Raw genomic sequence first — 1,153,433 nt, forward strand, 5'->3', positions numbered from 1 at the left:
TGACTTCAACTAGCACATACATGCCCACCTGGGGCCCTGCTTTTTAAGTGACCTTCCTGCAGTGTCAACCTCCTGTCAACCAGTCATCCTGCAGAGTGTTCTCGAAAGTTAACCAAAGTCTCCACTTTTTATGAATTCCTTGAAAAACGGAAATGGGATTCAATAAGCTACTTGTCATTAGGATAAGTTTCAATCGATTTAGAAACCGATTATAATACCAACGTAATTAAAAAAAAAGTTTTAACAACAAGAAGATTACTTTTAAGAAAAGCCAAGTAATCTTGAAGCAGTTTAAACAAAAAGAACTAAAATGACCATCACTTTAGAATCAACGATACTACTAATCTGCAAAGTCTGTTTATTTTCTTATATTTCCCTAACTTCTATGATTGCCATATTATCAGAAAAAAATGTATCTGTAAAATGAAACTCAATGTACATTTTCTACTCATATCCTTACTTTGGATTCCGTAAACGAAGGGTGAAACTGGGCAATATTACTGACTTCACTGTCTATATTTCTTTCAATTTGTTACGTGTCGACGTACCCAAACCAGCTGAGCCCGTTCTTCTTCATTCTCACCGTGACATTCGCTAGTATCTACCATTCAGTGTATCTCTTCATTGTGGATTCGTTCAGCTAAGCTGACTCCGCATATCCTGCGAAGAGATTGCATCTCCACAGCATTCATGTTTCTTTCATTCTTCTTCTGTAATATAATCTTCTTCTGTTCTAATATTTTACCATTTACATTGATCTTGCATTCCGTCCTTTCTTAATTTCTTTCAAATACCAGAACCTTTATATTTTCTTTATACCCTAACACATATATAGCGGGGTAGGTTTAAAGTGAAAGCACTTCGTTCTCTACTTTTCGGCCCGTCTTTTTTGATCATTTCTCCGCCTATCCTACCATTCGAAAAAAACTTAATTATCATTATTAGAGATAATTTTTTTTTTAGTGAAAACTGAAATGAATTTCTGAGTAATGATTTCTAATAATCATAATATAATAATAACATCATTTTATTAATAATAAACTTGTTTTATTAACCTTTAAGTATGGACGTCGGGTCTGACAGACCCATCTAGTTCTACGAATTCTACAAATCGGCCACTTCTCGGTGACCTCCGCCACTGAGTCGCTCAGTACCTTTCGTATTAATGACAAAATTAATGTAGATAGCAGTGGTTGTGTCTCTGGGTTCAAAACACGTGAGTATTTAACTTTCTAAACGGGGCCTGGGTCTGTCAGACCCGACGTCCATGTTTCCCATACATTAACGATTTCAAAACACCATATATTTTTATAATATTACAAAATATACTTTAATATTTTAATTGTATTATTTGTATTCAAATGTTTTTATTGTTATATATCATATATTATTTTTGCATTGTTTGTTATATATTTTAGTAATATAAATATTATTTACCTAATAAAGTTAGATTTTTTTTAGTGTTTATGATAAAATGGAAAAAAATGATCGACCAAGCACGTCAGGGACAAAAATATCGGTACTTTATAAACAACAACCACATTTTATAAAGAAAATAGCACTTTATCAAATAAAAAGACGCGTTTCGTATACTAAACTACTCTAAGAATTGAGAATGACTTTGACTCGCGTTTCGCGATCTGATCTATCATTTATTGAACATGAAGCTAAAAAAATAGTTTTGGGTTCTTGAAAAACATGTACACTTTGCCCCCAAAATATATATAGAAACACAACACATACTTATGTTGACTGCAATCGTCCTGTTAGCCTACAATGTTGAAAGTCATTGTGTATGGATGTTCAATAATACCTTATCTTGAGGTGTTGTCAAAATTTTTATTTTATAACATAAGACGTAATTTCTTTATTTTTTTTATTTGTTAGACTTTATATTTTGTTAAAAAAATATTTATTTTATTATCTGTCTTTTTTTTATAGTATTATTTTCTTAAGAGTCATCCCATGTGGCCAAAGACTGAAATTGTGACTTTAAGTTACTTAAATCGTTGTGATGCGTAAACTTTAATAAAAAGCGATTTTATTTATATTGATTTTGTTTGATTTGAGGCTATTCATGTAAACTAAAACATAAAATTGTCTTCTTCCTTTAAAAAATAGACGGAATATGACCAATAAATACACTGGTCTGACAGACCCGACGTCCATATGTGTGTTATAAAAATATCACGTCCATAGTTAACATTAACAGTTTCATAAATGCAAGTTATTTTAACATAACTTAGCTATACAGTAACACAAAGAAACCTGTATTACGGCATACAGTACCAACCCCTCAGAATTCACAACATTTACTAACATATTATGAAATATATGTGAATGTTGTCTCTATTGGTGCTTAGATTACTTTTCTTCGATTTTACACTGCAACCCGCATAAAGCCAGGTTAGATATAAAGAACTTAGTGTTACGACACTCCGCTTTCCACCCGAATTCGAGACACTCCAGGCTAAGTAGCGAAGTAAACACCACTTTTAAATAGTATTAAAACTTTCATTAAAACACACCAAAAATAAACCTAGTTATTATGCCCAATTTGACATAGATATAAATTATATGATTATTTCCTGGTATACAATTGAAAATCAATATATACTGTCATATAATATTCATATTCGTTTCCAACAGATTTTAGCCAAAGGGAATTGTAAAATGATGGATTCATTTTGTGTATGCGATATTTTAAATAATATTATAATATGGATCAGCTTTACATACGCAGAGGAAAGATAGTGTTAAGACACTCCGTTTCCTATACACCGCTGAATTATTGAGAAATTACGTGTGCGGAATTGAATAACGTTATACAAAAAAATAACATTTGAATGAATTTGGGCACCTAGCCATCAAATTATATATCTTAGGTATACGTAGGTAGCGTCTAAGACGACAAATTTATTATTTTTCAAGCCTATTGTGCTCACTTAGCCTACTTTGTTGAATGTTTTGTCACGTAATCACTTACCATCAGGTGACCCCGACGCTCGGTTCCCTTGAAGACAAGGATTTGGAAAAAGGAAAGAGATTTGGAAAAAGGAAAAAGTATACCTTTTTGCTCTGATCAAAGAAGAATACTATATCTTTAATGACTTCTACCAGTTTTAGCCTATGGCTTTGCTCCCACAGTCAGTTGACATGACACATTCAACAAATACATACGGTTACATCATGTTCCTGAGATTCACACGTCTAACCAAACAAACAAACTCTACTTTACAATATTAATATAGAAGTAAAACAAAAATAAAAAAAGTCGTTTCGTCGACGCCAATCTATAAAGGAACCTATTCGATCGAAAGAACGGCAAAAGGTATACATTATGCAAGACCCATCGAGCCTGTCATTAGCGTTTTAATTACAAACTAAACGTGAATGTCTGAAGGCAATGTATTTCACGGAGGATATTTTCAAATTTTCCTATAGGTAAAGAAAAATAGGAAAACCTTTATTGGAAAGGAAAGAGTGACATGGCTCTCTGTTTTCAATATTGCTTGTTTGACCGATTGATTGAAGCTTAACATAAGATTTAATAAATAATGGGGCAGAGAGTGACTTATTTCTCTATTCAATATCATTGTTGTACAATTGAAAAGTGTCTATACATACACACAACAGATGTGTGTTCGATTCTCATTTACATCGTGTCTAATCAACTAAAGGCTTTAGTCCTTTATGACAGGTTTTAAAGAACCCAGTGTCAAGACACTCCGTTCCCAACTTTCCACCTCAATTTGCAACACTGAGTGTTGAGTAATGAAATTCAACGTGTCAAATAATGCTTTGATCTGAAAGACTTGGGGATTGAACCCACTACTATCACACTATAAGAACATAAATAGCTAGGTATATCCTACATCAATTTTACCTCTACATATTCGAACCGACTTTTTTAAAACAAAACGCTACCTTTTAATCGGATTGCAGTCCAAATTAAATTTAGTGTGATATTCGAGGCCTGGACAATGAAATTAACAGAGTTCTTTGTGAACATGGAAAATCAATTTGGCACTGTAAAAATGTAAACGGAAAAAATGGAACGGAAACATCGTTCTTTGCCCAAATGGTGAATGATATATGGATAGATACCGTCATTGTGTTATAGACTTGTATATGTTTGTTTGTCGGTCTGTATGTAGAAAACTCATCTTTTGTTGTTTGCTTCTATGAAAATTTTATCTATAACTGCACCCGCATGGTAAAATCAAAACAACTAAGAGTTATACGCGAGGCAAGCTCAACCGTAATTTCCTGAAATCGGGCAGTCCGCGGAGACCGGGGTGTCCTTTACACTGGGTCTTCTTACATTACCCTCCATTCTATATTCGGAAACCACGTAGCTATAAAAAATACCCGACATATAGGAGAAGCCACCAACAAATACAAAGTCAAAATATATTAATAATTCATCAACGGTCTTGTAATTTGATCCTTATATATTATTTCTATTTAAATTGACATAATAACGACAAAATGGCGGGCAAATTGCAAGGCGGCCATCTTGTGCCCGTTTCGCATTACGCCATGACGTTTAGTTTTTAATATTTAATCTGTTCTAGGAACTCTTTGATTCTTTTTATTGGGTTTAATTTAAATTTGTGTATTTTTCTTTGAAAATCGATATCAATTAACATTTTTAGCAAGGAAAATAAATATGCTAGTCTATTATTACTCCTTTGTACCAAGGCAGTTTCTATCTAATAAATTAATAATTTTATCTTAAGCTCTTAACTCAGCGCCGCACTTCGATTTGTTATAAGAAAAAAACAATCATTTAGTTATGAGAGTTACAAGTTTTTCGATTGATTTAATATTTTTTATTAAAAAACACTTTTATATTTATATTTTAGATACGATATCTATAAATAAATATTAATACATACACAAAAGAACTGTCTCTTTTACTAACAAAATACTTATTCGAGGTAAAGTTCGACAAACATTTAACATTACTGGTGGAACTTAATTTCCTGAATGAAGCCGGTATGAAAGTTTCGAGTCTTGTTTGTTAGCTGTTTTGCTTCAAAATATCGACCACCACACTTAAACTATACGCTGTACAGGTTCTTCTATTCATTCTATGGAATCATAGAAAGTTGGGTGAAGAATTATTTTAGAAACAAGGAAAAATGTTATTGGGGGCATTTAATAACGTAAAAGCGTCACCAGAATGTGAGGTTCTCCTATGAGAAGAAAATGTTAAATAGAAAAAAAAATCCAATGAATAAATATTAAGTTTATCATATAGCTATTTTTTCATAAGCTTGCCACTACAGAAATTGATAGAAATAACAGAAAATCCAATACTAGCAAGTAAACTCGGTCGGTCAGCCACATTGTTCATGTATATTTAATAAATAAAAATGTATGGAATTAATATCGATTGAATCTCATGCTTCCAGTCTATGTAATAAGATAATCATTTATAAGAAATTATATCATTTATATTGAAAAGAGCAACTGTTAAGTTTTTTGTCGGCTTTTCTCAGCAGAACTTCTCTCAGAGCCGGTGGCAGCCGTGTGTTCATCCGTCAAATCCCCCATTAAAGTGGAGAACGAAAGTGTAAGAGACCTCTTCAGATCCGGTGATAGCTTTATGTTCATCCAATGATCCAAAAGTACTTGCAAATATTTATTTGAATAAAGAAGATTTTGAATTTATTCTGGCACGGAAATAACAAAATTGACTATTTCTCAAATAAAAACAATTTCTTTGTGCCTAGATTAATATACATAAGATATAATACAGATAAACCCAACAATTATATATGTTGAAAAAAAAGTATTTAAGACATATAAATTTACCTCCTAAGGTGTTCAAAGGTATTTTTCTATATAAATTACTTTATGTCAAATAACAATTTTCAAAGCCACATTTTATGTGGAATCTGTTGTCTAGCAACATATTAAGTTTCCTAGACAAAAACTAGAACTATATAAGGCATCACGCTATCCAAACAGCACAACCATATTTGGCTTCATCACAGCGGGATAAAAAACCACCCTTGCTAAGAGTGGGGGTTGAAATTTAAAAAAAAATTAGCAACCCCCGGTGCAGTCGTTGACCGGCAGGGGGTGGGCGTGGCCCAGATATTTATAAACACCATCGATCGACGACAGACGGACGTCTGATCGTCTAATTGCAATAATTTCTTACTTTAGCTTTACGTTGAATCCACCATCGAATGGCAGGGTAGGCAGAGGGAACCTAGTGTTAAGACTTCCCATTCCCCACGCACCGCCAAAGTTTCGAGACATTGCGTATTGAGTGGCGGATCTTAACGTCGCTCTTTGTTTTGATATTTATAATCACACGCACAAATAATTATTGTAAATAATACACAAATAATTAATTATGACAAAAAGATGAAAATGAGAATTTACTGACACTTGGAACAGCGTCTGACAGTAAACGCGACGGTTTTGGATTCAATCCTTAAGGGAGAGGGATTTCATTTAAAAGCAAAGACAACCTGGCGATAACTCACTCCACTATAAGACAGGGAAACCCTTTAGCAGGTGAAAACATGAAATCAAAAATATTTAGATCAATTATCCATCCAAATGTTATTTTCTGGAATCTGTATATAATAAGCTGTTACTCTAAATTCGGTAGCAAACACGGCGCAGCACGCATGATCGCGCACTATCGGATATCCAGACAGCCGAGATGACAGCCGGGCACCTGACGTGGTTGGCTTTGGGGTGTGGTGCGAGTGCGGGCGAGGGCGATTGTTTTATTTATTTCTTTTTTAATATGGGTAATTTTACAATGTTGTTTTAGTAGTCTGTTTTAAGTAGTAATATATATTATAAAATTTAAAAGTTATACCAGTGAAGGAATTTTACAAATCTGTAATACCTCATGTCCACAAATTAAGGGGTTAAATTCATTATTTCAATTATATTTCTTTGCTAAAAATAATATTTTAGAAAAGTCAAGTAGTACCTGTAATAACTAAGTCTCGGTAAAATCTGCTTTATTCAAGCACTATAACTATATGAGCACACGCGACAATATACAGATATCTACTGGAGTTTTTCGTTCTAATAAGACAAAGTCAACTCTGCAATATTTTCATGCATTTTTCTGCATTCGGGTGGAAAGCAGAAACCGTAGTATCTTGATTGTATCTACTTACCAACCTATGTCTTAAGCTCCTCCTACATCCTTTTTTTAAAAACCACATTACATATTTTATAAAATTAATTGTTATATATACAAGTTAACATATCTGGTAATTTCCGTAAATAAATTAGAGTCCAAATTTATGAATTTAAATTTTTTTACAAAGTGTCGCTTAAAAATAATAGACCAATTAATTCCCTATAAAATTAAGTTCACATATAAAATCCAATACACAACTACAAAAATCCAATACTTAATCTTACAAAACTCTCATAACTTGTACCATACTAAAATAAGCCGATTTTATAGGCATATTTGCGTGACGGGTTAACTGAGATTTTCAGTCAGATCAGTGTGTGCCCAACAAATTTGTATCGCTAATTGCTTCGCCCTACTTTGCCTGGACAAGCATTGAATATATCTCATCTAATTTACTTAATCTGAATATATTTATATTCTTTTAGATTTACGTTATATCTGGAACATAGCAGGGTAGGCAAAGGGAACATGGTAACCTAGTGTCAAAATTTCAAGGCATTGCGTGTCGCGAATTGTGTAACTCAACGCTGCGCTTTGTTTCGTAACCAGAGCGAGAAAATTAAAATATTAAATAATTCATCTACACAAGTGGGAGTCGAACCCACAAGCTGTCGCGTTTAGACTGGACTCTTTTAATCTATATAATTATGTCAAACTCCGCCTTACGTAGGTTATGACAGACAACGCACAGTTGAGATTACGCGGCGTAGAACGCTGAAATTTACCAGGTTCCTGGATTCGATTTCCGCTTTGGGAAATGATTTATTAAATATTTAAATTTTTAAATTAGCGTGTCGGAATAAATATAGCTTACGAGTATAGGTCAACGCTATCAAAAGATACGAGCATTTATACATCGTTTTTTATGCATTTCGTATGAAATTCGCCCCGTAATCAAAACGTACTCCCATGGAACTAAGTTATGAAATCTGGCACAAGTAAAAACTTACACTACAAATAAAGGAACAAAGTAAAAGGAAGAAGTAGTACTTTCTGTTGCGCTGTGACCGACTCGCACTAGGCTAGTTGTTCTTAGCCTCATGCTGTTTACCACATATAGCAGGCTAGTCAGAGGAAACCTAGTGTTGACACACTTTCCGTTACTCCTACACCCACAAATTTTCGAGAAATTACGTGATGAGTGGCGGCACCCAACGCTGCGCTCCTTTTTGTTACCAGCGTCAAAAATAAAAAAACAATTTAATTCCCCCAAATGATAATCGAACCCAATATATTGCAACATTACCCGAAATCACAATCATTCTTCAACAAAACTGCAACACCAAAGAACAGAACAACACAACAAAAAAAAACGAAAAACTTAAACTAAAATACCGCATTTTCATTCGATATTCCCGATACAGGTACCCACTGGCCGGTAGCCGCCCGTCCGGCGCGGCGTTAAGTTACAAGAAACAAGAGATCGACACGCACGTCGCACAGTACTCGGCGTACGAGCGATTAAGCCATCACCAAGTCGACCGACTAATTGAATGAGATGGTAAATTTTATATTATTTTTTTCTCTGTTTATTTATTATAATTATGTATGTATGTATGTATGGGATTAATATATTATTTTCGATAAGTTCATTTGTGTTTTTTTTATAAAAAGTAGTATTTAGTAGATAGAATTGTGTCATGTGTCATACATGACCTATTCTAAAGTAGCCCAGGTAACCCGGTAATACAGTGGGTTACTCCGCAACGATTAAGTATAAACAACTCTCTCCTAGTTGAAATTGAACCCACTACTACGTCGCGTTGCAATCACTTACTACGGCGCTGCGCTACGACGGACTTATACTAAATTTAGAATGACATATAGTGATTTTGCACTCCGAAATGGAGAACTTTAGTAGGTAAGAACCTGAATTTAACAAATTGTGAATTCAATCACCATTCGCCGCGTGCTCAAGTAACCAAGTGTATGACATCACTATTGTATGACATGAATGTGTCATTTGTATGACACATGACACATTCGGTAAATACATCATTACATTATATTAATGTTACCCATTAATATGATTTAATATTGCCTTCTTCGATAAATTAAATATCAAAAACAAAATTATCTTTTTAATTCGAACCAGCAGTTCCTGAGATAAGCGCGTTTAACCAAAACATTCCTTCAGATTTTTTTATGATATTAGTATAGACAGAATAAAGCAATGGTAGCCATCCTGCATTATATCCACGCATTTTTATCAATATAAAATATCACTCGAGTATATTTCATTTGCAGTAGTAATTTACAGAGTCCCTTATTCCCGTCGCCGGGTATTCCCCCGAGGGTTGCCCTTAAAAGGCAATTAGATAAATGCTTCTTAATCTTTTTTGTATTATCTATTTTGATACAATGTTGAAAATGTAAGGAGCATTACTAAAACGACAGTTGCGGGTTCAATTCCGCTACAATATTTTAGTTTTGTTTTATTTTTGATTTTAAATTTATGTTTTATTATAATTATACTTGTTCTGCTTCACGCTGCATTCAGTACAACAGTGTTGAGACTCTCCATTGTCCATTTTGTGCCCAAACTTTGAGACATTGCGTGTTGAATGGCGAAACTCAAAGTCGCTCTTTATCTTCGTACCAGAGACCAAAAAATGAAAATAATGAAAATGAAATCAAACCCTCAACCGTCGCGTTTACTGTTAGACACTGGCACCACTGCGCCACAAGGGTCAAAGCGTAAATGTAACAAAATCCTACATCTCTTACATCATTTCATTGTAATACCTTGAAGTAATGATTAATACAAAGCGACAGACGCGTTCAGCGGGAAATAGGTGGACACTACACGCGAGTAGAGCAAGTCAACTGTATGAAGGTAGATACCATTGGTTGAAAGGTATGTGAGTTCGAGTTCCCGCGTGAAGCAATAATGAAAAATAAAAAAAAATGGATATTGAGTTCTTTGTTTAGAAAGAAAAAGGAAAGACAAATAAAATAGGTAGACTAAAGCAAGCAAAAGGGGAGAAAAAAGTTATTAAGATTATTAGTATAAAGATATAGTACATTTTGACACAATAATTATATTAGGATTAAAATGTGTTAGAATAATAACGTTGATCTTATACTAAAACTTACTCTGTAAGAGTTAGATCTTGAAATATTTCTGTCAATCTCAAAGTATTTTTAGTTTCACGCTAGCGTGCTAGCTAGGCAGGGGGACCTAGTATTAGGGGACCTTTTCTCAATTTCTGTATAATTTTCAAGGCATAACTTTTTGAGACGCGTAACGTTGGTGTAACGTAACTGAACGCCGCGTTCTGTCTTGCTATATGTGTAAAAATCGACCGTAACATTAATTCAAAACAAAAATATCCTACATGTACCTTTGAACTTTAAATTTTAATTTAGATTAATTATAAACATAATATCCTTAGTAGCGGTAGCATCAACTCGATGCAACCGACCATAGCCGAAAAAAAAAACTGGTACAGCATCCACGGGGGCAAGATCTCGAAACGAATAAAAATTAAGATGAATACCACTACTGACGAATACTGCTTAACATTCTTCGAACTGATGAGCTCTGACAATGCGTAACAAAATTATTACTTTATAAACAATAAACCTATAGCTATATTTTTTATTTTTGTACTATTTTTATATTAAAATGTATACAAGGCCAGGAAATATTGGGACCAGCGGGAGAAGCGTGAAACGCGAGAGGTTGCGGGTTCGATTCCGCTCGAGGAAATGGAAATATTTAATATTTTCATTTTTCTTGCTCTGTTAACGAGGCAAAGCACGGCGTTGAGTACCGCCATCCAACACGCAATGCCACAAGAATTCATCGGTAAGTGGGGAACGGAAGTGTCTTAATGGGAACGGAGTGTCTTAACATTAGGTTCCCAGGCTCCTCGTGGCATCGCCGCTATTCTTCAGATACAGCGTAAAAAATTACAAATCTGATACAGTGGGATTCAAAATAATTTACATAGCAACAATAAATGTTATATATGACAAAATTGGATCCACTATAGTGCACCTTTGCATCGCGTAATGGCGGCGCGTTGGTGAAAAATTAATTAAATGTGGTAGCCCTTTTGAAAGTATGGAGCTTTTTAAGTGCATGGCGTATTTTATAGCTGTGTAGTGAGATATGATAAGATATATTACTATATAAGAGAGTATAGAGCTTATGGGCACTACCATCCTAAATCGACCAAGAGCGAGTCCGGGTATGCACTCACTTAAGTTTTCTTTTTATCATATAAATAGCGGTAACCAAGTTCTACTTTGAAGTTACCGGGAGTTTGAAGTAACAGGATAAAACGGGATATTCAATACACTTCTTAAACTTTATGAAAACAAAGTTGCGGGTGCAACTTGTATAACATATGAAAATAGCAAACTGGAAATATATTTCTAAGCTAATTATTGAAATTCTTCAGTTAAATCAAAAGTAATCAGCATATTTTTTTAATTTCATCTTCTTTAGCAATTTGAAAGATATGCAGTGTAATGCATAGGTACCTACTACGTATAAAATGACGCTCGATTTTCCAGATATAAATTAAAAATATATATTTACATTAAAAAAAAAAATTAAGTATTGCCCCTACAACCAATGCATTAATAAGACAGCTGCACCAATTTTTATTTTAGTCAAAGGAAACAAAATATAGTATAGCACCACAACGTTAGGTACGACAGCTACCTCAAACAATTACTGTAGATAAAAATTAAATAGATTAAGCTTGGCGTACACTTTATATTACTGAATGAAGAAGAATTATACAATTAATAAAAAATATAAAAAAAAAACTTTGCACCCTTTGTGCTCAAAATCGAACCTGTTTACCATGCCTTATAAACACGACCCTTATGTATACTGTACCTACCTACTACAGTATTCTATACAATAGTTGATTAACAACAAAGGTGGCCTAATTGTAGAATTGTAGTCACTTCTAGAATAAAACGAGTTTTAGAATTTCAGTTAAAACAATGTCGCGATCGTTCCTTTTGTTTCCTAGATACATTATTTTAGAAAACAGATCTAACTGTAAACTCGATGATCGCGAGTTCGATTCCCACTCGGGTGAATGAATTATTTACATTTGTAAACGTTTAAGCTTTTTTAATAATTTACATAAACTTATTAAAAACAATTCTTAAGATTATATTCAATTAAAGCATTAACAAAAAAATGCAAGCTTTTCACGATAACATTGAAACTGGCAACTAAAGAAAAAATAACGTAAATCTGTAGCAAGAGAGAATACGGCGTTAAATTCCACGCAAACGTCTCAAGCAAATCGAACGGAGAGCAGAAACTCTCCCCGCCTTTCCACTCTACTTTTATTTTATCAATTTGTACTTTTTAAACCTAACTAAAGTATTTAAGTGCGAATTTACCAAAGTGTCCATATAAATAAAACTTTATTGTATTCTCTCAACCTCGTTAGTTGGGAATGAAACGAATCGTGTTTCGCAATTTCTAGTGAAACAACGTCGTGAGTAAATTAAGGGACAGACAGACGGTCATGGGGACTTTTCAATATAGTTAAGACACTGTAAATATAAGATAAGTTTAACAAAAAAAAAACGGTCAAGCGCGAGCTGGAATTGTGGGCCTTTGAGAGCGCCGGACCAATTTCTTGTTTGCAGGTTTAATTTTAAATTAAAATTTTTGTTTGATATGAAAAGAACTATAAATATGAATACTTACAATGAGATTGTCGTGTGGGTTCGATTCTCACTCTAGAATACCACTCAGCACTCAATGCCTTTAGCACTCAGCGGAAAATGGGTAACGGAAATTTTATAATGGGAATGGAGTGTCTCAACACTAGGTTCCCAGGTTCCTTCTGCCTAACCTATTATGTGCCGCATACAGCATGAAGAAAAAGAAACCTTCCCAAAGAGTAAAATTTGACAATCACACGCTTGTACCCCTGCACAACAACTAGTTTCTAATGTCAATAAGAAAATTGCTATACATAAAATAATATAATGCAATGAATGAAATTTATAAAAAACGTATAAAATTTACTTAACAAGATTTGAACCCGCGCTCCTTAGAAACAAAATTTAGACAAAAAAGACAACAAAAGCGGCCGTCGCCCCCTTAATATTGTAATAATCAAGTCGACAATACGATCGTTGTCTAAACAGATAACTGTTAGGTTACAACTTGCATACTATACGTACAGTAGTTACAAACTAAATAATAGTTTCTATACTATTTTTATTTTATTATTATCTTTTATTTGGGCTATAGCGTGTTGGGTGATAGTCCTCTAAGATTTTTTTAAAATTTACGCTTTATGCCGTACATTAGAGGGTAGGCAAAGGGAACCTAATATTTAGACACTCCGTTCCCCACGCGCCAGTCCATCTTTGAGACATTGGGCGTTGAGTGGCGAAATTCAACGCCACGATTTATCAGAGCAAAGGAAACACCGCTGCGCCATGCCTCAGCCTCGTTTATTAGTTAGTTTTATCTACAAATTATATATATAGGACCAAATAATCAAAAAAACATAATAAATTTAAACTATAATAAATCCAAACTTTCTCTCAAATAGAAATCGAACCTACACTCATTAAAGAGATATAATAAAGATATCGTTAGAACATTTCGGCTTGAAATCAACTAAAAGAGCCTAACAATAGTGTGTCCTGTAGCCCCTACTATGAATACATAACAATAGAAGTTACAACACGGTACAGGGTATGAGGTCAGGACTTTTACTATTAGGGTTGCCAATTTTTAATTAAATATATTTATTTCTTTTGTCTTGCTTTGTTTCGCTCTGCTAACGTGGGAGCTTAATGTTAAGATACTCCGTTCCCACTAAGACACTGCCGTTCCCTATTACCCGCCAAATTCTAGGGCTAAGGCATTGCGTGATGAATGGTGAAACTGAACGCTACGCAATAATATTACATTGACCTAATCCGTAATCCTATTAAATAAAATCTATCTATATTCCACCTTAAGAGGCCACGTTTCATCAAAATCAAACCAGCAGTAATAATATCCACCACATATTTCAGGACACAATTTATCTATACCTATTATATTTTAATAATTTCCAATGTAAATAATTTAAATATAGCAACGCGACAACCCTACAAGCAACACTATTTGGTCGCACCTAATAAAATAATTCAGATTTAATCATTAAGTACACCAACACTGTTGACCGACAGATCGGACAGGCCGCCTTACATTGCTAGAGTTAGAACTCTTTTCATTATGTTATTTGCTTCATTTATATAGTTATAGACAGATTACATACTATTTAGAGGTTCGATTCCCACTCGGGATATTATTTATTTTGGTGGTTTCATTGTTCACACTTTTTTCGTGTATAGAAGAGTAAGCATAGAGTTAATCAAGATTCGTTTTCAGCCTGAATCTCAGACATTGTGCTGAGTAGTGGAACTCAAAAAGAACAGGATCTTAAAAATAAAAAGAGAAAAACACTATATATACCTATAGAATATCTCTCCGTCTATTATTAGTTAGTATTGAACCATAGTAACGTGCGTTTAAATAGCCAACAAGCTATGACCTTATACGTCTAAATATATAAAACAGTTGCATCGGATCGCGAGGCGCGTCGTACGTCTGCGTAGTATAAGACAATAGCTGCTTCACTTGGAGCTGCGACAACCAAATGTCAATCAAATTGCTGAAAAGTAGAGAAGGTTCTAGCATTTATTAAGAGGAGAACGGAGAAATGTATCACTTATTTTTCTCAGCGTACAAAATAAATATTGCATTACAAAATAACATTCAAAATCTGATCCTTTTTTTCACATGTTTTTCTCCGCCCTTTCACATTTTTGTTGTATGAATTTATTTGTTGAATATGTAATTTTTCTGGTGTGATAAAGAGTTTTTATATTTTTCGATATAAATAGCGAAGTGAAGGTAACGCTCTCTTATCATTTATCTAGCCTATATCATTTGGGACACGTTTCAATCAATTTTCGTCCAATTTATAAATTTAATCTAAAAAATTCTAAAAATGTCACATTTTTAAACTTCAACTATACTCTTCACCATACTGATGTACAACGTTTGACTGTAACGTGACGGTTGCAGGTTCAATTCCCACACGAGTACACGAATCTTTTCCATTTCTTCGCTATAGCAAAAAGACAAAGTGAAAGCGAGGCATTATGTTCTATCACCCAACACGCACCATCCCGAAAATTGGGCGATGCGTATCATCCCAGAATCTCCACAGCTTTCTATATTCACATACAATTCTACTACTTTTGGTACTAACCACACGCGTACAATCCAAACAAATATTAATAAGAGAACAACGTGTTGGACATCTCACAAGACCCAATTACAACGGTCCGTATGCAAGGTATGGAGACAACGCTAATTATTTCGCAAAGTTTATTATCAGACGCCGTCTAGACAGAATTGAAACGATTGATCCGTTTGTGTTCCACTGATTTTTTGAAGATATATATTTATGTATAGCTTTGTATATTATAATAATAATGGGATCCGGAAAACATAAATTGTCTAATAAGTATAAGTCCCACTGTACTACTGTACGAGTATGTTATATCTCTCGTAGCTCGTTTGTTATATTATTGACTTAAACGTATTGACTTCATTATAAGAATAAATGCGTTAAACTTGTTTATTGTAATTTGTATTATCAAACAATAAAGTTTTTAATGAAATATCTCAAAAAAAACAAAAGGAGATAATAATTAGCTCAAGAAACTGTTACCCAAATTATAACAAGTTTTTTTTTAGCTTTACGCTGTATTTTAGCTGGGCTATGTACGATAGCAGAGGGAATCTAGTGTTAAAATACTTCTTGCCCCACACACAGCCCAAGTCTCGTTGCTGTTGATACCATCGTGTTTACAGACAGACTATAATATTCAACTGCGCGCTATAAACGCCACAACCAGTGTGTCAATCCCTTTAAACTTTGAACATAATAATAAACTATTCTAAATGTGAAACAAAAAGCTAATGGCCCTACTAATTTACTACGAATACCTTTTGTTATTTGTATTGGAATTCAAATGTAATACAGACATTGTGCTGTGTTCAATATAATAACGACATCGTGCCTCAGTGGCATAGTGATTGAATTACGGTAACGGATTCATATTCTATATTATATTTACATTTACTAAAACAATGTTCTATCCACAATTGTTGATAGAATGAATTATTATCATTTCATCGCCCTGACAAGACCAATTGTTGAGTGTCTTGACACTAAGTTCTACCTGTCTTTTAACTTAGTAAAGTGTGAATTATATAAACAAGTGCGTACTATTCCTTATTTAATTTGCGTTATCTTAAAAATCTCACATATTTAATATGAAAAAAGAAATCAAAGTCATTCCTGTAATCTATATATTTATTAAAGTTTATATAAAATTATAAAGATATGCAAATAAACAATAATTTTACTTTATATATAACTGTATCATAAAAGGATTTTTATTTCATAAATTATAATAATAATATCATTATATCAGAAAAGTAATATTATAAAAATCATTTTCTTAAACAGCATAGATCGCTTAAAGATTGGCACCTGTTAAGGGCTTTGACATTTTTGGGCTTACAAGTTTGAAGGAGAGCCGAATCAGATTTGCAAAGGCAACTAATACTTTTAGGTTCTGGAAGAAAGCTAAGTTGTTTTAGGGTTCTAACATCGTATCTGTCTGATCGTCTAGTCATCGTGGAAGCGTCCTTTCGTCCACAGGAACATTGGGATGATTTAATTTGGCTTGCACGACTTCTAAGCGATATATAAGAAGTTTTTGGAGTTATGGAAGTTGGTGATTTTGCGAAATTTGGAGTAAAAGAGGCTTTATCGCAAAATTTGATACATTTCTCAGGCTTATTATCTGGTAAACAACATGTTTGGCTACCTACTGCCGTGGATTGATTGCTTAGGGTAGGAGAAACGGAAGGTAGCTTAGATGTTCGGCAAGGGCATGCAGAGGGTGCCACACATTCATTACCACAAGCCTTAGCCGATTCTTTTTCATTTTTGCAACTACAAGTGTTTGATTTTTTAAATGCCTGTCCAGTTTCAGAAGATTTACAAGGGCATAATGATTTATGAGGTTCATTGTCAAATTTAACATTAGATTTCAAGTTTTTTGCTGATTGACTACAGCTACATTGCTGTATCTCCGGTATATCTCGTTTCCCGCATGTGTTTTGCTCCTTTGAATTGGTTTTACGACAAGAACAAGGACTTTTATCATGTACCAACTTACAACTACACTCACGAGCTTGGTAACTTTTATTAACTGACCGGCAACTGCATGTGCTAGTTTTAGGTTCCGGTTTCAATTGTGAGCATTGACAACCATCATTCTCTTTCTTTTTCTTGGATTTGCAACTACACTCCTGAGAATTATTTAACGAAGAGCAGCGAGTATTTTTATTGACCGACTGACAGCTACAAGTGCTGGTTTGCTGCTGGGGTTGCTTTGAGCATGAGCAAACATCTCTCTTAGTTTGACAATCACTTTTCTTGTCCTTTTCCGATGATTGACAACAACAGTTCGCAGACTTGTTGGCTGACTGACAACTACAAGATCCAGATTTAGCTTGAGGTTGACTTTTCTTTGAGCATTGACAGTGGTCTTTCGATTTCTTTTCATTACAGACGCATGCACCGCTGTCAGCTTTGCTCACTGGAAGCCTATCCATTAAGCACGTTTGATTTGCCATTGATGAGGTTTCGTTACTCTCACTACAACAGTGTGAATACTTAGATTCTACTGAAGAACACTTAGAAGCTTGTTTTGAACTCACATTGTTGCAACTGCATGTTTTTTGTATGGCAACTCTCTGTTTTTTAGAACATGAACACGTGCGTTCATCTTTTTTAGTCGGTTTTTTACAATTACAATTAGTAGCTTTATTACAATCAGATTTTTCTATAGAAGGTTTTTTATTTTTCTTTTTGTCACACTCTTGACAACTACCTGTCGGTGTACTTAGTTTAGACATGTCAGGTGTATCTCTTTGACATTTGTTGCGGGTATTTTTATTTTGCTTAGAATTATTGCTTTGCTCATCACATTTGCCACAAACTTTTTTATCCTTCGAATATTTCGTATCTACAGAGTCTGTTTTCTTCATACATGGTTCTGATTTAACTGCTTTAATTTTCAATGAAGTATTTGCCTTAGAATTACAGTCACAATTAGCTTTTTTACAAATGCATTTTCGAGAGCTTTGTTGAGCCCCACAAGTACATTTAGATTCAATAATTTTATTCTTGACCTTTTCAAATGATTTACAGCTGGCTGCAGATTTACTCGTACGTGATAATATTTTCTTTAAAATAATAATAGTGCTTGGGGTAAGTTCAATTTCTTCGTCGTCACTGTTGTCTTTACATTTGTCATCTTTAATTATGATTTTAATTTTATTGTTGCTATTATTATTATTAGTACAAGACGTAACATTGCTAATATCGTGACTTTTGTTTTTTCTACTAGACATCCTAGAACTAGTTTTATTGCAAGCTACGCAACCATTTGTTTCTTTCTTTTCATATTCTTTGTCCAGATCTGGAATACACTGTGATACAATTTCACTAGAATTATTTTGGCTGGACTTTTCTGAAAAATTTTTTTTACTGGAACATAACGATAAACTTATATCTGAAGTAGGTTTATTAAGGCAAATATTATCTGATTTTGTTTCTTTTATGAAAATATTATTATTGTTACCACAAGAGGGTTCTGAAAGAACTCTTTTTTGTGTTTTCTTAGAAGTGACAGTTATATGTTCGTGAGTAATGCCATCTGTACCCGAAAACCTTTTAATTTTAACAATTTCTTTGAAAGTACCTCTAGCGTCACTCGTATTATTATTAGTACATGTGTTAAGAATATCTTGTTTCCTTTTGTTCTCATTTTTACAACTACAGGGAGTGTCAGTAGTAAAGCTTTCTTTGGACGATTTTTTCCCACCAGACGAATGCTGAACAGAATTACTGTAACCACTTTTTTGAATATCGTCTGCAGAAGATTGACAAGTAGGACAGCTTTGCCTTTTTTGTTTTTTAATGCCTTGACTCTCAATATTTTTGCTTTTACATTCTGAACACAGTTTTTCCATTTTAAAATCAGATTTAGCTCTGTCTTTTTCACATAATTGACAAATTCCTGAACTAGTTGCTGTTTGAATTTTATTTCTTTCATCTTTTCTACAATTTGTACACATTTTATTTTGTTCTTTAGATTTATTTTGTACCGAGAATGTGCTTTCTGTTGGAGATATAATATCCCGTTGGTCAATAAATACAATACCTTTACTACAAAATGGACACCCTTCTTTATCAGCTGTGATATCTTTTACTTCAGATTTTGCATTTTTTATTTGACACTCCCTACATGCTTCAATTTTAGGTTTATCTATTACTTGTTCCTTCTTTTTGCAATAAATACATTCTTCTTTATTTAGTGTAATTTTAGACAATTTATTCATAAATCGATCCTTGCATGCAGGACACTTATTATTACTATCTTTTTTATTTTCAGATATTGCAGTCATAGCCTGACATTCCTTACACATTTCAGCTTTAAATTGGACGTTTGTTACTTCTTTCCCCCTGCAGATTAGGCATTTATCTTTGTTTAGTGTAATTTTAGGCAATTTATTTATCAGTTCTTCATCCGTGACTTGTTTCGTGCAAGCAGGACATATTTTATTAATATGTGATGTATCAGTATTAATTATTTCAGATTTAGCATTTGCACATTTCTGACATGTTACAATTTTAGGTGTATCTGTAGTTGGTTCTTCTTTTTGGCAATAGGGACATTTCCCTTTATTTACATTAATTAGATTTTTATCAAACTTAGCCTTCTTACAATTTGGACATAACTTATTTTGTTCTTTGGTTTTATTTTCTGTTGACAAAATGCTTTCTGTTGGACATATTACATTCCATTTAGCATTATTACAAAATGGACAAATTTCTTCTTTTTTGGCGTTATTTATTTGACATCCCTGACATACTTCGGATTTAGATTTATCCTTTGTTTCTCCTTCTCCCTTCTTTTTGCAATAAAAGCATTCTTCTTTTCCTAGTGTTTTTTGTGACATTATATCTTTATTTTCATTTACCGCCCTACCAGTGCAAGCTGGACATAGATTATCATTATCTATTGTTCTTTTGTCGTTTATAATATTTGTTACTTGAGATTTTGCGCTTGCTACTTGACATTCCTTACATACTTCAATTTTAGATTTTCCCGTTTCATCCATTTTTTTGCAATATGGGCATTCTCCTTGATCAAATATTTCTTTAGAAAATTTGCTATCTTTTTTAACTAAGTCATTACTCTTTTCCTTATTTATCATTTCATCGGTACAGGCAGGACATATATTTTCACTATTTATTGCCCTGTTCAATTCTGCTGTTTTATTATTTTGAAGCATCATACATTTGCTGCATATTCCTTTTGCCATTTTATTATCCATTACCGATTTTTCGTTGTCTTTTACATTTTTACAAATATCACAAAGATCTTTATCACGTTCGTTTATTTCTAAAGTTGGTTTAATTTCTTCATCTGTTTTACTAATGCTGCAGACTTCTTTTAATTTTATATCACGGCTTTTTTCTGATGTCTGATCTATCTTGGTTTGCTCCATATCTTCTTTGCAAATTACATTACATATATTAGATTTAGGAATAGGCTTAAGAGCCTCTTTAACAGATTCCTTTGCTTTCAAATTGGGTGAACATTCACATGGTTTCCCACCAGCCTTAGCGGGCTCTTCCTTACCTTTGGCTTTCTTTATTTTAAGTTCTTTAAACCTTTTTAATCTAAAATTGTCTTCTCTTTCAATTTCTTCTAGTTCGGAAAGTATATAGCGGCTGCTTAAATTGAGTCGAGGAATGACTAGTTTTGATAAAACATTCCATTTCCTGTGAACACAAATTCTTGACTTAAAATTGTGTTCATTTAATCAGAAGCTGCTGAGAACTACCCTTCCTTTTATTTATTTTAAATTTATTCAAATATGCAGCTATTTATTTATAAGGTCCCTCCAGTATTTTATCAAAAAGTAGGAGATAGCGAAATCAAATAAAATTTCTGCAAGTTTAAACACACTTCTACATGTTTACATCATTTTAGAAACAATATTTTTCCAATTACATATAGAATAATTCATGTAAAAATTTAAATTCATACAAATTTACTATTTTTGAGATATATAACTACGAATTGAATGTAATGTCTAGTTATAGTCTTTATACATATATAATCGGTGTACGTGGTTCTTTTTTATTGTTGTAATCGATATCGTTTCTTATGTTAATTAATGTCCTTTTAAAGTTTGAGTCTCTTCACTCTTCTTGATTTTAACATCATCGTTTTTGAGAATTGTCTTAATCTTAATTACGTTTTTACACATTTCACACCTATTTTGTTTAAAACTATCGTTATCTAACGAACGGGAACACATAAAACATACTTTTTTACAGACTTTGCCACAAGATATATTATTTAAATTATTATTTCCTACAGTTTCAGTGGATGTACTTTTGAATTGGGTATTATTTTCTAACTCATGTAAAGATTTACTTTCAGAATTTTCTTTACAATCACATTCTTCTTCTGTACCTTGTTTTGTAGGTTCTGAATTAGTTGTTCTCATAAGACCATCAATATTACCTTCTAAATTTAAGTTGTCAATTAAGTTCATAATTTCATCTATATTAAGTTTATTACGAGAGTGATTTTTATTTTCTATGACATGATTTGTACTTAACTTTTGTATATCATTATTAGTGGTATTGATAGATGTATTTTTGACTAACTCATGTGAATCGTTACAAGTACTTTTAACATTACTACGCTTATCTAATTTTAACTTAGCTTCGTTGCAACTTTGCACAAATTTTTCCATGCTCGGTGACAAAAGTCCTTGTTTTATATAGGCAGATGTTATTTTTTCTACTCCCGTTACTATATCCTTAAATTCTTCCAGTTCCACGTTACATTCTTTGCATGTTTTTTCTTCCTTTGGAAAACCTACTTCATTGCTTGCATTGATATATGTTTTTTGTAATTCGTTTTCGCCTTTTGACACATTGGCATTGTTATCATAATTTTCCTTAATACTCGCTGCGTCTCGTAAATAAGATTTTAAATATTGTAATTTTTCGTTTATGAGCTCATCAAATTTTTTATAATTTTCTCTATCAAGCAACTGGATAATAATTTGCTTAGCTTTTTCATATTTTTCCAAAAAGTTACTAGTATCGATAGTACTATCACCATTATTGATTAATTCTTTAGCTTGTAAAGTTATTTCGTCAAAATATTCTTTTACTTCAATGAATTTTTCATCTACATTTGCACTTGCAGAAGAAAACTTACTGGACGATGCATTTTGGGTGTCTAAATTTAATTTTTCATTGCGTTCCACTGTGGTAGTTTTACTTTCCAAATCGATATCTTTAATATCCGGTACTTTGTCCATGTTTTCAAACTCAGCTCTATCTCTTTTCTTTTTCTCTTTTACTTTCTTTAATCTAGAAAATTCTTCTCGAGCGATCTCTTCAAGCTCCATTAATATATACGCATTGGTAACATTCAATCTTGGAATGACAATTTTTTTAAGGACGTTCATTTTCCTGTAGACAATTATCTTTATTTTAGCATACTCCAATTTCTTAAACCTGTTTTACTGCTGATAAATTTACCCTTTTATTTAGGACTCTACGCATAAGATAAACAGTTTAGTCTTATTTTTCTCACATTTTATGTTTTCCTACATAAATAACATTTATAAGTTAGTTGACATTTAATGAATATTTGGATATTCATTTAACGATAAACTTGTTGTATTTGCAGTATTAAGGATAATATGTTGACGGTCAGTATTATCAATTTCATATTCAAAATCAGTATCTGTTGAACGCAGAGTAATCGAAGACATACAAAATCTTTCTAAAGGACCTGATCTAGATGAAATAGTTTTTAAAATATCTGACTTTGCTTTTAGCAGAGAGCCATATCGTGGTATATTGTGCTTAGCACGAGAGGATTTAAGAGTGACCATCCCAACCGTTTTTGAACCTGAATAAGGAGAATGTGATGAACTTTTAGATGATTGACCAGTTACATTAGATTTATTTGCTGAAATCCGACTCGAAGCTTTACTTCTAAGTGGTGTTTTTATTTCATTTTCAATCTTTATCACTGTCTTTTTTATTGAAACAGATCCATCTTCATTGATCGTTTTAATAATTTTAGTTATTTCCTTGACTTCAGTTTTCAATGTATCCATTTCTGAATCAGATAGATCATCAATGTTAATGTCGGATGGAATGTTAGAATCAATATTTTCTTCAGTTTCTAGATCTTTTAATGCAGATTCGTTCTCTTGCGAATCAGAAACCGGTTCTGGTTCAGGAACTGGATCTGTTTGGGTTTCTTTTTCATTGATTTTGGAATATTTTTCTTTACAAGTATCGCATAATTTATCTAAATCTATATCCGTTAAGCTCGCTTTGCTTTGTAATGGTTCACTTTCCTCTTCTTCTTGGCATTCTTTTATACATTCTCCCTCTTTCTCCTCTAATTTTGACATGAGTTCTTTAGCTGTTTTTAAGAAATCCTCTGTGCTGGTTTTTAATTTACCTTTTCCTTCCAAGTCCTTAGTGACATCAACTACTTCGTTTAATTGTTGTATAAGTTTCTCAACTTCGTCATCTCGCATCTTACCATCATCCTTAGATAATTCTGACGGTGATTTATAAATTTCGACAATTGGTTCACTATAAGGTTCTTCTTTTACCAAATTATCTAGGCAAGCTGGACATACCAGACCTGCAACATTTTCTTCTTCTGTTTTCGTCTCTCCTTTTTTCTCCTCTTTACCACCCAACCCACCATACATCTTTCTTTTGATTTCTAACACTTTTTTCAGTCTAAAAAACTCTTCTCGAGCATATTCTTCTAACTCATTATTTATATATGCCATTGTAACATTTGTTTTCGGAATGACTATTTTCGCTAAAACGTTCATTTTCCTGTTGAAAATCAGGAATGTGCTTAAATATATCACTCATATACAGTACAACTGCTAATTTGCCAATTAAGGACTGTACGGTATCCATTTCTATTATCTCCTTGAAATAAATATTAAATATAGAATAGATTTTTCTGATCATTCTCGCATCATAAAAAATGTTATTAGCAAAGAATAGATCGTTTAATGTATGAATGTCTCATAAGTAACGAATTGTTACCAAATGATCAATTTAGGGCAATTTATGTTTTTAAGTTACTTTGTTTCTTAAGACAGTCCAGACAGACATCTTTCTTTACTAAATGCGCTATGCTTAAAAGTTGTCGCAAAATCGAGTGCAGAGTAATGGGCTTTCTATTTAATCGAGATCCCGAAATCCGAAAAGCGGGATCCCGGGCCGGATGTAGATTTTAAATATATGTATGTAGTTTTTATTAAAAAAATGTGTATTTTCGAGACACAAATAGGGTTGTTTCAATGCATTTAAAAATATCAAGCCAATATGTATATATATATAAAACAAGCAAATATAATTTATTAATAAAGATTGGGTCTGATGTCAGGCACCAGGGTCTCTGTGTTTAGTCTGTTTTACAGAAAGAAGTGGTAGGCTGCCAACTACGAAAATGTGTCAACAATCTTAATTATTTCTCATTTATTAATTTAAATAAACACAAAAATTATGAAACGAAAAAACCGGTCAAGTGCGAGTCGGACTCACCCACCAAGAGTACAATTTATAAAAAGTAAAAATTTACAAGCTTAAATTAGCAGGCATATGCTCTCATTTTGTATGAAATAAAAATATTAGTTTGTAAGTAATAATTTTATTTGTAATGTACCTATACATTTCTATAATTCGGATTTTTTCTTTTACTTCTACTGTCTCTCACTTCTTGCCAAATTTCAAAAGTATAAATCATATATAGACAGATAGAATAGAAGAACTATCTATATATATAAAATCGAAAGGTCACTCACTCACTCATCACGAAATCTCAGAAACTACAAGTGCTAGGAATCTCAAATTTTGGATAGAAGTTATTTATAGGACGAAGGTGCTCGCTAAGATGGGAATTGCAATATTCGACTCCTAAGGGGTTGTTTTTGGGGATGAGAGTTTGTAAGAAACTTCGTTACTATAAATACTAGGAATCTCAAATTTTGGATAGAAGTTATTTATAGGTCGTAGGTGCTCGCTAAGATGGGAATTGCAATATTCGACTCCTAAGGGGTTGTTTTTGGGGATGAGAGTTTGTATGAAACTTCGTTACTATAAATACTAGGAGTCTCAAATTTTGCATGGACATCACTTATAGGACGTAGGTACTCATGGAGACAGAAATTAATAATAACGTTGTTCACGCAGGCGAAGACGCGGGCGGGCCGCTCGCCATATATATATTCAAAATTCAAAATTCAAAATATTCTTTATTCAAATAGGCAATTATTATAAGCACTTTTGAATCGTCGAATTAACATATAAACAAAAAGCTACCACCGGTTCGGAAGGCAGTTCTGCTGAGAAGAGCCGGCAAGAAACTCAACAGTTGCTCTTTTCAAAATCAATGGTACAATCTATTACATTAGCTGGCAGCTATCCTGTATTACATTCAATAGACATTAATTCCATACATGCTTATCCTCTAAATATTCTTGAACAGTGTAATATGCTTTACTTGATCAATTTGATTATATGTATATAGATTTTGGATTACGCGGCGAATTTCATACAAAATGCATCAGAAACGATGCATAAGAGCTCGTATCTTTTGTTGACTCAGGCAATTAAACCTGGATATTTTATATTAATTTCAGCTCGCTCTACCTCTACGCTATCTTGAAATAATGGACAGACGGACAAACAGATGTACGACAAAGTGGTCCTATTGTGTTTAATTTGTTTTTAAATTAACAGGGCAAGTATTATTTTGTCATATTTCAAATATATGAATTAAGAGTCTAGTAAGATTTTTCATACTACAAAATGAGATTTACCCATAATCATGTATTCAAACTTTCCAAAAATTCTATAAATTTTTATAGATAAGTTATTTAATTTTAAAAAACGTTTATTTCAGTTCTATCCATATAAGTGTTTGAATACAGTAGATAGGGCATACAAATTAATGGCCTTATATTTCGCTGTAAAGCCAATTAAATAAGTAAAAATCACTCTCATCAGAAATAATATTAATAGAAATAAGATAAAATAAGTATAGAAGAAGAAAATATCAAAATGTAGAATTAGTTAAAAAAAGATTAAATATATTCTGAAATAGAATATAGTAATAGTTTAGAGAAAAGGATTCCGTCCAGTCCTTAAGAGACGGAAGGGCAAGTTCGTCAGCAGCATTCTACAAAAAAAAAACGAACTAAATACTAACTTTCTCTCTCTAATAATAACACTACTGACTAATTTCTTCTAATGTAGGAGGCAAAGTTAGTGAAGTAAAAGATCAAATCCTACTAGTATATATTCCACTTGATATGTTACTATGGGGCGGTCGCATGAGGAGTAGTAGTAGGTAAACGCGATGGTTGCAGGTTCAATCCCCAGTAAAGGGAATTCATTATTTTATTTTCGCGCTCTGGTAATAACCCAAAATGTGGCGTTGAATTCCGTTGCTCATCATACCGAAAGTAGTATCAAGTGTTCATTAGATTCCCTCTGCCTTCCTTACCTTATGCAGAATACCATCGGAAAGATGAAGAAACTTTACAACACTTAACTATGGACAATTTGTCATATCATTACTGATAGTTTATAAGGTACTCTTACTCACTATCTGTGCCTCCAAAATATAGCTAGTTTTTACTATAAATTGTTTAATTTTGTACTTGTTAAATGAATTAAAAATACATAAATACATTAAAGTAAGGTAGAAAGAAACTAATGTCAAATTATATTCGTAATGGAAAAAGCTTTTCAACATTCCAATGAATGTTTAAAAGCTTTTTCCAGACCAGGATTTTTATATCTCGCATATATCTTACCAGAGCGTAAAAACGAAAATAACTAAATTCTTCCCGAGTGGGAATCGAACCCACATTCCGTTCTTACAATATTTCAAAATCTCAAGATTAGAAGTTGTATGTCAATTTATATAATAAAAATATATCAATATATATACTTAACTACTTATAATATAACAATATTACAATAAACTTAGGAAATTCAATGGAAATGCTTAGAATAATATTTTCATATTTATTCCCCTTGTAAAGAAATTCTTATGTAAGGTTCCGTATCTCAAAAGGAAAAAACCGAAGCCCTTATAATAGGAACACTTGGTAGACAGAACGTTTCCCACTTGTAGGCGAACTTTTCAAGACTTATCGTATTAGGTGGCATAACTCAACGCCGCGATTCATCTACCAAACCGGGAAATGAAAATAACTCATTCCGCCTTGAAAGAATCGACCCAAAACCGTCGCACTTACAATCAAAAACTGACCCTTTGCGCCACGACGATCTCACAATCCCAAGAAATAATTAGGATAATTTGTAAGAAACTTAGAGAAACATCTATTTATGTATCTTTATATAATAATTATTCAAAACTTTTGACAAAAAGACGAGAAGATCATCCGGTATATGGAAACATCTTCGAGAGCCGTAATTAAAAGTTAGCAACTCACATACAAATATACTTGCTTGACCCTAATTTACTTTTGCAAACAAAACTTTGTTATTAGGAAATTCGAAATATAACGATACTTGTTTTCTAATCAAACCAAGGCAACTCAAGAATATATTTTGTTTTATAGGATTTACGCTGTATCCCGCATACAGCAGGATAGGCAGTGGCAATCCAGTGTTACAATTCTTCGCTTCTAACTTCCCTCCCAAATTTCCGGGACATTGCCTGTTGAGTGGCTCAACTAAACGCAGGGCTTTGTCCTATATTCAGAGAGAGAAAATGAAAATAATTCTTTCCCACCAAAAATCGAACCTACAACCAGTGCGCCTACAGTCAAACGGTGTGCAGAGAAAATAAATAATATTAGAAATCAAACACACACCACTCTCATACCAGGGGTGTAAAGTTTCAACGAGAGCTTACTCACTTTAAAAAAAAAATTAAAGCTTCAACTATAAAAATTATTTATGAGGGGGCTCTTTTAATGGCTGCCTGAACTAATATTCCCGTTTGGTTCACTTACCACACTAGTAGGTACTAGGTTCAATTTTAAAAGGAAATTAGACGTTCATTTCATAATAGTTATACCGGTAGGCTTCATGGAAAATCTTTTAGTTTTTTTACTCTCATATTAATGAGTCCACCACTCAACATGCAATATCTCGAAAATTGGGCAGAAAGTGTATAACAACCTCTCATCTTAGCGTAGTTTACAGACACTCCCTCCATTTGCCTACCATGCTATATGCGGGACTCATCGTGAAGCAAACACTTAAAAAAAACTATATTACATATTAGGTGCTTTTGTATTATTAGCACGTGCTACAATTATGCACTAGAACCTAATAAGCTGATTTTGACCCTCAAATACAATAATATGATATCGTTGAGCTGGTCTGCTGATGAAATAGGGACTGGAATAATGGAACTCTTCAGAGGTTATTAGTAAACCACTCGAGTTTAGGCTCATATAAAACACATTTTTCAGTTATTTCAAAAACTTAATTTACAAGAACCTTGCATATCAAATTTTTCACACAAGAAATTGGCTTAAAAACATCAATTTCCCTCAAACCCATAAGCATTTCCATCAAAATCCTATACAAATCAACTAAAACACTTACTTGGTTGCGTTCTTGTTCGCCAGCTCCACCATCATGAAGCTGGCGCGGAGTTGCATCATCATGATGAGCCGTTTCAGAATTTCCAACCATGCTTTCTTCGCTTCCAGAATAGCTTGGCCTCCCTTTTCTATGCCCAGATGAGCGTAAGGTGGTACTTCTGTCTGTTTGGACAATAAATCAAACAATATATATATAAAACTAAATTTTACCTGCGGCTTCGTCTACATGACCAATTGAAATAATTAAGAAATATGTATGACACGTGACACGTTCTAAGTGTGGCAATCTGATCTCAGATAAAAAGGGTTACGTCGGCACGAATCTTGAATTTAGCAGACAAGTTTTTTGTAGAACGTAAGTGAGTGCTAAGAGAGGAATTTTGGAAAATCCATTTCAAAGAGAGTAAAATAAAGTGGTTTTCCAAAATAGAAACTAAATAGAAAATAAATAACCCAAAATAGAAAATATTGGTGAAAAAGGAAGTATTTTTGCAGATTGTAAGTTACTTTTAACCATGATAAAATAATCTCAATGTCTAGAATGACTGAGACAATGCATCGTTGAAATTACACAGCTAAAACTGAATCCTACTACTATTATAAATGTGAAAATTTGTGAAGATGGACGCTTTTCCACTTTCATGCAAAAACTATTGAACGGATAATTTAGCTTGAATATAAAAATAAATATAAGCCGGCGAACCCGCGCTTAGGCCGCTAGTTTGTCATATAGGAAAGCACTGACAGAAGATTTTCCAGAATACCGCGAACAAAAAGTCTTCATATTCCTGGACAGACGACGTTGTTGAAACCAACAAGGATTTAAAAAAAAAAAACATTTTTCAACTTCACACTTTTTCCTGAATATAATGAAACTATTAATTCATTATACACAGAGCGTGGATCGAACCCACGACTATCGTCGCGTTATCGCATCGACCATATTTTACTGTAAGATTTCGATAGACATAAATAGTACGGTTAAAGTATTACCTCAAAAATTTCAAATTGTACTATCTTTACTCCAGATATCGCTTTAAACGATGGCTGTACTATAACGCCTGCCTGTAAAAAAAATGTTTACTTTTAGTGTTTCATACCCCGAGGGTAAAACGGGACCCTATAACTAAGACTCCGCTGTCCATCCATCCGTTTGTAATAGTAAGACGTAATACTAAAAAAAACAGAATAAAATAAATATTTAAGGGTTCTCATACAACAAACTTGTTTTCAGGGTTCCGTACCACAAACAAAAAAAAACGATACACTGATAGCGTATATAGGTGGCGTAACTCAACCTTGCATTTAGTCTTAATAGACTAGTAAAATGTAAATAAGAAATATATACAATAGACTAGTAAAATGTCAGAAATCGCCCCCGGGTGGGCTCGAACCACCAACCTTTCGGTTAACAGCCGAACGCGCTAGCCGATTGCGCCACGGAGGCCGTAACATATCTTATGAAATAACCAATAACTTTTTAAATTTACTATTTTTAACTAATCCTAACTGACGTCATTATTGACAAGTTTTACTAGCCACATTTAAATATGTTAGCTTACATAAAAATGTATATTGTTTTTTTAACTTTTTTAGCATATGGCAGGGGAGGCAGAGGGAACCTGGGAACCAAGTGTTTAGACCATTCCATTAAGGCACTTCCGTTACACCGTATCCCGCACACAATAGGATAGGCAGAGTGTTCGAAGACATTCCGGAACATATGTTCGAGTTTGATTCCCATACGAGGAAATGAAAATATTGAATATTTCACGACTGACCTCTGAAAGCTGAAATCGATATGAAATATCTACAGTCCTTTGGAGCACAGAAAAATTAAACTTGTAAACCAACGCAATTAAAAGATACGAGCGTTTTTCTTTTGTGTTGCCGCATTTTGTGTCATACTTGCCACGTAATCGAAACTTCTCCACTTCGTTCTCCAAGCTATTTTTTATTAAATTAAACATTTTTTAACTATATAATAAAGAAAAGAAATCAAAATACCTTTTTACCAATATCCTCAGTGACAATGTCGTTCAGCATTGGACAAAAGTATCGACTCCTCGCAAGCAGGATGAAGGCGTCGCGCATATCTTCGCCGAACCCTTGGTATACTCTATAAAGAACAAAATAAATAAATAAATCAACTTCACGCTGTATCCCGCACACAGCAGGGTAGGCAGAGGGAACCCTAATGTTAAGACACTCGTTCTCATCAAGACAGTTCCGTTCTCCAATTTTCATCGATTTCTCAAGACATCGCGTGTTGAGTTTCGGAACTCAACGCCGTGCTTTGCCTCGTTACCATAATCTTGTGCCACCGGGCAACGACGGCCTTAGTTACGACTGAAGAATTGTATATAATATTAAAATTATATTTCTACACTATTCTTACTCATATAATTCTTGAGCCAGCCTCCTCATCTCCCTACCGGTGGCCAACGCGGTCCATTTCATAAGCTTCCGACCAAGGAAAGCCAGATGCAACCTGTTCCGCATTTGTTGGAGTGCCACCAGCGATGGCATGCATGGGTACCTTGTGACCCCAAAAGTGTTTTCCTCCTCCTCTGTAATTGGACTTATTTTTTAATTTTATTTTGTTTTTAAAAAAACGAGGCCGTATCCGACTGAAAAGGTGACGGTAATAAGTTATTTTAAATTCCTTATTTTGATAACAAGACAAAACGCGGCGTTGATTTCTGACCGCAAACACACAATGTCTCGAAAATTGGGCGGAAAGTAGAGGACAGAGTGTCTTGGCACTAGGTTCCCTATGTGAAGCTGCAAAAAAGAAATAAAAAATGAACATACCATCATCGTCCTTGAACATTTTTGATAATTATTTTAATATGCAAGTCTAATGTGTGTTTGAAAATGAAGCATTACTATAATTTTTTTTTTAATATATTTTTGTTTATTTTCACGGATTTTTGGCCATTTTCTGTAAATAAAAACTAAAATTTGTTGGTAGACATGTTGCTAGCATTCTTTGTTTTGTTTGACAGAAGATTTCTTAATTTCTAAATTATTTGATTAATAAGAACATGTCTATTTAAAACTCTTTTGAGTAAAATTTATATTCTTCGGTCATAATTTTTTTATACCTTAAATTATTATTGCTTTATGAAAGAAATTTTCAAGAAATTAAAATACCAAATGTGATGAAAATGTAATATTTAAAGTATTTTTTTTTGTTTAAATTCGAATCGTTCTTGTTCGATGTTTCATATTGATGGTTTTGTTAAGTAATTATCACATATTGTATTATTATTAGGTACCGACTTTAAAACAAGAGTTAAAAAAGTTAAAAAATACGTATATAAATATATAAAATATTTTATAATACACGGCTAACTAAACAAAAAAAGAAATTACTTTCTTATCAAATTGTGTTAGAAGTTAGAACACATGAAGGTGAAGAAAGAAAATCTCTGCCTACAACAAAAAAATAGAATAAAAATTCACTACTTTTTAAATCACTACGAAGTGATTAAAAATAAAAATTATAAATTGCCACCCATCACTCGCTATCACAAATGCCTCGTATTTGAGAGTACCTACCATACTCAAATACTAGACTCCCTCTAACAAATAACGACAGGATTGAAGACAAAAGGTCTAACCTGAATTTTAAATTATATTTTATTTGCAAAATTAAATTTATTCTCTACCTCACCTATTAAGTAATTTTACCACATAATTTCTGTAAGTCTACGTAAACTCGTTTTTTTCCTTCTCTTAGGAATTTCTAGAAATCCTCTCCATTTGCAAAGATGAATGATGAGCATGTCATTTTAATGAGTCAATATATATTAAAATTTAAAACAAAACAATACTTATCGTGCCATTCAAAAGTATTTGGGCTCAAATCCTACTCCATATAAAAAAAAACATATATAAATATTCCTTAAAATATCTTTTTTGACTTATACCAATTTACTTCGTCGTGAATATTGTTTTTAATCACTCAGTACTAACCCTTTTATAAAATACATTGTTGCGTCAATACAACGTAAAGTAAAATAGTAATATCGACATTATTATTTATGGGGTAAGTTAGACTTAGATTTTTTTTTAGTTTAACTGGAGCCAACTGCACTAGCTACGTCAAAGCTAGTCAAATCGGTCCAACCGTTCATGAGCTGTAGAATGACAAACACTTATACATAAGGAATAAATAAGTTCTATATAAGCTAAAAAACTATTCTATTAAATAATTTTCGATACCCTTGGTTGAGAATCAAACTCACAACCATCATCTTTACAATCACATCGCGCTACAACTGCCGTAAAATTCTATACATTCACACATAAGCATTATAATTTTCCATAACTCATAATACCCATTCATCTCTTTTCTGTTTTCGTTTAAATTATTAATTTCTTAATAAAACACGTATAATGAAGACAAAAGTATCAAATATCTCACTTTTAGGGTTACGTACTGAGAATCAGGTGATGTGGACGAAAGAATGTTAATATCTTTTTGACATTACTTCCTCCAAACAACCTGAGCACGTTCTTCTTCATTCCACACTCTCTATCATCAAAGACATTACTTTTCAACTAATTATTCATTCACTTTCTGTTACATCTGTCTTATTTAGATATATTTAATTTATAATTTATTTTTTTCAAGAACTTGTGAAAAAAAATGGAAATTGTATTAATTTTTTATGTGGCGTTACTTTTTTAGCAGTAGATAGCTAGCAGCTCCCTTTGATACTATGTTTTATTTTGTTTTTTTTTGCCTTCATGCTGTATCCTGCACATTGGAGGATAAGCAGAGGGAACCCGGAGACGTAATATTAAGACACTCCATCCTCATTACGACACTTCCGTTTCCGACTTTTAGCCGAATTCTGGAGGCATTGCAAACATGTACTCAACAGAGTGGTTTATTTTATACTTGCATAAATAAGTAAGCCGTTTAGTTCGGTGTAGACAAGGTAATAATTGCTATATTTCCTGTTTTCCTTAAAAATTAACTAAATAAATTCCATACAGCCAATGTTACTTCCGTCTTCACTTCCTCTCAAACTTGCCTAACTAAGAATTATACGAAACCCTTTTTAAATCAAACCAAATCGAACTTGACCTTTTATTCTCATTAAACAAGAACATATCAAAGAAATTCTTCACTCAGCTTTGTATTAAATAAAGGAATGTGTATGTATGTATGTATGTATAATGAAAAACTTTTCTTTTATAAATTAATTTCTATCTTTAGATGAGTTTCAAGGATAATAGACCTCGTAAGATATGTAAGGTGTGAAGTGAAGAGGTATAATGAATTGAATGAGGTAGTTATTTTTTTTTATTTTTTTTAGACCTTCGTGGCGTAGTTGAACAACGTCTGACTGTACAGAAGAGAATTTCTTTTTGAACCTCCTAGAATGTTAATATTCAAAGTATTTTATTTATTAATTCTTTTATAAAAACACAACGTTAAGTTCCACTACTCAACACACAATGTCTCGAAAATGTGAATGTGTGGTGGATAATGAAGAACGGAGTTCTTTAACACTAAGCTCCTTCTGTCTACCGTACTATCCAGGAAATACGTGAGACTGCTCGTTTTGCTGTATTTTTGTGACATTTGTGGTGTTGCACTGGCCAAGCGAAACGAACGAAATTAGGACGAAATAAAAGCCACTGCGGGTCCAATATGGTCTAAAACCGCCAAGGACAGAAAAGAATGGAAAAAAAATGGAAGAGGCCTTTGTCAAATTAGGGCAAACAGATTAATCTACCCGAGCAATAAATAAATGTAAAAGTAAATGTATCTTTGATGTGAACTTGTAATGTAAGTTTTATCTGAATAAAGGCTTTTATTATTATTATTATTATTACTGGCCAAGCGAAAGGATATGGGTTCGATTCCCACTCGAGAAAATGAAGAATTCAATATTTTAATTTCCTCGCTCTGGTAGCGAGGCGAAGACTTCGTTGACTTGCTACACTCACACACACAAGCAATGGCTCCAGAACTCCGCGGAAAGTCAAACAACCCTCAATATCTCAACAATGGAGAACGGAGTGTCTTAACATTAGGTCTTCTAGACTATATTCGGGATAAAACGTGAAGCTAAAAGCAAAAAACATAATAAAATCACTAAAAATTCTCACATCCAAGTATTAAGAATTAAAGGAAGGTGTGAAAGAGGGCCCCTTTCTTTATTCCAATATAATAGGCATTGTACAATTTTAACACGTACTCGGTACAACCAACCATCATTGTTGACCTCCCAATTCAAAAATCCAAGTACATTTTACCTGAGAGGGTAGTTCTAAATAATTTGGTACTTTCCTTTTAATATATAAGGCACGTTATTATTGTGAGAGCCTTTGTTTCAAGTGCAAGGGTCGTCGGTTCGTTTCTAATAGATCTATAGTTGATTGGTCTATTTCTACGAGTAGATACGGTGGGGTGAATTGAATTGAATGCGTTTGAATTATTGAAGTCATGTTTCAAGTGTGAAGTGTATTGATTTTTTTTTTGCATTTTTTTTCTTATTATTAATTTGAGAATGTCTGTAGCAACCTCCATATGTTTATGAAATATTTAATTTCTCTTTCTATTTAGAATGAGAACTGAGACTGTCATGGACAGAAAAGTCCGTCCATTCCGTCATTTAACATGCAATGACTTCAGAAATCAGTAGGGAACGCACGTATCTTAATAGGAACGGAGTGTCTTACCACTAGTTTCTCAGATGCTCTCTGCATACCCTGCTACGTATAGGATACAGGATGAATCTGAAAAGTATTAAAAAAAATAATTAAATCTCAAAACTAAATAGAACATCCTACGTTATAATACTTGACATATTTCATTATATCAAACGTACGCGGAAAATGGAGAAATTAGTTACTTTTCACCAATGACTCATTCATTTTTATTTATACCGTCCCTCTAGTTGGTAGAGCCTAGTCGTAAAACCTAGTGCAAGACATAGTATGTTATGGATTCCTTCGCTTATTTGGAAGCAATTCATTCTCCCCAACTGGAAATCGAACCCACAACCATTACAATTTCAGTCAAACACCGTGCCGTATTAAATTACACATTTATGTAAATATTAAGTTAATATATTAAAAAAAACTCGTACACAGTTTACACGCACAATAATTATTATGAACGTTAAATCTATCACGCGTGTAAAAAGACCGGTTTACATTTTTTTTTTATTCCTTTCATCAGATGAAGAGGCGAGGTGTATTAAAATAAAACACGCAGCCAGACCTACCTCAATATACTTGCCGGCACGCACTTCGCGTGTTTATAGGGATCCCGCGTTAATTGGAAAACCCTTTTTTTTAATTGCTACGTATTTTTACGTGATGGGTATAGGTTTGATTAACACTCGAAATTTTTTTTTTATTTCCTCGCTCTTATAACAAGGTAAAACGCAGCGTTAAGTTCTGTCAGTCGATACAAAATGTCTTGAAAATTGGATAGTGCGTGAATCGAGGGTGTCTTAAAACTTGGTTCCCTCTGCCTACTCTCCTATATGTAGGATATGGCGACGAGTTGAATAACATTTCGTTTTTTAATCTTTATTTATATAGGACTCTTTTTCATTTAATTTTTTATTACTGTGTGACTGACAGCCAACGCACGGACGGAGCTACGCAGAGTAGAACGCTGAAATATGGCATGTAGATTCTTTTGTAGAGGATTCCTCGGAATTTCTATACAAATTATAAAAATTGAATTTTATTATTGAAGTTTTTTTACTTTACGCAGACTTGGTTACAGAGACAGAGTTGGTTATTTAATAAGTAAAAAATATTATGTAGACCTGTTAAATAATCCAAAAAAAACATACGATTTCAGAACCACTACATTTCCACTTCTATTATTCTATATTTTTGAACTGTGAAATATGTTTTAAAACCTACAGAACCCGTACATTAGATTCAATTCTCACCCCATGCATATTTTTTCCGCAAGGGTAAAATGGGCGTGGCCTTACCAAGTGGGGACATTTATAAGGCTACATATAATCATCATAGCAAAAATCAATATTTAGAAGCCAATTTTACCGACTTTAAAGACGAATTATGTTAATATTTTATTGAAAGAACCTTATCTTTTATTTGGTACAACAATAACGTAATTGCGTTTTTTTTAAACCGGGTAAGGCTGCTTAAGCCGTTTCTTGTTTTTTCTTTATATAGGTTTATTTTTATTTCATATAGTTCAAAACAGCAAACAGCACAACTTCTGGCTGTAGACGATCAAATTGTCGTTGAGTTCCACTACTCAACACGTAATACCTAAAAATAGAGCGGAGAGTTCTGAACACAGTGTTCTAACACTAGGTTCCCTCTGGCTTCTCTACATAATAATAGAATGAAAGGAAAAGAATAAAAGCATTTGATAATAATCTAACATTTCATAAAATTTACATTAGAACACATATTTTTCTAACAAATTAAACATTTTCTGTTTATCTAATCCAAATTGACTATCCGCGACATCTGGACATCGAAACCATCGATCCAAAGCATTTTAGATTTCACATATTTACTATGGCGGTGTGAATATTTTATTAAACACCCTTTTTGATTGGTAGCCGGTTCGATTTCTAAAGCAAATATTTATTTTGTCTAGCTTTCCTAACTAGATTTTATAGTACTAATACTATAGTAGAGGCAAAGGCAATCGTGGTATAGCGTGTGACAGCATACGTAACGGTTGTGTTCACTCAAAACGTAATGTCTCGGATTGGGGCACAAAACGAAGAGTGTCCTGACACTACGTTAAAACTTGATGCTGGAAAAGTAACCGATAACCGATAAGCTACACCTTAATATTTTACTAACTAAGATTAAAATTATATTTCTACATTTAACATGATATTTCATACAAATTTAACCAGATTAACCAAGCAATTTCTTTTAAAAAAAACTAATAAGAGAAATAAAGAACACCTATTTTCTGCCTACTAAAATTATAAAAGAAAATTATAAAACTTAGAAATCCACAATATAAAAAGAAAACCCAGTCGTTCTTCAACAACGAACGCCACTCACAGCTTCTATACAACATTAAAGAACATAAGCCCTTACGTTTGTCCCTAGAAAGACCCACTCATGGACTTGGTACGTACTGACTACAATTAGAACCTCCTCTAATACACAAGGGTTCTTTTAAAACTAGAAAGAAATGCAAAAAAATATCTATTTCCTTTGGATATTATGAAAAAATGACACTTGAGACCCCCGGCGAAGACAAATTCTTGACATACATTGACTTCAAAGGTAGTACATAGTAGTAGTAGGGGAGGGTACCAAGGAAAGGTATTTTTTATTTTCTAGTATTAAAGTGCTTCTTTTTTAATCTCTTATCCTTTTATGAGCAAAAAGAATATAATGTTTAGATTTGATCTAAGTAATAAAAAAATTAAGACAGTGCGTTAACACTATGTTTCTTTCCTGCTAAAAGGTGAAGCAATAATAAAAAAAACAACTTAAAGTAGTAATAATAAAACAAAAAGTATAATTATAATTTTTTCGTGTTGAGTTATAATAACGACACTCAACACACAATGCCTACAGAATTTGACGTAAAATGGGGAACGGAAATGTCTTAATGGGAACGGTATACACTAGGTTCCTAAGTTACCTCTACCTACCCCATTATGAGTAGGACACGCGCGGAAGCTAAAAAATATTGTGATACAGCTTCAGCCTGTCTACCGTATAGCTGACAATTTATACAGAAAATTTATTGTTAAGACACTCCGTTCTCAACTCTCCGCGAAACTTTGCATATTAACTGGGGGAAATTACCTCACAGAGGTAAAATAATAGTGTTGCGTGAAGCTATTTACAACTATATGCCTTATTTCGTAATATTACAACGATTTTTTTTAGCTTCACCCTATATCACGCACATAGACAAATGGAACCTGAGAACCTTGTGTTAAAACACTTCCGTTCTCCACTTTTAACCGAATCCTGAAGACAATTCAAAGCGAGGAAACGAAAATATTAAATACATAATTTCCTCGAGTGGGAATCGAACCCATAACCTATTGCATTTATAGTCGCACACTTATACCTCTACGCCATGACTGACCTCATCTTATATTACTACTCTAACGGAATATTGAGGACAATTCAAATAGAATTTCGCTTCTGAATGGGAATCAAACCTACAGCCTAAATCACAAATACATACAGACAATCTACCACTGTACTTCTAGGATCCCATATCAATTATATATATTTAAACACAAGTGAAGTCACAGACAGAAACTAGTGAATGCAATAATTATTATGTCTTTCGCAGTTAGAACACACAATGGTCTCCCCCTCTAGTAGACACACCGGACAGATGCACAAAGCAGACGCAGTATTACCCGACTTTAAGGGGAAGTAAAGGGAAATTATGTATTTAATATTTTATGACATTTTCGAAAAATAGAGAGACTTCCATTTTCCAACAAAATTGCAAACGACTGTTTATCAGGTTAGAGTTAAGTACACAATTAACGCATCCAGCTGTGTAACACAGAAAGTAGTGTCTCTACACTAGGTTCTAGGTTTCTGACACTCCACTTTCACTCAGACGCTGTCAATTTGCATCACGATTGCCTCATAGACAAACAAAGAAGAAATAAAAAAACATGACAAGCGCGAGTCAGACTCGACCACCGAGAGTTCCTTACAAAAGTTTTTTCTGAAATTCATGCTTACCTTAGCCAGAGCTCTTTCTTCTGATATCTCACTTGCAGCTTACTTCAATAACATAAGTTATAATTTCTTAAGATGAAATGTAACAGAGTGACATGTCACTTCATTCAACATTTATCTCCCAATGCAACAATTCAAATTTAAAATATCCTTTTTTGCTGCACGAGGGGGGAAAAACACCACGGTTTCTGCAATTCGTGTGTACCCTGTGTAAAAGTTGTTTAAATAATCTAAAACATAGTGTTTTCTGTATCTGGACACGTAAAATGAAAAGGCTACGGAAAATACAGAGAAATGCGCGCGAAATTTATTTATTTCCTGACAAGCCAACGCCTTTCGGTCTTGTTTTTTTTATTTTTTTTTTATGTAAAAGCATATTTCAGTCCTCTACAAAGAAATAGAAGTAAATATGTGGCTAATGTGGCAACTTAAATAAAAAAATACAATTTTTACTAATTAAAGGCTATCGCTTCTACCCTGGGTAGAATTTGTTAAAATATTGAAATCTACATCCTATAATTAATCTAAACCTACATTGCAAAATGAGAAAGCACCGTAAGATACAAAAAAAACAAATCCATGAAGCTAGAAATAAAAAAAGAATTACAGAAGCTGGAAATAAAAGTAGATAATTTTCCGACGAACCAAGCCTTTGGGTCTTGTTTTTACATTTTTTTCCCAGCACAGCCTACTTTAGTACCCAATTATTTGCTAACTTTTTTTAAATAAAAAAAACAAAGAGATATTCTGCAAGGCCGTCGTAGTACAGTGGCATTATCACGTGACTGAAAACGCGATGTTTGTGGGTTCCATTCCTACTTGCGAATGAGCGAATTATTTAATGCTAGTGGGCCCGGACGCGGCTACGCCCGCGAAAATATAAGCCTAAATAACTAAAATAAGTTAAAAAATAATAATAAGTGGAGATTTATTATTAGAAAAAATATCTGAGTAACCGAAATGAACAAACAAAAGAAGTAAAAGTACCTAAAGTTTGCCGTGCGCGCGTCCTAAACATTTTTCTATATTAAATAATTATTAATTTTTGCGAACAATATTAAATAAAATCCCAAATGATTTAAATTACGATATTTTAAGTGTATAACATCGGTATGGATAACCAAACTGAGATAAATTAATTATAAGCAGCAAATAATTACATAAAAAATAATAGTAATTCGAAAATATATAAAAATTTATTTATTTTATTTCAAAGTCATCTGCCCGTTCGCGTCGGTCATACTATACCACTCGTAGGCTAGGTCATTTGGAATCAGTGACATCTTAAAATAATTAATAATAAATAATTAAGTAATCGTTATCGTCGTGTTATACAGTAAACTATAATTTCAATCTAGTTGAAATGCTAAAAGTGACTATTATATTTATTTTCATAAGGATGAATATCAAATTATAGAAATCATCTAATTTTTGTTAATGTATACAAATCTATATCGGCGCGCGCCATGTAGGTATGCATTAAGCAAACTCACTTTGGGTGACGTTTTCTTAAAACAACAAACTTTGCGTTGCTTAGCAACGCGTAACGACGATTGTCATTAACATGGCGGAATAAATTGCTTGTCAAATTAATTATTTTAATACATTGGTATATATCGAAAATATTACAAATATGAGAAAAAAAAAGTATCCTATGTTCATCCCGGGACCCTCAAGTACCCTACATGAGTATTTTATCACAATTTAATTAGCGGTTTGGGCCTGATTGCGTAAAGGACAGACAGACAGACAGACAGACAGAGTTACTTTCGAATTTATAATATAGGTATGGAGGTATGGATTTTCATTTCTTCGTCTAGTAACAAAAAAGCGTGGCATTGGATCACTCAACACCCAATGTCTTGAAAACCCTCAACGGAAAGTGAGGAACAGAATGTCTTAATACTTTAGATACCCTACCAGAGGGGGGTTACAGCATACACCTAGAAAAAAGTAGAGTTCCTATTAAAAAAAGCTACGTGCAATACAAGGAAAACACATACAGCCGTAAACTAAAGAAACAAACAGAATTACGAGTAAATAGATAACTTTTCCAAGCAACCAGACCTTTTGGTGTTGTTTTTACAATTTTTTTCCAGCAGAGCTCACCTCAGTCCCCTACATGTGCGACGTCGCATCTAGGACAGATCGCGGCATTATGCGAGAGCGCGTTAAACACCGATTATACGCATGCCACTCTGTCGGGCGTAGACCCCGCTCTTACTCCGACTATTTAAGGTTTAGACAGGACCTGTTGAAAAAAAATAGACATTTAAAGATTTTTTTTAAATAAATGTATTAAAAAAAAGCATTTTACCGCAAGTAAAGAGTGGGAGTGGAGGGTGGAGTATCTTAATAGTAGTTAATACTCAGCGGGTACTAATTTCATGATATTATGCGTTGAGTGGACATAACATCACGCTTTCTCTGTAGATTTTTTAAATCAGTTATAAGTTAACTATAAATAAAAATACCATTTATTCAAATCAAAAACAGGACATATAGATTCAAATTAAGCATAGAGAGAGAGGTGGAGAATTGTGGAGCATTTCGAAAGTATCTTGGAAAAGCTTTAGGTTTTTTAGATATGTTTACGTATATTTTGAAAATTATAAAGGACTAAAAAATAAAGGAAATTACTAACACCACTCAACACGCCAATATTTTAAATATTAATGGCCCAGGGACGAACGGAGTATCCTAACACTATCTTCCCTCTGCCTCTCCCGTTTCGTTCTGGAAAAATTATGAAGCCGCTTGTGTTTTTTCTTAACCTGCCGTATCTATTCATATCGAACCCCCTACCCTCTTTGATCACACTAGGGGCGGCCTAGGCACACACTTTTATACTTAATTTAGACCACACGGTAGCATTAATGCGGCCGTGGAAACGATTATATACGGAAATGCAAACAATATTACCTAGAGACTGCCAGTACATACAATTTTAACCATTTTAAAAAGAACTCTATCTTATATACAATAGATAGAAACCAGAGATCAAATAAGAACGGACTGGTGGTGATAATTTAAAAAAAATATTTAGAAAAAAATACATGTGCATTTTTCTTGATTTGCGCGTAATTCTATAATTGATTGTTACATGCGTTATTATGACAATGTTATTGTAAGAATAGGACTTAAGTTTTAAAAGTTTTTTTTTATTTAGATATTTTTTTCTTTTTCATCTTTGAGAGCAATTTATTATGAAAACTACTAAAGAATAATATTATGCTGAATTATTTTTTATATTACGCTTTTTCTTTTGGTTAGAAGATAAGTACTAAAGAACTTTAGATAAACAATTATACTTATCTCTATAAAATTTATTCGTTTATTTGGTGCAACAATGACATAATTGCACTTTAAAAGAAAAGAAAATTCAGCGGAAAATGAGGACGGAGTGTTTTTTTACACTATGTTCTCTTTTCTTAGCCTATTATGTGCAGGATACAGCGTGACACAAAAAAATACCTGCGACCAAAAATATTTTGGGTAGGTACTTTAATTGTGACATGTTTTATACAGAACTCTTACTTCCATTTAATCATGATGCTCGTTCAGCTTCACGCTACATAGCAGTGTAGGCAGAGGGAACCTATTGTTAAGACACTCCGTTCCCCATTTTACACCGAATAAAGCACTGCGTGCTTAGTGGCGGAACTCAACGACGCTCTTTGCCTCGTTACGAGAGTACGAAAATCAATTTTTTAATGAATAATAATCCATACCTATATTATAAATTGGAAAGTAACTCTGTCTGTCTGTCTGTCTGTCTGTCTTTTACGCAATCAGGGCCAAACCGCTAATTTAATTGTGATAAAATACTCATATAGAGATACATGAGAGTACCGGGATGAACATAGGATACTTTTTTTTCTTATATTTGTAATATTGTCGATATATACTAATATATTAAAATACATTTTAATTTGACATGCAATTTATTCCGCCATGTTAATAACAATCGTCGCTACGCGTTGCTAAGCAACGGGTTGCAAAGTTTGTTGTTTTAAGAAAACGTCGTACGCGTACATGGCGCGCGCCGATATAGATTTGTATATATTAACAAAAATTAGATGATTTCTATAATTTGATATTCATCCTTATGAAAATAAATATAATAGTCACTTTTAGCATTTTATCTAGATTGAAATTGTAGTTTACTGTATAACATTCTAATAAATAATTTAGGAGATGTCACTGATTGGAAATGACCTAGCCTTCGGGTGGCATAGTATGACCGACGCTAACGGGCAGATAGATGACTTTGATGATTTTGTAAATTTTTATACATTTTCGAATTACTATTATTTTTTATGTAATTATTTGCTGCTTATAATAAATTTATCTCAGTTCGGTTATCTATACCGATGTTATACACTTAAAATATATTAATTTTAATCATTTGGGATTTTATTTATTTTTTTTTATTTATTTCGCAAAAATTTATAATTAATTAATATAGAAAAATGTTTAGTACGCGCGCACGGCAAACTTTAGGTACTTTTTCTAATATTAAAAATTTCCTTTAGTTATTTTTACTTCTTTTGTTTGTTCATTTCGGTTACTCAGATATTATTTCTAATAATAAATCTCCACTTATTATAATTTTTTAACTTATTTTAATTATTTAGGCTTACATTTTCGCGGGCGTAGCCGCGTACGGGCCCACTAGTTGATATATAAATGTAAATAAATATTTCACTTCCTCGAGTGGGGATCGAACCTACAACTGTCGCGTTTACACTGCGCCCCGGCGGCCTATGACTAAGTAAATAAAAACAGGAATAAAAGAAATTGAACCTAGAATCATAGCTTTAATGTCTCAACTACTCTACTATAGCATTTATCTTTTGTAAATAAATGAAAAAATTGAAAATAAAATAATATCTATATAAAAGGATGTTTTTGAAAACGAGAAAAACCATTTTCTTTTTATTACAAAGCAAAAGAAGTAAGATTTAGAATCAGGTCAGAGATTATAAGGAAGATTGTACAAGAGCAATTTTTTTCAGTTTCACGTTTTTTTCGCAGCATAACAGGATAAACAGAGACATAGAGGAAACTAGTGCTAAGGCACTCCGGCCTCCATTTTTTGTCCAGTTTTCGTAACACTGGGGTTTGAGTGCCGATAAATTCTATATTGACAGACGGACAAAGTGATCCTATAAGAATTCCTTTTTTCTTTTGAGTTACGGAACCCTAAATAAAACGAAATTTTAAAAATATATAGTATTTATATCAAGAATATAAATACAAATTGGTGTACAAAAATCCTTATTTAAAATATCAAAATAAGAAATAGAAAAGTCCATTGACACTGTGTAAAATAGCGAAAACTCGAAACGTAGCCATTTTATAGTAAACGGTTAGGAGTGATTTGATTTTCACTTAAAGAGTTCCGTATATATAAAATGCGAAAAAAAAACAAGTCGTTGTGGAGTATGCAGGACATTTGTAAAAAAAATTATAAATTAAAAAAATATATTACTGTTTATAGTTTTTCAATAAAACTCTGGCTGTAAGCTTGGTTGTGCACCGTAAATTCGGCTTGCACTCGAGGCAATGTATTATGACCATTTTTTTGCCCTGGCAAGAAGACAAAGCGAGGCATTGAAGCTATAAAATAAAAATGTGTGATTTCATTTTAGACTAATATTCTCTGAACACGAAGTTAAGTTGCGGAATTAATGAAAATTTTCAAAAAGTAAATAAATTTTGACTGTTTTTAAAAAAAAAATCAACTTATAATTGCAGCTTCGCCCTCGTAGTGAAATGAATATAACTAACGGTTGTGTATGACACATACTAAACGTCTCAGATAACTCCAAGCGCAGGTACCTAGAATGAATAATATTAAGCTATTATAACAACAGAATTTTTTTAAATAACAACCACTAGTAGTTCTTGAGATTAGGGCATTCCTATACGGTACCCTAAAAACTATTTTCCTGATTTCAGTCATTTAAAGACTTCTTTAAAGTTTGTAAAATTGTATAACAAATGAAAATAGTTTTTTGGTGTTTTCATTAAAACGCAAAATACTATTTAAAAAGAGAAATATTTTTGAAATACTATTTGTTTTAATGAAAATGACGATATGAGTATAACTACAAGCGCGGCGTTCAGTTCCATCACTCAACACTGTGCCACATGACAAAATTCGAAGAAAACGCAATGGGGACCTAATGTTGAGACCCTTCGTTCCCTACATTCTATGTTATTTATTACTCTTATATACATATATATCATCGTTCGTTTTCTAAGAAAGTAAAATAGGCTAAAGCTGTATGAGACTAGTTTTTTTACCTTCACGCTGTATCCCGCTGCGCTTTGTTTTGATTCTAGAGTGATAAAATGAAAATATTTAATTCTACCGAGTAGGACTCCAAACCACAACTGCCGCGCTTACAGCCAGACACTGCTGCGACGACTAGGTTTATATATTATACTCTATATATATATATATATATATATATATATATATATATATATATATAGAATACAAAGAAAGTACTTTAAAAACACCTGAAAACATTTATTTCATTCATTTATTAGAATGAAAATGTAAAAAATCGTTTAAATGAACCAAAAGTGAATGTACCTTCATTTCTTCCACGTTTAAATGTACCGTTTTACTTGAATGCCGACAAACCTAGTTCCTTTAACAAAGAGCCTGTATTATATATATATATATATATATAGTAATAAAATGTGTAAATATTTCTGTCTGTGTATATAAAAAATATATATAGCTTCACGCTGTATCCCGATTATAGGAGGGTAGAGGAATTTTTCTTATCATTTTTTTTAATTTTGGAATTCCGTTGCATTACAATAACTATCGTTGTTCCGTTTATTGTTTCTTATCTCCATTAATGCCTCCACGTGGCGCACCCTGGAAGCAGCTAGGTCCGGTAACGCAGGGCCTAGGCTGACTGATCCTGTCCCCACAATGAATTGGAATGCTCAAAACGCCAGTAACTGCCCTTCTCAGGGCCAAATAAGTGACCACGCCGATTGTGACGATTCTAACCTTAACCCTTATCTGATGGAGGCAACAGACGCCGTCGACGTGGCTAAATACTGGCAAAATATGATATGAATTCTCCAATCATTGACACGAAGAAGAAGAAGATCTCCATTAATTCTCCACTGATGTACGTGGACCTCCTTTATAGGAGCATCCATACCCATCACTTTTTTAAAGATTGATTCACACTATACTTGTTCGCTCCAGGTTCGATTTCAGTATGTTATCTATTCTATATGAGTTCCAATCCAACCACATATAACAATACACAACTGTCACTTTTACAGTCAGTTTTTCCCTACTTATACAATATTTACATTTATTCCCTGTGGTAACTAGGTTTACCTACGCACGGCGTCGAATTTCGTCACTCAACACGCAATGCCTCCAGATTTCGTCTGAAAGACAAGAAAGGAAGTGTCTTAATGGGAATGAAGTGTCCTAACATACACAGGTTCCCATGATCCCTCTAACCCTGCTATGTGTGACATTAGTATGAAGCTACAAAAGAAGAAAGGTAATGAAGAAAGAAAACCTAGTGCCCGTTCCCTACTTATCGCCCAAGTTTTTCGGAGCTTAACGCCAAGCTTGTCTAATTGTGGATCGAACCCGCAACCTTCGCGTTTACAAACACTTCCCTACATATATATAATATAATATACACATACATATCCACGAGATCAAGCCTGTGTAAATGCTCAAAGCGTTTCAAGCACTCTTTAGAACATTTGAGTTGAAACAAGTAAAAATCTCTGCAAAATGCGTGAGTTATAAATTCCCTTGGAATATTATGAAAGCGGAAAAGTTGACTTTTTATTCCACTCTTTATAGGGTAACTATGAATAACTGAATACGTTAGATGTGTGGTACATACATACATACAGACTTACATATAATATACATGTACATTTGTATGATATATGAGTAAAACTTTATCTAGTAATGAGGTTAAAGCGGTAAAATATTATAATTTTGTATTAATTGGAATCAGAACACGAAATGCTACAGTCTATCATCAGCATCATCGTTGTCTGTCATCAACCTCTTTATACATGTCCTTCGGGGGTCCTCCGTGGACGCGTAGGAATGGGGGGAGGCCGGATAGTCCGTGCCCACCCCAGAAATATTACTAACAAAAGCAAGGCATTAAAAAACGCACAAAAAAGCAAAAATATTTTATTTCCTTTATACTATATTAGGAAAATTCACGCATGCTGTATGCGTAGGGTAGACAAAGGGAACCTGGTGTTAGAATATTCCGTACCCCGCTTTCTGCCTAATTTCGAACAAATGGCGAAAACTCATTTATCCGCTATGGCATAAATAAATAATTGCCCCGAGTAAGAATCGAATCCACAACCATCCCAATTACAGAAGCACTATATTATGTATGTGTGGATAATTCAATTCCAAAGTTCAAATTTATGCGATCACCTAGCCCACCCCTAGCCCTTTACTTTAAACTCATTTAAAAGTCCGTCGCCGCGTTTGAGCAAATATAAAACAATTTCAATAGAAAACCTTCGAACTTTGGACCTTGGCACTCTTGTAGTGGTCAAGCTTCAAAAAGCTACTTGAATTGTGTATACAAACTTTTATTATATTTAAATTATACGATAGGAGATGTATTGTTTTATAGTTGAGAGTGAAAAATATTGTAATAATAGTTAAACTGACCCCACCCTTATTATAAACTAATATTCTGTAAGTTTATAAGAAAATAAATTAAATAGCATTGTTTAGAATTCTCTAACTTCAATTCATTTCTAGTTTATGAGTGAATGAAACTTTATAATGTGATAGAAAGCTTCACGTCGTATCCCACACATAGCAGAATTAGCAGAGAAAAATAAGTGTTAAAACACTCCATTTATACTTTGGAGACATTTGTGCTAACAGAGCAATGGAATGTAAATATAAAGACGAATTTAAATAAAAATGTATTTTTTTTTAAATGATTTACTATTTTTTAGCAATAGTCAATTAAAATTATATTGGAAACAAACATAGCATAAGCATATTGCTGAAAAGCCGACCTTAAACAAAGAAAAATAAAAAAAAAGAATAAAAATTCTAGCCTATATTTCAATGACCGTAGAGTCTTTATTTTTTTCAAAGTAACAATTGTACGTAGTGGCATACGGAATGACCTAACCCCATGTAATTGAGCATAGACAATGCACATTTTTTTTTTTAATAAAGAAAAAATACACACTGGCCGCCGTCCAGGCTAATAAAATGCTTTTTTTTAATAACGAATATTTTTTTGTGGTAGAACTGTCAATTTTGACGTTTTATCATTGTTTTTTATTTCGATATTCAAAAATATGGTATATTTTGACAGTTTACCAACTTACCAAAGTTTGACCATCTGTAATTAATTAATTTTTAAATGACAGAGAATTTGAATTTAAGTCGCTGCTTTTTTCTTTACTTGTTTGTTATAGACACCTAGCAGTTTCGCCGTCGTGTTATATCCAATGAAATCGAAAAAAAAAGAATTACATTTTCCTATTCACATCCAACTGAAAATCGAATCCGTAACCATCACCAAGCTTAAACACCACCCAAAAAAAAAGACAAAAAATCAAAAATAGGCATTAAAGTCCATCATATAAAAAATAATCTATGCCCAAACTGGACTTCAAACAAAAGGGTAAAGAAATTAATAATTCAATCCTCATATAAAGTACTAAGAGTGCTTCAGTACTGGACGCAGCTGTACATTGTACATACACATTACACATACCATAAAGAACGTACGCAAACGATAAACAGCCTAGGGCAATGCTTTATTTTATAGGTTTTTTTAACTATTTACACATATGTATGTGTGTATTTTATAATGTCAATAAGTTCCCAGGTTCCCTCTGCCTACTAAGCTAAATACTCAATACTCCTTTCGCTCACTAAATGGTATTATTTATAAATATTATGGCCGGTCTGCTGTCATGGTGCAGTTTTAGTTGTAAATGAAACGGTTGCGAGTTCGATTCCCAGCTATAAGATAGAGTTATTATTTCCTCGATTTGATAACAAGACAAAATGCTGCATCTAGTTAAGGCAAAAACAAAAATTAAAAATTAGATGGTGCATAGTAAACAGAGTGTAGCACTACGTTTCTTCTATCTACACTGCTATGGTTATGGTGTTATATTGCATATGTAACAAGCTCCGCTCCTCACTTTCATCGGAGACACTACATGTTGAGTAGCGGAACTCAACGCAGCGGTTTGTTTTATTACTAGGGAAAAAGGAGGGAGCGAGGAAATAAAAATGATTCAGTCCTCCAAAAGGGAATCGAATTCGCAACCATCGCACTTACAAACCCTTTAAAATTATTAACATGCTATTCTAAAGCGATAAATGAAACACAGAAAAGCTTTAAATGTACCAAAACACTTTTCTTCTACTTTTTTTCTAATTCTCCTCAAGTATTTCTTCGTAATTATAACATTAAAAAGAATATAATACTTGCTAAGTATGGTCGTCGCTCTCCCTTTGCCACTTGACATCGCGAAGAAAAAAAAATATGATTCAACCAAGAATGGGGTAACTTGATACACTCTGCGTAGATTACTTTCATTTTGCAAAAAAGAAAAAAAATAACGTTTTGTTTTTTAAACTTCGCTGCCTTGAAGTATGGGGATGGGTGTGAAGAAGAATTTTATTATGACAATATTTCTCAGTCGGGAAAAAGAATTGTTTTCATTTCTACGCTCTGTAATCTATATTCTATATCTATCTATTTATATAAAATCGAAAGGTGACTCACTCATCACGAAATCTCAGAAACTACATGTGCTAGAAATCTCAAATTTTGCATAGGAGTTATTTATAGGACGTAGGTGCTCGCTAAGACGGGAATTTGCAATATTCGACTTCTAAGGGGTTGTTTTCGGGGTCGAAAGTTTGTATGAAACTTCGTTACTACAAATGCTAGGAGTCTCAAATTTTGCATAGACGTCACTAGGACGTAGCCATGGAGACAGAAATTAATAATAACATAGTTCACGCGGGTGAAGCCGCGAGCGGGCCGCTAGTAAGATATAACGCGGCGTTGAATCCGCCACTCAATGTCCGACAATATCTTGTAAATTGGGTGGTGTCTTGGGAACAGAGTGTCTTTAAGGTTTAAAGAGGATTCACATTATAGTGCTGCTCACGGTTCGTTCTTCCTCCAATGTCATGTTCTTATATGAGAAATATTATCTAATCCAATGATAATATGAATGCTTTTGTTGTTTCTCTCTATAAATATATTTAACAGACTGAGATCACACCGAAAAGCTATCACGATTTAGGAATGGTGATAGTGTGAATCTTCCCTTAAACTGCATACCTGCTATATATGGGATACAGAGTAAAGCTATAAAAAATATATATTTCTTTAGTTTTATCTCGAATGGTTATTTATTGTATGGAAAAAACAAAGAAATTGTACAAAAATACTTTTAGCATACGGCACTTCAAAATATTTAATTTCTAATTCTTTGTTTTTTACGCTTCACGCTATATCCAGGGTAGACAGTGCGAGAAGACTATGAAGACACTCCGTCCCCATATTCTTTATTCGTTATTTTTGTCATTACTTTCTCTATTAATTTTTTTTACAAAATTATTAGCTATGAACATATTTCTATCTGGCACTTGGTTTAGAACTAGACATAATTATCTCTGCGTATTTAATTTCTAAGAGAGCCCAGATTTCTGGACTTCTCTCCTACTCTCCTGCGTCACGACTGGCCTCAATAAGATATTACGTTTAAAAGAAATAGCGATTAGTATAGCAAAATACTATACTTTTATAGGTGAATTGTTTTAAATAGACTGAAGGGAACGTCTATCTCAATAGCAATTAATTATAAGAAACCACCTCCTAAGTGATTTGAGGTAAGCAGTAACTTGTAGGCGAAAAGCGTTTTTCTTTTTTTTAATTTTTTTTTTTTTTTTATAGCTTGGAATTTTTTTTTTAGTAGACTGTAGAGGCGAAGGTTGCTGGTTCAATCTTTATTCAGACGGATGAAATTATTAGCATTTTCTCGCTCTGAGAGCTCAAGACAAAGCACAGCGTTGAGTTCCTCCAGTCCAGGTAAATAGACATTGGAGTGTCTTTTCTCTGGACTCGTATTTCAATATGCAAGAAATATAATGCGAAAAAATTGAAAGAGGATTTTATGAGAACTTTCTATTATTCAATCACGACATTCAGTTGTGCCATTCAACGCGCATGTCTCAAAACTTGGGCAAAACTGAGGAACGAAGTCACACAAGTAGGCAGAAGGAACCTAATGTAAGTTAATACATTCCCTCTGCCAAATGTCTTTCTATTAATCAATATAATATTTATAGTATTGTCAGTTTGATAGATAACTGATATAATAATACGATCTTATATTTAGTTTAGTTTAGCTTTAGCTTTTTCAGGAGTCGACGTAGACGTCGAAAAAGATCCTAATGTTAAAACAGTTCGTTATACGTTTTCTTATTTTTTAATTGTAATCATTCGTAGAGTTGAACCTTATTTTTGTAAAGTTGGAAAATCTGTTGTTTTTCCTTACTTAGCCCCAACCAAAGTATTTTATATTATTTTAGTGCGCTATTAGGTCTAACACAGGAAATAATAAATGGCATCCTGAGAATAAAAGTATTACAACTGAAAAATAAAAACAATTTAACGGAATTCATTAATTTGTATCTTAACGCTGTATCCCACATGTAGCAAGGTAGACAGAGCCAGAGAAAATCAATTATTGAGATATTGTGTGTTGAGTGGGAGGGCTTAACGCCGCTTTGTCTTGTTACCAAAGCCCAAAATATGAAATATTTCTTTCCCCCGAGTGGGAATCGAACCCGAATTCGTTGTAATTGCAGTTGATTGCACACAACAGTCTCACAGTTTTAGAAAAATCAGCTCAAATTTTCGTTAATTTTTGGTAGGTAATGTCACTTTTGGATAGTAAAGAACATAATTATTTTCGTTCAAATATTATATGACGACATTTAAAACTAAGGATCCGTCGTGATACAAGCGGACAGTCACATACTCTCCCAAACATTACAGTTGTGGGTTCAATTCCCACTCGGGGAAATAAATTCTTTTCTTTTTTCCTTCAATCAATTCTTCGAGGTTTCTGGCAGAAAGCAGAGAATGACGTGCCTTGATACCTGTAACATTTTTTTATGTTCGTTTTCTATACAATTTCAATTTCTCTTATAAGCAAAAAGCTCTCATTTTAAAAATAAAAATGGGATTTTGGAAAATCTTCAAGTTAAATCCATTATGAATTTCTAAATACAAACAGTATTTTAATATTAGCTTCCCTCTGCCTACTCTGCTATATACGATATACAGCATTAAGCTAAGAAAATAATAATAATTCCTCACATTAGCAAAGACAGTTCGCCATTTTAGAAAAAAAAAAAGATGGCTGGTAAGTGAAAAATAACTAACACGCGACATACGGGAGATGCGTGCGTGAAGATAAAAAAAAATCAGCTTACACTTATTCACGCCTAGGCAAAAGGATACCCGCCCTTTTTTTATCTACCGCCATATTACATAGACATTTAATAGGGCACCGACTTGTGTAGTACGCGGCTAGGGTATGTACACAACTGTAATCATTAATATTATTTTTTGTTTTTTTTACTCCTTTATGTCTTTGTGGAAAAACTTTTAGTGATACATCACTCTGCTCTCCTTTTTAATAATATTCGTTTAATTTGTATACCTATATGATGTGGAACTTACAGTTGTGTTTACCTGTTCTAGTAAAATCCTATAAATCCTAATCCTCATCCTAAATAAATAGTATTAATATATTTCAATAATTAAAAAAGCAATATTCTCTCTCGCCTGCTAGTGTATCCCAAGCCTAACAAGTAACCATATAAAATTCCTACCATTTCAAAGTGGGGTAAAAAGTTCAATACACTTTAATACATAGGAAACGTACATAAGGGTAGGATCTAGGGGTGACATTGTCCATAGGAGCTAGAACCAAGAATCTAGCCATACAAACTGTGAATGCCTAGAAAACTAGAAAAACTAAAGGACTACTATGAATTATGAATAGATTTAATTTGTGTGAGAATGGAATTTATGGGGGAACGCTTTGGTTTTCGTCGTGTGTGAATTTTTATTTTTTTTACATATATGTATTTAATTTTTTTATTCTAAAAAATAAAGAAAAGATGGATATCTAAGAAAAGGTGGAGATTTCATTATTCTAGTTATATGTTAATCTGTTCTCCATATCCAATGTATCTACGAGTATGTGGCGGAAGCACAGCGGATTGCTGTAAAAGGCTACGTTTCAGTTCTGGATTTAATTCCTGCTCAGGGGGAAAATTATATTCATTCTATTGCTCTGTTAACAAGATAAAACGCGACGTTAAGCTCCGCTTTTCAACGCAATGTTTCAAATGACGGAAATAAATTCAAATTCAATTCAAATTCAAATTCAAGCTTTATTTATTAAAACTTTATTCAAAATTAAAATATAAATTTAAATTGTCTGTTTATCCGGCGTTTATTTTTGACACGTCAATTAACACAATTTACTTTGCTAAAATATCAGCGAGCTATGTATGGCGTTAAAACTATTTTCATGTTATAAATATTTAAAAAAATATAATATGTATATTTAAAAATAGTTATAATTTTTTAACTTAAAAAAGGAGAGTACGTGAGTGAGAGAAAATTCAGGCGGGAATATAATGTTGGGACGGAGAAAGCTCTGTCCAATTTCCTAGAAAAAATATAAAGAAGTTATCTTACGCTATTTTTTTGCTGCTATTGTCGGAAAACATATGAAACTTATCATTTTAAAAAATTTCTTCCTCTGAGTGAGAATCGAACCCACAACTGACGCGCTTATAGTCACACCTCTAAACCACGGTGACCTTACAAAAATATGCTTTCCTATTTATTATAAACGATTAAAAAAACAAACATTCGACGTCATCAACATTCCCTTACACTTATTTAACATATTTTTCCTTTTAAATATTCGCTGTGTTCCCTTAAAGAGGTTTTAATGTCCTTCCGAAACCTCTCGGCTGAATCCGACCGCTATCTTGACCTTTTTAGTCTGTATATTTAAAAAAAAAAAGAAATATGAGGAGTTCTTGAAAAAATGGCGCCGCCCCTGAGGACTGCGAGGAGTGCGTGAATTGAAATAAATGTGAAATGAAAACAAAATGGACGGAATTCTGTTTCATAATAAGGTATAACTATGAGATTTTTTTATCTAGAAGATATATATTTTTTTCTAATGTACCTACTGGTCGTAAAGTATAATATATAAAACGACATCAATGTCTTTTACCTAAATATTCTGTTTATAATTACGAGTGATGCGAGCGGGGGATAAAGGGATATTTTGTTTATCTAATATTAATTAAGAACGATTAAATACACGAAGAATATTTATTGATAAGGGAATAATAAATTTTATACCTTCTATAAGATTATGATGATTTTCATTAATATGAAATTAAAATTCTATAAGATTATGATGATTTTCTAGTATTTGATTTAGTAGTAGTGTCCTATATTTCCTTTTTTAGGGTTCCGTGGTTCATAAGGGAAAACAGAACCTATAAGAATTCTGTGTGTTTTTATTTGAATTATTTTGTGGTCCGTCTATCAAACCCATTTATCACGAGATCAGGATTTCAGGAATTTCAGGATTACCGTCCCTTGGACTACAGAAAACATCAAGTTTCTAAGTAAACGCAATCAAAAGATACGTATTTATGCATTTTTTTGCTGCATTTTGTATGAAAGTCGCCACAAAATCAATACTTATATATTACTTCCCGTGAACTTACAAAATTTAGGACTACAAACAAAGAACAAAGGAAAACTTCCGAAAAGTGAAAATTTACCAACTTATACTTGTAGTTCCTTTCATATAAAATGAGTGCAAACGATAGCAAACTTAAGTATGTCAATTTTCTGCCATGTTTTGATATAGGTACTCTTTTCTTTACATTTTCATTGTAACAGTTTGTAAGAGATTGCTTGAAACTGTAAGAGTTTTGTAGTCAAGCATATATGTCTGTTTATATTTGTTGTGTTCCTTTAATGTTTTTATACAGCCTGTATATATTTTAAGAAAATAAAATATTGTATTAAATAAACCTAGTTTTAAAATTAATGAAAACTTTCAAATTCTAGAGGCATTGTGTGTTAACAAGCAGAATTCAACGCTGCACCTTTCCTCGTTACCAGAACGAAGAAATGAAAATATCAAATATATAATTTCCTCGAGGAATCGAACCCACAACCAAATCGAACAAAAAATACGTGGAATTAAATTATTTAAATTTCGTAAGGATTTGCTAACATTGTAATTTTTATATAGAAAACAGCAACTGAGTTTGTTGCCGGTTCTCCTCAGCAGAACTGTCTTCTCAGTCGGTGGCAGCTTTATGTTTGTGCGAAGGTTCAAAAGTGCTTACAAAAGTCTATTTGATTAGAAAATATTGACACCCAACCCTGGGCTCCCTCTTTTACCTTGCTATGCAGAAAAAGCGTGAAGCTGTTTTTCCTTTTTAATTTCACCCATTTTTAATCATGGACGTTTCTAGAGATATATTCTAAGGGGGCCTGAACTTTACATTTAAACAGATTTGTTAGTAAAATTTCTGGGATGGGCACAAGACTAATCTGGGGTGGGCACGGATCACCCGGCCCCCTCTGTCCCTAAGCCCAATTTCAGCAGATCTAATGGAGACCAAAGGTGAGAGGTGAAACCCTGGAATGTCTATTAGTAAAATCATAATTTTGGACTCGTTCGTTTATAGATTCGTTCCAATATATTCTAGATCTGATGATATTACTGAAAGTACCATATGGAAATGATCGTGGCATGTTTTTAGTTTTATAAACTTAGGTATAATTTGATTTTTAATTGAACCCACTACAACCTAGACAGTCTAGATAGCAAATTAAATCTACCTAGATAAAAGAACCTAGTGTATTTAATGACTTACTTTTCCCATTGCCTATAAAGTAGAATGGAGGTGCCTACTCGCATATGACGAGGTGTTTGACGACACCCCAGATACAGTGCAGGGTTGACACAAATACGCACTTTTTTACGCATATTTTAATATATTTTTTTATTAGATGTGTAGTGACAAGACACTGTTATTTAATTCTTGTATTGACATAGCTTCACATTTTTTCGTGCAAAATAGAGTTAAGACACTCGGCTCACACCTACTTTGCAAAAAGGTAGCTGCATGTTATCACATTTTTAAAATAAAAAAAAATCAACTTTACGCTGTATCCCGCACAAAGCACCGTAGGCAGAAGGAACCTCGTGTTAAGATACTCTATTCCCCACTTTCCTCCGAATTGAGGCAATGCGTGTTGAGTGGTGGAACACAACGCCGCACTTTGCCTCGACACCAGAGCGAAGAATTGAAAATATAAATTTAAATAAATATTTCGTTTTCTGGAATGGAGATCGAACCCACAACCAGTCATATAGAGAAAAAATATCCTTAATATCTAATCCTTGATAGCAACCCTATACCTAGATTCCCCTAGTGATGTACAACAATAGCGCCCTGGGGTAGTAATTAAAAAAAAAACGTGAAACCGTGCTAGGGCGTGAATTTTCACGCGCACTCGACACATGTACGCATTTCATCACGAATAAGGGTTATATTGAAATAGAAATGGGGAAATATAAATGGAAACTCAATGTGATGTCATTAATTAAAAAATATATATTTAATTTCTTTTGTGTTAAGGATGTTTGGTGTACGGTCTTTGTCTTGTAAATGACTTTCTTCTATTGATTCTCAGATTTGTGTCGACGATTATCGGTTGCTTTCCAAGCTTTTATGTACAGGTACACTTGTATTAGAAATAATAATTTAAAAGAATATGAATAACGCGATAATTGTCAAATCGACAGTTGTGGGTTCGATTTCCACTCGGAAGAATGAATTATTTTCATTTTCTCGCAATCAAAGAGAGAGGTAGTGTTAAGACATTCCATTTTATAATAATAAGATAAAGTGTAATGTATAGAGTTATTTCAGATTTCATTAAAAATAAGACTTATTAAATGATAAATAACAATTAAAAAAATAATACAATTATTTAAAGAGGATACAATTCAATTCTACAAAGAGCTCATTATGGTATAATAGATGCATCGTCTGAATGTAAACGAGATAGTTGTCCAGCTACTGCAAGAAAAATCGCGGCGTTGAGATACGCCAATCAACTTCCAATCTATCGCATGGACGAAAAGCTGAGAACGGAATGTCTTTACACTGGGTTCCGCCTACAATGCTATAACCCCGCAACCCGCATTCCCGCATGAAAACGAAAAGCTGAAACAAAATAAATATGTAACATACATATAGAATGTAACATAATAATTTCATTAGAAATATTGTAATAAGGTTAAGTAAAAACTTGTATAACTCGACTCATTCCATGCAGTGTGCGTCGTCCCTCAGGAGCAACGCCCTTTTAATATTCTAATATACCCGCGAGATAATATTTGCAATGGTGTGATAGTATGAAATATTATGCTATCAGGAAATGGGATTGATCTAGATTTTTTATATATATATTTCACGCTTTATCCCGCGTATAGCAATGCGGGCAAAAGGAAGACTCTCAGGAAACATTCAGTTCCCCATACACCGCCTAATTCTCGGGAAACTGAATTTTGAGTGGCGTAAATCAACGCCGCGCGCGCCACTATAGCCTCGATCTATTAATACTTTAGCTTTATTCTGCATTTAACATAATAGGCAGAGAAAACCTTCTGTTAAGACACTGCATTTTATTCCAATTGAAGATATGTTTTGACTTTAAAATCATTAAAATATAATTCTGTTTGAATCAATTTATGTACTAGTGAAAACCGCATTAAAAACGGTCCAGTCATTTGAAAGATCTACGCATAAGATCGGTGATAAGCAACTATACTATCTAAAGATACCGAGAATATTACGAATATACAACTGTAATACTCATCTCCCGTATGGTCTAGTGGCTAGGATACCTGGCTTTCACCCAGGAGGCTCGGGTTCGATTCCCGGTACGGGAAATGCTTTTTTTATATATATTTTTTTATTAATGTTCTAATTATTAAATAGGTTAAATCATTTCTTATTTTTAGAAAATATTAAAATTTTCTTTCTAGCTTTTATAATTAAAAATATTTTGTCTTTAATTTTTCATAATCTTGAGGTCGTCATGGCGCGATATGACAGTGTCTGGTTGAAAACACAGCGGTTGTAGGTTCAATTCAATCTTGGAGTATTTAATTTTTCAATTCCTTACTTTGGTAACAAGGAAGACGCGGCGTTCAACTCTGCCGCTCAATAGGCATTAATTGTTAATTAGGTAATTCGTGGAGAAGAGAGTATCTTAACATTAGGTGTCCTCTGCCTGCTTGCCTGCAACGTGCGAGTGTATCTCACGAAGGTGAACAAAAATATATTTTAAAGATTGCTTGTTATATGAAAATACTGATCGACATCGAATACTCCTTTAACATCATAAACGTGAAAGGTCGTGGGTTCGATTCACAGTTGAAGAAATGAAATATTTAAGTTTCATTTAATCGCTCTGGTAACGAGACTAAGCGCGGCGTTGAGTTTCGTCATTTAACTCGAGATGCTTTGGTCTAATCACCGAGGAAGCAAAAGACCATGCAAAGTGGAGTAGGTTGAGTAGGAAGGCAGACCCTGGCAATAGCCGGGATAAATGCCAGGAGGAAGACGAAGGCTTAACACGAGATGTTTCCAGAGTTCGGCGGAAAGTTGAAAACGGAATTGTCTTAACATTAGGTTCCCAGGTTCCCTCTGCCTATCCAGTTACGTACCGGGATATAAAAAATATATTAATAGAAAAAGTACTACACCTTTATTGTCTCAACACAGAATTCAAATCAACGTCAATCTGAAGCCATATAAAGTAACCAACAAAACAATTTAAAAAAAAATAGCTCCTCTAACAAGTAAAGAGCCGCATTGAGAAATAAAAAAATGAGCTATTATTATAAGAAAAAGTAAAAATATTTTTAGCTTTTTTTTATTGAATACTTTCTAAAGATATTATTTTTATAAACAGCGTCGACTGTAAATCGTAGGTTCGATTACCACTCCGGGCACGGCGTTGATACGCCTAATGTCTTAAATATTTAGGTGGAAAATGGTAACAGTAAAGCAATAAAAAATACTATTTAGAAAACTATTATTTTTTTAACCGTTTGGAAATTATGGCTCATATTAAAAACTAGCGGCCCGCCCGCGGCTTCACCTGCGTATACTACGTTATTATTAATTTCTGTCTCCAAGAGGTTCCTACGTCCTATAAGTGACGTCCATGCAAAATTTGAGACTCCTAGCATTTGTAGTAACGAAGTTTCATACAAACTATCACCCCCAAAAACAACCCCTTAGAAGTCGAATATTGCAAATTCCCGTCTTAGGGAGCACCTACGTCCTATAAGTAACTCCTATGCAAAATTTGAGATTACTAGCACATGAAGTTTCTGAGATTTCGTGATGAGTGAGTGACTTTTCGATTTTATATATATAGATACCTCAATAGAAAACGAACCTGTTACCACAGATAAACCGAACAAATTTCAGCCTTTGCCATATTTATTCATACCACATATGATATAATTTATTAAAAGAAAAACTTAAAAGCACTCCATAATAAGCTAGCGACAACAGCCGCGGGCCCTTACATGTCTACGTCGATATGCGGTTTGAAACGCTTTTTTTTATAAACCTCTAAAAAACATACAAATTTCAACCTTAAGCCTTTGAAATACGTACTATTGTGGTGGAAAAATTGGATGTGCATGTCAAAATTGTATGAAGACATTCAATTTTGAGCTTTATTCACTTGTATTAAGGCTTTGAAGGTAGCAAAAAGGGGTGTTTTGTAGGGAATTTTCTCTACAAAATGTGAAACTCAAGTTATTTCAACTCTACGTGTTAGAAAATAAGGATATTGTAGCGTTTCCATGCATTTGCATGTGTTGGTTGGAAGGGTGCGTGTGGGCTCGTTTCCATTGTACAATGATTGTTTTTTAGCTTCCCTTTATACACCACATACAGAATAGGAACCTAGGCGGGAACCTAGTGCTAAGACACTTCGTTCCCTACGTCCATTATAACGTCTTTATCCATCGGTGTTTATTTATGATCATTTGTATTTTGGAGACCATCGCCTCAACTGAACCTTAATATTTAGCTTCTCACGATGTGCATTCGATTTTGGCGAGCTACGGCTGGCCATGTCTACCAATTTGGTAGACAAGGGATTTGGATTTAAGAAGCGTACTAGCCATGTGCGAGCCACATACGTCTGGCATACTTCTTAATTTCCTCTTTAATGATTGACATCTATAATGATGATAATCATGAATTTTATGGTTGCGGGCAAACCAAGGTGCATTGGCAATAGTATATAAGAAGTAATTTAGTGACTAATAAGTGCTGAGACACTAGCGTATCTGCAAAACCGCTAAACGAGAAAATAAAAATAAATAATTCATTACCCTAAATAGGATCGAATACACGACCACCGAGATTACAGTTAATCACTGTAACCACGCCAGAACGACCTCCATATTTATAAAAATAAAATAAACAATATAATATTAATCTAACAAACCCTACAACAAAAATGAAACAATGGAACCACACAACCGTCTTGAAAGTGCGTACGCTGAGTAAAACCCTTATAAATACTTTGTACCTGCATGCACACATGCATACATGCACACATGCACACATGCATACATGCATATATGCATACATATATAACACAAGTACATACAAACGTATATAATTACAACGTTAGTTTTTATAACTTCAGTGACCGCCTTCAAACACCTTTCTAATGAGAGGGTTCTCTCCTTATATAAAAGGTACCTTATATGCTTATATGTTATAGCAATAGTAACTACCTGCGACTTCGCTCGCGTGAACTATGAAGCCCGGTGTCCATGAGAGGAGCGGACCCATTAATGACTATGTTGAACTCGCAAGAGTAAACTGCTTACTTGAATTTCGACTAACAAATGAGTTGCTCTATTTCTAAGTTAAAATTGTTAATTGTAATTTGTAACAAATGTTGGCAGTTAAAAAGAGTGGCCATGAGTTTCTTTGCCTGTATCTTCTCATGAGCTCAACTATTTGAACGGGCTTTTTTTAAGTCAAAATTGCACATTTTTTTGGTTATTTTAATTTTCATTTTTTTTACTTTTTTGACATGTCCAAGTAAATGTTAAGCATTTTTATGGAATAAAGATATTTTGACTTTGACTTCAAAATATATATAATAATACAGTTTTAGGGAGCGGAGAGAAATAACGTAATTGTGGAAATGTTATGAGTCCATTCCACCTAAGCATTACCACCTCATTTCTCTTTCGCGGTGGAGACCGGGCTTCATATTAGAGATATTGATAGCATTTCAAGATATTCTCTTTTAGGGTACTCCTCAAGGAATCTACATGACAAATTCCAGCGTTCTACGCCGCGTAGTTATGGCGGTGTATTGTATGTCAGTTCCTCTGAATTTTATAGTTAATTTTGTTAAATATTAGAACTTTTAAATACGACCACTGTCAGATACATTATGTATATCAATTTTTCATCAAAATAATTAATTTACTCGAGCCAGTGGCGCATCGTCTCACTTTAAAGTAACCATTCCCACTCGATGCAATGATTTATTTTTATTTCCTCGTTCTGGCAACCAAGCAAAACGCGGCGTTAAGATCCGCTACTCAACACGCTATATTAAAAAATTAAGGCGGAATACGGAGTATCTTCCAACTCTTAATCTCTCTTAGATCTCTAATGTTGATGGATTCTTTTGTAGTGTAAGAAAAGACTTTATTATTACTACAACACTTCTGGTATATAATATTTTTGATGTTTTCATTGCTTTGCAATTGTATGTGTAATATCTATACAGACAAACACATTTGAAATGTCTGTCTGTGATTTAAAAAACAATATTTTCCACATATAGTTATTATATTAACACGATACTAAAACAATAAACGTTTTTAATAAAATGTTTGTCTATTTTGTTTTTGCAGGCAGACACAGCTGAGCCAAATTTTATGGGACTTTCAATGTAAGTGGAGAAACATAAAGACTACATTTTATTTTGGAACTCCAACGAGATCGGGTTTATAATAATTATATATTAAATTACTTATGATTATGTTAATCACTCACATACAACTTTAATCTTTGATAGAGATATAGAAAGGTGAGAAAAAATATCCAAAATTAAATCTATTAAGTAAAACTCCATTATTGAAACAATTTTCTAGAGTTTCTAGTTCATACATTCTAATGTCCTAGAGTTACGATGACTAGTAAATACATATAGCAAAGTTGAAATTACTAATTCAAAATAGTAATTATAATGATATATTTTAAGATATTTGAAAATTATGCCTCACAAGAATTTCTTAAGACAAAAATATAAGCAAACTCGCATATTAAGCTAGTGTAGCTCGATACTCTATCAAACGAAACAACGTGTAGCGTACGTTTTTCCCAGTCATATGAAGGCTGTTTATTACACCGACTTATCGACTTATATTTTTAATTTTTTTTAAGTACGTTATAAATTACCTTCTTGTGTAGGCAGAGAGAATCAATTGAAATATTACTTGTTTCTCCGCTCCCCTTTCGGTAAGTGATAATAAAATAAATAAATATCTCTCTACTTTACCACGAATACACAGCCCGTGCTCATGACGAGCTTCGTCTAAATCGATTGTTATACAGTATGACATTATTTAATAAAATAAATAATAGTGGATTAGAATTTCACTGATTTAAATTTAACAAAATATCAATATTTAATTAGCCTACAATTCGTACTTACCTACCAAAAGGTATTCCCAGCTACTGCTTGCTGATGCAAGCGTTCTTTTCTCTCACGGGAAGAGAGAACAGCTTGTACCAGGGTTAAGACTACTGTTCCTCGGTTGCATCCTTAGCACTATGGATTTTATATCTACCCTACCGGATGCGTGGAAAGCGGGAAGCTTTCCATACAAAAGTACCCTCATTTTGTTTTCTAATGTTGCCAAACTTTATTCAAAATATTAATTATCATCGTTATATTTGACTCTGTTTAAACAATCATAAATTATTAAAAACAAAAAAGTAAACTATAAATTTATTAAATATACTATTTAAATCTAAAATTTAAATAATTAATGAGCACGCCACGGTGTAACAGGGACACGCTAAGTGCATGCAGGAAACCCGCCTTCAAACACAATTTGCTTGCAGCTTTCACAGCGACCCCGTTTCACCGATTACACGTTCTGCTGTAGCTGAAACATGGAATCATACAGTACGAGTACCTACGACGTGTAGTCAAGGATATAAAGATAAGTGATCGTTTCAAATGATAATTATGATTTGTTTTACATTTTGTTTTCTTTTTAGCTTCACGCTATATCCCATACATACCAGGGTAAGCAGAGGAAACCTAGTGTTGAGAGTTGAAACACTCCATTCCCCATATGTCGCCATAACTTCGAGATATTTCGTGTTGAATGGTGGAAATCTCGACGTCGTCACGCCATTTATCAGGGCGAGAGGGAATCGATCCCAAGACCGTCGCGTTTTTACCTAAGGGTTTGATCGTGTAGTCCAATAGACTAACTAAGAGTATATGAGATTTGACTTGGACTTAATAAAATTCCACAAGTGATTTTAAGCTTAATTTTAACTTTAAATTCTTCAAATATTGCCACTTAAAAAGAACATATTATTAAGTAAAGCTTACTTTTCAATCCAAACCTACTATTAGGATAATAATGCGTGGAATTAAATATGTTTTTTTTGTAGACTTTTATCTGCAGACCTGCTGCTGGTGGTAGCTTCTTGTATGATTGACACTTGTGAAATTTATGAAACTTGACTATTTAAAAACGCTTGTAATAACCTAATTGAATAGTGAATATTTTGGATTTTATATCGTTTTCATATTACTTCTTAAATATGGAAATTAAAATATCATCAAATGTATATTGTATTATGTTATTAACTTATTTAAAAATTTATTAAAATTATGAAGTTGACATATAAAATTATCATTTTATATTCAACATTTCTTTTGATGTTGAAAAATACAATTTTTACAATGACAATATACAAATAAATCAAAGTAATCATAGACAATTTTGTCTAACGTCAAATATAAATTATAAAAGAAAATAAAACGCCAATCCCACAGAACCACAGAACACATTTACTCAATCCTCAATCGTCATATCAAAAGTGTGCTATTTTCTTGAAATTGAAGAAAAATCTATTTAAAGTGAGTATAATTTTATATGTTATAATTATTCTTTAATTTTATAGTAATAAACATTTTATTGAAATTGGTTCAAATGTTGTAAAACTCAAAACTAACATTAATTATATAGGTTATGTTCAATTAATCGTAATTATTTTATGATGCATTCGTTCAGACCGTCGTATTAAAAGCAATTTACGTCGTTTAAAGCCGAATGCAATATTATAATAGATATATTTTCTCAATAATTATATTTAATGGACAAAATATGTCTAACATTTAAAATCATTCAAAATTCAAATCTTAATTTTGAAATTTTATTTTAAAATGTATATAAACTTATATACATTACATTTTGTTCAAACTCAAATACATTTAAACATGATATGTATAATATACACTAATACCCATTAATGTTTTTTTTTATACAATTAAGAATTTTTAGACTTAATGCTATTTAGTAAAACAGTCACATAGGAACTAAATAAATGTACGAATACTTTCATTGTCGAGGAATACTAAACCAGAAGAGTACAAAATAAACTTTTTTCACCTCATTCATTTTCCATATATAGCAGGGTACAGAAGCTTCTTTTTTTCCGCTTTATACTTTTGCTCTCGGTATGCAGAGGTAGGCTAGTATAATATCCCATAGTTTTTAAGGCATTGCATGTTGAGTGAAATAATTTGCTTTGCAATAGCAGACCTGACATTCCTTTAAGATTTAAATACTGTTTTGTTTATTAATATTTATCAAATTATCTGTGTGTTTTAATTATCTTAATAATAGCCTAGTTACATTAAAGTCAAATAACTAGGTGTAAAAATATGCAAGGATATTTTTATTTGCATACTTAAAAGATCAATTTTTTTTTGTTTGTGACATTTATTTACAATTATTTAAAATATATAATTTATTTACAATATAAGATTAAAGTCAAATAAAAATAACTAAGAGTTATTTAAGGCATATGAACTATGAGAAATTCTATCATGTAGGTTCAGTGGATTACATAAATATGATTGACATCATGTAATATATAGCCTTTTTCAATGAACAGGTACAATAACCATTCATTTTCAAACTAGTAGTTCCTGAGATTAGGGTGTTCAACCAAACAAACTAAAGACAGCTAGCTAATCTTTCTAATCCTTCTAATATTATAAATGACAAAGATTGTAAGGATTGTGACTGTTTGTTAAACTAAGATTAATAACTAGCTTAAGCGGACAAAGCTGAGGTTGTGTCTCAATAGTTAGATCCATACTTTGTAATTAATATGATTAAAATCTATATCAACAGATGTCTGGCCGTGATGGAGGCAAGAAAAAGCCACTGAAGGCACCCAAGAAGGCATCGAAAGAACTTGACGATGATGACCTAGCCCTAAAAAACAAGTTAAAAGAACAACAAAAAGCATTAGAGGTAAGTATGGAAGATTTAAATTAAATATATGTTTATATTTAATATTGTTAACCAGTTACTGACATGACTGGTATGTATGATAATACAGTTCTTTATTTAATTATGTTATACAAAGTTAAGTGCGAAAAATAGTATTTTTTTTTTCTTCAATAAGAAGGGTTAATCTGGGGACTTAGTGTTAAGACACTTCCATGGCCCTCTTTCTGCAGAATTCTTGAGTCGTTGCTTGTTGAGTAGTGAAACTCCATGCCATGCTTTGCCTTATTACCAGAGTGGGGGAAATAAAAATGTGGAATATATTTACATTCCTGAGTGGGAATCGAACCCATAACCAACACGTTTATAGTATCAGAAGCTGATTTCATTTTAATTTGATTTTTTATATATTTTTTTTCAGGAAGCAAAAGCAAAGGCCTCCCAAAAAGGACCACTAGTTAGCGGCGGCATAAAGAAATCGGGCAAAAAGTGACAGAATTTCCAAAATCTATATATATAAAAGGACTTGTCCTCACTGACTGAGGTAAGACGCACGCACAGCCGTAACCGCTGTGCGTAGAAACGTGGAATTTGGAGAAAAGTTTACTTTCATAATCTGGACATCCACTAAGAAGGAATTTTGAAAAATTTTAACCCAAAAGGGGTGAAATAGGGGTTCAAAGTTTGTATGGGAAAAAAATTAAATCGGCACCGTTTTTTATAAGATTTGAAATTTAGATTTTTAAAAGTATTTAATTGAATACGTGTTTCATCGTTTTCTAGAATTCTCCCCTTAAGGGTGCAAATAAGGGGATGAAAGTTTGTATGGAAAACACTTTAAATGGCCACCGAATTTTATAAAATTTGAAACTTAGACTCTTAAAAATATTTCATTGAACACACGTTTCATAGTTTTCTAGAATTCACCCCCTAAGGGTGCAAATAAGGGGTTGAAAGTTTGTATGGACAAATCTTTAAATCGCCACCGATTTTTATAAAATTTGAAATTTAGACTTAAAAATATTTCATTGAACACATGTTTTATGGGTTATTAGAATTCACCCTGAAATAGGCAAGCGAAGCTGCGCGCGTCCGCTAGTATAAATATAATTTTAGGATAAAATTCATAGTTAAGTCAACATTTCGGATCTTTTTATTATTATTTTTCGTTCATTCTGTGCTATGCTTTTTTTAAAATAATTTTTAATTTAATGAATGAAGGTGATTATGAATAAGTTTTTAATGCATAAAGTTGATGTCAGAGTAGGAGTTTTTTTTTTTACTGTAAAGTGGAAGTAAAAACTGCCTTTAAGGCAGTGATGTGAATACTTTAAAAGGGTACTAAGATTGTATTATTCCATCAATCAATGCAACACTACATAAAAGAATAATTCAATAAAATTTTCCAATAATTGCAGTAACAAAGGTCCCGCACTGAATCTAACATACAATCATGACTCTTGAGTTATAACTCTCATCAAAAGTGGACCTCTTTTTGACATGCATTCTCCCATTGTGTAATATAATCTCTTCTTTACCGTACAATCTCCTTTGTGTGTTCTCCATACAATGTGACATTGGCGAAATGATTAGTGCCCAACTGGCACGCTCGAAGCACCATAAATAAAGAACTGAACTGAATTACCATCAACATGATGCTTGTGGTTTGGATTGGCACGTAATTTCTATTTAACCCACAATATATTGTGAAAAGTGGAGTGTCATGATACTAATTCACTCTGCCTAAAAAAAGAAACAATTATAGATCTTGAATTTTACATATAACTTATGTTCCCAATTTTATGTGATTGGCAAATTCATTTGTGTTTAATTGTCACATCTAAAATGCCATAACTTTAGAACTCAATTGAATTTTACTGTTTCAATAAGAAACTTTCAATAAAGAAATATTTTTAGTCTTTTTTTTTTATAATAAAGTAAAAAAAATGCATGCATCCTTTGCATTTCTTTACGATATATTACCTTCATTCATTCAAATCTTTAATTTTTAAATTATAAAATGGTGCATACAATTTATAATTGAAATTTAAATAAACCGCACTGCCATTGTAGTGCCTCTGTAAATGCATTTAACAGTGTATCTATTATTAAATGTATGTATTAAAGTTATTTATTTGATCGTTTTATTTATTAAATCCAAGGTTTAGTGGGATTTAAAAAAAAACTCCAACACCAATGAAAGAATACGACAATAAATAAAAGTTCTGATAATCTTCAAAACTGTTATCGCATGTTGCAAAAGGGTGTAACTGTAACGCGACGATTGTGGGTTCGATCCCTAGTCGGTGAAAGAAGATTATTTATGAATATTTTCATTTCTTCGCTCTGGCAGTAAGGCAAAAATCTCTGTTGAGTTCCACTATTCAACAGGCAATGCCTCGAAAAATTATTGGGAAAGTGGAGAATAGCGTGTTCTAACACTAGGTTTTCTCTGCCAACCCTGCTATATGTGGGATACTACGTGACGCTGAAGAAAAAATAATATAGAGGCCAGTCGTGGCGTGGTGACGAGTGGACGAATGAAAATAATACCCTTATGGTGCTCAAACCATCAACTATCGCGTTGGCAAATTCGGTGGAAAGTGGAGAATCAATGAACATCCTAACAGTTTCCCCTGCGTCAACTGCTAAGCAGAGAAAAGTTTAATTCAGTTTTTTTTCTTAATTCTACTAAATTAATACTATAAATATGAAAATTTGTGAGTATGGTTTGTTCCATTTTGGCGCAAAAACAACTGCTACTACAAATTTAAATAAAACTCTTTATAGTATAGCTATATACATTATAAAGCAATTAAACAACTTTAATATAGAAAAAAGTTTATTACCAACTTTACATAATATTTACAACGCCTAATAAAATACCGTACACTTTAATAATGTACTTATTTATTAACTTAAATTAAAATAATAAAAAAAAGACTTACTTTTAGTATTTATTTAATAAAAAGTCAAGTATACTAAATAATATTAATTATAAACTAAATATATATATTTTTTGATACTTAATTAGTAAAGAAAAAAATATGGTTTTGGGTTCAATGCTTATACAGTGGAACTTTTATAATATTTCGTTGCGATTAATATCTGTAAAGCAGTGGAAAGTGGAGAACGGAGGGTTGTAACACTAAGTTTTTTCTAAAGAATGAAGAAAAAGCATGTGCTTTTTAACCGACTTCTATATGAAAAGGTAGTTGTCAATTTGTCTGTATTTTTTTATGTTTGTCAAATCAGAACTTTTGACTGGGTGCACCGATTTTGATTATTTTTTTTATTTGAAAGCTAGTGAGATCCATGAGAAAATCTCAAGTCTTAAAATTGCATTTAGTATGTCCGCGACAAATAGGAAAATAACTCAATATTCCGCCAACCGGTTGATGATTCTTTTTTTATTCCAAAAGATACACTTTAAGAGTAGTTTGATGAAAATTTGGTTAGGTTAGGTTCTAAGAGATATGGGATCCGGTTGAAATTGAAGAAGCCGGTTTTTTTTGTTAAAAATTATATTATTAATATATAACTAAAAAATTCAATTATTGTTATAATAACTTTAAATGAATAAAAATTAATATTGAGAATGACATCAATGATCGAGTTACTAGAAGTAATTAAAATTCTCATTATTAAAAAAAAATACTACAAAAACGTATTTATTATAGTATTTAAGAAATATAGAAAAAAATACTTTCAAAAGAATGATTTGAATCTATTACAAAACAAGATACGGGATGCAGCGTGAAGCTGATTTATTATTCAAAGTTAGTGAAACGATTCTCCGCTCTCACGTTTTCCATATTATATAACAAAATTAAATGCTTTAAAATAATGATTGATTCTATAACTTTTGATTTTTTTTAAATAATCTATCTTACATAAGATAAAAATTTGTGAGCAGCAATTGAAAAACAACGACTCATTTCTGTTTTTTTATGTCAAAAAAGTAAAAAAACCATCATGACTTCCAGCCAAGATAACAAGATTAACTTTTTTATATATAAACTTATACATAATTTTTTAAAGTCTAACTAAGATTATATACAAATTTAATATTTATTTAGGTCTAATAATAAAAAACTTTTGATTTCGAATATATTTGGAAAAAAAATTAGAAATCAAATGGACTTTTTTCCTTTAATATTATAATAATTAGATTTTTTTATCTTCATAGATCCTTTTAGAATTGGAGACTAAATAAGAGCAAATTAACCGTGGTGGCGCAATTGTACAATGCGACTGTAAACGGGACGATTGTGGGTTAGATGCGGATTCTGGGCAAAGAAATATTTAGTATTTTTATTTCCTGGTAACGAGGGAAAAAGCGGCGTTGAGTTTCGCTACTCAACACACAATGCCTCTAGAATCCGTCGGTACGTGGGAAACGGAGTGTCTTAACATTAGGTTCGCTCTACCTACACTGCTATGTGCGGGATACAGCCTCAAACTAAAAAAATATATGTCTATTTAATAATTAACATAATTATATTAAATATACTTATAAAGAAATGTATGCGTCTCATGCAATTTATTTGTGTTTATTTAATATATAGTCGCAATATGGCTAAATTTGTAATATATTTTAGCCGTTTTTATTTCATTGTAAAATGATATAAATATAATATTAAATATGTATGAAGCAGTCAGAATTAAAATGGTCTAAGCCAATTGGTTTTATAAGAATTCTATATAAGATATTTAAAAAAATACGCTCTCACCGAGCCACGTCAAATCAATAATACGCTTACTGTATAGTTCTTTAGTTGTATCTAAAGGTTTTAACTTTAGTTACCTTTTAAGAACAAGGTAATAGTATTTTTATATATAATATTATTATTTCAGATTCAGATTGACTTTATTATAAGCAATTTCTATACGTTCACATAACAAAATAAAGCAGTACTAACATATAAATATATATTTCCTTCAATTTATACATTTTACTTAAACATATAAGAAATCATGAATAAAAAAAATTGAACCAGCTTATTTGGAGTCATATTTAAAAAAAATGATTTTACAATTTCAACAAAAATCAATAATGAATAATAAAGAATATAATGACATTCGAATAATAATTTCGAATCATCCGTTTTACTAATTCACACAATTAAAAGAAAAGCCATGATTTTTTTATAAAAGAATTAGAGTTATACCATTTTACTGACAGCTCCACGTACATATATATCCTAACCTTACATCAATTATCCACCATATTCACTAAAAAAGAAAGTAATAATTAACTATTTTATAACAAAATATGTATTTTCTTATGTCTGTTTGGATTTTCTTTTTGTCGGTGACCGGGGTGGCGGTTCAGTCTTCTTGCTCTGAAAAAACAAAACAAAAAGTTTTCTAATATATTTTGTAGGTTCACACTATCGAGGCACATCGCCTGAATGTAGTTACGATAGTTTTGGGTTCGATCACCACATGATGATGTATTATTTTCATATCCTCATTCGGACAAGACAAAGCGCGGCGTTGAGTTCCGCCACCCAACACGCGTGAATTACACATACTGCCCTGTCCCCAGCTTGAAATATGCAGATTACAGAAATCTAAAAAAGAATATTAAAAAAATCATCACCTCTCTCGATCGCTTCGCTCTAGGCTCATCTTCGCTCTTCTCTTTTTCTTTCTCCTCATCTTTCTTTTTATCTTTACTATCACTTTTATCCGCACTTTTATCCTTATCAGATTTCTTATCTTTATCTGAAGCTTTTTCTTTTTCCGAATTTTCTTTTTCCGCACTTTTTTCCTTTTCTGAAGTCTTTTCTTTTTCTGCATTTATATCTTTTTCCGATTTCTTTTCTTTTTCCGCACTCTTTTCTTTTTCCGTGTTCTTTCCTTTTTCAACACTTTTTTCCTTTTCTTTTTCTACACTCTTGTCTTTATCAGAATTTTTCTCTTTACCTGTACTTTTATCTTTCTCCACATTCTTCTCATTTTCTATACTTTTATCTTCCGTGTCATTATCTTGCGTTTCTTCATTATCATTATTTTTTTGTTTTTCATCATTATTTTCTTTTGTTACATCTGCAACATCGTTTTCATCTTTATTATCCTCTTCTTTATCATTATCGTCGTCTGTTTCTTTCTTTTTTTTTTCTTTTTCTTTCTTATCTTTAGCTTTATCTTTTTCTTCTATGGTGGCGTTATCTTTATCTTTTGGTTTATTTTCATCATTGACTTCTGCCTTATCATTTTCTTCTGCTTGTTCTTTTTCTTTATCTTCTTGTTGTCTTCTAGACGATTGTCGTTTCAAAGGTTGTTTTGCAGGAGTGTTGTTTGCTTTTTTGGCTTTTGCTGTAACAAAAAAGAATTTGAAAAGTGTTATTGTACGCAACAGTTACGGGTTCAAAGCGCACATTGTGAAATTAGATACATTTTAATTATATTTGATATTTTCTTTGACTTATGAAAAAACAAGTAAGTAGGTGATTATTATATTTTTATTATTTTTTGTCTCGGAATGAAAGTGACTTTTTGAGAGAAATACAAAAAAAATGCAAAGTTTGGAAAATCTATTTCTATTTTGTACCAATTAAGCCAGATAATTTCGGCCACGTGGTGGAATGGAATGACCCATTTTCCAAACAAAATCTTCAGCTTAATAAAAAATTGTTTTTAATTTATTTTCTATATTAATTTATTAGATTTAAAAAACATATTCATACCTGGTGTACTGTTCTTTTTTTTAGATTGTTCTACTTCTTGATTGCTTTCTTCATTTGCTGCATCAATTGCAGCTTTCATAGTGTGTGACGTTGGTACTGTCATTTCTGTGCAAAAAATGGCCTTATTTACGATTTTTTTTTATTTACTTAAGTCACAGTTAAAACAAGTAAAATGTATATTAGAATATAAATAATAAAACAGTACTCTTTTAATAATATGTTAAAATAGTTAATGGCTTTTACATTTTACATTAAAATTCAGAAATCAAGACTGCATTTTGTCTTAACAAACCTAGCGAACAAAAATCATATTAGTCTTGGGAAATGATTTAATATAAGCATCGGAAAATGATTATATTTAACAATTTCTCAAATAGGCATAAAGCCCACAATCGGGTCCACAGTCAAACAAGTTAAACAATTCTGCAGCGCCACAATAATTTCAATTAAGCAGATAACTTATAACTAATCAGAAATTATATAAACAATAAAAATATTTATTTTATTATACCTAAAGGTTCATGAACCAACTCCAGCAGTTCATCAGAAGTCAACTTGGCTGTCACTTTCTTGAAATGGTTCACGCGTTCAGTGAAAAATTCCCAAAACGACAACCCCTCCGGTGTTTTGAATAGATCCTGTTAATAAAATATATTTATTGATAAAAAAATCGTATAAATAAAATTATTTAAATAAATATAGGATGATCTTGATTTTAAATCTCGGATAAAACATAAGCATTTCATACATAGCCAAGATATCTAATACCATATTGGCGTACAGTAAAAAAAAGGATAGTTACCCTTCAGGTCATATGTCATAATTGAGAATCAAAAACCCTCGACACAAAACGCTTTAAAAATAAACTAGAAAATAACTGTTAGCCTCCAAGCAGAAGAACACAATCTCAAGAATCATTATTAAGAGCACTCTTGATTAACAACTTCCAAACCAAAAAAAGGAAATAGATTCATCAGTTTAGCAGCTCCGACGCCACAGACAAAATGATCTACCTTCATCCCCTTGTAGAGCACGTCAGCACGCTCTCGTATGGCATGCGCGTGCTGAGAGAACACTAGCGCGGCTTGCTCGCTCAGCTCCCACGACGGCGCGTTGCCGACGTACGCGCGCATGCGCTTCACCGTCTCCGCGCAAGTTGGATGCTTGAGCAGCATAAGCGGCTTCATATCCAGCTCTGAAATATTAATCATTTATAATTAGAAATCACCGACACAGAAAGAAATGGCTAAGATTACTAGTACGCAGTCCAAGCTCATCATTTCATCAGCTATCGTCCAATACCATCATCAGACCAGCTCAATGGTACTGTAATATTGTATTGTCATCTAATCTACTTGTAATTGCCAAATATCATGATGACTAACCTCTTACTAATATTATAAACATGAAAGTTTTGTAGAGATGGATGCTTGTTCCTTTATCAGTCAAAAACTATTAGAGGCATTTAAATGAAACTTTACAGTAACATAACTATGTTACGTAAAGTAAGTGTTATTCTATGTATATGAACTCATGTACATAGAATAACACATAGGCTAAAAAAATAACTATATAAAATAAATACATAATTTGGTTAATAAAAATAGATTATAGGGCGAAGTCACGACCACATGCTAGTATAAAAGTAAGAAGTAAAATAGTATTAATATATATTTACCTGACAATTCATCTAATAATTTCAAACACAGCTCGGTGTCAGCTTTCTCCAAACACAGACACGTCTTAATTTTTGTGTCCAGTTCTATTAATTTCATTTCAGTCTTTAAAAACTGGACGCGAGATTTTTTTTCCTCTATAACAAATAAAAAAATGCTGTACGTGAAGCATTATTAGCATGGAGTTACAAAAGGAAAATATATTATTTTAAAATTTTTAAATTTCTCGCATATAGCAGTGTCACACTATAATCACGTTGACTGACGGAACTTAATTTCCTCGCTCTAGTAACGTGGCGAAGCACAGCGTTGAACTCCGCCACTCACCATCTAGAAAACTCGGAAGAAAGTGACGAACAGAAGTGAGAATCAAGAAGTGAGGAACAGAGATTCTTAACACTATATTTCCAGGTCCCCTCTGCCTAACCTTAAATTTGTACAGGTACAAATACACAAACCGAAAGGAATAAATACACTATACAATATACAAATACTTGTCATTCATTGCATAAATATCAGTACTTAGTGGAAATCAAACCAAAAAATAACTACTTTTAATTTAAAAACATCACTAAAACATATAGTAAAAAAAGTTGTTCTTACCTGTTTCTCTTTCTTTATCCAAAGTGGCCTTTTCTTCTTCAGTCAAATTTAAATCCAATACGAGCTGTTCTATCACTGACTGTGATGTGATTTGTCCTTTTTCTGCAAAAGATAGAATAATATTTATATAATACGCTCGCGGCTTCGCCCGCCTGTAATACACTTTTACTTTCCCATATACACAATTACTTTCGCTATTTAATAACTTTATGGTTTTAGAGACAATATCCTGTATGAATAAAAACTGAAAACTACAGTTTCAGCCTATTCAGTAAAATATTTATTTTAAAGCAATATTGTTGCATGTAATACTTTATATTGGTATATTTTTTTTATTTATTTACCCAGATTTAAATTAAATTTACATTAAACTTTAAGGGAAGATTGCCAAAACATGCTGCTGCAAGCCAGTCTTAAGATACTCTGTTCTCCACCTTCAACCGAATTCTCGATGTATTCTCGTGGAAACGGAAGTGTCTTAATGGGAACGGAGTGACAATAGGTGGGAACATACCTCTTATGTCACCTCTACCTAACCTGCTATATGAGGTATACAGCGTGAAGAAAAAAAAACTAAAGAATTGAAATTAATACTTTTGAATTACCTAAAAACACACAACACAAAACTAAAACCACCAAGCAAACAATTAGGACTCAATTCCGCTATCTTTACAATAAGTAAATAAAAAAATGTATAATAATTACCTAATTGTATTTTCAATGTAATAGCGTTAGAAGCGGCCTGCCTGTCCCATTGCAGACGAGCGTTGTCATTTTTGAAGGCGTTTGGTCTTGATTGAAACAGTTTAACACCAACATATTGTCCAGATGGCAGATAAGCTATGATTATGTTATCTTTTTCTGCATCATCTGTAACAAAACGTAAGAAAATATATTAATTGTATATATTTTTGTACTTCACGTTGTATTCCACAAATAAAAAGATACATGGGAACTTAGTCTTAAGACAATTTGTTATTTTAAATATTTCTTTTCCTTGAGTGGGAATCGAACACACTATCGGTCGCGTTTGTTGCAGGCTTGTGCTACGACATACTCAAACTATAAATCAGCTTCACGCTGTATCCCGAAGACAGCAGAGTAGGCAGAGAGAACCTAAGACACTCCGTTTCCCACTTTCCGCCGAATTCTGGAGGCATTGCGTGTTGAGTGGCGGAACTCAACGCCGCTTTTTGCCTCGACACTAGAGCGAAGAAATGAAAATGTAAATAAATATTTCATTTCCTCGAGTGGGGATCGAACCCACAACCAATCGGTTTACAGGTACCCTGCTGTGTGCAGGATACAGCGTGAAGGTGATTTGATTTAAAGTAATATAGTAGTAGTATACTGTAGTAAAAGAGTAGTATAAAAAATCCCAAAGAATGAAGAATTTTCGTAAATTTGCTAATGTCATGTGTAAAGTCTTGTTATCTTCCAAATTTAGATTCATTTGCCTTGACTTCTCTTAGAGACAGCTAAACTTAGGCACATCTTCGATATTAAAAAAAATTCCTTTGTAGTTTTTTAGTTCATTGCTTGAAAATAGATCGACGTTTGATCGAATACTACTAATCAGTCGGTTGAAAACGGTATTAATTTGGGATTTGCCCAAAGGCTTTGACAAACCTAGGATAAACTAGTCATACTAGACCTTTGACTATAAAACATACCAAGCATTATGTATGTTTAGTATGCAATACTAAACTATACAATATTTAATTTATTTAACTTTGATTCAATATTTTTTTTGACAAAAAAAATATTTCAAAATAAAACAATATTATAAAAAACATTAAGTTTATTAAATTGACAAAAATAAGTTACTTTTTAACAATCACAACCAATGTTTTCATCTGGATATATTTTTTTAATATCCAACACATTATTAACACTAATATTTTGGTATAAATAAGCATTTTGTTTTAGATAATCTATGTAATTATCGTACAAGCCTATATCACCATATTGCATAGACATTGCCACCATTTTGTCAAAATAGATAATTTTATTATTATTATTAAAGAATTGCTCAACTTCACTTATTCCGTTATTTAATAAGTTATATTCATTTATATAACTTTCAACTGATGATAAAGCATCATTAATTTGTAAATTTTCATTACTTGTCATATCCATATTTTTATATGTTTTATTTAAAGTAACTACAGGCACTTTAGATTCATTTTGAGATATATTTTGGTACATATATTGAGAAATATCTAAAGATGGAGTCAAGTGTGCATCATCATCATTCAATATATTAGAAGATTTTAATATCAAACCATCTAAGGACATGTTATTTATTACTTCAACAGTGGGAGTTTTTGTAAAATTGTAGCTTCGAAATATGTCTTTATCAAGTTTTGGTTTTAACGGTTGAACAAATTTCTCATGTTTTTGTATTGTATAATTTTTGTATTCATTGTTTCTGGATTCCATTGGTGTTATTACTGTTTGAATTGTATTATATTGTTTATGATCTGAAATATTGTTTTATTAATAACAAAAAATAAATAAATTTTATGAAATCAATATATTTTTTACAATTAAGATTATATCATGATTTAGTTTCTTTATTTTTGAAAATAAATTATAGATCGATAATTTTGATTTATTTATAAAATGTAAAATAAATTAAATTAGTAAAATAACACTAAATTTATAATGATTTATTTATTTTAACTATATTTTATTTCATTATTTAAATAAAACCATACCTATAACCGTAGTTGTATGTTCCACAGAACTTTGACTATATACAATTTCATGTGCATTTGTCGCAAAATTATCGTCATACATACTATAAATCTCTTCACTCGACACACCATATTTATGATTTAAATTTGGCATTTTTTTATTAATTTCAAATGAACTTCTTAACAATTAACTAAAAATAAAATTTTATTTAACAAATCAATATATAGCTGTCATTCGTCTAATTTCCCGCCGAAATTATTTGGGCGTTTTATACGGTTTTTTTTTGTTAAAGGCAAATGTATCTCATTATGCAGCCTACAGATAAAGTTTAATTAATCAATTTAAAAATATTTATACTAGCATTATAATTGTGAAAGTTTATGAAGTATATTTGTTCCACTTTCACGCAAAAATTACTGAACTGATTTAGATGTCATTTTACAGTAAGATTATTAATACATCAGAACAACACATAGGCTAAAATTTATGTAAAGATTTTATATAAGTTTAAAATATATAAATAGACATACCTGGTGTGAATGGTTCTTTCAGGTCTTCTAATTCAGCCTGAAAAGAAAAATCATATTTTATAAAAAAAATATATAATAAGTAATCAGTTATTTTCATTACAAATTATCGTTATACTGAACGTTTTCTTTTTTATTTTATAAATGTAGTGGTGTAGATTTAGATAAGTCACCATTATAAAATTGTACTTCTTTTTATGAGTTTATTTTTAATGCGTATTTTTTTCATATCACACCACTTTTAAGCTTTAAAGTTTTAATAAAATTAAATGAAAGTCACCTGTGGTACTGCATTAAAATGTTTAATTATTTTTTCTTGTTTATCTTTAACTTCAACTTTCTCTTTTTCTTTCTCTTTATCTACGGGGGAAGCTCCTCGTCGTTTCTTCGGCGCTGGGGACGGTAGTGCTGTGTTATCTTCTGTCTGTTCATCCATGTATCTGTTTAAATAAAAATAATAAATTTGAGAAAGTAGTGATGTGGTCGACATAATTCTTTCTCAAGTTTATGAGACTGTTGTGATGCTTGGACACGGTTGTGGGTTTCATGCCCAGTCAGGGGAATGTAATATTTTAAATGTAATAATGTCAAAATGTGGTTGTCACAGTGCTTGGACAGTTATCAAGGTGTCTATTGAAAGTTTTCAGATAATTAAAAAAATATATTATAGGGGTAAATCAGTAATCATCATTCTCTCTGCCTATGCCACAAATACAAAATAATTGTAAGTCATAATCGCAAATGATACATTTATCTCAATTATGTCATTTCGGCAGTGACTTTTTTTATAATGTACGGATCATTAATATCAATAGTACTTTTATTTTATATCTATTGATGTACTTATGATCCACAGAACAAATATCTACATTTAAAATAAGTTTTTTTTATATAATCTGTTTAAACAAAAAGAAAAAAAACCAAGGTGTGCAGTATCAATATACAACTTTATAGAACATGTACTATTATTGTAAAACTGAAGAGATTGTTTGTTTGAAAATATTAACATACTCAAGAAGTTTAATAATCTATTATCCATTTATTGGTCACTAAGAATGTGTCATATACAGCTTTTAGTTAATCAGATTGTGCCATACCAAAGAACCACCGGTAAAAAAACCTAAACATCTCTCTCACTTACCTCTTAGGTCGTATCTTCCTACCGCTTCTGCTAACAATCTCCTCTTCCTTCTTAACATCGTCTTTTACTTCCTTGACTTCCTCGTTCTCCTCTTTCTTCTGCCTGCGTGGTGTTTTAGCTTCTTTTGGTTTTGGAGGTTCTTTAGCTGGCGTTTTGGCAGTTGATTTGCGGCCTTTTTGCTGGAATCATATATTATATATATATGAAAAACAATATTATTAATGTGTATAAGTCTAAATTATAAAACTAATCTAGAGAGGTCATTGTGCCATTGCGGATTTGAGTCCTATTCGAGATAAATTATTATTTTAACTTTATTTATTCAAAGAATTATATTTCATTGCACTGGTAACAAGATAATTTTTTGACGTGGGAGGCAGTGTCTTATCTATAGGTTCTCTCTGCCCACCCTGCTATACACGCATACAGTATGATAAATATGAGAAAAAACTTACTACATTTGGTGCTTTCCCCTCATCAATGACTAAGGCTCCAGTGTCATCTGAATCTTCTATGCCTGTATCATTTTGTGTTGTGTTCTGTGAATAATAAAAAAGAGAATGTAGAAGATTTCAATATAACTTAATAAGAATATATGGCGCAGTGGTTAGAGCTGATGTACAGTAATAAAATATGCGGGTTCGATTCTTGCTTTGTTTAAATTTTGATGTTTCTATACAATATTGCCAATTTGTCAAGGCCAACTTAATTTAGTAAACCTATTACTAGTCCAATAAGAAAGATATTGAATAGTAGATCTGAAATCAATAGGTTCATAAAGTTTATATTAATGAAATCATTAGTATCTAATATTAAGAAAGAAACAATTTCGTAACTGTATTATTTCGTCTTCCTGCACTGCTATTCTTATTTTAAGCAGTTGGTTTTTTTTTACAACAATATTTTTCTTTTTAATAACAAATAATTTAATTTATTTATAATTATTAATGATTACTTTATAAATTATGCTTTCTATAGCTGCTGCAGAAAACTTGTTTGAGAAGCTTCATAATATTTTTCTAAAATAAAAGTTGAACCTTACAGCTTTACAATCAATATTATTATTAAGATAATTTTTTTATACAAAAGAAACAAATAGTCCTGAATATAAATTTATCCTCACCTCATCTGCAATAGTTTCGTCAGCCGCAGTCGTATCCATTGTGGTTGAATCATCAATAGTCTCATTGGCTGTTTCATTTGCATTATTCTCAGCTTCTGGAGCCTGAAATATAATGTAATAAAAAATATATTTAATTTATCTATATATATAAAAGGACTTGTCCTCACTGACTGAGGTAAGACGCACGCACAGCCGTAATCGCTGATGGTAGAAACGTGAAATTTGGACAAAAGTTTACTTTCGTAATCTGGACATCCTCTAAGAAGGGATTTTGAAAAATTTTAACCCTAAAGGGGTGAAATAGGGGTTCACAGTTTGTATGGAAAAAAATTTTAATCGGCACCGATTTTTATAAAATTTGAAATTTAGATTTTTAAAAGTATTTAATTGAACACGTGTTTCATCGTTTTCTAGAATTCTCCCCCTAAGGGTGCAAATAAGGGGTTGAAAGTTTGTATAGGTTTTTTTTAAATCGTCACCAATTTTTATAAAATATGACATTCAGACTCTTAAATGTATATAATTAAACACATGTTTCATGGTTTTCTAGAATTCACCCCCTAAGGGTGCAAATAAGGGGTTGATAGTTTGTATGGGAAAATTCTTAAATCACCACCGATATTTATAAAATTGGTATTTAGACTCTTAAACATATTTAATTGAACATATGTTTCATCGTTTTCTAGAATTCTCCCCCTAAGGGTGCAAATAAGGGGTTGAAAGTTTGTATAGGTTTTTTTAAATCGTTACCAATTTTTATAAAATTTGAAATTCAGACACTTAAACGTATATAATTAAACACATGTTTCATGGTTTTCTAGAATTCACCCCCTAAGGGTGTAAATAAGGGGTTGAACGTTTGTATGGGAAAATTCTTAAATCGCCACCGATTTTTATAAAATTTGATATTTAGACTCTTAAAAATATTTAATTGAACATATATTTCATGGTTTTCTAGAATTCACCCCCTAAGCGTGTAAATAAGAGGTTGAAAGTTTGTATGGAAAAAATCTTTAAATCGCCACCGATTTTTATAAAATTTGAAATTTAGACTCTTAAAAATATTTAATTGAACACATGTTTCATGGGTTATTAGAATTCACCCTTAAATACGCATGCGAAGCTGCGCGCGTCCGCTAGTTTATATATATACTTTTGTGAACTGGTGGTAAATTATTTGACATTCAAAAAGAAAAGCTTGTACCCTTTTATTTTGAATAACAATATTTGAATTTGGATTTAATGTGTCCTCAACTAATTTTAAGACTATGCAAAACTACTAATGTTAAGACTATCCTAGCAAAAAGCTGTTATATTTTTTATATACTACTGTTTATTAAAATATTTACAGTTTTAACTATAAAATTGTCCCATTTAAATAATTACGTAAAAAAAGTGAAAACAGACTTAATCTCACAAAATATAAGAACTAACTTACATATTTTTTTATTAATTGAGGCCATAGTGAAAAAGTGGTATATATATGTTTGACTTTAGAAGTGAACAGGTCAGCATTCAGAAGAATTTTATTTAAATTCTTACTTTCCTGTTCTGCCAAGCTTGCAACATTAAGTTCCACTACTTGATACATAATGCTCAGAAAATTGGCCATTGACAATGTCATAATACTAGGTTACTTTGGCCTCACTATATGCAGGACATATTGTAAAACTAAAAAAACAAATACTCACATCAGTTGCCAATCCAATGACTTGCTCCAATGGTACATTGTTAGCAAAATCATATTCAATCTGTTTCACACCATCATTGAAGTCTCTACGTTTTACTGTTTTAGTTAGAAACTTATCTTTGTTTTCTGCATAATCAAATATCATGTTGGGTGGTAGATTTGCACTGAAAGACAAAAGAGTTTATAATTATACATAAACTATTTACTATACTTTTTCTAACTATTCTTTTTTTTAAATAAATATTAAATACATTGAAGTAAGACTTTTCAGTATTTATTTTACAGACTCAGAATCAAACTAAAACAAGATGGTTATAGGTTTGAACCCAACTCTGGGGAATAAATTATTGTCCCTGAATGACTACAAAGATTTGGGCACTGAAAACATGTCTCAAATTCAGACAGAAGGTGGAAAACAAGGTATTTTACCACTAAGTGCTGTCTGTCTCCCCTGCTACATGGGGAATGAGAAAAAATAATTTCTACTCACGTTTCTCCAGTACCATAGAAATATACAAAATATTTCTTTCCATTCGGTCTTTGCACCTAAAATCAAAATAAAAATAAATAATTATATAATCTTTCTTTATTAACAAGTGTTTATTTACATTTGATACTGTCAGCATTATCTATAGCAAAATTTTATCAGTTTAATTTATTTTTTATAAAAAACACTCAGCATCCTTCTAATATAAAAAAATTATATAATTAAAATGGCTTATCTTATCATCTAGTACAAAACATTATGTTTACATGACCAGAATTTATATTTTGAACATCTTTTTATCATCAACTAACACTAACCTATTCATTTTTATTACATGAAAATTATGTTTCAATAAAATGACATTTCTACTATACTATAGGATTATCCTATAAGAATTGAAATAGCAATAATATTAAAAAATAAACAGAAGTTACAAATTTTATGAAATATCATAAATGTAGTAAGATAAAGTAAAATTGAAAAGAAACGCATTCACATAATAGGGGCAAGCTCAAAGCGTCACTAAATATGTCTTCCCGCGCGAAGAACCCAAGATAAATGTTACATATCAAAACAAGCATCTCTAAGTAATTTTTAGTTGTTTTTAACACTCACCCTTGCAGGCCATGCTGGATATCCTTTTACTTTCGCAAATATAAAATCCCCCGACTTATATTCGCGGACTTTTTTACTCATCTTCATGGGGACCGTAATCAAAATATGTATTCGCTTGTAGAAAACAATCACCGCTTTTTCGCGGGCACTATAATAGTAGAACAGAAATTATAAGTACACTGTTTAACAATTTGTTATTAATTATCTACCTTAATTGGTAAATGTTTGGTAATTTCAAAAAGACGCTATGATAAGGTATAACCTAAAAATTCTTACCGCGGTAACGAAATGACGGTAAAGAAAAGAAATAAACATGGCGTGCTGTAATGTTGCTACTAGAAATATTGTAAAAAAACCTATTTTAATTGTTTCTGTTTTTTAAATAGAAAAAAAAGTGTAATTTATAATAATATTACGTTCATAAATAAGTATTGAGTCATATTAAAGTAATTATGGTTTTCAAATATAGGATACTTAAAACAAAACATAACATTAAATCATAGATTATTTATTAAAGCTTATATAATCAAATTGCCACACTCAAAATATTCTTTCACGTTATGTTTTATAAAACATGTTTTTTAAATAAACATATTTATTTATTTTATAATTTTTTAATTGGCTTAACAAAATAATATATAATATTAATTAATCAAATCAATTTTACTTTATTTAATATTAGGCTATAATGACAGTAAATTTCAATAAAGTAGAAAAGATTAATTTGCAAAATGGCAACTTAGTTACTATTAGCGGTCGTGTCAGATGGATGCTTTGGGCGAGCATTTTCGCGTAAACTTAATTGATTTCTTCTAATTAAATTATTGTGAATCATTGTGTTGGCTATGAGAAAGTGATATGAGCCATGCGAAAAAATATTGTGTTAATATATATGAAAGTGACTTTAAAATAGGGGTGTAACTTCCAAAATAAAAATGGCCTCAGGAGATAGTGATCATATTGAGGTGATGGATATTTCTGTGATGAAGAAAGAAGCGGCAGGCCAGTCGGGCTCCGAAGACGATGGTAAATATATATTACTTAATACATAACATTTTAAAAAACTGACCTTCACGCCATGGTTTTAAAAGTCGACCTAATTTCATTGATATAAATTTTATGTATTTCTATCATTACAGATCGCGATCGAGCGTCTTTGGCTGAAAAAAATATTCCCTACGATGTGAGTCACTTATTATTATTAGTTTAATAAATTTTCATTCATAGTGTGCATGTTATGTATTGGGAGAAAGTTTCGGGATTTACTATGAATTCATTATACTATGTTTAAATACATTTTGAATATATCATATGGACTAAGATGTACTTATTATTTATTTTATGCTTGTGTATAAAAATATAAAGTGCATCACTAGCTAATTGTGTTATTGCTCATTACTCACTGATTAATTATTGAATGAAAACATAATGGCATCCACAGATTATGCAAACATTAACTTTTTATAGGCAGTCTTGTTTATATTATAATATAAACATTCTAGATTATTTCTAAAGAAGCAGTAAATTTATATTATTAGTGTTAAAATCATATTACATAATGATAAAGAAATATAAAAGAATTTTAAAAAGACAATTTATAAATATTTTTACTTTACATTTATTTACCTTTTTATATAAATTAAAATAATTTAAAAGTATGTATATAATTAAAGAATACCATTGTGTTGTAGTCATACTGTTGTGTTTTCAATTCCCACTTGCGGGAATTGATTATCTTCTTTTCCTTACTTTGGTGACAAGACAAAGTGTGGCATTGAGTTCCATTGCTCAACAAGCATTATCTTGAAAGTTGAGTGGAAAATGTGGATCAGCACATTTTAACACTAGGATTCCTTATCTACTCTGCTATATACAAGATACAGCATAAAGCTAAAGAAAATATTTTAATGAATTATAATTCAATTAACCACCTTAATGCTCTATCTCCTCACCTTCAATATATAACCAGGTTAAGAAATCAAGCATATCTGTTATAGACATATAGAACTATTCAGCCATTGCAATTTTTTTTATCAAACCCATCATACATTATAAAATATTCATTTAGAAAAATATAATTTAGTATTACAAAGAAAATTTAGTATTACAAATATTAAGAAAAAATTGTTCCAATGACAATTATGGATTTTTTTTAATGAAACATTCCTTATGTACTTTAATTAATTTAATTAATTATTTTTTTTCACCTTCACATTCTACTCTGCATGTACTAGAGCACACAGAGAGGAGAGTTGAGACACTCCTTTCTACACTATGAATGAATTTAAGACACAGTGTATTGTGTAGCAGTACTTAATAAATAAGGAAATGAGAATAATTTATAATCCCCAACAGTGATTGAACTCACAACCATTGTGCTTGCAATCAGATAATATCTCACTATGACACAATATCCTCAATATGTAACATTGTTTCTTTATCATTTAATTAGTTGTATAATATAAAGTATTGTTAATCACTTTTCAACAACTAATTATTAAATATATTTATCCTCATAAATTTTATTTTGATTTATAGATGTAAATGGCTAGATAGCTAGTACATATTTTTGAGAATCTATTCTAGAGCTTAAGTATTTCATTTATTTTTTTTAATTTAATGACATTGTATTTAATGGCAGAATTCGAATTCAAGAAAAATATTAATATTTACTTAAATGAAATTTGAATCCACAGACAATAAATAGTTCATAATATACACATTACTGCTAATTATAGCATAGAGCAATATAGTATTGTTAATATATTATATACTTTATTGTGCATCACTTCGCACATACACCTAAAAAAAAAATGTATACTAGGTTATCCAGAAAGAACCTAGTGTTTAGACACTGCATTCTCAACACAATATTTATTTTTACTGAAAATAAAAGTTGAATATATTTTTTTGTTAACATAGTAATTATCATATTTTTATAGTTTAACTATAAAACAACTACATATATTTCAAGCTTGCTTAATTTCAAGGATAAGTCAAAGTCTAACTTACAATTTTACAATGTCCTTAACAAAAAATTTACAACTGAACAAAGACCAACAATTGTTCTGACAATTTTCTGTGGTAAATTAGAAATGTTTAAACAATTATTTCATAGTTTTAAAACAGATTTTCTCATAATTATTAAAATTTGGTGTAAATTATATATTATTAAAATTTAAGACAAATTGCTTCAATAGACATATACATTGAAATATCAAAATCCTTTTTTGTTTTGCACGAATAATGAAATGAAAATAGTAAAGTTGTAGGTCATTTATAATATTATTCCCAAGAAATTATAAACAAATTGAGTTTTATAATCAAACAAAAGTTAGATACAATTTTATGTAAATAAGTAACTAAAAACTGCCAAAGTAACCACCAACCAAACACCATGTTCCCTGATAGTAACTACCAGTGTTGGTATGGTGTTACTTCCATGTTTTATATAGTAAAGAAGGGTGGCTGCTTTCAAATACCCTTCTATAAAATTGACAAGACCTTAAAAATCATACTATATGTATGATGTTTAAGGAAATGTGTGCTAAGAGAGAAATGCAAAAAAAAATCCATAAGAAAATAAAACAAGGGTTGAAACAACATTGTATGAAATATGATTCTTGTCCAAGACAAAAAACTTAATTATTAATAAATTTTAACATTTATTAAAAAAAATACTTTTTAATTATTTAAGATTGTTAATATACTTTTTATAGTTATAGATAGTAGATACATAATTTTTCAGGGGAAATTCAAAACTTTGAGACCAAGAAGTCTAGTATTAAAAAAATAATGATATTTGCTAATATTATATTCTGAGTGTAACAATGCATAGTGTTATTATATTATCATTATGAAGGCTATTATTATATAAAAATAAAATAAAAAACTCATAAAACAAGAAATACTCATGAATACAAAAAATATATAACTTTTTTTATTTCTTTAATTACATGTACAATTCTTCTTTGAATTAATGAAAAATTTTCTAGTGTATTCTGTAGTGGCAAAATATTATATCTAAACTATACTGTTAAAACTCATGTGAGTTCGATTCCCAGTTAGGGGCCTAAAATATATAATATTTTAATTTCCTCCTTCCGCTCCAGATTGCGTTGGAACTGTTGTGTTAGGAACGGGGTTTCTTATTACTAAGTTCCTAGGTTCCCTCTGTTTACCCTGCTATGTGAGGGATGCAGCTTGAAGCAATTTTTTTTATTTTTATAACAAATTCAGTTGGCATTAAGCCATTTGAGTGTAATCGCGATGGCTATGGGTTCGATTCACAATCGGGTAATGAATTATTTTTATTTCTGTAATCGGACAAGAAAAAGCGCGACATTGTTTCGCGACAACCAACACGCAAATATGAAAAAGCAGAGTAGAGTGTCTTTATTCCAGGTTCTCCTGCCTATGTCCTAAATATTTTACAGAGAATATGTAAAATATGAATTAAAAATTAAATCGGCTTCACGCTGTATCGCGCACAGCAGGGTAGGGAGAGGGAACCTATTGTTAAGACATTTCTTTCCCCACTTTCCGCCGAATTCTGAAAGCATTGGGTGTTGATTGATGCGATTTAAACATCGCTTTTGGCCTTGTTACCTGAGCGAAGAAATGCAAACATATCATTCTCGCCAGTGGAAAACGAACCGGCAACCCTCGCGTTTACATTCAGAACGATGTGTCGCTGCGCCACGACTCTAGAGCTCTAAAGCCTCCTATTTCCTTTTATGACTTACTTATTCTAATATCTGTATATCTATAATAGTATATTACATTGAACGTCGTTATTCTGGCGGTAAGCCAGTTCGACTCCCGAAATGGTCATAACACGACTGTGAGTCACCCTTTATGAATATGTACGTAGTACAATGGCCCGCCTCGTACGATTTATGTATGTTGCCGTATGAAATTGTGAATGATATTATGAATGATTATAATTTATAATGTGTTGGGAAGGAAGTGGGTTCGATTTCCGTGTATGGCGTTTTTTTGTCCGTTTGTCGGTATGTTTTGTTTGTTTGGTTAGGAAGAATTTTAATATTTGATCAGGTTGTCAGTCATTATTCAGTTAAACTGTATGCTGATTGAAATTTTTCTAGTTAAAATTTATAGCCTCTACTTCTCCACTTTCTTTCCAAGTAATATAGTAATAAATAGAGTCAGAAAATAGGGACATTCTCACTATATAAACAGCGTATTCTTTTTTATTCATCTATTATCATATTTCTTTGTTTTTCGTACTCTCCAAACACATTTTCCACTAACTACTTCTTCTGCCTATCCTGCTATGTAGCTATACAGAAAGAAGCTACATAATTTGATTTTTACTTCTAACATTAAGTTTCAATATAGCGATTGTATGAATAAACTTTAAATCAGTGTAATTCTAAGCAAATGACCCAAATTATCCACCCCCTTTTAGAAGTTATAAGTATAGAAATTAAGCTTAGTTATAAGTGCCGTTGACCTGAATGAATTTGGCCATGCCATTGAGATGCGGCCGTAGGCGGGTTATATTATATTTCTTTATTCCTTTTGTTTTATTTTATTGGTACTGTGGCCATTAATGTTATATTTAAAGTATATTCTCTTTGTGGTATTGCTGTTACACATTCTTAATCCCCTGAGTGCATACTGTGCAAAATTTAGAAAACCTACGATTTAAGACGACCACGACTCGTCGACTGCACTATCCATACCTATATTATAAATTCGAAAGTAACTCTGTCTGTCTGTCTGTCTGTCTGTCTGTCTGTCTGTCTGTCTTTTCCGCAATCAGGGCCAAACCGCTAATTTATTTGTGATAAAATACTCATATAGAGATACTTGAGGGTCCCGGGATGAACATAGGATACTTTTTTTTTCTCATATTTGTAATATTTTCGATATATACCAATAAATTAAAATAATTAATTTGACAAGGAATTTATTCCGCCATGTTAATAACAATCATCGCTACGCGTTGCTAAGCAACGGCTTGCAAAGTTTGTTGTTTTAAGAAAACGTCACCCAAAGTGAGTTTGCTTAATGCATACATGGCGCGCGCCGATATAGATTTGTTTAATGTATATTAACAAAAATTAGATGATTTCTATAATTTGATATTCATCCTTATGAAAATAAATATAATAGTCACTTTTAGCATTTCATGTAGATGGAAATTATAGTTTACTGTATAACATTCTAATAAATAATTAAGATGTCACTGATTCCAAATGACCTAGCCTACGAGTGGTATTGTATGACCGACGCGAACGGGCAGATGACTTTGATGATTTTGTAAATTTTTATATATTTTCGAATTACTATTATTTTTTATGTAATTATTTGCTGCTTATAATTAATTTATCTCAGTTCGGTTATCTATACCGATGTTATACACTTAAAATATCGTAATTATAATCATTTGAGATTTTATTTAATAATGTTCGCAAAAATTAATAATTATTTAATATAGAAAAATGTTTAGTACGCGCGCACGGCAAACTTTAGGTACTTTTTCTAATATTAAGAATTTCCTTTAGTTACTTTTTTTGTTTGTTCATTTCTTTTGTTTGTTCATTTCGGTTACTCATATATTTTTTCTAATAATAAATCTCTACTTATTTTATTATTTTTTAACTTATTTTAATTATTTAGGCTTAAATTTTCGCGAGCGTAGCCGCGTCCGGGCCCACTAGTTCTATATAAAACATGTTTTAAGTGATTTTAAGCGAATATAATTTATATTACAGCCAGCGATCGGTCCCATGGGTGCTATCAGCAAGGTCCACAAATCCGACAGGAAGATCGGTCACCGCAGAGTCGGCGAGGGTGGCGAGATCACGTACAAGAAGATCCAGTCGTCGCAAATCATGGGGTCTATACAGCTTGGTGAGTTGTTTGTGTTTGTATTTTTTGAGTAGGAGGTATGGAAGTACGGGATATATTGCTGCCCGTCTACCTGTGATCAGGAAGTACTGTAACTCGTTTGAAACGTCGGGTTTCCTAACATGTATCGTTGAAGAGTTTCGTTCAATTTAAATACTATTAGTAAGAAAAAATAAGAACAATAAGAAGATAAACATTCGTTTATTTTATTTTTGACGTGTATAACCTTTTTTTATATTTTATATTTTTTTTATTATACCTACTTATATTTTAAATGGTAATTCTACGCAGAGACTTTTAGTATATTTTTATTGTTTGCAATAATATTTTTTTTATTATACTGTCAAGTGTAAAAAAATGCTGAATAAAAAATCCAGTATTATATACAGTAGGGTAAACTGAACCTGGCGTTACGAGGTATGACACTCCGTTCTTGAATTACCTCCTGAATCTAAGGCCCGTAAGAACCGCTCTCAACTGTGAGATTGATCTTTAAAGCAATTTTCAGATGTCGTTTTAATAATCTATGATTGAAAACGGCATCTCAAGATCGGTCCCAAAGTTGAGAGTGTTTCTAACTAAACACGGGCCTAAACATTGCGTCTTATCTAATAGCAGAACTCAACGCCACGCTTTGTCAATAAATTATCAGCTTCACGCTGTATCCCGCATGCAGCAGGATAGCCAGACGGAACCTTGTGTTAATACACTCCGTTCCCCACTTTCTGCCGAATAATTGAAATATATATTTTAACTAAATATTTCATCCACGACTGGCCTCAGTCTGTATGTGCATCTGTCTGTATATATGTACATTCCTTCTATATATAAATGACAGACAATAGCAAACAAACAGCAAGTGGACCGTGGGAACGGTTCGTGCAATGATTAGATAACATTGCAAAACTTCGTGGAAAACGCTATTTCTATACGAGTATTAGTTAGTACTGTGGTTGCGCTGTACAATGCGTATGCGCAGATATTTGCGTAGATATTTTAGCAAGGAGATTTTTTTCTATTTATTTAGTTTGTTATAATAATACTGCACTAAATATAGGTAGGTAGAGTGAGTATAGTTTAGGCGGACAGTGAAGAAAGGAGAATCTATAGTTATTGAGGATATAAATATTATAGCTTTTTATATGAATGAATTTATTAATATATACAAAATTAAATGAATTCATTTGAATTCTAAATATAGCGCCCTGTTTGTCGAGAATTATATTGTATGACAAGAAAGCGAGATATCGAATTTCGTTCATAATGACATGACATTATATTGAAATTATACACTAATATGATATTAATCTATTCAGTTGCTAAGCCATTAATTGACTTTTTTAACTCTCAACATAACACTTAGCCTTACTTTGGAAAGAGAGATTTATGTATTGACACATTCTCCGCTCTCCACCTAAATTCCGAATCCACAACTATAGCAATTACAGTCAGTAATTGGGGTCGTGGCCGAGTGACTGACTGTTATCTTGTTTTCGAAGTGATCGTAGCATATCTGTATAGGTGATGATTGACTGAACGATCTGACGTGGTTATTAGTTCAAATGTAATGTTTTGAATTTCTTTATATAAAACGAAATTTCCATAATAATAAAAAAAATCTTTACATGGAATAGGCCGCCGTGATGCAGCGGGAATGCGTCTATAAACGCGGTTGTTGGTTCGATCCAAATTTGGGGGATATATTATATTTATTTTTTCCTCTTCTAGTCTAAAGTTGGGTGGAAGATACGGAACGAAGAAAGCTCCCTCTGTATATCCTGCTTTGCTGCTTACTTATTATGCGAGCAGTGCTTGCAATGCAGGATTACTTTTATAACGTTCCCTCACGTTATAAAAGTAACCTTACTGTATTATGAATGTTGGATGGATGGATGGATATTTGTTCCACTTTCACGCAAAAACTGCTGAACCGGTTTAGATGAAGCTTTACACAGTAATATAGCTTATATATCAGAACTAGCGGCCCGACCGCGGCTTCGCCTGCGTAAACTACGTTATTATTAATTTCTGTCTCCGTGACGACCTACGTCCTATAAGTGACGTCCATGCAAAATTTGAGACTCCTAGCATTTGTAGTAACGAAGTTTCATACAAACTTTCAACCCCAAAAACAACCCCTTAAAAGTCGAATATTACAAATTCCCGCCTTAGCGAGCACCTACGTCCAATAAATAACACCTATGCAAAATTTGAGATTCCTACCACTTGTAGTTTTTGAGATTTCGTGATGAGTGAGTGACCTTTCGATTTTATATATATAGATAACATATACGCAAAAATTTATATTAAAAAGTTGATTATTATTTTATTGTAAAGAATTCAGTTACAACTTTTTGTATTTTAGAGAGAATTATATAAAAACACACGTTGTATGCCATAAAAAGTGTTTGTTCAATTACGTAGCGATGTGTTAATTAAAACTACAGTCGAGTAATTCAAGGACTCGTATAATTTAATATGACTATATAATCTATATAGGTAGGTACATATATTACATATATTTTTGTATTTTGTACAAGGGGGTTGACAACCCTCTATTTTAATTAATAGAGGGGTGTAAGGAAACCGTGGCAATATGTTGTGTTGTAATTTTGTTGCTTGGCTATACCGATTTTTATGCAATTTGTTTGTTATTTGTCATCTACGTTGCGTGTTTGGTTGATCTCGCTTACCTCAATAACTACTAGTTGGAATTTTTATATTAATAATATTATATATATATTCGAAAACCCGGCCGATACAACTGGACAAATGTAGTATGTACTTTAAAATTGAACTCTTGATATGTTATCTGCATATTTATTGAGCGAAGCGAGCGGAGCGCTCTACTAGAGACTTTTTACACTCTTTGTCACCATTAGGCTCCCAAACGGTTTGACCGATTGAGATGAAAATGCAATGCAAACATATAGATATGGCCACGTAGTCGGTTTTAGACGAAAAATCATCTAAAAATTTAAAAATTCATGTTTCTCTTCGCTCAACATGTGAACACTCGGGTTCGCGCCCCTAGTATTTAATTTTAATAGAAACAAGAAACAATACGTAATCTAAATTAAGCAATTATTTTGAATTACAAATTAATTTAAAATAATTGCTTAATTAATTTAATTTATATTTTTATTTAAAATTTGACCACAACGTATTACTATTTAATATTAAATTAACATTTCTTTTATCTCAATAATCGTTTATTAAGTACTTTCACATGAGGCTGACCGTGAATTTCAATAAGTATTATCAACTTTTAACATTCTGCGGTAAAAGAAGAGAGAACATTCATTAATCTCTCCGTTCATCATATTCAATTCCATTAGCTGCTCGCCCTGACACAGAATCTTTTTCTCCGCAAACTAAAAATTGATAAATCTATACTAATAGTAGATAGATATAAAATTAAAGTGTTTGTTCGATTGAATTCGGTAATCACACTTAGGTACTCTTGGTTATTTAAAAATGCTTTTTGTGTTAGATAGTCTTCTTATCGAGATTGAATAGTTTAGATAGCGATTTTACATAACGTTTCTATGTAGGTAATTCGGTCTTCGATCATAGTTATATTAGGCTTTTGGAATTTAACGCACGCACAGCCGTAGACTCCTGGAACCATTTGGTGTCGAGTGGTGGAACTCAACGCCGCTCTTTTGCCTCGAGACCAGAGCGAACAAATTGAAATATTGTATGTTTTATTTTCTCGAGTGAGAATCGAACCCACAACTTGTCACTTTTACACATTCACACGCTACAGGTAAAATCTACAATTAAAATACGTCTTTTATACCAAATTTATACAGTACCTTAATATTATTAACAAAAGCTATAATTAATTTGCTCATCCACAGAGTAAGTTCAATGTTAGTAATACACGATAATAGCGCCCGTGTGTTTACAACACGAACGTTGAATACATAAACTGTGACTAAATATAACCGCTGGTTAGCTAGATTCCGTACGAATATGTTTACGTGTGTCTATTTTGATTGTTTGTGGATTTTTACGCCGTATGGTCTAGTTGTTTTGTTGATGGCGGTGGTTGTGTGTTCATAAACCTGATATGTGGTGCTGTGGTACATCGTCTGATTAAAAATACGGTAGCTGTAGGTTCGATTTCCACTCAAGGTATTTTATATCCTCGATCTGCTCTGATAGCTAGACTAAGCGTTATGTTAGGTTCCTTTACTTGACATGCAATTTATTGAAAATATTGAACGTAGTGCCTTAACACTAGATTTCCTCTTACTGCCATGAATATGTGATAACAGAATGAAACTATAAAAAAGTATTGAACAATTTCTTTGGCATTCACGATTGATTAAATAAAAAACACATTCGAGGGTTAAAAATCACCAAGGCAGTTGCAATTATACGATCTGGAGTTGTTAATCCACTGACCTACATACGACATACGAACATATATATATATTATATATATATACATGTACATAGTTATATAGTGCTAAGCCGAACCAAGGCCGGGATGTTAATTGATGCGATGAAATAGTATATGTTGATATATATTGACACCTTGTTTTTTTTTATTTTAGTCAGTTTTGATTTTTGTAGTCAATATTTATGTATGTAATATTATGCTGATAATAAAAACCAGAAGAGTTTGGTTGAAATTCAATTGGAGGGAGAAGTACAGCACGGAGTATCTTTACACTAGATTCTCTCTGCCTATCATGTTATGCGGGAAAAGGTGTGTTAAAACCTTAATAAAAATATATATCTTTTATTTAATGGCTAAATTATTTTAACTTAACTTCACACTGTAGCCCTAGCAAGATAGTCAGAGAACGGAGCGCCAAAAGTTACGATCTCTACATACCTCTTTCGCCTCGTCCACTGTCATCAACTTTTTGCTCTTGAATTGGAAAAAACGTCGTGATGACCAAATGATAGCAGCAGCCGTTGGGAGTTTTCATGGAAAAACCAATAGCAAAATTGTGATAATTTTTATCTACAAACGTATGACTGGCGACTATTCGAAAATATAAAACAAAAACTTGTTTTCAATTTTAAAAGAGCCCCAACTGCTTTTTTCTCCCATTCCCCGGTTTTACCACTGAATTACTTTACTATTTACTACTCGGTTATCGATGTTGTCTTGCATGATGATGATGAATTTCCGGGTGTGAACAAATACCTCGAGTAATATCCTCGATTTATTTTAGCCTGATTTACTGAAAGTCAATATCTGTACTTATTTTCTTGATTAATTACTAGTATTAAAAAGCTATTCTATTCTATCTTGTCGTTATATTCTATCTTGTCGTTATATTCTATCTTGTCTTACGACTCCCTAAAAACATATAAATACTTAAATAATATAAAGGATTTTAGTCACATAATATTATACCCGCTAAATCCCAAATGAAATTTTGGAGACAATCCAAAATGGAAGACGTTTCCTGAATTGCTGACGAGAATTTTTTCTAAGATGTTGCCAAATATGGCAATTCTGGACAATATATATTGTAATTTATTATATTAAGCTATCGCCTTACTTCTTCTTCTTCATATACTTATATTATAGTAAAGTCGTGGTGGATCTTTGGTCTACGTTTGGACTTTCCAGTTTCCGTCGAATTCTTGAGGTATTGCGTGTTGAGTGGCGGAACTCACCGCCGCGCCTTTCCTCGTTGCCACAGCAAGGAAATGAAAATATCATATTTCCTTCCCCGGCGCAGGTATCGAACCCACAACCGTCGCGTTTACATATGCTCGTGGCAGCCTCAGAATTGAAGAAAATTATAATTGACAAAACCCGCAGCAATCACGTTAAAAGTCATTTATTTTTATAATATATGCACTTTAATATATCAAATATCTGAATTCCAAGAAGAATGTTTACCAACCTCGCCTCTAGCCCTTCGTTTAGCTGAAGCCATTTTGAAGGCAGGGTCGCAAGTCAATCGACTTAATCGCGTTATTCACTTGCACGCAGTTAGATAGTCATGTTTAGAATAATTATGTTATCGGTACGCTTGTAGCTTAACGCCGTGCCGCGGTGTTGTGATACGATCTCAACCCTTTAACACACAATGTCTCCGAGATAGGGCGGAAATGATAAACGAAGTGTCTTAACACTAAGTGGCCATAGACTGGTGTAAGGGAACAAACGACGGGGACGGGGGGGAAAGATACCGAAAGATTTTTGAGATTTTTGTAGATTTTATTGTGAAAAATGGAAAGTGTAACACTCAGGTCGAGTGTAATCCCGTATGATAATCGATAAACAAATAATTTAAATGAGTGCGCATATCGATAGTAATCGATTATCGATATTATTACAGATATTCCGAGTATTTACGTAATAGATTTCCTGTGGTTTTGTCAACCACTCTATATATTATGTATCTTAGCCTTAATACTATGGTTGTGTCCTATTTTCAACTAATAACTTACTAATGCTTTATTTATATAAAATTTTAAAATTAGAAATTATTTTTTTAATATTAGAATCGAAAGGCCTGTCATTCCCAATATAGCTAGCGGATTATTTTAAGTATGGTATAATTAATTTAAAAATGAAATGAAAATAAAGAGATTAACTGTTTTATTGAAACGCTTTTCAAAGTGCTGCGTTAAGTTCCGCCATTCAATAAGCGCGAAGCCCGAACGGAGTGTATTTCTTGACACTCTAGTGTCAAGTTACGTACCCGTAGGTGGATAAGTTCATATTTTTTGTCGCTATTCGTTAATTTGGCATCAGCTATATATAGAAGAAGTATTATTCAGGAACACCAGTCACTTTGCTATAGTAGTAAATTTTTTTTCAAGAGAGCCTCAACACTCTTTCTCCCTGTCGTATACAAGATAAAGCGTAAATCTAAAAAGAGAAAAACTAGAAAAAAACAAGCCTATGTTTAGTAGTCTAATGACGTCACAGTGACAATCTCGTAGCGTCTCTTTTCTTAATAATATAAAAAGATTTTTTTCTCTATTGTTATAATAATATTCTTTTGCCTTACTATGCCTATATTATTTTTCAGGTCATTGAGTGTTATAAAAATAGTGGCATGTATCTATTATACGGTTTTGTTTTTTTTTAGTATAAGATAACTTCACTAAACGTAGTGTAGTTTGCATATACTAGGTGAAATATTTATTTATATTAAAAAATACTTTTGTAGTCTTGGTTGCCTCTAATTTGGGCTGTAATTAGATTCTGTGAGTTATACCAAAACAATTAACTTGTACGATAATTGAAAATTCAAAACAATAAAAATTTACAATTCGACCCATTAGTTCCTGAGATTAGCACTTTCAACCAAACAAAATCTTTAGCTTTGATGTGAGTAAAGTAATTGAGTATAAAGGGGCATATGTATATAAGGTGTTTATATATTAATATATATAAAACGTTATACTTTTTCCAATATAAAATGTATCAATACACAAAATGTCGATAAGCGAAACTCGTTAAGGGGCGTCTTCCTCTATGGCGTAATTGTGACACTCGAACTGTCTGTAGGGGGATTAGATATCAGGTTGATGTTTAACTGAATAGTTAAAGTTCACTGGTCACAGGGGTGCAAGTGTGCGAGTGTAAACGCGACGGTTGTGGGTTCAATTCCCACTCGGGAGAAGAAAATGTTTAATATTTTTATATCCTTGCTCTGGTGACGAGGCAAAGCGTGGTGTGGAATTCCGCTTCCAATTTTATGTATTTGTATTACACATGATGATATTCTTGTGTACGATATCTATGTGTATTCTTATGCGATGTATAAAAATCACCAGGCATCAGAAAAGTAGGAACAACTTAGTGACGCGTGAATATTCCCTATTTAATTAATAATATTACTTATACATATTAAATCACATATTACTGAATGACGCCAATGTCCATGCGTCATTATATCCTGATTCATTATTATTATGGAAAAGTGTAAAGATGGTGCTACACTGAAGATATAACGCGTTCGAACCAACGCCCAACGCCGGTCTTGGTTTAAATTAGTAATGTTTATATATTTTAAGTTCAGTACTTACGTCTTTATCTGTTACTAGCGGACCCGGACGCGGCTACCCCTGCTTGAAATATAAGAATATAATTTCTATAGAAATATAATTTCAATCTAGATGAAATGCTAAAAGTGACTATTATATTTATTTTCATAAGGATGAATATCAAAATGACGCGGTAACGAACGCGGTCGCGTAGCGACGACGGTTGTTATTAACATGGCAGAATAAATTGCATGACAAATTAGAAAGTATTTTAATTTATTAGTATATATGTGTAATGTAATATTATATAGCCTATAGAACTTCTGAAGAATGCAGCTTTCATACAAAACAAAAACAAAGTAAATCGATCCAGTAGATCCAGAGATCTTAGCGTTCAAACAAACAAACAAACAAACAAACTCTTCCGCTTTATTATATTAGTATCTGTTATATACTTTTAACTTTACTGTTGCGTATGAGTCATACAATAAGAAATACAACGCTGGTAGAGTAGCTTAATTTAAAACGTTTAACGTGTACGTTGTGGATTCTAACATCATAATAAAACTAAACTAAAAAAGTTAGGAATTAAAATGTGTTTTTCGAACGTAAATATAAATGATTTACGAAGATATTGTGTTATTTTATTTTTAGTCTTTAACATAAACTTAATTTAATTATTATTATGACATATTGTAGCTTCCACTGGGCTAGCGTCATACTTATATGTATGTACGGTACTCTCAACACGCCAGTCCCATGAGATGTTGCTATATAACGATTGTTATACAATAATGTTATAAACAAAGGAGATCTATTATGCCATTGATGTAAGTTAGTGTTATAAATGTGAAAGTTACTTGGTTTGTGTGTTACTTAAAATCTCATAAAAAAAAATGCATTAGTATTATGTTATAGGTCTTAACGCCGTCACAGCCTCAATACAAATAACAGTCTAAATATAGTTTGAGATAATTTTTATGTTACAAATCGTTATCTGGCAACTAGTATTACCTACTATCAGTTGTACCATGCTCATTTAAAAAATTACGTAGTTTTGGCGTCACGCTATATAGTGTTAAGACACTCCGTCCCCCATTTTCCGCCGAATTCTGGACGGTACCGCGCTTTGAACAAAAGAGCGAGGAACATGGACAACAACAACAAACATTCACATTTCTAACAGACATTACCGAAATTTTGATGAAATTTTTAATTGATTTGGATATAAAAATTAAAAACGGAAAATAATTAATAACATTAATTAACTAGGTATATTATTTTCTTCTTATTAGTTCATTTATCGGTTCAATTATTTTATAAAAAGATTTTTGATAATATAAAATGACTGTCATTATAGCTTTAGTCCAAGATCGATCATGATCATGATGGGTCATCGATCTGATTTTCCGAAAAATAAAATATTTCTTTTTTATTTTAATAATATTTTTTTGGCTGCACGCTGTGTCCCGCATGCATCAAGGTGGACAGAGTGAACCTATTGTTAATCCAATGGGAATCGAACCTACAATCGTCACGTTTACAATAAGATGCTGTAAAAATAAACTGTAAAAAAAGACATGACAATTCTATTTTGTTATTCAACTCGCTTAAAATACGTCAACTATACTAATCTCTGGTAAACAAAATGTCATTGTACGACCCACTATGAATATGATTCATATTTCTATTGTAGCTGCTATTTTGTTTAGTTTCACGCTGTATCCCGCTGTATCCCGCATATAGCAGGATAGGAAGGCCTTATGCCAAGACATTCCCTTCCCCGCTTTCTACCTGAATTCAATATATTACTTTTGTATATGCATTTTTCCTTTTTTCCTTATTTAATGTCAGTAGAGAACTGTCACTTGTCAGTAAAGTAAGATGTTTGCAATTTTTATCTCTCTTTGTGATGGCATATGACGGAAGTTACTGAACCTAAAGTTTTCATAGTTTTTTTTTTATTAGACTTAAAGAAATGAAAATATTTATTAATATAATATTGAGGTGATCATGGTGCAGTAGTACAGCGTAGACCTGTAAATACGATACGATGGTAGTAGGTACGATACCTATTCAGGGGACTATTGTTGACTTCCGCCACTCAATGTCTGAAAAATTAAGTGTCTTAAACATGTGGTCTCCTCAGCCTACTCTGCTGTATAAAAAAAGCCCTATAATAGATTTTGACCCCCAACTAACTCGTATACTGTAATATATTCTTACAACTGTGTGTTCTTTAATTAGCAAAGCTAAATATAGCTATAGAAAGTCTACAGGCCGTCGTGGCACGGCGGCACAGCGTCTGACTGTACACGCAACGCTTGTAGGCTCGATTACAAATACAAACGCAGCGTTGAGTTACGTCACTCAATACGCCACAAAATTCGGCTGTTTGCCAAGTGTTTTAACATTGGTTCCCAGGTTCCCTCGGCCTACTCCGCTATGCGGGTAAGCGTGTGAAGCTAAAGCTAAAAAAAATCTAGGTATAGCAATCCCTAAAACGATGTCATTCAATACACGAACATTAGGGATGAGTTCGATATATCAAAACGTAACTTAAAACCGATATGTTAAGGAAAACATATCGTATCGTTATATGTTTTTAGAAAACAGTTTTTACAGAAACTTAAAACTCAACATAGCTGTGATCTAAACAAAAACTTAATAACGCAAAACTTCTGAAACGTCAAACGATCGACGTTTTATATCTAAACTAACTTCCTCTCTTTCTAAGTAATGTATTTCGAGCGGGCGTGAATGAGATAAGACGAATATCTAATAAACTGATATTCGTTACCTCTCTTTCTATCGGTATATTCTTCACGGGTGTAAAAGAAATGAAGCGAATATCCGATAGCTAACTAACTAGCAGATTCATGTTTTGGCGGTTTTCTTAGTTAGTTACTATTTCTTCGTTATGAAATCGAACTTCTAAATAAATGAATAAGGTAGAAATTTGGATTTAAAATATGATTTTGTATTTAAACATTATTTCAATTTAATTACTAAATATTGTTTTTTTAACTTATGTTTATAGTTTATAAGGCATTTTTATGTAATACTAATTTAATATATTTATTATTATATTATAATTTTATACTTATGATTGCGCTTATTGACAAGTCGAGAAAAAAAACGATATCTGAAAACCGTTTTTGATATCGATACGAAAACCATATATCGGTTTCATAACCGTTAGCGGAAAAAGACGATAACGCCCATCTCTAACGAACATGACTCCAAGTAATAAAATAAAATTGCAGTATAGATGAGACACGTTTTGCAATCCACTTTTCAATTTCATTTGTTTTTATTTGATGATTTTTATTGTCAGTTGGTTATTGCTTGGAATAGTGTACAAGTGGTGTATACTTCAGTTTGAAATGGTCTTGTAACCTTGTGGCTTGGTGGCAACCATTAAGATGTACACGAATGGTTGTTAGTTCCATTATTTTTAAGGTTGAACTTTAATTTTATGTATATTTGAGCAGTTTCACGTTTTTTTTTCTACATATTTAGGCAGAGGGAATCTAATGTTAAGATACTGTGGTCATAATAGAATAAAAAAGCAAAAAAATAATACCAAAGGATATGTTACAATTTCCTCAAATTAATACGACGTTTATATTTTTTAATCATGTTTATGTCGCCTGATAAACAAAGTGTAATGAAATCAATTAGCCCTTTTCAAAGTGGCATAACCTTTAATTTTTTTCTTTTTAATAGGGAGTACTACATTTTTAATCGCATTCATACATAGAAAACATTTTTTTCTTTAACTAGCGTTTCTTGGCTAGGGAGAAAGAGGAGCTTTGATATTGGAGGCCAGCGTTGAGGCTCATTTCAAAGGGATGCCTTCAACCTACACTTGAGTTGCAAGTCTCAGGTACTGCTCTGAGTTCCTCCCTCTGTAACGCGGTAGGATATCCGCACATTAAATCTGTGGGATGCTATGTGATTCTACTCAAACTGAGAAAATTGTTTATAACATACAATAATGAATCGTTTATACTAATAAATTACAAGTGGAAAAAATCTTCTTTATATATTTCTTCAGTTATACCACTTTGACTCTAACTTAATACACTCATATGTACACTTAGCCCATATCACCGCGCGACGCTACGGAACGTGGCGCCTTTACCTATCTCATATTTGCATACTCAAAAGTTAACCTCTAAGCAAATGTTGGTAGAACATTTCGAAATCTGTTTCTTTTAAACACTCGTAGTTTTGTGACAACAACACTTGTTTTTTTTTATCACTTCTGTGTAATCAAATGACTATTTTTGTATTAAAAAAAACATTATGGTATAGTGTTTTTGTGTAAACTGACTGTGTAAAATATAAATTTGTATAGTGTCAGTAAATTATGATTTTTAGTATTATTAAATAACTAGTTTTTAATAATTTGTAATAGTTTAGTATAAATTGATTTAAAATTATTCATTTTTAATTTAAAATCGTTAAGTGATGTGATTGTGTTGCTATTTTTTTTAATAATACTGAATCAGGCTTAAGGTATTTGAAATCGGTGTATTCATAGTGATGTCCAAGTATGTCTGTCCGTACGTACAACGGTAGATATTTCGTGCATTATATAAATGAAAAGGCGTTAAGTAAAATAGTGAACTCTGAAGATAAGAAGTCGCTGAAGTGTTGTCGTCAGGATCGTATGATTGTTTGTGGTATATATTTTTTTTATTTTGTCTATACTTAGCGTAGCAAATGAAGTTGTGTTAATACTCTGTTTTCTACTTTTTGCCTAATTTCGAGATATGGGGTTTTGCATGCTGGAGCCCAACGTCGCGCTTTGTCTTATTATAACAAAAAAAATTACTTTATTTCTCTCACATGGCGGGGTAGGCAGAGAACCTGGAACCTGAGTGTTAAGAAGCTCCAATTTCCTAATAGAGAACAAAGTATCTTAACATTAGGTTCCCAATTTTTGTCTGCCTACCTAGCATGTGCAAATCGCACCTGTTACATTCCTCTGTTATTATTGCAAATAATAATAATAAAAATTTATGTCAAATAAAATTTTAAGTTATTTAAACTTTAGGTTTTTAAAAGATATAATGACTGATTTTTCCTTCCTCTTAACGACTGATTTGTTGTAAGGTCGTATATAGGTACATAGCTATAATATAGATGAGATTGGATATTAACACTTTCTTCATTTTTAAGTTTGACGTATCTGTGTGTGTGTGTGTGTGTGTGTGTGTGTGTGTGTGTGTGTGTGTGTGTCGATGTAAGAAAATAAAAAACGTAAAAATTTTTTTTTTAAATTTAAATATAAAAATAATGCCGTCCTTAAATGGGGCCAATGGGCACATGTAGTATCTAAATTTTCGAAACTATTTTTGCGACACGAAATGTTTTATAACACTTTTTACACTATCAACGCGTTTTTTTATGGCACATTGCACGTCTCAGTTGCTAGCAAAATTTTTAGCAAGTGCAGGTGCCGCGAATTTGCAACAGCAAGATCCTATGTATGTGTGGATAAAACCCACCACGATTTTTTGCCACGTACAGCATTGTTATATAGGTAAAAAGATTGATCAGCCTGATCAACCCATCCCATACCACACTGTAAAACCTTCGCACTAATAATATTTCGTTAACTTGGTAAAAGCAGTAATCAAAATCGGTTCGGTTTTTCTTTTCATATCCTTTACTGCTGAGTTTCATGTTTTAACAATTCTTAAATTTCTCAAGACGACCTTGTATACGAGGTGTGTTCAAAAAGTAAGGTGACTTTGTATTTTTAAGAAAAAATATTTATTTATTTATCAATATTTATGTTGTCCCCTTCAAAGTAATCCCCCTCAGATACAATACACTTATGCCAACGGTTTTTCCAATCGTCAAAGCACTTCTCATAAGCACTTTTCGGTATAGCCTTGAGCTCTTCCAGCGATGCAGTCTTTATCTCTTCAATCGTTGCAAATCTCCGTCCTTTCATAGGTTTCGATATCATAACCATATACCCATGATTCGTCACCAGTTATGACCCTTTTGAGTAAATCTGGGTCGTCGTTGACGTCATTCAACAGTTCTTGAGCGATGCTCATGCGACGGTACTATTGGTCAAAATTTAGCAATTTCGGAACAAACTTCGCTGACACACGTCTCATGCCCAAAACGTTAGAAAAAATTTCATGGCACGAGCCAAGCGATATACCAACATCCTCACCAACTTCTCTGATAGTGATTCGACGATTTTCCAGAACAATTTTCTTCACTGCTTGAACGTTTTCATCAGTTGTTGACGTGCTTGGGCGTCCAGAGCGAGGCTCGTCATTGGCATCTTCCCGGCCATCTTGGAAGAGTTTGTACCACTTGTAAACATTTTTTTTACTCAGACCAGTTTCACCGTATGCCACTGTCAACATTTTAAGTGTTTCGGAGCACTTTATTTTATTTTTTACACAAAATTTGATGCAAATCCTTTGATCCATATTTTTCGATAGCAAGAAATCGCCGAGCACGCAAAACACTTATAACCTTTACGCCTCTCCCAACCAAACAAAAAATGCTATACACTTGAAACTTGGTACAGATGTTCGGGAAGAGTGTACCAACATAACAAAATAAAAAAATCGATAATCGAAAGTACGTTGCCCGCCAAATTTGAAAAGTCACCTTACTTTTTGAACACACCTCGTATTAGTCGTAGTTGGATCACTTTTACACCAACGGGGTTGCTCAAGATTCCTCTATGTCTCTTAGAAAAGGTTGATAAATGCTTCTATTAGTAAGCAGGCAGATTAGCAGTGCTTTGTATATCTACATCTTCGTCTTCGTCGATTACCACACCTGGTTCTAGAGGCAGCGCTACTAAATATACCTCTCCGAAGTCTTTTTCTTCAATAATTACAACTGCGATTGCTTCTTGAAGACCCTTATATTCATTGCGACCGCTGAATATCCTAAGAGTCATTATGAACTTTGGATGGACATGCATATAAAAACATAAAAATTTACCTCTGATGTGCCCATTGGCCCCAATTGGGGACAGCATCGTAAAAGTTGAATTTGTCCTATTACGACTCTTTTTTTCTAATCAAATGTAATTATATTACATAGAATACTAAGTACTTAAGTATGTTTTGTACCAAAACAAATGTATTTAGAAGAAAAAATTAAAAATAAATATACTTACATTTTGCCTTCACAGATTTCGTGAAACAGCTTTACAAAAGGCACGAAATGAACGATTGTAAAAAATTCTTAATTGGATTTTACGGCTACAACATAAGGATATACGACTTATCTTTACAATTCTAGACATAAACTGCATAAAAATAAAAATATAAAAAAAACAAGGGTAACTATTGTAGTGAAGCCGCTAGTTCAAATGAGATATCTCAGATAAAAAGGCTTTGGCTATGCTTGAATTCTAGAAAAAGTTCGAGACCTTCAATTTTTTTACGGAGCCCTCGGTGGGCGGACCCGACTCGCGCTTGTCCGGTTTTTTTTTTGTTTGAAAAGTGACTTAATCGAGTGTTCTTAGCCATTATTCAATAAAATATGTAGAGCCGTTTAATTGTCGTATTCGGGGGTTTTTAATAATTTTAAATTCTGGACGGATCTTTTTCACTCGTTAAAAGTTATCCCACAACAGAATGTATGAGATCTTAGCTAAACATTTGAACGAATATGAAACAGGAATCGTTAAATTTTATTACTCATAAATCATGTTTAAGGTGACGGTATTTAATGATTATAGTGGTTTGTTACTCGTAAATGAAGCCAAAGCTTATTTTGTTTGAAGAAAATCTTAGAAAATTAAATAGGGTTAACATTTTTTTGCTTAGGTGGGTAACCGCTTGTTGCATATTACCTGCTTATTTGTTTTTTAAGGTCAAAATGTAATTTGAGGCCAATCAAGGAGCAGTAAATGCGACGGGTCGTGGGCTCCATTCCCACTTGAGAAATATTTAATATTTTCTTATATTTGAGACCGTCATGGGGCAGGGGCACAAGGTGTGACGGTAACGAGACCATTATGAGTTCGATCGCCACTCGAGGAAATGAAATATTTAGTTACGTTTATATTTCCATTTCTTCGCTCTGGTGTCGAGGCAAAGCGCGGCGTTGAGTTCTGCCACTCAACAAGCATTGCCTCCGAAATTCGGCAGAAAGTGAGGAACGAATTGTCTTGCTTGACACTGGGTTCCCTCTGTCTACCCTGCTGTGTGCGGGATTCAGCGTGAAGCACCAAGATCGTTTGTAAATTACTAAATTACCTAACTACTCGTGTAAAGTCGGAGCTAGTCGCTAGTATTATATATTTTCTTACGTCATCCTGCATTTATAAGGTGCATACAAATGAATACCACCAACAACTTTTCAATGTCTCGTTCTATTCTAGCTAACAAATCTTAAAGGTTAAGTAATATTTTATTGATTTTTAAACGGTTTGTGCGGTTGCAATTTAGTATGACTTTCCTTCCTCTTACGGAGTAGATTGGGTATTTGGTGATAAAACATTCCATTTTTTACTTCCGCCCACGTAGAGGTGTAGCTCTACGCTTTACCACGATCATCGGTAATATACATTTCTTAAAAAAAAAAACATTTATGAAGCTTGTTTTTAAAACGATTTTTTTTTCTTTTATTTTTTTACTTAAACTGTAAATTACTCAAACTCAGAAAATTACTTTTTTTCCCTCTTTCAAGTATGTATAAATCGAACCTACAACCATCGTATATATAGCACTACTCTGCGCCAACATAGCTTATATTAATTTAGGATTAAGTCATCAATTTAGTAAAATTATCATTTTTTTTGTAAAATAATCTCCCGCATTAGATGCTTACGCAAAAACACAATGTGAATGTTTAGAGCATCTTTTCCGGACTTGGAGAGGAAGTCATCCAAGGCCGCGCGTTATCTTGGACAATGTCAAGTGCCAACGCACTCGTTTATGGATTATTTTTAAATTTGAATCATTTGAAAAATATGCCATTATAGTGTTTTTACACATAGCAGGGTACGTTGAGGGAACCTGAGAAGAGCGAGTGAGAAAATTAAAATGTCAAATATTTTATTTTCTCGGCTTTTCTTTGACTGTCTGAACAGTAAGCTATGTGTTATATGTGAGAGATGTCTGAATGTTAAAAAACGAATAAATTCTGTGACTAAAACTTTTTTTTTTCTTTTTTGTTACAGACAAACACAAAAGTTCAATTTATTTTCTATATGACATTTGTACTAGTATTCATATAATTGAGTTTTTACGTAAGGCTTTCTGATACTCCTTTTTAGGAATTCACTTCTCCCCAAGGGTAGAACGCGTCAGATATAGTGAATATCATATTTAATATACCTGACATGTTTGTCATTCCCCTAAGACTTCATCTTTTTTTGAAGATTTAGTGTTTTCGGGGATTTAGTTCTGTAATATTACGTCGCTAATGTTTTATTTTATTTTGTCTTTGTGTTAGATGTCTTGTGTGTTTAATACTTTAATAACTAGAATAAACTTTTCGTTTCCAGGTATCCAACACGCGATCGGTGGTCTAGCATCCAAGCCGGAGAGAGATCTTCTCATGCAGGACTTCATGACGGTGGAGACTACCAACTTTCCCTCCGAAGGCTCGAACCACACGCCCGCCCATCACTACTCCGAGTTCAAGTTCAAAACGTACGCGCCAATAGCCTTCAGGTACTTTAGAGACCTGTTTGGAATACAGCCGGATGATTTCCTTGTAAGTTCATTTTGTATTTTCCATGTTAGTTGGGGCTATTTAAAGCGATAGATGTGGGTTCGAATACCGTTTGAGGGCAATGTTGATTCCTCGATCTGCTCAGGCAGCATGTCTATACTAAATTAACATTAAACTCTAAATCGGTGAAGTAACTTATTAATAAGTTCTCCGTGGACCATGTTTTCCCCACATTCCCCGAATTCCCGAAGAATTACGTATTTAGTGGCGGATCTCCACGCCGCCTCGTGCCAGAGCCAGAGTAAATAAAAATAATAAATATTTCACAATCAACTCAATAAAAATATTAAATGTACAGGAAAAACTGTAAAATAATGAAGCTGTGAAATAAAAATTTTACATTGTGGCTTTCAAAAACAATTTTTATATTTTTATAATGTCTTATATCACATAATAATAATATGCTTTTAACTTTATATTTTTGCAAAGCAATTAAAAACTCCATTTGCATATACGGGTACGGTGATTTCTAATGATTAAATTATAGTGCGATGGTAATATTATTTTATAAAGTGAAAGTGTTCATTTATTTTGAGTAGGTACCTACTGCTTTTATATATGTGGTAGAAGGTTCGAATCTAATAAATGGGATTTTAAAAAATATTGTAATTATCTATAGCCTAACCTAACAGATAATGTCAGAAATTATTGATAAATTATGATGTTTTTCTTGAGTTTAGCTTGGATTAAAAAAAATATATTATGTAGTGTTTCATATTTTAATTTTAAAAAATAACATTTATAAGAGGTGCTTATTACAACAAAATAAAAATACTTTCTATAATCAATAGATTTAAATAGACTTAAAGGCAAATCTTACTAAGTTTACCTTTAAAAATTTAAATTGAATAAAATTAAAGTAATTTTATTTTGTTATAAAAATATTACTAATAGATAAGCAAAATCTCTTTAGCTTTGACTCATCTAACATACAAGTTATCTCGGTTAGAAGTTTCATCATATTTTTTTCAATAACTTACTTTAGAATGAGTCAGCTTCATAATTGTATCAATATAAATATTTACATTTTATTTTAACAGCATTGAGTTTCGTAACTCAAGTCTCAATTCCATCTGAAACGGAGAACGGAGTGTCTTGACACTGACTTGACTTGTCTACTTTGCGGGAAAAGGCTAGGCTGCCTAAACGCTGTTTTGAAATTAATTTGCATTTTTTTCTTTATCCAATTCAATTTCGTTATCTTCCTTACGTCATCACCCCGTTGATGGTACCTTACGTATCGTAATTAAAGTAAAGCCTGTTTTTAACTACTTTTCTATTTAAACTGTTTGAAGCCATAAAATATATTTAATGATAATGTGATTTGCGTGGTATAATAGTTATCGTGTTCTGTTTTACGTAATATGGTAGTACCATATTAGAAAATATGTTTTAGGTATATTAATATGAGGATTTTATATTTGTGTCATATAAAATCTTCATATTAATATGTAGTGATGGGTAGTACATAGAAAGGGGAGTGGGCTAATACCCCTAAAATATCATTTACGAATAAAAATTAAAGCTCCAAAAACATTATTTAAAAAAAACCTTTACACGAAAAGGTAAAATTTTAAATAAAAAATATTTGGACACCAGTTCAAAACATTACGACGAATGGAGGACGGTAGCTAGGCTTGCGTTACAAGATAAAATTATACATGTGAAGTTTTATATTGCTTTCAAGCGACCAATGGAGGTCACAGTTCCTCTGGAACATTTTAGTTTATACGCTGATGTGCATTAACCTAGCTAGATTGAAAGTCTAACTTAACAAGTCATTTGGTTCTTCAACTGTTTACCCGTTTTTAATAATCCATCCATACCTATATTATAAATTCGAAAGTAACTCTGTCTGTCTGTCTGTCTGTCTGTCTGTCTGTCTTTTACGCAATCAGGGCCAAACCGCTAATTTAATTGTGATAAAATACTCATACAGAGATACTTGAGGGTCTCAGGATGAACATAGGATACTTTTTTTTTCTCATATTTGTATTATTTTCGATATATACCAATATATTAAAATACTTATTAATTTGACATGCAATTTATTCCGCCATGTTAATAACAACCATCGCGTTGCTAAGCAACGATTTGCAAAGTTTGTTGTTATAAAACGTCACCCAAAATGAGCTTGCTTAACGCATCTCTCTATTGAAAATTGAAAATAATTTCATAAATATATTTAATAAATATTCGTATAGTTCAAGCGGGCGTAGCCGCGTACGGGTCCATGCGTGAGACAGCGAGAAGATGAAAAAAAAAATATCTTGGCCTTTAAATTAACTGTACGCTTTAAAATGTATGCCGTTATTTCGCACGAATGTCAGTCCATTGTTTTATTTGGGAGTTTTCATGGGTCGTAGGTACCTCTTAAGTGTTGTCATGCAGATTGGTTAACTGTTTTGGTCTAATCTTTTAGTTTGTTTGTTTTTTTGTTTGTTTGACGTTGAGATCACCGTTAGGATTAGAATCATAACATTGTGGGGTATTACCTCCTTAAATATTTATTTTATTCTGTTTTTTTTATTATTCTGTATTATTTATTTTTATAGCGGCAACAGAAATACATTTTGTGAAAGTTTCAACTGTCTAACCATCACGTTTATGAGATACAGCCTGGTGACAGGCGGACAGACAGATGGCCAGTGATCCTTTGAGTACCAAATCTATATCAAAAAAGATTTATCGATGAAATAATCCACGAAAAGCAAGACTATGGTCTCGTTCGGGCAGCTCTAGCAACGCTGGTGTGGTGTGAAGTTGTGGATTTGATTTCCATTCAGAGGAATACCTATATTATTTTTCTATCACCGCTCTTGTAGACAATTTTTTTTATATTTTCCAGATGTCAATGTGCAGCGCCCCATTACGCGAGTTAAGCAACCCCGGCGCGTCCGGAAGCATCTTTTATCTGACAAACGACGATGAGTTTATAATAAAAACGGTACAACATAAAGAAGGAGAGTTCTTACAGAAACTACTGCCTGGGTACTACTTGAACCTCGATCAAGTGAGTGTATTAATATATTAGTGACTAAATTCTATGTTTTTTGTTCAAATGGTAAATAAATAGAGCAAAATGTACATATTTTCTACTACCAAGGATGGTAAAGTGGGAAAAAGGTTTTGGTATATATGAATTAGTCTATATTTATATGTTTATCGTTTCTCCGCAGAACCCCCGCACATTGCTACCAAAATTCTTCGGTCTATACTGCTACCAGTGCAACAGTAAGAATGTGCGGCTCGTCGCAATGAACAACTTGTTGCCGTCCTCCGTCAAGTTGCACCAGAAGTACGATCTTAAAGGGTCCACTTATAAGAGAAAGGTAGGAGAGAACAGGCCTTACAAGCACTTTCAAATCATCTGGTTATTTAGAAATTTTGGTAGTGTCAGTTCTACCGGCAAGTAATTCTATAGTTGATCTATTTAAAATCATTTTTTTTGTATTAAATCTGTAACAAATATTAACAAAGTATCTATTTAATTATATAAATTAATTAAATTATAGTAAGGCACCTTTGATATATTTATATCGGCTTAGAGTGTAAACCTGCTGAATCAATTTTTATCGTTATGTTCTACTATTCGTAAGTTTTCTCTCTTTGGTCTTCGAACTCTTCACGTTTCATGTTCCTTGTGGGGTAGCCAGAGAACATGGTGGGGCAAACGCACGAGATTGTGTTGTCCGTTTACAATTATCAAAGTCTGTAAACTGTAAATGAGTAACTATATGGAATGAAGTAAGAGTTTATAAACTGACACACTACAATTATAGAATTAGATTCTTCTCTGCCTTCCAAGTAAATTGTATAATAATTGATTATTTTGTTTTCTACCCGCAGGCGAGTAAATCAGAGAGACAAAAGAATTCGCCGACATACAAAGATCTGGACTTCATGGAGCAACACACTGAGGGCATCTTCCTAGAAGCGGACACGTATACAGCTTTGATAAAGACAATGCAACGCGATTGTAGAGTTTTGGAGAGTTTTAAGGTAGATTTCTATCCTTTTTTTTTTTTGGTAGCTTCACGCTGTATCCCGTGTATAAGCAGGGTAAGCCGAGGGAACCAAGTGAAAGTCACTCCGTTCCCAACAACCGCCGAATTGAGATATCGTGTGTTGAGCGACGGAAATCAACTACGCGTTTTGTCTTTTTATCAGAGCGAGGAAATAAAAATATTAAATAATTCAATTCGCCGAGTGAGAATCGAACTCACAACCGTCTCGCTTACACGCTGTGCCACAACGGTTGCTCTATAAACATTATAGAATTAGTTTAAATAAAAAAATGGGTATTATAGCAGGCAATAAGAATACTGTATAAAAACATTTTAGTGCCCACAGATACACTCATTTGCTCATTTATTAATTTACCCTTACAGATCATGGACTATTCCCTGTTAGTCGGCGTTCACAACTTAGACGAAGCTCAAAGAGAAAAAACTGAAGCCCGAAAACGAACCGACTCGGGCCAAAGCGACGACGAAGATGGGGAACCTAAGAAGAGTGGACTTAATAGGACTAGGTGAGATTGTTTATAACATTTTTATAGTGTTATTCACTTTTTTTTAGATTCACGCTCTATTCCGATAAGTGTAGGTAGCGGGAATCTAGTTTTTAAAACGAGCCGAATTTTTGAGACTGTGAGTTGAGTTGCGGTTAACGCCGCGCTTTGTCTTGGTTACCAGCGGGGAAAAGAAAACATTAAATAATTCACTCTCCCGAGTGGGAATCAGAACCAGAACGGTCTCGACGGTCTCATTTCAGATGGACTTCTATATTTTGGAAAGGAAAATACTTTTTATAAAAACGTATAAATATTTATAAGTAGCGGGATTTAAACTCGCGGCTGACTTGACTACTAAGCCAAACGTTCTCACCAAGCCTAGACGAAATTCTTATACGGGCTCTTACAACTTATCGATGGTGTTATATGAGATTTTTTGTTCTACGATATTAAGAAATATATTATTATAATTACAACCTATATCATGTTTCTATAGAAAATATAGATTTAGTATTAAAAACATACATTTCAATTCATTACCTTAAAATTAACACTCGCGTTATAATAATTGCTCTATCAAAGTATAAAATGTTTATTATTTTTATATGTATTTGTGTATATGTGACGTCACGTTGTAGGTTATTTCTTTTGTTTTTAGTCAACGAAGGCGTAGGTAAGTTGTTATTTCATCGAAAATCACAAATTATCAATAGATATTAGATTTATGCACAATAATAGACACGTATTAATATTTAATAAGAAAAAGATATTTATTATGAGTTTAATCAAATGGATATTAAGTATCTAGTACAGGCGGACAAAAGTGCTACCTTTTATATTATATATATTTTAATTTCTTACTGAAAAACTATTTAAAATTTAGCTCGGATCACGTCGTCCTTTTTGTATATTCAAAATTATGATATAGAAGAAAAAATTGCTTTTTTCTTGTTTAAAAGGATTGATTACAATTACAATAAAAGTGTTTTCGAAATTGCTAATCAAATATGTAATAAAACATTGTGGGTAAAATATGTTTTTTATTATTATTATATTAGAATTAGTTTCTTTTTTCCAAAACAAAACAAATGGTGATGGTATTTTTTTTTCATAAAATTTTCCAGATTAGAGCAAAGCAAAGAGGATTTTAAGAATCAAGTCAAAAGGACGCAGTAATTACTTTTTTTATATATATATACATATAAATTATATATCTGTCTGTCTATCTCGCTCTCTAACGCACTAACATCGTGTATCGTGTCTGTCTAATCTATATTATGCATGTAACTAACGAACTTTCTAGAATCATTAATATTGAGAATTATCTTTAACTTAAATTATTGAAACATAACTCAACACCGCGCGCTGTCTTGTTATTAGTGTGACTAAATGAAAATAATTCATTCCCCCTAATGGTAATCGAACTCACAACAGTGTACAGCCACATGATATGCCGCTGCGCTATGACGACATCAGTAAGGAAAAATATTTAAAATTAGAAATATACTATTTGTATTGAAATTTTGGGTCGAGAATATATTTTAATAATTTCATTTCTGTCTATTAATAATATAACTGATAATATTTATTATTTTCATTAATGATATTGTTAATTACTTCTAATTTCCTTTTTTGCCTTGAGATATGAAAGCATGGTAGCTTACTAAACTTCATATATAGTATTTTCACCTTTAGGATTTGCCCCTAATCCTAGTTTTTAGAGATGGTAGTAATCTACTATAACTATAGTTTATTTTTCATTAATGTCATTGTTATTCAATTTGTTCTTGTATTACACACTAAATATTAAAAAAAATACTGTAAAATCTGTTTCCAAAATGTATTTTTTTAATAGTATTAACTTTTTATATATAAAACAGTTGAATTTAAAAATCTAAATAAATAGATATAATTTATTTATCACTATTTAGTCTTTTTTAGTGTTTTTCTATTTATTTTATTTTATTTTATTAACAGATCAATCAATCGTCAGCGTTTAGTTGCCCATTCCACTGCTATGGAGAGTATTCAAGCTGAGAGCGAACCTATAGACGAGGAGGAGGATGTTCCGTACGTATATATGTTTTTTTTTTTTTATATTTTCTATATAGAAAAAATATTTTTTAAAAAAAATAATTATTGTGAGTTTCGTGAGTTGAGTGAGAATCGAACCCACAACTGTCATGCTTACAGTCACATGCCGCTGCGCCACGATGGCCTCAATTATTATTATATTTTTATAATAAATTTATATAAATTAATGTCGTTGATTTCTTTAGTTCCAAGCTATGTTTATGAAGAAAGACAGAGGGAACCTAGTTTTAAGATAATCATCTTCCTGCTTTCCGCCCAATTTTTACCAGGGAAAATGAAAATAAGTTGTCTATTTTTACCTAAGAAAGACAGAGCTGAATCTTTTGTTCCTATATTTTTTTCTCTGTTTGTCAATACTCTCTTTTTTCTCTATTTGTCTCAGTGTCTTAACCCTCGATTTTATATTCAATTTCACGCCATATCCCGCATATGGCAAGTTAGGCAATCCTGCAGGATACTGGATGAAGCTTAGAAAAATGATTTATGTTTTCGTTTTTATTATAGGCCAGGCGGTATTCCAGCTAGGAACGCCCGTGGGGAACGTCTCCTTCTGTTCCTTGGTATAATAGATATATTGCAATCTTATCGTCTAAGGAAAAAACTCGAGCATACATGGAAAAGTATGATACATGATGGTGTAAGTTTGTTATTTTTATTTTATTGTGTAGAAAATGCCCATACATTTTGGGACTTTTAATTATCTTATTAGATATTGGTTGTTATTTTTTTAATGTTTATTTTAATTGTTATTTTTTCGAGAAATTAAAGACTTATTATTTATTTTCTTTATCCAAATGGGAGTCGAACCCATAACCCTCACTGGAAAATCTATATTTTAGTATTTATTTTATCTAATAATAACATTTCAGGACACTGTATCAGTGCACAGACCGAATTTTTACGCGCAAAGGTTCCTAGATTTCATGGCCAAAACTGTATTTAAGAAAATACCTTCGTGTAAGTATTACTTTATTAAATATTTTATCACATCTGTGTTTATTAATCATTTATGTTAAATTAAAAATATATCTATCTCTTTTCTATATATTAAATATGAGAAAAACAGCAGTTAAATCACTAAAAGTACATAAATATTAACAAAGTTATTAAAAAATTCGTGTATATGTATATCTCTTTTTAATCTATCAAACATGAAAGAGATAGCAAAAATATATGAAATATCATTCTTATATCATTCTCTGCTCTCCTTTCGAACTATTTCATTAATTATAATCATTTTGCTACAATGTCATTTATATGGCTAAACTTCGAGGGTAGTTGTTAATATATCTTCAAAGTTATTATTAATATTGTATGTAGATATATTTAATATACATAAATGACACTTACAAGGGATTTTTAGTACAAAAAAAATTAAAACTTAGATTAAAAAATACCTGTTTTGAATCATTCAACTTAATTTTTTTAAGGCATCATGTTTAATACATGACACATACATACATTTTGATTTTTTACGTTTTTTTTACATAAAATATAATTAAACATTATAAAAGGTAAAATTTGGTGAAACGTAAAAAGATATGTGCATCTCGTTTTATTTATAAACGTATTGTATTTCTATCTCTTTCTATCATTTTAGTTAATAATCATTTATTATGTTTATATATTTTTATTAACTTTTCAAAGGGCTCCTCTAGTCAACACATAAATAGAAAAAAACACAAAAATAATTACAGAATTGAAATCTATAGCTATATTTTTTATGTTTTTTTTTGTATTAAAATTTACTAAAAAACATATCTTTATACGTTCCACACACGCCTACACAAACAAAAAAATCTCTAAAAAAAATAAAAACATAAATTGTCTATCAGTGGACCTTCCGGAGATCAAAGGCAACCATCGCAAGTTCAGAACGCTCGTCACCAGTTATATAGGTATTGATTGTGTTTTGTACACGATTTTGTACGTGTTTATGCGTGTTTACGCGTTTTTATGCGTGTTTACACGTTTTTAGGGTGTTGGTGTGTTTTATTTATCAGTATTTTTTAGGTTATCTGTAGAAAATAGATAATGTTGTTTTATTTTCTGGATAGGTTAAGTAAAAACGTTGTTTTATTTTTTTTTGATATTTTTTGTTTTTCTTTAGGGAACGATTCTTTATTGGAGTTTACAGTGTAATGCTTTGAATATGTTTATAGCCAGTGTTAGTAACATATTTTTTATTTTTATTTAATCAGGCCTTTTTGATTATTAGATCTAAATGTTTATAGTTATAGCTAGATTGCCAGGTTCCGTCTATGTTTATTTATCTATTTGAATATAACTTAAAAAGTAGGCTTAAATGTTTTTTTTTAATGAAGAATATGTAATGCACCAACACCCAAACGTTTTAGTGTAGGCGTTCACTTTTATTAGTGAATTTTATATTTAATTAAGGAGTTTTTTTTTCTTTTAATTTTTTTGTCACGTTCGAATTGGGCATGTTCAATCTTTTTTGTTTCAACATAATTTTTTGTTCTCTTTTTGTTTTATTTCGCATGATTTTTTTTAACGTGAAAGTCATGCACGTCCCCGTTGATTATGAATCCATAAAATAGTTCTTTTTTTGCGAGAATAATATCTGTTTTCCCTTTTTTTTCCCAACAATTGTCCGAAATTGGATACTGGCGCGCGTCCGTGGAGGTTTAAGTAAGTTCGTGTTAGATGATGGCATGTTATTTGTCAATTTGAATCGTTTTTTTTTCTATTGTGACGTTTTTAATCTGTGATTCTTGAAGAAATTGTTATAATTTTTAATTTCTTTTAATTGGTTATCGAAGTTCACGGTCGTTAAAAAGTATGAACTCAATTTTACTATACATACACTTTCGAGTTGGAAATTGGTTAATATGGCATTATTGACACATACTCAAGTAACATTTTATTATTTAACAAAAATAATTTATATAATAAAATGTCATTGTAGTTATCATTAATTTCGTTTTATTTGACATAATTCTTATTATAGTGAATCATTATAGTTATATTATAACAATTTCATGTTCCTATAGATATTTATTTTTTAAAATAACGTCTCTTCTCTTCTAGTCGTAGAACCCTTTAGACTCTTTTGTGTTTTTTTTAAACCTATGTAGTTAGATCGTTTCATAATCCTATAGAAAAATGCCACAGCATGAATATTCTCGAAACCTTTCATTTTTTTTTAGATAATAATCGTAATTGTGAACTATTTTTTATAAAATTGGCATTAGCACATAAAATTTGAAAAAAATATTATTTTATACTATATATTAGTGTATATATACATAACAGATGTTTAATTAATATACCATTTTTAATTCACGTAGAATAAAAAACATTTTTACACACTTTACTCAACCTTTTCCAAATTTTTATTTAATTCGTTAATACTAAATACTGTTTTATTCCAAATATTTATATAAAAAAACGTGTACGATCTCTTTAAAAAAAATGTAAAATCTTCTGGCATGATTTTCATCAATTCTTCTTATTTTTTGTATTCTTCTTTATTTATTATTTTTTTCTTCTTTTAAAAGAGCTTGAAGACTAATTATATTTTGCGAAATTAAAATTGATGTACATTTTTTATGCTTATTTTTATACGAATGCTTAATATTGTCTTTTTAATTTAATTTCTCAGTTATGAAGTATTTTTGTGGTATTACATAATATTTAATGATAGTATCAAAAATGTGAAATATATTATACATTTCCATGAATTTAATATATTTTAATTTAAAAAAGTCTGATTTATTATCTGTAATATACTAATTAGATAAAAGACACCAATATCACAAAATTACTTTAAACAATATATCTGTCAATTTAAGTTTTTAATATGTTATTTAAACTTATATTACAGCACTAAAACACTCGCCGTCGAAGAGAAAATCTATTGCGAAGCCACTGAGACCTCAAGAAGAAATCGATACAATAGGTACGTTGTATCCATTTTTTTATTATTTTAATATATTTACAAAAGTGTATTTTTATTTTATATAAATATAAGAAAAATATATTTATTTTTTAGTCACTTTTGAGCCGTTGCATGTACTGTTTTATATTATTATTATTATATTATATATTTGCATGAAATATATATTTATTATAATATTAATATAATATATATGTATTACAATGAAAATACACTTTTTTTTGTTAACAAGTAGCTAGTAGTCCTATTTCCTAACAATGAATGCGGATTTTTTAATACCTTTAATACATTACAGTATTTTTAATATATATACATTTCAGTTTATTTTGTCCCCCACCCTTTTATCCTGTCCGGTGTTTGTTTGTCCTTATAGTTGTTGTGCATTTTTTTTATTATTTTACACATTTACGTACATTTATACGGTACATTGACTGTACACAATTTTTGCGTGATTTATTATAAAAAATGTATATTTTAAAAAGTTGGTGTTATCTGTGCTAACTGTGTGAAACGACGATCCAGGGTGGGAAATAAACTGAAATGTACCAAAAAAATAAGCGATAGAAAATTAACAAAGCGTTTTTATACGCAGGGAGTAAAATCATCGGTCGGCCTATAAAGGACTATAATCCGGAATACATGAGACAGGCTAGATTATCACCTAGGTCTTCTATAAGATCTAGTATGAGTGATTTCACTGATACCACAATATCTACATGGAATCAAAGGCATCAAATGCCCACGGAATATCCCTCAGTTTTGTCTGACAGACTCAAAGTTATGGATAGGGATAGACTGACGTTGCCTTTTCAAAGACGAATCGATTTTGATACTTCTAATCTAAATCCGAGAGATCCGGGGCCTTCCTACGCTGATAATGTATACAGATCGTCGATACAAGATCGTATGGAATCTTTGTCTGATCAACTAACTAAAGTACTATCGACTGGTGCAGGAAGTTCTCATATAAATGGGAGTTTAGCAGATAGCGGTATACAGACAGACAATACGAGTACAAGTGTACCTCAAATATATATAGCAGATCAAGCCGTCCCAGTTATTAAGATATTAAAAGACGCGGCAGTCGACACGAGAAACGATAAAAATCTCCAAGACATACCATTTATAGACGATGACGACGAAGAAAAATGGAAACGACGATCGAACTTAGAAAAACACAAAAGTATGTCGAACATACCGGAAAGAATCGACGAAGTCAGTTCCAAAGAACATTCCAATGAAAGGTTATCAAGTAGCCTCAATCGAGCAAAATCACCGACTTTTGTTGAGAAATTTAAGAAGTTTTTCATGGATATAGGTTTCGTTAAAGCAGATAGTGCTCCACAAACAGGAGATTCGAACACGTTACCCAAAAGTCACACGTCTAGCTACAGAACTAGAAGTGTCACGCCTACAATAATAGAGCGCGAGGCATCGACTTTACCTAAAGATATGAGATTTAGAAAAGTCAGATCTACTCAAACGGTCTACATTAAACCAGAATCTCCTAAAATGTCAAACGACGAAAGCAAACACGTGTCAGTAGTTCGTCTAAATGGCGACGAACATATACAGGATTCGTCGGAAACGTTCGTCAAGGAAGTTGTTTATATTAAAACCTTAGAAAATTCAGCAATTTATAAAGGAAAAGACAGTGGAAGTACAATCATAATTGTTCCACCGGCTGATTGAAGTTTTATAGCTTAGGCTGGTTTATATTTGAAGCTATATAGCTTTGTCCATGCTTCTGTAGCAAGAGTAATCGATGCGTTATTACGGCTATTTATTATATATAAATAACTTTCTATTAAAGACTGTTTACAAATTTTTAGGAAAAAAAAATCTTGGGCTTTTTTTGAGGTTATATTTCAAGCAGGCTCTTGTAGTTGTTTCTGTATAAAAAATCTATCGAGGAATATAAAAAAATATATATTATATTCAACGAAGAAAAGCTTTTAAATTAAAGACATTTAAGCACAAAATTGTAATAATAATTAATATTATATCTGATATTATTTTATAGTACAGTATAGCACACGTTAGCATCACAAGTGTAGAAAAACACGTTCCTAATATCCAGTGTACGTAATTTTACATTTAAATAATAATATATTGTATGTATATTAAATATAAATAAAGAAATTCTTTTAGTTATTTATTTGATAATTTTAAAGAACATGTATGTAACTAATGTGTAACTGTTTGATAAAAAAAACAAGTAAACATTGCCGCCAGTGATTTGATGAAATAAAATTGGCGTTAGGTTCCGCGAATCAAAATAAAATGCCTTCTTAATATATAAAAAGTAAATTATGAAATTCTTTTTTCACGCTTTATCCCTAGCGGGCTAGCGGGGTAGCGCCAAATATTAAACTAAAATTGACCATTATACTAAAATTTTGTAAACCAAAAAATGTAATTTTTATCACTTCTTTTTAATGATATATGTATGTTTTTATGTAATGATGTCTATTAGCTGCTAATAGTTTGTTATTTTGCATAAAGAATACTTTATTTCAAGAATACTTTACACAAATTGTTTTTTAAAATGAGATATTTAAAAAAAATACCTATTTTAAATAATATATGAAATGTGCCTATTTAAATATTAATTATTCATTAAAATAATGCATTAATATTTTTTGGTTTAGTACATTTTAGTATAAAACTCAATCGATATACAGTAAATAGTCACAAATATATGAAATTATAACTGTATGGTTGTGCGTGTAATTGTTGTGGGTACAATCCCTACTCTGGGGGATGTTAAAATGCAAAGGCAGAAAGTGGAGACACTAATTTCTCTCTGCTTATAATGTAATAAAATATTTATAAATTATTCTATGAGATTTCTAAATTCCAAATATGAAATTCAATATATATTTTTGTTTTATATTTTTAAAAATTCAGTTTATGTTTATTGACATGAATATCGCCTGTTTATTAATACAGGCGATATTTACTTAATTTTATTTTATTATATATGCATAATTTTATTATATATTTTTTTTTAATCTGTAATATAGTTTTATTGTATAATATACTGTATAATGGTTACCTCATATTGTATATTTGGATTAAAGACATTGGAATTGTTTGTTAATGTATTATTTTAATATCCTCAAATAGTCGCAATTATTATTTTTTTATGAAATATAATGATTTTTTTTTATTTTAAGGCTTTTTATATAAAATGCGACTTTAATTCAATTTGAATGTGATTTAAAATAAACAGAAAATTGTGTTGTGTCTAGAGTCACTTATATTACTAGGTTCTCTATGCCTATTCCATCCATCCATCTTAGAGTTTAATTCATTTTCTTTTATGGGATCGAACCCACAACTACTGCGCCATTATGTCCTCCTAGGGATATGTAAAGAAAAACGCTATCTTCTTGTAGATATTATTAAAATAAATAATGTTTTATTTAAATTATGTATAACAAATTGAATGGGAAACTTATAAATAAGATGTGACGTAATATGTAAATAAGTTGGTTGAAAATGTTGAAATAAATGCAATCTTTTTATTTATTTGTCGTATTTTTTTATTAGCCCGAGAAAATATTTATTAAAGGCAATATTAAGAAATGTCTGATAAATTTCTGTAAAAATAAATTTGTAAAAAAAATTACGTAAAGGCGACGTAGGTACATAGCAAATTACTTCTTTTTCATATCTTATTATTTTTAAGGTTTACATTTTCTTCACGAACGAGCAAGTTATTAAAATAATTATTTCTGCCTATACTATATATGTCAATAAAACAAAGACCAATTCAATTATAACATTTAAACAAGATACTCCATTCCTCCCCTCCTTATTTTCTAAATTAAACGGAATTTATTTTTTATTTACATATTTATTATTAAAAATAAAATCACGATTTAGATGCTTTGGCGATTGTTTGTTTTAACCAAGCACATTTATGATAAACTTCATTCCCTTTAGGCATAATATTTGTTTACTTTTGTGTATTTTTTTAAAAATAACTTTATGCTAACTAAAATGGCAGCTTTTTAATATATATCATTGTACAGCTTATATGTGTATCCAAGCAATAAATTGGTAGTTTAATAATACAATTAAGTAATTATAAAAAATAATAAGTTCATTCATTGCCACAGCTTCGTGCAATACCCTCTTGGAGAAATTAATTGTTTTGTTTTCATTTCTTTGCTCCAGAGAGACCAAAGTTCGGTGTTGAGTTACGCCACCCTCTAAGTCGAAGGGATTATTATATATTTTTTCATTTTATACAATAAAATTATTGCTTGGAAATATAAATACTATTTATTGTTTATATATTCGTATATGTACTTATACCCTATACATATAATAAAAATGTAAATATATTTTGCACGCTATCAAATGGATAGGCGCTACAACGTCTAGTTGTGTCGCCACAAAAGCAGGTGAGACTGATAGTTAAATAATATATTTATATGCTAAATTTTAGTTTCAAAGGGGTAATGGTTGTGGGTTCAATTTTGGCCTCGGTATATTTTGCTTAAGCTATAGCCGAACGGAATACTAAGATTTTGCAGAGTATAACAATCTATCCAGACAATTATATAATTTGTCACTAGTAAGAATCAAACCCACACTTCCAAAGCAACTACGTCTGTATATACAATAGATTAAGACATTGGATTCTTTAGTGATGTCTTGATTTATTTACAATATATAAAGTTATAGTTCAATTGTAAATATAATGCTTTTTTATATGAAAAAAAATCACAAGTATTTTACTAGTTCCCCAAATGCCCTTGTAAATCTATTTGTTTATAACGTTTTTAAATTATGTATAACTGAGAAAGTTATATTCAAAATTATTTTCAATTAGGGAAACATGTGAAAAATGAAATGTTTCCAAAAATAAACTTATTGTCATAATTCTGTTCTTTCCACGCTGCTATGACCTTTTGGATCTGATACTATTGGGTATACTCTTAACCTACTTCTACAACTTGCATGCTTTTCACTTCTTATGCACCAATAAACGATACATTCACGGTCAAGCTCAATATAAAAAATATAAATATAAACACGCCATTTTGGATATCTAAACCATATCTTTATTATAAAAAATAACGCTTTTAACACAAACAATTTGTTACTCCGCGCTTTTATTCATTCTCCTTCCGTGCCAATATAACTATTGTGTTATTTCTATATTATATTTTACTGTATTTATTTAAATAAATCTATACAAATATTGCGAGTTTTTTAATGCCCTGTAGTGTCCCTTACTGATGTCACAGCTCAAATTACGCCCACATCAGTGACGTCGCCGATCTCGACGGCGGCAAAGGTTTCTCAAGCGCCGCCAATGGCGACCGTTTCTGAACCGGAAATAGCTTTTCCGGCAGTTCTCAAAGGATCTCAAAAACAGAGGATTCCGCCCCCAGTCCCTCCCCGAGGGTCCCCAAAGACCAAGCGAGGGGGTGGTAACTCTCAAACGTCGAGCCTCGAAACTAAAGGTGACTATCACACTTTGCACATATCGGTTAACGATATACCGCAGCAAACTCCTATCACAAGTAGTGATGATGATTTTGGTTTTTATGGGCATGGTATGAAATTTAGAGAACCTATTGCATGCCGCGTCCCACCTTCTATATCTGAACACTCTATTAAAGTTACTAAATTAGTGGCGTCTAACTCTTTCCTGAATTACGCTGAAGAGGCTGACTGTATCACTGAGAGGACTAACCCTGGGAAGGATTTGATTGCTCAATCGACTATGATGGCCAAATTCAATATTGATAAAACGGTACGAGAACATTTGGACACTGGAAACTATGACGACGACTCGTTTACAGATACTAGCAGTGACGAAGTTATTGTTGTTCATGAATTCGATGAAAATAACAAAGTTACAGTTGACACGCTAACTAAAGCTAAAGTTAAACAATTGTTAGACGATATTAGTCCTGCAAAGCATAGATCATCTTTGTATAGAAGTGACTCGTCAGAAGATAGTGCAACACCTCCTCCACGACCAAAACTAACAGTTCCGAAATCTAAACCCTCCGGTATTATTGCCAGAATTAATACATTAAAGAAGATACCTACAATACAAAAGGATTTACAACTTTCTGATTCTGAAAAAGTGCCTGGAAAAAGTAATTCTAAAGGCATAATGTCTGGCATAACCAAGAAATTCAACTTCAATCAGTCAAGAAAAGATAAAAATCGAGGACTCTCGCGAGTAAAATCGAAACCAAGAATTGAAATCAAACCATACTCAGAAGAACATTCCAGAGAGAACAAAGATGAAATGGTGTGCCATAGAAAAGCTAAAACAAAAATCGATTTATTTCAAAAACAAATACTTAAATCAGAATCTGAAACATGTTCGGTAAGTTCATCACGAGACAGCATCTTATCGACTGTTAAAAACCGAGACATGGTTAGAGAAACGAAGAAAAAGTTTGAACCTCCTCAGCCTAATAGGGGTCCTGTGAAGAGACCTAATTATGGCAAAAAATATAGAGCACCTGATCCTGTTGGACTTAAGCCAAAGACTGGCAACGTGCATGACAAAATAAGAAAATTCTCCGTCACAATTGTGCCAGAGCCAAATCCACCACGCCCACAACTGACACCCAGGAAGAACTACGAAGCGAAACAAACCGAAATATTTAAAACCTTCGATAACAAAATAATGTTTAAAATGAGGAAAGAATTTGAAGAAGTACTGTGATTACGTTCCAATTCGAGATATATTTTGATGTGATTTAAATTATAAGCATGATTCAATCTTACGTCTTTTGTATTTCTATTTCTTATATAACATAGTAGATGCTTTATAACTTTGTGTTGCGTACAATAGTTTTATGACAGTCATTTAATTTTACACCAAAATATTAGCTTAGACCAATTAGGTTAAAACCCATTAGTCTACAATCATTTCATTAACCATCTACCATTAGTTCCACCAGTTTGTCTTCATTCTTTAGCTTATATCCCTTTTATTTATATTTAGAGTCCTGCGCGTGCGCACACCAAAAGCTAGAGTATAACGCTAGTTGTTTTTAGCCGGTGCGCCGTTGTCCTGTTGCTCTACGCCCCCGCCGCCCTTTGAAGAGGCGCTCCCGCCCCGCACGAGTCGCACTAACTCCTCGTCCACGACGTCGTCGAGCGCGTCGGGCCGGCGACGAGGGGCGTCCAGCGCGGCCAGCGTCATGACGACGTCGTCAGCTTCGTCGTTGGCTTTGACTCCGGCTGCGTTGAGCAGCGCTAGGAGTAATGAAGCTAGGTTAGTTTTATTTTTGTGAAAAAGTTATTTAATATGTCTGAATTGGGCTATAGAATTATTGCAGACTTTTTTTTTAATTTGTGTATGATATTGCTACTTTATATATTTTCAGTGTATGTTGGACGCCTCCGGCTTCTGTAGAAGGATCGACCCCCACGTGGACAGAAGGCACGCCTAGTTTTACTGAATCCAGTAGTAGTGAACAAGGTAAGCTTAATTAACTTTTATCAACTTTACTGAATTAATTGATTTACTTTTAACGTAGAATTTATGCATTATTTATACACTTCGCGCATAAAAAACTATACTGAAGGTCTATTAAAAAAACAATTTAAGATACAATGTAATAATGATGATATAATCTATTATTAATGTAAACTATTTCTTACAGCTCTACGCTGTGTTTCGCACTTATAGTAAGATAGACACAAGGAATTTAGTGTTAAGATACTTCCTTTCTCTGAGAGAGAGAATGACAGCATAAAATACTTCAATCTCCTAGCATGGCATCGAACCAACACAACTGACGCGATTACAGTCATACACTTGTACTACTGCGCCACAATGACCTAAGGGAAAGAGTGTTTTGATTAATACATTTCACCACAGGCTACCCCATAACACCTATGCGTGGTGCTACCCCGAGTTCAGGGCGGCGCTCTCCGCGGCCCGCGCCGCCCCCGCGCGCCACTCCTATCAACTGCCTCACTACTGAAGTGGTGAGTTTACCGCCATTTTATGTTAGGTGACGGGTGCGTGACAGCTGTCAATATGATTGAGTACAGATAATGAATACACTAACCATGTCCTAGCCAAAGAACTGATCTGAAAAAAATATCAGTACAAATCGGTCGGTTGACAGCTGTCGGATTATGAAACAAATAAATTTACGCAGATTATAAAACTACTAGGTAAACATCGTATTAATTGTCTTTTATTTTATTATATCATGGTTTTATTTGGTTCTCACATTAGTTTTAAGACACAAAGGCATTATGTTGGAGATATGTAAATTGTTGTGATTTTATCTATATATTTCTTGAGTTGAGATTTATGAAAAATCAATGTTATTATTTCTAATTAATTTATCTTTTAAAGGTAATTTATCTCTATTACACATGATGTTTGTTTAAATTGTTTTATAATCCGTGTAAACTTTACTAACAACACTAACTACATATAATAGTAGGTTACACTGCTTGCTGTAACTGACATGGATTGCCAACTGTTGATTTGTTACTTGATTTAATTTCATACAATTATGTAAAAATAAACGATTTTTTTTATCTAAATCAGCGTAATTTTGCAATACAGTAACTATTATAATAAGTTGTCAATCTATCAACACAACGCATACAAACGCATTAAAATACTATAATATAGCCGTTAAAGCCGATCTTTACCATGTTTTTATCTGTACCTGTATTGTATGCGTAATTTCTCACAAATAAATATCTTAAATGAAGTATTCTTTCCTTCCTTCCTATTTATTATAAACAAAAAATAAATAAAAATGATATACTATAATTATAAAAAAATCGTATGTTTTCACTGGTTAAGACTGGCTATAACCGGTTTATATGTCGATATGCTTTCACATTGGTGAAGGATTAACACTAACCTCTCACTGTATTATCACTAGACGCAGTCACTTTTAGCACATTATGCAAAACTTTTTCAATTTTTTTTTCGGAAAAATATGACGTTAAAAAAGACATACATAAAGACATGATATACTATTATTTCTAAGTATTTAAATAAAAAATTATCTCAAACTAGAGTAATTTTGTCTAATGTGCAATAGCAAAGCTTAGCATAATACACATTCATATTTTTTTACATATAGAATGGAAAATACAGATTATATATTATTATTATAAATATGAATTTCATTTTACTATAACCTTAAATCATTGAACACATTTAAAAAACGCTTTACTTTACGCTTTGAAAAAACCAATATTACAATACATACACTTAAAATGTATTATTTAGATTTTTTAATAACTATCCATTCTAAATGTGTATTATTTATAGTGTATTTATAGATAATTTCTACAGCATATGCATTCTAAATTAATGCTACGATTTTTTTGGACGCTGCTTCTATGGTGGGTAGTTGCAATTAAAACAAAGAGTAGAATTCGATTACAAATGATTATTTTCATTTTATATAATCGCTCATACGTTTTTACGAACGACGCTAGCTTTCTAGAAAATTTAGACAAAATTTATTTAAAACACAAAAATAGCTTCCATTTTGTGGGAAGCGAATTAATTTTTAAAACTTTGATGTAGACTTTTGTAACTGGTAACAAATTTAATGTTGCCATGTTTAAGTAACGTGAAATAATATGCCAAAACGTTGGACCTTTTGAATAATAGAAACGGACCGTTTTTTTGTATAAGTGGGCTTTGTAGGTTATTTATTATCTGTAAGAAACTTTTTTTTTGTAAATTTTTGCAGATTTTTGTATTTTTTTTTATCTTTTACAACTTGAATAATTTATTTTTCTATAACGTTTTCTCGTCGTAAGCAAATCTATGACTCTGGCTACATATATTGTTCGTAACATTTATTTTTGGGTAAATATCTGCAAAAATATAGAAAAAAATAATCACGACACGACTGAAAGTTTAAAAGAAAGTAGAGAACTTTTTTTAAAGCACCAATAAAAAAACGATTTTGTCAAGTTTTTATATTTTAAATTGTTGGTGATATTTATTTTTAAATTGCGTAGTAATTTATCGACGCCATTTTGTAAATTGGCATAACTTCATATCATTTAATTTACATAGTACAAATTTGGATACGTTAGTGTAATTTTTATAATTAGTAAAAAGTATTTTTTCTTGAAACTTTTCGATATTTAAATGATTGTTTGTTTTATTTAAGGAAAGTAAGGCATTGCGTAGAAAATTTAAAAAAAATTGAGTAGCGAAAATAATAATCTGTGACTTTCACGTTACAGCTTCCATTTTATGTGTTTCCGTTACATTTAATCGAATCCAGAGAGAATTTTTAAGTACTAAACATTTTGAAGTCATAGTTCTTATCAACAATAATTTTTAATCTATATTACAACCATTTATAATCATAAAGTGTTATTACTTAGCTTTATTTGTATATAAAAAGGATAAATTAAAGAAAACCGTCGCGATATATTTTAGAATTAAATTTTCCATCACTATTTTAGGATCCAGCAAATTTTAAATGTTCAAGTTTCATAAATAGCGTGCAAAATGTTTAAAGGTTTTTTCAATATCGCATTATTCAATATTTACTTTCTGTGTTGCCATTATCGCTTTTATAGACGTATATAAAAATAAAAAACTTTTTGTAATTCCGGCTATAAAATGGTATACTTTTTATATAAATATAATTAATGCAATTAAAAGTAAAATTACTTGTTTATATGCATAAAATACATGTTTTTTTATTTGTATTAATTGTGGTATGGTATGGTCCTCCAATTATGGTTATATTAATTATATATGTCTGTAAAAGTGTAATTTGACATACCAAGTTCAGTGTTGCCAACATATAGACGACCAATGTTACTGTTGATAGCTTAGAATATGTAATCGCAGTTAAAAGGTTGTTCGAAAAGCAATTTATATTGGCTTATATATATATAATCGGCTTCTTGTGGGTGTTTAATATTAAAATGTATCCGTTTGATCTGTTAGTAATTTTGAAAAATAAAAGATTTTATCCCTCTGTGCTCTGAAACACAAATAATAACAAATATTTGACATTACAAGCATAATCTCATAAAATTTAAATTAAAAACGTAACTTATACAATTTGAAAATTATTACTCAATTGTTATAATGCAATAGTGAAAAATACTTAAAGTATCCATAAGAAAAGGATATTTTTATTTCGTCTTGAGAATATATAAAACTTGAGAATATATAAAACTTATTATAATGATAAAGTTTTTCTCGTTACATATAATTATTCAATTATTACCTCATTTTTTTATTTCTCCCTCGAAAGTAATAAAAAACACTTTCAAAATAACTAGTAGATCAAAATAAAGCTTTCCTTGTAAGGGTTGACATTTTTATTTTAATATAGGATTACTTATAAATAAATATTTTTGTTAAAAAATCATGTTTTTGAATTAAGTTACATGAATATATTACGTTCCAAATTATTACAAGTAAAAAATGTCGTATCTCAAGACAGGATTTTTATATAATTAATCGGTTTAACAAGTCCACAATATTTGATCTGTTAAGAAAAAAGATCAGATCAGAATATTCAAAAATATATATATTAAATCGTTAATAAAAATTTCAATAACTATTTATAATATCTAATATTTTGTTTTATCTGTGTAATACAAAAATCTAAGTAATATTATTTTACTATGGTCACCCTTACAAGGACAGAGGTGTGTGAAATACGTCGTTGTTACTATTACACTTTATATTCTGTTGTTGTTAACTATTTAAGGTGTAGAATAAATATTTGAAAGTAATATAAATACGTTATTTCCTTTATTATCATTACCTATCAAGTATTAGGTTTTAGATTGCATGTTGAGCTACAAAACATAAACAGTGTTTGGCGCGCTTTGTGCATGATTTTGACATTTTAATCAAATGTTTTATAAAAAATGTCGATTTAGTAGTTATTTTTAAATAGCAATTCAAAAAGGTAAGAGATTGGTTTTTTATTAATAATAAAATTATAAATAAATAAACAATATGGTAAAAAAAAATACATTTTTCTAAAATGTCTGTTAAAGTTCATTTCTTAATATATGAAAAAATATTATACATTATATATATATATATATATATTATTTTATATTATTTTATCACGCCAGGTCGAAATAACACATCTGACATCAGAAACGTCAAGCATTTCAATATCAACGTACGAAGTGCATCAAAAAATGCAAAGCGAAGAGAAAATTAGTTAAGTTCGTCAAGTAAAACTGTGTTGTTGCTACGTAACTAAAAATATATACCAATTTCTAATATAATAATTTTTTATAGTGCGGGCAATAAAATATTTCTGTGCATTAAGTGAAAAAAAGATATAGATTAGATTACGGAGCCCCGTAACCGTAATCGAAATTATCAGATATCCGAAACATATAACTATCCGTAACCGTAACCAAAACCGATTTAATAGTTCCGGATAATCTTTGATATGGGCGGAGTATAAATAAAACTTGTTATGACAGTTTATTTTATTTTGCCTGCCGAGCTGACACACTAGCGCTTAGTACACATTAGTATGGAATAGCGATAAGTACGAAGAACTTTTGTTACTAAAAATGATAAACAGCAAATATCACAAACTGTCAATAACAGATTCTTTAAAAAAAAGTCTCGAAAGTCTAAGCTCTGTAACCTAAATTATAGAAAACTATCGCATAATCTGAAATAATTCTATATCTGTAACCGAAATCGATATAAATATTCTTTTTATATCCGTATCAAGAACCGAAATGTTACATCCGTAACGTCCATATATAGGTACGGCAATTTTTCTTATGCCAATCGTATTTTACTTCTAGAAATGTGTATTGATTGAAGTAAAAGAGATTCGACTATAAAATTCTCAACTTTATGCTCATTTTAAAGTTGAATTGCACAAAATTTCACTTTTATTTAAGAAAATATTATATTTATAATATTCGGCTATTCATAAATTACGTACCACGTTAAGAGGGTTATAATTAATAACTATTTTAAGTGTCAAATTGTAAAATAGAGACCAGTCGTGTCGCAGGGGCACATGCGTGCGGCTGCAATCTGGGTTCGATTCCCACTCGAGGAAATTAAATACTTAATATTTTCATTTCTCCGCTCTGATAACGAGGTATAGTCTCCAGAATTCGACGAAAAGTGTTGAATGAAACTTCCGTTCTTAATTTGAACGGAGTTTTTCAACACTAGGTTCCCAGTCCCCTGTCTACCAAGCCATGTGTGGTATACAATGTGACTGGGTAAGCAGGTCTCAAATGTGACCAGCTGTAACAATAATGGGGTCGAAAAATTATAAATTTAACGTGAAGTAATTTATGGATGGCTCCTATACCATCTTTAAAATGTGCTAAAAGTGGTGATTGGAATTGTATATTACTATTTAACTTGTGCCTTTTATACACTAGGAACAAAAAATATACTTAAAGTAAAAATATGTGTTTTCGTTTGAATGCTTTTCAACAAAGCCCTTTTCACTTCATGCACAGATCTTGTGTATCTCAAGCTAAAAAACTAAGTTAAAATGTTATTTTTAAATATATCTGCCATATTATTTTGTAAATTGAGCACATTATTTTTAATGAAATTTAACCTAACTATAATTTAAATCTGTTCTAACAGCGGTTCTTTAAATAGTAATGGGATGAGACAATGTATAATTTTTACTTAAGAATTTAAGTATTATTTCGGTGCTTTTTATTTTTATAACTTTATATAACTTTATGTCATTAAAATAAACACAATCCAAAAGGATTGTTCCCACACAATAATTTTAGGTTCCAACCCAAGTATTGATTTCCCAAACATAAGAATTATATTCAATATCAATGAACAGAATACTGCGTTAAGTTACGTTATTTCTAAAAGAGAAATAAATAAAGTTCTTTGTCGTCGCTTTAATTGAAGAAGTTAGTCATAATAAAAGTCCTTACGTTTTAGATAAAGCTAGAACATTGTGTTAACCTGTTGAATATTTATATAATTGATTGTCTAGTATAAATAAGTTTATATGAACATATAATCGTAATAAGGTAATCAACGCTAAAGAATCTAGCTTTTTATAAGAATCTCAGTTCAATACGCTTACAAATGTACCTATAGACAAAATAATGTTTTATGTAGCTCTAAAAACAATAGGATGTTTGTTGACTTTAAAAAAAAACAAAAAAATCATCTTTTATATAGATTTTGTATTTTAGTTTCTTCAATTGTTTAAAATTAAGTAATTATATTAGGAAAAGTTAAATGTATATTACCGACAGAGTCCATACTAAATACCATAAAAATTAAACTTAGGTGAAAGGTTTCATCGTTAGATCGCGCTATTTCAGGTTTTAAGTTTTATGTCATCCTTTTATCAAAATAGTCTTTAAACAAATGTTTTTAGCTCTATCCTGCACACAGCAGGGTAGGCAGAGGGAGCCTGGGAACCTAATGTTAAGACAATCCGTTCTCATTACGACGCTTCCGTTACCAAAGCGAGGAAATGAAAATATAAAATTTTTATTTCTTCGCTACGGTTACGAGACAAACGCTGCGTTAAGCTCCGCCGCTCTAAACGCAATGAATCAAGAATTTGGCGGAAATTGGAGAACAGAAGTGTTTAATGAAAAAGGAGTGGGGTTATGGGGTTCCCAGGTTTCCTCTGCCTACTATGTGCGGGTACACCATGAACCAAAAAAAACTTTTATATTCTTTCTCTTTATTCCTCTTATCTCATACACTATACTCTAATTTTATCTCTGTCTGTAGTGAGCATTCACTATTAAAGTAGTATTAAACAAATATAACTGCCATAACTTATTTATTGGAAACTTTAGATTTAAATATTAGTGTTAAGTGTGTAATTTAGCAAACCTTGGTAATAAATTGGCCATAATTATAGATTATTTTTTTAATGTTTATCTTTTAAAATTATTCTATTGGCTATGACTCATTGATTTCTTGAATTTCATGAACTTGTCAAATTAAATTAAATCTTATATCTTTTTATAATTCTTTAAAATAAAACATTATTTTTTGACTTTTTATAGTAAAAGCTTTTTTTAGCTAGCATACAGCCCAGTCACAAATTATGGTCAGTTTATAAATACATTTATTATTTCTTTTGAACCTTTTGAGGCTGATCTTTGATGAAATTTATATATTATTTACATTTTTTTTGGACATAATAATTAATAACAATAAAATATTTATTAAAAAAGCAACACTGATTTTAAAAAATACCTGTGAACTACTTAGATGCCTGTATTTTGTATGCACCCTCTTGAAATGCGCCATATATCATACGATATCTCAATACTACTGAACATATTTTGATGAATTTTAATCTGTTTCCTAAGTTTCCATTTCAATTAAAAAGGATAATCTCGATATCACTATAAGTTTTCAAAAATAATTTAGAAAAACATATATAATTATGAAATAGGGCACACGTGCTTAGAAGTATAAATAAAAATATGATCCAATACACATAACTGTCAAACTGATGGCTACCTTTTTAAAGTTGATTCAAAATTATATAAAATTATTAGTATAATACTCCCTTAGTTAAGTTACTTTTTGAAACGTGTACCTTTAAACTACTAGTTTACATTTTCTTTTTATTATTGAGATCTGATTTTAATACCTGAATCAATGTTTTTATAATTTTATATTTAGGTTTTTGCTCAAACTTTTTTTACTTTATGTCTATATAAACAATTTTATAGAATTTTAAGTTGTATTATTCTTCTTTTATTATAATCAAAATTTGAATTTTTAGGAATAATGTATTTATAACTGCATTTATATGCTTCAAATGTATTTTAAAGTATTTTGGGTCCATATTATACACATAGGCCCTAGATTAGTCTAAAAGTAGAATGTTCTAGTAGAAAAAAAAATGTTTCTTCGTTTTAAATAAGTAATATTGTATCTTATGTTTGAATATACATTAATGAAATTCATTGTTAAATTACTAGAGAAATAATAAAAAAACATTTGAAATGATCCTAAATATATATATATTTTTTTTATACAAATAAAGCTTTTTTTTTGTAATTCTATTTCTACTAGAATATACTATGAAAGTTGTTCAAATGTAGCGTAAATAATTGTTGTTTAATCTGTAATTTGTACAGTGATTTGTATCTGTTGAACGCTAGCTGTGTTGTATCTGTGCAAAAACGTACTTATTTGTATATCGTGTTTTGATTAAACATATATTAAAGAGTTTTTGGTGTTGTTTTTTATTTAATTATTATTACCTTCATTTGTTAATAATATGAAAACATATTTTAAATACATCATCTTATTATAATTGAACCTATATAATAATGTAGGAACATTTTGTAAAACAAATATTCTTAACAATAAGTCTTTTAAATCCTTTTTATTTTTTTTTCAATTTTATACATATTTTCAAAATTATGATAAGTTGCTATTTTACTATATAACTAGTTATTATGAGAATATAATTTAAATTAAATATACTATGCTATACTATATTTATTAAAATTCTTATTATATGAATATTCACATTATTAGATCTATCGCACTACATTATGTACATGTCAGCACTTTTTGTATCACATGTTTAGATGTTATTGTTTTTGTGCTAACAATTGGTTTATGGTGGAAGGTAAGATTTTGTTATTTGTTTTCATATATTCACTCTTTTTTTTTTATATTCACTCTTTTTTGCCGACTAGCAGGGCAGGTATTGCGTGTAGAATGGCGGAACTTAACGCCGCGCTTTGACTCATTACTAGAACATTACTAGAAACCCACAACCTGTCGCACAAATAGTTACACGTTTGTGCCCCTGCTTCACGACTGGCCTCTAATAATTTCATCAGAATCTTGAATTGGGAACCCAACGCCGTACTTTGTCTTGGCACACAAAGAATATAAAAATATTTCAATAATAAAAATAATATATATATTTTTTTTTTGTTTTCATTTTCCTGCTCTGGTAAGAACATCTCAGTATTCAAGTCTGATAACACTGCCTGCCCTCCTATATCCAGGAGATGTGTTAAATAAGTAAAATACATAATATTTTTATAAAGAAATAACAGTTAGCATTTTGTTCTTTTCAGACTCGATTGTGAAGGTTCCTTTATTTAATAACAGCTATATGATATCACTAAGTACCAAAGATAAAGGTAATTTTTTTCTAAGAATATTTTTTTTCATATTTTTTTATTTTATTTTGTGATATTGAAACCACAGATTATAAGTAATTAATTATGGGTTGATTTTTTTGTGACATTTTTCACTTTTATACAGTAAAATAAAATATACTTCCTTGAAATATCTTTCTTTTATTTATTCAACAATTCAAAACAAAAATAAATTTGCAATAACAGGAAACGGTAACACAAAATTTATAAATAATACATTAATATATATTATACAGTAAATAACAAAAAAATCTATATAAAACTGTAAAGGCAATTTTATATTCGTCAAATAAAATAAAAAGAACTTAAAATCTTAAATATGAATGTAGATTTTTAAGCAATAATGATAGCAAGATTTTCTTAGAAAATTGAAATGGATTTTTTATTTTATTTTTTTCAACTTTTATATCCAGCCATTACTTCTTGATAATTTCGTATATCACTTTCCCTTTCATACATAAACTTAGGCAGCTTAGAAACTATCTTTGCGCCTTCTTTAGTTTGTCTTTTTTCCGCATAAATTCCTAAAACAGCTTTTTTAGTCTCGTGCAGCTGTAATATATCTATGGGCTCTATTTTCTTTGTAGTCCGACATTTTTGGGAACTAAGTAGAACTATTTGATCATCATCAGATAAGCTTAGTATCGTGCGTTTGCTTATTTTTTTTATTTGACAAGCCTTCACACTGACATTGGTTGAATATTGCCTCGATTTGGTTTCTTTTATCTTCTCTGTATTCTCGTAATAAGAAGAAATTATTTTTTTAGAGTTACTATCATAATTTTGAGTTTGAACATCAACTTCATTAATTGTTACAGTGTCTTCATTGAAATCACAATTTACTTCTATATCTGTTTTGTTAATTTTTCCACAACAACAGGCTCTAATATTGTCGTTAATTTTAAGTTTTTGAGCCATTTTATTACATAAGCAACCACAGTTTTCTAATTTAGCCGAACTACTGTCACTGTTGTAATCACTGTTATCATCTTCTGAAGTATATATCTTTTTGAATTCTTTGCTAACCGATTGTGCCGAAAGGGTATTATTTAAGTAATTTGTGATGCTGGTGGAATTTTTAAAATAAATATCTTTTAAAGATTCATATGTTTCATTGTTGATATCAATATCGAACTCGCTACTATCTGATGTCAGCACAGCATGTAACATTTGACGCAAACGTTCCTTGTTCTTAAGTTTGTCCTTACTGGGTGACTCGAATATTTCCTTAAGCATTCTCTTTTTCTCCTCTTTATCGCGTATTTTGTGTACAATACTTTTGTCGACATTTTTAACTTCTGATTGAGTATCGTTCCCAGTCACAGAGAAGCTAGTAACAGATTTTTCATCATTTGTTGTGTATATGTCATCTTTGCTTAGTTTAATATGACTTTCGGTTTTAGCAATTAATATATCGTCAAAATTTGAACTGGTTTTATTTGAAACCGTTAAATTCTCAGTTTTTTCAGACTCAGTAAATTTTGAAGATTGTGTTTCTTTTAATTTAAGTAATTCTAAACTAGATTTATTGGACGCTTTGTTGATTTCACAATCAGACAAATCAATCGTTGCTGGATGTATGGAAAATGTTGGGTGATCTATGACGTCACTATAACCAGTAGAAACTGATTGATATTTTTCAGATATTTTCTTAGAAAATTCCTCAGTTATTTTATTCTGACTACTTTTGCTTGTTTGCTTACTAGGTACTTTATAATTTTTTATAATAATATTTATACTAACACCTTTTCTATCTGAGTTCTTATTGTTCTCATTTGATTGCTTGTGTTGGTCGTTTAGAATAACGACTTCTTTTGAAGCTTCGTGATGCATACATATTTGCTGTTCCTTTTCTTCTGTTACTATTTTATCATAGTTTTGTATGTTCGTTTCTGTAGTCTTATCTTCTTGGTTAAATTTTAAATTAAAATTTATTTCAATTATATTAGATAGGTTCATATCGCTACTTTCACGATTTGTTTTTAAATCTATTTCTTTTTGTAATATATCTGGTTTTGTAGTGACAAGTCTTTGAATTTGCGATTCTCTGTACATATCTTTCACAAATTGCATTCTACATTTATCTGTTTTTCTATAATCTTTTCGTTCATAAAGGGTTTGACCATCTTCGTCTTGAACTTTTATGTTTAAACCTTCTCTTATTTCATCTGTACTCGGTGAGCCTTGCCTTAATTTAACAGTTATTTCCTCACGTGAGTTAAGCCGTATTACTCCATCATCAACTGCAGGTAAACAATCTTTCGAAATGGTTTTTGGCATTGCTGCTTTTTTTAAATGTAATCCGGTCATTTTTGGCCGACATATGTTAGCTTTAGCTGAGATATTTGCTGTTGGTGGTGGAGCTGGTGGACAGTCTTCAATTTTGCGTCTATTAGCACAATCAGGACGACAATCTTTTAAAGATGAACCCGAACATTTATTGGAAGTTTTCTTTACCATATTTTGTTTTGAAGCTATTTTTAAGCTTAATTCTGATTCCTTAGATGGTGTATTAGATACTTGAGATTTAAGCGGCCAAGGAAATTCTTGGCTACAAACTTGTTTCAGTTGGGATGGTGATGAATTGCACGGTGAATTGCAAGATTGACAATTAAAAGGTTTACGAGGAGGAGGAGTTGAGGGCGCTGTCAATTGTAAGGGACTTTTGCAAATTGCACAATTAGGTATACTTGATATTGACATTTTCTTTGGACAGTCCCTTTGGCGTGAAGGATTAGGTGACATTGGTGGTGATCTTATCCTTGGTGGAATAACTTTTACATTAGAACTAGACGATCGAGGTGATAAACACTTGGATATAGGTTTTTTAGGTGGCTTTGTTAAACTGACAGAAGAAGATTTTTTACAAGGGGGCGTAAGACACGGAGGAGGTGTCGGAGGACAAACTTTTTGACATGGTGTTTTGGGGTCAGAAGGACAAGGAGGTGGTTTTGGAACGTTACAAGTTGGTGAGTTCTTTTTCGAACATGCCGGCTTTTTTTCTGTGAGACATGCTTCTTCACAAGGTGGTTTTGGTATTTCACATGGAGGATCGGGATTAACTCTGGTACGTCGCGGACTTGATATATTTTTACAGTCATCACAGCCACCTGCACCTTTAAAAGATAATATGCCTTCTACTGTTTTATTTGATAGTTGTTCCCTTAGTTGTTCATGTAAAATATCACAATCTTGTAAAGAAACGCGTTTCTTACACTTCCTACTCGTTGGACTTGAGTCTATATTGCGTTCGTCTACTTTAGGACAGTCACCTAAAGGTTGTTGTGCATCTTTATCTTGAAAACTAGGCACATTACATAGTTTCTTGGCATCACTGTTAAGCCATTTAGATTTATTGTTTATTTGAGCATAATATTTGCGCCGTTTAAAGACTTCTAGAGAGTCTTTAGGCAAAACTCTTTTTCTGTCTGTGTTAGATTCACCAGCCTTTTTAAACCTATCGAAAAACTTAAAAGACTTTTTATCTTCTTTTCTATCTTGTTCTACCACAACGCAGTGACTGCAAGAAGAAGTTTCACAAGACGACACTATAGTTGAATGTGCCAAGTAATCTTCATATATATTCGGACATGACTTAGATCCATCGCCTTGATTATTAAAACTTTTTATAGAGTTACTGGCCGAAGAACCATGTAATTTTGAATCACTGACACACCAAGAAAATATATCAAGACCAAGAGGAGTGCAATTTTTGTAGTATTCTTGTAAAAAACTTTCAGCTAATTCACATGTTCTTGGGGCAGGCAAGAAAAGCTTGGATTCGGTGTCTGCAGGTTCACTATTGATTTTTAATCTGAAAAAGTATAGGAAACATATACATATTTCATTACCTTCCTCAATATAAAAAAAGAATATAATGAAAGAGTACACTAAAGAAGCATTATTTACCGTATTATTCTTAGTATGTAGATACGAAACTATAAAATATACAATAATGACAAATTACTAATTAATTTATGAAAAAATAATAATAATATAAAATAACTGTCTTACATAGGTTTTCGTAAATCTCGCTGTGTGATGATTCCAACACCAATAACATCACACCGTCGTGGAAAACAAACGTCACTGCCTTGAATAACCACATCTCTTTGAAAACACGGGCCCTTCATAGCTTTTTCAAAAACATTTGCAGTTATATTTTTATCGTATTTTACCGGTATATCTTGTATAACACTATTTTCTATTTTCCGCCCTTGACCCTTATTTTGTGAAAAAGATTTTAAATTTGGCATGTCATATTCAATGACATTATAGACTAGTTCATCACTTGTTTGATCTCTCTTATCATCACTGCTCTCCGAAAAATAACCATCGGGTATGTCTATTACAATATATTCCGAACTTATTGCTTTATTCTGTACATCGGTATGCAAAATCAACTCAATGTGTTGAGAGAATGCTTTAGATTTGTCTACAAGCCATCTTTGATTAGATATAGTTACTTCAATACTTTTTTTTTTAGTTGTGGATTGTGGTTGATCACCCGTAATAGTAGGTATCATCCAAGCTTGTACGCTTTGTTGTAGAAAATTAACTTGAGGGTTTCTATACGAATATTGAGATGAATCTCTGGTGGTCACGTGACTTCTAGACTTAAAGACGAAGCCTGTATTTTTATAAATGCAATCTATCAGCTCAAACACTGTACTGCTGCTAGTACCGTACATGTTGTTATTCCATCTAATTTGGACACTGTTTTGTGAATCAATTCTATCATGTAAGTATCTCCGAAACCACGCTTTCCTTAACACATCACATTCTGGCACACCTTCAAACCTTTTTGTGGATTCATTCATATTGTATTCAGTTGGTGCTCCTATTTTTATCATTAAACCATCACCCACTTCGCATCTTCCAGCTGTAATTCCTTTTTTCGATTTGAAAGGCTTTGATTTGTCTTTGCTTTTTCTTCGGAAAAATGAAAACCGTTTTCCTTCTTTCTTCTCTTTTTGTAATTCTTCCTTTTTTGGTAATACAAGCTCTACTTTCTTCTTTTGTTTCTTTGTTATAGTAGTCGAATTTTCTGGTGACGATTCTTTATTACTTTCTTCTAAATTGAATTTATTACCCCATAATTTAAACATGTCCTTCACATCTCGACAATCACTATCGACAATCTCAGTTGACAATTTATCGGTTATTTTATTTGTAGTTATATCTTTCTTATATGCATGTAGATCAGACTGGCTTGAGCTATATATTTTAGTATTGGAATAAGATCGAGCTTCTAGCGATGGCGGATCAGATGCAATTGAAACATCTCTTTTACTTGTTACACTGCTTTTGCTTGAAATTTTCATTATATTTGAATTGTTTTTATTCTCTTTTTTACCTAAACGAGTCAAAGCCATAAACCGTCTCTTTAAAATTGAACTTTTACGATCAGTAACAGGTTTTTCACGTGTTTTACTACTGGTAGAAAATATTTTTCGATATTCTCGTTCTAATTTATTTTCTATAATAGCAAGAGATGTTTTGCTTTGCTTATCATAGCTAGGATTCTCTAAATTGTGTACATGTTGTTCAAAAGAATCTGAAGAAAAGTTTTTGCTGTCATCAATCGTCATTATTGTTGTTGATGTTATTTTATTGTCTTTCGACAATGGTATATTTGTATTATCATTTGTTTTTAATATCAATGTTGGAGCTTCTGGAATCGATATTTTTTTCTTTTCTTGATACTGAATATCTTGTATTTTGTCAAAACTACTAGTATTGTCATTCTTCTCGATAATTATATTAGTGGGACTCGTAGAGATACTTATTGTTTGAATTATTGGAGATAATTTCTTGCTGATTATGGAAGCTTTCATTTCTTCCATTATTCCCCCTACGCACTTAGATGATGTCGTTTTTAACTCATAATAATTATCAATCCAACGTTTTCTTCCTACAAAATTTATAAAACATAAAAATTTAAAGTTATTTATTTTTTGTATATTATTATTATTTTTTTTTATTTACTTACTGCGCAAATAGGATAAATCTGATGAACCCACACCCTTGTCCTCAGTTTCAGGTAAATATATTTTTTTAACTCTTCTCCTGTATACTGTTTTAACACCTCCCACTCGTAATTCAGGAAAGTCATTTGTGTCAAAAAACCTCTGAGACCTAAATACTTGTCGAGATGCAAAGTATCCAACTTCTTTTCTTTTTATTTTTTTACATGTACATACCAAATGATCTTTTTTACTATTAAATTGACAACCAAAATCGTTAGCGCTTAAATCGCTTGCTCCAAACGAATCCTTGTTATATGTATCCTGTATACAAACGTATCTTACATCTCGATTTACATTAACACCTTTAGTATCTTTCATTTCTTCTTATTTATCATACTTTTTAACTGCTTATTCATTTTTAATGGATTCTCTTTTAAATTATTTTGTTGGTATTACTTTAAATTTCTTTACATTTTTTATGTGAAGTCGAAAATTTTAGTTTTGTGACATCAACTTTATTATTCTTTTTTTAATTTTGACACTACTTTTGGCAGGTTGTGAGATATAGAGGTTTTATTTGTAATGAATTTATTTAAATATATTTTTTAATATATATATAATACCTATGTATTTTTTAAAGATATAACAAACACATTTATTATATATTTTTCAAAATAACAACAATCGTCATCATCTTGTGAAAGAGAAGAATAAACAAGGATTATTCGTCTTCGATGTCAATGTGACAAGTATATTTTGTTATGCCAATTATTACTATTATTTTATATGCTTATTAATTACTTTATTTTTTATTTTTTTACCCCACATTATAATGAATTGGACTCTAGTAAGTATTTTGTATAAAACAATTATTTACTTATAAAAATATCAGCAACAATTCATATTTAACTCAGAAGTGCGTTAAATATGAATGCGTGCTTCTAAATTATTTTAAATATTTAATTGACAATATATCTTATATATATTTAAGCTTGCAACCATGGCGTGCAATTTAGACAATCGAAAATTAACCTGATATTTACCAGAATATTAAGTCTACAGCCAATTTAGAACTTCAAAATGTCTAATAAGAATTTTTTTGCAGAATCATCATCACTCACATGATATCTGACTCGAAATATAAAACTATTCATATAGACATAGTTACCTATAAACGAAAAACTAATAAAAGACGAAAACTAACTATGGACAAAGATAAATATAAACACAACACTAATCGTTTCGTCTGTTCAGTTTGTTTAAACAGAAATGCATCAAAAGAAGACACAAAATATATTGAATGCTGTAGACGAAAGTCTAAAACTTGTCCTATTTGTCGGAAAAATTACAATCAAAGTACAGATAATCTTGAACTTACAAAAGAAACAATCTTGGCTAAGAATGTTCAAACTTCGCAATCAGATGTAACTAAAGGTCTAAGTTTATTAAATGAAGTCCTAAATGAATTCCAAAATAAAAAACAATCTGTTACAAAAAAAGATAAAAGCAAAACGATAATACTAAAAGATGCTTGCGTAAATACTGAGAGGAATGTTCCCAAGTTAAGTGTTAGCAAAATTTTTAACTATTCTATTATTGAGGATGCCATAAATAGTAATAACTGTAAATGCTCCATTATCAATTGTCAACCAGAAATGAAAACTTCCGTACCTTTGTTTAAACATAAATCATCTTCGATTCCACAAATGAAGTTAGATGAACTAAAGAATAGTCTAAAACAGAAGACAACTTCAAAAGACGCTATCGAAGAAGTAAATAGAATGTTTGCAAATGTTAAAAAAATAGATAAAGCAGAAAATAATAGGCCTTTAATAAGAAATGGCCCTCGAGTCCTACCAGTCGTAAAAACTGGAAAAGTATGTGATTATAATGAAGGTATAGCAACATTAAGTTGTAATTGTCAGAATTTTAAAATGTCAAGTGGAGATTCCGAATGTTGCCATCGTTTAAATGACGAATGTTTGCATACGTGCTGCCATTACCAGCCACGATTAAATGTTGAATACTGTAGCAACTGTCGTAAGAAATTCGATCAGTGAAGTACTAGAAGATTTAAAACTGGTTCGTTCACAAGATTGGATAAAAATTGGGGATACCATGGGAAAATGTTAATGAAACTCAATATATAAATCCCAATATCTTTATTTAAATACCTAAAACAATTCTTTAAAGTGTGTTCAAAAATAAAAACTTTCTGAAGAACACTTTGTTTTTTCACTCCTAAAAAGAATAAAATATATTGTTTACATAAAATTATCACAAATCGTATTAATCATGTTAGGATAAGTTTTTTCAATCAAAATGGTCTAAGATCGAGTTGCATAATTCTGCAGGTATCTTTTTTTATAAAACTTTAACAAATAATTACATATTTTACCTATTCTCTGGATGTTTTGGCTTACATCTTTCCAATTTCTCACTATGCGCACGCTCCCAATCTCTTGGTGAATCTTGACTATAAAACAATTTTATTTTTAATATTATACGAGTATATATGATAATATTATTTTTAAATTAACTATATTTAAATCGCACAATTACAAACTAAAAAACAATATTAAATAATCTATTAGATCATTTCCAAGGCGGCGCAATCATTATTTGCTAGTCAACATTACATAATAAAGCCACACTGTTGATATTATCAAAAAAAAATATAAAATTAGATTCTGTTCTGTTCGGCGTTGAATTTAGCCTCCCAAGAATGTGGAAAGTATTCTGCGGAAAGTGAGGAACAGAAGTCGTAATGGGAACGGAGTGTTTTAACACTCCTTTTCCAGATTCTCTCTACCTACCCTGCTACTGCTGCCTGCTATGTGCAGGATACAGCATGAAACTAAAAAATAAGTTACCATAAATAAAAAAGCACTCACTCCCCTAATGCCAGCCCAAAATCAGATCGATTCAACGTCTTTTGATCGAACTCCTTAGTCAAAACCTTTTTCAATGTATTCGAAGAATCAACAAATTTGCACATACATTCATTTAGTATTTCTATTTTAGACAATAATACATTTTTATCTTTCTCTATTGGATCTTTTATTGTATCTACTATATCCGTCCATTTTAAATCAGTGTTGCTAGCTGTGTGCTTAAGAATTTTAATTTTTGGTGCTACAGTTTCTATAATAAATTCGCCATTTTCCATAGATTCTTCTATGTGTTTATAATAGGGTTCTCGTATACCATACATTTGCGCGGAATTTTCGTCTGATAAACCATCTTTGGTTTTGGACATCACTAGTTTCAATAGGTTTTCTAAACCGATTTTGTGATCGCTTAAGAGATGTCGATCTAAAACTGTTATACTGAAAAGCAAAATTTAAAATAAACTTATATTAACCAACATTATAATAAAAAGAAAAGTGATTGCAGTCACATGCGAAAAACATTTGCCTCCCGCTGCCTAATTCAAATTCAAATTCAAAATATTCTTTATTCAAATAAACTATAAAAGCACTTTTGAATCTTCGAATGAACATGTGAACAAAAAGCTACCACCGGTTCGGAAGGCAGTTCTGCTGAGAAGAGCCGGCAAGAAACTCAACAGTTGAACAAAGTCAATGATATATTTTACTATTACATTAGCTGGCAGCTGTCCTGCCTGACATTCAATAGACATTAATTCCATACATGTTTATCCTCTAAATATTCTTGAACAGTGTAATAAGCTTTATTTGTTACAATTTTTTTTACAGATATTTTAAACTTTGGTAGTGGCAAACTAAGAATACACTGCGGAATTTTATTATATACACGTATACTCAGCCCCATAAAATATTTATTAACTTTTTGGAGGCGAAACCTAAACCGCTGTATGCGGAATCTACAACGTGGGAGACTAAAATAAATGATATTAAAAGAAAAACTAACCGATCAGCTTCAAAAGAACACAAATGGCATCCGTAACTCTCCTTAGGCGGAAGTTTTATTGCCGCGCTGACATTAGAATCTAAACCCTTAAGAGCTTTAGACGTACACTCGCTTTGACCTGATAAATCCTAAAATAAACTTCAGAGATTATCTAGCCGTTTGTTTTATTTTGTAGAATAAATAAAAAAATAGAAAAAATAATATTTCTGACTGAGCTCGAATGCTTTGTTCTAATTTATATTGACAAAACAACAGCCTTTCAGATCTGCCTAATATATATCTTCCTGTAAAATGGGCGTTAAGGAAAGAACGGAGTGTCTTCACACTGGGTTTTTGTAAAAAAACTTGGGAAAATTCGTAAAAAAACATTACATTTAAAACTAACATTAAAATGATCCTCCTCAGGATGCACGAACATCTTACTGCGATAGATGCGCGCTCGAAGCTTTTCAAATAAGCGTGTAGCAGACGACGTTCTTCCCACTATATAACACAAATCGTTATAATAAATTATACGAAAATAATATTGTTATAGTAGTTTTTTCTCGGTAGCTTGGTTTTCTAGTTAAGACATCAAATTTGGATCGGAACCGAAAACGGTTTTTTTCTTTAATTATATTAATTTCGTATATTATGATTTTTTTATGACGAAAATAAAGAAAGCACTGACATTACTAGTATACCGACATTATATTCTAATTACTTACATTTACTCTTACTTTCGTGTGTTTTCTGAAAAAGATTTTCGAAAGCTGGTGTGCGGATGGTCTTCGATTTTTCCTGACACAGAAATGAAAAAATGTGGAGAAGAATATCATTAAAATATTTTTAGCTCGCTGTACTAGCTTAGAGGACCGGCAGCTAAAACATGCTGATCTCCACACTAAGTAAATTATTTAAAAAAACGGGAAGTAGTGTAAAGACACTCCATTCCCCACGCACCGCCAATTTTCAAGACATTGTGGGTTGAGTGATGACGTTCAACGCTACGCTATGTCTTCAAAAGCGGAGAAATGAAAACAATTAAAACATAATCGTTTCTTCAGATGTAAAATATCGAAATAAAATAATATAGTTGTACAATACTTGAGCGATGTTCGATTTGAAGTCCACATCAGCCGGTCGCTCGTGGTGAAGCTGTCGATGCATTATAAGGGCGCTTTCGAATTGCGCTGTGAAACTGCATTGCGAACAACTGGACCAAAAAAATAGTTAATGTATAAAAAACAAATTAATTAATTTTGTGCCCATTACGGCACGTGGGTTCGTAATTAACTGGAATTCACTATTAAAAATACTAATACTTTACATACCAATGAGACATATTATTATGTATAAATCCTATAAAAAAGGCTTTAAAAAGTTCCAATAAATAATTGACTCAGTGACAGTGTGCTGACAGAAAAGTCAAGTTTTATTCTGCAGCTATCAAATATAGTCAAATATAGTCTATAAAATAATTAAGGAAAAGGTATTTACTATAGAAAAGTTAATAAATGAATAACTTAAAATTATGAGTTCAATTACCTACAATTTCAAGTTCAGCTTGAAAATCTGACGATAATAATAATCGTTCTATGTATCTACCTATTATTACATATTTTTTAAAACTAATTCACTAAAACACTCTCTATCTCTCGTCTCTAATATTTAGTTGCCTGAAAAAAAATTAAACAAATTGTACTTTACCTGATTTCTATATTTATCCTTGTTTTTTATGTTTATATCAGTTTTAAAAAAGCTATTATAAGGGTTTGAGCCGGTACCGCCGCTCAGTTGTGGGTTCGGTTCCCAAACCGGGGAACGATTATTCTAATTTACTCGCTATGCACAATACAAAGCATTTAGTTCCTTCTCTCTGTCTCGAAAAGTCTCGAAAATTGAACGGTACGTGGGCAATAGAGTACCATAACACCTGTTCTCTCCCTCTCCCTATCATGTCATACCGTTAGATACTCAGTGTAAAGCTAATTTTATATGTCAAATTTTCGTTCATGTTCGTTCCCGCCCTCCTCCGAAAAGGCTTGACCGATTCTCGTGAAATTTTGTGAGCATACCTATTGAGTATGTCTGAGAATCGGCCAACATCTATTTTTCATACCCTGTAGTGATAACAGTTGTCCACCATTAACATTTTTTTTTTCATATTTTTTTTATTTTTTAGTCCAAGCGGGCAAAGCCGCGGGCGGGCCGCTAGTAAAATATAGATGTATCAGATACACTCTTGACATCACTCAAAATTAAAATCTCTAAACTATCAAACGTTAGAACAAAACGTGTGAAATTCCATCTGAGTAACAATTGCACTCAATTAAGTATTTTCCTTTATCACTTTAAATAAACCTTTGTTTTATCTTTATCTTAAATACCAAGTTATTGAGATTTAAAAAAAAAGGATAAAATAACCGTTATTCCAAAGCAATACGGGTCTAGAATTATAAAAGTATTGCAAACTTAATATTGTTATAACACAAAGCCTTATGCGGTTTAAGCCTGGCAACTACGTTCTCACCTTTTTAACTAAAGTAGTGAAGTAAGCAACAGTCGAGAGCGTTCTGCCGGCGCGTACGCACGTCCTTGAAATAAAAAGTTATTCGATCAATAAAACCTATATTAAAATTTAACAAATAAATACAAAAAACTTATTAGTGTTAATTTTTATATAGATAATAAATTTAAAAGTGAGTTTTTGGACTTACAAATTGAGATCTCGTACAAGTTTTACAGTTAGCATTAAAAACGTAATGGTGTTTTTTCTTTCGCAGGTACGCGGTTTGTGTAACTAAGTTTTTGTTATTAAAAGTGTTATTTTAGAAGTGAAATCGGCTTTATTTTGTCAGGTGAGAACTATTACTTTCTATTTTAGTATAGTTTTAAAGACTTAATTTCTATAAAACATTTGAGTGAGTTGTATCATTTATAATGTAACTTTTTATCGAAAACTCGTTGTGAAATCACTGGTAAATGTAGGTCTTATAAAAATAAACAAATGTGGACATTCTGGTTTAATTTCCTTTTAATTGGTCTTGAGTCATAATCTATTTTAACTTTATGCCATATCCCGCATGTATCCCGTGTGTAGAGAGAACTTGGTCTCAATACGTTCCTTGTCATTCGCACCTCCCAATTTTCGAGACATTGCGTGTTGAGTGCTGGAACTGAACGCCGTCCTTTGTCTTCTGATGAAAGGACAGAATCAAAATAATTCTTTGTTATGGATTTAATCGATAGCATTTACAGTCTGGCTTTTTTTCTTTTACTGATGCATATTATATTATTTTCTATAATACTGTATAAAATTTAAACTTTCGAAATAAAATGTTTATATTCATCTATTTTGAAAACAATGAAAATTGTTATATTATGACAGTGTTATAACTAAACCGGTTATGTGGGAGTAAAACTGGTCTGCTATTCTATATTATTTTGCCAACGCAATACAGAACTAGTAGAGAGATGTAAAAACTGCCTTTATGCAACTTTTAATATGAATATTATAGTAAACGCGACAGGTTGTGGGTTCGATTCCATTAGAGGAAATAATATATTGAAAATTTTACATTTCCTCGTTCTGGTAACGAGGCAAAGTGCGGTGTTGCGTTCCGCCTATCAACACGCAATGCCTCCAAAATTCGGCAGAAAGTGGTGGAAGTGTTCTAATAGGAACGGAATATCTTAACACTAGATTTTCTTCCTACCTCGTACGGTTTGTGCGGGATACATGCTGAAGCGAAATAGAAGAAAATATATAAACTTTTGATACAGAATAAAAAAATAAAACAAAAAAATATATTTGTGTGAAAATATGTATTTTACGATTGTTTTTGTCTTAAATGTAGGGTAGACAGAAAAAAAAGATTTATAAGTACACTTGCCATTACATCTAAATCTTAACACAGTATGATGCTAACAACAGTTATCCTGCCAGACTGGCGGAACCCAACGCTGTATTTAGCCTAAGGAGACTTAAAATACCTTTATTCCTCTAGCGGTCTTATTTTAACACAATGTTATGGCACCATTTGCTTATTTCTTATGGTGAAATCTTATACTAACGTTATAAATCCTTAAGGTTAATTAATTTGCATATTATTATGAAAAAAGTTTCTTTTAATAACTTATATAACAATACAATCAAGGTTTTGAGATATATATAGATATAGTTAATTTATTTACATTTAAATAAATAATTAGTAAACGATTATGAAATTGCCCCGATAAACGATTATAAACAGATAAAAGATTTTAGATAGTTTTAATAAATAGAAACAGATTTTTAGATAGAGAGAACCTGATAGAGTGTTACGACACTTTGTTCTTCATGTACCAATTTCGAGATGTTCCATGTCTTTCTAGTGTAGTCTTTTAGACAAGAAGAGATAAGGGAGATGGACTGTCTTTACACTAGGATTCCTCTGCCGCCCTTGCTATAAACGGGATATAGCTTGAAGGTAAAATAATAATTATTTAAAGTTTAACAATTATTATTAAATCCGTGTGAGTCATCTCATTTTATTTGGATTGAAGTAAAACGCTTGCTTAGTGTTTACAATACCCTTTTCCTTATGATATATTATTATATTAATAATTCATACATTACAGGACTGGACTAAATATAATAAGGCCAGTGCAGGAGCACAAGTGTGTGACTGTTAACGCTACAGGTTGTGGGTTCGATTCTGGAGGAAATTATATATTTAATTTACTTCCTTTCATTTCTTCGTTACGGTGTTGAGGCAAAGCGCTGCGTTAACTTCCGCCACTCAATACGCAATGCCTTCAGTATTCGAAGGAATGTGTGGAGCGGAGTGTCTAAACATTAAGTTCCCAGATTATTTGTGTAAAAAATTAGGCATCGTAACATTAATAAAAAGTTATTTATTTAGTAAAAACAGCAACTCTACTGAAAAGTAGGCTAAGGAAATCTATATTTAAGACATTACCTTACCCACGATCCGGCTGCATTTAAAATTTTATGTTAAGGGGCGGAACCCAACGCCGAATTTATCGTATAAGGACAGTAAACAAGTACTAATTGAACCCGTAACTAACGTCTAAACTTATAAGCTGACCCACTAAGCCACGACAGCCTCAACTTTGTTTCTACTGAAATCCGCGTTCTAAGACATAACGAGTGAAAGCTAAACACAACGGTTACTTTGAACTACCTATATACTAACAGTTAATGTTTTTAGATACAATTTTTACATTTATTTATAATATACGTTATGTAACTGACATTACTTACCTGTAGGTCAATAATGTCAGTTAATAAAAAGGAAACTAGGTAACGAAATAGAAAACTATATAAGATTTTTTGCTTAAACAATGGTACATAAAGATTCTTTTTATAAAATTACTAGTGGCCCGCTCGCGGTGACACCCGCGTGAACTATGTTATTATTAATTTCTGTCTCCATGACTACGTCCTAGTGACGTCTATGCAAAATTTGAGACTCCTAGCATTTGTAGTAACAAAGTTTCATACAAACTTTCGACCCCAAAAACAACCCCTTAGAAGTCGAATATTGCAAATTCCCGTCTTAGCGAGCACCTACGTCCTATAAATAACTCCTATGCAAAATTTGAGATTCCTAGCACATGTAGTTTCTGAGATTTCGTGATGAGTGAGTGACCTTTCAATTTTATATATATAGATAAGTAAAATGAAAAATATATCTATATTGAAAAGCGTCCACCACGTAACTTGACGCCGCGCCCTACCTTATTTTACTAGACGAAAATGAGTTTTATTTTAATTAATATTATTCTTTCTTTTTTAGCTTCGCGCTTTGTTCCTAGTAAAGTTTCCTTCAGTATTATCGACACTGCGTTCTCGAAGGTCAATCTTTGTCTCTCTTGCCACTCCCTCTAGCTTCATATATCTTTTTTGTCGTCTTTTCCTCACTCATTCTTTCATGCCCAAACTTACTTAACAATGCTTCATAGATTTTACTTCTCCAAAAGGGTAATTCAAGTTTCTCGCTGTATCCAGCACACGGCAGAGAGAACCTAGTGTTAAGACACTCCGTTCCCCACTTTCTGCCGAATATTTAGTTGTATTGAAATAAATCGTAATATTGTCGAAATGGCTAACAAATTATATTCATTCATTTATTCCTTTCCCCCTATAAAATAGCCTAAGGGCTTATTCAATGGGCCACGTGTTACCAATTGCAATTTCCTTTCAAACCATTTATGGTTGTATTGAGATATATATCATTTATATTAATTATATTAATTGTGGAGGCCGTCGCGGCACAGTGCCTGTCTGTAAATAAAACGGTTGCGGATTCGATTCCAGCTCGAGTTCGTTCATAGTAACTCCGCGCTTTTCTTTTAGAAATCACATATTTTTAGTGAAGCAAATAAACATTAAAATTAAAAACATGAAAAACTTTGAACCTACACTAACCTTATATAATACTGAATTCACGGCAACTGTACCGTAACGGCGTGGCCGACGATGCATGCGCTGACGTCACAAGTCTACCCAACGAGCGAGTGAAAGAGCGTGAAACTAAACTATTATAATATGAGAATATCGTATGACTTGTATACCTAGTCTGATAGGTAGTGACTAGTGGCCATGACTTGCAGTATTTATGGGTTCGGTTCTCGGTTAAGGCATATCTATATTGTGTAGTAATATTATAAAAAAATGTTTGTTTGGTCGAACGCGCCAATCTCAGCAACTACAAAAAAACTACAAAATTGATTCAAATTGAAACTCTTCGTGGTGGATACTCCATTTATAGGGGAAATCTAGGGTTATAGGGTTATAGGACGTTAATTGTTACTTAATAAAAATAACGCACTGAACTCTCAGTAATAGTGTTCTCGGGAATTTAAAAATGAGTCACGTATCTCACAAGATTCCTGGATTTTTCCATTTGGTTACGTTAGCAGGCAAAACTAGTCAAATATTTAAATAGACTGTGGCTGTCCAGATGTATTTTTTTCATACCCATATAGACCTTTTAGCTAAATTTAATCTTAATTCAATATTATTCTTCTCAATTCAATTCCAGTTTCCGGTAAGAGCGTCATATTGTTCTAACAATATTGCAAGAATTCGGCGGAAAATGGGGAACGGCACTTAACACTAGGTTCCCACTATACTAATACAGTGCAACTAGTATTAATTGTTTTTAAATAAAATACAGAAATTTCACTATAAAATTATTTCTTTTGTTTCATCATGTATGGAAACGTCCAACAGAATAACAGTTTATAGTTTTTTAAGCATATAAGAATTGTCTATTCATCCATTTAAGTTATTTGCCACGATGATTGCGTACTTTGTGCGTATTACTCACATACTTTGTTTATATAAACATTATATAAATAATATTAATTATCTGTCTGTTCTTTATGCACTGTATTTGCTTAAGCCTTGGTGGCACAGCGGTTAATACGGATGTTAACTTTCGTGGTTTCGTAACTTAACGCTGCCGCCTGTCTTCCTAGACTAAGAGTGAGGAAATGTAAATAATTTTCCCGACAGTAGACAATATTCACATATAAGTAAGTATCTTAATATCGACAAAACTTAATTTTTAGATCTTGAGTTTCACTTAAGTTTAGTTTTTAGCTGTAACAGGATAAGCAAAGGAAACCTAGTGTTAAGACAATCCATTTCCATGCACCGCTCAATTTTCGCATTCACCATTGCATGTTGGGTGACGGAACTAAACGCCGCACATTGACTTACTAGAAGGACGAAATGAAAAAGAAGGGATTGTACCTCCTACCTACTTATCCTAATTTTAAGTGACTCCGTTCCCATTTAGACGTTTCCCACTATCTGCGGAATGAATTTAATAATTTAGAATAATTATAACCTACATTTTGAACCCAGAACTCTTGCATATAAGACTATACCTCTCTATATATACCATGCATGGACTAAAAACAGTATTGCAGTAAAATATTTACGCATAACTTAAATTAACATACGTAATCTTCATATCTTGGGTGTGACTTACCGTAGACTCCTTAGAGTGATGTCATAGGTCCCTTCTCCGCTTGTCCTTCAATAAACAAAAACTTTGTCGAAGCTAATGCTATAAGCTTTGTGCGATCAAATGCTTGGTGGATTGGTTAAGAAACAATGGCATGTGACAGAATAATGATAGGTGGTCGTTTTTCATGAATTTGGTAGCTATTTTTTTTATTTGCCTATATATTATTTTTGTGATTAGTTTATAAATTTATTTTTAAAGATAATATACTCGTATTTTTCTAATGTGAGTTGGGACAATTTCTGTTTTGGATAACACAAAGCGTGCCGTTGGGTTCCGCCACTCAACACGAAATGCCTCTGCCACTTGGGCAGAAAGCGAAAAACGGAGTGTGTTGACACTGTTATCTCTGTCTACCCTGATATGTAGGAAATAGTATATATCCAGTTTACCAAGGGAGCTAAAGTAGTCCTATTAATATAGTCCGCACGTAAAAGTTAGTCCTATTTGTATTATAAATGTGAAGGTTTCTGAAAATGGTTGTTTGTTCTACTTTCACGCAAAAGTTGCTGAACGGATTTCGATCAAACTTTACAGTAATATAGCTTATAAATCGGAATAGCACAAAGGCTACAATTAATTTAAAGATTTTGTATAATTTGGCTATAATATAACAATAAGTATAAGCGGGCGAAGCCGCGTTTAGGTCACTAGTTTTAACACAAATTGCATGTATAATGCAAATCTGAGATCTTTGCCATACATCCGCGAGCGATCGAGGCCTTGTCTCTTATCTCTTTCGCTCCTAAGAGAATGGTATAGCGCTCTCTCCGTTCCACACTTAACACGATTGTACCGTTAGTTTGGAACGACATGTTCCTTTTACAGGATTTGGTTTATGAAGAAATAAAGTTAAGAGCTTTTTGAGATTATTATTGGTTTATTTTTCAAGTTCGCGCTGTATCCTGCATGTTGCAGGTTAGGCAGAGGGAACCTAGTGTTAAGGCACTCTGTTGCTCACGTATCGCCCAATTTTTGAGACATTCCGTGTTGGGGTGCTTTGTTTCTTATTACAATTGCGAGGAAAAGGTCAATAATTATTTCTACCGAAGGGGAATTGTATCCACAACCGTCGCGTACTCTGTGCTGTTTTGACGCTGTGCCAGAACAGCCTCGGCCTTTTTTATCTTTCTTTTACATACAGTAAAATTTAATGGAGTGTGGATGGATTTTTGTAGGATACGTGATGGTAAAAAAATATTTTTATTTTTAATTTCAAAACTCCCCCAAATCGAAACCGAACCCACAACCCAAGTTCACACTCAGAATCCCTCCAAACCTGCAACAAGTGCATCAAATGTTTCCATCTCATACTAAACCAACATTACCATACATTAGATCCAACGCGATCAGAAACACTGCCGCGTACCAGCGCTATTAAATATAAGACGTGATATGCATATCTCGGAGCTAAGGCCATCTTTAGCATTATGAGGATATGTTAAACAAACTACTTTAATTAGATGGTATACACTTTGTTTGTTATGTTCAAGTATATTGGGATTTAAACTTATCCTATCCTAGTTCCTATTAATATTATAGATGTGAAAGTTTGTGAGGGTGGATGATATCCCGCATATAACAGGACAAGCATAAAAGAACCTAGTGTTAAAACACTTCGTTTCCTGCTTTTAGTCCAATTTTCGAAACACTAATTGTTAAATGGTGGAACTCAACGTAGCGTTTTGTCTTGTTATCGAAGTGGGAAAATTTAAATAATTAATTTCAACATGAAACAGATTAAAAAAGAACAACCGTCGTGTTTACAGACTAACGCTGTGCCGCTGCGCTACGATGGCCTTTAGTATATTGAAATCAAACCAAGAAATAAATCGATAGGTGCGAGTTCAAATTTCAATGTCAGTACAAATAATACTAGTGTTCTGCTTCGCCCGCTTTGACTACGCCTATTTATTTTTACTTTTTATCATTGCGTGAGAAGTTGCGGCACCCAACGCCGTGATTTAACGCGACAGGACTTAGGCCGACATATCCCAACAAAAAAGGGCTTCTCAATAAAAAGAGCTTAACTTCTCAAAATGCCCAAACAAAGTTACGGACTAATACTAGTCTATAATAATAAAAGTAGTTCACTTCAGCTACTTTCAAATATCATTGAACTTGGTAAAGGCAACCGGAGTAATGCCATTTACGCTTAGTTCCTTATTTGCTTTTTATAGAGGGACTTCATTCTTTTTTAATTTAAAATTAAAAACGAAACAGGGTAGTTTAATTTAAAATTAATTTGACACAGCAAATTAACCATAAATTCCATTAAACAAATTATAGTCAGACAAAGAAGCACTATTATACTTTTTCCCGCAAAGGAGAGTAGAGGGAACGTCGTGTTAAGACACTCAGTTTCATACTTTCTGTATGAAATCGGGAAATGAAAATTAGTAATAATATTGATAGGTTCTGACCAATGCAGTTAATTTAAATAAAAAAAAAACATAATAAAAGAAAGACAAAACATTACAAATCACTCACGCCCACACCGTTAATGGTTAAAAAAACAAGTGTCATTTGACAGCTGTCATACAAACGTCATCAGCGCATAGACAAAGGCGCAATCCCATTCGGGCTAATGAAACATAAGGCCTGTGCCACACTATACTATATCATTAGAAAACAAAACGAAAGTCAAAGGGGAAAGTAACATTATGGTTGACCAATTATAGAATGGTTGTAACCCTACTCACGTAGTGAAGAAAGTGTGACTTGTTTGGTTTGGAGGATATGGTACGTTTAATGAATTTGACCCATATACGGAATAAAAAAAGTAAAGAGACTTTAAATACGTACCTTTTTTTTCTTATTTATCATTTTGTTCCCGAATGCACAATGCGCGTAAGTTCGAAACCTAACTGTAATGACGCCACAACACATCGGCCGTATCACCCATACCTATAAAAAAGGGTGCATTTATCTCCAGAAATATGTGGATACCCATTTTTTAAAACTAGTAAACCACTTTTAATGATTGGGTATAACTTGAGTTAATTCTAACTTAAAGAAATTGGAATATACCAGAAAGATTGACACACTTCGATATGCCACTTAATTTTCGAGAAATTAGTGGATTCGAAATGTCTCGAATGGAGTCCCTTAAAAAATAGATTAATATTTATCGGAATTATCAATTATTGTTAATTATATAATTGCTGTTCAGGAATTCACAAAATTTGTTATTAAATCACCAATATAGGTCATGTTGGTAAATATTCGCATGTTTTTTCATTTGCGGTAAAGTTCATAACCTATGTTTTATATGTAGTGATAACGTTATCGGTGGTGCTAAATATGCTAAACAAAAAAAATGTATAGACATGTACTTTTACAATTTTATTTTCATATATTTCGTAAATATTTTTTTTTATTGCTTTATCGCTCATATCTCTGTTAATTATTTTAAAAAAAGACGACGAAAACGAAACGAAGACAAAAAAACGAGGCTCCTATTTTCTGTTAAAATTCGTAAATTAATAATAAACAAGTACTAAAAAAAACTATAACCGGAAGTGAGTCTTTCTGTATTAGATAAACTGATGTCCGCAAACTTACCCACTGTTTCCGGGAAACAATTATTTATTAGTATTTTACCCAAGAATTTGTTATCTGCAAAGTATTTATGATCCTATATAACAATAGAGTTCTTTTATAATGTTTGATTCATCCAAGGCCGTCGTAGCGCAGCGGCACAAGGGTGTGTCTGTAACGAGACGGTTAAGGGTTCGATTCCCACTCGAGGAAATATATATATCATATTTATTAATGTTTTAATTTTTCGTTTTGGCACCGAGACAAAAGCCCGGCGTTGAGTTCCACTACTTAACACGCAATGCCTTGAAAAAACCATCGGAAAGCGGGGAACGGAATGTGTTATTCCCTCTGACTACCCTGCTGTGCACGGGATAGAGCGTGAAACTGATATTCATTTTGATTTTGATTCATCCGATATTGTTGACATCTTTTTTCGCACGTGAGCCCTATTGGGTTTTACAGCGACACCTGTTAGGTCGAGAATAAAGTACTCTATCTCTGAGAAATCGCAAGCACGACGTGGCTTCTTGACAGGTTGTAGTCAGTAGCAAGGGCGTTCCCTGCGGGAAGTTAGGCTAACGGCTATTGAATGCCATGAAAAAAGCAATCGTCATTCGATCCCCTGATTATCATCCATTCAAGTATTGACTGAAAAAGTATGTCCTTTTAATTTATCTCCAGCCTAAATCGTTGCACAGGCGGCCTTATCACTAATTTCATTTCCCCAAATCGAAATTTGAACCCCAACTAATCACGTGATAACACCATGATGACGTTATCAACAATTTAGAGGGCGTATTATTGTTTTGAAGTGACAAATTGTGTTTTTTTTACGGAATACCCCAATTATACCGATTTTCGAGAATTGTTGGTATATTACGATGTTGTCTGGCGGCTGTGACGCTGTACGGGAAATGGGACGGCGCTATGCGAGAGATATTAATTATTGTTATTTTAAACCGATTTGGAAAAAGGAGGTTATTAGTTCGATTTTTTGTTGTTAGAATTAAATAATATTCATTGTCTATTACGGCTTTCAAACAATTCAAAAAAAAAAAATTCAAAATATTCTTTATTCAAATAGGCAATTATTATAAGCACTTTTGAATCGTCGAATGAACATATGAACAAAAAGCTACCACCGGTTCGGAAGGCAGTTCTGCTGAGAAGAGCCGGCAAGAAACTCAACAGTTGCTCTTTTCAAAATCAATGGTACAATCTATTACATTAGTTGGCAGCCATCCTGCATTACATTCAATAGACATTAATTCCATACATGCTTATCCTCTAATCTATCTAATTGTAAATTTTTTTGCTGCACTAATTTCTCGGAAGCTAAAAATAATATTGCATTGATTTTTATGTTGTTTACTCAATCATGTTATGGTAAATGCGGTGTTGAATTTCGTCACCTAATACGAAATCTCTTTTAAATTGTCGGAAAGTGATTTGCAGAAAGCTATGTCACTAAGTCTATCTTTAGATAAAAATAAAAAAATAATTGTTTGCAACGACTAGTTCTAAATAATATAGGAATCGCTTAAAGATGTTGTTCCAATAACGCAACTCACATATTTTTATTATAATTATAAACTAAAACAATTTTCGAAAGTATTTTAATGAAACTTATGTATTTACTTTATAATTTACGATATAATAAACATAATACATATACAAAAAAATATTAAAAATAATCATTCCTCCAAGTGAGAATCGAACTCACAACCGTTGCGTTTACAGTGTGATGATGTTTCCCAACGGCATCTCACTCCACAACATCTAGAAAGTATAATGCCATTAATTTAAACTACTAATATGCGAAAAGTTTCACTAATTTCAAAAACATGACACTTTACAAATACCAAATATGGCAAAAGAATGCCAGCAATAGTAAATAGTAAATACACACTGCGTTACGTAAATGAAGAAATCCGGAAAAATGGTAAATTTAAAGCGGATACATTGCGTATTTTGTGGTAGGGGCGGGGTGCGCGTGCGCAGCGTCGAACAAACGTAGACACGCATGTGATTTATTGTACATTTATATTTTATATTTGACTAGATTTTACCCGCGGCTTCGCTCGTGTTTGAATAATTGATAGTTGTATTAACACCTAACAAATTTTTAGTGGGTTGGTGGGTTATGTCGTTCTTTGTATCGAATAGCTTCATGCAATATAGCCTATAGAAGTCCTCGATAAATGGACTATTCAATTCGTTCTAGGGGTTTCAGAGATGAGCGCCTTCACCCAAAACAAACTCTTCAGCTTTATAGTATTAGTGTAGATTTATATATGAAGGAATGGTGATTGTGGGTATAAATAAAGTTAAAATATATAATGAATATTCGGATGTTGGTATTAATAATAGGTTTTCTAGTAATTGGTCAGATTTGTTAAGCATCAAGATTCACTGTTTTAAGCAGGATATCTGTGAAACTAGAATTTTTCGTATAAGTTTATCGCTTTCTCTTCTGTTCTTTGTTTATGCCTAGGCCAGCAATGGAATAGAACTATATGTGTTGCCAGTTCGCAATATAGATAATTATTAATTAGCATTTTAAATTTATACATTTTAACTCTTACTCTTAAAAATAGATTTTTTACACATTATCAACGTTTTAAAGATATGATTTTTTTGCCTTAAATTCAAATTCTTTTCTAATTTTAGTTTTTCTATTCCGTTACAGGCAAACTCGTTTTTGGTTCACACCATTAACAAGTCTTTGACTTGTGTCCAAATTAAAAAAAAAATAACAGGAACACAAATATTAATAAAATTAACATCATTACTTAAATCTTCGACTAATATTTTTTTAAAAAAACACTTTACATGATAGCAAAGAACCAATCATTACTTTAACCCAGGTAAAAACTATTTAATGACACATTAACGAAAATTGCATCTCATTGACAGAACAATTCAACACAAAAAAAAATGGCGGAAACACTGTTGCGTAAACCTTTTCATTATCAATGACAGTAGACCGTCATATGTTATCTGAGCTCGAGCGCACATCATTAGCATCAATAAAATAATCGGTCAGTTCAGTCAGTATAACACAGACCGTCGACCGCGCGGGTTGTACACAAATACTAAAAAAAAAACAAACACCAATATTTGACGGCCTTACAAATTTAGGTCTTAGCCATAGTGATTAAAAAAATGATAAAAACAAATATGGCGGAAGGTGATGTGCCTTTGGTGACTAGTTTTGGCGGCAGCGAAGTTGATTTTGGCGCGAATGGGAAAGTGTCAAAAACGAATTCAAGGTTGGTTTTAACGTTTAAGTTTAAAGTTCATTAAAAGTGGAGCCATTTATTTGATACCTTAATAACGTTTTTTTTTTCTTGGTTTCATATAATAGATACAGGAACCTTCCCCAATTTTCGAGACGTAAGGTGTTGAGTGGCGGAGCTCAACGCCGCTCTTTATCTTGTTACATGGCGAGAAAAGAAATCATTCTTCTGTGTTTATAATCTTCTTCCTCCTGGCATTAATCCCGGCTATTGCCATCTTTTGCGACTTTGCGCGTCTGTGTTTATAATATATATAGTTATTTTTCCCGACTCCTTATTCAAATTTGAAATGGGAATAATAATTACTATTATTTTATATTATTTGTTTGCTGCACCTTGTAAAAATAAAGATAAATAAAACATATTTATTTTTATCAAAGGTCGTTCGTTCGACCCGACGCAAATGTCTAATGAGGTCATTATGCAAATACGGTATATCGTTACGTTGCATAGTTAAAATTCTATTATGTACATTGTTGTAACTTATATCGGTAACGGTTAATATGTTAACTTGTTTAACTAGATTTTTTTAAACTATAAATAACGAACGGTAGCATCTTTGCTTTAAAACATATTGTGTTAATAAAAAAACAAATTAAATATCCCAGCCAAAGGTGGATGAGACTCGCGCACTAAGGGTTCTCTCTCTCTCTCAAAAAATCTCGTTTGCTGTATAATACCACCCTTAAATATATTTTTTATTTTTTTTTAAAAGATTTTTTGTTATAGTGGCAACAGAAATACATTATCTGTGAAAATTGTCTGTCACAGTTCATGAGATACAGCCTAGTGACAGTCTTAGTAATAGGGTAGGGTCCCGTTTCACATTTTAAAAAAAAATACAAATGTCATTTATTTATATCTTTTGCTTTTGAAATTTAAAGGATGAAAGGTGATTAATCTTTGCTTGAAAATGTAGTGGATAATAAAAATATAAATATAATAAAAAATATTATGAATGTAGAATAAATTAATACATGAAAAATAATTTAACGCATTTTTATAATTTTATTACGAAATTTAAAATACTTTACCTGTATAAAATAAAATTATATTTTTTTATAAATTAAAAATATATTTTTTACATGTTACATAAATATATTTTACGCATTAAGTCATTTTAATATTTATTTATGAGACAAGATGCATTTTAAAAATTAAGATTTGTTATTACTTATTTGCAGAAGTATTATATTTAACTAATGACAGTGCATAAACCCATTACTTCCATAGTAAACTGTTTAGCTAACCACTGCGCCATATCCACATATTAATAGATACAAAACAATTAACACTAAAAATCATATATAATAGAACATATTAATTCGCTTGTTTCATATGTTTAAAGACACACGAAGGTTGTATACATTAATAAATTAGTTATTACTTTTAATTGCTAAGATACACCTTTATAATTGTAGTTTATAATGAAGTAAATTATGGTTAAAATTTAACTACTTAATTTAAATTCGTAAGTTTAATACTAATAATAAATAATGGGAATAATTTAAGAGGACTTTCGTTTGTTTTTTATTCTTTGTTTTTTTTCTTGATGTAAAATACATAAATAAATTTACAGACTTCTTTATCTACAAATGTAGGCTAAACTCGGGCCAGGTCACGGTCGGTCTAGCGTGGCTGTTTCGTAATTTGTGCGCGTTTTTTTTTAAATTTATATTATTGTTTTAAAATGAATTTATTTTATAGTTCTACTTTACGTTATTCTTTTTTATATTTTTTAGCTGCATTAATTAAAAATATAAAAACAGATATATTATATTTATTTTTTTGGTTTGTATATCTTTTATAAACTCCTCCTTTACTTAGCCAAAGATGGTTAACTTTCAGGTTCTTTACTTTTTAGAGGGACGTATTAAGAGGGACGTATTGTTGAAATATATATTAAAACGAAAGGAGACGAAATTACAATATTTTTCATTTTACAATCCACGAAACGACGAAGTCGCGATCCGCAACTTCTATAAAACAAAATTGTGTCCTTATAACTTCATACATACTACATAACACCTTAAGGACTTTTTATATACATACTAGCGATCTTGCCCGCTTGCACTATACAATTATTTATCTGAATCATTTTTGTGATCTAAGAACATTAGTCACTTCAAAGACAATTACTATACAATAAAAACTAAAGTAATATAAATAAATGTTTTATTGAAATGGATGAACCATTTCAATAAAACATTTATTTTATAACAATATTGTCATACTGTATAACATTTTATTTAAGAACCGATTTAAATAAAATTAAAACGAAATGTTAGAAAAAGTCTGTCAAAATATTTTAATAGTTAGTAGTTAGTAGTAATCACCAACGCAATGCAGAGACAAATAGTCAAAAAAAAAAAATGGGTTCATATCTTCCACTTACAGAATGTGAAAATTTACAGTCTAATAATATGCATTTGTTTCTTTTTATTTGTATTTTTATATATGTACAAATAGATAATTAAAAATTATATTGCGAAAGTACGTAAAAATGATGGCCGAAAGCCAATAAAATTTGTACATATATGCGTATAAAGAACGTGATTGTGATGAACAAACCAAAATTATAAAAACCTTGATCAATCCTAGGCCAAAATCAAAGGCATGACCTCCGACGAAGATGCGACCGTTTAAGCTAACAAGATGCTAATTCAAATATTTTTATAATTATATGGAATTTTTTATTTTGCTTAAACTTGAATAAATGGATATTACGCTCATAGCAGGGTGTTTTAATGGGAACATAGTGTAAAACCATTTGTTCTCATTAAGACACTTCTGGTCCACACTTTTACCCAAATATTTATAATAGAGGCATTGCGTGTTGAGTGGTGGATATTAAACATTCCATTGCTTCGGGTGGGAATCGAACCGACAACCGTTGTGCCCCGTTGTCTTTATGAAATAAAAATATTACTTAAATACCTCATAAAATAAATATACCTAAATAGAAGATAATTTAATGACGCATCTCATCTTTATAGTTTTAACTAAAACAAAATACATTTGTTTGTACAAAAGCTATATAAATAATTTTATAGCTTCCACACGTGATTGTTTATTTTGTACTTGACTTTGACTAGACTAGATGTTTTACATTGCTAAATGCATTGGAAGTTGTATATTTTTACGTAATGACTCATTTCTCCGTTTTAAAAGTTGGCAAAGAGAATAGATTTTTATTAATAGTGTAACGTGATAAAAACCTTAGTCGATGCGCGATAGGTTGTAGGTTCGATTCTTACTCTATTATTTATATTATTAAACTGCTGCAAAAATCTTAAAACTAGTAATTTTTTGAAAATTGTATAAGCAATGCCATTTTTCATTATCGTCATTCGATTCTTTTATAATATAGCACCTTAAATCATATTAATTGACTATTTATTATAGTATTGCGGAGATAATAATAAATTATGGTGACAAAGAAACATACATACATTGTTCATTGACGCGTTGTAATCAATAGGTAATAAAAAGTTATGAAAAGGAAACATTAAATTAATAAATATATTATGTACTAGCGGCCCACACGCGGCTTCGCTCGCATTACTTTATTGATATATTAAAGCCATTTTTTACATAAAAGCGTAAGTGGAAAGTTTCATCTAAATCTGTTCAGTAATTTTGCGTGATAGAATAAACGATCACCTTCACAAATTTTTACAATTATAATATTAGTAAGATATTATATAAAATTCAGTAGCAGAGGCTAGTCGTGATGCAGGGACACAAGGAGACAACAGGGGAATTCCACTTGAGGAAATATATAATAAGTATTTTCATTTCAAAAGGCAAAGTGCGGGGTTTTGAGTAGCGGCACTCAACGCCGCGGTTTGCCTCATTAAACTCTTTATTCTTAAATAAAATTATGTGCAGATTGAAGTAGGTACTAATAGATCGTAAGTTTAAACGAGAGCAAAAGAAACTAACCAAACTTCCTGTTATATAACCGTAAAACGCTATGCATGTATTTTATTTAATGGACAACTATTCATGTTAGATTACTATGGAAATAGACCAAATATGGTCTCTCCTGTAATAGATATGGGCACACCGTTCGAGTGTAAATGGGACTGTGGGTTCCATTCCCACTCGGGGGCTTCAATTTTTTTTCATTTCATTACTAAGCGCAGCATTCAATCGACGGAGTGTCCTAACACTAGATTGCCCCAGTTTACCGAGGATGAGATTAAAAACAAGCTAGCTCTTCTTATTTGGGATTACGGCCCAATCTCAAACTATTTGTTTATATTTATAAACCAAAACTGGCTTCGGGCCTAGACCTTACATCACGATAATAGTTTCGATGTAACCCACAGTGGGTTGTGGACCCGTGGACCACAGCCTGGGGTGAGTTACATGAGGTACTGCAACTTTGTCATAGTTCTTTACATTTAACCACGCAAGCCGAAGCCTGAAATAATAAAAGCTGGTACGATTTTACAAGAAAAAACATAATATTCTATACTAAATCGACACGTAACGTCAATGCGCTAACAATTGTATTTATACTCGTAGATTACTCAATACAGCTGGTGAGATACCTACATATGATAAACGAGGCCATCGTGTCGCAGTGGATCAGCATATGACTGTAAAAAGAATGGTTGTAGGTTCGATTCTCATTTGGGGTAAAAATATTTAGGAGAATCTAGGCGGTAAGTGGAGGACGGAGTCTTGACAATAGCGTCTTGCTGTCTATAGGTAGATTATGAAAAATATCATAGGAATAGGAATGAATGCTTTATAATAGATTGTAAAAAGAATGAGAGCCTGCCTGGACGAGGGCATATATGAAGAGGTTGATGACAATAGACGAGGCGAAAGAGGTAAAGACAGAGATAGCGTTAGGCGCTGCTATCCCTTTCGGTATCCCTCTAGGGATAAAACCTAGAGCAAAAAAAGAGTAGTGATTGAACTCACAACCACTATCACGACCACTACGACCTTAACACAAAGCTAATTTAAATAGCTTTTTGGCAATATAAAGTCGTATTAATACGTATATTATATTTATTTCCGCATTAAACACACGCGTTGGATCAACAATAAGTTTAGAACAAAGGCCCGGTTTTAAACTACGCTTGTAGAATATTAGCATTGTTTATTTGCGTAACTCTTATTGAGACTTCTTATACAATGTATAGCTGTAATAATATTATTAAGTTTGTTTGGTTGAACGCACTAATCTCGGGAACTGTTGGTTGTAATTGATTTTTTTTTAGGGGATAGTACATTTATTAAGAAAGACTTATCGTTTCAATGTAACTAATTGTAACTAATAATTAAGTTTAAAAATGATAATTAAAAATATGAATACAAAAACTATACATTAAGATATAGACAGCTGTATCGATAAACTTCTAGTTTAAATTGTAAAATGTGTGCCGTTTTTTTATTATATTTAATTTATATTGCATTTTACATTTCCGTATTATATAAAAAAGTGCAATTAATTGTTAGAATTCCCAGTCGGAATTTAAAAAAATCATAAAAAAATATTTCTCCGCTCAAGTTAGCAACTAGCATCTCGAGAACTGGGAAGTGAGAAAGAGAGTGCCCTAACACTCTTCCTTTAGTGAAGCTGAAAAATAAAATAAACATAACCTAAATATACGACTACATATACACTACCGTTCATAAGTATTTGCCCAGTGTTGTTTTAGAGAATTAAAATATTATGAGCGAATATATGATCGACATAACTATATATTTTAGCTTTGACACTACACGATAAACGACTGAATCTGTTAAATTAACACTTATACTGATATTTAATTGAACAAAGTTGATTTTATTCAAATTTGAAAATAGTCGCATTGCGTAGCCTGATGGTATATTTGTTATATTAGGAGACTTAATGTAATTTTCACTTATTGATTATTATTTATAGCATAAAGAGAACTATATTTTTTGCACATAAAAGACTAAATATTAATAAATTCGTTTTTAACAGCCTTTATAAGCGTATCTACTCAAGACTATTAAATTTGTTGTTGAGAAATCCTTCTCGCAGTCATATTTTGAATAAAATGGTGAAAACTAAAGAATTATCTAATGAAATACGTTCTATGATTATTAGTTTACATAAATTAAATAAAAGTAATCGCGAAATTTCCGCAATATTAAAAATATCTCGAAGAACAGTAGACTACAACGTGAACAAATATCTAGACACTAACAGTTATATTAACAAAAAACGAACTGGACGTCCCCGTAAGACTACTAACAGTGAAGATCAATTCATAGCATTGACCAGCCGACGCAACCGAAAACTAACTGCACCAGAAATTGCAGCACAATTTAACAAATCCAGACAAGATTCCACTGTCAAAAGGCGGCTCATAGAAGCAGGTCTTTCAGGAAGAGTAGCGGTAAAGAAACCACTTCTTAGGCGTCAAATAAAGTAAAAAGACTTCAATGGGCTCGTGAACACCAAAATTGGACACATGACGAGTGGAAACGTGTATAGTGGAGTGATGAATCAAAATTTGAAGTTTTTTGTTCGAAGAGACGAGTATTTGTTCGCCGAAATTTAAAAGAACGAATGATAGATGCTTGTATAGTGCCTACAGTAAAACATGGAGGAGGCTCTAAGATGGTTTGGGGCTGTTTTGCTGGAAATACAACTGGTGATCTAATAAAAATTACGGGAATTTTCAAAAAAGACGGATACAAAAAAATACTCCAAGACAATATGACGTCTTCTGGTGTTCGATTAATCGGTAAGAACTTCATGTTTTAGCATGACAATGACCCTAAACATTCTTCTAATCTATGCAAGAACTATTTGAAAGACTTAGAGCGGAAAAGAGTACTAAAGGTTATGGTACGGCCATCGCAATCCCCTGATCTCAATCCTATAGAATTATTATGGGATAAATTAGACAGAGAGGTGCGAAAAGAATGCCCCTATTCCACCACACATCTCTGGGATATACTGCAGAAGGAGTGGAATGCAATTGATCCTGGCTACCTGATAAAATTAATTGATAGAATGCCTAAACTCTGCGTAGCGGTAATAAGGGCAAAAGGCGGATATATTAACGAAGGCAACATTTAATAAATAATCTAGCTAAAACTTAATATTTTTTTGTATAACAAAAGTAAATTTATTATAAGGAATAAAATTTTAATAATACAAAATTGTTTCGGTTGTTTTTTTTTCTAAAACACATTTATTCCTTAGTGGGCAAATACTTTTGAACGGTAGTATATATATTCAGATGTAAGCCTTAAAGTTCAACGAACGTTTCACAATATTTTAATTCATAGGCAAATGTGTTTTGTTTGCGAACTGGAAGTGGGTCTCGATAACTGTTTTGCAACACTCATATATACATATATACCTATTATATGCCATATATTTGTACAATTGTATTATATATACATATATATTGTAAGACGTATTTACTTGAGGCCAGTCGTGGCGCAGGGACACTAAGTGTGACTGTAAACGCGACTGGTTGTGGGTTCGATTCCCACTCGAGAAAATTGTATATATATTTAAAATTTTCATTTCCTCGCTTTGGTAACGAGGCAAAGCGTAGCGTTGAATTCCTCCCCTGAACACTCAACGCCTCCAGAATTCGGCGGAAACTAGGAAAGGGAAGTGTCGTAATGGAAACGTAGTATCGTAACACTAGGTTTCCAGATTCCCTCTGCGTACCCTGCTAAATGGAAAATACAGCGTAAAGCTAAAAAAATATTAACTTTGTATATATTTCTATTAGGTTTTGTATTTATCATGCATTCTGTGGAGTTTCTGGTAGTGTCAGTAAAGCCAAGCTAAGGTACCTAAGAAATTTTAACATTTTTTCATTCTGTATACATTAAAAAAAAGTCCAATTACGACATTGATGCACCAAATGATCGCTCCTCGTCCACATACTCGAGTTTGAGAACACTTGAATCATCTCAGTTCACAGAACGAATGGGATGAATGCCAACAACCGGTTCTAAAACTTCACGCCATCATGACATTAGTGTATTTTATTACGTAGTTAATGCTAAGACGTAGTGTATTATACTCTTCACGCATCGCCTGCGTGTTAGTGGTAGTGGAGAAATCGGGAATAATTTTGCTTCTCGCTGTATCCTGCTTTTATTCCCAATAAAGAACTCCGTTCACTACACACCGTCCGAAATCGAGAAATTGCATGTTGATAAATAGAACTCAACGCCACACTGTGCCTCAGAGCAGGGACATAAAAATATTTCTTTTGTCCGAGTGGAAGTTGGACCAATAAGTATCGGGTTTTTGGTCATGGAGAAGGACAAAGAAAATGTAGACTGTATTTATTTCGATCTTCACTTTTCGTTGATATGAATGAAATGCATGTTGAGTTTAGTCATATATTGCCCTATAAATTATATAAACTAATCCGTATAAACATACATATACCTATTTTAAGTTATTTAAGAAATTACTGGACGTAAAAAGCTGAAGTTTGGCTTCTTGAGGAGTGTAAGGAAAGATTTTCCATAAATTCCGGAAAGGAAAACTATAATTTGACGTTCTATACGCAAACGAAATTGCAAGCTACTTGTTCGTTTATATTCGAATTCTTAATTCGTCGAGTTAAAGTGAAAGCTTTCATAGAAATTGTGTGAAGTTTCTGGCCAAAGCTGTTCTGAACTGTAACTCTAAAAAGCTATATAAGTTATTTATATAGCTTTTAAGTGGAATTCTTCAAATATTTTCATATAAATATTAATATATTTATTCTATATATGGGAAAGAAAAATACTTTTCTAAAAAAAAATTTACATTTATTTACCTTCTTATGGATTTATATTAATATTTTGTGTATTTTTGATTCAGGTAAATTGGTAACTTTGATTTAGATAATAAAATTTACATATTACTAAATGGCCTAAGGGTGAGTATAATTCTATTTATTTATATAAAACCTTTCCGATAATGGGCGATAAAAAAACGAGATTTACCCTGAAGTTAGGTTACGGAATCCAGGGGAACACTATAACAGAATTCCTCGGAATACCTACGGGAACGTGAAAATCGATGTTATCCTATTCACATCTTAAGGTTGTAAAAAGTCCACAAAATCATTTTTTTTCTCTTTGTTGACGTTGAATACAATGTCCACTCAAACAAAGGCACGAGGAGACGCTAATCATTGTATAATTTAGAACCATTCAGCTGAGTTGGTCATCCTCATCCTACATGGCCTTCACCGATAACAACGTTATGTAAATAGAATATTTCGAAATATATACAAATATTGTTTATGACATATGATTTTTATTTGTTTATATTTTAACCGAAGTATAATATTAAAAAAACTATATTTTTCCCCAAAATATTAGAGTATCTAGAGATATTTTCTTGGGGGGGCTGGACTTTAGCTTTGAACACATATAATTGCAAGTAAGAAGTTTTACTATTACTAGCAGTAATAGTAGAATTTACAACTATAATAGAAGTAAGTTTATAAGTGAAATGCATAAAGAAACCCTATGCCTATGAAATGCATAATTACCTACAGCGGAGTCGAACGGACGCCCTAGAAAGTGCGCCTCATTTCTCTGAGCAGCTTGATTGATACCTTACGCAGTAACTGGTAGGCTGTATCCGTTATAGTCGATAAATTATATTTATTGTAGGCAAGTATCTCTACTTGCCTATGTTGAAATAAAATAGCGATTATTTGGCGGAGGGGCTTAAAATCAGGTTCCCAGGTTCCCTGCCTACGGTACTATGTGCGAAATACAGCGTGAAGCAAAAATGGTATTTAAAAAAAATGGTATTTATAAATTTAATATATTTTTATAGCATCGTCTTCGTGGCATAGTGGGAAAGCTTATGACTGTAAACTCGATGGTTATGGGTTTGATCCCTACTTTAAGTAATTATTATTATATTTATTTTTACTCCCGAATTCCCTAAATACCTTGTTCTGGTAGACGGAGCGCGGTGTAGAGTCGAGCTATCCAACATTCAAAGTCTAGCTAAAATTCGGTGGTGTTAACACTAGGTTCCCTCTGCCTAACCCGCTAAGCGAAAAAAAGCGAGAAAATGATTTTTTATTTTTTTGTACTAAAAAAAAATGAGGTAGCAACCTAAGTATGACGTTCTAACCTTACATTACATACCTATCTACATATTTTACACAAAAACTTATATTTTCTAAGAAAAACTTGAACTAATGATGGGTTATTATAATTATCATTAGAGGAAGATCTTCGTTTTACAATGTTAATGAATTTGTTTTGTTGTTTGTGGTATTCCCAAAATTGCAGGTTTTTGAGAGATTTTTTAAACTATTTTAGTCTTATTTTTTTTGTTTAATATACCTACGTTTTGTAGTAGAACAGCATCTGACTGTTAAAACAATGGTTGTAGATTCGATTTTCACTTCGGGGGTAATGAATTATCTTTTCTCCGCTACAGTAGATAAAAAAAATCTGATCTTGTCAAAGAATATGTAATTTGACATATGAATTAACACCAATATACTCGTGTACCTCTATAAAACAAAAATAAATAAAAAGTATTTTTTTATTTGTCTTTTAATAACGAAGTCTTTACACTCTTACAACGAAATGCAAGAAAGCTCTTTTAGTTTTTTTTTAAATATTGCAACATTCTAGTGCATAACTTTATTTATTTTTTTTTTAAAGTACAAATTATCTACGTTGTTCTACCACTCAACACACAATAGTTGGAGAATTCGGCGGAAAGTGGAGAATGAAAATGTCTTAATGAGAAAAGTCTTAACACTAGGTTCCCAGGTTCCTTCTGCCTAACTTGCCACGTGCGTAATACAGTGTGAAACTAAAATAAATGTTTTAAAATAAATTTAAAGTTATTTGCCAACTAACCATTCAAACTCATCTCTAGCCTACCGTTAGGCGTTAACCCCCAAGTGTGTCTAGGCCATACATTTATGTTAACAGCTAAAATAAACATCGGCTTCATAATTGCATATATTATTATATAAAAGAATATAAGAACATGTTTCGCGAAAATATACTTTAAGTTTATTTAATATAAGGTTGATTGTTCAATTTTAAAGTTATGTCACAAACTGACACTGAAATTCTAAGGTTTTTCACATTGAAATTGAATGGATTATGATATTTGATAATATCGAGGTTATTTTTTGTTGTTATGTTGGCAGCTTCACGCTGTATCCCGCACACAGCAGGGTAGGCAGAGGGAGTCTAGTGTTAAAACACTCCGTTCCCCACTTTCCCCCGAATTCTGGAGGCATTGCGGGTTGAGTGGCAGAACTGATGTTATGCAGGCTAATATATATTTTGTTACAAAGCCCATGTGCTGCCACCTATATATTGCTAAGAAAAAAAAATAATGAAATTTAAATATTTCATAGCACACTTGCTCCCATAAACTCGAGGAAATGTTACATTTAATATTTTCATTTTTCTCGCTCTGGTCACGAGGCAAAGTACGGCGCTTAGTTCTGCCAGTCAACACGTAATGCCTATAGAATTCAGCGCAAAATGGAAAACTATAATATCTTAATAGGAAAATGGGAGTATTTTAACACTAGGTCCCCCGAATCCCTCTGCCTTGTACTAAAATTCCAAGGCATAATAATAATACAATATAGTCTACCATTTTAAAATAGAAAGTAATAATAAGCTTTTGTAAGAGAACTACTTGGGCACGTTTTTGACATATCGGCTGTTGCCCGGCCTTCAAATGTATCCTGCTCGATCATTGTAATTGTATAATAATGTAATTTGGTCTAGTTTAACCCGCTACTTCGCCTGTGTTTTAGTTCACCTTAGATTTTTTTTAAAGCAGTGCAATTCCTCTTTCAAACTTTTCTCGTGTAACAAGGTGGGCAAAGGGAACCTAATATTAAGACACCCTGTTCCTCACTTTTGAGACATTATATGCTATAGCATATAATGTTTCTGTCTATGGCGAGCTGAAGCGCTTTGTTTTGGTACCACTTACCATAACGAAAAAAACAATTTGATTCCATTCATTTCCTTTGTTATTCCACAAGTATTAATTTAAAGACAACACTTCTCTTTACGCAATCGTGTAAACTACAGTTTTACGAGTATAAACGGCAATTTACTGACGACCGACCGTCTAACAATGGCGGGCGTGATTTCTTTCACTTTTAACCTCAAACGGTAACCGCCATCTTGTTATAAACGACCTTTTTGTTTTTAATTTTTTCAGTTATATTGTAAAAATATGAAATATTTAAATCTTTCGTTTCATTTGAGTATATCTTTTATATATGTATATTTATCTGTGTGACTGTAAAAGATGTGGATTTCTTTCACAGTTGAGGACTGAGAAAAGAATATACACATTCATCGCGTGTAAATGAAATATTTTCATTTCCTCGCTCTGCTAACAAGATAAAGCACACCGTTGAATTCTGTTCTTCAACAAGCAATGTCTCGAAAATAGGGGAGGATGTGAAGGAGAAACCGAATGTCTTAACATCAGGTGCCCTATTCCAACACTTCTATATGTAAAAAAAATATGTATCACCAGGACATATTTCACAAACTGAAATATGCGTGAAAATAAAAAAAACATCTTATTTTTTTAATTTCACTTTGCACAATAGTTATTGCGTAACGCCTAAACCGTCTTACTTGAGTTGTTATTAAGAACACAAATATTTTCTTCAGATATCTAGTTATAGCTTCATTTTAATACCTGGTTTCTAAATTCTTAATTTTAATTAATAATAGCTAATAGCTATCTTCCTTATTGTATATAATTCTTATACTTTACAAATGGGATCACCAGAGACCCTGAAAGTCGAAACTATTAACCGTATAGCCAGCCATAGCCTATAGCCTGTTCTCGTTAAACGGACTATGAGTGTATGGACTAACGTAGTTCCTGAGATTAGCATTTTCAACAAAATAACCCTAACTTTAGCTTCTCGTATTAAGTTTAGACTTAATATACAGGTATAACAAAATTCACAATTTCTATATATTTCAATTATAACATATATATAAGTTTTATTAGAAAGATGAAACCCAAAGAGTTACAAAACGCAATTAGTGCCGAGGTCGGTTATTATTGCGCTAAATTAATTATATCAAGATAAGAATTACTTATGAGTGTACGGAATGAAGGTTTCCATATACGATTATAGCTGGCACATCCTGAAAAGTAAATCTAATTGCCTTAAGAAATGGTTTCCGTAATTGAAGAATCGGGGCTGTTGTCGTTTTGTAATTTATATTTCTTTATAATTTTATAGAAGGAACCTAGTTTTAAGATATTTCGTTCTTCATATTCTGCCTTATTTCTGAGACATAACGGGTTAGTTTCCAGAAGACAATTTAAACTTTGTCTCTAAAAATTAAAAATAATTCTTTCCCTCGAATGGGAATCAAACACACTCACACAATTTTTGTAATCTTTAAAAGAGTAGAAATGGCTGCTTAATGAATAAATAATTAAATAACTTTTTTGTTGATTTGCCCTGTCTATAATGGAAATGACTTTTCTTTTTTGTTTGTTATATATCATTAACAGTATAGACCACAGATAAATAATAAAACACCATGAGAACACGACGCCATTGTACAGATAATCTAGACGTGGGAACATGACGTTAATTGTTATTCGCGACGCCATCATAGATAAAATATTATTATACTTGCTAAGCGTAATTACTGAGTAAATAATATATGTTCATATGTTATGTGCAGTGCTGTTATGGTGCAGTGGATCAACATTTAACTGTAAATGCTATGGCTTCAATCCTCGCTTGAGAGTTTAATTTTTAAGAGTTTAATTTGAAATGTTTAATAAAGATCTCTTAGTCTTACATTTTTACGATTATTACACATTTCAAATTGATTGACGTTATGGTTTTTTTACATAATCTATGGTATAACCAATATGGTATATCGGAATAATATGGTATATCGGACAAATTCCTTTTGAATTAAGCTTAAAACAATACTATTATATTTAGGGGTTCCATCCCTGCATGGGGCAATTGTTTCCATTTCCCTGCATTCATTGAATATTTAGGTCATTTCTCAACCTCTTATTTAAAATTGTTACTACTCTACATTCTCTCTATCTAAGCTAAGTAATCCATTATAAAAAAAAATCTACCAAGTGCCACCAAACACTTGTCCCAATTCCAACTTAAATTGACCATATCACCAAACGACTGGCCCAAAGCAGTTACTACATCTAAATAACAAGCGATGAGTATTTATTTATAGCTGCGGACAGTCCCGCCGTCCCGCCAGTGCCAGGGCACGGACTCTAAAGAGATTGATGGCCCACGCGGGAGCGGCCTCGTCTTGACAATGCCTGTCGTTTGTTGGACCCTATCCCGTTGTCGTGAACGCTTTGATGATTATTGTGTCATTTTTTCCTTGAGATTGAGCTATATGTAATTTTTATATCTTGATATTTTTCAGTTTTAGCTTCAGATTTGAGTTTCGCCACTTATCACATAGTTCCCAATTAGGTTCCCTCTGCCTACCGTGCTAGATGCGCGATACAGCATAGAACTATAAAAAAGCATTCGTGTAGCGGAACTGAGCGTTGCACTTTATTTTCCACTTATTATTTGATATTCCCCAAGTGATAATCTATTTGAAGAAAAACCCGCAACTACCAAAGACCGAAAAGCTTGAAAGTTTTAAAACTAAATATTTTTATAATTAAAAAAAAATTAAAAAGATTGAACTGTCTGTGGTTAGTAGAACTGTGGTGTGTTGGTCAGCTTCACGCCTCTTCCCCTATAACACGGTAGATATTGAGAACCTAGCGTTAAGACGTTCTTAATATCCAAGTTTGGAGACCCTGAACAGCGGAACTTAACGCTGTCCTTGGCAACGACGAAACTTAACTTTTGAAGCTTAACGCCACAACTTTTGGAAATAATGATTTATGCTTGAATTTTAAATCCCAGTATTTTTATATTAAAAAAAAAAACTAAAATAAACAAGAAGCCTTAAAACGAAGTAATTTACTTATCAGTATCCTCATTAATATTTATGAAACAATCCCCGTTATTCACGTCATGTTAGTGAATTCTTTGTGACTGATTCACCTTCTATACAAATTGTAGGCACTGATAGATAATTCTAAACAGAAATGAAAAAAAAAAAAATGTATTATTACGTCAAAATATCTGAATTCGTATCCGCGTTACTTGGGAACCGTCTAAGCACTTGTATTGTTAAGCCATACGTTCTTATCGAGCTATATTGAAACTCTTATTCGCTTCTTCTAACTCATTTCATTAGGATTCTCTATTTTTTTTACACTGTATCCCACATATAACAAAATAGGCAAAGGGAACCCAGTGTTAAAACACTTCGTACCCACACACTGTGTTGACTGGCAACGTCGTTGAACTTTTCACCAGAGCGAGAGCATGAAAATAATTCGTTCTCGTGTGTGGAAATCGAACCCCGAACTATCGTCGTTACGATGGAATGTCTATTTATTTTAATATGATATTAAAGTTTACCTACATACAAAATTTCGACATCACAGCCCCAATATTTGAAATGCTTCAAGCTCAACCGCAAAGCGATGCGTCATATTACAAAATATCCATAATTTGTACTAAAATTTGGAATAATCTTTAAATTCTACGTCTTAAGGTTGTTTTTAAGTAAGATTATTTCACCAGTACTTACATGCACATATTTTTCTAAATATATCTTTATTTACACATCTTAGGTATAATAAGCAGCTCAAGCTTAAACCTTCTAATCGAACCTATAACCTTCAAAAAAGGAAAGGAAAGGAAAAGGTAAAAAGAACGCCACTATGCCTACATATTCATTATATTCTATTTAGGAATAGAACTAAATATATTTTTAGCTATGATTCATTGTTCGAAGTAACTCCTATACATACCTTTCACTGTTCACTTCTGAGACACATATTTATAATTAAAAAGTCTCTAGTCTATCTAGTTAAGCTCCCGTCTCCCTTCTTCATTCAGACACTTCTCAGTTTCACGAATTTTTGAGGCATTGCGTGTTGAGTGGTGGAACTAAACACCGAGCTTTACCTCATATTTCATTCCCCGAGTAGGATTCGAACCCACAGCTATCGCACGCTTGTCCCCTGCGTCACAACGGCTTTATTATGATGTAATATTTAGGTACAAGATATAATAATACACAAAAACAATATTCTCGGTATTTTCCTTCCTCCTAACTCTTAACCTGTTATTTTTATTGTACTTATTTATAAATAATTAAACATATGTTTCTTATTTACTAATACGAGTTTGTTCGAAGAAATTGGACTTGGGATTTACATCGAACACTCTTTTTATTATAGTTCTTTATTTTCCTCATAAATTATTTTATTTATATAGAATATAACATATAGAATATATAGAAAGTATCAGTTCCTGGAGTGAGACCTCCCAGACGCCCAATTAAGCGCTGGTTGGATATCGTGATGCAGGACATGAGAGCCAATGGTCTAACCACCGAGGACGCAAAAGACCGTGCAAAGTGGAGTAGGTTGAGTAGGAAGGCAGACCCTGGCAATAGCCGGGATTAATGCCAGGAGGAAGAAGAAAACATGAAAGTATAAGCAATATGTATTTGATGTGTTACTATGTACAAGGAATGGTTGTGGGTTCGATGCCCTTTCGAGGCAACATTTATATTTAAAAAAAAATAATTTAGTAATATACTTTTTTAGAAAACGTATAAATTTAGGATTTGATCCCGCGCCTCCTGGAAACTGATCAATGTTTTTCCTTTATCTCGTTGTATAAAGTGCAGTGTTGCGTTCCGCCACGCTATACACAATGTCTCTAATATAATAGAGAATCGAATAATTGACTATTTATTAAGTTTATTTTGTACTTAGTATAAATTTTGCGTAAATGCATCTAAAATGACTAAACTTTGAAGAATTATTTTTGGAAAAATTATTAATTACGAATTATAAACGTACAATTAGTTAACCACAACCTCTATCAAAGTCAAAATTCTTTTGATTTTAATTTAGATAATAGCATATTTTACATATTTTTCTTGTACGACTTCTTATTCTGTTGTACTCAGTCGTAAGAATTCTGAGGCCGTAGTGGTGCTGGGGCACAATGTGTTCGATTCCCACTAGGGGGAAAAGAAATCCATACCTATATTATAAATTCGAAAGTAACTCTGTCTGTATGTCTGTCTGTCTGTCTGTCTTTTACGCAATCAGGGCCAAACCGCTAATTTAATTGTGATAAAATACTCATATAGAGATACTTGAGGGTCTCGGGATGAACATAGGATACTTTTTTTTTCTCATATTTGTGATATTTTCGATATATACAAATATATTAAAATACTTATTAATTTGACATGCAATTTATTCCGCCATGTTAATAACAACCGTCGTTGCTAAGCAACGAATGCAAAGTTTGTTGTTAGAAAACGTCACCCAAAATGAGCTTGCTTAACGCATCTCTCTATTGAAAACTGAAAATAATTTCATATTTAATATTGTTGCTATTAATATTGCTAGCTGGTGGACGGAATTCAACGCCGCGCATCGCTTTGCCAATTCGTTCACATAAGTGATTGCACCCACGACCATAGCGTTAACAATCGGACCCAGTTCTTTTGCGTCATAAAGGGTTTATTTTGTTTTAATAAATCTAAGTAAAATAGCTAGGAAAAATTAAGCTTTCACATATTCCTATTAAATTTAATTAATTATTATTATTGGTAAGATTTTATCATCTTGTATGGACAGGTGTAGAGGAACAAAATAGAAAGTGATGTTAATTGTTATTTCATTTTTATCGATAATATTAAATTGTTTAGATAGTAATTAATATTGATTTATAAATAAACTTCTATATCTTTTTCTTTTGATAGTGTATTGTAGAGATTACAAATTACGGTAAATATTACTTTTATATATTAATGAACACAACATTTTTATTACAGTCATACAGTATTGCAGGATTCCACTTTCTGCTTAATTTTCGAGTAGTTTGTTTGCAACGAGACATTAGCGGAACTAAACGCTTATAAATGTGAAGAGCAATTAAGGCTCTACCTTGCTAGTCTACAAAATATATAAAAAGTTATTAAATGTATTTTATAATTTATAACTAAACTATTTAATTTATTTTATACTAATACTAATAAAAATATGTTTTAAGAGTTAATAAAATCTTCTACTTTACGACTATTGTTGTGCAAATAATAGAGCACTTTTAGTAAGATACTTAAAGCTACAATTTAATAAATTATTTGACATGTCTGGGATCATCATGAAGCAGCGGTACAGCATTTGACTGTAATCGCAACGGTTGTATATTCGATTCCCAATAGAAGGAATTAATTATTGTTATCGCTCTGTTGACAAGACAAAGCAGGATATTTAATTCCATCAAAAGTGAATGAGTGTCTTAACACTACGTTCCCTCTGCTTGCTTGCTGTTGCACAGCGAAGCAAACAAAAAACAAAATAAATGTAGAATTTATGCACAAAATATATTCAAGTCTATAAAGGAAATTAGTCATGTATACAAATATAAACATAAAATTTTATCTGTACATTCGCATTTCGCACAGACATCGTTACCATTATATTGCTTACATATTATAATTACATCGTGATATCTAAAAAAAGAAAGTGGGAATAACACTGAGCTTCAGTTGCATGAATGTAATTTACTAACAATTTCTCACGATTTGATTCTTATTTATAAGCTTTTAGATTTTAAGCTTTATGTGTTGGCTATCATGTTGCAGTACAAATGTGATAGTTCTTGGTTTGGTTCGCACTCTGAGGAAAAAAATCCTTTTTTTTCACCCTCTCGTAAAACAAAGCATAGTATTGAGCTCTCACAATGTTAAGGATAATTTAGGGAGATTTTTTTTAGCGTCACGCTGTATCCCGCACACGGCAGGGTAGGCAAAGGGAACCTAATGTTTAGACACTTCATTCCCTTTTTTCTGCCTTACATTGTATCCTACATATGGCAAGAGGGAGTCTAGTATTCTATAGTTGCCGCTAAGTGGCGTAACTCGACAAGCGCTTTATCTTGTTAATAAAGCGACGATAAGAAAAATGAAATTTTAATTTTAAATGACAGCCTCGCAACAAAAAAATAATTAATATATTAACATTCGCTTAACCAAAAACCATTTACATGTATTTACCTCCCAACTACGCAACAATGACGTTAACTATCTAACACATATAATCTAAAAACAAAAAGTAAATATACGAGTACCAAACAAAATCTCTATACAAACAGAAGTAACTAGCATAAGCTTTAAAATTAAACCCACATATACGAATATATCTGTATAGATAATAGATATACTCGTATATTATGTGGGCTTAATTTATTTAGTATAGAAGTGAAGAGTTTGCATGGTTGATTGCACTAATCTCAGGAACTACTGTGTCGATTTTTTGTTGTGTTGGATATTCCAATAATCCAGGAAGGGCTATATTACAACACATTAGTGGACTTCGTACTTAGTTATTTCCATTTGATGACGAGGGCAAACCCGCAAGTAAATGCTAGTAAACATTACAAAGCCTCTTAATAATATTTTTCCTGTATACATAATAATTTAAAATGACTTTTATCTCGTTTGCTTTAAGATCAAACTTTGGTCCAGCGTCTGTGTTCTAGTGAGATTACGCAATCTATCGATATCGATGTTCCCACGACACTGTAATACAAGTTTTATCGGAAGTCGTTTTAAGGTAAATCAGCACGTTACGAATGGTATGATTTATGATTGATTGGTGAGTGTTACTTTAAATATTTAAAGTTATTTGACCTATATAGGTCGTAGTAGTAATTAATGTAGTGATTAGTCACTTAGTTCTCCAATTATTGGCTTTTTTGTTCTAAAAAAAGTGCGTAGCTGGAATATAAAGATTAGGTAAATAAAAAGTATAAGATTTTTAAATTAATTAAAAATAATAAGCAATAAAAAATAAGTATTTATAAATTTATCAAGTATTTATTTTTTTGAATACTGTAACTATTCATTAACTGACTAAGTTTTTTTTAAGATAAAAATTATATAAAAAACAATATATCCCAACGACATACATATAATTTTATAAATTTAAATACACTTACAAATATTTCAGTTTATATATAATGCACTACTTATAGAACATAAAACAAAAAAAAACGAAGAAACACAAAAAAATACACAAAAACTTAAAAAATAAAAAAACCATCGACACAATCCCAACACTATCGTTACGAGTGTGAATGAACATTGCATCAGTGTGCTCACCGTATCAGTCCGTACTAAGTACGGAGATCGGTATTACACAAAACCGAAACGGCATTATACACAAAATGCACCACACTAAATTGAATCTTATATCTTTGGCTATAACAACTATTTTTCCATAATAACATTATTATATAAACGTCACATAATATTATATTTTTGAGGGAATTTAGGCTTTATCTTTTTGAGAATTAGGTTTATTTTCGTTTGTGGATAAATGAATTGATCTAGAGTTGTATAGTCCCGCTGAATTCCTGGGATCGTTTATCTAGACCCGATTGCGAAAGCTAAATAGGTATTAGGCTAAGTTGGTTAAGCACCTGTGGTATATTTATGGCTTATGAGATCAGCTTCACGCTAGGCAGAGGGAACCGAGTGTTTCCCACTTTTTCAAGACATAGCGTGTTAAGTGGCGAAACTCAACGCCTGGTTTTAGGGCTTGGTGCCAGGGCACGGAAATGAAAATATTAATAAATATAAAATCATTCACTCCAGTGGGAATCGAACCCACAACCGTTGCGTCACACCCTTCTGCCCCTTCCCCACGATGTTACGAGATGGGTTGGCAAATTGATATTATATCATATTTTCTTTTGTTTGGTTCTGTGATAGATTTTAAATACTGCTTATGTTGATATTATAATATTTAATTATTTACTATACTTAAAAGGAAAACAATTATTTATTTGTCATAAAGCTGACCACAAAATACACAATGGTCGTGGTTTTAAATCACATACAAATAAATATACAGAGATTTTTTAACTTACACGTTTTATCCCGCATATAACAGGGTGGTCAGAGGGAACCTAGTGTCATTTTTCGAAATTCATTTGATCACCCAAGTGGGAACCTACAACCATCTGCGAGACCATATCACGAATGGTTTATCTAATAAATTTGCTATTTTATATAAATATAAAATTATGTGCACGTGAATACATATTGTAAATTATAATATTTAGTATCATATAGGTAATAATAAGTTATTAATTATTAATTCCATCGTCCATATTGGTTTTCCCCGTTTTATAATTTTAACTTCAGTTTTTGCGTCGCAGTATGTAAAATCACGAGCCTTATAAAAAGCACATATACAAAGGTATGTAGGTACTTGTAGTGGAATCCTTTTAGTACTGGCCACTGATTATTTCACTATATATACGTACATACATACAGACATTATGTTTTTTACGCATTTATATGAAAGAAATTTAATTTATATATATATATACTAGCGGCCCCACCCTCGGCTTCGCCTGCGTGAACTACGTTATTAATAATTTCTGTCTCCATGAGTACCTAGGTCCTATAAGTGACGTCCATGCAATATTTGAGACTCCTAGCATTTATAGTAACGAAATTTCATACAAACTCTCAACCCCAAAAACAACCTTTAGAAGACGAATATTGCAAATTCCCGTCCCGAGCACCTACGTCCTATAAATAACTCCTATGCAAAATTTGCGACTCCTAGCACATGTAGTTTCTGAGATTTCGTGATATGTGAGTGACCTTTCGATTTTATATATATAGATATACTAGCAGAGCAGGCAAAGGAAACTTAGAAACCTAGTGTTAAAACACTCTGTTCCCATTAAGACACTTCTTTTCTCTACTTCTCAATCCTAAACGTTGCGGTACTCAACGCCGTTCAATAATAATAAAATAAAAAGAAAAATGTATAAGTATGTTTACAAACATTGCCACAAAATTATTATTCTTGGTGGCGTCAAGGATGCGACAATGACCTTGTATGGCAACCTGTTTTCACGTTGTACAAAAGGTTTTGTACTTTATAGGAGAAACTAGCTTTTAATAGAGCTGATAGCTGAGATTCTACTCTCTTCTCTCTCTATTATCTCTATGTGAGATCGATTTGAGAGCGATCTTCATCAATCTTCACAGGGTTGAGAGCGACAAAATAGCACTCGTGTCTCATACATTCTAAAGCCCGTATTTATAAATTGTTGTATCCTGCACATGGCAGGACAGGTAGTGGGAGCCTGGGAGCATAGTGTTAAGACACTCTGTTCCCATTAAGACTCTACCATTCCTCATTTTCCGCCAAATTCTGGAGCCATTGCTTGTTGACATATCACGAAATTAACTAAGACGATAACTATTTGTTTTTTTAATAATATGTGATTTTTACTTAAAGAGTGAGAAATTTACGTTCTACTGGAGACTTGTTACACTCTTTGTCACCAATAGGCTTCCAAACGGTTTGACCGAATGAGATGAAAATGCAGACATATAGATATGACAATGTAAATGGTCTTAGGCGAACAAAAATTCAAAAAATTAAAAAAAAAATGTGGTCCGGTTCGCGCCCTTAGTAATAATATCCTTAAATATACCATTTTTTAAAAGTATATAGGTACTTATAATATCTCTATTTTTATAATAAAATAAAATATAATATATTTTATAATAATAATCAACACAGTACAGTCGTGACCACATTATATACTAACACGTTAATTGATGATTATCGGCGAATCAATCACGAACCATCAAGGCCTCGGCTTTATGATCGTTTTGTTGGTAGATAAGTTTATTTTATTTTAATGCGTTTAACACTTAAAGCTATTAATAAAACTATAGTAATAATTATTTAGAAATGTGAAAGAAAGAAATGTTAGAAAGTTAGAAGGAATTGTTTTTTCTATTTTAAATCAACCTAGTTACGATGGATGAGGAAGGTTCTTCAATTTTTTTCGCGTCATGCTGACCTCGCAGCAGAGGGAACCCACTAGATCCCCTCTGGCTATTCTGCGAATTGCAGGATACAGCGTGTGAGTAAAAAAAAAGAATTGTGTACGAGTAAGACATATTCTAAGTATGAGGACTAAATCTGACAGCAAATACAGTAGGTTACATCTAAACTATTAACCAAATTGAGTATAGCCTTTTCATAGTTATATTCAATTAATTATATATTCATTTCTTTTTCAATTCGAACCAGTAGTTCCTGAGATAAGTGCATTCAGCCAAATAGATTCGTCAGTTTTATAATATTAGCATACATAAATAGTTGATTACGTTGTTGGGTCGTGTCCAATTAATATTGGACGCTCATTCTTAGTTTCATAGCTGTACTGTACTTAACATATAATATGCTATACCTATGACAGAAATACTGAAAAAAAAAAAAATAAAAGAAGATCGTAGGTGAAAAGAAAGAAATTAAAAAAAAAACACAAAATACTCCTTTGTTTTTTTAGCTTTACGTTTTATCCAACATGTAGAAGGATATGAACAGGGAACCTAGTGCTAAAACACTCCATTCTCCTGTCGCGTGAAAATTGGGTGTTAAGTGCCGTTTGGATATTACATCTCATTTGCCTACTCCATGAGCCTTTCTGCATTTCGCACCTCGAAAGATATAAGTGGTTGAGGCCATCGACAGCCCAGAGTCTCACCATAAACCCGGCAGTTGCCAGTTCGATTCGACTCGAGGCAACCTATTAATTAGGCGTCGAGTGACTCAATGACTTATCTCGAAAATAGGGCTATGGGGAACGGAGTGTCTTATTTAACCAGGATCTCTCTGCCTTCTCTACTATATACAGCGTGAAGCTAAAAAGCAGTACATCCAAGCAAAGCCTCAGGCAAAACCTAGTTATAATATAGCATATGTTTTTAATTACTTTAATAGAATAGTAATCGTTTATTCACACTCGTTCTAGGAGAACTAATACACATGTATAATTGGCTCGATCGAAATGCATTTTCTCGGTAATAAAGTAATTAAATATCTTAATATTAACTGGAATTAATAAAATTTTCCTTTAGTAAGATTTTTTAACGTTTTCCTCGGTCTAGTGGCAAAGCCAAAGGCAAAGCGCGGCGTAGAATACCGCCACTCAACACGCAATGCCTCTAAAAATCGATGGAGAATGGGGAACGTATCTTAATGGAGACGGAGTATCTTAACACTATGTTCCCGGTTTTAAATCCTTTCTCTTACTATGACTCCTTCCATATTCCATTAACATATTTTCGTTCCCCTTTCGGATGAATCTTTGAGGGATTGCGTGTTAATTGAAGGAACGCAACGTTGCACTTTCCCTCGTTACCAAAGCGAAGAAATCATTCCCCCAAGCAGGAATCGAACCCACAATCGTCGTGTTACAGAAGCTCCTATACCACGAGGGAGGGAGGGGAGAGATTTTATATATTTTCTTTGATATTCTCGAATAAATCGTAATAGCACAGTTTCATATGAAATACTCGTCTATAGACTCATATGAAACGCACACGTGCAAGTAATTAATGCAAGGTATTATATATACTTGGAAATCCCATATTATAATAAGACATACTTTATTGTACAGTTAATTACTTTTTTGTTTTAAAATTCTTTATATTTATTTCTTTAAATAAATGTCAAAACAATGTTTTCATAGAAAATTATCTAAAGTTTATTCAAATTTTGCAGAAATTATATATACAATTGACGCTCTTTTCATAAATAATTTCAACATACAAATATTTACCCCAAATGCTCCATGCCCCAAAGCCCCAATGCCCCAAAAGGCTCTCAAATCATTACAAAAAAATATTATTTTAAGTAATCATTTATGTAATACATACGTACCATTCCTTCCTGAGATTAGCGCGATCAATCAAACAAACTGTTTAGCTTTCTAACATTAGTATTAAATAGAGAATTATTATGAAATAACAAAGGAACGCGTAATAAGTATTATATTATTATAAATTATAATATGCTATGGAATTTTTAGAACAATTACAAACACACGAGTATTGTGTGATCTTGTTGTTTACTTGATTCTGTCTGCGACTGTCGTTGTTTTTTTATTAGTTCACGCTGTATCTTAATTATGTATATATGTATATTATTGTTAAGATACCGTTCCCCACTTTTACAGCAGACACTGTCACTGACTGACACTGTCTAAATGTCGTGATTATAAGCACGACGGTTTTGGGTTCAGGATCGAACCCACCCACTGAGAAGGAGAGAAAAAAACAATTAATAATTTAATTTCTTCGCTCTGGTTCCAATGTCCGAGGATTCGGCGGAAAGTGCGGAACAGAAATGTCTTAATGGCAACGAAGTGTCTAAACACTGGGCTCCCAGGTTACCTCTGCCTATCGTGAATTACTCGGGATATAGCGTTAATTAAAACGAATATATCAATATTTCATAAATAATATATAAATATTAATAATTCTTTCTTACAGAATGTCCACCTTGCTGTTCTGGCAGGGCAAAGGCAAGGCGAACGGCACGCCCAACGGCAGGAACTGGATACACGCGCCCGATGCGCTGGTGAAGGGACACGTTGCGTACTTGGTGAAGGTTAGTTTCATAATTATTAAAGAAGTTCCACCATTTAATATACAGTGTCTTAAAAGTGGGGAACAGAGTGTTTTAACACTAGGTTCCCTCTGCTTTGCAGGTGTTGCTACAAAAAAGGAACAGACGACGGAAATTTAATTATTTTCATTTGTTCACTTCTGACAACACAAAGAGTGTTATGAGATCTGCCAATCATGGCGCAATGTTTCGGATTTATTCGGCATTCTGGCTGCCTACCCCTGCTATGTGTGGGATACAACGTGAACTAAAAAAAAATAAGAAAGAATAACAATATCAATTCCAATGATGAGTTTACTTTTAGGCATATCTAATTCAACATAAATAAAATAGCTTCAATATCACATATACGAGTACATAATGGTAGGCAGAAGGTACTTCGTGTTAAGATACTCCGTTGTTCATGCACCGCCCAATTTTCGAGACATTTCATGATGAATGCCGCAACCCAACGCCGTGTTTTGTCCTATCGGAGTGAAAAAATGACATTATTAATTTCGAATAGATATTTGTATTAAACAAATAATATTACGATGCAAATTTTTATAGTAGCAGAACGAACGATCTGGTGTAAACATATTTTACAGAGCAACGACCTCTTTTCAATATGCTACTAGAATTGTTTTTAATTTAAATTTTCATATCATTTTTTTCCTTATACGATACGCATGGCTGGTAAATAGATACAATTTTGTGTTTTTTTTTAACTATTAAATGTTATTTGACGGAACTTAACGCCGTGCTTTAAATTACGTTCTCTAAAGGAGATAGCTTTTTAGCTATAAGATTTTTTATCTGTATGTCTCTATAGTTTTAAACCTCGATATAGTACCACTTAAGGCAAGATTCGAACCCACAGCGATTGAGTTTAACCAGACTATTCGCGTAACTGGCTCCCTATAGCGTCAATTGTTATATGATAACAATTTATTTATAACAATACTGTTATCTAACACGTGCATTATTATCAATGGGGGCGTTGTTGCAGATGTCCATTATTCAATTGTACTTACTTACGTATAAAACAAAATAAACAATTACGAAACCTATAAACCTATTGGATTACGAAATTAATTCATATCATCCCTTCTTATCAGCTTCACGCCTTTTCACGTATAGCAGGAAAGGTTGAGGGAACCTAGTGTAATAATAATACACTCCATTCCCCGCTTTCCCCCCAGTTTAGGAGACATTGCTTGTTTGAGTGGCGGAACTTAACGCCGCGTTAGTTTACTAGAGCGCGGATTTTTTTATTATTCAAAAAATATTACACATTTCGAGTGAAGATCGAACCCGTACCCGTAACGACACACGTCGTCTACGGAAAAAAAAATTAAGCTGCTTTTTTCCGCATAGTATGGTATACAATGGGAACCTAGTGTTAAAAAACTCCGTTCCCCAGAACTTACCAGAACGAGGAGAGTATCATTCATTACCCTAAATAGAAATCGAATCCATAACATTCGCGTTTAAAGTCAGATGCCGTACCTCATTCTTAGCAAAACTGGGCCTGTATTAAAAAACATTATTAATAACTATTATATACAAAAGATAGATATACCTTATTGTTTCAAATGATAAGTTACATAAAGGGTATTATGTATTTGTATAAACAATTCCCAACACGCAACTTCACGTGACTTTCCTTGACATTATTAATAAATAGTGTGTAAATATTAATAATAATTATAATTGTTGTGAGCTTATTATTTTTGTTTATGTTCACGCATATAATTCACAATGATAAGTATGTTAAGGGAATTTAGTGTTATGACACTAGTCTTTCCGCTTTTCTTGCAAAGGAATTTTGTATTTTAAAAGAATATCAAGATATTCTAGATATCAAAATTATTATATAATAGATTTAGAGTTATTTTTAATATGGGGAAACGGTGTGTCTAAACACTTTGTTCCATCTGCCCATCCTGTTAAATGCGGGATACCGCGTGAAGCTACTATTACTATACACATTACATATATTATTATTATAAAAATTATTATTATAAAATTATTAAATATGCTAACAATATTTCGTTTTTATTTCCAGTTCCTAGGCTGCACACAGGTGGACCAGCCAAAAGGTATCGAAGTAGTAAAGGACGCTATCAAAAAACTACAATTTACACAACAACTAAGAAAATCTGAGACCAAAGATGGAGCGAAATGCAAGAAAGTTGAAATTACTGTCTCAGTCGATGGAGTTGCTATACAGGTAAGTCTTTTTTCATAATTTAACACTGTTTCCAGTATTTCGGTTATAACCTAGTGTCGAGGCTCTCCGTTCTTTGCTTAGGTGGGTAAAAGCAACGGTTGAGGGTTTGATTTTTGAACAGAGTGTCTTACCACTACGTTCCTTCTGTGTATCCTGCTATATGCGGGATACAGGTGAACAATACATGTTTGCGGTTTCCAAAGAAAGTTACTAAACCATAGAATATGTAATAAAAATAATTAATATTTGCTTCACGTAGAAGGCATAACGCAAAAATAGTTTCTCATTTATATGCAATTTCACTTTTACCTCGACTACGTAACGTTTTGTCCTAAGAGACTGTTGAGGCCTAGGGTCGTTAGCTTCTGTTTTGTAATAGAAGTCAATACTACTATTGGTTTACGTGATCTGCCTGTAAATGCGATGGTTACAGGTTCAATTCCCACTCGGAGCTCTGCAAACTAGGCAAAGCGTGGCGTTAAGTTTCGCAACTTCATACGTAAAGTCTTGAAAATTGTGCGAAAAGCGAGAAAATAAGTGTTTTAACACTAGATGTTTTAACACTAGTGCACTACTGTTCAATACGCACAGCTTAAGCGATCACGACACTATCGAGAATTCTTTAAAATTATTTTAAATATAAACATTTCTAGAATATTTCTTTAATTGAATAATTATAATATATATACAGACATCTGTCAGGTGTATCAAGGTAGAGTCATATCTTATTGTTTAATGATGAATCACTTTGTCACGTAAAAACGTAATTCAACGCTGAACAAACAATGGCTAGACTAAATATAAAGAAATTGACATCTAACTAACAAATATTATCTTCAAATAAGAAGAGAAAAAGATAAAACACATCACTAGTTACCTCTATTTTGTACCATTTCTGTTGTTTTTTATCGACTGTCTGTTGAGACAAAATATAATACGGCCGCAGAGTCGTAGTTATTCTGAAGTTAGCTGTAGATGGCTGTGGAGATTTAATTTTAGTATTATTTCTTACTTTTGATTATTCTGTCGAAGTGTCCACTGCCGAAAATTTCAAATACCCTTTCAGGGTACCGTGACAAATTAGCAGTATTGTACAGCGTTAAGTTCCGCCACTCAATGCCTATTAAACTTTCAGGTAAAGTGTTTAGAAGGAATATCTTAACACTAGAAGAACCTAGAAAATATAAAAAAAACAAGCTAAAACAAATAATATAATATTTCGCAAGCCAACTTCAAATTGGTTCCACGTTTTCTTCTTGTGTAATATTTACTTTGTATGTGGATTGTTGATTTTTAAAGCTTTCGCTTCGCCTCGCCTTCCTCGAGTTAGTCAATTAGTAAAAGACTTTTGTAATTGTAACGTGTGTTAAGTAACTACTACGATTGTAGAATAGTTATGTTATAATACAACTATAGTTGTAACGTAATAGTGTGTAGTTGAAAGTAATTTTAAACATAAATGGACATTAGGATCCTATAGGCGTTGGCGTAGGAGACTTAGTGTTAAAATACTCCGTAATTTTCAAGACATTGAGTGTTGAGTGGCGGAAGTTAACGTCACGTTTTGCCCTCTTACTAAAATGGAAAGGAAATAACTCTTTCTCCTGAGTGGAGATTTGAAGGCACTGCTGTCATGTTTTAGGTAGGCCTCGTTAGAATAAGAAAACATGTGAATCATATCAAATAAGAAATTGCTATTAAATAATGAAATTAGTTTCATATCTAAATATATTTACCGTTTCCAATTTACCGTTACGATGCATATATTAATATTATAGAAATTACAATATGTAAGTTTGTTCGAGTGACATCATCTACAGAATTATTTAATTTTAATAATAAAATCACCTTCAAAATCAACCCTCGTGAAAATGTAAATCCTTATCTCAAAAAATTTACTGATTTTAATGTAATTCGGATATACCACATTTTAATCTAAAAGGCTCAACTTGATTTGGCTTTTAGTTTTGGAGATATAACATAAAGACAGACATAAACTTACAAAAATTTACATACACGCTGGGGAGACTAAATACATTATCATATTAAAATATTATTCAAATTCAAATATTATAGTAATAGTAGTCTTTCCTTTATAATTTAAGTCTTACACAATAAATGCTCCATCACAAAAAAAAACAATTCGAACCAATAGTTCCTGAGATTAGCGCATTCAACCAAACAAACTCTTCAGCGATATATAATGTCAGTATAGAAATAGAAGTATATATTTAAAATATCAAGCATATTCGCGTGCCAGACACTAGTTAGCAAGCAATTTGTGTCGTCAGCAACCGCCGGCCAGTAATTACTTCCCGTCATTACCACTGCACTGCGGTTTACACCGTTGATGGTTTTTCTGATACTGTTATCTTTTTGTTTTATCTTTATCTTTTGTCTTAATGTATTGTATCTTGTTGGGTGGTGAGAGGGCTAGTGACATGTTACTTTGGTTTTTTTTTAATATATAGAGAGAAAGAGAGAGAGAGAGAGACATTGCATATCGTATATTATATTATTTACAGGAATCTATTTGCCTATATCGAAATGACAAAAAAAATAATTTCAGTACATATAAATAAGCATTTGGAGCTCGGCATAACATAAATCCATCCTTCAAATAATTTTATTTCTGAGAGTGAGTGAATCGTTTGGTCAAACCATATGCGGCGTTAAATCCCGCCATCTATATTTTGTATTTTTTCCCAAGAAATATACTAGAGGCACAAAGTATCTGCCTGTGGAGGTGATAGTCGTGGGTTCGATTCCCACTCGGATGAATGGATTACGTTCAATTTCCCCCTCTGGTAACAGAATACAGTGAGAAGTTGAAATAATATAAATATTATATAATTTAAACGCTAATTGACATCTCTGAGTGTCTATATCATATCATATTTTATTATTTCACTTCCAGGAACCAAGATCCAACAACGTGATGTACCAGTTCCCGTTACATAGGATATCCTACTGCGCTGACGATAAGGGAGCGAAGAAATACTTCTCTTTTATTGCCAAAGGTAATTTTACTTTCTTTTTAAAATTGAACTATTTTATAAGCTAAAAAAAAAATCTTTTGAAAAGTATTTGATATTTTAGTTTAGTTTATATTGGACTTTAATAGTTATAAAAACAATTTCAACAAAAAAACAATGAAGTTAATAAATATTTAATTCTTATACCAAAATATTACTTTTTGATATTTAAATTATCTATATCTATACATACAATAAAAAAGTAAAAATGACGCGTCTGTACATTGAATATGTTTACAAAATAATAATTGAGGGGGGTTTAGGAACAGTAATAGAACCCAAATCCATAAAAAAAATTGTCTGTTTATTTGTCTATTTGTACGCGCTAATCTCCGGTACTCCTGAAACTTTTTTGCCAAAAGTGTTGGTTTTTACCCCGATTTTCTCACGTACATAAAGACGTATGCACATTTTTTTAAGAATTGCCGAAGTACACTCGGATATATACAATCGTTCATGTGTACGGGGGGTGATTCGGCGCGTTGACTTGTTATAAACAAAGGTATCTGGCACTTATTCGTTACTAGTTTTCTCGATGATCAATGATGATGCAGTTATCTCACTTTACTAGCATTGTTTAATTACTTTTTAGTGTTATATGTAAGTATTTTATTAATGTACAAAGCGTTGTCATTAATTATTATAAAAAAAAGGGGGTTTTACCGTCACGTCACACTGGATCTTATTGTTTAAGGATTAATAATTACCGTGTCCCAAGTAGAAGCGAATATATGGCAGTTGACTCAGTTTGTTAGTTATTTCGAGCGGGCCAGAAAAAGACATCTACCGTATTTTGAAAAATAATAAACATATTCAAATTTTGCCCATACTAAATCTATCTATATATATAAAAGGACTTGTCCTCACTGACTGAGGTAAGACGCACGCACAGCCGTAACCGCTGATGGTAGAAACGTGAAATTTGGATAGATGTTTACTTTTATAATCTGGACATCTACTAAGAACGGATTTTGAAAAATTTTTACCCTAAAGGGGTGAAATAGGGGTTCAAAGTTTGTATGGAAAAATCTTTAAATGGCCACCGATTTTTATAAAATATGAAATTTAGAGTTTTAAAAATATTTCATTGAAAACGTGTTTTATGGTTTATTAGAATTCACCCCTAAATAAGCAAGCAAAGCTGCGCGCGTCCGCTAGTAGTATATAATTTTATAATAATTAACTATTACAAATTTGAAAAAGCTAACTTCTTTATTGTAAAAGTTATTACATTTTTGGCTTAAAAGCACTTTCCTGAAAACTAGTGATTTTGAAGATAGCCGTTTGCTCACATGTATGTCACATACAAACTCCATGTTTTAAACCCGCTCAAGAGATGGCGCTGTACATATTCAGTCGATTTCTGAATGGCGCTGGCAAGATGTTCTAACTTTTAATGACGATCAAAATTTTCCGAAATTTTATTTATCGCTTCTCGGCCTTTTGGCTAAGATCAAAGTGTAGTATCTGTTCTTTTCAGCTTAATATCTGAAAGTTCCCGCACCGCTGGACCAGTATATTAAACTGATTTTTGTAAGCTGACGGGATGCTCGGGGCTCGCTCCACTCCTGTCACGGGTCGGCCCGGCATTGCAGTGCCGCCGGGATCGGCCCACATAAAAACTCATAAACTAACTTTAAATATAGAATAGACTAATGGTAGTTAATTCCTTTAGTCACTGCTACATGATGGCAACACTTAATTAATAACTTTCTAAAATATTTTTTCAGGTGGCAGCACCGTCAATGGGGTAAACGGCCACGATAATGGAAATGTAGAGAAGCACGAATGTTTCGTGTTTATATCCACTAAATTGGCTTCGGAAATCACTTTAACTATTGGTCAAGCATTCGATTTGGCTTACAGGTAAATATTTTTAAAAGCAGAGAAAAACTAGTGGTAAGACACTCCGCACTACATTGTATAGTGAGTGGCGGAACACAACACCGCACTTTGTTTTAATTTTGCAGGGACATGAGAATAATTTTAATATAATTCCACCTAATGGGAATCGAATCCAGTACGTCACGACTGCATTAATGGAAATTAGAGTATTTAAAAAAAATAAAGAGAAATCTACACTTTTTGTTCTCTAAATCACTTTTGACGCAAATTGAATGTAATAGTAAATGAATTAACCAATATAAAAAAATTAAAAAAAAAAGAATTTATATAATTTTCCTGACATCCCTGGCAAAATGTGATGATTAATAAGAAAATCACAGTTTTTTTAAATGAAATCGCCAATTAAGCTCTTAAGCTATAGTAAATTAAAGGCAGCCATAAACGACAAGCTATATTTAAGTGAAAGTATAATCAGAATAACATTTTCCATTGTATTCTTTGTATCTTGAATAGTTTCTTTATCGTCAATAGACCGAGAAAAATTGCCTACAGTAACTTTTTTTTTTGTAAAAATACAATATAATAATAAAATTGATATTTATTCTAAATTTCTTTAACCTACTTCGATAATAATAGATCTAAAATTGTACAAAAAATTGGAAATTTTGTAGGTTGTTTAAAATAGAAAATGAAACGCGTAAAACATTTTTTATAGACATTTCTTTTGTGAAGTTAATTGAAAAAATCTTTTTGTACTGCATAGTCCATTTATCGGGAAATACTGTAGGCTATATATATTTCATAACGTGAATTGTGTCAATGGAGCCCACTATATAACGAGTAATTATATCTATTTAACGACGCGGGCGAAGCCACATTTCAGCTAGTTATAAATATAGCCATTTTATTCAAATAACTTAATTAATAAATAAATAAATACATATAAATAAAATAGGGTTATATAATGTTTTCTTTTTTCTTCATTTTCAGGCGATTCTTAAACGACAACGGCAAATACATTGAAATGCAAAAATTAACTCTACAGAACAAGAGGCTCGAATTACAAATGAACACGTACAAAAATCGCTTACAGGTATGTTATAGGAAATGATTTTAATTAGTGATAAAACTCTTATGTTTTTCACTTTCGTGATTATTTGTGCCTAAAGCATTTTTTTGTGTCATAACTTGTAAGTCTTGTATAAAAAAATGGAACATGACAACTGTATTTTAAATGATTTTGATTTTTTATGTCTAATATATTACAAACATTAGTCCATTTCTTTTCCCAAATAAGTCTACGTCGTTTAGCTTGCTAACCTGAACGAGGAAATGACATTAATTCACATGTACTAATAGAAATCAAACCTACAACCTTCGCGTTTACAGTTATAACTTTTTTTTAAAACTAGTACACTATATACATAAATTAACAGAAAAACACGTTTCATATTACAGGAATTATCAAAAATAACGTACAAGGACGATCTCTCCGCGTATCTCTCCCGCAACAACTTGACCGACATAGCGGAGTTCAAGCCGCCGCCGGAGTTAGAGAAACAATTGTCCACTCTCAGTGTTAACGGATTCAATTCTAAATCTGATACCGGTGAGACCATTTTCATTTTGTTCTTTGCTATCTTAATCTAGACAGAATTATAATGATAACTCTAAAACTATAAATTGCAGGAAATCATCAAATAATTTAGGATTCTTTAAAAAATAATTTTAAATTAATTATAAAAAAATATATAAAATGAAACCTAAATATCTTGATGCTTTTAGTAATATGCATATTTGATACATATCAGAAATATTTAAAATGTAGTTACGACATTATTGCACTTAATTAAATTAACATCGTAGTAAATAACTATTGAAAAAATAATAATTTCAGATGCAGTATCAAATAACTCAACAGACACATTCAATTCAAATGATAACAATTTGTTGTTATCAACACCCCCCGCACCGCACGCCCCCCTCCCGCTACACAATGGGAAGACTGGGTAAGTCTATAAATGACTAAGTTAATGCCTGAGACATGAGAACAACCGTCACAAGAAAATATTTTTTTTAAGTCTTAGGGAATTCATTGGTTCATTATTATATTTTGCTTCCAGAAAATTCCTTGGCGATATGACAAGCAAAAATCCAGTGGTTGGCACCAAATTAGAGGGACTGTTGCTGAACTCTGACTCCGATAGTGGTAATTTTTTTTTCTTTTGTTACACGCTTTATCCCGCATATAATATGGTAGACACAGGAACCTAGCATTAAGATACTTCCATTCTGCCAAACTATGCAATTTTTAATACATTAGTTGTTGAGTGGTGAAAATCAATGTTGTATTTTAGCTTGTTGCCAGAGCAAGGAACTGAAAATAGTTTATACCCCCAGTGAAATTCTTACACATAACTGTCGCATTTACAGTTAGATGTTGTGCCGCTGAGCCGCGACGATCTCGACAATAATAAAAACCAAAATATAGACCAATATCTAATTTAAATGAATATTAAAATATTTTTCTATCCATCTGTTTGCATAGCAAAATAACTTGACCTAGTAGACTGTCATTCTCTGACGATTTCCTCATACCTCACCTTTTTCTGGTGAAATAGTGGTAAATAGTCAGATATTTACTTCTCTTAATAACTCTTAAGGTTTTTTTAATGTATAAAGTATGTCTTTTCTAGATTTTGATCCACGAGCGTTTGAATCGGATCCAGTGACTCGCTTCACCCCCGTTATGGAGAATACGGTCACTCCCACTCCGCCGCTATGTAAGTATATTACTTTTATTTTAAATAAATCAATCAATCAAATAAAATCTTTACATCAATCTTATCCTAAATGTGTTCTTATGTATAAGCTATATTACTATAAGGTTTAAAAGTGGATTATTTAAAAGCGTAACCGGAACAAACTTACAAGAAGGGTCTTCTTTCGAACTGAGTGTCTTAACAATAGGTTTGCCTGCTGCCTTACTGTGTGGGGAATAAATCGTAAAGCTAAGAATGTCCGAATTAATTCAAAAAGGTTTAACTACACTTTTTCAACTGGTATTTTTACATTTTATTGGTAAATCATGCCCTGCTTAAAACATTTATTTAAATTAGATAAATAATAATCAGCTTTACGCTGTATCCCGCACAAGGTAGGCAGAGCGAACCTAGTGTTAAGTCACTCCATTCCTCACTTTCCACAGAATTTTTCGTGGCATTGCGTGTAGAGTGGCGAAATTTAACGACGGGCTTTTTGCTGTGGTGCTTGAGCGAAGAAATGAAAATATTAATAAATATCCTCACTCAGAGGAATGAATTATTAATTCCTCTGAGTGGGGATCGAACCCACAACCGCATTACAGTCACACTCTTGTGCCCCGACAGCCTCAATTTGTATATAATTTGAATAAAATATATCCCTTTTAAATGTTTAAATAAAAATATTAAACCTTTTATATACCTTTCCAGTGGCACCACCACCAAAAGCCTCCAAACGTCAATCTTCACCACAAAACCAACAAACACAACAAAATCAACAACCAACACAACAACAACAATTCATTCCACCCGTCAACAATGATATTTTCGGATCGACGCCATTTTCCCTACCTGTCAACAGTTTTCCCGCGCAAGCTCCTGTCAACGTCAATGTCAATGTCAAACCGAATTATGACATAAGCGACTTCAATTTGCAAACGTCGGTTTTCAATACGAATTCCTTTACCAACGGTTTGACGGGCTACGATCCGTTCGACACGCAGAAAGCGGGAAATATTTTTGGTAACGGTTACGGAAATACTTTCAACGGATTCGGAAATTTGAGCGAGAAACAAACGGTCGAATTGGATAGCAGCTTCAATGGTTTTCTGGATAAGACTATATCGGAGATGAAGGTATGGAATTTTTATTTTTGTTTTGTCAATTTTCCTTCTTGCGATGTTAATGTTTTAGTCCTTTCTTCTTAATTTATATTTTCTTGAAAGATGTATGACTTATGGATATATATTTTTATCAGAAAATATTATCTTCTATTCTAAGATTATAAATATAAAATTGTTAAATAAGATTTCCTTTTCCTGAACAGATTGATGATTTGTTGGTAAGTAAACAAAATAATATTTAAATAAGTAAAAGTATAGAGATGTAAAGAATTAAATAAATAAACAACAAATAAGTCTACATTTGCGTGATTTAACAAATATTAATCATCACTTCACTTAGACTGACTGACAGACACTCTGACTGGCAGTCATGGCGCAGGGACACAAACATGTAGCTGTAAACGCGACAGACAAATGAAATATATATATATTTCGCTCTGGTATCGAGACAAAGCGCGGCGTTAAGTTCCGCCAGTCAACTCGCAACACCTCCAGAATTCGTAGGTAGCAGAGTGTTTTAATACTCCCTACTCTGCTGCATATGGGATACAGTGTGTAGTGTGTGTGTATTTTTATGTTTATATAACTGACAATTTAAATTATTTGTACTTTATTTACTTATGACTTTAATAGTACTCTTTGTTGTCCACAGGATGGATTCAGCAGAGGGATCAGCTTTGGAAACGACGATTTTTCAATAGACAATCTCGATCCTCTCAAGAAGAATTAAAAATAACACAACAAAACAATAGACTCAATTTAACATCGTATTAATTCACACAATGTAAAATAATACATTAAATACCAATAAAAAAAAATTGAATAAATTTAAGCCTAAGTCTTGTGTGAATTGAATCGATGTGAAAAAAATATAAAAATAAAAAAATGTTGCCATGTTATTGGTTACAGATACGTGATAATAGGTAATATTCGCGTTTTTTTTTCGATCTGTTCTTAGAATATTTTCTAATGATTTTATATGAATTATATGAATCTCTTCAACCAGTAATGTGACGAACATTATAACACTATCTTTATACTTATTGAAACAAAAACTTTTTTGAAAAATATTTGCTCGATGTCATTCCCTAACAGTGCCTTAAAAAAAATTATTCGAAATTATATTTTTTATATAAATATACAAATAATGATAAATCTCTTTTAAAATTTTTAAAAATTTGGAGATCACCTCATTGTACTGTGATAACTCTTTTAAAATTGAGGTTCTTCAAATTGTTTACGTAATTAATGGAAATGTATCGATAATATTATATTTTAATATATTTTTAATTAAATATACTACGTTTTATTGAAATATGAATTTATATTTTTAAAAAATAACGATTCAAACTGTTTAGTATTTTTTAAACAGTAAATGAATAATAAATAGAGAAATTACGTTATTGAGCCTATAATACTAAATATATTTTTATAAAACAAAAACTATACTTTACAATATTTTTGAAAATTACGTCATTTTTAAAAAAAATCATGAATGACATTGCTGCTTTAATATTAAAACATTCCAAGATATTTTATTCGATAACTATAACTGATAATTTTAAGTAAATGTTTTTTGTGTATATTAGCTGTAACTGTTGTATCGTGTCTCATTAGTGGAATTTAGTCTCTTATATTATTTTAAGGCCAAAAGATATACATAATTGTGTATTTTACGATAATAAATTTATGTTTATACACTGTTGTTTTATTTGAATTTTTTATAGAAAGTTTTGAAACACTAAATAATATTAAAAAAATAAATTGCTATTGATTGCTATAAATGTATGTATGTATAATACATAACTATAACAAAGGTAAGTAATAATTTCAATTTAAATATTAAATTATTACAAATATATATTTTTTAATCCTGCTATTAATCAATAAATACATATATATATTTTTATTGGTAAGAAAGCTGAGAGAATGTTTTTCTCTTCTGTGGAACCAGAGGAGAAAAGATTCTCATTGTTCCATTGAATGTTGAGTAGCAGAACTAAACGCCGCTCTCTACACAGGAAATGCAGATATGTTCTAAAAAATATGAGTACATAACCTATACTGCTAATTGTTAAACCTAAATGTTGAAAAAAGAAAACTGTCATTGAAATTGACATTTACCTTAGGACTTTGACATTTGTTTTGTTATCGTCAAACAAAAACGCCGAAAAATCGCGTTTTTACGATGAAAATGTCTTAAATTAATAAACTTGATCTCTTTAACGATCTGAATCGTATCATAGAAATAATTTATACAGTATTTTATTGAATTAATATATAGTTTTTATCAAAATGGTGGATTTGAGCGGTGGTCACGACGGGCCCCTCGAGCATGCATTTTCCAATTCAGTATTCATAGTTCCTGGTATTGTTGTCGTCAGTTTAACAGGTATATATTGAAGCTTATATTTGATTATTTTTTTAGTCCCCTACTTTTTATTTTTAGTTCAAAAGTTATGAGAAAAATGACAATATGGTTAAAGCTTAAACTATTAAATGGATTCTTCTTCCTGGCATTAATCCCGGCTAATGCCAGGGTCTGCTCTTCCTACTCACCCTACTCCACTTTGTACAGTCTTTACCGTCCTCGGTGGTCAGACCATTGGCTCTCATGTCCTACATCACGACATCCAACCAGCGCTTCCTTGGGCGTCCGGGAAGTCTTACTCCAGGGACTGATATTGCAAGGCACTTGCATTCGACATAGTTCTTAGGTCGGAGAGTAACATGGCCTACATAATAAAGTAATATAATAAAAATTAATGAGGCCAATTGTGGCACAGTGTGATAAGTGTGCAACTGAAAACGCAACAGGTTGTGGGTTCGATTCCCACTGGCAGAAATGTAGTATTTTCATTTTCTCTCTCTGGCAATGAAATCTCAGCAAAGACTGGCATTGAATACTGCCACTTAACACACAGTGAATATGGCAGAAAGCTCTTATTTATTATTGATCACTCTGCCTACCTTGCTATGTGCCGGTAGGCAGAGATACCGAGAGAGAGAGAGAGAGAGAGATAAAAAATCTTTTATTGCACATATTAAGCCTAATGTTGAGTCTTGTTGGCATTAACAAGCATGACACACAACATCTCAATTTCAAGCAGAATGTAGAGATTTGAGTGTCTTGACACTAAGACTTCTCTACCTACCATGCTAGGCAGGCTAAGAAAGTAACAAAAATATCACTTATAGTCATGCAGTTAAGTTATTACCATAATAAATATCTTTATTTAACTATTGTACTAATTTAAATTATGCAAAAATATGTTGCATATTCTAATTAGCTTTGTCATACTTGTTTCAAGTGTTATTATAATAAGTTGTTATTGTGTGGCCCAAGTTATGTGCATGTTGGTATTTTTATAAATGTATTTTTTATTAAAAAAAATTACAAATAAGAATATGATCCTCCATTTTTTCATTCCTTTAATTTTTTCTTTATTTCCATATTGTGATTTTTCGTTTTCACGGTGGTCTGGGCCAATTCAGTTTCATAAAGAGTATTCAGCTCAACAACTATATTAGCCATATCTATTTCTAAATTTACGCTCGATAAAGAACATTTCGATAACATGAAAATACCTATGCCAGAATTTGTTTGTTTCTTATTTCAATATTACAGTATAATTTACACGAAATCTTAAAAAAAGAAAGCGGTATCTTTCTTTTCATACGAGTTTTATTTGCATTTTTTTTCCGTCTGTCTCAGGAATACATGGAGATATCAAGCTAAAATTGAAATTAAACACTCAGGTTTAAGAAGAAAAATATAAAAATTGCATGTTTATAAGTCAATGCAATCAGAAGATACAATACATTATCTATACTATCTATACTTCTATACTAATATAATAAAGCGGAAGAGTTTGTTTGTTTGTTTGAACGCTAAGATCTCTGGATCTACTGGATCGATTTACTTTGTATTTGTTTAGTATGAAAGCTGCATTCTTCAGAAGTGCTATAAGCTATATAACATTACATTACACATATGTACTAATAAATTAAAATACTTTCTAATTTGACATGCAATTTATTCTGCCATGTTAATAACAACCGTCGTCGCTACGCGACCGCGTTCGTTACCGCGTCATTTTGATATTCATCCTTATGAAAATAAATATAATAGTCACTTTTAGCATATCATCTAGATTGAAATTATATTTCTATAGAAATTATATTCTTATATTTCAAGCAGGCGTAGCCGCGTCCGGGTCCGCTAGTAAAAATATAAAATCTATGCTCTGTTTGTTAAGCTACAGTTATGAAATTGGTATGGAATCTTTTGTGCCCGAGTCGTAAATTTTTCCAGTTTTTTTGTTTAAAAAATAAAAGTCTCAAGAAAGAGTTAAAAAGATAAGTCTCTATCTCCTATAAATTGACCCAATCAGTCTTTCCAACGTGGATCCAACGTGTCGATGATATATCACTTTAGATAACCCGCGCAACAAGCAGTTGTTGTTTATCGTCAATCTGTCCGAAACTAACTGTTAAAATGGCGGAATTTGACACCGAAAATCTCCAAAACATGGATGTATTAAAAAATGATGAACATTTGAAGAAACTTGAGGAATTTATGAACGCCGATCCAAATTATGTGCCTTCGAATAAAGAATTGTTAGATATGCTCAATTCGGCCGAAATGGATGAAGATATGAGGCAAAGTCTTAAGAGTATGCTTGCTGGGGATGTCCCACAATTTTTCGGTGGAACAGGCAGCGGTACAACTTTGGCAATCTTGTTCGTTGTTATCATCTTTTCTATTATCTGTGAGTAATTTTGGGTTTTTTTTTTCAATAGAAGCATTTTTCTTATCTACTTTGGAAAAAATGGAGCTCAATGAGATATTGTGTGGCGAAAATCCTAGAGCGCGACGGCTACTTCATGTTATATTGAAAATTTATATGGTCCTAATTCTTCAGCAGAAAATGGAGTGTATTGACACTACGTTCTCATTACTACACTGTATGGGACGGGATATTTGAAACTGAAAATCAAATATTTTCCATTACTTATGTTCTTTTAACAATATGGTAACTTTAGTATAACGTAAACAGTTATCGCTTTATTCAATGTTTCTGTCGCTACATTAGATATTTTCTGTTTTTTTTTTGTATTTATTGAAATTATAACATGGCAACAGAACTCTTGTTTTAAGGGTACCGTACCTCATAGAATCGTACTGTGGGTTTGTGTGTGAATACCATTTTCTTTAAAACGCTCTTCAGTATTATTTAATAATAATTTTGTTTTACTTTAAAATTTCTCCGCAATGTCAATATGGGTCAGATATCAGCTTATCCAATAATTTAATTTATATAACTCAATGATATCTACATACATACGAGTATATAATCGGTGCGACGTGTCCTCTCCTTAGTCGCGTTACTATTGATAACGTATGTCTTTAATTATGTATTGTGATAGGAATTTATAATTTTTATTGTATATAACATTTGCTGGGAAGATTTGATTGTTTGAAATAATTTTGTTTGCTAAGATAAATGTACATAAGGTACGTATTCAGTGCCCTGATTACGCAAGTGGCCACAAATGACCTGTAAGCAGCTAAAATCTGTAAAAATTCTCCCCACCAGCCATTTTTGCTCGCATTTCTTCTGGAGCGAGCCGCTCTAGCCCCTTCACATCCGGAGACGGCGCAAAAGCAATTCCAGATCAATAGCTCTGAGTAGTAGAATGTAGTCCATAGAAAAAGACGTATTACAATGAAATAATTGTTAATTACCATCTAGATCCCAACTTTTGTGTGTGGCCATGGCTCAAGGGCCCTCGGGTAGAAAATTTCCAAATTTCAAACTTTAACTCAAAAGTTAACTCCCAAACGCAACTACTGACTCGTCAACCGTATTTATTATTTATGGATATAAAACAAAAAAAACATACAAATAGTCAATTAACATATATATACGTACAGGTGTTGTTGCTATCATATCACGTTCTGTGATAGGCCGCCGAAATATACTTGTGATAGTAGTCTCGACAGTTAGTTTATCTAAAGGTGTTGATTTATAACGTGCGGTGAGCTTAATATTGTTGTTTTTTTTTTATTTGATTCTATTTTATTTTTTATTATAATAGAGGAAAAATAGTAATATCTAAGTCTTTTTTTTAGTATCTACTTGATGTATAAAATAAAGCTTAGTGTTTAATTTTCTTAACTAAAATTAATAATAAATAGTATAAATTTAATATAAATAGTAAAAAAGATCGGGTTTCTTTTTCGGAAATTTATGTTTCATTAAATCTGTGGTTAGTGTGGTTTGAGCTTGTAAAAAATTTTAGATTTTTTAATACCAATACGTATGATTTTTCAGTATCAAATATTAAATTATTTTATTTTTTAATAAAGAAAATGGTAGACGTCGACGTTGGCGCGAACATAGGCAGTGCTATCAAAGAGCAACTGTCTCAATCAGTTAAAAATGTAGACGTATTGGCTTTGCTTCAAAAAATGGTGGCAACTACAACCCAGGACGAACATTCAGAGGACATTAGGCAGAAACTACAAGGGGTTCTAGCTAAATACAATGATCTAACAGAAAATGAAAAAGAAGAGTTTGTTAGACAAGTTAAAGACGTACTTGCAGCTAAGTTGGCGATGAAATTGAAAGATGTGCCGTTAGACTTAAGCGGGGTTGAGGACGCCATTAAGGATGCTGTCAAATCGCAATTGTATTTTACTGGAGGCGCCATTATTTTGTTTATTATTGTTTTGGGTAGGTTTTACTTTTTTAGGTGTTTTTTTTTGTTTTAAATTTGTGGCATTTTGTTTTTTTTGTGATTGACGATCGAGGAGTCTAAAATTATTGTAGGTCCCCGGGGGAAATTCCCGATAAATCTTCATTGCGCGATAAATTTTCATAACAAATGTAGCACAAACGATGCATAAACGCTTCCTTCTTTTGATTGCGTTGACTTAAAAGCTTATTTTTTTCTGGGACCGCAGTCGTGGATATTTTTTATTAACTTCAGCTTGATACCTCCACAAATCTAGAGAACAGTGGTCTCTCCAGACGTACGAACAAATGTTCTGTTCTCTTTTTTTCAGTAGTACAAAACCCTAAAAAAGCAAGTTACCTCCAATTTGAATTAATACATGGGAAACGTATTACTATCACATTTTATTCTTTGTTATAAACTTCTTATTGTAATAAATGAGCTGTAATTTAATACCTAAGTTGCTAATTGCAACATAACTAAAACAATTATTGATAAAATAACTTCTTATCAACGTCAAAAATATTATCAAATTAGTTGATTATTTATATTATCAATTTTGTTACACTATAGTTCATAATCAAGATTAATTTAGCAACTATAACTCCAGCATTTATATTAAGACGATAGTACGTTTTAGATAAAGTTTTATTTATAAAAAACAATATAAAGTTTTGAGGCAAACTCGCAATGCCTCCAGAATTCGGCGGAAAATGGAGCAAGGATGTGTCTTAATGAAAACGAAGAAATAAGAAGCCATATATGTAGGAAATATTATAAGCGGAGAGTGAAGAACTAATTGGTATATTAAATGCTTAGCCCATATAACGCAGGCAATGGGAAAAGATAAAATGTATTTTTTTTTAGTTTCATAGTACCTCGCACATAGTAGGGCAGTTTAGGGAGAACCACCCATGTCATGATATTAGACATTCCGTTTTCTTCCTTCCGTCCAAATTGAAGACGTTGTACCGTAATCCGGAGAATCTTAAGCTATGCTAAAGCCAGAGCCTCTTGCCAGAGGAAGTGGGAAAGGAAAAAGGAAATAAATTAAATACAAATTTTATGAGAAGTAAACTCACAACCATTCGTTTATTCTTAGATTTTCCATTGAAAAGAAAATTAAAGGAATTATGAATATATACAAAAATCATGTCAATTTTTTTAATGTATTAAAAAACCGCGCGTTTAACACTACTTCATGATAAATTATAGTCTAGTATTTATAACAAAAATAAAGAAATACAATTATTTTTTTTATTACAGTATTCTTCGGCTACAAACTATACAAATCGATAAAGGACAAAGAGAAGAAACGAGAAGAGAAAAAGAAGTTAAAGCAAATGAAGAAGAAGAAGTAAATGTTTATACGATACCTACGATGTATTTGAGAAGTTATTCTATAACGGGAATTACCTGTATAGTTATATAAATTTATACCTATTTACCTGTTTTTATCCAGATACCAAGAAGTTTTGACTATTTTTGACTGTATTTTAATATATATGTTTAATTCTGAAAAAAAATATTTTTAACATTTTTATTTTAGGAATTTTCCTGTTTCTACAAATATTTACTTTTTATAAATTGTTACAATATCTATATTTTTAAATATTCTGTATAAATATTATGAATTAGAATAATTTTTCAGATATTATCAAAACATGACTGAAAATCTAAATTAAGTGAAACCTATTTATTGTGTTGTTAATTGACGTTTTTATTATCTGTTAACTTTTATTTCACATATTTTTTTATCTCAAAGATACATTCCAAATATATTTTTAAATATTAAAGATTTTTCTTTGTTAATTATATTAGATTTATGGCAAGATCTTTTTGTATTTTAGAAGGATATATTTTAATAAACAAATTTGCGTCTTTAAGAAATTATAATTTGCTATATTTATTCAACTTGCATTTACAATTTTATTCAAAATTAAATATTTCTATCGATTATAAATATCGATTTCGTAGATTATTAAGTATCATAATTAATGTGTCATTTTAAAAATTATATTTAATCTGTTTTTATTTGGTTTAAAAGTTACTTAAAACTTAATATTTCCATTTAAAAATAGCCTGAAATGACTAGAATTGATTTAGAACTTATAATATTTAATATGAATGACTGTGACTCATATTTTATTTTCAAATTAATGTATAAGATTTATTATATGAAATTCCATTACATATTAATCTCCAGAAATTTTAACATTTACTTATATAAGTATAATTCAAATATCTTGTCTTCAAAGTTAATTTAAATTTAATACTATATCTTTTATAAGTTCTAATCATTTTAATATAAATAAAATTTTCGAAGACCAGGCGAAGTTACATATTAAAATCTAAATTAACTTTAGTTTGTGCATTGGGTGTTGTCTAATTGATCCCAACTCGACATAATAAATCATTTTGTGTTTGAGACCCTCCTAGGTCTCCTTCGGAGGCTATGAACTGAGATAACCGGTAAATTCCCTACTGACTGTGGCCAATAGAGTAGAAGAGGCATCGGGACTGTGGACGTAGGAATGAAGGAAAGGTGGTCCATGCCAATCTCAGAATTTGTATCGATAAAGTAAGACTGAAAAATAAAAACCCTAATACAAAAAAATCAGTTCAAAGCGAACGAAACTTTACCAATTCTTTTTACTAAATTCAATTTTCTAATTTGGATTTTGAAAAATAATAAACACCAATAGTCTAATCTCAGTACGGTGTAACCGTTATCGAACATTGATAATAAATATATGCCAAATGTAATTTTTTTTCTCATTCGTTATATTAATAGCTGTATGTATATTGTAAATACCTACATTCCGTGTGATTGTTATGTTTAAATATATGTTTATTTACAATTTTGTCTTTATTTGTGAAAAGCTTCTTATGATTCCTTCATATAAAATTAAATAAACTTAAACAATTAAATATATAGCTAGGAATGTCTCGGTGTACGAGCGGTGTCGGTACCCATCGCTGCCATTCCCACGTACACGACGTACAACCTCATACGCAGGAATCTCTTCAATTTTAGGAGCAATTAATTTTATAACTATTATTATTAACACACAAATTAATTATATAATTTTATCAACCTATGTTCTAAAAACATAGAAGATAGGTTGTGCCTTTAAAATGTACATTACGAAATGAAATAAAAATTAATAATTGAAAAAAAGGGACATAATATTAGCCCATCTGTATAATTTTTCTTGTATTTAAAATATCCTAGTGTAAAATCATACATCTTTGTGAAGTGTTTTTTAAATTATATAAAAACTCTCCTATATCTTGTTCTATTGCTTAAACTATAAAACAAGGACACACAGACGTGCATATATACAATAAAACAACCATTTTTAAAAAGTACACATTTATTATCTTACATTTTCGAAACTTTGAAAGCGGTTAAATCTTAAAAGTTTAAATCATCATAAAAAAAACAAAAGAAAACTTAAAAAATAATTAACAACCTCATTTTACACTTTAAGTGTTTAAAAGAGTCTTAATTCTATTTGACAATAATTTTTATATAAAGAATCATCATTATTAGGACACTAAGTTCCTGCGTTGAGGACCCCCGACGACACAGGGCACTTCAAAGTAATCTATTAACATTTTTTTTTTCTTTCCCGTACAATCTACCACATTGGCCCTGATATATTCGAAGAAGGCACTGGTTTTTTAACTAAACCATACTAAAACAACCGGTGGTAGTTTTTTGCTTATATGTATGTTCATTCGACGATTCAAAAGTGCTTATAACAGTCTATTTGAATAAAGTATATTATGATTTTTTTTAACTATATCAAATATTTTAACATCTATCTTTAATGTTCTCAGTCTTCTCAATACATTTCTTTTTTGCACCAGAAATATTGAAGTAATTAATATCCCACAACTATCGCGTGTACATTTAGACACTACTGTGTCACGATATATATGAAATTTAATACATTTTAATTGAAACTCTAAAACCATAATATTCATCGCTTATATTTTTAACCGACTTCTGTAAGAAAAGGAGGTTATCAATTCGACTGTATTTTGTATTATACATTTTTCGAAACTCAGAAGTATCGAACACTTTGCAATAATCTGTGGTCGCAGGTACATTTCAGGTCTAGATAAATGTACGCGGTTAAGCCGGTTAAAAAATTTCATTTAAAATGTATAAATATAGCTAAAAGAAAAAATCTTATTATTTCATATATACAGGGTGTCCCAGGAGTCAACGATAAAACGAAACCAGGTGATAGACCAAGTCGTGACAGTTATGAGAAAAATATAAAAAAAAATCTATGTCATGTATTTTTCATATTATATTGATTTTAAAAAATATCGGAAAAACCGCCACCCTGTGATGAAGGCAGTTCTGCTGAGAAGAGCCGGCAAGAAACTCAACAGTTGCTCTTTTTAAAGTCAATGGTATATTTTACTATTACATTAGCTGGCAGCTATCCTGCCTGACATTCAATAGACATTAATTCCATACATGTTTATCCTCTAAATATTCTTGAACAGTGTAATAAGCTTTACTTGTTAGAATTTTTTTTACAGATATTTTAAATTTTAAATATATAGCATAGCTGTCACGACTTGGTCTATCACCTGGTTTCGTTTTATCGTTGACTCCTGGGACACACTGTATATATGTGGGATAGTTTAGAGTTTTTATTTTTTATTTAACAAAGTTGTTTGTAAAATTTTTGTTATTTTCTACCACCGTTCCCACATATGTTTACAATATTAAAGATTAATTCAATAAAATAAACATTTTAATCTGTTATTCGATAACAGCAATCTTATAAACTAAAACAAATTCCTCATATAATGCATAATATCCACTTATTCTACCATAATTTGAGACATTATTGCAAAAAAAAATCAAAATAAAAAAAATCTCCAAGGAACAAGGAAAACAAAAATATAGAAAATGGCAAAAAAATAGGTATTTTCAGTGTTTGTGACTGGTGTACCACCAAATGTTTAGTTGGTCTTAGTAGTCTTAGATACACACATTTAAAATGTCACAACAAGTCTCCTACTGGGAATACACGAACACGAAATCGCGAGCAGAGCCCATATACTGGATATAAAGTAAATATTACTAATGATTTAGAAAAGATAACAAAAGGTAAGAACCAGAAGTTCGTAGCTATTAGACAAAATAATAAAACGTAAAGTTTAATAAAAATAAAAAATCATATTTTCGCCGAATTCTGGAGGTATTGCATGTTGAGTGGCAGAATATAACGCCGCCCTTTGAATCGATATCAGAGCGAAGAAATGGAAATATTCATTTTAAATGAATATTTCATTTCCTCAAGTGGGCATCAAATCCACAATCAGTTGGTCAGTCACACTGTGCCCCTGTGCCACGACTGGCCTCACGACTGATTCAAGGATACTCACGACGACCTCGATTAAAAAGTTTAACACATTTTAACCAAACAATGAAATTATTAAAAAGTAAAAAAACTTCTCAGATTATCCTATAGCTTTCTAATACCAAACTAATGCTACAACAACCTTACTACAATATCTAATTACTAAGCCTGTTTGTTTTACTTGGCACCGACTTCAAAATTATAAAATCTTTGTAAAATTATTTTTCACTTTTTAGTTCGTTGTTAGATGTCGGTTATTCTTTCGAGTTATAAATTAATTTTCAAATATCTATAACAAAACATTCTTCAGTACTATAACACTTATTAAGAATACTTTTTCAGATCGAGGCAGATGCTTGTATTTGGGCAAAATCACATATCGCTTGTCAATATTTCTTATATGTATCATCTAAATCATCTAATGTATATTTAAAAACATTCCAGTTACATTCTAAGCACACCTCGTAACTAGGTGAACGATTTGATTTTTAATACAATAATAAATGCAAAATCCCTATAAGTACTTAAAGGAAAAACGACTTTAAAATACCCTTAGAAGACCATTTAATATTAAATCCTACAATAACATAGCCTTACATATTTACAAAGATCCGTCTAGCGTAGTCAATTAAGTAATAATGTTAATAAAGTGCCTAATTAGGTTTTTTGTTCACTGATAGAGAGCATTGAAGACGACTCTCGCTCGGGTTAAAATGAGAGCAGAGATGACTAACTTTTTATCGTTGGCATACCCACTATTTTTTATAATTTCCTTAACCCTTCAAAAATCAGTGCAAGGAGACCAAAACAAGAGAGAATCTAGTGTTTTAGGGAGTTTTTGAAACTCTATGGTGACAGTCCTTCAAGTGCTTTCGAAAGAATTGTTACTGCATTTTTCAAGCAAAATAATTTGTGTTAATTTGTGTGTGTTTTCATGCCGATACCGAGAATACATGACAGACATTATTAATATTGAGATATTTTACTCTTCAGATCAACGATTTAGGTCATCCTGAAACTCATCGTCTTCAGAATCAGAATTTTCATCACGAGTTGTCTTAATATAATTTTCCAAGTCTTTAGTATTAATTTCATCTTCTTCCTCAGATGAAATGTCATCAGCGCTTACATCGTAAGTTATCCAATTTTTGATATGATCTCTAGTGAGTTCCAGCCATTTTATTTTATTAATTTTCTCTAATTTTACAGAAATAATTAGGCCTTTTTTATCTTGAGATGACTTCTCTTTGTAAATGACGCCATATAGTTCAATATCAAATTCGTATATCGAATTATTTAACTCGGCACTAAATTTAAGACCTTTGTCTTTAATTTGCAAGTCATATTTTTCAACGTCTATCAATATACTGACAAAAACTGTAGTTAAATTTTGTCGCCATATTAGTTTTGGTCGCTTTGTTATCTTATGTTGATCTATCGTTTCTGTTACATTTTGTTTCTCATTTTCCATTATTGGTCTGAAAGCTTCTTCCACATTTGATCTTTCGATCGTGAGTGGCAGTTGCCCTATAGGTATGTTTCTCACCAAAGGGGCAAAATTTTCAACTGTATCTGAGTCCAAGACCACATCCCATTTATCATCATCAGAATCATCCGAATTAACTAAAGGCATTGTTCTTATGGGTTTTTGTAACAATAACGTAGAAGAAGGTGGCATATCAATTGTGGTATCGTTTTTTACTGTCTTAATATCTGAAACTTCCATTTCCTTTATTTCATCATCAAATGTTTCAAAATATTGCGTTTCTTCTGTGTTTTTTAGAGCTAGGTCGAGGTCTATTAACAATTGATTGATTAACACTTCTTCGCCACTATCTGTATTTTTATCATATAAAACGACGCCATATTTAAAATCTCCAGTAAATTCAGGTGGCGTTTTTGTGAAATATTTTGTACGTAAAATTTTCACCTCACTGTTTTTACCCTCAAAACAGTAATCATAAAACCATTTATTAGTAGATTCTGTCCATTCACCACCCGGTGGTTGAACTCCTAATAATCTGCACTCGATAGCTTGGAAAGGTAATTTACTAATAATTTCTTTTGTTATCGGTAATAAATGGGAAATGGATATTTCCATCGAGTCACCTTGGTCTAAAAAGAAACATTTTACGCTTTCCTTGTTGATCTCTTCGATTCTAGCTCTCTCATAAGTAGCATCATCAGGATATTTAGCCAAAACTATTTCACCTTCTCGTAAATTAACGTAAGAATTATCAATATTCTCAACATATGCACTTATTGTGTCTAATAAAACTGCCATACAAGGTTCAAAGTCGACAAGTCTTGTAAAGAAATTGTCTGGATTTTTTGAAGCAGCAATATATACTCTGATAAAGTCATCACCATCCAAATTAGACCATTTACCTTGAGTATATTTTTCAAGCAAGGTTTGATTTGGTGTTTCTTCTATTATTTGCTCAACTTTGTCTTTATCACTTAACTTTTGAATATTTTTACCTTTATTATAAGCTACAAAAAGTTCTTCGTTATTACAACTCGTCATTTCTTCAGCCACGGACAAATTATCTGATAAGTCGTTGGATTCTAGGTTTTCTTCTATTTTTATATTTTCTTCAGTATCTTTACAGTTTGATTCAGATGGTACAGTAATTAATACGTTTGGAGCCATCCCACTTTTAATACATAACTCTTTTAAATGAGGTAACAGATTTTCATTTGGTATTGCATGATTTTTCAGTAATTCATGCTTAATATCATGCTTGACTACAACCTCATTTAAAGATGTTAAATCCTGACACACTTCTAAAGTATCAACGAAGATACAATTCCCAATTGTTAAAGCTATGTGCGCTCTCAGGTAGAGTTCATCTTCGCTATCAATAAGTTTCTTAATATGATCCTTGCCAAGGTCAGAAAACGTGATGTCATTTTCTTTCGGTGTTATATTGACAAGTTTTATTCGGGCAACGCGCGTCTCTATCGATTTCAGCTCATCAGGCAAATGGTAAAGATGAATATCCCTTGTAACTTCATACCATTCTTCGTCAATTAATTTAATGAGCACATTGTTTGGATTTCCTCTCGCATATGTGCTCAGAATTTTGACAACTTGGCACCTCACGTAAAGACTAGCATTGATTGCTACAGCGCATATATCACCTACATTAGGAAATCCGTGAAGCTGTCTATTCATTTCTTTGGAGTAATGCATACCCATTTTCAAAGAAAGCATGTTATAAGTTTGCGGGTATTTTGTCGAGTTTTCGTCACCAATATTAGATAAGATTCTTCCCGAGTATGATATTGCTGAGTGATAATGCAATAGTTTGAAAGTTACAAATCCCTTTTGAGGCAACCATTCTAAAGGTAAATCATATTCCTTCAGAATTGTATGCCGTTCATGACAATGGAAAACATCTGGACAATATCCTAGCATAAGTAAACTATCGCAAATCGGTACAAAATTTTTAGCTTTAAATTCATCTTTCTCCTTTACAATGTTTTCACAAATTTCCTCGAGGACGTCGGGGACGTCAGTACAACGTTTTATAAAATTAATAAGTTTAGGTAAATGTTCACAATTAGTTTCCTCCACAAAAATTTTGATTTTAACATCGCCACTGCAGTTTTTAAAAATCGTAGGATAATTATTGTTTAAAACCGAGAACCGTTTGCTAAACATCGAGAAGAGTTGTGGTAATGAGAAATGAACTAAGTTATGAGCGTCTATGACATTCATGTGTGTCAAATTGCCGTCGCAACAGATTAAAATAGGACCCACCAAAGGAACCTCACACTCGGACCACGAAACACTTAAATTATACAAATCATGCACTGTCATTTTATTATTTGTAGCATATATTATCTGTGATGGACTTTTTAAACTCGTTTCTAGCCATTCCACTTCGTGATCTGTAGCACATACTATTACAGTCTTTTTAGATTGATCAATACTTTGCAGAAACTCTTGCAAATAAGTCAATTTCAGTGATGGATCCTTTTTTATGAAACTAACTGAGACATCAGTCTTGGAATACATAACGCATTCTTGGAAGGCGCCGATACAAATCACCGTATCTGGTGCCTTTAAAGCCAAAGACTCCATAGAATTGCACCAAACGCGTGATGCGAGAATGTATTGGACGTTTAACTCCTTCTGCACCCGCCTTTTGAGCATTTCTTTAATTTTAAATTGAAAATATTTCACTTCGTTCGCGTAAATTTTAAACAATCTCTCACAATCATCCAAAACGAAAGTCGATAATCGTCTCAAATCTACACCAAAATCGGTTTTTTGGAGTAAATTGTATAAGAATACCGGTGTAGATATCAATAAATCACAGCCATTTAACAAAGTAGTGGTCACATGTAGTTCATCTACACCTGCATAGCAAGCAAGCACGCGATCTTCTAGCCCTAAGAATTGCTTTGCTATGTTTTCTACATATGATACTAATTTCGCCGTTGCACAAACTATTATCGAAATTGGTCCAGCACTATCAATAATAGGTGACGAATCACTAACTAAACGACAGACTGCTGGTAAATAACCAATCGTCTTTCCACTATTTAGTGGACTTATCATAAAAAGACTGTACCCTCTTAAAATAATCGGCCACGACACAGTCTGTAGCATCATCGGGTTATGAATTTTCATACGCTTCAAAACTTCATGTATATGTTTATTAAAGCAAACTTCTTGCAAATTTTGAATCGTTTGAATCCGACGTTTTATTTTAGTATGTACCATTAACACTGGCGATACTAATTTATCTACAAACACTGATATACTGGAATCGATATTTCTAAACGGATTCACATTATAATGTGTCTCCAATACCATCACTGTTTCACTTTCAACACTTTCACTTACATTGTCATTTTTCTTCTCATCTAATTGTACTGTTTTGTATTTAGCATTGATAGTTTTAATAACTTCATCGATATCTTCATCAGAATCCTTGTCAATCGATTTTTCAATTGATATATTAGAATTAGATGATGAGGTTGTTTTGGAATAATTTTCGAAGTTCTTCATTTTCATTTGTAAAACGGAATTTATCTTTTTTCTAGTCTTTATTGAGTCTGTTTTATGTTGAACATCTCTGGAAGTATCATTGATCGCTTTTTCTTTCCCAAAATTGACCTTTGCCAAAGAATTGTTGGGCATATGTTTATCTATTTTAGCATCTTCAATGTTATGTTCATTATTTAATACTAGATTTTCGTTAACTACCAAGTTTTTATATTCTTTAATACTATTGTTGTCAGGTACAAGAAAATCTGTTGATTTCAGTTCAATTTTAAACTTTTGACGATCAAGTTCAGGGGGTCCATAAGCTATTTGTTTTAAATTTACATGTTTTTTTGGTTTCTTTGTAATTACATTTCTAGATGGGTTTGGAGATTTTAATCTGAGTAAGTCAACTGCAAAAAAAATGTGAATATGAAGAAAACAAACTAATATTCATCAAAATAATGACTATCTTCTATATTTTGCTTCATTTGAGTTTAAGTTTAGTTAAATTTTTCAATTAATGGCAAGATAAAAGACATAAAAATAATACATTCTCAGTATTTAATGTTTTTACTCAAATCTTATAATGTCGCGACAGTAACGACAATCATTGTGTTGCTACGCCACGGCAATCTCGTATTAAAGAAAAATTGCACTTACAATAGATATTTATTGTGACTTACCATCTTCAAATGAATCACTGCTGCTCATATAAATCTGTTTATGATCCTCCGTTATTTGCTTTTTGTCTTCAAGTGATTTTCTGTAGGTTTCTCTTGATGATGCTGCACCAAAACCAAAATAATAATAAATAAATAATAAATCTTACTTACAATTTTACAAGTACTTATACACTATTAAAGTGAAGTAACTAAAGAAACAAAGTACTTTTGCATTTACACACTTACACAATTTAAGTATGAGGACTCTGGTTGCAGGTACAGTGTGTTCAAATCAACATGTTGTAACAAAGTTCTTTAATAAATGGACAATATAATTCTACAATTTCAATACATTCTACAAGTTCAATTTCAAAAAGTAGTTTCTAAGCTTAGTGGGCTCAACCAAACAAACACTTCAGCTAAATAACATTAATATATGTAGATATAGATATAGATTGTAATAAAAGTAGTCTGTCTGATCAGTCTGATTGTACACACATGGTTGTGAAATCAATCTTTACTTTGTGTACTGTTTATGTTCATAGCTAGGTAGGCAGAGGGAACCCTAGTGTTAACACATTCCTATTAAGATATTTCCATTCCTGAAGTCCTGGTGGCAGTGCATTTTGAGTGACACAACTTGTTGTTTATTTGTTTACAGTTTTGCCCCTGTACAACAATTGGTTTCATATTGTAGGCTAATGATAACATTAATTTTATGGTTTCTTTATTACATGAAATTTGTTTCCATCAATTATTTTGTAATATTTTAAAGAAAACAATTAAATTACCAAAAGAAAAAAAATTAAACTACTTTTAAACTTTAAACTACTAGCTAGGGATTTGTAATCTTACTTGAGAGAATGAATTATTTTGATTTCCTTGCTATAGTAGGAAGACTGCCATTCAATACACAATATCTGGAATATGGAGGAGGTTGTGGAGAACAGAGTATCTTAACACTAGGTTCCCTCTGCCTATCCTGGTATATTCAGAATATAATGTAAAGCTTACTCACATACAGAAAATGTTTCATCAGAATCATATTGTTGTAAACTTTTTACTGTTTCTTTTTCAAACTCATCTTGTTTTGTTTGTTGCAACAAATTATAAAGGTGCCTCCTTTTATTTAACATAGTATTATAGGAAGACATACTTTCTTGTTCAGAAACTTCACTTCTATCATCCTCTTTCCTTTTACTATGAGCATCTAAATATTTTCTAATGTTGTTCAAATTAATATGTTGATCATTTTGTAATTTATGTTCAGCCATTCTATATCTTATAGCACATACATTATCTAAATTTGATCTTTGTTTTATACCGCAACCGACCGAGTCTTCGTCAACTTCTTTACACAATTCAAAGTCTCTGGATTTATTTTCGAGTATTTTTTTTAACATTTGGTTGTTATGTTTCTCTACATTTGACACTGTTAGTAAGGAATCTAATTTTTGTGACAATTGAAACACTGAAGTTTGATCTTCAAGTGCCTTAGCCCGGTTATTATTTGAGTTTTGCTTCTTTAAATAACAATTTTCAATTTCTTTGATAATTTCTTGAGTTTTTATATTTGTTAGTTTAGTACTTAGGTTTCCACTACTGATTTTTTGATGGAATTCACTTGTATCTAAATATGCCAAATTTCTTTTTATGAGTAGTTTAGATAATGTTGTTACCTTGCCATTTTTACTTTTAATCATTACTTCTCCATATTTATGAATGTTGTCATTAAATATTGTTTGTCTAAAACAGTTATAAATAAAATGTTTTAACTAGTTATAATTATTTATTTAATCCGGTTAGCTAGTGATTACTAGCAACTGTGCTTACTTAAAAATTATTCCCAAATTATGCAAAACCTCTATAAACCTTATGTGGGTTTTGCATAAAATAATAATAACAAATATCCATCTGTATTTATAAAAGATTTATTTTATTCACTCATAAATAATATGTATTTTATGAAGGAAAATTTAATATTGATCTCAGACTCGAGTGATATATAAATATGGGCATTAGTAACACTTTAATTTGTATTTAGTATACTCACCTACGATCTATATAAGTTGGAGAAAACGACAATTGTGAATTTTCCTCACATATATCCCTCAATATCTTAGTTGATGCTGGAGTCCAAGTATCAGATTTTTTTATCATTAATTCATTGTATTCCACATCCATAGTATTTTCCAAAGGTAATATACCATACAGTCCAATTTGTTCATAGGTGAATTGATCACTAGGATTTGATACTTCGACATATATTAGATGAGGGTTGGTTATATGTACCACGTTTACAGGATACATGTCGAGCGACATGATGCCGATTTAATAGAATTACTTTCTTGTATATATTCCAAACCTTTATTAGTATAATAAAAGAGTAGTTGTAGGTTTTAAATTTAATGAAATAAGCAAAGGTATTTGATATGCTATTCTTGCTATATAAAAGATGAAATTTAAATTAATTTAAGATACTTTATATCTTTGAGAAATTGCTATACAAAGCAGAAATACTTACAAAATTATGTTTATACTACAAATTTCATTAATTTCAAATTTTGAATAGAAAATGGTACCTATGCTATTTGTAGTAAAGCATTATATTTTAAATTGTCAATGTTTACATTACAAACTCTAATTGTCTATAGTCTATACAAATATTTTAATTGTAAGTCAGTGTTGCCAGCGTCAAGAAAGCAAAATAAACAGTATTTATGAAACTTAAAAAACAGTAGAAAATAGCAAAGTACTACAATTCATTAAAAATAAAATAAGCGCTTTTACATTTATAAAGAAAATAAGATTAAAATGCAAATATCTGAGAAAAATATAAAAAAAATATTAAAATAATTAATTTTATCAACATTTTCAATTACGTGGCTTTCGAGGTTCACGTACTAAATTTTTTAGAGATACGTACCTAAAAAAAAAACTTAATCCTTATGAGGTCGTTGTGGCGCAGAGGCATAAGAGTGTGACTGTAACGTGATGGTTGTGGGTTCAATCCCCAATCGAGGAAACTAAATATTTACTTAAATTTATATTTCCGTTTCTTCGCTCTGGTATGGAGGCAAAAGTGCGGCGTTTGGTTCCGCCACTCAACACGCAATGCCTCCAGAATTAGGCGGAAAGTTGGGAACGGAGTATGTTAACACTATATTGCCTCTGCTTACCCTGCTGTATGAGATTTTAGTGATTCTTAAGGTTGTTTACTAATTTGCCACACGTTTTACAGCGGTGAGCAGCTTTTCCAAGGAGATGCGCCTCGCCTCTTGTTTTGACCTGTATGTAGGTAATACGTATGTATGATACATAATAAGACTGTACTGACTGTACTTCCAATAGTGAGCCAAATATAAATAAATTATTTACCTGATATGTTGAGCCAATTTATAAGTTGGTTCAACATGTCAGGGATTCATACCATTTTGCTTATGGGCTGAAAAATCTTAAGCTAGCTAACAAAAATACCTTGATCTACTTTACGTCCAGTCGCTCTTCACCACTATATACACATTAACGACTGCATTAGCATTGTCAAGCGGAAGCTAGAGAATTTGAATAGGTCTATAGAATATCTTGAATTACTAAAACACTACCTTACATATAGATTTTAATAGCAGCAGTAGCAGCAGATATATATGAACATGGAGGATTTCGAGGGGATGGCTCTTAGTTCTGTCCCTTTAATTATCATTAAGCACCTAGAGGACGAGCTTTGATAGATGAAATCTCTTTCTGATTTCTGTTCTGATTGTTCTGATTCAGAAGATGCCTGCTCCCCTCCAGCGTTGTAGGAAGACCAACAAGCCACTCCAAGTAGAAAGACTGCCGGCGAATAGATTTGTACCATATGTGAAGGAGTTAACAGGCAGAATTGGAAGACCAGTGAAAATTAATATTCCTTCACAGTATGTAGACCTATATAAACTAAAGAGTAACTGTGGCTTAAGATACATTGTTCAAAAAAGGAGAAGCATCTGTGTTGGAGAAACGAACCCATCTCCTATGTCAAGAATGGACGTGTATCAAAGTCAGCTGGGTATAGGTAAAGAGCCGATAAACATTACGTCAGGTCTTATAAATCACAAACCCTCGCTAGGCAGAACTGATATATCCCCAGTATGGTCTGCGAGGTCAAGGAAGCTATCTTAAGGAGAATTCGGTTGCATGGCATATATAAAGAAATTGACGAGTGGTGACAGTGGATAAAGGGAGGTGTTATAAAATAAGAATAATGAAAAAGAAATAAAGAAAAACTTAGGAATATTAATAAAAAGCGTTAAATTTTACTTACCTTATTATACTTACATAAGCTTAAGTAGCTTATTTTTGTACTGTTTTACATGGAAAAAACAGGATTAATATTTATAGCGTTTCCATTACTTTTAAAAGAAATTACCTAAGAATAGGTATTTTCTTAAAATATTTTTATAAAAACTTAATAATTAAACTTGTTTATAATTTAATTAAGTATTTAATATCATATTTATCTTCTTTAAATAATTTACTATTAATGAGTAAACATAAGCAACTTGAAATTTGTGTGTTTTGGAGAATTGACCGAAATATAAATAGTCATAGACAAAAAAAAAGATTATGTTATTAATAAAATACTAGCCTAGAACGTCAATCTTCTATCAACAAATGACATATGCGAATTGACATTTTGCAATGATTTCGTGGCGCAGAATAACAATTACAATAAAACTATAATAAAACTGTGATATATGCTATTTTTTTAATATTATTAAATAATTCAAGGTAATTTATATATAGATTAATAAGAAATAGTTACAAAACTCAAAGTATTATACGTTTTCGAAGCTATAACAAGTGTATCTAATTGTTATAATCAATTTACCGGCCAAGGAGTTCTAATCGTATTATATTATACTGTATTTATTTGAATAAAATATATTTATATCAATTATAAGTATTTCGCTGGTAGTTTTTCTGTTTACTTGTTTTTATTTATCAATAAGGATCTTATTAGTAAGCATCTTACCATTTTTAATAACAATTTTTTTTTTAATATATTTTCATGAGTTAAGTGTATTTGGAATATACTATTGAATACACGAATTACACTACATTTATTCATCTTTATGATGTATTCTGTATAGCGAGATAGGAAAAAAAATGTATGTAAAAAGAGTTATTTCTCCGTTTTTCACTTGCATAATTTTGTTACATTTTTTACAGTTACAAAAATGGGTATAACAGTAAGCAAGTACTCTGATATATCCACAAATGATCTGGTGGCTAGATTTTGTTCAAATGAAATAATTTGTCCCAATGATCCATTTTGGAATCAGTTTTTGGCATTTAATATACAGATACCAACAAATCCGTAAGTAATATATATATTTCCTTCACACTGTTGAGATAAATCTAAATTTGCTTATATCTTTCTTTGTAAATTTATTGGAACAATGCAATATGTGGCATTGTGTTATGCCCCTCAACTGGCTGTGCCTCTAAAATCCAGTGGGTAATTTGAAAGGAGTGTCTAAACAGTATATTCCTTCTGCCTACCCTGCTTTATGTGAGATACAGTATGAAACTGATAAAGGATGTAAGTTAAACAAATTTAATTCTCTTATATTTTTATTATTTTTCTTTCAGTGACGAACAATTAATGTTAGATTCAAGCTCAGAAACATTATTGCAAGAATTTCTTCAAAATAACCCTCAGACTGGTAACCTTGGATCATTAGTACAAGTATTTATTACAAGAGCCACAGAATTACTAGCTGCACCTAATAGTGATAAGTAAATAATTCTTTTAGCTCCACACTGTATTTTATTAATATTATAAATTAATGTTTGTTTTACTTTTACACAAAAACTACTGAACAAATTTAGATCTAAATATACAGTTATTTAGCATCTACAATATAAAAACAATTTATGTAAAAGTTTTTGAATAATTTGGCTATAACTAGCTTATTTTTAACTGACAAAGAGGCGAGTTGCAAAGAAATAAAAATAAATGAAATACTTAGGAAAAGTCATTAATATATTAATAAGTAGGTATAAAGTATTTTTATTTTATATGTAATTTAATTAGATATGTAAACATTATTTTCGTATTTCAGTGTTATGCTAGCATGGCAATGCTATAATACATTGTTTTTAATTCGAGCAGTTGCTAAATATTTAGTGGAGTTGGTGCCAGAGTATGAAGTGTGTAAACATTTGGATGTACAGGCAAGAGTTAATGTAAGTTTGACTTACTTGTTTCCTTTTTAAAATGTTTTATATAATAATTATTTTGAATAATTTGAGCGTTTTTGTAAAGTAATTCTTATTAAGCATCTGACATACTGTACTGTAATACTGTATTTTTTTTACATTTTTATTTACATAGTCTGTTCTTTGAAGGAGATACTAAATGATTAATGTGTGAAAATAAAAAAAAAGAAACATGAAATATGATAAATTTATTTAAAGTAAATAGACTTAAAATAAAACTTTGAGTGTTATACTTTTAATTTATTTTAAATAACATTTGTGTGAATATAAATTGTTTTTCACCAGTCGCCAATACCCCAAGAACAATCGCCTTCATCGTCCCCCCAAGAGAGTGAAGTACCGAAACAAAATGGGGAGAGTCGGGTTGAAATGCTAATGGATGCTTTGATCGGACTTATTATAGATGTACCTATTACGTATGTATATGATTCCTTATTTTTTAGCTTTACACTATATACCGCACAAAGCAGAGAAGACAGAGGGAATCTGGGACCCTAGTGTTATTTTACCATTAAGAAGAAGTAGAAGAAGTATTTCCGAGCTTTTGCGTGTTGAGTGGCGGAACTTAAAGCCGTACTTCGCCTTGTTACCAGATCTAGGAAATGAAAATAATAAATATTTTTCTCGAATGGGAATGAGACCCATAACCATTGCGTTTATGCTACAAATCACATGCTTGAGCTCCTGGGCCACAACGGCCTCCATTTTTTCTTTAACTTCAGTCATTTTTTTCTTTGCAAACAATTATATCTTTTAGTAAAACTTTTTATTTTCCAGTGACAATACATACTACCTACATTTGGAGTGTCTGAACACTCTTCTCGTGCTGATGTCAGTGTATCTATTTGCCGGTGTCCATGGACAAACGAGATTAGTCGAAACATGTTTGATATATAGGTAAGTTATCTAAATTTCTAGAGTATCTTAAGTTGTTACTTATTATTTTCTATCTTTTTTTTGAGAGTAGTTTCTTTTTAGGTAATATTTTTTTTTTGGTTTATTATTAACAGTAGAAAGTATGCTGGTATATTTAATTTTTCTTAGCTTCACGCTGTGTCCGGCACACAGCACGATAGGCAAAGAGAACCCAGTGTTAAAACACTCCAGTCCCCATTTTCTGCATTTTGAATGGCGGAACTCCATGGCGCGCTATGCGACAAGTAGCTTCAAATGGTATGATTATATTTTTAATTTCCAGAACCCTCTTCCAAGGCAGATACAGTATGCATTCTCCGTTATTAATAAAAACTTTATTAAACAACATCTCCTCAATGGCCGCAGCTCCCCCACAATTCGGGGGTCAAGGAGCTGGGAGTTTTCTTATTAATATTGCTTGTAAGTAGCAGGTTCATTTCATTGAAAAGATTACTTGGCTACACATGTATGGCTGTATCCTATAACAGGGTGTCATATTATGACACTTCGTTCCCACGCATCCCCCAATTTTTCAAGATATTGTGTGTTTTTGCCAGAGCGAAAATAATAAATTTTCCCAAGTGGAAGTCGAACTCACAAACGTCGAACTTACAATTAGATACTGTGCCACTGCGCCTGACCGATGTTAATAGTAATATATCAATTGTTCTGGTACAATTATTTTTGTTTAAAGGAACTCGTTAGTAACAGTATGGTAACACTGCAGAAAAACCATACTATATTAAATACCGTTAATATGGTCTGCAGTTAGATATGCTCGAATTGAAAGCTATAATCATATAAATCTTATCAAAAAGTAGCTTCATTAAATATATTTAAAAAAATATATACCCTTTTTACATGATTTAAAATTTTCATACATTTTTACATACCGTTTTTGCTTATTTGTGTGATATTTATTTTCTATATTTTTTTCAGCAAGCCTCTGGAATATTTTATCGCTAGCACCGACAGCAAGACAAACTATATACAGCAATCCACCCACAACAAAACAAGAGTTAATAGAAAGATTGAAAACTGAACATCCTGTAGCTAACCAATCCTGCCTCCTGTTGCTGGCTTTAGCCAATCATTGTATACATGAGGATAATTTGTTTAGGATTTCTTTATTGCACTGTGAGGATAGTGCTGGTAAGAATTTTTTATTATTTTTTACTTTTTGAAACACTTGGGCTATCTTACCAACTAAATTAATTAATACACACATTAAAACTGAACATTCTGTAGCTAACCAAACATGCCTCTTGTTACTGGCTTTAGCCAATCACTGTATATATGAAGATAATTGATTATTAGACTTTAGATTGTGAGGATAGTGCTGGTCATTTTGTGTTTTTTTTTGTTAACTTTTTTGGAAATTTTCTAGCCCCTGACTGGCCTACATAAAAAAAGAATTTTGTTAGGGTTCCATACCTCAAAAAAACAGAACCTTAAAATGATCGTCTTTCTTTTCAGACACGTCAGGCACAACTCCCCATAAAGACACAAACGGCAGTGTCACACAAATAACACCACCCAGAATAGACATGGCGGCGGTAAGTTATTTAAATTAGTTTTTTCTATTATGTTATCTTACATTATGTTCTAAGACTAGGTTCTACCTGTTTTGTTATGCGAGAAAGAGGGTGAAGTTGGTTTTCAATATATTATAAGTGGCTACGCCATAAACGCGATATGATACTGTCATATCCTATCCTATATCTTATAAAACAAAGTCGCTTTTTGTGTCTGTCTGAACTTTCTAACTCTTCTTCTTCTAAACCACCCAACGGATTTGGATGCGGTTTTCACCATTAGATCGAGTATTTCTCAGGGAAGGTTTATATATAGTTTATTATTTGTACATTCTTATGTAAATTAACATAAATACGATAAATGTGTATAAAGTCCTACCCGCTGAGATACTTTGGCGCATGCACTGCTTTAATGGTAAATACTACATGAAAAAAATGTACTGGAGTATTGTTCCTCTTAATAAGATCTACAAAAAACTCCGCGATGGCATATTCGTATCTTTTGAGAATAACGTGTAGTGATCATATTTCTGTCTAAAAATAGTAATTTCAATATATTTTTTATTTTGAGAGATATTTTTCCATAATGGTATTAATCCTTATCCTTTAAAATACTTTATTAAATTTCTACGTTAAACGAAAATAAAATTTGCTTTTTAAACTATTTCGAAATTGCGAATAGTTTTAGAGAAAAACGCATTTAATTATTGACACATTACGCCGTTCACACATCAACTGCATCGAGTCAAGTTTCACTTATCCCTTACTCTCAGCATATAAATAAGTATATTAGTTACGTTGGCCATTTAATGTAGACCAAAACTGTCTTTTCTGTTTTTCATTTTAATAAGTACTTTAGAAGTTGTTACAATATCAAAAAATCCTTGCTGCGAAACGCGCCTCGCGACGTTATGCTTATACAAGCGAGTCCGCCGCGCCCGCCTGCCTTACACGCATCGGTGGTTCAGTGGTAGAATGCTCGCCTGCCACGCGGGCAGCCCGGGTTCAATTCCCGGCCGATGCATTCTATTTAATTTTCGTTACAGGCAGCCACGTAGTGCTTGCTTTTCATCAGGGACAGAATACCCTCTTCAGCATTAACCACAAGCTCGAAAAAAAAAAACCCGCCTGCCTTTATAGCAACGAAGATTTAGATGCGTTTGCACTAATTATATTGGATATAATAATTAATATATTGGATAATTCGAGTTGAATGTATTATTTAATGTCATTTAACTATCTAAAAATAGTAATTTAAATATATTTTAATAAGTACTTGAAAAGATTAGTAGCACAGATTTAAAATTACGGTACCTACTAAAAAATCCTTGCTGTGTGAAACTACGAAAATGCGGGTTGCATTAGGGTTTAATTAATTTTCACATTATCTTAAGTGCTTTGCAAACGTACATTATATGAATAATCCAGTAGTAAAAGCGGGCGAAGCCGCAATAGGGTCGCTAGTAATAAATAAAACGTGTAGTGATAGTCAATTCTTTTAGACTGTTGCCTTCCTTCCTTCTCATCTGCTCATAGCTGCTATGGCCGATCGCACGATATGATTAGAAAAAAAATGTAGTCTTTGATATTTTATTAGGGTCGTTTCTCCCTCCTCTTTCCTCGCTCGACAAGGCAAAGCAAACACACAATGCCTCGAGAATTCGCTGGAAGGCTGAGAACGGAAGTGTCTTAATGAGTTTTAACTCTAGGTTTCCAAGGTTCCTCTGCCTTCTCTGCTGTGTGCGGGATACAACGTTGAGCAAAAAACTTCACTTATATACTTACTTACTAACAATTTATATTAAATTAATAATAATAAGCATATAATTATTATTAATTTAACATAAATTGTTGGTGTTTTTTTATAATGATTATTATTTTTTATTGTAGTTACATAAGGCACTGTGTGCCACAGCAGGGTGTGAACATTCAACACTATTATTATATTTAATGCTACATTCCTGTAAAGCTTATAAACGATATGTCAGTAATAGTCCAAACATTGAACATTTGGTAAGTATTTATAATATACTTTTCGTATTTCTTTTTTTATTTGTAGCTTCAAGTCCTGGGTCAAATATGTATAACAAAACATGTAACTCATTTCTTTACACAGATTCAAAATAAGTTTCCTTTTGTTTGTTAATAATCTTGTAATAAACTACCTATGAAATTTTAGAAGCATAAAATGTGTTGAATGTTTAAAATTTAAACAGCACTTTTTTATTAAACTAATACAAAGATCGATAACTAACTACTTTAAGTATTGATTTTACATCAAAATTATCAAGTGTTTGAACCCGTAATAGTGAAGGTAGTCAAAGTATCTAGTGTCAAGGTAAATGTTATATTATTCATACATAATTTATTCCAGATGGTTCCAATATTACAAGTTTTATACAATGCTCCAGAAAACACATCCCACCACATTTATATGTCTCTTATAGTGCTATTAATATTGACGGAAGATGACGCCTTGATAAAAAACGTACATTTAATTGTAAGTATGGATTTTTTATGTATTGAAAAATAGGTATTGACAACAGAATAATTATATAATAAAAAAAATGTATTTTAAGAAAAGATAGATGACAACAGAATGATTAAAATCAAATAATAATAAGATTTTAAAAAAAGGTTGTTGACAACGCAATGATTAAATTAGATGGATAAAATGAAATGAGATATTACTAAGATTAAAATAGACAAAAAATTAAGCATTTTCTATAAAAAAATGTAGTCGAAACAACTTAGTTTCATTGGGAAAATATTTTTAACGTGATACTGTAACTATAGATGAGAAAGAACAATTAAAAAATAAAGTATTATCTTGAAAATAAACATAAAATTAGTTAAATATGAATGAACATTATTCAAACTTTTTCTTATTTATACCTACTATATCTTTTATACTAATCATACCTTTAAAAGCTTCTCTAGTTCAACTTTATAGAAATTAGTATGTCTGACTTTTTTTTCCTCACAAGAAAAGATCTATATACATTTTTTGACATTTTTTTAACTTTTCTTATTTAAGAAAAATATAATTTTGTTTCTTAATTACAGATGCTAAAAAACCTAACATGGTACACAGAAAGATCAATATCGGAAATATCTTTAGGCGGTCTCACTGTTCTTGTAGTAGTTCGTGCATTGCAATATAACATGGCGCGAGTCAGAGACAAATATTTACACACTAATTGTTTGGCCGCCATCGCTAATATGAGCTGTGAGTTATTTATTTTATTTGTGCTATGAATCATTATTATAAATCAATGTAGATTATTTTTGTTATGAACGAATATTGAAAGGTTGGTTTTGAATCGCTGTTTAAAATTTATTGAATCATTGTTTAATTTTGATAGTATTGGTTTTTTTAAGAATATTATTTAGCGATATGGTTGCTGATTAGATTAATAATAAAAGTAAGTATAAGAAATATAGCTGAATGGTATATTATATGACATAGTGGACGGTCCTAGTAGTATAATGTATGGCTCAAGCCTTTGATAAATATTTACGCACTAAATGTCTGACCGCCATCGCTAATACTGTGATTTTTACTTGTACAATTTTTTGAACATTTTGTATAGAATTTATCTATACTAATATAATAAAGCGGAAGAGTTTGTTTGTTTGTTTGTTTGTTTGTTTGTTTGTTTGTTTGTTTGTTTGTTTGAACGCTAAGATCTCTGGATCTACTGGATCGATTTACTTTGTTTTTGTTTTGTATGAAAGCTGCATTCTTAAGAAGTGCTATAGGCTATATAATATTACATTACACATATATACTAATAAATTAAAATACTTTCTTATTTGACATGCAATTTATTCTGCCGTGTTAATAACAACCGTCGTCGCTACGCGACCGCGTTCGTTACCGCGTCATTTTGATATTCATCCTTATGAAAATAAATATAATAGTCACTTTTAGCATTTTATATAGATTGAAATTATATTTCTATAGAAATTATATTCTTATATTTCAAGCAGGCGTAGCCGCGTGCGGGTCCGCTAGTTATGAATATTGTTGATTCTTTTTATATGAATTGTGGCTGTTTTGTAGGACTAAAATATAAAATATTTATTATTATTAAATATGAATTTATATTGTATTTATAACTGATTTTTGATTGATTTATTTTGATTTGATTGATTGTTTGTTTGTTTAAATTGATATAACTTTCTTAATGTGATTTATCATCAGAAGATATATATGTATATTGTCCTTTTGTTGTAATATAGGTGTTGGTTGTTTATAGGTGAATTTAGAAATCTTCACCCGTATGTAGCGCAGAGATTAGTGTCCCTGTTTGAAACATTAACTAAGAGAAGAGCGAGGCTATGCAGCGAAATAGAAGGTAGCATATATTAGCAATTCTACATATACATATTCTTTTTATTCATATTATAAATACACGGCGCACGATGCCACTGACTGTAACTGTGATGGTTGTGAGTTCAATCCCGTTCAGGGATCATATATTTTAATAAAATATAAAAGGGAAGGCAGATTCCGATGTTGTGTCCCGCCATTCAAACTAATGTGTGTGCCCGCCGAAAAATATTTTAATATATTTAATGTAATAGAAAGACTTATTTTATTACATAATATATATATATGTATAATGTTAACTAAGTTAATAATTTGTTTTGTAAAGTCGTAAATGTCGCCCGGGAGGCGGTAATTATTAATTTATTGCTATATGCATTTTAAAAAAGATATTTATCTTATAATTATTACAAATTTTATTTTTCAGGGGATGATATAAGCAGTATAGAATTGCCGCATCATGCTGAAGAGAAAACAGAAGAGATTGTAAGTTAAATAAATTTATATTTTATTTAAATATATTTGATCCAAAAAAACATTTTTTATATGGACCATCATATTTTTATTATCATAAAAAGAATTTATTTAGCAAACTACAATTTTGTTTCACCAGGGCCTCTCAAAATGAAAATTTTACTATTTGTACTTTTCTTATTTTCCCTATACATACATCTCTTTTCAACTTACAGTATTAACATACATCTATCTCTTTCTTTCTCAGATGGAACATATAGCGGTGCTAGACGAAGTTCTAAGGATGCTTCTAGAAATAATAAATTCATGTCTAACACACCAACTGTCGAACAATTTGAACCTGATATACGCATTGTTATACAAAAAACAACTTTTCCAACAGCACGCCCACCATCATATAGCTCAGAATATAGAAATGGTGAGTTATGGAAGAAAAAAATTCTTTTCATATTTAGAAGTAGTTTTGTATAAAAATATTTTGTATTTTTATATTGAGATTTTTATAAATGGGTGGAGATAACAATATATCCTATATTGACTTACTTACTTGACTTATATTCCTATGTCCCCGAGTTGGGGCAGAGGGCATCCACAGAGTTTCGCCATTTTGCACGATCTTGAGCTTCTCGTTTAATTTCGTTCCAAGTCTTGCCAATCTTTTTCCCCTCGTCTAAAACTGAACGTCTCCAGGTTTGCTTGGGACGGCCACGTTTGCGCTTTCCTTGAGGGTTCCAATCCATTGCCTGCTTCGGAATATGGCCGGGACCTCGGCGCAGCGTGTGCCCAATCCAGTTCCACTTGCGACGTTTGATTTGCTGGTCGATTGGTGATTCTCGGCAAAGTTCACGAAGGATGACATTCGAAATTAGTTCGGGCCAGTGGATACCAAGAATTTGGCGAAGACATCGATTTACGCAAACTTGAAGCTGGTGCGACACAGCTTTGGTTACCTTCCACGTTTCGCAACCATAAAGCAGCACTGACTTTATATTAAAGCCAAAAATTTTGAGTTTAACTCTACGGGTTAATTTACGTGACTGCCAAATGGGTCGTAGCTGCGTGAAAGTTGCTCGAGCCTTGGCAATTCGTGAAGAGATGTCCTGTTCTGTACCTCCTGCTACTGATACGACGCTACCGAGATATGTGAAGTTGTGAACTTGTTCCACAATATCTGTGCCTATTTGCAGCGGTGTTGAGTTCTTGACTCCAGATCTCATCCCTTGAGTCTTTCGAATGTTAATTTTAAGCCCTATTTTAGATGCCTCTAGCTTCAGATCTTCAAGCTTTGACTGCATATCGTTGCGAGTATGGCTAAGTAGGCATATGTCATCAGCATAGTCCAGGTCTTCCAAGACGTCGCTTATTCCCCATTCTATTCCACGGCGCCCCTTTTCACACACATTGCGCATAACATCGTCCAATGCAATCAAGAAGAGGAGAGGTGAGAGGAGGCAACTTTGCCGGACACCGGCATGCACGGTTACATCTTCGGAAAGAAGGCCATCGTGCAGAACTTTGCAAGAGCAACTCTTGTATAAGGCTTGCAGTAAATGTACGATTTTTGGCGGAACACCGATGGTGATCAGGCGGGACCATAAGCTAGACCATCTCAACGTGTCAAAGGCTTTTTCGAAATCGACAAAGGTTAGGTATAGTTCTCTCTGCCATTCTGATGCCTGTTCGAGTATGATGCGGAGGGTGTTGATTTGATCTATGCACGAACGGTTGGGGCGGAAGCCCGCCTGTTCGTTGCGAAGGAGTGGTTCAACGGCTCTTGATAGTCTATCCAAGATGATCTTACAGAAAACCTTAGACGGAACTGAAAGTAAAGTAATTCCTCTCCAGTTGCTGCATTGGCTTAGGTCACCTTTTTTAGGTACAGTTATGAGTAGACCCTTATTCCAGTCCTCAGGAACCTCTTCAGAATCCCAGATCTTATCGATCAAAGGCTTCAGAATCTCAACAGCAGTGGGTAAGTCAGCTTTGAGCATTTCTGCAGTTATAAGGTCGAGTCCTGGTGCTTTTTGGACCTTCAAGGAAAGAATAGCTCTCCTATATTGTACTCGAGTAAATGATTTTATGTAAATGTTTTATGAAATCTGGAGGCATTGCGTGTTGAATAGAGGTACTGAATACCGTGATTAGCCTCTACACCGGAGCGAATAAATGAAAATATCATCATCATCATCATCATCATCATCAACAGCCATCTTTTGTCCACTGTTGGACATAGGCCTTCCCCAATTCTCGCCAAAAAATAAAATAAATAATAATATAAATTTAAATAAATATTTGATTTCCTAGAATGGGTATCGAACCCACAACTATTCACGTTTACAGTTATACACTTGCGCCCCTGAGCCACAACTGGCCTCCTTGTATTTTATATGAACACAATAAATTGGTGTATACTTAATGTGAACTGAGTAACTGATCGTGTTGAGAAAATGCTCTGCCTATTCTCGTAAAAGAGGAATATGTATGTAAATAAAATATATTTTAACTTTTGCACCACTTTCTAGGTAATAGGATATTTTTCGACGCGACTCAAGCGGGTACAAGAGGGTGTTGGCGGTGATTTAGGAGTGGCAGAAGTGTTAGCGTGTATAAAGAAGGGCGCGGAGCAGTGGTCCAGTGATAGGCTTAAGGTAAGATTGCGGGTTCGATTATTAGCAGTGTAATAGACTTTAAAATATGAATGTCCAAACTTTCAATTAGTTTGTAATTTTAATTTCTTAGATTCTTTATGAAAATAAAATAGTGAATTTTTATTGCAAAAAAATATTAAATTTGTCTATGTCTATTGTTCATGCTACATGTAGTGAATTTCATTAATAATGATTATTATTTTTAACTTGAATTATACATCAGAATTAGTAATTTTACAATTTAAATGTAGTAGTACAGCATCGCTACATTGTATTCCGCAACCTATAAGTCAATCACCTACGAAATGTTATGTCAATTAAAGAATGAAATCAAAAACAAATAAAAGATTATATATATATTTACACAGAAATTCCCCGACCTAAAGTTCCGCTACGTAGAGGAGGACAAGCCGGAGGAGTTCTTTACTCCGTACGTGTGGGCGCTCGTGCACGCCTGCGGGAACATATACTGGGCGAGCGAGTGCGGGGCGCGCGCGGGCGGGGAGCTGCTCGCGTGAGGGGAAGGACAGTAAGGAGGAGTGGAGGGGGAATTGGATTGTGTTAATTTTTTTTAAAAGATTTTTATTTTGTGGGTGTGGGATGTAGGAGAAGAATTAATCGCGTGACTAGGGAGGAGGAAGAGAATAGGGGAAAAATTGATTGTCTTCAAAGAGGGTTCAATGATAGAGGAGGCAGCTTCGTCTTATATGCCCGAATGTGAGATTAAGCGTGGCGTTATATTTCGCCTCGCAATTCGAAATGTCTCCAAAATACAGCTAAAAATTGTTAATATCATGTGTTAAATTAATACTGGGTTCCCACTTCCTGAGCTAAGAAGCTAAAGGAAAAGAACATTTAAAATAGACGCTAAATCCAAAAAGTGCAGGTTCAAATCCAACAATTTCAATATATTCTATATCACACATTAAAATTTTATTCTTTTAATCATTTATTAGTATAAAATAACGATTTTAGTTTATTTATTCACTATTTACGTCAGTCATGTTTAAAACTTATTTAATCAGGGTTCCCCATTAATATACTAAGATATTTAAGTCAATTTTATAGAATTATAACCACACTCAGAAATATCTGTTATCACTTAAGTGACATTAATCTTATATACATAATAACAATTAAAAGCTAACTGATATTTTTGAGTATGACAATAACTCTAGTTGCTCTCGATGCTATGTAAATCTTTATTTTAACAAGACTTTTTATTAGTGTAATAGTGTTTCTATATAGACTTATATAGTTGTGTTGAATTGTATTTACTTACGTATATTATATATGAAGAATATCCAAAAATGAAACAATATTTATTAATTTTTTTCATTTAATGTTTATATTAATTTACTAAGATTATGTTAAATATTGCAAAGTCAGATAAAAATAATAAAATACAATATTCCTTCATAACAATAGAATAAAATATTATTTGTTTTTGGATATTTTTTTCTATATATGTAGTAATAAACTCTGGTACCAATTTAGCTCTGTAGTATTTTTGTATTTTATAAATAATTAAATTCCATCATATACATATATCATTATGCACATATATTATAATGTTTTAATTTGACAATTTTCTTTATTATAATAAAAAAATTACCTATCTCTAATATAATAGTCGTAATATTGTATGTTTAATAATAAAAGGAAATTAGCACCCATGTATCACAGTAGTACACTGTAATCGCAATGGTTGTAGGTTCTATACGCATATGAGGCAATGATATTTTAACGTAAAATTATTTTTATTTTAACGCTCGGAAATGATAAAACGGGGCGTTGAGTCCCGCTTCTCAAGACGCAATTTCTCGAAGTTGAGATCGCAGTGTCTTAATACTGGACTCCTGGCTATCCTACTAAGCGTGAAAATGAAAAAAAATCTTTAAAAATAGTATAATTTACTGTCAGCTAAAGATGGGGACATCTTATCTTATCTCCTTTTTATTATTAAATATGCTGTAGATATGTTTTAAATATTAATATTTATAATAATTAACATAAGTTATTTGTAAAAGTTAAGTAGTGTACCAAATCGCAATATAAATTAATAAATAATTATTTAATTATTAATTTCTTTTATTTTTTTAAAAATTTAAATTGACCCTGACCATCATTACCTAGATGTTGTTTTAAATATTGTTAACAAAAAATCCTGCGATTAGGATCAGTATAAAGTCTACCCCTTGTCATACCAATTGATTTCAAATCAAGCAACTAAATTTTAGAGCCAACAGAAAATGTAGTAATCTTACTATGCTTAATTTAAGAAAATATTGGCACTTTTGTGTATTAACTGTACAGAACACAAGATTGGTGATGGATGACTTGGAATGTATTTTATTATAAGAAAACAGTCAAGTGCGAGTAGGACTCGCCCGCCGAAATTCCGTACCGTCCATTTCATTATCGTCAACTTGAAGTATAACTCTCGTGAAAATTTACAAAATTAAGTAATAGTATAATTTATATACCTATAAATCTTCGTTTAGTGGAGTTTTAATTTAAGTGATAATTAACACTTATTTTTTTTTTGCCAAATTTCATAATTCTTGGTCAACAAGAAGTATCTACATTTCAAATATTTACAATTTTAATTAGTTACCTTCAAAATTCTTGAGAAGAATAGTAAGGACAGTCAGACTGATAGAAAACAACTTCAGAAGAAGACAAAATTATTAGTTATTCTCAAGACTATACTTTTCACGATATTATTTATTGTTATAGTTATTTGCTTTTTCATAATTTTCTTATGTTTGATTATTATAATTCTGAGCAATTTCTGTACTACAGACTAATTTTTTATTTACAAATATTAAGACTAAATTTTCAGTTTATTTGTTTCCAAAATGCATTTACATTCTTATTTTATATATTTAAGTCATATAATTTGTAAAATAAAAGTTATGCATTACTTTCACGTTACATACAAATATGAAAGAAATGTAAGTCGTTTAATAAATATACATAAATAAAACATATACAATTACGTGTATTTAAACGTATGTACATATAACATTGATATTTGTTTTAATAGTTACATGGAATGTTTTTTTCTGTTTTTCTGATCTAGTATTATTATTCGATCGCAACTAACACTGGCAACCCCACACAGATCAATCAATCGAAACTAGGAAAGATGTTTTGTGCGCATATAATTGTTTGTTTTTATTAATATTCTAGCATTAAATAAATAGTGAATTCTAGTTTTAATAAAGTTATAGTTAAAAATATACAGTGTTTATGAAAAAAAATAATTTAAGCATTCAATTTGGCAGAATGTGAGGTACGTGCGTTGTTTTTATATTTTGTTCGATATTTAAAAAACGTTAATAGCTAGTGGAATTTAAAAATTCTTTGTCTTTTAAAAGAAAACAAAGAAATAGATTTAATTTTATTTAATGTACAATTTATTATTTTTTTAAGTGTAATAGATTTGCTTTGAATTTATTGTTACAAAGAGCTTTTACGAGCTTAACTTTTAAATTTTGAATATGAATTGTTGATAAAAAATATTTACTTACGTTTTTTATTCCAATTTATAAATTCTTATTATTTATCGGAAGACCCTCATCAATTAATAATCAGCTTAATATTTATGTCAAAGTAAGGAAATTCTTTTTAATTGTGAATATTTTTATTATTTTTAACATTTAAAAGTAATATTTTGTATGCAATTTTACAATTTTCAAATTATTTTCTCATACTTCTAATTCACCATAGAAATTCTAAAATAGTTTTAATACAAACCATATTTATTAACAGAATATTAAACAAACAACTAAGAAAGTATATTATTAATAAATTATTAGTGCACAGATGTGAGGTAAAAAATTTAATAATTTCCTGTACCCTGTACATGTATGTCTGATAGACAAACAAAAGCTAGTGTCACAAAACTCAGATCTACATTTCTGAAATTTGAGATTTTAATCTTACCAAAGCAAGTAAAAAAAAAATTAACTCACAACTCCGCAATAGCCTTAGTGATGTTCATATAAAAAATAATTAAAAAAATATATATCACTTTTGTACATTATAATATTATAATTAAACATATTATAGTAATTAACATTTCAAATCAGTTATATGAAAAGTTTTTAAAATAATATGATAGCTGATCATGTACAGAGTAAAAGGAAAATCCTGCACACAGCAGGGTAAGCAGAAGCAGGAACCTAGTGTTAAGACTCTTCATTCCCCAATTTCAGCCGAATTCTGGAGGTATTACATGTTGAGTGGCGGAACTCGCGCGCTTTGCAAAGTATACTTTATAAATAATGAATTATGGAATAAAAAATATTGAGTGTAGTCATGCTCTGGAGCATGTGCTAGAAGCAGATTGTGTTTGGGTTTGATTCCCATTTAAGGGAATAAAATATTTAACATTTTCATTTCTCCACTCTGGTAATGAAGCAATGTGGCTTTGACTTCTGCCACTCAACATGCAATGCCTGAAGAATTTTGGTGAAATGTAGGGAACACAGTGTCTTAACAACGGAGTGCCTTAATACTAGGTTTCCTGGTTCCCTCCGCCTACTACGTGTCGGATACAGAATGAAGCGAACAAAAATAATAAATACATAACCACATAATCAAAAAGAATAACCGAACACTTAAAAATATAATCTTTTTTCCACAAAAAGCAATAAACCGTTTTTTAAATAAGATAAGCAGTTAACATTTATCTGTTACATAATAGTCATTCCTACATTATCTGTGGGATGCATCGGAATGCATTTATGGTTGTCATATGCCATTAAAATTCCTTTACATAGTGATTTTGCATCACCGGTTTGTTATGCTGGTAATAAAGTTAGAAGCTTAGTTACTTGGTATTTTATATTTGAATCTTAGCTTATAAATGTAATTTATATATTAATAAAAAAATATTATTTGTTGTTTTTTTTAATGATTATGTATAGGAAAGCGAGTGTTTAATCACTTTGATGACATCGTAACCCTGCCAATTACGCAAGTTTTATTGGCATTTCATTTTCACATCGTTATTGAGATCAAGTAATGTAATGTAAATTTTGATTCCACCAGAATCAACTTAAAAAAAATTGTATACATTTTAGTCTATAAATAAAAAAAATATGTTCTCTTAGTATTAAAAATAGTTTTTTCTTCTTCATACAACTCCTTCATTAAAAGATACAAAAACCATATCAATTCATTCTTTTTGTTTGGTGGAACTCAACTTTCTAACTTTTCCTAACAACTACACCAAATCCTGTATTAAATATATCGAAGTGAACCATCCTTGTATAGAGGCCGTCATGCATAAGTAAGTGCAGGCATAAGTATGTGACTGTAACCTCGACTGTCATGGGTTCGATTCCCACTAGGTTAAATAAAGCGCGGCGTTAAGTTCCGCCACTCAGCACACAATGTCTCGAAAATTTGGCGGCTTCGGTTCGATTTACTCAGTTCTATGGCTTATTTTTATTGAAATACCACTGGAAAGATGTTTTCTCATATATTTTATCCTCATAGTAAGCAAATATCGCATGGCAACTGATCGTTAAAATTGTTTCCCGACGGTTTTAAACAGGTTTCATCGTATAACTATAAAGGCTTTACAGGCTATGTCATAGTCAATATTCTTGTTGTAGTTATTGTGATTTTTAGAAAATATAATATTAGTTCATTCATATTTTTTCATACGCGTGGACAAGTCTGGGTCTGACTGCAAACACGAGGGTTTTGTAATTGATCCCCATAAGATGAAAAGAAAATATTAAAAATCATTTATCGAATGTGGGATAGAGAAGGAGTGTCTTAAATCTAGGTTCTCTGACTATTACAGTACGGTCAAAGAGTCGCAGCCGATCTATAGTTAGCTGTACATGTCTGTGCAGATTTAATTTTAGGGTTTTTTTTTTATTTTTGTTTATTTTCTTCCCGAGTGTACAATTCGCAAAAGTTAAAAAAACCTAACTTGATTGCGGCAACGACTTGTACGCGATCGAATTGTACGCGAAACCGGAGCGATAACGCGATAAGCGAGCGAAACCGGAGGTAAGAGTCAGTGTCGTAAGTGTAAACTATTATTTATCCCGCGTACGTTTGAACGCCATATTTAACTGAAAATTATTAGTTACACCGAATTGGTAATGAGCACGAGGTGAATCTCAATGTGTTAGTGCGACTAGCTTTTTAGTTTGGCTTTGTACGAGCTGTTTAAACTTTATTTTGTAGTTGATATATTTAAAAAATGTAGGATTATTAAAATACTAGTGGCAGTATACTGCGGCTCCGCCGTCGTAGTCAAAGAGAAATAAATGACGTGTCGCAACGACATATTCTACAGTTATTTCAGCAGTGGATTACATAGAAATGATTAACGAAAATTAAGAATAGATTTTAACTTACAGCGGCACTGCGAGACGTAGTTTAACATTTAACTAAAATTAAAGTTGAACAAATGTACCTATCCAGTACATCCACCCCCCCCCCCCCCCCCCAGTTCGTGTAATACTTAAAAAAAGAGAGCCTAATGCCCATGATATACATATATATTATATATTTCGTAAAAATATTACTAGAGAATTAATTATACACTATATTAAATATTGTGTATCTTCTATATGTGTATAAACAAACAAACCTTAACATTATATAGGTGTGCTAATTAAATAAATATATACATACCTTTCCTTTTTCGACCACCTGTCATCGTTTCCCGCCACTTTTGACAGTGCATGGCGCGAAATGCGAAGCGCGCGTCGCATTGAGTTCTCAGTTTGAAATATTTTTGTTTATAATCTGCCTTTGATATAGACTCTATGGTGTTGTGTAAAGTTTAATTAATGATACATTTTAATTTAATGTTTATTGTTGTTCGTTTTGTTTTATTAATTAATATTTTGGGGACGTAAAATTGACTTACTAGTTTTGAGTATTAGATTGTGATGTTGTTAAGATATTTCTGACTAAATGCGATTTGTTGTAAGTAAAATACGACCTAAAATGAGTGTCAATATTTACATTACACAAGATGTGGAGTTCCGCCTTCTTTCTTGCAATTTGTTTATTTCGGTATAGTACTGATTAATTAAAATAAATAATTCGGATCGCCAACCATAAAATAAAAACAACAACAATCAAATAAATAATAATAATAATCTGTTGAGTGGAAACCTAATAAAGTTATCGATCACATATTTATAGTTACCAATCTTTTTCGATGATAACGCAATTCCTTTATATACATCTTGACTCTGCGAACTCGCTGTATCTACCGAATTAATTACTTTTAATTCGTAACTCGCCCATTTATACTGTTACGATATTAACGGTCTACCGAGGGCTTTTATAGAATGTTGCCATTAACGTTGCAATACAAAATATCTCAAAAATTCGGCAAAATGTGGGGAATGGAGTTTCTTAACAGTAGGTTCCCTCTGACTACCTTGATATATGTGAATATAGAAATATATAATATATAAAAAAGACATTTTAACTGCATACATAATACCATACGACAACATAAGCATGTAATTTAGTGCTTGTCTAAACATTTATACACAATATAGGTCCTCTTTTATTTATTGTCAAAGAAAAACAAATCCAAAACACTAAGTCTAGATGTCTTCTGTCCTAGACTGCATTTGTTGGATACACGCCAGATTCCAGTTCAATGACCGATCTCTTTTTTTTTTCTTATACGTTTTATATGCATTGCGGATTTGAGATTTCATGCAATTGAAACAACAAAAGACGAGTCTATTTTCTGTCTTCATGTAGATGTCATTAAAACGGTACAATTTATTATTTCTTGCAGCTTCACGCTATTTCCCGCATATCAAAGTATGCATAGAGACTATTGTCAATTTTCGAAACATTCCAGAGGTTCTGGAACATTTCCAGAGGCATGGAAATCTCATGGAAAACTCGAAATGCGTAAAGATAATAAGTTATTTATTTCCCAATATAACAATAATAATAATTTAGCAAAGATTTAGAGATGCATTTGCGTAATACTATTGTTTTCGAATTCGGATAATTACCGTAACTAATGTAAGGTACATTACCTTGAAAATAATGCCGAATGGTTTTCCATTGTAAATATGTCAAGGACTCGTATTATTCGCTTTTGGTTACATAATTAGTTGACACATAATTAAAAGTAAAATTGATGACATTGTTAGGATGTATATATATACCTGATATCAGGGTAGTAAATTCAAATCCTATTTGGGTCATCTATGCTCTAAATTTTCTGTATATTTTAATATCATTCCCCATTCGAGATATTGCGTGTTGATGGCGGAGTTTAACGCTTCGTTCTGCCTTTTTGTTAGACGCTGTACTCCTACGCAACTCTTTATTTTTAGGGTTCCGTACCTCGTTATAATGTAAAAACAGAACCCTAATAGGTACGTCAAGAACTTACCGTTTCTCACTATTTATAAGTTATACTTCCCGTTGACCAATAATCCTGAAATTGTTACGGAAGCATCGATAGACGAATCTGACTCGCACTTAACCGATTTTCTTAAATGAGACCGAAAAGTGTTTTCGCTTAATTCTGGAATTACAGCTGTATAAATTAAAAATGATGATTCACCGCCACCTGCTGGCCCTAACTTATCAATGTTAAAGGAATTATTTTGTTTCACAGCGAAATGTGTTTTAAGAGAGACTCGAATGCAAGCGCAAGTGCCGTCTAATAATAACCGACGAGAAGACGTGTTAATTTTATTATAGTATAAATTGTGAGGGAAATCTCTTCATCCGTTAAACTGGTTTGAGATACAGAAAATATCTACTTTAAAATATATGTAATATGTATGTAATTTATTGGGTGGATTTTCCTTTATGTTAATGTAATATAATTATTTTCTGTCTTCACATATTTTTTTTTGCCATACACTTTTTTAGGCACCTGTGAAATATCAAAGTTATTTTTTCGTGTACCTGTATCTATAGAGGGAAATAATTTTTGTTATTAAATATAATTGCATTTACCTATGGATATCTTAAATTCACACACAGGTCCTGTGGCGAGTTCCATTCCAACGTAATTTCTTCCATATTAAATGGACGCTCAAATACAAATATATTTTCTTAATCCAGTAGTTCCTGGGATTATCGCGTTCAATCAAACGTTCGTTTGACGCTGTACCTATCCCGCAGAAAGGCAGAATAGGGTGAGGGAACCTAATGCTAAGACACTCCGTTCCCCATATTCCGCCGTTTTCTGGATGCATTGCGTGTTGAGTGACGGAACTTAACCCCGCGCGTTGCCTAGACACTAGAGTGAAGAAATGAAAATATAAATTTAAATAAATATTTCAATACTACTATGGCTAGATGACTCTTTTGTGGCACCCCACGACCATCGCGCTCATGGTCAGTCGCTGTCCACTACGCTACAGCCACAATAACGAAACATTTATTCGTGAACACCATCTTTCTTTATTTTCTTTACACTTAAAAATATTTCACGTTGTGAGTTATATTTAGCACCATACAGAAAGCTTTAGTTTTTGTAGACTGCCAGTAGCGAAATACGCTCGTTACGGGACTCGTGATATGTGCTTTTTGTATACATGGTATTTGTATTTTTTTAGTCTTAATTAATTAAAAATAAAAAGTGGATGGGTATAATCTGTGGAGAATGTGTAATGTGCTGTTTATAATCTGTGCAGTGTAAATATCGTTATGACAAATGCGTGTGTTAAATATGTACTTTGAAATATAAAAGAAATATAATTTAATTTTATGTGCTAAGAAATATTTTTCAATTAAAATAATAGATAAATATAAAAGATTCTTTTAGTTTTACAAAAATCTTTTTATAAACTTTCAATTTATTAATATTAGGTAAATTATGTATAAATAATATATTATTATACAATTGGTATAAAACTTAACTTAATAAACTTTTAAGTTCAAATAAAAATATTTCTTCTATATTTTTCTTTTTCCGTATCTTTTTGTACATTGATGAGCGTCTGTATACAAAACGTGCATTTTCTATGTATAGAAGATTTTTTTTAAAAATAAAATCTCAACAACGGTCAGTTTTAAAGAGCGTTCGATGAAACGGAACGCAATGTTTTTGTTCTTCCATTTCAAATACGCAAAGATCAAAGGATATACGGCCAGTATTGTTTTTATTTTCACTTACATCTTAGTTGCTTGTCTGTTTGTAATGTATATACAAATAAAGGGGAATAGATGTACGTCAATCTTCAAGAATCAAAATGAAATGTAAAATGTTTATAAATTTTATCTTTTTTTAGTAATACAGGGAAGAGGCATATAAATAATGACAATGTGCTTTTAATCTTTTTATTAATAAAAAATAATATTTTATATTATTTCCTATGGTCAATAGTGATTTGTTTAACATCATAGTTATTTGAAGTGATTAGCCTCTTGACCTCCCTCAGTGGCATTGTGACGCCCTAACCATGGAACATGAAAAATATAAACAAGAATAGAAAAGAAACTAAGTAGATAAATAAAACATTAATATTGAGATTGTTTTCCTTCCTATTTTAAGTAGAAGATAAAATTTAAAATATGTATACATATTTTAAATTTTATTATTATTAATATAAAGCCATTACAAGCAAGTGTAGTACATACCTTTTTTTTACAAGCATCTGACTGTAAACGCGACGGTGGGCTCGATTCCAACTCAGCGAAACTCATGAAATATTCAATATATTAATTTCCTTGCTCTGGTAACACGCAAAGTGCAGTGTTGAGTGGAAAATGGGAACGGAAGTCTTAATGTGAACGGAGTTTCTTAACACTAGGTTCCCAGGCTCCCTCTTCCTACACTGCTATGCGCAAGATACAGTGTGAAGTTAGAAAAAGTACCTACTATAACAAAATTATAGTTTTTTAAGTGTAATAAATAAAATAATTAGATAAAATTAATACAGTCGCCATTTTGCGAGCAAGTATCGACAAAATGGCGTCTATTCATCACTTAGATGTGTCAGAGGCTTAATTTAGGCCAATTATGAAGTATTCCTGTATTTCCTCATTCCCATTAAATGTCGTATCGCTGGAGTCGCGCCAAGTGATTTTGGTTGTTACGTCATAAATCTCGTGTGTATTTGCTTAATATATATTTCGCGGAAGATGTGCTCTTTTTTATGTTTGTTTTAAACAACTTATATTTGGTACATCGGTGTTACAATATAATTAATTGTTTTATATAAATATTTTTTTTAAATACTTTTGTAATTGGGACATATACCTACCTGCTAAGTTTTTTAAAAAATAAAATAATTAATCTGAAGGTAAAGTAAGTACCTAAGTATGTAGTCTACATTTTTATGCTATAATTATTCGTATTCATATATTTTTAAAAATTTGTATATTCTTTAGGAATTATTATCTACGAAAACTAAAATAAATACTAGACTCCCCGCCGACGCGACGCGTAACATTCGTTGCCATAGCAACGTTTATGTTACATGAATAAACGTTAAACGCGTGGCAAAAAAGTAATAATTATTTTGTTTATCTCATGTAAGAGAGTATTATTACAATTTTCTATATAATTTAATGTCAAAAAAAATGTCCTGTCTTCCTGTTTTAAGGAAAACTGTGCTTTCCTTAAAACAAGGTCCATGATTTTGACCATCGCGTCTTAATTTACTTTTTTTATAGCTCATTGATTAAAATTTTATAGAAAAAATATGTAAAAGAAAACATAAATAATATACATTTTATGTACAGTAATAATTAAAAAAATATAACTTATGTAATTTTAATTACCATTTTTTAAGAAAAATGTAGGTTATATCATTTTGGCACTGGCCTTGTACTCTACTGGTAACTTGCCAAAGTCTCCGTTGCATCCAGTTTTCTGACGTAATGTTGTTTATTTTCGTTTTAGAGACACTACGGCGACGTATCACCAAGAGTCGACACCGAAATTATTTTTCACTTTTTAGTTCGTTGTTAGAAGTCGGTTTTTTTTGTTAAAAATTAATTTATTTTTAATTTTATTCAGTGTCCATTTATTTCAATTACATTACCGCATGGTTAAAATTAATATTATTGGTTCATGATATTTATTTTGAAAGAATTGAAAAACATATTTAAATTTTAAATAACACAACAAGTGGCTAAAGCAAAATTAAAATTCAGGGAACGCCAATTCGATAGAAAATACTACCTATTTAAAAATAAATAAATCAACTAGGCTATACATATGTATAAATTGCACATTGTTTTCATCGAACGTTTCGTCTGAACAGATATAGAAGACAATGAGTCACGCGCGTAATCTTAGGTTTTTTATTTTTGTCTACGATCCCTTTACTTTCCACGGAAAAAATATTTGTAATAAAATTGCACAGGTTTTTAACAAAAAAAATATATGTATCATAGTTTAATATATATTATGCAAGTACAGCAGTCCATTTTAAAAGAATAATAAAATAGCGGCATATATGATATTACCTTATAAATAATAATGAAGAAGAAGTTACGTCTAGGTTCTTTGAGACTATTTCCTGCATATTTTTCCGTTTCTAATATTTTTATAACTTATTTCAAATCTATATTTTTTCCTTTTGTTGAAAACTTCCGACTGATTATTAATTGTTTTACGGTAGTATAGCATTGTGTTAAAATAATAATGTTATTGTTAAGATATTATACTGGATTTATACCAATTTATAACAACGGAAATTTTGATTATTGTGTGATATTTGTACAATTTGATGAGAGAGACTTCCATGATCTAGCATATGAATTATATTGCAAATATAACGCTTGCATTCATACATTTCTTTATCTTCCTTTTCTTCATCGTTTATGTAAAAATCTCTTCGTTCCAAATTTATCACAGATTCCACACAGAAGATAGAGCGACGACACTAAAATATTTTGCACTATTGATCGCTGAAACTGACAACTATTGCGTGTAAAAGCAGACATCTTCCAAGCGGGCTGCGATAGCGTCCCTATTTTAATATAAATTATAATATAAGATAAAATTAAAAAAACAAATGTCACATGAATAATCATTCACAGACGTTAAACCAAAATAAAATGAACACCCGCTGCATTCCCGTTGCAAGTGTTTTTTTTTTAAATTCTAATTTCGTCCGTGGCCACGCGCCAGTATCGGCGCGCGCGTCCAACACGCGTTACTGTTTTAACGCCTTTTTTATTTATTTACCTTTCTATTGGTTTATTTTATCAATAATTAAAATATTTTTTTGCTATTTTTGAAAGTACCAACCGTGTGTTGATTAAAACAAAGTATCCGTAAGAAGAACTACTTATAATAATCTGTATTTTTTATCTGTCAACTTATACAAAAATATCGGTATTTTGACATAAATTAAGTTAGTTTTACATGTGATTTTAATTAAATAAAAATGTTTTATAGAGCCAAACCATAGAGTCCTGTATCGAAGTGTTTCTATATTTATAACAGTGATATTCCATATATAAACTAAGTGGTTTGCTAAGAACATAGACAATGATATATTTTTTTTAAGTGTCAAAAGTATTAAGTTTCAAAATGGGGAAGAAGAAGAAACCGAATGGCCGTAAAGGCGCGAATCGATTTTTTCGCTGGATAAGAAGGTAATAAATATTAAAAGGTTTTAAATATATATTAATTTAACTATTTAATAAAATAATAATAAATTTGTGTTGCATGATTTTAGTGATTGTGGTGATTTTATAAATAATTTGTGTGTTAATAAAATGTATTATTGTACTCATATTAATATTAAACTAATAAAATGTAACTAGTATTTTAATGTACTTTTTTTTACATTTATGACTGGTTTTTGGTGTGTTTTTATTGTTGTGGCAGGCAGGGAGAACGGAATCACTATATTATTCCGGTCTTCTTTTGTATTAGTGTACTGCACGACAATTTATGCACTAATCTAAGAATTAATTAATTTATAAAAGTTTGAAAATTTTATTGTTAGCAATATGAAATGAGAGGCAAGTTCAATATTGAATAATGAATCGTTCTCAAGTTATCCGACAAAAGAATAGAAGAATATTTTTTGTAAAAAGTAACACACACGAGACCTTCGTCATGACGCAGCGGCACAAAGGTGTGACTAACGCGACGGTTGTGGGTTCGAACCCCACTCGAGGAAGTGAAATATTTATTTACATTTATATTTCCATTTATTCGCTCTGGTATCGAGGCAAAGCGCGGCGTTGAGTTCTGCCACTCAACACGCAATGCCTCCAGAACTCGGCAGAAAAAAACACACGTTATTAACAACGCGATCTTACACGTCGCATTAGCGATCGTCGATATTTATTTTAGTTTTCGTAGATAATATCAACTACTAAAGAACAAACAAATTAAAATATATATGAACACTAAATTATAGCTTTAAGACTTAGACTACATACTTAGGTACCGGTGCAATCCAAGCTCTAGATATGACTATGCGGTGAGTCCCACCATTCGACACCCAATGCCTTGAAAGTTGAGTGTAGAATGAGGAAAGGGGTGTCTTATCACTGGTTTCCCCTCTGCCTACCTTGCTTCACTGTGAGAAACTTAACTAATATAGTAATTAACAAAAATGTGACCAGCTCACTATCCAAAGACGAAAATACCCAAATGCCCTAATTCTCTAATAGGTTTAACTGCTCAGCTCATTACGTTTTCTGCGCCTGATGTTAAGTCACTTAAACGAAATATTTCAAGGTACATTTGGTATTTTTTTAAATGAGTAATGCTATACCATAAGATTTCATCGTTCTTCCCGTTTTACCCGACTGGTTGTTTATTAATGTATGTATTTATTTATTAACTAGCGGACCCGGACGCGGCTACGCCTGCTTGAAATATAATAATATAATTTCAATCTAGATGAAATGCTAAAAGTGACTATTATATTAATTTTCATAAGGATGAATATAAAAATGTCGCGGTAACGAACGCGGTCGCGTAGCGACGATGGTTGTTATTTACATGGCAGAATAAATTGCATGTCAAATTAGAAATAAGTATTTTAATTTATTAGTATATATGTGTAATGTAATGTTATATAGCCTATAGCACTTCTGAAGAATGCAGCTTTCATACAAAACAAAAACAATGTAAATCGAACCAGTAGATCCAGAGATCTTAGCGTTCAAACAAACAAACAAACAAACTCTTCCGCTTTATTATATTAGTATAGATGTATGTATGTATGGCTGTTCCTTTGTTACCCTTAAACCAGTGAACCTAAGTTGGGTTTGACCTGATGGTGCGAGTATTGCTGAATAGTATTATTTGTTGTTGTTTATAATTCATATTTTGTTTATTTTTTGTTATATTTTTTATTTTGAGATTCTATATCATAGGGATATATGCGGGGCTTAATGAGGGATAGATTATCCCTCATTAATATTTAAAGGTGTTAGAGTATTTGAAGGACTGGAAGAGCTTTTCCAAAGACCATAGGTACAGTTGACAAGTATTCTGGTTATATAACAGCGCAATGACTTCTTATTTAAAATATCTTAAGATTTTAAGGGATGATTCCCACTGTACTGTCTGTTACGGTTCGTTCTCGATCCAATCTTATATTCTTGTATTAAAAATATTCTTATATGCGTAATTAAACCGTAAATCGACCGAAAAGATAGACCATTAAATGTAAAAATAATTCATATCTATTATAACTAATCTGGCTTGGCTCTGGTAAAATATTAATGCAATTCTAATTGTAAAATAATATTGTATTTTGCACCTTTCTTCTGCAAGATTTTTTTTGGTTTAACGGTTTTACAAGTTTTCCTCAGCAGGGTAGGCACGGAGGTTCTAGTGCCAAGTCACTCAGTCCTACGTTTTCTGTCGTTTTATATTAATTTTAACAAAATTGAATATAATCTTATAATGTTCTTGAAAGATTTTTAATTAAAAAGTTTTTATAGTCTATTTAGACATCAAATAAAATACTCATTGTTGTATTATTTTAACGGTTTAGTAATTTTTGCAGGATATATTCATAATTTTTTTTATATTTTGGTATCGAATTTCATCCCTATTGGGGTGGGCAGATAAGCTCCTTCGCCTTGTATTATTCAGGGAGACCTCATGCTTTTCCTTTCACCAGCATAATCCATACATGATCTTGAACATGCCTCTGCCTCTCTTAACACTCACTTTTGTAAAACACATTTTAATTATAAATCTCTTTCACTTTTTAATAAAGTCGGTTAAAAAAACGGCCAGTACGAGCAAAATATAGACGACACGCTCTCTTATTTCCCGCATTCGGAAGTATATATTAGATTGAAACAATGACTATGACATAAGCGAATAATTGACTATTGTAACGTCCTGCCATTCACGACGCAATTATTGCCGCTTTGTAAAGAGGTCAGTCGAAATGTAGATAAAAAATATATTTTAAGAATACCTAAAAATATATATAATAATAATATTACTATTTTAAAAAAATTTAATAATGCTAACGTAATTAAAAATATGTAAATATTTTAAAGAAAAATAATTCTCATATTTCAAGCCACATGAAATAAATTTAATTTTATATGATACCTTTAAATATTTCAAAAAAAAGTATTAATTATAATTTTTGTAATGATTTTTTCACTATATTTTTATTATTATTTTTAATTCTCCTTTATCGATTTGTTTAAGACATTACGTATTTAATGAGATCAGAATAAAAATTAAAAAAATATTGTGTGGTAAAAACGTTACTCAAAGATTAATTTGTAGATTTTTCTATTTTTATGTATTATTACGTCATAGTACAATATAAATAAGGAATTTGTTATCTTTTGATAAAAAATATATCTTGCTACTGACATTGAATTGAATACGTAATTCAAGTACATTTTTTTGGTAAAAAAAAAACATTTAGATCATTGTATGGGGATATCTATTTGTTTACCCAGAATAGGAATTTATAAACAAATTAGTTTTTATAACATAAATTATAAAAACGAATAAAGCAAAAAAGACTATTATTTTTTATTAAACCCATTTTCATTAAACTTGGGCTGTTCTCTAAGTTGAAAATATATATTTTTATATAATATTTAGCATCCGAGAAATTTGTTGGACACACGTACAAAAATAACATATACCTAATACGAAATTTAGCGCACGTGCTTATAAGCCTTAAAAGAACATCGTACTTAAATACTTCAAATTCCAACATCATCACATACATGTCAAACTGATAAACTCCTTTTTTTAAAGTCGGTTAGAAAGGCAAACATGTTAGGCTGAAATAGGCTGAGGAAGGTATCTCTAAACTTTACAACGATAATTAATTAAAATATAAAATTTAGAAATAGCTTACTTTTTATTACCCATTTTGAAGTCCAGAAGATTTAAATACAAACATTAATCTAAAAATATACTTACTAGCTGTTAATTGTATAGGTAGAGTAATTTGACGCATCTGTTTTACATCGTTTCTTCAGGCTTTTTACACTTCTTTTTATTTAAACTTGACGTTGTATCCCGCACATAGCAGGGTAAGCAGAGGTAACCTGGAAAGCCAGTGTTAAGACACTTCGTTCTTATTGAGACACTTCAGTTTCCCACTCCGTGTGGGGACGTGCAAGTGACGTCGCCATGCTTTGCCTCGTTACTAGAGCAAGGAAATGAAAATATTAAATATGTCATTCCTCAGAGTGGGAATTGAACCCACGACCGTCGCGTTTACAGTCGCACGCTCGTGACCCTGCGCCACTGACTCAACACTACACTTCTTTTACTTAAAAAGTTTATTACTGTCTTTCCGTTTTTTTTTGTTATTTAAATGCCTTAAATATTATTATTATAGGTATTTAGAATAAACGAAAATTATATGTTTGCTTAAATTAATGCATTTTGTAGCAGGTAATTTCAAAGTTTGGTCGTTTTTACTTTTACTCTATGATTAAGTTCAGAAAAGAAAAGTATTGAAATACTTTAATCAGAGTGTCCAATCAATTTGTCGTTGAAAATATTTCGTTTCTTTTTAAATCTTAGTTAAATTAATATAATCTTTTTAAAACTTTTGAATATCATTAAAAGAAAAAATAAATAGAAAGAAGTGATAATAGTAGATTCAATCGCCACTTGGTGAAACGAATCGCTTTCATTTCTCCATTCTATTAAGGAAAAACGCGGCGTTGGGTTTCAAAATCTCGAAGCTGAATTATATTATAGACTACTTATCACAGTTAACTTTCTTTGCCTTGGAAACACTAAATAGAAAATCCCATTTAAGCCTGTTCCTGTGGGAATATCGGGAATTTCCCTCATTCTGCTCTCCTTCTGAAAGAAATTACGAAAGAAAAATCTACTTTTTCTATACATATATATATAATTTATTTATAGATATCATAACACCTTTATTTCAGAAGTCGGTTGAAGTTAATCGAATAATCACTGTCTGTATGGCCCCTATTCTTTCACATTCATCACTCACTAACTTTTTCCTTCTACCATACATTCATATCACTAAAATACATATACATTGCTGGTTTGAAACCGTTCAAATACAAACTTCTTTTTAAGGAATTCTTCAATGGATGCCATGAAAGTTTTATATTTCGATAGTTTGGCGTATTTGGATATTAAGTAGTCGATTCCAAGGGACCACGTCATATAGTCGCAACGCCCACAGTGCATAGACGTGTGTCAATTCGAATCCTGCAATTTAAACGTTTTATTCTATAAAGAGGGTTTGAAAAATTAAATTTGTATAGAAAAATATATTTTTTAGTTATTTTTTACTATCGTTTAAGTGCTCGTGGCTGAAATTTGAAGTGAAATTTAAGTTTTTGTGTTTTTTTTAGTTAATTGAAGATGATTTAAATGTTTTGTAGTTCAAAATGAATGACATGTGTGAGTATTTTCTTTTTTTTTTCGTTTTGTTTTGATGACTAAGGTTGTATTGTCTTCAGTTTGATATTATTGTTTCATATTCTATACATTTGTCTTGACGTTTGTTTTAGTGTTTTCTTTATTGTGATTATCGACATATTATAATTGAATATTTATCGTGCGTTTGTTTACTTTTATTTAAATATAAAAATTAAATAATATTTTTACATCACATTTTAAGTTTCTTTTTTTTTACTGTTAAAGTTATCTTATAATCTGTGAATTTATCTTTACACATAATATGAATGTCAAAAAAATTATTTCTTAATTTTAGCGTTATATTATACGCTTATATTTTTTACATTGATTTCGAGATAATAATAAGCCAGTAGTGGCGCAGGGCGTGACTGTAAACGCGACAGGTTTTGGGTTCGATTCGCAATCGAGGAAATTAAATATTTAATATTTTTTCGAAGCAAAGCACGGCGTTGAATTCCGCTATTCAACACGCAATGCCTCCACAATTTGGAGTAGCGAAGTGTCTTAACACTAGGCTCCCTCTGCCTACCCTGCAGGAGACAGCGTGAAGCTGCAAAAAAAATAGTTGTTTCACAATTTTACCAAAAAAAAAAACTTTGCTCAAGACTTTGATTACGGTAATAGGCACTGTGTAATTGTAAAAAGTCATTGACTCTTCATCTGTTTTGACGTAACAATGATTTTTAGAACGGTGAACTTGCTTAATTATATTATAGTTAATATAGATTGTATCAATATTATGCAGTAGGCTCTTAGTTAGTTATTTTTATTTTTAAGGACAGACTGAATTTAATCATTATTGACGCGTCACTACGTTCTCTATTTTCACATAGGGCGTAAGAAAACCTTATTTTAAGACACTATATTCCACACCGTCCAGTTTTCGAGACATTACGTATTGAGTGGTGAAACTCAACGCTGCTCTTTTCTTTGTTTCCAGAATGAGGAAATGAAAATACCTCATTTCTCAAAATTGGAATCGAACCCACAACTCTTGCATTTACAGTCAGACTCGGTAAACATTTATCTGTATAATATTATTTATATAAAAATACTAGCGGCCCGCTCGCGGTTACACTCGCGTGAACTATGTTATTATTAATTTCTGTCTCCATGACTACGTCCTAGTGACGTTATGCAAAATTTGAGACTCCTAGCATTTGTAGTAACGAAGTTTCATACAAACTTTCGACCCCAAAAACAACCCCTTAGAAGTCGAATATTGCAAATTCCCGTCTTAGCGAGCACCTACGTCCTATAAGTAACTCCTATGAAATTTGAGATTCCTAGCACATGTAGTTTCTGAGATTTCGTGATGAGTGAGTGACCTTTCGATTTTATATATATAGATTAAACTACTGTAAAAAGCTAAAAAATACGAAAAAAAAGTTAAAATATTTTTTTAGTTCGTGTATTTTTTTAATTTCGGCTTCCGTATAAGTATCTATTAATAAACGTTTTCATTAAGCCATTGATGATATGTTGTATCTCGCTGTTATCAAAACTTATAATATGTAATGTTGATAAAAATTATCATCTATATTTATCAGTTTTAATATTAAACAATATATAGTAATAACGTGGCTGAGTTACCACGTGTTTGAATGTAATCACGCGGTATCCCGCATAGTATAGCAGAGGGAAGGAAGTTCTAAACTCTTCGATAAACTACTTTTTGCTGAATTCGTTGCGCTGTCTTGTTACTAGCGTCGTGTTTGCAGAATAATATTGAAATCTTAATTGAAATCATTATAGTGTGAGATATTAAGAAAAAAAATTTTATGGAAAAAAAGTGTTTGAAAAAAGGCCACCCACCACACCAAAAACAAACATAACAAACCAAAACTTGCGGGTTATTCAATTATTAAATAGGAGACGTTTAACTGACTGTAGTTTCATATAAAAATTACATTAAAGCTTCCGCAATTTCCTCAATTCCGTTAGATTGTTAACGCTAGTTTAATAATCATTTCTTTTGTCGGTACTTAAGTTCTTGTTAAAAGTAGTACCTACCTTGCTTCAATTAGCGATAAGCTCGCTTCATGCTGTATCCCGCACTTACACATTATACTTCATGCTGTAGCAGGGTGGAGAGAGGGAACCTGGAAACCTAGTGTCAAGACATTCCGTTCTGGAAATGGAATCGTTTCCAGTTTTCACAAATCCTCGTCATCCAAGTTTATGAAATTATTAAATATTTCACTACCTCAAGTGGGAATCGAATCCACAATTTATTGTGTTTACAGTCGCACGCTTGTGTTCCTACGCCTTGATTGGTCTCAATTAATGTAGGATTATAAGGAAAAAGTACACGAGGCTTTCCCACAATAGGTTTACACGACACCGGTACTAAGAAACGAAAATAATCGTCATATTTTGAAATTTAAATACTAAGTAATATAAGAATAGGAATCATCGAATTTTCGGAATATTTATGATTAAACAGGATAATTTAGGAACATTGAAGCCGCTGTGGCACATCAGCACAGCTGACTGTATACTGTAAGGGGAAATTAGCTATTTCCATTTCCTCGTTCTGGTAGTAAGGCAAAGCGCGGCGTTGATTTCCGCCACTCAACACACTCAACGTAAATGAAAAACATAGTTACGTGTCCATAAATTTCCCTCGCCTTAAAAATACATAAATAACTTTTGATGTCCAACCATAACCGTTTACAACCGTTCGTTATTCCGTTACTCGTTGCGCATAATACTGTGGACAATTTTAACGGGAGATTAGAATTCAGTGAACGGTTAAAATATATCGTTTTACTAGCTCTCCAGCCTGACTTTGCTCAGGATTTCAAAGGAGAAAACAGTACATTAAGAGAAAAAGTGCGAAAGAGAAATGCTTAGGCAGAACCGACTTCTTTTAAATAAAATAAGTTTATGAGCTAAGCGAGTTCATTTCAACTCTTTTTACTCGCTCGGTCCGTTCCGCTCGACTATTTATTGATGGAAATACAAGTATGCAGATAACTCTTGCGAGTTTAACGAAGTCCTTAATGGGGCCGCTCCGCTCTTGGCGGAAACCGTAATAGTGGCTGATGAATTCAAATTTAAAATTTTCATACTCGATGGAATCTTTATTATTAAATAATAGGTAGTTGTTTAATTTTGATCAATTATTTGAATCAATAATTTTCATATCCTTAGAAAATTGTATCGTCTTAACACTAGGTTCCTTCCTTCCACTTACCCTACCCTGCTATATGCGTGATACAGCGTGAAGCTAAAAAACATATTTGCATCATTTTGTGTAAAAATCATGTAATTGCACTTTTTTAAAAAACAAATTAAATATATCAATGCATGTGGAAGATACGTCATTGTTGCACCGAATGAGTGATACGGGAAGTGTTAGTTCTAAAGTCAGTTCACACGATCTGAAAGTTATCTTTTGTCTTTCAACAACTTTCCTCGTTTAATTGTTGGGTAAAGTTTTGTAAAGATATCACTTTCAAGTTTCTTGAGACTTTGTGCTTATAAAATACTAGCGACTCAAACGCGGCTTCGCCCCCTTAAACTTATTGTTATATTGTAGCTAAAATATATAATTGCTTACATAAACTGTAATGTGTTATTTTCTATATCCGTTCAGTAGTGTTTGTCTGAAAATAAAACAAACATCCATCCTCACAAGCTGTTACATTTATGACATTAATAGGAAGTAGGATAGGAACAGCTTTTATCCGCTTCCGTAGAATAGGTCTTCAACCAATGAAGTTCCCCCAAAAAGCCCTGAAACTTTCATATAACTCGACCAGACGCTGCGCCACAACGGCCTATTAGAGAAAGAAGAGTTAAATTGCCGAAAATATACTTCCCTTTCCCCATCATCGACGATCGAACCCATTACCATCGCGTGTACAGCCCTCCACGTGGACTATAAAGCTACTAATTATAATAGCATCACACAGTGAAACTAAATAAAACTAAATGAACGCGAACAAAACGTATAGAAACGCATACTTTCTATTCAATATCGAAAGTAACTCGGTAATGGTACACTCAGTTGATTGTACTGAAAGAAACACTTTCTAACATATTCGTATTATGTTACGTTTATTGACGTTTTGTGTTTTCTCACGATACTCTTTTTTCCACATTTTACACTGATTTTGAAGGTAGAGGTTGTGTATTTCTATAAATATTGCATTACAGGTGTTTTTATGAGGTTATAGTGGCATAGTAGAAGCACAAACGTGCAACTGTAAACACTATGGGTTATATTCCCATTCAAGGTAATGAATTATTTTATATTTTCATTTTCTGGCTCTGGTAACGAGGCGAATGTCTGCCGAGTTCGACGAGTGAGTGAGGCAAAAGTGTGGACTGGAATCTTAAAAAGAGTGTCTTAACACTAAGTGCTCCGATTCCTTCTGCCTACACTGCTATGTACGGGAAAGACAGCGTGAAGCTTAAAAATGTGTTTTGTTAGCATAACAATTGTTCCTGAGATTAACGAATTCTACCAAACTAACTCTTCAGAGTTGTGATGTTAGTATAGAAGTAAAGAATAAAAAAACAAAAATAAAGATTAATATTTCTAATTTATTATAAAGTAGATTTTTAAAGATGCTATTAAAAATATAATAGATCAACATTGCTATTAAACTAAAAGCTGTATCTAAGTCGGCTACATTTGTATTTGAACTTTGAACTACTGCCTTCTATTGACTGCCACTAAGCCACACTAGCCAAAGGATACTACGTCCAAATCATTAAATGATTTACTATACCCTTGACTGTCAAGATGTAATTCAATTTTAAGCACAATAACAGCAATTTGCTCAATTGATGACAATAAGATTGAGTTTGTGTCTCAATAGACTACTATTGAATTTTGTCTTTTTATTACTTCTATATATAACTTTAGTGGGCTTTCCTAAATTACATATTTATGGATGGAAACGCCATCTCAAGATCGATCTCGGACTTGAAAGCGATTTATTAATACGTGCCTTAATGCTCTAGGGTGGTGGTCGCATTAAAAACTTGTTAATTGATTATTTATTATTATGATTACGATCCGTTGTGGCGCAGACGCACTGCGTCTAACTGTCGACGAGACGGCAGAGGGTTCGGTTTCTCCGCGGAGTGAGAGTTGGATTCGTCCATAGTGGGTTCCGTATACATATTCCTATTAGCTACACTATTATTTTTCGCCACCAAAAAAAAATGCTAATTCCATTTTGTCTAACTCCAATAGCCGACTCTAATAACATGTACGAAATAATTTTCGCTGAAAGTTTATATTTAGATTTATAGAATATATTGTTTCAGCAAAACAGAAAAAAATTGTCAATATATATATATATATAAATAAATAAATAAAAACACACAATGCCTCCAGAATTCGGCGGAATGTGGGGAACATAGTGTTAAGACACTCTGCTCTCCCTGCCCTGCTGTGTGCGGGATACAGCGTGAAGCTGATTTGATTTTTTAATTTAAATAAAAATAAAAAAGATCCCGCCAAGTGCAAGTGTTAATATAAAAATGGCAAAAAGTCATGTCTGTTGTATGGAACTCTAAAAAATTGTTATTTAGTTGATTAATACTAAAACGAAGTATAAATGTTAGACATTTATACATAATTTCCTCAAACCGGCATTTAACCTAGGATCATTGATCTAAAATGATCATTCCTATTACACAAAAGAAGTTATCGCACTCTTAATTGACTCGTGACTTGCAAGTGTTTAGCTTTTTATAGCTGTACCGGGCAATAACTTTGATTTACTTTTATTGTTGCTAAATTGTTGCATTTTAGATAATGTTTCTTTTGTTATTGAAATGGTGATTATTCTTTATTTCATGATTTAAAGTGTTGAATTCTTACAATTTTAAACAGCAATATTTGTTCTAAAATTGCATTGGAGTCGATTTACGACGGAGAAGTGTTCTAGGTGCAGGACTTCTACACACGTCTACGTTTGGCAGCAACGTAGACTAACCGTAGGTTCCGCCACCTACCGCTAAATACGTCAAAAGAAGAAAGAAAAGAACTGACTGTTTTTTCTTTACTAGGGACCCGCGGCTTCGATTCCGTTATCACTTTTTTTTATCTTCACGCTGTTTCTAAAATAATAAACGCTTTGCCTCGACGCCGTTGTAATATAAGTATAGGTTTTATTACATTGTATAATTACAGAGATAATGTTACAGTTATTTGGTATTATTTAATCAAAAATAATATAGCCATAACGTTTCAAAGGCCCCATTTTTTCAAAATTTCTTCTTTCAAGAAGATTCTTTTAAAGAAAACGAAGCCACAGAAGAAACATGTATATTATAGGAACAACAACTAACTTCACGTCTAATCCAATTGCTACGGTTAAGAAAGGTTTTATGCAATAAACTGTAGATCGTTCTAGAGATTAATAAAGATTTTTTACGCCTCATGTAATATATTGTTAACATGATATAGCTATATTTAGAGTTCCGTGTCTTTAATCATTATAATTTTTAATAAAGAAAAACCGACTTCTAACGGATCCCATTATCAGAAATTAACCAAACTCTCATCAAAATATCCTTGAAGTATCCTTTAAAATTAAAAAAGAATCGTCGAAATCGGTTGGACGTAATATTAAGTTATTTGTTCATATTTAATGCAAATTTAAGACATGTGATTATTGCATGAATAACATTGTTAGAAATGACCAAATTGAAAAGGGAAGCGCCGGCGTTCGAATAAAAAATGATAATCAAAATCGGTTTACCCAGTCAAAAGTTCTGAAAAATACATTCGGATTGATAATCTTCTTACGAAAGTCGGTTAAGAAAAACAATAGGTTTCCTCAGAGCAAATTATTGTATAGTATGTTTACTAGTATTTTCTCCGTTCGTGGTATCTTTTGAGTGGACTGCATGAATATATTTTGTGAGGCAGCGACAGGCAGAGAGAGAGGGAGGGAGAGAGAGGCAGAGGGGTGGCAGCATCTGACTGTAAACACGATAGTTGTAGATACAATTCCCAGTTAGAGAAAATAATTATTTTTATTACTTCGCTTTGTTAAGGATAAAAACGTCACGTTGAGTTTCGTCAATTAACCCGTAATGTTTAGAATATTGTGCAGAGCGTGTGAAAAGAATTGTTTGAAGTTCTAACAATAGGTACCCTCTGCCCACAATGCTACATGAGGGCTAAAAGAAGCGAAAACATATTTAGGGACACGTGATGATTAATTTCTAGTGATAGTGTCATAAAAGTATCCTTATACTTGTTTTTGGCTTCACCCTATATCACGATTTAGGTATAGGGATAGGCAACGACACCTACGCATTACCAAATTTTTTAGACATTGCGTGTTCTGTGGCGGACTTCCCAGGACCAGAACGAGAGAATGAAATAAATTCATTCCCCCGAGTGGGAATCGAAACCACAACCTGTTGCATTTACAGTAATACGCTGTGCTGCTACGCCATGACGGCCTCAAGAAGAATCATCATTTAAATGAAAAATAAACTACATTTATGGTAGTTTTGATTTTAAATAACCATTTATAACAAGATTTTAATTATAGCTGTTTAAATACAATTTAAATACAACCTGATAGCATCCAAGCATTTCCGCTTTACAAATATGTATAAACCGGAAGACGTTCGTGTATTGATTATTCAAAGAGACGTATGCCATATAAAGAATATTGCAATTATGAAATGAATCTTTTTTTCTTTATTTGAGTATATTGTGCATTCTTAGATAGACTTAAAATTTCTTTTTGTGTTCATTTTTCTGTATTTTTTGCTTATTGAGTATTTTTAGAGAGTTATACCACGCTGAAACGAACGAGAACGTATGGCTTAGCGGTAAGAGCGCATGGACGGTCTCCAAGAGGCGCGGGTTCAAATCCCGCTACGTTCAAATTTTTATACGTTTTCTAAATAAATATTACACATTGAGTGTTGAGGGCGGTTCTGTTTCTAGTTGGGTTGGGATTTGGAATTATTTACCTGGATATTTATATCTTTTCTCGTCAAAAGGATAGAGAAGTCAATTCTTTACATAAATTATATAAATAAAGTATTAAATAAAATATTAACTAATATTAACTAAAAAACACGCAATGTCTGCAGAATTCTGCAGAAAGTGGGGAACGAAATGTTAGTGTGTTACACTAGGTTCCCTCTACATACCCTGCTATTTGCGGTATACAGAGTAAAGCTGATTATTACTTCCATTTGACCAGCTAGTAGAAAATGTAAAGTTAGAACTCTAAGCAAAAACGTTTACCGAGTGCAGGTTGACACGCCCCGTAGAAAATGTTTTTCATTTATTAATGGAGGCACGCGACTGTTTACTTTTTAAATACCACGTCGGGCTTGATTATCTATATATATAAAATCGAAAGGTCACTCATCACGAAATCTCAGAAACTACATGTGCTAGGAGTCTCAAATTTTGCATAGACGTCACTAGGACGTAGCCATGGAGACAGAAATTAATAATAACATAGTTCACGCGGGTGAAACCGCGAGCGGGCCGCTAGTACAATATATAAATTATGATATTTTGATGTTTGTATATGTATAGACTTAAAGTTAGATTACCTTCAGTTTTACAGTCGCAATTACGCGGCGTAGAACGCTGAAACTTGGATCTGTGGATTAGTTGGAGTGTGTAAGGGAGCACTTAAAGAGGATTCCCCTAAATTCTTACGAAACTACTTGCAAAAACACGGGATTTTACGGTTTTTTAGTCTACTTATAAAAATTGCGGGTCGTCACTAGTAATTTATATATATTAGGGAATGAACCCATAACCAATTGCTTATAAGTACAGTGATATACTGTCCTACTAATGGATTCAGAACTCACAACTCTACTCTTAGTCGCAATATTTAGTGCACATAAAATGTAACGACACTCGTGTACCATAAAGATGACTAGATATCTTTGTAATGGCTGCTGTATATGAAGTTTTCTCACGGTACGAATTAGTTCATTTAAAAAAAACACATTCACGCTGTATCCCGCACACATCAGGGTAGGCAGAGGGAACTTAGTGTTAAGACACTCCGTCCCCCACTTTCTGCCGAATTCTGGAGGTATTGCGTGTTGAGTGGCAGAACTCAACGCCGCGCTTTGCCTCGACACCAGAGTGAAGAAATGAAATTATATACGTAAATAAATATTTCACTTCCTCGAGTGGGGATCGAACCCACAACCGTCGCGTTACAATCACACCCTTGTGCCGCTGCGCCAAGACGGCTTCTATCATTTTGTTTTTTTATATACATACATTATACAGACGAATAAGGTTCTATATATCGACTATTTTCTATATAAATATAATAAATAAAGAATGCCCTTTTGGTATTACCGGTATTGAACTGATATGATGAAAATATCGATTTTTAATAGTTTATTTTTACAGGCGTTGTTATGAGTTTCTTTGTAACTTTATACCGTTTTGTTTTTTAAAACCAACTTAAAAAAAAAACTGTAATGCTGAAATGTGAATAACACTTCTTAATATGTATAAATAACTGCTAGGACCGTGAAACAGACCCCTTCCTTTTATGTTTTGTGTAAGTATGATTTTTTTTATTGTTTTTGGGTTTTTTTTTGTTTTTGTTTTATTTAACATGTTGTTGGGCTAACAATGTTTAATACTAACTGCACATACGACATTTAATTTATTTAAATTAAAAATGTATAAAATGCCTTTGTAAGTTAGATATAGATTTTATAAAAGTCCTATTTTTGTATTACAGCGATTTGCCGGATGAAGAGGACAAAAAGTCACCTGTACTCCTTCTGGGAGTGAACAAAATCTCCGATTCTCCATTCTTTGCTAGACGACGAATCACCGACCCTCATTCGTCGGGTTCCATTAGATTTTTCCGCCCCCCAAAACCAAAGTACACTCGAGGCTTAAGTGGAGATGAGAGGCTCGAGAAGATCAGACAAGACTTACTCGTTCACAAACATAAACCCGACACGTACATTCCAAATACCAGCCATGAGGTATCCTTAGAACCAGATAACCAACCTTGTATAAAACTAAGCTGCGTAGGCAGTTGCATATGCGACAGAAAGAAATCGTCGTCCAACAGAGGGTCGTTTTCCTTTCATCGGCCAGAAAATAGACAATCGTCGTTATGCCCATCAGAACCTTATGGGTCTAACAAAAAAGAAGAAAATGATATAGAGTTCAAATATACAGAACACATTCCAGACGTCCAACCATCGAGCAGCAAGCAATATTCTTACAACGTAACCCCAAAATCAACTGATCGGAGACATTTTTTACTCGATCTCAATGAGAGATTTCGGAAAACACTCAGTTTGGACTCACGGAAAATAGAAACCAATCGCGTGTTGAGCATCCCAAAAGAATCCAGACCAAAATCGCTAGTGAATACAAGTAACATTTGCGTGCAATATAAATCTGGAGACCCATTCCTGCCGTCAAATTTTGATAAAGCGAGCCAACCGAAGAAAAAACGAAAATCATTCTTCTCATTAGACACGTTTTTCGATTCGAAAAAATCAGATACATCATCTGTAGACGATTACGTATCATCAAAATACAAACGGTTTGAATTGGAAAGCGACGACTCACCGCTGTTCAAGCGATCGAACGGCGAAAAAACACCAGATCTGCTGAACCTGCCCGTCATCATAGATTCGGTGCGGAAGAAACAATCCGACACGAAAAGGCAGTTGGAGAAGTTGGAGAATCATTTTTATAAAAGTCTAAATAAGCGAACAGTTGTTGACGCCATACCAGCGGATGCGACGGACGCACAAGGCGCAAGCGGACATTCCAATCAGCTGTTCGTATATGACGACGACGTAGAGTACATAGAACCAATACGAAGTAACTTTACCAGCCAGAGCACGTTGATTTTGGACAAACCTGATGATGGCACTTTAAAACCTGATTCCATACTAACAATAAATACCGACGAAACAGACATAAAGCTACCTAATTCCTTAAATAACGTGTCCAATGATTTGGATAGTATAGGAGCATACGAAATTGAAGTTAAAGAATCAGATCTGAAGAGTTCTTCGAAGAAATTAGTGGTAAAAGTGATGGATAAGTCCGTAGACTCGATCGGCAGCTGTTCCCTGGACGTGGACGCCAGTACAGATTTCTCAGGTAATTTTGTGTGTGTTGTGTGAGCATGACTTAGACTTGTGTATTGCAGATTGGGAAGATGAAATCTTTTACTTTTTAATAATTCTATTCATATATGTGATTATGGTTTAACAATAAAATTGCGTAGGCAATCAAATTTTATACATAAAATATATTTTTATCGTTAAACATAATTTTTTCATGGTCTTCCAGTTATTTTAAAATAAAAATAAAATTTATATTAATACTTAAAATCTGCAATAAACAATTAACTGTCTAGTGGTGTATAATGTCTTTGCATCGCATTGTAATGAAATTTCATTTTTCATGTTATTTTCATAATAAAATATATTACGTCTCTTAATTTTTATTTTATTTTACTTTCACCTTTCATTTTTAATGCTTGTTGATTGTTCAGTGTCAGCTATTTTTTTTTATTATTATAATATTATTACAGCTTGAATATACAGTGGTTACTTTCTAATAATACAGATTAAAACTTTCTTGGTAGATGTTATATTAATAACTTATTATTACTTAGATTAGTTTCACTCTTTTTCCCGCATCTAACAGGATAAACAGAGATACCCTAGTGACAATATTAAGACATTTCGTTCCTCACGCACTATTCAATTTTCAAATATTGCATATTGAGTGGCGGAACTCAACGCCGCACTCTGACTTTTTGCCAGAGTGAGGTGATCAGGATAATTTATTCCCCTTACCTTTAAATATAGTTTGTTTTTTTTTTTTTCAAATATACTTTTAATGAATGCCTAGAATATCGACTCTACATCTAAGGAATTTAGATAAATAAATTTTAATTATGTCGTACTAATACTAACAAACATAAATTTATTTTTTATATTAGTAATCAGGATATAGGTAGATTATTAGTAATTCTGTAATAGAAGAGTTAATAAGGCACACCACTATTTTATATTGTTCAGTGACCTAAAGACTAGATTCATATATAGATAATAATTGAAAAAAAAACGAATTTGCCCTATATTCGTTTTTTATAACGCAGCTTAGAAAGTCATGGGTCAGCGGCACAGCGTGTGACTATAAGTGCGACGGTCGTGGGTTCGTTTCCCTAAGAGGAATAAAATATCGCCATTTCTATCTTGTTTGACATTGGGTTCCCTCTGCGTACTCTGCTATATGCGGGAGTTGCGTCAACCAAAACAAAATAGTAAAACAACAGAAATTTTCTTTGTCTCACTTGTACGGGGGTATTCACCCTTTGCATGTCGTTTAACGGAAATTCTGTACGAATACCGTATTTTCTGTCTGTGCTTTTCCTAATTTTAGTAATATAAACATGAAAGTTTGTATATCCATTAATCAATCACGCAAAAATGCCTGAATCAATTTGAATGAATTTTGATATATGTAAGTACATACATGCATATAATCTAGATTATTACATAATAAATAATAATATAGAGACCAGAGACGCAGTAGCACAGCGTCGAATGAAATCGCGACGATTGTGCGTTCGATTCTCACACGTTGAAATAAATTATTTTAATTTATTTGTTCTGGAAACAAGACAAATGGCTGACGATGAATTCCGCTACTCAACGCTCAATATCTTGAAAATTAGGGAGGAAATGGGGAACGTAGTCTCTTTGCACTAGATTCCGTAGATTCCGATTCCGATTCTTTGCATAGACTCACCGTACTATATGCGAAGCCTTTATAAAAATACAATACAGTAGTAAATGAAATATAACTGGAGAGGAATATTTAAATAAGTAATTAAAATAATACTTGCTCATACGCAAGGAAGTTGCTTATAGGCGGCGTTGGGTTCCGCCGCATAGTGTCTAAATGTTAAAAAAGTGGAGATCATAGTCACTAATTAAGCTATCACATAATGAATGTGAACGATGTTTATAAATACAAAAAGAAGACTTAAGACGTAGTATAAATGTTTATTTAAAAGTTACGGTAATATTGTATGGTCTACTAACGTAGCGGCAATAACATTATAATTTATGCAAATATTCAATTGTTCAGGAACATATTGTTCCATTAAATTAAAAAAGGAAAAGTAATGAAAAAAAAACTTTTGGATTTATAAAATATTCATAAGTATATAAATAAAAAAAAATGAGATCACGTCTTAGTTAAGAGATAAAAAAACACGAATAAAGGGAGAAGTTTTCCGTAATTAAATGAGGTACTAGAATAATTTCCTTAATTTCAACTCGGTACTATTCTCAATGCTGCCGTTGTGACGGACCGGTACAACATTTGTTAACGCGACGTTTGTGCAATTTTCACTCGGAGGAATTGGTTATTTCAATTTTTATTTTCTAGTAGTGAGACAGTACGCGGCATTGTGTTCCGCCAGTAAACACGATACGTCTCGAAAATTGGGCAGTGCGTGCGTATAATGTCTTAACACTAGTTTCCTGCTTTACATTCGGTTTAAGATATTTGTATATAAACCATACAAAATATCTGAAATCTATTCTATTCTATATAATATATGCAAAATGCATAAATATGCAGTCTAATAATTCCAACGGTTATATACTCGTAGTTGCTATTTTGCATAACGTATTGACGTGTTTGTAATTACTAAAGTGTTACGTTTTATTTTAATACCTAATATATGTGTGTTTTGAGTTTGAAAACCACATATTTTAAGTTTTAAATGTGAAGACGGTATTTTAAGTTAAAAATTTTGTTTACTTATTTTTTCACATCTAAACGCATCGTGTGGCTATCTGTGTGAAAATGTAGGTAGTGAGTTCGAATATAACTCGGAGAAATAAATTATTATCTCTTACGAAACGACGAAACGGCGTTTAATTCCGCCACTCACTGTATCGACACGCTATATCCCACATTCATATAGTAGAGTAACGTAGTGTTGAGATACTCCGTTCTACAATTTCGCCCTTTCGTCTTGAGTGGAGGAACTCAACGGCCCGGTTTGTCTTGTTACCAGAGCGAGGAAACGAAAATAATTAATTTCCCCGAATGAGAATAGAACCTAGAACACTGTGCCCCAACGGTCGTTTTTTTAATATATTTTTCATTTTTATTAACAATATTATTTTGTCAAATCATCTTTTTATTACTCTTTTATATGAATAGAAATCTATGTTATGACAATGGCGTGAAAATTTTATTCCCAAATGCAATTCTTAACAATATTTTAATTTGATGAGCGTAATTTCTGTAATTAATTTTAATATAAATGTACTTTATAATGATCATAAATTGTGAATGATGCTAAACACTCCCACGCGTAAAAATTAATTAATGTGCTTCTTTACACGCTATCTGTTTTACATCGTTTTGCGCTAATTCTACTTTTATAGTTGTTTTGCAAAATTAATATACTGACGGGATTTTTATTTATACTATTATTAAGTATTTTTAAAAATATTTTCTTGATTTATTTACCTGTGTTTTTTTTTTCATTTAATTATTATGTTATAATGAGTAATTTATTTTGTTTTTTTTTAGTAATTGTTAAGCAACAGAAGTCAAAGACTTCTAATTAATTATAAACGAATATATTTTTAAACCTAAACGAACGCCAACAGTATATGTCACACTGAACAGGCGCAGGATGACGCAAGTGGTATCTAGAACACGATCGCCTAAATTATTCTGTGAAACAAACGTGTTTCAACATTCGTAGGCAGGTTGTTTGTCTTAAAATCAAAAAGTTTATTAAATAAATAGTAGGTATCAGTTTTAGACGATTTTAAGGATAAAGGTGTACCCGAGTGGGAATCCACAATCGTAGAGACTTCGTCGCGAATCGCACATTTGTGCCTCTCTGTCACGAAGGCGCGGCCTTATACTGACGGTCAGGGGGTTACTGAATAAATATTTTTATATTATGTCTAAAATAGTTAATTAGTAAAAAAGACAATAGGTCATTTCTACTTGTTCTGTACAAAACGGGAGATGCGTGAAGATAAAAAAATATTTGCGATGAATCATGTAAAATTTAAAGCGGTCAAGCCCACATATTTTACCCAATGTGCCTATTATGTTATACAATATTGCAAATATTTACTTGAAAAAAGGCAAACATGTTGCAAAGCTTTCGCTGATTTAGGATTTTCAAGGTCCTTTGCATAATATCTAACTTAAAATATATTTTTAAATAACTGTCACGCGAACAGGATTACTTGTTTATATTAATAAATCAATGTATCAAATATAATTTAAATATTTGGGTCGTATATAGAAATAGCATACAATGCAAATTGAAAATTGCATATTGCAAACAAAAGATCACACACACGCTGTCGCATTAACACATCGGCCTCGATTCCTCCTACGCACTTCTCACTCGTTCGGTCATTGGCGTCTAAACAGTTTGCCGATACGCGCGTATATAATCGCATATTTATTTTCAATATATGTATTATGTTATAATTTAATATAAATTTAAATTTAATAAAATCTACGTGATATATTCTTTGAATGTTTTAATAAACAAGATTCACGCTCGCCGACCGTGAAACGGAACGGAACCGGCCGTAACTTGTACTGCCTGAGGGTGACGTCTCGAGAAAAAAAAATAAAAAGTGACATTAGTGACGAACTTTGTTGAAATATCGTTCCTTAAAATTTATGTTGTGTTTTTTTTGGTATAAAATATTGTGATTTTTTAAAATTAATTGTTTTTAACTGTTGTGTAATTTGTTTCTGTAGTTCTTGAAATACCGGTAAGTAACTTTAACTTTTGTTTAGTATGTTAATTTTGTATTTAAATAAATATCTACCTACGTTTTCCTTTTCAAAAAATCTAAACAGTTGTAGCATATTCGTCATCAAAGTATATTTATTGTTTCGATTAAGATGAATAACGCGATTACTCTTGAAAACGTGCACGTAGTATGTCATTGTTCGTCGTGTGGAACGCTACTTGCACTTATTTTACTTTGTATTTATATAAGTAATTCGCGACATTAAAAGTGACAAAACTTGTTATAAATATAGAAAAGTGAGCTTGTGAAGTAGTGTGTGATGTAATATAAAATCTTGTTAAATCGATACAGCTTATAAAACAATATTATATATAGAAATCATACTAATATTGCCATATATAGCTGAAATCTGCATGTGCTGTTTAAGGTATGCTATATTTAGTGATATAGCTTTGATTGGTTATAATGTATATGAGTAATGAAATAAGATGTTAATTAGAAGAAACTAACAGTAGGAATAAACTTCTAGAGTAAGAATATTCTGTTATTTATATAGTACAACGTAATTTTAATTTATATATAATCTAAACTTTTGATTATAAAGCTAAAGACTTTGCTTGGTTAAATGCGCTAAACTCAAAAACTACTAGTTCAAATTGAAAATTAACAATAATTTGTTGAACAACAATTTTTTGGATACTCATTCATTGAGGAAGGCTATGGGCTATATTGCATAATGTTAATAGTTTAAATTTTACTGAGTCTGCAGTCCAAGTTACTTCCCATACTTATAGTATGTCATGTGTCATATGCAACTTTTAGTTATTTCCATTTATCATGCAGGTACAAATTTGTATCTTATATTGTTTTTTTTTTCATTTTACATTGTATCCCGAAATTGGGGACCTACTATTAAGACATTCTATTCCCATTAAGACACTTCCGTTCACTTATATTATAGTTTCACTGTACAACTTAATAATGTACTGCATTGCATATGATACATTTTAATGTTGGCAATGCACCAACAAGGTCAAGGGGAGATTGCTAATATCCTTACTATATGAGACAAGACAAGTTTTACATGGTCAGTTAAACTAATTTGTTGTATGACTATTTATCATTAAAATATAAATATCCATTTGTCATTTCTAATTACTTTGTTTATGTAAAGTTAATAAAGTAAATGTTAAAGGTGGCCATTGTGCCAGTGTATATGTCACACATTGTTAAAGAACTGAACAGAACGTAAATGCAATGGTTGTGAGTTTGATTCATGCTTGGGGAAAAGAATTTATTAAATTTTATCTTATTTCTTAAATTTAGGTAAATCAGAGTGTGTTGTTTTGTTTCTATATATTTAAATTCTATATATTTAATACTCGATTAAAATAACATAAGAAATAAGGATTAAAGTTACTTGATATTTTATTATAAACTATAATTACGTAAAAAAAAATTTTATCCTTGTAAATATTCTAGAACATCTATTTCTTAAAAATAGTTTTTATTCATATATAAAAATAAGTAAGTAATACTATATAACATTTTTACATATGAGTATGTATAAAAACTGTCTGTGTCTCTATAAAAACAAAAATAAATGAAAATGATAAAATAATAAAATGAGTTATAACATTGAGTCACTTATACTGTATAAAAACATTAATATTTATATTTATTTATTTTATGCATGACTGAAAGACATTAAAAATAAAACAATATCTTTTAATTGCTAATTTGAGTGTAAAATAAAATTATATAATTTTAGTTTCTTTTGTTACCTAACATTTGTGTGTGTCCTTCAATATCTGGAAATATACTGATATGAAAATGTTTATTAGTTTTGAAAATTGTCTTATGTTAATTTATACACTCAAAAAACTTTTTTAACTAAAACAAGAAGCAACATTAAAATTATTACAAGAAATCATATAAAATATATATGCAAGTTTCTATTTAAAAATTGAAAGCTTCCTACTATCCCTTGATTACCTGCTATAAAAACCCAACTTGGTGGCAATGGGACTACCTGGGAAGTATACTGGACAGTATTTTGAAAAGATTGAGAAATCGGTGGATATAAAATATAGGTGCCAAATGCAGGACCTCTTTAAGACACTGGACCTTTTTAAGACAAACTAACAGTAAATAAATTAACATATTAAACATTGAAAATGATAACTAAACCAAACAAGTCTTAAATTTATATCTGAAAATTATCCTATATGAATTTGACGTATTTTTATAATTAAATATAAATGATCTGTATTGTTTCATTTTCAAATAATGTTAATGATAATATATTTCATCTTTCAACATGACTGTTTTCAAAAGATTTTTCTTGCACAGATGTAAATGAGGAGCCTTGAAATTAACATAAAGTTATTTTTAATATAATATTATCACCAACATAACTTAATAATTCTTTAAATAATAATAAATAATTTTGTGCTGATTAAATGATGAGTGAGGCTAGTCGTGGCGCAGGGGCACAAGTGTGTGACTGTAAACGTGACTGGTTCAGTGCTCGATCCCTCGAGGAAATTAAATATTTTAATTTGATATTTTCATTTCTCTGCTCTGGTGTCGAGGCAAGGCGCATCGTAAGTTCGGCCACTTAACACGCAACGTCTCTAACTACGGCGGCGGTTAGTGTACAACGGAATGTTTTGACACTAGTTTTCCTGTCCGTCCTGTAAAACCTTATAAGAAAAGCAATAAAAATTTGAACATTTACCTATTAACTACCATTTATACCTTGTTGCTTATCGCAATATTAAATTACCATTACAAAATAATCACAAAAAAAACGGCCTCGTGATAATATGTAATCTATCAATTATTGACATTTCTTATTATTTTTAAATGTCATCTAACTCTCAGTATTTTCTATATTGTGTAACATGTGCGACTATTTCTTGGCTTTTTTATGTAAGAATTTGAATTTCCCTTGAATTTGTTAGATAGTGTTTTTTCTTGTTTTTAATTTATGCATGCGGAAGTAAAATATATTATTTATATAAATAACGTAGTCAACCATTTGTGAGTTTGTTTAGATAAATGTTTCCAGAACGAAAGTATTTTAATCATTGAGTAACGATTTCTGTTTATTGTTACAGATACTACGTCCGGAAGCTTGAATCTCCTTACGCCTTCGTCCACGACTAGTCGAATACGAGATTTCACGTCTCGAATACAGGAGCGGGCGGCTTCAAACCTACAACCCAACAATTTGACACCGCAAGCGCCTATATCACCAGCGAGGACACCTGATGATGCAACTCCAACTCCTCGGAAGTCTGATAACCTTCTAAGACCACCCCCAAAGATCCACATCGACACTTCCAGTCATAGATCCAGAAGTCATCATAAGAAACGTGACGAAGTACCCCAAAAGAAACCGAGCTACTTAAATTTAGCTTGTTCAGTCAACGGCTACTCAAATCTAACAACATACGACTCAAAATTACGCCAAGATATCAACAAAAGTCGGGAAGCGTCGCCTATCAGACCAATCACACATACTTATCAATATCGAAGCGAAAATAACTCCCTTCTTGTTCCTGTTCCGGTCAGCGCTAACAAACTGTTGGTACCAACCTTCGGACCTCATGATACTCGCAATAATTTGACAGCAAAAGCGCCTTCCAAGGCGCACACAGATCCTCAAATAGCGTCCCCGATAAATGCCTATATGGCTGCAGAAAATAAGCAGTTGAAAAACGATTTCTTAGGTCCCAGCATGACGACTACCAGTCGTCCCTACATCTCTAACGAGAGCAAGAACTTCGCAGCGTCAATGCTGCATCAGAAAGATGAATTGGATAACGCAAAGGAATTGACATTTAAGTCGAGTTATTCGGAAACAAATTTTCGCCAATCAGTTACGACGAATGGCAAGGAAACAAGATTTTCTTCGGAATCCTATACAATATCTTCAAATGGAGTGTCAAAACGGGTAGAAATTACAAAGGAAAATGGTGAAAAACTGACCAGTCCTATGAAGAGTTTCATACAACAGCGAGTCGAGCGCCTATACGGGCCCGGCGCGCTCGCGCAAGGATTCTTCAACCAGAAGCGTCATAAAACGAAGAGTGCCGGCGATGATGACGACCTTAAAGTACTGACGGAGAAATCTCTCAATTGTCCCACAGAGAGAATTCTTTCTCCGCGGAAATCAAACGAGAGTTTCGATAGTGAAAATATTTATGACGCCACCAGCCCCCAGGATCCAACAGTTTTACCCGTTTTGAGGCATTTGAGGCCCGAATTTCGTGCACAATTACCCATACTGTCTCCAAGAAAAAGTATGAAATCCGACCTTTCCCCACAAAAAAGTGATGACATTCCCGAACCCAAAAAGACTGAAGAGGACACTACTAGTGATGTGACAAATGGTGTTTCTGTGATAGATTTAGATGACTCAGTGAATGAATTGAATGGTGTGAACGGTGTCACAAAAGTGAATGGTGAAGTGCTTAAAGATGGACATTACTTCTTGGAGCTGGAGAAGAAAGAGACTGAACGGTTGATCGCGCTCGCTGTTGGGGCGGAGAAGGAATTGGAGATTTTACAGGTAAGTGAAGAATATCCTGTACAATATGCAAAAATTTTCATTACTTGGTTATAGCTATTACATTAAGTAGCGGATTTTTTACATATTTCACAATTTTTATTTTTTTGTTTTGCAAACAGTTAGAAATTTGTTTTGAAAAAAAAAAATATCTTGTAATTAAACTGAGTATAATATCATTCGAGTTTTTATTTCACATAATACTTTAAATATTCAAGTAATATATTGTATATTCTTAATAGAGGACACATAAAATTCGTAATTGGATGTTTTATATCTTAATGTATTCTTATAGTACTTATTTTTACTAAATTATGACTTAGGTTGTGGATGTAGCTTGTTGGCAAGTGTCAGTTTGTAGCACGCAATTTAACTAAGTAGTTTTAAAAAAAAATAAAACAGTGACTGTTCACTATATTCATTCTACTACATTGAATTAAATAAAAAAATCCTCAAGAGTTCCTTACGAAAAATACGATTTTTTTATACAATACGTATGACGTCTCAACGCCATGGTTAAAGGTTCGATTCCCTTTCTTCCGCCTCAAGGAAATGGAAATTAATTATTTCGTTTCTATCGTTCTAGTAAGTAAATAACGGAGAGAATGAATGAACGGAGTGTCTTAATACTAAGTTTACTTTTACTCTGCTTCCCTATTATATGTGGGATACCGCGTAAAGCTAAAAAAAACAATAAAAAGGCCATCTACTAAATGAAAACACTAATGACTTCCTAACTGATTTATGAAGGCACACAACCGAGATGGCAGTCGCCTTTAGGGTTTTTCAAACATGAAAATTATTATACTTTTTTATTTACGTTACGATTTTATTATTTAAAATATTGTTTTACTAGCTTTGTACCCAATTTTCAAGTAGCAATAGCTCTCGATCTATCGAAAGACGACTATACTCATATATACTATAATATTTATTAATAATATAAATATTATAATATTTTTTTATGTCTGAAACATTCCAGAACGAAGAGAACATAAGCGAGGAAGTGCTTGGGTTGTTACGCGCTGCGTCGGGTAAAGCGCGACTGTTGGCTACGCAAAAGATGCAGCAATTTCAAGGTATTTGTTTAGCTTACCAGTGTTTATGTCTTCTTTTGGAAACCATCGTAGAGTGAATCACTCAAGAACGCTATAACCATAGCGTTCGTGGGTTTGATACTCATACATATGTAAATAGACTCATTTCCATGCTTTAGTATATAAATTACAGCGTTGTGTTCCGCCACTTAACTAACATATAATACCTCGATTTCTGATGGGAAAACGGAAAGTTAAAAACGTTTAGATTTTTTTTTTTTAGTTTCACGCAGTATCCTGCATGTATCATGGTATGCAGGGGGAGTTAATTCCTCAAATGGGAATCGGGTCCACAGTAATAGTCGCGTTTACAGACACGCTTGTGCCTTGCGCCAAGACAGCCTCTCTGTTTATCTAATCATTGTATATGAAGTCTATTTTCTAAGTCTTTTCCAGGCCTCTGTTACAACAATATAAACGAGCGTGGCGATGAGCCCTTCCCTACTACGTTAGAGGATCTCCAAGGTTTCTGGGACATGGTGTGCCTTCAAGTGCGCAATGTGGACGCCCTGTACGAACACTTGGACGTGCTGAAGAAGAATAATTGGCAAGAGGTAGTGATTGTTATATTATATTTAAGAAAAATTAGACCTCACCTCTAATTTATTTACAATTGAAACCTAAGTATAAATATATAACTTTTTTCTTGACTTCCAATTATCAGATCGCGTCCCCAGTCTCGAATTCGAAGCCGCACGCTTCTCCCGCTCGTAGAACCCCCCGCACTCCAGCGATAAAGAACGAGAAAATGAGACTAGCGGCGGAAAAACGAGAAATAGAACGAAAAGCTATGTTGGAGCAACGCAGGTATTTTATATTATTCGTATGCCGATACTTTATAGCCGTCTAAATTGTTGTGGCACAGAGTAACAAGCGTTCGAGAGTAATCGCGACGGCTGCATGTTTGATTCCCGCTCGGGGGAGTTATTCATTTCCTCGTTCTGGATATGGGACAAAGCTCAATACGCAATGCCTTGAGATTTCCACGGAAAGTAGGGAATGGAAGTGTCTTAATGGGAACAGAGTGTCTTTACGCTATTCTCCTTACAGCGTGAAACTAAAAGAATCATAGATTTGTAACGTCATATGGAAAAATTGTGATAATTATGTTGTCCACTGAAACCAGAACAGTCTTTATAAAACTAAGTTCAAACTTTATTACATAAAACAAAGCGCAGCGTTGAGTTCCGCTACTAAACACACGTAACATCTGTAAAATAAACAGAGTGAGACTGGAATGTCTTGATAGGTTCTTTTCGTTTATCCTGTTATATTTAGGATATAGCTTGAGGAAAAAAGGTTTGTTTTATATTTAAGATTTTAACTTGTGTCCTCTATGATGATGTATATATTTAGACAGTTCTGGAAGTCTCTTGGTAAATTTGTTTTTCAAATGATAAATGAACTTGTACACCCATCTTACTTATTATCTGGGTTAACATTGATTTACTATGTGAAATTTGAATTAAGATATATATCTAAAATGTAAGAAGAAAATATTAACACAATAATAATATATTATAATTTTATTTAATTGTAAATAAAATACCAACTTTTTTTATTTCGTATGATATTTTAATATGAGTGTAAATTATTTTAAAACAGCTGTCTTTATTTGGACTTGGGTAATCTTGAGATTTATCTTGTGACCTCTCTTGTAATCATAGCATGAAATTAAAAAATATTATGTAAAATCTATTTAGAGTGACCCAACTCTTGCCCTCTCAATTTTTTATTAAACCATTATTTTTCCTTGTATTAATATTCCAAAATACAAATAAGTATAAAAAAATTAAATTAAATATATGGCATGTTTTCAAGACAATTACTTAAACTAATCATTTTACCAATAATCTGTCTCATTTCTTAACCAACTTTTTTTAAGACTTCCCTTAAATTCGAAATATTTAATATATATTTAAATGATTGTTTTTTTTACAGGCGTTTAGCACGTGAAAGACAATTAGCGGCGAAATCGACACTGCCCCAAAAAGATGATATGCCTGTTGAAGGCAGCCAGGTAATGATAGTTCATTGAAAACACAGCGTTGAGTTCCGCCGTTGAACACAATGTTACGGGAATTGGAGTATCTTAACACTAGGTTCCCTCTGCCTATCCTGCTATATGCGGGATTAAGGTTAAAATTTTTTATTTCTTTGAGATTTTCATATTAATAATGTACTAAGTTATAATATAGCATTTTCTTTTATTTTCAGGAGGTAGAAATCTTTGTGGGCAAAAGTGTCAAAGCAACGCCCCAAGGTGACACAGATAATAGCTGATTTCTCACAATATATTATTGTATATACTACTACAGTCCGTTATATATCAGGGTTTTTTAATGTATTTTTAACTTGCATTCTATGTTTAAAATAGGAACAAAGAAAAAAAAAGATTATTTTTAAATCTGTTATGAAATGGGTTGTATTTTTCGTCTGTGAAATTTCAGTAAATATATATTTTTACCTGTATTTTTATCTGTGATTCAAATGTAATTTATAAATTTTGATTGTAATGTAAAATTGATAGTGACGTTCGAGTATTAAATTATGTTGTCTTTGTTTTTCGCTTTATTTTGACATTGTATGTATTTAATTTGGAATTAGTTTTTTTGTTTCATTTCATTCAAAGCAGATAAACAAGAATTAAGAATGTGAGTTAAAAATACATATATGATATAGGTTTCCTCAATCCGTTTTGTCTATTTTGATCATATAGTAATGTGTTATGTATATAAATAATAATAACAATTGAAAAGTGGCATAACCTACAATTTTAAAATACTTAATACAATTATTTATCTTAAAAAGATTTTAATGACAATTATATAAATTAATGCAAAAAAATATAAATTTTACATAAAATTTATTACAAATTTATTACATTAATAGCTTTATTTTAAAACAAATTATCAAAAAAATAAACCAATGAATTTTATGGGTTACGCCACTTGTAACTTTCAGCCTTAATTATATATCAAAACTACTTTCGTCTAATAAATTTCTTTTGACTTCTATACAAATCTATATAGCTATCACTTTCTAATAATAATAGTTAGAATTATTATTATAAGAAAGAGATATATATATTAATTTAAAAAGAACTTTTTTTATTATAGTTTTATTCAAAATAGCAAAATTAAAATGAAATGACAATTTTTATATGTAACATTGCTTAATTGAATATTAGTATTGATTGTCTGTATGTTATTAGTATTAATGTTATTAATTATAGAGTAAAAAATATTTTTTATAATATAAATTAACGCCGCTCATAACCGCCTTAAACTTATTTTTATATTGTAACCAAATTATACTAAATTTGTTTGTGATTATAGTGCAAATTCAAATGATTGCTTATGCAAATAGTTACGTTTTATATATGACTTATATTTACTCTATAGTTAATATTATTAATAATCAATGCACTTATATTTTAAATTAATATATAAAATAGCAAAATAATGCCTCTAAGCTTTACAAATGATTAAAAAACAAGTAAAAAAATCCAAAAATAACTTTTTCAATTCTTTACTAGTGTCAAAGATACAAAAAGGAAAAAAAAAATAGTTATGACTCCATTATATTAGACTAATAGTATTAAAATTTAGAGAAAAAAGCTATATATGACAGGTTTTTCTAATATTTAAATTTATATATTAATTTAAAATATATTATTGAAGCACTATTTAAAAATGAATATATGTGTATGAAGTTAACCGTCTTATTATAAGGGCTTTTTTAAAAATGATATACAAATTATTTCTCTTTATTTTTTTTTATTTAATCTGTGGACTTATTAATAATATATTTTATCCTAATTTATTTTAAATATTTGATCAATAATTTAATAAAGTAATTGTAATAAAATGAAACAGTGTCAGCTGCAAATGTGAACTCGGGCTATGAACATGAATTTTAATTTAAAAAAACTATTTTCAAAATGCGGTGTTGAGTTCCGCGACGCAATGTCTCGACTTCGGGCAGAAAGCAGAGAACATGACTATTAAAAAAAACCGTAAATGTACAGATTAATATGTAAAGGCAAATAATTTGTATGAAATTTATGTTATAAATAAACACTATGGAATATGATCTCTTATAGAGCAAGAGCTTTCAATTATTTTTTGAAACAAATGGCCATTTTCTATTAATTTTGAATATTTATATCTATAGTAACAATTAAAACTTTAATAGTATGTGCTTGAATTTTTTAAAATAAATAATAAACTATAATAATAAATAAACGTTTTTTTTTTTGTTTAATTGTGTAGCTTTGAACATATAGAAATGGCTTATAAAATTTCTCAAAAAAAATTTTGTTTCTCATTTTTCAATAAAGAAATGATATGTTGACTTTGTCTATTATTAATAATTTGGTGTATATAAGATTTATTTTAACACCTTTTTCGTATATTTTATGATTTTATTCACGTTTTTTTAAATTTTATATGTATCCTTAAATAATTATAAATAATTAAATGTATAGTCCGACAAGAAGTTTATGTCCCCCCGCAAACCTTACCGCTGCCCCGCGAGCCCATTCACTATACTAAAACACAGTAGACCGCGACGCCAAGTGTCATTTACTGCGCTAATTCGTATATATGACACCGAACTCTGCATACTAAACATTATGCACACGACTGTAAATGCGCGAGATTGATTCGTGCCAGTGTTCACATATTTCATAAATTATTGTCGAGCTATTTCAATAAATTTATTATTATATAGGAGGTAGAAGTCCATTATGTAAGTTATGTTCTATATATTGCAACCTTTAATGAAAATGTAATTTGTGGAAAGTGACTATATTGGTTTAGGGTATGGAATGACATTTTCAGTTAGGTACGTTTTTTTATCTATTTTAAGGGTGGAGTATTAAAGAGTGTATATAAAGTTTTATTAATTATACATTTTCATACAAGATACACTAAATTATTAATAACAATGACAGAAAATTTGTTTGTTTAATGATGACAAATATTATTTAATAAGGCTGGACCGTTGATTTCGAAATGACTGAAATTTTGAACTTTTTTCTCTGTTTAATCTTTTTTTATGATATATAAATAATATTAAATAGTTAAATTTTAAAATTGCTCAGCGTTGTGGTCATCAAATAATCAAAATATGTTTGTATTACTCAATTATTAATTAAGTCTTATTTTATACTAATATCTTGTTTATTGATAATGAATAAATTATTGTTTAATTGTAATTTTGTTTTATTATACCTTTTGAGAGAAACACATTTTAATTTCAAAGCCATTGTGGCCAAATTGGGACTGCATTAGACTGGATGGTTCAATTTCAGCTTGGGACAATGAAAAATTTTCAATTTGTCCAACTGATATGAAAATAAGACGAAAACTGAAGAATGGAATAGGTTCTGTGCCTACCCTCATATATGTGAAATACAGTAAGAAGTTAAAAAAATAGAATTGGCGAAGCTTAATTTCAAACTTCAAATATAGATCATTTTTGTTGTTGCCAATTATTTTCTAGTTGAATTAGACAAAATACGACGTACCTCTTGTAAAGTTAAAATCGGTATTTTTAAGACCTGATTTGAGATTATAAATACAAATTAGCACTCTGAAGATTATTAAAATTACAAAAAATTATAATCCTTTAACGTTATAATAATTGTTACTAATTAGTTAATGTTTCAATTACGCTTATCATTCATAATTATCAAACACTATAATTATATAACAAAATCTGAGCCAGAAATGTACGAATATGATTAAATAAATAAAACTCTAAATATATTTACCTAACTAATAAAAATCATAAAATATATTTTTATAAGAGATTATAATTATAGACAAATTGCATTCATCTATATCAATAAGCTGAAAAAAATATTTTTGTCTATGAAAATTTGTTTATAAATATTTTATTATCTTTATATTTAAAAAGCCACGTTTTATAATTTTTATATAAATAACTAAGCAAAATTTTAGTTTTACACTTCTTTTTTTTAAATGACAACATAAATTATATAATTGACAACAAATATCATGTTACGTTTAAAGGAACGCGGATAAAAACGAACAATAAATTGTCTGTGGCTTGACAGTTACCAGAGTTCGACGTCATTTTAATATTTTTATTTTTGTCTATTTTAAAATAATTATTAAATTACAGTAAAAATTATCTCAATAATTCTTTTACATTTTTTAACAGCAATTAAAAACAATTTAAAGTACATTTCAACTAGATTTCTATAATGAAGAAATGAAAATGTAATGTTAGTTCCCGCGTGTTTCCTTCCCGCGCACGTCGCACTCGGTGGAAGTTGGTCATGGTCGTCCGCCAAACGGAAAGCCGCCATGATGGCTTTCTGTAAAGTACGCTCAATATGTAAAGTTTCGTTATTGTTTTTCATTAATTGTGACTGAGTGCGTGCAAAAATTAACCATGGGAACGAACTAGAGTGTGCAAAGTGCAGTTTACGGTCCTTTAGGACCTCCCAGAGGAGCTATAGTGTGTTTTATAAGTGCATTTTAGTGTCGACGCTAACGTGTTTTGTTCTGTCAACAAAATGTCGAAGCTCTCGTTTAGGGCGAGGGCCCTAGATGCGACCAAACCAATGCCTATATACCTCGCCGAGGAGCTCCCGGACCTGCCGGACTACTCGGCGATCAACCGCGCCGTGCCTCAGATGCCCTCTGGTATGGAAAAAGAGGAGGAGAGTGTAAGTATTTTGCGCATTTAACTATTAAGTCATCACAACTACTGTGTGTCGGCCATCATGTTTCAGTTTCATATTCCGGCCGCTAGGGGCGGTATATTTATTAAGAGCGGAGGTTTTTTGGCGAATTTATTGCTACCAGCTTATTGCAAACATAGGATATTTGTTTTATCCGCGTATGTTCGTGTTTCTGGCGAAATGAAATAGTAGCGCCGGTCTAATAACAATCTTAACTTGTTGTCAAAATTTGGCGCGATTATCGCACATGGTGTTATTGTCGGGCTTTCAGGATCATTTGGGTTATTTAAATGCCGTTTTTACAATGAATATCGATGCTATATTATATTTATTTCGTAATTTGCTAGTAAAATATTTTGAGAAATTATAAAAAATATAAAATTGAGTGCCGGTCATTCGATCATATGTTATTTGTTTACAAACAAACTCGTACGCCGGTACGCGTTGATTGACAAATTATAATGCAAACTTACATTAAATAAATGATAATATTTATTTTTAATTTCCCTCTTTATTGAAAAAAACTTGGCACCTTCATATATTTTATCATTATTATACATTTTTGTTATATTTAACAAATGGTCTTTAACTGTTGGCATTTTTTCTTACTATACTTTTTTTGGAGAATTGTTTTTGAATTTTTATTTTACAGTAATTATTTTTTATATTTATATATTCTTATTTATTACCTTATGCATATTTGAGTAATTAAATACACACAAATAAATACCTTAATTGATACGGAAAAATGTTTAGCAACAATTTTTCCTTGTTCATTGGTTATTAATATTTTTATAGTCATATTCATCATTTATTTTATTAATAACGATTAGAAGAGGATAATAACATATTTTTCATCATATTTAGAACTTATTAATTTCGATGATTTCCTTGAGTATATTAAGAGTTTAGTCATACTTTAATTGTTATATATATTGTATTATGTATACTTCTATTAATAATATTTTGATTAATTTTTCTTAATTGTCTTGTGAATCATAAAAGATTTTTGTACAGCTAAAATATATTTGAATTCTTTATAACTTTTTCTTAAAACTTGGTATATGCTAGTCTCAGGGAGTTTTCTTTTTATTCTATAGATATGTTATTATTTTTTTTTATTTTGCTAGACAATGAAGATTTGGGCAGTACTAAGTTTTTTTTATCCATACGGTGGGAACTTTGTACTGTACGGTCACACACTTCCGGTCAATCATTTACATTTCATATCTATCAATGTGCTGAAAATAGATAAAGATATTTAATGAATGATGGTGATGATGATATTATGGGTTTCTTTTTGCCTACTCTTCTATGAATGAAAGGTGCATCAAAATAAATTATATTTTATAATACTTAAAAACAGTATCTATTAAAAGACTGATGTCAACTGATACAAAGTTCAAGTTGGTTTTGTGTTGTTAATTTTAATATAATAATTTTTTGTTAATGAATTGTTTTCATTTCCATACTTTTGATACGCAAATTTTGCTGCTCAACACACAATGTCTCAGATTCCAACGGAAAGCAAAGAATGCAGTTTCTTTCCACCAAGTCCCCGCTGCTCACATTATAACAGAATATAAAACAAAATTATAATATACTATTTCTTTATATTATATAGTGTAAAAGTTCTCTTGCTTAAACATGCTAATCACCAGCAACTGCTGGTTGTATTTAAAGATTTTTTTTTATGTTGCACAGTCTGTTTATCAAGGAAAGCTATATGCTACGTTATATCTCGTTAATTGTTTCTAAGTTTCCCATTTACCACGCGGGCGAAGCCGCAAGTAAAAGCTGGTTTATAAAATACATCCTATCATGTAAATCAATACTCGTGTATTCTTTATTTACGACTGCGACGTCAACGCGTAGTAATAGTGACGCGATCACCACGTGATTGGATAGTCGTATTTTTACGGTTTAACTTATTTTACATTATAATGCTTATATGTTGCATCATCTTTATATTTTCTAGAAAATTGTAGGCCATAACTGCAAATAGTGATGTTTATCGTTTTTAGATATTATGAAGGAGTTTTGTTGGTGATTTAAATATAAGTATTCTATATTGAGTATAATTGAGGCTACTATGGCCTAGTGCGACGAGTTGGTTGCGGGTTCGATCTCGGCCGAGGGAACGAACGAACTTTTTTATTGCCTCGCTCTGGTATAGACGAAGCGCTACATTGTGTTCCGCCACATAACGCGCAGCGTCTCGAATTCGAGGTTCTGTCTGCCAACCCTGCTATATGCGGTGGACAATAAATGATGCTGATGAATTGAATATTCCAGTCTGAGATTTAGATATAAAAATATTTATTCCTGATTAGTATATTGAAATATGCTTCAACCAAACTTGAACTCCATACTCACCTTTATACTAGTTTAATCTTCTACTCTGCCTATTATTTTTCTACTTACCATAATATAATAGCACCCAAGGATTTTGTAAGGCTACCTGTACCCTTCAATTTCTATCATAATGGCTCTACTATAGTCTACCTGCTTCAAACAAAAGCGTATACAGTTACCAATTTACTTAGAGCAGTGATGTATGTGATATATCGATTTAGGTTACATTAGTGTATACCGAAGTTAATTAATGGGATTTCCTTATATTTTTTGTAGGTATGGTGGATGAACGATTTTTTTTCTTTTCCTCGCTCTGGTAACACTACTGGTCATCTTTGCGTTATATTTAAACGTGTTGCTTATTATTTTTTTGTTAATTAATAGATTGCAGAATTATAAATTATGAAAAAAAACTATTTGGTTTTATTTTTTATTAATACCTTCCAGTAATGGTTACATTATGTCATTCATTTAATTTGAGATCGTTGTGGAGCAGTGGGACGCAGGAATGCGATAGTTGTGGGTACGATACACACCCAAGGCACTGTTTATATTTTAATTATTTTCTTTTTACCGCTCAGATAGACAAAACGCAGCGTTGAGCTCCGTCACTCGTTACACAATGTCTCGAAATATAAGCTGAAATTGGGAAATAGAGTATCTTACCCCTTACACTAGGTACTCTCTGCCTACTTTGCTATGTGGAAAAAAAAACATGCTTTTTTATTTAATTTCATAAACTTATAAAACTTCTCATACAAAAACATCGTATGTACATATTAAACACATTTTCACAGAACAAGTACAAACGATCTTGTGGTGCATCTCGTGTTACGATCCCACCACAGCTGCTTCTCAGCTATCACGTTGTGTTCAGTCGCACGAACTGAGATATTCTATACTATGGGCGTCGAGTAGAAGCAACATAGTAGTGCTTCAGTTTAATTTTACTAGCATTTACCTGCGGCTTTTTCCGCATTGTCAAATGAAAATAAATAAGATTTTTTTATGATATGACAAACGTATAAAAATTTGAAAGCAGCGGAACTCGTATCTTAATATGTGAAACCATTCAACCACTCATCAATTTCATCATTTTTTTTAAGAACTTTTTCTTTAAATTTTATTTTTCCTTGAAATTAGATTCATTCCACGACCTAATTGGCAGGTACAATCACACACGTTCCGATTACAATCATCAAATAAAATGAAAGAAATGTTCGTTTTCCTTCCCTGTCGTGTCCTTGGCATATAAAATTCCATTCCTTTTGTATAATGTCATTAAACAATAATAAATTATATTTTGTAAGGTTTCTGTCAGAACATATTACCAGTATCAAATGACATACTCTTATATTCTAGTATCATAATTGGTAATAACTAATAAACTAATGTTTTGTAAGAGGACCCCCTTGAGGCCAGGTATGTACGGGTTGATGACAGTGGACGATGCGAAAAAGATATGTAGAGAACGTAGACCGTTTGCCGATCTCTCTGGCTGGCCCGCTAGGGATAGAGCGTGAAGCTATAAAAACTATTATGTTAATACACTTCATTCCCCTGCTTGTTTCGACCGCTAACGCCCGCTCGCTCCGCTTGCCGTAATAATAAAAAAATAAATGAAATTTTGCACTTTAAAAAGCTTTCAAATATACGATATTCTTGATTTCATACTGCTATAGGCATATATAAATGAATAAGGTCATCGTGGTGCACGGGTACCGCGGCTGAGTGTACTCGTGGCGGTTGTGGTTGCAGTCCAAATTAGAGGAACTAATTACATTTAATTATGTATTCACATTTCTCCACTCTCGTTGACATCTCAAGAACCAACACTTTTTCTATATAATATAAAGGTATAAATACAAAGTAGGTATGTTTTTTTCTAATTTCTTAACAATACAAATTTAAATACATTCAACATCGATTTACTACGTCTCTTAAAAAAATGTTCAAGTCACTTTGGTCGTTAGAATCTCGTTGCCTTTTAAACTGGAACGCATAAACCCGGACGTGGTTTCTAATTAATACTAGCTTTATAATATTACTAGCGACCCCCTTGCGGCTTCGCCCGCTTTTACTACTGGATTATTCATATAATGTATGTTTGCAAAGCACTTAATATAATGTGAAAATTAATTAAACCCTAATGCAACCCGCATTTTCGTAGTTTCAATAAGATTTTTCCAATTGTTTTACACAGCAAGGATTTTTTAGTAGGTACCGTAATTTTAAATCTGTGCTACTAATCTTTTCAAGTACTTATTAAAATATATTTAAATGACTATTTTTAGATAGTTAAATGACTATTTTTAAACGGAAGAAATTATAAACAAAAGCCTACCTACTAATAACTACTACAAAAAATATATCGCGCTGAAATAATACATTCAACTCTAATTATCCAATACGTGCAAACGCATCTAAATCTTCGTTGCTATAAAGGCAGGCGGGTTTTTTTTTTGCTTGTGGTTAATGCTGAAGAGGGTATTCTGTCCCTGATGAAAAGCAAGCACTACGTGGCTGCCTGTGAGGAAAATTAAATAGAATGCATCGGCCGGGAATCAAACACGGGCCGCCCGCGTGGCAGGCGAGCATTCTACCACTGAACCACCGATGCGTGTAAGGCAGGCGGGCGCGGCGGACGCATGGCGAGTGGCGAGCCGTTTCGCAGCAAGGATTTTTTGATATTGTAACAACTTCTAAAGTACTTATTAAAATGAAAAACAGTAAAGACAGTTTTGATCTACATTAAATGGCCAACGTAACTAATATACTTATTTATATGCTGAGAGTAAGGGATAAGTAAAACTTGAGTCGATACTGCTGAAGTGTCAACGACGTGATGTGTCAACAATTAAATGCGTTTTTCTCTTAAACTATTCGCAATTTCGAAATTGTGTAAAAAGCAAATTTTATCTTCGTTTAACGTAGAAAATTAATAAAGTATTTTAAAGGATAAGGATTAATACCATTATGGAAAAATATCCCTCACAATAAAAAATATATTGAAATTATTATTTTTAGACAGAAATATGATCACTACACGTTATCCTTAAAAGATAAAAATATGCCATCGCGGACTTTTTTGTAGATCTCATTGAGAGGAACAATACTCCAGTACATTTTTTTCATGTAGTACTTACCATTAAAGCAGCGCATGCGCGAAAGTGTCTCAGCGGGTAGGACTTTATTCATATTTATCGTATTTATGTTAATTTACATAAGAATGTACAAATAATAAACTATATATAAACCTTCTACGAAAAATACTCGACCTAATGGTGAAAACCGCAATAAAATCCGTTGGGTGGTTTAGAAGAAGAAGAGTTAGAAACAACAGACAGACACGAAAAGCGACTTTGTTTTATAAGATATAGGATGTTGACATGTGTGTATTATGGAATTATCATTCATTTATTTTTAGTTTTATATTTGACTATACTTTTTTTATAAAATTTATTTTTGAGTGTGGCATAACACTTAAAAAATCAAAATTTAAGTTTTCTAAAACGTTAAATATTATAGTATTTAATTGGTTTTAGCTTAATTTAATGTGTCTGTTACTAATTTGTTTTAATTTTACTTTTTTAATAACATTATAGAGCTGAAGAAGAATTCCATTTGAACATGAAGGTGAAACCGCTTATAAACACTAGAGAACACTAGTAACACTAGAAGTATGTAATACAATGATAATGAATGTGAATGTAAAAGTGATTGTTTCAAAAAGGTCGTTTAGACCTTCGAAGAAAAATGTAATAGGTGTAACAAGTATATAGTTATTAGGTATAACTATCCCTACTTTACTAAAAGTGACGTAATTATTTTGTTTTAATATAATTAAAATAATACATTTTACTAATATATTATTAACTAGTTGTCGCTCGCAATTTTATTTGTGTAAATAAGACGTAAAATAAAATATTAATTTTCTCTGTCTGAGGAATATGTAATAGAGATTTATAGTGAATGAGGTTTATATTTTTACTATCAGTAAAAAACAAAATTCTCTGTATTCGTGTACGTGCTTCATCATAATCATCATCACCCACAGCTATCGATCGTCCCCTGTTGGACATGGGCTTTTCCCAAATCTCGCCACCACACTCGATCTTCAGCTCTTCGCAGGAAGCGAATTGCAGAAGCACATAGTGAATCCAGAATATTCCCGTTTATAATTGAATCTTTTTACATAATATTATTTAAAATACTATATTTACAATAAGATATTGCTTTATCATTCGGTCTTAAGTACCTGTTGTTCTTATCTTCGTTTAAGGTTTAATTGTTATCAAACCACTTATATTATCTTAAAATTATCAGTTCATTTCGATTTCATATGAATATTCGTTTTAAAATGGCCTCTCGGTTTAGTGTTGGATTATTAGGCCGGAGTTTACTGATTCAATTCCTGCTATTTATTATTTCGTGTTAGATATATTTCTTATTATAAATTAGTTTAATTTATGACGGTGGATGTTTAATTTCCACACAAAACCTACTGAACAGCTTTAGTTCAAACTTTACATTAGTATAGCTGATGCCTCAGAATGACTACAATTATGTAAAAAAAATGGCTATAATATAACAACAAGTTTAAGCAGGCAAAGCCGCGGGTGGGCCACTAGTTATATAATATAATTTTGGTGTAACCAAACCAAGCCTAACGAGCCTAAACTTTATTTCTATTAAAAGACATCCCAGGTCCTCCTCTTACAACTTTAGAATCCATCATCAGACCAGCTCAATGGTATGATATTATTGTATTGTAATTTAAGCTACGTAATGATGATACAAATATTTCAAATTGATCGTATTCAGTTTCTGATATTTTATTTTATAGTTACAAATCGACTTAATAAAAGCGCGTTTAGAATAATTCATTGTTGTCATACAGATTGCTTATGCTGAAAAGCTACTTTGATAATAGATTCCAATAGAATAATAATGAACGATTTTGTAAAATAAAATATTAGACTTTAAAAGGCCGATACGTTAAAAAATCATATTACCGTCGGACATGGGGAAAGCTATTTTATTATTCAATCCCCCCATTCGTTATACAACCCCTTTCCCTTTGACGCCAATGCGTATACTAATTACTGGTCTCGACGCTACCAGACAGGTGGTATCAAAATAAATGTATATGTCTGTATACTTATAGATATATGTGAAAATAATAATTAAGGTATCGTTAAATTATTGATGCGATATGCTTTTATTTTCCCAATCGCTATTAACTAAAAGATATACCTATCCAGGACCTATTTATCTTTAGGTGAGCTTTAGTAAATGATATTGTTGCAGATTAACTAACCTGTGTGTACTTCATATGTATGAAGTACATTGAAATCAAATTTACTATTAATATTATTAATACTACGAATTCCAATTGTTATAATTTATTTTGTTATACAAATTATTTTTATTTTTTCCTCTATAAAACATTTCAATATCGTAGATACTAGACTATACTACATATTGCATAGAACCAGTTGAAAAGTTAATAAATACCATATAGATATATCTATATGGCATATATATACATATTTTGGTACTACAGTCGGATTCGCAAACTGATGAAGGGCTGTTTAATTTGATATGATGAGACGTACAAAAAAATTTTTATTAATATCAACAAAATTGAATTTATACGCACAAAAGTAATACGAGAAATTCTTCGTACATTTGTAAGGGCAGGCGGTTATTCCCAGACGGGATCTCATTAGGTACCAATATGCGGTTCAAAATGTTGAACGTAGCGTCTGCCTTTGATTTTCATATTCGAAGTTAAATTAGTTTTAGTAAAAACATGCGAGACGCGGTCGGTGAAGTTTGTTTTAGTATCATTTTTTTTGTATGTCAGACATTGGTTTTAATTATTTTTCTCTGTATTCACGAGAAAAAAAGAGAGTTTAGTTAATTATTTCTTTATTCTTTTCACCGTTTCTTCATTTGACTTTCATTTTTATGGTAATTATTTCAGTATTTGTGAAAGAAATATCATTATATAACTCATATTTCCATACCTACATATTTACATGTATGTGTTGAAAGTACACAAATATCAAATTATTAATGAACCAAGGTTTGTCCCCGCATGCTGAAGCCGAATAATATACCTACTGCATTGTCTAATGGGAGGGAGGCACGCACTGTTGCAGACGATCGCCCCCATTAGGTTTCGTATGAGATATACGATAAGTGAATTGTCGATATTAAAGTATTTTTGTATTGAAAATGGAAATCTACGCCTTCGTGACGCAGGGGCACAACGTCTGACTGAAGCGTGACGGCTGTGTCCTGAAAAATGGACGGAAAGCGAGGAACGGAGTAACTCGTAACACTAGGTTCCCTCTGCCTACCGTGCGTATAAGCGCGATAGAGAGTGAAGCTACTTTTTAATTATTATACAAATGAGTGTCGTTTATAACGACATGGTAATACAAAATAATTATTTCACAATGTTTAAATAGGCCTATAACCCACTTAGAAAGCCTTATTGATAGTATAAATTGACTAATAAATGTTTGATTATGATTATTTTTCTGAAGTAATTTCATTGTAATATTCTTTCTCGAAATTAGTCTCGTCAAAGTTTTTCACACCATTGTGAACGAATATTACTGTGAAGACGATGTCGTGTTTTAGTTCAATACCCCTTTAAGCCGTTCGTCAGGTAGCAGGTCCGCAGGTCGTCTAGTATATTTTATGCCATTATGCTAGACTACCTGCGGTGTGGCGGCGGTATTTAACGCCGCGCTTTATCTTACCTAGAGCAGGGAAGTGAAAATAATTCATTCTCTATTTATAATGTCACGCCGTTTCACGATTGAGGCGCACTCAATGGCTCCTAATAAAATATTTTATCATACCAAATTCTATTTTTACATCGATCCCATATCATTGTTATTCAGAGTATCCTTTTTATACGTGTTAAAATGAACAACGTGCGACGAACAAAATACGACAAGAGTGCGTTTGAAATTCAAATACAACCAGCTTACTGTTCGATGATACTCGAATAAAGTTGTGCATTATGTCAGACACCTTTTTTTGGTTAGAGATTTTAATTTTAGTGGCCATTTCTCTCTGCTCTCCTTTCGTTTAAAGCTGTGTGTTTAGAGTTAGAAATATTTAACATATATTTTCAATAAGTAATATTATATTTATTTTTATCTATAATGTATTTATTTGACATTCTTTTAAAAGAATAAAGAATACCAAAATGGAATATTTAGATATACGTATGTTACTCAAATGCAAACGTCATGGGTTGTAATCTTATTCGAAGCAGTGTTATTTTATAACCGTTAAAAATTATACACGTTTATCAATTACATTTACATTGCTTTATGTTTTTTACATAGTATGCAATGCTCCTATATAATTTAACCTTAAGATTAAGCTTTGCCATATCTATTCTTAAAGGAAAGGGAAAATGAAAAAACTAATAATATACTATTCCTGTGCTTAGATTTTTTTTTGGCTTCACTCTGTATCGGAACTCAACGCTGCAGTTATTTTATATAAAAAAAACCGATAATAACGGATCAATGAACTTCAATAAATGCTCAAGTTTATTTCTCAGCTCTGTTTGTTTAACATCTACGTCCGTATCAGAGCGCTCGCTATACCGAATTCCATAGAACGCTTTGTAAATTTATGATAACGTCAAGGTCATAATGTCGGACGCACGTTCTAATATAAACTTTATTGTGCTATATTTAGAGTGTAATTTTTCTTATCGGCTTGTCTGTAGGTAAGTAATTTCGTATGAATTATGAAGTGAGTCGAAATGTCGCGTATCAGGGCTCGGGCGCAGGGTAAAGGCTGTGTTAGTTTAATTTTATGTTATACTACCTGTATTTTGCGGTTTTGGATGCTTTTTTTAAGTTATTTTAGCTAATATTGGTCACATAGAATGTAACTTTGGTTCCAGTATCACGTTCGGAAGACTATAACTAAAGAAGAGAATCGAAAAGAATGTTAATATATTTTTTTTAATTTAATTTAATTAATTTAATTACTTTTCGATAAGAGAACATGCAGTTTCCGTAGAATATTAAAATAAAGTAGAAAGTTATTGCCTCTCTTTTAGTCATATTTTTGACAATTGAATTGAATTGAAATAAAGAATAATAATGTAAGGTATTTATTTTAAATTACGTCCGCAGCTGTCACTGCAAATTTCCGCCACCGCCTCGTTCATCATTTGGCGTAACATCTGCCTGTCTGTTGGCCTCAACGAAATTTTTCTGCTATTTATTGAAATGTTTTTATTTTGTTGTTGAGAAAATCAAAGAGATCGGTTTTTTTGTTACTTTATTGTACTGTTTTGGCATGTTGTTTAATAAAGAAACCATGGTAGTTCAGTTAAGCTATCTGACTTTGAATTTAGAATATGGTGTTCCTATTATTCCCAATTTAGGCATGAGTCTGTAGACGTAACGTAGTGGGAACGCGTTTGACTGTAAACATGATGATTTGAATGGAACTTAGGAGTGTGATTATATTTTTCATTTCCCTCTTCTGGTAGGCAAAACGCGGCGTTAAGTTCCGCAACTCAACTTGTTTAAAAAATTCGATAGAAATTGGGAAAGGAGTGTCTTAGCACTAGGTTCCCAATATGTACTCAATTCTCTGTGTGACTATTGTCGTTTTTCACTATAATCAACACAAAGAAATATCTCCATTAGAAATTGAACCCAGGACTTAAAAATAGTTTCATGACAGCTTTAAAAAACAATAGCGTATATATTACACACTGACCTATTTTACTATGGCTTTTCTAGTATATTAAAACATAAACTATAAACTGTACTGTATATCAAAAGGCTTTGGAAGAGAGATTGGCTATTGGGAAAGCTTGCTAGTGAAATGGTTTCATCGATTTACGTCATTCATTTTAGGTTTTTACTATTAGAGTTTTGCTATTTCTTTATAGTTTTTAAGGGATATAATTATCATTAGTCTATAATAAAATATACATTAGGGATACTTATTCGAGGAATTGAATTATTTCTATTTTTCCGTCACAGCGCATTCTGTCAAACTCGGGTGCATGGGCAATAATGGTATGTCTTGACATTAGGGTTTTATGTGTTTATCAGTTTCGCGAAAGAGGGGTAAAGGGTAAAGGCTGTGTTAAATCCCTTACCTCTTTGTTATTATTATATACATTTGAGGAAGATGAAGTATTATACAAAAAAAAAACTTAAATTACAATTTCAAAAAGTCAGAATCGACTCTGCCAAGAGTCGTTCAAAAATATTTACGCTCCAAAAGCGATGATATCACAAAAGTTTGAACTCAAGATCTGTCCCATATTGTCTAGTGTTATAAAGGAAAGTAGGTTATACTACCTACTACGGTTACCAGTTGCGAGTTACGGCCTCGTGCTGTTTGTTGCCGGTCTCTCGGGGTAAATATATATTATACATATTGTAAGGGATTGCTGTTTAACTTGTATTTTTAGTTGGTTGGGTTGTAATGGGGTAGCCAGAAAGAATAAAGTCTCAAACGCCACGGTCTCTGCATATCTCTTTCGTTTCGTCCATGCATGCCCTAAGTTGGTTATTCTGTCGTTGATTTTATTAGGACTGCAGAGAGGGGTTCGTTTATGTTATTATGATATGTCGCTTTCATTATTAAAATTGTGTGGGAATGAATTAATTAAATTTAAAACTTGTTAAATACTGTTATTTGTTATTGTCATATTGTAACAGATCGGGATTCAAGGCCCATCGCGGTGCAGAGGCACAAGCGTGCGACTGTAAACGCTACACTTTGTGGGTTCTATTCCCACTCGAGGTTAATAGTTTCATTTTCTTTGCTCTGGTAACGAGGCCAAGCGCGGCGTTAGTTATTTTTCCATAGCAAGATGAACTTTTATTACATTCTCCTGTAAACCTTCTTTTTGGACAAGTCCTTTTATACATAGAACCATAAAATTGTATAAATTACCAAAAAACAATCTGTAAATGTTTAATTTGAACACCATTCAGCTATTACTTACTACACAAACATTATATAGTGTGCATTGATAACAGCTGAACTGCGCACTATCGCGAAACTCTTACTGAGTCACCGTCCGCGTCACGTGGTGGGTGGCGTGGTCGATTCGAGTGTATGCTGTGTGTACAATAACACGCTGCGACGCTAAAATATATATGTAGATAGCTGGCTCGTGTGAAAGTTTATTATTATTTTCATTTATTAATAATAATTGAGATTTATTAATTTAAATACTTTCGCGCTGTACTGCGCATATAACATGGTAGTCAAAGGAAACCTACTGTTGAGACACTCCTTTCCCTGACTTCCGAATTTCCGAGATATTGCGTTTTGAAGGGCGGTCTTCAACGCCGCTCTTCGATTTGTTACCAGAACTAAGAAATTAAAATAATTCATTTCTCCGAGTGGGGATCGAATCCAATTTTCAAAAAAAAATGAAACAAATTGTTTATATATTTTTTTTCCTTGAAAGATCTTCTGTACATGATGGTATACAAAATGGAAAACCAACCCACAAACATCGCGATGTCCCCACAACGCCACTACGGCCACACAAATTTGTTTTATTTAAATCTAATTTTCGTACTGTATACATGACATAATTTAGTTTTGTTAGTTGAAAGTTCTGCATGCGCATGTATTTTAATTCAAATTCAGTTCAGAAATTACATTCAAATTTCTAATTAATTTTCGCCCCTCTAGGGTTTATGTTACAGTAAATTGTTTGTTAGTTAGTGCCTATATTATTGGATGTTATATGTTTCATATTATATACAAACATACCACCGGGCCACTACAGCCTTTCGATGAACTCCGAAAGCTGTAGGTTAATTCCCACTGAGAGAATTAAATATTTAATATTTTTATTTAGATACTTACTCCGATAACCAGCCTCTATGGCGCGAGCCATAGAGTTTCGCCACGTCAATTTTGCAGAAATTTGGTAAAGGTAGTGTCTTAACACTAGGTTTCCATGTTCCCTCTGCCTATCCTGCTATTTGTGGAATACAGCGTGAAGATTTTTTTATGCGAGATAAAGCGTGAAGCAAAAAAAAAATTAATTCCTTACGATATTTACATCTCTAGTATAATACATATTGTGTACTCCACAATGCAAAGTATAATACCAGCTGACATTTAATTGTCATTGATAAACGTCATAGGGAGGTTACGTCATCCATACACGGCGCTCCAAGTTCTCATACTTTATAAGATTTTGAAATTATAAAACTTTAATATAGAAGTTTATTATTCAATGTAGGTTTTCATGTCAAGGTATATCTATCTTTTTACATATTTATATGTTTGCCGCAATATAATTATACATATATAATGAAATTGTAAGTGATTGCTGTCTGTACTGTGAATATATGAGAAAATCTATTATTGAATGCCCATTTATCAATGTAACACAGACAGAAGACATTGATTTTAAAAATATTGTGTGTTAGTGCGCCTTAATGGCGAAAACGGTTGAAAACTATTTAAATACAGTTTTCACTAGTATTTTTGCAAACTTTTCTTACCATTTAGTCTATGTTTTATTAAAATCGGTTCACAAATAACAAAGTTATATCAATTTAAAGTATTTTATTCGACAAAATTGCTACCAAATAATTGTTTTATTGAATTGGCTGAAACTTTAGTTTTCAATCCAATTCAGATTAGTTAATAAATAATAATATAGTTCTACCTGGCAAAGCCGTAACCACATCGCTAGTATTAAAAATATGTGCGAGTTTAGTTGCGCAGTGGGAAAGCTCTGACTGAAAACACAATGGTGGTACGTTCGACTCTACTACTACTCGATGGAATTATTTAATTTTTATTTTTTTATTTTCCTGGAATACGGAAGTCAAAGCGCGGTGTTTAGTTCCGTCACTCAACAAGCAGTGTCGAATTTGGGTAGTGTGTGGATTAAATTTTAATTCTCTTCGCCTATCTTGCTATACGAGGATAAAACTTGCTTCCAGACCACTTACTCATCGACTCTTAGTATAGAAGCCATTTTTTGTTAGTCATAAACGCTTTCACTCTAGACAGTCTACTATTGAATCTTGTACAAACAATACTCGTTTCATATATTGTACTTCCCAAGCGAACAAAAAAAACCAATAGCTGACAAATAGACTTTTGTTACTGGATTTGGCAGATGGGTCTGTTTGAACTCTTCAAATTTAAACCTTAGCACTCAATATATAAAGTAGATATTACTGCAACAGCACCATTGCTCGCTAATTGCACGATAAATCACAACCGACCGGCCCGTTCCGCTACAGTATTATATATTTTGTTATATTAATATTAATATGTGCTTTTATTAAAGAAACAAGATAGTATATGTTTTTTTTTAATTACGTTAGTTTAAGATTCGTACCCGTGATGCTTTTTCTATTAGCGTAAAAACGTTACTTAAATTAATAGTTTTTTTTAATTAATATGATAAAATTTAAAACATTTTCTTAACTGAAATTCTTAGGTAGCCTTGACATTTAGCAAGTTGTTTTTTACTTATTGAACAATCTATACTAGAATATTAAAAAGCTTCAAAGGCACATAAAATGTTTTTATAAGAAGTGAGAGCTTCTTCTATTAAATGTGATGTACATTCACTTCCGAGATAAAGACGAAAGTGACAATCCATTTATCAAAATCGGCTGAATAGGGCCTTGATAACAATGATATATGTCTATCTATCTACAAGCTATATAAATGGTTTGGGCTATAATAGTAAATATTGGTTTGCTTCTAAAATATTTTTTTTTATATACTTATATTATGTATATTTTGCGATTAAAAGATAAAATTCACTCTTTTTTGTCATTAAAATGAGATTTTGCGTGTTTTATAATAGTTTCACGCTTTTAATATATACTTATATAGGTATACAGGTATATATTAAAATGAGATTTCAATTACTATCGTATGGCTTTAATAACAAGTTTTACTTAAATTATATTTTTACAACTGAACTCAAAAATAGCAGTCAAGTTTAATTCTGATTTAACTCTATCGAATACTTACGTGTCGTATATTTTTGGGTACTCTATCGCTACATAGGCAACGTCAGATGCATACGCTAGCGTCAAAAATCAATACTGAGCCGTCTCGTCTCAACCAAACTTCAACTATAATATGAATTAAACTTTCGCGAAAAGCAATAGAATTCAATATAACTTGCAGGCGGCAGTGTATGGTACCTAATAGATATTTTGATTGGCATATTTGTTTTGGGAATGATTCTGCGAATATCATGTCTGCAAGCGTTATGTGCGTCTGTGCATGTTTATTTGTTTTGTCGGTTAGTATGGTCTATGGTGTGTTGGTGTGGCGTGGGTCACTGGTTCTGGTCCCGTTTGATGTAGACTAGGCTGCTATTTACTTAATCATAGCATAATTATTTACATAGAAGTAAGTATGTGAATAGAATTTTAGTTATTACAATTCATTATGAATTGAAAGGTTATCGATTTGATATTTAGTGGAAAGTGGGGAACGGAGTGTCTTAACACTATGTTCCCTCTGCCTACTCTGCTGTGTGCAAGAGATAGTGTGAAGCTGATTTAATTTTATTTTTAATTTACATTGTCTCATTTATTTCAAATGCTTTACGTCTCTGTTAAGATTTCTTTGAATAAAATTTTATTGCTATTTGCCAAATTTTGTTTTGTTTTATTAAATAAGTATTTGATGCTTAGAAAATATTTTAAGTACCTAATATTTGTTTGAAGTGCCTGTAAGTATATTTTGAGGTACTTAAGTACCACTCGGGAATTTTAGAGTTCCCAGTGTGACCTTTACGTTTTTTGTTCACTTGAAATATATAAAAATATTACTTTAAGATTCTAAAATTCGCTATTTCCTAATGCTTCAAACAAAAACTTTACTTTAAACTGTTATGGGTTAACTGTAATTGCTATGGGAGACAAATACTAATTATTAGGTATTAAAATAAAAAATGGATCACTCAAAGTGCGTCACAAGACGTATGAGCTAGGCCCCCTTATCTATAAATCGAGAACACTCAAGTCTGAGAACGATCTTGAGATACCCTTTTCAAGCATAGAATAATTAAATAATTTGTTAGGTTAAACGCGCTAGTCTCAGCTTTTCATTGAAAAATGATGTTGGTGTTAGATATAAGATCAAGTCAATCGTCTCAATGTAACCTATTGTAGACGCGACTTTAGTTACCTTGGGCGTATAGAATGTACCATGTCTCATACATAACGATTAGTTTTTTTTTCCATTTGCCCATGCGGGCAAAGCTTCGTTTTAAAACTAGTTTTATAATTGAATTCATTTATAATAATTACCGTCTGGGATTAATATTTTTTATTATGACTCATTAAAATTTTTAATAGCATTATCATCAAAGTAAACAACTTCAGTAATAACGATCGACTCTTTTCACAATCTCTTATGAGGTCACCGTTTCTATGCAAATCTGAGAAAAACATTACTTGTCACGAAATGCTATCCCAAGGACACGTGAAACATTATTTTTTTTTTATTTTCGGCTTCACATTCTATCCCGCATTTAGCAAGATATTAAAAGGCTAAACTACTGTTAAGGCATTTTTTTTCTAATACTGAATACATGTAGTACTTAGCTGTATAATAGTTATTGTGCGTTGATTTACCAACAAACTTTCTCTATTTCTCGGGAACTTTTAGGAGATTTCAACTTAAAGTTATTTCGATGAAATCTCGTTCTCTGCTACTATTCTTTCAGAATAATAATAAAAAAAATGTATAGCCATTTTAAATTAGAATACCTACTTTATGCTATAGTTATACGTACAGTCATATATAATGTTATAGAACGCCCTAAATAGCTTTCCACTTTCTGACACCACGCGAACACACTTATGTATGCGTCAGCTACGGGAATACCTATTTTTATAATATCAGCATTTCCGTTTCTTATATTTTTTAAATACTTAATGTATTAATGTCTTTTTGTGAAATCGATTTCGACTTTACTTACTTACTTTTATTTACAGTGTTTATCTTTAACATGATTAGCATTTTTAACTGATTTCTTGTAAAAGGAAGAGGTTCTCAATTCGACTGTATTTTTTTGAAAATCTATATGAGATTTTTTTTGAATATTGTGGCACTAGCATATTATGTCAATTACGTAAAATAAGGTAGTAAGTAGTCTGCATCACGTGAGTAATTTAAAAAAACCCGGTTTTCCCGTTTCCGTTAAAATTTTTAGCAAGTCCTCACTTAGTGCTGCCCTTAGTAACGGAAGAGTTTTATTATATTGAGATAAATATATGAAAAATCAAACTATACATATGTATAGTTATTATGCATTTATGTATGTCATACTATATATGCATATGCACCAGAATACCTGTTTATAACTGGCAAAATTAGGGCTCTAAACTTAATATTTTATAATCCCCCGTTTGTCGAGTGCTGCTGATTCAATTAGCGGATTAATTAGATTAATAAGCACCAATGGCGTACGTTTCGGTCCTGTTTGTAGGTACTAGCGATATGTACGTAATATATTTATATTATAAAACTGAAGAGATTGTATGACGCGCTAACTTCAGTAGCTACTGCTTTGAATTGAAATAATTTTGTGTTCGATAGATCATTTCAGGGAATATATTTACTTATCCACATATGTTTTGAAAATTAGGCGGAAAGCTTGGCATGAAGTGTCTTAACACTACGTTTTATAAAAATATAGACAAGTACTCCATTCGGTTTACATTTCGCTGGTCGTGGTCAGCCTAACATATTTGGGTCGTTTCGTAGAATCCCAACCACGGCCGCGGACGCTAGTTGATTGCCTGATAGCATTGTAGCTGTTGCCAAATATTTGTATTTTGTATAATACAAGCCGTAATAGATTTTGCTTGAAAATGTTATTTATGGTATCTGTTATTTCATAACAAATATAGCAGTATAGGCAGATGAAACCTAGTGATAAGATATTTCATATTTTAATATTTTTTAAGTGGTTAAAGATATTTCATTTCTTAATCTCGGTCCTATTCTATTTCGTGGAACATTGCAGAGTAGGCCAAGGAACCTGGGAATCTATTGTTAGGACACTAGATTCCCTATCTATATTTTATCTAAAGGTTTACCCATTTAAACGTTAGGTCCAAAGGGCGTCAAGGTTTACACACGAAAATATATTCACAGTACATTCAGTAGGGTTGGCAGATGAGTTATCGAAATACCTTCCTAAAATACTACTAGCCGTTGCGTAGATAACGTCTGGACCATGAAACGTTCATTGATTGAGCGCGTACTCGAGCTTTCGGATCACATTTACTGGGGAATTCGACTAGTTCTCGTTTGGTACTTTGCTTGTGTTTTAATTTTATTTTTGTGTGGATAATTATATTTAATCTTTTGATATATATTATGTAATATGTAATACATTTGAATAAAAAAGGGTTTGATTTATTCTTCTCAAAAAAAATCAGCTTCACGCTGTCTATGTTGTAATAAAATTGTAATTTGAATATATATGAAAAACATTGTGAAATTTTTTATCGTAACGAAAATAGTAAATCATATTTAAATAGTCATAGTGATTAAATAGTCACGATGACTATTTAAATATGATTTTACCTAATTAGGTAGTTATTATTAATCAGCCAACTTTATAAGTATTAATAAAAAACTAAACCTTAAATAAAAAAAATACATGTATATTTGCAATATTTGTTTGTTCATTCATTTAGCAATATCAACTATTACTAAATATTAACAAGACGGTCCGAAAATAGGTGCTAGTGTTGTAACCGCACTGCACTGTGTGGGTAACGTCTGGCGAATTCAGGTTCGATGGTGTAATAACTTGGCTTTATATATTACTAGCAGCCCACATGCGGCTTCGCCCGCTTAAACTTATTGTTATATTATAGACAAACTATACAAAATCTTTACACAAATTGTAGCCTATGTGTTATTAAGACGTATAAAATATAGTAATATATTACCTAATTTAATGTATTCATGTCTTAATTTTTTATCTAAATCCGTTTAGTAGTTTTAGCGTGGAAGTGAAACACAGGCTGGATGTTCCATCCTCATAAACTTTAATTTTATTCCATAATTTTCAAAGATTTTTTCGTGTCCTTTCACTGATACTTAATGACCTTAGTGACTAAACACTGTCGTTATCTTTTCTTTTCCGTTTTCATGAATGCCTTATATTAATTAGTGCAAATGATTAGTAATGTTTTATTTTTTATATTTATTTTCCCCCTCGCTGATGATTTACCTATGTTAGGTGTGCCCTTTTTTATACACCATGTAACCTGGAAATCGATAGAAATGTAGGACGCGGTCGAACCGGATATCTTAACCTGGTTTGAAATGTTGACGTATTATATTAGAATCGACCAATCTTTACCACTCGGGGTGAATGAATTATTTTATTTTTCTTACTCCGGTGGAGACAAAGTGCGGCGTTAAGTTCTGTCACGCTATGTCTCGAAATTTCGACGCAAAATGTGTGGAACAGAGTCTTATTTAACACTGGGTTACCTTTGTGATAAAGCGTGAAGCTAAAGATTTGAAAGCTTTCGTAATTTTGTTAATTACCTACTTTAATAAAAAAAATAAAAAATTCTTAAATTTCCTAATAATTACGTTACATCAGGATTCGGCGCAAAGTGAGAAAAGGAAGTTTCTTTACGGGAACGGAGTGTCACTAAGTTCTTAGGTTCCCTTTGCCTACCTGCTATGTTCGGGATACAAGTGAAGCTAAAAAAGACCTTTTCGTACGTAACTTTTTTATCTCGCCGTAATACTGACATCGGGTAGTAATAGGACAGACTTAATCTTCTAGCGGAGCCCCGGGGATTACATTCGAGTTTCAAATAGGGGAATATTTGGACGAAATATGTAAGCATTTTCATGTGTGAGCATTTTTTTTTAACAAAACTATGACATTTTGTATGACATGTTGTAAAATGTACCTACTGTGTTATTTGTGATACATGTTGTACTATTACTTTTTTTATGTCATTTCTATTTGTTTGTGACTTCATAATAAATTTATATATTTATTTATAAATTTATAAATTTATTCATTTTCATTTTAATTACCTTTTTAAGGTAATTAAAATGAAATACAAATTTATATTACTTACTTTAAAAATAAATATTAACAAAATAAACATATCCTCGGCCCCGGTTACCTCTGTATTTGTATATCTTGCTATAAAAAATAGCGTTACAAAAAATTTAAATGCTTACACGGGTTATACATTTATGTGCATCGAGCCATCGAGTGGGGTGCGTGTTTTAGTATGGTTTTTTGGTCATTGCCTTCGTTTAAAATAACTGCACTCATAACAGGTATATTACTTTCTTCGAAATCAATTTATAATTTTACGAACTGAATTTGTGCTCTTGCTAAATCTAAAGTTGTTCTGCTACTACGTCATCCGGTCCTCGAATTGTACACTTATATATATTTTTAACTTCACGCTATATCTTGTACATAGCAGGGTAGGCAGAGGAAACCTGGGAGCCTAGTGTTGAGACACTCTGCTTCTAATTAAGACAATCCATTTACCATCCCATTTTCCAATCTTTCGAATTCTTGACCAAGAAAACAATTATTATTGTCGCCCGCTACTTCGTTTACGTAGATGGAAATACCTTTACCACCTGTTCCTCCTCAGCTCAGCTCTTCGGACCCATCCGCTTCCCGTCAACCTCTTTATGTCTTTAGGACAAGAGTAGAGTGACTTATCACTAGCCTACTTATCTTGAGATTGAAGATGGATGAAAAAAATAATAATAGCAGTCTTTTGTCTAACAACATCCGTTAACACCTAAACAGAATTAGTAATATCCGTTGCACAAATTGCAGATGCAATTTGCTGACAATGAGATCGAAGAACTAAATTGCCACTTATAAAATCATGATTAGATTATGAAACAAAGGGGGTGGCTATTTCTAGAGGAGTTTGTGTTTTTCTGTATTTTTTTATTTATTATTTTAACTCTTTATCGTTATGTGTAGAAATCGGAGAGTTTGTGAGAATGTAGAGAGGTGTCTGTGGCGCAGTGGAACGGTTATAAAACCTAGACTACCTACAATACTCCATTAATAATTACAGATATTTTATAGTTACTAGTTATGTTTTTTTAATAAGAACATTGCTAACGTTAGATAATTATACTTAATTTATGTTCCAAATAGCCTTCAGGTGCAGGTACGTTTGGTATGTGTATGACTTACATGCCACTATAAACATTACAACAAAGAAGACCTATAAGTTTATACACTTAATCACGTAGTACCGTCATTTATTTGCTGTGTTGATTTTTAACTGAAACAGCAATAAAATAAATGATATTGTATTCTCACATTCTACAACTCTTTTACTCTGTAAAAAAAGTTATAGTTTTACTAGTGGGTTTGATCCTTACTTAATAATTTTTATTTCCCCGCTCTATAAAGTCAAAACGCAATGCTTGGTTCCGTCATTCAGTCAACAGGCAATGACTCTAATTAATATGGAATTTCGAGCTGCCTCCCACGTGCGATATGGTGTGAAACATATAAATGAATAAAAAAACATAGTTTCTATACCACACCTACCTCTTCTTATAATATTGCACTATAATTTAGTGATCGAACATATGTGTTGGGTACATAATACATGTTTTGACGGTATGTGTTTATATAAAAAATATGTATAATACGCCTCCAGTCATTCAAACCTACTACAAAAAATTTTTAATCAATTACGTGTGTATAAATGAGTAACATAGTTAAAGTCAGATTGGCAACTTAAAATAATGATTAGACACTCTTAAGGGCTTATTATATAGATAGAAAAAGAGAAATGTGATTATATAATTAAATAAGTCTAGTTTTAATTAATGTCTAAAGAAATATATAGTGAAGTAGAGAAAATAACAAAAGGTACGGTCCATGAATCTGTAGTGTACTCTACTACTGCATGGATTATGTTGCTACAAAATCTGAACAATAATAAAATTTAAGAAAAAGCACGTCTGTATACATTTTAAACTTTAGTTACTTTAGTTAGAGGGAGTAACGGTTCGCTGGCGGTGTTAAAATGCCGCCTGCGTACCCTACCTACAACCTGACATTGCTGTCTGCGATACTATTGCATAATGTGGATGTTCCTAATTAAATTCTATGTGTACTGTAGTATATATAATTAATATTTTGAAAGTATTATTTCACACTTAACAAAGAATATGTTTTATTAGAAAACGTAAATATTTTAATGTAGAGGGAAATTAACCCACGAGTGACGAATTTTCGAAAAACTCTGACTACTAAACCATGCGTTCTCTCAAGCTTCGTTTTTATACGCTAGTCACATCTTGATTCGTTCAAAGTTTTAGGCAGTTTCTATAAAGTAAATATTATGTTTCCCCTCTTGCTGCCAAACTCATAAATTATTTGTTTTTAAAAAATATTTTGTTTTGTCGAAACTTTTCTTGTCTTGATTGAGATTTTTATCGCAACTTTAATGATAGGGGTACTTATCGTTTTTATCGACGCATTTCTTTTGAATTATTGTGAAGAGGTGTATTATAGAGAACAGTTAGTGATAACTCGTAAGAAAATGTTATCAACATTTCGTCAATTGAAAGATTATATTTATTTCTATGGGAATATTAACTTATTATATTATTATATCTTTATTTGTTTTTAGTAAAGCACTGGCGTTTGCGTCTGGCGTTGTATTTTTTATATTATTTAGGTGCGGTTCGCAAAAGCTATAAATACGATATGTTGATTAACATCGTCCATATAGATATCGATACAGAGATATCGATTTGTATGACGCATTTGAATTTTAGCCTAGGTTTATTTTTCTTTAGGGTATTGATTTGACTTTTCCTTTTGGCTTAAATATAATAAAATTTCTAAATTATATCGTTGATTGCGCTTTTCTTAGAAACTACTATTAAATTATATATTAGTAGTTTCCATATCACCGTATTGTACGTTCTGTACAAAAATGAGGAATGGAGTATTTTTTTTTGTAAGTTAATTCCGCATATGCTGTAATACGAATTTATGAAACTTAGATGTCGCGCCTATAGTTTTATATTTATTGTATTTGTTGACATTTTATAGCATATAACAATTTCTATAGAAAACCTATCTGATGTACGATAATATATATGAGAAAAAATATTTTTAAAAAATTACAATATTTTTTTATGATTACGAGATATGAGACTTATATTTTATTATTACAGGAATTTATTAGTGTATAGTGTGTGTTTAGTACCTAAGTTAGAATGAGATACGCCATGTTTTAAAATACGTTTTTTTAATTTATGATTCATTAAAATTACTAATACTTAGGAGATCATTTAATTTACATTAAATAAATAAACATACCGAATTAGTTTGAATTGCATGTTAACTGCCAATCTTTTAAGCTTTATAAATATTAGTGGCTATTATTAGAAGAATTGAAATAATAATATTTACATTTTCATTTCTTCGCTCTGGTGTGGAGCCAAAGCGTGGTATTCTGCTACTCAACACGCGCATGGCGTGTCTCCAGAATTCAACCAAAAAGAATAGAGCGTTGTTCTTAATACTAGGTTCCCTCTGTCTACCCTGCTACCTATGTGCGGGATACAGAGTGAAACTAAAAATAAGATAGGTATAGATTACACAACATAAGTTGATAGGTGTGATGTGCAAATCAAATTTTATGCATAATTTTGTAATTTCATTGTTTAAAACTACATGTTTTCACAAACCATTGTTATTTATTTAATTACGTTCACTTAGATATTTGAAGTAGGTCATGTCGAATTATACTTTTGAGATTTTGTACGTAGTTAGGTATGTTTCTCACGTGATGTATTGTTTATTATTTTTTTTATTCTTCAGGCATTTTTCTTATTATATAAATATTTATTTGAGTAAGTTTGATTTGGGAAGCACATTGTGTACCTGCAAAGGCTTGAAGTTGTGAGTACGATTTCAACTCGGGGTAGTAAATTATTTTTATTTCCTAGCTTTGTAACAAAACAAGACTAAAAGGCCGGCGTGCAGTGTCGCCTCTCAACATGCAATGTCTTAAAAATTGGGCGGAAAGTAGGAAATTAAGTGTATTGGTAGGTACTAGGTTCCCTACACGTGTTTCCTACAGCGCGAAGCTAAAAAATATATTTTTCTTTCGTGTGTGGAACAACATTTTTAAAAATTCAAACGTTAATAAGAAACGTATAAATGTTGTTGAGACTGTACATTATAATTCAATTTGATACTATGCAATTAGCACTTATTAGTATATTTATAACTTATTTGCTACATTTTTCTACTAAAAAATGTTTTTTTAATGTACATTGAGCTCACGTTTGACCGTAACATTATTGGAAAATTATTTCCCTCAACTAATATCGACATTTTGTCAATAATGTTTAAATTGAAAATATTATTTTTTCGTTTTATAGTGTGTTTATCGAGGAAAGCTGTAAGCTGTAGCCATAGCGTTAATTGTGTCAATGTAACTCAGTGCACCTGCGGTCTGAGTAGCCTCCCGCAGTTAGAATGTGTCACTCATATGTCATACACAATGAGTTATATATACCTAGTTATTCCCATATGTCGATGCGAGCGAAGGCGCAGCTAAACTAGTATATACGCTTGATATCTTTTCTATGTGATAAACTTTGTAATTAGTAAATTAGTAATAATGTTTTTTATTATGGAACATTAAACTGTGCTTTATCTAACTGAAGTGAGAATACAAATATGTATATTCTATTTACAATTTAATATTTTTCACCAGTGCAATTTTTCTTACCTTTACACTATATCCCGCACATAGTAGAGTAGACAGAGGGAACCTGGGAACCCAGTGTTAAAACACTGTTCCCAGTTAAGACACTTCTGTTCCTTCAATTTGTGGCGAATCCTTAAGGTATTGCGTGTTGAGTGGCGGGACTCTACGCCGCGCTTTGCTTTGTTATCAGAGCGAAGAAATGAGAATAGCAAATATTTTATATCCTCAAGTGTTCATCGAATCTACAACCGCCGCCTTTACAGTCGCAAACCTGTACTTCTACACCACGACGTACTTAAATACTTTCCCATATAACCGTTTAGAATATTATTTCCCATCAAATTGCCTAACGACTATGACGAATATACATAATATATATAATATGTACGAGTCTGTACCTAACGCGCAAAAAATATTTCAAAGTTTCACGAGTCCACGCTAATCTTACGTCGCGGGCCCCGGTCGTTCACCTTGGTCGGTTGTCGCGTTACGTAACGGCCGAAATTAAAGGAATTTTTGTATTGCTTATTGCCATGGCAATAGGGTTGCCATGGTTTTTTTATTTTTTTGGGAATTTGGATATAATTTTTTTGTGTTAAGTCTATGTTGCTTCGTGGAACGTCTGACAGTATACCTGACGGTTATGGATTTGATTCTCACTCGAGGCAATTTATTTTTATTTCCCTGCTCTAGTGAATGAAATGCGGCGTTGAGTGCTGTTGTTATTACAACTCAACTAAGCAACGATGGTATTTAGTTAGTCAATTAATATTTTAATATCCTCAATATTTGAATATATTTTTAAAATAAAAAATATAGTATGAATTAATTTTATTATTTATTGTTTTTTTAAATTCTATTGATATATACACGAAATGGCAATACAGTTATTATGCTTACTTGTTATTTAATATAATTTTGCTTATTTATTATACAAAATAAGCACTCAAATAGCTGTAATAAGTGCCGAATCGTAAATATTTTATTAAAATGTTTACTTAATGAATTCTATCAGTCGTCGTCCGTACCTTTATTTGCGTGGACTTTAAGACGTAAAATTGGAAATCCCCGGGAATTATCCCCATAGGAATTTCGAGGAATCCTTTCACAGTGCTCCCCTACACAAACATAAATAACACTTATAACTTAATGTTACAACGTGATAGTTGTAGATTTTTGTAAACTCGCTTAGATTCTTTATTGGAACCTAATTTTAAGTAACAATCTATAAAAACAATAAAAAACATAGATATTATTTTGTTACGATAAGCTTTGTATATCAATAGTAATATAATTAATATATATGATAAGAAAATTAAGTAATAATAACATAAAAAGGGTAAGAACCTAGTGTCTATATTTTGTGTGATAATTGATATTTGTTGGAATATACGATAAATGATATTTTAGTGTTTAAAAAGTTGATACTGATAACAAACTAAACGAAAAAACAGATCAAATTGTGGTGCCACAATTAAAACATATAACATATTATACCAAAAGCTTTTAAGTTTGTCATTTTATGCGATGGCATTGACCTTGTGCTTGAGAGTTTTTCTTCCTTAAAAGTGCTCAGTGATTTATCATACGTTGATAGGTTTTTTGCTTATAAAATTGCTTTCTCAAATATATAATTATATACGAGTATATGCTTAAATAATTTAAATGTTAACGTGTGGGTGTCGGTTCGATTGCCATTTAGGCAAACATTAAGCACTAACCATACCTTACTATGGTGGTAAGGTGAAGGCCGTTTCGTAGATAAATACAAAAACCCGATAGACGCGTCCCATAAAATATTACATAACTTAGATTTGGCAAGACATAGTGCGGCGTTGAGTTCCGCCAGGCGGGGTATAGAGAACGTAGTACCTTACCCCCTAAACTACGAGACTAAGTTATCATTATTTCTAACGTAAAGTTCCTACTTGATTAATATAACATTTCTTCATTTTATTAAGTTTAAAATGAGTCGTAAAGTTTTAATGGAGTGCCATAATAGCGGAGCTTGGATTAGTCTCGCAAGTCCGCATCCGTTTTATCAACAGCGTAAGTGTTTGTAAGGCTACTTTGTATCGTGGTAATACAGTAAGAGCTTTTCAAATTAAGTTAGCATGATAGTTAAGTTTTATTTTTAACTATATTTGGAATATTATTTACCTGCAGCTTTGCCAGCGTAGTAGTAAGACATTCTAAGTGCTATATTTCCATTTCTTCGCTCTGGTCGAAGTAAAGCGCGGCGTTGAGTTCTGCCACTCAACACGCAATGTCGCCAGAATTCGGTGGAAAGTGGGGAACGGAGTGTTAAGACACTAGGTTCCCTCTGCCTATCCTGCTGTGATACTGGGATTCAGCGTGAAGCTGATTTTTTTATAAATTAAAATTATAAAAAATACTATCCAACACAAAAATAAATTTCCTCGGTAAAAGGAGTATCTAACACAAAAACAATTTTTTACTTTAAACCAGTGGTTCCTGGAATTAACGAGATCAACAAAGTAGGTATATACATTCGCAACAGTGTTCATTTGTATTATTTACACAAGTAAGCCCTAATTTACCCAACCGGCTAATTCCACTAGGATTTAAATTTTAAAATCATGTCGTATACAAATAAAACGATCTTAATTCTCCACCGAGCGAGCCGTATAAAATGTAAAAGGGCAAAAATCGCCTGCTCAGAGTATTCTGTGCCCTAACGCGGGGGTTTACGTTAATTGCCCGCATTTTTCGTACCACGGTATGCGAGGGGTGAACATTTTTGTTTAATATTTGTGTTGCTTGTGCATTACTTTTTGTTTTAGACTTTTTTGGGTTATTTTACCTTTTGGTAAAATTTTAACAGATTAATGAAATTATAAGAGTTTGTAAAAACTGAATTTAAGTCTTTTTAAGGTTTTTATGGTTGTTTGTCGTTTTATGTAGCAGTTCAGTTAAGTGTAACTGAAAGCAGTGGTGGTTATGGGATTATGTTTTTTGTATAGGCATTATTTTTTTATCTATTATAACTATATTTGTATAAATAAAGATCTGGTCTGTTGAGACAAAGCGTGGCACGTGGTTTGGTCACCCTGTACCCTGTACCCTGTACCTGCCCGGGTCTCGAGCGGGCTATGCAAGACTCATGGAATAACAGATTTAGGTCGGCTATAATAAGTATTAAAACCTCACGGTGCTCCTCCTCGACTTCCACTGGCCCTGGCCGTGAAATTTGAAATTTTGGCCTCAGGTTGCCAAATGATATTTTCGCTAACGCTGGCGTAGTCACATAGCCACAATAACCAAATTAAAGAGAATGGAAAGTACAGAAAAGAATAACTTCTCTGTGTTTTCCGTAAGCATAATACTTAACAAAACCAGCTATTTAATGCCGTTTCATTTATAAACCTTATTGCTCCATTATATATATTTTTAATTAGTGCTATAATCCAGTAAAAGGCTTACTTTTAAATGCCTCATTCTGCTGTATGTCTTTAATAGATACAACATTTAAATTTATTACTATACTTCAGTACTACGTATGCTTCATTTTGTATAAGCCTGGCGTAGCAATTTATAGAGCAAATTAAAGGGACATAATTGAGTTTCGGCGCAAATTTGTTTGTTGATGGAAATCTTCTCAATTTAAATATTCCGATACTTATATAAACATTGAATATTGTTCAAAGTAATATTTTATTAATCCACCTTTGTTTATATATCTGCTATAAATTATTTTGGGTCGTTATAGATTAGTAGAAGCGAAAGTTGTAGGATACAAATTCATTGTGGTGTATATGTATATGTCATCAATATCTTATGATCGGACTTCGGTGCGGTTCGGTTCGGATTCGGATTTTTTACGGACTTGCTTACTGTTTTTTAAGACCACGAGCTATTGTACTTGTTAAAAATGTAGAATTTTTTTAAATACATTCATGTATTTCAATGCATAAAAATATAGGTGACTAATCCAGCTAAAATTGTTTGATTTAAGGTTATATCAATACCAGCGTTGCCAAGTTTATTATCTCGTGGAAAAGCGGGATTTTAAAATAATCAATATTTAATTTATAACTTCTTCATTTATTTCATTTTTAAATAAACTCTCGAATGGTGATAATATTTTATTGTTTATTAGCTATACTTCACTGTACTTAGGTAGGTGCATGATAAATGTTTTGCCTGTTAGGCAATTAAGTCTTTAGAGTATACAATTTAAATAACGTACCAGCACACTTTTTGTATTTTATTCGTAAAAAGCGGAAATATGTCTGTCTCAATCAGTACAGCTTATATTGGGCTAAAAATGGAGACTTCTGCAGATGTTCTTCTAAAGAAGAGATTTTAGCGTTGATCAATACTCACTTTATAGTGTGAAATGGAGAAAGTAATAATTAGTCACTTAATTTAATTATGTAATTTTACTGATTTTAATAATTTTATTTCGATATCTTAATAGATATCAGTTAACATGTAAGATATAACATTTGACCATTACTTCCACTCTCGGGACGTTGTTTAACTGGAATAGTTTCAGTTTTAATAGGATTTAGTCGATAGCTTCCGGCATAACCGTCCTATTATGTGTGCCTCTATAAAACCACATCAATATGGGAGATAGTATGTAATAGTAACGACTACGCCCCGCTTCATGTATGGGTTAACTTACTGATGTGTGGCGGGCTGGCAGTGTGTTTGTGTATGTATTTAATATCATAGATCCTAAATGACAGAACTATGTTTAATTTTTATTTTAACAAAGAAATTTTTTGCTACGTTTAAATTTTTATACATTCTGTAAAATTTTTTTCTATACTTAATTAAATAATACTTTTAAACGATTAAACTATACATACACAAATAACAGGTATCCATAAAGAAAGAAATAAATATAAAATTACCTCTCCTTGTGACAATAAACAATACTAAACGAAAATATTCTTGTATTTATTAAGAACATCCATATCTTCTTGGTAGTGACATTTATATGATCGTTATATTATGCCAAAACTTATAGGGTCATAAAATTTGTATAAAGTGGCATAACTGCGAAATTGTAACCAATTTTCAGTGCTATTTTATACACTGTCTTTTTTAACTTCACTCCCGATCTCGCAAATAGGGTAGGCGGAGGGAATTTAGTGCTAAGGCACTCCGTTTCCACGCTATTATACATTATACTTTCTCTTTTACTTGTATTTCCTACGACTTCACATACTGTATATAGGAAATGCTATTAGAGCGAAATCTCTTTCATTTTTATAAAGAATCTGCGACAACTGTTCGATACATAGATGCTCGCTCGATACATAGATACATAGATGCAGTTTCGTTACGAGGCAAAGTACTACTACATACACCATTATATTATTTTTCAACTCCATATGGTATTCCACATTTAAGTTAATATAGGATAGCGCACGCTTTCTTACCAGTGCGAAAAAATGAAAATGTTAAATAGGTAATTCATTTTCCCAAATGGGAATCAAACCCACAATCCTCTGTGCTACGACGGCCTGAATATTCCTATTCATTAAATTGTGCATATATAGCCCTTTTATGCACCATTTAATGAATAATCCTATATAGACTTCAGGCAGTCTCTTCTTACACAGAATATTTCATGCACTAAAAGCTTTTGAACGTCACAGAGTGTCATAAACGTTGAGTAACGGCCAATATTAGTTTAGTAGCTCCAACTATATTGTATTATATAGTTAAATTATAAATACTGTACTTGTGTTCCAAAGGATTCTTAAATATTGTGCATCTCAAGATCTTTCTCAGACTTGAGACCGGTTTATAAATGCAGGCCCTGATGCTTACTGTATCTATATATATAAAATCGACAGGTCACTCACTCATCACGAAATCTCAGAAACTACATGTGCTAGAAATCTCAAATTTTGCATAGGAATTATTTATAGGACGTAGGTGCTCGCTAAAACGGGAAATTGCAATATTCGACTTCTAAGGGGTTGTTTTTGGGGTCGAAAGTTTGTATGAAACTTCGTTACTACAAATGCTAGGAGTCTCAAATTTTGCATAGACGTCACTAGGACGTAGCCATGGAGACAGAAATTAACATAGTCCACGCGGGTGAAACCGCGAGCGGGCCGCTAGTAATTGTATATAATTTGTGTGGTCGGATGGTTATTTGTAAAAGTTCATTGTTTATGGCGTTCCGAACAGACCATTTGAGCACTAATCACTTCACCAATACATATTAGAAAAAATAGCTTGCAGCCCCACACTTTATTAATTAATTGATCGAAACCTTAAACCTTAGAATATTTTTTTTATGATAGACCTACCATAGGAAGGAATAGAATCCACAACCGTTACTTGCAAATATTGCCAATCTGCGCTTTAGTACGTTCTGACATTGAATGTATTTAATTTTTTTCTATACTATTTTTCTATTACTATAACTTATCATGTAGAATGCTAATGTAGATAACATATATCAGGCTTTAGTAACAAAATGTTATTATTCTTAGTCATAAGCTGATGACATTACCTTACCTATTTTGTATATAATTTATACCAAACACCACTGCATTACACCACTGCAGTGACAGCATCTAACTGTAAAAGCAATACTTGTAGGTTCAATGCCCCCTCGAAATAATTAATTATTTTCATTTCCTCGTTTTGGTAACAACACAGAAAGGGATATTGAGTCCCGCCATTGAACACGCAATGTTTCGATAATTAGGCAGTGGGTGGAGAATCGATGTCTTAACACTTGGTAACCCCTCTGCCTCGTCAGTTATATGCTAAGCTAAAAAAAATATTTTATATAATGGAAAGAAAAGTAATACCTACCTATAGATAATGTTATTCATAAAATAAGTCTTTTACTGAACCGTAGATTACCGCGAGTTGGTTATAAAAGAAAATATTTGTATGCAACGAAGCTACGTGAAGCCAATCAAGACGTTATTGATTGAAATCCACCCCGGCAGTATTATTTTTCCTTTATGTGCGAGGAATTTTTGTTTAATAGAAATTTGTAAGGAATATTATTATATTTTAGTTCTTTTGCTGTAGTTTCTCAGTTTCTTAATTCTTTGCAGCTTCGCCGTGGAAGTTATATGGAAATAATTAACATTTGCATCTAAAGTGGGCTACTTCGTCCACACAAACAAAGTTGCGGGTGACGACTAGTATTCAGTATAAAAATTACCCTACAAGTAACTATGGCTATAACAAGGATCTATCGTAACGGAAATAACCTTTAATAATTTCCTTTGTACAAGGCTCGAACAAAGAAAAACTATACAACCACTCGGTCTACTATAAATCTTTACTCGAAACGGCTACACAATGCCCCAGTAATTTTGTGCGAGATTTATATAGAAAAGTTTGAATATATATTTTTATAATGGCTATTGATAAGCAAAGTGCTGATAATTTTTTTGTATAGTAAAGTGATAATAGTTATAGTACATGATTACAACTTTTGAGATTGCTTTTATTTGTCTGTTACGAATGTATGCATAAGTTATCTAAATAGGGGCTGGTAAGGGCAGTATTGTAGGTTCGATTCCTATTCGAGGAAACGAAATGTTTATGATTCGTCGCTTTGGTAGCAAACCAAAGCGTGGTGTTGAGCTCCACCAGTCAACACGCAATGTCTCGAAAATGAGGCGGGAAGTCGTTATCAGTATTTGTTAACACTAGGTTCTCTCTGCCTACACCTACAAGCTATGTACCGAACGAAGTAGATGATAAAAATTCGAACCTAGAATCCTCAATATTATATAGAAACTCGGTAATAAGAAAAATCTGTAATTCTGTGTTATTCAAGTATTATTTAATTGATTTTTTCATTTTAATCGCTTGTAGGAAGTATTACACAACATATTTGCATTCATTTATTACAGTAGAAGACGAAAATAGGGCAAAATACTGTATAACATTTGTAAAGTAAATGCACCATACGCTAATTAGTGTCTCGACTAACACTGTATTTATGAGCATAATATATACGTTGCTTGTATGTAAATTTGTATTTGGAATATTTTAATTTAGATAATTTATCGCGAAATATATAAAAAATAAACTGAGTGACTTGTCACTATCTCGAATATGTATCAGGCAGGCAGCAGTAACTCGTTTTTAGCGTAAGTTTATAAAACTTGCGGGTTGAGTGACGGAACTCAACGCTGCGCTTTGTCTTGTTGCCAGAACAAGAAAATGAAAATAATTCATTCCCTCGAGTGTAAGAGCTATAGCTAGAAAAATATCTATAAAAGATATATAAAAATACTTTAAGACGTTCCGTATTAAATGGTGAATATATAATTCACACACCCACATAAATACTATAATTGAAACCCAACCACAATTCAGACACCTTTTATATATGATGACGTCACGATAGCTGACAAAATAAACTGGTAGCTTACTAAAACTAATATTTCCAAGTGGGAAAATGGACCACGTCCATAATAAATCTCGATCGAAGGGCCGCCGCTCAATTATTCATAATGTACCTATGGAATTGTCAAGTGTGATTTTACCCTTATCCTCAACTGAGCTGGGACCTTAATAATATTATGATTTACGTTCATATATTTATAAATTTATTATAGACATTTTATACTGACATGACGCAGTGGGAGTTTAAAGCGATAGTTATAGGTTCAAATCCTTTTTCATTTCAAGATAAGGCGCAGTGTTAAGTTCCACCTCTTAAGGCATTATGTCTCAAACTGATCGATATATGAGATGTGTATTTATAACAGATTGTTTCTGCTTACTTTGCTATATCTATATATGGAATAAACATGGAGCTAAAAGTAGTTTCAAAACTACCCTGTTAATGTTTAATAATGATTAAAATTTAAATATTCACATGAAAATCGTTTAATATTATTTTATCGTAATGAAATCTGATGTCGTGTTTAAATGTAGCTTAACTTTATACTTTTTTGTTGACATTGACTTTGAATTTTAATTTGTAATATACAAGTTTCTATCTAAAATGTTATTTATTTTATTTATTTTTGACGTTTTATTAAAAGAACACGTAAAAAGAACGTGAGTTTTTTTTACCTACAACTATCTACATAGCAGTCTATTCGTCTGTTCTTTATAAAAACAAACAATTAGAATTGATTTTAATTAAAATACTTTGCTCTACTGGTGCTACAATTGTTAACTATTGTATTTCTAATCCAAAGTTAATACGTTGAATAGTTCGTTTAGAGGAGCGTGCCGATTGTGCAACCCCGGTCTGAGAATGGCCAGCGCTGGTAGTGTAATTATGTTGGAATGTAAGTAGTCGTTAAATGTAGAGTTGAAAGAAAATTTTGTGATGGGTCACTACTTTAATTATCACTTTAGGTCACTGCGTGCTTGGAGAAAAAAATACTTAAATTTTTTCACAGAGTTTCTATTTACTATTTGTTCAAAAGTATGTAACGTTGGATACAATCATTAAGGAATATACGTTATAAGTTTTTCAATTAATTGGGCAAAATAGTGTAAAAGTAGTATAAAAACGTTTGTGTTGCGTGCTTATAATGCAATTTAAATATTTAAGATAAACAAAAGTGTTAGAGAAAGACAAAACTTGACAAATTGTGTTCCGATACTTAACACGCAATGTCACTTGTTCGGGCAAAAAGTGGAAAACGAAGTGTCTTAATATTAGATATTCCTTGATTACACTCCTGTGTGAGATAAAACATGATGCTTAAAAAGTTTAAAAAATTATATTAACAGTTAATGGTTTACATACAATAATCTAGTTGAAAAACAGAAAGAGGGCTCTAACAAACCCGCAACCATATTTTTGTGGATATTGTGGGGTCCTGTCTTATTTCTCCCCTACAATCCCCAAGGACTTTACATGCCCAATTTCAGTGTTTTATATTTTATATAGAGTTCTATGAAAATATTATCATTTATCAGATAAATGGAGTTTTTAAAATACATATCCACAATACCAAGTCTGCTACACCAGCTTTCCTAAGTCCCAGATGTTTAAATACATTCGTATCTAATCCCGAGCTAATGCCTGCATTAGGTGAGCCGGCTGAGCGTAGGAACAACGTAAAGGTTTATCCGTGGAATTAAAAAATACTCCAATGAATACTGCGGATAGTGTACGGTTATTTAATTTTTTATGAAAGTTATTTATTATTTATTTTTATGAAAGTTGTTTTAAAATAGATGTTCACTTTGTGATGTCATCGTAGCATCGATATTGTTTATATGAGTATATTGTACATTTTCTTAAATTAGCACGGTATGTGAAGAACGGAGTGTCGTGACACTAGGTTCTCTCTGCCTCCCCCAATTTATGTGGCCTATAAATCACACATGTAACGTGAAGTTAATTTAGATTCTTTAGTTTTTAATGTTCGATAAATTTCATTGCATATAGAGGCAATAATGAGTAAAAAATTATAGTAATAAGTGAAAAACATGCCGCACGTGGTTTCATCATTTCAATCACCTACATTTATTGATGACGTAAGTATCGCTCGAAGCTTGCTTAACACCTTATATATCTGTACTGATATTATAAAGCTAACGAGGTTGTTTGATTGAATGCGCTAATCTCAGGAACTATAGGTTCAAATTAAAAATATGTTTGTGTCTAACTATCCATAGTTCGTCTATCACAGAGAGACTCTAGGCTCTATCATTTATATACCGTTAATAATTTCGATGTAACATACCGTTCGGAGATATCTTAGGTAGTTAGAATGTGGTAGGTAGTTATTTCCATTTGACGCGCGGGCCTCAGTTGAAACTGAGTTTGTTATAATTTTCATTGTCATATTTTCCAAAGAACTTACAATTCACTAGTCGTTTCAGTTATTTTTAGAAATAAAAAAGAAATATTTTAAGCTGCTAACTCAATAAATGCCGCCCCACGCCTAGCTTACCGCCCACTTGATACAAGACTGTTTAATTACATTTTCCTTTTGCAATAGGTACAAGTGACTACTCGGCTCTCTCAGAGACATTTTGTTGCTGTTTTTAAATGAAATAACATACGTAACTATTACTTCAGGCAATATTTGTGGATTCAATTCCAACTAGGGGAAATTAGAATAGAATAGAATTGAATATACTTTATTGCACACATAAAAGAAATATATAGAAAGAACAACACAAATAAAATTTAAAGAAAAACACGTATGCAAAGGCGGTCTTATTGCTTTAAGCAATTTCCACCAGACAACCTTTGAAACATTACGGATAAATTGTAATGAGCAGAAAGGGGACAACGTCTCAGTGCAAATTTTATGAAATATAATTAAATATTATATAATATATAATAAACTAAGTCAATAATCTATCTATATATATAAAAGGACTTGTCCTCACTGACTGAGGTAAGACGCACGCACAGCCGTAACCGCTGTGCGTAGAAACGTGAAATTTGGACAGATGTTTACTTTTGTAATCTGGACATCCACTAAGAAGGGATTTTGAAAAATTTTAATTCTAAAGGGGTGAAATAGGGGTTGAAAGTTTGTATGGAAAAAAATTTAAATTCTTATAAAATTTAAAATTCAGACTCTTAAAAGTATTTAATTGAACACGTGTTTCATAGTTTTCTAGAATTCTTCCCCTAAGGGTGCAAATAAGGGGTTGAAAGTTTGTATGGAAAAATCTTTAAACCGCCACCGATTTTAATAAACTTTTAAATTTAGTCTCTTAAAAATATTTCATTGAACACATGTTTCGTGGTTTATTAGAATTCACCCCTAAATAAGCAAGCGAAGCTGCGCGCGTCCGCTAGTATAAAATAAACTTACATAAAATGTGTTTAATGTTAACATACTTCACAAATACATACATACATATATTGAAAAACAATATATACTTACACATATATACATACATACATAAAACGTGTTCAAAAATATATATATATATATATAATATTAAAAAGATAAAGATAAACTGTTATACTAAATTAAATAAGTACTCTTTTAGACAATTTTTTTTTCTATTTTTTTTTTCTATTTATTAGCTATTTTTATTTCCTAGGTAATAATAGGACAAAGCGCGGCATTGTGTTCCGTCAGTCAACCCGTAATATCTCGAATTTTGGTCGTTAAATAGGGTACGTAGTGTCTTGACACTGTGTACTCTCTGTCTATATTGCTATATTTTTTTAGCTTCAATCTGTATACCACACATAGCAGAGTAGGCAGAGGGAACTGAGATCCTAGTATTAAGACATTTACGTTCCCTATTTTCTGCAGAATTTTTGAGGGTTTGGCTTTTCATGTTGAATGGCGGAACTCAACGCTGCGTATTGTATTTTATATACGACGCTCATTATGCATATTGCTTTTTCTATCATATTTCTATGAGTGGGAAGCAAAAAGTTATATTGATAATGTTTGCATGTTTATCCACCCCTCAGGCTAATAGAATGGACTAAAGCTGGACTATGCTTAATTTTTATACTTTTAAAAGCAACTAATTGTCTAATTTACGTAAAATTAGCTATAATAATGTTAAACACAATTTTGTTAATGAAGTCATTTACTTAAGTTATTTTTATAGCAAATGACTAATTTATGGGTAATTAAATGTGGCAATCGAGGCATGAATCACGCACACTACAAATTACGTTACCTCAAGTTTATTTTACCTTTATTAGGGACAGTTATCGTTTAAGTGATGTCTATTTTTTTGTCTTATAATAGCAGATTAGACAGAGAAAACTTAATTTAAAGACACTCCGCTCTTCACTTTTCGTTTTTTTCGGAGTAATTACCGAACGTAATTGGTTTTCTATCAAATTGATAAATCTCTACCAATACATTTGTATTAATTCTCTCAAGTGAAATATCAATTGTTTAATTAGCTTCAACTGGTATTCTGCATATAGCAGGATAGGCAGCGGGAATCTAGTTTTATGACATTGATACCTACTTTTCAGTGAATTATTAAGACATTGCGTGGCGGAACTCAACGCCCCACTGTGTTTTGTTACCAGAGCGAGGAAATGAAAATTTTCCAGTCCTCCAAGTGTGAATCGTAAATCGCATCTCGGGTTATTATAACCGGTAGATAGAATGCTATTTAACTATACCTACTACATTTTTTTATTTGAACTTTAACATTTGTAACAATTTATATAATATTAGAATTTAGTTTCATAACGAATTAATAGCTTATATACGACCTTTCCGGGTCTCTAAAATTTTCCGCCCAGGAACAACATCCCATGTATAAAATTGTTATTTTAAATTATACTTTATGTTGCTTCACTAAGATCCATTTTAAATCGTCGCAAAATACTATTCCGTTATAAGAAATTATTTTGAATGAAAATAAACCGTATTTATATAATGTGATAGAGTGCTTTTTCCTTCAAATTGATATTTGGAATGGATTTTAAATAAAATTGTAGCTCCAGTGCGATTCTATGAAACGAGTTGCGAGCTCGAAACCATTTATACAATTTTTAATATGAATTTTTAAAATACTCTTAAAAGTAAAATAATTTAATATTTGTACATACATATATGAAGTGGGTATTTTTTTGATGAGACATAATTATTTAGGAAATGGGGATTTTTTGAGTTTTTAATGAATAAATATTTTCCGTTTAAGTTTTTTAGGTGTATTTTTCTTTCTTTAAAATGAGATTATTGGTTTTTAATATATATAAAGCTATAATAGTTGCAGGTATATTAATGTGTGATAAAGGGGAATGATGGAGTGTTTTACCACTAGGTTCCCAGGTTCCGTCCACGTATCCTGCTATGTGCGGGATACAGCGTGAATGTAAAAAAATGTGTATTAGCTATATGTTACACGGTTCTCACGCTTACATTATTTATTTAATAATGTCGAGTGGGAATCGAACATGTAATGATCGCGCTTACATTCAGACGCTGCCGCATTGCGACATGATGTCCACTCGTTTATTTAATTTGTGTGATTCACAAGTAATAAATCCATTCTATGAGGCGCGCAAGTTATAATATACTACATTTTTAATCAGAAACTTTTAAAAGCTTTTTCAATAACGCAATTATGTCGCTCTTTCATCGGTCGAGCGATGTGAATTATATAAATATAAAATTATATAAATTTCAAGTATAAAATATATGTATTGTTGTATTTGTTGTCGTGGCGCAGTTGAGTATATGTACATGCGATGCTCGTGGGTTCGATTCTTGTCTGGGATGTATATATATGGTTATAATGTGTACAATGGACGAGGCGATGGAGATAGATAAAGAGATGTGCAGATAACATAGCGTTTGGTGTTCCTTTATTTTCTGGCTACCCCGCAATATATAGACTATTATTAGTTATTGTTATCAGTTTGACACGGCTTTGGGTTCCTCTATCCAAGCGGAATACAGTGTTAAGCTAAAACTTTAACTAACACTAATTTGATTTTAGGATTTTTTTCCATTTCTCACGCATAAGTTTAGAAAATCTAATTTTAGGGCGACCACGACTTATTGTCCATAGTGTAGGTACTGTATCATTCAGATACTAAGTTTTTATATGAATATTACATGAATAAAAAGCAACTCTAAATAAATTAACATGTAACATAAGGCCGACACGATAACTGGTTCTAGCTTCGTAAGATATAAAATGTCATTGAAGCACTTTCACCCCTCACTTGATAAGGGTTGAAGTATTCACCGAGAGATTAGTATAAACATTTTTGTTTTCAAAGGGCTGCCCCCACTAATTATACTGTTTCAAATTTTGCGAATGGGAAGCGTTAAGGTTGGTCGGTTTTTTTATATGGAATTGCTTTTTTTTCCTGTAATTTAATGTTAATAATGTTTTTGTTATTAATAATGTCTCTACAAGTTGAGGGAAAATCAATATTTTTAACCTTGAAGTATCTATTCATTGGGATTTTTGTTTTCTTTTCAATTTTGGACAGTATTTTCTTCATGTGTTAAGATTTTTTTTTCGCTTATTTCATTTTTGTCTATTGTACAACTAAAGCAGTGTGGATGGACGTCATTTAGAGATCCTCCATCATAAGATTAGGTCGATTTAATGAAAAAGCCATTTGTTTTTGTAACAATTTTAATATCAATCAAAACCTAAATTATATTTTAGACTGAGTTGCAAGTTAACATTGACGTAATTTTGAGCCGTAATCAATTTCGTATCTAAAAAAATATTAATAATTTCTTTTATTTAGTTCAGTTTAACAAATACAAAATACATTTTACGCACCAAGCAAAGCTGATAGCACGGCCCATCATGCGTGGAGGCTTTTCAATTATATACTTGCATTTTTTTATATTGACTAAAATGCTAATGCTTTAGCTCCATAAAATGAAATCCATTAAGAATTTAATTTAATCTTTTTTAATATTCATACGTAGGCAGGTAGTTTTAAATTTGGGCGGTACTGTTGGTTGTGGGGTTCGTCGCCATTCAAAGAAATAGTTTCATATTGTATATCCCAAGAACACCGTAAACACCGTTCCCATTAAGGGACTACCGTTCCCCACTTTCTCTTAACTCAACGCCGCGCTTTAATACACTAACTACTCACGTTACGTTTCTCTGGACGACGAGACAAGTCTCCCTATAGAAATCCCGGCTCGATACCGTGGTCATGGTAAAGTAAAGGTGTAGTGTGTAAGGGTGCGTGTGTGATAATGAATAAGTCTCTATAGTATATAAGCGTATATTTCACTTCACAATGAATTCGCAGAATTACAATTATATAGAAGGAGAAAGTCAAGAGCACTGTGCACATAAGTTAAGATAGCGGAAGAATAAGCGTAGACAGAAATATAGCATATAGGTTAACACGTGGCAATAGCGTGGTGGAAAGGGTTAAGCGACACAGGCTTCGCGTCAGACGGTGAGGTTGTGACTGGTGGTCTGCTCCGGAGCGAATGTGTCGCTAGGCGCCGGCTGAGGTGAGGGGCGCGAGGGCGGCGGGCACGGCGACTTGCCGGGCGACGCTGCGCTCGCGCATCCGCGTATTATTATTTATATAATTTAATATTTTATGTGTTTTGTGTAGTGTATTTATATATGTATATATAAGTATATATTTAATTTAATTTATAATGTGGGTTGCCCACAAGTGTAAACCACGATGCACTGCACTGCACTATGATGGCCACTTTGTAAAATTAAACTTTGTTTATCTTTGAACGAATGTAGCGTAATTTAATATTCGTTCGGTTATTTCATTATACGTTATATTTATATTTTCGTACGTTTATTAAACAATATAATTTCAATGTTTAATTGCTTTTCATTTTATTTTTTATGTAGGTAATTCCACAAGAGTTATTTTCTTGTTTACCCATATATTTTTATAATGTATCCCACAAATAGCATAGTAGCTGAAACCTAGTATGTGTGTTACGCACCACCCTATTCAAGGGACATATTTACCTGTTTAGTTATTTAAATATATTTCAACGATGTCCTTCGTCAACTTACCAATACGAAAAAATGGAGATTATTTATTCCCACAAGTGGGACTAGAACCCACAACCGTCGCGTTCACATTTAGATACTGTGCCGCTGCACCATGACGGACTGAATTTACCATTATCACAAACATTTTTGGTTTTTACCTGTTACTTATGTTGATGATATGTACCTACAAAATTGTTGTAAACGATAATTTATAAAAATCTTCTTCGGTGGTTGACAATAAAGGGCTGCATGATCAATACTATAATTTAAATTTCAAGGTGACGAGTGTACTGTACACACGCGTGCCTCGTGCATCGAGAATTGATTTAACTTACCTTTTACCTACATTAATTTTGCCACCACTAGCTATAGTGTCACTATAAGTGACGAATCCATGGAAAGAGAGTAGAGTGATAGGAGAGTTTACTGTTCACCTTGCACCGTATCGCTCATATCTATGCTTTATGATATATATTTAGAAATATTACGTGTTGGTAATTCCAATGTTTCGTACCTTATTAATTTTTTTTGCTTCAGTTTATAAGCGAATCGTCTAATTGTGTTTATGTTAAAGTTATTCAATTATTTTCTACGTTTCGGATCGCAATTTGATTTTCATTTTAAATTTTTTGTAATGTTTTTCTAAGCAGTCAGGTGTTTTGTTTTTGAAATAACTAAGAGTACCAAATCCAATACAAAAATAATTTTCAATTAGAGAACATACTGAGATTAACGCTTTCAACCACAAAATACCTATAATATAAGCAATGATTACAGTATAAGAAAATATAGGCTGTATCTATCCAAAAGGGTAAAACAACCCTATGTAACTCAGGCTTATGGAAGATTTATTGAACGTAAGCGATCCTTTTGCCTTAACCTCCTCCCTTCGTTTATTTACAGACAGACGTTTCCCATTTAAAATATTTACATTTAAATTAGTTTTGAATATCGGCTTTTTATTTTTGTTTTTAAATGGAAATGTAATACAATATTTGTACATTTTTATTTGGTCTTTTCTTGTAGAGCTTCGTAGCCTGTTACCGCGGTCGTCGTGGGTTTGATTTACATTCGGGATGATGTTTATGTATAGATATTCAGATCTCTCCACTCTGGTGACACAAAACCCCGCTTTAAATTTGGTTTTAAATTGTTATTCTGTATAAAGCGTGAAGGAAAAATAATAAATCTTTTAATAATAAATCGACGTCGAAATAAATATTTAATCAAATGTACCAAAGCTAAATATCTGTTATAACTAAGCCAGACAAATGTAAGCAATTTGTCGTAAAACGAAACGCACGCACACACCCGGACATTCTTTGTTTTGCTATTTATCTTATCGACATGCGTTCAATCTGTTATCGATAGAATACTCTAGTAGTGACGTCACCGCGTACACTCAACACTAGTGACGTAACTATGCGGAATGTTTATCGTGGGAATGTGTTGCTTTAAGGCTTTAAGCGGTTTATTTTGTATAAAGTATACAAATTATCATTAACTTTTTTTTTATTCACGTTTTATGTCTGCTATAGCAGAGTAGGCAGAAGAAAGAGAAGGAACATAGTGTTGCTACACTTCGTTCTCCACTTTCCGCCCAATTTTTGAGACTTGGCGGTACCTACTAAACGCCGCGCAATTATTGTTTTAAAATAAAGTAGAGAGAAGTAGAGAAAAGATTTAATGTCACTAAAGGTAGTAACTAGTAAATTGACGTTTTAGAGTGTAGCTAATAGCGATAGATCATAGCAAAAGCAACAAAAATCTGGTTTTATAGTTTAGATTTAAGATTTATAGTAAAACTTGATTTTTACGACTTATTCATATACCGTTTTTATATAAAAGTTATTTTACGATCGTCTATGTGAAATTATAGGCGCTGATATCAATAATACGCTATGCGCTATATCTCCGCCAATTAAGATGTAGATTACCGGTTCGACATTTTCTCTGTGTTGTTTACGAATTTATTGCTTTTATTATGTTGGTAATAAAAAATTGAAGAGGTTATTTTATTACAATAGTTGGACGTACGTATACGCGATGATTGTTCGTTCGATTCTTACCCAGGGGAATGATTGTTTCATAATTATCATTTGGGGAAATGTGTGGAATGGAGTGTTTTAACACTACGTCTTTTTTGCCTACTTTGCTAGATTCGGGGGCATAAGGCTGGAAAATATTATATCATTTATTATGATATTAAGAAAACTTCTCACCAGGAGTATTCTCAGTAAAATAATTTTGCAAGTACCAATTAACGTACAAACTTGAACGTTTCAGAACAACGTTGATAGCTTAAAAATTATAATTTCACAGCATTTCACTGGAAGAGCGACGGTTGTGTGGGTCGATATCAATTCGGAGAAGAAAATACTTCATATATTTTCTCAGCATTTGCAACGAGTCAATTCGAAGTAGATATAGTAATGACGTGTAATTTTGTCGTCCGCACACCTAACGTCCAATCTCTCTGTTTGTCCACAGGAACATCACCTCCAGAGGGCGATATCGGGCACGGGCCTCATAATACCGACGCCGGAGGTCGCGCGCGTCACCGACGTCGATTTCTACGAGCGATGTTACCCGCCCGACTACAAGATGCCCAAGCAGCATATACATATGCAACGTGAGTGTTTTGTGTGTGTGCTTTTTTTGTCTTTTTGACTACAAATTTACATTGACTACAAATCTAAAGTCTGTTGATTGCTGCCTGCATTTAAGGTAGAGGACACACTTTATAGTAGGAAAAGAAGAAAAAAACTTCCCTTAAAAGTAACTAACTACCAGGCTTATTTACTAAATAAGATCAAGAATTAGAAAATGTTTCGTAGAAAGTAACTTTATTAAATTAATAGAAAATGTTTCCAGAAAAGTTTATAAAGTTCAAATTTTCTCTTCAACGAGATTACCGGTCACTCTTATAAATATTAAACGCAACGTCTTGTTTACGTCAGTGTTGGTAAAACCAATGTCGTTTAGATATTACGTCAGTGGGGTATCTTTATTGGGGATTGATATATTATGCTCCACCTTTTTACGATAGGCACAATGAACATACTGTAATCTCACTCCGTTTTTATTTTTTACACTTTTTATCATGCTTTGTGCCCCCTTCGTGTGTCCTCCATACAACATGACATTCGTAGTGATTGGTGCTTAACTTGCACATTCAGGAATTACCATTATCAAACAATAAAACAGTTTTAGATCATTTTTTGTTTCAATTCTATAGTAATAGTATATAATCTTTTTTTAATTTCACTCATCTCCCTTATCTAATATTAAAACATGCTTTTCTTCATTTATCACCTAAATGTCTACCTACAAGACCTTTCATTTGACAACCATGACAACCTTTGTCAAAAGAATATAAAATCTGCCATTTTGCCGCGATAGTCATTTTGGGTTTGTAATACTAAAGACTATATATTTTTGTATTGTACCCAGAACTAAACGTTTGTTCGACAGGAAGGGGGTAAAATTTCAATTACTGGATTTGAACGGAGTGTCTTTACACTAGGTTCCCTCTGCCTACCCTGCTATATGCGAATACAGCGTGAAGCTGATTTATTTACATATTTTTAAGTTTAATTAAGTAGCAACTATATTATCTTAGTGCTTAATTCTAAGTAACATGTGCCTCGTGACCTAACGTGAAATCGTGGCATTGACGTGACGTAACATTAGAAAGGATATAAGGACGCAATGTTTTATTTCGACCTTTTATTTTGTTTCAAATATTAAGGTTATAACATTAGTTAGCTTGTACCTACTTGAGCATACTTTTTATGAGCATTTTGTTTTATTTTAAGATACATTTTGATATAACTCCTGAAATCTTAATGGTGTAGTTAATTGTTTTATAAATATGTCTTATACTCGAGTGGGTTCGATTCTCACTCGAGAATATGAAAGATTTAATATTTTAATTTCTTCTGTTTGGTACCGCTGGCCAAAGCGCGGCTACCAACGGAGTTTCTTAACAGGGTTCCCTCTTCCTACCCTGCTACGTGCATGATACAGCGAGAGAATTAAACTTAAACGTTTTAAAAATTTATTTGACTAGTCTAATGATTACTCGAATCAAAAATTACAAAAGAACAAAAACTAAAAATATCCAAATGCACTCCGCAAAAATCTAAACTCACCGTTTCCGACCGTTAATGATAAAACATTATTTCACCGTTATCCCTGCGAAACGAACCTAACTCTTTATTATCTAACGTGTAGAGTTGGCAATGGCGTAGCAACTATTAATGATCTCTTGCAGTTGAAATTCAACTTTATTTTAAAGAGACTAGAGCATATATTGCTCTGGAATTATTTCAAGTTTACAATGAGTCAATATAATTGAATCGTCACAGCTGATTGTACCAGCTGAAACTGGGTGTAAAGTAATTTATGTTTTATTTTATGTGTTTTAGGGTCGTTTTTTGTTTGTTCGGTTGGAATTGTATGAAGGGAAGTTGTAAGGAATCTCGCGAAAGGGAGCTGGTTTCCTCTGGACTCTGGGCTTTGTTGTTGGTTTTATGTAATGGAAGTCGTTGATGTATTTTTTATTTTATTTTTTTTGTAGTAACATTTGTAGTAACTTAATATATTTAATTTTTATAATAGGTCCTTTTTATTTTTTTTATTTTATCACAATAAATTTGTCATGTACTAAAATGACAAAGCTTTTGGATTACATTGCAATTGTCATTATTTCTAAGTTACGAATTTGAACTCACGACCTTTACCTTTCAATGAACTGATGTTTCAGTAGTCACTAGACACTTACTACGTAACGATATTCAATAATGTATTTACATATTGTATATCCCGTGGGGTTGGAATGGGATTTTCCAAGTTAGCTAGCTTTATCGATTTATGTTGTATTTATTTATTGCATTATTTATTCCAAAGGCGTATTCGTGGCGTAACGACATAGCGTATGACTGTAAACGCGCGCGTTGTTGGTTCGATTCCCACTCGGGGGAATGAGTTATTTTCATTTCTTCGCTCTGAAGTTTTGCCTCTAATTTGTCGAAAATTGGGTGGTGCAAGAGCTACGTAGTGTACATATGACATCAATTCTACTAAGGAAAATATTGAATAGATTAATTCAACTTTTAATTTACTTCAAAAACACTGAACACTATGAGTTGCTATTTTATTATTAGTATTTTATGTTTTACTTACCGCACAGGATGTTCCCTATAAGTAAGAACCACATGCTAGAGGCTATCTGTCTTTATACTAGTCTATACTTTTAACTGTTTTCTATTATAACGTTATAAAATTGTGATCGTGTCTTATTTAAATGTACGAAGGAAACAATATTCATTTTATATTAGTTTAAATATATCAATTTATAAATTTAGGGCAAGTATAAATACGTATACCCTTGAGTTCGGAGCAGTGCCTGCAAGTGTATGCTTTAGGATCCCCTTTATAATGTATTAAAGTTTGCCTTCACTGCTCGAGCTCAATATGGTTGCTCAAAACTAAGCTAAATAAATACTGTCTTTTGTACCATTTAATTGAAAATAGGGTTGCCATAACGTTTTTTTTTAACTATTATTATAGTTGAGAGAAAAACATTACTATTCTAGTATCTTATTTTTCGTTCTCTGCTCTAGGAAGCGTCTAATGTGGAGCTGAAGTAAAGTAATATTTTGTCACCAGCTTGAATAGTGTTTTTAGTTTCTTGAATAGTATTTATTTACCACCTACCTGTTTTTTACCTAATTGCCTATGGCGTCACCTCCTTTTTGAAACGGCATTAATTCTGCCGAAGCTTCAGTGTTTTATATAGAAACGATTAACGTGATGTATTGCAGCTTATATCTCGGTATACCTCTACAGATTGACTCATGGAAGTTGCCTACATGGGGATTAATTTCTCTAATACAAGAGGAATTTTTCAATTGGAATTAACAAGCAAATTCTTCAGCTTTATTATATTAGTATAGACAAGAAAACTACAAACAAAGTTAAATAAATAATATTTTTTTACTTTTGGCTTCGTATAAAGTACAAAGGCAGCAATTTCAATTAAATACACTGAAAACTGAAATGCTTTATATCTACAGCATATTAAATTTTATTCCAGGAATATAATTTATCAAGAACCAATTTGCGTAGTTTTATATTCTGCTCAATGTTTTTGTTTTGTTCTTGATTGTATATTATATCACTAGCGGACCCGGACGCGGCTACGCCTGCTTGAAATATAAGAATATAATTTCTATAGAAATATAATTTCACTCTAGATGAAATGCTAAAAGTGACTATTATATTTATTTTCATAAGGATGAATATCAAAATGACGCGGTAACGAACGCGGTCGCGTAGCGACGACGGTTGTTATTAACATGGCAGAATAAATTGCATGTCAAATTAGAAAGTATTTTAATTTATTAGTATATATGTGTAATGTAATGTTATATAGCCTATAGCACTTCTGAAGAATGCAGCTTTCATACAAAACAAAAACAATGTAAATCAGACCAGTAGATCCAGAGATCTTAGCGTTCAAACAAACAAACAAACAAACAAACTCTTCCGCTTTATTATATTAGTATAGATTAAATCCTATTGTAGGGTAGTTGCGTATTCGATTCTCATTTTGAGGAATACTTTATATTTTTATTTATAGGCCACGAAGTGGAAAACTAAGTGTTTTAACACTAGGTTCTCTTTCTATACTAAGATAATGCGACCAGACATCCCGTTTCTCGCTTGTGTGCGCCGATGCCCCCAAAGACGGCACCGGGACATACAATGATTTTGCTTTTTCGATTTGCCCCGATTTTTTTTTCGGTTGAATCACAATAACAAAAACATATCTAAAAAAACTAAAGCATTCTAAAAAACGGCGTCCTGTTTTGCGTCGAAAAAGAATGGTTACTTACGAAAATTATTACATTCTTTTTTCCTAACGTTGTTATTAACTAACAAAAGGAGATTTCGAATTCCAACATGAGCTATGTACAAAAGAAGCTGGTTTCTAACATAAGTTGCAGAAATGCATATAAAAACAAACACAACGAGGACGACTCTATAAAGGACTTGACAGGATGCTGTATAGAACCAGATGTTGAGTTACTTTTAGATTTAACGATACGATTTATACGTTAGAAGTAGAAAAATTTTAAATTAAAAAAAAGAAGTAAGTATTTATGGAAATAATTCGTTGGGCTAGATCATTTTCTCTATAACAGTTAATATATAGGATGATTGGTAAATCTATAGACAAACCGATAGATAAAAGTGGTAGAAAATGTAATTTCCAACTATTATTGATCCATACAGCAAAGTTTGAAATTTCAACGTTTTAGAAATATTGAATATTCAAAAAAAAAACTAAATACCATATTACTCTAAAATAAAATAGCAATGTGTAAAGTATGTTTTTCTGGAAAAAGACCGCGTGACGTTGCTTTACTAGAAAATTCTGTTTACTCGCTTATGAAGAAACTTAATTGCAGAAAACTTGATGAAATTCTTAAGTGCCTTTATTTTTATAAGGTCTCAATAAAATTAAAACAATTTGGGCGGACAGCGGAAAACGAAATGTCTTAACATTTAGGTTGCCTCTGCATACCCTGAAACTTTTTTAATGTAATTTTTTTTCTTAGTGTGTTTTCTATTCACGCTATATCCCACTGACGAAAGTCAAAAAGAAATTTAACATTGCATTGTGTACTGAGTAAGAACCAAACCTGTTGTAACCGCACGCCTAAAGCTCTTTTAGGCTGACAAACTTCTACTCTTAACACTTTAAGGCAATTATTTTGAATTATAAATAATGATTGTTCGATATGATTTTAATGGCTAGTAGGGTGGACGGAGGTGGCCGCCACCCACGTTCTACATACATACATTATAATGTATCGAACGTAAAAATTTGGTTTATTATTTTTATATATTTTTTTTTGTAGTTACTCCCGATGTCCAGTAAACATTATTATGTTGGCAGGGGAACCTGGTTCCCATTAGATACTTCCGTTCTCCACTTTCCGTTGATAAGTGTTTTATATTGGGAAAATATCTATTGATTTTTTTTCTTTGGCAGAGAGATGAGATAGATGACTTACTTACCTAACTAAAGTAGGTAGGCTTTTATTTCTTCTATAGATTATCTTCTACAAGCGTAGTGGCAAGGAGTTTTAAAACTCAATAGATGTTCTCTTTATTAAAATATTTAATTAAAAATACTTGCGTCATATTCAAAACTTATATTTAATTCACGGCTCAAAAGCATAGGTAGAGTTAACCCGATCAATAAAACTCTCTGTTCCTGCCCTGCATAAAGCACGAGGACCTATCAAAAATTACTTACTGTATGATAAAAATATTATGAACGAGCCTATCGTGGTATAGTGGGACACCATCTAACTATAAACGTGATTGTTGGGGGTTCGATTCTTACTCGGGAAAATGACTTATTTCCGTTTTTCCGCTCTGGCAAGCTCTGGGAATATGTGGGCATTAGATTATTTCTGATTGCCCAGCTAAATGCAGAATAAAACGTAAAGCTGAAACCTTAAAACTAATAAGTAAAACATCTTATTTAAAATTTAATAGAAAAATGTACCTATATGAAATTGTTTATTTTCTAAATGCTTCAGTAGATTCAATTACACAACTTAAGCCCCTCGTACGGTACCGTCCCATATAGGACTTAGACCTTGTTAAATCAAACTAAGCTAAATGGAAATTTATAGAACTATTCCTAATGTTTAATTATTTTTGAAATGTCTATGTTACTTTGTGTGGAAATTGTAGTAAATAAATGCCTAAAATTTTGAGTAGTTGAAAATTGTTTTAAAATAAAATTTTGCGCTTATTTTTCACACCTATCGAAACTTTTTCCGGATTCACATTTAGGTATGTGTTTATCTTCCCGCTGGTTACGCTATTGTAGTGCAGTGGTAGGTATAGACTCTGATTGTAAACGCGATGAAAGCAGGTTTTATCCGTTAAATTCCGATCTGTTCGTTCCCATGTAGGAGTATTAGATGTTTTTAATTATATAAATTTCAAAATTAAATCCCACATACGCCCACACACGGTCGCGAGGTCAAAACTGACATGGACGATTGCGTTATCTTATACCATGTTTCTTATATTTACTGTGTCCCGCAAAGATAGGCACATAGAGTTAAGACATTCCTGTTTTCCGTTCGGACGAACTCAACGCCGCGCTCTTCCTCGTCACCAGAGTGAAGAAATTAAAATATTAAATATTTCTTTCCCCGAGTGGGATTGAACAAACAACAATAGCCTTTACAGTCGCACGCTTGTGACCATGCGTCATAGCGTCCTTCCTCCTTAAGTTTCTTAAGTTACTGTAAGAAGAGAAACTCAAAGAAGAATGTCGTGGTTGAGGAACATCTGAGAATGAACGGGTTTTCGAAAACAAGATGCTTGAAACAGAAGAATACAGATTTCTACTTGAGATACTTTCAGACATTCAATATAAATATTTCATGTATGTATCTGTATCATGTTCTTGGCGTCTCCGAGACTATTTACTTAGCGGCACTATTTTATCGTTTTCCTCTGTAGGTAATTCACTAGTGCGATCGTGGGCACTGCGCCAGTGCTGTTTTATTAGGCTAAAAGGAAATTCGTACAGAAAACTATCAAACTTTATATTTTTTTTTAGTTAAAAAGTCGGTTGGATTAGTCTTGTCAATATTAGGCTTTGGGCAACTTTAGAGTAAAAATTAGTATAGAAATATTTTGTATGTTTTTCAAGTTAACACGTTAACTGCCATACGAGTATACTCGTAGTATTTTTTTTTATGGCTATTGCCACCATACAAAATGGTAAGTACGTGTATACTCGTAGTTGGCAGTGGATCCTAGTTCTAACTACAAGTTTACACGTAGTATGGCAATAAAATTGGATTTTTATTAGCTATTGCCAAACTACTAGTATAACTTTGAGAAAAAATCGCAAAGGAAACCCTAAAACTCTGTTGAGCACCAAACTGATAAAAGGCCAGATGATTACAAAGAGAACTAACAATATTTTCGTGTGCAACTGGAAGGATAAGAGAGAGGTGTTATGTATCTCTAATATGCATAAACCTATTCTGGTTCCCGTGCCAAATAAAAACGGTAGGGTTTCAATAAAACCTAATGTAGTTAGAGATATAACAACGGAATGTCCGGGATCGATCTTTCAGATCAAATGCTCTCGTACTACTCAGCTCTTAGAAAGACATTGTTTTGGTACAAAAAACTAGCGATCCACATTTTTGAATCTTTCATTCATAACGCATGCATGATCTATAACCACCAAGCCAATCTTCCTCCAGAAAAGAAATTAGATGCTCTTTCGTTCAAAGATGAGGTTGTAAAATATCTTTTAGGCGAGAAATTCATAAAACACAGTCATCATGAGCAGAAAAAGCAAGTAGAATTACATTACTTAGAGCGTTTACCACCTACCCAAAAAAAACAAAAACCGACGAAGCCGTGTCGTGTCTGCACCAAAGACAAAAAACGCAAAGAAACAGTTTACTATTGTCCGGTATGCCCTGAAAAACCTGCGTTGAAAATTGTTTTAAAATTTTTCACTCCTTTGTGACTTCACAGTGATGTACCTAATTCTTTTTCTATTAAACTTAATTTTCTGATTTAAGTAATGTTTTATTCCAAATGCCAAAGAATTTAACCCCGTCCTCCTTACACGGCCACTGGTTTAAAATTCGTCAGAAATCGCATACAATCAACTACGAAAATACTCGTAGTTGGCGGTGCAGCCCAGATCATGTACTACGAGTATACTCGTAGTTGGCAGGCAACGTGTTAAGTAAATAAATCGTCATCGCCGTCGTCTATTGAGGTTTTTTGTATTTTACGGCACATCTTAGATATGATTGTATTAAATATATTTTAGTTCATAAAAATTGATAACCTTTTGCTTACATTCCATATAGCATAAGTAACTAAAAACTATTTGAACGTTATTTATTTCGATTTTCCTTAAAAAGATACCATAAAAAATAATTACACACTTAACAAATATTTTCAATTCTATATTAGATTAAATTTTCAAGCAAATTTACATAATCAGTTTTAACTGTGCGGTCCTAACAGTTTCAGAACATAGTAGCTTTGAAATACGGACGAACAGACAGAGAAATATAACGACTAAAAAAGTACGCCTGTTGCTATTAAAACCTTAATAATAATATATCCTCATACAACCAACCAACCAACCGACTCAGTTATTATCTAAAATTACACAGCCTTTATAATTGCCCACCTTATTTAAAAGATAGCACTAAATGATCCTCATATTATTATGTAAATTAATTGTAAATATAATATGTGAACAGCTGTACAGTTTTGTTTTTCTGTTTAAAATTATGTAGATTTTTACTTTTTCACGCTTACGTCGCGTTCTGGTGGGTAGATAGCTAGGTAGAGAGGAGGTGGTAACCGTCCAAGAGGCGCGGGTTCCAATTGAGTATGTAGTAATAATCGTTCGTATGTTTTTTCAAAATAAAATATTTATTTTATATAAAGATCTTTTTCATAAAATAAATATTTCTCCAGTTGATATTCGAAGCGTTTATAGCGTTTATTTAGAATTCATGCACATATTTCAGCCTTGTGACAGCGGCGAGTTTTATTTTTAAAAGATATTGATAGTCCAAAAGGACATGAAGACGCTAGGTCTTAAGACTGAAGACACTTCAACGAATTAACTCTTTCAAAGAATTAAATTAACATTACAATTTTCTCATAATTTAAAAGGAATTATTAACAATTTATAATTAAACTAGAACAAAAGGAGCAAATATAATTTCAGTTTATTACTAAATATTATTATGAAACAGGCGTTTTAATATCAAAAACTTGTTCAAACACTTTGAAAGCTAAAATACTATACAAAAATCATACGACACTCGACTAAATAAAGCTTCGTTGGAAATCCGATTAGTGATGGAGTGTTTAAAGAAAAATACTCCTTATTTTATAAATGGTTTTAAGTTTAAAATGCGTTGTTACGATTTTCCACCCTCCACCCGAATTGATATCCAGCCAGCCGTGGACGCAGGGTTGTCATGGAAGTGTAATAAAATAATGTTTGAAGTATTTTTGGCCTAGTGAGGTCGTCGTGGCGTCTGACTGTAAACGCGGCGATTGTGGGTTCGATTCCCAATCAGGGGCTCGAGCTGTTATTATTTTCTTCATTCGGCAAGAGCGCGGCGTTGAGTTTCGTCACTAGTCATATCTTGAAAATTGGGCAGTTAACACTAGGTGTCCCTGATGTAACGTTAAAAATAAAACACTATTTCTGTTTGTTTCGAACTATTTTTGGTGTATGAATTTAGTTGCGGTTTTATTTACATGGACATGTGTATTTTTTATTTAGTTTTCCTGTTCGTTGAGTTAGAATTGGTTTGACGTAGATTGAGGGAAATATAATGTTCAGGATTTTTTTTTGTTATTAACCCATTACTTTTTCACTGTGGCATTGTCCGCGTGGTCATGTGGGAACGACTGAGTTACGAGATTTAATTTAATGCTCTTTCTGTAGGTATACATAATATGCACGGTTAGGTATAGCTGTAATTTCTTAAATACCATTTTGCTATATACCTACAGGCAGAGGCAGATTATTAGGATATTTTCATTTCTCTTTTGCGGCGCAGTGAGTTTGTGACTTATTTATAACATATTTCTACCTGCTGCACTGCCTGCATGGTCCTCCATAAATCAACATCAATGATTGTTCAAGATCAATGATTGTTCAACACGAAAAGATTTCTTCAGTTCGTATCAGTTGTTCTTGAAAATAATACTACAATTTTTTCAGCTTTATTACATGAGGCGTAGATTCAGATTTACATTCTTTTGATTCATATTTCATCTTAGCTTACCGACTTTTTTCTAGCAAAGTAGTCAGAGATAACGGACATAAACGCTACGGTCTCTGCATACCTGTCACATCTCTTCCACTGTCATCACAGTGTTACGATATGTAACATCGTTTAGTAGCGGCACTGTCTCTGACGGTTGTGGGTTCGATTCCTACTCGAGGTATTGAATATTTAATATTTTCATTTTCTCTTTCTGGTAACAAGACAATGCGCGGCGTTGAATTCTGCCCCTCAACATGCAATTCTTCAAGAATTCAGCAGAAAGTGAGGGTCTTAATGGGAATGGAGTATCTAAATATTAGCTTTCCCGATCCTCTGCCGTAACTGCTATGTGTGAGATACAGCATGAAGCTAAAAAATAAATTATTATCATTAACTTAACTTTAACAGATATAAATTATTTAATAATGAGGTTTTCAAATTGTCATTACACTTAATTCCCTAAGTGTATAACTAATTAAAAAAAATATATATTTTCCCATTAACAAACTCTAGCGCCCCTACTCTACACCCTTTGGGGGTTCCCCTTTTATATTTTTAATCAAGCCACGTTCACTGTATGGCCTGCGTTCGATATGAAAACAAAGTTATTATTATGAATCTATGGAATAACACTTTGTTACCTTTGCTGTATGTTTTATAGTGGGAGGGAGTTTGTGTGACCTTTTTTTATTTTAATTTAAGTGCTATTGTATTTATTTTTTCATAGATATATGGAATGTAGCAGTGATATATGAATAATTTCTTTTGCTTATTTTCCTATTTAGTAACTAAAATTCTCGCAAAAAATATTAAACTTTGAAAACTTTTACAACATTTCTTGCGACGAAAGCATGTTAAGCGATATTGAAAATCTGTGTAAGCCAAAGTTGAAAGTCTTTTTCACAACAAAATCAAAATTTCTCTATTCAAAAAGGACGTTAGAAGCTTTTTTAAATAATATACAAAAATATAAATACGTCAGCATAATACGACAGGACTTACGAGACTGACAATACTGCCAGTATTGACATTTTTAATATTAAGTGATGTCTTGTTAGCCTGGACTTTACTGATACTTAATATTCTAACTATTCCTGTTTAGTACATTATTTTTTCATATTTATGGTCGCTTTCAATTTTAACATTTTTACCATAGATAAACATATCATACCGACAATGTGTGTAATTCAATAAAATTCTTATTGTACCTTCTTCAATAAAACTTTTATTAGTCTCTGTCGTGCTATTAATACTACAGAACTATAATTAAATATACGTATATCCTTTTAGGCCGATTTTATGCGTCTGTTAACCAAATTGAATAATAAATGCAGTAGTTTTGTGTTATATATTACAATAGTAAGATATTCTGTATGTTTGTAAATTTTTACTGTAAATATAGTAGCTTACCACCACAAGATGTGTGCTTACATATTTAAAATTAGGCTAAGGGTTTTATTGCTATAAAATGTTCACTAATGATTCAAGAGTGAAAGGTGTTGACACCGCCATTTAGTCTATCCTAATCGGGAAACAATATCATCCTTTTTGTTGTAATAAAAAAGTTAGTAAAGAATATTTTTTTAATAACGCTAATATTAAGACTATAATAGGTAGCATTAGTAATATAAATTACGATTCGAGGCAATCAAATGCTTAAGTTAATTAATGTTATCTGGAGTTCATAGCGTATTTTTTTATTAAACAAAATACCTACATCATTTTATTTAGGTATAAAACGTGTTCAGCCACCCTTGTTTACTGCTACCGTTTCTCAGAAGTTGCATTAATGGCATTTAAATGTACCTACATAATATAATTCCTAGAAATAGGTAGCTTCTTTACGTCACGTCTTAGCCATCTGTATTATAAATGCATGTACATGCAAGTGCATGTATAGTACATAAATAGATATTTGTATCTATATATTTATTGCCTCCTAGCGGCCCCAGCGCGGCTTCGCCCGCTTGAACTATTGAAATATCCATTTGATATTCTTTCAAGATATTTAGGGAAAATTTATTGATTATTATTTTTGTTAATCTATACTATTATACAATTCAAAAATGTTGATTTAAATCTATTGATATTTATTTGATTTTGCTTATAAATTTTATATCTATGTAGGTATGCGGTAGATACACTTGCACTTTACATGGGAATTCGAAAGTAAGTCGTGTGTTTCCTATGCCACGATTGGCCTCTTAGTTAATAATAATATTATAAAGACGACAGATTAATTGATAATAATAATAAAAAATACACAATAAGCTAAAAAATAACATATTTCGTGTCCGTAACATGCCTCGTCATACGATCCCAGTATATAAAGGCACTCACAGAGAAGACCTTAAACCACAATCTTTTTATTAATAAGCGGTCCAACCGGTCTATGACTATGACTATAATTAGCTAGGTATTGCTGTTGCAAGACGTTTATGTTTTATTTTATTTATTATATATTTTCTTTTTGCAGCTTCATTCTGCACATAGCAGGGAAACTGGGAACCTAATGTTACGATACTCCGTTCTCATTAAGACATTTCTCCCCATTTTTCGTCGAATTGTGGAGGCATTGCGTGCTAAGTGGTGCAATGCCGAATAATATCATTTTAATTTACTATAATGCTATTGTAGCGGCAGTGGAAGTAACTGAGTAGCTGATGGTTGTGGGTTCAATCCCTAGCCTTATAAAAATACCTTAAATCTCTCATTTAAGTTATTTTTTAAGGATATAGATAGAGGACGTTTCGATTTTCACCTAATTAATTATTTTTTGCGAATTTTAAACTGTAGGTACTATATGATTGTATGTTCAAGTATTGTTATGGCTTTAAACTATACGGTCATAAAAAAAACGACATAAAGCTTTTCGTACCGTCATTTAAACATCTCGAATTTGAACCCGCTATCGATGGTAGTAGTATCCGCTGATAGAGTTCGATAAGAACTTTTTGTTCACTAACTTTATTTTATTTCCAATCTCTGATAACTTTGACTTCACTTTATAATAGTGCTTTCTACTAGAAATACACTGCGTCGTGGTCCCAGCGTAACCCCTTTCATAAATTGTATAGAAACTATCGCAATCGCCGCTTTCATACATACAGACGGTCTCCAGGGATTTCCCACTACATACAATGTATTGTATTGCTGTTTTTTTTTATTATTTTTTTTCTTATACTTTACGAGACGAGTAGGCAAAGACAACTTGGAGTTAGAGATTCTGTCTATTAATTATTCAAAAAATGTATTTGAAAAAAAAAAATGTATATGTATAAAACTAATGCCATAATCAGACTCATAGAATGAAAGTATTTTTATAAAATGGAACCCACTACCATCGCGTGTACAGTCCCTTTCTATAATTATACATATAATGTAGGTGTAGATTTGCTCTACGGTCTACAGTCTACACACACTCAACGTACCCTCGATAATCCCCCTATTAGATCATTAGCCTTCCAACTGTCTCTAGTATAACGACATTGAAAGCTATTTGAAGTCCTCTTGCTATCTAATGTCTGGCTCAGTAGTTAGTAGATCAACTTGAGAGAGGTGGTCACTTTAAATCCCGCTATAAGGTTAAAATATCGTTTATTTTTTTTTAGTTTTTTCTTTGTTTATGCGTTTTTAAAGCGTCTCTATGTAATCGAAAACTACCCTTAATAGTAGATTTGATACTTTACTTAGGGACCGTAGATTTGTGAAAAAATCTAAAATATTTATAATAAAACCACGATATTACCTATTCTATATGTATAAACAGAAGATTGAAAACACGCTCGCTGTTTTAAAGTTGGTGATCTCGTAACAGGTAGATAGATTACTCACTTAGCACGGTAATTGAGTGACTCATGCATATTTTGTACAGAAAACTCCCTATAAGCGCATTTAATTTTACACTGTGTCATCGTTGTTTGTTTTATATATAGCCGTATTATAGGAATCAAGTGTTTATTTTTTAGGTTTATTTAATGTTTTTTTTTAGAAGTTTTTGAGTCCCTCAGATTTTTCTAGAAAATCACAGATATTGAAGGAGTCTCTTTTGTTCTCGTTCGTTTGACAGGCGTTGAAAGGTTTGTAGTAAAAAACAAGGCCTCACTTTGTCTACTAGATTAGAAAAATTAAAATGTTTTAAATATACTCCTGAGCGGAAATCGAACCCAAAACCATAATGTCTTTGCTTCTTAAACAGTCGGAAACATACAGAAAATCTTCTATCTCTAAACTCAAATGTTTTGTCATTTTAATTTCATAAATTACCTCATATTACCATAGTAATATATCAAAATATTCAAACCAAGGCAAGTTCTATTCTATTGCATACAATTTAAGAAACAATTTCCCTTACGAAAAAACAAAATGTAGGAATATCAAAAGGAATTACGCTCATTTCTCGCAGACGTGTACGTAGACGCGCGGTATGTTATAATGAATTTATTGTGAGTCTGGGTGTTAACAGATTGACGGCGTTTATTTTGTAGCGTTTTTTTAATTTTTTTTTTCTTCGTCTGTTGTATTTTTGTTTACCCTTTACGTTGACGTTTAAAATTTTATAATAGCCTTTCCTGCGAAAATTTTAATTATAACGTCATTTACAAAATTTTTAAACTATACGTGAAAATACAATAAAATAGTAAGAAGTGACTGTTACTTGTTGTTGTAAAAAAAATAGTTGAAAATATCTTAATAAGCTCAGCAAATAATTATATTTTTCCTTAACATATTTCCTTTCTTATATCTCTTTGTCATAATACTTTGTTCAGTCTTATATTATATAATACTTGCTGGAAATATGCCAATCCTAGATAGTTCCAATAAAATGGAATGTAACAAAAACCTAATCTTTTCTTGATATTGATTAAATAGCATTTGGTCCCATTTACATGTCTGTAGCAGATATTTTGTACTGTACATATTATTAATTTGCAACATTTATATTTCTTCATTTATTTATATTAATTCTGCAATCTTCTAATTAGCGTCGTAAGGCTCTCAAAGTTAAGTGAAATTATACTGTATTTAAATAATTTTGAATATTTGGACCGTGAGACACGGTTAGTTGACGTACATCTAATAAATTCTAGCAGTTTTATGCAGTTATTTAAACAATGAACACGGGCAATATAAACCACATTTTGCATAGTTGTAAAAGTGTAATTAATATTGTAACATTTGACATACTTTGTTGAGCAGCTAAACTTAGTAGTAAAATTGAAAATCTTCGTTTGATACAAAACTTACAATGTAATCTTAAAGATTTCATTTTCATAACAAAAGAATTCTTTTAGTAAAGAGTTCTAAAGCGAAAAATATTCGTAATATATTGACGAGATTCAACTTTTAATTTTTGTATTTTATAGATTTAACTTTTACAGTTTTAACAAGTCAAGACACTCAGTTTGCACTTTCTCCACTAATTCGAGACTGCTTTTTGAGTTGCGGAGCCAAACAACACTATGTCACAAGACAAGAGCCTCAAAATTCAAATTCAAAATATTCTTTATTCAAATAGGCAATTATTATAAGCACTTTTGAATCGTCGAATGAACATATGAACAAAAAGCTACCACCGGTTCGGAAGGCAGTTCTGCTGAGAAGAGCCGGCAAGAAACTCAACAGTTGCTCTACAGTCTAATATTCTCTTCTATACAAACTAACTATAAGTACCTATACAACAATCATATGTACTTATACAATAGCCATAATTAACCTTTTGAAATAAATAATCAACGAAGTAATATCGTCAAGTAAATCGCTCGGGTACCGCGGCCCGTGTAAAGCGGCTTTACATCCACGAGCATCCTTCCGTTACAGCGGCACATTGAATAACAACTGGAAGTCCGCCAAGCCATTAGCATTTCCTTTTTGAAAAACGTTAATATAATGTTTTGTATGTTGATATATGTATATTGATTTCGATATGTTGTAGGTAGTGAGTTCAGATCCTGGTAGTATGTTAAATTCATATTTTTTTGGAAATTTTAATATAAGTTTTCCTATTTATACTTTGTAATATTTATTGATTGAAAGCATCTGATGATCTGATGTGAACATGGCAGTTGTGAGTTCGATTCCCACTCAGAGGATTAAGTTATTTTCATTTCCTTGGGTAGTAAGACAAAGCGCTGCGTTGAGTTCTGCCATTCAACACGTAATGCCTCGAAAATTGGGCGGAGCATGGGGAACGGAATCTCTATATTTTCCTATTCTCAAGTTGGTCAAATTGCAATGCTAAGTTTAATCATTATTTAGGATTTTTTCTTTATGCGTCCCTTCTAGATCTAGACAAAGTCAGACGTATTAATTTATTCTCTATTGTATAACGATTTATATAAATTAATAATAACATTGAATATATCACTAACAACTTTAAAATTTTATAATAAATAACATGTCCGGCTCTCGCTTAGTCTAGTCTCGTATGCACAAGTAATTCGATTACACCGTGCCTCGGCCTTCTACGTACAAGGCACTGCGGTTGTACCGCGCTTTATTCACATTTCATGTATATTTTAATATGTACATATTTGTATGAATATATGTACACTATTTACTATTTTTTTAGCGTCGTCGAGAGTAAACGCGACCGTTGTGGATTCGATTTCTATTACGGGAATGATTATATTTCATTTATTTTCATTGAGTTCCGCCATTCACCACGCAATGCCTATAGATTGTACTAGTATAACAAACGCGAAGAATTGCATTTTATTGTAAAATCTATTAAAATTTACAGATTTTAAATTTTTTAGCTAATCAATGAGAATTATATAAATGCTTGCCACGTAATGCTATAAGCGTGACATTTATTTATTTATTAATATAAAACTAACACAGTACAGCTACAGGATACGATGCTTATATTGTTTTCATTTATAAAGGAAGTGGACAGGGATAAAGTCATGTTGACCATATCCTGTCTAGCTCTAAATCTGTTATGTATTTAAGTACATCCTCGTAGCACAGTGGGTTTTGACTGTTAAAATGATGGTAGCAGGCTCTATTTTGTCTTAAATGTAAAAATAGACAAAGCATTGAGTGCCGCATTTGAGTGAAAGTGCTTCTTTCTGCTAGTGCTAATTTTCAAGACGGGTCGTGATGTGAAATGTCTTAACCGTAGGTTCCTTCTGTCTACCCTGCTGTGTGGGCTTTGATATTACAAGATATAGAATGTATTTGCAAATTATTTCAAGAGCCATTCATAATTTCATATATATGTATACATTTTAATGTTCCTTTCCTTTCCTTTAATAATGATGTACAATGTAATGTAAATAAATAAATATAAGTAATACCAACTGCGACATTTCAAATAATTAATATTGTTTTTTTTTGTGACAGCGCTATGGGAGGAACAAGAGGCGCCGGAATACGACATCGACTCGGAGGACGAGAGGTGGTTGAAACAGCAGCGACATCCCGAACTCACAGGTGAATTGTGTAGAATAGAATTGTATTATTTATAATTGAAATAGTCGGTTTTGATACGGTTTTCACGGTCAGCTTAAGACATTTTATTTAATAGTTTACGGTTGTAGATGCGATCTTAAATCGGGTGTTTTTTTGTAAATGAAAAAGTAATTCCCTACTCTGAGAAGTGCTGCGTTGAGTTTCTCCCTTCAACACAGTCAACGATCGAACATGCAAAGGAAATAAAATAATGAAATGAAGGCAAATACTCTATAAACATTTTCAATTCAAATCCTATTATTCGTATTTGGATTTGAAACCGCAACCATTTATCATGAATCGATTTGAAAATGGTGGTGAACAACCACATCATACCATGTAAATCCAACAAGCCTTTCGTGTCTTACGTATACCTACTACATAGGTATCGTACCCGAGCGAAGAAATTAAATATACCCATTTATAATATTTCATTTATTCGATGTGGTAAGACTGGACACGTAATCTGGACACTAAGAAGGGATTTTAAAAAATGTTAACCCAAAAGGGATAAAAGAGAGTTTGATATTTTGTATGGAAAAATTTATAAATCGGCAACCTCATAAAAATATGTATCTGGACGTGTTTCACAGTTGTTTAGAATAACGCCCTCAGTTGAACATAATTTCATAAAATATACATTTAATAAATATTCGTATAGCTCATGCGTGCGAAGCCGCCGAAGGTCGGCTAGTATTAAATATTATTGTTAATAAACTATCGTAGATTCAAATCAAAAAATATATATAAAATCTTAAAAACAAATTTACCATTAAATTTCCAGAGCTAAAGTTCGAACAGATGATGGACAAGCTGGAGAAGAGTTCGGGACAGACGGTCGTCACTCTGAACGAGGCGAAGCTGTTGCTCGAGAGGCACGACGACCTCGTCATAGCCGTTTACGACTACTGGCTCAACAAGAGATTGAATACTGTGAGTTTTTGTGTGTGCATCTTTGTGTTTTGTAAACAAGGCGGAGAGAATCTATAATTCTTAGTTATTCGGGGCTAAACGTATGCGCTTGATATTTGATGATAACTTACTTAAAATGTTTTTGATCTCGGACTCCATAATCAATAACTAATAATAATAATATATTTTACGCCGATAGGCCTTTATTATAGACTTCTAAACAAAGTGTTTTTTTAATAATAAAACACTTCTATGAATGAGAATGACTAATTTAATATCTACACTTTTAATACATGTATAATTATATAATTATCTATACTTTTCAGCAACATCCTCTCATACTGTCAGTCAAAACGGAAAGCAGGCCGGGTCAGTCGGCGAACAACCCCTACTTAGCGTTCAGGCGGAGGACGGAGAAAATGCAGACTAGGAAAAACAGGTGAGAGTTATATGTAGCTGTTCTTAAAACTTTTATCATTGTTGTTATATTTTGATGTATATGTTGAGAAACATTGAGTAAATTATTATGTCTTATTTTATTTGCTAAAAGAATATAAAGAATAACCTGAAATCAATTTTATGTTCACACTAGGTTCCCTCTGTCTATTCTGATACGTAGGTAAAAGCATGAAACTGTTAATTCTGGAAAATACTAAATTTCGCCGGGGAAATGCAATAAGAAATAGGGGTTCTTATTCTACGCTTGCAACAACAAAGAGTCACTAAGAGTTCTATTCTGTTCAAATTATAAGATATCTGATAATATTACTTAAATGTACCTATAGAACATTCCTAACTATCCTTTTTTTAATTTTTCCAGGAAAAACGACGAAAGCTCTTACGAGAAGATGCTCAAACTGCGTCGTGACCTAGCCAGAGCCCTGACCCTCCTAGAGCTGGTCGCCCGCCGGGAACACTCCAAGCGCGAACTGGTGAAGCTGACCGCACTCCTTACGGAGAGGAGGTATGCGGCGGGAGACTTTGCCAGCCAGCTATTGCCCGATCCACCTCCGAGGTCAGTTTCTTAAGACGATTTTGATACTTATATATATGTAGGTAATTGGCCGAGAAATGAATAAGGTGCAGTGGTATACGCTTGTGACTGTAAACGAGATGGTTGTGCGTTGCACACTCGCTCTGGTAATAAGACGAAGCGCGGCGTTGAGCTCTGCCATTGCAGCATTCAATTTCGTCTCTCAATTCGCAATGTTTCGAAAATTAGATGGCAATGATGACAATCCATACAGGAATGTCCTGATACTAGATTCCTTCAACATACCCTACTATTTGCGGGATGCAGCGTGATATTAATTGCAACATACTTTGAACTCCAACAGACCTCAATACACAGCGGTGCCGATAGCTCCCGCGTTCAGGCGCGAGTACACGGTGCAGCACTACCCGCCGCGCGCGCCCACCACGCCCGTCGACACGCCCAGACAGGTGAGCTTTTTATATATATTTATATACACCAACTGACGCGTACAATACGCGTTGCCATAGCAACGTGTACATATATGTCACATAAAAGTGGAATATTTTGAATGATATGGTAGTTTCTGTTATATTTAATTTATTTATCCAATTAACACGCTAAAACAATACTAGGCTAAAGCTGAGCTTTACAATTGTTTGAGTGATTATAAAACTAGAGTCAGAAAAATAAATTAAAAGTTTTATTTATTATTTGTCATCAATAACTAAACTCCTACATAAAAAAAAACTATATCAATTCTTCTACGCCAGACATTGTATCTTGACAATTTTTATTATATTTTTACTCAAACACAAAAATAAAATATAAGAATTAAATATGTGACGCTGCTATCAGTACAAGAGGTGTAGGTCGTTTATCAAAAAGTGCGTGACGTTACATCTACACTATATAATATGACCACTCGCACAAATGCAAAGCTCAGCTTAAACCTCGTGGACAGTATAAAGTATTATGTTAATAAAATTTTTGCATGCCGTTACGCCTCACTCTCTCTCTCACTATATATATATATATATATCCATACCTATATTATAAATTCGAAAGTAACTATGTCTGTCTGTCTGTCTGTCTGTCTGTCTTTTACGCAATCAGGGCCAAACCGCTAATTTAATTGTAATAAAATACACATATAGAGATACATGAGAGTACCGGGATGAACATAGGATACTTTTTTTTTCTTATATTTGTAATATTGTCGATATATACCAATATATTAAAATAATTAATTTGACAAGCAATTTATTCCGCCATGTTAATAACAATCGTCGCTACGCGTTGCTAACCAACGGCTACCCGTTACCCCCTAAAACGTCACCCAAAGTGAGTTTGCTTAATGCATACATGGCGCGCGCCGATATAGATTTGTATACATTAACAAAAATTAGATGATTTCTATAATTTGATATTCATCCTTATGAAAATAAATATAATAGTCACTTTTAGCATTTCATCTAGATGGAAATTATAGTTTACTGTATAACATTCTAATAAATAATTAAGATGTCATTGATTCGAAATGACTTAGCCTTCGAGTGGTATAGTGTGACCGACGCGAACGGGCAGATGACTTTGATAATTTTGTAAATTTTTATATATTTTCGAATTACTATTATTTTTTATGTAATTATGTGCTGCTTATAATTAATTTATCTCAGTCCGGTTATCTATACCGATGTTATACACTTAAAATATCGTAATTTTAATCATTTGGGATTTTATTTAATATTGTTCGCAAAAAATAATAATTGTTTAATATAGAAAAATGTTTAGTACGCGCGCACGGCAAACTTTAGGTAGTTTTTCTAATATTAAGAATTTCCTTTAGTTACTTTTACTTCTTTTGTTTGTTCATTTCGGTTACTCAGATATTTTTTCTAATAATAAATCTCCACTTATTATTATTTTTAAACTTATTTTAATTATTTAGGCTTATATTTTCGCGGGCGTAGCCGCATCCGGGCCCACTAGTATATATATATATATATAGAATATAACTATGCCAAATTTCATACTCCTCCGTCCGTACAACATTCGTAAGAAAGGGTACAACATTTTTGCTTTACATATTAATATAATATTTATAATACGGTAGACGGGTCATGGCCACCATCAAGTTAGGGTTTACAAACTTTTGCAGGTTGTGCCCTCTAGAATAAAATAATAAAAAGTAAGAAAAATCAAAAAATCTAATCTGCGCAGCCATCTACAGCTAACTTCAGAGCGGCCACGGCCCATAGACCATATTGTACATTTATAGAAGATATGAGTTATGACTCTTAAACTCGAGTTGACTTACGAGTTGTTTTTGTTGCGTGCTACTTTTAATATATAGGATCTATTTTCATAAATTATTATTTTTTATTTTCAAAATTTTTATTCTTATTTTAGGTAAACTAAAGGTTACTTTATATATTTATGTATATACTTTTTCTGGCCTGAAAATATTATTCACAACAAATATTCACAATAACTAATATGATAGGTACATGTTTACTTTATGCAAAAATACTTTAATAATCATAATATAACTTAGCAAACTTTCAATGGTAAACAACAATACGAAAAAAAGATTGTCCATTAGTCTGTCGAGTAAAATAAATATTATATAGAAGAAAAAAAAATGTAAATATACATGATGAAGTTCAATAGTAGTACGCCATTATGTTGTCATTGCAGCGCGAGAAGCGACCGTACAAGCGGCGCAAGCATCGACACCACGCGCCCGCCCACCCGCACAGAGGTCAGTATGGCGGGGTCACCGGGGTCACGTGTCAAGGGGTCGGGGGTCTTGTGTCAGGGGGCCACGGGGTCTTATTGACGGAGTCTGGGGCGTGTGGAGGTGCCTTCATAGTAAAGGTGACGTGACGACAACAAATGGATGTCACACGTCACATCAAATTAGGAAGTTATGTCGACGTCACGTTTTGACGTCCCTGGACAGGACAGTGTGGAGATGTCTTTGTTTATAATAAGAATAAGCTAGTGTTGTGTGGAGATGCCTTTATATTAAGTAGTCATGAAAGTTAGGAATGTGTGGAGATGCTTTTATATCATTTAGTTAAAATGGCCAGGGTTAGGAAAAATATGTAAATGTAGACAATGAGTTTAATGCAATAAGATATTATATTTTTAATGTAAAGATCGAGGGTTCGATTCCCGACATAAAAATTCAACAATATATTTTAATTATATTTTTCCTATCATGAATATAATATTTATAATTTTTTTTATGTTTCAATTTATAATAATTACAGATTCCGGTGTGTGTACGTCGTCCGAGGAGGAGACGGCGCCTCCAGATGACGGGCCGTTCGCGTTCCGACGCAAACCCGGATGTTTCTATGAAATGGTGTGTTTTATATTGATGTGGATCGTAGGTTTGTGGGTTGTAGGTTCGAATCTTAGGTGGGAAAAAAGACCTTCACGGCTTATGGCAGGGGAGGAAAGGGACTATAGTGTAAGACTCCATTCCCGACTTTCTGCCTAATTCTTGAGATGATGCATGTTAATTGGCAGAGCTCAATACCGCCTTCTGCTTTGTTACCAGAGAAAGTAAATAAAAATAATAAATAATTCATTCAATTGCAGTCACCACTTAGCCACGCCGGCCTCGATTGTATATATATTTTTTTGTGTTTTGGTGTAATAATATTTGGCTATGATTTTAAACATACATACACTACATTCAAATACTAATCAAAGTGAATGGCAATAATAAACTTCACAATAAATAATTCTTATTATAGTACTTTATTGTTTTTTAATAGATATTTTTAATCTATTTTATTTAGCCCACGTCGACATTATACGGTGATCCTCTGGACCCCGATAATCCTTCTAAAGATGGACTATTTGAGCACGAGGTCGATGAGAGGATGAGGTGAGTTAATAATATCAGTAAAATATATGTATATACAAAGCAATATAGGCGGAGGGAACTTTGGAACCAGGTGTTAAAACACTCCATTTCATATTAAGACACTTCCTTTCCCCACTTTCCGCCGATTTCTCGCGGCATTGCCTGTCGAGAGGCGGATCTCAAATCTCAATGAATTAAAATATTAAATATTTTATTTCTCTTAGTGGGTATCATACAACTGTCTTGTTTACAGTCAGATGCTTGTGTCCCAGCATCGCGACGGTCTCCTCTTGGATGTGATTCGTATTAACTAGGCAAAGGTCGCATATTACTACAATAACTGGCATTCTTCAAGTGCTGTGGCTATGCACCTATAGCATAACTTTAGAGATAACTTCATACAATATGCGTATGTGTGATGGATTATTTCTATCATGATTTGGCATTCACACGGCAAGAAATGGTGTAAAGATTTGCCTTATAATGATTTGTTTCCTATGAATAAAAAATTCCTAATATCATGTAATATTTATAATGTTCGTGTATGTATAAGCTTAACATAGGCTACACACGATGTTTTATTGTCATATTAGAATAGCGATTGGCAACATAATATGTTATATTAAATCAATAAGCTACTAATATTTATGGGCAGTAAAATCGGCTCACCATTTCGGTTCATAGTTATTTCAGTGACTAATGGAAAATGATGCAATATACAGGCATAAAGATAATTAGTACATCTGATAAGATACTCAAACTAAACTAGCTTCACGCTGTAGCAGGGTAGTCACGGAACGGAGCGCCAAACGCTACGGTCTCGACATACCTCTTCCGTCTCGTCTACTGTCATCAACCTCTTCATACATGCCCTGCGGGGGTCCTCACGCTTTTTACGTAAACTTTCTCAAGTTAATTTGATACTGTGTTAAAACGCTCGATATTTAATAAGTGCATTTGTTTATGTATTATTATTTGTGATCAGGTACACGCTGACATCGGTGGCGCACCCGTACCCAGCGTGCGTGGGGTTCGCGAGGCGGCGCGTGGCGCGCGGCGGCCGCGTGGCGCTCGACCGCCGAGCCACGCCCCTCGACCCGCTGTGGCGCGCGCTGCCCTTCGCGCACCACCACCACCGCGACCGCCGCGAAGAGGTACGTCTACCACCCACCACCAACAGATTGTATACTAGTTTATTTTAATGTACTACTGTCACTCTGAGAGTCTACCATCACCAGATTGTATACTCGTTTATTTTAATGTTCTATACATAAAACAAAAACAAATCAGGTCACCTTCTTGCTGTATCCAGCATGCAGCAGGGTATATAGGAATCTAATGTTAAGACACTCCGTTCCCAACTTGTCGCTTGAAGACATTGTTACTTGAATGGCGGAATTCAACGCCGGGCTTTTGTCTCGGTGCCGGAATATGCATAATTAAAAGGAAGATATGAAACTTAAAGAGAGCAAAAATGTCCATCCACTCTAATTTACTTATTTAGTTTAAACAATTGGAAACTTTGTCACATTTACTTTCTATGCAATTTTTTTTTGAGTGTCTAAAGGTAATAGAAAACTGTTGTACATAATGATATTATTGTTAACAAATAAAAACTGCAAATAGTAAATTATTATATACAAATAATATTTTGTCATGGATCCCTTAATCAGAACCAAATTCTCTTGAATCAAACTACTCTTAAAGTATATTCTTTCCAATCAAAAAAGAGTCATAGAAATTGGTTGGTGTGATGTTGAATACTTTTCAAGCACATACATAATGCAATTTTAAAACTTTTGTTATTTTTTCATGGATAGCATTTTCAGAACTGGACTGCTTTCAATTAAAAAAGAATGATCAAAATCAAATCAAAAATTAATGAACATAAAAAAAATACAGTCGAATTGATAACCCGCTTTTAAAGAAGTCGGTAAAAAATTAACTAGCTAAAACCCAATTATTGTAATTAATATCTCCCTTTCATCCAATTAATTTCCAGATCGACCTCGAGATCAATCCTCACAGAACTCCAAAGGAAATCACCCGCGATTACCACAGCGGTGGAAAATACTCCTGGAGGCACGCCTTTAGAAAACACCTATCGACACACTCCCATCTCTGGACGGTGCCTGTCAAGAATGACTTCGACGACGTCAAACATGACGTGTCAGATGTCAAACACGACGTCTCAGACGTAAAACACGATGTATCAGATTTCAAACACGATATGTCAGATGTCAAACATGATATGTCAGACGTCAAAATGGAAGTGGACAGTGATAAAGTGTTGAACAGTGATAGTGAACTCAGTGATAAGAGAACAATAGACGGTTATGTGAGAGAGAACTTGCAAAGAGTGATAAGAAAAAGATCGTGGTCCGGATGCAGTGATAACAGTTACGAGTCAGATGACAGTTTACAGCCTGTTGAAGTTGAGTTTGAGAAGTTTATCAATGAAGTTAATAAGAAATGGTTGGTTCTTTGATGTTTTAGTTCTTTAAAGTAAACATTACAATTAGTATAAAGATTTGTATTGTTTGTATTAGGTGAATGTTGCTTATAAATATGAATATTTCTCTGGCGTGAGAAGATTTGAACTAATTGTTGTTGGGTGCTATATGCATATTTTCATCATCCTCAATCATGGTAATGCAAAAAACAAAAAAATATTTCTTATTATCTTATTACTTTATGTGTTAAAAATACACAAAAAAAAAAAAATTTAGAGTAGAGTATTAAATTTACAAATTCCATATTATTAGTAAAAATAAAGTAACCACTCTAGATTTATTGTTTGATATTTACAGTATTTTTGCTATTTGCATTTAATTAAAAATAAATTATAAAGAAACATTGTCTAATTTGCTTCTTATTCCAATTCCAGGTTACACTTCCGACCAAAAACACCGCCACCGTCGCCTCCATACATAGAAAAACCATCCAACGATCAATTTCCCATACCACCTGACCTACCCATTGCAGTTGAACTAATGGAACCCTCTGAAGGATTAACATTCAGAACAACCGAGTTCACATTGAATGATCTATATGGAGATGTTACTATAGACACGGATAATGGGGAAAAGAACCTTGATACCAGCGGAGATGATCTATTAGTAGAGAACCTAGGTCTTACAGAAGCTCAAGTTGAGAGTATTTTATCAGAAACAGATTTAAAAGCATTAGTTGATGTTGATTTGACAAAGGATGATAAGAAAATATCGTTATCAGACGACCTATTAGAAGATTTGACAGATTCTTTTTTATATCACGGCCAGAGTCAGGAGGGGCGTACTGCCTCTGGCCAAAGGAGAGACGAGGGTTTCGGTTCGACATCCGTGCAGGTCACCCAAATGGATAAAGAACCGGTCTATATAGACAAATTAGTTCCAGAAACGCCCAAGGTGGAGAAACTGAAGAATGTTGAGAAGTGTCCTGTCCCCACTTCGAAGATTATTGTTGAAGAGGTCAACGAGGTCAAAGTGGAGAAGAAGAAGAATGAAGAGGTTGTGGTTGTGAAGAATTTGGTGAAGAATTCTCCATTGAAGAAGCACATAATAACGTCGGCTCAGAGGAGGGAAGTGGTGATATCTTCAGATAGCTCACATGTGACTCACACAGCTCCTCATATAGTCACTGTTGCCGTTTCTGATAGCTTGAAGGTCAGTTTTTTACATTTTGTTATGTTTTTGTATTTAAGGTAAATAAAATTATATATACTTCTTTGCTTTCTATTCAGTCAATTAAAATACTAAATTATTCAAAAATCTGATTATTTCGGTCCATTAAACAACTTAAAACACATAGACATAAATATTTATTGTCTATATAATGGACATCAGACTGTTATGTAGATTAATAATAGTATGTTATATTATCAGTTACTTAAATTTATATATATTTATAAATATAATTATGTATATAGAAAATCTATATATTTTATTAATTTCCAGGTGCGCCTTCAAAATCAAGGGCAGGCCAACGCGTGTTCGACAGCGGGCACTGTAGTGGGTTTGTTGCAAAATGGACCCTTCACAGCAGTAGCTTTGCCCGTTCATAATGCTCAGCATAGAGAAATTGGTGTGTTTTTTTATATTTTAATGTTTTAAAAAATATAGATAGATATTCTTTTCAACTTCAGCTCTATTAGTGATCTCTTCTTATTAACCTTAGGTATAAACATTCAAATGTAACGGACCTCTTGTGTTGCATAAAAAAATTATATGTATAGTAAGATATACAAAGATAACCATGTGCCATTTGAGTGGAAACTTAATTCCACAACCATTGCGCTCACAGTAAAATGTTTTGCCACTAAGACACAATATTGGTAGTATTTGATTTGTGGATGAATGAGTATATATTTTTATTAGGGTAGAATAGGGAGGGTAGAAAACAATATATATTATATCTTATTCTGGTCTTGTTATAAAATGGACCCTCCCAGCTGTAGCTGCCCGTTCATAATGCTATAGCGTTAATATTCTCTTATACATTAGCTATTTTGCTTAATTAAATATATTTTCCCTATTCCAGGTTCACCGACAGTGGCAAGTGTGGCCAATGTGGTGACAGCAGGCACCGGCAAAATACCCAACGTGACTAACGTGGCCAATGTATCCATGGCAAACGTGGCGAATGTGTCCATGGCAAACATGGCGAACGTGTCCATGGCAAACGTGGCCAATAGAAGAGTTACCCCCTTCGTCCAATTAGCACCCGCCTTAGCCCATAAACCCTTACAAATACATCATCCTTCAGTAGTAGTTGCACCTCAAATGCATCACGTGACTCCGAGTAAATTAAAAGTACTCCATGCCCATCCGTTATCTCACACTCAGCGGGCTCAATTAATAGCCCAAAATAGATCTATAGCCCAATTACCAGCAGTTGTCTCACTAGCGGCGTTAGGTGACGCTAAACCACCAGCTTTACTAAAAACACCGGGTTCCGTGGCACAATTTTTCGAAATTAAAAGCGGGCAGTTAGCGAAGGGACCGCATTTAGTCAATGTTTTGAGACAACCGCCACCAGTCAAAACGTCGGTAGCAAGATTGGACTTTGATGCCAAGAAAAGGCAGGTGGTGTTTGATGGTACTCTTAAAGGAAATGTCACAGCAACCACAAGACACCGAGTTAGTGTCAGTTTAGACGGTAGACAGATTGTGAGAGCCGCATTACCTGTAAGACCTCCCTTAAGACAACATTTTCCACAAGTTCAATTGAAAAATCGAACCATACAAGTGACCACGCCTATAGCCCGAAGCTCCTCTGAACCCTCAACTAGTATAAGTATGGCGCAAACTAAAACCGCCTCTATTCCTAGTTCAGTAGTGGCTAATTTGCTACAAAAAAATGTTTTACCTAAAGGCCAGAAGATAGCGATATCTGGTCCTGGTGGTCAGGCCTTGTCAGCTAATGTTCAGGCCATAGCGATAACGACAGCTCAGCTCAAAGCTAGGCAGGGCAGGTTGATAGCTCAGCCCAGACCGAATCCTGTTGCGTAAGTGTCGTTTTTAATTTTTTTTATGTGCTAGAAAATATGCTTTTGTTTGTCGAGTGCATGTGGGATTCGTATACACCTATAGGAACAATATTGTATTTTTTAGCTTCAAGCTATTCCCGCACAGAGCAAGGTACTTTGGAATCTAGTGTTAAGACACTCCATTTCCATTAAAATTCTTCCGACCCCCACTAAGTTGAGTGGCGGAATTCAATACCGTACCACCACAATATTTCATTTCCCTATAATGTGAATCGAACCAACAACCGTCATGCTTATAGTCGCACTCTTGTGCCCCTGCGCCACAACGGCCTTAATATGTCAAGCCCAATACATCTTCAATTCGACTGGAATGTGGAGAACGGAATGTAAAGACACTAGGTTCTCTCTGCCTACACTGCTATTTGCGGGATGTAAAATGTGATGATGAAAAAAAGTGAGTTTTGATTTCCCCAGTTTAGTTTAAACTATGTTTCAATCTACTTTTATTTATTTAAAAAATAATTATTATGAAAGTCGAATTTTGTAATATAGATTTATCGTATAAATTCTTAATAATATTGATCTTTTTAATTTCAGTGAAATAGTAGAAGCATCAACTGCACCCACCACCTCAACAAACACCAACATGGCCGCCGATCTCACCCCAGACGAGAATGAATCCACGACCAACGGCGTCCGCAGGCGACCCACTGACACGCTACCCATGGAGGTCACGTGACAACCGGGCAATAGTAATCGAAACCGAAACCGTAACCAAGGTCCCGAGAACCAAACAACCAAAAAAGGGAGTGTTAAAAAATGTGACGACAAACAAACTGGCGAATACTGTCGGTTCAGTGGTGAAAGTGCAAATGTCATAAGTGACATAAAATGTGTTAAAAAACCTAAAAATAGTCTGAGGAAAAGTGACGCTCAAAATAGTGGTGACAAATCAAATAAACTAAAAACTGAAAGTAAAAAGTGTAAACTTAATAATGTAGAAAAGTGTCACGAAGATAACACAAGTGGTAAGAAGTGTGAAACAAATAGTCAAACAAAAGATGTTAAAAAGTGCAAGAAAGCAAGGAATGATCCAAAACAAAAAGGAAATAATATTAAAAATAAAAGCAATGACAAAGGTGGAGATAACAATTTGGAAGGTTCTACTAATTTGCTTAATACTGAAAAATTAAAGAAAAGTGAATTAAACATTCAAAACAAACTCAAAACTCAGACACAAAAACCTATTAAAAATATTGTCAAAAGAAATTCTACAAGAACATTCCAGAACAAATATCGTAGTATGAGCTTTGATGAACTCTTAAAAAGCTGTACAGAAGGCAAAAGTGTTTATGACCAACCAAGCAGAAGTGATATTGAAAAGTGCAAAAATACCAACAAATCTCAACGCCGCAAAAGTGTCATACAAAAGTGTAGCAGTGAAAGAAATTATACAATGAGTTTTGATGATCTACTCAAGAGCTATAGTAAGAAATTAAAACTTAACGACAAGACGAAAGATGGACAAGCAGACAAAAAAATTGAAATTAGAATTCATAATGTTCAATCGAGAGAAAGTGTTATACAGTCTTGCAAAAGTGTAGATAAGACTAACAGCTTTGATGAGCTCCTCAAAAATGTTACCCAAAATATACTTGGTGATGTCAGCCAGCAAGTGCAGTGTAATAAATCTAACAAAGATTTCGATAAATTACTGAAAATAGAAGAAAATGCTAATACAAGTCAATTTGAAGTAAAAAAATTAAATGAAGGGGCTGATGGTCATATTGAAGAAAAAACAAATGTAGATGAAGATTTAAGTATAGATGTCAACAGTGAAGAGACTATCGAAAGTGAAAACAAAAGTAAAACTGACATTAAATCGACAGTCAACGGATTAGATGACCTCGGAGATTTAGTCCATTACATCAACGACGATATCAATGTAATGGTAAAAGTGGACATGTCCAATGACTTCTCAGACATACCCACTATGGATTCTGACGTTTCACCCAATGAGCTACAATCAAATCTGTATCTAGTTTCAAACAGCCTAGACTCATCCAGTCTGCCTATATTAGCATTTTAGCAAAAGCCTAAACATTAATATTTGAACTATATATGGACCATACAATAAAATTTGTATGATTCATCAATGTGTTTTTAATGTTCTCATCAAATGTATGTAAAATTTAAAAGTTAAAAGTTTCTAGAATTTATTACAGTCATTTATTATATGTATAATCCAACTTTTAAAGAAAATTGATGTTTTATTGTTGTAATTAATAAAAAAAATTACATTACAAAAATTTGTAAATGCTAATAAATGTTTAAAAATTGTATTAGTAACCTATTTTTTTTTAAATGTGACCATATGAAGTGAAAAAACACAGAGTATAATATAAAAATTACGATATTACTGATTACTTTTTGTATAATATAAATATTGTGAGGCCGTCGTTTCACAGTGGCAGTGTCTGTCAACGCGACGGGTGTGGGTTCGATTCCCACTCGAGGAATGAATTAATTTCATTTCTTTGCTCTGATAACATGGCATAGTGTAATGTTGAGTTCCGCCACTCAACACACAATGTACTGATAATTGGATAGTTTGATGGGAATTGCATCCTAACACCAGATTCTCTCTGCTTACCCTACTATATATGGAGTACAGCTTGAAGCTATACAAAAAATAATATAATAATGATAATAATTTGATTATAGAATGTATACTATAATTATAATTGTCTATAATATAATTGGTCGCCATGTTTGTTTTTTGCGATTTTGTCCATTTTTGTAAATTGCAAGCTTCGTTAAAAAATAATTTAAGTGGCTGTGACATAGTTAATACAATGTATGTAATAAACTACAAATGAGATGCCGGCCATTTTGCTTACTGTTTTTTATATTTTTCACTTATTATGTATGTGTCTATGTATGTTTTTTTTAATATTAAACAATGTGATTTTGTTAGGTTTTTTTGTGTTAATGACATTTTTATATAAATATATTATCACAAATTGTGACTTATTAATAGTCTATTTTGAATGGATGTTTTATTTATATTTTTTCATATATGTATGTATATTACTTACTATAAACAGATAAAAGAAAGGCCGGCATTGCGCTTAGGATTTTTTTTAATTAGGAGAAAAAAAAGCATTCTCTAGTTATTATTTTTTACGCGAATGGAAAAACTGAAAAAAAATTACAATTAATTTGCGATAACAAATCGTCGAGTGTATATTTGATGTATGTACTGTATTGTATATAATAATAAATAAATAGTTGTAATTTAGACTGGCCGGACCAGATATTCATGTTAAGATCCAAAATGCTTAGGAAATCTTTTAAAGCACTATACACTTCATTGTATAAAAAGAAACTGTAATCCTCAGTAATCGAACCTGTTACCTTCGTGGGAATTTTGTATTTAGTTTGCACGTATTATCGCTATTTTTATGTTATTTTGTCTTTTTCCTTTCTATTATATAATGAAGTTATAGTGTTATTTCTTTTATTATCCAAATCGTTCACTGTAAAAGTTCTTGGAATTTTGAGTTGTAACTCAACATTTTAGCATTAAATCGATTATACAGTGTGAATAATTTTGGTTTTGATATTTTTAAAATAGCAGTATCGCAATCTAACTCCCCGCGTGCGATGTATTCATTATACTGTAGTTTTGTACTATTGAAGACATTTTATATCTGTGCCCTATTGAAAAAATGTCATATTTTATATAAAAAAAAACACTAAATAGCCAAATAAATGTTGTAAATGTATTATGCTATTTGGGTGAATGGAGGTGTGTTGGATTCCTATTTTCAGTTATTGGTAATTTTTAAATTTAAGTTTTTTCTTTTTGTTTTTTTTTTATTATTTGTTTTCATATAACATTTCTTGGACTTTTGACAACACACCTCTACATCAGTTATAGTTTATAACTAAATACAATTGTACCGCGAATTTACGTGTAATTTTAATTTAAAACAAATGCTTGTTCTGTTCCAAGAGCCGTTTAGCTTCAAATGTTTAATAGCTTTACAGAAAAAAAATGGTAATACATAATTATACAAAGAAAAAAAATGTAAAAAAGGTCACTCGATCCCTTAGTGAGCTTCCCATAGAAGTGTTGTAATTTCTAAATAAATATTCGTCTATCACTACTATATACTACTAAAACAACAATTTTATCAAAGAAACTACATTTAACCACTACTACTATGGTGAATTTGTGTACTGTGACGTCATATGTTAATATGTTTTATACGTTTTGGGCTGTTTATAAGTGAATTCCTCTTTTCTTGCTGGCTTATTTAATTAAAATAAAAGAATAATAAAAATTGGTGTTATTGTAGTTTTAGATATTGTTGTAACAAGATGGCGTTAACGGTAGTTTCTTTGGATATCACTTTCTTGTTAGTAAAAATTAAAGAAAAAAAACACAGAAAAACGCAAAAAATATATCTTATTACGTGTAATTGTAATTGGGGTTTGTATAGCAGTGCCGTGAAAATGTGAGGGTTTTCTACACCACGCGACGACGCGCGGTCGAAAATACCTCGCGACCAAAAAAATTACGGTTTTAACTATGTCTATACATATATTGTTAGTAAGTATCATATACTGTACAAAAAGGCTGCAGATTTGAAAAAAAAATGTAAAAAAAAAAACATTTGTTGGCCTCATTTTTGGGGCTGGTTACATACGCTTAGTAAAGTCGTTAGGATGATGTACCTCATAAGTTTGATCGTTAGTGTAGGTTCGAGTCTCGTACGCTTGGCAGTTCTCGGAGCGAACTTTGGTTTGCCTTTTTTTTATTGTAAATATATTTTTTTTATCTCTCCCTTTATTCTCCTAAAACGTCAAGCGTTCGAAAAGACCGTATTATTATAATATTGCTGTAAATTGTTTGTAAAATAGTCATGTTCAGAATTTCAGTGTAGTTTTTGTTGATTATATTTTTTTTTCAACCGGAAATTGCTGAAATAAAGCGACGATTCTGTTTCAAGCGGATTTTGTTTTATTTCTTTTCCTTATCTTTCATGTGTGAAATGTATTTAAAAAATATATTTGAAAGGCCAGTCGTGGCGCAGGGGCACTAGCGTGCGACTGTAAATGCGACAGGTTGTGAGTTCGATTCCCATTCGAGGAATCGAAAAACACAACCCGAGTTATACCGAATATGACTCCATCATTTAGAATCACTATCTCAGAAATGGTCATTCAAACAAAAGAAGTGTACAAATATTTATATACAATTTTATGGCCGACATGTTTGTCTCATTTATTTTATTTAATTAATAATTTACGGTTTACTAGAAAAATCAATAAAGACCAAATATTCGAGCTAACTTTGGATTGAATGGGACTTGATTTTTTAAATTTCATTTCATTTCATCATTTTTTTAATTGGTTCTTCATAGGGCCCAAAGCGTGTTACATTTTAATAGCGAGAGGAAAAAAAGGTGCGGAATGTTCTTAATTATACCATCAAAATGTAACACGCTTTTATTATTTATTAAGTGTTTTTATTTTCATCATTTTCATTCTATTAACAAATAATAGAAGCTTGTTCTTATAAAAGGTTTTTTTCTTTAATTTCATTTTTAACTTTTTAGTATTTTTTATTCAAAGACTTTCGATCACCCAAATTCCAGAGTTGCAGAGTTCCTATGACCACTTTCCATCATTTCACTTTGCTCTATCATCAGACCCTGATTACCCTATAGTATTAAACTACTCGTCAAAACGAATCAAACGAGCTCAAACTCGATGGGATTACGTTGTTTAATTACAGTTCTTATAACCACCTTCCAACTCCATCATCACATGAGTTCTATGTCAATAATATTGCATTGTCATGTGATTTATACATTCATGCAAAATTTCAGCTCAATCGGTAACCGGGAAGAGGATCAGATTTAACTGCAAGTTAAATCTGATATTTGATTACAGACAGACAGCGGGACAGGTGAAAGTAAATAAAAGTTTGTAAAAAACCAAGTAAGTTTATTTATTTACAAAGTATGAAAAATTTACATTACTATTATTTTTATATTTACAAGATTTTTTTAAGAAAATGGACTATACTTACAAAAAAGCAAAGATAGCAAACAAGTATTTTAACTTAAAAACAATTACCTACCTATATTAAAATTAGTACCTATATTTTAAAACATTTTTTACAGCTTTACACTATGTATGCCCCGCAAATAGCAGGTTAGACAGAGGGAGCCTAGATTAACTTAAATTCCACTCGAGGAAATGAAATATTTTAATTTTTTCGCTTTGGTGTCGGTCGGCAAAGCGCGGCGTTGCCATTCGCCACTACATGCCACACGACACGCAATGCCTCCAGAAATCGGCGGAAAAAAGGGAACGGAATGTCTTAACACTGGTTTCCCTCGACATACACAGAGTGCGGGATACAGCGTGACGCAAAAAAAGTACATTTAACTTTTTTTTAATTTCACGCTAGCACTAAAATTTAATTTTTTAAACAATTCTTTTAGATATCACTTTATAAGGTAATGGCAATATATACAAGTTGGTGGCGATTAAATTCATTACAATAACAAAAATTAATCGGTTCAGACTGAAAGTAGATGGAAAATCTTGGGCCCAAATGTAAAGAGTTGAGATATGGTTTAAAAAATCAGTAATTTTTTAAAATTTTAGAACACACAGACCACCACATTAATACTAACCTTAAAAATATTTTTTATTCACTACCGAGATCAATATCAATTAATACAATAATTATTGAAATATCATTACTATTATCTACTTTTAAATAATTTGTAGACGGTAGCGGAACTTAACGCCGCGTCTTGTTTTACTAGACAATTTTCACAAAGTTAAGCAATAATTATACACTGGACATACATTATATTTCACACAAAATGCTTTAAACTGATAGAAACTGGTTAACATTGGTTTCCATATAATACCTAAGATATTTCACCAGACCAAGTGAGAATCGAACCGGTAGCCACGACGCTTTATCACTACGCCAAGACAGTCTTAAACATTTATTATTATTTATACAATTCATTTAATAATCATCATAACTGAATATATCATTATTATATTCTGTTATATTCAGGAACTGGTGTCAAGATGGTAGAGGAAGTTCCTCGTTGGAAACATCTGAACTGCAATGGCTGGAGAGGTCTGAAGAGGTATCTTCTTTCTGAAATAGAATAATTAAGAACTTTATTTAAAATAACAAGTAATTCAGGCCGTCGTGGCGCATCGGTACAGCATTTGACTATAAAAACGATGGTTGTGGGTTCAATTCCCACTTGGGGGATTGAATATTTTCATTTTCTTGCTCTGGTAACAAAACAAAGTGCGGCGTTGTGACCTGTCACTCAATACGTCTCGAAAATTGGGCGGTGCATAATGCTGGATAGCCTCTAAAAAACCTCACTATTTTAAAAAAAAAGTGTAAGTGTGTTTAAAAGTTTTTGTAAGAAAAAAATCTTGTATATAATATTATAACAATGTAAATTAAGAATATAGTTAATCGTAAAATGAAGAAAAATTACAAAGTTCTTGCAAAGAGTTTTTATTATCGAGCAAAGCCAACCCAAGTTGGCAAGTGAAATGAAGGCAATTTTTTGGTTCACGCCGTATCCCGCATATAGCATGGTAGTCAGAGAAAAAATCGGATCCTAGTATTAAGACGCTTCTCTTCTAGACTTTTCGCCTAATACTGAAGGCATTGCCTGTTGACTGGTCTTAAAACTGAAGACTCCGTGTTAAAAAAAACTCACTTTCAATGTAAAACTAGTATAAGCCGGTGGTCCCGTGTGGTACCGGCATGCGGTAGACGGCAGCGGTAGTTTCGCTATGGCCTCCCTACACTCCACACTACCTCGTAAGTCACCGCAGGGCGTGAATAATACCTGGAATTTTAAAAATATTTAATTTAATATCAAAAAATATGTGAAAATAATTGGTTTTGTGTGTGAAAGTTTCATTAGAATGTGTTCAGTTCTTACTAAATTTGCAATGGAACTTCATGCTGTCTCCCGCATAGGCAAAGTGAACTTAGTAATAAACTAATGTTAAGACACTTTGTTCTCCATTTTCCGCAGAATTTTCGAAGAATAGCGTGTTGAGTGGCGGAACTTAACGCCACGCTTTCCTTTGTTACCAGAGCGAGGAAATTAAAATGTAAATTTAAATAAATATTTCATTTCCTCGAGTGGGAAACGTCCAAGCCATAAGTTTACATCAAGCTGAGAAAATTCGACTGAATAGCGTGGGTTCGAATCCTGCTGCGTTTTAATTTTTTTTTATTTGTAATAAGTTGAAATACTGTGTATTATTTACATGATAAGGTAAAGATCTGTTTATCTATAAATTGTTTTCACCTGTTGTCCATCACTCAATATGTGTTTCAAACAGTGTTTAGCTGCAGGCAACGTCTGAGTCGAACACCGGACTCCTCCTTCAGTGAACGTACATCTACCCTGAGTTGGTATTGGTCGACTTGATATATCGTTAACCTGTAAATTTATGTAAAAAAAAAGTAAAAAATGGCAACATTTATATTTTAACATAGAATAAAAACATTTCATTCATGCATTTATGTTTTTCAATTACACAGCGGATTCTAATTTGATGCAATGATCGTTTAATTCAACAAATCCTTAAAATTGGTGCAGATTAAAAGTGAAACCATAGTATTTATAAATGATCATAATAAAAAATATTACTTTTATTACATGTCATTTCCTAATACAGAAGTGATTAAAAATATATTTTCATTACTCTTGTTAGTAACAAGACGAAGCGCGGCAATAAGTCCGATCACTTAGCTTGCAATGTCTCAATAATTAAACAGCAAATGGGGATCTGACTATCTTAACACTGGGTTCCATCTGCCTGTATATAGCGTGAAGTTGCTTTTTAAATACCCACCTTAGCCCGTTTGTGATGTAATTTCCTCGCTAAGACCGCATCAACGCCATGTTTTCTATGATATCCAGCATAGGCTTTTAATTTTCTTAGCTGTCTCCTTTCTCTTACTGTTGGGGGACAGCTTCGCGCTTGGGAATTTATTGAACCTGAAAAATTATATATCTACTTAAGTATATTATTTCTATAGATTGATTAAGGACAACCGTGGCGCGGGGACACAAATGTGAGGTTGTAAGCGCGTCAAGACTCTGGGTTCGATTACCACTCGAGGGAAAGAATTTAATTTCCTTGTTCTGTGAACGAGGCAAACAGCGAAATAGAGTTCCGCCATTCAACATGCAATGCCTCCACGATTAGCAAGGTAAAGAGGGAATCTATGAAAGTAGTGTACAACATTACCAATAACACACTCCTGTTCCTCAGTTTCCCTTTGAAAGCAGTAAACACATTCAATCATTAACTCACAGCACGCCGCAAGTCACTCTCTTTGCCTTGACTTTCCCACTATTAGAGTGAGAAATACCATTCATTCATCCACTCACAGCAAAAAAGCACTGACTACATTAATTTCTCCAGTAATTCAGTCACTCACAATACATATCTCGTTCAGCTCGCAGATCCCGCAGGTACTTGGCCCTCGCGCCCCTGAGGCGGTGCCGTAGCCTTCCCGCCTGCCGCCTGTATGCGGCGTGCAGTGCCAGGAGCACCCCTCGGGCCGTGGTCACTGCTTCCTCTGCTGTCAGTACTCCTGCACGCCTGGTGAAGGGAAGGAAGTTAGTTGGGTATAATGTTATGAGGATTTCTTACATTTTACATGTGAATATTTAATTTCTGATACTTTTAATAAGCATTTTTTAATAAAACTTTTATAATAAGATACCTAATTGATAGATAGCTCGTCACTATACTGACCAGAGGGGCTGCGTCTCGCAGGGCGCGTCCTCCGTGTCGGACGGGACGTCGCCCTCCGTCATGACGACGCTGTCCGCGTCACTGTCGCTGGCGCTGGCGTACTCCATGATGGAGGTCGACACGGACGCGTTGACGGCGGTGGCGTCTATTTCTTCTGAAATCATATAGTATAATTAATTTTGTATAGAGGGAACTTAATGTCAAGACACTCCATTTTTAGTGCAAAAATTTTGAGACATTGTGTGTTGAGTAGTTGAGTAGTGTGTTGAGTAGTAGTAGTAGGAACTCAACGTCGCATATTGTTTTGCCAGAACCTGGAAAGCTTCAAGTTAAAGAAACTTGAAATAATTTTTATCTTTTTATTATATGATGAAACTTTCCAGATTCTGGCACGACAATATGCGGTATTGAGTAAAAGTTTTAAGAAGGGCTTTTAATTAAAAATTGAGCAAAAATTTTCTTTGATTATTTTTTTTCAACTGACCTTCATGGGGGCATGACAACATACATAGATATAATTTCACTTTTATCTTTAAACTAGTGGACCCGGACGCGGCTACGCCTGCTTAAACTTTAAGAATATTTATTAAATATTATATAATATATTTATTTTTACAAGGATGAATATCAAAATATAAGTTCATTTTAGGTGACGTTTTCTTAAAACAACAAAGAGACTTTGCAAACCGGTGCTTAGCAACGATGGTTGTTATTAACATGGCAGAATAAATTGCATGTCAAATTAGAAAGTATTTTAATTTATTGGTATATATGTGTAATGTAATATTATATAGCCTATAGCACTTCTGAAGAATGCAGCTTTCATACAAAACAAAAACATAGTAAATCAGACCAGTAGATCCAGAGATCTTAGCGTTCAAACAAACAAACAAACAAACTCTTCCGCTTTATTATATTAGTATAGATACACCAAATAATATCATAATCCTCATATAACAAATAGGTTCAATATAATCATATATACACAAAAAATACTCACTAAAAGGATCAACCGCATGTGGACTGATTTGTTCTTCAGCTGGATCACTGACTACTGATACTGAGGAGGCGCACGAAGTTGTACGAGTTCTTTCTGGCCTGGAAATAAAATGGAATATTAATAATATTTTGTATAAATAATAAGTAATAACTAAATTATAAATAAATGCATACAAAAGTTAAATTTAGTTTTTTCGAGCCAACTAACAAAATCAATGTTTAAGTGTAGAAATCCTACATCATAAGAAAAACCCACTTATCTAAAATAATGTTATGATTGATTCAAACGCAGTCGGCAAACAGGGGCAAAATGTACCCATATATAAAAAAAATACTTTTTTAGAAAACTTATTCAAAAAATTAAGTGATATTTGAATATGCGTTTCTTGTTTAACCTCTGCGTTTTCATCACTAAGCCACAGATTCTACACAAGCTACATTGAAATTATCATATACTCATTTATGTTATTAGTACATACTTTCTTCATTACTTAAAACAAGTCATATAGAATCTTTATTAGTCTATATTGAACCTACTATTGAACTCACCTAACATAATGCTGCAACTGATTCAACAGCGTCTCGGTAGTGGTGACCGGTGGAGGGGGCGCAGAGGAGTGTTGACGAGCGTGGAGCGCTGCTCGTGCGTGTTCGAAGCAGAGGCTGAAATTAAAAAAAATATATATTATTATTATTTATAAAAACGTTATTTTAACGTTTGATAATAACATCGTTATATACGCGACAGTTGTGGGTTCGATTTCCACTTAAAGGGGATGAATTATTTTTATTTCCTAGTTAAGTTTTGCCACTCAACACGCAGTCTCGAAAATTGAGCGGTGATTGATGAAAGGTTTTAACACTAGGTTACTTCTGCATATGTGAAACTAAAAAAAAAACCTTAAATGTCATTAATAATTCATTTGCTTAAACCTGTGCCTGAACATTAAATGCCAATAAAAAAGATATTACAATTTCATTTGGGTCCAACTTACCCCTGTTCCCTCTCAATGGGAGCCGGCATCAAACACCTTACCCCCGACGGTGACAGATGAGCACATTGTTTATACGGTGCTGTACTATCATCTAATATGTGACGGGCGCAGTATGCCCGGCCTCCCACTACCGGAAGTGTGCAGTCGTAGGCTTTATGGGCACAGGTCCTCGCTCGAAGTACTATTTCTTTTTGGAGCTGAAAGACAAAACAATTTTTTAACTTTATCCACATTTATACTAATGTTAAAAAGCTAAATGGCTTGTCTGTTTCAGCATATCAATCTCAGGAATGCTGTTTTAGCAGGGATTGCTAAAATCCATTGCATAAATCAATACCTGTTGCCTTAACTTCTCTTCTTCCTGCTTTCTCTTCAGCTCAGGGTCCGGAGGCTTAATGGACTTCACATTGGTTATCCTTATTGAAGATGCGGATGACCTTCCACCACGACTGAGCATTCGGACCTTCTGTAGATGTATAACTTTACGTGGCTGCGACATGATTTTTTTATCTTCTGGTGATGAATTAACTAAAAAAAACATATTTTATTAATAATTTAATTACTTTTTTAAAGCATTATACATTTGTCTACAATTCCAAGAAAATTTTTCTGTGTTTAATATTTCAAAAAATTTTCAATTTCAGCTTTTTTCCAGATGCAGCACAAAAAAATCGGCACCCAAATCCATTTTAATAGTTAAATATAAATAGACTGTAGTCTTTGACCTTTACTATAGTAATAAGAAATAAAAAATGTATGTAGGCGTGTTGACGTATAAAACTATGATATTGGAGAATTGAACCTTATTACTTCGACATACGCACTTTAAAGAACTTTTTATCTAGAAAATACAATAAAACATGTGTATCAAGAGATAAATAAACATTATTATTTAAAATAAAAAAGGAACAATTTTACTTACGCGTTGAAACTCTAATGTTATGAGATTGCAGATCGTCCACATTTTCTCTTTTTATTGGAAACATATTTTATGTAACGGAAACAATTAACTATTTAAGTAAAATTAACTTTTAATCTGTAATATAAATAAATCAAAAATCAAGTCAATTTTTTATTGTAATAATGATTTATTTAAAAAAGTATTTTTTTAGTGAAAAAGCGGATTAACACGTACACAGATTAAGAATACTTATAAAGAACTACGCAATTTGGACCGCGAAAATATATCAGCATTGTATTGTCAAACACATTTCTTATTTATTATTAATTACTTTGCAAAGACATATTTTTCAAATTAATTACACACAAAAGAACAAAAAAATAATTAGCTAATTTTTAAGTAATTAGTGGTCCTTTATGTTATAAAGTAATTTATTTCGATGAATGAAATAATGAAGTGTGTTGTACGCTACAGTGGTGGGTCGGCCATTTGCACCGTGTGACAGAGTCTTTAGGTCCGTATATTTAAAGTTGTTTTTTTCATATGTAAAGTTAATAATATTGTTTAAATATATGCGTAAATTAAAGTTTAATTACTAATTAACAAAATAACACTCAGTGATAACACGTTACGTACCTCGTATTGTTGCAGATCTTCATTCTGTCACCGGAGTCCTCACAGTGAAACCACCGAAATTTTACAATGGCGACCGTTTGATTATAGCCACCTAGTTCTACATAAAGTGACGCAATTTTTTATATAACTGCTCACACAAGTGTTAATAGAGAAAAACGTCAATTTAATTTATATATAATTTTGTGAATATTTTAGGTGTTGTTAACTTGACGATGTTATTTAATATATTGTAAGGCGCTCAAATGTTAACGTGGTGTATTTCCGGTGGCCGCTGTCATAGCGCTGTCTCTTTCCCACTTAGGCGTGTAGACAGAGACGCTCTCTTTCGCTCTGTGCCTTCAGTCATTAGTATATCCATTCGATGGCTGGTGGACAAGAAAAATGGTATTTTACAAAAGAACAGCTACAGAATTCTCCAAGCAGAAAATGTGGCTTAGATGCAGATAAGGAGCTAGCTTATCGGCAGCAGGCCGCCAATCTCATCCAGGATATGGGCCAGCGGCTTCAAGTGTATCCTTTTTAATAAAACATCAATGTTTTTGTCGAGTCATGTGGCTTTAACTTGTTCAATAGTGTTTTTATTTGTGAAAACAACGTTATTTCAGTGTAATTGTACTTGATAAATAGTGGAAACAGTGTTAAAAGTTTGATTTTCGGAAGTAATGACCAAACGTTGTAACGACGGCGTCACTCCACTCACTTTCGCTTGGGAATTCCCATGAATGCTTTCAAGTTTCTAGAGGTAAGTCTTTATATTTAAACATTAATTTAAGATTTTCATTATCATATTATGTTGTATTTAGGTTATGGTCGCGTGCGTTATATTTTTTAGGTCAGTGCTCTTTGACAGATGTAGTAGGTACAGAACGCAGGCGCTGTGACGTCGATCGTCCGTCTGGGATCTAAATTTACACGATTTTATTACGGTACATGAGATTTGCGCGGCAAATTCCACATGAAATCAACGAAATGCACGTGTTATTATACGTTTATTTCATTAGAGACAGTATTTCATTGTAAATTCCTTGATTTTTCAATGTTATGACTTGTGAGTCACGTTCATAAGTTGATAGTGGTTAACAGCGATAAAATAACTGACGCTCTAGGTCTCCATATGTTAAAACAATAACAAACTAGTACATAGATAGGTTGACTTCTGAGAATTTTTGTTATTTCATAATATTTTTCCTGTTTTCAATATATCTTACTCCATTGTAGTTCGGTTGGTTGTCAGTGTAATGATTATAGGTTCAATATACAGAAGAAAATGTAGAATTAGTAAAGTATTTATACTAAAATAATTCATTTTATTTTAGTATAAATACAAGAAATTCTTTCTCAGTTTTCTTGAGCAGTTAGCTGAAATATTTTAGTTCTTTAACAAAAAAAATCCCTAATATGAGTGTAACATATAAAACAGAGTGGGTTAACACTAAATGCTCTTAGCCTACCCTGCTACATGTCAAACATACATGAAGCATATAAAAAAAATTGCACAATTTGCGAATATGGAAAGCTATGTAACTGACCTAGATCATTTGCCTTTCTTTTTTGGAGGCCCGCCTCTTTCAATGTCAATGGGTTTTAAGTTCATGGTAGGACTTATATATTTGTTTATAATCTTTATTTTTTATTGTATAGTAATATTTACGAATGTTGTACTAATTTATTGGTATAAGTATTAATTTAATTATGTTAGTTTACAAATGGAAATAAGGAAAGGTTGTGTATGACACATGCCACTTTCTAAGTTTCTGAAGTAGTTACAGTAGGCTATAACAACATTATTCAATATAGTATATAGCCTTCTTCACTAAATGAACTAATAAAAAGTATTCTTTCAATTTGAAATTAGTAATTTTGAGATTAGTATAATCAATCTAACAAACTCTTTTGTCCTATAATCTATATATATAAAATCGAAAGGTCACTCACTCATCACGAAATCTCAGAAACTACATGTGCTAGGAATCTCAAATTTTGCATAGGAGTTACTTATAGGACGTAGGTGCTCGCTAAGACGGGAATTTGCAATATTCGACTTCTAAGGGGTTGTTTTTGGGGTTGAAAGTTTGTATGAAACTTCGTTACTACAAATGCTAGGAGTCTCAAATTTTGCATAGACGTCACTAGGACGTAGTCATGGAGACAGAAATTAATAATAACATAGTTCACGCGGGTGTCACTGCGAGCGGGCCGCTAGTATTAGTATAATTATTTGATTATTTCTCATATAATAATGCCATTTTGTATTTGTACTTGACACAAAAATATCTAAAAGTTTTTTTCCAAACACCTGTTTTGATAACAATAGATTGGGTACAAGGACTCTTTACCTGCCAATTTTTTTGTATCTATGTCAGGTATTCCTTTTATTTTCTTAAAAATTTTTGGACACAAAATTGCGCCTTTTGGTACTTTGGTTTGGTACTTTAATTTTTCTTGAGTTTTTAATTTTCTTTTAGTATACACATAGTATAAAACTTGTGTGAATTTAAATTAATCATACTAACAATTTATTTAAATGATATTATATTATTATTTTTATAATTGTGATACTTCTTTAATTGATAATAATATTATTCTAATATATACTATACATAATGTTATTTTCATGTATGTTGCTATCACAGATTTTCATAGTTAATTTACATATAAAAAAAATATTTTTAGGATAAATGAATAAAAAATAATGGTTTTGTTACAAGGCTTATATTTCCAAACAATTGAGAACCCAGAGCAATTTTAACATATCAATAGGTAACAAAATAACAGTAAAATATAATCATCAATTTACAGCTAAGCTGAAAATAATGGTGAGTAACTGTGAATGACTCATTGATGGAACTTGACTCATGCACGTTGTATAGGCAGGCACTTGTTTTTAAACAATGTGACAATTTGTAAAATTTTCCTTGAGAATTAATAACAACATAAATAGGATGTAAGCTTGTGTATAGGATTTTTTTCTGTGGCATAGATTCATTTTTTTTTATTGTGCAGTTATTTTGTTTTTTCACATTGGCTTAGTAGTATTAAGTTAGTATATTGGCTTAGGCGATACTGTCGTAGTTGCCTAACTTAATTTTATATAGTCATTGTTTTATATATTGTTGGTAGGAATATGTGGCTGTTATAATTATATAAAAATGATGTACTGCTCATGGCTTCATGACTATACTATACTTCTGTCTATTAATAGAATGATTGTATTTAAAATAATTTTTCTCGGCTCTGATAGAACAAACCAGGGCCCACATTTATAAAACACTTGAATCAATGTGAAAACGGCATCATGTTTAATATTAGACTTGAGATCCATTTATAAATATGAGGATAGAATATATATATAATGATGATGTTTATCAAGTTTGTAAATTTTTAATTACCTTTCAACTTGAAGAAGTTTTAACAACATATTATTGTGGGTTTTTTTGGTTAATTATCATGTTTTCATCAAAATTCATCTATACATTTAATGTAAAAATAACACAGTCAGTATAAAATTGAAATTAGGAAATTGAGTTTAATTGATATATATAAAATTTCTTTGCCATTATAAGCTCCTTGTAGTTCTTGCCCTTTAGGTTGCTGGATTAAGAGTTTTTGACAAATAAAATGAAATTTGTTTAGTGTTTACAAAAATGGTGACAAAACGAAAATATTTTTATTTTCAAATAGCACTTTTGAATCATTTAGGTGCAAGAAAATGTACTAATGCATAAGTAGGAACCACTGTCTCTTAAGGCATTTCCTAAATTAAATGTGATATTTAACTATTGCTCTTTATATAATGTAATTTGCCAAAAAAAATGCACTGTGATGTTATTTCGTTGTTCGGCACTCATCCATCTCCATTGGTTGGCTGGAAGAGATGTCTTTCAGAACTAAGCCTGCCACCGCAAACTTATATTACAATTGTACTTTTCAATTTTTTTTTATGTGCAATAAACAATATCTATATATATATATATAAAAGGACTTGTCCTCACTGACTGAGGTAAGACGCACGCACAGCCGTAACCGCTGTGCGTAGAAACGTGAAATTTGGACAGATGTTTACTTTTGTAATCTGGACATCCACTAAGAAGGGATTTTGAAAAATTTTAACCCTAAAGGGGCGAAATAGGGGTTGAAAGTTAGTATGGAAAAAAATTTAAATCGGCACTGATTGTTATAAAATTTGAAATTCAGACTCTTAAAAGTATTTAATTGAACACGTGTTTCATGGTTTTCTAGAATTCACCCCCTAAGGGTGCAAATAAGGGGTTGAAAGTTTTTTTGGAAAAATCTTTGAAACACCACCGATTTTTATAAAATTTGAAATTTAGACTCTTAAAAATATTTCATTGAACACATGTTTCATGGTTTATTAGAATTCACCCCTAAATACGTAAGCGAAGCTGCGCGCGTCCGCTAGTATGTATATAAACTTTCCTAATTTGTAGGAATTTTGAACATAATAGCTTTTAGTTGGCTTGTGGAACCAGCACTGTTTTCACTTTCAGTTAAAAGAAAGATTTAAAATTTACTTAACAAGGAACATTTCTGAACATTTTAAAGCTCACATGTGCTTTTTAATTTAAATTTTAATATTAATTCATGTCTTATACATATTTTGGTGTTACAAATATTTTCTTAACGGCACACACAGTTCACAGTTATGTATAAATACGGCGATAGTGTATATGCACAGGTTCTACGCGTTCCACTCATTCACACAGTTCCACAGGAATGCGATAGCTGCCGCCGCGCTGTTCCTCGCCGCAAAGGTTGGTATTTTTTTATATGTATATTAGTTTTTCTTGACTCGATTATCCCGAGTTTTTTAACACTAGGTTTTCTCTGCCTATGCTATATGTGGAGAGAACAATAGTCATGTATCTGATCCTGAATTTAAAATACGTTTCGATTTAGGAGATTATCAAAGACATTAAATATTAAAACTTAATGTGAAGTTGAGTAAGTACTGCCATTCATTATGTAATATTTCTTAATGAGTGAAAATGGACAAGAAACTTTGTTTCCTAATTATAAAAATACGTAAATATTGCTACCATAATACTAATTGTGAGGCCTGCCGTGGCGCAGAGGTTATTACAACCGTGTGGCTGTTAACGCGACAGGTTGTAGGTTCGATCCCCACTCGAGGAATTAAAATATGTAATATTTTCATTTCTTTGCACTGGTGTCGAGGCAAATTGCTGCGTTGAGTTCCGCTACTCAACATTCAATAGCTTCAGAATTCGGCGGGAAGTCGAGAGCGGAGTGGCTTGACACTAGGCTCTTTCTACCCTACCCTTATACAGTGCCATAGTGCATAAAGCTGAAAAAAACAATTATAAGGATAAAGTTACTAAGGAATACTCAATAAACATTGTTGTGTCATATATATTTATAATTGCTTTTGTGGTGTATAAGTGGTGTATGTGTTACAGTATAAGTTTAGCCCGAGGAGAAAATCCTCTTTGTCTTTCCTGAACTTGGGGTTGTGTTTTAAAATAAACATGCATGTCATTTTATTAAACAAACATAATTAGAACATTCTTGTTTTACATTTTATAGTAACTTGGATACCAAAACTTAGGATAACAAAAAAATTTATAGTATTATAATTCAACTAAAAATAAAAAAGTAAAAATTATAAACTTCAGTACTGAATCATGAGACAGAGACAGTTATAGAGCAGTGGCATAGTCTACATCTGAATACACAGTATACCAAAATGTAACACAGGGGAAATAATTACTTTAATTTCCCCTTCCTGGTAACAAAGCAGCAGTATTGAGTTCTGCCGCTGATCACACAGTGACGAAAACTGGGCATAAAGGGAGGAATGGAGTGTCTCAATGTTAGGTTCCCTATGCATACCCTGCTATATGCAAGAGACAGCGTGAAGCTAAAAATAAAAATAAATCAATGATATACAACATATGAATTCATTTTCATTCATATACATTATAATTTCCATTAAATTATCTTATTCAAATTCCAGGTGGAGGAACAGCCAAGAAAATTAGAATATGTTATAAAAGTGGCCCACGTATGCCTCCACAGAGGTGAAGGTGTCAATGCACTCACATCTGAACAATATCAAGAGCAGGTAAGCTTGTTTTATATATTTTCATGTTTTCTTTTACCTTATTATATATGATGTTTATGTTTATATTAATGGGGCTATACAATTTAAGATCTTTGATAGTTAGATTTTATTTAAGTTTGTATGTTTTATTGTGCATGTTTATAATTCATGTAATGTTTATACATCATAATTAATATATTAAAATGGAACCCTTAAAATTTACATAAATAAAGGTGACATAACATATTCATTCATCATCACAAAGTGTGCTGCAAAATCCACTGGTTGTGGGTTCGATGCCCAATTGAGGAAAGGTAATATTTATTTAAATTTAAATTTTTCATTTCTTCCCTCCGGTATCGAGGCTAAGTGCGGCATTGAGTTTATCCACTCAACACGCTGTGTCTCCAGAATTACTCAGAAACTGGGAAACAGAGTGTCTTAACATTAAGTTCCCTCTGCCTACCTTGCTGCTTGCGGGATACAGCGAGAAGCTGAATTTAGAATATATTAAAATTTTATATATCTGTTAAAAATTGTAATAATAAAATAGATAGGTATTTAGAATTCTGTGATCATCTCACATATAGATTTGTCATGTTGTTTTTCATTCTGTGAGTACAAATAAGTGTAATAAATAATTCTAAATAAATACGATTTATATAGTTATTTAGAATCATTTAACTGTTATTGATGCATAGTATCATATAATAACAATATGTCTCTTATAAAAGATTAGATAAGATGTTTCTAGAACATCTGTTTCTTATCGTGTTTAAAGTGGCTATAATAGTATTAAAAGATTATATTAAACAACTTTATTTTAAAATATACATAATAATTTATTATATTATGTAGAAAATTGCGTATGACTTATAAAGAACTAAGAAGTTTATACTTCAAAAGAAAATACTAGATTACATTTGTAGGTAATAAATTATTGGTATAAAAAAAAGTCTTTTGGCATTTATATTGATTTTCTTGGCATATATTAACAAATAATGAGTCCGTCGTGGCGCAGCGGCACGAGGGTGTGACTGTAACGCTATGGTTGTGAGTTCGATCCCCACTCGAGGAAGTGAATTATTTATTTACGTTTATATTTCCATTTCTTCGCTCTGGTGTCGAAGCAAATGGCGGCGTTGAGTTCTGCCACTCAACAAGCAATGCCTCCAGAATTCGGCAGAAACTAGGGAATGGAGTGTCTTAACACTAGGTACACTCTGCCTACCCTACTGTGTGCGGGATACAGCGTGAAGCTGATTTAATAACAAATAAAAATTGTAAACCATTATGAATTTATAATATCAAATAGAAGTTTTTAAATTTCTAAATACATTAGTATTTTTTCATAATTATTTTATATATAGCATTTTCCAAAAAATATTCGTCATAACTTCCAGGCGCAGGACCTAGTATTCAACGAGAACGTACTACTACAGACGTTAGGTTTCGATGTCGCCATAGACCACCCGCACACCCACGTGGTGCGCACCTGCCACCTCGTGAAAGGTGAGCGTTGTGTGATGTTAACGCGACGGCGGTCGGTGGCGGTGTGCGCTCTTGACGCACGGTCCGGACGGTTTTGTTGCGCGGAGGTGGGGGATGGCTGCGATCTGTTGGCGCGAATCTGTTTTCTTTTTGTAAAATTTTTGGTATAAAATTTAGATTTGGAATTTTGAATTTGAAATTGGAAGCTTATAATATGAATATGCAGTACAATATGTTTTTTATGACATTTTTTTTATATTAGCTGCATGTTGGATGTATCATAAAAATATATATTGTAACTGTTTATAAATTATATATTTTTATTATAAGCTTGTGTCAAAGCCATTCTCCTATACTGTGCAGAAATAAAAACCGTATACACAATTATAAATAGACAAGGTATGTTAGTTTTGTTTGTCTGTCTGTGTGTTTTCCCTGCCATTCACAAACACATTATTTATTATTTTCATAAATTCATCACTGTTTTCCTTTTTTTTTTGCTATTTACTTAGTTTGAAACAGGAAAAGCGAAAAAATCGCCATTGTTATGATTATTTTATTTTCTATGCCTTACTTTAATAACGTTATATTGTGATTTTTAAATAAGTATACATAATTCTTTTTAAAACAATGTCATTTTTGAGACAACATAATTAAATAGAAAATTTGTTTATGCTTAAATATTATATCATTTTATTAGAAAATACCATAAATCGAACCTCAATTTATCATTAATCCATTCTAAAAATATAATATTGTATATTGAATAATCAAATTAAACATATATCACATATGAATGTTCTTAATTTTAAATATTCCAGCACCAAAAGACTTGGCACAAACGTCATACTTCATGGCGTCCAACAGCCTCCATTTGACGACAATGTGCTTGCAATACAGACCAACAGTTGTTGCGTGTTTTTGTATACATTTAGCGTCGAAATGGAGCAATTGGGCGGTGAGTTGTTGTTTTTATTGTTTTATTTTTGTTGACGATAGGGTTCAATACATATATTTATATAACAGTTGCTGAAGTTTGATAAACAGGAAAATTGTGTCTTCAGTTAATGTTCTGGAAGTTTCTGGAATTTAGTTTTTTTTATAATATGTATATTAAATACATGTTCATATATCCGTTCATGATGTCTAACAGTTTTTACTTTACGACTTACATACAATTATGCATTGCATAGAGAATGGAGTGTCTTATCACCAGGTTTCCTTTACCTATCCTTCATTTTGTGGGTTACAGTGTGAACTAAAAGAAAATGGTCTTGATGAAGTAAAGTTTCTTCCATTTATTTACTTATATAGTAAATAAATTAAAGTAACTGTAACTGTAACATGAAATAAATCAGATAAATTATATTTATGGCTATGTTCTATTTTCTTTATATTTTTAGATACCACAGTCCCACGAAGGCAGGCATTGGTTCTCCTACGTAGACAGAAGTGTGACCACAGAGCTGCTGGAGAGACTGACTGCGGAGTTCCTTCATATATTCGACAAGTGTCCATCTCGGTTGAAGAGGAAAATGATGACTATGTCTAACAGTAAGTGGATGTTGTTATAATGTTCTGGAATATGGTAGAAGTTTCTATTTTGATAGAATTTTCTGAAAGTATCTTTAACTTTTTATTTGTTTTTACAAACATTTATTCAGGCATAATAGTCATATTTTGCAAATGTCTGATTTGACTAAAGAAGATTATTATGATGAGTAATGGTGAGTGGGATATTGTGAGAATGTTCTAGAATTTTACAAAAGATTCTATTGTTTGCTTTTAAGAGTTATTGTGCATATTATAAAAAAATCTATTGTCCGAATGAATAGCGGAACTCAACGCCGTGCTTTGCCACGTTACAAAATCAAATCACCTGCACGCTGTATCTTGCACACAGCAGAGTAGGAACAGGGAACCTAGTGTTAAGACACTCCGCTGCCCACTTTCCGCCGAGTTCTGGAGGCATTGAGTGTTGACGACACCAGAGCGAAGAAATGAAAATATAAATTTAAATAAATATTTCCTTATCTCGAGTGGGGATCGAACCCACAACCTTTCGCATTTACAGTCGCACGTTTGCCCCGTTACGGCACGACTGGCCTCTATCTATTTAATAAATCAGGTTCAGCAGGGTAGGCAGATACCTTGTGTTAAGACACTGTGATCGCCACTATAAAATATTTATTTAATGAACTGAATATTTTACTAATGTAACCATGTTTTATCTTAAGTATTTTAAATACTTTTTTTACAGGCGGTAGTTCTCCCCATTCAAACGCTGCACACCCATCCGGTTCGGGTGTGGCGAACTCGCCCTTCGACAAAAAACATACGCTTGCCAGCGAGGAGATTGATAAGTCATTTGATAAAGGTATTTTATTTTAACTTAAACTTTCTTAGCTTTACGTTCTATCCCTAGTCAGAGAAAACAGAGTGCCATACACTGTGGTCTCTGCTGTTATGAATATTTATAAATACTGGTGGTCCTCATGTGTGACTTTCCTCCTTTCGAAGGTCAACTAAGGTCTCCCCCTATCTCTTCTACTTACTTTATTACGTCGTCCGTCATACAGCAGTATGTCACTTAAATTTCAATTGTTTTGTTTTGCCCAGAATATGAACGCGAAAGACGTCGCCAACAACCACCAGGTGGTTACGTACCAGCAACTGTGCAACCGAACCCACCGCAACCCCAGAAAATAGATTACAACCTGTACAGAGAGAAAAGAGAGCGGGAGGAAAGAGAAAGGCGGGAAGAGAGGGAACGACGACAACAAATACAAAGGCCTCCGCCCAATCAACCTAATCAAAGGCCCAATCAACCTCCCCCACATCACAGGCCAACCCCCCATAAGACACATCCCTGGCCCCATAAACCACCCCATCATAAACCACCTCATGATAGGCATAGACCGCCTGTACCCTCAACCTCTCAACCGACTCCTGAACCCCAAAGAACAAGACCTCCGTCCCTATTCTCGCCAGAAAATCCTACACCGGCAGTTTCGGCCCCAAGACGACCCCCTAATCCTCCTCGACCAAGACAGGAACCTAGACCAATACCAGTACCTCAACCACAATCTAACCCGCAAGAGCCCCAAAGACCCCCCAGTCCTCACAAAAAGAGGCCTGATCCCTCAACAGTTGTCAGGGATATGCAACCGCCGGCAATTTTGTCCCCATTTTCATCACCTCCCAATAAAGAAATTAAAACGAGACAAAGACTTCCGTCGAACTCGGAACCAGAATTAGTACCTGTAGTTAAAAAAATTGATGAAACTCCCGGATATGAAAATGTGATACGAGACTCTCAGCGTGGTAACGCGATCAAAACGAGACAACCAGAACGGAAACCGGAACCGAGGTCCCTCAACGGTATAGAAACCGACCCTACTTTGGTTTCAAACCTATTAAAAGAAAGCTTAGCAAAACCAGTACCAATAACCGTTCCAACGGAAAAGAAATCGCCAATGGAAGTCAAGAAGGAACCTGTAATAGAAACTCTTGCTCCTCCCGCCGCTCCTCCTCCTCAGGTGGAGGTACCTCAACCTGTTCCTCAATTGGCACCTCAAGTCCAACCGATACCTCAGGTAGTAGAGGATTTGGATCATAAACATAAGAAAGAAAAGAAAAAGAAGGACAAACACAAACACAAAGATCGTGACAAATCCAAAGAAGAAAGAAAGAAACACAAAAAAGATAAAGAAAAAGAAAAGAAAGTTGAACCCATACCTCCAGTCCCAGAAAACGATGGTACCTTGCGTATAACTATACCCAGGGAGAAGTTATCCACTAGTCCCGGGCTCAAAATAAAGATACCTAAAGAAAGATTGGCAGTGCCACCCCCACCACCTCAAAATCCGGGTCTTAAGATCAAAATTTCGAAGGAAGTTCTAGAGACGTCGAGAAAAAGGACAGGTGGAATCGAACCTGGACCTCCTCAGAAGATGGCGAGGCATGAACCAGCTGTAAACAAGGTAGGTTGGTTCCCTTACAGACCGCCGTTACCGTATTATATGGTTCAACCCCCGCCCCCATTGTACAACCCGTACGGTATGGGGATGGATTACTTCTTCCCCATGGGTATGGGGAGGTTCGCCCCTCCCCAGCCACCCCTGCCTGCAATGCCCCCTCCCCCAGTACCCCCTCCTCCACCGGAATGAGAAGGTGGGGGTAAAATTGGGAGACTTCGGGACTTTTTATTAGACCATTTTGGTATTTTTCGAATGAGACTCCCCATTCATTCATATTTGTTGATTGAATGGTGACTAGATTTTATATGGTGTGAAAGATTTTTTTATTTATAATAATTTTCTTTTTATTTAGTTATATATATATATTCTTCGTTACATTTATTGATTCCATAAATAGTTATTTCTTTCTTTTTTCTATTAACTTATATTGTAGTTGAAACGCAAATTATGTTTAATATTTAAAACAATTATAATATTTTTTTGTATAGAACTATTTCTATATGAAAATTATTTATAACTCTTTTACGTTACGTCACACGTCTTTTTTTGTATTTGTTTTAAATAATCATTTTTTCAACTTTTTTTATATAATCAGTTTTTGTGCAAAAGAGAAAAGATAGGCTTAATGGCAGCTGGCCCTTAGAATTCTTATACAGAAAAAAATATATAAAACGAAAGCTAGTGTACATATTATATATTTATTAAAATATTAGTCTTTAAATTAATCTTTGACATATATTTATTACTGTAATATTTCTGAATGTACAAATTTTTATATACATTTATAATCTATGGTTGTTGCTTGATGTCTATTATATTATCTATTGAATGATGCCATTGCACGAAAAAAAATATTTGTCTATTTCCTATAAAGTCTATATGATAGAAGTTAATAAAGTTTTACAGAAAGTTCTATATACATATAGATAAAATATTTATTAAGAGATAGTTATGGTTTTCTTATGGTTTATGAATTCTAAAAAGAAACATTATTTTCAATAAGTAACGTATAGAAATATAAACATTTATGTAGGTTTTTAATTTTTTTATTGTATTAGAAACAGATAAAAAATTAGAAGGAAATATATATTTTTAATGCCTTAAGAAATCTATTTCTAACTATATCTTAGTAAATTATACATTATAGTTATACAAATATGACGTTAAATAAATATTATGTATTATATTTCTATATGAAAATATATATTATCTATGGTTTTAGATAGAGATTATAAATATTTTACATAGATAAAATATTATACGAGAATCTAACGAAATTTAAAGATCGAATATAAAATTGTTGTGCCAAAAATAAGCTTAGAAACGATTTTTTCACATTATTAATTTAAAAATTTAAAAAAGTTGTCAAAAAATAATTTTCCGTTTTACATGATGCATATTTCACTTCATTAAGTCATTTTATTTTTCAATAGTTATTAGTTTTATAATTATTTTCTCAAATTTTCAATTCTTAGTAATTTTTTTTCTAAAATTGTGTTCTGTCTTTAATCTTTTTATTATTTTCGTACATACATTGATTTTGATTATTATTATTTTAAAAATTGTTTTCTTTCATACAAAATGACATATACCATATCTAATAATACAGATGTTCAACATTGACATACTAAAATTAATGTTCTTTTTAAATATTTGACTTAATTATCTGAGATATATAGGTGTATTTAAAATTTTAATTATTCGTATTTCTTGTTTTTTTAATTGAAATTTATTCAGATACTTTTTTGGATTTTCAAAAACCTATGTAAGATTAGTAAATATAATTCTCTTCTCCATACATTATGTATATAGAACAAAATAATTAGCTATATACATTTGGTTTAACATACAGTTGGTTGTATAAATATGTTTTTATTAAATATGTAATTATCGTTAAATCAAGTGATATCGAGAGAATATATAAATATTGATTATAAATAGCTTATTTAAATCTTTTACATATAACAAAAAAGGTTGGAATTTGAACAAAAAATGAGGGTTTTTTCGAACAGCTTATTATTTTGTGTTATATTATTATTATAAATATAAATTATATTCTCATTATTTTTAGATGAATATTAGATGTTGCTAGATTTTTATGTATAAGTGATCATTTACGATATAATCATGACATTCCAATAATACTAACAGATAATATTGACAGTTATATAAAAAAAATTTTTTTCGTATATCCTATTCACGAGATAATAAATCAATAAAAATATTTAATTATAGAATAATTAAATTTATTAAAATCGTCTCATTATGACTAATTAATTTAAGTTATTATTTTATCTTGTATACATATATACTTTTTATAGATATTCAAAATAATCAGAATCACATTACCATATCAGCTTTAATTTAATTTTATGTTAATTTTGTTATTTATAATTGCTTGCTCAAATAAAAAAGGAAAAAAAATGTAAACATACAGGGTGTTGTCAATGTAGTGTTCCTTATGAGCTTTGCTCTAGCCAATACGAAGTATTAGAAATTCTTACGTATACTAAAACACAAGAAATATAAAAACAAAAAAATTACAATGTCTATAGATTAAGTAATCATTCATCATCAATCAGCAACACTATTGCTTAAGAATGATTGGGAATCGTCTATGGAAACATTTTGTTGTGAAACGATTTTTTTAAATAGTGGTGCCATTTTCGTTACCATTTACTTTTAGAATTCATTAATGAATTATTATTATTTTTATATAATATTTTTTTGAAAAGTACTTAAATTTTTAAATATCTGTTAAGTTTAATAATTAATATAGTTAATTTAGATTTTATTTAATTCTATAAATGTTCTTAGTAAAAAAACGAGATTATCCTTACAAGTTTGATGAATAAACTAAAATTAGATGATGACATCACTTACATGATTATGCTTGTATCTCTTAAATTTGCTACTCAAAATATTACTACGGTTGATGACTTTATGAAACTTTGAAAAGAGAGTGCATATAACACTTTTAAATAATATGAAATAATTGAAATTGTTATTTTCTTTTTTATTGTGACTAAATTCTAAGGGGACTCTTTTTTAATTATAAGACGCAAAAAGAAAATTTGTTTTTGAATTAAAACATCACGCTCTACAATTATTTGAATTTTATTTTTTTATAACACCATTTATATAAATATCTTTATACAGAGTAGAGGCGTTAGAAAAACAAAAATTAATCTTATATATGTATATATAAATATAAAGAGAATTTGTCTGCATGTGTGAATTGTTGCTTGAACTGTTTCTTTTTTTTACATTGACACGGTATTTTTTCTCTTTAATTTGTTTTCCTATTACTTGGCTGTTATTTTTACCCTGTGCACATATTTATTTAAATAACAGCGAAATAATAGCGCGCAGCTGTGTACATCGTGTCCTGTGGGGTTAAAAAATATTATTGTATTTTTTGCTAATATTACAATGTTATTTTTTAAAGCTGGACATATTCACTATATAACCGTTGGGTTTTCGCTTCAAAATGGTGGCGGGCAGCTTTTTTTATAGTTCGGATTTTTATAAATTTTCTTTTTTTTTTAAATAATCCCAGCTATAAAAAACTATCAAATAAACTTGTTTGATGGATTGGTCAATTGATTCAATGAATCAATCAATCAATCCGTCAAACACAATTTAGTTGATAGTGGAAACGCGCGGCGGTGGTTTTCACGTTGGTCTCTATAAAAGTTAACACACTAATCGTCATGCAATAATGTGTAAACCTACCACTCTGTCACTGGCTGGCGATTGTCAATATTGCACACACCGCCGCGCGTAGCCTCGCTAGGAACGACGACACACGGCTGCGCACTCAACTCGGCTCGTATTGCAGGTCGACACGTACGGCAACGGACACCCGGGCAAGTGACATCACTAGCCGACCAGCTTCGTGTGTCGACGTTCCTCATCAACAAACGGACCTCACTAGTAGTGTTGCTACGGATTTTTTTGTTTTTTGTTTTCTAATATTTTTTTTATGAATATCCCTCCTTTCCTCCCACTCCGTTCTTTCTTTGTCTCTTAAGTAAGACGCGGATTGTTGTGTTGTCGGTGATTTTGAACGCGATCACGGTTGGTTGGTTGATTGATTGATTGATAATTGTGTATGTAAATATGGGGAATTGATCAATTTCCAATAAAAAAATATGTATATACAAAATAAAATTGAATATCGTATTGCGTTCTAATAATCTAATATTATCTGCATTTTACAATGTAACTAGCCCAATGATTGACTGATTGACCACATTGACCGCTTTGTTCAATTTTTTTTAGTTCAATTTAAAATCAGTGATAATTAATTAATTGTATTAATTGTGAAAAGGTTAAATAACTAACGTGTAATACACGAATAAAAAATGTATAAAAAATATATTTTTCAATTCATTTCGTTCGTATAAACATGTCATTCGTCAGTCATTTTGACTTTTCACGATTGTACGTAAATAAGTAATTGATGAAGTTCCTTATAACATGCTTTTATAGAATATCCGTTCTAATCCGTTAAATAAAGAATATAGATAACAAAATAATTATTGAGCTAGCTTCACTCCGCTAGGCTTAAGTCCGAAAGTATTCTGCCTTTATTATAGTAATGTTTATGAAATTCACAAATTCTAACGCCTTATAGCACAATGTTCACATTTTCATGTAAAAAAATTCATAGCAATAATAGAAAAAAAAGCCTTAATTGTAGATAGCCTACGCTATAGACTGAGATTATATGTATATTATAGCAAACAGATAACGAACGTTCAACGATCATTTTGAATTAAAACAAATACTTTTTTTTTATTTTGTCTAAAAAGTCGTTTACTGTATGGTTTTATTCCTTTTATCGTTGAATATAGATTTCGTATCTTTTGTAGAGTTAAGTACAAACACATTTCAAAGCCGTAAATATTTTGACTTTGGTCTTTCTGTTTTCAAGTTTTAATTTTGATAGAAGATATGTTATGTCAAAAAAGTTTTTTTATACCTAGAGTGTTCTTTTAATTTTTGGCTTAAAGTTAAATATGTTTTCCTTTTAAATAAGTCATTTCATAGTTTTATGAGAGAATAGTAAGTATAGATGTAGAATATGTTTACTTAAGTGACGTTAAATTAAAAAAAATGGTCATAATTTCCAAAAAATAAAAAAATGGTTAGATGACCAAAAAAATAGTAATTTCTTAGTTTTAATATTAATCTAGGGGCCCGCTTTGAAATGTTTTTTCATGTCTTTGGCAGGCCCAAGACTATTAAAATTAAATTCTTTTTTTAATTTTGTGGCTGTGAGTGACCACGATATACAGTCTAATTTAATTTTATTTTGTAATTTTGAGACGTATTCTTATGATAAATGGACGATTTAGGATAGTTTCTAGTGTTATAATGTATAAATAGATAATAAATAAATAGAACAAAACTTGTCCGTATGTTTGAAAGCGTATGTTAGTTATATATGTATTGTTAGTAAATAAAATCGATTTTATAATAGAAAACAAGAGTTAGAAAATGTTTTAGTTTTAACACAATCTTGAATTATTTCCTTTTTTTTCATAGTATAAGTGTAAATTTTGTAAGAATTGCAAATCTTTCTATTATTAAGCTTTCGGCTCGAGTGGGTATATCGATAAAGAACTCGGGTTGAAATCGATACGAACAAAGTGGGTCAATGTTTTTTTTTAATTATCATATTTATTATCTGTATAATATTAATGAAAAAAAAATAGGGCCGCGGTTCTTAACTACATGTGATATGACATTTGACAGGTTTAATCAAGGTTGTAGTAGATTACAAGTAGCCAATTTGTTTTTTGCTTTTTTTTTCTAAAGTGGCAAAGACCACAACCCATAGAGAGAATGTTGACCAAAAAGTAAGCAAAGTATTATCAAATTAATTAAATATATTATTATAATCTGTTTGGAGGATAATTTTTTTTGTCGCCGTTCGCTACGCCATTGTCCAGAGTATTTTTTTTAAATTGCAAGTCGCAATTTTTTTTACGTGATGTTTTTTGTCTCAATAATTTTTGGTTGCATTAGAATAAATACTTTGGGTCTATGGTTGTTCTACTATAACAACGTGTATAATAAAAAAACATTTGTTTTTTACTTATTATTGTTATGTTATTTTATGTCTACCCTCTTTTAGTTTTGGACTCTACTAGTGTTCTCTAGTGGTGGTTTATAAATAAATGTATGACAGCGAAGAGACTATTTTAATATGCAGAAGAAATTAATTCAATATTGAAAACTAAACTTAAAACTTATAGCTTACTAAACTTAAATGTAAACAATGAAAATTCCAATTTTACTAATTCCTTATTAGGTTTACTTTGATATAAAAGAAAATTAAAAAATACATCGAAATTAAATTCATCCATCGTGGCCCAGTAGGACAGTCTGCCTTTAAACGCAGTGAGCGTGGGTTTGATTCCCACTCGAGGGGAAATGAGTTATTTTCATTCCCCATTAAGTACATAATCGAGAGATCGTTGGCCGAAGGCCAACTCGTTCCCCCCTCTTCCTAGGCCCGTGGTGAGGAAGGTTACGCTATCTATTAGTGAAAACCGCATTTAAATTGTTACATAGCTGGAAAAAACAAAGCGTGCGTTGGTGAGAAAGGAAAGTATAAGTTACAGTGATTAGGGCTTTTTATGGCCTTGAAGTTACAAAGTACTTACTTTTTTATATGTTACATTTCTACACTACTACGAATAAATGGAAAACATGTATTTTCTTATAATAAAATGGTGCATTTATTGAGGAAGGTTATTATAGGCTATATTACATTCGATATAAATCAGAGCCACCTCCCGCACTACAATAATTAATATGTTATATGGACACATTTAAAAAATATTTTCACTACAATGGCCCTGCAAGAGAAGAATGTGGTAGATATACTGATACTAGATTCCCTCTTACTCGCTGTGTAGGGTGTATAGTACACATACTTACGTAGCGCTATGGCAACATTGTCAGATTATAAAACCGATATTAATGACTATATATAGGGGATTGAAATATTTAATATTTTTAAACGGTTTTATTATTTCCTCGCCCTACTAATGAGGCAAAGCGCAGCGTTGAGTTCCGCCACTCAACACGTTATGCCTCAAAAATCGGCATATATACATACATATATATACATTTAAAAAAAAATGAATTCAGACAATTGCCTGAATTAAGGTTAAATAAAATCAAGGTAAAATATTTTCATACATTTACTTATTTAAAATTAGCAACACATTAAACAATAAAATACATTATAATACTTTAGTCAATAACATTTTTTTTTATTTTCATATTTTTATAAACATTCAACATAAAATGTTAGTTTTCAAACTAAGTCTATTACAATTTATTCATAGATCACTAGTTCAATTCCCAGTTGAGGAAAAAGTTTAATCCTTACGAAAAACAAACAATTATCTTAGATAATATATTGTGCTACAAAACAAACAAGAAGTAGAATATATGACGTCATCTTTTATAAAGAAACAATTGGCATTTTTTTTCTGTAGCGAAACTTTCATGATTGATTAATTCATTTTATTTGTGACAAAATAATTTTGGAATTATATAACAACACAATTAGTTGACTGTGTTAAACATATACTTTTTTAAAAGTATGACATTACTAAATGAATCAACAAAAAAAGTCCTTAAAATCCATAATATTAAAAAATCTTCTGTACTCTGCCAGAACTTTAAAGATAAGCAACGCGTTTAAAAATAATCATGATTTATACTCATATTTACAAATTATTTACATATAATCTTGTTAAATATCAAATGTCAATATGGCCTGAAATTATTTAAATATAATGAAATACATTAAATATTTGCATTAAAGTCTTTTTATCAACACATTTTTCTTAAATCTTTTTAAACAAGTTTGAAGAATAATGATAATATACCTAGTCAAATTATATAATTTATATTTCACTTTTCTTAATAGTCTTTTAAAGATTTTTTTATTATCTTTTTTAAGCCTGGAATGTTTTACAAATGCTTCTTTTTTATGTTAATATTATTTGGGTAAGCTTGAGTTGAGTAAGGTAAGCATAGGTAAATATGGGTAAAGGTAATACAATTTTTTTTTTAACATTTTTAAAGTGTCTTCCACTTAGGAGAAAAATCTTATTTAGAAAGCGTAAAAAAAATTATTATAGCGGGATTTGAACCCGCGCCTCTTGGAAACCATAAAAAAAATTTGGTGCTAAGCCATACGTTCCCATCAAGCTACGTTAGTTACTATGTTGAAGAAATGCCTATAACTTATTTATTTCAAATCCCGCTACGTTCAATTTTTTATACGTTTTGTAAATAAGTAGGTATAATATTAATATTAGGTTACACAACAAATAAAAATAAATACCTTTACTAACGAAAATAAAACGTAAACAAGTGTTAAATTATTATACTGATATTTTTTACAATATGTTTTATTTTTAGAATAAAACCGTATTTTAATATAATGATAAATAATAATGAATAAATAGTTAACAGTTATATATCAGAAACCAACAAAACTTTTCTTTATAAGTGTAAATAACGTAAGCGTTACTAGCTAATACATTAATACATGGGTAACTTGGGTAAGTACAATACATAACAGGCAATACAAAAGGGGTAAGTTAGGGTAATATTGATAACAACACATATTATCTCTAATAATTTTTGTTTTAAACATTGAATCTCGTTTCTGATCCGTCTGCCAGCATCAAAGTAACTGTACGTGAATTGGTCCAGACCAATCGTGCCAGACGTGCTGGGTTGAGTCTGGCAACGTCTGCCATTGGGGCAGTGCTGTAGCATTTGACGCAACGCGTCTGTGCCGCACCCAGACCGAACATACCTAAAGGAAATTGTGTGAAGTTTTAATAAATGAAAAATAGTTATAAAAAATTTTACATATTTTGGTCAGTAATAAGAGAGGAATGAGAACTTCTTTAATTATTTCCAAAAGAATCAAAGATAAAATCAGAATATCATAAGTAGTTTAATATATTATTAAATTTGCAGTTACATTAATAATACTTTAAAATATTAAAGTATATCATTAAAATTACACTTATATCGTCTCTACGTTCAATTTTTATAAAAATGTAGTATAACTAAAGTAAGCAAATTAAAAGTAAAGTATAAATCATCAGCCAATTACTATCCTAAAATATCCACAATATTTATTAATGGACAAATAATATAAAAAAACTAAATTAAAAAAGAAAACTAAATTAAATAAAAAAAATACCCACCTGCAGTGCTCTGCCAGAACGACAATCTGTTGTCAGAGGTGGCGTATGACACTAAATATCTGCCATCAGGGCTAAACGCGCAGGCCGTGACAGGCCCAGAGTGAGCTGCCAGGGACTGACAACGACCTGCCCTTAGCTCGTAGATGGCTAGTTGGCCTGTGTGGCTGCCAACTGGCAATATTATAGAAAAATATATTAGTTTTTTTCTATGTAGAAACATAAATTACTGTGTACAAATTACTATAAAAAAAGAAATCTTTTGTAAAGTATTTGGAATGAGTGCCTGTGGATTCAAATATTACAATGTTGAAGAAATGTCTATAATTATAATATTGATATAGTTATCTCAAGTTACTTCGCTATCCCCTATTTGTAATAAGGACATTTTTGAAAATATGAAATATCGTTAAAGGCGATAGTTGTAAGTTCCGATGTTCCCTAAATGAGTTCAGGGTATAAAATTATTTAATATTTTCATTTCTTCACTTTAGTGACAAGGTAAAACCACTCAGCGCAATGGCCCAAAGATTGGGCGAAAAGTATAGAACAGAGTGATCTCTACCCGATGGATACAACGGAGTGATGAACTAAAATCAAAAACATTTATCTTCATACCAGCAATCCTCCTAGTAGCGGGGCAGTGAGACACTTGGTTGTAGCGACATATCGCTGGGAACACCTCGTTTAGGCCCTTGCTCTTCAGATGCGACTGATCCACGCAGTGGAGGATGATGTCCATTACCTGGATAATAAGGAGATAGGAACAGGGAAACTCACATCATCTATATTTTGTAAACAATAATTTTGTAAACAAAATGTATTATTTTCAAAATGCCAAACATGAAAATTATTTAAGCCAACGTACTTTTTATCGCGAACTCGTGAATTCTATTGATTATTCGGTATTTCTCGGTATCATCATTGACAAATCTCCAAATTACAGTGACTTCATATAGACAGATCGGCGAATAGACTTAAGTGAGCAGCTTTCACATTAAAAAAAATAACACAAATTATTAACCGACAGGAAAAAAGCTTTAAATTATCAAAACCTTCACCTCAACCAGCAGCTCTGCCACTTCCCCATGCATCCTCTCGATGAGCAGCTCTATCCCGCGCAGCACCTCCGCCCGCCCACGTTGCAGGGCGAGCGCGGCGGGGGGCGGCGGCGCGCCGGCGGGGGCGGCCGCGCAGCGCGCCACCTCGCGCGCCATTGTTGTTATGAACGCTGCTGGCCTATTCGCATTTTATATTTAGTTGGAAATATTGATAAACTGTATTAATTATTGTGCTGTAATAAACTGAAATGGAATAAACTAAAATACTTCTAATTACTTCAGAATGTACATTTTCTAATAATAAAGTCACTTACCACCAGGTGAGATAGCGGACAAATGCTTGCCTATCTACAATAAAAAAAAAAAAAAATATTCCAAGTTACTTACCTAGCAGTAGCGATAAGGGTGAGCGCGTGTCGCGCGGTGCGGCACGAGTCCGCTTGCGGGGTGAGGGGGAGCCCATACGTCATTGAGGGGACTAGTTTGTCCGCATCTGAGCACATTTCTAGTAAACCTGGTTAGAAAAGGAGAGAATAGAATTCTTAGAGAGTCTGTGAAGCAAAGCTTATGTTAATTAAGTTACTAAATTCATGTTATTTTACAACTACATTAAATACTTTACTCCCAAAACTTCCTTCATACGCTATTTAAACAACATCTATATTTATTAGTAATTATAATAATAACAATGGATCCAAATACATTAGCTTTTGCACATTAAGGCGTATAAAGTTTTAACTTTCTGTCACACTCATAGATAAGCTGGACGAAATATCTATTAGAAGTAAGTCCAACTTTGCCAACAATATTCTGGACTATGTATCAATCATTGTTACTAAGTGCAATAAAGATATTTATCTTTTTATATTATCAATAATGTCAGTCAAATTAACTTACCAAGTAATACATGACTGACATCCAAGTAAGGTTCCCAGACAGCGAACCCACGACCCAGTAGGTCGACCGCCGCGCGTCGTAGCGGTGTATGTGACGGAAGACGGGGACTCCCCGGAGCTAACAGAAGATGGGTCAGCGCCAAGGCTGTGAGACGAGCCAAGTTATTTGACGCACTCAATGTGAAACCTGGTTGAGATAAAGAAATAATTAAGTAAACACGAATAACACAGTGATTCTATAAGGGTTACGTCCTTTTCCGTAAAGCAACCGAATCTTAATAGCTTTTTCAAATAATTTTATTCTTACCTTCTACGATAGAACTCTTTCTGCTGTCGCCATCTTTGCGTCTCTTATTACCGGCAGCACCTACAAATATTATTAATTTAATTTAAGATACAAATATACAGGTGCTAAAGTGTTAACAGGTACAAGTCTTTTATTGCCTACTATTTGAATGCATATGTTGTATTTTGTAATCATAATATAAACAAGCTATTAAATAAATTGAAAAAATACATAAAAACACAAAACAGAGACAGAGAGTACCCAGTGTCATAACACTTCGTTACACACACTTTCTGCTCTCAGTCGGTACATTGGAAATTGAGACATGGAACTCAACGTTGCGTCTTGACAGAACGAGGACGTGAGAATAATTAATTTTCTCAGTCTGTTAAGATAAAACGCGGCGTTGAGTCCCGCACATAGTCGTAGTTACTTATCAGTTTGAATACACTACCTTCACTCGCTATATCTTGTCCGAATTCCGCCCCAATGACTCCCAAGAGAACGACAGCTGTGGTTTGCTTTCTTTTTAATTCTGCTAAAGAAGAAGGCTTGCGGACTACTTCTTCTTCGTCTTCTTCAAATTCTTCTTCTTGCTATAAGAATGATATAAACTTCTATATTCAAATAATGATAATATATATAACTTTATTAAAATTAAAATTACAAATCATTAAAAATACTTTAAAACAGTTATTTATGGTTAAGTTGTGAGAAATTTTACAAAATGATAAAAATCACCACAAATACACCAGCACAGCATGTGCTGTTGCATTTGTTCAACGCCGCACAAACAACAAATAGTGCGGCGTTAAATTCTATCACATAATACATACATAATGTCTCTAAAATTTCGCGGTGCCTGGGGAACGGTTCCTCTATACCTGTTATATATATGCAAGAAACAGTGTAAAGTAAAAAAAATATTGTAGAATTGTATTCAAATTGACACAGAAATGCATATTAAATATTTAATTACATACTTAATCATTCAATTATCAACAAACATTTAATACATTTAATTATCTAATAGTAATAATACTTTGATAACAATCAAGATATCTTTAGGTGGGAGAACTGACAGCAGCCTGCTGTTGTCTAATTTTCTTTTTAATTCTACTTACATCTCTTGCTATCTTCTCTATCGGTTCCTTCTGTGCCGCGTGGGGGTTGATACTCTCTGTATGAGTGTACAGAGGAAGAAACTGTGCCCAATTGTCCACCAGTGATTTACGGCCTTTTGGACCCAACCTGGTTGGAAATTTATGTTTTAATGAATGTTATGTTATTATTTTAATAATAAATTGATTATTATTTTTTTGGATTTGATTAGAAATAATTTGAAAACAATTTAAAACGATTTGGCTTCCGAAATTTGAACATAAAATTAAGTAGAATTTAATAGTTTTTGATTAAACTTTACAGGAAAGATTTTGTGTAACAATAAGTTTACGCGGGCGAAGCCGCGCTCAGGTTGCTAGTCTGTAATATACCTGACCTGCCAAGTTCAGCCAACAACAGTGCTTGCGCAGCATCTCTCACTTCAAGGCAGTGGTGTTGCCATCTCCGCGCTAACATCTCTACTTGAGGACGTTTGAAGCTTTTTGCACCTAAAAAGATATGAAGTGTTACGTCGAGAGGCCGCTATGATGGATATATACAAAACATATCTATACTAATGTCATAAAGCTGAAGAATTTATTTGGTTATAAGCGCTAATCTCAGAAACTGATCCTTATATTTTAATTTTTTTTATATTTGGGTTTAAAATCACCTAAGAGTGAATAGTCTGAAATCACTTGTCACATGCTTTCAATTGACACCCTTCCAAAATAATACGAGTTGGATTAATCTAAAAGTCATTTCCAAATGAAAAAAGGCCTAAATCTCATTAAAAGTCTACTTTAAGCTATAAAAAACAATGTTATTCCGTTCCTTTCGTTCATCCTCCAATGTTTTAAAACTATAAAATAATAGATACGCCTAGATATGCCTTCTTTCAAACAATTTAAAATCCTTCCTTACCAGCTGCCACAACCTTGTCGGGTAAAAGAACACAGTGTAGAGTCGCCAGCAGAGACCATCCTTGTTTAATATGAGCTTGCTGAGCTGCTAGTTGTTCTTCTCGTTCTTCGTCTCCCGCCCAAGACGACGTACGGGTTGTCGGTCTGTTTGATATTTAATATATTTTTTAGTATTTTTTCCATTTTTAAAGGCAGGCAAGAAAAATATTTTAATTTTAACGAATTGAATTAGATTTTTAGAATTTAAATTAGATTTGAACTTACGCCCCTTTAAAACCGTCGATGCGTTCTGGCCACTAAGCCGTACGTTGTTATGAAGCTACGTCGATATTCTTATGCTGTATGGCTTAGTTTCTAATTTTATGGATTACTGGACAGGACCTTAACAAACTAGTAGGCTGGGTTCAAATCCAGTTACGTATTTTTTTATATGGTTTCTAAAAAAGTGAGATATTTGGGTATTCGATAATACATTTATACATTTTAGAAAACCGGACGTTTCCAACACTACAGTAGACACGCACTACAATAAATTTTTCAGTACAAAGTGATTAATCGTTTACATAAATTTCATTTATTAAATTATAATGTGTTAAAATGTCTAAAACAAAATATATTTATATATGTTATGAGGATGAATTATATCCGAATTGTTGAGAACGCACAATGGACGAACGGTTGTAGGTTCAATTTCCAAATAACGATGAAATTAAATATAAATATTTTCAACATGAATGATGAAACTTCTGTACCCTTATTATAAGTTGAAGAGTTTGTTTGGTTGAGCTTATCTCAGGAACTAGAAGTTCGAATTGAAATAACCTTTTTTGTAATAGTAGCCATTCTTTAAGGAAAGCCATAGGCTGTATAACATCACGCGACGAACAATAGGAGCGAAGGAACAATCAAAAACATTACAAGAATGGCAGAGCTTCGCAGCTTTCGAGAGCATGAACTCTTAGTTACTTCCACGTGACCACGCGGATTAAGTCACAATTAACAACGAAAGTTAACTATCAATGTAACATTGTATCTGTTGGGTGTAGATTCGATTCCCACTCCGTGGAATGCCTATGCATATAAATTATTTATAAAGCATCCGCTTCCATTACACAATGCGCGGCAGACGCAGACCTTCTCGCCAATGGACAAATGTCTTGAAAACGGATATCCTCTTATCGTGGGAATATAAAAAATGTATCAAATACTAATAACTAATAAGTATGTATTTTTTTTACCTGTGCAACCGTCTGGCCACCTCTTGCTCGGGAACAAAGCTGGCGTTACTCATTGACATGAGAGTGTTAGCGAGGGCCACGATGGACAACAAGTGGTTTGTTGTCAGAGTAGTACTTAACTCCCAGTGGAGTTTGGATGAGAAGAGTCTGTTGAACAGAAATATAAATATAATATAAAATTTCTAATTAAGGATACGGATATAAAAAGAATACTATAATATATTAATTTTGTCAGTCCAGATAATATGATTTTTGAGCGATAGTTCCGTATTCAAATACTGGTAGCATCTGATGAGTACAACGAAGTAAATCTGAAGTGTGTAGAACAGAGTGCTCTAACATTAGGTTCCCTATGCCTCCTTGCTATATATGGGATACTTATTTACGTTTATATTTACATTTCTTCGCTCTGGTGTCGAGGCAATGCGCGGCGTTGAGTTCTGCCACTCGACACGCAATGCCTCCAGAATTCGGCAAAAAGATGGGAACGGAGTGTCTTAACATTAGGTTCCCTCTACCTACCCTGCTGTGTGCGGGATACAGCGTGAAGCTAAAAAAGGATAATGCATTTAAAATTATTTATATAACTACATATAGGTAACTTTGATAATGTTAACCTATACCAATACGCAATATGATATACTACCACGCTCTACATACTATTGAGGTTGTTTAGAATTGATACACTAGTGCGTTTTAATTGCGTCTAATATATTTAGATTTTATAGTTTTCTAATACATACCATATATATTAGTTACGCTTTAAACAGCACCAGGGCAGGCAGAGTAGGGAGAGGGAACCTAGTGTTAAGATACCCTTACCCCACTTTCCGCCGGATTTTCTACGAATGCCGCAAACGCAATGCCACATCTTGTCCCCTGCGCCACGACTGGTCTCATAGAGTTAGTAATAGAAGATATGTAATATCGTTCTTTACAACAAGGTAAGTAATAACTAAGAAATGTAGTATCAGACCCTACTATAATGGGGAAAAGTAGAGAAAGGAAAATAGGGTCTACCTACTCTAATTAATACATACGATACGTTAAAATAAACAAATTTGATTTGAACAGACTACCACTTACCTGGTCAACTTCTCCTGCTTCAGCAGTTCTACGGGAAGATCAGAAGTCAGCAGCAGCGGGTCGTCGGGTGCGGAGGCGCACGCCTCAGCCCAACTACCGAGTCTGGTGGGTAACTGAACTGCCATGTGGCCGTGACGGGACACCACTCCGAAACATACTGGCACCTGGTGAACACCGATTAAATTAGTATATTAAATATATTAGTATATTAAATAGATTTTAAAACAACATTTAAAGTGTGCAAAGGTCTTATCACTAAAAGTGAACTCTTCCAGGCAATCAATCCTAATTCTGAAAAGATCTAACAGTCTGCTAATTTTGTAGGATATTTGTATTTCCTTCTTTTCTTGCGGTATACCCAATCGTCGTACTTTTAATACAAAAAAGAAAGTTCATTCGTTAAAAGTAAGTAATTCTTACATTCGCCAGAAAGGTGCCAATATTATATTTATTGTATTAACGTTTTTTCGAAACGTAAAGGAGGAGAGCATCAGTTTTTATCATTTTCACACAGGTCTTTATACTATCGAGCGAGAAAATGATAATAAATCATTACTGTGACTTGAAATCGAACCTGAAACATCGCGTTTACAAACAGACGGCCTCTTAAAACACGAAAAAATAATGAAAATCTACCATAGGTCTAAGCAGCCCGAGCTTAGACTCGCAGACCCTATCAAGGTCCGGGTCTAGACCCCACGCGTGCAGCAATGATATGAGAATTTGTGCGATTTCCATCGTATGCGGAGGTTCTGCCAGGGACATGTCGCGCGGACGCTGCCTTTTAGTTGGCGGTTGATCATCTGTGAACAAAAATATGAAAATTAAAATGTTACTTAAATATTATTTTTAATTATAAAATATTTTTTATTTAATTTGATACCGTGAGGGCCGCGGGTGCTATTTCCACTTGGGGGAAATTCATTATTTTTAATTTCTAGCTCTGGTAAGAAATAGTGATATTTATGTTTCGCTATTTAACAGGCAATGTCTCTAAATTTGGCCGGGAATTGAAACACGGAGTAAGCACGGGCGAAGCCATGGTTTAGTCGCTAGTATTCTGTATATTTTTTGTCTTTAAAACGTTAATAGGTTATAGGTATAAGCAATACGTAATGTTAAAAGTAAATATTTCCGCCATACAAGGTGCGTTAGTTGTATTACTATAATTTTATTGGTCAGTTTAAATAGAACTAAGTATTTCCTTATAAAGAAACGTGAGTGATTATTAACTTGTGTGTAATTTATTTAAATTGTTAAAATAATAATATTTAATTCAATATTTGTAGTTCCGTAAAAACTGTAAATATATATATATATATATATTTTTGCTACACGCTGTATAACGCTTACAGCAACGTAGACAGAGGGAACTTAATGTTAAGACACTCCGTTCTCCACTTTCCGCTAAGTTTTCGAGACACTGCATGTTCTATGGCGTAACTCAACGCAACACTTGGTCCAATTACCTTAAAATTTAAAGCTTCTAGCCTAAAGTAATCAAAATGTATTGTCCTAACAATATTTAGTAACTAATATTACACAAATAATGCAATGTATATAGGGCAGTAAGAGGATAAAGGCTTTCTACAAGGCTTGCTAAGTGAATGTGCGGGCGTGGTCCAACCTTGAGCACTTGTAATGGTCAGCCTATTATCTAGGCACAGTTGGTTATGTCTAATTAAATTTAGACATTTTTTATACAATTACTTTTAGACATCATTATATACTGTACTGGCTTGTACTGGTAAATAGTTTTTAGATAAGGGTTATAAATAGCGTTAAGACACTTCGTACGTTTACATACCACCCAATTTTCGAGACATGATGAATGGCAGAAATCAACGCCGTGCTATGTCTTATTTATCAAAGCAGGAAATGAAAATAATTAAATCTATCGGGTGGAAATCGAACGTACAACAGTCAGACACTATGCCATGGCTACCAAAAAAAAGCCTTTGTCGATTTACTATATAAAGTGCTATAGCAAATAAATAGTTGCTACGTACAATATATTATTATGTTAACAACCATTTTGTGATAACTTCATGATATATTATTTTATATTTTGCAAGATTCTATAGAATACTCTAGAACACGAGCTGCTAAAAGTCTTATTAGTTTTCTAAAGGTCTTATTTCTATTTTCTATATAGTAGAAGAGAAAATAAGAGAGTTAACAGTATTTAATTAAAAAAAGCGCGACGATAAGTTCCCCCAATTTTTCAACTGTGGACTATGTGTAGGGGGCCTCAGGGGGCCTATCCATTTCACCACCATTTATATTCAGCTATGTCCACTATTTATCAGATCACTATTTATCAGATAATTGTGACTTAGTGATTTAAAAAAAAACGGATTTTTGTAGAAACTTTGAAAATACAGCCCGACCGTTGGGTCTGCGCCCGTGTTCTTCTTCCTCCATATAGCTCATTAACAAACCTTTAGTATCATACAGTCTATAAATCTCGAAAAAGTAATCGAACAAAAATCGTTAAACAGAAGATTTTCCAAAAAATACTGGTAATTTTTTGGCCGTATAATTCACATATGGCCTCATTCCGCCATATCATATTTGCAAAATTAAGTGAATATTCCGCCATATCTAAGACGGCTGCGGGTTCGATTCCCACTCGGGAAAATGAGTTGTTTTCATTTCCTCGTACTGGTAACAAGACAAAGCTTAAAAAAATCCCGTTAGTGCAACTTACAATGACTGGACTAAAATCCTATTCCACCACGATGGCGTCGCGTGTAGAATTTGCTTTGTTTTGTAAAAACAATAATAAACTTATTGCACTTGAAAATGTCATAAATTACATATACGGATTAATATAATATATCATATAAAATAAAGGTTTCTTACAAACTATGTAATTTATACTAATACTAGCGGACGCGCGCAGCTTCGCTAGCTTATTTAGGGGTGAATTCTAATAAACCATGAAACACGTGTTCAATGAAATATTTTTGAGAGTCTAAATTTCAAATTTTATAAAAATCGGTGCAGATTAATTTTTTTTTTCCATACAAACTTTCAACCCCTATTTCACCCCTTTATGGTTAAAATTTTTCAAAATACCTTCTTAGTCCAGATTACGAAAGTAAACATCGTCCAAATTCCACGTTTCTACGCACAGCGGTTACGGCTGTGCGTGCGTCTTACCTCAGTCAGTGAGGACAAGTCCTTTTATATATATAGATAGATAAAGCTGAAGAGTTTGTTTGGGTAAACGCACTAATATCAAGAACTCTTGGTTTGCGTTACAGTCACACCTCTGTGGTCCTGCACCACGACGGCCTCTAAAAATAATTAATCTTTTAGATAAGAAATGGTTTCCTAACAAAAAAAATATTTAAATTAAAAAATAAAAATATCTGATTGTAACCGGCTTTATATGTGGATATGGAAGTGGAACTATGAATGTTATAGTTCTATTTTTTTAATAACCTCACTTAAAGTAAACGGTTATATTTAATATACTCAGTTGGACATGAAGGACGCGGATTTATATTATGCTTTATATATAGATAATAGAAAAATTCTCTAAGAAAAATCAAGCGGAGAACGGAGAATAGTAAATTTTGAAGTAAGATAGAAATCTTACTTAAAAAATGTATGTGAAAATAAAAAAAACTTTATATTTATGTATGATTTATCCTATTTCTGTCTAAAGCAAGGTAAGTAGATGTAAATTAGTGTTAAAACACTAAGTTTTTACTTTGTATCATATTGCGTTTCAAGTAAAACTTCTCGATTTGTCTTTCCGGAGCAGGGAAATGAAAAAAAAATAATGTAACGACTGCCCGAGGATTCAATGAAATCAATAAAAAATATGCTAAAAACAATACAAAACAAGTAAAATCTTGAAACTAGGTTAGTATGTAAGTTAGCGTAGTATGTAATTATAACAATGACTCACATTATTTGCGGGCGTATTGTAGTATCCGGTATAACAACTTTCCTATAACAGAAGGTCAAATCACTTTGTCTGTGAATTATGAATAAGACTGGGTTGTCTTGTCATTGATAATAATTTAGCAGCAGGGTAGGCAAAGGGAACCTAGTGTTAAGACATTCCGTTCCCCACGTACCGCCAACCTTTTAAGACATTACGAAGCTTCATTCATTTACAATTAGAACGAGTGAAGATTTTTGATTGTATGGACTGCGAAAGTCAGTTTTTTTTTGTTAAAGAAAATCTACTTAATGTATATATCGATTAAGCTAATCGTACTATAATAATTTAAGGCACATAAGTAGATGTTTAGGTTTTTTAAAAAATTTTTTAGCTCTACGGTTTTTTCAGCTTTAATGCTGTATGCTGCACATAGCAGGTGAGTCAGAAGAAATCTGGGAACCTGATGATAACACACTTCCATTCCCCGTTTTTAATATAACTGTTTGTTTTAATATGATAAAGGTTTAGAGAATTGTTTCGACGGGTTAGATGAATTTTGCACTTCAAGCCTAAGTTATTATCGGTAAAAGTGCTAAAAATAGCGATTCATTAGAGTACTTTATAATAAGCATTTATTAAGTATTAGGTACAATTTATAAGGCAGAACGCGGTGTTCAGTTCCGCAACTCAACACGCAATGTCTTAAAACATTTGGAGGTGCGTGGGGATCAGAGTATCTTAACACTAGGTCCCCTCTGCCTTCTTTGCTATATGCGGGAAAAAGCCCGAAGCTGCTTAAAAACGTTCAACCGCACTCTACTTATGAGTGACTTTATAAGGAACTGAATGTCAGATCCATTTAAGGAGTAAGTATAATGTTCTAGATACAATCTAAACAAAAAAATACAAAAGTAAAAGACAGATTTGATCTCGAGGGTTCCGTATCGATTGTTTCTTTGTCTTGTTAATTAGACCGAGGAAATGAAAATAACACATTTTCCGAATGGGATTCGAACCCACAACCATCGTGTTTACAGTCGAATGATGTGCCGTCGGCCTCGAGACATAACCACATTACATATATATTATATAACTTCATTAATATTATGCGGAATCCTAAAAATTCCTCTTTTTCTTTATGTTGCAAAGTAATCTTGATAAGAGCTTTAAGCTTTTTACGTTTGATTCTGGCCTCGATTATATTAAAATAGAAGGTTTAGAAATAATATTTTATTTTAGTATATTATATACGTAACTATAAGAAAGGGTAGTTGTTTTTTTTTTAGTTTCACGCAATATCCCGCATGTAGCAGGTTAGACAGATGGTACCTGTTAAGACACTTACGATATTGTACATTCCTCAGTTTCCGTTCAATTTTCGGAAATCAACGCCGCGTTTTGTCTTTCTACCATAGCGAGGAAATAAAATACTCCATAGCGACCTCGCCTCAATTAATCTATCTATACTAATATAATAAAGCGGAAGAGTTTGTTTGTTTGTTTGAACGCTAAGATCTCTGGATCTACTGGTCCGATTTACTATGTTTTTGTTTTGTATGAAAGCTGCATTCTTCAATGACGAACAACAACGACGAATAACGAACGACGAATTACCGCGTCATTTTGATATTCATCCTTATGAAAATAAATATAATAGTCACTTTTAGCATTTCATCTAGATTGAAATTATAGTTTACTGTATAACATTCTAATAAATAATTAGGGAGATGTCACTGATTCGAAATGACCTAGCCTTCGGGCGGCATAGTATGAGTATGACCGACGCGAAAAAATTCTTATAGTCCAAGCAGGCGTAGCCGCGTCCGGGGCCACTAGTTATTCATATTTTCATAGTTTCCAGTTAGCCATTTCATACACAATTCTTCTACCTAAGTTAGATTCGAACTCATAACACCTTTTAATTATAATTAATGACAAACAACCTTGTTATAATTGAACAAATAGCAAATATCTACTTATATAAGGCATTAAGGCTGTTAGAGAGGTCAATTACGCAATACAGTTGTTTTATATTCTACAATCGTTATTTTATTGTTCTCATAACTTCGAAATGTTAAAAGTAAAAGTTAAAATACTTAGTAACCTTCTCTTTTTGAAAAGTTTCTAAGATCCTAATCACTTCGTTGTACATTTTATAGCACCTGGTCAATTTAAGACACTATTTTTTTATGTTTTCCACGTTTTGCCTATTTCGAGACATTGCTCGTTGAGTGGCAGAACTCAACGCTGTACTGTTGTAATGCTTTATTTTACGATGATTGAAAAATCTGTTCTGTCCTTTTTATTATGAAAAATTGAAAAATCTAAATGTTTCAACGTCCCGAGAGCCGAGCGACTACCATCGCGTTTTAAATATCTAAGCACCAGTAGGTACTGAGATTAGCGCGTTCAACCAAATAAATCCTTCAGTTTTATAATTTAATTTCCAGCTTCACCAGCACGGAGCAGGATAGGAAGAGGGATCATAGGAACCTAGTGTTAAGACACTCCTTTCTCATTAAGATACTTCCGTTCGCCAGTTATTTGGCGAATTCGGAAGGCGTGTTAAATGTCCAAGCGACGAAACGGTGTAGTCGACTTAGTTGGATGAGAGGGTACGGCAAAAAAAATGTTTGCTAAGCGTGGAATAATACTTTAAAGATGTTATTAACTAATTAATATTTCCTCACGAAAACACAGACAAAGACAGGGTAGTATTACTAGTATTTACTTTTGCCCCTAGTGAGGTCGCATTATGTGAACTTACGAGTAGGTATTTATCATGAGCCGATGACCGTGGCGCGGTGCGGTAGTAAAAGGCGGTTCCGTTTACACGCAGAAGCGGTTTTTAGTAAACAATAAAAATATAATAATTAATATTTAACTAAAATACTTTCAAGGGCCATGGTACACAATTTGTATATTAAAATGTATTTTATATGAGTTTTTTTAACTAAATATTAAAAAGTACAATCTAAAGATGTGTTTTAATTATCAAAAGTAATTTAACTTAATTTAAATAATAAACAAGTATTATTCTTTAAGGACAAAATTAACCTATTTTGTTGTGTTAAGGAATGTTATAATTTTGTTTGCTTGAATAGCCAGATATTTCGGAAGGTACTGAGTTCCAGAGATAGAAATATAACATGTAATGGAAAATAAAACAATCTTTTAATCTTTTGTTTCTGAGTTTCTTTTACTTTACTTATCATGGATTGGAACATATGAACGTGTTCTGGAATTATAAATACTAAATATTTAATAAGTAAAACTCTTATAATTTAGACCATTTGCACAAGAGAATGCCTAGACGTGACGTGGTCAATATAATTTAATATGAAGGCAGAACAAAAAAATAACAATGAACATATCTATCTATACGATGTATCCATAAATGGGATTGTTTAATTATTTCAAAGGTCAAATTATATTACTTTATAGAAAACGTATCGGTCTACCATTTAAGGTTTTTTTTTTCACCTCACACTGTATTTCAGTTGTCTGATAACAGGGTTGGGGTAGAGGGAATGACTCATACCACCCTATTTTCAAGACATTGTGTGTTGAGAGGCGGAAGTCAACGCTGCACTTTGACTTATTACTAAAGCAATGATATTATAATAATTCGTGTATTTATTATAATATCATTGCTTTAGTAATAGTTCAAGTGGGAATCAAACCCACAACCGTCATGTCTTGTCTTAAAAGTGAATAACTGTGTTAATTCACATAAAAAAAACAACCTAGTTTATATGTAAAACTCTCGATAAAGAAATCTTGACATTTACATACTCGTACATGTGGTTTTATTAGCATAAACGTTTTCCCACGCATTACGATTTTGATTAATTGATTTATCATTGTCATTAAATGACTCAGGTACATACATAAATCACCCTAGTAGTCATATTAAATATATTGACTGATATTAGTTGATGTTAGTTGAGAGCGCTAAAGAAAAAATAGCGCTAGTGAGAGATATTCACTAGCTCTCCTCCTTGGACAGTGTAGGGAATCATTAAGATAGGACTTTCCGGAATTCCAACGGGAAGGGAAAATAATGGGAATTTATATTTAATAGTTCACGTAAGCAAAGTTTCAATGGCTGAACTAAATTGGATTTAAAACTTTTGTCGTTTCATTTTTCTTTTGCTCGAAGAAAAGAGGAAAAATGTTTGATTCTTTTATTTTTATATGGGCGTTAGGTAAACGGTTTTTCAAGTGTAAAATCAGACCCTGCAGGAGAATCGTGTTAAAACGTAGCTTTAGTTTATACAATTTTCTCTATCTTCCAGGGAATTTGTTTTAGCAATTCTGAAAAATAGCTTGGACAAACAGAAAGACAGACGGACATATGAGAATTTTAGTAACGTTTTGCATTTACCGTGTAAATAGGTAAATAAGAATGAAATAAATAAATAGGTATGTTGAATTACATACAGACAGTTAATTATAGACAGAAGTGAAATGCAACAGACAGACAGTTCAATTTTATTTATATGTATAGATTATTCATATTTATTAGTTTATTATTAGTACTAGAGCGGTATTTAATTGCGGGCTTTATACATATAAGCAAACCGCTACCGCTTATGAATTAGATAGTTTCTTATCTGTGAATGGCTTAAGCAACGAGGCGTGGCGATGTATATCTAATTCGACAATAGAGCTAAAACGCTTTGGTATTTTTACTCGAGTCCGGTGAACTTAAAAGTACTATCAACTTAGATTTTCCTCGAATTTTCACAATTTTTTTTAGAATAAAAGAGACGTAGGAGAGACTCTGCAATGCAATATAGGATAAAATTTATATTTTAAACGTTACCATTCCACTTCGACTTATAACCATAAAGCTAGATAAGTTTTTCTTGACGCTGTATCGGTAGGCAGAGCAAACGTGGGAGCCTAATATTAAGAAACTCCGTTCCCAATTTCTGTTCCCCTTACTGCCGAATTCTAGAGACTCCCCTCTAGCTACCTAAGCGCTAAGTGTGGAGCTAAAGAATAACCAAGTAGCAATAAGGATGTTACAAAACCAGCTAACACCACAATCAACATGATCGACGCCTGGGTTGGTCGTTAGTCCAACCCGAATATTGACACGAAAAAGCACAGGATATTTAAATTCAGGAAATGATCTTGGGAAAGAGCAACTTGAGTTTCTTGCCGGCTCTTCTGAGCAGAACTGTCTTCAGAACCGGTGGTAGCTTTTTGTTCATATGTTCATTCGACGATTCAAAAGTGGTTATAATAATTGCCTATTTGAATAAAGAATATTTTGAAATTTGAATTTGAAAGGATTCTGCTCTTCTATTTCTTAAAATACCATAACATCTAATTGACATTGATGAGGGGACCCTTTAGCTTTTATGAACGCAACTAAAAATGCAAGAACAAGAAAGGCACGGACGATAAAAATATTTGGCGCTAAAAAAAATACCCAAAAAATATAGAGTGAGCGGTAGACATAAATAATATTTCGCAACAAGTCAACGCTGTCTACGAAGCAAGGTTAGGAAAAAATACAAAATTTCAATGTGAGCGATAGATTAGATAACCTTATGCTATTTTTAGGGGTCCGTATTTAAAACAAAAAGAAGGACCAATCAAGTTTTTTTAAAAGAGCAAAAATAAAAAAACAAACAAATATTAAAATCACCGGACTGAACCAAAAATAAAAAAAATCAAACCCAATAATTTCATAGGATTAACAGAAAGAAGAAGAAATATATCACAACTCTTAAGGTGATTAAAGACGCATTTTATTAGACCGTGGGAATACCTTTTTCCCTTTGCCTACCTTACTGTATGCGGGATCCATTGTTAAGCAAAAAAAATATAAATAATACCTATATTTAATAGTAGTTAAACAAAGTTCAAAGTAACAGAATCTCTTAGTTCACTGCGGTAAAATATGTTATTTAATACTTACTCACTGTGTACGGAACCACCGATTTTAACAAGAGCGGGTTGTAGTTTGCGCAATACAAACGGTAAGAGTATGAGAGCATACAATGTTAATTTTAATTGTAATTATAATCAAGTAATTAATATATTATTACAAAAGTTTTTATGGTAATTTAGAGGCAGTCGTTTTAAGTTTAGATTCTCATTAGAAATTGTAGTAATAATTAAATAGTTTGTCAAAGAAAAATTTAGGTCTTTTCTTTATGTATCAGGATACTTAAGTGTCAAGACACTCCGCTCCCCACTTTCTAACCAAATTTTCAATATTGGGTGTTGAGTTGCATAGCCTATCGCAGCGTTTTGTCTTGCCAGAGCAGAATACTAAAAGAATCAGCCAAATGCGAGTCAAACTCGCTCACGAAGAGTTGTTTACCATTATCTATAAAAACAGCAAAAAATCACGTTTGTTGAATGGGAGACTATGAAATATTGGTTTTATTCTGTTGTATAGCAATTGTTGTTATAGTGACCATAGATGATGAGATGGACAAACAGCGAAGTCATAGACTCAGGGTCCGGATTTACACCTTGTACTCAAGGTTCTGGATCCGGAAATCCGGAATTCCGGAATCCTAAAAAACCTCTCATCCCTCGGAGATTAATCGAACTCGCAATCATTTCGGTTACAGCTAGACGATACCCCACTGCGACAAGATGACCTAATGTTAAGATATCAAGATAAAATCAAATAATGTACAATCTTTATTTAAAGGTAGGTTATTAGGTCGAGTTATTTCAATACACAGAAATAAAACAATGGCTTGCCACAGACAGAATAACAATAAGTAATATTAATAATTTTTTTGTACAATTATCTATTCATCTATACATAATTAAAGAAAAAAAACTGGATTATCTCACACATATAAGTAGAATTGTACAATGTTGTTTATGCTGCATTATCCTTAGTTCTATGATGTAACAGTAGACGCTGTATCTCGCATTCAGCAGGGAAGTCAGAAGGAACCTCCGTTACTCACTTTCTGCTTAGTTTTTTAGACATTGCGTGGAACAACTAAGGTGAACGTCACGGTTTGTTTTATCAGAACAGAGAATGAAAATAATATCGATATAAAATCATTGCTCCGAGTGGGGAAGAACTTACAATCATCGCATTCAATCAGTTGCCATCGTACCGTGCCACGATGGCGTTACAAGATAAGGAACACATTGGTGTTGACCACACAAACATTTACCCTAGACGAGGATTGAACCCACACACACACAGTTTTCGAACTAGAATCATCATCTAATGCTAATTATCTAAGACAATAATGAGATTTGAAACTAAAAAAATGTATTAAAAAATCTAAGCTTGTTTTTATGTTAATTAAATTACTTAAATTAGATTTATTAGAATGAATATTTCATTTAAATGTATGTAGAGCATTGTTTCGAAAATTTGCACATAAAATTACAATAGAACGTTCTTTGTTTTGCACATGTGCAAATATTCAAACAAAATTAGAGATATTTTTTAGTTTTACACTGTATACTGCTTATAGTAGTGGAGGCAGACGGAAACTAGCGTTAAGCAACTTTGTTCCCCACGCACAGCCCAATATTGGTGACATTCATTGCATTTTTCTAAACTTCTTACAAGTCTCAGGAGTGGAAGTCAACCCGTTGTCTAAGTACCACAGCGAGACAATGAAAATCTCTCGAATGGGAAGCGAACCCTCAACCGTGGTGTTTAACGATGACAGAAGTTGGTACTTTGTCCAGCTCCAGGCTTCCAACTTTTGTTTTCATCCTTTTATCTCGCATAGCAAGAGGCTGAGAGAAGTTAATATTGAAACCCACCGTGTCCATTTTCCATCCGAATTTGAGACATATAGTGTAAACTGGCGAAACTCAACGCCACAATCTCTTTAAAATAAAAATGCTTAGTAAAACAAGGTTTTCTTAACATATCCTTGTGTTAATAACATAACAAGTATAATAAAAATAATTTCAAAAAAGTAAACAATAAAAATTCTAGCCGCTCGACTCGCTAATCTAACATTCGTTACGTCGCGTAAAGCACACAACCATTACTTTATAATATAATTGCATTTAATAAACGGGTGCTGACATAGTGTTAGCGATTTGTTGGAGTTCTTTGCGGGCGTTTATTGGCAGAACTTCCTCCCGAGACGGTGGCAGCGACATATTTAGTAAGACGATTCAAAACGTACTTGCAAATGTCTATTTAAATAAATGATATTTTAATGTAAATTTTTTTGTTTATTTATATTTAGAAAAAAGAAGAATGTTACATATAGCAGGGTAGCTAGTGAATTGTTAAGACATTCACAGGCAGAGGGAAGCAACTTTTTATTTTGATTGTTTTTCTCGACTTTTCCAAACCACCACGTAAATGTGATACATACGTGAAAAAACCAATACAGACGATAATAAAGAGAACCTTGTAACAATTTTATAGTAAGAAAACGCTATCGCTCATAAAATCGCTACAAACCAACCCTACACCGAGAACATTTCGTTACCGCTAATAATACACTGGAAAGGTCAGCCAGCCACGACTCGGAATTCGAACGTTCGACCACTTTACTTAGAACTATTGCCTTTGCAACAAATAATTAGTATATAAATATGTCAGTTATATATACATATATATATATATATATATATATATATATATATATATATATATATATATATATATATATATGTATATGAGACCATTGTGGTGCAGTGGTACAGCCTTTACAGTACAACAACAAGTGTAGATTCATTCGATTCTCAGGGAAATAAACCACTACAGCCTTCTTCGATAAATGGACGACACAGACTTTTCAACTTTATAATATTAGTAGACTTTACAGAACTGTAAATAAAATCCTAAATATGTTGATCCAATGATAAATCCGTTTCCCTATATGTTCAATAAGATTAGTAGACAAGTCTTAAATATTTTTTGTTAAACCAATTATTTTGCCTTCAATAAACAGGGAACCCATAGTCTACGAATTAGTTCAAAGTTATTCAACATCGACCGATAACTCAATTTTTTTTATTTCTTTTTCCATATATTTTTTAAACAATGTCTCTGAAAAACTTCAGTGTTGTTAAAAACCAATTTCCCATGTTAGATATAGCATAAAAAAATATTATTACTGTGCAAATACAATAACTTTACTATAAACGATAATAAAACACTTCCGCCCATATAAAAGATATCAACGCGCTCACAGCCGCATGCTTAGAGGTATTAATAATATCCATGAAATTAATAATATAATTTAGTTTAAAATAGTCTCGTAGATTATTCATGTTTGTTGTGTTTTATATTATGTTTTTTAGCTTCACGTTGAATCACGCATAAAAACATCCCAGACCAAAACATTGCGCATTGCGAATGACAAATTCAACGCCGCGCTCTGTCTTGTTACCAGAGTGTGGAAATTAAAATAAGACATTCCCTCGACTAGAAATCGAGCCCACAATCATTGCATTTACATCCAGAAGGTGTCACAATACGCCACGATGGCCTTAAATATTAATTTTCAAAAATTTTTTACTGATAAAATCAAGTTTACACTTTTTATATAACAGGGTAGGAACCTTGTTACTTTTACATTTCCTACAAAATAAAAAGACTAACGTCGCTTCTACTGAACTATCGGGTACATAAAGTAACTCAACTGCGACACGCGATTATTATAAAACAATAAGTAATATTAACAAACAAAAGATCTAAACAAAAAACACCCAATGCACGCCTCATAAGGTATTGCAACATAACTTAAATAGATAATAATGCGTGGTAATATCGAACTTTAGTTATACCACGGGCATGTCTATACAAAAATGTAATTAATAAACTTCTTGGGTGCTATTTACTTTACGAAATTAACGAATGTGTGTTTCGAGGAGTTTAGTTCTTTTAAAATTTATCAAAATCGGTTTAGGCTATTAGGTCGTTTTACGCACTAATAGAGATCGGCATAAAGAGGCTGTCGTGGGGCAGTGGCACGGCCTCTGACTGTAAAAGTGAATTCGATTCCCACTCGGGGGACTGAATTTTCACTTTCATTTCCCTGCTCTAGAAACAAAACACAGCGCGGCGTTGAGTTCTGAAACTCAAGAAGTAATATTTCGAAAATTGGGCAGAAAGTGCCGGATGGTCTTACTGTACACCATAGTGGTATAATAAAATAGAGAGAAATTAGTGACACGTCATTGCATTCTCCGCTTTTCACCCAATTAAAGACATTATGTACCTAGCGGAACACAATACTATATCTAACGAAAGCAAAAAATTTTCTAGAATCTGAACCCAGAACCACCTATACTATATAAGAAATATTTACAAACAGACCTATGTCAAAACTACATCCAATAGTACATTATACGTATAACTAAATAGATAATCATCCGTGGTAACTTTACGGTGGAGTCGTTAAAAATTGTTAGGTCAAGGCTGTCAAAGGAAGGTTGCCATTTTGAAAGAATTAAAAATATAAATATATACTAGTTTTACTATTGTTTTTACGAATGGTTGATTTTGCTTAGTAAATAATGTAATTATATATATACAGGACCGATACCATTGTATTGTATTGTGTATTGAAAAGATCAACTGTTGAGTTTCTTGCCAAGAAAAGCCATTTTTTCAACAGAACAGCTATATATTAGAGATCTATGGTCATTTATTTTCAATATTATTTTATGTATGCTTTATATCTTTAAGAAATTATAAAAGAACGTACCCTTATAATTTTCTATTGAAAAAGTAATTATCTAATGTTAATTAGACATATAAAATTATATGCTTACAAGCAATATCTCAAAAATTGGGCGGTTTAAGGGAAACGGAGTGGGTACTACTAGGTTACCCGGTCTACCCCGTCTACCCCGCTATAGGCAGGATACTACGGGGACCTATTTATTTAAATGTTTATTTTTCCTCTAAAATTGCAATTGCAAATGACATGATATTAATTATGAAATCGCTTCGTTTCCTTTTGTTTACTTAATAAAAAAAATGGTTGTGACACCGCGGGATGTACAACCATAATGTTGTGGATTCCAATCCCATTAGTCGAAATATTGCTTTCTTTTGGAAAAATGTTGCATTAGGTTCTACCAATTAACACGTAGTCTCATCGGACCGATAGTGGAGAGCGGAGGGTCTGTACATCAGTAGGTCTAGGTCACTCTCTTTCACCTAACAAACAGAAACAGAAACAGAACTTGCATCGTGTATAACAAATAAAATCCAAACAAAGCTATTACTTTGATAGAAATGTCACAATAAATTCGTGACATACAAACAAACATACATACAGCTCATACATTACGGGTCACGTTTCTTTGGTTTATATTGACCCTAGCCTTAATTTCTGTTGAAATAACGACCTTATTATAAGTGAAATAAAGTATATTATTAAATAGATGTTGTGATAACCTAAACTAGATCAAATGCCTGCAAATAAAATTAGCTTTTGTTATTTACAATTTAAGGTCGAATTTACATTATTAACATCCAGTTTAGGTCTAATGTATCACTCATTGTTAGTAATTTACGCAATATTAGGCCAAACTACTATTAAATTAGAGTCGTTTATCCCATGTGTTGAAATTATTGCGTTAGATATACTGTTGCATGGTGAATTGTAAGCTTACTAAAAGTGATATAAAGTGAATTCATCTTTATTGATAATGATATTCTCTTTTTAATAAATAAAAATAGAGTTGTATAACTCTATTCTTCAATGTTCCACTTTTTGAATCTTTAAAAAAAAGGCAAAAGGAAGGGATGATTAAGTACCCGTACTCATGATGCCTCAACTCCTCTGATATTGGACATGTTCGTGGGTGAAGGAATTCAATTACTACGTATGTCGTGCTTATTCTTTCGTTATTCGGCCAATTACTTTCCTTTTTTCCAATAAAAAAAGAATAAGCTTGTTTATCGATATGGTGGTATCGTTTTTCAATCCAGATTGAGAATATTAATAATTATTTTCTCACTCATAATTTCTCAGTCAAATATTAGGAAATATAAGTCTGTTTTAGTAAAATATTATGATTTATTGGGTAGTCATTAGTAAAATATTAAGAATATTAGTATTGAAGACACAGGCATTTAGTCCTAGCCCATTGGAATGTATTCCAAATTCAATGGAAGAGCTTAAATTCATTAGAACATTAAAACATCAAAAAAGAGTGATAAGTTTAAGTGTAGAAGTTTTTTTAAACAAGCGAGTGTTTCTATTAATAAAAAAAATTCGAGTGGCAATCGAACCCACAGCACTTACTTACAATAAGCTATTTCTTAATGAATGAAAAGTAAAAAAACACAGTGTACTATCACTAGGTTCCCTCTGTCTCACCAATAAAAAGAAAATTTCATCAATATAACAAAAATAACACACAAAGTAAAAAATAAAGGTGGACTAAACATTCGCATATAGCACTTCTAAAGTAATCTACACCAATTCAAGTTCTTATTACGCAGATATTCGATATAGACTCATGTCTTAGGTCTAGTTTAGTAATTGTTGAAACTAGATTTCCGGAGACCTAGCCAACAGACCTACGCCCAGTCTAAAATACTTGATGTTGTAACATTATAATGGAATATGAATATAAAGGGACCTAAGTTAAATATAACAAATAATATTAAACACAACGACTAAAACAATTCAAATTTTATTATAATAATGAATTTTAAAAGTATGTATTATTTAGACAAAATAAACAAACTGCATATATTTTTTGTTCTTGTAATCTACCAAAATATAGATAAATTTTAAGTACTTATTAAAAGTAACTAGTTTTCAAGTTAGACCCATTTTGCTGTCATTGTGCTGAATATTTAGGTTATTTAACCTGTTATGGTACAGCTGTGGAATGAAAGGGATAAAAGCTTCAGAATTTTAGGCTAAAACTAAAGTTTAATTATACTACGAGTATATAAGAAACACCCAGCCCTTTGTACAAAATGTTATTAAATATTTTTTAAATTACTAAGGTTATTTTAATTATTTTTTCTTTACTAATAGATGATAGCGGTGGTTAAGGATTTGAGCCTTACTCGGGAGAATGCATTATTCCCATTTTTTTGTTATAGCAAGACAATGCAACACGTTAAATCACACCACTGAACAAGCAATATTTTTATTCGCACGTAGCAGGGTACGCCGAGGGTACCTAGTGTCAAGACACTCCGTTCCCATTAAGGCACTCATAATTCCTCGAATTCTATAGGCATTACGTGTGGAGTAGCGGAAGTCAACGCCGCGCTTTATCTCGTTACCAGAGCGAGGAAATGAAAAAAATAAATATTTCATTTCCCAAAGTTGATAAGAACTAAAAATGTAAAAAAAAATTAGTTCTTATCAACTTTGGAAGTTAGAAAAAAAAACAAACTTATTGTTGTGTTTCGAAAAAAGCTTTTAAAAAGAGATAAAGTATTTTTGTACAAATTAAGAAAATAAGAAAAATAGCGTTTGACGCCTTCATAGTGCAATTATGCAGTGTGGTAGTCGTGGTTTCAATTTATCAGAATTATTACATTTGAATTTATTTATTTACGTTTATATTTCCATTTCTTCGCTCTGGTGTTGAGGTAAACCGCGGCGTTGAGTTCTGCAACTTAACACGCAAAGCCTCCAGAATTCAACAGAAAGTGGGAAAGCTGATTTTTTTTATTACATTTGAAACATTTTAATAGCCTCAATGTAGTTAAACGCCGCACGTTTGGTTTTTTACCACTAAAATAACCAGAAAGTGAAGATCAGAGTGATTTAACACTATGTTTCTAAAAACAAAATACCATCTATTTAATTCTAGAACCTTTTTTAGTATGTGAACATATAATAACCTTTCAACGAACCATTACGTAGAATTCAGGTCACAGGACGTAATTATTAACTTGGCTTCAATAACACAAGTTTTATACTTCCCATCGTACGAGGCGAATCACAGTAATGAATGCAGATTAATTCTCTATAGCGAAAATTATACTGAATCCAACGCGTATTGGCTGATCTTCCATTACGCAATGTCTAACGGGAGTTTGATTACAGAGTAATCGGGATAGATTACACCAGCCTGGGATGAATAGGTTCGAGCCGACGTCCGTCTCATTAAAAACATCTTCGGACATAACGCCTAAGGCTAAAATCAAAATTTGAACACGTACCAGTCAAAATGACCGCGCTTCCTGCACCCTTCCCGCCCTTGAGGCCGGCCACTTACTTTTTTCAAGCGTTCCGTTTCACACCACGCGGCCAGTTAGTATAAAAACGGGCGGCGACGGAATCAGAGCAATCAGTAGCCTTCGAGCAGTCCACAACAGAAGTGCACGATGAGAGTTCTGGTCAGTTGTGTAACGTAACTAGTGCGGTGCTTTGTCTAGTGTTGTGCCAAATCGGATTGTCGATAATGTGGATTTATTTTCGCAGATTGTTGCCGCCGCCTTCCTCGCCTGCGCCGCAGCTGCGCCATCCGGCGCTCTGCTGGCTGGTCCCTACGCCTCCGGGCTGCTGGGACATGGTCACGGCCTGGCTTTAGGCCATGGCGCACCTCTGGCCGTAGCTGGTCCCTTGGCTGTAGCTCACGCTGCGCCCCTCGCCATCGGTCATGCTGCCGTCGTCCCCACCATCCCTCCAGGTGATCTCCACGGTGCCGCCATCGATGCTCACGTCGAGGCCTCCGACCACGCACGCGCCGCCGTCGACGCCGCCCGTGAATACCATGACCAGGCTGCCGAACTCCAGGGTCAAGCTGTGAACGCCGCTGAAGACCATGCCTGGCAAGCGGTTGACGCTGCCCAGTCCCACAAAGCTGCCGTCGACGGTGCTGCTGCTGGTGTCGCCCCCGTGGTGGCCCGTCAGTTGGCCGGACACGTCGCCCCCGTCGCCTACGCCGGTCATGGTCTCGCTGGTCACGGACTCGCTGGTCCTCTCGTAGCCGGTCATGGTCTCGCCGCCCCCCTCGTAGCCGGACACGGTCTCGTCGCCGGACATGGTCTCGCCGGACACGGTCTCGTCGGACACGGTCTCGCCGGACACGGTGTTGCCCTCGCTGGTAGCCATTCCGTAGCCTCCTCCTCCCTGTCGCAGGTACACCCCGCTCCCCTCGTGCACGCCCCCGTCGCGTACGCCAGCCATGGTGCCCTCGGGTACGGCGGTCTCGCTCACGGACACGGTCTCGCGCACGGATGGTAAGCTGTGATAGGTGTTTAGCCAAAAAATCTTAATACTCATGTTCGGAATGTATATTTAATTGTATAAAATGAAAATTGTAAAGACAGGAGGCGAGGATGTGTGAATAAACGAAATAACTTATAATTTCTCTTGTTTTATTTTTTCTACGCCAAAAAGCAATGGCCACTTGCATAATTGTGTATAATAATATAATATAAGCGAAATACTCACACGACGTTCTAATTCCCAGACTATTAAAATGTCACAACGAACTCTTGGTAATGTCGGGTTGACATTTTGAACTGTGCATTTTATAAGTTAACCTTCAAAAGGCTTACTTGACTGACAGACTGACTGACAGACTAACAATTTTCCCCTGTCAGTTTCAGAATTTCCATATATAAATCTTTACACAAACAATTGAATAGAATTTAATGAATTTGTGAATTATTTTCATTTCCTCGCTCTGGTAACAAGTGCTGCGTTGAGTTCAGCAACACGAAATGACTCGGCCGGAAAATGGGGAACGAGATGTCTTAACGCTAGGTTCCCTCTGTCTTCTCTACTATATACGGGATATAAGCAGGTACAGCGTAAAGGAAACTATATAAAAAATATATTTTATAAGTGTTAATTCACTATTAGGTCACATTTAATTTAGTGATTGTTTCATGTGTAATAATAAAAGAATAACAAAAGCCAATATAGCTAACTTAAGCTATTATTTTCATATAGATATAACTTTAGTTATAAGATAATAAACTAATTTAAATATTATAATTTAATTCGTATTAGACTAGGCGAGCATAGTAATCTATCATAGTATTTATTATTATAGGGACAACAAAAATATATAACCTTAGAAAACTTCAACAGTGACAGAACTGTATACATACAACTATAACAGTTCATGGCATGCACCCTGACAGACGGAGAGACAACGAAGTCCTTATAACCCTTTAGGTAGGAAATTGAAAAAAAAATTGAATGCTAGTGACTCCTGAATAGAAGCCGTCATGACACAGTGTCAGACTGCGTCATAATGTCTATAAACAGATGTCTGTGTCATAATGTCTATGAACAGAACAGTTGTGGGTTGGTTTCTAACTCAAAAGAATAAATTATTTTCATTTCATCGCTATGGTAATGAGGTAAAGTACCTACACCTTTGAGTTCCTTCACTCAACACCCAATGTCAAGAAAATTTGACGGATTGTAAGGAACGGAGTGACTTAACATTAGGTTCCTATTGCCTACCACGCTGTAAGAGGAACACCGGAAGTATAATAGAACCTTGAAATTAACAAGATTCGTTATAAAAATAAATCGCAGAATACAATATGATTTGAAAAGGAAAACATGACTATTACAATTTTAACTTTAAGAAGCGTGTATTTTTTGTTTAGTGACAAAAGTTTAATAACTACACTAGTCATGATTTACGAGTATATTTACTTCAAGGTTATAATGCCTTTAACCTGTTGGTTTGCGGCGTAGAGTTCCACCACTCAACACGCAATGCCTCGAGAATTCGGTGGAATGTGGGGGAATAGAAGTGACTTAATGGGAAAGGAGTGTCTTAACACTGGATACCCTCTACCTACTCTACTATATGTGGGATAATCAAAACTTAAAATGTAAAATCAAATTTTTAGGAAACGTAAAATCAAATTAGTTATTTAAACGTAAAATCTAATTTACCGGTAACTTCTCTCTTAAAGCACTTACGTTTTCCTTTAGAAGTTCATACCAAATTTTTGCTTCGTACGTGTATTCATTTTGGCTGTCATTCACGCAGTAACCGATGAGTTTTATATAAGAGGTGTGTTCAAAAAGTAAGGTGACTTTTCAAATTTGGCGGGCAACGTACTTTCGATTATCGATTTTTTTATTTTGTTATGTTGGTACACTCTTCCCGAACATCTGTACCAAGTTTCAAGTGTATAGCATTTTTTGTTTGGTTGGGTTATAAGTGTTTTGCGTGCTCGGCGATTTCTTGCTATCGAAAAATATGGATCAAAGGATTTGCATCAAATTTTGTGTAAAAAATAAAATAAAGTGCTCCGAAACACTTAAAATGTTGACAGTGGCATACGGTGAAACTGTTCTGAGTAAAAAAAATGTTTACAAGTGGTACAAACTCTTCCAAGATGGCCGGGAAGATGCCAATGACGAGCCTCGCTCTGGACGCCCAAGCACGTCAACAACTGATGAAAACGTTCAAGCAGTGAAGAAAATTGTTCTGGAAAATCGTCGAATCACTATCAGAGAAGTTGCTGAGGATGTTGGTATATCGCTTGGCTCGTGTCATGAAATTTTTTCTAACGTTTTGGGCATGAGACGTGTGTCAGCGAAGTTTGTTCCGAAATTGCTAAAATGCCCCTGCTCACTCATCTTTGCTGGTGAGAGATTTTTTGGCCAAAAACAACACCACAATCATGCCTCAGCCACCATATTCACCGGATTTGGCCCCATGTGACTTTTTCTTGTTCCCAAAACTAAAGAGACCTATGAAAGGACGGAGATTTGCAACGATTGAAGAGATAAAGACTGCATCGCTGGAAGAGCTCAAGGCTATACCGAAAAGTGCTTATGAGAAGTGCTTTGACGATATAATATATATAAGCTCGTATGTATAATATAAGGCAGAGCGCGGCGTTGAGTTACACATGCAATATCATAAAACAATTCACCTTATGTTATGTGGAATTCAACTTATAACTTACAATTACAAAAACAAATCATTAGATTAATACACCTCAATTGAAAGTTACCTAATACTTTCTTATAAACTAACGTATTAACTTGTTTTTTTGTTAAGTTAGTTAAATTACAGTAAAATATGGCACGTACGGAGACACGCAAACGTCAGATAGCCATCATTATGTTGGAGCTATTAATCTTATTGCATGTTTAATATTTTGTAATAATAATATACGAACAGAACAGGTGTTTGAAATATAATTTCTTACAATTTTTTTACAATGTTTCACGCATATAACAGAGCAAGCAGAGGGAACGTAGTGTTGATACACTCTCTTCCCCACTAATCGTCCAATTTTCGAGATATTGCGTGGTAATTAATGCCGCGTCTTGTCGTGTTACCAAAGCAGGGAAATGTAAATAATTAATGTTCCCAAGGGAAAATGAACAATGTTTACAGATTGAGACTGTGCCGCTGCACCACGAAGGCGTCTGGTTAATTTTGTGACAAATTATGCCTGATAGGGATTCAAATTCATATCGAAAATGTGGCAAATATTAAGAATTTGTCACCAAAAAATGTCACAAAGTTAAAAAAATAACCAAAAGATAGAGTAGATAAGTTAAGGAATATAAAATAAGTTGGCTCCTGACATAAAAAAAAGCAAACGCTTGGGCTTGTCAATGTAGTAAAAATTATTCATAGGATTTTTTATACAAACAAACACAGCGATTGTGAGATTGATTCCCACCATGGATGAATTTATCAAGGAAACCCACCAGAAGGTGATTTAGTATTATTTTCCTCTACCCGGTAACAAGACTAAGAGTAGCGTTGAGTACCGCTATTCAAAAAGCTACATATGTCTTGAAAATTGGGTGAAAATTGGGGAAAGAAATGTCTTAACACTAGGTTCACTCCGCCTATACGATATTGGCACGTAATCCATCCAAATCATCAAATTTTAATTTCTTTTCTTGTAGTAAATGTGCCAACATTTCTTCAAAAATGTGAGAACTGTCGAGGAAAAATATTTATAAAAAAAGATCTTCTGACAAAAAAAACTGAATAAAACACAATAACAATTTATTCTTAGCTTGATTCAATCTAAATGGTAATATAACTTTCATTGAAATTTTCTAACATTTGTCAATCAAAAGTAAGATACAAACATTTTATATAGAGCTTATTAAAAAAAACAAAATAACACAAAAATTTCTTAAACGGTTGACCTAAAATTGTTATAACAGCAATATTATTGTGAAACCATCGCAGCACGTGGTTGATTAAAAACTATCATTTCAGATTTAAATCTTTAAGGAAAATGTCCTTGAAAATTTAATAAAATGTAAATCAATCTATACTAATATAATAAAGCGGAAGAGTTTGTTTGTTTGTTTGTTTGTTTGTTTGTTTGTTTGTTTGAACGCTAAGATCTCTGGATCTACTGGTCCGATTTTCATTGTTTTTGTTTTGTATGAAAGCTGCATTCTTCAGAAGTGCTATAGGCTATATAACATTACATTACACATATGTACTAATAAATTAAAATACTTTCTAATTTGACATGCAATTTATTCTGCCATGTTAATAACAACCGTCGTTGCTACGCAACCGCTACCGCGACGTTTTGATATTCATCCTTATGAAAATAAATATAATAGTCACTTTTAGCATTTTATCTAGATTGAAATTATAGTTTACTGTATAACATTCTAATAAATAATTAAGGAGATGTCACTGATTCCAAATGACCTAGCCACCTAGCGGGCGGCACAGTATGACCGACGCGAACGGGCAGATGACGTTGACGGTTTTATAAATTTTCATACATTTTCGAACTTTATTTGTTGTTTATAATTAATTTAAAATACACTTTGATTCTCTTCTTATTTTATTTGATATTGCCCGCTAAAATTATCCTACTTAATAGAGAGAAATGTTTAGTTATTTCGTAGAGTCGATATCTATGTACGCACGTACGGAAAACTTTAGGTACTTTTTCTAATATTAAGAATACCTCTCCTTTAGTTACTTTTAATCCTTTTGTTAGTTCATTTCAATAACTCAGATAATTTTTTCTAATAATATGTATCTACTTATTATTCTTTTTGATTATTTGAGCTTATATTTTCTTACTAATTCTATTGAGAATTGAAAATAATTTCATGAATATATTTAATAAATATTCTTATAGTTGAAGCAGGCGTAGCCGCGTCCGGGTCCACTAGTGAACATATAAATCTATACTTTTATATATATACCTATAGATGAGGACGAGCGAAAGAGGGAGAGGGACCCTCTTAGTTCCCGAAGGTGAACCGAAGTCTCCAGATATTCTGTATCTCTTGATTGCGAATTCCGTTAGCTAAGCTGACTCCATATATTCACCGATAAAATCAAATCTTCACAACATTCTTCATTGTTTCATTCTTCTTCTATAATACAGTACCAACACTGGATTGTATTCCTGCAGCCCTTACTATAGCACTAGGTGGCTGCTACCACGTAGTGCTTGCAAATTTTTCAGGGACAGAGTACACTCTTTTCCCTACTCACAGAATGTCGCTGTAAAAGCCAGCAGGGCTAACAGCATTAACCTCAAGTTCAAAAAAAACCACTGAATTGTGTGGAAGGAAGTGATATTTAAAAACGTAAAAAAAATGGGCGGGCTCCGGGACTTGAACCTGCCCTTTGTTCACCTCTTGTTTTTAGTTCACTCTTTCATCTCTAGAAATTATTGAAATATTTTAAACTGTAAACTTCTGTCGCCTTATTGAATTCTGAGAGCAATATTCACAATAATAAAAAAAGCTCTGCATTTATTACTCGTGCTTAAGTACATGATACAATAAACTCATCTGGTAACATTCCACATCAAATGCATATAAAATGATAGGCCGAAAGAATTTAGTGTCAAGACACTCCGTTGTAGACTTATCATAGTATGTCGATACATTATGAATTGAGGAGTTATTTAACATTGTGCTTTGGTTTACCAGGTAGGTCGTTAATAATTAACCTAGATTATGGCCATCGTGGCGCAGTGGTACAGTGTCGCACTGTTAACGAGAGGGTTGTGAGTTCAATCCCACTTAGAGGAATAAATTATTTTCATTTCCTCGATCTGGAAAAACTAAACTCTGGTGAAAATAAATCTGAATAACTTTTGCACACAATGCTTGTTGTATTGTTTGAAAATAGAAGGAAAACGGAGCATGAAGTGTTTTAACACTAGATTGATTGCAACTAGATAGATTCGTAGGAAAACTAGTGTTAAGACACTCGCGAATTCTCGAGGCATTGCATGTTAAGTGCTCAATGCCACATCTTTCCATAATACCAGAGCGAGGAAGTGAAAATATTAAATAATTACATCATTCTCCCGAGTAGAAACCGAACCCACAACTATCGTCACTACAATCAGATACTGTCCCACTGTACCGCTATATACATTTATCGTAAAATCGATACCAGATTCACTTTAAATGATCTTGAACTCTAAAGTTCATTCACCGTGTTGACTCATCACCTCGCCGTCTGTGGTAATAATTATGATTAAAAGAAAAAAATGCTTTCCGCGTTCCAATTTACTGTCATGACGTTATATTTTGTTGTATTTTTTTATGTTTCACCTACATATATACTATGTATAAAATTAAGAAGAAAAAAAAAAAGGCATTTAGAATGTTAGAGTAAAAATTAAAAAATATAAAAATAAAGCAATAATAATAAAGATGATAATGAGGCCAGTCGTGGTGCAAGGTGTGTGATGTGGGTTCTACCCCACTCGTGGAAATAAAATATTTAATATTTTTCATTTCTTCACTGTGATCTCTAGGCAAAGCGCGGTGCTGAGTTTCGCCACTCAAAAAGCAACAGCTTGAACTACGCGGCGTAGAACACTGAAACTCGGCATGTAGAGTTCTTGGGGAGCGTAGGGGACCAGTAAGAGAAGATCTTCTAAAATTTCTCCATATTATCTTCTCACTAGAGGGATTAAATGTAAATAATTAATTTCACCGAGTAGAAATCGACCCGTAACCGTCGCGGTTACAATCAGGAGCTCTGAACCTGCGTTGTGACAACGGCTTACAGTTATAGCTTATTAATATAATTTACTGCATATTGCTTACGTTAATTTATATAAAAAATCAATACAAAGTAGGAAGTCAAACCAGATTCACTATCCTCTGCTCATCAAGAGTTCAAAAGTCATTGACCGTAGTGATGCGCTACAAAACGTTATTTATCTTTCTAGTGTTGAGACACTCTGTTTCACTTTTGGTACTTTGCGCTTTGTAAGGTGGAATTCAACGCCGCCCTTTATTTTTTTAGGGCAAGGAATTAAAAAATATAGAACAGGGAGGGTGTGATGTTCAATTTTGGATAATTGACCGATTTTTTAAATATAGACATATTGTGACACTAACAAGGGAGGTTCAAAAGATTATACATATATATGTAATTCTTTTATTTATTGTTTATTTCATTAACAAAGTAGTATTTTTTACATTCTGGTTGCCAAAACCACGACCTAGGAATTAATATCATACCTTTCTATTTTACTTCTTAAATTACCCTCTTTATTACCACTAATCAAGGATAAGCACACCTCAAAACAGGACAACATTACATATAACTTCGCCTTTACCTCTCTATATCTATACCTATTTTTTTCAGCTTCACGCTGTTTCACGCATATAGCAGGGTAGGCAGAGGGAAATTAGTGTTAAGACACTCCGTGAACCACTTTACGTCAGATTTTCGAGGCATTGCGTGTTTATTTTGTCAGCGTCGTGCTTTATCCTTGCCACTAGAGTGAAAAAATTAAAGTATTGGGAAAGGAGTCTTTTAGTATTCGGTTCCCAGGTTCTCTCTGCCTACCTTGAGCTGTACTTTTAAACATTTTATCAGGATCAAGTTTTATAACGAAATAGTTGTAGCCCGAAACTTCGTTTGCAAGGATAAAACAGTAAATTATGTTTGTTTGTTGTTATGGGGCTGAGTATACGTGTATATAATAAAATTCTGCAGTGTATTCTTAGTTTGCCACTACCAAAATTTAAAATATCAGTAAAAAAAATTCTAACAAATAAAGCTTATTACACTGTTCAAGAATATTTAGAGGATAAACATGTATGGAATTAATGTCTATTGAATGTCAGGCAGGACAGCTGCCAGCTAATGTAATAGTAAAATATACCATTGACTTTGAAAAGAGCAACTGTTGATTTTCTTGCCGGCTCTTCTCAGCAGAACTGCATTCTGAACCGGTGGTAGCTTTTTGTTGACATGCACATTCGACGATTCAAAAGTGCTTTTATAGTTTATTTGAATAAAGAATATTTTGAATTTGAATTTGAAATTGGATTTTTTTCGTAAGAATTTCTGGAAATCCTCTTTGTGCTCCCCTACACTCCAAGGAACCTGACAGGACCATGACAAATTTCAGCGTTCTACGCTACAGACTCTGCAGTTTCTGTTAGTTATCTGTCAGTCAATCAGTAACAAAAGAGTTTTTTAATATAAAATCTACTTTAGCTCTATACCATGACAATAAACACGTCTTATGCTCACTAATATCCGAATAAACTAAACCTTTTTTTACTTAATTAAGAGTCCTTCGTTACACACTCGTTTCATAGATTTTGATCTTTTCTTTTTTTTTATTCAATTCTATACGAGGCAATGAGTTTTTATAGCTGATTTAAAAGTTTACTAGTACTGTCTGTATTTGGAAATGTTAATTAATAATTATTTCATATCAATTCTTCTTTATTGTTTTATATTTTTATTATTTTTACTTATACATGGTCACAGCTTTATAAAATTTTACTTTATGTTTTTTTATAACATTATAATTCAGAATTGGATCCTGCAAGTTAATTTATAAGAAATTGACAGCATCGTGAAGCAGCAGCACATACGTTCGACTGTAAGCACAATGGTTGTGAGTTCGATATCCAAAGTAAGAATTATTTTCATTTACTTGCTTTAGTAACAAGACAAAGGGCGGCGTTGAGTCCGGCCATTCAACATGCAATGTCTTGAAAATTGGGCAGTGTCTTAATGCCATCTGCCTACCCTGTCATACACGGGACACAGCGGGAACCTAAAGAAAATATATAAAGATTTTTAAATAAACAAAGTAGCGTTGGGTTCCATAATTCTACTATTCTAAAATATCAAGGGATCAAGTGATATGTCACGTTTCCTTGAACGAATTTGCTAAATGTCGAAGAACTATAATTACCATAAAATAAAATAAAAACTTTAAAAGTCTTCATATCTTTTCTTTTTCTTTAATTCTAACCATTTTTTCCAAATTTAATATAAAAACGATAACCCACTTTTTAAAAAGAATATACATATATAAAACAATAAAAGATAGTATCAAACTGTTATCTGATTAATCGAAACGAGAATGTGGCAAGTATGCGTGGAATCCTGCTGACATTCAAAATCTATATCACTAAAAAAGTCCATACGATGACATTTAGACTGTCCATTTAACTATATTCATGTACTTGTACATACATACACACATGCATATAAGCAATTAGCTCTTGCATGTGGCTTGGCTTTCGCGGTCAAATGGAAAAACTCTTCGGTATTTCCACCCCAGGTTATTGTTTCGGTATTTCCACCCCTATAATCTTCCATTATAGATGGACTATCTAACATAAAAAAATCAAATGGAATCAGAATCCTTGCGTGACGGAGGAGCACACGTGTACCACTGTAAACGCGACAGATTGTGGGTTCGAGTCCCACTCGGGGGAATGAAACGTTTAATATATTAATTCCCTCGCTGTCATAACAAGGCAAAGCGCGGCGTTAAGTTCCGCTATTCTACACACAATGAAGACTTCTTATTTGGAGGGGACGGACGGTCTTATCTATGTGCGGGATACAGCGTAAAGCCAAAAAAAAAACGAATTAGTATTTTATGTTATTGTAGCGTTCAACCAAACAAACTCTATAACCATATAATATTAAATATATAGCGATACATATATGTATGTAAGTACTTGTTGTCTGTCCATATTTTAAGTAATAACTATAAAGGTTAATAACTTTAATAATACTGAATCAGGCTATTTCATTATCTGTACAATAAAAGTAGGGAAATTGTCTTATGTGAGTGATTTATCGTATTCTGCTGTGGAGGGTTCTGTATTTTAGTTTCAAGTTTTTTTTTTTCGACGAAAAATATAAAATTTTCATTTAAATACCAACTGTGTTCGTCAGCCGTTCGTCGAGTGGACGCATTTAAATAAGTGCACTTTATTACTTAAGAATGGGATAACACTTTAATTGGAGTACTTTCCTGAGCATTGAATTGAGCAGTAATCTGACAACGGAGTGTCTTAACACTATACACACTATAAACAACTCTAATACATACTTATATACCTACATTATAAAATTAGGTAATTTCAATTTTTTTTAGTTTATAGAATATCTTAGCTAGAAATATACCAAAAGAAATACAACTAAGTTGTTTCGATATAATCGAAAAACCTCTGACACAAAAAGCTCTATAAAATTAAATATTTTATTGAATAGGCAAAGAACACCTTCGATTAAGTCACCTTTCAATCAAAAAAATTAAATCAAATTCGGTTCATTCGTTTGGGAGCTACGATGCCACAGAAAGACATACGCCTATTAACAGGCATGAAAAAAAATGCGAATATTTTTTCAGTAATATAGAGTGTCACAACACTAGGTAGTATAGTAGAGGGAACTCTACCTACACATGCGCAAGTTCTAGTCCCATTCCGATCGACTTTTATTACGAAAAATATTTTTCTATCCTTAGTGCAGAATGACACTTCAGGAAACGAAAAAATATTGTTAAATCGCTTTTGAAACGATAATGCACAACTCCTTATCTATCAAATATTTAATTACATTACAATTCGAGTACTAAAACGTGTATTTAATGGCGCCAGCGTGACGCAACCGAAACCACAATCAAATAAGCAAGTCGGTCTGTAACCAAAGTAGTCTAACTTCTAAATAAGGACATTATGAAATTCGATATTTGGATATAATTTTAAATAAAATATTTATTGGTAAATGTGTTATCGATATGAATCTCGAGTTCAAATTTCAATGGAAGGAATGTTTATACATATTTAAAATATACACAAGTGTTAGAAAAAAAAAAAATAATAATTATTATTTATAGACAGTCATGGCGCAACGCCTGACTATAAATGTAAAGGTTATGGGTTCGATTCCCACTCGGGGGAATAAAATATTGTATTACTTTTACCAGCATAACTGAGTAGACATGTGAGAGAATCTGTTAAGACAGTTCTTTCCCGTTTTCGTCTAATATTTGAGACATTAGGAGTTAAGAGGCATAATCTAACGGCGCACTTCGTCTACCAGGGAAACGAAAATAGTTAAAATATAAACATTTCTTCGAATGAGAATCCAACCAATAACCATCACGACACAGTCATCAGTTACAGTTGGGCGATATTCCACTGTGCCATTCGGAGAAACGAATAATTTAATATTTTATTTTTTTCACTGTAAGCGCGGCGTTAACTTCCGCCAACTCAACATACAATGTCTAGAAAATTCGGCGGAAATGAATGAAGAACAGAGTGTTTTAATATAATGTAAGAAACATTATCTCATCTCGCCTAACGTGCGAGATACAGTATGAGGCTAAAAAAAATAAGAAATAGGTAAAAAGAGATTCACAGGGAAATATTTAAAAAAATAACACGTTACGCCACTTTACATTGACACCTCTCTATATGGCATCAATTGAAAAATCGCGCTTCCTGCATCCATCCCGCCTTCGTCGATGACGTTGACGTTTTACTTTTTTTTTTAAATAATAAATAATAAAAGGTATTAAGAAATCCAGTATTCAGCTTATATTATAGGACAGAATATAAAAACGGTATGCGAGATGAGAGCAATCAGTATCCTTCGCGACATCACAATGAGAGTTCTGGTTAGTTATAGCTTGATTTTTTTTGAAGTCTTTTGTTTGACATAAGTGTCTTTTGTTTTGTGTTGACAGGTGACGTTTGGTATTTTTTGGTGATATATATATTTTTTTAAAATTTTTAAAATTTGACATGGATTCTAATTCTATTTATTTTATTTAGAGTTTTTTTATTTTGAGTATTATGTAATTAGGCAGAATTGAAGTTTTTTTTAGATTGATATTTTTAAAAAAGTACTTAAATAAATATAGTTATATAGTTATTAATTTAAAATTAAATAATAAAACTAATATTTTTTTAACTAGCTTTTGCACGTGGTCTGTCTTATTTATTTATTAAAATTATTATTTTATTTACCAAGCAAACTTTCGACATTATTTATGTGGCTTTCAACTTATGCATAATTTATATAAAGAAATGCTTTTCATAGTAAAAAAAAAACTAAATTAGATTAACTTCATTTTTTATATTTTGTATTAGCGGTGTCGGTAATCATTATATTTGTTTTAACATCACGGTCTATCCCACAGGATAGACAGAAGGCACCTGGCATCGATAAGACACTCAGTTTCCCACGAACCACCCAACTTTCCAGACATTGCGTGTTGAGTGGCGGAACTCAACGCCGCGCTTTATATTGTTACCAGTTCAGTTATTTATTATTAATTTTATACATAGAGGATAATTATTATTTTGTCTAAATACATCATGGAAATGTCTATAGGTAGCCCTAACTTCTTCCATTATTTACTGACCGACAGATGACACTGAGACGAAGTTAGGCGGCGTAGAAAGCGTGAACAAGTTTCACGTATAGATTCCTTTTGGAATGTAAAAGAAATTAAAATACTTTTTTCTCGGAAATCTTACTGAAACGGGAAAAAAGAGAACGAAAAAAAAGGAGATTAAGTTTTATTTATTTCATTTACTTTCAGCTTCAATATTTTATTTCCTGAGTGGGAATCGAACCCAAAATCGTCGCGTCTACGTAGCGTAACGTACGTAAGCCTGCGGCTGTAAACGCAACAGATTATGGGTTCGATTGCCACTAGAGTAAATTAAATATTTAATATTTTAAACTTTTAATTTTCATAAATCAACGCATACAAAGTTGCGGTCGACGACTAGTACATAATAATCTAATTCATTATTAAAATAGACCAAGCTCTCCTTGATTTCTAATAACGTCTATTAAATATGAATTTATATATTACAATATTGCATAATTTCAGTATCGTTGCTAAGCGCATGTAGGTGTAGCAATTCACTTCCTTGATTAATAACAATGTCAAGAACAAAAGGATTTTGGGATTGCGATAATTGTGGGTTCGATTCCATTCAGGAAAACTATTTTTATTTCTTCACTCTGGTATACAAACAAATAGTAAATTTTTCGAATGCGTTGAGTTTATTTTTCTGTGCGCGATCGGGACTATCGACCTAGATTTGATGATAATTTTAGATTCTTGTCCTCACGTGTCCCTGAGAAAATAGTTTAATGAACAGACGGAAAGACGCAGAAGTGATCTTATAATATATGAAATACGGAACCCCTGAAAACAAACCTAATAATAGTTTATAATTTTGTCAAAAGTTAAAATACGGAACCCTAAAATAATTCGGTTGTCCTACAATTTTTTTTGTTTTTATAGCGAGCGAAGCTAGTGTTTTTCTCTTAGCGAGTCTGTTGTGTGAAGCGAATAAAGAGTGAAACTTAATTTGAATATAATAGACAACTACATCTATAAGATGTAGTGTCTCTATACTCTATAGTAAGAAAGTAGTAGTAGAGTAGTAGTAGAGTGGTTCTATATACATATTTTTCGAGTGTCATTTTCTATATATTATATATACTGTGGAAAGTATTTTATTATTATTTTTTTTTTTAAATATACACTAAATATCATCTAGATCTTACAAACAGATGAATAATTACGCCTTAGCCTTCGCTTATTCATTGAATACATTATAATTGCAAATCTGTGTGCCAGTGATAAGTTGACATTACTTCTTACTTGTTCGTCAAACTAGTATTATATGGCATTCCTACGTGATTATTCGATAAAGAAAATGCATAATAAATAGTTATACACTCATATCTCTACTTCTATACTAATAGCAATCAAAGAGTTTGATTGGTTGTACGCACTAATCTCCGGAACTGGTTCGTATTGACAAATTCCATTTGTGTTGGATAGGACATTTCACGAGGAAGAATTTATCTAGTATGGCAAGAAAGCCTTGTGTGCACTTATTTAAGTGTGTTTAGTGACACATCTCTCTTTTTTTCTCTACTTCATTCACATAATTTTGAATAATATGAATGAGATTTTCTTTACAAATTATTATTATAAGAAACCCCATATCAGTTTCATGTCAACATTCATTCAAGCCATAAAAATACTTCACAAATAATCACTAATACTGTTATAAATAAAGTATTTCTGTTTGTTAAATAAAGCTATAAAAAAAGTTTTCTTTTACAATATGAATATAAAAAGCTATTTCAAGAATCTATAAATATTGAAATATAACAATTTTTTCCACCTCCAAAAATAAATTCAGACGGGCAATAACACAAAAAAGTGCCAAAAAATATCTTAACGTCGTGATCGCTGTTGTTTTTTTTAAAGCTTCACGCTATATCCCGCAAGCAGGGTAGACAAAGGAACCTAGTGGTGTTCAGAAGGTCGGCCACTTCGTCCCTACACACCACGTAATTTTCTAAATTGAATGTTAAGTGGTGGTACTCAACCCCGTTGAGCTATCTTGTTACCTTAGCATTTATAGTAGTACTAGCGGCCCGCCCGCGGCTTCGCCTGCGTGAACTACCTTATTATTAATTTCTGTCTCCATGAGTACCTACGTCCTATAAGTGACGTCCGTGCAAAATTTGAGACTCCTAGCATTTGTAGTAACGAAGTTTCATACAAACTTTCGACCCCAAAAACAACCCCTTAGAAGTCGAATATTGCAAATTCCCGTCTTAGCAAGCACCTACGTCCTATAAGTAACTCCTATGCAAAATTTCAGATTCCTAGCACATGAAGTTTCTGAGATTTCGTGATGAGTGAGTGACCTTTCGATTTTATATATATAGAAGATAGACGAGTAATTCCTTTAAATTAAGATAAATTATTGCCTCGAGTGAGAATCAAAGTGACAACCGCGACGTTCACAGTCACATGTTAAGCCGCTGTGCCACAACGACCTCTCAATTTTTTTCCAATTATATTTTTTTCCATATGCCAAAAAAAAAATCAAACCACCACGACGTCGTTGTTAATAGGATAATTTCGTTTAATTTTTTTATCGTCAACCAACTCTAATAACACTTTTTGCTATTATCAATTCCGCATTGCTCTAAAGCCGTACGCTATATGATCGACAAATAAGATCAAGGTTAGTGTGACTTTTCCCTATATGAATATTAGGTATAGGGTATATAGGGTAATATTAGGTATATATTAGGGCGTAGGTATAGAGAAAAGCAAAACTTTCGTGGCGTGCTCGTGAAGCAACACAGGGTCCGATTGTAAGCGCGTTGGTCGTCGGTTCAATTTAAAAAACACACATTTTCCTATCAACCTACTTAGTTAAAAGATTTACATCTTAACGTTTTACTTACTTAATAATAAGACAAGTAATTTTTACTCGGGGGTAGGAATTATTTTAATTTTCTGAAAAGATAAAGCGCACAATGTTTCAAAAATTGGGCGGTGCTAGGGGAACGGATTCTCTCTCTGCCTTTTACGTTTATTATTACAGTGAAATCAAAAGGATAGACTTATAGTCCTACTATAAGATAAAACAATTATTTGAATGAAAAGCTGACTTTGTATAAAAATTATTTATTATTATTCTCTGATAAAATATATTTTTATCAGAGAAGTTTACACGGTTAGCGTATTTGCTAATATTAATTCTGGATTTTTTATATGTATTTAAAAGATTCGTATGTAATGTCCGAAAACTATTCTAAATATCGAATATCACGAAATTTGTAAGTAGAATACTTCAGGAAATATAATCAAATATGATAGTTCTTTATTTTTAATATATTAAAGTATTAAAGACTAAGAAAGATACATTTTTTTTAAATAACATGTAATAATATAAGGGCTGTCGTTGCGCATTGTGCACTTTAATGCAACGGTTGTGGGTTCGATCCCATTCGGGAAATCAAAAGTTTTAATATTTTAATTTATTTGTTCTGGTAACCAGGCAAAGCGCAGCGTTAAGTTCCGCCATCCAACAAGCAATGCCATAAGAATTCGACGGGAAGTGAGCAACGAAAATGTCTTAATGGGAACGGAACAATTACAGATTGAGCTATTTTTCTTAGCATTTAATTGTCTGATATTTAAATTATTCTTAATATTGGAGCCTAATAATTATATTCAATGTTTTTGGCGTGGCTAGGGTTTTTTATTTCTATCTATTTCAGGTAGCACTTAGGTACTATTAAGTAGCAATTGTTAATAGACTGGCCTTGTAAATCGTGATCTACCATCAAAGATCATTGAACTGATAGAGGACTATTTTATTTATATATTTTTGTTCTGTAAAGACATATATTCGATGGTAAAGTGAGATTTAATTTTGATACTAGTAAGTTCAAATCTAAGATTTTTTTATCTCATAAGAGGGGCACTAAAAATTCCCCAATTAAATTCTTATAACCAATAGTACAGACAATATTTCATTTAGCTCGCTTTGAGATTCGATAATCATTAAATATTATTATCCCGCAAATAGCGGGGTAGGCCGAGAGAACCTAATGTACCGTACTTCGATTCCTAATTTCCATTGAATTTTCAAGATGATTTTCAAGTGAGGAAATGAAAATAATAAAAATTTAATTCCCCCAGTGGGAATCAAATCCATTACCGACGCGTTTATTCACACGATGTGCCACTGAATGGCCTCAAAATTTGTTTTCTTTTCAGATTGTATCCGCCTTCTTCGCTTGTGTGGCAGCGGCACCCGCGCCCTCACTGTTGGCACCACTACCACTGCCTTTCGCCGCAGTGGCCCTTCCTCGTCTTGTCGTAGTACCAACTATACCACCTGGTGACATCCAAGCTGCTGCTATTGATGCTCAGGTACTTATAGAACCTTCCCCAATTTTAAAGGGATGTTTGATTCCGTTAAGAATGAGTATTTGTTCTAGTTTAGTAGTTTCTTATGGTTAGTTTAATATGATAAAAAAATCAACAGGTAAAAATCGCTGACCAAGCTCAATTACTCGCTGACCAAGCTCGTGAATTGGCCGAACAAGCTGCCGAAAACCAAAATGAAGGTGTAGTTGAATCAAAGAATTTAGTCGAGGCAAAATCTGAGGAAGCCTTTTGGGCCGCAGAAGAGAAGAAATGGCAAGCACTCAACGAAGCTCAAATCGCTGAAGCTAGAAATGCTGCTTTGTTAGCTGGAAATGCCGAAGCGTTAGTCAAATCTGATGCTGCTATTGTTCCTGGAATTAAGTCAGACTCTGAATCAGGAGTCGCAGTAGAATCTGCATCAGCCGCTGAAGCTAAGCCAGAAGCAGCTGTAAAAAGCGAAGCTATCTCCGAAGTTAAAGATGAAAAGGAGGCTATTGTAAAATCGGCTGAGGAAAAACCTGCCGAAAATGCTGAAAGTGAAAAGAAGGAAGATTTACTTGCTAGTGCCAAATCTGCACTCGCCGATGCCCTTAAGGCACAAAATTTGGCTATCCAAGCATACAATTCAGCCATTCTCCCACCTGGTGTAGCTGTAGCTGGAGTGCCTGCTGGTCTGGCGGTGGTACCAGCAGCGGCCATCGGTTATCACTCGGTAGCACCATTCTCCTACCAAGCAGCTTACAGATCATTCCCAATTCACATATAGTCTAACTGTCGCTAAACAACTGTGGTAATTCGACTATAGTTGTAATAAAAATTATTTAAGAATATTTGGAGTATTTTTTTAATACTTACTCTTATGTAAAGCAATAACATTTTTTTTTTGATTTATTGAGGTAAACTAACAATATCACAATAACATAATTTATATATAATATACTAAATTAAAAATAGGACATAGGTCCGATTGTAGGGTTCAAGCACACAAATAACCTAAGGTATTGACTGTATATTCTTTACTATCTACCTTAGACTTTACTTTCTACATTAGAATAATATATATTTAGAGCTATTAAAACATTAAAAAACAAATTAATTTGGCAGAAGTTTCTCTAGACTCTAAAGGACAAAACGTAACCACGGAGTAAGAAATCTTAAAAACCTTTTATATTTATTATTAAAAATGGTTAAAAATAACAAATTAAACGTACAATAGCAGTAACAAACCGTGTAGTAAATTAATAATGCAATTAAAATACAACAAGTCATTTTGCACTAAATGGATATTAGTACCAGTTTCCTATTGCAATTTGTCATGTTACAGTTATAATTTAATCGGTCATAACTGCTTTTGTTTTTTTGGTAGGCCGTAGTGGTACAGCGGTATTATGTTAAAATGTAATTACGACAGCTGTGGCTTCGATTCCCGATTGGGGGAATGATTATTTCATTTTCCCGTTTTGGCAAGAAGACAAACCGTAGCGTTGTCTGATAATTCAACACGTAATATCACGAATTCGGGAAGAAAGTAGCCAACGGAGTGTTTTAACACTACATTCCTTCTGCTTAACGAGCTATATACTGAGTACAGCGGGAAACCAAAATAAGTAATATTATATTTACTACTAATACTTAATTTCATACAAATAAACAAAAAAACTAATATCACGGCAACCAAAAATAATGTTATTTATTCCTAAACAAAAAAAAACTTCATACTATTTTTTATAAGACATACTTGAAATAATCTTGTCGTTAATGGCCATAACCAGATGTTTACATTTACGCGTTATTCTAGCGCCTTCTTAGCCTTTTAATTTATATTTCTATCTAGATACAATTTGTAAGCACTAACCATAAATTGAGGTCAGACGTGCGGCAAAGGCATATACGTACTGTAGGCGCGACACGTAGCGAGTTCGATTCCTCCTAGTCAAGGAAAGCAAATATTTAATATGTTCATGTTCTCGCTCTAGAAACGAGGTAAAGAACGGCGTAGAGTTCTGTAACGCAAGCCTCCAGAATTTGGCGGAAGGTGGGGAACGGAAGTGGTTTTTCTAATAATTTTTTATTATGAGTTAATTGAGTTTGACTTAGAACTAACACTTCTTAGAGTTTGAGTCTTCTTTCTTACTGTCTAAGCGAAAGTGAAATAAAGCTTTTCATCATTTCCGTATACGTCGAAATTTTTTTTTTATCTATACGCTTCTCTCCACATATGACAGGATAGGCAGAGATAATCTACTGTCAAACCTACTACCGTTCCGTTTACAATTAGACGTTGCGCTACTGGGCCACAAAGGCTTTCTACGTCTACACAAATAAATAAATAAAAAAATACTCAATTTAGCTTAAAAAAAAGGATAAATGAACAAATAAAGCAACCATAAGATTCACTTTCTACCGCCAACAATTCGTGGCACGTACAAATGTGGGTGACCGGGACAATGTGGCAAGAAGGCATGCGACGAATCCTTGCTATAAATTCATAATTTCCTAATCTTGCGTTGGCTTCGATCAGATATTATGTGGGTATTTCGCACTTAAATCAGATTACAGTACGGCCAACAAGTTGTGGCTGCCCTAAAGTTAAGATTTCTTAACTATAACGTATTCTTCACTCGGGACGAAAATAATTAAAAGTAAGTACAACCGTCTATCGTATTGGACACGATGATAGATTTCATATATATTTGTTCTTATTTCTTTAGTAAATATGGGAAAGATATATGAAATAATGTAATGTAAATGCATGCCACCGCTTGTTATAAAGCAGATCTTTAAAAGTTAAATCATAAAGACCACATAAAGAAAGCACTAACAAAAAATACAAAAACGGAACAAACAGACAAACACACAATTCACGTGCAAGAGTGAAGGTTTCCTCGCACCACATAGCGCACGAGGGCATCGCATAAATATGTAATTAAAATAATGTATTAATTATGAACGCTCATGGAATGTCCTGAGCGCGTTTCCATTGTTGTAGAAAGAAAATGTCGTGACGGTTTTCTATAATTAAAATTATAATAATGTAACTTATCAATCCTTACGTAGGCTTTTTTAACACGTTAAAAACCAAAATGCCAAATCCAAATATAATATTTAAATTCCACATTTTTTTTATCTTGCCTATCGAATCCTATGGCTTTACACAAAATTACCAATATTTATTAATATTTTAGCAAAATTACTGATTGTAAGATTTGCTCGCACATATAGAATTTAAAAAATATTAAAATATCCTTCACATCTAGGCCGTCGTGATGCAGTGGAACAGCTGCTGTCGGTAGCGATGTAGTGCGTAAAGTCGGCGGTTCGTTTTGCACGGGGTGTCTTAACACCCTAGTATGTGTTTCAGAAATCAAAAAAACAGAATAAAATGAATAGATAGGACCTGTACTACCCCTACAGTGCGGGAAAAAGCTTGAAGCTGCTTCTTCATATTGTAAACAAATTCTTTTTTTCAGCTTCACGCTGTATCCCACACATAGCAGGTTAGGCAGAGGGAACCCGGGAACCTATTGTTAAGATATCACATTAAGACACTTCCTTTCCCCCACTTTCCGTCGAATTCGCATTGCGTGTTGAACTCAACGTCGCGCTTTGCCTATTTACCAGAGCGAGGAAATGAAAATATTATCTACTTCAATCCCACGAGTGGGAATAGAACCCACAATCGTCGCTTTACGATCACGCCACCCCTGCGCCACGACGAAGACCTCGTAAAAAACATTTATAAGTAATATTATTAAATGAACCATTAAACCAACAGATATTAATAAAATAATCAAGTTAAATCCACTTATCAATATCAGTATGGACATAAACTCGCTTTAACTTAATGCAAAGGTCGCAAACGAAATTTTCTGATGAAATACTTGGAGCTCGTTGCGAGGATTGTGGGCGCGGTAATTGTTCTATATACCTATATACATGCATACTACTTTTACTATACTATTTTGAGCAAATGTAATGAACATTTTGTAATATATTATAAATTATTGTTGTGCAATGAGATTTGCCTTTCAAAACTTATTGGTTATGGGTTCAAAGCCAGTTGGGGGCATCAAATGAAGTAGTCATTTCAATGCAAAAAATAGGACAAACTGCAGCGTTAAACTCCACTATTAGACATTTTTCTTAGCTTAGTTTAGCTGTATCCCGCATATAGCAGGGTAGGCAGAGGAAACCGAGTAACCTGGTGTGAAGAGGCATTGTGGCGTAACTCAACTTCGCGCTTGTGCCCCTGTGCTATGACTGGTGTCAACATACAAAATATGTAGCAAGCGTAGAACGTAGTGCCTCAATACACAGTTCTTCCTGCATGCCCGGCTAAATAAAATAACGATTTTATTTTTCACATCTTTTTGTATGACAGCGGTACAGACGGCGGACAGAAAAACTAGATAAAGATGTTCCTTTTTCGTCCAATTTTTACGACATTGAGAGTTAAGCGGCGGAACTTAACGCTGTGCTTTATACTAGAGAAGTTAAAAATCTCACATACGAAACTGTTATTTTTACCCACAGAATACAAGAACTTTAAAAATCGGTGTAAAATTATATATGTAAGTAATAAAGATATCCATACATAATTACATATGTATAGACAAAACCTTGCTCAGGTTTTTCATATTTAAATAGACGACAAAACTGGGCGTGGCTTCCTACTCGCTGCATTACCGAGCAATATGTTAGAATTAAATCAATATTAAATATTCTCACTTTATAAAAGCGATATAAAATTATATATAATTTATGATAAATTGCTTGGAAAATTGAATGTGGTTACTGCTTAGTTTATAAGAATATTTATGAGGTGATTATAGACCAGTGGTTGACATTATGTTTTAGGAGATTGTAGATTAGGGTGTTAATGGTATCTGACTGTTAACGAGGGGTGGTTGTTGATTCGATACCCATTTGGGGGAATTAATTATTTCTTTTTTCCTGATAAGATCTATCTATCTTACCTGAAACTAATGTAAATCCTAATAAACTATTGGGCTTGTTTATTTTCTTTAGATTTATGCAGTCGGGGTTTTTGTTTTTTTATAATTTTTTTTTTCATTCTACGTCTAACCAACAATCAGTAATGTGTCTCTATGTCTTTAGTATCTTTTTTTTTCAAACTAAATTATCTGTAATATGTATAGCTAAGCCCCATTTTAATTCAATCTATTTATAAATGAAATAAGTCATGGGTTCGATTCCCACTCGGGGGAGTGCGCGGCGTTAAGTTCCACCAAGTCGTATGCATATAGCAGGGAACTAGTGTGGGCGGGATCAGCGTGAAGCTACAAAAATTCTACTACTGCACCATATCGGGCTGTAATTACATTATAATATATGCTTAAACTTAACAAGAAACGACAAGGAGCTTTCTTATATGACTTTTTTCCTTTTAAGATAAACAGAATGTAGTCGGAATGTATTGGAATCATTGTAAGTGATTAATAAAAATTCCGTCTAAATAAGTCTATTTAATTTAGTATAATAGTTGAGTTATGTCATTTATGTCAGTAACATATGTTTTTTTTTTCTATTGATATTTTTGGCACGTGGATATGGTAAAATATGTAGTTTTGGGTTTAAAGCTGGTGGAGCAAAATAATTAAATTACAGATCTGATTTATTTTTTCAGCTTCTCGTTGTATTCTGTATATAGCAGGGAAGGCAGAGGGACTCTAGCGTTAAGACACTCCGTTCCACATTTTCCGTCGAGTTTTTGAGGCATTACGTGTTGAGTGGCGGAACTCAACGCCGCTCTTTGTCATTGTACCAGATCGAAGGAATTAAAATATTAATTAATAATTCAATGATGGGTATCGAACCTACAACCTTCGTGTTAAACGTCGCGCTTTATGCGTATGTCAATAAAATATAGTTCTCCGTTCTAAATAAACAAAATATAACAAACGGTTTCGTGCATACAATAAATTTAAAGAAGAGAGAAAAACAAACCTTGCGTAATAACAGGAAATCTTACCTGAAATAGATAAAAAAAAACAATCAATTAGAGAGAAATACGAATCAATTAAAATGCGTACCCTGAAATACGCAGGATACAACGTAAAGCTAAAACAATACTAGTGTTCCGTCCGCGGTTTGTATGTATATGTATTGCAAATTGGGTGAAAAATACGGAAAGGATTTTCCGTCCAATTTTGCTTTGTCTTGATCAGGATAAAAATAAGTAATTTCCTCAAGTGGGAATCAAACCAACGACCGTCGCGTTTACAACCTGACGCTATCCTATTGCACCAATAAGGTCTTAAGAGTGTTATAAAAAAGAAACTAATTTCCAAATCATTTGTTATTTACTCCAGCTCAACAGTCAACACCTTGAGTAATAATTGATTTTTTTCTTTTTCAATTACATGTATGTACTCGTGTATATTAGATTATTACATGTTCAATTCGAAGGTTTATTTTCAATGTTTGATAGTACATCAAACATTGAAAAAAGGTTTTAATAAACTAAATGGTTAAAAGAAAAAAAAAAAACACGCTATCGTTCTACGAGCCCAAACTGGAGGGACGTACTCGTAGTGAACTGTAGAGAGTTTTACTTTTCAAGTCATCCTTGTAAGCCGGACTCTGCTGAGACACTAAGAATTTCTTCGTCGACGTCGGTTCCTCAGCTCGTTTCCGTGTCATCGATGATAGTTTAAATTTGGCATTATCCACAAATTGTGACACAAATTGTGACATCTCTCTCGAGATGTTCTTTATTTGCTCGTCGGTTAACATACTCGACACTCAATGAACGGAGACCTTTCTTAAATACAATTCGGCCGCAAGGACTCTTTGAATACACTCATATGAGATTCCTGTGATCTCCCCGACATGCCTGATAGCCACTCTACGATCTGCCAATACAATTTCTTAATATATTTTTCAGATTATCTTCAGTGATTCAAATTCATATTCTTAGATTTTATTACGGCTCGACCTAAAAAAGCGTTTATATTAATTAATATACAAGACGGTATAACTAGCGGAATTTTAACAATATATCTATACTATACATATGAACGTATATACTCAATGTGTTTGTAATTACTCTATATAAAGTCCGGTACAAGTTTTCACAGTGAACTATAATAGCATGAGGAAACGAAAGTGGATAAGTAAGTATATCAAAAGGATAAATGCCATTTAATCATCTGCTCAAGGATAACTTCTATCCAGGTGGCTTTTTTTTGAGAAACAATTAGTGTAGCTCTATCATGCTGTGAAACGGAAAGTCAAGGTGTTGGAACACCTTGAGTTTTGTTAAGTACTTTTTTTTTATTTACTCTCTATCCCGCATCTACCAGGGTAGGCAGAGTTAGTGTTAAGACACTCCGTTACCTACGTACCGTTCGATTTTCGAGGCATTACATATAGAGTGGCTGAACTCAACGCCGCGCTTCTTACCAGAGTAAGGAAAATGAAAATAATTAATCTCTCTGAGTGGGAGTCAAACCTACAACCGACGCGTTCATAGTGAGACGCTGTGCCGCTGGGCCACGACCACTTCTATCACAAATTTATCCATAAAGCAAATAAAATAACAAATCTAATGTTATTACCTACTATATCTTCTTCTAAATATATAAAATCGAAAGAGCACTCACTCATCACGAAATCTCAGAAACTACATGTGCTAGGAATCTGAAATTTTGTATAGGAGTTATTTATAGGACGTAGGTGCTCGCTAAGACGGGAATTTGCAATATTCGTCTTCTAAGGGGTTGTTTTTGGGGTTGAAAGTTTGTATGAAACTTCGTTACTACAAATGCTAGGAGTCTCAAATTTTACATGGACGTCACGTATAGGACGTAGGTACTCATGGAGACAAAAATTAATAATAACGTAGTTGACGCAGGCGAAGCCGCGGGCGGGCCGCTAGTACGAATATAATATTCATAAATTCGATAGCTTAACCAACAGATTTGATACGTGTCAATACATACAAGGTTATCTGTGATTGTGAGCGGTGCAGAAATTATATTCATGTATAAATAATTAACGCGATGGAGGTAGCCGCTTCGATTTCCGGAATATTTGCGGTTGCGATAAATGACAATATAACAATTCACAGATTTTTTTATGATCGTTAAAGATTGATAATTTCAATGTGGTGTGTCCGATTCAAAAAAAATTGTACTATGTATCCCGTACGTAACCGGTTAGGCATGAAATATAGAGTTAGTACACTCCGCCCCCACTGTCCACAACATTTTGAAGACATTGTGTGTTAACTGGCGGATATCAATGCCGCGTTTTGTCTTTGTAACTGGAGCGAGGACTTAAAGTAGGTGTTGAGATATCGGTATCCACGAATTTTTGATGGGGGGAATATAGGTACCTTCTTCTTCTAAATGACAACAGTTAAAAACTTGATTGTTTTAACAAATATTATGCAGTTTAAATTTATATTAACACCTTATTGACGCTTAACAAAACGCAATGCCTCTAGATTTCGGCAGAAAGTGGGGAACGGAGCGTCCTAACACTTGATTCCCTCTGCCTACCTGTGCTGTGTGCGGGATACAGCGTGAAACGTGATTATAATTTACATTAAACAATGTAAAAGGATTTCTATACTGTCCTTATTTGTCTATCGGTAAGCAGTTATTAATTTTACAATATGAGCAGGTAGTTAGTTATAGATTATAATTCATATATGTCACTAGGCAGTTAGTTGACTTGCTATTTCTAGGTAAACTTGGAATTATTAGTTTTTTTACTTTTAATTTTATACTTAAATGGTATTTATTGGAGTGGCTTACCATATTTCAATATTCCAATAAACTATGGATAACGGATATGTACCTACTTCGATTTTAATAGGCGTTTAATTAAAATGTCGAATGGAAAGTATTGGTACCGAAATGAATGGCAAAAACGATCAAAGAAGTGAGAGTGAGTGGCAAGAGAGATAGAGGGAGATCTCGATTGACACTCGAAAACATAATATCAGTGATAATGGAGGAAGGGCATGTAAACAGCATGGGAGCCCCCCGTCACGAGGATGTATGTGCGAGTTGATGATAGAAGAGGAGAGGAAACAGAGGTATGCAGAAACCGTAGCGTTTGGCGCTCCATACTCTGTGGCTACCCCTATAGGGATAATGCGTGAAAGACCCCGTGCGTTGAAGACCCATATTTTTTTGTTGTACACACACACATTGTTCAACCCATTAATAATAATAAATAAAAAAAAAACCCTTCGCTTTCTTGCAAAAAATAACAATTTTACATTACGCTTAGTCGTAACTATCAAACTAATGTGTTATTTTTTTTTCTCTGGCGGAGGGGTTCTTGGAGACCAATCTCAAAAACGAACTAAGTACATCGAATTGGCATGTTTGCGACTAAATTAAAAAGTTTAATTTCAACTTTCACTGTCAATATTAAATTCGAAAGCTTTATTTTTTTTAACAAGAACCGGAATAAATTATTACATATCACTGTAAATATACTGATTTTTTTAAGTTTAAATAAGTTTTCAAACATTAAATTCTATCTCCACGGTAATAGATAGGTAGGCAGAAGAAACGTAGTGTTAAATCACTCCGTTCACATAGAGACACTTCCGTTCCACATTTTCCGCCGTTTCTTTATCTTTCCGCCGAATTCTGGAGACATTGCTTACGTAGTGGCGAAACTCAACACCGCGCTTTGCCTTCCTGCGATGAAAAGAAAATATTAAATATTTTATTTTCCATCGGGAATCGAACCCTGTCTCGAGCCCTGCGCTATGACTGGCGTCAAATCAATATAATTATTATCTACATATATATTTCAATGTTCAACGTAACATCGCTTGCCCATGAAATATGTACGAGTAGATGTGAAGTAACCGTGTAGTTTTTTGCCGCAATTTAGATTAAATAGATAAAAATATATTTTAAATATTTTTAAGTTTCTTATATTAATTAATAGTGTTTAACATAAGAGGCGGAAAAAATTAAAACCAAAATAAGTAATCTATTTTAAATTTAAATGTAAAAAATAAAGTACTAGTTCCGGAAATAAATATATTACTACAGAACACATACACATGCGTGAGTTCAATAAGTTTTTTTTTACAGAATCACGCTTTATCCTGAATAGCTATATTAAAAGCCACGGAATGTAAACGCGATGGCCGTAGGTTCGATTTTCACTTTGGGGTATTATAACTATGTATTTCACTACTATGCATGCGGGAATGCAAAACGGTGTGTTGAATTCTGCCACTTAAAACGCATTAAAGAACGGAGTGTCGTAAAATAAAATACTCTCTGCCTATAATGCGTATACAAATTAAACTTTTGAAATATCTTCACACAAATAAAGAGCCTCACGCAATATTATTTAACTATTTCAAAAATAATAAAATCATACATCACACACTGTATTCCGCATTTATAGGAGGGGTAGGCAGAGGATACTTACTTTTGAGACACCCCGTTCCTCAAGCACTGTATGATTTTTGAAATCTTCTGTATCGAGTAACGGAACTAAACGCCGCGTTTTGTCTTGTTATTAGAGCAAAGAAATGAAAATAATTCATTCCAACGACTGGAAATCGAACCCACACACCTTCGCGTTTACAGTCACTGAGCTGCTGTACCTCAACAGACTCAAACTATCTTGATAATTAGAATAAGACAGTATATGAAAAAAACTTTTTCATTGCATCATTCAAGAGATGTATAATTTCTAGGCCGTCATTGCGCAATTAGGAAGTGTCTGATTGTAAAAAAAAAAGCTTTAGCTTCAGACAAATAAAAGCCAGTGTCAATATTCTCCACTTCTTGAAAAACTCGAGTCGTAGCATGTTGAATAGCGAAATTCAAATCAACATATCTCCGAGAGGTGATCGAGCTTCTCATCCTTTGAACGACATTATAGTAATGACCTAATTATAATTCACGACAGATCCAAATTGGTACCTCCCTGCTAAGCCCGTTTCATATGAAAAAGGTAAGATTTAAAAAAATCTGAAATGCACTACCAGCACTAAGATATAGAGTACTCGAACATAGCCTATACTTACTCGAGTAAGGCCACTTATAAAATAAAACGAAATATATAAATATTTTTGTAACCGATGAAATAATTAAATCTGACAGGTTTAAGAGTGTTCACTATATTATATGCAACATATACAGCATGTTTTAACATGTTTTAAAATATGTTTTAAAATATTCGAAACCAAAGTCCATAAAACTGAACAAAGCTTAATTCTTAATAGAATCGATGAGGCCGTCTGTAAAAATGACAGTTATTGGTTTGATTCTCATTTAGGGAATAAATTATATTTTCTTGCTTTGGTAGTAAGACAAAGGCCGGCGTTGAGTTCCGCATGTCCCAAAGGGGAACTGAGTGTCTTAACACTAAGTTCAATCCGCCTACCCTATTTTATGAAGGACAAAGTATGAAAGTAACAATGAATAAATAAATCAAAATATAGCAAAAGTATTTAAAAACTATAATTTATGTATCAAAATATGCTAATAACTTAAATTGTTGGTAATTTATATTAATCGAAACTACATTTAACTTAAAGCACCTACAAAATTTATTCAATAGACTAGATTAAATTAATTTATTTTCGATTAATTATATGAAACAAAAAAAAAACGATTAAGATCCGACAACAAAACTAAAAAGAAACTTTAAAAAAATTAAGCCACAACCAACCGACTCGACGCCTTAGCGACAAAAAAAAGTGAAATGAAGAAATAAAAAAAAACAAAACTACAAAAAAAAAATTACACATGACACTGACATTTCATACAAAATGTCGTTTATGTATTAATAATAACAATAATAACAAGTATGTACATACATACACGTACAGTGTACTTTCAATGGCAACCAGTATAAAAGACGTGGTTGGCAGGAGGACAGCATTCAGTAGCTCACCAGCAGTCTAACAAGAAGTGCAAGATGAGATTTCTGGTAAGAACACCTTATCAGTGATAACACTTATCATTAAAAGTGATAATGGTTAAATATAAAAAAAATCAGTGCTAAAGTCATAAAATAACAATTTTAAACATCGAATTTAATATGAGTGTATTTCCAGACTTTTTTTAAAAATAGTTTATTATTAATAAAAAAAGTTATTTTGAAAAAAAAAATAGTTATAAATTATAAAAATATTTAAAAAAATACGGGATAATTTTTGCACTGATTTTTATACCATCACTACTTTTTGATTTATTATTTATATATTTATTTTTTTATTATTATTTTTTCATTTATGCGTTAATCTATCTAAATAATATAAATTTCAAGATCTCACATTAATCTTAAGAAAAACCGCGACAATTGAAACGCAACGAATATTTATATTTAAAATAACTTAAAATTTCATATATTCTGCTATTATTAACGCTATCTATTTCTGACCTTTTAACGGATAGAAGCAGCCGTGGCTGCAATGAAATAGCATTTGAATATAATTGCGATAGATGTGGGTTCGATGTCCACTCCATCAAAGCTAGTAATCGGTAATGTTTCATACTATAATTCAAGAAATTTACATTAATTTTAATTAATTATACAAACTAAATTGAAACCAGTTCAACCATCTACTTTTAAAGTTATAATAGGATTAAAATGTATATCAATTTAGACATAACAGGTATAATTTTGTCTCTTAAATCCTGGATCATTTATAAAATTGTTTTTTTTTTCGGATCAATAACCAAAAATACTTTTAAATTTACTGCTTTTAACTTCTTTTCAAATGTATTTTATTAAATTTTATTCCAATTATTAATTAGCTTCACGCTGTACTCCTAGCGGGGTAGTTAGAGATAATAATTAATACATACCTATTAGATATATAAACTTTAATCACTCTTCCTATTCGTGAAAACCGAATTAAAATCTATTCCGTGGTTTGAAACATCTACGAGTAAACGTACATACATCAATTGGAAATCCACTTTTAAAATCAAGTTAACTAACATTTTTACCCAAATATCTATTTTCAATTGTATAAAATTCGAACCTACATACCATGCCTAAGTGAAGAAATCCATGGCAAATCATTCTGAAACCGTGTAAATATGTTAAAAATTACATAATGTAATTGACAGGTATTCTCAAAAATCACAATTACTACGCTCGTCTATGTCACGCAATTTTTCTACATTTTTTTTAATTTTAAGCCAATTCCGGTCTTATTATAAGGGGTTAAGGTAGAAAAACGTATAACAGCTTAACCATTTGGGTTCTTTATACGTGGTTGGGTCTTACGCGTTTTGCCTACGACTGCTTAGTGGTCAAGGCTAACGACAAAGATTAAGAATTAGATGTGAAATATGATACAAATATATATTTTTTTGTTATTGGACGAAAAAAAAAAGGAAGCAGATATTTGACTACTTAAATATAATGTTAACCGAATATTTATTAAAAAAAAGTAATAAACATAAAAACGGAATGTCTTAACACAATTTTTTTCTGTGTCAATCCCGATATATGTGGAAAAATTGGAAAAATAACACCAATACCAAGTATTTCGAGAACTATTATAAAATATCTATATACAATACAAATTGAGTACATAATTTGTATTCAAAATGCGTTTTAAATTGAAAGGATACGTAACTATGTTAGGAGTGTTTCATAAGGCTCGTTACAAATACAGTTTTACTGAGGCAAGGTCAATACTAATGTTATTGACAGTATTTAAATGTTTAGACTTTTGGTCGTATATTACGAGTTAATCAAATAGATTTGATCATTTCTCTACTCTTCTACGCATATTCACCCATTTAGGAACTAAAAAAAACAATCAACAATAATCATAATCACAACTAATAATTAATTCTATTTATCAACAGATCGCTTTCGTCGCCATCCTCGGCTATGCTTCGGCTAGCGCCATCATCTCCCCCCTGGTCTTAGGCGCCAACGCTGGTGACGTGCAAGCCGCCGTCATCGACGCCAATGTAGCCGCCCGCGACTCCATCCGCGCCCTCGGCGAAGGCCAGGCCCGCGCCGCCGAAGCCGTCATCCAAGCCAACACTGAAGCAGTCCGCCAAGTCGCTGAGAACAACCGTAACATCCACGAAAACGCTTACTGGGGATCAGTCGCCGCCTCCCAAAACCTCGTAGCTGCTGCTCAATCTCAGGTCGCCGCTATCGATGGAGCCGCCGCCGCCGCCCGTGGTATCCCCATCGCCCCATTGGCCTACGCTGGTGCCCTTCCCTATGCCGCCCCTTACGCTCTCGGTCTCGGAGGTCTCGGCCTCCACGGCCTCCACGGCATCCACGCTTGGTAAATCAACTTGACCTGGCACATCACTAAATAGTGATGTACTTGTTTGGGAGTTACCTCGTCCCTGAAGTCAAGGAAACCTCCAAACTTAACAACTGGCATTGGCAATGTTCACATTAACAGTGGATATTGCCAAACAGTTGTTCCAATGGAAACCGATTGCTCAATGGATTTCTACAAAGGTCTCAACGTAACTCTCTTTGTAAATAAGTGAATCTCATGCCATCACTGCCAAAGTGTAAAATAAACACAGAAACTTACAACTCTCGCTTTTACTTTCAATCCGTTCCAAATCTTCTAAATAAATACCTGCTGTGTGAAATTTAAAATTCTAGTTTCGACTAATTTCTTTTTCTTATATACTTTTGCCAACGAGAACAAAATTGCAATTAATAATTATAAGCGTTTGGGTACTAAGCAATTTTTAAGATTCATAGTAAAGAAAATTTACTAATAAAATAAAATCTAGGATAACATAACAATATCAATGATTTTTTCACTCTTTTTAATCATTTTTCGTCTATTGTTAATATTTTCGCTGCACCTTAAATCGAATACAACTTATAAAATGTTACCGTTAAACTAGACTTTTGAATTTTTCCATTATTATAAAGCGATATTTACAGCGGCTATGTTAACAGATTTTTTAAGGCAAAAAATACTAGCGAGATATCAGCAGCAAAGGCGTTTTCCAGTTTCTTCAAGAATCCAATTATCTATCTATATATATAAAAGGACTTGTCCTCACTGACTGAGGTAAGACGCATGCACAGCCGTAACCGCTAATGGTTGAAACGTGAAATTTGGACAAAAGTTTACTTTCGTAATCTGGACATCCACTAAGAAGGGATTTAGAAGAATTTTAACCCTAAAGGGGTGAAATAGGGATTCAAAGTTTGTATGGAAAAAAAATTAAATCGGCACCGATTTTTATAAAATATGAAATTTAGATTTTTAAAAGTATTTAATTGAACACGTGTTTCATCGTTTTCTAGAATTCTCCCCCTAAGGGTGCAAATAAGGGGTTGAAAGTTTGTATAGGTTTTTTTTAAATCGTCACCAATTTTCATAATATTTGAAATTCAGACTCTTAAACGTATATAATTAAACACATGTTTCATGGTTTTCTAGAATTCACCCCCTAAGGGTGCAAATAAGGTGTTGAAAGTTTGTATGGAAAAATCTTTAAATCGCCACCGATTTTTATAAAATTTGAAATTTAGACTTAAAAATATTTCATTGAACACATGTTTCATGGGTTATTAGAATTCACCCTTAAATAGGCAAGCGAAGTTGCGCGCGTCCGCTAGTATCAATATATATATAAAATCGAAAGGTCACTCACTCATCATGAAATGTCAGAAACTACATGTGCAAGGAATCTGAAATTTTGCATAGGAGTTACTTATAGGACGTAGGTGCTCGCTAAAACGGGAATTTGCAATGTTCGACTTCTAAGGGGTTGTTTTTGGGGTTGAAAGTTTGTTTGAAACTTCGTTACTACAAATTCTAGGAGTAACAAATTTTGCATAGACGTCACTAGGACGTAGTAATGGAGACAGAAATTAATAATAACATAGTTCACGCGGGTGTAACCGCGAGCGGGCCGCTAGTATAGTATATTATGCATAATAAACTAATTTACACAAAAAAATGTAGACAAAACTGCGTTGAGTTAGTTAACGATGTAAGAAATATCCAGCTCCCTTCATGCATAGCATTGATAACATGTAACTTTAAAGTTTCAATTAACAGCTCATAATAATTTACATAATTCATGCATAATTTAAATCTCATTTGAATTGATTTAACGTTCAGCAATAAACAAATAATAATCAATATCAATAAAATATTCTTTCAGTGTTCACCCAAAGACTAAATAGCTAGTAACCAAACTTTAAACATTAAAAATACTTAGAAAATAAATTTCTAAAATGGTCATAGCATTAATAATAATTGGTAAGAATTTTATATTATTTAATTGAAATATAATTTTAAAGGTGAGGTTACAAGTATGTATATAATTTTGTTAAGATAACTTGTTATTGTATTAATATATAACTATGAAATATTTGTTGATAGTTTTAGCTACAATCCTTCAGAACTCAATTGAAATTGCTATTAATAATGAAGCTACGAGCAGTTCTGAAAGTGAGGAGAAGTTACGTTTTCGTAATCCTAAAGTTCCTCGAAGCTATTTAGAAAGGACGAATGTTTCTTCAAGTACAGAAGACGCAAGTGTAATTCACAGTTATGAAGGTATTAGAAAGATACCAGAAAAATTGGACAATTCGAAAACCATAGACAAAGTAAAAACTGAATACCTTCGAAATTTTGATAATCAAGACGATGAATTTTATAAAGTGAGCGTAAAGTCTGAAAGTTCCGAAAACCGAAGAGATATTTCAATAGCGGTGGATAAATCTGAGGATGAAGATGTGAGCTATAAAAGACCTGAACACTTACGTAATTTCTTCGAATCAACAGATCTATCAGAATTTGAGGATATTGAACATCTTCGGAAATCCCACAAAGAAAATCCGGACTCAATTAAATATAACAGTTATGAAAGTATAAAAAATAAACTTGAGAAGGATAAATGGAATCTCATGCGACTCCGGCCTAATTTGGAGCCCGGAACTAATATGGAGAAAAGAATATTAGCACCTTTTTTGTGGTTTATTGGCAGTAATGTTCTCAGCTTAGGCATCGGCGAGCTTATAAAGAAAGGTTAGGTAGGCGATATCGGTTGCTTTTTCAGTGTTTTACTTTAGTACTTTATTTTTGAAATTCATATTGCTATGAAAATAAAACAAAATAAAAAAATATATTCCTATTTTTTTATATAAATAATATACTTTACATAAATAATAAAATAATATATACACAAAGGTACATTTAAGGCCGTCGTGGCACAGCAGCATAAGAGTGTGACTGTAACGCGACGGTTGTGGGTTCGATCCCCACTCGAGGAAATTAAATATTTATTTACGTTTATATTTCCATTTCTTTGCTCTGGCGTCGAGGCAAAGCGCGGCGTTGAGTTCTGCCACTCAACACGCAATGCCTCCAGAATTCGGCAGAAAGTCGAGAACGGAGTGTCTTAACACTAGGTTCTCTCTGCCTACCCTGCTTGCGGGATACAGCGTGAAGCTGATTTGATTTATTTATATAGGTGCATTTAATTATAATTATTTTTAAATAAAGTTACTGTGTGCGATACAGAATTTTTTTGACTAGAAATGCACCTTGCCTACATAAGTATACCAAATGGACTATTATTTCGATGTGGCGTGGTAACAAATGAATTAGAATAATATAAAATTTGAAGGAACTGTCTGTCATGACATTCAATAGAAAAAAATAAATAAATACTGGAAACTAGCTATTGGTTCTTTATCATATTTAAAATGGTATACCAAAATTAGGAAATATTACACATTTTCTTAATAGCTATTTATTTATTTTTACTTACATCAACTAAAATTCTAAACTTCATAAATACATTTTTTACGTTTTTAAAGTGAGATAGAGATACACACATCGATGTAGCTTGATGAGAACGTATGGCCTAGTAGTAATTAATGCTTGGAAGGTTTCCAAAAAGCGTGGGTTCGAATCCCACTACGTTCTAAACATTTTCCAATGAAATATCTCAAAAATATAAGTAAATAAAATGGTTATTAAAATACTAAGAAGGTAACTTGATTGAAAAAATATTAAACATTTAATACTTTTTTTTTTAAATCTTTTATGCCTTATAATCTAAACCTTATAAACACTTTTTTTTCTCTTTCCTATTATATGTACGTACTTATATTTGTTGTAATGTTTTAATTAATGAATTTTGTGGTATCGCTTGGATAAGTTAATTCGACATATAGGCAATGAATGAATTATAATTGAACATTTCAGTAAATTATTCGAATAATTCCTCACTACTTTTACATATTAATTAAAAATACTAAAGAACATAAACTAAATTCTCATAAAAATGGATATACCAATAGGAATAATCGGTAAGCATTTCAATTTCAAAGGTTATTTAACACAAAAATATAACTATAATCTATTCCTTTCATTTTTACATACAATTTTCATATAACGTTAAAGTCAAAAAATGGGGCTTAAATTATATTAATCTACTTAGACGCATTTTAAAAGATGCTGATCTTAATAAAAGCGTCAGTGTAGACGAATATATAATATCCTGTACAATTTCAGTATATTTTATAATATTAATATTTTCTTTGCCAACAGTTTTAGTTTTGGTCACTCAAAATTCACTACAAGAGTCTGTTAATCCGGAATGTCATCCAGATATTAGTAGAGGTATCATTTGTCCTCGTAAAGAAGCTATGGACAAATCTGAGAGCAGGGATAATTTACGTTTTAGTAATCGTAAAGCTTTTTTAAACAATCCAGAAAGGACGCATGAATTTTTAAGTACAGAAGACGTCATTGCCGTCAATTATGAAGGTATTCAAAATTTTCCAGAAAAAAATGATAATTCGCAAACCATTGGAGAAGTAAGAACTGAATATCTTCGGAATTTTCAAGATCAAAATTATGAACTTTATAATGACGGCAGAGAGTTAGATAGTTCCGAAAACCGAAGGATTTCAGATGAGAATGAAGAAGACGAAAGCTATAGTCCTCAAAGCCTCAGTCTTTTTTCCGATTTTTCAGAAACATCTGACAGCAAATCAAAATCTGAGGCTTTATATATTCTTCGGAATTCCCTCAATAAAAATAGAAACTCAGTTAAATATGACAGTTATGAACATATAAGGGATCAACTTGACAAAAGCAAATGGCATATGATGCCACTTAAAACAGAAAAAAGGTTTTTAGGAGCTTTAGCAAGGGGTGTTGGCCAGATAGCAATTGAACTTGGCGTTGGCCAGCTTATAGACAAAATTTTTAACTAATGATCTAATTTGATACTACTACAAAACTAATACAATAAATTAAAAATAAAATATGTATATATTTAATTTTCTTTAACTGTATATTTATTGTGTTGTATTTAGTATATTTGTGGAATGTGTTATATAAGTTTGCTTTCTAGGTAGAAAGCAAACTTTTTCTAAATTTTACTCGTGGCCCCGCGTTCGTTGAATTCAATTCATTGTAGTAGCAAAATTTGAATGATAGCGTAAAAAAATCATCATGCATTTGTATTTGTTTTAAGTTTCTTTATCTTCTTAAGCTCACCTCCAAGCAGAGATGGTTAGCAATCAACTTCACATATATAATATTCTTTTAAAAATATTAATACAAGATAAAGTATATTTACGGGGCTTTTCATTTCTATATATGTTATGTTTTTTTTTAAAACTTCCGTCTAGTGGCGTAGTGAGGGGGCGGGCAGGGGGGGGGGGCATCATGTCCCAGGCGCTCATAATGGGGCGCCAAATAGTCCGCAAAATTATTTCAACATACATATGAAATTATATAGTAATCGCCTGGGGGGCGCTGTAAATTATTTTACCCCGGGCCCGAATTATGCTAGTACGCCACTGTTTCCATCTTATGATTTCCAAGAGTAACTCTGCAAACATGTCCCAAATTTGCAAATTTAAGTAGTTTGACGGATTATAAAAGCTTGGGGTTTTGGTCAACCTGACGCATTACTCCCGCATTAGAGGTCAAATGAGTCTAAGAAATCTAACCGTATATATAAATGCTCTTTTTTTACATTCCTATAGAAAAATAGGCCAGATTGGAGAAGTTTTTGTTGCATAGTAAGTTATTTTCCCGAAGGAACTATAAGCAACTTTAATCCTTACGGTTTACCTCAAGTTGTTCATCATTTTACTTTTGATAGTCTTCGAGAGTCTTGGCTATGATCTTTTCGGAGTAGATGATGTAGAGAATAAGCGAAACAACATAGACCTATCGAACTACTCTCTTAACGACGATTTGTATAATGTACAAATCTTTTTTTCTTCTTTCTTTTCTTTCTTTGTACTTTATTCTTTGTACTCTATCAAAAGCTTTTTCAAAATTAATAAAACAAAGAGAAACGTCTTGTTGTCTCTTACCTCGTGCCAAGTCCGGTTCTAAAGTCGAATTGCGTGCCACAAAGTTTACCACATTTTATTCTTCCGTAATTTCGTACGTTTTTAATTTTAGGAAATGCAACTAAAACTGATTTCAATATATATTATCCTCTCGTATAAGCTGTAAATTTGTTTGAAAATATTCCCTAGAGCTGTGACGTAATAAACAATTAGTTTTAAGACGTTAATGTTATGCTAGAATTATGAATTTTCTTTTTAAAGCAGCAGTCCCTTAAAGTTAAAACTTAACCTTCTAATTTTTCTGCAATATAGTTTATTTTTTTATGTTAAGCGAATGGCCGATTAATGAGCTGCTTGGAGATAAAAAAAAATAATTTTCCAAAGTCTTAAATATATTTTATTGTTTTCTAAAAACCTCATCAGAGTGCGAGTCGCAGGATAATTAGATGGCGAGTTGCAGTTATTAGTTACCATTATGAAAGAAGGATATAAAAATAATGATCTAAGCCTGAATGTTAATAAGGTAAAAGTTTTGGTATTTGAAAGAAATAAAGAAAGGACGGAATGCAAGATCAGTGTAAATGGTAAGATATAAAAACAAGTGAACGAAGTTGTATATTTGGGAAGTATGTTCAGTAGAGTTGGAAGATACGAGTTGATTGCGGAAAGACGTATTGCTGCTGGTAACAGGGTTAACGGCGCCTTAGCTGCATTGACAAGATGGCGAAACGTCAGTATAGAAGTATCTTTGGCTGAACACAATGCACTGTTGGTACTGTTGTACGGCAGCGAAACGAAGGTATTACAGAACAATAAAAGAAAGATAAATATCGTGGAGGTGCGATATGGAGTAAGATACGCATAGTTAGCTTAGCTGATCGAATCCGCAATAAAAAGATACATAGAATGGCAACTAAGTATCTTTTTATTAGCGAGATACTAACGAGATACTAGCGAGGATGTCACGGTGAGAATGAGAAAGAACGTGATCAGCTGGGTTGGGCACTTGGAACGAATGAGTGATGAAAGAATGGCTAAAAAGATTTATGATGGAAAAGTGAACTATAAAAGAGGTAGAGGGAGATCTTTGAAAACGCAGTATCAACGATACGGGGGGAAGGTTACGTAAAAAGCATGACGACCCCCCCCCCCCCCCCCAGACGACATGTATGATGACAGTCGACGAGCCAAAGAGGTATGTAGAGTTTGGCGCTCCGCTTCCGTTGTCTCCGACTATCTCGCGATGATATCTACAGCGTGAAGCTAAATTAAGTTTAAGTTAAGTTTTCTAAAAAGTATAAATCTTATAAGTTATTATGCAGTTACATGCTTATATTTTATAGTTCCTATCGCGTGTATGTATTTCACAATGTTTCTAGTAATTAATTCTTAGCAACACTTGGATTAGCTAATTTAAAATTAAACTAATTTTATGCTGAGAACTCTTTCAGTAATTCAGAAAATGAATAGTTCTTCAAAATCGCCACGCACATTAATTAAAAATATTAAGCATATAAAATGGCCATAAAAATGGTTATATTTTTAACAATAGTTGGTGAGTGCTTAAGTATATAATTTCTGATTTAATATTACAACAATTTATTTTAAAGAATTCATTTCAGAGTTATGATGTACTTACAACATATATTAAATAAAAAAATCTAATCTCTATATAGAATAAAAGGATAGACATGTCAATTTTATACATGAAAGATAAAAAAAACAATATTCGTTAGTTCTCCAATCACGCAAAAACTACACGGCAAACAGGACAGGAAATAGATTTTTGTATGGTAATAGCCTAGAGTCTGGAGCAGCGTTTCCAGACGTGCCTATTTTGGCAGGTCATCCTGATATTTAGCCCAAAAACTAAATGTCGAATGCTTTTCACGGATTATACTGCGCGAAGTCCTTTTTTATTGCTATAAGTTTTTAATTATATTTATAAGTTATATGGAAGCTTCATAGAAATACGAGTTTAATTATAAACATTTATATTTCTGCATTTTGTTGATAGTTCTAACCCTGGCCGTTCAAAAGTCACCACAACTTATCAATTCCGAATACAAAAAAACTAGAGGAATATCTGAAAGTGGGGAGAATTTACATTTTGGTAATTCTAAGGCTTTTCGAAATTTTCCAGAAAAGACGCATGATTCTTTAAGTACAGAAGAAAACGGAAGTGAAGGTAATCGGAATGTACCAGAAGCAAATAATAATTTTAAGACCTTAGACGAATTAAGAGCTCAATATTTTCGCAATTTTCAAGACCAAGACGATAAATTTCATAATCACAAGAGCGTCAGATTTAAAAGTTCCGAAAACCGAAGGGATGTGTCATTCGCAGTGGATAAATCTGACGAAGATGAAGAAAATGTAAGCTATAAAATTCCTGAAAGCCAACATAATTTTCCCCAATCAACAGACATTTCTGATAGTCAATCAGAATTTCAGCCTTTTAAATATCTTCGCGATATCCACACAAAAAATAAAGACTCAGTTAAATATGAGAGTTATGAAAATATAAGGAGCCGACTTGAGAAGAATCAATGGAATTTTATGAAACCTAATAAAAGAAACGAATTTGAAGAAGATTTATTAAACGTTGTTGGTAGAACAGCATTAAAGGCTGGCATTGGCAAACTTATAGAAAAAAACTAAATTACCCATTTGATATTACTACAAATATATTACAATAATTACAAAATAAGAAATGTATATATTTATCTATCCTATCCTTCCATACAAAAAAGTATCTTAAATTTAGAAGACAGTATTCTCAATTATAATTCTTTTGCAACTGCAAAGTTACTATATGTTTAATTTAAAGAACATGTTCATTTCTACGTTCAATTCTCTTTATTAGTTCAATATTGAGGCCCTCGTGGCACAGGGACACAAGCGTGTTTTAATCAATAATTTATTAGTATTGAAATTTTTAATAAAGGTAATATTTTAAAAGCTTAAATTATTTAAGCAAGAACATAAACAATATCAAGGGAGTAAAAGAGTCTTTGTAGGGGAAAAAGAATTTCTATGTACTTACACTAAAAAATGTCTTATAAAATAAAAACAAAAAAACAAAAATGTATGTTTAATATTAAAAAAAAAACATAAATTCACCAACATACGAAAAGTTCTTAAACTTAAAACTTGACTTGAATTTATGAGTTCTTGAGACAGTGTTGATTGTTGAGATTGCTGATTCGATGATCGAAAGTAATATTTTGTTTATTTTTAATTGAAACCATATTTATAGCCAGACTAAATAATTATAAAATATTTTAATACTTTATGGCATGCTAACAAATGATGCAGTATGATTTTGAGGAATAAAATGGTTTGTGGTAAAATTGCATACATCTAACGGAGGGATGAAACAAAAGTTCGAGAGAGCTTTCTTTCTTTTTTTTTTAAGTTTTTCTGTGGAGATTACTAAGAATTTATTTTGATATGCCAATACTCTTTGAAGTTTTTACTACTAAACCTAAAGCTTTACTCTCGCCTCAACCCAGTTTTCGTTAATTTCTTGCAAATCGACCTCAGAGTTCAAGTCTTCGAAAGTCTTGATCATGAGGCAGGAGATTATAAAAAGAATGGGCGATACAATCATAGATTTTTCGACCCTCTTAATGTTGATATCATCAAATTCCTTTCCTTGGCCTCTTTTGTATAATGCGGATATTTTTCTTATCTAATCCAATATAGTTTAATATTTCAAGTTGATGGGTTATACTGTATCATAAGCTTTGTCTTAATATATGAAAAAAAAACATTGAATTATATATTTCTTTAACTTTGTTTATATTTCTTTCTGCAACACGAATAAAGCTTACGTCACGCTACGTCCGAATTAGGTGTCACCAAGAAATGATTTAAGCTCCAATCTTTCGGCATGTTCAAAACGACATAATCAAAGAACTGAACAGAATATAAATATTTTATCATACTTTACATAATTCTAATATATATATATATAACATTCAGTCATTAAGAGATTAAAGATTCTCTAACGTTGAGGGCGATAGCTTAGCGGAAATACATTTCACGTTTTAAATAATTGATTTGCAGCCCTTGGATCTCAACAAATCTAACAATAAGTAAAAAACTAACGAAAAATCAATCATTTTCGTAGTAACACAACATTTTTTAATAACTTCACGCACGCTCAATTCCACACTTTATAATGAAGTTAGCCATAATCAGTAAGCATTTATAAACTTTTTTAAAATTTTGTAGTATTAAATTCATTTGAAATTTCCTAAGATAAGCTTCTTAAAAAAAAGTTAAAATATATACAATTTTAGTATATTTCGTAACAATGCTTTTATATTTGTGTAAGTTGATAATAGTTCTAGCTTTGGTCACTCAAAATTCAGTACAATTGTCTATTAATACCGAATGTCATCCAGATATAAGCGGAGGTATCGTTTGTCTTCATAAAAAAGCTATAGCTACATCAGAACGTGGGGAGAACTTACGGTTTGTTAATCCTAAGGCTTACCGAAGTTATCTAGAAAGAATGTATAATTTTCAAAGTACAGAAGACGAAAGTGTAAATGAAGATATTCGAAATCCACCAGAAAAATTACAGAAAAGCATAGCCTGGAACTTACAAGACCAAGACGATGAATTATATAATGATGAGAGCGTAAAGTTGAGAAGTTATGAAAACGAAGAAAGATTTCATAATTTTCCAGAATCAAAAGACATATCTGATAGCGAGTCAGGAGTTGAGCTTTTTAAAAGTATTCGCAGTTCCAATAAAAAAAGTAAGAATTCCGTTAAATATGAGAGTTATGAAAAAATAAGGAATCAACTTGAAGAAAACCAATGGAGTTTCAAGAAAAAACAGCAAGCTTTCGAAAAAAGGGGATTTTTAGGAGGTTTAGCACGTGGAATTTGGTTCGTTGGCAGAGAAGCTGTCGCACATGGCATTGGCAAAGTTATAGACTTCATTATACCATCTTAGTACTCTGTATACTTTTAATACAAAACTCGGTAGATTAACAACAATAGTGAAATAAATACAAAATACAAGTGTATATCACTGTTTTCCTTGTTTTATATTAAAAAGAAGAACTTAAGAAACGAATAATAGTTTCAGATTAAAAAAATATATTAATTTACATAGGCAGATAACATAAAAATCAAAAGGTGTCAGCTTTTCACATTTATTATTTTCACGTTTAAATATCTAAATACAGTGTTTTTTTTTCCAATTCCTAATATTACTTGTACAACCTCTGAAATTTAACATCTGTGCTAGGATAACTTTATAATGTCATAATATCTGTACTCTACAAACATTGTTTGACTATAGTTAAAATGCAATCACTTCGATAAATAACTACTAAAGAAATCTATTTAAAAATAGTCAATTATAAATCTCATAATGAGAATAACAATTATTTACTGTTTCACCATTCAAGTGCATTTTTTAACAAGTTGCTATTAACGTAACCTTATGAAACTTTCAGAGATTATTTAACACATGTATCATTAGTTATGGAAATTATTTCTTAAAAAAAAACTAATTTTATATTGATGTTATTACCAAGATGTATACACCGATAGTTATAATATATTATGTGATATAAAACGCCTATTTCTGAGTTATTTTGAGGAAAAAACACAACCGAAGACCCAACAGTGGGACTGTATTATCAAATTTCCGAATATCTCCTGAACCACTGAAAATCGCTAAAACAGGTACTGAAGTACTACCTATAGACTACCGTTGACTACAGTCACATCTTTGTGCCCCTGGATCACGACGGCCTCCAATATTTCTTTCAATAAATAATGCAATAAATACATACTGAAAAACATATATTTATTTATACCATATGAATAACACCATAAGCACTAAAATATACAATATTTATTTTTTCCCCCGCTCCATTTCGTTAATTTTTAAGTCAAGACAAACGAGATGCCCATCTTCACACTATATCTTTCATAAACAAGGGTAAGCAGAGAGTCATCAGTGGTCATGCCGAAGGCGTAGAAACGCAAATGTTTAAATGTAAGTAACCAGTTTTTCAATTTAATTTATTTTATTTTTATTTAATTCATGAGTAACCAGTCTCGTGGAATTAGGATCCTAAGCCAGGTCTACTTTTCTAATAGAATGAACATACTTTACACTGATATATTAACTGATATATTGAATGATACAAGCGTGCAACGGGTGTGGGATCGATTCTCACTCGGGGTAATGAAATATTTTTATTTCCTCGCTCTGGCAACGAGGCATAATGCAGCGTTGAGTTCCATTCAACACACAATGCCTGTGACGCCTCGACGATATGGATGTGAAACGTAGTGTCTTAATAATAGACTCCCAAGTTCTGACTGCCTACTTTGCTATGTGCTAATATCATAAATATATATATATATCTACATAGTATTAAATATTCCATTTTCCCGTTTGAATTTGAAAAAATGCATGTTGCGTACTGGAAAGGAACCATGCTTGTTGCCCTACCAGAACTGGGATATGAAAATAATTTGTTCCTAAAAGTGGAGATTTGAACCCACAACTATCGCTTTTACAGTCTGACTCTACCTTACTGAGTCACGATTGCCTTTATTATTACCAAAATTTTATTCTCAATTTCATTTTTATGTACAATAATTAATTAAACGGCCGATTTCTGTATAAATTACTTTTGTCATGTTCAATTAGTTTATACCCTTCGAAACGCCGCTGTATAATTAGTTTTTACTACGGAACATTTCAGAATTGTAAAAGTATACATAACTGCGCGAACATGAAGTTGGTATTTTTGGGTAAGATTTTCTTATTTAGCGTCTAGTACTTTTGCAGATCTCTTTCTCCTCAACCACTGCCAATAACTTCTACATACGTGAGCACGTATGAACATATACGTGAAATAAGAGGCATAATTAAGGAGCGGAGTTCGACGCCTTTTACCAGAGTTAAATCTATCAAAACCAGCTTCATGCTGTATCTCACACACAGCAGTGTAGGGAGAGGGAACCTAGCGTTAAGGTCCTCCGTTCCCTAAATTCTGGACGCATCGCGTGTGAGTGGCGGGACTCAACGTCTAACTTTGCCTGGACACCAGACCGAAGAAATAAAAATTAAATTATCATCAGTGGTTCAAGCGGGCGTCCCACTTTTGCGCTTCAACGGCTACGAACTCACATTTTACCTTTCTCGTTTTGGTAATAGAAGGAACCGCGGCGTTGAGTGCCGCCACTCATCTCGAGATTTAGGGGCAAAGTGCCCAACTACAATGTAATCGGGATACAGCATAATACATAGTTTAATTACAGTCATTGCCATCGCTTTTCTACAATTCTCCCAGTCACAAAGTTCAAATAACGAAAAAGATGCTGAAAATCCCCAAAATAATCAATTTGGAAGTGACGACACTCCTGAAAATCTTAGACAGGGTAATCGGAGAAGAGGGAGACATAAATACGAGTATGTGCAACTGGGCCTGGGCGATGATATATATGTCGACAGCGACTTTCCTTACCATGAAGGTTATAAGTCAGGGAGACCTACAAACTCACGCGATCGGCTTGCAGGTATAATTAATTTATTATATGAATAACAATGAATATAATTTATGTAACGAAAACATATTTTTTTTCAGCATCGAAGCCGCCTTTGCCTCGTTGCTAGCTGAGCGAGGAAAAGAAAATAATAAATATTTCATTCCCCCGAGTGAGAATCGAACCTACAGTCGTCACGTTTAAAATTATTAGTTAACGTCATAGTGATGCTTTTGCCAATAAGTATCGCATATTTGCTTGCGATAGTTATACAAGGAGATAAATTATTTTCATTTCGACAAACAAAGAAGACAAAGCGAGGCGTTAATTTCCGTCACTCAACGCAATGTCTCCAAAATTGGGTCATGCGTGGAAAACTCGGCTCACTCGCGGAAATGCGTGACGCTAAACAAATTATTTTAAATGAATAATTTTCAGGAAACAAAGGACGTCCATCAAAGGCCAAACTCAAAGAGATCCATATTCTGAAATTCCCTACGGATCCGAAAGCTGTTTTTCTGTACATTCCTCTAAGCAGCAGCAGCGCCGTTAGGCCTAGTGAGGTATAAAATATTTGGAAAATTTGCGGCGACCTCGAATATTTTGTTTGAAATAAACATTAAAATATTATATTTTTGTTTTCTTTCACGAACGTTTCTTACATTCGCGTAGTTATATTAAAGACTAGCGGACCCGGACGCGGCTACGCCTGCTTGAACTATAAGAATATTTATTAAATATTATATAATATATTTATGTTTATAAGGATGAATATCAAAATATAAGTTCATTTTGGGTGACATTGTCTTAAAACAACCAAGAAAGTTTGCAAACCGTTGCTTAGCAACGACGGTTGTTATTAACATGGCAGAATAAATTGCATGTCAAATTAGAAAGTATTTTAATTTATTAGTACATATTTGTAATGTAATGTTATATAGCCTATAGCACTTCTGAAGAATGCAGCTTTCATACAAAACAAAAACATAGTAAATCGGACCAGTAGATCCAGAGATCTTAGCGTTCAAACAAACAAACAAACAAACAAACTCTTCCGCTTTATTATATTAGTATAGATAAAATTAGAGACAGATTAGATAGAGAGCAATACTATATTAAAAATATAAAAAAATATAATATATATAAATATTTACAAGCTTCACGCTCTATCTCGCCTATAGCAGGCAAGGCAGATGGAGCCTAGTTTAGTGAGCGGCGGAACTCAACGCCGCGGTTTGCCTTGTTACAACAGTGACAAGTGTTGCGTGTTACAAAAAATTAAAATATTAATATATAACAAATCATTCCCCCGAGTAGAGATCGAAACCAGGACCATCACGTCTATACTAACACGCTTGTTCCACTGCGCCACGACGGCTTCAAATAAAAAGAATGAAATAAAAAATCCCCTATGGAACAGATTCGTAAGTTGATTACCAAAGCAATCGATTTCATAAAATAGGCTTTTTATCCAAAAGATCGCAAGTTCAAATTCCGCAAAATTTAAAATTATATAAAAAATCCCTTTGCATGTTTGTGCGTTTGCACCCAAAAACTAAGAGATTTAGATAGGATTTTTTAAAGGATTTCGATAAAATTTTACAAAAGCATTGCTTTTCCATCAAATTAACGCATAGGCTACAACTTGTGCAAAGATTTTGGCTACAATATCAGCTTAAATTATTATTATAAAACAGTTTGCTTCGTAGAGGCAAATCTAAACACATCACGTTTATGCCACACTTAGTGGGATAGGCAGAGAAAACTAGTGCCAAGACACTCCAGTTTCCTGCGTTTGTTTTTGCAATTTTGCGGGTCAAATTTTTTGTTAGTACAATTTAGTACACATCTTTTCTGGTGTTTTTCTCTCGCTTGGGAATCGAACCCACAACTGTGCCGCTATGCTACGACGCCAATCAATTTCCATATTAAGAATATAATTAAGTAATCATTAAAAATACATGTCGAGAAAATTAGAAAAAATGTTACTTGAGTTGACACTAACTAACTAAATAACTAACTAACGTGGACCTAATTTAATATTATTGAGTTAAACCACCATAATACACGGTTATGAAGAGGACTACATTTACATTTCTGGGTAAAAATACTATTTCTTATATATTTAAAAATGAAATTTAAAATATTGTTTTTATACAAACAGAGTCTTTAAAGCCGTTTAACAACAAAACGATGATCGTAGGTTCGATCCCCATTCGGGAAAACGTTTCATTTAAATTATTTTCATTTCCTCGTTATAGTAACAAGATAAAACTAAAAATAGACCCATCTGTCTGACGCAGAAATTACACCTGACGTAGAATTATCGTAATAGTTCATCGTCAAAGGAACATAAGAATTCTATCACCTAAAAGAACAATTCCGGGTCAGGTTCCGACCGTAGTAGTATGTAACGTCAATCTCTTTCAGAGAGCAAATAATTTTATGTAAACATTCATTCATATCTAATTGACTTTTACTATTTAGCGTTAGCTGTACATCTAGTTATAGATGGAAATGCCACGCAATGTGTTGAGAACGCAGCGGAAGGAACAGAAAGAAATGACTGCAGTACAAGAGACAAGAAAATAGAAAATGGTGATAATGTGAGAGCAGAAGAAGAAAAAATAATATTCGAAGAAAACCCACGTTCTTTAACCAACAGACAGAGGCGAGGATTTCTTTCGCGTAGGAACGACGCAGTAGAACGAAATGGTTACTCTTTTAAGTTCAATAGAGGTTTCGGACCACTAATTAGAATACCAATACTGATAGGCGTAAACGATATTCTTAAATATATCCCATGAATATACTACCATTTTTTTTCTTAATCTTCTAAATAAATCCTTTAACTTTTCTGTGCTACATTGACCTATTTAAATCTACTACAGTGTTCTATCGAAAAAAAAGAGAGGGAAGCAGTTAGGCGGAACCTTACGACGTTATTTGACTTAGACGGGAATCGAAACCGCAAATAACGTGTTTTCATTCTGGCGCATCTCCTTGTACGAGACGTTTGCTTCAATAGTAAATTGCTCTGTTAAAACAACGTTTAAAATATTTAGTAATACTTCCAAAGAATGTAGAGGGTCTGTAGATATCGGTCAAGACGATGACACAATATGGTTAGACAAAGTGCGGCGTTCGTTAGTGTCATCAAGCAAATAAGAGAGAATATTTTGATAGATTCTTTCGTGCACCACTCAACACGTAATTCTGGCAACGAGGCATAATGCAGCGTTGAGTTCCATTCAACACACAATGCCTGTGACGCCTTGACGCAATGGATGTGAAACGTAGTGTCTTAATAATAGACTCCCAAGTTCTCACTGGCTACTTTGCTATGTGCTAATATAATAAATATATATATATATCTCTCCATTCCATTCCAGAATTCAGTATTAAATATTCCATTTTCCGCTTTCCGTTTGAATTTGAAATAATGCATGTTGCGTACTGGAAAGGAACCATGCTTGTTCCCCTACCAGAACTGGGATATGAAAATAATTTGTTCTTTAAAGTGGGTATTTGAACCCACAACTATCGCTTTTACGGTCTGACTCTACCTTACTGAGTCACGATTGCCTTTATTATTACCAAAATTTTATTCTCAATTTCATTTTTATGTACAATAATTAATTAAACGGCCGATTTCTGTATAAATTACTTTTGTCATGTTCAATTAGTTTATACCCTTCGAAACGCCACTGTATAATTAGTTTTTACTACGGAACATTTCAGAATTGTAAAAGTATACATAACTGCGCGAACATGAAGTTGGTATTTTTGGGTAAGATTTTCTTATTTAGCTTTACTTCAAGCAAGAGAGTTAAAAGCGCCTGGTGTTTTTGAAGATCTCTTTCTCGTCACCCACTGCCAATAACTTCCACATACGTGAGCACGTATGAAGGTATACGTGAAATCAAAGGCATAATTAAGCAGCGGAGTTCGACGTCTTTTACCAGAGTCAATTCTATCAAAACCAGCTTCACGCTGTATCTCACACACAGCAGGATAGGCAGAGGGAACCTAGCGTTAAGGTCCTCCGTTTCCTAAATTCCGGACGCATTGCGTGTTGAGTGGCGGAACTCAACGCCTCACCAAAGTGAAGCAAACCTCGACGCCCCTCATCTCGAGAATTAGGCGGAAAGTGTCCAACACTACAATGTAATCGGGACACTACATCGTAATACACAATTTAATTACAGTCATTGCCATCGCTTTTCTACAATCCTCCCAGTCACAAAGTTCAAATAACGAAAAAGATGCTGAAAATCCCCAAAACATTCAATTTGGAAGTGACGACACTCCTGAAAATCTTAAACAGGGTAATCGGAGAAGAGGGAGACATAATTATTTGGATGTGGATGTGGATGTGGATGATGATGTATATGTCGACAGAGACTTTCCTTACCATGAAGGTTTTAAGTCAGGGAGACCAACAAGCTCACGCGATCGGCCTGCAGGTATTATTATTATGAATAACAATTTAAAGGAATATAATTTTAGTAACAAGAACATTTTTTTTCAGCATCAAAGCCGCCTTTGCCTCGTTGCTAGAGCGAGGAAAAGAAAATAATAAATATTTCATTCCCCCGAGTGAGACTATTATGGGATTTGATATTTTCAGGAAACAAAGGACGTCCATCAAAGGCCAAGCTCAAAGAGATCCATATTCTGAAATTCCCTACGGATCCGAAAGCTGTATTCCTGTACATTCCTCTAAGCAGCAGCAGCGCCGTTAGGCCTAGTGAGGTATAAAATATTTGGAAAATTTACTGCGACCTCGAATATTTTGTTTGAAATAAACATTGAAATTTTATATTTTTGTTTTCTTTCACGTACGTTTCTTACATTCACTTAGCTATATTAAAGATAGATTTTTTAATCATATTCAATCATAATTCAAGTTAAGTTGAAGAGGAACCCAACATAAAATATATAAATATTTACAAGCTTCACGCTCTATCTCGCCTAAAGCAGGATAGAGCGGATGGAGCGGATGGAGCCTAGTTTAGTGAGCGGTGGAACTCAACGCCGCGTTTTGCCTTATTACAGGAGTGAAAAAATTAAAATATTAATAAATAACAAATCATTCCCACGAGTAAGGATCCAGGCGAAACCAAAACCATCACGTCTATAGTTACACGCTTGTGCCATTACGCCACGACGGCTTCTAATAAAAAGAATGAAATAAAAAATCCCCTATCGATCAATCGATTTCATAAAATAGGCTTTTTATCCAATAGATCGCAAGTTCAAATTCCGCAAAATTTAAAATTATATAAAAAATTCCTTTGCATGTTTGTGCGTCTTCACTCAAAAACTAACAGATTTAGATACGATTTTTTAACGGATTCAGATAAAATTATACAAAAGCATTGCTTTTCCATCAAATTAACGCATAGGCTACAACTAGTGCAAAGATTATGGCTACAATATCAGCTTAAATTATTATTATAAAACAGTTTGCTTCGTAAAGGGAAATCTAAACACATCACGTTTATGCCACACTTTGTGGGATAGGCAGAGAAAACTAGTGCCAAGACACTCCCGTTTCTTGCTTTTTTGTTTTTACAATTTTGCGGGTAAAATTTTTTGTTAGTACAATTTAGTACATCATTTCTGGTGTTTTTCTCTCGCTTGGGAATCGAACCCATAACTGAGCCGCTATGCTACGACGCCAATCAATTTCCATATCAAGAATATAATTAAGTAATCATTAAAAATACATGTCGAGAAAATTAGAAAAAATGTTACTTGAGGTAACACTAACTAACGTGAACCTAATTTAACATTATTGAGTTAAACCACCATAATACACGGTTATGAAGAGGACTACATTTACATTTCTGGGTAAAAATATAATTTCTTATATATTTTAAAATGAAATTCAAAATATTGTTTTTATACAAACATAGTCTTTAAGGTCGTTTTACAACAAAACGATGATTGTGGGTTCGATGCCCATTCGGGAAAATGTTTAATTTAATTATTTTCATTTCCTCTTTATAGTAACAAGATAAAACTAAAAATAGACCCATCTGTCTGACGCAGAAATTACACCTGACGTAGAATTATCGTAATAGTTCATCGTCAAAGGAACATAAGAATTCTGTCACCTAAAAGAACAATTCCGGGTCAGGTTCCGACCGTAGTAGTATGTAACGTCAATCTCTTTCAGAGAGCAAATAATTTTATGTAAACATTCATTCATAACTAATTGACTTTTACTATTTAGTGTTAGCTGTACATCTAGTTATAGATGGAAATGCCACGCAATGTGTTGAGAACGCAGCGGAAGGAACAGAAAGAAATGACTGCAGTACAAGAGACAAGAAAATAGAAAATGGTGATAATGTGAGAGCAGAAGAAGAAAAAATAAGATTCGAAGAAAACCCACGTTCTTTAACCAACAGACGGAGGCGAGGATTTCTTTCGCGTAGGAACAACGCAGTAGAACGAAATGGTTACTCTTTTAAGTTCAATAGAGGTTTCGGACCACTAATTAGAATACCAATACTGATAGGCGTAAACGATATTCTTAAATATATCCCATGAATATACTACCATTTTTTTTCTTAATCTTCTAAATAAATCCTTTAACTTTTCTGTGCTACATTGACCTATTTAAATCTACTACAGTGTTCTATGGAAAAAAAAATAGAGGGAAGGCAGTTAAGACTAAATCGAGTGTAGGGAGGGCGGAACCTTACGACGTTATTTGACTTAGACGGGAATAGAAACCGCAAATAACGCGTTTTCATTCTGGCGCATCTCCTTGTACGAGACGTTTGCTTCAATAGTAAATTGCTCTGTTAAAATAACGTTTAAAATATTTAGTAATACTTCCAAAGAATGTAGGGTCTGTAGATATCGGTCAAGACGATGACACAATATGGTTAGACAAAGTGCGGCATTCGTTTGTGTCATCAAACAAATAGGAGAGAATATTTTGATAGATTCTTTCGTGCACCACTCAACACGTAATTCCATTGAAAAATTACGTGTTGAGCTGCTGCGTTTTATATAAAAAAAAAAAACTTTTTTGAAAGCCAGTTGAGCAGGGGCACAAGCGTGTGTCTGTAAACGTGACAGGTTGTGGGTTCGATTCACAAGCGAGAAAAAGAATTATTTAATTTTCATTTCTTCGCTCTGGTGTCCAAGTAAAGCTTGGCGTTGATTTCCGCCACACAACACGCCAGATATCGGCGGGAACTGGGCAGTGGAGTGTCTTCACATTAGGCTTCCGTTACCTTATCCTTTTTAATGCAGGATACAGATTGATACTAAAAAAATGTTAAATACATAAGTATTGGGGTCTACGTATGTCCATGTGAATGCCTAAAAAGCTGAAGCTTAGATTTTTAGGGTCTGACGTCGATACAAAATATAAAATCTCGTTTTTCTCGTTCCCGAGGGAATTTCGGGACATTCTCCCAATCTCCTCAATATGAGTTCTACATTTCCCAAGGTTCAGCGTGATTCCGGCTGTGAGTTTAATTTAATTTATTTATTAAATTAAATTTCGTCATTTGTGAAATAATGATAATGATTTTATTTTATTTTATACATTAATTAATATCTACGAATATTTGAGTATACCGAGGCCAATGTTCACCAGCGAGCGAGAAGAGACTGCTGATTATTATACAATAAAATCCACTTAAACCGACATGAAAAGTTAATTCATAATGTGTAGAACAATCAAGCTATATAATTGTCAAACTGATTGGCTTCAAGGCTATAGTTGAAAAGCATTAATCAGAATAGTCTAAAGTATTTGACGTTAAAGTCTACAACCATGAAGACTTTCTTATTTACAATTTTGAGTGAGTATCTCTTATAATTTTTAAAAATTCGGGAGTACCCTTAGTGCCAGAACATTCCATCCTCCGCTCTCCGTCTAAATTAAATACATTGTACACGTGTTAAGTGTCAGCGCCGTGTTTACAAGCTATAGATGTTTAGATAAAGATATAAAATATTTTCGTTTTCTCGATATACTACAACGTGGCACATCTGTAGGCTTAAGGGATCCCTTTACAGTACTAACACTCGCGTTTCACTGCTCCAGCCCAGTATAATTACAAATAGATCATAACCACATTTGCAATTACAATAATAATTGATTAACTTAACATTATAATAATGATAAATCTACTAACATTTATAATTAAGATAGCCGAGGATATATAATACATTTTCAATAAGTTCAATAAGTCAAATATTATCGTAATTTCATTGTTTTCTATCACCAGCCAGCAAATCATAGACAGATGTTTCAAACTACACATCCTAGACAAGTGTCAAATATCAATTATAAAATATTATTTATTGTAATTATCATATATGTATTATTTATTATTGAATTACCATTAACTTTATAAATCTATTAAATATAATCATAATTCTATAGTTATCCATTACTTTATCACCAAATCATAGACGAATATTTTAAACGCCAAATCAAGTACAAGTGTCAAATGTCAATTACAAAACATTATTTATGATAACAATCATATATGTATTATTTATTATTTAATTATAATTAACTCCATAGGGCTATTACGTGCATAAACTAGATGCTATAGATAAAATTTTATAAAAACCAATAAAATCTTTAATGTATATTTTTTTTGTGACAGCAGCGATTTTAGTGCACCATACGATCCAATATGAAAACGTAGAAGAAAGACAGCTATTACACACTGAAAATTCACCAGAAGAACATGAAGAAGATTCACATAATTTGAGAAGGGGGGATATAAAAGATTTAACAAATATTAAAGATACAGAAGATCTTCAGCCGTATTCTGAAAACTATCAAACCCACTATCGAGAATTAAAAGATAGAGAAATAGTGCGCCCATTGACAGGACTGAGAAGTGCCTCGGAAATAAAGAACTGGGTAAAAGACATGATAGCGATGCGACGAAGGGGGAGGGGGAGTGGTGGTCATGGATATTATCGCCCAAGACCACCCCACACACCACCACATAGACCGAGACCGAAACCAACCATAAATCCACCTAAACACAAAGATTTATCAGGGGGACTTGATAATACGGAAGAAGAGCAAATTTTACTGGAGTATACCCCAAAGCACAAGAAAGTTGACGTGCCCATGATAATCTTTGTGCCTTTAAGGGAATAAAAAGTATTATACGTATATACATATATTTTTTTATTTATGTGAAGTAATATCTTAAATATTAAACTTTCATCTTCTTCGATAACATAGGACTTTGACTTTTTTGTTTTCTTCTTTTTTTGGTACTTATAACTTCTTTCACCAACGCTACTGTGCACGCACTTAATGACTTTAGAAGAAGCTATGTTATATGATACACTTGACAAAAAAAATAGTTTTTTAAAGACTTCTTTATAGACTTTATAGGTTTGGCGAAAACAAAAATGTTATACATAATTCTTATAAAAAGTGGTTTATACTTGTGGATATTCAAATTCAAAAAATTTTAAATTTGACCTTGAATATGTTTATTTAAATAATAACAAATATATCTTTTTCTTTTTATAGTAGATTTTTCAGGAACGCAAAAATAATACACACAATATTTGTATTCAAATTCAAATTAAAAATATTCTTTAATCTATATATAGACTGTTACAAGCACTTTTGAATCGTCGAATGAACATATAAGCAAAAAGCTACTACCGGTTCGGAAAACAGTTCTGCTGAGAAGAGCCTCTTTTCAAAGACAATGGTATAATTTAAATATATTTTTTATCTAATAATGACCTTCACCGTTCTCACTCCGTTCCCCACTTCCCTCCGAACTCTGGAGGTATTGGGGGCTGAGTGGCAGAACTCAACGCCGCGCTTTGTCTCGGCACCAGAGCGAAGAAATGGAAATATAAATGTAAATAAATATTTCACTTCTTCGAGTGGGGATCGAACTCACAACCGTCGCGTTACAGTCACACCCTTGTGCCGCTGCGCCGCGACGGCCTCAAACTGCATTTATTTAATCACAGGTTACATCGATAGATGCCTCTAATAATAGATTTCTCTTATATGTATATCTTCCATCAACATTTTTTTAGTAGACTTTCCACGTACTTTAAGGAAGAAACATTATATCTTGTAGTGTACCCCTACCATATATGTACCCTTTATATAGGGGAGTGCGTTCAGTTATAAATAAAAGGGTGTTATATTTTAATGGATTTTTTTGTTAGTCAGTAGTTTTCAATTCATTTCATTTTATTTAATACATTAATCTACGAATATCCGAGTATACTGATTATTATACAATAAAATCCACTTAAACCGACATGAAAAGTTAATTCATAATGTGTAGAACAATCAAGCTATATAATTGTCAAACTGATTGGCTTCAAGGCTATATAGTTGAAAAGCATTAATCAGAATAGTCTAAAGTACTTGACGTTAAAGTCACTACAACCATGAAGACTTTCTTATTTACAATTTTCAGTGAGTATCTTTTACAATTTTTAAAAATTGTAAATATTCGGGAGTACCCTTAGTGTCAGAACATTCCATTCTCCGCTCTCCGACTAAATTACAGTGTACACGTGTTAAGTGGCGGATCTCAGCACCGCGTTTACAAGCTATAGTTGTTTAGATTAAGATATAAAATATTTTTGTTTCCTTGTTACACCACAACGTGGCATTAGTTTGCATCAGTATGCATGCGTGCATGAACTAGCTGCTATAGATATTTTTTTTTAAAAATCAATAAAATCTTTAATATATATATTTTGTTTTTTGTGACAGCAGCGATTTTAGTACACCATACGATCCAATATGCAAACGCAGAAGAAAGACAGCTATTACACACTGAAAATTCACCAGAAGAACATGAATTAGATAGAGAAATAGTGCGCCCATTATCCATAGGACTGAGAAGTGCCTCAGAAATAAAAAACTGGGTAAAAGATATGATAGCGATGCGAGGAAGGGGAAGGGGGAAGGGACATAATCGTCCAGGTCGCCCAAAACCAACCAGACCACCACATAAACCGAAACCAACCCACACCACAAAGAAACCACATGACGGAAATATAAATATCAGCGCATCAGTGGGAATTACAATTGAGATCCCCGATAATAGGGAAGAAGAGCAAGTTTTACTGGAGTATACACCAAAGCACAAGAAAGTTGACGTGCCCATGATAATCTTTGCGCCTTTAAGAGAATAAAAAGTATTATACGTATATACATATATATTTTTATTTACATGAAGTAAATCTTAAATATTAAACTTTCATCTTCTTCAATAACATAGGACTTTCTCTTTTTTTTGTACTTATAATTTCTTTCACCAACACAGTAGAGGAGCTGTACACACACTTAATGACTTTAGAAGAAGCTATGTTATATGATACACTTGACAAAAAAAAAGTTTTTTAAGACCCCTCTACAGACTTTATAGATTTGACGAAAACAAAAATGTTATACATAATTCTTATACAAAGTGGTTTATACTTGTGGACTCATATTCAAAATCAAAAAAAAATTGATATATTTATTTAAATAACCTAATAAGACCTACCAATATATCTTTTTCTTTTTAGTAGATTTTTCAGGAACGCAAAAATAATACACACAATATTTGTATTCAAATTCAAATTAAAAATATTCTTTAATCTATATATAGACTGTTACAAGCACTTTTGAATCGTCGAATGAACATATAAGCAAAAAGCTACTACCGGTTCGGAAAACAGTTCTGCTGAGAAGAGCCGGCAAGAAACTCAACAGTTGCTCTTTTCAAAGACAATGGTATAATTTAAATATATTTTTTATCTAATAATGACCTTCACCGTTCTCACTCCGTTCCCCACTTCCCTCCGAACTCTGAAGGTATTGGCTGTTGAGTGGCAGAACTCCACGCCGCGTTTTCAGAGCCTCGGTACCAGAGCGAAGAAATGGAAATATGGAATGTAAATAAATATATCACTTCTTCGAGTGGGGATCGAACCCACAACCGTCGCGTTACAGTCACACCCTTGTGCCGCTGCGCCGCGACCGCCTCAAACTGCATTGCTTATCTTCCATCAACAGATAGCTATCGGTTACAATTTATTACAAATATTGATATAATAAACAGGTCAAATGCAAGTCGGACTCGTCCACACACGATTGTAGTACAACTTATAAAAGTTGACAAACTTTAGTTTGCGGGCGTATTGCATTGTGTTTGTATGAAATGAACTATATTTTTATAATAGTTTTTATCTGTAGTATAAATTTTCAATTCGCGGATGCTTTTCTTTATAATATGTATTTTAATTTAGGTATGCGTATAAGTTTACGGGAGGTAGGTACTCTACATGTTTAGTTAACGCGGCGATTTTCACATAAAATGTAGTAAACCAATACTTAAATGCTCTTATCTTTTGATTGTGGAGATATTTCTTCTGTGCTCCAATGAAACGTAGACCTGAATAATTGATATAAATTTCAGCCTGATAACTCCACGCGACTTCGAAATAAGGTCTTAACTGATGGACAACAAAGTAATCTATCATCGTATAAAGATTCTTCTTTTTCATTTGAGGTACCAAAAAAATAATGAGCCTGAATGACAGCGGCACTCCATTGTTGTGGATTCCATTGCACCGATGCTGATGAGGTATTAAGTTTAAGACAAATCGCGGCGTAGAGTTCCACCACTCAATACGCAATGGGAATTGGGCGAAAGCGACCACTACGGAGTGTTAATACTAGGTTCATTCTGTCTAAACCATTACAGGAATATGTGGAATAGTATATAGCGTGAAGCTATAAAAGACGAATAATAATCAATTAAAACAACATGAAAATGTAATTAAGTGTAAGTTTTAATTAAAATTCATATAATTAAAAAAACTTTTACTTTAAGGCTATAAACAGAAAAGTTTTAAATACTCGAAGTTGAACTATGAAACCATGAAGAGTTTCTTATTACTATTGTTGAGTGAGTAGTTTTTATTAATTCTAGGCTTCGACATAGGCCCTAATAAGTTATTTTTTCGTCTTAGTCGAGACATGGTGAGTTGAGTAGCGAAACTCAACGCTGTGCTTTGTCTTGTTCCCAGAACCAGGATATGAAAATTTTATTTGTCGAGTGAGAATCGAACCCACAACTGTTTCGCTTACCGTCAGACGTTATGCCACTGTACCATAACGGCCGCACATAAATGTATTACAATACGCTATATCTAAAAAAAATCTATGATGAAAAAATATATATTAAAACAAGTTAAAAAAAACAAAGTAGATTTTTAATTAAGTAACAAATATTTCCTAACCGCAGCAATTCCAATGCACCATACCATCCAATATGAAAAAACAGAAGAAGTAAAACTAATTAACATTGAAAAACCGCCAGAAAAACATGAAGAACAGTCCCATAATTTGAGTAAAGGAGATATAAGAAATTTAACAAATATGAAAGATTCCGTTAAAATAGATCTTGAGCCGTATTCTGAACATTACCAACATAATTATAGAGAATTGAGAGACGGAGAAAAGGTGGGCGCGAGGAGGTGGTTAGATATGCACAAAATAATTAATTTGGTGAATCAGTTGTTCGGAAAGACGGTAAAAGGTCCTCCAAGACCTCCATCGCCTCCAAGACCAAGGGGTATGAGAAGCACTAGACAACCAAAGGGCTCAAGAGAAACTAGGAAACCAAAACATAAAAAAACAAGGCAGGACTGGATCATAGATATAGATGATAATATACCTGAATCGTTTGAAATGACTTTTAATAAAAAAGATAGTGATGAAGAACAAATTTTGCAAAATTACAAAAGAGAGAATAGAAAAATTGATGTACCCATGATATTCATCGTACCGGCGGGAGAATAAAAAATATAAGATAATTACAATATAGTTTTATTTTTTAATTTATTTTATAATCCCTTCAGTGTATACGATATATTACGATACCTTTTTAGCTACCAGCATTGCGTTGAGTGGCAGAACTTAACGCCGTACTTTTTCTCAGTACCAGAGCGAGGAAATGAAAACATTTTTGATTTCCTTGAATGGTATTCGAACTCACAACTAGTCACGTTTACAGTCGCACCCTTGTGCCCCACAACGCTGGCCCACCACGGCTAGCTTCAACGTCGTCAACGTAATAAATAGAACATAAGACAATGTAACAATACAAAATTCTTTTATCTGTCTGTGCGTTTGTACAAGCTAATCTCAAAAACGATTTGACAGATGTAAATGCACATTTCATTATTGTATTGTGACAGACATACCTACTACGTCCCTATTTAGTGTTTTTTTTTATTTGAGATTAAATTAATAAAGTTATGTCAATATTAAGTATTTTCTAGAATGTCAACTGCAGAGCCTTAGCCACCGGCGTAGGGTTGCATCGTTGTCTGTGTTTTACCGCATACATTTCGAAAAGTGTGCCCTTAGATTTGCATAACTTAATTCCCCCAACCCCTTTTTACCATAGAACTTCCAAGAATACAGCTTCACGCCATCCTTACATGGTGGAAATTCCTAACGTACGAACGAAACGCTTTAAGGCTACCACCGTAGATCGCATCAACGCTCACCAGACTTGATGCGGTCAAACGCAAGCCTATTCAATATTAAAAAAACACACCTCTCTTTAGTCTCTCTTTAGTTATTGTATAGTCTTTAAAATTATAAGATGATAAGCGGTAAATTGATTAATAATAAATATGGGGCCGTGTTGGTGCAGTCGGACAACATATGACTGCAAATGTTAATGTGCATTTGATTCCTATTTGGGTTAAACACATGTACCTAAAAAAAAATTGAATTTACGCACAAAAATTGGACTTCTTTAAGTCTAGGTACCCTCTGCCTACCCTGCTACACACGAGATTAAAAATTAAAAAGAAATACAACAAATGACGGACATTGATACTGCCCGACTACATTTGGGATTAAGACATAATGTAAACAAACAAAAGCTTCCTCAAAACATTATTGATAATATCACATTTTACATTTTAGAACACGTTAACAACAGCCACTTGTACGTATTACGTGCAGTCGGTTTTAATCTAGCCTAAATAGCCGAAATAAAGCTTAGTAAAACAAACTAACATTATAAAAAAAAATTACCACGGAATAAAAGGAATTGAACGAAAATATCTGGAAACAGTTATCTCGTATCTAATCTAGATAACTTTCTAAAAATCTAAGTTGATATTATTAGAACAGGAAAGTAATAACGAGTCAGAAAGACTAGAAAGTAAAAAATAGTGTAATTTAAGCCGGCGAACCCGAGAGCAGCGCGCTAGTAAATATTATCCAAAGTAATTAGAATTAAGTATTAATATACAAGTCAACGTCACGTTGCTACGGCAACAATGTGACAATTCGTTTCCTAATCTAATTAAAACAACATGAAAAGTTAATTTATAATTTGCAGTACTAGTTAAGGTTTGTATAATTTTAAAACAATTTGACTTTAGTTGCAAAACATTAAACACCATAGTTTACATTACTTGAAGTTAAGTTATGACACCATGAAGAGTTTCTTATTAATATTGTTCAGTGAGTATTTTTAGTAGTTCTTGCTTATAAAAAAAAATAAAACAACTCTCCAATATTTATTTTTTTATTTATTCTCTATGTCCACCCGGCAACATGCAAGACAGTGCAACGTGAAGGTAAAAATAAATATTTTCTTTACAGCAGCAAGCCTAGTGCCATCAGCAATCCAGAACCATACGATCGAATATGAAAAAGGGGAAGAAGTAAAACTTATGAACACAGAAAAACCACCAGAACCAGGAAAACATATCGAAAATTATTTTAATGCAACACAGAGGGAAATAAAAGGTTCAACAAATTTGACATATTACGATACAGGAGATCTTAAGCCACATTCTGAACTGAATCATACAAAATTAATTCAGAATTCTATTCCTTTAACAGATAGAAAAATAGTTATCCAAAAGAGATTTTTACCTTTACTAGGATTATTATTGCAGGGTGCAAGTATACTAGTACCAATGATAATGCCAGATATAATACCAGATTTTCTACCAAGCATAGTAAAACTACCTCAAAAACCTACGACTAGAAAACCATGGAATATAAGAACCACTAAGAAATCTAGTAGAAACATTAGGAAAAAAAGAAGAACAACTGACTCAACCAATACTGAATATACAGTTGACGTAACAGAAAACACAACGATCGATTATGATGAATATGCTGAAAGCACAACCAATTATTATGATTATGATTATGAGAGTACAGGAAGCACTAAGAAAAAGAAGCATTAGGAAAAGAAGGAAAATAACTTTATACAACTATAAACAAATTATATATAAAAGTAGAAACAAATAAAAAAAATATCTATGTGAATTAGGGTTGATTGATTTTGGATTTTTTTTTCAATTTATGTTAGATTTTAAGTGGGGGGGATTATAAGTCTCAAAACTTGCGCAAAATATAAGTTTTTAGAATATTTTTTATTATTTTTATTTCATACATTTTTTGTCCTCTACCAGAGCTCAAACATTTCATGATTTAAAAAAGAAACCATAGTATTAAAAATGGTTATTTATTATACATTTGTTATATAGTGTTTTTGTCACCACCACTTTAAATGAAACCACAATTTTAACTACTCTATAAAGCCTAATACATTAAAAATAAAAGGGATTTTGCCAAACATGATAAAGTATTTTTTTCAAACAAAATAAATAATAAAATTATCGTTGTAAATTAAAACGCCATTTGTTAAGAAGGACGCACGCAGCATAAACCTTTTATATTTATTTATTTAACTGCAGTTTACTTTTTAATTTAATGAAACTTTTTTTCATTATAAATAATGAAAAAATACTTTCTTTCTTTATATTAGCCTTTGCCAACATATAGGCTATAATTAATTTCAATGTCTGAATACCTGATGACATATATTTGATATTTTTATTTACTACTTACTAGCGGCCCGCCCGCGGCTTCGCCTGCGTTATTATTAATTTCTGTCTCCATGAGTACCTACGTCCTATAAGTGACGTCCATGCAAAATTTGAGACTCCTAGCATTTGTAGTAATGAAGTTTCATACAAACTTTCAACCCCAAAAACAACCCCTTAGAAGTCGAATATTGCAAATTCCCGTCTTAGCGAACACCTACGTCCTATAAATAACTTCTATGCAAAGTTTGAGATTCCTAGCACTTGTAGTTTCTGAGCTTTCGTGATGAGTGAGTGACCTTTCGATTTTATATATATAGATTAATCACGGTGACGAGCTCGACCGCTCAACAAACAATGACTGAAGAGATCGGCGGAAAGTGTGGAATGGAAGTGTCTTAACATTAAGATCTCCAATTTACTTTGCCTATCATGCTGTGAAAGGAATGCAGCGTAAAGCTAAAAAAAATGTTTACTTCTTTTTACAAAATATACGTGTAGTACTTGAAATTATAACATTTGGAATAGTTATAATGTATACAAATAATAAGAAAATGCATAAACTTAGATATTAAATTAAATATAATACACACTACCATGTGCTTGATTGTAAAATAACATACACATACGTTGCTATGGCAACGCGTATTACACGTGACAATTGATTCTCTAGTCTAATCAAATAAACAAGAAAAGTTAATTTATAATTTGCAGTTCTAATTAAGATTCGCATAATTTCAAAACAATTTGATTTCAAGGTTACCGTTGCAAATTATTAAGCAAAACTGTATTAAATACTTAACTTGAAGTTAAGAATTAAACCATAAAATTTCCTACTACCCGACTGCGCAGAGCAAGGAAGGGTAACGTGTTTATTAATCTATGTATTTATGTATGTTTGTTTATAGGTCCATCGATTCATCTTAACATTTCAATCTTTACATGACAGTAATAAAGTCAAAGTAAAATTCATTCATTTCATTCAAATTATTCTGGTACAAGCATCATTTTATGAATCGTCAAATAATCTACAACTGGTTCACCAAAGTTACTACCTCAGACCTGAGAAGAACGGGCGCAAGAAAGCTTGACTAAGAGGTGGCAAACATTTTTTTAACATTCCTTATACGAAGATTCTTTCAAATGATGTTGGATTCACATATAAGACCATACGAGGGCAATTCTTGAACAAAAATTAATTACCATAAATTTAATTAAAGATTATTTCTTCTATCGTGTGTATTCTGAAAAATAAGTTTCGTTAAAACTACAGATACCTACCTACAAATTTTCAACATAGTATTAAGACCATTATTTATTTATTTACTTATTTATTAACAATTTAATATAACATCTAAAAAACCAAAAAGGTTTGTAACGATGTCAAAAATGTTCATAAATTACACAATTTTAAATTAACGTTAAAAAAAAAGTTGAACACTATTATTTACCGTAAATTTAAAGTAAAGTTAAAAAAAATAAAAATAAATAAAGAGCGCAATCGTTCAAGTTGTAGCTTTTTTTCCTAGTAAAATAATTACTCGTATAGTGTATATAAGTATAGAGTTGCCGGTGTTTTATATGTATACTAGTGGACCCGTACGCGGCTACGCCCGCTTGAACTAAACGAATATTTATAAAATATATTTATGAAATTATTTTCAGTTTTCAATAGAGAGATGCGTTAAGCAAACTCATTTTGGGTGACGTTTTCTGACAACAAACTTTGCAAATCGTTGCTCGTCGTCGTTGCTAGACGGTTGTTATTAACATGGCGGAATAAATTTCATGTCAAATTAATAAGTATTCTAATATATTGGTATAAATCGAAAACGTTACAAATATGAGAAAAAAAAGTATCCTATGTTCATCCTAAGACCTTCAAATATATTGTATGTATTTTATCACAATTAAATTAGCGGTTTGGGCCTGATTGCGTAAAAGACGGACAGACAGACAGAGTTACTTTCGAATTTATAATATAGGTATGGATTGCAAAGCTTTAGACAATAGGAACGCGTATGTCACTTTATGTAAAATTGTATATCGTTAAGCATACGATAGTGTGTGTCAAATGGTTTTTGACAATTTAATATACTTTTAAAAAATATTGGTATTCTATAGTTCTTCTCTAACTAACTAACTAACTAACTCTGACAGTTTCATACTCCTACGTAGGCGTTAAGTTTTTGCTAGACTTATTAATACAATTATTATAATAATAATTAATTAATACAAAATACATATAACATACACTACCATTTGCTTAAGAATATGCACTTTTGCATAAACTGACATAGGCGTTGCTACGGCAACGCGTATTGCATACAACAATTCGTTCCCTAGTTTAATTAAAAGAACATGAAAAGTTAATTTATAATTTGCAGTTAAGGTTAAGTTAGTTAAGGTTTGTATAATTTTAAAACAATTCGACTTTAGTTGCAAAACATTAAACACCACCATAGTTTACATAACTTGAAGTTAAGTTATGACACCATGAAGAGTTTCTTATTAATATTCTTCAGTGAGTATTTTTATTACTTCTTACGCCGAATTCACGCCAGAGTGAAGAAAATGGAATGATAGCATTTTTTTTACTTTCACCGCGATTACCAGTTTTAAATTTTAAAAAATCAGCTAGATGCTGTATCCCGTACACAGCAGGGTAGGCAGAGGGAACCTAGTGTTAAGACACTCCGTTTCCCATTTTCTGTCGAAATCTGAAAGCATTGCGTGTTGAAGTGCAGAACTCAACGCCGCACTTTACCTCGACACCAGAGCGAAGAAATGAAAATATAAATTTAAATAAATATTTCATTTCCTCAAGTGGGGATCGAACCTACAACCAGTCAGTTTTATCAGTCACAGTCTGTGCCCCTGCGCCACTACTGGCCTCCATTACCAGTTTTAGTTTTAGTAGTTAGTTAAATGAAATTTATTTGAAACTAGTAAACACGGCGCTGCGTTCTGCCACTCAACACGCAACGTCTCCAATATTTTCTATGCCCACACCCAGCTAAATGTGCAAATCTTTTCTTCACAGTAGCGATCTTAGTGCACCATACGATCGAATATGAAAAAGTGGAAGAAGTAAAACTTATGAACACTGAAAAACCACAAGGACCAGAAAAACACATAGAAAATTATTTTAATTTAACAGAGGAGGAAATAAAAATTTTAATAAATTTGACACATTATGGTTATAATAATGTGTCTCTTAAGCCGTATTTTGAGATGAATAATACAAATATAACTCAAAATTCTTATCCATTAACAGATAAAGAAATAGCTATCCAAAAAAGATTTTTTCCTTTTCTAGGAATAGTGGGTCGTTTTTTGTTGCAAGGTGCAAAGGTAATCCCAAAGCTAATAAAGCCAGCACCAGCACTACCAAAGCTACCAATACCAAAGCCACCAATACCAAAGCCACCAATACCAAAGCCACCAAGGCTACCTAAGCCACCAAAGCCACCAAAGCCACAAAAGCCACCAAAGCCACAAAAACCACAAAAGCCACAAAAGCCACAAAAGCCACAAAAGCCTCAAAAGCCTCAAAAACCAACTAAACCAAATAAACAGAAGGTTACAGGAAAGACTGGAAAACCAAAGACTAAAGGAAGCACTGGGAAACGAAAATCTAGAAGAACCACTAAGAGAAAAAGAAGAACAACTAAAACAACCACCGACAACAGTGATTATACGAGTACAGTTGATACAGAAGGCACAACGATTGATTATGATGAATACGAGAGTACAGAAACCACCAGGAAATTAAAAGGTACAAGAAGCATTAGGAAAGGAAGGAAAATAACCAAAGATACAGATAACAGCATTGACGATTATGATGATGATAATAATGATGATGATTTTTATTATATATAAAAGTATAAACAAAATGAAAAAATATATTTATTTTAATATTCATGGTGTCTACAACGTAGAATAGAAAGTATAAAATAAAGTAATATATTTATTTTTTTTGGTGTTTCTATTGTTGATTTAATTTAATGTATATTGTTTTACTTAAAAAAAAAGTTGTCTAGTCTAGTCTAGTAAAAACTTATCATCCATTGTTTTGCTATTTTAATGATCATTTTCTAATGAGTGTTTAGTGTTTTAATTTGTCTGTAAGTTTGTATAGTCATAGCTTGTTTACGTGTATCTAAATTACCTTGATGAGGACAGAGGTTTACTACAGGACATACAGAATAATAATTTTCTTCAGAATAAATTCAAATTTAATATATTTTTTATAAATATAACAACATATAAACAACAAATAAAAATACAAATAACAGCCTCTATATAAGTGAAGGATTCAATTATATATATTTATTATTTCCGTCTTTTCGTTGTTTGCTTACTTACTTTGATGAAACTTTTTTCATTATTATATTTTTACAAGAGAAGCATTTGTAATTTCGAAGTAATATAAAATAATAAGATATTTAATTAAATTTATACTTTAACAAATTTTATTTCTAGGGCCGTTTTTTAGACTGCAACCCTAAATCTCTTTGAACCCACAAGCACTCGCGCTTAAAGTCACACTTTCTACCCATATCAGTGGCCTCCAGCCTTTTTGTCCGTTTACGTATACGTTACTTCCTTTTTACAAAAAATAAATTTTCTTATAATTTATACAGATAAGAGGTGCAGAATGTTAATATTTAAAAAAAAACAAATTGTAGCTTACAGTAACATACATATACGTTGCTATGGCAACGTGTATTATCGTGACAATTAGTTCTTAAGTGTAATTAAAACAACAAGAAAAGTTAATTTATAATTTGTAATACTAATTAAAATTCTTATAATTTTAAAACAATTTGACTTCAAGCCTACAGTTGAAATTCAATACATAAAAGATTTTAAATACTTGAACTTAAATAATGCAACCATGAAGAGTTTCTTAATATTGTTATTGAGTGAGTAGTTTTTATTAGTAAATGTATGACATTTTTAGCTTTCGCCGCATCCATCAGTTTCAAAGACAACTAAAACTAAATTAAATCAGCTTCACGCTGTAACCCACAATCAGCAGAGTAGGCAGAAGGAACTTAGTGTTAAGACACTCCGTTCCCCACTTTCTGTCGAGGCTTTACTCGAGGCTCGACAGAAAGTGGTGTGGTGCTTTGCCTCGACACCAGAGCGAAGAAATGAAAATATAAACGTAAATCTATTAAATTTACTTAAAACAAATTTAATAATTTTACTATGCTACATACTCTGTTACATATGGGATACACAGCGTAAAGCTAAAAAGTCTAATTAATCACTAATGAATATTTTCTTCACGGCAGCGATCTTAGTGCACCATACGATCGAATATGAAAAAGAGGAAGAAGGAAAACTAATAAACACTGAGAAACCACCAGATGGACATAAAGAAGATTACTGTAATGTAAGAGGAGGGGAATTAAAAAAAACAACAAATATAACAGATTACGATACAGAAGATCTTCAGCCGCATGTTCAAGCTGTAAGTGATGTAGACAATGTAATTCAAAAGAGATGGTACGAGAATGTAATGAAATGGGCGGGTTTAGATAGTTTGTTTGGAACGAGTCATAAACCGAAACCAAAGCGGAAGCCGCCAAAGCATAAGCCACCAAAACCAACTAAACCAAGAACCAGTAAGAAACCAAAGACTATTAGAACCACTAGAAAACGAAAGACTATAAGAACCTCTAGAAAACTAAAGACTATAAGAACAACTAGGAAACCAAAGACTATAAGAACCACTAGGTTATCAAAGACTAAAAGAACCACTAAGATATCAAAGACTATACGAACCACTACGGAAAACATAAAAATAACTAACGACCCAAACATTAATATTAACATTAACATTAATATGGAATATCCATTGAAGAATACAGAGAACACCAAGAAAAAAGGAAAAACAACCAATGACGCTACAGAAAGCACCGGGACAACCAATAATAATGATTATGAAGGTACAGAAAGCACTAGGAAAGAACAAAACACAACCAATTTTGATAATCATGAGAATACAGGAAGCAGAAAAGGAAGAAAAAAAACCAAGGACTCGGACAACAGCATAGACAGAGATGATGATGATTATTTCTATTATATGTAAGAATACGTCATGTCTACTGGGAATAAAAAATATACATGCTTTTTTTAACAATCACAATAAAATATATGGGATGGGTCGATTTTCATTTTTTTAGATAGAAATCGTGGGTAGTTCTTAATAGTTGCTTTATATTGAACGACTACAAGCAAAATTTAGCCCTCTAACGAAGCTCAAATATACGAAAAATAGGTCGATTCCATGTAAATTTCAAACACTTCAAATCACATTAAAATATTTTCTTTTTAGCACGAACTTAATTATAGCAAAACCACTTTCCTACATAGTTCTAGGATTTTTTTTAATTAGGTAGATACATTATAATATTGACGGTTTTGATTGCACGCTGAATACAATCCACCATTGTTTGCGTTAGTATTCATCTAGTTTAAGGAAAAATAAGTTGAAATATATTACTTTCCTCTAAAAGTTTCTTATATTATTATAATTAATTAATGGCTTGATAAAGTGATGTGGACTGTCCTATGTTTGAAACATCTGCAAAATATTTCAAATTACTATTCACTACACTAGAGGCCGTCGTGGCGCAGCGGCACAAGGGCGTGAAGTGAAATATTTATTTTCGTTTATATTTCCATTTCTTCGCTCTGGCGTCGAGGCAAAGCGCGGCGTTAAGTTCTGCCACTCAACACGCAATGCCTCCAGAATTCGGCAGAAAGTGGGAGGAGTGTCTTAACACTCGGTTCCGTCTGTGTGTGCGGGATACCGCGTGAAGCTGAAAAAAAAAACTATCCACTATAGTAGACGTGATAAAGAATAGTGAAAGGGATATCCCTTCTGGTTCTGGCATGTTTTTTGGGAATGAAAAGTGGCAGATCGGCAATGCTTGTGTAGTATTTTTGGTAGTAGATGTTTACGATAATGGTATCTATCTATTCATAAGTGCGTAGCACGTAATACAGAATGGATAAACATCGTGAAATGGAAACAAAATCCTACGTCTAAGCTGTAGAGAATCTTGATTATTTTTTACAGGTTTTTTATAGGTTTGAAATATTTTACCCTATATGCTGCTTCAGTAAAAACAGATACATGCACCGCTATCTATTTACAATATGTATGTTAATAATGTATGTTAATAATGCATAAAACATATTGTTGAATTAATATATTATTAAACATTAATTACGTTCAAAAGGAATATTAATCATTTTAATACTATATGAAACCGTTGCCGCAGGATGGCCCTAGTTGGCTGTGCGTATGCGCGGACAAATCCTTAAACCGGCAGGTGATTATTGCACCTTTACGGTGGTTGAAATTTTATTTTTGTTAAATTTTGAAAATGGGGAACGGAAGTGTCTTTGCTTTCCCTGCTATAATACAGCGTGAAACTAAAAAATAACACCTCCTTTTACAAAAAATACGTTTATTTTATATAATCTGGCACAGTTATAGTTGATATAGAGAAGGAGGGCAGAATGCTATAATTTTATTCAAATAATGCCTGTAAATATATTAAATTGTCGATATAAATATGAAACACTACCAAGCTTGACAATACATCAATAAACACTTTTGTATAAAGTGTTAATCGACACTTTATACAAAAGTGTGTGCTACTATGTGCGTTGCTACGGCAACGCGTACGCGTCTTATAATTAAAACACCATGGAAAGTTAATTTACGATTTGTAGTTCTAATTAAGGTGCGTATAACTTTAAAACAATTTAATTTCAAGGCTACAGTCGCAAATAATTAAGCTGAATAGTTTTCAATATTCGAAGTTAAACTATGAAGCTATGAAGAGTTTCTTATCAATATTATTGGGTGAGTAGTTTTTATTAGTTCTTCTTCTTCTTCTTGTGGGGATTAAAGTGCAGTTACACTGCGCCACAATGACGAAATTGACTTTTCACTTAAATGTGACTTAAATGGCTAATTATCATATTTTGTCGCGTTTACGAGTTTTACCTAAAATAATTAAAATGAAACTGGTAAACACGGCGCCGAGTTCTGCCAATCAACACGGAAGGTCTCCAATGTTCTTATTTTTCGCGCTATATTTGCGTGTCTCTATGGGAGCCCATCCGCAGATATCACCCGAAGGTAAAAAAAATAAGAATCACTAACCAATTAAACTAATGTAAAATCATCTGGATCTCCTCTAAAGATGGGCGTTCCACAAGGATCCATTCTTGGTCCCCTTTTATTTCTTCTTTACATTAACGATCTACCTTTTTATGTGAAGAACCTATGTGATATTGTACTTTTCGCGGATGATACCTCTTTAATATTTAAGGTTGACAGAAATAAAATAAACTATGACGATGTGAATAGCGCATTATCGCATATTCTTCGTTGGTTTGATGTTAATAATCTAATGTTAAATGCTAAAAAAACTAAATGTATTGAGTTTGCTTTACAAAATGTTAAAAAAAATAATTTCAGTCTACTAATTAAAGGAGAAACTCTCAATTTGTCGGAATCAGCTATTTTCTTAGGTGTAACTATAGATTCCAAACTCCAGTGGAACGCTCATTTGGAAGCACTTGCGGATAAACTCAGCTCTGCCGCGTTTGCAGTTAAAAAAGTAAGACAAATGACGGACGTTGACACTGCCCGACTAGTCTACTATAGCTATTTCCATAGTATTTTATCTTATGGAATGCTGCTATGGGGCAGTGCTTCAGACATAAATTCAATATTTATCCTCCAAAAAAGAGCCGTGAGATATATTTATAAACTAAGAGCGCGAGATTCTCTGCGAGATGTTTTCAAAGATGCAGGTATTCTTACAGTTGCTTCCCAATTTATATACTATAATATTCTCTTTGTCCGACAAAATATACATTGTCATAGTAAACATAGTGACAATCATACGATAGAAACGAGAAATAAAGATAAGATTGTTACTCCAAGTTTTCGCCTCCAAAAAGTTAATAAATCTTTTATGGGTCTGAGCATACGTGTATATAATAAAATTCCACAGTGTATTCTAGATTTGCCACTTCCAAAATTTAAAATATCAGTAAAAAAAATTCTAACAAGTAAAGCTTATTACACTGTTCAAGAATACTTAGAGGACAAACATGTATGGAATTAATGTCTATTGAATGTAATGCAGGATAGCTGCCAACTAATGTAATAGATTGTACCATTGATTTTGAAAAGAGCAACTGTTGAGTTTCTTGCCGGCTCTTCTCAGCAGAACTGCCTTCCGAACCGGTGGTAGCTTTTTGTTCATATGTTCATTCGACGATTCAAAAGTGCTTATTTATAAGTTTATTTGAATAAAGAATATTTTGAATTTGAATTTGAATTTGAATTTTTTTTTACTGTAGCAATTCTAGTGCACTATTCAATCCAATATGAAAACGCGGAAGAAGTAAAACTAATAAGCAATGAAAAACCACAAGAAGAACATAAGGAAGATTTTCGTAATGTAACAAGAAATTTAACAGATACGACACATTACCATACAGAAGATCTTCAGCCGTATTCTGAACGTTATCAGGAATATTGTCGAGCAGTAGGAGACGAAGAAAAGGTTATTCAAAAGAGATGGTTTAAGGATGCATTAAAATGGGTGAATAGTTTCTTTGGCCTAAAGACGAAGGGTCCAAAACCAAAACTAAGGCCACCAAGACTATGGCCAAAACCAAGGCCACCCAGACCAAGGCCACCAGGACCAAAGCCACCAAAACCAAAGCCACCAAGACCAAGACCCTCAAAACAACCTAGACCACATAAGACAAAGGTTACAAAGACAAGGAAACCAACTAAGACTATAAGAACCACCAGGAAAAAAAGAAAAACCACTAAGAAGCCAACCAGTACCGACAACGATGAATATACCGATAATATTACAGAAAGCACAAGGATTGATTATGAGGATACAGAAAGCAGTAGGAAACCAAAGGGTAGAAGAAGCATTAGAAAAGGAAGGAAACCAACAAAGGATTCAGATAACAGCATAGACGTCGATTATAATGATTATTATTATAAGAGTACAAATAAATAATTATTTACTTATGATATTCAATGTGTCTACGAAGAAATAAAATGTAATTGTAACTTTTAAATATTATTTATATTTTGTTGTCGTAATAATATGTACAGTCCATTCATATGAAAAAAGTAGTCTTTATGCACATACTTATTAAACAATAAAAATCATATCATCTTCACACAGCAGTGTTAAGACACTCCGTTCTCCACTTTCCGCCGAATTCTGGAGGCATTCCGTGTTGACCAGCGGAATTCAACGCTGGGCTTTTACCTTGGTGCCAGAGGGGAGAATGAAAATATTAAAAAATAATAATATCAAAAGGTTTGTCTTAAGTTCTTAAAAATTAGGCTCTTTAAAATTAGGACTTGATTCAGCTGTTTTCCCAGCAGCTGACATTAGATGGGTGACCATTTAAAAACAAGGTATGTCTAGCAATCTGTGAGGTGATTGTATTTTTTTTACTTTTGTTATATTTATTAACAGTAATAAATCGACGGAAAGTGGGGAACGCAGTGTCTTATCACTAGGTTCCCTCTGCCTACTCTACTGTGCACGGAATACAAAAGTGAAGCTGATTTAATTTAATTTTTAACACAAAATTATTATTATACTTGAACAAAGAAAATTGTTGTCTAGACGTGTCGTAACTGACACTCTGTTATTATATTGTCATCCGTTGTTTTGCTATTTTAATGTTTAACTTACGATGAATATGGTTCAAATTCGTCTGTAAGTTTGTATGGTTGTAACTTGTTTACGTGTATCTAGACTACCTTGATGAGGGCGTAGGTTTACTATAGGTTTACACACGGAATAAAGAATTGCGAGCTTTTTCAATTTAATAATATAATTTCTATAAAAAATTATAACAAAAATAATTTATAAATAAATATATATAAATCCTTAAAAGTCAAAATTATATTTTTCCAATAACAGTGTGTCTGTCTGTGGTTCGCTTTTACGCAAAAACGAATTTTGATGAAACTTTTTAAAATATATAGCTGAGTCCTCGTCAATATATGTAAATTATATTAAAGTTGCCAGATGTAAAATCCTAGCAGCAAGCAGCAACACATTCTATTGACATATATTCAACGAAGTTCTGATGTAGAACCTTAGCAGCCTAGCTATATATGTCCTCAAAAGGAGAGGAAGGTAGAGTGAGAATAACGCATTATAAAAGCTTGTTGACGGAGAATCGAACCCACAGAACTCGCGTATAAAGGGAAACTAACCACAATAATAAAATAATTTACAGTAAATGCTCAACATTTTATATGATCGTATATTTTAAACAACAAAATCGAGCAAATTATTTATGAATGTAGATCGCCTTGGACACTAAATGTAACCCGACCAATAATTAAAAACTTATTGTACTGTGTTTTTGTACCTGTCAGTGTTAACTTCTTGACGTGGCATGTTTATAAAGGGCAAGGGAAGTAATTTAGTTCAAGCGTATTCTTTTTAATTTCACTACATGCTGTATATCGTATATAGCAGAATAGATTGGCAAATGTTTATTTAAATGTATATTTCCGTTTCTTCGCTCTGGTGTCGAGATCAAGCACGGCGTTGAGTTCTGCCACTCAACACGCAATGCCTCCAGAATACGGCAGAAAGTGGGGAACAGAGTGTCTTAACACTACGTTCCCTCTGCCTATCCTACTGGGTTCAGGATACAGCGTGAATCAAAAAAAAGTGTAACCTAATGTTAAAATACTCACTTTTCTACGATCCAGCACCACCGAACACGAAGAAGCTTATCAAGGAGCTCTGTTTTTTTTAAACTCGGTGGAAAAGTGGATAATGGATATATCTTAAAGAGAGCAGAGTGTCTCAACGCCTGTTTACTAAATACTCTCTGTATACCTTGCTACGTGTTGGATACAGTGTGAAAATAAACCAATTAAACAAAAGTTACTGATTTCATTACACAAAAAAATATATACAAATAATTAAATAAAATATTACACCAAAATAATTTCAGGGTAATATTATTGCAAACGCAAAATAATAAAAAACTAAATGTATGTATAATAATAATTTTTACGGTACTGTATATTTTTTACATTGGTGGTATCAATGTAAAAAAATGTTAAAATACTTTTTAAAATAAACCCTATAATAAACCCAAGTAACGCCATCTAGCGGAGAATTTGTGAAAAGAAAACTCTTGTAGATCTCAAAAGTGAAGATTTTTTATGTATAAAAAAAGACAGTTTCACGCTGTATCCTGTACACAGCAGGGTAGGCAGAGGGAACCTAGTGTCAAGACACGCCGTTCCCTACATTATGCCGAATTCTGGATGCATTGCGTTAACACTAGGTTCTCTCTGCATACCCTGTTGCGTGTGGGATACTTAAAACGTGAAGTAAATTTTTAAATACATTCGTATTTAAAAAAAAAAACTAAAAAGCTGACCATATACATAATCACAAAAACTTCCGTGTTTTAATATATTTCTCTCTTTACATTTCTGTTATGCTACAGAAATATTTATTATAATGTACTTACTTAAAATTTTATAGTTGGTTTTTTTTTTTAATAATTATTATTCGGACTTGTATACAATATACATACGAATTAAAATTTTAAACGAACGATAAGTAAAAAATCGATTAATAATCGCATAGTTAATATAAACTTTTAAATATAATAGATATAAAAAATAGAACATCCTAAAAAAGATCAACACATATTTTAATATATCTTGCCTTTTATATACATATATAACAAAATTAAAACATATCACTTACCTTTTTGGACTTCCTCGACTTGCAGTTCTATAACGTAGTAATTAACTGTATATATGATGGTGGTGGGTTCAAACCCACTCTAGGAACTAGGACAAGCTTATGTAATAAATGTATACCGCTATAAGACCTCAGAACTCACCGCTTACCCCCCAAATATAAATAAATATTACCAAGTATTTATATAACATTTGATAATTAAAACCCTTTTTCTTTAAAAAAAAATATTTAAAATCTAAATAAAAAAATAAAATCACAACTACCCACTTACCTTTTTGGTCCATGTGTCCTTTTAATTGTTCCGCTTTAGCTTGTAACTTGGTCTGCATCGTTTCAGCGCCTTCTTTCATTTTGGCGAGAAGGCCTAAGAAAATTGGTTATATTTAATTATATAATAAAAACTCTTTATTATACACTCAAAGAGAAATTAAAGAAAAACAATTATATAAAGTTATAGATTCCCTCTGCCTACCCTGCTATGTGTGGGATACAGTGTGAAGTTAAAAAAATATATTAAAATACTTCACAATAGATATTTTCGGTGAACGCGACACGTGTTTCTTCCGGGCAACCTTAAGACGTTGGAAATCGCAAAATAAATAATGCATAGGTTGTGTGTAATATATTTATATGTATGTAATTAATTTTATTGAGCCAGAACAAATTTTGCTTTAAAGACATTCCATATATACAGTTAGCGTACCATGTAAAGACTACGTTACATTACTACGTTATTGGTATTTTAACAAAATTATAACACAAATATACTACTGCTTATGTCGATAAATAAACCTGCTATCTTAATAGAAGTCTCTTTAAAAAGTACCTACCATGTTTGTCTTTCTCCTTTAAAAGTCTTTCCATATCTCCCGCCTTATCTTTTACTCTTCCAAAGAAATCTATCCATTATTGAACGCATGTACAAAATACGGGACAATATATTAAAAAATAAATAATACTAAGAAATAATCATAGTGGTTATAGGTTCAAATACTAATATTTTGAACAGAAAACAGAGATCGGAGTGTTTTAACAGTTTGCTACGTTAATTTGACTCAAGAAATGCTTTACAATTACTTAGATAGTGGAATTTAAATTAGGACAGTTCCCAAAATGAGCAGATTCAAATCCCAATATTATATTGAATGATAGTAATATTTTTATTACTATGAGAATAATTATTTTAAAATTATAATGATCCAAATGGCACTTTTACATTTAGTAAAAACAATTACGTAACTAGAAATAATCAACATTAGATCAAATATAAAACTATTTTGCTATTAAATTGCTACAAAATATATTACCGGATATCCGTTTCGCCGCATCTGGACTGGCAGATTGAGTCAATGCAGCCACTTTCATATATTCACTTGTTATCAAACCGGCAGCCTAAGAAAAATAACAAAGGTAAATATGGTAAATGGTATGTACATCGATTATGGATGATGTTCATTGAGGCCAATAGTGGCGTGGCGTTCAGGGACACAAGGGTATCGTTGTAAACGCGACTGGTTATGAGTTTGATTCCTATTTGAGGAAATGAAATATTTAATATTTTGGTTTCTTGGCTATGGTAATGAGGGAAAACGTGGCGTTGAGTTTTGCCACTCAACACGATATACAGGATGTAACGCGATCGACGGATCGACGGTTGTCTACGGGTAGAGAAAAGATCCTCTTCCCAAAGATATTATTATACAATACTATACAAAAGGTATGAAATTTTCTATCAGTGTTTTCTTATTAATTCAGAACACTTACCTCCAAACTTGCCGGACTCATCGCTGAATATTCTTCACTTAACAGTTCTACTATTAGGCCCTCGATATCGAAGAATAAGATATGACTTTCAGGATCTGTATGAAGAAATAAATAATTTGAACATGTTACAATTTTAAAAAGCAAGTTGATTTAGTAATTTTTATTAAATCTATTAAATGTCTGTACATATGTTACGTACAAAAGCTGCTATAATAAATAAACCCTATCCCATTTACTATTATATATATGTATAAATAAATATACATAATAAAGAAATAAATAATTGATTTGCTATTTATCATATATAAAACTATTTAAATATTTATCTACATCCTAAAAAAATATACTTTTATCTATATTTAATATAACCTAAAAGTTCTATTCTCACTATTGTATCTACAAAATACAAATATATTATAAAAAAAATATTAGTAATTTCCAATAATATTAAAAGACTGTTATTGAACACTACACTATTCAATACTAAGGGAATGGATAAATAACCCTTTTCTAGAAAACTATAATAAAAATCTAAAAGATATATTTATAAACATATAACTACAAAATAAATGATAAAATCGCGATCTAAAACTTACAATATAAATTATCATATCGTCGGCTTAGAGTGTAAACCCAATTATAACCTTTCCATTTTCTAATTACGTTTTTTAGCTCTCCAAATTCTTAGGAGTACTAAAAATCCATACTATAAGACTATAAATAAGTCATTAGGTTTTTATAATTTTAAAATACATTTTATATTCTCTATTACTAGATAAATAGAATATGTATGTAAGTTTATTTGTCACGCTTCCACGCCAAAACTACTCAACCGATTATCAAGAAACTTCTTTATATTCCTAGAGTTATTAGACGTTTTTTAGATATTTTTAGCAGGTTTACACTTTAAGCCCTGGGATATGTATAACAATAAATTACTATAAACAATAATTACTACAGACAATCTTAAAACGCAGCTTCTCAAAATAGGTACGAAGTGGAGAAAGGAGATGCACTAGGTTCCCTCTGCCTAACCTACTGAATACTTCAAAGCCAAAAAGCCATACACTTTCATACATTACCATGCATTGCCTGACGTGCTTTACAATCCGCTTTACCTTTGATTAAACATAAGTACATATTTATTTTACTTAACCGGGAAGTACCTAAGTTATAGAATATTTAAAAATAAATCAAACCAACGACATACGGTTATATAGTGATTAACTAACTAGTAGACCAATAAATGTTTAAAAGTGCAATATAGGTTTATAGTAATAGCCATATTAATAATTAGTGTTAAATGAATAAGTACTTATAAGATATGCCTAAACTTAGATATTAGTTTATGTTTAAATAATTCAAAACATTTTAAAAAAAGTACATCCAGGCATGCAACATTCAAAGCAGAATGTTTAATAAATTTTTCAATACATATAAAGTAATAATTCTAACAGGCATATAAGACGTACAACGACGTAAACAAAAGCATCATATAATTTTTTTATGGAATTTAAATATTTTGAACAAAATGCAAGAAAATGTTTCAAATTTAATTACTTTTTAGAATATTAAATGCTAAAATTTACAATAAAAAATAAACTGTCAGACTGTGTACGATTAGGTATAAACAAATAAATATAAAAATCCCTATATTATATATTTTTTCAAATTCTTCTCTAATGAAAGATTAAATCATGAATGAAAGATTCATCCTACTTATAAATAACAAACCTGTACCAAACAACCACAAAAAGCGGTCAAGTGGGAGAGTTTCTACTGTGATATAATTACCAATTGTCAATTTATTAAATGTAAGTTTTCACTCAATTGGTAAAAAAAAACCATTCCTTCCTTATAGGTTTTGATTACGGGTTATTTTGATTGTATTGACTTGTATATTTTTTCTTTACTCAAAGGGACTGAAGTCTGGACTGAATATTAATTTTAGTTTGATACATTTATGAATTCTTGAAATGGACGAACAAACAGAAAGTGTTTCTTTTGGCGCACGGAACCCAATAAATATTCACATATATATTATAAAAAATCACTCTAATTATTACACAATGCAAATTTCCAAATTTCAAGTATATAAATATTTTTTTCTTTTTTTTTTACTATAAAACTCCAGTAATTAAGTTACCTTAATAACTTGTAAGTAAAAAAGTAAATAAAAAGTACCCACCAGCAGGATTAGACCTAAACCCCTGTATGGTCAGCGGAGCTCGCCTCGCCCTCGCTGGCTCCGCCAACGGACCCGCATTCCCACTCCTATCAGTCGCTTGTAACGCGGCTAAACCCCGCTGGGTGGCCGCCCGCATCGCCGTTAAGTTACGATGGCGGAGACCTCTGGAGAAAATATGTTCTTTTTTGTCGTAATAGTAACAAAGTGGTAGTTTATGAAATTCTACGTAACATCCATCCTCACAAAGTTTTACATTTATAATATAAATAAGGTAGTAGTATACTATTAATACCATTCTCACCTAAAGAAATGAACGGCAGGATTGGCCAAGCCCTGCAAATCGGTGCCAGAAGTCATGGCACCACCAAGCTCATCTGCCAAGGTTTCATCACAAGCTGATAACACTTCCTCTGCTATCATACCTGATAAGAATATGAAAAAAAACACTTATATGTATATCTATACTAACACTAAAAAGTTTTGTGGGTTCGATTCCCGCTCGGGAAAATTTGTGCTGAAAATAAGGAATGACATGTCTTTTATACTAGGTTCCCTCTACCTTACTTGATGACCACTTTTGCTGAATTCTGATGCATTTCATGTTGAGTTTGGTATCAGAGCGAGGCAATAAAAAAATTAACTAATCCACTTCCCCGAGTGGGAATCGAACCTATAACCGTCGCGTTTACAGTCACACCCGGGGGCCACGACGACCTCAATGTTAAAAAGGAAAAGTTATGAGTTTTTTTGTAGTTAATTAACATAACTCACCATGTAAAACCCTATCCAAATGTCCAGTTTCCATTTGCCATACGTACACCGTACCATCACTGCATCCCACCACCATGAAGTCATCTGCAGGCCGCCATTTTATTATGGTAACAGGGAAGAGGTGACGAGAGGCCAATGTTACGCATTTTCTTTCAGAAAGGCCTTTTGGAAATTGTTGGACATAATTAGAAATTAAAATAGTTTTTATATAAAATAATAATATAAAAATTGATAAAAGACTCACTCAATAAAGTAACGCTATGGTCGGAAGCGACTGAGCAGATACATTTCTGTATTCGAGGCTGAAAAGGAAATCAATTACTTTTTTATTTAGTTTCATTTTTATAAGTGGGGGGCCCGTAAGCAGCTAGACCTTCGTCACATAAATTAAAATAAATAAATAAAACTCACAGTACAATTTAGAGGCGGCACAATAAGTTGTGTAATTTCACCGGCGTGCACACAGAATCTGTGCAACAGGGCTCCACTGAACAAATCCCAGAGGCAGACGGCGAAATCTATACCTCCCGACACTAAATGTGACCTATCGTACCTAGGGGTAAGATAAAAAATAGTTTAAAAGGTATTCCGACAGTCAACATGCAATGTCTTGAAAATTCGACGGCCAATCTATCCTGCTATATGCAAGGCAAAACAGCTTGTAAAAAAATACAATGCAAACAATAGCAACAAAATATTTATAATTTATCTTATTAAATTTTCCAAAAAAAAGCAATTACAATGTATTAAATAATTTAACCAAGCATTTTATATCACTATAGATTACTTACCTTTGATGAACATGATGCGGGTACAGCAAGCAATTCACTCTGCCATTATGGCCGAGCAGCAGTTGGTGTGGAGGCCAATCTGAAATAGGAAATAAAAGATAGAAAATAAAAAATCACAACATAAGAGGAATAAGTACAATAAAAATAAATAATTAAGCAAAAGCAGGAACACGTAAATACAGCATGGTATCAAAGCACTCCCTTCTTCTCTTTCTGCTATATTTTTTTCGGACTTTATTTTATTTTATTTTCTTTATTTTGTTTAGTTTATTTTTTAAAAAAAACCCAAGAAAAAATATTTATTTCAACTTACCATCCAACTGTTGATGATTACCATGCAACAATTGCAATTGGACCGTGTGTGTTGCATTCACTATCACTATAGACCCATCCTCACGGCCCACCACGAGACGATTCGCGGCGAGCAGGTAGATCGATGCCGTCAATTTTGTTTCTATATTTAAAAATAATTTATATCTTTATTAACAAAAGTATACGCAAAGATAACATAGTGTCAAAATATTCCGATGAATATTTGTAGCCCCCCTTGGGGTAGAAACTTATATCGGAGAGATGAAGATAATTTATATATGTATAAGCATTATCACAGAGAATATAAGTGACTACGAGACAATTGGCGGTGAGTAAATAGATCGATGCCCCCAATTTTGTTTCTAAATTTCGACAACAAACTGAAATTAGTGTTAAAATACTCTGCTCTACATTTTTAGCAATGTCACTTTTCCAAATTGAAAAATATATTTAAATAAATATATTTTATATACTAAAATATATTTGTCATCAATTTGCTATTTCTGACAAATATTACATTGGTTAATCATACCCGGTTCATCAGGATGACAAAACTGGTCCAGTATGCCCACAGGACTGGGGTTCATTTCCTCCCATGCCAAGTCCAAACTTGTCAGCACTATTGGCGCATGAGCTGTGAAAAATTTATAAAAAATATTTAAACTTCCTACCTGTTATGTTAGGTCAAATTTTGTATTAAGTTTTAGAAAACTAATTACTTTAAAAACAAAAGTATTCTAAACTTATAATTAATTGATACAATAACTCGTTCATGTATTTTTTGTTTAAAGGTTCCAATATTTTTAATAAACCTGTATATTTTGACGTCACCATGATACATTTTAGATGTACCCACTAAATGGTATAAAGTTCAGCCATTGCAGATACAACTACACAATAATAAAAATATTTGATATTTATTGAGATCGTCCTGCACTCAACACGTAATGTCCCCACATTTGTGCAGCGTATGGGAAACGAAGTGTCGTAATATTAAGTTCCCTCTGCTTACCCTGGTTTATGGAGGATATAGCGTGAAGCTTAGAGTATTAAATACTTACAAGAAACATTCCTGGGTTGTGGTACAGCCGCATCATCGACATTCCACAAAGATACTACGCCTGCTGAATCCCCTCTTAATAGCAATCTTCTTTGCTTACCGCCTACTGATGTTAGTATGAAACGCATTGCCGGTGGACATGATAAAAGCTATAATGAAAAAAAAATCATGTAGGTTATCAAGTTAGCAGTTCACCTTCAGGAATTTTATTTTAGATAAATTTAGAGTAGCATTATGAAAAAAAGTATTTCTAATTATTGTATTATTATATATTTACTTACTTTAAAAATAAGTTAAATTTACCTTATTATCAGGATGGGCCAAAATACTAAATAACACTGGACTATCATGATCCACAGACGGACCATGAAAACCTTTGTGATCTGGCACTGAGCTGTAATGTTAAAATATTACCCTAAAATACTATTCAAATTTAAATAAATAATTCATAATTTCTAGAGAAACTAATGAATATACTTTAAATGTTGCTAAAATATATATTTAGTCTGTCGACCCATAAAATGTCATAGTTATACTAAAATTTTAAAAGTAAATGTTGAATAAAACAAATATTTATACATCAAAATGAGGAATCAAGACAGAATTTCAGACCAATGAATCAAAAAATCAAATAGACAAAAAGCCTATGAACCAATCAAGACTTGATTGTTCAAAACAAATGGACCAAATGCATGATAAAGAGATCTGACCTAATGGACCAAAAACATGATAAACGCTTCAAAATCGGGCTAAAAAAGCACATTATGGGTAATTTTATAAAAATCTATATATAAACTCGCATCAATTCTTTTAAATACCAATAATACATAATAGTGTACATGTGTATTTGTTTAACAAACAAAAATCAAAAGATGGGTTATACATGATGTGCTATACGCAACTAAATCTGTAGAAGTCTCTAGAAATTAAATGAACACTAATAAAATATTTGTTATTAAAAATTAAGATAAAACATCTGATTTAGACTAGTTCTAATGCTACAAATCAAAAAATATTTATTGTTTTTTTTAATAAAAAATTAAGATTAACGTTTGAGTAATTAATGACTTAATCAAATATAAGATATACTTTGTAGAAATATATAGATGTTTTAGCTCAATAATCAACATAATATTCTCAATGAAACAACAACAATAGACATTTTACACAAAAAAAAACTAAATTTTTCAGAAATTCTACATAAAATATACAAAAAAATAATAAAACAAATGATACAAAGCTAAAAACCAACGACATATACGTAAAACAATTTGTGCTGACCTACTGATAACTTTTCCACGAAGTTTGCTAAAAAAAAATTTTACAAATTTAGCAATAAGCTTATAACCTACTTAGCATTAAAGTAGGTTCATTATTAATAATTTAAATATTAAGAAAAAAATCACATTTAAAGTGATTTCATGTAGAAATTTTAAAAAATTCATTAATTTAAAAAAATTAAATCATTTCTTTGTATTTTAAAAAACATCCAATTATTAAAAGGCACAGTGCTTGATGATCATCTAATGAGAACGAGAACATATTAATAAATGTGTTTTAAAATTGTTATTTTATTTGTGTTCACCGATTTTAGATTAGCTTTCGACATACACAATCATCAAAAATATAGCAAAATATTAATTATTTCTAAACTTTTTAAATACTTAGTACCATAATTCTTTATTAGTTTAGTTACTTAGGTTATATTTGTACTTACTTCGCAGGTAATTTATAAAGGTAACCCTTTCCTTCAGTGGACCAAACAAGAACTCGATCTGGGGCCAGAAAGTCTCCTGACATCCAACGCTCGCCTTGAGGAGCTTGGATCGAGCAGAGTACTGAGAAATCGCCTGAAAATAAAAACTAAAGTTGATATCATTTTAATTAAATATTATCATTGCTATTAAAATCAAGGTATTGTTTGAAATAGAATATAGTATATTGCTCTTTATGGTAAATAAGAGCCATCATAAGAGTTAGTGAAAGTTTTTAAGTGAATATATAATTAAAATATATATAATTAAAATTGTTGTATGCACAATTAATGTACTTTACTTTCCACTTTAAAAACTATATGTTGTCACATACTACATTCAGTCAAAGGTTCTTATGTCAGTCATGTTGGTATATCACTTCTTTGGCTGAGATAAAATATCAATTCAGCTCATAATTTATGGCGAAAATAAAATAAACATAAGAAATATCATAAGCCAGTCAAACTCACCCGCATCATATATCTGACAGTACTTGGCGCACACTATGAGTACAGTGCGTTGGTTATACGCGCAGCAGTTGAGAGATAGCGCGTTCAAACACCGTATCTGTTTCGATTCGTTCTCGTATATAGGCTCAGATTGCTTGTTTTCGTGTCCTAGGAGGGACCAAACCTATGAAAGTAATAAAACATCTTTTTAAAAGTAATGATGGCATTTTTTGAACAAATTATAAAGATGACTATGAATAACTTTTAATGTAAAAGGATTTGCATATGCACTTCATTGACATGCCTAACCATCGTTAACAATTTCATTAGCTTTCATATAAATTAAATAAATGTCAATCAGTTCATTCATATTTTGGACGTTTTCAGCGTTGTAGCAATATTTTATATACGTTCATTGTTAACATAATATACTAATATATATTTCTTCGTTTTTTCAAAATATTTAATATATTAAAAAAATTACCTTAACAGTCCCAGTAATTGATATGGCTAATACAACATCATCCTTTCTAGAAGATGGTCGCAGTACCTTAAATAAAAGGCAAATTAAATGTTAACAACAAACAATTTATTTGCAATTAAATATCTTTAAATTAAATAAGCTAAGTAATTTTAGTGTTGTGACCATTCTTGGTATAACACATGAAGATATGGAACCTAACACCATACTTCATGACACAGACTGATCAACTAAGAGCTATATTTTGTATAGTTAATTACAGTTAACACACAATAGTACTAGGGAGTTTGATTCCTGGTGTTAATAGTAGCAAAAACTTTGCTTTGTCATAACACTAAAATCATATGATTTTTGACTGTGACATTTTAGTATTTATGGCAAATTAAATAATATTGGTAGCTTTTATCTCACGATTCAAAGATTTTTTAATCATTCTTTACTTACTAAAAAACAATTTAAGTCATATTATGTTTAATAAATCATTATAATATATTTATAATGTAGGTTCTCGCAACATCCCATATACAGGCAGGGCACCTACTGTTAAGACACTTCATTTGCCACTTTAGCCGAATTTTTGTCACATTTCGTGTTAAATGGCGGATGTCAACGCCACGCTTTGGTTTGTTACCAGATCGAGAAATTGGAAAAAAATATTAAATAGTTCAATCCTCCAAGTGGAAATTGAACTAACAACCATCGTGTTTACTAACACATACACGCTCGCACACACACACACAGCGCACACACTGTGCTCAATTTCATATACTCACATGTAAAGCAGATATCCAATCAGGATTCATTTTAGAACTCAAAGAGAATAATATTTCTAATGAGAATGGGTCCATTATTAATATTTCAGCATAGTAACCATTGCAAAAAAGTCTTAAGTCTTCACTGTTGCACATATGGTAAGCCTGAAAAGGTATTTTTTAAACAATTATCAATAGTGAATATAAACATTACATTGAAAAAAAATCGAAAATACAATGGTTTTAGGCAATTGGTGTCACAGTAGGAAAACAACAGCATGGTGTAGGGATAATAGTAAATTGCTGAAATTGCAATTGCAATTTCCCACTCTGGCAAGACAATGAAAGAGAAATACAGAAAGAAAGGTCCGCTGCTCATCAAGCAATATTCAAAACATTTTTGTCTTATTACATAACCAGTTTGAGTCATAGAATTTTAAAGTAAAATACATTATTATAATAAGTAAAATACCTGTATATTTGTATGAACTTGGCTCAATTTGACACTTTCCCTACATTTACCATCAACAAGATCCCATGTGCACATTTCACCTGCTTCTGAAGAGCTTACTATGAAATTATTGTCCTATAAAACACAAATAATAAAAAATATTATTGTGGAATAGTTAGTATCTATATAACATAGAGGTGAAATAAAATAAAAATAAATTTTATTCATGTCACTTAACAAAGTTATAAATGTAAACAATCCTTCTAAGAAAAAAATATTTGTCTTATTAAGAAAAAAATTTAACAATTTTATTTAATAGTCTATCCAAGTGCAAGGTTATGTAACTTAAAATACTGCTTTGTTTTCCTTAATGGTAAAACTAATAAAACTAAAAAAGAAAATAATAAGATTCCAATAAGATAAATATATATTTATTTTAATATATTTATCTTATTGGAAATATAATAATTCACTATCTAATTAACTAAAAAATAAATTATTACTAAACTAACATACCTGTATAATAGACGCTCTAGATAAACATGTAACAGGGGCAGTATGGCCAACAAGAAGACATCGCGGAGTCATTTTCAATGTCTCTGGGTCCACTTGCCATATACATATTTGCCCATCATAGCATCCTGTGACCAAAGTCTTCTGATCTCTCGATAAATAAACTGATGATATACAATGAGTAGGAGCATGCTTCCCCCATAACACTACAGGAACTATAAGATTTGTTCCGGGCATTTTAACTGAAACATATTATAAATAGTTATTAAATTAATACATGTAATCGATAAGCTATATGTTAAAATAAGAGGAGAGTTAAGTAATGGTGTATATAGTAATAATTCACCGTGAAAACGTTTTGTTTGTATAACAAACGATAAGAAATACAATGTAATTAACGCAAGGACAAATTAATTTATATCACACCTGAGTTATCTTTATCAAAATTGAACTATGAGTGTAATGAGTTCACGAAGAACCCACATAGGTGGGTGCCTTGTCCCTTTTTTATAGGAATTTCCAGATATTTACTATATATTTATTATTTAACGCAATATGATTGAAATAATCAATGATTGTGTGACAGCTGACTGTCAAGTGTCAATTTTTCTGTCAAATGTCATATCTCAGTTGTACCAATGCAAGTGTTTCAAATTAAGAACTGAACTGAACAAGTGTTTCCACTAATTCAGTTTTTTTGTGTAATATTGGTTATTTCATTACAACCGCTATAGTAATAGTAATGTAAATAAGTTCTGGACAAATCAAAATATATATAAATAAGCATATATTCATTTACGGTAACAATTAACAAGCAAGTACTATACCGGTGATAATTAAAGAAAAAATAACACAACCTCTTTATGAATGGACTCAGAGGCAAGAACACGTCATTATATAATTAAAATTAAATTAAGTCTGCACTGACATTATTATTACGTTATATTATATATCAAAACGTAGGAAGTATACGCAAAAATGGCTTCCAGTATGAAACTAAGATCTAAAAATAATTTGAAGGAAGAAAAAGTAGCAGAATTAGCGGCTAAAATAGATGAAACGGACGAAATGAAACTAAAAATGCTAGCAGGACTGGATAAACCAAATCCTGATGATATAATATATTCATCGGAGCTAAATGCTCATTTAATCGAGCAACTTAAGGTATAATTTATTTTCAATAAATATAATCAAAATAAAACACATATTAATTAATCTTAATATAATTAATAAATAAAATGTCGTTTCAGATTATGACAGGAGAAAATAATGAGTTACGTAAACTAGTATTCACTAAAGATAGTGAGATCAAAGAGCAAGGTAAAACTATAACCGATCTTAAACAACGCATTCGTGATATGATTTCTGGTACAGGACCAGCAATATCTTCGAAATCTGCCGGAATAATAAGCGCGAAAATTACTGAACTGTGTAAACAAAACCGCCATTTGGTAGCAGAGGTAGAAGGATATAAAACTAAAAACGCTTGCCTTGAAAGAAAAATTATGCAAATTGATCTTCTTAATAAAGAAAATGAAAAATTAGAAGCTTGTTTGTGTAAGGAAGAACCAATTGATACCAACCCCGATGAACTTAAGGAATTAAACAATAAACTAGCGTCAGTAAACAAAAAGCTCTACGAAAGTAAAAATAGAAATAAAGAATTAAAAAATGATATAATAGTCGCCACTAAAATTCTCCAACAAGAGCTAGGAGATAAATTTACCAGTATAAAAGAATTACAAAATGATTTAGCTGGATGGAAGGGAAGAGCGCAGCAAATTATCTTGTTACAAGCAAAAATAAGTGAGTTAGAAGAACAACTAAATGGTAAACAAAGAGAAAAAAATGATACGAAAAGGAAGGACCAAAGTCAGGTAAGATTGTTATAGATACATTTCATTAATACTTTTGTAGAAACTTTTTATACGTTCTAAAAATGTATTTTTCTTAAGTGAATAATACTTTTAAATGTTAAAAACATTTCTTTAATGTTTATTTTTTCCAGGAAGTCCCTACAAATTATTCAAAATTGTGATATAATGTTACTCAAAATCATTTCCTTAAAAATGATTATTTCAGATTATACGTGATTTGGAAATGAAGAAGAAAAAAGAAATTGATCAAGCTTTAAAAGATTTAGAACTTTTAAAAGAGGAAAATCAAGAATTAAAGAAAAAATTGGATGGTGCAAAATGCAGAATTAAAAATTTGGAATGTGACACCATAACGCTGAGACAGAAAATGCAAACATTTATAGAGAAAAGTGATCATGACGATCTTCTTATCAATGAACAAAGGGTATGGTTTTTTTTTTAGATATGCTTAATTTAAAATCACTTTAAAACTTAATAATAAATATACATATTTCTAAACAGAGTCAAATTAAAAACTTAGAAGTATATTATCAAGAAATTTTAAAAGAAAATACATCAAAGATGAACAAAATGCATCACGAAATTGATGAAAATCAAAAGCTTGTCAAAAATACTGACGCCAAAATTGACGCTTTACGACAACAAGCTTCTGAGAAAGCGACAAAGATCGAAGAATTGCGAGCTCAGCTTCTTAGATATGAAGAGTGTTCTCTACAAAATGTTTTCTTTAGTCCAATGAAAACGGCGACGGATAACGAAATTAAAAAATTATCAGATTTAGTTGTAACACTAAACACACGATTGGATGCAGAACGTCATAAATGGGAAGAACTGGATATATCGCATAGAAAGTTGAAAGAAAAGAAGAAAAGATTAGAGAAAAAAAATACAATATTAGAAGACGAGTTAAGAATGTTAAAAGACGCTTCAAAGAGAGGATCAAAATCTTCAAAGTCAATGCTTCTTAAAGACCAACAATTTGACATTACATTGGGCGCATTAACGAATAAACAATCATCCATAGCCACTTTAATGGAAAGACCAAGTGAAACAACTTCATCCGAAAGCCCACCCGGATATGACATGTTAGAAAAAGATGAATTAAAATATAAATTAGAATTGGCTGAAGAAAAATTAAAGATAATGGAAGATCGTCTTAAAATGGTTGAAGAAGAAAAACAAGATGATTATCAAAATTTAACAGAAATGATTCAAACATCTAAGCAGCTATTTAACGAAGCATTAGCTATTTTAAAACGCGATAAGTGCCAATGTTCTTAATGGTCAAAATTTTATTTTGTAGTACTTATTTTTCTTATTCTTTAATACGTGAAATATATTTATTTTATTTACAAATAATTTTATATTTAATTTTCTTTTGTTATATTTTTTATGGTACAATTAATTTTAGCAACTTCACACGTCTTTAGGGCCTAAATTATAGATTGCACGAATATTTCGCTTCTGCAGGGCAAATATTGGTTGAATACTGGCTGCATTACCCCAAAGTAAATCCCATAGGACATAATACTGTGGAAGTAGCTGAAGTAAACAAGTCAAGCCGTTTCCACGTCAGTTAATGATCTAATTTTTTTGACCGCGAAAGCTGTTTAGCTAAATCTATTCGCCTATCCATTAATATGGGGTCCCCATTGTAATTTGGAGTCTATGGTGATACCGAGAAAAACCGTAGAAACGACAGAATCTACGGGTTCACCATTCAAGAGTACATCGGCGTTCTAAAAATCATGCATTTAGTTTTCTTACTATTCAATAGTAAGTTATTAATACTGAACCAATTTACTACTTTCGGCATATGGCATATTAGCATTGTTTCGTCATATACGATTTGACTTCTATTTATTAAAAAAATCAAAGAAGTGTCATCAGCAAACAATAATATCTCATAGTTCTTTAAAATTAGATACGGTAAATCATTTATATATATTAAAAAGAGAAGATCCTCGTGGGACCCCCATGCTGATTTCTTGCCATTCACATCAACCCACTGAACTCTACGACTGAACTCTACTCAATGATCTTTAGTAAAACCATACTGTTTATCGTGCATAAGATTATGTAAACTAAAATGCACTAATATTTGAATTAGAATATTTTTTTCAAAAATCTTAATTCGTAATTTATCTTCGTCAATTTGATACATTTATTATTCTACAGATTATTACGAAATAGTAGAAAAACTAATTATAGTAACTTACTAACGCGAAGTATGGCAACATTAACCGCCGCCATTTGTCATTTTTTTGGCATGCGCGTATGGAGATGCAACGAGAATCGTGCCTGTTAGTGTTTTCTTTACTAAAGTTAATATTAAACTTTGTTTAAACTTTATTTGTGTAAAGTGATACTTGTGTTGCTCTGTGAAACATAGTGTTTATAAATTTGTGTCAATAATTGTGCAAATAAATATATAACACGATGAATAAAACTTGTGCGAGGTGCGAAAAAACAGTTTATCCTACTGAGGAATTGAAATGTTTGGACAAGGTAAATTTAATATATATATATTTTTATTATTATATTAAATATTTCTGTGTTTATGTGAAAAAGTAATTTTATTAAGTAGCTGCTAAATGAAAAGAAACTTTATTTCATTGTAGTCGGCCGGTAAACCAATTTAAACAGCCGGACGAGTGACTCATTAAATTATAAAAATTATTGCTGATATCATTCTATAATGGACTCTTTATAATGTAATAATAATATGTTTTCCTTACTTTATTAAAATGTATAATTATAACAGTACAAATGGCCTTGTATTAGAACTTTGACATTTTAACATTGTCAATTTGAAAGTTATCAAAGTAACTTTTCTAAAAAGGGTATAAAAAATTGACTGTAGCGGGATTTGATCCTAGGTCTCTGGGAAACTATCCAGACATTACATTTTTTTTAAAAAATCAAGTTTTTTAAAAAAATATTTTGCTTTCCTAAGTTTATTATAACATTTTAAAAATGTAAAAAAAGATATCAAAGATATTTGCGCAACTCATAACTGATTTATTTATTTTCGCAGCGATAACACGCGAAGTGATAAAAGATAGGATATCTGATAAGAGAATATTTAACTGTGCTTCCTATAATAGATGTGTGTATATTGTAATTTCAATTTGCATACTAAATTACCTAGTTAGATTTTAGCTACTTCTAAGATAACAAGTTGTAAACTTGTTTAATCATGTTCAGAAAAACTAGTAGATTATAATTTTGTAAAATTTTTAAATATTATTTTCTTTATATATTATTTAAGTAACTTATAAAGTTTAATGGATGAAAATTTGAAATGAATGTTAATATTACATACTATTGATGGCTTTATAAATAATATTATTTAAAAAGCCAGGGGAATCTCCAATTATTTAATTTAATTAAATTATTTAAAATAATTAAACTGCCAATTATTTCATCAGTTAAAAGTGCGTTTATATTACATAATTATATTCTAGATTATTATACAATTTTTCTGGTGAATGTATAAACATTGAAAATTTTAAAAGAATTGTATATATTTAATATAATTTCTGAGGCCAGTTACATAGGCTCAAATGTAGAACTGTAAATGTGACAGGTTGTGGGTTTGATTCCCACTTCTGGAAAATGAGTATATTTTTACTTCCTCTTTCTCAAGCAGAGCCATTGCATTGAGAGGCCATTCAGCACACCATGCCTTGTGAAGTTGTTGAAAAGTGAACAACAGAAGTGTCATTATGGGAACTGAATATTTATTTATATATTTATGATACTTGGTTCCCATATTTTTTTTTTCTGCTATGCATCCCAAGCAGGGGCAGCAAATCTGGCAATCTGGGATTAATAAATATCATCAGGATCATTCTCATCTACCATTTATTGAACATGAAGCTAAAAAAGTAGGTCTGGGTTCAAGAACCTTTTTACATGTTTTCCAAGGAAAACATGTAAACTTTACCCCTAAAGATACATAGAAAAACAACACATACTTATGTTGTCCTGTTTGCCTACAATGTTGAAAGCCATTGTCTATCGATTTTCAATAGTACCTTAGCTTGAGGTGTTGTTAAGAGAGAGGTCTTTATCTACATGGGAGGACCCATGTAGACAAAGACTGAAATTGTGACTAAATTCATTAAATCGTTGTGAAGCTTAAAGTAAAACAAAAAGCTACTTTATATTGATTTTGTTACATGAATAGGCTACCTGTAAACTAAGGCATAAAATTATCTTCTTCCCTTAAAAAGGCAGTGGGAGTATAAACGATAAATACAGGGGCCTCACAGACCCCACATCCATAGTTGCATTATAAAAAAAAGATGTCCATAGTTAAAGGTTAAGTAGCTTAGTGTTATGGGCAGTTACAGATATTTATAACTTGTTATGTAGGCAGGCATATAGGTATCTTGTAAATGTGCTCTTTTTTTTGTTATTTTGAGGTAAAATAGAGTGATTGCAGATTATTATTATTTTTTTCAGTTTTAATTTGAAATTTGTATTTTTAGTTAGTTCTAAGCAAGTATTGAGTTAGTCAAAGCTTTTTCCTGAATGTAAGCTTTATTAAAAAGTGAAAGCTAAATATTTTTTGAACTGGAACTTGAACCTATTAACTTAATGCACACTGTATGTTAGTTCCAAACTGTATCACAATGATATATCTGTTTGAATTTTATGAAATAAACACTTTTATGTTTTATAGCATTTTTTAATGTAAAAACTGTGGAAATAACGAAATTACCTAGTTGACCTTTACATAATGAATCTCTTTGAAATTAATATTCATGTACACAATAAAAATAATAATATTCATAATAAATTAATATGTAATGTCACATTAAATTCAAATTATGGTAATCATTTGGTATTTTAAGTAATCTTAAGACATTCAAAGAGAATGCTGCATACTTACCTTGCTTAGCAAAGTGAATAAAATAATAATGCATTCCCCTGTAGTGAGAATCGAACCCACAATCGTTTGTGTTTACTCTCAGGTGCCTTTTTAGTGTTTCGTTCATTATTGAATAAAAATCTTATACATTACCTTGGTGCATTCAATATGCTAATGGACAATAACTTGGTGTTGCCAAACATTGGATAGGTCACGTTTGTGAGTTGTGTAACGAAATGAATCTTATAAGATTCATAACTAGGTACTCTACCTGGTATATTGAATCTGTAAGTATAGACAAAGGACGCATTAAATTCCACTGCTCAGTATTTAATTTTTTTTAACTAAAAGCTTTTATAAAGCTGGCTGTCCCATCAAAAAAAACTGAAAATGCATAAAGTGAAAAAAAAGTATAATTATTGTGTTCATCTCGGTTCTTTTTCTTATTTTATAGCTTTTGAGTGTGAAGTTGTAAAACATTTTATTAAATCACATACCAACATTACTAAAGATTTGTGTGAAATTTTCCTCATTTGTGTGACTACAATTAAAAAAATATATATGTTTTATCTTTGTAGAATGAGTTTTAAATTTAAGAGAATAGAATCGCACTAAGATCTTTATCAGTTAGGAATTTCTTTTTTTTCTGCATTTATTACAGACAATTTTTTTATTATTCTGTACAATTTAACATTGGTAAAAAACATTTATTTAACACAAAAAAATATATATAAATTAAGTAAATAAAAAAAAGTTATGAATCTCCATGAAAAAAAATATGATTCCGGCCAGGATCGAACTGGCGGCCTTCTGCGTGTAAAGCAGATGTGATAACCACTACACCACGGAACCAGTTGAATGTACTATCGAATTCTATATTTATATTCAAGTTGGTATGTAAGTGATGTAACTTTTACTTCTTGAAAGTACTTGTGGCACAATGGTTTTAATATTGGCTAATAATATTTATTATACGAAGACAATAGGTTCAAAATTTTATACATTTTATTTTAGTATGATTATTTTAAACATTTTATATTAGTATTCTTTTTTTTTGTTAAATTGTTACACGTTGTATATATTCGTAATTATAATTGGTCTCGGATTTGAAGCCGTTCTTGTATATCATGGGGCACGTTTGTGCCTCCGCGCGACTATGGCCTCAAGCTTTCCTAACAATATTTCTTTAGTGGAGTCTAGAATGATTCCTTTCTCCATTTTCCATTTCACTACTAGCAATGATAAAAGTTGATTATACTCTAGAAACAAGTATTATTAAAGTGAGTTAATAAAACTCCGTTATTAGTATCAAAAAATATGAAATTTTACCGCTTAGCGAGAAATAATTAAATAAATTTATTTGTTCACGATTTCCATCACGCGAGGTTGACTGGCCTTGAGCATGCGATGACAATGACATGACGGAATTTAGTAATGTTGGTAATTCTCTTCAGTTTTGATGTAAGGGTTCAAATCTAAGTTAGGCATTTTTTTACACACTTTTCCAATTAAAACAAGAGTGAGGAAAAATATTTAAATGAACCCACCACCGTCACGTGTTCCACTACGCCACGACGGCCCCATTACATTTTTTTAGTTATTCATAGGAGGATTATAATATATGAAGTGATATTAAATGAGATAAGATTGCACCATTTATTACTATGGACGACAAATATAGGACGTAATAAATGATATTTTTTTACCTTTACGCAAAAGTTATACGTTGTAAAAAAAATATGCAATTTTTTTTTCTCTCTTTTTTCTCACTCTTTATCTAAAAGAGTAGTCAAAGTATGTTAACTAAACTATTGGACCCAAGCTAACGTAAATTTATTAATAGGTAACTTTGATAAATGTATAATACATGTTTTCAAGTCACATTATAGCATTGGAAGGCTATTCAAGAAAATCTATTACAATTTACAATCAATCTGTTTGTAATGCTCATATGTCGTGTGGGAATGTACATATTAATAATTGTATAGGCTCTCTGAGACGTTAATTATTAATTAGGAGCTAATTATTATTAACTGTGGCCGTCGTCGTGGCGATGGCGCTGTGATGCGAGAAGCGTGTGGGTTTTTTGGGTAAAACTACTAAGCATATGCGATATTCACATTTTATGTTATCTACCACCACCACTACTATAACTCTTATACGTTTACTTCTTACAACCACGATTTTTTTTTAGCTACCATTTTTGTTGGTATTCTGAATAATATTATTATGAAGAATGAGCATGTGTTAAGATGAAGCTGTTTTCTTATGATACAAAAAAAAATACTATGATTTTTGAACAAATTGTAAATAGAATCTGTAGAACAGGTATTTGAACTCGAGTTCAAATATATGTTATTCGTAAGAATACTTCTACTTATTTTCTTTATATCCGAAATATAGGCAATTCGTGTTAAGTGGTGGAGCTCAACGCCGTCATAGTTGATTAAGAAATCATTTAATTTTAAGGTAAAACATCTAAAATCGTCTTATATAAACAATAATTACTTAGTTATTATTAGAAATCTAACGGGAAATTTCAATATCAAAACCGACTTTCCGCCTCAGTTAGGATATAATTTGATATAAACGTCCTCGTTTATTAATTTGTCAATCTTTTGCTTTGAATGTTTCGTTTGGAATTTTTTAGGTGATAGCTCAATGGTAAAGAATATTTAAATTGCAACGCGACTGTGGGTTCGATTCCCACTTATAGTTAAATTTTTCTCGATAACAAAGAAAGATGCACTGTTGAAACACACAATATATCGAGAATCGAGATAAAAGGAGTGTCGTAACACTAGGCTCCCTCGGTCCTCTCCAGTTGTATATTATACCAAAGTAGAGTTGCTATGATCTCCTTCTATTATTATAAATGTGAAAGTTTATAAGGATGGACGCTTGTTCCACAAAAACTACTGAACGGTTTAGATTAAGTAAGTAACATTACTAACTTTAAACATTATTAGCATTATATAAGTATTTCAAAATAATCTCGAATCAATTTCAATACGAAATATACCGTACACAGCGGAACGTCAGTGGTCCATAACAGCCTCTCTAACGACAAGGTTTTTGGGGCGGAACCATTTCCTCATAGATCACGGATAGACTAGAATTTGACACTCGTAAGTTGTGATTTAAGAGCTACAAAATGTTGTGTTGTTTTTTTTTTCAACTTCACGCTGTATCCCGCATGTAGCTGGGTAGGCAGAGAGAGCCGCATGTAGTGTTAAGACACTCCGCGCCCGACTTTTCGCCGAATTCTGGCGTTAAAAATAATATTGCAAGAACAAATCAATTAAAACAAATCTAAAATCAGAGAAGTACGTAAAATAATACCAAAAAGAATTGTATCATTGTATGTGTATAGGTATGTACCCCCATGATTACCGCGTAACCCCAACCTACATTAAGCATTACGGTAATCAATGGTAATTGACTCCATTGTTTACTTGAGGTCGCGTTTTTATACGCAACATCAGTTACCTATTTATTGTTAGATACTAGTATTTTAGTATGGATTCCTCTGCAAGTTACTTTATTTTATTTTTTCAACACGTACGTTATATATTAGTACGTTATTATAGCTCCACTCGAGGAAATAAAATATTTAAGAGATCCCAAACGAATGAACTGATTTTATCTAGTCTTTTTTTTGTTTGAAAAGTGGAATGGAAAGGTAGGTGAAAGGATACCTATCAGGCCGAAAAACATTCATTTAATAAATATTTTTCCCTCCCATGTTGGATTTAAACCCTCAAACACCGCCTTCAATGCAGTAAGAGATGAAGATTAAATTATAGCCCCTATTCTGGATTCTTTTACAATTATTCCTATTGTTAGGGTAAAACCAACCATTCATCTCTGTTCTATACGACTAGGGTAGATTTGCAGTATCAATAAATGTGATAGATGTCTCTATTATTCTACAGTAGCAAGGGGAGGATACTATAAGGGGTTGTATATAACGCACCCTCAAAATGAAAGTGACCAATCTCAACATTTTCGTACAGTACGGCCGATGTGTTGTGGCTCGTGGCCGTCTTGTAGTAAAGTTAGTGAACGAAATTCTTTTAACAAATTCTATTTTATAATTTAAGACATGATACGTCGAATTAAGAACTGCTTCCTTTTTAAAGTGAGTAAAGAGTATAATATCAATTATAATGTAATAGTTGTGGTGGTAATATTTGTTTTTTGTTTGCTGCTACGAACCCCTTCCTAGTACTAGGACTACGAAGGGTTTCATAATTATTTTTTGCCCACTTCAAAAAGGAGTAAGGCACTAGTGCCTTACTATTGCCTTCCATTACCATGGTCTCTATTGACCTCAATAATGATTTTTAACAAAAAAAACCGACTTCAAACAGTAAACTGCAAATTTAATGACCTGGACCAAATTAAATCGAAATGGGACCACACGGAAAGCACCACCTTTCAAATAGAAAAAGAATAATTAAAATCGATTCACCCAGTCTAAAGTTCTGAGATGACAAACAAACAAAAAATGCAGCCGAATTGATAAACGAATTCATTTACAGAAGTCGGTTAATAAATGGGAATTTCCTATAATGTATTTTTTATAATATCTGTATTAAATTGTAGGTATTATTAATACTAAAAATTTTCTAATTTTTATAGTTAAAGTGTTTTGATATAACTAAACGGGGTCATCGACGCTATCGAAATTAATTAAATTTTAATTATTCGCCATATTAATGTTTTAATTAAATAACTTTTAACCTATTTATTAAAACCAATAAGGAGGCTATGACGCATTCAAATAAACGTACGTGGTGCTAGTGGTATGGGCTCGCACTCGGGGGAGCAAATTAATTTCATTTAGTCGGGTAACTCGAGGGCACGATTGTAAACGTAACAGACGTGGGTTCGATTCCCACGAATGAAATAAAAATGCCTCGAGAATTCGGCGGAAAATGGGAAAGGGAAGTGTGTTAATGGGAACGGGTTGTCTTAATACTAGGTTCCCAGGTTCCCTCAGCCCACTCTGCTTTGTACGGGATACAGCGTGAAGCTAAGCCTCGACTCATTAATGCGCTCCTTGGTAACGTAGTCGGCATTCATAGGGCGCGGATTCCAATCCCGCTAGGTATTTTTTAAACGATTTTCCTCCCTTTGTGTGGAATGACACATTAAAAGATGTTAAAACACTGTAATGTAAGTAATTTAATAATGTACTCAATTGACTCGTTAAGGAAATGGGTCAATGTCATGTATTATTAGCCATCGAGTACTCGCAAAGTAGTTGTTATTACAACTGCATAAATTATTATTAAATGTAAATCGACTATTGCCGACTATATAATAATAACTATGTATAATTTAATGAAGATTTTGATAAATATTTAATATAACTTCATGAATTTTTATTTTCATTAAGGCCGTCTAGGTGTAGTAGGATTATATCTGAACCTAAACCAACTGTTAAGATAAGCTCTGTTTCTATTCTACACATTTCATTTAAAATGTACGAATCTTAACACCGCGTTTCGTTTTACGAAAGCTATAGAATAAAATAAAAATCAAATAAATATAACCTAAACCCCCCTCCCCCCAATTGTAAATTGAACCCACTACCAGATCCATTAACCATTATAGCTTCAATTACAACCATTTAATCCTACAATTCCCTAGAGTTATCACTAAGATAAGACTTTTCTTAGTAAATTAAGTAGTCCATATCACTAAAGGAAGGCCGATCGCACAGCGCTCGTTAAACCTTGGTTATCCAAGTAAGGATAATCTTTAAAGAGTTTACATTGTATTAAATGTGACACTTTTATTTTTTTTGGTTATGTACCCACCAAGGTAAAATTTAATATGTTTTGGGATTTACAATAGTATAGCAAATAAGGTTATGACCTTTTAAAGGAGATAAAAAAAAGATTTTAATATTTTTTTATATGAGTGCATCTCAAGGGAATCTTTGATATGTACTTTACACTCTTTTTAAATACATAGTATTTCGAACATAGCTCGGTAGGCAGGAACCGGGGAACCTAATGATTTGTGCGTTATTTTTTCACGTACTCTGAATGGTGGTACCTATTGTCGTATTGACTAAGCCGATTTAAAATTGAATCTAGCATTCAATTTTAAAGAAGCAACAAAAAATATTTATTCAATTCTTAGCAATTATAGCTAGAGAGCTAAGGAACAAAACTTATTTAAATAAAATAAAAATTGTAAAACAGAGTACCAATCTTAAAAATGGTAAGATGCCTAAATCTAAACTTGTAACATTAGTTAACCGATGATTAAAATTTGAACACGCTGTAACTAAGACCGACCTTAGGCGCCATCTGCGCTTTAAATCAGGTCAAAACGTGGCTTGACTTTCTAGATTTATGCCTCCGTTGTGTTCTTTACCGATTGTATTAAATGGAAGTGATGTGATTGACGCTTTTTGCTCTGGTACCAAGGCAAAGTGCGGCGTTGAATTCTGCCACTCAACATCGACAATTCGGCGGAAAGATGGGAATGCAGTCGCTTTTACAGTCACACCCCTACGCCACGACTAGCCTCATGGCCGTTTCTAGTTATAAACGAAATTATTATTTAATTCATTTATTATTTTATTGTACCGTTGACTCTGCTCTCTATATAGGAATAACGTATGAATGAAAAAAAAAACATTTTTACCGCAGCAACGCGACAAAATCATTCCCCCAGTATTTTTTTTAAATTTCCTAGGGAAAATATTGTGATTTTATTATTTTCTCTCAAAAAAATCTTTCTAATTCACGTAGGTTATGCTCTCCGTATTTTAGATTTTTAGGTCAATCGACTACCTCCAATACCTACAGCAATATTGGCACTAAATCATATGACCGCAATGCAGACACTCAATATCTCGAATTTACAACCTATCATAATAACGATATGTAAAGTGAAATATTTTTGTACGATTTTAATTGAATGCTTGGCATATTTTGATATTTTATAATAAAATGTACTACAGTAGAAACTCGATTAACCTGACTAATTGTTGTTGTTAGTCATTCGGATAATCGAAAATCCGGATAATCGAATGGATATAAGTATAACTGAGAGTTGTGTATGACACATGACATAATTCTTACTTCTGAAATTCTGAGCGCTGGCATGGTAACCCATGCCAGCGCTTCATCACGATTAATTATAACGTGCTTTTCCTTGATAAATGAACATTTAACATTTTTTATCTTCGAACTAGTAGTTAGTTCCTGAGATTCGTGTGTTCAAACATAACAAACATAGCTTTATAATATTAGTAATTATAAATTATTACAACTTTTATAGACAATACGGCATAAAGAAATTTGAGGAAATTAGTACCTATATACGTATATCCATTATGTCTCTTTGATAAGACATAACGCGGCGTTATGTTCCGCGGCCAGTAGAGTCCAGACTAAAAAACAAACAATTAGCCTATCAACAAAGTTGTTTACCACTCAATTACAAAATGTTCTACGTACATCCTGTTTACTTCATTCAGCACTCGTTTTACTCAAGTGTGTAATATGGCGAATCTATTTCTTACTCTTGACTCACTCAGCTTATTCAGAACTACTGTAAAACTGAAATGTTTATAATTATGGCCACGTAGAGGTTAAATTCGTAAGTTTTAGGGTTCCACACCTGCCTCATAAGAAGGAAGGAACCTTTATACCATCGCTTGGTTTTTCAATTGTCTGTCTGTTTTTCTGTCCAGTATCATTTTGTCAAGCTATCAATTATAAAGGCTTAGCCTCTTTGAACACTGAAAATATTAAATTTCTAACTGAACGCAAGCAAAATATATCAGTGTTTATAAAGATATTATCTTTTGTGAAAGTGGGGAACGGAGTGTCTTAACACTAGGTTCCCTCTGACTACCTTGCTGTATGCGGGATTTTGATTTTATAAGTCATATAAACTTACAATCGTCAATGTGTACGGAACCCTCAGTGGGCGATTCCTACTCCAACTTGTTAGTTATTTCTATAGCATTAGTTTATTTTGATGTTTCGTAGAAAAAATAAATTTAACTAAGTGTGAATAGATTTGCGGTTATGGTTGACTTTTGTAGTCGGGACTAACAGGCGGAGTAAAAATATTGTATGTTATTCAAAATAATCTTTTTTTTTAATAATTTTAGAGATTTATTATGCATGGCATAGCAAGTAATAATTTCAATGTGAAAAGTTTTTGGCAGGAAATTAGTAATTGTTCTTATATATACTACTAGTACATATATCTCCTCCTAATCTCCTTTCAGTTCCCCAAGACAAACAACATGAATGTCGAGAGGAGTTCGAACCGGAAACCATCGCATCCAATCACTTTATTTTCATTTAAATTAAACTACAAATGAAAAGATTTCACCATTACGGTCCGTTCGTAACTTTCCATTCGTGGTGAGACGTTCTTGCCTAATTATTATATTGTTAGCGCCTGCGAACTGGACCACTGCAAGCGGGCTGTTTACGAAAACACTTTATACACATACTAGTTCCCGCACGCGACTACGTTTACGTGAACTTTACAACTATGAACCAAAAACTCCTTTCCTAAGCCTGTATTTAGAAATCGCTCTTAACTCTGAGATCGATCTCGAGAGCGATGATTAGATGCCGTTTTCATTGATAGAGCTATTATTTGTTATTTCTTCTTCCTTTTAGCTTTACTCTGTAGGTATCCTGAATGTGCAAAATTGGTGGAATGAAAATAATTCATTCCCCTCAGGTGGGAATCGTACCAATAACCATAATGCTTAAAGTCTCTCTCACACTCTCTAGCCCTTTATGAATCCTCATTTTCTAAAATGTTGCAACATTTTTTTTAATGAATACACAGAGTCTAGGCGAGAAAATTTTAACATATTATACGTGACGACTAACGCGCCCATGTCGCTTAATTACAGGTGTGGCACAAAGGCTGTTTCAAATGCCAGGAATGCGGAATGACACTCAACATGAGGACGTACAAGGGCTACGGCAAGCTGCCGTACTGTGAAGCGTAAGTTTTTAGTGTATTTTTTCTATGTATTTTTGTATTTTTTTTTAGGAGAAATGAGAAGAAAGAGTACACTTGTGTCTACAGTAATAGTAACATGTATAATTGTAGCTTTAGCAACGGCTTCGAAATAATAGATGTGTCATGATACATTTAGCTTTCGGTGTTTAGGGTAACTTAGCTAGAAATGATTAACTTGTAATGTAACAAAGCCTACAGCTTTTCTCGATAACTAGACTATCCGACTCAAAAATAAGTTTTCAATGTAAATCAGTAGTTCCTGAGATTATCGCATTCAACCGATCAAGCTCTATTTCATACATCGCAGCATAGCTTTCGATTCCAATTACTGTTTCCTGAGGCCAAGCAGACTTTTCACCTTTATACTAGGACTATAAATAAAAAAATGAAATGAAAAATAATAAGTGAAACGTAAACAGTATAGCATTTACTAAACAGTAAATGCTATGCGAGTTATTTTTATAAGTCCAGTCAGCATTACGCCAATATGAATAATAATCGATTATTATGCATTTTATGTACAATTCATCTCACATCATTAAATGCTGTCAGATAGTTGAGTCACATTCAATTATGAGTACGGTTAGCAAAACAAAAAAATTAGAGATTTATTGGATGTGTGGAAAATCTTTCTTTTTTAATTGCTCCGTTATGGTAGATCAAGTCGCGAAAAGTGTGGAACACTACCAGAGATGCTTGAAAAGAAAATTATTAGAAATCGTTTTTAACCTTATAAGTTTTTTTCTATCTGTATATGCGAGAAAAAGCAGGAAGGTGCTTATTTTATAAAATAAATCAAGAACTGGGACGAAGATAGAATTATTATTATAGTTTATTTAGTTCTTCAGAATTGTAATAGACATTCTTTTGAATCTTGATTGGAACAAATATTGATATGTTTTTAATAGTGATTCTTTTTTAGAGGAACATATTCTCACTCTCTATCTTTGTATTTTTTATTTGTATGCCGACCGTACATAGTTCGCATGAATGGTGGGTGCGTCTAACAATCTGCTAGTTCTGCTACATGATTCACTAGTCAGATGTTTTTAACAATAAATACAAAATGTGTGTTTTTATTTAGTGCTATAAATAAAACGAATTATTGTGCAATGTGGCAGTTTCTAACTGTATTTCAATGTGGATTCAATTTCTACACAAGGGAATGAATGGTTTTAATTGCTTTTATTTTAATTTGCTATTTAATTGTGTACCAAGACAGCTCGGCGTCGAGTGCAGCCACTCTACGCAAAAGAGCGAGAATCGAACTGATGGAGTGTCTTAACACTAGGTTTTCTCTACCTACCCTACTTTGCGAGCAAAAGCGTGAAGCTGGCTATAATGAAGAATCAAATAAATAAAAAACCACATCAATCGAATTAAAAACAATCACGTACTAAAACAAGTATTATAAACGATATCAACAAACAATATATGTATGTAAATGCAAGTAAAAATGAAAGTGTAGCCGATATAAGTATTTTATGTAATGATATCCGTTATTGCCTGTGACGGAAATCGAATCTTATACCATTGTAATAGGGCTCTATTACTATGTATATGTGTTTAATATTTTAAAGTGTGAATTTGAATCTTATTTCCTTGTGATAATGTTGGTAATTGCATTTTTGATAGCTTTGTGTCTTTGAAGGGAAGCACGCTCGATTACGTACAATAGTTGTTGTTAGTTGGTCTTATATGCTCTCTTTACTATGATATAAATGTTGTTTTGTCTGTTTGTACGTGTGTTTAAGCTTAAGCTTAATAGTAACTTTAACCGACCTTAAAAAAGGATTTAATTTTGACCGTATTTTTTTTTGTGTTTGTTATGCAATTATTAGCCTAATTATCACAGGGTGTAGATAGTTTTTTTGTGTGGCAGGGTTAAGTCTTTTTTTGTTGAAATTGTTTATTTTCTATGTTATAATAAATAAAGAGGCGTGTGCGCCTTAAAATTTTGTATAGAACGAAGTAAATTAGCCAGTTTCTTTTCTATCATCATCATCATTAACGTCATCACCATCATTATCATTAGACTTCGTTTTCTATACATATGTCTAAAGTCCTTTAAATACAATTTTTACACAGTAAATAGATTAGAATGCACACATGCAGTGCGTACGCGCATCGTTAATGCTCTGCATCCGCGCGCGGTTATTATGTCATGACAATATAATATGTGGGTCATGTTTGATCCGGTGATGAAATGTCTATACTATATATAGTATTACTAGTGAGAGTTGGTCGCTTAATTTTTTTTTAACGTCACGTTGTGCGGGACACACAGAGGGAACCTAGAGCTAAAAGGGAGGAAACGGAGTGTTCCCCATTTTCCGCCGAATTCTGAAGGCATTTCGTGGTTAATAGCGTGGACCTCAACGCCGCGTTTTTGCCTTGACATTTTTGCTAGAGCGAAGAAATGAATCCGTTAACCATTAGGGGCTTCATGAGGGGTAGCCAGACATTTTTTTTATACGATTACCCGATTGATTCTGTGCCAAAACAAAAAAAAGGTTTCGCAAATTTTGTTCCAAAACAAAAAAAAGGTTTCGCAACTTCTCGACACCAGAGCGACACCAGACGACACCAGAGCGAATAAATGAAAATATTAAATATTTCATTTCCTCGACTGGAAATTGAACTCACAACCTGCCGCAGGCTTGGCTTTACAATCATAGGCTTGTAACCCTACGCCACAACTGGCCTCATTAATATTTATTGCGATTATTAATAATTTTAATTATTACTCTTGTTATTTGCATTCAAAGTCATACACTGCTTTTATTAAACACTCATACATTAACTACAAAAACTCTTCAGTGTGGAATTCCAACCTATGCCCATCGCAGTCAAATCGTTCCAATTACGTCATATACATGTATGTCACTGTACCAGGAAGTACGGATTTAGAGCGCTTTATGAAAGTTACGACAGAGTCGAGCTCTTAGCTCACGCTGTGGTGTAAAAGTGTGATAAATTGTAATTCGTCACTGATGCTATAGCATTTTGAAATCTATATAAAATTGTCGTATTAAGATTTAAGGTTAAAATGGCCACTCGTGGCGTAGGGGCACGTGCGTGCGACTGTAACACGCGACAGGTTGTGGGTTCGATGCCCATTCGAGGAAATAAAATATCTAATGTTTTCATTTCTTCGCTCTACTGCCGAGCAGTGCCTATAATAGATATTGGCTTTTAAAATTCAGATGATAAAATAAATGAATGAGACAGTCCCGCTTAAGTATTACCCGCAGATTTCTTTGTCATGGCGAAAACCGGGCTTTTTCCCGTTTTTTCCCGTTCCCGTAGGAAATTCCCTCAAACCTACCCACGAATGACAAATTTCTACTTTCTAAGTCCAGTAGTTTTGACAGTGTTTTGAATGCCATTTTGTGAAATAAAATGTATGTGACTTCACATTACGTTTTAATTTTTTGTCGTTCTCATAAGATGTTCGTTGCGTATAGAAAATGAAACCTAAAGTTGTGTTTTCACAAAGTTTCTAAATGACCATGTTCCCATAATGATGGAGTTTCTAATGAGTTGATTATATTGAAAATTATTGTAATCATCATTTATATATTTATATATGTTGGAATTTATATATTATATACTTATTCGTACTGTGTATGCTCAAATCTCGCTTTGGAATATTTTATTTGTGTGGAAAGTCAAAGGCGACTTTGGAAAATGAAATGAAAGCAAAATGTAAAAGTTTTTTCTCGAAAGTGAAAGGTAAGAAGAGGGAACCTAGTGTTAAGATATTTCGTCCCCTGCGCACCGCCCATAATTCAACATACCTATGCATATTGTGTGGCGCAACTCAACGCCACGCCTTGTCTGTTGGAGAGGGGAAATGATAATAAAATCCTTATAAACAAAATAACATCCTAGGTTCCATATATAAATTTAAAGTACATAATATAGTCAATTATTAATTAGACTTTCTAAGTTAACTGTAAACGTATTTAAGTATTTAAAATTTTTGAAATAGAATTAATTATTAAATAATATTTTTTTTGTTTTAATTTTTATCGTGGAAAATATGCTATTGTCTAGATTCACATGTCGTATGTACCGTCAGTTGAAACCGTTAAATAAAAACCAATCCTTTTCTGACTTGTTTTTTAATTTATAATTTGAAAGCATTGAAAAATATTCTTAACGTTTTTGTAGAATTTTTCATTATATGTATATTGTCATATTTTATTTATTATATTTTTCTAGCGTTCGCAACTAGATAGAGTGCAATTATGGCCTCTATATCTAACACTTCAACTCATCGTTTTTTCCTACTTAGCAGGGTGGGCAGAGGGAACATAGTGTTAAGATAATTCGATCCCCAATTTCCGGCCAAATTTCGAGCCGTTTTGTGTAGTGCCGCAGAACTTAACGCCGCGCTTTGTCAGGACTCAAGTCAAGTCAACTCAGTCAAGTCTGTCAAGACTCTTTGTCTTGTTAAGACGCATCAACCCGAGTGAGTGTCGAATCTGCAACCGTCTCGTTTGGGCACACAGCCGCGCTGTGCTGCTGCACCACAACGACCTAAAAGTCGTACGATGTTTCATTACACAATAGGAGTTGCGGTCGATCATTACGTGAATCAATGTTTTTAACCTTTGACGCAACGTATGATGAATAATGGATAGACAATAACAAAACAATAATATTATTTAAATATCTATTTACTTTTAGTTGTTATTTATGAAATATAAAAAAATAATAACTAAACGTAAGAAAAAAATATGTAATGTCTTCTTGAAAATAATAATCTATTACAAAATTTTCCAGGCACGTGCCAAAAGCGAAGCACACCACAATGGCCGAAACGCCAGAACTGAAACGGATAGCGGAGAACACGAAACTACAGAGCAACGTGAAGTACCACGCCGACTTCGAGAAGAGTAAAGGGAAGTTTACACAGGTGGGGTTCTAGGCTTCATTGGTCGGCCGTGCTTTTTTATCTTCTTAATTTTGTTGTAACTTATATCATATTCCTTTTATTATCCTAGGTTTAATTTATGGAGACAGAACAGGTAAGAAGATGGGAAATTGCTTAATAAGCAGCATGAAAATTATGGTGCATTCGTAGGAATGTTTACACCTAAACTATTTTCGATACCCCATTCTCGTAAGACAATATGTTTTTAAATTTTACCAAGCTAAGTGCGTTGCCCTGAAAACTAAAAAAAAATATATTTCAGAAAAAACTCTTAAATTTCTAATAGAAAGATAAAATTTCTGCAACTACTTATTGCAACAAAGTAAATATTTAGGTAATCAAAAATAAATTTGATGATATATAAGTATTTATTCACTTCGACAGGTCGCAGATGATCCAGAAACACTCAGGATTAAAGCAAACACAAAAATTATAAGCAATGTTGCCTACCACGGAGACCTGGAGAAGAAGGCTCAAATGGAGAAACAGAGACAAATTAACGAGAACGGAGAGATAGTGGGTCAGTAACTTGCACTTATTGCTTTACATGCTATGGATAGTATCATCTTGCACTCGATTATTACTACATCTTTTTGGAAATTTTGGTATTTTCCTGATTTCAGTTTAATTGCAATTGCAAATTGTACTTATTTTTTATTCACTACCTTTAATAATCATCCTGCATACTCTCATTTTAATGAAATAGAAGATAACCAAGTGATAAAATATATATATATCGATCTTTACATTTAATTATTTAGTTTAAAGTCTCGGTAATTGGGAAAGGAACGTATTTTATGTCCTATTTTTAAAGATTTATATTCTCCCAATTAAGATTTAAAATCACAACCGTTGCATATAAGCACTCAATTGAGACTAAAGAGTTACTTTTTCATTATAACTTTGACAATTATATAATTATTAGTTACTAGTTATTTTTCATATTATTCAAGTTTATGCTTGAGTTACATATATTCACTCAACACATACATACATTCACAACACTTCCATCACTCACAGTTTATGTTGTGACACGAGCTCTCACTGTTTTGCACAAATCCATTGTACTGGGATGGGTCGTGGGACTCGACGTTATGACTAATGGTACATCTTTGTGTTTTGATGATTGATTGACAATGATTTCTTCGTTAAATTCTGGATTGTAGAGTGGAAAATTTTAAATTTTTATTTTATTTTGGTGGGGATGCTATTTAATTTTTGTTTGTTGTCAAATGTGATTTTCAAAAAACAATATCTTATCTAATAAATACAAAAGAATTGAGAAGTTTGCCTTATGTGTACTAAAAAATATTTTTTTCGAACAATTCTTTGAAACATTTACATCTAGGCTTAGAGCTCTTAATAAATAAATATTTCAATGACTGCCTATAAAGTAATTACTGGCAACTTATTTCATAATATAAACATTTAATAATCCGGAAAATAATTTATAAATAAGAAATCATTCTCAATCATCGTGTGTTTAACCATCCATCATAATTGTTGCTAGACGTAGCGACGAACGATAACTACCATCAACAAATAGAGAACTACGCGACGGAAATGCTACCACCAAACGTACCACCACCAAACTTGCCACCTAAAAATCATTATCAGACACCCGTCGCCCAAAGCCATCGTCAGTACCCGGAATATCGTCAACAAGAGGAATATTACCAACAGCCAAAGTATGAGGAATATCCAAAAAATGCGAATTTTCATTACGGAAACCAAAAGATTGGCAGGATTCAAGATTATGATCCCCTAATCGATGCTCCAAGAGCTCCCTTGAATGTTCAAAGGGCTTCTGCTACGTTGATCTACTCCAGTGAAGGGAAACGAGGTAGGTCCACATCATTGTTTTGCAGGTTCATTATATCTGACTCCAAATTTTTATAATTTCATGCTATTAGCTTTTGTTTGTGTGTGGTGCTGGTTATACAATCATTATTGGCTCATTTATTTGCTAAAAAAATATTAAATAATGATTTCTTTTTATCAGTATTTAATAATTGAGAAAGGTAATTTAGTATTTATAAATTAATTATATAAAATTTTGTAACAATAAATGTTTTTATTAATAAATTAAATAGTTCAAAGACAAAGAAAACGAAGAGTAATTTTTTAGAGATGTTCTTTTTTTTAAAAATAAACATCCTGAATATCTTCAAAGTTATTACCAACCATTCGTACGTTTTGAAGCAGGAGCACACCAATCCCAGCAAAGCAGTCGGCACATCGGCCGCGTCACCGACCTCGATCCTCTTGCCAACGAACAACCTCCTAATCATCGCCCTCCTGCCCATAATCAGGTATTTATGGGATTATAAAGATACTATGACATGTACTTTTTTTGTCTTTAATATAATTTAGGAACATTGTTTTTACAAATTCAAAATTATATTTTCATTAATATTTTCAGAGAGTGTTCATCGCCATGTATGATTACGAAGCGAACGACAGTGATGAAGTTAGTATCAAATTTAAAATATTTCTTTATAATATGAGATTTAGAATAATTTTGTAGAATTTTCATACCACCTTATTGCAAAGGATAGCTTTTTTTTGCATAAGTTTTTGTTTGTTTGCAAATCCTCAAAAAACACTTTTACCTTTTACTTTACCTTTTTACCTTTACATTCTTTTAATGTTCTTATTTCTTTCAAGTTAAAATTTAATTCTCTTTTCTCTTTAATCTTTACATTTTCTTAATTTATGATTCCACAGATCTTATAAAATAAGTATGTATAATGTTTCTTTTTCTTCCAAGGTATCATTCCGCGAAGGCGACTACATATCCAACGTAACTTCCATCGACGAAGGGTGGATGACGGGACAAGTGCTACGTACGGGACGCACCGGCATGCTGCCCGCCAACTACGTCGAGCTAGCTCCGGAACAGACGTATAATTGAGACAGACATACATAATATAGACAGACCGATTAATATATAGACAGCTTAACTATTATATAGATACCCAAATAGACATGTTATGTACGACGGATACGCAGGCACACTAATAAACAAAAGAGTAGACAATTTGATATAATATTGATTGACTGACATCTATCTATTTTAAGTAAAATAACTATGAAAAAAAATGTCCACAACTATCGTTCTTATTATAATTCGCTTTAAATTATACACAGTAGACAAAAACAACAGTATTTTGTAATCAATATTATGTCAAATTAGATTATTATAAAATGACACTTAACAAACAACACTATCGAAAATTTTACCCTAATTGTCACATCGCTATTTTGTCAAAAAAAATATTTTGACCTAATAAAAAAGTTCATTATTAATACTTAAAAGTACTGCTTTTTAAATAAATAAGTATTATTAGTAATTCACGCCTAAACTACTTTTAACGTCCAAATAAAGACTATATTATTAGCATTTTTGTCATTATTTGACATAATCGCTTATAAATTTTAATAATGTTTTATTTAATCTGTCACGGTATTCTAAATTTCAGCTTAAATTTACAAAACAAATTCAAAACAGCCATTCCATTTTTAATTGCATTTGACACATTTTTTTTACTTGAGATTATATTTCTTAAATATTTTATTTTATGTTTTTTGTACCTGGTCACACTGCAGGTCTCAATTTTTTTACAATGTAAATAGTTTATATATACATTTTTAAATATATAAATAAATGGAAGTGATCATTTCAATGTTGATTTTTGTTATTTTTTTTATCAAAGGCATGCCTTTTTTAAATATATGTATAAAAATGACAAAAAATCAACATGTTAACTTTCCTTTCTATATATAAAATTATCTTTGATACTAAGATATTATATATTTTGCACTATTTTATATATTAATATATATTATTGTGGTGGAAGACCATATTTTTTTATATATTTGTAGAAATAAGCATAAACTTTAAAAAGCATAATACATTGTTCACATTCCGTTTTTAATTCACATGTTTTTCGTCATAATTTAAAAAACTTAATTTTTTGACATTTTTTTCGGGTTTTTTTTTGTATGTATATACATCCAATTATTTTTTTTCTTTCATAGAATACATTTTGATTATAATTAAATACCATATCTAAATATTGCCAATTAGTTACATAGTAAAGCTTATACTAATGTTAGAACGGTTAGATTTAGTCATTTTTTTTCTTTATTTATTACTTATGGGAATTTAATATTAATTTTAAATCCCAAAATGGCGATTTTTAGCCGATTTATTTGTTGTTATTTGTAAGCATCACAAATATTTACAGAATATGTCAAATTGATTATATTATAACTGAGTCATGATTATAGAAGTAGATATTATGATTATGACAATAACTTGATTGTAACCAATTATAATATATTGTTGTTTCTTTAAGAATTAGTATTTTATAATCATTTGTTGCTACTTCTATAGTTATTTTTAACATCAATTTCATTAACATTTTTTTAAGCAATAAAGTATACTAGGCAGTGCCTTTTGTTTTCCATTTGTATGAAAGGTCTTTGTAGAATATTATATAGAGCTGACCCGATGTTACAGTGCCTTTGTAATATTTAATAAATTGTAAGCATATTTTTGTTGTTTTATTTTTAACAATATAATTAAGTCGAATTTCATTCAAGAATCAACTTCGTTAAAATAAGTGAAAAGAAATAATAGTTTTTTTTTATGTTACAATATGAAAAATTAAGTTTATAGGGTTCCGTTCCTCAAAAGGAGAAAATATATCCTTTATAGGATCACTTCGTTGTCCGTCCGTCTGTTAAGACAGTTTTTCTTAGGAATATGAATGAGTATATAATTTGTTACTCATATCTATATATATAAAATCGAAAGGTCACTCACTCATCACGAAATCTCAGAAACTACAAGTGCTGGGAATCTCAAATTTTGCATAGGAGTTACTTATAGGACGTAGGTGCTCGCTAAGACGGGAATTTGCAATATTCGATTTCTAAGGGGTTGTTTTTGGGGTCGAAAGTTTGTATGAAACTTCGTTACTACAAATGCTAGGAGTCTCAAATTTTGCATAGACGTCACTAGGACGTAGTCATGGAGACAGAAATTAATAATAACATAGTCCACGCGGGTGAAACCGCGAGCGGGCCGCTAGTATCTCATATAAGTGACTACACTATTGTTTTTTTTCAAGAAATAAATAAATCCCAAGAACCACAGAATACTAATTTTGGCTAAAATCATTTTTTTTTCTATTCTTGATTGTATTGTGATAATTTTTCAAATATTCTTTTTAATTTTTTTTTGCATATTCAATAAATATCAATGAACTTATCTAAAATATGTATAAAAATAAAACACGAAGTAAACTAACTATAATACATTTATTGACTAAACGCTACAAATCGCGGGAATGAACCCACTACAACTGCAGTAGAACTGTATATAAAACCTAAAAAAATATATTTAATACTCCATTATGCAACTAGCGCTGTGTTCAGGCACTTTCAAGGCACCTTAGACTATTTTCAAGCATATTACATTAATCAATTTTAATTTATTAAATATTTGAAATAAAGATATTGATAAAATATTTTGATAATAAATAAACAAATATTGTCTTCAAAATTTGAACATTGATATTGAAAAGAGCAACTATTGCCAGCTCTTCTTAGCAGAACTGCCTTCCAAGGTAGCTTTTTATGTTCATTCAAAAATTGGGAACTAGCATTATGATACTACCTTCCCATTAAAACACTTCTGTCCCCGATTTTCCAGCGGATTCTCAACGCTTTATTTGTAGAGTGGCGTAAACCAACGCCGCGTTTATCCTTTGTAAACACATATATTCCTTTTTATTTTAAAATATTCAAAAGTTACCAATATCCCCATTACAAAATCCATACATACCTGTATAATATACAATAGTGTCAAAAAATAGTATATGATACTTTTTAACTAGGTAAATGTATATAGATCAAAACCAGTATAATTAAATGTAATTGTAACTTTTTCCAATTTAATTTCGTTACAAATAGGAGCTGCTTAACAACAAACTAACACAATATAACTAATTGCCCTTATAAATTATGATATACATAAACATATATATATATATATATATATATATAAATATATTTAGATTCAAAGAAAATATTACAATTCAATAAAACATTTTTTTCACTACTTACTAATAAATCGTTTTAAATCTGTATTTGGGTAACTAATCATAAAATTATCCAACTTTAACTCGCCAGAGAAGTATAATCATTCTCTGGAGTGGGAACCGAACCCAGAACCGTCGCCCTTGTGGGTTCAAGTCTTAATAAAGTAACCATTTCACAAGTCACAAGTAAAGACAATCTCAACTTACAAAAACAATATTAATATTAATTATTATTACTTAAAATTAATTTCTTTAAAAAACTAAAATTTAAAATATAGCATTATTAAATATATAAATTTATAATAGGATACCAAAAATAACTTAAAATCTGTCTTATACTGAAAAAAGGGACAGTAAAATAAAATTTAGTTTAAATTTCTTTTTTTTTTTCAACAAATTCAACATTAAAAAATCTTTAAAAACATACATTTTTGAGATGTTTATTTAATTTATATCCCTTGTCATTTTATAGAACAGATTTATAAAATAATTATTACAATAAAACTAATCTATAACACTTACGATAATAACAAGTTATTTTAATTAATCTATTTATATAACAATTAGGCACAGCAACTTAATTTCATTTTCATAACTTTAATTTTTAAATTATTTAATTTTATATAAAGCCTTTTTTTTTATTTTTATATTAACCAGTTTCTTAAAGTGTACTTTTGTAACTACAAAAGGAAAATAATAAATCAAACCCTCAATATTTAGACATAAAAAGTCTAATTTTAATACAAATACTAAATAATGCAGGCTGTATATAGATGATTGTAATTTCATATAAAATTAATTAAACAATAATAATTGGCCTTAAATATTAATTAATATTAAAAGAAATAACATTATAATAGCCATGATAAAGTAAAAACATAAATTATACCAAACTACTAATTAACATTACTGAATCTAAAAGAAAACGTATTTTATAATTATTTTTTTAGACTGTCTTTGATATTATGGACAGTAAAACAAATCCTTAAAAAGTATTTTTTTGTTAATAAAATGACAAATGAGGTGAATTATTAGTAAAAATTTTTTATAGAAAAAAAAAAACAACTCATGGGCCCCTTTTCTCATAAAATAACGATCTTCTTTAGATCGAAATGTCATTTTAAATTATTTATAGTGCCGTTCACACTTGTAAAAATCAATTTATTTTATAATGTATCCCACACACATAGCAGGATAGACAAAAAAGAGAGGAGAGGAAGAAATTTTAGTTTGAAAACAGTCTGTTCCCAACAAATCCCCATTTCCACCCAATTTTACTACTGCGTGCAGAGTGACGAAACTTAATGCTGTACTCCGTTTTCTTGGCGCAATGCGGTATCATTCTTCGGAGTGGGAAATCCAACCCACAACCGTCACGTGCAGTCACGCTGTCCTACTACTCTACAACGGCCTTTAAAGGTTACACATTCAACAATTTCTGTACGTTTAGTTACTGTTTTGGTTCACAGAATACCTTGGAATGAAATATATAAATACAAAATTTTATTTTGTAATATTTTTTTAGATAAATATATATATTTTTTAAAAATCTCTCATTTTATACACTGTATAATATTGAATTAATAGTGACGAAGAAAGGTTAAACTTTACCCTTCGTTCGTTCGTTTCGTCCAGATCTACTCAGATACAGGTCATTATACACTCTGTTTTATTATTTTTACTTTTTAGTGTCGTTAAGACACTAAAACCAGTTTATTAAATAAAGAAACATTAATGTTATAAATATAAAATCTTTGTAGATACTTCCAACTACTTCTAACCACTTTTAATCAGTCTGTCAATTTACCGTCAATTGGTGGATTAGATGTAAATTTCGACTTCCACATTCAGATTATATTAACATCTTAATAAACAAAGTAACAAAACATAATGTTATATATGGATTTCCTTCAGCTTCCAACAGCTCCCACCAGTTCAGTTCAACTCTTTCTTAACAGTTCTAACAAGTTTCTGACAATTGTTGGCTGTCAGTAGACTGACTAGGTCTAAATTTAGATTTTCACATTAGATTATATTGACATCTTAATGAACGACGTAACATTATATTTCTATTGACTTCGTACGACTTCCAAACACTTCTAACCACTTCTTAACCAGTTCTAACCAGTTTTTACCGGTTAATTCACTGTCAGTTGCCAGTAGGACTGAGTAGTAGTGCATTATCCTCTATCCTCTCCAGTCTAAAGGTAGAATTGTCAGGTAAGTGCCGAACTAGGTCGTCTGTCAGACGAACTCGAGCGCCATTGGGTCCTGATACAAGGACTGTGTCAGTTTCCTGGAAGAAAATTAGATTTTTCTTATTCGTCCAATACGTTTTTACGACATTGTCGTGGCGCAGTGGCACAGTGTGTGACTGTTAACACAACAGTTGTTGATTCAATACCCACTCGGGGAATCCAATATCTTTTTAGCTTCACGCTATATTTTTTAGTTAAATCAATTTCTGTTAAGACTCTTCGTATTGCGTATTGAGTTGTGGAACTCAACGCCGCGCTTAGCTTCCTTACCATGAGATATTTTATATTTTCATTTCCTCGATCTGATAACGAGACAATGCGCGTCGTTGAGTTTCGTTACACAACACCCTAAATCTAGAAAATTGGTTCATGGAATGGAGTGCACCAAGACTAGGTCCCCGGGTTCCATTTGCCTACTCTGTTACATGCAAGATACAGCTTGAAACTGTTTAATTATTAAATTCATATAATAAACCGCATTTTTACTTACTTTAGCACTTCCATTCAACAATCCTCGCAACTTGGCGTGCAGTTCAGCAGCTGCTGCCGTGTGCAGGTACAGCGCGCTGTGCACACTGTGCGTACTGGACGCGCACACGTAAAGGGTTAGACGGGGTTCGATACGCCTGGAGGGAAGGAAACAAATATGTAAGGAAAATACTATAACACAATTTTTCATAGATTTTTTTATATTTGTGTTTGGGATGGAAATACAAAACTATACAAATGAATAAAAAAATATTAAATACTTACTAATTAAAATAGATTAAATTCAATAAGATATAACAGTAATTAATAATATACAATAAAATATAATATTAAATTAAATTAGTTAATAATCAGTAATTTAAGTTATAAATTGTAATTATCATACTATGCTAAATCATTATAATGTCTTCCAAATAGCACAGGTTACAATGTACATAGGTTCGAATTGAACCTTTCTTTTAAAATATTTATTTATAATTTTAATAAATTTTACTTAATCAAAAACATTATTCTGAACACAAAGACTGCAAGGGTAATTAAACTGATATAAATTTTTAGTTTAATAAATACTCACTTAGCGTGTAAAGCATTGAACAGACGTATGCCATCAGCCAAACCACAAATTTGTATTATATCATCACGGGACAATCTGAAATAAAAAAGAAATAACTATAAGTACACAAGATTTTGTTTAAATCAAATATTTAATATATCCATTTTCTTCGCTCTGGCGCCGTGGCAAAGCGCTACGTTGAGTACCGCCACCCAACACGCAATCCCATCAGAATTAGGCGGAAAATTGGGAACGGAGTGTCTTAACACTTACTTCTCTCTACCTACCCTGCCATTTGAGGGATACGGCTAATTAAACAAATTATTATTTCCATACCTTAAAAGATCGGCTCCAGAAAAGTTAGCAAACGTCGCTACATGTTGTGAGAAACGATGGCGGGACAGCCACATTTGTGTTTCATTTGACGATGCGTCTTTTGATAGACCGTAGTTCTGTGAAAAATACATCAAATATTCATTTATTAATGTGAAAAAATCATGAAAATCGTTCTTAAGTAGTTACTCACGCAAAAATTATTCAGAAGATACTAGTCTCTTTAAAATCAAACGATAAAATTGAAGAATTACTAGGCTACTAATATAAAAATATACCTTTTCAGGTTCCTCGGCGGGCACCGGCAGGTCGGGCAAGATGGCGCCAGGCGAGTGACAGGTAGGGCTGTGTGCCTTCATGTCGCCGCCGCTGTTTTTAAAAATAATAATATAAATAATAAAAAAAATAGTAAAGATAAGGTTCGTCATCAAAACGCTCAAACACACTTTAAGTAAACAATAGAAAATAAAAACATAATGACATTTATAAAAAAAAAGAAGTCGGTTAAAAACAACTTCCTTGCAAAAAATAAATAATAATCGAGTAATCTATTAAAATCGGACTTAAATAACGTGTGCGTGTTTGTAAACAAATGTAATATCTATTATTATGTATGTTTAGTGTGACTCACGGCTGTACAAATTACTAATTCCTATTTTAATTATACTATTTGTAGGATACAAAATGGCGGCTATGTGTAAAAATGTAGTTTTAATTTATCTCTTAAATGAGCATTCTCTGAAATTGAACAACTTGAATTGGTGTTAAAATATTGCAATAGAAAAAAAACAAGATGTTATGATAATATACGTATACGGATAATGACTACGACACGCGAAAAAAAAGGAAAAACCAATATACGAAGTATCTTAAAAAAATATATTAATAATAAGGAAATACTCACTCTTGGCAATAAAGTGGTTTCATTTGGTTGTTGGATGAAATTATCCCTGTAAAGAATGAAAAATATTTAGTTTTTAAAAATCATTTTATATAAAGAATCAATATCTAAAGAGGCCAGGCGCAATGATACGGTGCCTGGCGGTGGGTTCGATTTTCACTCAAGGAGAATAAATTATTTTCATTTCGCCGCTCTGGCAGGGGCTAAAATTGGGGTGTTGATTTCTACCATTGTCGAAACACACAATGTTTATTATATTTTCATGTGTCATCTTATTTATCAAATTTCACTATGACACTAGAGAACAAATTGGTGGAACATTATTTAGAATGAATAAATAATTATTTTATTAATAATTTCATCAAAATAATTACTTATAATTAATTATGAGTATCAATTACATATTAAAAAACGACGGTTAAGTAATAAATTTAAACTTAGAATGTTTTATATTTTTTCTTAATTATGTTCCTAATTAGAACACGCAATAGATAGATATTGTATTTGTCTAGAACGGTCGACAGAAGGAACTGGATAGTGTTAAGACACTCCGCCCAAAAAATAGATAATAATGAGTGAGATGATACATTAAAATAAAATATAAAACATTACCTGATTGTGGTAAAATTGGCTTGTTCACTAGTACTGGGCTTGAAATTGCCTTTGGAGTGACACTGGAAGAAGAAAATCAATTTAAGATTTTATATTTCAAAGACCTCATACTGGTGATCTGGGGTTAAAATGTTATAGGTAACTTTAACCCATACGACACCAGTCCAGTTACAAAAGTTTAAAAAGTGCAGCGTTAAGTTACGCCACAACACACCCAATATATCTCTTTGAGAAGAAAGTAATAAAACAAAACCAACTTTTAGGAGCTTACGATAATCATAAAATTCTATTGCAATAGTAGATACCTACATACAAAATGGATCTAAATCGAATCCCGGACATCCGTAATACAAGTGACCGACAGGACCACTCGACTACCTAGCTATGTATAATATATCAACTGAACACTAAGGCCTTACTGATAACCACTATCACACGACGCGTAGTATTAGTAACTGAGATCATCCTATATTCAAAGTAAATAACAAAAATTTTCCAAACGTGTCAATTATGAATGCGCTAAATGAATATTTTTTTGTGAATATTATGTTAGGACCGGCCTTTGCGGGTTGGCCGGTTTGAGGCTGGTGGTGGCGCAGTTGTACAAACATGCGACACGACACATTGGGGGTTCGATTCCGACTCAAGGAAATGATATATTTAATTCTTTAAACGATTAACGCGATGTAACGTAAGCTTCCCTCAGAAAAAAGATCAATTGTGTGTCACGCCCATAACCGGAACACGAAATATCTCATAAGTCGGGCGGAAAGCGGGGAAACGGAGTGTGATATTGATACTTAACACCAGGTTCCCTCAGCCTAACTTGCCATATGCGAGACACAGCGTGAAGCTAATAAAAAAATATAATAAAATCAATAATTAAGAGTAATGGAACAACCTTCAAAGTATTCAGTATTTATCATTTAATAAGCTTCATTTATGTATAATCATTCACTTAAGCTCATTCCGCCGATGCACTATCTCATTGCAAGTGTACTTCAGTCGCATTAAAAACTGTCTTCTTTAATAATAGGGTTTTTAAAATGGTTATAAATAATACTTTAATAAATATCATATATTTACTTATTTCAATTTTATTTTCCAAAATAATTTAAAACTTTGAACTTATTGTTTTCAAGTAAATGTTTTTTTTTAAAACTGTCATTTATATTTTTGTGTCTATTTGATCTGTGGTTACCTCCTGCTTAGTAGTGAACTAAGCAGGAGGTTGTGGGATTATACCCCGATAACAAAAAAAGTTGCCATTTTGAATGTTAGGGTGCAATATTATTATATGAATCAGTTCTTATCATAATCAGTTATTATCTTATCATAGTCCAGCCTACTTAGGGATTAGATAGTATGCAAATTATCTACAGACTAGATTTTTTTATATGTATAAACCATGTTGTTATTGTTGTTTCTTCTGAAGAATTTTCAGTTGAAAAATATATCTATATTATCGGAAAATAAATTATTTTAATTTCCCTGCTGATTTAAATAATGTACATTGTGCATTCAGTTCCTAAACTCAACATGTTGTCAAAATGGAGAGGTAAGCGGTGAAAGGTGAGTAAAGAAGAGGTGTGTTCACATTAGGTTAATTCATACAATTTTAGATTACAAATATAATGCTAAAAAAATATGCAGATGTACTACTATATCAACAAATATAGTAGCAAACAAGTATGAGAAAGCTTATTGGATTCATCTAATTCCATTATAGGATAAGACTTGAGCATTTTATATTATGTAACATGGCAGTTATAACAATTAAATTGTTTATTGTAGTATTGGAAGTGATGTATTTACATGATGTATTCTAAGTTCTAAGTGTCCAAGGTACCCCTAATCACAAACACAGTGGGTTGCATTTTTTAACTTCACATTGTATCCCAAATATATAATTGTAGGCAGAGGGAACCTAATCTTAAGGCACTATTTTCTCATTAAGACATTTCTGTTTCCCGCTTCCCACCAAATTCTGCAGGCATTGCATTTCCACCAAAATCTGTTGAGTGGCAGAACACCAAAGCCAATCTATGTCTTGTTATCAGAGCGAAGAAATGAAGATATATAAATATTTTGTTTCTTCAAGTGGGAATTGAACACATAACCCAACGTGTTTACAGTTGCATCGTCATGTCTCTCTGCCACATCTAGCCCCAAATAGGTTAGATTGTAACAATTATTTTACTTCCTTGAGAAAGAAACTGTTCAATAAAAAAAAAAGCAACTCAAACATGTACTATCTGAAATTACTGTGTTTAACCAAACTTTATAATATCAGTAAATATATGAGAAGAATGTATTATATTTAAGCTACAGAAGATTATTATGAAAGGGCTAAAATAAATAAACATTTTAAGACAAATAATTGCAATGTAATCATCATAGGGTTCTTTTTAAAGAAAGAAGATATACCTAATGCCTTTAAATTGTTGTTAGTGTTAAAATCTAATTGAAAATGTTATATTTGGTATTTTATTTAAAATATATAAAAAACTAATATTTACTTCAACCGTCCACGTCTAACAACCACATTAGCTCTCCTCAATCTAGCGGCCAGTTCCCTATAGGTTTCAGGATCCGCATCAATCTCCACTTCGGTCTTCAGCAGGGAGAACCTCATCCGCCAGCCCTGGGCCTCCACACTATGGAGTAGACGAGCTCGCAGGACCACACCGCCCACCTGCCTCGCACTAAGTCTCTGCTCGAGCACGAGCATACTCCTGTCAGCTATAGTCCTGTCTCGTCAGGTTAGAGAAGAGGAAAGCGCCTGATGCTGAACGATAACCACGTCCACAACCACATCCAACCAACATAGCTTTTGATACACTCGCCACAGACACCATTGGGCAACTTTTGTTTAACAACGAAACTTTAATCTAGTAATAACAGTGTCAAAATAATTCACTTGTCCAACATTTCTAGACTATTCGCAGCCAAAATGTCGCAATAAGTAAAATATAAGCGAATACAAGATATCACCGGTTAAACGGAGATTCAAAATTTATGTTTTATCAGCGGTAAATAATGTGTTATAAACAGAAACAATGGAGTATGGTACGGGTGAAGGAAAGCCAGTGACTGAGCGTGATGGCCTCTGATTGGTCCCTAGTGTTGCGCGCGCGTTGATTGGCCGCGATCCGGTTCTATTCGGTTTCGGTGGGCCGCGGCCGGCTCGCGGTGGTGCACTGCGCTACGTCATGACGTTGCTAGTGATGTGAATTGTCGATAAAACGTCTGTTTTATAAAGGCTTTAACATTTTATTATTCAATCTTTATTAATACGAGCGATATTAAATTATATTGTTGGTTTCTCAGTGACATTTTAAGAACAAAGCAGTTTGCTATTATGTTGTTGATTCGAGTTAGATGTATCGGCACCGAAGCGGATATAATAATAGCTCCAATGCAGTTTTGGTCAATTGTACTTCAATTTGTAGCTAACTGATGTGATCCGGTTCTCGCTTCGTTCGACTTTAACGCTTGTTTCTTGTCGGGTGGATATTATCTTACATCACTACATTGAGATCACTTCATAGCAAATACGCGACCTTACACAACGTTACATTGTAATCGTAGCTACTCTATTTACTTGTTATCTCACATAAATAACTTTGCCATATAATGTAATACTTAATAGTAATGTAGTGCTTGTTTAAGCGTCAAGTACTGCATAATATCACGTGTTAAAGTCAATTGTTGTTGTTCTGTGTCCTATCATCAAACACTTCAAATGTAATTCTTTTGATATATCATACTTTGTATAAAATGCATATCTATATTTATTTACAAAAATACGTTACATAAATATATAGAGAAAAATTTAATCTAAAACTACGCCTCCTACATATCTTAGCGATAAAAACATGAGAATAGTAATAAATCACTTTTTTAAATGAAACAACTTGACGAAAGCTGTTGTGACGTATAATCATGTTTTGTGTACAAAATATTTCTTAGTAATGATTTAATAGCTTAGACTGGATATTTCAAATAGAGCTTTTGTAAAATACAACCAACGCCAAAAGGCGTGTTTCACAATTAAGAAAAAATGCATTAGATCAAGAGTTAACAATGATAACGTGTTGAAATCTAAGAAGATAAATATCATTATAATATCATCACGCAATTAGAACTCTTAATCCACACCTTTCGACCTATAGCAGTAATTGGAAGCACTTAACTTGTGTCAAGAACAAGTTAACGATGTGATTTCAACGGGGTGAAACACTGAAGCGATGTGGTTCTTGCCGGTTACAGTTACAGTCGCTATTCGATTTTAACGGTATTTTATATTGGTTGTATCTTGTTTAATGCAACTCTGTAAAGCAATTAATTACATCATTCGTGTATATATTTATATATATATATATATATAATTTTAACTGTTTATAAATATAATTGGCTAAAATATAATTTCAAAGTGGTGAAACACTGAAGCGATGTGGATGAGTGGTTACGATAATAATTAGATTTTAAAGCTACGTTTTAGTTGTATCTTATTTACGATAGCTCTGGATAGTGTAATCTATTATGAAATTGAACCATCGTGCTTCGTTATATTCGCGTTTCTTTGATTTATTGTTTAGTTTTAAAGCTAAGATAATTATTTTAATAATTTTTACAATTTTACAACTTTGACAAAAAATTAGGTAAAAATTCTGTGCATAGTACACATTTCCTGGTAAGTCAACGACCTGCTATGAATGTTGCGCTGGATAAAGGTTAGTTACTGTGAATAGGTAATAATGCCCTTAGTTATGTATGTAATTAAATTAGAAAATACTAGATAGAAAATACTAGATTATACAAAGCTTAAACCTATTAAAGCATAAGTAAATTATATTTATTTATTAACATACTGCTTTGTATAAATAATATATTAAAAAATATACAATAAATCACAATATAAGATGCATGCGAAGTAACGGGAAATAATAAGACATCGTAAATTGTAGTATCCGCAAAATTTACTTGTAAACCACTGCAAACAGGTTTGAATCCACAACGGAAGTATGAAATAGCGGTTCTAAATATAGCGAGCGGCGCAATTTGTGGAAATGAGAACGAAGCAAGTCGTTTATTTATAAATAACAGTTTTAAAGTGGTATGTAGTTAAGAAGTTTAAAGTTATCGCTTATAATATTTTTTTAAATAAATAAAACACTGTTTCAAAATATATCTTCTACAATCTTTGAAAAATTTAGACATATATATGCCTTTTCGACTCGTGCATTTCCTCGAGTGGGGAACGAATCCACAACCAGTCGCATTTACAGTCACACTTTGTGCCCCTGCACCACGACTGGTCTCAAGGTCTATATTGGTTTACGAAAGAGTATATGACATACAGAGTGACATAGGCTAAAAATATCGTCTATTCTTACGACAATAAAGAGATAAACATGCCAATTGAATAACAAGGGCTCAATTGAGCAACTGTATGTTAATTTATGTTCATACATATGTCGCAGGGCCAGAGAAGGGGCGTGACAATTTGCAATGAAATATTCAACGTACTTGTTTATTCATCTATTATCTAAATAGCACAATTTTTTTTATTTAAAAATAATTTAAGTTTTAGGATAATTAATAAATTACGTTTTATTGAAATTTTGATAAACAGACGAAAGTGTGATTCACTTATCAATAACTTATCCCTATGTGAATTAGAAATCCTTATAAGAAATACAAATTATATAGAATTTCTTCAAACACACATGTAAACATGTAGATGGGAACCAAATACGATAGATCAATTACTCTATTTGACACAGTGAATAAAATAAAAAAAATGGTTTACCATGATTTATTTCGAATTTAATATGTTATGTTAACATATAAATATTTCATTTACAGCTGAGAAAACAAATTTATAACTGTATAAAACTTTTTAACTGTTTAACTGTAAACTAACAAATATATACTAAATTCGCAATGTAATCGTATAATATCTGGTTAGAAGCCGCCTTATCACATGTGTGTCAATTGCTTCACTGGTTCAAATTGAAAGGGAATTGATCTTTATTAATGACGTGATGCTAGTGAAAAGACGCGACAATCTATTCATATTATACCAAAATGAAGGCAATAAACTTTTGTTTAAATAATAATTATTATATTGACGAGTGGTTAACAAAATTTATTTTAACATATAAAAGATTCCTATTAGAAGCTGTATAAAACAATTTCTAGAAACTTCCTCGGTGCAAATGTAGACGGCTTTTGAGACGTGACCGCATAAATTACTCGTGCTGGCCTGCCCTCTCAAATGACACTAAATTGGTGCAATTTAATGCTCTATATTATAGACCGTTAACTAGTATCAGAAATTACGTGACAGCTAAAATGATTGGTATTAGAAAGATGATTGTCGTTGATTTTGCTACATTGTTATTTGTTGTATATTATTGTATACATTGTTGTATATTATTTTAAGTGTAATTTACTGTATAAAGTGTACATATTTTAACATATTAATTATACAATAGTAAACATTAGACGAATCATCAATCTGTAAAAATTGTAGAGTCAAGTAATGTTAAGAAAATATTAAATATTTGAAAGTTTAAAATTTTGCCAAATAATTTACTGTAGAACAGAAAAGTAATCAACAGTACAATTAGATGTATCTTCCATAAAGATTTCTGTGGACAAGGTTAAAACTGATATGACACCCATTAAATTACCAATCACGTCTCACATGACGTTCAATTTGTGCAATTTAGTGTAATTTACAAAAGAGACGCGGACAGATGCAAATTGAGAATAAGTGGAATTTTTAACTGTGTTTAATTATTTCACAAAATATTATTAGAATATGTAATTTAATAGCCGGTTTTCTAGAGAATTTTAGACGTTAAGTCGAATAAATAATCACACTGATATTAACACAAAAAAATATATTATATAAAAAGGAGTAATAATATTGACAAAAAACACATAATCTATTTTTACAGAAAAAAAATATAATTAATTACATAATAAGTTTAATTTTGTTTTGTAATTATGTTAGGTGTAATAACGCTAGTTTGTATTATGGTATGATGGGATATTTATTTATTTACAATTACATTATTTTAAACTCAATAATGACTATTGAGAACATAAATGTTCTTATTAAAAATTGTTACTAAACGAAAATTTTAAAAATACATACAAATAAAATATCGACATAATTTGACAGCACTAGAAGTTGTTTTTAATAAAAAAATATTTGTAGTTTTCAAATTTGAATAGAGAATTAATTTAATAAAATTTATGGTTAATTACATGAATTGGGAAGGATTTAAATAAAAGCTGTGGTTATGGATAGTTTTATTTTGTCAAAAATATTATCAAATATTTGAAAGATTTTTTTTTTATTTTTGGGGAAATTTTAAAGTTAGTAAAAGTTCTGGGTTGGACACGGATCAGCCCGGCCCCCTCTTCTTACGACTATGATTGTGACCAAAGGCTTTAGCTCGTGTAGCGCCCGTGGGCATAGCACAAACTGCACTATTGGTTAAGCTCCCTTATCATTTGAACGTGGGTACAGTTATAATTTATAAATATATACTAATATCATAAACCTTGTTGGCTTGTTTGGGTTAAACGCGCCTCACAAATTATTGGTTCGAATCGTGAAAAGAAATAGGCTAGGCTATAAGTTATATTACATCACATTCGTTACATATTAGCTCCCCGCTCGCGGCTCCGCTCGTACATAATTATTTAGTAGTAAATAATCTGAATAACTATCAGTCTAACAACAATATCATTTTAAAGACAATATCTATACGAATAAATGAAACTGTTATTTTGCTATTTGCAATTTGGCCGAATAAATTATTATTTTTTTTAATTTATCATAAGATCTTTTTTATATGTTGCATGTACAGACAGCCATCAGTTTTATTATATGGATAGTTTTTTTTATATTTATGTGTTGTTGTCCATTTTGTTTCGTTTTGGACAATGTTTTTGCAAAAACCTGATGAAAAGATAACTAGAATGTGGAACACTTCAGATTAATTCTTAAACTTCTTTTTGCTTATCCTTATCCTCCAAATTCGCCAAGGCCCGTTTACCGTACTGTAAGTACCTGTTATTAAAAGAAAATTTATAAAATAATACTTAAAACTCACCACATTTCCGGCGAATATGGCGGAGAAGTGGTGACGAGGGACGGCGGTGGCATTAGAGCGTCATTTGATAACTGTGAACAAAGTAGCATAGAATTTAATAACAGACGGATTTTATTTTAAGTTTAGAAAATTATTAATCATGTAAAAATCAAGTACTTTATTTTTTCGTTATCAAAAAAAATGTATACGAGATCATTTTAAGTAAACTGAAAATTTGTTAGAATGTTAAATTAACATTACTTACATTCAATCGTGTAAGCAAAAATAAAAAAAAATTTTACAAAGTTAAGTTGGGTAATAGAAAAACAAACAAAATGAGGCTGGAGGGTTCTAATGCGATAAGAAAACAAGCAGGCAAAGTGCCAGTCGGACTCGCGTATAAAGGTTCTCTACGATTATCGATAAAACCGGTAAAAGAATCACTTCTATCGTATAGGAACCTCTTAAATATTAAATTATTTTTTTTTTGTAGTATTCATAGTTGCAGTGGCAACATAATTAATTACATTATCATACATGTTTTAGGAGGTACAGCCTGCCAGACAGCGCAGTCTTAGTAACAAAATCCGATTTTACGCTTTAAAAATCGTTTAATTTAAAAAAAGCAATAAAATAGAAACAAAAGTAAAACATAAAAAAATACAAATAAAAACTTGAATAACAATCTCACAGTCGTCAACACGGTAGCCTCGCATCCCGGCTGATACTTCTCCAAGTCGGTGCGCGGACGACGGAGAACCTTCTCTCTGTCCTGTTTGTGTTTACGGTCGGCACCTTTTAGTTTGAATACCTGTGAATAAAGAGATATTTATTAAAATATTATCTTACTCTTTCTCAGCCTCACGCTTCTCGTATTCCGCATGTAGCAAGGTAGGCCAGTGAGAGAAGACAAGGTCCCTTTTGCCTACCCTGCTAAGTGCGGGATACAATGTAAAGCTAAAAAAATATCTTAAAAACGTAAAATGTAAAACCTAATAAAATTGTCGCATTGTGAGTATTCTACCGAGTAAAAAATTTTTGATAAGTCATCAGAATCTACTTTCCGCTACTTCGTGTTTTATTCTATCAATTTTGTAATATTCCTAAAGCTGAATTAAATAAAATGTTTTACGGCGCGTTTGTTAAATAAGAAACATAGAAAAAAAACATATAATAATAAAAACTAATAATCTCAGAATTTTCTTATCAAAGCGTACAAAAAATGAACTTCAACATTATTTTAAAAAATCGAACCCCCACCAACCTTGATCTGGCAAGCGGCCGCATGAAGTCTATTATGGTCGTCGGTAGCGAGATATGTCTCCACTTGTATGCGGAAAGGCACTCCCTTCTCACCGCCGTGCTTTTTAGCTGTGAACTCTGTTGAAATGCAGTTTACCTAGAACAACAAAAAAAATATCATTTAGCATATTGATTTGTACTATTCTAGAAAATATATAAAAATTCGAACTTAGGAAACTAAATAAATATATATGCCTCCTAAAAAACGTATGTTTCTTCATTGGGAAGTGTGTAGAGACCGCCTATGTTGCTATAGGGGTTAGACAAAGAAACAAAATCTAAGAAATATCTATATTTGAACTCCCTACCTTGATATAAACGCCAACATCTTTAGTAGGATCCCAATACACATGCAGGGCGTTAAGGAAGGCTGGTTGTTCCACTCTTATCACACCGTATGATAGCGGCACATCTACCTGTTTTGAAAGAAATAGAGAAATTTAGGTAAAACAATTTTAAAATGTTGATTTTGAAATGGTTGTTATAATTACTTAACGCGAGGTTTCCAGCCGCTGCCTACGTTGCTACATGCGGAATACAATGTGAAGCAAAAAAGGACACCTATTTTAGCTCTCACTCTCACACACATATTAAACTGATAGTTATTCTCCCCTACACTCTGATAGACCTTTAGTAGAAGGGAATATTTACTTCTCACTGGCACATTATCTCTTTTTCTCTCTTAATTACACATTTGCCTGTTTATGCCATACAGAATATTCACTTGAGAACAAAGTTTACATCTTAATACAGAACGGTCCCGATTCATCGACTGTATTGTACATTTTTTGACCACTCTGGACTTTTCTACAACATAATACTCTGTCTCACTCATATAAAAACTATCTCATACTCTCTCTCGCTCGCACACACACGGTGTCTCTATCTCCGTCTCGCTCGCACACGCACTGTGTCCTTATCTCAGTATCGCTCGCACACGGCACACGCTGTCATTACCTCCACGATGCGGTCGCCGGGTCGCTCGGCGTGCCACTGTGCGATCTGCTCCCTCTCCATGTACTGGAGGCGGCGCTCGTGGAAGCATATCTTTATTATGCTCTGTTGACAACATTATAAAACAAAATATACATTAGTAATAGCCAAAGATGTTTAAAAAGTATGGATTGTGTCAGTACTGTTAAAAAAACATAAAAGAAACTTCGAAGGTTAATTTAATAAATTAAACTCATTTTAAATTGATAATAAATAAATCAACTACTATTCATATTATTTTTTTGTAATACAAAAACAAACCTTCAACATCTTTCCCTTATAATGCGACAGATCACCTAATTTCTTCAATTTAATTTCGTAGGGTTGTCCTTGATTTAAATATGTTAGTGTTTCTTCATTTTGTTTGGTTGCTATCGATGTAGCCGCTGCCAATACGTATTGGAATCTAGACCGACAAGAAATATGGTAAAGTAGATGTATTAGTTTAAAACAAATATGTTAGAGGTTAGAAGTGGCGCGTTTCTGTAAACTTTAATAATTGAATTGAAATATTTCATATTTTCATTTCATCGCTCTAGTAAATGCAAAGTGTTGAAATCCGCAAACGACAGGTTCCTTTTTCCTACCCCGCTATATGCAAATATTTTACGCGTTTTTAAAAAGCATAAAAATATCATAGAACCTATTCTAATACAATCAAATATTTACAAAATCGCTGCTAATATACAAATAATACCTGGTATCCTCTTTAAAACTGTTATCAGGTCGACCGGATGGAGAATGCAGGAAGCCATCTAAAGAACTGACTGGAGAACACATTAGGAGACCCGCATCTGTACAATTATAAAAATACAAAATTATATTACACACTAATTGGTTTTACGCGTTGATCTCAGGAACTACTGGTTCGAAATGAAAAAATCTTTTGTTTTATAAAATCCACTGCCAAACATTGTATATAATCATATATTAATCGTATCTATATAGCCCCCTATACTTGCAGTCATAGTTACTTAAAACGTGTCATTTCACACGTTGGATATTTGTTATTGATTAATTAGAATTATTATTTTCTTTCACACATTAGTAACAAATATTGTTAATTATATAATTTAATAATTCTATGAAACTGTCAGTAATTTTGTTGTCAATCTCACAAAAAACTATATTTCTTTAAAAGGCAGAGATTTAAGTCTAGTTACATATTTTTTTTATATAAAATGTCAATAAGTTTAAATTGACTTATTAAGAAAACAAAAAAATATTTATTTTTTGAGAAATTAGCACAACACTTACTTTTATTTTCCTGGTTGTTGGGCGAATGGTAACCATTCATTGGCATGACTGGCACTGGTTGGCACTGCATGCTTTCTGGACTGGCTGTTAATAGACAAAAAAACATAGAAAATTAGTTTTTATCCTTCACGAAAACTAAAGGGTGTTATAACTTTGACGAGCCTGTGAGTGGGCATCTATATGTTTGTCTCTGGCATCATAGCTCTCAAATGGATGAACCGATAATGATCAAGTTTTCTTTCTGTTTCATAGGTGGCTTGATTGAGAATGTTCCTAGCTTTGATCCAAAAAAATATAATCAGCCGTTTGAATATATATTATTTCTACTTTGCTTGCATTTAAATTTTCGGGGGTTTTCAATATAATTTATATATATAGTCATAACATAGATAAAATAATCATTATTATAAGTTTTATATTTATGGGTAAATTGAATGATGATATACAATATTTGGGGAATTATTAAATTTAAATTATTTTCTTTTTTCCGGCTTAGTCAACTAAGCTAACGCACAGCGTTACGTTCCATTAGTCAACACACATTTTAAGGATAAAATGCCTTGAAAATAAAGAACGGAGTGATTCAATACTAGGTTCTCTCCGAATATTCTGCTATTCGTGAGATAAAGGTCCAGCTACAGAAAAAAAGAAGAATAATAAATATCAATACTTACAATGTGTATTCATCATGTTATTGTGAGGCGATGTTTGTTGGCAGGGCTCCTCCATCCCCTCGCGGTTGTCCACTATCATGTTAGTTATCTGTATTTGTAAAGAAAATAATGAATAATCGATATTTATATATATAGTGGTAGGTTTAGTACCTGTATATTTTTTTGTTTACTTAATTAATTAGGTGTTATCCTTGACACTCTAAATGGAAAGTACAAAAGAAGGTGCTGTACACAAGCCTTAAAAAATCGCAGGCCAAGAACGGACATGATGAAGTACGTATTGGTATACGTATTATCCTTATTAAGAATAGAACCTACGACCAATGCCATAGATAAATACTACATAGCAACGGAAGGAAATATCAGCAACAAATTCATCTAGCCATACTATGACAAATCAATTTAATGATTATTTGAGGCCAGTCGTGACGCAAGAGCACAAGCGTATGACTGTAAAGGCAACGGGTTGTGGGTTCGATTCCTACTCGAGGAAATGAAATATTTAACATTTTCATTTCTTCACTCTGGTGTCGACACCAGAAAGGCAAAGTCTACATACGGGACGATGATGATGATGCTGTATATATGATTATTTGTCTATGTATTATAAGCGCTAATGATGTTACCTCAATATTATCAAGAGACCACTGTAACAGCAAATATATGAATAAATAAAATGTTACAAAATTTTTATTATTTATCTTTATGTACCAAAAAATTTCCTCACCAAAAAAAAAAGTAGAGAGTAAGAATCTTATAAGTTATCAGTAATTTTTTAATATAAATTAGAGTGCAATTTGTAACTAATCGATTTTTTTCCTTAGTATAGTTTTAGTATAGATTACATTAAATATTATTGCTTTAACACACTACTTCCTTATTATTGAAAATCAGAACAAAAAGTTCTACCAAAACCAAACTTAAGTTTATATAAAATTGACTAAATTATTGGTAAAAAACTTCAAACAAATTTAAAATGTCCTCTTATTCATATAAAAAAAAACAATACAACACCTGTCTATCATCAGGTCTACGTAGCTGCCAGGCACGTCGCGGCGGCGACAGCACGTTGCCGGTCGGCGACGGGGCCTCTTGTTTGAATCCGGTAAGAGCTGGGAGAGCTAGGAGCGCTTCACTGTAAAGAAGAAAAATATTATTTTTAATAGATTGGATTAGTAACCCAAATCCCAATTCCATTCTTAGTTTCTTTTATTAAATATAGAATATACAGAAGGGCGCAGGACCGGAGTGGCGAGCATTGGGGGAGGCCTATATCCAGCAGTGGACTTTAAAAGGTTGATGGATGGGATAGAATATACATATTAAAGAAAAATTGCTAGATGGTGGTGAACGTCACCCAATATAATTTTTACTATGTACTTGAATAATCAATGACGGAGTGACATGAGCCACTCCCCCAGATTCAGAGGATAATTATTTCTAACTAGGTATATGCCGTGTCCACTTATTCAAATTTCCCTGATAGCATATAATATAATTTCTCGAAGCATTGCGTGTTAAATGAAACTAAATTTGCAATCTCAATGATATAGATAAGTATATGATATGCTTACTTCATAGACAACTCCCCAGGTAGATCCAGGTCTAAGTCGTTGACCGGCCACCCGGGCGACATGTGGGACGACGAGGAGCTCGTCCCGCTGCCACCCATCTCGCCTAGGGTAGCTGGAAATTATACAAATTAGGTAAAAACACATATTAATGTACAAAATAAAAATAAACAAAACGTTATAATATGTCTGAAAAGCTGTTAATATTATTTTTTCTATGCAATAAAGTAAAGATTTGATTTGAGCTTTGAAATTGATTCGAAATTGAAAACCATAGTGTGTACCAGAAATTATTTACAAATATACAAAGAATAAGACTATCCCGATCTCTGAAATTAATTTAGTGGCCAAGTTACAATAGATCTTTCATTAACATTGTGTAGGCTTCTGAACACTTATATCAAGTGTCCTTGATAGCATATGGGCAACCATGATTTAACGTGCTATAAAAACATGGATGCATTAAAATAAAAAAATATTTTTGATAAGATTATTTGAAATCTAATCCTCGTTGAATCCTCCTCCTCCTCCTCATACAATTCAAATAATAAAAAAAAAGAAAAAAACTTCTTTAAACACAAGCTTTAATTATTTGTTTTTGAAATGAACTAATAAAGATACCTAATTAGAAATAAATATATATAATAATAAGAAAAATAACACTTAATAAGTTAATTATAAGCTATAACGATAATAAAGCTTCTTCATCTATGACAAAATAATTCCATATTGTACCATATCGCCACCTAGTTTTCCAAAACAATTTGATTAAAATGTCCGATTGCAAAAATTATAGTTATCTTATTCAAAACATATAAAAAAAGGCAAGAAATAGAAACACTATTGAGGCTAGTCGTAGCGCACAGGCACAAGTGTGACTGTAAAAGCGACTAGTCGTAGGTTCGATTACCACGTAAGTAAATCAAATATTTAATATTTTCATTTCGTTGCTCTGGTATCGTGGCAAAGCGCGGCGTTAAGTTCCGCCAGATACAGCGTGAAGCTGAAAAAAAAAACAAAAAAAAATAATATTTCACCATAATCGTAAAACATTACGTATCAACAATTACCCTATTGAACTGTACCATCTCAAATAGAACTGGTTACACAGTCCCATTGGCCACTGTCCGTGTCCACTGATAACGTGAGTGATATCAGTGAGAGAGGCAATTGCTTTGAATGACCTGACCAGATAAACTGTATGGGCACTAGGCGTAAGTGTGTAAGTTTGCCAGCTAGTTAATAATATAAATTGGTAAATCTGGCCTACATATTAGAAGAAATCAGGAGAAAAAAAACATGGCTTTAATTTGAAGCAACAATGACGTAATTGTATTTTTAAGATATTGTAGGAAACGTAATTAAAGTTTGTTGTAAAGTATTTTCGCATACATTGACATATTTTATAATCTATGGCACCAAACAAATGTAATATATATGTGACGATTATACCGATTTTATCTTAATCCTAGGAAACGAACGCATACGATTTAGGTTGAATTAAACGTTAATGAAACAAAATAATGAAAAAATTGTTCAAAAATAGTTAAAATAACAAACAATGACAAATTAATTTGACAATTATATAAAATATTACAAAAATCTATTAAATTCCATAATTCCAAAATCACAGAATAACCATATTTTTTTTTTCTATAAACAATCTTCAAATTATCTAAATAATATTCAAAACATATTATATTTCATTATGTTACACAAACAATATGTGGCATTATCAGTTACTCTTTGATCTGGGCAGAAGCAAGCTGTAAATATACTAGATATAACTAACTCATGTTAGCCAATAGGCTATAAGTAATAATTACTCTATGTTTATATATAAACCTACTAATAATATGATAACAATTTAAATTACTAATTATAAATGCATAAGAAGTAAATCTTTTTTCTTAAAAAATGGCACCCAGCATGGGGTTGTCTCTGTAACTGAAAAATACCTTAGTAAAAAGTTCTTAGATTTCCTTGACATAAAACAACAGCTATAAATATTTTAATGAAAATAATGTGGAAAACAAAAATAAAAATTACCATAAGCATTATACGTGATGCTGGCGAAGGCATGCGCACCAAACTCTGCTAATCTCCTGCCTTCTCTCGCTTCTCTTGCAGCGAACTGCAATACTGCAGCCGCTGACACTCTGTCCGACTGTTGCGTGGTATCTTCTACCATTATCACCCACAATAAATGGTTAAAATTGCCAGTCAACGATTGAATGTCCGAATTAATGTCCAAAATCGACAATCAATGTTCAAATTGCCTAATAATGTCTAAATTTGCCAATCAATGTCCAAACAATTGTTGATCAACGTCAAAAATAATCGATCAATGTTCCAAAATTGGCAATCAATATCCAAAATTGCCAATCAATGTCGAGAGTTGCCAATCAGTGCTTAAAATTGCCAATCAAAAGTTAGCGTTATTCTAAAATTCTCTCTCTTCTCTCTATAGAAATGTCAATCACCAATTTTCCCAATACAATAAAAACACTGTAATTATTGTTTCACTGTCAGAAAACACTGCAACATTTTATCGTCCATATATATTTCTTCGTCAGCGTACGTTTATTTTTTAATATTTTCAAAATGTCACGCGATAAAGTCATTTTAGTTCGACAAATTATAGTTTACTGGAAATTTTTGTATGTGAAATTGCATTGTGTTGAATTAGATGGTTGTCGTTATATTCGTAGATTGTAATTAATAGTTTTAAGCATAATAATATAATTAGGTCAAATAACCCACTGTGGCACAGTGTACTAAAAGTAACACGATGGTTTTCGATTCTAAACCCATAACCTTGTAGGACTAGACCAAAATGGAGGATAGAATATGCGCAAAATGGAGAATAGAGTAACTAATTACTTTGTTAAATATACATACTTTGTAAATAAATATATTAAATGTTGTCATTTAAATGCTGCCTCGTGCTCATAAAACATTTTCACGATAAAACATAACGTTTGCTGTGGTTAAGTAAAATAAATTTTAATTCATGGTCAAATTAGTGTACAAAAATATAAAAAATAGAGAACATAATAGAACGTTGGTATCTATTTTTCACCTACAGAGCAGGAACTCAACGACTTTGTGGAGACGAGAAAATAATTTTTAAACGTATTCATTTTCCCGAATGGGAAATGAACACAGAACCGTAGTCTTTAGAATCAAACGCGTCTTGTTCGCGCCATAATGAAAAGCTTCAAGTATATTTGAATAAACAACATTTTAAATTAATATTTCCAAAACTCTACTTTATTTTCAGCTGTTTATTTAACTTCACGAACATAATTCAGATAATTAAAAAAAAACCATTTTGTTGTACAAGCGGGCGAAGCCGCGCGTGGATTGCTAGTAAATAATTTAAATAATATTAATACTAACGTTTAGGAAGTGAAAAAGCTGCATACCACGGTGACAAACAAATACGATCAAACTGTGGCATCCTGTATATGAAAAAAAAATATTACAATAACTAGCTTATAAGAAGAAAATGTTTATTCAGTAAAGAAATGTCTAATTGTAAATAAATAATTCGAAAAAATAGAATATTTTTAATATAAGTATCTAAAATAATTTGTTCTTATTGGTTCTTAGTATATTTAAAAATGAAAATAGTAAAAATTTCGTTCTGCCGATTGGGAATCGAACGCACAACCGTCGCGCTTACAGTCGCACGCTTCTGCCCCTGCGCTACTACGCCCTCTAAATGGAATGCTAATTTCTTTATAACATATTTGTAACAAACGTCAATTTAAAAAAAATACGAATTTTATGCAATCAAAATATATGATTTCGATTTGAAATTTTACTAAATACTTATACAGATTATAACACATAGGAAGAAAAACAAAACTCTCATTAAACAATCATTTAAATGAACAAAGTGTTTCAACACTATCATCTTTCTGAAGAATATAAAAAAAAGCAATAATACTAGCATCGAGCTTACATTTTTCCAGACAAAAAAATTCAAACACTTTAAATGAAAATTCGTGCGTCTCCACTAAAAACTGAACTCTCTCTGGATGGTATACCTACCAGGCCAGGATCATTTATTAAGACGTTTATTTGCACAAAATTATCAGCATCTGTGTAAAGTATATATAAATTCATATTTATTCTAACACAACTTATCTGGCTGTATTGATGCCTTTTACATAAAAGTTAATACTTTTATGATTTAGCGAAAAGTGTAATAGAGATACCTATGTTTTTTTTATAATGCAGAGATGTTTACTTGGTATTTTTATGATTTTAAGTCGCGGGATTTAACGTTGTGGTTTTTTTAGCTTCACGTTTTAGTTATTACGTTTACAGTGTAAGTAGAGGGTCCGTACTGTTAAGACACTCCGTTCCCCAAGCACAACCAAATTTTCGAGCCATTGCTTGTGTGATGAAACTTAATGCCACGTTTCATCTTGTTTTTTTTATCAGCTCCACGCTGTATCCCGCACACAACAGAGTAGGCAGAGGGAACCCAGTGTTAAGACACTCCGTTCTCCTTCGTCGTCCTAGAGGCATTGCGTGTTGAGTGACAGAACTCAACGCCGCGCTTTGCCTCGACACCAGAGCGAAGAAATGGAAATATAAACGTAAATAAATATATCACTTCCTCGAGTGGGGATCGAACCCAAAACCGTCACGATACAGTCACAACCTTGTGCCGCTGCGCCAAGACGGTCTCATCTTGTTACCAGAACGAAAGAAATGGAAATAATTCATTTCCCCGAGTTATCACCGCGGCTACCGCGCCATGTCGGCCTACGTATTATATTTTTTTAGTTTCATACTGTATTCCGCATATAGCAGGGTAGGCAAAGGGAACCTAGTGTTCAAACCTTTGTTTATGGCGAATATTCGAAAATTTTCGCTGTTGGCGGAACTAGCCTTGATATGAGAGCGAGGAAATGAAAATATTAAATAATTCAGATTCCAATTGGCACACGAACCCCCCACCGTCTCGCTTACAGTCACATGTCTTACAGTCAATCTTTATCTTACTTAAACACTAACTAACTAACTAATATATTGATTTAACTGCAGCAGTTATACTCGTACGTACAATAGTACTCTACTTATCGCGGGTAAAGAATGATGAGTAATATAAATGATGAACGTGTCATACTTTATATACTTATAATAATTATTTATCTATAGTTTTCCCAGTGTTCTCAAATAATTGATTAGCATACCAATTTTCATACTTTGCGTGATAAGAGAAAAATTAAAAGTAGAATTTATTTTATTTTTATAAATACTAGCTAACAATTAAGTTTAGATCTTTCAAAAGTTTTAGTCTTTCAAAAAGTCCCATCCCACTAGATGAAATGAAAATATTTGTGTATTTCATTTCATCGAGTAGGGAATTTTGAAACATTTCCTAGCTCTGGTAACGAGGGACTCCAGCATGCAGCGGAGAGTGGGAAACAGAAGTATCTCAATGGGAATGGAGTCTCTTAACAAAAGGTTTCCAGATACCTTTTGCCTACCCTGCGGGATACAGCATGAGGTTAAAAAAATAAGGTTCGAGTCTCAAGGAGAAAATACTTTATAATTTAGTTGAAATCCATTAAAATATTTCATAATACGTTAGTAGTTACTAAAACGCGCTTTTCTACACCAAATGTTTTTTACTTGTAGAGTAGGAAGAGGGAACCTAATTTCATTTTCCGTCGAATTCTGGAGGCATTGCGTGTTGAAAGGCGGTATTCAACGCCGCATTTTGCCTTGACACCAGAGCGAAGAAATGAAAATATACATTTAAATAAATATTTAATTTCCTCGAGCATTTACAGTACCATGACTGGACTGTAAACATAATAGACTCTAAAATATTCTTTAATAATATCTGATACAAAATAAAGTAATTTGGTGACGCAATACATTTTCGCGGACCTACGTACGTCAAACACGATAATTTTTCAAGGCACGGCAAATCAATAGAGACGGCGGGTGTATAATTGAATTATTTTCTATTTTTAACCAAAGCATCATTTGTAACATTGAAAAAGAATTTTGTTATGTGAAATGATTTAAAAAATGTTCTTTTTATTGGTAAATTTTAGTCATACAAGTGTTAATTATTTCCAAGTCCACGGGCGAAGCCGTAAGAAAAGGCTATCTTGTTAAAATAACCAAACTTAATCTCAACCTAGTTGTCTGACATTCTAATTTTTCAGTGCAAAGAAAACTAAATTAATCTATCAAGAATATGACACATTTGTAATCTTAATTAAATTATTTAAAGTATTAAAATTTCGCCGAATACCTCGTAAGAATTTCTTTGAGATAAAACTCAATGGTTTCCGAGAGTTGTTGACTGCACGGGGCTTTATTGTTCATTTGCTGAGCACAAGACAAATAAAGATATCTAAAGCTAATTGGATGTTGGGCCAATGTGCCATGCGAATGATGTATGGGCATGTTTGTATAGATTCTTTTAGGTTCTCATGGCAAATTAGGTAGAGGGAACCTGGGAACCTATGAAGGAGATGTAAATATTAAATATTTCACTACCTCTTATGAACACACAGCCAGTCGCGTTTACAGAAACACGCTTGTGCCCCTGTGCTCCGACTGGCCTCAACTGACTGTATAGAAAAATACTTTTGGTGTATATCCTTTATTATTATAATTATTTCAGAGTACATCGAAGGACTTTATGGCGCAGTGGAACTGTAAACGACATGGTTGTGGATTCGATCCCCATTCGGGAGATGATCATATTTAAATTATATTTATTACCCCGCTTTGATAGACACACTCTAACCACTCAACACGTTAAAACTTAGACAATCAAGGAAAGTGGGGGGGAAAATCGGAATTTTTTAACATCACAAAGTTGCAGGCGATGACTATAAAAAAAATATTAAATATAATAAAAAAATATTTCTATCCAATACAACCAAATCTACATACCTACTAATATTGCAAATATTGGCCAAACAAAAAGATAAAACATTTGACGTAAGTAATAAGAGACACTGTGTCTGCGGCAAACAAATATGTATGAAATGTGCATAATATGCGGCATTTCAGCTATCTTTATTACTGAAAAAATTTCTAAGAAATGGCTGTTTGTTATTGTGCGCACGCTTATACCAGTTAATTGCTGGTATAAGCGTGCGCGTGCTCTAGAGGATGTGAATTTTATTCCCACTCCAGGAAATAAAATATTCAATGTTTTTATTTCCTTGCTCTACGAGGCTTAGCGCGGCGTTGAGTTTCGCCTCTCGACATACAATGCTTACAAAGAGAGCGTAAGTATTTATATTAATATTTTTCATTATGTTTGTTAAATTTTTTAAATAACACCAATATCCAGGTGTACGTTCCCTTTTTACCATTGACCTACAATCATTAAATCACTACGGAACCCTCGGTGGGCGAGACCCACTGGTTCTTGACTAGTTTTTTTTTTCCATTTCATAAATATCTCGTTTAGTAAAATAAGGCAGAGAGAACCCGGTGTGCAGACACTATGATCTTCTTAGTCCGAATTAAAGAAGTTGACGACGACGACGATGGCGTTGACGCCGTGTTACCAGAACAAGGGAGAGAAAATAGTTCAATTATCCCTCCGAGTTGAGTTGGAATCCGTTCAAGTCAGACGTTGTTCTATTGCGTCGTTAATATTTTAAAATACCAATATTATAGAGTTATAAGTATTGTATAAGCTGAATAATAAATATTACGCATTAAATTAATAAAAATTGCTCCTACTAATTAAATTAAAATCTCACAAATTGATAACAAATACTAATGATATTTAATTATTAACGAACAAGTAAATTAAATAATCGATAAATAACGATTTATTATCGCTTAGTCCAAAGTAAAATTTATCAGAACTAGATGAAACCGGTATTTGTTTAAGTTACACTTGAGTAAATAAACTAAACGCTTTGTTTTGAATATATGTACGAGTATATTTATTATTAACGTTATACAGCGCACATAGCAAGGTGGTAGAGGGAACCTGGGAACCTAGTGTTAAGATACATTAACTAAACAGACACGTAGTCTCTATCTTTATCAGCTTTTTCAAAATTATAAGGTTTAATTTTAGGTATTTTGTTTTTATCAGAGGTAATTTACTTCTATTACTTCCGTTCCCATTAAGATACTTCTGTAAAGAAATCAAACACCTTGAGGCTTTTACAGAACTTATATTTCTTCCAGGGCTAAATACCATTAGGCTTGTACAATATATATCTCAGGACTTTTACAGAACTTATACTTCTTCCAGGGCTAAATACCATTAGGCTTGTACAATATATATCTCAGGACTTTTACAGAACTTATACTTCTTCCAGGGCTAGATACCATTAGGCTTGTAGAATGTATACCTTAAATTATAATACAATATTTTATTCTAGAGGACCACTTTCCTCTTCAACTCCAAATCTAAAAGTGCGCATCAGAATTTTCATCACGTCAAGCGTCCTTTTTAAATTGACAACTCGCGCTAGTTCTATGTATAAATTTTCAAATATATCTTTTTATTAAAGAAAGAGGTTGATTTACATTTTTTATAACAAATTATCGTGAATATAAAAACTATTTACATAAAATCATTACACTTCTGTACCCCAATTGCTTCCGAATTTTCGAGACATTGCAAGTGGCAGAATTAACTCTACACGGAACACTCGATTTTTTCTTTTTTGTAGTTTTGATTTATTTGATGATTGGAAATCAAGAGTATGGATTATTTTTATATTCCCGCTTTGGATAGACAAAGTGCGATGATCAATTCTGCCACTTAACACGTAAGGTCTCGAATTCGGGGGGAACGTGAAGGACGGAGTGATTTAAAATAACGCGGATTTAAGAAACAGCATGAAGTTAAAAAAGATTATACATCTAACATTACAAAGAATTTTCTAAACAACTTATTGCGCATTTAAATTGATACTGCGATTTTTTTTATCTCACATCTAAATGTATTGCAACGATATCATTTATTACGCTTAATAAATCCCATCAATTAAATTTTTTAATTGTAAATGACATGTATTTTTATTCATAACTTGTGACGTCATTTCAGCATTTACAATATGGCAAACGAATTTTGACCGCCTTCAAGTCAGTTGGAGAGTGTGGTCAAAAGTCTTTGACTCGTAATAAACTTTATTCGGACGGAGGGTACTAACACTAGGTTTTCTCTGCCTAGTCTGCTGGTTTAAGTGGCAAAGCGTGAAACTAAGAGTGAACAACTCTCTCATACAAGTACAAATAGCAACACTTTCTCAATCACTCACAAACGTTATCTCTACACGTTCCTTTGAAAGATAACTGAAATTAATGAACACACGTACCTACCTAGTTTTATCGCATCATAGTTTTAGATAATTATGTTTATATTATATTATTTTATAGAGATGCCTTTGATAAACTAGTTTTAATATCTAAGGTCATAAACAACGATATGGATGGATGTTTTTTTTTTAAATTAAATTTTTCCTATTGCAGGTTCGGCAGATGAAACCTAGTGTTAATTTCTTTTCTCATGTACGGCCTAATTTTCGAGACATTGCGTGTAAACTGGCAGAATTTAACACAGCATTATGTCTTGTTACCAGAGCGAGGTAATAAGAATAATTGGTCCCCTAAAATAGGAATCAAACCTAATACCGTAGCGTTTATTACTATTTGCTTTCTCACTTCACCATGACGTTACACTCCACCTGAGTGTTTTAACACTAGGTACACTGTTACTGCATGAAGCTGGCAAAAATAATAATAGCACCACCAAGGGGTAGATTCGAAGGGTTCGATTCCGAATCGAGGAAATGAACTATTTAATTTTTTTACTCCACTCAAAATGCAATACCTCCAGAATTTGGAGGAAAATGGGAAACGGAAATATCTTAATGGGAAGTGAATGTTAACACTGGGTTCCCTGCTATGTGCGGGATACAGAGTGAAGCTATTTCTTCAGTCTAATTATGAATACCTGAAATGATTTGCATAAAATGTTCTAGGTTTCTATTTTTTTATGCTTCATTGTACACGACAAACGTTAACACAAATAGAATTATAATTATTGTAAAGTAATTAAAAAGAAAGAAAAAAGATATCAAGCCAGCATACGTAAACAACATGTAAAGCGTAAGCGGTCTTATCGTTAAACAGCGGTTTCTTTTACAAAATTCTTTAGGAAGGGAGACATAAGAAAAACTATTTCCTTTCTGCCAAAACCCATAACATAAAAAAATACGGATTTTTAATATTCTCATTTTAACCTCTTATCATGTATGCTTAAATACAGATAATATAATAAAATAACGAGCCAAGTGTAGTTATCTAAATAATGTGATAAACTCGATGTCAAAATAACATTTTCTATGAACTTTTCCTTGTCTAGAGAGACTAGTGTATGTGAGGTAAGGAGTAGACGTCTCATTTTTGCGGGACGTCCCGTTTTTAGCCTAAGAATTAAATGTCCCGATTGGGACAGGTAACCCTTATGGTGAGATTTGTTTTCTTAAAGTTTTTAATAAATACTAACATAAAAACACAAATAAGTTATGTATAACTACTCTAGAGACTTAACTGCCTTACATAGCAATCGAAAATAATATAATTTAAAGTAATGTTCTTAGATTCAAAAGTATTTTGTATTTTTTTAAATTTGGTGTATCTTTCACCATTGGAAGCTTTAATAAAAACTTAGATATTGATTATTTTATTTTGTTCCGCTTTAACCAAGAAAATCTCGCTTTTTTACTTAAAATGTTTAAAAATCTCGCTTTTCACCGAGGTAAATCTGACAACGCTGACTACTACAGTCCTATCAATATGGAAATAATTAGGAGTTGTAGATGGCACACACGGGAGGTAAATAAGACCGCAGATATTGTGGATTCCACTACCTTCATCGGTAAATGGGCTACTGAAGGCAAATATAATTTTTCAATTCAAATCGGTAGTTCCCAAGATTAGCGCGTTTATCCAAACTAACTCTTCACCTTCATAGTATAGTCATATAGACGGTATTTGTTCACGTGATAAATAGGTACTAATGAAAAGTTGTCTTCAACAAACAAATTGTTTTAGAGCAACTCAAGATTAGACTCTCCTAGTCTTTAACGTAGAATATATAATATTTACCTAGTTACCTTATTACATATAGTATGGAATATTTTACTTATATAAATAAATCAAATATAGCTTAATTTAAAAAAAAAAACAAGATCACTCAAATATTTTTATCACTATAACAACACAATGCAACTTCATTTCAAATACGTACATAAAAAAATCACTGATTAATTATGGTTTATAAATTAACTTAATAATTGGTTAAAAAAACACGGTTTTAAGTAAACGTCCCATTTCTTATACGCGTCGTTATATACTGATTTTACAATACTAAATTATTTGTCACTTTTATCAACGTATATCAATATAGAATTGACTATATAAAACATTTATTGGATTTATTCAATGCCTAAAACCTTCTGTCTCTGAGAGTTCGTGACGTCACATGTGTATACGAAAATAGAAATAAAATATCAATCATTCGTTATATATGTTTATGGTAACTATCTTATCGTTGGAATAGATAAGACTACCACCTATACGTAATTACTTGTTTGCATTTTTTTATTCTTATCTTAAATTTTATGATACATATCTTCATGCGGTAATCAATCAAATTGAGATAAATATCAAATAAATATAATTATCAATTTTCATTCAGCTATGTTACGGATATTTTTTAATTGCTAAAAAGAACTTAGTAATATAACTATTTGCAAGATCTGATTGTAATGAAAATAAAAAGCATCTAACCTTATCTATTATACGTACATTTATATTTTCAGTTATTTACTTACTTTACTGTTTAAATAGACAACACAATGTTACAGACGGGCTGTCTGTAACATTGTTGAATCTTTGACAAATCGATTGTCACGTTTACTTTACTAATATATTTGAATCAGCTAAAATAAAGTGATAATTTGTAGTAAAATTTGAACATTACAATGTTATTTCTCGATACGTTAAAATTATTAATATAAAAATAATTATATAGAAGATAAATCCTAAGAAGATAATTCCTGGTACACCTATGTTATTCTTTTTAAAATTCAAGAGTATAAAAATCATCCGACTGAAAACCAAACAAAACTAAATTAAAAAAACACTCACCCATAGTCTTCTTAGGGGGCACCTTCCTCTGTTCCTTCTCCTCCTCCTCACGCCTGATCATCTTCCCCTCGCCCTGCCACTTCCTCTTCCTACTGTCTCTATCCTCAAGAAACATGCCCAAGTCCTCGTTGCTGCCCACTAATGTCAACCTGACCGACGACTCCCAAGCCAGTTCCTTTCTACCCTCATGCATAATATAGTCTTTGTCGTCTTCGAAAAATTCCATCACACAGGGGCCATGCCCCGCACAACACTAAAGTCACTATATGGTATGATGATCTGATGATGAAAGAAACCAGCGAGTCGGTTAGAACAGAACGAAAAAGGAATTATACAACTTCTTAATCCCGGTTGTCTCTCTTTGACGGTGCCGTTGAAGTAATTGATTCTCAATTTTCAAAAGCATGTTTGTGCTGCTCCTGCAGATGTGATACTGTATATGGGGGATTAGTCCTGGGAAAGATTTCTTTGTGAAACGATTGCCGATCAAATATGTTCGTTGGCAGTTGAGAATGGCCTCCATGTGGCCTCTTTTAGACCGTTCCCGTCGATTTTTGTCGAACGCCTCGAGTAGATGAGGCGGTGGTATTACGGCTCCTGCAATAATAACATTCGTTAGTTAAATAACAAAAAAATAAGATCTTAGAAAAATACTTTTGGCTTTGTGCAATTATAACTAAATTGCTTGTTTAGTCTCTGGTCTACTCAAAGTATTAAATATATATTCCAGATAGCTCCTGAGCTTTTTTTATAGACATTGAAATTTTTACGGTCAAAGCTAATTGAGTGGAGACTTTTTACACTCTTTGTCACAATAGGCTCCCAAACAGTTTGACCGATTGAGATGAAAATTTGCAAATATATAGATATGACTACGTAGATGGCTTTAGGCGAAAAAAAAATCTAAAAATTCAATGGACTTGAGGAATAATCAAGTGACAAATTTCATATATGCTTTTAAATATAATTAATACTTTTACTAACAAAATGAGACTTTAATACCTCACGCCGTCTGCATTTTAGCAGCCACTACTGTAAATAAGATGAACGTATCAAGAGACAAACGTTCTTGTTACCTATACCATAGATTAATTAAACTAAAAATGGCATAATTTATTTATTTTTCCATTAATATTATATCTTTAGAATTATAATTACTTTGATCTTTGTTTCATTTTTCTTTACTTTATCTACAGCTTTAAATATGACGGACATAAGAAACAAAAGTACAATAAAATATCTTAAAGGAATAAAATTGCCGATCAATATTATTCACCTAGCCTATATTTATATATTATCACATTGTTATAATATACAATTTTATATTTTATTAAAAAAGAAGCTTTTACCCAACTAAGTCTATATTATTATATTCTGTATTATATATAGGTAGTCTATTCAGTAACACTACTCTATTCTTATATATCTCTCTCTTCTTGTATATCAATTTTAGAGATACTATTTGAAAAGTGGTGAATCCCAATGCTCCCTGCAGTTATCAAGACAGGAAAACAAATTTATTATTACAATAAAATTTAGCGTTATGTTATGTATTAAAAGTAACGATTATCCTAATTAAGAAAATATATAACATTTTTAATTCTTCGCTCTAGTGTAGAAGCAAAGTACGGCATTGAATCTCGCCACTCAACTCGCAATGCCTCCGGAATTTGGCGAAAATGGGGAACAGAGTGTCTTAGTTCTTAGTTCTCTCTGCTTATCCTGCTGTGTGTGAGATAGATCGTGAAGCTTAAAAAAATTACCATCGTAATATTTTATTTCAATGGAATTACTGTAAAGTTAGGATCCCAGCGACATTTTAAAATGTTTCTTGGATAATAAATATTCCTACTTTACTTTGTTTATTAAAAAATTGGGGATAGATCCATCACACACCATGCGCCACGCTATACTACGTATTTGTAGGCTGAGGTTATCAGAAAAGGTAAAAATTATAGTATATTATTCATACTATAAAAACGCTATTTTCATTGGTATTTAATTTAAATCGTTACAATATATTATTATTTATCTATATTTTTATTTAATCTTTGGTCCACAACGTATCTTCTTCAAAAAAAGTAGGTCACAGTACATATATGACGATGACATAGATTTACTATTGTTGAATCAACGAAGGTTTACAAAAATAAATACTTTTTTAGCTTTTAATTCGAACTCGATTCATATAATATTTAAAACAAAGAAAAAAATTAGGCATCTATGTCTTTAAATATTTATTGATGTCCTCAAATTTTCGTTTAAATATGTTTTATTTTAAAACACATAAAAAAATTAAAGTAAATAAAAGTAAATTTGCAAAATGTATAGAAAATACCTTTGACTTGAATAGACAACATAACAATTATAAAAAAAAAAAGAATCATTTGTACCACCTGCATCAAATAATCCGAGCCTACACAAACGCCAGGAAATCGATCAATACACAAAGACCTAATCAGCCCTCACCTTGAAAACCGTCCTTGTCCACAATAAAAAAAAAAAACAATTCACACACAACAAGCGTCCAGAACCGCGAAATTAGTTAACGGCAGCCATTTTGGCGAAAATCCACTTTAGAATCGCCATCATCCGACCGCCGTCTCTCAAATACATGTCAATCGACCATTTTTCAGTGTTATTTAGGAGATGTGTGAAGTCCTCGAGACTCTATTGCTAAATTGGTAGCAAGACGGTCAAATGAATAAATGGTGAATTGTCGTTAATTCACCGGCCAATGGCGCGCTGGGATGTGCAGAAGTGGACCATTTGGCTGGCAGGGTCATGCAATTGCCAGGTCAAGATGGCTACGTAGTTGGAACAAGGCTCTGTTGGGGTGGGGGGTCTTTGAAGAAATTTGCTTGACTTTAAATTGGTGACGAGAAGACGAGACCTTGGAGATGATAATTGATGTTGTAGCTGATAGAATTAACATTCAGCACGTTTTTAGTACGTAACGAAGAGCAATGTTAGCAAGTTTACATGAATTTATATAATCTTTCTTTGACAAAATCAACAATAGTACACAAAAGGAGAATACAAATACATTATATGAAAGAAAAGGCAAAAAAAATCCAAAAACCCATTTAAGAATGTCTCACAATTAAAAATTTTCGTTGTTGCTTTTGTTATCATTGTCTAATTGTATAGTAATAAAATATTGAAATAAAAAGAATTTATCCTTCAATATTAAAAGAAAAGACTATAAAGTCTTCTGATTTTATCTGTCCCAATATTCAATTCAAAGATGGCCGAGCACAATAAAAAGTAATCGGATGTAATGAGACGCGTGTAACCGTCGTTTCTTTTAATTGATATTTATTGGACACAATTAAAGTTTGTTCGCGACGGTTTGGTTCAGCGAATTACTTTGGGACCGTCTCAGTAAAAATTTTAATTATCACGCGTAATGTCGATTAGCGGAAAATTTTAAATTATTTGTCGCAATGGTGGGTTGGCGTGTCTTGTCATGACAGGGCCAGGAGGTCAAATTTATGTTTGCATGGTATAAATGGAACTGCTGCTTATGGTCTGAACAAACGTACATGGGCTGTCTTTAAACTAAATTCCCAGGTCCCTTTGCCTAACCTTCCATGAGCGGGATACAGCAGGAAGTCTTGCCAGAATAGGAAAATTATTCATTCCCCCAAATGAGGATCAAAACCATGGTCAATAAGTTTATAGAAAGACGCTGTACCACTGCGCCAAATTTCGCTGAATAAACAGAATTCAAATTACAAATATACTTTATAAATCGAGAAGATTTCAAGAATATTTCAGTTTAGATTTTTATATTGTTTTCAGCTTAATCTTATGTAACTTCACGTAATGTAAGAAGTATATAGTATACGTAAGTGTTTTACTACCATCTATACGAACAAAGAAATACCACTTTAGTCAAAAGCAGTTTTCATTTATTTCACACTTTATTTTAATACTTCATTATTTTATACTACGAAATTAAAACATACACATTCAAAAGTGTAGATCTTGGAAATTCGACATTTGGTGCAAAGTAAAGAAAATATATATACTGCTATATCTTTTTATCATATATATCTAAGCTTACCATTAATATTACAGAACCGGAGCAAATAGTCAATCACAGAGCTGCAAGTGTTCAAGCAATATCTTCATAACCTCCGAAACGGCTGGACCAATTCTTTCCATTTACGGACTTAAACCGACTGATGAATTGTATATCTTTCTTTGTCTTTCCGCTGGTCCGCACTAGTTCTGCCTCGTTCTGGCAGGATTCAATTTCAGCCCCGTCTGGAATGATAGGGAGATGAGGATGTTGTTATTGTTTAGATGAAAATTCTTGCAAATTAAATTAAAATGGACATTTAAAAAATATTGACCTAATGCCTTATTGCCTATGCACATATACAAAATGCGTATACGTTTTGCAGCACCTAAATTCTTCTAAAACCCTTAATAGAAAAATAGAGAATCTTAACCATTAACTAAGACTTGTTGGGCATGAATGTATCTACATAAAAAATGTCTTAAATTTTAAATAATATATAATACTTTAGCACTTTTATATTTATGAAAAACTTTGTTACAATTTCCTATACAATATAAGCATACACTGGGTACACCGTCAGGATTCAAGTTACATACATTTAGAACGGTATCTTGTGCGAAAATCTTGGACCACGTGATGGGAAGACACTTATTTTACAATTACCGATAAACAAACTAATTTAGTACTTAAAACCTTAAAATATAACTTATTCCATGGACGTAGAGTGGAAACTCGAGGGGCAGGAGTTAATTCTACTTGTATATGACGGACTAAAGTGGTATTTATTGTTGTAGGTTTGAACCGGTGAGTGCAAGTATCGTGCAGATGAATTCTGGAAGGTATACAGAACTAAAGAATAAGGAAAACATTTGTTTTTTGCTAAAAAAAATATTTTTTAAATATAATTTAGATTTTTTATTAAATTTATTATATTTTATTAAATGTCACTGGTAACACTGCATGTGTATAAAAGATGAAATGAAAAAAATATATATTTGAAAATAAAATTGTACTAAAAGAAAATTATTAGGAAATAAGTTAATTGAATTTTTAGAAACAAATTAAATATTTATTAACATTTGGTATTTAAAAAAAAAACAAAATTACATAAAACAAAAAAAAAGTTAGGCAATTATTATGCACCAATTTTAATATAAACTGTATATTTTTTTATATAGAAAATTTTCTAAATATCACTCACCAAAAAGCATCAAACGCGCGAAAATACAAGACGGCGTCCATTTTGAAATTAACGTCAAAATGTTTTCTTTTTTTCTAAAAACTAACAAGGCAAAGAGCCGTCAAATCCGAGCACCGTCTGGATTGCATGTGATCAATGAGGGGACACAATTGGTGCATACAATGACCGATGAAGCAGTTCAAAACGTTTTTGGATCAATTTGGCTCATTAAAATAACATTTGAAAGAACACTTGTAGAGTTGTTACCTTTTTTGTTTGTCAATGATTATTAATCTGTGGCATTAAATAAGAATGATAGACAAAAAGAATAAATAGTTAAAAAAGAAAAATAAACATAAGCATTTAAACGCGACATGCTTTTACATTCGCAGACAAACCTGTATTTACGTTTGCCTGTCAAAAAAGCTAAACAAATTTGGATACAATTTTCAAGAAAATTATTCAGTATATTTAAAATATATATTTTTTTTAAGAACTAAAAAAATATTTTGAATATTTGGAGGCAGATAAAGACGGGATGCCTCCGGTAGGTAATAAAATAGATACAATTGCACTATATAAACGTTATGAGATCACTTGTCGTTACGCAAGACGAAATAGATGAAGTACAGAACAGGGATCACTAATACATGGACAAGATAATATGTTTATTTAATAAATATAAATCTATCAGTTTAGTATTTAACTTCCAACAACATTACCATATAATAGGATTTTTTTATATTGAATCTTCCATTTAGATTTCTCCGCTCTGGTAGGACAAAATGTTGTTCTGTTACATTGCGTGTTAAGTTACTAGTTTACAATGTATGAATGAAAACTTAATCTCAAGTTCAATGTAAAGATCGATCTCAAAGTTGAGAGCCGTTTATAAATACGAGCCTAGGTCCTCTTTGCCTACCCTAAAAAAACTATGAAGCTAAAGAAAAACTCCTCACTTTTTGTTGGTTTAAGGGAAGTTGCTTATTCGGTGGGTTGGTAAATTTTTAAACATTTCCCTGATATAAAATGTCCGCTAGATTTAAATAAATATTCTCCTTTATACTTCTCTAAGTATCCAATCTTTTGATTGTTCGATCCGATCGGGCATTCTGAGTAGGTAATCAGTCAGGCATTATCCAACTGCGCCATAACTTCATTGATGGCGTTAATACTTTCACACGACTAACAAAAACACTTTTTAGTTGATATCTAAAGCTATTAATATTAAATATATCTGTGAAGGTGGAGAATATAAATAGTGGAGAGTTTCCGTTATTATAGACATTTTCTATTTTCGATAATAAAGGTAAATGTCGCTGTTTGCTTAAAATTATTATTTTTAAAAAATATATACTTTAATCAGCAGGGAAAGGTGCGGAGGCGCGGAGAGCAAGGTCGAACAGTATTCTAAATGCTAGGATCTCTCTGCTTATCATGTTAAATAAAACAGAAGCTTACAACCAAAAATACCGCATTCCAAACTAATCAGACTAATATTCAGTTTTTTTATTATTTTCCAACGGGAACTTGAACTCCCGATCACTTAAACTAATAACTAGGACAAATATTTCTTTTTTTCTTTTCGCCATTTTCACAAGCACTACATACAATATAACACGTCAAACTAATTCCATCGATAAAAAAATATTCTTGCAATTATTTACAGTTACACCTTATTAAGTATAAATTATAGACGTATAATTAAGTTAATTCAATGGATTCGGTTTAAAAAGTTGCTAACAAAAAAAAACACTCTCAATAAACACTAGCTAAGGAAAAATGAGAAAAATGAAAAAGTATATATAACTAATATAACTAATTGTTTCCTGCAGTTGACTTAAGACGTAAAATGGAAAATCCTATTTTTTCCCGTTCCAGTAGGAATCTTCAGAAATCCTCCTTCAGTGCTCTCCGACCCTCCCCAACCTACCTACGCTACATGCCAACTTTCAACTTTGTAAGTCCAGTAGTTTCGTCTGTCCATTGTCTGTCAGTCACTGAGTAACGGAAGAGTATTATACAAGTACATAATATTATAAATGATAGCAAAAAAATAGAAACGAAAAATGTATGAAGACACAAAAAATAAAATAAATTAACACCACATCCATTACCTATCGTATTCATAGCTTAACAACTAATCAGCTTCATTGACTCAGTGCTACACCCTAGAAGCGTTGTGAATCGTGCATTTAATATACACATACATACATAATTATATTATATATATTGATACATTCTATTACTTCCATGTAATAAACTAAACTTGCTTTATCTTTTGACGTTACATATAAGTACATATCTAGAATATTCAGTACAATAATAAATCTAGTCTACAATTTTGTAAGACATTTTCATGCACTTTTCTGCATGTTATATATTACATAGTAATCATATGTTGATGAGCTTAACTTAACACCGCGTTTTGTCTTACCAAAGCTGAAAATGAACAACCACCAAATGGGAATCAAACCTATAATCATCACAAGCTGTCTAACTGCGATATAATTTCTTCAAGTGTTATTTTCTCCTCATTTAAGTGTTGTCATGACACATTTGCAACAGAATACATGCAATGTATAAGGGCTCTACTCAAAGAGAAAAGTTTATATAAACAATAGTTTTCTTTCTATTCCTTTTTCAGTCTTACCATCCACAAAATCAAAGAAACTTTTTTTGTATTTTAGTATGGATAAATAATAAAATATTCAATAAAATAAGTGTATATAAAAAACGTAATATTTTATTGTCATAAATTTTTGATGTATTAAAAAAATGCAATTTAAAAGGAATAAATGTAAACAAGAACACATTTGTGAAAAAAAAATATATAGACAATGACTTTTAACATTAAGAAGTCATACACAAATTTCAAATCCAAATAGAATTGATAAGCATTTATAAATCATCAATGCTGGCTAAAACTAAAGGGTTGCAGGTTTGATACCTAACCAGTAAGTGTAAGATACATTTGATTAATATATTTACATACTATCTTTGCTTATTCTGCAGAGAACAATTTCCTCAGCATTCCATGGATTCAATGTGCAGGTGTCCATTGCATTGCAGGGTGAAGAGTTTCGGGCCTAGGACTTGCAACCAAAGTGCATGTTTAAGGAGCTTCTTTATAAAAAACATTGTGGTCCATACACAATCCTAGTTCCTCTCTGTACCTCTTAAATCATTATGTTTGAATTTATTTCATCATAAGAAAATGCAGGGAGACTTATTTTGGACAATTATATAAACATTAGTGATGTCAACTATAAAAAATCAGTAAAAACTTCAAAATGATGATTCAATGAAGCTATAGTTTGCAATTTCACTCTCGATTTCAACCCACCATGTTTTTCTTTGTCCATACAAAAGAAAACTCTTTTAACTCGAGAATGTACTAAGGCCATGGAACACATGATACAAGGTTCTCTTAACATATAAATATAATATCCTGTGCATAAATATGGACCTTCTTTCTTATTGTCACCCTCTAGTAGCCATTTTTCTTGTTTTTGATAAAATTTTATAGTTGGAAACTTTTCTTTTAAATATGGCAATACTTCTAATATTTCAGGATATTCTGGAATTTCAGATTTATTGAACCAAGCACCACCATTTTGTGTTTTGGCAACATTATCTATACTTAACATAGCTGTGTGTTGCATAGGATGGTCTAGCCTATTATCAAATGCTACAGCAACAATTGTATTAGTTAAAGGATCAACAATCACACTTGCATTTATATTTTCAAATATATTTTCTTTAGAAAATTCAATATTTGTATTAATGGCATACCATTTAATAATTTCAAATACAATATTCATATATAATCTGTGCCGCATTAATTCTTCCGATTGAAACATTTTATCTTCCACTAATTTTTCATAGTATATATTAGGATGAAAGTTGCACGGCCATATGCTATTGACTTCTTTATATTGTTTTTTTACTTTAGGTGGTAACTCTGGTACTTCAATTTCTTTGAAATGATCAAAAACATTGTTTAATTCTGGCACATGCTCATTTATGTAATCTTGTATTAAGGTTGAATCATCTAAATAACTACTTGGACATAAAATTATCTCTTTTTTACATACTCTTTTTAAATGCTGAAGTCCTTTTAAGGATAGTTTGTCATTTAAGATTAGTATAGCTCGGGATATATCTTTCAAATTTATTATTTGACCAATATATACTTTAATTAATGGGAGTGGTAAATCAAACTCACTACCTAAAACTGCTTTTAAACACTTTTGAGATAATTTTATTTTTTGTATATATGAGTCAATAGTATCAATAATAAAATTAATGTCATTAGCTTTATATTTTTTTACTGGTGGTTCCATTTCTTGATCCATTTTTCTTATCTCCAATTTTTAAGTTTCTTGAGATATGCTGAAAATAGAGAACAGAAGCACTTTTTCATAAAACACTGAGGTTTTTCACTTTTAATTGGTATTAATATAAGCACTCCTCAAAATCACTTAAATTATATGTAGATAACATAGGTATGAGTTAAAATTTATGTATAAAAAAAGATATTTTTTACATTTTAAGTGTTTTTAATTCAAAATTTATCCTAAAGCTCATCTGTTAGGTTAGATGTTTATAAGATTGAGAGACTGACTTAATTAGTACGAAAATATGATAAATAATAAGGCAATAAAATAATAATAATTAAATTTATTCAAGTTCTAGACTATATAAGATAAGAACTGTTGAATTTATAAAGAGGTATAATGATAAAATATTACGTTGTTGACATTTCTCATGATAATAATGTTCCAATAAGACTAGAAAAAAATATTTAATAACAAAACAACGGTACAGATCGTGTCACAAAAACCGTATATTATATATTCAATTGAATTAATAATGGCTTAGAAATATAAAAGACAAACAAAAATTTATAAATTACCTTTCAATCAACACCGGATCAACGCACAAAATTTTCTACGACGTAACTTATTATCACAACAAACTGTAATACAGTGGAAATATTTACCAAAACAATTTTTTTATGGAATTTTATTCCGTAAAAAGAAAATTATATTTTTGTTAAGAGACAAACGCAAATTACTTAAATAAAGCAGCCATTAGATTAAATTTGTTGTCGTTTACAAAACGTGGCTTATCGCTGAGGTCTTGACGGTGTGATTAGTTTTTACGTTCTCTGATTGGCCAATTTTAAAAAATGGAATAAATTAACCAATCACATTCAAGGTAGTGACTACTGTAGTGTGGTGGAAAACGGACTTCTTGATATATTAAATTAGAGAGTTCCGATTCACGCATGGGTGTTTAATGTGAAAATGACATAATTTTGTAACTGAATCGTAAATTTTGTTTATTTAAATAAGATTTTGGCAATATTTTTATTAAAGAGTTAGTAAATTTGATAAAAATGTTGGTTAAATATATTATGCCAAAACTTTTATAGAACTTTGACTTATATGCATTCTTTTACTTTGTAAAATTATCTATTTTTTATCATACAATCTCCTTCGTGCTGCCTCCACCCAACGTGACATTCACGAAGTGATATGTGCTCAACTGGCACGCTCGGAACGCCATAATTAAAGAACCATACCATACATACTTTTTCTCTCTGACGTATACGATGTCTATAATCTTTATGGACTATGGATTTACTAGATAAAAATATATAAAGAATCGACCTATAAACCATTGACAATGAACTTTTCGGAGAAAGGAATGTCGTCATATATCTTCCCCATATAACGGGACAATAAGAAATAATTTACTGATAAGACAGTTCATTCTCAATTTTCTTGCCGGAAGATGACACCACGATCACAAGCAGCAAATTTCAAATAAATGTAGGTAGTTATTTCGATCGAACTCACAACCATTGCGTTTACCGTTTGTCGCCACTGTGCGTATATCCTCTATGTTGGATATCCTCATATAAACTTATTAAAATGCTATTACATACAATCCATGGGGAATATTTTCATCGAAAGTAAGCCCTTCATAGATAATCCTTATATGAAACTTCCACTAAACTCTGTTGAACTTCTAAATGGACTCTTAATCCTATTATACTAGATTATTAATTTAACGCCATAGTGGAATAATAACTTTATTACTCGGCAATGAGTTTTGCCACTCAACACACAGTGCTTCGAGAATTCAACAAGCAATGGGGAACGGAAATGTCTTAATGGAATTGTAGTTCTTAGCACTGTAATATGCTGGATACATCATGAAGAAAAAGTCAAGTTATAAACGGAGCGTCTTAACAAATACAGAAGAATTTCTGACTCTGGCAATTCCGCTAAATGCAGAAGTACCTAACGATAAAAATAATCCTGAATATTCAACTAAGATATACACAAACATACATATAAATAAATTAGATGTACTAACTTATTTTTATGTAGGTATGTTTGTGCATATTATACTAACATTGGCCGTACAAAAAAAAGAAGAAAATAACTTCAGTATCACTTTTATTTATTATTCATACATGATTTAGATGTTTAGGCATTTAATGGATAAAATAACAATTTATTGTCGTAATGCAGCATTTACAAAATCTTTAAATAATTTTGTTAAAAGCGTTTTATATAAAGAAGCATCATTTTAGTTACTTCTTATATATTACTTATTTTCTAACGCCTGGTACCACGCCTGGCAGGTCTCGGATGCAATCTCACAGAGAGCAGACAATGCTCGGCCTGTTGAGTCATATTCTGAAATAAATTGAAGATTGCAGATGTAAATGTTTTAATTTAGGTATTATTATAAATAATATTGATTACAGTATTCAAAATATTTGTTTGTATGAGAAAATATAGTGATAAAAAAATATCACAAAGGATAACTAACAAGAACCATTCACTGACTTATAAATATACGTACTTATGACCAAAAAACCAAAAAACTGACCGTGATATACACCCTAATCTTCTTATATATTTTTGGATTAACAGAAGTTTTGGAATTTTAAAAAATATCTGAAATAACGGACTAAAATCTATAGGTAACTAAGTAATTAAACCTATAAATAAATAATAAAATTACACACCAACGCTATTTCTTTTGCCAAAAATAGATCCATTGAAAGGTAGCTTCTTGTAATTCGCTTCGTTCAGTTGGATAAGACATACAAGAACGAGAAGAGAGAAGATGATGGCGGCATGCATTTTTATACTGAAAATAATATAAATTGAAATACTTACATGCACTCCGTTCTAAGACAAAAAGACACTTCTGTTACCCATTTTCCACCGAATTCTCGAGATATTGCATGTCGAGGCGCGGAATTGAACACCGCGCTTTGACTCGTCACCAGAGCGTTGATAATAAAATAAAAAATATATCATTTCCTCCGCCGGGAATCGAACCCATAACCTGTTGCGCTTACAGTCGTACACTTGTGCCTCTGGCATCAAATAGAAAATCGTCTTTTCGGACATAAACTTGCAACGGTACTAATACCGCGCTATCTTTTCCAAAATCGGAGAGGTATCTAACTTAATATTATATATATATTGCTGCTATTGTATATAGCCTTACATTTTTCTAAGCTTCTAAAGAGGATTTGTTACCACAAATACTGAAACTCAAATGATGCAGATGCTGCGTTCACCCTCCATTTTATACCAAATCTCGTATAAAATTAATTATTGTACGAACAAATATAATTTCATCTAAAATTGCATTATGATACAAATTGTTTGCTTAAACGAATATGTATTGGATTAGTGTTCCACTTTAGCACGAGTGAGATAGGAATTTTGAAAAGAAAATTGTGTATTCCGCACACAGCAGGGTAAGCAAAGGGAATCACTGCAATACCATTAAATCACGTCCGTTTCCGCATAAGGAGGAGGCATTGCCTGATGAATTAGCGGTACTCGTCGTCGTGCTTTTCGTCGTTAGCAAAACAAACCCATGTATGCAGGTGTTCGCAAGCGCCGACTGGCAAGACGCAGCATGACGTCACACGCTTAGCCAGCTTTTGCCGCGGAGGCTGTATTTTAATATTTAAGCTTTCAATCATTTTTGAAGATTATTCTTTTTTCTCGAGTTACCTATTTTTTTATATATGCTAATAATAAAAAACACATTGGTGTGACTCTGTGTTGTTAAATATTTTTTTCACTGAATTAGCTGAAACTGTAGTTATTTTACTTGTTTTCTATTTGCTACAAACATTAATGTATTTATATTTATTATTCGCCCTGCTTTTTAGGACCAATTTAAAATATTTATGGCTTAATTATCTTTGTTTATGCTGAAAAGAACTGAAAAATAGTGAAAAAAAACATTAATCTATTATCTGTTAAGTTCAACAAAATATAATATAATTGTGATCTCAGGGAAGATATAATATTATATCAATATTATGCACTAACTAAGTTTTGATCCCTCGGGCTTTAACGTTATCACTGTCAATATGTGGTCAGTATCCAATAATCTTATAATTGATTGTTAGTGGACTCCTCCCGCCGTGTTCCAATTTTGTTGCTATAAAACGGCGGGAAAATTGTCTTCCCGTATCATTTGACATCACGTCTTCTACAGTGCTACTAGTACCAAAAAATATTAATATCTCCAAGGTATTTTTTATGTGTATTGTAAATGTAATTTGATATACACAATACACATAATATTTAAAAATTTATTTAACTATATATACTTTTCACTAAGGTTTATTGATTATATGTTGTTTGTTCTTATGTCTTTTCTATTTTATAAATCTTTCGTTGATTATAAAATTTTTGATCACAACTATAATGTTAAGTTTAAGATTGCTATATTTTAAATATAATAGAATATATTATTAATTTTAGTATGTTTTTTAATTTTTCAAATATATTTTATGTTATAAATTCTTATAGGAAAATATTTTACCTCAAACGAAAATTCTCATTTTCCTATGTTTCTTACAGATGTTCGGTCCTTTGAGCAAGCTTTCTTTCGCTTTGGTGCTTGTAACCATCTTGTTCTGCTTGATGGATCTTAGTGAAGCCAATTATAAGAACGCTCCCATGAACGGCATCATGTTTGGAAAGAGGGGACCTTCTGGTAAATATAAAATATTTTTCGATCGTATAAACCGTAAAACCTTTTTGCTCTATTATAAAATAAGAGAAAAAGCGAATACAGTACCTACCAAGATATTAAATTCTTAACCGATGGAAAATACATTATTAAAAACAATATCCAAAATATATTTCAATACAAATTATCAAATAAAATTAACAACAAAAGCTTTGTTAATCATTTTACTTAACTATTACTCTTTCCAGACTACGATTCTCGAGGCAAAACTTTTACTGCATTGTGTGAAATCGCAACTGAAGCTTGCCAGACCTGGTTCCCTTCTCAAGAAAACAAATGAATAATCGACCATGGCAAATAATCTGGGAGCTATATTATATAACCTTCTATTACTGTAATCACATTCGATAAACAAATATGCTTTAATATAATCTTACAAATAATTGTAGTGAACGTAGTATGTAGATTTTCCAATTAGATTCTTACGCGACTGAAAATGAGTTCAATAAATAAAAAATTATAACTTAATGATTTGTCTTATTTAACATGTCCAAATCAATGCTCAGCAAATATAATATTTTAAAATGATATATATTATCATTCAAATACTTACTATAAATACTCGCTTTAAAAAATACTTTAAATGTTGCTATATTTTTTTAAAAGTCAAAGTATAATTTTAAGATATTTAACATAAACGTAAAATGGGACGCATCCAATTGACCTATATAAGAAAGTTGAAACATGGCAACACTCGTGTGAATCGTTAATAATTGCACTAAATGTTCAATGTTTTTTGCCGCTACCTTTATATTCCATTACAACAAGATTTCTAACCGGAAAATATGATATTTTCTCAAGGAAACGCAATTTATTGTGCAACAAACGCGACGTATAAACTTCGCCGATAAAAATCTTTAATTGTGACATATGTCAGTATAGTCAGTGATCTAGTGACGTTTTGTGTTTCGCATTTTTTTATTTTTGCAAAAAATTTATAAATCTACCTTATTTATAAAATGAATTTTCTAACTCACCAACTTGTCGTGAAATAATGGTATAATTATAAAGTGTTTTATTTAAATTAATCCAGGAAAATCTATTCAAAATGACGACGAAGGAATTGTACACTAAGGTAAAGTTTTTATAGTTTGTTTCTATTTTGTTTTTTTTTAATTATTGATAAGAAATTTTATCTTAAAATGGTAACAAGAAGCTACATTTAAATTCTAATGTAAACGAAGATGAATGGGAATAAGTGATGTAAATTAACGTAATAATAAAAGCTTTCACTATCTATGTCAAATGCGTGAACTTATATAGTTTCTTACAATATGAATAATTTATACACACATAATTTTATTGCTTTTACAATTTTCTGTAATTGGACGGTTGCATCATAATGTTAATGTGATTTGGGTCAAGAAAAGTTATGATATTATATTATGATTGTGAGGAAAATCTTAAGTTATTTTGGAAACTTACATCATTAATTATAAAAAAAACATAAAAGTTATCTTCTTATACGAAATAGTTAATTAATTCAAATCTAATAGTAATCTTATTAGATTTTTTACATCTAGGTATATGCCGAAACACTTAATACTAATTGCTTGTTAATAGTATTTATTTAATTACATACATATAAATCTAGATAATTCTAAACTATATAATCTTGCACACAGCAGGGTAGGCAAAGGGAACCTAGTATTAAGGCACTCTGTTCCATAGTTTCTGCCGAAGCCTGAAGGCATTGCGTTCTGTGTACACCATGCTTTACCTCGACAAAGAAATGGAAAAATATGAGTTTAAATATATATTTCATCTCTTTGAGTGGGGATCAAACCAACAACCAGTCGGTTTTAGAGTCACACTTTATGCCCCTGCTGGCCGCAACTGGCCTCTCTGATGTATGATTTAAACACAATGCCTATGATGCCCTAATGGATGCCCTATTAAATACCTGTCCAAAATCTGATTTGTGTCAATGGATAGACATGATCAATAGTCAATATCAGGTTCGAGGATTGGGAACTATGGATGCCGTTTTTACCTTCTGAATTTGATGGAGGTGTACAGGGGAAAAGAGAAAGCTCTGCATGTGATTTTTAGAACAGCAGCTAACTTTCAATCACTAATTTATAGGTATTTGAAGCCATTTTAATTTAATTTTTTAGTTTATAATTTTTATATTATATAATTTTAACTTTTTATATTCTTTCACAAGCATGAACCTAAATGAAAATAAGGTCAAAGGGTCATAATCTTATTCACAGTATTAGCTTATTCAGCTTACTTGGATGCTATAATCATAATCTTTAATATGTTATAATTGCATTATTAATGCTCGGACTCTGCTAAGACACTTAGAAAGTATTTTAGGGGAAATATAAAAGTATCTTTAATGAAACAATCAATGATTAGAGCCATGATAAGATAATAGTTTTATTTCCATACTAAATAAAGGTGTTATCTTTTCTTTATGTAATTTTAATAGGTACTTGTGTAAATTCTTTAAATTTCATGTAGAAATCTGAAACTTATCAAATTTTATACAGTAAATTTACCTTTTAAGTAAAAGGTGTGATAAAGGGGTATATGTTTCTTAAAATTTATATTTACTTTTGTAGTAGTGTTAAAAAGAAAGTTTTAATGCATTTACATGCTGGCAATGTGTCAAGGCTTTGATAAGAATATTTTTTTACTTTTATATTACTGCTTTTATAGTCAATAATTAATCTAAAGTCACTTAGTTAAATCATGCTTATGAAAAGTGAAAAAGAAAGTGGATGTTCATTCTGTCGTTGCAAAGAGGCGTATGACTGTAATTGCGATGGTTATGGATTCGATTTTCACTATACATATTTAATAATAATAATAACACAGACATATTTAATATTTTCATCTCTTCAAGCAGACAAGGCAAAATGCGGCGTCGAATTCCACCGAGAATAAGATAGAAAATGGATAATGGAAGTGTCCTATCCTGGTATGTGTGGGATGCAGAGAGAAGCTAAAAAAGATTTCGGTAGTATTTGTATATAACACACTAGGCCTAAAGCTAATCTAATCTCTGCTTAATTTCGAGATACTACATGTTCAGGAGTTCTCTAGTCTATTCTCCAGGAAAAGTAAATAAATCTTCTTAGCCTTTATGATAAGGTGGAAGTATCTTAATTAAATTATCAATATACATAACTGACCTAAGACTTTTTTATAATCTGCTGACTCAATCTTAAAATTGTCTTTAGTGCTTGATGTTCCCTTCATAGTGAGACGTTTATTATTTTCTGATTATTATGTCATAAATGGAAGTATATCGTCGACTCTCGCCACAAGGGGAAGTTGGTATTAGATATTTTTTTATATTTGTGTATTTTTTGTGTTAATGCTCTAAGTAGGGAGCTAGACTAGAGATATTCTGCTTCGGACATATCGTTAGTAGATTTTAACGATATTGCGTTCTCAGTAATGGGATTTGACGTCGAAAGAATAGTAGCTTCACGTTTTTTCCTAAATTTTACTTTGGGGAACAGCGGGATTTTTAAACGTATAAGTAAAAAAGCGGTGTAGTTTCGCCAAAAAATAGACATTAGACATTTATATTATCCTATAAATAACAGCGCTCATGAGTGTATTGTGTGTTAGATAGCAATATAAAATATTTTCTAAATGGAAAAAGTTTTTCACTATAAAATCGGGATGTCTGGCAGCGCTGATTGAGACACGAGACGGTCCATATCCCAATTCCGCCCAATCGTCGAGACATTGCGCGTAGAATGACGCCGAAACTTCAATTAGTTAATTTAACCTTCTTTGAGACTGTTACACATGTTTAGATCTGATGATAACATGACATGTTGATAGAATAACTCTGATATCCTTGCCATAAAGATGAGATCATAATATAGAAAACTTTTGAGGGTGCTTTTATAATTTCTTAAACTGTTTTTGTTGTTTTATTTCTTTTTCTAATGGAGGCCGCCGTGGTGCGTCTGATCTAATGTTTTTGAAATTCAGTGAAAAGAGAAAAATGTCTTAACACTACGTTCCCTCTGGGAACGGGATACGGCGTGAAGCTAAAAACTTGAAAAAACTATTAAAGAATTGAAAAAGCTATGTTAAAAATGTACATAGGAAACGGAACCTTAAGTACGAAATGAAAACTATAGAATAATTTTCTCGTTGAAGACAATGACTATTTTATTTTCTAATCCTTGTCATGCGTTAGTGTTACCGTCGCATTTTTCGCAAACTTTAATAATCTTTTCGAGTCGGCTTAGAGTGTAAACCTGCTAAATCCAATTTTTGTCGTTGTACTAACTTTTTATATCATTCAAAATATATACGAAAAATACAAAATCAATCTTTATATTATTTCAAGTACATAGTGGGGAATATAAAACAATTTTCGAAAAAATTCTATAAAAACCTTGTGATGATATAATATGTAAATGTAAACTCGTAGTTTTTAAAATAGTTTTTTGTCACTCATGAGAATTTGCTTAATAGACTGTCGGTATGTTTATATTCTAAAACGATATTTAACTTTGTGTGCAATTACGTCATTATTGCACTAAATAAGTGTAATACATGCAGGTTGAAATACTAGTAGGTACTTTAAATATTCGTTTTTTTAGCTTCAAACTGTAACTGAGTGTTTAGACACTGGCCTTGTTTTCTTTGCCTCGTTTCCAGATTGAGGAAATGAAAATCAAGAATATTTGATTTCTTCGAGTGGCAATCGAACCTGTCGTTTACAGTCGCACGCTTGTGCCATATTTGTTTAAATAAACATATATTATTTGTTATATAAGCTATTTATTATATTAAATTACGATACAATAATTATAGTAGGTATATTAAATATTCTTTAAATGTCATAAGTACACGTTGAAAACCAGTCTTCGTGATCTTTACTAAGCTTTATTACGAAACAAATTTTAATTAATTAGTTGTTATTATATTTGAGGCCATCGTGGCGCAATGGTACAGTATGTGAATGTAAGCCGCATTGATAGTGTGTTCGAATCCCTCGCTGCTTTATCATAATATGTTTTATTTTCCAAATAGGTTCCAAAACGTATGCTTAAAGGCCTCTCAAATTCTTGTTTTTCCTACGGCCGTTATTTGTATTTGAAAACTAAATGTATTTTTAAATTATTAATAAATAAAAAAGCCTGGTTATGTAAAAATTAATAGGAATAGGTAAATTGTAGAATTACAAATTAATATAAAAATTTTATACATCGCTTTACGTTTTTCATTCGTGTTAACTACTTACAAAATATCTGCGTTTTTTAGCCAAAAGATTTTGCTTTCCTTAGTTTTTTACAAAATTGACTTACTGCTAGCTTCTGAAAACAAACGAATAATCTTTAAGTCAGCTTCATGCTGTATCCCGCACACAACAGAGTTTGCAGACGGAACCTAGTGTTAAGACACTCCGTTCTCCATTTTCTGCCGAATTCTGGATGCGTTGCGTGTTGAGTGGCGTAACGCAACGCCGCGTTTTGCCTCGACACCAGAGCGAAGAAAGTAAAATATAAACTTAAATAAATATTTCATTTCCTCGATTTCGGATCGAACCCACAAGCAGTCGCGTTTACAGCAACACACCCGTGCCCCTGCGCCACGACTGGCCTCGAGCTAATAATCTTTAACTAATTATTAACTTTGTCAACTCAATAAAATAGCGTAATTTAATTGTTTTTTTACCAATGTGGGTGTGCTAATTCCCGTTAATTGGATTCAATACATTCATGCTCAACGAACCGTCCGTTGACGCTGTGATGGGCTAATTTGACTTTGTATTCAATACAGGATTTGTTCACCGCGTTGAACACGTGAGCTTTTAATTAGAAATACTGTTGTGTTATGGATATGGATGGATGTATGTTGGTGGGTGGTGGGTTTTGATATGGAATGTTGCCATGTATGTTCTTTTTGCCTGTTTCGGGAAATATTGTTTTGTTTGTTTGTTGCTATTTAAGTTCTATTCAGACATATTAGATGGTATCGAAACCTTGTTCTATCTAATATCAATGTTGTTTTTCTTTTATATTTATAACAGTAATCTCTCTTGAACGAATGAATATCATCACTGATAACAAATGCTTTAATAGTGTACTACAAAATATATTTTGTCAAATACCCCAAATAGTAAATACCCCAAAGCCACAGTTAAAACCGTTGGCCTTACAATCTTTAAATTTAGCCCATAGGATCGTTGTTAGCAAGTAAGTGAGCAGAGAGCAATAAGAAAGAAATTTTGGGAAAACATCTTTAAGACAGGACAGGAATTCAAAGATAAAATAAAATATCGATTGAAATTGAAATTCAAAGTCCTAGTTAATAAAAAATAATAATGATAATAATGTTTATTGGATTTTGGATATTGTTGCTTACTTTTTTCATGTGAAATCTTAAACAAGTCCACGATAAAATATTTATTTCGTAATTTATGTTACTACTAAACTCCTCAATTTAAGTGAAGTGGAGTAAGTGTCTTAACGTTAAGCTCTATGCCTTTTCCGCCAAAAAAAAATAATTAATTGTCATCTTTTTATTTCATTCACAAGGGCAGTGAACTAGTATTCCTATTCAGCAGCAGACTTCTAAGTTGCATAACTCACGAGTTGCATAATACAATCAATATTAATGAGTATTCTATTGTACACAGGTGCGTTTACTTTCTTCTATTGTGAGACTTTGTTATTATTATACTTTGTTTATTGTCTTTTTCTATTTGTAATGGCTATTTAATTGACTATCTCTGTTTAGAACTACTCTGTGCTAACGGATTTGAAGCCGTAACTATTTCATGTAGACAAATACAACAAATATGAATAGTTAACCTGTAGAAATTATATATATAGCCATAAGGAACTTAGCGATAAGACACTCCGTTCTCCATTTTCTGCCCAATTCTCGAGACATGTTTAGTGGTGAAACTCAATGCCACACTTTGTCGTCATATATATATATATATATACAGGGTGTCCCAGGAGTCAACGATAAAACGAAACCAGGTGATAGACCAAGTCGTGACAGTTATGAGAAAAATATAAAAAAAAATCTTTGTCATGTATTTTTCATATTATATCGATTTTAAAAAATATCGCAAAAACCGACACCCTGTGATGGTTTTTCAAGTCCCAGGAATACAAATATTACTCTTTCTTCATTTTTTTTTTCTGTAATGTAATCATGAATAACCCTTCTGTGAATTACAGTTTAAGATTTAAACATACCTGCATCAGTTTTCAATAAAATGTGGTGTTTTTGCCAAACATTAAATTCAGAATATTTAGTACACCCAACTTTAACCGACTGTACTATAAAAAAAATGTACTACACTGTTTTTGCAAGTAACTTTAAAAGTTGGCGCATTTAATCTGGATTCCGAAATGGTACGACACTTGCTGGATTACTTCTTTGTTGAAGAGAGAAAAATCGAAATACACGATAATCGGGATGACGTTCAGCTTTTTGGTATCTTTTCCGATACATTCTAGCTGCAGTATTTGCGTTATATAACCATTCTCCATGAATGAAATGCATATTGGCAATGTGTCAAAGACCGAGTATATGGTCTGCGAGACCCCGGACTGTCCTTATAAGTCCTGGGCCAGCCCCTAAGTCGGATAAGCGTTGCCTGAGCTAAGTGGCGAGAGGTCACTGGTGTGGTCTGTGATCGCAGGATACCGTCCAAACTCTTATCCGTCTTATAAAGATCGTGATCGATGCCTCCAGACTCGTGCATGACGGATCTAAGATACCTGAACTTTTCCGACTTAGATGCTGGCCCAGGACTGTACCAGGATAGTGCTGGAGTCCGGGCTGTCGCAGGCGATATACTTGGTCTTTGACACATTGCCAATATGCATTTCATTCATGGAGAATGGTTATATAACGCAAATACTGCAGCTAGAATGTATCGGAAAAGATACCAAAAAGCTGAACGTCATCCCGATTATCGTGTATTTCGATTTTTCTCTCTTCAACAAAGAAGTAATCCAGCAAGTGTCGTACCATTTCGGAATCCAGATTAAATGCGCCAACTTTTAAAGTTACTTGCAAAAACAGTGTAGTACATTTTTTTTATAGTACAGTCGGTTAAAGTTGGGTGTACTAAATATTCTGAATTTAATGTTTGGCAAAAACACCACATTTTATTGAAAACTGATGCAGGTATGTTTAAATCTTAAACTGTAATTCACAGAAGGGTTATTCATGATTACATTACAGAAAAAAAAAATGAAGAAAGAGTAATATTTGTATTCCTGGGACTTGAAAAACCATCACAGGGTGTCGGTTTTTTCGATATTTTTTAAAATCAATATAATATGAAAAATACATGACAAAGATTTTTTTTTATATTTTTCTCATAACTGTCACGACTTGGTCTATCACCTGGTTTCATTTTATCGTTGACTCCTGGGACACCCTGTATATACAATACCTACCTACTTGTCTTAATTTTTATTTTTATTTTAAACACTAGAATTTAGACTAAAACAAACATTTCTATGTTTAAGCTTAAGTCGAACATTTATTATTTAATAATATAAAGTAGGTAGAAAACTCTAAAATAAAAATATGTATTCTATATAAAAATAAAATAGAATTTATTTGTGTACAACGTTTTTCATTGTTGTTTCAATAAAATAAATATTTTGTGTTCCAGGACGCCCGAATCTGGGTGGAACACCCGGTGAAGGTTTGGGAGGGTGCCACAGTTACCAGCGACTACCGATCCGGCGTGCTCATTGTGAAAATAGACCAGACTGGCGAAATTAGACAGATTAAAGTATGTTTTGATATATTGATAAGTATTATTCTTTTACTTAATCTTCGGGATTCAGTTAATCGAAGCTCTTCACTTGACTACTTTCTTTAACTATTAGAGCTTCATATATAATTTGGTATACTTATAGAGATATTTTCCATTGTAATAATTAGCGTGTCCTTTTTTCTTGCTTCACGCTGGATCCCGCACATAGCATTAGCGGTATTCAGAGAGAAATTGTGAATCTAGGGTTAGAAAACATTTCTGTTTCCCACTTTCCGCCGAATTCAGGATGCTTTGCTTGTTGAGTGGCGAAGTTTAACGGGCATTGCCTCGTTACCACAGGAAATGAAACTAAAAATATTTCATATCCTCGAATGGAAATGGAACTCATAACTGCTGCGTTTACAGAAGCAAGCTCGTGTCCTCACGCCACGATTGGCTTCATTAGCGTGTTCAATTAAGACTAAAAACTAATAATAGTAGGACTCCAGTAAAACCTAACCCACGGTCAGCTTAATAAAATAAACACAGAGTTTATTTCCAATAATGGTTTGGATTTTAATGTAATTAAAATATTTAATTAAAAGGTTATATTTTTTTAATTTCTATGTACTCACGAGTGGGCTCCATGGGCTTTACTTACCCTATAATTTATTCCCAGATAACAGACGAAACGAAACTGCCGCCACTACGTAACCCGTCACTGCTCATCGGTCAAAATGACCTGACGTCGCTCTCTTACCTGCACGAGCCGGCTGTTTTGCATAATCTTAAAGTCAGGTAAGATAAGGCGCGGCGTTGAGTTCCGTCAGCGAACACGCAACGTCTAATTTAGGAGTAAAGCGGAGAACGGAGTGTTTTGACACTATGTTCTCTTTGCCTAACTGGTTTGCGGGATGCGTGAATCTGAAAAAAGATGTGGTTTTTTTATATCTAATGTGGCCTTGACTATTTTATCGGAGGTCGTAGGTTTGAATTACATCCTTCACAGATAACTGTGTGATTACTATGACCATTTGTTTTGTTATATGTTTGTAAATATATTTGTAATGTTGTTTAATAGTCGAAAAGAAAGTATTTTTGTTAGTTTATATTTTCTAAATTAAACTATAGGTAAGTCAAACGTTTAAATCATTGGAATTTGAGAATTTGAGAATACACATTACTATAAAGAATTAAAAATATTTTATTAGGCACCATATATTCTAAATATGTATGGATATCATAACACTTGTACAAACAGGTGTGATACAGTGAGTTATCTGATATAATATATACAAGTACATTAAGAAAGTTGTTTTTTTTTTAACTATAACAAAAGTATTTTTAAAAGCATCTTTTTGAAAATATATATTTATTATTTATAATGAATATTGAATAATTTATTTTATAATTGTTTAAAATTTTATTTAAGTAACTTAAAATATTAGAATAAATAAACCCTTGTTTTTTTTTGTTTGTACAAATATATTAGTTTTTATATCATCATGGTCTACTCGGTAGACCACGAGTAGACTTCTTAATTTTTGATCTTCCTTTCATACATTATTTGTTTTGTTTCAGATTTTGTGATCGTAATGCAATATATACGTATTGCGGTATTGTGCTGGTTGCCATCAATCCATATTATGACCTGCCCATATATGGTATGTAATTTTAATACAATTAAATGCTATTTGCCCCTGTTGTCCACGTTACAATTATTTAACAGGAAGTTAACTTAAGTAATAGACTATGTAGTGGCTTAAGTAATTTTATGAAAATATTAAAATCTCAATATATAAAAATATTTATGTATAAATGTAACATTGAATAGAATTACAAGCAACAACCATTATATTTTATATTTTTCTTTCAACATATCATTTGAATAAAGTTGTATTCTTTAGAGTGGTTCTTCAGACGTAATTAAGACATTTTAATAATACGTAATTAAGGGGTTAGGCCACTGTAACGGTCCAAAAAAAAAGATTTTTTCACGAATTTTTTGCTTCCAAAATTGAAGGTAATTGAAAAAAAGCTTTTAAGGGTGTTATCGGGTATACATTAATCTTTATTATCAAATTTTTTTACAGCGAAATAAAACAAAATGGCGGTTCCACAGCTATCTACCCGGAGCATGTTTTACTTGCAGGGCTCCGCGGCACGCAGCACTACTGGTGCACTTTTGAATCTAGAAAAAAAAATACCATGAATCTAGACAGTTATAGCTAGAGAATGTCGATCGGGTTTTAAAAAAAAACAATTTTTGTGGATTTGGCGTGCGTTTGAAAAAAAAAATAGATTTTTGACGAAAAAAACGGCTAGTTTTTTGTTAATAAAAAATCAATAAATAAAGTTATCGAAAATCCCGATCGACATTCTCTAGATAACGTTAATTTTCACATCTGGTCAAAATTTCAAGTAAAAAAATCAAAATTGTTCGAGTCAAAAATCGTCGCTTATGAACAATCAATCACTCTTTACTGTGCGCTTGAAATTTTCCTTCATAATGCTCAAAAGGCTCGAAAGGACACGTGGAACAACAATACAGGCGGTTGGGAGCAATGGGGGGGAGGGGGCTATGGTGCTGGGCTAATGGTTTTCCCCATTATGTTTGCCGCAGGTAGTTGTTTCGGATTAAGTTTTGATGGCCTTGGCGGCGACCTCTATTTCCTAAGGAAAAAAAAAATTTTTCACACGGGACCTTTTTTTCCTGATTCTAGAGGGTTTAAACTATTTTTTAAGCCAATAAAAAAAACGATTTTTCAAATAATTTACAGTGGCCTAACCCCTTAAGACATTTTTCAAAAATGATTGTAATACCCAATACCTTGCAGGTGACGAAACAATCATGGCGTATCGCGGCCAGTCCATGGGTGATCTGGATCCGCATATATTTGCTGTTTCCGAAGAAGCCTACACTAAATTGGAAAGGGAAAGGCAGGATCAGAGTATTATAGGTTGGTTTTGTTTCGAATATAACACTGAGTGACTTGGTCTAGTTAGTTGGTTTACCATCTTTATATTTTTTTTCCAGTAAGCGGAGAATCTGGTGCAGGTAAAACAGTTTCAGCGAAATACGCGATGCGATATTTTGCAGCCGTTGGTGGTAATGCAAGTGAAACGCAAGTAGAACGGAAAGTCCTAGCTTCAAGTCCTATTATGGAGGTGAATATTAGTTTTATTTGTCTTTGTTACGGATTTTAGGTGTTTTTATAAGAAATTTGGAAAATTTGATGATTGTTTGATGTGATTTCTGGATGGTCTCATCTAAAAGATCATGGTATTTTTGAAAAGTCTGAATGTAAATAATATAACCAAAAAAAATATGCAGTCTTGATATGATAACAGTTCTCTGATTTACTTTTGTTTTTCCATACTGCTAAAATATACTCGTAATGTGGCGTTAGTTTATGTCGTCTAACATCTATGTCTTTTAGTAGATTGAAGAGCGTACAATAAACTCTTTTTTTCTTACTCCACTATATGTAACAGATGCATATTGATAACAATAAAGTAATAATTATTTTTCATCAACAACAATTAAACCCACGATATTGAAATCAACAATTATACATTACGAGTGTATGTATATAGCTTATTTTTTTGCTTTTTTACTCATTCCAGGCAATAGGCAATGCTAAAACTACAAGAAACGACAACTCATCAAGATTCGGCAAGTTCATAGAGATACATTTCGACCAGCAATACAGGATATCCGGCGCCAGCATGAGGACGTACCTCCTGGAGAAGTCCAGAGTAGTCTACCAGAGTTCTGGGGAAAGAAACTATCACATATTCTATCAGTTATGTGCGGCGGCGGATTATATGCCCGAGCTGAAGCTAGGTGAGTGTAGAGAAAGAGAGCGAGAAAGAGATAGTGTGTGAGAGAGAAAACGAAAGCAATCAGAGAGTGGGCGAGAGAATCATAAAGGTAATGTTAGGAAAAGGAATTGCATCCAAATTTACCAATTTCGACATATAATTATAACTTTCGTTCACAGATCATCAAGATTCGTTCCACTATTTAAATCAAGGTGGCAGTCCCGAGATAGACGGCGTTGATGATCTACGAGCCTTTAATGAAACTAAAAATGCACTTACTACGTTAGGTGAGTTAAATTGGTTTTTGTATATTATTTTAATACAAACAAGTAAATTTTATGTTTTTAATTATTATTTACAAATAATAACGTTTAGTGTAATCAACATTATCCGATGACCATTCAAAAATATCAAAACATCCATATGTAAATGTGATAAAATATCATAATTATGGAATTATATATTTTAAGCAGCAGAAAATTAATAATTATTTAGTAAAGTAGTAGTAAAAAATCCTATATCCAGGTATAACAGACGCGGAACAACAAAACATGTTCATAGTGCTCGCGGCCATCTTGCATCTTGGTAATGTTCAGCTCACAGCGGACCCTGATGACGGAACAGATGGTGAAGGGGCTTATATAGATGTGAGTGATCAGTTTCTTTTTATTTTTGTTGCTTATTTTGTATACATAACTTAAGGAAAATATTTTTTTTCTTGGATAGCTGAAATTGATCTTACTTTAAATCCACAGTATTATAGTTATAGTACTGTGAAGAAATATTGATTTATTTACTTTGTGAAGAACTTTTTTTAAGTGTATGTTTGGTTATGTCGTATAATCACGTTTGGTATTTAAAAAAGGTTTCTAACAGCTCACCACTAATTAAGATTCTAAAATGTCTAATCTTATTTGTGTTTTGTTCCAGTCAGAAGACCCCCACCTAACAACAGTATGTGCACTACTCGGGATATCGAAGCCGGAACTATCTCGGTGGCTGACGCACCGTCGCATAGCGTCAGCGCACGAGGTCATACTGTCCCGCATGGACGTGCAGAAGGCGGCTTTCGCCAGAGACGCCCTGGCCAAGAGAATGTATGGGGAGCTGTTCGCGTGGCTCGTGTACGGGGTCAACCGGGCGTTAGATACAGGGTGCGCCAAGAGACATTTTATTGGTAAGTGTTTTCGGTGAACATTTTGGGTCTAATTAGATAGAGCGTTGAATACTTGACGTTGTGGAGTTTTTAGTTTTACGAAAGACAAACCAAACATTGCAGACTATTTTTTAAATCTTTTTTTTATTGGTTATAGGTGTATTGGATATTTACGGATTTGAGACGTTTGAAATCAATTCGTTCGAACAGTTTTGTATTAACTATGCAAATGAAAAACTACAACAGCAGTTCAACTCGCATGTCTTTAAACTAGAACAAGATGAGTATATTAAGGTTAGAAACTTATTTTTATGTATATTCCTATAAATATGTTTAGTTATTAGTCAGTAATAGTCTTCTGACTAATACAGGGTGGTTGTCAGGTCGATCTACACTAGGAGGAAATATTATCGTCGATAATAGGCACGTAGTGTGGAATGGAGTTTCTTAATTCCTTCATTTTTCTATTTATCATACAAAAACCAGGAAACATCTGAAAATAAAAAAAAAAGTATCAAAAAGTTGTTACCATTACCTTACCTTAGCCTATAACACCTAATTTACTTTTACTTTATGCAATAAAAATAATGTTAAAGTACTTCACTTTACTTTTTGCACAATGGTGTATGCATTTAGTCATTTCAAATATTTATTCAAACTAATATTACAGGTATAAATTATACTTATATTAATCATGTAATCTAAATCATGTAAATCTTTTCAATTTCCAGGAAGAAATATCATGGAAAATGATAGATTTCTACGACAATCAGCCTTGCATCAACCTCATAGAAGACCGTCTTGGTGTTCTAGCGTTATTAGATGAAGAATGTCGTGTGCCACAAGGGTCAGATCCCGGCTTCGTGGCCAAATTACATGACAAGTGTGCTAAATACCCGCATTTTATGAAACCTAGGTTCGGGAATGCAGGTTAGTGGAGTTATATTGAATATGTGTTTTTTTTTGGATTTGGACGTGTGATATTTGCTTTATTGATTGATACCGTAGATTTTATTTTTTTTGTGTCTTCACTCTATTTTCCACATTTCCGTAAACCTACCCTGCAATGTGCGGGACACATGCCCCGGGCGCCACTCATAAAGTGGTTCCAAATAGTCAACAAAACTATCCGTCCGCATACATGTGAAATTATATAGTGTTCGCCTGGAGGGCGCTGTAAAAGTATTTTGCCTCGGGCGCGAGTTAAGCTCGCGATGCCACTGCGCTTAGAGAATTTTCAAGGGTTGCATAATGAATACTGTTTTATTTTTATGTAATTCTAATATTTTTCCACTAAAATCGATTTTACTAAATTTCCTTTCAGCGTTCATAATAAAACATTTCGCCGATAACGTAGAATACCAATGCGGTGGTTTCCTCGAAAAGAATCGAGATACAGTGTTAGAGGAACAATTAGAATGTATCAAATCTGCGACCACCTGTCGTCTCATACATGTGATATTCGCGGAATCGCCTATGGATCAGTCGGCGACTCTACCACCGCCTTCTAGAAGGAGGACTACGCCTTCAATGCCACTGGGGAGTCTTACTGTAAGTATTTTTTTACGGGATTTTTTATTTTAAAAAATTACTTTGTAGTGAGATTAAAACTTGCCATTTGTTTACTACTCAACTCAAGTATTATTATTATTAGTATTATAACGTCGAAACTACTCTAATACGTATATTACAACTTATTTATGTTGTTATCTAGCTATAAACGAAATTCCTATAATTTCGACGTATATGGTTTGATTTGGACAGTCTTCAAGAGTTATATTTAGTAAAAAAAATTATACAGTCTAAAATATATGTACATTGATTGTTTGAAATAACACTTTTAATAATAATATTTGGCTTTACTTACAGCAACCACCCCGGCGCGCCTCGGGTCAAAAACAAACAGTGGGCGCGCAGTTCCGCGCGTCGCTGTCAGCACTAATGGCGACGCTGTCCGCCACCACGCCACACTACGTCAGGTGCATCAAGCCCAACGACACTAAGCAGGCCTTCCAGTTCGACGCCGCGAGGGCTGTGCATCAGTTGAGGTGGGTCACTATCACGGTCACTATCATGATTCTATATTTTTATCATTGTCACCTTTTTTTTCCTTTAGGTTAATATATATGAATAGGCAGAGAGAAGCTAGTGTTAACACGCTTACGCATTACCCAAATTTCGGCAAGGACGGCATTCAATGCTGCATTTTGTCTTGTTAACAGTTATAATTTTAAACAATTTAAAATAAATTAATCGCCAGACAGAGGATTAAATACACAATATCTGCCTCAGATAAGACATGAGAAGAACCGGCTTTTCATTTATTATTAAATCAATTATGTACAGAATTATATGTATCAATGATATCTATGAAATAGAAAATAACTTATTATTAAATACATTTGTTCTTTCCAGGGCATGTGGTGTGTTAGAGACCATAAGGATATCATCTGCCGGTTTTCCATCGAGATGGCTGTATCAGGACTTCTTTCAAAGGTCAGTGATTGGTTCAAGGCTCGAATCCGAATTGTAATTAATTTAATTTTAATAAAATAAATGTTTTTGTGATTTCATCAACTCACACTTGAAAACAATCTGTAGGGGGGAACTGTCTTACCTTATTTATACTAAAAATTAATATAAAAATATCATTACAGGTAAGCAAAAACAGTCATTCTTTACTTCTCCTATAAGAAAACTTTTCTAAAACTTACGCAGAATTTTTGACTTTTAATATATATTTTTTTCTTTCTTGAATATTACAATGTATGACAAGGTAAGACAAATATAAATCATTATTATTTTTGTCTTAATGACTACAATACAAATTTTACGAAAATAATCATTACCGAACTTTAAACTTATATGTAATTTTCTTAACTTCCAATAAATGTTTTTAATTTTAAATTTTATTAAATCAGAAGTTTTATATATTTTGTGTTTTTTTTAATACTCTATTACTCTTTTCCAGATATCGTCTCCTCTGTCGCTCAAAAGACATCGATCGCGCGAACATTAAGAAAACTTGCTCCAAAATATTAGAACAACATGTTAAAGATCCTGATAAATATCAGTTTGGTGCAACCAAGATCTTTTTTAGAGCAGGACAGGTAATTTCCTGTTTTTTATTTATTTTTATTTTTTTAACTCTCGACGCAAAAAGAGTGGTGTTATAAAGTTTGACCTGTCTGTGTGTGGCAGCATAGCTCCGTAGTATAGGTAGATAATATGAGACAATTTTATTAAACTATCGTGGCGGCACAGAGTGTGTCTGTAAACGCGACGGTTATAGGTTCGGTCTCCGTTTAGGGGAACGTATTAATAAATATCAATTTGGTGCTAGTTATTGTACCAATTTACTTTTTACAGATGGACAGGTGAATTTTTTATTACGTTTATTTTTATGTGTAGGCTATTTTAGGAATCGTATTTAGGGCGTTGGCATGGTATTTTTTTATTCTATTACCAGGAACAGATTTCATTTTTTAGAGAAGAATTTGAGAAGTGCATTGAGAGAAATGTTTAAAATGTACATAAAAATGTACGTGAATGAGATCTTTGTTTATTGCAATTTTTACCCATTTTCAAATGATACTCCTTAAATCTTTAAAGAGTATGATTTATCTTCTTCCTCTTGGCATTAATCTCGTCGTAGATTACCAGGGTCTGCCTTCTGACTCAATGCAACTCAACTTCGGGAGGTCACACCCCAGAGACACCTGCCCTAGTCCCAGCGCTACGTCACGGACCCCAAGACTACCTCGAACGAATTTGTAGCGTATGCGGCTGCGGAGGAGTTTGAGTTATATATATATTAATAATGTTTATATGTTTCAGGTGGCGTACTTGGAGAAAGTGCGAGCGGATCTGCAAAGGTTATACTGCGTGCGTGTCCAAAGCTGTGTTCGGGGGTTCCTAGCCCGGCGGAGGTATAAACGACTCACAGCGGCCTTGAGAGGACTGCAGGCGAGGGCCAGAGGGTATTTAGTGAGGAGGTAATTTAACGTCTTACGAAACGTTAAGTTGTTTTTTTTTGTTCAACGCCTTAGGAAAATTTTATACATTTTCTAGACTATCAATCAACTAATTTCATAATTATTTCTATATTTATTTTATCATGATACTTACAAAATTTTAATTCTTCCAAACAGAAAAGTCCAAGAGATCCGCCGAAACCGAGCCGCAATTAAAATTCAGAAGACAATACGAAGGTGGTTGGCTCGAACTCGCTACCTTCGTCTCAGAAGCCTGGTCCTATCTATACAAGCACGTGCTCGCGGCTACTTGGCACGACGGTTGTATAAGAATAAGAAAATATTGAAACTTGTAAGTTTCTTGTTTATTATTTACTAACGGCCCGTTCGCGGCTTTGTCCGCTTGATCTACATATTTATTTATTTATTTGGTAATCTGAATTAAGTAATTGTAACGACAGTGGAAGTTCGTGATCTAATATAATCTAAAATTTCAACCAATTATTGGATTGAACAGTTATTTTGTAGTAATTTTGTTGAACAAATTACTTTAAATTAGTATTTTTTTCTTTATGAATTGATTTAAATAAAACAAATAAGAAGTAAAGCCAGTCGTGGCATCGGGCCACAAGCATGTGACTAAACTAAGTAAACGCTACAAGGTTGTGGGTTTGATACCCACTCGAGGAAGTGAAATATTTAATATATTTATTTCCACCCTTTGGTAACGAGGCAAAGCGTTGTGTTGCGTTCCACCACTCAACACTCCGCGCCAACATCATTCGGTGGAAAGTCTCGCACTGGGGAACAGAAGTCTCTTAATACAAAGTTTTCAGGTGCCCTCTGCGTAACCTGTCGTTTGAAATACAACGAGAAGCGAATAATAATAATAAGCCATCAGTAAAATCTTGTGTATAAATAATATATATACAAAATGTACACATATTATGATGTATGTAAGTAAATTTATTTAATAAATAAAAATAATAATAATAATAATATTTTTGCACAGACTATCGGGCTACAACGCTACGCGCGCGGTTTCCTCGCGAGGCGACGCATAAGGAAGAGGAGACATCAAATTGTTATATGTCAGGCTGCGGTGCGTATTACTTTGCTTTTTGTATGATGTTGGTAAAACTTTAAAAAAATATAATAGTTCTGTAAAATATGTGGATAGTCTTGTCCTTTTTAGAGTTACGTAACTCAAAAGAAAAAATATTTATTTAAATTTATATTGTCATTTCTGCGCTCTGGAGTTCAGGCAAGCCGCGGCGTTGAGTTCCGCCACTCAACACACAACGCTTCCAGAATTCGGCGGAAAATGGGAAACGGAGTATCTGAACACTGGGCTCCCTCAGTCCCTCTGCCTACACTGATGTGTGCGGGATACAAGCGTTTTTTATCAAATACGAAACGTAAATCAATGTGAACAATTTCTCATGTTGCTAAATTATTTCTTTAGAAAACGTACAAATAAAATTTTAAACATTATACGACCCTAATACATGCGATCTGAATAACTTCTCAGGCTTCCAATAGGCTCGGTTTCAAATCCCGTAACCCTTAAATTTTAATACGTTTTCAAAAAAAATAAACCTTTCCTAAGTGTTAAATACACACTTAACTCTAAATATGTTAAAAATATATTTTTTTATTACTAAATTTCTTATATTCTTTAGATCCGTCGCTGGCACGCGCGTCGTCTCTACAAACGTTTACGTATCGAAGCCCGCAGCTTAGATCACGTTAAAACTTTAAACAAAGGCTTGGAAAATAAAATTATAAGTCTACAACAGAGATTGGAAGACGCCCAGAGCAAGGCGAGGAAGATAGAGCCGTTGCAAGCGCAGATAGATGAGTTGAGGTGAGTTTTAATTTTTTTTTAAGAATTTCATTATATTTTCTTTTAACAGATTGAGGATAAATAAAATATAATTTTCGGTACCGTTAATGATGACACAGTGGCGCAGTTCCACATCGTCTAACTGAAAACGCGACGGTTGTGAGTTTGATTCCAGTCATGAAAATAATTATTTCCTTGTCCTTGTCACATACCTCTATTAAGATGATATGATAGCTTTATTTAAAGTATATTAATAAAAAAATACTGTTTTTATTAACAGATCAAAACTCGAATCACTCCGCTTAATAGAGATGGAGGCTAAAACTCTTAAAGTGGACATCATAAGCAAAGACAACCTCTTAAATGAGTTACGTTCAGAAATAACAAAAGAAAAAGAAAGTAAAAAGAAGTTAATAGAAGAGAAGAGAGCTATAGAAGATGTATACAAGAAGAATAAAGAAGCACATGACGCAGAGAGCGAAAAACTTGCAAATGAATTGAAGAGTAACAAGGAACATTATGAATTGGCTATTGAAGGCAAGTTTTTTTTAGTTTTTTTAACCGACTTAAAAATTGAAGTTTCCTCTTCTTTTGGTAAGTTTTTGTTGTATGTCTGTACTGATGAATGATGTGTAATACCTTTTTGGTTAGGTGATATCTCAAATGTGTATACTGTTTGTTATATTAGTCTTCCGCTTGTCGTTTTGCTAGCGTGGTTTTTGATTCCCAAAAGAGATATTTTCTTAGCTTCAAAAAATACCATCCATTGATTAAATTTAAGTAATGTACTAAAAATAAGTTGGTAGAAGAAAAGAGCAGAGAAAATGTATAAAATATAAAGAGAGCGACAAACTGGCGAATGAACTTTTAACATTGTGAGTTAACTCTTGATGATAATTTTTTAAAATTGGAATATAGTGTGTTTATAGTACGGTCGACAAGTCGTGGCCGCCCTAAAAATAGGCTTGATCGAAAATAGAACTGAAGCGATATGTGCGAAACGAAGCATGAAGCTAAAAAAATATAATAAAAATGGTTTTCTCAATAGTTAGTAAGCTAGTATTATAATAGATCTTAATCGAATCCACGACCTTCATTAACTATTTAACCACGAGTCCAATTTTTTACATTAAAAGCATATTTTATCACATTAATACAAATCGAAAAGTGAATTAATATCTTCACCAACATATTATATTAAGATTAGATTCTTAATCTAGTGATAACGCGGCAACGTTTGTTATTTCACTCACTAATTAACCTAAATGTGTTTTAATTTACTTAATTTTGTGCGATTTTTGTGTATTTTTTTCGTGTTTTAGTGTTATTTTAGTGTCTCTTTTGTAGCAAAACATTTTTTTGAGTTTATATTTTTTTTAGTGTGACCATTAATAATAATTACACAATGTTTGTATACATTATATATGTTGTGTAATACAACTTTCAAATGCCATCGTGGCGTATTAAGGATGTGTTTGTGTGTGTTTGGATTGTACACAATCAATCAGGATTCGATTTCCGCTTAACTTAATAGTAAAGTGAAGTAAAAACAATTATATAAATAAAATTCACGAAATTGCAAACAATTAGACGATTTTTAATAAATTTATTTATTCTGATGTTGTGTAAATAATAACTAAACAAAAATGGTGGTACCACATGAAATTACTGTAAACGAAGCAGACGAAATGAAAAATAACCATGAATTTTGGTCGAAGGAATTTGAATTGAGAGCTCAGTTCTGGAAGGGTATTATATATTTTATACAATTATATGACTCGTTTTTTATGTTTTCTTTAGAAAAAAAGAGAGTAATATATGTTTTCCAGTTTTCAAGCAATTTAAAATAGTGCTTATACTTCGCACATAATTGGTATGTGTCAAATAAATATTCGACAATACATTAATTTGTTATTAAGAATTTATTTGTTTGTGGTGCAGCATTTGAACTTGCAACTAAGTCACTGACATTTTCCACAGAACGTGACAAACTACACGAGGCTGAGAAACGGGCGTTATGCCTAGAGCTAGAATCGGAGAGGCAGAGTCGACAGAAGTTATTGTCGTCGCAGTATGAGTTGCAAGAACGATTGGATTGTATGCAGAGGTGGGTATTTATTCTTAAGAGGCATTGCTAAATTTTCAAGACATTACATTGAGTGGCGGAACTTGTTCTGTTATCAGGTGAGGAAATGAAAATAATTCATTTTCTCGAATGGGCATAGAATCCACCACCGTCACGCTTACATTCAGACGCTGTGTCGCTGCACAGTGGCATATTCATTGCTAATAGTGAAGGTTAATGTTTTTTAGGTTCACGCTGTATTCTCCACATAGGAGAGAGAACCTAGTGTCAAGACACTTCCGTTTTCCACCTTACGCTGAACTCTTGAGGCATTTGGGTGGCGGAACTCAACGCCACAACAATTTACAATATTTTAATATTATTAATTATTTGTAACGATATTTTTTATCAGGGTTCCCGCACCAAAGGAACATAGGCGTTCTTTATCAGACGCAAGCACTAATTCACAACAAGAAATGACTGTGGAAGATGTAAGTCAAACTTCACCTTTTATCCCGCATAACAAGAAATATAGAGAGAACCTAGTTTGATTCATGTAATATTATTGTTAGTATTTAGATTCTTACAAAGAATTTTTATTATTATAGAGAAGAGAAAACACCGGAGTCTCGCTACATTATATTTTTTGTGCTTTTGTTACAGGACTTCGGATATGGGTCAGTCAGATCGGTGGAGACTTCTCGTCCCGCCCTCGAAGCGGTTAATTGGTCCGCCGGCTCTCATAACGGGCCCATGCCGGTATGTAGAAAATTTAATTTATATAATATGTATTTTAGATTCACATCTCTATTTTTATATTGCATATTTTGTCTTCTCACTATATACTTTCACCCACTTCCACAGGTTGGCTGGAAGAAATCTCTTAGAGATAAGTCCACCGAGGCTAACTTTTTTTCCTGTTAAATATATTTTTTTATGTTGAATGCAATATAGAATATTATATGTATAAGCGTGTGTGATTACACAATAGACTAACTGATCATAATCCTATTTTCTAATTAAAAAATTAAGTATAAACTAGAATAATGCCTTAGATAAAATTCTAAAAATAAATAAGAGAGTTGTGACGCAGGGGCACAAGGGGTCGCCTTGCAGAGATCGCGAGATTACAGCGATGCATTATTGATGATTGATTTTATATTTTTTCATATTTCACTTTTCTTTTTTGTTTTTCTTTTGTGGTATATGATAAATTATTTTCAAGTTACTATTTGTATGCATTTTAGTTCCGCCACTCAACACGCAATGCCTCCAAAATATGATGGAAAGTGGGGAGCGGTTTTAAAAACAACTTAGTGACTTATTACACAGTCACTCAATTATGGCAAATTTACTTAATATATATATTATACGGCATGATCTTTAAGGCCCATGTCGCGTGCGTCATGAGCGTATAAATGCTGATATGACGATAATGGTGGTGATGATGATAATATATACATACTTTTATTTAAAGATGGCGGATGCGGGTCTCGTTCTACGAATGCAAAACAGAATATCAGTACTTCAAGGGGAATTATCGAGAACTTCCAAAAGAGCGGCGGATTTAGAAGAAAGGCTCATGAGTAAGTATTAAATCAATAAATAAACACCATTGTGGTTCAGTGGCAGTGTCTGATTATGTCCGTGATGAGTGTGGGTTCGATATCATTCACGGGAATGATTATATTTAAATAGCGTAAATCTAAGAAAATATGATTAAATATAGTAATGTATCTTTCGCGGCTTCGCCCGCTTGAACTACACTGATATTAAAATATTGAAGCCGTCGTGGCGTAGCAGAACTGTAAACTCGACGTATATAGCTATGGTTATGGATTCCCAGTGGGAAAATAAAATATTTTTCATTTTACAATACGAAGCGTGGCGTTGAGCTTAGTCACTCAACATGCAATGTCTCGGAAATTGGGCGATGTATGGAGAACGGAGTGTTTTAACAATAACTTCGCTCTGCCTTCCGTGAAAGGTCCGGTAACAGTGTGAAAGTAACCAAAAAACTAATTTCAACAGATCGTCTAACATCTCCGCCATCTAACCCAGACTCGGACAGATTTAAAGTTGAAGAACTAGAAATCGAGAATAAAAAACTAAGGGAACATTTAGAAAGAATTCGTGGTTCAGACACTAGTCATATATCTAAGGAAATAGTCGGTGAGTATCTATCTATCTATTTGTAAGAACCTTAAGATGTTAATATGAAAATTATAGAATTTACTTAACATATGGTATTTTATAAGTGTAATTTATCTAACACCATTACAATTGGGAACAAAAAGTAAAGAATAAAATGACTTTGTTTTGAAAGTATATTAATAATTAAATAATGGCTGCGCCCTGTCATTGCCTATCCAGCTACACCTCGTTCCCGTTCTTATACTCAATGAAGTAATAAATATAATTATGTTCTCTTTTTTTAGCTTCACGCTATATCCCGCACATAGCAGGATAGTCAGTGAGAACCTAGTGTCAAGACACTCCGTTCACATTGTAAGACACTTCCGTTCCCCACTTTCTGCTGAATATTGTCGGTATTTGCCTCGACACCAGAGCCTATAAGTGAAATTAATTTAAATAAAGCAGATAATTTAAATAAATATTTCATTCCTCCGCTTGGGGATCGAACCCAGTCTCTTTGAATTATTTTAATAAACAAATATTTAATATTAACTTATTTTGTGCATGCAAAGTCGCGGAAAACAGTTAGTGTATATAACGATTTGATATATGATGCTGTCCTTTTCTAATTACATAGACGCGAAAGAGATAGCAATAGCACTTGTGGCGAGCCTTTTCATCGCTTATTTGATGTACATAATTATATAGAATAGAAGAGTGCTTAAAATATAATAATTGCTTAATAATTTAGAGACAGCTTTATTATTAATGATAATGTTCTCAATATTTTTAAGACGAATAACTTGGACAATAGGAAATAATTATAACTTTGAAATTTATACCTACACTATAAAGAATATTTTTTTTAGACAATCATAAATGAGTATCACATCATGTGCCTTAATATAAATATTACCATAAAATGCTTTGTTACAATGCAGTTTTTAAGCAATCATTCTAGAAAATGACACAATTCACATGTTATATAAAGCTTAATTCTTCAGCTTTTTACTAACGTATGTACATACATACATAACGTACACACTTTTAGAATAAAAGTGATCTAACTCGACATTTCTATAACTACTGATAATAATAAAAATTGACTGTAAAAAGCTTATTTAACTACTTACTCTATAGTGATTTTTTACTTAGGCCACTTTTATTCTGCACAATATGTTTACAATGATATATTAATTATATTTTACGTATTTTTAACATAATTTTAATGTTTTCTGTAGAACAATTGGCCGCAATGCAAAAGGAATTGGATAGACGACGCGACGAATGTATACAACTAAAGAGTGTTTTGACGCATCAGGTAAGATTATTTTTCCTTTTCTTACTTCATAAAAAAAATTTTTTTTACAGATTTTTTAAACAGATAACAAATATTACTAATAGTTTTTGTAATTCTAAGGTCTACATTAACTCCATTTTTTATTTCGAGTTATTATTTAGGCTAAGAGAAGCAACCAGGTTGCCATAACCCAATTTTGATCATGATATCCTAATTACAACCATAGGAGTTTTTTTTATATATTTATATTTTGACTTGAGATGATAAAAAAATGAAACAGCTTAGTAGAGGCCCCACTTTAAATTTTGCGCCTTTGGTTACCTTTGTCTCTTCTCTCTTTTTTCTTCTTCCGTAAAAGGCGGAAATTATGTGAAATAAAAAAAGTATTCGTAATATTATCATAATAAAATGAATGTTCCGTTTTTTTATTTACACATCTTATTAATGTGTACTGACTATATTTGGAAAGATAAAAAAATAGCACCGAAACATATTTACCTTGCTCTCTTTCTTATCATAACCGATATCTGGGGAGATATACGTTGCTTGATAAAGAATAAAATATATGTATAGAATGCGGTTTTGTCTTTCTAATAAAATCTTTATAAAAAATATGTCGAAGTTGGGTAAAAAAATGAAAGCCTAGTGGATAATTTTTTGAATTTATTTTAGTTTTTTTTATAGTGACGAAAAAAAGTAAAAATACTAGAATTTCGAGTTCGATCTCCACTTCGGAATTCTTCTAAATCTTACACATCTAAGTGAAGACAAAAAAGAAATTAGAATGATAGTGATACACACTAGATTCGAATGCGTGAAATGAATTAGGAAAAAATAGCTATTGGAATAATGTTTTTTGTTTACCTACAAATAAAATACTTTTTTTCGATATTAATGCATATACGAAATCTAAACTACTTTTTGTTATTAGTGATCTGTATCTTGAAACTAATATTTATTAAGAAAATATGAATATGAGGTTAGTTCTCGTTGACTGATACGAAACGTGAGTGATGGCTAAAAAAATATTATTTTTATTACATTATTATAGTAACGGGTTTACTTTCGTTGCCTAATATTTGAAAAAATAAATAAAAAATTTTTAATTTGTGAAATGTGAAAAGATGGAAACTTTTCCGAATGGAATTTTTATAAAGACATTGTTCCAAGATTTACCCAAAAGAGAGTTTTATCATTTACGGAATATTAAGGTATTATTTCGTCGGAATTTTGTTTTCGGTTTTCTTGTTTTGGTGTTAAAATATATAAAATGACACACGCCATCTTTTGTGAAAAAATCAGTGACCGTTATTAACGGGGCACTATGTCTAATTGACCTAAAAAGTCTATTCTTTAAATATTATTAGGATAGGATTTAATTACTTAAATTTTAAATTTATTAACTTTACATTATAAAGTAAAATTTGAAAAAAAGAACTTTAAATTCTGAAGATATACATAAGATAAAATTAAAAATAAGCCCAGACATATGTAAATTATGACTGCCTGTAGATCATAATAATAATATTTTGAAGAGTTATTTAGTCTTTAATATACTATAATTTATAAAATTTGTAAATAAAAATACCTAATTTCACGCAGAAACCATGGTTCCAAGCGTTGAAGAGCGTCGTGAGTAAAAAATAATATCGATGTGTCATAAATAGCTCATAAATCATGAAAAAATACCTGTATGTATTTAATCACATCAAAAAATGTTTTTCGTTTGGTTTTTCAATAAAAATGTACGACCTGAATTGTAAACCTTTTTTGTATCAAAGTTAATTTATGTTATATACCTACATAATTATTTTATACATTCTACGTACATAATTTTATTATGTTGCAATTTTATACTTTTTTGTGCCTTGTTGTTATATATAGACTAATTTTTGTTAATTTCTTTCAACGCTTTCCTTTGCTGTCATTGCATGGTATATTATTTTGTATTTTTTTTATAAGTGTATACATTTGATTTTAAAATTGATTATGTAAAAAATTAACTTATTTATATTTTTTTATAAATGATTGACGAAAATTATTAGAGTAAAGAAATGTAGGAGTAAATTTACGTACAAAAGAACTTAGATCATTTAAAAGTTGTACATATATATTATTTTAATAAAATATGCCCAAAAAAAATTAAGATCCATAGATAAAGTATAAAATCGAATACATACACTTAGCTTTGTTTCAATAGTTTACATATACTTAAAACTATTGATACTAATATAAACTTAATGGTAATAGACGGTGAATCTAAAGTCGCTTGCAACATCAAACTACGGTTCAGATGTGGACATCATTAACGAAGACGGAGAATTAGCTACTGCTTATCAAGCGCAGAAGGGCATTAATAGGTAATTGTTTTGTGTTATGTACGGTAGGCAGAAAAACAATTGAAAAAATCATTGTACATATAATAAAAATGATCGAGATCTATTATTCAATGCATTTTTCTATGCATTGCATATGTAAGAGAACCCAAATAATTTTATCTCGCTGTGCACCCTATTTTAAAAAAAAACAACTTAACTGAAATTTACGCAATATATAAAATATAGTGTATATTTACTAATACATACACTATAGTGTACCTATAATAATTAAGTTAGTGGCCCGTCGTGGCGCAGGAACACAAATATGCGACTATAAACGCGACAGGTTGTGGGTTCGATTCCGAATTACTTATTTTAAAATATTTACTATTTTCAATTCCTCGCTCCGACGATTCAAAGTCCGACGTTGCGTCAAGACGCAATGCTGAAGAATTCGGCGGAAATTAGGGAACGGTAGTGTATTTAAGAGAACCGCGTGTTTACTAGGTTTCCTCGGCCTACTCTGCTACGTTTGGGATACAGCGTCAAGCTTCTGGTATTGCTCTGGTGTCGAGGCAAAGCGCGGCGTTGAATTCTGCCACTCAACACGCATTGCCTCCAGAATTCGGCGAAAGTGGGGAACGGAGTATCTTAACTCTAAGTTTCCTTCTGCCTACCCTGCTGTGTGCGGGATACAGCGTGAAGCTGATTTATTTAAATATTTTTTAACTAATTTAATTTACAGACAATTACAAGAAGAACTTGTAGCTGAAAAGAAATTCTATTCTGAGCATATAAATAAAGCGAAACAAGAAATCGATCGCCTTAGAGATGAGAATGAGAAATATCAAAAGTAAGTTCTATTTTTATTGATTCTAAAATACAGATAGTATTTTAAGAAATAATAGAAAATTGTTTATTATTCTGTTATTATATTTTTTAATTTTTTTTTGCCTTTTAACATGGATAAATATTAAAAAAAACACAAAACAAGATATAAATTCGCTTTGACAAACTAAAAATATTTTTCGTTTCACAGATTATAAAAAGAATATTAGTTTTTAAGTAAAAAGGACATATTATACGTTATTCTTTTCCAGCGCCGAAGATATACCATCACAAAGAAGATATTGGGACGGTCTTTATTTATCTGGCAAGACGTTAAAAACATTTTTGTATAATGACAACATTTTTATAAACGTGCCATTAACTATTTTCAATGTTTTATCTGTTTAGGTGAACTTTTTTGTACTCGTTTTTATTTGGACTTACTGGCTGACTGATGGGCTTGTGCGGTTTTTTTTCACTTGGGCTTGCTAACTTTAATAAATATTAAAAAAAATTATAATATTACTTTTATATGTGCATTCCTAATACATTAAAAAGCAGATTTTAAAAAGTAGCATGAATATGTGTTTTTGGTATACATATTGCTTTGGAAGCATCAGGGACGTAATTCAACCATCAAAAATTACCATGAATCACGTCCATTTTATTTCATACATAAAAAATATCTTGCTGTAAATATCCTCATTATTTCAGTGACATCATTTATTCTTGTGGAAGTTAACCGTTAACAATATGTTAGTGTAACCATCAACTACATGTATATGTATATACAAAGTAGGATTAAAACTTAAATGTAACCAATTCATCTGTCGACATTTTATTGTAACCGGTTATTTCGGTTTTTAACGCAACATTAACCACTTCAGTGTGATCATTGACTATCAGTGTATTCATGGACCATCAATATAATCTGTGTAATCATGGACCATCGGTGTAATCGGTGTAATCATGGACCATCAATATAATCTGTGTAATCATGGACCATCGGTGTAATCGGTGTAATCATGGACCATTAATATAATCTGTGTAACCATGGATCATCGGTGTTATCGGTGTAATCATGGACCATCAATATAATCTGTGTAATCATGGACCATCCGTGTAATCATTGACTATCAGTGTAATCATAGTTATAATATTATACTATTGGAAATCCAGTAATAATATTATATTATAACGAAATTTTCAATGTAACAGCAAATGTATAAATTTACAAATGCCTCAGTGCCATCATATCATCATCATTATCACTGTTACCATCAATGAGATCACGTAAGATATAAAAACTAAAAAAATTAAATAAACTCAACTCGATTGGAAATATTTCAGTTTAACCATAAAGAACTTCAGTGTACCCTTCGGTGTAACTGTTACTACACTTCAGTATATCATCATAACTGTGTTGTAGTTGTCGAGTTATTAATCACTCATTGTATCCACTAACATTATATCACTGTAACCGTAATCATTATTTCAGTGCAACCATTGATTACTTGTTTATGTAACCAATCAAATCATTGTAATCATCAGCGACATCCTTATGTAATTATTGCCATTGCCATATTGGTATATTCATGTTTTGCAAACTTGAGGCCAGTCGTGGCGCAAGGGCACAAAGTGAACTTTTTCGCCTTGGATAAAGATAAAGGGTGGTGTTGATTTCCACCACTTAACATATAATGCCTTCGGACTTCGCCACAAAATGGGGAACGGAGCGTGCGATATAAAATTAAATATTATTTATTAAAAGTGAAATATAACAATAAAAAATAACATTTATCCTTATGGTATATATGTACATAATATATGTATATTTAATATAACATTTATTTATCTAATTCGGGACATTTTCAGCTTTATGTTTGATATGAACAAAACACGTTTTATTTTAGACTGTTGGGTGCGGATTTGAGTCAAGAGCCCAAGAACAAAAGTCAGGAATACGCACAGAATGAAATTATTAGACTGGCATCAGAAAGTCTTGCTATACAGGTATTTAATATTTTTATTTTCGTTTCGTACTTAAGTACTTAGTGATAACTCATTTAAAAAAAATCTGTGTTGGCAGGCAAAAACTAACGCAATGCTTCTAATTTAATAAAATTATAAAAACTTTCTTTTATACTTTTTATGTTACATTAACAATCATCAACTTCATTTAAATAATAAAATGATCCGTTTTTTTGTTGTCGTTATAGTTTTAATCATATAACGTTTTTTTTATATTTTGTAGGAGCGTGTAGATAAATTATCAGAGAGCTGTCGCAGATACAAAAATCAAATTAGACTTTTGGTGAATAAACTAAAAGAGGCGGGCGTTGAAGATGTGCAGGATATTCTCGAAGGCAATGGTATGGTTTAACTTTTATATCCTTAGCATGTATTTTAACTGACCTCACTAAAAGGAGGAGAGTTTCAATTCGACTGCTTTTTGTGTACATATTACATAACATATAATAAAACCATATTTTTACGTAAAATAAAATCTCCGTCTTATATACACTACAGTGATCACCATGATTACTAAATATGTTAGAAACCTTAATGTAAACAATATTTGAAAAAATAGATATTTTTTTTAATTTTGATATGTACTTACATTCCACTAAGGTGAAATTTTATAGGGCTGTTACTTTTTTCTTTGTATGTAGCCATTATAATATAAATCATTTAAAAATTATTAAAATTATTTAAAATCATTATTATTTACCATTTTCAGAAACAATAGTATCACAAAACAATACAACAGCTTTAGAAATAACACCTGTAATGCGTAAAAAAGAGAGGGAGTATTTGGGCATGTTTGAATATAAATTGCAAGACGAAGGGACTATTATTAAGAAACTTGTTACTGGTAAGTTTTAAATATAAAAATGCATCAGTTGAATTCGAATCTATAACCTTTTTGTGTAGTCTGAAATACAGCTATGACATTTTAGTGTATTATTTTATTATGTTATATGTTTAATATATTATATTATATGTTTGTATGTAAAGATTTGATATTTGAGTAATGTTATTACGTAGTGATTTGAAAGCTTTATTTAAATTTTAATCTTAAAATGTTTAAATGAATTAAAAGAAAAAATATATGTTAAGTTTATATATGCTATGTTATGATAGAATATAAAATTATGTATAAGACATAAATTTTTTTATCATCTAAATTGTATATTATATTGATACTGACAATCACAACAAAGCAATTAGAGAAAGAGAATGTAGTGACTTAATATTTGTATATGTAAAGCTCTCCTTACATTAAATACCATTTTCAATTGTAGATCTAAAACCCCGTATCGCAGTAACCCTACTGCCAGGTCTACCAGCTTACATACTGTTCATGATGCTGAGACACACGGACCACGTGGACGACGAGCCGAAAATGCACCAGCTGATGAAGGCGATACGAACCGGCGTCAAGAAGACGCTGAAGAAGAGAGCGGAGAGTGTGGAGTATAGTGCGTTGTGGCTGGCTAATATGCTGAGGTGAGAGAAAGAGTGGATTGTTATTGTTTTTTTTTATATTTTGGGGTTTTTTTTACATATTTTGGTTATTTTTCGTGGTGGATGCTACATGTTACAGGAGGCTTACGTTACGTCTATGACTTCGAAACCAGTTTTTTAATATACATAAATTGTTATGCATCATTGTTTCATCTTTATCCACAGATTATTAAACAACCTCCGTCAGTACAGCGGCGACGCTATATACCAAGCGGGGAATACCCCAAGACAGAATCAACAGAGCTTGAGGATATTCGATCTGTCCGAATATAGGCAGGTGTTGAGCGACATAGCCATTTGGATTTATCAAGGTATTTTTTATTCTTGAATTTTTTTTAAGGTGTTGTGTTTTTTATCTATTGTACATACATAAGATGGTACAGAATGTTGATGCAGTCCGATAATAAGTCGTCTGGTTTGTTTTTTTGAGCTTCACACTGTATACTGCACATAGCAAGGTAGGCAGAGTGTACCTGGGGAACTAGTACTAAGACACTCTGTTCCCATTAAGACACTTCTATTCCCAATTTTCCGCCGAATCCTGGAGGCATGCGAGTTCTAACTAGAAGAATAATTACCGCTACACCGAAGATAATTTTACGCCCTAAATTTCCTTTCTAGGTCTAATAAACCTCCTGGAACGCCAACTCGAGCGTCTAATAATGCCCGCGATCCTAGAGTACGAGGAGATAAGCGGCCTGTCGGGTCCCCGCATCGCACCCTCGCTGCCCTCGGCTGGCCCTGCGCGACTCAAGCACGAACTGGCGACCACCCATGACCACCTCAGGGTGCACGCTGTCGATCCCGCGCTCAGAGTTGTTATATTTAGACAGGTGAGTATGACGGTTGGTGACCGCAGTGGACAAAATATTTTCTCTTATGCCGCTGCGGCTCGACATCAGGATTGGAAATTTAGATTTCCACTCGGAGGCATGAAATGTGTAGTATTTTCATTACCTCGCTCTAATAGGGCAAAGCCTGGCGTTGAGTTCCCCCCCACATGCAATGTTTTGAGAATTAGGCAGAAAGTGGGGAACGGAATGTCTTAACACTATGTTTCCTCTGCCAATCCTGCTACGTGCGAGACACTCTGTGAAGCAAAAAAAATACATATAAAATATTTTTTTCCAGCTCTTCTATTACATATGTGCGTACAGTTTGAACCAGCTACTGTTGCGCAAGGATCTCTGCTGCTGGGCCAAGGGATTGCAGATTCGATACAATATATCCCACTTGGAAACGTGGATAAAGGAACATTTGGCTGAATATGGACAACAGAGTGTGAGTTTTTGAAGCGTTTTTCCACAATTCGGAAAGATAATATTGTTAAAAAGTTATAACAATAGTGGATTCAACTCCCGTTTCAATCATTCAATTTTTTATGTTTTTTAAAAAGTAGCATTTTGAAAACTTACAAATATTTTACTTGTGATACTCTGCATGGTCATATGGATAGTTAAATAAAAAAACGCACGTTAAAGTCTCGCTACTAACAAAATTTACAATCATTTTTATATGTATATTTTGTGTTTTATTTTACATATCTATGAACTTAATTTATTATTATTATTATTTTCTAAGATGGAAGAAATCCTTAGCGTTCTTAAGCCGATAACACAAGCCGTGCAACTACTTCAAGCTCGCAAATCCATGGCCGACGTCAGTAGTACAGTGGAAATGTGTGCCGATCTATCCGCTATGCAAGTTTGTAAGGTTAGTGCGGGTTCAATTCTAATTAAATTATACGTCGTTACGATGTATAATAAATATAGCACAATTGGTTCATCATTTACATTTCTGTTGAGTGTTGGAACTCAACGTCGCTCTTTGTTTTATTGCCAGAGAGAGAAAATAATAATTCTTTTCCCCGAGTAAGAATCGACCCTTTGTTCCGTGTTGCCATGATGGCCTCAATTTGTATTTAAAGAAAAACATATACCTATGCGAACATTCTTAAGAATGAAAGTCCAGAATTTCTTTAATTTCTGATGAAATGATGCCAAAGTTGTAGTTTCGCTACGCCAAGCAGTGGAGTATTTTTTATAAATACTCTATTTTAATTTTTTTTTTACAATTAATAATTCATTATATTATATTTTACCTACATACGTCAATTGGAAATAACTGAGTTATGAATGGCACATTTTAAGTGACCTAATTAACTCTGACCACCACCATTTTAAACCATTGGTCCCTGAGATCAGTGCATTAAACCAAACAATTTTTTTAAATTATAATATAATTATCGATAATTATTTCTAATAATATTCCAGATATTAAACATGTACACCCCGGCCGAGGAATATGAAGTGAAAGTGACAAGGGAATTCATACACGAAATACAGAAACTTATGCAGGAGAGAGCCGGACCTAATGCTAATAAAGAACCGGTATTTATAAATTTTTATAGCATTTACAGTCATACGTTGTCCCACTGCGCCACAACGACTTTTACATAACAAATGTGTAGTGTATGTAATATAAAATATAATGTACTATAAGTAAAATAATAATTTGCTCGCTAACCTGTAGAATGATAGGGGTGATTTCAAAGGACGGTGAAATTTTGCAGCAATGGACAAAATTTTACAAGGAAATGCATCTTAGTCTCAGGTAACAGCGAAACGCTGAGTCTTGATGTAGCTGGTGGCAACATTAGTATTAAAGAAGTTAAGAGTGCAACTCGAAGTCTGAAATGTAGTAAGACAGGGAGCAGATGGAGTTACCACCGAGAGGATCAAATATGATAGTCCACGCGTCTTGAACTTGTTCTGGTTTTTGCTATATTTAAATTGGTTAAGCCGTTTCTCTAATGATAGTGCACAAACACACAGACTACCTTAAGAAATTAAAAATCATTGCCTTGTAATAGAATTTCTATTATATTGATAAATTCCCCCTAGAATTGTTTTTCTCATATATCGTCCATGTACAGAGAGTGATAGTTACATTTTTAGTATATGATTTGATGCATAGATTTTCTATTTACAGCAAAGTCTCCTGATGGACACTAAAATGATATACGCAGTGCAATTTAACTACAGCCCTTCAGCAATACGCTTGGAAGATATAGAAGTCCCCGAGGTTCTAGAATTGGAAGGCCTTCTTACAAAAACATAAAGTAAAATGGTAATTTATGTCTTTATTATTTTTTAAGCTTCCACGCTGCTTCTCCCGTAGCAGAGTAGACAGAGCGAATCTGGGCCTAATTCTACGTTGAGTGGCGGGACTCAACGCCGCGCCTTTCCTCGTTACCAAAGCGAAAAAATGAAAATATTAAATATTTCATTCCCCGAGTGGGAATCGAACATAAAGCCTTTGCGCTTACAGTCGCATGCTTGTTTCCCTCCGCAAAGTGGCCTCATTTAATCTATAATATTAGATGTTATAATAATAATTATTATTATTATTACAGTCTTTTTTTAATTTTTGTTTGATATTTTTTTATCTGAGAACATTTTTATATCTATTTTTCATTAAATATTAGTTTGGAAGAGTCTGAAGTAAGACGTTGGAAGATATTGTTCCCGAAGAAAGCTAGCTAATTATTTTTAAGTGTAATAGTTAATTATATTATGTAAACATTGTTTGTTTATATGGTTCTAACTTTTTTTATATGATTAAGTTTTACATTTTTACGATTTTGATTTATTTTCTTTGGAAGAGGTTCTTTGCTGAAGATTTGTAAGTCTCCGTTGATTTTTTTTATTGTGCTGACTGTTAAATTATAATAATAACGAGTAGTAAAATATATTATTTACTTAAAAATTATTTACTTAATTCTTTACATTTAATAAAAAAATGAAGTTTTTTATAATTATTCAAAACATTCCATGCCTATATGCATTTCTTTTTCTTTTGTTTAAATTTAAAGTTGATTAAAGTATTTATCAACATTGCCATATTTTTTAAATATATATTTTTTATTTAAGATACTGTACTGTAGTGCCATTTCGTCTTAACAATGGGTTTGAAAAACGTCCTTTTTATAACATTTGCTCATTTTTGCTCATTTTCTTATCTATAAAAAAATATTTTGAATACGATACACCTTTTGTTCATAATTTAATTATTTAATTATTATTGAAGTCACTGAAATTCTTAAATCTCAAAAAACATGTGCGCTAAAATAATATCTATGTTAATTAAATGTAAAAAAATATCATATATAAAAAATATTGTTATACAGGTGGAAGAGGCAGCGCTTCTTTTATTGAAACTGCATATAGGGTAATATATTTCAAACCCACACCTAAGAAATTAATCAAGGTACCTCAACAGTTTGGACGTAGGATTTTTTTTTCATTTCACGATTTTTATCCATACCTGTATTTCGTGTGACGCACACATACGTGTGCGACGTTTCCGATTTGACAGGTAAGTGTGTGCGTGCCTATGTTATACTTTACAAATGGTGTTTTATTTTAAAACGATAATTTTATTATTTATTTTGTTTGAAAAAATAACTTTTTCATTTTTGGGAATTATTTTTTTTCCGAATTATATTAGACTTTTGTAGAGTAGTTAAAACTGTGGTTTCATTTAAAGTGGTGCTTACAATTCCACCCTGTATATCTGTTCAAATATTTAAAAAGTCTTATAAATATATTTAAAAGGTGGTTATTTAAATAACTAACATTTTGGAATAACTGTTAAATCATTATTATCTATCGATTATGTTTTTGTTTCTTTTATTTTTTTATTAATCAGTATATCATCATTCTATATTTCTAAATTTTTTTAATAATGCAAATGGTTTAACTAAAACTTTAATGTTAAAAGTTTTATTGCACTTTTAACAATTTCACATTTCAATATATTTATATATGTATATATTTATCAGTAAATATAATTTTAGTGAACTTAAACTTTTTTAACACGTAGTGAAAATTTTTTTTTGAAGACAATTAACCACTACGCGGCTTATTAAACATAGTTGTGGGTTCAATTTCCATTCGATAACTTGTGTTCAAAAAGTCGATTCTCCACTTTTTGCCCACGAACTGTGGAACTCAACGCCGAACTTTGTTTAGCAAAGCGGATATATTAAAATAATTTCTATACAGATACACAATCTGTATTGAAATTATTTTAAATGAAAAGAATGAAACTTTCGAACTTAAACCACTGCAATGTACAATTTGTTCTTAAGTTTTTGGGAATATATGAAAAAGTTAGGCCATTTTGCATTAAAAAAAATACTCAATAAAATCATAAAATTAACTATATTCTATATATTACGAATATATAATTAATAAAAACTTTAATTACGACTTATTATAGCTTTATAGTATTTACACTAGACCAATTAAATAGTTGTGCACTCATATATTTTATCTGTATAATAAATTATATATTTTAACACAGATTATAGATTAATTACATTAATTTTTACATTTGTGTATATTATATTAAAATATATATATATGAATTGACAGTAATATGGCGATAAACAGCTTTGAATCATCCTCTGGGTATATTTATCTTTATTTATATTATTTGAATTTATATTTTTGTATACGTGCTTATAAAATATTTATAATATTAAAATATTTTTTTTATTATATTTATATAATATACACATGTGTAAAATGTATTACTAATAATACACAGTAAAAACTAAATATTACTATAATAGATGCAATTTGATAGATTTTCAGATAATAAAATATATAATAATTTCAATGTAACGTTCTTATACAGTATGTAAAAATGTATTTTCCATATTTAAACAACATATGATAAATTTATCAATACAACGCATTATGAAAATATCACGATGATTATGGGTTCGATTCCCAATCGGGGAAATGTATATATTTACATACTTTATTCCTTGTATTATTTTATAAAATGCGGTAGTAAATTACGTAGTGAAAAATCTTAAAGACAATAAAATTTTAAGTAATAAATGCATCAAGAAGATTATAAGCAATCGTCGAATTATGTCAATTTTTACTAAAAAATGCGTTCTCTTTTGTTTTCTTTTAGAACATTTAATAAATAAATAATCAATTACATATATACAACGATATTTATAATGAATATGCATAATATTACTTTATTTAGTTCTTCGTACTTAATCTTTTGGTTCCTACTTTTTTGAAACGTTTATATGGAACATTTATTATTTTTACATTATATTAAATCATCCACTTATTTTGTGTTATTAATAGTTATTTTATTAATAATACTATGTTAATCGAATTAGATTTAAATATTGTGCGAAAGAGATAGAACTATAAAGAATAATAAGTTAGAAAGAGATGCATAATCATTCATACCATGCCATAGTTTTCAACGAAACTTGTAATTAATAAGAAAATCCTTTTTTTGTACTTAATTTCCTATTTATTTTTTAATTAATTGTAAGTATTATTATTGAAATTAAGTTAATTATTAATTATTTACAAAAAAGATAATTTGGAAGTAGTTTATTTAATAGTTGATTTTGTTTATAAAAACACACTGTATACTTTTTATAATCTTCCATTATTAAGATTTAGGCCCGAAAATATGACAAATGGCGTTAAAATGTTAGTTATGAATCAATGTATTGTAATTTTAGTCTGCATAATTTACAAATGTTACCATATAACTATACATAAATATATAGTGGTGTTGCTACTTTTAAAATATAAATAAAATTTATTTATTTATTTATATGAAGATAAATGTTACCATTCCATAGGTGCTTGGGCAACATAGTTAAGATACATATATATTTAAAAATACAATATTTGACGTTTGATGTAATCGATGTAGTGGACCTACATTTTGGTCTAAGACCTAATGTTATTATTCCTAATAATATAAGCAACACCGTGAGTAAGAAGTATTATTTGTTTTTTTTTGTGTATTTAGTGGTTAGAAAATTGATGTTTCCATTCAAATTGTCGTCAAAAAGTGTGTCAAATTAAAAAATATATATGTAATTAAAATTATTTATGTTTAAAAAAATGATCTTTAGGGTTGATAACATAGAGTATATAAAAGAGAAAGAGAACTTTTCTTATTTTTAATCTATGCTATATCATGAAACAATACATACTTGTGTATGTGTTTATTAATTCAATTGAAATACCGAAACCTATAGGACCTACGCTATCGAGCCTTTATATAGTCGAATTTAAAAAAAAGATATATATTACTATTAAATATTATCTGTGCTTTAAATAAGAAAGGCGGAAAATTATATTTAAAATTGTTGAGTATTTAGCAAAATTTAAAATATTATTATTGTCTTATTAGCTCTGCTTTCGATACTTTGAATTTGGCAGTTAACTTTTCTTCTCTTATTATTCTGTCTGTTTAAACTATGTAGAGTGTTTTTTATCGAATTCAAAATATTGAAAGCAAATATTATTAAAAACCATAATTTAGATTAAATTAAAATGTTTATTAAAGTTGAACTTTAAGCAATATTTCGCATATCTTGTTATTTATTTTTTTATTATTATTATTGTAATATCACTGAAAAACCGCTTGCCACGAACAAATTTATTTGTTTGTATACTTATATTATTATTATTTTTAAATACAATAACAAATGATAAAAGTTCTGTACAAATAAAAAAAGTAAATTTGTTTTTTTAATAATGGCTGTTAACGCATTTGTGTTGCTATAAGAAAAATATATAATATTTGAATTAAAATTCATTTTTGATGTTCCAGACATATGTTGTTGCATTATTATAATTTTCTCATTTTTTGGAAAGTGAGTTCTTTTTCATTTTATTAAATAAAATCTATACTGTGTGCTGTGAGCGTTACATTTTTTAGTTTATTTATTATATTAGTTACAGAAATAAATAATGTTAGTTGATTGTTTTATTTATTGAACTATTCTCCTTTTTTAGGGTTCCTTACTTCAAAATTAAGAAACGGAACCCTTTTAAGATGACGTTATTACCCGTCTATCAAGATTATTTATCTCGAGAACACATACAGTTACCAAGTTGAAATTGTGTCAAATATTCAGGGCCACGGTGCCTTGAAGCACAGAAAAATCCAAGCTTCTAGGTGCAATCGAAAGATACGAGCATTTATTGTTCGTAGTAGAGCGTAGTTTTTGTTGCATTTTGTGTAAAATTTACTATTTGTAGGGTACTTCCTATGGAGAACTTGCAATACAATTATAGAAAAAAATCCTAAAAGTGAAAAATCAAACGAGCGCAAACTCGATGGTGTAGTGTCGTTTAATTACGGAATTCCTATGGCCACCTTCCAACTCCATCATCAGATCAGCTCTGTTAATAATATCGCTTTGTTATCTGATTTATGCATGTATGCAAGATTTCAGCTCAATCAGAAACCGGGAAGGGGATCAAATTTAACAGACAATATTTAATTATAGACAACGGGACAGGTGAACTGGTGAAAGTAAGTAAATATAATAAAATAATAAAAGCTTGTAAAAATAATACATTTTCAACATCATAAATTAGACAAAGCGAACCGACAGCGACCTCCGTGTCTCCACTCTCCGATTCTCCGAGAGTCCGATTGCCATTCTGTAGAAGGAATTCTTTTAATTTCTTCGTTTCTGGTAACAAGACAAGGCGCGGTGTTGACGTCCGCCACTCAACATATGATATGTCGTAAATTGGGCCAGTAACGGTTTGTCTTAACACTAACGTTGCCTCCGCCTACCCTGCTACATGCGGGATACAGCGGGAAGCTAAAAATATCTTTTGCGTCGTAATCGAACCTACAACCATCATGTGCAGTAACATATAATAATCAACCCAAACTCCAGTAAGGTATATGATAGTATCATTGAGTATTTATTTTATCAAATTGCAAACAGTCACTCGCGTTCTGTCGTAGTGTAAACACGTGACGGACAAAACGTGGTTTTTTATTATGATAATTGTAACAAAACATTAATAATCGGTGAAAGCAATGTATGGGTAAGTGAAATATATTTATATTTTTTTCTATTATAATGACGCCAGATAAAGTGTGTGACGGTTCCCGCAAAGGTTGCGTGTTCGATTCCCACTCAGGGTGTTTAAATTATTAAAGGTATTTAACAAAAAAGCTTACTTTTACACTTACAATTGTGTTTTTATTTAAATCAAATTTAATTCATTAAAGTTAGGTTATTTTTTAGTCTCACGGTGTATCAGGCACATATTATTTTTTCCCGCAAAACAGGGTAGATGGAATACATCTAGTGTTCTCGAAATATATTTTGAATGGAATTTGTTACCCCAATGTATATACCTATTTAGTATAGATTTCTTCAAGCGAAGAACAACCAGACAGACAGACGATAACATATTAAGTATCTATAAAAAAAATTAAGTAGGGGAATTGTGCTCAAGATGGCATACTATGATAAGATGACACACTACCAATATTGATGAAACTATTAGCGCTAAGTGCGATCTTGTGACGTTTTAGAGAGTGTCTGTAGATGCAGCTAGTGCTTAAATTCAGTATGGCTGAAAGTGAATGCAGATGGGCAAGTAATTCATGTTTTCGTTATTTTCAATTGCAACAAATTTTTCTTTCGCTTTTGCTAGATGATGAAAAGACATGTAAGATAAAGATTTTCTATTTGAACTAATTATAAATGTAAAATAGGATTATTATATGACACATCTAACGCTAAAAGCGCATCCTAACCTATAACCTTTTGTCACAACGATTAAAATTAAATTCATATATCTATTGGGTAAGATGACATACAAAACGTGAGTATAAGATGGCATACTATCTTACCTTTATAAATAGAATCGATGTATTTTTTTTGCTTTACCTACAAAATGCCTGGCAATTACAAACGAATATATATTGGTCACAGAAAGACATGGATAAGGCTGCTAGAGTAAGGGCATTCAATAGCCGCAAGTGACGAAGCTTATTCCCCTTTTGGAAAAGGAAGTGACTGATAACGGAATCCAACCTCATAAAATTTGCAACATGTATGAATCTGGCCTTAATACTGTTTAAAAGCCCCCCAGCAATGAAGAAACTATTTATTTGTGAACTATGCTCGACAAATAATGATGGCGTTTTTATGCCACATACTAAGTATGTCATTTTACCCTGTAGATATGTCGTCTTACACTGGTCGACCTAAGTGCGATTTTTGTTTGTTTTTATGATGTTTGAAAGATGATTGTTCTGAAACTACAATAATTTGGTTGATTATGAAATATATAATAGTATACGCAATATGCTGTTCTCAGATGACTTTATTTATTTGAAATATTTGTCTTCAAACAAAAAGTATGTCATCTTAAGCACAATTCCCCTAATACGTAATTTATAGAATTTCATTTCGTGAAAATTTATAAGGAAGGAAAATCTACCTTTTTTTTTGTCGTGAGTGCACTATTATACCTACCTATATAATGAAGAACGACTGTAATTGCTCGAAGCTTGGCGAGAATTGGCCTGCTCGAGAATGAAATGGAAGGTACGATTCTACTTTTAGCTGGCATTCTAAACAGTCATATACGTGGTGTATTCAAAAGTCACAAGCGTGCAAACGTAAACGCAAGGGTTGTAGGTTCGATTTTCGATGCGGACAATGGATGATCAAACCTAGTAAGGTTACCCGGTTCCCTATGCTTATTCCTGTTATACAGAGTGAAGCTGAAATATCTTATTGGTGGTTTAGGCACGTTGATGTCGAAAGAAGGAAAAAATAAAATAAAGTGAAAGTGAGTGGTAAGACAGACAAGGGGAGACCTCCGTTGCCCTTAAAGAATAGGTAGGTATAATATCGATTATACTGGAAGACTCTTAAACAGCATGAGGACGGCATGTATGTGAGGGTTAATTACACCGGACGAGGCAAAAAGGGTATGTAGAGACTGGCTGCTAATGTACAGAAAAAAATATCTAATTGAAACTAACTAAATGACGTTAGATGTTTATAAAATTGTTTACTTTCTACCCTCCACGAAATTGGTGGGGTATGTAGAGATAATCTAATGCTAAGAGGCTAATAACACAGATATAATTTTAAATCGCAGAACTAATTGCAAATCATTTTAGATGTATGAGGGAATGGGAGGAAATTTATTAAGTTCCGGATGGGCCGTGCCTACCCCACTATACCATATTTATTAAACTTAACAAAACATCTATACAAAGTGAAAAACACCGGAAAATATCCTTAGAAACGCTCATGATGACTTGGGACCGAACCCACTACCACGTTCCCAAAAAACTTATGATCGATAATTTCCCATGTTTGTGATTAATACTTTATTAGATCAAAGTTTACACAAATGTTATAACTAACTAAGAAACATTATACGGTTAATTTTCAAGGTCTTTCCAGTCAATAGACCACGTTTCTTCATATAAGTACATATTATTATTGAGGTAAATTCCATTGCTTTATGAATTTTAATGTGGGATTCCATATAACATTTTATATTGTGGGCACAGCCCACAATATAAAATAGCGAAGTAGAATTATGTCCGATCGATTTACATTCGGTGCAATGATTAATTATTTTTCTATTATATTTTCTTATTTCTTTTGCTTTTAGCAGGGTAGGCAGAGGAATCCTAGTGTTAAGATACTCCGCTACATATTTCCCGCTGAATTCTGGAGGCATTGCGTGTTGAGTGGCACATCTCAACACCGCGCTTTGTCCACCAGAGCAAAAAAATGAATATATAAATATTTCATATACTCGAGTGATAATTGAACCCAAAACCGCGTCGACAGTCACAAATTACAAACTATAAAAGTCAGTAATTTGTAGTAGGTAGTTGTTATTGCAGTCAGATATGAATAACACTAAAATTATAAATGGATGGATTAAAGAAATATTTAACATTTCTTTATATCTTTATGACGAGATAGTGGCGCGGGATTGCGATAATTTGTATGTAGGTACTTACAGAATTACCTTTTATTATAGGCATATTAACTCGAGGAAATGGTTATAAATACAACTACAATGAAAAATAAAAATCAGTATAAATAAAAACTACCTACTGGTTGCTTCTATATTCCTAGTACTTCTATTCTACTTTCCTAGCTCTTCTAGCCGCGGTTTTTCTTCCATTTTTGTTTAATGGTATCCGTAGTTCACATAATGTCTCTATTTTTGGGGAAAGCTGAGAACGGAGTGTCTTAACACTATGCCCCCTCTTCCTATCCTGTTATATGCGGGATGATAATCTCTGAACCTATTAATGGCATAAAGCTGAGTCGTTACTAGTTTCAAAGTAACCTACTAAAATGTGCTTTTGTTTTCTTCGTATCAAAAAGATATTTCGTGTTAAGCAACGTAACATAACGCCGCGTTTTGTCCTATCTGAGCTAAATAAATAAAATAATTTTACAATTTGTTTCATTTATTTGCAATGAATCTGAAATAAAAATATTTCAATTAATCAATATTAAACGCTCAATTAAAAATTTCTTCATTCAAAATAAGATAAATAATATTAATAAAATTTATTATGACCTTAAGTGTAAATATTAAGATAATATTATTTATAATACACTAACACCTGTATACCCGATTTTGTCTGCTTTTAATTAAAAAAGAAATATATAATAAAAAAATAAAAATATCTACTAAGTATGTAATAAAGAAGGAAAGAAATGGCACAATTGCACAGAATTTTCTTCATATATTCTCCACAGAATGCTGAAGTTGCTTTAAATTTGCTTAAAATTAGAGAAATCGCCTGAAATTTCATTTATAAACAAACACTTATTCAAATATTTTCATACAAAATTAGCTAATAAGGAACGGAGTGTCTTAACACTACGTTAAGTACTTTAAATTTCTGCAGTGTTCTATATAAAATATTTTACTAAACAGTTTTCTACTTCATCTATTACAAACAAACGAACATATTTACAAAAAAATTTTTCTTTATAATAATAATAATATAAGTATTTTGAAATGACGTTGATATCTTATCAATAATTATCAAATGATTTCTTACACTAATCGCTGTATTAATGATAAAAATTGTAAACTTTTAATACTTCCACACGAGGCAGCGGGGGCACGTTGCGATATTTATTTTATCAAAAGATAAAACACTAAAATAGTAAACATATGCGTGATAGTTGTGGGTTCTTTTCACACCTAGGGGGATGAATTGTATGCTTCCCCTAATTTGAAATCCACCTTCTAAACTTCCCCCAGCGAAAAACTAAATGTTCTGCCATTTAGTTCTCTCGGCAAACCGCTTTTTGCGGACTAAAAGACGTAAGCGTACAATTCAATGTTTATAGAATTTAAAGCATTAGAGAATAGAGAGGCCATCGTGGCCCAGGGGCACAAGGGTGTGACTGCAAGGCGACGGTTGTAAGAACAAGTCCTACAGGTTCGATCTCCACTTGAGAGAATGGGTTATTATTTATTATTATTTTCGTTTCTCCTCTGTGATACCAAGGCAAAAAAGAAAACTTCGGCGAAAACTGAGAAACAGAATGTCTAACACTAGATTCCCTCTAGAGTAGGCACCCTGGTGTGTGCAAGTTGATTTTTTTTCCCACAAGTTGAAATTGAACCTACAAACATCGCATCAGTCAAACAACATCGCTACGAAATTTTGCTATCTTAGCTATCATTTGCATAATTTTCAGTAGGTAGGTATACATGTGTGTTCGCTATCTATAATTCTATATTCAATGTTATATTTGATAAGTACCTAAATAGATAATGTAAACTTTTATTACCCACATTCTTCATTTTATCGTCAAATTTGTTTTACACTAGTAGTCGTCCGCAATTTCTCTTCCTTGGATAATACTTTGATAGTCTCTAGTACAAGTGAAACGCGAAAAACAGTGTCTCGACACTCTATTCCGGAAAATTATGTATTATTTATTAATATCTTCATTTCTTCGCTCTAAAAGATATATAGTAAGTGTACTATACAGTAAGTGTACTTTAACAGTATCAATAAAATGAGTAAACAAATCATTACGAAAAAGAATTACGTCACGGTGTGTTCAGTGGCGGAACTCAACGCCGCGTTTGCCTCGACACCAGAACGAAGAAAGGAAAATATCAATTTAAATAAATATTTAATTTCCTGTAGTGGGGATCGAACCCGCAACCATTCGCGTTTATAGTCACACACTTGAGCCGCTGCGCCACGACTGGCCTCGTCACTAAATCATTGCAATTAAATAAATAATATAATTACTCATTACAATTAAAGTAATAGTCATTTACTAGTTAATAGTGGAATTTGCAAGAAGTCATTAATGGAAGAGTTTTTTGGTTATAAGATACAGCAACACTGTCATGGTGAAGTGGTGCAGTATGTGACTATTCTCCTAATGCTTGTGGGTTTAATCCTATTTTTTTTTAGTTTCACGCTGTTTCCCGTACATTGCAGGGTAGGCAGAAGGAACCTGACAACCTTTTGCCATTAAGGCGGAAGCGTGTAACGTTAACACGCCGTTTAACACGTAATGAAAAAAACAATATGCTAACATATCAAGGGTTGTAATTCGCATAACACCTGTAATTATAAGAGTTGAAAAATTTACTGTGTCGCTGATTTGGATAAAAAGCAATACAATCATAAATAGGCAGAGGGAACCTAGTGTTAAGACAAACCGTTCTCCACGCACAGGCGGAACTTAACGCCGCGGTGTCTACCAGAGCGGCGATATAAAAAACACAACCAAAAAAAAACTAAACCTCTCATAACGTTAATCCTTGCAGTCAGACGCTGTCAATAGGCGCTTGAGTTAAATTAATTAAAAATCTCATTAAAATCGAACCTATAGCCGTTGCATTTGGAATCGTTATTTAATTATTTACTTCTACTAAACCGTGACGTGTTTTAATAGCCTCGACCCGATGCTAGCTTTGTTTTACGATTCCTTATCACATTACTGTGCTACCTGCGAGAGTCAACACTTGTGGGAAATAAGAAAAATGAATTAAAACAATTGTATTTGTAGGTACTTAGAAATAAAATAATAGTAAAAATAAAAAAATATTTAGTGTTAGTGACTATAATCTTAGTGAGTATTTAGTGAAAAATCACTCAATGTCCAGTGCTTAGGTTTTGTAAGTGAATAATTATTTTTCTTTAATTTAATATATTATTTTAAGGTTTGTTAAAGAATGGTTTTAATTATGTCATTTTTACTTGTCAAGTTTTTAATTATATGTCAGGCAATTAAGTTGCCTGTTTTAAGGTTTTCGACCTGAATACGAGATATTGTAGGTACGTTGCGCAGAGGACCTCAACACAGCACTTTATCTTACAAAAACGCCATCTTAAGCAATACAAGAATTCTGCAGAAAGTACGACTAAGAAATGTATTTTTTGGGAACTTAGTGTCTAAGCTTAGGTTCCCTCTATATACTCTGCTTTGTGCTACAAAAAAACTACATAGTTGTTGCAGGCATAAAAACCAAATAAAAAAAAGATAATAAAACGCTTTATGACGAGTTTATACGAGTTTTGATTAGTGACGATTATTATTAATCAAATTTTAGTTTATCGTTTTTAATAATATAATAGACACCAGGTATGGTAGACCCCTGACTACCTAGTGTAAAAACACTGTGCTCCCTGTCATTCACCCAATTGCCCAATGTTCAAGACGAAATTGAAATCCAAGTGAAATCGAACTCACAACGTAGTGCTTACAGTCAGAAAGTCTGTACCGCTACGCCAAGACGGCCTATCAGTCTTTCAATAAATATTTATTAGAATTTTATAATTTTATCGATAATACTTTAATAATGGATTAAATACATATTTCAAATTTCTTTATATCTTTATGTCAAGATAATGGACGCGGGAATGTGATAATTTGTAATTTATATGTGTAGCGGGCATCTAGTCATGTTATATTGGAGCTCATTATTTCATACAATAACTAATTATATATATATATATATATATGAGAGAGAGAGAGAGAGAGATCTGTAGTTCTATATTGATTATGAACGCGATGGGTGTGGGTTCGATGCCTGCTAAGAAGGCTGTATCAAGACACGCGCCGCGTCCAAAACGACGCACTATTTAACATTGAACTTGGCTCTCATTTCACATTAATGTATTTGATGGGATATGTATTATAGTCGTACAATTATTTTGATTTCTTCGCTCTGGTAACGAGACATAGCGCGGCGTTCAGTTCCGCCACACAACGCGCAATGCCTCCAGTATTCGGCGGAAAGTGGGCAACGGAAGTGTCTCAGTGGCAACGGAATGATGATTTTTGCTATTTATGATTTCTGTTTATGTTTATTATATTATACGGATGGACTTCTCTTCTTCTGTCGCTGTCGCTTTTGTTTATATTATAGAAAGAAATGCTTTGTTTTTTTTTTTTTAATTATTATACAGCGAGCGAAGCGAATCGAAATTTGCGAGCTAAGGCAGCAGGATACTTGACCCTAATTTTTAATTTTTTTTTCTATATTGAAACATTTTGTTTATTCTGTTTCAACTGGACAATCAATATGTAATTGTTACTTAACTTTAGTTGACCTCAGTCCAACATATTTCTTTAGGCAAAAGGTCATACAAACCTTGCTAAGAAGGTTGCCCATCTAATTTATTTAACACTAGTTGTCACCCGCAATTTCATTTATTTATGATTTTATGACTTTTGCCGTCGTGGAAAATTGAGATCTAAATTTTACCATAATGTGAGAAGGAAAAAATTTAAAACTATATATAATACTAGTTTTTACCCGTGGCTTTGCTTGTGCCATCAAATGGAGATAAATAAGATTTCCCTAAGACATGGTGACAACACACTACTTTGTAATTTTTTTTTTAGTAGGTTAGGCAGAGAGAACCTGGGAACCTAGTGTTGAGACACCATGTTTTCTGTTAAAACACTTCCGTTCCCCACTTTCTTCTTTTCCTTCGTCCATTCTCCAGACCTCAAAGTAATAGAAATAATGTAGTTTATAGTTTTTTAGCTCTATAAATGGACTATCCAATTCAAAACTATTTTTCCATTACGAGCCAGTAGTTCCTGACGTGACGAATTAGCACGTTCAAATAAACAACAGTTCTCCAGCTATATTATTATAGATTAAGGCTTAAATAAACTCTGTATCGATTATTTAACAGCCACATTTTTGGTTTCAGCTCAATCATGGGAATTAAATAAGAAATAAGCTATGTACGCCTTAGGAAGACTGTGAAAAAAAAAATATTATTTAAAATTTTATATTTTTAAATCAAAATGGAGGAAGTACGCAAGAGAAATTCGGTAAGTACATTTTTTTACAATTTCATGCTACCCGCGCGGCAGGCACGTATCGCCTAATTTACGAAACGTTACGTGTTGAGTGGCGGCACTTAACGCCGCTCTTTGTCTGTTACCAGAGCGAAGCAATGAAAGCGAATCATTCCCCCGATTGGGAATCGAACCCCACAATCGTCGGGCTTACAGTCATACCCTATGCTGCTGCGGCACGACATTTTAAATTGTTACAACGTTTTTAAATTTTACTACTATTTCTCAGCACGTACGGAAGACATTAAAACACTAAGAAAATTACTTATTTTTCTTACTTTAAATCCATTATCACACGTTTTGTAATAAAAACGACAATAAAGATCTTTTGAAGAGTATTGTTTAATGAGTAATTAATGTATATGAGTATATGAGTGTGTGAAAGAGATAGAAATATCTTCTATTGTATAAAAAAATGTGTCAAAAACTTTTAAATTGAAGAATTTAACAAGAGATAATTAATAATCCATAAATGAGTCCGACATTGTTCTTTAATAAATATAATTATTTCCTCAGCATAATTAAAAAAAAAATACAGTCATACAGTACATTGATAACCTCCTTTTCTTACAGAAATCGGTTAAAAAATGGGGCGTCGAGATCCGCCTCTTAGCGATTAAAGTCCCAAAGATTGTTTTTCTTTCTTTCTTTCTTTCTTTTATACGGTTTCCCAGTTTCCGTGAGTTCGAGTAATGCTACGTAAATATTATATACGTTTTCTAAAAAATATTTTATTTATATACGCAGGCACAGGAAACAAACAATGCTGTAGAAATGAACGATATCCATAAGAAGGAACAGAATGGGAATATTGTAAGTATAAATTAAATTGTCAATCTACTACTATTTTAGTTTTAACTACCCTCCTTCTCTATCCTCGGGTAGGAAAATGGAACCTTGTGAATTATCCCACAAACCCATTCCACCCAATTTTCGTCCAAGATATTAAGGATCGGAAGTTCCGCAACTGTATGCCGCGCTTCGCGTGCTGCTTTTGGAGGAAAATGGAGTGTATTAACACTACGTAGCTTCATTTTGCCTGCTATTTCATTGTATTGCGTTAATATAAAAAAATATATATATACACAAGAAAAAAATATAGATATACTCGTATATATAATAAACAACGTGTAAATTTTCAGAGTTTCCATGAAAACTTAGACTACGTTCCCAGCGGTTGGTTAGAAGTGACTCTCTCGAGGGTAGGGAGTTCGACAGAGGAGTTCATCAAGAAAAATGGATCTGCAATGAAAACTATAACCGTATTTGCCCTAAACGGTGTTGTGATAGGGTTCTTCTTTGCCTGTTTTTATTACTGGTGGACTTACAGTGAGTTCTTTAATGTTATTTTTACACGCGGCTTCGCCCGCATCAAACAGATATAGCTAATAGTTGTGTTTGATACATGACATATTTTATTCTACCTCTCTCGTCTCTCCGCGGCGTTCATTTTTACTACGCATCTAAGGTAGTCTCTACAAGTATTGAATATTTTTCAAGGTTAGGCAAGGTTAGTAGGTTCAATAACCAATTGTTTAAGACCAACCGTTCTCCACCTTCCGCTTTCGCGAACTGAACACCGTAAAGCTAAGGCTAAGGCTAAGGAATTAGCAAGAATGGCGTAACTCAGCGCTGTATGGTGTCTTAATGATCGAACCCAAAACCCCCTCGTTTACAAGCATATAGCGTCCTACTAATATGTTTTTCTTTTTCAGGTGATAAGTCGTTAGAACTGTGCTATGGATTTGGTAGTTTAATAGCAGTTTTGAGTATTATATACTTCTTTATAATTTACTTCCTTGTGGTGAAAAAGTTAATAGGAAAATGGTTTGAAAGAACTATTTGGACAAAATTTGAAAAAATATGTTTTAAACTTTGGCAATTTATGTAAGTATTATTTTTCTTGTTTTTTTATTGATTAGTAAAATTCCGTCCTAGGTGGACGTAACTAAACGCCGTCTCTTCTCAGTCTGGGTGTCTGCTAATCTAACTATACTATAACAGTTCCGAGAGACATCCGTTCATTCCGTTCACAAATTAACTCCATGTAATAATTAGGGTATTTGTTATTACAACTATATGTTTACATTTCAATTGACGTTAGTCTTATGTCAATACTAGCGACCCACCTGCAGTTTCACTCGCTAAATGTTATTAATATATTTGCCGAAGTAGGTATACATAATCTTTAAATGAATTGTAGTCTATGGGTTATTCTGTATAAACAATATAAATGTAAAGTTTCATTTAAATTAGTTCAGTAGTTGTTGTAAACGTATGCTCTATGCTCAGAAAGTCTGACTTCTATAATATTAGTATCTATGTACCTAATATTTTATTTTATCCTAGTGATTAGTATGGAAAGCTAACTCAAGTTCTTGGATGCGAACCGCGGTTTGGGTGGACGTCTCCCCCTTCCTTCTTCATCTTCTTCCGTTCATTTCTATTTTTTGTCGTGGTCCAGTTAATTTCTGTAATTTCTACAATGTCATCAGCTACCGTCTACGGAGGTGTGTGAAACTTGCACTTGCAGAGTACTTGGAGGTAGCATATCTTAAGACAGTCTCAGTGACCCGAGTACAACCCAATTTGAAATAATCTTACTTAGAAATATTTATAAAAAATTTAAATTTAAACATGTCCTAATTATTGTGCTTAATTTTTATTTTCAGATTATTCCGTTGGAGTTTATCCATTGCAATATTAGTAGCTATCGGCTTCTTCCTGTATTGGGACACACGAGGATCTCCGGAAAGACTCATTTCTCTTATCGGGTTGTCTCTACTTCTAATACTTGGTGAGCAAAATAAATAAAGTCAGTAAAGTATGGAGGCCAGAGTTCGGTGAAATGTGGGGAGTGAGCCATAACTTACAAGCAATGTACGAAACGCCGATATATTTATTTATTTCAGGTTTCATCTTCTCCCTCCACCCTGGCCGCATAAACTGGCGCAGCGTTACCATGGGGTTGCTGATACAATTCCTGTTTGGTGTAGTCCTGATCAGATGGGACCCTGGCAGGGCTGCGTTGCAGTGTTTCTCGGGTAAAGTAAGTATATTTGTGGTTTCCTTTTGTTTTTAGTTATTTTATAACAATTTTGTTTTTTTAATTATTGTAGTAATTTTTTTTAGAACACGCTTTTATTGCATCTACTATCCATACCTATATTATAAATTTGAAAGTAACTCTGTCTGTCTGTCTGTCTGTCCTAAACCGCTAAATTAATTGTGATAAAATACTCTTATAGAGATACTTGAGGGTCTCGGGATGAACATAGGATTTTTTTTCTCATATTTCTAATATTTTCGATATATACCAATATATTAAAATAATTAATTTGACATGCAATTTATTCCGCCATGTTAATAACAATCGTCGCTACGCGTTGCTAAGCAACGGCTTGCAAAGTTTGTTGTTTTAAGAAAACGTCACCCAAAGTGAGTTTGCTTAATGCATACATGGCGCGCGCTGATAAAGATTTGTATACATTAACAAAAAATAGATGATTTCTATAATTTGATATTCGTCCTTATGAAAATAAATATAGTAGTCACTTTTAGCATTTCATTTAGATGGAAATTATAGTTGGGCAGATGACTTTGATTATTTTGTAAATTTTTATATATTTTCGAATTACTATTATTTTTTATGTAATTATTTGCTGCTTATAATTAATTTATCTGAGTTCGGTTATATATACCGATGTTATACACTTAAAATATCGTAATTTTAATCATTTGGGATTTTATTTAATATTGTTCGCAAAAATTTATAATTATTTAATATAGAAAAATGTTGAGTACGCGCGCACGGCAAACTTTAGGTTATTTTTCTATTATTAAGAATTTCCTTTAGTTACTTTTACTTCTTTTGTTTGTTTATTTCGGTTACTCAGATATTTTTTCTAATAATAAATCTCCATTTATTATTATTTTTTAACTTATTTTAATGATTTAGGCTTATATTTTCGCGGGCGTAGCCGCGTCCGGGCCCACTAGTGTCACTATATATAAAAGTTACATAATAAAATCTAAGAAATTGAATTTGAGGCATTTGTAACAATTTTATCGTCAAATTAGTAATGGTATTCTCGAGCTGGTCTAATGTTGGAGCCGGGACCTGAATAGTGGAATTCTTCAGAGGTATCTTTTAAGCAGTCGAGTTTTGACTCGACACTGACCTCATTCTTTATTACTTGCACTTGGTGTACCTGTTCTGATGATAAATCTCTTTAATGGAGAGTCATACAGCTGGGTCACTTTTACGCGATAAAAGTGTTTTGGTGTGTGTGTTTGACTGGAACTATATGTTATATCAAAGTAGTTAAGATATTTCCACGTATAAGATTTTTTAACAGATATTTTAAATATTTCAGGTGGCAACGTTCCTCTCGTATGGTATTGACGGCGCCGCTTTTGTGTTTGGGGAACTTTTAGTGAGAACTGAACAAGTGTTTGCATTCAGTGTAAGTAACTTTTATTTAGTAATTCTTCAGCAGGATACTGCTAATAATAATGCACCTTTGTAATTTCTTGATATATTAGTCTTGTAACAGTAACTTAAAGAATTTGTCATTTTCAGACCCTCCCAGTAATATTCTTCTTCAGCATGTTGGTGGAAGTGTTGTTCTTCTGGGGTGCTCTTCAATGGTTCTGCCTCAAATTGGGGCGTCTACTGCAGAATGCCGCCGCAACTACGGTGTGTGAGAGTGTGATAGCTGTGGGGAACGTTTTCCTTGGAATGGTAAGTTCCTTAGACATACTTCGCCTTCGGGTATTTAGACATCCAACTTTCAGTCCAGATATTTTTAATGTGCTTTATTAATTTTCGTCTTCAAAAACTAGTCTTGGGATTTAAATATTTTTTTAGAAACTTTATTTTTAACTTTATAGTAAGTACCTATAATTTGAAAAAATAAACCAACTTGAATTTTTTAAGTTCTATTATCTATCTATGTTTTCTTAATTTCCCCATATCTCTGAAACTATTACGACGACTATATCTATATATCAAACTGATTTTCTGAAGTCAGTTATAAAATGACATCGTCTTATTTAATAATCTATGGCTAATTTAATTTACGTGAACTTTATAGCCCTTGCCAAACTAAACACGTTCACTGCGGGACCTATTTCTGAGAACATTTAGCTGGTGCGGGGACGCAGGAACTGTGTTAGTTTGCCTTCTTTGCCTGATTTCCTATTTAATTCTATACTAATAATTTTCTTTAGACAGAATCAATCCTGTTGATAAAGCCGTACTTATCAATCCTAACGCCATCTGAGCTCCATTTGGTTATGGCATCCGGTTTTGCTACAGTTTCCGGTAAGCATTTGTATTATTCTCACCTTTTGATTAGTTAATTTAAGCAGAATAATAGATAAACTATAGATTGTTCAAATTAATATTAAAATGAAATAGCCCCTGGATCTGTGTGTCAGATGGTCCAATTACATTGTGAAATTTCATATTTAATACGATGATTTCCACCATTTAGTATTAATTGTAATTTTAAGACTAAGGCTCATAGAGGAGTAGAATCTGTCGTCTTTCTCCTGCTCGGCAATACAAATTATGGATTTGGCAATATCTTGAAATTGGTTGAAAAGTGATGAACGCACAGTGCTACCCACTAAAAGCATTTTAAATTAATTAATCATTTAATAATATTTTAACTTCTGACAGGTACAATACTATCCGCCTACATCGGTTTTGGTGCGGAACCCATTCATCTCGTAACAGCGAGTATGATGTCGGCTCCGGCAGCCGTTTGCTATGCGAAGCTATTGCTGCCAGAAACGAAGAGATCACTCACTACTGTGGACAATATACAGAATGTTGAGAAGTGAGTGGGCACTGGCTCGAAGGATCAACTTTTTGATTATTTTATTGGTGTTGTGTAATGGGTGGTGGTAGCTATGAAACTGCTTATATGGATTTTGTAATTTTAAGACGCACACTTTTTTTTTTGTCCACGTGGAAAGGTTAATGTTAAAAAAGTTCTACAAATTTTAGAAAAACTGCGTATATTTTATATATTTTTATTCACCCCAATCCCAACTTTCATCCGTTCATACTTTCAATTTCTCAAAAAAAATACCTTAATTTTTTTTCAGACAAGATCAATCAGCTCTATCGGCAGCTACCAGAGGAGCTACCAACGGCATATCCCTGATACTCAACATTATAGCAAATCTCGTTGCTTTCGTATCCTTCGTAGCTTTTGTAAACGGTTTCCTGAGTTACTGCGGAGGATTACTTGGCAATCCAGATATAAACTTGGAGTGGATATTTGGAAAAATATTTATACCTCTCGCTTGGTGTATGGGTGAGTATTTTTTTGTTTTCTTCTTTTTCGTATCAATCTTCTGCTAATGATAACACAAAATTAAATAAAAGACTGAAAGAATAGAGTATTTTAGCACTAGATTCTCTCCGTTTAACTGTTGTCTGTAGCAGCTACACTTAAAAAATGCTGTATTATTTTTTTATAGGTATTGATATACCACTAATTTAGATATACCACTAATTTAAATATTTCTGCTATCCTAAAGTAATTAAAATATCTCATAGGTGTTCCTTGGGAGGAGTGCGAGCAGGTTGCCTCGTTGATTGGACTTAAGACTGTGGTTAACGAATTTGTGGCATACCAACGTATGGGAGAAATGAAAAGAGCTGGCCTTCTATCGGTAATTATATTTTTATTAACGTCTCTCTTTATCTCGCATATAACAGGATAGGCAGAGAGAACATAGTGTCAAAACTCCTCCGTCTATGACGAAATTGTGTATTCAGTGAAGGAACTTAACGCTGCACTAAAACTTACTAGATGTGGCGTCTTTTTGATTTTATCTTCTCAACTAAAGTAACAAAATAGAGAAAAGTGAAGAAGTACGTGGGCACGGAGTAACAAAATAAATTTTTAACCAACAAAAAATTCTCTGCTTTACAAGCCTTTACATGATTGAAACAACTTAATAACAGATCAAAATATAATTATGTTTTCTATAAAAATAAACAGAACTTCTTTTTGGTTTTCTTTAATACCTTTCTATAATTCTGTATTTCAGCCTAGAGCAGAGTTAATCGCCACATATTCACTCTGTGGCTTCACCAACCCGTCCTCAGCTGGTATACTCATAGGCGCCATATCCTCTATGGCTCCAAATCAGAGGGAAACTTTATCTAGTGTAAGTTTTTCCATATCAAATTATATAAAAGATCAGTTTGTAAGCAAGCATATTGTATATATACGCATATAGCGTGAAATGTAAGAAGAATCTAGTAATAAATAACGTACTTCATTCTCCGCTTTCTGCTCCAATTTAGGATATTGTTTTTTTCGTCGAGGCCGTCGTGGCGAATATATATAATAAATATTTCACTTCCTCTAGTAAGGATCGAACCCACAACCATGGTGCTGCAGGTACACCCTTACGCCGCTGCGCCATACCGGCCTCATACTCTATTATAGGTAAATAATTTATTTTCCAGATGGCGGTGAGAGCGTTCTTCGCTGGATGTGGCATTTGCTTCATGAACGCGTGTATGGCAGGTGATGTTGATTCTTTCATTTCTTTTACTTTACTCACTGGTTCAAATCCTGTAGTAATTTTTCCTTTACCTCTGAATGATTGATCCGTCTTCATTTTCAAGCTATCGTAGTGCAGTGGGACTGTATGTTGTTGTAAAAAGTGATGATTGTAGGTTCAATTCCAACTCGGGGGAATGAATGGTTTTCGCTTACTTACTCTGGTAAAACAGGTGGAAAATAGGAGAATGGAAAGTTTTATAAACAACAATTTTGGATGGCGAGTACCGGATTGTTTGATTCTCATTCGGATATTATTATATTAATTACATTTTTTTTTTCTTTAATGGCCTGATTTTGCGATGTCAAGCGCAAAATAATCTGCCAGTGTCACGTATAGTAGAAAACACACGAATGATATTGTTCAGTAAATTTTGAGAGGAAATGTGAACTGATATATATATGGTAAAGGATGAACTGGAACAATAACCTAAAACAAACAAACATTACATTACACATATGTACAGATAAAAATAAATACTAAGAAAAAAACACACACAGAACAACACCTATAACTTAACTTAAAAAACAACACCTATAACTTAATATCATTATTTACAATAAACTTAACTAACAATTACAATTAATTAATTATTATTAATTAATTACATTTATTACAAAATAAGACATAATGTGAAATTGCAAACGAATGAAAAGTGACAAAAACTTAAAACCTATCCTTCTTTCTTCCTCTAGTTTTTTCACGTATCCTAAAAGTTTCCGATTAATCAAAAATCTATTTGGTATACCCACTTATTTGATATTTTATTTTCATTTCAGGTATTCTCATGCCTGAAGGCTCATTTGGATAAAGGTGAAAGAAGACAATGAAAATTATTAAGATATAATTAAGCCTCTGAGTTCTAAAGACACTTGTTATCATTATACATATTTTTAAACTATTTTCGATATAAATCAGTGATAAAAATTGGTGCAATTAATATGAATAATATTAAAAGAAAAACAATTTACAACTTATATTATTATTAATTTGTTTTCGATTCTTCCCTCTGGCGACAGAACGACAAAGTGCGTTGAGTTCCACTACTTTACTCATAAGTAATGTCTCAAAATGCAGTGTGTGGAATGGAGTGACTTTACACTACGTTTCCAGGTTCCCTCTGCCTACCCTGCTATTCCTACATTATAAGAAAGCGTCTTTTTTCTACTTAAATAATTTTGTGATTTTGTAATTATATTAGACTAGCGGCCCGCTCGCGGTTTCACCCGCGTGAACTATGTTATTATTAATTTCTGTTCTGTTCTGTTCTTTCTATTATGGCGCTCCGAGAGTACCAGTTGAGCATTATTAATTTCTGTCTCCATGGCTACATCCTAGTGACGTCTATGCAAAATTTGAGACTCCTAGCATTTGTAGTAACGAAATTTCATACAAACTTTCGACCCCAAAAACAACCCCTTAGAAGTCGAATATTGTAAATTCCCGTCTTAGCGAGCACCTACGTCATATAAGTAACTCCTATGCAAAATTTGAGATTCCTAGCACATGTAGTTTCTGAGATTTCGTGATGAGTGAGTGACCTTTCGATTTTATATATATAGATTAAGAAACAGTGACTACGTTTGATTAGATAATTAGGTACTATTTATTATAAGTTTTTTACGAATAATAATAAAAAAATGAATATAAATATATTGTTTTCTTTCTCTTCTTATTTAAAATCTAACTAAAACCACATTAAACAAAAGGCGGCGTTAAATTCCGATAAAAAACTGAATCCGCAAAATTGAAACATTTCAGTGTCTTAGCAGTGCTAAGTTAGCACTAATGATTTTTTAAATTAAAAAGTATTTGTGTTTTTTAAAAAACTAAAAATCTTTGACTGAGATGATTTTTAATTTTTTTTTGTTCCAATACGTTATTAAATGCCATCAATAACATTTTTATTACACATTCTTTCTTTTTCTATTTCTTTATTTCTTCCACGTAGACACCGATCCGTTACATACCTATTATAAAAATTATTTAAAGACCTTTATTTGATAGCAAAGATATAATTTATGTACTGGCCTCATAATTGTATTTAGGATCCAAGACGTCGATATTCGAAAGTCATAATATAAAATGTCACTAAAATATGCCTTCTCCGAGTAAGCGTTTGTTATTAAAAACAAAATTATACAACAAGACGTAATGCTGCTTTGTCAAAATTTCGAAATTATTGCGTCGGTTCTCATATATTTGCTGACGAAATTTTTCTGTGAATTCATTAAAAAACAACATATGTCAATGTATAATAAACAAGAAGTCCTCACCAGTATACCCGAAAAGGATGAAACAGACGACGAAATCGTGAAATGGGTGCCGAAAAAGAAACACGAAGTTTTGAAAGCCAAATATAAATGTTTGAAAAAGTTATTTCAAATTTACGATGCAAGTGTGATTGGGATACTGCCGCAACCAGAAGAACCACATTTAGAAGAAGTACAAGAAAGTTGTCATAGACGAAGAAGATCGCGCAGAACTAAAACAGACGCGTGTGCTGGAACAACAGAAGAGTCCAGCGGCGATGTGACAATGGAAAAGGAAACAGTAGCTGAAACCGTCATAAAAGACCTCAAATTGGTAAAACAGAAAGAATCAGTAAAAGACGAAAGCACTCAAGATTCGAAAGAAGATTTAACGAGCATCAGTGAAAGTAGTGACTATCAAAAATCACGTGTGGCCATTCATCATTACAAGCAACGAAGAAGACCGACGCGTTTCCAAATATTTCTTCAAAGGATCTTGGGTATAAAGCAGGATAGATATGGATACACTTTGTCAAATGATAGAATTTACCCATTTAGCGACAATAATATTTCAAATATATATGAAAAAAGAAGAAGACGGGGATTAAGGTTCAGAAGAATTAGAAGACCCAAGAAGATATATTCGGACCTAAATTTAGGAGGTGTGAAAAGTCCAGTGATATTGTCTTATGTGCAATCGGCTCAAAAGAGCTGTTTAATGGATACTACGCAGAGGCATTGTCCTATAGTCGGGTGTAGGATGATTTCTTATGGTTAGTGAATTTCAAGTCTAACATATTTTACGAAGGAGAGAGACCGAGAGATCGTCGAAATATACTCTTCGTTTTCGACCCTTTATTTTTCAGATTTTAACATAGTGCTCCTATAATATATCCATTCAGAAGCTTGTTACATAATCGGCATAATCATAATCTATGTATTTTTGTATTATTTTCATATTATTCTTATCTTTTGTGTACCTATATACAGTAAATAATATTCTATTTTATTATATTTCCCAGGAATCATTAACTACAACGACCATTTAAATCTGTGCCACTTTCCCGACCGGAAGTACATCTGCCATTACTGTCATGAGGGTTTCTCTAAAGAGTATGACAAGACGGTGCACGAGAACGAACACTTGGGCATTACTAAGTTAAATACGAATGTCATTTCATCGCCTTCCACGGTGAGGTACAGAAAAATCATATATTTTTTTTAATATAGACATTAAAAAAAGATCGCTCGCTCATAAAATATTGCTGTAATTGAACTCAGATTCTAACTCTAATTGCAGAGTTCCTTACATTCATAGCTTTTTACAAAATGTAAACATATTCATTTTTCGAACGAAACGAAAATAATTTATTGCTCCCATTTATTGAGCGGAAATCGAACCCATAGCAATCGTTCTTACAGTTAGAAGGTGTCCCACTGCAATGCGAATTAAACATTAATTATTTTACTTCAACCTGCAGACTTTCCACAAAAACGGAAATAAACACTCAAACGGAGCCAGAACTACCAAAAACTCGCGTGCCAGAGGAGAAATTAAAGAAAATAGTTTCCTTTTTCGATAAAATAACCGATGGAGACCGAGTTGTAACGCAGATGAAGAAATATCGATGTTCCGAATCGAATATACATACCCTACATAGAAACAGGGGGGTTGATATCGATTCTCAAATATCGTCTCGAATGGAAGCGAATGAAAGTAGCGATTCTGACAATAAAACGTTAAGTAAAGAGATTATGTATAAAAAAAGTGGGACCACGTCCTCAGAATCTAAGGATTCGGTAAAATATCCACCTGTTAGATGCCAGCTGTGTGGAGAAGCTTTCGACTTTAGGTAATATTTTTTTTCTATGTTACTTACATAAACTTTACTAGATATACCTGCGACTTCAAATAGATAAAAAGATTATTTTTTTTAAATCACTACATTTCTCCAATAATAGGTTTGTTAATAATATAACTTCCATATACAGACAGAGATTAGTTGCATTTTACTTAATGCAAAAGTAATTCTTTAAAAGGGCAACCGTCTCAGTTTGTAGTATAAATGTGTATGTGTTGAAAAGAAGACGCAGCAACGCGGTGGCACGGCATCTGATTGCGACATGTTGTGGGTGTGGATTCGATTTCCACTCGAGGAAATCTATTTAAATTATATTTTCATTTTCTCGTTTTAATACGGAGAACGGAGTGTCTTGACATTAGAATCCCTTTGCGTACTCTAAAAAAATAACTAATATAATATAGTGAATTTTTTCGAATATAATAAAATATAAATAAAAGACACAAAAATAAAAATAAAAAACATAATAATAGTATTTTCTTCAAAAAAATATGACCCGGGTGAGCAATTTTAAAAATTTTACTTTTAAATGACCGTTGGCTGACGCCAAATTTTATTAAATGAGAGGCCAAAGCAAATGAATATTATAAAATCAATACATAGTAGGTGGGAATGGAACCTACGTGTATTTTTCTTTTCTTTTTTTAATTTATAATGAATTAAAGAAAATACTTACGTACCTACATAAAAATGTAAATATTACACGTCGCCGGTTAAAAATGTAAATATTAAACAATTCGAAATCAAACCCGCGACCACCGTGGTACTAGCACTCTGCCCGATGCTCTTTATTGTAATTAGTTATATATATATATTTTTTTTTCAGACGTCAACTAAGTCTACACCTTGATTTAGAACACAAATGCCACAAGAGATTCTCAAAATTCCACAGTTGTGCCGGAATTCTTAACAGGAGTAATGATGATTCAACTGTAAAATCCGATATCGAACCTACAACCACCTCCAATGAAACACTAACTTATGACCCATCGACAAATATTATATATTATACTTCTACAGAATCGTTAGAAAAATGTATTCGTAGTGAAAATCAAAATGAAAACTTTTTATATAAATGGAAACCGGAAACTAAAATTATTCGTGTTTGACTGTGTTTTTGTTTGTTTCTTACTTTGTTTTGTTTTAGTGACGTTTTGTTATAAATGTTTATGAAAATGTCTTTTCTTTTGTTTTTCTTTCTAGTTACTTAAGTTTCTCATTCACGTTCCATATATATTATTATTGCACTCTTATATATTTAGTTATAGTATGTTATTTTCCTATTCGATCCCCAAACGTGGTAATTAGGCAAGTATTTTAATTATACAATGTGAAGAGACTTAAGAAATTCCTTTGATAAATATTTCTATTCCTTGATACTAATAAAATGCTAAAATTCCGATAGCAGAGGAAACCCAGCCAACTCACCGTTAGTTTAATTGGCGGATCTCAATCCCCGTCTTGCCTTGTTGCCAGAGCAAAGAAATGAGAATACTAATTAATAATTCATTCCCCCGTGTGGGGATCGAATCCACAACCGTGAGTGACAGTTGAACCCTTGTCCCCTTGCGCCAAGACGGCCTCGGAATTTTATTATTTTACTTTTTTAACAACCATCAACACTCGTTCAAAGATATCAACACAAACGAAGTGAAGAGTAAAGCTAGGTTTGTAAAAATTAAACAAACACGCATCACTTAAGTTATATTTCTAAAAAATTAACTGTACACATAAAATTATATATCGATCATAGTTATGATTAAAACACCAAATTTAAAAATAATAATAATATTAATAAATGGTTATAATAATAGTATTTTTTAGCTTCACGCTATATCCCGCATATAGCGGGGTAGGCAGAGGGAACAGAGTGTTAGAACACTCCGTTCACCGCTTTATAATATGTTCTTTAACATTAAATGCATCATGGCAAATCTTGGATCAAACATTGGATAACAATACAAAAACATGGTTTCATTTAGTTATATATAAGGTTACATGTATTCATGTGTTTGTTTATTTCTATAATGTGTTTAGGTTCAATAAGAGCTACGTTTGACCATTAAAAAGTACAAATAAGTAGTAGAAAAATAACATTATTTAAAATTTCATTAAAAAATATAAAAACACTTTAATAATGTACAGAGATAACCAGAAACAAATACACATAACCGTACACACAACCAAAAATCGAATCAAAAAGACGACGAAGACAAAAAAACAATGTATATAAAGTTTCCGTATCAAAATAGATTATATGAAACGTACAATTATATGTATGTGATAATATCTTGACTAGGTCTATTTATCAGTTCCTATGTTATTTTCAAATAAAATTCCACTATTATGAAACACTATTGCACTTTTTTTTTCAACAAATGTTGTTTTTATACATTTCCACGCTTGAACAACTTTAAGAGACATCGCGTGTTGGGTGGTGGAACTCAACACTACGTTCCGTCATACAAAAACAGATTAAGGAAACGAAAATAAATGAAATAACTCGGGGAATTATTATATTTCTTTAAATACAATAATTCCCTAGGTTGGGGTCAAATCCACTGACCCATCGCGTGTATTTTAAAAAAAAAAATTAAATATATTTTAAACAATATAGTGAAATTATTCAAAAGTTATATACAAACTGTCCAGTTGTCACTTTTTTTTGTTAGAAAAAGAAACATATATATGTAAAGATAACAATGAAAGAAAGAGATAGAATAATGTCTTATATTTCTATAGCGTTCTCTTTCATATCAAAATAAACAAAATCCACAATGTATTATGTTTTATTACAATAAATTTAAAATATTATTCATACTTTTGAATAAATAATAAGTAACACTTACTTAAGTAACTAATTTCAGTAATAAAATTACCCATCGTAAGATTAGAACCTGCAACCTCATCTAACAAAAATTGCAACAACTTCATAAATATTAAGGCTCCATGACTCAAAACAAAAAACGGAACCCTTGAAGGATCACTTTGTTTTTGTTAATTTCATCCCACTAATATGTTAGTTTGTAAAAACGAATTTAGATGAAATTTTACAATATAAGTATAATTTGACATACTGGACTATAGAAAAAAGAGTGACAATCCATACATACAATACAATATTTAAAAAATCTTATAGCTGCATTCGAACCAACGACCGCCCGTACATAGTGCAAACATAATAACATGCACGCAAAAAGAAAAAACAATTCTAAATAACATATTGCAAGCTTAAGTGTTAATTATATAGACGCCATTTCTGAAACGCTACGACCGAATATTTAGTTAATTTATTTTTAACATTCATAAAGAAAATATCTATAGTAAAAGACATAAAATGTTGAACTGTATTTGAACCAGCGTCTCTTGTTTACAATTCAAGCGTCCTGACCACTAAGCTATATGTTCTTATTAAACCTTCACTTTTGTTTTTTTTCACGCTTCACAATGTAAGCGGAATACAGTGTATAGCGGTATAGCAGGTTTGACAAAGGAACAGTGTTAAGACACTCCGTACCCCAAGTTCCGCGCGAATTCGAGATATTTTTTCAGATAACTCCATTTTAAATTACTCATCACATAAGTGATAATAATGAAGATAGTTTGTTGGAGCACACAAATCTCAGGAACTATTGGTTCAAATTGAACAATTTCTCTTGTTTTAGATAGTCCATCTCGTTAATCGTATCGACGTAAACCACTATTATTTTAAAGTATATATGACATACACAAAAAACAATTTATTTTACTGCAAACTACTAACGATTAAATAGTGAAAAAAAAATACTCCACGGGAATAGGGAGAAGGGAGTACCAATCACCTAACAATTAAAAACATATTCGGTCATACAACGTAGAGAAATAAGCAATTATAAAAAAATAGACTTACAATATACGCACGATTTGAATCGCCAACTTTAGTTTTTTTTTAAATTCAAGACAATCCTAGAATCATAGATTATATAATACTAATTATAGTTTTAGACAACAGTGACGTCATTACTTTGTAATGTATTTTTTTTTAAGAATTTTGACAATTTCTTTTTTTAATATAGTCGATTTTCAATCTGTTAGTTTTCAAGGTGTTTTAGAACTATGTTATATAAAATTGTATCTTAGTGACACATTTCTCCGTTCTTCCTTATTCAACCAAAAAGTCATTGAATTTGCAAAAAAGACAAAAATAGTAAACAAATTGAGTTTAAATTTCATTTTAAAAAAAACTCATTATATATAGCATTTTCCAAAATATGGATAGTTTAAAAAATCAAACATATTTCTAAAGCACCTTCAAAATAAAATAAAATCACTAAAAATCTAATTACATACAAAAGACGAGTCAAACTCATCCTGCATTTCCTCAAAACACCATAATTATTTTCATCAACAAGGTATCAAATCTGCTACAACGTTCATGTATAAATCGGACGTATATAGTCTGTCTGTGTGTTATATTTAATTTGACACCATACATTTATTATGTAAAATAATCTATAATTATTTTTTTGCTATTCCTATGTAAGCATTTTTTTTATTTAAAAAGTAGTACGAAAATCAAAACATGAACATGTTTAGCCCGAAAAATGTGTGTTATTTTATTTTTGATTAAATGAAATCGTAGTTACATTACAAAAATCCTTTCATTTTTCGTTTTTATTAAACGCAATAAAAGTTTAATAAGATTTAAAGTGTTTAATTTTCTTATTTTCACGTTCTTATAATAAATATTAATAATGAAAAAGTGCTTGCGAATCTTTTTTATTATATTTTTCTTTAATATTTTTAAATACATATTTTTTGTAATTATTTATAATTTTAATCGTTAATATGGAATATCATAATTCAAACGTACAAAAATTTTCTTTTTAAAGTTATAAACATCAGCAAAGGGAAGCAGAATCTTATTTTGTCTTTCATACAGAAAATGTTCAAGAACAATTAAAAAAAAATTACACAATAAATGTACGGCGCCATACATATTATATTACAATAAAACGTATCAAATGGTCTAAACTCGAGGTATTCAAATTGGTTTGAGCTACGCTTAAAAATTCTACAGTTCTTTTTAGTATATCATAGTTTTGTGTGCTATTTTGTTTTCCTTGTTTCTCTTTGTTGACTGTTAGATAACACTCTGTTCATCTGAAAATAATTCACGCGTAAATTATTAAAACCATAATCATACAATATTGTACATACGTTTGACAACACAAAAATATTTTTTTCCTCTTAATTCAAACCCGCACCTACGACATGGAGGAGCAGGGCAGCGGCGGCGAGCCCATCTGGGTGAGCACGCGGTCCAGCCACTGCAGCGGCCCGTTCAGGTGCAGCTCGATCCAGCACGGTGTCGAGGTTACTGTTTGTCTCCTGGGTTAAAAAATAAATTATAATATTATATAAATGATATATAAATACGAGGCATGACTGTAACCCCGATGTATAGTACATATTCACCTGTACTCAGCTCCCCATCCTTTGACAAAGCTCATGCGTATAGTGCACATGCGTGTCAACTGGAACACCGCTTCAAACCCCTGCGACACTGACTGTGATAAAAGAGCAGCAAACTCTTGATTGTTGAAGATTTTTAAATTGCAGCCTGTAATATGTAAATAAGAATAAAAGATGTAATTTTTTTTCAATGTGCTTAATGACACTGAATTATACAATTTATAAATAGGTAGATAAATTAATTTCTTTATTGCATAGATAAAAAAAATACCAACACAAGGTAACTATTTCGTTTATTTAATGTTGTTAACTATAGAAAAGCCTATGATGTTCAAGCAACTGGCATAGGATGGTACAGACAGATATATGCCGTGACACTTACTAAACTAAATTGTTTTTTTTTAATATATTTTTTAATAAATAATTCGTATATTTCAACTAACCTGGTGGTATTTTACATACTGTAGCGGGATGCCATCCATATCTTTGATTACAATTTGGACTTTGCACGAATATTGAAGAGTCACTTAAGCATTCTGCAAAAACTTCCCCTGTAATATAAAAGTAAAAATATTTATAGAAACATGCATATAAACTAACAAAAGAGAACTATTGAGAAATATTTTAAATTTGGTCACTTTTATTCCAAAGGTGGGAAAATACTTTAAAAGAAAAAGATCTTTATAGACATCCAATAATCATATAAACAAATAAAAAAACAAGCATTGAACCCTACACTCACCGCCTATGTAGTAAAGTCGGACGCCCTTCCCTATATGCCGGCGGGTTTGTTCCACTACTTCATTACGATTCACATTTGAGAGAAGACCGAGACAGAATCTGTGGAAATAATTAAATGTATCAAATGTAATATTTCTGTACTTTACGCCTTATCCCGCTTATGTAAGATAGACAGAGGTAAACTAATGTTTGGACGAGGTTTGGAACCGATGAATTCACATTTAAACGTTGTGTCGTTGTATGACGGCCTTAATTGTGTAATATTTACGTATGTAAAAAAATATAAATCCTGAAGCTTACTTTGATTGGTTTGTTTGTAATAATTTATTGTTTTATATTGTTATTATAAATGATTATTTATTATTTCTTTCAACCCTCACCTCTCACTATTACTGGGGTCCGTGAACCCGTCCACCGTGATGGAGGGCTGTGACGCGTGGAATGTCTCTCCCACGCGCGTGTTCAGCTCGTAGTAGCTGATGCTGCACCAGAAGGCAGGTTCATGGTAGAGGACTGGTGCGGCCTCGGTCGCCATGTTGGGAGATGGGGTTAGGCGGGTTAGGTCTGGATAAAAATGGATATAGATATTAATTATACTCTAAAAATTTTATATATATAATCTGTAAGTTGGACTTTTGAACTTTACTTTAGCACACTCAGGACGGAAACAATAAAAAATAAAAATATATACATATATTTGCGCAGCCATCTACAGCTAACTTCAGGGCAACCACGTCTCATCAACCATACTGTATGTACGTGTGGAAATTAACCGTAACTTTTATTACGAAATTTCTTGTAATCTGGACAGTTTTAACAGTTAAAATTAGTAAAATAGTTATGTTTAATAATAAAAACCTTGGACACGGTAGGACCCGAGTTCGTATCTATTAAATATTCTCCAAGAAATTTGCAAGGAAAATATTTTTAATTAATTTTGAAAAAGGTAAACAAAATTTTCTTCTAAGAATGATCTAGAACTTTTAACTTTTTATCAATTTTTCAAATTGAACTAAAATAAAATTTAATTTAAATTTATATTTATTAGTAGAAAATATAAAATTGTTTTCAACAAACTCACTCATGTTGTCGTTATGATCCATCGGATCACCGTCCTCACTCATGTAGCCCGGTGGTGGGGTTTCTACTGACGACGAACTTCTATCGAAAAGAGATATATATAAATAAAATTTAAATTCATAAAATATTCCTTATAATATTATGATTTTTCAGATGACCCGAACACTGGGGAGTGCCATGCCTCTTTACGTTATGCTACAATATATGGGAAAGACCCTCACTTTACCCAACACCCCCACAACTTTCATTCCTTCTCCCATAATAATCAGAAGTGTTGGAAACACTTCCACATCCTCCCAAACATCCCCACAACCGTATAACCCCCCACACTCCCCACAACCATATAACCCCCCACACTCCCCACAACCGTATAACCCCCCACACTCCCCACAACCGTATATTACCCCCCACGCTCCCCACAACCGTATACCCCCCCACCCTCCCCACAACTCACAGCTGCACAGTAGTATTGCCGGGCACCTGCTGCGCAAGAGTCGCCTCCAGGTACAAAGCACTGTGACCGCCCCCGACTCCTACGCCCACGCCCGCACCCAGCACTCCCACCACGCCGCTCTGCATTACGCTGAAAAAATATGAAGAAAATATTATGAACAACAGGATAAAAATAACAGATAAGTGGGTAAGATGTATGCTGAAAAGTTGGGTAAGCTTAGAAAACTGCGTCAAGTAACTGCATCATCTCAATATATTTTTACTGGTTAAATATACTAGCATGCTTCAACTTACCAAACCTACCTAACATAACCAACCATAAAAGAAAAATCATTCTCCTTCGTGGGAATCGAACCTAAAACCCATTTTATTTACAGTTATATATTGCAGATATATTCCTTTTTGATTCAATAAAACAGCTAATTAATAAATATATATATATATATATTCCTCGCTCTAGTAACGAAACAATTGAATAAATTCCGTCACTCAACACGGGACATCTCATAAATCGGTTTCGTAAGCGGGGGGTTCGTTTCTAGTGTTAACACTAGGTTCCCTCTGCGTACCGTTATATTCAGGACACAGCGTGATACTCACGTATCGTGATCGTGATGCTGGTAGTCGTAGGGCGGGGGCGCTCGGACCTCGCCCTCCGCGCAACGCGGCACTAATATAGGTGGGAGGGCTAGAATTTGTATGAAAAAATATACATATATCAGTGAATTATTTTTAACAAAAAATATAGTTTTTATAAATGAAAATAAAAAAAATTAAATATATTCAAAAAAAATGTTTCAACTTCACGCTATATCCGCATGGCAGGGTAAGCAGACTTATGACACCCCATTCCTCACGTTGAGTGACGACACTCAACGCCCCGTTTTGTCTAGTTACAGAGTGAAAACAAAAAATATTTCAGGAATAGGAATCGAATCCACAACAGCCGTGTTTATAACCATACGCTTGTACCTTCGCGTCTCACATTTTATGCAATATATGTAACATATACTCACCAGGCGAATCGATTTTATTGTAATGATAAGGATTGATACACACTTCGTCCTTCTTCAACTGGTACGCGTATTCACAATGGTCGACGGGCTTTAGCTCATGCTGACTCTGTAATAAACACAAAAATTATATATAAATAAAAAAATATAAGAGTTGGGTTGGTTGAACCTAGTGACAAGGCACACTCCTCTTTAAGACACTTTCTTTTTCCACTTTCTAGCGAAATTTCCTGTACCGAACTTGCTTGCTTGTGTCCCAGCGCCACAATGATTATTAACTATTACTAAATATTCTATATAAAAAAAATTTTTACATTTCATCAACTTTCTTAGACAAAGTACAACATCTCATTACTAGTAACACTAAACACCAAAGAGTGACTTGGTAACAAATCACCACACCACCATAGTGTCAAAAACCCAAAGTGTCACCAACCTGAAGCTGCGGCCACCGCCACAGCCTGCAGTAAACGACATGCGGCAAACCCTTTCGGTATTGGCCGTTTATCACGTTGTCATTTGGTTTCACTCTGTAAATACAAAAAAATACTATTAATTGTAATCAATTTTTAAATAACATAACTATTGACCTAAGTAACAGTTGTGGATTCCATTCTCTCTTGTTGAATTTACTATTTTCATTTCCTCACTCACAAACAACAAGATAAAGTGTAGACAAATGACTTATGAGTAATTTCGAGACATTGTGTGTTGAATGGCAGAGCTGAATGCTATGTTTTGCCTCATTACCAGAGCAATCAAATCTCAAAGTTGAAATTGAACACACTTTGGTCCCTCTGGTGCAATGGCCTGATTTATTATGTTGCATTGAAGCAAAAAGAACTCACATGGGATTGTGTTGTCTCTTTAAAAAACGAAAACCCGAACAATATACATTTTATTGATAATTGTCATAAAATTAATAATTATAAAATGTCAATTTTTAAAAATGATGTAAAACAAAGTAGTTTTTTTTACACAATTTACTTAATTTAGCAGTATTATTTATATAATTTACTTTTGACTTTTATCAATAATATTAGCACTTCAATATTACCATTTAGATTATTCATATGGGTTATTGAATATCAATTAGAATTCTTTTAATACTACAATATAAGTTAAATTGGACTAGAGCTACATCAGAAATGATAAACCGTTTACTTTTAAGTAGAATAAATACTTACCATAAACAACAAATAAAAGCTATTTTTATTTTTTCTTAACATGTAAATAAAAGGTATTTTTATTTCTTCTTTGTATGCACAATAATAGCAATTATGTAATAAAACTTGAAAACAGCATTGTTCTGTCAAGGCTCAATAACAAATACTACAAACTTATATCATTTGGGCTTAAAATAGGTTTTTGGGTTATTTATATACTTCACATATGAAAAAGATTAAAATATTTATAAAATCTGAAGCCATTGTTTATATTTCCTCAATGAAATAATTCATTTTCATTTAAAATAATAATAGTCATCTTTGTAGTTATGAGACCTTGATATCTTTGAACAAGGTCTCATAACTACAAAAACTAGATATACTTTTTCATTATTACTATATTACACACATATTTTGGTAAGAAGGTTTTTATTCTTAAACTTTATAATTCTTGTTATAAGCACAAAACTTTGTGAACATTCGATTTGGTTACAACATTATTCGCAATTCACATTAAACTAAAGACTTACCAAATAAAACATAAAAAAATCAACCATTACTTACTACAAAATATATCGTACACATTAACCGCCTTCCATTAAAAACAGACAAAGAAAAGAACACAAAAAACCAACTGGATACCAATAAGAATTTAATAAATTAATGCACTTCCTATGACTAAAGTACGATAAGTACGAAATAAAATTACAAAATCGAAAACCTATACACCCGTATCACGAAAAAACGTTCACCATACAAACATATATTACAGTTACACTAATAATTATTAAATTAGAGACGATTATGACTGAGAAATGTACAAAAAACAATTTTAAAACAGTCAGCCATATTAACAAAAAGCATCAATTGTTTTGACGGGGAGTTTGACCTTCCTTTTCGATTTTGCGTCCTGTCTGTTATTATGCGGCTAAATTCAGAAGGTCATTCGGACAGGGCGGGGTTAATGCGCTTAGAGTGCTACACAATTTGGTTGGGTTATATGCGTTCGGTTCATTACTGCGGCTTTTCCTTGAATCGTGTTATAATATATCGTATAATTATATTATGAAATTCGTATTTATATATTTTTGTTATAATACATTAAAAAAGTGATTCAAATCATATGAAATGAATGAATCAGTCAAGTGTAGCGTCTGTTTGGTTGATATAAATATTAAAATGGTGTTTTATGTAATAATCTTTATTCAATTCTAATAAGATTTTTTTAAATATAAGCAATAACAAATATTTAAATAACGTAAACTAAGGTTTACGAATGCATGAGGCTATAAAAAGTTTTTATTAAAAAAAACAAAGCAATATACTAAGGTAAAGGTAAGGTAAATTTTATGCCTAACAAATAAAAAAATGGCAAAAAATTGTAGTTTTATTAAAATTACATCCTACGTTTTACTCTGTATTGATCGACGTATTGGTATTTCGGAGGTCGTCGACACGCGATAGTGAGTTATAGGTTATAGGTACATTCAAATCTTATTATTTTTTATGGTAAATTCCATGACATTTCATTTCTTCACTCTGCAAAGCGCAAAGCATGGCGTTTAGTTCCGCCACTCAACACGCAAGGCCAACAGAGTGCAATGGGAACAGAGTGTCTGAACACTAGGCTTCTAGGTCCCCTATCCTGCTATGAGCGGGATACAGTTTGAAGCCACAAAACAATACTTTACACTTATAGGACAAATAAAAAAAGGAAACTTTAAAGGCAAGACACACCTATCAGCCTGAAATCAAGATCATATTAAATTTAGTAAAATTTAATGCTGTAGTAACAGCAAAAAGTAATCTTCAACTACATTAAATAATTAATTCATCAAATACACATTCACTCCCCTGGGTTGAACGCACAACTATGATATTTACAGTCATACACTCTCAAAATGCAAAACAATGGATAAAAAATTATGGCAATATCAATAATATTATTAGTTTAAATAGGAATAACTCTATTGTTATACACAAATTATTTACCTATGTAAAAATAGTTATAAGCAGACTGGTTAATTTGGAATTTATAATCACCTTAAGACAAAGCTGTTTATTCTATGAGGAAACATTTTATAATTATATTTCTATTATAAGACTCAAATCTTTCTCATTCAAGATTCAATTCAACTCAAAATTCTTAGGGCAGGCAAATTTTATTGCAAATACAAATATTAAATAATAAGTATAAGGTTTGTAACTTTGTAATGTAACAATGTATTCTAGTAAGAATCAATTGTTTAAATATAAATAAAATCTGATGACAAAAAAAATATAATTTAGAATCAAAGTTTGTGATATATTTCTTAGAAAATTTAAAATATTGTCTATAAGAAAAATAATTAAAAATTTATTAAAAATACATTGATATAAAAATATGCTTGAGTTTATTTTAATAAAAAATAATATTTAAATAAATGGCTTACTGGAATCATATTGGAATTATGTTTTATTAGTAACTTATTAAATATTACGCAAGTACAATGATTATATTTACACACAAAAAAATCCCTTTGTTATTGTATGATATTTATAAAATAATATTAAATTTAAATAAAAGTATTAACAGAAGACAATTGTAGTCAAGATAAGCGTACTCCACGTTGCCACGGTATAATTTTTTATCAATTAATATGATCCTTCAATCAATTACGTAAAAATCAAAAAGGAAATGCCTAAACACAAATATAATTATAACGAAACGTCATTTTAACATACAAAAATAAGTACCTGGGTATAGTAACGCATTTGGTGTGGCTGTTCTGGTTGGAGAGCGCTTTCTCCAACTCCTCGATTGCACCGCTCTTTTTTAATTTCTTTACTAAACTTTTCACCGCCTTTTCTGACCATTTATCCTCTGCTGAGGAACCCTCGGGTCCTTTTTTCCATCCCAGCAAACGCTTCACCACGGGCGGAGTAAGCGGAAACATTCCGCAGCACTTCTAAACAATTTTTCACTTCAAAATCATTTAATATAATTAGATGTGTATCAATATGATTATATTGTTCCGTATTTAGATAAACTATCGGCCATTATTAGGAATTAATGACAGTTCAAATGTTCTGTCAATCAAATAAATTTGTTATCTGTCTCCTTCTCGCAAATTTACAAGTACCATATTTATAACGATATTAGTGTAAACATTTTGATAATTGTTAATTTATAAAGATATTTTATACAGTAACATTTTTTACTATTTATTGTGACATACTTTTTATTTCGTTGTTGAAAAATTTTTGTTCCATAAAAATATTTAGAGTATCATGTAGTAAAGATATTATACATCACGATCAATATTTATATTTGAGAGCTTTTGCTACACTTATTATAAAAGTTAATAAACTGTCTTCCGTTAGTATTTTTCTTAATTATCTGTAAAATCTTATTTATAGAATCAAATATCTTTGACTATTTGATTTTTGTTTTGTTATCAAATGTCAACATTTCAAAAATCAAAACAATTTTCTTTCTTCATAATTCAATTGTTATTTCATTATGCCAATTGCGAAGGAAATTATTATAGCATTATGACAATAATCTGGTTAGTTTATTTATACTAATTTTGATATGATTTCACTATTCTTTTTGTTTACAACAAGTGTTTAGTTTGACAAAATCGAAAGATACTGGCCAAAATATTTTTAGTTAAACTGGCCAGTACTTTGCATTTTCATATGCTTTTGACGACTTGGCTGGAAATTTACAATGAAACTCAAGTTATAATACAACATTTAGATGATATATAGACTTAATGTTGTTTAGTTTTTAAAGGTGCTTGTAGCTTACACCTGCTTAGATGGATCCTTTGTAAATAGTTTTTTGAAAATTTTTACTTGCTGAAAGTTTTTCATATAATAAAGTTTATTTGAAACATGTTTACTTAAAACCACAATTTGAAATAATAAATTATATTATTGATATTTGAGTAACATTATATCATTTTGTTTTGAACAAAAAATATTTTACTATAAATAAAATATAATCCTGATAAACATTTCTAAATATTTAATATGCTAAATTATAATTTTGCGTTCTATTAACAATTTTAAATTTATAGTATATTCATAAATACATTCGTTTATAAGAAAACACATTGGTTCTTTAATTATTTCAATTTTCATAATGAAGAACTTCTATCATAAGATTTAATATAAAAAGCTAAAAAGGATATACTTTTATTAGCTTTGACTTATCCAGGATATAATTGAGATTTGTATGGTAGACTTAGTTTCCATGTATAGTTTCAACATATTCAATTCTCCACTTACCCATGGCATTCAAAGAATTGCATGTCAAATACACTCAATGCTGCTGTTTTACTGGAGCAGGGACTAAATAAAACCGAAACAACTAAACTAAACTATAATAGTTTATAGACAGATACTGTCTCATTCCTCCATGATGTAAAGTAATAATTTATATAATTTAGAGAAATTGTAATAGGAAAATGTAAATATTATTTTAAACACCAATAAAAAAGAAATCCATTTCTTTTAGAGTCTCTGTTTTACATATTTTTGTTAAGACATTATTATATATTATATTGAATAAAATTTGTATATTCATATCTGTTATAAGTGTATATTAGAATTTTATATAAAATATCTTATTCAGGTGAAATAAAATAACAATGGCTGAAACACCACCACCTTTAGTACTTTGCATGGATGATATAAACGGAAAGGAAGTGGAAGTGAAGATAGAACAGAATGATACCTTCCAAACTTTTATTAATAATTCCAAGTTTGTAATATTTATAATAAATTAAATCAGCCTCACGATGTGACTGTAAATGTGACTGGTTGTGAGTTTGATCCCCACTGCAGAAAAATAAATATTTATTAAAAAATTATATTTCCATTTCTTTGCTAAGCATAGAGTCGAGCTTTGCCACTTAACCATAGCTCCGGAATTCAGCGAAAAAGGGGAATTGAGTGTTTTAACACTAGGTTCCCTCTACCTAACCTGCTATGTGCGGGAAGTGGCGTGAAGGTGAAAAGAAATACCATTATATAGATATACATTTAAAGTTACTATTACTAATTTAGTTAGGAGTAACACTTTAATAATGTAGCTGAAATAAGATAGATAATTAAACTATTAGATTTATATATAAAAATTGTTAAATAAAAAGATAGATAATGCTAAACGGAATAACTAACAAATAGCTTAATGTCAATGTGTTTCAGAACTCTTCTCGGATATGAACTCGATCTTAATTCAATAACAGGGAATCAACAAGTGTCTCTCGATGACAATGCCTATACGTTCCTTTTAAGTACTGAGAAAAATCTCACCGATTCTACCTTAGACCCAACAAATTTCGAACTAGGTGCAAATCAGGCTGGTACTGACGATTTAGTCTACATCTTAGACGATGGCACTCAAATTCGCGCCTCTCAAATACATTTTGATAATGACGACCCCCTTACTGATTTAACATTAGAAAAATTACCTTTTATTAAACACACAGACGATGTAGATGAATCAGTTGATGATAATACAGAGACTGGTGAAATTAAAAATATAAATATTACCAGTCCAGTATCGAATAAGAACAGTCCCAAGTATAGCTTCGCGAACACTCTACCGTTCAAATTGGTTTCTAATAACGCAGCTAGTTTCGAAGCTCAATTTACGAAATATCTCGAAGAAAAATCTAAAACGTATGCAACTTTGCAATTGGCAAATAAAAATAAATCGCCCAAAACGTTGATTAGTGAAAATTATAAAAATAGTGATATAGCAAATCGTAATGTTTATACACGTGAGGATATTCTCGATATGTTCAAAAATTCTCCAGTAACATTCCTTCCGTATGATAATCAAAATTGTGATAAGCGTAGGCATGTTAGAAAAACTGACCCATCAAGACTTGGTAGGAATTGGAGCTCCAAACCTTTAATAGATATAGAGGCTAAAGACAAACATATTTGCTATATATGTGGTAAAATGGTGGATAACAAGGAAAAATTATATATTTTCGACAAAGAAGATCAAATGTTACACAGAAGTGAACAAAAGAAATATACCCAACTTAAAGTTATTTGTGAAATCTGTTTAACCGAAAATTTTGTGGCCAGTCGACTTAAAGGCTCGGAAGAAGCATTAAAAAATGATGAATATTTGGTCATTAAGAATAATCAACAGTTTATTTTTAAGAAAACAAGTTTGATTACTTTCAAACATACTTATAAATCTAATATTTTAAATGATAATGATATTAAAGAGAGCTCAGAGTTTGTTAACGTAGAAATCGGTCCCGACGGTGAAATTATAACTAAACCAGTCTGCAATATTAAGGCTGATGATTTAATAATAATAAAGGATGAGAAAAAAGGTAGTTCCAGTGACGTAGAGATTATAGAACCTGAAGCGGAACCGGAAATTGATTTAGACAATATAGATGAAGACGAAAACGTTAAAGAGTTTTTGGGGAAGTACCAAAATGATAGTAGTGATGTGAAAGAGTTAAAATGTAGGTTAGTAATGTTATGAATTCAGATAATTCTTATTTCCATTTCTTTTATAAAATTTCTATGCTGATCTTAGGGAATGTTATCAGCATATTTTTTTTAAAGATAATAGTATAAAGGTATAACTGAAGTATTCTAAATTATATTTGTTAATCAGAATTTTTAAGTTAGAAGCGTTACCTTCATTTCTAGTAGCCTTGTACCTACTTGCAAGAACCTTTCTACCCAGAAATAACCTAGCAATTGGAAAGAACGGAGTCGTTCATCTTTTACTTTCACTACCACAATATACTTAATACAAAACATATGACGTTTCTTATTTTAATAAAAATTAATATTTCTATTATATTTTTAAGATTTTGTAACAAAGACTTTAAAGATACTTCCGAAGTAATAAACCACGGTGAAGAACACAAGCACGATGCGGAGGGAGATGTAGTGTTCCCTTGTCCTTTGTGTGATTATGGTAATAAATTACAAATATTAATAATTGTATTGTTTTTTTTTGTATTTATAAAGTATGATTCAACACTTTAAAATAAAAATTGTTTTTTTTAGAAACGACATTCTTGCTGTATGCCGCACATAGCAGGGTATCAGAGGAACCTGGGAACCTAGTCTTTAGATACTCCATTCCCTACTTTCCGACGCCGCGCTTTGCCTCGTTACCAGAACTTCATCCGCTTGAACTACATAGCTATTCACTTACTAATATGCATTAAATTCATTTTTTTTATTTAAGAATAATATCTATATTTATCTACATATTCGTTTCTGAGATTAGCGTTAACAAATGCACTGAGCGAGCAAACAAAAAAATTAAATCGGTTTTTTTTGTTCTATACGTTGTAAAATACCAACAAACGGATGACGGAGACGGTGACGGAGAGAAGAAATGAAAAAATATTAAATAACTCATTTCCCCGAATGGGAGTCGAGCCCACAACCGTAACGGTCACACGCTTGTGCCACTGCACGACGACGATCTCATTTTTTAAACTTAACACATCTTTAGTTTACCACTTAGCACGATAAATGCTTCCTTACTTGTTTTTCATTAATATTTAATTTAATAGGATATTCTAACTTTAAATGGCTAAAAGGACACCTCAAAGTGGCCCACGACAATACTAAAACGGAAATTGATGAAGATGTAACTAAAGAAAATGATGGTAATTAATATTTATATTTTTGTTGTTATTGTTTTTTGATGAAGATATTAAATTGGAGTTAAGTTAATATTTCGATGGTAAAGTATCGAAATCGAAAACTACCCTTGTTAGTAGTTTAAAACAGCAATAAAAGATACTAACTAGGGGACCGTCGATTTGTATTTACAATATACATAAAATTAATATACACACGGTACATACTACGTTTCATGTAGGTGTCATCTCATTAGATAACGTGAGGTATTGGGTTACGTTCTTTATTGGAAATTGTCTCTAGAAGAAAGAACAAAAAAAATGTTAATATTAATACCAATTTTTACCTTACTTTCAAATATTTTTTTCTATAATTTGTTCAATGTTTTTACGGTTGGGTATCGAACCTACCTATATTCCAATTTACCTACCCATATTACTATTTAGTTGTAGTGTAATAGTACTCTATTTATATTGAAAATTATTTTTTATAGAAAAATCACCGTCTCCCAAAAGTTCTCCTGTTGCGAAGAGAACGAGAAGTTCATTGAAGAAGAGTGATCTTGAAAATGAACATGGTTAATATTTGTTTTAATGTGGCTATTTTTTCTTATATAAACGAATCGCGACCATCGCAGCGCAGTAGGTTACCAGGTTCCCACCTCTATGTGGTTATGTTCTTATGTTCTGCCTACTATACTAGATGCGGGATGAAGCGTGATCCTACAAAAAAATATAAATTACCTTTCGACCAAAATGTTTAATATAGTTCAATTTTAATACATTTTAAAACTAGTTTGATTTTAAAAGGTACAAAAGAAAATCAAAATAATGAAGAAACTAATGAAAATGCATCGGTTAGTTACTGTGATTTTTTGTTGGAATTATTCTATAGTAAGACTTTTTGGAGTGAATGAAATAGTTGTCGGTACAAATTTCGATTCGGGGAATATTTATATTTTCTATATAGATAGGTATTATAATTTTTTATCTATTGTCGTCTTGAAAGTTTCATGAAAATAAGTGTAGTAATTTCTCAAATTTAGCTCAGGAAAGATATTAGATTCTCATATACATTTTTACATTTATGTATGTATTTATTTAAATAAAGTAGAAATAAATAACGAACGTCCGACTTTAAACGCGATTGTTCAATCAACGATCGATAGAATGATCAATGAATTATTTACATTTCCTCGCTGTAGTAGACACCACGTTTTAACATGGTAATTTCTTGAAAATTGGCGGAAATGTTGCACTCTGTTCCCTATAACAGTGTTTAAACACGATATTCCCTCTGACTGTCCTGTTAAGTATGCGGGAAAAGCGTGAAAGTGATTAAAAAATTTGTGATGACTGTAAGTTTAAATTAAATTCTGAGGATGCTTATATCTGAAATATATTTTCATTTCGTTAGTCTTAGATAAAAAAATGTTGAAAATGAGTAGCATTGTTTTCAAAAATGTTTTATTTACATATTATTCAATTTAAAAAAAAAACTATGTATGTACAGAACGAACTGACTTTTACCACTGAGGTCAAACAAGAGTGCTTGGACAGCGACGATTCTATATGGATAGTCCAAACTGGGGACTATGATGACGAGTTGCAGAAATTATTGAAGGTACCTAAATTTCATATAATACGGTCCTGGATTCGTGGCCGCTCTGATGTGAGCTAAAGATCGCTGCGCAGATTTGTTTTTAGGATTCTTTCTTACTTTTTATTATTTTGTTTCCGATTGAACAATGTGCAAAAGTTTAGAACACCTAACTTCAAGGTTGCCACGAGTCGTCAGTCGTCAACCGCATGCGTACTGTACTTATCTATTTGAAATAATCGAAGAAGGGCCTAAATCACGTGAAGCTCGAAATGGCAAGAATAATATTAGTGTATCTTTATATACTATATACCTACCTGTTATCCTACCTCATGATATGCTCAGATTCTCTCTTCTCTTGTGATCTCGTCATAATTTTTTTTGGCCTAACGCCTTATCCCGCACATTGCAAGGTAGGCAGAGGAATTTGGGAACCTAGTGTTGAGACACTTCCTTTCCCTTCTTTCCCCTATTCTAAAGGCGTATTATTGGCGTGTTTTTGGCGGAACTCAAATTTTAAATAAATATTTCATTTCCTTGAACGGGAAACGAGCCCACAAACTGTGGCGTTTATAATCAAACGCTTGTGCTTCTGCGACACGACTTGTATTTTTTTACTTAGACCATTTTAATTTTAAGTCATGTTCATTTTAAAGGTAAATGAACCTACCAACGTTAATGATCTAAAGAAGCACAAATGTTTTAAATGCAGGTAAGTTTTGTAAATTACAACTATTTTTTTTTATATTTCTGTAATTGTATGTAGGTATAAAAAATATAATAAAAAAAGGCTAAGGTGGCGCAGTGGGCTAGCATTTTACTGTAAGCACGATGGTTGTAGGTTTCTGTCCCCACTTGGAGGAATAATTGGATTTTGAATTATTTTCATATTCTCTATGCTCTGCCCTCGCTATGCTTACGAATAGAGCTTTTAAGAAATCTAAATACTTATGCTTTTAAGAAAACTAAATATATATTATATTTTAGCAAAATATTTCCCAATTCGGAAACCTTATCCGTTCACAAGTGTAAGAAAAGAGGCAGAAAACGTAAAGTTATTTCTAAAGACGAAGCTGTTATATTAGTGCCGTCTGAAGAGGACTTTATAAGGGTAACGATTGTACTAATTTTTTTTTCCTATTGGGTAACATTATCTATTTTTTACTGCACAATCTCCTTCGTGTGTTCTTCATAATGCCATATGTAATCAAAGAATAGAATAGAATATCTTAGAATCTTTTGGAATGTATATATCCTTTTTGTTTAGGTAAACGTAAAATTAGAGATATATTTTTATAGTTTTTCTATTTAACATAATTCTTACCTTTCATTCTATAGTAGACTTAAAGAATCTTAATATTTATTGTGTAATAAATGAAAGTATTTATTTTTCTTAATTAGCTTGTAGTTATTATTACTAAGTAGACACTAGATCAAAATAAATTAAATAACATTCGCATTTTTTACATAAATTAATATATATTTTAAATTTAAATTTTAAGAGAGCTCAAGGAAGACCTCGTCCAACAGAAGAGTCGTGTGATAATGATCTTTTAGTGGAGGTGAGTTGATTATTTACGAACATCACTATCTTTTATTATTTAGATTCACGCTGGATTCACAGCACATGTATATATAGACCTGGGAACTGAGTGTTAAGTCACTTTGTTCCTATTTAAACACTTCCGTTCCCCACTTATCGCCGAATTCCGGAGGCATTGCTTCTTGAGAGGCGGACGCTGAGCTTTGCCTCGTAGAGCGAAAATTTAAAATATTTCATTTTCTCGAGTACGCCTGAGTTTCCCTGCGCCTTGAAAATAATCAAATTCTATACAAATATTGGATCTAATTTTAATAATAGGTACAATCAAAATAAGTTCCTAAACTTAAACTAAAAATATGATATATTATTTATATAAATAATAATAATAATATACTTTTTTTACTAAAATTAAAAAAAAATCCTCTTATAAACAGAGAACACGCAAAAGAAAAAGTCGCGCTTCAAGCGACGCTCAAATAGTGACATGCGATAATTGTAACGAATCTTTCACTTCGAAAGTTAGATTGAAATTTCATATGTAAGTTTTTTTTATGTTTTTATATTATGTAGTAGTAGGTAGGGGAGAACCTCATTCATTCTATGGTGTTGTTTTTTTTGCCATGATATCCAATATTGAACATTATAGTAAATCATTTTGCAAATAGAATGTGATCCTGTATTTTAGATATTTTTTTTAAAACAAACTTTAAATCTTAAGCTAGACAAAATATAATAGTGAAAACTGCATTTAAATAGGTTAAGCCATTTCTAAGGGTGGTGCACAAACACAAAGAGGAACAGATAGACAGAAAAATAGGCAAAAAAAATGATTCTATTTAAGTAATTGATAAATGTCACCAATAATAGATCTACTCATTAATTTTCCATATCCAAACCGCGATCAGTTACAATTTTATTATATACTTATATATATTATTGTATATCTATATTAACATTTACATATTCAAGGCAATTCCACGATCCAAGTAATCTATTAATATCAGACGGTGAATACAAATGTATCGAGTGTGAGAATGCTAAGTTCTTCACGGAAACGGAGCTGTTCGATCACGTGCATTTCCAGCATGATAAGCAAAAGCGATGGCAGTGCCCCGTCAAAGGGTGTGGAAAAACATTCTTTTTGAGGTAAGTTAGTTAGTTTTTTTATATGTAGATTTGGAGTTTTATGTGAAAATTGTCTTTTTTTTTGTATTTATAATTTTTTGGAGTAATTTTGTTGTATTTATTTTCTAAAACCACTCTATAAAAATATTATCTTATCTTAAAAATATTTCGGAAATTCTAAGTATGTGAATAAGATTTTTTTTCATAGTGAAGATTTGTACAAATAGTAATATATTCAAACCCGTAAGTGAATTTAAATTACAATTATTTCTTAAAGCATATAAATATATAATTTTCCTATATTTTCCACAAAATAGGGCAACACTGACAAAACACAGTCGCACACACACAGACACGCGGCGTTACGTGTGTGTGACCTGCGGTAAAAGATTTCTGGATAAACAGACGTTAGACGAACATGGGGTTACTCATTTACAGGTATATATTATTTATGTAGATTTATATGCCTTGAATTACCTTATGACAACTTTGGACGTGATATGATATGAACCAAATAAAAAAAAATTGCGAATTTTCAATACCCGTATAACACGCGTATAATGTTGTACGGAAAATTTTGTTCGGAACATTTTTATTTTTGTTGGAAATATCTTGCTTATGAAATTTCTATTACAAATATATTTATCATAATTTCTATGAGTGAGAATCAAACTAACAATCATTGCGTAAGTCTAAACAATGTCATTATGTTTGTCGACAAAACTCCATACATAGGTACATACATATATTTTAAAAATTAAGTTAATCTTTTAGATTACACTTTTTCACAATTATAAGAAAAAAATAAGCAGTCCAATAAGCACAATTTTTCACAATTCATAGATAAAACCATTCCAATGTCACATATGCTTAAAACAACTGACCCGTCGCTCCCGTCTCCGCATGCATTTGCGAGCTCACGAGGAAGAACTGTCCCCAGCTTTGGTTCTAGTTTGTGGTATATGTTTTAGAGCTTTTAGAGATCATAATGATGCACAGGTTAGTCATTTTTATACTGAAGGTTATTAAATCAGAATCTATATAACAAAATGTGATAAACATGAAAATTTTTAAGAGGACAGTTATATCTTAGCGACTGGATGATCGTTCGATGTCCACTCGAGAAAATTTAATATTTTTAGTTCTTCGCTCTGGTGTCGCGCTTCGTTGAATTCCATTACTGTATTCGCAATAACTCCAGAATACGGCGAAAAGTGCGGAGCGCAGAATCTTATCACTAGGCTCTCTCTTTCTATCCTGCTACATGCAGAATACATGCGTGAAGCTGAAAGAAAAATGAACATAAACAAAAATAATAAAACTACAAACATAAATATAAGTATAATATTGAACATACGAGTAAATATGAACAATGTATAATCCTAGCAACACTTTTAATTTGAATATCTATATATGATTTTTATTAATATTAATAACCATTAATATTATTAAAAATATATATAGTTCATATTACTTTAATTATTCCGTATAAAAAAATTAGGAGCATTCCGTTAAATCAACGGAATGTATAACAGAGTTTACAAAAGATTTGAAAGAAGATGCGGAAGCGAGTGAACAACTGTCGCCCACTAGTGGTATTGTCAGACACACTGTTAGGATTGTGGGTAAGTATAGGGTAATGTTAAAAGATAAAGATAGTTATATAATAGAACTTCTTTTATTTCTATAAGAGAAGTTAAAAAAATAATAAAGAAAGCAATGAATTGTTTATATATAATATGTTTGATTATAAAGTAACTTCACTCATTTTCCTGCATACCAGCAACTTAGTGTTAAAAACATAGTTTTCGCTTTCCATCCGAATTAGATAATGGGTATGAAAATTTCTTATGGTACAATTAAGTTTCATATTAATTATAATATCTTACAACAAGATCATTAATTTATTTTGTTAATTTTTTTTTGTTTATTCTTTACTTATACTATTTTTTATTTAATTGGCAATAGGAGTGTCTTAACAGTAGGTTCCCTCTGCCTACACTGCTGTGTGCGGGATACAGCGTGAAGTTGACGTTTAGTAATATATATAGACTGTAAAGTTACATTATATTTCCTGATTTTTCGTAAAAAATAAATAATAAATATTTTAAAAAATCCATACAGAATGCCCGCGTCTATCCCAAGGAATAGAGAGACAAGTTAACAACACGATGAGTGAACAATTGCTGTCTAATTTAGACGAAGCGGCTAAAAATATTATACGAGTGGTTAACATAGAAAAGGCGTTCCGTTGTGAATATTGTGAAGAGTTAGTGCTATTTATACATATTTTAGTTTAAGTTATTTAGTTAGTTGGTTGTTTATTTTTCTCATAAAGACAATCGGTCTTTATTTTGCAAGTGTATTTTTTTATTTAATACTAATTAATTATCTAGTTTTTTTTTATCTTCAACATTTTGATTTTCCGCATAAAAATCCGTTTTGGGTAAAAATTTTCAACGGAATTTCAAACTTTAGATACTAGAGAGGATTAACACATATTTATGTTATTGGTTTCTACATTTTAATTTTTAAAATGTTTGCTTTCTTTTAGTGTGTTTTATTTGGAAGATGCTCTAAATAACCATAGAGTGATACACAAAGGAATAAAAAATCCATTCACATGTCATATTTGCAAAGTCAGTTTTGCTACTTATTCGAGGTGAGAATAAAAATTAAAATTTTACAGGTATTTAATATTTATATTTTTTATTGCACATAGTGGGCTAATATGCTAATAAGCTGACTATAAATGAAATTCTTGTGAGAATAGAAGAAATGATTGAGCAATATATTTTTCTCAAGGGTGATAAGATCTATCTTAGATAGAAATCGGAGATATTATTTATCATATTTATGGATCTAGTGATTTTGATGAAATTTGAAATGAAAGAAAAACATCCAAACGATAATCTATAGTTTATTTAAGTATAAAACATTTTATTCCTTTAAAAGAATAATTTTAATAAATTTATTTTTCTCCAATTAGGTGCACTACGCACAAAACAACCCACGGTTTTTATAAACGTAACACTAATGAGAGTAGAAATGAATCTACTTCCGGTCCGGCGAGCGCGGGGATCTTAGGTTACGGGGGATTTCCTGTTGTGAAGCACTTCCTATGCGAGGTTATATGAAACTTCTGAAATATTTGTAGATTATCTGTAGCTATCATAGATTATAGAAAAAGAATTAAAAAAAAAACATATTTTTAGGACTGCGGCCGGTCTTATTTACATTGGACGTACCTACAAGTACATAGACGAATGAAACATGCAAATGAAAATTACATATTTAAATGTAATCAGTGTGATTTGACCTTTCCTAATAGGCGAGTACAAAAATTTTGTTTTCGTTCTTTTTTTTTCAGCTTCACGATCTATCTCGCATGTCGCAGGGTAGGCAAAGGGTCCATAGAGTTAAGACATTCCGCTTCCCACTCAATGCGGCACTTTGTCTTGATGCGAAAGCGAAGAAATTAAAATGTTAAATATTTTATTAAATTAGTTTTATTTGCAATAACCAGTTTTGATTGTAGTATTTGTTAATAAAAAATTATGACATTTCTTCAACAAATATTTTCTGTGGAGGAATGGAGTCGAACTAACGATTCGCTGTTCCATTCAAATAAATATTTTTTTATATATAATCTAAATATATATATATATATATATATATATATATATATAAAATCTAAAATAACATGTGACATTCTGATTTTAAATTAAATCCGCTAACCTTGGCTTAACTTCTTATAAAATATTGTATTTTAGTTGGAGTGTAACATACCATAGAAAGAAAACTCATAACAACGATGAAAATGGTGGTTTTACTAAAATCGTACGCGATAATTATCGGTAAGTTTTGATAAAGACTTATTTAGAAAACGTATAAAATATTGAAAGTGACGGAATTTGAATTTTTTCAAATTTTTATACGTTTTAAAAATTCTTTTCATTCCTAAGTGTGGAATTAACACTTTAAAATATTTATATTGTTTGCGGACTAGATTATTTGGACAATTATTTATTTGATGATTTAATTGTTATTTTAATTATGAATGTGGTTAACACCTATTTATAGTTACACTGGGCTGGAGCAGGCAAGGCGAGTGTTGATATATCGGAAAGGGTACCCTTGCACCTGTAGTCGCAAATCCCAGACCCTGCTCCATGCTCCACTTCTGATGTGTTAACAGGTGTTTTGTACCTTAGTAACGTTTTTTCAAAAATATATTTCACTTCTAATTTCTAACAATATTTTTATAATAATAGTATTCCATGTCGCGACTGTGATGCCATTTTGCCAAACAAAAATGAACTCTACAAACACAGAAAGAACGCACACAGTGACGAATCAATGCAAATAGTGAGACCAGGTATTTATAGTTATTTATTTTTATTATTTATTTTATTTATAGCGTCACTCTGTATTCCGCACACAGCAGGGTAGGCAGAGGGAATTCTCGAGGCGGAACTCAAGGACGCGCTTTTCTTTGTTACTAGAGCGAAGAAATGAAAACATTTTTTTTTTCTCCCAAGAGGGAATCGAACCTACAAACGTTGTGTTTACTGTTTTGTTTGTTGTTTTGCACGCTTGTTCCCTGCGCCACGGCGGCTCCAAAGAAAAATATTAATATTATTTCAAAGATTAACTGTTTTTTTTATAATACACAGGTAATGGTCGAAATACAATTTGTAATCAATGTGGAAATAATCTACACAACGTGTACGCGTTACAGAAACATATTAGGTGAGTCATTTTTATAGTACCTATATTTGTGTTAAGATATAAGCTGTGCTAGCATTCTTCTTCATTTAAATTTACTCTGATTATAGTTTCGATTCCTGGTCAAATAATATTTATAACTTTCTTTTTTCCTTGGTGTTGAAAAATGTATCGTTAGATTACACTATTAGGTATACCACGCAATATATTTGTTATAATCGAAAGCGCAAGTAAAAATTGATGTGCTTCTAATTCTAAATATTACACTATTTCACTGTTTATTCCATCTGTAGACACATGGCATCTTTTAGCAATTACAGTGCCGTACCTAATAGGAGATTCGAGTCCCCCGGGCCCGCCTTTGAACTTGGAGCCTGGTTGTTTACAAAGCCTTTTGGGCCCATGGACCTAGAGGGGGGCCGGGTGGGCCGTACCCATTCTAGAATAGTCTGGCGCCCACCTGTAAATTTATTTACAACAAACTGGAACTATCATTACAATATTATCTGTTCAAAGCTATATAAGAAAATATCTCTAGATATGCCAATGTTTCGGCCCCTTTTAGAAGTACAGAAAATATTTAAAATCATAATTCTACTACTGGCTTTTATGATTATTTTATTTGAGGCAATAAACGAACTGTTTTTATAACATTAACTAAATTAACAAAAAATATGTTTTTTCTTTTCATAAAACAGAGAAATACACGCCACAGACAATAAACAGTCCAACACATGTTCGACATGTTCGCGATCGTTCCGTTCGCCGTCCGTTCTGGACGAACATGTCCGCACGCACACCGGCGAGAGGCCGTTCCCGTGTGACGTGTGCGGTGTTGCTTTTAGACGGTAAAAATTTATATTTTTTTTCTGTTTCTGTAATATATGTACATCGTTATACCATAACCTCCTGAATCCACATCATCTGAATTGAGTTTAAGTGTTTCATTCAATTAAATATTAATATAATTATGGTATCGGTTCAATTAAATATTAATATACGTTAATTTGCTAAGCCCTATAAAAGATTGTATTCACTTTACAATTATTTTTGATTTTTGCAAGAGGAGACCCCGGAAGGCATGTATGAAGATGGTCGGTCTCTCTGACTACCCCGCTAGGGATAAAGCGTCAAGCTATGTATGTAATTATTTTTGCATCATTACAACAAAATCCATTGTTTTGGCCCCGTTTCAAAAAAATTATATAAATAATATAATATACATTTTCTCATATTTTCTCCATCAACTAGGTCAACAGCCATGAAAAACCATAGATTAATTCACACAGGCGTAAGACCGTGGGTTTGTATGAGGTGCCCAAAAAGGTTCCGCATAAAGTCTGATCTGAGGACTCATATACGATTGAAACATCCAACGCATATGGCGGTCATAGAGGTACGAGTTATTTTTATGAGTTAATTTAGAACAAAAACTACAACTGTTTATTTAAACTGATATTTTTTTTTTTATTTATACACCGATTAAAATAAAACAAACACTAAATGGAAAAAGAGGAATGCTGTTAAAATATAATAGAAAGAATGGCGTTTAAATTAGTTAAGCTGTTTTCGAGATTAGCGTGCACAAATGTATACAGTTTGTATGTGCGTTTGTGGTAAACTTCCATTTAACTAATTAAGAAAGTGCGAAAGGTTATTAATAAAACTAGTTTCTCTTTACCTACCCTGGTATAAGTATGTGAGAATTATATGAATCTGGTCGACACTCTGTCTATTTTCTATCTCTCTCTAAATTATGTTAAGTCACTTCACACAGCTTATGTTTCAGATCGAAGGCACTAATTGTACCCAGGAAATGATCTATCAACATTTAGCTTCAAACAATATTACACGAGATAAAGTTATTGAAGTTTCAACAGTCTCTTTTGCTAAGGTTTGTTTTTTTATGAAGTTGTATTGATATTTGCAGTTAATTTTGCAAAGGATGATGATTAAAATGTGTGATGAGTGAGGGTCCAAACTTTGCTTATAGGCGTTTTCCGCATATAGCAGGGTAGGCAGAGGGAACCGTAGTAGTAGTTAAAACACTCGTTCTCGATGTTCCGCCGAATATTTCATATTTATAATTTAAAATAATCCTTATTTTGGTGTGAAAGTGATATATTATAGTAATCTTGCACGTAATATAAGAGATACGCGATTTTAATAGAATTTATATTCTTTTTTGTGCGAAGTTTAATATAAGGAACGAAATATTAACTTTATATTTCATGTTAAAATCTCAGAATTCTACCAACATAGTACCAAACTCAATTCGGGCGTTGTCCCTAATGAATGATGTCCCTAAAAATTGTATAGTGGTACCAAAACCAACGGAACTAAATGGTAAATATAAATAAAATGTTTATAAATCCAAATTTACCTATCGATAATCTTATATACTTTGGTCAATATTTTTTTTGTCAATTTTAGTTAATTGCTTAAATTAAACTAAGTAAATTTAACTAACTAAAATTTATACTCATGTATTACTAAGATGTCTCTCAGTGGGATATCGTTTGTATTGTTTGTAACTCTCTGTGAGTATCTTTTACACAAGCGATATTTGTGGGTTCGATTCCTATGAGGAAAAATGTGTATTAAACAATTTTCTTTATCATACAAAAGTTATAAAATGGAATAAAATTAAGCTTGTCACTAGATTTTCATTATCTATGAAGAGTTATAAAGTACTTATTTGAAAATTAAAAAAGAAAATTTTTTTTTGTATATATTTTACATCTTATTGTTTTAATATGTTATTTTTTTATATTTTTTATATATTATATTTTTTATATACAGACATATGTCAAACATATCGACGTGGCAGAGGTATAGGAAAAACGATACAACTAAATAAAACTAACGATAATTCTAATGACTACCAACATAATAATAATGTAAGTTTATTTATTTTTTAATTACTTCTTGAATTTATATTCAACAGATATTATTTAAAATTAAATTAATGTAAGTAATTTCTGTATTAACTAAAAATTGACCTTAAAATGCTTTTGTTTAGATTTTTTTTTAGCGATTCTCACAAATTCCATTTATTTAGGTTGACGAGCCGTGGCCTGAAATTAAATCTTCTGAACATTATTGTCAGGGAGAAAATAAAAATAATGATTCGCAGCAATTTGCAGCTAACTTCAGAGCGGCCACAACTCGTCGACCGTACTATATATACTATATTAGGGAAACAGCTTGAATCTAAAAAATGTTTTTTTCTCACTCTCACAAATTATACATACAATATATTTTTTTCTGTTTCCTCCAAAAGCTACCTGAAATGCAAGTAGAAAAAAGTAATTTATTACAAAACTTATCAAATATCAATGTGGAATTATTACTTCAAGATGGAAATTTAGTGAACGGAAATGAAATGGTACAATTACATATAAATGATGAAATATTGGAAGAGTAAATTTATATGTAGTAGATATGTTATATGTAAACATATATGAATCTATATGTATGAAGCAACATTATCATTTTTGTTTTAGCATTTATTATATATTTTGAGTTAGTCATTTTTAGCAAACTCATCAATGGCTTTGTTAAATTTATTAAAATAAATGTATACTTTTTTTACTTCATGGAATTTATTTAAATTTATTTAAATTATTGTCTGTTTGACAAATTGTTTTAATGAAGTTGTTTAAATTTTGCATGTCCTTTAACACTTTATTTGCAAAACTCAAGTAAATATAGTTATGTTATTATTTTTTTCATTTACAAATCGTTTCAATGATATTGTTCAAATTTTTTTTATGCTTTAATTTTATTTAGTTATTATTTTTATTTCATTCTGTAGTTACTTACTTTAGTAAAATTATCAACAATATTGCAAAATATATTAAAATGCTTATTTCTAAAACAATGAAATACAGAAAATATTTGAATGTTTTATTTTATCATATTTTAGTGTTAAAAGTTGTTTTAATAAAATAGCATAAATTTTACTTTTGTTTATTTTACTTACTTATGTTTATTAAGTAGTTAAGTTTTGTTTCTTATTAAAAATTAATGAAATGGCGATTTTGTTAACTAGATATAAGTGATAATAAATATTTTCTTTTTATACCTTGTCGTTTTATTTAATTTTCTTCGTTTTATATTATTTTTTATAATAACCTTTCGTACCACTCCACAGATAATTTCTCAAATTTTGACTAAATGTGGAGAGTAGTGTGTATCTTCATATACAATGATTGACCAATTGATCGATCGATTCATAGATCTATTGGTTGGCGTATTATAAATGACGTTTAGTGCATACCTTTTTCTGCATATCTACCTGTTTAAAAATATTATCAATTTCAATAATTATCAATATTATCAACGATAAAACGTTATCAGAGCGTGTAAAAATTATCACACATTTACTTAATAACTGAGATTTTGTTAACGTCTGGACTCGTGTTAGGTAACATTGTTTTTGTTTTATTTTCATGTTTTTACAAAATTGTTTGTGTTTGTGCTGTGAATTGTTTAATTTTAGTGATGTTTTGTTTTTATTTGTTATTAATATTAATATGCATTGTATATTATTTTTGGTTTTAATTGCTTGGAAGTTAAGTCATTCTAATTAATTTCTAAAATATTAATAAAATGTTAACGAAGAGATTTCAAGCACGTTCTACATAGTAAATAGTACTGTGAACAAATAATAAATATATTTCCCCAGGCACACTATTACAGAAATATTAATAAAAAAATATTACCAGACAATTGTTTGATGTAATTCTGTAGACTATTTTAATGCATTAATATATTTTTAAATTTATTTTATTTTTTAATAAGTCATAACAAAGCTAACAAGAGATAGCTAGAAAAAAGAGATTCTAATTAGATTTGAAACTATTATAACTATAGTCACATAATATATTACAAGTGTACTACGACGACATTTACTTTACTTCATGGAAATATAACGTGTGAACAAATATATTGAATATACTTAATTAATCTGTTTATAATTTTCTTATTAATACATATTGTATTTGATATAGGTATTGCAAGACAAACTTGCTAAACGACAAAATTTAAATAATTTCAAGTTTAAACAGCACAGAGCTGATACAATGTGTGACTGTAAACGCGACGGTTGTGGTTTCGATTCCTATTCGGGGAAGTATACATTTTCATTCCTTCGCTATTGCTCTGGTAAATACAAAGTGCGGCGTTCAGTTCCGCAACGCAATACACAAAGTCACGAAAATTCGATGGTAAATGAGGAACAGAATATCAAAACACTAGGTTCCCTCTGTCTACCCTATATTAGATACCACTGTGCCATGATGTCGTCGAACATTATTTATTATTAAAGTTCTAATTCAATTATTAGATTACATGCAGTATTGTATTATTATGTGATTCGTTTGAAAAATGCCGACATTGCTTTGATTAATAATAGGTAATTATAATTATATAATAAACATTAGTTCAGCTGATATGTTATCTTTTTGTAGTGTTCTGTAGCTAAATGACAAAAAGAGAATGCGTCGAATTCAGAAAATACAATAAAAAAATATGGGAACATTTGATAGAAGGCCCTCGTGGTGCATGTACAAGGGTGTGACTGTAAAGCGAAGGTTGTAGGTTCAATCCCCACTCGAGGGAATGAAATATTATTTATTGTTATTTTGATTTCTTCGCTCTAGCATTAAGGCAAAAAGCCCGGCGTTAAGTTCCGCAACTGAACGCGCAATGTGTCCAAACAATCGGCGGATCAAATAATATTGTTCGGTATGGTCAAAATTATTCACGGCTATGATATAGTTTCTTGTCAATCAATTATCAATTAATCAATTTAAGACATTATTTAATCTTTAATGAGTATTAACTGTTCCACAATCATAAAAATATACCAACCGAATTGAGAATCCCTCTTTTTTCATACTTTTGTGTTTCTTAACCTAAAACTATTTGGTAATTTATTTTAGATTTACAGGAAAAATGCGTATTCTTCCATGTGTTAAGACTTATAATGAAGACGACTATAATTCTAGACAGATTGACAGAGAAATTAAACAGTGGATCAAATCTTATAATGATGTAAGTATTGTTTTTTACTTTCATTTTTGTACAACTGGATAAACGGAACCTGTTACCTGCCGCCGAATTTTCTAACCGCACAGTACGTCACAAACTTAAATACCATCCACACCACCTGGATACGTGGCACTCCACTACTGTGCGGTTTCGTAGAAATTTCCTTCCACGCGCCACCGATCTGTGGAATGGTCTACCCGCGGCCGTGTTTCCAGGTCGGTACGATATGGGTACCTTCAAAAAGCGCGTCTATCTCCACCTCAAAGGCCGGCAACGCACCTGTAGCTCCTCTGGTGTTGCATGGGGTCGTGGGCGGCGGTGATCACCTTCAGGTGACCCGAACGCTCGTTTGCCTTGTCCTTTTTCCATAAAAAAAAGTGGGGGTCGGAAGTGACTGAATGGGAAACGGAGTGTCTTACAACTAGGTTCCCAGAATTCCTCTGCCATTTTTTTGATATTACTATTCAATATATATATATAGATGTACCTATATTTCTCGTAAAGTATCATATACTTATTCTTTCAAAATATACAAAGATAAAAAAATATCGAATCTATATATTTTTTTTATATTTTTCAGGCGATCAAGTTATTACTCCTGGGTACTGGTGAAAGTGGTAAAACAACAATTATAAAACAAATGAAAATTCTTCACATACAAGGGTTCTCCGCCAGGTAAGCCACAATGATCGTGGCCGCCTTGAGGTTAGGCTTTCAGAACATTTTTCCCCATTCTTCACTCAGATAGAGAACAGTCAATACTGAAAATAGTTCTCCACTTTCCGCAGAATCTAAGAGACATTGGGGGTTGATTGACGGAATTCATTAAAAAAACATTTCCTCGAGTAGGAATGGAATCTACAGCCATTAACAGTTACACGCTTACTTCATCCACGACTGGCCGTCAAGTATATTTTGTATTTGTTTCAGTGAAAGAATGGAAAAAGCAAAACACATAAAACACAATGTACACGAAGCCATATACGATATTGTACACAACATGTCTCCTTTGAGTATCGCGTTACAAAATATAAAGAATGTACAATCCCAGCAATATCTATTGAAAATTGGTCCAGACGGTCCATCTGAATATACACAGGTATTTATGTTTTAGTTTAGATTTTAGAAGGAACCTTAGAGGGAACCTTAGAGGGAACCTAGTGTGCTCGGCAATTAATTTTCCACATATTTTAGAAAACTTGTGAATTGTGTGGCGGAGCTTAACGTCGTTTTATTACGCCAGAATGTGAAAATGGCATTAATAATTATAAAATCTTTGTTTATTATCATTTACAATTTTTCATTAATTGAACTATTCCTAAAGTATAAAAACCACAAACATTTCTGTTGCTATTAAATGTTGTATCACTACGACACAATAGTTTATTAACGAGTAGACAGAGGGAGGTGTTAAGACACTCCGTTCTACACTTCAATGAACATTCCAGATGTTACTTCTTGAGTAGAGGAAATCAACGCTATTCTTTGTCTTGTTACCTGTTACATTGTAAAGTAGATAAAAAGAATCTAGGAATACATCCCATTCTCCATTTTAGGTCCATTTAACTCAATATATTTTCAGGATTATTTCGACCACGTCAGGACATTATGGAGGGATGGAGGCGTAAAGGAATGTTTCAGACGATCTAACGAATATCAGCTATTAGATAGTGCTGAGTAGTGAGTTTTGTTTATTATACTACCTTTCACTATAGGCTAGGCAGGAAATATCTAATAGAGTTAAGACACTCTGTTGTTTACTTTTTTCAGTAAAATTTAGTTTTAAGTAAGTAGTGGAAAAATACTGTAGGTACAACTGTACAAAAGCATTAGCTATATTTAGTTACTTAATTTCACATTTTTTTGAGATTTTATATTTAACAGATGGCTTTCGAAATTGTCTCCATAAACCTAAGCAGAACTGGCTCATTTAATTTTAATTTTGTTTTTAGTTTTCTAGATAGAATAGATCTTATAGCAAAAGATAACTATATACCATCCGACGCAGATATACTACGATGTAGACAGAAGACCAGTGGAATACAGAAAATTGAATTTAAAGTTAAAGTAAGTTATGTTTATTGACGAGTACATAAAAAGGGTTTCGTAGCATCATGACAGCTGATTTTCAACGTGACGGTTGTAGGTTCAATCCCCACTCGGGTGAATATACTGTTTTCATTTTTCCGTTCCGTGGTAGACAGTATGTCGTCCGTAAATTTGTTTTCTATTTAAATATTATTTTTTTGTTTAGTATGATTTTATATTTTAAGGTTCCTAAATCAATGCACGGCGGTGTTCAACAATTTTGGATGTTCGATGTCGGGGGGCAGCGCGGGGAAAGAAAAAAATGGATACAAGTATTTTGTTTATTATTAAAATATTCAATATTTATATAATATAGGTTTTAGAAAATATCCATATTTACTGAAGATAATATAATAGGGATTATAAGTATAGTAAATTCTAGTCTAAATATGAAATATTTATATATACAAACCTTCCTCTGAAATCCATTTTGTCTATTACTGGAAACCGTATTAAAATCCGTTGCGTAATTTGAAAGATCTAAATATGATGATTATCTTTTTTATTATTATTAAAAAAAAATAAAAAGATTATAATATATAGAGATATATACCTATATGTATTTATGTTTTTCTTATTTTCACAGGTCTTCGAAGGCATCCACGCAATATGGTTCGTAGTAGCATGTAGCGATTTCGATCAAACTTTGCGAGAAGATAACAAACAAAACAGATTGAAGGAATCCTTAGTGCTGTTTGAAGATGTATGGCAAAGCAGGTATTAAGAACCTTACATCCAATTCTGAGACATGACAAATTATACAGTGGAACTCAACACCGCGTTGTGTCTTCCTTAAAAGATCTAATGTTAATGATTGAAATATACATATTTCCCACTGTGGGGATTGAACCCACAGCAATCACACGTGCAGCCAGATATTGCACTATTAAGTAGTGCATTGGTTATAAAAAAAAGGAACTAGTACTTATATCATTGATGCTACTTTATACTTAAACTTACGAGTATATTCTAAAAACAACGTTTCATAAAAATTATCTATATATATAAAATCGAAAGGTCACTCACTCATCACCAAATCTCAGAAAGTACAAGTGCTAGGAATCTCAAATTTTGCGTAGGAGTTATTTATATGACGTAGGTGCTCGCTAAGACGGGAATTTGTAATATTCGACTTCTAAAGGGTTGTTTTTGGGGTTGGAAGTTTGTATGAAACTTCGTTCTTACAAATGCTAGGAGTCTCAAAAAATTGCATGGATGTCACTTATAAGGCGTAGGTACTCATGGAGACAGAAATTAATAATAAAGTAGTTCGCGCAGGCGAAGCCGCGGGCTTGCCGCTAGTTTTTAATGTAACAAAAATATTTTTTGAAATTATAATCATTAAACGAAAGTCAGCAAATATTAATATTATTATTGATTAAGATATATTTTACAGATTTTTAATAGAAGCAGGTCTCATAGTGTTTTTAAATAAACAAGATTTACTACAAAATAAAATTGCCCAAGGCAAGAGTATAGCTCCATACTTCCCGCAATATAACAGGTTCGATTCCCAGGGCGATGAGTATACACGCACGAAGCTTTTTATTAAGAGTATGTTTGCTGTAAGTGTGACTTTTTTATGTTTTTACAGATCTAGTGAACTTTTCGTACAGTAATTTTTTATATAATTTTCTATCGTAAAGATTGTCGTTTGTCGTAAACAAATAAAAATTGCCACAAAGGATGTCAATAACTAAAGAAAATAGGGATACAGTAAAGTTAAAAAAATATATAAATAAGATATATTTCTATAACTTTACTTTATCCCTTAGGTATATCTAGTGTCAATACACTCCGTTCTTTAGTTACAATCTGAATTTGAGACTGCGTGTTGAGTAGTGGATCTCAGCGGGGAATGAAGATGATAATTCATTCACCCGAGTGGATATCGAAATTCAATTCTAATTCTTCAAATTATAATGATTATATTAAAATATCAAGTTTTGGGAAAGGTCAAATAAAGATTTGTACAAAAATTAGGCTTACAAAATGATTTTAGACGATATCTACAGTAGTAAATGTTTTTTTTTTAATTAATTGTTATTTTATTTATCTATATCATTTCTTTCTTTCTCAAAATCATGATGACTATAATTCTAAAGCGATATAATACATGTATTTAATAATTCCAGGAGCTAACTATAAAAAAGCGTGAACGCCGCAACTTTAGTTCGTCAGCGGAGAGATTTGTCATATTAGAGGCTAGCCGCCCCCGCGAATGCTACTTCCACTTTACCACCGCGACCGACACCGACAACGTACGCGCGGTGTTCAAGGACGTGCACCAGATGATACTTACGCATATTTTAAATAATATTGGTGTTTATTAAATTATTAATAATGTAAAATTTAGTTTTTTTTTAAGCTTCACGCTTTTTCAGCTTCAGCTTTTCAGCTTCACGCTATATCCCGCACATAGCAGAACAGAGGAAACCTAGTGTTAAGACTTTTCCCACTTTCTAACGAATTCTGGAGACGTTGCCTGTTGAGTGGCAGTACTCAACTTTGACGCGTTTGCCTCGACACCAGACCGAAGAAATGGAAATATAAATAAATATTTCACTTCTTCGAGTGGGGATCGAACCCAAACCCCCCTTTTTGTTTTTGTAGTAAATATCGTGAAGACGAAGAGACTTTAACTAGATGTGTTTTTAACATGCATTCTATTATTGTCTAGCGTTATCTGTTTTTTATCGTACTACCTGATATTTGTAATTAAGAAACATGTATGTGCGTTAAGGAATTAAACAAAGTTTACAAAGATATGTAAATTGACGATAAATTTAAAAGAAAAATTAAATTAATTTGCTACTCAAGTATTATAGTATACTTGCTAAACATTGTACAAGCTTAATGGTATTTGTTGTGGAAAGAAATATAAATATTTAAAAAAATCATATATTTTCATTTCATCGCTTTGGACAAAGCGCGGTACTAAGTTCCGCATGCCCTCATCATTTCATATATGCGTGAGAAAGGGTACAACTCGAAAAAAAGACGTCTTACCATGAAACCAAAAAAATGTGCGGCCCTGAAAAGGGCCTTGTTTTTCAAATAAATAAATTAAACCCAACCACCTATTATATTAATTCTTTATTAATTATTAAGTTTGCTATCATAATTCATCCTCCAAATCCATACAAAGTGCGGCCCTGTCTTTTCAATGCGTAAACCACATCCATGGCGGTAACAGTCTTCCTTTTAGCGTGTTCAGTATAAGTTACGGCATCTCTGATGACATTTTCTAGAAAAATCTTCAAAACTCCGCGGGTTTCTTCGTAAATTAAACCGGAAATGCGCTTAACTCCGCCACGTCTTGCTAATCTTCTTATAGCTGGTTTGGTGATGCCTTGGATGTTGTCCCTGAGTACTTTTCTATGGCGTTTAGCGCCGCCTTTGCCCAATCCTTTGCCTCCTTTTCCACGTCCTGTCATGTCGGCGGTGTCCTGAGTACTGTTTTTCTGAATGATTTAGGCTGATATTTATAGCAGAAATTTAGTTTTATATTTGGGGTAGTTGCACATTTTTTACCAGTTTTATGTTTATTGTTGAAGATAAAAGGTTGTTCATGATTTTTATTGATTATTCATGTTTTTTATGTCTTTCTTTTTCAGCTTCACGCTGTATCCCGCACACAACAGGATAGGCAGAGGGAACCTTTTATATATCTACTCAAATATAAAACAATTTATTCTATCAAAGGTATTTTTTTTAATAAATCTCTCAAAAGATGTTGTCTAGAATTATCTAGTTGCCAAGTTTATTTTCTTTTTTCTTACTTAAAATATGAACATGAACTAAATTCATACCTAAGTATATAAATTAGGAGTATATTGTCTTGTAAATATAGGAAACTAAAACAGGTTCTCTCTGCCTATACTTTGTACTGTGATTTTATTGTTGGTATAGGTAAATTAAAAATCAATTTCAAAAATAAAAATGTGCTAAAAAAATCATTGTAAGTTTAATTGTAAAATTGGTTTAAATTTTATTCTGTATATAAAAAGCTGAGAGTATTAAATAAATTTAATTAAAAAAGAAAAAAATATATTTAAAGCATTTTTTTGTATCAAAAAATCAAAAATTGTTGTTTAGCAATACGCAGTGGACTTTCACTCCTTAACACAAAAATTCTCCCCTATCTTAGAATAGTAAAACAAAGTTAAAAAAAAGTTCTGTGGGGACACAGAAATACTTCTATTTCAAAGTAGAATTAAAACCCACCCATGGAGGTGTAAAAATCAAAGAAGAAAGAAGAAGACATCTCATCCGAAAAAACATCAAAATATCAGCCCTTATAAGGGCTTTGTTAAATAAAATCCAAAAATCAAGAAAATAAATTATTTTAATAGTATTACTTAGCCAAATTATGAATATTGTACGCCGATACCACGATTGAAGATATCATGATTCATGCTTTTCTTGATTTTTTCCATATAAATTAATTGCTTTCATTGCTTCAATGTTGGCGTGTTTTGCTAGTTCACCAGGTACCAGTAGATTTATAGTTGAACGTACCTCCCTACTGCCCAGGGTCGTCTTCTTCCCATGAACTACTAATCTCCCAGCTTCAACAGCCATCTTCTCAAGCATATCGTTGACAAAACTATCCATTATTAACATTGATTGTTTTGAAATACCGCATTGTCCCTTGACTAGGCTCCGCAGTAGCTTGAAGATGTATATGGAGAAACTCTTGAAGTTCTTCTTCTTCAATTTCTTGACTTTGGTGATTGGTTTCTCTAAAACGTCTTTTTTGGTTTTGGGGATTGGTTTTTTCGCTACCATTTTGTTTGTCTTCTTTCGTTATGTTAGATCGTGAGCTAAAAATAATCGTTTGAATGACTTTTTTTATAGTTTTTTGTATACCCGCAACTATAAGTATTTTGAGTGAGCTCACAAAAATTGTCCAATTAAAAGATTTCTCATAATGATCATATAACTTTAAAAATATGATACTTTTTTTGCTAAAATAATTTAACAACTTTTAAATTATGTATCACCACATATGGCATTGGGGACAGAGAGATTTTTCTACTTTCCGCACAATTTTTCAAATTCAACGCTCAGAAAATGAGAATAATTAATTTCATTAAAAATTGAACTAAAACATTTAATTAAAATAAATATAAAATATATAGAGCTCTCTATTCTACTAATGTGTTGCAGTTAAAATTACTTCTCTTACAATGTAATAAAATTGTTTCTTATAACAATGATTACTGCTTAAAGATTTATATTTTTGTTTGAATTTCACAATATCAAAATGAGGGTATCTAAACAATAAATTACACCTAAAAGCTATAAAAACGAGAGAGAACAGCTCATCGACATCACTCACAATGGCTCGAACCAAGCAGACCGCACGGAAATCCACCGGAGGAAAGGCTCCAAGGAAGCAACTGGCCACGAAAGCGGCCAGAAAAAGTGCTCCAGCCACAGGCGGCGTGAAGAAACCACATCGCTACCGTCCTGGAACTGTAGCCTTACGAGAAATTCGGAGATACCAAAAAAGTACGGAACTTCTGATCAGAAAACTGCCGTTCCAACGCTTGGTACGAGAGATAGCTCAAGATTTCAAAACAGATTTAAGGTTTCAAAGTTCGGCGGTGATGGCGCTACAGGAAGCTAGTGAAGCATATTTAGTTGGTCTTTTCGAGGATACCAACTTATGTGCGATTCATGCTAAGAGAGTGACCATTATGCCGAAGGATATTCAGTTGGCTAGGAGAGTCAGAGGAGAGAGGGCGTAGAAAATGGAGTAGTTTTTCTGTGAATTTTGACAAAGCCCTTTTCAGGGCTGCAATATTTTGTTTCTTGACTGATACGTCTTTCTAAGTTAAGTAAGTGTTCGTATAGTGATTTATATTTTTAGGCATACCTACGCAGAGATGTAACTTAAATGTTTAATCTCAGTTTGTGGAAGATAAAACCATATTATATTTTGTTAATACAATTAAAAACAATAAAAGTGATGACCTACAAGTTTATATTGCATCATATTTTCAATAGTCCTATATAATATATTTACCTACAAATAGAAATAAAAAAAAATATATAATACCAGCGAATAAAGAAACATGTGATTCTATGCGTCACTAATACAATGCTTACTTATATCAACATTGTAGAAGCCTCGGTAGCGCAGTAGGCAGCGCGTAAGTCTCATAATCTTAAGGTCGTGAGTTCGATCCTCACCCGGGGCAATTTTTTTTGGAAATATTATAGATTTGTTAAAAAAAGAAAAAATATTAAACAAAATACATAATTTAAATATTTATTTAAAAAAACACCGTAGTATTATATAGACGTACATGAAACGTGTGAAATTTTGCAGTCCTTATAAGGACTTTGTTTTCATGTTTATTTATTTCAAATCTTCATCATAATTATTTAAGTATTATATATTAATCTTTCTCTCTTTCTCTCTCTCTTAAATTTTTCTATATTTTAAATTCCATAATATTCTTCTTCATCACGACAGCCTACTGTGGTCTTTTCACGGTCTTCTTAGGTAGCAACAGAGCGTTGATAGACGGTACAACACCTCCGTGGGAAATAATGACGCCATTTAACAATTGATTTAGTTCCTCATCATTTTTTATCGCGAACAGTATATGCCTTGGATTAATTCGAGACTTATGATTCCGTTTCGCTTCTTCCGCTGCCAGTTCCAAGATTTCAGCGCAGAGATATTCTAGAGCTGCGGCCATATATATTGGAGCTCCTCCGCCTATCCTTGCTGCATAATTTCCTCTCTTCAAGATGCCATGGATGCGGCCAACTGGAAACTGCAGACCGGCGCGAGAAGACCGCGATTTATTTTTCTTTACTTTCGACATGTTTACTTGAGTTGTATTGACAAATGGATCCTAGTGTCTGTTTATATGGCTTTTTGTTGACGGGCAACTGATTGTGGTAGCGTGAGTGGGGATTGGAGGGGATTGTATGTTAGATTATATATGGTTGTTTAATGCAAGTTATGTTTTTTTATTAAATTTAAAAGAAGGTTGTAAATTATAAAACTAAACTAAACGTTTTTGAATAAAGTATTTAATGTGTCATTTGTAGTTTTTTTTACAAACCTAGCATTATTCAAATTTTAGGCCAGTCTTCACATAAGGGCACAAAGTGTGACTGTAAATGGCGATAGGTGGTGGTCTCGATCAACACTCGAGGAAATGAAATGTTTATATAGGTTTATATTTTAATTTCTTCGCTCAGTTGTCCAAGCAAAGTGAAAAAACTCGTATAGTATAACAAATATAAATAAGTATCTAAAGTACTTTTTATTTATGTTTTTATAAAAATGATTGGACATGAAAATGGCTTTATTTTAAAATAATTATAAATGAATATTTGGCTTAAAAAAAAATATGTAAATAAAATAAAACACAAAATAATTTAAAAAAGAATAAACATTTTATTTGAAGGTATATCACGGTTAATTGTGAGATACGCTATTTAATATTATTTAATATTTATTTTATACAAATTTTGTGGAGAATATGTCCAAGTTTATTTAACGCACCAGATCATGAAGAGATAATAATTTAACACTTACAGAAGGAAAGAAAGAAATTTAAGGAAATACCAAAAGAAATAGATAAGCGAAACTGATACGTAAAAGTAATAACATAAGGCTTAAAATTGAACGCATAGCAATCGATTGTAACCGACTTTACACGTAGCACAATTCTAGCAAGCAGCCTACGTCACGCATAGGAAAAAACTCGGAACTCAGTTTACAATTCAACGTGCGGATGATTCTAATAAATATTTTTATAATTGGTCATATTGAAAAAAAATAAGAAAAATAAAATAAATATTAAATAGAGATAAATAATAATAGATTGTAATAGATATTTTTTTAAGAAATAGTTAAACAATTAACGGAATAATTCATCACTAGTTTCTCTCTAACAAATATTATATGGGAATAATGATAATAATAGTTTACGCCGGGTATATTAGACAAAGCGAGTGCATTGCAAAATGCGGGTGGGGTGATGACAAAGATAAAATTAAATTAAATCAATGAAGTAGGTATTTCTAAAATTATTATTTTATTTTTACTGGCTTCACGCTGTATCCCGCAGCCATAAGGTAGGCAGAGGAAACCTGGGAACGTAGTGCTAAGACACTCCGTTATCCATGTTCCGCGGCATTTTACTTGCATCTGTTTGTGCGTACTAATTTTTGTAACTGCTGAACCGATTTTTATGGTACTTTCACTGTCCGATAGAGGAAGTAATGTAGCAATTTATATGTTTTCTATACTGGAATTTTGAAAAGAACCACATTTACCTTGCGCGCTTATTTAGATATATATAGGTATATGAAATAACTAAACATTTTTCTATTCAATACGACAATTTTTGGGAGCAAAATCAAATAAAATTCAGAAACTATTGCAACAACTATGATTTATGAAATATAATAACATAATAGATAACCATACTGAAATAACCAATCTATTTTCCTAAATGCACTTAAATAATTTTGATTAAAAATAAACAGACATGCATGCAGCTTGCATTTGGTCTCTAGTATTAAAGAAAAACGAAACAAGCGAAGCCGCTCAAAACCACTAGTTTAATAAATAAGGCCGTGATGACTTAGTGTTAAAACACTCCGTCCCAAATTGGTATTTAAAAGGTCAAAAGTTTTCAATGTTAGATAAGGTCAAAATAATAATGTCAATGAAATGATATAAATACGAAAGCGGGTATAAAGTTGAAACTATACTCGTACATTTGACATCGGGATAAACAATCTTCATTTTTATTCAAATTTTTCTTCATTAATTCTAATATAAAATATATATATTAAAATACTAAAAAGGAATAATTATTCTTATAACCACTTTATAAAATAAGATCGTGCGTAACAAAGTGGTTTTGAGCCAATAAGGTCGATAACTGATATTAAAACATTTATTTTGAGCCGAGGTGTTAAGTAAGACATCATCTGATAGTAAATATGTACTATACTCAAAATATTCTTTCGAGAGAATTATTTCATTTCACTTCATTTCTCCGCTTTAGTGGGATCAGGCAGGATTAGTGGTAGAAACCACTCAACACGCAATGACTCAAATTCGAAAGATAAGTGCTTAACTCTTCTCTCTACCCCGCCATATACGGGATACAGCGTGAACCTAAGAAAAAAAATGACCGCTTCGATGTAATTCAAAGGTTATGTACCCCTGCACGCAGCTGGCAGGCAGATGTGTATAACGGTCGTTAGCACGTGGCACTGTGGTAGGGGGTACTATACAGAGGTGTAACACTAAGATTATAATGTGACTCTGCTTTTTAAACGCAGGTGTTAAATATTCGAATGAAAATAATATTTATTTATTTTATCGTATATAGCAGAAAAGGAACCTAGTGTTAAGACATTGTTCCTCACGCACCAAATTTTCGAGATATTAAGTGAGTAACGGAACTTAACGCCGCGCTTTTTGTTACACGAAGAAGGAAATGAAAATAGTTCTTTCTACAAGTGGGATTTTAATCCACAATCATCGGGCTTATAACTAGACGGTTGCGTCTAGTTCAGCCTAGTAGCGTCAAGTAGCCTTCAATTTCAAAAATATAATGTTATTATTTATATTTATGTTTCATAATATTTTCACGTTTACTCACGATACACGGTAGAATTCTTTTATTAAAAATAATATACTTGGCCTTATCTGGCTCATAAAGTACTGGTTCATATTAGCCATGTTTATTAATTACTGAAAGTGAACAACAGAGTGACTTATCACTAGGTTTTCTGTATATAATGCATAAAAAATGTATGGTCACGCTGTTTTCCGCATGTAGCAGGATAAGCTGGAACCCAGTGTTAAAACTCTCCGTTCCCCACTCAAAGCAGAAATTCATAAAATTCTAAAGAAAAGTTTTATACTTCACAACGGACCCCTAAATTCTCACCCCACAAAAACATCCGCTTGAAGCTCATTCAATAATTGCACAAGAGAGTAAATATCGAGAAATATATCATCTTTACTTAAAAATAAGCTTTATTCAATAAATGATAAGGTCTAAACATTTTTTAAATATTTTAATTTAATACAAGTATTGTCGATCGTATTTTTATTATAAAAAAGTAAAGAAATTTCAACTTTATTTCTAACTAAATAAGATTTTAAGAGTAGTATATTAAAGTATACACAGTATTTCATTGAAAAAAGAAAAATACTCCATTTATTTAAACATCAACTGTATTAAGATAAAAATAAAGCTTAAATTACTTTGTTTTGAATATTGAAATGGCTCGTGCTACAGGGGGTGCGCTCGCGCATTCGTCCCTAAATTTTTTCGAAAAATTCTTCAGTTGACCGTTGATCGTTGCTACGTGAAGACGTGGTGTTGTGTTAGTCATAATTTATTTAATAATAAATATAACATGACCAGTGCTTACGATTATTATTATATGGTTTATAATGGTGTTAAATGAATTTTAAAAATTGATTGGGCTAGTTATTGTTAATACAATTATAAACATAGTCTCAGTTATAGTGTTTATGATGTTAAAAAATATATTAAATAATGATATAATATATTAAATAATAATATTTTCTTAGGTTTTTGTACCTTCTAAGTGTATAATTTTTTCACTAAAAAACGTGTTTCAAGAAAACCAGTAGACCCTAACGGTTACGCTTATAAAGACCCCTACAGGAACTATGGTCTAACAGAAAAGGGGAAAATATACGCTTAAAACATGGATTCGCCAAAGATCGTATACAAATATTATTCAAATCCTGCTTTTTGCGGTCAAAGCGAAGTTGTTTTTGCTCAAAAGTCATGTCTTACAAAAATCGTATCACCAGGCCGGCGGGTGCCGCCACTAGGCGCGAATTCACCACGAAAAAATGTGGAAGGCAATAGGATTTTACGCACAGATATTTCGGATAATCCCCTCAGAATGCTGCCTTTGGGGAGGAGGGATGAGCCGCCGGAGTTGCCGCCAAAACCACCGAAGTACAGACAACAACAGTTCCAAAGGCAAGCGTCTCTTATTTGCAAACCGACACGACCAGTCGTTAGGTGCAGAACAAGAAGTGAAGATTTAGAAATGGCACAATTCAGGCAAAGACGACAAACACAATATGATAGACACGCTGAGAGTGATGATAATTTAGAAGATTCTAGACGTCATCGATATGAAGTGATTGATATTGATGATGGAATCGATTATTCTCCCACTAAAAAGAGAATAGTTGAGGCAGATGAGAGTGAAGTCGAAGAATACAATGTAGATGCCCCAGATGAGAACGAACTTAAGGAAATACCGACGGAAATAGTCAAAACCGTTAACGGTAAAACTCATAGATACGCAATCGTGCCTTCTGATGATGAAGATCGAAGGAATGTGACATTCACATCCCCTGTTATGTCGAAAAAGAACTTGATTGCTACTCAAAAATTACACGAACTTCTGTCTACTCCTAGAAAGCTGAAGAGTTATGCGAGTCAACCTTCTGTGAGGATAACGCCTAATAAATCAGACAGTCCAAGATATCCTGGCACTCCTATGAAAATAGTATCGAGTACACCCACACGTGTGACCCCATCAAAATCCTGTGCTAATCTAACCCTAACCAGAGCAGCTACTTCCCCAATTTCACCAAAAGCTCAGCAGAAACTTAATTATGGCATGCCTGAGTTTGAAAGGCAGGATGTGTTTGTGACTAGCTTTAGGGATAAGCGAGATAGAAGTTTTGAGATGGATAGACGTGAAACTAGTAGAGAGAGTAAAGGGGACAGACGGACAGACACTCACAGGAGGGATAAAACTACAGCGATCATTATGCCGAGGTATGTTATATGAAACTGTAGTTTTCAAAAAAATATAAAAGATAAAGAAAATAAATATTTTGTGTTATTGTGAAAAATGCGATATTGAATTGCAGTTCCCATAATTAATAGGACGTTGCGTAGAAAATACAATGTCTTAACACTTCTCTGTGTCTCACCTTTGTATGGGGGTTTAAGCCAGCGTAAAGCTTAGAAAAGTTTACATTTTCTCCATATAACGTCCCTTGCACGGCTACATTCGTACGTACCTTATACGGTTATACGTATGTTATAAAAGCAGCAAAGATTTGTTTAAACAATCAATCATAATACAAATACTTCAAATTTGTTAAAGTAGTGAAACCTGATCCCACACTCGACTTAACCAAAATGCCTTTAATATTTAACATATAATACATGGTCCGAGCTACATTTGAACTCACAGCTTACTCTTATCTAGCTCGCAAACTTGACAGGACACTCCGTTCTCCACTTCCATCGAATTGAAACCATCGCGTATTGAGTGGAGGAACTTAACGCCGCGATTTGCATTACCAGAGCGAGTGAAAGTAAATAATCATTCTCTTGACTAAAAATTGAATCCACAACCATCGCAACGATAGACACATCGACTTAGATTTGAACCTGTGATATCATTTAATATTTTATTTCATTTATTGCAGAGTGGCGCCCCAATCACCTTCAGTGTATTCGGAGGACACGTACAAATCAATTTCTAGTGATAAAGCAGCGAACACCCTCGCCGTCCTCGCTGTCTCCGCGCTGATGCTTACTTTGTGTGGCGCTGTTACCACGGGATTGAGTTTTTATATGATGTACAGTGTAAGTATGAAAGCTTAGAATATACTTTTATTAAATTAGTGAATAAATTTTACATTTTTAAATATAAATTATAATAACAAAATACATTTAAAAATATAAAAAAACCACTCTTCCGAGGGCGGGACAAGGGTCCAAGCCATCGGTGGCTAGGGCTCCAGAGAGAGGAACCTCCGCACAATACGTGCCGTCTCAAGTAATACTGCCTTCTGTATCCGATTCTTGATCCAACAGCTAAGCGATAGCCTCTTAGCAGTTAGTTGGTCGAGGCTTTTCGCTATTAAACCGAAACCACTATCGACACAATGATAGTCGCATTGACTGTGTTGATGATGATGATTGATGATTGATGTGGGATCACATGGCGGTAATCTCATGGGCTAGGTCCAAATATTTAGATTGTTTTGAAAGTATTATTAAATACTAATAGTTTCAGGATAGGCAGGGAATCTAGTGTTAAGACACTCCGTTTACCACGCACTGCCCAATTTGGAGAATATAGCTTGCTGAGTGGTGGCACTCAATGTCAGAGAGAGGATATGAGAATAAGTCATTCCCTCAAGTGGGAGTCGAATCCACAATCGGCACGTTTATAGTCAGACACTGTGCCGCTGCGCAACGTACAGCCTGAAGTATAGATTATATAGCTTTTTTAAGTAAAATTTAACACAAACATTGCGGATGCAGTTGAGATCTTTACTGTGAGACGGAGAGAAGACAAAGGGCGGCGTTGAGTTTCACCAGCCGACACACAATGTCTAGGAAAATAGGCAGTGCGTGAGAAATGGGGTGTTTCAACGCTAGATTTATTCCCCCTACTGTTCTATATGGGGTTATATTATTTAGTTTAAAAATATATATATATAAAGCTAAATATGGTCTTAATTTTACACTAATTTCCAGGTGGGACGACGCTATTACCTAGACTTCGGTGTTCTCTCTGGCTTCACATGTTTCATACTAGGTCTCCTAGGCCTGAGATCTAGACGTACTTATTTAATACCAAATAGAAACTATTTATCAGGTAAGGATCCTTTTACTTATTTTGTTTATTTTCAAACGAATTCAGAAGCATTCCCTTTATTTACACTGTGCCGCTGCATTTATAAATATTATTTGGAGTAAAATGAAATCTAATAACTGTTCACTTTTTAAAACACATATTAGTTTCATGTTTACCATAGTGCCATTTAGGACCTTGTCCTTAGGCCCCAACCTCACAGGGCTCCCGTACTAATAAAATACTACAATATAAGTACTTTGTGCTCAAGAGCCTCGACAGCTATTGAGACGGTACTGATGACAACGATAATGTTAATTATTGTTTGAAATTAAGCATGTAAGTAGGTTAGGATGTGTAGTGTAGAACTGAGAGAGGATTTCTTGTATTGAATACGAGAACGGAAAGTTTTTTGAAAAGGGTGTTTTACAATTATGTGGTTATTAATTATCACGTGTACCTACCTATTTTATATTTGGACTAACTAATACAATTTTTACTCATTACAATAACTATATATTTTTATTTTGTTTCCATTTTAAACGCAATGATAAAATATTATTTACTTAAAATTTCTTATTAAATTAAAAAGCTTTCTATTGTGATTAATGTTATTGTAGCCCGTATAAGTTGACTTTGTCTTAAACCACAATGTGGTCTAACATCACTTTGAAATGTATATTATTAGTATTTTATTGTTAAACTGTTATGCGGGTTGTCTTAAAAGTTATTTAGAGAAATTTAAATCATTATTATTAAATTACCCACATTATTTAAAGAAATTTAATTTTAAATGATTGATTGATGAATGATGTTATTAAAATCGATTTAATTAATCGATGAAAAATTAGGCGGTATACATTAAAGTCGTTTTATTATGAGTGATGTTTTTTTTAAATAATTCAACATCTTTTAACGCACAGACACATTTAGAAATGTTTCAAAATATCTAGATAATATATAGATAATTTTTATCGCGCTACTTCGAAATTCTTATACAAAATTTCTAAATTTTTTTTTTCGCTAATGTGTGGTTAACAGTTTAATAGTTTTACTATCATAATTAACATTTTTTTACAGGTTACATCGTCCTCTCGTCGTTCTCAATGCTAAGCGCTGTAGGACTATTCACTTTACTAATGATTGAGCCGAAACCTGGCACCGCTTTGAACGACATCACATCTGGAGCAGTTTGCAGCATCAGTGTATTATCTCTCTGCTTGGCTATTGTTGGTATTCTTCTTTCCTATTGTTGTGCGAGAGATCCACCTGATAACAGAGTGGGTACGGCTAGATGGTATTAGGTTTACCTATTATATTACAAAAATAGAAGTCACTTTTTTCTTCCCTTGTGAAGAAATCTAGCGTTAAATCATAAAAAAGTGCTAAATTTCAGTTTCAACTATCTACCTAATGCTGTCTCGCTGTAATTATATTTACGTCAAAATTATCTTGGATAAATGGTATCTTGGTAAATTTTATTGATACTTCACGGGTAGTCGATAGTTTTAATATATTGATAATATTATTTGCCTCATGAAATTCAGAATATGGGTTAAGATACACAATTAATATGAATGTATAAAATTATATGTAATACACCAAAATGTAGTCTTACTAATAAATAGATATAATCAAATTAATATATAATGTGACAATTAAATTATTAAATTCAGATTAAATCGATAATAATATGACGCTTGTTATTGAAACTATATATTGTAATAAGATATTTTTAATGAAGTTTAGAAAATGTAAGCTTATAAATATTTTTATTGAAGCTTTGCTAATTACATGATTTATCATAATGTTGTAATGTTCATAAATTATTAATAATTGTATCTGTAAATTCTTATATAAGTGTAAACTTTGACTTTATCTTTTCATTTACTAGTTATACTATTGATAGTTGAAGACTCAAATAGACCTTTTATTATTAATAAAAACTGTATATAGTATTTATAATATAAGTACAAAGTTTTACTACAGGTAAGGTAAGTGACGGTAACTTCGTGATAGTACGTGGTTTCGTGAGTTTTGCTTCTGGCAAAAATAATAAGCAATTTAAGTATTATTTACGGAAACTATATATTGGTATATAATCTTTATACTTTCAACTGTCTAAAAACTAAGTAACAATATTTTAATGATAAAATTGAGCGTATAGCGACATTTTAAACGCAGAGCTGGCTACAAATTGCATTGTAACGTGTCTGCGATGCTTGCGACCGTAAGACTAGGGTAAGAATTTCTTAAGGTTGTAGAAAGACAAAGGTAAGTTATTCGAATAAAACATTGAATATATGCTTTTTCGTATTCTATAATTAAACATTTTATTGAAAAAAAAAATTGATGGAAGCATAAAATTCTTTTAAAATTGCAATAAATCGATTCACGAAATAGCAGACATTTTATTTATCAAGTGTCCGCTATTTCGTGTTACTACCGAATTAGGGAAATCTTAGATACTTTTTAATAAATTTATATTTATGTTATAACTAAGATAATTTAAATTTAAAGCTTAAAATCAGTTACTGTATTTATTAAAGTTTCTCGTGATCGAAATTCGGTATATGTTTTGTCCACTTAAATTTCTATATTACTATTTTAAAGGTAACCTGAATTGGTAATTTTAAGCTAAATTCGTATAGGTACTGCCAATGTAATTTTATTTTTTAATCAACCTTTATAATTTATTGTTGTGTATTTTATCGAATATACGTGGTTGTTAATGATTACTTTACATAATGTAAAAAATACTGAATAAACAGAACTGCGGAAGTTACTAAAATCAGTAACACGAAATAAGATCCCCTACATTTCATTATTTTCTCTAACTTCGTGACAAATAAATCTACGTAAAATCAGCACATTGACTTCTTTGTCTTTGTTAATAGTGTTTATCTTAGTCTTGTTATAAGTCTAAATAAAGATCTTTTTATTTTTTCAAGAATTTTTCAGGAATATAATATACTAGCTGTCCGCTCGCGGTTTCACCCGCGTGAACTATGTTATTATTAATTTCTGTCTCCATGACTACGTCCTAGTGACGTCTATGCAAAATTTGAGACTCCTAGCATTTGTTGTAACAAAGTTTCATACAAACTTTCGACCCCAAAAACAACCCCTTAGAAGTCGAATATTGCAAATTCCCGTCTTAGCGAGCACCTACGTCCTGTAAATAACTCCCATGCAAAATTTGAGATTTCTAGCACTTGTAGTTTCTGAGATTTCGTGATGAGTGAGTGACCTTTCGATTTTATATATATAGATACCTACTAAACACAAAACGCCGTACAAACTGGTTGCGAAAATATATAGTTCTATAAACTGGCATACCTAGCTTCAAAAATTTAACTTGAATTTTGAGTTTTTTTATATATTTTTTATAAAAAAATATATAAACGTTCAAAAATGTAGTTTTTTTAAAACTGAGCTTATATAATTTGTAAATTATAAAAGTTGGGGCTACTCGTGGCGCAGAAGTACAAAGTGTGACTGTAAAACCGACTGGTTGTGGGTTTGATCCCCACTCCAGGAGATGAAAATAGGAATAGTATAGAAAATAGAAAATATTTATTTAAATTTATATTTCAGGCAAAGCACGGCGTTGAGTTGTGCCACTTAACATGCTGTGACTCCGGAATTCCGCAGAAAGTGGGGAACGGAGTGTTTTAAAAACACTAGGTTCCTACCTATCTACCTACCTACCTATCTACCTACCTACCTATCTACCTACCTACCTATCTACCTACCTACCTACCTAGGCCTATCCTGCTGTGTGCGGGATACAGCGTGAAGATGATTTAATTTGATTTGATTTTTTTTATGAAAGTTTTAATGTCGTTAAGCTGATCTACCTATTTTTTTTTATTTACAAATTCTTTACAATCCAAACCAATAAAGGTGTTAATTTTTTTTATTATAAAACCTCACTCGCGAGGTAAAAACTTGTGACCCGAAATAGGGGACACAAACTCACGAAGTTAGAAACAGAGCTAAATTTTATCACGAAGTAGGGTTCAAATTAGAGGTCCACAAATAAATTAATATAAAAATTAAGGTTAAGTTAAACCGCATAATTCACACATTAAATTACTGCCAAAAGACCCACTTTGATCACACTAAAATTTGCAAATTCATATAACCTTTAATAATGTATTTACAATAGTTTAAAGTTATGAGAGCCTTAAACTGCCGAACTCCCGTACATTTACCTTAAACGATTATTGAAATAAATATATAGATAAATAAGTTTTAAGGAACAACGTTACATATGTAAATTTTGATATTAGATATATACTTATATTATTGAATTCAATTGTTAGAAATTAATAAATTATATGTAATTTAGTTATAAAATAATTTAACTTATTCGATGATCAAAATTAGATTTAGCCTGTTAGAAATAAATAATTACATTCAATATTTTTGTTTTAATTATTTTCTAAATAATATTTGACTAACTAAGATGAAATATTACATGGAAATTTATTTAGCGACGCATACGCTATTCTGTAGTCAAACCAATCTTACCCGTCTTAAAAAGTTTATTAATACAACTAAATACCTAGATTGTGGCTTTACTATTCGTGCTACCCATTATTCTCTCGATATTTATAAAAAAACATAAATAAAATCGGCTTCAAGATCCTGGACACAGCATGGTAGGCAGATGAAACCTTGTGTTGAGACACTCCGTTCCTCACTTTTCGTCGAATTCTGAAGGCATTGCGTGTTGAGTGGCGGTACTCAACGACAAACTTTGTCTCGACAACAGACCGAAGAAAAGAAAATATAAATTTAAATGAATACTTTTTTGCCTCGAGTGGGGATCAAGCCCACAACTGGTTATTGAACTATAGTATCAATTTATTTTTGTTGTTAGTTATTTTGTCTACTTTTGAATTTAATTATATTTATACCTAAATATTTCATATTCAAGCATTACGTAGCTCTGTCCATTAAAATTACATCTATTTTAAAAATAAATCGGTGTAAGGACACAAATACGAGTAATAAAATCGATTATAAGTATCGACTAAATTCAAACCTAATACAAAACACTGTTTCATCAATATGTCAATGTCATTCAGTTTTACAATTTCTTTCGTGAAGAAGTTACGTTATTTTCATAATAAATACATAAATAAATAGAAAATTATAATAAAACTGACAAAGTATATAATATAGTGAACAAATGCTTGTTAGAAACCACGAGACCACCGAAACGCATTTTGTGTGTAAATAATGCATTGCATTTAACTAATTTAAGTTTTAGAATTTCGAATAACAAGTGAGTAATACTATTATTGGTAATTTAAATACCATAAATTGATTTAAATAGATTCATTTAATTTACTAACTTAATAAATAATCTAATATTTTAAAACGTAACATAATTGGTTTGATGACTAAGAACTATACAATAAAATAACAATACATTAAAAAATTATGAACAAAAATAACTAAAATCTCAATCTAAATCTAAGAAAAATTTAGCTTTATGAAGTTAATAATAGGCAAAGCAAGCAAAAAAGTTGTTTAAAAAATGTTTATTAGTTTTACTTCCTGTTTATAATGTAAATGCTGATAAACAAATTATGCCTTTGTTTAACATGTAATCTGTTACATTTAATTGTAGAGCTAAATGTACCGTACATTTTATCATTATTTTGCTTTAATGTTCATTAGTGACTATATATACTTTTTTCTTTATTATATGAAATGTTTTTTAATGCTGCTATATGCTGTGTGCAGCATGCAGCATATATAGCAGTGAAGGCAGAGGTAACCTAGTGTTAACATAGTCCATTGTCCATGCAAATCCCAATGTTTGAGGTTGTTGTTTATGAGTGAAATGTTGTTTATTGAGTGGTGGAAAACAATGCCACACTTTGCTGTACCGAATCAAGGAAATAACAATATTCCCAGAGTGGTAATCAAACCCACAACCATCACATTTACTCAAATTCTGTTTCTCTGTGCCACAATGGTTCCTCATAAATAAATAATTACCTTATGAAAAGTAATTTCTATTTTATGACTGATAAAATAGGTAGCTTTTGACTGTAAATTTTGTGGGTTTGTTTCTGCTTGGGGAAATAAATTATTTTCATTTCCTTACTCTGGTAGCAAGACAAAGTGTGGCATTGATTTCCACCACTCAACACAACATGTCATTGTAAATTGGTGGCTCATAAAGTTTTTGGAGAATTAAGTATTAGTCATTAGTCGCTTCTGTCAACCCTGTTTTTTCAAGGATATGGTGTGAAGTGTTTCTAAAAAAATATTAGCCTTATTAGAATTTGTTTAAATTTATGTTAAGTTAAAATTTGATATATTGAAAGTAGTTGTTTTATATTTTAAAATAATGTTATTAACCTTTAATCAATTACTATGATAAGGCATGTGCTCCAGAAATTAAATTCAAAGTGATTTGAAATAAAAAATATAATGTTAGTGAATATTATAAAAAAGTATATAACCCTTACTTAATTATTAATTAATTAACAAATAAAACAAAAGATTTCTCTAATTAATTCACATTAAAATGACATACATAATAAATAAATATATTAACAATAGATTTTAATAAGAGGCCATAATGGCTCTAAAAGTTATAATTATGTGATAGATCCTCAGTCTGGAGGATGATTATGATTATTTTTATTTGTCCATCCTGGTATTGGAAGACAAAGTACGGCATCCAGTTCTGCCACACAACACACAATGTCTTAAAAATGTTGGATAGGCATATCTTAACACTGGTTCTCTCTATCTATCCTACCCTGCAAGAAATAACGTAAAACTGCAAAAATAACAATTAAAGAATTAATTATATTTAAGTTTAATCATCATTAAGTAAATAAAAATATTATCATAATGATTTCAGCAAACATGGCAGATTATCACATAAGGGAGGCGGCTGAGTCGCTGTTGAGTAGTGTTACAAGTCCACCATATAGAAATTTATGTAAGTATTTAGTATCGTTAATTTGTTTTAATATTTAGCTTCACTCTTTATTTATAGGGTAGAAGAAGAATCTTAGTATTAAGACACTGTTTCCCAAGCAATTAAAATGAGATTAATAATAGGAGGCCCTATTGAGAATCAAACTTGCAACTGTTGCTTTATGGAAATTAGTTCTTACTTGAGGAAATTAAATAATTTATATTTTCATTTCGTCTGGTCTCTCTCTGGTGGGGAAGCAAAGCGCGGTGTTGAGTTCCGTCACTGAACACGCATTACCTCTAGAATTCGGCGGAAAATGGGCAAAGTTAAATAAACAATTATTTTTGTAAATATATACTTATATTTAATATGTTTATTTTGAATGAATAAGTTAAACATAAGGTGCTATTTACACACAAAGAAATGTAAAATATTTAGAAAAATACAAATATGAATAGAGGAGGTGCTCACACAACTTGAAGATTGTCGCAGTTCTTAACACTATTAAAAAATTTTGAGAAATTACACTGCGGCTTGTCATACCGGAGAATTTAAAATAATTTTATATGATTATTTTCCCAAGTATAAGTTGACCCCATAAGCGCAATGTATGTATGTACACTGTCCAACTTTTTACCTCTGACGCAAAAAGGGCTGTTTTATAAGTATGACCTGTCTGTTCCCATTTCCTGAGTAAATAACCTGATTTAAGTGCAATTTTTTTTATTCTAAAATCATGTTCAAGCTTAGAATTAGCTTAGATTATTTTATATTTTAAATGATTTTTTTTCATTTTTATTTCAGCACAATCAGTCAATGTGGTAACAGAAGATCTAATAGCGGGTCACAGACCAGAAGGCAGGATGTCATCGGTTCGACGTTTTTTCTGTCTCTTTGTCACTTTTGATATATTATTCACTAGCTTAATGTGGCTTATTTGTGTTATGGTGAGTGCTACTTTTTTTTTTGGATGGATGAATTTGAAGTTGTGCAATTTTGCTAGTATATAAAAAGTTAGCACATCAATTTTCATTTCGTATCAAAAGTAAAACAATAATAAAAAAATATTTATGACGACTGTTTAAAAGAAATATTTTTTATTTTATTGGATTTGAAGAAAAGAAATAAAGCAGAGAAACATGGTGTTCCCTCATTGCCACAATGCCGCGTTTTGTCTGACAGATAGCTCCTTTTTAAAATTTATAATATAACTAAGAAATTACATTTTTGGCTTTGATAAGTAAATCGTATTTGCTTATTTTACATAACAAATACGTTTATAAAACAATAAAAGTACACAAAAAGAGTTACTTGAGCAAATTACCTATTTAATATTTAGTACAGTAGACAGAATGAACTTATGTTAATACTACATGCTCACTTTCCGCCAAATATTCGAGTTATTTATGGTTGAGTAGCGCAGCTCAAGATTGTACATTGACTTCTAATGAGAACAAGGAAATGGAAATAATTTATCACCCCAAATGAGAATCGAACCCACAACCATTCCGTTTACATTCCACTGCTTCCTTGCACGATGGCCTCAATTTTTTTATTATTTTGCTTACAGATGAAAGGTGAAACACTAATACAAATATTTAATAGGGAAATAATACATTACAATATAAAAATATCGTTATTCGACATTGTGATAGTTGCACTTCTAAGATTTATACTGCTCATATTATTTTACGCTATACTGTATATAAATAATTGGAGTGTTATTGCGGTAAGTTGCTGTTTTCTTTTAAAGATATATTTTAGCCTCACTTCCCCCGTTCCCATTAAGAATCTTCTGTAACCTACTTTCCGCTGAATTCTTTACTTGGTGTACTTTACCAGAGGGAGGAATTGAAAGTATTAAATATTTCATTTCCTCGAGTGGGAATCGAACTCGCACGCTTTTACCACTGCGCCATGACTAGCCTCGATCTGGAATAATGTAACCAACTTAATACCTTCTTAATAGAATAATCTACAGAAAAATAAATTTCTAAGAAATTTCTATAAAAGAAATGTGCATTTTTTTTCCTAATATTGTTTTTACAAAAAAGAAAAACAGAATTCATTGTAAATGAATTTTTTAAACATCTCAATGATATTTTTATGGTATTTTGTTTATTTTTTCTAGCTCTCGACCGGAGGGACAAGTGCCTTTATATTGGGTAAAGCGTTTGTATATGATGTAAGTAAAATTCTTATATATTTTAATTACTAATAAAATTATTAATGAATTGAGATGGGCGTTGTGCGATATTTATGGGTCTCCTACTTAGATTTATAGTCTTGTATATATATCTAATAACTAGCGTCCGTTTAAAGTTATCGTTATATTAATGCTAAATTATTCAAAATCTTTACATAAATTGTGGTACATGTCACTTGACACGCAATGCCACGAACACGCAATTCGTCGGAAAGTGGGAAACGGAAATGTCTTAATGGGAACGTCAACATTAGATTTCCATTTTCTTAACATTAGATTTCCAGGTTCCCTCTGTCTATCCTGATACGTGCGGGATACAGCGTGAAGTTAAAATAAAGCTACATATTTCTATACATTACAATAATATTTATTTGTATTCCAGTGGCCAGACGCATCTCAGCCAGTGTTTCAAGTGTTCTTAATATTAACTTCTTTCACTATATCGTGGGGGGAGGCGTGGTTCTTAGACTTTAGAGTGCTACCTCAGGAGTTTCAAGCGAGACAGATATTGGAATCCATTGGTATGTTTGTATGTATATTATTACGTCTTGCGTCACGCTGTAATCCGCACACAGCAGGGTGAGGTGAGGCAGAGCCAATTCAGGGCAGCTATTAAAAAGAGCGACTGTAATAACGTTATATCTAAATAAAACCTGCGGAAAAATTATACTATCATAATGTGTAAATCATGGAATTTACTAACTAATTTAAATTCTTATTTTCTATATTTTAAACTGATTTTTTAAGATTTTTTCTTTATTTTTGTTAAATAGTATAGTGTATTTTAGAAAATAATAAGAATCTAGTGTCAAAACACTCTCTTTTCCTCTTTCCGCCTGAATTAAAAAACAAATGCAAAATAATAGTTTTATTTCTAAATGTAGATTGAATCCCCAACAATCACATTTACAGTCAGATGATGTGCCACTGGGTCAAGACGGTCTCAACTTCAAATTTATATAGGACAATTTTTTTTATCTTAACGCTATATCCTGCTTATAGCTGGGCAGAGGGAACCTAGTGTAGGTAGTAGTAGATAAAATGTTCCCTACTCACTGATCGATTTAAAAAAAACTTTGTTTGTAGAAAATTATTTTACTTACTTGTGTATCCTATTTTTTTCTGAGAGATAAAATAAAAATAGAAAGAATCCAGTGTCAAAACGCTTTCTGTCCAAATTGTTGCAAGAATGTCAAATTGAAAATAATGACTTTGATCCTCATGAGGGTTCTCAATCATCGCATTTACAACCACACACTTTATCTACACTACATTATTCTACAATAGAACCTTAATCAACAGTACATAGAAACACAACGGAGAGAACACCCCTCCTGGCACAAAGGCCTCCGCCCTCCACCCACGGAGAATCCACGGTGAACTGGTTCTCCCCCGTCGACACGCCCGAGTCGAGTCCACATCCGAGGATCCGAGATGTTATATTGACACAGGACTTGGTGAGTGTTTATTTGTTACCAGTATATAGGGAAGTGGATGGTTTAATTTTTTTTATAGTGTTAATGTAAATAATCATACATTTCTTTACGTGACATCTATGGTGTAAGTTTAATAAAGTAAGACAAAAGCTAACTGATGTAAAAAAATGTTATGACTGTATAAAAAACAAACTATATTGTGGGCAGTCATGGCTCAGGAGCACAAGCATGTGACTAAACGCGATAGGTTCAGGTTGAAGCCAAGCTGCAAGAGAATAGTCATGCTTTAAACTAGTAGCTTTACACTGTATAGCGCGGATAACTTATTACCAGTTATTACCAGTGGGAACCTAGTGTTAAGACATTTCTTCTCATTAAATTCACATTCACTCCTCTACATAGCGTCGAATTTTGGAGCACCAGCAGCAGAGCGAAGATATTATATATTCCATTACCTCGAGTGGGGATCAAACACACAAATCGTCACGTTTACGTTCGCGCGACTCGACTGGCCTCAATATTGGTTTTCATTTTTAAAAAATGCGAAAATTCTAAAGTGGCGACGACTGGCAGGCTTAGTCTAAACTCGAAGTAATTAACATTTACCTAAGTAATAAGGGAAACAGCAGTGTTAAGATCCGCCTCTCAATTCGCATTAGCTCGAAATGGGGCAATATGTGGGCTGGATTATGTGATACCCTAACCCTATGATTGCTTAAAATGAAAACAACATTCTCATAATAAAAAAATATTCTCCCATTTTTCTCTATTCTCCTATATTGTTACATTATTATGTATATGATTAATATAAATATTTAATCAAATATTTTATCTAAATATTTAATCATAGACAGCATAATAAATTAATCGTTGACCTGCGGTTCTATTAAACTTCCCGTTCAATAAATAGGTTAATTACTAACCAATGGTTATTGATCTTTATTAGAGTTGATTGTTCCTCTGAATTTTAACTGAAAAATATTTAAGATATATCTTTAATACAAGAATGGAATTCTAAATACATTTTTGTACTTTTTAAAATGTAAATACGCGAAGATCAGTAAACAATATTTCAGAATATATACATTGTTCTCTCTCTTGTTTTTATAATGACTTATAATTAAAAAATAACAATAAGCTATTTACCAAACTAATTAATGAGTTGCAAGCATCAATAGCAGGTATTAAAACTAACCCGAGGGTTTTCTGGTCATAGGTCAAGAATCAGATGAAGCTTAGATTAAAAATCCATTAGATTAAGTGAAGACAAATAGTGTATAAAAAAATGTCTTCCACCGTATTCTTCAAAGTGGAAAAAAATATCATATAGGGAAAACATAATGAAGTTCGATCAGGTAGACGAAGCGCGGTGTTTAGTTCCGCCAAATAACACAAGCGGATTGTCTTTACATTTGGTTCTTCCTGCATACCCCGTTATATGAAAGAGGTGCATGAAAATAAAAAGACAAAACAATTTTTACTAACTTAAAAAAGAAAAACAATTCAAATATCGATGTATACTTTGTAATTATCACATAAGTACTTAGGATTAATAGAGATTGTCTGTATTGTTATCGTGTTATTAAAAAAATCACGTTTAATAGTAATTCGTATGATTTTCGATTTATATATTTTATGCTTGGATGAATAAAGTTAGATATTTGTCAGTTTGTGAAGTAATTTCTTTTTTGTTGCTGTTATCCCTCATGCTAGGCAGAAGAAACACCCACACTGTGGCGTGGTTCTTACCTTCCTAGCAAAATGTATTACATAAATTCATATTCAGCTTCACGCAGTATCCCTCACACAGCAGGATAGGCAGAGGGAACGTAGTGTTAAGACACTCCGTTCCCCTCTTTCTGCCGAATTCTGGAGGCATTGCGTCTTAAGTAGCAGAACTCAACGCCAAATTTATTATTTACTTATTATATCGGTGTAACATTACAGTTTTTTAATTATACAAAAAACATAGTTAATAACTGATAATTTGTCATTTATTTCAATAACAGAGTAATAAGTAACTTTCCATTTCAACATTCCGTAGCAGTTGTCTTAACTAAATTAAATAAAATGGTTTACTCTCAGTGAGATTAGAACCCACATCATCGCAACGACTTGCTCAATACTTTTAATGTACCATTAAGTAAATTAATTGATTATTTAAAAAGATAACTTAATGTGTTGATAATATTATTTAATCGTATAAAATTATCATTTAATTACTTTTATTTAAATACTGTTACAATGTGAGCCAATGTCAAATAAGTAGTTATAATTAAAAATATAAAAAAGTGGCTTCATGCTGTATCTCGCATAGGGTCAAGGGAAGTCAGAGGGAACCTAGTTAAAGAAACTCCTCTACCCACGCACCGTCTTATTTTCAAAACATTGTGGCGGTACTAAACGCCGTGAAAATATTTAGGTATTCATATAATTCATCAAAATATAAATATGTAGATACATATTTGTTTTTTTTTCGCAATGGTTGTAGGCTCTAGGTCAAATTCTAGTAATATAAAAAATATATTTCTCTCTCTTTGCTCTGGTGTCGAGGCAAAGCGCGGCGTTGAGTTCTGCCATTCAACAGACAGTGGCTCCAGAAATGGGCAGAAAGTGGGAAACGAAGAGTCTTAAAAACACTAGGTTCCCTCTGCCTACCCTGCTGTGTGCAGGATACAGCGTGTAATATAAAAAAATATTTCACTTTCCACCCAAATGAGTTAAATGGCAAACGAAAATTAAAAAGAAAGTAATTTATGTCCAAAAAAAATAATATTAAATGTCAACTGAATGACGGTGGCAGAAATATTTAATTTAAACAATATAATTTCAGCCAATTAAATCATAAGTCATTTTAATTTTTATCAATAAATATAGTTAGCAAATGCATTATATTTAGTTCAAAGGTCACATCACTATAGCGATAAGCGTATTTGTCGAGTTTTATTTATTTTAAATAATATAGTTTTTGTTACTATCGTAGCAAAGTTGACACATCCTGGACTACTTGGAGTTAGTCGTAGGTTCAAAGTTCTACATTTTTATCTTTAAACTTTTGACTTCGGCCTCGCCCTCGTGGTCGAGGAACTATATACTCATCGTGTATGACACATGTGACCTTACGAATGCAGGAGGTAGCTCTGATCTCAGGAACTAACCTAATATAACTTAAATAAATTATAAAAAATAAAAATAATAAAATATAAAAATTTTAATATAACCTTATAGCCCATAAATTGTGGGATTTGAATCAGCGCCATAGCCAAGCGCTATGGCCACTAACCCGTACACTAGCTTCACTCTGTACTTACTTTAATAAATTTCTGCTACCCAAAACGAATTGCTAAAAAATATCGTTTATTAAGTTTTTTTAGTTTAAGTTTTAAAGTCTTTTTCCACATTTAATAAAATATTACTTAGACCACAATTAATTTTATAATAATGTTTTTGGTAAAATTAATAAATAATAACATAAATTTCGTTTATATTATCTACATATAATATCTATGCAAGTTAGATATTAAAAGATATGAAATAATAAAAACATTATATTTTTATTTGTGTCCGTAGTTTAAAATATGCATAAATTTACATTAATGTGTGTATATTATATAATTATAAGCATTATGCATATTTTTATCTTCCGCATTTACCGTGGAAATTAGTAGATGGAACCTAACGCCGCTGTTTGTTTCCAAACAACTATAACTAACCGTTGAAAGATTACCGTGTTTATGGCTAAAAACGGTACACACAAAGGCACAAACTACCGATATAGAAATGTAGTGTTAAGCCATCATTCCCATCAAGACACTTCCGTTCTCCTCATTTCGTCAAATTTTAGAGACATTGCGTGTTAATTGGCGTAGCTCAACGCCGCGCTTTTCCCCTTACCAGGACAAGGAAACCACTCTTGTACTCCTACACCACGGGTGGTCCCATCTTATTACCTGGTGTCTCATTATATGCTTTCACAGAAATTATATTATGACACAATTAAGATTTTCTGTTACCATAACACTTACGTGTTGTTTTCCATTACAAAGAACAATGCATATTGGATACCTACCTCAGTTAACTTTTTGGGACTTCCCCGTAGATTTCTTTTGTGACCAGACTTCATAGGCTTTTATAGGATTATAGAATAATAAACTTGTAAAACATAGAAATTGGAAATATTTGCTTTCTTAATTTATTTAATGATTGTTTTATTTATATTATTATCTATATAACATTTTAAAAAAATCTGTTGATATTCTTGTCGATTCGATATTTGAATGCTTAATGTCGTCAAAAGATGAAGAACAGAGTAGGTACCTAACATAATCATAAATCTATACAAATGAGGCCGTTCTTGCACAATGGGTCTGCGATCGGAGAAAGTGGGGAACGGAGTGTCTTAACACTAGGTTCCCTCTGTCTACCGTGCTATGTGCGGGATACAACATAAATTCTGATTTTTTGTTTTTTTTTTTTCATATGAAATGTTCGAAAATGTCTACAAATATTTATTTTCTTTATCTCGTTTAAACGTTGCTAGGTCGCAGTTGGTTTATCTTTTTATACTATATCAGTCGGTAGATATGTTTTGTCGTCACTCGATGGACCGGTATACCTAGTCTACTTTTTATAACTAAATTTGATATTTGAATCAAATTACATACTGTAAATGCGATGTTTGCCTCCCACTCACAGAAATGGATTATTTAATATTCCTACTTCCAACAATATGACAATGCTCAGTGTTGAGTTACGCCACTCAACACGCAATGTCTTGAAAATTGGATATTCGGATTCGGCCACTCAGAAGCTAGCTGTGGAAACTGTAAATCTGCGCATGCGCATCTGATTTAATCTTAGGATTTTTCCTTACTTTTGATTATTTTCGTTCGGAGTGCACAATGTGCAAAAGTTCAAAAAGCCTAACTTTTAGGGGCCAAGATCCGCCGACCGTACTGTAGCTTTGTTTTTGCACCGAAATCTTCATTCTGCAATACTAATCTTCAACTTTATAATATTCGTCATCACTCACATTAGTTAGTCGGACGCGGCACCGCGTGGCGTTTGCACGTGTTTTTGTTTTAATTTAAGTTGGTTAAAGTGATTTTTTAAATGTTGTTTTTTTAATGTTTTTGAAAATATTAATTTATAAACTTTGTTTTTTGTATATATAGTTTTTTGTGTAATAGGATATAGAATTCTAAAGTGGATTTGAAACGAGTTATAGTATTTGAAGTTGTTTAGATTTAGATAGTTGTTATAGGGGAATTGTGCTTAAGATGACATACTTTTTGTTTGAAGACAAATATTTCAAATAAATAAAGTGATCTGAGAACGGCATATTGCGTATACTATTATATATTTCATAATCAACGAAATTATTTTAGTTTCAGAACAATCATCTTTCAAACATCATAAAAATAAACAAAAATCGCACTTAGGTCGACCAGAGTAAGACGAAATATCCACAGGGTAAAATGACATACTTAGTATGTGGCATAAAAATGCCATCATTATTTGTCGAGCATAGTTCACAAATAAATAGTTTCTTCTTTGCTGGGGGGCTTTTAAACAGTATTAAGGCCAGATTCATATATGTTGCAAATTTTATGAGGTTGGATTCCGTTATCAGTCACTTCCTCTTCCAAAAGGGAAATAAGCTTCGTCACCTGCGTCTATTGAATGCCCTTACTCTAGCAGCCTTATCCATGTCTTCTTGTGACCAATATATATTCGTTTGTAATTGCCAGGCATTTTGTAGGTAAAGCAAAAAAAATACATCGATTCTATTTATAAGGGTAAGATAGTATGCCATCTTATACTCACGTTTTGTATGTCATCTTACCCAATAGATATATGAATTTAATTTTAACTGTTGTGACAAAAGTTTATAGGTTAGGATGCGCTTTAAGCGTTAGTTGTGTCATATAATAACCCTATTTTACATTTATAATTAGTTCAAATAGAAAATCTTTATCTTACATATCTTTTCACCATCAAGCAAAAGCGAAAGAAAAATTTGTTGCAATTGAAAATAACGAAAACACGAATTACTTGCCCATCTGCATTCATTTGCAGTCATACTGAACTTAAGCACTAGCTGCATCTACAGACACTCTCTAAAACGTCACAAGATCGCACTTAGCGCTAATAGTTTCATCAATATTGGTAGTGTGTCATCTTATCATAGTATGCCATCTTGAGCACAATTCCCCTACCTATATTTGAATATCAGTTCTACATAGTTATGTACTATTAGTCCTTTGTTTATTTTGGTCTAGGAGTATTATTTACATATATTATCACATTTTTATATTATTTTTTCTATTTTAATCTTTACTAATTCTATACTTATTGTCCGGAAAACGTAGAAATATCGTATAAATATCGTCGTATTAATAAAAGTAAATAATTTTTTGTTTGCGATTATAATTTGTCATGGTTCTTGATCTCGCTAATTATAATTAATTAGTTTTTCTTTTAGTATATATTTAACAGTCAATTGATGTACTATATTTTAAAGTAATAATTATGAAATAAATGTTATTTTATATTCCTCATAATAGAAACAACATTTAAATTTATAAATTAATATTTTTATGACATATAGATTCATCAAATTTTAAAACTAATAAAGTTAAATCAGTGCTCAATAAACTAAATAAATTAAAAAAAAATGGCGTCCTCATCCGAAATTCCTGCCATTTCTGATAAAGAAATCGACCAACATATCGGAGAACTGGAGAATGTTGGTACCGAAGAAGAATTAGAGAAGAAGCTTGATAGTATGAGTATTCTGGGTTTCTCCATAGCTAATATAATGAAGTCGATATTCAATAGAAGTAGCAATGAACCGTTCAAGGCTGAATGGTTAACAGTAAGTGTGTTTATTTTGACAGTTTATATAAAAAAATATGACAAAAATGTTTTTTTTTAATTATAAATGCTATGTTTTTAAATTTAAGAGTTTATAGGAGAATTAATATAATATTTTAACATTATTTAAATCAAATCTGTGTCCGTTTATATAATGTGTGGCACGGTCTATACTACTGGACCTATACGCTCATATCTTACTTAGCTTTGATATGCTGACTTTTTTTCTTTAGTCTGGGTTGAAAGGTTTTATTTCAATTAAGACTGGATAATAAATCTATTAATAGAAGTTTTTGATGTTGATGTTACTCAGAAATTGTATCTAAAGAATGACCATTTGGCTATTCTTTAAAATTTTAATTTTGTTTTTTTATGCTTTACATTGTATCCCACATACAGCAGAAATGCATGGAGAATTTAGTGTTTAAACACTCTGTTTCTCTATCAATTGTTATTATACTAATTTCAATAAAAAATTTCGTTAATGCCAATTTGCTTCCAATATAATTCATATTATGTAGATAAAAAGGTCACGGCCCCTTTAATTCAATGAACTGCAGCTGCTGTGTTTATCTCGATTGGTTAAAGTATTCGAAACTAATATTTTATGATAGTAATAAAATTGTTTTAATTAATAAAGAATAATTGATTTTCAATATGTTAAGATTGTTTTTATTATATTCTTAATTGTTTGAATTTTATATAAAATAAAACGTTACGTTATAATCAGTCCTTTACTGTAAGTACTTACATATTATGTATTGGCCATGCACTAGTCTCTCGGTGGCCGTCGCCGGCGGCTCTCGTATTAATTGAAGAGATAGAAATAGAGAATTAATTATATGATAATATATGCAAATAACAAAAAAAGTAATAGTTACTAGCAATATAATAATTTTAAACATTTTAGTGAAAAAACTAACGTTAAATATACATCAAATTCATAGGCTATCGTCATCCACATCTAGCGGCCTTGAGATCTGCCACTCAACGTGCAATTCCCCCGTCCCTCGACTCTTAAGGAACGTACTGCCTAAAAACTGGGTTCCGTGTGCCTATCCCGCTATATGCGAGATAAAGCACGAAGAGAATCCAAGAGTGTATTGGAGCTAGATTTTAAGAAAATATAAAAGTCTATTATAACATAAATACAATTAACTTCCAGATAGACGAATACAAAAACATGGCCGAGGAGAGTTTGCAGAACGCGTACAAAACAATCAACCTGCCGAGCTGGAAGTTGGAGAAGAGAGGCAGCCACAAGGGAGACGTAGTCGAGTCGAAACAGACCGAGCAGTTCGGCAAAGTCTATAGGTTCTCTGTAAGTATATATTTTTGACCCATTTTAAAAAAAGGGGGTTATCGGTTTGCGGTTGCGGAATACAGTGTGAAGCTGATAGAAAAAAGGTCTCGAGGTTGATTGTCTTTACCACCAAAGCGATGATATATATTATGTAAGTTTAGTTTTATTTCTTTGTTTATTATTTTTATATTATTTCTTTTCAGGGCATAGTCGATTGTCCAGCGAAATTTCTGTTTGAGGAATTCAAGAACAATTTAACAAAACTACCCGAGTGGAATCCCACCATATTGAAGAGTGAATTAATTAAGGTATTAATTTTAATGACTTTTATTATTGATATATAAAGATGTTTTTGTATGTTTGTTTGTGTTTGAATATATTATTTACAGAAATTAGGACGTAAACGTGCTAAATTTTAAATGGCTAAGTTTTTTTTTTTTCAAACAAAGTTTTAAATTGTTTGACTCAATACGCAGTGCCTCTAAAATTTGATGGAAAGTGGAGAACGGAAGTGTCTTAATAATCCCAGTTTTCCTCTGCCTACCCTGTGGGATACAGCGTGAAGCTTAAATTTTAACATGTAAACGCAATGGATTCGATTCCTCGGTGGAATTAATTAATCGCTCGAAAGTGATTATCTCGACACTAAGTTTTCTTTATTATTTACCTCATTTTTATATATTTTTAGGAAGTAGGACCAGGAATAGACCTCTCGTACCAAGTAACAGCGGGCGGTGGTCGCGGGATCATAGCCCCGCGTGATTTCATCATATTACGTCGTAGCGCAGCCGTGTCCAACGAGGGGGTCGTCGTGGAATCGAACCCGCAGTGTTACATGACGAGCGGTGTGAGTGTACAAGTGCCAGGGTATCCGCCGCAGAGGGATATGGTCAGGTTAGTATGTTTGTTTTTAGCTTTACGCAGTATTTCACATATAGCAGGGTAAACAGAGGGAACCTCCTGTTATATACTCCTTCCCTCCCTTTTCGGAGTGGCAGAATCCAACGCCGCGCTTTGCCTCGATACCAGAGCGTAGAAATGAAGATTTCATTCCCCAAGTGAGAATTGAACCCACAACCATCACATTTACAATCGCACGCTTGTACTTCTGCGATCCTCTTGTCCTCCTGAAAACTTTCTACAAAAAATGGAAAACGGTCAAATTTTACATATTTTAAGACATTCCGTAATATAACTCCGCGCTATGTCTTGAGTGAACAGAATGTCTTAACACTAAGTTACCTCTGCCTACCCTGCTATGTGGAAGATACAGCGTGAAGCTGATAAATATTGAAACAATCATATTAATCAAGTAAAACGCGCAGTTTCAAACCGTGTTCCATATAAAATTTTATACAGAATTTTCAATGCCCACGTTTCTAATAATATGTAATAATTTCTTTGTAATTTCAGAGGTCACAATAAAGTCGGCTGTTGGTGTTTAACGCCGAAAGCTGTTGAAACGAGCGATGGCAAAATCGAACAGAAAACTGTCTTCCAGTGGCTAATGTGCTGTGATTTAAAAGGTATTTCTAACATTTTTTATTTGAAGCTTTACGCTTATTTAATATTTACCATCGCACTAGAACAGAAAAAATGATCTGGCAACTTTGCTATAAGCGGAATATAGCGTGAAACTAAAAACACAAAAGTTTATCTGATCTGTATCCTTTAATTGCCGTCATATTTAATAAAAGTATTACAAATTTACACAAAATAAAACCACGAGTCTATAAAAACATGGTAACATTTGACATGAGAACTCCACTTTAATTTTTGACGTGGTTATCTTGAATCGATGAACACCGGCTGCACGCACTATTAAGCATGACTCATTGTCACGTTCCGCCTGTGCCGAGCGTGCAAGCGAGAGCACAGAACAAGCGATAGAGAGGCGCGATTGGCCTAGGCGTTCATGTTGTTACTTGTATTTAATCTGTTTAATTTAATTTAAAAAAAAATAAGGAATGCAAATAAAGGTTAATAAAAATTTTAATTTAATGATAATAATTCATTTCAATTCATAAAAGTATAATACTTTACAGACTAGTTAATTTTTTTCTTATCTTGAAAATTTGATTGATTTTTTTCCATTTTTCAGGTAAAATACCTCAATTTGTGTTAGACGCCGCTTTCGCAACTGTCATGTTGGATTATATAGTTCACGTGAGGAAGTTTGCTGCGGAGTGTAAAGCCAAGGGATTATTTTAGTACATACTGGCGACCCAAATGCGTCTTCGCCTGCTTAAACTTTTTGTTATATTACAGCCAAATTATATAAAACCTTCTCATAAATTGTAACTTATGTGTTAGTCTGATGTTTCATCTAAATCCGTTCAGTAGTTTTGCGTGAAGGTGGAACAAACATTCACATTTGTAATATTAGTAGGATATGTATATAGATGTATAATTTAAGAGTAAATAGTGAATTCAAAAAGTATATATTTTATAATGATCATAAATAATCCAAGTTAAAATTTGCGTATTTGTATTTTTTTCTTTTACCAGTGGTTCTCAATTTTAAAATAACATTTTCTTTTAAGTAGGCTTAAATAAACAAAAATATTTCCTTTATCTATTAGTATAGATTATTTATAATTATTATAAAATATATACTTTTTTGAATATAAAAATGTACGAATACATAACGAGAAAAAAACGATTTTAAACATTTCTTAGTCGTTTTTGTTTTAAGTTCATTGTTTTTTTTTACATTGGCAAAGGAAACAGTTAATGTTATAATACACCTGACATTTGGCTCATTTAAAGGCAGGTAGGAAATCTTTTACAATAGTTAATATTTTGGAAATGTACATAATATATATGTATATGTATATATGTATATTTATATATATTAGGGTTGAAGATAATTAAAGCCACCAATTTGTGAAATCTTTATTTTACTTCAGAATCTTGCTTTCTAGTTGCAGTTTAAATTATAAATACGTTTCTATGGTTCAAGAAAATTTAGTTTACTAAATCGGACTGTCTTTATGATACTGAAATTCAATAATTTATTTCTATTTTCTTTTTTTTTCGTATTATTTTATCTCTCGAGTACAAATATTCTTAACATTTTACAAATCTGTCTATACAAAGAGGTGCTTAAGGGAATGTAAAAGAAGATTCGATTAAGAGATTTTTTTTGATTTAAATAGTAATTCCAAAGAGAATAGTCAAATTTTCGTCATCAGAAATGGGTTCAGTAGTTTTTAGACCGTGTGTATCCACGAATTTCTGGGCAAAAGATTGAGATATGTTAAAATATGGGTAAAATGATATAGGAACACCTAAGTAACTGACAGATATTTTAATTTGGTTTTAGTTTTTAAATAAACACTTTTTTATTGTGTAAATATATAAGTTGTCGTTACATTATCGTTACTTTTTTTACCGTACAATTTTTTTTATTTAATTTTGTTACGATATAAACTCAGGAATACTTCCACTTTGTAAAACTACAATATATATAATATAATACATATAAAAAAACTACTAATAAGATTTAATAATTCTGAAGAATATATTTAATATTCTACTGGCCTAACTGCTTGATTTCATAGTAATAAAGTTAATATACTCAAAGACCAAATACTACAATTAAATTAAGCTCACATTGCTATTAAATAATTAAAATAATCTATAGAAAAGTCTTTTTTTTTTATACAGCACAAGTCCTTTTTAATAAACAGGTGTTAAAATTAACCATATAAGATGAAAATTTAATGCTTAAACTAAAAATGTATTTAATGTGATTACTGCTCATTTAAATTAAGAAATAAATATATAATTTTGGTATAAATTTGAGAAGGGTACTTTTTGATTATGAAATATATTTTTGGCTTTGGAAAAGTTTTACTATATATTAATAAATCAATATTTGTTTTAACCATGACAATATATTTTTTATTTTTATTTTTCTTTTATTAGGCATTATATTTTAATGCCTCTGCCTTTCAAAAATAGAAATAAAGATATTATATTGTTTTTTTCTTTTATGTTCTTTTTTTATAGACACAGTGCATGCATTTTTTAACTTTTAGTTAATTAAGTTTAAAATGAACGAATTTGTAAAATTTTGTACTGAAAATCGGCAGGTTTATAATAAAATCATTTATTAAATTACTTAGTTTTATTATCACCTTTCATTGAAACCAAAAAGGAAAAAAAGAGTATAAAAAGCCTAGATCTTAATTATTTTGACAATTATAAGTTTATTTAAAACTGAAAAACATTAATAAATTAAAGCACATAATAACCGTCATATATTATTCTTAAAACAATTGTTCATAGGTTTTACCTTGATTTTATTTAAATAATTCGGACTTTCTTTTTATGAAAATAAATAGTAAGCTTTAATTTCTATTAAATGGATCTCATCCATTTTATGTATTGTATGTTGCTTGACTTGTAATTCTTATTACCAATAAATTATGATTATAATTTTCGTCATTACCCATAATAGTCTTCCCATAAATAAACAAAATTATTTCCCAACATTCAATTAAACCATTTGGTTCAAAAGTAATTGAATTATTAAAAAAAAACACTGATCAGTTATATAATTAACTATAATAGGAGGATTATTTACTAAATAATTCTCCTATTATATCAATAAAATTTAAAATCAATGAAACTAAATCACGACTGGCCTCATTAATATATTAACTACTCTGATAAACTTTCCTAATTTAACAAAAACTCTTATAAACTTTTTAGAAGATGTTTTGAAATGTTTTCTAGCCTTGATTCATATATAATATAATGAAAAAGTAATTAAAAGCGTAATAATTATATAAAAATAAAAAAAATATTAATAAAGACTTAATAACTATGTATATAAAACATATTTATATACAATCACAACAATATATACAAACTAAACAAATCGTTATTAATTAAATTATCTTTTATTTCTCCTACTACCCCCAGAAACTATAATAAAGACAGGCTGTCACTACGGTGTAACTTTAGTCTTCCATATTGAATAAAACAAGCACTGCCGTTTTGTCTCAATAATAAAAATGTCGGACAGTTCAGACATTGAATTGCAGTCGTCATTGCCGAAAAAAACAACCAAGAAACTTCCAAAAAGCCCAACAGCAGAAACATTGAAGAAATACGATCCCAAGAAAATAACTACCAAAGAAATGATTCACCAAGCGCTGGTTGATTTGAAAAGTCGCAAAGGTACGTCTATATATGCCATTAAAAAGTATATAGAAGAAAACTATGAAGTTAATGTTGAAAAAATTAATTATCTTATTAAGAAGTCCATAAAAACTAGTGTCGAATTGGGAACAATTGTGCAAACTAAGGGTATAGGTGCGTCTGGATCGTTTAAACTGGCTGCTGGCAAAGATAACTTGGAAAATAAAAAGAAAAAACCAAAGAAAGAAACGAAAGTGTCTGATAAAACCGAAAAATCAAAAGAGAGACCAGCTAAAGCTAAACCTGCGAAAAAAGAAACAGAGAAAAAGGTTGAGAAAAAGCCAAAAAAAGTGGAAATTGCTAAAAGTGCTAAAAATAAAGATGAAAAAGATAAATCTGCTCCATCGAAAGTAAGTAAGAAAAAAGATAAAGAAAAATCTGTTACTTTAAAGAAAACTCCATCCAAAAAACGTTCGGCCATGATGAAAAGAAAAAGTATTGGTTCGATCATTAAGCCGCCTAAAATGAAGCCCAAGGCTAAAGTCTAAATTCTTAATTAAGTATGTCAAATATAAAGTGATAGTCAAAATAAGTATAAATTCATCATTTAGAACAATAATTATATTAAATTTGTTTGCTATTTTTTTCTTCTTTTATTATCATTGTTTTAAAAATAATTTGTTTCGTTTAGATACTTTATTTATGAAAAATTATTTACTTAGCTAATTTTAATTAGCGAAGGTAGAGTGAAGTATTTATTTGAGTGCGTTGTAATGTTTCTAAATATACCCGATTTTTTTTTTGTAAAAGTTTATTATTATTATATTATAGTCAATGATTTTATTATTTTATATAGTGAAATACAAATTAGCCTATATAAATAAAATAAAGATAATATTGCAAAAAAATATAAAAATCTTTTCTTTTATAACATAAATCATACTTAGGTAGGTACATTACGTATGAATTATTAAGAAAATTGTTTTATACATTTTCTTATTTTTACTATAGAATTTATAAGCATATTAAAAATACATAATGTTATAGACAAAAGATTCAAAAGGTATATAAATATCTCTTGATTAATAGTGTATACCTATACACTATTAATCAAGAGCTAACGTCTATGTTGTCTATAATTATTAATTATAGGTAACTTATGTAAATGGCTGTTTGGTTTTGTATATAAATAAAGTATCTACAATAACAAGTATTTAAGAGTCTACTACTGGATTTAAGGCCCGTGAGTATTTATAAATAGCTCTCAACTCAGAGGTCGACCTTGAGATAACATTTTAATAATATAAGAATGAAAACAGCATTTCAATAACGCAGAGGGCGTTCTATAAATACGGGTCGGGGTGTTTGTTATCCTTTTTGTAGGACTACGCTTTAGGTATATAGTAAGGTAGGCAGAGAGATCCTAGTGTTGAGACACTACGTTCCCCACTTTTCACCGAATTTTTCGTAACATTGCGTGGGAGGGTGGGGGGGGGGCTTTCCCTGCAGTATGCGGGATACAGAATTTGAATTGATTTGAATTTTAATCTTTAATTTGAATTATAAACATTTTATAAACATTTTATCTATAGGTAGCTTTTTTATCTGCAATATTGTCTGTTAAATTTAATCCTCTTCCCGGTTTCCGATTGAGCTGAAATTTTGCATGGATCTATACATCGGATGACAATGCGATATTATTATGACATAGAGCTGACCTGATGATGGAGCTGGTAGCTGATGATGGCGGTATAGCAGAGCTGTCCCATATATAACAGAGTAGGCAGGAAGAATTAAGACACTCTCGTTCTCTATGCATCACCCAATTTTGTAGACAATGAGTTAAGTGGCGGAACGTAACGGTGCACTTCGTATTTTTTAACAAAGCTAGTAAGTAAGATAATGAAAATAGTTTATTCTGGTATTCCTTAGAGTGGGATCGAATCGGCAACCGTTAAGTTTACAGTGAGAAGCTGTCGCGCTCCACGATGGTATTAAATATCGTTGTTTTGTATTGGTCGGTATATCATTACTTCACTAGCACCTTCTACGTAACCTGCTATAGCGGTAAGCTGAAAAAATAGCAGCACTTCCACGAGTTTTTGTTTAAATTGCAAGCTTACAAAATCGTAGCGATATCTACTAGTTACCTATATAAAACTAATAGGTACTAAAAATTTTTCGAATCTTTAAGTTTAATATTATCCCGGTTCCCGGTATAAGATAAGAAACAATATTTATTACCCGACTGCGGCGAAGCCTACAAAGAGTGTTATGTTTTAACGCGTAAGTAGGTACGAATGTACGTCCATTCCTTTGATGGCTGGTGACTGTTAAGCCAGTGAACCGATTTTGATAAATGATACATCTCGTTAGATTTGTCTTGACGGCGCGAGTGTTACTGGATATAGACACTTACTAATATTAAATTACGCACTTTATGCAGTAGGTTTTTGGATTTGTGTATAATCCACTTGTTTTTCTTTGTTTGTTTTAGATAAAACTTAAAACAATAATAATCTATTACAGATTTTATAAAGTTAAATTCGATTTTTTTAATGGCATGTCTTTGCGATGACAGTTAAAATAATCTGCCAGGGCCACGTACCTATAGCAAAAAAATAAATTATATTCCAACATGTTTTATGGTTTAAGTTTTAACAACATAGAAAAAATAAACTACGGCCGTTTTAATTTCTTATTGTATTTAGAGTGAAATAGCAGATCTGACTAACACTTTAAATTGATTCCCACTCCCACACGAGGGAATGATAAAATATTAATATTTTTTATTTTCTCGCTCTCATAAAGAATATCCAAAAATTGAGCGGAAAGTGTGGATACCATTATCTTAACACTAGGTTCCCCTAACCATCCGGTGATAAGGGAGGAAAAGCGTGAAGCTTTTTTAATATTTGTTTTAGCGTTATTTCTTTTTAATTTTATTATTTTACCGATTATTTTTAAAAAATATATACTTCAAATGAAATCATCTTTACGATCTATGCCACACATAGCAGGGTAGGCAGATGGAACCTAGTGTTAAGACACAACGTTCCCCACTTTCCGCCGAATTGAAATACATACCTTCTTGTTTATTAAAACCATTTATTTACCTTTTAAATATAGGACGGAGTGTCTCAACATAAATTATCTTAATAAAGATGTGTGTTCTATTAGAAAAATAACAAATTCCTACGATTAAATCTAGTATAAATTATTTTAGTAATTTTAGTCTCTTTAATTCTTTTATTTGTCATATAGTTTTTCAAGCTAATGTGATAATCAAGAAAAGACAAAAATCAATTTAATATCTTCTTCAGCTTCACGCTGTATCCTGCTTGCAGCAGGGTACGGAGGTGGAACCTAGTGTTAAAACAATCTGCTCCCCACTTTTCGCCGAGTTCTGGAGGTAATGCGTGGTGAGTGGCGGATGTCAAGGTCGTGTATACGTCCTAATCATTTGTAATTTTTACGGAGTTCGGTTCGAATTTTTACGGAAGTCTAACGAAGTATAAATATTTCAATATAAGAAAAGTATGTTTATTTTGAAATTTAAATTATTTTTATTGAAATGAAATTAATTACGATTTATCAAACATTCCTTATAACTTCTTAAGCAAATATAAAATACTTACTTGTATTTTTATATACAATAAATCGTTCATTATTATATAAAAAAATACAAATACCTAAATATTTACTTTAAACAAAATTATAATTACCATATATATTTATTTATATAGTAGGTATGCTAATAATGTATCAAGCAAAAAATATAATAAAACGAAGCCATCTACGTAGAATGCCATTTCCTTATGAGTCAAGATCGAAATATTTAAGTTATTCAACAGGTAATTATATTTTGTAAAGGCTTTATTTTATGATCATATTAGGTATATTATTATCTGGCTTAAGAAAATAAATTATCAGTTCGACTAGAATGACTGTGATATTATTGAAATTGTGCTTAATTTCGTGTTTCAGTATGTTTGTTATCAAATTTCTCGGTAACTAGGCGAAATGATTGCGAATCAATCAACTAATAACAACAGAAAGTTCCATCAAAATCGGTTCAGTATTTAAGACTGGTAATATTCATTTTATAATTTTTCGAGTCGTTTTAAATGCAGATAATTTATTTCCATGATTAAATAGGTATATCTTAATTTTATATAGATTACCAATCTTTATATGACCTTGGCCATATAAAGAAAACAAAAATAAGTTCTGTGTAAAAAATGCGGACAGTTTAGGTTGGTTTATGATAAACCAGTTTTATAATACCTATAATAAACGATCATTTTGGTTTACCTAAAGCCTAAAGATATTTATTAATATGCATATTCCTTTCGTCATAACTCATAAACTCAAAAAAAAAGCTTATCATTCTTTCCTTTCTTTTCGTGTCTCAATAAGCATTGTTTACTCAATGCAAAATGTTTAAAGTAAAAAAAAATGTAGGATCCTACATGTGTAGGATTATTATGAAGGTATTAAAACAATTTATTATTACTAGTATTTACCACAACGCGAGTTCTTTTCCCAAGTAATATATAATTTTACATGATTATTATTATTATTTATTATAATTATTTGCTTCACTGATCTGGCTCAAAAGAAGTCCGGCATTGTGGAACGCGAACTTCTGTTAATTGGGATAAAACTTGGAGTAACTAGTATCTACCTACATTAGTGTAGCATTAGATTTTTTAGCTTACTAGATTTATATATTAGAGACATGCATAGATAAAGATTAAAATAAATTTAGTTTATCATATTCAAAAATATAAAAAAAAAAAATAATAATAATTTTCCTATTGATTTTAAATCATATGTATACGTTACCGGCGGTAATTTTATAAATATCATCAGCAAAATTTTTTATTAATGAATTGTAATTCATTATAAAAAAATATATCAAAAAATTAATATTAATAACATTAACTAAAACTTTAACTTAATATAAATCTCGTACTTTTATCTACATTCTGGTGATTTCATCATTAAAAATCGCAGAATTTCTCAGAATTTTTATTAACTACGAGGAAAAGCGACGAGAACAAAACAAAACACTATAATAATAAAACCAAGAATAACTGAAACAAAGAATAACAATCACATACCATCACAAAGAAATAATAAATTATATTAAAATAACTTATGAGAGATTACGATTGAGAGAGATGAGATTCACTCATGCGTTGAGTTAAATGATCAAATATATGAAATTCGATAAAGTGTTGCTGTTTCAGGTTAAAATATTAAAAATGTTACGTATAAAGCGTCAATGACATCTGTTATGGGTCCACTCTTTCGAGAATAATGTCATTCTGAATGGTTTATAAATGGTCTTAAAAGCTAAAACTAAATTCAAGTAAAATATTGACGAAAATTCGACTTCATTCCGTAAATATAGATTCCATAAATGTAGATTTCATAAATAAAGATTATACAAATTATTTTGTCAATATCAAATGTTTTTATTTAACTCTTTTGAGTGTAGTTTTTTATTGAAATTAATTAATACACAATGTATTAAAATTACTTTAGCATTATTTAAAAAGAAATCCATAAAAAGTTAAAACTTTATAATAATAGCTGCGACTCAACTTTTATTCTGTCAGCTCAAAAGTGTATATACACAGGTACAACATAGACAAAGAGGACACGATACCCATACAAAAAGTAGTTTCGCATATCACTCAACTATCTATATGATAAGTTAAATCGTATGAATTATTTATATAACCAAACAACCGCCATTCTTTCTACGTCAAAATTTCTAAATTACATTACACCATTGAATTTTAAGCCTTAATAAGATAACTTAAAGTGTAGTAACACAACTCAACTAATACACAATATAAGTTTATTATCCAACCATTTTAGTTGAGGAAGAAAAACATATAGCCGCTCTCTTTTTTCTATATATAAATTGTTTATTAGTGCGAGAGAGACAGGTATACACGCGTCACGTTCTTTTCAGTTCGTAACGGGGTCATGGCACGTGTTTGAATTTCGAACCACGTACCGTCCAATGCGAGTCGAGTTTGTGCACAACACTATCATTGGTTACACGGAACCGGTACCACGTTGTCGGTTTAGTGTAAAATCGATATTTCGTGTCGTTATTTTGTATGGAATTGGGGCATTGTGTCGTCGGTTTGTGTAGGAAACGAGTAACGTGGTAGAGGTCGGGTCGATCGTGGAATGGGTGTTGTGTATCGAGCCGCCATTTCGTCGCGAAACATGTCCGATGCGAGTGTATTTAGGGCGTTCTGATACAATTTGCATTGTTTTTTCTGTGTAAAAACTGTGTTTTGTGCAGAAATTCAAAATGGTAAGTGTTTTTGTATATTATTACGTGTCAATTACAATTTTTCAGTGTGTCTAAGTTGTGTTTTCGTATTTATATCTTGAAATGTAAGTGTTCACTAAAATTAGTTTTGAGTTTGGGTCGTGACGTCACAGGATTGCATTTGGAAGTGGTTTGGTATCACTGATATGATGTTAGAATGGTATTTTTTTAAAACAACTTCCTTGTTTTGCTTCCTTATATTTTGACATTTTTTTAATTAATTTTAGTGCAATTAATTACTTTTTGTTTTATTTTAGTAATTTTATTTTATTTTGATTTAAGATATTTTTTTTATTTAAGTACATTATTAGTCAAGTACATTCAAGTTTATCACATAGGCTTTAGATTGGTAATAGAGCTATAAAACCTAAAATCCATTATTGTATGCATATCACGTTAATTGGATCCGTTGGTTGTCTCTTTCTAGCGCATTTTGTTTGTTGTGTATTGCTTTCTCTTTCATACCAATTTATTTATAGTCTGCTTTGGATTTGTTGCGCCCCCGGGGCGCCCTATATTTGTCGTAGTGATATACCAATTTTGAAAATATATCGATGTATTATTTTTTTATAACTTTTATTAATTATAATCTTTATTTATAAATAAACTTATTTGATAATTAATATTTTTTTATGTAATTTTTGATGAACATAACTATTAACTATTATTAAAAAACAAATTATTAAAAAATATATTAAATTTAGTTCTTTTTTGTAGTTGAAAATAATGTTACCTTACATTTTTTTTCTTATTTTAAATATTGTTGAAAAAATAGTGTTTTTTATACGTCACGTCTCTGAGTTTCTTACAAATTTCTAGACATTTGATATATTTTTAGTATATACATACGTATTTCTAAAAATACTCTAAAAGTGACCAATATTCAAAATAGATCTTATAAAAAAATAAAAACAAATCACTTGACCTTCGAAAGCTTGCAATAAGTAATATAAAATACACGGCAAACTATACACATAAATTATATGAAAAATATAGTTGCATTATAAATAAGCATCATCGATATACACATATAAACTTCACTAGCCAAACTAAAATGTCCGCCATCAGCCGAAGGGGACCACGTTTATTAAGATTAAGACATTTGAAATCAAAAATAACTTTATCGTTATGTTTATAAGGTCTAATTTACCATAACTCTAACAATTCTTTTGACTAAAAAATCAAGCTATTTTGAACTTTATTACAAAGCATTAAGCTGCCTTAAAACTTTTTTTCAATGCTCATTGAATAATGTATAATAATAAAAATGGGTTGATTTCTTTCTAAAATAGGGTGAGAGAAAAGGAACATCATTAGAACGAGATAGTTATTTATTATTATTAAAACTGTAAAGTCATAAAACTAAGTAAATAAATGGTAAATGCAAAGGAATATTGTAGAGAATCAATATAGATATAAATATAATAAACAGTTTGTTTCATGCGTTATCTGAGATCTTTGGTACCGGCGGATGTTTAATTTCGAGTGTATTTTTTAATTTATTATATTTTAACGTTTTAAAAAAAATAGATAAAGGCACTTTTATATTCTGTAATGAATAACAGATTGAAACAGTGAAATAGTATACTATTAAAATGCTGAGATTGCTTCCATTTGTGTCGCTTGGCGGGAAATGCCGTCCCTTTGTACAGTTCGAAATTTCCCGTAATCGCATACCCGTATATCAAATAATAATGACTTCCAACATTAAGAATCATTATTACTTTCTAGTCATTAAAATGTACTTATGTAAGCTAAAATATATTGCAACCATAAAAGATATAGTTTATGATTTTTTGTTTATACTAACTACTCGCCTACATTTGTTTTTTTTATTATAATCCTATAAATATGTTGTCTATTTATTAATTGATATTCTGAAACTAATGTAGATTTTATATGGTATTTATTAAAATTATATACAAAATTAACGATCTTTGGTGCAAATGTCAACGTCATTAACCTGACATACAATTTTGTTACAGATGCAACAAATTTATCAACAAGACCCAAATTCGTAAGTATTTTGTAACACAGATAATAAATCAGTTCAATAATAATATACAATAAGATATACTTTTTCTATTGGTTGAGTTTCTTTTTTTTAATGTTAGGACTCTTTATATCTGGCAAAATATTGAACGAATTTTATAAGTTACACTTTTGTTTGAGGTAAAATTAAGCGGGTATTTATAAATGATTATAATTTTACAAAATTACTTATTAATTTCTTGGCATTCCAACTTTCAATTACTGTCTGATTCGTTTCGAGAATAATACAATATTGAGACCTATTTTAAAAATATTAAGAAAATATCAAAATTCAACACAATAGACATCACATCGTGCTTTTTTCGAATTTAATAATTACATATTCTTATTTTTTAATGCTACTTTTTATTAATTGTTAAATATATTTTTTTTTACAGAACGCAAGACCCAACCGGGCAACAAATGGTATTATGTCCTGTACGAGTAGTTTACGAAACACAGATGCTGGTACAATCAGGTATGAGAAATTATATCTCTATAAAGTAATGAATATATTTTCATTATATGTTTGTAATAGTTGAAAATAAACTAATCTTTGTTAAATTTCCAGGTGACCAAATGCAGCCAAACCAAACGATCTTGATAAATCCTCAAAATCCTCCACCATGGATACAGAACAGGCCAGTACAAAATCAAGTGCTATATGTGCAGCATATGCCAACAAACTATATGCAACCACCCCAACAACATATCGATCCTAATCAACTGTATTTACAGAACTTTGCATATCAAAATATCCAACCAATGTTCGTACAAAGTCCCCAGGACCAAATACGGCCCATGCAAATGGTACCACCAAATGTTGTTCATAATATACAAGGTAATATAAATCCGAATTTACAAAACCAGAGGATATTAACAAATACACCTACACTGCCACAAACTATTAATGCTGTGCCAAATCAAAATATTCACACACAAAGACCAGTAGTTCCTAATCAGATAGCTCATATAAATGAGCTGGTTAATAATATAAGGCCTCAAGATAATATTAATATTGGTCCTAATACCTATAGACAACCAGCCCCTCAAATTATGCAACAGGAACAGAAAATTCAGGTGCAACCAACTATTACAATGATTCCTAATAATATACAAAGTATGCCGAGGTTTCCATCACCTTACGATCAAAGTAATCAAGTACGACCGATAGCACAACAGAATATAGCAAATATACAGCCAACCCATCAAAACACAATGCAAAATGTACAAGAAATTAGAAAAAGCAACCAACCAACAACAGCAAATAAAGGAATTCAGCATATGCCCACAGTATCCGTTAAAGGACCTCAATCATTTAGACCCATTCAACCTCGAACTAATCAAATTAGGGCAAGTGGACCAAATATTATATCCGTCCAGCCCAGTAACACAATCCCACAAAATGCGCCAAACACTATTAGTATAAATAATGGACCTCGAAAAATAATACCAAACAACGTGCCAATTATGAATAGTATATCAATTTCGAGTAATGGAAAAATTGAAGGAAACAACATTCCCTTAAACAGAAAAAGAAAAAGTGAATCTCCAGACGATTTGCGTAGAAAAATATCTAATAATAATCCCTCAGAAAATCCCATTATTATAAAGCGAATAGAAAACGTTTCAAATGTTAGTTGTACAGACGTTGGTGTGAACACGAGCCCTATTCACAAACCAGATGGTCGTATAATAATAAACAACATGCAAATCACACCCTTAAGACAAGCTCATGATCCAAATTCCAAAATAAAGGAAGAATTAGCAAAACCCATAAGAAATATGCCTATTTTAGAAACACAAAACATTGTTAGGAGTGTAAGTGTTGCAATTCCTAATTCGTTGCCAATGTTGCCAACTGAAAAAGATAAATTAGTTCGGAATACAGTATTTACACAAGCGAGAGGTAGAGTCCTAACTGATAAAGAAGTTAGTACGGAAGTAAGAAACATAAATGAAATAGACAATAAACTACCAATACCATCAGCATCAACTGTTAAAGAGCAAAATCTAGAAATCAAATCTGAAATTAAACAATCAAAAGAAGCGAAAGGAACAAAAGAAATAAAAGAAACAAAAGAAATCAAAGAAACGAAAGAAATAAAAGAAACTAAAGAAATCAAAGAAACGAAAGACATAAAAGAAACTAAACAAAAAGAGACTGAGAGAGATGTTAAAAATAGTAAACTAGAATATTTAGATAGCAAAATTCTTAAAGAAGACAAGAAACCAAGTATTACACAAACTAATACTAAAACTCCAGACATAAAATTAAAAGATGACAGAAATTTTGTTTTAACTCATGTTTTAGATGGATATGTAATTCAAGAATCAAATGTAGCCTTTCCGGTGAGTAAAGTAATCCCAAATTATGTTAGTTATAAAATTATACATCAATATTAAATATTAAATTTGTATAATATTGCAGACTAGACATATTGAGCACATTGCAGTGTAGTCTAACTGGTGCAATATTTGTGGGTATAATGCCCACAAGGGGTTTTTTTTTCCAGCTTTACATTTTATGTTGCATATAGGCAGGCATGGTGGTGGGCAAGTAGTGCCTAGCCATCCTATTCTCCCGTTATCACATTGTTGAGGAGAGGAAATCAATGCGGTGCCATATGTTAAAACAATGATGAAATTAAAATATTACATTCCTTTAAATGAGTTTTGAACCCACAAACATGACGTTTACAGTAAGACTTGGGTCTTTTAACTTTTGTATAGACAGTAAAGTCTATGAGGTGATTATTAAAAAATATATTAATTATTAATATATTTTAATTTAATGTTTTGCTTATTATCCTTACAGATAAGGAAACCATTGAAAGAAAAAACATTACAAATCAATATAAGTGAACCAGGTATAAAAAAAGAAGTCAAGGAAGAAAAAGAGACTGATATTAGAAATAATAGCAAAATTTTAGATATATCTCATCTCCAGATAAAAGAAATTGAAAATATGGATGCAACTGATGATAAAGATAAAGTTTTTGATAAGGGTATGATTATTTTCTGTATTTTTTGATACTTTGAACAATTTTGTGATATAGCTGTAATATTGATATGTATAAAATGTTACACAATTTTTAATAACATTCAAACAAGCCCTTTCTATTTCTTCAATAAATTATATGATTACATACTTTAATTTATTGTTCATAGCATGTTCTAATATAACTTATTGCCTTCCGCAGTAAATGGACTATCCAACACAAAAATAATAGTTGTAATCAACAGCAAACAAACTGTATAGCTTTATTAACTCTTGCTATTCTTTAGCATAGTAGTATAATAGCATAGATTAAGATATTTAATATTCCAGAAATTTTATAAACAAATTTTGCATTACAGAAAACCCATTTGCAAACCTAAAAGTTGATACTGTGAAGACATGGACGGTAAGCTCATTAGTTTTATTTCCAAAATTTGGTTTGTTTTTTTTTTGTTAGCTTTACAGTATATCTGGCATATAGCAGGGTAGGCAAAAAAAACTTAGTGTTAAGACACTTTTTTCCTCATACACTGCCTAATTTTGGATACATTGCATATAGAGTGGCCAGTGAGGAATCAAAAATAATACATTACCAGAGTGAAAACTGCACCCGCAACCATCACATTTACAGTTAGATGCTGTGTTGCTGCACAATAATGTTTATCACTACAAATATTTTTTTCTTCTTGCAGACAGAACAATTAACAACACATTTAAACAAATTTGCTTGGAGTGAAACAATTTCAGTATTATTAGAACATGAAATTGATGGAGAATCCCTGTTTCTGGTTTCAAAAGGACAACTTGTAACAATAGGAGTTAGTGAAGAACATGCAGATGTTATATGTCAATTTGTTAAGAGCTAACACAATCTAACTTTTTAGTATAAAACTTCTTCTATTTATTACAATTAAATTGTGCCTTGTCAGTCACATTCTATATTTGGTCTTTATTGAGAAGAAACTATTTATTATTGAATTCACTATGTGACTGTGCATTGTTGCAGGGTGAGGAGCTTGGAGCAGTATCTGGGAGTTGCAATATGTTGTGCATTAACAGTTATTCTCCATTGACCAAGCTCCTCCCTCTACCTAATCAAATTCAAAGTGACTCTATTGATGCTCCTTTCAAAGTATGCTATAGAACTGATGATAGTTCTAACAAGGCCGAGATCTTTTAGCAATTATTTAAAAAAATCTCTAAATTTGGCCTGTTTAGAATCTGTGTATATTTTTATATGTTTAATTTAATATGCAACTATACAGGCATAAATTGTGTTCAATAAACTTGGCTTAAGCACTGCCGTGCACTGTGATTTCTTAGGAATCCAGTTTTTTATTATAATTTAGTGTGTTTAATTATTTGTAATTAGTGTTATTTTGTTTCATTTTTTTGGAAGCAATACAGTCTTCCAATATTTCTTTAAATGTCCAAATAAAAGTGTATATACGAATGTAAAAAACGATTTACAATATGATTTTGATTTTAATATAAGTTTGTAAGATAATATTTGTATATATTAAACTTGAAATGATTTACAAAAAATGAAAATAAATGTACAATGATCATATAATATATTATTATCATTTACGCACTTACATTGTTCCACATAAACATTTTAACATATTTATTCGAAAAATCAATAAAATTTACAAGGTCCCGAATGACAGCTTAAATTTATAAAATGTTTACGAAATTGTCAAAACAGATTACATAAAATAAGCTTAAAATATGAATAATAGTTTACCATTTGTTATACAGATGTCCTTTATAGAATAAAACTAATTTCTCCTCGCGTTTTTTCCCATAAAATTTACAACTTGAGCGAACGGCGCAAACTTCCCGCGTCTGTTAATACGTTTTTTTAAGTCTAGTTCTGGCATAAAATCCTGCGATTCTGCCACAGATGAATCTATATTTTTCGATGCAACTTCCTCTGATATATCCGTATCTTTTTCTGTGTCTGAATTATCTTTATATTTTCTGCTATACTCTGGTTTGCTTCTTACTTCTCGATATTTCACTTCTGGTGAACCAAATTTTGTCTCCGGAGGTTGACACATTAAGGCGTCGTAAAAATATTTGTCGGCGCGGCCTTCTTTTCTTGACTTCATGTCTTCATCCGAACTTTCATTTGAAGAATGAAATTGAGGTGGAACAGGAGATAAGTTTTTATGAATCCTAGAACTGATTTTATAAAATTATATTTCTAGTTACGATTCAAAATAAATATCTACAGCGAAATGTTAATTATCATGTCCTAAATATGAGGGTTACCATCTATTAGATTCTCCCATAAATACAGGGGCCGCACCAAGACGAGGAGATTGGGAGGGTTTCACAGCTGGTGGCACGGTAGCCTCATCACCTACGCCCTAACACAAAAAGATTTTAATTTAAAAACCTCAAATCAATTACAGCCAATAGCGTATATAGAGATATTTTCTTGAGGGGACGTATTTTAGCTTTGAAGAGATATGTTCATATAAATATTGTTTTTTTTTTAATTTTTCGGGGCAAATTTTGTTGTAACTATAATTTCTGGGGTAGAGACCAGACTATTATAGGATGGACGGCCTACCCAGACCCCCCCCCCCCCCCTTCCTACGCCCATTATTAAAGCATAGAAAATAGTATAAATTACCTTTCCAGACATATGAAAATAGCAATGGGTGACTCTCTCAACGTCTGCCCAAGCAACGAGATAGCGTGCCATTGTCAATGGGATCTTAGGAAGAAAATTTGAATGAAATTTTCCTTGACAATATATTGTAATGACATCTGTATCTTTAACTTCAAAAATAATCCTGAATACAGTGCCTTTAAAATAAAAACAGGTTAAATGAAAATATAATACTCATACTTAGTACAATCATAACGATATTTACGGTAGACTAACCCGGCACAAACATATTATAATTAGTATCAAGATTGCCACTTCCTATCCAGACTCCATTTCTACGTGAAAGTGATATAATATTATCTCGATGGAAACGCACATCAAAATGCAACACAACGTCTCGTGGTTCTTCGCCTTCTTGTGCACAGAGGTTTACTGACATTCTAAGAAAATGAGAATATAAAAAAACTTTTTTAATTAAAAAAATACTAATAGGATCGGCAACCGAATTAAATATCACATAAATGTACCAAAAAATATATAATATAAAGAGCTAAATATCATGCACATACTTCCTAGCATTTTCTTTTATTCTACCGCCGATCTCTATTCTATCACCAATTTTGAGTATTCCTGGAATATTAGCTGAAAACACAGGCATTTTAAATGTAGTTGTAATAATAAGTAAGTATTGTAATCTATCCCTGCCTTAAAAAGATTTAAGTCAGGACCAGTAGTATTTTTTGTCATTTTGAACAGAAAATTTAATCATAGCACTAATTTACTTTTTTTGTTACAAAATTTGCGCTATCAAAGAAATATAAAAGTCAAAACTTGAGGACGTCATAATGAAAGCCATAGTAGTTTACATTTACATTAAAAAAGGGTTTATATGAATAGTGCAAAATTATAAGCATCAATTGTAAGATATTATGATATGGTACGGTGTTAATATTAGGTTTCAAAGAAAATATATAAAAATACATTGAATAAAATAATTTTTGTGTAATTATCTTTGAAATACAACACACTATAAAGAAATATGCAAGCTTCAATAATGCTTAAATTTAATAAATAAATACCACTTTGCTTTTCTAAGCTGTGTCTCAACATCCCATAACCTATGGCCAATTCGTTTTTATAAACGTATTTTAGTCAAAACGTCAATGTCATATTTTAATTCGCCAAAACGATACGTCAAACTGTCAAATACGGGGAAACTATTTATCGCGGCCTGCAATTGCTAATCAGTCATAACCTCTTGTTTAAATAAAACTAAAGTTTGCACTGCTTTTATGTTTTATCTTTTATATAAAATAACAACTGTAAATTAACAGTCTACATTAAAGATACTGTACTGGTAAGTTTTATATATTATTGTGTAAATGATGAAATATTGTTGTGGTTACAAATTAGCTATAAGTACTTAAAGTCTATAAGTGAAAAACTATTTATAACAAAGTTATCGGGTGCCGGTTCGTGACACAGTTTCACCACATTTCAGAGAAAGTAAATGTCATTTTTATATAGAATTTGAGTCACAATTTCTGATAAACAGGGGATTTTTTTTTCTTATAAGTCGTTAACTAGCTAATCTTCTTTATATGAAAGCTTTATCGATCTTGTGCATTTTTCCTACAGCAATCAAGAATATAACAAATAAAACCAAATAAAATATTACCTGTAACCTGTAACAATAATACATTCTAGTTTTTAATAAACAAATATAACAGGTATTTAAAAAAATGATAAGTGTTTCTTATATTTCATAATTATTAATATTGTAAACAAGCAAAGGTTTAGTTAGGGTAAGTAGGGGAAACTAGTGTTTATAGAATGTTCTCAGCATTGCACATTCAAGACTCTTGTCTTATCAGAGACAGGAAAATGAAAATAATTTGTTCCCCTAAGAAGAAGTCCATTACCAGTCAGATACTGTGCCACTTTGCCACAATCTCCTGTAATAATACATTCTTTATTATAAGCCACATACATATTTAAAACTTTTAATTTATTTTAAAATGAATCAGTTATTTCACAAGTGTTTCATACATTTCATAATTTACATAGTGTAAATAAGCCTAGGTAAACAATTGAGCAATTAATTGATATGCAACCAAAGACTTATTTATAAACTGTGTTTGATGACATAAGCTAACCAAGGCTATGTTTAGCCAGTTAGATGCATGCAATATTTATTAATAGTTGCATATAAATAATAATATTATTGAATAGAAATTTTTATCTACTTTTATGAAATTGATGGAAATCTAATCTTAATTAGATAACACATAATAAGAGGCCAGTGGCATAGAGGAACAAGTTGTGAGTTTGATTTCCACTCAAGGAAATTAAATATTTTATATTTTCATTTCTTTGAATTGAGATCCATTTGTATTGTGTTGTTATAATTCAACACATAATATTTTGAATTATTTAACATATAGTACTTTGACACATTTTTTTTTATTTTAAATTGTATTGTGCTATTTATATTTATAAGCTAAATAATTATTTGCAAAATATATCATCTCTACATATTAAAAAAAATCTCTATTATTATATGAATTATCTACTTTGAAGTCATACTTTAACTTTTCAGAGCTATAACTATAGGTACTAACACTTCTACATGTAACTCTTAAAAGTGTATGAATGTTATAGAAACTTCAATTTATTGGACTATAATAATAAAAATTGAAGACATTATAATGTAAAGATAAAATCTTTATCACTTGAAATATATTAATTTCAGTACAAATCAAAATGGTAGTATCTGAAAATCAACCTCCACAAGCTGAAGGAGATGCAGCTTCAAGTAAGAAAGCTGCAAAGAAAGCAGCGAAGGCTGCTGAGAAGCAACAGAAAAAAGCTGATAACAAGGTACAATATATTTTAATATATATATTTTATAAAATCTATTCTTAGATTAAAAAACCGTTATTTTTAGAAGCCTTGCCAAATGTCAACATTTTTTTTAATACTTTTCTTAATATTTCAAATATTAAGGATACTTGGTGGTCCTTTCATTGCAGGCAGCCTCATCACAAAACGAAGCCCCTGAGCCTGATATATCAGAAGGCAAATATGGTAACCTAAAGATGATACAATCATCCGGTGAGAATAGAGAGAGAGTGTACACTGATGTCAAAGAACTTAATGTAGAATTACATGGGAAGAATGTGTGGGTTAGGGGTGAGTCGCAGTTGAATTGTTTTTGAGATGAAAGTGATTTTAATTTCTTTTTCCGCTTTAAACCTTATTCTGCATATGACAGGGTATGGGAAGAGAATATAGTGCTACGACATTCCATTTTGCCTTTTCGGAAACCTGCTGATATAAAAAATTAAATATGACGGTTGAGGGATGGATCACCACTGTGGGAATGAACTATTATTAATTAATGATTTTATTTTGTCGCTCTGTAAATAAGGCAAAGCGCATTGAGTTTCGCCATTCAACAGCACATGTTTAATAAATTGGACTGAAAATGGGATATGGAGTATCTCAACTAGGTTCCCTCTCCCCTGAAACGCAGGATACAGCGTGAGCTGAAAAAAAATATAGTTCCTATCTATAAAAGCTAGTAAATATATTTTTTTCTTTTCTTAAGCTCGCCTCCAAACATCAAGAGCCAAAGGTAAACAGTGTTTTGCCGTCCTTCGTCAGAGTTCAAGCACAGTACAACTACTGGTCAGCGTCAACGAAAATGTTAGCAAGCAAATGGTTAAATTTACCGGCAAGTGAGTTATTCTCTCTATTTTTTTTCTGTTTTTGTATGTTTTATTTTTTAATTTTTTGTAGGTGTTTGTGTCTTTTCGGATAATGTGGATGATTAGTATGTCTTTAGTTCATTTTTTTATTCTTTGCAATTCCTTTTATTTATTTAATTTGCATTTTGTACATTATTTTTTATGTATTAACTTTAAGGCACTATTATTATCCACATATAACTTATAAATTTGCTAAATACCAATATTTTAATAGATAAAAATAATTTTGCTAAACTAATCCATGGTTTCACTTTTATTTCCTTGAGTTGGAATGGAAATCCCAACCGTTGCGTTTACAAGTCACACGCTTATGCCCCTGCACCACGAAGGCATGAATGGCTTCAATCAACTTTTAACTAAATACTAAACAACCAAACTTTCAGCATAACAAAAGAGTCAATAATCGATGTAAACGCGACAGTTGTTAAGACAAATTCCCCGGTGGAGGCTTGCACCATACAAAATGTGGAACTATCAGGGCTCCAAGTGTGGCTCGTGTCGGGGGCGAAGTCCCAATTACCTTTGCAAGTAGAAGACGCGGCTAGGCCTGAATCTGACGTAAGTATGGACAATATTTTGTATAAGAAATGAAGATTTTAAACCTAATTCATTTTATTTAGGTATATATACATATATTTTCAATATTGAGGCCATCGTGGCACAGGGACAAGCTCGGTCACACCGATTGTGACGATTGTGGGTTCGATTCTCAACCAGGGGAATGAATGTCAATATTTTGATTTCTTCACTCTGGTACCAAGACAAAAGCGCTTTAATTTTTTGCTCAGACCTTTTAAACTATGCAACGACGAAAACATACAAGAAAATTATTCACAAGGAAGGTTTTGTAGTTGTTTGTATAATTTGCCATTTGTACAGTAATGAAATCTACATTTAAATCTGTTAAGCCGTTTCTGAGATTAGCGTGCTCAAACGCACAGACAAAAAATTAAAAAAATATTTTTCTTGATTCTACTACATTGATACATGCCTGAAATAATATTTTTTCTCGTATATCTTCTACATATAGTCACCGATCAGTTACAATTTTATTAAATATACAGGTGTCCAAGGAGTCAACGATAAAACGAAACCAGGTGATAGACAAGTCGTGACAGTTATGAGAAAAATATAAAAAAAAATCTTTGTCATGTATTTTTCACATTATATTGATTTTAAAAAATATCGGAAAAACCGACACCCTGTGATGGTTTTTCAAGTCCCAGGACTACAAATATTACTCTTTCTTCATTTTTTTTCTGTAATGTAATCATGAGTAACCCTTCTATGAACTACATTTTAAGATTGAAATATACCTGCATCAGTTTTCAATAAAATATAGTGTTTTTGTCAAACATTAAATTCAAAATATTTACTACACCCAACTTTAACCGACTGTACTATAAAAAAAATGTACTACATTGTTTTTGCAAGTAACTTTAAAAGTTGGCGCATTTAATCTGGATTCCGAAATGGTACGATACTTGCTGGATTACTTCTTTGTTGAAGAGAGAAAAATAGATATCTTTTCCGATACATTCTAGCTGCAGCATTAGCGTTATATAACCATTCTCCATGTATGAAATGCATATTGGCAATATGTCAAAGACCGAGTATATGGCCTGCGAGAGCCCGGACTCAAGCACTATCCTTATAAGTCCTGGGCCAGGCCCTAAGTCGGAAAAGGTCAGGTTTGGATGGTATCCTGCGATTACAGACCACACCAGTGACCTCCTGCCACTTAGCCCAGGCAACATTTATCCGACCATGGAGATCGTGATCGATGCCTCCAGACTCGTGTATGACGGATCTAAGATACCTGGTTTCGTTTTATCGTTGACTCCTGGGACACCCTGTATATATATATATATACACAGATGTGTTTCCATCACACCAGGTCTATACGTTAATAGTATATATAGTTCTGTTCTTTCACACATATCCATATAGAATGATTCCATCGTCTCCTCACTAAGACACATAGATTACAATTTATATAAAGATTTTGTATAATTTGGCTATAATAGAACAATAGGTTTAAGCAAGCGAAGATGCATTTCTATCGCTAATGTATTGTATATGATTTCCTTTCTCTATTGCTCTAGGACCCAGAGGCGCTAAAAATTCGTGTTAATCAAGACACGAGGTTGGATAATCGTGTCTTAGACCTTAGAACGCCGGCAAATCAGGCCATATTTAGAATAGAAGCCGGGGTGTGTCGCTTGTTTAGAGATCTGCTTACGCAGCGCGGTCAGTTTTTTGATATATTTTTGTATTTCATTTTAGTGTTAAATGGTTTTTGTATTAGATATTAAATAAAATTTTATAAAGCTAATGTAAAAATAAAATAAAATGTTATGAATATTTTATTGTATTTTTTTAGTTTCACGCTGTAACTTCCACGAAGCAGGGTAGGCGGAGGCAACCTGGGAAACTAATGTTAAGACATTCCGTTCACATTGAGACACTTCCGCTCCCCACTTTTCCGCCCAATTCCAGGGAGTATTGCGTGTTGAGTGGCGGGACTTAACGTGGCACTTTGCCTTAGTAACAGAACGTTTACTTTTTTATAAAACATACAAAAAGTCACACAAGATTTTGCCGTAGCTTGATCCAGAACGTATGGCTTAGTGGTCAGAGTGCTTGGATGGTAAACACGGTTTCAATATAATAAAAAGAAAAAAATCTTTCCTAAGTGTGGAATAGTACTTTAAAAATGTAAAAAATCTAAATCATAAAAATCAACCTAAAGCTTGATATAGGTACTCAATTATTTTTCAATGTATGAATTGTATTCTATATATTTAGTACATAATTATAATATTTAAATCTAAAAAGTCACAGCTTCGAAACCCTATGACTAATATTTTGTTTTATTTTATTTTACAATTATATGTATTTTATTATATATATTATTTTCAGGTTTCGTAGAAATACACACTCCTAAAATAATCTCCGCGGCTTCTGAAGGAGGCGCCAATGTGTTCACTGTATCGTATTTCAAATCGTCTGCATATTTGGCTCAATCACCACAATTGTACAAGCAAATGGCGATAGCTGCTGATTTTGATAAGGTTTTGTATTAAAAAAACTTATTTTTGGTAACTAGCTTTTTAATAAAGTTTAAAGTTTTTTATATACTTTTTTAGCGTCATGTTGTATCCCGTGTATAGCAGGATAGACAGAGGGAACTTTGCAAACAAACAAACTGAACTAGTGAAAAGAAGATAATGTAGTAATATTGAAATTACCCAAAAATACAAATCACGCCAGCTAGTAGATGAATAAAAAAATGCTAAATATATACATCATTATTTTCCTTTTTTTTTTCTATCCAAATCATACAAAAATTATAGAAATTACGATGATAATATTGTATTATATATTTTTTATTTTCTAGGTATTTACAGTAGGTGCTGTATTCCGCGCAGAGGATTCGAACACGCACCGCCATCTGACCGAGTTCGTCGGCCTCGACCTCGAGATGTCCTTTAAGAATCACTACCACGAAGTTTTGGAGACGATAGGACAAACATTCACCGATATGTTTAGAGGGCTTAGAGATCAGTAAGTGGCAGTAAATTATTAGATTCTTGTAAAAATATGTAGAATTCTGTAATTTAAATTAAAAAAAAAAACATAATTTGAGAAGCAGTAACTTTAAAATAATTGATAAATGGTAATTGAATAATGGTAGGCCTTAGAAATCTATAAGGAGTGTATCTATGTGTTTATTTATAGATTCGTATCAGAAATAGCGACGGTGGGCCAACAATACAAAGTGGAGCCGTTCAAGTTCCTCGACCCGCCTCTGAGGCTGGAGTTCTCACAAGGTGTACAAATGTTGAGAGAAGCAGGTTCGAATTTAATAATTTTGTAATTTTTTGTTTGTCTTCGTTTCTCATTGATATTTGGTAAGAAATTGGCTTCTAATTCATTATTTTTTATGTTCACATATTATATTTTGTTTAAAAATATAATATGTGAACAATTATATTTTGTTTGGCAAAAAATGTTTTTTATATATATAATATAAAAAACATTTTTTTCTCAATTTCGATTTTATATTGTTTCTATTAAAAAAACCTTCAACCTCAATTCAATTCCAGGCGTAAATGTAGGTGACGAAGACGATTTATCGACACCCGATGAGAAACTGCTCGGGCGTCTGGTCAGAGCTAAATACGACACCGATTTCTATATATTAGACAAATATCCTTTGGCTGTCCGTCCGTTTTATACCATGCCTGATCCTAAAAACCCTGTAAGTTCTTTACTTATAGTAAAGTTAAAAAAAATAAGAATATTAATTTGGGCTTGAGAACCAGTGCCTTTTAACATTTTTTTTCTTAAAAAAACAGTTATTTAAATAGGTTTGCTTTACGCTCTATCCCGCAAGCAGAGGGAACCTGTGAACCTAGTGCTAAGGCACGCTTTTTCTCAATAAAAAACATTTGTTCCTCACTTTCCGCCGAATTCTAGAGGCATTGCGTGTTGAGTATATGTAATAACAATAAATTTAAGCGGGGACGACTCATGTGGGTCGCTAGTAAGGTAATAATAAAAAATAATCAAATTCTTCCTACCATTTTGTTCTAGAAAGTGTCAAATTCCTACGATATGTTTATGAGAGGTGAAGAAATATTGAGCGGTGCTCAGAGAATACACGATCCTGAATTTCTTACTGAGAGAGCTAAACACCATGGGATTGGTATTCTTTTTTATTTTATTATTTATTTAATTTTATCCCTCTACAGGATGGAAGAGGCAGCGCTTCTTTTACTGAAACTGCATATAGGGTAAAATATTTCAAACCCAGAATTAAAAAAATTAATCAAGGTAGCTCAACAGTTTGGACGTAGGATTTTTTTTCATTTCACGATTTTTATCCATACCTGTATTTCGTGTGACGCACACATAAGTGTACGACGTTACCGCTTTGACAGGTAAGTGTGTGCGTGCCTATACTTTACAAATGGCGTTTTATTTTAAAACGATAATTTTATTATTTGTTTTGTTTGAAAAAATTACTTTTTCATTTTTGGATTTTTTTTTCCGAATTATATTAGGCTTTTATAGAGTAGTTAAAACTGTGGTTTCATTTAAAGTGGTACTGACAATTTCACCCTGTATAATATAGAGTGTGAGAACGTAGTGTTAAGACACTGATATTACTGTTTACTTTTCGATCATTTGTATATTAAAATATAGAAATGGAACATGTTTTTTGTAGCTTTACACTGTATCCCGAATATAGCGAGGTACGCAGAGTGATCCTGAAACAAACCTAGTGGAGACACTCGGTTCTAGAGTGGAGTAGAGTGGTCTAGAGTGGTTCGAGTGGCAGAACTCAGTTGCACGTTTTGTCTATCAGAAAGAGAAAGTAAAAATAATTAAAATAAAAGTACAATCTTACCCCCGAGTGGTGATTGAACCTACACCCATCGCGACTAGTCAGACGCTGTCCAATTTTGCCAAAAGGTGATATATATAATAATTTCTATTTCTTTTCCAGATGTAAGCAAGATAGCAGCTTACATAGAATCGTTTAGGCTGGGATGTCCCCCACATGCAGGTAGATCGTAGCTTCAATAAAAGATTTATTTTTAATATATTATAATTTTTAAAATATATTTTTTGTCTAGTTACGGTTTATTTAAATCGCTAGTAACGATAAGCAATATAAATTAATAGTAAACGTAAACAATATTTTTTCTTGATAGTAAAAGAAATAAAAGATTTTCCTTTTTTATTTTGTTAGATTCTTCCTTCATATTGTAGTATCAACCTAAAGTTTAGGTTCAAATCCAGTAATTTTTCTATATATATGTTTGTTTTTATTTTCCAGGTGGCGGCATAGGTCTAGAACGTGTGGTGATGCTATATTTGGGTTTGGACAACATTCGTAAAACGTCAATGTTCCCGAGAGATCCCAAAAGAATCACTCCTTAGGGGAATTAAGATATAAATGTCTTTTTTTATTATATTATGACTTTTTTTATTATATTATGATTTATAATAAATATATGTATTGGATATTTTGTTATGTTTTATTTTATTTATTTGTCAGTGAATGTAGTGTTGAGGCAGTGAAGTGGCGGAACTTAACGCTGTTTAGTCTTACTTGAGAAGAAATACTTAAAATAACTTCATGTTTATAGTCAGACGCAGCCACTGTGACGTAATGGCCTCGTTATTTATGCTTGGTTATATTTTATTATATCATTTTTAATTATTAACAGCCTATTTAGCAGGAAAGGCAGAATGAACCCACTTCCTTTTCTACTTTTTACCATGTTTAAGGATATTATATGTTAAAACATAAAGTTGTTTTATCTTATTATTATTATAGTTTACTAAGATTCCGATATATTACCAACGACATTTATTTCCTTTAAATCGAATTAAATTTATACTCTATATTGTGAAGCTGAAGAGTATGTTTGATTGATGGCCCTAATCTCAAGAACAACTGTGGCACAATAAAAAAATGTTTTTGTGTTGAGAAAGGCTATATGGGCTATGTAACATCACATACTCCTTTCGATCTAACACACTAAAAGTGTCAAACACTAAGTTATTTCAAGAGAGAAAGGAAGTTAAAAAAGAAAACTTCAAAACTTAGAATAATTCATATATTACAATATAATATTATCATACGTCCATTTTATCACACTTGTTCCTTTTCGATACCTTTACATTATTGCTGGTAATAATTATTTACAAAATACTATTCAAAACAATTGCATTAAAAAAAACAAATTTCGTAATAAGTGAAATGTCTCTGTAAAGCGCGGCGTTGAGTTTCGCCATACAACATGCAATGCCTCGAATTCAGGCGACAAACGGCCAACGGAGTGTCTTGATTATTACTAGGTTCTTTTTATTAAATATATCCCTCAATTTGAACTTGTACCATTAGATTATATTACCAGTAATAATACAAATCCCATACAAAAAAAAATCATTCACAGAACATAATAATTACAATTAAATAATTTAAACCTAATTTCATCAATATTCACTTAAAATTAACTTAAAACACAATTTAACTTCAATAACACCTGTTTTTAAGTAAATGCTTATATTTAATTAATTCAGTAAGTTATAACTTTTTTATAATTAGAGACTAAAATGTTATTTTTTTATAAATAACTTAATAAATATTTGAAACATACAAAAATAATATTCTGTATATTATAAAAAAAGTTAAGCAGCAATGACAATAGTCTAAAATAGGATTGGTGATCATTTGTTAATTTAACACATATACATAATTGTATATACAAGAATATATTAAATACAATTAATATTATTTAAAACTTGCTTAGAGTTTTAAAAGGTTAAGCGACATTTCCTGTGGTATATATTAAGATGGGTGACCTTTTTCATACATATACTAAATTACTAACTGCCATAAAAAATTACATGATGGTTAAAAGACTATCAATCAATATTTATCAAATTATTTACAAATAAAAAAAAAATAACAAACAAGTTAAAGTTTTCATTAAGTCTCTATTAAAAGGCCAATTAAAATTTAATCATAATTAAAGTTTAAATACAATTAAGTTAAAATTATAATATTAGTAAGTAATTATAGGAACAATTTACAAATATTGGTACATATATTGATAGAAACATAATTTTAGCACCTATTGTTATTTAAGTGTATTTTTTACTTAAAAAGTGTTAAAAAAGCAAAAAAAATTACATATTATTTATTTAAAAAATCATAATACTGATTTTTATTTTTAACTAAAAGGCAAGGTATTATAGGTTATTTAATAATTAAAAAATTACTGGGATTAAAAAATATATTAATAAGATGAAATGATAAGAATATTATTATATTGACAAGTGATAGTTTCGCACAAAAAAAACGATATTTGGATTTGAACTTGGTTACGGATTAGTTTACATTTTACATGAAATATGAATGCAAATATAAATATACTAAAATACAATTTTTTGTTCTGATAAAAATGATAATAGGTATATTTTTCTTTGTTTCTTTTCGAATTTTGGCCAAAAATGTATAAAAATTCTGTAAATTAAACAATTTTTAACTTGCTGCAATGAATCAAATCTGCAGGAATCAAACCCACAATGTTCGCTTCCTACTTATTTGATTTACTATTGTAAAATTACCGCAATTTCGAGAACAGTGGCTTTTTCTTTAAATTAAATTAGTAAAAATTTATATATTAAAAGTACATTATTATTTTTTGTAAGCAATTAGTTAATAAATTTAACAAAAATAGCTAATAAAGAATTATTATTACATATTGATTCAAATATTTATTCAAATTTAAAATAAAATGCTATAAACCAAATCAATTTATTATTAAAAAGAAAACTAAGCTTAATTATGAGAAAATCTTATTTTTATATATATAAATATATACGACTAACTGACAGACATAAGGTAATTTAAAAAAAATAAATATGAATTAAAATATATAATGAAAGGAAGTACATACCTAAAATTTTTACGAAATCGAGATAAAAGCAATAAAGTATTAAAAAAATTGCCAAAAACCATATCTTATAGAAATTTGTAACAATGTTAAATAACATTAAAGTTTAATATTAAATAATAGCAGTATTTGAAAATGTTATTTACACATTAAGTATTATAAACATATTGAATTTGGAAAACCAATACTTTAGAAGCCTGTAAGTCTGTAAAAAGGATGGTTGTGGATTCAATTCTCGTTCAGGGGGAGAAGAATTAATGTTTTTTTGCTCTCATTCAATAAAATGCGACGTTGAGCTTCACAATGTCTCAAGTTAGAGTAGAAAGTGGAGAATGGGAATGTCTTAACACTAGGTTCCATCTGCATACTCTATTATATGGGAAGTAATATGTTTAAAGACTTTTTTACTAGACTTATATTTAATATAATTAAAATAATCATTAAGCATTTCTATTTAAACTAAACAAAGTTTTTTTAAAGTATAACATGTTCAAATTAAAATTCACAATTAATAACAAACAAGTCGTTTTTTGAACTGGTTTAATTTCAATGAAATTTTTATGTATTTAATACAATAATGTTTGATATACTTTGATATTTTGTACTGAAAGTGGATAACAAAAATAATTATCAAAGTAAGAATAAAAATCAAAGATAATGCATGTGCATTATTTAGTAAAGAAAGTTATTTTTATCCTATTATTATTATAAGTTCCGACACAAATTACATGATTAATAATAACCAAAAAAATCACTAAAGCATTCCAAACACCTGTATTCACATTTAAAAAAACAGAAAATGCCACAAAAATAATATAGTTTCATACATCTAGCAACATTATTATCATTATATTAATAATAATATAAACTAGCCTACAATTTTGACAGTTACTTTGACACATCATTATTAGATAACACATATTATTAATAATAGCAGTACAAAATATCATAAGTAACATATGTTATGTATCATAATAATTATTAATCTGAAAAAATAAAATTTGAGCTTTTACTTAAGTACATCACATTATAAAACGATCAATATGACCAATTATGTTCACACTTTGCATTTTCAATTAACACTTTTTTATATTTCTAATGACACTTGTTATTTTTCGAAAAACACTTTTTATATGATTGTTGAAATATATTTTTATAAGACTGTTGTTTTATAACTTGTCAGTTTTTGTCAATAATTTTGTATTTTCCTTTAAATAATCATTATGTTCTCCTTTACCATTTGTAATAACAATTTTATATGATCTTTGGAATATGTTTATAACTTTTATATGCTTTTGGTTGTTGCCATTTTTGTTGATGCATTTCTTTGATTATAATTTTTTTTTATTATTTGTTTTTTATGTACGATTATTGTTGTTAAACACTTTTATATGTCTATCGTTTAAGTACTATTACATTTTAGAGTTTTTAATACATTTTTATATAACTCATGTCTTACAAACTCATATAGTATTAGTAGTAGTTATTTAGATTAGCACTATTAATATTATTCTAATATAATAGTAATATGATTGTTGGTATATGTTGTTGGTATTTTGTGTTTTTTATTTAACATTTAATGTTTCTTGGTATACATTTACCATATGACTAACATCATTGTCCATCACTTGACACTTTCGAACACTGCTCATTGAAATTTCTTGGTAAATACTTTTATATGACTGTTGAACACTTCATGAACGGCACATTAACACTTGTCACTTAACACTATTACACTTTTTTTAACCAAATAAGTTTTTTAAGTCATGTTCGTACAGAGCTATGACCAGCATTATGCCGATGCCTGTGGCTAAGCCCATTAATTGTAGGATACATTGACATAAGGTGCCTTCTTTACTGTGTGAGGTGCTTAGTTCTGGCATCTGGAAAAATTATTAACAATTAATACTAGGGTTATTGTACGCGCGATGATTGTGGGTTCGTTCTCCATTAGTGGAGAATGATTGTGTTTAATTTTTTTTATTCATTCATTCATTACGGTGTTGTGTTCCGGCCCTCTGGCCGAACAAGGGGCCGTAGTAAAATTGAATAGCCATTTAATGTGATACAATATAGAATTACCTAACAGTAACCATGATAGTTGTAGATTCAATTTTAATTGGAAAGAAGATAAAAAAACATATTTTATCAAGTCTCATAACATAAATTACACCTCAAGCTTTCATTATCCATACACAATATATCTAAATTGGACAAAACAAAAAGAGTCGAAAAATAGAATATCTAATTAAGCGTAAGTCATCAAAACTCACCATATCAACCAGAGCTATATACAGGAACATGCCAGCGGCAGCCGCGAACAGCCACCTGGTCGCGTTGGGCAGGTGCCCCGCCAGCACGCCGCACACCATGCCGGCGAGGCAGAGGGCGGAGGAGAGCACGTTGTAGCACACCGCTCGCTTCACTGACATACCCGCTTTTAGTAGGACCGCGAAATCTCCTAAAATTGATGAAAAGTGTTTTTTGTTTACTTTTTTTTCTAGCATTCATTCATACATACAGAGTCATATTCAACAATTATAAATATTATAAAAATAGTTAACTGTAAAATTATTCGTATTTCTCTTATTATATTTAAAATTTACCCAATTCGTGTGGTAATTCGTGACACAGGACAGCGATGGCAGTGGAGAAACCACCAGCAATATTGGAAGCGAAAGCCGCTCCTGGAAATAAAAAATACAATGTAAATACAATAATCTATAGTATTATCAGTGCTTGAGATTTTTCATTAGTTCAGTTCTTGTTTTGTCTTTTTTAAATAATTGGATTTGGAATCACAACAGAGTGTAAGCGCGAAGGTTGTGGGAGCGATGCCCACTAGGGGGGAAATCATTATTTTCATGATCTGGTAACCAAACAAAGTGCAACATTGACCATTGAGTTCTGCCTCTCAACTCGTAATATCTCGAAAATTGATGCCAGATGGAGCCTAGTAACACAGCGTTTCCCACTTTCCGTCTAATTTATTTATCTACACAATGGGTTTTGAGTGGCGAAACTCAACGCTGATAAACCGTCACGTAAAATGGTTTTTCAAATACTAAATTTCTAAATATATTCACCAATCGCCATTCCATCTGTAAAATTGTGAAGTCCATCGCCCATGATGACCATCCACGCGACGGACGACATGGAGGAGGGCGGCGCGTGCACGTGGCCGTGCGCGTGCGAGTGCCCGTGGTGCGCTCTAGAATGTTCTCTGGAAATAAAGAGACAATAGGTGACATGAAAAAAAGAACTAAATAATCATAAATCTTAAAAGTTCTGTAAAATAAAATATAGGAAAATATGCAATAACATGGAACAATTTTACTTTTACATGGACTTTATCATATGAGTGCCGGTGAGCTCTAGAATGTACTCCGAAGACGAGACAATATGTAAAACAAGAGATCAAAAATAGTCCAGCCTTGGGAACAGAATGATTATATTTGAATTATCTTCATTTATCCGCTTTGAGAGACAAAGGGCGGCGATGAGTTTTTCAACACGCAATGTCTCGAACAATTGTATATACAATTCAATGTCTCGAAAATTAGCAAATTAATTGCTGATTTCCTAATAAATTTTATTAATAGTGTAAAATCTGGTTCTGTCGAAAATTAATACTCGTATAACAATGTATGTAAATGACTTTTCTTCTATTTATATATACATCATTATAAAACACTTACCTAAGTATAACAGTGTAGCTGTCACCATCTTTCAAGTCCTTCACATTCTCATCCTTATGCTTAATATTGTTCATTTCGACAACCGCTGGTGTAGATTCAGCTTTTAAAAGCCAATCTTTAGCTGTCGGCTCATTTTCTTTGCCGTCACGATTAAGAGCGTTTGACGAGACTACACTAACTGAATTATTATGATTCTTAGCTGGTTTCGGGCTTGGTGGTAGACCATCTCTTAAGTGGTGATCATCATGTGTATCTGTATCTATCTCGTCATAGCAATATGGATATTCTGAATATTTATGTTTACATGTTTTCGTTGTGGGATCGCCCTTTTCGTCTCTTTTAAATATTTTCAGTAGAGAATTCGATGTGTTCGTTATTGGTGCTTTGGACCCACCCGAGCAACCTCCAACTGTTTCGTCTTTGAGAACTCTTACTCTTGAGGGTAATTTGTCATCTTCCAACTTTTGGCGGCGTTTACGCCATTCTACTACTACAGTCAGTCCTTTCTCCGTGAAATAAAAGAATACTACACCTAACATAGCTGCTAATCCCTTCCACATTCCATCATCATGAGATACACGAACTTCTAAAGCATTTTCATCATGATCGTGTTCTGAAGGGCTCATCGCATGTGGCATAAGATGCAGTAAGGCATCTCCACAAAGTGTTCCTACAGCTAAAGCTACTAAAAATTGTAGTAAATGATTATAATACGTTTTATGCATAATTGGTATGACTGCTACACCTAACAGTCCACACGCACTGATTGCCGTTATACTCAAAGACGAGTACAACCATACGGCAAACATATTTTTCGAGTATGCATTCTCTTTTTCCGAAAACTTTTCCATACTTCTACTTTGTAGATATGATTCTTTTACACAGCCGCCTCTTTCTATTGAGGTGTTGGCTAGTTTTTGATATAATAAGATAGGGCATAATGCCTGTAAGGTTCCCTCTGATATGAGACCTTCGGAGTCATGATCGTGATCATCATGAGCATGACCGTGTTCGTGAGGTTTTAATCGAGTATTCACTGTTGTGACAAGCTCCGCGCTGCTGACACACTGCAATGGAAATATTTACAAATATAGTAGTATTGAATGTAAACGTTTATTTATATTAATAGCTGTGGAAATTATTCATATTTTGCTATTAATACTGTGAGCGCTACAATAAGGTAGATTTAGATGGTTGAAGTAATAACAAATTAATAATTAAGTAGAATAATTACGTAGAAAGCAGAGAGAACACAGAGGTATTTCGTGGTTAAATCAGATATCACACGTTTAGCCAATGCCTCATTTTGTCTAATTAGACCAGGGAAATGTGTATAACTTAAAAATATTACAATTAAAGCTTTAATTATAAATAATTTAAATCTAAATTGGTATACATCTCCACTATTCAAACACACTTACATTAACAACATCTTCTTTAACACCACTTTGGCCATAAATATAATCCTTATTCTCAATTTTCTGCACTCCACCCTCAGTCAACTTGTGTAGATCCAGGCCCTCTAACATCCTATTGAAACCGGTCAAATTCATCGTCATGGACCCAGCATCACCGTACAATCTAAAAATCTGCTCTACATAAGCATCAGGATTTACATTCCTGACCTCCCTTTTCTGTCTTATTTTTTGTAATTTCTGTTGATATCTTAGTTTAGATTCTATACTTCGTTTTTCAAGGTGTATGGGAATTTGGTCAATCTGTAGAGTTGGTTCAAATGATTTGATATCATTTTTTAGGTTAAGGTGTGAGCCGCAGGTGTGCGCTGCACAGAGCAGGCAAAACATGCAAACAGTGACCAAATGGTGAGACATATTGGTTGGTGTCTTTTGTCCAGGGTCAGGATCGCTTGCTCATATCTTGTTGGATCTGTGGACAAATGAAAAGAAAAATGTTAATCACAATGAAGTTTAGAATCATTAAAAGTTTTAAGATGAATCTTAGTTAACTCAATCATAGAAAGTATTAGCCGAACTTATTCGCGAATTAAGTTTAATTGCCTATATTATTAAAAATAATAAATCAAATTTTAAACAAACAAAAATGTTAAAAATAGTATGCCTTTCTTGATAATTTCTTATTTGTAGAGCTAAGTTACTTAACGCTATTAAACAAGAAAATATTTAATTGCTATAATTCAACACATTATTAGCATTACCTATGTAGGTAAATGTAATGTAACAACCAAGTAATCGAACCTATGACCGAGGACAGATAACTAACACACAGACTTTTCATTTATTAATTTAAAAAAGAGAATTGTGATCGCCTACATAGGAGTATTTCAGGGTTATTTAATTTTCCGTACGTTTTCCGCGTACCGACCCTCGGTCAGCCTTTGATTGTAAGATTATATCATCGAACTACTAATTAGTTCGTTTTTCCGCTTCACATACTTGTGTTGCTTTAATTAATTATAATTATTACAACAAGCGAATGTTCAAGTGCCAGAATATAAAGTTTTTTTAACTTCACACTGTATCTCGCATTTTGTAGGGTTGCTAGAATGTTAAGATAATTTTACGACTCGACAGTCTCATATATATAAAATTTATAAATTAGTTATTTTAGGTTAACTGTTTCTAGTTTAATAACATCTGCTTTATATATTTTTGAGTTAAGCTGATGTATTACTAATTAGCTAAAAGAACACGTAAACACATAATAAATTTGAATATAGTTACAGTTTAAAAAAATATATAGCGAAATTGAACTGACTACCAAAATAACAAAAAACAAAATTTAAAACATCTATAGGAACATCAATTTATTTGCATAAAAACAATTTCTATTTATTCCACATAAACTGATAAACAAGGTAACCTTACTTGTTAAAACATAAAAAAACATTGAGATCATCAAACCCGCGCTAACAGTCACAGTTTTTCATACCAACCTTGAGCCACTTAACCGTTGGTCATGTGACGAATCTATTGATTCTCTTCAACTGAATGACTAGACTCCGCTAAACACTTTTAAAAGCGATTATAATTGTTTTTTTTTTTATAAGTTCACGTTGTATCCCGCATATAGCAGGATAGGCAGGGAACCTAGTGCTAGGACACTCCGGTATCCACGGACCTGATTTCGGATTTTATTATTATTACTGGAGAACTTTGAGTACCACTAATCCAAATACTCTACCCCAAGATGAACGTATTCATTCGTTCTTCAAAATCTTTATATGAAATAATAAAAAAATAAAAAATTAAAGAATACAATACCAAGGCTGAGCCACCTAAAAATCTTTTTACAGACTGACAAATGAAATTGTGAAAATCGTACAAAAAAAAATCTCTTATAAAAAAAAAGAAAAAAAAGTCATTAGGTTCCAAGTGGCATGTAACCATCGACAATCGATTACTTATGCCCAACGATTGGTCGTTCTATTGATTGATATGATGAAAGACTCCCATTTAACGCTGTATAAATAACGTCTGTTCGTTATTCCGTTACTTATTAACGAATAAATATTATCAGTTATTAATTTTATAATAAAATTTATGTTTATAATATTTATTGCCTGATTAATGCGACGATTGTGAGTTAAACTATTAAAAGATAATATATATTGAGAAAAGGTGTGGCGTTGAGTTACGTTACTTGTTACGAAAAAGGAGGTCTAGATACATTGTGACGCTGGGAAAAACAAATGTTTTAGCATAAATAATTCGCACAATTATTTATGTGGAATAGTGCTCAAAATTCCCAATAAAAAAAATAGCAATATTAGTGTGAAGTTAAAAGATAACTACGTAAAGTTAAATTTTGAACTCTGAACTTCGACTTAACCGCGATATCGCCGATGCTACTTAAAAATAAACTCGCGTGACTTAACATGCTTCTGGATGTGAAGATAGGAGTTAAATAGCTTACCCTATTCATAACTTCTTTCGTATTTTTTACTTTATATGAAACAACCTAGCCTTAAAATTTATTTTCCTTAGTTCTCCCTATATTTATATCTATAAAACTCTTTACTGAGTTACTGACCGACAACGCACATCCGCTACGCAGCGTAGAACGCCGAAATTTGTCATAAGTATAGGTCCCTTGGGCAGTACAGAGGAGCACTAAGAAAGTTTTTCCAAAAATTCCTACAGAAACGGGAGAAAGCAGAATGTCACGTTTTGCATAACATACGGCCGTCGTAGCGCAATGGCACAAGTGTGTGACTGTAACGCGACGGTTGTGGATTCGATTCTCACTCGGTGGAATTAATTATTAGTTATTAATATTTTCATATTATCGCTGTTACCCTGCTATATGCAGGGTAGGATACAGCGTGAAGCTGGAAAACAAAACATATACTACACATACTCTAGAGGTTAGGCAGAAGGAGTCTAATTTTCAAGAAATTGCACAAATATACACCCCATCAAAAACACCCCCCTCTCCTTCCCACTTTCACTGTAAACAAACTTGTATACCTATATCATGACATAAAAGCGTGTAAAAATCCACTTTGCACAGTTTAGTAGGACAAACAAACAAACATTTATCGATTTCCTGCCGTAATCACGTTACATACACCATCACCGAGTAAATAGAGTGCAAAAATATATATTTATATTTTAAAAAATATTTGTTTACTGATAAAAGTGATTGCAGTGCTATTTTCGATATATTATTAAGTAATCTAAGTAAATATGGTAACGGATTTTATGTCTGTGCGATGAGTTGCTGAAAATTGTTGCGGAAATTTGGCACGTAGAAGTACTTGCAGAGTTTCGGAGAACACTATATATAAACTACTCTTAACTTTGAGATCGATCTTGAGATGCCGTGTTCTTTCATAAATTATAATCTATGAATGAAAACAGCAGCATATCAAGATGGAGAGGATCAAAGAGGATTTCCTGAAACTTCTACAGAAACGGAAAAATTCTAGTGGGCGGTAAAGTAAGTGATGTTTCCCTAACATAACATTTTAATTCTTTATCCCTGAAGTTTCTTAGATTGCTATAAATATAAAAAAAATGGTACGCAAACGCTTTCTAGTTTTCACTAAAAGATTGTATGATTAAAGAGGAACCAGGTATATGTATAATCTATATATATAAAAGGACTTGTCCTCACTGACTGAGGTAAGACGCACGCACAGCCGTAACCGCTGATGGTAGAAACGTTAAATTTGGACAAAAGTTTACTTTCGTAATCTGGACATCCACTAAGAAGGGATTTTGAAAAAATTTAACCCTAAAGGGGTGAAATAGGGGTTCAAAGTTTATATGGAAAAAAAATTAAATCGACACAGATTTTTATAAAATTTGAAATTTAGATTTTTAAAAGTATTTAATTGAACACGTGTTTCATCGTTTTCTAAAATTCTCCCCCTAAGGGTGCAAATAAGGGGTTGAAAGTTTGTATGGAAAAATCTTTAAATCGCAATCGATTTTTATAATATTTGAAATTTAGACTCCTAAAAATATTTCATCGAACATATGTTTCATGGGTTATTAGAATTCACCCCTAAATACGCAAGCGAAGCTGCGCGCGTCCGCCAGTATATACATAAAACAAGAGAGCGAAGAGTAGAAGAAGAGTAGCAGTTAGAGTGAAGCCGGAATATGCATAACCCACACAAGCGAAGCCGGAACGGAATACTAGTATAATACACAGTGAAAACATGAAACGCGTGCGTTAAAAACAACAACATCCACTGGGCTTGTTTCAGATAAACACGATGATAACGTCGAATATTATTCAACACACTTGTTTTCGTTAGGCATTTTGGCAAGCCTGTAAAAATCAGCTTCACGCTGTATCCCGCACACAGCACGGTAGGCAGAGGGAACCTTGTGTTAAGACACTCCGTTCCCCACTTTCAGCCGAATTCTGGAGGCATTGCGTGTTGAATGGCAGAACTCAACGCCGCGCTTTGCCCCGACACCAGAGCGAAGAAATGGAAAAATAAACGTAAATTCACTTCCTCGAGTGGGCATTGAACTCAAAACCGTCGCGTTACAGTCATAACCTGGTGCCGCTGCGCCTGTAGACTTATTTATATATACTATACACTAGCTTTTACCTACGGCTTTAACCGTGCGGCCATTTAGAAGAGTTGTGTATGACACACCAATACGATCCAGACACGATCCACTATTGATATAGTGTCAGATATTTTAAATCTTAATTATTTTCTCTGTGTTTCAAGAGACCGTAGACCGTAGTAAATGGTCTGAAATGGTCATGGTCTTGACAAATGGACGGACGGTTTTTTTCCATTTAAGCTAAGGAACCTCAATTATTCATATATTAGCGTAAAATGGCGTAGAATTTTCTAGAATAGTAAGAAACCTAGACAGATTTTGATTTGGCTCTAACTTTTTATTGTCACGAGCCAAGACAATCCGACAAAGTGCCAAATGTCTGTACATTTAAAATAAAGTATAGAAATGCGCAATAAATTATTGTAATTATTCAAAAATGTACTTTAATACATTAAAATAAGGCTTTTAATGCCATAAACCTTATTTAGGTTGTGTTATTTGAAAGTGAACTTTAAATCTAGTACATTATGGTCTACTTTTACTTTTTTAGCTATTTTAAAATATAAACCAGACTGCTATAATTTGTGCGTCAGAGGTCGTGAGTTTGATTTCCGATTGTGTATAAATTTCAATTGGTACCGCTATTTGTATTCAATTGGAAACAATTACTACTATAGACAACAGTTCATTTCATTTAATTTAACCAAAAAATACATTTGTTTCAATGAAGGCACAGAGAACCAAGTGTTAAGACACTCCGATTACCACTATCTGCCCAATTTTCTAAACATTGTGTGTTAAGTGGCGGTACTAAACGCCGCCGTACTTAGTACCAAATATAAACGTTATTCACAATTACATTGCAAAACTGTAAAAATAAAATATTGAAACAATTTATCTCTTCATGTATAAGCCTCATGTCAGCTTCACTTAGCAATGCAAATTTTTGCTTCAGTCGAAATCGAACCTTATACGTACAGAATACGATATATATTATAAAACTACAGTTAATTGTATTACGCCATAGCTATTTTGGTATCGTATAACGAATAACGAAATACAACACGTTAAACGACTAACGATACAGACGTCTTTATTTTCTTTATACCTGAGAACCTATGGATAAAGTAATCTAATCTCCATTTTTTGACTATGATATTATGTGTGGCATAACTTAACGCCGGACCTAAGCAGGCCAGGGAAACAATTAAATTATCATTCATCATTATAAAACAACCGGTCAAGTGCGAGTCGGATTCGCTCACTGAAGAGTTATGAACCAATTTCAGAAATTAAATCGATTTATAAACGTTCACAACCTTATGTGTGCGGGCGTATCCACTTATTTTGAGGGAAATGAACTATAATAATTGTATTCATATAGTTGGTTATATCTGCGGCTTCGCCTGTAGATGAAAGCCTTCGATGCTATCTTACGCAAAAGGATTTTTAGTTCATGAGATTAGCGCGTTAAAGCAAACAAACAAAGATCATGTCGAATATTGGGAAAGTAAGTGTTTGAATGGGGAACGGAGTGTCTTAAAACTAGGTTCCCAGGATCCCTCTGCCTATCCTGCTATGAGCAGGATTAAACCTGAAGCTTAAAAAAACACTTAACCTTACATCTAATATTTAAAAAACCAAATAAAATTGTAAAAAATATACATACAAATAATCTCTTCATCGTAAATTCGCAACAAAATGAACAGACAGACAAAAAATCTCATGTCCTTCTAGCGATCGATGAACCAAGGCGCTATGGGGCTGTGTAATTTTTTTTGCATATTTCCTACAACTTATAAACAATCTAAATGAAACCTTGTACCCTCGTTACAAGTCTTATTTTACTTTACTTTAGCAAATACGAGATACAATCCGTTCGTTACCAACGGATGCAACGAAATTTGATATTTAAATGTTTGCAAAGACGTTTTATATTGTAACGAATTTAGTTTTAAATGAAAAAAAAAGTTTGAGAACTAATGATTTAACGATAGGATGTTCCTGAAAATGCTTCGTTTTTTGGTGTTGTAATATATAAATGTTTACTTAGTTGTAGAGCTGTAGAACAAAATTGTAATATCGATGAGTTACCGGCAATCTGTACAATTCAGTTATTTCTAAAGTGTTATTCCACACATACAAACTGGAAAGTTTGCAAGAGGCGCGGGTTCAAATCCCGATACGTTCAAATTTTTATACGTTTTCTAAAAAGTATTAATGTCCGTTGAAATCTTCAATTTTTATTATGTATAAAAAGATAATAAATTTAATTAATAATAATGACAATTAATTCCTCTTCATTGTTACTTACTAAGCTGCTTACATTATAAAAACATATATTAATTTTCTATTTCTAAAATAAAATATATTATTAATTAAGATTTTTTTTATTAAATTAAAATTATATACAATTTATTAATTACATAATTCTTTAATTTAGTTAAAAAAAGCTTTTGCACTATTTAATAACAAATAAAAATACTAATAATTTTGCTGTCACGAGTTATTTTAAATTTAACAAAAAAACCTTGATATTATGAAGTGGAAATATATGCAGATATTAACGCTTTTTATTAAAATGTCTGTAAAATATACTAAAAAAATCTTAATAAATTATAATTTATAAAAAACGTACAAAATTTAAAATTCAATGCACAACTAATTAAATTTATATAATGAAAAAAAAATAACAAAAAACCCAAACAACGAACAAAACGAAAAACAATACATATTACATAACAACAGATTATAAAACACTTACATGAGGCACTATAGCACACGTTCTTCACCACAAAAATAAACCAATAAAAAATGAAAGAAAAAAAAAAGCAACAAGACCACAGAATAAACACAAAAATTGACTTACAACAGAGTCGACGCTGGCGTTATTGAATGTATAATAAATATTAAATACTTGAACAGTGCGCTCGCGCAACACGATAAGCTATCGAGGCAGCCGACGCGCCGTTAGTACGGAACTAACGAGCGTCGTTACGTGGCCAGAGCGTAATCATTGTGCAGAAGTGGCGTAGAATGAGGAGTTTTTATGTTATAACTTATCTGTCTGTTGGTCGGTCTGTTTGTATATTTTTAATTAATATATGTAAATAATATATAACGCATCAGTCGCCGTTAGTACGGAATTAACGAGCGTTACGCGATCATAAAATAGCAATTATTCATACAATGATGTACTCGGGAAATTTGTCAGGAAATGTCTACGTTAAGATTAAATAAATTCACATCACAAATATTTAGTTAGGTCGTAGGCGAATTATAAAAACTTATTAATTTTACCCACGTCATTTTACAATAACCGGAAATATAACACGTTTCGATTAAAAAAATACAAATTCACGTCAAACACACGACTTACCTCTGAGAGGTACGGAACGGCTTTCCACAAAATAACTAAATTAACGTGTCTACGCGAATATTCATGACGCGCGGCGAGGAAAACCTATCGAGGCTACACTTTAATATACAGGCCGTGTAACATGGTTATATACGAAGTGATATTTTCGGCGTTGACGACGACTTTGTGGCACAATAGTGACGTTTACGAATTCGCGCGATTGTAGCGACTTCGAATATCTTTTTTTCCTTCCTTTTAATTTAAGTTATTTATATAATATATGTTTTTATTTATTCTAGTATAGACTCCTTTTGACCATAAGATTTTACAACGTTTGAAATCTGCGAATCATTTAAGTCCAACTTATACTTTTCTATTAAAATTACGTAATTTTTAAAAAACAAACAAGCATTTTGGCCTTGGAAAGAGATTATGGGATACACATTAAAATATATATTAAGTAGTATGGAAGGCATGTGTGAAAATACATATGTTTTAATACAATATGCGTGAAATTAAAGTTGTTCATTTGAATATTATCGTAGCTTATAATTTTGTTTAATACTCGCATTATTTTATATTTGTGGAGCATTTATAGCGACTAGGTACTAACTCTGAAACATTTTACTGTAAGTATTGTATTTCAGCTTCATTTTGTATCCCGTGTATGGTATGGTTAGGAAGAGAGAACCTAGTATCACGAAAGATACTCTGCTCTCTGCTTTCTGTCAGAACTGAAGAGATTACATTACGGTACTTAACTCCGCGTTATATTGTGCCAAAAAAGGAAAATTAAAACAACTAGCATATTAACTACGCGACTGGGAACCGTACTTACAACCATCGCATATGGTTGATAGCCTTTCCTTGATTTGATTTAAAACTACTAAACTGAGGTTATATAAAGATTCTATCTGAGACAATTATCACTGATTTTATCTAAACGTGAATAAATATAGCTATTTAAAATCAGTGCTTTATCAGTAGATAACGAGACATTTATTAAAGTATTAACTTAATATTATATTTAAATGCTAAAACTAATAGAAATGATATTTCTAAAATTTATCTTTGACTTAAAAAAAACCACCGTGGGATCCGTACAAATTTCAGCATTATAGGCGCATGAGAAGTACAACTTATAAAAATTGACAAACTTAATTTTGCGGGCGTATGTAAGTTAATGGGCTGGTCACATTTGCCGCAGAACCGATGACCGTTGGAGTAAGCGCGTTCTACAGTGGAGACCACGCCTCGGCAAGCGTAATGTAATAATACGTCCTCCAGCTAGATGGGGTGACGATATTCGTAAAGTGGCGGGCAGCGGCTGGATGCGAAGAGCTGAAGATCGAGCTCAGTGGCGTGCCATTGGAGAGGCCTATGTCCAGTAGTGGACGAGGACAGGCTGATGATGATGATGATGATGATGATGATGATGTAAGTTAAATTAAATTTGTAATAGTTTTTATCTCTAAAGTGGGGAACGGAGTGTCCTAACATTATATTCTCTTTGCCTACCTGTCTTTGCTGTGTGCGGGATACAGCGTGAAGCTGATTTATTTTTAATTTGTGAGATTAGTGCGTTAAAGCAAACGAAATCTTTAGCTTTTTAATATTAGTATATAAGTTTAGATAAATAATAGATCTAGCTTACAAAGCTTACAAAGATTTTGGCGCAACGCCAGCTATAGGTCGCCTTGCTAGTGCAGATAAAGTGTGGGTTCGACGCCCGTCAGGGGCAATGTACCGTTGGCAATGAACGTGAATATGTTTTTTTGTTCATTTATTTCAAGTCTTTCTTTCGTTAGTTATAATTTTTAATCGAAATTTGGAAGAAACAATTTCTTTTTTAGCAAAACAACATAATTTTATAATATAAATAGTAATTTAGTATAAAGATTTGCTCCCATATTCAAATAGAAATGACTAAGGGTGTATGATATATTTAAAGTACCCGATATAACTGCGACAGTGTGTACATTGCGTTTAACTCAAAAAAAATCTTAAAATTCGAATCAGCAGTTCCGATTAGCGCATTCAACGAAACGAACACTTTGCATTCAAACGAATTGTGAGGTATTTCAACTCGTGACGGACTTCTTAACTGAGTTGAAAAAAAAAGACACTGTTATAAGATATTGTTTTTCATTCCTCATATTCTTAGAATCAAAATCTGATGATTCGACGAAGTTGTATATTCTCTTAGCAATTAAAAGTAAAAAAGAACACGTGTTGTAATTTGATTTACAATAACACTAACTAATGCTTGCGAGTTTATATGTGTCGATTGTATATTTCGTTCATTTGGTTAAGTAATTACGTAATTGCACTTTAAAAAATATAATTTAAGAATTAATATTTTAAAAAAGCATTAAAACGATGGTATAATAGGAATTACCATGCAATATAAATCATAAATTAAAAATTCGGAAACTGGTACTAATTTAATTACGAGATGTGCGAATGGACAAAACTTGGAATGGTCACACATGGTACAGCGTCATCGGACGGGAAGTTGCGAGGGTAGCTCGTCCCCTGAAGAAATACAAGCTCTGATTTACGGCCGAGAAGTAAAACCATCAAGAAATAACACTTTATGAGAGAAAACGAATGAAAATAATAATGAAGGAAGGCGTTTTTCTGCTAAACGTAGGGCTTCATCAGTCAAATTGTTTCAAAATCACTGACTTAAGGTTTTACAAAATCAAAATATTCTTTACTTAATCAGGCCAGTTGAAGCACTTTTAAATACACAAACAAGTGACATAAAAGTGTAAATAACTCACCTGTAATACAAAAATCCGATATAGCTAGCAAAGAAATAAGCAACTTATCATGATGACGATTATCAAACAACTGAATAAAATCATCAAGTGACAACACTTTATAAAGGAAAGGGCACGAAAATCTTACGGAAGTAGGAAGAATGTGTTTTTTTTTACTAACCGTAGCGCAACATTAGTCCCCAATTATTTGGGGCAGAATCACTAACTTTTGAGATTTTTTAATTTTAGAAACATGTACACCTACATATGAAGCACATACATACCTACATATAGTAATATCACAAAATCAAAATATCATTCATTTCATTAAGCCATTATAAGCACTTCTGAATCGTCAAGTTGCATAAAAATGTAAACAACTTACCTTATAAACAAAAATCCGATATCGCTAGCAAGTCCAAATAGCATAGAACTGATCGAACAACTTGTCGGGATGACAAACATCCCACAACTGTATAAAGTCATCAAGAAACAACACTTTATAAAGGAGAATGCACGAAAATCTTACGGAAGTAGGAAGGATGCGTTTTTCTGCCAACCGTAGCGCACCATTAGACAAATTGTCTGGCCGCGGATTACATATTTTTTTCTCCTGAACAATTAAAATAACAAAAGATATAGTTGATCTGTGATTTCTTTATCAATTGGTTGTTGTAAAAAAATATTTATTCGTGCCTTTACAAAAAACTAAAAAAAAAAACAATTATCGCTTAATTGTAATAATACAATAGTATTTCTAAGTGATTAAAGAAAATGCTTAGTGAACTGTCAAGAATTTTCAAGCACGTAGAAATAAAAAAAAAAATTAACTGTTATAGATGAATAAAACAGTTATTTTCACTTCTGCGGTCAACATCAACAACAACATAGACAACATAAAGTTAAAATTTATCATTTAAAGGTAGGAAGTGAATGGAATGAGATTTACTTTCCGCCAAATTCTCGAGGTATTGCGAGTTGAGTACCGAGAGTGACCTCGTTACCAGAGGGAGAAAATGACTATTAAATATTTTATTACTTCGACTGGGAAGGGATTAAAACACGACGGCACCAAGAGAGAAATTCTCTAAATACCTAGGGAAACGGAAATGTATCTTAGGAAGGTGTAATAAAAGGACCGTAGCGGGAATCAAAGTTGTAACAAATGTGTAAGAGTTTGGACGCAGCTCAATAAAGAGGTATGGCTTAAATGTATGGATGGTAAACAGGAAGTGCACGTTCGAAATATAAAAAATATTGAAGTTATTCCTTCAATTTTTTCACAGCATAATATGCTATCATCAACTAACAACCACCATACACCATCAATCTATATGTCACACTATAGTAAATGGAAAATACCATATGATTCTCAGAACAATAGCGTACTTAAAGTAAAACTAATAGCATAATAAAACAAATTCATTATTTCCACTGCTTATTATGCAATTACTGTTATAAAACAGTAAAATGACGTGTCATTCGTTTCATTCATATAATTCATTCATTTTTACAAGACGGGAATCGAACTTGCACTTTGTTAAGGGACAAGATTAGGCAGAAAATTTTAAGAAAAAAAAATAACTGTTGAGTTTGTTTTGTTTGCCGGCTCTTCTCAGTAGAAGTTTTTCCCGAGCTGGTGGTGGTTAATATTTAATAAAAAAGTAAAAAAAAAATTTTAAGTTAAACGGTTTTATATTGCAGATAAATGTACTAAAAGCTAAAAAATAATTTCATAGAAATTATGATTACTAAAATTTAATCGTGGGGCACGTCCAATATCTACAATTGAAAGACATAGCGTGAGACTTCACCCACCTAGTGGTAAGTAGCAAGTGTCCCCACGATTTTATTTTAGTAATCATAATTTCTATGAAATTATTTTTTAGCTTTTAGTACATTTATCTGCAATATAAAACCGTTTAACTTAAAATTTTTTTTTTACTTTTTTATTTTTAAGTTTTTAGTTTTTATTTCTCATGCTATTCAATTCGTTGAAATGAGGCTCGATGTCTCATTATTGCAAGGTTAATGGAGAATGTTACGAACGACCCCCCCAGAGGTCCAATAGAGGGACAAGGCTATGTACAACAAGATGTGCCTGAATCTTGAGGGGAAAACGCTAACGACATATCATTTTTATCCACCTAGTGCCATACAGTTGTCGGCGCGCTTTTACCTTTTACCTTGGGTGGTACCCCTAGCGACGTATCATTTTTAGGCACCCTATAGCCACACAGTCCTCGACAGGATACCAGATCTTGACTTAGGTGGGAGATTCATATTGTAATTGTGTATAGTATACTGTATTATACTTACCAAGCCCTTTATTTTGATACCCATATTGATGGGATTGAAAACTACATTATCCGCCATTTTGTAGCAGTGGCCATCTTTGATTTTGATTTTGTATAGTGCACTGAATTCTACTTGACAAGCCCTTTCATTTGATACCCATATAGATGGGATCGAAAAAACTAACTTGTCCGCCATCTTGTAGCGGCGGCCATCTTGGATTTTGATTTTGTATAGTCCACTGAATTCTGCTTGACAAGCCCTTTCATTTGATACCCGTATTGATAGGATTGAAAAAAACTAACTTGTCCGCCATCTTATAGTGGCAGCCATCTTGGATTTTGATTTTGTATAGTCCACTGAATTCTACTTGACAAGCCCTTTCATTTGATATCCATATTGATGGAATTGAAAAAAACTAAGTTGTCCGCCATCTTGTAGCGGCGGCCATCTTGGATTCACAATAATATTGAATATGGATAATTGTATTGTCACCAGAATCAAAGACGTATACCAAATTTCAGATCAATCGGTTAACGGGAAGAGGGTTAAATTTCAATTACTAAATTTGACCCAAACAAACAAATAAACAAACGGGGTGAGCTAAATAAAACCGTTTAAAAAATGAGACTCGTCTTCTGCATTTTCCCTTGTAAAAATCTAGTGCTAAGACACTCTGCTAAGAAATTCTGTATACAATCTATATATAAAATATACAAAACTCCTCCTTTACTTAATGACATACAGACAGTGCACAGACGACATGACTAGATTTAGAAAGTTGAAATTTGACATGTAATTGTAAGTTGGGGAGTGTTGGGGAGCACTAAGAGGATAGCGTGGAACAGGAAACAATGAGATTTTACATTAGACGACTAATATTATACATATTATATTAACGCAGTTCATGTTAAAGCAGGCAAAGCCGCGGGCGAAACACTAGCATCGTAATGAAAACAAAATTATTAGCATCAATAAGCCCACCGGACAACAAACAAACAAAGGTTATTTTAATTAAAATATTTGTTCCGTACATTATTTTCTTAATTAGGTAGTCAGTGGCTTTTGAACAAAACAAAAGAATTCTATTGGAGAGGTTCTTTAAGGTAGGTAGGTTTACTTAATTTTTTTAAATATATTTTTTCCATTTTAAACCATGATGTCGCAGTGGGATAACGTCGTAATGTCAACGTAATGGTTGTCGGTACGATCGCCAGAACGCTGTATTAAATTATTTACATTTTTCCGCTCTGCCAAGATAAGGCACGGGGTCAAGTTCCGCCATTCAACGCAGAATGTCTGCCAAGTTCGTTGGAAAGTTTTTTATATTTTATATACACAAATGGTAGACAAACAACATTAGCAATATATTAAATGGGTCATGAGACAAACGTCTTACTTCTTACTCTATAGGACCTCGTAGCCACGTTGTTCATTTGAGTTAATGTTTACTTATATTTATCACTATATTACTTACTTGTAATATATATATACATTATCGATTCCTCGGTATATTTACAAAAATTATGGCTACAGTTTAATAATTTATAGATACTGATATAATAAAGAGGCCGTTCGTAGCGCAAAAAGGCACTAGAGTGTGATGCGACGATTGTGGGTTCCCCACTCGAGGAAATTAATTATTATTTATTAATATTTTCACTTCACCGTTCTGCTACCAAAGCAAAAGCCTGGCGTTGAGTTCCGTCACTCAACACGGAATGCCTCGAAAAATTCGGCGGAAAGTGGGGAACAGAGTGTCTTAACACTAGATTCCTTCTCCGTCTGTCTACCCTGCTGTGGGCGGTAAACCGGATGAAGCTGATTTGTTTTACTAATATAATAGAGCCGAAGAGTTTGTTTGAACAAAAACTAGTGGTTCGATTTTTTTTTTTAAGTTATGTCTATTTGAATACGCAGGCGTAGCCGTAGGTGAAAGCTAGTTGAAATATATATGCGATTAGTCAGTTGAGCTAGACAATGCGTAATGTAGGTTACGCTGCCCAGCCCGCAATGTCTCTCACGCAATGGGCGGAAAGTAACGAATTGGATATTAATTATATTAATAGATTATTCTCTTTATAAATCAGCTTCACGCTGTATCCCGCACACAGCACGGTAGGCAGAGGGAACCTAGTTAAGACACTCTGTTCCCCACTTTCTGCCGAATTCTGGAGGCTATTTTCTTAAAATTTTAGAAAATTGTCTATTAAAATATATTCACCGATATTATAAACCGTTACCCACTGTCTTTGAATGGACACAATACGTAAAAAATAAAACCCCGTTGTTTCCGTTTCCGTAGGAAGTTTCAGTCAGTTGGGTTGTCAGTCAGTCACTCATCAACGGAAGAGTTTTATATAGATACTAGTGGGCCCGGACGCGGCTACGCCCGCGAAAATATAAGCCTAACTAATTAAAATAAGTTAAAAAATAATAATAAGTGGAGATTTATTATTAGAAAAAATATCTGAGTAACCGAAATGAACAAACAAAAGAAGTAAAAGTAACTAAAGGAAATTCTTAATATTAGAAAAAGTACCTAAAGTTGGCTGTGCGAGCGTACTAATCATTTTTCTATATTAAATAATTATTAATTTTTGCGAACAATATTAAATAAAATCTCAAATTATTAAAATTACGATATTAACATCGGTATAGATAAACGAACTGCAAATAATTACATAAAAATTAACAGTAATTCGAAAATATATAAAAATTTACAAAACCATCAAAGTCATCTGCCCGTTCGCGTCGATCATACTCATACTATACCACTCGAAGGCTATTAGGAATCAGTGACATCTCCTTAATTATATATTAGAATGTTACACAGTAAACTATAATTTCCATCTACATGAAATGCTAAAAGTGACTATTATATTTATTTTCATAAGGATGAATATCAAATTATAGAAATCATCTAATTTTTGTTAATGTATACAAATCTATATCAGCGCGCGCCATGTATGCATTAAGCACTCACTCACATTGGGTGACCTTTTCTTAAAACAACAAAGTTTGCAAGCCGTTGCTTAGCAACGCGTAGCGACGATTGTTATTAACATGGCGGAATAAATTGCTTGTCAAATTAATTATTTTAATATATTGGTATATATCGAAAATATTACAAATATGAGAAAAAAAGTATCCTATGTTCATCCCGGGACCCTCTCTATATGAGTATTTTATCACAATTAAATTAGCGGTTTGGCCCTGATTGCGTAAAAGACAGACAGACAGACAGAGTTACTTTCGAATTTATAATATAGGTATGGATATAGATTACTTAAAGTTGAATCCACGAACCTGACAATTTCTTAATACGAACGAAAATAAGAAAATAATACATACAAAAGTAATAAATTGTACCTTGACATTATTACTTTATTACCCTAATAAAGGTGATAACTTCCAAGAAAAAGTAAATTGGAATATATTATATAAATTAAAAATGAGAGATAAAATTGTTTAAATTACCACTCATTAATATTAAAATATTTAAATTATATATAAAAATACAATAAATTCGGTTTAATTGAAGTCAAAATATGTCGAACTAAAAATAAATTAGTTTAAAATCAAGTAAAAAAACATGCTTAAGGTGCCATCAGCCATTCCATAATTAGGACTTAGGCACCAAGATACATGAAGAGCCTTTCTCTTAAAACCTAGTTTCCCCAGCCTGCTTTTCTGGAAAAAAAACCTGAAACTGAAAAAGAAAAGTGCATTTTCTTTCTTTTAAAAGCAAAGTTGTTTGACCAAACAGTAACCGGTTCACATCTCAATATAGAATACAGATCGTTCTAAAACAAACGAGTGATATAATAAAAATATAAAACTATTTACACACTTTTCTTGTTCTGAAAAGTATTTCCGTGTGACAGTGATTCTCAAATATTTTACTTTTACTATCTCAGCAGCTTCATTTTGTTTAATAAAATAATATTTAATAAGATCATATAAAAAAAATTATATCACTACATTTTACAGTAAAATTATAACATTAAACGTTAACTTAAAAAAATGTTATATCGTAAATAGTTTACCCTTTATACTTTTTATAAAGGTTAGAAAGCTTGGAATGTACTTATATTTTTTATTCAGTATTGACACTATATGTACATTATTAGTTACAATCCTAAAATCACTAATAATAACTCTAAATTAGTCAAAATTCCAAAAGAACTAATAACCAACGCGTCTGTGGTGCAGTTTATTTCAATAGATTAGACAATTATGAGTTTAAATCCTCAATCTGGTTAGATAGGCTTGCGTTTACTAAATAATTTCACAAAAAAAAAAAAATATCCACAGTGACATAGTGAAATTCTATAGAAACTAAAACAATAAACAATGACAATATTTTTCGCTTCACGCTGTATCCCCAAATAAGCAGGGTAGGCAAAGGGATTCAGTGTACAGACCCTCCGTTTCCCTCTTTCCGCCTAATTTACGAGGCATTGCGTTGTTGAGTGGCGGAATTTAACGCCGCACTTTGCCTAGTTAACAAAGCAAGGAAACGAAGATATTAAATATTTCATTCCCTTGAGTGTATAATAAAAATCTTATAAAATTTCTAAGCATTTGACAATCTCTGGTGAACACCTATTGAGTGAGTAATTCCTGGCAGTTCGCCCATTGGGTCGGTATATAATGTCAATAGTGAATCTGTCTGTTCATTCATTTGTTACGCAAGGTGTATAGTATAGTTAAATAAAAACTAGTGTCAAGACACTCCGTTCTCCGATTTAGGGCTGAATTTGGACTTTAGATTGGAGAGTAGAAAAATGAAAATAATTTTACAGTCATACGCTGTAGGATGGCTTGGAGATTATAAGGCACTTCAAGGGGTGCGGGTTTATTTCCAGTATTTTCTAAACGTATATAAGACGATTTTTAAGTTACAAAAAAAAACACTCACAAAATAACAAGCAAGCAGAATAGACATATAGATTGATCTATATCTCTTTGTTTATTATTCCAAAAAAAAATAATATTATTAAGATGTCATAAAAAACAACTGTCACCTGTCGTACGGTATTTAAAATGTACAAGACGAATCAATTTTATATGCAATCTAATCTTGAAAGGTTATATTTTCAAAAAATGATGTAACATGTGAGTGAATTATTGAAATATTTTTCCTTAATTTTTCAGTACAAAGTTACGAGATTACTGACAATATTTCTCAAATTTTTTTTGAGCCGTATTGGCCCAGCGGCACTTTAGGCGCGACGGTTGTAGATTTGTTTTCAAATCAGGGGAATGGATTATTTTAATTTCCTCATAATAACATAACAAAGCTGACGAAACGAAACAAAATAAAACAAACTAAAAGTGGAGAACGAAGTGTTTTGACACTAGGTTCTATCCTGCTATATGTGGGACACAGAGTGAAACTGCAAATAAAATATTTTCAACAGTTTCAATATCCACGATTGATTGACTCTAAGAGTCGCAGCTTCAAATCCTGCTATGGTTAAATTTGTATAATATGTAGATACGTTGTTTTTTCATAATTAAAAACCTATGACTATAAATTGTTTTATTCACCTTCAAATAGTCAGTTTTCCTTTTTTTATTTGTACATAACGGGATATGAATTCGCGCCTGTTTAAAACCGCCCAAGCGGTCTAACCACTACGCCATACGTTCTTATCAAGCTATATGAAAAATTTTATACGATCGCTTACAATTTATTTATGTTGCTAATAATATAATTCGATACATGCATCCATTTTATTCTAATGACGGCCGTAAATTCGGCTAACATTAGCAGACTGTATTCAAATAATGCTAACAAAACAATATTTGTTTGCCACTAGCCAGGCATCACCAAATACTTTGATTGTATGTAATATGTAAGTATGTACGTCATATCCGTTGTAACTATGCAACTAACTAAAATTTTTTGCTTCCAAGCCTCTTGGAACACGTCCAGATGCGAGATAACTTCTGTTAGGTATATCAAAATAGTGTTATGAAATTTAAGTATTTCTATAATTATAAATGTGTGAATCAACTATTTAAGGGAGGTCATCCTGGCACAGTGCGATAACGTTTGACTCTAAGCTCGATGGTTGCAGATTCGAACCTAGGTACTAAAAGAAATAATTATATTTTAAAAATATATATTTAATATTTTTCATTCCTCGCCTTAGTAGCAAAGCAAAGAGCTGGGTTAAATTCCGCCACTCATCACGCAATGCTTCAAAAATTGTGGAAAGTGGGGGACAAAAGTATCTTAATGGAAACGAGTGTAGGTCAGCAGGTTCCCTTTACCTCCACTACTATATGCGAGAAAAATTGTAAAGCTAAGCAAAATATTTTTTTAAAATCTAATTGGCTAAAGCTTTCTGACAACTCACTATAAAAAGTAACAGGTACGAATACCGCTACGCACAAAACTATTATGGCAGTAATTCACATAAGTAGTTGCAGGGAAATCGTAAAACCGTGTCAGGGTTGCCAGTAGTGGAGGAAAGTGCGGTCTTATATACCTACTTATATATATATATATATATATATATATATATATATATATATATATTTCCCGGCACGTCTAATGAAGAAACAGATCAACTGTTGCGACGTATCGAATAACAAACGTCGTCATTGACGCGACCGTGACCGTTGTAGGCAATGAAAGTCATTAAAAAAAATGTTAAACCGACTTCTAGTAGCTAGGTTTTTTTTAGCTTCACGCAGTATCCCGCACAAAGCAGGATAGGCAGAGGGAACCTAGTGTTAAGTAAGATATTCCGTTCCTCATTTTCCGCCGAATTCTGGAGGCACTGCGTGTTGAGTGGCGGAACTCGACGGCTGGTTTTTGCTTCGATACTAGAGCGAAGAAAATATTAGATAAATATTTCATTTCTTTGAGTGGGAATCGCACCCACAACCTGTCGCGTTACATTCACACGCTTACCGTGCGCCACAACTGGCCTTATACACCTAGGTACCTATGTAAATTATAAATTGCCCTTTTAGAAATTGGAAAACGGAATGTCTTAACACTCTGCTTACCTTGCTATATGCGGGATACAACGTAAAGCAAAAAAAAAACCAATATTATACGAAAAACTAAATATTAACTAACATACAAAGAAATAAACCCAAACTATATCTTCTAACAAAGTCCGTAACAAACGATGCAAAGTTTTCATATTACAAAGTACGACGGACCAAGTTAGAGTGCACTTCAACTTGAAATATATTGAACGTGACTGTAGTACTATAATTATACTAGTTTTGATTATAATAATTAATTGTTAAGAGATAATATTTAATACTTATCTTCACCCGCAACTTTGCGTGGAATTTAAAATGGAAAATAACGTTTTTTACAGTTTCCTTAGGAACGTCGACAAATCCTGTCAGTGGTTCTCTACACTGCCTAACCTACCTATATGTCATATTTGTTATATACAAATTACATATATATTTATTTATGAATGAAAATGACATCTCAAGATCGATCTACGACTTGAAAGATATTAAATACGAACCTAAGTTCAGTAATATCCTTTAAGTATGAATAGACACACTGTAAAGTGTATTAATAACGAAATTGGAAGCATAAATATTCGAAATATCAAACTTCTTCCAAGCTATGGGCAAAACCATAAACATCTTTTACTTTCTCAGTTACATTCTTTATCTTGCATACAACAGGGACGTACAGTCGTAGACAACTTAGTGTTAAGACACTCCGTTCTCCGCTTTCCAACTGATTTGAAGATATTACGTATTAAGAGGCAACAACAGTTGTGCTAAGATGAAATCAAAACAAAGTAATCTTTCCGCTAAATGCATGAGATACAGTATGATAGACAGATATACTCGTATCATTAAATCTCGCCCGATTATTGAACCCGCGACCTTTGTCATATCGTACAAATATCCAGACGTGTTATATCACACTCGCTTCACGCTGTATCCCGCACACAGCAGGGTAGGCACAGGGAACCTAGTGTTCAAGACATTCCGTTCCCCACTTTCTGCCCGACTTCTTCCCAGAATATATAGGTGACGTAATTACGTTTAAAATTGCGACATCGTGATTTCTCTAAAATAAAACGATCTAAAGCAGGGCTTCTTAAACTTTTGTCATTCACGACCCCATTTATGATTGCGAGTTTTTTAACGACCCCCCATACAAATATAAAAGAAAAATAAATTAATATTTTTTGATGATTTATTTATTAGGTAACAATATACATATACATATAAAAATATATAGTTTTAGAATTCGTTTTGAAACATACAAAAATCTAAAATTAAAAATTGCACAAATAATTATAAAATTTTATTTATTATAGTTTCAAAAATAAAAGTGGATTCTCACCGTCTTAATTCGCTCGAATATATTCAAGTAGTTGCAGTGCCGGTTTTAGCACTACCGGCGCCCTGGGCGAAATTTTTTCGGCGCCCCCTAACTACATTGTCTATGTTTTCTGCAATTTTATTTTCAAAGTTGTTAAGATCACTTTGTTTTTTTTTAGATATCAAAGGCGACGATGACTTTGTTACCCAATACATCTTTGCGCAAAGCGCCCTAAACGAGCGTCTACGGCGCCCTTTTTATCCGGCGCCCCTGGGCGGTCGCCCAGCCTCGCCCTACCCTAACGCCGCTAGTGAGTAGTTGCGTGGTAAGTATTAAATTAAACTATAAGTAAGAAATTTAATGAGATGGATGCGCCTGTTTTTTATTGCATAACAAATCAAATCCAAACATTCCACCAAGATTTGATTTGTTCAAACATTCCACCAAGAACTGCTGGACGTAAGACCTCTTCAACATCTCTCTTCAATCTCTCGCGACCCCAGAATTTTGCTTATCCATAGTTTAAGAAACCCTGATCTAAAGTTATTTATAACTTTAACACGCGTTTCATTGCTGACCAACTGACCTACGCCAAATGGGAGGCGCGACTATCACGCAATCTATACTTGTAACTTTTTGCTAGTTATACTGAAACTGATATCAATTTTCGAGACATTGTGTGTTGAGTTGCGTAACTCAACGCCGAGGTTAGTCCTGTTACCAAAACAAGGAAATGAAAATTTAAAAAAATGAAATTATTAATAATTCATCTATGTATATATATAAAATCGAAAGGTCACTCACTCATCACGAAATCTCAGAAACTACATGTGTTAGGAATCTCAAATTTTGCATAGGAGTTATTTATAGGACATAGGTGCTCGCTAAGACGGGAATTTGCAATATTCGACTTCTACGGGATTGTTTTTGGGGTTGAAAGTTTGTATGAAACTTCATTACTACAAATGCTAGGAGTCTCAAATTTTGCATCGACATCACTTATAGGACGTAGGTACTCATGGAAACAGATATTAATAATAACATAGTTCACGCAGGCGAAGCCGCGGGCGGGCCGCTAGTTCTTTATATATATTAATATAAAGTACCTAATTGTTTTTTAAAAATCTTTTTGGACTAAGTGAATGAAAATCGGACTGGGATAAAATTATTCTCATTTAAATGAAAAATGATCATCTCGATATGACTTTTAGTATACGGACAAATATGCGAACAAATCTGCATTTACGAACGAATTTCCCTCTTGCTTAGAATACATACAAAAGAACAGATCAAACTGCTACCCTCCATTTTTGTAGTAGGTTAAAATATATATTTTAATACGTAAAGCAACGGATTGTCATCATTTCCAATTTCGTTCCTATGGAACGGCAGAGCACGGGGTTGAGTTACGTCACGTAACACTTATTAAGTATTATATACACTTTATTGCACTTTAAAAAACATATAAGTAAAACAAAATTGAGATATTCGTTAACACTGGTGGGCTTATTTCTAAAAGAAATCTCTTCCAGCCAACCAAAGGAAGTGGATATGACTGTCCAACAGCAGGAAGAGATTACAGTGCAGTTTTTAACACAGAGAGAAAAATAAATAAGAAATTAAAAGTAATAATAATAAAGAAGACAAATAATGATTCAAATACATAAATAGCTACATATACATCCAAAGACATGCATCCTATATACATATATACTGTAATTACAAATTAAATAAATAAATAATAGCAAATACATACAGACTAAATTTATGATAATAAGTACGTATACATAAATATTTATACTTATAACATACACATACGTACACACCTACTTACATACATATATATATACATATACATAGATACATATATACAAACGAGTGAAGTGTGGAAAAAAAAACTGTCTGAATCCAGTGAGTTAATTGTTCACAGCAGTGAGTAAATGTTTTTTCAATTGGGATTTAAAAGACATTAGGGAAGGACTTCTTTGGATAGGGATGGGGAGATCGTTCCGAAGTGATGCGGCGTACACTGTGAATGATTTGTGGAGGAATTTGGTATTGCTCCTAGGTATGTCGAGCGCCGGAACAACGCACGATCGCCTAGAACGTGAAGGACGAGGGAGAATGTTGAAGCGGGAACGTAGGTAAACAGGAAAATTGTGGTAATTAAGGATCTTGAAAAGTAAAGTAAGGATGTGCATATCACGGCGAAGACGAATTGGGAGCCAATTAAGTTGAGCACGAAGTTGAGAAACGTGGTCATACTTACGTAGATCGAAAATGAAGCGTATGGCGAGATTTTGAAGTCGCTCTAATTTATTAAGTAGCTCCTCGGTCGCATCCAAATAGCAAACATCAGCGTAGTCGAGAATTGGAAGAAGACATTGCGCTAGCATAATTTTGGTTTTTCGAGGGAGAAAGTATTGGAGACGTCTAAGAGAATGGAAGGAGAAATGCATGCGCCTGCTGATTGCATTAATATGCGGTGCCCAGTATTCATAATTATTATAATCTTATTAAGTGTTTTAGCAATAGATACTCACACTACCAGAGAGAGATAAAATGAAAAAATCACACAGTATCAAGCATGTGTCACCCAACTGACCTACACCAAATGGGAGTCACGCCCACCACGCAGTCTGTACTCGTATAGCGATAATACGCTATAAATTATAACGTTACATATTTAAAAATACGCAAACGTTTTCTTATTGCTATGCTGTAATCTATTCAAGGACAAGATATATATCTAAGTATGTATTATTAGCAACTCTTTTTAGATACCAGAATATTTAAGCGAGAATAAAGACGACATTATACAGATTTTTTATAGCTTCACGCTATATCCCGCACATAGCAGGGTAGGCGGAGAGAACCTAGTGTTTAGACACTACATTTCCATTAAGACACTTCCGTTCCCCACTTTCCATCGAGTTCTGGAGGCATTGCGTGTTGAGTCACGGAATTCAACATTGCGCTTTTGCCTCGTTACGAGAGAGAGGAAGGTAAAAATTAAATTTCCTCGAGAGGGAATCGAACCCACAATCTGGCAACAAACTCTTCAGCTTTATTATAATAGTATAGATGTGTAGATATTTTTTCATAACCGTTACAGAACTTATCACTTACGCGAGTTAAATACTGTTATTGAAACGAAGCCATTTAAAGCCATATTGACTTTACTCTAGTTATATATTTATTTATATTACAATCCCGTTAACGCACAGTATGGAATAAATTGAAAAGGCCTTAAAGTGGAAAAATAACTTTCTTTTTCTAATGTGATGGTAGTGGATTTAAATCCTCTCTGTCCCTACTACTTCTATTCTGTACCTTTTTGTAAGCTTCATCATTTCCGAGTGGCAATTGAACCAACAATTGTTGCGTTTACAGTGCTTGCGCCCCTGCATGCACTTCATTGTCTATGTGCCACAAATTTCTCAGAAATAATTAATAATTCATTAAATCAAATATATTCCAACTTAAGGAGCAGTCCAAGTATTATCAAAATTAGTTCAGTAGTTTTTGAGATATGGGTATACGTGCTCCAGTTTCTTTCAACTTTCAACAACCACCATTATTAATGCCACATTTAATATAATAATTTATCTCATATTAAATTAAAAAGATAATAAGTTTGGCATTGGTTTTTTTCTTACAAACCTATGAATCACTATGACACAGCTGTTAAGTTTTTGTAATAAATTTATTATTCATAAGACATTGAACAAAAAATACGCAAATTCATATAAAAAATATTATCAAAATTGATAACAATTATACTTCTTGTCACAACAAGTTATATCTCAGTTTTATTCTTGAAAACTTTTTGTATGTACTTCAATAATTACAACCTCTATACTTTCACAGAGGCTGTTGTCCAGCAGTGGGGTAGTAGACTGCAAAGTGCGATAGTTGTGGGTTTGATTCCAACTCAGGAGGACAATCATTATACATTACAGTTTTTTAGCTAATATTTTGCATTTAAAATCTCAACTATTTTACTAACATCTATACTAATATAATAAAGCGGAAGAGTTTGTTTGTTTGTTTGTTTGTTTGTTTGTTTGAACGCTAAGATCTCTGGATCTACTGGTCCGATTTTCATTGTTTTTGTTTTGTATGAAAGCTGCATTCTTCAGAAGTGCTATAGGCTATATAACATTACATTACACATATATACTAATATATTTTAAAGTACATTCTAATTTGACATGCAATTTATTCTGCCATGTTAATAACAACCGTCGTTGCTACGCGACCGCTACCGCGACGTTTTGATATTCATCCTTATGAAAATAAATATAATAGTCACTTTTAGCATTTTATCTAGATTGAAATTATAGTTTACTGTATAACATACTAATAAATAATTAAGGACATGTCACTGATTCCAAATGACCTAGCCACCTAGCGGGCGGCACAGTATGACCGACGCGAACGGGCAGATGACGTTGACGGTTTTATAAATTTTCATACATTTTCGAACTTTATTTGTTGTTTATAATTAATTTAAAATACACTTTGATTCTCTTCTTATTTTATTTGATATTGCCCGCTAAAATTATCCTACTTAATAGAGAGAAATGTTTAGTTATTTCGTAGAGTCGATATCTATGTACGCACGTACGGAAAACTTTAGGTACTTTTTCTAATATTAAGAATACCTATCCTTTAGTTACTTTTAATCCTTTTGTTAGTTCATTTCAATAACTCAGATAATTTTTTCTAATAATGTGTATCTACTTATTATTCTTTTTGATTATTTGAGCTTATATTTTCTTACTAATTCTATTGAGAATTGAAAATAATTTCATGAATATATTTAATAAATATTCTTATAGTTGAAGCAGGCGTAGCCGCGTCCGGGTCCACTAGTATTATATATAAAATGTACATACAATATTTTTTTATTAATTGCAGAGAGTGGAGTGTCTTAACAATAGATTCTCCCTTTCCTGCTATATGTTTATAAACTTAAGTAATAACATTATATACACAATAAATTACATTGTAAAAGGTGTATATGTGACAGCTGTGCATTGGCCTACTTTCACTCTGCTTTCCTTAGCTAAAATATAATGCAAATACAAGATTATTTTAGACATGACTTGTATGTTAAATAAATGATCAAAAAACATCTACAATATATAAATAAATATATGAACTAAGAATATATAGACAATTAACTAAAGTTGTGATTCAAAGAATAATTTATATTGCTTTAATTAATTTTCATTACGCATTTTAAGTTAATCTTTAAATATAGTATACATATAGTTTAGTTTTTTTAAATAAAAAAATATAACTGTATACATACAGCATTGGCTTCTTATAAAATAAAATAAAAATTAATATAGTATATACATTTCATAGTAATATATTTAATATTTACTATAAGAATATTATTGTTATGAATTGATAAAACTGATAATACACTGGCAGGTCAAATCAGAGATAACATACAAGTAAACAATAGAAAAAATACAATAAAAATTATTACGATAATCAATAATTAAGTTTCATTATATTATAACTATATTTTTGATTATATTTAATATAATAAGTAGCCTGAAATAAAAGATAATGAAAGAAACTGTAAACGCAACTGAGTGAGCATTACAAAAAGTTTCGCACCATTGTTTATAAACGCGCCAAAATACGACATTGAATAAAAAAAGGCTTCCGTGCCTTTATTGAATATAAACGACAGATATCTTCACTTCCTACCCTTGGGACTATTTAATAGACGACTATAACGTTTATTAATCTAGTTAAAAGGTAGCTGGGGAGGCTTAAAAGCATTTAGCATATTACTATTATAATAAAATATGTTACGTTATATATAGTAAAGATATTTGAATAGTATGTAGTTAAAAGCGTTATTATAGCAACGACACTGGAGAACCCGGTGTCCAAATAAAGTCACAAATGTGTAGTAATACCATGAAAGTAACACTGACCTGTATAAAAATGTTAATACTCCGACGCCGCTGTTATATGATTCCATTCAATAATTTACATATAAATAAACACAAGGAACAGTATATACAGTATATTTCACACAATAATAGTTAAGTTTTTCACGTTTTTTGCTTTTTGTGACACCCGCACATCGCTGCGCTGACCGCTCGAGCGCGACGCATATAGATAATAGAAAACAAATTACACAACTTGCTCGGCCACAGATAACTTCAAAATATTCTTTGTATTTTTTTAATGTGTTTTAAATACATAATTGGTCATTTTATAATATGTGTTTATATCGTACCGTAATTGTACCGTAATATTTTTGATGTAATTGACGTTCTATGTTTTCATTTATGATTAACAATTAAATTATAATTCATTATAAATTATTTATAATTTTATATTTTTTTAAGTGGTTGTGGGTTCAATCTGCAACACTCGAGTTACAGAGAACATGCTATTTTCATTTCCTCTAGTAACAACTTAACAAGACAAAGCGCGGCGTTGAGTTCCATCAATCAACACGCAATATTTTAAAAATTGTGCGGTGCGTGCTACTAAGTGTCTTAACACTAGTCTTAACACTTGGACCGCTCTGCTATATGCGGGATACAGCGTAAAGTTGAAATAAATAAATGAATATAATAAATTTATCGTAGCTATAATAAAATCCACATCGCAGAGATCCACATTGCAAAGATGACATATCATCTGTCAAAATAAATGTCAAACTTTACATATCGAGAAATCGATGCTCAATGGGAGTATCAAAGTAGTATTTTTAATAAATTTCTCAAGTCATTCCGCTATTTTTAAATGAAATTTATGATAGTTTAAGTAAACACAATGATTAAAGCTATATTAGTGTTCAATAACCATGGCAAGCCGAGATTATCAAAATTCTATCAATACTTTGTAAGTGAAAGTAGAAATATATACAATTAAATCAATAAATAAATACATACAATCATAATCATTATTTATTAGGTCATTAATAAAGTTCGGTACTAATATATTGTATTAATAATTTTAATGTGCAGAATGAAGATATGCAACAGCAGATTATAAAAGAAACTTTTCAATTAGTATCTAAAAGAGATGATAATGTTTGTAATTTTCTTGAAGGAGGAAGGTTGGTAATATTTTGTTCATATACTACTACTACTTTTTAGGCGGCTTATTGTTGTTATTATCAAAATCTGTCACTATCACATAGCATTGTAGTTGGGTAAATACATTGTGCTTTTATAAATATTATTTGCTTGAATTATAATCAATAAAAAAAATTTTAATTTTTTTAAAAAAAGTTTTCATCAATAAACAAGTTTTTTCTTTTTATTTTCAAGCTGAGGTCATTATTGCTCTTTAACATAGTATCTAATTGTAAAAACATTGGTTATGGATGCAATCTCCATTTGGGTAATGAAATTTTTTTAATTCCCTGCTCTGGTAAGTTTTCATTGTGGTTCCATTGAGTTCTATCACTATTTTAACACAAAGTTTCCTATGCCTACTCTGATCTATGCAGGAAACAACATGAAGTTAAAAAAATATATGTCTGTAAAAAAAGTTTTACAATATTACATCTTGTTTCCACAATTATTTTCAGTCTCATTGGTGGATCTGACTATAAATTAATATACAGACATTATGCGACACTTTACTTTGTGTTTTGTGTGGATTCATCTGAAAGTGAACTAGGAATTTTAGATCTAATTCAGGTAAGTTGATTTTCTTTTAAAAATATTTATATTCTAGGAAATTGTTTTAACTATTATTGTTGTATGTAACTATTGCAATTTTGTATGATTTATTACTAGAAATGCTATCCTTCTAGGATAGACAAATTTAAGTTTGTGTTAACTTTTTTAGCCTAATTTTCAAGACATTGAATGCTTATTAATGGGAATTAGTACCACACTTTTCCACACTTTTTTTTTATTTAACTTTTTTGTATGGTAGGTAAAGAGAACTTAATATTAAGGCAGTTATATCTTAACTTTAGATTCTTTTCAAAGGCTATGTATATTAGCTAATATTCTAAAGCCACTTTTTGTTGTCAGAGAAGTAGGAAACTGTTAAATGTAAACATGACACTAAAAATTGCATTTACTGCTTGTTCACTTCTTTTATCAGCAGGACTATCTTCCTAGCCTGTGGTAGATGGTATTTTTATGTAACACGACAATTCAAAAGTGGTTGTAACGGGTTAGTTGCTTCACACTGTATTTTGTATACAGCAGGGTTAAGCTGAGGGAACCTAGTATTAAGACACTCTGCTTATTATTTTCCCACTATTTATAGTGAGTGTTGAGTGGTGAGATGTCCAAGATGTCTTAATTGAATAAAGAATATTTTTATTTTAAATTTTTATTTTGATGTACATACATATAATTAAAATTTCCAGGTGTTTGTAGAAACATTAGACAAATGTTTCGAGAATGTATGCGAACTAGACCTCATATTCCATGCTGATGCTGCACACCAGGTCCTTGATGAGTTGGTGATGGGTGGCATGGTGTTGCAGACCAACATGTCAGATATACTATGCAGGTTGCATGAGCAGAACAAAATGCAGAAAGCTGAGGTGAGAAATTAGGGTAAAATGGCCTAGGTTGGTTTAAAATTTTTAAACTTTTCCTTTTTTTTATAAAGTTGGATGCCAATATTCAGAATACCAAGGGACATAAACAGCGAGTGCAGAGTTAATTAGCCTAGTTAATAAATGCAAAGCAGAAGGATGAGTGAGAAGAATGGGGAATATTTGACTTAATTGTTTGACTTTTTGTTTTTTATCTTGTAAGTAGTGCAAATAACTGTAAATATTCTTAAAGTACAACCATCAAATGTACAGGAAAAAAACAACATTATTTATCTATTTTTATTTTAACTTTTTAAATATTATTTTTAAAAAATCCGTTTATTTCTTATTCTAGGCAGGTATATCAGCGGCGCCGGCTCGTGCTGTGTCTGCTGTTAAAAGCATGAACTTGCCTCAACAATTGAGGGACATGAGACTGCCGGACCTGCCTCAAGCTATTAAGGTGAATATTTTGTGTAGTGGATTAGAGGTTCAATTTCAGTGGTTTGGTTCCTTTACGTTCAAGTTTTCACATATATCTAAACATTTATAAATGTGTCTTTTTTCTTTACTGTACAATTAATTAACTCTTTCAAAAAAGTCAAATGAAGTGATAATTTTAATAGTACTAAAACATGTACTTTTTATATTTCCTTATTTTCTAGGACCTGAAGTTCTGACCGATAAACCAGGCGAACCCCGCCTCCCCAGTCACTCTAGCAACAAATATATTAAACACAATATACCCAAACACTGAAAAATATCAAAATCTACAAAAGCAAGAGCATTTCACTAATAAATTCTTCGGCTCGGAGTCATTAAGTGCAAAATTTTCGGAAACTTTTACCGAAAATTATCAACAAACTGAGGGTATAAATTTTCCGAATTATGAAAGTCAGAAATTGGATGGTTATCAAGATTTGAGTGGAACGGTTGATTGTGAATATTTGGATAGGAAAAGAAAGAAAAAGAAGAAAGGTAAGCGTTGAAATTGAGAAAAAAAGATATATTTATTTAAATAGCACAACAAACTGGAATAACAATGCACCTGGTAATATTTTTAACTCAATAAGATTTAAACTCATTATCTTTGCATAGTCTGATGTTGTTGTTATTCACTTACAATAATATATGGTTTTTAAATTCATAAGCAAATCGGAAATATATTTTTTAATGAGAATTGAACCCATGATCATTGTGTATAGTTAGATACTATCCAACTATGAATATAATAAAGTTATTGAGTACATAATTATCGTCTAAGTAATAAGTTTCTAGTTGAATCCTTTTCCTTTTATTTTAATAAGAAAACGATAGATATTATCTTAATTATAAATGTAATAGATAAAAAGAATATTATATTTATAGGAATAAATATAAGTAAAACTTAAATAAAATTCATATTTTCAAAATTTTCCTTCTAAATTTGACAATGTTAATTTTTTAAATTTATGTATGTAGGTCTTTATATAACTATGTATGAATTAAAATTATATAACAGAAAGATCTTAATGATAAAATAATCTTAAATAAATATGTGGAACAACCAACTATAAACAATAATGATTAGGTCGCGGTAGGGTAGCTTCTGAATGTAAACGCGACGTTTGTGGGTTCGATTTCTACTCAGGCGAATGAATTATTTTCTAGAATTACTTAATTCTCCCCTTTCCGCCCGAGGTGTGAGAATGAAATGTGTTAACACTTTGGGTTTTTAGTGAAATAAAAAACCTTTTTTTACGAGAACTAAGATATTATTTGATAGGATATTCTCTCTGTCTAACTAAACTTATTTCTGTTTTAATTTTTGAATTTGTACTTATTTCCCTATCGTTTAAAATAAATTTAAAAAAATATCTAAATATTTGTAATATAAAATACTTTAAAGTTATATTTATGATTAATTTCTAACTCCACAGCTGTTTTATATTCTTCTTATTTTGTTTCTTGAAATATAGATATTCCTTGAAGTGGGATTTGAATATACAACTAATACACATTTTATTAGCGTAAAAACAAAAGTCATGAATATTATGTTATTTTTTTTTCAAAGTTTTAAAAATCTTGTTTACTTTTGGTAATCTAAGCATTCCAATACAAAACGTTTCTGATTTATAAAATTGTGTGCTTTTTGTTTAGATATTAAGGAATATATTAAATGTTAAAAGATGAATTTGTTTTATTTACCCTTTTAATAATTTTTTTACACTATGTTACCCATAGAATAAGTATTCTACAAACTTCGAAATTTTACATTTTACGACTTTGTGAACTGTTTAGAAATAAAAGATATATTAGAATTAAGGACTTAATTGATACATAAAGAAATTATAACTATAATTATATTGAGCAAATATATATTGTTTTAATCAATTATTGACATCTGTTATAGAGAAACTAAAACAATAATAATAGAAAGTATTATAAAATTGTTCTTTTCTTGTTCTAGTTTTTTCTGTTTGAAAAATTATTCTTTCGATTCGAAATTTCGTTGTTCTAAAATAAACTGGAACATGCATAGAGTAATTAAAAGTAAGAGACATCACTATCGCCATCTCTTTGTTTAGCTTTATACTACAATAATATCAATAGGTGTCACTTTCAAAGTTCATTTAGAATCTCGTAGCTCCATCTAGTGGCAATTATATTATAATTGCTGCTCAACGCTAGATGGCGCAATGAGACCATGGCCTACGTCCCCCTGGGAAATCAACATCATTGTTAAAATTATAACAATATAATTTGCACAATCTTATTTTTTATACCTTTATTTCAGCTATTCTCCAATAGATGGCGCTACTCCACTCATCATTTCTAACTTTTGATAACTACAAATATTTATAATTAACTTATTATTAATATACCGTGGGAAATCGTATTGCACCAAGACTAAAAACTGACTGTAAAAGCGTTGATTGTGGGTCCGATTTCCACTCGGAGGAATGAATTATTAATTGTATTAATATCCTCGATCTGGCGTTCAGCCCCGCCAATTAACACGCATTGTCTCGGAAATGTCGCGTGAGGAACGTAGTGCCTTAACACTTGAATCCCTCTACCCACTCTGCTTTATGCGGCCTATGAGGGTACTGCGGGTTATACAATCTAAAAAATAAATAAAAAATATATATTTTATTGTTCTAAAGTAAAACCGCTAAACCATTCACACAGCGGACGGACAAACAAAATTACACACTTATTATATTATTATACAAATACCTGAATTTGTGTATAATATTTGTATAAGTATTTATAATTCGACCACAACAGCAGATATCCGGTCAAGAGCTAACCGCATTACTTTAATGTCGGATTATTTTACTTAAAATTGTCTTTTCTCGTTTATAAATCGGTATGTTTGTCTTTTTTTGACTCACGTTATATACCGCAAGTAGCAAGGTAGAGAGAGGGAACCTAGTGTTAAGAAACCCTCGCCCCTATTAAGACACTTCCGTTCCCCTTTTTCCGCTGAATTCCGGAGGCGTTGCGTGTTTTTTAACTTCACCTGTATCCTGCACATAGCAGAGTAGGCAAAGGGAACCTAAGGACCTAGTGTTAAGACACTTCTCATCATGTTCTCCACTTTTCACTGTATTCTTAAGGCATTGTGTGTTGAGTGGCGGAACTCAACACTGCGCTTTGCCTCGTTACCATAGCGAGGAGTTATAAATATTAAATATTTCACTCCCCCGAGTGGGACCGCCATAACTGTCTCTTCAAGAATATTTCAAGAAAACTGCATTTAAAATTTTAAATAAGTTCTTGAATCTAATTTGCTTATCCATTTCACAATATACCTACAATCTCACATATCATTTAAAGGTATCTATCTATCTACTAATATTTAAGTACAAAAACCTAAAAATTCGCAATCAAACCCACAAATCACACAAAAATCGCTCCACACACCAAACGAACAACCCGACAAACGAACCAACCAACAATTGTTACCAAAGAATAAAATATTTTGACATCCACTCCTCTATTAGCTGAAATTTATGAGGCGCGGTGTCCTTTCTATATATTTTTTTTCCATAAAAACTATTATAAAAAATCAGTTTCTTTCCTCACTTACCTGGGCAAGGGCGGTACTTTGTATATGGGTGGTCCTTATAACTTACTCGCTCGGGTTTTAAAGTGAAGATATTCTGTATATTGGAAATCTGGAATTGCAAATTTTATCGTTTCACCCATTAAAAAGGTAAAAGATTGTAAATATATTAAATATTTTTATTTTACAAGGTTCACGATGTGCACTACCCTACTAATATTATAAATGCGAAAGTTAAAGGTGGATGTTTGTTAATATCTCACGCAAAAACGACTAAACGGAATAAGATGAAACGTTTGAGTAATGTACATTATATATTAAAATAACACATAGATTACAATTTATGTTAAGATTTTGTATAATTTGGCTATAATATCATATTAAATTTGAGCACCTACATATTAATCTGGAATTAAAATGGCATTACCCATTAAAAAAGATGAAAGAATATATATTCTTTTTTAGCACGCTGTATTCTGTACATAGCAGGGGAATTTAAAATTAAGATCCTATATTGTCCACCGCCAAATTTTCAAAATATGAGGAATTTAACGCCGCGCTATCTCTTATCAGAGTAATGGAAAATATTTAAATATGAACATTACATCGAGTAAAAATCAAACTCACATAGCCAAAACGTGGTCTACTACTAGTCATTTACTAACTACAGTTTTAAAATAAATATATATATTAGATTCGAAAACTGTTTGGATAGAAATATATTTTTTGCGGCGTTGAATTTTCTCGCCTCGAAAACCGGACGGTGCATGCGAAGTAGAGCGTCTCAATACTAGGTTCCCTCTGCTTACAGAGTGAAGCTAAAAAATAAAATAATATAAACATAAGGCTAGTTACTTTCCAATCTTAAATATTGTTTATAATTATCGAATTTCGGATTAAAATAACAGAAAAATATATTTAAAAAAAAATCGAATATATTTAGTAGTAGGCCATATCTTAAACCAACATCAATGTACTAATTAATAACTATAATAAAATCTTTAAAAGCACATAAAATATTAATTTTAAATGGCGGTTCACAACAAAACATAATTGTTACACGATACTCATCTCAAAACGCGTCAAACCAGAACAAATGCACGCGAACTGTAATTTTCGCATTAATTACAAAAATAACAACATAAAATACGGCCATATGTAATGAAACAAAATAATTTAGGTTTATTTACTTAACTATCGTATGTAGCAGGGTACCTAGAGTTAAGACACTCCGTTTTTCGCTTTTTGCCCAATTTCGAGAAATTACATAAGCATTGGAAGTCAACACCGCTTTTTACTTGCTAGTAACAATAATCAGCTTTATGTTGTATCCCGCACACAGCAGGGTAGGCAGAGGGAATCTAGGAATTTAGTGTTGAGACATTCCGGTTAACACCATTAACACGCTTACGACCCCCAATTTCCGCCCAATTCTTAAGACATTGCGTATTGAGTGGTGGACCGTGGAAATCAATGCCGTGCTTTGCCTAGTTACCGTAGGGAGAAAATGAAAATATTAAATATTTCAATTCCCTGAGTGGGAATCGAACCCTGAACTTTCGTATTTACAGTCCTACCCTTGTGCGCTACGACGGCCTCAGAATACATATAGGAATATGATAATATGAAATAGATAAGTACTCACTGTATTTAGTAGATACTTCGATATAGGCTACCAACTAGTATTAAGAAACTGTGTTCCCTACTCACCGTCCAATTTTCGAGATGTTGATTGATGAGTGGCGGAATGAAAGTAATTCAATTTTCCAAGTGGGAATCGAACTCACAGCTGTCGCGTCTACAGTCATTTGCCGTTCCGCTGCGCCTCTTGCCTCTAATAATTTATCTAAATATAATCATTAATCCATGTGGTAATCGAACTCGCCACCATCCCGCTTACAGACTGTCTATTTGAAATCCACTGCGTTACCATGGAATATAATAAATGATGATTTTATAATAAAATTTGTAATATTTCATTTTAGTTTTGGTAATAAATTCTTAAATGTCATAACAAAAACGCGGGTAATTTGTGTGAAAAGCACAGATAATATAGAGTCATCTGTGGGCATAGATTATATAAAGTCATCCCGCGTTAAAGCCGCCGCCATTATTATACTATCCAATATGGCGGATAGATTTTAAATGTAGAGTGACCATAGTATATAAACATAATTACATTTATTGATATTTTATTTGGTTGTTTACATATTTTCTAAAAGATTTTATTTTTATTTGTATGATATTTTTTAGTTATTTAGATAAAATTATACTGTTACTATTATTATATAATATGAAAGCTTAGAGCTCATATAAGTGTTGTAATTTCCTTAACATTGAGGCGACCGATCATAAAACTGTAAAATTTTATATCATTATAAAGTTATTTCTTAATAAAGAAACAAAGTATTTTTGTTTAATAATTAAGTAATTTATAAGAGATAGTTAGAAAAAATTAAATAAGTGATTAAAAAAAAATCGTGACTCTAGTTGGTATAACACACATGTCACTTGTTAGAATTGCTTGTATTTTTACCATATGTCATTTTAATTTAATTTGTTTTTAATGAATTCACAAGCTTGTTATTCTAGTTAATCATTGTAATTATTGAGTTGAAATTGTCAGATTTCTTGGAATTTTGCGTGGTCGTCAAATTATTTGCTTATTATGTTTTTTTTTATAAAAATACACCATAATTTCTCCTGTTAAATAGAAAACAACAAATTAGGTTTCACCACTAACTTCTGTCCGTCAGTTGTCCACTAATAATTTGTAATTTTCAAATTACACCAGCAGTGGTCAGAGACAAAATTACACATAAAACATGATATTTAGTTTGTGGTTTCTTTAAATCATAACATTTGCCAATGCGTAATCATTTCTCTTTATTCCGATTGACCTACTTTAAAGATAACGGGTTTTAATTTTAAGGCTCCGACTGACCATGTGGCATAAAAAAAAGTTACAAGTGATTGCAAAATCTTTACAAGTTGACTTTCAAAAGCAATTGTATGTTTACTATCTTTCATTATGCCATTTTTTATACTTGAAGTACCTTTTGTTCCCAGATAAAAGGATTCTGCGAGTTTATTTTCATAAGTGCAGCCAAATATAAATCATTTATATAGGTACTCATATTAAGTGCTACATTATTATATATATTTTTTGAAAATAACGGGTTAAGTATATAATCCATCCGTATCTTCATGACGTTTAAGTACATAGAAACGTCTTATAAGAAGCCTTTTGATATTCCTAAGGCCCTAGATGTATAGCAATATAGTAGGTATATAAAGCATACTAAGATACCTTGATTGTATTTTTTTAATAATCTTTTCCTATGTAGATGTACGAGTAACGAAGAAAATTATCTATATATTAATAACACATTTCGTGCAGTAATTAAATACTTTTGCATAGTAAGGATATTAACAAAGTTGCTTAAGTGGGAGTCAAATCCACAATCTGTCGCGTTTACTATCACATGCTTATAACTCTATCCTTACGGAGTAACGAGACAAAGCGCGGCGTCAGCAAATTCCGCCGCTCAACACGCAATAATTCCAGAATTAGGCGGAAAGTAGAGAACAGAAGTGTCTTAATGGGAAAGAAGTGTTTTAAAACTAGGTTCCCAGGTCCCCTCTGCTTACCCTGTTATGTGCGGGATACTGCGTGAAACTAGAAAAATGTAAATCAATACAAATAATATGGCTAGTAGTGTTAATAATTGACCATATCTATGGAAATTCTTGAAAACTATTTTATGTAGTTTCACGCTTTTCCCCCCATAGGATAGGCGGAGCGAATCAAATGTAAAGACACTCCGTTTCTCTCCGCACCACATTTTGTTTACTACAACGGTTAGAATTAAATATATTTAAATTAAATACATTATAATCATTCCCCTGAGTGGGAAGCGACATTCGAACTGATGACTGGTCCAGGTACAATTAGACAATACGAGTATACCATTGCGTCACAACGGCCTTGTCATGTAAAAATAAAATATGTTTTAAGTTAAAATAAATATTAATAATAGACACTTTAAATATAATTAATATATTAATATTAAATAAAAAACATGGACACACTACAACCTATTGACAGAAACCCCAAAATAAAAAAGACCGAAAAACTAAAAGATAATTATTATTTTACGGTGCCCATGTAAATTATATGATTTCTATTAGACTAGGGCGAGATTACCCATTTTGTTTTGACCCCTGTCATCGTAAAAAAACTGTTTTAAATTAGTTCAAGGGAAACTGGAGTTATTATTCCACCATTTTTGATGTTAGAAAGAGATAGATGATGTTATTAAGAAGTGTTAGAGAAGGAAGGATGGATTTTGTTTTTTTTTTAATACCACAGTAGGGGCGTTGTGATTATTGTTTTGTATGTATATATGGTGTTAATTTTAAGTGAATTAATAAAATTGTTATAATAGTAACAAAAAGAGTATTTGAGTGTTCTAATATTAAAAATGCAATTATAAAAATATAAAGAGTTCTACTTCTGCCACACTCAATGTCTTGAAAATTACAAGAAAAGTAGCGAAGATGTCTTAAGTTTCCCCGTAAACGTTACCCCATTCCGTTGAAACACTACTAATATTATAAATGTGAATGTTGATGAGGATGTAACTTTATGTTTGTTCCACATTCATGCACAAATTACTGAACTGATTTAGATGAAACTTTAATTTAATATAGCTTATACATTGGAATAGTAGTCTACAATAAATTTATGTAAAGATTTTTTAAATTTTTTGATTGTTCGATTTTTTATTAAGTAATTTCAAATTTGAATCGGGCAGTGTGTGGGAAAGGGAATGTCGTAACACTAGGTTCCCTTTGCCTACTCTGATATATGCGGGATGCAGTTTAAAGCTAAAAGAAAATAAAAATAATTTCAGAAAATCAGCCTATATAAATCGTTAGATAGTCTAACAAATGTGATAATTTCTTCTCAAGATGACGCACACGAACGCGCCGGCCGCCGATACGAACACTGTAACGATATTATTTATTGCTACGTTTTTATTTGGGTTCCCTTGTGGTTAGCGAAAAGCTGTAAACGAAGCGACGGTGTCGGGGTTTCTATTCATTTTATTATTTAGTGTCCTTAAAATTAGTTTACTTGGTTTTTTTTGTTACTTTTTAATTTGACAAAAATTGGCAATAATAATATTTTTTAACATTCTTTATTAATGTTATACATGTCGCTAATTTTTGTCAGATTATTTTAATTTTCAGGATGTTAAGTAAGTTTTTTAAATTAAGTTTATTTAAAAATAGGCGCTTTTACGCTTTGGCTGGGCACCGTTGAGTTTCGCTGTTAAAGGTGCGGTCTACATGTAGAAATGTAATTATCAAACAAAAAACACATACCAATATATTATAAAGAAGATATTCTTGTGATAAGTATATTATACTTAGGTATAAATATAAACTAAGGAACCATATTTGTTAAAAACTATTTATGCTTGTAACTTCTCTATCGTGAGACCGAAAACTGAAATTTTTGTTCGTCTAATTACTTTACCATATGCTATTGTTATATAATTTTAAAATGACTCAAATTTGAGTGATAGTGAAATGAGACATTATAAGTAAGTACTTATGAATTGTTAGTTAATTTAGATATTGGATTCATTACCCAACAGGCAATATTCTTGAAGAAATAAAAATGACGTAACGGTGTCTGACTAATTTAGATTTCATAGTTCTGGTAATAAGACAAAACGCGGCGTTAAGTTCCGTCATTCAACGTATGGTCTCGAAATTAAGGCGGCTGTGAGGAATATCTTAACTCTAGTCTTACCTATACGAAGTTACTAATCGAATTTATTTAAAAAATGTTGTTTTTAGTAAAGTTTTTAGTTATAGAAAAGTACTGCTAAAATTGGTTAAATAACAAAATGACTTTTATGTAGGCAGAGGGAAACTAGTGTTAAGACACTCCTTTTCCGACTTTTGGACCAATTTTCGAGACTTGCGTGGATCGGAACCTAACCGCCGCGTTTCGGTCAGAATCTGTTCCACTGCGACACGACGGCCTTAATATACCTATACAATATACATACGAGTATACCAGAAAATATAAAAAGATTCAAATACATTAATATCTATATAAAAATATATACTTATTCAGTATTTAAAAGAACATAAAACGAACATTAAAAGCTCATTATAATAAATAACAGTTTGGAAGCAAATAAGTCGGTAAACACTTTATCGTACGCCGTCGCCTTAAATTATTGTAACGAAAGAAAAAAAGTAACAAGACGCGGGAGATTTGAATTTGGAATGCTCTTATTTTGAAACAGTATTGTACCTACGTAAAATGGCGGTGAGCTAACGATTTTATATATATTTTCTTTAAACGTCCTACTTATATTATAAAAATATGAAAGTTCGTGAGCATGGATGTATGTTTGTTTCAATATCGTGCAAAAGCTACTGAACGTACCTACATAGAATTTTACATTAATATAGCTGACATGTCAGTATAATACCTAATAATACCTACATATGTTATTTTATAACCTATGTATTACAATTTATGTCAATATTTTGTGTAATTGAGGACTGTCGTGGCGCAAGGGCAAAAGCATGCGTAAGCACGATCAGTAGTGGATTCGATTTTTACTCGAGAAAATGATTTTTTTGCTCTTGGAGGAGGCCTATGTCCAGCAGTTGGCGTACACAAGACTGAAAATGATGATGACGACGCGGACAAAGCCGCAGGTAAACACTAGCGAATGATATTTAATAAGAGAGTCGTATCTCTTTGCCTATCACAAAATACTGGGAATGCGTAAAGAAAAAAAGGACAAAACAATAAATTTTCAACGCCAATAAATCTTTAATTTTAAATTCATACGTTAACATGATAATAAAATGTCATTCATATAGGTTTTTTATTGTGTTCACTTCTTATCTAAATCGTGAATAATAACACCGCAACGTTAAAAAACACCCAGTTTTTTTGGGGCAAAGAACTTTGTATTTATAAAGTCCTACCGAAATGTTTAATTTTGAAATCGACTTTTATGGATATTTTTTTTTCCTTCTTTTTTTCAGCCTGGTACAGATTCCACATAAAGTAGAATAAGCAGAGGTAGTCTAGTGTTAAAACACTCCGCTCCTCATTTCCTGGTAAATTGAGGCTTCTAAGAATAATAATAATGAAAAAAGATGTAGGTAGTTACTTAACATTTCTTTTTCATAGCTTTACGTTGTATCCCCATAAAGCAGCAATGGAAACTTAGTTGTGAGACACTGTTCTCGTCTTTACGCCAAATTTTCGAGACATTGCGTGTTGAGTGGCGGAACTTTACGCTGCGCTTTGTTTTGTAAGCTGGAGCGAGCCAATGAAAATAGTGATTTCTGTCGCGTGTAAATTAATATTTATATCTTTTTATCTATCTTTTTTTTATACAAAGTGCGGTGGAAGCCGGTCAATTTTTTTAAATTAACTTAAAAAAAACCTTTTGCATTTGTTTTTGAGCTGAGATCCGCCACTGAACAGACAAATGATAATACGCAATGACTCGAAAAGAGACATTTACGTAGTATTGTTTCTTTATTGTATACATTAGCTATTACAAAATTTTATTACAAAAGGAACAAATATTTTATCACACCCAATCATCATTTTGTAAGAAGCCTCGATAATAATCGATGACAAAATTCAAGAAATCCTATCAAGGGATTCCAAATAGAAACTATTTTCGTCGAATAGCTAACACAATAATTGGAAAAGGCAAAGGCACAATACATACTGCCATTGTGGTCGCAACAATGGACTTTTTATACTTGTTTATGCAACAAAAAAAATAAGAAAAAAAAATTGAACCTGCTATATTTACCTCAGTGTGGATAATTTGTTTAAGTCAATCTGTCATTTTCGTAACAGCCGATTTGGTTAAGCGTGAAACGTAAAGTGTTCAATTTCTGATGTTATTGTCTGTATGGTTGATTTGCTTTGCCTTGTTAACGACTGTTACTTTTTTTTTGCGGTAATACTTAGTTAGTCTGTGTTGGAAAATTTATTGTTCTAAGAATTATTGATTAGGTAGGTATATTTTAAAATATAACGTTCATATTAACTAACATTTTAAATTTAATCACGTTAAATTGCTAATAGATAAGGCTGTATAACTAACAGCTTTAGCTTTAACTAAAATTAATTTAAACTAAAAAAAAGAGCAAGTTGCACACTAAGAAAAAACTAGACGATGATACCAATACAAACAGCCAAGTCAAAAAGGCTGGCGTCAAGTGACATCCGTAAAAATTGCCGCAATTAAACATGGATAGTAAAAAGTTTGGATTCGAACCGAAAACAATGGCCCATTAGACGTAGATAAGTATCTAAGAGCCAATTGTAGTTATATTTTTTGTTTTAGGACAACTTTGTGTTAAAGGCTAGTGTAGAAGGTTTGTTTAAAATTGTGAATTTATAAATATAATTTTTGAGTCTGATTTTACTTATTTTGCCGTAGAAGGATTGCAAGATCAGTGAACAAAGTAATATATCTAGGAAATCTGCTTTACAGAGACGGAATGAAGAAGAACGTGCTTTGACACTTCGAGGGAATTTGTAACGAAAGTATGATTTGGAATGAGCGATAAGAGACGCAGAGGCAGATGTCCTTCCAGAAGAAACTATTGTAACTATTATAGGATCATACATATAAGGTATCATGTAAGGAGTACACTAACAGAGAATTTTCCATTTTAGTCCTTAAAATTAACGCAAACAAAGTTGTGGGCAACAGCTGGTGTGTATAATAAATATAAATATATCTATATATAAGCATATGTATATTTTTAGTCTGTAACAGGGCTATCAGGTTCCGCTCGTGGTGTCGATTTTTGCGGCTAACGACTTGGAAATGAGACCTGCATTCCGATTACAGATTGGATTTGGAAAGGCAACGCGTTTTGGCGAACTTCTTAGCAATGTTTTTTAATAGTGCATCCCTAAAATAAAATTTAATAGAGTATATAGTGACATATATGTTCTTTATTCTCCGCTTGTATCTAAAATTGCACGTCGCAGTCTGTTTACCAGAGCGGAGATAAGAAAATATATTATTATTCCCCCGAGCTATTCTGTTTACAATCACGATATTTTTCTATCTAAAAAGAAAAAAAAAACTTAAAAAAAAAATTTTGAATCTTCTTTAAAATAAATATTATACTAAGTATACTTAGGAAAGAAATATTTTGTTTATTGTAAAAGCTTCACGTTCATGAATGGGAATCGAACCCGCAATCTGTCGTGTTTACAGTCGCACGCTTGTGTCCCTGTACCACACTGGTCTCAATAAAAGTTATATGAACTGCTAAAATAAGTGTTTTGCCCAGCGCAGAACTGTCTACTGCTGAATGTAGGCCTCCCTTGAGGGTTCGCTCTTCATAGAATGCCAACCAGCTCGACCTTGGGCGACCTTCATATATCCGTACCTAACCATCATACACTACTATGGCGGAACTGAACGCCAGGCCTTTGCCTAAGTGCCTGCCTCTAGGCCTTTTTTGATTTAGAAGATATACCACATTCACAATGTATAGGTATAATATGTAAGTTTTAAACTCAACTCAACAAATCTAGTATTTGTAGCTCTAGTAAATCTACAGAATTATTTCTTAATATAATAAAAAATATATAATAAAAAAATATATAATAATAGGTATATGTATGTACTTATGTAGACCTACTTGCTAAGTATTTTTCTTTTTTCTGCCTTAATAAAATTACATATGTTTCCATTATTTTTATGCTCCGTCGGTAAACGCATAATCCTGTAAAACTTAAAAATGTTCAATTTGTTCCCCAATTATCAAGGCAGGAATCCGACCAGACTAGAGCGAGGAAATGAAAGTAATGAAGTCCGCCAAATGAGAACTGAACCTGCAATCGTAATGATTACTGTCAGATTCTTTACTGCTGCGCCACGATGGCCTACCAATTATATTGAATAGGTACATTAGGTATATCTAATGTATAAAAAATCTCATTTTTTAAGTACACTTATTTAGTGACCTTTAAAAGCACTTAAAAGTTAAAAGTTTTTTAAAATACTTGTATTACTTATTGTAATTGAAAAATATAATATATAATTGAAAAATATTTGGACTAATGTATTAAAGCATTTTTTTATATTATTTTGTATGTTATTTCGTAATTGATAACTCTCAAGCTACTTTACCAGTTTTAAATATTGAGAATTAAAAGTTAAATAATCAGAGAGTAATTTTTTTTTACCTTCACGCTACATCGTTATTAGGAAAGTATTGTTAAGATACTCCGTCCCCCTTGCACCTTGTAATTTTTGAGATGTAAGTGTTGAGTGGAACTCTACCTCGAGCTTTATATTGTTACCACAGTCCACCAGAGGTTACAAAATGGGTGGTGAAATGTAGGCTAGGGAGTGTAGGGAAGTACTTGTAGGGGATGCCTCGAAGTTCTTACGGGAACGGGAAAAACGGAATCTTCTACTTTAGATCTTAAAGTTGATATAAACTTTTTCTATGTTACGGCCGTCGGAGCTGGCTGTAAATGCAATAGTTGTAGGTTCGATTCCCACTCATAGGAATTAATTATTTTCTCGCTCTGTTAATAAGATAAAGCGGTTCGTTGAATCGCAATCTCGAAAATTGGACAGAAAGCAAGGAACGGAGTGTCTTAATGCCAAGGTAGTGTTTCTCTGCCTACTGTATTAATCCCAAAAAAAAACACCAAACTATTTAACATACCTATATAACTTTATCTACATTTGATCTAGAAAGGCGGTATATTTTGATATTTTTTGCTAACAAGCATGGAGAATTTTAAAAAGTTTATATATTTTTTTTAAATACCATTTAGGCGCGAACGGACCGCACACGTCGCGAATGTGATGGAATATATCAGAAACAGAATGTATAAAACGACGCCGCCATTTGCTTTTTTTATTTATTTATTATTTAAAACTAGCTTTTAGCTACGGCTTTACGTGATCAAATGAAAGTAACTTCCCGTTGTTTATGACACATGACATATTTTAGGTTCCCGGTAAGTCTGATCGCAGGTATAGGGCTATGGGTTACATTGAAACGATTGACGTGATGTACCTAATATAGCCTACAGCCTTTCTTGATAAATGGACTATTCCACACAAAAATACTTTTCCAATTCCAATCAGTACCTAGTTCCTGAGATTGTCGCGATCAACCAAATAAATGTTTTGGTTTTTTTAAGTTTCACTCTGTATCGTATAGCGGGGCTTGTAGAGTACCCCTACACTAGACTCTTTACCCAACGCTCTTCAGCTGTATAATATTAAATAATATATCTACCTACAGATAATAACATATTTATAAGAAAAACAATATTGATTTTGATTGACATCATAACAGGGTAGACAAAGGAACCCATAGTTAAGTTACTCCGCTGGACACGCATCATCCAATTTTTGTGACAATTTATCAACATTCATTGTAGTAACCGCGGTGTTGAGTTCCGCCACCCAATAGTGGAGAATTCAACAATTGCAAATCATAATCATCATATAAGCCTTTTGACGTCCGCTGAACATCCTCCAAGGCTCCACAATGTATCTACAAGCTGTTTGGGTTAGATATGTAATTTTTTTTTGTTTTTGCAGAGACAACTTAGTGTCTGGGAAACGGAATGTCTCTGAATATCTTGTTAATGAAAAAGCTATAAATTTCATATCATCAATTAAGAACGTACATCTTAATGTGTATCGTGTGATAATTTTACATAGTTTACGTCCATTTATAGAAAATGGCAAAATTATTGCTTTACAGATGCTCTAAAGTCATAAAAATTGCTAAGTAATTAGCATCGTCTAGTTGCAACTGTAAAGGAAATAATGGAAAGTCACACATGTCGATTATCCATCAAATAGCCTTTTTTAAAGTAAAATTTAAATAGATACAAAATATCGATTTTCAAATGGTACGATTGACATTGTGTAGTTTGTTTGTAAAAAACTTAAAGATAATATTTTCAAGAAATATGCTTTTAAATGCAGTTTCACGCAGCTTTAAAAGCAGCTGCTTTTTAGGGTTCCGTACTTTTTAAAGAAAAAAGGAATCACCCTGTTGTCCGTCATGAAGATATCGAGATGAAATTCAAACCATATATTCCGATCTACGGCCCCATGATTTACTGACAAAGAACATATTAATTTATAAAAAAGATATTGCCGTTGCCGTATATCGCAAAAAAACGAGTATTTCAACACTGTAAAGAGGATCAGAAAAAAAATCTAAAAATTATAAATTTTTGGTTAAATTCTAAAAAATAGTAGCCTCAAAAGGGAGAATAATTACAATTTTTGGTATTGGCAAGTGAGGTATCCTATCCTATCGGATGAAAGGGCTCTGGCTAAGCTAAGCCTGAATATCAGAAAATACTTGAGACCTTCATTTTTTGTACTGAACCCTCGTTGGGAGAGCCCGACTCGCGCTTGTCCGCCTTTTTTTAAAGCAGCTTCACTTCAGATACCGCGTGTTGTCTACTATAGCGAGGAGATGATATAATTACATCAACCCGAGTGAAAATCGAACTTATCACTTTTACAGTCCAACGCTAGATACAACTGCACCATGATGGCTTCAACATTATTTTTAATTTTGCGTAGCTGAAAAAAATAATAGCGAATGCCATTATAATTGATCTTCATAAGTTTGATAGCTTATTTAAATTTTTATTACAAAGAAAATATTTAGAATGGTTGTGCAAGGATACAAGCGTGCTGCTGTAAACGTCAACTTGTGGGTCCAATTCCCATTTGAAGAAACGAAGTATTTAATATTTTCACTTTCTCGCTCTCGTTGAGTTCCATCACTTAACTTAACGGAAATGTCTTAATATTAGGCACTAAAGTTCCCTCTGCCTATCCTGATATGCGTGAGGGTAGGTACAAGGTAAAGTTGTTGAATGTTGTATTCAAGAAATATTAGAATTTGTTTTATTTATTTATTATAGGCTGATAAGGTCATGGCATATGTCTTGTTAATTCATAAATATTTGTAAAATGTAAAAGTTTATTTTAAATTTCAATACTGAGAAAAATATGCAATAGTTAATTAAAATTAACGACATAATAATTACGTTTCTTCCTTAATAATATGTACCTTATACGTATAAATAATGATGTAACTTTTAAATATTTTCAAGAAATAACTACATATTATACGAGTAGTTAAATTTTACGTTTCATATTTCTTTGCATTAGAAGTGTCTTCGCCATATACCTACTCGTACTAGTGGATCCGGACGCGGCTACGCCCGCTTGAACTATACGAATATTTATTAAATATATTTATGAAATTATTTTCAGTTTTCAATAGAGAGATGCATTAAGCAAACTTATTTTGGAATAAATTGCATGTCAAATTAATAAGTATTTTAATACATTTGTAAATATCGAAAATATTGCAAATATCAGAAAAAAAGTATCCTATGTTCATCCCGAGACTCTCAAGTATCTCTATATGAGTATTATGTCACAATTAAATTAGCGATTTGGTCCTGATTGCGTAAAAGACAGACAGACAGACAGACAGAGTTACTTTCGAATTTATAATATAGGTATGAATTATAGTGAGATGATAATTATATAATTATCATACTTAACTCAGGGCTAATTGCCTCTTATATTTAAATTAATAGGATTTACCAGCTCTGATATAGAAAAGCCAGGCGTTTGGAGACTATGCATAAGATGCAAAAAAATCATAGTATTTCATGCCAGCCCTGGAAATAATCTAGCGATAATTATTCCATTCAATAATTCATAATGGCAACAATATCAGTAATAAAACAGGGACATAATTATTTTAAATTAACACAGAAGATAAAAGTAAACTGAAAATAGAAAAAAAAAAGAAAAGTAACATCTAAAGTACGAAATCAAAAAACCACATAGGTATTCAAGAGAAAACGAAGACAAATTGCTCGTTAACTTTAAATGATCCCGTCATGTTCACATATGTATTTTTAGGGTACCGCACCTCAAAGGGTAAAAACGTAACCTTTATAGGATAATTTTGTTGTCCGTTCTGTTAGGCCATTTATCTCGGGATCGGTAAAATAATAAGCTGAATTAATATCAAATTTCCAGTTCTAAGGTCCCTCGAAGCTCAGAAAAAAATGAATGAAATCATTACAAACTTATATTTATAGTTCATTTCATACAAAATGAGTGCATTCACCCGCAAATTTTTGTCAATTTTTATAAGTTGTACTGCCCGTTGACCTACAATCCTGAAATTGGTACGGAAGCCTCGGTGGGTGAGTCCGACTCGCACTTAACCGGTTTTTATGTTTAATTTCAATTAATTTAATTACAGTAGGCTGTCTATTGCATAGTTCTTAGATTTTATAAGTTGCTTTATAAGAAGATCTCATTTGTAGTGTAATTGATGGGTTTTAATTATAGTTTTTTTGTTGTTTTTCTTTTGATGTTTACTTTTTATTGATTATATGATAGAGTGATAATTCTATTTATATTGTTAGGATTTATATTTTTTTGCATGAAATTGTTTTAATATAATATATCTAAGTTTTAATTTATAATTTTTGCTTGAAATTTTTAACGTTAACAATTTGACGATGAAATTGTTATTTTTAAATAGCTAAGTAGTCTTTCCTAGTCTCTTAGTATTTTTTTCCTTTTTTTGGAAGCTTTGAATTTTTAATTGCTATTTCCTACTTTGTAAATAATGTTAAGTAGAAAGCAGAGCAATGAGTGTGTTTGTTAGGTACCTCAGCTGTACCTGTAGATTTAATTTTTAATTATGTTGTCTTCTTATAATCAGGTTTGCTTTTATTTATTTATCAAATTTTCATGTTTCCATTTCCTCGCTGTGGAAAAGCGAGTCGTTGAGTTCCACCACTCAATACGCAATACCTCCAGAATTCGACGGAAAGTGGTGAACAAAAGGGGCCTTAATGGGAACGGAGTGTCTTTACACCAAGTTCCCAGGTTCTCTGTGCTCACTGTGCCTTATGGGGGTTCAGAGTGAAGCTAAAAAAGGTATTATTTTCTATGTAAGAAAGTGTATATACTGTTATGGATTTTTGACGAGGGTTGACCATGGATTTTCGTTATCTTTTGCGAGTAAAAACTATTTGCAAATAAATTACATATATTATATTCAATCAATACAAAGTAAAAATAAAATTAGTGTAGTTTGTCCGTCGGACAATACGTAATTGTAAACTACTGTGGCTATTATTTTGGTCAGTTTGCGGTTGACAGCTGTCGGCCATTTTCCTTATTTTTTTTTATTTTGCTTATACTTTACTTTTTTTTACGAACTTAGGCTTTGTCGTGGAGTGTTCAGCCTTTGTAAATACAAATTGTTTAGACACGTGTTGCAAAATAAACAACTTTTTTTTTGTTCCCAGGTGTAAAATTACATTAAAGCTCTCGGTAGCCTAATGTTCTGCAGCACGCGATCTTTTAATATTTCTCAAAATTATGTCTGGTTATTGTGTATAGTGATTAAATTTAATTACAATAATGTGAATTGGAATATATAAGTACTAATACAATAAAGCTGAAAAGTTTGTTGGCTTGAATTTGCTTATCTCAGGAACCATTAGTTCGGATAAATATTTTTTGTATTGGATTGCATCTAAGATCAAAGTTATCTCGGGCTACTTAGAATGTGTCATGCGTTATACACGATTCTTAATTATACTTTTTTACTTTTCTAGAAAACGTATATAAAAATTTGAGCAAGGTTTTAACCCGTGCCTAACCATAGCCGCTAATAATATTGTGTAATAAAACAAAATTTTCTACAAACAGGTTGATTTTTCCTATATTAATTAAAAATATAACATTTATTTTTTTTTACTAAAAGAAAGATAGATTTACCTCTATAGTATAATTTCTTTACACACACAAACAATTCTTTTACAAAACTGTAACAACGTAACGACACTTTCAACCAACAAAAAACTCAAAAGGTACAAGTAAAATTAAATTGCACATTCATTTAAAAATGGGATTAAAATCCTAAACTACAAAGGCATCTGTCTAGTTTACATCCGAACGCCTTAACACCCAAAACACTTTGATGTTATCGCCAAAAAAAAGTCAATACGTCAAACGTCACAATGGCAGCCATTAATGTCAAAATATTTTCAAAATAACAACGCTCTACGCTGGAGGCATGGCTTTGCGAATACCGCTCAGCTATTAGTGTTTGATGTTTTGTGTGTATAGAATGAGCGACAAAGATTGTGTTTTTTTTCTTAGTTCCACGCTCTATCCCGCATTTAGCAGGGTAGGCAGGGAACCTAGTGTCAAGACACTGCGTTCTTCATGTACTTCACATTTTCGAGGCATTGCGTGTTGAGGAACGGAAACGACGCCACTCGGCGCCGCGCTGTTTATGCTACAAGGATGACGAAAATATCTCAATCCCCAAATGGGAATCGAACCCATAGCAGTTGGGTTTAAAGTCAAAAGCCTTTTTTAAAGATGTTTAGAGGGTGGCAAAAATACACTTTATTAAGATAAAAATGTTTATTTACATGAAATAAATGTAACTCTAAATATATTAAAATTTATTATAATTTTACGCATAATCAAATAAACAATTTTCAATTTCCGCCATGTAAAAACCTTTGCCTAAAGATCTACCTACGTATAAAAGAGAACAACTAATCATATTTTTTTAAAGCATAAAAGTCAAAAGGTTCTTAAACATCGCAGGTTTATTTCACGTCGCAGCTGGGTACTTTTTCGTGTGCCGATCGGATCACTTTCGCAATTGTATTCACACAGATAATAAATTTTGTGGCAAATGTTATATATTCTGCGTTGTCATTAAACTTTGTCGGTGGTTGTTTGAATTTTTGGTTATTTGTTACCGCTTTGGTTTGGTTTTTCGTCGCAATTTCTTGTCTTTCTGTTCATTATTGTGTGTCCTTCGATTTGGTGAAGAGAAAATATTGTTAAGAATACCTGTAGATATATTTTGGATGTGATACTATTGTGGCGTAGTTTTGAGTTGGTTGGACATGCGTTAGTTGTGAATTAAACATTTGCGCATCATCCGTTACTTAAATATTTCAATTTAAGTAATTAATAATATATGTAAGTAATAAAATTTTACATTTGGTTTTTATTATTCAAATTTATGGGGGTTAAACAAATATTAATAATATATTATCCTTTTGTCTCTTTTAGTTATACTTTTTGTAACATAACTTTTTATTTGCTAAATATTTTTGAGGCTGTTGTGAACGCATCGGCTGTGGGTTTAGTTTCCTCTCGGGGGTATTAATTATTTTCATATCCTTGAACTGGTAACAAGATAAATGCGTAGAGTCCACCACTCATCTATTACTTAATTGTATATAGATATTAAAAATAATCTTCCTTATTTTATAAATCTAAGCTGAACCTATACTTATAAAACTTTTTAATTAAATTCAACGACAACAACATTACGAAAGAAATACACACACAGATTATTTATATTAATTACCCGCAATATTTTTCCCAAATGTCACGCTGACATTAGCGTTGGCGCGAACACAACCACAGATAGGGTTTAAATCTTTTATTTGAAGAGGCATTAGAACACACAGCCGGTTGCTTAATAGCTATAATACTACAATTTCTATTCAAGTCACATATTCGGGGGCGGAAATAAGTTTTTATGGTATTTTTAATACACTTTACAACATCCGGTTACAATTTAAACTATTTTAGTTTCGGTTGAATGGAACATATTGTTGTTTTACATAAGATAACGGTCGAATTTTCTATGAATGTAAAATAAGAGATTATCGCGATAGTGCCTACAGCTACGGCTTCGTGTAATTTTACAGATGACAGCGCTCATTTTGTTTGTCAAATGTTTTTTGACATTGTTACATTACAATACAGCTTTAATTAAATGGCCGAAATGACAATTTATTTAAACGATTGACTCTGTTTTTTTAAATATATGTATATATTTAATATTTTAGATATTGTATGATGGATAATAACGACATAAAATTTATTTGTGAGGAAAATACCAAAAAAGTATATAAAAGGGAACATGTGATAGAATAAATTAAAGTCGATAAATGTAATAAAAAACCTCAAATTATACAAACAAATCCTCACATATAAGGAAGATTGGTAGGATTGAGGCCGTCGCGACATAGCGTCTGACCGTAGCCTGTGAGTTCAATTCCTTCTCGTGGGAATTAATTATTTTCACTTCCTCGCTTTGGTAAGAAGACAAAGCGCGGCGCTGAGGTCCGCCACTTAATACGCAATGTTTGGAAAGTTCGCGGGGAATGGAGTGTTTTAGCACTAGGTTCCCTGAGCTCCCCATTTTATAGGTGGGATACGGAATGAAAAAATGCTACTTGTATTTACGAACCTAACTCCGCAAGAACAGGTACATTTCACACTTCAGTGAGAAAAAATACGGAAGCTGTCAAATGTTTGTACACTTCAACGAGCACGCGTCAAAATTCTTCTAAAAGCTACCGTTGTTGGTTGGTTGGTTGAGAGTTTTTTGTGTTTAAAGTTTAAACAGGTCTATTTTTGTAAGTAAATATAAAAATATTTGTTCTTTTATATTAACTTACTTAACCTCTTTTTTATTATTATGCCTCTGCCATTCAAATTACAACTGCCTCGTTCATGAAAAATGCAGAGAGAAATGACACATTACTTCGCTTTTCGAAAAGTTAGTAACTAAAACAGGCGACCTGAGTTCACCTTCGAAAATACAGTGTCGATGTTAAGGGAAGGTCACGTGAGAAGCTCGAGGACCCCTTAAAAGACTGAAAGGATATACATATGTGCAGGTTGCGACTGGTGCATGAGGTGAAAGAGGTGCCTATACAGAGGTGGATAATAGAGGAGAGGAGAGATAAACCGTGAAGTTGAATAAATAAGATAATGAAATATTAAACTTCAAGTGGCTGTTATCTAAACAAATCTAAATAGTTATTTTAAAACCCCCTCTTGGTTAAATAATAAAACAATAATAGGGGCAGTGGCAAATAAATATACCGCAATCCTTTTATGATGTAAGCGGATTATTCTTAACCCTTTTACTCATACAGCGGGTTTGAACAAAATTTGAGAACATTGTTGCACACTGTACTGCCCAAAAGAACAGTTATAAATAAAAAAAAGTTAAGTTCGAGCATAATAAGATTTTTCTTATTGTGATATATTTTTTTGATAACGAAAAATTAAAAATTCAATGAAGTCATATTGGGATTTTAGAATTGTAAATTTTTATTAAATAATCAAATCTGGAGAAGTAAGAAAATATTAAATATTTTTTTCAGCTTCACGCTATATAGTTGGTACTTACTCTATTCTGCATATAGTACCATCGTCAGGGAGAACTTAGTGCCATGACATTTGATACCTACTAGTCGAGTGGTAGAACTCAAGAGTGGCAAGAAAAGTTATATAATTATTACCTGAATGGTGATCGAGACAACCGTTGCGTTTACAGTTCTACGCCGTTTCATTACGCCAAGATGGCCTTAACTTCTATATAGATATCTACTAATAAAAATTAATACAACATTTTGTTGAATTTGTTCGTATTTTATTTATTTTCATAATCGTCCCATGTGAAATGAGCCTAATTGATAAAACTGACATGGCGAATTGTAAATGTTCGCTTCAAATTCAAACTACTTAATGAATTCATGGCCACGCAACCCTATCTTTATTTGGATGATATTATTTGTTTTATTCTTTATCTATTCTAAATAAGTATAATAAATGTGTATTGATGAATGTGAATATAGCGGGATATACGATTTTTTTTCAAACTCACTCTGTATCCTGCAATCAGCAGGATATGCAGAGATAACGACACGTAAAATACTGCCAATAATCCTTCTCAAATTTCTGCCCGGTGTTTAACGCTGCTTTTTGCCCCTTTAGAATTTATAAATAATTCCTTCCCTCGATTGGGAATTGTGCCTCAACACTAGGTTCCCTCTGCCTACCCTGCTGTCTACGGACAACAGCGTAAACCAATAAAAAATTAAATAAAACCTCTCGATTGTATACAATTTGTAAAGATTGAAGTAGTGTTAATATAGCGCTAGGTGTTCCGCAACGTAACCGTTATTTACAATACAAAACGCGAGGGTGTTAAGTGTCTGTGATTTCCACCCTCCGTCTAATGGATTTTCCTTTTTGGTGGTACAAGTTACGAGAGTTTTGAGAGTTCTGTTTTTTTCTTTCTTTCGTGTGTTCTCTTTTAATTCCCTGGATGAGCATTGAGCCCACTACCATCATATACAGTTAAAAGATTTGCTGCTGAGGCTATACAAATATTTTTTTTAATTATCTTCTGCTTCTAAGTTTATGGATATTATTATTTGTAGACTGTATCCAAAGCCGCGTTTTGTCTTATAAAATCGGAGAAATTAAAATTTTCCGGATAATTTAATTTATAGTATTTAACTAAGTATGCAGTCAACGTATAAACATGACAAGAGTCTAAGCACTACACGCTCTTTGTCTCACTGCTACGGAATAAAACGTGAAGTGCGTTTCAATGAAAAGCTTGTCTACTTCAACTTTAAAAGCCTATATTTGTAGCTCCTCAACCAAACGCTCGCTTAAGTTGACCGATTTGTAAAAATATCTAATATATAAGATTATTTATCGCACTAAATAACACACATAATAAAACATAAATTACAAAAAGACATACACAACGGTGGACTTATCTCTAGAAGAGATCTCTTCCAGTCAACCCGTGGAAGTGGATAAGTGCAAAGCAGCGGGAAAGACAAGATAGTGCAGGGAAATTGAGAAAGACAAAAACAAAATAAATAATAAAATAAAGCTAATAGTAATAATAAATATAAAAAAATAGATCATTAAATAATAATAAATATAAAAAAATAATTAATAAATAATATATAAAAAAAAAAAAAAAAATATTAGACAAATAGTATTTATAATCTCGGATTCAGGAGGAAAGCGGAGAACAGAGTGTCTTAAGCTAAGCTAAGCTTTCTCTGCCTACTCTACTATAAAGCGTAAAACTATAGTAGGTACTTCTTAGGTTCTTAGGTCTTAGTAGGTTCTTCTATAGTAGAGACTTTCTTTAATGTCCTTTGCGTCCTCTAGCGTTACATAGAAAGGTAGGTTATGGTATTTACTGATTACTTACCATCACGTGAGTTGAATGATAAAACCATCAGTTTTTTTTAAATATACAATACTAATCCATCCATCCATCCATCAGCCTTTCAACGTCCACTGCTGGACATAGGTCTCCCCTAATTCTCGCCACTCCGTCCGGTCCTGCGCCCTTTGAATCCAGCGGATTCCCGCTGTCTTTTTAAGGTCGTCGGTCCACCTGGTTGGAGGGCGGCCTGTGCTCCTTTTGCCGAGACGGGGTCGCCATTCGAGGACCTTTCTAAACAAAAATAACAATACTAAACAAAAAAATATATTTTTCAAATCGCTCATCGCTCCCAACTTAAAAACAAGATGCGTATTGAATTTTAACAAGCCTCGTCCTACCCTTGTCTTGTGCCATTGTAATCTTTTATTGCGATTTGTAAAACAATTTCTGTATGGGGGTTGCTATAATACTGTGGTTAGATATACTGTTGTAATATACAAAACAACCCTCTAAACAATTTTGGCTAATTTGCTAAAGTGCTGGATGAATTTTGATTTAGTTTTCGCTCGTTTGATAGTTTTGGTGTTTGGCATTTTAATTAAGTACTTAAGTATATTATTTTTTGTAGCATTAAGCCGTATTGCGTATTTAGTAGGGTAGGTAGAGAGTACCTAGTGTTAAGACACTCAGTTTCCCAACGCATTGTCAAATTTTTACCAGATTAAGGAGCCTCATGCCTCTTAGTGGGAATGGAACCTACAACCGTCGCCTTATATGGTAATCTTCTTGCTAATTTTCAAATATATTAAGTATTATAGTCAAAAGATGGACGCTAACTTAATCTTTAAACGCTTTTTTTAACAATTTATTCATTTCACACTATTGGATTGTGAAAGAAAAATACTTTTTTACAAAACGTATAAAAATTGAAATGTAACGGAATTTGAACCCGCAACAATGAAAAATCGCACGTTAGTTCAAAATAATAAAAAAAGAAAAACCGACAGCGACCACAAATTACACGATTTACATAGAAAAAGTAACACAGACCAACTAACATAACATTTGTTAGAAGCCATTGTATTGAAATGTACGGCTCTATATGTACCGCCTTAAGTTACATGACTATAAAAAAATATAAAACAAATATGGCTCTTCAACATGGCTGTTATTTAAAATATTTTTATAATATTAAAAGGAATCGTGGCGTTTGACTGTATAAGACGGTTGTGGGTTCGATTCTCACTCTAGAGAGAATGAATTCTAGTAAGCTTAAGCGCAATGTCTCGAAAATTGGGGGATGCGTGAAAAACGGAGTATCTTACTAAATTTCTTCTTCCTACCCTATCTTCTTGATTTGCGGGATACAGATACAGCGTCAAGATAAAAAAAGGAATAAACTATTAGAAATGCTTTTAATTGAAATAAATATTCATTAAGATTACTTATATAATAATTCATCAACATAATAATCAAGAATATAAAGTAACACAAAATTTGTGAACCGCTATGAGACCAACAAATGCAGTTTTTTAATTATAGTTAAAAAAATAACGCCTTATTAACTTATCACGTGCATGCTAAAAATCGATTGAAAAATGTCACGAAAACCAACAAAATAAAAAAAAACATTAATAGTTTGCTTTAACAACAAATTAAATCCATTTAACTTGATAAAATCGTGCAAGCACAACAATATGCAATTTAAGATCCAAACAACAATTTTCCGTTACATTTAAACACAATTCAAGAATAAAAAAAAAGATTAGGCACAATGGCTACCTACCGCAGCGTGAAAAAAAAGAAAAAACATCTATGGCCATTCAATTTTGGCGGGCTTTTTGACATCGCGTAAACATCTTGTTAGTGAGTGCCAAATACGTAGATTTATAAATATTTAAGTGCAATTGATACGACGCAATGGTGCGGTTGATTTTATTTACTTCTTTTATTCGAATGTTTTTGGTTGACTGAATTTTAAAATTTAATCCACACAATGTTGTGGTCGTTGTGGCTCAGGGGAACAAGCGTGCGGCTGTAAAAGCTACGGTTGTGGATTCGATCCCACTGGAGAGGATGATTTTAGCTAAACAAGTTTATTTCCTTGCTTCGGTAGACAAAACGCGGCGTTGAGTTTCGTCACTCAACACCTGAACACGCAATTGTTGCGAAAAGTGCTATTTGGAGTCTCCTAACGACAGGTTCCCTCTGCCGACCCTGCTGTGTGAGAAAAAGCATGAAATTGCTAGAATCAAGAACCCTCGCGTGTAAGTACCACTTATCATTTTATCTGTTTCATTGTCTGAACATCCCAAGAGAAGTCACAAGCAAAAGTTCTACTTATCTAGTTATATGATAGTAAAAAGCCAAACTGCAATATACGACAAACATTAGATATTTAGAGCATTTATTACATATAATATTAGGAAACATGGCGTCGCCATCGCCATGTGTTTCCAACAACTTCACGTAATGACACGTCCACAAAATTTCAGTTTTATTGGACCTCCTCTTATTGCGTCGCCCCGCTGAGTCGACTTTTTCATATTAGATAGTATATTGTGGTTTTGTCTAGTAGATTTTATTATTTAGGGCCGTTTGACTGTAATCGATGGTTCTGGGTTCCATTTCCACTCAGGGAATGTATTTTTCATTTTCTCGCTCTGGTAAACTGGCAGGAGAGTCTAGAATGGAATGTCTCATTACGAGATATCTCAACGCACACTGTATAATAATTGTAGATATAAATGAATAAATGAATTTATAAAAAAAAGTAAAAAAATAGAAGCCAATAAAATAACTGTTACAGTTGAGGCTACCGAAAGTATGTAATAATTATTTATATATCCCATCACATCCGTGGAAGCGTCAGCGCTCCTTTTACGGGAACAGCATATAGGGTAAAATATTTCAAACCCATACCTAAAGAAATTAATCAAGATTCCTCAAGAGTTTAGACGTAGGAATAACTTAGGAATGTTTTATTTTTTTATTAGGTACGAATCCAATATTAAGCCCCGATCGATGCTTAATTAATTTTAAAGATTATAGTGATGTGCAAAAATATTATACGCACTGTTAACTATTAACTTATTATTTTAATGCTTAAAGTTTTAGCTTCCATAAGCTTGTAGATAGTAAAACCTGATTGAATCTTATATATTATAGTTTTACGACGATAATAACAAGATGGACTCCTTTATGGGATACGTAATTACTTGGTTAAGTGTTTACATTTTTATTACGGTAATATACTTACTCTTGAGTGTTTTTTGGCTGTTCATTTCAGATCTTTGCCATTTATTAAGTGAATCTTAGAATTTATACTGAAAAAATCTTATATTTACTTTCTTTTATTATATTTATACATAATTCCTTGCCTCCTCTCCTGCCTTCAAAAACCAATTAACTAACTCATTAAAACGTAAAAATATATTCAGACATAGCAAAAAAAATCCAATCCGAAAACAATATAGTTAATTTACACAACAATCAAATTGAAAAGAGCCACCCCATGTAAAAATACCCAATAACGCGACGGCAGCTGCCGATGATAAAAAACCCGCCGCCATTGGCCGAAAATGGCGGGAACATTAACCGCATCTGTCATTTTCATATTGTCATATTATTGTCTGTGGTATGAAATGCTATTTATTATCTTTATGTAAAGCTAGGATAGATAAAGATACGCTGTTTTGTTGTTATGTGTCTATGCCTAATGTCATAAAATGAAATAATTTGTTCGGTTGAACGTGTTAATCTCAGAAACTACTGAATTAGAAAAATATTTTTGTATAATACAGATGTATGTTTAAAAACTACTTATCTGATTTAGATGAAACTTTACAGTAATAGAGCTTATGCATCAGAATAACACATAGGCCACAATTTATGAAAAGATTATGTATAATTTGGCTATAATAATAAGTTAAAGCTTTAACAATAAGTTAAAGCGGGCGAAGCCGCGCGTGTGTCGCTAGTCTATACCTACATAAAACGCGTAACGCAATAAACCTAACGTATTTATAACGAACGTTGCGTATCAATAAAATGGTGTAAATCAAAGTATCAATTAATTGATAGGCATTAAATTCTTCTTTATATACACTTGTTATTTCCAATCTGTTTTCGTCACGTAAGGTGTTAAGGGAATTGTTTTTATTATGTTATTTTAGTGCCAGAGTGAATTAATATGACTTTCTTTTTGTATTATTGTTTTGTTTGCTTCACGTTGTGTCTCGAATATTAGGGTAGCCAGAGGGAACCTGGATACATGGTGTGAAGTGTTTCCAGTGAGACACTTCCGATTCCCACTTTCCGCCGAATTCTGAAGGCATTGCATGTTGAGTGCCGCATTTTTTTAAATCTTATAACAAAAAACTTTCATATCTTAAAGAGCAGAGAATTGTTGAAAAAATACCATGCTATAATAATGATGTTCTACGGTGTAATTTTTTTTTCGGGGGAGTGAATTGTTCCACTTCTTTTCCATTTCTTTGTCTAATAAGAAAATAAAGCACGGCGTAGAGTTCCGCCACTCAACACTCAATATCACAAAAATAATGTGGTGAGTATCTTAACAACGGGGTTCGCTCTGCCTACCCTGCCTGCAGGATACAACGTGAAGCTATAAATAAATATCATAGATTAATATAATTTCTGCAAAATATGAATGAATGAATATTTCCACAATTTTTATCTTCCTACGAAGAATGTATAGTAATCTCGAGAGCCCATCAATACATTTTTATCGGCGATAAACAAGCCCTTACAGACACTCAATTAAAATTTTTATACGGAAAATCACCTTTATCACGTCATCTACAGATTATGTATGCCTTTAGATATTGTTATATGAAAGTTTTATAATAAAAACAAATGTACTTGCACTTTCTCTGCCCTTTCTAAAATATAGAAAAATTTATAGACGCCCGCACCTTTTTTGGGTGGACTTTAAAACGTTAAATAGAAAATCCTGTTTTATCCCGTTCCCTTAGGAAGTTTAGGAAACTCTTCTTAGTGCTCCCCTGCACGCCCCAAGCTATCTACATGCCATATTTCTACTTTCTAAGGCCAGTAGTTTCGTTTGTGCGTTTCACTCAGTAACGAAGAAATTTTATGGTCATAGTGGGCTCTATAGCTTAACCATCTTTCCTTTTTCGGTTAGCTCGATCGACGAGGTCCAAATATCCTTGATCCTTTCACTAACTTGCCTAAACGTTTCTCCATAATAAAAAGAGGATTCCTGTTTGTTTGTATTTCACGCAACAACTACTAAACGGATTTAAATGAAACTTTACAGTAATAACTATAGCTTATACACCAGAATAAAACGTAGGCTATAATCGACGTTCCTATATATATTGTATAATCTGTCTATAATATAACAATAAGTTTAAGCGGGCGAAGTCGCTAGCAGATACTAAATAACATTAAATATAATAAATCTGTTTAAAACATAATTAATTTAACTTACCTGTGCAGTAGGTTATAAACGAAATATGCGCGGCTCCAACCCCCCGTGCCTTATCACGTTGAGCTCGGGCGCTACACAAATAACAATTTATATGTTAATTTTGGCTTTATAGCTTTTTGTGATTTTACTATACGTTGTACGAGGCTGTAGTGGTGGTGCGGGACAGTATCTGTAAACGCGATGGTTGTGGTGTCTCATGAGGGGGGAATTGCTCTCATTTCTCTATTTTGATAAGGTAAAGAGCAGTTATAAGTTCTACTCTCGATTTGAAGAATAAGTTCCACTACTTAACGTGATGTCTTGATTTGGGAATAAAGTCCCTCATTATTGAACGCAATGTCTCGGTTTTGGTAATTAAGTGCCACTATATAACACAATGTCTCGATTTGGGAATTATAAAGGGGAGTCGAACCCACAACGGCCTCAATATGTAGTTCTTTTTTAATAAATCAAAAACATGCTTTTAAAACCGCCGTCCTACTAAGGTTTAGTAAAATAATAAAACATAATGTATTTAACCAAATTACCACCATTTGGCTGAAACAAAATTGAATTTTATGAAATTTTTCCACCACATTAGTTAGTTGGGGATAACAAACTGTCATCTAACACGCAACATCGTCTAATTTGCGGGAATTAGACAGGAGCTGTTAGCGCGATTTATGATATAGTATTAGTACAATGCCAAAAGGGGCTAACTTTTTTAAATATTAATTTTAGTTATATATATATATATAGAATATTTTTTAAACGTAGTATTACATACTTGTTTTAGTGATGTTACATAAGTCAAAGCACCACGTTGAGTTCCACCACTCAAAACAAAATGTCGCGAAAACTAGGCAGTTTGTGGAGAACGGAGTATCTTAACACTAAGTGCTATCTGCTATATGGTATATAGCGTGACGCCCATTCCTCAATCTGTGGATGAGATGGAATTGAAAGAGGGTATCATGCCCACAACCATCGTATGAACAGACGATGACTATTAAGAGTTATATCGTTATCGGTTCTTCGAAAGCTCATAAACTGGCTTTACATGTGATTTTCTTATAGATGTGGGCAAATATTGGTTAAATTATTATTTCACGGTATCCCTTATCCTTATTTTTATGTTAATTTATACATGCTCTTAGGCGGTCTTCATGGGCTTTTTCTTTCATAGATAGATTTTATTTCAGGATAGGTCTCTAAGCATTTCGTTCCCCACGCATTATGAGTAGAAAAATAATAAATAAATAATTTATTTATCTATTATTTTCATCCGTGCCCCGTTTTGCCATTCAACATGCAATGTCTCGAAAATTCAGCGATGCGTGAGGAACGGATTGTTTTAAGACTGAATTACCTTTATCTATTCACCTTTATGCGGGATACGGCGTGAAGCTAAAATTAAAAATAATACACAAAAATATAAAAAGTGTTATCCCACGGGAATCACTTAATAGATCTCTGTAAAAAGTAGCTTATGGTTTAGTCTATGGCAACTACAGACTACGTGCGTGTCAAATTTCTTTATAATTGGTTGAGAAAGGCGTTAATAGTTCAATATATGTATATATTTTTATACTAGCGTTCAGCTCGTGGCTTCGTCCGCTTACACTGTACAATTATTTCTTTACTATACTTGTTTACATAATATCTGTTTTCTATATCTGAATTACTTTAGTATACTAATAACATTAGATATCATTTTAAAGACAACATCAAAACATTAGAAATTAAAGTTTTAGCCAATTCAATAAAATAATTATTTTCTAGCCATTCAATCTTTTCACATGCTATGCCTCCAGATCCAATTCGGTGGAAAGTGGGGAACGAAAATGTCATAATACTAGGTTCCCAGGTTCCCTCTATCTACTCATCTACCCCTATGTGCGTGAAAGTAAAAAAAAGTTATTTTCTTTTTTAAAGTGGGAATAAGACTTTAAAAATGTTAAACGTTTAAATAAATAAGTTACACCTCTTCCTTTTAGTCTTTTGTAATTAAAACTTCTAAATAAATCTCGGTAGACCTAACGTAAAGATAAAATTATTAATACTGACGTTAGAAGATTAAAAAAACGCTTATAATAAAAATTATCGCCGCTCTTGTACACGCAAAAGCTATAGACTTAATTTCCAAAGGGAAAGATTATATTTTAATACACATTTTTTATTTTTCTTTGTTTGGAGTTTCCTTAAATAAAGGAAAAATGCGAAAAATATGTCAATAGATTTTCATTGTGTTTTTTTTAGCTTCGCGGTGTATCCCGTATATATCAGGATAGGCAGAGGGAACACTCCGTTCCCTATTTCAATTTTCTATCAAAATTTTCTCCGCTTCGCAGCAGGAAGCGGTGACACTAAATAGATAGAGTGAACTCTGTGTCGGAGGGTGGATGATTATATATAAATCAGAATAATAGGCTACAATTTAAGTAAAGATTATGTGTAAATTGACTGTAATAAAACAACAAGTGTAAGCGGGCGAAGCCGCATGTCGGTTACAAGTAAAATATATTTAAAACCCACTTCAACCAACACTAGGCTGTATAACATGATGCCTTTGCTTTCCCAACTTTAATGTAATATGAGAACAGCAATAGCAAGCAATACTTCCTGTATTTGCATTTCAAAGGGAAACGGAAATACATTTTGTCTTTATTTTTTAATATAGTTTTGAAGGGTTTTTATTTACAGAAAAACAACTATAATTTACTCCTTGTCAAAATTATTATTTAAAATTAATTATTATTAAAATTATTTTTAATCTGTAACTACTCAAAGCCGCAGTTTGTTTATAAGAGACAGCTTGTAATGATAATAATTATGAAAAATTCGTGTTAAGGCCGTAATGGCGCAGCAGCACAGCGTCTGGCTGTAAACGTGACGTTGTGGGTTCAATTCACACTTGGGGAAATGAATTATTAATAAATAACAATTTCTTCGCACTAGTAAGAAAATAAAGAGCGTTGAGTTCCACCACTCAACACACTATGTTTCAAAAACTGGACGGTGTATAAGAAAATGAAGTCTCTTATACTAGGTTCCGTCTGAAAAACATTTATGTTACACTCAGAAAGTTCCACTGCGCCGCTATGACCTGTCTATAGAATATAATGGAATATATTAAGTAGATACTTTAAATACTATGTTGAATGTCATCCCGTTGTATCTGGCTCTCAATAATTACCCTACAAATTATACGCGTTCGACCAAATAGGATAACCTAATACTATGGTGGTACTAGTGATAGCGATTTTTTTTTTCTATTTTCCTTATCTATATGGAAGAGAGGTACTTCCTTGTCCATTTTCCATCATTTTTTTAAAAACAAACCAATATATAGGTATCGTTCTTTACTTTCTCTTCTAACATTCTTATTTTACTAAGTAATATTTTAATTTCATATGAGGTTGACGCCGTCTTGGCACACGGGCACAAGCGTGCGACTGAAATCGCGACATTTGTGGTTAGATTCCTTCCCGAGGGAGTGAAATATTTTATATTTTCATTTCCTCGCTCTGGTAACGAGGCAAATCACGGCGTCCAATTCCGCCAATCTCAACATACTATGACTATCATGAAGTGTGTTAATGAGGAACAGAAACAGAGTTTCTAAACACTAGGTCACTTCTAACTAACTACATACTATGTGCGTGATACAGCGTGAAGCTATAAAAAAAATATAACGTTAAAATATTCGTACGAATTAATTACATAAGTCCAAATATCTGCTTGTAGCTACTTGATCACACAAGAATCTCTCTTATTGTAACATTTTTTTTCACCTTCCCGCTTTTATCCCGCAAAAGAGAACCTACTATCAACAAAACCATAGCGTACTTTACGCCACGATGACCTCTTTATTTTTAATATTAATTTTCATTTATTAATTAAACTCTAACTTTACTAAAACGCTATCAAACACACAGTTTCCTTACCAAATCCCCCAAAAGCGTAACAATAGCCCTCCAGAGATCATATTAGTATCATTCATTATTTATTTACTCTGATTCTCTATTGTGTTATGATCAAAGTGTATTTGGTGTACCGATTTATTTGATATGGGGCGAGCTATATCATGTAGGGAAGACGTGATGCAGTATCTGGCTGTAAAGGCGAGGCGAGGGTGGGAGTTCGATTCTCATTTGTGGGATTGAATCGCTTTTCATTTTACAGCTCTGGTAGTAAGACACCGTCAAGTATAGAATTCTGCACTTAACATGCATTATCTTTAAAATTGGGCGGTGAATGGAGAACGGAGTGATTTTATACTAGATTCCCTCTGTTTGCCGTGCAGGATGCAGGATGAAGATACACGCTATCTAAAAAAAGTAAAAAAAGATAATAAAAATAATAATTTAATGAACATACCTACAACATTTCAACGCGAACAACTAAATAAAAGACATACATTATATATTATACTTCACAAAGTTGCCGCGTAAATCGTTTTATCTGTCAAAACCGTTTCCCACCAAAAAGGTTTCTATTGAATTTAAAAAAAAAACATAAAAAAAATATACCTACTTTATTGCCACAGATAACAAAATAATCTTCCAAAGCTTTAAAAAACTATATAAGATGTTTTTTTTTACCAAAAAAGCACCCACTGTCGGTTAGTTGGAAGCGGATTATATTACAAGATGGCGTTTAAGAATATTATGAAAACGTTAAACCGATTGTGATGTGATTGCCTTAATTTTTTTTATAAATATAACACTATAAAGAGTACTATAAAACACTATATAGAGTAGCCAAGATGGCTATGGGTTCAATTCCTATATGTGGAAAAGAAATTTTCATTTTGTCACTCTGATAACAAGACAAAATCCGCCACACCACATAGCGATGTCCCGAATGCGGTGCGTGGGGAACGAAGTGCCTTAACACTAAATTTCTTCTGCTAAAATATAGGTTTTAAGTATAAATCATAAACCACGTCGGATTGTAAAGCAATGGCTTCGCTCTCCACTTGAGGGAATGATTATCTAAATTTAAATTATTATTATTTGTCCACTCTGGTAGACAAAGCACGGCGTGAATTTCGCTACTCAACACACAATGTCTTAAGAAATTTCCTAAAAAAAGAGGAACAATAGGTTCCCTCTGACTACCCTTATCTGTGTGTGATACAGTGTGAAGGTATAATGATATAAAATCTAGTAATAATCACATTCTTTTCGTCCACTCTAAGATATATGATAAAAAAATTAATATGTGTACCTACCCTCTTCCTTCAAAGTACAGTACGGTTCAAGTGTTGTGGCCGACCTGGAGTTAAATTTTCTGATATTTTCAGCATTGTTCACTTAAGAAGAAAACTTGTACTTAAGAAGAAAATAACCAGAACTAAGAAAAATCTTAAAATCCAATCTGCACAGCCATCTACAGCTAACTTCAGGTCGTCCACGACTCTCCAACCGTACTGTAGGGCATCCACTATTTATTACTGATAAAATAATCTTCAAAGGCCTCGGGGATATTTAAAAAACTATAAAAAGGTAGACCTCAGTGTCGGCCGATCAGAGGCGTTCGATAAAGCGGTCTAATTTATGCCTCGGTCGATGTGTGTATATAGTGTACAACATTATTCTCGTTTCGAACCGGCTACCCGTGCTATGTAGAGGCGTGCTTTAAATAAAAAAAAAGGTTTTTGTCTTTTTTTTTTTTCGTTTTTAATTAAAGTTACGATGGGGTAAAGGTTGTGTGTTAGTCGGATTTAGTTTGGATTTTTTTGTTATTATTTGTATTATTTAAGATAATAAAAGCTTTATGGAGAATAAAATAAAATAATTACTTTTTTATTATTTCCTTGATTTTTTTAAGGTCTTGGTTTTAATTACTATATAGGTAGTTCTTCACGAAATAAAATATAGGCATAAACCTTTTATTCTAGAAGCATTACATAAATATATCAACATAAAATATTTAAAAAAAAACAAAAATCTGTCTGTTCCAATATACTATAAAACTAAGCGAAACCACAAGAAAAACTAGTTAAAATAGTAATATAGTATATCCATCTCTTTTTTACGTTCATTTTTAATCTCCTATCTTGCTCTAACAGTCTAACACTATTAAAAAAGCCGTTGAGGTAACGAACGTTGTGTTGTATCGTTCCTTTTTCAAAACCGCTCGACGTGTGTGGTCCGGTCGTTCGAAAATCGAAATATGGAATTCGAATTTTAAATTTGAACTTGTTACGTTCCATTTTCGTTTGAGTTTAACGATTTTTTTCCTTTTCTTATTTTTTTAAAGTTTTCTCTCTTTTTATTTGTAATTGGCTGGAAAGTGTAGAGCCTGTGTTAATTATGTATTTTTGTTTTATATATTAATTACTGGGGCTTGCATAGGTTATTGATGTTTGTGTGTCGTTTGTTAATTATTATTTGATTGTTTCGCTTGGTCATCCAAGCGAAAAACAATCAAATAAATCACTAAACCTAAACAAATTGCAGTGTAGAATTTTTGTCCTAATGTTTAAGATAGGTCAATTTGTGCCATAACTGATTTACCCTAGATAATTCAAAATAAACATGAAAAATATAAAAAATACTTACAGCATTATCTTTAGCAGATAAAAATGTTATCTAGAATATTTTTTTTCTTCTGACCATTCTACGTAACTAGAACTTACAACTCTTGATATAAAATAACCTTCAACAAAATTAATCTTTATATTTTTAGAAATAATAATTGAAATAAAAAGATTTTAGTAAATTTCTGCATTTATAAGCAAGTAATTTAAATAACAAGACTCGAAGTGCAGATTATAAATTAACATTAAACATAATGGGCTGCGCATGCGCATGTCTTTGATGCCTTTACATTATAATAAAAAAATGTAATAAAAATACTTATTTCATAATCGCTACTTCGATGGGTACAACATTAACTTAAGCATTTAAATATATTTATATTGATCGAATGTTATTAAGTTAAAAGGTGCTTTTACAATTTTTCTTGGAAACGGTTTGCTGGCGGAAAAAAATATTTTTGTAGCTTCTCGCTTAATCCCGGATGAAGCATTGTAGGCAGAGGGAACCTAAAGTTAGGGCACTTCATTCCTCACGCACCATACATATTTTGAGACATTGCGCTTAAGTTCGTACATCGCGTTTTGTCTTTTTACCAGAGCGGGACAAAGAAAATTACTCATTAGTGTGGAAATTGAACTCACATCCCATATAAGTCGCTTTTACAGCCAGACATTGTGCCGCTGCACTAGGAAGACAATACTATATTTATTATTATTGTGTGTATAGTTTGAAACAATGTTTTTGTGTATTTTCTATTTTTATTAAAATTTCTATATATCTACTGTTTTAGTTCGATTCCCATTCGAGGGAATGAATTATTTCCATATCCCAGTGGGAATCGAACCTACAGCTATTGCGTGTACAGCCAGGCGCTGTCTGTGTGCGCTACGATGCCCTTGGAATTTCTTTATTTAAATATTAATATCACGAAACTTTTTAGAATGGTAAAGAAGATTTATGAAGCAAGAGTCAGGAGACCTCGGATGATTTTTGAGACCATGGTATCCATGACAATGGACGAAGGTCATGTAAGGACCCTCTGGAAGGCATGTATTTGCGGATTGATGACATTACGAAGGTGAGAGAGATATGTAGGTTTTGTCGCTCAGTTCGACTTAAGTTAAGGTATTAGACTTATAAACATCAAAATTTCAGCATTGCTAAAATGACGTATGTCTGGCGGCTCTGGATAGGCTATATATCCAAACACTACAAAAGCACCAAAAAAAACATGACAAGAAACATTTTAATTTGCACATATTTCAAGAAAATGGCAGCCTTAATAACCGTTTAATTATAAGAAACTATAGATAGTTCTAGTTAACATAAATTCTTGCTAAGCCATTAGTTGGATAATAAGAAAATTGTGCATCTATACATCTATACATAAATATAAAATTGAAGTATCTGTCTGTGTCTTTCTTTTTCAGATTCACGATGTATCCCCCACATAGCTGGCATGTGTATCAGGGAACCTGGGAACCTTCCATATGGAAACTTCCATATAGTGATTTATTATCGAATGAAACATAAAATAACTTTTTTTAGTCTCCGGAACAGCTGGATTGATTTGAACAGGGCTTAGTGAAGATGTGGTATGTATGTTTTTTCCGAAATACCCGCGGAATCGGGAGTGTCTTAACACTAGGCTTTCTCTACCAATTAAAAACTAGCGACCCACTCGCGGTTTCGCTACCTTATTGTTGTAAAGTTACGTGTAAATCCGCTTTTTTAGTAGTAGTGTAGTGTAGTGCTTTTTTAGTAGTAACTTAGTAGATTGCGTATTGACGCAATGCTTACAGAATTCAGCGGAAAATAGAGTACGGAGTGTCTTAACACTAGATTCCCTCTACCTACCCTGGTGTGTGCGAGATTCCGTGGGAAGCTGATTTTTATAATATTAGAAAGATATACGTAAAAACGAGCAAAGCTGGGGTGGCCGCTAGTCCTTCAATAATTCTCAACGATACGTTAGCAACACTGTAATTATACCATTAGGAGAGAGCCGTTTAAGGCCCGCTCGTAAGTTACCTGCTAATTAAATGTCATACCTTAACACGCATATATTTTAACTTAATTTGAAAAAAATATATAAATAGGTTCCCATCTTATTTATATGTTATGTGCGAATATGTATATGGCTTGATTGGTGTTTGTGAGACTCATTAAGTGTAGGTGTTTAGTTGTTTCTTTACGTTTAGATTATTTTAAAAAGATACCTATGTCTAGCATTATACAGACTGCTACGAAGTGTTTGAAGCGTTGTATATAGGTATATACATATTATTATTTATTTTGTACGCTGTTCACACAGCAGGGTAGGCAGAGGGAACCTTGTGTTAAGATACTCCGTTCCCCACTTTTTTCAGTCACTATTTGTGACCCTGCGCCACGACTGACCTCATATACCTCCTCCTCCTATATAAATATACATAATATGTAAATTATAAAAGTTAAACTGATGATGAATTTTAAATGTTTGAATCCAAGAAAATATAAATGGATAGACCTCATGCCGCGCACCCCTTGTGGCGTTACAAGTTTTGTCCCTGACTTTGCTTATTTTATTTTATACTAATTGAAATATTTTTATAGTGTATAATATTTTACATCGCCACTTCTATATTAATATTGTAAAGTGGAAAAGTGGAAAAAACCTTTTCCAGCGCGTCAGTCGTTATAAATTTGGTTAAAAAGTTGGTAAGCAGGGTAGGGTAGATGGAACTTAGTGTTAAGGAATTCCCCACCTCCATTCCCCACTTATTTGCCCAACTTTCCAGACATTGCGCTGTCTTTTTAGCAGAGCGAAAAAAGTCACTCTCCCGAGTGGAAATCGAACCCACAACTGTCGCGTTCACACTAAATAATAACCCCACACGTAAATAATGAGCATAACCAAATGTAAATGGCTATAATAAATAACATATAACATGTAATATATAAAACAAAAGTCATGTTTAGGTAAATTAGAGGTAGTGTAGATATTTGGTAAGACACAATGACCACACTCAGACCTCATGCAGTGCACAGCGTAAAACTTCAGGGAGTATTCTTGTATTAAATTGAAATATTTTTAATAAATCATATATAAAGTGTACCTACTAACATTATAAAGCTGAAGTTTGTTTGGTTGAATGTGCTAATCTCAGAAACTACAGCGCTATTTTGAGCTTGAAAATTTATTTATTTAATTTATTTTTGTATTTAATAGCATATTTAACGTGGAATACACAAACAATAAATGGACTATCGACCCCAAAAAGGAATTCTTCAATCCAAACTAGTAGTTCCTGAGATTAGCGCGTTCAACCAAACAAACTCTTAAGTTTTATAATAATAAAGTACTTATTGAAGTATAGATATCAGTGATAACTTCCATCTTCTCAGGATCGATTTCTAAGATAAAGATAAAGTAATTCTAGAAATATGTCTATGTTAAGAGTTGAATAAGGCCATAGATAACAGCTTTGAGTTAAATGAAACATGGTGGTGGTTATAAAAAAAATGTTTACAGACTACATTACGTGTTGTGAACGAATAAAAAGTTTATAATTAATTCTTTAGAAAACCACGAGTGTTGCAATGATACCGAAGAAGAAAATCGTACAGGAGTTATATAAAAATGTTGAATAATATTAATAAATAAACTTTTTTAAGTTTACACGTATGTAGTGTTAAGCAAATGTTTATGAATTCATTTAAGAGTGAATCGCGTCGTTGAGTATCCGTGGCTAAAGTAGAAACGGGAGTGTCTTGACACTAGGTTATCTCCGTCTATTTCTCTATATCTATTCTACTATACCTACTATAAACGAAAACTAGCTTTATTTGCTTTCTTTTATGAAAAAAATTGGACTATAAAATTTTGTTGTCTATTTTAAAGTACTTATTTCTTTTTAATTCCGAAGTATTGTAGATATTCATACAGTGACGTAGAGTCATTTTGTTCTCCAATGATCTACCATTTTAATGGTGAACACTTGTGTTTATTTGTGAGCTCAAATTGGTGAAGTGAAAATGTTTTAAACATAACCTAAAATTAGGCATTGTCGAACTATAAGGGACTTTGCAGAGTAAGCAGATGACACCTGGGAAGCTAGTGTTAAGGCACTCCACTCCCCATTAAGAGACTTCCGTTTAGGTAGGGCGAGGCTAGTTGAGCAATTTTTCACTTGAACGGATATAGCTCTTCAATGATAAATCTCAATGAGTTCTTAAGCGGCTTGATGGATTTGTAATTTATCCCTTATCAAAAGTGTCCATAGTAATTCTTTTGTAAGGTGTCGAATTTAAGAGCTACAGCCATTGATATGCAGGAAGTCAAGTATGCTCAATGTACCCCACTGGTGAGGTAAGTTGAGCAAGGGTATGGGGCAAATTGAGCACTAAGAATGTCTAACCAAAACATGGGTTCAATGTTGACTAGAGATGAAGTAAAATATGTGTTTGACAATCAGCTCTTTATTTATCGTCTTTTAGTGACAGAACAACAACCCTTAAAGTAATTTTGAACAATTAAACAAAACTAGATTCAACAAAACATAAAGTATCTTAAGATTAACTTCAGCATTAGATTCAGTCTTTTTGTTTAGACTTGAATATCTTAAAATAATATATTAATAAGATCTTAACAACTTAATCGTCGTTGTCACTGTTGCAATTGACACAAACGAAAGTAAGACCAGCACCTGGAACACAATTTGTATGTGCCCATTCCCTGCAAGCTTGACATGGGATCCAATTTTCTCCTGGTAAACTTTCAGCATAGCCTTCGCAACAAATCAGACAGGAATAATCATCGTCATCACTTTCCTCACTTGACTGGAGTATTTTTTTACAGACACCCTTCTTCCTTTTCTTATCCATGTTCTCCTTTGGCTTCTTAACTTTCTTTGTGGTTTTATTTTGCTGTTCTTCTAAAGCGTTTTTTTCGGGAGTGTCTGTTAGTATTGCAGCTTTTCTCTTTCTTCTGTTAGTTTTAGCTGCTTTTCTAGGGCCAGCCTTTGGGTATGGTCGTACAATTTCCGGGGAAAATGCTTGTTTTAGATCAAACGTCTCTTTTTCCCTGTTGCTCGGACCAGGTTCGGGTTCAGCTTGACTGGTGGAAGCAGAAGGATTGGGATTACATTCAGTGCTGGACATCACAGCTTGCTCTGGATCTTTTTCTGGCTCGATAGTTGTTTCTGCTTCAGGACGATCGGTTACAAATGATGGTGAAAACTCATCCTCGCCAAAAATGTTTTCATTATATGGGAAGATGCCTGAAGAATCAGCGACTATTTTGGGTATCTTGTAAGTCCGCATCCTAATAAACATAAAACATTCATTACTTTAGTTGAGTCGTGGGGTAAGTTGAGCAAATAGTTAAATAGCTCAACTAACCCCAACCCGGAATTTTGAAACAAAAGCGAGGTTATAAAAAAGTCTTAAGAATTATACTTAGAACAACTCCACATATCAAAAGTACAATAATTCTCAGAAAGATTAACACTTACCTGATTGAAAACAAATGACAATTGACTAATACAGACGAAAACTTGCGATAAACGACGTTTTTACTTTTTGGTCACAAAAAAAACAAAACGCACGAGCGCTTCAATCGCTCGTTCAGCCGCTACTAGCGATCGCGTGCTGATTACCCATCCCGCGACTCCTTCTTTCCGCCATAAGATGTCTATGCGTAAGGTGAATAGTTTACGAGATATTTTGATTGCCCAACTTGCCCCTATGCTCAACTAGCCCCGCCCTACCTTACTACATACCACCTAAGCCTGGAGGCATTGTATGTTGAGTGGTGGAACTCAACGCGCTTCCCCTCGTTACCAGGGCGAAGAATTGAAAATATTAAATATTTCATCATATCGTGTGGGAATCGAACGCGGGTTCGCCGTCCGCCGTCGCGTTTACAGTCGCACGCTTGGGCCCCTGCGCGACGACGGCCTAGTATTTTTTTTTGTATAATTTATTATTTATCTTGGAATTGAATTTTAAGAAAATTTATTCACACCCCGAGTAGTATATGAATCCACAACCCTCGCATTTAGACATAAAGCGTATGCGATAACAAAAGTATTTTATCACATATAAGCGTCAAAAAACCTGTACACCAACAGCGCATGTCAAATTTAAACAAAATTTAACAAAAATAAACAGCCTTTACTCAACATTTTAAGCAATTTCATACTCAGCACGATGTGACCAACAATGAGAGAGAACGGTCACACCATACTCACCTGATAATCAATTCACCACAAAAATGTATGACAGAACGAAAATAAGAATAAACTTACATACTTTGTCCGCAAATATCAACTTTAAACATTCTAAGAATACCCGCAAAACAAGTCCGTTTCATTAGTACAAGCGTAACGCATTAGGCATTCTGTTATTGTCAAAATATATTTTCGTAAAACTCAAAAACTTATTAAAAACGACCATATTTTTAAAACGAAATGGTTTATTTTAACAAAATTGTAGCTAAAACTCGTTACCCGCTGCGTTTCGAATCGCGCCAAAATATTGACGTTGGCGTTTGACAGTTAATTTTTTAATTTTAATTGTACGTCACCTGGTCATAGACAATTGTGTTTATGGCATTGCAAATCGGGGTTTTTGCTTTTTTCTTTTGTGTTTATTGTTTCTTTTGATCGTATTGTTGAGTTAGTGTGTTGTTTTCTACTGTTTTACGCGTGCCAAGGTGAGAATTGGTCTAAACTTAAATAAATAATTCATGAATACGTTGGACCGTATAAGGTATAGTGTCTGAATGTAAGTGCTTCGGTTGTGGGTTCGACTCGCGCTAGGAGAAATGAATTATTTTCATTTTCTCACTGTGTAACAAAATGAAGTGCGGCGTCAAGTTCCGCCAGTTAACACAGTGTCCTGGCGCTAGGTTCTCTCTGCCTACTAAAAGTACTTATGCAGGATATAGCGTGTAGCTAAAATAAAAAGTTATAAATTATTGGACGTAAACAAATACGTAACTAAAAATTATGAAATATCTGTGTCATATAGCGCGACGGAATTTTTTAATTTATTTTCTTAGATTAAATTGTTTTTGTGGTTAATTATTTTTCTCATATATTTGTCAAATCTTTTAATTGCTAGTAGAAATGCAAATATACTTTAATATAACAACAGGAAAAGGAAGGAACAGGAGCTGGTTCCGCACCTGCTTCCAAATGCGTACAAGCTACCTTTTGTATACATTTCTTGAATTACACTACATTTGCACACACCTATGATAATTTAATAAAGAAATAATAGACTTAATTAAACCACTAAAGAAAAAAAAAACTGACCAAACACGCTAAGAACACATAATTTCGCGCTATAAAATAAAATTTATTTCTCAATTCTAACCTCCTAAGTATTTATAACGGCATTAATTATTTTTGTGTTAAATAATTCAATCTAAGAATGCTTATGCACAGGTGTCTACGAGGTATTTTATTTAATTAATATTAATTGGTTGGAGGTGTAATTTGGATTGTAGACGTGATGGTAGTTGGTTCAATTTTGTATTAGGTAATATTTTTAATGCCAATTGCTATTGTGCCGCAATTATTTTCAGGATAGCTATTTCTGGAGCAACGAAAGAAAAAGTTTTAGTGCCCGATCCTAGATTAAATTGACAAGAACTGTTAATTTTTTTCTACCTACTGTCCTACATTCCTAGCGACCCTTTTTAAGACTTAAATATTAAACGTTGATTGACTAAAAGTAATATTTACGAATTCCGGGATAGCAAAGTGAAATTACTAGACACGGGACCAGAAAAAAAATCCGGGGCTATCCTGGATTTTCCGCCGCAGTGGACAGTGCCTGATGATTTTAAGCGGGAGAGATTTGGCAACAGCATAATAACGGCGGCGTTGAGTTTCGCCTCTTTCCCAATGCCCTCCACCATGTTATGTGCGGGATACGGACTTTACTACTTGTCTTTCATGTAAATTTATACTTACTTTTAGATAAGTATAAAATATTAGCGGCCAAGACGCGACGGTCTGTGCTAAATGTAAAAGATGTCTTTTTTTGTTCAATTTATTTATAAAATTAATATACAGGTCAAACTTTATGTAATAAAAAAGATATAAAGATATTATTATTGTAATATTTATAATAGGTACTAACATTAAGTATTTAGTTTATTTTTTATGAGTAAAAATTGGATCACAATCATTTCATAAATAAATTAATCGAAAATTGATTCAACCTTCAAGCTATAAGGCCTTATGTTGTTTTTGTTAATTTTGTATATAAATTGTGTAACTAGTAGTTTTGTTTTTTTTTGTGCAATAAAGTATTGTATTGTATTGATATGTAAAACAATAAAAAAGTCTGTTTGGCCATAAACAAAAAAAATACTTGTTAGTATTACAACCAAGAAACAATTAGAAAGAAACAATTATAACTAACAAGCTATAATAAAAAGGCATAATTCCATACCGTTTCTGTCCAACCAATAAACTTTAAACTACAAAAGACTCGAGCTGTAAACAAAACAGAAAATCATTGCGAAAACCACCAAACCATTTAAAAACTATCACAAAAACAATTGAAGCGATAAAACAACGCCATGTTTCGTATACACTTTAATTAGACCTCACAAGTTGTTCATTAAACGGCGTACGTTTATAATTTCGCACGAAAATAAAACAAGATGGAGAGAGAAAAAATATATATATTAAAACATAACCTCAAACCTTATTAATGTGTCAACAACTCAATTTATGGCGGGAAACCGACGACGCCCTCCGAACACACAAAAAGCGACCAATCACAGTGCAGCAATTTGAATTGACACGTGAAATATATGGCTATCTCTTTCACTTGTATCGAGTGAGAGGTCATTCTGTCTCGTTTTAACGGTAAAGCTGGTTTTCCTGATTTGTTTAGGGCTTGTATCCTATTAATCGGTTGAATTAAATGAGTGACATTTTTCAAGATTATTCGATATATTTTGAAATAATTATTATTCTTTAATTTATCTGTTTTCTAATATTTTGTTGATAAAAACGTTTAAATTAGAATAGATTTGCATGCTTAGGCAATTAAAGTTAAATTACAATACATTTTAGTTAAGTTCTTAACATAATTTATATAGGTAGATAATTTATATATCGCCGTCGGCTTATTAAAAAAAATGCTTAAATAAATTTTAAATTATATTTGAAACCGTTTTGTTATCATTGAAAATATTTTTTTACATAATTAAAACAATTAAGTTGTTTTTTTTATATTTTTAACGTGTCGTTCTGCACACTTCAAAATTGAAAACCTCTTAGCATCTCTTAAATGGAAAAATATTACTGAAAGATAAACAATACATTTTAAATATTTATTGAAATTCAGATTTATAATACGAAATCGAGTAAAGGCATAACAAAATGCAACTAAAATATCATTAAAACGGAAAAAAATGAGTGCTACCAAAGACAATCATTACTTTTTAAAGGCTCAAATTTTCAGAATCGATTTTAAAGTTTTAAATCACCTCGATCCTTTAAGGCATTGGCGTTTCAATGAACGGCCCGCATTAATGATTAAAATATTTTTTCTTGGTATTGAATGTTTGGCATAATAAAGATTTATTTAATGAAATAATGAGGATATTTGGGTTTCAATAAAAAAATCTGAAATTAAATCACCTTCACGCTGTGACCCTATGCCAGGACTGGCGTCTCATTATTTCTTAATATTCTTTTTTACACTGCAACTTAGTTCATATGATATATATGAATTAAAATATATTATATTTTCTTTGCTTTGCTTATAAAAAATCTGTACGGTTGGTTCATATAAGTGATTATTCTTTTTAATTCTTATTACATGGAATCAATCAATGCAGTTATGGAAATTGAAACTTTAAACCGAAATAATAAAAACTTTAAGAAGAAATTACCTTTAAGCCAACATGGCAATGGCCTGACATGAGAAAGGTAAAGTTATATCTGAATAAAATTCATAATTTTTTTTTTATATAATATGTTTAAAAGTTATTCTCTTTGTTTCTTTTAGCTTCACACGATATTTCGCACTTAGCAGGGTAGGCAGAGGGAACCTAGCGTTAAGATACTCCGTTCTCCATACACCACAAAATTTTACGTATTGAATGCGTACCGCTAATGTCACTATATCAATGAAATATAACATAAACATAAAACTTAGATTAGAATAGAAAATTAGATTAGATTTAATTTTACTCTTTTAACACAAATCTTAGCCGGCACAAAAATAAAAAAATAATAATAATCGCCCCAAAATCACGACAGCTTAAACACCACTGACATAAGGTATAATTATATAAAAAGCGTCCGCCATTTTGTAGCGCTTAAAAACTTAATTTCATACGTCGTTAGTGGGAATCTTTTTTGGAATATAGTAATAAGAATAAACTAGTTTTGTAACGTGGTTTCTGTTACATGCCAAGTAAAAAGGTGAGTTTTAATGAGATACTGTTTATGTCACAATATTGTTTTTTGTATGTCTTATTAGTTAATATTATTACTATTTTGTAGCTTCACATTGTATCCTGCACATATGAGGGTAGGTAGAAGGAAACCTAGTATTAAGGCACTCCGTTCCTATTCCTTTAGACACTTCTGTGTCCCAACTTTCCGTTCTCAAGGCATTGCGTGTTGAGTGGTGAAACTCAATGTCGCGCATTGCATTCTTTGCCATAGCGAGGACATAATTTATAGCCCTCGAGTTGCGACCTACCCGACTATATACGGGATACACACCTTCACGCTGTTTCCCTCACACAGCAGGGTAGGCAGAGGGAACCTAGTGTTAAGACACCGTCCCCACTTTCTGCCGAATTCTGGCACCACTCAGCACTCAACGCCGGGATACAGGGTAGTAGGTACCCTATCTAATGTATGTATTTTTGTAATACTAGCGTTTATCTGTGGCCTCGCCTGCGTGGTCTATCTAAAGAGGACTGAAGCTCTCTTTTGGTAATGTGATGATGTAAGCTACCCCATGGGAAACCATCCTCGATAAGTGGACTATAAAACATAAAAGAAATTTAAATACGAATAGAGTTTAATAGAGTTTGTTTTTTTTTGTTTATTTGGGCATTTAAAATTACATCTACCTACGCTTAGAGATAATATTTTTCGAAAATTGACATAAAGTCAGTACAAATCAAGTAAAAAACCGATTTAATATCATTTAAAGACTTATTAAGCTTATTTATACATATTTACTATCTTTGAGAGAGATTGCGAATACTTACATTACTTATATAAAGGTTGCTATTCGGAATAATACCTACCTAACGGTAAAATTGAGAATCGGCATTTCAAAAATATGTTATTATAAAACGAAAAAGTTTTTATATTTGAAAAAAAAACGACCCTAAATATAATTTACCTCAGCATAAACAACATATTCAAGAAAATTACGACCAGATTAATACATTTATAATATACCTGTTTCTTTCTAACGCATGTCATTAATATATGTATCTCGCTCTAATGTCATTTTGAAAATGGAACACTGCGTGAGCGCATGAAATTAGTCCCGCTTTTTTCGATTTGAATTTGGAAGCTTTTTATTTTTTTCATCGAACGCCGAAGGACGTTGAAAGCGGCCATGTTGTTAGTTTTTTTTTAATTATCAATGTTTCGAAGCGAAGGTAGTTAATGCGGCTGCCTTATTTTAGTTTCTTTTTTTCTTATTTTGGAAATTTATATTTTTCGGTAGAATGTCATTTGAGTAAATTGCGTCTTTGGATTTATATTGTATACAGGTTGCTTTGTTTTTTCTAATCTACTAAATTTATATTTTACCTATTGATAATTAATTTGGAATTGTCAATGGTATTAACCACAACCATTTTTGACAAAATAGAAGAGAGTATGATAGGTACATTGTATTTAAATATACCTTTTGTGAAAGCAGTATTAAAATGAATATAGCTTTTCAGAAGGGAAAACCTAATTTCAACAAACTAATTACGGTAATTTTTTTTTCAACATATATGTATACTAATATTAAAATACTGAAAAATTTATTTGGTTGAACGTGTTAATCACAGGAACTACTGATTCAAATTATTAAAATTATTTTAATCTTAAATGCTAGTAATATCTACCAAGTGAAGCACAACGCACAACATACATAACTTTATTAATTTAAAAAATATATATATTATTCAGAACACGCTGTATTATACGTGATCAAACTTTTTCAACCAACTTTATATAGATTATAACGTTTTGTGTGTATCTCTGCGCCGACTGACAGCTGATGTATTTTTATAGAGGCTGTTACAATAGCAAGTAGGTATATAACACTTAATTGGTTTTCGAGATAGGACGGGATAGATGGATGAAGATAACTTTCTAATAATGGATATTTAATATGCTTTGCTTATATATTAAACTAGTTTTTACCTACAGACTCTACCTCTTGATCGGATGGATAGTCTGTTATATGTGGGAAATATATACATAGATATAGTTATATGACTATATTATAAAACCGGGGTTTATGACACGTAGAGCCCGATTTCCACAGCGAGCGATATAGAGCAGCTATCGGTAGAGCACCTAGAATGTGTCATGTGACATACACGACTCAGTTATTCCTGTTTGACCACGAGAGCCGTCAGTAAAAGTTAGTAAGTTCATATAACTTAGGTACTCGAGTCCGATCGCACTTGGCCGGTGTTTATTAAAATATTGCTTTAAAACCATAAATTTTTATTAATAAAATTGTAATAAAATTTTCCATTTTCCATATAAGTACGACGAAAAGTAATAAATGTTAAAATAAAAGCAAATATCGGCTTTGGTTCAAATCGGCTAATAATCTTATTAATTATTAGTCTTTACCCGCGGTTTCCTCTGTGGTTATAATGAAATAAGTAAGATTTTTTTATTAAATATTATTTAAGAAACGATTAACGTTGTTTAATTCCTCTATAAGTGGACTATCCAACATAAAATGAAATTTTCAATCCAATCCAATAAATCTTAAGATTATTGCATTCGTCCAAACAACTTCTGATATTATAAATGTAGTAAGTCGTCTGGTAGGCTTTCACGCCACCACTAAACTAATTATTATGAATCTTTGTACCTATATATTTTTTAGAGATATAAGAAAGGAAATAGGATACCTACTTTTTATTAAAAAATATATTAAAAAATCAGACTGAATGAGGATCGGGAGCACAACCATCATGTTTACACTCAGAAGTATCGCCATCTTGGTAAATTGCGGTGTTATGTTACACTAACTAATATGCAATGTCTCTAATTAAGGATAATTGACTCATTTCTAATTTCATTACGCTTACCTATTTCTCTGGAGAACTTTAATTTCATGCTTTGTCCAGCATATAGCAGGGATGGTCGCTTTGATCTTTAAGAGACGCTTTTCTATATAAATTCATGATACGTGAAAGGAAATAAAAAACTCATTCCCTCTAATAGGACTCGAACCACAAACATCACGTTTACAGTCAGACGCTGTCCCACCGCGGAATGACGGCAAAAATATGTACCTACCTGAAGATAATAAAATAAATAGTATTTGTAACCCTAATTCACAGAAGAATCCCGGAGGCGTGAGTAAAGCTATTTTTCTACCTATAGTATTCTATCACACTACTGATATTATTTGAAAGTTTCTGACCATGGATGTTAGTTCCAATCTAATGTAAAAATTACTGAACGAATTTAGATTAAACTTTACAGTAATATAGCTTGTACGACACAATAACGGATAGGTAGGTTAAAATTTAAGTAAATTTTGTATAATTTGGGTATAATATAATAATAGGTAGCTACTTTTAAACGGGCGAAGCCGAGAGCGGGTCGGTAATAATAAAATAAATTGAATCTGCGACCCTAAATCACAGACGAAACCCGGGGGCGTGAGTAAAGTGATAATTTCTACCTACAATATATTTATATCTATATAATATAACATAGAGTTTACATTAAAGCTGTGTTACATTAGCCGCCATTGTGGACGCACCTGGCCTATCCCATGTGGGGAGGCTGTTATTTTTGTTTATTGTGGATTGTTTGTTTTTCTGTTTTAGCTTCACGCTGTATATCGCATATAGCAATTCTGCTAGGGAGACGAAATATAGTGTTAAAACACTCCGTTCCATAGTTTACCGTCGCCTTTACATTTATATGTTGTGCCGCTATGCCACGGCGGCCTCAATTGTCATAATTGCTGCGCATTTTGAAAATACGTGTGTATATGCATTTGATATCTGTCGCTCACCTGATATCTTGAATTAGGCGGTTCGTGGAGAACGGAGTGTCTTAACACAAGGCTGCCTCTACTTATCCTGTTCTACGCGAGATGCATCGTGAAGTGGAAAAAAATTGCTTAAAGTTCTAATTCAGATCGTAAATACTATGCAACATATTTTAAAATATACAAAGTGAGGCCATCTTAAAGTATTCCACACTTAAGAAAGAAAACATTATTTTTGAAAACATAAAAATTTAAACATGTATGTATGTGCAATTTTGTGCATTTTCTAATAAAGTGTTTTACTATAACATATCCTATAATATCAGAACTCACACACCCTCTACACGGAACCCCAAAAACGGGCCAATCATCATATTTCATAACTCAGTGAACATTTTTCTTAATCTATTCTCTACCTCCCCATCCCATAGACAAGTTTACATAACTGAGTAAATACTTATAAAAGATCAGCTTTCGACACTTTTTAGTAGAAAATGGTACAGGGTGAGTCATATTGAACTTTCCGATTTCAATAAGGTGTGTATTAAAAACAAAGCGACATGCAGTAAAAATTATTTTATTGTTTGAAAGCACATAACATGCAGTTTTAATTTAGTTGGTTTTAAAAATGATATCCTGTAAATGTCTACTTCCATTGACCACACACTGCTGAAGCCTTTCCCGGAAGTTGTCCATTACTCGTCGAGTCATATTCAGCGGAATAGCATTGATTTCTTCCGTGATTGCAGCCTTCAGTTCATCGATGGTTCGGGGACGATGCGTGTACACCTTTTCCTTCAGGTAACCCCAGAGAAAGAAATCGCAGGGGGTTAAATCAGGTGATCTCGGCGGCCACCCAACGTCACCTCGCAAAGAAATGAGATGACCGGGAAACATTTGTCGCAGGATTTCCATTGAACGCCTGGATGTATGGGCTGTAGCACCATCTTGTTGGAACCAGATGTTATCGTTGTCATGATTCTGCGTTAATTCCTCCAATTTCGGTTTCAGAAAAGTTTCAAGCATGTCGCAATACCGAGCAGAGGTAACTGTGACGACTTGACCATCTTCTTCAAAAAAATAGGGACCCCACACACCTAACTCTGCAATAGCGCACCACACTGTCACTCGAGGGCTGTGAAGTGGTCGTTCGTGTAGGTTTCGTGGGTTATTCTCAGCCCAGTATCGAAAATTCTGTTTGTTGACAGTTTAATAAACTTTAATAAACTCTTCAACTACGAACGCACGATGTTGTCCCGACCAAGCCATTGCTCATACTAAAACTGCATGTCATGGCGCGTCTAATGACACCATCCCCACCCTTCTACTCCTTCCCTTCTTCGTGCAACGTCCTTCCAAAACCGGAAAGTTCAATATGACTCACCCTGTATATTATTCTCTAAAAGCAGCTTCATTCTTACTTTTATTTTACATAGTAAATAATTAATATAATTTCTTAATAATTTTGTGAATTCTCTAAAAAAAATTTTTTTCATTTAGAAAGATCCAAGATATTTTAAATTTTATTTCTATGCACTTTTAGATTCCGAGCGTACCAGTTGAGTTTATCACTTCTCTAATGTCACGTTGTAAGAAAGAACACACAAAGGAGCGATAAGAAAAGATATAATATTATGTAGGGTAAAGAGAGATCTTTACGTATAAAAAATATATATTTTTTTAGTTTCACGCTATATCCCGCAGTTGCATAGAAAAAGGGGATCTGTGTAAAAGATACATCAAGTAGTGCTAACACACCCCGTTTCCCATTTTCCAGCCATTTTCGAGAGCATTCTGAGTATCGAAAGTCAACGCCTCGCTTTGTCCTGTTAACAGAGTCAAGAAATGAAAATATTAATAAATAATAACGTATTCCCCTATTAGGTATCGAACCCACAACCGTCGCATTTACAGTCACACGTGAGTGCTGCCACTGCACCGCGACGGCCTCAAACCTATCATCGTAGTTATATTTAATCTGTTTAGATTTGATAATGGCGGGAACTTTGACAGCTGTCATGGGAATTGATCGCGCTTGACGACGATTATAGATACTAATACTTTTATTACGAGTTAGAATATTTGACAATCATTGTTTATGTTCGTCGTTGTGTTTGTGTATTGTGCTATGATTTTTTTCATTGAATGCTTGGAGGCGTTCGTGGCGCAGTTATAGGTTCAAACTCCCAAGTGGGGAATAAATATATTAGATTTTTTATTTCCCGACTGTAGTAGACGGAGGGCTGCGTTGAGTTACGTCGAGTGTCTTAACTCGTAACTGCTTTCTATCTGCTATTATCGATCTCAGAATACCCTGAAAGTCTGTTGTCAAAAATCAGGGTTGTGCGCCCGTCATGCTCACTACGGTAGATTCATATTTTTTTTCCATCCATGTACTTTTTTTTAATTTTTCAAAACGTTTTGTGATAATGTTACGGAAATGCTATAATAGTTTTAAGCTTAATTTTAAAATTGTTTAAAAAAGTAATAAAAACTGTAAGTATCTACCGTACCTAGAAAAGATAAAGAAGAATAGACATTCCCCCTTAACAAATTTGAATCTACAATCATTGCGTGCACATAACCACAACATAACATCAATTTGCAATAATCATTATTTAATATAATATACATTACTTATATCTATTTTATAAAAAAATAAATAACAAAACGTTATTTCCTAGTATGTATATCTTCACTAATATTATAAAGCCGAAAAGTATGTTTATTCGATCGCGCTAATGTCAGGAGTTCATTAAATTAAATAGGTAGGTAGGCGACAGTTTGTGGGTTCGATTTCCACTCAAGGAAATGTTTAATATTTTTATCTCCTCCCTCTGGTAATGCGAGATACCTCGCTCAGGCAAAACCCGACGTTGAGTTCCCCCACTCACCAGTTCAACACGCATATCCCCCAGATGCCGGAGGAAAGTGAGGAATGGAAGCCTCTCAGAGTATCACAGAGTGACTTAACAGTAGCTTTCCAGGTTCGCTCTTCCCACCTTTCTATTAGCGTAAAGCGCCCCTAAATTACCTAAAGATTTGTAATAATAATAATTTGGCTATAAATAACACTAAGTTTAAGCAAGCGAAGCCGCGTGAACTTCGCTAGTATTACAATATATTACATAAAAAGAAAATAACAAAACGTAAATTCCAAGTATAGAATAGAATATAATGAGAAAGTCATTATTCTACAATTACGTGAATAACGATTTATTTGCTCAAAGCGCTCTATAATCAAGTCGGGTATGAGTTGTTTAGTGCAAAATGATGTAGGTTGTAACTCTTGTTGGTAAAATTGTGGATATAGTTTTAGTTATATGAAGATATTATGTTTTTTTTAAATATTCCTTTTTTTCTTAAGCTTTATCCCGTTCTAGGTAGGCGGAGAGAGTGTAGTGTCTAGACGTTTTGTTGTCCACTTTTTGCCAGATTTCAAGACTAAGTGTGTGACAAGTAACGGAATTTTGTATTTCCAAAGCTGGAAAATGAAAATAATCTAATTTTCATTCACCAAAAGGAAATTCCGAAAATTTTCAACGCGGTTAGATAAAAAAGTTGATTGTATTGTAATGAATATATTCTAACTAGCGGCCCGAACTTTTGAACTATGTTATTATTAATTTCTGTCTCCATGGCTACGTCCTAGTGACGTCTATGTAAAATTTGAGACTCCTAGTATTTGTAGTAACGAAGTTTCATACAAACTTTTGACCCCAAAAACAACCCCTTAGAAGTCGAATATTGCTAATTCCCATCTTAGCGAGCACGTCCTATAAATAACTCCTATGCAAAATTTGAGATATCTAGCACATGTAGTTTCTGAGATTTCGTGATGAGTGAGTGACTTTTCGATTTTATATATATATAGATATATAAAGCAGGAATATTGAACATTTCGTCCAATTAAAAAAATAGCTAGGACCAGCAAAGATAACCTAATGTATGTACATTTCATTTCTATATACATCCCAGTTTTAGTGTTGAGTGGAAGAACTTAACGCCTGGCTTTATCTTCTTACGAAAATTTCTAATAGGTACTGAGTGAGAATCACTACAACCTCTGCGTTTACAGTCAAAGTTGCGATGCTAGCTACAATGGCTTCGAGAGGATAAAAATATGCATTATACGTATATATTTTATGCATGCATATATTATTATTTATGCATGCAAAATATGCATAATTTTCATATATATGAAAAAAAAAACTAATAAACCATTGTCACTACAATCACAACTGGTTGCTTCACTCAATTTTACGACTCAATTATTCATCACGCCTCCCCGTGACTATCGTTGTATTATTTTATATGCATTATTGTTTTGTTTGACTTGTTTTTTATTATTTATTTTAGCTGAGAAGAACAGAGAGTTCTTCGAATATATGATGACAATTTGGATATAGATACCTATAGATTGTTTTTAGCGTCGCACTATCGTGCACATAGCAAGGTAGGACATAGGAACCTAGTGTTAAGACACTCAGTTTCCCTTGTATTCGTAATTTTTCGAAGATAGTGTTTCATCAAAGAACAAAAAAAGCACGGCGTTGTGTTTCAACACTCTAAACGTGAAACCAGAGCAGCGAATCTCTTTAATTTGCGGGATAAAGCGTGAAGCTGAAGAAAAAGTGCGGTGCAGTATAATTGTGTTAAAACTTTTTAATATAATAAAACAAATATAATGAACGTGCGATGACAAGATAATTGTTTACTTAATATTTTTCTTTTCCATTTTATAATTATATTGTATTAATTGAGATATTTCTCACGATGAATAATTATTTTTACGTTTCATTGATTTTGATTTATATCCTTATAAATAATTCATGGAATGAACGTCTATAAGTGTGGATTATTTTTAGCTTCGCAAAGGTATGGTAGAGCAAGTAGAAGTAGCCTAGTGGCAAGACACTCCGCTCCCCACTGACCGTCAAATTTTTGAGACATAGAATGTTGAGACGTGGATCTCAAGCGTTGCCCTTAGTGTTGTTACCAGAAAGAAGAAATACTTATAATCAATTCATTCCCCTGAGTAATCGAGGAATCGAACCCACAATTGTTGCGTTTACAGTCAGGCGTTAAGTTCTACGCAGAGCTCAATATATCAAAATAGGCGAAAATTGTAAATTATATTAACAAATAAGTAAATTTGCCTCGTATTTATTTTTAAACTAGCGGACAAGGACGCGGCTACGCCTGCTTTAAATATAAGAATATAATTTCTATAGAAATATAATTTCAATCTAGATAAAATGCTAAAAGTGACTATTACATTTATTTTCATAAGGATGAATATCAAAATGTCGCGGTAACGGTTGCGTAGCGACGCGACGGTTGTCATTAACATGGCAGAATAAATTGCATGTCAAATTAGAAAGCACTTTAAAATATATTAATTTATATGTGTAATGTTATATTATATAGCCTATAGCACTTCTGAAGAATGCAGCTTTCATATAAAACAAAAACAAAGTAAATCGGACCAGTAGATCCAGAGATCTTAGCGTTCAAACAAACAAACAAACTCTTCCGCTTTATTATATTAGTATAGATAATCTGTGGAATTGAATTGATGGATATTTTATTGTCATAGAGGCTGTTATGGCGCCGTGGGATTGAATCTAATTGTAAGCACTATGGTTGTAGGTTCGATACCCACATCAAGCAATAGTCATATTTTATTTATTTGCATTTCGTTAGTGCAAAGTGCGGCGTTAATTTCTAAAATTCATCGGTGTATGGGGAACGCGGTTTTAACATTAGGTTCCCTCTGCTTACCCTGTTAGGTATATGCGGGATAGCATACCAACTTACTATAAGACTTGAGTCTCAACGTAATCAATCTAGCCACTGTTATGCTTTAAGTTTTTATCTCACCAACAAAAAAAAAAATGTAAATCCTTTCTAAACTAAACTTTTGACCTTAGAAGGGAAGTGAATGTATGAATGTTTTGACACTTCAGTCAAAGTCATATGGTAATTGGTTTGACACGTTAACGACGCTGTATTCAATGCTGCTTATATTGAATTAATATTTTGGAGTGGTTTTTACTTTACTACCTACTAGAAAATATGAAAAAAAATATCTACAGGTTAGGTTTATTGTTTAAAAAAATTTAATGTGCTCTATCTTCACGCTGTATCCTGCATATAGCAGGATACGAAGACGGAGATCAGTGTCAAGAACTACCATTAGGTACCCGCTTTCCACATTGCCTGGTAAGTGATGAAACTCAATTATTACTAAAGAGAGAAATTTAAAAATATAACTGTGTGTGGGAATCGAACCTAAAACCGTCCCCTTTACAGTCCAGATGTCACTGTGCCACTACGAACTCTGTATTTTTTTTTGGTTTTTATATGTAGGTAAAGGTAGGTAAAAGTTGACTGAAAATTTAGTAAATACTTATTAGTTATTTCAATTGCCATACCAAATATCGTAGATTTGGACTGAATATAATATCTAATATAACCAAATTCTATGAATATAAATATACTATATGAATTTATCGGAAACCGTTCAATGTTTGTACGAGACAACTTTATTATTATTCATGTCTGAGGTTGATCTTGCCGAAATGAAGAACAAATATCCGAGACCATCAGTAAATTTAAAAAAAAACCAAATAAGCATGATAATAACTATTTTAAATGAGAAACACCTTTCAATTTATTCACAATTTCTCCAAGAATAATTTCGTCTACGTTCACGGTAGGTATATTTTTTATTTATTTTTAAATATTCATTCTATAAAAACGTATCCAAACGATCAACAGCAACAGCCTAGAGGTTGTTAATAAAGGAAAAAAAAAAAAAAAAGAAACATGGCGTCGCTAACGAGCCGACGGCTGTCACTCTTTCCCGCCTAAATAGCTGTCAAGTGTCAATCCGCGACGCCATTGTTGTATATAATTGTTGGACAATTTTTGTTTATTTAGAGCGTGTATTGTGTGTTATTTTTTTAATATTATAATTTTGATAACTGTTTCAGATTGCTGTTGATTTTTTTTATTGAATTTAGATTGTATTTAATATCTGTTTTTAAATGTGATCCAAACCAAATCTGCACTACAGAGGTGCAGCGTCTGGCTGTACACGAATATTGTAGGTTCGATTTCCGCTGGAGGGGATTAATTATTTTCATTACATCGCTCTGGTAATATAACAAAACACGGTGTTAAGTTTCGCTACATTAAAGAATGTCTCAAAAATTGAGCGATGCGAAACAGAGTGTTTTAACACTAGGTTCCCTTCCCCTACCCTACCGTATACAGTAAGAAGCTTTAACCACAATTCTGTATTTTTTACTAAGTAATAACATAATATTAAGTACATAATTATCGATATTATTAGATTGCGAAATCTAACCAAACGTCGTTTAATCATAGCAAATACCAATAATTATAAATGTTTACTATATTTAAAAAAAAAACTCTTCGTGGAAATCGAACCAAGAATCATCGCTATTGGCCAACCGCTCCACTTATGAACTGCTTAGTGGTTATTGTTACACACTGAATCCAGCACAACGTAGGTTAGGCAAAGGGAACCTAGTAGGTACTAACACACTCTGATCTCTACGCATAACTCAATTTTCGAGACATTGCGAGTTGAGAGGAAAATAAACATAGCTCTATTCCCCCGAGTGGGAATCGAACTCACAACCATCGCGTTTACCGTAATGATTATATATGCACCTAAATATAAATTATAAATATGATTTCCCTGAAAATACACGCGTGTTATAGAATGTAGAAGCTGTAGTATAGTTTCATAGTACGGAAGTATAGTCGACGTGTGTGGTCCGGCTTTATGGGCTAATGCGGGGTTAAGGGGAAGATTCTGTTGTGCTCATAAAAGTTTAATTTTTGTAATATCATGCTATATCCTGAACATAGCAGGGAGGCAGAGGGACCCTGGGAACTTGTTAAATAAGCTTCCGTTTCCCGCTCTCCACTGAATTCTCTAGGCATTACGTGTTGAGTGGTAGAACGTAGAACTCATCGCGATTTGTCATATTATGCCGCGGTTCGCCTCATTACAAATGCGTGATATTAAATAGGTATCTTCCCTCTATTGAAAATCGAACCTACAACCGTTGCGCTTACAGTTGCAGGCTTGTGTCCCTGTAGTAAATTTGTAGGTACGCTACTAAACAATCAACGTCTCGAAAATTGGTCGGAAGCTACCTAGAAGCTAAAAAATTAACCTTTTTAAAACAAATTTTTAAATATAATTATAAAAGTTAATTCTTTTCAAAAGATATAAATAGTCAACAAAAAAAAGTTAGCCCTATAAAATACTCATTTTTCATTGTTCATAAGCAGAAAAAACCTACTGTCAAGGGAGAAGTGTACCTATTTTTGAAGAATTCTCGAGGCATTGCGTATTAAGTGGTGGAACTCAACGCTACTTTGCGACGACACGAAAGCGAAGACATGAAAATATTAAATATTTCATTTCCTCGACTGGGGATCGAACTCACAACCACCACGACTGAGTCAAATATAATACTCATTCATAAGATATTGAAATGACTGACTTCGCCTTAACACGCCGCGATGTAAATTTGTAAACATAGCCCCCGCCTGCGGTTTCGTCCGATTTTATTGCGATATATAAATTGTACAGTTTGTTTTTTAGCAATTAACGACTAACAATAAAAGTGATTAAATTTGAAAATTAAACAATTGAACGTAAAATAAGAGTTATTGCTATTTAAATTTTTCTATTTTTGTTTTAAATAGATTTGTGGATTAAGGATTGCCTTAAACTCTGTTGTAGGTTCGATTTAAACGGAGTCGTTCCGGGAATAAAAGGCGCGGCGTTTAGCTCCGCCACCCAACACATATATCTCGAAAATGTGCAGTGCGTGGGTAAAACTTAACACTAGGTTTCTTCTGCCTTCCCTATCTACCATGTGATAAAACATAATCTACTACTAAACACTAAAAAATATCACAAAGTTGTAAGCAGCCTGCTCTGCCTGCTGAAAACAATTCACGAGCTACCATTTACATTTCCACTTACATTTTCAGAATTAATAATTTAAAAACATCTTGAAACGACAGATGTTCATAATTAATTGCTTTATTATACAAATATTTCTAGTTATTCTATATTACAGTAACTACTATTCTACTATAGTAGTAGGTTACTAATACTGGAGTAAAGGTGTCGATATAATTGAGAGTTAAAGGAAAATGGTAAAGTGTGAACTTAAATGAAATAATTTTAGGTTCTGTAGATTTAAAAATATATATATTGTTGTAGTTCGATGTAATGTACGAGTATTTTATATGTATAAATTTCTTTCATATTTTAGCTCTTTGAATTAAATTCGAAAACAATATTTATACATATACATTTTAAAATAAAGTTTTATTTTTATGTTCCATATAGCAGGGTAGGCAGAGTGATCTACTATCTCTCTCAACGGTAGTTGAGATATTTCTTTCTTCGTCTTTGGGGTTGTGAGTTCGATTTCAGACCGGGTGAATGAATTATTTTCATTTCCTTGCTCTATTTAAAAAAAAAACGCATTGTTGAGTTCCGCCACTCAACACATAATAGCTCTAAGATAGAGTGGTGCCTGAGGAACAGTGCCTTAAAATTAGGTACCTCTGACTACCTCCTTTACCTCTACTGCCTCTGATACAGGTGAATATTTTTTTTCTTATACAGAACTCTAGTTGTATTAAATATGGTTTCGTGTTAATCCTACATAAAGGAATTTTTATTATTTCCTCGAAAATGTTTAACATTATTGAATGTATTGAGTTAAATATAATGAGATTTTTTTAAACAAGAAAAAAACTTTTAGTTAAGTTAATGGGAGTTTATGAGTAAGAATTTGTTTTATATGTATTTTTAATGGTAATTATGTAGTAAGTACCATCATTTTCTTAATCTACACTGTTATAAGGCACTAATGTTAACATATCTTCCTCATAAAGGATATCTTCGTAGGAATTTGACATCTCCTCTCTTACCGCCTACACTCATCAACCTGCCTACATATCAAATTTCAGTGTAAGTCCAGTAGTTTCGCCTGTATGTTGTCTGTCAGTCAGTCAGTAAGGCAAGAGTTTTATATACTTACATATTAATAGATTAGATAGTAAAAGCCTAATACCATAATTTATTGTCAGAACAACAGTTTTTTTAAATAAAGCACGCAAGCACCTATTGCATATGCATATGTTTTAAAATATTAATTTCACACAAATAAATGCTTCATTATAAAACTACAAAATTTTCGCTTATATTTAGTTATGATAGAGGTCAGTGACAGGGCAAAGCGCGGCGTTAAGTTCCATTTAACTATATAATTATAATCATTAACAATTGAAGGAATAATTATTATTAATAATAAAATAATGCCGCTTAACACGCAATTTCTCGAAAATAACAACACCTCACCTCTTCCTAGGCGGGAAAAGAGGTAAAGCTGCCTTTTTAATAATAATTATATAGGTACATCTAATAATAAAAATATTTGGTTCTAATGAAATAATTTTATATTAATTTTCCTATTTTATATTGAATGTTATCTATCTATCTATTAAGATTAGGCAAGCCTTAACTTAATCTCGACAGCTTTAATTGGCATAATAGTAGCTTGTGATTAACATAGCGTTAAATCTTAGAACAGGTATGTATATTATATAATAGTTGTGGAAGAGTGTTTGTTTGTTTGTTACTTAAAATATAAAGACGGCTGAGCCAATTTGGATAAAACTTATCATTTATTTTTGGCAACGGCACTGCATTTGATTGTAAATGCAATGATTATGTTAGTTAGTTCAGTTGGCACGGCGTTGAGTTTCGCTTATCAAAAAGTGGGGTACAAAGTGTCTCGACACTAGGTTATACTATAAAAAAGTTATTTCTTATTGAAAGTTTGTAACCTCCCAATAGAATAATCACTTCTAATTATGTAACCTAGCCTGATTTAGCCAAAATTTCGAAATAAAATATCAAAACTATTAAAAGCAAATATGTAGAGTTCTAGTTTAAAATTTATTAGTAAATAATATATCTAAATGTAACGAAATTAAAAAAAAACAGTCGCACAAACGTAAGAACACACTACAACCTAATTACATACTCTCTCGTCATTTAGGAAAATTGTCCCAACACTAAAAATACAGTACAAGATGGCGTCCTATCTATCAATATAATAATTCTGTCAAAGTTTAATTGAAATTCTGCGCCGGGCTCAAAGCGGCCCGCAGTATTATTGATACATTATGGTCCCGAAGAGAGCCATAGCAATTTACAACTGAATTACAAATCTCCATGCCCCTAAATACACAATCACGTTAAATCAATTGTCGGTACTCTATCCTTGTCCGATAACAGAAGCTACTGATAAGAGGGAAGGGGAAGCCCCCGGCGGACGTCGTTGGGCAATCAGGGCGAAAGTGACGCCTACCAGAATACCAGAGTGGGGGGGAGTACCTTGTTTGCGCTGGGGCGTGTCTGGTGGAGGCGCGTGGGGCGCAGTCGATCCGTGGCCGCCGCCGCGAGCGCAACTTGTGACGGTTTGACGTTTCCATTTGACAGCTGTCACGACTTGATAGTGCAACTGGGACATGTACAACGGTTGACGTTTTGTTGTGTTCCTGTTCCTTATCGTTATGGCGTTCGAAGACCGCTGCAGTCCGAATCAAGCGACGAGTCCTGGCCCAGTTACTGGTAGAGTCCCAGCGCCGCACGCGAGCTCAGCAAATATGACTTTGTACACGCAAAACCAGTACACTTGCACCACTATTGATTCACGGTTTGACAGATCGAACATGACGGTGGTTAAAGTTCAGCCTAATTCGCCGCCACCGAGCCCTGATCACAGCCAAGAGATGGACTACCAAAACTACTACCGCCCAGAAACACCTGATGTGAAACCGGTTATCCCTGATGACAGATTCGATTTGGATAAAAGAAATCGACAGCAAGCGGCTCCTTCGATTGCGTTTTCGATAACTAACATCCTCCACCCTGAATTTGGGTTGAATGCCATAAAGAAAACAAACAAAATTGAAGGTCCCAAATCAGTTGGACCAAATCACAGTATTTTGTACAAGCCATACGATTTGTCGAAGGAATATTCAAAGTTTAACTTCGATTATATAAAATCCAAAGATGACTTTAGTGCTTTACCGCCGCTGGGTGGTTTACGGCAGACTGTGTCCAATATTGGGGAAGTTCAGAAGGAAAAGGAGATACCAAAGATCCAGGAAGTACAGAAACGACCAGATTCAGCCAGTTCTATAGTTTCTTCGGCGTCCAGCGGGCTATCCACTTGTGGGAGCACGGATACGAATAGCCAGACTTCTCAAGGCAATAGTTCTTTATGGCCGGCGTGGGTCTACTGCACCAGATATAGCGATCGTCCAAGTTCTGGTAAGTTAGTTATTATTTTTTGACATTTTTTTTTAAACTTACAAGTGATTTAGTGACTAATAATTGATGTCTTTTGTAATATTATAGTATTTTGTACTTTCTTATTGGTGTTTTGGTAAATTCATTAGCATTTAATTTTTATTTTACTTTTATAAGATTTAAGTGCGTTGCGTGTAATAAAAATAATAGAAAATAGATAATCTAAGACTATACTACATTGGTAAAATAATATACATAATACAAAATAAATATAAGAAGGCCACTCTACATTGTTGCTAATAATTTATAACAATTGTATAGAAGAAAAGGATAATTATCTATAATTTTTTTATTTCTTATTTTATTCAAGGATTTCGAATGCTCGTCGATAATGGAACTAAACGCCAGTTCCTCTCAAATTGCTAGTTACCTGAACCGGTTTATGAATTAATACTTATCATAAAATTTTAAGTATATAATTTTTTTATTATTTTTTATCTTTCACGCTGTATGTCACATACCTATAGCAGGGAGAACTTAGTTAAAACACTTCGTTCCCCACGCGTCACCCAATTGTCGTAACATTGCGTAATTTGGCGGAACTCAACGCCGCGCTTTTTCTTGTTACCACCAAAGGAAATGAAAATATTAAATAATTCATTCCCCGAGTGGAATTGGAACCCACAACCGTCGCCTTTTCAGGCACTGCATAACGACGGCCATATTTAGTATGAAGCACAAAGTGTAACGAAATGCAATTAACACTATAATTTGGTTCTAATTAACTACAAATATACCCGTGGGTTTCTTAAAGCATTGAGTAATAATTTGGGTAATTTCATTATACCTCGTTTTTTTTTAATTAAGCTACGGCACAGTGTTAATTGTAACCGCGACGGTTCTGGGTTTGATTCCAATTCGAAGGAATGAATTATTTTCTATATCTCAGTCTGTTATAACAGAAAGATCTAACGGTTTCGTTTTTCTTTTGTTTTGTAATGAAATTATCATATGTAAGCTAGTCTGCAATATTCATTATTTCTTTGAACTAGGTTCTGATTACTAAGTATAATAAAAACAACTTAGTAGGTGTGGGTTGTAATCCATAAAAACTATTGTTGCTATATTTTTGAATAATCTCTCATTAATCGTTTTCGCTTTACTGGCTAAGCAAATTATGATGTTGTTTTTAATATCAATCACGTATACATATTATAATTGCTTTATTAATTTGTATTTAGTTAAAGAAAGAATCCATACAGTTTTCAACTATTCTACAAAATTGAACAGAGAATGTTTAAGAGAGTATTAAAATTTGCTATTCCTTATATTATTCTTTACGCGGCGTTGAGTTCAGCCACTTAACATGCAATATCTCAAAAACTCAGTGACAAGTGGGAAATAAAGGTCCTTAACATTAACCTCCCTCTGTTTAACCTGCTATGTTGGATACATACTAAAAATATAATCCTTTACTGATGCCATTGCGGCGTAATGAGTCTGACTACACGTTTTATAGTATTGGGTTCGATTCCAATTTAAGAGGATTACTTTTGTACGCAGTAAAAGTAAATTCAACAAATTTAGACCTTCAATTCAAACAGAGAGAGATTATCTAATGTTCTTAATTATGTTAGTGAGATTCCTGTTAGATTTCAAAAAATCTTAAAAGATTTTTTTTCATGTTATATACGGGATATATCTAAGCGAGAAGCGGGTAGGCGAAAAAAAGTGTAGGTAGGTATTATTAGAACCAAAATGAATTATAACTGTTTTTTATTTATTTGTAAACTATAAAAAACATAGGTAATAATAATATCAAATAATGAAAAAAAAAAACTATTTCACAGATAAGAGATAACGTTACTCTTTTCAATTGACTTATGAATACAAATATTTACATCAGGAATAGTTCGTGCGACTCGTTTGTATAATGTCATACAAAATATTACTAGAAAACATAAACGGCTTCACGCTTTATCTCTCCTTCTACCATGTTATACGGTAGGCGGAAGGTACCTAGTGTTAAGACACTCCGTTCTCTCGTTCTCTCCGTGTTGAATGGCGGGACTTAACGCCGCGCTTTATCTACCATAACTTCACGCTGTATCACGCATATAACAGCGTTAGTTGAGGGAACCTAGTGTTGAGACACACTGTTGCCCACAAAACGGCGGATTTTCGAGACATTACGTGTAGAGTGGTAACTCAACACCGCGCTTACCGTCCATCGCTTTTGACAACGGCCTGTATTTCTCAAAACTAATAGTAAATTCAATTTTAATATATGTATATTTAGTATATTATACATTCAAAGGGACATATCGAGGCGTATTCAAATGGCTCGTGACGACAGACCAGTGTAATACACTAAAGTTTGCTTTACATTGTGTTTTATGTATTATTCATACACAAATTACATCTCAATATTGTTTGATCGTTTGTGTGGGTTGTGTGTTTTTGGAGGTAGGTAGTGGGTTCGATTCTTTAGGTAGAATAATCAGATAAGTAAATATGAATGTAGCTTGAAAATTCTATGGAAAGTCTGTAACGGAGTGTATTAACACTATATTCTTAAAACAAAAGCTCTATTTTTTAAGTAGTACATTTGAAACGTTAGACGGCGGAGTTTAACGCAGTAGATTATTTGTTAAATCATATTTTTAATAATTATTTAGGTAGGTACAACAATCATTATAAACGAGACTTGTCGCTGTAAATATTATAAGCTTCGCTTACAACCGGAAATGGCTCTGACCTCAAATTAACGGTGGTTTTAAGTAAATCGTCTAAAATATTTTTTTACGCAATAAACCTTAATGACAAGGCATGTTTTTTTAAAAATATGACCTAACTATATATGTTTGTTTGTATTTTAGATATCAACACAAATGTACAGCTTAGCCTTGCGAGTCTAGACCTTAATGGGCTCGCTTCGACTCGCGGTGGAAAACCAGGCTTAATAGTAATACTCTACATGCCAAGTTTCTAAGTAGAATAGTTTTGTATGGTGCGTTGTCTGTCAGTCATTCAGTAACGGAGGAGTTTTATACATATGTATAAGTAGATAAAAACATTCATGATTTAAAGTTGAGTATGAGAATATTATTATTCTCATAAGTCTAGGTACATGATAAGTTTTCGCAGCAAGGTACCTTTATTATAATTTTAAAAAGTATAAAAGTTTTGTTTTTAATCTATGCTAATACAAGATGGCGCGACGATGACAGCTGTCAACGTGACAAGAACTGAATAAAATTAAGAACTGAACTGAATAAAATATATTTCCTATTACAGAAATAGATGTATAAGAATGTTTAACTCCTCATTTTTGAATTATTAATTTGTATGAACGTAAATAAAGTAATAGTTATATTATGGAAACAAGGCATTACTTGCTGTCTAACAGATAGCTGGTTCTATTTATACCTAGATATTATTTTACGTTAATTCCAATAAGATCTCTGCCCTTGTCAAGAGAAAGACAAAACGTTCCGTCACTCAATATGCAATGTCTCGATAATTCGGCGAAAAATGGCGGGCGGGGAGTACCTTAACACTAGATTCCTTCAGTTTATCCTATTTCGCGGGAAAATGCGTGAATCTTTTACATAAGAATATCTAGTTCAAGCGGGCGAGAACGCAACGTTAATTAAAACATATTTAAAAAAAATGACCCGAAGTGATATTTGAAGCTGAAACTATCAAGTAAAATTTAACATTTTAACTTTAAAGCATAAAGCAAGATAATAAAAATAAAACAGGAGACATAGACAATACTAGTAGGTATGACAGAGACTGGAACAATGTCAGTTTTTGTGTGGTGTTTTTTTAAAAATTAATAACAAGGCGGGCTAATTAGTAACGTGGTAGGTCCTGGGTTTGATACTTGTTTAACATATAAATAATTATTTACATATTTATTTATTTATTAATATGCACATTATAGATTGTCTCTAGTAAAAAGTGTAAGTTTTTATTTATTCCATACTATGCCTAAACGTTTCTATTATTAAATCCACACTATTAGACTAAATGAAGCTGTTGTCGATTTAATTCCCACTGATGAAATTAAACTTTTTACTTATGTATTACTCCCGTTCAAAGTGCGGTGTTGAGTTCCGTCACTATACAAGCAACGTCTCGAAAATTAAGCGGAAATTAGGAACAGGGTGTCTTAACACTCCACTCCTTATGCTAAAATAATCAAACTTGTAATGATTTTAAATATTATACATTGAAACATTACCACTGAACCACAGCGGTATTTTTAATTCCCGTTTTTAATGTTAATGTTAAAGATATAGCGGATCTCACAATGACAACATAATTACTCTCGAGTCCTCGCTACGTTACAATTTTGAATCATCTCTCAACTTGTTTGAAGAACAAGTTTAGTTAACCATATTTGATTGTTAATTTTTTTTCTTGAGTGGTTGGGGGTTCGATTTGTTTGACAAATAATATGGATAGGTTGTCGTCACTGTTATAGCGATGTTTGATTGTCATTCGCGAGAACACTTTTTTTTCATTTCATAGTTCTGGTAACAAAGCAATACGCGGCGCTCAGTTCCGCTATAGAAGTTAGAACACGTGGCGAAAAATTGATTAATGGATGGATAAACCAAACAAAAAAATATAATAGTGTTAGTAGAGACTAGAAAGCTGATCATAAGTGATTATTCAAGTGTGCACAAATTCTTTAACATTAACGATAAGAAAAAAAAATAGTGTATTAACATTACAGTCTACGTTATATTCAGAATGGGGGTAGAAATTTAAAACATACATTATTCCTACAAATAGACACGTAAGGGCGTGTCCTTATAATGTACAGTGCAAAATGGCGGCGCAAAAAAATAACAATTGTCACTTAAATAAAAATTCTTTGAAGAGTTTAAAACATCTGCCTTAATACATACATATAACATATATGTAGGTCTAGTTATATAATATCAGTCCAAAGAAAAATGGCCTAACTCAAGAATTTACATAAAAGAAAAAAATTAAAAAAAAACATCTTGATGCTGTGGTTCTCGCACAGCAGGATAAGCTGAGGGAGCCTAGTTTTAGATGCTCTGTTCCACATGCACCACCCATTTTTGATACATTAAATGTTGAGTGGCGTAACTTAATGCCGCTGTTTGTCTACAAGAACGGGAAAATGAAAATCATTTATCATGTAGGTGTTACGCTCGAGGTAATTTTTTATTATTATTTATTTATAAGCATAAAACTAATACGATATTTGAGAGAACGGGGAGTGATGATTTTCTTTCTCTCCTTTCGCAAGAGAGCGTGTGAAATACGATTATATTGTAATAAAAAAAAATGTTTTTTACTGTCCACTGTCAAAGAATAAGACACACTACCCACTATTTCCTTTTACGTATAATTTACGATTCTTACAAACAAGATTTTTATGTTAAGCAAACTTGTTTTAGTTTCAATTAAGTAATTATATGTACCTACATACATACAAATATTGGTTATACTGCAAACATTTTGTATTATCCTCTACCGATTTTGAACCTGTTACTATGAACGATAACAATTTAATTCTGTTTACCTATAGAAGGGTAGGCAGAGAGACCGTCATGACTCTCCATTCTTTAACTTATTTTATTATTATTGATTGAACAATATGTTAACAAAAAAAAAACATTTTTCCCACATAGCAGAGTATGCTCTTAGGCTGCGAGAGAAGTGTCAAGACACTCCGTTCCCCACTTGTATCCCAAATTAGTGACATTGCGTATTGACTTGGACAAAATATACGCGGCACATAAACTCAGAGAGAGTAGAGAAATAAAAAATATTTTATTCTGTTTACGTTCAGCCTTTGTTTCGGAAATTCGGCGGTGCGTGGGGGGCGGAGTATCTCAACACTCTCTCTCATCAGACCTTTAATATGCAGGGTACAGCGTGAAGCAGGATACAGCGTAAAAAAAAGAGTTAACAATGTTGCCACAATAATAATATAATATACCACCGAAGTGGATAATTTTTTCATTAATGCCCAGGTGCTGATACCGCTCGTACAAAAACTGGTGCAATTGAGGAACGATCATCGTAACCTACCGACTTAATTTTGCCTTTGTCCAAAAATTTGTGGACAGTTGTCGAGAAAAGGCTATGTGGATTAATCGTTTGTTTTATTTTTAATTATTTGGCTGTATTCGCGACAGTTGTAGATTCGATTTGGAATAATGTGGAACTTATTAAAGCTAAATACAAAATTATAGAAAGCTAATAAATAATAAACAAACCATTAAAATACATAAACGGATAGTCACTATATATGTAGTTATTATGTAATTAAGCTATATATAGAATGGCGGGATTCCATGGTGTGGTGGTGTAATTGGTTCAGCGACTCTGTAATACTGTGGAATGTAAACTAGGCGGTTCAGAGTTCGATTCCCACTCGATGGAATTAATTATTTTCATCTGCTCATCTGCTAACACAAAATGTTTTAAAAAAAATTGGGTGGTGTGTAGTGAAACAGAGTGCCTCAACATTAGGTTCCCTCTGTCTCCTACCCAGTGGCGTAGCTAGGGGGGTGCGAGCGGTGCGGTCGCACCGGGCATCAAAAGGAAAAGGGGCATCAAAGTCGACAATTACTTTGTTTTTCTTTGTTTTTTTAGATTTTTGACCATTTTAAAGGGCATCAAGTCCCCTAAGCCGCACCGGGCATCAAAAGGAAAGGGGCATCAAAGTCGACGATCACGATTTTTTTTTAGAACTCATCAAAGTCGACGATCACTTTATTTTTTTAGACCTTAGACCATTTTAAAGGGCATCAAATCTCCTAAGCCGCACCGGGCAGCAAATTCCCTAGCTACGCCACTGCTCCTACCCTCGCATGTACGGGATACAGCGTGAAACAAAACAAAGTAATGTGGGTTCACTCGCGGAAGCTAGTTTGATATAAGCTCTCTCACTTGAAAGCAAGTTATTCTCATTTTCCTACCCTGGATGTAGCAAAATAGGCAAGACACTCCGTTCTTCTCTTAAAGAATTGAATTGAGATTTGGAACCCAACGCCGCGTTTTGTCCTGTTCATAGAGCAAAAACATTAAAGTTATTAATTTTCCCGAGTGAGAATCGAACCTACAACCGCCGTGATTAAACGCTGTGCCATGTTTGCATGTTGCCATCGGCCTCAGCTATAGATATAATTTATCTATTATAAATAGTTTATATCCGACTGTACTTTAAAGTATTTAGTTAATTTTAATTAGCATCCTTCGAGCAACTGTAACGATTACTTTTGAGAAGCGTACCGTTAGTGTTGGGTGCTTGAGTATCGATACTTTAATTATAGTATTACAATGTTAGCGCGGGTATCGAATGTGTTACTTTTGTTTATGAGATTGTAATAGAGAGTTTTCATAATTAATTTAAAAAAAAATAAGACAACTTTTAAATGTTGCATTTTTCGCCGTGATTGTGGGTTTAATTTTTATTTGCGATATGTGAAATATAACAGCGTGACGCTATATATTTTTTATTAACGCTATTATATTCCACATAAACAGAGTCAATAGAATGTTTACTATAAAAGGCATTCTTGAATGGCGGAACTCTCGCCCTACTTTATCTAGTCACTAGAGCGAGGGAAAGAAAATAATTTATTCCGCCAAGTGTGAATCGAACCCACAAATGTCGTGTTTTAAGACAAATACTGTACCGCTGCGCCGCGATAGCTGTTTCTTTAGGTCTCCCGCCACCCAATACGCAATGTCTTTAAAATACTTTAAGTCAGACATTAAGCCTAAGCTACTAAAACATTTTCTCAACGAACAAAAAAGCACATCTCTATCAAACATATTCTCACAGTGCAACAACAGAACAATTAAAACATCGATTTTATTTCCACGTAGCAGCCATAATCGAATAATTACATAATTATTGTAAATCGTTATTTCCTTCATACAACCAAATATGGTCGACTATTTGAATAGCATTCATTACATACTACAGCAAATGAATTCTAGGTTTTATATTAAAACGGAATTTCATCCAATTAACTATGGTTAGTGAATCGTTGTAATATTGCAATAGTTTTTTGGTTAAGGTCGTGGATTCGATTTCTTTTCGATGTTTAGTTAGTCTTTACCTTAATTTTATATGTAGGTATATTAATTATTTTTTTTAAATAATTTGATAATTTCATGAATAGTGAAATGTCGATATTTTTTAGGCACATCCCTATTAAATAGTGTTGTAATATATCAAATTAGGAAAGATATTCGGCCTTATATTATTAAATTATATAAAAATTATAATAAATTAAAATTCTTGTATAAATAAATATAATGAATACATTAAATGATTTTTCTCACGACAACGTAAATGGAAGAAAAGAACGTACATTAGTTGAGCTTTTAAATTTCGTAACTTTTTATATTAACACTTGCTTTCACCTGCGACTTCTTCTACTTCTTCTCAGTATAATCGTTCATTTATGTCGAATAGTTTTTTCTTGTTTTTCAATCTTCTGTTAATTAGCGGAACTAAACGCCGCACTTTGTCGTACTATACCAAACATAAATAGACGTTATTAACAACATAAATATAATATAAGTATTTTATATCGATAAACGGCTACGACAAAGCACACAACTACCTACCGGGAACCGGCCACCAAGCTTCACGGTTTTTCATCTAAGATATTCGCTAATAACTTGATTTCTATAGTGTAGAAGTTTCGGAGTTTTTGCACCGGACGCGCTGTACTGACGATTTATTTGTATGTATGTATATATGTGTATATCTACGTAACTACCTACATACATTGTATTTAAGCCCATTGTGGCCCAGTTGATTATAAACGAGATTTTCGTGGATTTGATTTCCGTTTAGGGGAATTAATTTTATTCATTTCCTATCTGCTGTAGAAAAATTCAGCGGAATGCCTTTATGCTAGGTTCTCTCTAGGTCTAACCTGCTTTGCAGGATAAATCGTGCAGGCGTCCGTAAAATCCGTTTTGAAAGAATAGGCATGGCATATCAATAGAACCAGACCGGTAAAGGTGCATAGTGTCCAGACACTACTTTTCCTTGCCGTAAAAGAGTAAGTGCGTGTTACACATACATACATACATACAAATATTTCAAGATTAAGCAAGTTTTTAATAAATTCACTTGTACATTTTTGGTATTTACTAATGTGCTTCCAATTTGGTAATGATTAAATATTTATATAGCCTTTTTTGATATAAAATATTCTGTCGGTATGTTGCTACTTAGTTGCATATAACGACATGACGTTGTACAACGGAGACTATAGGTTCAAATTTGTGAAATGTGTGAACGTGATGGTTGTGGGTTTGCTTCCAACTCTTTAGTTACTAGTAGTATTATAAAGCTGAAGAATTTGTTTGGTTGAACTCGCTTATCTCAGGAACTACTGGGTCATATTGAAAGGTTTGAAAGAGTTTGTAGTAAACTTCGTATTTTTGTACGTAACCCACTGTTCCTGAGGTCAGTCACTGTCAGTCATATTAGTTATTTCCATTAGACCATTGAAGCGAAGTCACAGGCAAAAACTAGTGTTAAATATAACAGGCTTATACCATTTTAATATAGATATTTATATACACACCACTAAAGAAAAAATGGCAAAAAATCTAGGCATTGTTAAAGGAAATTCTTGAAAATCACGCACATTACGCAACGCACCCTAATCGTTGTATTGAATAAAATCAATTTATTACGTTCATACCAAAAACGACGTTATTTTAAACTGTTTAAAGATCAAAATGCTAGTGTTGTAATACTTATAAACCTACGATTGGACTAAGTAAAGTTAACTTTTATTGTTACTTGAGTAAAATTATTTTTACTTCTTTTAGAAAACGTATAAAAATGTGAACGTAGCGGGATTTGAACCCACGCTTCCTGGACGGTTTATTTTTACTATTTTCTGTTCTAATAACGGTGAAAACATTCAAATTATTATTTATTAATACTTTTTTATATATCTCAGGAACTATTGATTCAAATTAAAAAATCCTTTGTTTTGTATAGTCAATTCATTAAGGAAGGCTAAGGCTATGTTAGAGCACATCACAATATTACCACTTATTAAACTTGTAAATTGTACCTAAGAATTTCGACATATTTTGATTAGAACCTAAGGCTTAGTGGTTGGAGCGCTGAGATAATTTTTCAAAAGGCGCATGTTTGAATTCCGCTACGTTCACTCTTTTATCCATTCTCTAAAGCATTTATCTCCAAAACTCAAAACTTGAAGATTTCTTATTAAAAAGAAAGAATGTTTTAAAAATTTCACATTGTCATATCATAATAATAAGTGTGGGTAGATATAAATATTTTAATTCGACCGCACAAATTCTGAGTAAGACATAAAATTAAAAAGGCATAATCGTCACATCGTTATAAAAGGTTGCAAGTCTTGAAAATATTTGAGATTCTTTTATATTCCTTTTATGTATTCGGGCACGGGCTTGAGTTGTATTAAAATTTTTTGACAATTTTTAGTTTTATATATAACAATATATATATACTTTTGTGATAAGTATAGAAAGTCTATATATAATTAGTTAAGACAGGTGTTAGGTCACCCCATCTTTAGGATAAATTTATTGTCAGTCTTTAATATAATGTTTTAAAAGATCTTTTTACATAACAATTTCTTTTTATTTTTAATTCTGGACACGTTGCGTGTTGAGTAACGGAACTCAACGCCGCGCTTTGCCTCGTCAGTACAGCGAAAAATATAAAATATAAAATATTTCATTTCCTCGAGTAGGAATCGAACCTACAACCTGTAGCGTTTACAGTTTCACGTTTGTGTCCCTGATCCCCTTTCTTTTCTTCTTAGGTAAAAATATCTTTGGAATAAAAAGAAGCCTCTTGTATGTTTCCATCATATACAATCGTATAAACTTTAATAGTGTTGTCATTATAAAAAATAAATAATTTATAATGCGTGTAGAGTATATAATTATTAAAACATATAATTAATAAAAAAATGAATAATAAGGTGATTTATAACCGTTTCGTATGATATACAATTAATTCTTAATAAACTCGCTACCATAAACGACCTCGAAATACCTTTTAACGGTTTATATGTAGGTATTTCAACATTAATTTATGTAGGTATATATTTTTTATTATAAAAAAAACATGTAATTGTAAATAGGGATAGGATAGTAACATGCTACAGCCAATTAAAGTACATAAAATATAACACTGCGGAACTTAACGCTGCGCCGGTCTAACCGGTCTTACCGGAGTTATGGAATAAAAGTCACTTAAATAATAAACTACGAGTGGGAATCGAACAAACAACAACCTCGCTTACTGTCAGACATCAAAAAAACTAATTACAACTAAATACAGGATAATAACATAGTTAGAGACAATTAAAGTACATAAAATTACTTAATTACCTACCGCAGTAATCAATTAATTGGTTTATACGAGGATGTGACGTGGCCACATTCGTATGGAACTCACGTACTGTATGAGATGAGTTTTAAATACTTACTATATAATTATGTAGATATAATTTATTTAGTTTTTTATAGCTTCACGCTGTATCCCGCATATAGCAGGATAGGAAGACGGAACGTAGTGCTATGACATATCGATGCCCACGCACCGCCCAATTTTTGAAGTGTTGGGTGGTGAAATTCAATTTTATTTTGTTACCAAGGGGAAGAAATGAAAATATTTTTTATTATTTTTCACGAGTGCGAATCGAACCCACAACCGTCATGTTTACAGTTATGTGTGTGTAAATAAAAAAATAAAAAAATCCTATGTCTTTCTGATACATAAGTTTCATCTATGTACATCCTTTCAGTAGTTTAAGTGTTAATGTGGAACAAACATCCATCCTCACACACTATCATATTTGTAATATAAGTGGGATTTTACCTACCAACACATAAATTGTTACGCTACTGCCCTAACGATGGCATTGGAATGTTAATATATAAAGTTGCACACTCTGTCTTTTTATACACTAATTGTTTTGTGATATACAGACAGACGTAATGGCCGTTTTAATCTATATTAAGTGATTGTGGTTTAAATTATTATAGCTTTAATATGTAAGGGTAGGGTTGCGGGTTCGATGCACGCTCGGGGGGTCGGGGGAATGAATTATTATGTTATAATAACTTCTAATACGCCTGGTGATACCTAGTATGGTCATTATCTATATATATAAAAGGACTTGTCCTCACTGACTGAGGTAAGACGCACGCACAGCCGTAACCGTTGTGCCTAGAATCATGAAATTAGGATTTCGCTTTCGCTTTCGTAATCTGGACATCCACTAAGAAGGGATTTTGAAAAATTTTAACCCTAAAGGGGTGAAATAGGGGTTCAATGTTTGTATGGAAAAAAATTTAAATCGGCACCGATTTTTATAAAATTTGAAATTTAGATTTTTAAAAGCATTTAATTGAACACGTATTTCATCGTTTTCTAGAATTCTCCCCCTAAGGGTGCAAATAAGGGGTTGAAAGTTTGTATGGAAAAAATCTTAAATCGCCACCGATTTTTATAAAATTTGAAATTTATTTGAAATTTATTTTTTTTCTTAAAAATATTTCATTGAACACATGTTTCATGGGTTATTAGAATTCACCCCTAAATACGCAAGCGAAGTTGCGCGCGTGCGCTAGTCTTATATATATATCGTTATTTCCATTTCCTCGCTCTCGTTACAAGACAATGTCTCGAAATTTGGGCGACGCGTGAAAACAGAGTGTCTTAACACTAGGTTCCTTCTGCCTACCCTCGTATATACAGGATACCACGTGAAACTATTAATTATTATTATTAATATAGTCATTAATTATGAATATATTGAATTTTTCTAAAAAAATGCATAATAAATAACCGTCAATCCTGTTAATGCCACAGCACATTCATCAAACGATACCAATCTCAGAAATAGCTTCTAGAACGTAATTTCTAGAAATATACATGTATGTAGGTACGAATACGCTTTTAAAACAATTTTATTTGTAATTTTGGTTTTTACACCTCCATTTTTATAGTCTTTTAATTAATTCTGACTTTATTACCTTAGCAATAGAACAGGAAATGGAGTGATTTACGAAAAATACTTTCTTTCCTCGCAATAAAAATGTGTTATACGCCTTTGGGATAACGTTTATTTTCGTTCTTTTATTCATTTTAAGACTTACGTTTGTTTAAAATCCCACCTTGTTGCCTGAAAATACGAATCTTTTCTTTTTTTTTTTCATGCAATAGCTGCCAGGGCTATTCATCACTCGATAAAGCGGGCTGTAAGATTTTTTTTATTCAGCTCTTTTAATTAAACAAACTTGGAATAGAGGATTTTCCGTAACGAGGCGTTGTTCTCGACGTGTAAAAATACTGTACATCTTTTGTTTTTTTTTTTTTCAAAATGTTCCTTCTGTATTTTATTTTCAGGTTCGATTTCCACTGGTGGAAATGAAGTATTTAATATTTCTATTTTCTCGTTCTGGTAACGAGGCAAAGCGCCGCGTTGAGTTGCGCCACTCAACACGCATTGCTTCCAGAATTCGACGAAAAATGGCGGACGGAAGCGTCTTAATGGGCACCGAGTGTTTTAACATTAGGTTCCTAAGTTCCCTTTGCCTACACATAAGGGATATCGTGTATATATAGCGTGAAGCTAAAAAAAACTTATCTGCACTTTTTTAATATTGCAGGAGATGTAATCAAAGCTCTAATGAAAAGTTATAATTGTTGTAATTGTGAATCAGGTTTATGTCGGACATCCATTTGTCTTATGCATATTTAGTACCGTCATTAATGGTCGGCGTTGAGATCCGCCAGTCAACACACATTCGAATGTCTGCGAAAGTTGAAGATGCGTGCGAAACGGAGGATAAAAAACAATATACTTTTACTCACATCTTTTAAATCAGCAAAAACACATTTCTTCTTCAACAAAACGACCATTCACAATATTATGGAACAAAATAAATAAAATTGATACAATTAATCTCACGGAAAGCGTAAAAGTGTTACTGTATACCGCTGATAGGGGTTTCCCGCGCAAAGATTTATTAATACAGACTACATACAGACTGCAGACACGCTAAACGATCCTTCGCCACAGATAAAACTAAATTTACAATGGCCGCGTTCAGCTTACATGTGACTTGTGGGGGTAGAGGTTTTTTTATTTTGTTAAAAATGTTTTGTAAAAATGTTTATTTATTTAATATTATTTTTATATTTTTGTTTATGAACAGATAGGCAATCTATAATTACTAAAATACAATTTTTTGTTAGTTTCACGCATAATACTTAATGTATTTTTTTTATATTCATTAATCTTAACGCCGACGGTATATCAATATTATATCAACAATATTTTCTTTATTTTCCTTCTTTCTAACCCACAGACAAAAAAAACCTAAAAATTAGTTCTTTTACAATGTTAATCAAAATGTATTAAGTTGTAGCATACATAATTAATCTGTTGCGTTTTTTTTATTATTTCAACACATTTACTCAAGATTTAAGACGGCAATTAAATAATATTAAAAGTGTAATAATAACAACTCAATTACAATTATGGTAATAATTTAAATTGAATTATTTATGGATACGATAAGAACTTTGTTGTGAAAATTGTTTTTTTTTTTTGCCTAACCGGTTTTATTTGCATACCTACGATATAATGAAATCGTAAGGCTACAGCTTATCGCAAATGTCATAAATAAATAAAACTTTACTAAGTATATATTTAATTCAATGTAATTTAAAAAAAAATGTATTTTGGCGTATTTTGTCAGTTAGTCCAGTAGAAAAAATATGAGTAAAGTATTACTTAATTCTTGTTATCCGCTTTAATGAAAGTTTTATTTTAAACAAATCTAAATATAATTAAAATATTTGTAACCATCCTTAGCGAAGTTCTTAAATAATTTACTTGACATTACAATAGTACAATTAAAATTATGATTATACATTAAATATAACTTATATACCTATAAGTTTCACTACAAAACCTAATTAAATCAACACGTGTAGTAACAATATGTTTTCTCAAATTACGTCGAATATGCTTTAATTATCTGTAATTTTGGGGTGCTGCGTGTGGGGTCGGCCTTACTCGGTAGTCGTTGGCCTATATCTACTTAATCTATATTCATTATGTTTAACGTCTTGAATTATAATTATGTATTAGAAAAAAAAAATAGTTAGATTTGGTATTTTTTTAAGTAAAGTATATTTATAAATTATATAAGAACGACGTAATTAATAATTTTATTTATATTATTATTCAAAAATAAGTTTAGTTTAGTTATATAATTCCTCGAGTAGAAATTGAACCCACATCGTTTTGTCTGTGCGTTGTCAGTAACGGATGAATTTTATAATAGGTATATTGTATAAACAATGAAACTCCCTCGTTCCGTTCGTTAATTTTTAATGCCACTTAAATATCCGAACAAAACTGTAATAGATAATTGTTAGTAATTAAATATATTTTGATTCTTAATTAAACCCCTTTTGTACGAATGGGCGTTTAATTATATAAAACATTTTATTGAAAGTGTTTTCTTTTCTGTAATATTTACTTGTATTTTATTAATTAGTATATAATGTGGATCGGTACTATTGTAAAGTATATCTTTTCACAACACTACAATACTTTATTTGTCCCGAGTGGGTATCGAACCCACAACCGTCAAGCTTGCAGTCACTTTTTGCCGCTACGCTTTGGCAGTCTCTAATTTATATAACTTTACTACATACTTTACTTAATCCTATTTTTCTTTGTTAACAGGTCCAAGAAGCAGAAGGCTAAAGAAGAAAATGAATCCAGAAGAGAAGAGGCCAAGAACGGCGTTCAGCGCAGCACAACTTGGTAGACTAAAGGTGAATAGACACAATAATAAATACATAGAGATTTCAAGAATACAATGAAACAAATGATTATATTAATCGCATTTTAACGTTTTTAAATATTGAAAGAGACGCAACCAACGTTTTTAGATAGTTTTCCCGCATTCATTCACATAGGTATATAATTAGTTTTAAAATAAAAGAAAATAAATTATATATATTCCACCAAATGAGCAACTTAAACAAAACCTTTTTAAGAATCATAATATTTCTCATTTTTAACCTAAAAATTTTGTCAACAGCACGAGTTTGCGGAAAATCGCTATCTGACAGAACGCAGAAGACAGGCCCTAGCTACAGAACTAGGTTTGGCTGAAGCCCAGATCAAGATCTGGTTCCAGAATAAGCGGGCTAAAATCAAGAAAGCTACTGGTCAAAGGAACCCTTTGGCCTTACAACTTATGGCCCAAGGTCTCTATAACCATCGCACTGCGACAGAGAGTGATGAAGAAGAAGAGATTAGTGTTACGTAAAGTTTTTGAGTTTTTGTGGAAAAGATAGTTTTGTAACTAGAACAGTTTAAAATTGTGTTTTAAATTTTGATGGTATAATTTCAAAATGTATACCATTTTATCAATTATTAGAAGAATTAATCTTTTTTTTATATAGGTATATAAACATTAATTGTGACAAATAAGGACAGAGAAATACAGATTAATAATGTTACAAATTAAACAAATAATAATAGTAAGTACTTATTTAATATTATAGTCTGTTTCTGTATTATAATAAGTAGATAAATACACTTATGTAAGTATTATAATTATAACAAATTGTTCCTCTATTGTAAATTATATTAAAATGATCATTATTTTTATTTATTATGAACGAAAATTAAGTACATTAGTATGTATGTCTGTCTGTGTGTCTTAACACAGTGTTAAAATATATAATGCCGTCCTTGAAATGTATAAGGACTTTTTAAATAAATTAAACGGTATACAATATCTTTTTAACTAAATTATATAGATAAAAAATCTTTGGTAATAAAAAATTGTCTAATTATAAAAAAATAATCTACTTAAAATATATTATTATATGTACATTGTTGATTTTATCTTTCATTTTGATATCTTTGACACTTTTTAAATTTAGAATTCATAAAAAACAACGTCCATGTCACTTCTTATTGATAGTCTGTCAGCAATCGCCTTAGCCTTAGCGCGCACTGGTGACTTTTGTCACGGTGACTGAATAAATTTTTTGTCACTGACATGTCACCATACTTTTCGCGACTGCGCGCACTTGCGATGACAGTGACGAAACTTTTTACATTTGATAAAATGGAACTCGAAAAGATGGTTGTCTGTGCACTTATATTAAGAAATAGAAAAAAAGCAAACGTAGTAAATATTGGCTTTCAACTTTTCATTTGTCATAGAGCAATGGCCTCAACTCAATTTCGTCAATCAGTATTGTCATTGTCTATTTTATTTTCATGAAAACACACGTTTTGCCTTGGTGATGAACTTGACGCCATTCTTGAAATAAAAATTCGGTGCTGCAATGCAACACCCTGCTGTTTCATGTTTATGCGGAAGACGACTAGTATGGAAACCGCAAGGGGAGGTGACATTTAGTTGCTAATGCGCGCACGGGCATACAAATCTATGGACGCGGTGACAGTTGCGTCACCGGCGTGTTGCCGTCCTCCGCGGACAAAAAGTCACCCAATTGTCACGTATCCAAATGCGCGCACCTTCATTAAGTGTAATGTACACGGTGACAGTGACGCAACAGTCACGGTGACAAAAATCACTAGTGCGCGCTATACCTTAATCGAAGAATATAATATTTTTTGGGATTGGAAGAAACTGTCATTAAATTATTAAATCAATTTATGCAATATTTATTAAATACCCAAAAAGATGCGATAATAACCAATTAGTGTAAGTTAATTAAAATGTTATAATAGAGGCTTATTTTTAATGTTGTTAAAAACATAGATTTAAAAAAAAAACAATCCCATTTAAAAAAAGTAAGTAAAAAATATATATTTTTATTAAAACGTAATGATTGTTTTACACTTGATGTATTATATTTTAAAAAGAGCAGCTTTGGAGTTTGCCGGCTCTTCTCAGCAGAACTGCTTTCCAAGCCGGGGCGGTGGAAGCTGCCTAGGATTGACACTACAGACATTTTAAAGATAATTAATAATACAAAAATAGGTATTTGTACAAGTTTTTTTTTATAATTTTAATATTATATTCTCATTGAGACACTTGTGGTGGTGGGAGAGCGACTGACTCCGAGCATGGTGATTGTGGGTTCGATTCAGGGGAACTTAATTTCCTCCACCACTCAACACACAACTCGAACAGCCAGAAAGTGGAGATTCGAGTATCTAAACATTAATGTTTCCTTCGCCTACCATTCTTTGTCAGATAAAACGTGGAGTTCTTATTATATCTATGTTTTTAATATAAAATGTGTATATAGTCTGTAAAAATTGTAAATATTTTAAAAAAGGAAAGTCATATTTATATTAATAAAAATTGTGTTAAATTAAGATTTAGTCGAATTCTCTTCCATTAATTTTGTTCATTGTAAATAGTATTTTAAATTGTGTTATAGACTGTGTAGGATACGTTTGTGAATAAACTATATGGTTTTTTGAAATTTATATGTTGTTTCTCTTTATTCCTAACCTAATTTTTATAGCGGCGTAACTCTACGCTATAGGTACCTTAAGATTAAAGAATGTTATGACACCAGGTTCTCTTTGTCTACGAGAGGCAGAAAATAAGGAGCGGAGTGTCCTAACACTATATATACAGCGTGAGGCTGAAAAAAAATTATATACAATAGATAGCTTTTACAAAACAAAAACCATTTTGAGCTTCTCTACTTTTTTCTAAAGTAGTGCTTAAGTATACTTAGACAGGACGACTGATTTAATTGTTTTTTTCTACTATATAATAAATTAGTCTAGCTGTCAAATAAATCATACACCAGTAAATCACTTGTAATTTAGCTCTACTCGGAATCGAATGCGCTACTAATTGTTCAGTGTCCGAGCATTCACGTTTGATGTATTCTTGTTTCTGTTTTAATAACTCCCGTCGCAAACAGAGAAATGTTTTAGTTTGACGTGTACTATTGTGTGTAGGTATATTGTGTATATGTCTGTATGTGACATCGTAGCTCCTAAATGGATGAATCGATTTTGATATAGTTTCTTTTATTTGAAAGGTAACTTAGCCGAGATTGTTCTTAGCTATTATTCATAATGTATTTATTTCAAGATTGAGGCAAATTTGGCGCAGTGGCATGAGGTTGTGACTGTAACACGATGGTTGTGGGTTCGATCCTCACTCGAGGGCATGAATTATTATTAATTAATATTTACATCTCTTCGTACTGGTTTTAAGGCAATAGCACGAGGTTCGCCAATCATGCAATGCCTTGAAAAATTCGGGAGAAAGTCAGGAACGAAGTGTCTCAACACTAGGTTCCGTCTGCCTTCCCTCCTGTGTGCGGGATACAGTGTGAAGATGATTTATTTATTTATTTATTTTTAAAGATTATTAGTCCTTTTCTAGATGCTATGTCTTGTCTGTTGATGTGTTAAGTGTCTTAGCAACCCGCAATTATTTGAAATATGTATTACACACGAACGTTACATCTTTCTTTTAAAATGCAAAACTTTTTTATTATTAATTCAAAAAAGGAGTTCACTCAATTAAAATAAGTATTTAAGACCAGTCGTAGCGCAGCATACAATGATTGTGGGTTTGATTCCCGCTCGAAAGAATGTAATATTTGTTATTTTTGCTCTGGTAATAAGGCATAAGGCATTTTTTTTGCGTGAGATTCGGACCTACAGTCACCGTATATATAGGAAGAATCTGTTAAGAAAATTATGAAAGGTCAATTTTCATAATGTTTTCACAATTTAATAGGTGAATATTGAGAAGCGCCAAGTTCTTATGTCAGTTGTTAGTTTGCTACTTGATTTATGTTTTATACAGTCTGATTGAAAAGTCGTTACTAATGTTTCTTAAATTAGTAAACTGACTGTATAAGCAATAGTTGTGATTTCGATCCTAATAGAGGGAATATTTTTTATTTTCTTTTAACAATTATTAAAATAAAAAAAATGTATAAGAATGCCTTAATGTTTATTTTTTCTCCGCGCATTTTTAAAGATTGTGTAAATGACTTTTAAGTACATAAGGTAAACGAAAATATAATGAATGTCAAATAATTGCGGCGCGACGATTATTATGATCGTAGACCATATAATAATTCACGATTTATATATTAAAATACAATTTTTTTCCAAAGAAAATGTCTTGCTTAGTTTCTTTTCTAGGTTTCTGTTCAAACTGTGCTACGAGATGAAGTGACCTTCTTTCAACTTTAAGGATGTTTTTAGCAGGGCACTTTCTACCCACTTTCCACCTCTTTTAAGACATACGGTTTTGGTTATACTATAGCTTATACTACATACTACTATTTTACTTAACGTTAATAGCTCAAATGTAGCACTACGAATGTAGGTAGTGGGTACCTACGGTCAGAACTGCCGGCTACCTAAGATGTGTCATGTGTCATATGTCAAGTCTAAGAGATCTATTTTTAAATCGCTCTCAAGTCTGAAATCGATCTCAAGATGCGGTCGATCTGAGGATCTCGAGCAGCATCAGGGTTGCACCTAAAGCAGATGATTTACCTCCATCGGTATCTGCCAAGTCCATCTCTCGTAACCATATAGAACTTGGAAGATGACAATTCCATAACTTGATCGGTCCATTGTGATGGTGAACGGTGGTACACTGGTGTTCGGTGTTTTCAACAACAACGAAACGGCATCTCAAGATCGCAGATCGCAGATCTCAGACTTGAGAGCGGCTTATAAATATATATAATAAGGGCCTTATTAAAAGCTTTTTTTTGATTTGACAGTTATATGAACACCCTGTATAACACTGTATTTGTTACAACGACAACTATAATTGGTCCAATTAGCGGACGCAAGCGATACTCGTATATCACTGAAACAAACTGAAACTAAATTAACTTTAAATGGTCGATGCAAATATTTAACTAATTACGTTTAGTTTATTTTTTTCTTCTTTCTTTTCGTAATATTTCTTGTATTTCACTTGTACTTTTTTATTAGTTGTATGTTAGCTTCACGCTATATTTCCCTCATAGCAGGGTGAGCAGAGGGAGGGGACCTAGTGTTCAGACACTCAGTGGTTCTCTTACCGCCTGAACTCGAGACACTGTTTATAAAATGGCCTTCCTTTGAATCCACTCCTTTTGGAAATGGAATCATTATCTGACATAAAAATATTTTTTCACTTCTAAACAGTAATTCCTGAGGGCACGCTCAGCCAACAATACTCTTCAGTTTTATAATATTAATATAGATAATGTTAGAAAACGGAAGCGGTTAACGTTTTTAAAATAAACATGATAAAAACACATACCGTCTATATGTTCCCAACGTACTCGGACAGAGGTTCCACGTGACGTGACAACAAGTGACATGTATCACTCAATAACAACACTACACACTAGATACCTTCCAATCAGGGCTTCCGCCTACAAGCAACTGTTCCCGTTTGATACAATTCCACTGCTTTTTTGTTTTTTTCACCTAAATCTACCAACATTTACACTTGTACGTATATAATAGTAAATATATTTTCGAAAGGAATAAATACACAATACAAATCATTTTAATGTTCAATTATAAAGTTATCTCAAAACTAATAACGGCCGATGACAGCTTAAAAACTTATATAATGTATATAATACAGATTATAAATTAACACTTTGACAGATGCTGTCAGAGTACAGAGTTTGAGTGTCGACACTCGACAGTGAATATTCTAATAATACATTTAAAATTTTGTTTATATTTATATTTTTTTAAAGTATTTTTGGCATTTGAGTAAGATAGAGGGGACGTAGTGTTATGACATTCCGTTTAATAATTCAGGGTATTGAGAGATTGGAGTATTTAATAATGGAAGTCTGATTAAAACTTGTGAAAAAGTCTTCGTGGTGACGGTACTGTTGTGGATTCGATTCCTATGTATAACTTTTTTCATTTCCTTGCTCTGGTAAGAACATAGCTCCTCGAATGTACCAACAATATCCCGAGAATAAGGCTGTGCGTGGGTAAAGGAGTGTCTTAACACTAGGTTTCTGCCTATCCTGGTGTACTCCGATGCAGAAAAACTTTAAAGGAGTATTTCGTCACTGAGCATCAGCATCGATTGTCTTTGAAAAATCTGACGCAAATTCCTGCGGCAAGGATCTATACGAACCTACATACTAAACTTTCTAAATGTCTATACAAACTGGTGTAACATTTAAGTCAATCATCGTGATCGTATGTTTGTACGTCACATTCTCACATAACTCCTTAATTGTAATAATGGATGTTCAATGCGCTACATTAGTTCATAAAATATTGATCTTCAAATTTACTTTTAAAATTGTAACTACAAAGGGTTTTTGTAAATAACAGTTTTTTTGGTACTTGACCGGATGTTAATAGGAGCATGCTTGCGATCTGAAGGAAGCATACAAAAAAATATATTTTATAAAGAAAATATTATATTAGATATATTGGATTTAATGTGTTGTTTTTTCCTTGGGAACATAGGAACCTATTAGGAAGCGGCTGTGAACTTCCCTACTTTCCGCCAAATTCATGAGGCGTTGTGTAGTGAGTGGCGGTAATCAACGCCGCGGTTTGCCTCATTACCAGAGTAAGGAAATGAAAATATTAAATCTTTAATTCCTCAGTGTGGTTCACACCCTTGTGCCACAGGGCCATGACGACCTTTTTTGTTTCAATAACATAAATAGCTGCTAAATAAAGATGGATTGGTTTTGGTAGACTGGTAGTGGGTTCGATCCCCACTCGAAGAAGTGAAATATTTTTCAATTTAAATAGTTAGTAGAAAGTAACAAACAAATTCTTTCACTTTATCTAGTATCTACAAACAAAGATAACCGTCCTCGAGAAACAAAAATAACGATATACCTATATAACAAAATACCTATAGAAAAGAAAATAGAAATAATAAATGTAAGAAAAATCCTAAAATCAAATGTGCGCACGCGCATGGCCAATACTCGTCGACCGTATCTACTCGTACTGTAAAAGTGTTGATGACGTATCCCAAATAAATCTTTCATAACTTAGTTTTAAATAATTCACTGTAATATTAGACGTGCTGTCTGTTATACAAGTTTAGATGAAAGCTATATCGGTTTCTCGCTTTTTCACGCTTTTTTTTAGGTTCACGCTGTATCCCGCATTTAGCAGGGTATGCAAAGGGAACTTAGGGTTAAGAGACTACGTTTCTGGATTTTCGCCTTACCGAGGAAATGAAAATAACTCATTTTCCTCTGTGAGGATTGAATCTACATCAATCAATCTTTTTTTGTTCTAAATCTAACCGTAAAATTTGAACTCATCAAATCACTAGTTCCCTTTCAACTGATTTCTTTCTTTACTTTAGCTGCACGCTGTATCCCGCATGTAGGAGTTTTGGCAGAGAGACAGTGTTTAGACACTCCGTCCCTCGCTAGTTCCCTTTGCTTACCCTGCATATAGGATATGGCGTGAAATTTAAAAATCGATTTAAAAATAGTTTGGAACGTTAAAAGCTAAAACATACATGCTACAGTTAGTAAATTAGTAACAATTAGTGTGTACTTATACTTCCTACTAACGTGATCTTTCTACACATGTTTTTTGGTTCACGCTGAATCCCGCAGATAGCGGGGTAGGTAGAGGGTATCTGGGAACCTAATGCTAAGTGGAGGAATTGAACTTGTTACCATTACTATACATACCTACTTGAATTTAAATTAAATTTACTCAGCTTTACGGTGTATCCCGTACAAACCAGGGTAGGCAGGGTAGGCAGGGTAGGCAGAGTTGCGGAACACAACGCTGCGCTTTATCTTCTCGCCAGAGCGAGGAAATTACAATATATTATTACTCCGAGTGGAAATCGAATCTGCATTATGTATTTTCTTAATAATATTAAAAACCTTTTATTACAAATATTTTTCATAATAATAGTGTTGAAAAATTCGCTAATGACGTCACGTGTGCGAAAGAGATGCCAATATATCAGTTTAATAGGTGAGAACGGAACAGACACACAAAAAGGCTAACGATAAAAGGTGAAATGCACAGAATAAATACGTAGATGTGATGGGCGGAATATTTTTATGTATAGCATTGTTTTATAAAAATTATTGAGATGAGTCTTTGGAGAATATATTTTATATGTTTGCCTTCTGTTTAATTTAACTTTATAATAAAAGCCCAAAGCTAGATTTTGAACTAACTAACTCTTGTACAATTTTTAATTACAGACGGATACAAATTTCTTTTAGCTTATTTTTCTGCATTCTAAAAATGTCATCTTTTACTTCTTTATGTTTTTAGTTTTCGATGTGTTATTCTATATACTAAACTTTCCTCTACTGGACCTCTTTTTTATATGTTTTCTGTAGTTGTGTAGGTTTATATCTTTTCTACCAACCAATTTTCTCTTTTATCTCCATACAATACGTTATACCTACGTTCGAAACACGTTGTTAGAACAGAACTGAGCTACTTTCTTTTATATACACTTTCAATCAACTAGTGTCAATCAACCACATACATCACAATCTACATCCTTTTCTATCCAAATAAATAAATTTTCAACTTACATCAAACGACAACCACTAGAAACTATATAAACACAACAAAATAATTTCAAAATATTATCAACTCACTTTACAACAATTTAATTCTAATCTAATTCAACAACCATTTGATATATCTAAATTATCAATAATAGATATTGTCGCATCTTATTTGCATAATCTTTGGTACGTGCGAGCGAGACTGATATATTTAAATGTCATACGTTAGAGTGAAACAGCAACAGCCAGGACCACCCAAGTTGAAGCGGTATTCATGTTCTTTTGACTCATTATTAGTCTTGATCGTTTAGTTTTTTTTCTTTTGTTTTAATTGAGATCTAGGTTTTAGTTTTTAATATTTTAATGATTGATAAGTTGATGATTGATAAGCAAGATTGAATGTTTCTTAGAAATTGTGTTTTATATAATGGATAAATAAATAACTTCAGTTTCTTCATTTGTTTTTGTTAAATAATTTTCTTTATTTATATTTATGCCCCGCCGTATTTTAAGCAATATTAAAATGGTATAAATCGTAAATCATTCTTTACTATCAAATTTAGCTATTTCTTTAAATATATTTTTTAAATTTACTTAATAAAATATATTATCATTGCGATTTTTTTTCTATCAAAAAAATTACAATGCTTATGCTTGTTTTAACACTTACCAATAAGATGTAATAAGTGGTCTAAATAAAATGTTTATATAAATTTAATATTTACAAATAATACATAAATAATTTAAATTTACAAAAAAACAATTACCAAAGTATCAAAACCACCACACCAAGTATCAATCTATCACATTGCGCTACACAAGTAATACATTTTTCGATACGATTGTACTTGACTTATTTTAATTGAAAACATACGGGAGGAGATTTCGTTATAAAATTATATTTATTATTAAATATATTATCTATTTATTAATCTCACTGGAAGCGTGACGGTTATGGGTTCGGTTCCCACTCGGAGAAATGAATTATTTACATTGACGAAGATAAAGCGCGGCGTTAAGTTTCGCTATTCGACATTGAATGGAGAACGGATTCTTAATTTTTTAATTTTTATTTTATTATAAGTATTTTATAAAATCGCTTTCGTTGAGTCCGTAGTGTAGCATTAGCACAGCGTCTGACTGTAAACGCGACGATAATTGGTTCGATTCCTACTCGAGGTAATCAATTATTTTAATTTACTGGCTCTAATAGCGAGACAAAGCGCGGGGTTGAGTTCCGCCACTTGTCGAGTGGCGGAACTCTGCAATGTGTAAAAAAAGAATAAAAGACATTTTTGTTATTCTTTGTTTTAGACATTGCAGAGTTACTTACAAGCTTTAATTACTAAATTATAGAGCACAGACTTGGGTCACTAGGTCACTAAATCACTTTACCCATTCTCACAATAGTAATCCATACAAATTCAACATCACATAATCATCAGTATCGGTGTTGGTTTAACGCCTCGTCGTATAATTTGAGTGATGTCTGATAAGTGTTGTTGTTATATAGAAATGTTTTTATAGAAATGTTTTACAGATAATTATTTGTTTATGTTTTAATAGTGTTTATATATAAAACTAGCGAACCGGTCGCGGCTTCGCCCGCGTGCCGTTTATTTAGCAATACGCTGTATACCATATACAGTTGGTTAGGCACAGGGAACCTAGTGTTAACTGTTAAGACACTCCTTTCCCCACTTTCAGACGATTTCTGGAGGCATTACGTGTTGAGTGGCAGAACTCAGCGCCGCTAATGCCTCCACATCAGAGCGAAGAAATGTAAATATTAAATATTTCGTTTTCTCGAGTGGGCATCGAACCCACACTCAGTTTTGTTTTCAGTGATACTTTGTGCTCTTGCGCCACGACTGGCCTCAATTTTTTTTTTTCATCTGAATTACTTTCGTGTTCTAATAACATTATCATTTTAAAGACAATATCCATATATAGCTTTACATAGCTAAAATTTCAGTCAATTCATTAAAACATTTATTTATTTATTTTTATTTTTGATCCGACTGTATTGAAACAAACAAAATGTTAAGGAAAGCTATTAAAATAAACGTTATTAATACGAAAAACTGCTAAATAAGAAGCAAATCGCCGTTGTAACGGCATAGTGTCATGTTAAAAAAAATCCTTTTGCTTCATACATTTCCGAACTAAACGTAATAAACGTTAACTAGACCTAGTTGAGGCCAGTAGTGGTGCAGCAGCATAAGCGTGTGACTGTCAACGCGACTGGTTGTTGATTCGATTTCCACTCAAGGAAATTAAATATTTAATACTTCCATTCTCCTCGTTCTGGTAACGAGACAAACTCATCACGCAATGCTTCTAGAATTTGGTGGGAAGTGGGGAACTGCAGTTTCTTAATGGGGTGGGAGCCTCTTAACACTAGGTTCCCAAGTTCCCTCTGCCAACTCTCCTGTTAGAAGGATACAGCGAGAAGCTGAAAAAAAAACAATATTTGACGATTAAGGCTTTATGCCATTCCGCATAAAGCAGGATAGATAGAGAACGGTAAAAGTGATTTTTTACGATTAACGTCAAAGTGTGAGGCGGACTTGGCGCAGGGGTACGAACTTACCCCTGCGCCAAAGCTATAAAAGCGACATGATGTGGGTTCGATTCCCACTCTAGGAAATGAAATATTTATTCTTTTCATTTCCTCGCTTTTGTAACGAGACAAAGTGTGGCGTTAAGTTACGTCAGTCAACATGACAGTTTTAATGGAAACGGAGTGTCTTAATATAAGGTTGGGAACCTGTCCCCTCTGCCTATCCTACCATATGCAGAATACAGCTTGAGGCTGAAAAAACATCGTAAGGTCCTTGTAAGTAACGGAAGAGCTTTATTTACAAATACTATAGTATAGTTGCGGGTGATAACTCTTCTGATGATATCTCTCAGTAAAACTCTTTTTATCCTGAGTATTAGACAGACAACGTATAGGCCAAAACTATGAGGTGCAGAACGCTGAAATTAAATATATAGGTTCTTTGGGAATTGGTAATATTTCTTGAAATTCCTATAGGAATTTTTCATTTTATAATCGACGACAAATCTAGTTTTTGAATGGAGATCAAACCTGCAACTATTGCGTCTACAGTCCGACATTATCACTGTGCAACCATGGCTATACTTTAATATATACTAGCTTCACAATGTTTGCCGCATATACAGGATAGGAGAGAAAACCTAGTGTTAAAACACTACACAATATGAAATATTTCTGTCCCCGAAGTGGGAATCGAACCCACAACCGTCGCGTTTACAATTTTATTATTACATGTTATATATGAATATATCACATACAACGCCGGGTTCAATCATTAGTGTTATTAATAAAACCAGCTATAGCTCCCGTAGCGTTGAGTGGATGTACCTACCACCTACATATAAGTAGGTGATATTTATTAAATTGAGTTTTAATCTTTTTTAAATTATATTCAAAAAAGACTAACAATTACATTACAATTTTATATTCTATAATCTATCCTTCATAATTTTTTATACAAAATAAAAATAAGGAAAATATTTAAACTCAATAGTTTTCTTTTAAATGTAATTAAAAATTTAATAACTTCTTACAATTGTAATCTATACATTTCATTAAAGTAAATTAACAAAATTTAAATATCAGTTTTTTACAAATTAATAATTACAAGTTAATTTTGCTACCGAAACCTGTAAAGCTGACGATCATGGATTCCATTACCATCCGGGACACGTCCACATCTCTAATAAGACAAACATTTTAAATACTCAATACGCAATGTAAATCAGATGGAAAATAAAAAACGGAGTGTCTTAACACTACGTACCCTCTGTCTACTCTATATGCGGGATACAAAAAGAAAATTCAATGTATTTTATATACATTTAGGTATATCCATAATAAGCTAACGTCAGCGTCGTGTGTGGTCCAGCACTATAACGTAGTACATGCATATATTGTGATTTCTTTTCCCGCCAAAAAACCTGATTTAATTATTATGAAAAATTATATTTTTATTGTTATTAAATAAATACGAGTACATATAATTCGATTATTATTGTTTGTAATAAAAATAAATGCATGTGGTACACTTCCATTCCATTATCAAGTGTAATCTTCACTTATTAAAAAAATTCGCTTTTTCTCTGCTAAAGGAAGACCGGCCAGGGTTACAGAAGAATTCCTCGGCTCCCGTATTCACGGCCTGTGGCGACCGAAGAGTAGCACCGTCATAGGCGTAGGCATTAGGGAGGCTGGGTGGGCCATGCTCACCCCAGAATAATCTCTTGCTTACCCCGAATAATTTTGTAACAAAAAAATCCTAAAAATAAAAAAAAAACCTTTACACGAAGATATCTGCTCTAAGCTAAAAGTACAGCCCCCCAAAAAATGTCTCTGGATACGCCTATGGACAAGCTTGTAATGCAATGTAAGCTTTTAATGGGTAGTCTGGACGGCCTACATCTGCAGGTCGAGTCCCCACTCGGGAAGCCTACCCATAAAAGGAGGAGAAGACAAAAGAAATAAAAAAGATGGACAGAGAGTGCGCACCTAGCCTAGCGTACTCCACGCAACGACGCAACGCAAAAGCACAAAATTGCTATTGACTATATAAAAAAAAAATGTATCTCATAAAACGATACAGATACAAAAGAATAAAAAGACTCTATCGTAAATAATAACTGAAACTAAATCAAACCTGGGACGTTCTGTTAATAAAGATTTCATTGACAAACACTGTAATCTGTCAAAATATTTATAAAAAAAAACACACACACACTGAGCTAATAAAAAAAATATTATTTTTTTTCTTAACTTTTTAATCGATGACGATCAATGATCTAAGGTCATTCCGCTTTACGGTCTCAAAGTGATTTTGTCAGATCGCATTTTGATTTAGTCGCTTATAATGTATGAGAATTTTTAATTTGGTCATTTGATACTGTGTATGTGTTTTAATTAACACGCCCTTGTGGTTCAGTTGTCAAAACTAATTTGACTTATAGGTTGTGGGTTCATATCCGTAGAATTGTGTTATGCGACAATCGCGATAGTGGGATTTTCATTCTGCACCCAAGACAAGTGGCATTGAGTTTCGCTACTCACCATTCAATGTCCGAAAATTGGACGATGAGGGGAACAGATTCTTTTTATTCTAGGTTCCCTCGTCCTACCCTAGTAAATACGGGATACAGCATGGAAATAAAAATAATAATGATAATTCGTAGAAATCGTATTGATATCGTGGGTTCGAGTCTCGACAAAGGGAGTTGCTAATGTGTAAGAGAAATTAGAAAGAGAATTAGAAAGAGAAACACTCGGAGAAATAAATTACTGTCATTTCCTCGTTCTGGCAACAATACAAATGTAAGAAGCCAATGTCTCAGCGGAATTATGCAGGAAATGCGTGAAACTACTAAAAGTTATGATCTAAATAAGCTCATCAGTATCTATACAGAACAACTATCGTTGAATAGCCATAGATTGTATCTGTGTTAGATCAATTACTGAGATAGTTTGACAGATGTCTCATTTTGACAGGTGTCGTGACAGCTTATATAAGTAGGTATATAAAGGTCACTAGAACTAAAACATATGTGTATTTGGACGCAATTGGACTTTTAACTTGTAATTGGGTTGTAATACTGGTCGGGGAATTTTACGCGGCGTTGAATTCCGCAAATCTATATGCAATGTCTGTTTTTTGATTAGGGAGCTCGTAACGTGCTAGTTAAGCATGAATCACTTCGCCAATTCACATTGTATGGAACGAGATTGTACGGTAGAAAATGACAGAATAGGAAAATGTTAGAAACCAATGTCTCGAATTTGGGCGGAAAGCGGAAAACGAGTGTCTTGACTCTATACAGTTAAGCGGATGAAGCCGTGTTTGCGACCCTAGTTTTTTTTTACATACAAACAAATGAGAAACATTTTCCTTTTTATTAAGAAAAGAAAAACAACTGAACTGAAATTTTCACGTCAATCACGTTAAAAGTAATTAAATTTTAATCAATTCCTCCATACTGTGGCGTTAAGCAAAAATTGTTGAGACGATTTTGATACGGTTCTTTATGATTAATTTATATGGTGCCAATTTTTTTAGACGATGTTTAAAAATTACTTTTTAACTATAATTACATTTGTCAATAGTTTTTACAGAGTTTTTGACTGAGTGTAACTGTAAACGTCGACATTAAGTACCTACCGTCACTCAACACTCATTGTCTGGAAAATCGGGCGGCACGTGTGGAAATTAGTGTCTTGACACTAAGTTTTCTCGATCTACACTGCCATATGCGATGCCAAACGCGCTAATCTCAGGAACTATCGATTTCAATTGAAATAATCTTTTCGTATTGGATAATCCACTTATAAAGGAAGGCTATGGGCTATAGCTATATATTATGATATGGGCTGTTATATCATGTAATAATCTACTATACCTGCATGAAATATTTATTCAAATGTATATTTTCATTTCTTCACCCTCCTATTAATAACGTAATACTTCCAAAATTCAGCGGAAAATGGGGAACCTGCCTTCCCTACTGGATACAGTTACACGCTGATAAAAAAAAAGCTAGCAACGCCGCGTTCAGTTCGCTATTCAGTTTCCACATACCACAATTGGCCATATTATAATGATCAAAATTGTAAATTGATATATTCGCGAGCACCACCACCGCGACCACCCACGCGGCGCTGGTGTTTGTTTTTGTTTGCTTGTTATGTGTGCCGTTGATAGATTGCGCGGACGCTCTCTCTCTGAGTAGGGTTGCCTGTGGTAAGTTTTTATTTTATTAATTTAATTTGGTCTTTTTAACTTCTTACTGTATTTCGCATATAGTTGGTTAGGCAGAGGGGATTTAGTGATAAGACACTTCGTATCGCCCAATTTTCGAGATATTGAGACATGGTGTCTTGAATGACGTAGTTCAAAGCTACGTTTTATTATGTTACATTTTGGTTTAATAAAAATAAGTATGATTTTTAAGGTTTCCTACTTCAGGAAAAGTAGAGCTATTATAGGATCATTTTGTTTCTATTTATTTGTATATTATTTGATTGTATATCAAGTTTGTTTTTCTCATGCGTAGAAATGTAAAGCTGAAATTATTATTAGGCAGAGAGAACCTAGTGCCGAAACTGCCCGTTCCCTACTATTACACCCACTTTTTCAGACATTGTTGGTTGTTAAGTAGCGAAATTCATCGCCGTTTCACAACATGTTATAACAGAAACAGTACGGTAGGCTAAGGGAACCTAGTAATAATCAAAGTAGATCTAGAGATATTTTATAGGCGGTCGCGTCTTGGCTACAGCTTGCTTGAAATGATCTTTTCGTATTTTTTTTTTTCTGGCTAAGCTTTTTGTTAGTACTAATTCTGAAGTGGGCAGTAAACTATTCTGGGGTCGCCACGGCTCTCCACTTTTATCGCTCATGTCTAATCATATAGCAGAGTTGACAACCCTACACGCGCGTGAGCTATTTACAAAAACGTATTACGTATTGATCGCGATCGATAGCTTTTAACTAATTATAATTATTTATAGTTCAAAACAAAAGAACGACAAAGGAAAATGGATTTTAAAACAAAAGTTGTAAGATTAAAATTATAATATCGTTCTTTTCTATTATAGTTTCTATATTGACATGGCGCCATTATTAAAATTTGTTTATTTCTTTACTGGTTCTGTAGAAAAGAGATGTCTGCACATTGGAATTTAAAGTGTGAAAATTATTGATTTATTAGATAGGTAGTGTGTTTGTAAGCTCAATGGTTGTGAGTTCCATTCCTACTCGAGGCAATGAATTATTTTCATTTCTTCGTTTTTATAACGAAACTAATTTTGAAAATTGGGTAGAGCGTGGGGAGCAATGTCTTAACCCTAGGTTCCCTCTGCATACCCTGCTTATTCAATAATATCCTCCAATTTTTTATACTGTGTTATCCCAAATAAGTACAGTAGGTACGGTACTGAGGGAACCCAGTGTTAATAAGGTTTGCTTCACGTTTTGCCATTTTTTATACATTTTAAATAAAACTATTTTATCCGGAAACTTAAAATGAGCGTTAATAGGTATTTAAAGGGGGCCTCTTAAATCTCCACTTATTTTGTACCTACACCCCTTTCATCCAGCCTGTCCCTGACAGGCCTGTCAGGGACAGCACCCCCTTCTCTACCCACCCGATTTTGCTGTAACCTCTGATAGGGCTTACAGCATTAACCTAATGTTAAAAAAACCAAAAATCGACACTTGTATTGGAAGCCACAGGCCTCCTGCCTCCAACCCATAGAATGCTAAATATTTTCTTCTCTTTTTTTATATTAACCTAGTGTTACAACACTCCGTTGAACGTTCAATTTTCAAGACATAACATTGAGTAGTGGAACTCAACGCCGCACTTTGTCTACCATCAGGAAAATGACACAAATCAACTGAAATGCGAGAGTGAATCGAACTCACAACCACCGGATTGACATTCAAGTAATGTCAATAATATTTTATATATTATATTTACATTAACACATCTGTAAAAATACTATTTCATATATAAAAAAGCTAACTACAGGTGCGTAAGGTGAATGATCTTTTGACGGAATAAAAATGGTTGACCACCCACGAAGCGATCTCTGTAAAACGACCGTTCAGTATTGGCCCCTGATTCCATACATTTTGTTTGAGTGGAAAGCTCAACTTTACTTTGAATTATTAGTCATTCTAACTATAATAAATGATCGTCGTATTATCAATGTGTATGCCGCTGGATCAGTTGTTACAAGAACGATGGTTTGTGGTTGGTGGTTGCTGCTTTCAGTACGAATTTCTTTAAGAAATTCCTTGTTATTATTCTTTTATTATAAAAGAAATTCTTTTTCATGTTTGTATTAATAGTAATAAAATTTTTAATTAATATTGTCTTTATTTTTTTTATTACAATGATCAACTTTTAATTTATTTCAGTATAATTTGGCTAAGTCTGTGTTGTTTTGCAGTGTTAAGTTACGTGTACCAACAATATATTTCTTCATATTTTACACAATGTAAATAATATTTAACCTTCACGCACATAACAGGACAGGCAGAGGGATCCTAGAACCTCAGTATTAAGACATACCGTTCCGTTTGGGAATTGAATCCACAACTAACGCATTTACAGTCGCACGCTTTCTCCACTGCGCCACTACGGCCACATAGGTTTGATCTATATATATAAAATCGAAAGGTCACTCACTCATCACGAAATCTCAGAAACTACAAGTGTTAAGAATTTGAAATTTTGCACAGGAGTTACTTATAGGACGTAGGTGCTCGCTAAGACGGGAATTTGCAATATTCGACTTCTAAGGGGTTGTTTTTGGGGTTGAAAGTTTGTATGAAACTTCGTTACTACAAATGCTAGGAGTCTCAAATTTTGCATGGACGTCACTTATAGGACGTAGGTACTCATGGAGACAGAAATTAATAGTAACGTAGTTCATGCAGGCGAAGCCGCGGGCGGGCCGCTAGTAATAATATAAAAGTTCAATCTTGAAGAGTGCTTTTTCTTAATTAGCTTACTTTAATTAAACCTAGGTTTCATTTAAATTGCGTTATATAAATGTTGATTAGGGCTTGCTTTAACTTGTTGATATAAATCTTAACTGTAAAGGCAATAAGTACCGATCGGTGAACGGTGAGGATGTTTATCTTTTCTTTTCTTACTTTTTAAATTCTGATAACGTTTTTAAGTTAGCTTCACGCTGTATCACGCAAACAGCACTGTGGGCAGCGGGAACTTGCTAGCAAAAATTTAAGCCTGAAAAATTAAATAAGACACCTTACACAAAATAATCCTGAGTTTAGCACATCGTCAAAACACTTTTAACAACTTTAGCATCAGTATGGATTGGATTTGAACCTTGTACCTCTATCAACATGTTAAATAAGAAACCCATTGAAAAATCTCGTTTTTTACTCCCGTAGAACCCTTATGGAATATAGAGTGTAGACGGGGCCACTCCCGTCGAGGAATGTTAAGGGAATCTCTGAACAGGTTTACATGTCGTGTTTTATATAATTAGACAATTTTAGCTATAAATGCGATTGTGTTTGTCAACCGCTCTGGTAATACTTAACACGGCGTTAAGTTCCGATAATCAATGCTCATGGTCTTGCATAGGTAGGTACAGTGGAAATCGGGAAAACTCTTTCTTGACATTAGGTCCTCCGCCTCTTTAAAATTCTTAAAATGGAAACAAAAACTATTGATCTTACTATATATTATACTAGTTTATTTCTTTTCATTTTGTTTTTTTACGTCGAGTTGTACCCCTAACAGGGTTAACTAGTGGGAAGATATTCCGTTCACCAATTATCGGTCCTCCCGTTTTCTATATTAATTACTACTCTAACTTTCCTTCAGGCCGCTATGGCTCAGCGGCACTGCGTGTGACTATAAACTGTGGGTTCAATTCCCACTTGGGGGAATGGAATGTTTAATATTTTCATTTTACTCGCTCTGCTAACAAGACAATATGCGGCGTTCTATCCGGTCACTCAACACGCAATGTCTCAATTGAGTGCCATGAAGGGAACGGAATGTCTTAATATTAATTTACCTCTGCCTACACTACTATATGCGGGATATATAAAACCTTATTTCCTCCAAAGCTATATAAACCAACCCTTACAAGAGGTATTTCTAACGCCCTACAGCTTAAATTAACTGTTTTTTTCTTACTGGCAATTTCGTTGGATCGATTCGCGATGCCATTCCAATTGTTAAATTGAGTTTCTGTTTCACTTAACTCCTATTCTCATATCCTTGCTGCTTTTCGCCCGTAACTGAGGCACTGTGTGTTTGGAACTTAACGCCGTTAACATAGATATCTTTATATTTCAATCGAAAGACTAAAAAAATAAGCAATGTGAATTAGAATTATTATTTTCTAGTACTATTGGAAATTGAATTATAATGGAACTTAACGCCGCATTATCTCTTACCATCTGGTATCGCTTCAACTTCGCTAAACTAACTTCGAAAGATAGCCTTTTTTTGTGTATTAAATAATTACAACGTTAACTGCTAGTTGCTAGTTCTAATGGACGTTAATGTTTGGTGGAACTTAACGCCACCTGATTGTAATGACAAATAAAATGAATGTCTATTTAAAAGTTAATAGACTTAGTTTTTAGCTCTATTGAAAAGCCAGTCGTGGCGCAGTAAAAGCGACTGGTTATGGGTTCGTTTCCCACTCGAGGAAAATATTTATTTAAATGTATAATTCCATTTTCTTCGCTCGGGTGTCGAGGGATAGCGCGGGGAACGGATTGTCTTAACACAAGGTTCCCTTTGTCTACCCTGCTTTGTGAGGAATACAGCGTGATGCTGATAGGAAATTGAAATGCACTGCAACTAACTACTTACATCATTTATTACGTAACTATACATTGAAAACAAAAATTAAACAATGTCAAGTTGAGATACTAGTATCTTGCCAATTTCTTATAAGAAATTGAGCTAAATTTTAATATTTAAATCGATATTGACATATATTTTTTCATTGCTATAATTTACCATATCGGTTCGATAAAAATTATAATAATAATTACAAAAAAATAATAGAATATGTAAAAACAAATTGTATAGGAGTTTTACTAACATTTTCTTATTTCATTCACCGCTAAGGTCACAGGTTCAAATCCTAATTAAAACTAAAAACAAACTCAATTCACCCATTGCAAGTGTTTTCTCGCCCCTCTCAATGGCAATCTTTAATAAAGTTCAAGGGGCACCCTTTTAAAAACATTGATAAAACCCGATTCGTCACGCCGCCGCAAGAATTTCAATAAAAAATACCGAAAATTTCAAATAAAATTGTCCACACCCCTCTAAAACAAGGGGTAGGAATGTAATTTGAATTTTGTGTATTACATTTTAAAGGGTCGCGAGTTCGATGCTTTTGAAACTTACAGAGGATAATATAGTGGTAAGCCACTCTGTCTTTATAAAAACTATCAAACGTTAGTGAAATATTATAATTTTGATTATTATTTTTATAACTTGACACTTATTGTATATTATTTTTTAAGCTTCAATCTGTATCTGATATATAGTAGAGTAAGCAGAGGGATCCTAGTGTTAAGACACTCCGTTCCCACTATGACAGTTCAATTCCCTACTTGAGGCATTACGTTTTAAATGGTGCAAATGAACGCTGGACGAACTAAACTGGAACGAACCGAACTTCGTTTTCGTATTCTGGTTGCCTCGTTACCAGGACATGAATATGAAAATATTAAATATTTATTTCACGCCACGCGCCACGACTGGCCACTTATTTTTTCCGATGTAGGTATTTATAAAGCATTATAATTCTGCTAAAGAGAGAGTCACAATTATTATATAGTTTAAGAAGTGTAAAGTTAAAATATCTTTAATGAATTCATCGTGAACATGTCTCTACCACCGTACACTGGCTAGGACAGAAGTTCTACTGAGTACAGCAACTATTGACTAAGCTGCTGAGCTTAGTCAATAGTTGCTGTTTTCAATTTAAATTTAACTACAATTTTATTAAGATGACTTTTTAAATACTTAAATACTTACTTTTAAAATATATATGTATATAGAAAAAATAAAACAAAAAAAAAGCTCATTTTGTAATTTGTTTTTAATACTTTTTTTATAAATCGCTACTTAATTTCATATATCGACAATATTTTTAAGTTCACATAAAATTGATTTATTTGTATCAGGTTAATTAAAAAAAGAAGAAAAGAAAAACATGACACTTAAAAATACTGTCAATACGTCTTTCCAACTAATACTGCTAAATTGCACAATAAATAACTTAAAAATAATTATCATTAGAACTGATTAATTAAATATTTACATATAAAAATTGTTATTTTACAAATGAAATGCGTTATTTTTTTATAATAATTCCATCTCTCCTTGAAAAGAGTTTAGCGACAATTCACTCTGTATTCGTAAAGTGTAACACAAAATGTAATTAAACCCATAATCATTTCATGACAAACACTTGCCAAGACAATGAAAATAATGAATTACTTATTATTTATTTATATTATTTTTTAAAATTTTAATGATGACAAGATTGCAAAGTGATGATATAACAATAAAAGACAATGAATGTAAAAAATAATACATATTTACATAAAATATCTGATTAATACGGTATTATAAAGTTATAATTTTGTCATTATAATATCTTATTGATGTCGTTATCACTAGCAGCAATCAATGCATATTTTTAATGATTTTAATTTTTTGTCATATTTCATCCATTTATAAGAAATAGGACTCAATTTTAAACTTTAAAAAATTTAAAATAATTTTAGTTAAGGACAAGGATAATTTTAGTTTTTAACCGATGTTATTTTATAAATAATAATTGTTTTAGAAAAGATAATATTAAAATATTTCAGTAGAAAATTTATTTCTTCAGTTATTTGTGCATATCTTATATAATATATAAATTTTGAGTATTGAGTCCTTTATCTTATGCATATAAAACAAGTATTTTTGTAAAAATATACGAATAAAATAAGCAATTTATTGACCATATATATATTACATATTTTTTTTAATGTACAAATATTGATCAAACTTTTTAATTAGTCATATGTACAGCATGAACATCACAAATTATATAATTTAAAAAAAAAGTTTAATATTTGTCAAACGTCAGATCTGTCAAATGATGTTTTTTTTTCTTTTATTTTCGTTTTTAATACATTAAGTATAATAGCCTCCTTAAAATATGATCTAGAATTGTCATGAATATATAATTGTATAACCACAATTGTATTATATTGTTTTGTAGAATTTGCCTACAATCTACCATTTAGTTTTTATGTTGGACTAATATCTAGATATAGACCTGAATTTCCAACTACTCTAGAATCTAGATACTTTTTAAATTGTGTTAGTTTGTCTTATAATATACTGAGAGGTGATGTTTACAGATTTATTGTATTTTTATAATATATAAGGTAATTTAACTTTTTGTAATATATAAGATAATTATATCCAAAATAAATTTTATTAAATTTAAAATCTAAAATAAGTTTCATTACTATACAAAACGACTTCAACTTCACTTCACCTCTCAGATATCAGTCAAACAAACAAACGAACAAACTAAGTACGCACTTTACTGTCGACTCTGTTCTCTTTCTCTTGCTTTCATTTCTAGTTCTTCTTCTTCCTTTGTCAAGGGTATTGTACTGTGATTGTAAAGGCCTTGGGCCATAAGTTGTAAGGCCAATGGGTTTCTTTGTCCAGATGCCTTTTTGATCTTTGCCCGTTTATTCTGAAACCATATTTTTATTTGGGCTTCAGCCAGACCTAGTTCCGCCGCCAGAGATTGTCTTCTTCTTTCTGTTAGATATCGATTTTCTGCGAATTCGTGCTGTTGACAAAATTTGTGATTTTAGGAAAAATATTTCATAAGAAATCAAAATATTTTAGATTGTCATTTGGAAGAAGACGTGAGCAAAAAATATAAAGAAATACTTTTGGATTTTTTGGACCACCTAAAATTTAAATTAAAATATGCAGAAAGCGGTAAATGTCATATATGTATATTTAGATAGTAAGTTATAAGAGCCTTTACAAACTTAATAATTTGAATAAAAACAAAAAAGATACAAAATTATCTACAAACCTTTAATCTAGCTAGTTGAGGGCCAGAAAATGCAGTTCTAGGTCTTTTCTCGTCTGCCGAACCACCATCTCCTGGTGGCTTTTTAGGTCTTCTGGTGCGAGGACCTAAGATCGAAACAAAGTTTTAAAAAAGACTTTCCTTACTATAAAAAAGAATATTTATTAATTTAAGAAAGAAAGCTAATAAAGAATGTTTGTATCGGGTGTTAGTTGGTCTACGATGATAGAAGCAGTTTGTTGAAGTATCATTTTACATTTTTTTCATTTAAAGGTTATTAAACGAAGGAATACCTACTTATCAGTTTTCAGTCTCCTAAATGAGACAATCAGAAACATTATCTAATTTTGATTATGTCAAGAAAATTATACAAATTATTTCATTAATGTTTTAACCTAAAATATTTATTTTTTATGCAGTGTATATAAAATAAATAATATTATAATAAATATATATATATTTATTAATTAAAGTTTGGTTAAAATTAGAGTTAATATCTAAAAAAAATAAAAGAAAAATATATCATAAATTTGTCTGGATGTATTTTACACAAAGTTATCAAACCAAAAATACAGTTGAATTGATAACTTCTTACAGAAGTCGGTTAAAAATACACACAAAAAATAAAACAATCCACAAAGAATCAGTTTAAACACACACAAAAACACAAAATACACAAAAAGCACACAAAAACAGATGCAAAGTAGTCCGTAGGCATTCCCGTCAAGCGGACGATGCAATATCTTAACCAATTCATACATTACTGTGTCATTTTAAAATTGGTCAAAATATTGCACCGACCGCCTCACGGGTACTCCGAATATTTACCTGAAATTAAAAAATATAACGCACACAAAATGGAAAATACACAAAATAATGATAACACAAAACAAACAAACACATGCAAAAAATTAAAAAATCTATTTAATATTAACTTTTTGTTTTTTTTAGCCCTAATGAAATGTGATCATATGAATACTGAGAGCGAAAATCATTTAAACATAACAATTCCCCTTCCCAAGACTGGGAGACGAACTTACAACCATCACATTAACATTGAGAGGCTGTCCAACTGCGCCATTACGGTCTCTTTACATTTTATTTTACTTTTAAACTTTATTGTACGGTCAACAAGTCGTCCTGAAGTTAGACTGTCCAAATATTACCGAATTGTTTACCGGCGCTCGGGAAGAAAACATTCAAATAAAAGAAAACTTTCTAAATATAATTGGAGCAGCCATCTGCAGCTAGCTTCAGAAAGGCCATGACATGACATGACCATGGCAATCCTACTGTAACTATCCACTATTATACTCTGGTATTTATGTCTAATTTCTAAACTTTTTCTTATGTATTTCACAATTACCTACAACTTTTTTTAATGTGTTCTTAAGAAATTCGAACTCCCGACTATCTTCACGTAAAAGCTAAAAGATTTTAACCATTTAACTACTTTACTTCTAACCTTTTAAAATTCCTTCCTTTACCCTGATGATTGATTACGGGGTCGATGGCCTCACACTTTTTAGGTGACGTTTCTTAAATCTATTATAGGTGCTTAATTTTATATCTTTTTTTCTAAGTCACGCTCCATTGGGTCACAAAAAATATTTTTAAAATCTTTTTATAACTTTTTTTTTAAGTGTCATTCATACGATGTTATAATTAAATGATAAATGATTATATTAGTAAGTGTTTAAGATTCAAGTCCTGGTAAATACATTTTTTTTTATATTTTTATTATTTTTTAACTTCACACTGTATTCCGATCATAGCAGGATCGGCAAAACTTTTGATATTTCAATGAATTCATGTTTAAAATTATATGTGAAGATTAAACTAAAAATATGTGATGAGATAATATAATATTTTTGTATTTATATCAAAGTTTTAAAAAATTAATCTAGTTAAGGCCGACGTCGCGCAAAAGCACAACCTCTGATTGTAAACATGACGGTTGGGGGTTCGATTACAACTCGGGTGAATAAGTTACTTTCATTTTCCCACTCTGGTAACGAAACAAAACGCGGCGTTGAGCTTTACCACTAAACACTCAAAGTATCGAACATTTGACAGAAAATGAGAATGCAATTTTTAACCCTAAATTCCCTCTACCGACTCTAATACGTGCGGGATAGAGCGTGAAGCTAAAAAAAATGTTATATTAAATAAGTTAGAATTTAAAAAGTATGTAGTATAAAATAAAAACATATTAATTACTTTACACACACATAAAAAAACATCAAGCTGAATATTAAATTTTGTGAGGTAAAATAGGCACCAACTAGTAAATAAAAAGTCGAAAACCAAGCATTTTTAAATCTTTTTTTGCAAAAGTTTACAATAAGAAGCAATCAAAGTTTGTAAATAGTCTTTCTGTATATATTCACATATTTAGTTTCGTTTCTTTAAAGAAAAAAAAAGAATCATGTCTTCGTTGTTGTTATATTAAATACACTGGTTTTAAAAAAAGCTTGGTTATTATTTTTCAATACATCCAGACAAACAAATATATTTTTATATGTATGTATATGAATGTTTTTTGTAATAAATGAGGATTATAACTCATAAATAATATTTCACATAAAATAAATATACATATAATATGTTTAATTAGTATGAAAGGACCTTTCGTAGCATAGAAGCATCTCTAACTGACTGTAAAATCAGTGTTGTCGATTATCACTCGAGTGAATTAATTATTTTCATTTCGCCGCTTTGGTAACAAATCTCCAAGATTGTATGAAGATCGGTATGTAGGGAACACCCGTACCCCGTTTGTGTCTTAACTAGTGTCAAGAAACTCCGTTCGGTTCCTCTGCCTATCCTGTTATGTGCGTAATGTAGGCTTAAGCTAAAAAAACATGCAAATAAATTACTATACATAAACATATTATTTTACTTGTATTATGAATTTTCGGAATAAAAATAGAGAAAGAGATTCCACACACTAATTTCCCATAACATTCTGTCAGTCCCTGACAGTCGTATGTTTTTTTTTAAATAAATTAAATATGTTATTAATTCATTGTTTCTCACAGTCATTCCGTGAGCGCGTCCCGTACTTACTTCGTCCTGAAACAAAACAGAAAACATTATCAATAATTGTTCAATAAGTATTTAAATAAAGTTATCTTATATGGTAATAATTTTTATTAAGGTTTTAATTAATTAACCACCTTATAAGCAATATTACTATAAAGTTTCATCTAAATTCGTTCAACAGTTTTTGGGTGAAAGTTGAACAAACAACAATCATTACAAACTTTAACATTTATAATACTAAATTAAATTAAATATATTACGGTAAAAAAGCGAAACAAAACCAAAATCAACAATTAGTATAGAATGGAGATAACTTATCGAATTATTACATTTGAAATGCAAGCGGTATAATAATGGCTTAATTAGCGTGCTCGTGGGAGGTCCGGAGTGACGTGGGGCAAAGTGGACATACTGAGGGAAAACTGAATAAAAGATATCATTGGGGGGCATACACGATGGTTGTCGGTTCGATATGCATTTAGGAGGTACATTTTTTTTATTTTCTCTGCTCTATTAATTCCGTGACGTGAATTCATGTGGAAATCAGAGAAAAATGTTTATATTTTTTTTAACTTCACACTATCTTCCAAGGCAGACAGAACATGGAAACCTAGTGTTAAGACACTCTGTTCCTCATTTAGCGAGCTCGCGGGGAAGAGTATATTAAAGTCATATAGTATAATAATAATTTAATTATTTTTAATAATTTAATGATCTGTTTCATTTATTGAATTAAACAAAAATTGTATTTTAAAATGTTTAAATATCATATTTCCTTAATATAAAATATTGTACAGCTAAAAAATTTATCTGTTTCTCTTTTTTTTCTCGTTTTATTCGATACGAAGACGTAAAATGGAAAATGTACACTCCCTAACCTGCCTAAATAGTAAATTTCAATTTTCTAAGACGAGCAGTTTCGTCTGTGCCTTGTCTGTCAGTAAATCAATAACAGAAGTACTTTTTAAATAAGTATTCATAGTGGCACGGTAAGTAGAGGGAACCTAGTGTCATGACACTCCGTTTTTCACTTACTGCGTGTTATTGAACATTTTCTATTCGTAATTAACGATAAAACTTATCTATATTGTAATAATCATATAAGTCTTAAATTCTTCGAGCAGCTGTATAAGATGCCACCAACGATGCCTAATGAAGACATTTCTGCTATAATCAAAATTGTGTTAACTTAAAATGTATCTTTTTCTCATATATATTAAGTTTATTTTACGTTAATTGACTTAATAAATAAATGTTAAGTATAATGATTAGTACCAATCATTAACTAAGTATGAAAGATAGAGGGTAGTTAGAAATTTATTTGAATTTGAATTTTAAGAAGTTAATTTTAAGGGCTGTTTTAATTCGTTAAAAAAAAGTAAAAGGGAATTTTACCTACTTAAAATAGCAACTTAGTACTTTATAACAATTGTAATAAGATTTATTTTAGTTTTAAAGATTTTATTTCGTGTAACAATTTTTTAAAGTGTAATAAGTTACAAAATATTGACAGTACGGAGTAATTTTCTATATTCCTTTTTTTATTAATTAATCAAAGCAAAATGAAAATACATTCACAATTTTGACAGAGGGAGCCAAGAGTTCATTTGCGAAACCCAACGCCGTTCTGATAGACAATCAGAGAGAAGAAATGAAAAGATTTATTGGGTGCTATATTTATTATGGCCTTAAAATAAAAATATTTAACAATTATAAACATTGACCAGACTGGAAATCGAATCCACTACTACTTACAGTCAAATACTTCGTAAGTACGCAATTATGGTTAATTATTAGAAGTTATTACCTCTTTATATCTTATGAAACATTATTCAAGCCATTATAAGCCTTATTACATTGAAATAACTCAGAAATTCAATCAAAATAATTATTGATTACAGATAATAAATAAAATGAGCAATTAAGAAGTATTTATAGTCTATTAAGGATCAAAGGGTGGTAGCCGATGCGTTTCCGGTTATAAATAAAGTGGAAAAAAAGCGAAAAATTTACATCTGGAAATATAAAAATCAACAGTTTAATAATATTTACTTATTTTTTTAAACACTTTCTTGTGTTTGGTCTTTGGGGAATGTAGCCTAGTTTCAAGACACATGTTGTTTGTTGAATTGCGCTAGGTTCCCAGGTTCCCTCTGCCTACCCCGCCTTGTGCGGGATACAGCGTGAAGCGCAAAAAATACAAGAAATCTCACAGAAAACACAAAATAATAAACTATTAGGTATGCTAATAAACTAGGCTTGTAATAAATTAAATCATTTTGACGTTTATCGCTTTATTATCTTTAAATGAACGGCCATATTGGTTTATAGATTTATTTTGTCGTTTCTTCATAAGTAATAGTTATGTGAATATTCTTGTAATTATATTAAAGTGTATTTAATATAATAACAAGAATATTTACGTTAAATTGGTTACTTAATTTTTTTAACTTTACGCTGTATCCCTCATATAGCAGGGTAGACCGAGGGAACCTAGTGTTAAGACAATCCTTTCCCCAAGCACCTTTAAGAGGAACCCCAAGGAACTTTAAGCTTCCTGGCCCTCATAAGGTAAGATAAATAAAATATGGTGTTGTATTCCACCCCTTTCATAGTTTAACAGATATTAATTGGTCTTAACACCAAATTCTCCTCATATTTTCTGCTGTATGCGGGATATCTGTACTCTACTATAGTATAGTAGTTTAATAATATTAAGCTAAACAGTTTGTTTGGTTGAACGAGTAAATCTCAGAAACAAGTGTTTCGAAGTGAAAAATTAATTATGTATTGGATAGTCCATTTATGGAGGAAGACTATATACCTATTTAAACTATATTATAAATTGACTACGAGGCCGAAGCTGCATATAAAAGTTAGTATATACTTACATAACATAAATTCATATAGCGTGAACATTTCTTTATAAGACCGAGTAAAATTCGCTAGAAGTTAATTATGTAGCAATCAATAGAAATGCTGAGCTAATAATGATGAAATTCCTTGTATTTATTCAACATAACTGTGTGAGGCATGCGTCTTGCGGCCTTCTTTGATAGTTAGTTAATTAACTTTAACGTTAAACCGTTAATTTTTTCAGTTAAATTTAACTGTTTGAATAATATTTGGTTATTTTGCATTTTATTAGCATATCATTTGGTGTAATTAGTTCTAAGTTATTTGGTTTAGTTAGTTTTTACCCTAAATTTATTAATTGTACCCTAAATTATTTAGAGAGGCCAGTCGTGGTGCAGGGGCACAAGCAACTATAAACACGACAGGTTGTGAATTCGATTCCCGCTCTAGAAAATAAAATATTTAATATTTTCATTTCCTCGCTATGGTAACAAGACAAAGTGAATTGAGTAGAGTTTGGCCACAATACGCAATGCGTCCAGAATTCGGCTGAAAGTGGGGAACGGAAGTAAGATCCTGTATAAACGGGATATAGTATGAGAGTTAAAAAATGTTAAAAAAATTGTTTATCACTAACACCCTGTGAATTAAATAAAAATTGGAGGACATATACCTACCTACTTACAATTTTCGCTCTTATAGACAACATTCAATGTCTCGAAAATTGGGCGATACGTGGGGAATGAAGTGTCTAAACATTTTGTTCTCTCTGCCTGCCTCGCTATATGTGGGATACACCATGAAGTTGCATTTTTAATAATATAATTTAGCATCCAGGTTAAAACAGTAACTCAGTATTTCACGAGAACTAAAAAGCTCTCGAGCTAAAACAGAATAAGTAGTTAGGCACGAACGTATTATAAAGACGTCTATTTATATACCTATTACTTGAATGTTAAAATTCCCGATTCCCTCTCAGGGGGACGAATTATTTTACATTTTCATTTCTTCGCTCTGGTGACAAGGCAAAGCGCGGCGTTGAAATCCGCTTCTCAACATGTTATGTCTCGAAATTTCGGCGGAAACATAAGAACGTCTCCTTCAATACGTATGCAAAACCTATTTTGTAAAGATGAAAGACAGATACAAACTCATTTTAAATAAATAATTGTCTAAAAGAATCCATATTCATTGGCGTATCTAGAGATATTTTCTTTATCAACTTTCTGTGTTTTTTTTTAATTAGCTTCAAGCCATATCCTTCTTAAAACAAGATTGGCAGAGGGTACCTAGTTTTAAGGCACCCCTTCCGCCAAATTTTCGGGACGTCCTGTTATTTGCCAGAGCGACGAAAATAACTCATTCTTTCGAGAGGAAATCGAACCCACAACCGACGCGTCCACACTCAGACGGCTTCCAGTATATGTGTATATATAACAGTAAATATTATGCATTACTGCACTGTTCCTGTACTGCAGCACAGTTTGTGTAGCGGCGCCTAATTCTCGTTCAAATGCAGGCCTGGGTGGTCGACCACCCAGTGCGGCGAAAGCTGTGGAGTCGTTCAGACTTTCTATAGGATTTTGTATGGGAATTTCTTAGTTTTTTGATTAATTCTAGTATTTTGATGGTTGTAGATTCGATTCCTAGTTGAGAAAACGTTTCATATAATTTTAATATTGCTCGACTACATAATTGAAACCTATTTCCATAGGTTAGTCGGACTGATCTCTAATTCCCCCGTAGTTAAGAGGAAATCTAGCTAAGACATTTCGTTCTCTTCTTCTTCATTCTCTTCTGAATTCGAGACATTGCCTGTTGAGTGGCGGAACTTAATGTTGCCCTTTGTCCACTGAAGACAGGAAAAGAAAATAATTTAGAACTAATAATTTCCCTGAGTGGGGATAGAACCCAACATAACGTTTACAATCAGGCGCTGTCAGGCGTCACGACGGCCTCATACTCATTCCACAGAAAGATTTTAATATATAAATAAAAAAAAATCTTTAACAATAATCGATTTTATGTCACATATTATTTCCTATGGCAATTCCTATGGCAATTATTATTTGTTTTGCTTTTATTTCCGCGTTCTATTAGACAAAAGCATTCTTCAACACACAATGTTGAAGAATCAACACACAATGTCTCTATTAACCTACGCCTGGGGAGCGGAATATCTTAACACTTCACTCTAAGTAGTTCCCTCTGCTACGAGGGAAAAAGCGTCAAGATGTTTTATTTTATTATTATTATTAAAAATATTTTTTTAATGATAAATACAACCTCCATGGTTTCTAAATCCACGCGTCGTATGCTCATGTCACCAAAACATTTCAAGTTGGAGCTACAACTTGTATGAAATTAAACAATTAAAAATAAACTTTAGGTTATTGTAATAAAGTACAAATCTACATATCAATTCATCTACAATTGGCTCTACTTTCGACAATTAATCAATAAAAATTAGACCTTATTTTTATTAAACTAAAGCTTAATTTTGTACGTTAGTTTTTATTATACAAATATAGCTTAAGGATTACGCATTTATTTGAAGTATTAGCGAAGATTTTTGGTCTTATTACTTTTGTAATAGAGTACAAATTTGCTTAAAAACATAAAAAAATCTGTTGAAAAATCGTCCTTATTACAACAACAATAAAAACGAATCTCTTTCTTAGACTATTCGATAAAATTGTCAATATCCTTTGGAATTTCAGCTATTTTCACAACATTCCAAATTGAACTCTATTTAAATAAAATTAAAGTGGATTTTCATTAAAATTTTGCGACGATATTTACAGTATATATTTGTGTAAAGTAATTGAGTTGTCTTCCGTTTTAAGTTTTTTTGTATGTCTGTCTGTCTGTTACGAGTTTCGTATTAATGATTTTTGTGGCTGTTTACGACCTTTGATAAATCCTTCGTGTTTTATAAATTTTATTGCATACGTTTAATGGTTACGAAAGAATAAAATTGACTATCGACTCAATTTGGGTTGTCTGGCACGCGAAATTTTGTTAGTTCGTTAGGTTGTTATCTTAGGTTGCCAGTTCAAATATGTAATATATTTTTTAAGGTTTCATGCTCAAACCCGCACGTGGCAGGCCTTCCCTGCCTTCCGCCGAATTCTTGAGGTATTGCGTGTTAAGCGAGGAAATAAAAATATTAAATATTTCACTTCGGAGTGGGAATCGAACCCACAAAGTCAGACAGGGTGGAGGCCGCCATTTATGTCATTATTTTAATTATTCATATTAAGAAAACCTGGCGGATGATTCATTTGCTTGCTCTGGTAACGGGGCAAGGCGCGGTGTTAAGTTTGGTCACTCAATACTCAGTGCCTAAACAATTCGGCGGAAAGCGGAGAACGAAGGCTTAATGGGAACTGGAAATAAAGGTCTGGGAACATTACTTTCCCAGGCTCCCTCTTGCCTATCTTGCTAAGTATCTTTTCATGCAATAATTCCTATTATTAAATTAGAAATTTTCATAAAATAAAAACGACACCCAAACAAATACATAGCATATTATTAGTTCAACATAATATATGAACACAAAACACCTTCAAACCACTTTTTTTTGTTCATTCCACAATAGTGGGTGATTTACGAGTTATTTTATTAAATTCGTGATATCTTAATAAAATCGTGGATTATAGCCTCTTAATGGCTGTTATTGTGGGAAGCTACTAAGCTTTTAAAGGTTCAAATCCCGTATTAAGGTTTTTTTAGTTACACACTGTATTCCACACATAACAGAGTAGATAGGGGGGAAACTGGGAACCTAGTGTTAAGATACTTCGTCCCCATTAAGACACTTCTGGTTCTGGTGGTATTGCGTGTTTGGTGGTGGAATTCAACACCACGATTTGCTTCGTTATTAGAGTGAGAAATAAAATTATTAAATATTTTAATTCCTCGATTGAGAATCGAACCTATAGCATCTTTTTTTTTAGTAGCACGCTCGTGCCCCTGTGCCAGAATTGGTCTCAATTATCTTTAAATGACAGGAGAAAAAAATATGGACAGCTATTAAGCGCTACGTTCTACCACCGTACACCAACTCAGAAGACAATTCTGCTTAGAAGAGCCTTGATGCGGCTTTGGACGCGGAGTGTCTTAACAATAGGTTTCCTCTGCCTACCCTGCTAAAGGCAGGATAAAGCTGTGAAAATTGGTTTCCATTTTTTCAAATACCATAAATCACTCATGAGTAAATATTGTTTTATTTACAAAGAGTAGTTTGTTCATTGTGACAGCTAACGTTAGTTTCAATGTTTAAATACGAAGTTTTTTATCTCTTTTAAAACATTTTTAAAAATTATTTTTGTTATTCTGACAATCTAATAAGATAAAAATATTAACAATATTCGACCATAAAATGCACAAAAATAGATATAGGTATAGTAAATACGCTATACAAGTCTCTTCTTTTCTAGAAAATAACTCAAAATCAACTCTAATCCAACCAAAAATCCTCAAATTTAGACTTATAAGTTAACTTTTTTTTTTTTATTTATAAATAATCCAAATTTTTAAACTTTTAATCCGTCACTCTCCCGCTACCATGACTCATAATGCCACCCAAAGAGTTGAGAGCTCTCTCTCTCTCATCCGTATAGCACTGTCTCACTTGCACACTTTTTTTATCTCCATTGAAGTTTGCTGTCAAAATAAGGATTATAAAAGCTCGTGGATGATTTTATTCGAGAGCGTTTATTCGAATAAAAATCGATTATCTTTTGTTTATTAATGTAAAATGTACCTACTTATATAATTAAAATAAGCAATATTATGAAATAATTTTATGATTCAATTTGTAATATATATACTTCCCTAAACGGCAAATGTAAATATTGTTTTATTATAATAAAAGTTAACTGCATTAAAATCTTTACTAATATTATAAAGCTGTAGAGTTTGTTTGATTGAAAGCGCTATTCTAAGAAACTACTGGCTCTAGGTAATTTCTAAAAAATGGCAATACGAAACAATTCTACAATGTGTAAACGTCAAAGTATCTTAAAGCATAATTTGCAAGGTCCTATAATCTGGAAGGCAATAGTAAATATTGTATTCTAAATAATTATGTATTTTTGATTTACCCTAAGCTGTCATTATTTACTTTTATAACATTTTATTTTGAAAGGCACATTTAATAAAGGACAGTGGTAACTTTCCCCAACCCAATAGGTAGGTACTAGGTAGGTAGGTAATAGGTAGGTAGGTTTATACCTACCCTGCAATGCGGGATACAGCGTGAAGCTGAAAATTAAATTATTAAAAAAAAACAAGTAGATATAACAATTTGCTTAAACATGTGAAATATTAATTCAAAAAGCCCTTGTTTCGACAAATTCGAACCTATTACCTTCTAATACAAGGCTATATTAAAGTTAATCCACGCAGCGCATACTATCATCCAAGTTGGTATGTAAAAAAAGAAACAGTTGGATCTCTGTGAGTGATGACTTAATTTTTAGAACCACCGCGAAGTAACCGGAGACCGTGTACAGACGCAGGAGATTGTGGAGACTAGAAACTAACTACGAGTAAAACATAAATAAATTGTAAAAAGCGTATAATAATTTCGACCTAGCTTGTTACGTAGGGTTTAGTCTTCAAAGCAAGTTAGTCCAATTGTCAAATGTTGGTTTCGAATCCCGTTCATTCATTTTGATTATTGTTTTTTTATTAGTGTGAAGATGATGATGAATAATGTGTGATCATTGCAGTTTAGCATCACTCACAGAGATCCAACTGTTTCTTTTTTTACGGACATTGTGTGTTGACTAGTGGGACCCAACGTAGAGATAGGTAAACCTTTCCAGAGCAGTAAAATAGAAATAGTATTTTTTTCGACTGGGAATTTAACCTACAACCATCGCGTCTAATGTAGACGCGGCTATAACTAACATAATAAGAAAAAAAAACCAAATGTATATAATTCAATAATCCTTAATTTGCACCTGCGTCTGTACATCAAAAACCCACAAGTGATATATGGTATCGAGACAGACGACATCGGATACTGTTATTATACTTTGTTTTTAATATTAATTACGCGGGGAGTTTTATATTTGTATTAATATTCACGTATGTATGTCGGTTCACGCTTTCAGATGACATTACTATTTTTAATCTGTTTTAATTAAAAACATTCGTTCTTTTTTAAATATGGCATCAGAAAAGTTACTGAGATATTAAGGCCAGTCGTGGTACATTCGTGTGCAAGCGTTTACAGCCGTAGACACCATGATTGTGGGTTCGATTCCCACTCGGAGATATTAAATATTTAATATTGTCATTTTCGTCGCTCTGATCTGACAAGGCAAAGCAATGCCTCGAAAATTCAGCGGAAAGTGGGGGAAGGCTATAAGACAGGCATTTGCTCTACTGTAAATGGGGTCGGGATTACTACAGTACCTTCTTAGAATGTGTCATGTGTCATGTGACATGTGTCATACAAAACGAGTTGGTATCACCGTTTAGTGACGATTGCGGAACCTTTGATAAAAACTAGTAGCAGTAAGTAGCACCGGGTTGGTGCTCGCATATTATGACATGTTCATATAGTTACATACAACCTATCTTATAACCTTCTTGAAATTCTAATTTAATTTAACATATATTTAAAAGTAAGAGTAAACAACAATAATATATATTCGAAAGTGATTTTAATACACTAAACACATTAGCTATTCAATGGCTTAAACATCAAAACCTGTGCCACTTCAAAGGCACCGCCCGCCATTTTGACGTTAATTTGACAGCTGTCAAAATAACATTTAACCCACCATGATTGATGATGTCGACATTATTTATCTGTTAATCGTTTTAATAGATTATACATAGTTTTTTGTGAGTGCTCGACGTTACTACTGACTTCCTTTAACCGTCGATTTTATGGCATTAGTTTAAGCAATTAAGGCAATAAATCATGAAATTTATTCTCAAATTAATTTTTATTATTTTTAATTGTTGCTCAGATTTATTATTATCGATTTACTTCGATAAATGAAACTGATGTATTAATAAAAATACACGATTAAAGTGTCTAGATACCAATGAATATAGAGAAAACAGTAACACGTAATTTATTCAATTTTAACCTGTTTCCTAAGGCAGTATGTAGTTATTAAACACTTATCATTTCATATCATTTATTGTTTTAGATAGGAATCGAACCCGCTGCTCCCTGTTTCATAAGTAAATACACATAATATCAAATCACCCTCCATTTATAAACCACTTAATATTATAAAAATAACTGATTACTCCTCAGGAACTCTCTAAGTTGTCGCCTCACGTTGTGTGGTCGTTATTTTATTTTATTAATTCACACCATTTTTTATCATTTTCATAATCGTTTCGTATTTATTTAAGCCTGTTTGGTGTAAATCATAAATGTCAAAGTGACAGCGAATTTGGCGGCAACTGCTGTCAATCCCGTTCCGTTCCACGTTAATTTTGGACACATTTAATACGTGATTAGCTAAATTAATTGCTTCGTGAACGTATTTATGCGACAAAATGTTTGTATATTTTCGTCTTGAAACCTCAGGAACACTGTTATTGCCCGTTTCACTCCCCATTAGAGAGATGGTATTTTTTTTATGCTCTGTATTCGTTAATTGGCGGGCGCTGTCAACAAATTAAAGTTATTGTTTTTGAACGATTTTCAAATGGTCTATATTTATATTTAATAGTATACTATTAAAATTACTTATAGACTTCTGTATTATTTGTTTCTATCGTATTTTAAAATAATAATGAGCAATTATTGTAAATTATACGGCGCATGATAATTGTGGCTTTATAGTCATTAGTCATCGATTTCGTTGTCGGAATTTAAAAAAAAATATAATTGCAATGTGCTCGGTAACTGGTTTATAATATCTTATTTTCGTGTTGTTTTCTTTGAGCGTCTAAATTGAGTTTTGATGAGGAATAATTAGCACTTTTAATACGTCCATTGGATTTATAGTTGAGATAAAAGGTAAAATAAAAAATTGAGGATGAGTCATTGAGTGTACAGGGTCTGACTATAAACGCGAAGGTTATGAGTTCAATTATGACTAGGAGGTATAAAGTATTATCATTCTATCGCTCTAGTAAGACGACAAATGTAAGAGCGGCGTTGTGCTCAGAGTGCCACTCACTGCCAATAAAGCAGTGCCTGGGACTTGCGACTCAAGTACAGGCTTAAAGGTCCCTTTAAATTCTCATTAACAATCACCTCTCTCCTCCTCTTATCTAGTTCCTGTCTATCGAGTACCAACACCGAAAGGCCTAATAGAGCCGCCTTCGAAGTAAGTTCGGGAATTGATTTTTTGACAAACTATAGAGAAATTTGACCAACCCAATCTAATTCACGTACAATTCCAAAGGACATTTTTAAGTTTATTGATTATAAAAAAAGTATTTTATAATGGTGGCTCTATTGTTTTTTAGTAAATAAATCGATACAGATTAAAAAACTTTAATTTTATCTATCTATATCGCTTGAGACAAATCATCTTCTCATTTAAAGTCATTTAACTTGGATAAGTTAAAGATATCTAAAGTTTAAAATATAAATATTTAGTTCTCTCAATGGCACCCCGCGTTATCGATCTTAATCGTGCACTTTAATGATTTCACAGATTATACAAAATGACGTTTTTTACATTTTTAATTTATCGCCACGTCAAAGATCTTGATGTTCAATTTATGGAGGTCGTACACCTATAGATAGATAGATATATTATTTTAATTTTACATTATTTTTTTAATATACACAGAAAAAAATTGTCACAAATTGTAGGTATTACGGCCTTGAGAAATGTTGAATTTTTTAGTTTTTTACCAATATTGAAGGTTAGACATACATAGGTGAAATGTTGAGTAACTTTATAATTTATACTTTGCCTGATTGAAGATTTCCAAAAAATGCGTATTACACGGTGGTATTCAACGCGGCGCTATATGTTTTATGTCTTCCCATAGTGAGATAATAAAAATAATTTAAATTTAATGTGTTCCTTCAGTGGAATCGAATCCACATCTATTTTATACATTTTCCTTTCATCTTCCTGCTCTAGTAGACGAAACGCGGCGTTGGGTTCCGCTACTTAACATACATCTCGTATAAGGAACGTAGTGTTAATATTTTTTTTTAAAAAAGGAGAAATCATTCGTAATATGATTTACACTTCATAACACTTATAAAATATACTTAGGTATAAAAAATGTAATTCTATCTGTTAGTTCGAGCAGATGGATCGCATAAGAATGACATGTAAAGTTTGTTTTGATTTTGTTCTTATGGTTCCGCCCACCCTTGTCTCTTCTTCTCTTCTTATTTATATTTACTAATATTATAAAGCTGAAAAGTTTGTTTAGTTGGACGCGCTAATCTCAGGAACCAATGGATCAAATTAAAAAAAAATGTGTTGGATAGTAGGTAGGTAGATTTAGGTATCGATGAGGAAGTTACGAAATTCGCGTTTTGATGAACCGTTTTGATGTTACTTAAAATATGGCTAAAAATATTATTACGAAACAAATTTATTATCTACTAATGTAAATCGACAAGTATATAAATCGTCTTTACATTCCGAGTGAGGAACTCTAAAACATTTAATTTATAGGTTCCGGGAAATGAATAATTGAATGAATCAATCAAACGCTTGACAAATGATCACATATTTTGTATGACAAATATGTACATTTTTTATATTTGAACAAGTCGTCGCCCGCAACTTTGTTTGAATGGACTTTAAGATGTAAAAAAATCCGTTTTTTTTTCATTCCCTTTACGAATTTTGAGACTTCCTCTCTTAGTTCTTCCCTACACTTCCTAACCTACCTACATGCCAAATCTTAACTTTCTAAGTCTCAAAGATTCATCTGTAAATGATCTGTCAGTTACTCAGTAAAGACAGATGTTTACGAATTTGTAAGGACATTTTTAATCTGTATTTTTATTAACGCTTGTAAAAAAAGGATTTTAATTACTTTTATCACGCAGCTTTATGTTTTTTCCCGTATAGGAGTATAGATAGATGGAACTTAGTGCTTAGTCACTCCGTTCTCCACTTTTAACCTGAATTCGAAGTAACGTCGTGTTTAGTGGCGGAAAACAACGCCCTATTTCTTATCAAAATAAGAATTTGCAAATAATATAAATACAATCTTTCCCCGCCAATGGAAATCGAACTCACTATCATCTATACTGTTAGATACTGTACCATAAAGGTCTTATGTTATAAAAGGTGTTATAATATAACAAATCATATGGTACATTGTAAAGATTGTACAGTGTGTGGGAGGACCTCACACCGCGGTTTCCGTGTCGATTCAATAACATTTACATATTACTTTTGAAATATTAGAAATGCATAGAAAATACCATGAGTTTTTTTTTAATAAAATATAAATATATTTAGGTCATTTAGGAAAGAATACATACTTCTAAATTTTAAACGAAGCGCGGGATTTGAACCCGTGTCCTTTGGAAAGTTTTACCAAGCTTTGCGATTTGCGACTCGAGGAAATTAAATATTTAATATTTTCTTTTCCAGAGTATTGCCACGGGGCATTAAGCTGGCTACGTAATGCCAAGCCGCAATGCCTTCTGAGTTCAGCGAAAAATGGGGAACGGAACTGTCTTCATAGGAACTTGAAGACTTGGCACCAAGTATGAAACAGAGTATTTTAACACTGATTTCCCTCTGCCTAACCTGCTATACTGTCAAAAGCGTTAAGTTGATTAAAACGTAGAAGATTCGAACCCACACCTATCGTGCCCTCCAACAAACCAAGAAATTTCAAATTAAAATATTAAACTTGTTTTTGATATTATATTAACAAAAAACAAAAACGAAAACAAAAAATTTACATGTTCGTGTATTAAATTTTACGCTTATTTATAAATAATCAATTTGTGCGTTATTTTAGTTCAGCAATATTGAAGCTAGTATAACTTTTCCTGCGGCTTCGCCCGCCTCGTCGAATAAAAGGAGGTACCTTGTTGTGCAAAACGCGGCGTTGAGTTCCGCCACTCAACACGCGATGCCTCCAGATTTCAACGGAAAGTGGGGAACATGCCTACCATGTTATATTATACAGGATAGAGCGTGAAGCTTTTTTGCTTTTTTTATCAGGTATAATTTTTATACGTCGTAAGATCGAATCATCCATCGATTCATTTGACGCGACTCGCTAAGCGCGTGTTTTGACAAATTCATTTTGCAGCCATGATATTGTTAATTATACTTTGTGGTAAGGATGTATTAAATTTTTTATTATATTTACATTAAATTTTTTTAGTTTCACGCTGTATCCCGCATATAAGAGGGTAAACAGAGAGAATATACAATATAGTGTAAAGACACTCCGTCTCCGCTGTCCACTCGAATTTAGTCTGTGGTCAAAGCAGCGCTTTATCTTGCTAGAACAGGGAAATTTAAATAATTCATTCCCCGAAGTGGGAATCGAACCCACAACAATGGCAGCAGTCAGCCGCTACGCTGCCGTGCCAGGACCGCCTATAATATTATAAATAGAACAATATTTTAGAGATGTATGTAAAAAATTTGCAAAATTTGATATTATATAACCCGCTGTAAATCAGTTTTTGAATGTTAATTAGTTTTGTAATTACATAACCTTAGAAAATATTATTTAAATATTTTTAATGAAATAAATTTTATTTAATTATTATTAATTTATACAATCAATAATAAACAAATAAATAAAATTTCCAAAAAATGACAACCCTAACGATCCCTCTGGGTGGCCTATACGTCTGATACCGTGGCAGCAAAACAAAACAAAGATGCTAGAGCGAGACAAACCTATACTATAAATCGGATCTCCCTGTCACACATTGTATTGTAGCACTTGAAAATATACTCTATCATAATATTTATAAAGCTGAATTCAGTATTTCGAGCAACGTTTTTAGAATTTTTAATTATAGATCCTTTAGTACTTCTAGGAGCAAAGACTGAAAATATCGATTTAATATTATGGTGTTGGATTAAAAGTCGTTTTTTTTAGATTCACGCTATATCCCGCATATAGCGGGATAGGCAAAGGGAACCTTATTTTCGAGATATTGCAAAATGATATTGATATTGAAATATTGCGGAATAAGTTAATTATACACAATAGGTGATAAAATTATACACAAAAGGAAAAACCCACGAAAAATTTCATTTAAATATTTTTTTATGGATATTGAATACTTAAAACTTAAAAAAAAATAAAAAACAACACCTTTATTATTGAAAAATCGGTTAAAACAACACTAGGATTTAAAAAAACTCTAAACAGCACGTTCCCCATTCCCCATACAAAACAGATTGTAACAAATGACACGGAATGAATTCGCTTTATCTACACCTCGCAAGTATTTTAATCAATTTCGGTACAGCAGAGGGTAGAACACTTCATCGGTTATATTGGGATGGGGTGTGAAAATTTTATAATAGGACTAGTGTTATACTTAAACGACACTTCATTGTGGTTACGAGTTCGATTCCCAATCAGTGTAAGTCCTACTTTCCCCTATTCCACTAATATTATTAACTAGCTACCCAAATGCGGCTTTAACCGCTTATACTTATTGTTATATATTAAAACCAAATTATATAAAATATTTTATATAAATTGTAGGCCATGGGTTATTCTGATGCATAAGCTACATATATTACTGTAAAGTTTCATATAAATCTGTTCAGTTCTTACGTGAAAATGTGACAAACAGCCATCTATCCCCACAAACTTTACAATTTATAATATTAGTAGGATGCTATTCCCAAATCGATTAAATAACGATAAAAAAATAAATAAATCAGCTTCACGGTTTATCCCGCACACAGCAGGGGAACCTAGGGAACCTAGTAGTAAGACACTTCGTTGCCCGCTTTCCGCCGAATCCTGTACGCATTCCACAAGTGTTGAGTGGTGGAACTCGTCGCCGCTCTTTGCTTTGACACAAGAACGAAGAAATGAAAATATAATTTTTAAATAAATACTTCATTTATTGGAGTGTAGATCGAACCCATAACCAGCCGCGTTTACAATCACAATTTATGCCCCTACGCCACGACTGGTCTGTGGCTTTCTCTGATTGGAATAATGATTTTAGTTATTGCTAAAATGTAAATGCTGTGTCGGTTTTGATGAATTTTTGCATTTAGATATAGGTATAAGTTAGCGAAATACTGGAAACGTTGGATTAGAATTGAAATGAAAATAAGTTAAAATTAAAGAAATAAAAGAATTAGAAAATATTTTCAATTAATTGCTTATAATAGGTAGAACAATAAGTTTAGGCAGGCGAAGCCGCGGGTGGGTCGCTAGTTTATTTTATATTGATTTTGAGTTTAACTTAGCAAACTGACAACCGACGGACGTCTTCTCACAAGGACCTTAATAATTACTTAGACGATTATTCAAAATGACTGAGAGACGTTCACGTACTTACAACGACGTGTAATTCTGTTATTTTTAAAAGAAAATGTTATATTTTCTTTTACACGATACTAAACACAATGGTTTCGAGTTCGATTGAAATGAGTTTCTCAAAGTGCGGCGTTATGTTCCGCCACTGACCGCGCAATGTTTCGAAAAGTGGTTGTAAATGAAGAACGAAAGTGTCTTAATCACAACCGAGTGACCTACCTACCTGGAGATCTACCAGGTTCCCAGGTTCCCTCTGTCTACGCTCGTTTCTCCCTCGCCTCTGCCTCTGCGTGAAGCTACAAAAAATCTCACCCTTATTATAAATGTGAAAGTTTGTGAGGATGGATGTTTATTCCACTTTCACGCAAAAACTACTGAACGGATTTAGATGAAACTTAACAATTTAACTGTTTAGCACAATAACACATAGGCTACAAATTATATAAAAAAATTATAGCATTTGGCTCTAATGTAACAATGAGTTTAAGCGGTCGAAGCCGCAAATGGGCGCGATGGTGCTAGAATTGTAATATCTAAACGTCTAAATAAATACAGTTCGGTGTGACAGACACCCAGAGCCCTCCTAAAGTCTTAAACGGCCGTTAATTATCGCGTTCTCCGTTACTTATTACTCGTTTCTAAATGACCCGAACTGTCTTAGAATTTACTTAAGCACTTTACGGTTTACTTAGTTAGTTGCTAGATGAGGCACGCGGTTTTGCTCGATAAATTTCTTCTTTTTAGCTCTATACATTTCTGGACAGGCAGAAAGATAACCAAAAGCCTTAACACTAAGTTTTTTTTTGTGATTCTGTTTTTTCCTAACGTTTCTCTAAGTTATAGGTAAAAAAAAACAACAATTATTGTTTATAATATATGAAATATTCAACACATACAGTGGATTAAATTGACCTAATCTAAATCTAAATCTAATCTTATACCTAATAAGGCCTATTAGGTAGCCTTTCTTGAAAAACGGAAACGACACAACCCCCCCACTAGTTCCTGAGATCAACGTGTTCAAGCACGCAAACTTTTCAGCTTAGTACAGATGAAAAGAAACACTGCAATCTTAAATTAAATACTCTAAAATACAAGCAACTAGCGATTATAATGATTTTACCTAGTAAAGTACCCGGCGTACTTTACTAGGTAAAATCATTATAATCGCTACTAGCTATATCAAGGTCTACGTACCAACAATTAGTTAAGTAATATTACGTTTAATCCCATACATAATTGTTCGTGGGTGGTCCCCATAAAGTTTATGTTTTAATTGCTTCAAACGAGTCAATAAATTCTATAGGAGTCCGCTCTTATTTTGCTCTAGACTTAGATAGGTTAATTATAGTCGTTTTCTAACTGTTTTTGAGTAATATCTAGATTTTTATAGGTTAGGTTGAGATAACGTAGTGATCAAGCTCTCATTTTTTTTAAATCTTGTACAGTACCTATTAATGGATTGTTCAATTTTATGGTATATTCCAGAATTCGGCGGAAAGTGGGGAGTGTCTTAATTTTAGGTTCTCTCTGCCTACCCTGATATATATGATAAGTATATAAGTATGTTAGAAAAAATATTAGTTATTTTAAACTAATATTACCAAAATCAAATTAAATTTAACCAATAAATATATTTATTAAAGTATTAATATAAGTGCTGCAAAGCGTTAACCTTTAGACGGAGTTTACGAGATAGACGGAAAATTTGATTAACATCAATGACTGTAGCTTAAATTAGAAGCGATAGCGTTTTATTAAGAAATAGATATCTAAGTATATATTAAAAAATAAAGATGGAGAGTTTGTTTGGTTCAACAACAGGAAATAGTAGTTTAAATTAAAAATCTTTTTGTATCGTAGAATATAGTTTATATTATGTCAAGTTAATCGTTTCGATATAACCCCATATTATGTACTTACAGTTAGAGTTAGGGCTTACTCTTTTAGACATTTACAATGGACGACTATAGCAAACCCACGGATAAGTCCTAGTTATATTTTCGTTTCCATGTATGGCGAAAAACAATACCACGCATTGGCTAATGATATAACGTAAATAGTTTTTCTTTTCAGGTTCATACTATTTACACCATCACTAGCTCAGAATAAAGTTATTGCGAGTTACATGATGAAACTTAACGCCACACTTTTCCTTACCTAAGCGGCTGTACGTGGGGAACGGAGTGTCTTATCACTAATAGACTAAGAATATAAAAATAAATAAATAATATTAATATTTTTCTAAGGAATCGCTATATCTTTTAAATTGTCCTACATACAAACAAAATGATCGCAAAAGTATTATAATTGAAATAGTTGTCGAAACGAATCGTCGACCGGTCGAGTGTCTGCTTCTACTGTACCTACTATACGTACGATATGTAGATATATTTCTAAATTACTTATAAGTAATAATTATTTGTTACGGAGTTACGATATTTTCTTATAAGTGGAAAGTTTATTTGGTTTTGTGTACTTTTTTATCTTCACACTGTATACTACACAAATCAGAATAAACAGGGGGAACCTGGGAACCTAGTATTAATCAACTCCATTTCCCATTGAAATTGACATCCACACTTCCGCCAAATTCCTATGATATTGAATTGTTGAATGACGGAGTTCAATGCTGCGTTTTACCTAGTTTCATTCTCTGAGTGGGAATCGAATCTACGGCCGTCGCCTTTACAGTCACACGTATGTGCCCCTGCAGTAATAATGACCTCAATTTCCCCATTTTTTTATAATCTTTCAAAGCAATCTAAGTAGAAATCATAGTGGCAATGAATTATTTACATTATATATAAATACTGAAATCAAAACAAAAGGTTGTTATGAATTTTTAGACCAATTTTTAATACTTTAAGCTACGAATATAAGAAATATATACTAAATCTATATATATAAAATCGAAAGGTCACTCACTCATCACGAAATCTCAGAAACTACAAGTGCTAGGAATCTGAAATTTTGTATAGGAGTTACTTATAGGACGTAGGTGTTCGCTAAGACGGGAATTTGCAATATTCGACTTCTAAGGGGTTGTTATGAAACTTCGTTACTACACATTCTAGGAGTATCAAATTTTGCATGGTCGTCACTTATAGGACGTAGGTACTCATGGAGACAGAAATTAATAATAACGTAATTCACGCAGGCGAAGCCGCGGGCGGGCCGCTAGTAACCTATATAATTAAAATTAAAGATATAGGTAAAAACTACAAAAAATAAATAAATAACTACATATATCTAGCTATAGAGTAATAATATAGCGTTCGCCCGTCACCGTGACGTTTGACTGACTTTTAATTAGCAAAGTTACTTACAATTGAAATTTTAGAAGGGGCGAACATTTCTGTTAACATTTAATATGAAATAGGTAAGAGGCTCTGTTTTTAACGAAGAGGTCGTGGGTTCAATACAGGTTGGACCAAAATCAAAGTAATATGCTTATTATTTTCCATAAAGGTTAATGAAACTTACACAGGCCATCGGTTTTAATATTTTAATTTCCTTGCTCTAATAACAAGACAAAGTGCATCATTGAGTTTCGCAACTGAACAGCATCAGAGGAATGGAGTGACTTAACGATAGGTTCCCTACGCATACCCTGCCACCCTGCCACCTGAAAGATACATCGTGAAACTAAAATAATATATATCTACCTATACTAAATATTCAAAAAAATCCTTACAAAGAAGTTAAACAAGTGCATAACAATTTCGACGTGACTTGAAAAGAAAGTATGCTAGATCAAGAGGTACAGGTTCAATTCCCGTTCCGATCAAATGTTTCTAATTATTTTTCATTATTAAGTAAGTATTTACAAAACGTTACGTACGTCCCGTAATTTCTCATGGTATAACGTTTTTCAATCACGCCATCTCGTCATTATTCTTCACAGGCATATATGGAGAATTTTATGTTGAGAAGTTTAATTTTTTCATCATTTTCTATTTTTCTATTGACAATTGTATTAATTTTATGCCTTGTTATCCACTTAATGAGAGATATGACAAGTTATAATATAGGCAGAGAGTGTGTAGTGTTAAGATATTTCTATTAAAAAGAAACTATTTATTGTGATATTTTTTAGAGCAGTGTTAAATTTAGAGGCCACTGTAGCGCCTGTGGTCAAATCCACAACCTGTGATGACAGATTGTGGGTTCGATCCTGACTCGATGAAATCAATTAATTAAATATTTAATATGTTCATTTCCTCGCTCTGGTAACGAGGCAACGCTTGTCTGAGTGTCTTAACACTAGGTGCCCTCTGCCTATCCCGCATATATCGGTGTATCCCGCATATATCGACGGTAATCCGTCATTTATATATAATTAGTAATTATATTCAAACTTTCACAATATAACATAAAAACAATATATATCTTCGCCTAGCATAGCTACAACATAAAACAATCTTTACAACATAATTATTTCACACTTCAACTAAAAAACAACAGTAGAACGTAGAACTCACTATTAATTGTTACACTAACCTGTAATTAACACGACGCGATGGTTTCCTTATTAGCATTATTACAAAATTATAGCTTGGGGCCTCTGTAAAAAACCCCGTGGTTCTGTGGTATACGTGGTGGGTGTGGGTTCGAAGTCTTAAAACGAAATGCGGCAGTGACCTAGGCTGTTTTTTTTGTTTTTTTTTTTGCTTTACGATGTATCATGCATGTAATAGGGTAGGCAGAGAACGTAGCGTTAAGACAACCCGGTCCCCACTTTCTGCCGGTTTTTCGAGGCATTGCGTGTTGAGTGACGGACGTCGCTATGTCTTGTTATCAGGGCGAGGGAAATGAAAATTTGAAATGATTCATCTCTTCGAATGGGAATCGAACCCACATAGCTTACTGTTATGTGCAAAAAAAATTTCTCCAATGAAGGAATAAAATGAAGGTTGAAATATTTTCATCAAATCTCGTCTTTTTCTAATATAGAAACATGTTATTATAATAATCTTAGTTATAGGTATAAATAAAATAATTCGTTTTTTTTGTTATTTTTGATATTTTTGAATATTATAGGTTACTTTATACAGCGATAAAAATCTATTTTCACCACCCGGGCGATCACCAGTCGATACGACGTGGGTACCTATAAAAGGCGATCTGTCTCCACCTCAAAGGCCGACAACGCACCTGGAGCTCCTCTGGTGTGACACGGGGTCACCGCCGTCAAGTCAACGCAAACGAGCGTATAAAGATACGGTTGCTTGCCCTGTCTTTTTCCATAAAAAAATGGAAATGGAACCCACAACCGTCGCGCTTACAGGCACACGCTGTGCCTCAACGATCACTTATGGTAATTTTTTTTATAAAAAAATCACTTCCCGCTGTCCTCGCGTGTTTAAAACAAAGTAAGTTTACAAATATAGGTAATAATTCAAATAAAACTATTAATAATTCAGTACTTACTCGATTAAAATTGCATAAGATATGTTTACATCAATATTTGTATAACAAAAATTGAATTATTTATAAGCTAGTTGCAATACTATGTATTCATTTGGTTAATGTTTGTATTAAAAATAAATCTGAAAAATATGTTTGGTTGAACACACGAATCTCAGGAACTACTGGTTCGAAATGCAAAATTACAATAATTAATTAAATTAATTAATTAATTAATTGGTCCCATTAACGAGGCTTTCGATGTAACCTGCACCTGCACCAGACTAACCTCGAGTTGTTAGAATGCCTCATATGTCGTAGGTACACAACAAGAAGTCATTTCTATTTGACCATGCGGGCGAAACCACTAGTAATAGCTAGTTGTGAATATAAGTGGACTTATGTGTCATTGAGGCCTTCGTGGTTCTGTGGCATAGGCGTGCGACAGTTGTGGCATCGATTCCTAGTCGGGGAATGAAAAAATTTTTTTTTCAATTCTCGCCACTGAACACGTAATGCTTCGAAAATTCGGTGGAAAGTGGAGAACGGAAGTGTCTTAATGGTGATCGGAGAGTCTTAACCAGGTTTCCTCTACCTAACCTCCTATTTGAGATATACAAATTAAAGCTAAAAAACTTGCGTTATGCGAGAAAAATGCCTATGTTTACATACATAGATAGATATCCTTAATTCAACTAGGCAAAGCCAGACAGAATTGCTATTTCACTATTTATTATATATATTCACTATTTATTGCTATTTCACTACTTTACATCCTGTTTCTGAGGTACATACATACATACATACATACAAAAGAAATGATTCCACTAATCGAATTATTCACAGTAAGATAAAATGCAAAAAAACTAAACCTATGTTAAATTTTATATCTCATAATTTCCAGAAACGAATGCAATTCGTTATAGTGTTCGCAAATTGATATCTCTGGCTGAATGAAGCTACCATTTTTACCACCTTTTGTTATTTATTCTAAGATTTAATAAAAGTATTTTATTATAAAAATATAGCTATAATATAATTTATAAAATTTTTATGTAAAAATTGAAAGGAATAGTCATCTATATATATAAAATCGAAAGGTCACTCACTCATCACGAAATCTCAGAAACTACAAGTGCTAGGAATCTCAAATTTTGCATAGGAGTTACTTATAGCACATAGGTGCTCGCTAAGACGGGAAATTGCAATATTCGACTTCTAAGGGGTTGTTTTTGGGGTCGAAAGTTTGTATGAAATTTCGTTACTACAAATGCTACGAGTCTCAAATTTTGCATAGACGTCACTAGGACGTAGTCATGGAGACAGAAATTAATAAAAACATAGTTCACGCGGGTGAAACCGCGAGCGGGCCGCTAGTATAATATAAAAGCAACGGTTGTGAGTTCGATTCCTATTCAACGAAAGAGTTATTTTCATTTCCTTTCTCTGGTAATACGACCAAGTGCGTCGTTAAGTTACGCCACTCAACACGTAAAATCTTATTTAACTTTGACTTTAACCATGTGCTACTCTACTATATGAGGGATTGAGCGGAAGTTTCAAAGAAAATGCTTATAACTCATCAAGCTAAAACACTATATAATAATATTATAAGCTACTTCTCATGATTTACAAACAATATATATTTTAAATTTAACAAATAATACCTTATATCAATGAATATCCGATAAAACACCAAACAAGCCCCATTAAATACCCTTCCACGGTGTTATCTCAAACACCCTGTATACAGTCACGCCCCCTCTATCTTTAAGCACAGGAGCCAGGGCGCGTCCCAGAGGGACCCCTATTAAATTATGATCCCTTCAACGAGGGGTTTAGTCTGACAATTTATTGTGTAACATTTGTGGTTGTGTAAGTTTATATTTTTAAAGTGTTAACATAATGTTTTTTTTTAATTTATTTATTTATTTATTTTAGTTTCACACTGTATAACGAATATATTTATATAGCGGGGTCTGCTGAGGGCGCTTAGTGGTAGCGAGATTCAATTAGGTGCCTTACAACCAATTTTCTGGACATAGTCTGTTGATTGGCGGATGTCAACGCCGCGCTTTTTGAAACACAGTAAAATATTTTCATATATGTTTTGTTTGCTTCCTTATCCTAGTGTTAAGGCACTCCCTTCCATAATTTCTGCCATTGAAATACGAGTAGTGGAGTTAAGAACTAAAAATCTTTTTTTTTAATTGAATCCAAAAACAAAGTCGATTTCAAAAAGAAAACTCAAAACAAATAAAAAGAAACAAGTGAATAAACTTTATTCAGTGTACGGTACATTAACTACCCCAAGCTCTTAGGGGGATGAAAGAAAAAATCTGAAAATCATTTGTATTAATAAAAGCGAGGACTACCCTTATAAAAGCAAAGCTGCGTCTTCACCTTATAATCAAAGATATAATTTGGAGATGCTATAACATGCTATATGTTTGAGATACTACTCGTAGATACTCTATTTGTATTACGAGTACATACTTTATCGAGGGTTATGTGTCTATCAGTCTTTCTAGTCGTATATATGTATGCAATAAAAAGCAAAATTTTTTTTTTCCGTTCCTGTAGAAATGTCGGTAAATCCTATCTTCCTCCTCTGCTTAACCCACTTACATACCGAATTACAGCGTTCTACGCCGCGTAGTTTCCGCTGTACCTTATCTGTCACTCATACAGTTACGGAGAAGCTCTAAAGATATAGATAATTGTGGCTTCAATCTAAACTAAGTTTACAATATCTAAATATGCATTTAAAATAATACAGTATCTAATAATATAAAAAAATATATATGAATAATAAAGATATTATATTTCTTCTATGATCGAACAGCCTAACGTTTAACTGGTTCATAATTTGATAACTGTCGTTTAGGGGTCTCGAGATAAAGGGCGGTGTAACCCGGGAACGGCGATAAGCGCTGTAAACACCGTGTAATATGAAATCATTTGAGTGTTCATAAATGTATGGGATTTGCTGAGATGTTATGGGGATATGATACTAATATTATAAAGTTAAAGAATTTGTTTGGTTGACACGCTTATCGCAGGAACTACTGGTTCGATTTGAATAAGTCTTTTTGTTTTAGATAGTCCATTTATCGAGGTAGGGTATAGGCTATGGCTTCCGATTATTTCGATATGAAGACGAGGGCAAATTTGCAGGTAAAATAGCTTGTTTATTAATAATTTAACTTTTTTGACGAGATTGTTAATTGTTATCCTTCTAGTTATAGTAAATTATTATGTTTCATGGTTCTTTGGTTAGTCAACACATGTGGGAACATTGTTTCAATAAAATTTTAATTATTTAATACTATAAACTTACCGGAACTAGGCCGATCGCTGTACCTCGTACAGTACACCCACGCTGGCCACACCATTGGACCGTCGCTGGTTGTTCCTGTAAAAGCGCATAATAATTTTCCTACACGCAGTGGTTATGAGTTCAGATAAAAGATATTATTAACATATCATCTCATATAGAGAAGAAAAAAGCAAAGAAAATTCGATTCTTTATGCTTATGTCAAAAATGTGGAAAATACATATAATAATAGGATTAAAATATGTTTTAGTAGTTACTGTCTTAAACATCGCAAGATTAAATAAGTAGATCGTAATTATTTTAAATATTTAAGTATATTATTAATGTTTAATATAATATATAATACCTAAATTCGTTTCTTACCCGGGGTAGAAGATGCATTACTACCACTATCGTCGCCCTTAGAAAGGTCAATAGCACCTTTATCCGTAGGCTTCACTTCCGGTACCCGTGCTTCTATATCCTTAGGTGGCGACGCCACTTCCTTAACAGGCGTAGGCTTCACATCACACTGCCTAGACTTCAACGTTTTCCGTTTCGTCAACGGATCTGTGATACGCCTACCGAAGTCTGCTTTCAATATATTATCTATGCTAAATTTCAAACAACTCTGATTAATAAAATCCCTTTCGGATTCATTTTCTGGGGATTTTGGTGAATAATTTTGATTTTGCCGTCGATTTTCATCGATCCTATGTAACGGTTCTTGATTTTTTCTCACAAAGTTCATATTAAATTGTTGATTTATGTTCAAACTGTTTTGTGGTATCGACATTCTTGGCATTCCCGATTTGAGATCCACTTGACTCATCAAAGGATTTTGGAATAGTAATGGCTGGTTGAGGAACATTAATGGATTGGGTGTTATCGGATTGGGCCTTAAGAGAATTGGTTGGTTTATGTTTAAATTTTGACTTAGCTGCGATATCGCGTTAAGGTGCGTTTGAATGTGCTTAAAGGAGGTGAGCTGGGCATCATTTTTCTCGTGCTGGTTATAAGCTGGGGCCTCATTTCCTACTGATAACACTGTATCGTCACTACAGCAAGAGTTATCATCTACACTTATATCAGCCCTGTCTGTGTGATCGTCGTCCAATCTAGGACTGACGCTTTCCGAATTTCTGGAACCTTCCTCGAAATTTGGAGTGTTCTGCAATAGCTTATCTGTAGAAAAAACATTTTCAGGGCTATTACTCTCTCTTTCCTTCTTTAAAACATTGTGAATTGAAAAAGACGATGTATGTATTGGTCTCTCTTCGAGTTTTTCAGGTTCGTGGTATGGACTGATTGTGTCTCTGGTGTTAGGTGAATAAGGTTCCGTTTCATCATCGCTGTTGTCCTGAATTTTGATCTGATCTTGCAAATGAACGGAGGAGACCGCCGCCATATTTTTGAGTGGTTTTACGCCATCTAGAATGAAAATAATATTCAAAATTTTATTTCAGCCATAACAATATTGAGTAATTGAGTTCAAATCTCAAATCTCGGGATATAGCAGGGTAAACCCATAAGCAGGGGGAACTAAGTGTAAGAATAATCTGTTCCTCCTGATAAGACACTTCCGTTTCCCAATTTCCGACAAATTCTCGAGTGGCGCTGCTCATTTATAAACACTTAATGTTACAAGGTGTTTACAGTGTTTATCACCGTTCCCGGTTTGCCTCGTGACCAGAACAAAGAAATGAAAATATAAAATTATTCATTCCCCCCAGTGGAAATCGAATACACGACCATGATGTATACAGTCGCACACTTGCGTGCCTGCGTCACGGCGGCGTCCATCTCAGTTAAATCTTAACCTAATTGAATCTCTTTTCTTTTTCGACATAAACAGACTAAAGACAAAGTCACAAAACATAAATATGTATAATTTTGTGTAATATGCAAAGGTTATACAAAAAATTATCGCCAATATTTTCGACGCAAGCTAGACACGGATGACCCAGTGACATATTAACTTATAATAATATATATCTATATATAATAATATCTATTTGCTGTCGTTACATAAATATTGTGGAATATGTGGCAAAGTTAAACTTAACACTGCACTTTTTCAAGCTGTCTCCCGTATATAGCAGGGTAGACAAAAAGAATCTAGGATTAAAACACTCCATTCACTCACTTCTCCGCTGTATCCAACTAGAACAGAGAAATAATAACAATCGAATCCTCCGACTGTTGATTGAACTCACAACCAACACAATACACCAGAAACCATACAACTGCGCCACTATGGCAGTGCTTACTAAATAAAAATATTATCAATATCCAAATTGCTGAGATAGCTAAACGAAGTCAAATTTATTTACATTTATTATATACAGTATAAAAAAAGAAGAATGAAAGAAGGATGAATGCTTTGGAGATGTGAGTCAGCTTAGCTGATCGAATCCGCAATGAAGAGATACACAGAATGGCAGGTACTAGCGAGGATGTCACGGTGAGAATGAAGAAGAACGTGCTCAGCTGGTTTGGGCACGTCGAACAAATGAGTGATGAAAGAATGGCAAATAAGATTTATAAAGGAAAAGTGAGCGGTAAGGGGGGTAGGGGGAGACCTCAGACCTTCGAAAACACAGAATCAAAGATACTGGAGGAAAGTCACGAAAAAAGCATGAGGGGGTCCTCATTAGAGGGGTCTCTAAGGGCATGTATGAAGAGGTTGATGACAGTGGACGAGACGAAAGAGGTATGTAGAGACCGTAGTGTTTGGTGCCCCGTTCTCTCTGACTGTCCCGCTCGTAAATGGATATCGAACATACATCCATGGTTTAGTCAGACAACCAGCCTCTAAATGTTTAAATTGAATTCAATCGGAAACGATAAAATAAATGCGAATGGTTGTACCGTGATATTGTTTATGAAAACCTAACAAGTTAACCACTATGGTTGTGGTAACTGCGGTTGCTTACAAAACGAGTTATAATGTCCATACATACTCGTATGACGTATGCTCTACTTGCCAATAATTGGTGGATACGCTCGCGACCGCAGGTGTCCGGTTGAGGGTAATAGTTTTTTTTTAGTTTGGCACTTCATTTGCATTTAAACTTGATATGTTGTCGGGTTAGTTGTTATTTTAAAAAAAAGGTTTTGTTATTTAAGGAAACAAGTACTGTTAAAAAACTTATTGTATTCTTTGACAGTTCTTATTTAGTTTCTTTTTCAGTTACACGCTGTATATGGCACATAGCAAGGTTGGTATAGAAACCATTAAGCGAAACAGTCACTTTAACGAAGACTCGAGTTCAAGTCTTGTTTCTTTTAATTTTTTATACATTTTTAAGAAATATTTTTCTATCTTTACTATATTAATATTAATCATAAATATAACTTTAAATTATTTTAATGATGATCATTTATCAAAGGTTTTCTAAATTTATAAATTTTTCATATTACATTTTAACAAATCGAATATAAACCTAAACCTTTTTCAGAATACTAAAAGCTATTCAATTTTATTTTTTACTCCATTTTTTTGGCACATATCCACAATTTTCCCACCAAAACTCGACAATGGGTGAAAAATATCGATTCATTATACTAAGAAATCATTAGCCAAGTCGAGCATACTTCCACCGTGGACCACACACGTTGCGCACGCGCCGGTACAAAATCAATTTATATACAAAATTAAATTCTCACTTCGAACAAGCGAAAATCTACTTTATTTCCTTAAAAATACAGATATTTATTATCGCAAAAGTAAATTTGACTGTTTCAAGCACAAAACCATGAAAATTGAGCCTTTTATTGTACAACATAAGATCTTTATTCAAAAAATATCCAAACAAGTCTCCGAAAGTCAATTTTAAGTCATTCCAAGTGTAATTTTGGGCTCTATTTATATAGTTTTAAAGTTCAATTTGAAATTGAGAATCATTCGTTTTTCAATACAGTAATTTTCAAGTGTTCGCAGATTTATGCACCTATATAGCGATTTTTGATTTTGTTTCCGAGCATCTGTAATTGTGCTATTAATAATATAAATCAATGGTTTGTACGCGAATTGGTTTATTAATTCATCATGAAATTACTTTTATTTTATATCTTTTATGTATAGGTGTTATATTTATATAATTGAGGCTCCGAGGAAGAAGGAATAAGTTATTTTGGCTTCGCTGCTCTAGTAATAAAACCGCGGCGTTGAATATCGCGACTCAACGACGATTAGTGCGTCATAAATATATATATATATATATATATATATATATATATATATATATATATATATATATATATATATATATATATATATATACTGAAATACGCACACCAAGCCCTTTCTGATTTCTCACTTGACATAGCGGCTTCAAAACCAAATTTTGTCCCCCTTTTAAGGCTATTTTTTAGGATTTAACCACAAATATACAGTTTTCGGATTTTTTCCTGAACTAGTAGGTACAACCTGTAGATGCTAGTTACCATATTTCATAATTCTAGTTGAACCGGAAGTACCCTATTAATTTTGATTCCTCTTATGGTGTCGAAATACGTAGCACTAAGACAGGATTAAATAGGAAAAAAGTGGGATTTTCATATATATTTTTAAAGTAGACGCAAGCAAAGTTGCAGGTGAAGACTAGTTTCTAATACCTAGACTTCTATACATATTATTATATAATATAAACAAGGCTAGATTAAGATAAACTCATATATGTAATGCTCTAACATATTATAAGGTTCATAATCAACATTATCCCAGGAGATAAGAATCTACATAACTTAAAAGGTTTCATAGTTCTGGTGTGATATACGTACATATCTATGTTTCATAGGTTTTTTTATTACTTCCTTGAATAAAAAAACTTAATAAAGTTAAAGAAAAAGGAAAATTAACCATAAATTTTATTAATCAAATTAACAACAATAGCAAATTATTCTAATGGTAAAGAGATTTCAACAGGAGGAAGCAGGGGTTAATCTCAGCAACTATTGGTCCGAGTTCGAGGTTTTGAAAAAATATTTTTGTTATGGATAGACGAATTGTCGAGGTATGCTAACCGACCCCTTAATGTATTTACTAAATAGTGAATATAACCCGTTGTACCTACTGAGGTCAGAGTTACAAAAAAATCTTATTTATTTCCCTTTTATTAAGACTTTAGTTGTAACAGGCAAAACCTAGTACACAAAATCCCAAATGTGAACAAAAAACAAAATGTTTTAGCGTTCTCAAAGCTATTCTCTGTCTTTCCCACAAAATAGTATAAAAAAAAAAGCTTCATGCTGTATTCCGTACATAGCAGGGTAGGGAGAGGGAACCTGGGAACCTAGTGTTAATAAACATCGTTATCATTAAGACAATTCCGTTCCCCACTTTCCTTCAAATCTACCGAGTCTCGTCACCAGAACGAAGAAATTAAAATATTAAATGTGTATTTCATTTCCCCGAGTGGGAATCGAACCCACAGCCTATCGCGGTTATAAAGAATAAGTAAAAAAAAAAAAAGCATCCCGCAATTGAAGCTCGAATCTACTACCATCAATGAATCACGGTAATTACACTATAACGGAATGAATATTAATTATTACTTGCAAGTGCGTATATGGTACGATTACCTTGTTCCAACGCCAGGAATGTATTACTAAAGTGTGAAGTGAGGTGTCAATCATCAATAGAAGACAAACGATCGTAAAAATTTATTATATTTGTGTATCCTATTAGATTAGATATATGTGTGTTGCATGTTTTTGTCTGTCTGTTCATTAGAATTTTTAAAGAGGGTAGAATAATAATGTTTTAATAAGAATAAGAATTGTTTTAAAATATTAAGCCGACTTCAAATATCTGTGGATTGTATCAAAAATGCGAATATCTTGGAAACTACTGAACAAATTTTTGATGTAATTTGAAATGTTACCTAAACTAAAATATACCTAGTAGGTACCTACATTCAAATCAAAAGAGATCTAGACACTACTTTTAGTTTTAGTGAAATTTACGGACAAACGTACAAATATTTAAGAAATTTAACGTATATGTTTGGAAATCTAAATAAATTATCTTACTAAATTATTAGCCTATTCTAAATACAAGTTCCGCCACTCAACACCTGCTAATGTGTCACACGGGGTGTTCCCCCAAGTGGGGGTTGAAGCTACAACCATCGCGTTGACAGTTATGCGCTGTTCCACTGAGCCATGACGGTCTCAAAACAAAGAAGCTTATATAAGCAAAAATATCCAGATGAAGACAGATAAAAATACTAGTTTACTTATAAATAACAAATAATAATAAAATGTTACGACTGTCACTGTCGACACCTCGCACAGCAGAATAAGGTAAAAAACACATAAAATTTAAAATACTACTACATATTAATATATATTTATCATTTTTCCTTATTTAGTTTATTGTATAAAATATAAATAAATAATATTATAAATTTATATCGCAATTTTTTTTATATTTTATATATAAAAATATATTTCTACTGTTATTCAGTGACGAGTTCTTAAAAAATGTACTTATATCAATATAAAGTATTTTATAAATTGCTCATTTTGCTTTAAAATCCTCGCTCTGTTCACTTGTTTCTAATAGTATTGGTATAAAAAACACCCAAATAACCCACTGTACTTGCTGTCAGGTACTTTGGTCACTGAGAATGTGTCATGTCATATGTGACATACACAGTTATTTAAAGAAAGCACATAAACTTCTTAAAAACTTTTATTAAATAGTGAAATTTTTCTTAATCATGCAAAAAATTAACAATTTCCAGCACTTTTTTGACGAAAAATTATTCTATTTTAAAAATATACCCTATTATTATACAAAGAAAGTTATTTTTAAATTGTTTAAGTGACATGGCGTGAATGAACCATAACATGCTGCAGTTAGATCGTGAAAGATAAACGAAAAATATTTTATAGTTTCAATTTTAATTTAAATTGAATTATTTATTACTGTTTGTATATAAAATGTTTCATTAAAACAAAAATATGGTGACTTTTCATTATAAATTTCACACTTTTAGCATTGTGTACCTAAATGAAAATATGTTTTGTATACTTTTTTTTTTTTGGTCAATTTATGCATTGCATTCTACTATTAATTAATAGACGTCTAGACGAGTAAATTTTAAAATTTTAGTAGCAGCTTTTTTTAATATCCTATTACATTATTACAGTTTTCGATGTATTTAAGTTTTTTTTTTAAATATAGTAAGTAGTTTCTAGTAGAAATATATAGTAAGTAGGTACTTGCAAAAAATATCTTTTTATTAAATGTTTTTAGTATCTGCAACTAAAATACAGAATGAGTACTCTCACTATACATTAAAAAAAAAAACATTCTAAAAATAACTAACATAATAAAGAGAAAATAAAATTTCTAAAGTTCTCAAAGTGTCAAACAAACGTCGCTACGAAAAAAATACTCAATATCAATTTTTTATCCTTGAAAAATTTTATCAATAGTTCACTATTTTTAGGAAACGTATAAAAAAATCGAACCCGCGCCTCTTGGAAACCGTCCGAGAGGCACAACTTCGAGTCCTGGTACGCAGAGAGTGCTTGGTTTACTAGGTAATATATATGTATAAATACTTACTAAAAAAAAGCATAAAAAAATAAATGTAACGTTATCCCTTATCTCGCTACGTTAAAATTTTTATACGTTTTTTAATACTAAATATTTCCCTTTCCAAGTAAAATACCATTAAAAATATAAAAAAATATATATTTATATCCATGCATATATATCAATATAGTTATTTATTATTTAATAGCAAAAAAGTGTTTTTATCACTATGTTTACACAACCATCTCGTACAATAGGTATACCCATATATGACATACAATTTACATCATTAATATTTCTATATTAGGATGGACTTAATTGTACGTAAAAAATACTGTTTCCTTATCATCACATTATCTCGATTCACCCCGCTTATGTATAAAATAATAAAATAAAATATACATCTATAATTCTATACTAGCATTACCTATAGGGTAAAAGAGTTTATTTTAATTGAACGTGCTGATCTCAAGAACTACTGGTTAGTTTGTTATAAATAATCAATCAATTTGGTTTTTGTTGGATAGTCCATTTATTTAGAAAGCCTTCACGCCAATTTTTGTTTCTAACCTCAAGTTATATTCCGTACACAGCAGGGAAACTAGTGTTAAGATACTCTTTTCCCATTCTGGCTTGACTTACAATTATTGAAAAAAAAAAAAATATTTTGCAAATTAAATACCTTTTTGAAAAATATTGAAATTTTGGAAAAAGGTTATTGTAACAGCAAAAATGAGCTCTAAAGAAAGAAATTTTACAAAATCCATAAGAGAGAAAAAAAAACGATTGAAATATATAGGTATATAACGGTTTTCTAACAATAAAACAGCCACAGCTACAGCTTGGTGACAGACGGATAGCGAAGTCTCAATAATACGTGTTACCCTTGGGGTATGGAACCCTAAAAATCCATCAATCGGAAATAGAATCCACTGTTATCACAGAGTTAGACACACTACACTAACATTGCATTTATAATAAGAAATAAAAAATAATACCATAAAAAAATCTCACCCAAAATAACCGATATTAAGCGATTATCACAATAATTATTCGATTATGGCAATAAAATAATTGAACCGATTAAAAATCGTGCCTAATGTTAACATACGTTTAGTTTTTGTTCACTTTAAGCGTATACTGTAATTATTTGTAATTAAAATATCATGTTTTCAATCGAAATTTTCACACTTGGACGAGCTGGGTCAATAGAAAATTGCAGTGGTTCCCAAAGTTGACAGATTTACCTTCTTCTTTGTATGTTATACTAACATAAAAAGTGTGTGGTAAGTGCTGGTGGCATGGGGATCTCCCCGCGACTGACCTTCGAGAGCACATTATCGATGACACTGGAAGTATGTCCAGGCTGATGACAATAAAATAGGTATGCAGAAATGGTAGCGTTTTTTCTGGCTTGGTTATAATTAGATTTTTTGATAATATTGATTACGAATCTGCTCTATTGAATGTATATTTTTTAATTTGGAAAAAATTTTTACATATACATCGTGGCGTCGTGGTACACCGTTTGACTGGTGAGAGCTTGCGAAGAAGATTGTTATGGGTTTGATTTCCACTCGCGGGGTTGATTATATTTTAAATCATTGTTCATTTTCCCACTCTGGTAGACAGGACAAGGAGGACGAGGAGATGCGTGAGGAACATTGTCTCAAGTTTTTACACTTAATTCATTTGGCCTCCCCTTCTAGATGTGGGATACAGTGTGAAGCGGTTTAACATATATATAAATTAATAATACGAAATATAAATAAAAAAAATAAAAAAATTAAGTATCTACTTTCTTTTAGGGCTGATTCAATATACCTACATAGTTGGCCGCGACCTACAGTTTGGGACCCGCTGGTATATTGTAAAAATAGCAATGAACCAACTCACACACGCTATGACGACTTTTTAAGCGATTTTTTTCTATCAATTAAACAATATAACGTAAGATTCGAACCAGGTTACTTTTTGCGATGAAATTACGTTTTTTTAAGAAATATTGCATATAGCTTAACGAAAACCATTTTTTAATTGACTATTTCGCTTTATTAAATTAAAAAAAAAAACAACTGCGCACATAAAAGTGTTAGTATATGACATCTTATAATAATAATTGTAGCTTCGAATTTTCACTCAAGGGTAGAATACAGCAGAAATTAATTAATATAAAAATAAGAAGAAGGAAACTTGCCGTCGTGGCGCAGTTTTACGTCTGACTTTTAACTTGTTCTGGATTCGATTCCCATATTTTACGAAAATGATTGTAATTTTAACTATTTTTATTTTTTATTTTCTAGTAGTCAAAGTATGGAGTTGCGCTCCGCCATTCATTAAGCAATGTCTCGAAACTTGGCAAAAGTGGAACGAAGTGTCTTAGCAAAAAGTTCTCTCTCTCTCTCTACTCTACTATGCGTGAAGGTACCTTTATATGAAGAATAGAGTGATATTTATTTTCTTATTTTTATATTTATAGTCAAAAACATTTTACTTTTTTTATCATCCATTGAGGCATAGCAACAGTCCAACACTAGTTATCCCATAGTTAACAAGACCGTTTATATTATGGAACGATATAATTAGTATAAGTATATGCAATAACACATAATAACTCTACTATTAGTATAGCATTTACCTTCGAAACCTAATTACATGTTGTGATAAGCCTAAAAAGGTATAACTTTGACTACAAAACAGTCAACGCTAAGCGATTGTTGTATTTTTTTATTGCTGTTTACAGTTTTTTAGCTTCACTGGATAGGTAGAACCTAGTGTTGAGACACTCCGTTCACACGGAATTGGATGTGTGGCATGTTGAGTGGAGTTAGTAAGACGTCGCATTGTCATAGTATAAGAGCGAATAAATGAAAATAACTCGTATCCCTGAGTGGGAATTGAATCCGTTACCGTTGTTCGTAGTTTACAGTCATATACTTTGTGTGTCATGATGATCTCTAAAGAAAAATGATTATAAAATTTTTAATTTCCCCTCTCTTTAAATTCAACCCACCGAAAGAGCCTAGGAGGCCTGGACTTTACCTTTGAACAAATCTATTGGTGTGTGTTTTTTTTTTTATTTTTAGAGCGAATATTTTGCTATTTACACTTCTGGAGTGGGCACAATTGCGGGGTGGGCATACCCCACTCAGTCCGCCCTATTCCTACGTCCTTGACAACGACGACTTTCTAAGGATTAGGTAGTTTTTGCAGAACCTGGTATAATCGGGAGATACATAATGTAAAGAAAAATAAATATATTTTTGGGGGCCAACGTGGCGTAGTGTGTCCCAGAAAACTGTTACGATCAAATTTTAATATACTACTAAATATATTTTTAGTAATACATATTTCACCATCGCTTCGCTTCGCCTCCCGTACTACACTTCACCAAATGACTATAATGAATGATTATTAGTTTTGATTTCAAAATTGTTTGAAATTGCATATCATGTGATAATTGAGTTCAAATAGTACTGTTAAATGATACACGGTACTTATTAGCTACTTTAAATATTGCTATTTGCGTCCCTTTCATTCATATAAATTATGGTAGAGACGGGAAATGTGTAAATTAAATAATAGTGTTATTTTTAGCTTCACGCTGTATCTCACCTATAGCAGGGTTGTCAGAGAGTAAATTGTGTTAAGACACTCCGTTTCCCAAGTTTCGCTGAATTTTTGGAGGCATTAAGTGTTGAGTGGCAGAACTCAACACCGCGCTTTGCCTCAACACCAGAGCGAAGAAAATGGAAATCACCAGATTCACAGACATCACTCGTGCTTATAGTCACACGCTTGTACTCTACGACGGCCTCTTATAAATAGTAATAAATTAATAATAGTATATACATACATATACCTATAGATATAAAATACTAAAAAACACTTTTCTACACAAATAAAATAAAAAGTAAATTAGCTTCACGCTGTATTCCGCACACAGCAGGGTAGATAGAGGGAACCTAGTGCTTAGACACTCCGTTTCCCACTTTCTGCCGATTTCTGGAGGCATTGCGTGTTGATTGGCAGAACTTAACGCCACGCGTTGCCTCGTCACCAGAGCGAAGAAATGGAAATATAAATGTAAATGAACACTTCCTCGAGTGGGGATCGAACCCACAACCGTCGCGTTACAGTCACACCCCTACGTACACATACTAAGTGCTACAAGTGCTTTAGAATGTCCTGGTTCCATCATCAGACCAGCTCGTTGATACCGAATATCGAATTGTCACCTAAGCTGCTTATAATTACAAAGTTTTGTGTTCATACATTTATTATGAGAGAGCTTAGAATGTCATGTGTCATGTGTCATGTGTCATATCCAACTATGACTTATTCCCATTTGGCCACGGTGGCAAAGCCGTAAGTAAAAGCTAGCTAGGTATAATATAATTTACAACGCGTTTACTCCGCTCTGATAAGCGAACAATAACACACGTTGACTTTTATTGATTCATAAACTGTTTATATAAAGTAAATTCATGGTTGTTTTTTATATTTTTTACTTTAACAGTTTTACGGTTGATTGTGTTTGTGTTTACGGATACGGAATTGGAGGTAGTGGGTTCGATTTCCCGGTTCAAATCTAATTATATAATAATATGCTTTTATTCAGTATCTTAGGGTTTTAAAATACAGTTGTAATAATATGATTTTAATATATGAATAGTGATAGAACTCTGTTAGATACTATTTTCGAAAGATTTCTTCGTTGTCAACTGCTTCGAGAATGGCCTCCCCCAATTTTTTCCAACCATCTCTATCCCTTGCTAGTCTAGTCCATATATGACCGTATCTAATTTTGATATCGTCTTCACATCATATCGAAATGAAATTAGATTCCCACTTAAAAGACTTAGTTATTTTAATTTCCTCACTCGGTAACAAGAAAATGCGCGACGAAAGTTCCTCTTCTATCAAAATTACTTTGCGTTGTAATGAGAAGATATCATTACACCATAAATACTGAGTTTATAGTGTTAATCAGCTTCAGCTTCAGCTTTACGCTGTATCCCGCACACAGCAGGGTAGGCAGAGGGAACCTAGGAACCTAGTGTTAGGCCACTTCCGTTCCCCACTTTCCGACGAACTCTTGACGCAATGAGTGAGTCAACGCCGTGGCGAAACTCATCGCCGTACCTACTTTGTCTCATTACCTGAGAGACGAAATTAAAATATTAAATATTTTATTTCCTCGAGTAGGAATCGAACCCACAGCCCCTATCGCTTTCATACACACCTATAGAAAAATAGAATCAATTAGGGGAGAGCGGGGCTAAAAGTTACCGAGGTAAAATGTTCCGATGGAAATAATTTCGCGGAGAAAAGTGATAGGAATATTTAGTAAACATATAGTGAAATGCAATGTGATAGCGCACCCATGGCCAGCATATTGAACAATCCAGTGGCATCCGAAACCAATGGAATAGCACACGGGTGTCGTTGGTGCACGTTTGTAAATATTTTTGCATTTCATATTTTTGGTCTATCTCACAAATTTTAACGATTAGCCTCGAGTATGTTAGTGTTTTTTTTACATTATATTACCTACTATTTCGGAACACTATTTGTAAATTATTTATGTTTTCTATATCTTATTTGTATTTAATTTTTTTTCAACACGTGTTTTTGGGGCTAGATGTTCCCTTTGTTTGGGGCATGTTGTGACATATTGTTGTGACGAAAAACTTTCGCCAATTCATTTGTACCAATAATGGGATGTAAATGTTGTAATTTTTCATACTAAAAAATATTGCAATTTAGTAACATGCGGACTTATGCTCGGAAATCAACTCGAGGTTATGTGCCATATGAGTTGATGCAAAAAGCAGCGGATGTAGTTCTCAAAGATTGCAGGAATAAGATAAAAACTGTTACCAAAGAATTACATATACATATTAAGTGCAAAAACCTAAAGGTATAAATTTTTTGTTTATTATTTTGGTTTAACAAAATCAAAATAAGTTTTATTTTATGTAAAATTATCTTTTACTTTTTACTTCCGTTGTTTTTCGGCTCGGTTTTTTTTTGTTCAAAATTAATTCTTTCACGATTTTAAGTGATAAGTAACCTTAAAAGGATACTTCTTAAACGAGTATTGGTTGTGGTGGTAGTGGTTGTTAACGAGTGGCATCTGTTGTGATATGTAAAACTTGACTCAATTAGGTATTATTTTTGTGGAAACTAACATTTGGGTATATTAACAAGAAAATACATAAAAAATATTCGGGCGAATTGGGAACCTCTCTTTTTTTGAAGTCGGTTGAAAATGAAAACTTCTTTTTTTAAGGTTGGTTGAAAAGAAATGCAACGATGGGGAATCTTACTTCTGACAATAATTTTAACAAAGTTTTCCCTTGTAACTATTCCAGTATAAGCAATATTTACCAAAATAAAAAAAAAATTTTCTCAATTTTGACCGGATTTTATAATCAGAACCTAACTAAACTTTTATCAAACTATCCTTGAAGTGTATTCTTTCAAATAAGAAAAGAATCATTAGAATCGGTTGGCGTGATATTGAGTTATTCGTCATTTTGTCGCACACGTACCAATACAAATTTAATACTTATGTGATTTTCTCATAGACAAAATTGTCAAAAATAGACCAAAAAAAAATTGGTTCCCACACGGGAAGCACTACCTTTCAAATAAAAAAAAAATCATCAAAATCGGTTCACCTAATCAAAAGTTATGAAGTAACATACATAAAAAAAAGAAACAGTCGAATTGATAATCTTCTTTTCTTACAGAAGTCGGTTAAAAAAGATTTGTTTTTGCGCCTGGTAATTATTACGATACTGTTGATTATTTCTTAAATAAACAGGCTTTTTTCGATTATTTATTGTTTTTTATTTTGCAAATAATAGCTTTAAAAATATGGTAACAATTTACCCCGGTCTGTTAACAACTTGCCCCAAGTCGGGGTAAGTTGTTACTTTCCGACTTCAGTCATAAAAAAATTCATAATAAAAAAGTCTTACAAAGAATACCCCAAATTACTGTTTTAATTGCAAGTCTAGATATGTAAGTTTAATTTGATTATATTGTATAAATACTAAAATCAAGTATTCGTAGCAATATTTGAGGTTAAAAAAAAATCGGAACTTTTGGCCCCGCTCTCCCCTACCTCCATTCCACTAAACGATTACCAGCTCCATAAAAAAAATATTTCGCACAAATCCAAGATTTATTTCAATGTACGAATACGAACAATATTTTATAGAGCCATTGAATTTATTATTACCTTAGTATGTAATAAAAATAATTTCATATAAAAATTCAACTAAAGTAGGTAAATCGGTAAGACTTGTGTTTTAGCACCTACAAAAACATGTTCTGATAAAATGTTTGTTAGGATTGTGATACAGGGCGTTTGCTGCTATGTTTTTTTTTGCAGCTTCATGCCTTTTTCAACCTTCTGCTCAAAGTCAATTAAGTAGTATATGCCAATTCAGTATAACTCGTAAATAATAGGTTCAAACTCAAATATATAAATATATTTTTTTAGACAGAATGTTTATTAGATGATAGATAGATATTTTCGATATTTTTTTAAAAGAAACTGCTATTGGATTCGGCGGAAAGTGCGGAACGCAAGTGTCTTGTCAGAGAGAGAGTGTCATATCACTGTCTTCCCCTGCTATACGGCGTGAACATAAAAAAAAAGAAAAAATCATATAAAATTCGAACCAGTGCAGTGTGCTAAAAAGTTAAAATGTTATAAAATGTCTAAAAGTGTTTTATCGTTTAATTAAAGTATAAATTATGTTTCGGTTTAACGCGTGAAGAATCGCTACATATGTATGGATTTATTATAAGCAATAGATTCGTATTAGCCAGTTCGTTGCGTGGCCTTGGTGGTGTTGAAAAAAATTAAGCTTTTAAAAAAAACTGTTAACAAAGTGTAGAGTGGAGTCACTGTTTTTATTATATATTCTTATATATAGTGATGTATCTCTCTTTGTTTCTCTTTTGTCTGTTTAAAAGATATCCTATAACTCCATGCTGTTTAAATACAGCTCCAACTCTACGGGTACCCATATTTAAATACATCTAATAGGTATGACTTACACTACTATGTATAATTTTAATAAGAACATATTTTTTAGCTTAACACTGTATCCCACAAATAGCAGTGTAGGCAGAGGGAACCAAATGCTAAGGCACTCTGTTCCCATCAAGACTCTTTGCTTCCGAAGAATTCTTGGGGCTTTGCGTGTTCAATGGCGGAACTTAACGCCTCGCTTTACCTCGTTACCGGCTATTTTTAAGAAATATATTTATTTTTTAATATCGGTTCAGACTGTAAGCGTGACAGATGTGAGTTCGATTCCCATATATGAATAAAATATTTAAAATTTTCATTTCCTACCACTGGTACAGCATGTAGTTAATAAAAAAAAAAGTCTCGCAGTCTTGCCAACTGTGGAAATTTAAAAAAAAATTATCACTTATTCAAGTGGGAATAGAACCCACAACCATCGTTTACTGTTCCAATTCACCACGACACTATAACCTATTAGTTAATACCCTTCTTCATTATTATTGAATTATATAAAAGTACATATTTTATTACTAGCATGCGGGTGCAGAGTGGATTAGTAACGCTAATAATACTATTTATTAATACGCTTAATTCGCTTATTGGGTTAATTATTGAATGTAATATATATTATACATGTAATATATAAAGGCCGTTGTAGCACAGGGGTACAAAAGTGCTTGTAGGGCGACGGTAATGGGTTTGATTTTCTTTTGCATTACGTCGCTCTGGTGCCAAGACGCACGGTATCGTGTTTGGCCACTCAACACGCACTGAACCAGAATTTAATGGAAAGTGGAGAACGGAAGTGTCTTAATGGGAACAGAGTGTCTTAAAAGCAGATTCCCTCCACCTACCCTGCTATATGCGGATTACAGCGTGAAGCTGAAAAAAGAAAAAATGTAATACTTATATTAAACTTTACCATCTGACTGACGGATGACGTACAGACGAAATTACTGGACTTTGATTTTTGAATTTTGGTCATGTAGGTTTAAGGAATGTGAGAATTTTTCACTAAGTGCTCTCCACTTAGTGAAAATTTCTCGAAATTCTTACGGAAACGGGAAAAATGAGACAAAACAGTTTATATAATTCAAGCAAAGAAACTTTCGGACAAATTAATATACACCGGTTATATAATAGGATTCCCAGAATAAAAGTGACCTAAGTATTTCAAGATTTGTTTTCTTTTGTAAAATTACTTTTTATTGTTAATAAATTATTCCTTTCGGATTAAGCCCCTAATATCAATAAAACCCTCAATAAGATTGAAGGGAGAACCATCTTATTTAATGTAATGTTATATCAACTTTGATATGATAACTTAAATATCGATGATCTATATATACCTACTAGCGCCATCTATTACGCACTATTGGAACTAGCCAAATAAATCAGCTTTACAGTTTACACTGCATCCCGCATATATAGCCTATAGCAGGGTAGGCAGAGTAAAGTTAGTGTTAAGACACTCCATTTTTTTTCCAATTATCGAAAGTACCTGAGTTGTGTATGACACATGACACATTTTAATTGCCCGAGATACAACTGGCCGCAGGTACAGTCAGTCACAACTTACTTATATCAAAACATAGCCTACTAATGAAGCAGCAGCTAATGAGGCAGTGCCTTCAAAAGTCAGCGAAAAGTGGGTAACGGAAGTGTCTTAATGGGAACAAAGTGTCTAACGCTAGGCTCCCAGGTTCCCTCTGGTCACCCTGATATATATAGGATACTGTGTAAAGCTTTAAAAAATATACCCTTTATATATTACTCAATATACTGTTTATACAACACAAAAATATATTTTCAATTTAAACCATTAGTTCTTGAGATAAGCGCGTTCAACCAAACAAACTTCAGCTTTATAATATAAGTCATTATTCTCAAGTTTGAATATGTTTTCTAAATATAGAATAATAAATAATTGGTCACTATAGAACTGTAGTAATTTTAATGGCACCTTCATTCCTTACAAACATTATAATTATCCTCATAATTAACGATTTTAATTATTTTTATTAATTAAAATTAATTATACTTTAAGGAACATATAATTTAATTTTGAATATAATTTAAATTAGAACGCTATGTATAATTGTATGTTAGTAAATAAAGAGAGGGAAAAAATTCTTCTTCCATTTTTATTAAATATGTACATTTTTTTTTTCAGCCTCTTACTGCATCCCGCATGTAGGCCGAGGGAGCCAAGTGTTAAAACTCTCCACTCCCCAATTTCCGTCGAATTCTGGAGGCTTTGCCTTTTGCGAAGCTCAGCGCCACGCTTTGCCTCGACACCAGCGCAAAGAAATTAAAATATTACATATTTCATTTAATATATAGATATATATAATATTTATAACATATTTTTATTAGAGGTCGTCGTGGCCTAGCGGCAGTAGTTATTGGTTCTGATTGAAGAAAATGAACTCAATCAACTCTGACAACAAGACAAAGCATGGCGTTGAGTTACGCCATTAAACAGATTAAGCACTTACGGGTAATATTTGCAAAATTTTCTTCAACCCTCTACAATTTTGTAAATTTTATAGATAGTAGGTACTACTAGGAAGCTTATATAACAATCTAAACGTGATCAGATTTGAACCTGTGTCCCTTGTATACTATTCAAGCACTCTAACCAATTAGGTTATACCACCTCATCGTGAATCACGAAAACCTTATAAGGCTCTAACAACTTTTGTAGTAAGCACCTCGCTAGGAATAACTTTTTCTTTTTAACTTCACGCTCTATCCCGCATATAGCAGGGTAGATAGAGGGAAAATAGTGTAAGAATATTTCGTTCCGCACAGGCCTCTCAATTTTAGAGACATTGCGTCGGAACACATCGGACATTGTGATGGAACTCAACGCCGCCCTTTATCTTGTTACCATAACGGAGAAATAAAGATAATTCACTCCCTCGGATGAGAATTGAACCCATAATCGTCATGTACGTACAGTCAGACTATGCCGAGGCTACAGCGTGAATATCACTTTAAAATATGATAATAATTATGAATTTATTGAGCCCGGTGAAATCAAGAAAATAATAATAAATATAGGTATTTATTATCAAAAGTGCGGCGTTGAGTTTCGCCACACAACATGCAATCTCGTAAATAAGGGAGCACTAGGTATATATTATCGAAATTAAGCGAAAATTTCACATAGGTAGAACTTTAACAATTTTCTTTTGCGAATATGAGTTTTTAAACCATTATAGGTATTACAAAATATTAAGGGGAAGAGTGTCTTGACACTAGGTTCTATCTATCCTGTTCTGCGGGAAGGAACGTGAAAATGTTTTATTTTAAATAATGTTCGATGACACTAACTACAATTTTTAAGACGTATTTAACGCGTCACTTACGTTACATTGTTTTTTACGATTTTCACGTTTAACTCATAATAAGGTGCTTTAGTTACGTTATTTTCAGTAAAATGGAATAATTATTGGTTTTTCCATCGATTTGTTTGAATTATCTCCAAGGGGTCCTATGTTTGGTTCCGGTTTAGAGTAGGTAAATTTTAGAAAAAATATTGTTTAACTAAAAAAACTCTTATCTATATTTATCTTAGCTATTTCCTTCTATTCTACAGTGTCAAAAAAAGATATATAGGATAAAAAAGCAGTGTAATTGTTTTAATCTAGAAAAGAAAACATACAATTATACAATTGTAGATATTTAAATCGATATACCCTCTTATAATTTAAAACTATTCCTTTACCGAGTGTGACTGACACCGCACTGACGTAACTGCTGGACTTTAGCGGAAAGGACTTGGAAGTTGAAATTTGGCATGTAGGTAAGTTAGGGAGTGTAGAGGAGGGCTAAGAGGAGGTTTCTCGAACTTCATACGGGAACGGGAAAAAGAGATTTTCTATTTTACATCTTAAAATCCACACAAAGTTATAGGTGACGGCTTGCAAATTATACCTAATAGGCTTAAAATTGATATAAATTTTTAAATGATTCGACAATTCTTATAAAGCTGTAGAGTTTATTTGGTTGAACGCACTAATCTCAGGAATTACTACTTACTTTAAATTTACAAATTATTTTTGCGTTAAATAGTCCAGGCAGAGGAACCCTGGGGACCTAGGCTTAAGATACTCCGTTCCCCGTTAACCGCCGAATTCTGGAGGCATTACGTATTGAATGGCGGGACTCAACGCCGCGCTTTGCCTCGTTACCAGAGCGAGAAAATGAAAATTTAAGTATTTCATCTAATAGGAATCGAACCCAAAAACTGTCGCGTTTATAGCACTCTTATACCACTGCGCCACGCCCGGTATCGACAAGAGTCAATAAATAGAAAAACATCTAGAACGGAGAAATCATACACTAAGTTCTTTAAACGTATTAAGCAAAACAATTGGAAAGTGAGTAATTAATTTTAAATAAGTACATATATTTAAACAAGTGTCAATATGGTATAAATTATTTTATTTTATCATTTGTACAGTTGTCAAATAAAATGTTAGATGAGTAATAAGTATGTTTTTACAATGAATTAATTGTATTTGTTTTAAATAAGCGACGTAATAATTGATAGCTTGAGTTTAAAATTATTTATACATAAAAATATTGTATTTATATTATATAAATATTTATTTCATATAAAATCTATATAAATTATATAAATTTTCATTCCATGTAATTTCTACCTATGTATAAGTTACTGTAGCTGTGGTTTGATAGCGCAACTAAGCGCGGCGTTAAATTCCGCTACTTAATAAGTACATTAAGTAAACACGAAATGATAGACGAAGCGATTTATCTCTAAACATTTTTTTTATTTACTCTTCTTAATATAAATAATTAAGTCACTTTTTTGTAAGCACATTTCAGATAGCGGACAAATAAAAATAATATTTAATTAAAGCGGTATTCGAATCTACTACATTTGTATGCCGTTGACGCTTAACTAAGAAGTATTCATATCCATCTATAGGTATATAATAAATAAAATAGAAATTATAAAGTTGAAGTGTTTGTTGGATTGAACGCGCTAATCTCAACAACTACTGGTTCGAATTGAAATATTTTTATTGCAAATTATAGTCCAGGCCAGTCGTGGCGCAGGAGGGCAGTTGGGCGTTAGTTCCGCCACTCAACACGCAACGGCTTCAGAATTCGACGGAAAATGGGGAACCGAATGTCTTAAGGTTCCCTCTGCCTACCCTGCTATTTGCGGGCTACACTATAAACTGATTAATGTAACCCAATTATCGAGCAACGTTTTAGACTATTAAGATATTATATAACGTTAGAGCGTGTCATGTGTCATACACAACTTCTATTTGACCACGCGGGCGAAGCCTCAAGTAAAAATTAGTATTTAAATATAGCACCTATTTATAAGAAATGAATAAAAGAAAAATATTTGAACTAGAAATGGCGTATAGCTCCCCACAATGGCACACTTGTATAATATAATATGTCTAATATATTAAACAGCGCAAACATATTAATTATGTTATATATGATTAATTATGATTGAATCAATATTTGCAATTATAATTACGTATTTTGCTTTTCTTTTATTATGAATAATATTAGTTGTTTTCTGAAGCCATTGACTGTTAAGTTGAGGAACTTAACGCCGTATTTTAAATAATTTTAACATTGTGTTCAGTTAGTTATAATAGATTTTTTTTATAACCTGAGGTTAATACTATTGGCCTTTGCAGCTACACTGGTAGGTAGAGGATAAAAGGATACTCTGTTCCTGGGAAAGCCCAGCACTACGTAGCTGCTTGAGAGGATGTCGACGGCGGCTAAGGCGCCCCCTACGGGAGTCAAACCTAGGTTCGCGGCCGTCAATCGAGCTGGACATTATACCTATTGGAAGTCTTTTTGAGGGTATTTAACATGATCAGATATTTGTTATAACTTAGGTTAAGTTCAAATATAGGTCTTTATTTATAAACCGCAAGATCGATCTCAGACTTGAGAGCGGTTTATAAAAAAAGGCTGCGTAGCGGCACGGACTTAGGAAAAGTGATCAAAACGTAGGGTTTACCAAAATAAACTATACCTAGTACTAGTTCATTTAAAAAGAGTAAAAATTGAAAAATCTAAGATCTCATTTGTTTTCGTTTAAATATTTTTTGAAGCGATATTGTTGCGATAAACATATTGGATATCCTAAAGTAAATTCCAATAGAACCTTTTGTAGATACGAGTAGGTTTCAGTAGGTAGATATCACTTTTTAGCAGAGTAGGCTGAGGGAACCGTGTTAAGGCACCCCGTTTCCCATCTTCCGACCAATTTCCGAGGCATTGCATATAGAGTGGAGGAATTCAACACCGCGCTTTGATCTTACTAGAGCGATGAAATAAAAAAATCAACCAACCCCGACTGGGAATCGAATTCACAACGCTCGCCATGACCACCACAAAATTTATTTATTTACTTAGAATTATTTTAATTGTGCAGGATTACAAGCTTGCTCGATATCTAGAAGGATTAAGATAGAGTATAACAATAATATTTATTAAAGATAAGATAGCATTATATTAATTAATTATTCAATTTAAAGTGTATTTATTTCGTAGCGTTTTTTAGCTTCATGATATATCCGGCACATATCAGCGTAGGCAAACGGAACCTGGGAACCTAGTGTTAAGACATTCCATTCCCATTCAGACACTTCCGTACCCCACTTTCCGCTTAATTCTCAAAATATTGCGTGTTGAGTGGCGGAACTCTACTTGCTGGCCAATATTTCATTTACATTTAATACAAAAAAATCATGAATTACTAATTACTAATTTAAACAATAACTAATTTAAACAATTAATTTACATACAAATTCTTATAAAAAATAATTATTACAATTCATATTAATTTAATTTCACTTAAAATACGAGAAAATCTTTAAAATAGTTTGTAAAAACAGGAACAGAACCGTTTTGTCAAAAGAATCATACAGCCTTCTATAGTTCTCTAACTCAGATTAAAGTGGAAAAACGGAATATATTATTTGTATATTTCTTTTTACTTTGTTTAATAGGAAAATTATTAATATATATATATATATATTTTTATTATAAATCTAATATTACTCTACTTTCGGTCTCTACCTTTTTCCCTATAGCGCTGTTCATTTTACATATTTTCATGGATTTATTCATATTTACACTAAAGATGCCGTCAGGGCCAACGTGTTCCTACTAAACTAATTACTTCCATTTCCTCGAGTTGAATTTTTGAAAATTTTTGAAAACCATTTGAAACACAATATCTTGAAAAAGTGAACAGTGTCTTAACTTAATGTTTCTTTTATTTTCCCTGCTATAGGCGGAATATAGAGTGAATCTATAAAAAAATTAACTATATAAAAATACTAAAGCCGTAGCCGTAAAAAAATATTTTAAGAGTTTGTCGTATTCCCTACAAACAAATTTCCCGAATTAGTGAAGGTTTTCCAATTTCCGCCTCGTTTTAGAGACTCTTGTTAGATTTTTCTAAGATCAAATTTGATTTACTAATAAGTCATTGAAGGAATAGCGAATTAAGTTCAAACTTATTTTGTATTAAGTAGCTATTTTTTTCCCAAAAAAAATAATATACTTATGTATGTTTATAATTTGTTTTAACTGCAGCTTTGCCCCCACACTCAAAAGAAAATACCTATATATATTTTTTATCGAAAATATTTACATGATATTGTAGAGCCTACAGCTTTCCTCGGTAAATAGAGCATCCAGCTCAAAAAGAGAGTTTCCATTTAACCGGTACTTCTTAACATTACTGCTTTTAACTAAACAAACTCCTCAACTTTGTAACATTAATATAAAAATATAGATTTATAATTTTAAACCTTTTCGTAGAGCAAAATAGCCTTTCGATATTAATTTCATAGTTTCGTAATAACATATTTTATGAATGTTATAAAAGTTTCATACTAAAATGTTATGATATCTACGATCGATAAAATTTTATCACTATTTGGACAGCCATTTACTTTTTTTATAATCAATAATGGCATTTTAAATCTGTTTAAATTTTTTTTAACATATAGCATCTTGTTTATTTAATCGTATTTTGTTGTTTATAGGTATAGAAAATTAAGAAAAAATAATCTAACTTGAAATAATAATTGTTTTCTGTGCATTTATACTATATAAAATCAAAAAAAAATTACATACCTCACACAAAAATCCAGCAAAACAACACTCAACACATTATAAAGAACCTTTTAATTAAAAACTTACAATTACATGTACATCAAAAAGAACCCACTCACAAGCACAGTTTGAAATGTCAGATTTGACACGAAACAATTGATTAATATTTTTATATATACAAAAATAATATTATAACATATTATTTAGCTATAAATTAATAATAGTTTAATCAAAATTAGTTTAATACGAACGTTGTGTGAACTGCGAAAGCGAGTATAGACTGGCGAATAAGACCGAATCCCCACCAAGCATAGGCGTGGTTTGAAGGTAGGCGGAGCTATTTTTTCCTTACACTTTTATTTCTATATCACTTATTATATTGTAGGTTTGTTTGTACGCTTTAAATGATTGTGGATTGACAGGCGTGCTTTTTATTTTTATTTATTTATTTATTTATTTATTTATTTATGTATGGATATATTCTGTCAGCGTGTACTGTGTGCCATCTTAATTTTAGTTAGTTATATTTTGATTATAGTTTTTTTTTTATTATTGGTAATTGTAAATATGTTATTTGTTTAGCAAATGTTTTTTTTAATATTTAAATTTTATTTATCTGTTTTTTTTTTGTGATATCTACAATTTTTTTCTTTTACTACTTATTAACAATAACTCTATGGTAGAGTCAAAAGTCACAAATCAAACAGTCGATTTAATTATTTTTATTGAATTTTATTTGAACGGTTATAAATTATAATTAAAGATATAAAAGGGTTATCTGTTTTAAGATTAACATTTTACAATTTTCGATTTTTTATTTTAGAAATTTGTTTTCCTATTCTACTATCTACTCTATTAGGTATATTTTCTCATAAATTTGTGATACAGATATTAATTGAACATATACATTCTATGCGTTTAATTGAGGCCGTCGTAGCGCAGCGGCACTAGGGTGTGACCGTAACGCGACGGTTGCGGGTTCGATCTCCACTCGAGGAAGTCAAATATTTATTTAGGTACGTATATATATATTTCCTTTTCTTCGCTCTGGTGTGCGAATGTAGGCAGTGTCTCCAGAATTCGGCAGGAGATGGGGAACGGAGTGTCTTAAGGTTCCCTCTGCCTACACTGCTGTGTGCAGGTTACAGCGTGAAGCTAATTAGATTTTTAATTTGCATAGATTCAAAACAATTATTTTAATTAATTAAATATCACAGATAGTAATAAAACTCATTAGGTAAAAGAATAGTAGATATCTACCTAATGGGTACTTACAGATTTTTAATAACGTTACTTCTTTATTTTTTTGAGTTCACGTTTTGTTCTCCATACTTACTACAGGGAAGGAAAATAGAACCAAGTGACACTCCGTTTTACGTTCCGTTCATGTTGAGGGATGGTAGGTGGTACTAAACGCCGCGGTTTGCTCTTGCCAGAATGAAAAATTAAAAATAATTAATTCTATCCAAAATTAGAATAGAACCTACGATCATCGCGGTAACAATCTAGAAGCTATTCCTACTGCTCTACGGTGGCCTTATAATAATATTATTTACATAGATAATATTAATATGTAAATAAATGTGTTATTATAACGTTATATTTAATTATAATTATTTATACTTGAAGAAATCCAAGTGGCAAAATTAATTATTAATAAAGAAATAAATTAGTGTTTTTGATTAAATAAAAATATTTTATACATTTGTTCAATCGTTTTTATTTAAGATGACTAAAATTAGAGTAACTTTAATTTACCTAGTAGGTAGGTATAAGTAGATACTTTAATATAGTTTTATTAGTTTCTTTTTGTAGTAACTTAGTGCTAGAATACTCCGTTCTCCACCATCCGTTTAATTTTAAGACATTACAAGTTGAAAATTTAAATGGAAGAGTCCAAAGGAGTGTAATTTATTAAGTAACATTATTGTTTAATTAATTAAAATAAAAGATACATAATTTAAGGTACATACAAATATAGGTATGTGTAATTATTTACTCATAAATTACTATTATTGATAATATTTACTTATATAAGTAATATTTTTTTTCTTTTTGTGGCAAAACTAACAAAATTTTTCCCAGATAGGTAATCCTAATAATTATAAAACCATTTCGAATTGAAAGGAATCCCTTAAACCTACATTTGTGTCGCAAGTCCCAGGCACTGCTCCGAGCTCCTCACCCTGCCACGCAAAAAGGGCACCCTCACGGTGAATGCAATGCTAAGTAGTTTTGTTTCTTATATTTCTCCATTTTTTTAAAGACAGTGTAAGTACTGTGTGGCGGAACACAACGCCGAGCTATGTTTTTGTACAAGGGCAGTAAAAGCAAACACAGAACATAATGATTATGCTCTTTAGTGAATTGGAGATATCTATCTATATCTATATTCACATAAAATAATAATTTTCCTGATCACCGATTGTAAATTGAAGATACCGAAATGTATGAGAATACTTAACTATTATTTGAGACATTTGTCAAAGTAATACAAAAGTTTTCCTTGTCCGTTTGTGTAGGTACGCTAATCTCAGAAATGACTTAACCGAATTAGATGCAGTTTTCACAATTGTATATTTAATACAATTTCATTAATATTTTCTTGCTTGTGTTTGTTTTATTTCAATCGGTCCATTAATAAAAAAATATATCAATATAAAGTATTTTGTTCGACAAAATTTCTGTAAAATAAGATTCAGTCATTTGAATCTTATCTAATGTCTCTAATGTAAATAAACAATTGTGTAGTTCAAGCGGGCGAAGCCGCGTGTGGGTGCTATATTTTTTATTGTAATTTGTCATTTTGTTTCTCCATTCTCCGTCAACCCTCTTACTGTGAAGATATAGTAAGTTGATACCAAATTTTTTCATTAAATTCTTTAGAGCAATTATAACGTTTGCTTCTTTTCGAGGGGAGTTTTTTAATTAGTCACCTTTCTTCCGTACGGTGCCTCGTTTTGTTAGACAAGTTTACTTGAAATGTTTTTTTTTATTTTTTTTATAAAGTTCTTGTTTTACTATGTTTAATTTATAAAATGTAGATATTGTTTCTAAATGAAAATAGGCTTAATGTATAATTGTAAACAAAAGACATACAATGTCTTCTTGAGACCGTCATAGCACAGCCGGCACAAGTAGGTACAGCTGAGTAATTAACTATTAAAATTTTCCTGATACGATGACAAAAAGCTGCGTTAACTTCCGCCACTCAACACGCAATGCCTCTAAAATTTGACGGTGCATGGAGGACAAAGTGTCTTCATTCTAGGTTTCCCCTGCCTGCCCTGCTATATGCGGAAAACAGTGTGAACCTAACAAACTGAAATGGCCTCTAAATGAGTAAAACTACTTTCATTTCAAAGATTATTATAAAAAAAATTAAACAACGTCCAAACAAAGCACAGAACACCTAAGATGTAAAAAAAATCCTCGTAAAGCAAAATGATCTTGAAAACACTTACTAGGTATATAGCGTTGAGGGTTTTTTAATTAAACTTTTTTACAAGTCACTTCTCTAAACGAATTTTTAGAGTAACATTAACATTTGAAATATAAGAATTATTTTGTATACCTACCTATAGCCTAGCAGGGTAGGCAAAAATAACCTGGTGTTAAAACACTTTCAAAGATCAGAGAGGTGTTAAAAAACTCCGTTCTCTCCGTCCGAATCGAGACATTGCGTATTAGGTCGGGGAACTGTATGCCGCTGTATTTCTAATTAAGCATATGAAAAAAATATGATAAAAATAAAAATTGGACTAATATAGATTACTAGCGGACGCGCGCAGCTTCGCTTGCGTATTTAAGGGTGAATTCTAATAACCCATGAAACATGTGTTCAATGAAATATTTTTAAGAGTCTAAATTTCAAATTTTATAAAAATCGGTGGCGATTTAAAGATTTTTCCATACAAACTTTCAAGCCCTTATTTGCACCCTTAGGGGGTGAATTCTAGAAAACCATGAAACATGTGTTTAATTATATACGTTTAAGAGTCTTAATTTAAAATTTTATAAAAATTGATGCTGATTTAAAAAAAATTCTATACAAACTTTCAACCCCTTATTTGCACCCTTAGGGGGAAAATTTTAGAAAACCATGAAACATGTGTTAATTTAAATTCTTTTAAGAGTCTAAATTTCAAATTTTATATAAATCGGTGGCGATTTAAGAATTTTTCCATACAAACTTTCAACCCCTTATTTGCACCCTTAGGGGAAGAATTCTAGAAAACCATGAAACACGTATTCAATTAAATACTATTAAAAATCAAAATTTCAAATTTTATAAAAATCGGTGCCGATTTAAATTTTTTTCCATACAAACGTTCAACCCTTATTTCACCCCTTTAGGGTTAAAATTTTTCAAAATCCCTTCTTAGTGGATGTCCAGATTACGAAAGTAAACATCTGTCCAAATTTGACGTTTCTACGCACAGCGGTAACGGCTGTGCGTGCGTCTTACCTCAGTCAGTGAGGACAAGTCCTTTTATATATATAGATAATAGATACCTATATCTATCTATATTTTTTACTTTTCTTTGCCTAGGGATGATAATTATAATTTAATTGTCATTACAAACACATAAGGCCAGTCGTGGCATAAGGGCACAAGCGTGTAACTGTTAACGCGACAAGTCGTGGGTTCGATTTCCGCTCGTGGAAATGTAATATTTAATATTTTCATTTTTTCGCTCTGGTGTCGGCGAGGCAAAGCGCGGCGTTGACTTCTGCTTCTCAACACACGCAGCCTCCAGAATTCGGCTTAACGCTAAACTCCCTGTGCCAACCAATGGACTATGCCAACAAAAAAAATCACATAACTTATATTTTAAATAATTTAATGTTATTTAAACACTAATTGATCTCTCTAAGTGGCTGTTACGTGCATTTCCTTACAAGTAATTGATTGCAAGTATCTACCTGCTTATGCTAAGTAAAATCATCTCGCTAAATAAATAACGATCTTAAATTATATAAATTGAAACTTAATTGAAAAACTACAACCTACCTAGGAAATTATATCATAATGAAATTACATGTAATTTATATTACTTTTACAATGTTTGCAAGAGATATATAGATAGAGTCTTAGATATATATAGATAGAGTCATAGATATAGTCTTGTGGTTGATGGCTTATGTTGCTAAGTGGGACATAGATTCAATTCTCGGTGAACACTTTTTGTTTAGTTTCACGATGTACTTACGTATTTTATTGAACCTAGAGACAGTACCTATACCTAGATATACTGAGTGGCGAAACGTATCTCTTTATTTCCGTTATCAGAAATGATAATTATTCGTTGTCCTCAAAGGGAATCGAACCCATTTAGCCATTGTTTTTTTAAGCTTTACACACATGTTATGGTAGTTAGAGAGTACCTGGTGTCAAAACACTCCTTTCTTATCAAAATATTAATAGTAGAAATAAATAATCGATTATAGATAAAACAATTCTTTTCATAATAAATGTAAAATAAAAAAATCACACTCGTACATATCCTTTATAGATATAAATAAACTTTTATAAGGAAGTTTGTTTATTTCTTTTCTCAGTCACACTTTGGTGTATCTTCCGTTCAGCTTCACAGAATAATTGATAAGTTATAACAGATAAGAACAATCAACAATGATAATAAGTAGACCACAAGATATAATCATACATCTTCATCAGAAGAAGCTATCTCGTATTTAATTACCTTTAGTAAATTTAATGTAGCTAGCGCCATCTAGTGTTGAGTAGTAGAGTTGAATAGGTATAGCTTGTTGAATGGCAGAACTCAACGCCGCGCTCTGTCATATCAAAGCGGAGAAATAAAAACAATTCATTTTATTATTATTTTTTATAACAAAATATAATTTGGCCATTTATTGGTTCTGTCTTAATTTATTTTATTTATAAATACTTATAATATTTTATAAATATATAAATAAATAATTATTATATATTTTTATTGACAAAGTATTTGTTCAATATAAATTTTATTTACATTTATATATATTACAAATTATAGTTTTATATTAAATACATTTAATTTGTGTTAACAATATTATTAAATTTTATAACTCTTTATTATCTAAAACATTTTAAACTGCTATATAACAATACGCATTGATACTTTGTACTAGCTACGCCATCTATGGATAAATTTTGAAACGCAAGACTAATTAGTACAACTATGTTGTCTATTCAAAGATGTCGCTACTGTATGTCTTTGCAATATTAGTCAAATTAGTATTTCAAACATCTATATAAAAAATTAAACTCTTCCAGTACTTTGTGACTCACCGACAACGCACTGACAAGTGACAAAACTAGTGGAAAACGTCAGAATAAGCATGTAGATATGTAGGAAATGTGAAAAAGTTGCGAAAAACAACGAGATCTTCCAATTTACTTCTAAAAGTCCACGCAAAAATTGGCTTGTAATGTCTAGTATTATTAATTTTACATTTTCTTCGTGTTACAGAACGAGAGAGTGTGTTTTACTGGTAGCGCGGTGGTTTGGGGTTCGATCCCTACATGCTGAAATACACGTTTCCCAACTGAAGACAAAGCGCGGCGTTTAGTTCCAACTAGTCATCACGTAATGAATGAGTCATTACGTGAATTACAATTACATTACATTAAATTATTAACCGACTTCCAAATCAGAGGAGACTATCAGTTTGATATATACATCCTACATACATACATATGCAATATGCATGTATATGATATTGTTGGAATTATATTTATTATGATGATCTATTTATAGTTTCAAAATATTAATTTATAATGTGTTTGTTTATTTTTCCACAAATTTCCCGGAAAATAAAAGCTAGGTACATCCAGGGGAACATTTTAATTTCAATGAAGTACTTATATTCTAATTTTTTTATTCATTAGTATTTTTTACCTAGATAGGTAATTAGCTGGTATTTGAAGTCGCTTTAATTTTTATGAAATATTTCTTTTTCATTTTTCAAATCTCTTTCTATTCTCTCTAAATCTAGACAGAATGTTGAGTGAGCTGAAATTAGGTTTAAAAAAATGACACAAGCTTAAGCTATCCAATTGTCGCTTACATAACGTTTATATTATTTAAGTAATATGTTTTTCAATAATAAGCATCGCTTATCACATTCAGCAAACCAGACATTAATCAATAACGAAATAACAAACAGTTCAGTTAAAACATTCCGCTATCTTCAATTGAGATGTTTAAACACTATAAAATGTATAGAATTGACAGATATTAAATTTTTTTTTTTGTTAAAACCAATATTTGGAATAAATGGTCTTGACAGAGAAACAGACGATCAGGAAAGTGATCCTATAAGTATTCCTTTTTTATTTTGAGGTACAGAAACCTAAAAAACAAACAAATCTAAATATTTTGTAGTCTATGGCACTAGAACATTCTTCCTACTATTAGTTTAGTCTGCTCACTGCTCGGTTCAGTCAGTAGCGCAGCGGGTAGAGCGACACACGATGGCCAAGGTCAGCTATTTATAAATTTACACTTGTTCTACCATCAAATCAAAACATTATTTAACTTATTATGAAACTATCGAAGTAAAATGTAATTTAATATTTAAATGAAAATGTTGCCTTTTATGGCCAAATTGCGTAATATTTTTGACAGAATAAGATCATATTATGTTTGCATTGAATTTTTAAAAATAAAAACGTTAGGTTATCTACGTTACTAACGTTAAATACTTGGGTGTGTTTTTAACATTGATGAAATGTGGGAGACCGGAAACCGTAGTCACTCATAGTTCTTAAGAGATCAAGAATATAAATAATTATTTCGTTTACTTAGATTTAATTTAAACATTAAAATAAAACAACTTAGAAATAATAAAATATTTGTATTTTTACACTTGTTATTTTTAAATTACTATTTGTTGTGAAACCTCTTCCGATACAGTATAATTATTAAATAATGACAATTCACAATATTTTTCTACTGAAGTGGTATATTGAAGAGGTTTATAAATAATATCTAGATATGATTAGTTTACTTAAGTAATTGTTTATAAATATTGTATAATCTGGTGCAAGTTTTCTATCTATGTTTTATATACATCTGTATGTATATATTTATAGCTACACTATAATCTTAATCTATATATATAAAATCGAAAGGTCACTCACTCATCACGAAATCTCAGAAACTACATGTGCTAGGAATCTCAAATTTTGCATAGGAGTTATTTATAGGACGTAGGTGCTCGCTAAGACGGGAATTTGCAATATTCGACTTCTAAGGGGTTGTTTTTGGGGTTGAAAGTTTGTATGAAACTTCGTTACTAATGACATTTCTCTTTGTCATTCGTTACTAAATGCTAGGAGTCTCAAATTTTGCACAGACGTCACTAGGACGTAGCCATGTAGACAGAAATTAATAATAACATAGTTCACGCGGGTAAAACCCGCGGGCCGCTAGTATAATATATATTTTTCAACACGCTCTTAATAGTTTCGATCATATCTATCTTTCCATCTACATAATCTATGTTTGTATTGGAAACTTTGAACGCACGGAAACGTCGGATTCATTTAAAACATTGCATATTTTATGAAGGTAACGAAGACAAAGTAATGATATAAGCCCACTCGAATATTTAATTTCTTCGAGTGGGGTTTCATTTTCCTCGCTCTGGTAGCGACGCAAAGCGCTGTGTTGAGTTGCGCCAGTCAACACGTAATGTGTGGGTGTCTTAACGGGAAAGGAATATCTTCACCCTAGGTTATTGCGAGGTTATCTCTGTTTACACTGCTATGTCCGGGCTGCAGCGTGTTAAGCTAAAAAGTATTCTTTTGGTATTTTTTTTTACACACAAAAAATGTACTTATTTCTGGTATTCTTTTGATAAATAAACTTTTAAAAATATGAATTTGTCCATATTATTATTACAGGTCAATATTCCAAAATTCAAACTGAACAATGGCCTGGAAATTCCTGCCTTGGGCTATGGAACGTGGCTTGGACTAAACGATAAGGTATGCATTTTTAGGTATATTACTGTATACTGGAATATATTTGATACATTTGGTCTAACTGGACCGCTTGGACTCTGGGCTATTAAGAGGAATATTACGAGGTCAATTTCTTATTAAATAGAATTTGACAAAATAATTATATTACGTAACTTCCACACATTGTTTGTATTATTAACAGTACACTTAGGAGTAACAAAATAACTTTTAGGAAAAGTAGGTATAACTTCTTTTCGTTTTCCGTACAAGTATTTTTCTTTCTTAAATGAATATATAATATAAAACCTAATAGTACGTACTTAAATACTGTATTTTTTGTAAAAAAATGTGTTCTTATGATTTTTTTAATACAAATCGAAACTGTAAAATGTAAAAGATTACCCTCCGTTATTTTTTTTTTCATTTCAGTTTGAATTTCTCATACAAGACACACCAAAGCTGAAAGAGGCGATGTCGTACGCGATAGATGTCGGTTACCGTCATATAGACACTGCCCACTTTTATAGAATAGAGCCAGAAGTAGGATTAGTGGTGAAGAAGAAGATCGAAGAAGGAGTTGTGAAGAGAGAAGACTTGTTCATAACCACTAAGGTAAGTTTATAAAATATATATACAGTTATAAAATTCAGCAAATAGTGAGAACTTACAATATAAATAAAGTACAAATCTTAACACTAGGTTCCCTCTGCCTACTCTGCTATATGTGTACAGCGTTAACCCAAAAAAAAAGTAGACATCAAAGGCACAGCTAACATCTACATTTAAACAATTATTAATTAAATTTAATATATAAGGTATGGAACCAAAATCATCGCCCTGAAGATGTCGTGGAATCAGTGAAGGGCTCCTTAAGAAGAATGGGCTTGGAATATCTAGATCTAGTGTTAATACACTGGCCCATGTCAATCAGTGTAAGTACCAAATTATTTTTCTTTAAAAATAGTAATTTAAATTCATTTTACTAATATATCTTATACATATTATATATCTACTACATATCATTAAGCTCGTAATGGCGCAGGGGCAATGTAACTGTAGACGTAGAGGGTCGTGGATTCTGTTCCTGTTCGGATGAATGAATTACTTAATATTTACATTTCTTCATTCTGGTAATAAGCCTCAAAGCCTCAATGCCTCGAAAATTGGGCGGTGCATAGATAACGGACCTTTTATATTAGGTTCCCTCTGCATACCCCGCTATATGCGGGATATAGGGTGAAGATAAAAGAAAAATAATATATGTTGATAATCTCATATATAATCCACAGGAAGACGGTGTAGATGAGAAGATAGACTACTTAGACACATGGCGCGGGTTCGAAGCCGTGCTGGAACAAGGCCTCGTCAAGTCGATAGGCGTGTCTAACTTCACTGTGGACCAGTTGTCGAGGTTGTTAGCTAATTGTAAAGTTGTTCCCGCTGTTAACCAAGTTGAAGTAAGTCAAAAGATTTTCTTCTAATCTAGGGTCATAGTTTATCCATTCTTTGTAATCTTATTTTTCTTGTCATATTTTTGTATATATTATAATGAAATACGCAGATATTTAAATTCTAATTTATTAAACTTTATTTATGATGTAATAGTTTTATAATATTTCTTTAAAAGTAATGATAATTCCATGATTTTTTGTTTTAAGTGATTCCTGCCATACTTCTATTGTATATTCCTAATATCTCATTATTTTATCTTTTCACATTATTCATAATTGACTACTAAATTATATTAAAAATAATGAATTTACCTTGACTTAATAAATAAAATAAACTTTTACAGATAAACTTAAATCTAGGCCAGAAAGAGTTAGTAGATTTCTGCAAAAAGAACAACATACAAGTGGTAGCATACACACCCTTCGGCAAAATGGTGCCGAGTCGCAACGACGATAGTCCAGCAGTCAAATACGATGATCCAATAGTTAGTGGCATCGCTAAGAAACATGGAAAGACTGTTACGCAAATAGCTTTGAGGTACCTGGTAAGTAAAGATTTTTTTAACTTCACGCTGTATCCCGCACATAGCAGGATAGACAGGGGTAATCTGGGAGTCTAGTATTATAAACTCCAATACAATTATTAAAAATATCACCAATTCCTCCAATGGAAATCGAACCCATAACCTGTTATGTTACGTTTACAGTCGCACGCTTATGTCTAGCCATTATGATTGATTAAATTACTGAAGTAACATTTTCTTTTCCAGTACCAACGTGGAATCGCCTTCATACCGAAAACTCTAACCAAAACCAGAGTTTTGGAAAACGCATCCATTTTCGATTTCCAGTTAGATTCTGAAGATGTATCAACCTTAGAAAAATTTGATATCAATCACAGAACGGTTGCGCCGTTTTTCTTACAACACATTCAAAACTATCCATTCGATAAAGTGGAAAATGATGTTAAGGAAATACCTGAATGGTTCCTGAAATGGAAAAATGGAGCCAATTTGGATATAGATTGATTGAGGAAATGAATTGAAGCATTTTTGTAATAAAAATAAAACGTTTAATATGATTTTGAATTTTATATTTCCTACCTATTATTTTTACTCTACAAAGTAGTGTGAAAAAATATATATTTAATACATACATATCGAATAACAAATTATTAGTAATTAATAAATAATACGTAATTTTAAAAAACATATAAAATAGTATGAGAATTTTATAGCAGCGGGACACGAACCCGCTCCTCTTGAAAACCGTCCAAGCACTCAAATCATAAAAACCAAGAGACTCAATTCCCAACTTAAAAATATAAGATGATAGATTAAAATGAAAGTCGACCTTGCAATCTACTCTAGATATAAGGAAACAAATTATACTAATTATATTAATTTTCAACTTACAACCACATATAGCAGGCTAGGATAGGATTAACACACTGTTCTCCTGTCACCGAGGGTTTACTGGGGAATTCTAGGCCGAACATTGTCTTAGTACTAGGGCGAAGAAATTAATATGTCTACCGAGTAGGAATGAGAAGCAGTCCGGTTGGGCCACCGTGGTCTCATTTAGGTTATCTAGTGGCAATTTATGTGAAATTATTTAAAAAAAAAATTGTGAGTAATACTACTTTTCTTAATTCTATTTTATATAAAAACTTTAATATACCCCAGAAATATAGCCCACACCTACCTACCTTTATCAGAATTAACTAAATTTCTACAAATTCTCTATATTTAACTCTTAAAAACCATAACAGATGGCGTTGAAGCATTCTGAATCGCGATGGCGTTACGTTCACATTGATTTTATATTTAAAAAATTGAGGATTTATTAATAAAGCGTTTATTAACGCACCTAGTGTTAAATTACTCTGAATTTTTGGGACGCGTATCACTGATATGATAGTGACACGTGGCATAATGATGAACTATTTAAAATGAGTAGAATGAATTTGACTAATTAGTGAAATTAAAGAGTGAATTTGAAACTGAGAAAGAGAGGAGTATAAATAAAAAAATATAAATTTATGCAGATTATCTTTACTTAATGCTACTTAACCTAATTCAGAATAATTGTATTATAATTAAATGGAACAGAAAAATAACAACACACCTGTTTTTTAAATAATTCAATTGTAATTTATATACATAATAAATATTGTACAATTTATTCATTATCATTACTCGACAAGTGTATTAAATTGAAAAGTTACCCCTCCTATCATATATACAAAACGGTTTATTCTTAAGAAAATTGTCAATAAATATATTTTTAGATTAAATATAAGTAATAAAGTTTAGTAAATTATTTAGTAACTTAATACAATCGATTTGGTAGTGATGCCACAAAAAAGTATGCAGATCAAACATCGATTATAATCGAATAAATAGAAAAAAAATGCATATAACTAACTTTTATATTGAAACTTTTGTTATTCAATTTGAGGTAGTGATAAAACATTTCCAAATATTAGTTTTGCATTTGTTTTATAAATACGTATAACTTTTTTATTATTTGACTCAGCTTTAATTACAAAATTTTTATTTTTCTTTTTAAAAGCATACTAAGAAAGAAGATCATTTCTTAGATTTAGTATCAATAAATATTAAATAATAGTGTCCAATTTCATATGTTATTTATATAGAATAAATTCACTTTTCAACTCGTCCTCTTGTTCCACCAAGCATTTGACATTCGCTTCGAAGTCACATTGCTGTGTGCGCTCATTGAAGTAGAGACCATCATTGCAGAACATAACCTGTGGTAAGCCCTCCACACAACGCCAGAAGCGTTGGCAGTCACCCCTGTAAAGTTAAAATATTTTTTTTATTAGGAAAAATGGCGAAGAGTGAAGATATTTTTATGTATTTTTTTAGTTTATAAGAAGATTCTTATCTCCTTATAACTGAACATTAGGATCCTTGTATTTTTCTTTGTCCTCACTTATTTTAATATTTGTCGATAATGATAATAATACAATAAGTAACTGTTCCTTTTCATTTAGCTTCACAGAGGACTTGTCGAACCTTAAACCCCGAAACTCAATATATATAGTATTCTATGGGAAAAATGTGAGGAATTCTGTTTTTACCAAACTTTGCCTGAAGGCCCGAATATCCTTTAAATAAGTAACTAGAACATAACAAACTTAATTATTTTTTAATTGGGCCAAACTTACGAAAATTTGGCGGTGCATTGAGAACAAAATATCTTAACTAGGTTCCCTTTGCCTTCTCTGCTATATACCCGATAAAGAATAATAAACTTACTTGTAGGGAATATGATGAGATGCCGAATCAGCTCTTAGGCAGTTAAGTGCTATATTAAAACTGGGTGTTCTCTCCGGTTCTTCAATGCTGAGAGGTCGTATGCTGTTTGAGACGCGATCTGCTGTTAAATCACCTTCTATACCTGTAAAAGTTAATATAGTACACTCTATAGATTACACTTTAAATATTAAACTTTCATACATATTTTTTCAGCTTTCGAGTATGAATGGAACCTACACACTTCGTGTCTACATGCCTCTCTTCTTATGCAGTGTATAGCGTCTGACCATAAACGAGGTGATTGTGGTTTCGATTGCAACTCGAGAAATTGGTTATTAGCATTTCCACTCATTACGGAATGTTTCGAAAATCGGACAGAGCGTGGGGAACGAAATGTGTTTACACCACGTTCCCTCTAACTACCTTGCTATAATCAGGAAACTACATAAATTGTAGGTATATGCGTGAAGCTTGTAAATAAAATTGAGAAATATAATACTTATTACCATCAGATGCTTTATCAAAGAGGAAGTTGAATTCTTCATCGCCAGAACCCTCCTCGATCTCATCAGGGTGAGTACGTAGGTAGCATTTAGTATCACGAGGCCAATTACACGTCTGCAAAGACACGAAATTCGATGAGTAATTTAAAGACTCGCTCTATTTCATATAAGAATATCTTTGATTTTCGCGATTTATATATTCATTCCGTCCGCGACAAGCGTTGAGAGTAGTACCCTGTGTTAATCTTCCTTAAATATTTAATTTGTAATACGCAAAAAAACGTTCATAGTAATAATAGTATAAACAATAGTGTCGTGTTTAGTGTACTGAGATCCTATTCTATAATTAAGGATTAAGTGAAAAAAGGTGAAAACAATTTCGTCTTCGCATATCGTCTGCCGGCCGTGACGGTGCGTAAGGACAGCGTTATATTTTTCATCTCTGTCACACCTGTGCGACTGGTAATATAACGAGCAACGACGATGTCTTTACAACGAACACCGCCGAACGTCTTCTTATCAGATGGCGATATACCTGCATCGGTTAATAAGATTGGCGGCGATAGCTTCATAAATACCCGCAAACGAAAACAAATAGAAAATAACACTGAGACGCTTATGCTTCAAATTGAGGAAAAGTTCAACAACCAAATGCAAATATGGAATAAAACCATTGGCGACTGCATCACAAATAGTATTGCCACTGCGGTAAATACGGCCCTAACCGGCGAACTGTCGAAAATAACATCTGCGTTATCTGAACTTAATGTTAATGTGTTAAAACTTAATACGGATACTATTAACCTCAATAAATCATTGAATGAAGTCAACACCCGTTTGTGTGAAATCGAAACGTCACTTAGCTTCTCGAATGAACGACAAGAACTCTTTGAAGATCGATTGAAAACTGTAGAACAACATATTTCACAATCTAGTTGCTATAAAACTCAAATACAACTACTAGAAAATAAAATACACGCTATGGAACAGCAGGCAAGACAATGCAATATCGAAATAACTAATATACCTGATAGGCGAGGTGAAAACCTTATTAGCATTATAGAATGTCTGGGTAATGCTATTAAACACCCTATAAAACAATCCGACATAATAACCATTCATCGCGTACCACACGCTGATAAAGACGATCGACGCCCGAAGAATATTGTTGTGAAACTCGCCAACAGGACACTACGTGATAATGTAATAGCCGCCTCGCGAGCTACGAGGGGGTTAAATTCATCATCAATATCTATATCTGGCCAACCTGTCAACATATACGTCAACGAGCATTTAACTTTAGATAACAAGCTGTTATTTCGTAAAGCCCGTGAAGCTGCTAAGAAAAACGAATATAAATATGTTTGGGTTAAGCATGGAACCGTGCTGGCTCGCAAAACAGATACTTCACCCGCTATTGCTATCAGATCACTCCAAGACATCGTGCGCATCAAATAAACAGCCTAGCAAAGTTAGAAATATGTCTCAAATTATATTATTTGCTCGGGTTATTCTAACTTTCAACAGTTTGTATCTTTATCTATGTTATATGAAAGACACAATTCATAAATGTATTTTATGTCCTAGCTTCACACACTATGCTCTAATTAATAACACCTGCATAAGTGAAACCAGTACTTGGTTAAAAGTAGGTAAAAGTAATAATACTTTACTATGCTATCGCTTCTCACATCTACAAAGCATTATTTTAAATCCAATTAGTGTACTAATAAATGTATATGTAGGGTATGTGTGTTGGGTAGTTTACTGCACGTCTGATAACCTTGAAATATTTTTAGCTTTCATCAATAATAATGATACACACTGTGTCGCAAAGATAATAATTACTATGTTTTATGTGTTGTTACTGTTGTCATTCCTATTCTTTTTAATTAATAAACAAAGCCGCCGCTTATATATTTCAACATGTGCATCTACATTGAATATAAACCGATTTGTTAGTTATGAACCTAATTACTTGTACATAATTCTTTATATTTTTAAACGTAAAATTCAATAGCATAAATAACAATGTACTTTCAATTTACTATCAAAATTGCCGCGGGTTAAGGACTAAATTAAATACTATTTACATGAATATATTGTCGCACAATTATGACATTATTATATTAACCGAGACTTGGTTCCACGATGGCATTGTAAATACTGAATTCATAGATTCCCGTTACAGCGTGTACCGATGCGACCGTGATCGCGTAGCAACAAAACGCAAAGACGGTGGCGGAGTATTAGTGGCAGTGCTGCGCTCGCTATGTGCCGTAGTCTGCACGCCTGCACTGGCTACCGCCCCACTCGACATCCCACGGATCGTAGACCATGTACTATTGGAATTGCGTATCGGTAACTCTCGATACTTAGTAAGTGCCATTTATATACCACCCGCCACAGATTCTGAGATATATGTTGCCTTTTTTAATAAACTACAAGAAATTATTTACATACATGAATACGATCACTTTTATTTGATAGGTGATTTCAATTTGCCTCATATTGATTGGTGTATTGATGGGACACGAGCAAAAATTAAAAACATAGACAATTTTACGCCACCGTATACTCACTTAGTAAACTTCATGTCCATCATAGATTGCATACAAATAAATATTTTTAAAAACAATATGAATAGAATACTTGACTTATGCCTAACTAGCGTATATAATACTGAGTCATTTTCGGCGCCAATCACTCTGGTTCCACCTGACGTTTTGCATCCTCCCTATTATATTTTAATACCTATTGATAAAAACTCATCCAAACCTACACCGAAAAGTCCATGTTTTAGATACTGTTTTAAGAATGCCGATTATGAGCAAATTAATAGCGACATTTTGGAAATTAATTGGTGTAAATTGTTTCAAAATAAATCTGTTGAAGAAAGTGTTGACATCTTCTATGAATATATTTTCCATATTATACGGAAACGCGTTCCTTTTAAAAGAGCCAACAATTTTAAATTTCCTGTATGGTTTACTCCAGCACTAATACACATATTTAAGAATAAAAAGAAAGCTTGGATTAAATGGAAAGTATATAAAAACCAATCCGATTATTCTATATTTTCAATGTATCGTGATAGATTCAAGACAGAATCACAAATTTGTTACAATAAATATATCAACTCTGTGGAAGACAGTATTCTCAAAAATATTAAATACTTTTGGACTTATATAAAAAATCGTCAAAATCAATCAGATATACCAAACAGTGTCCATTATAACGGAACAAAAGCAGATACTCCCGAAAGTATTTGTAGTCTGTTTTCTTCTTTTTTTCAATCTGTTTTCCAACCTTCTGACGTATGTGACTCCTTCTGTATGGAAGATATAGATGACATAGACAGATACACTAGTAACGACACTGTTATTAGTGATATACATCTATCGGAATCAAATGTCTTTAAGGAACTAAAGTCTCTAGATACTACTAAAAGCGCAGGTCTTGACAATATTCCTCCTATTTTTATTAAAACTTCTGCTATGTCTATATGTAAACCTTTGACCATGTTGTTTAATAAATGCCTAAAAGAGGGTATATGCCCAGTTTTATGGAAATCAGCTAGAATTACACCAATACATAAAGGAGGCTTAAAAAAAGATGTAGTTAATTATCGACCAATTTCAATCCTATCAACACTATCCAAGGTTCTAGAGAGACTGGTGCGTAATGACGTCTATCCACTGTTGCATAAAGCTATTCTTCCAGAGCAACATGGTTTCGTTCGTAAACGATCTACTATCACTAATCTGTTTATTTATACTTCTAAACTGTTTGAAAATATTGATGCTAATGCTCAAATGGATAGTATCTACACAGATTTTCTGAAGGCGTTCGATAGAGTAGATCATAGGATACTCTTAGAAAAACTGGCTTTCAACGGTATTCGTGGCAATCTTTGGAGGTGGTTTAAATCTTACGTAACAAACAGAACACAAAAGGTTGTCATTAATGGATATGAGTCAGGTACGGTTATTATAACGTCTGGGGTGCCCCAGGGATCGATCCTTGGTCCGATGTTATTCATCCTATTCATTAACGACATCCATATGTGCTTCCAGCATTGTGATTTTTTACTATACGCAGATGACCTAAAAATTTTCCGCACAATAACTAATTTTAATGACCATCTGGATTTTCAGGAGGACCTGAATAGATTTAATAATTACTGCATTGCTAACAAACTACAGCTAAGTTTTGACAAGTGTAAAATTATTACCTTTACTAGAAAACAAGCGTCTAGTACCTATAATTATTCCATAGGTGGCCATAACCTTAGTAGAGTTCAAACCATCCGTGACCTTGGAGTCACATTAGATAATAAGCTGACACTGGATGCACATGTTGATAACATATGTAGTAAGGCCTACAAGATGTATGGGTTTGTTATGAGAGCTAGTAATGACTTCGTCCGTCCAAGCACATACCTACATCTCTATAAAACCTTGATCCGTTCACAATTGGAGCATGGTGTGTGTATTTGGGATCCGTTATATAACAAATACTCAGACTGCCTGGAGAGAGTGCAAAAGAAGTTCTTGCGTTGCATGCACTATAAATCCTGTCGTAATTATAAACCATACTATCAATTACTGCAGAAATATAATCTTTTAGAGTTAAAGTCTAGGAGAATACAAATGCAAGCTATGTTTTTATATGACATTTGCCATAACAGATACGATTGCTCTGATATTGTGAATAGTATAAGCTATGGAGTGCCTACTAGATCATATAGGCGGGCCTGTCGTTCCACCCATCATCTTTTTGCCACACGAACGACTCGTACTAATGCAGGCCTACGTGCACCCATTCAGCACACATTAAATTCCTACAACAGCAACTTTAGCCATATCGACATCTTTGCAAATACTGTAAGCGTTTACAAAAGACTGCTATTTGAGGAACTGTATGATGACACTTAATAAACTACAGAATTATAATGTACAATCGACTCTCAACTTTTAAAACTTATTTATTATATCTAGGGTAAACGATGTTGATTTCACAATTATTATATGTATAAATTATATTATATATAAATTATCTTATTGTGATATTGTTAGTTTACCTCAATAAATCAAAAAAAAAAAAAAAAAAAAGATTTATACACGTTCTAATGAAGCTCTTGAACCGGATTACAGATTTCACGCTGTATCCCGCACTTAGCAGGGTACGCAAAAGGAACCTAGTATAAAGATACTCCGTTCTTCATTTTTCCCCAAATTCTGGAGGCATTGCGTTGAGCGACGGAGCTCAACGCTGTGATTTATTGTTATCAGATCGAGGATATGAAGTATTCCATTTCTTGAGTGGGAATCACCATTGTGGGTTTGTGAAAAAAATTCTTGAGATGAGAAATTTCTGCTAGCTAATTTTTAAATATACTATACGGCTATTTACTAAATATTTTAAACATTATCAAAAGTCAACTTATAATGTACCTGTAGGACAAAGTCGAAGTAAAGACTAGCAGGACAATAACGCTCAACTTCAATCCCGTGCGCGCACATGTAGTACCGCGTACAGTCCGTGAAATGTGGTAGAAGAAGGGAAATCTGGAATAAAAATACAGAATATAAAAAAGTGGAAAGTAAATGTACCTATATACGATCATTGTAAATTCCCAATTGTGAATTGTAATTCAATTTAAAATAAAAATAACTCAGATTCTTTAGCTTCACACCATATTCCACACAAAGCAGGGTAGGCGGAAGCAACCTCATGTTAAGGTACTCCTAAGGTATTAAGGAAGTTGTCCTGGTGAGTAGCTCTAGCTAGTGCATCCCTTGCGTTTACACTCAGACGGTCGCCTGTATTATCTATATATATAAAAGGACTTGTCCTCACTGACTGAGGTAAGACGCACGCACAGCCGTAACCGCTGTGCGTAGTAACGTGAAATTTGGACAGATGTTTACTTTCGTAATCTGGACATTCACTAAGAAGGGATTTTGAAAAATTTTAACCCTAAAGGGGTGAATTAGTTAGTATGGAAAAAAATTAAATCGGCACCGATTCTTATAAAATTTGAAATTCAGACTCTTAAAAGAATTTAATTGAACACTTGTTTCATGGTTTTCTAGAATTCTTCCTATAAGGGTGCAAAAAAGGGGTTGAAAGTTTGTATGGAAAAATTCTTAGATCGCCAGCGATTTTTATAAAATTTGAAATTTAGACTCTTAAAAATATTTAATTGAACATGTGTTTCATGGTTTTCTAGAATTCACCCCCTAAGGGTGCAAATAGGGGGTTGAAAATTTGTTTGGAAAAATCTTTAAAACGCCACCGATTTTTATAAAATTTGAAATTTAGAAAAAAAATCATTGAACACATGTTTCATGATTTATTAGAATTCACAAACATACGCAAGCGAAGCTGCGCGCGTCCGCTAGTATTTAAATATTACAAAACATACAAACCTGTCCGCGTGGATCACATGACATTGTATTCGGATCTACATGCTCCAATTCTTGTGGAGAAAACGAAGATATAGTGCCGACGAGAGCAAGAAACAGAACGATAGAAGCTGGAACATAAAAATAGGTTTTATAATAACGTATTATATTCTATATGCGGAAAAATGTAAAAATATGCAAATAAAGTAGTTTAGGTCATAAGCATCAGAAAATTTTCGATTTAGTTCATAAAATAATTTAAAAATTCACATCAAAGTTATTATTATTTTCATTTTTAAACTGTATTTTTAAAATCAGGAAATACTAGCTGCCATAATATGACGTCATACGGTCTTGTAAACAAAATGTCAAGGGATTAACGCAGTTTGTTCATAATTTATTCTAATATCAATGCATGTTCTTACATGACCAACTGACGTTACAACATGGGGTCCAGCGATACCGTTCTATTTGTATATATAAAATTTTATTGTATTATTATGCACTTAATATTTGAATTAAAAAACCTATATATTTTTTTGGTGTTATATTAGTACCACGTGAGATAACTAAGATATTTTTCAAAAATGAGTTTAATATCATAATAAAACTTACATTGATTAAAATGCTGGCGCGTAAACATATCTATCAATAGTTTTGAATTTCTGTTCTAGGAAAAATGTATTATCAGCTTAACAAAATTAATTACCTAGTATAAAAATATTATTGATCTAAGATTTTTATCGTCTGATGAAAAAATGCCGACAGTGGAAGAGCCGAAAATATTGGCGCCTTTGTTTTTGTGATACTTACATATATAGATTTTAAAAATTATATTTATGTTGTGCTCAAAGACTTTTATTACTATAAGTACCTATTTTTGTTTTTGAAATTGAGATTGTAAGCAATATTCTTAAAATACTGTTAAATTTATAACGTAATATCTTTCCACCGTGGTTCATGCAAGAAACCCTTGTCTCCCTTGACCCCGGTGTACAGTTAAAAAAATTTCCTCTAAATAAAAAAGGTATGCCGCAGGGAATTTATTATTTCCATTTCCTCGCTCAATGCTCTAATAAAACAAAGCACGGCGTTGAGCTACGCAAATCAACACACACAAAAAAACGAACTGTAATGCAAGGAAATATAAGATTACTTAGTGTTATTCAGCTTTTTTGAAATTGTATCTCTAGAAGACGTTAAAAAAGTTGAAGATCAACCGGTTTTTGACAAATGGTGACACCAAGAGACAGCCTACAATTATATATTAGAGAAATGTGATTTTCAGCACCACCCTCATATAATGACTCAAACTAATTAGATAAAATAAGAAATTACAAAAACGTGAGACTATCTTAATCATAAAAGGTGAATATCTCAAGAATTTATATCTTGATGATCAGCAATTTTGATTATGTGATAACAATCACACGATGCTATCTAAAGTAATAAACATAAATAACTAATGTAGATTCGATGTTTTTGTACGATACGTGTGTGAATGCGACGCCAGTGCGGATTTTGATTGATTGCTCATGATGTTCTTATTTATTATTCTATAATGTAAGTAAATATAGTGATTCAACCCTCCTTTCTGGCGTATCTGAAGATATTTCTATACGCATGTCAACATTTATCGTAAGATTTTATGGAGGTATCAAGAAGAAGAAGGTAGTATCGAATGTCGAATATGATAAACCTTCAATTAATTCTATGATATGCCAATCGCAGGTTCACAAGCGTGTGACTGTAAACGCCACAGGTTGTGGGTTCGATTCCCACTCGATAAAATGAAATATTTAATATTTTTGTTCTGATGTCGAAGCAAAAGGCGGCTTTGAGTTCTGCCACTCATCACGCAATGCCTCCATAGTTCGGTGTTCCTCTGCCTCTCCTGCTGTGTGCGGGACAACTAGAGTGTGAAGCTAATTTAATTTTTTCATGATAATAATTTTGAAACACATGTTTCACTTGATAACATTTGAATTAATATTAAAATGTTATCAAGATGATAGTATGTCGGCGCATTTCAATGTTATGACGTTAACAATCGGTAGGTCTATTTGATCTTATTATCTTTAAAAAAATTCTGAGTCATAAATATACTCTATATTTATGAGGTTTCCGGAAAGACAAATAAGAAGTTAATCAATATTAGAGCTTCACACTGTATGCCGCAGAAAGCGGGTTAGGCAAAGGGAATCTAGTGTTGGGTGGCGGAGCTTAACGCCGCGCTTCTAGTAATTAAATCCCCTGAGTGAGAGTCGAGCTCACAACTATCGCGTCTACAGACAGATGCTGTGCCACAAAATTAATATAAAATTTTAATAAATATGTCAATAAAATAATGAATAAGATTCTTCTTTCTTTAGTTGTGGGGGTATAATTGTTTCAAAATTAGTTTCCTTTCCCCACTTTGGTAGACAAAGTGGAGGTTAAATCAAGCCAGCAGGCATTGTCTCGAAAAAAGGGTAGAGACGGGAATGGAGTGTCTTAACACTAGGTTCCTTCTGCCTGCCCTGCAATATGGGAAAATGCTTGTATTTTTTTAAAAAAAAGACGACTTGGCCATAAAATAGTCTACAATAATTTGATATTGATAACAATACCGATTATTATGCGATGCGAATGCATTAATACGAGTAATATAATATCGATATTAATTTTATCGAACTCTAGCACAAATTAAAAAATCTAGTATACTATAGTTGATAAATAATTTCTCATTTTTATCAAATTGTACAACCAATTTCAATATATAATAATTATAAAAATATATTTTTTTATAAATTATATGTCATAGACAAAACAAGGACAACATTATAGATAGACGTCAGTTTAGTTTTAAATGACATTCGTTGCTTGTTGTCTTTTTTATTATTTTGATAAATATCAATGTTTAAGATTATAATTTATTTATAAAACCTTTTATCGAGAGTTAATTAATAATTTCTTTATATATATGAATAATGTCTGTAGATTATAATGATATTTTCGGTAACGTGAAGGAAACATACAATAGTTTAGGAACATTTCAATTTACACCAGACATTGATAACTATGAAACACCTCAAGAATTTGAACACTTAGGACCCATTACTTTATCTGACGGAGAAGAAAATGTTGAAAAAAACAAAAAGAAACCAAAATCAAAACGTATACAGAAAAAGAAACTTCCGAATATAGATAATGATGATAATTATGAACCTGATGATACTATAAATATAAGTAACAGGTCAAAAAAACGTAGAACTAGCAAGCGTTTGAAGAAATCTAAAGAATCAGATAATGATTGTAGTGTAATAGATATAAGCACACCACCCAGAGTATCTAGAGGCAGAGGCAGAAGCAATGTGGGACAACGAGGCAGAGGTAGGGGATCTAGAAGAGGCAGATCGACGGCAAACAACTCAATCATCACTTATAATATCGGAAATACAATGGAATATCCGGATGATTTAGAAAATGTACCTATGTTTAATACACAATGTGATGATGTAATAGCACTGGACAACAGTGTGGATGTCGAAAATCAAGAAATGTCCGTCAAAATTGAATGGCAGAGTGTAGAACTATTTAAATTCACTATTCGAAAATTTCAAAATTTAAAACAAATATTTGATTTTTTCTGTAATAAGTATAATGTTGAGAAAGGCAATTTGTTGTTTATGTATGACAATAAGATACTACAGCCAGATGACACCCCTGATACAATAGGTTATCGAGAATCGAAGTTAATAGATGGCGGCATTATATATAAAAACAAAATGAAAATATCGAAAAATACAGAAAATGTAGAAAAAGTTGAATCGGGCATTCAAATTAAGTTCCAATACAAAAATGCAAAACACCCTTTCATTATATATGTGCAAAATAATGATAAATTATCATTAGCAATGACAAAATGCGCTGAAAAACTAGAAGTACCTATAAACAAATTAAAATTTGAATTCGATGGTGATATTGTTTCTGGTAAGAAATATTTATAAGTATTAAATTATATAGTATATATATTATAGTGTTATTTATAGTTATATTTATAAATACCAATATTAATTATTATTTAGAGATTAATTTACATTTCATACTTTCTTTTGAGCTGCCACAATTTTCACACCTTATAATATTAAAAGCAGCTTCACCCTTACTGCATGGCAAGTAGAGGAAACCTCTTCACTTTGTCAGAATGGAGAAATTTGTGTGCCAGAATGAAGAAATAAAAATTTTGATATAATAATTTACCACAAGCAATTAACAATATTTAGTTAAAAATATTGTTAAGATAGAGAAGAGATCTTATAACTTTCTGCTAAACTATGTTGTACAAAATAATATGAAGTTGTGATGAATTATCAATATATATATGACATGACATGTTCTCACTGACTGAGGTAAGGCGCATGCACAGCTGTAATTTTACATGAGACTTTACCTCTATGGACAAGTGTTGAGAGTTATGTACAATAATTTCCATCGAAACAATAGAAAATGTTGTGCTTTCAACCAAAAAAAACCTTCAGCTTTATTTTATTAGTATAGATTTTAATCTTATTCTTTTTTGTTTACAGGTAAACAAACACCAAATGATTTGGATTTGGAAGGTGGAGAATGTATAGATGTCAAAATTATCAAATGAAATAATGTAAATATATTATATAATTTTTATAAAATTTTGTTTTATTTAATAATTTAGGAAAGAAAATGGTTGGCCGGTTTTGTGGGTTGTCTAAAGACATATTAGTTTATTTAGTTTTATCCTGCACATAGCAGGGTAGTAGCAGGGCACCCTCTGTTCTGCATGAATATTTTGACGCATTGCATGTTGAGTGGCTGACTTCAACGGGATGCTTTGCCTTGATACCAGAGCAAGCAAAATGAAAATAATAAATATATCAAACACCTCGATTGTGAATCGAACCTATAACTGTTTATTTTATTTAAGTTGAAAAATAAATAAACAAAACAACTTCAAATTTGGAATCAGTGCCAAGTAAAACAGTGTAAGTAGTATTTTAATACTCAAGTAAGGATGTTGCAGACAGTAGTTTTATATAAAATACTTATTTAATATTTTTGTTTAACTAAATCAAAATATAATATGTAATATGTTAAATACAATATTTTTCTTGTTTACCTTCTGTTTGAAGTCGATTTCAGCCATAAGTTTTAATGTAATTTATAAATTTAATAATCTAAAAGACCACTAATATTTTAAAAGTAATATTCATGCACAATTCAAAAATACAGCTTGTTTGGCAGTCTTTAAACATGATATTTAAGAGCTATAGGTTCAAATGCTTTAAATTTCTCTTTCAGACTGACTCTTTCTTTCTCTAAAACTGCTGAGAGAGCCTAGTGTCAAGACACTCCGTTCTGCAATCACTTCCCAAATTACATACATTGCGTGTATGGTGTGTGACGGAACTTGACACCACGAGTTTCACCAGAGCAGAGAAATGAAAAATATTTATCATTGGAAATTTCCATACCTGTACTTAAGTAAATAATGGTTTTTTATTGAAAACACTTGATAAGATGTTGAAAACTGTTAATTATTATTTATTAGATTATAGTTTAAATGTATACTTAATACATTAGTTTTCTATATTTGATATTTTATCTCGCTATCTAAGTATCTAATGTATTAATCAAAATAATTATTCAGAATTGTGCTATTAATTTTGATAATAATATATTGGGTAATTTATAAATTATGTTATTTTCATACTGTAATAACATACTTCCTAATTGCGTCACAATGGGTTGGTTTTGTTTAATTTTTTTTCTGCTTCACGGTTTATTTGGGGCCGGTCGTGGTGCAGGGGAACAAGTGTGTGACTGTAAACGCGACTTATTGTGGGTTCGATCCCCATTCGAAGACATGAAATATTTTTATTTTAAATTTATATTTTCTAATCTTCGCTCTGGTGTCGAGGCAAAGTCGACGGCGTTGAGTTCCGCCATTTAACATGCCTTTAATGCCTTTAAATTCGACGGAAAATAGGGAACGAAGTGCGTTAGTATTAGGTTTCCTCTGCCTACCCTGCTGCGTGCGTATACAGCGTGAAGCTGAAGCTTTATTTTGCCTTAAGCACTATTATAATATAATATTGCAAGAATTAATTAGTTTCACACTGCATATAATAGACAGACAGAGGGAACCTATTGTTAATATACTCCGTTCCCCAATCATCACCCAATTTTCGAGACTTGCCTCTTGTTAACAAAGCGAAGTAAAAGAAAATATTATTTATTTCCCAGTGGAAGGAGCAAAATTAATTAAAAGCAACAAAATTTAACACCATCTATATATCTCTATACTTTACTTACCACTTTATTAGCTTACAAATATACATGTATACAAACGACTAGAACTACTAGAAACGACTAGAAAAGTCAAAAGTTACAGAAATTTAATTCACATTTTCAATTAAGGCGATATTCATCCCATAAATCTTTTTATAGATTATCATTTACTTAGATCCATCAGTAAATTTAAAGATCGTCCTGGCGCAGTGGGACAGCTTCTTGACTGTAAACGTGGTTGTTATGGAGTCGATTCCCACCATTGGGGAACTCCTCATTCCCCCCAGTCCAGAATGAATTATTTTCACTTCCTTACTCTGGTTAGGTACCTACTCAATAGACAACTCACGAAAATTGGGCCGAAAATGGGGAATCCAAACTCCTAAAAAAAGCCATAAGAAAAAGAAGAAAAATAGTGTTATATTTTTCCACTCCCAGTTTTTAATTATAATATGGAGAATAATATTTATTATATAAACAAATAGGTACGCACCGATCATTTTTGGGCTAGCACAGAGCACTATCACTACACTACCGTCTACCGTTCACTTACTGTTTAATTTTTTTCCTATACTTTATCTTATATATTAGAGCTTATTAAGATATCTTTCACACCTGACTTTACTTTGGTTTTTTTTCTGTAGTATATGTAAATATATTTATTTAAATCTTCACGTTATGCATGTTCGTAGAAAAAAAAACTAAGTGGTAATTCACTCCTTTCTTCATTTTATGTCTATGTAGAAACATTTTGTATTTTTTAAGTATTATTTCATAATAAAGGAAGAAAAATAATTTTAGAAAATGTATTAAAGTTTAACGTATAGGAATTCGAACCCACGCTTCATTTATTTGTCTAAGTGCAGTAACCACTAAGCCATAAGTTCTTATCAAGCTACGACGATTTTTTTATAAGTTTGTTACAACTTAATCATGTTTTTTAGCATCTTTTCCTATCCACTTAGATTGTTGCGGAGAATGATCATTTAACAAGAGCAATATTTCTTATTTTAAGTAAATAAGTACTTTATTGGCAACAATATTATATGTTCTAAAATCACCCGTATCTTTGCTAAGAGAATGGCATTCTCTGTATATTTCATGCTGAATATTATAAACATTCAGTCATTCTCTAAAAACACATTGATAAAACGTTTACATTTTACAAATAAATGTTCCCTAAATTAAATTAGAATCCACAATCTTTTTGTATAGTCGTAGATATGTCTCAATTTTGTACGTGAAATATCAATAGAAGAAACTAACTCAGAGCATTGCTCGGGACATGCGACCAAAGTTTAGGTTAAACCTAAATACCTACTTTTGGGCTTCCTTAAATATGTATATATAGTATCTAATGTAAATTAATCTTACAAATGCAGCCTTTGAGATATATAGTAATAACAATTTCAAGAAATTTCATGCTTGCAACAGTCAAAAAAGTATTTAATATGAATACCTACATCATGAAACGGTATTTTAATGTCTAAAATAAACATAACGGTGTTGCTATTTTGAATCTATTTAAATTCGTTACTATTTTATTAGCACTATTTAGATATCGTCATTTTTTTATCAACCCTGGGATCAACTGTTGGTTCCGATCCTGTTTTTACATCTACAGGTAGGTATATTTAATCTATACCAAAGAAATAATTAATTGCAAAAAAAAAAATGAGGTCAAAAAAAATTGAGGCCAATCGTGGAGCAGCACAAAGTGTGACTGTAAACGCAACAGCATATGGATTCGATTCCCACTCGAGGAAATGAACTTAATTTACTCAACAAGGAATGCCCCTAGAATTCAGGGTAGCGTTTATGGCACTTTACGGTCATTTACCATTTGATTTATAACATAATGTATCTACAAACATACAACCAACAAATATTTAATTTCTTAAGGATACCTTATGGGGGGTCCCTATTACCTGCCTATAAAATGAAACGTTTGGGGGTTATACGTTTATATATTATTTTATACGCATAATAAGGACGTAATTTAATTAAAGACAGCTAATGGGATGAGTAAATGAGAATTTGGAAAAATATTAAAACTTTCATGTAAATTCAAGAAATTATAAAAACAAAGCGCGGCCTTCAGTTCCGCCACTTAACACATAAAATCCGGCAACTGCGTGTTAACATTAGGTTTCTTCCGCCTACCTTGATATATAGAAAAAAAACTTGATAAAAAAACAAATATATAAAAATGGGAAAAACAAACAAATATACAAACACATTAATTTTAATATACTTTATACTAAAAAGATAATAATCTAATACGATTAATACAAAATAGACTTTATATACGCGCAATAATTAAATCGATTTTGATAAAACCCTTCTATAGTAAGTATATAGATAATTCGCAAGGAAGAATTTCCTTATTATAGATTAGTTATCATTCGTCTAACTCTTAATGTCATTGCCATGTTCTTTTGTGAAATTAATTCCAGAGAACATTAATCATTTATTTTGTTTTTTGTTTTGAAATACATATGTTTTGTCTACTTTAATTGAATGTTGCATGGTAGAAATTTGTTGTCTGACTCAAGTATGTAGAAACACTCCAGGAAGGTACCCATTGGTATCCACCCGGGAACTGCCGCATGGCTGTGAAATGGCCTACTGGCCTATTGTTCAAAGGCACTGTTATGTTGTTATAAACAGGTACTAAACGACTTTTAAATTTCAATTTCAATGTCTTATATAATTAGGCTAAACTTGAGTTTCTAGTAGGATCTTCTTCCTCCTGGCATTAATCCCGGCTATTGCCAGGGTCTGCCCTCCTACTCAACCTACTCCACTTTGCACGGTCTTTTGCGTCCTCGGTGGTTAGACCATTGGCTCTCATGTCCTGCATCACGACATCCAGCCAGCGCTTCCTTGGGCGTCCAGGAGGATAACTGCTGAAAATCTTTTGTTTAGATGACAATTCCGTATTATTTATAATTTCACTGCAAACAGATGAAATTTCCACATCAGACTGTCTAGTCTCGAAATAGTAGGCAGGTTAAGCAGTGTTTTATTCCAATGGAGAAGAATTTTGGGAGCAGTTTGTCTCAACTTAAAAATAGAAATAACCAAATCATTATAAAATTTAATAATTGCATAAATCCTGATAAGTTGGTAGGTATACTCGTCATAAGTCAATAAACCATTAATCAATATAAAGATTAAAGATATACCTAATGAATTATTTATAACAAGTATGAATAGGTAATGTGCCTAATTGTATTATAGTATAAATTCAAGAGTGGGCACTAGACTATCCTGGGATGGGCACGGACCACTCGGCCTCCTCCACAAGGCTTTGCATAAAACACCAACACCAACATTCGTCCACTCTTTTTTATGTATGAGAAAGCCGTCTTACCTCCTTCCTTTACCAATTTATTTTTAAGTAAGTTTTTTCTTTTATTTTCGTCAACGTGGAGTTTAAAGTTAAAACCAAAAGGAGATTAACAATATAAATAACAAATAGATAAATAATTAAGCCACTCAATATAATGGAATAAAGCTATCCTATCGTATAATCGACGTTATAAAAAGATAGCTCGAAAGGAAGATATGAACCCGTTCAACTGTTGTAATGTTACTTGATAATAAATGTTATTTTTAAATAAAAAACATTTTGGTCTAGTCCGAAGACGACATCACAAAAGGCATTAGAAACTTTTATTTCATCATAATATGTTAGAAACTTAAAATAGGCACATAAGTAAGTATTCTTTGTAATAAAATCTTTACTTCTAAGTAGGTATAGGTATCTACTAATATTATGAAACTGTTCGTTGTTATACATTCTTCTTAGCTATTTTCATTTGAAAGAGGGAGACCGCAGGTAAAAGCTACTATAGATAAAAAAAATGTTTTATCTGTACCTATAGTCTTTGTGCGAAAAACGAATTGAACCCTGAACTATCTGCTTGTAACATGTGACCATTTTCTAATTAAGAAAATATATGATTTCAATCATATGATAATAGCTATCCTAACTCGGGCTATAATCTCTAATTTCCCGAAATAATCATTAATACGACTATTTTTTTTATCTATATCTTAAGTAGGTAGATGTTTGTAAGCTATTTAATTTAATGAATAAATAAAAGAGTTATTATTATTATATTTTCATTTTCTCGCTTTGGTTACTGGTAATCAGGCAAAGCGCGATCTTGGGGTCCACCACTTGCCATGCAATACCTCCGGAATAGGCGGATTTAGATTCCCAGGTTCCCTTTGCCCACTCTAAGCTAAAAATAATATTCTATAAACTCATATTACGTAAGTATATAAAACTCTTTCATCACTGAGTGACAAATGACAAACGACGCCCAGACAAAACTCCTGGACTTTAGGTTTTCTACGCTAGAATGTAGGTAGGTTAGGGGTTCGCTACCCCTACTAACGGAGGAGAGAAAAATTCAATCTCATAATTCCTACAGGAAAAACGCGATTTTGCAATTAGCAACGTAAACAAAGTTGTGGATACTAATATAGGTAATAAAGCGGAAGAGTTTGTTCGTGTTGTGATATCGAACCCACAGCTTTCATATATATTTCTAAACGGGTGCTATTCCACTCCGTCACAATGGTATGACGACATTTCGTTGAATCATATAGGATAAAGTAAAGTAAATAATATTAATACGGAAATAGGCTTGTTTTTATCTAAATGTCATAAATAACGTTTATATATTACTTAAGTGATCAATATTTGAATTTTCTAGTATACCTACCTATTATCATGTCTAAATTAGCTTCACACTATACCTATCCTGTAGGATACTAGGATCCTGTAGGAGACAGAGGGAACTAGTGTTAACACTCCGTTCCTCATTGAAGCTTCTGTAACTACTTACCCACTTATAAAAAGAATCGAAAAACAAAATCGAAAATTAAAACAAAATTTAAATATAATATAATCAAAATGCGAAATCTTAGATTACAGTCGATCCGTTGTCAGCTAATGGATTTACGAATAATTTTGTTGAATTATAAATATGAATTATACTCAAAGCTGTGTAGTCGCACATAACGACGTGCGACTAGGTACTTAGGTACTATCCAGATGTGAGTTATATTCTTTCTCATAAACATTTGACTATGCCGGAAAAACGGTAAACTAATGCTAGAGTTTTCATATATTGCAAACTAATGTTGTTGTACGTATAGAAGAAATTGATTTGAACCGATAACAGTTGCAATAAAGCCATATTTCCAGAATGCATACCTGTCAAGGTCATTCCACTTCACAATATCGTTAGGTATACTAATAAAAATCAAATTAAACATTTCACCGCCATTGTAAAAATATTAATAAAAGTATATTATAATAGCTATTATTTTTTATAGTAGATATTTGTCATAAAATTTTAACAATTTATTATTATTAGATTTGAAGTGTCCTATAATAAATTTTGATATTTGAAAAGGCGGTGCTTTCATTTAAATGTTTAGGTGTAATTTGTTATCTGTTGAGTCAAACATTTATTAACAAAATAATATGCATTTTTAATTACTTATCTATTAATATTTTGTCTGTATCTTTGAAAAAATATATTTTAATTTTTTTTTCAACATATCAGATTTTTCCGAAACGAGTAAGATTAAACTTAAGCAAGCAATAAGAAAATCTGTTTAACAAAAATCTAATCTGCTTATTTAATAAAATGAGATGTTTTAACTAAAAATAATCTATTTTTAATCTTACGCATTTACACACCTTGTATTGGTCCTCGTGTTCCGCCTACTGCTGGAGACATTGCGTGTTGCGTGTGCGCTTTGCCTCGATACCAGAGCAAGAAAATGGAAATATTTCATATATAGGTAGTATTATTGTCATCAGAATTAGTCAAAAGTCTAATAAAAGCTTGTAAAAATACTATTGCGTTTAACGAGACACCTCTAATAAATAATATTATTTCTTTATTTTATTGATTAATATTTTAGATATACCTAGCTACATATTTGAGGCCGCCGTGGGTAGACACAGACACAGCAACTATACACACGACGGTTGTGGCTTGTAAGAAGTTAAAGGGAAGCGTTAAGTTCCGTCACTCCCCAACTCACTATACAGCATACAGGGAAACAGATTGTCTTAGCCTAGGTTCCTTCAGCCCACTCTGCTATATGCGACATGCGATGCATTTACCAGTAAATAGATATATTATACACACTAGTGGACCCGGACGCGGCTACGCCTGCTTGAACTATAAGAATATTTATTAAATATTATATAATTATTAAATATTATATATTAAATATTATATATATTTGGGTGACGTGTTCTTATAACAAAGAAATTTTGCAAACCGGTGCTTAGCAACGACGGCTGTTATTAACATGGCAGAATAAATTGCATGTCAAATTAGAAAGTATTTTAATTTATTAGTACATATGTGTAATGTAATATTATATAGCCTATAGCACTTCTGAAGAATGTAGTTTTCATACGAAACATAAACATAGTAAATCGGACCAGTAGATCCAGAAATCTTAGCGTTCAAACAAACAAACAAACAAACAAACTCTTCCGCTTTATTATATTAGTATAGATTTACTTAGGATTTGTACGAAATTTTATCATAATCAAACGATTTACACTAATATACAACTGTCCAATAATCCTAGTCGGCTATTTTATCTAAAACTTTTAATTCTTCGCATTAAATACGATATTAATTTCTTATGAAATGCCGAATACTTATACCGACAATGTATATTTTTTATTAGATTCACGCTGTATCCCGCACATAGCACCGTATAAAGCTATTGTAGACACTCTGTTCCCCATTACTTCCGTACCCCACTTTCCTTCGTATTCACGAGCATTGTGTTGAGTGGCTTCTGGCTCTCCGCGCTTTGCCTTGTCGAGCAAATGCATACTAGGACGAGGAAATGCATACACTAAATAAATAATAATATGTAACCGTAAAGGTTGGATAAACTGGATATGAGTTCGATCTTCACTCGAGGAAATTAAATATTTATTTAAATTTTATATTTTCATTGCTGATTTGTTTTTTTTTAATATTTCATTCTTCCGACTGGGAATGGAATCCAAGACCGTCACCTTCACAGTTGCGCGCTTGTGCCCAATCTTTTCTTGATCAAGATCAATCTCATTTGTTCCAAATTTCATAACTGTCCACGGGAAGTAGCCTATTTTTCATTAGGCGAACTTCATACAAAATCGATGCATTACTGCCCTTATCTGCCGTTTGCGTTGACTTAGTAGCTTCTTTTTTTTTGCTTTAAGGGACCAGACATCTAAATATAATTATGGTATTAATTTCAGATTGATACCTCAAGATAAATGGCTTGGCAGACGAACAAGGTGATCGTGATCTAATAAGAGTTTCGTTCTTATCTTTTGGGGTCCGGAATGCTAAACGTAAACTTATATACGGAAAACAACCACCGACATTAAAATTAAGTGAGATGGTTGTACGTTCGGTATTCACTCGACGGAAATAATAATTTTAATTTTTCTCCTTTGGGTAACAACAACTCTGCCCCCCCCCCCCCCCCCCGCTGTATGCGGAGTACAGCGTGAATCACTTCACGCGGAGGTATAAATAAAACACAAATACTGACATTAAAACATAATTGTTAGGTTACATACGGGCGCCGCCGCTACACTACACAATAACTAGTCATAATAATAGTAAACAATTTCAATTCACTTATCTAAGGGTTAGAAACACAAAATATCATTTATTATATCACTATTTATGTAGTTTCAAAACGGAGAAATTATTAACATTATTATAACAATACATACGTCAGTTAATCTATACAAAAATAACGAAACGTAATCGAGCTTGCGACGGTCGTGGGTTCAATTTCCACTCAGGGGAATGAATTGTTTAACATTATCATTTCCTTGCTCTGGTAACAAGACAAAGTGCGGCGTTCACTTCCGCCACTCAACACGCAATGTTTCAAAACTTGGGCGGTGCAGGGGAAACCGTGTGTGAATGTGAAACTATAAAATCGATTAAAAACAAATGTGTCCAAAATATTATGATTCTGTTTTCATTTCCAAAATGATAATACTTAAAAGAAGTACTAACAACACATAATACTTTTAATATTCTAAATTTTTTAAACATGTCTTGATTTTTACTCTCTTATGTGTTAAACACTTATTAATTGAAATTATTGCTTCATACAAATTTAAATAATTCCTTCATTTTGAAACCTATCTAAACTGTTTACGTAGCTTTTGCATAAAAAAAAAAAAAATTTACTAATATAATAAAGACATTTTAATCCAAATATTTATTAAATGAACCAAAAACACAAAAGAACGGCATTTAATGTTGTATTTAAAAAAAAAAACAAAATTCATTGTCACAGCATCCAATTGTAACTGCAACAGTTGTGGGATCGACACACAATCAGGGGGAATTAATTTGTGTCTATAGAATGGAGTGCCTTAACACCGGGTTATCTCTCTCTCAACCCTGCTATATTCAAATGCTACGTAAACAATGTCTAAATCTTAAGTCTATTATTAGTAAAAATTTAAAATATTAATTAAAAAAAAACAATAAATAGGCGGTGATCCAATCATTGAGACCTTCTCGTTTCCAAAAAAATAATACTTATTACAGGAAAATATATCCATATGAAATTTGAATTGATGGACAGATCGATCGTAAATAAATGAAATAAATAATATAATAATAAAAAGAAGTCATATAATAACAACCATCCCTTAGACTAAATCATTGCTGTCATATATCAAAATAATTAAATAAAATACACTAAATTATATAAAAAGAAATAGCCCGAAATAGAACAAACATTTACTTAGTTATACTAATGGATTATTGGGTAAACTATGTATGGTTATATAATTTTGTACAAAATAAGACGTTTTTAGGAGAATAAGTATAATTTATAAAATAAACCCGTGATGCATTTTCGAAACAATTAATGATTACATTTCAAAATGATCACTAAAATATACCCAACCCAAAAATTACAACCATCTCTCGGACTATAAAAAAAATAAAAATGACACAAAAAGACAACCTCCTGGACTATTTAAAATATTTACATACGATCGATCTACAAATAAATCTATGAAACAACAAATTTTCGCAACGAAATATACTTTGTTTATAATGTACACTGGTTTTATTTATTAGTAATAATAGTGAATTATTTATTAAGTCTGTATAGTAAAAAAATACATATACAGATTAAATAATAAATTGACAAATGTATAATCAAATATTTTAAGATAAAATATTTGACATCATTTTTTTAATTTGTCAAATTATATTATTTTTTATATGAATAGTATGGTTGTTAAATAAAATTCTTGCCATATTCAAATATTCTAAAAATATATAGTAAATAGATCTATTGAAAAATATTATTAAATAGATCAATAATTAATATACAAATGAAATAAAACCATACTATACATATAAAAGAATGTATGTAAAAAATCAATTACTTTATAAAACACAAGTTACATATAAAAACTATGAAAGTTATTATTTTTTCAAATATAACGGAAAATGTATAAATCTTATAATTTACAATTTTATGAAATGAATAGCATATTGTAAGTTTCATCAAATTTCGTTATAAATGAAATCTACATATAAACAACGATTTCCTTACATATCGATTTATTTTTAAAATCGATTACAATAAAGAGAATCAAAATAAATAAACGGAATATATTCAATATATAATAATAAAATACATTCCGTCCTGAATTAAAAATTTCTTCATACTGCTAAATTTAAAAGTACTGTCATTTTAACATTTACTTTTAAAACAAAATGCTATTTATTTCACAGAACATACATGTATCTTATCTAAATTAAAATATAGCACCCCAATAACATCGAGTACACTTTGTTAAGAGATTTATATTTTTTTCTAAAAAAAAACAAACAATTATAATATAATATTTCAATTGTTATACTTATGACATTTTAGATTTAGCAGTCGCCATTTTGTAAGAAAAAAAACAAAATGACGAAAAAAATGAGTATTAGTTTTGTCCTTTACGTAATATCCGTATAAAATTAAATATATAATATTTCCAATTTAATAGTATCTTACCAATAATCATAATAAAGCAAAAATTCAAAAAATACAACAAATATGTTAATTAAATAATATAAAAAAATATATGATAAAAATGTCGACGACTCTGCCATTAAAATTTGTGAAAAAAAAAACAATAATCATAGATTAACAAAAATATAAATGAAAATGGATTTCCCTTACAATCTAAGTTAAATATATAATACTTTTTTTATACATACTTATAACTGCCGATTTCAATAAGGTAGTCTAAGTTGGAAGACTTAGACTTTTATTAGGGAACTTAAAATTACTTATTAAAAAAATAAGAAAAGCATTTTGGAATTGTGAAAATTCCAAATTAATTAATTAAAGTTATATAAAATTCTGTAAATAATAAAAAAAACACACACACACCAAAATAATATGAAAAAAATTAGGCCATTTCTATAGAATTACAAGATAAAAAACCAAGAATGACAGCTGTCATTTTCAAATTTTATAAATATCTGTGGATATTTGAGTTTGTAGAGTTTGATTTTAATATTTTTAATCTGGTGGAAGATAACTGAAGAGCTTGTACTTATCCCTTATGTACGGTCGTACATCATCTTTCTGAAATAATAAAAGAAAATTATTAAATACCTATGGCCCTTGCTTGATCTTACGTGGAAAAGATTTTTTTTTGCCAAAACAAAGCCCATTATTATCACCATTCAAGTAGCATTTAACAAGCAATATCTATGTATACAAACTTAAGTTTTAGTCAATCCAATAAGATACTTATTTTGTAGCAATTTTTGGTGAGCAAAATACTTTAAATTGATAAAACTTTTTTTACTTATAACCGATCGAAATAAAAAAAATAATACTAGTTTTATGAAATTAGCGCGCACGCGCTAAAGAACATCCCTGTTTTTTACCACCATTATATTTCAGTGGAAGTGTTTGAATCTGAGTTCAATTCTATTACTGTATTGCAGTAGAACAGTGTCTGAATGTAAATGTCACTCAGAAAAAAGATTTTTTACCAATAAATTGATTTTTAACCTACAAGACATTTTCCTGCTCTATTTTTGTTATCAAGTTTAACAAATCATTACACGCCATTGGCTGAGCCATCAGGGTCTAGTTGTATTTTGGAACCATTCAGGAACACATTTGTTTTAGCTTCAAACTGTGTGTGGCACGTAAGGCAAGAGTCCCACTCAATTTTCGAGACATTGCTTGCCGAAACTCAACGCCGCAATGTCGAGGAAATGTAAATAATGTATTTATTTTCCTGAATGGGAATCGAATCCACAACTGTGGCGTTGACAGTCAGACGCTGCACATCCAAATTTTGGTTGGTTTAACTGTTTAAAAGGAATATGGGGGCAAGCACATACAGAAGAATTATTATTTTATATAAGAAATATATAAATAAATACTTACTGTAGCCAAATGTTCTAAGAAAGGCAATAATTTTAAGAGCTCATTATCACTCCTGTCCACAAACCAACTGTCTATGGGGATGCCATTTTCTAGTTGATAGCCAAACGCCTGCAACAAAATATTTTTCTTAAGAAAGATATCTAACAGCTTTTAAAAACTGATAAATAGTGCTTGGTATATTAAAGTTAATTATTAGTGACTGACAGACAACGCACAAACTAAACAACTGGACTTAGCAACGTTAAAGTATGCCATATAGGTAGGTTAGGGAATTTAGGGAAGCACAAAAAGAGAAATTCCTATGACAAACAAAGTTGCGGGCGACAGCTAGTAAATGAAACAAAACTAATGCATACCTGCGGGCTATTATCCACTATGACGGTTTTTCGCAAATCGCGTCCCAAAATCGATAAATCTTTTACATAATTTCCGTTCACCAAAAGACAATGCTCACGGAACAATCTGGAAAGAAAATATTTTTATTTATAAATTAGTCCTTTTATATATATAGATAAGTGAAGGCTAGCACTACTATTATATATCTAGCTGCTTTTTGTTCTTTATATTATAAACAAATTATATTTTTTATAGGGCAGCTATATTTAAAAAAAAAGATGATTGCAAGTAAAAAGACTATTTTCTTCTGCCTCATTGAACAGAACATACTTAAAAACTGTCTCACTATAAACGCGACTGGTTGTGGGTTCAATTCCAGAAAATAAATGATTAACGTTCCCTCCTCTTCTCCGTCAACGGAAACATAATATCTCGACACTAGGTTCCCTCCGCCTATCCCGCATATAAAGCGGGAAGGGAATACCTACCTATATTTAATCCAACGTCGTGCCGGATCTAATAAATTAAGTAATCGATCTGCATACACCCTCTTGCTTGCCGTGAACAATATAACTTCGTAGAGACGTGACACGCGTGACAGAAACTCTGCAAAATGCGGACGAGTACGGACAAATACCTGAAAATAGAAGTAATAGAATAGAATATTTTTTATTGCACACACCAAAAAAAGATGTATACGAAAAAAAATAAAAAATAAACAAAATAAAATACGTATGCAAAGGCAATTTTATTGCTTTAAATATTGTAAAATAGAGATTTTTTTTATTAATTGCAATTATACGTCACACGATTTTATAATTTTTCGTTGCTTTTGATTAACTTAATTAATAAATAAATAACTTACACTACATTTAACTAAAATTTATAATAGTGGGACTCGAATCCACGCATTTTGTTTAGCCAACCAAACGTACTGACCACTAAGCAAAAATAAATTTTACATCCTCGAAAATATTTCCCTATCATAAGCGAAGAACTACATAAAAATGTAAAAACTTACTGTATACCGGCAATCCTGGAACAAAACTGGGAAATGGAAGCTTGCGTCGGGCAACTCTTGTAATGAACAATGGACTAATGTCTCATCCAGATCTAATACCTAAAGAAAAAAAAATGATTATATTTAATTTGTATTTATATTTATTATTATCATTTTCCAGTTCTGGCAACAAGACATAGCGCGGCGTTGAGTTCCGCTACTCAAATTGCAATGTTGTAAAAATTTGTTGGTGAGTGGGGAACAGATTGTCTTAAAACTAGGTTCCCTCTGCCCTGCTATATACCCTGCTATATGTTTAAAGCTAAAAAAATATAAATCACATAATATTAATTACCAGACTAAAATCCGGGCTGGTTCTAGTTTTCAACGGCAGAGCAGGATACCGCGCCCGCAACGCTCCCGTTGCTACCGACTCCAATGGCGGCAACTAAACATTAAATAAATTATTATGTAAATCTATGCTTACATTATAAAGCTGAAGAGTTGGTTTGGTTGAACGAGTTAATCTCCGGAACTATTAGTTCAAATTGCAAAAATGGTTTTGTGTAATACTGTCCCAGACAAAACGGAAGAACTGGCATTAAGTGTTTTTGATTTTGAATTAAATTTATTTCTTGTATTTTAATTCTGTTTTTTGAGTTGCCTTATTGATGTAATGTATTTATTTTCAATATTTACTTCTTATTATTTCTTCAATACTTAAGCGATCAATATTATTTTATATATTATTATTTTTTTCTGTGATGAATTTACAATCAGTTCTTTACTTTTAGCAAATGTGTTGTATACTGTTGGCTTTTAAAGGCGTGACTCCAATAAGCCATCTACCTTATAGTAATTTTTTTAATGTATATAATAACATAATAATCATACCTGTTTTATAAACAAATACGGGTCAAAAGCATCTGCCCATGATGATAGTTGTTCACAGTCCACTCGGGTACTACATGAAGATATTACTGCTGCGGCCTCCTCCTTTGGACAAATAAAAAATATTATATATATATACTAGCAACACGTCCGCGGCTTCTCTCTCTTGAACTACTCAATTATCTATTTATTAATCTGAATTACTTTCGTGATCTGAGGGGTTCGTTTCCCACTCGAGGAAATGAAATATTTAATGTTTTCATTTCTTTGTTCTGGTGTCGAGGATAAGCGCGGTGTTGAGTTCCTCTACTCAATATATAATGCCACATTCAATAGTATTGATTTTAATTCCGCCTATCTTACTACATGCGACATGAAGAAAAAAATTGATATATAATTATTTGATCCATACACTTAAAAGTGAAGTTGTAGCTGATTTAGTAAAATAGTTATTTTTAGGAATTTTGTTGAAGACTGTTCATATATTGATATAACTTTCAATAAAAGAAACAGTAAATATTAAGGGAACCTTGCCAAAATAGAACAATGGAAACTACAATTCAATCAGTTAAGTCATTTCTGAGATTAGTGTGAACAAATGCATACATAAACAGACAAGTTTTAAGAATAATTGTTTTTGGTTCTAATACATTATTAAATGCCCCTCATAACATTTTTTCTTCTATATCTTCCATACACGGTCGTTTGTGACCTATTAAGAATTTATTATAAGTGTAGATAAAAAAATGCTTATTGAAAAATTTACTTCAATATCTGGTGTAGGTTCATCATGGCAGTGTAAAGAATTCTCGTCGACCACATCTGAAGCACTCTATAATAAAACAAAAATTGCATTAATTATATTATTTTAAGAAATCATTTAAAATCTTAATTTCTAATTTGCCTACATTTTGAAAAAATTTTCACTAATTATATATATTTTTAAATATAAATCTTTGAAAACACATTTCTTTAATGATAACTTAAATCCACATCACTCAGTTTGACTTAAATCAGTTTTAGTTAAATACAGAATTATCACAAACAAATACAGATTTATTAGAAGTATAAGTATAGATATGGATAGAGAAAACAAAACAAATAAAACAAACCCATCCAGCTGCTTCGGCAGCTAAACTCTGACTGATCTCTGCCAAGAACCCGGAGCTGGGGCTCCTTGCTGATAAAGCTTCAAGACTTTCAATGGCTGTTCCTTGTGTATCTCCGCAGGTTGATGATATTTCACATTCTGGATCTCTTACATAGCTATCTTGCTCTAGCATTGTTATGAAATCTGGCTGTGAGAGTAATATAAAAGATCTTAAATTTTTTTTATTAGATATTTATTTTAAAAAGATTTTTTATATTTTTTATAGTATTTTTACTTTACTATAGGCCAGACGTGGCGCAGGGGCACAAACTGTGCCCGTAAGGGCAACTGGTTGTGGGTTCGATCCCCACTCAAGGAAATAAAATACTTACTTAAATTTATATTTTCATTTTCTTCATTCTGGAAAAAGTATGGTGCCTCTTGATTTTGGCGGAAACAAAGTTTCTAAGCACTAGGTTTCCTCTGCCTATCCCGTTGTGCGCTTGATACAGCGTAAAGCTGATTTATTTCGACTTTTATATATAATAAAATTTGAAGGTGTAACTTTTGAAAAATATTTCTTTTAATTAATAATTAATTACCCTAAGTGGGCATTGGATCTATATCCATAACGGTTACTCTCCTACAGTCTTAAATAGTTTGTTAAAATAATACTAACCTGAACATATTTATCTTCATTCAGAAAATCACTGCACACATCCAAATCATCAGTAGTGGATGTTGGTTGATACATTTCATGATCATTAGATGATTTCCTCCTTTTCACTTTCTTGTCTTTCTTAATTTTTTTATCATCTTTATCAGTTGTCATAACTTTAGCTGTTTTATCTGCTAGAAGATTGATGTCATCATCTTGAGATAAATCATTATTAATGATTCTAGCACATTCAGCTATTGCCATTAAATCATTAAGACAATCATTAGGTAAACACAACTCAGATGATTCAACTTGCCCATCCGAATCAGATTCCTCTGCATTAGGTTTTGGAAAGTCCACAAATGTTGTGTGCGGTTCGTACATTGTTATATCATTGTCATCAGAAAAACAAGTGGATTGTTCTGGAACTATTGGTTCTTTAGATCTTATTTTCTTTTTGGGACTTTCGTTGGTTGAGCTAACTGCTATTTTGCTTAGTTTTAAAGTTGGTACACCTAGCTGACGCACTTTTCTTATAGGTGAGCTGTTTAAAGAAGCAGATTTATCAGGTTTGTCCATTCTGCGAGTTTTGCGTGGTGAACTCAATGCTGATGATACTGATTCGGTCTTACGTAGCTCTCTGTTTAGGGAACTCTGCCTTAATTGGGCACTTTTGGTTGTACGAACTTCTTTTAATTTGTTCTTTGATGCTATTTTCTCTATTTTAGGCTTAGTTGTTGAAGATACCATGTCCTTAGTTGTGTTTCGTACAACAGTTTGGAAAATAGGCTTTTTTTTAGGTTCTTCTTTAAGCTTAGATTTCTTTATTTCGACAGGTTTCTCCATACTTTTGGCCGGTTTAGTTCTAACAGGTCGAGTTTTATGATCTATGTTTTTTTGTGACCGAGTGATGCAGTGGAGGCTGGGTGTTCCCAGACCATTTTCTCCAGCCAAAATTTTTTTCCAAGTTGACTTCGCTTTTATTGAAGGCTTTTTCAGTTTAGGCTTTAAATTTGTCACTATTTTAGTACTTTTCGCAGAGAGCGGTCGCTCCCTCTTCCTACTTCTTAGCCGCATCGCAATATCAGATGCTTAAACTGAAAAATGTTTTTTTAAGTTAAATATAAAATAAAAATTCGCAAAATATTACATATTATTTATTGATTGGTAGTGAAAATTGTTCAAATTCTAACGTAATTGTATTTTGTTATAATAGAAGCTATGATGTAATATATATATAGAATATATTATACAGTAAACTATAAACAATTATACGTAAGTGTTATATACTTACATGACTCTATAGCATTAGAAAGTTAAGTTTTACTCCAGACATTTAAATGATGTAACAATCTATAATTGCACATTGCAAAATACTTAGTATTTAATATAATTATTATCAATTGTATGTAAGATATTCTTTGTTAAAACAAATAATTTTGATGTAGGAAAATCGGCGCGGCAAATCACTTCGCGCCTTTTTTTACAACTATATTTAATAGTTTTCTAAATTTATCTGTTGGAATAACACTCAAATAAACACTTTAATTTAATAATAGTTGTAAACTTTCAATAAAAGTGCATACACTACAGATATAAATGTAAAATAATTATTGCGAAAAAGAAAAAAGCGGCGCTAGCACATTATTGATTAATGCGCCAGTAACCGAAAACAATTCTTACTGAGATGTACTATTATTCCAATACGATAATTTATTATAGCAAATATATTACGAAAATATGAGAGCGCGACACTCGTATCACATAATTAATTGGTAATTTATGATTTGAAAAACACAAAGCCAAACAAATGTCAAAATGGCGGCGTTTCTTCGGCTAGTGAAGTATTTTTTCTTCAGATGGCGTTGCGGAATTGCGCATGCGTTTTAATAATGCTATAAAAGTCGATATTACAAAAGAGAAGATTAACCAAAAATATACATTTATAGCATTTAATACACTTTTAAATAAAAAGAAATGAAGAATGTTAAAATATATTGTAAATAATCTTTATAAATTTACAATTCACAAGATTATTTTGTGACAATTATAATATATGGATTCAATTTAATAACATTTATAGATGCTTCTTTTGCATAATATTTTTAATAATACAAGAAATAATAATCAGAAAATACAAATAAATTATTAATTTACATTATTAAGTAGCGTACGATACGGTAAATATTTACTCATACCTATATAATTTAATTAATATGTCAACCCTGAAAAAGAAATAACTTCTGAAATGCCAGGTATCTAACCCAGAATTTGAAGACATGTGTATATAAAAAAATATTTTGAAAGTTCTGGAGTAGTAACAGCATTTCAGATTATAAAAATCATAAAAGCTAGTACCTTGCATAAAAGTTATTAAATTTAGTTACTAAATTACTTTAAAATTTATATTTTTATCTTACATTAGGGATTTTATTTCAATTATGTCCAGTGCATCAGTTACTTCATCAAAACAAGAGGTACTAATGGTTATTTACTAATTTCATTTTAATTTTTAACACCATAACGACAATAGAATTAGACTCAAACATTAGAATTAATTTTTATATATTGTTTATTTTATCATTCAGTAGATGCATACGTAATACGTAGGTTCGAAACTTACTCGGCGAAATATTTGTATTTAAAAATTGATTAATAAGAATATGTATATTTTTTCTTTAAATTTAATCTAGTGGATATGTCTAAAAATATCGCTATTCAGATAATAAGTACACTAATAAGTGTAACATACATAAGGAATTTTGACATAGTTTGATAAGAAAGTATGGCTTAGTGGTCAGAACGGTGGTGGTAACGCCTTGAACTGTTGAACCATGAGGTTCGAATCTTGATACATTCAAATTTTTAAGTAATTTAGGATGACTTTAATAGTTTTCACTTTTTTTCACAGTCAGCATCAGGATCAGCAAAACTAGTACAAGAGTTAGAAGCTGTTAGGAGATTAGTAAAAACTTTACAAGAATATTTAGAAAACTTAAGAGTATTCAGAAAAAATTTAAAAGATGTGAATAAAAATTGTGAACAAATGAAAAATGTCAATATGCAAATGATTGATATCGCTAATAACAGTCTAAATAGGTAAAAAAAATGTTTTAGTATCTTGTTAATATTAATATAACAGAAAAGCAAATCTTTTATAATAGTTTTGTGTTAATTTCAATTTTAAAAAAACATACATTTATAAACATCAAACTTTGAATATTAAAGGACTGGCACTTCTTGGACAGTTTTCAAAGAGTGTGAGTTTAAGTTGTGCAAATTTTTACATGTTTTACATTTTTCAAATTATTTAGAAAAATAAAAAAACAAATATTGCCTTGAAACTAGTGTGTTAAGTTAAGACACTGCTCTCTGCCTACTGCTTGAAGTTTATACAAAATAAAAGACTATCTAGATCTCTATTTTATTTTATTTATCAGTTAGTACTTAGTATGTAATATTTTACTTGGTTTTTATGTTGAAGTTCGAATGAAAATGAAGTAATATGAGTAATATAAGTAATAGTAATTTTAAACAGCTTAATGCATATAGAAATATGTATTTTTATTAGTTTTAAAGTATAATTTCACACTTAGAGAATAGGTACTTTTTAGAAGACATAAAAAATTGCATGTAGTGGGATTTGAACCCTTGCCTTCGAATGTATGGCTTAGTGGTCAGAGCTCTTAGACAGTTTTTAAAAGGAGCGGAGGAGGTTTAAATCACGCTATGTTAAAATTTTTATGTTTTCAGAAATATATATTAAAATAATTATTTTTATTATAATTGATTGATTGTTAATTACTATAAAATATTAAACACTTTTAACATTTTAACAATTTTTTCAAGAATATCTTAAAATATTAGTCATATTGTTTTTTAAAAATGATTAGTTTTCAAAATTATGATGTTACATATCCTTCTGTTGGATCATTTTCGCTTGCTCGAACTCTTGTTGATTTCTCTGTAATATATATATATATGTACTTTTATTAACAGAAAAAAAATGAATTTGTTGTCCACATTATTGTATAATGGAAGGCTCAAATATTTTTGTTTCATGCTGTAACATTATGTATAAGCAAAGAGAACCTAGTGTTAAGACTACTCTGCTTTTTAAATATTGCATATTGAGTGGTGGAACAAATCACCTCACCTTATCTGACCAAAAGAGGAAAAAGTTTGTTTTTCCTTTTATGAGAATCAAAAAATTAATAATTGTAGTCAAGTAAGGACCTGTTGTGCTACAATTATTTGAAATTTTCTAAATTAAAAAAAAAAAAACATTTTTCCCTTACACTTACCAATCATACACACAGAGTATTGTGGCGTATCGCAAGGTAGACCGTACACCAGCCCCAGGAGGTGATCCTGTCTGTCCAAATTTAAACAGGAACTGTCGACTGTAAAATCTTCGTTCAACCATGGTGGTGTCTAGAATCATTGACATTATTAAATATTTATTTTTATTTAACTTCACGCGGTATTCCGCACGTAGCAGGGTTTCCAAAGGGAACAGGATAGTGTTAAGACACTCAGTTTCTATTCAGTCACTTCCGTTTTCACTTTTCCGCTTCTCTTCTCCTTTCTTGAGCCATTGCGTGTTGATTGGCGGAAGTGGAATTCAAAAGCGCGCAAGTAAATAAAAATGATATGAAACATTTCATTCCCCCCATTGGGAATCGAATCCACAAAAAAATATTAAATATTTAGAAAAAATACTTAATTATTTTAAGTCGCTAGTTTAATATTGTATTTCATACAGGGTAGGCAGAGTGAACCTAGTGTTAAGACACTTCGTATATCAATTTTCACGCAGGTTTTGAGACAATGTGTGATATCTGTTGAGTGGGGCAAGTTAGTCGCACTTTTACCATAGTGAAGAGAATAAATAATTTCATTTTGTGTGGATTGAATCTATAATTAACACAGTAACAGTCAGTGCTGTTCCAATGAACTACGATGGCCACATTTACAGTATCTAATAGTGCACACATCGCTCATATCTATATCAGATGGGCAGAGGGAGCGTAAGGAAGTAATATTATACGGGAAGTAGGAAAGTCCTAAAGCCTGGTTCCCTCTGCTATCCCATTATATTCGGGATACAGAGTGATGCTAAACAATAAACAAAGTTAAAAGGATCCATTTAAAAGAAATATGTACAAATTCGTCCATATTTTTATTTCAAACTTACATATAACCCCATGGATAGATCTCCAGTCTTAGGGTCCGGGATTCTCTTCCCGTTAGAGGGATTGTACCAAGTATACGATATTATATCATTTACAGCATCCCTCGTCATGTTTAGACGACCAGATATCCATATGTGTTCGACCGCTGCAAAGAAAGTTATGTTAATAATTTAATGATTTAAGTTTTGATAAAATAATTTGATATAATCATATTTTGTTACTAAAAATTAACAACAAATATATGCAAGCATTTAGTTCTTAAAGTTTAATTTAAAATGAAGAACTAAATCATTTTAAATTGTTAACGTTTGTTGAAAACTTCTTGAAAAAGAACTAAGTCTTGTTGATTTTAAAGATGACTTTATGAAAAACAGAGTCACTAATATTATCTTAGTTTATTAATTACACGAAATAAATCCAATTTATAAATAAACGAGATAAGTAGGTGGTATATGTAAGAATTATTATGTTTTAGTTCCGCTACCACCCACTAGATGGCGGTGTACCACTAATAACCTAAATACATACGCTCATTCTTATTTTCTCCCATCAATAGCAATAATTGTATTAGAACATCATTATTTTCAACACTTGCTAATGATCCGTTCATTTTTTGGCAATTTTCGAAGGCATGTTGCCAGTACAATCGTTGCTTAACTAGTATATAGTTATAGTAGTCGTCGCTAGGTGGCGCTAGAGTACTTAGGGATGGAAGTCCTGGAACGTTTTATAAATGTTATAAATATAATGGTGTCATTTATAAATAAGATATTTTAATAAAAATGTGTATTGAAGCGAAAAAATAATAAAAAATTTCAATTCTGAGAATCTAGTGTTAAGACACTCCGTTCCTAAATTCTGAAGGCATTGTTCTGGTTTCCTAAATAATATACATATAAATACCTTCGTAACATATAAACTGCATTTTCCTTTCGCATCTCGCCTCCATGAAGACGGGAGAGCGTGCTGTGTGTCTGTCTATTTGGAGGCAGCCATTTTGTTTGATTGATGACCTGTCTCTATACATTTAAGCAAATTATCAAATATAAATATAAAACCGAAAAAAAGGTTTTAAAATGCACATCTCTCTCTCACTAAGTATTTCCAATAACATGTAATACAGGCAATGAAAATTGTAGGATACTGTATTCGTTAATTAATAGAGATTTTATGGGTTGGTGGGTTATCTATAGTTGTCTAATAAAAATGGAAAAAATGTATTTTAATAAATTATCCTATATCCTATTTATATCCTATAAAACCTAGTGTTAAGACACTTCGTTCCCAAAACATAAGAAACTTCCGACCTCCAGTTTCCGCCGAATTCTAGAGGCTCTTTTTAATGCTTTAATGATTAAGCGCTCTAATCATTGCTTATTGAGTAACGCAATAAAGATATTAAATATGTCATTTTCTCGAGCGGAAATCGAGCTCGCAACCTGTCGTGTTTACAGTTGTACGCTTGTGGCCACTCGTGGCATGGGGACACCATGCCACAAGTGGCCCCTAATTTTAATCTACAATCATTACTTACAATAAGTTGAGTTAATTTTTCACAAATTGTACTTACATTAGAAAATATTAACAAACAATATAAAATTTAGGAGTCATAAAAAAATAGGTTAATTTATTATTATGTTTACCTCATCGGTGGCCATATTGACGTTTCTGTAAAAGAACTGGGATTGAATATGCTAACTCCGGTGTCAATCCATGACCACTGGCCCAACGTGCCTCTGGCGCCTATCCAGGCACTTTCTATACCTGCATAAAAATATAAATGCTATTCTACCTATATATTATCAAAAACGTATTTTTTAAATTTTATTTTCTTTAGTTATATTTTTTTCATTATTTCGTATTTTACGTATTTGTAGGATTAGTTGTGATGACATTATAATAAATATTATATTAAAGAGAAGTCACCATATATTAGACATATAGATTACTCTTCTTTATTTAAAAAACATTAGCGCTGCTGGTGAAAAATAATGGGTCAAATATCTGGTCCTTTTAAGCATTAAACTTAAATTTATGCATTTTTTTAGCACCTTTCTAAGATATTAACTTTTTTTAGCTTCGCGCTGTATTCCGTAGCAGGTTAGACAGAGGGAACCTAATTGTGGATTAACACTTTAAAAATGATAATAACGAATATATTTAGCTTAAAACAATACTTACTTGGTCTAGATTTCAACATTGTAAGTCCAAGTTTCCTTAGACACTTCATAGTGTTTATATTTGCAAGTCTGTGGAACAATAGCATATTCATATTTGGCATACGCTCATATAGGATTTTTTAATGATATAAATTTAATTTTATGATCTTTAACTTTATGCATAGAATTACGTAATAAGTTTAAAATATAAAATGTAGTTTATTTTCATTTTTAGTATATATGTTAAGTTGCGGAATCCAACGCCGTACATTCTAAAGCCACACCTAAGACATTCAAGGGGTAACACCTAGAACATATTAATTACAACCGTCGTCCCTATTTCCCAATTTCTATTAACTATCTTACAAAAAAAAATTTTCAAATCCGTGGATCACGTCCCATTTCTAGCGACCAACACGCGGCTTCGCCCGCTTAACCTTAATATTATATTATAGCCAAATCATACAAAAGTGTCCATAATTTGTCTATATGTTATTCTGATATATATAAGCTAGCTTAAAGTAACGTTTCATCTAATTCCATTCAGTAATTTTTCCCTTAAATTGGAACAAACATCCATCCTCACAAACTAAACCTATTAACTATCAATTCTTAATAACTAATATATTAATAGGATAGTTATATTTACGCCATTTTCTTCAAAACGCAATGGGCAGCCGCCTGTTGCCAGTCGAGCCTTCCATCGAACAAGTGGTATAATCCAGTGCGACATCTCACCGTCCTTATTTCTTGGACTTGCACTTCTATGCTTGCGTCTTTAAAAAAATATCCATATTTATTTTGTAAATAAAATTTATGTAAATAAGAAATATGTCGTTAATTTTTTTCTCTTCACGCTGTATCCCGCACCTAGGGTAAGTAGAAGGGTGCTGCAAACTTAGTGTTAATACTCTCCGTTCCCATTAACATACTTCCCATAATTAATTTTTCACCGTGTTGAGTAACAAAACTCAACGCCGCGCTTAGCCTCGTTACCAGAGGGAGGAATTTGAAAATATTAAGTACATATTTCATTTCCTCGAATGGGGGTCGAACTCACATCCTCTCGTTTACAGTCACACGCTTGTGCTCCTTCTTGAGGAAGATCTTAAATATCATTATATTTTAATTATATATTTTCTTTCCCTCTTTCTGGTAAAACAAAAGGTCTTCTCTGCCTTTCGTGCTTTATTCGGGATACAGCGTAAGGTTAAAGAATACTTCAAAACAACATCGTACAAAAGTCTTCTAAGAGAAACAAAATATGATCATTTGCCCGGAACGAGAATCGAAGTTCATACAACTAACCTAAAAGCCAAAGCATCAAAATTACCTATCTACAAATTCGACCTAATTAAGATGCAAATTTAACAAACCGACTACCCACGGGCACAGCATGTCTATCACTGTATTAACATACAAGTAATTAAACTTTACAACTATTCTCCATTAAGAGTTACTTCAAGGTGTAGAAGTTGATGGTACATATACCACTAATTATTCCAGAATTTACTAAATCTTTGGTGTTCCGTAACTTCAATATTTTTTCTTTGCTTTACTCTGCATCCTTCAGCAGTTTATACAGAATGAATTTAGTGTCAACACTTCATTCTTCACTTTACTTCCTAATTGGGGAACTCAACGTTCCGTTTTTTCTCCTTTTAAAAATGAGGAAATGAAAATAATAATTTGAGTACTGTAGGGGACGTCCTTAGATGTCTTCTCCATCTTCTTAAGCAGCAACGTAATGCTTATAATTCATACTCAGAGACAGTACACTTTTCTCTACCCAACCGGTGTCACTGTTCAGGCCAGCAGAACTAACAGCATTACTTCAAGTTCGAAAAATTAGCCGTCACGTTTTGCAGAGAGATGCTGTGCCGCTGGACCATAACGTGACCATGGACGAAAAGTGGGAAGCGGTGACACTGAGTTCTATCAGCCTACCCTTCTATATAAGGGATACAGCGTGAAACTAAGGGAGAATTCACTCACATACCTCTTTCGCAAACGAACGGTCTTTCCAAATGACACGGCAGATCTAAGAACACGGGCTTGTCGTGACGCACTCGCTCCAGCGCTACGCAGTCCGCTCCACCTTCTGGCACTGGGATGTGGGTTCGATTTAACCACTGACAATACAAAAATAATATTTTTATTTTTATTTTTAACGTGGCGCATTGGTAAAAGCGAACGACTGTAAACACGACATTTCCCACTCGAGGAAATGAAATATTTAATATTTCCTCGCTATGGTAATGAGGCAAAGCGCGGGGTGGAGTTCCGCCACTCAACACATAATGCCCCCAGAATTCGGCGTAAAATGGGGAATGGAGTGTGTTAACACTAAATTCCCTCTGCCTACCCTGCTGTGATGTGCTGAAAAAGAACTTAGACTTACCAATGGAAAATGCATGTTTTCATCATCCTCCTTAGGGAGGACGTCGGCTGATGTTCTCCGAAGTTCCACACCTTTACTCCATCTGTATCCTTCAGGATCATCGGCCGAGTCCCTCCTTGCCCCTACCCATACTGATTCGATTTCTGATAAAATAGAAAATTATTATGAGGACGTAAGTAATGTTAACTAGCGTGCCATAAAATAATTATGTATAATTGAACTGTATACTAGGAGACCGTCAAAAAACGTGACGATTGTGGTTATAATTTCCACTCAAAAAAAATATATTTTGATTTCCTCACTCTTGCAACAAGACAAAGCCTTGGTTGAGTCCCGCCACTCAACACGGAATAATTTAAAAATTGAACAGTACATGGAGAACTAAGTGTCCTAACTCTGATTTCCCTCTGCCGACTCTGATGTAAACGTGGTACAGCGAGTAGCAATAAAAACGGGCCTTTACAATTCGTTTAGATACATTCAGAGACTAATTACCAAATTGAAGTTCCGATAAAGCTTCAGCCATAAATTCAGCTTTTTCTCTAGTATCCAGCACTGCTAAGATGCCTTTGTGATGACCTCTGTAACAGATATATTATCAAGCTGAAGAGTTTTTTTGGTTGAACGCTCTGATCTCAGGAACCACTGATTGTAATTCAATTTTTTTTTGTAGGATAGTACATTTGTCGAGGACTGTAAAGTATAAGCTATATAACATCACGCTATTCATTTCGATGTAATTTATTATACCGGTGTTCAGAGTTTGCTGAGTTATCCATTTTTTTAACTATTGCTTCTGTAAGCCATTTTGTAGCATCTATTATTTAATTGCTTTTTTAAAACTTTTGATATAACCGATTGTATTGATAATTAAATATAGGCTTACCCGCACAGTATTTTTGCATTTTCCCAAGTCACAGGTAAATTTTGTATGAGATACTCCTTGTCGTTGAAGATGTATGATTCCCATCGATCTGATGCATTATACGGAACTAAAATTCAAAGTTTCATGCCTCAGTAAATTTATGCACTTTATTTATTTTTTAAGAAATTATTCCCGACCGAGGCCACCATGGTGTAGTGGCACCTGCTCCGGGTTTGACGGTTGTGGGTTCGGTTGCAATTCGAGGGATAGAAGTAACAACAACAAGCACAGTGTCGCAGCCCTACGTTCGATGTAGCCAGATAAGAACGTATAGCTTAGTGGTAGAGCCTCTTTGAGGATTTCCAAGAACCGCGGGATCAAATCCCGTCAAGTTCGGATTTTTATAAGTTATCTTAAAAGTAATTACCTCGATATTGTTCTTTATAACTTGCATCACTAATATTTATGTTTAAAATAAAAAATAAAAATATGATTTTTCCCCGCAAGCTGCACATCACGATGCCTTTCTAGAACTGACTCAATTTCTATAATAAAGCTCCTATTCACAACTGACTTTTATTTTGAAAACAATAAGAATGTTATTAAAATATTTCTTCAATGGGATGTGAAATGATTTGTTTTAGTTAGTTTATATGAAAAGCTTTGAACAGTTGTTCGTGTTATGTTAGCAAATATCTGGGGTGGGCAAAATATTTTTCTGGAATGGCCACGGGTCACCAGGCGTCCTTACTTCTATGCCCATAATTCATATATAATGAATAGTACTTAAACTTGAGTTCAACCACTCAACACGTAATGTATCGAGAATTTGGCGGTGCGAAGGAAACGAAGTGTCTTAAAGCTAAACACTATATTCTCCATAGGTTTCATTAATGAACACACATCAAACACGTTCAAATTCAAAAGAATAGTTAATTTTTCCCCTGAGCGGATATCGAATCCACGTCCACCGTGTTTCCTGCCAGATACACTGTTCCACTAAGACAAATAACTTTTTAAAATAGCGCATAGATATATTAAAGAAATATCTAATATTACTTACTAAATGTAATAAATCCTGAGCGAAACCATCAGTTTATATTACAAAGTGTTTCAATACTACGTTTGCGTTATGCAAGAGTACACTTTCAATATTCCTATAGAGAATATTCTTTTATGAAAATAATAATATTGATGGTATAAAATGTTCTATTTAGATGCTTATTTATATTGTATACTAGCTCTTGCTTGTGGTTTTGCATGTTTAGTCAAATGAAAATAATTAACAATTGTATAACGCAATTATTAGACGTAAGACACATTCTGAGTGCCCGAGCTCTGGTCGGTGGTTCTTGAGATTAACGCGTTCAACCAAATAAACTCTTCAGGTTTAGAATATAAGTATAAGTATTCAATTCTAGTGCAATTTAGATGTGACTAAAAACGTAATAGCTGTGGCTTCGAAATGCTTATATTTTAGTTTTAAATAATTTATAGTAGTCTTTGGGACAGGCTACTGCAACCACTCGCTACAGCATGCAGATAAATGTCCAAATATATAAATCTGATATAAATAAGAAGGGAAATCCGTTTTTTTTACTGTAAATTCTTCTAGCATTTTTACATTTTTCAAATGAATCATGAATATGGTTTCCACGCATACTGTTATATAGCATGTTGAATAGAGAGAACATAAAGTAAGACATTCTATTCCCAAAGCACCACTCACTCACTCGTACTTTTTGTGTAGAGTGGCAAAACTCAACGGCAACTAAATTTAAGGCTTAAATTTATTTTCTCACCCAGGTACTAACATTAGTACGAAGGTGAGAAAATAAAAAGTATTTGTAGTTCGTATAGAATTCGTAACCACAACCGCGCTTACAGTCGGCTTCAGCCCACACCATATTTATATAATTAGATATTTTCGTTTTCTTTGTATCTTAGATAATTTACTGGACTTACTATTTTCTATTATTCCATCTATAAGACATAAGAAGTTGTGACTCGCCACTTTATTTTTGCATATGTCAAAATACAGATGAGAGATGATTTCAAGGAGAAAATAAAAAAAATATTTTTTATCTTGGCCCAATGCGTTATAACATCGTCCAATTTACCTTGCCATAGTGTAATGACGACGTTATATAAATGTTTTTATTTCACATTTAATATTACAATTATAGCAATAGATACAGTCTTAGTACAGCAGTGGCACAGACCGACGGTAGTGGGTTTGATTCCCATGAGGCGGAAATAATTATTTATTCATTTTTCCTCGCTCTGGTAACGGGAGCAATTATTAAACTCGCAATGTCTCCAAAATAGGAAAGTGGAGAGTGGAGACCTGCTATGATGGATCTGCATCCAGCGTGAAGAAAAAAAAAGAAATGTGTGCTAAGAGCGGATCTACCATGTGGTAATTGTGGGCATGACGAGAAAAAGGGTAGTGGACACTTTTGAAAGAATGAATGTAAAAGTTTTACATTCATTCATTCATTCGTTGCCTTTGAATTAAACACTTGTCGCTATGTAACGGATTACGAGTATGTTAAAAGCTTTTAATTCCTGGACATAATTAATTCTGAATACTTTTTTTTCGGGTGCAAATCGAACTTACAACCCATGGCTAAGTAGGAGCATGACTACTGAGCATAAAGGTGACATAAATATTAATTATATATGTATACATTTATGCACATTTGTGGAATGCAAGTCGCATTCTCAGTGTAATTCCATGAGAACTGAAATTGTGATAGTATATCTCTTAGCTTTTGTCGACAACTTTATCAAACTTTAAAATTAGGGAATATGAGAAATTATTACAAAGTCAAAGTCAAAATATCTTTATTCCATAAAAATGCTTAACATTTACTTGGACATGTCATAAAAGTAGAAAAAAATTAAAAACAAAATAACCGAAAAAAATGTGCAATTTTGACATGAAAAAAGCCCGTTCAAATAGTTGAGCTCATGAGAAGATCCAGGCAAAGAAACTCATGGCCACTCTTTTTAACTGCCAATATTTGTTACAAATTACAATTAACAATTTTAACTTAGAAATAGTTAATTACAGTTTTTACACTCATACCGCATGGCTGGTTAAGTAGGTAGAAATGTTCACTCTGTTCTTTTCTTGCTGTCGAATTTGGGTATGATTTTTATGACTAAAAATTTAAAAAAAAAAACATCTGGATATTTAATTGCGGACTAAGTGACTGTCGATTTGGGTTTATAGTCCCTTACAGCACCAAAAAAAACTTAATAAAATTAAGCTTCTAATTTAACACAATCAAAATGTATAAGTCTTTATGTATCGTTGTTTCTGCATTTCGGTCGCGACAGCCTCTATATTACGGTAGAATTTGAATTTAGGATTATTTAGTTTAATGTTAAGATGCTAAAAATAGTATTAAGTTCGGCCAGGTTCGGTCGGTGAGTGGGAATCAAACCGCAACTTGTCGTGATTACACTACCACACTAGTACCTCTGCTACTGTCTGTTCCTTACGTTTTGTCCAAAAATATACTATAGCATTTAGCTTCGTTGCCTTGACAATAGAAAATGATAGAGATAAGTATATTAAAATTTTATTATTTAACTATTTTTTTTAAATGTGCAGTATGATTGTTCGATTAGAAATTCAAAGTAAGTGTTAATAACAACATTAATTAGGAAAGCTTTTTATTTAAGCTTTATGTTTATTCGGCGATTTAAATTGTGCGGCGCTTGTAAAAGTTTATTTGATACAATGTTTTGAATTTGAACTTCTATTTGCGGGTTAACGCGTGAAATATGTTATATATTTAAATTTAAAACACGCAAAGCAACGTTAAAAAGCTAGTCGATACAATCGGAACGTAACTACGTGTAAGTTCATTAAGTTCGGTCTCAAGCGATCTTTGGCGGTTTAATTATAAAAATCGACGCGTGGCTGCGCTCGCGATATCACGGTGATAGCACAGGAGTTGTATGGAGTTACAGTTAGTCATTTAATTATTTATCTCCATTTTCTCTTTACTCATTTTGTGTATTAAGCATTTTAAAAGAGCGAAGAGGGAGAGAATAGTTGCAGATTTCTATAATTTATGTTTTGTCGACAAAGATAAAAAAGCAAACGGGGGTGCAAGTGTTAGTCTGTAAACGACGGATGGGTGTGATTCCGACTCGGTGGACATAATTTTCATTTTCTCGCTCTGTTAGCAAGGAAAACGCGACGAGTTCCACCTGTCAACACGTAATGCCTCGAAAATTCGGCGGAAAGTATCCACTTTAAAACATCCGTTTTGGAGCTAGAACCTGCACCTTTCGAAAACCATCCAAACACTTTGGCGACTAGCTGGTGAAAACTTGTGATAAACTTTGAAGTATTACATCGTCTTCAAATCCCTATACATTAAATGAATTGTTCCTAAATGTAAACAAAAAATAAAAACAGCTGTACCAAATGACCAATCCAAATAATCTCACTTTATTCAAAGGTCTCCACTTAAAATATTATATGTATAATACTCTCTACATCTCTCCTATCTTTTTCCGCCCACCTGTAAACTCGGCCACTTCTGCCCTCATATGCAGCAATAAAAGGCCCGACGTCGACTTAGCGCGGCATTTCGCTGGCAACCGCTAACTACGAGACACCGTCAGATAACCAGGTAAGTTATTAATTGTTTATAGTATTTATTAATTTTATTATCGATATATGAATATTAAATAAATAATTTATTTAATAGCTCCGAAATTGCTTAAATGATATTTTATGTGCGTAATAGATTATATGTATCTATAAGGTGTTTTGGTTAAATATTAAATGTTTAACAAATAGGGACGATATTTTTAAAATATTTTATTATATTTATTGTTATAAAAAAAAAAATATTAATGCAATATTAAATTGATTTAAATTTATAATTTAGTGAACTATCTAAAAAAATATCAAATAAAACATAAAAAATATATAAGGCATACTTAAAAAAATATATTTAAAAACTTAATTTATTTGAAAGATTGTCCCGTCCCACAATAAAATATTCGTATTATATTTTATGTACTTTTTAATAATATAAGATTTTTTATTAAGCATAGCATGGCATAATATTTGTAAAAATATTTTATTAGCAATAAACAAAACTATTCTTCGCCAAAACTAATAAAAGAAAAAAAAATATTTAAAAAATAGGTGTCATCTAGTTATAAAAATCTACTTATAAATCATAATATTATCTGTGCAGTTTTAATTGCATAAAGTAATTTCATTATGGTGGAAAGTTAATTAACGATCGTTGCCAACATTTGATTTAAGCTCCTGAGATTTTACTTTTCGAAACTAATATTAGTATTTGATGCAGAAGGTATTTATTTAGGTAAAGGTGAAACAAATAGGCTTTAAATGAAATAATATTAAAATTCTCTTGCTATCTTATTTTTATTAAAAAATCAAAAGAATCATTGGTGTTACGTTTTGACTTACTTATAATACTGTAATGTCCATAAAAAAACGTTTGCATGGATTCTAAGGCGTAGAATTTAAAATCCAGTTTTTCTCCGTTTCCTCAGAAATTTCGGGATATTATTTATTACTGCTCCCCTACACATCCACATCTACCTAAATTACCTAAGTTTACAGTACCTAAATTTATATCCCAAAAATGTTTAATAAACAACAATGTAATATGTTTTATATTTCTTCTTCTATTTCTATTTTTGCTTCCAGCCCTTAGTTGAAATTCAGTTGTTATGATAAATTTATTTATTTTTTAGATTTAAATTTAACAGGTCTTAGGCATATCTAATAAGTGGATAGTAGAAAATGGAGGGTCTTAACCATTTACTCTCCTTATTAATGCTTTATTACAGGAATAAAGTATAAATCTAAAAGAAAATATTCACCGCCGTTACAATACAACGATTTATTATACCTAGTCATTTATAATCTTCCAAAGTGTATAATTTCCACATATTTTGATTGCAAACTTCTTAACTCCGCTGGAACCATTAAGAAGTTAATTAAAGCGGGTCCTCTTTGACAAGAGCTCAGATTCGACGGTTTAATAAACGTTTAAATACGCCTTTAAAAACTTCAAATTGTCTTACCTTCTATTACGGCATGGCGTACGCCCGTGTGGAATATAAAACTGTTAAATAACTAGATATATCTACATATATTATTTTCAGCTTTCCGCTTTTTAACCTAGGAACCTAGTTCAACACTAGGTTCCCTATTTTCCACTCAATTCTAAAATGCGATAGCGTAAGAACATCTCTTCAAAAAAACATACCTAATAATATAATGCACAGACGGGCGACGTCAAAAACGAACCACTAGTATGTAGGTATGTAGTAAACTCCGTTCTGTTATTTCCAAAAATCAAGGGACCGTTTTGCTTAGAGGAAGCTATACTAATATTATAGAGTATAAGAGTTTGTTCGTTTGAAGGCGCTAATCTCAGGAAGTAGGTACTGCTTTGAATTGTTTTTTTTTATGAGGGATAGTCCATTCATCATCACAAGGATACGTTACATCACGTTAATCGTGGCGACGTAATCTATTGCCTATTCGCACCTATTTCGCAGGTTCTCCCTACCCTACTATATTTGGAATATAACGTAAAGCCCAAAAAAAAGCAAAGATGACTCTTAGATATTGTTATTTATCCAGAAAAACAAAGCTGCAGGTAAAAGCTACTTATATAAATGTTCAACACTCAACACGCAACGACTCCAAAAAATTCGGCAGTGACTTAACACTACGTTCTCTATGCCTACCCACCTGTATGAGGGATACAGCGTGAAACTGTATTTGTTTTTTTATTTCATAATTTGTATAGTTTTGTATAGGTACTTGTCCCTAGAGCTTGAGCATCTTGAACTTGAGGGACGCGTATTCAAATCCCGCTACGTTCAAATCATACGAAATTTCATTTCAGTCGTATTTATTTTACTCTATGCTATTTAGAGATGCGTATGGCAGTACTGGACAAACTTTTGTATATAATTTAAATGTTAATAACATTTCCCTCGTACTCTAATAGCTGTGGAAGCGCTTCGCATAGGGTTTATTATGAAACTTATAACAAATCTAACTCTAGTTGATGATATAGCTTCACGCTGTATCCCCTATATAGCTGGCGGACCTAAACGCCGTGCTTTGTCGTGTTACCGACGAGCCGAGAGCCAGGAAATGAAAATGATTTATTGCCCCAAATGGGAATCGAACCCATAACCATCGCGTATATAGTTATGTGACCTCTAATTAAATTCACAGTAAAATATAAAGAAAGATTATTAAACAAAGAATTTAATTCTATTTAAGAATACTGCAAGAATGTTAATGTGTGGAATTAAATACTGCAATGTTCACAAGAGAACAGACACGGCTATATAATTGTAATAAACATATTGTAAAATTATATTTTAAAACCACCTGTTGAGTTCTCGTCGTATCTTCTCAGAAGAAATACCTTTTATAACCGTTTTATCTACTTATACTTAGATATAAACTGGTATATACTATGTTATAAGTATCAACTTTATTGAAAAAAAAAAACAAATATAGTTAAATATTTCAACTAATCCTGACATTTGACTTTTTTATTTTACCCCTCAAAAGTTTAGGATAGGGGATGAGTTTCTTTAAGTTCTATGCTTATTAAATTACCACATGAGTTTTTGATATGAAATAACAATAGTTTAGGGACTTAGATGCAACCTAACGCACCACGCACGAAAAAAATATATTTCTAATTATATAAATTTATTCAATTAGAAATATATATTTTTATGTACCCGTATACTTCTTAATAAATAAAACATAAAAACCTATTTGAACACCTGTCATCCTGTCACCTCCATCCAGGACACGTGGTCCACATATCTCACTTCCGTTTCCACTTTTTATCACCTTCTGGGCGCCACACTTGACATCGAGTAGGAATCGAACCCACAACCAGTCAAGTTGACAGTCGCACGCTTGTCGCCCTGGGCCATGACCGGGCCTTAAGTATAAATTGTTAACATAATTTAAGTATTGAAATGAATCGCGAAGGTATTTGTTATATTTTGTCATTTTTCTCTAGAAAATTCTAAGCATTTCTTAAATTATCTTTCTAAATTACGACGCGATATTTTTGATTTTTTACTTAGTTGATATAATTATTGCGTAGGTGATAAGTTCGTTTATACTTTTTTCTGTATATTTTTTTATTTTTTTAAATTTGATTATCTTTTGTACCTAAATGATTAAAAAAAATACAGTCGAATTGATAACCTCCTTTTTTTTGAAGTCGGTTAAAAATACTAATATTGCTAATACCTCTGGAATACGCCATGTGTGTGTGTGTGTCAAGTCTATTATTTATTTATATATATAATATGTCACCGGCAATCTGTGGCAGTGTTTCCAGGACCAGGTACCTTCAACAAGCGTGTCTAAAATCGCTATCGATTTTTATAAAAAAATAAATTCATACTCTCAAAAAATATTCGTAAGATTCAAGCGGGCGAAGCCACCGGGTCTGCTAGTACATGAATATGTATCAAGATCAATTTAAGCACATTACCGGTGGAATAGAAGCTACTCTAAACAAACCCAGTGAAACATGTAAAGGACAATTGTAATAATATAAAATGTCGGTAACATAGTCTTTATTGTACCTACGCTACTAAAATGTAATGGGTGGACGTTGTCAATTCGGTTGTTCGTTGTTCTCATCCACAGTCGGGCCGTCATTCTTACAACAGTCTATCGTCAGCTATGCTGTCTTGGTCTACGTTTCGTTTACCCGGTCTCTCCTTTCTTCCCCATACAGTTATGGTCTTCGGGTTTCCCTATGATATTCGTTCCCAAGTTAATAATTATATTCAAGCCATATTACCAATATTTTTATAATTAAGCTAATTGCCAACTAAAATTTAAATGAATTCTCGTAAATTATCATAATTTTGAATATGAACGTTTCAATATTATTCTAAGCGGCCCGGCATACGGACCGAAAGATTTTTACAATAGTTTGATTTTTAAGCAGTCGGTCGTGGAAATGAAAATAATTAATTGCCCAGAGTGGCAAAATCTCGAATTTGGACGTAAAACGGAGATCGGAGTGTCTATACACTAATCTAACTTTTCTTTTTTCCTACTCTTATACAAGGTACCTACGGCGTAAAGCTGAAAATCATGTTATTGGAGACTCAAAAAAAAACTATGTTTTTTACTTTTTTAAAATAAACTATCTTTATATAACCCTGGCGGCTACGGTATCATCAATCATTCTTAACCAAAGTGTATATGGACACAACTCTCAGTAGTCTTTGATTATATTAAATCCCTTTACTAGAAAGTCTTTGGATTTTTAACGATTATTTGGCGTTCCTCTACTCAATACGTAATGTCTCCAGAATTCGACAGAAAATGAGGAACGGAGTGTCTTAACACTAAGTTCCCTTTAAAATTGAAATTAATTAAAGCCCATTATGACACAGTGTGCCAGCTTCTGACTGTAAAAGTGATATTTGTGGTATCTGGGTTTAACCCAGTAACCCACCCAGAATACCCAGATAACACATGAATACTTCAATCGTCACAAATAAAATTAAATATTGAACTTTATTTGATGTGATTTACAGTAACGTTATTCAAGAAAATGTAACCTATTAAATAGAAATACAAATTTAACAATATTATTAAAAGAAATCTTTAAAAAGATCTCTAAATAAAGCTTGACGTTGTTACAAATGTCTTCTTTGATTTGAAGTGACTTAGTGACGTCCTTCATACAAAATGTAGTCGAGAGAGAATCTTTGTTTGACATTTTATTTTTTGTTAATTGTGTGCGGTTTTGTTTTTTATTTTCATTGATTAGGCCGTCGTGTCACAAGCGTGCGACTGGGTGGTGGGTTCGATTCCCACTCGGGGGAGTGAAATATTTATTTTTTTCCCTGGTACCAAGGCAAAATTCAACATTGTGCTCCGCCACTCTAAACAATATGTATCATGAATTCAGCGGAAAGGAGGGAACCGAAGTCTTAATGTGAACGGAGTGTGTTAATACTAAGCTTTCCCTGCTATATGCCGAACCTGGAAACCTAGTATTACAACACTCCGTTCCCATTAATACACTTCCGTTCCCCTTTTTCCTCCGAATTCTATGAGACCGAGGAACCGATGAAAATATTTTAATTTCCTCGGTCAATACGTTAAAACTTTTTTTTGTTTATAAAGCGATAAAAATTATATCACCTTCATGTTATAAAATGCTTAACTCCAACTACACCGCCATTTTTATATTCTATACAAATTATCTGTAACGGATACCACCCACAAACCACTGATTCTATCTATGAAAAGGAAAACCATTCCACAACAAAATAATATTTTAAATCTTTCATAATTCCAAATAATAATAATAATAGTAAATAGGACTTTTATAATTTTTCTATAGAAACATTATAATAAATTTCTTTCTACCATTACCAATAACAAAGGCCAATTGTTATCTTCGTTAGCTTTACGCGTAATGTTATTATAAGAAAAGGTTGATATTGAAACGAACGATTTCAAAATAACCCTTTTATAAAATATACTTGACCAAGAATAGGTACCCTTTTTTTATTATGCCTAGTGATCTCTACTGGTTTTTTAACTGCATTATTAGTGTTGTCTATTTGTTATATTTTATCTTAAACAATACTTATATGTATAGACTAGCGGACGCGCGCAGCTTCGCTTGCGTTATTAGGGGTGAATTCTAATAAACCACGAAACATGTGTTCAATGAAATATTTTTAAGTCTAAATTTCAAATTTTATAAAAATCGGTGGCGATTTAAAGATTTTTCCATACAAACTTTCAACCCCTTATTTGCACCTTTAGTGGGTGAAATCTAGAAAACCATGAAACACATGTTCAATTAAATATTTTTAAGAGTCTAAATTAAAAATTTTATAATAATCGGTGGCGTTTTAAAGATTTTTCCATACAAACTTTCAGCCCCTTATTTGCACCCTTAGGGGAAGAATTCTAGAAAACCATGAAACATGTGTTCAATTAAATATTTTTAAGAGTCTGAATTTAAAATTTTATAAAAAATTGGTGCCGATTTAAAAAAAAATCTATACAAACTTTCAACCCCTTATTTGCACCCTTAGGGGAAGAATTCTAGAAAACGATGAAACACGTGTTCAATTAAATACTTTTAAAAATCTGAATTTCAAGTTTTATAAAATCGGTGCCGATTTAATTTTTTTTCCATACAAACTTTGAACCCCTATTTCACCCCTTTAGGGTAAAAATTTTTCAAAATCCCTTCTTAGTGGATGTCCACATTACGAAAGTAAACATCTGTCCAAATTTCACGTTTCTACCATCAGCGGTTACGGCTGTGCGTGCGTCTTACCTCAGTCAGTGAGGACAAGTCCTTTTATATATATAGATTATGTTTAGAAAACTAGAAGAATTTGAACGGGATTCGAACCCACCACGCTTCAATGCTACTACTATTATAAATTTGAAAATTTGTGAGGATGGATATTTGTCTCTTTTTAGATGAAACTAATTTAGATTAAATTTTACAGCTTACACTTTAAAATAACTCATAGGCTATAGTTTATGTTAAGACTTTGTAATTTAACTATACTATAAAAATAAGTTTTAGCCGGCGAAGCTGCACGTAGTTGCCTAGTAATTTATAATTACAAAACGCTAATCATAATTTAGTTACGAGTAAAGTGCTGCCAGTCAAAGGTATTCCCACCTCGTCCCATATTATTTTCACGCCTGGCAACACTACAATATGAAACGTGAGCGTAATGGCGGGAACGCGTCTTTTGCATAACATTCCGTAAAATTCCTTTGAAAATGTTATAATATGTAAATTAGATTGCAAGATAATTTTATATTATTTTGTAATATATGAAGCGGTCGTGGTCAGCAGCACAGCGTCTCACTGTAATGTTGCTGTTTTGAATTCGATTCTCACTGGAAGAATGCATCATCATTTCTTCACTCTGGTAAAAAGTAAATGTTGAGTACCATCACTTAACACGAAACGTCTCGAAAATCGTATGGTGCATAGTAAAAGAACCTAACATTAGGTTCCCGCTCGCGTACATCATAGGAAAGTATTGATAAAAACGTTGAAAATTATTTATCCTAGACCGTTATACCTGTAACGGCGTTATGTCTGTAGTAGAAAAACGTATAGTAATTTATTTTTCCTCAAGTGAGAATTGAACCCACAACCGTCGCGTTTACAATCAGACGATGCCTCACTGGGCCACGACGACTTACCTTAAACTATGATCAATTTGCAAAAGACAAATAAAGGTTACAATTAAACAACAATTAACTCATACCTAACCAGCTTAACTTTTACGATTTCATTTTAACAACCAAACCGTTTGATCTAATCGTATCTCTAGATGAAGGGGGTAATTAATTATCGAAATCTTCAATTACTCTTGGTCTTGGCAATTAAAACAAAAGGCTTACATTGCGCCGTGAGCCTATATGTTTGTTCAAATTAAAATTAATCGTGTTTATGTTAGTTTGCTATGTGCGTAAGAAAATTTGGATTATTTTATGTCATTTAGGTATATGGATAGAAAATATTATAGATTCTTTAGTAATAATTAATTATATCCCAACCCAATGTCTCGAAAGAAGTCACCCAATGTCACGAAATGTCTTAACACGGTGTTCCATCTGCATAAACTGCTATAGATATGCTCCAGCATACAATGTGATATGCATTCTTCACTTCACTTCATTCGATAAATATTATCATTACGACTAGCGGCGTTGAGAACCGCTACACAAATGAAACCGAAAGCGGTGAAAGGAAAGTGTGGTCTATGGCCTATTCTGCCATCAATCTCTTAGCAACACCATGTTTAATCAATGTTTCTATACCTATGTATGTAGGTATTCTATTCGAATGGCCACAGACAATCGTTTCATTATTCTCGTATTCGATCGATTATTGGCTCGGGTAATTTTTCGCTGAAATACCCTCCAATAGTGCAAAATTTTCTTTCATCGAAATAAAAATGCATTGCAATTATCCTTCTTTTAAATATTTATTCAAATGGATCTGGATCTGGAGCTGAATCTCTTTTTGACGTGCATTCTCCTATTGCGTAATATTGTCTTTTTTTACCGTACATTCTCCTTTGCGTGTTTTGCGTCTTGGCGAAGTGATTAGTGCTGGCACGCTCGGAATCGCCATAAATAAAGAACAACAATCTTTTAAAATAGGTAATGTTTGTGTTAGGACAAAGATCATTCATATAGACCAAAATCTAACAAGCAAATAATTTTGCCAAAGATTATTGTTTTAGTAACGTTCCACTCGTGCTTGTCGCTTCGATATCAAATTCTCATAGTATGCGATCAATTGTCATACAAAGCAACGAATTATTTTCATTTCCTCTCTCAGATTGCAAATCGAATCGACTACCCACACCTGTCAGTCACATGACACATCCCACCACCATCGATACCATCGAACCCACGCTATTAAATTACAAATCCCATTTTATCACTAATCAAACTGTTTGACAAAGTGTGTTTACCCTCCTCTTAGACTCTTAAGTTATTTATGGCAAGAATGGCAAACTAATTTGCGTAATGCATTCATTTTAAAGTGCATTGTAAAATTTTACAAACACTTGAGTTGAACCTAGGTTGGCTTTGTGAGGCCGATATGATTCATTAGTGAGGCTTAGGTTATCTAGATAATGGATATTTATTTGATATCGATATAATTAGATTTTTTTAGTTACGCACTGTATCCTGCACTCACCACAGCACCACGCTTTACCTTATTACTAAATGCTCATGCTGATTTTTCTGACTTGGAATCCACCACCGTTGAGCCAGACGTTGTCACGATGCAGCGCGACGGCTTCTAAATATTGTCTATCTAGGTATACATATGTTTATTAAAAACATTAAAAAATATTGAAATTCGTAAACATTATATGTAGTGTACAATGCAAGTATAAATATTAATGCTTATGCTTGTGGCGCAGCGGCACAAGGGTGTGACTGACGGTTGTGGGTTCGATCCCCACTCGAGGAAATTAAATATTTGTTTACATTTATATTATCATTTCTTCGCTCTGGTGTCGAGGCAAAGAGCGTTCCGCCAATCACGCCATGCCTCTAAAAATTCGACGGAAAGTTGAGAACGGAGTGTCTTAACGCTAGGTTCCCTCTGCTTACCCTGCTGTGTGCGGGATATAGCGTGAAGCTGATTTTTTTTATTTTCTTTATACCTAACTAGTTTTTACTTGAACACGCGCCCGGGATCAAATTAGTTAAACTAATACATAATCCACAATTAAAATCAAGATGTGCTTCCTATAGCAAGTTTTTTGATGTGCAAAACGATTAACGTTAAGTAAATGTATTATCTAACAAAAAAAAATATTTCTTTTATTGAACCCAGTTGTTCCTGAGCTAAGCGCGCTCTACCAAACACTTCAGCTTTATAATATTACCTTGTACAAGTAATATATATTTAGTTTGTCAACAGTTTTTATAATCTATAAATTGAACGTTATAAATAATCTTTTTTCCAATAATACACTTTAGGTACACCACTATTATTGCCTCATAAATCTTTTCATAGTTTACGTCCAGTTAAATTATTTTAAGTAAATATTGTTTTCCTCTCTTTATTGCAATAGCACGTTGTCTTAGGATGCGCTGTTGGAACAGTAATAGGGGGTTCAAATACTGTTTACACATTTGCTTATATTTATAATATAGAGAAAATTTTACGGACTACCCCCCTATTCCTACAATCAACGTGAAACTAAAGCGAGAGAGGATATAGTGACACGACACTTAATTTTCATTTACTACTCATTTTTAGACATTACTTCGTATGTAACAGAACCTAAACCCAACCCCACCCCAACTTCATGGTCAATCAAATACTGCACGACTGAGCAACATTGGTGTCAAATTTAAAATTCAAATCCTATAATTAAATATTATAACAAATTGTATCTTTAAATAAAGATTTAAAGGGCTCCAGCTAGAACTTTAACAAATATTTAATTTGTTATTTAATTATAATCCAATATTACTGGCGTTAATCCTTATGATTCGTTAAATATCTTTGAATAATATATATATATTTAGATTTTAGCTCTGTAATTTAGACAAGAATAACTAAAGGTTTTGAATTGTAGATTTAATTGCAAACGCTGTCAAAGCGCGGCGTTGAATTCCGCCACTAAATACAATTTTGCAAATCCCCAAATAAGCCGAAGAATAGTTTAAAAATTCACAATTTAAAAAAAAAGAGGTCGTAGTGGCGCAACGGCACAAGGTTGTGACTGTAACGCGACGGTGTAGGTTCGATCCCCACTCGAGGAAATTAAATATTTATTTACATTTATATTTTCATTTATTCGCTCTGGTGTCGAGGTAAACAGCGGTGTTGAGTTCCGCCACTCATCTCGCAATGCCTCCAAAAATTTGACTGAAAGTGGGGAACGAAGTGTCGTAACACTAGGTTCCCTCTGCCCACCCTGCTGTGTGCGGGATACGGCGTTAATTTTAAAACAAACCAGGAACAAAAAACATTTCAAATATAAACATTTCTCTGCTTATATTGAAGCGTACCTGCAATCATCGTTAGCGTCGCCCCCCAGATTGCGCTCTAATTTGACATAAACGCAGTTTACATGGCTAATGCACGGATATAAAATAATTCCTGGCCGTATTCAAAATGTGTATACTAAATTATAATAAACTCCCAATGGTTTATTTCTGAGGTTTTGGCCTATAGTTAAATGGCAGGACGTAACTAGAGTTATCATAACATATTCTAAGAGCAAGAAACGACTATTTTCTTTATATCAATTATTTGTAAATTGGCACTTATTTTTTAGTGACAATGATACTTTTGAAGCAGACTGGAGCGAACATATCATTTCCAAGGCGTGCTATCATTTATAAAATCATTAATTTGGTACCTTTAACACTTTTTTTAAATTCCGTATTTTTATAAATCCTAATGTAAAGGCTAACATAAAAGAATTACGGGCTTAATAATAATAATCATTGATATTTTTCAATAACTTATTAAACAGCAAGTACTAAGAGTCCCGTTAGTCCCTAAAAAGGTACAACATTTTTATGAGTTGCTAAATATAAAAAGATCAAATTCTATTCTATTTATATCATATTACACAAATTTCGTCTATCACAATGTTATATGTTGAGCGATATCTTTCAAATCCCTAGATACGTTTTTAATTGTCTAATCGATCGTTACTATTCCGCGGTCTTATTTAACATATCGAAGCACTTAAGTGCCTGACAAAGCAAAATTTCTAATTAATTCTACACAGTAGGTACGAGTATGTCGAATGTGAATGGAATTGAACCTTTTTAGGGTTCCGTACCTTTTAAGGAAAAAAGTAACCCTTATTTATTACAACACTTTGTTGTCCACCTGTCTCTCTGTCTGTATGTCAAGAGCACTTATCTCAGGAATGCTTGGAGATATTGAGGATAGTTGCAATTCAGATCTACGGTCGCATGATTTCCTGAAAAAATCGTACATTCTACAACAAAAATCACACGTTTTGCCTTTGCGCTACGATGGTCCTGTCATTTTAATTTAATTGTTTTAAATGTATATACTCTAACGTTATGAAACGTGGTTCCCTTTGTAATTTCTATTAAATATTTGTTTTCAGCCATGCGTGCCCTTCTCTCCGCCATTTTGTTGCTATCCGCCATCTTGTCGTGCGCGACGCAAGCTCAGTACCCGCGCCCGCGCCGCCCCGAACGCTTCGACACCGCTGAGCAGATATCCAATTATTTGAAAGAACTGCAAGAATATTATTCTGTACATGGACGAGGAAGGTAAGTCATTAACTTTTTGTATTGAAAATAATTTATGTATACATCAATGTAAAAGAACTCTGAACCTAATTAGGTTGTTTTTTAACGTCATATTTCCGTAAGAAAATAAACAATTAAGATTTTTTTTGTTTTAATGTTATGTTTTTATTTAGCACAGAAAGTAATAATTGATATAATCTATATATATAAAAGGACTTGTCCTCACTGACTGAGGTAAGACGCACGCACAGCCGTAACCGCTGATGGTTGAAACGTCAAATTTGGACAGATGTTTACTTTCGTAATCTGGACATCCACTAAGAAGGGATTTTGAAAAATTTTAACCCTAAAGGGGTGAAATAGGGGTTGAAAGTTTGTATGGAAAAAAAATTAAATCAGCACCGATATTTATAAAATTTGAAATTTAGATTTTTAAAAGTATTTAATTGAACACGTGTTTCATCGTTTTCTAGAATTCTCCCCCTAAGGGTGCAAATAAGGGGTTGAAAGTTTGTATAGATTTTTTTTAAATCGCCACCAATTTTTATAAAATTTGAAATTCAGACTCTTAAAAGTATTTAATTGAACGCATGTTTCATAGTTTTCTAGAATTCTTCCCTTAAGGGTGCAAATAAGGGGTTGAAAGTTTGTATGGAAAAATCTTAATAACGCCACCGATTATTATAAAATTTGAAATTTAGACTCTTAAAAATATTTCATTAAACATATGTTTAATAGTTTATTAGAATTCATCCCTAAATAAGCGAAAGCGAAGCTGCGCGCGTCCGCTAGTATGAACTATGGGTGTTGTTTAATTTTTTTTGTTATTTCATCTATTGAACACTAGATGGCACTTTTAAACTTATTGTTTGTATTTATTTGTAACTTACCTAGTTATTTATATATTATTTTTGTAGTAACAAAAAAAATAAAAAAATAGTTATTAATACAACTGGTCTGAAGAGAAATATTATGGTTTCTTTTTAGCTTCACGCTGTATCCCGCATATTGCAGGGTAGACCAGTAGGCAGAGGGAATCTGGAAACCTGGTGTTAGGACACTCCGTTCCCCACTTTCCGCGGAAAAATGGAGGCATTGTGTGTTTCACTAGAGCAAAGAAATGAAAATAATTTATTTCCCGAGTTGCGAATTGTATCCACAACCGTCGCCTTTATAGACGACACGGTCTATTTAATTATTACATTATTTTATATTTCATATCGAAAAACGTACCGACTTACTTTAATTTTTTTTTTCAGATACGGTAAAAGGCAGATGCATATAGCCGACGCGTCCGTCATCTTCAGAGATGTGCCATTTTTCGAGCATACTCTAAACGACGACATGTTTAAAAATCTCGGCTACAAGTAAAATGGACTCCCTAAATTACGATTTAACCAATGACCCAATTTATTTATATTAAACAATAATGAAATAAGTTATAACCATGTAATTTAAACTGTAAATAACTGTTTCTTATCTGTCTTATTTTTATTTAATCTGTATAAATTTTTTACTATATAAATTTATCCCCGCCAAAACTAATATGCCAAATTTAGGGTAACATATTTTTTCTTGATTTCAAAGTTTATAAGTTATTTATGTTAATTATATTTAATAAAATTGGATTTTGAAAAATTATAATAAAAAAACTTCTTCAGCGATCTAGTCAATCGAAAGTACATCCGTCTATACTCTAGTCAATTACTATTATTTTAATGTTTTAATCTATTAAATCCCAAAAATATATTTCGGGCTGGGCAAAACATATTTTTGGTGATTTTCTCTGTTAACTAAGTAACTGTTCAATTTTATTAATGCGTTAACTTTATTATTGTAGGAATTAAAGCATTATAACCGATACATTGGTTATTTATTTTATTGTTTTATTTATAGAACCTATCCTTACATGACAATTTCCACATAAGTTAAAAATAGTAGTATCTAATGATAACTATTAAGCATTTTTCATTATAACGGAATTGCGAGAGGTTTACACATAAATCCTAAAGTTATTTCGTTAAATTCGAAAATAAAGACTTATATTATAAGTGAGTGAGTTTCATTAAATCTTCTGTTTTATTTTCCAGCTTAACGCATGTAAAACAACTGTGTTAAAACACTCCGCTGCCCACTCTCCGCCAAATACGTTGAGTGGCGGAATTCAACGTTTCGCTTTGCCTCGACACCTACCCATGGTTGTTTACGACTTCTTCGCTCTGGTAAAAGCGAAACATAGTGCCGCAGTGAGTTCTGTCACTTAACACACAATGCCTCGAATTCGGACTGTAAATGGAGAAAGAAGTGTCTTAACACTAAGTGTCCTTTCTTTTTCCTGATTGATGTACGGAATAAAGCGTGAAGCTAAAATAGAAATATCATACCTATGACATTAAACTTGAAGAGTAAAAAAAAAACAACTTTAACATGATACATTTCTGAAAGTCCGAATATTAAAATTACGTAACAATTTGACGTTTTTTACACCATAATATTCAGTAATATTGAAGACTGTTAGTTAAATAATAAGTATATTTTTTGTTTCTTTTGTTAGAAATGAAGTTTTGACGAAATTGAAATAGAAATTGCATAGTTAAAATTACTAAATGTATAGCGACGAGGACGTTAAAATAAATATTTTCTACAAAGTAAATAAAAATAAGCAATGATGTTAGTTTAAGTAAATCGTATTCTTATTTTTAACAATATAAAGTTTAAATTGCTTCAAAAATTTTGATGATGTTTTCCATACAATCGAAAGATTGCAAACACAATGCGCGCGCATCTTCCGAGTGCAAAGCAAGCCCAGACAGGGTTCTTTATATCGACAGATCTGATAATGTACATTATACGTAACGTAATTGTTGGTTTTACTAAAAATATTAAATTATAACGAGTGTTTAAAAGTCAAAATTTGTTTTAATAAAATGTAATAGAAACTCACTTTTTGTAAGATTCACAACATCTACATTAAAATATACTTTGTCATTAGTCACGTAAATATAATTTTGATAAATTAATAAATAAAAGTAAATTATTAAAAATTTATAACCCAAAGGGCCCAAGCAGACATTACTTTCAGATAAAAGCTCTAGCTCTCAATCGTAAACTCTACTTTCTTGACGAGTTTATTTTATAGCATAAGTATATAAATTATAATGTTGTAAATGTAAAGGTATACAATCTTTACATTTAAAACATATTTAGGGTTTAAAATATTAAATAAAATATATTTATTTCGTTAAATTGCAGACAAAATCTAATTATATTTGCAAATATACAATCTGTGGAAATTTTCCGCTTGGAACAGATGTACTGCGTACTGTAAAAGACCTTTCAGTTCCAGTCTATGTTGTCTTGACGGACATGACAGTGTTATTTGAAAATCAGATTTTTGCTAAAAAAATACATTTTTATAAACATATTTACTTATTTTAGGGATCAAATAAATATATAATTTATGTGAGATTTGATAAAAAAGAAATTATTCGTCATTATTCGTAAATATGGTCTGAAAGTGTTTTGTGTTAATGTAAATAATATTTTGGTGTTGAGTCGTCATTTTTGGTAAGTATCATGTTTTGAATTAGAGATAGTAATTTAATAAAGAATAATATAAAATGAGAGCTTTTTGGATTTACACCTGTTCATTTTTATTTATTATCTTAAAAAAAACTTTGTTTTTGTTCTGTTTGAGTATTGTATTATTAGGTATTTATGGTAAAAAAAAATATCGATTGCAAGAAATGTAAATTAAGTTTAATTTAATATAGTTAATTATTTTTTTTTTATTTATTTAATAAATTTAGTTAGTTTAATATAAAAATATTAATATACAATATGTGTATTATATATACAAAAACAAAACGTATAATATAATAACAAACGCTCTATTCTTAGCCTCGATCTTTTGATTGCGTTAATTTAGCTGCGTTTTGACAGACGGACAGACATACAGAGGAACGATCTACAAAATGAATCCCATAAGGGTTCTGTTTTTTTCAAGGTCCATAAATATTTAAATGCATCGAGTATAAGAAAAACTACAATAAAATTATTTCTTCTAGACTATGGCTCCAACAAAATTTGGTATATTCAAAGGAAGAAGTAGGGAAAATACTGAACCACCGTCAACTGAAAATCTTTTACAGAACAACTCTAACACTGAACAAAGTAAGTTATTTTGTACTACTTTATACTACCCCTGTTGTTCTACGTAGCGGGATTGGAACCAGCTTCTTTTAAAACACGTTCAAATCCACATTCACGCAAAATAATTGATTTGAAATCTATTCATTACTTTAATTCTCAAAAAAAAAAAAATAAGTTAAATACAGTTCGCGAGGCGCGAGGAGTTTGTGCGAGTGATCACTAAAAGTAGAGACAGAAAAAAACAATTAACGCTTATTTTATTAGAGATTAATATTTTTTTTGTGTTTAGAAATTTAAAAACAATAAATATATCAAAGCTTCATCGGCGATTGCATCATATCATTTTTTTAAAAATAATTTATCATGTCGATTAATTAAAAAACGCAGGTTCAAATGCCGCTACGATAAAAACCACATATTATCAAAAAATATTAAAAAAGCTTTTATGTTAGGTTAGAAACTGAAAAATAACTAACGTATTTTAACCTAAGCTGCACATAAAGCTGTAGCTGCAATATTGTTAATATAAAATGTAAGTAAGTGAAATACTTAGTAAGTAGTTATCCAAATGCCTCAATACATAAAATAAGTTTATTCTCTCCGTAAAAATAGTGAATTCTCCTGAATCCCCGGTACCCTCTACGAGTAAAGGCATCGTGGCGCACGACATTTCTCCACTGGATATACTTTCCGTGCTGAACATTGATGATGACGATGATGAGGTAAGAAGCGGGTAATTAAAAAAAAAACACATTAAAAATATCATAAAATTTTAAACATTTTAAATATTCTGAAATAAAGGAAAAATATTTATGATTAAACTTAAGAACCCTTGTTAGCTCAACGATTGAAGCGAGAGCCAGTGTTGTATAGAAAATTACAGTCCTAATTCAGCTCCTTTGACTTGAGAGCATCTTGAATATGTCGTTATGGTTGGATCGGGATGGAAATAAGAAATTTATTTATTATATATGAAATTTTACGTGCATTTTTTGTTTTTTTTTAGCTTCGCGCGTATCCCACATTTAGCAAGGTAGGCAAAGAGACTCTGGGAGCCTAGTGTTAAGACACCCCTCTCCCATTGAGACACATCCGTTTACCACTGTTTACCATTGACTTGAGGCATTAAGTGTTGAGTGGCGGCACTCAACGCCTTGGTGAAGTTTTTTTTTTATTAAATAAATAGATAAAAAAGTTAATATTAGTTAGAGAAAATATTATATATTTTTTTAGATTATTGGTGATGATCCACCATCCAGACGAGCTAGCTTAAGTAGCAAGATTGAAGAGCAACAGGTACTGTATATAAATATTTATGTACTTTTTTTTCATAATTCGTTGTACAAAAGATTTTGGGAATTTTTCTTACTAAACAATTACTATAAAATCAAAAAAATATATATACTCCATTTAAAGTAGGTACACCTATATTTAACTTCCACATACTAAATATATAAGAAATGACACCTTTTTTGGGATTATTCTCATTTTCAGATATTATACGAAAATCTCCAAAACGAATCCACCGGCACATCGACAATGACATTAGAGGACATAGACGAAATCCACGTTCACGACGAACTGGACAAAACTTTGACTTTAGAAGACGATTCTACGTCGTACGACGCTAATTCATTACAATTCGACGATCCTTCGATCGCTACGAGTGAAGATATTTCAATGTACTGCGCCATGTTGAAGAAACCTAAGAAAAGTAGGTCTAAGGAGCAACAGTTGACTGACTTTGATATGTGGCAAGCCAGCGATGTTCAAGTTATGAAGGTAAGTTAGTTATCTTTTAATGTTTTTTTTCTAAATAAGTATAGGGTTCTTTTTTTTTTAAATAAAATATTTAATATTTTAATTTCCTCGCTCTGGTAACGAGTAAAAGCGCGGCGTTTACTTCCGCCATACCTACTACACGCAATGTCTCAAGAATTCTGCGGAAAGTGGGAAGCTGAGTGTCTCAACACTAGGTTCCGTCTGCATATAGAGCATGAAGCTAAAAAATGTCTCTTTGCATCTGTCTGTCACTGCCAATTTACTCAGAAACTATAAGATTGAGTTAAAAGTTGGTATTTATATTCGCGCTTGTTAACTTCAGACCTGAACTCATAGCAATGAGCAGAGAGAGAACTTAACCTATCAGGTCAATCCATTTTCTTATAGAGCGGCGGAACTCAACGCCGCACTTTACGTTAAATGACCAATCGAACCCACATCCGCGTAAAGTTAAACGCTGCCCTATTGCTGCTGCATCACTAAAGCCTCTTCAGAAAGATGTAAACTTATTAATGGATTTTAAACTATGAAACGACTCCTAAGCTAAGTTTGTTTAAAGAGTTTTAGTTAAATGAGGGTTACGTCAATTTTCTTCACCGTTAGTCAAAGTGTCACTTGAGCCTGTAATAAGTTACTTCCTAAGTTATAATTATAGTGGACTTCTAAAGTCTGCATATTTTTTATTATTGTTTTGAAGTAATTTCTCTGCTCTGGTGGGTAACCGCGGCGTTGAGTTCCAAAGTCTCGAATTCGGGCTGAAAAATGGAAATAGAATATTTTAACACTAGGGCCTAGTGGCCCTAGGGCCACAGTGATAAATAAAACGTCACTCATATTGTCATATTAGACGAAATCTAAATCGATCGAAACTTTGGATGAACAACTAAATTGGGAAGCCATAGCCCTATCCCGGGGACTCTGACCACTAACTGAAAATTGTATTTGCGACGACTGCACAGTTGGTAGTACGGTACCCATATTTCGAGAATTCCGTACACAAACATACAGACATGTACTTGCGAGGCTTACTTGCTGTTATTGGTGGTCGGTTTAAATTCTTCCAGGGGATTTTTTTTCTTTTTGATGAAAAGTTGAGAATAGTTTGTCTTATAACATACTACATGTTTCTCTATGCCCAATCTTCTTGGGAAGGAAGAATTATGAAGATGTTATAATTGTTTCACTACGAAAAATAAAATATCTGCCATCCTCAACAGAATCTCCTAATTCGTTCGGGGACATTGGACGAACAAATTAAATGGGAGGCCATAGCCACATCCCGGGGACTCTGTACACTAACGGACAGTTGTACTTGCGACGACTGTACGGGCGCGAAGTACCTGGCGGGCATCGGGGAGGGCGACGCGGGGCTCGGGGCTGCACCACTCTTCAGTGCTATCAATGTGGGTTGTCAGGTTCAGTGAATATAGCGAGAAGTGAAAAATTATGGAGTTTTCGGTAATTTTTTGGGCTAGTTTGTGGAAAAATTGTGGATTTTTCCTCTTTAGCGCTACAATTTGGGTAAGTAGGGTGTCAGGTTCAGTGAATAAGAAAAAAAGAGTGAAAATTTTGGGGTTTTTCAAGTAGTTTTTGGATACTGTGGACTTGGATAAGAGTTAAAATTTTTGGGGATTTTTGAAATTTGTGGATTGTTATCGCAAATTTGCCGATTGTTTGCTTTTCTTGCTATAAATGTGAGGTGTAATTTTCAGTAAACATGAATGCGAGTGGAAATTGTAATGTTTTTGGGTGTTTTTTTGGGAAAATTATCAATTGTCTGTGAATTTGTATTTGGAATGGAGTAAATAAAAAGTCTCAATTTGGACATTAACTGATGGTAATTTCTAAAATGGGGAGAAGTGTATTAATGTCCAAGAATATCTTGTTTAAATTTTATCTGAAATGTCTTGCATAAAAAAATAGAATACTTTTTTAAATCATTATTGGACTCCAACTTAAGAAAATTGCCATCCAAGTTTAAGTTATCTGCGTTTTTACCGTAAGTCAGTATACACAGTAGGTATGTAATGAACGTACTAAGTTTAGCACCATTTTATGACACTTCACGGAAACTGGAGTATCACAGAATGAAAATACCACATACCTAATAGGAAAACACAGGTTTAAACACATTTTATATAAAAAAAAACACTTTTTTACCTAAAAATATGTGCGTCGAAGAAAAAAACAAAAAAGACCTGTTGTTCTAAAAACCTAAAATATGTATATTGTATAAAAACCACTATTTTTGGCACATTTTTAAACTATTTCTTATACTGGACTTTTAGATAATATCTAGAATAAATATTAAATGTTTTTGTGTAGGTATATGTATGGGCCCTTCCATTAGGTACTTAATAGTTAATACTGTTGGCCGATATTTTGAGTGGAGCTCTTTAGTTTTGGGTATAAAAATATTAGAACGATTTTGATTATTATTCACAGTATTATTTAATTCCAGTAGACTTGTATTCAGTAGATTATATCCTGCAATTTTAGAATTTCGGTACCATGTACATAATTTATATCGCTATAATATGTAATATTTTAAAGTTTTAGGCATAATAATAATAATAATACGTAGGTATATTTATCAACTATATTTCACAAAATTCTGAACTTATATATACGGCCTAATGTAGTAATTAGTCTATTATCTACTGAACTTTCACAATCGTAGATTAAAAATATTTTATTTCAATTATTTTGTTACATCTCTTAGGCATAATAATCAAAGGCCATTCATCTCTATACCTGCATGAAAAAAAAATATTGTCAATGGTAGTAAATCTGTGTTCACAATTTCAAAAAAAATAAATCGTCACAATAGTAAAAATTAACTGTTTTAATGCTATTAGAAAAAATATTCAAAAAATTTTGTACTTTTAAAAATATTCATCGCGTTACAAATAACACTAGCTAGTTGCTTTATGCAAATTGTTACAGTTATTTAACACGCGAAGTATTATTTTAAATACCTATATAGGTTTTATAAATTATGTTTCGTTTCTCATTAAAAAGAAGTTACGTCAGGAAACAAGGCTATTATTTATTTAAATTTCTTTTTTTAATATTTTCAATTTTGTAGGATCTATATATTCTTCATACCGTCTCTTTGGTGGTGAAGGGAAGCCGCAGCATTGTAATTTTTCAGACAATTTACCTAATAACCCCACGGTTGTGGGTTCGATTTCCAATCAGAGGAACGAATTATTTTCGTTTCCTTACTCTATGATCGAAACAACGTGCCGCGTTATATATTCCGCCACTCAAAGTGTGATGAATGAGAGTGTCTCAACACTCAGGTTCCAAGCTTAAAAATAATAATTAGTCTCTTTATTACTTGAATTAAAAGTTACGAGTAAAATTTTAATAAAATTATTATTGATCTAGTTTTTTTACTGTTCCTTCCACGTTTATATGTAAGTAAATATGTGGGTTGGCTCTCTTCATCACCATAAACTTCATAAATATAACGTCACTTCGCCGTTATGTTTATGTACTTACATTTTTTTATATCTCACTCAGATTTTGTATAGAAGTTTTATACGAATGGTATTAGAACCTACACTAAATGAACAATAAAATAGGAAATCGCTCTAAAATAATGAAAAGTGGAGGCCTCGTTGTTGTTTCTAAGACTGATTCGGAATGTCATTTATTCGGCTAACGTATGCAAATATGGCGGTTTTAACGTATATTTAAATATTAATATATATTATATAAATAATTAACATATGGACTATGGAGAGAATTAGTATAAATACATTTTAACTAGACATTTCCAGTTTAGTCTTATTGGAATTCCGTTGGAATTAATTATTTTTAATTTCCTCGTGTGTTTTGAAAATGAAAAAAACCGTAAAATAATTTGAACGAGATTTCTGACGGAATTTTGAATAAATTAATAATTTTTAGTATACACTTTATAATACCATAAATCATAATTCCTAAATTGTACAGAAATTAAATATCAATGTCACTTCGAATATATAGGTACTTTTGTAAGCATAGACATTTTTTTACTTTTTTTATTATATTTTTAGCAACTGCTAAAAGACAATGTCTTTTAGTCCAATGTTTTAAAAATCCTAATTCTAATTTCAAAACAAATTTAATTTCCTTATTATTTTTATTGTATTTTATCCTTTTTTGAGGAGAAATATATTTTATTTAATAAATGATTGTGCAACGTTAATTTTACGCTGTTTAGTATAAGATTAGACATTATATATAACATATAGACATTTAGTAATTATGCCTTCTATAGATATCTAAATATACCTTCTTATACGGTGTATAATTTCGTATTGTATTTTATACTATTTGATGTACACGAATTAAAACCTCTAGAGTAAAGTTCCTATATACTTTCTATAAACACGATCATTCATATCTTTTTTGTAAAATTACATTTTTTTACACATTTTTAGCACACATTATTATAAAACTCTGAGCAAACTGACACTGATATTTTTGTAAGACTTACTCAAAAATATAGGTTTTTTGGGAATATTTTGATATAAAACTTAAATTAGTTGTTCTGTCTACAAATGTTTTCTTTAAACAATTACAAAACTATAATACTATTAACTTTAATAGTTACATAATATATATTTTTAAAATGTCCGTAAGTACCTTACATTATATATGGAAGAAATTATTTTTAATTACACGTTAATTTTCAAAAACGCATAATATTCAAAATATATAAAATATATGTTAAAAAAAATAGTTTAATACACAGGAATATTTTGTGGATGTAAAGTCACTCTCTAAGATATTAATTCATTTAACTAATCATAAATTAATACAAATGTACTTAACATTTATGGTAACTTAATGTTAGTTAAACACCAATTAATATCTCTGAGTGTTTTTATATGTTTTGTGTCCATATAATATGTGTTACGTAGTATATTTCGTAATAGTTTGTGTCTTCGATGTGTAGTTGAACGTATTGGTAAAGTGGCATTAATCATTTGTGGTATATTAAATATATATACAAAAGGATTTTTATTATTTTATTTTTTTCCCTGATAAGTTTATAAAATAAAAAATATTACTCCAGCTAATAGTGGTTTAGTTGGAAAGTAATTAACTAAAAATAATAATAGCCGTGGGTTCAGACAGTGGCGTAGCGAGTTTAACTCGCGCCCGGGACAAAATATTTTTACAAAATATTTCAATCCCCCGTATGGAACTCAAACTCACAATCATCGCGTTTACAGTCAAGTGGTTCGCCGTTGCGACGACGGCCTCGTTACACACAGGAAGAAGTACATTTTTAATACAATTTTATATCCAGTTATATTATTTCTTAATTATATATAAATCTCATTTTATTTTCATGTTCATAGCAATCACTTTATATACCTTTTGTCGACGTAATAATTTAAAAATAAAACAAATTATTTTATTTACGCCAATACTGTACCATAAGTAAGCAAAAAAATTAGGCATCTGTGTCACAACAGATAATCTTGATGTTGTCTATGAAACAAGCAATAACGTTTCTTTACTCGTGTAAGGAAACGTTGAAGCTAATTAGACATTTTTGACAAAAAATGATTTAATAATTTTATATTGAAATTAATCATAATTGAAATTGATTTAATAAATATTATAATTAAATAGTTTAATTGCAATCATAAGGAATTGAATTTACTAAAAATGTTAAAAACGTTCCTTTTTACTCTACCTTAATTAATAATGTCAATATTAGAATGCGACATACTTCATTTCATATAACAATTAACAAGTAACGCGCCGATTTGACTTAAATGATATAAATAATAATATATAATTCTTGTATGTGTTTTAAAATATTTTAATTACAAAATGAGTGGACCTAACGGCATGTTGTATGGTGGAGATGAAATAGGTGCGTTAGTGTTTGACCCTGGCCATCATTCATTAAGAGTTGGATATGCACAAGAGGATACTCCAAAAGCTGATATCCCAGCAGTTATCGGTGTTGGACCAGCTACACATATACCTGACGCTGAAGAGAAGGTTCCGGATGGAAATATTACACAAACTGGTATTAGAACTTTGACTTCTTTGACTGTATTTCACAATATGTTTATGTGTATATTAGTCTACTTATTTATTAGGTATGTGACAAATTTTAGGTATTTGGTTACAGTTTCAAATTTATTAGAAAGTTGCAATATTTTCTAGGATATTTTTTACGTTTTTAATAAAATAAAAAGTAACAAAAGTAGAATTTTTTTTTTACTTCGAATATTTTTATGGAGCATCTGCTTCCAAATGTTTATTGCAAAAATTTGTAATTTCTAAATACTAAACTTATAAGTCTTATTTATTTACTAAAGTAAAGTAAACAATCATTAACATGTATCATAATGGCATAAGTCAAGTGAGACCAGTTGTAGTAACAGGGGCAAAAGTGTGCGACTGTAAACGCAGTAGGTTGAGGGTATGATTTCCACTTGAGGAAATGAAATATTAGATATTTTCATTTCTTTGCAAAGAAACAAAGAGACAAAGAAAGAAAAAAAAGAAACAAAGCAGAGCATGGCATTTAGCCACTTCAAGACAATTTCTCCGTAATTTAGCAGATTATGGAGAATGGAAGTCTTCATGGGTAAAGAATGTCTTACCAATAGGTTCTGGAGTTAGCATTGTCTACTTAATGAATAATTATACCATATTATGTTAAATTATTCTTAATCTATTCTAGCTACTAAAAAAGATGAGCTCCGCTATTACATAGATGTGACAGAATTACATGTGCCAAGACCTCACATGGAAGTACAAACATACATGAAAGATGGCCAAGTGGACAATTGGGATTTGTTTGAGAAAATGTTAGACTATTGTTACTCTAAGGTTAGTGATTATTCTTTGTATACACTCTGTTCCCCACACATTGCATGCAGGGGCACAACCATGCAACTGTAAATACATATTTGCAAACATATATTTGGATGCGGGGGTACGATTCCCACTTGAGCAGCTTGGGAAAAATATGTTTTTCAATGTCTGTTACATATTTATTTATTTAACTTTATTCATCTTTACAGTAAGTACCCAGTTGTTTATGATGTTATTGATTATGATTATTTGTTGTTCACTGTAAAGCCCCTCTAGGGTAAAAGGCCAGGAGGACCATCTTTCTCCATGTTGGTTTATTTTGAGCTTTGGTAATCCAATTGTTACCAGCTACTTTAATGATTTTGTCAATCCATCTTTTCCTTTGTTTTTTCCTGGAGGGGCCAAGCCACTTTGTTTTTGCAATGTCCATTTGTTGTCCTGGTATCTAAATGGTCAACCCACCTCTATTTCAGTGTCATGGCATGTTGCAGTGAATCTTTGAACTTAGTTTTGTTGCATATGTCTATGTTTCTTAGATGTGTTATCTGTCTGATACATATACCAAGCTTAAAATTTTTCACAAAATGTCTTTATATTACATTAGGTTTATTAACATTTCTAAGCCCTATAAGTTCTTTTTCTTTTCTTTTTGAAATAAGTCCTGATAAACAAGAAATTTCAGGTAATAAGATCACCATCAGAACACCACCCAGCATTATTCACAGAGGCGGTATGGACGAGCAGACCTGCTCGAGAGAAACTAGCAGAGCTCCTTTTTGAGAAGTACCAGGCTCCGGCATTCTTCCTCGTGAAGAATGCGGTGTTGGCGGCGTTCGCGAATGGCAAGTCCACAGCGTTGGTCATAGATGCTGGTGCCAGTCAGACTTCAGCTGTACCTGTGGTTGATGGGTAAGAGACATCTAAGGAAACATTTTTTAAATTAAAATTTTACATAATACTACTACTATTTGTAACCAGTCATGGAATGAAAAATCTAACATTTTCATTTCTTTGCACTGGTAACAAGGTATATCACCACTTTGACTTGTTGGCAACCAACCAACTCAAGAGAGAAACTAAAGTATCCTAATGGGAATGTAATGCCTTAACATTAGGTTCCCTCAACTGACCCTGCTATGTGCAGGATACAATATAAAACTGAAACAAAAAAAACAGTAGGACTATTGCCGCTTAGATGAACTATTTAGTTTGCTTGCTCTGGTAACAAAGTGTGGCATTTAGTTCTGCCACACAACAAAACAAACACTTATATTTTCTTAGGTCATAGTAATAGATAGTTTTGTTTTGTATTCCAAAAGAGATTTCTTGTTAAGGTTTTTTTTTATATTTTTGTTATCCTTTATTCGGATTCCGTTTCCGGTCGCCGAAGTGTCAACAAGTCTGTGCTGCTCGAAACCAAAAAAACACTAATTAAAATATTATATAAAGTTATACTTGGGGAACTACAGTGCTAAAAACATTAATACATCAGAAGAAATAATTCTGGAATATTTTCAAGATTAACGAAGCAAATACCAAAATTCATTGAGGTAAAACGTGTACGCGGAACTTAACTCCTCGCTTTGCCCTCGCAATGAAAATATTCAATATTTTATTTCCTCGAATGGGAATCGAACCTACCACCGGTATAGTTTACAGTCACACGCCCCTGCGGCAAACTCATGGCACGGCATATACTTATCAATTTAAATTATATGATTTTTACTAATAAACATTATTTCTTTTCAATTTTTCTTAAAGATATGCGTTAGTGAGTGCCGCAGTGCGGTCACCAGTGGGCGGCGACCATTTGGTGGCTCAGGCCAAGCACATGTTGAACAACATGCACATACAGATGCTGCCTATATATAGCATACAGGTAAGTCTACATGTTACCTGTTACCTGTCGCTTGTAGCATGTTACCTTTATCTTGTTACTTGATACATGTTGATTTTTACTTTGATGTTAAATAAGTGGAATATAAGTGGATTTTTTGTTTTATAATGAGATTTTATAAAGATAATTTTTATTCATGCACATACAAATAGATTTACGAAAGTGGTAGTTTTTGCTAGTAATATATCACTATTAATAAGAAAAAAAATATAGTTTTTTTAAATATATTGGAAATTTGCCACAATAAATTGGAAAAGAATAAATAAATTTGGTGCCCTTTTCTATTTTTGGTTGCGTCGCCAATCACAGAGCAAAGAGGTGATACGCGAGCGCGAGCGGGCGCGCTATACGCTAAAGAGCCTGCCGTCGGGCCTCACGCAGTCGTGGCAGCAGTACATGCTGCGCCGCCAGTATGCCGACTTCGTGCACTGTGTGGCGCACGTGTCCGAGCAGGCCTACGACGAGCGCGCCGCCGCCGCCGTGCCCGGTTTGCATTACGAGTTCCCAGGTGGCTACCACCAGGACTTCGGCCCCGAGCGCTTCAAGCTGGCGGAGTGCCTCTTCGAGCAGAGCCTGGGCGCTGCGCACATGGCGGCAGCGGCGGCGGGTGCCTGCGACGCGGACGTGCGCGCCGCGCTGTGGGGCGCCGCCGTGGCGTGCGGGGGATGCGCGTGCGCCGCCGGCTGGCTGGAGCGCCTCAGCCGCGAGTTGGCGGCGCGCGCGCCCTCCGCGCACCGCCTCAAACTGGCCGCGCCGCCCGCCGGGCCCGAGAGACGGTTCGCCGCCTGGATAGGTGCGTGACGCCGTACTACCGTTACATTTATTTATCATTTGTTGAAAGTCATACCTGAGCTAATTTAATGACCTAGAGTCCTAGACTGTTTATACTGCATCATGTTTCCTCCACGCCTCAATTGGTGAAAGAAATTAAAAAATCTGTGCTGTGTTATATCCGTCGACATGGTTTGGCTAGACTTCCAATTTTTACATCATTAGAAATCGGAAGCGATAAAACACATATCATCTATGTTTCTAAATTATTGGGAAAGAGATTCTACGTAATTGTAATAAGTGATAATCACCTAGCAATTTTATATAATTTATTTATTTTTTAATAGTACTATTAATCAATCAAAATGATTATTCTAGGAGGCTCTATACTGGCGTCCATAGGCTCCTTCCAACAGATGTGGATCTCTTCGCAGGAGTACGACGAGGGCGGGAAGGGACAGCTCGAGAGGAAATGCCCATAATTATTTTTATTGAAATAAATTTAATATTACACTTCTTTATATTGTTTTTTTTTTAAATAATTCTCTGAAAACACTTAGTTGGTTTGTTATATTAGCTCTACATATTATATGGCCCTTATGTATATTATCAATTAAGTTTTCAAAAAAAGAAAACAACTTAAAACATTTGAAATAATATATTTATTTCTTAATAATAAACACGATGATACTAAAATAACATAACTTAGTCTAGTCACAAGAAATAAAGCCCACGCTCTTTTGACTGACTTAAAGACATCCCAATATCCCAGAAAATGCCACAAAATGCTGTCATAATATTGAGACATGACATACAAATAAAATATGTCTTAATAATTTGATTTGTATCAACTAACATATGATAATTTGTATAGAGTTGAATATACCTGGTTACGTAACGTTAAAAATTGTGATATGAATCATGACGTGACAGATCAGAGTTATTTACAGTTGAGACTAACCAGTTTTTTATTTAAAACGTACAAAACAAATTCAAATTATTGATTGGGGCAGCCGTGGCGTCACGGTACAAGTAACTATCACGGCAGGTCACAATTTATAACCACGTCATGTCACAAATAGCTGTCACGTTACGATTTATAACTATGTCATGTCACAATTATCTGTCACACTACGATTTATCACCATGTCACAAGTAGCAGCCACGTCACGTCGCGGCGCAAGTAACTGTGACGTCACGTCACGTCACGTCAATGACTGTGTTCGTTGACAACGTGTACGCGGAACGCCTCCCGCTCGCTGGTTTCGAAGCCGCACGCGCCGCACACTAGAACATCCGCCTCAGCTGCTTCTGGACTATCTAGGTATATTCTTGCTGTGAACAGATAGATATTTACTATATTATTAAAGTTTGCGTGATTGAATGGCAATACAATACAGTTGACGAATCTTGGCCAGTATAGTCTTTCTGAACTTTTGGTCATTGTACACCCGGTCTCGGTAAGAAAATCGTCAAAATGATGAAAAATCGCGGCCACGACTCGGAGAGTGTCTAGACTCTGTATGACACGTGACACAATCTAATTGCAGGTGTCGTGGATAACCCACTACATCGAATCGACGTCATTAGCGTAACGTAATATAGCCTATCGCCTTCCTCAATAAATTGACTATTCAGCACAACATTTATTTTTCAAATCAAACCGGTAACTCCTGAGATATGTAATATAGACTTTGAAGCTCAATGATTGTGGGTTCAACGATCACTCGGGTGAATGATTATATTAAAATTACTTTCATGCTCTGATAAAACGAAAACTTGATTTCCACCACTCAAGCAAATCTGAGACCCCGAGTGTTTTAACACTAGATTCCTTCCGTCTATCTACTATATGCGGGTTATAGTGTGGAGCTGCCGAAAAAATTATACACAATATTTTAACCATATAAATGATAAAATACTTACTGGTGTCTACAGTTCCAACATGTTTTTCCTTCACGTGTTTCATTAACTGAAATAAAATGTTATATATTTTACTTTCACTCATATATTTGTGGGGATAAATTACATCATTCTTTATTTTCCTACGAAAGAAATGTGATGTGAAAACTTGATAATAGCGAAGTTATAATTCAGATTCTAGAAAAATATTATTAAAATGTAAAATTATTTTCAAAATAACATAGGATGCTGGTTAGCCAAAATAATATATAGCCTTTAAGTATTAAAAAAACAAATTTGTGTAGTCACAAATTACAAACAAATTTGACAAGCGGAGGGGTCACGTATTTTTCAAATGGCCCAAAACAACAAATAAAAGTCACTCCTCCGTACCATATTGTGCGTGGCACCGCGGTAGGGACAGCGCGCGCACTGCAGCATGATGGCGGAGCCACGCCCCGCACCACGCCAGCGGCCCGCGCCCGCGCCCCCCGCGCTTCCCGCCGCATGCTCCGCCGCCTGCAAGTTTTTCATATGTTATTTTTATTTATTAAACTTTATTTTTAAAATCATTTTGTGCTCACGCTGACCCCTAAGATACAATCGTTGCGACATAACCAACTGTACCTTCGATCACACAAATGTATCATGTACAATGTGTCATATTTCAATGTACCATATGTCTTGTCATAGACAATTTTAAATAAATAGAATCTGCCACTTTTCTACAAATAGCTAAACTAAACGACTAACTACTAAAACTGACCTTATGAGCGGTGAGCTCTTTAATAGCGTTACACTTGAACGAGCACAGTTTGCAGGAGTAGAGGAACAGCTTGAACTGAGGCGACGCGAGCAGCTCGTGTGGGGGCGGCAGAGCTGAACGACGTTTTCGACCACCACCACCAATACCACTGCTGGTACGTGGGGTTAGGAGAGCTCTGGTGGTGGAAAATACGATAAATAATATATACAGTACGATCAATACGCAAAAGTTAAAGCCTAACTTCAGGGTTGACATGTGCTTTAGACTCTAAGGTGATACAGGAAAGGTAGTAACCATTATACCGATACATTATTACCGTCGAGTTAGAAAGGCTCTGTTGGTGGAGTTGAAAATATATTTGTATTGTTTTCCTTTATATCCCTTTATATAATATTATGTAGGATAGACAGAGCGTCGGTTGACGTAACTTAACGCCACTATTGTAAGCATACTGAGATAATAAAAATAAACAACTTTTATAAACGCCGAAATTTTGCCCTCCTTTTAAGGTTATTATTTTTTATTTCGACTTGGAGACTAATTATATTGTAATCATTTTCATTTCTTATTCACTTATAATTTTCACAGGCATTATCTGGGCGGTAAGCGAAGAACGGAGTGTCTTAACACTACGTTCTCTCTGTATATCATATCATGTGGGGAATACAACGTGAAACTGAAAAAATAAAATAAAAGAAAACCTTCCACTTATTAAAACTGAGTACTCACTTAGCTTTCTGCAACGATTTCGCCTTTTCCAAAATTTCTGATGGTGACATTGGTTTCTGTTGCTCCTAAATTATTGAAAATAAATTAATAATAAAAATAAACTAAAAACACACTTTACACAGAAACTGTCTTAAAATTAGGTTAACTCTGCCTATACTGCTGTGTTAGGGATAAAATGTGAAGCTGATTTAATTTAATTAATTATCAAAAATTACTGAAATAATTAAATTATAAAAAATCACTAACCTTTTTAGCTTCAATTTTATTATGATTCGTTTGTTGTAAATCAGACTGTAGAAAAACCACTGGTTCCCCTTGACCACCTATCAATACATACGACTCTTGATTATCTTGAGCTTCTTGTTCTAGAAATAAAATATATATAACGAGGCGCTCCGACATATAATATATATATATGACGGCGCGCTCACTATGTATTAGTTTTAATTTTAATTTCGCAATTATTACATTTCGCTTTATAATTATTGTTTTAGTTTTCATTGATTTTGTAATGGATAACATTAGAAGAATATTCAAATTAGAGTGGGTAACTCCGAATAGAGTAGTAGGTGTCACCACAAGCAATGGCAGTTGTCATGGGATGACAGCTATATTATTTAAATATCTATATTTATTTAAATATCTATATTTATTTAAATATCTCTATTCGTTTTACAACGCCCACAAATGAATAGTGCCAGACAAGATCGCTATGAGGCCCCTTCTGATGCTCCTACATATATATTAGTTTTAAGTAATACAATTTTATTTTCTATAAAATAAATAATGGCCTTCAAAGATGGACAGTACAGAAAGAAATCAATTGTATTAGAGTTTCATTTGAGGCATGGTACTGTAACAATTTATAATAGCAAAGTGTAATAATCTTGTCATTAGTAAATATATATATATATATAAAAAAATCATACCATCTCCGTCGTCATTCTCTAATACACAAGTAACAGTGGTATCATCGCCCTCTCCTCCCCCCAGTGTATAAGTTTCTTGACCATCCTCACATCTGGGAAAACATTTTTTTATTTGAGCTTCACATTATACTGCATATAGCAATGTAGGTAGAGGAGGGAACCTACTTAAAAGACACTCCTTTTCTTACTCAAAGTGCAAATTTTGTTTAGTAGTGGCGCTTGTTATCAGATTAAGTAAATTAATATTACTTCTTTCCCGAGTTTGAATCCAACCCACACGCCATAGCCACCGACACATTTACAGTCAGGCAAGAGTTGGAAGAATTGATTCGAGTGAAGTGTCTTGATATCTTAACTCAGTATCATTTAAGAATAAAATTAAAAGAACTATCATAGAAAGATACTTAGCAGACTGACCTAATTTTTCACTTATTTTAACACATTAATATTTATTTATTTATTTGTCATACTTTACATATAAAAAAAAAAAGATAAACTGAACGACTGATGCAAAATTTATTACTTTCATAACTTGCTTGAAATACAAAAATTATACATATATAAATATTAAATATAAAATACAACAAAAAGAAAAAATAATTTAAAACATCATAATTTTGCTATAGAAATATTTACAAATAGAAATATAATTATACTCACTTAACTAATGTCAAATTGAGTAAATCAACAACCATGTTCTTGCCATCGAGCACTTGCATGTATTTAATGCTGGAATGTCCATCTGTGTCTTCTATTATGTGTGATTGTAAATTTTGTGTCTGTAATGTTAATATATACATTTGACTTTACCCAAAACATAGCACAATAAGCATGGAGAACCTAGTGTTAAGAAAGCCTTTTCCATTAAGACAATTCCATTCTCCACTTTTGTTTTCATTATATACAGTTTTATTTACCTTCTCATGTCTATCGTAAGGTGTGACTTCAACAATTTCTAATTGGCCTGAAATATAAAAAATAAGATAAAAAAGCCTTGTATGCCTCGTAAGCAGTAAGTAAGCAGAACCCACAACCAGTTTGCAGTTGTATGCTAGTGCCTCTGCATCACAACTGGCTTTAAGTTATTGTACTGGCTGTAAGCGTCCTGCACAGAGCTGGGTAGAGAAAGCTGTTCAAAAACTTCCCAACTACACTAGACACAGAAACAAAATTTTTACACAGCAGCTGATGCAACATTAATTATCTTGTCACAATATATTTTACAGTTAGATATGCTTGTGTTCATACAGAAACACTATATATACACTGTGTGCACCATATATGTGTTTATTTGTACATTTAGTTGTTGTTTAGTTGGCATTTGGCAAAGATAGTCAAATATAGAAACTATTTTATTTAACTATTATTGAAGGTATATTCAGTATTTTTTTAACTGCCTAGTTAGACAACTTATTATTATAGAGAATTTAGTTCAATTTAGAATTAAGAGAATTAAAGAGTAATATACCATCTTTATATTCCGCTGTCAACATACGCGTTGCGGATTCTCCTGAACTTGTACCTTGTTCTTCATCAGACATGATTTATTTATCTATAACAATAATAATGCAAATTAGTTGTTTGTTTGTAAACAATATATAAGTTATAAATAAGTGTGTGTACTTATAAATAAGTTTTAGTTATTAACCTACTTTGGTAAAGGGCTTTGGTTTAATAATTTATGAAGAAACATAAATAGAAATTCAATAATATTTCATTAATAAATATTATAATTAGTACCTAACCTCAATTTATTTTATAAAATACTGATATAAGTATTTATATAGGAGCATAAGGTTCTTCAAATTCTTATTGTAAGTGTCTGTAAATATCAATTTTGCATTAAGTTTAAAAGCTAAACTCAACATTTTCAAATTATGTACGTAAAATTAAAAATGTCATAAAAATCGACCATTTCTTGCAACACCATAGTTTTCGGTGTTTCTACTTATATATACAATTTTATGATTATTGCAACAATCACTTACTTTGATGGCAACAATCAATCGTATATATAACAAAGTAACAACACTGAAAATAATATGTTTATAATATCACTGATAATATATATATTTACAGCAAAACAACCACGTAATATGATTCAAGTTTCGCCATTTTACTTTCTTTCATGTTTCTTTACATGTTCCCCTCATTTTGTTAGTCAAAGATAATCATAACAACATCCAAAGTTGCCATATAAAAATAAGTATTTATAACAAATAATTAAATTATTAGTAAAATATTAATAAAATAACAAAATTGTTTTATATTGATCAAATAAAAAACAAAAAATATATATATACGTAATTTGATTTTTACTTGGTAACTCCTTACTGAATATAGTAAGATAAAATATCGATTTGACATACTAAAATAATTGGCCATTTTATTTAACAATACATATTTTTTCTATATTCTGTTACAAATGTGAACATGTCAATAAAATAATGAAATTGTCAATATTTATTTATTTAGAAATAATATGAAATAAAATAGTAAGTTAACATTAATTAAAATATATAAATATTTAAATTAAGATTTGTTTATTTATTGGTAATAATATTTTAAATTTTTAATATTTTATCGCTTTAAGCTTATAACTCTATCGCTTCCAAATCCAACGACAAAGCCAATGTAGATGTAAAAATTAAAAGGAGAACGAGTGAGAGATACTATCGCAATACTATCTCTTTTACACACACAGTAACCTCCATAAGCGACAGCTAAAAACAAAAAACTCTAAATAGCCCTTAAAAACAACCATCAAATTAAAATGTAAAACCAACAAAAAATACTATAAAATATAAAATACTTGATAACCATTTAAAGTTATCATTTTAGATGGTAATTTAATAGTTATTTGATACCAAAAATAGAGTTCTACATCACGCTATTGAAATTTCTTCACAGCATGAGTATATAAGGTTATATTTTAGAAAGTTTAAACGGAGGGTCCGTAGCTACTGAGTGAACCGGTGATGGCAGGGAGCCGGCCTACTTCCCTGCCAACAGATATGTTGAAGCGTTATAAAGCAATCATATGTGGTAATCAAAATGTCAAATATGTCAAGAAAATGATAAAGAGAGGCGTATGTCTCATCCATACTTAAGTAGCTGATTTGACCTTCTTTTGCTCATTTTTTCTATTAAAAGTTAATGTTAAATGGACCGTTTATTTTGAAAGTCCATTTTTCAAAAAAATGAGCTATCACGTAATTCATGCTTAATTTAATGTATTTTTTTTATATATAACTAGTCCGTGTTTAATTTCTCAAAAAAAACCCATGTTTTGAACAACTTAAAATCGGTCGGTAAATGAAATTGCATAATCATCGACATACTAACTTTTAATTTTCTCGAAACATCGAAAAAGAAAATGGACTTACACGGTACACCACTCTCAAAATAAACGGTCCAAATATTGACTTTGATGAATACAATCATTACAATTATAATTTTTCCAAAGAAGTAGTTTTTTTTTTTGACAAATTTATAATTATTATTTGATTTAAATCTTTTTATGTAGTGTCGATACAACGTTGATGTACATTTATTCCTAAATATTGGTTTTATTCATAAAAACTATAAAAATGTGATATAAAATAATATTACTCTACTTATATAAGTTCTCGTCGTATATTTGAACGTGATGTTCATGGGTTCGATTCCCACTTTTAGGATAAAATATATAATAAGTATTTTCTCTTTTTCGCTCTTAACGATGCAAAGCGTGGCGCTGAGTTCCACCACTCAACAAACAATGTCTTGAGAATTCGGTGGCAACTGGGAAAAGTAAATCTTTAAGAGCGGAGTGTCTTAAGATTAGGTTCCCAGGTCCCCTCTGCCTACCCTTTCGTGCAGGATACAGGATGAAGATAAAGTAATTAAATTTAGTAGTAGTCTATAGAAGTTAGTGACAAGTCACTCATATATTTATACAGCAACCAATTAGGTATATGGTTTTCGTGGCGCAACGGCTGTGCGTTCGATTTCTGTTAAGGAGGTATATATAAATTATTTTTACTTTCCCTACTTTGGTAGAAATATAAAGATAAGATTTACATTTTTATTATTTTTGTACTTGCACTGAGAGAAAAAATAACTTTTTCATTATTGGCTTTTAATTATATTAGGCTTTTATAGAGTAGCTAGAACTGTGGTTTCATTTAAAGTGGTGCTGACAATTCCACTCTGTATACCTACAGGTATATAGATTTCTACCTACCCTGCTATTTGAGATTTTTTTCTGAAAAAGGTACATTCGTACCTATGTATTTTTTTACATATTTAAAGTGTTTATTCTAAATATAAAAATTATTAATTCCACGCATAGCTGCACACAGTTCTGCACATGGTTGTTGATTTACTCAATTTTGGAAATTAAAAGATTTCAATGATTGTTAGACGTAGTTGAATCGCATCATATTGAACGCATTGGTTGTCGATACAAATACACATAAAAGTTGGAATAAATAATTCTTTTATATATTTTATCGTCGTCTAACAAGACGAAGATAAAATTCATACAAGAATTATTTTAGATTTCTTACAAGAAATAAATATTTTTCTAACTAGTTTTCACAACTTCATTGACAATAGTTAAAATATTTTCCAATAAAACATTTTATGACATTTAAATATATTTCTTTAGCTTCGCCCTTTCCTTCATAATAGATAGATATTGTCTATTTAAAAACATTGCATTTCGAACTTGGCAATTTGAGTTATTAGTATATCAAATCTTAATTTAAAGAAAAAATACAACAAAAAAGGAAGTCAAAGCAGCTACTACGGTGTCTGTGAGAAGAGTTCTCAAATTTTCCTTTTACAGAAATTGTTTTGACTTTTTATAAGTATTATATCATTATTGATTATCCATACATGACGACTTATAGCGACATATTCAGATGGCGGAGGCTTACACCGGCCCTCCGCCACGACCGGCTTCCCGAGTAGCATCGGACTCCCCTCTAGTGTTCATGTCGACCAGGTATTTATACTTCAAGTATGAAGAAACTTCTATAGCGCGATACAGGCCAATGTTTCTGATTGGTTAGGTGCAGTTGACGTAGTATTGCGTAGATCTCTACAAATTGTATGGTAGAGTCGTCTTTTTTTTAGTTTTTATAACGGACAGATGATTTTTGTTGTGGATTTTAGTATGTATGTCTAAAAACAGGTTTTAAAAGTTTTTAAAGATTTACGTACCTCTATATTCATTTTGCGTTTGATTTTTATCTTATAAGTATGTAGAAGAATGCTTGATAGAGAAATTTAGCTTTGCAGTTTTCATTAATTAGTCAAAATAATTTTAGTCAAGATGGGGACAAAGAAAATATTTCATAGATATAAACATTATTTTAATTATTTAAATTAATTAATAAACACTTTTTAACGACTCTACAGTCTTATTAGTTTGGTTACGTTTGATTCTAATTGGAAAATTATGTTATGACGAGTAATAGTCATCTTTAATATGATAAACATAAGAATCATATTAGAATGACGAACTGGACGCCAGCAGTGATGATATTGTGACGAACATAGGAAGTATCTATAGTAGCACTTAGGAAGTATGTATAGAAGCACATAGGAAGTATCTATAGAAGCGTAGTATAGGTACAAAAGGCGCAGTTTTTCTATATTGTCTAAGCGTCTTTAGTCTATTTAGTTTAGTGAAAGTGTATAAATTTAAATATCTCTGAACAGATGTTATCTTTGAACAGCAGCTTTTAATACTATTTCTGTTGCATATAAATAACAATTTCAATGTAATAAAACGTGTGCTTTAATAATTATAAAAAAATTATGCTTAAAAGTTACTCTTTACTTAGGGAACCTTCCATGTGATATTTGATATCGCCATACAAAATATGTGTCACATAAAACATACGCAATATAAAACATTTCAACTTAAATTTGTATTTTTTGTTATAGTTGAAAAATATTTAAAATAAAATGGCCTATGAAATAAAAAGTATAGTTCTTTTGTATAAAGAATGAATTATACAAAAGAACTATGCTTGTTATTTATATGTAGAATAGAATTTATATAGATTTTTTTTTGCTCTTTCGGAATTGAACTCATATCCACCGCGCTTTCAGTCAGACGATGTTCTACTGCGCCACATCGGCCTCATCATATTAGGCCTATTTATTACAATTATTTGCAATATTATTATATCTAGAAATATTTAGTAATAAAATACTTTGAAAATATGTATGAAATATATAGTTCCATTTTTAGACACAATCAAGTAGAGTTACTGCTTATATTTTTTTAAAAGCTTTTATTTTTATACTTAGAAATTAGATTCGTCAACTTATAACAGGGAATAAAATATAAGTAAAGTTTATTTGCATTCAATTAAATTATATTGTATTGAACTCGGCAGATTTAACTTCCGCCGCGGACAATTGCTGAAAGCCGAAAAAACAGCTGGGTTCAGCTTGTATCTTCCGTTGACATGACTCATAACAGCAAGAAGGCATGGAACACCATTAAAAAGCTAACTGGCGACCCCCCAAATGCTACAAACTCTGGTCAAGTAACTGCCAATCAAGTTGCCCATCAGCTTCTTTTAAATGGAAAGCCACCCCACCGCCTGCCCAGGGAACCAAAGCCGCTTATCACACCGACTGACAATACCGATGCCATCAGCAAACCCTTTGTACTAGCCGAAATAGTAGCATGCATTAAATCCTTAAAAAATGGAAAAGTGGCTGGTTTAGACGACCTTACTACGGAACAAATTAAACACTTGGGTCCCGTAGCTATCTCATGGCTATTAGCAATGTTTAACTCATGCCTTAAACTCTACACAATCCCAAAGGTCTGGAGGCGGGCCAAAATCATAGCTCTGTTAAAACCAGGTAAAAGCCCAGATGATCCGAAAAGTTTCCGCCCCATATCGCTATTAAGCCATACATTCAAACTTTTTGAGAGGATGCTTTTAAACCGCCTGACGCCTTTACTTGAGAAACACCTAATCCCAGAGCAAGCTGGTTTTCGTCCTGGCAAGTCCTGCACTAGGCAAACTTTGAATCTTGTACAGGCTATTGAGGACGGATTTGAAAGCAGGAGAATAACTGGCGTTGTCTTTGTTGATTTAACAGCTGCATATGATACCGTCAACATTCGTAGACTCCTAGTTAAAGTTCACAACATAACTAACGATCAAGGCTTCGTCCGCATACTAAGAGATATCTTAAACAACAGAAGATTCCAGGTTCACCTTAATCGTAACAAAAGCAGGTGGCGCAGTCAGAAAAATGGCCTCCCACAGGGGAGTGTCTTAGCCCCGGCCTTGTTTTCCATTTATACCAATGATCAACCAAAAACTCCAAACACCCGTCAATTCCTCTATGCCGATGACCTTGCTTTGGCTGCTCAGGCGTCATGTTTTGAGGAGGTGGAAAGTTTGCTGAAGACAGCCCTAAGCGCACTCGACTCTTACTATGACGATAACGCCCTTAAACCCAACCCGTCTAAAACTCAGTCGTGTGCGTTCCACCTGAGGAACCGTGAAGCAAACAGGCCTCTTCAAATATCTTGGCGAGGTGCTCATATTCAACACTGTCCACAACCACGATACCTGGGAGTCATACTGGACAGGTCTCTAACATTTAAAGCTCACTGCCTGTATACCAAACAAAAAGTATGTGCAAGAAATAATCTGCTCCGTCGGCTAACGAGAACACATTGGGGGGCATCTCCGCACGTACTTCGTACAACAGGCCTCGCTCTATCTTTCTCTGCAGGTGAATATGCGTGTCCAGTTTGGCACCGTTCCGCTCATGCTAAGGAGGTGGACATAGCACTAAATGAGACTTGTCGAATAATTACTGGTTGCCTTAAGCCCACACCACTAAATAAGGTCTACCCTCTGGCCGGAATAGCGCCTCCTAAGGTTCGACGTGAGGTAGCATGTTCTGTCGAAAAAATGCGTCAGGAAAAAGACCCTCGGCACCCACTCTATGGCTACACCGCACCTCGTGCCCGCTTGAAAACTCGCCACAGTTTTATTCAAGCTACCAAAGCTCTGGATTGCATTCCGAGTCGCGCTAGGGTACGGTTATGGCAGACAATCTACCCACCACCTTCAGGCTTTGTCCCCCCCAAAGAGTGCCTACCCGCAGGTTACACCTTGCAGTGGCCTACATGGAAGTCACTTAATCGCTTACGGAGCCAGGTTGGCCGAAGCAATGAGCTTCTCGTGAGATGGGGGTACGAACTGAGTGATAAGTCACCCTGTGACTGTGGCGCCGACCCACAAACGATGGCACACTTACTCTCCTGCCCGAAATGTCCATTCACCTGCTCACATGACGATCTGATGGAGGCAACAGACGCCGCAGTCGACGTGGCTAAATACTGGCAAAATATGATATGAATTCTCCAATCATTGACACGAAGAAGAAGAAGACTTCCGCCATTCCACACAAAATGTATCAAATTTCGGTGGTGCGCAGAGAACGCACAGGTACGAGTACGAGGTTTAGCCTTCCTATAAAGAAACAGTTTTATTTTATTTTTTTTAGTTTTACAGGCAGAGGGAAACTCGGAAAGTAGTGTTAAGTCACTCTGTTTCTATTAAGACCTCGCCTTTCACTTTCCGCCGAATTTTGGTTTTATTACCTATTTATTTGTTAAAAACAATTATAGTATTTATATAATAATATATCACGCCAAGTCATTATTACTATTAATATTACTTTTGTTCATTTTTAATGATATGATTTAAAAAAAAAAGCAATTCTGTATAAGACATGTAGAGCATATTTCCTTAGCTTTAGAAAAGTAAACCATTATGTTCTGCAATAAGGTGCAATTTCTAATGGTAATACTTTATAAGAGTGCATTCTAAGACGCTGTGAAGTATAAAGAAACCTGCTTTTACCCCTCCACTTTAAGTAACACAGAGTACTGTGTTTATAGACATTTCTTATAACATACACAATATTCATATAAGATTTATTATAAGAATATAATAAACAATAATCTAATGAGACCATATTTAATGACACTCTAGATGAAGCCGTTAGTATATTTTAATTTATTTTAAAGCTGTACCCCGCACACAGTAGGGTAGACAGAGGGTACCTGGGAACCTGGTCTTAACACACTCCGTTCCCCACTGTACCAAATTGCTGAAACATTGTGTGTTGAATGGTGGAATTCAATTCTAGGATTTGCCTCGTTACCAAAGCAAACAAAATTGATTCGTCATTTTTTTAACCCGAGAGGGAATTGAATTCACCACTCTCGCGTTGACAGATATTACTGTGCCACCAGGCAAAGACGGCCTCAAGGAGTCGGAGTTTATAAATATATACTTAAAAAACAAAAATATCTGTAAGTGACATAGAAGTCCAATAAGAAAGTTTAAAAAAATATAATTTAATATTCAAATTGAGTTTATTTGAGCAATTGAATAGTTTTAAAAGTCTTTACTTTTAATAGTATTGCAATAAATAACTTATCAATATATTTATTAAGACGAAACGTACAAGTGTAACGATATACTGTTATCAAAGTATTAGACATTTTTAATTAAAGGAAGATTAATTTAATATATAAAAACAATAACAGACTTTTAAGTATACAATTATTAATTTAGGAAGTCATATGTATAATTGTGTCATTAACAAACAATTCAGCCCATACAAAACGTTCAATAGTGCAAAGCTCTACAGACTAGACCTCAAACAAGAGAAACTAAAAGCATTATCGATCGCAGCCTCTACATCTCAGGTACACTGTTATCCTGAAACGCGCTATCAAAGTTTTTCACACAGTAACTATATAAGAAATTTGTTTAACGTTCACTGTAGGGAGTCCGTTGCCACGAGGTAAGGTGGTGTTCGCACCCACCACACCAAGTGCGGCGCACACAAACAATGTTACAAGACAATCACCCACAAGACCAAAAATTTCAACATTTGCCATTCTGTCACTAGATTCAATCGCTAGAAGTACTGTGTACAGACGCCGAAGAATGACGAATGATTGGACTCAGACTGAATTACAGACCCGACGTGGTAGATTTGACTCCTCTTTTGCCTCTATTTTAAACTAAAAATGGTTTTTTCTATTATTTACTTATTATGCTTTTATGTTTTTGTTAATTCATCTATCTTGTTATTCTTTGTCTTGTGCCATTTTTTAGATTCATAATATTTACCACAATCCTAACACAACCAAAAAGTTAAAAAAAAAACAGATTTGCGGCGAAAATTGCCTTTTTTTAAATTTATGACGTTGTTTCGTAGGTATATGAATAATTGGAGGCCATCAATAACAGCGATAGTTGTGAATTTGATGACCACTCAGGAGCTTTTAATAACAGGTAAATATATATTAATATATAATCTGAAATGAAAATTGAATCGGAAATTTCACCTAGAAATTGTGCGAAAAAAAAGACGAAAGCAATGTCTTAGCTCTAGGTTCCGCCCGTTAAGATCGTTCATGTTTTTTTTACACAAAATAATTACGAGATAATAAAAAATAATCATTACGCTATTTTCTTCTTCGTTAGTTTTAATCGAGATAAAGAGATATACAAATTTATTATTTTAAATCAGCCTGTACTTTACTCTTACATGTTACCAATAAGATTCAAATAAGCATTAGATTTCAATTAATTTGGTGCTATTATAACTCTTATATGTTAAAACAGCGATATTAGCGACCTGTTTGCAATAATGTTACAATTGGATATAGCAAATCTTCTTGCATTGATTTTTTAAAATTTTTGTCTATTGCCCCATAGTGTGTTTCAATACATATTACAAATCGATCTATAAAAATAAATAAGAATGAATGTAGAGTCATTCCAATGTAGGTAAAGTTGTTGGTACACGATATACAAGACAAACTTGATCGAGTATAATACTTGATAAAAAAAAACTTTTTTTTATAACTTTTTATTGTTTTCTAACACTTATGACAGTTTTCTTCGTATTTGATGCAAAACGCCATCTTGGTGAGTATATACACATCTCTACATACTTATGGTAGTTCATTTATTTTCTAAGACGAATGTAAAAAATCCATGATAACTGTTTTTACACTTTATCAGCGAGTTTGGCAAAAATAATCTAGTGAAAAGGAAAACATTCCTTTCGTCGCTCATATCCAGATAAGTGCCATTACTTAACACATTGTAATTTGTATGTTAGGTGAAGAAGGTGTTAGAGAAATGACTCCTTGTGGGAATCGAACTCACAAACTCCAATATACAATACAGTCAGATTAAATCCTATTAGCGCAAATATTCATTGTTACGCGCCATCTTTTAGAGCACAGAGAACACTCTATCATTTCGTATTTCTTAGTGTTTTCAGTTCAAACGAAATTGCTTTGAGAAAATATATTCACAATGACTTATTATTTATTTATATTACAACAATAAAATAAATATTATATAATTTGATTATACCATGTAGATACTTATAATTCTATAAATATTAAATCTTTTAGCCTGTTAAAATGCTGTTATTGATATATCAAACTCACCCCTGTATAGCAACCCTTATATTATAGACTGCGCAAGGTCAAAATACGTCAGTTACCACCATACCACCAACAAGACAGACAGGACAGGAGAAACACGCGTAATATGTTAAAAATATATATTTAATATTAAATTACTTATAACATATTCAAAGGTATGTCTATACTTATAATTTATAATGAAAGTCAAAATATTGAGTGAAATTAAAAAGTAATAATTATTACATATAATGTCTAATGTCTAATGTTTTTGTTGTGATTTGCCATTGACTTAAATAGGTTAGATTATTTACGTTAATTTTTTTAAGTATAATGCGATGATAAAAAAAATATATTTATATAATTGACATAAAAAATTGTTTTTAGCCTCCGATAGAGTTGACAAAATTATTTTAAATTTTATTAAAATTATTTTATACTATAAAAAACAAATAAATACCTATAATAATCTATCAATAAATCAAAATAGCTTAACGAAAAAATATTTTTATTGGAAAGATTTATATTCTTATTATTTGCGATTCTTTTTTTAAACTTTTAATTTAATTCATTTACATTATTTTAACAATTATATTTCGTTCTTACTTTTGTTTTTAAGTTAAACAGCTTACCAATTAAATTAAATTTATACGTATATATTATACCCCCTAATTACCCCCAAGATATTCACCAGTTCTTTGCAGATTTTTTTATTTATTAGCCTAATCCTTTACGATGCTGATATAAGATTACCTACACGCGAAAATTATACAGAATTCCCCCAAAGTCATTAAATATCCATATTTACAAAAATATCATATAAATTTAATACTCTGCTTACCAATAGTTTCAAATAATCATGTTTTAAGGAAAATGGCGACAAGTGGTACTGGCGCTGTTTTCTTTTTGGGTAGCAGAGCACATTATCAGGTAACTCTCTTTTGTTCTCTATTATATTTAACGTTTCCTTGGCACAGTTGCAGTTGTTGCTGTTTCATATCTTATTGTATACGTTACCGAGAAATTTGTATAATTTCGGTATTCTATTATACTTCGTACTTCCCACTTGAGATAATGAAATGTTAAATATTTTGTGCGACGTTGAGTTACGCCACTCGACACTCGATGCGTCTAGAATTTGGCGGATAGTGAGGAACGGAATTGCACTAAGGAAACACTAAGTTCCCATGTTCCCTTTGGGTTAGTTATATACAGGCTGTTTTATATTCTGTATTATATTATTATTTTATAGGTATTAGAACAGCCAAATAATTGCGACGCAGAAAACGGTAATACATCGACAGAAACGATATACCAAAATCGTTCTGTTGAAGAGTTATGGCCGGAAGAGCAAAGGAATACGGAGGTAGATGCAAATTACAATCCAGATCTGAAATGGTGTGCAACTGAACAAAATAGTAGTGGTAATTTCTAATTATTATTATGAATTTACCTACTATATTTTGTATGATAAAAGAATATAGGTACCTACAGTGGCGGACTAAGGGGGGGGCGGCGGGGGCGGTCCGCCCCGGGCCTCGGGTCCAGGGGGGCCTCCAAATGGTGCAAGTTCCCTTGATCAAATCCTAAATAAGCCCTTGAAAAAACGCATAGTATCTACTTAAGAGGAAGTTTGAGGTTGGAGGGGGCCTCCAATAAACAAATAAGTACAAGGATTAGTGCAGGATGTACCGGTAGTTTACATTATATTAATTAAAATTACTTTTATCTTTCTAATGTTCATTTAGGTTGCATGTGGTTCCAGTTTCGTAGTTTTTTACTTCAAGTTCCTAGGGCCTCCAGACCGACGTCATTTTATGAAAGTTTGCGTACTCACTAACCTGAAAGTGGGGCCCTTCCAGAAGTAGCGCAAAATAAAGGTACATCTCTATCTGGGAGGATGATTGAACCATCAGATCGGTTTGGGTGCTTATAAGGGCTCTTAAAATAGTCCATAAATAATATATATAAAATTATAGCGTAATTTTTCAAAGTGGTTTTTGAAGTCAAATGGCATTTGCTCCATTTAAAAACCGCCATCCGCCGTTAATATGGAACGCAACAAAGTGTCAAGTACGAACACCGCTTAAAACGCTAGTACCCAGACAAAAACTCCGCTTTGCAACGTAGAATATTGGCTCTCTAACCGGACGATGCAGAGAACTCGCAGATGTACTTATAAGACTTCGGGTTCAGTGTGCTTTCCTCAAGGAAGCTTGCTGGAAGGGCAATAAGCCTCGCAAACACGGACATTCATACGCCTTATATACACCGGGTCACCCTCAGGTAAAAAAGGTGTGGCAGTAGTTCTTTCTGAAGAGCTTCAGAACTGGCTTCTTGAAGCTGATGGTCGCTGCGATAGCTTGATACGTATAAGGGTGCTGATTGAAGGCGTAACTACAAACTAAATTAGTGCCTATGCGCCGCAGGCCGGCTGTAGCGTGTCCAAAAAAGAGTAATTCTGAAAGCAGAATGAAGAGGTTCTACTTGCTATACCGTCTACCGAAATGGTTGTTTGTTGTTGGGGAAGACTTGAACAGTCACGTAAGGCTTAGGTACAGGCAGGTAAGGCTGCTGAGCCGTATGGACATGTTCAGGGGGTGTTGCGTCTGATCTGGCCGTCGCGAATACTTTCTCCCAAAAGAACCCTCAGCACGGGATTAATGCCAAGAAGAAGTAGAAGTATATGTATTTTGTCCCAATATTAAACAATCTTTAGGATGTCTGGCAAGAGTAAAGCCTACGTAAAGGGTAATAAATATATTTTTTTTACATTTTTCTCAAAAATATATTTAGTAGGTGAGCGTGTACATTAAATTGTCGCTATTTTTGAAAGGGCCTCACTTTCAAGTTAGTAAGTACGCATACACTCGTACCTACTTATTAGACTATTAATCTTCAAAATTTCAGCTTTACTAAAATAACGTAGGTCTACTAGGGTCCTGGGATCTCAGTCTATTTTATTTTATACGCGGAACTAATATTACTATAGCGTGTGAACTAGTTCATGATGATACATTATCTTATATATATAAAATCGAAAGGTCACTCACTCATCACGAAATCTCAGAAACTACGAGTACTAGGAATCTCAAATTTTGCATAGGAGTTACTTTTAGGACGTAGGTGCTCGCTAAGACGGGAATTTACAATATTCGACTTCTAAGGGGTTGTTTTTGGGGTCGAAAGTTTGTATGAAACTTCGTTAGTACAAATGCTACGAGTCTCAAATTTTGCATAGACGTCACTAGGACGTAGTCATGGAGACAGAAATTAATAATAACATAGTTGACGCGGGTGCAACCGCGAGCGGGCCGCTAGTTATCTATATTGGAACTAAGCTTATGATGGAAGCTTCAGACGACGCTCTGGCTGTAGTACTAGATAATCTGGTAGAAATTTACAACGAATTTGAGAATGATCAGGTTTTACATCTAGAGCAGATGATCTACCTCCACCTGTACCTCTCTATCAAATGGTAGTAATAGAGAATATCAGTGCTCGTACCATTCTTATTTCGGTTTTGATACAAATTCCTCTTTTCTTCCATACTTTATTTACACGGATGATAGCTTCTTTTGTTATCCCAATTCGTCTTTTTATCTCGAGGACACGAGGATTTTTTGCTAAATTCTACTACATGTACTTTTGATATTTAGTATGTTATTTTTCTATGTGTATTTGTGTATGCAAGTCTAACTCAAACACTAATTACAAGATGTTAACTAAGTAAGCATACACACTAATTTGTACATGACAAAAAAATGTGATATATAAATAAAATTTTTTACGAGGGGGCGGGGGGGTTGGGGGGTAGGGGCCTCATTCAACGACACCGCCCCGGGCCTCCGACGGGGTTAGTCCGCCACTGGGTACCTAGAGATAAATTATTCCATTTGCACTTTTTAACGCTCTGGTAACAACACAAAGCGCATTGATTTAAGCCACATAACAGCCAATGTCTCCAAAATCATGTGTACTTACCACTTATTTAAAGTAGAAAATTCATAAAAAATATTATTTTCAACAGTTAGTGAAAATGGCAATATTGATGTGAAACACCGCGTGAAACGGCGGTCGAGTGAAGCGCTGCTCTGTGATATGAAACCCGCTGTGTTGAATCACGACGGTAGTAAAAAGTGGGTTTTATTCTATTTTAACATTTTTTTAAGTCTTATTCGACTCTTTGTAGCTAAATGCTCTGAGTTCTTGGACGCTTTGCGAGAGGTGCGTGTTCATATCCCGCCACGTTCAAGTTTTTATACGTATATTATTTAAACAGTAGTGAATTTTTTTCGTGGTTTTCTTGAAATAGTTATATAAATAATATGAAGTTTGGGATAGAATTTTTAGATATAGAATATTACTTACAGTGCGGTCGAGGCATTGTGGCCGCCCTGAAGTTAGATGACGCACATTTGACTATAGATTCTTTTCTTGATGATGATGTTTTTCATTATTTTCTTTCCCGACTGAGAAATGCGCAAAAGTTCCGAAAACTTATTTTCAGGGCGACCTTTGCTCATTGGTCGTACTGAATAATAACTAAAAATATGTTATTATTATACTAATACGAACACATATACATATAGCTTTATAATAATTAAACAAAATGTCAATAGTTCTTGCTCGTATTGTCCAACAAAATAAATATTTAAATATTAATACCAATTTTTAGCGAAGAACAAAAACCCAAAACTACTCTAATGTCCTTCCTATCATCTTTAACAAGACGCAAAAAACGTCTGGATTCGAACGTGCAATATCTGAGGCAGATAGAGTCGGTGCTCAACAACTGTACCTTTAGGGAGTCGTGCAGATGCTTGGATTGTCAGGTGAGACTTGTTTATTTTCAATCTTCAAGCAAGGGTAAGCAGGGGAACCTAGTGTTAAGACACTACGTTCTTATTAAGACACTTCAGTTTTCCATTTTTGGCCGAATTCTGGAGGCATTCCGTGTTTAGTGGCGCTTTGTCTCGTTACCAAAGCGAGAAAATTAAAATATTTCATTATTTTCTCGAGTGGGAATCGAACCCACAGCGTTTACGTCACACGCTTCTGCCCTTGCGCTACAACTGGCATATATATTATATATGGCATAAATATTTTCCTGGGTAGAAATGAACCTACAATCCTTGTTTACACAATCCTAGTCATTCACAATAAAATTGTACTTACAGCTTTAATAATTGAAAAGTTGATTAGAAATTAAGAAAAGCAGATATTTATAAATAAAAAAATAACTTTATTACTTATTTATTTGTTGCCAAACAAGATTTTAATCACATCAAAATATTGGAACATACCCTTAAATCACATTAAAGCTACAATTATTTCATTTAAAAGCACCAAAACATTATTATACATAGAAATTTAGAATCCTTTCACACTTGTCACATATATTTTTCATTTCATTTTTTTCATCCAATACCAATTATAATAGAAAATGAGCAAAAAAAAACAATCTTTTAAATTCCAATAATATTCAAGCTTTTTATTTATTTAGTGAATTAGTAAATAATGATTCTTATACATTTATTTTTCAGCCGCATAAATAATAATTATTCAACAAATTTATCTATATCATATTCTAAATGTGTATCAATATTATTTTCTTCTGTTTCCGTTACCTTTTTTCTTTCAATCAAACGCTGACATTTCAAGCAAATTTGACCTTTCCGAAGCCAGCACCCTCTATGATACATAGAGTTGCATTTATCACACATTATAGCTCCACTGTCAAAAGGATATAAAACCTCTTTATTCTTGCAAACTTCACAAATATATCCTTTCCCGGAACACAAATCACAATTAGTTATATGTGCTCGACAAATTTCAGTTATTTCAGTCAATTGTGTTTCTAAGCTACCATCATTTATTGCTTGTAAATGTGCCATGCTATATTTCTTATTAACATCACCTAGTTGAACAAATAAAGGGGAAACCAGATTCGATCCTTCAGAACAAGCACATAGATACCGTCTCATCCATTCTAGGTCTTTCCGCATTTTATGTACCCATTCCAGCTCAGCAATAAAGTTAAATAGCCTTGAATTAACACTTTCGACATCTATATATGGTCTAGTCCAAGATAATGTTAGCATTTGATAGGCTAATCTGGATATATGTCGTTTCTCCCAGTCCCAGTTGTGAACAACTCGAGCCGGAATGGCAGCTAAATCATTCCAATGACAGGTTCCGCAGAAATACATTCCAGTGTAATCACAAAGTCGGGGTTCATTCCAAGTGTCTTTAAAAGTTAATGCAGTGCTGCATTCTGCACATTTATAGTCCTGCGCGGCTAAGCCCTTTTCTGGGCATATATTCATTTCAAATGAACCTCTTTCAGTCATTACTACATGAGCGCACACTCTGCATATATCTTCTACACATTTATAATGACAGACATAGCTACAGTCCGCGCAAATGTAAGAACTTTGAACAATACTCCATATTACTCCACTGCAATGGTCACAATACTGTTTCCTATTACCTGTATTAACTTGTTGTTCGAAATGATGTCCTTTTATGGAAACTTTGGATTTTATTTGTCCATCGTTCTCCTTTAGATCTTCTAACCTAAGTCGTAGTTCCACTAAATAACGTACAAGCCATTTACGCTCGTCTGAACACTGGGGGCTGCTTAAAACTAGCTCCTTGCATTGATTAATTGCCCTTTCTATTTCTTCTCGTGTGGCTGAACTGTGAATTTTTAGTTTTTTATTGGCTATTGACTTTGGGATGTAGTTTGAATCGAGGCTCTCATCAGCGGAGACACATCCTGAGGTGGATGAGGAAGATCTAGAAACAAGGTCAGCACTTCTAGGGCTACAACAAATTAAACTGTTCTTATATCTGGGAGAATCATTCGCGAGGGCCGCGGCCATGGCTTAAACACGTAATTTCTAATTAAAAACTAAGAAATTATTGAAACATCACCCCAAGCGTAAATTTTTAGATTTTTACCACGAATTATTATAATCTTATCAATTAAATGAGTCTTTTAGGTTTTTACGTCGTGTTTAGTTTCATGGTTTCCTTTGTTTTCGATATAACGAGTGATGAGTAATGTAATAATAACACAACTGCTTTGACAGATGTCCCGCCTATGTTTGACGTTTATGTAATGATTTTTATTATGTTGGCACTTGACAGTATGTAGCTATGATTCGTTTTACGCTAAAAAGACATCATGTAAGCTTAAAAAAATATATTCAAGAGATTGAAGAAGTGAGACATGTCGTGACGCGAAGGCATTATGCATGTGACTGTAAATACGACAGGTTGTGGGTTCGATTCCCGCTTGAGTCGTGGAGCTGATGTGGAGCCGCCAGATATGTTAATTAAAATTATAACGTGTAAATTTTTATCTATAATTTATGTGTAAAATAAATAAATATGCCAGTACATTATTATTTCGCAGTACCTTATAAGTTTTTTTATTATTTACAACTTAAATAAATGTAAGGAGTACCAACTTAATTTATTTTTACTAATTATTACACGATGGTTTATAGTGATACATTCTAATTGCATATAAAGTAGGCTTTGACCTTAAAACTTGCTGACCTTATATTTATTATTTCTTTATCCTCTAAACTGCAAACATATATTGGCTAATTAACGCGAGCTATATAGATTACCTAATTACATTATTAATCGGACGAAGAGTTAATAATATATAAATGATCATTAAGTAAATAGATAAATTAATTAATAGCAAAGTAAAATAACTAAATTTCCTAGGATTACGATAGTCTATATAAATTTTTAGCTGATGATCAAGATCAGTGGCGTGCTATTGGAGAGGCCTATTTTGATGATTGATGATAATATAAAATTTCGGGACACCATATCCAAGGTCTGTAACTTTAAATTTTGGTCGTTAGTAATTGTAAAATGAATTCAATTTGCTAAGCACGGTGACAAAACACTCAATGCTATACAGTATATAATAAGCATATAAAACATAATAGTAATAGTAATTTATCAATAGTTTTTGTTATTATTTACAGAGTCGCTACTTCGAATGTGGAGAAGAGAGTGATGATTACAGCTCCGATAATGATTTATCACCGTACAGTGTTCACGAGGAGAGTCAAGCGGCAGCTGATGAATTAGATGATGACGTGAGCATTAGTTCTTCTATCCTTTTCTTTTTCTCCTATCTCTCCCCTCTGGCTCATACAGAAGAAGGAGACAAAACGTGCTGTTTAGACACTCTCTCTCACTTCTTTGCAAGTTTTGATGCATTGACTAGTAATAATTAACATTTCCCAGAAAAGTAAATAATATCATTTGATATTATTTCAAAGTTAAAAATAAAATTATACTTTAAAAAAATATATATATTTTATATTCAATTTACAGGTATTCTTAGAGTCTCCAGTAGAGAACGACAATACCTCCACCGATCTCCTTCTTGAAGAAGAACAAGAAGAACAACCACAGGAAGAAGAAACTGAAGAAGATAAACAATTACAAATGGAGGTAGCCGCGAGTACCTCAGCCATGTTCAATATATTATTATACCATCCCTTTTCCTGCGTCTTACAATGAACCGTCCAATATTTTATTATTACACACAAAGACAAACACTGAGGCCGTTCTGGCGCAGCGGCACAGCATGTGAGTGTAAACGCGGTGCTTGTGAGTTTGATTCGCGCTCGAGGGAATTAATTATTTAATATATTATTGTTATATTCATACTTTAATTTCATCGCTCTTTTAATAAGATTAAACGCGACACTGAGTTCCGTCACTCAAACATATAATATCTCAAATATTAGGCGAAAAGTGGAGAACGGTGCGTATTAGCACTAGGATCCCTCTGCTTACCGTGCTATATACGTGATACAGCTTGAAGTTAAAAAAAAACAAAAGCTTAGTAACACAAACACTAATAATAAAAAAATAATATTATGTTAAATTGAATATTATAATAAGTATCATATTATCATAGTATTAAAAATAGAAAGTTACAAATATAAGTATGTCACATTCACGCTTATTAGTATCGCTATTGCTGTCTCACTCGCACACTTGCAATATAATTATATAGAATAATCGCTACCCGCATTTACATTTAATATTAGTATAAGTAAACACAGTACTCAGAGTGAATAATTTAATTTTAATTGACATTTACTAGTCAAATCATTTTATTTAATTTATATGGGAAAAAATGCTTATAGATTTTTTAAATATTTTTCTATACCTAATTGCGGAAAAACCGTTAAAAAGTGAAAAATCAATAATTATTTCTTAAAATGGTAAATTTAATTCATAGACTACAATGATTATTTCAAATTATAGATTTAAATGCTATTTTATGTCTCTGAGTGTGTCTTTTAGCCATAAGTATGGAAGAGTACAAAATAGATAATTAAGTTATGGTAGTGTGTTATTAATTGAAAATGATAGTTTCACGGCAATTCTAAATCCTTAGCTCTTCTAATCTAATGTTATTTTTTCAAATATTTTATTTAATTATTACGTACCTATATCATTATAGTCCTTATAATTTTATCTTATTATATAGATACACTAGCGGACCCGGACGCGGCTACGCCTGCTTGAAATATAAGAATATAATTTCTATAGAAATATAATTTCGACAATCTAGATGAAATGCTAAGTGACTATTATATTTATTTTCATAAGGATGTATATATCAAAATGACGCGGTAACGAACGCTAAGATCGCTGGATCTACTGGTCCGATTTACTTTGTTTTTGTTTTGTATGAAAGCTGCATTCTTCAGAAGTGCTATAGGCTATATAATATAATAATAAATTAGAATACTTTCTAATTTGACATGCAATTTATTCTGCCATGTTAATAACAACCGTCGACGCTACGCGACCGCGTTCGTTACCGCGTCATTTTGATATTCATCCTTATGAAAATAAATATAATAGTCACTTTTAGCATTTCATCTAGATTGAAATTATATTTCTATAAAAATTATATTCTTATATTTCAAGAAGGCGTAGCCGCGTCCGGGTCCGCTAGTATAATATAATAAAAAAAATTATATAATAAAAAATAATTGATTGCGGTTCTACTACATTTATAGGTAAATGCCAGTAGTAATCGTTTTTCTTATATTATCTTCCATGATATTTATTACTGTGTTACTTGTGTGGGTAATCATTTATTTTTTGTCTTCATTCTGATTTTGATTAATAATAATTCAGAAAGGCTTGCAAACTTTTATCTAACAAAAATAATATTTAGAATTCGAATCTGAATTCGAAATGAAATTTAAATCAATAATAATCGTGTTTAATACAGCCATTTTTTGTAATAAGACCTAATTGACTGATGACTGTAATTAATTTTAGATAAAATAGACTGTATAAAAAAACGTCCTATTATTTGGGATGTGACGATGCACAGCATCTGTGAGAGGGCGCTGTATACTTCCCTTTGATTATCCAATGATGTTCACTTCCGGTTGCTGTTTTGGACCAATCAGCGATTCGCCGGAAGTCACGTGGTCTCAGGTGGTAGGGCGCCGGAACGTATAAAAGGCGACACTACGCTTCTTACCCCATAGCGTCGTTATTTCCCATCAGAGTAACATTGTTTAAAAGTGAAAGTGCTGTGGTAAGTGTTGGAGCTGGAATTTCTTCACATCGTGAACCGGATTTCTATATCGGGCCTACTCCTGGGAAGGCCTCCAGCAAAGATGTTCATCCTCATCAGAGAATTTGTTTTTGTGAAAATCAAAGGTAAAAAAATGGACAACGGGTGAGTCATTTGAACCTCTTGTTTAACAAGTATCTACATGCATGTAATACTGTTCTATTGCTTGGTATCATATATACCAATACAGTAGTGGATTCTGAGCTTCACCGAACACGGCTGTGTTATAACCTACAATAAGGTTAGGTTAGGTTATCTCAGATTTTCAGCAGTTATGGCCCAATTTTATTCAGTTAACGGGCATTGCAAAAAGCAAGAGGACTCGTCGCTTGTTTCACGCTCTTGGGAACGTTCTCAGCATAATATCATGCGATGTAAACGGAGTTTACCAAATAAATCGGTTTTCACCGAGTTTACTTAGTTGTATATTATCTATTAATATACTACCTTCGTTTCAATGCGATAAATTCGTTAGGAGCGTATCCTGAGCGAGTTATCAAATATATAAAGAAAAAAAAAAAATCTTTTCTCATCATATATATCAGGGAAGCAGATTATTTAATAGTTGCTAGTTGTCAAAACTAGATGGCGTTGCCCGTCACTCTGACGTGACTCCGATCGATGACAATCGGAAGTGGGATCGGAACAAGCTCCGGTCCCAACCACCTTATTCTCCGACATATAAAAAGTCTGTCTATTTTTAGATAATCTTTTTTATTTATTTGTAATAGGATAATTACTAACGTTGTTGAAATGTTCGGGAGCGTATCCTAAGCGAGTTAACGAATAACAATGGATATATCTGTGTGAGTTTCTTTTAGCTTCTTTTGACAATTGCAAGCGAATACTCGGAAGAATTAGACACAAGGATTCGAAGACAATTTCGCCTCCTGGCAGGAAAAGTGTTTCAAAAATGTGTCTCAATCCTGGAGGAGAGAGGATAAAGGAATTGTGGATTTCCTGCTTATTCGTGGTTACTGCCATCGCTATGAACGTCATAACATTTAGCAGTGGGCGTCATAGTATTTGGCAATCACGGGATCTTCTGTATGGCCTCTTCGGCAAAGATTCTAGCCAGTCACCTTATCTTAGTTGCTTTAAGAGGGACTCGGACTATTACTTGACATAAGGTATGTCCAATTATTTAAAGTGCATTTATCCGTACATTAGAATTTAAAAAATCTCGGTACTATTTTAATTAGGAATGCTCTCAATTGTACGGGAGGGGGGCAGTTATAAGGAGGCTGCCTCTGAGCGTATCGGAGGCAGTGGCTGATGGTTTGGGCTCCGTAGGCCCTTCCCGGTTTAATCGCGGGAATGCATCTAGCCATCTACCTCCATGCCACCAATAATCCTTTTCCAAGATTATTTGAAGCAGTTCGACCTTCGTCAACCGTACATGCATCAAAATTGAGAACCATGCGTTGAGTATAAAACTCTAGCACATTTAATTATACATTAGCAATTCTCAGGTATCGGTGCATACCGGATATCGGTAGTTTGGAGTGAGAACCCGCCGTCTGGTAACACAAGCCCAGAACTTAGTACAAGGGTATTGCATGATTGTTAATAACTTTATTATCTTTCTGTATATATTGTGTTGAGAAATACGGAGGCTGCCTCTGGATATATCGGAGACGGGTGTAGATGGTTTGGGGCTCTGAAAACTCTTTTCGACTTAATAAGGAGCATTCTCCATATTATCTCTGGCTTTATCCAATAAGAATTTTCAAGCGGTTCGAGAAAGCAAGAATAGAAAATAGTTCGACAACTGATAAAGCAAACCAATAGGAAATTTTGTAATAGATAACGAAAGGTTTATCAAAAAAAGAATAAAAAGTTCGATATATGGATCGTTAAGTAATGGATAAAAAGAAACAATGTGTCTAAAACTAAATTAAAGTCCACATAAGTATTATAAAAAGTCACCGTAGGTTTCTTCGGCTAATTTGGCATTATCCTCGTGCCAGTGAGTGCACATCCCCATGAGTACCTCGGCAAAAGTATTTAATACCTGACGTACTATATATTAGACAACTGTCTATACCTGTTGTGTATCGCAGTAACCATCAGAATTGAAGCTGATGTAGTGTAAGAAATCTGTAATCCAGCAGAAAATGCGGAGGCAATACATAGGTTAATATTTGGAAGAAGTAAAAATTTGCATCTAAATAGAAGGAAATGTTGGTAAGAAGCAGGAGAAAGTGGAAAAGAAAGCAGTTAAATAATTCAGAAGGCAAATCAAGACGAAATTAGTCTCCAAGAATTACAGACGACAACCTTTTATTACTATCTTCATGGAACATGAGGGCTGTGTAAAGGTAGTTGTCCTAATTATTACTGTCAACAGTCTTGTTATATGATGTCTGCATATAGACCTTGGGCGATATCCACGTGCGTAACGTAGGTATTCCGCTGCTTATTGCCTTGAGTTTTGCATAATCTGAACCTGGCTAGCGAGGTGTACACGTAGTCGCAACTCCAATATGGCGGAGAGCATGTTGGATGCCTACGACATCATTAAGTCCGGGGGAATCGGACGTTTGAATTGAGTACATCTGTATTTAAATCGTATAAATTTTGACACTGTAAAGTTACTTCTAAAGGCGAATTTCAGAGAGTGAACTATTGTAGTTCTAAAATACAGCTAAGAAGCGATAATTGAAATATTAAAACTTTATATGTCAATGTATAGTAGTATCAATTACTATAAGTAATTTTTTACTTTATTACACTTCGAAGAATGATATAAATTTTGATATAAATTTTGGTTGAAAAACTAATGAGCTTATAAACTCACATTTTCTAACGCGTCGTATGTCAAGTCCAGTTTTCTTCAAAACTGTACCTAAGTAGCAGATAGGACATTCACATCATGAATTGTCGGTCGGGTCGCGGTTCTGGTGAGTATTCATTGATGCTTTTATGAAGTTATAATACTCAAAGTGTGTGATGATGGACTCAAGTCTTAAATTTTACAAAGGTGTTCAAAGGTTTGACCAGTTTAACTTTAAATTGGAAAAATTGGAACAAATTATTGGGCTGAGTACATAGTATTTTGTAAAGCATTCTATTAAATGCTCTAGTGTTACTAATATGTTGTACTAATGGCATCAATTACAAGGTAAAAATTAACTCGGGTAACTACTTCATCATCATCATCATCAGTCTGTCCTCGTCCACTGCTGGACGTGGGCCTCTTCAATGGCGCTCCGCTGGGCTCGATCTTCGGCTCTCTGCATCCGGACGTTGCCGCCACTTTGCATCTAGCGGGAAGACGTCCTACATTACGCTTGCCAAGGCGTGGTATCCACTCTAGAACGCGTCTCTACTTACTATAAATTTATTATAGTTGTTAAAAAAAAAAAAAAAAAAAAGGTATGGAGTTGGCCGGTTCTATCTAGGACCTGCTGTCTGAGCCGGATTTAATTTTCAATAGACCGGACGACATTTTCATGGGCATTTCGATCCTGCTCGTACTTCTAATATCATATTTCGTTTAGAAATATTTCGGTGAAACAGGTGAGACCTGTTGAAAATTACGCTCTAGAGACGGTGGTGTCATCCTAAGAAAAATGTTTTTCTAGGTTCTACATTAAGAATCTAGCTAGACCACCGGAAACAGGCTACAAAAGGTAACAATTTTGTGTAATTTAGAGGGGAGGCTACGCAAGGGCTTCATGAATAATAATCGATACTTATATAAACAGGTTAGTAAATTATTATCAAAAGAAGTGAGCACGTCTAGCCTTATTATTTAGACGGTTATGAGAGCTTCCTTTCCTACCCATGCTTATCAGCGAGTTGCGAAACATCTTCTAAAATTTGTTTGTAAGCAGATTATAAGTAAATCTAATAATTGAAGTTAGATTGTTTTGGCTCAGCTTCCGACAGAGCGATTATTAATTGAATTAAAAAATTAAGCAATTTACAATTCTTTGTTTGCTTATAAATAAAACAATGTTACTCATGTTTTTTGTGGTTTTACAGATCAATTTATCTGAATGTATCGGAATCAATTTATACAATCATTCTGATTTAGATCACATAGCGTCGTACGTGGTCACCAGGAGTTATAAACACGTCTCTCACAGATGCTGTGCATCGTCACATCCCAAATAATAGTACAAGTTTTACATAACAATAAAACTTGTATTATTGTGGAGAGACGATGCACAGCATCATTTTAAGGCTCCTGGTGAGAATCTGCTATGAGGTAAGAAGCGTAGTGTCGCCTTTTATACGTTCCGGCGCCCTACCACCTGAGACCACGTGACTTCCGGCGAATCGCTGATTGGTCCAAAACAGCAACCGGAAGTGAACATCATTGGATAATCAAAGGGAAGTATACAGCGCCCTCTCACAGATGCTGTGCATCGTCTCTCCACAATAATACAAGTTTTATTGTTATGTAAAACTTGTACTATTTTAATTGAATTTCACTGTATATATTTAATATGTATATTTTTATTTTGAGAATCTATTTCTTTATTTAACAGATAACAAATACGTAATGGAAATATCATAAAAAAATAATGATAATTCCTTTGGACTTATTTCATTGTTCCTATAAATAATAAGTACTTTTAATTGTTTTGTACCTGCAGCGAAGCCCAAAAGGATATCTTGATAACTGTATATTAATTTAGTTTACACAGTCGAGTTTTTTATTTTGCTTATGCAGTTAAAATTTAGTAATAAACGTAAGCAACGAATATATATCAATATTTAAACGCCAGTTTTCCTAACGTTCCTTTATAATTTAATTAACTATTTAAATATTTTATATATGTATATTGTTGTACATGAAAAGTGATATAGATACACAAAATGTGATAACAAATTATCAATGTTTTAAAATAAAGCATTATTTTTAAGCGAATGAAGTGTTTAATTTATTAGAAAATTGAAAATAATAAACAATTTAAAAGGTTTTTTTTGCAAGTGTAGGTAACTTTTACTTAATAAACTTACTTACTACCACTTTATAAATGTAAATGAAACAATAAACAGAAATTAAATTTCAATTTTATTTGCGGGATTACATAATTTGTTTCACAAAATTATAATATTATTGGACAAAAAAAAGAACTATTCATTTTTTCTGTTAAATATTAACAAAATGAATTCTCAATAATGTATTGACAAACAAATTAATCTTCTTAAATATACAAAATCTACTTTAATCATTAATTTACATTAGCTAACGGCGGAGGGAATAGCAAATTCGATTCCAACTTTGAAAGAATTCAAAAGAAAAGCATTTCAATACTAAAAAATGCACTTAATGGTTCAGTAGATTCAAACCTGCACTCTTATTTTGAATGTACTGAGCGAAAATAAAAAAATAGCTTATAATAAATAACTTATGGCAACAGATGGGCTGTATGTGTATTATAAACAAATATTATGCATGGGAGGTACAAATAGTAAAAAAAAAAATAGTTAAACATTAAGAAAAAAGTGGTTCACTATTCATTAAGTTGCATTTCTTTAACAAATTTTAAACATTTATTTTACATTTAACAAATTAATTATATACAAAAATTCCAAAAACAATATAAATATGCAACAAAGTTAATTAAACTTGAAAAAATGCTTTTCATATATATTGCTTATGATAGATGAAATATTTTTCTTATGAAAGTTATTAAATACATACTTTTTAATTCATTTTTTAATTATTAATCTAACTTTCAAAGCAAAAATCACCTCCGCCATACAAAAAATTCCGACCAAACGCGCGCTCTAGTATTAATCTAAGTTAATTATTATATACATTTATTTATTCTATTACACGTATATAGTGTTTAGTCGGCATCATATTAAAAAAAAAATAAAACCACCATATGTAAATAATTGTATTATTCTTTTTATATAAATTAAGCAGAGAGAGCGTACTCTTAACTCTTCTTCTTCTTTTTATAGATTACAATTTCAGGGCCTTTTACTGTCATTAACTTGCAAATACATTTTTCTTGTTTTCGAGACGTTACATTTTGGATCGCGTTACCTAACGCTGCCTACTGCTGCTGCTACCGCCGAAAAGTATGATGCCAACATAAAAAAAATCTTACTTCGACCATTTTTAAGGCAATTATCTAAGTATTTATTATAAAAATGAAGGTACAAAATAATCTAATAAAAACTATTAAGCAGATGTCGCATAATGTGAATGTACTTATTATGATGTAATTATTATTATTATACTTCTTAAGCAGAAAACGAAGTTCTCTCTACCTGCTCCGCTACAATGGGGAATATAGCGTGAAGTTTTATTTATTTAAGAAACTTTTGGTTAAACGGGATTTGAACCCACATTATTCTGGCATAATCTAGCACTCTAGTAAATTAACATTTTTAATTTTCTATGAAAGATACATATTCTTTCATTATAATTTAAAAAACATTGAAAATATGATTGAAAGACAACAATTAGTTTAAAAATCTCTAGTGCTCTGAACAGTAAGAAGGCGCAGGTTATTATATAAATCATATTACAATCAAAACAAAAAAAATGTGTTCAGTAAATTAAAAATCCAAAACGTGTAAACAACAGTTATCCTTTGTTAAAAAAATGTATCAACATATTACTATATTCACAATATGACAACATTCTGACTACTTCTCTATACTATGGCTTATATCTTTTAACAGTAGTTTGGTTGTTAAAAAAACATCTAAAATAGTTTAAATGAATACTGTTTGTTGAAAATTGTTACTAAACAAACATTAAATCACTTCAATTTGAACCACTCTTCCTTATGTACCGTCTAACAAGCAATATCCTTTAAGAGTGAAAAAAGAGAGCAGTGTCTCAACACTATGTTTTTTGTATCTTTTTAAAAAAATAAGAATATGATAAATTTATACTCAATAAATCGTACATAACAGTTGTGCGTTCGATTTACATTCGAGGGAATGAGTTATGTTAATTTCCTCGGTGTGGTAACAAAATAAAACACGTACGTAATTTCTAGAAAATTGGGTGGCGGGTTGGGGACGGAGGCTTTTAACACTCAATTACTTAAGCCTTACTAACTAACATCTCAAGAGTACAATTATAACTTATTCCTAACAACCAAACTATTGCCATAAGACAATGTAAAAAAAATCTACAATTGAATTTGCAAAGTTAAATGATATAGTGCATATTTTTCTATACAGGTACAAATAAAATATCAGTCGGGATTGTATGGAAATTACCGAAAATTAATCCACTACCATCAAAACTAACATGGCTCATTCATAATCTTTTAAATTTCTTCCTAAATAACTTAATAGTAAGTTATTAATACTAAAAATATACATTATCGAGACAATTATATTTGAAGCATTTACATACCTATATATAAACAAAAAAAAACAAGATTTTATGAATCATACAACCTATTTTATTAAAAAAACTTTTTTATAAATAGAGTATTAATAAAACTAAATATATATATATAATATATATATAAAAGATAAAAAATTACTTAGTGACCATTCACTCCTGGTTTTCAGGTCAATGGTGGTGTTGAGTATTACTAAACTTAGCCATTTACATCATACATACATAATGTATTAACTGAAAAAAAAATACTTTCATTGCATTTATATTTTTTTAGCTTCACGCTGGACATAGCAGGGTAAGAAGTTGTTGAGTGGTGGAACTCAATTCAGCGCTTTGTCTCGTTACTAGAGCGAGGAAATGTTCGCTTGTGCGTCTGCGCCCAGACAGCCTCAACATACACGACATCCATCACTATATCGAAAATATGACATTGAATAATGAATAATGTCAAAATACTCTATTATATGAAAAGTATTACTAAATACATAGAAATCAATGAAATAATATTTATAATATTTACAAATTAAATTATTTATGCACCATTTCTTAAGAACATTTTACCAAAAGGGTTGCCAGTACACAAAAAGTATAAAAAAACTATTTTTTTCTTTATTGGGAGAAAACATTCTTCACTAAATGTTGATTAAACTTATTGACTTATTTTTTATGAGTTACTATTTTATTTTTAAATAACAAAAGAAAACAACCTCAAAGGACTGGAATAAATACATATTCTTCTTGTTTTCATCACAAAAATAGTTAAAATAAAAATAAAGTCTTAGACGCTTTTTATATATTTTCTAAGCGCTATGTTCCGAATTTCGAATTAAATAAAATACTTCAAAACTATTTTTTTATTTTCAATAATGCCATATATATATTATTTAAAAGAATCCCTACATTAGTACTGACAACCCAATACAAACTCCATGCCACTAATTAATTAAAGTAGCTTAATCAATATTAATATTAGAAATTTATTATTATAATTAAAAGTACCTAAAAACAACATCTGTAAATAAAATGTTTTAAAATGCGTAGTAGAATGTTTTACTCTTACATAAATGTCTGTAGATTGTAAATGCAATGGTAGTGGGTTCTATTCTTACTTGGCAAAAAGATTATTTCGAATTTCCTGTGGCGCAAAGAGCGGCATTATGTTACGCCACATATATTATAGAAGCTAATAACATTTCATATACAGATATTGTCAAGATACAAATTTTCATTATTATGCACCCCACCGCCTGCGGTAAGATCATCAGTCTATACATACAAAAGCTAAGATAGCAATTTTAAGTCACAATTATTAGAAACTTGCCATGTTTCGACAAGTTTCATTTGCAAGAATCAAACCTGCACTCAGCAAAAGCGTTCACTAAGACTGGTTTTTTTGTCAGTCATGAATAATTTTGTCTTTGTACGAGATTGTAGAGATAGTCCTTTTTAATTTTGTAGATGTTACATCCTCATTTTTATTATTTGGCAGTCCTTTGGCCATATTTGACATAGTATTGTGTCAATTATTAAGTCATTCATATTCAGTTTGTCATAATTTTTTTTACTTTTAAGGTTATTGCAATTATTCCATTATTAAAAAAACAACAATCTATTTAGTCTCTATGTCATGTATCTATAATAAATTGAGCAAAAAGTATTAAAAAGAAAATTATCTATAATATTTAAAAAAAATCTTTTATTTAAAAATTTCCAACTAAAATATTGTTATAAAATGTTGATTTATTATTATTTATATTATGCTTGGTTTTCTTTATTTGTATCTTGCAAAGGCACTCAAAATTTTTTTTTCTACCTTTCACAACATTATTAAACAATTTCAAGTCCTTTGTTATTGTTTTAAAAGAATGCTTATTATGATATTCCACACAAAAAGAAAAATATTTTGATAAGTATAAAAAAACTGAATCAAGTCTAAAAATTGAAAAAAATTTAATCAATCTTGCCTCAAACCTATGCCTCTTGGAATCTGGCCAAGCTCTTTAGCCACTTAAGCCAAACATTATTATGGAGCTACGATAATGGTATGGTTTGATTAGCTAGAAAGCCTAAATATGTTTTCGAAGGAGCCTCTTCACTAAGATTCCTGTTATGTAAAATTTTTGTTTCTTTTCTTAATGACTTAAGGCTTTTCACATTCCGTAATTTAATATATAAAATGCTTAAAATATGCATATTTTATCATTTACAACGAAATTTGTATTCTATTTTGAGGTTTTCTTTATGTGAGCATAAAAAAATAATAAAATGTATTTATTCAACTATTAAAAACCAGTAATTTGCATTTATATAATTATATTATAAATATACATAATATTATACTGTAAAATAATATGTCAAAACTTATTATTTGTTAGTATTACTCTTTTTTTTAATCCTCTTTATAATGGTATCATTGCCACATAATTCAAAGCCAATTTGGCCAATATAATCTCATGTTCAATATTTCATTTGTAATCTGTAACAAAATTTCATTTAACAGATCTAAATCTATGTATTAAGAGTAGACATTACATTACTTAATTTATACATTTGTGCTATATTCGTACAACAATTATAAGTCCATAAATTTTCAATATCGAAATACATTCAAAAAACAAGAAATTTACTTCCAAATAACAAGAAAATACCAAAGATATTGAAAATTTCCTAATCAAATGCACTCTTGTCCATAATGTCCCTGATCAACATGACTGTACTGTCTGTCTGTCACTAACACTAACTATTATAGTCTTTATCACATCTATCATCATGATCCCAATATTTCTGGTTTCGCGGAACTTCCGCAACATGCCTTCTTGGTGGAGTTTTCGAGTCTTCCCCGCTATTCCTCCTATTTGCCCTACCTGGATTTGATTGCCTGGACTCCCTCGAACTTCTTGAGGCCGATCTAACCTCACGCTCTTTCTCTTCCTCATTTAAACTATCTTTAGATCGAGTCCAACTTTTTTTATTCTTATTTGCATCTTCTTTGACTTCATTTTTATCTTTCCTCCAGTTCTCCACTGGTTTTCTTGTATTTGAGGTTTTTTGGACTTCATTGTTCACTCTTTCTGGCATATTTGGCCTTGGTTCTGTATACTGTGGAATGAATTCTGGAGCATTATAGTTGGGTGTTTGAAAACTTTGTATATATGCTCCATCACCTTGTTGCAAATAATTAACATAAGGTTCTTGATAATTATAATTTGGCGGCGGATAGTTTGGAGGCATGACTGTAGCATTGAAGACCTCACCTTCCTCTTTTTTCTCTTCCTGCCTCCACGAATTCAAATCGTATCTCTTATTTAGATTACTTTTTATAGTCCAAGTATCAAAGCTCTCTTGCGACAACTGCTCTTGTCTTAATAGTCCAGCTCCAGCCCCTAATATGGGTCTTAGCTTAGGTTTGGCATCCTCATCTTGATTTAAGTTAATTTGGGACAGATTCTGCCCCACATCTGCTTCTTCTTTTTTCTTCCACGAGCCATATGAAACCTCACTGAAATTATCATCTGATGTTAAATCTAAATGAGCTGCATAGAACTGCTGCAAAGTGTTCGGTAACGGCAGAAACTTATTCAAACATAGATCTGCAGATAGTAAAAGCCATATAATGCTGACGGGTGGCGGTGTTAAGAGGCGCAGTCTGATTGATATTGATAGGTCATCTAGTTCTTGAGCTAACACTGATAGCAGCTCCCGGCCATTTTGCATGAGCTGTAAAGAAAAAAAATATTTTAATATATTAATTACGTGTAGCATACGACGAATTTGTTATATTTTAATACAAAAAAATATCCAGAGACGTAATAAGTTCCGTTTTCATATGTATTCATTGAAATTTCTTTGTATTAAAAAAAAACACAAAACACTAAGTATTAAAAATGTCTTTTTTGTTGCGCTGTAGAAGTACAAGCATGCAACTGTTAAAATTTGACAGTTTTAGGTTCGAATCCCACTCAGACTCAGTCACAGTATCAAGAATTCAACAGAAAATGCGGAACAGTGTTTCAATAGAGAACAGTGTCTTAACACTAGGTTCCCAGGTTCCCTCTGCCTACTCTACCCTGCTATGTTCATTTCCTGATATACACTATGATATAAATAAATCAAAACACAAAGTATATATTAACGTTACTTGTTATAGGTTCGAATTATTTCATTATTAACGTTATCTCTCACCTGAGTAGCAAGACTTCTATGAGCTCTCAGATCATCACTTGCCAACAAAGCTCTCATGTATTGTAGTAGTGGGTTCGCTAAAATGTGCACTTTGTTGCCATTGCATAGGCGGGCCTCTGAAATTTTTAAAATATACACAATTAAATTAAGTTTGAAACCAATATTAAAACACTCTGTTTCCCACGTGCCGTCCAATATTCAAGTAGCGGAATTTAACGCCGTGCTTTGACTTTCTACAAATGGAAACATTTCATGGCCCATGTGCCACGTTACGAAAGCCTCAAGTATGTAATTATATCTAGCGGCACAAATGGGACTTCGCCAAATTATACAATATGTTTAGATAAATGTGTTATTCTAATGTATAACTCATTTTTTTATTGGAACGGAAGAGATGATACATAAAGTTGAAGTTCGATAATGTGTATCATATGAGAAGACATTCAGTTTCCTCATAATTATGTCGTGCCTTTTAACCAATCTATAGCAAACACTTACAAACTCGGAGACAACGCGGATATATTTAAAGTAGTTTATTAAATTTGTTATAAATATTAGGAGCAAATATGAGTACCTAACTCATAATATTGTTTACATAAGTATTATATTATTGTAAAGTTTCATCTGAATTCAGTAGTTCCATTCAGTAGTTAAAGTTTAACAAACATCCATACTAAAAATATTTTTACAAAAGATAGTTACCTGAAACGAATTTTAGAATTAGGTTGTACTGTTGAGTTTAAGGATGGAGACAAGTGAAACGATGTGTAGCTCAATACACACTGCTTTATTGACTGCCTCTTGGCATATATATACCTTCATAGTAGGCGCAGCCACTATTTAACTATTCATGTACCCTATACATAACATTTACCGAAGCCCACGTTGCGCAAAAGCGTTGCCTGGAATCGTGGGAATCGAACCCACAACTGTCGCGTTTACTGTCACCCGATTGTGCTACTGCGCCACGACGGCCTTTAAGTTCAGTTTGCACATTAATCTTTGTTAATAAAAATATCTATTAATATTAAGTTAGTATAATAAAGTATTAAATTAGGACGTAAAACATATATTTTTATTACCTGCAAAATAATCACCCATCAGGTTGGCTGCATTAATCAAATATATCGGATTTGATCGTTCTAACACATCCAATTCTGTAAACACATATATTTTTATTATTATTCTTTTTTTACCTGGTAAATTAATGCTAAAACACTCCGTTTTCTCACTCTTCGCCGAATTCTTGAACCATTGCGTGTTGAGTGGTGGAACTCAACGCCACGCTTTGCCTCGTTACCATGATAATATTAAACATTTCATTCCCTCGAGCGGAAATAAGACCCACAATCGTCAATTGGCTTCTCTTTATTTTTTTATTGAAGGATATTTTTTTTTCTTTCAATAAAAAATATATAGTGGATGCCATGGCAATAAGGCAGTCCAAGAGAATTAAACTTAAATTTAAAACTCCCAACACAAACTTTAAAAAGTAAATAAACATTTAAGAAAGAGCTGATCATCTTAAACGGCGGATAATGTGACTCTTGAATCATGGCCAAGAACATTCTCGATTAAGTGATTTTATATACAAAAAAACTAAATCAAAATCAGTTCATCCGTTCGCGAGCTAGGATGCCACATACAGATACACATATTCAGACCTATCGATGGTTAAAAATCAAAGAAGCAACTCACTAGTAAAAGTCCCCTGCATAACAACATTCAACAGCGCAGCTCTCAACAACTGTTGCCTCTGTTGCCGTGTGAAGGAGGCACCGACGGCGGCCATCTTGCGCGACGTAACTGAACTCTGCAACGCCGCCGCACGGAAACTGGCGAACGCCTGGCTGAGAGGTGCAAGTTCATATTTGAATATCATTGTTAAGAAATATAGACAGATTTACTGATGTGATTTTAAGAATAATTATTTTATTTACAAAATTATTTGAGAATATAGTAAAACATGTGGGAATGTTAATATTGTAAGATTAGGTTTTTATTGTATAAATGCTGCTTTAAGACTAGTGTTTAATGTTATATTAAAAAGCAGCGGAAAATAAAAGGAAGGTATGGGTGTGAGAGAGAAAGATCAGTAAAGCCATCCTAAAGATAGGTTTAATTTCATGTTTTTGTGCATTGTTCACTCAATAAGAACTTCAGCCATCACTCTGAGACAAGAAAAAGAAACTACTTACTTTAGTATATTATTTAATATTTTTTATTATATATTTTTATCCATTTTACTTTTTGGGTACCGAACCCTACAAAACTAAGTTACAGACAATGCAACAGTTACTTAACAGCAATTTAGTTGAACAAAATGTTGTATATTGATAAAACTTTTTTATTTATCAATCAATTGAAATAAAACAAACTCTTAAGGGAAGTTTACCAAAATACAAAAGTAAAAACTGCATTTTAATTGGTTAAGCTGTTTCTTAAATTAGCATCAAACCACTGACAGACAACATTGCTACGCCCCATGTACAGACAGCGATGAGTTAGTTTTATAAAGAAAAATAAATAAATAAAGGAATATATAAATAAAGTTTTAAAAAGTACTTACTGTAATCTTGTTTCATCGGGACACATATTTGTCACTGTGGTTTCAAAGTGTCTTAGTTTCCTATTAAACTGTATACCGTCTTCGCCTGGCGAGAATTGTTCCAACTGTAAGATCATTAAAATAAAAAATAAATAAACTTGTTAAATACCATTATGTTAACTGATTAATCAAAATGATACATTCATTTTGATTAATCAATTGAAATCAGAATCAAAAACAACGTATTTTTTTAGCTTTATACTATATTACGCACAGCAAGGCAGGCAGAGGAGGCCTAGTGTAATGACACTCCAATTTGATTAGATGACTAAAACCAACAATGATGCAAATTGATCATACACATGCAAAAGGTCTGTAAGGGAATGATCTTCTTTCTTCTCATTTTTGACAGGTTCTCCCTCATCATTCTCTAGTTTAAGCTTGTCGTGGCACATGTGCACAAGCGTGTGACTGTGAGCACAATGGTTGTGGATTCGATTCGCAATTAGAGGAATGAATAATTTAATATTTTCAATCCTCGCTCTGGCAACAAGGCGACACTAAGCCAACACTAGACACGCAATGCCTCAAGAATTAGATGGAAAGTGAAGAATGGAATGTCTTAATACTAGGTTCCCTTTGCCTACTCTGTTATGTTCAGAATACAATGTGAAGTTAAAAAATTAACTTACCAAAACCAACAACGGTGCAAATTGCTCATCTACATGCAGAAGCTCCGTGAGGCAATCATCTTCTTTCTTCTCATCTTTGACAGGTTCTTCATCATCATTCTCCAATCTTGTCTCTGGAATGATGTGTTTGACTATTTACGATGGATTAATTTATTCTATGTTTATATGATGATGGCAGTAAAGTCTATGAATGAGTTGTGGCCACCATGAAGTTATCATGACTGGACATCCAACAGACAGAGTACTAACACCTCTACTCTCGTCGTTCATCAATGGTTCTCGTAATAGCGACGAGGTTCGCAAGAGATAGTGTCTGTAAACTCTTACTATTATATAGTAATGTGTGTGAATGAGTGACTGTATTGAATGAGGGAAAGAACAATGCGCAGAAGTTTAGAAAGCCTAACTTCAGGGTGGATGTCTTGTCCATCGTGCTGTACAGTACAATAAAGCTGAATTATAAGAAATAATCAAATGATTTCTGAAAACCACCTTTTATTAACATTATTTTGTTTATATTTCTTCACTAACCTGTAGCCCTGGGGCTAAGCTCCGCCAGTGTTCTAGCAGCGTTGATCTCCTCATAATCGTCGCCTGGACGCGTCTCTCGAGCCGGTGGTGGTAGGTGATGACGCCCTGTGTACCCGCGACCGCGTCCGGAGGACATTTTGTACTGAAATTATTTTAATAAAAACTGTTATCTCAATAATATTAAAAAAAATATATATCACTTATACATATCTTTATATCAAGAACAAGTCACCGAAACGAGGCTTTGCTTTAAGTTATTTGTATAGTGGAGCCAAATTAAGTAGCCTCTGTGTTATTTTGATATATAATCTTTATAATTGTAAAGTTTCATCCATTCAGTAGTTTTTTGCGTGAAATTGGGACAAATATCCATCCCCAAATTGTTGAGACATTGTGGATTGAGTGTAAACATATCATGTAGTCTAATTACCAAGACAAGAAAATAAAACTAATTCCTTCCCCAGATTAAGAATTGCACCCCCCAACTACTGTGCTTTCAGACAGACGCTGTGCTGCTGCCTGTGTGGCAGCCCCATGTGAATAATTTTCATTATCCTGCTCTGGCAAGACAAAACACAGCATTAAATTCAGCTACTCTGCAATCTTGAATGTAGACATGAAGTGAAATATAAAATGCTGCACTTGTCTTACTCTGTGTATTCTGATAAGGGGAAGAACAAGAAAGTTAAGAGACAGGATAACTCTTTTATCTCATTAAACAGAGGAAAAGTTATTTATTTACTTTAATGTTTAAGTGTCTTAATGTACTAGTAATAGTACCACTATCAACAAATATTTCTAACATAAAACTGTAAATTATTGAACCTTGTTTGAATATTTTTAATGTCTTTTTTAGAGACACATAATGCAATAGAGTTGATTGTAAATGCTACAATTGTTAATTTGATTCCCACTTAGGGAAATCAGTTATCTCATTTGCTTACACTGAGAATAAAACAAAATGTTGTATTGAGTTGCGTCACTCATCAAGTAACATCTTGAAAATAAAACAGAAAGTGGGAAAGCTAAAACTCCATTAACATTAAGTTCCCAGTGCCTGCTATTTGTGGTATACAGTATGGAGCTAAAACATAAAGTGATATAGTGATTTCTTAGAAATCACTAAATCACTATACATTTGTAACAATTTAATGTTGTTGATAACTTATAACAATCAGATTACAAATGAAAAAACAAAGACTTAATGTTAATGTTAATTAATTGTTTGCTGTTGGACAGAAATAATAGATTAAATTGAAAGGGACAACAACAGAAGTAAGATAGATTGATTTGATTAATATAAAAAATTAAGTTTTACAACATAATCACTTAAAAACATATATATTTATTATGTTACACTTAAATTATTCCACATTTCTCTATTGTGTCAATAACTCTCACTATTGTGTTAATAACTAAATTTATAATATTTGAGATTTGTCAATGTTTTTAATGTTTGGTACAATGTGTTAATACAGTATTGTCTTTGTGATTTAGTTTGTTTAAAATTGATGCTACAAAGTTATCCCAACAGATACTTCAAAAAACGTATGCAATCTGTAAATAACCATAATCTGTAAATTTGAACTGTAGATTATAATTTTTTTGTAAGTATAACTGTCCTGCTATAATCTTACAATCAAAAATATTTGTTTAAGATAACAGCAGCTGACATTTCTTAGTTATTTTCACAATATTTTTTAAGATCATGTGTAACTTCGAAAACACGATTGTCGACTGTTTATACAGTAATTTAAGTCCAATTATCATATTTACGCGTTGTGGATAAATAAATATTTACTTACTTGATTTTATAAAATAACCCTGAATGATATACCATAAAACTGACACTATATGTCAACGCTTTTTTATCAATGAAAAACAAAGTTATTTACGACGAACGACGCATTTAAAAATGACACAGGCATAAATGAAAATTTTAAGGAAATTCACTTCATGTTTAATTTATATTGTCTTCAGTATATTCTTACACGTTTGCGACATTCAAAATTAATTCACACAGTCCACCGGTGGTTTGATGACGAATTTTGAAAAATAAGGTTTCTTTATTGATTACCACGCCATTATAAATTGAAACTTATATATAAAATAATATACTTATCCTGTAATAAATTAATTAAATTGGAGTTTACTCACCAGTAATTTATATTTAAAAACAGTTTTTGTTAGTTATTTATTTCCTGGTTGTTTCACGTAGCGTAGCGGTTGTCATGCATTTCATTTCCATATTGGCGACGCTAGTGATTGGAAACTGTTGCCACAGATAGCTTATTTTGCAATGAATTTTTTTTAAATAGTTAATTATTATTTTTTAAAAAGAGTCGATAATATATTTTATATAATTTCATAAATGAATCAAATATTGTTAATTATTATGATAAAAAGAAAATAAATATCAATACATCTTCAACAGCATTATTAAATCAATTTTGTACAAGATTTGCTCCAATCTAAAAAAAATTACGTACCAATATTTTTAATCACATAATGTTAATTTTGGATTATTCGTATTAATAACAATAAAACTTATAATTAAATTTGATGAGTAACAATGTCTCTAAATCATAAAAGCAATTAAAGTGAAAAATTATAATTAATAATTATTTAATATACTTAATTAATTATATCATATATAAAAGTGTAATATATTTATTTATTAATTAAAATAAAATGCAAAATATTTATAAAGAATATTTCGATCGACGCAACAGAAATTGACATTTACGTTTTTTATACGACAAAGTGTGGAGGGGAGCGTGTTTCGGTCGCACAGTGGGAGTATCAATTTCGCAGATTTTTCAAATATAATGTAATTTGTGAAACGTATTTATCTTATAGTTTACTTCATGTAACTATTCCTAATAGTATTTTATTAATTAATAAACAATTTTAATTGGATATATCGGGTTAAAGTCTATCGCATCTTAAATTATCGACACTGCGCTTCTGATAATTGTTTTTATTATTGATATTTTCTATTTTGGATTCACAAACGAAAATGGTTGCCTAAATTTTCCACAATAATTTTAAAAACAGCACTTAAACGTAATATTAACGTTATTAAGTGAATAACCATTTATATAGTGAGATTTTTAATTAATAAATTTTGTATACAACACATTGTATTAATATCTAATAAAAGATAGCAAGATGTCTGACGGTCATATAGAAGTAAACCAGCAGAGGAAAGAGAGTGTAGCAGCGGCTAATGTACCCAGTGATAGTCCAGTGACAGACCCTGGCCAGGTCCGTGGTGGAAATCCTGATGGTTCAGCAGGAAAATTCGAAGGGCAACGAGGAAAATCTGGTGCACTGAAAAAGTCTGCTCGATACAGAAGTAGATCCCTTTCAGCATCCTCGGCTGATTCGTACAGCTCTACATCATATACTGGTAAGTGTTAATGCTGTTTTTATATATATATTTACTGTTTTTTTGTTTACAGGTTACAAGAAGTTAATTATTGCTTAAATAAAAAAATATAATATATATGTGTGTAGCTTTATCTAGTTACCAATATAATATAACAACAACATAATAACAACATATTAACCAATTCAATATAACCCATTTGACTATGCAAGCAAAGCTGTTGGTAAAAGCTAGTCATTATTAAAATTAAATATTCATTGTGACAGTTTTTTTAAATAAACTGAAGTAACACAAGTCCTATAACAATTTAAAAAATATACTCAACTAAAAAAAATCATGCTATTCTTGTAACATGAGTACTTAACAGCATTTATCAATAATATTAATAATGATAATTAATGATAAAACATGAGAGGCTGTTGTGGCAGAGCTGTGTAGTGTCTGGCTGTAAGTGCAATAGTGGGTTCAATTCTCTGTTGAATTATTATTATTTCCTTGCTGTAGTGATAGACTAAGTGTACTGTTTAGTACCTCTACTGAACATGCAATGATAGTGTCAAGACACTATCACACTAGTGATGTTACATTCCTGCAAAATTGAGGAACTTGTTCCAATTATAAAACGGCTGGGGACAAAAACAAGTATTTATAGGTTCCTAGTTCCATCTTCTACAAATGTATTTTTTCTTAATACCTACATGTATGTTGCTTATCTTTTTTAAGTGTGGTGCAATAATTCTACATAAATTACAAAACTAACCAGAATTATCTTGAACTTGGAATGACTCATTTCTGTTCAGGAATAGTTAAATTTATGTAGGGAGAACTGTTCCGGAACAATCATCTGGAGAAGACACTCTGTTCCCCCTTTGAATTCTGGAGGCATTGCATGCTGAGTAGCACAATTCAAAGCCGCGCTTTGCCTTGTTACAAGAGCGAGAAAAATATTAAATATTTCATTCATCCGAGTGGCAATAGAACCCACAATCGTCACCTGTGCAGTCATATCCTTGTGCCCCTACACCACGGCAATCTCAACAGATATTTGCCCTATTTACAAAATATCTTAATAAAGTAATAAAGATTCCCTAATGTCATTCTCTTCTCCGAAGCATATTTGTCTTGAATGTATTAGCATTTATTTTAATAAAATTGTTATTATGATAAACAGTATTCATATTGTCTATTATGGCTGAAATGTTTTTGTTAAAGAAATAAAAGCAAATTATCTATGGTTATTAGATTTCCTTTTGTTTTTGTAGTGTAGCTAATTTATTATTTTTCCAATACTAATGATGTGTATTTGTTTTATGTTTGTAAATGTGTACGTATATATATATTTATATGTTTGTTGAGGCGTGTAGAACTTTAAACGATTGCAAACATCAACAAGGTGGAAAAAGCCACTGCATTTTCTGTTGTAAATTTAAATTATATTTTTTATCTAGTACCTACTAATCGTCGCCGGCAACTTTCTGTGCATTCACTTACAGATGTCAATTGAAATTGGAAAATTTTTTCCCATTCCCTCATTGGAAGTTCGAGCACTTTTTTCTTAGTAGGTTTCTAAAAAATGAATAATATTAAATACTAGCGGCCCGCTCGCGGTTTCACCCGCGTGAACTATGTTATTATTCATTTCTGTCTCCATGACTATGTCCTAGTGACGTCTATGCAAAATTTGAGACTCCTAGCATTTGTAGTAACAAAGTTTCATAAAAACTTTCAACCCCAAAAACAACCCCTTAGAAGTCGAATATTGCAAATTCCCGTTTTAGCGAGCACCTACGTCCTATAAGTAACTCCTATGCAAAATTTGAGATTCCTAGCACATGTATTTTCTGAGATTTCGCGATGAGTGAGTGACCTTTCGATTTTATATATATAGATACTCAATCAGTCCGGTTAGTGTTTCATATATTATAAATACTTTTAAAGTTTCACGCTGTATCCCGCATCAAAAGTGACATTCAGAGGGAAAATACTAATAGGAAAACCGGTCAACCGGACGTTGCGTGTTTGAATTCGGATCTCAATCCCGCCCCGGTTTGCCTTGTAACCACGGGCGAGAAAATGAAAATATTAAATAACTCATTCCTGCAAATGAGTATCGAACCCACACACCTTACAGTCACACGACGGCTTCGTATTTATTTAGATTTATTAAATCAAACCATTGCTTCACATTATATATGTCTGTTATATGCTTGTTATGTGGCGGAACTCAACGACCCGCCTTGCCTTGTTAGCAGAGCGAGGAAATATTAATTTTAAATATTTAATTGCTTCGTGTGGGAATCGAACTCAGAACCTGCCGCGTTTATACTCGCACGCTTATTTTGATATTTATATTTAAAACTTATTTTTTTTAAAAATGTGTACAGTAGGTACATCATCATTTAAATAATTGTTTGTTTCTTAATAATATGTCAAAAGTTTTTGATATGGGATCAACTTGTTACAAAGTTATCAGTTCTTTTCGCTGACGTTTGTTTTGGTTAACACACGTGTTCGTGAAAATATCTTTTTTTAGTACTGAAAATGTTTATTTTACATAGTGGAAACAATATATAATAGTGTAAATAGGTCCATACTAATAAGGTGATTGGTAATAGTAAGTAGTTGTGTTGTCTTATAGATTAGATTAGTTTTAGTTAGGTTATTTTTATTCTAAGATGGATCCTGATCCTCCACCTGACCCCCCTGATCCTGGGGGGAGTAATGTAAATTCTACAGTTAATAGAAAAAGACAAGTTGAGGAAACATCCTCAAACCAAGATGTTATTAAAAAAACGATCATAGACCCAGCCACTGCCACTCCTTCCATCCAGAATGTATGGACCCACCCTGCCTTATCCGATGCCCCAAAATCCTATATTAGTACTGATAAAGGTCCCTTTATTGTGTATGTGTCAAGGGAATCTCCTGATCCATCTGCAGGGACCTCTATAAGAGCCATTAAATTTGGTCAATTTCTCCATACTAATAAAATCACTGATATAGTTAATGATGGAGTTAAAAATGTGGGTCGCAATAAAATCAGTGTCCAATTTACATCTGCTGATGCAGCAAATAGATTTTTGAATAACCCTGTTCTTAGTCTATGTAAATATGTTTGTGTAATCCCGACATTTAATATTACAAGGATGGGAATTGTAAAAGGAATTCCCGTTGAATGGTCTTTGGAAGAGTTTGTTGGCTCACTGATATTCCCTAGTGCATGCGGAGAAGTTATAAAAGCAAGACGAATGAACCGCAAGAATGTAAGTGAGGGTGTAGTTACATGGGTTCCAACTCAAACTGTTGTAATTACTATACGTGGCCAACAATTGCCTGAAAGAGTGTTCTCCTATAAATCTGTCCTTAATATTGAACTTTATAAATATCCTACAATCCAGTGCCTTAATTGCTGTCGTTTTGGTCATGTTAAGTCACAGTGTAGATCAAAGCCAAGGTGCTATAGGTGTTCCCAGTTTCATACTGGTGATGCATGTGACATCCGGCAGGAAAATTCAACCTGCATCCATTGCACAGCTAAACATTTTGCAACTGATAAAGGGTGCCCTGAGTTTGTAAGACAACAGAACATTAAGACGATTATGTCGCAAGAGTGTATTTCCTATATGGAAGCATCCTCTCGGTTCCCATCTGTCCAACGTTCCTATGCAGATGTTGCTAAAGAAATGTTCTCACCTCCTGTTTTCACAAACTCCCAATCCCAACAAAGCAGACCTGCTACTTCCTCTAAATCCTATTGTAAAACAGTTTTCCAAGCTCCCCGTCCCCACGCTCCTATGGCAAAGGGATACAATAGACAAGCTCACCAGTCCATTATTAGCAATTGTTCCCCGTCCCTTCCTAATGGTTGTGCACTAAATCAAGGTTCTGACAGTCCAGCAGAATCTACAAAGGATCTGTTAATTGCTTTGACTGACACTCTTGTGAGCATAATCTCAACTGCTGATGAACTTCCTTTACCGTCCTACGTTGCCCAAAACCTACTCAAAATCTTTAAAATCCTTAACAATGGCTCCACTATTCTTCCTGCAGTGGAATAGTAAAAGTATTCGTGCTAAAAAGCATGAACTACTTTCTATTATTTCTCTGCATAATCCTGTCATTATTGCCCTCTCAGAAACATGGCTGGTGCCTGACTCCCGATTCAGGGTGCCAGGTTTCGCCTGTTTAAGGGAGGACAGAAATGACGGGTATGGAGGTAGTGCTATCCTCATCCAGCACTCTTCTCCATATTCCCGTATTCCTCTCCCTTCTCATAGTCAACAGTTGAATGCTGTTGCTGTGAGGACCCTTGGTATTTCCTTCCTTTCTGTTTACATCCCTCATCCTTCCCCTTCCATCTTTCTAGAGCTTAAGTCTATTATCTCTTCGCTTCCCAGCCCTGTGGTGGTCCTGGGTGATTTTAACACCCATCACACTTTGTGGGGGTGTTACTACTGTGATGGATTCTCTCCTTCGTTGGTGGAAATGATTGATGATGTGGACCTCTGCATTCTCAATGATGGGTCACCGACTCGTAGGGTTAATCCAAATCAGAACCCTAGGTCTGCTATTGACCTTTCCTTATCTTCTCCTTCTCTTGCTTCCCAACTATCATGGTCTGTACTTCCATCTACCCATGGTAGTGATCATTTCCCGATTTTGCTGTCCTTAAATAATAGACTTCCTCCCACTCCTACTCCTTCCCTTCCCCATAAATTTAATTTAAAAAAGGCCAACTGGAACGAGTACGCCGACTCTGTGGATTGCATGTTGTGCAATCTTTCTGAGTCTGGTAATTATGAGAGTATCTCTGTTTACTATGAAGGGTTTGTCTCTGCTATTATGTCTGCTGCTGACCTACATATCCCCAAATACCGCTCCATTCAGAATTGGATGCATTTCAATCCCTGGTGGGATCAGGAATGCTCTGATTCTGTCCTTTGGCGAACATCTGCCGAGGAGTCATACGCAGCCTGTATGACTATGGAAAATTTTATCGACTACAGACGCAAGGATGCGAAGTTTAGAAATTGCATTTGGAAAAAGAAAAAACGTGGTTGGATAAGTTTTTGTGAATCCCTTAGTCCTCGTTCCTCGTCTTCCCTTGTTTGGACAAATGTTAAGAGATTTCGCCGATCTCTTAACAATGTCAGCAGTCCCAATTCCAATAATCCTTCTGTTTGGCTCAACGATTTTGCAAACAAATTGGCTCCCCCTTTTGTCCCATCCCAAGATTTATTTATATTCACGCCGGTTGAATCTTCGGAGGAAATGGATCTTCCTTTTTCCTTTGAAGAACTTAAAAACGTCTTAACGGATTTAAAGGATACCAGTCCAGGTGAGGATGGTATTTATTACTCCTTTATTACAAAATTAAATGATAACTCTAAACACCATTTTCTAAACATGATAAATAAAATATTTCAATCAGGCAATATACCCAACTCATGGAAGTCCCAAATTGTTATCCCTATCCTCAAACCTGGAAAATGTCCTTCAGATTTTAATTCCTATAGACCCATTGCCCTGGCATCTACTATATCTAAGATTGTTGAACGGCTTTTGAAAAATCGACTGGAATGGATAGTGGAAAGTAGGAATATCTTAGCGCCCTCTCAGTTTGGCTTTAGAAAGGGGCTAAGTACTATTGATAGTCTCAGTATTCTTACTACAGATATTCGACGAGCCTTTGCCAAAGGAGAGTATTTGGTTGGTGTCTTTTTAGATGTCGCATCTGCATATGATAATGTTCTTCTTCCGGTGCTCAGGCAGAAATTGCGTCAGCTGAGTATCCCGCCGAGGATGTCCCATTACATATGTAATCTGCTGACCGGGAGATCGGTATCTGTAAGACATCCGCTTCTTACTATACCTTCCAGACTTGTCTGGAAAGGTCTTCCTCAAGGTTCAGCTCTTAGTCCGCTGTTGTATAACATATACACACATGACCTTGAATTATCTGTTAATAATTTCTGTAACATCCTTCAGTATGCTGATGACATCGTCCTCTATTACAGCTCAAATTCTGTGGAGGACATAACTTTTCGTTTAAATACTGCCTTGCACTATCTTAACCAGTGGCTCTCTGAGCATGGCCTGGCATTGTCGGTAGATAAATGTCAAGCGGTCGTGTTTACAAAAAAGAGAGTAATTCCAAATTTTAAAATTGAGTGTGATAATATTCCCATTCATCTAACAGAAAACGTCAAATTTTTAGGCATAATACTTGATAAACGATTGAACGGAGTTGCTCATTCTGAATATCTCAGCAGGAAATGTGAAAAAGGCATTAATGCTTTGAGAGCTGTGTCTGGTGTGTGGTGGGGCGCACACCCTTATACTCAAAAACTGCTGTACAATGCTATAATTCGCAGTCATATTGACTATGGATTATTTGTGTTAGACCCCTTTAATAAATTACCTAATGAAAAATTAAACCGAATACAATATAAATGTCTTCGGATTATCCTAGGTGCGATGAAGTCTACTCCTACCAATGCATTGCAGGTGGAGTGTGTAGATCCTCCACTTCCTATCCGCCGACAATTCCTTTCCGATCGATTTGTGAGTAAAATGTTGCAGCTGTCTTCCCATCCTCTACGGTCTAAGCTATCTAAGCTAGCTGATCTCATCCCACAAGGCAAACCTTTACCATACCTGCTTGATAGCTTCCTTAGACTTACCTCTCTCCCTAATCCTTTGACTTGTTTTCCTTCTAATCCACTATTCCTTACACCGTATAACGCCCTAGTTCATTCTCCTTGTATCGTCACAAATCTTGGCCTAACCAAGGGAGATCCTGGCACCAACACAAAATTTCAATCCATAGTAAATGAAAATTTTTCAAATCACATCCTCATCTTTACAGATGCATCAAAGCTTTCAAAAGAAAGCTGTGTTGGTGCAGCTTGCTGGATACCAAAATTCAAAATTATATTACAATTTAAATGCCCTCCCGAATCATCTGTGTTCACAGGCGAGGCTGTTGCTTTGTTAGAAGCAGTCCTGTTTACACATTCCCATAATTTTAAACAGACGGTTATTTTTACTGACTCACTAAGCTGCTTAATGGCCTTAAAGGGAAGCCCATTTTATAGTAGATTGAGATCTTCAATTGTTTTAAGGATTCGTAAAGAATTGTACTCTTGTCATTTAAAGGGTTTGGATGTTACTTTGGTGTGGATTCCAGGACATTCTGGAATCAGTGGGAATGAATCTGCAGACTCCTGCGCTAAATCAGCTATTCAGTGTGGCACATTAGACCATTTCTCCAATTCCGCCCAAGATCTGATGTCCCTTGCGGAGATTCATCTGCATAAGTCCTGGAATAATTCCTGGAGTGAGTCAAAATCCCATAAAGGTAAGTATTACGCCCTTATTCAACCTGATATTCCTAGGCGACCTTGGTTTTATTCTCAAAGGTTTATTGAACGGAGGATTATTACAACAATCTGTCGCTTACGTCTTGGGCATGCTTCTACTCCTGTACATCTAGCTAAGATCAGGGTCAGGGACCACTCTCTGTGTGAATGTGGCCTGGACGACGGCTCCCCTTCCCACATCCTTTTCTCTTGTCCTAAGTTAACTCGTCCCTTATATGATGTCCTCCCTCATAAAGTCCCTCGTCCTTTAAATGTTCAGTGTTTGTTAATGTTTGTGTTTAGTCCTTTATGTAAATTTTTATGTAAATATATTAAACTTAACAAAATAAAACTTTAAATTAACCCCCATGTAAAATATTATTTATTACTAATCTAATGTGTTGTGTATATATTGTAAATTTGTGTTTGTTTTGTTTTAGGTGAAGGCTGTACTAACACAGGATCTCTTTTGGTTACATGTATTCTATAATTGTGTATATTTATCTTTTTTATTACCGGTCAATTTCCTTCGTGTGTTTTCCATACAACGTGACATTGGCGAAATGAATTGTGCTCAACTGGCACGCTCGAAACGCCATATTTCGAGAAATCAATCAATCAAAGTTATCAGTTCTTGCTTGACTTGAAGTGCTGTCACACCCTACGTAAGTGTTCTATTGGGTAACTAAACCTGATATCATGAGTATATACGTTTATTTTTATGAGAATAAAAATACAGCTTCACAGTGTATCCTGCATATTTCAGGGTAGACAGGGGGAGATTAGTGTTAAGACACTGCGTTTCCCAATTATCGCCCAATTTCCGAGATATCTTGTTAAGTGGCGGAACTGAACGCCGCGCTTTGTCTTGTTATAAAATCGAGGAACTGAAAATTTTAATTATTTTCCACGAGTAGGAATCGAACCAATAACCGTCGTACGCGCTGTGTGACTGCGCCACGGCGGCTTCGGTGTATTTAGGTGTATAATTTGTATTAAGAAAGAAAACAAACAGTTGAAATGCGAATCTCCTATTTTTGGTATAGTTTAAAAAGCATTAAATAGAACATTTTCCCAGAGTTATTAAAAGTAATTCTAGAATGCTATAATAAGTTGGTCTAAACAAAGGGTTTTGTGCTAAACTAGACCGACGCTAGTACTTTTGTAGTTTGCTTTGTTCTATAATAGTAATAATATAGTCGAGTATTTTTTCTAAGGTAGATTTTATTGTTAACAAAATATAAGATATTTTTACATAGTGATATCTGAAAAGTCTCTGTTCTTTACTTTCTCTTTTTTTCAAGATTATACCTACTTCTGAATCGACTATTCCTTGAGGTGGAATATACCTTATCTAAATCGACTCGACGTAATTCGACTCAATGTAAAATAATATTTTTCATAGCTTCACGCAATTTTCCCCATAGCGGGGAATCCAGAGAGTAGCTCTCTGGTTAGAGAGCTAGTGTTAGAACACTTCTTTCTCAATTAATTTTTCACTTCAATTCGAGACTGCGAAAAGCGAGCAAATGAAGACTAATTAATTCCCCCAAGTCGGTTCCGAACTGACAACTATCCTCTAGGCTCAGCCTTCAAATGCTCTCCAATATTGCAATGTTATTATAAACTTTATATCGAACTCACGACCTCAGTTGGCACCGCGCCAGCCAGCCGCCTCTCAATTAAAGTAATTAATTAAAGAACTTAGCTAAGAGACTGATACAGCGAAATAATGACGAGACACTGTTAAAGTAGCAAGGTCGAGGTTTCGTAGATTATAAATGGATAAGTTATTAAAATTCAAGGTTATTATAATGTACCTATATCTTAGAAATTTTAAGACTTTCTTCTTCTTAATTATATTTGTACCTCTTTTATTTGGACTCATCTCTGAATTTACGCAACTCGTAAAATAATTTTAAATGTGTAAAAACTTAGATATCTTATTAGGCAGATAGTTATTAAAAAAGTAGTGTTTAGATATTCTGTTCACATTTTTCGATTTATTAAGATAGATTTACCTAATACTATTAGGGAAACGAGAATGTTAAACAGAAAACGCAGTTTCACGCTATTGCACGCATAGCAGGATAGGCATAGAGAACTACTGTCAGAACAATTCTTTGCTAGAATTCAAGACATCGCGTGTTGAGTGGTGCAAATCAACTCCATGTTTTTGTCTTGCCAAAACGGGAACTTGAAAATAATTCAATATTTAATTTCGTCGAATTGGAATCGAACCCAAAACTTGTCGTGTTTACAGTCACTGCAGGGACAGAAGTGACTGTAAATGCGACAGAGTTGTATAGGGGCAGGGGCCCCTCGCCTGGCTTTTGATGTCATCTTTGTAATTATGCATAATATTAATTAGCACTAGGAAATTTGTGCCGGTCACTTTTTTACAACCGTTTGTTCTCTATAAGCGACTTCGCCCTATAAAGTAATTGTTTAATTGTAATTGTCATAGCCAAACATAAAATCGTAGGTTATGTGTTCTGATATAAGGTATATACTGTAGAGTTTCATTTAAATCTGTCCAGTAGTTTTCTCCTCTAAAAAGCTCCATCCATCGCACATAATTTCACATTTATAATATTAGTAAAAAATTGTAAGATATTTAATACATATCTACTAGTACTAATAATAATATGAGAAAACTATGAGAAATTTTCAATATATCATGGAAATTCCTGTAATAGAAACGTATCGATGAATAATACACCATAGAAAACACAACTCGGTTGTCTCAGTAGACAGGAACATATAAAGATTGAAGACTGTAACGAATTTCATTTACATATAAACGTGTCGAAAGCTACTAAATGATGGAAGACGTGCCCCTGAAATTATGTATGGCTTGCTGAAAATAGAATGATTGATATGCCTGCTAGTGGAATGGTTAGGCTTTAATATTAGGCAAAGATCGTAGGTTTGATGCCCATTCGACATATTTCTTGTGTATGTGTGTATTATATGTTTATTTATCTATAGGTACTCTTATTATTAGAAAGTTGAGGAAATTGTTTGGTTGAATGCGCTAATCTCAGGAACTAATGGTGCTATTTGAAATGGTTTTTTTTTTGGTTTTAGACAATCCTATTATCGAGAAAGGCTCTAGGCTATATAATATTACGTTAATCGTTTTGACGTGAGCCCACTGTACCTACGGTCAGAGAATCAAACCTACAGCCATCGCATCTACACTATAACTTCTCCACTGCACCACGAATCTCTCCATCAGTGGCGAACTTAGCACCCAGAGTGGGGAAATGAAAATTAATTCATTCCCACGAGTAGGGGAACCTAAAACCATCGCGTTTATAATCAGCCTTTGACCTACTGCGCCACGGTGACCTCTTATGTTAAAATAATTGATAATTAAAAATAACCGAAACAAAACGCTCTGAAAAACAAACAAACAACTAGAAGGAACCGTTTGGGAGTTAAGATGCCACATACAAATATACAGATACATATATACGTAAAACTTAACTTTACTTAACACCCCCTCAGTTTTCGTCGGAGGTTAACAAATACCGACCGACTTCTAATATAATTGTAAACTATAATTTTAACAAGCTTGTTAATACAATATCAGTAATTACTATTCATGTTTGAAGCCAACGGTTATTAAAGTAATGAAGTTTGGATATTCGTTCCCGCTACTGAAGTTTGCCAAGCGAATAATAAATGTTTATTATTTTGTATAAATTTGCGATACTGGTCATACTGCTAATAACAAAAATTGTAATGTTTTTTTTCATATTATTTTTTATTTCCGACTGGAAAGTGGAGAAGTGGTAAGCGGAGTGTAGTAACACTAGAGTGATGTAGTACAAATAAAGGAAAAAATCCAATAAGTGAAATTTATAAATATAATTCATAGAAAAAAAATTCCTTACAAACTCATTATTGTAGTTCATTTCATACAAAATAAATGCATACGTCCGCAAATTTAAGTTTGTCAACTTTTATGTACTTCCCGTTGGCATACAATCCTGAAATTGGTATGGAACCCTCAGTATGCGAGCCCGACTCGCATTAGACCGGTTTTATTATTTTTCATTTCCAGGCAGACAAAAAGCGCTATTCAACACGATCGATAGAAAGTTGATCGGAAAGTAAAGACGGAGTGTGTTAGCACTAGGTTCCCGCTGCGTACCCTGCTATGCGGAAAACTGGTGAAACTGTTACTTTTACTTCTTTTATTACTAAACAAAATCTATATATTAGGTATATTAGATTCTAAATAGAATTATCCAAGCGCATTTTGCCTTTGTTGCCTTTCGGTCAAGTTTCATGTAAAGATGTATTTGCTGATATAATATTGAAGGCCGAGGGTAAACGTTCAAGGGCGTCTAACAATCTATTAGTGGGCAATGGCCCATGTATTTTTTTATGTATAGTTTTTTTTTAGCTTCACGCTATATCCCGCACACAGCAGGGTAGACAGAGGGAACCTGGGAATCTAATATTAAGACACTACGTTCCCACTTTCCACTAGAATTCTGGAGGCATTGAGTGTTGAGTTGCTGAATTTAACGCCGCGATCTGCCTGGTTACAGAGCGAGGAATTAAGAATATTAAATGAACCCACGACCTGTCGCGCACACTCGCACGCTTGTACCACTGCGCCATAACGGCCTCTAATTGTTTTTAGGTAAAAACTGAAATCGAAGTGATGTATCGCATAATTTCATCAGTAAATAACGTTTGAGTGTTTGTCTATTTAAAACGTCCATTTAAAATGTTAAACAAAAGTTGGCACTAAAACAACGCGGTTGAATATTCAGTGCATAACTCAAAGTTTACTGTTTCTACAACAATTTAGTTTCCTGCGGCCGCTTGCTATATAAATAAAACTATGTTGATTTATTAAATAACGGAAAGAACGGAGAGAATGAGGACGTTGCGACACTGTAACACGCGACGGTAGTGAGTACGATGCCCACTCGGGGGTGATATAATAGGTGATATATATTAAAATAATTTCCATTTTTCCGCTCTTGTAAACAGACAGGCAAGCGGGGTTCTGAGCTTTCCGCCACTCCATACGCAAATTATGAATGAATGAGTCTTAACACTGGAGTCCTGCTTGCTGTGCGGGATACGGCTAGAAGATGTAATAAAAGAAAATGGTTTATCTATTTTAAGAACATATAAATATATATAAATATTTATTACTAGTGGCCCTAGCGCGGCATCGCCCGCTTATTTTTAGGGTTCCGTACTATTTCTTTAGAATTCGGCGGAAAATGGGGAGCGGAGTGTTTTAACAATAGGGTTCTTTCTTTTGGCTTGTTTTAGCTTTTATCTATCATATTTGGAAGTTCAAATATACTTCCAGCTTATACTGGACAATTAGGTTGATCTTTGGTCTTGTTAATAGACCGAGCAAATGAAAATACATAATTCCTTTCCCCGAGTGGGAATAGAATTCACAATCATCGCGTTTATAGCCAGATGCCGCTAGCGGTCTTAATTTGTACGTAAATTATATAAAAAAACAAGTCTTAATCATGTGATGCGAACACCAATTGAAATTATTACGAAATGTCATACGCTCAGTTCAATGTTATACGCGGAGATAAAAAATACAGGTATGTAATTATATATATGAAATTGTTATCCAACAGCCTCTACCTGCGGCTCCGCCTGCGTGGTCAAATGAGAATAACTAGTAAGAGTTGGAGGTGACTTTGATGGCAGGTACCTACAGTGGGTTACATCGAAACGATTATCTAGTCTTTCTCGATAAACCCTGATTAGGACCCTGATTAGGAGGAGAACCCTGAAAATATTTTTGTATTATACGAAAAGTATTTTTCAATTAGATTGGAACCAGTAGTCCTGATATAAGCACCTTCAAGCAAACTTAAAATTTATTAAATAATAGTATGAATTAAATCAATGGTCAATAGTACCTATGTTTAAATTAAGCAACACATAAGTTACTGACAGTGTGTCAGGGTTGTGAATTCAGCTCCGAATTGGTTTAATATTTACTTTTTAAATATTGTCATTTCTTTAGTTTGTTTGTAACGCAGCGTTTAGCGCCGGGAACGTCGTCTAAATGTATGTCATTTCTAATATAACATGTAATATCAAAAAAATATTTCAACTCCTAAGTAGGTAGATGTCTTTAATAAAAATAAAAATAAAATATAATTAACGAATAAATAAAACAAAAATAAGAATAATACATTTTATTTTGAGTGGATATATTAAAAAAAAACCTAACGTTTAATAACTCCCTCCCTGTTGAACTAAATTCTGCAAGATTTCGCTCACACATCGAGTGCAGTGCGCGAGTGCAACACGTACTTAGTACATAATATATGTACATATCATTTAACCTTTTTAAATTTTAATTGGTCAAGGCCGATTAGTTACCGTAATATATCTAAATTGTCGCGGCCATTTTTTTTTCTAATTAAATTCTGTAAAGTGAGGCTGATTTCTTATACATTTGTGTCAGTTTTATATTACACTTTATAAATTTTCTGTGAGTATTTCACTATTTTTAAAAAGATAATGTCAATTTTTTTTATTTTCAACTGGTTTTGTTTTGGCTGAATAAATCGTAACGCTTGCCTATAAATTCACTATAAATAAATATATATATATATATATATATATATATATATATATTTAATTTATTTATAATTATGGTTTCAAACGTTTTTCCTTTTTAAACTATGATTATAAATAAAAATATTATAATAAAATCTTTATAATAAAATAATTTGCGTCATAAAGTGTTATTAATAATAGAGACCTTTAAACCTATATAGGGTAGTTAATAAATCAGTTGCGATCCAGATGACCTAGGTTTTATTCTTTATATTTTTATACGACGGAACACAGATGTGCATCAGCTCCCATTGTTACATTGCTAGTCTCTCGCGTGATACCGACCTATGCAGTGCTCCCTTGTTGAGCACAAAAAAAAACTATTTATATTCTGTTTTGTTTATTTAATCTGTATTTTTTTTGTTTTCTTGGCAAGTAACAGCGAAAATGTTGGTACAGTGTTATTTTTTTTTGGAGTGACAATTTGTTTCTAATTAGTGATTTATTTACAATCTGTATTTTCTTTTATCGTGTGCGTGATTTAAAAAGTATGAGAAAGTGTTAAATACTATACAAAAAAAAAAACCCAATTACTTTTAATTAAAATAAAATTAATCTAACGAATTTTTAATTAGGTATAATTTCGCGCGTTTTATTATATTGGATACATTTAATGCGGCTTTGTAAATCTCTAGTGATGTGACTGCGGCTGTTTGTTATTGATTTATTGCCGGTTCTTAAGTGTATGCTATTTGGCTCTGGACATAGATTGGCCTTTGCCCGCAATTTCGGTTTGAAAAGTGAAACTGGTTATTTAAATCAATTTAAATTTAAATTATAATTAATGATTACGATAAAGATATTATAATTAATTAAGATGTGAAAGTTTCTTATCCTGAATGAGCTTATAAATGTATATTCTCATTTTTATAGTTAACGTGATATATCCCGAAAACAGATGGGTTGGCAAGTGCAAGAAGAAGGAACCTAGTGTTAAGACACTCCGTTCCTCACAGTCCACCCCATTTATGTTTTGCTTAATAATAATATAGGTATTTCGTTATACGATATTTGTAGGAGTTATATGTATGTTGTTTACATCGTTAAAAAGTTTTGTATCCGGATATAAAACTCGTTCATGGTTAAAAGGCAATTTTAAATTGTTTATTGCGTTTCTATTTTATATACGTGTTGTTACAAAAAATAAAAATTACGATAGAAGCCTTATATTGCATGGGAAAAAAATTAAGTCTTTGATGGTGCAGCAGCGCAGCTTTGACTGTAACCCCTACAGTTGTGTATTTAATTCCCACTGGAGGGAATGAATTATTTTAATTTTCTCGTTCTTGACTTAACAAGCAATGTCTCATAATTTGGGCGGAATGTGAAGAACAGAGTGTCTTAGATTCCCTCTGCCTATTCTGACACTGGTTGTATTTTATTTTTTTATATATGTGATATAATATTTGTAATATTTTAAATATTTTTTTGTTACTTTCTCACTATAATATTACAAGGGGGTTTCGCTCGGCGTTCCTCACCCCGGTCGCTTCGCTCGTTATAATAACTAAACAAACATAAAATGAAATCACTTAAAGGATAAAGATGTATTTTTTGTATGTACCTATGTAATAAAAATTACTTACAAAAACATTTTTATATTAATATTTTAATTATAATTGTGAGAATATTGACGATGGTTTCATACCTGTCTAATTCATAACTGATAACAAGTGAATTTCAATGAAATACCAGACATGCTTTACATACCGAAACAAGAGAATACCACAGGTTTCTAGATTCCATAAAATAGATAGATTAATGATTATATGAAAAGGCCGGCACATCGTCTGTCAGTAAACGCGACGGTTGTGGGTTTGATTCTCACTCGGGCAATAAGGTGTTTTCATTTTCTCGCTCCGGTTACAGAAAGAAGGTGCGGCGTTGTATTCCGTTAGTCAACACGCAATGTTTCGGCAATTGTCCGAAAATGATGTCTAGCATTTGTAGTAACGAAGTTTCATACAAACTTTCGACCCCAAAAACAACCCCTTAGAAATCGAATATTGCAAATTCCCGTCTTAGCGAGCACCTACATCCTATAAGTAACTCCTATGCAAAATTTGAGATTCCTAGCACTTGTAGTTTCTGCGATTTCGTGATGAGTGAGTGACCTTTCGATTTTATATATATAGAAGATGATTGCATATGTCCAAGTTGTAATCCTGAAAATGGTACGGAATCCTCGGTGGGCGAGACCGACTCGCACTTTACCGGTTTTTTTCATAAAACCTGTAAAATATTTTTTAATATAAGTGAATAATAAATCGCAACGCCGACGCCATTGAAACAACACATTGTTTACTTTCATTGTTCGAAGAATTAAACTTTTGTGGGATCCCGCCAAGTCATTAATTTTTCGTAGAACATAATATTATATGAAATCTATACCTACATATAATAAGAAAATAAAAATGGCGTCTCTGTACATTGAATATATTAACAAAATAATAATTGAGGGCGGTTTAGGAATAGTAATAGAGCCCAAATCTTACTATCTACTATCTTTACTTATATTATAAAGCTGAAGAGTTTGTTTGGTTCACCGCCATAAACTCAGGAACTACTAGTTTAAAATAAGTTCGAGTTCGAGTTCGACTTTACAAGCGCTCAGAGTCACCTTGAGCACAGAGAGTGTTTTAGCTTTATACATTTGCGTGTTGAGTGGCGCAACTAAACGTCGTGCTTTACCTTCTTACCAAAACGAGGAAATTATAGTTATTCATTTTCCCAAGTGAGAATCGAACACACAACTGCCAGAATAGCCCCAAAACAAGTTTTCAATGTAACATCTATATATATAAAAGGACTTGTCCTCACTGACTGAGGTAAGACGCACGCACAGCCGTAACCGCTGATGATAGAAATGTGAAATTTGGACAAAAGTTTACTTTCGTAATCTGGACATCCACTAAGAAGGGATTTTAAAAAATTATAAGCCTAAAGGGGTGAAATAGGGGTTGTAACTTTGTATGGAAAAAAATTTAATTCGGCACCGATTTTTATAAAATTTGAAATTTAGATTTTTAAAAGTATTTAATTGAATACGTGTTTCATAGTTTTCTAGAATTCTCCCGCTAAGGGTGCAAATAAGGGGTTGAAAGTTTGTATCGATTTTTTTTTAATCGGCACCAATTTTTATAAAATTTGAAATTCAAACTCTTAAAAGTATTTAATTGAATACATGTTTCATGATTTTCTAGAATTCAACCCCTAAAGGTGCAAATAAGGGGTTGAAAGTTTGTATGGAAAAATCTTCAAATCGCCACCGATTTTTACAAAATTTGAAATTTCGACTCTTAAAAATATTTCATTGAACACATGTTTCATGGTTTATTAGAATTCACCCCTAAATAAGCTAGCGAAGCTGCGCGCGTCCGCTAGTTTGGATATAAATCCTAAACAACATTTGCCTTTCTAGTTTCTTATCAGTTTCTGAACGCAGTCGTTAACAATATTCTAATAATAAAATTCCTTAATAAAATGCCTTCTTCCGTGAATAATTTGATAACTAATTGATTTTTACGCACACGGTATGGTAGCCTTCGATTTGCCATCGTTTTTATAGTATTTACACTTTGTAAGAAGAATAAGAGTTTAGAATTGCAAGTAGTTACTTACAATATTACTTTTTACAGCTCCAGGCTTTTTCTTTCTTTCTTTACATAGCAAAGTAGAAGGAAGGAACATAGTGTTAAGACATTGCTCTCAACTTTCCACGTTAAGGTGGCAGAACCCAACGAAAATAGTTCATCCGCCGGGGTGAAGTTCTACAAACTGAAGTGCACTAATTTAATAATTCTATAAAGTCAGATTTTACTAAAAACTAACTAGCTATAAAGAAGCTTTTATAAGAAACTGTTGATTTTGAACCAATTGAAAGTTTTTGAGTTACTTCGCTCTTATTTTGAACGTGTAATATTATGTTTATAAAAGAAATAAAAAAACTCATTGTTTTGCTTCACCATTTTAATCTATGGTAATATCTCTGACTGTACGCAATGGGTGTCAGTTCAAAAACAACTTGTGAAACTTATTCTAATAGTAAAAAAAATTGAAAACGTATAGAATGTATGCAATAGACAGTATCTAAATATATAAGCAAATATAATCTCTATAAATTAAAAGTAAATCGTGGTTTAGTTCCATTACGCAATGTCAAATTAATTGTGTGATGGGTGGGGAACGGAGAGTCTTAGCATCAGGTATGAGGAAAAAAAAAGCTTTTTTTTAATTATAAAATAAACGCATTTTTTTTTACATTTAAACTACGATATATTAAAATTAATTTGATGGCGGTCTTGCGTGCAAATACATGCACTAAGCTATTACGGAAAATTACATTTTTATTGAGGTTACTGGTAGGCAGGGGCACAAGCGATGAATCGAAGTGCGATTGTAAACGTGACAGGTTGTGGGGTTCGATTCTCATTCGAGGAAATGAAATATGTGATATTTTCATTTTCTTGTCCTGGTAACGAGGTAAAGCGCTTCTGCTACTCTTCAGGAAATGCCTCCAGAATTCGGACATTGGGGAACGGAAATGTCTTAATGGAGTCGGTACGTATTGCCGTAAGAACCCTGAAGTTAACATATGAAGAAAACATTTGGAGAAATACTAGGCTTAAATATAAGCTGTATCCCTTATATAGGCGGACCGAACCTAGTGTTAATGCGGTCCCTTAGCCAACGCACTGCCAAATTTATGAAACATTGGGTGCTGAGAAGCGGAATCCTCAACGCCGCTCTTCGTCCACCAGAGCGGGAAAATGAAATTAAATCAAATATAGTAATCATTCCCCTGAGTGGAGATCCTACGAGCAAACAGTCATACGCAATGGGACATTGCGGCACGAAAAGAAATTACATTTATTATTTAGTGGGGAACGGAGAGTCCTAACACTAGGTTCCCTCTGTCTATCCTGCTATGTGCGGGATACAGCGTGAAGCGTTATATAATTAAATCACCATATTCTTCATGGCATAGGTGTTGCCCTTTATTCTATTCTAGTACAGTGAGTTAGGCTTCTATTAAAGCTAGCGCTAAACGAGTTACAGCTGGCTAGTCAACCGTGTTTGTCTATTGATGAATGATTGAGATGCAGAAACTAACCTATATATGCTATTTATTTTTATCTGAATTTAATCCAAGGAACCTTCGTGACCGTGAACGGGACGGTTGTGGGTTCTATTAGCATTCGTGGGAATGTATTATTTTCATTTCCTGGCTTAAGTGTTAAGTGTCGTCACTTGTTCAATGTTTCGAAAATGAGGCTGTGAGAGAGAACGGAGTGTGTTAACATTAGTTTCCCTCTGCCTACCCAGCTATATACCTTAGAACTCTCAAAACCTAAAATAAAATCACAGTGTGATCACCTGTAATCAAAGGGTTAAAGATTTAATTTTTTTTGTTTTTATTCACATAGTGAACTCGAGCTTTATAGAATCGGACCGGTTGACCAGTGAAATGTCATTTAGGACCAAGCTGACACTATACAGAACCTGTAGTCGCCCTATTGAGAACTTCGCGTACCCTGAAATGGATCTTCCTCAGAGATTCCAAACCAACATTCTTGTTATTTGACATTAATTAACTCTGAAGGCACTATTAATACCTCCATTTAAACTTCCGTAAACAGATAATGTTATTAGTATAGTATAGAGTTCCTATTAGAAATGCAATTTAGTGTCCACTCAATAGTTGTGCTATGAAGTTTCTCCTTGTAAGTGTCTCCTTGGTTTATAACTGTTTATGTTTGTTTATGGTTTGTAACTTTTGATAGGTCGTGGGTTCGGTTCTCATCTAAGCTGTAATAAAAAAATGTATAAATATATATGGAACTAGGTCCTACCTGGATAATAAATTAATAGAATTACGATTAATTCGTATAGAATGTATAATTAATGTACAATAGAGGCCAGTGGTGGAGGTCGAAGAGGAACAAGCATGCGACTAAAGTGTAAACGCAGCCGGTTCTGGGTTTGATTCCAGGTTCCTCCACTCAGCACTCAATGCCCCCTGATTTCGGTGGAAAGTGAGGAACGGAAATGCCATAATGAGAACAGTGTCTTAATGCTGGATTCCCAGGTTCCCTCTGGCTACTGTACTGTGATAGTTATAAAGTGTGAAGCTAAAAAATGATAAGAAACAAAAATATCAGCTACCCGTTTCACGGATGGGTTAAAAATCGATAGAAATTTTTATTTTCACTGTGCGTGGGTCGGGTGAAATAGGTTCCAACCTCCACATATAGTACCTACGTGAGTTATAAATGTTCAAATTACCTGCCGTAGATTTTTTTCTATTAACACAGAAGTGTTGACCCATAAATAGAAAGAATCTTGTGTTAAAATGAAAGGTGGCGGAATTTAACTCTGCGTTTTGTCTAACCATTTTGAAATAGCGAAGATTCTTTTAAATATGTGACATTCCCCCGACGTGGGAGATGAATCGGAAACTGTTTGGGTTTAGTGAAAATAATAAGATCTTTGAATTTCGCGATTATTACCTACAGATTTTAATAAATGGATGGCGGTCGTTTGATATAATAATTGTGTCAATAGGATGCCACCTCAGTCTACCCGTGTCCACGGACTACTGCAAAGTGTTCGAAACGTCGGGTTTCCAGAAATATATAATATACTAGCGGCTCGCCCGCGGCTTTGCCTGCGTGAACTACGTTATTATTAATTTCTGTCTCCATGAGCACCTACGTCCTATAAGTGAGGTCCATGCAAAATTTGAGCATCCTAGCATTTGTAGAAACGAAGTTTCATACAAACTTTCAACCCCAAAAACTACCCCTTAGAAGTCGAATATTGAAAATTCCCGTCTTAGCGAGCACGTACGTCCTATAAGTAACTCCTATGCAAAATATGAGATTCCTAGCACTTGTAGTTTCTGAGATTTCGTGATGAGTGAGTGACCTTTCGATTTTATATATATAGATACACGATTAATTCGGTTAAATAATTCGGTTTCATTCATTGAAAATAATAATTAGTTACAACTAGTTACAAGGCTACATTAGTAATAAAAAGTCTCCACTTTCCTCCATATTCGAGACATTGTGTGTTGAATAGCGGAACCCAACGCCACATTTTTATTTTCTAGAGCAGGGTTTACCAGCAAATAAGTACATAAGTATATGAATTATATTTAAAATCAAATAATGAACTAGATTGCCTTCATGCCGTAAATGTGTTTAACATTGCTAGCAATGTAGCGCAGTAATGGACTTCTTATATGTAGGTACCTAGTTGCCAGTAGTATTTTGCTCGTGATGATAGTGGGTTCGAATTTAATTTGATACAAATTTCATATTTATAGTTAAGGTTTATCGTTGCGGACTAGGACTGAACGTGGCGATTATAGGTTTCAATTTCATTAAAGGAAAATATTTTTCCGTCTTAGCCGCGTCGTTGAGTTCAATTAACACACGCAATATCCCGAATTCGGGTGGAAAGTGGAGAATGGAGTATCTTAACACCAGGTTCTGCCTATCTGCCTGTCAAAGTCCAATATTTTGCAAATTAATAATGTTCTAAAAACGTTTCAAAAGGCCGAATGAATTTTCTTTCCTCAGTGCAGAATAACAGCTTAAAAATGTTAAAGCTACACTTATCGAGTTATTTCACTCCAGAGACTTTTAGCTTCGTCTTTCATTTGTTTAGTTTTATTGAATGAGCATATTTAACACGCTTATATTATAGGTCGAGCTGTAACTAAGTAACTACGAAATAAAATCTAAGAATCTAAATTACACGTACTTGATGATAATTTAAAATTATGGTACCGAGGAGTCGGTCTGGTGATGGAATTGGAAGTTGGGTGGTGGAACCTAAGACTGGCAATAAGTAAACATATAAAGTTTGTGCTCATTACATTCGTGTGATTAATTTCTAAACTATTAATTATTTTAAATAATTTCCTGAGATGCTAAATTGTGATAGCCTAGTTTCAATCTATCAAAGATATTCTTCGCTTTGATAAATGATAGTAGCTACAGAGTACATTTCATTATCATTCGATCAAGAGTATTTAGGTCAGCGACGTCCAAGTTAACTTACATATGTATATAGAACTGATATTTAGTTCTTAGGACAAATTATACGTGTACCTAGTTCTAAATCTGTCAACGCGACAGCTGCAAGTACGATTTCCATTTAATTTTTATAAAATGATTATTTTTGAACTAGCCGACCTGGGCGGCTTCGCCCGCTTGAACTATACGAATGTTTATTAAATATGTTTATTATTTTCAGTTGATAGTTTGAATTCTAATAAGTTTTATTTGACTTTTATACATCTATTTCTATATAGAGGCCAACCTGACGCAGTGATATAGTGTCTTGACTGTAAATACGATGGGTAGGAGTTCGGTACCAATTAGAGTCATTTTAGATTTATAATTATTTACCTCCTCTGACAAAGCATGATATTTAGTTTCGACGTTCAACGCAATGTTTTTAATTCGGGTGGAAAGCGGTAACGGAGTGTCTTGACACTAGTAACCCTGCTTACCCTGCAATCTAGGCTAAAACGTAATTTGAGAGCTATTCTTATTACATCACCGACCCTCGAGCCGTATAGGATTGGATGTAGAACTCTGCACCGCACTTTATCCCATATACACCAGGAAAAGGAAATACAAGGAAAAGTATTGAATTTTGTCGTCCTTTCAAATGAGAACATTTAATAATTAATCAGCTTCACGCTATATCATGTACACACCGCGATAGGCAGAGGGAAACCTAATGTTAAGACACTCCATTGCCCACTTTTCGCCGAATTTTTCGAGTGTCGAAACTTAACGCCGGGCCTTAGTGTCAGAGCGAGGAAATGAAAATATTCATTCCCCCGAGTGATATTTAATAATTTCGACCGTTTAATAATCTCATGCTAATATTTTGATATAAATTAGGTTTTATAATATTAACATGCCTATTTACATCGTTTTATATGAACAAATTAGTGTTCCGCTCATAGCTTCCCCTTCGTTGACCACGTAATTACCACGTAGCTACTTAGTTATTTAGGTTTCTGATAGTTGAGCGCACGAAAATGTGTTTTTTGACATTATTAAATCTTTGATATTTTCGAATTTACTCAAAATTAATGCATGTGTATCGTAAATATGAACCTTACGCATCGAATTACTCTGTCTATTAGTGAAAACAGCTTTAAAATCCGTTGCGTTCTTTGAAAGTCTATGGGAACATGTAAAAATAAAAGATATTTCAACTGGGATATGAACTAGTAACCCTTGCCTTAAATAAGAAATGCATAAAATCAACATTTTTGAAGCTAAAATAGCCCTTAATGTATGTAATAGATGATGTTATTAATAACATGTGATCTATGTTTAGATATTGAGAAATCCAGCGCGTGATTTACTGGATATGCGTAGTATGTTTCTTCGTACTTTGTAATATTTGCCCTTTGAAAGTCATTCAATAGGTACTTTCATTTATTGGAACGAAGTTTTGGAACGAAGTTCCTTACGGCAGGCTTGGAAGGGATAGGGATTTCGCTGCGTGACCGAACTGAAAAAAATATGATAGTAAAACCGTAAGAAAAATGCGCGGAATAAAACCGTGTTAAATGAGACGTGCGCAGGCGCGACTGTCGCATACACAGACGAGTAGTGTATATTACCTTTCTCCCTCTTTCTTTTTTTAGTTGATAATTTGAATTACGATGTTTTTTTATTTTAAGTAATTTATTATTTCCTAAAATACTGAATTTCCTAAATACTTTCTTGTACTTAAATAAAAACTAATCAGCAAAATTTAAGAGAAAAATCAAGAAAACCTACATAAAATTGAGCACGACTTTTTTTGCAATTTGTGTCGATTCTTATTCATTAGCCGAAGGAACTTCGTTCCTACCTGGTGTCCCACGACACCACACCATTGTTTTTTTTAATTTACACGTTTCAGGTAGGCAAAGAAAATGTAGTGTTAAGATACTTCATTCTCTACTTATGGACTTTATTAAGACATAGCTTGTTGAGTGGCGGGACTCACCGCCGCCGTACCAGACATGAATAATAAAAATTATTTTAATATAATTACTCCCACGAATGCACCCAACTCGAAAAGACTCATATTTAGTTTAAATTGCTTAGGCTTATTATGTTTTTTTTTATGAGAAAATTTACACAACCTAAGTTTATTTTTCATACGAAAATCAAGTTTTTGAAAAATATTTACTAGATATTAAATATATGTATTAGTTAAAATATTTTACATTTATTTAATATTTTCATCTCCTCGTTCTGGTAACGATGCAAAGCGAGTCGTTTCGTTCTGCCACTCAACACGCAATGCCTCCAAAATTCTGGGCACTTATGTGTCTTAATGGGAACGGAGTGTTTTAACACTAGGATCCCGTAAGGGTTTTAGTATAAAGCTAAAAAAGACTATTACATCTCTTAGGTACTTTCGTCTACTAAGTATTTATTGATATAGAAGTAGGTATTACAGATAATCTCACAGATACTTTGACTATGAGTGTTCACGTGCAAATATGAAACGTGCTGCATAATAGAAGTTATATAAGAAGCACTTAGATTTGCTACGAGTAGCTAAGGTGTATATTTTATCATCATGTGAATTGTATAGGTATTCATTCAATAAATAAAACAAAATTAAAATAAATTTTAACCATATTGTATAGACAATATCTTTACAATATTTTTTTTTATAAAGTGTACTATATCAAAATTTAATTCAAATTCAAAATTACCATAGATAAAATACAAAAAAAAAACTAATTAATCCATATTTTCAAAGCTCAAATTAACTATGACATAATTTTGAGATCATTGTCTTGAATAAAACTAAGCTAATAAAAAAAAAAACAGAAATGTCACTGTCAAAATGTTTTTTTAAGTAAAATAAAACGTGCACAAAAAGCGATCTAAATGCCTTCCACCGGAATACTGAAACAACCCACCATCATGGAGGAGACCAGCGCATCGTTGAGGAAACGACACTCCGTTATATCTGGGAGGAGTGATTTTTGTAAGTTTATTAATTTATAACGTGAGTAAAATGTTTGGTAAACAACATTGTAAATGTAGAATTGTGTTCAATTTCCACATACTGCTGCCTGTTTTTTTTGTCTGTTGAGTGGCGAAACTCGACGCCGCCAGAATGGGCCTACCTCCATTGGGAATACGGCTTCGGCTTCACCTCTACCATATTGGAAGTAACTAAGAGTTATGGATGACAAGCTAAGTGCCAGAAGTAATTCTGAGTATAGTGGATTTGGTGTACAAAAGATAAACGTGATATAATATAGCCAATAACCGACAAATGGACTATCCAATACAAAAATATTTGTTCAATTTGAACCAATAGTTCCTAAGATTAGCGTGCTTAACCGGATTTATAATATTAGATATTTATATTAGATTTGCAGAATTATATATATATTTTCAATCTCTTTCAGGGTCATCCTCCGATGAAGATGAAGGTGTACAGCCCCACGAAAAGGCTATAGCAGCGGGACAACCAAACCCACCACACTGTGTTCGTAACGTCGACCAGCATGCCTTCGGGAGACGTGAGATAGAGATCGCTGAACAAGAAATGCCGGGAATAATGGCTTTAAGAGCCCGCGCCAAGGATGATAAGCCTTTGAAAGATGCCAAGGTAATTTTGGAGATTGAATGTAAAATTTTTTTCAGGGGAGGTAGAGGGAACCTAGGGTTAACGCACTTCTCAAGAATTGGATGAAAAGTGGGAACGGTAGTTGTATAAATGTGACATTTACAGGTATGTATGTATACGTAAAAACGCGCTGTAGTATATTTAACACGGACCGTTTTTCCTTCAATGAATTCCACCCCCCGACCATCCTGTTTATTCAGATTTTAGATATGTTTTTAAGGTTCCAACAGACACTACATTTCATTACATTCCACCATTCAATACTTGCAAAAATTTTTTTTTGCTTGGGCGATAAAGTAGGATTTATCATTCACAAATCGGGGTGGCTTATCAATCGCGAAAAAGGAAAACCTTTTAAAATTATAGATTTAGGTCATCCATTTAAAACCTACACTCTTTGTAACGAATATAGAATGAAATCGATCAGAATGATATTTGGGTTGCGTGATTGCAGCCACGTTGTTCTATGACTGACGTACCTTTGATTCTCGTCAAACTAGAATTTAGTAGAAATTTTGTTGATAAAAATAGAAGTAGTATTTGAATATGGTGTATAAATTTTGTCTATAATGCTTTAAGAACTGGTAAGCGGTATAGTTATTTGGTAGGCAGGGGAACCTGGTAACCCAGTATTATGACTCTTCCTTTTCTCACTCTCCGTCGAATTCTGGAGGCATTGTATTATGTTGCGTGGCGGAGCTGAAAGCAGCGCTCTGTCTCTTTACCAGAGTAAGAAAATGAATAAGTTAAATATTTCCTATCCTCTAATACAAACCCATAACCTGCGCCATGACTGGTGTCATTAATTTTTTCATTATTTATTTATTTTTTGTTTACTGTTTATCAGCTATACCCTTTTTTTCACATGGCGGGGTAGTCTAGACACTCCGTTCCTTGCTTCCCGTTTAAATTAGAGACGTAGCGTGTTCGTAGTGAAACGAAAATATATAAAATCTAATCATATTCCCCGGATTGGAATCGAATCTACAACTATCGCGTCTAATAATCACATGTTAAAGTTTTATAAACACAAAATATTGTTTTCCAGATTGTAGGCTGCACACACATAAATGCTCAAACTGCGGTACTAATAGAGACATTAGCTGCTCTAGGCGCTACTGTGCGTTGGGCCGCTTGTAACATTTACAGTACACAGAATGAAGTTGCTGCAGCTTTGGCACATGCTGGTAAGTACAAATTAGGATAAAACATCGTGGCTTGGTTATATCGCGTTTTGTTTGAGGGATTAGTCATGTTTTTTAATAATCTATCCCGCACATAACAGGGTAGTCAGAGGAAACCTGGGAACCTAGTGTTAAAACGCTCTGTCCCAATTAAGAACCTTCCGTTCCAAAGATATAATAGGTACATATAATTAAAAAAAAAAGATGACATTGAACCATGGTATGTCTTGATAGTTTTCACATGGTAATGGTAAATTTGATCTTGTATGTAATTTAAACTTTATAGATAACTAGAAGTAAAAATTAAATAAAACTTTTGTTAATTTATAATTTAATTAACACATTTACAAATTTAAACAATTTACGTATAACGTGGGTTCAGTCATAGTCGTCTATGAATAAAAATAATTAAACAAAAAAAGAATACATATTTTTATTAAATTATCTATTTAATTGTTTTCCATTGCTCTCCAGGTTACGCAATTTTCGCGTGGCGTGGCGAAAGCGAAGAAGCTTTCTGGTGGTGCATAGACCAATGCTGCACTCCCACAGGGACGTGGCAACCAAATATGATACTAGATGACGGTGGTGATGCTACGCATCTGATGCTGAAGAAACATCCTAATACGTTCAAACAGATTAAAGGTATTTGTATTAGTGTTTGCTTTGACCGATCCGACCGAGTAGATTTTGCTTAATTTAAGTTCATTTTTATGATTGATTTGGGTTGAATTAAGTTGAATATTGTACAACCAATGCTACACTCCCTCTGGTACTTGGCAACCAAATATGTTATTAGATAACGAAAACGTCATTAAAGATATATAAAAACTATATGTTAATAATATTATTTATTTACAGGTATTGTAGAAGAAAGCGAAACGGGAGTGCACAGACTATATCAATTAAGTAAAGCTGGTAAATTATGTGTGCCAGCTATGAACGTCAACGACTCGGTCACGAAAACTAAGTTTGATAATTTTTATTCTTGTAGGTGAGTGTGTGTTTGAATTTTGATATGTATTGATCTTTTATAAAAGTAATTAAAATAGAATATATTCTCTAGAATTAGGTGGTGGATGGGGAAAAGAGTGTCTTAACTCTAGTTTTCCTCTGCCTAACCTGCTCTCGTGAAGCTAAAAAAATTCAGTATTAAATATTTTTTCCTATCTTTTCCAGGGAAAGTATAATAGATGCTCTAAAACGCAGTACAGATCTAATGTTTGGCGGTAAACAGCTAGTTGTGTGCGGCTACGGCGAAGTCGGCAAGGGATGTTGTCAAGCGTTGAAGGCGTTGGGATGTGTTGTATGTGTTGTTTTGCTTAAATTAAAAAAATGTATGTGTAAAAAATATATTTTAAAAAAAATTTGAATTTGAACCCACACTCATAAAATATTAAATTGTTTTTTTTAAATTCGTTAAAATAATTTTCTTTTTAATGGAAAGATAGTGGTTCTAGTTTTAAAATTTCATTTCATTTTGAGACCGACGTGTGCACACGATGGTAATGGGTTCGATTAATACTCAGGGGAATTGTTTAGTTAATTTTTTTCGGTTTGATTTTAATGCTCGAAGATTGTGCGGAAAGGGGGAAGAGAATCTCAACGCTAAATTTGTGTCTATCCTCCGTCTCCGTGAAGCTTAAATATTAAACGTGTATATTTTTTCAGGTATACGTAACGGAAATCGATCCAATATGCGCATTACAAGCCGCCATGGATGGCTTTAGAGTTGTCAAGTTAAATGAGGTAAATATTATTTTATTATGTTATATTATGTTACATGACGTTAATAAGTTCCATGTAACCCACTGTACATGCGGTTAGAGCTACATTCAGATCTTAAAATGTCTCATATGTCAATCTTATTTCTTATTTTATTATATTACATTTTTTTTTATTTTATAAATGTGAAAGTTTGCGTGGATATTTCTTTATTCCACTTTTATGCGTAAACTACTGAACGGATTAAGATGAAACTTTACAGTAATATAGCTTATACATAAGAAGAAGAATTATTTAGACAACAAAATAATTTAAGTATTTTTCTTTAAAGGTAATCCGTCAAGTCGACTTAGTGATAACAGCTACTGGTAATAAAGGTGTAGTAACACGGGAACATATGGAGAGAATGAAAAACGGCTGCGTCGTGTGCAACATGGGGCACAGTAACACTGAGATCGACGTGCACTCTCTTCGAACCCCCGACCTGTTGTGGGAGAGAGTTAGAAATCAGGTAATTGAGCTTATATAAAAAATGTTCACATTATAATTTAAACATTTTTCCTAAAACCAATTTTTTACATATGAAAATTTTTTCTTGTAATAATTAAAACTATAAATAAACAAATGATTTTTTTATATCTTTTTATATTTTTATGTTTATTTTATGAAAACAACACAACTTTTATATAAAAATAAAATAATAACGTATCATAAAAAAAAGGAATAAGTGGTGGAAAAGGATATCTTTCAGACATTAGATAGTATGTGTATCGATACAGATTATATAGAAAAATATATCTTATTGTTTAGAACATTTAGAAGTGTGAATTAAGGTTTTCCTAATTCAACTATTGTAGTCCAGTTATACTTAAAGTATTACGAGCTTAATATAATTGAAAAAAGAACATAAAAATTACATAAGCTGTCAACTCGACAGTTATTCAGCCATATCAAAACAGTTTGATTTAATTGTTATTGTGTCTGCCAATCAGAAAGGAATAAAAACATAAGAAAGCCACCGCTTACAGTCCAAAACAGCAAATTTTTATATGCACCTGTAATAAAAAAAGGAATATTTCTATTTAAAAATATATGTATTCATTATAATCTGTAAATATTTTATTATATAAGTAATATTTATAATTTATATTAAGCTGGACACACCGGCAGTTGTAAGTCAGAACGTAGTAAATGTTTTTAAAAAAAAACTGGCATATATAGCATGTTCTTCTTATCCGCGCAGCCATTTTAAATGTATAAATATTATTTATTTGTATTATTATTTTCCACTAACTTTCTAGTAGCTTCCCTCTTCAAGCAAAATGTGTCTTGCTTAAACACACTTCAAATATGTTAAAATGTGAAACTTAGATTTTCAATAAAAAAAAAACATTATATAGAAAAAATATATATGTATGTATATGCATGGAAGCTTTTAATTGTGTATTTTAATTAATAATAATATATATATTTAATTTGTTAGAATTACTTCTATTATTTTCGCTATAGAAAAAGTTTATAAAACACAATAACTAACACAACTTATTAAAGTTCATATGAATACTATGTTCACTCTTAAATGAATATTAGAGGGTGGATAGTGATTCTCCCTTCTGGTATTCATTCATTTTATTAAAAAAAAAGATACGATATGTTGTAAAATATACAAAAAAAATCACTTTTGCATGAATCAATGTAATAAAATAGCATTTTTCTAAAAAAAATACATATACACCGTATTCATAAAAAGGTGGACCACATAATATGGGGTAACGGCAAACGTATAGTCCTTCTCGCCGAGGGCCGCCTTGCCAACCTCTGCTGTTCGTCGCTGCCGTCGTTCGTGGTGTCCGTGACGGCGGCCACGCAGGCGCTTGCGCTTATTGAGCTTTATAATGCACCGCAACATCGGTATAAGGTGAGAGTTAAAGAATTTGTATTCGTGTGTGTTTGTGTCAGGGAGAAAGAGTGTATGTGTCAGAGTAAGAGATTTCCATATAAGGTAAGATGGGGAGGGGATATCAGTAATGGTTGTATGTTTGATTTAATCTCATTTTTTTATGTATACGTACTTATGGTGTAGAACGAGATACGTGAAGTACACTTTTAACAAAATATTTAATAGAAAGAGATAATAAAAAAAACAATTATTTAAATTCTTTTCTTTTAATGCATACGATGACCGGGAGTTTGATTCTTGCCCCGGGAAATGTTTATATTTTTTTTGTGTCCACGTTTGTATAATCTGACAATATGTAGTGTTCTGCAACTAAATACTTAATATATTTTGTATATTTTTATAATTGATAATTAATGATAAAAAATGTTCCATATCTTTTTTTCAGGCTGACGTTTACCTTCTACCAAAGAAAATGGACGAATACGTAGCAAGCTTACATTTGCCCACTTTCGATGCACATTTGACTGAACTAACGGACGAGCAGGCTAAATATCTAGGTCTCAACAAAGTAGGGCCGTTCAAACCTAACTATTATAGATACTAGCCTTGAATCTAGGCCGAAATATCGGCTGCTTTTTAGTGGAAAAGCTTAGACTTACACAGTGCAGTTGACGAGTCGTGGTCGCCATGAACTTAGGTTCTCGCGCTCGATAAAAAAAATAATAAAAAGTAAGAGAAATCCCAATTACGCATAAATACATGGTGGCCACGACTCCAATACCGTACTGTATGTATGTATAATGATTAAAAGTTTTTTTTTTAATTTTTTTAGGTCAAAAATTTTATCAGTTACCATATTATGAATGCTTGTTGTAGTGGATTGCTAGGTGTTATTTTGATTTGTATGTATGTGTATTATATTATTATAATTATATTGATTATGATTTTATTATTGAGATTGAAACTAATAACCATTTTTTTGGTTATACATTAATGGATATGTAATTGACAGTACTATGGTCGCCTTGAACCAGTTAGGCTTTCCAAAATTGCTTGCATTACTCATTTGGGAAGGAAATAAATAAAAGTAAGGAAAATCTTAAATTCAAATCTGCGCAGCCATCTACAACTAACTTGAGGACGGCCCAGACCCCTCAACTGTACAATATATATGTATAATGACACAAAATGTTTTTTTTTTTTTTGGTAAATTTGACATTAGTTACCGTATAATGAATGCTTGTAGTTAAAATTGTTTGGTGTTATTTTCTTTTTGTATATTAAAATGTACTGTAATTGAAAATTGCCTATTATTTGATATAACTATTGAGGAAAATATTTCATTTTATTATGATATGTTATTATAAGAGAAAAAACCAAAATATATATTATAAATTGCTTTAGTCATTTTTATAATATTGTACACTATAATTATTAAAAATATGTTTTGCAAGTATTACTGTATTATATAAGGCTATAGGGGAGTGTTTTGATGTTTTTGTACTTAAATCTCTTAATTTTTTTTATTAAAAAAATATACATCAAAATTTTGGCGATTACTGTACTATTATTTTTTAGTCGCAAGTGGATTTAAATAAATGTATTTTTAAATGAATAGGATTATATTTTTAATATGCCACAAATAATATAATATTAACTAACTGACTAATTAGTCAGTTAGTTAATATTATATTATTTGTGGCATATATCAATAAACAAATTTGTTTATTGAGTGAATTAAATCCCTTTTTTTATTTGTTTAGCATCACGCTGTATCCCGCTCATAGCAGGGTAGACAGAGGGAACCTGAGAACCTAGTGTTAAGACACTTCTTTTGACCACTTGGCGGGGCGTTAAGTTCCGCATTCAATGTTCAGTATTGAATGTGAAACTCAACGCCCGCCTTGCCTCGTTACCAAAGCGATAGTAATGCATATGAAAATATTTATCTTTGTTCACTTAGATTTGAAATAAACTTTTGTTAAACGGACGACTTGGTGAATGGAATGTCTTGACACTGTGCTTCTCTCTTGCCTACAATTCTATATAAAGAGATGGTTTATTTTTTCCGTACAAATGCTAATATTATTTATGATAAGGTATGGAATAACATAAAAACTCGCAATTATTTTTTTATTTATAAAAAATACTTTTTTAAAAATTAAGAAATGTAATTATAAATTTTAGTCGTAGCTTGGTTTTTTTATATTTAAGTAAGTATCAGTGATGTGCTGTATCGAATATTAAAACAGATTGTATTATATTTTATTTTGTTATTTTTGTTTTATCGCAGATATTCGAATATTTTCGTTATGAAATAAATATTATTTTACTTTAAACTTTTTTTAACTTATAATAGTGTGATTGTAAGATTTTATATCATTAATTTCTTTTAGCACTAGCCTTTTATTTTTTTAGGTTTACATTTGTTGTTTAAATATAATAAAAAAATGTTGAAATTGAAAAGTCAGTTTTTTTTATTAATATATTCTGTGTGTGATCGTTAAAAACAATGGTTTTTACAAATTTATATTTAACTTCATGTGTTAGTGTATGTGAAATTTTGTATTTTTAACCAACCCAGTTTACCATTGAGCTGAAATTTGTATTACGACTTCACTTCTGATGACATTGAAATTACATCTCCAATATTGTTATTAATGAAAATGTATGCCGCAATAAAATGGCGGACTTATTGACAAACTTTTGCGCAATACATCATTCATTTTTTTAAATAAATAAATCATTTTCTAATTGTCTATATTATATTTATTGTCATTTGTGTAAAATAAATTAAAGAAAAATAAGTATTTAGACACTTGAAAGACTTACAGACAACACAGTGCACAGTACGGGAGTCAGTACACTCCCTCCGTATCGTAAACATCAGAACGACGAAAAACCTGAAAGACATTACCTTACTTTTAGGCAAGAGGAGAAAAATGTAATGATTGCCCTGGGATACGGGGCGAGTACAGATCCAAAGGAACACACGTATCATGAAGCCCAGGGTTTTGATGAATGCGATGGTTGTAGTAATGAACGCAAAGACGACAAAATTACAGACGGCGTGAGATTTATAGCTCCAAGCAGATTCTATAGCACTATCAAGAGTAGATGTAGAAAAGCGGGTCTTTAATTTTTTTAAGTACATATTATATAGCTTTATTACATACCAACGGAGTGGAATGAATCAACAATATTATGTATAGATGATAAAAAAAACACATTAAAGATGTCATCATTTATATACCTACTTTTAAACAAAAGATAATCGTTTTGATAAACAGTTTCTTAGAAAAAAAATACTCAATTTTTACACAACTACGTTTTTTTACCAAAAAATAAAACCGACTTCAAAACTATAGCTACATTTAATTATGCTTAAATTTAATTATAAATTATATTATAGAAAATAATATTTTAACTATTTTAAAGTAAATATTTTTTTTTCTGGAAATCATGATACTGTAGATTTGAGTATATGGTTGGAATTTTAACTTGATATATCCAAGTATTCCTGAAATAAAGGCTTTTGACAGACAGACGAAGAAAGAGATCTATATAAGAATATATAAGAATTTCTTTTTATTAAATGTATACGCCTACAAGCTTTAACTTGTGAACTTTTATAAGTTACATTCCCCGTTGACCTATAGTTCTGAAATTGTTCGGGAATCCTCAGGACTGACTAACACTTGACCGGTATCTTTTTTCTTGTTTGGTAATAATAAATTGTAAACCAATATAATCGAGCAAAACAGACATAAATGTTGTCTTAAATTATTAAAATAATGTTCAAAACGTGAGACTGAATCATTGCACCCTACAATCTCTCTCGTGTGTTCTCCACAACGTGACATGTGACACGCTCGCCATAAACTAAGAACCGTACTGAACTGAGTTATAATTTATTCCTAGAAGACTAGATATTTTGTTATCAAACATGTAACAATTAAGTGATTACATTAATATTAAGATTGTTAGATCAAATTATATTAAGTCACTTTCTTTGAAAATGATTGTAAGTTTTAAATATAATAACATAAACGTAAAGTTTTGTTTGTAAGTTATGTGAAATGACGAAATAGTTTTTAACATTTTTGAGTATTATTCCACATTTATGATAGAAAAAAACAAAAAATGGAATTGGAACCCGTGCTTTTTGAAAATGCTAGCAACATAAAAGATATAACCGAGCTTATAGGAATACGGACTAGTACTTGCCGTTCTCTGTATCTCATTGCGGATCCGAACAGATAAGCTGATTTCATATCCTTCAAGGAGATCACATTTCTACGGCATTCAACTTTCTTTCATTCTTCGTCTGAAATACCCACGTTTCACTGCTGTATAACAGCAAGCGTACAAACAATGCATTGTGTACGGCCGAACGTTCTCATTAAGACGCTTCCGTTCCCCATTTTTCACCGAATTCTCGAGATTTTGCGTGTTTAATAACCAAACTCAACGTAGCGCTTTGCTCGTTACCAGAACGAGAAGAAATATTTCATTCCCCTGGAGAAAATCGAATCCACAACCGACGCGTTTACTGTTACAAGCTTGTGTCCCTGCCCCACGACAGACGTTCATACCCCAAGGTTTATCATGTGAACATGATCTCATGAGAAAAGTGACCTTGGCATACAGATAGACATACAGACGCATGATTATGTGATATAAGGGTGTTATGTTTTCTTGAGGTACGGAGCTTTAAAATGTACCTACTTATAAGCATTCCCATCAGTAAAATTTGAAGCCGCTACCCCATTGATGCTTATCAGAAACAAACATACAGAAGCTAGTCTTAAATACCTAACAAATTCTTTTAATACCCCACAATCTATATTTGAAGTGTATAATTTATTACCGATATTCATATGTGTAACAATAGGCGTAACGAAACGAGGTTGCTATTCAGTGAAAAATATTTTCCATATCTTGGATTACATTGTAGTGGTTAGCTTATTATTCTTGAAGTTTAGGTGTTATACTGCAAAGTGCAAACATACTTATCTTAAAAAGTTTGTCTCGTAAATATAAGAAATGAAGAGCTGAGGAGTTAGTTCCATATTTCAGTCTACTAAGTGTATAATTTATGTATATGGATGGACTCTTGTGTGTTTTTCATTTAAACAATATTTTACTTTGAAACAATCAGTCTCGGTTTCGGCAACATGTTTGGGGATTCCCCCTTAATATTGTTTTCAATTTTTGTAATAAAATCATTTTACAGAATTCTATAATAAATAGTTTTGAAATAAAATTACATTGTCACGAATATTTTGGAAATTTTCTAAATACCTAGCTAGCTACAGGCAACAAATGATACATACAACAAATGATAAGAATTTTCGTCAAACACTTATACTTTAGGTATATACACTGTAGTGTTATCAAAGAAAAATATATAAATAATCAATAGATATTAATTAACGAAATTAACATGTGTCGTATACTCCATATCTTGAGCAAAAATCACAGATTCGATATAATTTATACTTGTGAGGTTACATTATTTACGGCAGTTACGAAAGTGGTGTGATGTGGACATAGTGAGTGAAAAGAGAATAGAGAAAGAAATTTTTGTATTAATTAATGTTTTGGTAAGTTATTCGGATCATTTTCATTAAAATCTTAATATGTATATATATATCAAGGACTGTATTTTCCAATGTAACCCAATATATGGCCAGTGTATGGCCAGTGTTTAAAGCATTTAAAATGTGTTATACAAAACCCTTAGGTAATTTTTTTTTAAATCCACCATGGTGTGAATTGCAAGTAGAAGTTAATATTTAATTATGATTAACGCCCGTATTTATAAATTATTATCAACTCAAGAACGCGATCTCAGTCGTTCTATTGAGATCTATATTGAGATCTTCATAGATACTACTACTTCATAGGTACTGTATAAATAAAAACAGAATCTCAAGATGGATCTCAGAGTTGAGAGAGATTTATAAATATGGACTTTAAAGTGATATTCGCATAATTACAATTATGTACAAACTGAAATCCTATATTTCCATGAAAATTCTCGTACAAAAATTTGGAACTTAGCTGACTTGATCCCAAGGTTTAGGATAACTTTATAGTTGTGTACATATCAATATATCTATAATATGTATTTTGTATAGAGGCTTTGACCTTGTTGATAATAGTGTTATACGGAAACAAGAAAATATAATTATTATCTATATTTGTCTTAAGAGGTGTCCGTTTTGGAGCAAGTCCGTTTCATTCTCATGTATTTTCAGCGATTATCAGTGGTTCAACAGATATTTGGGAATTTGTGTTTTTTTGGAAAAACTCGGATTCATGAGGAAAATTGGCTAATACAACCAGACTGTTGGGTCTGCGATCGTGGTGTTTTTTCAACATAGCCCAAAATTAGGCTTCTTGTATCATATAATCTTGTATCATTTATAAGTATCAAATCATGTATTTTTTAAAGAACATCAAAATAAAAATCGTTTCTTTAAATAAATTTTAATAATAAGTACTTTCAGGGGCTGTAGCAAAAAAAATACTGGTGATTTTTTCCTGAAGTCATACTAAAATTTGCTGGTATTTGTGTTAAATAATTTTTGAAAATTTTTTAAGACTCATAGGCCACTTTTTAAAAAATGTACTTGAATCATAAAAAAATGTCAAAGTGTTTTAATTTTTCACCAGTCAATTATTATCAAACAATTTTTGAGGAGTACATATGTTTAGACATTATAAAGCTATTCTAGCACAGGCCGTGTATTGGCTAATGCTCTTGGGTGGTGGTCAATATAAACTTAACCAAAAGATAGTTATGTGTTATTTACTGTTTAACTTAGTTCTAAATATCTACTAGGCTTAGATCAGATAAAAAAATATATAGACTAGCTAATAAATTAAAAAAGTAGAGTAGGCAGAAGAAATCTAGCCTTAAGACACACTTATAGGAAGCTAAAAAAAATCTATTAGAAAGAATTTAAAAACCTTTCTAAGCACGTATGCAAAATTTAGTAGTAAAAAGTGTTTATATTGTTAGAAATTGGAACCGGTTATAGTTTTTCAAAAACAAGTTATGACAATAACAATACTTAGCTTCTCAAAGTTAAACTGCCTCGTTTAACTTTTTTTTGAAACGGTAAACTGCTTTTGACCTGGGTCGGTCTTTACAGCGTCACCAGGAGAAAGGGGCGAGAGTAGGTGGCCAAATAGGTGCCCGAACATTGAGTAGGGCATGGAGAATGGAGTGTCTTAAAACTCCGGCTATATGCTGAGACAGTGTGAAATTAAAAAAACATGGTATAAATCACTACATGTTTCTGTTGACGAGGTTATTATCCATTTAATATCATAGATAAATTATTTTGGGGATTAAAAAGATTATTTTCATACAATTATAATCCGTGTCGTGGAAAAATCGTTACGTATTTTTAATCAAAAATTGCTTGATATTATTGCCTCTAAAGGCCGAGTTCAAGGTGGCAGTGTATACGTATCTAGATATCTTTTTAGTCCTTGCAATTTCTGGTATTTAAAAAAAAACCAAGGCGCCATCAGATAGTGTGACATCCAGTGACGAGCACAACGAATTTGAGTTCGATCTCCACTCGCGTGAATTGTTAATTTAATTTAATTTTCATTCAATCATTCATTCATTTTCATTCATTTCCAGCCTGTGGTAGACAAATAGCAACGTTAACTTTCCCCACTCAACACGCATTATATAGAAAATTCAGCGGATAGTATGTTGGGCGGAAAAATGTTAAGCTCCTTTTTAGAGTCGTCTGTCAAGATCTCTAAATCCTCTCAATCTCAAGCTGAAATTAATATTATATATTCGGGATCTAAAAAAATTAAGCTTCTAAATTAACAAAATCACAAGATACGAACATATTATGCATCGTTTTTGCTTGAAATTGTCCACGTATTTAAAATCTGTAGGATATTTTTCCATAGAAAAACAGATCGAAATGACTTTAGCTAAGGCTAAATAAAGCTAGAGTATTTTTCACTAAGGTGTAGTTTTCAAAATTAGTAGAGTTTATATTTAGGTAAACGCGACGGCCGTTGCTTCATTTCTACTCGAAGGAATGAAAAATTTAATATTTTCATTTCCTTGCTCTAGTCAGGAGGCAAAGCGCGGCGTTAAGCACTGCCACTCAATACGTAATGTCTCAAGAATTCGGCAGAAAGTGGGGAACGGAAAACTCTTAATGGAGAACGGAATCTAACACTAGGTTCCCCGGTTCCCTTTGCCCACCCTGCCATGTGTGGGCACTGTGTGAAGCTACAATAAAAAATAGAGACACTGTAAGCTTGGTTGAGAAACTTTACGCTTTATCTAACTCTTACCAAAGGCATGAAAATAGTCAAAGTAAATATATATGGTAAAATCTTATAATATATGTATTTTTCCATACGCGTCGTGGTGTCGACTTATGCGTAATGTCTCGAAATCGGATAAAAAGTGGTTATAACCTCAGAATAACATTTTTCAAATAACAAACGACATTAATATCGATTTTCCATTCTGATACTATAGGCATTTCTGAAGCATGAAACATACTCGTACATACATACATGCAATCTCTTTGATAATCTTAATTTTTAGTACGTGCCGCCCATTGCGTTATCTTTTCGGACACCTTTGAATTTTGCAACTAAGCCTGCGAATATTTATCTAATTATTATTGTAAGTTTTAATCATTCATTTAAATATACATATATATATTTATTCGGTACAAGTGGAAGAACACTGATGCCTTCGGGGCCCAGGGGCATAAGGGTGTGACTGTAATTCTACGGTTTTGGGTTCAACTCCCACACGTACAAAATATTTCATCATCAACAGCCATCTTTTGTCCACTGTTGGATATAGGCCTTCCCCAATTCTCCCCACCACACTCGATCCTCAGCTCTTCGGACCCATCCGCTTCCCGCCAACCTCTTTATATCGTCGATCCATCTCGTAAGGGGTCGTCCCACGTCTGCCACAGCGGCCGTCCGCTCTACGACAGATATGCCCCGCCCATTGCCACTTCAGCTTACCAATTCTTTGAGCTACGTCGGTAACTCTGGTTCTCCTCCGAATTTCCTCATTTTGGATTCTATCCTTAAGAGATACACCGAGCTTAGCCCGCTCCATGGAGCAATTTAACATTTAAATTTCCTTATTCTTAGGAAAATTTGGAGAACGAAAGAGCTTTAATCTGAATGGAGTGTCTTCACACTACGTTCCTTAGTATACAAAAGTCTATAAATAATACCGGATGAGAGAGCCTACTCATGACGTATGTAAACGAATTTAACTATTAAATAATAGTTAAATTCCCAATACTTAAATCTTAGAATAAGTAGTTAGATTTACGCTGTAAGTGTAAAACACTTAATAATAAGAGTATGTAACGTAGAAACTAGTGTTAACACGACGGTTCCAACGATTAAATTCAGATAAAAATAAATGGCATATTAAATGCAACCAGCTGTAATTCGTTTAGCTCTAGCTTTAATAGAAGCCTAACTCACTATACTAGAATAGAATAAAATGAAGAATAAAAGGCCTATGCTATAATGAAGAATATAGTGAAGTTTTTTAACAGCGACGAGTTGTGAGTTCGATGTATTTATTTAAATTTATATTTTCATTTAACACGCAATGCCTCCAAAATTCAGCAGGGAAAGTGGGCAATGGAGAGTTTTAACACCAGGTTTCATTTACCAACCCTGCTGTGTGCGGGATATAACGTGAAGCTGATAAAATGAAATGAAAGTTTTCTATTAGGGAGAGGGAATTTGGGAACCTAGTGTTAACCCTTTGTATATCAATGACGTTTTTTTTACTTAAATGATGTTTTTCAGATGTGTTTTAATAAATAAAAAAACCCATATTTTTTAATTTTTGCGAAATTTGATTTATATACCTAGGAAATTAAAATAAAGGGAGTGTTACAGATATGTCACACTGTCTTATAAAGGCATAATAGAACTAAGATTTGTGAAAAGTTTTAAAACATTTATTTTGCTTATTGTAACAAAATAAAACCAGCTTCATGCTATATCCTGCACAGAGAAGGGTAGGCAGAGAGAACCTAGTGTTAAGTCATTCCGTTCCCCACTATCTTCCGCCAGATGCGATGACTTTCTGCCGAATTCTAGAGGCATTGCGTGTTGAGTGGCAGAACTCAGCGCCGCGCTTTTTCTACGCATAATAACATAATGCTACGCCATATGTTTCACAAACTTTTTGTGACACTCCAGAACATCAGAACGTCAGAAATCTTGGGCATTCTTAATTTTTGCTTGGTCTCACAATGGTCTCACATTTCTTTTTTTTCATTTTACCGTATCTGGAAACTTGGGTCTTCGGCAGTTCATTATCATTAATGAACGCGTGACTACTTTGTTATCTTTCCAGGCAACGCTGATGCTGCCAACATATTCTACAGAATACCCATGTTCTTTTTTTGAGATGTCATTGTCAGCGGGCAGTTTGCAATTAGGTATGCGATATATGCGACGACGTACCGTTCTAATATTTCTCTAAAGGCACTTTTTGACTCGTATTATTCAGTATTTCAACGACAGGTCTAATCTTGAAGAGTCAATCCTGGTCAGCGCTTCGAAACTCTAGGAAGATGTACTAACGACATAATATACAGCAGCCCAATGTCTTGTTGAATAACCGTCTCCGTGGCACGAAAATAAATATTTAGATCTTTCTGAACAATATAAAGATGTGTTTTATTAGTAATCTTGGCTATAGAACTTATAGAGATTAAGGAAATAATTCGTTATAGAACTGAAAAAGAGTATTAAGCTCTAAAAATTCTTACGGAAGCAACATTATCGCCCGTAAATCGGAGTTGTTGCTCATTTAGTTTAAGTCCCTCTTTCTCCATGTAATATCCAGTTTTTCTCTATTTTGACGACGTGAAGAATTTTCTGGCTGCGAAGGTGTTGTAATAATGGCTAGTTGCTGGGAAACAATAGCATCGTACTCTATATTTTCAATAATATTGTCGATATCCAACTTCAGAGTTTCTTCAAATGAGATTTCTAGATTCGAAACGAAATCTGGATCTACAATTCTATCATCATCTTCGAAACCATCTTCACTATCCTCATAGTTGAAGAGAATCTCCGTAATTTTGTCATCTATGAGATTTTGGGAAGCCATCCTGTCGAAAAGACAAAAGATCAATGTACTGCACTATATGAACATAATAACACAATGTGACAGAAATGGTACATACAGAAAATTTAAAATTTTACCATCAATTATCAAATATTATGATACACAAATATAATATAGGAATCAATATATACTTACCTGTTTATTCACAAAAATCTTTTGTATTTAGACATGTTTTTGTATTTTTTTTTTATTTTTAAATATTTGGTTGTTAACGTGTGTTCCAAATCGGCGGCAACTGAAGTTCGATTTTATTTCACTACTTGTAACAACATTTAGTTGTCAAATATTATACTAAAATGTAATGATAGGTTCGTAACGGATAAGACACATTGAATTAAAAGTAAATAAAACATCAATTTGAGATTTTATAAGGAGTTGATCGGTTTGTTACAGTAATGTCACACGATCATACAAAGGGTTAAGACTTCGTTTCCATCCTAGACTTCCGTCCCGTACTTTTAGCAAGCAATTGCTTTCCTACGAGGAAATGAACATATAGAATGTTTCATTCACATGAGTGGGAATAGAACCTGCAACTTTCGCGTTTACTTGTGCTGTTGCGCCTTGACGACCTCAATGATAAGTATCTGTAGGTATAATATTATTTTGTTATTAAATCATATTTATTGTTTCTACGAATTTTTTAAATATAAATCTTATCAACGATTTTAATCTTAAGTGTGTAATGTTACAACTTGTATGTACAAGGTGTTTTAATTATGTACTCGTACTGTATACATTTTGATAGATAACATGAATTAATCATATTTGCAACGTAAATTATTTGTTTTTGTATATTAGTTACTGAGTCGTAGGTGTGCAGTTCAATTTCTGGTTGAAGCAAATGTTCTCTTTTTTTTTTAAATAAAAATAGCTTTATCTTCATAGTTTTTTTTACAAGTTGAGTCGCTGAGACTTCCCAGTAAGTAATCAAGGATACTTGTGTTAAGAATGACTCGCTTCTCCGTTTGGTATATTTAAGCTTAGAGAATCTCTTATAGTACAATAATGGTATGTTTTTTAAGTATTTAAATAATATTGTTTATCACTGGCACTGCGTATTTAATAGTTAGTAAATATACTCGTATATATAGATGGAAAGAAAAAAAACATACTAAATTAATAAACAAAAGACTGTCGCAATTTTTTTAAATAATTTTTAGTTGCACTTATCTTGGGAAAATCATATCTTACACAGACCAAACTACCAAGGTAATCAAAAAACGATTAGCTTATAGTTGGAAAGACACTTGTCGCTGAAGGAAATTATGAAAAAAAATCAGCGCTTCACGTTGTATCCCGCATACAGCAGGATAGGCAGGAACTTAGTGTTAAGACACTCCGTTCCCCACTTCGAATTCTGGAGGCATTGCGTGTTGAGTGGCGGAAGTCAACGCCGCTCTTTGCCTCAACAGCAGAGCGAAGAAAATATAAATGTAAATAAATATTTTATTTCCTCGAGTGGGAATCGAACCCACAAGTCGTCGCGTTACAGTCACACCCTTGTGCCGCTGCGCCAAGACGGCCTCATTTAAAATTGTGAAATACACCAAATTCTATACAGCAATCAAGCGGAAAGTGCTTAACCTGTATTTGCCTTATTTTACCTGTTGATGTGAAACCTAGTGGATTTCAAACCACCATAGAGACATGCTCGGATACTGTCACTGAAAAGGCCATGAAAAAGAACTTGATGAGTATCAGAAAACAAGACAGAATAAAAAACACATCTATAACAACCAACACCCAAGTAACACATCCTTACAAAAACAGACTAACTAAAGTGGAGGTCGAGCGGGCTAAGAAGTAAATAGGAAAAATAGATCCAAATTGTTAACGTTTGATACCTAAAAGGAATAGAGAAAGATCACAGAAGATGTGAAGATGAAATAAAATTAACAGCAGTTTTCAACTTGAGAATGATTGCTAGGTTTAGAAAATAATAAAAAATGTTAGAAAAGGCTTTTGCCTGAATTATAAACTCCTGTTAATAAGCACAAATTTATAAAGCTCAGGGTAACGAGCTTATTGTAATGTATATACCCACGTTGGATGACGGCCTAGGAAGTGTCTTGCTATGCTTGTTGTTACTGTTGTTAAACTTAGACGCTATAGCTGGATGTCGTGATGCAAGACTTGAAACCTTCGAGGATATTGAAGACCATCTAAAGTGGACTAAGTTAAGGAAGGTAGACCCTGACTAAATGCTGGGGTAAGATAAACAAAGACATAATCAGTGTCATTTAATTATTTATAAATTTACAATTTGATGGTATCGTCGCCGCCATGCTGTCTGATACCTAGAAAAAAGATTAAACGATACTATAGCGAAAACTGCGAAAATAATTTGCTTTATTGTGGTGCAATAGTGAAGACACAGCGCTATGTTGAATGCCGACACTCAAATATATAGTGTTTCATACACATGTGAAGAATGTGAAGAACATGTGAAAAACTTTACTTTACCGTAAAATAGATAGATAAATTACGTACGTTAAATACAAATAGCAAGTAAAATAAAAAAAAGCAATAATACACTTGAATCTTAGGCGAAATTTTGTACCAGTCGTATTCTGAACTCTAAAAGGAGAATTGGCAGACCAAAACGGAGATGGCGAGACGAGCGACCAGAGTGGAAAAAATGGAGAGAAGCCTTTGCCCAACTATGGGACAGAAAAAAAACCACTTGTAGGAATATCACTATTAGAGATCTCTTATAGATAACTTTAGGTATATACATTGCAATATATAAGAACCTTGTAGTAATTTGTAGTAAGAAGTTTATTAAAAATAATAATAGTATACGAAAATAAATATATAACAATTAAATGTGTTCGAAAACGCAAACGTCTTTTCCTGCATACTTGTTCGTACACGTACATAAACAAATCGAAAAATGCTAGAGTAGATATACATATTAACTTTATATGTCATACTTGTGATATTTTAAATATTTATGTTCATTTTTATAGTTCCGATAAAACAAAATGTGAAATTCGCAGTTAGTAGTGGCGCAAAAGCTCGTGTTCTCAGGCTCTTTGCTAATATCATTTAAATTTAAATTAGGATTGTGTCGTAATAATATAAGCATGTGAGACAAATGATGGTTGTGGGTTCGGTTCCCACTCAATGTAATAAATTATTAATTATTTTCATTTCCTCGCTTTGGTAACAAGAAAGGCGATATTTGAATGACGTTATACATATGACTTATGTGTCAAATACTAATGGCTGCTTACATTGTGGGTGGAGCTTACAGATGAAAAAGCGAAAATTTTAATTTAAATTGACTTGATTATTAAGTAATATATTTGCTTATTGGATTATTTAATAATTATTAATCTATGGTAGTTATCACAAATTAGATATGTTTTTCTAATTACATTATTTTAATATACTTAGATATTAAGTATTATTTTAAAAAATTTAATCAGTACTCATTGTGTTTAGAGTTAAGCTCTTAAAGTTTATATCGAAGTTGTAAACTTGAAACTACAAAACTACTTGACACATTTTCTGGCATAGTTCAGGGCACTTAGTGTTACGACTCCGTTCTCCATTTTTAGGTTTAATTTTTGTGTTCCTTCTGTACCCCACACATTACAAAACTCAGCGGAAAGTGGGAAACGGAATATCTCAACAATAGGTTCTCGGTTTTCCGTTGCCTACTCTGTGGTATGCGGGTCCTTTTTTCTACAATTTAAAATTGTACCCACTAAGAAAACTAAGAGCTCTTTGCCCAACAAACATTTAAAATATGAGAAAATACGAAAATTACAATTTTTTTAGCTTCACGCTTTATTCCTGGTAGGTACCGTTAATCCTGTTACCGGTAGCAGTATGCCTTACCTCTACAAAACATAATTCCTAGATATAGTTCTAGCTTATTCTAATAACTTTCGATTTAGGCAGATCTTCCATTCCCTTTGTAATTTCTTTCAATTAGTACAATATTCATATTATATACATATTTTGAAAGCCATCGCACATTATCATATGAAAAAAGAAAACATATAATTTACTATACTAATGTATTAACTAAAACTCAAACGATGTAGATCTATTGATAAACAATCTTGTAATAAAACAACGAAATTAATGTAAGTACAAAACATTATCATAATAGGTACATGACGTAGTGTTTGATTCAAAGAAATTTTATAATTAGAGATAATATCAAGGCGAAAATGTTTTTAAATAGTGATGTCTCATTACTTTTAGCTATTCACTCTTTTGTATAGTGATGTCTCAATATCTTTTCTTGAGCTAAAAACAAAAGCTAAAAACGCAATGTCTGTACATGGAAGATATGTAAAGAAATCTATTGAGATTGTGGGCTATGGCACTGCAGTGCGTTAATGAGAATTAGGTTCCCAGGTTTACTGTACTTACCCTGATATCTGCGGGATATAACGGCATTCGAACGCACACCTCGGATCCTTATTTTGGAATGGAATTGTAAAAAATATAAAAAAAATCTAACAAATTCCCAAAAAAATGTCTAAAATTTTGTTTCTAAAATGAAAAAAACCAAACAAATTTAATTTATCTAAATTAAAAAGTATATTAAAATGAAGTATTATATATTTATGTATTTTAGATATGACAATACTTATATTCCTTCTGCTGCTCGGCTACGGTTGGGCAAGCACTTTGCCCAATGGGTGTCCGTCGAACTCCCATATCGAAATGCTCCTGCCTCATGAGACTGACTGCGCCAAGTACTACCAGTGCGTCCATGGACGCAAAGTTATTAGGGATTGTGCGGGTGGAACCCACTTTGATGAAAGAAAACAGGTAAGATTTGTTCAAATTCTTCTAATTATTTAAATAAAAAAAATTAACTATAGTTAAACCTGTCCTGTCGTTTTCTAATTAGTTCCAGTTCTATTACTAATTGCAAACTTGGATCTGCTTGATGCATTGTTTACAACTTTAGTATTTAAAATACTGATATTGCGTATAAAAATTCAAATGTAGCCGTATTTTTCGTAGGATCGATTTCAAAACGATATTTTTTCGTCTCGTTTGGCAAAAAAAATACTAATGCTAGTTAGTTTAATACACGATCGATAAAGTATTGAGAAATGTAGAGAAACCGCTGAGAGAATATGACTGAATTCAAAACATCATAACACACTAGACTGGTCTGGACTGGTCTAACACTGTTGAATGCCCTCGAACAACAACAATGGTCAGTTAAATTTGGAGATTTTAATTGGAAAATTACTTAAAAGGAAAGAACTTACTAACTTACTTTTAGAACTTGGACCCAAGCACCAAGTTTTGACAGTATAATAAATATAAAATATGTATTTAATTTATCAGCAATAAAAGCACAAACACGCAATGCCTCCAGAATTCGGCAGAAAGTGGGGAACGGAGTGTTTTAACACTGTTTCCTCTGCTTACCCTGCTGTGTGCGGGATACAGTATGAAGCTGTAAAAAAAATGTTAAATAAATTAAATAAATCGATCATCCCCCATAAACTAATGTATCAAAATCAATATTTATTGTACAAACACATTATCTTGCACATTACACGCAGAAACGTCGATACATTTTAAAGATATTTCTTAATCTTATCAAGAAATCGAATCTAAAGTTAAAAAATCTAAGGTATTATAATTTGGTTACAAAGGATGTAACAAAAACACCGAACAATGAGGCAGATTCTTATCATTAAATTTTGTTTTATCTACATTGTAATTAGTGTAAATAATATAATATTTAAAATCTCCTTATTATTTCAAGGGAAGGTTTGGTTGGTTTAGAAGAACTTGTAGAAGCTTCACGCTTATCCCGCATTTAGCAGAGTAGGCATTGAATTATAGGGAACCTATAATAGGGAACCTATAATAGGGAACCTAGCGATTCCTTCGTTCCGCTGCGTTCAATTTTCGAGACGGTGTTTGTTGAGTATCGGAACGCAACTATTACATGAGGGATAGAGCGTTAAGTACTAATATTACTCAATGTACAGGCAAATTATTTTTGCGGTTTTATTATACTCGTATGCATAAATTAGTTGTAGAATATTTATGATTTTAAATTTAATAAAAATTCTAAAAAATAAGCTTTATTACTATAAAATTCCATCTAAATTGTTTCAGTGTTTTTTGCATGATAAAACAAACATACATTCGCACAGACTATAAAATTTGATATATTATATACCTACATATATGGCTTGAGATTAGCTATACTTTCATAACAAAAAAATATTTTTTTTTTTAGTTTAACTTAAGATATTTTTAAAATTAGGACATGGATAATCGCCAGGTGTCTTTACATGTTATTTATTTTTTATTAATGTAAGTTATTTAGTTGTTATTTATATGTTATTTATTACGTTTCAGCGCTGTGATTGGCCAGCTAATGTAAAATGCTCGCAAAAGGAAGTCGTACAAGTTTTGCCCAATGGTTGTCCAGCGGATTTTCAAGTACGCCGATTCTTGCCCCACGAGAGCGATTGTGGCCGGTACTACGAATGTGTGTTCGGCATGAAACTAGACAGGAGATGTTTTAATGACATGCTGTTTAATGAACAAAAACAGGTATAATAATTAAAATATATATGTTCTAAGCTATCACATATAAATTTTACAAATTCGGGGGATTTATGATATTTAAATTATTTTCATTTGCATTAAGTTTCACCACTCAATAATAAGTCGAAAGTCACGGGGAAAGTCTGGGACAAAGTCTACTATATGTTTTCTCTGCCCGCCTTGCTATGTGGGGAAAATACGTATAGGCCATCGTCTTACAGCGATATCACGTCATAACGTGACATCGCTGTAAGCGACGGTTATCAGTTTATAAGGACTTATTTTCTTTTTCTCTCTCTGGCAACAAGACAAAGTGTATCGTTGAATTTCGCCACTAAACCAGTAATGTCTCGAAAATTACTTACCTTGACATTCATGAGATAGAGCGTGAAGCTAATTAGACAAATAGAATTTAATAAGCTTCTTCTCACCATCTCCACAAAATGCTTATGTTAAACATATATTATTTTTTTTATTTCAGGATTGCGACTCTCCACAAAATGTTGATTGTAAAAGCAGCAATGAAGTGAGTACTGAAGGAAGTACCACGAGAACTACAGAAAGATCCACCGAAAAATCTACTGAAAAAAGTACCGAAGGAAGCACTGCAGGAATCACCGAAAAAGAAACTGAAGATAATAACCAACCAGACTTCGAAACTTTACCAAACGGATGTCCGTCAGATTTCCATATACATCACTTACTTCCTCATGAAACTGACTGTAGTAAATTTTATTATTGTGTACATGGAAGAAAAGTTGAAGAGAATTGTGCTCCTGGGACATTATTTCATTATAAAAAACAGGTTTATAATATGTTTTTATACTGATTGATAAACGTTTGTCGTTATAGATTGCCTGATAAATCAGTTAATAATATTTAAATATATTTTCTTCCAGGTTTGTGATTGGCCCTATAACGTCGAGTGTTCAGTAAATACTGAATTAACTACACAAGGAAGTACTGAAAGGAGTACTGATGGAAGTATTAAAAGCACTGCTGGAGTAAGTACTGAAAGAAGCACTACTTCTGTAAGCACTGAAGCTCAACCTGAAACTTTACCAAATGGATGTCCATCAGATTTTCATATACATCACCTACTTCCTCACGAAAGTGACTGTAGTAAATTTTATAATTGTGTACATGGAAGAAAAGTTGAAGAGAGTTGTCCTCCTGGAACATTATTTAATTTCAAAATACAGGTTTGCAATGTTTTTAATTTCTTGTACACTATCATGCGCCAATGTACCAAATATCTAACAGCTTGTTGCTTCGAGTTTGTGGTTGTAACTCAGGGAATATTTTACCATTTCGTACTATTAGTTAAAATACTTTTTGTGGAGCCACCCAAATTAAAACATATTTTTTTACCTTATAGTACTGGATGACACTTAGCGTTCATACAGTTTATTGAAATATTATTAATTATCAATAATTAAATTGAATCAAAGCATTTTTTTCTTTTTTTTATGTAAATAATATTTTTTTTTAATATTATTTGTTTACATATGCTGGAAAGACAGTATTTGTCATTACAGGCTGCCTGATAAATTAATCAATGAAATTTAAATTATTTTTATACCAGGTCTGTGATTGGCCTCGTAATGTTGAGTGTTCTGTAAATACTGAAAAAACTACTCAAATCACTACTGAAAGGAGCACTGAAGGAAGTACTGGAAGTACCGCTGGAATAAATACTGAAATAAGCACTGTTACTGAAACAATTACTGAAGCTCAACCTGATAATAAACCAGACTTTGAAACTTTACCAAATGGATGCCCGGCCGATTTTCATATACATCACCTTCTTCCTCATGAAACTGACTGTAGTAAATTTTATAATTGTGTACATGGAAGAAAAGTTGAAGAGAATTGTGCTCCTGGGACATTATTTAATTTCGAAATACAGGTTTGTAATATTATTTTACATAATCATCGCTATAAATATTATTGTCATCATCCATCTATCTTAATCCACCAGTGGCTACAGGTCTTAAATTGGAATGTCACGCCATTGAGCTTGACCTTTGGATCTTGGCTTTTGATCGTTGCCAGAAACTTTGCGTACGTCATAATCCTAACTATTTGGAAAACGCTTTTCAGTACGCTTGCTGAAGCGTCCTCATTTTATACCACGGTGCCGCTCACTCCAATACCCTAACAGCTGGCAATTTACAACTGACAGTGCTGTTTTGATGGGAAATATCTATAATTTTGGTCATAAGTTAATATACATTTTTGACACTGCCAAACTCTAACAAACAGATGAAGTAATTACCAGCAGAAGGGACATAGATTTCTTGCCACAATAGTTTACTTCGTCTGCACCTGCTGATACTTTCAGCTGGTGCGGACGAAGAAAAATAGCGCATTGGTCCTACATAAGCCAGTTAAGATGTTGAAAGATGTTAAGTAATTAAAATAATTATATATTCTAGGTTTGTGATTGGCCGCATAACGTTGACTGCAAAATAAACACCGAAAAAACTACTGAAGGAAGTACTAAAAGTACTGCTGGAATAAGTACTGAAAGATTTACTACTATTGAAACAAGCACTGAAGGTGAAACCGATAATCAACCAGATTTTGAAACTTTACCAAACGGGTGTCCGTCAGATTTCCATATTCATCACCTACTTCCACATGAAACTGACTGTAATAAATTTTATTATTGTGTACATGGACAAAAAGTTGAACGTAATTGCAATCCTGGACTATATTTTGATCCAAAACTACAGGTACGAAATTATTTTATTTTTAGCTTGTAATCGATTTAAAAAAAAAGATTATCTATCCGACATGTACGAAATTTTCTTTCGACATATATTTTATACTAGCGACACACCTACTTATTTATATAATACACTAAATTACTTTCGTTTTCTCATGTGTCATATTTACAGCGTACTCATCATAGTGACTTGTGATATTATCATTTTAAAAATGTTAGTATTATAATATCGTTATTCTAATAACGTCTTTCAATTGTTTTGTAAAATAAATACGACTTATTACAACCTATTTAACATCGGTTCAGTAGTTTTTGGTAGAGATAAGGCGTCTTTGCAAAATTCAATACCAGGACTTCCTAGTACGAGTTCATAAAATTGCCAGGGTCGAAAAAAATCAAGACCTTAAATGTCTACTTGTAAGCATTTGTCAATATTAGTATCAATAACGTAAAGAATACTTATATAGAAAATTGATCCATATTCCGTATTGTTTTTTTCGAGTAACGCAGCTTTTAAGGAAAAAAGGAAACCTTATAAAATCACTTTGTTGTTCATCTGTCTGTCTGCCTATCTATCTGTCTGTCAAGAGCCTTTATCTCAGGAACGCTTGGAGATATCGAGTTGAAATTTAAACCATACACCTACATCTACCACCCCATGATTTCATGTAAAAAACGTATTTCTACATTTAATTAAAAACATATGGCGGTTTGTATAGCAAAGAGTGCGTATTGCCGTTATAATTAAAGGGAATCAAAATTAATTGGGTACTTACTTTCGCTTAAACTAGAATGATGAAATTTGGAAGCTAGCATCTAAAGGTAGTACTAGTTCAGGGAAAAATCTGAAAACTATATAATTGTGGTTAGATCCTAAAAACTAATAGCCATAAATTATGGTAGTTAATAACCATATCATAGTTAACCTAGAGGGTTTCCAAATACTTGCAAATATTTGTCAGTTATAAGAATAATAAAAATTTTGACAAAGAGAAAATAGATAATGACTGTTTGTTTGAAAAATGTAAACTTCTTCCAATAGAAAAGAAGTTCCAATAGAAAAGAAGAAGTCTTATCAGAATTTGGGAGCACAGAATTTAAAAATAAAATTAATAGTGAGCATATGACACGTAAAAATATAAACAATCCTCTATATAAAATACCTGAAGTAAATAATTTTTATGGCAAACGTACAAAAGAATGGACAGTTCCAAAAATACATAACTATTTGCCATCAGAGATATAAGATACTGCAAAACAATTAAATATTGTGAAATGTAAACTAAAAAATATACTAATGCCAAAAGAGTTTAAATTACCATTGTAAATATATATATATATATATATATATATATATAAAATATATATACATATATACATGTATATATATATATATACAGGGTGTCCCAGGAGTCAACGATAAAACGAAACCAGGTGATAGACCAAGTCATGACAGTTATGAGAAAAACATAAAAAAAAATCTTTGTCATGTATTTTTCATATTATATTGATTTAAAAAATATCGGAAAAACCGACACCCTGTGATGGTTTTTCAAGTCCTAAGACTACAAATATTACTCTTTCTTCATTTTTTTTTCTGTAATGTAATCGTGAGTAACCCTTCTGTAAATTACAGTTTAAGATTTAAACATACCTGCATCACTTTTCAATAAAAGGTGGTGTTTTTGCCAAACATTAAATTCAAAATATTTACTACACCCAACTTTAACCGACTGTACTATAAAAAAATGTACTACACTGTTTTTGCAAGTAACTTTAAAAGTTGGCGCATTTAATCGGGATTCCGAAATAGTACGATACTTGCTGGATTACTTCTTTGTTGAAGAGAGATAAATCTAAATACACGATAATCGGGATGACGTTCAACGTTTTGGTATCTTTTCCGATACATTCTAGCTGCAGCATTAGCATTACATAACCATTCTCCATGAATGAAATGTATATATATCTAAAAAAATCTATAACTTAATAAAAAAATATGTTGTAGATATAGAGTATAATTACTAAAATATAAAAAATATGTATATACTAGCGACCCGCTCGCGGTTTCACCCGCGTGAACTATGTTATTATTAATTTCTGTCTCCATGGCTACGTCTTAGTGACGTCTATGCAAAATTTGAGACTCCTAGCATTTGTAGTAACGAAGTTTCATACATACTTTCGACCCCAAAAACAACCCCTTAGAAGTCGAATATTGCAAATTCCCGTCTTAGCGAGCACCTACGTCCTATAAGTTAGTAGGAGTTCCTATGCAAAATTTGAGATTCCTATCACTTGTAGTTTCTGAGATTTCGTGATGAGTGAGTGACCTTTCAATTTTATATATATAGATAGATAAAAAATAAAATAAAAAATTAGACTAAATGTAATAAAACTTATAATAACAGCCTTGCCGCAATAACGCACATTACACTCGTAACTCGGCATCTATAACGAATATTATAACAAATATTTTTGCTTACCCACTTTTAGTAAAATTAATCTATAATGGTTGTTAAATATACATTTTTTTAAAATAAATACCGTATAATTTAGCTTATAAGTTAAAACCTTGTTTTTAATCATTATATTTAAGTTTAAGGTCTAAATGTGTCAAAGAGAGCTTTGTCCGTCTGTAAACCATTTGAATGGTTTGGCGGAGTAGATGTAAGTGTTTTATATTTGTGAATGTGAGAAAATAAATAAAAAAAAAACATATACTTGGATTACAAGGCTAATCAAATCAAAGGCAGCAACTTTAATCTTTGATAGATTGAAGTAAAATTACTTGTAAAGAAAATCGATCTACATCATATGTTAGTTTAGATAATTTGCTCGCTTTATTTAAATTTAAAAGCTCATAATATAATTCTCTGTTATATTAAACAAATAGTAAATTTCAACAAAATGATATTAAAAAAGTAAATTTAATAACATAAATAACATGTCTTTAACTTTAAAATAAATATAACTGATACACTGATTTAAAACAAAACAGGTTTGCAATTGGCCAAATGCAGTTATATGTGGAACTCAGCAAAATACAACAACATTGCCACTGACGACAACAAGCAACAGTATGAAAACAACGACAACAGAACTAAATACACAAAACGTAACAACGGATTCAACAGCAACAATTTGGCCACAAACCTCAACTCAGAAAGTGACAACTGACTCGTCTGCGACGTTCACAATCTGGCCAGAAACATCGACGCCAGATGTAGAGACTACTACAAATAAAGCATCTACAGATTACCCTGAAACGTCGACAACCATGAGAGAAACAACAAGCCCAGAGTATGACAGCACCACTCAGAAAGTGACAACCGAATCCTCAGCCACGTCCACAACCTGGCCAGAAACATTAATTCCAGATGCAGAGACTACTACTAAAAAGTCATCTACAGAATATCCTGAAACGCCGACGACTGCACGAGACACAACGAGTTCCGAATACGACAGCACCACTCGGAAAGTAACAACTGATTCGTCAGCGACGTCCACAACCTGGCCAGAAACATCAATACCAGACGTAGATACTACTACAAGTAAAGTATCTACAGATGATGTTGAAACACCGACGACCGCAAGACACACAACGAGTTCCGAATATGATAGCACCACTCGAAAAGTAACAACTGATTCGTCAGCAACATCTACAGCTTGGCCAGAAACCACAATGCCAGACGTGGACACTACTACAATTAAAACATCTACAGATTATCCTGAAACGCCGACGACTGCCAGACACACAACGAGTTCCGAATACGACAGCACCACTCGGAAAGTAACAACTGATTCGTTAGCGACGTCCACAACCTGGCCAGAAACATCAATACCAGACGTAGATACTACTACAAGTAAAGTATCTACAGATGATGTTGAAACACCGACGACCGCAAGACACACAACGAGTTCCGAATATGATAGCACCACTCGAAAAGTAACAACTGATTCGTCAGCAACATCTACAGCTTGGCCAGAAACCACAATGCCAGACGTGGACACTACTACAATTAAAACATCTACAGATTATCCTGAAACGCCGACGACTGCCAGACACACAACGAGTTCCGAATACGACAGCACAACTCGGAAAATAACAACTGATTCGTCAGCGACGTCCACAACCTGGCCAGAAACATCAATACCAGACGTAGATACTACTACAAGTAAAGTATCTACAGATGATGTTGAAACACCGACGACCACAAGACACACAACGACATCCGAATATGATAGCACCACTCGGAAAGTAACAACTGATTCGTCAGCAACATCTACAGCTTGGCCCGAAACCACAATGCCAGACGTGGACACTACTACAATTAAAACATCTACAGATTATCCTGAAACGCCGACGACTGCCAGACACACAACGAGTTCCGAAGATGATAGCACCACTCGAAAAGTAACAACTGATTCGTCAACGACGTCTACAACTTGGCCCGAAACCTCAACACCAGGCGTGGACACTACTACTATTAAAGCATCTACAGATTATCCTGAAACACCGACGACTGCAAGAGACACGACGAGTTCCGAATACGACAGCACCACTCGGAAAGTAACAACTGATTCGTCAGCGACGTCCACAACCTGGCCAGAAACATCAATACCAGACGTAGATACTACTACAAGTAAAGTATCTACAGATGATGTTGAAACACCGACGACCGCAAGACACACAACGAGTTCCGAATATGATAGCACCACTCGAAAAGTAACAACTGATTCGTCAACGACGTCTACAACTTGGCCCGAAACCTCAACACCAGACGTGGACACTACTACTATTAAAGCATCTACAGATTATCCTGAAACACCGACGACTGCAAGAGACACGACGAGTTCCGAATATGACAGCACCACTCGGAAAGTAACAACTGATTCGTCAGCGACGTCCACAACCTGGCCAGAAACATCAATACCAGACGTAGATACTACTACAAGTAAAGTATCTACAGATGATGTTGAAACACCGACGACCGCAAGACACACAACGAGTTCCGAATATGATAGCACCACTCGAAAAGTAACAACTGATTCGTCAACGACGTCTACAACTTGGCCCGAAACCTCAACACCAGACGTGGACACTACTACTATTAAAGCATCTACAGATTATCCTGAAACACCGACGACTGCAAGAGACACGACGAGTTCCGAATATGACAGCACCACTCGGAAAGTAACAACTGATTCGTCAGCGACGTCCACAACCTGGCCAGAAACATCAATACCAGACGTAGATACTACTACAAGTAAAGTATCTACAGATGATGTTGAAACACCAACGACCACAAGACACACAACGAGTTCCGAATATGATAGCACCACTCGGAAAGTAACAACTGATTCGTCAGCAACATCTACAGCTTGGCCAGAAACCACAATGCCAGACGTGGACACTACTACAATTAAAACATCTACAGATTATCCTGAAACGCCGACGACTGCCAGACACACAACGAGTTCCGAATACGACAGCACCACTCGGAAAGTAACAACTGATTCGTCAGCGACGTCCACAACCTGGCCAGAAACATCAATACCAGACGTAGATACTACTACAAGTAAAGTATCTACAGATGATGTTGAAACACCGACGACCGCAAGACACACAACGAGTTCCGAATATGATAGCACCACTCGAAAAGTAACAACTGATTCGTCAACGACGTCTACAACTTGGCCCGAAACCTCAACACCAGACGTGGACACTACTACTATTAAAGCATCTACAGATTATCCTGAAACACCGACGACTGCAAGAGACACGACGAGTTCCGAATATGACAGCACCACTCGGAAAGTAACAACTGATTCGTCAGCGACGTCCACAACCTGGCCAGAAACATCAATACCAGACGTAGATACTACTACAAGTAAAGTATCTACAGATGATGTTGAAACACCGACGACCGCAAGACACACAACGAGTTCCGAATATGATAGCACCACTCGAAAAGTAACAACTGATTCGTCAGCAACATCTACAGCTTGGCCAGAAACCACAATGCCAGACGTGGACACTACTACAATTAAAACATCTACAGATTATCCTGAAACGCCGACGACTGCCAGACACACAACGAGTTCCGAATACGACAGCACCACTCGGAAAGTAACAACAGATTCGTCAGCGACGTCCACAACCTGGCCAGAAACATCAATACCAGACGTAGATACTACTACAAGTAAAGTATCTACAGATGATGTTGAAACACCGACGACCGCAAGACACACAACGAGTTCCGAATATTATAGCACCACTCGAAAAGTAACAACTGATTCGTCAACGACGTCTACAACTTGGCCCGAAACCTCAACACCAGACGTGGACACTACTACTATTAAAGCATCTACAGATTATCCTGAAACACCGACGACTGCAAGAGACACGACGAGTTCCGAATATGACAGCACCACTCGGAAAGTAACAACAGATTCGTCAGCGACGTCCACAACCTGGCCAGAAACATCAATACCAGACGTAGATACTACTACAAGTAAAGTATCTACAGATGATGTTGAAACACCGACGACCGCAAGACACACAACGAGTTCCGAATATGATAGCACCACTCGAAAAGTAACAACTGATTCGTCAGCAACATCTACAGCTTGGCCAGAAACCACATTGCCAGACGTGGACACTACTACAATTAAAACATCTACAGATTATCCTGAAACACCGACGACTGCAAGAGACACGACGAGTTCCGAATATGACAGCACCACTCGGAAAGTAACAACTGATTCGTCAGCGACGTCCACAACCTGGCCAGAAACATCAATACCAGACGTAGATACTACTACAAGTAAAGTATCTACAGATGATGTTGAAACACCAACGACCACAAGACACACAACGAGTTCCGAATATGATAGCACCACTCGGAAAGTAACAACTGATTCGTCAGCAACATCTACAGCTTGGCCAGAAACCACAATGCCAGACGTGGACACTACTACAATTAAAACATCTACAGATTATCCTGAAACGCCGACGACTGCCAGACACACAACGAGTTCCGAATACGACAGCACCACTCGGAAAGTAACAACTGATTCGTCAGCGACGTCCACAACCTGGCCAGAAACATCAATACCAGACGTAGATACTACTACAAGTAAAGTATCTACAGATGATGTTGAAACACCGACGACCGCAAGACACACAACGAGTTCCGAATATGATAGCACCACTCGAAAAGTAACAACTGATTCGTCAACGACGTCTAAAACTTGGCCCGAAACCTCAACACCAGACGTGGACACTACTACTATTAAAGCATCTACAGATTATCCTGAAACACCGACGACTGCAAGAGACACGACGAGTTCCGAATATGACAGCACCACTCGGAAAGTAACAACTGATTCGTCAGCGACGTCCACAACCTGGCCAGAAACATCAATACCAGACGTAGATACTACTACAAGTAAAGTATCTACAGATGATGTTGAAACACCGACGACCGCAAGACACACAACGAGTTCCGAATATGATAGCACCACTCGAAAAGTAACAACTGATTCGTCAGCAACATCTACAGCTTGGCCAGAAACCACAATGCCAGACGTGGACACTACTACAATTAAAACATCTACAGATTATCCTGAAACGCCGACGACTGCCAGACACACAACGAGTTCCGAATACGACAGCACCACTCGGAAAGTAACAACAGATTCGTCAGCGACGTCCACAACCTGGCCAGAAACATCAATACCAGACGTAGATACTACTACAAGTAAAGTATCTACAGATGATGTTGAAACACCGACGACCGCAAGACACACAACGAGTTCCGAATATTATAGCACCACTCGAAAAGTAACAACTGATTCGTCAACGACGTCTACAACTTGGCCCGAAACCTCAACACCAGACGTGGACACTACTACTATTAAAGCATCTACAGATTATCCTGAAACACCGACGACTGCAAGAGACACGACGAGTTCCGAATATGACAGCACCACTCGGAAAGTAACAACAGATTCGTCAGCGACGTCCACAACCTGGCCAGAAACATCAATACCAGACGTAGATACTACTACAAGTAAAGTATCTACAGATGATGTTGAAACACCGACGACCGCAAGACACACAACGAGTTCCGAATATGATAGCACCACTCGAAAAGTAACAACTGATTCGTCAGCAACATCTACAGCTTGGCCAGAAACCACATTGCCAGACGTGGACACTACTACAATTAAAACATCTACAGATTATCCTGAAACGCCGACGACTGCCAGACACACAACGAGTTCCGAATACGACAGCACAACTCGGAAAATAACAACTGATTCGTCAGCGACGTCCACAACCTGGCCAGAAACATCAATACCAGACGTAGATACTACTACAAGTAAAGTATCTACAGATGATGTTGAAACACCAACGACCACAAGACACACAACGACTTCCGAATATGATAGCACCACTCGGAAAGTAACAACTGATTCGTCAGCAACATCTACAGCTTGGCCCGAAACCACAATGCCAGACGTGGACACTACTACAATTAAAACATCTACAGATTATCCTGAAACGCCGACGACTGCCAGACACACAACGAGTTCCGAATACGACAGCACCACTCGGAAAGTGACAACTGATTCGTCAGCGACGTCCACAACCTGGCCAGAAACATCAATACCAGACGTAGATACTACTACAAGTAAAGTATCTACAGATGATGTTGAAACACCGACGACCGCAAGACACACAACGAGTTCCGAATATGATAGCACCACTCGAAAAGTAACAACTGATTCGTCACCGACGTCTACAACTTGGCCCGAAACCTCAACACCAGACGTGGACACTACTACTATTAAAGCATCTACAGATTATCCTGAAACACCGACGACTGCAAGAGACACGACGAGTTCCGAATATGACAGCACCACTCGGAAAGTAACAACTGATTCGTCAGCGACGTCCGCAACCTGGCCAGAAACATCAATACCAGACGTAGATACTACTACAAGTAAAGTATCTACAGATGATGTTGAAACACCGACGACCGCAAGACACACAACGAGTTCCGAATATGATAGCACCACTCGAAAAGTAACAACTGATTCGTCAACGACGTCTAAAACTTGGCCCGAAACCTCAACACCAGACGTGGACACTACTACTATTAAAGCATCTACAGATTATCCTGAAACACCGACGACTGCAAGAGACACGACGAGTTCCGAATATGACAGCACCACTCGGAAAGTAACAACTGATTCGTCAGCGACGTCCACAACCTGGCCAGAAACATCAATACCAGACGTAGATACTACTACAAGTAAAGTATCTACAGATGATGTTGAAACACCGACGACCGCAAGACACACAACGAGTTCCGAATATGATAGCACCACTCGAAAAGTAACAACTGATTCGTCAGCAACATCTACAGCTTGGCCAGAAACCACAATGCCAGACGTGGACACTACTACAATTAAAACATCTACAGATTATCCTGAAACGCCGACGACTGCCAGACACACAACGAGTTCCGAATACGACAGCACCACTCGGAAAGTAACAACAGATTCGTCAGCGACGTCCACAACCTGGCCAGAAACATCAATACCAGACGTAGATACTACTACAAGTAAAGTATCTACAGATGATGTTGAAACACCGACGACCGCAAGACACACAACGAGTTCCGAATACGACAGCACCACTCGGAAAGTAACAACTGATTCGTCAGCGACGTCCACAACCTGGCCAGAAACATCAATACCAGACGTAGATACTACTACAAGTAAAGTATCTACAGATGATGTTGAAACACCGACGACCGCAAGACACACAACGAGTTCCGAATATGATAGCACCACTCGAAAAGTAACAACTGATTCGTCACCGACGTCTACAACTTGGCCCGAAACCTCAACACCAGACGTGGACACTACTACTATTAAAGCATCTACAGATTATCCTGAAACACCGACGACTGCAAGAGACACGACGAGTTCCGAATATGACAGCACCACTCGGAAAGTAACAACTGATTCGTCAGCGACGTCCGCAACCTGGCCAGAAACATCAATACCAGACGTAGATACTACTACAAGTAAAGTATCTACAGATGATGTTGAAACACCGACGACCGCAAGACACACAACGAGTTCCGAATATGATAGCACCACTCGAAAAGTAACAACTGATTCGTCACCGACGTCTACAACTTGGCCCGAAACCTCAACACCAGACGTGGACACTACTACTATTAAAGCATCTACAGATTATCCTGAAACACCGACGACTGCAAGAGACACGACGAGTTCCGAATATGACAGCACCACTCGGAAAGTAACAACTGATTCGTCAGCGACGTCCGCAACCTGGCCAGAAACATCAATACCAGACGTAGATACTACTACAAGTAAAGTATCTACAGATGATGTTGAAACACCGACGACCGCAAGACACACAACGAGTTCCGAATATGATAGCACCACTCGAAAAGTAACAACTGATTCGTCACCGACGTCTACAACTTGGCCCCAAACCTCAACACCAGACGTGGATACTACTACTTTTAAAACATCTACAGATTATCCTGAAACACCGACGACTGCAAGAGACACGACGAGTTCCGAATATGACAGCACCACTCGGAAAGTAACAACTGATTCGTCAGCGACGTCCACAACCTGGCCAGAAACATCAATACCAGACGTAGATACTACTACAAGTAAAGTATCTACAGATGATGTTGAAACACCGACGACCGCAAGACACACAACGAGTTCCGAATATGATAGCACCACTCGGAAAGTAACAATTGATTCGTCAGCAACATCTACAGCTTGGCCAGAAACCACAATGCCAGACGTGGACACTACTACAATTAAAACATCTACAGATTATCCTGAAACGCCGACGACTGCCAGACACACAACGAGTTCCGAATACGACAGCACCACTCGGAAAGTAACAACAGATTCGTCAGCGACGTCCACAACCTGGCCAGAAACATCAATACCAGACGTAGATACTACTACAAGTAAAGTATCTACAGATGATGTTGAAACACCGACGACCGCAAGACACACAACGAGTTCCGAATATGATAGCACCACTCGAAAAGTAACAACTGATTCGTCAACGACGTCTACAACTTGGCCCGAAACCTCAACACCAGACGTGGACACTACTACTATTAAAGCATCTACAGATTATCCTGAAACACCGACGACTGCAAGAGACACGACGAGTTCCGAATATGACAGCACCACTCGGAAAGTAACAACAGATCCGTCAGCGACGTCCACAACCTGGCCAGAAACATCAATACCAGACGTAGATACTACTACAAGTAAAGTATCTACAGATGATGTTGAAACACCGACGACCGCAAGACACACAACGAGTTCCGAATATGATAGCACCACTCGAAAAGTAACAACTGATTCGTCAGCAACATCTACAGCTTGGCCAGAAACCACATTGCCAGACGTGGACACTACTACAATTAAAACATCTACAGATTATCCTGAAACGCCGACGACTGCCAGACACACAACGAGTTCCGAATACGACAGCACAACTCGGAAAATAACAACTGATTCGTCAGCGACGTCCACAACCTGGCCAGAAACATCAATACCAGACGTAGATACTACTACAAGTAAAGTATCTACAGATGATGTTGAAACACCAACGACCACAAGACACACAACGACTTCCGAATATGATAGCACCACTCGGAAAGTAACAACTGATTCGTCAGCAACATCTACAGCTTGGCCCGAAACCACAATGCCAGATGTGGACACTACTACAATTAAAACATCTACAGATTATCCTGAAACGCCGACGACTGCCAGACACACAACGAGTTCCGAATACGACAGCACCACTCGGAAAGTAACAACTGATTCGTCAGCGACGTCCACAACCTGGCCAGAAACATCAATACCAGACGTAGATACTACTACAAGTAAAGTATCTACAGATGATGTCGAAACACCGACGACCGCAAGACACACAACGAGTTCCGAATATGATAGCACCACTCGAAAAGTAACAACTGATTCGTCACCGACGTCTACAACTTGGCCCCAAACCTCAACACCAGACGTGGACACTACTACTATTAAAGCATCTACAGATTATCCTGAAACACCGACGACTGCAAGAGACACGACGAGTTCCGAATATGACAGCACCACTCGGAAAGTAACAACTGATTCGTCAGCGACGTCCGCAACCTGGCCAGAAACATCAATACCAGACGTAGATACTACTACAAGTAAAGTATCTACAGATGATGTTGAAACACCGACGACCGCAAGACACACAACGAGTTCCGAATATGATAGCACCACTCGAAAAGTAACAACTGATTCGTCAACGACGTCTAAAACTTGGCCCGAAACCTCAACACCAGACGTGGACACTACTACTATTAAAGCATCTACAGATTATCCTGAAACACCGACGACTGCAAGAGACACGACGAGTTCCGAATATGACAGCACCACTCGGAAAGTAACAACTGATTCGTCAGCGACGTCCACAACCTGGCCAGAAACATCAAAACCAGACGTAGATACTACTACAAGTAAAGTATCTACAGATGATGTTGAAACACCGACGACCGCAAGACACACAACGAGTTCCGAATATGATAGCACCACTCGAAAAGTAACAACTGATTCGTCAGCAACATCTACAGCTTGGCCAGAAACATCAATACCAGACGTAGATACTACTACAAGTAAAGTATCTACAGATGATGTTGAAACACCGACGACCGCAAGACACACAACGAGTTCCGAATATGATAGCACCACTCGAAAAGTAACAACTGATTCGTCAACGACGTCTACAACTTGGCCCGAAACCTCAACACCAGACGTGGACACTACTACTATTAAAGCATCTACAGATTATCCTGAAACACCGACGACTGCAAGAGACACGACGAGTTCCGAATATGACAGCACCACTCGGAAAGTAACAACAGATTCGTCAGCGACGTCCACAACCTGGCCAGAAACATCAATACCAGACGTAGATACTACTACAAGTAAAGTATCTACAGATGATGTTGAAACACCGACGACCGCAAGACACACAACGAGTTCCGAATATGATAGCACCACTCGAAAAGTAACAACTGATTCGTCAACGACGTCTACAACTTGGCCCGAAACCTCAACACCAGACGTGGACACTACTACTATTAAAGCATCTACAGATTATCCTGAAACACCGACGACTGCAAGAGACACGACGAGTTCCGAATATGACAGCACCACTCGGAAAGTAACAACAGATTCGTCAGCGACGTCCACAACCTGGCCAGAAACATCAATACCAGACGTAGATACTACTACAAGTAAAGTATCTACAGATGATGTTGAAACACCGACGACCGCAAGACACACAACGAGTTCCGAATATGATAGCACCACTCGAAAAGTAACAACTGATTCGTCAGCAACATCTACAGCTTGGCCCCAAACCTCAACACCAGACGTGGACACTACTACTTTTAAAACATCTACAGATTATCCTGAAACACCGACGACTGCAAGAGACACGACGAGTTCCGAATATGACAGCACCACTCGGAAAGTAACAACTGATTCGTCAGCGACGTCCACAACCTGGCCAGAAACATCAATACCAGACGTAGATACTACTACAAGTAAAGTATCTACAGATGATGTTGAAACACCAACGACCACAAGACACACAACGACTTCCGAATATGATAGCACCACTCGGAAAGTAACAACTGATTCGTCAGCAACATCTACAGCTTGGCCCGAAACCACAATGCCAGACGTGGACACTACTACAATTAAAACATCTACAGATTATCCTGAAACGCCGACGACTGCCAGACACACAACGAGTTCCGAATACGACAGCACCACTCGGAAAGTAACAACTGATTCGTCAGCGACAGCCACAACCTGGCCAGAAACATCAATACCAGACGTAGATACTACTACAAGTAAAGTATCTACAGATGATGTTGAAACACCGACGACCGCAAGACACACAACGAGTTCCGAATATGATAGCACCACTCGAAAAGTAACAACTGATTCGTCAGCAACATCTACAGCTTGGCCAGAAACCACAATGCCAGACGTGGACACTACTACAATTAAAACATCTACAGATTATCCTGAAACGCCGACGACTGCCAGACACACAACGAGTTCCGAATACGACAGCACCACTCGGAAAGTAACAACTGATTCGTCAGCAACATCTACAGCTTGGCCAGAAACCACAATGCCAGACGTGGACACTACTACAATTAAAACATCTACAGATTATCCTGAAACGCCGACGACTGCCAGACACACAACGAGTTCCGAATACGACAGCACAACTCGGAAAATAACAACTGATTCGTCAGCGACGTCCACAACCTGGCCAGAAACATCAATACCAGACGTAGATACTACTACAAGTAAAGTATCTACAGATGATGTTGAAACACCGACGACCGCAAGACACACAACGAGTTCCGAATATGATAGCACCACTCGGAAAGTAACAACTGATTCGTCAGCAACATCTACAGCTTGGCCAGAAACCACAATGCCAGACGTGGACACTACTACAATTAAAACATCTACAGATTATCCTGAAACGCCGACGACTGCCAGACACACAACGAGTTCCGAATACGACAGCACCACTCGGAAAGTAACAACTGATTCGTCAGCGACGTCCACAACCTGGCCAGAAACATCAATACCAGACGTAGATACTACTACAAGTAAAGTATCTACAGATGATGTTGAAACACCGACGACCGCAAGACACACAACGAGTTCCGAATATGATAGCACCACTCGAAAAGTAACAACTGATTCGTCACCGACGTCTACAACTTGGCCCGAAACCTCAACACCAGACGTGGACACTACTACTATTAAAGTATCTACAGATTATCCTGAAACACCGACGACTGCAAGAGACACGACGAGTTCCGAATATGACAGCACCACTCGGAAAGTAACAACTGATTCGTCAGCGACGTCCACAACCTGGCCAGAAACATCAATACCGGACGTAGATACTACTACAAGTAAAGTATCTACAGATAATGTTGAAACACCGACGACCACAAGACACACAACGACTTCCGAATATGATAGCACCACTCGGAAAGTAACAACTGATTCGTCAGCAACATCTACAGCTTGGCCCGAAACCACAATGCCAGACGTGGACACTACTACAATTAAAACATCTACAGATTATCCTGAAACGCCGACGACTGCCAGACACACAACGAGTTCCGAATACGACAGCACCACTCGAAAAGTAACAACTGATTCGTCAGCGACGTCCACAACCTTGCCAGAAACATCAATACCAGACGTAGATACTACTACAAGTAAAGTATCTACAGATAATGTTGAAACACCGACGACCACAAGACACACAACGACTTCCGAATATGATAGCACCACTCGGAAAGTAACAACTGATTCGTCAGCAACATCTACAGCTTGGCCCGAAACCACAATGCCAGACGTGGACACTACTACAATTAAAACATCTACAGATTATCCTGAAACGCCGACGACTGCCAGACACACAACGAGTTCCGAATACGACAGCACCACTCGGAAAGTAACAACTGATTCGTCAGCGACGTCCACAACCTGGCCAGAAACATCAATACCAGACGTAGATACTACTACAAGTAAAGTATCTACAGATGATGTTGAAACACCGACGACCGCAAGACACACAACGAGTTCCGAATATGATAGCACCACTCGAAAAGTAACAACTGATTCGTCAACGACGTCTACAACTTGGCCCGAAACCTCAACACCAGACGTGGACACTACTACTATTAAAGCATCTACAGATTATCCTGAAACACCGACGACTGCAAGAGACACGACGAGTTCCGAATATGACAGCACCACTCGGAAAATAACAACTGATTCGTCAGCGACGTCCACAACCTGGCCAGAAACATCAATACCAGACGTAGATACTACTACAAGTGAAGTATCTACAGATGATGTTGAAACACCGACGACCGCAAGACACACAACGAGTTCCGAATATGATAGCACCACTCGAAAAGTAACAACTGATTCGTTAGCAACATCTACAGCTTGGCCAGAAACCACAATGCCAGACGTGGACACTACTACAATTAAAACATCTACAGATTATCCTGAAACGCCGACGACTGCCAGACACACAACGAGTTCCGAATACGACAGCACCACTCGGAAAGTAACAACTGATTCGTCAGCGACGTCCGCAACCTGGCCAGAAACATCAATACCAGACGTAGATACTACTACAAGTAAAGTATCTACAGATGATGTTGAAACACCGACGACCGCAAGACACACAACGAGTTCCGAATATGATAGCACCACTCGAAAAGTAACAACTGATTCGTCACCGACGTCTACAACTTGGCCCGAAACCTCAACACCAGACGTGGACACTACAACTATTAAAGTATCTACAGATAATGTTGAAACACCGACGACCACAAGACACACAACGACTTCCGAATATGATAGCACCACTCGGAAAGTAACAACTGATTCGTCAGCAACATCTACAGCTTGGCCAGAAACCACAATGCCAGACGTGGACACTACTACAATTAAAACATCTACAGATTATCCTGAAACGCCGACGACTGCCAGACACACAACGAGTTCCGAATACGACAGCACCACTCGGAAAGTAACAACTGATTCGTCAGCGACGTCCACAACCTGGCCAGAAACATCAATACCAGACGTAGATACTACTACAAGTAAAGTATCTACAGATGATGTTGAAACACCGACGACCGCAAGACACACAACGAGTTCCGAATATGATAGCACCACTCGAAAAGTAACAACTGATTCGTCACCGACGTCTACAACTTGGCCCGAAACCTCAACACCAGACGTGGACACTACTACTATTAAAGCATCTACAGATTATCCTGAAACACCGACGACTGCAAGAGACACGACGAGTTCTGAATATGACAGCACCACTCGGAAAGTAACAACTGATTCGTCAGCGACGTCCACAACCTGGCCAGAAACATCAATACCAGACGTAGATACTACTACAAGTAAAGTATCTACAGATAATGTTGAAACACCGACGACCACAAGATACACAACGACTTCCGAATATGATAGCACCACTCGGAAAGTAACAACTGATTCGTCAGCAACATCTACAGCTTGGCCCGAAACCACAATGCCAGACGTGGACACTACTACAATTAAAACATCTACAGATTATCCTGAAACGCCGACGACTGCCAGAGACACAACGAGTTCCGAATACGACAGCACCACTCGGAAAGTAACAACTGATTCGTCAGCGACGTCCACAACCTGGCCAGAAATATCAATACCAGACGTAGATACTACTACAAGTAAAGTATCTACAGATGATGTTGAAACACCGACGACCGCAAGATACACAACGAGTTCCGAATATGATAGCACCACTCGAAAAGTAACAACTGATTCGTCAGCAACATCTACAGCTTGGCCAGAAACCACAATGCCAGACGTGGACACTACTACAATTAAAACATCTACAGATTATCCTGAAACGCCGACGACTGCCAGACACACAGCGAGTTCCGAATACGACAGCACCACTCGGAAAGTAACAACTGATTCGTCAGCGACGTCCACAACCTGGCCAGAAACATCAATATCAGACGTAGATACTACTACAAGTAAAGTATCTACAGATGATGTTGAAACACCGACGACCGCAAGACACACAACGAGTTCCGAATATGATAGCACCACTCGAAAAGTAACAACTGATTCGTCAGCAACATCTACAGCTTGGCCAGAAACCACAATGCCAGACGTGGACACTACTACAATTAAAACATCTACAGATTATCCTGAAACGCCGACGACTGCCAGACACACAACGAGTTCCGAATACGACAGCACAACTCGGAAAATAACAACTGATTCGTCAGCGACGTCCACAACCTGGCCAGAAACATCAATACCAGACGTAGATACTACTACAAGTAAAGTATCTACAGATGATGTTGAAACACCGACGACCACAAGACACACAATGACTTCCGAATATGATAGCACCACTCGGAAAGTAACAACTGATTCGTCAGCAACATCTACAACTTGGCCCGAAACAACAATGCCAGACGTGGACACTACTACAATTAAAACATCTACAGATTATCCTGAAACGCCGACGACTGCCAGACACACAACGAGTTCCGAATACGACAGCACCACTCGGAAAGTAACAACTGATTCGTCAGCGACGTCCACAACCTGGCCAGAAACATCAATACCAGACGTAGATACTACTACAAGTAAAGTATCTACAGATGATGTTGAAACACCGACGACCGCAAGACACACAACGAGTTCCGAATATGATAGCACCACTCGAAAAGTAACAACTGATTCGTCAACGACGTCTACAACTTGGCCCGAAACCTCAACACCAGACGTGGACACTACTACTATTAAAGCATCTACAGATTATCCTGAAACACCGACGACTGCAAGAGACACGACGAGTTCCGAATATGACAGCACCACTCGGAAAATAACAACTGATTCGTCAGCGACGTCCACAACCTGGCCAGAAACATCAATACCAGACGTGGACACTACAACTATTAAAGTATCTACAGATAATGTTGAAACACCGACGACCACAAGACACACAACGACTTCCGAATATGATAGCACCACTCGGAAAGTAACAACTGATTCGTCAGCAACATCTACAGCTTGGCCAGAAACCACAATGCCAGACGTGGACACTACTACAATTAAAACATCTACAGATTATCCTGAAACGCCGACGACTGCCAGACACACAACGAGTTCCGAATACGACAGCACCACTCGGAAAGTAACAACTGATTCGTCAGCGACGTCCACAACCTGGCCAGAAACATCAATACCAGACGTAGATACTACTACAAGTAAAGTATCTACAGATGATGTTGAAACACCGACGACCGCAAGACACACAACGAGTTCCGAATATGATAGCACCACTCGAAAAGTAACAACTGATTCGTCACCGACGTCTACAACTTGGCCCGAAACCTCAACACCAGACGTGGACACTACTACTATTAAAGCATCTACAGATTATCCTGAAACACCGACGACTGCAAGAGACACGACGAGTTCTGAATATGACAGCACCACTCGGAAAGTAACAACTGATTCGTCAGCGACGTCCACAACCTGGCCAGAAACATCAATACCAGACGTAGATACTACTACAAGTAAAGTATCTACAGATAATGTTGAAACACCGACGACCACAAGATACACAACGACTTCCGAATATGATAGCACCACTCGGAAAGTAACAACTGATTCGTCAGCAACATCTACAGCTTGGCCCGAAACCACAATGCCAGACGTGGACACTACTACAATTAAAACATCTACAGATTATCCTGAAACGCCGACGACTGCCAGAGACACAACGAGTTCCGAATACGACAGCACCACTCGGAAAGTAACAACTGATTCGTCAGCGACGTCCACAACCTGGCCAGAAATATCAATACCAGACGTAGATACTACTACAAGTAAAGTATCTACAGATGATGTTGAAACACCGACGACCGCAAGATACACAACGAGTTCCGAATATGATAGCACCACTCGAAAAGTAACAACTGATTCGTCAGCAACATCTACAGCTTGGCCAGAAACCACAATGCCAGACGTGGACACTACTACAATTAAAACATCTACAGATTATCCTGAAACGCCGACGACTGCCAGACACACAGCGAGTTCCGAATACGACAGCACCACTCGGAAAGTAACAACTGATTCGTCAGCGACGTCCACAACCTGGCCAGAAACATCAATATCAGACGTAGATACTACTACAAGTAAAGTATCTACAGATGATGTTGAAACACCGACGACCGCAAGACACACAACGAGTTCCGAATATGATAGCACCACTCGAAAAGTAACAACTGATTCGTCAGCAACATCTACAGCTTGGCCAGAAACCACAATGCCAGACGTGGACACTACTACAATTAAAACATCTACAGATTATCCTGAAACGCCGACGACTGCCAGACACACAACGAGTTCCGAATACGACAGCACAACTCGGAAAATAACAACTGATTCGTCAGCGACGTCCACAACCTGGCCAGAAACATCAATACCAGACGTAGATACTACTACAAGTAAAGTATCTACAGATGATGTTGAAACACCGACGACCACAAGACACACAATGACTTCCGAATATGATAGCACCACTCGGAAAGTAACAACTGATTCGTCAGCAACATCTACAACTTGGCCCGAAACAACAATGCCAGACGTGGACACTACTACAATTAAAACATCTACAGATTATCCTGAAACGCCGACGACTGCCAGACACACAACGAGTTCCGAATACGACAGCACCACTCGGAAAGTAACAACTGATTCGTCAGCGACGTCCACAACCTGGCCAGAAACATCAATACCAGACGTAGATACTACTACAAGTAAAGTATCTACAGATGATGTTGAAACACCGACGACCGTAAGACACACAACGAGTTCCGAATATGATAGCACCACTCGAAAAGTAACAACTGATTCGTCAACGACGTCTACAACTTGGCCCGAAACCTCAACACCAGACGTGGACACTACTACTATTAAAGCATCTACAGATTATCCTGAAACACCGACGACTGCAAGAGACACGACGAGTTCCGAATACGACAGCACCACTCGGAAAGTAACAACTGATTCGTCAGCGACGTCCACAACCTGGCCAGAAACATCAATACCAGACGTAGATACTACTACTAGTAAAGTATCTACAGATGATGTTGAAACACCGACGACCGCAAGACACACAACGAGTTCCGAATATGATAGCACCACTCGAAAAGTAACAACTGATTCGTCAACGACGTCTACAACTTGGCCCGAAACCTCAACACCAGACGTGGACACTACTACTATTAAAGCATCTACAGATTATCCTGAAACACCGACGACTGCAAGAGACACAACAAGTTCCGAATATGACAGCACTACTCGAAAAGTAACAACTGATTCGTCAACGACGTCTACAACTTGGTCCGAAACCTCAACACCAGACGTGGACACTACTACAATTAAAACATCTACAGATTATCTTGAAACGCCGACGACCGCCAGACACACAACAAGTTCCGAATACGACAGCAACACTCGGAAAGTAACAACTGATTCGTCAGCGACGTCCACAACCTGGCCAGAAACATCAATACCAGACGTAGATACTACTACAAGTAAAGTATCTACAGATTATCCTGAAACGCCGACGACTGCAAGAGACACAACGAGTTCCGAATATGATAGCACCACTCGAAAAGTAACAACTGATTCGTCAGCAGCATCTACAGCTTGGCCAGAAACCTCAATGCCAGACGTGGACACTACTACAATTAAAACATCTACAGATTATCCTGAAATGCCGACGACTGCCAGACACACAACGAGTTCAGAATACGACAGCACCACTCGAAAAGTAACAACTGATTCGTCAGCGACGTCCACAGCCTGGCCAGAAACATCAATACCAGACGTGGACATTTTGACAAGTGAAGCGTCTTCAGATTCTTCTTTAACATCAACGACAAATAGTGAAAGTACAACAAACAATGTGCGTACAACAACTCAAGAAAGTACCGATTATGAAGAAAAGAGTTCAACTGATCTGTCAGTATCATCCACAACAGTATATGATATTGTTTCTACTGATCCATCATCACCATCAACAGTTTCACAAGAAATTACTGATACGACTAGGCATATCATTACTGAATCACCAGTTATAACTACACCGGCTTCTATATGTCCACCAGGATTTAGTGGAAACGTTCCACATCCAGAAGACTGCCGTAAATATTATATGTGCATGAGTGGATTCGAATCTATAATATCGCTGGAATGTACAATCACTTCTGAGTTCGACCCTGTCAGTCAGGTATAATATTCTTGATTGCATTCAACATTAAAAAAAAAAAACATTTAACAGACAAAAAAAGTTAGCCTTGGTGAACTCACCTCTTTAAGAGATTAGTCCACCGAGGCTAACTTTTATGTATATGTACGAGTACATACATATTGTTTTCCCAACACTTTATTATTGTCTTTTTGTAGCTTACTGTGCACATAGCACAATAGGCTGAGGGATCTGGGAACCTTATGTTAAGACACTTTCTGTTAGAATTCGTGCCATTCTTTCCGCCGAATTCTTGAGATTTTACCTGTAGAATATCGGTATTCAACGCCGCGTTTGCCTCATTACCAGAGTGTGGAATTAAACATACTATATATAACATTCCCATTAGTGGTTTTTATTCACATATAAAAAAATTAAAACATTGAACGGAAACAATTTTGGTATAATTTTGCTTTTATTTCAACTATAATTAAATTTTTCATATTGCTTATTAAATAAGTCATAACTATATATTTCTTATATTCATCATTTCAAGGTTATAAAATAAACTACATATTATCACGACTATCGTTTTCAGCAATGCGTCCCGATATCTGAAGATGGTTGTTTAGCTTCTAAAGAAAACCAAGAAACCTCAACATTTTCAAGGACAGATTTAACAGAACCTACAGAAAATAATACAAACATTGAACAAACTACATATCATAAAACAACATCTGTGGATGACATTGAAGTAACATCAGATGTAATACAAACAACAGATGGTCAAATTACTACAGTACCTATTGAAACAACAACCATGCACGGTTGTCCACCTAATTTTGTTGGTATTATCCCGGACCCTGAACGGTGTGATAGATTCTACCATTGCATCATGGGACAGACACTGCCACTTTACTGTGGCCCTGGATACGAATTTGACAGCGTAGATTTGGTAAGAATTTACAAACATTTTTTTATTGTACGAGTTTTAAAAAAATCATAACAATATGAGTGTTGTTCATTCGTTGGTCCATTTTTTGGATATAAATTATTAAAAAAAAATTTGTGATGTAATTGTAATCTTACTAAATGTTAAAATTATTAATTGTGTTGTGATTAAGCAATTTTAATTTTGTTTAAATATATAAAATTCTTTATTAAATTGCCTAAATTGAAAATTTGCAGAAATGCAAACCAATTTCTGAAAATGGTTGTTTTGCATCTAAACATCAAGAAAGTACAAGACGTATAGAGGAAACTACATTAGAGGATGAAATTACAACATCAAATTTTAGTGATCGCACAACTGCTGTAAATGAGAATACTACAGATGCAGTAGTGAAAACTACAAGCAAAATCGAATCTAGCACTAACAATAAAGAAACTGACGTTACCGAAGTAACAACCGATTCCGGCAATGAACGCAGCACTATAATTGATAATACCGAATTACCAGTGACTACATCAGAAAATTCTAGTGAATCAACTGATTCGACAACAAATACTGAATCTTCTATAATAGTATGTCCACCTGAATTTATTGGTGTCATCCCTGATCCTGATAAATGTGACAAATTCATTCACTGTGCTGTTGGTCATCCTATACAGCTGTTCTGTGCACCAGGATATGAATTTGATAAAGTAGAATTGGTAAGTTGGAGGGATGTATTTAAAATTTTACTATTACATAATTTTAAAGTAACTGTAAAACATATTAATTTATAAGCTAGCTTGCTCTCTTTTAATAAAAAAAATAACAACATTTACACGATCATATTTGTGCAAAGCTAGCAAGTTCAGTACACTTCCCCCCAGAAAACATATCTAGATAAGCTACGCTATGGAACATTTGAATTTCAACTTAAATATAGATATATAAATATTATACAAAAAAAACACCGGGTCTCATTATCCCAAATTCTCATTAAACTGCCCTTGAAGTATCAGAAATGCAAAGTACATTCTTTTCTTACAGAAGTAGGTTAAAAAATTGTAGGCACGGCTGACTGTATAATAACGTAAAGGTTACAAGATATGATTTTCTTAAATATTTTTTATCATAGGTACAATCTATGACGATATATAAGTAACTTTTTAAAAATATTTTAGATTATACTTGCACAATCGTGTTTGTCATAAATCTACACTTTTTATTTCAAATAAAAAACAATGTTTAAAGTAACATTATTAATAATGTGTTTTTTGTGTTCATAACCATATTAGAATTAAAACAAAAATATTTTAATAGGTAGCTTCTATTACGTCATCCCTGTGTAAATTTGGTTTGGTAATCGACTGTAAAAATATATTTTATTTTTTTCAGGAATGTAAGCCAATTTCAGAAAACGGATGTTTCGCTTCCAAAAATACAGAAACAACAACTAATAAGGAAAAAATAACAGAAAACGATATCACATCAGATTCTGCTCATAGCGTAATTACTGAAATAATATCAACAACAAACAATAATGACGATAACATATCCTCCAACACTACAACGGAAAATAATGATATATCAACATATTCGTTAGAAACCGAACAGAGCTCGCCGACATATACATCGACTAATGAACCATTTGAAAGAACTACTTCTTCAATTAGTATAGAGGATCCTACTGTAAACCCAAGTATAGTGTGTCCGTCTGATTTCGTCGGTCTTGCCCCTGATCCTGAAAGATGTGATAGATTTTTCCACTGTGTTGTTGGTCAAGCTATAGCATTATACTGTGCACCTGGATATGAATTCGATATTGAACGCTCGGTAAGTAGCGGATTTTCAAAATATATATGTATTTAGCTGCTGACTTTAGTGTAATTTTGAAGACTGAAGACGTAATGTTTAGTGGCAGAACGGAACGCCACGCAGTCCGGGGAAATTAATTTAAATATCCCCGAATTGGGGTCGAAATTATAACACACTAATTACAGTCAGACAGTCTCGTCTGTACCACGTCCTCTATATTCGTAATTTCTATAATTTATTGTTACATTTTCTAGTAATATTTATATTTGCTTTATTTAGTTACTTGGTTGAAATAAATCATATTAACAATTTAAAATTTTTAGGGTTGCATGCCTATATCAGATAATGGGTGTTCTGCAATAAGAAATCAAAGTACAACGGATTCTTCTGAAACTAAAAAAAGTACTACAACAGATGTAACGATACCAAATTCCGAAAGTACTACTAATAATGAAGATGTGTCAGTAACTGAAACCGAACTGACAACAAAGACTTCTGATGGCAACGAAACAACAACAGCCACTGATTATTTAGATATATCAACATCTACTTCTCAAAATCCTAATGAAATAACTTTGTCTACGTCTATTAACGTGGATGACACAGATAATAATAATATATGTCCACCTAATGTTGTCGGACTTATTCCGGACCCTGAAGCTTGTGATAGATTCTTTTATTGCACAGTTGGTCGTCCAGTTATATTGTACTGTGCCCCTGGATATGAATTTGATAGTCAACTTTCGGTAATATTTATTTTTACTCATTTAAGATTGTATAAGGCGTATCGTGTCGCTTGTGAATGTGTTCCTCTTCCTGGCATTAGTCCCGGTTTTATTTTTATATTTATAAGAAAATAATTAGATCAAATCGTAAGGCAGTCTCTTTCAAAAATGGTTTTCAACGTATAAAATTTTACCCAAAAAGTACTATTGGAGGAAATTAAATATTTATATTTTCATTTCCTCGTTCTGGTAACGAAACAAAGCACAGCGTTGAGTTCCACCACTCAACACGCATTCTCCCCAGAATTCAGCGGAAAATAGATAACGGAATAGTCTTAATGAAACGGAGTATCTTAATACTATGTTCCCTCTGCATATCATGCTATGTGCGGGATACAGTATGAAATAAAAAAATATGTATACAATACATAATTATGTGTCTATTAGATTTTTAATGAATATTGCTACTATTCAGTATTCGGCCTAGTCAGATGATTTTATTTTAAAAATACTGAGCTTTACGCTTTTCCGGCATAGCAGGGACACAAAAAGGATCAAATATTAAGACGCTTCGTTCCTTATTTTGACGAATTTTTGTCCTCTGTGAAGGAGAGATGGAGAAACTACTTCCAGGAGTAGCAGAACAATTATTTACTTTATTTTCCTTATTGCTCACATATAATAATAGAGATTAATACCAAGAGGAGGAAAAAGATTTTTTATAACTTAGTTGTTTAATTATTATTTAATTATATATACTCTTCTTACAGCGATGTGTTCCCATATCGGAAGATGGATGCTTTGCATCAAAAGGCTTACTAACTTCAACTAATACTGCTGAAACAACTAAAAGTAATAAAGAAAATACGGATACCACTGTAAATCTTAAAGTTTCAACACAGGAATTAAGTTCTATACATAGTAACACTGATGATATTCCTACAAAATTTTCGGAAACAACAACCGATTTTAAAACAACAATACCAAGCATTTGTTATCCTGGTGTAACCGGAAGTTTCCCACATCCAGAAAATTGTAATCAATACTATTATTGCATCGCAGGATTTGAAACTGTACTAACATGTACACCTGGATATGAATTTGATCCAGAAAGCAAGGTAATAAATATAAATAAATATATTTAGAAACATGAGGCAGTTGTGACACAGGGGCTTTAACAATTTAAGCTTGCATCTGTAAACGCGGTGGTTGTGGGTTCGATTCCCACTTGGGGGAATATTTTTACTTCCTCCTTCTGGCAACGAGGTAAAGTGCGGATTTGAATTTCGCCACTTAACACGCCTAGCCTAGGAATTTCAGCGATAAGTGAAATAGAAACTAGTTAAATAGAAATAGTATTAGGTGTATTACGTTCCTTCTTCCTATTCTGCTATGGGGGTACAACGTGAAGCTAAAAAAATATACATATATTAGGGAATTGTAGCACAGTTGGACAACATCTGATAATAAACGCAATTGTTATAGGCTCGATCACCCCTTGAGGAAATGCGTGAACCTAATGCAAAATATACATAATCGAAAATAGTACATATTTTATATATGTACACAAAAGTTTAGTTATCATTTTTTTACCGGTCTATTTGAGTACTATATGCAATAATTATAATATTTACTGCCTAACAGTATTATAATTATTAGATAATTATAATACTATAAATTGTAAACATAGATTAAATAATTCATATTTTTTATATACATATAATAATAAAAACTAAATAACTTTACATAACTAATACTTTTTAGAAGCTTTTAAATTTAATGTATAATTAACTCAAGTGATTTTAAAAAGGCCAACTATTCAATCTATCATTATATATTTTATGCATTTAACTTTTATCTTTCAATAAATTGTTATTTGTCATTTGTAGAATTGCAAACCTATATCGGAAAATGGTTGTTTTGCGTCCAAGGATGAAAAAAGTTCAACGAGTAACAACAAAATAACAACCGATACTAGTGTTATAACATCAGAAATAGTAGCAACAACAACGACAAGAAATAATGAGCCAGATACTTACAATAGTACTGATATAAACAAAGTATCAACAGATTCATCGGAAAAGGATGATAATTCTTCCACCTACACATCAGATGTACCAATATCTACTGAAAACCCTAATGAAATGACTAGCACTTCAATAAATGTCGAAGATCCGTTAAATCCAAGTATAATGTGTCCACCTAATTTTATTGGCGTCATTCCTGATCCAGAGAGGTGTGACAGGTTTTACCATTGTATTGCAGGTCAAATTGTAACATTACATTGTCCACCTGGATACGAATTTAATATAAATATATCCGTAAGTAACTAAATTACAAGAACTAAAAAGAATATAAAGGTTTTTAGTTTTATTATATTATTGGTTGGGCGTCCAAGACGAAAAGCTTGCCAGCAACGCCACTTCCACCTCGTCCGAGCACACTCTTAGGTTGTCCTCAAAAGGCGACGCACACCAGGGTGTCCCTCCTAGTGTGTAGGTAGGTAGGGACAAATACTACGTTGGCGACTACCACCCGACATGACAGAGCTACAAATAGTTGAGTGTTAAAGAGTTGGAATAGAGGGACTAAAAAAACAGAAGATGATTGAGTTATTTGATGTTATGGATGAAAGAGTGGCTGAGATCAAGCGAAAGTGCACGAAAGCGCATGTCGTTGTAATTTAAGTTGATGTGCTGCGCAAAGCGAAATATTTGTAACAAGTATATAATTGAAAACAGTTGCTCAAACCAATTAAAAATCTCGTTCATTTATTTTACAGGATTGCGTTGAAATTTCTGACAATGGATGCTATGCGTTAAAAGAATTATTAACTTCGACCAAATCAGCACAAAGTACTGCTGAAACGACAGAAAATAGTAATGACAATACAGAAGCAACAAATAATTTTAGTGGTTTAACACAAGAATCTACTTCTGCTCGTCTTGATGACAAAACTAAAAAAGTAGAAGAAACGACAACAGAGTCTAAAATAACGACACCAAGTATTTGTCCTCCTGGTGTGTCTGGAAACTTCCCACATCCAGAAAATTGCCAGGAATACTATCATTGCATCGCAGGATTTGTAACTATACTCAGATGTACACCAGGAGATGAATTCGATCCGAAAACTAGGGTATGCACATTATTTATTTCTCATCGAAACTATTAATTGATTGTATTATTTTGAACTTTTGATTGTATTATTTTAAACGGAGCAATTACACGGAACATATATCCATATAATATGTTCGTTCATATTTACAACTCACCCACCAATATTATTAGATATCTGCATATTTTCATCAGATTATTATTCATGTGTAGCCACTACTGAGCATAGGTGTTTTAATTGTATATTGCACAGTTTGAATGTAATAATGTATTATTTATAAATAAAATTATTAAGCTAAAGTTGGAACAGGGGCACATCTACAGTGTTCCGATTAAATACTCATTATTTACTCATACCTCAGACAATGATGGCAAATTAATTAATTCCTGTCATTAATCAATTTCATGATATATTCCGCTCACAGAGGAGAGTAAAACACACTCCGTTCCCATTTGTCGCCAAATTTTAGGCGCATTGGGTGATGAGTAGTGGAACTTAACGTCGCTCTTTGCCTTGACACCAGAGCGAAACAACGAAAATATTAAATATTTTATTACCGCGAGAAGGAATCGAATTTCCAACTTGTCGCGTTTATAGTCATATTTTGCGCCCCTGCGCCACGACTGACCTCTATTATATATTAATTACATACTACATTTATTAATTAGATAGAGTTAAGTACTGCAAATGTCTATATATGTATTAAATAAACATTCTTTATAGAGTTGTCAGCCGATATCGGAAAATGGCTGCTTTGCTTCCAAAAATCAAGATACTTCGACAAGTAAGTCTGAAATAACAACAGAAAAGGAGATTGCAACTATAGATTCTGGCGATCAAACGTCTGATATTAATAACGTCTATACCGAAGCAGGATCGACCACTGCTGTTAATAACGAATCCAGTAACGATGACTCTACAATTGATATAAGCAAAGTAACAACAGACTCTTCTGGTAATGACAAAAACCCTACCACTCACAGTTCCGATAAAACAACAGATTTTGATGAAACAACTAACCATTCAGACTTACCGCTATCTTCATCTCAAAACCCTATCCATGGCTCGACAACACATACAGAATCATCTGAATCCGAAGAAACTACAAACAATGTCTACGTAACCGAAAGAGACTTAACGACTAAAGATTCTAACGGTGATGAAAGAACAGTCGATTCCAACAACGATGAAACAACAACAGATTCTTCTGAAAACAAACAGAATTCTTCAACTGATCATTCCGAGGTGCCAATATCTACTTCCCAAGATCCTGTTGAAATAACTTTGCCAACGACGAACATGGGTGACATAGATGGTAACGTAATATGTCCACCTGACTTTGTTGGCATCATTGGGGACAACGACAGATGTGATAAGTTTTACCACTGCTTACTTGGTCAAGTGACGACATTATATTGTTTAGCTGGGCATGAATTCGACAGTGAAGTTGCAGTAAGTACTTTGTGTATGCAATATATTTTGTTTTTAATATTCACTACTTAATCGGATCCTCATGGAAGCCATTTTAGAGGCTCGTCACAAATTAAGCCACTCATTCTCATCGAACAATGGCAATGGCATAAATTTGGTTTTGTTATTACCGTCTCAAATTTCCACTGCCTAGTGGTTGTTTTTAACAATAATCATCATTTGGCAAGAGAAAATAAATAAAGTGCAGATTCAAATCCTGCTAAATAATAAAAATACATATTTTTCTAAATGTTATGCATAATTTTTATCACATTGAAATAGTTCTTAATGTTAAATACTCCAAACAATACTGCAGTATTCATTCAATATTACATAATATACACACATAATATAATATGTATCTTCATATTTAAAACAAATTTTGAATTTTGATTTAACTAAGTATATCTTAAATTTTGCAGAATTGCGTTGCCATTTCTGAAGACGGATGCTATGCGTCGAAAGGTTTATTGACTTCTACTAAATCACAGGAAAGCATATCTAGTGTATCAACTGAAAATAGTATAGAAAAAGAAACAACATTAGACTTAATTTCAACGACAACAGAGTCTAAAATGACGACACCAAGTATTTGTCCTCCTGGTGTGTCTGGAAACTTCCCACATCCAGAAAATTGTCAGGAATATTATCATTGCATCGCAGGATTTGTAACTATACTCAGATGTACACCAGGAGATGAATTCGATCCGAAAACTAGGGTATGAACATTATTTTTTCTCATCGAAACTATGAACAATTTCATGATATTCGTTTCTTTTGATTGTATTATTTAAAACGGAGCAAATTGATCCATATAATATGTTCGTTCACATTTACAACTCACCCACCAGTATTATTAGATATCTGCATATTTTCATCAGATTATTTATTTTATTTATTTATAAACACTTTATTGCACAAAGAAAATACAATTAAATTTGTAATTTACATACAGTGCATAGGCGGCCTTATCACTATAAGTGATTTCTTACAGGCAACCTTTATTCATTTGTAGCCACTACTGAGCATAGGTGTTTTAATTGTATATTGGACAGTTTGAATGTAATAATGTGTTATTTATAAATAAAATTATTAAGCTAAAGTTGGAACAGGGGCACATCTACAGTGTTCCGATTAAATACTCATTATTTACTCATACCTCAGACAATGATGGCAAATTAATTAATTCCTGTCATTAATCAATTTCATGATATATTCCGCTCACAGAGGAGAGTAAAACATTCCGTTCCCATTTTTCGCCAAATTTTGGGCGCATTGGGTGATGAGTAGCGGAACTTAACGTCGCTCTTTGCCTTGACACCAGAGCGAAACAATCAAAATATTAAATATTTTATTACCGCGAGAAGGAATCGAATTTCCAACTTGTCGCGTTTATAGTCATATTTTGCGCCCCTGCGTCACGACTGACCTCTATTATATATTAATTACATACTACATTTATTAATTAGATAGAGTTAAGTACTGCAAATGCCTATATATGTATTAAATAAACATTCTTTATAGAGTTGTCAGCCGATATCGGAAAATGGCTGCTTTGCATCCAAAAATCAAGATAGTTCGACGAGTAAGTCTGACATAACAACAGAAAAGGAGATTGCAACTATAAATTCTGGCGATCAAACGTCTGATATTAATAACGTCTATACCGAAGCAGGATCGACCACTGCTGTTAATAACGAATCCAGTAACGATGACTCTACAACTGATATAAGCAAAGTAACAACAGACTCTTCTGGTAATGACAAAAACTCTACCACTTACAGTTCAGATAAAACAACAGATTTTGATGAAACAACTAACCATTCAGACTTACCGCTATCTTCATCTCAAAACCCCATCCATGGCTCAACAACACATACAGCATCATCTGAATCCGAAGAAACAACAAACAATGTCTACGTAACCGAAAGAGATTTAACTACTAAAAACTCTGACGGTGATGAAACAACCGTCGATTCTAACAACGATGAAACAACAGTCGATTCTAACAACGATGAAATAACAACAGATTCTTCTGAAAACAAACAGACTTCTTCAACTGATCGTTCCGAGCTGTTAATATCTACTTCCCAAGATCCTGTTGAAATAACTTTGCCAACCACGAACATGGGTGACATAGATGGTAACGTAATATGCCCACCTGACTTTGTTGGCATCATTGGGGATAATGACAGATGTGATAAGTTTTACCACTGCTTACTTGGCCAAGTGACAACATTATATTGTTTAGCTGGGCATGAATTCGACAGTAAAGTTGCAGTAAGTACTTTGTGTGTGCAAGATATTTTATTTTTAATATTCACTACTTAATCGGCTCCTCATGGAAGTTATTTCAGAGGCTCGTCACAAATTAAGCCGCTTGCAATGGCATAATTCTTATAAATTTGGTTTTGTTATTACTGTCTCAAATTTCCACTGCCTAGTGGTTATTTTTAAAAATAATCGTCATTTGGCAAAAGAAAATAAATAAAGCGCAGGTACAATCAAGTCCTTATAAATTAATAAACATACGTATTTTTCCTAATATTATGCATAATTTTTGTCACACTGAAATAGTCCTTAATGTTAAGTACTTCAAACAATACTGCAGTATTGATTCAATATTACATAATATACACACACATAATATAATACGTATTTTCATATTTAAATCAAATTTCGAATTTTTAACTAAGTATATCTTAAATTTTGCAGAATTGCGTTGCCATTTCTGAAGACGGATGCTATGCATCGAAAGGTTTATTGACTTCTACTAAATCACAGCAAAGCATATCTAGTGTATCAACTGAAAATAGTATAGAAAAAGAAACAACATTAGACTTAATTTCAACGACAACAGAGTCTAAAGTGACGACACCAAGTATTTGTCCTCCTGGTGTGTCTGGAAACTTCCCACATCCTGAAAATTGCCAGGAATACTATCATTGCATCGCAGGATTTGTAACTATACTCCGATGTACACCAGGAGATGAATTCGATCCAGAAACTAGGGTAAGACCTTAATTGACATAATTTTTTTTATATTATTGTTTGAAATCGGAAACGGTTAGCGTTTTTTAAAAAAACTCGATAAAACACACACCGTCTACATGTTTCCAACGTACTCAGATAGAGGTTCCACGCAATTACAATAAGTGACATGTATCACCCAATAACAACACTACACACAAGATACCTTCCAATCAGGGCTATCGCCTACAAGCAACTGTCCCCGTTTGACGCAATTCCACTGCTTTCAAAGACTTTTTCACCTAAATCTACCCATTTTTACACGAGTACGCTAACATTATATTAATTTTTTTTATTATTATCTGATCATTGGCGTTCACAGGCGATTTTACTTTTTTTTACAGGCGTGTCGTCCAATATCAGAAAATGGTTGTTTTGCGTCAAAAAATTCGACTAATTTAGATCAAATAACAACAGAAAACAACACATCTGATAATGGCGATCTAATAACAGAGTCTACTTCAGCAAAAATTGAAGTCACGCCACCTACAATATGTTCACCTAGCGATGTCGGAAATGTCCCAGATCCCAAAAATTGTAGTAAATTTTACCTGTGCTCTGCTGGTATTGCCATATCTCTGCCGTGTAATCTTGGACACGAATTTGATCCAATAGTTCGGGTAAGCTACTTGGCTACAGATTTATCATTTATAATAAGATTTTAAAGCTATTATGGTTGTTAGGTTGAATTCGCTGATCTCAACAATTATATTATTATTTATTTACGTTTATATTTCCATTTCTTCGCTCTGGTTCTCAACACGCAAAGCCTCCAGAATTCGGCAGAAAGTGGGGAACGGAGTGTCTTAACACTAGGTTCCCTCTGCCTACCCTGCTGTGTGTGGTATACAGCGTAAAGCTGATTCAGCAATTATGGGGAAAAAAATCTTATTTTTTGGATAGTCCATTTATCGAATAAAGTTATACTTATAGGCTACGTTTAACGTTTCGAGACTATCGACATTGTATCTGTTATCAGAAACAATGGGAACTATCGTAAGCACATAACATAATGTGTCATACACTACTCTTAGTACTATTAGACTTTACCCTTTAACCACAGGTGCAGTTAATAGATAATTGTATAATAATTTTATTTTTTATGTACGTTTTTAGCAATGTACACCCATATCTGATAATGGATGTACTGCAAAATTAGCGAGTGAAACCAATAAAAACGATGAAAATGAATCGTACACGGAAATAGAGTCTACTTCAGTTAAAATTGAAGTAACTACACCAACGATATGTTCACCTACTGATTTTGGAAATGTCCCAGATCCAACGGATTGCACTAAGTATTATCTGTGCTCCGCCGGTATGGCTATACCCTTACCGTGTAATGTTGGATACGAATTTGATTTAGAGAGCCGGGTGAGTTAATTTGATATTTAGTTTTTTTTTTAATTTTATTGTTATTATTTCATACACTACGTTCACGTGATTCGTATCTTTTTCTTAAAAAACTTGCTTTTTAAAAAATGCTTTTGCTTTCGTGAATGAGGCGCGTGCAACGTTGTCGCTTTGATAGGTTTTTGTCTGTGTGCGTCATTCTTAGCAAATGGCGTTTTATTTAACAACAACAATATTAGTATTTCATTTGCTTGAAAAAATAACTTTTTCATTTTTGGCAAAATCTCTTTTGTTTTAATTTTATTAGGCTTCTATAGAGTAGTTAAAACTGTGCTTTCATTTAAAATGGTGATGGCAAAAACACTCTGTATATATATTCAAAACAGAAAATGACCAAGACCTTTGTGACCTTTGTGGGATCTCCATACAGACTAATGATGTAGGAGATTTCTTGCCGTTCAAATCAACCCTCTGAACTCTGTTAGCTAAATAAGATGTCAGAAGATTGAATACACGTCTGACGTCCTCTTATGCCGTAATAGTATAGCTTTATGACCAATGCTATCAACGCTATCAAGTGCCTTAGACAGAGTTAAAGTTATTAAAACAATCCATACTGCTATTTATTATTGATAGCTCAAAGTTTAAAGAAATTTATAGCAACAAATGGAGACAATTTCGGATGAGCTGTTTATATTTTTAATGGTTTCATTTTAATGTATCAAAGTAACAATACATGTCATCTCCAGTAATGCATCGCTACCCATATCTCGAAAAGTACTGTATCGATTGTCATGAAATTTGGACTGGTCCGTAAATTGGCGATCTTTATCCATCTCGTGACTGACTTTTCTGTTAAAACTATAATATTTTATAAATTCTCTAATAGATCTTAATGGTCTATATAATATTTTTTTTAGCAATGTGTTGCAATAGCAGAAAATGGTTGCACAGCAATGAAAAATAAAAATGAAACCTCAATATTACCTACGACTGAGTTCGTTACTTTAGTAGATCAGGAAAAGAGTACCAAACCGAAGGACTCAGTGGAAGAAGCAGCTACTGTTAAAAACGACAATTCTGAAGTAGTTTGTCCACCAGGAGTTAATAAGCAAATAGCTGATCCTCAAAGATGTGATAGGTTCTATATGTGTTCTGGAGGAATAACTATTACACTGTATTGCTTGCCCGACCACGAATACGATCCTAATTTCACTGTAAGTAGATTACAATTTAGAAATAATTTTATTTACCAATATTTATTCATAGCATTAAGACACTCTGTTCTCCGCTTTCCACTTGAATTTAACATACGGCGGATAGAGTGGTGATACTCAATATTGCAGTTTATCTCAGAAAGTAAGAAAAAAAAAAACATCAGTTTATTGAAGAGGGATCGAACAGCGCCTAATGTAATATAATAATTTAATTATTTTCATTTTTATTCTTATCATTTTATGAATGATTAATAGGCAGTAAATATAAGTAGTATTCCTATTCACTCTCTTATAAACTTGTGAAAAATATTACTAAACCATATTTTTTTTCTAGAAATGCGTACCAATATCAGATAATGGCTGCACAGCATCTAAAATATGAACAATTTGGCAACGAAAAAGGACTTTGCAGTACAGATTATAAATATTGAACGTCAAGTTATACAAATATCATGCGAATATTTATTATCTTTTGATTAATAAAATAAATTTTAAATATCCTCATTTTCCTGTTGAGATAATCATAGAATCTATTTTTTTAAGAGGAATTGTAGACAGAGGAGCAACTAAGACCTGCAATGTAAGTTATTTATTTTAGGCATAAGTTTATAATAAACGCTTTTTATTACAAATTTGTTTTAATTTGGACTTGTTTATTTTTATTTTTTTATTTTATTTATACGGTGACGAGCACATGAAATGGGGATTTCCCCATCGTATGGTATTTTTCATAAAGGGAATGAGCGCTTTAAATTATATGTTATTTTGTTTATTTCAATGGCAATCTTTTTGACGGAATAAAACTTTTTAACATTACAACCAACAGATGGCGCTATAGTCGTTGTGTACTGAAAGAGAATATTTAACTGTAAAAAATCTGAAAATAACCAAAAACCAGCTAAAAAAAAAAAGTCACAATATAAATAGATTATACAATGTATAATCTATTTATATTGTGACTTTTTCGAAGGCGAGGTTAATTCTGTTAACCCTACTTTTTTTCCATCGATACCCGGTGGGAAGGAAACACGATACTGTGTCCCTAGAAAACCGCAAGCACTGTGTTACGGCTTGACTTCCCAAACTCCTATATCTTGTGTGTTGTTCGTATAATGAAACGTACGCAATAGATTACTTTAGAAATGAGCTCTTAAGAGTTGCATAAATACATAAATAAAAAAAACTAAATACATTTAATTAAGCATATCACATTTTTCATACAAACAACAAAAATTGTTTAGTCATACAAGAATCACTTAAAATACTTATAACCATATAGCAATTAATAGTCTGTATTAAATATTTTAGTAATTTTCAATTGAAAGAAAACTATAAAAGTAAGAAGTAACTTGTATAATATTTACATTTGCTAAATCTTATAAGATTATTCAATTTGGTATAAATCTACATCAACACTTTAATTTTTTTTAAATAAATATCACTTAAGACATATTCTTTTGTGGAAAAACATATACAAATGTTGCTACTGCAACCCTGGGTAGGTGTCTAGAGAATTTTTCCAGGTAAAGTTTTTTTATTCTTTAGGCTTAATTATTTGTTAGGAAAAATTCCTACGGCATATATTTTATGTTGCAAGTTACAATTGAATCTCTAGCTATTATAAACATAAAATATTCAAAAAGTGTATTTTTAATAACACGCTTATACTTTTTAGAAACTATATTTGTCTTACTCTTTTATTTTCTATTTGTAATCAGCAATCATCAGCCATATTTTTACTTGTCTCACTTTATTTTGTCCTGTTCAATTTCCTGGTATTATCCTGATTATTTTCCTAGTGTTCAGTTGGACCGCTTGCACTAAGGTCATTCAATTTCATAATATATAATAAAAAATCCAAAACCTCTTTAGACGTTTTGCGTCTTTGACAATTTGCTTCTAAATGTGGCATGCATTTCTGTAATTTTTAGAAAAAATGTGTTAATTTTGAGTAATAAATAATTAATACTTTATATTATTCTTACTCTGTTACTCTGATCTTCATCCTTCATTTAAAGAACATACTAATTCTGATTGATTCTGATATTGTCATTTTGTTCATAAATTGCACATAATTATAGTAATACATGTACAAATATCGTTGCACAGTAGGACAATGTCTGACTGTAAGCAGGATGGTTGTGAGTTTTATCTCCATGCCAAGGAATTAGAATATTTCTCCAGAGCAACATGTTTTAATGCCAACGAAGGAAACCATTAAGTTCCACGTACCACTTAATACGAAATGTGTCGAATGCAAATGGAGAAAATGGAGTACATAACTAATAAGCACTTTCTACCCGCCTTGCTGTAGGCAGAGCAAAACGTGAAGCTATAAAAAAATGAACATGTTATGCTCACCAGAGCGTAAGGGTTGAATTCATATCCATATCGACAACTAACTTTTCTGATACCTCCAAATAAGCACTCGTAGTAATGTTTACAATCACTTTCATCGGGAAACACAAATTTATCCCAGAATCCACACACTGGCTTAGAAAATGGCGAATTAGTAGAAATTTCTGGAGCAATATATGTAGAAGACATAATTGGTGGGATGTTAGGTGAAGTTTTTTCAGATATTATTGGTTTTTGTGTAGTTGTAGCAAATACACATGGCGGAGGAGAGTAAGGCAAAGGCGGTAAAGTACGGACTGTTTGAGTCACAATTGGCTTTACTGTTGTTGTGTCTGGTGATGAAGTTATAGATTTATTAGTAAATATTGTTATGTTAGGTAATAATGTAGAGTGTGTTGATTTAATTTCTTCTGATATGGTAGATTGAATTGTATGTGTCTCAGAATCTGTATGCAAGCTGTTTTCCGTACTAATAGTTGGTGCCGTGGTTGATATCGAAGGCTCCATTGTTGCAGCTGATCTATGTTTCTCCTCTGTGCTTTTTGGAAAAGACTCCAGTGTCGTGGAAGGGCTTTCTGTGTCGTATTGTGTAGTTTTCGTAAACTTTGGATGAAACGTTGACGTGAAATGTGAATTATTATTTATGTTAAGTTGTGAAGAATATGATGTAGAGACTGTTGTCACAGGTATAATTGTTGTATAATCTGTAGTTGATTTTAAATTTGATGGTGATGATATTAACTTATCCGTTACAGGATCCCATGTGCTGTTTACTGTATTCGTAAATATCACTGGAGAAGAAGAATGGTCTGTCGTTAATAATGTTACAAAGGTTGTTTCAGTTCCTGCTGTTATATGTTTTCTGGCTTCTGTAGACTCTGATGAAGAAGATGTTGAAAAAGCTACTGTTGTTTCAGATTTTGGTGCATTTGTACTTGATATAAATTGTGATGGTAAAGACTGCGATGTTAATGCAGTAAGTGAATGTTCCGTTGTGGTTAATAATGTTGTTTTATTAAATGTTTCTAATTGTGAGGCTGATGACGTTATTGTAGTTGGTATATATTCTGTGGTCATAGTCAAAGTACTTTCCTGTGTTGTAGGCTCTGGGAAATAAGGCGAAGACTTAATCGAAGTATTTTCTACAGAGTATTGCGTTGTTGTAGATGGCTGTCCTCGTTTTGTAGTGGAAATAATCGTTGGAAAGTATGGCATTTTTGTTGAAGATACGATGTTTGCTGTAGCAGAAACTAATGGTTGCAATGTTGAAGATTCGGTAAATATTTGAGATCCTGTTGCTACTGTTGCTGTTATTGAAGTCGTCGTAAGAAAGTTAATATTATCAGTTTTCAATTCTGGTAGTGAATAGGATTTATCTGACGGTACTGGAGTTGACAAGTTATCTCGTGTTATATAATTCTCTGTGAAATCTGTTGAGAAAGTTGACATGGCCATCGTTATAGATGCTTGTGTACTCTCGGATAAGCTAGACAAAGATGAAGTGGAAATTTTATTTCTATGATATTGCGTCGTTTTTGGTGCTACTTCAAGTTCCGTAGTAGAATATATTGTCGGGAAAAATGAACTATTTAAAGAGGAAGGTATATTTAATGTGGAAGAAAATGGTGGTTGCCAAGTTGATGATTCGGTAAATATTTGCGGTTCAGTTTCAAATGAGTCCGATGTTATTATTGGGAAAGTCTTAGAAGATATTGTCGTATCAGTACTAATCGTAGACATTGCACTTGTATGTGGTCCTTCTGTATTTAATGGATTTAGTGTTGAATTAAATGTGACTACAGATGGCGGATTTCTATTCGATGTTGAAGTTAAACGTGTATAATTACTATACTCCGTAGATGATACAAACGGAGGTGTCGAATAAACATTTGGTTGTTTAGATTGTTTTTTTGTCACATCAATATATGTGCTTGTTGTTTCTAAGGGGGTAGTAGATAATTCAACATTCAATGTATAGCCTGATGATGATGAGATTTCGCTTGAATCTGTTGGCTCACTCCACAATGTAAATATTATGGGCGTGGTAGGTTGAGATGGATTCGTGGAGGTAATTAATTTTGAGTTTGGCGTTTTATTGCTAGAATCTATAGAAGTGACAAATGCAGAACTTGTGTGTACATTAGTTTGACTTTCAGTCTTTTTTGATTCTTCAGATTTTGTTGATTCTGACACAAATGTGCTTGTTTGTGGTGTAGTCATTAATTTTTCTGTTGTGTTTAAAGTAAATCCTGATGATGAAGTTAACCTTGAATCAGTCCATAATGTAGATTCCATCGGAGTAGTAGCCTCAGATATATCCGTCGAGACATTTAACGTTGAACTTGTTTTTTTAGTATGAAATTCCGTATAAGATGTTATTGTAGAAGTCTTATATACATTGGGTTGACTAGAATTCACAGCTTTAGTGAGTTTTGTTACATCAATATCTATGTTTGTTGGTTCCCAACGTGTAGTGATTTCTGTTTGTTCTGTAACGTGTGAAGTAAATTCAGATGACTGACTTGAATCAGATGACTCAGTGGATAATATTGAAATTATTGAAGTAGTAGCTTCAGTTTGATTGCTAGAGGTGATAAAAGTTGAATTTGTTTTTAAAGTTGGTAACAATGGAGTTGTGCTACTGCTATTTGTTTGTTTAGTGGTTGTAGCTGTCCATATATTTGTTTTATTGGTAGGAACTGTGGATCCCTGGTAAATAGGTACAGGAATTATTAATATAGGAAGTGTCACGTTGCAACATGTTGTTGTAACTAGTGGTTGGCAGTTCTGAAATAAGATTGACATTATATTAATATTAATGAGATTCACTCTGTATAATACTATTAATGGGAAATATTTTAATTTGATAACTCAAGTAATAAAATTATAATCATGGGCGTAGAAATATAATATAGCCAAAAAGATTAGATCAAAGCTAAAATCAAGATAAATTGGCAATTTTTTACTGAATAATAAAATAAAAAATTGAATATAATTTTGAATTTAAAAAGTAATTCGATCTGCAAATAAATATAAAATTTAAATTCTTCATTAAGTCACGTAGCCCACTGAAAGTCAGCCCTCACGGAAAATATCTCTAGATAGCCGACGATTTTAGTAAAAAACTTACGTTAGTTTTGATGTCGAAGAACAGACCATTTGGACATGTCTGTAGATATGCTTGGGACAACCAGCATAGTACAAAAGCTTGACAATCATTTGGATAAGGGATGGCGTTTAAAGTTTGATTTACACAAGGATTACATAACGTCACTGGTGTGCACAATAGAATTAAAATCAAGATATATTCTGAAAGAAAATCAATGTCGACATGTATATTTTATTTTTGTTTTTATCTAGACATATCAGGCCATCGTAGCGCAGGGGTACAAGCGTTAGACTGTAACGCGGTGGTCGTGGATTCGATTCTCCCTCGGGAGAATTAATTATTATTTATCAATACTTTCATTTATTCGTTTTGGTACCTAGGCAGAAAGCTTGCGGTTAGGTTAGTTCATTCACTCCGTTCCCATTAAGATTCGTTCTCTATTTTACTCCGAATCCTGAAGGCATTATTGAGTAGTGGAACTTAAACTCTCTCGTTTCCAGAGAGGGGAAATGAAAATATTATTTTACAAAATATGATTATATATTAATACTAGCGGCCCGCTCGCGGTTTCACCCGCGTGAACTATGATATTATTAATTTCTGTCTCCATGACTACGTCCTAGTGACGTCTATGCAAAATTTGAGACTCCTAGCATTTGTAGTAACGAAGTTTCATACAAACTTTCGACCCCAAAAACAACCCCTTAGAAATCGAATACTGCAAATTCCCGTCTTAGCGAGCACATACGTCCTATAAGTAACTCCTATGCAAAATTTGAGATTCCTAGCACTTGTAGTTTCTGAGATTTCGTGATGAGTGAGTGACCTTTCGATTTTATATATATAGATTAATTATATTGTAGTAATTTTTCTAGAACCATCTGGTAAGATTGGTATTTTATTAAAAATATCTCACTTCTTTTAAGAAAATATGCATAAACTCACCTTTTCTCTTGTAACTTCTCATTTTGAACAAAGTTTAGAATAATAATTCATATAGTGAGGAAAAGCTACATGTCCATTACGTTAAATTCGTTACTGTTCAAGAAAAAATAAAATTAAGCTAATTACTATAATATAATGGTAATGACCGAAGTAATCAATTCTCGTTACTGATAAAGGATACTGTTGATACGTACAACATTTCAAATCTTGAAAATGTGTTATAAAAGTGGTTTAATAAACTGAAAAACAAAACAATTTCTGTAATAATTTATTTAATATTTTTTTAGCTTCATGCTCCCTAGCGGGGTAGCCAGAGAGGACGGAGAGTCTAGGTCCCATGCTGTTTGTATGACCTTCCTATAGTATCATGGATATTGTGATCTCGAAGGTCAATTGAAGCCTCCCCTTGCCTCCTTTGCCACTCATAATGTTTGTATATTGTATATTTCCGTAAAAATTAGCCGTGGAATAGCATCCAAAATAAGCTAAAAGATTTTTAGTAGCTTTTCCCGCATGTAACAGGGTAGGCGGAATATAGTATTAAGAGCTTGGTTTTCGCCTTAACGCCTTGCGAGTTTGATACGGATCCTAACGACGATTCAAATAAAAAATTGTTACTTACAAGGTCAGCCATGTAATTTATTTTGTGTGTAATTTATTTGATATGCAGCAACAGTTACGCTTCGGAGTAAAAGGATATTATTATTTTTATTTATGAACCCAAAAAGGCTAAGGGCAAAGTACCCGAGTGGGAATCGAAACTACAACTTTTGCGCTTACAGTACGTTGTGACTTCTTTTTCTTTTTTCTCAGCTTGTAAAAAAAACTAAAAACTTTTTTAAATAATATAAACGTATTACAATATACATATACTCATATAAGTAAAAGAAGAATTTATTATAACACTTCTATTTCATATTCTATGTAATGTACTCAACATAAAAGACATAACAAAGGCGAAACTAAAGTTTATTTAAATAGTTAAAATTTATTTTCATAAACAATAGCTTGTTCGTCACAATCTAAAATAAGTTTTAACGGTGACGTAATAAATCTTGCATAATTATACTACAGATCCCAGCTTGGATTCGCCTGCATAAACTTATTTTTATATTATTATATAAAATATTTTAATAAATAGAAGCCTTTTTTTTTGATTCTTTCAAGAAGCTTTTACATTTATATTTAAAGATTACATTATATTTCTTATATAGAAAGAGAGGCAAAGAGAGCGTAGTGCTTCGACACTCCGTTGCCGCACTTTTTTTTACTTAAAATCTAAACAACGCTACAAAAGAACAAACATATTATATACAAATATAGAAAACGTCACCATATGCGTGAACAATCGGGTAGGTAGACGCGCTTTCATGGGAAAAAGGCGAATTCATGCTATATTTAAAAAATATATAAATTTTTAGACTGTTCTATGTCACGACAGTTGTGGGTTGGAATCCCACTCGTGAAAATATATACTTACATAATCAAAGCATTTATGCATCGATTTTGCTGCACTTTGTATGATATTCGCCGCGTAATCAAAACCTTTAGGGTAGTTGCCGCAAAAAGCAAAAAATTAAATAAAAATTGCATAAATATACATTTTATTTAATCAATCGTCATTATCATTATTTTCATCATCATCATTAGCTTCACTATCATCATCATTACTTTCATCATTTCTAAATTTCGCCTCTAATTCTTTAGCGGGATTAAACACTCCGCTGGTTTGAGTGTTACATATAAAACATCTTGTTGTTTTTTTATAATTTTCTAAAGCGCACTTTTCACAGAAATAGTGTTTACATCTGCAAAAAATAATATTAATATTTTAGGGCAATAGAATTCTTTAAAAAAAGGCTTCTTAAAACTGCCAATTTGTATTTAATTTTAGGTTTATAATCGCTTAAAAATTATAAAAAAAGTAAATTGTAACATGATTTTCAACTAAACACTATGAATGTAAATTAAACACTAATTGATATAAGTGTGATATATAGCTTCACGCTCTATCCCCGCATATAGCAAGGCAGATTGATCTTAAGACACTCCAGTCCCAACGCATCGTTCAATCTTCAAGTTTGTCGAGCTACGGAACTTAACGCCGTAAAAAAAGAAGCCAAATATATACATATAAATATATGTCGAGGCAAATAGCGGCGTTGAGTTCCGCCACTCAACTCGCAATGCTTTCAGAATTTGGCGGAAAATGGGAAGTGGACACTTCCATCCCCATCATAATGGGAACAGAGTGACTTATCACTAGGTTTCCAGGTGCCTTATGCCTACTCTGCTATGTGGGGGACACAGCGGGGGTGAAGCTAAGAATTTAAAGATAAAAACAATTAAATAAGAAGAAAAAGATAATATAATAACCACTGATAGCTAGCAGGTTCAAATCCATACCTTGTAACTACCGGATCTTTAAAACTGTTTCTACAAATAAAACATTTGAAAGGCAACTCGTCGTCGCTGTGTATTTCGTAATCGGAGTCAGAATTATTATTCTTCACCTCCTCCCTCTCCAATTGCCAGCCATGTTTATAATCTGATCGGTCGTGAAGGAATTTACAGGAATCTGTGGAAAAAAATGTTAATTAATATAAATTTAAATTTCAATGTTAAATGAAGGCGGTGAAGGTGAAAAAAATCAAGGTGGTGTCGTGGCGCCCGGGCACAAAGATGCGAGTGCGGCTGTAAATGAGATGGTTGTGGCTTTGATTCCTACTCAGGGGAATTAAATATTTTTATTTCCTCACTGTGGCTACAAGGCAATGAATGGCTCTCAATCTAGAAAGACATTTAAATCTATTTTATATATAATAGAATGAAAATGATAATTAAATATATGCAATGATAATAAAGGATACAAAAAATAAAAATTAGTCATACCTCCAAAACCACAAAAACCAGTTTCTTTGTAATCTTTACATATATCTGGTTGATAATCCCACCTATAAGGAAGGACAATAAAAATTATTTCACAAAAATATTAAAGCTCATATTAATACTATATTACTCATATAAAAAAAACAAGTTATGTGCGATTTAGACTCACCCACCGAGGATTCTATACCAATTTTCTGACTGTAGATCAACAGAAATTAAAAGTTATGAATTTATAATTGCCAACGCATGTACAAATTTTGTTTAAAATGCACTACAAATATAACTTTGTAGTGTTGTGCTATTAGATACCTATAAATTAATATTTTTTTTTTACTAAAAGTTCTTGCTTCTTGCAAAATTTCATGATTCCAAGTTTTGATTATGTGGCGAATTTCATATAAAATGCAGTATAAATTGAAGCTTAAATTTTTATTTGTTTAAGAAATCTTACATCTAAATATTAGATCTTAACAATTCCACATGTTCTTGTGAAAAATAGTCTTAACAGACAGAGAGACAAACAACAAATCACTGTTATAAGTATTTCATTTCTTCCTTTGATGTATGATGAAACACTAAAAAACTAAATACTTACCGTACAGTGGCTCTTAAATTGGCGGGAGCACGAATCGGCCCTTTTCTCACCAACCCCGAACTCGCATTACCGGCGGCGGTGTCACGTTTTTTATAATATTGGGCATAATTATTTATACCGCGGTAGACCTAAAACACAAAGATATTTATGGATGCACAATTGGCATTGGATTGGGATTGGATTGGCTTCACTTTCTCCTTCTTCTCTTCTCCTTTCTCTGAAATTAGATATAGATGGCTACGCAGATTTGACTTTAGATTCTTTTTTAATTATTTTCTTAACGAACAAAATGCAAAACTTCAGAAAACCATGTTCACAGCTTGTTGACCATACTAAACAAGAAAATAAAAATAAAAACATAAATTGAATCTCCACTTACCTTATCATCGGCCTGTCCTTGTAGTTCTTCATTAATTTTTTGTGCTTTCTCAAATATTGCTTGAGCGTCCCTGTCTTTCTCTGTATCTAGTTCATATGTGGCTGTTGCATTTTCTTTTTGTTGTTGAACTGATAGTGTCATGTTTGGTTTACTCTGTAATTTAAATTAATATAAGATAAGATTTAAAATTATGTTAGAAAATCACTAACAATTATGTCATAAATACTCAATGGTTGCACTAGAATTTAGACAATTTTCCCATTAAGATATTTCAGTTCCCCACTTTTTGCCAAATTTTCAAGGCTTTGCGTATACTAAAATCAAACTTTTGAGCTTTACATTCTATCCCGGTTGGGCAGAGGGAACGTAGTGTTAAGACACTCCCCACTCACAGTCCAATTTTTGAGATTTTTCATATTGAGTGGTGGAACTCAACAACACACTTAAAGATAAAAGAAAATTTCTTACACTTTCATCATCACTGCTATTATCATTGTCATTGTTATCAATTTCAATGTTTTTCCGTTCTCCTCCAGTTGTTTGTATATTTGGATTCAATTTCTGTGTTCTTTTAGAAGGTAACACTACTGTTGGTTCATCAGAATCTGAACTATTTTTTTCTGAAATTTAATTATAAATATTATTAGTATTAAAAACAGAAATAAACATTGTCATGTTACAGCTGCACTGCATCTGAGTGTCAATGTAATAAATATGGGTTCAATTCCAAATTAGGAAATTATTTTCATTTAGTTTTCAAAGTAAAGAAAAAAGCAGTAAAGAAGACAAATTGCGGTATTGAATTCTGCCATACAATTCAGCTTGTCTAGAAAATTTGATGGAGTGTCGATCTGATTGTCTTAACACTAAGATCCCTCTGACTACCCATAGGTAGGAATACAGTAAGAAGTTAAAATATTATAGACTAGCTTTTGCCTTTTGCCGCTGCGGGTGAAATTTTAATTAGTCTTAATGGTCGTAACTATATAATGTATTTAATGATTTAAATTAATAATTACCTTCTGAACTAGACGCTTTACGTTTTCTCCCACCTCTATTCTTTAAAATTCGTTTCTTAAACGTTGAAGGCACTTCCACTTCTGCGTCAGACATATTTTTAACTTAAATTTATATTTATTAAATTAACTTTTGTTAACTTAATAGTAACCAATTATTAACTTTATAAAAAAAATACGCTAAACGTACTACTATATATTTTTGTTTACAATTTATTCAACGTCAAACATTTTTTAGGTTATGTTTGGAATTCAGATACTTATACAAAAATATTTAATAAATCACAAATCGATTTAATATGATATCGATATTCACAAATAAATATAGTAAAATATTTATACTCTGTTAGAATTAAATATAAAAAACTAACGATATTATTTAAATATACATATTTTTTGTCAGTTAATGCCATAAAAATCACTTGATATTATAAAATATATATTAATATAAAATTTTAAATTTTATGTACTAGGAACATAAATTTTATTTCGATCTGGAAGGGCATTAACGACAAGAAAATTAAGTAAATTAATTTTTACTAGCCATAGTAAAAGGAATAAATTGAATATTTTGTTTACCCAAACCTTCGATACCCAAACACAAAAAAGTTAATTACGTATTTTTAGTAAAACAATAAGTAAACTAAACAAACGCTGTGTGATGAAATCTTTAACTACCTTATATTATTATGATGTATTTGTAAATTTACTAATAATAATGTTTTTTATTTTATCTGTACCAGTATTTATTTCTTCTGCCATGGTGATCCCAGCGATCCGGTGATCCCAGCAAGGTGTAGTTTGGTGATAATTGTAATTGTAGTTTTTTAGTGAATGGTCAAAACGTGTCCCATAGAGTTAAGCTGTGAAACGTTATGAAATTCTCGCGCACTAATTGAATTTTGACTAACCTAACCCAGCGCGCGTACATAACAGAAAATTTCGAAAAAATTTGCGCAACGTAGCTTCGCTCAGCTCCACCCTCCGTGCACAGCATGTGGCGGATCTTAGTAACTATGTAGCGAGATAATCAATAATGCAAGAAATAAATCGATTAATAGCAAATAGTGTTTATTAAATATTTTTTACAATTATCCGATTGTACTAAAATAATGTTATTTATTTATCTAAAAAAAAGAGTATAATTATACTAAAATCGTAAATAAAAATACTTAAATAGTTAAACGTCATCGTGACGTACTAGCGTTGAACTGTAAAGGTTGAGGGTTCGATTTCCACTCAGGCAAATGAAATATAGTAACGAGGCTAATCGCAGAGAGAATTCTACGAAAAGTGGGAAATGAAAGTCTCTTAACAGACATTATTATTATAGTATAATTAAGCTTATAGGTATAGCGTTTCCCTAACATAAAATCGGAAAAAAGTCTATGCAAAATTTTAAAAATGTTAGCGCAAATAGCGGAAGCGGAGCGGAAGCGGAGCGGAAAGACTACACATACACACAAGCTCCACAAAGATAAAAAATGTATGACCTGTAAAACTATTAAACAATTTAATTTAATAGATACATTATAGGCCTGACTGGTGCTCAATAGCACTAAATAGACCGGAATGGAAGAAGTGGAGAGAGGCCTTTGCCCAACAATGAGATGATGTAGGCTAGGTAAAAAAAAAAAAAAAGATACATTATAATATTTATTATTTACGAAACGCAAAAATACTTAAAGAACATTTATGCTAAGTTATTTTATGCTTCAACTTCACCTATATTGGGCTACAAGTACGGAATACGTAATGCCCATACAATTTTGTTAGCAATTTTAAAAGGATGTATGTAAATGTGTGACATATGTAGGTACTATACTCAATATTATAAAGTTGAAGAGTTTGTTTGATTGAACGCGCTAATCTCAGGAACTACTGGGTAGAAATTAGAATTGAACTATCTTTTAGACTTTTAGAGCCCATTTATCAAGAAAGGCTACAAGTTATACTTCCCGCTCTAAGAATGTGTCATGTGTCATACACGAGTAGTTATTTGCATTTAATCACCCGATTGAAACTGCACGTGTAACCGCGGGAACCTTGTTAGAACTATACTCTATCTAGATAGATATCGAATCTGCACTTAAGTTAAGAAATATTATATCACTGTATATAAAGGAAATTTTATTTATTTACAGAAGAAGTCGCGTTGTAAGATTATATTCATATATACACATACGTCCTTTTACTAACTAAATACTTTAAATAGTATACTACTTTTTCAACTAAACTTATCCGAGTTAAAAAGTCCTAAGTGTTCTTAATCATCATATTAGGATAAGACTATTTGGTTTTGTTGAACTTTTGATCTGGTTTAAAAATAGTATACCACTTTTATGAACTCAAAACCAAAACGCCTTATGTTTTAAAGAAATTATCGCAAAAAATGCCTTTTTGCGAATATGCCTTATTGGAAAGTCAATGCTTTCTTGGACGAGGTACTAATTTAAAATAAAATACATACTCAAGTATATTTTAAATGAGAGAGAAAATGAGTTAAATAGGTTATTGTTGTTTTAAAGGTTGTTAGTTCGATTTTGTGAAACATAGTTTGAAACTAGTCTACTACTAGCTCGCGACTTCCTCCGCCTGTTCTGCACAAATATAATTTTCATATATTATATACTTAGATATATAACTTCTCAAACTATTTATTAGTGTTAATGACATTAAAATCCGTTGTGTTTATTAAGACATCTAAGCTTAGATACATTGGTAGAGAGTGAATTTTTCTTATATTTTTTACTGACAGATTAATTTGAGATATAAGAAGAATATTTAAGAATATAAAAAGAATTTGTAATGTGTCTACGTAAAAAACACATGTTTTTATGTGCTTGCTTCCAGCTACACGCTGCATTATGCATGTAACAGAGTAGGTAGAGGGAACCTAGTGTAAGGTACTACGTTCCCCACTTTCCGCCGATTTTTTGAACTTTCAGTAATTGCTGTCAATAGGGGAGGCAATAAGGGAGGGCCCTTACTAATGTGATGCCGTGGGCATTAGTGAGGAGCCTGCTGCTCCCTGCTTGATGGTTTCTGCTGCTTAGCCACTGCTCAAAGTTCTTAGTTAAACTTTCTCTAGTCTAAGCTCAATAGATATTTAAATATATAATATCTTATATCAAATTCCATATGCCCGTCACAACAATCAAAGATATCGGGATTTTACGTATTAAACAAGTTTAACCTTTGCTCTATGATCTTTGTTACATACAATAAATGATTTCATAATATGTTTTTCTTACAAATTATAAAATTATTTATTGTATGTGACGGAGAGAGAGAGAGTAGCTCAAAAACAACATCCTATGAAATGAGTTAAGTTGTAGCTTAATAGTCCGTAGATTTTTAAAAACAATTAAAAAAGCAGCTTCAAGATTTTTCCCGCATAGGTGGTTAGTGAGAAGCTAGTGTCGTAACACTCCGTTTCCCATTTTCCGCCCGAATCCGGGAAAATTCGGGTGTTGAGTAGCTGAACTCTACGCTGCATTTTTATTTTGTCAGACCTGGCAAATGAAAATAATTAATTCTTCCGAATTGGGATCGAACCCATAACCAAAGCGTATAAACGCGGCCTCTTCAGATGATAACCAATTCAAATCTTTTAGGCTTTCTCTGTATGTATGTTTAAAGATATTTTCTATTTTTACTTAACAAAGAATGGCTCTATTTGGCCGGTAAAAGGAGGCGATCAATCTTTGTACTTGTATTAGGGTAATCAATTATAATTTAGATGACATTCAACCAATATAAAAATATCTTCATTAATTCTGATTACCTTCACCTATTGTCTAGTGTAATTGTAAACGCGACGGTCGTAGCTTCGGTTCCCACTCGGAGAAATGAATTATTATTTATTAATGTTTCCTTTTCTTCGCTTTAATATCAAAGCAAAGTGAGTTGAGTTTCGCCACTCAACACGCAATACGGAAAGTGGGTAACGGAGGGTCTTGACATATCTCTATTCCTATCTCTATAAAAAGCCCTAAGAAAAAGGAAATTCATGTATTATGTATATATTGTAACCAGGGAAATCCTATATATTTTGTAATTTTTTTTAATACTATATTTTTGGATTACGATGTTTAACAATTGTAAACTACCAGTATTTAATCTTAAAAAAAATGCTATTTTGCATATAAGGGTATATGGACCAATGAGATAAATTGTTCTGCTTTACTTAAAAACATATTATAATTTTATTTGTATTTTACAATAATGATAATTTTAAAATGATAATTTAAGTTAATACATTTTAACCCTAAAATAAAAAAAAGAAATGTATAAAAATAACGGCTATGACAGTTTTATATTATGTAACAGATTATATTGATACAAGGTGAATGTTTTACAAACATAACGATAACCGTTGAAACTTTCCAGTTTGCTTATTTTTCTATTATAAATTATCTATACCTACTTAATATAAGACACTGAAGAGTTTGTTTTGTTAAACGCGCGGATCTCAGGAACTATTGGCTCCATTTTTTTCTAATTGTATAGTCTATATATGGAAGAAGGCTATAGGCTGTATTATTACAAAACTGTAATGATATTTTTAGCTTTGTTTCTCCGCTCTTGTGACAAGGAACAAGCGCAGCATTTACTTCCGGCTATATTTCCTGTAGCTCCGTCCTCCATTACACAAAACACACAGTTTGACGTACAGCGGAGACTTAGTAGGTAATAGGGTGCCGTTTTACCTTTTGGGCACAGATCCCTAAAAATATGAGAGATGAATGATAAACTTTTTTTTTTATTTCAGGCGAATAGTCTTGTGTAAAAGTTAATAAATAACAAATATTAAAAATATAAAACATAAGGTTCAATCACCAATAGTAAGTGTTTTTAAATGAAGAAGGGGGCACAAGGCGATAATTATTAGTTAAGTTTTATTAAAATTTAACCTAAATACATATTTTACACGAATTAAATACCTAATGCCTAAAATACGTATAAAACTATTACAAACTGAAGAAGGACTTTAAAATTATAATAAAAACCTATATATTTAAATGAAAACAACAAAAAAAAAAACTTAAAATGTATATACTTAAGCTTTCGTCGCACAAAATCTAAATGTAAGCGATAAAGATAAATGCGCGGGAAAACTGTTGTCACTTGCCATTTAACTACGCGCCAAGACAGTCTTTTCTTAAACTTTTCTTAGAAAAAAATCAAGCAACATTGTTGTGCCTTAACAGTGAAAAAAATAATTTAATTTATATATATTTTTTAAGTAAATAAGTGGAAGTTTTCTTAAAACTTTATTGGAATTTTTGTTGCGTTTTCTAGAAACTTCGGTGAGTATCTATAAATGTAAAGGATTAGAACAGGTTGTATTACTTTCAAGTTCATTATGGCGAGGGTTTATAGTAATAGCATAACTAAGTAATTTGTAATTGTAATTTATTTAAGTCGACAGTCGCAAATTGCGTGGGCCTTAAGACAAAGTGGAAAATTCAGTTTTTTTACAGTTCCCGTAAAAAATTTGGAAAATCAGATCTTAGTGCTCTTGTAGAGTTTTTTAGCTTAATCGGAACGATGGGTCCTAACATTAGATTCTTACTTTATAATTGATATTGATAAATAAGCTTTTTTTCCAAATTAATAAATATTTAATATGAAATGATACAAAGTTGCTTAGCAAATATTAATTTATACTATAATAATGTAAAATAAAAAAAATCTACTTCAAAATAATAATATTATGAAACAACATGTTGTGGACGGCGTTGAATTCCGCAACTCGCATTGCAATTATTAATTCTTATTTTTGAATTGTTCACATTATTAATATTAAGATAAAATGTGCTCAATACTGTCGTTTTTCGTGTTATTAACTTATTATACTAATATCTCATGCACATAAGTGCATAGGCATATACATATAGTAAAAATACATATAGATATATTTTTTGTTAATGAAAAAACTAAATATTAACAACTAAACAAGAAGCCTGTGACAAGAGAACGGAGTGTCACAACACTAGGTTCCCAGGTTCACTGTGCCTACCCAGATATGTGCGCGAAAGAAACGGTAGAGTTATTGTTGAATATCGAAATTTAACACGATTTGTATACCGGGGAGAGTAATTGGAAATAATTGATACCCTCAAACGAGGACCAAGCCCACAAACATTGCTTGTGCAGCCAGAAATAAAAAAAAAATAAGCAGATATATGAACCAAATTTCGAATTAAATACATTAAAAATTTTAATGAAAACAGATAACATTCATAACATGCACATAGATACACTAAATTATATTTTTTTCAACATGCACATATATACACTAAATTATATTTTTTTCATGTATTTTTAAATATAAATAAGGTAAAGGCCTTTAGACTGCTAGTATTTAAGAAATCTAACCAACTTCTATAAAAGGCTAAAAATGCAGTTACATTTTTCTCATACATAATTATGTGATACGGATGTTTAAAATATTTATAGGCTTAGTAGGCTTAGAAGTTTGTACGTTCATTTCCCGTTTAGTATTCCTTTTTTAGCTTTACGTTGTTCAGAGTAGGCTGAGGGAACCTAGAACCTAGTGTTAAGATACTCCGTTC

General features: G+C 32.5%; 71 protein-coding genes, 1 long non-coding RNA gene and 5 other non-coding genes across 126 annotated transcripts in view; 49 read left to right on the forward strand and 28 right to left on the reverse strand.

Annotated features, from left to right (window-relative positions):
* Positions 1–16,663: 16,663 nt before the first annotated feature.
* On the reverse strand, positions 16,664–31,833 carry LOC146537309 (uncharacterized). The gene is made up of 6 exons (XM_085188179.1): positions 31,815–31,833; positions 31,399–31,570; positions 31,008–31,119; positions 29,994–30,065; positions 29,002–29,162; positions 16,664–21,117 (listed from the first exon to the last, which is right to left on the reverse strand). Exons 1-6 carry the CDS (start codon positions 31,831–31,833, stop codon positions 16,704–16,706), a joined length of 4,950 nt encoding a protein of 1,649 aa, XP_085044305.1. The 3' UTR covers positions 16,664–16,703.
* TRNAN-GUU (transfer RNA asparagine (anticodon GUU)) lies at positions 30,374–30,447 on the reverse strand. Its single transcript has one exon. It is a non-coding gene; the product is annotated as a tRNA-Asn (tRNA).
* Positions 31,834–58,766: 26,933 nt separating the features above from the next.
* Positions 58,767–58,838, forward strand: TRNAE-UUC (transfer RNA glutamic acid (anticodon UUC)). The gene has a single exon. It is a non-coding gene; the product is annotated as a tRNA-Glu (tRNA).
* A 6,117-nt stretch (positions 58,839–64,955) lies between these two features.
* LOC146537312 (translation machinery-associated protein 7 homolog) lies at positions 64,956–68,631 on the forward strand. The gene is made up of 4 exons (XM_085188142.1): positions 64,956–65,116; positions 66,399–66,521; positions 66,919–67,004; positions 67,597–68,631. Exons 2-3 carry the CDS (start codon positions 66,399–66,401, stop codon positions 66,988–66,990), a joined length of 195 nt encoding a protein of 64 aa, XP_085044268.1. The 5' UTR covers positions 64,956–65,116; the 3' UTR covers positions 66,991–67,004; positions 67,597–68,631.
* A 3,147-nt stretch (positions 68,632–71,778) lies between these two features.
* LOC146537313 (uncharacterized) lies at positions 71,779–84,170 on the reverse strand. Of its 2 annotated transcripts, XM_085188615.1 has the most exons (17): positions 84,031–84,170; positions 83,755–83,902; positions 83,143–83,198; positions 82,654–82,816; positions 80,963–81,064; positions 80,295–80,378; positions 79,840–80,018; positions 78,979–79,138; positions 78,702–78,738; positions 76,177–76,341; positions 75,472–75,573; positions 74,871–75,005; positions 74,206–74,387; positions 73,704–73,830; positions 73,193–73,297; positions 72,103–72,821; positions 71,779–71,842 (listed from the first exon to the last, which is right to left on the reverse strand). In XM_085188615.1, exons 2-17 carry the CDS (start codon positions 83,839–83,841, stop codon positions 71,783–71,785), a joined length of 2,463 nt encoding a protein of 820 aa, XP_085044741.1. In that variant the 5' UTR covers positions 83,842–83,902; positions 84,031–84,170; the 3' UTR covers positions 71,779–71,782. The 2 variants fall into 2 exon arrangements, with proteins under 2 accessions (XP_085044741.1, XP_085044742.1); XM_085188616.1 differs by lacking the exon at positions 84,031–84,170 and having other exon boundaries at positions 83,755–83,985.
* A 310-nt stretch (positions 84,171–84,480) lies between these two features.
* On the forward strand, positions 84,481–136,170 carry PIP5K59B (Phosphatidylinositol 4-phosphate 5-kinase 59B). 14 transcript variants are annotated; one of them, XM_085188496.1, is made up of 21 exons: positions 84,484–84,780; positions 84,894–84,937; positions 90,498–90,636; positions 108,122–108,333; positions 111,200–111,364; positions 111,531–111,683; positions 112,201–112,353; positions 112,743–112,885; positions 113,526–113,540; positions 113,992–114,039; positions 114,845–114,937; positions 115,466–115,598; positions 115,831–115,918; positions 116,797–116,859; positions 118,809–118,883; positions 123,260–123,295; positions 124,124–124,363; positions 125,925–126,144; positions 126,257–126,351; positions 126,754–126,863; positions 135,957–136,170. In XM_085188496.1, the coding sequence occupies exons 1-21, from the start codon at positions 84,690–84,692 to the stop codon at positions 135,966–135,968; spliced, it is 2,328 nt and encodes a 775-aa protein (XP_085044622.1). In that variant the 5' UTR covers positions 84,484–84,689; the 3' UTR covers positions 135,969–136,170. The 14 variants fall into 14 exon arrangements, with proteins under 14 accessions (XP_085044608.1, XP_085044611.1, XP_085044609.1 ...); XM_085188495.1 differs by lacking the exon at positions 135,957–136,170 and adding an exon at positions 130,986–135,090; XM_085188482.1 differs by lacking the exons at positions 125,925–126,144; positions 126,257–126,351; positions 126,754–126,863; positions 135,957–136,170 and having other exon boundaries at positions 84,481–84,780; positions 124,124–125,646.
* A 94-nt stretch (positions 136,171–136,264) lies between these two features.
* Positions 136,265–142,509, reverse strand: LOC146537315 (uncharacterized). Its single transcript, XM_085188500.1, has 3 exons — positions 142,033–142,509; positions 140,055–141,954; positions 136,265–139,854 (listed from the first exon to the last, which is right to left on the reverse strand). Exons 1-3 carry the CDS (start codon positions 142,385–142,387, stop codon positions 136,437–136,439), a joined length of 5,673 nt encoding a protein of 1,890 aa, XP_085044626.1. The 5' UTR covers positions 142,388–142,509; the 3' UTR covers positions 136,265–136,436.
* Positions 142,510–142,709: 200 nt separating this feature from the next.
* Positions 142,710–144,232, forward strand: LOC146537316 (uncharacterized). The gene is made up of 2 exons (XM_085188497.1): positions 142,710–142,856; positions 143,115–144,232. Exon 2 carries the CDS (start codon positions 143,131–143,133, stop codon positions 144,067–144,069), a length of 939 nt encoding a protein of 312 aa, XP_085044623.1. The 5' UTR covers positions 142,710–142,856; positions 143,115–143,130; the 3' UTR covers positions 144,070–144,232.
* A 136-nt stretch (positions 144,233–144,368) lies between these two features.
* LOC146537317 (uncharacterized) lies at positions 144,369–147,315 on the reverse strand. Its single transcript, XM_085188498.1, has 7 exons — positions 147,217–147,315; positions 146,990–147,098; positions 146,611–146,683; positions 146,289–146,386; positions 145,904–146,031; positions 144,904–145,338; positions 144,369–144,485 (listed from the first exon to the last, which is right to left on the reverse strand). The coding sequence occupies exons 1-7, from the start codon at positions 147,225–147,227 to the stop codon at positions 144,404–144,406; spliced, it is 936 nt and encodes a 311-aa protein (XP_085044624.1). The 5' UTR covers positions 147,228–147,315; the 3' UTR covers positions 144,369–144,403.
* Positions 147,316–148,429: 1,114 nt separating this feature from the next.
* Positions 148,430–199,066, forward strand: ced-6 (PTB domain-containing adapter protein ced-6). 2 transcript variants are annotated; one of them, XM_085187597.1, is made up of 13 exons: positions 148,430–148,584; positions 148,669–148,743; positions 186,255–186,372; positions 188,438–188,602; positions 191,520–191,622; positions 193,368–193,503; positions 194,473–194,575; positions 194,941–195,091; positions 195,380–195,491; positions 195,606–195,691; positions 196,179–196,265; positions 196,956–197,380; positions 198,021–199,066. In XM_085187597.1, the coding sequence occupies exons 3-13, from the start codon at positions 186,256–186,258 to the stop codon at positions 198,096–198,098; spliced, it is 1,563 nt and encodes a 520-aa protein (XP_085043723.1). In that variant the 5' UTR covers positions 148,430–148,584; positions 148,669–148,743; position 186,255; the 3' UTR covers positions 198,099–199,066. The 2 variants fall into 2 exon arrangements, with proteins under 2 accessions (XP_085043723.1, XP_085043722.1); XM_085187596.1 differs by lacking the exons at positions 148,430–148,584; positions 148,669–148,743 and adding an exon at positions 160,515–160,742.
* LOC146537319 (U2 spliceosomal RNA) lies at positions 193,065–193,257 on the forward strand. Its single transcript, XR_014878171.1, has one exon. It is a non-coding gene; the product is annotated as a U2 spliceosomal RNA (small nuclear RNA).
* A 2,714-nt stretch (positions 199,067–201,780) lies between the features above and the next one.
* On the forward strand, positions 201,781–205,504 carry LOC146537320 (uncharacterized). Of its 4 annotated transcripts, none has more exons than XM_085187598.1 (3): positions 201,919–202,140; positions 203,742–204,108; positions 205,376–205,504. In XM_085187598.1, exons 1-3 carry the CDS (start codon positions 202,060–202,062, stop codon positions 205,468–205,470), a joined length of 543 nt encoding a protein of 180 aa, XP_085043724.1. In that variant the 5' UTR covers positions 201,919–202,059; the 3' UTR covers positions 205,471–205,504. The 4 variants fall into 4 exon arrangements, with proteins under 4 accessions (XP_085043727.1, XP_085043724.1, XP_085043726.1 ...); XM_085187600.1 differs by lacking the exon at positions 201,919–202,140 and adding an exon at positions 202,748–202,886; XM_085187599.1 differs by lacking the exon at positions 201,919–202,140 and adding an exon at positions 203,300–203,410.
* Positions 205,505–209,153: 3,649 nt separating this feature from the next.
* LOC146537321 (putative ATP-dependent RNA helicase TDRD12) lies at positions 209,154–217,795 on the reverse strand. The gene is made up of 5 exons (XM_085187814.1): positions 217,691–217,795; positions 217,220–217,610; positions 216,185–216,912; positions 215,188–215,289; positions 209,154–214,914 (listed from the first exon to the last, which is right to left on the reverse strand). Exons 2-5 carry the CDS (start codon positions 217,486–217,488, stop codon positions 210,497–210,499), a joined length of 5,517 nt encoding a protein of 1,838 aa, XP_085043940.1. The 5' UTR covers positions 217,489–217,610; positions 217,691–217,795; the 3' UTR covers positions 209,154–210,496.
* Positions 217,796–219,800: 2,005 nt separating this feature from the next.
* LOC146537322 (dymeclin) lies at positions 219,801–233,416 on the forward strand. Its single transcript, XM_085187843.1, has 17 exons — positions 219,801–219,936; positions 220,378–220,525; positions 220,801–220,947; positions 221,274–221,397; positions 221,716–221,846; positions 222,208–222,327; positions 222,629–222,765; positions 223,285–223,497; positions 223,822–223,901; positions 225,771–225,893; positions 226,255–226,380; positions 226,947–227,109; positions 228,143–228,241; positions 228,641–228,699; positions 228,935–229,105; positions 231,210–231,335; positions 231,704–233,416. The coding sequence occupies exons 2-17, from the start codon at positions 220,386–220,388 to the stop codon at positions 231,851–231,853; spliced, it is 2,109 nt and encodes a 702-aa protein (XP_085043969.1). The 5' UTR covers positions 219,801–219,936; positions 220,378–220,385; the 3' UTR covers positions 231,854–233,416.
* Positions 233,417–244,725: 11,309 nt separating this feature from the next.
* vlc (disks large-associated protein 2) lies at positions 244,726–276,015 on the forward strand. Its single transcript, XM_085187780.1, has 8 exons — positions 244,726–244,925; positions 259,923–261,316; positions 269,109–270,565; positions 271,545–271,641; positions 272,056–272,213; positions 272,324–272,466; positions 273,601–273,679; positions 273,877–276,015. Exons 1-8 carry the CDS (start codon positions 244,861–244,863, stop codon positions 273,940–273,942), a joined length of 3,459 nt encoding a protein of 1,152 aa, XP_085043906.1. The 5' UTR covers positions 244,726–244,860; the 3' UTR covers positions 273,943–276,015.
* Positions 276,016–277,757: 1,742 nt separating this feature from the next.
* E(Pc) (Enhancer of Polycomb) lies at positions 277,758–356,550 on the forward strand. The gene is made up of 16 exons (XM_085187781.1): positions 277,758–278,362; positions 322,435–322,576; positions 340,170–340,259; positions 341,062–341,210; positions 341,516–341,628; positions 342,010–342,204; positions 342,527–342,632; positions 344,863–344,926; positions 345,441–345,535; positions 345,978–346,066; positions 347,031–347,199; positions 348,048–348,520; positions 348,933–349,710; positions 350,002–350,128; positions 350,585–351,551; positions 352,131–356,550. Exons 1-16 carry the CDS (start codon positions 278,210–278,212, stop codon positions 352,270–352,272), a joined length of 3,852 nt encoding a protein of 1,283 aa, XP_085043907.1. The 5' UTR covers positions 277,758–278,209; the 3' UTR covers positions 352,273–356,550.
* Positions 356,551–357,538: 988 nt separating this feature from the next.
* dgt1 (KAT8 regulatory NSL complex subunit dim gamma-tubulin 1) lies at positions 357,539–365,056 on the reverse strand. 3 transcript variants are annotated; one of them, XM_085187789.1, is made up of 12 exons: positions 364,917–365,056; positions 364,302–364,415; positions 363,717–363,907; positions 363,380–363,576; positions 362,934–363,047; positions 362,386–362,483; positions 361,386–361,536; positions 361,066–361,229; positions 360,474–360,619; positions 359,924–360,058; positions 359,321–359,452; positions 357,539–358,734 (listed from the first exon to the last, which is right to left on the reverse strand). In XM_085187789.1, exons 2-12 carry the CDS (start codon positions 364,363–364,365, stop codon positions 358,657–358,659), a joined length of 1,470 nt encoding a protein of 489 aa, XP_085043915.1. In that variant the 5' UTR covers positions 364,366–364,415; positions 364,917–365,056; the 3' UTR covers positions 357,539–358,656. The 3 variants fall into 3 exon arrangements, with proteins under 3 accessions (XP_085043915.1, XP_085043914.1, XP_085043916.1); XM_085187788.1 differs by having other exon boundaries at positions 361,386–361,539; XM_085187790.1 differs by lacking the exon at positions 364,302–364,415 and having other exon boundaries at positions 361,386–361,539.
* Positions 365,057–365,277: 221 nt separating this feature from the next.
* Positions 365,278–382,579, forward strand: CycT (Cyclin T). 2 transcript variants are annotated; one of them, XM_085187787.1, is made up of 9 exons: positions 365,278–365,426; positions 369,571–369,688; positions 370,912–371,019; positions 372,402–372,510; positions 373,311–373,447; positions 373,893–374,043; positions 374,750–374,866; positions 375,109–376,472; positions 380,311–382,579. In XM_085187787.1, the coding sequence occupies exons 1-9, from the start codon at positions 365,278–365,280 to the stop codon at positions 380,344–380,346; spliced, it is 2,289 nt and encodes a 762-aa protein (XP_085043913.1). In that variant the 3' UTR covers positions 380,347–382,579. The 2 variants fall into 2 exon arrangements, with proteins under 2 accessions (XP_085043913.1, XP_085043912.1); XM_085187786.1 differs by lacking the exon at positions 380,311–382,579 and having other exon boundaries at positions 375,109–379,578.
* Positions 382,580–383,675: 1,096 nt separating this feature from the next.
* Positions 383,676–497,591, reverse strand: Rbcn-3B (WD repeat-containing protein Rbcn-3B). 3 transcript variants are annotated; one of them, XM_085187782.1, is made up of 36 exons: positions 497,421–497,591; positions 496,998–497,236; positions 496,503–496,616; positions 496,052–496,195; positions 495,282–495,347; positions 494,819–494,981; positions 494,312–494,444; positions 493,876–493,902; positions 492,898–492,988; positions 492,596–492,743; positions 492,067–492,168; positions 491,536–491,676; positions 491,223–491,301; positions 490,843–490,984; positions 490,676–490,733; positions 490,432–490,593; positions 489,962–490,082; positions 489,661–489,824; positions 487,473–487,567; positions 487,016–487,100; positions 486,539–486,607; positions 485,980–486,072; positions 392,951–393,117; positions 392,315–392,478; positions 391,229–391,375; positions 389,992–390,134; positions 389,465–389,576; positions 389,091–389,217; positions 388,421–388,562; positions 387,988–388,047; positions 387,682–387,867; positions 387,172–387,298; positions 386,785–386,962; positions 386,342–386,468; positions 385,727–385,897; positions 383,676–385,326 (listed from the first exon to the last, which is right to left on the reverse strand). In XM_085187782.1, exons 2-36 carry the CDS (start codon positions 497,229–497,231, stop codon positions 385,154–385,156), a joined length of 4,455 nt encoding a protein of 1,484 aa, XP_085043908.1. In that variant the 5' UTR covers positions 497,232–497,236; positions 497,421–497,591; the 3' UTR covers positions 383,676–385,153. The 3 variants fall into 3 exon arrangements, with proteins under 3 accessions (XP_085043908.1, XP_085043909.1, XP_085043911.1); XM_085187783.1 differs by lacking the exon at positions 493,876–493,902; XM_085187785.1 differs by lacking the exon at positions 486,539–486,607.
* LOC146537328 (uncharacterized) lies at positions 410,391–411,490 on the forward strand. Its single transcript, XM_085187792.1, has 2 exons — positions 410,391–410,517; positions 410,603–411,490. The coding sequence occupies exons 1-2, from the start codon at positions 410,506–410,508 to the stop codon at positions 411,365–411,367; spliced, it is 777 nt and encodes a 258-aa protein (XP_085043918.1). The 5' UTR covers positions 410,391–410,505; the 3' UTR covers positions 411,368–411,490.
* Positions 422,966–428,963, forward strand: LOC146537329 (uncharacterized). The gene is made up of 3 exons (XM_085187791.1): positions 422,966–423,036; positions 427,981–428,136; positions 428,252–428,963. Exons 1-3 carry the CDS (start codon positions 422,992–422,994, stop codon positions 428,897–428,899), a joined length of 849 nt encoding a protein of 282 aa, XP_085043917.1. The 5' UTR covers positions 422,966–422,991; the 3' UTR covers positions 428,900–428,963.
* Positions 439,976–442,677, forward strand: LOC146537330 (uncharacterized). Its single transcript, XM_085187795.1, has 2 exons — positions 439,976–440,079; positions 441,978–442,677. Exons 1-2 carry the CDS (start codon positions 440,068–440,070, stop codon positions 442,416–442,418), a joined length of 453 nt encoding a protein of 150 aa, XP_085043921.1. The 5' UTR covers positions 439,976–440,067; the 3' UTR covers positions 442,419–442,677.
* LOC146537331 (uncharacterized) lies at positions 443,207–445,242 on the forward strand. The gene has a single exon (XM_085187793.1). It carries the CDS (start codon positions 444,478–444,480, stop codon positions 445,147–445,149), a length of 672 nt encoding a protein of 223 aa, XP_085043919.1. The 5' UTR covers positions 443,207–444,477; the 3' UTR covers positions 445,150–445,242.
* Positions 449,959–451,101, forward strand: LOC146537332 (uncharacterized). Its single transcript, XM_085188165.1, has 2 exons — positions 449,959–449,995; positions 450,458–451,101. Exons 1-2 carry the CDS (start codon positions 449,959–449,961, stop codon positions 451,099–451,101), a joined length of 681 nt encoding a protein of 226 aa, XP_085044291.1.
* Positions 455,217–456,539, forward strand: LOC146537333 (uncharacterized). Its single transcript, XM_085187798.1, has 3 exons — positions 455,217–455,235; positions 455,746–456,003; positions 456,409–456,539. The coding sequence occupies exons 1-3, from the start codon at positions 455,217–455,219 to the stop codon at positions 456,537–456,539; spliced, it is 408 nt and encodes a 135-aa protein (XP_085043924.1).
* On the forward strand, positions 459,742–460,731 carry LOC146537334 (uncharacterized). The gene is made up of 3 exons (XM_085187799.1): positions 459,742–459,760; positions 460,179–460,436; positions 460,601–460,731. Exons 1-3 carry the CDS (start codon positions 459,742–459,744, stop codon positions 460,729–460,731), a joined length of 408 nt encoding a protein of 135 aa, XP_085043925.1.
* On the forward strand, positions 463,775–465,127 carry LOC146537335 (uncharacterized). The gene is made up of 2 exons (XM_085187794.1): positions 463,775–463,802; positions 464,619–465,127. The coding sequence occupies exons 1-2, from the start codon at positions 463,775–463,777 to the stop codon at positions 465,125–465,127; spliced, it is 537 nt and encodes a 178-aa protein (XP_085043920.1).
* On the forward strand, positions 466,402–467,157 carry LOC146537336 (uncharacterized). The gene is made up of 2 exons (XM_085187797.1): positions 466,402–466,429; positions 466,733–467,157. The coding sequence occupies exons 1-2, from the start codon at positions 466,402–466,404 to the stop codon at positions 467,155–467,157; spliced, it is 453 nt and encodes a 150-aa protein (XP_085043923.1).
* LOC146537337 (uncharacterized) lies at positions 469,265–469,813 on the forward strand. Its single transcript, XM_085188166.1, has one exon. The coding sequence runs from the start codon at positions 469,265–469,267 to the stop codon at positions 469,811–469,813; it is 549 nt and encodes a 182-aa protein (XP_085044292.1).
* Positions 497,592–497,625: 34 nt separating the features above from the next.
* LOC146537338 (uncharacterized) lies at positions 497,626–500,206 on the forward strand. Its single transcript, XM_085188413.1, has 4 exons — positions 497,626–498,158; positions 498,245–498,871; positions 499,077–499,295; positions 499,373–500,206. Exons 1-4 carry the CDS (start codon positions 497,973–497,975, stop codon positions 500,150–500,152), a joined length of 1,812 nt encoding a protein of 603 aa, XP_085044539.1. The 5' UTR covers positions 497,626–497,972; the 3' UTR covers positions 500,153–500,206.
* A 908-nt stretch (positions 500,207–501,114) lies between these two features.
* Positions 501,115–522,274, forward strand: Lasp (LIM and SH3 domain protein Lasp). Of its 2 annotated transcripts, none has more exons than XM_085188017.1 (8): positions 501,115–501,379; positions 512,662–512,756; positions 517,566–517,698; positions 518,101–518,236; positions 519,227–519,559; positions 519,919–520,028; positions 520,139–520,186; positions 520,487–522,274. In XM_085188017.1, the coding sequence occupies exons 1-8, from the start codon at positions 501,311–501,313 to the stop codon at positions 520,628–520,630; spliced, it is 1,068 nt and encodes a 355-aa protein (XP_085044143.1). In that variant the 5' UTR covers positions 501,115–501,310; the 3' UTR covers positions 520,631–522,274. The 2 variants fall into 2 exon arrangements, with proteins under 2 accessions (XP_085044143.1, XP_085044144.1); XM_085188018.1 differs by having other exon boundaries at positions 519,922–520,028.
* TRNAV-UAC (transfer RNA valine (anticodon UAC)) lies at positions 504,530–504,602 on the reverse strand. The gene has a single exon. It is a non-coding gene; the product is annotated as a tRNA-Val (tRNA).
* A 751-nt stretch (positions 522,275–523,025) lies between the features above and the next one.
* Positions 523,026–555,292, reverse strand: gem (transcription factor CP2 like gemini). 3 transcript variants are annotated; one of them, XM_085188013.1, is made up of 20 exons: positions 555,067–555,292; positions 542,890–543,001; positions 542,330–542,450; positions 541,942–541,962; positions 541,316–541,403; positions 540,642–540,725; positions 540,082–540,178; positions 539,646–539,790; positions 539,349–539,450; positions 538,700–538,807; positions 538,354–538,488; positions 537,781–537,900; positions 537,111–537,181; positions 528,973–529,034; positions 528,364–528,409; positions 527,738–527,828; positions 527,463–527,578; positions 527,148–527,222; positions 526,575–526,710; positions 523,026–526,122 (listed from the first exon to the last, which is right to left on the reverse strand). In XM_085188013.1, exons 1-20 carry the CDS (start codon positions 555,290–555,292, stop codon positions 525,976–525,978), a joined length of 2,103 nt encoding a protein of 700 aa, XP_085044139.1. In that variant the 3' UTR covers positions 523,026–525,975. The 3 variants fall into 3 exon arrangements, with proteins under 3 accessions (XP_085044139.1, XP_085044141.1, XP_085044140.1); XM_085188015.1 differs by lacking the exon at positions 555,067–555,292 and adding an exon at positions 544,936–545,510; XM_085188014.1 differs by lacking the exon at positions 541,942–541,962.
* LOC146537342 (uncharacterized) lies at positions 555,258–559,276 on the reverse strand. 3 transcript variants are annotated; one of them, XM_085188019.1, is made up of 2 exons: positions 559,136–559,276; positions 555,258–555,663 (listed from the first exon to the last, which is right to left on the reverse strand). In XM_085188019.1, the coding sequence occupies exon 2, from the start codon at positions 555,587–555,589 to the stop codon at positions 555,374–555,376; it is 216 nt and encodes a 71-aa protein (XP_085044145.1). In that variant the 5' UTR covers positions 555,590–555,663; positions 559,136–559,276; the 3' UTR covers positions 555,258–555,373. The 3 variants fall into 3 exon arrangements, with proteins under 3 accessions (XP_085044145.1, XP_085044148.1, XP_085044147.1); XM_085188022.1 differs by lacking the exon at positions 559,136–559,276 and adding an exon at positions 557,463–557,760; XM_085188021.1 differs by lacking the exon at positions 559,136–559,276 and adding an exon at positions 557,536–557,759.
* Positions 559,208–565,336, reverse strand: LOC146537343 (tRNA-specific adenosine-34 deaminase regulatory subunit adat3). 2 transcript variants are annotated; one of them, XR_014878125.1, is made up of 3 exons: positions 565,195–565,336; positions 563,272–564,671; positions 559,208–559,338 (listed from the first exon to the last, which is right to left on the reverse strand). XR_014878125.1 is itself a non-coding variant. In XM_085188016.1 (2 exons), exon 2 carries the CDS (start codon positions 564,632–564,634, stop codon positions 563,543–563,545), a length of 1,092 nt encoding a protein of 363 aa, XP_085044142.1. In that variant the 5' UTR covers positions 564,635–564,671; positions 565,195–565,336; the 3' UTR covers positions 563,003–563,542. The 2 variants fall into 2 exon arrangements, 1 of the variants encoding a protein (XP_085044142.1); XM_085188016.1 differs by lacking the exon at positions 559,208–559,338 and having other exon boundaries at positions 563,003–564,671.
* A 1,396-nt stretch (positions 565,337–566,732) lies between these two features.
* Positions 566,733–569,296, reverse strand: LOC146537344 (neuropeptide SIFamide-like). Of its 2 annotated transcripts, none has more exons than XM_085188114.1 (3): positions 569,160–569,296; positions 567,328–567,452; positions 566,733–566,992 (listed from the first exon to the last, which is right to left on the reverse strand). In XM_085188114.1, exons 2-3 carry the CDS (start codon positions 567,443–567,445, stop codon positions 566,901–566,903), a joined length of 210 nt encoding a protein of 69 aa, XP_085044240.1. In that variant the 5' UTR covers positions 567,446–567,452; positions 569,160–569,296; the 3' UTR covers positions 566,733–566,900. The 2 variants fall into 2 exon arrangements, with proteins under 2 accessions (XP_085044240.1, XP_085044241.1); XM_085188115.1 differs by lacking the exon at positions 569,160–569,296 and adding an exon at positions 567,819–567,922.
* Positions 568,792–569,837, forward strand: LOC146537345 (neuropeptide IMFamide-like). The gene is made up of 3 exons (XM_085188113.1): positions 568,792–568,864; positions 569,198–569,333; positions 569,558–569,837. Exons 2-3 carry the CDS (start codon positions 569,198–569,200, stop codon positions 569,647–569,649), a joined length of 228 nt encoding a protein of 75 aa, XP_085044239.1. The 5' UTR covers positions 568,792–568,864; the 3' UTR covers positions 569,650–569,837.
* A 227-nt stretch (positions 569,838–570,064) lies between these two features.
* On the forward strand, positions 570,065–605,238 carry didum (dilute class unconventional myosin). 3 transcript variants are annotated; one of them, XM_085188110.1, is made up of 41 exons: positions 570,065–570,444; positions 577,999–578,121; positions 578,765–578,883; positions 579,667–579,749; positions 580,923–581,045; positions 581,123–581,253; positions 581,713–581,932; positions 582,090–582,197; positions 582,436–582,557; positions 582,841–583,087; positions 583,224–583,360; positions 583,798–583,996; positions 584,391–584,617; positions 584,936–585,114; positions 585,482–585,562; positions 586,038–586,176; positions 586,904–587,061; positions 587,218–587,392; positions 588,053–588,142; positions 588,723–588,907; positions 589,167–589,423; positions 590,867–590,993; positions 591,364–591,442; positions 591,615–591,710; positions 592,429–592,537; positions 592,983–593,123; positions 594,329–594,408; positions 595,990–596,019; positions 596,638–596,747; positions 597,451–597,558; positions 599,447–599,546; positions 599,788–599,905; positions 600,274–600,408; positions 600,839–601,043; positions 601,227–601,372; positions 601,683–601,894; positions 602,193–602,342; positions 602,643–602,774; positions 603,335–603,451; positions 604,053–604,190; positions 604,549–605,238. In XM_085188110.1, exons 1-40 carry the CDS (start codon positions 570,418–570,420, stop codon positions 604,179–604,181), a joined length of 5,454 nt encoding a protein of 1,817 aa, XP_085044236.1. In that variant the 5' UTR covers positions 570,065–570,417; the 3' UTR covers positions 604,182–604,190; positions 604,549–605,238. The 3 variants fall into 3 exon arrangements, with proteins under 3 accessions (XP_085044236.1, XP_085044237.1, XP_085044238.1); XM_085188111.1 differs by lacking the exon at positions 595,990–596,019; XM_085188112.1 differs by lacking the exon at positions 595,990–596,019 and having other exon boundaries at positions 596,653–596,747.
* A 4,618-nt stretch (positions 605,239–609,856) lies between these two features.
* LOC146537347 (uncharacterized) lies at positions 609,857–627,535 on the forward strand. 2 transcript variants are annotated; one of them, XM_085188068.1, is made up of 16 exons: positions 609,857–609,973; positions 618,141–618,264; positions 619,039–619,104; positions 619,434–619,620; positions 620,007–620,178; positions 620,964–621,088; positions 621,204–621,340; positions 622,668–622,757; positions 622,874–623,035; positions 623,524–623,617; positions 623,978–624,137; positions 624,409–624,620; positions 624,866–624,981; positions 625,363–625,482; positions 625,787–625,847; positions 626,664–627,535. In XM_085188068.1, exons 2-16 carry the CDS (start codon positions 618,238–618,240, stop codon positions 626,693–626,695), a joined length of 1,761 nt encoding a protein of 586 aa, XP_085044194.1. In that variant the 5' UTR covers positions 609,857–609,973; positions 618,141–618,237; the 3' UTR covers positions 626,696–627,535. The 2 variants fall into 2 exon arrangements, with proteins under 2 accessions (XP_085044194.1, XP_085044193.1); XM_085188067.1 differs by lacking the exon at positions 609,857–609,973 and adding an exon at positions 615,900–616,090.
* A 187-nt stretch (positions 627,536–627,722) lies between these two features.
* LOC146537348 (uncharacterized) lies at positions 627,723–632,355 on the forward strand. Its single transcript, XM_085187670.1, has 4 exons — positions 627,723–628,909; positions 629,159–629,333; positions 629,618–629,989; positions 630,825–632,355. Exons 1-4 carry the CDS (start codon positions 628,039–628,041, stop codon positions 631,105–631,107), a joined length of 1,701 nt encoding a protein of 566 aa, XP_085043796.1. The 5' UTR covers positions 627,723–628,038; the 3' UTR covers positions 631,108–632,355.
* On the reverse strand, positions 631,690–642,985 carry Smox (Smad on X protein). Of its 2 annotated transcripts, none has more exons than XM_085187668.1 (12): positions 642,642–642,985; positions 639,176–639,269; positions 638,743–638,848; positions 638,327–638,414; positions 637,728–637,856; positions 637,275–637,354; positions 636,574–636,757; positions 636,195–636,292; positions 635,896–636,003; positions 635,456–635,600; positions 635,245–635,368; positions 631,690–635,140 (listed from the first exon to the last, which is right to left on the reverse strand). In XM_085187668.1, the coding sequence occupies exons 1-11, from the start codon at positions 642,839–642,841 to the stop codon at positions 635,245–635,247; spliced, it is 1,356 nt and encodes a 451-aa protein (XP_085043794.1). In that variant the 5' UTR covers positions 642,842–642,985; the 3' UTR covers positions 631,690–635,140. The 2 variants fall into 2 exon arrangements, with proteins under 2 accessions (XP_085043794.1, XP_085043795.1); XM_085187669.1 differs by having other exon boundaries at positions 637,275–637,351; positions 642,642–642,978.
* Positions 642,986–643,317: 332 nt separating this feature from the next.
* Positions 643,318–660,081, forward strand: LOC146537350 (uncharacterized). The gene is made up of 29 exons (XM_085187811.1): positions 643,318–643,453; positions 644,527–644,655; positions 645,102–646,394; positions 646,745–646,854; positions 647,465–647,560; positions 648,028–648,111; positions 648,344–648,385; positions 649,039–649,157; positions 649,790–649,845; positions 650,121–650,244; positions 650,636–650,695; positions 651,111–651,214; positions 651,646–651,822; positions 652,119–652,239; positions 652,645–652,800; positions 653,303–653,426; positions 653,926–654,070; positions 654,356–654,463; positions 654,791–654,929; positions 655,017–655,132; positions 655,575–655,658; positions 656,076–656,179; positions 656,478–656,553; positions 657,228–657,377; positions 657,781–657,925; positions 658,319–658,423; positions 658,776–658,875; positions 659,332–659,429; positions 659,813–660,081. The coding sequence occupies exons 2-29, from the start codon at positions 644,543–644,545 to the stop codon at positions 659,954–659,956; spliced, it is 4,293 nt and encodes a 1,430-aa protein (XP_085043937.1). The 5' UTR covers positions 643,318–643,453; positions 644,527–644,542; the 3' UTR covers positions 659,957–660,081.
* Positions 660,082–660,835: 754 nt separating this feature from the next.
* On the forward strand, positions 660,836–667,019 carry Galphaf (G protein alpha subunit f). Its single transcript, XM_085187875.1, has 10 exons — positions 660,836–660,958; positions 662,478–662,589; positions 663,167–663,261; positions 663,517–663,685; positions 664,169–664,266; positions 664,539–664,653; positions 664,860–664,946; positions 665,261–665,391; positions 666,071–666,239; positions 666,810–667,019. Exons 2-10 carry the CDS (start codon positions 662,491–662,493, stop codon positions 667,005–667,007), a joined length of 1,161 nt encoding a protein of 386 aa, XP_085044001.1. The 5' UTR covers positions 660,836–660,958; positions 662,478–662,490; the 3' UTR covers positions 667,008–667,019.
* Positions 667,020–667,701: 682 nt separating this feature from the next.
* On the reverse strand, positions 667,702–668,138 carry LOC146537352 (histone H4-like). The gene has a single exon (XM_085188108.1). The coding sequence runs from the start codon at positions 668,109–668,111 to the stop codon at positions 667,800–667,802; it is 312 nt and encodes a 103-aa protein (XP_085044234.1). The 5' UTR covers positions 668,112–668,138; the 3' UTR covers positions 667,702–667,799.
* Positions 668,139–668,963: 825 nt separating this feature from the next.
* LOC146537353 (histone H2B-like) lies at positions 668,964–669,508 on the reverse strand. Its single transcript, XM_085188072.1, has one exon. The coding sequence runs from the start codon at positions 669,463–669,465 to the stop codon at positions 669,082–669,084; it is 384 nt and encodes a 127-aa protein (XP_085044198.1). The 5' UTR covers positions 669,466–669,508; the 3' UTR covers positions 668,964–669,081.
* A 488-nt stretch (positions 669,509–669,996) lies between these two features.
* Positions 669,997–670,483, forward strand: LOC146537354 (histone H3). Its single transcript, XM_085188070.1, has one exon. The coding sequence runs from the start codon at positions 670,020–670,022 to the stop codon at positions 670,428–670,430; it is 411 nt and encodes a 136-aa protein (XP_085044196.1). The 5' UTR covers positions 669,997–670,019; the 3' UTR covers positions 670,431–670,483.
* A 327-nt stretch (positions 670,484–670,810) lies between these two features.
* TRNAM-CAU (transfer RNA methionine (anticodon CAU)) lies at positions 670,811–670,883 on the forward strand. The gene has a single exon. It is a non-coding gene; the product is annotated as a tRNA-Met (tRNA).
* A 123-nt stretch (positions 670,884–671,006) lies between these two features.
* On the reverse strand, positions 671,007–671,542 carry LOC146537356 (histone H2A, sperm-like). The gene has a single exon (XM_085188073.1). It carries the CDS (start codon positions 671,517–671,519, stop codon positions 671,163–671,165), a length of 357 nt encoding a protein of 118 aa, XP_085044199.1. The 5' UTR covers positions 671,520–671,542; the 3' UTR covers positions 671,007–671,162.
* Positions 671,543–675,049: 3,507 nt separating this feature from the next.
* spdo (sanpodo) lies at positions 675,050–680,022 on the forward strand. The gene is made up of 4 exons (XM_085188069.1): positions 675,050–676,508; positions 677,171–677,330; positions 678,231–678,351; positions 679,408–680,022. The coding sequence occupies exons 1-4, from the start codon at positions 675,412–675,414 to the stop codon at positions 679,629–679,631; spliced, it is 1,602 nt and encodes a 533-aa protein (XP_085044195.1). The 5' UTR covers positions 675,050–675,411; the 3' UTR covers positions 679,632–680,022.
* Positions 680,023–683,419: 3,397 nt separating this feature from the next.
* Positions 683,420–701,225, forward strand: Start1 (Steroidogenic acute regulatory protein-like). Its single transcript, XM_085187802.1, has 12 exons — positions 683,420–683,623; positions 685,223–685,303; positions 686,087–686,229; positions 686,853–687,011; positions 687,414–687,467; positions 687,871–688,009; positions 688,791–688,945; positions 696,966–697,121; positions 697,307–697,411; positions 697,792–697,997; positions 698,517–698,629; positions 699,205–701,225. Exons 2-12 carry the CDS (start codon positions 685,228–685,230, stop codon positions 699,312–699,314), a joined length of 1,416 nt encoding a protein of 471 aa, XP_085043928.1. The 5' UTR covers positions 683,420–683,623; positions 685,223–685,227; the 3' UTR covers positions 699,315–701,225.
* An 835-nt stretch (positions 701,226–702,060) lies between these two features.
* LOC146537359 (uncharacterized) lies at positions 702,061–702,898 on the forward strand. Its single transcript, XM_085187872.1, has one exon. It carries the CDS (start codon positions 702,128–702,130, stop codon positions 702,800–702,802), a length of 675 nt encoding a protein of 224 aa, XP_085043998.1. The 5' UTR covers positions 702,061–702,127; the 3' UTR covers positions 702,803–702,898.
* A 5,399-nt stretch (positions 702,899–708,297) lies between these two features.
* Positions 708,298–715,218, forward strand: LOC146537360 (uncharacterized). Its single transcript, XM_085188905.1, has 7 exons — positions 708,298–708,597; positions 710,601–710,632; positions 711,045–711,124; positions 711,218–712,998; positions 713,465–713,654; positions 714,007–714,053; positions 714,340–715,218. Exons 1-7 carry the CDS (start codon positions 708,595–708,597, stop codon positions 714,511–714,513), a joined length of 2,307 nt encoding a protein of 768 aa, XP_085045031.1. The 5' UTR covers positions 708,298–708,594; the 3' UTR covers positions 714,514–715,218.
* LOC146537361 (uncharacterized) lies at positions 715,194–717,473 on the reverse strand. Of its 3 annotated transcripts, none has more exons than XM_085188913.1 (6): positions 717,350–717,473; positions 716,840–716,912; positions 716,547–716,710; positions 716,292–716,467; positions 715,925–716,022; positions 715,194–715,834 (listed from the first exon to the last, which is right to left on the reverse strand). In XM_085188913.1, the coding sequence occupies exons 1-6, from the start codon at positions 717,378–717,380 to the stop codon at positions 715,429–715,431; spliced, it is 948 nt and encodes a 315-aa protein (XP_085045039.1). In that variant the 5' UTR covers positions 717,381–717,473; the 3' UTR covers positions 715,194–715,428. The 3 variants fall into 3 exon arrangements, with proteins under 3 accessions (XP_085045039.1, XP_085045041.1, XP_085045040.1); XM_085188915.1 differs by lacking the exon at positions 717,350–717,473 and adding an exon at positions 717,053–717,126; XM_085188914.1 differs by lacking the exon at positions 717,350–717,473 and having other exon boundaries at positions 716,840–717,134.
* Positions 717,474–726,076, forward strand: AspRS (aspartyl-tRNA synthetase). Of its 2 annotated transcripts, XM_085188912.1 has the most exons (14): positions 717,492–717,627; positions 718,552–718,612; positions 719,021–719,150; positions 719,303–719,462; positions 719,881–720,010; positions 720,424–720,598; positions 722,146–722,290; positions 722,963–723,114; positions 723,441–723,607; positions 723,782–723,897; positions 724,150–724,304; positions 724,640–724,751; positions 725,556–725,615; positions 725,889–726,076. In XM_085188912.1, the coding sequence occupies exons 3-14, from the start codon at positions 719,034–719,036 to the stop codon at positions 725,990–725,992; spliced, it is 1,593 nt and encodes a 530-aa protein (XP_085045038.1). In that variant the 5' UTR covers positions 717,492–717,627; positions 718,552–718,612; positions 719,021–719,033; the 3' UTR covers positions 725,993–726,076. The 2 variants fall into 2 exon arrangements, with proteins under 2 accessions (XP_085045037.1, XP_085045038.1); XM_085188911.1 differs by lacking the exon at positions 718,552–718,612 and having other exon boundaries at positions 717,474–717,627; positions 719,023–719,150.
* A 585-nt stretch (positions 726,077–726,661) lies between these two features.
* foi (solute carrier family 39 fear-of-intimacy) lies at positions 726,662–761,133 on the reverse strand. Of its 5 annotated transcripts, none has more exons than XM_085188906.1 (7): positions 760,940–761,133; positions 733,640–734,105; positions 732,219–733,285; positions 731,607–731,743; positions 731,127–731,207; positions 730,794–730,981; positions 726,662–730,403 (listed from the first exon to the last, which is right to left on the reverse strand). In XM_085188906.1, the coding sequence occupies exons 2-7, from the start codon at positions 734,048–734,050 to the stop codon at positions 730,263–730,265; spliced, it is 2,025 nt and encodes a 674-aa protein (XP_085045032.1). In that variant the 5' UTR covers positions 734,051–734,105; positions 760,940–761,133; the 3' UTR covers positions 726,662–730,262. The 5 variants fall into 5 exon arrangements, with proteins under 5 accessions (XP_085045032.1, XP_085045034.1, XP_085045036.1 ...); XM_085188908.1 differs by lacking the exon at positions 760,940–761,133 and adding an exon at positions 744,738–744,849; XM_085188910.1 differs by lacking the exon at positions 760,940–761,133 and adding an exon at positions 744,374–744,407.
* A 526-nt stretch (positions 761,134–761,659) lies between these two features.
* Positions 761,660–765,694, forward strand: or (AP-3 complex subunit sigma-2 or). Its single transcript, XM_085187870.1, has 6 exons — positions 761,660–761,861; positions 761,987–762,078; positions 762,556–762,667; positions 763,354–763,533; positions 763,883–763,990; positions 764,193–765,694. The coding sequence occupies exons 1-6, from the start codon at positions 761,793–761,795 to the stop codon at positions 764,205–764,207; spliced, it is 576 nt and encodes a 191-aa protein (XP_085043996.1). The 5' UTR covers positions 761,660–761,792; the 3' UTR covers positions 764,208–765,694.
* Positions 765,695–826,495: 60,801 nt separating this feature from the next.
* On the forward strand, positions 826,496–844,443 carry LOC146537365 (segmentation polarity homeobox protein engrailed-like). Its single transcript, XM_085188266.1, has 3 exons — positions 826,496–827,390; positions 843,176–843,267; positions 843,537–844,443. The coding sequence occupies exons 1-3, from the start codon at positions 826,628–826,630 to the stop codon at positions 843,765–843,767; spliced, it is 1,086 nt and encodes a 361-aa protein (XP_085044392.1). The 5' UTR covers positions 826,496–826,627; the 3' UTR covers positions 843,768–844,443.
* Positions 844,444–864,649: 20,206 nt separating this feature from the next.
* Positions 864,650–918,753, reverse strand: LOC146537366 (homeobox protein invected-like). The gene is made up of 6 exons (XM_085188117.1): positions 918,507–918,753; positions 895,123–896,169; positions 894,762–894,836; positions 869,693–869,728; positions 866,657–866,760; positions 864,650–866,401 (listed from the first exon to the last, which is right to left on the reverse strand). The coding sequence occupies exons 2-6, from the start codon at positions 896,144–896,146 to the stop codon at positions 866,144–866,146; spliced, it is 1,497 nt and encodes a 498-aa protein (XP_085044243.1). The 5' UTR covers positions 896,147–896,169; positions 918,507–918,753; the 3' UTR covers positions 864,650–866,143.
* Positions 918,754–925,856: 7,103 nt separating this feature from the next.
* LOC146537367 (aldo-keto reductase AKR2E4-like) lies at positions 925,857–929,991 on the forward strand. The gene is made up of 7 exons (XM_085188833.1): positions 925,857–925,974; positions 927,400–927,483; positions 927,889–928,071; positions 928,275–928,391; positions 928,749–928,916; positions 929,255–929,455; positions 929,681–929,991. Exons 1-7 carry the CDS (start codon positions 925,966–925,968, stop codon positions 929,936–929,938), a joined length of 1,020 nt encoding a protein of 339 aa, XP_085044959.1. The 5' UTR covers positions 925,857–925,965; the 3' UTR covers positions 929,939–929,991.
* A 957-nt stretch (positions 929,992–930,948) lies between these two features.
* Positions 930,949–946,038, reverse strand: LOC146537368 (peritrophin-1-like). The gene is made up of 6 exons (XM_085188835.1): positions 945,907–946,038; positions 939,132–939,238; positions 938,154–938,267; positions 932,701–932,812; positions 932,195–932,336; positions 930,949–931,729 (listed from the first exon to the last, which is right to left on the reverse strand). The coding sequence occupies exons 1-6, from the start codon at positions 945,911–945,913 to the stop codon at positions 931,558–931,560; spliced, it is 654 nt and encodes a 217-aa protein (XP_085044961.1). The 5' UTR covers positions 945,914–946,038; the 3' UTR covers positions 930,949–931,557.
* Rad60 (DNA repair protein Rad60) lies at positions 941,948–944,737 on the forward strand. The gene is made up of 3 exons (XM_085188834.1): positions 941,948–943,079; positions 943,676–943,749; positions 944,424–944,737. Exons 1-2 carry the CDS (start codon positions 942,077–942,079, stop codon positions 943,741–943,743), a joined length of 1,071 nt encoding a protein of 356 aa, XP_085044960.1. The 5' UTR covers positions 941,948–942,076; the 3' UTR covers positions 943,744–943,749; positions 944,424–944,737.
* A 6,973-nt stretch (positions 946,039–953,011) lies between the features above and the next one.
* On the reverse strand, positions 953,012–962,708 carry LOC146537370 (uncharacterized). Of its 2 annotated transcripts, XM_085187559.1 has the most exons (12): positions 962,568–962,708; positions 962,179–962,414; positions 960,906–961,981; positions 960,249–960,434; positions 959,903–959,968; positions 959,140–959,241; positions 958,601–958,693; positions 958,267–958,365; positions 957,734–957,882; positions 957,266–957,371; positions 956,910–957,017; positions 953,012–956,090 (listed from the first exon to the last, which is right to left on the reverse strand). In XM_085187559.1, exons 3-12 carry the CDS (start codon positions 961,959–961,961, stop codon positions 956,025–956,027), a joined length of 2,031 nt encoding a protein of 676 aa, XP_085043685.1. In that variant the 5' UTR covers positions 961,962–961,981; positions 962,179–962,414; positions 962,568–962,708; the 3' UTR covers positions 953,012–956,024. The 2 variants fall into 2 exon arrangements, with proteins under 2 accessions (XP_085043685.1, XP_085043684.1); XM_085187558.1 differs by having other exon boundaries at positions 962,179–962,703.
* A 420-nt stretch (positions 962,709–963,128) lies between these two features.
* Positions 963,129–964,304, forward strand: LOC146537371 (uncharacterized). The gene is made up of 2 exons (XR_014878139.1): positions 963,129–963,361; positions 963,796–964,304. It is a non-coding gene; the product is annotated as an uncharacterized LOC146537371 (long non-coding RNA).
* LOC146537372 (uncharacterized) lies at positions 964,208–972,053 on the reverse strand. Its single transcript, XM_085188377.1, has 13 exons — positions 971,932–972,053; positions 971,526–971,631; positions 971,135–971,220; positions 970,640–970,782; positions 970,238–970,370; positions 968,888–969,014; positions 968,261–968,328; positions 967,723–967,843; positions 966,983–967,098; positions 966,608–966,796; positions 966,082–966,224; positions 965,189–965,318; positions 964,208–964,848 (listed from the first exon to the last, which is right to left on the reverse strand). The coding sequence occupies exons 1-13, from the start codon at positions 972,017–972,019 to the stop codon at positions 964,787–964,789; spliced, it is 1,512 nt and encodes a 503-aa protein (XP_085044503.1). The 5' UTR covers positions 972,020–972,053; the 3' UTR covers positions 964,208–964,786.
* Positions 972,054–976,055: 4,002 nt separating this feature from the next.
* Positions 976,056–990,241, forward strand: LOC146537373 (pro-neuropeptide Y-like). Its single transcript, XM_085187848.1, has 3 exons — positions 976,056–976,159; positions 988,218–988,386; positions 989,625–990,241. The coding sequence occupies exons 2-3, from the start codon at positions 988,220–988,222 to the stop codon at positions 989,734–989,736; spliced, it is 279 nt and encodes a 92-aa protein (XP_085043974.1). The 5' UTR covers positions 976,056–976,159; positions 988,218–988,219; the 3' UTR covers positions 989,737–990,241.
* A 1,475-nt stretch (positions 990,242–991,716) lies between these two features.
* On the forward strand, positions 991,717–999,312 carry LOC146537374 (uncharacterized). The gene is made up of 6 exons (XM_085188205.1): positions 991,717–991,932; positions 992,433–992,538; positions 993,130–993,239; positions 993,751–993,813; positions 994,012–994,299; positions 995,517–999,312. The coding sequence occupies exons 2-6, from the start codon at positions 992,436–992,438 to the stop codon at positions 995,721–995,723; spliced, it is 771 nt and encodes a 256-aa protein (XP_085044331.1). The 5' UTR covers positions 991,717–991,932; positions 992,433–992,435; the 3' UTR covers positions 995,724–999,312.
* Positions 999,313–1,000,026: 714 nt separating this feature from the next.
* Bap55 (Brahma associated protein 55kD) lies at positions 1,000,027–1,004,324 on the forward strand. Its single transcript, XM_085188836.1, has 6 exons — positions 1,000,027–1,000,342; positions 1,001,006–1,001,154; positions 1,001,822–1,002,048; positions 1,002,901–1,003,018; positions 1,003,346–1,003,829; positions 1,004,186–1,004,324. The coding sequence occupies exons 1-6, from the start codon at positions 1,000,141–1,000,143 to the stop codon at positions 1,004,287–1,004,289; spliced, it is 1,284 nt and encodes a 427-aa protein (XP_085044962.1). The 5' UTR covers positions 1,000,027–1,000,140; the 3' UTR covers positions 1,004,290–1,004,324.
* A 126-nt stretch (positions 1,004,325–1,004,450) lies between these two features.
* On the reverse strand, positions 1,004,451–1,010,303 carry LOC146537376 (uncharacterized). Of its 3 annotated transcripts, XM_085188838.1 has the most exons (12): positions 1,010,122–1,010,303; positions 1,009,879–1,009,955; positions 1,009,602–1,009,685; positions 1,009,051–1,009,097; positions 1,008,794–1,008,912; positions 1,008,134–1,008,225; positions 1,007,451–1,007,569; positions 1,007,205–1,007,269; positions 1,006,476–1,006,650; positions 1,006,103–1,006,228; positions 1,005,734–1,005,779; positions 1,004,451–1,005,142 (listed from the first exon to the last, which is right to left on the reverse strand). In XM_085188838.1, exons 3-12 carry the CDS (start codon positions 1,009,672–1,009,674, stop codon positions 1,005,018–1,005,020), a joined length of 987 nt encoding a protein of 328 aa, XP_085044964.1. In that variant the 5' UTR covers positions 1,009,675–1,009,685; positions 1,009,879–1,009,955; positions 1,010,122–1,010,303; the 3' UTR covers positions 1,004,451–1,005,017. The 3 variants fall into 3 exon arrangements, with proteins under 3 accessions (XP_085044964.1, XP_085044965.1, XP_085044963.1); XM_085188839.1 differs by lacking the exon at positions 1,009,879–1,009,955 and having other exon boundaries at positions 1,007,451–1,007,527; XM_085188837.1 differs by lacking the exon at positions 1,009,879–1,009,955.
* Positions 1,010,304–1,018,403: 8,100 nt separating this feature from the next.
* LOC146537377 (uncharacterized) lies at positions 1,018,404–1,030,151 on the forward strand. 2 transcript variants are annotated; one of them, XM_085187581.1, is made up of 7 exons: positions 1,018,404–1,018,482; positions 1,020,500–1,020,560; positions 1,020,883–1,021,054; positions 1,023,661–1,023,769; positions 1,024,309–1,024,465; positions 1,027,646–1,027,759; positions 1,028,001–1,030,151. In XM_085187581.1, exons 2-7 carry the CDS (start codon positions 1,020,504–1,020,506, stop codon positions 1,028,187–1,028,189), a joined length of 798 nt encoding a protein of 265 aa, XP_085043707.1. In that variant the 5' UTR covers positions 1,018,404–1,018,482; positions 1,020,500–1,020,503; the 3' UTR covers positions 1,028,190–1,030,151. The 2 variants fall into 2 exon arrangements, with proteins under 2 accessions (XP_085043707.1, XP_085043706.1); XM_085187580.1 differs by lacking the exon at positions 1,018,404–1,018,482 and adding an exon at positions 1,019,719–1,019,806.
* LOC146537378 (differentially expressed in FDCP 8 homolog) lies at positions 1,024,871–1,026,752 on the reverse strand. The gene has a single exon (XM_085187579.1). It carries the CDS (start codon positions 1,026,515–1,026,517, stop codon positions 1,025,192–1,025,194), a length of 1,326 nt encoding a protein of 441 aa, XP_085043705.1. The 5' UTR covers positions 1,026,518–1,026,752; the 3' UTR covers positions 1,024,871–1,025,191.
* A 5,144-nt stretch (positions 1,030,152–1,035,295) lies between the features above and the next one.
* LOC146537379 (uncharacterized) lies at positions 1,035,296–1,047,840 on the reverse strand. 3 transcript variants are annotated; one of them, XM_085187584.1, is made up of 8 exons: positions 1,047,728–1,047,840; positions 1,045,571–1,045,712; positions 1,045,040–1,045,152; positions 1,044,369–1,044,472; positions 1,043,498–1,043,649; positions 1,042,882–1,042,956; positions 1,041,800–1,041,915; positions 1,035,296–1,041,334 (listed from the first exon to the last, which is right to left on the reverse strand). In XM_085187584.1, exons 2-8 carry the CDS (start codon positions 1,045,704–1,045,706, stop codon positions 1,040,354–1,040,356), a joined length of 1,677 nt encoding a protein of 558 aa, XP_085043710.1. In that variant the 5' UTR covers positions 1,045,707–1,045,712; positions 1,047,728–1,047,840; the 3' UTR covers positions 1,035,296–1,040,353. The 3 variants fall into 3 exon arrangements, with proteins under 3 accessions (XP_085043710.1, XP_085043708.1, XP_085043709.1); XM_085187582.1 differs by having other exon boundaries at positions 1,045,040–1,045,170; XM_085187583.1 differs by lacking the exon at positions 1,047,728–1,047,840 and adding an exon at positions 1,047,376–1,047,492 and having other exon boundaries at positions 1,045,040–1,045,170.
* A 543-nt stretch (positions 1,047,841–1,048,383) lies between these two features.
* AhcyL1 (Adenosylhomocysteinase like 1) lies at positions 1,048,384–1,081,909 on the forward strand. Of its 3 annotated transcripts, none has more exons than XM_085187697.1 (11): positions 1,048,384–1,048,400; positions 1,048,734–1,048,982; positions 1,074,414–1,074,616; positions 1,075,683–1,075,821; positions 1,076,293–1,076,463; positions 1,076,680–1,076,812; positions 1,076,998–1,077,124; positions 1,077,490–1,077,567; positions 1,077,875–1,078,054; positions 1,079,294–1,079,461; positions 1,079,889–1,081,909. In XM_085187697.1, the coding sequence occupies exons 2-11, from the start codon at positions 1,048,742–1,048,744 to the stop codon at positions 1,080,045–1,080,047; spliced, it is 1,599 nt and encodes a 532-aa protein (XP_085043823.1). In that variant the 5' UTR covers positions 1,048,384–1,048,400; positions 1,048,734–1,048,741; the 3' UTR covers positions 1,080,048–1,081,909. The 3 variants fall into 3 exon arrangements, with proteins under 3 accessions (XP_085043823.1, XP_085043825.1, XP_085043824.1); XM_085187699.1 differs by lacking the exons at positions 1,048,384–1,048,400; positions 1,048,734–1,048,982 and adding exons at positions 1,062,616–1,062,827; positions 1,073,853–1,073,983; XM_085187698.1 differs by lacking the exons at positions 1,048,384–1,048,400; positions 1,048,734–1,048,982 and adding an exon at positions 1,073,753–1,073,983.
* A 13,321-nt stretch (positions 1,081,910–1,095,230) lies between these two features.
* LOC146537381 (uncharacterized) lies at positions 1,095,231–1,100,107 on the forward strand. Its single transcript, XM_085188180.1, has 7 exons — positions 1,095,231–1,095,425; positions 1,096,989–1,097,186; positions 1,097,662–1,097,985; positions 1,098,080–1,098,382; positions 1,098,766–1,099,089; positions 1,099,619–1,099,918; positions 1,100,084–1,100,107. Exons 1-7 carry the CDS (start codon positions 1,095,231–1,095,233, stop codon positions 1,100,105–1,100,107), a joined length of 1,668 nt encoding a protein of 555 aa, XP_085044306.1.
* A 21,238-nt stretch (positions 1,100,108–1,121,345) lies between these two features.
* Positions 1,121,346–1,136,209, forward strand: LOC146537382 (uncharacterized). The gene is made up of 16 exons (XM_085188050.1): positions 1,121,346–1,121,947; positions 1,122,504–1,122,860; positions 1,123,094–1,123,558; positions 1,124,232–1,124,669; positions 1,124,975–1,125,397; positions 1,126,147–1,126,494; positions 1,127,266–1,127,697; positions 1,128,159–1,128,512; positions 1,129,215–1,129,943; positions 1,130,384–1,130,680; positions 1,131,486–1,132,241; positions 1,132,677–1,132,973; positions 1,133,336–1,133,611; positions 1,134,108–1,134,365; positions 1,135,265–1,135,561; positions 1,135,896–1,136,209. Exons 1-16 carry the CDS (start codon positions 1,121,381–1,121,383, stop codon positions 1,135,941–1,135,943), a joined length of 6,342 nt encoding a protein of 2,113 aa, XP_085044176.1. The 5' UTR covers positions 1,121,346–1,121,380; the 3' UTR covers positions 1,135,944–1,136,209.
* A 528-nt stretch (positions 1,136,210–1,136,737) lies between these two features.
* Positions 1,136,738–1,141,995, reverse strand: LOC146537383 (uncharacterized). The gene is made up of 4 exons (XM_085188182.1): positions 1,141,974–1,141,995; positions 1,141,050–1,141,249; positions 1,137,923–1,140,706; positions 1,136,738–1,137,479 (listed from the first exon to the last, which is right to left on the reverse strand). The coding sequence occupies exons 1-4, from the start codon at positions 1,141,993–1,141,995 to the stop codon at positions 1,137,357–1,137,359; spliced, it is 3,129 nt and encodes a 1,042-aa protein (XP_085044308.1). The 3' UTR covers positions 1,136,738–1,137,356.
* Positions 1,141,996–1,143,560: 1,565 nt separating this feature from the next.
* mdlc (RING finger protein mdlc) lies at positions 1,143,561–1,147,091 on the reverse strand. Its single transcript, XM_085188143.1, has 7 exons — positions 1,146,856–1,147,091; positions 1,146,305–1,146,456; positions 1,145,837–1,145,989; positions 1,145,458–1,145,585; positions 1,144,866–1,144,927; positions 1,144,380–1,144,551; positions 1,143,561–1,143,781 (listed from the first exon to the last, which is right to left on the reverse strand). The coding sequence occupies exons 1-7, from the start codon at positions 1,146,947–1,146,949 to the stop codon at positions 1,143,586–1,143,588; spliced, it is 957 nt and encodes a 318-aa protein (XP_085044269.1). The 5' UTR covers positions 1,146,950–1,147,091; the 3' UTR covers positions 1,143,561–1,143,585.
* A 4,878-nt stretch (positions 1,147,092–1,151,969) lies between these two features.
* LOC146537385 (cysteine dioxygenase type 1) overlaps positions 1,151,970–1,153,433 on the forward strand; it is an 8,955-nt gene continuing 7,491 nt past the window's right edge. Inside the window, exon 1 of the mRNA XM_085188144.1 lies at positions 1,151,970–1,152,164. The gene's annotated coding sequence lies outside the window, so the exon portion shown is untranslated. The remainder of the gene's footprint in view (positions 1,152,165–1,153,433) is intronic.

Source organism: Heliconius melpomene, chromosome 7 (genome assembly GCF_056956725.1).
Source record: "Heliconius melpomene rosina isolate 202511_hmr_F chromosome 7, ASM5695672v1, whole genome shotgun sequence".
Lineage (NCBI taxonomy): Eukaryota > Metazoa > Arthropoda > Insecta > Lepidoptera > Nymphalidae > Heliconius > Heliconius melpomene.

What these genes read in the sequence shown, in the direction of transcription:
- LOC146537309 (XM_085188179.1), bottom strand. An exon ending in CTGAGGATATTGGTAAAAAG is followed by an intron (nt 30,066 to 31,007) that starts GTATTTTGATTT and finishes TTTTTTTTACAG; the next exon opens with GCAGGCGTTATAGTACAGCC. An exon ending in TACAATTTGAAATTTTTGAG is followed by an intron (nt 29,163 to 29,993) that starts GTAATACTTTAA and finishes TTGTCCAAACAG; the next exon opens with ACAGAAGTACCACCTTACGC.
- LOC146537312 (XM_085188142.1), top strand. Translation starts at nt 66,399, where the DNA reads ATGTCTGGCCGTGATGGAGGCAAGAAAAAGCCACTGAAGGCACCCAAG. An exon ending in AACAACAAAAAGCATTAGAG is followed by an intron (nt 66,522 to 66,918) that starts GTAAGTATGGAA and finishes ATTTTTTTTCAG; the next exon opens with GAAGCAAAAGCAAAGGCCTC.
- LOC146537313 (XM_085188615.1), bottom strand. Translation starts at nt 83,841, where the DNA reads ATGAAGATGAGTAAAAAAGTCCGCGAATATAAGTCGGGGGATTTTATA. An exon ending in TTCTATGGTACTGGAGAAAC is followed by an intron (nt 82,817 to 83,142) that starts GTGAGTAGAAAT and finishes TTTGTCTTTCAG; the next exon opens with TGCAAATCTACCACCCAACA. An exon ending in GTTGGTTCATGAACCTTTAG is followed by an intron (nt 73,298 to 73,703) that starts GTATAATAAAAT and finishes TTTTTTGCACAG; the next exon opens with AAATGACAGTACCAACGTCA.
- PIP5K59B (XM_085188482.1), top strand. Translation starts at nt 84,690, where the DNA reads ATGGCCTCAGGAGATAGTGATCATATTGAGGTGATGGATATTTCTGTG. An exon ending in AATCAAGTCAAAAGGACGCA is followed by an intron (nt 114,040 to 114,844) that starts GTAATTACTTTT and finishes TTTTATTAACAG; the next exon opens with ATCAATCAATCGTCAGCGTT. An exon ending in TTGTGTCGCCACAAAAGCAG is followed by an intron (nt 123,296 to 124,123) that starts GTGAGACTGATA and finishes AATGCCCTGTAG; the next exon opens with TGTCCCTTACTGATGTCACA.
- LOC146537315 (XM_085188500.1), bottom strand. Translation starts at nt 142,387, where the DNA reads ATGAAAGATACTAAAGGTGTTAATGTAAATCGAGATGTAAGATACGTT. An exon ending in AGATTTATCCTATTTGCGCA is followed by an intron (nt 141,955 to 142,032) that starts GTAAGTAAATAA and finishes TAAATTTTGTAG; the next exon opens with GAAGAAAACGTTGGATTGAT. An exon ending in CGAGATTTACGAAAACCTAT is followed by an intron (nt 139,855 to 140,054) that starts GTAAGACAGTTA and finishes ATACTTTTTCAG; the next exon opens with ATTAAAAATCAATAGTGAAC.
- LOC146537316 (XM_085188497.1), top strand. Translation starts at nt 143,131, where the DNA reads ATGATATCTGACTCGAAATATAAAACTATTCATATAGACATAGTTACC.
- LOC146537317 (XM_085188498.1), bottom strand. An exon ending in CTGAGGAGGATCATTTTAAT is followed by an intron (nt 146,032 to 146,288) that starts GTTAGTTTTAAA and finishes AGTTTATTTTAG; the next exon opens with GATTTATCAGGTCAAAGCGA. An exon ending in TTTGGGCTGGCATTAGGGGA is followed by an intron (nt 144,486 to 144,903) that starts GTGAGTGCTTTT and finishes ATTGTTTTATAG; the next exon opens with TCAAGATTCACCAAGAGATT.
- ced-6 (XM_085187596.1), top strand. Translation starts at nt 160,636, where the DNA reads ATGATAAAAACAAATATGGCGGAAGGTGATGTGCCTTTGGTGACTAGT. An exon ending in ACGTTGCGTACTTGGTGAAG is followed by an intron (nt 186,373 to 188,437) that starts GTTAGTTTCATA and finishes TTTTATTTCCAG; the next exon opens with TTCCTAGGCTGCACACAGGT. An exon ending in TCGATGGAGTTGCTATACAG is followed by an intron (nt 188,603 to 191,519) that starts GTAAGTCTTTTT and finishes TTTCACTTCCAG; the next exon opens with GAACCAAGATCCAACAACGT.
- LOC146537320 (XM_085187598.1), top strand. Translation starts at nt 202,060, where the DNA reads ATGTCCCACAATTTTTCGGTGGAACAGGCAGCGGTACAACTTTGGCAA. An exon ending in TATCATCTTTTCTATTATCT is followed by an intron (nt 202,141 to 203,741) that starts GTGAGTAATTTT and finishes TTTTTAATAAAG; the next exon opens with AAAATGGTAGACGTCGACGT. An exon ending in TTTGTTTATTATTGTTTTGG is followed by an intron (nt 204,109 to 205,375) that starts GTAGGTTTTACT and finishes TTTTTATTACAG; the next exon opens with TATTCTTCGGCTACAAACTA.
- LOC146537321 (XM_085187814.1), bottom strand. Translation starts at nt 217,488, where the DNA reads ATGTCGCTCGACATGTATCCTGTAAACGTGGTACATATAACCAACCCT. An exon ending in CCAACTTATATAGATCGTAG is followed by an intron (nt 216,913 to 217,219) that starts GTGAGTATACTA and finishes TAACTGTTTTAG; the next exon opens with ACAAACAATATTTAATGACA. An exon ending in TGATGAAACATTTTCTGTAT is followed by an intron (nt 215,290 to 216,184) that starts GTGAGTAAGCTT and finishes GTTTTGGTGCAG; the next exon opens with CATCATCAAGAGAAACCTAC.
- LOC146537322 (XM_085187843.1), top strand. Translation starts at nt 220,386, where the DNA reads ATGGGTATAACAGTAAGCAAGTACTCTGATATATCCACAAATGATCTG. An exon ending in CCAGAATAGACATGGCGGCG is followed by an intron (nt 223,902 to 225,770) that starts GTAAGTTATTTA and finishes TTTTTATTGTAG; the next exon opens with TTACATAAGGCACTGTGTGC. An exon ending in AAGAGAAAACAGAAGAGATT is followed by an intron (nt 228,700 to 228,934) that starts GTAAGTTAAATA and finishes TTTCTTTCTCAG; the next exon opens with ATGGAACATATAGCGGTGCT.
- vlc (XM_085187780.1), top strand. Translation starts at nt 244,861, where the DNA reads ATGGGGAAGAAGAAGAAACCGAATGGCCGTAAAGGCGCGAATCGATTT. An exon ending in AGGAATTGGAGATTTTACAG is followed by an intron (nt 270,566 to 271,544) that starts GTAAGTGAAGAA and finishes GAAACATTCCAG; the next exon opens with AACGAAGAGAACATAAGCGA. An exon ending in AAAGATGCAGCAATTTCAAG is followed by an intron (nt 271,642 to 272,055) that starts GTATTTGTTTAG and finishes AGTCTTTTCCAG; the next exon opens with GCCTCTGTTACAACAATATA.
- dgt1 (XM_085187788.1), bottom strand. Translation starts at nt 364,365, where the DNA reads ATGTTTCCAATAAAAAGAGAAAATGTGGACGATCTGCAATCTCATAAC. An exon ending in CCCATTGAGAGGGAACAGGG is followed by an intron (nt 363,048 to 363,379) that starts GTAAGTTGGACC and finishes TTTTAATTTCAG; the next exon opens with CCTCTGCTTCGAACACGCAC. An exon ending in TGCGAGACGCAGCCCCTCTG is followed by an intron (nt 361,230 to 361,385) that starts GTCAGTATAGTG and finishes TCCCTTCACCAG; the next exon opens with GCGTGCAGGAGTACTGACAG.
- CycT (XM_085187786.1), top strand. Translation starts at nt 365,278, where the DNA reads ATGGCTGGTGGACAAGAAAAATGGTATTTTACAAAAGAACAGCTACAG. An exon ending in CGCTGTTCCTCGCCGCAAAG is followed by an intron (nt 369,689 to 370,911) that starts GTTGGTATTTTT and finishes TTCAAATTCCAG; the next exon opens with GTGGAGGAACAGCCAAGAAA. An exon ending in AATGATGACTATGTCTAACA is followed by an intron (nt 374,044 to 374,749) that starts GTAAGTGGATGT and finishes CTTTTTTTACAG; the next exon opens with GCGGTAGTTCTCCCCATTCA.
- LOC146537329 (XM_085187791.1), top strand. Translation starts at nt 422,992, where the DNA reads ATGAGAGCAATCAGTATCCTTCGCGACATCACAATGAGAGTTCTG. An exon ending in ACATCACAATGAGAGTTCTG is followed by an intron (nt 423,037 to 427,980) that starts GTTAGTTATAGC and finishes TTTTCTTTTCAG; the next exon opens with ATTGTATCCGCCTTCTTCGC. An exon ending in CTGCTGCTATTGATGCTCAG is followed by an intron (nt 428,137 to 428,251) that starts GTACTTATAGAA and finishes AAAAATCAACAG; the next exon opens with GTAAAAATCGCTGACCAAGC.
- LOC146537331 (XM_085187793.1), top strand. Translation starts at nt 444,478, where the DNA reads ATGAAATATTTGTTGATAGTTTTAGCTACAATCCTTCAGAACTCAATT.
- LOC146537332 (XM_085188165.1), top strand. Translation starts at nt 449,959, where the DNA reads ATGGCCATAAAAATGGTTATATTTTTAACAATAGTTG. An exon ending in TATATTTTTAACAATAGTTG is followed by an intron (nt 449,996 to 450,457) that starts GTGAGTGCTTAA and finishes TTTTGTTGATAG; the next exon opens with TTCTAACCCTGGCCGTTCAA.
- LOC146537333 (XM_085187798.1), top strand. An exon ending in CTCACGCGATCGGCTTGCAG is followed by an intron (nt 456,004 to 456,408) that starts GTATAATTAATT and finishes AATAATTTTCAG; the next exon opens with GAAACAAAGGACGTCCATCA.
- LOC146537334 (XM_085187799.1), top strand. An exon ending in CTCACGCGATCGGCCTGCAG is followed by an intron (nt 460,437 to 460,600) that starts GTATTATTATTA and finishes TGATATTTTCAG; the next exon opens with GAAACAAAGGACGTCCATCA.
- LOC146537335 (XM_085187794.1), top strand. Translation starts at nt 463,775, where the DNA reads ATGAAGACTTTCTTATTTACAATTTTGA. An exon ending in TTTCTTATTTACAATTTTGA is followed by an intron (nt 463,803 to 464,618) that starts GTGAGTATCTCT and finishes TTTTTGTGACAG; the next exon opens with CAGCGATTTTAGTGCACCAT.
- LOC146537336 (XM_085187797.1), top strand. Translation starts at nt 466,402, where the DNA reads ATGAAGACTTTCTTATTTACAATTTTCA. An exon ending in TTTCTTATTTACAATTTTCA is followed by an intron (nt 466,430 to 466,732) that starts GTGAGTATCTTT and finishes TTTTTGTGACAG; the next exon opens with CAGCGATTTTAGTACACCAT.
- LOC146537337 (XM_085188166.1), top strand. Translation starts at nt 469,265, where the DNA reads ATGCACCATACCATCCAATATGAAAAAACAGAAGAAGTAAAACTAATT.
- Rbcn-3B (XM_085187782.1), bottom strand. Translation starts at nt 497,231, where the DNA reads ATGCCCGGAACAAATCTTATAGTTCCTGTAGTGTTATGGGGGAAGCAT. An exon ending in AAGTTCATACAAATATACAG is followed by an intron (nt 496,196 to 496,502) that starts GTATTTTACTTA and finishes ATACCTTTTCAG; the next exon opens with GCTTACCATATGTGCAACAG. An exon ending in TGCGGCGAAACGGATATCCG is followed by an intron (nt 486,608 to 487,015) that starts GTAATATATTTT and finishes AATAATGGATAG; the next exon opens with ATTTCTTTGGAAGAGTAAAA.
- LOC146537338 (XM_085188413.1), top strand. Translation starts at nt 497,973, where the DNA reads ATGGCTTCCAGTATGAAACTAAGATCTAAAAATAATTTGAAGGAAGAA. An exon ending in ATTTAATCGAGCAACTTAAG is followed by an intron (nt 498,159 to 498,244) that starts GTATAATTTATT and finishes ATGTCGTTTCAG; the next exon opens with ATTATGACAGGAGAAAATAA. An exon ending in AAAGGAAGGACCAAAGTCAG is followed by an intron (nt 498,872 to 499,076) that starts GTAAGATTGTTA and finishes TGATTATTTCAG; the next exon opens with ATTATACGTGATTTGGAAAT.
- Lasp (XM_085188017.1), top strand. Translation starts at nt 501,311, where the DNA reads ATGAATAAAACTTGTGCGAGGTGCGAAAAAACAGTTTATCCTACTGAG. An exon ending in CGAGAACGGAGAGATAGTGG is followed by an intron (nt 518,237 to 519,226) that starts GTCAGTAACTTG and finishes AATTGTTGCTAG; the next exon opens with ACGTAGCGACGAACGATAAC. An exon ending in GCCCTCCTGCCCATAATCAG is followed by an intron (nt 520,029 to 520,138) that starts GTATTTATGGGA and finishes TAATATTTTCAG; the next exon opens with AGAGTGTTCATCGCCATGTA.
- gem (XM_085188013.1), bottom strand. Translation starts at nt 555,292, where the DNA reads ATGGAATTTTTCGAAGACGACAAAGACTATATTATGCATGAGGGTAGA. An exon ending in AGTTTTAAAGAGGATACCAG is followed by an intron (nt 539,791 to 540,081) that starts GTATTATTTGTA and finishes TTGTCGGTCTAG; the next exon opens with ATTCCAATACGTATTGGCAG. An exon ending in CCGGCGACCGCATCGTGGAG is followed by an intron (nt 538,808 to 539,348) that starts GTAATGACAGCG and finishes CTTTCAAAACAG; the next exon opens with GTAGATGTGCCGCTATCATA.
- LOC146537342 (XM_085188019.1), bottom strand. Translation starts at nt 555,589, where the DNA reads ATGGAGGCCATTCTCAACTGCCAACGAACATATTTGATCGGCAATCGT.
- LOC146537343 (XM_085188016.1), bottom strand. Translation starts at nt 564,634, where the DNA reads ATGGATCAAGAAATGGAACCACCAGTAAAAAAATATAAAGCTAATGAC.
- LOC146537344 (XM_085188114.1), bottom strand. Translation starts at nt 567,445, where the DNA reads ATGCATGCCGCCATCATCTTCTCTCTTCTCGTTCTTGTATGTCTTATC. An exon ending in TGGCAAAAGAAATAGCGTTG is followed by an intron (nt 566,993 to 567,327) that starts GTGTGTAATTTT and finishes AATTTATTTCAG; the next exon opens with AATATGACTCAACAGGCCGA.
- LOC146537345 (XM_085188113.1), top strand. Translation starts at nt 569,198, where the DNA reads ATGTTCGGTCCTTTGAGCAAGCTTTCTTTCGCTTTGGTGCTTGTAACC. An exon ending in TGGAAAGAGGGGACCTTCTG is followed by an intron (nt 569,334 to 569,557) that starts GTAAATATAAAA and finishes TACTCTTTCCAG; the next exon opens with ACTACGATTCTCGAGGCAAA.
- didum (XM_085188110.1), top strand. Translation starts at nt 570,418, where the DNA reads ATGACGACGAAGGAATTGTACACTAAG. An exon ending in CTTCAAGTCCTATTATGGAG is followed by an intron (nt 581,254 to 581,712) that starts GTGAATATTAGT and finishes TACTCATTCCAG; the next exon opens with GCAATAGGCAATGCTAAAAC. An exon ending in TATCAGGACTTCTTTCAAAG is followed by an intron (nt 585,563 to 586,037) that starts GTCAGTGATTGG and finishes ACTCTTTTCCAG; the next exon opens with ATATCGTCTCCTCTGTCGCT.
- LOC146537347 (XM_085188068.1), top strand. Translation starts at nt 618,238, where the DNA reads ATGGAGGAAGTACGCAAGAGAAATTCG. An exon ending in GTCTCTACTTCTAATACTTG is followed by an intron (nt 621,089 to 621,203) that starts GTGAGCAAAATA and finishes TATTTATTTCAG; the next exon opens with GTTTCATCTTCTCCCTCCAC. An exon ending in AACAAGTGTTTGCATTCAGT is followed by an intron (nt 622,758 to 622,873) that starts GTAAGTAACTTT and finishes TGTCATTTTCAG; the next exon opens with ACCCTCCCAGTAATATTCTT.
- LOC146537348 (XM_085187670.1), top strand. Translation starts at nt 628,039, where the DNA reads ATGCTGCTTTGTCAAAATTTCGAAATTATTGCGTCGGTTCTCATATAT. An exon ending in TCATCGCCTTCCACGGTGAG is followed by an intron (nt 629,334 to 629,617) that starts GTACAGAAAAAT and finishes TTCAACCTGCAG; the next exon opens with ACTTTCCACAAAAACGGAAA. An exon ending in GGAGAAGCTTTCGACTTTAG is followed by an intron (nt 629,990 to 630,824) that starts GTAATATTTTTT and finishes TTTTTTTTTCAG; the next exon opens with ACGTCAACTAAGTCTACACC.
- Smox (XM_085187668.1), bottom strand. Translation starts at nt 642,841, where the DNA reads ATGTTTCCGCTTACTCCGCCCGTGGTGAAGCGTTTGCTGGGATGGAAA. An exon ending in AGTATGTAAAATACCACCAG is followed by an intron (nt 635,601 to 635,895) that starts GTTAGTTGAAAT and finishes TACATATTACAG; the next exon opens with GCTGCAATTTAAAAATCTTC. An exon ending in GGATGGGGAGCTGAGTACAG is followed by an intron (nt 635,369 to 635,455) that starts GTGAATATGTAC and finishes TTTTTAACCCAG; the next exon opens with GAGACAAACAGTAACCTCGA.
- LOC146537350 (XM_085187811.1), top strand. Translation starts at nt 644,543, where the DNA reads ATGGCTGAAACACCACCACCTTTAGTACTTTGCATGGATGATATAAAC. An exon ending in TGTAACTAAAGAAAATGATG is followed by an intron (nt 647,561 to 648,027) that starts GTAATTAATATT and finishes TATTTTTTATAG; the next exon opens with AAAAATCACCGTCTCCCAAA. An exon ending in TGAAGAAACTAATGAAAATG is followed by an intron (nt 648,386 to 649,038) that starts CATCGGTTAGTT and finishes AAAAAACTATGT; the next exon opens with ATGTACAGAACGAACTGACT.
- Galphaf (XM_085187875.1), top strand. Translation starts at nt 662,491, where the DNA reads ATGCGTATTCTTCCATGTGTTAAGACTTATAATGAAGACGACTATAAT. An exon ending in CTATTAGATAGTGCTGAGTA is followed by an intron (nt 664,267 to 664,538) that starts GTGAGTTTTGTT and finishes TTTTGTTTTTAG; the next exon opens with TTTTCTAGATAGAATAGATC. An exon ending in AAAGAAAAAAATGGATACAA is followed by an intron (nt 664,947 to 665,260) that starts GTATTTTGTTTA and finishes TTATTTTCACAG; the next exon opens with GTCTTCGAAGGCATCCACGC.
- LOC146537352 (XM_085188108.1), bottom strand. Translation starts at nt 668,111, where the DNA reads ATGACAGGACGTGGAAAAGGAGGCAAAGGATTGGGCAAAGGCGGCGCT.
- LOC146537353 (XM_085188072.1), bottom strand. Translation starts at nt 669,465, where the DNA reads ATGGTAGCGAAAAAACCAATCCCCAAAACCAAAAAAGACGTTTTAGAG.
- LOC146537354 (XM_085188070.1), top strand. Translation starts at nt 670,020, where the DNA reads ATGGCTCGAACCAAGCAGACCGCACGGAAATCCACCGGAGGAAAGGCT.
- LOC146537356 (XM_085188073.1), bottom strand. Translation starts at nt 671,519, where the DNA reads ATGTCGAAAGTAAAGAAAAATAAATCGCGGTCTTCTCGCGCCGGTCTG.
- spdo (XM_085188069.1), top strand. Translation starts at nt 675,412, where the DNA reads ATGGATTCGCCAAAGATCGTATACAAATATTATTCAAATCCTGCTTTT. An exon ending in ACAGCGATCATTATGCCGAG is followed by an intron (nt 676,509 to 677,170) that starts GTATGTTATATG and finishes CATTTATTGCAG; the next exon opens with AGTGGCGCCCCAATCACCTT. An exon ending in AAATAGAAACTATTTATCAG is followed by an intron (nt 678,352 to 679,407) that starts GTAAGGATCCTT and finishes ATTTTTTTACAG; the next exon opens with GTTACATCGTCCTCTCGTCG.
- Start1 (XM_085187802.1), top strand. Translation starts at nt 685,228, where the DNA reads ATGGCAGATTATCACATAAGGGAGGCGGCTGAGTCGCTGTTGAGTAGT. An exon ending in TCCACCATATAGAAATTTAT is followed by an intron (nt 685,304 to 686,086) that starts GTAAGTATTTAG and finishes TTTTTATTTCAG; the next exon opens with CACAATCAGTCAATGTGGTA. An exon ending in TGTGGCTTATTTGTGTTATG is followed by an intron (nt 686,230 to 686,852) that starts GTGAGTGCTACT and finishes TTTTGCTTACAG; the next exon opens with ATGAAAGGTGAAACACTAAT.
- LOC146537359 (XM_085187872.1), top strand. Translation starts at nt 702,128, where the DNA reads ATGTCGGACAGTTCAGACATTGAATTGCAGTCGTCATTGCCGAAAAAA.
- LOC146537360 (XM_085188905.1), top strand. An exon ending in ACAGATGCTGGTACAATCAG is followed by an intron (nt 711,125 to 711,217) that starts GTATGAGAAATT and finishes TTAAATTTCCAG; the next exon opens with GTGACCAAATGCAGCCAAAC. An exon ending in AGATAAAGTTTTTGATAAGG is followed by an intron (nt 713,655 to 714,006) that starts GTATGATTATTT and finishes TTTGCATTACAG; the next exon opens with AAAACCCATTTGCAAACCTA.
- LOC146537361 (XM_085188913.1), bottom strand. Translation starts at nt 717,380, where the DNA reads ATGTTGAGACACAGCTTAGAAAAGCAAAGTG. An exon ending in TTATAATATGTTTGTGCCGG is followed by an intron (nt 716,468 to 716,546) that starts GTTAGTCTACCG and finishes TTTATTTTAAAG; the next exon opens with GCACTGTATTCAGGATTATT. An exon ending in ATGGGAGAATCTAATAGATG is followed by an intron (nt 715,835 to 715,924) that starts GTAACCCTCATA and finishes TTATAAAATCAG; the next exon opens with TTCTAGGATTCATAAAAACT.
- AspRS (XM_085188911.1), top strand. Translation starts at nt 719,034, where the DNA reads ATGGTAGTATCTGAAAATCAACCTCCACAAGCTGAAGGAGATGCAGCT. An exon ending in AGAAAAAAGCTGATAACAAG is followed by an intron (nt 719,151 to 719,302) that starts GTACAATATATT and finishes CTTTCATTGCAG; the next exon opens with GCAGCCTCATCACAAAACGA. An exon ending in TGCCTGATCCTAAAAACCCT is followed by an intron (nt 724,305 to 724,639) that starts GTAAGTTCTTTA and finishes ATTTTGTTCTAG; the next exon opens with AAAGTGTCAAATTCCTACGA.
- foi (XM_085188906.1), bottom strand. Translation starts at nt 734,050, where the DNA reads ATGTCTCACCATTTGGTCACTGTTTGCATGTTTTGCCTGCTCTGTGCA. An exon ending in AGCTACACTGTTATACTTAG is followed by an intron (nt 731,744 to 732,218) that starts GTAAGTGTTTTA and finishes CTTTATTTCCAG; the next exon opens with AGAACATTCTAGAGCGCACC. An exon ending in CGAATTACCACACGAATTGG is followed by an intron (nt 730,982 to 731,126) that starts GTAAATTTTAAA and finishes CATCAATTTTAG; the next exon opens with GAGATTTCGCGGTCCTACTA.
- or (XM_085187870.1), top strand. Translation starts at nt 761,793, where the DNA reads ATGATTAAAGCTATATTAGTGTTCAATAACCATGGCAAGCCGAGATTA. An exon ending in GAATTTTAGATCTAATTCAG is followed by an intron (nt 762,668 to 763,353) that starts GTAAGTTGATTT and finishes TAAAATTTCCAG; the next exon opens with GTGTTTGTAGAAACATTAGA. An exon ending in ACAAAATGCAGAAAGCTGAG is followed by an intron (nt 763,534 to 763,882) that starts GTGAGAAATTAG and finishes TTCTTATTCTAG; the next exon opens with GCAGGTATATCAGCGGCGCC.
- LOC146537365 (XM_085188266.1), top strand. Translation starts at nt 826,628, where the DNA reads ATGGCGTTCGAAGACCGCTGCAGTCCGAATCAAGCGACGAGTCCTGGC. An exon ending in TAGCGATCGTCCAAGTTCTG is followed by an intron (nt 827,391 to 843,175) that starts GTAAGTTAGTTA and finishes CTTTGTTAACAG; the next exon opens with GTCCAAGAAGCAGAAGGCTA. An exon ending in CACAACTTGGTAGACTAAAG is followed by an intron (nt 843,268 to 843,536) that starts GTGAATAGACAC and finishes TTTTGTCAACAG; the next exon opens with CACGAGTTTGCGGAAAATCG.
- LOC146537366 (XM_085188117.1), bottom strand. Translation starts at nt 896,146, where the DNA reads ATGGCGGCGGTCTCCTCCGTTCATTTGCAAGATCAGATCAAAATTCAG. An exon ending in CAGCGATCGGCCTAGTTCCG is followed by an intron (nt 869,729 to 894,761) that starts GTAAGTTTATAG and finishes GTTTTGTTTCAG; the next exon opens with GACGAAGTAAGTACGGGACG. An exon ending in CTCAACTAGCTAGATTAAAG is followed by an intron (nt 866,402 to 866,656) that starts GTTTGTAGATAA and finishes TTTTGTCAACAG; the next exon opens with CACGAATTCGCAGAAAATCG.
- LOC146537367 (XM_085188833.1), top strand. An exon ending in ACTTGTTCATAACCACTAAG is followed by an intron (nt 928,072 to 928,274) that starts GTAAGTTTATAA and finishes TTAATATATAAG; the next exon opens with GTATGGAACCAAAATCATCG. An exon ending in AAATAGCTTTGAGGTACCTG is followed by an intron (nt 929,456 to 929,680) that starts GTAAGTAAAGAT and finishes TTTCTTTTCCAG; the next exon opens with TACCAACGTGGAATCGCCTT.
- Rad60 (XM_085188834.1), top strand. Translation starts at nt 942,077, where the DNA reads ATGTCTGTAGATTATAATGATATTTTCGGTAACGTGAAGGAAACATAC. An exon ending in CGATGGTGATATTGTTTCTG is followed by an intron (nt 943,080 to 943,675) that starts GTAAGAAATATT and finishes TTTTGTTTACAG; the next exon opens with GTAAACAAACACCAAATGAT.
- LOC146537368 (XM_085188835.1), bottom strand. An exon ending in CTTTGATAAAGCATCTGATG is followed by an intron (nt 932,337 to 932,700) that starts GTAATAAGTATT and finishes TAACTTTTACAG; the next exon opens with GTATAGAAGGTGATTTAACA. An exon ending in TCTCATCATATTCCCTACAA is followed by an intron (nt 931,730 to 932,194) that starts GTAAGTTTATTA and finishes TTAACTTTACAG; the next exon opens with GGGTGACTGCCAACGCTTCT.
- LOC146537370 (XM_085187559.1), bottom strand. Translation starts at nt 961,961, where the DNA reads ATGCGGCTAAGAAGTAGGAAGAGGGAGCGACCGCTCTCTGCGAAAAGT. An exon ending in AACCTACACCAGATATTGAA is followed by an intron (nt 959,242 to 959,902) that starts GTAAATTTTTCA and finishes ATTTGTCCAAAG; the next exon opens with GAGGAGGCCGCAGCAGTAAT. An exon ending in CGACGTTGGATTAAATATAG is followed by an intron (nt 957,372 to 957,733) that starts GTAGGTATTCCC and finishes TTTTCTTTCCAG; the next exon opens with ATTGTTCCGTGAGCATTGTC.
- LOC146537372 (XM_085188377.1), bottom strand. Translation starts at nt 972,019, where the DNA reads ATGTGCAGCTTGCGGGGAAAAATCATATTTTTATTTTTTATTTTAAAC. An exon ending in AAAACATGCATTTTCCATTG is followed by an intron (nt 970,371 to 970,639) that starts GTAAGTCTAAGT and finishes TTGTATTGTCAG; the next exon opens with TGGTTAAATCGAACCCACAT. An exon ending in TGCGTTTTGAAGAAAATGGC is followed by an intron (nt 968,329 to 968,887) that starts GTAAATATAACT and finishes ATTGTTCCACAG; the next exon opens with ACTTGCAAATATAAACACTA.
- LOC146537373 (XM_085187848.1), top strand. Translation starts at nt 988,220, where the DNA reads ATGCGTGCCCTTCTCTCCGCCATTTTGTTGCTATCCGCCATCTTGTCG. An exon ending in TCTGTACATGGACGAGGAAG is followed by an intron (nt 988,387 to 989,624) that starts GTAAGTCATTAA and finishes TTTTTTTTTCAG; the next exon opens with ATACGGTAAAAGGCAGATGC.
- LOC146537374 (XM_085188205.1), top strand. Translation starts at nt 992,436, where the DNA reads ATGGCTCCAACAAAATTTGGTATATTCAAAGGAAGAAGTAGGGAAAAT. An exon ending in CAACTCTAACACTGAACAAA is followed by an intron (nt 992,539 to 993,129) that starts GTAAGTTATTTT and finishes CCGTAAAAATAG; the next exon opens with TGAATTCTCCTGAATCCCCG. An exon ending in GCGATGTTCAAGTTATGAAG is followed by an intron (nt 994,300 to 995,516) that starts GTAAGTTAGTTA and finishes CATCCTCAACAG; the next exon opens with AATCTCCTAATTCGTTCGGG.
- Bap55 (XM_085188836.1), top strand. Translation starts at nt 1,000,141, where the DNA reads ATGAGTGGACCTAACGGCATGTTGTATGGTGGAGATGAAATAGGTGCG. An exon ending in TGCCTATATATAGCATACAG is followed by an intron (nt 1,003,019 to 1,003,345) that starts GTAAGTCTACAT and finishes CGCCAATCACAG; the next exon opens with AGCAAAGAGGTGATACGCGA. An exon ending in ACGGTTCGCCGCCTGGATAG is followed by an intron (nt 1,003,830 to 1,004,185) that starts GTGCGTGACGCC and finishes TGATTATTCTAG; the next exon opens with GAGGCTCTATACTGGCGTCC.
- LOC146537376 (XM_085188837.1), bottom strand. Translation starts at nt 1,009,674, where the DNA reads ATGTCTGATGAAGAACAAGGTACAAGTTCAGGAGAATCCGCAACGCGT. An exon ending in ATAAAATTGAAGCTAAAAAG is followed by an intron (nt 1,007,270 to 1,007,450) that starts GTTAGTGATTTT and finishes TCAATAATTTAG; the next exon opens with GAGCAACAGAAACCAATGTC. An exon ending in TGTTGGAACTGTAGACACCA is followed by an intron (nt 1,005,143 to 1,005,733) that starts GTAAGTATTTTA and finishes ATCTGTTCACAG; the next exon opens with CAAGAATATACCTAGATAGT.
- LOC146537377 (XM_085187581.1), top strand. Translation starts at nt 1,020,504, where the DNA reads ATGGCGACAAGTGGTACTGGCGCTGTTTTCTTTTTGGGTAGCAGAGCA. An exon ending in AATCACGACGGTAGTAAAAA is followed by an intron (nt 1,023,770 to 1,024,308) that starts GTGGGTTTTATT and finishes ACCAATTTTTAG; the next exon opens with CGAAGAACAAAAACCCAAAA. An exon ending in CTGATGAATTAGATGATGAC is followed by an intron (nt 1,027,760 to 1,028,000) that starts GTGAGCATTAGT and finishes TTCAATTTACAG; the next exon opens with GTATTCTTAGAGTCTCCAGT.
- LOC146537378 (XM_085187579.1), bottom strand. Translation starts at nt 1,026,517, where the DNA reads ATGGCCGCGGCCCTCGCGAATGATTCTCCCAGATATAAGAACAGTTTA.
- LOC146537379 (XM_085187582.1), bottom strand. Translation starts at nt 1,045,706, where the DNA reads ATGTCCTCCGGACGCGGTCGCGGGTACACAGGGCGTCATCACCTACCA. An exon ending in GCTTAGCCCCAGGGCTACAG is followed by an intron (nt 1,045,171 to 1,045,570) that starts GTTAGTGAAGAA and finishes CATCGTAAATAG; the next exon opens with TCAAACACATCATTCCAGAG. An exon ending in TATGCAGGGGACTTTTACTA is followed by an intron (nt 1,042,957 to 1,043,497) that starts GTGAGTTGCTTC and finishes ATGTGTTTACAG; the next exon opens with AATTGGATGTGTTAGAACGA.
- AhcyL1 (XM_085187697.1), top strand. Translation starts at nt 1,048,742, where the DNA reads ATGTCTGACGGTCATATAGAAGTAAACCAGCAGAGGAAAGAGAGTGTA. An exon ending in AGCCTTTGAAAGATGCCAAG is followed by an intron (nt 1,074,617 to 1,075,682) that starts GTAATTTTGGAG and finishes ATTGTTTTCCAG; the next exon opens with ATTGTAGGCTGCACACACAT. An exon ending in TACGTTCAAACAGATTAAAG is followed by an intron (nt 1,076,464 to 1,076,679) that starts GTATTTGTATTA and finishes ATTTATTTACAG; the next exon opens with GTATTGTAGAAGAAAGCGAA.
- LOC146537381 (XM_085188180.1), top strand. Translation starts at nt 1,095,231, where the DNA reads ATGACAATACTTATATTCCTTCTGCTGCTCGGCTACGGTTGGGCAAGC. An exon ending in ACTTTGATGAAAGAAAACAG is followed by an intron (nt 1,095,426 to 1,096,988) that starts GTAAGATTTGTT and finishes ATTACGTTTCAG; the next exon opens with CGCTGTGATTGGCCAGCTAA. An exon ending in TATTTCATTATAAAAAACAG is followed by an intron (nt 1,097,986 to 1,098,079) that starts GTTTATAATATG and finishes ATTTTCTTCCAG; the next exon opens with GTTTGTGATTGGCCCTATAA.
- LOC146537382 (XM_085188050.1), top strand. Translation starts at nt 1,121,381, where the DNA reads ATGCCAGACGTGGACACTACTACAATTAAAACATCTACAGATTATCCT. An exon ending in AATTCGATATTGAACGCTCG is followed by an intron (nt 1,124,670 to 1,124,974) that starts GTAAGTAGCGGA and finishes TAAAATTTTTAG; the next exon opens with GGTTGCATGCCTATATCAGA. An exon ending in AATTTGATAGTCAACTTTCG is followed by an intron (nt 1,125,398 to 1,126,146) that starts GTAATATTTATT and finishes CTCTTCTTACAG; the next exon opens with CGATGTGTTCCCATATCGGA.
- LOC146537383 (XM_085188182.1), bottom strand. Translation starts at nt 1,141,995, where the DNA reads ATGAGAAGTTACAAGAGAAAAG. An exon ending in GAGAAGTTACAAGAGAAAAG is followed by an intron (nt 1,141,250 to 1,141,973) that starts GTGAGTTTATGC and finishes AAAATATACATG; the next exon opens with TCGACATTGATTTTCTTTCA. An exon ending in AATTCAACCCTTACGCTCTG is followed by an intron (nt 1,137,480 to 1,137,922) that starts GTGAGCATAACA and finishes TAAAAATTACAG; the next exon opens with AAATGCATGCCACATTTAGA.
- mdlc (XM_085188143.1), bottom strand. Translation starts at nt 1,146,949, where the DNA reads ATGTCTGACGCAGAAGTGGAAGTGCCTTCAACGTTTAAGAAACGAATT. An exon ending in ATAGCAGTGATGATGAAAGT is followed by an intron (nt 1,145,990 to 1,146,304) that starts GTAAGAAATTTT and finishes TTTAAATTACAG; the next exon opens with AGTAAACCAAACATGACACT. An exon ending in AAGGACAGGCCGATGATAAG is followed by an intron (nt 1,145,586 to 1,145,836) that starts GTAAGTGGAGAT and finishes TTTGTGTTTTAG; the next exon opens with GTCTACCGCGGTATAAATAA.